The 1,107,937-nt window shown below is 38.1% G+C and overlaps 8 protein-coding genes, 1 long non-coding RNA gene and 1 other non-coding gene across 18 annotated transcripts; 4 read left to right on the top strand and 6 right to left on the bottom strand.

Moving 5' to 3' along the window:
- The first annotated feature begins 194,458 nt into the window (after positions 1-194,458).
- On the top strand, positions 194,459-622,720 carry LOC124167985 (sodium/calcium exchanger 3-like). Of its 2 annotated transcripts, none has more exons than XM_046546065.1 (8): positions 194,459-197,470; positions 584,013-584,104; positions 598,912-599,054; positions 600,786-600,885; positions 605,471-605,590; positions 607,542-607,700; positions 609,728-609,899; positions 618,191-622,720. In XM_046546065.1, the coding sequence occupies exons 1-8, from the start codon at positions 195,549-195,551 to the stop codon at positions 618,393-618,395; spliced, it is 2,913 nt and encodes a 970-aa protein (XP_046402021.1). In that variant the 5' UTR covers positions 194,459-195,548; the 3' UTR covers positions 618,396-622,720. The 2 variants fall into 2 exon arrangements, with proteins under 2 accessions (XP_046402021.1, XP_046402022.1); XM_046546066.1 differs by having other exon boundaries at positions 598,921-599,054.
- Positions 622,721-624,239: 1,519 nt separating this feature from the next.
- On the bottom strand, positions 624,240-697,539 carry LOC124167986. Of its 2 annotated transcripts, none has more exons than XM_046546068.1 (16): positions 697,433-697,539; positions 684,327-684,617; positions 683,998-684,228; positions 668,890-668,976; positions 666,654-666,731; positions 666,163-666,213; positions 664,227-664,310; positions 658,895-659,146; positions 655,317-655,550; positions 653,049-653,150; positions 644,134-644,385; positions 642,038-642,271; positions 633,699-633,788; positions 631,466-631,708; positions 629,053-629,294; positions 624,240-624,702 (listed from the first exon to the last, which is right to left on the bottom strand). In XM_046546068.1, exons 1-16 carry the CDS (start codon positions 697,500-697,502, stop codon positions 624,697-624,699), a joined length of 2,547 nt encoding a protein of 848 aa, XP_046402024.1. In that variant the 5' UTR covers positions 697,503-697,539; the 3' UTR covers positions 624,240-624,696. The 2 variants fall into 2 exon arrangements, with proteins under 2 accessions (XP_046402024.1, XP_046402023.1); XM_046546067.1 differs by having other exon boundaries at positions 624,240-624,705.
- Positions 697,540-716,451: 18,912 nt separating this feature from the next.
- On the bottom strand, positions 716,452-775,447 carry LOC124167987. Of its 2 annotated transcripts, none has more exons than XM_046546070.1 (16): positions 775,202-775,447; positions 771,910-772,200; positions 771,581-771,811; positions 767,348-767,434; positions 764,562-764,639; positions 764,071-764,121; positions 762,620-762,703; positions 760,830-761,081; positions 757,464-757,697; positions 750,868-750,969; positions 743,391-743,642; positions 741,080-741,313; positions 734,405-734,494; positions 721,997-722,239; positions 718,381-718,622; positions 716,452-716,945 (listed from the first exon to the last, which is right to left on the bottom strand). In XM_046546070.1, the coding sequence occupies exons 1-16, from the start codon at positions 775,245-775,247 to the stop codon at positions 716,940-716,942; spliced, it is 2,523 nt and encodes an 840-aa protein (XP_046402026.1). In that variant the 5' UTR covers positions 775,248-775,447; the 3' UTR covers positions 716,452-716,939. The 2 variants fall into 2 exon arrangements, with proteins under 2 accessions (XP_046402026.1, XP_046402025.1); XM_046546069.1 differs by having other exon boundaries at positions 716,452-716,948.
- LOC124167988 lies at positions 759,406-760,263 on the top strand. Its single transcript, XR_006866807.1, has 2 exons — positions 759,406-759,674; positions 759,910-760,263. It is a non-coding gene; the product is annotated as an uncharacterized LOC124167988 (long non-coding RNA).
- Positions 775,448-807,616: 32,169 nt separating the features above from the next.
- On the bottom strand, positions 807,617-815,653 carry LOC124168316 (39S ribosomal protein L40, mitochondrial). The gene is made up of 5 exons (XM_046546483.1): positions 815,496-815,653; positions 815,316-815,417; positions 815,061-815,231; positions 814,770-814,968; positions 807,617-809,326 (listed from the first exon to the last, which is right to left on the bottom strand). The coding sequence occupies exons 1-5, from the start codon at positions 815,534-815,536 to the stop codon at positions 809,216-809,218; spliced, it is 624 nt and encodes a 207-aa protein (XP_046402439.1). The 5' UTR covers positions 815,537-815,653; the 3' UTR covers positions 807,617-809,215.
- Positions 815,654-815,688: 35 nt separating this feature from the next.
- On the top strand, positions 815,689-823,111 carry LOC124168314 (tubulin epsilon and delta complex protein 1-like). Of its 3 annotated transcripts, XM_046546480.1 has the most exons (6): positions 815,689-815,892; positions 815,968-816,034; positions 816,370-816,584; positions 816,705-816,851; positions 817,493-817,669; positions 821,908-823,111. In XM_046546480.1, the coding sequence occupies exons 1-6, from the start codon at positions 815,773-815,775 to the stop codon at positions 822,271-822,273; spliced, it is 1,092 nt and encodes a 363-aa protein (XP_046402436.1). In that variant the 5' UTR covers positions 815,689-815,772; the 3' UTR covers positions 822,274-823,111. The 3 variants fall into 3 exon arrangements, with proteins under 3 accessions (XP_046402436.1, XP_046402437.1, XP_046402438.1); XM_046546481.1 differs by lacking the exon at positions 815,968-816,034 and having other exon boundaries at positions 815,719-815,892; XM_046546482.1 differs by lacking the exons at positions 815,689-815,892; positions 815,968-816,034 and adding an exon at positions 816,092-816,110.
- LOC124168313 (cell growth regulator with RING finger domain protein 1-like) lies at positions 822,362-1,080,005 on the bottom strand. Of its 4 annotated transcripts, XM_046546476.1 has the most exons (8): positions 1,079,773-1,080,005; positions 1,079,398-1,079,549; positions 1,021,012-1,021,116; positions 882,953-882,997; positions 827,848-828,019; positions 825,853-826,003; positions 824,738-824,845; positions 822,362-824,212 (listed from the first exon to the last, which is right to left on the bottom strand). In XM_046546476.1, the coding sequence occupies exons 1-8, from the start codon at positions 1,079,880-1,079,882 to the stop codon at positions 823,748-823,750; spliced, it is 1,308 nt and encodes a 435-aa protein (XP_046402432.1). In that variant the 5' UTR covers positions 1,079,883-1,080,005; the 3' UTR covers positions 822,362-823,747. The 4 variants fall into 4 exon arrangements, with proteins under 4 accessions (XP_046402432.1, XP_046402434.1, XP_046402433.1 ...); XM_046546478.1 differs by lacking the exon at positions 1,021,012-1,021,116 and having other exon boundaries at positions 1,079,773-1,080,004; XM_046546477.1 differs by lacking the exon at positions 882,953-882,997 and having other exon boundaries at positions 1,079,773-1,080,004.
- On the bottom strand, positions 914,363-914,446 carry Trnal-uaa. Its single transcript has one exon. It is a non-coding gene; the product is annotated as a tRNA-Leu (tRNA).
- Positions 1,080,006-1,080,082: 77 nt separating the features above from the next.
- LOC124168317 (acylphosphatase-1-like) lies at positions 1,080,083-1,093,110 on the top strand. Its single transcript, XM_046546485.1, has 4 exons — positions 1,080,083-1,080,276; positions 1,080,359-1,080,375; positions 1,092,145-1,092,254; positions 1,092,391-1,093,110. The coding sequence occupies exons 1-4, from the start codon at positions 1,080,120-1,080,122 to the stop codon at positions 1,092,503-1,092,505; spliced, it is 399 nt and encodes a 132-aa protein (XP_046402441.1). The 5' UTR covers positions 1,080,083-1,080,119; the 3' UTR covers positions 1,092,506-1,093,110.
- A 4,529-nt stretch (positions 1,093,111-1,097,639) lies between these two features.
- LOC124167550 (haloacid dehalogenase-like hydrolase domain-containing protein 2) lies at positions 1,097,640-1,106,647 on the bottom strand. The gene is made up of 5 exons (XM_046545509.1): positions 1,106,517-1,106,647; positions 1,106,107-1,106,400; positions 1,105,801-1,106,017; positions 1,100,912-1,101,089; positions 1,097,640-1,097,956 (listed from the first exon to the last, which is right to left on the bottom strand). Exons 1-5 carry the CDS (start codon positions 1,106,618-1,106,620, stop codon positions 1,097,916-1,097,918), a joined length of 834 nt encoding a protein of 277 aa, XP_046401465.1. The 5' UTR covers positions 1,106,621-1,106,647; the 3' UTR covers positions 1,097,640-1,097,915.
- Between the last annotated feature and the right edge of the window lie 1,290 nt (positions 1,106,648-1,107,937).

Below are 1,107,937 nucleotides of genomic sequence, written 5' to 3' on the forward strand. Positions count from 1 at the left end.
AGCTGAGATTAACCTGTGGCCATCACTTGCACCAAAACTTGGCCAAGGAATCTATTTATCAGGAAAGCAGGAATGGAGGCAGAAGACGAGTCATAAACTCCAAGATCCCAAACTAGAAATGAGGCGGGCGCTTTCTCTGCGACCTTATACCTCTCTTCTGCTCGAAGGAGGGAAACAAAGAGGTCTCCACGGATTGTAAGGAAAGGAGGAAGGAAGACTTTAAAAGAAGGGAACACTTAGGGAAATGGGAAATATAAACGGGACCAGGGACATGGAGAGGAGTGGTCATTACCGTAAGTGGCATGTTCCTTCTTCGCCTGCTTTGGCTCCTTCCTTGCGCGCCAGAAAGACCTCTGGGGGTTCGTTCAATCTGACTTCAAGTAGCACCCGAGCACATTCTGCGTGACGGGACTCTTCCATGCGCTCCAGATGATATGCCCGTCTGTCTAAAGTTCCACTTTCTCCCTCCTTCTGAGTTTATCATTTCCTGGATTAAATTTTGTGAATGAAAACTTAGCTCTCTCCTGTTTTGAACTGACTTCTATATGGAATATTATTTGTGCTGATTTGCTGTTAGCTTTTGGGACCCCTGTAAAGTAGGACTGATTGATGAAATAAAAACACGAAATGAGTACAGTGCAGGGCGCGCAGATTCGTGATGAATTGTTATGAAAAAAGTTGCAGCGTTTCCAATAAGTTAGGTTAGTTAGGATGGGAATTTTTACGGGAGAGTAGCAAAGTATAGGATAAATTTACTAATAACATTCCGGGTAGAGTTTTTCTCAGACGACGTGAAAATATACTTTGTTTACCGTCGTACTACGGTGGACGTGATCACGAGAAGAAAATTAAGGAAATAGACAGCAAAACAAAGGGATTTAAAATGCCATTCTATCCTTATACTATTAAGGATAGCAACGTTCTCTCGATTAATAGAATTAAAGGCGTCATTTGCATGGACGACTAACAGCATGTTTTTGTTTTCCCATTTTCCTTACCTCACATGGATTTACTATATACCGTTGTCAAGTTTTGCCTTTGCATGAGTGTAGACGTATACATATTTTGTTACTGCGCGGAATATTTTTATAACCGTATGGTGTGCATGTGGGGGTCCTCTTGCATTGTATGCTAGTGATTGATCACCCCCTGCGAGACATCCTGTACTTAGATCGTATGGTGTTATGTAGACGTAGGTTTCCCTAGTTTATTAATCCAATTACGGAATTTAGATGGGAATACGTAGAATATTTTTGCGGCGTAATACTTGAAATCATGATGTTGAGGCTACTACGTTGGTTTAGTTGGAAATTAATGATTTTGAAATTCTTGAAAGATGAATAAATCTTAATTTATGTGAATATGTGTTATTATTTGGTTTCGTTTTTCTCAAGAGCCGAAGAATTAGTTTCGCTGCTTCGTAGATGACACGCATGTATATTTCATCATGTACTTTGTGTTCAAAGAGTTGCCGTCTTTGAACACAAAGAATTGAGATCATAGAAAAGAAGGTGCCGAGCAAACTAGAAAACATTTCTGCGTCGAGAAAAAATATAGGGACCAATTTTGGGTCAAATAGTTAATGAAAACTATTATTTTGCTATTGTGAATTTGGTTAAAATTTGAGAAAGAGTCTATAGGGCGCATAGATGCCGACGCTCTTTAATTTTCATCGTACTTTGGGCTGCAAGGTAACTTGAGGTTAACGTGCGTTAATCTAATAGCCAGTAAAAATTTTGCCATAATAGTGTACATGCTTCGAAAAATAAGGTCCTGTTAGCCGAAAACGGAGAATATTTTCGGGCAAACTGCTAAAAGTTCAGGGGTGATGCGAAACTTATCTGCGATATCATTTTGCGAAAACTGATCGAAGCTAATTAAATATTTTTATTTATTCTCTTTTTTAGCCTATTTTTGGTCGCGCGCAAGCACATTTCACCGACGCCACGGTAGGAAAAGGCCATTTCATCGGTAATTTTACGTTTCAGCTGCATGGCCTCAATTCTCTGGAATTAAGCCATCTTGATATGTTGTTAAGAGTAGTGTAGGGATATACTGGCAATTGGAAACTGTGACGCCAGTCTCAAATTGAATGAGGGGGGACTAATTTTGCCCATTTCGCCCCTGGTCTATATCATGATTGCAATCTAACGTTGAGAATAAATTTCAGGGTTGTAATGAAACACTGTGGATGCATAGCATTCCGCCGAAACGCGCTGAATTTGATCCGCGCCGCGCTATTCTCTGGGGGAGTACCCTTTTAATCGAATAGACTTCGGAGCGTGGAGCATTTATATTCGGCAAGCGCTGTTATCGTAACGCTGGGCTTGGAAGCTAGTTTCAGATTCAGGTGACATATTTCACGGGTCCAGGGTCAGTTTCGTTTGATTGCAATTTCTGTGATTTGGTTTCAGGTACTCTCAACTATACTAACTCAATCAATTACTCTCAACGGAGAAATATTTTTCCTCTGTTGTAAAACATCACTTCATCCAGTAAATCTTATAATTGCTTTTTAAAGCTTCGTATTGTTGTAATGGGAGGAATATATTTCACGATTACTGTGGATTTTTCCCAAATCATTCCAGATACTTTCTTCGAATTAATCATCGAGCTGTTTTAATAATATTAATTACTTAAGGAATTGCATTGTTTTGAGTTAAATAGTTATGCCGCGCGCATACCAATTAGGTCTCAAGTATTTTTGGCGTAATTTTTATTGATCATTATTTAAATATGATTAAATATCACTATTAGGATCGTAAGTATATCTATTTCATTGAAATCTCTTCATAGAAAATTCCAGTAGGATTAACTATGAATGAAATACTTGTGCGCATTTTTTAATATATATAGCACAAAACTTTTTGAGAAAGCTTCAGTTTTTAATTTAAATCTACTTAAACTGATAACTAAAGCCTTGCTTATCATTACCCCCTGAAATATTGGTGACTGTGAGAAAAATAACTCGTTTGGGCAGTAAATAATGGTTATCTGTTTTAATAAGAAATAGGAACCCGGAACAGGCTTGAATAACCTACTTATCATGCTTGGAGGGTTCAATAATATTTTTCTAAGGGGTAGTTCTTCACTTACATTGCCACCAATCAACCTATCGCTCGAATAAAGCACTATGTTTGTGCAGATATGCTAAAGTTTCTCGTTTCTATGTATCCGATAATTTATTGTCATTGCTATGCCTTCACTCCATAATAAATAAAAGTACACTGCATTTTGCATCTGATCCACCTTGATAAAGTAAATTATTACCCTTGCACCTGGTACGACTGATTAAAAAATGAGCTATGAAATTAAAAAACATTTATTGATTTTCCACTCTCGAGCTTTATTTACCTTGACCAATTCCGAGTGTTTTGTAGTGCCCACTTTCAGAAGTTGCTAATTGTATAACAAAGAGGATAAAAAATTAATGTATAAATGTTAAATGAATAAAGGTGTGGATAGGGAAAAAAATTTTAAAAAATTTTAGTCTCTTCTTCGTGAAAAAAATTCCGCAAAAAGGGCTCGTATACAATCTTATTGAAAAGAAAGTGTTTTGATAAAACAAATGTTGATGGAATCAAAAAGCACTTAAAACTGATTCTACCGTGACTGATTTGCTCTAGTAGGTACGATAATAAAGCTTGAATTTTTTTCGCTTGAATAGTTACCTTTTAATCAAAATCTGCGATGGATTTCATACCATGCATTATGTACAAATATATATAGTTTATTTCTCTGTATTTAATTATCAATTGTGAGTTTATGTCAGCCCCTAAAATTGTGAGAAAAAATATTTATCCGCGAAACATACATTAAAGTGATATTGTGCTGCATAGCAAATCTTTCCTTATCCCAGTTATTACAGTATGTCTGCAAGAGTTATCTCTTTAAAACACTTTAATTCAATAACTGGGTGGTTACTCCAGAATTTGATTTCAGTTTTGAAACTTTGAAGTCCGCCGAAGATATGCGATAATTGGAGGCACCTAGTTTCAATCATTGAATCTCGTTACGTGCAATGGAGTGAAAAAATGGTTGTTTTGGAACTTAGCCACGGGTTGAAGGGATGACGTACGATTTCCAACCAACTTACGCTAGACTCGGTGTCCTCTCTAGTGATTTAAGCGGCGTCGGACGATGTACGCACGTCATAAAACACGACCCCTATATTATTCAGCCAGCCAGAAAAAGAAAACCCGAGCTGTGCACCAGCGGTGAATTATGCTCCGTGAAAGGGATGGAGAGAAGAAAGACCAATGACGGATCACATTCAGTTAAAAATTCGATCCAACTCCGCTACGCCAAGGGGATATGTCTTATGTGTGCGTTTTTCGAAGCGATTTTCCATTAATCAATCTAACTTTTGTTTGCGCTATGAACCTTGTTTTATTTTCATGATTGCATGCATAAAAATATCACATCAAGGCTCTTTTTGAACTGGTAACGTTTATAATGTTCCTTTAGGTATATTTTATTCTATTATAATGTCGGTATGATTTGTTCAATTGCTTTTCTGATTCAATTATTTTGCGCTTCACTTTGTACACTGCTGAAGTTTTATCGTGCTCGTTTTCGGAATTAAATAATCTTACAGAAGACTGCTTTGATTGTGATAATCGTTTCTATGGTGACATCACAGTCCTTTTCATTTACATAAGGATAAAAAGAGCTTCTTCGGTCGTTGCTAGGACATCACTTTGAATGAAAATAGATATATTTCAACAATTGAAATACAATTTGGCAATAGGGGTGATAACTTAGGCTTTTCTCCAAATAACTGCTGTGCTTATTGTTAGTCTTTGATGCACCGGTAAAGTAACCTAACTCGTCTGAAGTAATAGGCCGAGGAAGCCATTACTCATTGAAGTTTGGGGAATTAAGTGAGTTCCCTTATATCTGCAGCTGACGTGCTAACTAATTGCGCTGCATTTCTCTTTGGAGTTATAGAGCACCGGCGGGCCAAATGACATTACTATTGCTGATTTTAAGGAGTTAAGGGGTGGTTTCGTTTGTTTCCCATTCGAAATTGCCCCTGAAGTGAAACATCTGATTATTTTCAATTTTTGAATTGGATTGACCCATTTACCTTTCGTCTGATGATTCAATCCCTCAGATGCTATGGTTCCATTACATGAATCTTATTTTTCTGCCTTTTCTGCCTGAAATATTTAACCTTCCCATAAATAAGATAAGAACAGTAACAGAAACCACAGGCTAATATGTAGTAACTTTACTTTTCATGAGAGTTGCACCATCGATAACAGCTGCATTAAAACAAATCATTGAAAGAGGTATTAAAAAGGAAAAAAAAATCACATATTTCCAACTTATATAATGTAGGTACACACACATCAAATCTACATTTCCAGAATGAATACACAATTCTATTGGAACTGTGATTATTTATACAATCAATGCAAAGTAATCTAATGAAAATTAAATTTTAAGTACACAACATGTAGCATTTATATTGAAACAGATTCAAATTAGAAAGAATGATGAAAGCCATCGCACATCTTGCTTTTTCTCAATTTTACTTCGTTCCTCCAATTTCAATGACAGTGGCCACTGGAATAGCAGAACCTGTAATCATAGGCGGGTCCAGGGGGGGGGGGCACGAGGGCACGCGACCCCCCCCCCCCCTCAGACCCTTAAAAATATGCTACATTTTTAATACGGTCCCATTATCATTTCGTTCGTTTTGTATGACGAGGTATCCTTGTGCCCCCCCTGAACAAAATCCTGGATACGGCCTTGCTTGTGCCCCTCCCACAAAGAAATCCTGGATCCGCCCCTGCCTGTAATTTAAAATATGTATAAATTGTGCAGCTTTAGCACACCAAAAAAAAAGGAATCAATTAACAGCATCTGCGCGTGCTATATCAAATGCTCAGTATCACCAGACATGATACAGTTCGAACTCTGATCTGTAACCTCTGAGTGTTTATTAAACATCCAATCACTTGAATGTTAAAGTTGTTTCGTGTTTCCCACCGGATGATGGTCTCCATCTCTGCCAACGCTTCGATGGTCGTGTCGTCCATCGTCATCAGGGCTTCATCTTTCATGGTTTGCGCGACAGGAAAACGAAGTCTGAGCAAATTCAATTAGCATAAAAATTAATTCTAATTCAAAGATGGCTATCTCCCGGCCAATACTGTCTGCCGGAGGTCCCCCTTCTTCAGCTTTAAAGCACTTATCTCATGTTAGTCCGCCGAACATAGAATTACATCCATCACAACTATAGGAAGACAAAATAGAGGAGGTATTATCGTATTATGCTACATTCAATATTCCAACATGAAATAAAACAGACTTACGCATTAACCAAAATATTATATAACTACAACTATATTAAACCATTCTATTGCTCAATCATTACTTTCGTAAACTTTCTGGCTACTGGAACAATTTAACATTTTAAAACTTACCAAACAGCAGAATAGGTTGATGAAAGTCATGGTCCAAAGGAATTACAATTCATATCCTCTACATTAACGTAAATCATCATCAGAAAAAATCCAAACATCACCGTTATACCTTCGTGGAATGCTTCTTATAGATATCCTTCCGTCACTATAATTAAACAAAATAATTTTCAAGGTAAAATGAAACGATAAAAATTTCTGGATTAAAATAATATTTAAAAAGGAAACTCAGAATGGCTGTGAATTTATGCTAATCAAACCTACTGATTCTCAATAATTAAGACGTGATTTCAAAACCAGAAAACAGGTCAGGTAAACCTTCAAGTCAATCTTCATGACAGCCTCGAAGTACTGACCCTCATCACTCTGATGAGAACCAACTATGCTTCTCAAACAACACGTTCATGGAACACATCATTCATATTCCTCGAGTACTACATCCAATGTCTCTAAAAAGCGAAATCCCCCAAGTCTTGTGTCATTACCAGTGGTGAAACGTGGTACCACACACGTCCACGGCATTTTCCTTTTTTCAGTAAATCTACAATATATATCCACGAAATATTGATGTAGAACAATAAGGAAATAATGCATAAAACTAGCATACGAAAATAAATGAAAACTAAATCTAAATTAATTACTAATATCACCATTTCCATTTACCTGTAGCACGCTCTCAACGATAAGGAAATGAACTTACCCGCTAATGCTTGCCCTCCAGGATAGGTGGCGCCGCCCCGGCAAATGTGCGGCAGGTTGAGGAAACGACTTCAATAATAGACCATGAGCTCCCAATGGAGTGGGATAGGGAGTGTCATCGCGCTGGTCCTGAACAAAAATTTGAGACGTTGAGACGAAATTTAGGGGCCTATGAAGGTGTATATCGATTAAATTTACAAATTCAAAATTTTATTTTTCAGGAGGCGAAGAATATGCTATCTAATCATGTAGGACGATAAAATTATTAAAAAGTTTATTTTTTTAAACACTCATGTATTCGCTGTCTTAAGCGTGAAAAGGCTAAATGGTTTGGGACCTTATTGAAGCGCTACATATTACCAGTCTCAGGATTGCTGAAAAATGATGGTGGTGAAGAGTCATAAGAAAATAGAAGAAGAAAACTGAGTAAAAATATTGCTGGAAATCAAGAATAAAAAGTAATTTTTGGTGTTAAGCTCCTTTAAGGAGGTATGTGGAACTGGGATTGTGAACACCGGGTTGATAGAGCGCTAAAGTTAGGAAATAGAGGAGGTACTCTACACTTGCACACCCCTTTAGGTATTGAGCCAACTTTGATTGTCGATTATTAAATTTTAATCCCAAGCATTTGATGTTTGCATTATTAGTACTCGCATGGCATCATAGCAAGTCAATGCACAAATAATTAATTTACTTAGCGTGACTTTTGGCACGAAACCTGAATTTTGTTGATTATTTTCTCCGGAAATTATAAATCATTAATTTATAATAAGGTTTTGATAAATTTGCGAGGGTTTGCTAATCTGTGCCGATTATTTTAGATTTTTATACTCACTTTAATTAGGAATACCGACTATTCCTTTATGAATTAGAATTCCTCATTGATGAAAGTACTTTAAACGACTATGGTAATTGTTACATTCAAAGCTTCCACCCGAAGTTTAGATTCGCTAGATGAGGGTATAGCTCACCCCAAAACTAAAAAATAAGGCTTGTGAATTGCACTATTCACGTAATAAGTGGAAAGTGGGAAAATATCGTTTCCTTGTGGCAACTGGCTCCTCTAGGAAATGTCTAAATGTGTCTAAACGCTTCACCCAAGCAGTGGACCATGCTCCTAAAAATCAGAAAAGTTTAGATGAAGCAAAGTTTGTAAAAATATTGCTTGAAATTAGAAATTTATTGGCTGTCACAGGGATCCCTTTAGATGCATTGTGTTTGCTTTGTTGCCGGAAATTTCATAGAATTCGAAACATGCTTTCAGTAGCTTAACCCTTTGACAGATGCCATAAATGTGTTCCGCAGAGACAAACTTACTTCTGTAGGTTTATGTGTCGTCACCAGTGAAGATTTTTTAATCATAAAATCCTTTTATCGCGCGTAGCGAGTGATATTTATCGCTTCCGAATTTAATACTTCCGGATAAATAAGCTTAAGCTGTTCAAAGCTTTACTTAGTGCCACCGATAAAGCCACGTGTGTCAATACCGGCCTTAAAAGGTTTAAAAGCTTTCACGTTGAGTGAATATTAAGTCGGCTTTGAGCAAACTTCAACGATTGAATGCATGATTTAATTCTTATGCATCAAATTTTCCATTGGCAATAGAGCAAAATTTGTACACTTTGTACTATGTATTTGTACACCATATTTTCCGTTATTTTAACCATCAAGTATATATTTATATCCAACTTCCCCGTAAACAGCACATGAAGGCCTTTACACCGGATTTTAACGAAGGACGACGCAAACATCCATGCACTGAATAGGGACCACCTACCCAGGCGGGGTTCGAACCCACGACCATCGATTTGGCAGGCGAGGACTCTACCCCACTGCCATCGAGGGCAGCAACACTAATTTATTATCGTTATCACTACTATTTATAGATTTATTTGTTATCAGGCTCTAGGAAACTTTCCGTTTATTTATGAGTGGAAGAAAGATATCCTTCTGCTCCTTTTAAAATGATTGTATTCGTATATATTGTTATTATTCTTGTCGAGCCAATTGACTCGGGCGGACTTGAGGTGTGAGCATTTTTGTTGCTTGTATATAATGATTATTATTGTTATTATTATTGTAATTGTTCCTACTTTGGAAAGTGTAACTATTCAAATGTATTATTATATTGAACAATTACCCTTGTAATAATGACTTCAAAGAGGTCTTGAATTTACTCTGCTAATACGAGAAATACTTTCGGTTTAAAGGATTAATGACCGATCATAAAGGTGACTACTAAATAGAGGCGGTCGCTGGGGAAGGTTCCAATGCATTGACGTAGAGTATACATGCTATTTTGTATCCAATATCAAGGTAAAAATACAGGGTTATCATAAAAGAATAGTGGGGTTTCAGGAATTCATAGGAACATAGCAGGGATAGCATGGTGGAGATTTTTCAGGGGCTGCCCGATCCCTGCTTGAGTGCCTTTGAGGGAACTTCAAGTGCAACACTCCGTCCGTCGGATGGGACGTTAAGCTGCGGTCCCCTTGGCGCCTTTCGTTAGGAATTGGCTAATGTCGATGCCGGACGTTACTCGTGTCGAGCGGCTAAAGGCGCATATGTTGAAATTTATTAATTATGTAAATAAAAACTGGTTGGGACGACAAATTCGAAAAATAAAAAAAAACATGAACTGTATGAATCTGTTTCCATTGAAACCATATTCCAAACCGCACCATTCTTTAATGATAATACTGCAATTGAAATTTATTTACGATACGCTTTCAAGTGACGTCCTAAATGATAACATATTAGATAGACAATTTAAATTTAGAAAAACCTCTTCCCTAAGCGATATCATAGGGCAATCGTTTCTTTACGAGAGAAAGAGAATACAGTGTTGGCTCTAGGGCTTCCCTTTCCCAGATCTCGTATTTTGGTCGATTTATCTGTCTAAACACTCTATCTAACGATTTGATCGTTGGATTATTCTTCCTCATAGAATAATCCTCCAAGGTCGTTAGCATATTAATTGCGTTTGCTTGGTTTCGCTTATAGTAGGGCCCGCCCGCCTTGTGACGGTGCGGGAATCCTCGTCCCTTCCCTTCCTTCCCCGTCCTTTCCCTGGAGGCGTCGTCGGGCTCCTATCGCGGCGGCGCCTCCTTTCCTTGTTCCTTCCCGTCCTTCCCCTTCTGGGTGCAGAGGAGAAAAGCTAGCGCTTACAGTCCCTGCCCCAGGAGTGTATCCCGCGAGCCAGCCCTAAGGGTTTCGTTCCACCTGTCTAAACGCTCTGCCCCATACGCGAGAAAAATAGCGTCGCTTTATAAAGTATGCTCGCACACTCACGTGTGGAAATGTTTCTTTTTTGACAAATAGTAGCAGCTGATTTCTCACGTCATTACGAGTGATGAAAGGTTTTATCCATCAGCATCAAAAAGGCCCTTTGTTTAGCCCACAGTAGCGAGAAAAGGGAACAAATTTTCTGTTTCATCTTTCGGGATCTCCCGCTGCTGTGAAGTGGGCGGTAAGAGTACCATCGCCATTATCGGGGCTCTGCGTAGTGTTGGCTGTGACGCGATGCTATTCCGGTGAATTGGGGAATGTTTGCCTGATGGCATTTTGATGCTTTTTTATTCCTCTTTTTTTTGCTCTCTCCATCGACCGACTCCAGTTTCGCGAAAATGGAAGTAGTTTTCCTTCTCATTTCCAAATGTATGCAATATATAGTCCACGGTCTGCCATTAACTCCGCCTCCTGAAGTTTCCCGCCATCACGTGGCCCTGCTCAACGGAAGCACTTAAAAGTAGTTATCGTCTTAACATGTAGACCAGTGGCGTAACTATTGGGTAGATGAGGAGATAGATCCCCCCCTCTTCAAAGCCTCAGAGTAATGATAAAATTATTTAAAACTATTGTCTAGTTTTGACATATAATAACTGCATCTGGTTAAAGTTAAGTTTTTAGTGCTAAAATGATGTAAAATTTATTTCCAGGAATGTCATTTTTTTTAATTCTCCCGAACTCATTTATTTGCGTTAACAAAGGAGGCGTTCATTAACAGGAAGGAGCTTGCGCAAGGACCGTTGCATCAGAGTTTAAAAAAAAGGTTAGTGAAGAGTCTGATCTGGATTGTAGCTCTTTCAGGTGCAAAAACGTGGACTTTTGTGGCGAAACTTGGATGAGAACTTCGTGAAACGTGGATGGCGGGAGAGAGAAGACTGAAGACATTGGAGATATGGGTGTGGCAAAGAATGGAGATGGTGAATTGGGCGGAGAGCAGGTGGAACGGCGAAGTGCTTGGTATGGTGGGTGAGGAGAGGTAGCTTTTAGATGAGATACGGAGGAGACAGAAGGTATGGATGGAGCGGGTACTTAGCGGGGACGGGTGCTGAAAATAGTTTTAGAGGGTAGAATGTTGGGTAAACGAGGGAGAGGAAGGAAAGAATAGAATTTTTTAGATAGAATGAAAGGGGGTAGGCCTTACTTTGAATTGAAGAAAGAAGTACATGAAGGAAGGCTGCCAGAATGTTTCAAAAGTAGGTACCTCATGGAAACCTATTCCCTAGATTGCTAAACCTGGCTCAAATTCACGTGGTCACTGAACATTCGTCATTTTGACGACGCTATTTTTTTACCTTCCAATCAGATTATTCTAATGCTTTAAACCAATTAACTTAAAGCTTTATCATAGTTAATATATATTTTTAAGTTTAAGCCAAATGTATTCCATTGAAAATATTTAGTAATGAATCTTTTTACAATGAATTATTACAAAAAAAATTAAGTAACGTGCTGCGGAAAAATATTTAAAAGACCACAGAATGCTTAATTTTTTATTTAAAAAAATACATTTTCCAAAACTTTAGAATTTCAATTTGAAGCTTCGTAAAAATAATAAAATAAGGGTTAAGCGGTAAAATACTTCAATAACGATGATTATAATTTTAGTTAACTTAATTTAATTATGGTTACCAATATTAAAAAGTACAGCGATGATATGCGCTTAAACGTCCTCTTTGTGTCCTTAAGTAGGTGTTCTGTTATTTTGCTATGGAGAGAAGATTCCACGGACGGGCTGTTTCTGACACGCCCCCTAGCGACCATTGTCGTCGTCGTCACGCGGGTAAGAGCCCGCGTGACGACGCAACAATGGGATTCCGTCCGTCGCCTCCGCGTTCTTCTTATTGACCGGCCTCAGTCCGCTGCATTTGCCCCCAACAATGGGACGTGGTCATCTCGTATGTTCTCTCCCGCTCCGATGGTCCGGTCACTCAGCCATTTGCGAGAGCCGGGGGTGCGTGGTGGGTTCGTGCTTTTGCAAAGTGAGCATTCCGACGCAATGCCTCACGCGGACGGAATATATGTCAGCGGGAGAACGAAACCGAAAGGTTGATGACGCATCACCCTTGAACAGGTCGGATCAAAACCGCTTATATGGAAGCAGTATTTTTTCACGACGAGTTACTAGTTCAATACTTAAAGAGGATCTATGCCTTTAGAACTACTATCTGCGAATGGCGTAACTATGGGGGGAGGGATGAGGGGGATATATCCTCCTCCAAAGCCTCAGAAAAATAAAAATTATATTCAAAATTGTTGTCTAGTTTGGACACATAGCAAATTTTAACGTAACCTTTTAATGAACCCAAATTTTAAGTGCTAAAATTATGTAAAATGTATTTGCAGCCATTTCAAAATTTTTAGGAAAATTTTGGATAAATGGCATGCCTGCAAAAATTTGTTTCCTAAAAACTTTAAATAATAGATCTGGCTTCCTTACATCAAAATTACAAGTTATTGTAACGAAAACTACGGGAACACCAATCGCTCAAAGTTGGGCAACTTGATTTTTTGAACGAGCAAAAAACGAGTACTTTTTTTAGAAAAAATTAAGCACAGAAAATAATATCGAGCCGAATTTGTTTGTAATAAATGATACAACGAAGAAATAAATTCACTTCCGTTTGATTAATGTTTCATTGAAGCTGACTAATTCGTTTAGACGATAGAGCTCCTTAAACTCGGGCGTCTTGCTTGTTTTAACAGACAGTAGTGATCGCGTGCAAGGCACACTAAAACTATGAAGACTTAACCTATCCATCATCGGAAGCCAGGAATGATCCGATTGGACTAAAGTACATGAAAATACAAAGTCACAGCTTTTATTACGTTTTCGCCGATTTTTCATTTTTTTGTTACATTTTAATTATTTCTATTTTTTTATTTGGTTTAAGGTATTTTGCCATTTTTGTATTGCACAACAGTTTTATTATTTTTTTATTCAAGCAGCATCTTTTAAAAATTTTCGAGTGATGAGTTTCCTATAGTAGCCGAAGGTCAACTGCCAGGACAAATGTCGATACATTGTCAACAATATTACAAAAATTAAATAGAAATGAAAGATATGGGAAAGAATTCTGAGCTACCCAATTAATATTTCTTTTGGAAATTTCTAGCTCTTGAAGCGTTTGAAACGTACAGGGTAATCCCAAAGTTTTGCTGTTAGCGTGTTGCGAGGAATTTGTGGTATCGAACGCCTTTTAAGCACGTCCACCGGGGCAGGCGTCCTTTTATTGGTCCACTAACAGGCCACTCGGCGCTGCTCGTGAAATCCAATCCAATCCAAATCCAAATTAGCCACAAAAAATTAAAAGTAAAATGACAAAAAGAATAAAAAACATGCTTTTTTCAAAAACTTAAGATTTGATAAAAAGTAAAAAAAATAGTATTTTCATCGCTCGAAGAGAGAAAAGAAGATTCATGAAAGCGTAGGTGAGAAGACGGAAAAACCTTACAGTACATATCATGAGACATGATGACCTAATCAAGACAATCGTTGAGGGAACAGTAGATGGCAAGAACGGAAAAGGAAGACCTTGAGCAAAATATTTGCAACGTGTAAAGAAGGGTGTTAAAGATAAGTATTACATAGGTATGAAAAGATTAGCTGATAGGAGAATTGAGTGGAGAGCTGCGTCAAACCAATCATAAGATTAAACTCGAGGATTTCAGGCTTAACTTTTTGAAAATCAATTGCAAACAATTAAAACGGTATGATACTTTTTCTCACAATTTATTTAAGACGACCGGCTTCGTTGCAGAGGCGACATCTTCAGGTACAAAAATCGTTATTTTTTATGCTATTTTGTTGTTTATTTGGCTGTTATTACCCGTTGGTATGGGAGGGTTGCGTTGGGGTTGGAGCGTTACTCAACTTCAGGGGACTATCCAAGACATTGTGTTTAAGAGATTTCTTAAGATTGCTGAGCAATGATGATACCGAGAGAAAAAACGTGGGCCTTGATTTGGCTTATCTGAAGTAAATGTGAAGGAGCCTGATGAGTGAATAAGGCCAATTCAATAATAGCTTTATTTCCAATGCTGCCAGTGTAAATGGATATTTACATGGTATTCTGTAGTATTAAACATATTTACAGCATGTACCCCGTTTAGGACAATTTTCCTCTTCAGGGCTTGTCATATAGGTATTTAAAGTTTTACATATGTTTGTGAACACGTGGCAGCAATTGTAATCTTTCTGTAACTCTTTTGCTCCGGAATGGCTATTGGTCCGACATTCGTCCGAGATGTGAGGGAAACTAGCAAAAAACCCCACGTAGACCGCCGTGTAATATTTGATGATAGATGTTAATGTTGCAGAAGAAGTTAAGTGGTGTCTGGAAGGCGTTATTCTGGTGTTCTTTGCTCAGCTGGTGTGTAGTGCTGTAAGTTTGCAGATCGGCATTAATATACAATATAAATATAACACATTAAAGTTTGCACTAGATTTTTCAGTGGGCATAGTAGTTTTAGTACAATACATATTTATTTGCATTGCAAGCTAAACTTGATGCTCATTTGTGGTTTTGGATATTTACTTATTTGCATGTCCTTCGTCAGAAGATTAAATAATTATTCAGGGAGTAAGGAGTGATACCCACGCTTTATATTCCAAGTAATGAATGGATTTTTTATTTTTATTTTTAATAAAAATATTATATTTTTTGGAAAAAATGCTACTCTTCTATTTAGTTCTGATACATACCTTTCAGTGGTGAATCATATAATCTATAAGACCAGAGCAGTGAAAGAAATTTCGGCCATAAAAAATTTTTGCGGAAGAAATTCTAGAATTTTTTTGTCTTCAGAAAAAAAATCCGCAGATGAAATTTTTTTTAAATTTGCCAATATCCGTTCCAAGAGTCCATCGATGAAACAGGCAAACAAACAAAGACGAAGAAAGTCAAGAAAAAGTTTCTTTTTTTGGGAAATAATTTTTGATTTATTTTTAATTTCATTTTTTCGCTTTCATCCATCCCAAGGATATCAAGGATATCCCAAATTTTATACAGTTGAGCGGTTATACACGAATATATTCAGTCTCGAGAAAACGTTCCAACCTCCTTAATCCACCAATGCTCGCCGGAATCCTTACCTTAACGATATTCAGCTTGCACGCTTCCAGCCTACCCTGTTCCACTTTTCCCCAGATCACCATAGCAGCCATATTTCCACCGCCCTCAATCACGCCTTGACGGCCCATCAAAACAGCTGGAGTGACTGATCCAACCACGACCTCCTCCGCCCCTCATCAAGCGCTCGCCTCGTGAGTGTTTATCGCATCCCATCCGACCGCCTTGACGCCGATGAAAACTGACGATCGTAGAGGAGTTCGCTGAACTCGGGACTATCCGAGATAGATCAGAGACAGATAATCATAGAGAGTGACTTGTGTGGTCTAGATTCTTATCAAGAGGACTAAAATCTCAAGTTCGATCGGACTTTTTCTGAGTGAGATTACTCTCTTATAGCCAAATGCTGGTTCATTGAAAGGAAGAGCAATAAATTTATAGTCAAAAGCTGGTTTATTGAAAGGTATAGCAACAAATATAAAGTCAGGAATTAACGAAAAATCAGCTTAAGAAGCATTTTGGGGTGTTTATAAACACTATTACTACGTGAGTAGGTTGCTCATAGTGAATCTTGTCGAGGAAAAGAAACAGATGTTAAATATGAAAAAAATTATTCCAACTACTCGTGCCACGATTAGACTTATATGGCAGCCAATATTTGCTAATAACTTTATGAGCTGCCTGGAGACGGGACGAAGTTAATCATGATTTTCACTCTTAATCAGTCAATGATTCAAATTTTTTGGGGAAAATATCATTTTACATTTAAGCATAGAAGGCGATAGATATCTAAATAATGTATTATATTTATATCTTGTCCATTTGGGCCAAATAATTATTCATTGGAGTAAAAGAAATTCAAAAAAGGCTATAATAAATTAAATCGAGACTAGAAGCTTGAACGCGGTGGAACGGCTCCAAATTAGCAATGAAAACACTTCGTGACATCCACAATTTATTTAAAAAATTCAGTTTCGGCTATCAAGCCATTATCACGTATATAAGCTATAATGAAAAAATATGGCGATGAGAGAATTATATATCGATGATTAAGTTCAATCAACGCTTAACTCAAATTCAGCTGGTTTGAGACAGGTATCTTAAACAAAGTGTAATGACATTAAAAGAAAACAAAATACAAGGAAAAAACAACTCTTTGTTGGTAAATGTGTGGTTTATTTTTAGTTTTATGAATTTTTTGTTTTTTATTTTAGAGTACAATTAGTGAAAGTAAATCGTTTTTTAGTTCTCCTGGAAAGATGTTATTTTTGGGATACGTGTTGAAAGAACTTAGCCATCGATATGTCCCATCATATTTTTTCTTTGTTGTTTATGCAATTGATCCTGGCTTGATAACCAAAACCGGTTGTATTTAAAAATTATACATTGTGGAAGTCACAAAGTGTTATTACCTCTATAATAAGCATGAGACAGAGTTACATGGACTTCTCCATGTCCATAAACAAAAATTTAAGTAAATAAAACTTACCAGTGATTCACGAGGTAGTAATTTACTCACTACCATGTTATGAGGTGAGTTCAATAAGTACTGCGGCGGATTTTTTCACGGCCAAGTTTGGTTGAAAAGCTTTGGAATTTCTTGTGGAACATTTTCAAACATTCCTGCGTTGTTATGCGTTACGGTGCGTATAGCGTGCTGTTATTCCTGTTTGTCAAACCTGCACAAAATTCCACAATTGTGTGGGAATATGCGAGAAAAGTCATAAATTTAAGAGTTCAATTCACAAGTTGGTTAGCAACTCCATATTTTTTTAGGTGATCCATACACTTTTAATTGTTAACTTTCTCATTTCCTCTTTTAATATCTGATATTGCAATATTCCATAAAATATATGCTTTCCCGCTTCGTCTCGTATTGTTGCATTGAATTCCGAAAGGCGTCCGCGCTATACGGAGCTGATAAAATGGTGTCTATAACCAAGGTGTGTTCTAAATATCGGGTAGTGATTGAGTTTCTCTTGGCAGAAAACCAGGGTATCTCCCAAGGAGAATGCACAGATGAGGCACAATTCCATCCCGTAGAAGGCTGAATTCGGTTGCCACTACGGTCGCACTTTAATCGGCTTTTTAAAATGTCCGCGGCAGGGAGATAAGTGCAATGCGATCCATTTTGTTCCAATATTTTGCAGTATAATGTTTGTAATTGCGAGGAATAGCATTGAAAAGTTATGATTATGATGTACCGCATTAACATGAGTATGAATTTCGGTTAATACCCCCAATTATAGCTTATTTACCTGTGAAACTCGGATCAGCTATTCGTCCGTCAGCGACGCGAGTGGCGACTTTGGTAAACCCATTTAAATGCGCGGTAGACGACAACACATTCAGAGGCCGACTTGAGGATCCTCTTTTGTAATATTCATGGTATCTCCCATACTCATAGGCGCTTGCAGTATGTCTACAGTGATCTGGCATTGAACGAAAGCGCGGAGAGTCGTTGGGAAATGCATGTCTAATTAATGCATCCGGTGTATGCCGCGTGATGTAGCGGAGATTGCCCCGACGTTTCGTGACCGACTGCTCGTCACTTCTTCAAGAAGTGAGGACTAGAGGGGGAAGATGACGAAATGTTGCGGATGACTCGGTTCCATGTACTGCTGATTATCAATCCGGTATCTCTGTTATAATTATTCTTGTTCTTTATTTCTATGGCTTCGCGGATGAGTCGGGCTTGGAAATGTTTTATCCTCGCGATGACTCCTGATTTTTCGAAACCGATCGCGTGTCTGGTGGCTCCGTCTTCAGCTACGGCTTACTTTGAAGAGTAACCCAGTCGAATGGCCCGCTTATGCTTTTCTATTCGAGTTTCAACCGTTCGTCCCGTTTCCCCGGTGTATTTCTTATCCTCACACCCTCCGCCCACCCCTCCCACCTGAAATATAATGGCAACAAAAACAAAATACCAGCATTATTCCCTTGAAGAAGTGACCAGCAGTCGGTCGGGAAACGTCAGGGCAATTTCCTCTACGTCACGCGGGATACACCTGTATGTATCTCTTTTAAACACCATGAGCCGCAAAAGCTTCAATCAAGAGATGAAGAAGGTGCATAGATGCAGTATGACGTCAGCTCCGACATTGACCAGTGAAATAGTACCGTGTAAGCATGCAGGCCTTCCCTTCAAGGGGGCGTCAAGCCATAGCAATGAACGGAGATTACGTTGAAAAATAACTTATAAAATCGTATCCGGTGTGTTTTCACAAAAAGTGTGGAAATTACCATTGTGTTCTTCTTTTTATCATGGGTTGAAAAATAGTTTTTGGTGAAGGGTTCTCGGGATCGCCACCGGGTCAGGAACTCCTTATCTGCCGACGTTTCGATATCCGACTCGGTCATCGTCCTCAGGGATGTGAAATTCGTCCTGATTCACAGCGTCCTCATTCACAGCCCTGAGGACGATGACCGAGTCGGATATCGAATGGTCGGCAGATATGGAGTTCCTGACCCGGTGGCGATCCCGAGAACTCTTCACTAAGTCCATTCGCCGGGAAAGCACAAAATCTTTCAAGAAAAATAGTATTGTATAGCTAAAAGATTTGGGAATAACATAGTGTATTTGAATGCTGAAAAAAACAACACCGGTTTCAGAAAAAAAGTGTACCTTACTTATTGAACTTCCCTCGTAAAATACATGAAGCATACTTTTCCAGTGAGTGGGTTGCAATCAATGTAGTTCCGTCCATTCTGGAATACTGCGAGAGATTGAGAGCTCCTCTCCCTTGCTTCCGGTCAGGTTTGGTCGCGTCACGTGCCTCGTTAGGGAACCGTTGAAGCCTCCATTTCCAGTGTCCGAATAATTCATTAATCGGGGAAATCCCCACCCCCCCTCCTTTGACCCTTTCCCTAGAGCGTCCTTTCCCTTTAATGATTCAGCGGACCCCGCCCCTTGTAGTGCCCTTGATGGCTACCAGGGGATGTGCGGATCGGTGGGGGAGTTTGGATGCGGTTGGTGGTCCTCAGCTGTTGCCTCATCACCTCTACCAAGGCGACTAAATATAGAAGGTCCTAGTCTGTCCTGTGAAAGCTTGATTTATGTCGCCATTTTGGTCGCATTTTAATCGGTTTTCTAATATGTCCGGCCCATAGCGATGACTGATCAACGATCCATCGGTTCTCAATATTTACAAATTAATGGTTATACAGGGCGGCGAAAAATTATGCCACAAAACTTTAAACCTGGATATCTGATGCCAGTAGGAACCAAAATTACTGATGATATATTTTTATTTATTTCCATACATCCAAAAAGAGCATTATTCGGCCTTTACATCAGCACTTTAGATAACATTTAACAATCATGCGTGCACAAGCATTCACGGCCTGGACAAGGGTAACTTACCCAGGCAGGATTCGAACCCGCAACCTTTGACTTGTACGAGACGAGGACTTTACCCCTCCGCCACCGAGGCCGGCCGAGATTCAGATTGAAAATTTTTTTCAACTATGGAACTTTGAGCCAGTTGGCCGCGAGTTTGCCTCGTTGCTGGATGGTCTGGCCAACTCATGACTTCGAATTCTTTGCCTGCCGGAGATGGCATTTATTCAAGGCATCCGAAAACAGAGCGATCTCGAGTTTAATTGAAGCACAAAGTTTTTGTATTTAAAAAATGGTGCGTTTTCGACATAAATATCATTGTTTCCATTGGCATCTGCTATGCAAACGTAAAATTTCGTGACACAATTTTTCTCCACCCTGTATACTACATCAGTATCTAGGACTTTAGGAAAAGACCTGCACTTCGATTTTATAATAATTATAGAGGTCAGTAAAGGGAAAATAACTCATAATACGATGGCTGTTTTTACTTCAACCTACGATAGCTCAGCAAAAACACCATTCTGCGAGGATTTGACAACTGCGCGTCGGCCGCACCACACGCTCAAGTAGTTGTTAGTTTTAGGTTAGTAGCCTTCCCCATTAACTACTTTGCCTCAAGTTATTCTCCCCCCAAATGTGCACTGCGGAGCGTCAGCCAGAAAACTCGCCGAATGGCGTCAGCAATGAATCGTCTTCACCTTAATGCCTATATAAGACAATTTCAACGTTAATGCAGCTGATCAGTGTGAAACATTACTTCCATTCCCATTCAAAACAAAGGAAGAGACATGATGATTTTTCTGAAAGTGTTCTGATCCATGACAATACCCGTCATCTCAGCGCTGATGCAGCCCAACTGCTCGTTGAGCAATTTCAATGGGACGTTTATGATTACCCGCCGAGCAATGCCGACCTCGTGCCCTGTGATTTCCTTCTTTACGCTGAAATTAAGATATCTTTGCGACTGGCTCAGTCGTGCAAGCTCGGAATGCTTCAAGCGGCGTTGCGGCAGGAGGTGACACAAGCGATACTAGGGATATGGAATGGGGAGAGAGATAAAGAGAGAGGCGGGCGTTGCCATGTTTACTCAAAAGCCTTTTTCAATGCATGGAAACGAAAGACTATGTAAAAACCCTCTTCCCACTTGGCAACACAGCTAGCTTACACAGGAATTGTAGTCGGTCAAGTTAGGAAGGTCGGACGAGCTTCTGCCCGGCTTCAACTGCTCCTGTGCGCGATGCCTAGTGACTAGCATTCAATTGTATTTAGTTCAATGTGTAATTCCTCAGGGTAGAAATGAGGAAGAGAGGAAGAGGAATTATCGACATCTGCGCTTGCGACCCAGATTTGGATAGCAAAATCGAAAATTGCGTGACGGAGCTCATGGGTCCGATTGGCTGAATCTGAGAATAGTGTAAGTTCACTTATTGTTAATTTCTAATGAATATATTATCTTCATCGAATTTAATGCTCTCGTAGAAGTGGTATCAGGATTTAGATAAAACATTTATTAGGTGCTTAAATTGCTAACCTTTCCCATACTACAGAAGCTGAGGGTTTTTAGTGTTGGCCTCAAGCTTTCAGTTATTAAGCGGTCACCTTGAGCGTCCTTGTCAAGGGACGCCTTGGCCATCAAAGCAACCACTTTTACGGTTTTTGATTTTACGCCATTTAGTTTAAGTTTCGAAATATGTTGGTATTATTTGGGTGAAAGGAACCAGTCATTTTCGGTTCGTATGGACTAAATATTGTCACGTTTTTTATTGTAGGGGTTACACCATTTTGAGCGAAAGATGGGACTTGTGAAGTTACTTCCATCCCTTTAGAATTCCTTTACATACACGAAAAAGTCTGTAAGAATTACTTTGAAAATTTACATACTTGCCACATTTAATTCAATGTTCTCATATTTTTGAGCCTACTGCTAGCAATAATTACGTAGCCAAAATTGTATAGCATATTATTCTATTGCTATTAAGTTGAATTGTGAACAATGACGTCTATCTTCTGTAACAAATGATTATTTTGACTGAGCGAAAAACAATTCCTGAGGCTTTAAAAGTAAAGTATGTTACAATGGTACAAAAATTACCCGGGAAAGGTCAGCATTTGATTTTCCGTGTTAAGAAATGAGTGTGTTCAGTTAAATGGCATTCGGTGACGGTAGATTATGGTTTCATTTTTGCAGCAGCCAAATATCCTTCAATTTCTATCACTTTGTATTGCTTAGAATGACTTCTATCTTCTCCTAAAACTTAGGTAGATTATCGTTTCAAATTTGCAGGAAACGAGCTTTATGGAGCCAAATATTTTTTTTATGTCTATCACTTTCTATTGTTACTTTTTGTAACAACTTCCATCTTATCCTGCAACTGATTACTTTCGTTACAACGAGAAATAAGTCCTTAGGCAGACGTTGAATTTTGGAGAGAATTCATTTAAGAACTTTGTATGATGAAATTATTTTTTCCATCAACTCGGTACTGTAACTGCCACGACTTCCAAAATAATGACAGAGTTAAAAAAGTTATTTAGTGGAAGGTGCCCCATTTGCAATTAAGATAAATCGATGGAAGCTACATTCAAATCGCCCGTGTCATCAGGTCAATTTAAAGGCGATGAAAAAATAACCTCGCAATGTATAACCAAGTGGCCTTTCCCTTCGGAGCTGAAAATCGCGAGATAGGCTTATAGAGTTAGCTCTGATGGAGGTCCACCAGTAAAAAAATACGGAGCAAAAGAAAATAATCAGTTGGGAGTAGATTTTCAACTAGATTGAATGCGAGCCCATTAACATACTCGGACTAACGGAATAAGCGAAGGGATAAAAAAGGATATCCGTCTGTGGCAAATTAGGTGATACATCCTCATGTACTGGTGCTTCTATGTAGCAAACCAACTTTGCGTGAAAAACGTGGATTTTTGGTGAAACATGTCAAGGAGTTTAATCTCTTAATAATTTACCACAAATGAAATAGTTTTCTCAAAGTACACTACGCCTACCAGGCATGACCAAGGTTATATGTCAATAAAAGCATAAAGTATGTGCAAATATTTTTCTATCATACACTTTCGAGCAGTCTTGTGCAAGCTAGAGTTTAATTTTGTTTTCAGCTCATTGGTATCTACACGAATGAATGTGCGTGAATCTTATGATCATCGTCTCTTGTCAATAATCATAATATTGGTTTTTATGCATCTGACCACTCAATTTCGTCACAAGCTAATCTTTTTACACTTCGTATTACTCCATTAATTTTATTTTCGTATATCTTCCCCTTTAAAATCCATTTTTACCTGCTCCACACTTTTTGTTCTAGGTCTAACTTTTCCGTTCATGTCATCTTCTTGTCCCTCGACGATTGTTTACATCAGGCCGTAATATCTCCACATATGGCTTATAATGTTGTTCCGCATTTGCAAATTTCGATTTAAGGTTGTTCAGTCAAGGTTTTCATGAGGCTTCTCTTCTTGAGACTCCTACATTACCAACTCGCTCGATCCATTTGATTCAAATCATTCCTCTTGTGCGCCACATTTCGAAGGCATCTACCATTGATTTCTTTGCTGCTATCCCCACTTCCGTAGAGAAACATACTCCAAATATAAGTTATGATAAATATTTTCCTTACTTCTAGGTTTAAATTTCCCGCTGTAAGTAGATATTTATTTTGAAGGAATGCTAACTTTGCTTGTGCTATTCCGCAGATAATTTCTTTCTCGCTTCTGCCGTCGTTAGTTATCCTGCTTCACAAATTTACAAAATTCATCCACTTCTTCCAGTTTTAGTTTCTCTATTTTAATTTTAATCTTTACTTTTCTTCTGCTACATACTAATATGCTAGTTATGGGTGCTATATTGTTCATTTATATATGATGGTATAGCCATTATGTCATTTGTTTTTCTAGATGGTGGTGTGCTGTGGTTACTTCATACATTACAGTTGTTATAAACTGCAACCATAATTTTATTTTTTCTCTGATGTATTTATGAAGAGGTTTTAATGTTTCTATCTTAATCGTGGCCAAGAATTTAAACTCATATGCCCAGGTTCCGCTGAATTTTTGCATACTCATGAATTTCAGCCGATACACTATATCATCTTCTAGCAAAACATGCGAAGATACTATTCAACGCAGCTATATTTACAACTGAGTATTTTTTTTTGTTTAAATACATTGATTCCAAATTTGAAAAAAAATTTGAACACAACAACACAAAATTCCAACGATGTGTATTATCGCCAATTTTTTTAAAGCATGCGGTTTTCAACGTGTTATGCTGCGGTAACACAACCGCGGTGACACGAGATTTGTAGGGCACCGTGTTGACGAGCGCGCTTCCAAAGTTCATGTTGCAAACCGTGTCCTCATTAGAAGTGTTTGCCCTTGGTATCTGTCTGCCCTAAATTAGGAGACTGAACAGGAATCGGTGTTTCAGTCATTAAAACTGCGTCTGAATTGTGAAAACTTTTGTCCCTTTAACCGTAATTTTGGTACTAATATTAATAATGACTAAAAGGTAAGATATTTTGTGGGATTGTGCCTGTATTTTCCACTCTTTTTCTCAATTTTCTTAATGCGTGAAACAACTGTTATCTTTATGAGATTCATTGGAAGAATTTCATGATCACTTAAAATGTTTGCCAACATTTTGCGATGTTTCTATTTACGCGACGAAATTCGGTGCAGTACACTTTATATTCTAAGCAAAGAAAAGAAATATTTAATGTACCGCAACTTTACTGCGTCAAATATGTGCAAAAAGTAGAATTTCTCGTTCACTTTAATTTTAACTGATTATTATTAAGTGCATCGTTCCTGAAAATAATTAATGTTCATCATTATCAAAAATCTTCTAAGTGTAAGGTTGCCCAAAAGACACTCGCCCTCTTACCCTTAATTCATTAAAATACGCCCTGGTGGAAAAGTGTGGTGTGAGGTCCCTCTACCCGCACATATCCAAAGCAATCTGGTTGAATCACTGAGAGGGTGATAAGCCTTGTACCTATGTGTTTGAAAATGAGTCAACATGTCGTTTTGAGCGACAAAAATCTGTCCAGTACATTGACTATTATAAAAAAGGAAATAAACATTTAATATATTGCTAATAAACTCTCTAAGTATTTATTTTTGATCAATTTTTCCCTTTTGCATACATATTTATGTGGAAAAGGGCGAAGTATCTTTACTTCATATCGTACAATAGGCTTCCACAGAGTATCAGCCTCCACCATTCATTTCATGCCTATATGTTTGTTTAGTCATTCAACCCGAAGGTTGGTTGTAGAAGGTGAGGACTGAGCTGACCTTTTTCTAATATCAGCGTTTAAATTTAACACATGCTAGGTATAGCTCGGTCAAATTGGCCCAAGAAATAGGGGTACCTATCCTTACATAAATTTCCAACAATCTGAAAATTTACAGGACGGCTAGATATATCACTCTAATGAAATACTGAAAAGTCCCCATCGATCCCGTGAGTGCAAACAATTTTATTCAAAGTCAAGGGTTGCAAAAATAGGTTTTTTGCTTTTTTTGGCCGAACGGTTAGGTTTACGATAAAAAGTGTCAAGACAAAAATTTTTGATCAGGAAATTATCTCCAGAATTGTCATTGTATGATTTTCTCTAAGATTTACTATGCCTAAGAAAAAGCCATTCGAAAGTTAGCGGGAGTTGTATTCTCCGTAATATGCATGGCGATATTGTTGCGCTCTCCGAACATTATTTGACAGCTAAAGCTAACTTTCGAATGGCTTTTTCGTTGGAATGGTGAAATGGTGAAGAAAAAAGTACGATAACAATTTTGTAGATCCTTTCCTGATCTACGATTTTGATATGAGCAATTTTTATCGTAAAACAAACCGTTTGGCCAAAAATGCATAAAACCCATTTTTTGTGACCTTTGACCTTGAATAAAAAATTTTGCACTGACGGGATCGATGGGGATTTTTTTCAGGATTTCCTTGTAATGGTGTTCCTAGCGTCCCTGTAAATATTCAGCTTATTGGGAATTTATGCAAGGGTCAATGTCTATTTTGACCGGGCTAGTAGAGGGGATAGTTCGTTTCCCTGGTCCACCTCACTCATCGAAGATTTTTGTTTGGGGGTGTCTGATGCCTTCCCCCGGTATTGGTATGGTATTTAGAATGGGCTACTAACAATTGAGGTCGTCTGAAAGGTAGAGAAGGAATAGAGTAGAGAAACCGGCGACGGCATTTGCCTCCCCATATCGAAAGGCACTTAAGGGGCCACGGATTAACGTCCCTTACGACGGACGGAGTGCCATTCACAAACTACACATCCCTTTTTTTATTTTTGGCGGCAACATTTCAAACCCTGAAGCATTGGCCTAAAAATATATATCAAGTCCTGAGGCAATCTCCATGATAGCGCAAGTCAACGGTCAGATATGGATGCAAAACTCTACTTTGAGACGTCGATAATAACATAAAGATGTTGGAAGTTTTCCCAGCCATTCAATTTGTGGTAAAACCAACCTACCGCGAGAAGTTTTCACGTTTTTCAAAGCGAAAGATATTGAAGTGTCAACATATCTCAACGCTTGGTAATGGAAGAATCATCATCAATGACGGACACTCATTCAGTGCGTGAATCGTGAGCGGAGCAGGATGGCCTACTCTGAAAAATCTCCGCCACCAGCGGGCTTTGAACTCGGACATTCAATGTTGGAAACCAGTACATAAGCCACCACACCAAACCAATCCGCTTCACCCGGTATTTTGAGCGAGGAAAAAAATGGAAAAAAACTAGGCTTCCTAGGGTCCATGCAAGAGAGGAGTTTCCAACTTAGGGGGACGAATTGATGTAGATTGGCCTATCGGTCAAAGTCAGGGTCGCATTCCGTGGAAGGGAGATCATTAATTGGTGCCCTGGAGGAAGCGAAGGGGGAGGAGGGTGCGGGATGGAAGGTTTTGGTGGACTTCGACCGGTTCACGCATCAAAAGGCCCGATTTTGAGACGGAGCCAGGAGGATACGCGATGCAAAAATGGACGCCAGGCAATCAAGAGGATCTCTCCTTTTCATGGGCCGCTGAAATGAATACCCTACCTACATGAGGGACGGGAGAAATAGGGGTGGCACCGTACCCCTCATCTCTCTTGCCTTTATTTTTCCGTTACCCGTCGGAATTAATCATGCATCGCTCACGATCCACGCACTGAATAAGACTAGACTCCAGGGTTATTTTTTTTCGAACGACTGGGTTCCCATATTTGGATTGTTCAGAATAACGCTTAATATTCTATCCTTGTATTTTTTATCCATCTCTTATTTCCATTTCTAGGTCTAGTTTTGTTCCTACTTCAAGAAGAGTAGCAAAACGTTCAAGGCGATAAGTAGCTAGAATTCCTATTTTTCCTGCAAATATAGAAATGGGGCTCTTAAATAGTAAAATTACCTTCGCACGTAGATAACTTTAAGAGCAAACCGTTTGGAGGTCTATTTCTAAAGAGCTTTAGTCGCTGGGTTTGGTATAAAGTCTTGATCCGTTGGCTATCCTCCCCAATGCAATAACTTTTAATGCATAAAAGGAATAGATAATAAATGTACGGTTACATTGGGCCCAGGCGAAGATTTTTGAACCTAAACTTTTGAACCTCAATTTTTTTTAATGCCGTTTCCTAAAACGTCATTTGTTGTAAAAGGAAAAATTCGCTCATTATGGCAGCACTTTGTGCTGTCGGCGGTCAGCAGTTTTTGTCGGTCGGCGGTTTTGCCAACGGACTCCGGTAGTGATGACACCTCTTCCATCACCAATCGTTGAGGTATTTTGCCACTATTATATCGCTCGTTTTGAAAAACTCGAAAGATTCTTATGGTGGGTAGGTTTTACCACCAATTTGCGGGCTCTAATACCTCGGATCTTGGTCGCAGTGGGGTCAAATCCTCGCCTATCACTTTTCAGGTTGCGGGTTTGAGTCCCGCATCTAGTCAATATTATTTCCGACGTCTCTACGTAAAAGTTTTGAATTCGTATCTGGCCGTTGAATTGCGCTTTCATTGAGATGTTTTGCAGCAATTCTTGATGAATTTCTAAGCCAATGCTTCAGAGTTTGAAATTTCAGCGGAAATAGAAAAATACATAATCATGATGTTCAATTTTTCTTTTTGAATGTGCAATTTTGAGATATTTCGGTACTTAAATAAACTTCGCGTCAATGGTAGGTTCGTATAGCCAAAAATTGAGTGGCTCGGGCAACGCCCTTAGTGCATTGTTGTTTTATAAGTAACGTGGAGCATTGAATCCAAAATACTGCTGCTGACTTGCTCTGTAATTACAGAATATGGAGAAATTTTGCCACCGGACTTGATATATTTTTAGAGGCCAACTTTTCAGATCGTGAAAATTCACGATCAACGGAAAAAAGCGCAGTGATGAGCAATTGTTTTCTTTTATAGCCAATAACGTTATAGGGAGCGGTATCAAAAATCTAAGGTTTAAAAGTTTAGGTTAAAAAATCATCGCCTGCGTTCAATACTAACGTACATTTCACTAACTATTCGTTATATGCATTATAAGCATTGCATTGGGGATAAAAAACAACTGATCAAGATTTTACCAAACCCAGCTAATTGCTCTTTAGTGTCTAGCTTATATAACGTTTAGACTTAATAAATGCTCTTTAGAAAGAGACCTTCAAACGGTTTGCTCTTAAAGATTTCTTCTTGCGAAGGTAATTTCACTATTGAAGAGTCCCATTTCTACATTTGCAGGAAAAATAGGAATTCTAGCTACGTAAAGCCTTGAACGTTTTGCTTCTCTTCTTGAAGTAGGAATAAAACTTGACCTAGACATGGAAATAAGTGATAGATAAAAAATGCAGTGTTAGAATATTATGCGTAATTCTGAACAATCCAAATATGGGAACCAAGTTGTTCGAAAAAAAATAAACCTAGAGTCTAGGCCTTCCTTGGCACGAGGTGGGGAAAAATATCGCTCCCGAAATGCCCGCTCATTTTTATACGACGAAACGATTCAACTGGAACCGTTTTGGCTGAGATTCTCGAACGGCCCGAATTGTATGCATAGGTATAGAAATGAGGCTCTCTATTGGCACGCATGAATGGGAATCCTTGGATTGGAAAACCGTTTTGCTCCGTTACTGCATGAGTGAATTTGAGGTGTGGAGGAGGGGGATGTAGATATCTTCTATGAAATAGATTGCTTTCGAAATGACCTAGGTTGAAGCCGAGACTTTGAACCATGTTCATTAACGCGGAAGCCTTGGGTGTCGAGCTTATATTACATTTAGCGTGGACTACAGCACTGGAAATGAGTTTTAAATGAGGGTGGTCCACTGAAAAAGTTGATGGAGCAAAATGTAATGGCGGATCAGTTTGCTGTATTCTCCATATATCGTGCTAAATTCTATGGAGAGGAGCAGTGGTACAATTCTAGAAGCTAGTAGTGTTGGAATAGTTTAAGGTTCTTTTTAGTTGAATTAGTTTTTACTCGGTTGCCTCAACTCTAAGAATACTAAATTATTTGCTATATAAGAATAGTTTATTCAGTCAGAAGCAGTGCGAAATCACACGAGTTCATTAGCGAGGGAGAGAAATATTTTAAGGAAAGGAGTATTCAAAGAATATTCTGCAGCTATCTTAATGAATATTTGCGATGAAAAAATTGGTAAACACGTGTATTTTATAATTTTTTAACCCGTGTCGTCAATTTTAATGCCTGTCATAAAAAATTAATAAAATTCTTTACGCTTTTATAAGTCGATTTCACCAACTTGGATTAAGCTATTTTTTGTCTATGTTCTTCAGTATTCAGTTGAATCAACATTTCTTACGATATCACACTCCTAATTTATAATTAGCTCTGTCTGAATGTAAAAGATCTGGTGCTTCCCCGGCGAATAGACTGAGGAAGGTTTTTTTTTTGAGTTTCGGGGAAATGAATATTTGTTATTTTTCACGATAATAATCGTGGAAAATGGCAAGTATTTATTGCAAATCAGGATATCCTTACCTTAAACTTCCCAGATCAGTTCCGAAGTTAATTTATCTATTTTTATTTTAGATTTACCATTCATTTTCATGCGATTTTCTTTGCAGTTTTTATATTTGTAGCGACGTAAGACCGTGGCTAGCGTTTTAGCTATTTGGTTAGTCATCTTTACTAACGAGAATGGATCCAGGAGAAGCTTCTGGGAGGAGCTCTTGAGCAGGGAAATCCGTGGAGCAATGAATAATTCATCATTACTGCACAGACAAATAATAGCATTGTAATTATGGCTTTGGGTATAGGTCCTTCGCTTTGCGTTTCATTTAAACTCCTTTGAATCCATTAATCGGTATTCCATTCCCTGTTACTGGCATTCGACCCTGTATTATAATACTAATGAGCGAGGTGTTCGAGGTCATGCAATTTGTTATGTAAATTTTGCATCTACATAATGCAGTAACTCTACTGCGAGTGTACATCTACATACTGCTACTTCGAAAGCCGTCTCAATGGGGATGCTCTAGGCGTTAGCCGTTTTTAAATAAAAAGAAAAGTCTCCAACAAAGTTCCGCCTGGCATTTATTTAAGCCTTTTATTGTTCGGGGTAAAAAGTAATTCCCATGCCTATCGTTCCCATCCATCCATATCCTCTTAATTTATCATTTAACTACTTAGTTTACATATTTATCTTTGTGTCTTTTGCTGGAGGATAATTGAATAAATCAAGTGGCTTTGGAAGGAAGATTTGCTCAAGACAGCTCATAGCATTGGCGGATTTGGGGGGGCACGGGTGCACGTGCCCCCCCAGACCCTTAAAAAATATGCAAGATTTTTAATACCGTCCCATTATCATTGCACTCGTTTTTTATTACGAGGTATCCTTGTGCTCCCCCCCCAGAGCAAAATCCTGGTTACGGCCTTGCATGTCCCCCCCCCCCCCAAGAAAGAAATCCTGCATCATCCCCTGGCCCATAGATATCATTTACCTCTAGTATTAGCGGTGTGTAACCCACGACCGTATTTTGCACTCGAAACAATTTTTATAAGTCATGTAATTATTATTCAGCGGAGAGATTTTCTGGATGCTCACTGCGTATGTCCAACTTCGTAGACGACAGTTTCGCCGGCATTGTAGCAGACTTCTTCAGGTCGATTAAGGGTACAGATGTGGTTTTAAAAGTATTTCATGCCCATCGGAGCCAGGCGTCTTCTCATTGGTCCATATTGATCTCTACACTTCATCAAACTGAAGAAGCCTGCTGCATTGTGGGCGAAACTGTCGGCTTCGAGGATGGACATATGCGGCGAATGTAAACTTCAAAATAGGTTTAAAAACTCGTTAAATCTATAATTAAACCAAATAAATATAACAAAAAGCAGTCAAAAATATTATAAATGCAATCTAAGGAGTATGAAGAATGTTAAGCGTTCTCTAAAACAGATATCGTGTAAGGAACTTAAAATATAACGTGTATCACGAAATAATTTACATTTTTGGTTAAGAAACTCGTAACCAAAAAGTTACAGACGACCACATTTTAATTTCTAATATTTTTTAAAGAAGTTTTGTTGATTGCGTGTCATTATTCAGAAACATATGTCATGATTGTTCCTAGCGGTACCAAGCTCTCTTGCCTGTATTGAATTCATATTTTGTACATTTTTGCAAGAGAACAAGTATAAAGAAAGTACTTAATGATACACCTTCTTCTCCATTAAAAACCATTTATTCCCTGATAGGTTGAAAGTGCAAAAGTTTTGCACGGGTTACCCAGTTATTATTATTATTATTATTAAAATAATAAACCGATAAGGGTAGATTTATATGAGGAGTTTTGAGGATTATCGCTCTCAACTTGTACTTTCTTCTCCAATTCACAATTAGGACTCCTCCCTTTCCTCCCGTCTAGTTAAGTTCCATTCTCCTATTTCCCCTCCCTCACTTACACAACACCTTCTCTTTAAAAATGCTTTAGTATCTTTTCAAAAGTAATTTTCTTCATTCATCATGTTTTATAACATATATATTTGACATTACCCTGTTTTAAATTCATTGATGACCTTGTGGATCCATTTTTCTATATTGCGGCGAATAATTATCAATCAGTTTCATGAATTACGGGCGGAATCCTCAAACTTACTTGCTCATGAAAATTTTTGGCATGGCGTAACTTCAATTCGCTCTCTTCTGTGATAGCATAGAGACTTTAACTCCTTAAACCTACCTCCTCTGTGGGATATCTTTAATAATAAATCGTGAGAGCAATGAGAGTTAAAACTTTTCTTTTATACTTTCTATTTTATCGTTGAGATACCGTTTTCGAAATTTTATTTGTAAACGAGTAAATCATTGCAGATGGTTATCTGCTGGCTTCTACTAAGGCATTACTCATTATATTACTCGGGCCTATAAGATGACTTGGCGCATAAGAACAACCCCAAGTGTTCTTATTAAAACTATGCATTCATCGTATAGGACTACCCAATTAATACCAAAAAAATGTATAAGATCAGATTTAATTTCAAAGCGAAAAAGTTCGAACTCGTAAGGCATGTTTTCACATGGCCTTCCTAAAAGGATACGCACAATTTGAAACGGTACCAGTGGGATTTTTTCTCAATTGTTTTTTTTTCAGCTAACCTATTTCACGTAATAAATATTTAAGGGTAGTTATGGAATCATTTTGGATATCTTAGCTGCGGAAAAAATCACCATGGTATATTTTCCATTAGGACTTCCGTCATAAGAATAATCTCAGTCGAAAATGAGAGCATTTTCTCACAATTATGTGAATTACCTTTAGAAGTTTAAATTTGTTTTACTGGATATGTTCAATATATTTGGTATGAATGCTTGTGTCTGAGGATAGGTGGAATGCCTTAATGTGTAAGCAGTATTTAATTTTCATTAGGTGTAACATTATTATTTGCTTTAACATGTTGTCTTTTTGTATATCATTCTGCTATTTGCCACATTGTATGCATACATGTGGAACAGTCTAACTAGCCATGTGGATTCGAGGGACCGTGTTTGTTAACTGCAATTAATGGATATATATAAATGTAAATGCGATGCCATTTCTCTGACTTTTGGACAAAATGTTGAGCTATAGTATTCCTTCTACGGAAGAAAGCGTGTAAATGTAGATAATGTTATCAATGATAGGCTTTTATTTGTACTGTTTCACGAGTCAATTTTCTCTCTCTATAGCCTCAGAAAGGGAAATGAAATTATCAGCGTGAATAAATATGCCTACCACTTCAATGATGAAGCCATTCCACTTTAAATCTCCGATTCTGATTGTGAGTTTACTCTTCGTAGGTATATCTTTTTCAATCCTTCATCACTTCCCATAAAGGCAGACTCCGACGTTGGATCCTAATCACTTTCATCTGCTTGCCCGAAATGATCCTTGTCAACCCATTTGCACAGTCACAATAGCACATATTATCTCATGGTGATTTCCCTTCGCTCTCGAAATAGCCATAAAGACGCGTGAATGTTTGGACACTAATGCTCCACATTCCCCCGATGCGAAGAAAGTGTTCATGATGAGCTCTGGCATACCGAGCCTCAAAATTATCGATGTCGTCTCAGCTCGTGGTAATGGACTATTTCAACTTATCAGTAGTTACTTTCAAAGTCAACTTTTTTGATTCCTGCGCTGAAGTCGGCTTATATTAATCTTGGTATCTCAATTCTTCTTCCTTGAATCAAAGATGTTTGGGATAGATGTCCCGGTTTCCCTCCGCGACCATTAGTTACTCGACAGCTTACGACGGACTAATGCCGAAAAGTTGGCTATCATTCCCCTCAGTCATTACTAAAGATTAAGTCGTAAAGCCGCGTTTCTCTAAGGTATGTAGATTAGCAGTAATAAACTACGATGATTGAGGCGTAATGGGGTGGGATTTTTCGAAATTGCAAGTATTTATTTAGGTACGTAGATATTCTATAATTGGGACTTGTTTACACTTGAAAACTCGTTATTTAAGCTGGATTTAGAATCTCTTATCGACTTTGAATGATGTCGCTAAATCGTTAATATTTACGATGTTCTCTGATGGTAAGCTTTCGAGGTATGGATTAATGTTAGTTTTTTTTCTTCTCAGGCCAAGCTCAGGCCCACGACCTGAGTACCCTGCATCAACCAACTCAGAGGACTATGAAAACGTATTTCATCGAAACTTCGTCAGGAAAGGAGTGATTAGCCCGGTAGGAAAATCAAGGGGCATTCACAGCCACCATTCGCCGGGAATTAATGAAATACTTCTCGAAATTGAAGAATTTCGGTTATTTCTCTACTCCGAAATGAACCATAAATTACCCATGTTTAGGATGTGCTATTCATGCATGTTCCCGATGAACACTCAAGTGGTTTCTAGAACTCCCTTATGTATTAAAATATCAAGGGAGCACTATTAGGAGATGTAGTGCTGGTGGATAGGCCCGAGAGGGTTCAGTGTCCTCGCCGTCGGCGGTCGATCAAGGACGCATCGGGGGCGCACACATGGATGGATGGCGAGGCTCCTTGCGCCATGACTACATCCCCACACTCCCCCTTATCCTTCCACCCTTCGGGGATTCTTTCCGCAATCTCCGCGAGCGAACGAACGCGTCTCTCTCGATGGGAAGAGGCGCTCTGGATGAGAGAGACTCGACTCTCGTTCTTCGCCACACACCACCCGCAAGCAAGTCATTTCCATAGACTAGAGGGGATTCCCCCGTTTCGAGAAGCAGGAGGAAGAAGGGGCAGGCCGCCTTGCCTTCCGTAATAGGCGCCACCGTGCGACACCACCACCACCCTTGGGCGCCCCTTGCCTCCCTGGGCAACCATTTGCCGCATCGCCACGGGGTTTCCATGGCAACCGCGTGCGGGAAGGAGGTGGAGGAAGAGAAGAGATAGGGAGAGAGAGAGAGAGAGAGAGAGAAAAAAAGAGGGAGAGAGAAGCGAGTAGGAGGAAAGAAAGGCACGGCGCCATTTACGCGTTGCCATAGAAACCGCTATCTCCCGAAGGGTGGGGTAGATATATGGGGGGAATTGGAGGGTGGAAAGGGGGGTGGGTGTCTTTCGCTACTACCCCCTCCACTCTTTCCCCAATTCCCATCGCATCCTCCCCTCCGAACCCACCCCTTTTTCTCTTTCTTCATTTTCTCTTCCTCCTCTCTCCCGCAAATTCCGCGCCAAATGATATGTACCCGTTTTCTCCCAAAAAACACGCTCCTTCCTCTCCAGCGTGTGCCCCCAAAAGCCTCCTCTTCTCAATGAGGGATGGGAAGGCCCGCTTAAGTATTTTCTCGGGGGCAAGCATCACTCCCTCTCGACCGGTCGCATGTTTTGTCTTTTTTTCCGAAACGATTCCCTCGTTTGAAAATTCATATTGCCATGTTGGAATACGTACCATCTTGGAATAATATTATTAAAGTATACTCCGATTGAGGTAGGCTTGCATGCAAACACACAAAATGTGCCATTAACTTATGAGAACATATTCTACTGCTTCTTGTATTTGGGTACGTTCAAGGTTTCACACGAGATAACTGTGAGGATTCAACTCTATATCAGTACACTTATGTACAATGCGAAAAATCCTAATCGTAATAGAATGAATTTTAGCCACTTTTTACGATCAGTCATCAAAAGGAACAACTTAAAAATATATCCATACAAATACCTGCACCGTAATACACACATTGATTTTATTAAAAGAGATTGACAAAACATCAATATGCCTGTATATCAAGAAAATAAAATATGCAATTAATTTATGAGGGCATTTACTATTCCACCTTGTATTTCGGTATATACAAGATTCCATGTAAGAGGAATATGAGGATTCGATTGTAAACCTGTACGCTAAAAATAAAACTGAATATTTTTTACGCCTGTGCCAAACATTCAGTTGAATATTATGACGGAAATCAAAGAACTACTGTTGTTATATGAGATACTATCTAAAAGTGATAAAAATGTAGCTTTTCTACATTTAATCCATGCAATGATTTGAATAGTCAAAAAGTAGAAGTATTAATATTATTGTTACAAGTATTATACCGGTTGTGGTAGATTTCCGTGGAGTACATAAGAAGTAGTGTACGTACAGGTTTATGTTAAGACACAAAATAATTTGGTGTTGAATTCGTTTAAGGGATACACGAAATTTACGTAGAATTTTGTTTCATTCAAATGACGGTAATACATCAAGGTAGTGGAGCACAGTTCTCTGTGACATAAATACATTGACATTAATATTAGGGAGAGATATATTCGTTATTATTCCTTGTGTATTTTTTCAGGTGGTCATTGCTTTAAAATCGAAGTGACTTTTTAACAATTTTTAAACAAATAATCGTGGTAAACTGTATACGTGGAATATTACAATTTTGTGGTCGTATTAATACTCTGGTCGGTAGATAATCCCGAAAAATACCAAACGTATGAATTATTATGGTGAACGAGTAACTTGATAGGTTTCTGTACTTCAAGTTTGGTGGTTATCGCCCACGCTAATTTGCAAAGTTAAGTAATGTCATCGAAGCGGTTAAAATTATCCAGGTGGGTATTTATCTCACATTATTTATCGCATTACTGCTGTACCGGCAAACCATGTTTACCACAACCAGCAGATGTACAATAAAATAATTACTATTCGCAACTGTTTGTGTTGTATGGATATTGTTGTGTTTGTGTTTAGCAGAAAATTATATACTAAGTGATAACTTGAGATTAAAATACATTAACACGTAGAAGAGTAAATTTTTGCAATTAAACTATTTCTTCATGTCAATAATTTTTATTTTTTTTAAATATTGTAATAAGAAATTCTCTAAATATAATTTTTCACATTTTTTTGTTTCTTAAATTTCTCATTTTTTTTATTTGCTTTGAATTTTTTACGTAAATTTTACAACAGAAATTATAAAATATTTTAAAATTTCTTAATTTTAGTGCAAGAAAAAGACAGGTCAGACTCATAGAAGAGTGTGTCCAGTAAATACTACTCAACTGGTGAAATATTTGCGGGTTTTCCACCGAGTGATTTGATTGTAGCCCGACGTTTCGGCGGCTGCCTCTGCCTTTCTAAGGGCGCGTCTCAAATGCCCTAAGGATTTGAACGGACGAATAGGGTAGTTTCCTTCATCAAAGAAAACGAAAGGCATTTATTGCGATTCGTTACCCACCATTAGTGTATTCAGAATATACAAATTATTTCGTTTTAGAAATACCAGTTTAGACGAATGGCAAGGGTCAATTTTATCCTCATTTGAAAAAGGCCAGATTGGCGCCCATGCGATGTTACTCCACGCGACGTCACAGGGACCTAGTTTCTATACGAGTAGATAGGAGTTATACATCGTCTGAGGTTACCAATGCATGCATGAGGCACAGAGCTCAGCGAAACATGTCTTAATAATCACCTATTAAAACTGGCTAGGGTCGGAAAGTTTTCCTCGTTTGATAAGGTATTAATAATCCTTATTTAAGCCAAGCGCTACCAGCTAGCATGGTACTCTGCTACCTGCTAGCATCCTGCGTCGTATCAGTGCTCAGAGCCTCGTCCCAAGGTCACCTCACTTGCGGCTGCGGGAGCCAGAACGACGTCACACGGGAGTTTTTCCGGAATTCATACGTACCCGTCGCGTATTCGCGCGCTTGAAAATTTTCACTTTTCATTTAATCGCGAAAAATAGATATCGTCATTTAAAAATCTAAAAGCGTGAAATACGTACTGCAGGAGTAAAAATCTTTCGATGTAGGCAATACAAAATTATTGGAAACCACCCTATTGCAAAAATATACTTATTCAATGCATTAATGTATTTTATTTTAATTTTATCATTTAGTACTTAAGTTTCTGCGAACAAAAAGCAACTGACAATGAGATGAACGATGGCAGAGTAGCCATCGAAACTCTGGCCCACAAGTAACTCACCCAGTGGAAAGCCCGAGAAAGATTTATCATTATAAAATTGTTGGGGAAGAATAAAATCAAATGAAATTCTACAAAACTTCAGCGATTGAATTTCAGTCCTGGTCTCCGTGGCGATACTGAGTGTCTAAAATCACGATAAAACTTGGTCATTATTGTTCCATCTGGATTCTCACTGCGAAAGTCCATGTTAGTTGACCGGGGGGAGTGTCGCATGAGCAACTCTGAATCCTCCTCTCCAACTTAATGAATCGCGGGGACAAACGCTCGACTCGGCGGATCCGCACTTCGAAACGATGCTAAATCCCCAACCATCGGACTTCGCAGGGAATGGATTTCGAAATTAATTGGGGGAACAAGTACACGGAGTAGGCCGAGAGTGGACAAGCAATGAAGCACTGACCATACGATAACCGTTGAAGGACGATGCCTACGCCCACATTACCAGCGGATCGCTCCACCAGTAAGGGATAGTTTCGGCTTGCTGCGTCGTATTGCAGTAGTCGCGTGGGACCTCTCGTTCCCTTATCCACCCACCTTTAATACGCCTTTTCTCTTTTAAAAAAATGAGACTGGGGTACAATAGCGATATACACACACGTAGAAAAGGAAAAAAAAGACTGCTTATCCGTCATGCGTCGACACATACAACTCTGGCTGAGTGAACGCAAATAAAAAACAAAGCCTCCATAGCAATGCACTGTCGTACGTTTTGTAGGCCACCAAACTTTTAATGGGCATAAAAAAAAGACTTGCAGAGTGTTTTCTTGATGCACCTGCTGAATGGATGATGTTGCTACTTTTTTTGAATTTTTTTTATGATTTGAAAAAAATACTATTGGCAGAATGGCCATCGAAACATACTTCGTGTAATATCTCTTCTCAATCTCTTTCGGTTCTGAGCTAGTTTATCTCAGGGGTTCGATTCTTTTTTCATAACACTGCACGTTACGGTAGAATAGCGTAAACTATGCTGCCTGCATGATTCTACTTTTCGAATCAAGTCTTCAACTAGCGCACGTTGCAATGGCGTCGTGTGATTGAAAATAATTCACGTTTGGGGCAATGACTAGCTATTTCTAAGCTGCATTTTTTTCGAACTCGTGGCGTTTATATTACGAGATTGAAACAGAATCCATCCCCAGAAATATCAATGGATCCTTGTTATATAATCCTAATTTTAAGGTACAACTGCGTTTACTACGTACTTTCACGAGCTTGAAAAAAGTCTAAAATAAGGACTTCTATGGTTTTAATGTCTGTGAGGTTAATTGGATAGTTTTACAACGTTTGTCCGCATCGTTGGTTTGTACCCAGTTTTATTTTAAATATCAATACGCCATGAAAATCAGACTTAATTCTTTTAATGGTTTTTCTTTCATATTTTTTCACCGGAGACATCGTATTGTGGCTAAGAAAACAATCTCATAAACGTAGACAAGGTTGTCTATTAGAGTCTAAGATACAAAATTGTTTACCAGGCTCTGCCAACTTCTCCATGATACAACAAAAATAATTATTTTTATAAGGCGATTAGAATGATTTATTATGAATTTTAATTTCATTGAAATTAATCCAATTTTTTATTTCCCTCATTTTTGTTGAACTGAGTTTAAGAATAAATTTCATGGGGGATTCCAACAAGGAATATAATTTTAATTTTATTTCTTGGACGTCCACGAATTGTCAAGTAAATCTTTTACTTGTCAAATTTTATCCGCTATACAGCGCTCTTAGCTTAAATTTTTTTATTTTATTATTTAATTATGGCAGGATTACCAAGGTGTTGCCGTACCTATTCATTCAACAGTGATTCAATTTATTCGTTAATTTGGGAATTTGCTGCATTTTATTTTTGTTATTGCGCAAATTGAACACTTTCTCAGGTTACATTAAATTGTGTCAACCCATTGTTTTTCTCTTTTGGTGTAATATTTTGGAAGACTTCCTATGCATTCGGTTGTTTTGTACTTTTATTGTATCTGTTTCCTTCATTCACTTTCCTTCTCAAGGTCTTCGTCCTCCCATCTTCAAAGGATTGTAATGCCCGGACTTAAATTCTGTTTTTCCTTTCCTGCACCGGGGTCGTAAAGCCCACGGAAACAATTCCTTCTATAGCCGGTGCTTTTTTATTTCATATCCTTTTTATCGTGGAATATTCCTTGCCATTTTCGCTTGTCAGTATCGAACTCTGACCTGCCCAAGGGGTAAGCTATCCCAGCAAAGAGCCCCGAGTACCACTTCATATCAAATGGAAACAAATTTATGCTTGAGAATGGAAGACAACAGTGGGTCGCGATGAAGCAAAAATGAAATAACATCTCAACCATAACAGTTATGACTTTACCAGCAGTTTGTGAGGAGGTTATTGGAACATGAAGATTTAATTTCAGTAATAATATGAATCCTTTGATAGTTTACTGAAATCAATTTTTTAAACATTTTTTTTCATTATTCTGTGCATGTGGTGCTTTTTACAGCTGACATTATTATGTTAAATCTATCTATGGGAGACTTATATCATACCTATTGCATTCAAATAGAATTAATTATTTATAATAATTGTTTTCATGTTTTTTCCTTTTTTATACTCATGGCTATAGTTATTATCATTCGTTGATGCATCTCACAATGAAATCTTTGATGGTTCAGTTATTCTAGACCGATGTAGTTATATAATATCGCGACGCTAATACTTCGTTCGGGTAGTTCGGACTAATTCTAAAAAAATAAAGGTTACAGGGATATTTGCATTTTATGACGTCAAGCATGAAAAATGGGGTAGCTGTTACGCAAACTTTTCGTCCAATACCTAAGGACAACTTCTTAATTTATTAAGTAAAACGAAGGAGTATAAGGAGACGAAGACGAAGCAGTGTAACCGAAGCAGTATAAAGCCAAAAATGAGATAAAAATTTATAATGCTACCGATGATGTTACATGTAGGTACTGAAAAACGGTTAGCTCTGAAAATAGGAATCAGCTGAGAAATATAAGTAAAATAATGATTATCTCTATCGTCTCCGGCTGAGCTTAGTGGAAGTTTATTTTAATGAAAAAAAAATAGTTTTGACTCAGTGGTGTCATCATCATAGTCTGATGATGCACACCTGTACCTGTATCTGATGATGACGCCATTCATCGAAACAAGTCATACCTTTAAATAAATCGGTGGAATAAAACAAAGTTTAAAAAAAATTATATTAGTAAAGTATTGTACTCAAGGATATGATATTGAACCTTGGATGGGGAGCATGCCGAAGAAGGGACAGTACCAAGAAGCTAAGGAGAGGGGGGAGGCGTGATTACTTACATATTCCTGTATTCCATCTCTTCCACAATCCACTCGCCGTATCATCCGCACAATGAAATCCTCGCCAGGACTGAGAAAGAGAGACCTTGGGATTTATTGGATTCCGAGCCATGAAATGAATTTCGCCGTGCGTGGAGAGAGGGAGTGATGAATGTCCCTGAATATAATGCCATCCTTTGCAGTATTTAATGCCGCTGAAAATGTTTTCCGACAAATTTTTCGCCGCGCATAAAATTCATCTCGGTGGAGAAGCTTGATGTATGGCTCCGGTAAAAAAAAAACATTTTCGTATCCGCCAGAAATTTTCCCTGAAACGAAGTGGCCATCTTTGAAATAAAGATTAGGCATTGGATATTTTGTTTAAATGGAGGAAATGGATATATTTAGCTCCTTAAATCTTTGAAGGAAGGAAATATCTTGAAGGTAAGCGGCCACCATATGTAAGTACTAAAAGAAAATGTGGATGGACTTTTCCACTTTCCACATTTCACTTTTCCACAGGTTTATTTAAAGTACTACGCGTTTCAACCGTTAGGTCATTATCAAGTACAAGTTCCGACGGTTGAAACGCGCCGTAATTTAAATAAACCTGTGGAAAAGTGCCATCTCTATTTTCTTTTAATACTTACTTATAGGATGTCATTCCACTACAAAATGGGATTAGAAAAATTGTTTGAAAATGGGGTAATAAATATTTTTCGAATGGTTTGACTCCTCTCTGTGATAATTGTCAAAGATAATTTACAACAGTTAATTGATGACCTCAGGCTTGACTTAGTGAAACCTCTCCGTATTGGAGTAAACTTTTTCAGGCTCACTATTATATTATACTATGTTACCTGAAGATGTAACTACGATACGAGACCCGGGTCGTGTCCATATAATATAATTGTGAACCTGGCAAAGTTTTACAACTTTATTTCCAATAATTTTCAAAAGTCATACGAAAGAAATTTTTTTTTATTTTATTTTTATTTTATTCCCAAACCTCCGAATACAGCTCTCATAGGCCATTTAAAATGGGGGTATTCAACAAAGTCAACAATGAAACGTACACGAGCAACCATGCCCTGGATAAGGGAAACTTACCCAGGCGGGACTCGAACCCGCGACCTCAGGACCGCCGCCACCGAGGCCGGCAAAGTTTGCAATTTTTGCAAAGACAATGCAATAGATTCCCGCAAATAACGATTGAATTGTTTTACAGGTAGCATAAAAGAACCCAGCCAGCTCTTCGATGTCTTGTGAGTTTGGCAAAAACGGAGGAAGGAGACGGAGTAGTGTTGCAGACATTTAGGATGTTAATCATCTAAAGACAAACATGACACTGCCATGTTATCACCAGTGATGATCTTACGTGTATTGCGAGCGGTTTGAAGAGGAAAAAGGAATCAGCTGAGAAATATTAACGTAAAGTATTTTACCTAGTGATATGATATTCAATCAAACATCAACCTGTATTACATTAAGCGAAGGTTAAATTAGAGATAAGAGTTTTTTTTTAAACCTATTCTGCATTTTGAAAATTTGCTTATTTGAGTTTGGTCAAAATATACGTCGTATAACAAACCGGGTAAATTGATAATTCTGCTTTTTGAAAATCCTTATGACCTTGGCTTCATTCTATGCATATTTTATGCCTTCATTACATGCCAAATTGCCATTTTCATTGAATAAATAATGTCATATTTTATTCATGCTGTTATTGGAAGTTAAAGTTATACAGTTAGAACAGATTTTTTGCCGACTCCTTCCGTAAGTGCTAAGCAATAGTAAAGTAATTTGAACATTATTTTAACATATTTTTCCATTTTCAATATTTGGAGTGTAGTTCAACACTGTGAATACCCACTTTCATTACTAAAAAAACACTTTTAGCAACAACTATGAATTCGTCAAAGCATTTCCGATCATTAAATGCTATTACTTTTTTAATTTCCATAGATATCCTTTTAACTATGCAAATCAGAATAGCATGGATGGAATATTTAATAACCTCATTTACATCCCTTATTGGATTATGTCTTAATGAATGCCAGAAGTTCCTTTACTGCCGGCATAGTACTCAACTGAATGTTTGACCACGGTTGTTAAATAATATTCGCTTTTTAAAAGATAGTAAAACTTTAAACTGTACAGGATTACTACGGAATCGTCATATTCTTTTAGCATGAACTCTTGAACGTGCCGAAACACAATTTTAATTGCATACTTTGTGTATTTTATTGAGTCATTTTTGTGTTTTGTCAGACTATTTTAATAAAAAATGTGCGTATTACGGTGCAGTGATTAGTTCGGTCATATTTTCAACCTGTTCCTTTCGATAACCACTCGTAAATAGTGGCTATCATTCAACATCTTCTGATTAGTATTTTTCGGATTGTGCATCGGATTGCTTATTAGTGTACTGGTTTACAATCGAATCCTCTTATTTATCTTGTATGAAATCTTGAATGTTCCTAAATACAAGACATATTAGAAAATATCCTCAGAAGTAAATTACATATTTTTTGCGTATTTATTGATGAAATTGGTGTTTTGTCAAGCTATTTAATAAAATCATGTGTAATACGGTCCAGTGACTCGTGTGGATATATTTTAAAGTGTTCCTTTCAATAACTGCTCGTAAAAATTGGATATCAATCAAACTCTTATGGTTAGTATTTTACGTATTGTACATCTTCTGGTGGTGATTTGTTACAGATTATGGATACATATAGTTTTTCCGACGCCCACGACCTATTTTCAGCTTGTTCTCATCTCCTATCCGTTCTGTGTCATTCATCTTCCTCAAGATGTCTCTCCTCTCGGCTTCCAGCTCAATCTCTTGCCCTTCTGCTGTTTCTTCCGATCCCTGCGAATTTTTTTCGTGTTATCTCCTCGGTAGTGTTCCCAAGGACTCTTTTTTACCCTCATCTCGATGCTCCTCCGATAAAGGCCGTGTTCCATTTACTTTGCTGGCGGTCTCCGAGGAAACTAACCGTATGTTTATGTTTTTTCTCCGTCTAGAACATTCATCCGGGACAAACGCCATACTGTCCTAACTCCGGGTACAAATCACTGTCAAGTTTCGATGTCCATTTTTCTTTAAATGTGCCAAGTGCGTTTCATTCAGCAGAAAAAGAGATATATTCTTTATTATTGTTCCAATGTGACTGCCTATAGTGTTCACTCTTTGCTCATTTATTAATTGTTTTTAAATTTGTTTGTTCTGTAACTGTACTTTATAATTCAATAAACTTGCCAAATTTTCCAAAAATTTCAATATTAAAATAGAATGTAATAACTAATACCAATACCGAATAGATGCTTGAATTTGAAAAACAGTCTACCACATTTAGTTATTCTATCGAAAGTTTTAAACAAGGAAAAGTGATTGTAGCCCCCTCTTTTCACGATTTAACGACATCATTGGATATCTGGTTAATTTACTCGTTCTGAAAGAACTTTTCATTGAGATATGTGATTCGCACACCACAGTGTAACCGACAACGAGCCATGAAGCAGAGAAGCGGCGGAGAAGTGGTAACACGCCCGGCATTAGCCCGTGACGTCATCAACGTATTTATGAAAGGTTTATGAAAGGCCGTAAATTTTTCGTCCCGCGAAGTCCCGAAAATTGGAGATGGATGGAGAAACGGAAGAATATGAGTCTCCCTTTACGTGGTGTGTCCATAAAATAACGAGAATTTTATTTTCTTGAAAAAAAAGTATTATTCCTCTATATGAATGTAGGCGCTTTTATGACAACTACCCAACTATATTATGATCATTTATATCAATTTTTCCACGTTAACATAGGTTTTTGGGGTGCTGGGGCGTTTGTAATCTTCACCGTCTTCACGGCCATCTCTGAAATGCTAAATTATACCACTTGTAAATTTTTGTTTTACTCGTTGTAGATTTATCAAAGACCTTTGTGAGCATTTCACACAATACATTACACTTAATTTTATTTTTACGCAAAATTTGATGCAAGGTCTTTGATCCATTTCTTTATCAAATGAAAATCACTAAGCTCGTAAAAGCATGTCTAACCTTAAACATACAAAAAGATATCATTTTTGCCACTCCTATGACGTTAACTGTGACCTTACCGAGTCAATGGTAGAATAGTCGTAAATAAAAGTATTATTTTAGTTTTTATTATGTCCGAAAACCTAATAATTCACATCATTGTCTATTAAATTTAAACTTTTTCTATCTCGATTTTTTTAACATCGAATCCCCATAAGGCAAATTTAAAATATTGGTGTGGACCCAAATTGTGAGGTCAAAAGGTCAGAATATGAAAGTTGTGCTCACAGTTAACAAAACCTAGGACCTTTCCCCATAAGTTTGTTAATTTTCATGAATAGGAAGTACTCAAGGAAAAGTACTAAAATTAGAGGTCAAAAATGACACACGAGTAATGGGACAGTCAGTATATATATGTAGATAGAAAGATAGAATTTCGTCCTGGAGACCTTCCCTGATGAGGGCGTATTCCTTGTCCTCCTTTCCCTGCAGTTCCGCCTCTCCTTGTGCGGAATGTTCGACTTTATCCTCGACTTTGTGTGTGGCTGTATCTCTGGCAGGCTGAAAACCAGGTTTCTCCCTCTCTCCTCGCTTTTATACCCTTTCACCAATGTGCTCCAGTGATCCCTTCCTTGGGACGCGAACCCTTTCCTTCATCAGAAGTCCTTTTCCTTCTTCGTCCCACTCTCAGCGTCCTCCGAGGTTCTCCGCATCCCTTTTTCGAATCCAATCATTTGCTTGTGCGCCGCATTGTGGCCTGAGATCAAAATGAAAATGGGCAAAACCTTGAAAAACATGTGTTAAATGTGAACGGCGGTGGAATAGGAATTTATAATCTGAAGATATATTTGCGTCAATGCATAAAACGTGAGCGGTTACGCAACGGATCTACATGGTGTCAAATCTGCGCATTTTGAACCATGCATAGTAAAAAAAAACCTGACTTTTTTGAAGAATTTTCTCGGAAAAATAGCGTAGTAGTTATTATGGAAACTTAAAGTAACTGATAAATGATGCAGTGCAATCTCACAACAAGTGAAGACTGTAAAAGTAGTAAGTAAGTAGTATTTAAGTAAAAACTGCCTTACACTCCCTCAGCCGTTCTCCACTAGCATTATCATGTTTGGTGATATGATGCTACTCCATGATTTCGGTTAAAACGTTTTGTGGAATTTGGTCGTACGCTAATAGCTCATCCAATTAGCTTCCAAATCCACATAAACTGCCTCGATTGGTTTCGTCACAGATTACGACTTCCGTCCCAAACATCTCTCGTGAATGCTGTACTTGGTGTGACATAAGAAGAGAGATTAGGCATAGCTACAGGTTAAGGTGAGTGGAGGCACAAGATTTTGAGTTTTCAGGGTTGGAGTCAATCCGGGATGCTAGCTTTGGTTACAGAATCGTATCAGGAGAAAATAGAATATCAGTATTTGGTCGCAATCGAGTAAGGAATGGATTAATACTTGGAACAGATAAGGAAGGGAAAGGATTCAAACGCTAGTCAGAAGTTCTAATTTCATTTTGAGATACTGTATTCAAAACTTGCAATGCATCTTATGGGTCTTTATTCGGGCCTTTTATACTGGCTTCAACTTTCATGCCAAAATTCCTACCGTATTCGTTATCATCAAGTAACATTTTTGGTGATTTACCACAATTTCACATGATTATGAAAATAAACTATAGCGAGCATCGACCTACAGGGTTTCATCGACATTTCATTATCATCATCAGGGCTTCATTCAACCTTAAAAAATCATAAATTATCACATTACAACTCTAAAATTCGCTGAAAAATGCTACTTGTTAAAATGGAATCATTCGAAAACATACATTGGAATACTCAAAACACGATGGTGATATTGAATCACGGCAAAACGACGACCACTACCCAATTGTTCGCAACTTAAAAAATATATATACTGCATTCCCATGACATATCTATCCATGCTTATCCATTTCATTTCAATGACATTAATTTTTGGCCATTTACAACCATTTTTGTCTATTTTCATCGATTCGTGTCCATCTCTGTCCTAACCATTGTAAACGTTCTTCTTTTCGGAGTCGAAAGGTTCGTTAGGCCAAAGTCAAAAGGAACGTAAAGCATCTGAGAAATAGTTTTTATGTTAGGTGTTTTTGAAATAGCAAAGAATCTGGATAGAAAGAAGCTCTGCTGCTCAAACTTGAGAATGTGATATTTTCATGTACCTACTGCTTTTGTCTTGCAACAGGTAATGAAGTACGAATAAGAATAAATGTGAAAGAATGCAATAAGCGACATTTTATTTTAATATGTCGAAATTGCAGAATATATTACGCCTGAATATGTTGAATTTATGAATAATAGGTATCCATTACTTACGATAGTAGTCATGAGCTAAGTAGTGAATGAACTTCAATTTTAATATGTCGAAATTCGAGAATATATTACGCCTGAATCGATTGAATTTATGAATAGATGGTGTCCATTACCTATTATAGTAATCACGAGCTAAGTTGTGAATGAACTGAATGCTATGTCAACTTGCTGAGCTATTATCTATCCTCTCCTCTCTGCTCTCGTTCATTCTTTACCGATAAACCCTTTGGCTCTAAGGTTTTCCCGTCAATCCATCTTCCCTTCCCCTTTTTCCTTCATTTCGTCCGTCGTCTCTTTTCATTCGTTCCTCGACCGTTACTATTCCCAGTTTATCCGCGAGTTCCCTTTCGTCCTCCTTCGCAGTTCGCAATCTTTTGTGAAAGAGCCGCTGTAAAGATTGAGAGTTTAAATGAGTTTTTAAGGGAACTAGAATGCTAGTATTTTCAACGCAGAAGAAAGCAGCTAGGCTTGAGAATATAAGAACGGCTAAAGGGACTTCAGTTTAATTTCGACTCCGACGACACTCCTATCCGTTTGCTCAATGTTTTGGTGGAGTCTTGCAGATAAAGCGGCTAGATCATGCCATTCTCATTGGTTTTAACGGTTCAGTACTATTCACGGTCTTTTAAATTAATTCCTTGTTGATATCATGTTTTCTCCAAGGAACGAAGTTATTGCTATTTACTTACATGAAAATTTGAAAATGTTCCCTACAAATTGTATCCTATGGAATATCTCTGCATATAATTCATAATTTAGTACATAATATAATAGTATAAAGTAGTCGATGTATACCTCCAGATTTAATTATCTATGATCATAAAAAAGTAGGTTTTTAATATTTTAATACATATATATTATATTAGTTTGCTGAGATTGATAGACTGCGGCACCGTTTCATCAATCAATCAGGAAGTTGGCTTATGTTCAAGGAGGAAGTTGATAGCTTTTTAGGATATTCTGGTTGTTTGGTTTTACTGATCCACTCTTGGGATATCTAAGCCAAGCGATTTAATTTTTTTCTCTTCTGGAAAATTTTTATGATAAAATTGATAGTCTTAATATTGTTTTGAGACAAGCGACATAGGAAGCATTTTTCTTGCCGAGAACTTCAGTTTAATCTTTTAAAATCGTTAAGTTAAATTCGGCATCAGAAAGTTAGAATAGAAGTAGTAAATTCAGCAGAGGGAATTATATGCATAACGATTATCTTGAGATAGAATACTCTCTCGTTCAGTTATAATCCCACAAATATTTCACGTCATACATGACAAGTTTTGGAGGATTTAAGAACTTGTCCTTTGTTGAAATAAATCTTAGACATCTTTGTGCAGTTTTTAAATTTGTTCCTGTCAGTGCCACTTTATATTCTCTTTTTCATCAATCGACTCATCGATCGATCGCATTCATTTTGAAATGTTTTTTCTTTTCGTGTAAATAAAATTGTTAAACATCAATATGCAAAAATACTATAGCAAAGAATGGAAAATACAAGGCATTCACCCAACGATATTTTCACTGTGACCTACTTGGCTGCTTAGCTGTCATCAAATTTCAATTATTTTACGTTTTCCCAGACTTGCTGCTAATTTTATGCTAATAAAGATTTTAAGTTAACAGGGCATCTGATAGACTGCCTAGTATGCCTCACTACTGTAGTGATTAAAACACTTCATATTGTTTTTTTATGATTATTCTCTCATGCAATAATATATTTGCCTCATCGCCACTATTATTCAAAATAAAGGAGCGAACGAAATCCAGCATTGCCGCCGGAACGCAGAACAATTTTTTATGCATTATTTTGTGTTTTGATATGGGAGATCAGTATCTCGTCTTCCAAATCCACATCCACGCTTAATTATTTTGAAATGTGTGCATAAAAATACCTTTGTTCTCCACCGAAAATGAGAAAGCATTAGTTCACAAACAAAGCCTCCATATTTACGACTTACTTATTACTCTTTTCAATTTGGTAATCCTTCCTTCGTGTTCCCAAAAAATTGCGTGATCTACTCTTACGATATGTCGGAATTGTTTGTAAATGCTGTGTTTTCTGACTCTTGGGTGTTGCTTATTTAAACTGTGGCTTCTCTTATATATCAGAATATACACATATCTAATAGTATCATTCATGATGTACGGAATTTATAGGCGCTACTCGAATCGTATTGTTCATTTTCATTGGCGGGAATGTAAGGCGAATGTGATTGCAAATATTACTGACCGTTAAATTCGATCGAAATTAATTTTTCTAATGCACAACTGGATCTGAAATGTATTTCATGTACAGTTCATTTTTCGATCTCTGTACGCTAACGCAAGAGAAGGGAAAAGAAAAACGTCTTTAATTACATATATATTTTTTTTTCTTTAATTACACAACTGCAACTCATCTGTTTTCCTTGAAAGCTGATTGAATGTAAGTTAATTATATAACGTATTCTAATGTTTTAAATCCAATTTATGTTTTTTTAATAATTATATCACCCGGAAAAATCCTGTTACTGGCTTGATTCGAATGTTAATATTTCATGTCTTGATTTAAAACAGGAAAGTCACATTGAAAAGCGTTTAATGCCGGTGAAGAAAGAAAGGAAGGAAAGAAACTCGAAAGCATAGTGAGACTGATTTTTTTCTCAATAAACGGAGGTTTTCAAGAGATGAAATTATTTACAGTAAATATAGTAAGAATTTTACTATCTGAAGAATTTTACTGTGGTATTCGTAACCACATAAATATAGTAAGAATTTTACTATCTGAAGAATTTTACTGTGGTATTCGTAACCATACATAAAAACCCTGTTTTTTTACTGTTTTTTAAAATAAAAAATCCTTGTGGGATTATGAAAATATGGTTATAAAATATAAAAGGTACTTTTTTGCTTTTTTAACTCAGTACCTACACTTTATAAAATCAGAATTTATTTGATTAAAGATATTTTGAGGAAAACTGTGAAATCTATATGTTGCCTTTCCCAGCTATTAACATCAGTTAGGCTGGTTCAATTCTGGTACTAAGGCACCGTAAAACAAAATCGTTGTAGTATCTTGATAAGCCATAGGTCGCGTTCTGAAACCTACTTGGATTATGTAGATATGATTTAAATTTCATTACGACTGCATGAATGAATTAATGAATGAATAGTTTTATTTTTGCTCTGGGTAACGTAAGTAGACATAAAATTCTGCTCAAAATACAATAATTATAAAATATGCATAACATAAGCAAAAAGGTAAATGAATACAAAGGGTAAAAAAGATCAAATTAATCAGCACAAATAGTCTGATAATTCATAACAGCTGCTTTAAATATTCGTAAGATTTCCTCTTCAAACATATGGTGGAGGAGCATTTTATTTAGGAGGGCGAGGACTTCCAAAACTTGGATGCTATAATCGGGAAGGAATTTAGGTACTGGTTGGTATGGACTTGGGGTATATGGGGGTTTAGGTCTGCTCGGGTTCTTCTGGCAGAAATACTGTAGACTGTATGGAGTAAACAAATATGAAATCATTTGATTAGATAATAACGTTTACTGAACCCTTTTTAGACTGTATGCTTTATCATAACGAAGGAATTTTAACGGAGAGTGGAAGTAATGTATCCAAGTCTCTGTCAGAGACATTTGATTCCATTTGCTTAGAGAAAATTGTGTCGTAGCTTTTCATCGTTTTTTAGGGTGATTTGAAAATAATGATAGAAATACAGTTAACTGTATACTGAAGACGGTATGGAGTTAACAAATATGAAATGATTTGGTTGGATAATAACGTTTACTGAACCCGTTTTAGGTTGAATGTTACACCATAATGAAGGAAATATGATGTATCGGGGAATTAATATATCTAAGCCTCTGTCAGGAGACGTTTGAGATTTTATTCCATTCACTGAAAGAAAAAGGTTTCGTAGTTTGTATCGTTTCATTTTTTTAGGGTGAAACGAAAAAATATATCTTCGATTTACGTCTCCATTTCAGGGGCTCTCTCTCAAGGGGTGGGAATAAATACGCCTCGGCCGTGAGGGAAGATATAACATTTCCATCCTTGCAATCCTGGGAAAAATGGATAAGAGGCTTTTTTTATTCGATATTTTTCCCGAAAAAAAGAATGCGAAGATCTCCTCTTTAGTCCATGGCAATCAAAGTGCTCAGGCAGACGCCAGCGTCACTGTAAGAAAAGCCCAAGTGGGGGATAATGCGAGACAACGAGCATTTTGAGAGGCCAGCCAGGGGAGAAATGTGTGCGGAAAAAATTGATATATTCAGAGAAAGATATTCTTCATTCCGTCTTCCTGTTGCTATTATCGTCTGTTGAACCTCACAGCCTGAGCGCTATGTTCAGGGAAGATTTTCGAATATATTTTTTGTCGCAGATATTATTTGAGTGAGTTATTTATATAAAGCGCGAGTTATGAAATCTTTTATTTATATTGGAATTATCCGTCCATGGGTCATCGTTTGTAGGATTGATATTCGTATGTATCATGAAAACTGTCGAATATTCTAACCTAGCCATCGGCGTGATCGCTTGAAATTCCAAAAGAACTAAAATTAAGATAGGTAGAATCAGGATACGCTCTTTTTAAGGAATAATTGATCCTATGCCGTGTGGTCATTGTTTTTTAATGGATAATGAAGTCTTCTTACTTCTTTTAATCCTTGTCTGATAAGTTTAACGCCCTTGCGTCCGCCATTTCTTTCTAATTGATCCTATGGAACAACCAGAATCTCAATATGAACGGATGCCTGGCTATTTATCGAGTTTAATTTCGGAACATAATGCTATTTTCAAGCAGGCCGTCTCTCCTTTTCGTTCCTCCTCGTTTCCATCAACCGTTAATTGCCCACGCCGCCTTATCAGTCTTTGACCTAAGCTCACGTTACTTCCTTCCCATGCATCCAACCCTCAGCCGCCACTCATTTGCCTTGTCCAACTTAAAGCTGCATAAGTACCCGACGTATGATAAAATTTCACCATTAAGATGGCCAAATTGAAAATGGCATTACGTGCCGAAACCTGGGATGATAGAATAAAGAAGTGTGGGAATAGACGAGTGCTATCTTTATATTAAATACTCATCACATACAATATGTGGCCTATTCACAATGTCGAATTAATATTTTAAAAATTGAATTATCACCTATCTCAATCAAATGTGAAATATCATAATTATAACAACTAAAAATGTTTAAAATAGCCCACTTAAATAGAAAATAAATTTGATTTTCCACCCAAATTGCGTAAAAACATACAAAAAGTATGAATGTGAACAGCTTACGCAAAGTTAAGCCAGAAATTCTTAGTTATACTGGGCCGAATATACGTTATAATTTCTTCATTGGAATTGACTAAATACACTTTACGAAATTTTATAGAAATACTTTAATTGCATGATCGATTTCAACGCATTTTGTGTAATATTCAGGTGGTACTTTAAGATAACACACACATTTCTTGAAACCAGTCGCGCAATTAAAGAATTAGTTAATATTTTCGTATTGCTTTTAATTTGTTAATATTAGTATTTGCATTCTTTTCCGTGCATTTTAATTTTGTTCTTGTTTTACATTTTAACAAAGTACTTATTCAGTTCTGCTTCTGTTAAATTACAGTTTGGCCATTATTTTTGGCATTTTGTATAATTTGAAAAGCTTTCTGCTAAAATCAGTCTGATCTTTCTATTTTCTGGCAATACTGTCCTATTGAATTTTCTAAATACCATCGGCGGTCCGCCGTCATGGAATTAAAGACTTTGTTAATACTTTCCTATTGCTTTTAACTTGATAATATTAGTATCAGCGGACCATACAAGATGCATTTTTTGGAATTTGTGTTATTTTTCTTTTAGTTTATGCATGCATCGATTATAAAAGTAAGTTTTGATGATATCCCGACGAAAAATGTGGGGAGCCTCTTTTCGGGATTCCCACCGCGTTAAATTTTCATTTTAGCTGATGTTTCAACTCCGATTTCAGAGTCAGATCTCAAAGCTTTAGCTAAAATGGAGAATTTAACCCGGTGAGAATCCCGAGAAGAATTTGCCCAGATTCTTAAATTGTTGAAAGTGAGGTTAAATTATTTTCCCATAGCCTTGGTGCTCTCGAAAACAAGTGAAATTATTATTAATATTATTATTTTCGAGTTTTTGCATTTCACTTCTAGTTTCATTAGCAGAGAAACTAGATGAGTCTCAGCTTGCTTTACTAGCTGGAAATATTCACCTATCCTAAGGCAATTTAGGATAAGATTCGGATGTAATGAAGGGAATTCACCCTATCCTACACTGTCTGATCATACCAGGCCCAGGAATCTTCTCACAATCTGGCAAGTGTGTAGTAAAAAATCTCGAGGTTAATCAGGTGTTTTTGAATTCCTTGATCTTCAGTCTCTTTTTTGAACAGTTTTTATGACTCCCTCAGCAGAAATTATTAGTGGGTGAAGCTGGCCTCTTTCAACTTAGAAATATTTTTTATTCCGCTGGCTAAATTTTGATATTATTGTATACTCTCTCTTTCCGTAGATTCAACGTTTTGATTCAGTGGCACTGTTGCGTCAACTATATTTGCCCCTTTTTGTGATACGTGGATCAATATAAATCAGGTCTATTGCATTATTACAATTAATATCTTTTTCATTAAATTTTCTTTAGTTTTCACTGAGTTATTTTTATATGGAGAGCACGGGTTCTCACCAAGGTAACTCCTTTCTGTGATATTGCGTTGAGAAATTATCTCAATACGAGGAAAGTTGAAATTATAGCGGCCTTTTGCAATTATTTTTATCAATATTATCATAAATACGTTAGGAATCCACTAGATTTAAGGCCGTTTTACACGGGGCAAGGAATTGCGCAGGTTAGAGCTGCATTAATTTCTAAAATGGCGTGGATTTGCGCGAATGCATGAACGAAATTAGAACAGGGGCTATTTTGCCGTCTCGCATCCACGCATCTCGCATGTGTTCTAGCAATTGAACGCCTTACACGACGCAATTTTGATTGCGCCTTCGCACGTACGTCATATTGCGCAATTCCGCGTACCATGTAAAACGGCCTTTAGAATGGAATAACATTCTGCTACCTTCCTTGGATCTGTGAATCGTCGGAAAGTGCAAGTGTCCCACATCTCACGTCGCATGCCGATGGCTCTCTTTCTTTCCCTCTGTCTTGGTTTCCCCTTCCCTTCCCTTCTTGTTTCTCCCTTCCTCCCGAACAGAAGAAGAAGTCCCACCCTCTCCTGCCTCCTCACGCACATCCTCCCCTTTCTGCGCTTCGATCGATCCCGGGTGGCGGCGACACTGTGCCCACGGAAGACGCCAACACCACGCCACTCGACTCATCTGCCCCTTTTGTCTTCATCCCATCCTCACCATTCACTCTAGCTTTCTTCTGACAAGAGAGCGGACCTAAATGTCTCTACCAGATCGCTTTTAAATTGAAAATGAGATTGTAAGAGGAATGTATTATATTTTTGTTTAAGCATCAAATGGGCATCTTTGTAACTTTACTATCATTATAAATTTAATTGCTATACCGAAATGAAATATTTTCTAATTTATTTTTTAATTTGAGGTGATACACTACAAATGTCGTGTAACTGGCTAAAGCACTGGCCAGAAATTGAGGGATCCGGGTTCGAATCCCAGTCAAATGATTTTTAAATCCCAGGCGAATGATTTTTTTCTCTGCGGATTCTTCGCACAATTTGTGCATAATGGGTTACTCCCTAAAGATATAACCGTGGCTAGTCCCGGTATGCTTAAATTAGTCAAGGGCAAACACCTCCATGTGTTCAAAAGTTGAGGCTTTGCCCCACGGCTGTGGCTTTGTGCGCACGATTTGGACTGCTTGTCTCATTCTATGGTCAAGTGTCCATAGCACCTTGTCCGGGATAGTCCTCAAAATTACAAAATTCAAAACCTCACTGCAAACCACCAAGATGGTGATTTTCGTTTTTGTGGTTTATTTTGAGTAAGAAGTACCATATGAAAATTTCCTTCCATGAAAAGTTTGGATTTTATTTCATACAGCATACGTAACTTCGATATTGATGTACTTTTCTACACCTCGGTATTTGAAATCTACCTTTCGGCCATTTTAAAAATCAAAGAATGGGAAAAATTAAATTTTAAAAAGTTATTTGTAATACGAAAATGTTGTTCTCTCTATAAAAATTACAATGAAATGTACCAATTAAATATTATACCCAATACGAGATGAAGAAAACCACCGTTTCGCCGTTCCCATAGTTTTTCGCGCGTTCATCTTCACTCTTTCGATCATAGAAGCTAAATCGATACCTCCTCTGCATAAACGCTCAAAAATCGCCCACCGAAACAAATCCGCTCATGTAGTACTATCTATCTAGATGAGCGGATCTGATTCGTTGGGCGATTGTTGAGCGTTTATGCAGAGGAGGTATCGAAATGTTTACGTTTGAACTATATTTATTGATTTATTGTTGTTGTAGAATAAACAGTGAGTGAAACGATATTTAACACGATCCTATAGAGCTTTATCAGAGCATAATAAAAATCCTTAAAGTTCAGCGTCCTACCTTTTTTGCGTTGTAGTAGTTATTTATGATTTTATTTTGATAAAATTAAGATCTTCTCACAGAAGGGGGACCCTGTATATTGACTGAATATGTTCTTATTTTCTTCGCAACTTCTTTCATCAGCATGCCATAGTGGCCCACTTGGCTTTCCTTTAATCCAAGTCCGGGCGAGGACCATATTCTCCCGAAGATTAAGAATGGATTGAAGCGGAAGTTTTCGTAAACCCAGAAATTTATGCATCGCCAACGCTGTTCCTCTTGAACATGCGATGGAGCCCGACTTACTCAAGAGCCGTGCCTGTTATTCTCTTGAACGCGCTAGGTCCTTGATATAAGCACTTAGGACATGTAAATAAGTCTTGGACTTGGAGTATTCCGGCAGGGGGGAAGAAATCCCTAAGATTTAGTGTTTAAGGGAACGGTTTGGTACTTAAAGGATAGTTTGACCATGACCCGCTTTAACTCCGATAAATGACACAGCTTCCAACAACCCTTCTCTTAATATAGCGTATTTTTTCTTCCTTGATTTTATTCAACCTGGATTTATCTTTCTCACTCAAATCACACCGCCAATATCTAACTCAGCCCAATACGTAATAGTAATTTGCATTGATATTAACTTCATCGAGAGCTACTGAAATATATAATTCTCACTCGGAACTAGTCTGAATGGTGCATCGTTTTATCCCATTGCAATCTAATGCTGTTTTTAAGTAACATAAAAAATGCATAAGTCATCAGCTTTATTCAGAAAATATTAAAATTACGTGATATTTTGTGCTCTAATGTTTAATGGCGAAATATGTAGCTACCACAATAATTCTGAGTGTGTAGAAAATTTACCTCATTTAAATACCAAATACATTTACCTCATAGAGAGCCACTCAGAAATATAATTCTCTCTCAGAACAAGTGTAAATGGTGCCACTTCTTACAATGAGGTTTCTGCTCAAGTTAGCCTATTTTTATCTAGGAAACAGCAAAAATAGTTGAAGCCACGCTTCCTATCTCTCAAGCACTCCACCGCACTAAGACTTAGGACAAATTTATGGAGATTGAGGCGCGGAATACACCAATTGTAATTTAAATTTGTCAGGACCACGCAAAGTAACGGAAAAATTATTCTGGAATCAGGTACTCGGTTCTGAGGGATCAATCAAGATACTTTTTTACTCGAAATTCCCTCAAAATTCCAGGCACTATTAAATAAGTTCTCATGTATACATGCTCTTGGTGACATCTTTTAAATTATACGAACAGCACAATCACGAATACATGCCTAATGCGCCGTTTGAAGTATCCATTTTATGTTATCACGTCTCTGAAACGTTTTATTTCTCTGTTGGAGCGAATTACCGGAGTGAATCGCAATGTACCAAGCATAAATGACATTAACCAGAAATTTATCTTACTCGATTGCTCATTTGCTTGGGTTGAAAAGATACTTCATCATCCTAATTAATTTTTGAAATGTTAATTATTGACGCTATTTTTTTGTTATAAACTATCAAGGACTTATGGGGTAATGGTACGTGAATAATCCATTATTTACGTTGGTCGATAAATCGTTGCCTTGTGTACCTCTAATTACTACCTGCACGGTCTGATGTAGGTATTACACCGCAGGCAGTAATCATGAAACTGCCTATCATTTTCAGGCACCAATGTCGCCAGGTTTAAGTGATTATCGCCAGAGAGGGTGATCATGTGCATAGAGCGTTGCACATGTCCCTGAAATGAGATGCCATCGCTGTCAGTTGAGAAATTTTGTATTCAAAACTATGTGAAAAATTTTACACGTTAGTGTCTCAGCATCCTCATTTTTTACCTAAAAGTATTTGATTCTGACACTATGGTGACGTATTAACCCTCCGTTGGGCGCAATGGATCTGACAGGCATAGTGCGAGAGTTTTTTTTACATTTCTCCGTGCCATTTGGCGGCATAGACCCTTGGCGCTTGGAGTAGCATTTTGTTTTGAAACGATCTATCCAGCCTTTCACTTTTCGTGTTAACCCATTAATACCCAATGTTGCTTCTAAGCAACATCAAAATTATATACATTTTCAGCTCTATTTAGGAAATATCTAAACTACGCATTATTTTGTGGTATAAATTTTAGTGACGATATGTTTAGCTGCCAAGATAATTATGATTGATTGCAAAAGTTTCAAGTTTTCAAAATGAAAACTCGTGAAATTTGATTTCTTCCGGAAGTAGCTCTGGGTTAGAAAGGGTTAATGCCAAAAAATCAGTGGCTGATTACTCAGCATAATTAAGCAAAGTAATGGCACAATAAAACAAAATAAAAGCGTTATTAGATAAATAAGATATCAAAATAAAAAACTGTTCTTATGGAATTCGCATGGTAAAATACATAATTATAATAATACTTAATAGCCTAAAGGGCACATTAAATGGCACCTTGTTGGATCGGTCCGGTGCCGTATGACACCATGCAGAGGGGTCTATGCATAGCAGCATAGACGTCATGTAAGTGTTCAATTACATTAATGATTTTGCTTTAAACTTTAAAGGTGTACCACTGAGCCGTGCTAAGGGTTAATAATATTTTTTCATATCTGTGACTGTCAGGCATATTGCGCCCGAACTCTGCCATTCCAATATTGCGCATGACGGAAGGTTAAATGGGTACCTATCGGTAGGTAAATACTCATTTTCATAGAAAAACATATGAAATGAATTTTTACCCGGAAAAATCCCAGCAGAAATCGAACGGTGAATAGGTTAGAAATATTTATTATTTATTACATGAATAAATCATCTGCGATGTGTAGAAACCTTTCCATGTTTAAGGGATGGGAAATTTGAATTCTCACATAATCCAGGGAACTGATTGTTCTTTCTTGCTGGAGCGCCGTTTCCTACGATTTTTTGACGGGGTAAAATAATATGCATTACCCTATCTAATGACTCCCTCCAATATTTTATCATATTCTTGCTCTCCAGTTTCCATCAGCCCCTCATTATACCGCAACTGGTCTTTTCCCTATCACTTCCGTCTCCTTCCTCAAGACATTCCATTCTTGATTTCATTTGCTGCCTACTCTCAGTTCTTCCCTTGTTTACTTTTATTCCTCGAACAATGTTCTTCTAGTCAATTTAAGATAAAATGAAAGAGTAGAAATTGAAAGAGTCAAAAAATGCTTACGTTTCTTTGTTTTTTGAACCTGAGAATTTTTTTAAAATCCATTTATTCGTGCAGAAAAATCTCCCCGGTGTAATATACCGAAACTATAAGTATGGCAATCATTATATGAATAACAATTGTAAGTTCCATAGCTATTCTTATTATTTGATTTTAATTTTGTTATATAATATTTTCCTATTATTCTATTCTTATTGTATTTTAAAATGGTTTCCAAGTTTGTTCGCAGATTTTTATTCATAATACATAGACACATGTTACTACCATAGATGAGGTACTTTTGTTTCAATCTTATTTGTAAAATGCACAGCCAAACATTGCCTTATATTCATTGAATGGGAATCCCTAAACAAGATTGTATTTTCTGACGTGCTAGATTTCACTGATTTTGTATGTATTTTGGTGTAATTTTTAGGTAGCAAAATTAATAGCTTTATTCTTATTCTTATATGTGGATATTTTTTGCGCTATAGTATATTTTATGGTAAAATGTTATTTATGTCCTTGATTTTTTTATTGGTCTTATAATTTCTTGGATTTCAGGTTTAGAGATGTAATATTACCTAGGTAGAAATCAGCATAATTTCTCGCGATCTCATGTCATCACGATTTTGACAACCAATTAGTAATATCTTCCATTGGGTGCAAATGGTGTTCTTAATTGAATGAAGCAATAATTTTTCGTGTGTCAGCCCACGGCGTGAAATACCCGTTCATTTTTTTAAAAATTGACCTCTTTGCTACAATTCGCATCTAGTGATTTTCAAAAAGCCTTCGTACGTACCGAGATGTTAGTATCGTTGCATTGTGCGTTTTCTTGGGCAAAAATTATGTCAGACAATAGAGCAACGGGCTGATATACTGTCAAACCAAGGATGTGGTTTAGAATCTTCGTAAAATTCTGCTTTATTTGCGAGTATAGAAAGGAACTTTATCAGGCTTTTCCTAAACCTGAGATGAGGGGCCATAGACCAGCGTAAAATAAATTGCATGGCTACTAGAAGCCGACCATAACGATGAGTTATTTTCGTCAAAAACCGTGAAAACAGGGAAACCTTTTTTATTATTTTTCACTTTGGCGGCGTCAGGTAGGGATAATCAATGAGCTGGGAATGCCGGGTCCCTAACCTGATCATGCCGCGTAGCATATTCTCCTTGGGGGTTGTTATGGCTAAGGGTGGAGAGAAAGAGGGAGGATAATTTAATAAAAAATACCCAAATTGGCTGGTGTAGAGGGGAGGTCGAGGATGAAAGGGAAATGAAGAATAATAAGCCTCAGGTCTCCCTCATAGATAGTCATTTTCACGCCTACGGTCCTCCCTCGAGTATTGCCTCGGGTCGCAGTTCGAGTGAGGGGCGGAAAAATATCGTATTTTCGATTTTTCGGCCGGGTCATTGGCACCCCGAATGAGGAACTTGCATGGGTCGTAGATTGCTCTAAAAACTATTTTGAATAAGTCAAATGGATACATTAGCTCGCAAAAATACCTTCAGTTTCTCCATTCAACATCAAAAGAAATAAAAAAATTGCATTTAAAATCGAGAAAAATTTCTCTGAGCCGACCACTGCGCGAAGACACCCGAGCGTTGCCGAGGCCAGGCGTGACGTCATAGGTGCCTAAACAACCGTAGGGAGTTGGGAAATACGCTGAGCGCATGGTGTAAAATTTGTTTTGAGGGAGTATTTAGCTGCTCATTGTCACTTTATTTTGTTCTGCTATTCTTGGGCAAGTTTTCCTATTGCTATTGTGCCTTGATTATTACTTGGGATATTAATAATGCGGCATCGGAATGATGAAGTACAAGCGTTTCACTTCGTATGTTTTAGTGATCAGAAAAATGGATGATAACGTTGCCACTCGTTCGAATAGTACACCTGAAATTCATCTACATCTCCATAATACCCCGCAAGCCGCCTAAAAGGCGTGTGGCATGGGGTGTTAGGACACCAGCCTTTTTTTAGGACACCAAAAATTGATGCCACGACCCTCATGGAATTTGTTAAGACAAATTATTGCTATACGTCGGCGGCAAATCGAGTTGTAAAGGAAACTTGTAATACTGGAGGATAACGATCGTAAGCTATGCTGTTGACATTAGAGTAAGCTGTGCTGTTGAATTTGGCAACGCCGAATTAACGGAGAAGGTAGTCCTATCCGTCCTACGGTACGAATTCACAGCAAAAAAGTCTGCACACAATCCACATGTGAGATCGCGAATCGGTTCCGCTGCCAACACACACAAGCTACCTATAACCTATTTCAATAATATAGGTAAATCCATAAACAATATACACTAGCATATAACATAAAAATATAGTAGGAAATAGGCAAATACTCTTATCAAAAACTAGATGTCACTGTCACATTCTTTTATTCATCACGTACAACTTACAATAACAGAACTCGTTATGATGAAAACAACTATTTATTCACTGATTTAAACCCTTAAATTACCCCACACAATCACATAGGTGACTTTTCTCACTACTATTCGTTGAAATAATGGAATATCAAACTTCACTCACAGTTTTTATTTCAATAGCGTGATCGTGAAATGTCATATCTACGGTGAACAACGGAGATTAGCACGCCACTGACAATTTTTACACTACTGTTAGACATTTATCGATAGCTAAATAGCACTTTTTACAATTCAATCACGATGGAACACTGATAACTCTTGGCCGATATTTTTCAACCTTGTCAAACTTTGTGCATTACAACCACTGGCACTGTGATTATTAGCAGTTGCTTAACGGGAGATGTCACGTTGAAAATAACACTATTTTGGCCCAAAATTGTTCCTAGATGTCTCCAATCAGCGATCAAAAGTTGCATTGACTGAAATTCACCCCATAATACAAGCACAGACAGTACTAAACGACGAATTCTCCGGTACCTACTAATAAACGGATGAAGTTATTGTATATAAAAGCTAAGCGGACATTAGTAAACATCAAAATCGTTCTAATTACATACTTAAATGAATGATATGCCGTCGATAACATCAACTTACAATTAACGTATCCCCCTTCCAATGGCCGTGGCTCAGACTCCTACAACGATGTTATTTAGGTATTATAAAATTTTTGGTTTAACTGCTCCAGTTTTATATTTTATGCCCTTACTCAGATATTAATATTATAAATAATGCAAAATATGAGGGCTTCCAAGCCTCTATCGTCGGATATTTATCTTTAAATATAAAATAATCAACACGTCTAACAAACGAAGCTCTCACAACTGCTGGCAACTATTACAAACAATCACAACAATAGCTTCGCGTGATGTTTAGGCACCTTTGACGTCATCGAGGCTTCGTCGGCAGTGGCTTGGGGGGTGAGGGAGTTTTTCCCGCGCTTTAAAATTCGTTATATTTGTCATTAAATATCTCGCGAAGGAAAACTCAGATATACATGCGGTTTTCTTTATTGTATTCAGAAAATAATTTTCTGTCCGCCTGTGAAATAAAAAAAATTCATGCAAGTTCCCCATTGAACCGGTTTGGATGAAGTTTGGAGGAAAAGGGAGGCGCATTAATTGGACCGTCGCTAAGGAAAAATTCGGAACAGCTTTGAAATGGAATGGGGAAAAAATGAAAAGAGGACCAGCGCGCTCTGTAACAGCTTCCAACGCTGCAGCGCTGGAAGCTGTTACAAAAAGGATGTCTGGTGTAAGAATTGAGGAGAAGTGCCGAGTGTGGGAAGTAGACCCGAATTTTAATAGCGCCAGTGGTTTCGATCTGCCTCACCCCGAAAACAGCTTTCAATTGGTTCCAACTAAGTGGGAGTAAAAAAAAGAAGAAACGGGATGAAAATTTTGGGAGAAGATTCGTTAGCGAAGTTTCTTAATTTCATCTCCGGAAATCGTTCAATTTTATCCGACTTCCATGTTCAGAAACTCTACTTCCTGGATCCTTTGACTGAAAAAATTGAGACACATTCCTCCTTATTATTTCGTGTAGCTGATCGACGTCTTTTGATCATCCCCAAGACGTTATCGGTAAAGCGATTTTCGAATTCATTTGAATTAAAACCGAGGAGGAAGAAGCTTTAAGCCAAAGGATTATGATTTAATTTTAAGTGAAATATTCGAAGGAAGAAAATTTAATTCCTTTGGCCTGGACTTTGACCCACCATCCCCTGGATTAGTTCCAAGTGTTTTAACCAATTAAATAAAGCCATTTATTAGTAGCCATTGGTTTCACTGCATTAATTTTTTGCTATTCTACCACTTATCGCCGCCGCATTTCAAAGAATCTTATTAGTGTCACTTGCCCGAACCACACTTGTGGCATTTCTAAAAGCATTATTTTTTAGCAAAAGATTTCATTTTAGTTTTATACTCATTATTCATCTTTTAAGCAGCCATTAGTCATTTTAATACTTAATTCTATTTCTATTTCTAGGCTACCTAATGTATTTATTATCATTTATCCCGCCTCTAGCCTTTTTGAGGTCCTGCCTCTCCTCTTTCATCACTTTCATCAGCTTAGTGACTTTTAATTTAAAACTTATTTTTTGGATGCAGTTCATTCGCACACATTTTGAAACCTCACCAGGAGTATTTATGCCATTAAAATCATTTTTTGTAAATATATTTGGAATCGACTTAGAGTTTTTTGGTGCAATTTATGCTCTTCATTGAACACTCATTGACTTTTGACCCTCCGAGATAAGCCCAAGAATTAGGGTCCAAAGCCCCACTAGGCATTGATATGTACTTTTAATTGAAAAATTTAAGATTGCGTGGGGTTGGGCGGAAGCGGCCTTCTGCTATTCTATCCACTACGCTGCGTGGGCGTTAGAATATTTTCTTCGCGAATGCGAACTCAAATTGGCATTTTGTGGCTTAACGAAGGAAAATACGTCAAAATACTCGAAACTTTTGGGCAGTAACTCCGCAAAATCTATAGGTAGTGACCAAAAAATATTACATTTTCCGATATTTTACCCACCATTATTTTATAAATGGCATTTGAACGAGGGTCAGGAGTTCACCTAGAGGTCTAAAATTTTCCAGGCCTTATTTTTTATCAGTCCCACACTATTTTCATTGGGCCAGATGGGTTTGAAAAAAATCGATTTCTCCCACTTGCCCTGGTGAACAGCCTCATAGTTTAAAAAAGCCAAGCAATTTTATTCTTGCAAGTTTTAGTTAAGAAAAGATTAGATTACAGGTTTGTGTTGATAAAATGTGATACCCAGGAATAAACCATGAATCCAAATATCTGCATGTAAAGATGTTATTTATTCGAGGAGTAGAAATTATAGGGCTGAAAATGGAGTTTGGATGATATGTCTGTTCTTGGAGAATATTTAAACCCTTTGTCAAGCACTTGTTGTTGTTAGTGTGAAAAAGTGAATGGCAATAAGTTCACTATACGAGGGTGAAAGGAAGCAGGAATTTTACCGGAAAAGGGAGTATGGATGCAATGGAAATTCGGGAGATTACAATAAACGAAAGTCTTGTGAAAGACGCAACCTTTCTTAACCCATCCCACTTATTACTTATCACCCTCCCAAAACCCCCACCCTGGCAACTCGAATGACCAACTTTGTTTCTCCAAACCCCTATTGGGATAACCTATTCCAGCCCCGTGCCCCCTTCCCTGTAATAACCACCGTAGCATATATAAACCTCTATCCACCATATGTTTTGGTATTTACGAACTTGATAATGGTGAAACAGCCGACACCGATAGTAATTTTTAAATTAATTGTGAAACTTTGTTTTTTTAAAATTGTCTTTATTTGCTCATTAAATGAGCCGGCCTCGGTGGCGGCGGGGTAACGTTCTCGCCTGCCAAACAAGAGGTCGCGGGTTCGTGTCCCGCCTGAGTAGGTTTACCCGGTACAGGGCATGGTCGTTCGTGTACGTTAACTTGTTACATTTGTTGAACACCCCGGTGTAAAATGGCCACTAAGAGCTATATCCGGTGGTTTGAGAATAAAATAAATAAAGTAAAAATGAATAAAATCCTTTTGATACCCTATAATCTAAATACTAGTTAGTAGCAGATAATACATTTGAAGTTTTTTTTATTTTTAGCTTGGTTCGTCAACTTTGGTTAAGCAACTATTACGTAGTATGATTGCACCATCCTAGTTCTTCGCGGAAATTCGTTTCACAGCACTCACCTCTGATCGAGCTCGAAACTTCCATGGACGCCCGACTTTTTTTTCGCTCCGTGGCTTGGAACGGGTAAAAAATTGAGGCATCTCGCCTTTCAGGGGGTGACCCATTTATATCGTGCGATCGAATGAGTTTCGGGGACTCTGGAATTGTGCTCACGCTTAATTAGTCCGTTCCTCGGACAAAGTTGGCGGGGAAAGAACTAGCCTGAATTGGCTTACTCTGCGCTAGAATGAAAGGTCACGTTTAAGGGGGAAGGAATTGTCCTTGATAAGATTTTGTTCGGAGGAAATAGTTAGACCGTCCAGGACAGGCCCTAGATAAGAATTAAGGAGGACAGGAAGTGTTCGATGTCGAGGGCATTGATTCTTATATAGGTAGCAATGCTGGCCTATAACTGTTGGAAATTTTTTATTTAATTCAAAACCAAAATTTATTGACAGGGACCAAAGCGGTGTGTATAAATTGTATTGCAATATGCCTGATTGTAATTCTGTGTATATTGGTCAGACCGGACGTGCCATAAAAACTAGGGCAAATGAACATATGAAGTGTTGGGTAAGAGGCGATTCAACCTCTAACTTTGCTAAACATTTGTTAGACTGCAACCATAGCAGTGATTTCAATGTCAAGGTTCTCCACAATCTTTGTAAAGGTTAAAAGTTGGATTTTCTTGAGCAGTTAGAAATTTTAAGAGCATGTCGAAACAAAAATGTACGGGTGGTAAACGACCTTTTGTACCCCTCCCACTCCTCCCCTTTATTATCAGTTCTGCTGGACTCGGCAAGTAAACCCACTGACCTTGAGGAAACTATTCCTCGTTAGCTTTTCCCCTCCCACCATCACCACCTCCTCCCTGTCTTAACCCCCCTCTCCCTAAGGTATATATAAGCTCGCAAATTTTTTGTATATTCACCTTGATAATGACTGTGTGTACTGCCGAAACCTGGGTCGGTATTAAAAACTCTTGTGGAACATGCAAGAGTGTATCTTCATTATGTTTCCTGTCAACAAGTTCCACCAAATATCGCCTTCCAACCTTAAGCTGAACTGGCCTATAGTTATGAACTTAGGAAAAGAAGTTCCGCTTCAAGAATTTCAAAGTTTCGAATGATATTTACCATTTCATGCAACTAATGCAATTATGGAACTTAATTTTTGGGATACTACATTTTATAATTCCACTTATGTTAGTGTATAACATCTATCATAGCCACGACCGAATTTAGACTATATGAGTTTCTAGACTATTCAACTTATGAGGCCCTTTCACCTTTCATTTTTTTAATTCTAAATTACATAAGATATAATAAAATGCATCACTGAATGAACTTCTCCTTGCTTTCAGTTCAGTATTTTAGTGTTAATTGTTTTTAGAATAGCGTAATAATAAATAGAGAATACTTTTAATTCTGTTAACATTTTGAAAGTAGACCCATATTGAGTTAGGCAGAGCAGTCACACTATCTATTAGCAGAGAGTACTTTCCGAATAACCTAAAATCCCCGTAATTATAATTATTACTGTTCCCTAACTCACTACCATGGCCACACATATCCTACTTAACATGTAGCCACACCAGCAATTTCCCTCCGATCTCTTTCTGTCCGTCTCTTCCTGTTCTGTAGCTCCAATCTTCTCCATATCAGATTTTAGTTGGTCCCACCATCTCTTTCGTGGTCTCCTTTTCGGCCTTCCTCCATCCGGGTTTGCTTTTACAACTTCCCTCATCTTACTTCCGTCTTCCTTTCTCAGCACATGGCCAAACCATCTTATCTTCCTGCGCCTAATCTCACCAAGCTACTCCAGTACAGTTGTCATATTTCCTGATTGACATTTCTTCTCCAGCTCCCTTGTTCATTAAGTGGGTCCATATATCTGACGCAAAATTTTATTTTCGAATTCATTCAACGAGAACTCCTCTCTCTTGATTAGTATCCACGTCTCTGACCCATGGATTGGGAAGATTATTGTTTTATATATTTATATTTTTACAAACGAGTACTTCTCTTTCATTTCAATTAAGAGACCACATAGCTCATCATGTCAATGCACCATGCTGTTTGAAATTATACGGCTAGGTAGGAAAAAAGCTCACTGGAACGGGTGTATTGATTTGCTTGATTTATCTCGTGTACAGAGGAACAGGTTTGATAATGTATTTATAAATAGTTAACGTATTTTTGTTATTGAAATGAGAGCATTTTGTTCTCGCGTGCACTAATATCTCTCAAAACACATTAAATAATGGACCGATTTGATTATTTTCTTCTAACAACAATTTATTGCTATCATTTCTGTTGACCGCCTAAACGTCTTTGTGATTTTTGAGGTTTCTCCGACTGTGACCACTTCAACTGAGACCACATACACTTCTAAGATGGTTGGTAGAGGGATCTTATAAGATTTTTAGCGAGAGAAGTGCGATGGAATTTATATGCTTTGCCGTCGTGGGAATTGGGGCATGGTGACATTCGCTCCAAATTGAATGCTCGGCGAGATATACAAATTCCTCCGTCGGGTTGAATTCTGGGAGGAAGCAGTTGATAGAGGTAGTGAAGGGTGTACGTGTAAGAGAAGCTTAACAAGGGGAGGAAGAGCTACTCTGATACGGGTTGAAGTCAAGGAGAGATACCTTTCCCACGCAGCATGGAATATTCTCGATCATCATCGAGGATCAATATAACTGTTATAGGTTGGACATAGCTCTTTACTCAATTTAATCACTACATATTTTCATGTTTGTATGAAATGTATGTTTATTTGCATGAAATTTGTATGAAATGCATGTTATGTATGGTTATATGAATGAATATTCATATTTATTTCCATTATCAATTACTGATTCGTGTATTTTACTAGAGTCCTTACTTCGCTATACTTATTCCCTATTTCGGCGAGTGTCTCTATCGGACGATTCTGTCTCATTATAAGGTCAGTAAAAATCGCCATAATTAATAAGTCATCAATGCAAAGATTGTTTTTACGCAGCTCTCCTCTAAATTCTTCTACTAGGTAATTTTTTTTTAATCCTGAATAAATCTTCTACCTTACATTCTTCATCACCTGCTCAATATATCTAATGTATAAAGCCTATCTCAGCCATAATTTCGTTCCCTGAACGATAATTTTCATCAGATCATCGTGCCTTGGTAAAACTTTCCCGTATTATTCCCATAATTTTCAAAAGCCTTCTCATGTTTTAAGTAATTGCCTTCATCAGATCATCACCCATCAGATAACACCAATGGAGTGGACCTACCCACAACATTGTCTTCGACAACGCCTCTCTATTGAATAAAGAAGGCCACTACTTCCCAAGGATCATCAGGGAGGCAATTGAAATCACCAAATCACCCAAGAACTTCAACCTCCAAGCGAAAGAAATATGCGTATGTGAAAGATTTCTGGGGACCCCCTCCCCCTTCCCGACACTCTTCGCCCTGAAAGGTTGGGACGTGAGGAATATCACGGAAGAAGCCGGGATGAACCGATTCGCGCTTCAGTTCGTGGCGTCAAGCGACAGGAATTAGTCGCTCAGTTGTTTCATTATTTTTGTGTTGTATTCCACTCGGTATAATACTGTGTGGACAGCAACAAAATTTATTCCCAGTCAAGACACCGGAAGGAAGTGAATGAGGAAGACGGCTACCCTCTCCACAGCTAGTGGAAGAGGGTCATACGAGAGAGAAGAAGGTGGACCAATCAGCATCCAGCATGAAAAATTGGCGCCAAAATTGAACTATATAAGTCACCAAAATTGAATCCCAACATCGACCGGAAGACGCCGCACAGTGGGGACAAATCTATAAAAGGTGGCCATAATTAGAAAAATAAAAGTTCGGGGTTATGATTTCTTTTTACATGGTTGGGATGGCACTTATTTGAGCTGCTGAGAAATAAGTTTGAGAAGCAGGTAAGTGTGCACCTCTTCGTAAAAATCGCTTTCAAAGTGACAGGTGTACTGCTGGGATACACATCCTCCCTCTCGCTTCGAAATACCCTCCTCTTCTAGACTCCTCCTCAGCTACCCAATTGGCTAAATTTAAAATTTTAAAAATAGAATCTACGCAGTAATGTGCATAGATAAAAAATGTTGCTTTACCATGACATTGAAATGTCATTAAAATTATTATTTACATAAATATTAGCCAATAAATTGCACAACTTTTATTCAAAAATAAAAATACGAACATCATTAAGTTATATAGCAGTGCTCTGCAGTGCTCTTATATAGTTATATTATTGTAGCCACAACTCTCGGCTATCAAAACAAAAAAAATTGACCGCCCCAACCCGCCTCTTCGTGAATTAATGAAAAAATACGTAAGTAATCTCCAACCGTATTGACGCCGAAGCGCAGTTCGTTGACATACTGCATGCAAGAGGGAGCACTTACTTTATAATAAGCGAAACAAAATGAGTTCTTTTGCGATAAATTGACGCAACAAAGACTCAAGACAAAGTATATACAAAGTTGATGCTATAATATCTCGTCCACTAAAGAATGATATCCCTAATGTAGTTTAACCACGTTGCATGCATGGATTCGAAATTTCGAATGCTGCTTGCAAGTGGCTTTCAGAATGTAAGTTAAAACCTGGCAGATCTGCAATACAAACGCTAAAAAATTGATGGAGGAGCCTAAGAAGGAGAAGGACTTAAAAAGGAGCTTAGTTTAAACCGGCCAAAGCAGGTGTATGGTTGTAGTAATGACGACAACACAGCTCGAGAGCTCTGAAATTTCCGCCAATATAACAGGCCTCAATTTGGAGCTTCTCCAGAGATTTAATACTGTTTTACAAGCTGTCTTCTGGCTATAGAATAAATATAGATATCTGCGAAGTGTATTCTATCTAAACAGCACGGCTATTGCTGAATTATATCACTGGTTTTGCATGCCAACAATGTTTACCCCAAATACTGTTGCACGAAAGGAATGCCATACAAAATTCATTGTTGCCAATCGAAAAAATGTCAGAGGAAGCGCAGGAAGCGTACAACAAATTGTTGAGGAAATTCAGGGAAAATTTTACCCGAAAGTACTCAAGGAAAAAACTGTAGTGTACTTGGTCGTGAGATTGATGTTACATTCCGACTCGATTATTGTAAGTCAGATTGTGATGCGGTCCAAGTCATCGACAGTTTTATGTTCCGGAGCCATGAATATTTTGTATGAATCTTACCTGATAGAATCAGGATCTTCATCGGAATCGGTAGACGATTCCTTGGATGGAAAGAAGTCTGATTGAAATTTGTGTTTACGTTTATAAGCCTGTGTGCGCAGCTCTTTTCATATTCAACGTAGAAAACCTACTATATAATAATGTGTGATGTAAATGCGTTTGTTAACGTTTTATATATTCTTATAAAGACATTTAACTTATTAGTTTTCATTCAATATTCAAAATAATAAGTGAGTTTATTCAATAATGCAGTTTTGTGCTTAGATAATTATTCATGGGACGAATTAGAGAAGGATTATATTTAGTGTTTGCATTTTTTAAGTGAGTGGTCGCGGGCCTGTTCATATTCTACGCAGACTGACTGTTATATAATAATGTTTATAATTTCTTTGCTACCTTATTGTGTTCCAGGATATATTTTTAAGCTATAAGTATTTATACATGCTTATAACGTGTAAATTAAGATACATATAGCAATATCGGAAATTAATTCGTTTAGAATGTTTGAAAATTAAAAATAGCCATACAATGATGATATTTATTTTTAAAAAATTCATAAAATTATTAATAGGTTGCCTTAAAGCTTTGAAATGCATTTCATATAATTTTCAAAATCAGTTTCATATTCGTAATATTATATAATTAAAAATATTCCCCCTTTTTTACTGGACATAAGGAACAATTACTTACAGTCTTATTTTAGCAAAAATTCCAATTTTTTGGCAAAATATAAATTTTCTTTATATTTCAATATCATATTCGGAATCAGCGACCTCAAAAACTGTTATATTCCAAATTTCAAACACATTACATGATATTTAATAATTATGACCACCTTTTAAGCATTTGGCCCCACTGTGCGCCGGTTGGAATACCGGAGAAACTGTCGTCACATAGAAAATCCACGCGGTGAAACCCATGGAGACATCATCTAGACAACGCCGCGGAAAAACTACGCATCAACTTCTCGCCAGCGAGTGGAAACGGGTCTTCGAAGATCTCCACCAATCAGGGCACACCTCCACGAAATAGGCTCCAAACAGGGTGTATATAAACACGGCCAAATTTCTGCATCGACAATTCAGTGGACCTGAGGATGCCAACTGGAACGCTGTTGAAATATTGTACATAAAATGGATAAACGCGGAGGGAAACCCGAAAGAATCGCTGCCTACCCTCATAATCTCCATGGAAACCTACTTGGAAACTTCATTCTTTGGTGTATTTAACTTTGCACCCGTGCGCGTTACTGCGTACAAAGTCCCTTGTTTCAATATCATATAATGATAATACTACTTTGAAATCAGCAACCAAGTAAAATGTGCAGGTACAATACAGAACATACATACATGGATATTCAGCATTGAATAGTCAATGGGGTTGGGCCAAGGGAAAAACAGGTGGCTATATTTAACTTTGGCGTAAATCGAAGATGATATCCATTAAAATACCCAGAAAATGTACGAAAAATTTTCTAATATACCCTAAAATTTCCTCTTTTATTCAAGTGTCAGTAGCTCGGCATCAGTGCCTAGCAAAGGCAAAAAATATATGAAATCACCCGTTATTTTGTGAAGTTTTCTGTGTAATTCTTTAGACTTGAAGTGCGTTGGTTCAATTTATTCTAACATAACTTTTATTTTTACACTTAAAATGGGTAAAAATCATGAGAAGTCTTGCATTTATTGTAGCTGTGCATGATAATCCAAGCAGAGAAAATTCTACCCATGCAAGGCTTCTATGCGTACATAGAAAAAAAAATGGTCCTAAAACCCTCAAAAACCAGTTAAGCGTACAGACGTCGAACTTTTAGTGCGGTTTTCTCATGAATGATTCATTCTTCTTTCAGTGCCATCTGCGAGAGAAAGAGATGTGAACGGTTAGGAACTGTGGTGCCCCATTATTATCGAGGAGCTGCACCGAAGTTTTCTCCGACTTACCTCTTGTCAAACACTTTAACAGAGAATAGGCATCTTGTTTCAATATATTTTTCAACGCCTGCAGCCTAAGTTTACCAAACTTAGAACTCGTCTCATTTTTTTTGGTAAGCTTTGGGTGACAGACGGTCCGAACTCTTTCAAGGAAAAATATTCGAGAAATATGAAAATGCTGACATGCAAAGATCGATTTTGGGGAAGAGCGATAAGGAATCATTTCAGCAGTGTCGTAAAACTAAGTAGTTACTGATTGCCTACTAATTATAGCGATTTAACCAAGAAAATGGTCGGAAATAATAAAATGCATGCAGAAATTTCCATCGCTTAAGCTAAATTGAATTGTAATTTCTTTACGGGGGATATTATGGCTAGTAAATACACTAAGCGCTGAGATGAAAGTCTGACTGACCTCAAGGACCTAGATAATACTTACGTTCTTCTCATATAGTTGAATCTCTATTCTTCCTTTTGAAGCATATCGATTGCCCTGTCGCCAAAACTCAGGCGGCTGAGTAGGCATGACTATGTCTTTTAGGAAAAATTGCAAGAGGCTTTTGAGGCTGCAACGGAAGAATATAGACTAACTCATAAAGCTTTACTTTTATTTGTAATTCACAACTCTAGCTATTGAGACGTTAATTGTTATAACATATAATGTTTTTTTGACCTAACAATGGAAATATAAATTTGGGAATCAATAATTTCACTGGTAATAATTCAATGTGTATGGTCATTAATGGTTTCTTTCCTTACCTTTTCATTTCATTCTTCATTCATTTCTTCCAGTCACGCCTTTACTCCGAGCGTTTTTAACAAGTAAAAGAGTCTTTTTTTCTTCATAAAAATGTATTGCACTTTCTATGCCGGGAAAACCAAAAAAATCAGATGTATTTTTGTATATTCATAGGCATTCAGACCTATTTAGAGTAATAAATATCTAGAGTGTCAACGGCGTATGGATGCGTAAAACCATTTCTGGATTTCCATAGGTTCCAGCCAAACCCGAGGTGAGGCTGTGATTAATTGAGCATTAGATATTGATTAAACATGATTTATGCAAATGCAAGTGCGAGTGTTGAAATAATTTGAATGAATGTGCTAATAATTTATTGGTCTCCAATCCCAAAATCAGTTTATAATTTAAATTCATTTAACTTGACTGCTGTTGAATAAAATTTTTAATTTATATTAAAATTGAAGTACTTTAAATTAAAATTTAACGGGCAGAATTGAATTTTCACCTAGTGGTGCATAATTAATGACTTAAGCACAAAATGTTTACGTATATTTCATTAACGTTAAAATGATACAAATAAAATCTATCAATTAAAAAGATAACTGCTCATTTATTTGTTTTCACAAGATTTATTCCATTCAATTACAATGTCACATTCTATGTACATATAAGGTAACTGCATGCTTGAGACATAACCTTACTGGAAGTGATTCAAGTAGAATTTAATTTTTTTCCTGTGTTAACGAAATGAAATACTCCTGGATTACTTGCTGCAACTCGACATATAACTTCGTTTAAGATGGAGCTTTTCCACAGTTAATATAGTTCTCCATAAATGCTTAATCTCTCAGAATTGAAGAATTCATAATTTATCTATACATATAAAGGGGATGTCTATTTGTCTGTCCGCTATGCGTTTCCATACGGCCGCATGAATTGCGACCTAAGTTAGTGTAAGAGATCATCATATGCTCCGGAACTACGTTGTGCTACTTTCGGTTACGTCCGACGCATTCTTCGTATCGTTTTCTCATTACAGAACCCTGCAAGTACGCTCAGCGCCACCTATCGCCCATTCCCCACCCTCTCCTTACTCTTCCACCTTCCGATAACATTCAGAGTCACTCTACCATGCTTGAATATCTTTGTGCGCGCTTTGTGCGAGGTGGAGGCCGATTTGGCGACCTCCCGTTCCAATACTGCCTTTTCTCGCAACTTCACCGTGCACAGATAAATGGCCCACGAATACCCTCACAAATCGTGTTTCTTCTTACGTTCTTTCATTTTTTCCTAGATCATTTTTATTCTACATTTTGAGAGGTCAATATGACCACGAATTCCAAGTTTTACGTTTCTCCTTACTCTGAGTGCTATCCTTCACGACGGGTGATCGGCTTGTGTATTATAAAAATCACTTCCTAACATGGACAGACTCACTCAGTCATGTAAATGTTGGCGTTAAAGGAGACGAGATACATAAAAAAGTCATTGAATCGATTCCCTCTAAAATCGTCTGAAACCCTAAGAAATATTGTCGAAACACTAAATTTTCAATCTTTTGCAGTATTGCCCACCGCCAACTCAACTTTTTGGGGGTATATGGGGGTAAAAAATCAATTTTTCAAAAATGTCCGATCAGAGCACTTTTAATTTTATCCATATCGTGTAGTTTCACTATTTCGTGAATTAATACCTCAACAACGGAGGGAGATACAGTGTTGCGTCATTTAGTATAACAAAAAAAAATTGGCAGAATGGCCTGTGCTATTTTCCGGGGTAGCCTGAGGCCCCCCAGCGAGCGAATGCGAGTATAATCTTACATATGCCAATAAACGAATTGCAGCAACGATAGAAACTGCCTTAACGATAGTAATCCGTTCTGGATGATCGATCGCAAAAAAATTCCATCGTGTGTTGAGTCGGCATTACATACTTTTGGACGACCGATCAGTTTGAAGAGTATCAGCGCATCGCATGTTCGTGTCTCCTTCCAGCTGTCGTGTGAGTGTGTATCTTTACTTTCATTCTTGTCTACTTCTTCTGTTGGTGAGTGGTGAGCTGACACAATACCATCTATTGATTACTCCTGTGGGTCAAAGAAAAGAGGTTTCTCTGTGCATAAACCCTCGCCGAAATCACTGTAATTCTATGCGTCCTAATAGTTACACTGTTCGGAATTTGATAGGATCGAGTTCTCTCTGATTTCTGGCTTTTTCCATCTACCATAGCAGCATTGCCTCGTCATTTTTCTGCTATGTGGATCTATCTCTTCCTTTCTCTCTTAATGAATTTACATTCTTGCATGTTATTTTAAACAATGTTTTTTTTAATTACGGCAGCGGTGAAGCATTACGCAATTGGTCAATTTGTGCAAGTGGAAATAAAATCGGCCAAGTATGATAGCATAAAAATCACGCAAAAAATGGTCCAATACATTGTGAAATGGTGTCCACTTTAGTGCAGGTAAGATTAGAAGATAAATAAAATGCCGCGTAAGTCGCGCCGTCACCGGCTCCCTCGTAGGCATGGACGCCAGCGCGATGCACGACACCAACCGTGTGGGCGCCGACGATTCCTGCAGCCGGCGCACAGGTTTAAGTGCGTGTAAAGAGGAGGACCAAGAAATGACTCATAGCAGTTATTTTGTTTTCTCCGTGAATTTCGCTCAACTCCAGCTCAACCGTGAAACTTAGTTCGAAAATAAGTCCGTCACTGCTTGCGTGTTTTCCTTGGCCGGGCGAGACGAGAAAATGCATCGTCAAACCAGAGCGAGGGCGGTCCGTGGTGAAACGAAGTGATGCAAATACAATGCATTTGGAGTGGCCTTTGGGATGGGTGATTAGTTGAGTTTATTTACATGTGTTGATGTATACTTCATAACGCTTAGATATGTTAATTTTACTTGCTCGTGTATAGTATTTACTGGTGCTAGCATGGCACATTAAATAATCTTTACTTACTTAATCTTTAAATAATACTTTTATAGTTGACATTTTTGTATAGTTCACTCCTTTTACTGACAATGGGAAGTATCTAAAACCTTTTCAGTTAACCTATCCAAGTAATTTTAGATAGAATGCTATTCAATAATATCTTCAAGTCATCTTATTTCGGGCAGTGACTTAGCTACTTTAAAAAATGTAGAATTTTAGTTTACTTAATGACTTGTTTGCTAACGTACCTAATTTATATTGCATGGATATACAACTTTTGTTCGTATACTGGGTCGTAATAGCGGCCATTAAAAAAGCTTAGATAACCAATTTTGACCTGCTACATTCCCGATATAATTAGTCATATCAGGCGTGTTAAAAGACTTACATGTTCTTGTATTGTCTATGGAGAATTATATGCTAATACTTCATACTGAAAATAATCATCGTAGTCGTATTCCATTCTAGATACTACATTAAAATGAAAGTAATCAAATTGAACATTATCATACGACATTTCGAATGCCGTTTTAAATTTTATGATATACGAGCTGGTTGCAATGCTTTGAAATTCATTATCCACTATGATTTTGATTAATTTCCTAAGTAATTCAAAACTCAAGCATCCAAAAGATAAGCAGCTGGCTTTTATTTCCTCTATTCGACCAAACCCGCTGAAGCACTGAAATGCTTATCTTACATAAAGCCTCCAGTTTGTAACTCAGCTTTGTTATAATGATTTCTGAGAACGTTTTTACATGAAAATAAGATTTTCTGCTGCCCTTACCATTTTTCTCGCAATATTTGTTTTCGCACAGCATGTATTTTTTTTTCATCGCGATTCGTATGCTAGATAACAGGTGTGTTCCAAAATAGCTACCCCAATTAACGTCCTCGAATTATTTAACTATTCCTCTCCGTTGAACCTTTACCGTCAGCTAATCATAGGTAGGTACTTACTTTTAGAATCAAAAATACGGAAGAGTTCTCCAGAATCTATTTAAAAGTCTAATGCCCTTATTACTCTAAAAATTAGTTGCTTGGAATGAAACATAACAATTCCATTTGATTATCTTTTAAATTCTATTTGCTGTTTTTATTGTTTCATTCATTATGCATATTTTAGCTTTATATCTCTTTGCATCCGAGCTCACATGTTATGCTATTAACACTTTGATCAGGGTATACTTAAGGAATAAAATTCAATTTTTATATAATATGTTCATATTTAAATATGCTAGTGTATCAACTCTACCCCAATGGCTAAACTTCCTCTAAGTAATTTATTTACATGGATGAGTTACATGTAAATATGAAAATATTAGTCTATTCATGATTTTTATTAATTTTTGATTCGTTTACCTTGCTATATAAATGCAAATATCTTTTTTAAATCGTCTTTAGGCAATATTTGCCGGCGTCACGTTCCATTAATCCGTGGTAGTTTGATGATCGGGGAGAATAAACATTATTGTTCGTAGGTGAGAATCGTTGCTGGGAACTAGGGCTCGTGTTATACGTGTGAAGGAGATGACCACGTTGGATGCGTGGGGGCGACTCATGTGAATGCATGAGCAGACCGCTTCCTCCTCAATGGCGCCTTGCATGATTGATGTTGTTAGGGCCACCGGAGAATGGAGAGGCGACCTTGGTCGATAGGGTATTTGCTCCTCCACTGACTCCTTCCCTCACCGCCCCCTACGCCTCCAAAATAATAATAAGGCGATCGCAATTTTTTTCATGTCGCAGTTCCAAGGTTACGATACGAAATTCCACGTCGGCTGAATTAGGGTCATCGCCCATGTTTTGCTGGAATCCAATTGTACGTTTACCGCTTATTTGGCATATAAATGCCCACAGAGGCATAAAATTTTGTTTATTCTTATATTTTCTCTATTTATTTTCGTTGATATTGGAACCGATTTCCGAAATGAAAAATTAGCGTATGATAAGCGTAGGAGAATGGAGCTCACTGACTCCAACAATAGCTTCTTACTTTGATATACTTGGTCGTTATTTGGGTTATGTTCATGTTTTTTGTTTATATTTTGTGTAAATATGGTTGGTTAATATTACACCTCAATCCTCCACAAATGTATCACCAACTGTCAGCTAGCTCCTTTTTTAACTTTTCATCACATATTCTTTCATAGCGCCTTAGTAATTGTTGGGACATCAGTAATTTTAAGAATGAATATATCTCTCAAGAATGGAAACGTATGATATCTTATGCCATATACCAGGTGTATTTACTTAGTGTTGATTTGATAAAATGCTCATATATCGGAAACTAATTTTCGCAATGTTTTAAATGCATTGCGTTTCCGTCTATATCTGAATAAAAACTATTGCACGTGAAGTAACGAGTAATTTTTCATAATATACTCGGTATTATGTGTTAGTAGTGCTAGGTGTTATGTGCCGTTGAATTTACTTATATTTTATAAGTCAATTCAACGGAGTTATAAGTTCACAGTGCTGAAATTCCATACAGGCAAAATGTAGTTCATCTTGTAGTTTCATTCCAGTTCGATGGTACACTTACAGAATAATTTATGCTGAGCAATGCAAATTCAGAATGGCTTCAAATGACTAAATCTCTTCGAAGTAATGTTTTCGTCTTCCGGGATCAATTTAAAAGCGCCTTTTTAAGAAATTAGGGTATAAATTTTTTTGCGCTCTGAGAAATAATTATTTGCTCTTTGTTTAACTCATGGTTCTCATTGGTTTATTTTTTGCTTTGATCCCAATTGACATATATTAATCCTCAATTCGATCAAACATTCAATCATTGATCAATTATCGTCATCATCTCGTCTTCCATTGCTTGTACTGTCCATGGCTTAATCTTATTTTTCCTATGAAGTCATTTATTATTGCCATTGGAGAAATTTGTAAGGATACTAGATGAACCCTAAAATTAAAAGGTTGTACTGTCAATTTAATATTAGTGCATTTCAATGCCTATACCTTGTGGCGGAAATTAATTATTTCAATAGTATAAATACCTTACTCTACCGTTTATGGCGAAATGAAACTTGTGAATTTGAGTTAATGATTACTTCGTCATACTCTGCTAGATAGTACCATGATCAATCCCAATTAATGGTAGGTCAGTTACTCATCATAACATATCAAATCTTCGTGAATCTCTCCAAGACCTCTCTCTAAAGGGGAGAGGATATGATGACCTTCACAAAGCCTTCTTTGGACAACGAGGGACTGCCCGAATAAAGTTATCAACCGAATGGATGTATTAGGCCCGTATTCTCAGTATACATATCCGTCCCTACATTACAAGAGGCTCCTACACGCGTTTGTCAGTCGACCCTACAAAGTGGTGGGGAGTAATTCCGTCGTTAAGTTCTCAGAAATGACGTAGATGATGTAACAGCGACAGTTATCCACCCTAGTTGCGTAATGAGACCTAACTAAAAAAATCTAAGAAAAGATGTCCGATAATTTTCGGGCGTATTGTTAAGTCAACGGCTCAAGGTAAATCAACGATCGATGTCGTCCGATGTCGGCACGTTAATTACCGCTACAAATACTCTCATATCGAGCCAAAAGTAGAATCATATTGTTTTTATATTACTTCAACATCGGTTTTTCCAAATAGTGATAAGTACGGGAAAAATATGATAATTAACATGAGAACTTACGTTGCATCATCAAGGTTCGTCATTCGCTTTTACCTTCCGTAGTTAAGTTTATTATGTGGCAAATAGTGACATGAAAATATGTTTTCTATGGTTGTACGTAAACGATATTCGTTTCTCAAAAGCGCACCAAGTGCCAAAGCCTTGTTATATCGGGACGGATATGTAGGGCCGACTGAGAATACGGGCCCAGATGTAAAATTAAACCCCTATTTAGAAGCATACTTCCAAAATACCTATCGGAAGTGTCTCCTTCGCAGTGTGACTGCAGGAACGACTAGGTATTGTTAATTCTCAATCTCGAATGCTATGACTCCAAGGTCGGAGGTAAAATCAATTTCAGGGAAAATTCTCTCCTTTGACATTATACAGCGATCCGCTCATCCATAGAATAACCTCATCTCTCCTCCCTCCAATGGATAGACACATTATTCAAATGCTGTCTAGGCACGCTGATGGTGTTCTTCGATCCTTGAATAAGCGATGAGATTGTTAGTCGAAAATTATAATACCTTGCGAATTGCGGGAGTATTGGGAATGATGAAATCGTTACGTTAACTATCATGCCCTCATTTTTCCACATATTCATCTATTTTCCATTAATTTTACACTTGACTGAATAGCTTTAGGTTAGAACAACTTTTATGTGTGGTAGAGGCTTTTCGTGGGTCAAATTATGACGATATCGGCGGGCAAGGATGTTTTAAGGGATAAAGAGGTAGTATAAAGGATAGAAGCTTATCCCATTGTTATCTCTGGCGTCCAATGAATGGTTGTGTGCCCACAAATTAAATACAAAAAGGATGATGATGACTGAAAAACCTTGGAAGGTAAGGCATTGTATTATTTATTTTTTTAATACGTCGGAATGCCAGTGAAGGTGACCAATGTGTGTGAAAAAATATTATTTGTGAAATTCAAGTAATTTTTCCTAAACTTCTAACGCATTGATTTGGTATAACTACGATATTAGAACAAATTCAGGCAAAAATATTATTGGAAGCCGCTTGATAACTTAAAATCCACGAGTAATTAATTCAGTCTTGTCTTTGTAGAAGCTACATAAATACTTACAGAAATGACTGTCTTAAAATCTGTGTCTGATTTGAAACCGACCTGGATTTCTTCACGCTGGTGCCAACATCATTCAAGTAAAGGCCCAGCCGTGTTGGAACCGAGGATGGTATTAAGTCGAGTATGGGTTTTAACAGAGTAATTTTCATTATATTAAAATTAATTTGTTGTAATTATTATTTCTTGATATACATAGTGGTTTACCTTAAACATTTCCTTATATTTTTACTAAGTATAAAGATTATTACTATGTAAAATATAAGTTTAGCTTTCTTTACATTGTGCAAGGTGTTGAAAAGTTTGCATAACACAGGAAATTTTATAATGGTGTTTGAGTAGCCATCCTGAAAAAATCATCAATAAATAAAAACATAGGGGCTTTCATTGGCAATTACTTATTTAATACTGTTATTGCCAAATCCTGTTGGTTTTTGTTCAGACGATGGCTTCGTTCATATCTTGAAACGGCTTTGTCAGGCGTATATTTTACAATTGGCTGCATTAATGAGCAAAATAATGCTATGGTTGTTGATTATTTCATCATTTACTTCGAAGACAATCCTCCACAAAGTGCAGCAATTCTGAGAAAGCGTTTCCAATAAAATTCCCCAAGGGTCCTTTTATCGCTACGCCATTGCAATTCGGGGCCGTTCAGTTGCTGAAAGTTGGATTAGTCATGATCTTTTGCCTGAATTTGTTTTCTTCCTGGAGCATTATTTGGACTTTGCGCCCGAGAGGCCAATAATACTCCGGAGAAAGCCATTGGATCAATAAGCCTCCTTGCCGATCTAGCACGTCACCAAGACCATTATTCTCTTCCTTTCACGAGAAGGAACTACTGTGGCCATGCGATCACGAACTCATTCGAAGTTCATGAACTGCTCTCGGAGAAAACTCAAACAATTCACTGATAATGCTTTCCCATCATTCTCAATGGTCGTGTCATTAAATAAATAGATCTGCTCAGCGTTGCTATAGAATCCAATTGGATAAACGAGCAAATCAAGTTTATGCTTATACAACGGCACTAACCCTCAGCCTACAATTCGAAGTTTAGGGAAGAATGGCGCAGTGCTTAAAAACTTTTATTTGTGCAGAAATGGAAAACTTCAAGAATGTGTGAGCACGGAATATCTTGCGTTCAAAAGTAATTTTTTGGCATCAGTCTTCATTTCGCATAATTAATTGGCATAAAATTATTGAAAACGAAATACAAAGCGTGTTGTGCACAATAAAACAACAAAACAAAAGGAGTATTGTTCTCTTTATAGTTTGAGTTAGAAACTTAGGAGTTTGCTCTCTTTATAGACCTTACAGTCAGAAGGAAATTTACCGTTATACTGAAAAATTGTAAGCTTTACTCCGATATTCAAAAAGCGAAACAGATATGACCCAGGCAACTAGCACTTAATTGCATTAACATCGATTATAGGCAAGAAACTTAAGCATATCGTCGTTAGCAATATTATGAATTTCTTGGACAGTCGTAACTTCCTCCATGGCTGTCAGCACGGATTCCGAAAAGGTAGATCATGCGAAACATAGCTCGTGCTCTTCTCTTTCTTCACGACGTTCTCAAATCTGGAGAATCGAAAAGACAACTTCAGGAATTATTTCTAGATTTTAATAAAGCTTTCAACACGGAACCTCACAATAAACTTTTACACGAATTACAGTCATGCAGATTAAACGAAACAGTGGTAAACTGGATAGGCGACCTTCGTGAGTGATCGTAAAGAAAAAGTAGTTCTGGACGGAATTAGCTCTGATGTAGTTAAAGTGACATCAGGTGTTCCACAAGGAAGCGTACTCGGCCCCCTTTTGTTTATTATATACCTACATTAAAGACCTCCGCTCCCGAAGTAGCAGAAAGATACGTTTATTTGCTAATGATACTTTCATCTATCTTGAAAATTTGTGATCACTCTATGAAATTATATCATCGGATTTAAACAGAGTTCATTTGTGGAGCCAAGAGTGGGGACTCAAACTTAATCTGAGCAAATGCACTACGGTACATTTTTTGCAGAGTTCTTCCAACTGTAACCATTTTTATGCTTTGGATGGCATTAAAATAAAGGCAACAGACGAAGTGAAGTACATGGGATCTACGATAACCTCGAACCCCTCATGGGGAACACATATAGGGAATATTTCCTGCATAGCCCTGAAGGAATTAGGATTCAACAAGCGTGTTGTGGGAAAATTTTCGGATGAGAAAGTAAAAGAAAGGTGCTATTTGGCACTCGTCCGACCGCACCTTGAATATGCAGCGAGCATGTGGAATCCGACGCAGAAAGACTTAATCCACGAACTGAATAAAATGCAAAGGAAGGCTGGGCAGTTCGTCAAAAACTGCTACGGGCGTACCTACAGCGTTACCTAGATGTCAAGGGAATTAGGCTGGGAGCCGCTGAAGACTCGGAGGCTGCACGCTAGGCTTAGATTACTTCAAACAACTAGATAACAATTCAGAAAAGATATCTTTGAGAGCGACACGGAGAAAATAGTATTAGAGCTCCACTATATTTCCAGGTCCGACAGAAGCAATATATTATGAGAGATATTTTGCGGAACGCATAAATTTGCGAATTTATTTTTTCCCCTGAACTATAAATGACTTCAATAAATGCTAATTCGCATTTCCTTTTTATGTGCTATCCTTTTAAACGGCTTATGCCCTAACACCCTCTGCCACATGCCTTCCGGTGGCTGGCGGGGTACAATGTAGATGTAGATAACGCAAAAGCAGGTGCCTCGTAGAGGGCCTAGCTGGTCAAATCATTCCAAATGCACTTCGTATCCTTCGTGGTATCGGAGAAAATGAGATATTCTGCGATTCCTAAAAGTTAACTATCACTAACCGGAGGTCATTGACAGGCGATTGCCATTAGAACAGGGAATTGTTTTCGATCTCAATCATAAAAATCTAATTCGATAGTCTTAAGTATCGTGGTATGATATTCATAATGCCATCACCACGTTGATATACGCGGAGAATTGTATTTTTTGAGTTATGAACGATTATTAGAAATAATGACATTTTCCTGCTGTAATAATTTCAACCCATGCAACAAATATGCTTGTGATTCAAAAACTCTCGATTCGAGGCGTATGGCTTCATTTAGATCTCATTGTCAATTCCTTCAAACGACTGCTCGGATATTGCTGCTCTCGATGCTATGAGAAGTCTACGCGAGTTCAGTTTGTAAATTATAAATTGGGTCAATTGAAAATAGTCATGCTCACGAGTTTCCTCATCACTACAACTTATTTCTATATCTCCTTCACGTCGTTAATGAGGGAATATTTATCCCCGTTGGAGTTTTTCGCAGAATGGCATTCCTACTACCATGAAATTGTTCCTGAATTGGTTCTTGGTTATTCAAGGAGTAGAAATACCTTTTTTTCATTGAAATGCTCTTATGATCCCTTCCACAACAATAAGGCATAGCCAGTAATGTAACATACCGCACCTCGAATAAAATAACAAATATTTTTCGTCCGTAATGGGGCAGTGAGGGATTTTAGTAACGTTTAATTGGAAAGAGATATATTCAGTATAAATCTGCGTCCCCTAAGATGGAATTTTTTTATTTACTTTAATTAATGTAGAGAATTAGCTTAGCTAGTGCCACCATTCACTCTCAGAAGCATATCCCAGTTTAATTTTGATTTTTCATATACATGTAACGAAGTGGTACTTTGATGATTTTTTAAAATTTTGATTTTTTCTGAATATTTTCATTTTTTAAATTCAGAGTGTAAACATTTTAATGATAAAATATTTATTTCCCTTTTCCTAATTGCTTCCGTGAAGAATAAACCACGTAGTCAACGATTTTCGACGGCAGAAGAAGCTGTTGATGCGTTCAAAATGTTCGTTTTGGAGATGCCTCAATCGGAATGGAAAAAAAGTGATAAAAATTGGTTCAAACGTATGCAAAAGTGTATCGATTATTATAATATATCGATTATAATATTCTCCCCGATAATTATCGGGGAAAATATTCCGAAAAACAATGAAACGAATTTTAATGACAAACATTTGTTTTTATTTATAGTTCCGGATACACAAATAGCAACCCTCTTAATGCCACATATATGTAAATTAAGAGAGATGTTTTGCCGAACGGATAGATATGGGATATCGTTTTTCCCCCCGAACAATAAAGGATTTCAATAAATGCTAGTCGTAATTTCCTTAGAGCACTTCCTTTTTATTTGTTAACGGCTGATATCCTAGCACCCTCTGCCACACGCCATTAAGGCGGCTTGCGGGATATTATGTAGATTTAGATGTACAAATTGTTGAACATTGTGAAATTTGGCTATTAGATTCGTATTATTTTTTATTTGTTATTCCGCAAATTATACTTATTGTTAGAGTTTTTTTGTTTGAAGGTACTTTAATGTTGCTCTTGAATTTAAATTACTATTCCTGCTCCTTAGTTCAATCCAAGCCATCTCCAGTTTCACCTCCATCCCGTTTATGTCTTTTAACGACTTAATTCCCGGGATAAGTTTGCAAAGTTACCAGTAGGAAATGGGAAAAAAGTAGGTGGCTCACATTACTCACCCGTATCCATAAATACTGTTTCTATGGATAATGATCCGTATGAAAGTTTTGCTGACTCAGTTGTGTATGGCAACGTTTATATTACTTAGCTTTGTTTACCATAGTAACTTATTTTATGCGACCGCAATAATGACTTCCCCTTGCCAGTTCTGCAGTTGTACTCTTCTTATTTTTCAGGCTCATCGGTTACTCTGCTCAGGAGAATGCCTGATATAATGGAGCCCATGCGCACATTTTATCTCTAATGGATGTGAACTTGGCGTTGTAGTTATGTGCACTTCAATTCTGGGACATTTAATCTCCAGCTAATTAAAGTACGTATGCCATCAGTTATGATGGTTGCTTTTCCAGTAGTTTTAGTTCTCATACAGTTTTTATGTTAAGGTATATTAAATTGCAAGTTATGCTCTTGCAATCAATATACCTTTTTAGTAATATTTTTAGGCTGAAATTCTTGGAAGCTTGTCACATTCATAAAGAGATTTTTTATATCGAAATATTAATTTCAGCACAGTGCTAAACTCAGATGATGGCACTTCTACTGTTTTGAAACTTGAGTGCGTGTGGAAAAGAGTGATTTAAATATTTAAACGAAGTTATTTACCATAACAAAGTTACATAGCAAAGACCACCTGCTAGCTTGCTCAGGAAGCCTAAGATATTATATAATTTTTGTAGTCATGAGTATCCAGGTGTTTTTATTGTACCCTTAAGTTCATTTTTAAGTTGAGCTCCTGGAATCAAATAAGCAATGCTACGGAACGTACCTATAATTTTATTGATTCGATTGATCGACTCTATTTCGCGTTTTTACCTACCACAGTTACTATATACTGGGTTGAATTACAACTCAAGTGTAGCCTGGAGTTGTTTTTAAATGAAATATCCTAATTATAGAGAAGCTTAAGAGAATGAATTATGTGGCCTCGATATTACCCTCGCCTATTTTGGCGTATATAGTGCTGCTTTCCACTGAAGTCGCTCGACTCTTCGCTGTTGTGCGTGAATGGTGGTTGGCACCAATTTTGCACTACTCTGTTTTATGCCTTGGGCAATTTACGACCTGCTGTATTTCTCGCTTCCCATCCGTTTCTGCTGGTCGTCCATCTGCCCAACGACGTATGGAGTTCGTTCGTTAGGCTGCGAAACCACATCACCTGCAGTGTCGCATCGCATGCAGGTGCAGGAGGTAAATTAATGCGCCTCCTCTTCTTCTCTTGTTTTCCCGGATCCTTTATCCCTTTTCCGGTTACGTTGGTGACGAAGCCAGCTTTGAGTTTCTACTCATAATTGAGGCGCATTCCAAGTAGAAGAGCCTGGTTATCAGCTTGAAAAATGCGTGAAAAATTGAGTAGCGAATATTTCTTAATTCCATTAGTGCAATCTTTTCAACCTATCTCTCCGTTAAAAACATGGCAGACCTCATTACTATGAATACCTATAGTATTTTTATTGCTCCTTGATCATTTTAAAGATTTTAAAATATCATAGATACAAAACCAATTTTGGAGCTTCAGGGTACCTCATAGGCTATTGCCTTTTGGTGGGATTACCTTCAGAAAACAATCGTAAAACTGTGTAATTTGAATAACAAAAAATTTATTTTCGACGAACTTTTGATGCATAAATAATATGCATTAGAGCTATGTAATATACATTAAATTATACAGTAAACCCTTTTAATAACTCTAATAATTGAAAACTCTAGCCTAAGAATTTAAAACACATCTAATAATCACACTCACTCAGTGATTCAACCTGGAGGTTGATGTGATTTGGTGCGAGTAGAACTCACCGCGAACCATGTCACAAGCGTGTGAGCTTTAATCATCAAATAACCGAATCATGATTACTTGAGCTATGTGTAATGCCACAAACTCTGGAAAACCCAAGGAAGTATGAAATTAATGTAAGGGTGATTAACCCATTTTTTGTGTGGTCTGAGTTTCGCCATCTTGGTTTGGCAATTCCAGGAATTATCCTGGAGCAATTTGTACTATGCTCGATTTTTTTGGCAACTGTTTGTTTCCATGATCGAAGAGATATGTACTGGAGTCTAGATGATAACATTGCGCTCCTTTGCCTGTCATTGGATGACGTGATCTTTTCGCGTGTGTTTTGTTTTGCTTGTCTAATTTTGGTGGTGATTAGGGAGTGAAGATTGTTACAGACGCTCATGTATCTTGTCAAGTCAATTTTTACACTGATATAATTTACAATGTAGTGCACTAATAGTTCTTTGAAATTAATTTTCCTAAATTTTTCCCTCCTCCACGAGCGCGAAACAAATAAGCATTCTAAGGGCATTTTTAAAAGCGCCAATAAAAACGTTAACTTGATTTCTAGTTCACTTCTTAACGAAGGAAAACTATCTCATTTTTAAGATTTACTAATTACCTCCGACGGAGGATATTTCTATCGGTCATCACCTCCTCAATGGGTGCTTTCCATTCAACGACACACGTCGACACATGTCGACTTGCGTCGCGGTTTTCGTGTTCCATTCTGTGTGCGTCGCCGACTGTTGTGATACAAGTCAACAAACGATTACGCACAGGAATTGGAGAGTCATAAACTGTTTTCTTAAGTCGAAATTAGTCGACGCGTGAGTCACTTGAATGGAAAGCACCCTATGCCATCGTTGCTATGGGTACTATTGAAAATACGATAGTCTTTTTCTTTAATTCGACGATGACCGCTAGATGTCATCTTCTTTGGAGGCAGTTATCGAAATATCATATACGATGTTTCGTTGTATTGGACGTGACCTTACGGAATCGGCTTAACATAATTAAGTATAAAAGCATTGTATTTTAACTTAAATTTATTACTATAAAACCAAAGCTTCGACGTGGCATGTCAATATTTGATGATGATTACATGCCACGACGAAACCTAGGACGCCCAGTAATTAATTTATGCGGAATTACAAAGTTTTATTTTAAATTACAACACATGAAAAAGGTGTCAATCGTCATCAAGTAAGTTTGACTTTAAGTGTATTTCACTGTAGACGCTTTCAAAACGCCCCAAAAAAATATTGAAATGACATTAATTGCAAAAAGATGACAATGGACATTCGTATACCCGCGAGTGTAAATCTCTGAGCTCATCGTCATCAAGTGAAGTTGAAATCAAGTTTCTTCATTAAAGGCGCTTACAAAATGCCCTTAAAAGTAATAATAATAACTAAATTAAAAAGAAGAACTTTGTGCTTTCACATTAATATTTATTCACGACCATGGTTTCAACGTTAGACGTCATCATCAGGTGATACAAGATGATGACGTCTAACGTTGAAACCATGGTCGTGAATAAATATCAATGTGAAAGCACAAAGTTCTTCTTTTTAATTTAATTATGAATCGCTTTCACCAAGTTACGCCTCAAACAATCAATTTTTTTAATAACACTAATTTACAACGGATAAAGATAGTAATTTGAATGTCCGGGACAGTAAATATCCGAGCCCATCGTCATCAATTGAAGTGGAAATTGAGTTATTTGATAATGGGCGATTTAAAAACACCCTGAAAAGGAATAATACTACAGTGCTACTCGCTTAAAACGATCACACATGTAAAGAAATCCCGCCTATAACGTGGTAAGCTACTGGTCCCTTGGACTTGACTATGATAGCCAAAGTTAATTTCCCCGTGTATGACAAGTTCGGATAGTTCACTAATACAAACTATTCTTTGGCCCCTTGAGAAATTACCTACTTCCACTTTTGTAAAGAAATTGAGGCCATCTTGGCTACTTAACCGATCCTTATCTTATCATCAGATGTTCTTACGTGTGGTATTCACCACAAACTTCAACTTTTGATCTTAAAATCCATCACTTTGCAGCCATTTGGTGGAAAGGGTAGGGCGATGATTAATTTTTACGGATCTTTTGCGTAATTAAAGACGATGCACGGAATATTAGTCGGTAATCATGTGATATGTAGGGCAAAATCCTTCATTATGGATATAACGAAATCCCGTATATAACGAAAGGAAAAGATGGTTCCCGGCAGTTCGTTATAAACGACTTTTACTCTAATATCAGACATTTGAAGATATAAATTTGTATGTATGTTCGGGAGTGTAAATCTCCTAGCCTACGCCCCATAGCAGCATAGCTTCCGCGGCCAGGCCATGGGGGATGAGGCTCGCGCTCAGCAAACTCGAATCCTTTTATCCGCTCCGGTCTATTTTTTACACGGCGTGCCGTCACTCCCGAAACTCATTCGGCGGCCAGCGCCAGCCACTGTGTACTATTCGTGTGTCCCAGAATTTAGAACGTCGAGAGCTGGCGACACGCATTCCTTTTGTCGCACCCCCCCCCCTCTGCACCCCTCTTTCCATCTCTGTTGCTCAGCGACGATTCTAAAAGCGAAGAGCAGACCCCCTCCTCCACCACATCCTGTGTCTCTCTGCAACTTCCGCGCTCGGAGTGGATGCTGTAACCTCCTTCTTCTCACCATCTATCCTCGTACCTACTTTCTCCGTGAAATATTTCTAGAGGAAAAAATATCATTAAAGGCTACAGCGAGTTGCAAATTGTCTGTGGAGTAGGTTGTATTATTTATGCATAACAGACAGCAGAGACTAGGTGTTCGCCAGTTCATATTTTTTGTGAATTTTTAGTTAAATGGCCCGCTGAATCGGGAAAAGATATGTTCTCAGTATAGACACAGTGGTGTCCAGGTTTTATTCTGACTTTATAAACCATAATCGTTCTTATTAATTTTGATTATCTACCTCAACCCTTACGCTTGAACTATCCTCTGAATAATAAATAGTGCACCTATATTATAACACTCCATTTTTTCATGTAGTTACTTTTCATATGCCTGCTAATAACTAAATGATGAATTTAACTACCAAAATATGCAGACGAAATATGTAGCTGACTTCATGAAATGAATATTTTTTCGATTCATACGAATTATCAAAATCAAGATTACCTCTTTTTTACCACAGCAGTAGTCGCGTAGCCATGAGGAGTTCTAGGGGCTTCGGTCCCCCCAGAAATTGTTTTTCTTGTGGCGACTGCTCGATATACGTTTGCTGAAGAAGACCATTAGACCAGGAGCATCTACCCTCTGACACTATTTTTTCGTATAGTTGTATTTCATAATGTCTGCCAATGACTAATGATGACTTTAAACTTCATTATTATGCAAACGAAATGCATCGCTGAATTATGAAACGTATGAGTTTTCGATGCTTGCAAATTGACAGCAACACGTCGATATAACCCACATTCCTCTTAAGCACCCCCAAATTTATGTCTACGCGTCTGCACAGAGGGAGATCAAATTTAAAATAAGGAACGCAAAAGCTGCCGCCCACTTTTCATGAGTTGGTGACGTCATTAGAGCTATGGTTCATTCACTCATTCAGAGAAAACCTCTTATTGGATAAATGAATCGTTTCAAAAGTGTAATCAACCACAAACCACGTGAAGACGATGAGTACCGGAGAAGGCACCGCTGCCTAGGAATTAGTGATATCATAAACTTACCTGAGAAAGAGTTAAAGCACGTCGATGTTTCACCGAGAATAGATCAAGAAGAGGCAAGAAGAGGGTCGGCGGATGCCAAAAGGAACAAAAAGGGACTTTTCATTTTCTTAACTCCGTCGTAAATCTACAATGAAAAAAAACTTGTGAGCGACCCCATAATACGGTCAACTTTGGCAAGGATGTCGCAATTTCTCATCAAGTGTTCTTCAAGGAGCGACCTTGGACCATTACTGTTTTAAATTAATCTGGAAGGCCTTCAGGGTATATTGAAGTTTTGATTAAGGTTATTTGCGGATGACTGCATTATGTATCTGAAGATAGGGATCCACGATGATCACGAAGCTCCACAGGACGACTAGAGCAAACTGTAATATATGTAAAAAATGTAGACCAAAATTAGCTCATCGAGAGGAAAGAAAGTATTTTGATGGCTATTGAAAGATGTGACGGGTATGTTGAGAAAAAGAAACCCCATTTCTCTAGGGAAGTTAACAATTTAGTCTTGTTACAGCACTGTGTCTGTACACGTGAATATGATCTCACGTATATTTTCGATTTCAAAAGACATCCGTTAAATATCACTCATAGCCTTCTAGAATTTATCGCTGCATTTTAGGCAAAATTGTCAGACACCCACCCTAAAATTCAAACCTGTTACACTTCAGGATAGCTAGAGCTAAAATACTGCGCACTATTGCCGACTATAGAAACACTTAAATGCAAAAATTGACGTGATATAGAATTAGTTTAAAGGCAGAGAATTCTTTTTTTGCCACAAATGTAGTGGGTCTTGCGAAAGTTAAATAATGCAAAATCTTTATGCATATATTTTTTTTAAATTCTCGCTGCTTTAGCTAGATTAGCGATATTTTCATATTTTTTGACATCGAGAATGAATTTTAGTTCATATCTGATTAATAATTTTAATAAAATTGTTAATAATTACTTATTTCCTTGGCAACAAAACATTTTTACATTACCAACAAAATCCTTATAATCTTCAGCAAAAGTTATCATTCGTTGTAAGAAAAATCATTGTGCTGAAATTATCGATGCTGTCCTTTTAGGCAAACTCCCATCCTGATGTTGAGTAACAGAACAAAATTCGTGTGACTAAACTGAAGCTGAAAGCATGGAGTGGTAATTCCTTGTAATTACACTTAGAATTCAAGCTGGAGTGCTCATGATACGCATCTGCAGCGACAGTTGTCCTCTTCACTTCTTAGCCACTGCAAAACGAGCGCTGTGAGTCCAGCGAAAGGGAGAACAATAGACTGCGGATTCTCATTGGAAGAAGTGCATTGGGACAAAAAACAAAAGCAGTGAGGGATGAGCAAGCTTCTCTTTTTTTCTTCCTTGGTACTCTTTTCATTTTGGAGGCTATTCAGGGTGACGTATTCAAGGTTGCGTTTGAGGGGACTGCACAAAAGAGGCTTCAGACTGACCCATAGTAGCCTGATTCATGCGCCTTATAGGCGCATTTTTATCGGCATGCTACCATAGTATGAAGTGTAACCTCAGACAGTCCGAAAAGTGGAAGATGAAAATGATGATTTATGGTTTGCCGTTTGAGGAGAATGCTTAAGATCAATTGGGTAAATCACGCAACAAATGAGGAAAAATTGTGAATGCGAATTTTTGAATTTGATTAGTAATATCGTAATGAATAAAAATGTCGGATAATTGCCTTAATTTCAGCATACTTCCCTGTGAATATGAGTTTCTCTACCATCAATATCATGAGTGGAGACTTTAGTAAACTCATTTCAATTGCGGGGCGGGTAACTACACACTCCGTTCTAGAACGGGGTCCGTTGGAGAACACTCCACTACAATATTTGTGCCCACTATTTTTATGTCGTATGATTGAGATGAGCGTTACTATGATGTTACATTCAACACTTTTATGCCATATTTTTGTTCTGCTCACCTCATATAACCTCCATATGTGATAGATGATAAATTTTTCACATTTTTTATCCAATCCAGCTTAAAAAATGAATAATATAATGCAGATAAGTCTGAATACTATTAAAACTCAATTTCTTCATTCAGTGCGTGTTTGATGATAATAAACGTGTCGCTCCTCAAGATATTTATTCTCAATTGTTCAAGCAATATAAGCCTTTCGCGCAGCCTCCGAGTCTCTAGCGGCTCCCAGCCTGATTCGCTTAACATCTGGGTGAGGTTGTTAGTAAGCCCGTAGCATATTTGACGAACCACACAGCCTTCCTTTGTATTTTATTCAGTTTGCGGATTAAGTCTTTCTGCACCGGATCCCATACGCTCGCTGCATATTCAAGGTGCGGTCGGACGAGTGCCAAATAGCACCTTTCTTTTACTTTCTCATCCGAAAATCTTCCCACAATACGCTCGGTTCACTCCTTGAGATACATTGAATGCCCACACTAATGATCAAACTTCTACTTATTCCATTGAACAATTTGCAGAGATATGTAAAAACTAGGGATGGACAGATCCAGGATCCAGGTCGTATCCGGATTCGGATCGGATCCTTGATTTTTGGAGCCGGATCTTTCGGATCGGATATTTTCGGATCCAAATACATTTTCAAATTCCTGGCGCTGAGATTCCCCCGATGATTGTTCAATCTCTTGGGAAGAGTCACACTATTTTCCATTCGTATTTTGCCTTTTTATTCTCCACAGCTGAAATTCTCCTACGTAACCTATGCGACAGCTTTCAAACAAAACAGTTCATGAGTAGGACAAGAATCGCATGCGACGGCGAGTTCGAAGATAGAATCGGAACTCTTTCCACCTCTGTGGGGTGTTGCATTCACTGAAGATATTATTCAAAATTTCGGATCCGGATCCGATGTCTTCTGCGACTTTGGATCGGATGTATCCGATAAAGGGCAATATCCGCAGATATTTGGATTCGAGGTATCCGATCCGACCATCCCTAGTAAAAACATCCATAAAATCGGCTCGCAACACCTTTTTCTAACTATGAAATTTGTCCGCATTATTAATACCACTAGGCGTCGTAGACGTTGTAAACTTAACCCTTTTCTAGCATGGGGGAAGATATTTATTAAATCCGTGTGTACTTAATTAGGCGAATGAAAAGAAAGCTGACTGTTTCCGTTATCCAATTGTATACGGATTAATCAAAGAAACAGATTTATCACGAAGAAATTTATGTTCTGAAACTGCCAGAACAGGGATTACCCCCATCGGTTCATGTCTACCAACCACTATAAAGTGTCGTATTTGAAATATCTGAAGGTAATCCCTATCATCAATAATTGTCATTCCCCAAATTCATCTCTCATTTTATCTTCTTTCCAAATCTCTTTTGCCTAAAAAAAAAAGGATTCTTGGTTGTGCTTTGCTATGTAATTTTTTTTGCACAAATGAATGAACCAGAAATTGTAGATACCTTAATTGAATCTGTTTAATGTTTTGCAATTCTGACGGAAATCATATCTATTTTAATGGATGCCAATAGTATCATATTTCTTGTTTCATTCAAACAAACGTGCTAGTGTTAAAACAATGAGCCACATAACTCGTAACCATCCTCATAATGGAAGCGTTCACGCAATGGGTTTCATTAATATGCAGTGTTCCGTGGAAAGGTTTTTGCACATTTTCTTCAGACTTCGGCTTTTTTTCTCTACAATCTCTAACCAGCCAATTTCGTTTTGTGGAATTCATAGAGGCATGTGAATAGTAATCATTATTTCATAGAAAAAGACCAACATCACTTTATTTATTTAACCCAGTTTCGAGTCGAAACAGTAGGTACATGCGTTTGTCAAAATATTGGAGAATACTTGGTATATATATAGTAAGCTGAGGGACATGGTAAGTACTAGCGTCTTTTCCTCTGTGATATTGCTACCTTGCCTCTCTTTTTAACATGTATTCAGTGGAGAAACTGAAATTCCTGAATTTTGAAATGCATGCGTGTTCTTTTCGTGATTAAAAAAACTGCTTTCTCCTAAATTCCATTTTGCTCTTTGATCTCGTTACCTTTGATGTTTCCACAACATCGGATTAAGGTTATTGTTGAGGGAGGTGGCAATTTTCTGCCGTGCTGTCCTTGTAGATTATTGGCTGGCTTTAAAAAATCTCGAAGGTGATTTCGTGATAAAAAAAACACTCGGCCTCATACAATTTCCTCCTCGCTTCTGAGGAGCTCTCTCTGTTTACGCCGTGAACTTCGCGGGTAAACCGCTTTTTCATTTCGCCCGAGCTCCGCGGGCGGGCAAGATTGCTCTTGAGGTGGAGTATAAGAATCGGATCATTTCCTAGGCTCAAGAAGCCTCACTGATTCAGGGAACGGAGTGGAATTTCTTTCTCGGCTCAGAAAATTGTAGACTGTTTGCTCGGAGTTCCCCTCAGAGTATAGTTGCCGAGGGAAATGTTGAATGCCGATCGAAGCCATTTGTTGGGATTATAAGGGACAGAAAACGTCGAAAGAAAGATGTTGTCGAGCTTTTTTTGTAAGAAATGCTGTGTATGGATAATAAAATGTATGTTTACACTTTTTTCGTGACCCAAGAGAGAGAATATTTGTGAAATTATTTTGGTGGATGGGTTTCAAAAACTTCTCTTGGTATCATATTCGTCATTTAAGACGGTAGATGTTTGAAACCGCTCTACGGAAGACGCCAATGTGACGTAAGGTAACACCACTGCTTTGTCAAAGATTATAGAATGGATCCAATGGATTATAGATTATCCAATGGCTTTTGGGATCGACTCATTAAAGAGTCTATAGAAATTAGACTGTCTAAGAATACCATCAATAGAGACTCCGGATATGCTCTAAGCAACACCTGGAAACCTGTGCTCAAGACTATACAAAAGGCTAGGCAAAACCACCAATCAGAGCATGCCGCTGACGACAGCCAATCAGCAGTCACCTGACCACCAGAGTGACTGTATATAAGCAAGTCAAATTCTCACTCGACATTCACAGCCCTGAGGACGATGACCGAGTCGGACATCGAAACGTTGGCAGATATGGAGTTCCTGACCCGGTGGCGATCCCGAGAACTCTTTACCAAGTCCATTCGCCGGGAAAGCACGAAATCTTTCTTCATTATAGAATGGAAATTACTGCTCAGATATTTCGATACCAAGTAGTTTAGGCTGTGTGTGAGAGTGTTTCCCTGTTTTAAATCCGATTGTGTTAGTTGTGTTATGAATTTCGTTGTAATGAAAATAACTGTAAAGTGACCAATATTATTTATTTTGGAAGGAAGGTTAAAGAATCACCTACTAGTATTCAGTGTCGTATTTCGCCTAAAATGGGGAATAAGTATTGGTTATAATATTTCTAATACATCATCGTGCAAGTAATTCTGAGATGGTTAATTTACCCATATCTTACGATGGAGCACATTCAGCTGCACATGTAGGGATTTAACTTTTTCTCTTATGTCCCTATCCTCGGATTGTTCACAACGTAATAGCATTGGACCTAACGTAAATACTGTAATGTTCCTGAGAACACAACTAAATATTTGAAGTACCAGCGTGTCAAAATGTCCCTAGTTATCTATTATGCTCGTTCTCATGTACCTGATTTTTGAAATTGGAGTGTGTTATAAAAATTGATGAGGTGTGAAAGAATCATCACCTATTATACATAATGTAAGAGTATAAGTGGAGTTAAATGAAATCCATCCATAATTCTTTTTTAATATTATGACAGTAGAGATTTTAGTGTTCTTTCAAGCCTTATAGTAAGCTGTTATTAATGTTTTTTTAATTTTTTTTTGAGCATAGAATGTTATTTCCAATTTCAATCATAGAGGAAAGTATTTCGTATTTGAAACATAAAGCCTTAACTTTTTGAATCATGGCTCAGGTTTCCTCGTAGCCCTAGTGTTTGTCGCAGCTCGTCATTGAATCATTCAAATGATGTCTGTAGTTCAATGTCACAAAATTATTCAACCAACTGATTTGAGATCGCGAAACACTTGCCAATCCGTGCAAAATCCATCCAAGACCTCTACGTCCCTTGTAACCGGGCTCATCAGAGGTCCAGAGATTCCCAAGCGTCTCGTAGTTTTCGACCGCTGATGCTCCGTATCTGCCCGCCCTCTCCGAAAGGAGGCGAGGCAGATCGACGCTTCGAATTCCCACTCGGGAGCAAAGCCACCGCCCCGACTCGTCGTGGTGTTGGTGACTTCCATACCTGTCTCAGCAGAATGGAATTCGCCGAGCCCGATGCAAGAGAGAATTCTCGAGGATTTCAGCCCGTCTCTTGTCACGTAAGCTAATTGTTTCCGTGATTCCCGCCGGTATTTCGTCCGCGAAGACTGCAACCAGCAAGGGAACGCTGAAGTATTACGTAAGAACTTTATAATGCCATTTTGGTCACCTCCGCCCACCTTCTTACCAACATCAGAGTGGAGGAAAACCCCCATAGACCCTCCTCCACCCCCCCTCCACGGGTTTCAAGTTAGGACTTATTTCCCGGGGTCTGCTTTTCTTAGCCTTTGCCGATTTATTATCTGAGCGTTTGTGTTCGAGTTTGAATAAGTTTGAACCGGCTTGCGCCGGGCTGGTGTCCCCCTCACCTCCCGCAAATAGTGTGGTTTCCTATTATTTTTTATTACCGAAATCGAAAGATTATTACTCCTTGAGTGCGCATTTCACGCTCTTAGATTTTCGAATGACAACATCTATTTTTCGCGATTAAATGTTAAGTGAAAATTTTCAAACGCGCGACAATGCGACGGCTAAGTATGAATTCTGGGAGAAGCCCGTGTGACGTCATTCTGGTTCCCGCTTCCGCCGTGTGAGGTGACCTTGGGGCGAGGATATTATGCGCCACTGCGATGCTAGCTGCTAGAAGGTAGCAGAGTACCCTGCTAGCAGGTAGCGCTTGGCATAAATAAGGATTACTAATGCCTTTTCAAACGAAGGAAACTTTCCGGCCTTAGGCAGTTTTAATAGGTGATTATTAATAGATGCTTCCCTGAAGTCTGTGCGTCATGCATGCATTGGTATTCTCAGACGATGTAAAACTCCTATCTACTCGTACAGAAACTAGATCCCTGTGACGTCACGTGGGGTGGCATCGCATGGGCGCCAATCTGGTCTTTTTCAAATGCAGTTAAAATTGACCATTACCATTCGTCTAAACTGGGAATTCTAAAACCAAATAATTTGTATATTATGAATACACTAATGGTGGGTAGCGAATCGCAATCAATGCTTTTCGTTTTCTTTGATGAAGGAAACTACCCTATTGCGTCAGGATCATTGGGAATCGACTTTCGTAGGCTTTTAATTTGTAATTCTTGGTATGTGCTTTGTTTTGCTTCAATTATTTTTCTCACGAGATTTTTGGTGACCTTTTTTGCTTTAGCATTCATTAAGTCAGGTTCGTTAAAATAAGTTTTTCTTTTGCAATTCACATCGAATCTCTGTTCTGAAATATCCAAATAATTCACACTCTTTAAGCAGGTGCCATGCGTCCTCTTCATTGAAATTGCAGAATGTACATCCATCATTGCAACTTAGATTTTAAAAAATTTACTTGGCCTTGAAACCGCCGTCATCATCATCATCATCATCATTGGTCAACAATCCTAGGATTGGTTTGACGCAGCTCTCCACTCAGTTCTCCTATCAGCTAATCTTTTCACACCTACGTATTTCTTCTCTTACACATCTCTCTTCACTTGTTCCATATATTTTGTTCGAGGTCTTCCTTTTCCGTTCTTGCCTTCCACTTGTCCTTCGACGATTGTCTTCATCAGGCCATCATGTCTAAGGATGTGGCCTATAAGGTTGTTCCGTCTTCTTATTAAGGTTTTCATGAGGCTTCTCTTCTCTCCTACTCTTCTTAGGACTTCTTTGTTACTAACTCTGTCGATCCATTTGATTTTCATCATTCTTCTGTAGCACCACATTTCGAAGGCCTCTATTCTTGCTTTCTCCGCTGCGGTCATTGTCCATGCCTCACTTCCGTATAGGAGCATACTCCAGATGTAGGATCTTATAAATTGTTTCTTTACTTCCATACTTAAGTTTCCTGCTGTAAGCAGGTCTCTCTTTTGGTGGAATGCTCTCTTTGCCTGGGCTATTCTGCTGATAATTTCTTTCTTACTTCTCCCGTCACTAGTTATCTTGCTTCCCAAATAACAGAATTCATCCACCTCTATCAGTTTTTGCTTCCCTATTTTAATGTTAGTCTTGTCCGGTTAAAAACTGGACAGTTGTGTGATCCAAGTCGGAAGCTTTTCGTCTTATTCATCTTCTTACCAACGACATGAGTTTGCCGAACTCATCCCCTTACCTCACCACAAGTAATATTTGTCGATTTTCATATTTCCTTCACATAAAAAACTAATTCTAGTTTAATAGTTTTTCTTTAGCATGAGTTGAGGAAACGGGGAAGAGCCGAATTGGCGCTGCTAAAATTAATTCCTCCGGCTAAAACTATTGCTTGACTTTTTATTAATATACTTTGGGGTATTTTCCCTTCAAAACCCGTATTTAGTGCTTTGGTATTGATATGAAGTATGTATATTTTGAAAAATACGGACTGGAAATAACGGAAATTTGAGGAATATATAAAATGGAAATAAGGTGTAACTCCTGATTGTGTGATAGCCACCTATCTGATATTGTGGAACTTAAAATTGAAATTAAAGGGGGCAGACCTCTCTGTTAATTGAAATGAAAGTCTATTTTGCAAGGTGGGACCGGACAGAATAAAAAAAATGGTCCATGCAAACTAGGAAATTTTAGAATGCTATGATAGCATTATCATAATAAAAATGACATTGATACATAATGAATGATCAGATATCAGCTGAAAATCAGCAAAAAGAAAACTAAGATATTAGTATGCAGCAAAAGAGAGGTGGCAAGGACAAACATTAAACAGGAAAAGCACAAATCTGAATTGGTGAAAGGAGGGTTTTCTTACGTAGGAAGCCGTATTACCAAAGGTAGACGAAGCAAGAAAAAAATAGTCAGTGAAATAACGTAGGCGGAGTGGGCTTTCTATAAAATGAAGATTCTTCTTACAGCTGGAAATGCAAGCATATAATTATGGAAACAATTTATCAGATGATACATATAGAGCATGCTACTCTATGTAAGCGAGGCTTGGACGTTGACAGCAGCGGAAATGTAAAGAGTGGAAGCATTCAAAATGTGGTGTTACCAAAGAATGATGAAGATAAAATGGATTGACCGAGTAAGTAATGAGGAAGTGCTAAGAGAAAAGAGAAGTCTTCTAAAAACCTTATGCAGAAGATGGGAAAACTTAGTTGGCCACATTATGAGGCATGATGACATGATGAAAACAATCGTAGAAGGACACGTGGAAGAGAAGAAGGGCAAGAGATAGCCCCGAATGAGTTACGTAGGTCAGGTTATAAGGGATGTGAAAGAGAAGAAAAAAAAGGCTAGCGAATATGAGAACGGAATGGAGGGCTGCGTTAAACTATACTAGTATTGTTGACTAATGATGCTTTCAATAACTGACAGAAATTACAGGCGAGAAATTCGGGTGAATGCAAAAAATTGAAAAGGGACCTTTTTTACGAACCCTGTGAAGCTATCCTTAATTAAGCAACCAATTATTTTGTAAGGATCTTTGTTTGCTGGTACTTGAGCCTCCCCCACCAGATTTCCTATTCTCTGAGCACGGGCACGCCTCATCATAACTTGATTTGTCTCCATCAGCTGCTTCTTAATTTTTTTGGGAGTGGGGGGTTTAAGACGACCGAAGTTGGCCCGGCGGAAGCGTGGGCAAAGGATTAATCAAACGTGGCTGAGCATATAAATACCCATTTGGATTCTGATCGGAATGCTCCGGTGTACGCATGGAGGAAGCAGGTGCGTCGCTATACCGACATTATTCATATCGCTCGCGGGAGGGAATAAGGGGATCGGTGGGCTCTGGAGAGAGGCGGGCGTTCATTATACAAGGGGTCATTAGAATGATCTCCAAGGGTCGCACTGGTTTCCAAAGGGTGGACAGAAATAGTTCGACTTGCGTGTTGGTTCCAGTGGTGAGTATGTAACACCACATTCTCGGGCTTCACTCTATTGGCTTTCCTTGGGATGAATTTTATCGGAAATATTCGGTAAAATAGACTTCGTAATACATAAATCGGATGGTGTAGGGTCTAAAGCAGAAGAATTATTCTCGCTTATAAAGATTAATCGGCAGGAGAATTTTTTGACTTATCTTAGGATTGATGACTATTATGATAATTAAAATTGACTTCATAGGCTTTGGATTCGGCAAAAGGCATTCCATTTAATAGGAATACAATTTTGACATTTGTTAATTCGATAAAAAGCAAAGTAAGAAAGTGGTCAGAAACAGAGGCGTAACTGTGGAAGGGGGATGAGGGGATATATTCCCCACAAAGCCTCAGAGAAATAAAAAAATTGTTTAAAGATGTTGTCTAGTTATGACATGTAATAACCGCATCTGATTAAAGTTAAATCTTTAGGGCCAAAACTATATAAAATTGTATTCCAAGGCATGTAAGTTTTCGAAGATTTTTCCGTTATTCCCTCCCCCGTCGCCACCCCTGACCATTATATCCCCCCAAGAGCATATTCCCAGTAACACCACTGGCCAGAAATATACATCTTTTATGATAAATGCCAATGGATACGAATTGCGATAGTTGGAAATTAATGTAAATCACAATGGACTAGCGAAAGATACCCGTTTTATGTCAGCGGTCGAAGCCTAAAGTTACATTTCGCTAAAGACTACAATATGACTGTAAAATTTTTAAGCAGAGGCTTACTATTTTTAGTAGGATTAGGTGGAAATAGTTTCGCTATCTTAAATTAGGGAAGCCCGAAAAATGACAGTTGACAAATGACAAAACGTAGGACAAATTTGATCCCGAAAAAAATCATTTTTCGACCCATCCTAATGCATGCGTCATTTAAAGTATATTCACGCCACGAAAGACTTTGTGAAATGGAAGAAAAGTTTATAAATTACGGTATAAATATATGAGGAGGAAACAAATCGTTAAAAAATTAACGGAAAAATTTATCATGACACTTGAAATTACGTTAATTCCCATCAAATGTAATGTGTAGGAGTAGTTTATAATTCCAAAAATAATTTTTTGCACCGCATTCAATATTTTTTCTAGTTTGAGTGAAAAATTTAACACTAATACTATCGTTTAATTAAGTTCAAGGTATAACAATCACATAACAAGGCAAAATTTCGATGCTCGGAAATGACTTCAATACATACGAACTAGCGAAAAAAACCCGTTGTATCTGATCTTTTTCCTAATTTTCGCTGAAGGCTAAAATACCTATGACTTTATAGTTTTTGAAGGAGAGGTTTACAGATTATAGAAGCATTAGATGAAAGAATTTTCCCTTATTTATGTTTTTTTTAAATCATGTTTACGTTTCCTTTGATTTGTATCATTGAAATGGAAGAAACATTCATATATTTGGGTAAAATATACGAAAACAAAGAGGAAACGAATCGTACGAAATCGCATATTTTTAAGAAAAAAATTAACTATGAATTTTAAATTTGTACCTGATGTGAAATGCAAGTCAATCTAAACAATGAAGTAGAGTTTTAGAATTTAAAATTAAGTGGACAGTGCACTAACTCTGTATCACTGAATGTGCTTATCCACAAAAATTCTCCGCAAAAAGTTGACTTAATTTCCTGTTATATGAATCCATTACATATTAGGTGCGGAAGTAATTCATGATAGCAAATATAAAATTGTCTGCTCCGAATTCAATATTTCTCTTATTATAATGAAAAACCTAAAATTTATGGGGTGAAAAGGACAAAAAATTGCTTCTCGCACGAATCCTATTTTGGTACGTCTATATATGCATAATTTAGTAACCCCGATGTAAGAGTCTGTATAGAGCTGTTTTCGGTGGTATGGAAATATATAAATGAAATAATTATCGAGATAACTTTATCCCACCGTTTGCCACTTTTCATACGGAATCAGGGTTTAGGGAGAAGGGAGGAAGGATATGAGGAAGGAGAAATTTGAAGGAGAGTGATATGGACGGAGGGTGGAGTTTTCTGGCTTTAGTAGTGTATAATGGACGATAAGGACAAATGAGTTGCATTTAAGCCTTTGAAACATGGTACCTTTGAGAACGATGCTGAAGATAAATAGGATAGAAAGGTTCATCATCTAGTATAATGTAAGAATGGAATTGAGAGTTGATGAAATCCGTTTATAATTAATTTAATTAAATTAATTTATCAAATCGTATGACTCCCGATAGCAATAGAGTTTTTTATGTGTTCCATCTAGCCTTGCAGTAACCTTTCGTTATTCATTTTTTGTAGCCATTCTGTTGGCTGACAATGTTATTTTATTATTAAAATAAGACATTGCAATATTTCCACTGATTTTCTTCTTTTCCACTGAAATATTGCAAAATAAGACATTGCAATATTTCCACTGATTTTCTGCTTTTCCATTGAAATATTGCAATGTCCTATTTTAATAATATTAAGAACTTCAACCATATCGTGCCGAACGTCATACAAGATAATGTTATTTTACTTTGTATTAGAGAAGCTAGGGAAGATAAAAATTCTTGAAGCAAGCGGAAAAAAGACGTAATTTTCTTAGGACACATTGTTTGTCATAGTGGAGAGGTAAGAAGAATCGTTTTGGGACAGACTGAGAAGCAAAATAGTCGAAGAAGACAACGGTTGCACGATGTAAAAAAGTTACGCATGACATGAATTGCTCAAACTACGCCGAACTTAAGAAGAAAGCTGACAAGCTTCCAAAGTGCAGATCGACTGCCAACAAGCCTCATGGCTGCTATGGTGAAGAAGCAGACTTAGCGTCATAGAAAAGGGGGGTTGGAAAGGATTGGTAATATGTGGAATTGATATACGGGGAAATAAATTTCATGTCGAGTTTAAAATAAAATAATTCTAGGTTTTCAAGGGTGTTCATTTTTTGCCCCTTGCGATATGTGTGTGAAGGACATTTGGATTGAAGACGCCTCGGTGGTCTTCTCAAATTTAGTACTTAGAGACTCGGCATACCTCTAGGACTTTTTAAAATAACCTCTACACGTACTTGAGGTTCCCGGTTTTTCTTCGGGGTGCGATGTAGAAAAATTAGGTGAAAAGTGGATCACCCTGCCGAGTACGTAACGCACGAGTTTGAAACATTCCTTTCCAATAGAATTAATATTCATTTTCTGGGAATTTTACAACTTCAAGCAGTATATATATTATTAACCTAGAAAGAGAGAAGGTTCTGTCTTGAAAGATATTAATGGTATCTATATTGTGATTATAGTAGCTGTGACTTACCAAAATACTGTTATTTGAGTGTTGTAGATTAATTGTTCTTAGCTGATTTAGTGTTGAAAATATATTTATTAAATAGCCCAGATTCTGCAAAGTTCAGAGTATGCTGGTAATCAAAGTTCAAAGTGAGATGGGTATTTTGGGAATAATTAAGTGAGATTGGGTTAATTTATGGATATATGATTTATGAAATTCTATTAATCCATTAGGATGCTTAGAGGAAACATATAAGATCAGGGCATTTTGGAATGTGAAAAAATTAAACTAATTCATACCCTTTCACCCTCGTATATTTGTTATAGTGAAGGTTACTGCCCAATTATGTCATTTTCGTTATAGAAATTGGTACTAGATGATCTTACACTAATGCATAAAAATTTTCATGGTGTTAATATCACAAATCGGCATAAATATGGATAAAACTCCAATACACATTTTAAACATTTCAATACCTTCAGATTTCTCTGGCATTTATAAAGTGAATACTGCTGTACCCAAGCCATAACACACGTAAAAGCTTTTGAAGCGCTTCATTCGTCTTCATCAAATTTGAAATACTTTCCAGCTTTGAAAATTCGTCTTCATTTATTTGTAACATTTGAGTCTAGACTTTTTAGTGCGTATAGATACAGAAGGAGTTTGGTTGCTAAGGGGTTGCATAGAATGCCGCATAGGAAAGCAAGGAGCGGCTCCCTGATAAATTATGCAGGTCATGAAGTAGGCCAGAATCAGGGGTGAGCTCGCTTGTGAATAACCTGTGTCGTCAGTATTATGGTCTGCTTCCTCCACGCAGCCCAAATCCAAGACGATGTAAACTCCTCTCCCCAAACAAAGCGCGACCCAGTTCCTAAGTTTTTGACGCTTGACTTCTCCCTGGTTTTTATCGCGTCTGCACTTTTGTTATCCGAAGTTTAGTAATGCATAACATATGAACTCTTTCTCTTGCAAAAGCAAACTTCATGTTTTTAAGACCTATGCAGGACGGGGTTCACATGCCGAAGATATTAGCATAAACATTGTTCACGATTTCAATTGACTAAACTTATCGCAGAAATGGAGTTAAAAAATCAGTGCTTTATTGGATTCGCAACTACTTGATTCAACAACTTCATTAGCTGGGAAGTACGTACGTTGATCTTAAATTTAAGCAATACCAAGGATGATAGTTTTGTAAGCTAATTTTAAAAAATACCACATTTCTTTTTTTAATGCTTATAGATTTTTATTCGTCATCTATCCAGAAGTTAATTATCTCATGCTGGTCTTTGTGGAATGCAATGCAATTTATAGTAAAATGCAACAGAGACGTTATATAAATTCAGAATTAATTGTTTTGTGTAAATATGGGCGTGCACAGTGCTGAGTCGAATATAATATATTTTGTTTGATACAACAAACTCAAAGTTGCACGACACATGTGTTACTAGCTTGTTAAAATTATGTAGTGATCGAATTCAGTGTTTGAAAGGATATATGGTGTAAACCTGCCGTGCTAATGGTCCCATTATCTCTGTTTTCCTAAAATGAAAACTGTACGATAAAGAACCCGCGAGTTAAATTGCGTGGTTAATAACTGATTCCGTTCCTCTTAAGTCAAAAGCGTTCGTCAATAAAGCCTATCAACTAAGAAACTTCCTCTAGTAAATAACAGCACTAGTATCGAGACTTGTAGAAGAAATTCCTGAAAATATTTGCATAAAGTGTGTTGATATATGAGTGTGAGAAGTGGGCATTATAGAAGAGTAAAATGACCTAACTTGATGCTAAATAAATGTGGTTTCGGAGGAAGTTAGCAGACAAGTAGAAAAAATGAGGAAGTATGTACTAAATGAAGGCCATCCAGAAATAGAATCGTTGAACAAAAAATAAAATAAGAAAAATAAACCTCATCAAACTCATTCTCAGGCACGACAACTTCAACTTGAGGAATGTAATGGGAGGAAAATTAATTGGTAAATAAAATACATAGGATGACCGAAAATTTCACGCGTAAAAGCATTAGCGATGGAAATTGAATGCACCTCTTGCAATGATAATCGAAGATAAGTGAAAAATATAGGTTCTTGGAAGTCATAGGTGCAGCAAAAATATTGATATGTAGCAGAATAAGATGAAAATTAGCTCAAAGGAAACTTATTTTGAAAGAACAGCTCATACAGCTGACTTAAACTTCTAAGTTCCTCGAGCAGATATATATTTTAAATCTAAAAGGTCTACGCCCGAAAGTCGACCGTAGTTTTAAAATTATAGGAAATTAATACATTTTGTTTTATCCTTCATCCAATGTTAAGATAGTAACACCCATAAATAATTCATTTTTGGTCAAATATATAATATTACATTGACATAGAATGTAGTAACTTGACATTGTGTTTATCCATGCTTTTTTTTATATACAGTGCTACAATATTCTGGGTAGTGAAACGCATTTTGTTTATTCATTCAAAGTGCTATAAAGTTCTTCAAATTACTTTGGTATTTTTTGCTTGTACCACCGAATTTCGGAGGCACAAAGAGGGTTAAATCAGTCGTCTCTCTTTTCCATTTTCTTTAACCGATGATAACAAGACGAATGTGCGTTGATGGAACTTCAGGGAGACCGAATTTTACATCGGACGGCCGTTAAAAATGCGAAGAAGACAGTGCCTCAACCTTCCGCAAGCGCGGGTAAATAAAGAGAATAAAAAGAGAAGTGTGAATAAGGAAACGGAGCCAGGGGAAACATACACTCTCGAGGAATGGAACTCTTCAGGAGAAGAAGCGTGGATCCATCGAGGCGTGGCCACTGAACAAAGGTAAAATGACCTAATTTGAACAAAATTCATGAGGTTTTGGAGGAGGTTTACAAGATAAGGGGTTTGTCGGTAGATTTTCGGATGAGAAAGTAAAAGAAAGGTGCTATTTAACACTCATCCGACCGCACCTTGAATATCCAGCGACCGTATGGTATCCGGTGCAGAAAGACGTAATCGGCTAACTGAATAAAATACAAAGGAAGGCTGCGCGGTTCGTCAAAAACTGCTATGACAGCGTTACCTAGATGTTAAGCGAATTAGGTTGGCAGCTGCTGGAGACTCGGAGGCTGCGCGCTAGTCATTGATTGCTTGAACAATTGAGAGTGGACATTTTTAAGAGCGACACGGAGAACAAAATATTAGAGCCACATTATATTTCCAGGTCCGGCAGAAGCGGTAAATTAAGAGAGATCTTTGGGCGAACAGATAGATATGGGAATTCGTTTTTCCCCCGAACCATAAAGGATTTTAATAAATCGTAGTCGTCATTTCCTTAGAGCACCTCCTTTTTATTTGAAAACGGCTGGTGCCCTACCACCCTCTGACACACGCCTTTTAGGCGGCTTGCGGGGTATTATGTAGATGTAGATATAGATAAGGTAGGCCGACAGGAAAACTGATGTCCAAGTACCACATGAATTTTGATGGATGAAACGTAGGAATACTAGCAGTGCCAAGTACTAAATAAAGTCCATGCGGAAAGAGGACCATTGAAAAAATTAAAAAAAAGGAGAAGAAATCTCGTCGAACACATACTAAGGCACGAAAAATTAATATAGAATATTATAAAAGGAAATTTTCTAGGCCTACGACAAAGAGGACGACCGGAAATTTCATGCGTAAAAGTGTTGGCGATGGATGAGCAGAAAGGCGGAAAATAAAGTTTGATGGGAGACATAGCTTCAGCAAATACTTATATTTATAAGGTGAAGATTAACTCCAAGGGGACTTCCATATTTAAAGAACAGCTGCCAAACCAGATTTAACCCACTTAGTTCCACGAATCAATACATCGCACAGTGGGCGGAAATCGGAAAAAGCCGGACAAAATTACAAAATGGCTTTTTTTGAGTTATAAACTTGAAACTTCGCAGGTATACTCAGAAATGATTGAAATTTATGGATATGTACTTCATTTGACATAGATCTTACCCGTTACTGAGATACAGAGGCTCAAACGTGAGCAAATTTCCATAAAAACGCCCGTCTTCAATTTTCTCTGAAAATCTTCCAAAGTAAGTGGATGGTGAAGTTATGGGTGGATTCTTGCGAAATAAAAAACCACATAATATGTTGGCATGGTGTTTTTTCTTTAATTTTCCGTAATCTTAAAGAATACCGTCCAGAAATTCTTACCGTGCAGTAACAAAATGGCGGATACTGTATTTCGACAAAGTTCTACATTTAGGTAGAGTTTCAAATAGGTTTTCGACAAGGTCGCGCGGAGTAACTTATATGAGAGCATTTGTTGAAGATTTCTTAAGGTTTTTACGCAGTTTTCTTTGAAATAAATTTGCGTCGCCGGAAATGACATTGATTTTTCGACCGCGCGGCAGGGTTCGTCTCCGCGCGTCGGGAGTTGGATTAGCCGCGACGCGGTAAGGTTATTGAAGCTGTATGGGTTTTAACGCTCACCATTCACCGTTTTTATGTTTTTCTTCAAGACACCGGTTCTCAAATGGTCTATGGTGAAGACAGTGGAGGTTTTTCATGCGATGTAATTGCACGTTTCATCGAAGTTGATTTCGTTTTCTTTGGATACGATCGAAGACCATACTTCTATTAAAAGCGTTCAAACCTCGAAAAAGTGAGTTGTTTTCCTGGGACTCATACAAAAAGACCTACCAGATATGTACCAGCTGAGACCCTTATACCTTCTTCATTCTCCGATCCCTGACCCTCAGGATTCTACTTCGAAAACGGTCGTTTTATGACACTTCGGAGTGGAGCCTTTGACCGTCTTAACGGGGGTATTTCCACGGGAACTTCTAGCTTTTTTTTAAATGTGTATCATACCCTCAGTTCTACTTTATATCCATAAAATGTTTTCTTCTTGAGAAGAAGAGAATAATTTTCATAAATATTGCTAATAATACAGAGTTCAGTGACTTAACATAACTACTAATCATGAAGCTAGGGCATAAAATCTGATGGCAAATAAATAATCTAAATTTTATGGACGAAAATTATGGATCGCGTGACAATCTCATGTTCGGCACCTACAGTAAGTACTAGAAAGTTGATGAAGCAGATACGATGAAGATAGGGTAGTTTAGGTAGACAATTCATCGGAACTTCTAGCTTTTTTAAAACGTGTGTCATACCCTCAGTTCTACTTTGACTGTGGTGTAGGAAAGTTAAGTTCTCTCGAGTGCGCAGAATTTGTGAAAGTGACTTGAATTTGTTTGTGGAGCGTAGAGATTTCAAACTTCCACTTGCCTGTAAGTACGTTTTTGAATAAATCCCCGAACATCTTTTTCAAAATAGTTATTTTAATTTATATTACTAATTTTTGCTGAAAAATTTCTTAGCATTCCTTTCCTAACTAAAATAAATTAAAGCTTAAATTATCAAATGACACTGTTTAAATTCCAATTGATACGACATATACAATATGTTGAAGTAAGGGAATAAAACTTTGTAGGGTTCACTGTTATTTAATTATGGGCACGACCCGGGTTTCGTAACTTGGTTACATCGTCAGGTTGACGATGACCTGACGATGTAACCAAGTTACGAAACCCGGGTCGTGCCCATAATTAAATAACAGTGAACCTTACAAAGTTTTATTTCCTTACTTCCAATGTGGAGAGGTTTCACAAAGTAAAGCCTGAAGTTATTAGTTATATACAAAATGCATTCAGAAAATCGTATGTGGCAGTGCAGCGTACACAAACCAACAGAATATTTATTGATAACAGGTGTACGATATTTTATATCTCCTAAGTTATTCAACCCGACGCTCTTGCTCCGCAGATTTAGAACCTCATGATTCAGCTGTCCGTCAGTGTGTTGCAAACTAAAAACTATCGCTTTTCTTAATTTCGAAATGACTATACTTTCCTGTAGGATAATAAATTATATGGGTTTTAAGATTAAGAAAAAATTAGGAAAATAAGGTGAGCAATATAAGCATTACCTTTCCGTTGATCATTTTCAGTAGTAAACAGAACTTGATCACGTAAATTCCTGATCATTAACGCCATCCACTTGCCTTTCAATATAGGTAATGTCTCTGATTTTGTAACTTCTTTCGTCTCTTTTTTTCACCTAAAGCGGATGGGATGACAAAATCGTGTCGACGTCGGCCGTGGATTTTCCCAGATAGTGTCACCCAAAATTGTAGAGCCTATATGTGAGAAGTGCCTCTGGTGGAAGTTAAATTTTTTATCAAAAGTTTAGAGATAAATGTTATTAACCAAGAGAAAGTGGAAATAAGACTCAAGTTGTTACCTGTAGCGTCGTTAATCAAACTAAGAGATACAAGGGAACTCATGAATAGGAATTCGTCTACAGCATCCACTTGTTGCCATATTTGTTTATATTGAGAGCGGCCCAAACTTCCATCAAAACCGTACTTAGAGATTAATGTGTAGTTCACCACACATTTTAATTCTTGAGAGGTGGAAGTGGTGGCTAAGCAGGCTATTGTTCCCGATATGGTGTGGGTCAGTGGTGCTTGAAGGTTTACTTCGCACATGGTCTCGGTTATTTTAATTCCTTCGTTATTAAAGTCCTTTTTTTGTTAGCGCTATTCTGTCGTATCCGGGATACAAATCGTGTCCATGGCTCAGAGCTGTCCAACGGAAAGACCGATATTGACTCTTGGTCAACTCAGACACAATCATCAATGACAGTGCCTCTTCCACTGTCATCTCAGTGTGGACCTTTTCACTTGTCCTCCACTTTGAAAGAACTCTCATGGACCGAGTAGGGGTCGTAGTTGTTATTTCTGCAATTAGGTGAGCTGCTGCAGTGTCTCCCCTCTCTCTCAAACTCATAGATGCCGCGAGAGCAAGCCCAGCAGTGGTAGCAGTAGTTTTTAAAGTTTGAATTTTCTTCTGCGTGATATTATACATGAGGTGCGGCATTTTTTGGGCCGCCCGGGAATGCATAGCAAATATAATATGAATTTTGTAACATGAAGCTACAGAGGGAATTTTATTTAATTCAATCAATTTGAGAGGAATAGATTTTTAGAGAAATACAATACCAACCGGCTGTCGTTGAAGTATCGGGAAAGTGATGCATAATAAATTCTGGAAATGTTATGGATTCAGCGAGCCAACTTTTGTATGTCAGGATGTCATTGAGAAATTTCAGAGCATCAGGGTCTTGTCTTAAATTCAGCCTCCGCGATAAATAATGGAGCAAATATTTTTTTTCCTAGTGAATAATACACATTTTAAAAAAGCTAGAAGTTCCCGTGGAAATACCCCCGTTAAGACGGTCAAAGGCTCCACTCCGAAGTGTCATAAAACGACCGTTTTCGAAGTAGAATCCTGAGGGTCAGGGATCGGAGAATGAAGAAGGTATAAGGGTCTCAGCTGGTACATATCTGGTAGGTCTTTTTGTATGAGTCCCAGGAAAACAACTCACTTTTTCGAGGTTTGAACGCTTTTAATAGAAGTATGGTCTTCGATCGTATCCAAAGAAAACGAAATCAACTTCGATGAAACGTGCAATTACATCGCATGAAAAACCTCCACTGTCTTCACCATAGACCATTTGAGAACCGGTGTCTTGAAGAAAAACATAAAAACGGTGAATGGTGAGCGTTAAAACCCATACAGCTTCAATAACCTTACCGCGTCGCGGCTAATCCAACTCCCGACGCGCGGAGACGAACCCTGCCGCGCGGTCGAAAAATCAATGTCATTTCCGGCGACGCAAATTTATTTCAAAGAAAACTGCGTAAAAACCTTAAGAAATCTTCAACAAATGCTCTCATATAAGTTACTCCGCGCGACCTTGTCGAAAACCTATTTGAAACTCTACCTAAATGTAGAACTTTGTCGAAATACAGTATCCGCCATTTTGTTACTGCACGGTAAGAATTTCTGGACGGTATTCTTTAAGATTACGGAAAATTAAAGAAAAAACACCATGCCAACATATTATGTGGTTTTTTATTTCGCAAGAATCCACCCATAACTTCACCATCCACTTACTTTGGAAGATTTTCAGAGAAAATTGAAGACGGGCGTTTTTATGGAAATTTGCTCACGTTTGAGCCTCTGTATCTCAGTAACGGGTAGGATCTATGTCAAATGAAGTACATATCCATAAATTTCAATCATTTCTGAGTATACCTGCGAAGTTTCAAGTTTATAACTCAAAAAAAGCCATTTTGTAATTTTGTCCGGCTTTTTCCGATTTCCGCCCACTGTGCATCGGCCCGAGCGTAGACCGTAGATTTAAAATCATAATAAATTAATGCGTTTTGTTTTATTCCTCATGCAATATTAGAATATTGTAACAAATAAATATTGTTTTAGTAAAATAAAAATCTTTACATTGATATCACATAGAGTAACTTAAGTTTGTGTTTATTCATAAAGTCCTGGAAAATTCCTAAAAATTATTTTGGCTCTTTTTCAACCCAACCGAAATTCGGTGGCGCTGAGGATTAAATCAATCGTCTCTCTTTTCCAACTTCTCCACGCGATGATAACACGAGTGTGCGTTTAAGGAACTACAGAGAAACCGAATTTTATATCGAACGTCGGTGAAAAAAGGCGAGTGAGACAGTGGCCCAACATTCCTCCGCGCGGGTAAACAAAGAGAATAAAAAGAGAAGTGTGAGTGAGGAAACGGAGCCAGTGGAAACATGTGCTCTCGAGGAATGGAACTCTTTAGGGTGTAGAAGCGTGAATCCAGCAGCCCCTGACAGTCGTTTAGCGCGGGTGTGAAATATTGGTCGAACTGGAGTGACGAGACCGTTGATTGAGATCGGGTGTTAGCGCGTGGAAATGGGGAAAGAATCTTTAGTCTTGCCACTCGTTTTCCCTCGAGAAGGCTGCCGGGAAAGCTAATTCGAAGAAAAGCCTTTTCGGCACCATGGGAGAGATGGATTTACATGTTTTTGAGAAAATCGAATTAAAAAATTTTTTAAAACTTGGTTTTCAATATGTAAGCGACTATTTTCCCGAAAGCCGGCTTGTTCGGTGTGTAACTACATAAAAAAAGCTTATTCGGCACCATGGGAGAGTAGGACTCACACATTTTTGAGAAACTCGAATTGGGAAAAGGTTACAAAAAAACTTTGCCCTCATTATCTGCGAATATACTTCCCTGCAAGCCGCCTCTTTCGGTGTGCAGCGTAGGTTCACCATTAACTATATAATTCTGTAAAAATGAAATATTGTTAATATCAAGGGTGAGAGTTTGCAGTGAATTCAACGAGAAGATCTTAATCAAATTCCATTTCTTTTTAATTAATTCCTTAATCAATTTCTCATTCCCATTATATTCCTTCATTACCATTGATTGGTGGTTAAAAGCTTTTAATTATATTCGCCGGGGCATTATAACTTCAAAATAACACATAAAGTTAACTCAATTGCAACTATATACTTCGCATCACTCCATTTAAACATTTGTACAGAATTGTATGAAACCTTGCAAACGTTTTTATTTTTGATGTTCCTGGATAAATATGACATGAAAAATTTACTTCAATACGTTAATTTTAATGAACTTCTACGCAGTTTCAACTTGCTTTTTGCTTGTTAAAGCATGAATAAAGCTACAGTCATTTATGAACGCACAGATCCTCTTCTAAAGAATAACGGTACCGTAATGCGTAAAATGTATTTGAATGGGATTCGGGGAAAAACCAGTGCACCTTATACATTAAATGTATCCAAAGAACTTGTTATTTTCATTATTTTATCTCCGTCTTGGGCCAATAGTAAGTCAAATCGTGTTTTAAAAAAGGCAAGTATGAGTGATAAATTTATTTTGTGTCCTCCTCTCCTCTGTGATCAACGAGTCCCATATTCTAATTGCATGTTCTTTCATGCAGTGATTAATTTCTAAAATATTTGGTACCCAAATGCATTACAACACATTTTATACACACATGATTTTAACATATAAGCTAGCAAAAAATAATTTTTTAAATTTAGTGATAAACAAATACATCGTGCTGCCCATTAAATATATTTTAAAAGCTCACAACACGTGTGTCGGTTGCCTTACAATCATAATCAGGTAATCTACAACATGTACAAGTACACAGTGGCGAATCCTTGGGGGGGGGGGGGGGGATAAATATCTCCTCATTTGGGTATTCAGTTTACACCAAGTATAATGGTAATTTTATCCGACCCCCTCTACTGCTGGAATTTTTAACCCCACTCAGCTCCCCCCCCCCCTTTCTCCCTATCCTGGATCCGCCCCTGCAAGTACCCGATGATGTTTGTATAGCAATTGAAACACGTGTTGTGAGCTGTTAAAATAAAATTATTGGGCAGTGAGATATCTTTATTTATCACTCGATACGTTGCTCCACGGTATCTCTCAACAAAATTTTTTTTATAATTTTTTGCTGAGAGAGAAATTTTTTTAGACAATTATTTTGAATTTTCCCGAAGAGGTGCCGGAACGCCGTCCGGTGCGTTGTGGCCGAAATTAAGCGCTGTCTTCGTGCAACGTCATTTATTTTAGCATTTTATGGTTCTGGTTACTGATATTGGCTTACGGAGACCAGCGATTACCGTTTCAAACGCCTTAAATGAGCGCACGTTTTTCACCTTGTGCATGTCTTACCTACAGCAACAAAGATTTTTGCGGGGAGAAAAGGTCTTAACATGGGTAGGCAGGACTGAGAGGAGTTATCGGGAGGGGAGAGAAAGAAGAAGCTCCGGGTTGTGACTCACCGCTACGTCGGCCTCTCGGGGCAAGACGAGACTGTGCGGGGCAGAAATAGAATCGGTTGGGGCATTTTGCCTTGACGGACGATCGGCGTTGGAGCGAAGGGAATCGAGGTGCAAGCGTAGCCACTCTTATACTGACAAGCACGAATATTACATTAGAGCAAGGGCCTTCAACCCACGGCGCGCCGGATAATTTCTGGTGGCCCCTAGAGGCTGAAGAAAATATTGTATTGCAACTAAATAATAAAACCAAATAACAATGCAACAAAAATATAACCAAATATCGACATACTTGTCAAAAGTAAAAAATGTCAAAAAGTGCATTGATTGGTTGAGGTTTTCAACCGATAATGATAATTGCGCTTTGAAATTGTTTTATTTATTTTATTGATGTGGCGGTATGGTGACATGGAGTATTGCGGCCCTCCGGAAGATGTGAAATCAATTTTTGGCACTCACAAAAAAGGTTGAAGACCCGTGCATTAGAGAATTCTCAAGTTCGCCGCCGGAAGTGTTGTCGCTCCGCGCGCATTAAAATAAGATTGCCACTCGCGGCGCTACCAATTACCTATTTACAGAGTCCTCTTAGAGTTCTCTACCACTCCCTCATAGGGTCAACTATGTAGTGTATTATCGAAACTCCAGATCCAGAGGACAATCCAGAGGAGCCTATTTCCACTTTCACGAAGAAATACACGACAGTAGTATGTAAATGAGCCAATAAATCATATAAGACACATTTAACGCATGCGAGACAATTTTCGACTTAAAAAGACGATTTTCATACGGTTAATGGCTAAAGTCACACTGAACGAGATAATGCTGCCCAGTGGTGCTGCTTACAATAAAATGCGCGCGAAACGGCAACAGTATAAAGCCTAATCGCCATGTTGTTTGGGCCTCCCTAATGGAGTCCCTTTGCTGACAGACGTGGGTGCTCTACAAGTGATTTTAAAATGTTGTTTAAAGTCGATTTTTCGATCGATCGACTTTTAATCGAAATGAAAAGCTCGACTATTCAATAAAAATCGAAATTTGAAACAAAAGGACGATCAATCGAAAAAACTGTAGTCACTCTAAAACAAACATTGCAGCGAAAACCCTAAAGATGAAGAGATCATCAAATTAAGAACGCTAAGGAAGGCTACTAGACAGCGTTGTAAGCCTCTACGGGTTTGTAGCCAGCGAGGGGGGTTTTATCGCCAATCGCGTCGCTGACGGACAAATTGGTCCGAGCTTCACGGGGAAAAAAGGTATAACTAGGAGTGTTGACCGATATTTATACACACGATGATGTGATCTATCAAATTCATAACTTTTCCCTCCCAATTACAAATATTATAATGCAAAATATTGGAAAGAAGCAGGGATGGCAATAGAAACAACTAAAGTCGAAACCAGCAAAATTTCAATAGTTTCGTTCCCAGGAGTAAAATGAAGAAACGGAACGAAATGGATTTAAACCCGCGGAGGTAATCTCAGGGTCAAAACGAAATCGGAGTCAAAACTAAACTACTTCGGGTCGAAACTAAACTAAAACTCTGGGGCGAAACGAAACGTGGATAATGTTTCGCACCAGAGGGACCACTCATATTTTTACCACTGTCAGGATAACGGGGAACGAAAACTGGCCATTTGATGTTTAAGTTCGATGTTTTATCCTCTCGACACGCATGTCAAACGTAATGGGTCGAAACAATTCCCTCTTTTCCCCCTCCACTCAACTTCTGGGATCAAAACTTAACTATGAGCGGCGGAGTTTCGTTTAATTTAGCTTCGTTCCAGGGAGCAAAGTTTCGTCCCGGGTCGAAACTAAACTCATTCGTGATTTTAATTTCGTGTGGGAACGAAACTAAACCCAGGCCTCGTATTTTCGTTTCCCTCCGGGTCGAAACGAAATATTATCGTTTCGTTTCACTTGCCATCACTGGAAAATATATAAAATTCATAACTCTTCAATGCTATTCTTCGCATTTGCAAAGACCATACTGATGAATATTGGAAAAAGTGGATCGCAATGCACTCATCTTAGTGTCGCGGACATTTTTGAAAACAGATTAAAATGCGACCGAAGTGGCAACAGAAGTCAACCTTCTACGGGAAGGAATTGGGAAGGTATGCAGCCCCCTTGTCCGGGAAATTGAACAAAGTTGGTAAAAAAGGAAAGAAAAATTGGCGTAAGGAAGGAGTAAGTACGTAACGGAGTGAGGTAAGAGGGGTCGAGGTGAAATACCGCCAGCGGTGGATGCATTACGTTACGTGGTCCCTTTTGACGTCGATGTGCATTCAAGCGATGAATGAAAGAATGGGCTTGCAAGGGCGGCCTACCCCCCACATGATTGTTAACCGGGGAGGAGGTATAGAAGCCGGGCGGGCTATGAATGCCGCTGGGGAATCGCGGCCGAAGACCCCGACGATGTTCGACCCCCTCACATGACGGGCAATTTGGCGCCGTGCCGCCAAAGGGTTTTGAACGCCCAAGTACCCGCGTTCAGCGCGAATTCCATGGCTTTCGTCGAGCCCATGTGCGGTCGTGCTTACGTGCTACGTTACCGATTCTCAGATGCACCAGCATCCTCAGGTCCAACGGCAACGATCAATGTTTAGTACTTTTACGTTCTGCGTCTGCAACATGTAAGGCGAGTGAAGTTGGAAATATATATAGTAGACCAGAGGAATTTTTTAAAATAGCGTAGTGCAGATAAAAATAGAGTAGAGAATGTTAAATTTCCAAACAAATTTGGAGTGAATTATTCTCATACGATGGGAAAATATCTTTCGTTGACCCTCATTCTACGATATAAAGGGTCGCAAAAAGAAGACAAAGGAAAAATATAGCAAAACTGAGGATATATTTAAAATCCCGTTATTCATTCCCTTTTAAAATCAGGGTTAGAAAAGGTTTCTCGATCAACAGCATAAATGTCAGCATTCGCTGGTATGACTAAATAATTTTCTTTTTTCATTTTAATTTTTTTGCTTTTAAGTTTTCCATGTATTAAGTTAAGTTTTCCAATTATTTTTATTTCATTTTTTCATTTTATCTTTGTCGACACTTATATGACAGTTGTTACCTCGAAGTAAACTCTATGATGATCAATTTCGACCGAGTAATGCGGTACGCTACGATTTTTGAAAGTTTACGATAAAAAAATACCTACCACGCCCCATCTTTACTCTAGTGAATCAAACAGTTTGTAACGTAAACGACACTCATTATATCGCAGTGAAATGAAAATAAAGCCCATAAAACCTATTAGAATAGGTTGAATGAGCATAGAGAAGTAAGAAAATCGTGAGATTTATCATTAAACTCATGACAGAGGGAAACTTGGAAAATAATGTTTGCGTCTTTTTTTAGATCTTATTGCGCATTTTACGAGTATTTAAAACTTGTAAATAACGGATGGTAATATTTTACACTTGTAAGGCTTTCCAGGTATCCTCATAAATACTACAGCGGACATTTCACTTAAACTCCTATCCACCATCAACCAAGTAAACGCCATTCTACGTGAGATTTTCTTCGGTTTCCCTCACGCCCCAGGCCGATACCGAATGATAAACGAATCCGCAAGAAAAGAGTTCTGTAAAACTCATTCTTTATTCTGCAACATGCTAACGCTCGATGCAATCCTAACAAATGTATACACAAACCCTGAAAAGGAAATTATTCATAAACTTAACTGGACCTTGCGCGGTACAGTTATAATCTAAGATTAATTCATAAATACCTATGTGCATTGGCAGCAAAGGAAATAAAATTCCTGACTTAACTTCAATATTTCACTTTATTTCATGAGTACACTTTAATTGGATATTAATAAATAAAAAACAATTGAGCACTTTCACAGCTACTTTAATTCTACTTCATGGCTGATTTTAATACATTTAGGACTATTTTCAAGGCATGAGGTCACTATTAAAAGATAATACAAAAAGTAATGAAATCGGTTGTGAAATAACGTTTAAGTATTTGCGTAAAATTAGCAGCAAATTCTAATTTAACAATAAATTAGAATTTCACCAGATTAAGCCGAAACAAATCTATACATTTAATTCAATAAATTCCAGAATCCTCATTTTCTGGGTAAATGCATTAAAACTAGTCATCAGGAGTGAATATGAATGAAACCCATTTCCAAGCAATGAATTTGCATTAATGACCATGGCCGTTAACATAGCATTGATGGATGTTGACCGTGAAAACGTAATATCGTCCGTGTTTAAACAGACTGATGAGAATTGAGGCCGAGAATTTTTCAATGTGGAAAATCTGCTAACGAGTTTCCAGAAGCGTTTAGCGATTCAATTTGGACGCAGTAGTCGTGGCAAATATTTCCAAATTACTGCAGAGGCTTTAACTTAAAAACAATTGGCATGATGATTTGAAAACCCTAAATTGTGGAAAGATAAGCCACAATAAGCATCATCAAATTCACTCTTTACATTGTTTTGACGAGAACGTTGCTTTGAATAGGTGAGGCAAGAGCTCAACCTAGAATAATCCACGGGTTTGCGAATATGAGATATTTGGGGTAAGTGAGCTATAGTAACATAACATCGTCGGGGTCTTCGGCCGCGATTCCCCAGCGGCATTCATAGCCCGCCCGGCTTCTATACCTCCTCCCCGGTTAACAATCATGTGGGGGGTAGGCCGCCCTTGCAAGCCCATTCTTTCATTCATCGCTTGAATGCACATCGACGTCAAAAGGGACCACGTAACGTAATGCATCCACCGCTGGCGGTATTTCACCTCGACCCCTCTTACCTCACTCCGTTACGTACTTACTCCTTCCTTACGCCAATTTTTCTTTCCTTTTTTACCAACTTTGTTCAATTTCCCGGACAAGGGGGCTGCATACCTTCCCAATTCCTTCCCGTAGAAGGTTGACTTCTGTTGCCACTTCGGTCGCATTTTAATCTGTTTTCAAAAATGTCCGCGACACTAAGATGAGTGCATTGCGATCCACTTTTTCCAATATTCATCAGTATGGTCTTTGCAAATGCGAAGAATAGCATTGAAGAGTTATGAATTTTATATATTTTCCAGTGATGGCAAGTGAAACGAAACGATAATATTTCGTTTCGACCCGGAGGGAAACGAAAATACGAGGCCTGGGTTTAGTTTCGTTCCCACACGAAATTAAAATCACGAATGAGTTTAGTTTCGACCCGGGACGAAACTTTGCTCCCTGGAACGAAGCTAAATTAAACGAAACTCCGCCGCTCATAGTTAAGTTTTGATCCCAGAAGTTGAGTGGAGGGGGAAAAGAGGGAATTGTTTCGACCCATTACGTTTGACATGCGTGTCGAGAGGATAAAACATCGAACTTAAACATCAAATGGCCAGTTTTCGTTCCCCGTTATCCTGACAGTGGTAAAAATATGAGTGGTCCCTCTGGTGCGAAACATTATCCACGTTTCGTTTCGCCCCAGAGTTTTAGTTTAGTTTCGACCCGAAGTAGTTTAGTTTTGACTCCGATTTCGTTTTGACCCTGAGATTACCTCCGCGGGTTTAAATCCATTTCGTTCCGTTTCTTCATTTTACTCCTGGGAACGAAACTATTGAAATTTTGCTGGTTTCGACTTTAGTTGTTTCTATTGCCATCCCTGCTTCTTTCCAATATTTTGCATTATAATATTTGTAATTGTGAGGAAAAAGTTACGAATTTGATAGATCACATCATCATGTGTATAAATATCGGTTACCACTCCTAGTTATACCTTTTTTCCCCGTGAAGCTCGGACCAATTTGTCCGTCAGCAACGCGAGTGGCGACTTTTGTAAACCCATTTAAATGCGCGGTGGTTGACAACACATTTAGTGTCGACTTGAAGATCCTCTTTTGTAATATTCGTGCTCCCGCGTCTCTAAAATTACACCACCAGTTCCTTTAAATAACCATTATAAATAATGTGGGGGTGATAAGCCAAGGGGTTGCAACTAATCCTATGATTTTGGGATGCGTGAGAATGGACAAAACATTCGTTAATTTTTTAAATGTTTTGATCCGGAAAGATTTGCTATGAAAAATATTTCGAGAATTTAAATTCTTTTTGGATATCATCAATTTTTATTATAACTTTCAGCTTTATATATGAGAGTTAAAAGTTATTGAAGGTCTTTGACGAGAAGAAACTATTAGTTAAGGAGTGCCGATACTTCCCTAGACAAATCAGGGAAGCAATAGAAATTCAAAAAACGCCTTTGAATTTCAATAGAGAAGATGGATACTTCCTTCACAGCGCCTGGAAAAGAGTGATCAAAGAGAGAGCCAACCAGAGAGAAGCACCCAGTCAGACAGCCAATCACAGTGCAGCTCCCATCCAGCCTACAGTATATAAGCGAGGCAGAAACCAACAGCCAGTCAACCAACAATCTGACGCGGAAGAAAACCCTGGAGAAATGCAGAGATCAAACCATCGCCGCGGAAACCTACGCTCTAACGTTATTGAAGGTTTTCTATGGTTTTGCGATGGGTGAAAAGGGTCAACGTTTTTCTATTGTATGCAACCCACATACCACACAAATTGTCTGGCTGCTTGTGGCATGACTTCACATTTTTCCTTTTGGAAGCCAAATTTGCGGTAAATTTACAACACTTTTCTAATTTCATACTTTTTAAAAGTCTCAGTAATCCTTCAGAGGAAATAATAACCATATTAAGCCTAAATAATAATTAATATGTAAATTCTCTGATACAGAAAGATATGCTCTGAAAAAAATTACGAAGATTGAAATTCTTACTCCACTGTGTAATTACTGATAGTCAACATGAGGGAGTGAACGATTCGATATCTAACAAACGATATCAAAGAATTCCCGCTTGTTGTGTACATATATTCGCAGGTTTTTCACGCCCCCTTCTTGTGTGGGCGTTTTCCCGCAGTGGGTTTTTCCAATAAGGACGGCAATCAATGTCCTTAGGTTTTTTCCAAGTACACTAACATCTTTTTATACTTGGTCAACTTTTTTAACTTATAATTTTATTTGTTGATTGAAAATGGAACTTCTATTTCTTTTTATACAATTTCTCTGCATGTAATTTCATGAGCAACTTGACAATGCATTTAACTGCATATATTTCATGTTTGACGAGGGGTTAGATAGAAGATGGGACTTTTTAGTCCCGATCTCGCCCAATAATGACATTTATTATTATTATTATTATATAAGGGTCTCACATCTGAACTTTTTAAAAATCAGATAACATTAAACAACACTACTCGAGCCCGAAATTTAAAAATTTTGCAAAAATTCAGCCTGATTTCGGTGACAAACACCTATGAAGAAGTAATTACTCCAACTAAGCCCATTTTGAAAAAAATACAATGATTATTATAGCTTTTGGTATTCAACCTGGGAGGTATAAGCTTATTTTAGGAATTCAGGGGTGTTTCGATGGAAGATAATGATATACACTTTTCTAGTGTACGCAACCCGCATAGCACCCAAATTCTCTATAAGACACGGTCTCAGGCGTTACTTTGTGGAATTGCTTCACCATAGAATAAATATAAAATTACTTTGTTCTATTCCACCCTTTACTTTAAATAGCACGACCCGGGTTTCAGCATTTATGATGATAGCATTAGATGCTGAAACCCGGGTCGTGCTATTTAAAATAAAGTGAGGAATAACACGAAGTAATTTTATTTTACTCTATGACCCAAATTCTCTGCTGCCTCAATTCGCAATTTTGCCTTTCGGAACTTAAACTCACATAACAAGTGGGAAGGAGGCAATAAGGGTTATACCGCAATGTGGGGAAAGGATATTGATAGGTTGGAAGAGATGGGAATTTTTCTCCGTTCATTTCACACATATTTTTTTCTCAGGGGAAACTGTTTTTGAGGTAGCTTGATGCATTGGCCGCCTTTCCTTTTGGGTCATTTTTCTCTTCCTCTTGATCCCCTTTCCGCAAAGGGTTTTACCCCTCTCCTGCGTGCCCCAGTCCAATTTGACCCTGATTCGATCGAGTGCACGGCTCATTAAACGATTGTACCCCTGACCTCATTCCGATGCTTAGCGCAATTGATTGATGGCGGAGGAATGTTGGGGATGCCTACGGCGCGTCATTTCCTTCGTGAATGTCGGAATTGCGCGCATTCTATGTGCGCCTCTGAGTAGCGCCACCTGCTTTACGAAAATCGCGATGAAGCGCGGTTCAGTCAAATTTGTTTTTCGTAATTCTAATGTAGAAAAAAGGGGTCAGCTGTTAATATAGCTTGAGTTGTGGAATAAAATAATGGAAATCAATATTGTTGAACATAAAGTATTATCGCGGTATGTAAACAATCTGCACCTCTACCTGTATACGTGCGTTTTTTTACAATTTAACCCTAAATAGGTACAACGAATGATCTTATATTCCCGATGGGGTTTGTCAACAAAAACACTAAATTATTAAGGTATTCAAAATGAGCATCAAACCGGCAACTAGTCAGTGTTGAGGTTCAATGCCTATTGGAAGTAATTTTAATGATATATTTAAAATAATGGCGATGTTGCCTTCATTTTTGTGAAGATATAGTTAGATATAGTATAGATTTTGTGTAGTAAACAGGAATGAATATTTGAGGATAATATTATTTTTATGGTTTACGATATGTTTTGTATGATATATGTATATATATGGCATGATGTGGTAAAAATTATTATTATTTGTCAAATCAGGAAATATATTTCAGGATTCATTATGGTCAGGGAATTCATGGAAGCGTGGGAGAAATTATGATCGGGAGAAAACTTCTGAGGCTCTGCGAGAAGATGAAAATCATGTTGAATCGAAAAACCTTAGTATATTGCACATAAATAACTTTAATTTCGACCAGTTTCGTCCCTGTGCGACATCGTCAGGTACAAGTACAGGAAAAGCATATATACAGTGAGTAAGTGGAATTGTGGATGGCTGGTCAAAGTGGGGAATCTCGGAAATAGGGTATGAATGTTCTTAGTCACACATTGTTACAAAATGGAATGAGAGTCATGGTTGAACGCGCGCTGCATTTCTGCGTTCGATCAGTGAGGTGGCGTAATGTTGCTATCCTGGTTGGGCAGCACGGGGTGGCGCTGAGTTGGTGCCACCTGCATTTAATGTTTGCTATAACCCTTAATTTGCAAGTACAGTCCCTGTATAACGAGCACTAATGCATAACGCGCTGAGTAAACCTTTGGCAATACTGGTTGTTTCTGCACAGGGAGGAGGCTGCAATACTTCAGCAGGAGGTAGGGGAGACAATTTTAAGAACTTTTTCGACCCTAAACATGGGATCGCAACTTCTTACTTGCTTAGTTTTGGTAACGCATGCATGCATGCTTTTCGTATTTACCATAAAAACGGTTCATCTTGGGAAAATCCAGTGGATTTGAAAATGGAAAGGTAGTAATTATTTGTGATATCTACCTCGCTTGCATATATAATGATTTTCAGCAGAAATGAAAGAGAGTACGCCTTATTCAAAATCAAAATGGGAAGTCCAATTTGAGAGGAGAGACTGGAAGGGGTTATTCGTACAATTCTCCAAGAAAACCAGCCTAAACGACTAGAATATAACGAAATACACGACCCATATATGACGAAAATAATTATTAGCGATGTAAATATTATACAATCTGTCGACCGCTCACAAAACATTTTGGCAATAATCAGTGGATTAAAAATTCATTCAGTCTATTCCGTATTCGTCTAGATAAACAAGAAGTAAGTGGTTTCTTGAGGAATAAGTCTTCATTGTAATATGTATATCGGAATTCATTGACTACCACAAAAGAATCAGCAGATAAATTCTACAAAACTTTTGCCCGTTTCCAATTCATAACGCCTGAGTATTCTTAATTTATCATTTAAATTTCATTTCATAGGGGTATAAGATATTTGGCTGGAAGCTTGTTTACAAGAGGTGCTTTATATTTAGTGCTACCTTTTTTGCAAAATTAAAAATGAATAAATAAATATTATACGTTTAAAGTTTCACTCCAATTACTTCATTTCAGCGACCATACTATTTAGCCCATTAATTTCTCCAAGGAAAATAGTTTCTGCTGTTTCTTTCGCGAGGATAAAATATCGCTTGAACTAATTTAATGGAATCACAAAATAATCAACAAATGAATTCTACAAAATGTTTGTCCGTTTCAACTCGACGACGCCAGAGTAATCTGAAATTATTTTAAAATTGAATCTATAGGGGTTTAAGTTATTTGGCTAGCAGCGCGGTTACATAGTTATGTTACATGTTATATTTAGTGCTACCTTTTTTTATACTATTTCTGACTGAAAAAAGGTGCATTTAGATTCTGACTTCAATTTCTAGTTTCAAGTGCACATCCTCTCTGTCCACTTAAATCTTCGAAGGAAGATTATTTCTGCTGTTTATTTTGCGAAGACAAAATATCTCACAAACAACCGGAAGGAAATCACAAAATAATCAACAAATAAATTCTAGAAAACGTTTGTTCGTTTCCACTCGATATCTTCTGACTATTTTGATTATATTCTATATTTTATTCCATTGGGGCTTTAGTTATTAGAAGACAGCGTGGTTACGGCGTTATCTTATATTTAGTGTTACATTTTTCACACCATTTCTGTTTTAAAAACGTACATTTAGAGTTTGACTTCAATTACTGCGTTGAAGTACCTAATCATCCTGTTCACCCCATTGAGTACTCGAAGAAAAATCGTTCCTGCTATTTCTTTCGTGAAGATAATGCTTCGCTCAGACTACCTTAAGGAAACGTGCACATTTCTGCTTTTCTCTCCATTACGTTCCCTTGAAATGAATCCACTTCATTCTTTTTTGCGAATACCATCGCCGTTTTGTTCCAGATATATCCCTGCATCCCGTTTTATCTCATTAATCTCGCCGTTCCGTCACTCTTCGGAAACACTCGTGCGGTGCGCGGCGGTGGAGTCGTAATTATCCTCTCCGAACGCAATGCCAGGTACCGGACGTGTTCGTACACCCTCGTTTATTTTTCCGTTGCATCCCTCCAAGTTGGAGAGATGGAGAGAAAACCCCTAGAGCCTAGCGGTGCCAAAATGATCGACCGTTTCAGAGTCATTCCCTTTGCTCAGCTTTTAGCAGTCCAATTCTGAGCGCGTTACAGGCCCTCAAGGTCGCTGCAGTTAGTGTAAATAGTAATAGTATTATTTAAACTTTACCCGGGTTCCCGCGCGGATAAAATATTCGACTACTCGACGACGACATAATTTTTGTTTGCCGTCGTCTATCTTGCCCTGTTTCCTCGTGACGTCTTAATAATCTTGAGCACTAATTTCTATGGCTGGCTGATTGAGTTTCTTGAATCCCGGTTGAAGTTTTTGTCTGCCTATTTTTTTTTATAATTAAATATTCTGTTCGCTGGGAAAGTGTTAAATCTTACATAGTAACGGTGTTTATTTTAAGAAACTAGTCCAAAGTTCAACATATGTTACATGAACCATGATATCGAACCGTTCAACGAGTGGTACACAGTATTACAGTAGATTGGACAATAAACACAAAATCAGTGAGATAGATTAGAGAACCAAGGGTTTAAGTAATTTATTCTTCCCGACAAATCAAGGAATTGTTCCGTACAGTGGCATATTTTGTTTTTGAAAAATATTAGAGAAAATAATATAAAAATCAAAATCCGTGTAAAGGTTCCCCGGTATCTCTTACAAATATTCATCCGCCTATGAAAATGCAATGCGTCAAACTCTGCCCTCTATGCAGATATTTACCGGATCCACGTCTGACTGTTTGCAATGCCTTGATTATCCCCTCAGCATGCATTTCTGAGCACCGACTACGTGGTTCTCGTGCTTCATGTTTTTTTTCTTTCCCGAGCCATTTGGGAGACTGGTTTGAATGAGTTAGAAATCCCTGGAGGTGTCAGAGTGATGGACCGTTGCCGACTCATTTGTGCAGATCCTTTTTTCGCTGTCTGGAACCAGTTAGATGACCCTATGCTTGCGCACGCTCCCATTAAGAATTTTTCAGTCGGTAGCATTCAAGTATCTTCCTTCTAACGAAAAAATAATACTTTCAGTCAATACCACATTTGCTTAGTTCTCGACCCAGGTGTTTTTACATTTTCAAATGTGATGTTTTTTAATTCATTACAGAAAATCACGATGTTTTCATACTGTGCAATTTATTTCAATATCACATACTTCGACAAAAATCATTGATTTATAAAACTCGTGGTCGTGGTCCTTTAATCTTAATCGTGGCTCTTTAATAAAGTTTCATCAAAGTTTTTAAATTTTGGCATTTTTGAGCATTTTTCGGGCATAACTGGCGATAATATCTCTCAGTTTCCTTGGTAGCAGTCACCCACAGACGACCTCAACACTTTCAGGATAAATTAGCTCAAAAAAGAGCGCATTTGATGGCCATAAGGAGACGGATGAAAGGCCCTCGGCTAGGGCCATCGTGGGGCCCAGCTTATCGGGAGTAATCGCGGTAAAATAGCAATTTCGTGGAAAAAATAATGTAAAAATGAGAATTTCATAGGTAATAAAAATTTAATATTGTATTAAGGTTCTACTGTCATTCATTGATTTTTTCCTGAAACTGTGCTGAAATCTAAAAAAAACTCTAAAAATAACAGTTTGGAATGACCCTCATTAAAAAGCATCAGGATCTCTTTATTATTCTGACACCCTAATTTCATTTATTTTTTAATGATCCTTTTACACTGAGTGTGTTGTAAACAAAGATAATTAATGAAACTGTTGAATTTTATAATTGAAAAAAAGATTTGTTCCAGTAATTTGAGTCTTTTTTTATCACATCTTTCATATATTCCTCACGATTGTAGGGGCCCCCAAAGCCCGGGGCCCTCCCTCGGCGGTTGCCGACCAGCCGACCTGTCCACAGGTCAGTACGCATTTTGGAAAGCAAAGTGGCCCTCCTCAGCGAGCTGAAGGAAAATTTTATTTACGTTAGGATATCTGAATTAATATATATCCCTTCCATCTACCGAATTCTGCTAATGATTCGCGATTTCTGGTCCGAGTAAATGACCCCATTCTGTGTTATCCGTCCTCCACGAGGTGATGAAGTGCTCCCTGACGGTGAGGCTAACAGAGTTTTCTATCCCCGTGCCGCGTAATTATTCCGCTCGACAAACCCCGCATAACATGTCATTCCGCTAACCTTCTCACCCTCATTAAAATTTATAATCCTCCTACACCCGCCCCGATGTTGTCCTCAACTTCACGTCCTTGGATACTTCTCTAAACACTCATGTCAGCTTTGCCTAATGATAACAGATGGAGACTTCCTTCAGCAGTACCACATTTGCTTCTTTTCACCGCATTTATATACGTTTACGGGATGCAGAAGGCTTTTGTTAAATACACAGAATTAGATTGTTGTGGCTACCTTAATTTATGGCTTGGTTCTGACTTTCGAAAGCTTTTACCTAGGATAATTCCTTATAGAATGGTATGCTTGTCATTGTGCTTATCTACCGCTTTCAGTGAACACAACGGTACAGCTGTAATTTCATCTTACTAATGGTAGAACTGTAAGTTTAAACACTGGGTGAATGAGTTAATAAATATTTTCATTAATGAGAGTTGTTTTGTATGTTATCTAGTGGCTACTTTCTGCTTTGTGTTGGTAAGACACATGGATATTCGACATGCTTTTGTTTTTTCTCGTTTCGTCCGTCTTTTTGAAATAAAATCAATGTCGCGTTCGTTATGGTGCTAAAAAGGTACTTGTCGAAGCATCATTTCGTTGATCCAAGGATTTTAATTCATCTCATACTCAGCTGTTCAATAAGACTTGATCAAAAAATATTAAGCCTTCTGGGGTATATCTAAGTAGAACATCATTGTTTTTCCAATTCCATCGCTTTTCAAAAGGCTTTAACATCTTTCATCGGATAAAGCGATCATTATTGCGTTGCCGCTATATTGGTAGGATGTTTTTTTTAATTCTGAACGCCTGAATGATGTTTCACATGGGAAAGGAAGAGACAAGAAGAAACCAAGGAAGGAGGCATGATAGAAATTGTAATATAACAACATTATGTATCGCGTATCGATCAGTTTTAGGGAGGCAACAGCTAGACCGCCTCCCGCATTCCGCCCACTGCGTTTCCATATCCGTCCTTTTGCCGTGCTGTATCAGATAAGGTTCCAAATCCAGCGCTACGTCACCAGGTCATGCTGCTGGACTTCAATTGATGGGAATATGTAATCGGAGAATTATATGGGGTACAACTTCATCCCCATGCGACCACTTTCGACTGCGTAAAACTGGGTGTTTCGAATTGAAGGTTGTAAACATTGCATGCTGAGTGAATGGGATTGCTTGCAGGTTCTATGCCCGCAGGAGTTTTTGCTAGTACAAGATGCGAAGGAGTCTGTTATGGGGTTCAACGTATCCGTAATACGTTGCAAGATACCTCAGGAGTATTTGGCATGATCTTAATGTCAAAGCTGATTGTGAGTAATAAGCCCGCGTAGTATCTTTGTCAGGGGTAAGAAGCAGTGGTGGATTTAGAGGGGGCTGGGGGGATATAGGCCCCCCCTTGGATATCCTATTTACACTAGATAGAATGGTAATTTTTTTCCGATTCCCATTACTGCAGGAAGTTTAACCCCTACTTAAGCCACCCCCCCTTGTCCCTATCAGCCACAGGTAAGAAGTTCGTATATAATCCTGGATTGTATTGCGAATGAAATATAAGGGATACTTTGTCATTTTCATGTTTAGCAGAAGTAAAAGACCGGTTTTTTAGAAAAGGAACTAGGCTAGAAGGAAAATGATAGACTATGGGTTTGAAATGGTACATCGATTATAATATCCAAGTTATACGGCTGAACATGACGGCATGGGGTTCCAATGGAATATTTTAATGTTAAATGAAATTATACTTTAAGGAATCCATTATTTTCTATAAATATTCACAATAACTGGAAATTTTTTCATGGATAAAGTAAAATTTATGTTTTAAAACTTTGAACTTTGTTCGTTTTGTAGCTCTTCACTGTATTTGGCTATTTTCGACTTTACCTCATAAATGCCGCAGAGAAGCTTAATGGGATACGTGATCCTATTTGACCTGAATAAAAAACTGCGGACCCGACTTTAATGAGTGATTGGTAGTACCCAATCAGATAATGGCATTGTATATTGCAGTATTATTTGCTGACTTTTGTGAATGTCGGAGAACATTGAAAGCTTTTAATTCCCATTTCGAATAGGTATATATTAGAATTATATAAGATAGTTAACATGTTAAAACAGCAGCTAGGTTAATAATTTCATCGCAATATGTAATAGTAATGAATGCATGGTAACTATATACTTTATGGTAATCCAGTGAAGAAGCTTGGAGTACTACGTGGCTACTACGGTTAGTTTGATTCAATTGCGGTAATGATTGCTAAATAAGGTTATTTCCTCGAATCAGTTATTAACGCGTACCTTCAATGGAAACACACATCAAGATTTTATGATAAAAAAGTTCAAAGGAGGAAGAAATATACTATTTAGTTATATTTTACATGACTATAATTTTCTCATTTTTCGAATCTACACTCCTTGTTGTATTAAATGTAATTAATTTTTGGCACCTTGTCTTTCCAATACTTGACATTTTTTCATTTTCGATTTGCCTTATGAATCATTTTTCATCTTCGATGGGACGCAATGCTTTTAGATTTGCCGTCATATCTTTTTACGCGTCGCCTTCACCCTCGCCTTCATCGCGCGCGACAAATTTCCCAGCCTTTTGCGCTGACGTTGAAAATCTGCCGTCACGTTTCGGCAGTCTCCTGTGTCTCGCTCGTCACTCACTCTTTTCTCCCGGCGATATTGGCGAGAGACGTTGCGTCGGTAGGTTAGGGGTTTACTGGGCGTGGCCCGGGGGTGAGGGGGGAAGGAACCTAGGCCTTTAACCTCCAGCTTTTCACCCTCCTCGAAACATTTTACGTGTTCACTATCAGGGGCATGCAATTTATCTTTTATTCTTTCAACCCGGGATCGAAGTTTCAGTCCATAAAATCCCTAACGTTGCCCCTAAAAGTTCGCCTATTTTTTTAAAGAGTGTTTCCAGTTTTAATGGCATAGAGTTCAGTGAGGGTGTAATCGCTCCTGAGAGATAAATATGCACTCCACTTGCCTACGACTTAACTGCGGCGAAATATGATCCTTTCTTGGACGTAATTGGCCCCGATTTCTACGGCCGCAATCATTTTAAATATTATCAGGTCGTCCCTATTTTCTGTACTGATCGTCGCGTAGAGATAAAGCTATATCGATAATGGTTCTAGTACACCAAACCAAAATGATAACTTTACGGAGGTGTACCGCAATGCATTAATGCGCGAAGTTTTACAGAGAAAAATCATTCGCTTATACCGGATTCGAACTCGGATCCTTCGATTTCTGACCGAGTGTTTTAGCATTTTAGAAGCTTTAGAGAGTGATTTAAATTTCGACACCCCGACTGCTTAACTTGTTAAAGTTCTTGGCTGGTAATCGAGGCATCCGGGTTCGAATTCAGTTCAAGGCGAATTATTTTCCTCTATGGAATTTCGCACTTTTAAAACAAATATTGTTTGAGTTTTACTATAGGGATTGCTTTATCGCAAATTTGGTGAGAAATCTTCATGAAGGTCGCAAGTCGTTCTCTCCACACTTCTTTCATTAACGTACTTTCGCCACTGTTTCGGAAGAGTGATAGCAATTACGTCTCGTAGATTAATTATCAACTTATTGAAGTGAAAACTTCTTTAGCGGCGTTAAGCACTTTTGTGAGATGGGGAAAAAGCATGCATATGCAGAGCATACGCGCCTTTTTTTCTGTTTATAAATTCACAAACGCTGAGCGCTAAATTTAAAATTTAATTGAACTTTTGTTGAAGATATGGCAATACACATTTTTGTATAAATTTTATCTAATATAGATACATTTTATTTTGGAAATTTAAATTTTTAAACATTAATTGAATTAAAAAAAATGAATTTGGTTTAAAAATGTCAAATGATCGCAATCTCTGTACAACGAAATATAAAACTACAGTAGATGCGGTCTTTACAAGACATTTAAAAGGATTTGAATCAAAATTGTTCATTTCTTATTTTAGCTACCTACCATAAACCTATTGTATCAGTTTTACAAATTGATGATGATGGTGCTGGTCGTCAAGATGGTGAAAGTGTTGTTCAAAACTGTACATGAAAGTAAACTTTTCAGAAGTATAAAATGTGTAATGTAAACTAGTAGTAGTAAAATATTGTAAAATTGTGCAATAAAAGCATATTACATTGTAACATAAATTATAGATGTAAAAATTTTGTACGGTAAAGAAATAAAAGCATATTATATTTTCAAATATAAATTATGTTACTTTCTATTCACATGCATCGTATTTTTAATATTTATTTAATAATAAACAGTTTGCTGAAAAAAATAATTTAAATTTTTGTTGAAAAAAGAGTAATACTGGACAAATTAGTTCTTCAATAGGTAATATTAAATCTTTATAAAAAATAAATGGATAATAATGATTTCAGTTTTCACTTCTGTCGGCCAGTCCCACGACTGCCCCGTTTTTTTTTTCTTATTGTCTTCGTTAAAGCATGAAGAGTGATACGTATGAGCTTTTTGATTTAAATACTGTTCTGCTTAAATGCATGTGCTAACGCGGAAACAGTACGAAAAAATACAATCATTGACCTTCCTGACTTGAAACCAACCGGAAATATGTATTTTTCAAAGTAAAGACGATAGCTCTTATTTATGACATTTGATTATTTTTGTGCTTACATATCTAATGCACAATTCACCGCTCTTCAGTGGTACTCAAGAAGGTAATATAGAAATAAAAATGTAAATACTAGGATGATCATCCATCCTTCGATACAATGAATGTCAATTTTTAAATCCATTACTTTCAAACTTAAATTTGGTGGACGCCTCTTGTTAAGAACGCTTTCGGATGAATGTATTCCCTTGAAAAACAATTTGACTAGCCATTAAATTAAGTTAATATTCATGTGTTCATTATCTATTTTCTCTCTTCATTCAGTATCGTCGCGCTTGTCCGGAAGCACCTCGAATATTTGGAAAGAATATTGGACCCGGCGAAGAGAAATTCAATCCTGGAGCTAAATGAAATACAAGCGAAGAGCGGCGACCTTCAATTGACCCTGAATCTAACTTTTTACTGTTTGGCACCTTTTTATTCGAGTCTGCCAACAGAGAAGACTTCCATCGTGGTTGCATGGCAAAATATAGAAACTTAGAACGATGACAATATATATTTCTTATATTTTTAAATCTGTGCTTTTTCGCTAAATCTTGAGCCATTTTCATTTAACGATTGTGAAATTGAGTTACATAAAATTTACTTCGTTTTCACACTAATCTCCCAAAGGATCTATACCTTCCTCTCGGTCAGTCTTTTTGTGTCTGATTTATTGAATAATACATGCATTATCTTAAAATTTTCAGCAGCAAAGGGCTTTGAGGGATAAACTCATATACATGTTAAAATTTAATAAACATATTTCAAAGTTTTCCTCTTTCACAAAAATAAAAAAACGTCTGAATAGATAATTAAAAGGTGAAATGTTCATATTTAAGATAAGGAAAATTTTGACAAGGTTCTACTAAAAGCCGCCCAGAAAATTACAAGATGTTTCAAAAGTTTTAATTAAGTCATTCGTCTCCAAAAAATGATTGATATGGCAGAATGCACGTAAGAAGATTAGAAAAAAATGTTATGAAATTTTCATTTAAATTAGTAATTTACTTGAGTATTTTAAAATATGCTCCACTAGTGATAAGATTATTATTAAAATTAAAAAAACTAATAATCAGGTCGACTGACGACCAATAGATAGGCTCTTTGTTCTAATATTTTTGGAAATTGCATTCATAATCCGTATTTTACCGATGCGTTAATGGCAGGGGTTGTCTAAGCTAAGGGAAAGTGTTTATTACTGATAGAATATGAATGTCATTTTGACATGAAACAAATCGCAATGCAGAAAAGCGGGTAGGGCTATGTTCGGGGGTATGCTGTAGCTCAGTTGCAGTCAGCTTGTCCAAATGGAATATGGGAATCCTTCGGGAAAGGACATCGCTTTTTGGAATCGCGATCCGCTCCCGAGATAGAGAGCATAGGGTAGGCGGTAGGTATCTGTCACACAAATCACGCCGCTGCACGGACAACGCACGGGGTGTCCCTTCCGTGCTCCCGCGCTTCCTCTCGACGGACGCCTCCGATTCAACCCGCGTTCATTTTTATTCCGTCCGCGGGGGCGGAGCCACTGTGCCCAACCTCCGGTTACCATGGTTACGAGCAACCCCACCAGCCTCCCTCTTTATATCTCTTCTCTCTCCACCGACCCGTCCCAAATACACCCGCGTTCCTCCGACCAGGAAATCATCCCGCTTATCTTCATTCCAGCCGCTCTCTTTCCTACACATACATATCTATTTATATATGTTTCCTACCTCTCCCTCTCAGGCGCGGATTCCATCCGCTGTCGGGATGAAGAGATGAATAAAAAAACAAGTCACATTTTTTTTCCGGATAAAGTGGGCAAGTTAAACGAAAGGAGGAGGAAGAATTTTTGGGAGAAAAAAGAGACATTGAGCAGTTTTTGTTTAGATGGATGAGGAATCGAGAAAAATTGGATGAGTAGGAGAATTCTTATATTCTCAATGCTTCGTGATGAAACATGAATTATCTCCCTAATTTCGAAGAGTGACTTTTTCCTCATCCTCAGGGATCTTCTGAATGCCATAACGCAAGATGGGCCGGTATGTGTCTGCACTTGTGTAGGTCTGCACTTGTTTTCCAATTGCATACTGCATGCTGGTGATTGATCACCCCCTGCCAAACACCCTAGTGGTGGCTCGCAGGGTATTATGTAGATGTAGATACCACACTAGTATACAACTCGATTTGCTGACACGGATGAAAGTACCCCTTTAGGTACGATCCTAAATGATTTTAGATCGATTTTCCAGCTATGGAATCGGGTTGGTTCGATGGCTAATATGTTCCAACCCTGTGGATTCGGGTTCAAAACCCGGCGATTTTAGAGATTTTTTAGAGACAGCTCGATCCCTGATTATGTGCTACGTGGAGGGCCCCTCAAAGGCGGCTTTCCGTTCATCGCATAAGACGTTAAGCCATGAAGAATCTGAGCTTTTTCCCGGTGAATAGCATGGGTGAAAGCTTTTCGGGTTTCCAACCGGGTCATCAGCCCTGAGGATGCTGGGAAAGTCTCCCAACGAAACGTCGGCCTATACCATGCAGATCCTGACACGGTTGGAAACCCGAGAAGCTTTCGTCCTCGTTAAGCCATGGTTCCTTGGCGATATGGGTAGACGAACGCCTACAAAACGCCAGGTTTGTCTTCACACTTCCCTCCTTACCTACTCTTTTTTCCCTACCTACTCTTTTTTCCCACATATAGACCCTTGCCTTGTGGTATATTCTGACGTAAAATCCATTTCACAGAGGGTTTTTAAGACTCTATATCAGTTAAAACAATTTAGACACCTTATCCCCTTCCCTCTTAGCCAAAAAATAGTTGATACTCTTGTTTTCCCACATATAGACTATAACTGTTATATTATATTCTGACCTTATAAATGATCTAAATCTTAAAATCCATAGGATCCAAAACTTCTGTACATGATATATTTTTGACCTCACATATTATGAACATTATTAGTAGTTTGTACCACAAAATTTGTGCATATTAGGAAAAAAAGGGCTGAAATTTAATAAAAAAACTCTCCAATGTTGAATGCTATGGTATCAATACGTAGGAAAAGTTGAGTCTGATGGAGAAAAGTGGCGCCCACCCAGTGGCGCAGCAAAGGGGGGCTTTGACGGATAAACTCCTCCCCAGAACTCATAGAAATGTTAAAATATAATTCATTTTACACAATTGGATAAATATTACTTAGAGAATAGTATAAAGATTAATAAAATATCCCTTAGAAAGCCGTAAAACTCACCATTTTTAACCATTTATCATAAAAATTTTCTGGGGAGGGCACCCGCACTTCCCGTATTCCATACTTCCCAGTATTAGTTGCTCCTAAAAACCCCCTAGCCTTAATTCCTAGCTGCGCGCCTGATTTCACCATGAAATAGTCTCCTCCTAGTAACTATGCACTATGTTCCTGCTCTATTACTCTGACTAAATTCTTCTGGATGATGTTCATCGGAAGGATCCTGATTGGTTGAGGGGAAAAAATTAATGGGCTTGCTAAGCGAAAACTGATCGGAATCCGATTTTCTTGCAGCGCGAGCCGAAACTCGCCTCACTTGACGGGTGGCGTTACGCGAATGTTTTCGTGGGACGGGATTGTTGAGTGTGGGGGAGGGGTTACATGTACGCACGTATGCGATCATTCGTATTGGCGCTACACTCCATTCTTTTTTTTCGGCTCAAACCATTTGCTCTTTCTCGGTCGTTTTTTTTATCGTGGCCTAAGCGACGGTGGCAGTTGTTAAGTGAGAATCGATTGTCAAGCAGAACGTGCATCGCACATCCATCCTGCTGGAGTAGTTGACGTGAAAAGAGTGGGAGGAATCGCGATAAAAGATTCTCTGGAGATTTTTTAACGTTTTACACTTCTTTTTGCTCCTTATTTATCTCTGAGACAACTAGATTGACTGTAAGGAAGCATTCAACGTACAAATTATCCTAGTTTTACTTCCGATTTAGGATAAGTATTCATTCGAGTTATACCCACTCTTCAGAGTCTTTGAGGTTGCGTTTGTGCTTCGGAATTTAAGATAAAGAAAATTTTTCATTTGGATGCCTAGTATATGGTGACCAAACATTTATTTTTAATTACTCCCATAAGAAGGGATACCTTAAATGTAATATTGTTCGGCGTTGTTAACTTGAGGAGTCACTACCCTAAAGTTTTAAAGAATTTGATTTTTTAAATAAGTACTTTTTAGTTTGTCGTCCGTTGCAATCTTCTTTTTATTTCCTACTGTCCATTAGTAGCCTTATCGTTGTTTTCTTTTTATATGGGCGAATTGCCTGGTGTACCGATGTAAAACTAGAAAAAAATCACTGGTTTACAAATTACTTTAAGTTTTCGATGAAACAACCGTCTGTGGCGTATTATTGCGGTGAGGCGTGTGTAGGTACTTAATTTTTATTTAATAGGGAAAGACAACAATGAATAATGAAAGTGAATTTTAAGTTTTACGCATTAAAAATATGTTACCAGGTCTATGCAAACCTTTTCATAGTTCTCCATCGCTATTCAGTGTAAGTGAGAAATACATTAAATGACTTGGAATGCATTACAGAAAACTGTTTATACATTCATAAATTAAAGTGAAATCGCTAAATCGCAATATGAAATAATATGTATCCATAAATTCAACATCGGGAATACAATTTTTATATCTATTGATAGCATTCACAATTCATTTGCTGATGTAATTCGCTTACTTTTGAGAATAATTTATAGTAAAATTTTCACTCATTGTCTTTAGCGCAATGATAGGAGAACGAAAACGCAATTACTATTACACACACTTTGTAATGATATTTTATTTTACGAATAAGAAAGAATTTATAGCTATGATGTTTCTATGAATATTGTTCATGGTGATGGTGTAATACTCATTTTTGACGAATTCGTCAACTCTGACGCTGATGGTACCTTGGCAAGTACGTAGAGGTCGCCGTAATAGCGTGCCTCATCACGCAATATCATTTTTCCATCGCACCCTGGCGATATGTGTGCCAGTATTCCTTCGTGTCATCCAAAACTCATTTTCTGAAGCTCATGCTCCAAGTTTGACACTGAGCTCTAGGGACGCAGGATGAAATTCCATGCGCGCTTTATGCTGAGGCCACTTGCATTTAAAGAAGATGAGGAGAATAGATTCTGAAATATTGTGACGTGAGCTAACTTGCGGAAAGTGTCATATCATTGCTAATACTTTAGTTCAACTTCCTCTCTCTCTCTTGTTTGGATGCATTATCTTTGATATCCTGCGGCATAGGAAGTGATGGGCAAGGGAGCCCGTAGGTTTCTCCTACCGGAATTCCCCAGTGCTTTTCACATCCTTGCTTTTTCCATTTTAGCATACTTTCTCGCAACTTAGTCAGCTATTTATCAGAATTTTAGCCTCCAACCCCTACTATCCGCAAAAAATGCCGATCATTTGCTATAGAACCTCTTTAATAGATTTTAGAGACTTTTAAAATCCTGCGTCGGTCGCTTAAATGGACTTAATACTATTTATACAATAATTAAACTTGTAATACAGCTTTAATTACGTCAAAATTATATCATTATTTTTTATTTGAACAATAAATACAAAAATTGTCTGAGTTCTCCAAAATATTGAAATTTTTACAATTATTACATTTGTATTTAGCCATACATCTGAATCAGTTGATTAAAGCAAAATTCCCTCAACATATTGACAATCGTTTCCTATCATCGGATTGAATATTTCGAAGGCGTTCTTATGAGTACAGGACTTGCGTAGACGCGCATCCAATACTTATTGCTTTAAATAGTTGTTTGTTTCAATTATGAACAAATTAAAAACCTTGAAATTAATATCGTGAAGGTATTAGCTTATAACTTATTGTAGGTTAAGCTTTCGCGTGGCCTCTATTAGACATCAAAAGCAAAAAAAAAAACATCCGTATTTATTCGAGAAATGTGACAAAAAATATAATCATATTGTAACTATTTCAGAACTGAAAATAATAAGACATAAGGAAAGTGATTTTCCTAACTATGAAAACTCGATGTAGGCAAAGGAAAGAAAATGGATTGGCGACTGTCAGACGCCGCGCGACTAACGGAGGGTTAAGGCTCCCCCGTACCCCTCAGTGAAAATAGATTCCAACAACCCTATTGATACAGCATTGAAATGGTATTTAGTAATTTTTGCATTAAATATACCTCTTTCTCCATGCATCTTCTTCCTCCCTTTTACTCTCCTCTCTTTTCCGTTCACTTTATATTTCAGGTTTTTCCTTCTCCTTCAACCCCTCCAATCCGCAAAAAAATGCTGATCATTCGCTATAGAACCCCTTTAATAGATTTTAGAGACTTTTAAAATCCTGCGTCGGTCGCGTCGCATTTTCGCGCGTGTCAATACAATTATATTAAGAGTCTTTGAGGCTGAGTTTGTGCTTCGGAATTTAAGATAAAGAAAATTTTTCATTTGGATGCTTCGTATATGGTGACCAAACATTGATTTTTAATTGCTCCCATAAGAAAAGAACCTTAAATGTAATATTGTTCGGAGTTGTTAACTTGAGGAGTTTTAGGAGAGGATAAGTTTTAAAGAACTTGCTTTTTAAATAAGTATTCTTTTGTCTTTCCATTTGAGGTTACCCTCTCCCGTTATTTTCACCCACTTCCGATAAAAATTCTTTAAATTGAATGCATTACACACCATTTGTATCTTGAAGATGACGTAGTAACATCGATACCTAGGTCGGAATAAAATTGCATAATCTTGAAAAATTACCAGGGTTTTGTTTCAATATCATGTATAAAATTAAAATCAGTTACTTAGATATTTTGAAAAGAATTCCGACAAGTACCAGTCGCGAAGGTTAAACTTATACCTCCGGTCCTCCAGACAAAATCCTTGAAGTGTGAGGTGGCCCAGAGAAAGGAACTGGCCCTCCTACCATGAATTTGTGATACAAACACGCCTTTGGCTTAGTCTGGGGTGAGCACTACCCTCACCAATCCAAAACCTTCGGGTTGAATCACTGAGTGAGTGAGTAAACTTATCTATTAAGTTTGGGGGCGTGGTGACTTAGTGGGTAGAGTATCGGTTGCGAAATCGATGGGTTACCGTCGCAAATATAAATGAATTTCTTAATAGCAACTCAAACAAGATAAATTGTTATAATTCTTACATTAGAAAAACCAAGGTAAATCACAGCTGAGGCCCAGGAGAATAGGGGAAAACGTCTTTCCTTAAAGAGGCTATTCCCTGCGCTTTTTAGGCGTATTTTGCATTATTTCCTGACGCTTTACTGTTTTAATAACTTAGTATTTTCTTCAACTTAGTATTTTCAGATTTTGTAAGAAACCGAGTAGAACCTTGCAAGAATTTATTTGAATCTCAAATAGGAAAAATTGAAATGGCCGTCAAGGAAGGATTTCAACTCACCTAACTTCGGTATTTATCGTTACTATATTTTAAGTATAAGAATTGAAATTCAACTTTGGACCTGAGTAAACGCATTTTTATTTCCGATACATGGTGTATAATTATTCGCCATTAATTGTGATGCGACGTAACGTCATAAAATACAAGTCATTTTTGTGCTCCGTTTCCTGCAATGCGAGGTAAAGTGGTCTATAGATGGCGCTTCACTCTTCTTCTTCACTCACACAGCACTGCGGTGCCGGTGCACCGGTCGTATTTTGTATTTTTTTCCAGATACATCGTTTGCTCAAAATTACTCAATCATCGTAAATTTTCACATAATCGTAATGGACAATAGCCTGTAGCTACAATTTGAAATGTTTACCAACAAGAAAATATTGAGGTCCAATTATCATATTTGAGATGCCGAAAAATGTTGAAAAGGGTCTGATCTTCATAAAGCTAATATAAAGATGATAAGCCGAACGCCAGCAAGCAAAGCGTACCTAATCAGTTCGATCAAGCGAGAGTAATACCACCACTTGAATTTGCGAATTCATATAGTCATCGGCTTAAATCGAAGAGAACTCCCACACTTCCCTAACTGAAGGAAAACTCGAATCATAGCATTGCGTGTGTAATATTCTCTTAACATCAATATTATTCAATCGATTTGCAAACAAAATCGAAATAGGTACACTGTGGTACCAGAATATTAGCAAATTTAGTGAGGTGAGCTTTGACAGCCAAGTGCACTACCCAGGCTAAAACGTTTTGAATTCTAATAATATTCCGTTATTTACAAATGTTAGATAATTTTTTGTTCAAATCCCCAAATTTTCGTGCTATTGTTATCGCTTAGTAGAAAGCACAAAGCATTTTCGTGTGGGAAAATATCTTTGCTTTGAGATCACATCATGTTTTTGGAAGCACACTCATAAATTATTAATATGCATCAGCATCCGGAAAGTAGGTAGTTATTCATTCCAAATCCATCATAGTTGCAAATCGGGAGTTATTATTTAAAATAAACAAGTTGAGAGAGGCTTCTTTCCTTTGATCGAGATAGCTTAAGAACAAACTCTTGAAATTCATCAGTTTGTATTAAAGGGCTTTCATAAAAATATAGTTTTCTTTGCTTTTAATGTTTGAAGAAACAAAAAGGCTCAAGAATGGCAACAAATCTTCCTAAATTCCAAGTCCCAATTTGTCTCACATCTAGCTACTGTTTTGAACGCGGGTCTGTTTCTACTTATTAATGTCATGAATTTCTTCAAATTTTAGTCCTTCATGCTATTTGGGTGTTTTTAAAACCAAATACCCGATTCCTCGCTCCTTTAGTTTTAAACTGCTAAATTTTATGGCTCGAGAATAATATTTTGCGAATGGGAAACTTATCTTTGCTTTGAGTACCCCTCATTTTTAAGTAATGATGTTAATACCTATGTCAGTATCAGCGCTTTGAATGTACGTACCCACTCCTTTTACAGTGATCGTAGTTGAAAATCGGGAGGCAAGATTTAAAATAATCAGAAAGAAAGAAGGCTTAGATCATTCCTTTGTTTACACGCCAGGCAGAACCGTAAACCTCTCCGCATTTCTCTATTTTATTTATTATATTATTCAATTTTTATTCGTCTGTTTTCTTTATCTACGCTGGGAGAAACACGGGAATGCACTACCCGCGAGTCGCTGGGAGAATTTTAATGCACGCGGCTCGTGAGACGCCAAAGAGAAATACGACGCGAAAAACGCTGTGAGAGGCGAAAAAAAAATGTTCTACGAGGAATACATCTTTATATACGCTTTCTCAATTTTTTTTTAGAATTCGCCTCGTTCTCCAGCCTGGAAAAGGGGATCTGGCTGCTTTGTCCCCCTTTTTCACAGCGTGGGTCGCGTAGGAATAGGGAGACCCAAGGACGCTTATAGATGACAAAACGGAGGAGGAAGTGCTAGGCGGATAAAGAGGGCGCCGGCGTCGCGACGTCGGGTTAGATATGTCGCGGAGTAGTGTAATACTTGGGCGCGCATAGATGTATTTATTTGCGCTCGGGAGGAAAAGAATTGCATTGCGGGCTAGACTGAACTCTCTTGTGTTGGGTGCGCAATGCAGTACGCAAAATCTTTCATTTCCACCCACGTAGCGGAGGTCGGGTTGCCGCCTTCATCTGTCTTCGACTTCCTTTGCGTCTCTTTCTCCCCACGTCCGCGACACTACGTGGTTTCCCTCGTGAGGAACCTCGGCGCGGTTCGTTGCCTCCTATACCTTTCCCCCTTCCGAGAGCATGAAAACATGGATAATATGCAAACTTGTTCCGTGTTTATACTTATTGCATTTGAAATATTAAAAAAAGGACTAACAAATGATAAAAATTGCTACTTCAGCAAAAAATTAAAAAAGTAACAAGAAATTATGAAAAGATAAAATAATAGAAATTATAAAAGTTATCTACTCAGTAAATAATATTCTGTATGCTATTGCTAACACAAAATGCATTGATTCGTACTCTCAATATTTAATTTTTAAGCTTTCGCTAACACAAAAAAACACAAAACAACACTTCCATAATACAGACAAATGCGCATTAAAAATATTGTACCATCACTGGTTGGTTGGGGCGAACATGATTTAACCGCGCCTACGGAGCGACAATTTATGAGAAAGATGCATTTTTTTGAAATATTTTTGAAGATATTTGCTGCGTAGAGTGGACGAGCATACGTTATGCCTATAACTTTCTTGGTAGATAATTTATTAATAATATATTTAATCGTTTCATTTATCAATCCGTGAAATTTTAGCGTTGCCTGAGAATGTCAATATTCCGAAAACATACATTTCACCATTCAAGGTCTCTTACATGTGATTGTGCGTAATACTTTAAATTCCGGAGGTATACAAATATCGATACGATATATCTAGCTGAAGGTTGACGTGCGCGTTATGCATGAATGCGAGTTGCACTTTGGAATTTACGGTATTAATTACAAGTACATGTGTGACCAACGATGGACATTTATTTTCCTGCTGTCAAGAATTGGATGAAATGCGATCCGTCAAATATCCCCATTTTTTAAGTTGAATTCCCATACCTCTGGCCGAAGAATATATAGGAGTCGGTACCTATATTCTTCTAGGCCTATCTCAAATCAGCCAAGCCTAGCGGTTGAATCCTTATATTTTTAAAGGCTGTAGATTTTATGCAGAATGATTTTAATGATTTACATCTACATAATATCCCGCAAGCCGCTTAAAAGGCGTGTGGCAGGTGTGTTAGGGCACAAGCCGTTTACACATTTCCGAGAGAAACTATAGGTTGTGTTTCGTGTTTTGTGAGCTACCGCATGTGCGCATTCCCATTGGGTGACCCTGTATTTCTTCCCCTCAGCTTCCTCGAGGCATTGGTCGTGGAGAAAAGATCAGGGGGGATTTTATACGTAAGCGCAAATTGAGAGCATTCTTTTCACCCAATTTCCTAATGCAGCGGCTGAATCATTGCACTTTGAAAGGCGGTATGGTTTCATGCTGATTTATTTGAATGATAAGTATGGAATATTCGCAACACCTTTCCACAGACTGGGATTGACTCATGATGTTATCAATAGCTATATTAACGACAATTCGATCGATGAAACATTAAACAAAAGTTTTAAAAATCAAACTAGAAATAAATTTACAATTGATGTCACACTGCGTCCTCCAGTCAGTGCGCTACCTATTATTCTCTGTGATAATAGTGTTTTGATACATGTGGTATCATGATAATGATACATGTGGAGGACTAGGAGGCTTTAACCCCTTAAAACCCAATGTTGCTTCTAAGCAACATCAAAAATGTTTAAACTTTCAGCTCTATTTAGGAAGTATCTAAACTACCTATTATTTTGTTGAGTAAATTTTAATGGCGAAATATTAAGCTGCCACGATAATTATAATTGAGTGTTAAATTTTCAAGTTTTCAAAATGAAAAGACTTCAAATTTGATTTCTTCCATAATCAGCTCTGGGTTGGAAAGGATTAAATACAAAATTTTGTGAAACCATATGAGCTATGAGTCGGTCTAATGCTTTTAATGTCAGTGATAATGGATCCAGTGACCTTTGAAAGACATACTTAATCGGAGGACATGTCTATCTTGCCGATTCTCAGAATCACTTTGGCATTTCGGCTCCCGCACGTGCTAGACTCCCCCTCTTTCCCTCAGCACATCTCAAGGAATGCACGTGGCAGGAATACCTTGTGACCCTAATGAGTGCAATGCGTACGTATCTGTTGCCCTACGAACTAGCGACATTTCTTGGGAGCGGGTCAAGGGATCAAGAAAAAAAAGAGGGAATATTTTTCAGGGTTCCAACCGCGATGTGAGGGTTTTGAAATGACGTGTAATTGCTCCCGTGTGACAATGATTGATCACGCGAGGGAGCAGCGTGAATGTTTCGGTCACTGCTGCACGGAATTCCTTCAGGGTTGCGTTTGCGATTATATTTTTGCCTGCGACCGAAATGTTGGGATTCCAGTTGCCTCCAAAGCATCCCACTACGTTTCGTCATTATTCATCTTCTCTTGCTTATTTGGAATCAAATAAAGGCGAGATGAGGGAGTCCAATTGGGAGCAGATCGCGCGGCTGCCTTGCTTTTTATTCTGCACTACCTATAGTGGAAGTCGAAAGAGTTAAACTTAAAAGATTATGGCATAATGATAAGTGATATTGGTATGTTTATCATATATTTTTTGCCACTTTTCATATGTAATGTCATACATAATTCATAAAAAATTAATAATTTTTGTGACAAGCATTATATTTAAATTTTAGGATGGTAGCATTGGTGTAAAACAATAAAATTAATTTGAGAAATAGTGATGTCCCGTAATGATTACCCAAACCGTATTCAATTGCAACGTATTATCATACCATAGTAATTGGTAATATGTAAATCCAAAGGTTATCACAGGTTTTGTGATATATTTCCTCTGACAACTCGATTAAACAGATATTTCTTTATATTTGCATTTTTAAGCATAGGAGTTGAGAGGAGTTGACAAGTATACTGAAGTGGCGAAGATTGTCATCGACAGACTACCCTGTAAAACCGTAATGATAGTTTAATATTTGAATGGCCACAAAGGAGTAAATCGTTATCAGTGGGCAAGAGGTGAATATGAAGGATATATGATGTTTCTTGAGGCATCATGAAAAATCAATGATCCTAAGCGGGAAACGAAACGAAATTTTGGGAGTATTATAATGTCATGATCATTCCTTATACAACCTGCTGTGATCCATATCTTCTTCAACTATGTGCCTTAGCCCTTTTTGTTCTTCTCAATTCTTTCCTGTTCCATCGCTTAACTCCCGTTGCCTTCAAGCCAGCCATCCACGGTCCACTTCTCTCCCTGATCCCTTCCATCTTGCTATTTAGAACTAATATTGGCTTTCTTCGATTCCCATTCTTTTAGTTGACCCAGACACGTCAGTCGCAGAGTTTTGGAGAATTCATGTCTTTAATTTTCTTCTAGGCTATCAATTATTTACTATTAATTCTATTTATACTCTGTATTTACTATTCATATAACTATTCATTATTATGCCCAATATTTTTATCTTATCCTTCATATTATTCATTTAATTGTTTCATTGATACTCTTTATTATTTTTTCTATTTTTTTGGCAACAACTTCTTTTAGGTGCATCGATTTATCTCAAGTCTGGGACCCAAAAATGTCCACTGATCTATTCTGTGTTTCATAAATTTTCAGTTATACATACCTTGGCAACAAAGTTGACTCAAGGTACACTGGCATAGGGCATTTTTTCCAACAAGCTATGGTTTATCTTCAGAGAAAACTTAATTGTAATTATTTAAAGTGACTCTAAGGTAAGTGCACTCACTCCTAAACCTCATATAACTCCTAACTCCCTATTCCTGTTCTACTGATTACGTTTGGCCTGTGGAGGTGACAGTTTTATGCATTACATATTATCTTCATTAATTCTGAACCAAATTCTTTTATCATATGTCTTAAAAATAATTGAGCATTTCGTTAGGATCAGTCAGATTCTGTGCTTTAGGTGATATTTCTACTGCATATGCATATTCATGTTTGGATTTAAGCCTAATATTTCACATTATTTTCAATCGTTTCACTACTTTAATTTCAGAATTAAATAGCACTTGCAAAATAAGCGAGGAAAAATAATTAACATTGCTTCCTACGGATTAAACTTTAATCGACGACTAGTTTCCATGCACTATCTCTTTCAAGAATAGTGGTTAAAAAAACATAGTTGTTCATGTTCATATACCAGGTCGGTTTTTGAACTATCCACATCTCACGTCACATCTAACCAAGAACCAATATTTAATGTACCACTAGTCTTGAAAAATATACAGCGTATCGAAACTAGTCGACGAAAATGCCTTTATAACCCAATGTTGCTTCTAAGCAACATCAAAAATGTTTAAACTTTCAGCTCTATTTAGGAAGTATCTAAATTACCCATTATTTTGTAGAGTAAATTTTAATGACGAAATATTTAGCTGCCACGATAATTATAACTGAGTGCTAAATTTTCAAGTTTTCAAAATGGAAAATCTTCAAATTTGATTTCTCCCATAATCAGCTCTGGGTTAGAAACTTAAGAAATTAAATCGTAGAATGCAAATTTTGCTGTTTTTCCTTAAACTTAAAAATGGAACTATGCAAGGTTAAGGCCTCAACAATCCAGTCCATCTACTTGCAAAATAAACTTATCATAAGCACTACTAGTATCGAGGCGCCTACGTGCCCTTGCGAGATGGTATCTCGGTGATTTTTGTGGCCATCCTCTAGCTTCATGTTGTAGGAGTGGTGTATATTCTCTTGCCTCGCTTGTCGGACGAACCTCCGCCAACCATTTGGACGGGTTCCAAACGACCCCACCGATGAAACTGCTCAACAGCCAGGCTACAGCGTGGACGCTCTCTCTTATTTTTTCGCCCCTGCTTTCCGGTCATCCTCGCATCTCCCTCAGCGCGTGAAATATACGCGGCCACTGATATTCGGAGGCCTGTGCCATTTTTCGAAAGTCTTCTTTATTTTTATTTATGTGTTTTCCGGACTTTCTCATGGTTAGAAATGGCTTCACATCACGAGCATTTCGGCCACCATTGTTTTCAACTTTTTTTTTGAACTGTCGAATGACGAAGTATTCTGGCATTTTAAGGGGTACTACATCAAGCCCATTTTTTTCAAGCATTAAAATTTCGAAGCATAAATCAGCCGAGCATTTTTTTTGTCTATCCAAGTTACATTACTATAACGCACTCTGTATAAATGATTATTGCTTGGTATTTTATGATGGTACGTTTCAGAGCTACGAATGGAGATACTGCTATTTGTATTAAGGACACAAAAATGGCCATGAAAATTATCAAGGCCACTGAGTCACTGTTAATTATGACCTTTGCGAAAACTTGGTAGCGTAGAATGTTATCTATTTCTCAGCTTGTTTGTAAATTGTCGAAACTCTAATAAATCGTTTATGTCTTCTAGAGGATTCCTTTGCATTTATCGATTTTCAAGTGACACAGCTTCTTCATAGCATTAGATATCTCTCATATCTTTCATATAAAGATATTATTCATGACATTAAAGCAATTTATTTATTCCTCAACCTTGCTTAATTTTTATAATTTGTTGTCTATATCATCTATTGATGCCGCTTACGTATCGAAATCAGTTTTGTATTTGCGATTTTTGAAATAGTAGGAGTACGTCGATTATTTTACCAAGATTTTAATTAAACAGTCAGTTATCCATTTGGAATATTTTTTCCTCTGGACAAATTGTATGAACATTAATGTCCGCTTACTTCTCAGCCGTTTGTCGGTATCCTTAATTGACCCACCATTATTTCAATTAAACAAACTTTTCGGTCAATAGGAATTTTCACCTTCGTCAGGGCTTTGTCAGAATTTTTTCCCTTGATACAATCACTGGATTAACATGTACACTCTCAAGTTATTAGTGAATACTGGAATAAACATTAAAATATAAAAAATGAAAGTGATGATGTATATGTGTTATTCATGAAATTGTATTTGGGCAAAGCATTACTGAGCCCTGAAGAAGTTTGTAATAAAAATTAAAACGTTGGCTTTTAGAAATGAAACTTTTTAATAAGTTCAAAAAATACTGATCAACCTTCGAGAAGTTAGCAGATATTATTATCCATTAATAATGCTTTATTTGCAGCATATTATTTGAGCTGCGTTTTTTCTTCCTAAAAAATACGAGTCGAAAAAAATCATAACGTAGGTTACACCTTTCCGCATTCAGGTACCGTAAATCATTCCTCGTAAATGCAGCTGATAATTGCTCTCGACTTTGGTTCCATGCATTATAGATCCGGACGCCTCACCGCCCATTAAATCTCGGCCTCCGCTCTCCCGAAGGAAATCATGTTCGCGGCCGGGATATCAATCGTTGGCGTCTGGAACAGAAATGAGAAAATCGTCGGCAAAAGGGTTTCGGTGGAGGACGTTGGAGTTGAAGATCGCGACGGATAAGAAGCAACCGCGCATCGGAATCCGATATACTTTGGGCGGTTGGGGGGGTGAGAGGGGTGCAAAGAAGGATGAGATAAGGAGGACAAAACGTTCATCCCCGAAAGCAGGGATAACTTGGGGCCACAATTCGGTTCCGGGCCAATGACACCGTGCTGGTATTGGATTTTTTGAGAGAGTATCAAAAGTGCCGGAGGAGGACAGAAATGAGAATTTCACCAGTCTTCTTACTTTCCCGGAGATAAGTTTACTGCCTGCAATATGTTCGGTTACCAGTTATGCCGGCCTCGGAGGCGGCGGGGTAAAGCTCTCACATACCAAAGAAGAGGTTGCGGGTTCGAGTCCCGCCTGGGAAGTTTTCCTCTATCAAGGCCATGGTATTTCGTGCACCTACTATTGTTGAATTTTTTAATAAAACCCGATGTAAAAGGCCAATCTGCGCTGTTTTCGGTGGAATGGAAACAAAGAAATAAATGCTTAATTCTTTGTTGAAACTTTCACGGGTGCTCATCATGTTGTATAAAAACTTTTGGGCTATGTCGCCGCGTCAATTCTTGGGTGGCCCCAACGTTTCCCGACCGATGCTGGTCGCTTTCTCTAGGGATTCTGAAGAGTTGGGAATTTTAATTCTGGTATCGGTGTCAGGTGGTGGGGGGAGGGGAGCGGGAGGTTGGAGGAGTGGGTTGTTGATTGTTTTTTCTCACTACGGGTTGCCAAGTACGGCTAATTTTAATGCCGGTGTCTCTGTTGAAATTGTTCTTTTCTCTTTTAGATATTTCTAAGTTTTTAAGTAGATAACTAATTTAAAAATGCAAAAGAAAAGTCTTCAGATGTAGAAAAAAATGAATTTCGCTCGGAGCGAGGTCGAGGTTATACGGAGGATGGTCAAATACTTCGACATTCAGCGAAGAACAGCTGAAAGAAAGAAGAGCTGAGCCAATCACTGCCGGTGACTAAATCACTAAATACTCGAAATCACTGCGAGTGTGAAGAAAGATTGCTGCTATCACTGCTACCACCTACCAACAGTATGTATAATAAAGGATGAATAAGTCATCCTTTGCGAAGCATTCAGCAAACGGTTTGAATAAAGAGTATGTTAAAAAATGTCGACGAGATTTTAATGATTGCCACTTATCGATCCCTTTACCATATCAAATTTACTTAATTATCACAATATGAACTCAGAATCAGAACTGTTCCCACAAAAAAATTAGCTTTGTTTTCCAATTTTCAATAACTTTATTTGTTCCTTTTGGGGAGAAATCATTCATTATAATCGGAAAAAATAGCAGGAATGGCAGCGTCACTAATCACAGCTGACTTATGAGCGATTCTCGCCGGTGATCACAATCACAGATAAGAATAACCGTCACTGATGAGTTACAGTGACTGGTAACGAAGTGATTTGAATATCACAGTTACGCTAATCACTACATAGAACCACATTTCCTTTCCATGTACGAGGGAACAGATACGATGATATAAATACTTTCTCAATTTGTTAGACATAGATTCATGTCCCCCGAGTAAGAATTGGATATTAATAAATCATGAATAGTGGTTATGTCTGTCACAACGCATACATACATTTTTTTCATCAAGTACAAGTGATCGGCTGGTGTTCTAAAATCTCCTGCCCCATATATCTCGAGGCAGATTTCTAGGTACAGGTCCTATTCCATTTTTCTTACACTCCTTCAAAAAGACTTCTCTGATTAGAACTGCTGAAATATTGTTTTAAATAAAAATTGCCTACTTAATACAGCTACAAAAATAAATAAATTTCTAGTGACATTTATTATCAATATTCAACAACTCGACCGATTAGGCACCCTGACATAGCCAGCCGGTTTGCTAGGTACTTATTTAAATAATACTTAAATTGAAATTCTCGCGGACCTATTTCCATAAATAGAAGAAATTAATCGAAAGTTTAATGTATATCTGGACTAGCCACGGTAATAACTTATACGGGAGTCACCCGCACAATTAATCGAAAATTTTATCACCATACAATGCGAGCATGGTAAATTTTTGGGAAAGGAATGCTTTTCAAAAAGTACGTTGTTTGATATTGCTTTAATGGATCACTAATTATTAGAGGCATCTCCAACTTTCTTTTACATCGCTATCATGATTTTCCTAAACATGGTCTACCAGGTACTTAGATTAAAGAGCAAATATCACTCAACTAAAAATCTCTCTCGAAGTTGCAATACCGTTGTGAAGGCTTGTAAAATTTTATGGCCATCTAGTAAAGAATAGGAGGTGATAAGTTAACGCTCTATCCGGCATGGGAGATGCATTTAGTCTTTCCCTTGTCTCGTGCGAAGTGTTTACATCATGGCCACCGTTCTAGGCTTTTATCTTTTTCCCTCTGCGGCCGGCAATCGCCCGCGGGCCTCATGAGATTCTCTTTGGCCTTCCCTCCTGCAGAATACCTCCAAATGAGCGCCGCCGGTCTGCCCTCAGATCCTCGCTTTTCTCACGCCTTGCCAGGGGTATTATTTAGGGAAGACCTTGTGGGTTATGCTTTCCCGTATTTTTATTGCGAAAGTGTTGACAATGGTTTGATATACTGTGTTAACTTTATGATGGATGCAGCTTTATGAATTTTTTTAGGTTATGTTCTTGACACTGCCTTATTATGAAGGTTTGAGGGTACTGAGCATTTTTCTACAGTAAAATTAATAATGGACCTATATAATACCCTAAAAGCCACCTCTAAGGTCATAATTCACAGTGTCCGTCGATATCTGGTGGAAATGTTTCATTCTCATGGACACCTCTAAGGTGTTTGGTGAGGGATGATCACTGATCAATCACCAACATGCACCATGCAAGAGGGCCGTTGCATGCGCATCACACGGTCATTAAACATTACGCATAGTAACAAAAAAACATGCACATTCCGATAACAAATCCATATAATGTTAGAAAAATTAGAAATATTAAAAATTCATTCATTTGGCCTAGTAAGTGACGCCATTAATTCTGTGAATCGGAACACCGTTGCTATCCCTGACAGTATGACATTTTAAATATCTCTATTTTGCAGCCCATTTCATTCTCGTGATCTCGTCCACCATGTTACGAAAGTAAATGAATGATATTTTTCACGTCGTCTGAGAAAAAAAAATTCTCCGAATATACCAAGTAAATTTAACCTATACTTTGCTCTACTTTCATGTAAATATTCCCACCCCTATAAATACGTTGCCATTGTTCATATTTATTAATACAACAGGTGCCTGCTACTTACTTCCTGTAGTACAAAGTCATTTCATCATTATATCATATTTTTACGATTATGATGGATAAAAATATGCTGTATCCCATCAATTTGTGAAGGTTCCAGAAAATGTATACCTTTGTATTACTATGTGTGCCATTGCGGATTTCTAATAGGCATAGGTATGCTATGATACACAACTTTTTAATGCAGCAAGCATATGATATCCGATGCAAAAATGCTTAATCCGTAAACTGAATAAAATGCAAAGAAAGGCTACACTGTTCATCAAAAACTGCTACGGGAGTACAGGCATCGTTACTCAGATGTTAAGCATATTAGGCTGGGAGCCGCTGGAGACTCGTAGGCTGCGTGCTAGGCTTAGATTGCATGAAAAATTGATAATAGATCTATTAAGAGCGACACAGAGAACATAATATTAGATCTCCTCTATATTGCCAGGTCCGACAGAAGCGATAAATTAAGAGAGAAAAAATTAGCCGAACAGATATATATGGGAATTCGGTTTTCCCCCGAACAATAAAGGACTTTAACAAATGCTAATCGTAATTTCGCATTTCCTCTTTATGTGTAAACGGCTGGTGTCCTAACGCCCCCTGCCAACGCCTTTTAGGTGGCTTGCGGGGTAGCATGTAGGTAGATGTAGATGCAGATATAGAATACTGTCTACCTTACTGCTGCACTGTTATTCTGTCGTTAAACAAATTGGAATCCTTTTTTATGTTTTGGAAACTTCCTCAACAAATCATAATATTCATTGGGTATCACTGTAAGGCTCGCGTGAATTTGGAAAAATATTTGCCGATGGAATAAAATGTATAACCTTCATTATGAAAAATTCCCCCATGAGTGAAAGCCAAGGGTTTCACAGGGCTCGAATGATGATTCTATCGAGTTTCCTCGTGTGTAGCTGTTTATTGATTGACGGCAGTTTCGCGAGCACAAATGTGTGCTTTTCTCCGGTCTTAAATATTTCTTTAAAAAGAGACTCCACTTTACCACTTTCCCAGTTATGAACGAATCAATAGTGCGTCTAAAGAGAAAACAAGACCGATTATAAATAAAATTGGCGCGTAATCGGCAAAATAATACTTTTTCATTATAACATGATTTCATTTCGAACTTATCTGCATGACTTTTATCAAAATTTTGATTTTTAAATCACATAATGCCAACGATGAAAGCAGTAACTTCAAGCATTTTCTAAATCATGCTACAGATTAATTGAAATCGTCTGTAGATCATGGTTCCATCTTACAGTCGGTAAATCCGTAGGTCTTAGCCAAAATGTAGATCTTAGTTCCATCTTTTCATTTTCACTATATATGCAGTTTGTCTAAAAATAAATGTAAATATTTCTACAGGAGGAGTTAGGTTCTCGCAATGCGATGGGAAAGTAAACTGCGCCTAGTCACTCCAGAAAATCTACATCTTTGTGCTATTACATTTATCACTTTTGATTTTTAATGGGCATAGTTATTTTATGAATAAAGAACACTGTTTATCTCAGTTTGTGCTAGGATTTCTTATAGCAGCTGATAGTTACAGTTTTGAAGGTTAGTTTCGTAATTTCACGACAAAGAAACTCAATATAGGCGTTCTTAGGTGAGTCACTAGGAGATTAAAAATTCCCGAGGAAAGTTAAACTGCGCTCCAGCCGAAACAACTCGTAGTTGGCTAACCGTTTGCCTTGAAGGCTAGATAGACGCCCCCACACTCAACGCGCGGCTCGTCTGGCTCCTGTGTTTACCTCCCGGCTCCATGTTCCATAAAACGGCCTCTAGACGGTCAATATTACTGTACAATATTTTGGTTTGTGCAATATCATTGTTCGTGTGAGGGCGATATTAAAAGGGTTTGCAATATATTGTGTGATTTTCAAAATCCTGACAATAGGTATATAGTGCAAACGGAATAATTTTGTGCCGTTTATTGGTAATATTGCGCAGTATCTTGTGAGTTGGTCTCTAGCGGTCGTATAACTGATTGTCTCAACCACGCGTTATTATCATTGGTGACAAGATATCCAAAAACTATTTTATTGTAGAATTGATTGAGGTCTATCGTGGTCGTCCGGCTCTATGGGGTATGAAGTGCAAATATTAACATTAATCACGTGAAAAAGGTATCGCGTGAAAAAAATGTGCAGATAGAAAAGTACGGCAAAAAATACTCGGATGCTGAGAAACAAGATGTAGTGAAAATAGATAAGTTCGCGCAACACAATTCACTTTCACTCAACATTTTGACTAGATGAAATTCTTCCGTGGACTCTTTGCTCAATGTAGTTGTACGCCTATGCTCGCGATTGAGCAAATTATTGCACAACCTTCAATATCGCCTCCATACGATTCAATCTTATTTTAGATTTCTTATTATTGGAAGCAATAAAAGTTTTCAGGATGAGTTTTGTAATTTCAGGACAAAGAGATTCGATATAGCCGTTCATAGGCGAGTCACTGGTAGATTAAAAATTCCGGAGGAGAAAATGAAAGGTTAAACCCCGCTCCAGCCGAGTCATGTCGTAGTTGGCTAAACGTAAGCCTTTAAGGCTAGACGCCAACATACTCAATGCGCGGTTTACCTGGCTCCCGTGTTAACAACTAGGCAAATGTTCTTTATGCACTGAACAGTCCTATGAATACGATACAGTGTATCGAAACTAGTCAGGAAAATTAAGTTCCAAATTGTAGAAACAGCAAAGTTTTTCATTCACAAATCAGTAAATGTTCTTTACATAATAATTTTGTATTTAAACGTGCTTTCATTTTCAACTTAACTCCGTAACTTTTGTCAAGTTTATGATTTTAAATTGCATAATGTCGTCAATGAAAGCAGTAACTTTAAGCAGTCATGCAACAGGTCTGAGTTGGATCTTTTCATTTTCTGTGCATATTCAACTTTTTCGTAAATGAAATTAAATATTTTTACCAGAGGAATTAGCGTTTCACTTTCATGTGGGAAAGTTAACTGTGGCTCTTTAGTATTTATATTTCTTATTACAAATGATAGTAGCGGTTTTGAGAGTGAGTTTCGTAATTCCAGGTCAAAGAGACTCAATATAGGCGTTCGTAGGTGAGTTACAAGGAGATTAAAAATTCCCGAGGAAGGTTAAACCGCGCTGCAGCCGAAACAACTCGTAGTTGGCTAACCGTTTGCCTTGAAGGCTAGATAGACGCCCCCACATTCAACGCGCTGCTCGTCTGGCTCCTGTGTTTACTACTCGGCAAATGTTCCCGTGCCGCCTTTTCCCACTTTTTTCGTGCGCCCCGCGCCTCAGAAAACCGCCGGCTTAACCTCTGGGATCTTCCCAGACATTCCTCTCTCTAGGAAACTCTCTGGGGACGCCCCAGGAAAAGAAGGCCTGCGGTTTCCCTTAACCATTTGACGCGCCAAGTGCCCCATTCAACTCCCGAGGCGCTAATACGTGCAGCCAGGGCGCAAGCCTCCGTTGTTTACAGTGGGACGCGAGATCTGTTGAGACTGGGTGAGTTGGCGTTGCTGCGATACAAATAAACAAGTTGCTACGATGAAGGAAGCATGCCGTGCGAGTGAAAAGGTATGATGGAGGCTGATGGAAAGCTTTAAGCCCGGGGGAAAAAACAGTCGGCTGCCAACATTGTCGTATTGCGTTTGACTCCAGCGTGTTGTAAGTTCAAATATTTTCATTGTGAATTAGTCACACTGTGATGCAGCCTTAATCTTTCGGTTTTTTTCATCTTTCTGCGTTGAAAGATTCAACGGGCTGTGTAAGCCATGTAAGTTGATGACTCGCGTGGGTATTTATTGCGTTAGTAGTTTAAATTTTGAAATATTGTAGTGCAAAATATTTAAGTAAGTCGCAAGTACTTAAGGTAGGAATTTATTCTACGCCACGAATTTAAGTTTTGAATGGCACTCTAGCTATAAAAATTGTGTCTTACACGCATTCAACTTCAATCATTTCCAATAAGTATATTTTCGATTATTTCTAACAATTAATAGTGAAATATGTGACCATTTTCGAAAAGATACTTGGGTATAGGCCTCTTATTTTTATTAAAAACACAACAAGGATCTATATTGGATTAATATTTACTGTTATTCTGTAAAAACATTATATTTGTGTATTATAAAATCATGAGAATTTCTCTGATCTTTGCGTGTGCCGCTGGAACATCAGCAGATGTAATTTTAAAAAATGTTCAGAGTAGAGCAGAGCAATTTAACCGAAAATATTTTCTTATTATTTTACCTTCGATTACATGCGTAATTATCGGCTTCACAGTCGCAAATCTAAAAAGGTAGTGTCTCCGGTGGAATTTTATTTAATTTCATTTATTTACATACCTCCGAACAGCACATATTGGCATTTTACATCGGATTCTTTTGCCGCCTGGATTGGGGCAATCTATCCAGGCGCACTCGAACCTACGACCTCTTGTTTGGAAGGCGAGGACTTTACTGCGCTACCCCGTTGTGATCTCTCGCGATAATAATCAGTTTACCAATCCCTTGACTGCTAAGTATTTAGTCTATTATTTTGTTGATTTTCGGCTCGTATAATAGAATCCTTGAGAAATACAAGAAATTTGTCGAAAAGTAGGAAAGGAATTAAATATATAATACCTGATCTCAGGGAAATTAAATGTAATATTAATATAAAAATTGGCATAGGCTAATCTAACGGAGAACAGGTCTGTTTTGCAAATACACACAGCAGTATAAGGGGTCATATGAATATAGGAGGAATAGGAGGGATACCGATGTACCTAACCAAACACTGTCAAACCCAAGCCAATCCTTCCATTCTCTTTCGCCAGAACATTAACCTAACAAGGAGCCCACTTCATCGTACCCTGCCAACCTTATTGATCGCCTTCGGGCTAAAACCCATGAGGGCACTTTTAAATCACACTTGTTCAGTCCAGAGACCCATTTCTTCCTCAGAAAACTATAGCGAATAGCACTACTCCCTTCCTTCCCAGTTCACAAACCTGAATCCCTCGTTTTGTTTACTATCCGGTTTTTGATCATACAACTCCGCGAACGGACCCGGGCGCGTGGGTTACTTCCCTGCGGAAAGGTAAAATTTTATAAACTTTTTCCTTTCAGAGTATAGGTCAAAGCTGTATGTCACACAGAGAGTTAAGGATACTCTTAAAGTTCCCTGTTTACATCTCTCCGTCTGCCTGATAACGACCCACGAAACTAAGTACACAAAAGGATCCGAATTCGCTGCCCCGCGGGTTATTTAACCAAAGTCGGTCAACTGTGCTCTGTTCTCATTCCCAGGTGAAACCCCTCTGCGTCGAATCCTAGCTTATTTTTACCCGCTGTATATTTGAATGCATGAAGTTGTGATATTCGTAAACAGCTACCTACCTAGTAGTTTGATCATAATTCCTTATAGTCCTAAAAGGCTTCATTGTTTGACTTGTGCGGAAGTAATCATGTAAAAGTCATGATGTGGAAGTGCAACAGGTGCAGCTGTGTGTAAAATGCGAGTTAAATTCTTTAATTCCATTCGGCATTTGGATTTTCTTAATGAATGTGCAAAACTTTGTATAACATATGTTTTCGTTATTCAAATTGAAGGTTTATAAATATCTGTTTTGGGCCATTCCAATGCATTTCCCAATATTAATAATTAAGATTTGAAATTATTTAAAAAGGTTTTTAATAAAAAATGGCAGGAATTATGACACCCCTCACTTAATTACTCATATTGAAAAAAGGAACTGAATTCATTGTCGGAAAAAATATAATACCTCTGCATTATTTTGATATTTGCTGAATTTAAATACGAAATATTATTTCCGAAAATATTTTTCCAACGTTTCAACTGTGTTCATTCATGGTGATAAAATTGATCCGTAGGTTTTTATACCTCTCTATTTCTTCATTTACATTTTGTTTCGATTGGAGATAGTTAAATATTTTTCTAGATATTTGCATTCAAAATGAGATAGTATGTTTAAATTTTGAACACGTTGAAATTAGTTTTGAGCTGAATTATGTTAAGTTTTGTTAGTTTTAAGCTCTTTTTATTTCCTCCGAAATTTTTAAAATAGTAGTTGATTTTGACTGTGAGTCTTCATTCTGCTCCTTTGCCTTTCATTGGGAAAGAGCTACAGTATTGAGTTTTGCTAACAGTGAGGATAAGGGGACACTTTGAGATGACTCTATTCTAAAGTGAATAAATCAGAGCATATTAGGAACCAAAAATCGTTGATCCCATCTCCTTTATTGTTAGTTTTTACGTTAAATGGATTAGTATAACAGATACGGGTAGAACTTAATGAATATTTTCGTGATAACTTGTTATTTAAACTCAGAAATTTTCGTTTTATGTATAATTTATAATAAACGCTTACCAACAAAATATTTGTCGTTTGTTCACCAGGGATTCAAACTCTGTCCGCAAGGAGTGATTTAAAAGTTGCCCCGTTTTCCTGCATCCAATCTTTTCACTTTATCTGATACTGCGTTACCTTTAGAAGTTGAGTGGCGTGCTGCCAGTAACCCAATTTAAAGCAGATCCCTCAAATGTATGCTACTTACGCATAAATGAATATATACACGAATATATATGATTAAAATATATACAAATTTTTCAAAGCAAAATCCATTTTAATATGGTATAGTCCGAATTTTAGTTATAGGTTTTTGTGTTTTTCAATAGTTAACACGATATTTAGTTAAATCTTCAGTCTTTATTTCTTCAAATGTAATTCCAATATGCGCCAACGTATCGTGAGAAGTTGCAAATATCCACGAAAGCTTAGGATATAACATAAAAATGAACGTGCTTTGGTGGGAGAAAACATTGATTAGACAAAGTTTTCTATCTAGATTTTTTCCTCAAATATTTTCATGATAACTGAAAAATAAAAAGGGTTATCATTTAAGAATTTCCAGTAAAGCATTTTAGATTATCCTTTCTATATTTTGAGATGGTGTTCTCGAAATGAGAATAAACGGGATCATATTAGGAACGAAAGATCGTTCATTTTTTTTAATCAAAATTCATTTCAGTGTAATAAATTAATTTAAAAGTAAGTAAAATTTCCCTAATTTTACTCACAGTTTAAAAAAATTTATTTCAAAGAGTAACAACGATATATATTTTTATCTTCACTATTTTTCTTCTAATGCATGCGTCCCCATTGCGTGAAAAGATACAACAATCCATAAAAGATTGGGGTGTAATAGAAAGCTCAGTATTCTTCGGAGGGAGAAAACATAAAACGAACGCAGCATTTTTTTCCTAGATTTATTTACCTCAGATATTCACAGGTCCACCGAAAAGAAAAAAAAATCTGCCTTTATTCCAGAATTTCTAGTGCAAAATTTTAGAATCTCCTTTCTATCTCATGATATTAAAATTTCTGTGTAGCCTTCCTATTTATTATTTCCACTATATTCACCAATGGATGAGTAGTTAAGACTTTATCAGTGGTTTATCGTATATCCATTACAGCGCAAAGTTCTAGTTTGAGGAAAATATCGTATGTTAGAGGTACCTGCCTGCTATGAGCAGTTATCAGTTCAGCGCGGGGAACGCAAGCATACACGATAGAGCCCTTGAGAACTCCTCGTTACTGGAGTGGTGGCTTCATAACCCATATCTTTAGTGCTTGAAAGCCTTCGCTGGGAGGGTAATGGTAATTAATCGTCAGCTTAGCGCGAGATAGACTACTTGATAGGGTCGTTCAAGTGAGCGGCTATCTAGCTTAAGCACTGAGTGTCGCACGGCGTGGATTAAGTCGAGTATCGCTTGGAAAATGGGAGAAACATTCTTATATTTCAACATTACGTAATAAAACATTAGAGGAGTAGTTACCCATTGCATTTCATTCAATAAAATTGTTCAATATCAGGTGCCGATTCGGAATAATACCGGATGTTTCGAAATGAATAGCGAGGTTTTAACGCTTTATAATATTTATTACACTTAACCCACAGGTATAAATGATATATCAAATGAAAGATCAACTCAAACAGTTTCGTGGCGACAACGTCCATGTGAACTCAATGTTTCCTTTGCTTTCTGTGAAAAAGCGCTGGTAGCAAAGATTGCGGCTAGTGAATAGAAAGGTTGTATATGTATATATAAATATGTTTTATAGTTTCCCAAAATGGAAAATATATTTTCTGTGCAACGTTCGTTCCGTATTAAGTTTGAATTTGATCCTCTAGGTGATAATAACATCCATGCCTTCACTACCAACTAGCCTTTACGAATTAATAAACAGGATTGAAGCAGCTGTTGAAACAATTACTAGAGAGACTTTAATCAAAATACAGGAGGAACTCGCATGTCGTCTTGCCGTGTGACGGATGGCGTTCACACTGACCACTTGTAGGCTTTTTGTTAAAACTATTAGAGTGGCTTTTTAATTTTGTGTATGATTTATAGCTGTGAAGGTTAATTGTAGTAATTATTGAACTGCTATTCGTTTAGAGACACACGGTATATTTAGAACTCACTAAAAGTGCAATTTTTTATAAAGCAATCATCACGCGCAGGTAGAATAAGTAGAAAAGTAAATAAAGATAGGAATAAAAGTAGAAATCACAAAGATAAGCAACTGAGTCACCACTGACGATTGCGCAGCATATACCTACTTCATTGCGCATGAGGGAAAGAGGAAATTTCCTTCATTACGAAGCGTTTAACAACCGCTTTTGGTATCGATGCACATTAAATTATTCGGTCTCTCTTTCATGGGCATCATGTGGCAGTAGAAATCAGATGGTAGTCAAAGGGAGTTCTCCTGGCTATTTATTTATTCATCAACGCGCTTCTTAATCCAATTCTGCGACACCCACAGCATCAGCAAGATATATTTTATTGCAATAATAGGGGGAGTAAGAAAGTATTTTTTCGATTATAATTATTAGCTTATTTTCACGCATCTCATTTTTATTTACTCTTGAATGGAAAATTAATCTTGATTCAACATCGTAAGTTTAGAGTATATTTCCCACTTCATGTGTGCACTTACAAGGATATTTTTTTAGCAGTTTTTAAAAATGTGTATTGCGGAATATTAGCAAAGACGTTCCCTGATAATAATTTGCATTTTTCACAATAACCAGCTAGCTATTCCAAGAGACACTAAACCACTTTTGATTTTTATTTTGCTTCGTCCGTCGTGTCATCCGCAAATATTACAATAGAATATTCTATGGTTGTTGTCTGGATGTTTTTTTCAGCACCGCGCATTTGAATGTGTCAGCATAAGTCACCTCTCGCATCGTTAATGGGGATAGTGATCTGAATTTATCGGAGCTACAAATTATAATTAGGGCTGCTAACCAAATTTAATAATAATCATGATATGTATTTATCGAATTCATAACTTTTCTATGACCTTTATCGCGAGTGAAAATACTCTATTGCAAATATTAATAATAAATAACCCCAATAAAGAGGCTTGTTTGGTTGATGCTAATTAATTGGAATTACAACGAATGGTCCTTTACGCTCTTCAAAAGTTTAAAATAGCTCGCTCTCAGACACTTGCATGTGTATAAAGTACTTATACTCTTTTTTCTAAGGAGTGGAACAAAAGTACCGGTGTAAAGTAGGCTGAACAAGTGGTATTTTCGAAGGGTGTTAACACCCTGACCGATGCCCAAATTTTCACTGAACTGAGAAGGTTTCATTTACATTGAGCCAAAAGTCTACAAATTATTACCTCACGAGTACATCGAGGCGGTAAATCTTCATATTTTTTTCTAAAAATAATGTATATTTGACTGTTTCCTTAACATAAAATCGAAAAAAATACACTGTAAAATAGTTTTGATAATTATAAGAATATATTTATCAAAAATATTATTTTTAAATTATTGGTACATAACCTTTCTCCTACTATTTATAAACCAATGCTTGGAAGATTATTGTATAATAATAGTAAACTTAAACAGAGGTCTTCGCGCCTTCTAGGTTACCTACAGTTTGTATATGCCTTTGCTTGTAATTAATCTGGAGTAATAGACATTATTTTAAATATAAATGGATAGCTGTGTTCTAATTTTTTTTATCGGTTATAAAGCGCAATTATTTTTTTTTCGCTAAGCTTCTTGGATAGTACTTAGGCCTCCTCCAAGCGCGCAGCTAGGAATCTGAGGACAGCTTCCTGAGGGATATTTTATTAATCCATTCACTATTTCATAAGTAATATTTATCCAATTAAGTAAAATGGATTAAAATTTAAAATTTCCTTGAGTTCTGGGGAGGGGGGTTTATCCTCCAAACACCATCCTCCTCGCTGCGGTCCTGGCCTCCTTTATATAGTCCCGTTCGTATCGCCATTCATATTTAGGAAACGAACGAAGACCGTCGAGAAGTTACGATCGGAAGTGGTGGCTCTTTTCTCCGCGCGCTCGCGGGGAGCGTGCAAAATTAGCAATGCGGAGTCGAGGCGTCGGCATGCCTAGTCGACGCTGCCTTCCGCGAGGTCCCCAAGGTCACCGCTGTCGGAGGCGGAAGCGGTCCCTCCGTCTAGAGACTCGCGGATGCGTAACTACGGGATAGTTGACCCACGGGCATAACACGTGGCTAGTCTCGCTCTTCGCCTGACCTCATAAAGGAGTACTCGAAGCGTCCCCGAGTTGTTTTTGTTTCACCGTCCGAGCTTGCGAGGATGAGTTCAGCGACTGGGACGAGGAAATGCTGCCATGGCAAAGGAACTTCCATGAATTGAAAGCATGAATATTGCAATGAAGGATTCTCCAGGTTGCCTCTGCATGTGTAGTCGCTCGCTGCACATTACAATGGGTTTGCCAAAGTCCCCACTCGCGTCGCAGAACGAACACAATTTCGCGGAGTTTTACATCAGCAAAAATGAGGGCCGTGAGCCAAAATTTATATTTGCGATGAAGTTATCCACCAAATTTATAATACAGGTTGAGTATGAAATCTTGCCCTGATAAAAAAAATTCTGACTGAAGTACCGTTTGGTATAATAACTTATTTTCCGGGGCTATATCAAGGACAGAGTCTTCACCACACTAGTTGCTGACGTCGACGAACTGAAGGCTAGGATACTAGCTACTGTGGGTACTATTACTGAACACGTGCTACAAAACAGCTGGCGGGAACTGGAATACCGCTTCGACATTCTCCGATGCATGCTGAAATTTACTAACGTAAGTGGTCTCACAAAACTAGTAGTACTGACGTAAGTAGCACCATCGAATTTAAATTATTGTGTCAAACGGTTATTCTGTTATATTTTTTTATAATAGGGGAATAATTTATACTTTGCATGAATTTACATACTCTCCCTTGCTAGTATAAATGAAAACCCTCTAGTGAAACGTCTAAATTGTCAATAAAAAATTTCCAACAAAAATTAACAACAAAAAACAAGAACAACTACAATAGAGACACCGGATTAAGAATCAGCAATACTTGGAACCCAGTCATCCGCAACATTTCGTTATCTTCCCCCTCCAGTCCTAACTCCCCACACCCTTCGCCCACCCCTCCCACCTGAAATATAAAAAGGCAGCAAAAAATCCAATCCCAACATTATTCCATTGAAAAAGTGACCAGCAGTCGGTCGCGAAACGTCGGGGCTATCTCCTTTACGACACGCGGCATACACCCGTATGTGAGTTGTTTTTATTCATCATGAGCCGCGAAAGCTTCAATCAAGAGATGTGAATGTTATTAATATTACATTAAATGATTGAGGCTCCGTAAGGCACAAAATAAATCGAATGCAATGATGACCGTATTTAAAATTTTGTCTGCTTTTTATGTTCCCGGGGGGGGGGGGGGGAGGGGACACGTGCTCCCGTGCCCCCCTCCCCCCAAATCCGCCTATGATAGGGCATATCGATAGGTATGCCTACTCGGCAGGATGTCTAATCGCAGAAGTTGTATGATGTGTCGTAACAAACAGTAGTGAGAAATGACGCAAAGAACGCGTCGGAAACAACCGAAAGTAGTATTAATGGGTTCGTGAGCATAGGATGCATCTATGTGCTAGCATAGGTCGCAATCCGTGCAGCCGTATGGAAACGCATTGCGGACAGACAAACAGACATCCTCTCTTATACTTACATATAGATATTTCATCGAGACTATTAATCCGTCTTAACACGCATGCTTTTGTCTTCAACCACTCCATTTTACCGTCAGATTTTGTGTATTGTTTCAAACCATAATCGAATTCTTATTGTCGTGTTTCTTCATTTGTTTTCGAGCCGCTTTCTTCGCCATTTCTCGTCCCACATGTGATTTCCCCACAACCATTTCGTCCAGGATCGCGTCATGTTCCCTGCGGTGCCATCCGCTGGTCCGTGAAACTTTCTCCCATGGTCCCCTGAGAAACGGGGAAGGCCAGACGCTACAGACGGATGGTGAGACCTGGTTCACGTTGTGGGAATACGCATATCACATGAAGGGTCCAAGACCGCCCCCTTGGCGGACCCCTTTCTTATTCGGCCTTCCAGGAGGCCGTTTCCCTCCGCAATATTTGTTTTTTTTTCCTTCTTTTTCCTCTACTATCTCCGAGAGCAGAGTTCCTTCGTGTCGTGTCTTTGCTTTCACTCCCTACCCCTCCTCCTCTCCCATGGTTCCTTGCGCCATTTATGCATCCCCTGCGTCGAGGTTACCGCAGATCTGCACCTCCTTCTCCGAGGAAGCCTGGATTTGAATACCAAGGAGTCTGAAGCTGGGGAATATCATTTCGGCCTCCCGTTTGTGCAACCCTCACGATTTCTTTTTCACCGAGGGATCCAGTTCGTTTCACGCATATCCAATCGAAGGATGAAAATTTATCCAATGTATTATTAATACTTTTCTGTTTATTTTGGGGCCTATACGAGGGGAGACATCTGTTTTGGAAATTTATTTTTGGGGTATCTAAATAGCAAAGGTTCGAGATCAGAGAATACTCACGCAATTCCGAGACTCCAGTTTTGGATTGCGGCTTTGCGAAGATTTTTGTCGCATGCTGCTCCATGCTGAACGTACGTATCGTGCAGTGAACCGTAAAATGAAGCTCCTCGCCCATCGAATGGAGCGTAATATTCTCTGCTGGATCTTATAGCTGCATTTTTTAAAGTCTGAGACTTATCTTGGCTTTAGTTACATACCCCAAAAACAAATTTCCAAAACAGATGTCTCCCCTTGTATTGGCTTCAAAATAAACAGAAAAGTGTTAGTAATACATTGGATAAATTTTCATCCTTCGATTGGATATGCGTGAAATGAACTGGAGCTCTCGGTGAAAAAAATCATGAGGGTTACACAAACGGGAGACCGAAATGATATTCCCCAGCTCTGTGACTCTCTTGTGACTTAACTTTGCTTTAGTTTGGATTGAAGTCAAGGGCGTACCTAGGATCATAACTAGGGGGGGCGAGCCATGGTCCAGGAGGGGGTAAGCCATGATCTAGGGGGGGCAACCCAAGTTGTGACATTTTAGTATGGAAAAGGTGAATGAAACCAACATTTTAAGAAAATTATAACAGCCCTTTTTTAGCTTATGAGATTATTTTCTTGAAAAAATAGTTTTATGTTAGTTACACATCTTGTTATAACGCATATCATTTTTCGTTGGTTTGAAGAAAATTTTTTGAACACTTTCGTTTCGATTCAGTGCTGATTTTACTTAAAGACTTTTGCGACTTTTGCTTCTAGGGGTTGAGGGGCAGATTCCATGGTTCCATATGCACATACTTGATGGCGTTACTCGCTAGGTATTTCTAAGGCTAGATATTTCTAACCTTGCATGTATTTTCTCTAGGAATTACTAACCATTAGCATTTTTTAAAATAAATATGCATGCATATTTTACTATTATGTGTAATATTTCTGTGACCGTGTGGTGTGCATGTGGCGGTCCTCTTGCATGCTGCATGTTGGTGATTGGTCCCCCCCTGCGAAACACCCTAGAGGTGGCTCGCAGGGTGTTATGTAAATGTAGATACTAGCACGCGGTGTGTACTCCCAACGATCGCTCCTGGCTCCATGCAAGTTGAACTCTAGTACTGTGTATGTTCCTGGGAACGATTTCACGGCAGGATGAAGGAGATTTGTTCAGCTCTCGGGGTGAAAGGACTTGAAGGTCGTCCGCAATCCACCTTGGTCCAGCGATTCATTGTTTGTCTCCTCCCACGGTAGGAAAGGGGGCGAAAGAGTCGCCCTCGTGCAAGGACCACTCCTGTCTCTTCCGTTCCCTCGCTTACACGTTTGTCCTACCACCCTGTGCCCGCAAGGGATACATTCCCTCTCTCGAAAGGGCTTAGAAAGAGAATTAGTGGCCACTTGGGCTGGCAGATTTGTGTCTCCCAGCCTCTCTATTCCAGGCCCTTATGCATCCTCTACCTCCTATAGCTTTCTGCATTATTCTGCCTCTGCTGCACGACCGCTTTTGCAGCAAATTTTTCCAAATCATCCCATTCAGACGTATTTTGAATTTCTACTCCAGAAAATCTTATGAGTAAAATTTGAGCAATATAATCAATCGTGTTTGTAATTTCGTTCATATAATCATTTGTCAAAGTATGACTGAACACGATTTACAATTTCAGGTACTAGTATTATTTTACGCATGCGATTTGGTGGAATAGGAATTCAAGATACACCTGGATGGAATGATATTTTGAGGTAACACTTTGCGGCTAGAAGCGGTCGATAATACCCTTAGCAGTAGCGCAACGGGGGGGGGGGGGGGAATTTTAGGGGGTAAAACCCACCCAGAACTCATAGAAATTTTAAAGTTGAATTCATTTTGCTAAATTAGATAAATCTTACTTATAGAATTGTATAATGATTAATTAAGTGTTTAGGATTTAGTGTATACCTCAGAAAGCCGTAAAACCCACTATTTTGAATCATTTATCTTAAAAATTTTCTGGGGGAGGGCACCCGCACCTATCGCCTACCATGGTGGGTACTTTAACCCACAGACCTCCAGTATTAGTTGCGCCTAAAACCCCCCTAGCCTTAATTCCTAGCTGCGCCGCTGACCCCTAATACAGGGTATTATCGACCGCTGTATATAGACCGAGAATAGGGTATTTTCGACTGCCACTGTGTTAAAAAAAAGTAACTTCGTACAAATTCACGCGTACGGGAGCAAAGATACACCAAGGATGACATTCGCCGTGAAAAAATATCTCTTAGCTCAGCATGGATTCCGATCCGGTTGCCAGTTATAATACCGCGACCAGTTAAACAAACGAGCCCAAGGCATGAAACCTGATTGGGATTCGGGAGATGCAGGTTGGAACCCCTGCTCAGACAAGCAGACAAAATTTTAGGCCGAGGAGCACCAGGATTACATCCACATCAACAAAGTGCGACGACAAAGTGAGAGAAATTACCTGCTTCTCCCTCGTTTAACCCACCTAGAATACCTACGCTGCCAGTGTTTGGGATCCTCATGAAATCCTCACAGAGTTGGAACGCTTGCAGAGAAGAGCTGATAGGTACGTGAAAAGTCTTCACCATATTCTTGTAAGCGTTACTGACCTCTTAGATTAACTCGGATGAGAATGTCTGTCTGTAAATTGAAAAATAGACTAAACCTATTAGATAAATTCAAGAGCAGTGTATTTTCTGACGAAATTAGTCATATCCTACGACCGCCAACTGTAGATCAGATAATTTAAATAAAATAAGAGAGATAGGCTGTAGAACGAATAGATTCGGAATTTATTTTTTTCCGCGATCAATAAGAGATTAGGTATAACGGCAGCGTCAGGGCTCACAAATAGATTAGATGACATGTATTGTAGTTTACTAACTTATGTATACCTACCTTAATGCACGTCTCTGAAATTTCTTGTAATTTCTAAAAGCATGTTTTGTGTGTGCTAGGTTATTGGCAGAGAATTTTAATGAGTAGTTGCAAAGTTTTTCCTTTGGATTAATGGGGAAGTATAATTTTTTAGTTTTCGTAACGTTTTTTGACCGTGTGCTGTGCATGTGGGAATCCTATTGCATGCTGGTGATTGATCACCCCCTGCCAAACATCCTAGATATGGCTCGCAGGGTATTATGTAGATGCACATAACACCCCGCGAGCCACCTTTTGGGTGTTTGGCAGGTGCTGATCAATCACCAGCGTGCAGTATGCAAGAGGATCTCCACATGCATACAGCACGGTAGTATAAATATTGCTCATAATAAAAAAATATAAGTCCAAATTCTTGTAAAGGCAATACTTTCCAACGTAATTATTAGTAATCATTATGGCAAATCCATGCAAATTTAAATGTAAAAATAAAAACATGGGTAGTCCTTGCGAGTGACGCCATTCGTTTTTTTTATCGAGGCACTGTAGTTATTCTAAATAGTGCGAGGACAGGAATGATATTTTAAATAGCTATGTTTTGATTTCTAATCCCTTTATAATCTTCTCGTGATCACGCCTACCATAGTACGATGGTAAATGAAGGATGTTCTTCACGTTGTATGAGAAAAAAAACTTAACCGAATTTTCTTAGTAAATTTAGTCTATACTTTGCCTTATAGAAATAAATATATATTCGACCGCTGTAAATGGAAAGTTCGCTGCTACTGAGTTCAACATTCGGCTGTTAACCTGGAGGAACTTAATTACATTCTTCCATTTTTTTATATTGCCATTTTATTTTTATGGGTATATTTTATTATCCATCTGTTTGCACATTGGAACAATAACGTAAAACAACAATCGTAAATAATGGACCTCACGCTGCTCCTCAAACAATGTGTCTTAAAAAATCAAAATTATTCCATCCATACTTGATCGCGTCTTTTTTTTTAACAGTCGAACACCTAAATTTAGGGTTACTGTAGTTAGAGCCATGGATAAGATATAGTCATAGAACAGCATTCTGCAACCTTAAATCATAGGTTATAGCTCTAGAGGAATAAGACCCAATATTTGATCATATTTTCATTTCGACCAGCCTTCAATGAATGTTTGTTCTCTTTATAGGCGAATGTGAACACAACCAACCATTAAGTTCAAAGGGGTAGAGTGATCCTCGTTTTCATTCAGGCGCAAAAGAGGAATTTTATTGGCCGCTCCGAAAAGGCTATTTAAAAGCGTTATCAACTGATTCTGGGATTTTTCTCTGTAGTTTTAACTACACGCCACTATTTTGTATACAAGATATCGTAAATACTTTTTTTGCAGCTTGAGTCATAAATAGATATTTCATTTAATCACCATAGGCACTGTATTGCCCTTAAATGTGTTCCCTGAGATTCTAAAGATGCAATTTAAGGACTGTGAAAATCATTTAGACCATTTTTTCCATTAAAGGGCCGTGGTATATTTGCACTGCTTTCAAAAGTAATATCAACTTTTTCTGCGCTAAGAGTATTTCATAATACTATTTTTGTAGGTTGAGTACATCTAAAAATGATTGTTCTTTTGGGGAAAAAATATTAATAAAAGATGCTTCATTCTATAAGAAACATCAGAATCATTACCATGTGTCATGTGTCATCCAATCCAAGATTATTTTTACAGAGCTCTCTTTTCTGATCTCACAGCTTGCCAGCCATTTCTTCTCGTACACATCAATCATTATAAGTTACTCATAACCGCGGGTTTCCATTTTCATTCTTGTTCTTCGATGATTGCCTATATCAGACTGCAAGATAAGTTAGTTCTATCTGTTAATTAAGGTCTTCTTCCGACATATCCTTTCTCACATTCTTCTCTTTACACGTGCAGGAGAAGAGGAGTTTCTTTTAAATTCCTTTTCTTGTGCCACCGAAAATATACACTTGGTTATCCACTGTTGGATATCAGACCGCGATGTTTTTTGTTATATAGGGTGTCCCTTGGCTACGCCTGGCTTTCAACTCATGACCCTTCGATCAATAACCGAGCGTTCTATCAAGAAGGCCACCACGCCCCTTAAAGATTTCTTTCATACCCTTGAGATTCTTCAGAAAATGAGCGAGATGTTTATTTGTATTTTCTTACAAGTTAAAGAACTACATTTTACATTCTATTTTGCCTGATTGCTCGCTGGGTCATCATCATTGGCAGTCGACAATCCTAAGATTGGTTTGACGCAGCTCTCCATTCCGCTCTCCGATTAACTATCCTTTTCATCGAGACGTATTTATTCTCTTTTACATCCTAATTACTAGAAGGACCATACCCTTCCATTTTAACAGGTACCTTACCTCTATTACTTAATTGTATTGCCAAGAATATTTTTTGCTGCCGTCTTAATGTTTTCTGACATTTACTTATTTTGTATGGTACGTATTCTGTTAAAATATAATTTGATTTTTTCCACATAGAAATGGAGTATTACTTCTTGTATACCTTACAAGATAAACACCCGTCAAAATGGTGGTTTATACATTTATATTTTATTAGTAAAGGTTAAACGTGTTTATTCAGGAAATCACTAAATATATTACGCCTTACAGTCTTATCTTAGTGTACACTTTCGTGTATTAAACATTATAATTACGTTTTGAATGGGAATAAGGAGCATATCTGCCATACCAAATTGTGTGTGGTAGGCCAGGGGAGGGGAAGCAAGAGCGACGTCTCCACTGTTAATTTCAATTTTTATTGTTTTAAAATGAGTTTTTAAAATTCTTAGTAGTATTGACAGGTAGCCATACAACCCCAGTCCCTTTAGTGGCCATGACCTGTTCGATGCTATTCATTCAGGACCCTTGTCCCCCACACTATTTTTTTCCCATCCATGGACAGCTCGAGAAATCGCTCCAATGATGGCGGAAAAAATAACCATTCACCGAGATCATATTCGCGATGGCTCCAGGGATGGAAATCCCATCCCTTTTTCCACTATTCGGCACCTCCGTTTTTTCGTCACTGAATCTAAGCTAGGGAAAAAGGCTAGGGGGGCTTTTAGGCGCAACAAACATTAGGGGATGTGAGGGTGTGGAATACCCGCCAGGTGCGAGGGCCCTCCCCTAGAAATTTTTCAGAATGGCTCAAAATGGTGACTTTTGCGTCTTTCTGAGGGATATTTTATTCAACCTTACACTATTCTTTAAGTAATATTAATCAAAATAGATGAAATGGATTAAAATTAAACATTTCTCTGAGCTGTGGAGGGTTTCATCACCCAAAACCCACACTCACTCCGCCACTGACGTCCTTAAGTCAATCAGAACGCTTTGCCGCTAACAGCGATTATTACACCACGCATGAAATTTAATTGATTGACAGTTTTGAACACGGAATAACTGATGGAAAAAGGGGCGGTGGGAATGACCGTGTGATTAAAAAAATGATTAGTCCAGCGATCACTCATTTTGTCCTTGAAAAATATCACTCTGTCATCATCACAGGTCAACAATATTAAGATTGGTTTGACGGAACAGTACAGTTAATTTTCCTATCAGCTAACTTTTTCAAACCTACGTATCCATGTACCCCATATATTTTGCTGCCTTTTCCATGTAACATGACATTAGTTTTCTCTACGCAGGTTTTTCATGCCCCCCTTCTTGTGTGGGCGTTTTCCTGCAGTGGGCTTTTTCTCTGAAGGATACTACTTCCTTATCCTCATGGTTTTCCCAGAGACAGAAATATTTTTTCTTACACAAAATTTTCTCATATACTTGTTTATCTTGTTTGAAATTTCAATAATATTTTATATTTTTTGCATTACAAACGTTTATTCATCGTTTTTAACTGTTTTCATTGACGCTATCGTAAGGTGGAAGAAGGGATTTACTAATCTCAACGTTGCCCGAATAAAAACATATTATTATTATTAATCCTTCTCTTTCACTTGGCTTTTAATAGGGTAGTTTCTTTCATCAAAGAAAACGAAATGAATTGATTGCGATTCCTTACCCACCATTAGTGTATTCATAATATAAAAATTATTTGGTTTTTGAAATCCCAGTTTAGACGAATGGCAACGGTCTATTTTAACCTCATTTTAAAAGGCCAGATTGGCGCCCATGTGATTCCACTCCACGTGACGTCACAAGGACCTAGTTTCTATACGAGTAGATAGGAGTTTTACATTGTCTGAGATTACTAATGCATGCATGAGGCACAGAGCTCAGGGAAACGTCTCTTAATAATCACACATTAAAATTACCTAAGTTCGGAAAGTTTCCTTCGTTTGATATGGGAATAATAATCTTTATTTAAGCCAAGCCCTATCTGCTAGCAAGGTACTGAGCTACCTGCTAGCAGCCTGCATCGTATCAGCGCTCAAGCCTCGCCCCAAGGTCACCTCACACGCCGACAGCTGGAACCATAAATACGTCACACGGACTTTTTCTATCATTCCTACTTAGCCGCCGCGTTTTCACGCGCTTGAAATTTTTCTCTTTTCGTTTAATCGCGAAAAATAGATATCGTCATTCGAAAAGCGTACGTGAAATGCGTACTCCAGGAGTAGTAATATTTCGATTTTGGCAATAAAAAAATAATAGGAAACCACTCTATTGTGTGGACATTTGTAGGAGTAGGCATCACACCATGCTGTTGCCAATCACAGGTCCACTACTCATTGAACTAGCTCCAACTACAGAACTTATTTCTTTTTTCTTTACTTCGCTCATATTTTTGCGAGAACAGGGGAGGGGAAAAGAAAACCTGCTAGGTATCCCCTGTATACTTGGCCTGTATCCGGCAAGCTAGCACGATTCTGATCAAGGCTAAAATGAGTGCTGCATGCCTGGTGTGGAATCTCCCCGTGCCACAAACCCTGCTGGTGGCTGGTTTGATACCAGGTAGGTGTAGATGTGATTAAATGAATAAGTTCAATCGTTTCAGGCGTGATGCAGTGGAAGTTCGACGCATTGAAATGAAAAGTAGTTACACTTTAATGCAATTATTAAATGCGTACGTCGCAGTGCCATCATCTGGAACAAGACAAAGGGTGTATTTAATCTACATCTACATCTTAATCTACAAAATATCCTGCGAGCCACCTATACGGTGTTTGGCAGTGGGTGATCAATCACCAGCATACAGCATTCAATTGGACTCCCGCATACACAACACACGGTCCAAAAAACGTCGCGCATACTAACAAATTATATTACCATATGATGTTAAAAACAATAATAAAGTTCAGAAATATGCAATAGGTTTTACATAAGTTATTAGGCTACACTAAAAATCATTTAAACTATACGTATATGAGTTTAAACGCTGCCATTATAATCTCTTATTGATCGTGGAAAAAAAACATTCTGAATCTGTCTGTTCTACAGTCTCTCTCCCTCTTATTCAATTTATATGATCTGGTCATTAAAAAGATATAAATTAATTTTAAAGTAAACAGAAATATTTAAAATGATTACTGCCCGTCAATTTGACGAGCAGTGGTACAGTGGTCCTTCAAGGTACAACGGTACATCGGTAAGAATGAACGAGTGATTTAGTAAATGATGGTTAAATCGAAACTTGAAACTTCAAGAATTTTGTGGAAGTAACAAAGTGCTTTTCATTATTAAAATTAGTAAATGATGGGTTGAGCGATCATTCTTTTGGTCCCTAGTCCCTCACTCAAGAGGAAGGAAAAAATGATCGAGTGATTCAGGCTTTATTTCCAGTATTACATCATTTTTGGCGAAGGTCGTGAACGCGTTATTGAATGGACGGACGCAGTGAGTGGTCGCATCCAAATTATCCATTCGTCTACAAGGCCAGCGGAAAAGCGGTGAATGGATGCATTACATCCACAGCCTATTCCTGACTCAAACGCGTGAATCAAGTGGGGCATTAAACAGGCAATATGTGCGCGACACATCCGTTCCTTAAAGGCGCGTCCTAAAAGCCTTGCGGCGAACGACCGCAAGCCGCAGAGCAAGGCGAGAGTGAAGGTTGAGGCGGGTTATGGGAGAAGGTGGGGAAAACGGGAGTCTATAAAGTGCATTGGCTGAGGGGAAAACTACCCTGAATTACGAAGCAATAAATATTGTGATTATGAAATAAGGGAAACAAATCGATGGATAAGTTCTAACAACACGTATCTCAAAATTTAGTCGGTTTGACACAGGTATCTCAAACTAAGTGAAATAATATTTAAAAAAAATAGAATTCAAGCATAAAACAACTCTTTGTTGGCAAGTGTATGCTTCTTTTTCAGTTTTATGAATTTTTAAGAAACAGCAAAAAGAAAAAGATAATCGTTTTTTTTTCTCTTCTGAAAAGTTGCAATTTTTGAGGCATGTGTTGTTAGAACTTAGCCATCGAAATGCGAGACAGCGGCAAAATTTCGTGGAATTTATGGAAAAACTGAAAAGATGGTAAATTTCGTGATCTCAGTGCGGTAAGCTACCATTCCATTACCACATATTAAATGAACTATTGTAAACACCTACAGAAATAATTGATGTTACCTTAGTGCTAGAAAAGAAAGGCATCATTTTTGACTCCAATATACAATATCCATTCGCTGATATTTTCGGGAAATTTCCGTTGCTGCTAAATGGCTTATTGAATGCCTAACTTGCGAGTACCAAAAGATATTTCTGATCTTATAATGTTCTACTATGTTTATAGTAGCATTTCATATCATTATTAATAATATAAATGCTATAAATTAATTAAACCCCACTTGAGTAAAGTTTTTTAATTAATTTTGGTAAATGTTTCACTGATTTGGGGGAAAATTGTGGGTTAATTTTATGAAATTTCATCTCATTCGAATTGAATAATGAGAAGTATATTTTACAATGTGCTTGGGGCTCAGGTGTAGAGGCGTAGCCCGGTTCGCTAATTTGGGCGGTTAATTAAATGATTTATAGAGGTCGTAAATACTTAGGGAAACCATTTAGGTAAAATTTTTATTACTCTCTGTAAAAATCGGAAGGGTTATTGCATTAGAGACTCATAAACAGCGGATTCCACATTTGCAATTGCTTTGATTTGAGTTGTTTGTGTTTACTCAAGTCTGCGAGATACTTTTTTATGGTAATTTTTAAATTGACCATATGCTCATATTTAAATTATGACACTATTTGGAATGGTTTGGAAATCTTATATACATATACTCGGAGTAATTCGAGAGTTTAAGTATTTATCAAAAATATTTTTCAATTTAGGTAGTATTTTAATTATGCATCATCATTAATACGTTACGTATATCCGTGGTGTGTGTGTATACACTTATTATTGATATTGTTACTATTACACTTGGCTTAAAATGTGAAAATAATCTTGATTTACTATGAAGTGCTTTATTTTATGATCAACAGCAATAGCTGGAACTGCTTGCCTAAAGCTTTTCACTAAAATTAATTCTTGTGGAAGTTTTAATACAATGGTATCATGCTATGAGTGACGAAAAAATAGGACTCGCTCCTGTGACAATGTGAGTTCATTAGAGGGATACTCACTGCAGCACCAACAGCCAAGTCATTGTAGATTTTCACCTCCAACTTCTTCGACATGAAATTTTGAGCATCGTTAGATAATGTGTTAAAAAAAAATAAAAAAAATATTCGTTGCTTGGTGTTAATTGATACTTCGTCATAGGGTTGGTTTCCACCCTTTCACGTGAACGTATATATTATTTTCCTTCGAAAAACCCCCAACAAGTTTAAGTTTTGTTTAAGAATCAATTTTAAGCAAAAGATTAGGATGAAAATTTATTGATTAATCAATACCTTTTGATCTATTTAAGGTTGAAAACTTATATTTTTCGGAATAAACGCTTATCAAACGGTTTTTTTCCCAAAAAAAGTTCCCCTCCAACAAAATAAATCACTTCGAACGCTAATTAGATCATTCCTAAAGAAACGGATGTTTTTTTGTGCATGTTAATTTTTTTTCTCATTTAACTTTTTGATAGAACGAGTAGGTACTCGTTGTTTTTAAGTTGTTAATGAAAAAATAATGGAAAAAGTGCTTTCATTTAAAATTTTCTTAGTTTTAAGTCGCGAATCAAAAATATTCATGCCATATTTGTATGCTTACAGTTCGGTCTTCTCGTCGATTTCCGGGGTTATTTTGAGAAAACCACCCCCAAAGTGGAAGTTTCAATCGCTAATGTGCGAAACACTAATCGTAATCGCTGTTACCAATGTTCGTTGATATGTTCTCTAACTATGCACTAATTTCAAATAAATTGGTTTAGTTTCAACGAAATCGGGGGACTGCAGCTGATTTTCGGTTTCAAAGACTGACTACGAGCAGTGGTGTATCTATGGCCGAGCTAAGGCGGCTATATCCCTCCCCATTGGGTCAAAACACACACTAAATAAAATCGAAATTTTTGCAGTTTGCCACTTGGTACAAAAAAGTATTTCGCTACGTTTTCCGATACATTTACCTACTTAAAAGAATTTAAATACAAATTAGCTCTAAACTTAGCGCCTATTGTACACTATTTGGTATATCGATGCTGCATAAACGCTCAACAATCGCCCACCGAATCAAATCCGCTCATCTAGATAGTCCTTATAGCAGTAGATGAGCGGAATTGATTCGGTGGGAGATTGCTGAGCGTTTATTGCAGTGGAGGTATCGATATAACAATCCCGTGGCACATTCAGAGAGGGGCTACGGGGTCTATAGTCTCTCTAGGGTATCTAATTTACACTAGATAGAATGGTTATTTTGTCCGGACCCCCGTTACTGCTCGGATATCACCCCCAGCTCGGAAATTACCCCACTTCATGGTAGCAGCTAGGAACCTAGGCTAGGGAGGGATTTTCGGCGGAACTAATACTAGGGAGTCTGGGGGGTATGGGATAAGCGGTAAGGTGGGGGGGGGGTCTCCCCCCAGAATTTTTTTAAAAATAAATGATTCAAAATGGTGAGTTTTACGGCTGGGTGAATAGTTTGATGTTTTGTATGTGAGTCATCCGTCCCACTAATATTAGTTACAAAATTTGTCTTATAAAACATTTTTATTTTTTAAAAATTCTCTGGGTTCTAGGGGGGTTTTATCCCCCGAAATCCCCCTCGCCGCACCGCTGCACCACTTAGCCCGCCCTTGTCTCTCTGATCCGCGATCCGCCGACTACAAGCTAAGCGTGCACTGAGGTTGGCAACTGAGTGTTTACTCCTATGTAGCCGTAAGCTCAACTGTCTCGCAAGCTCTGTATTCTTTCGGTACCCCCTCGTCAAGTCGCACCACGCTGTCTTGTTATCAAAAGAAAAAAAGCGCTCATCATTCCTCCTTACATCTGGCCAAGGCAGGATATGAGGCGAATGAGTCTTACTCGCGTCTGCAATCTTGATGAGTCACGTTGCGAAAAGTGCTCCCTCGCCTCCCTTACTCAGCCCGTTTAAGTGAAGCCCTGTGTGGTTGCTTGCCAACTGGTGAATTATTGGAATACTTCGTACACGAAAATTTCAATATAGAATTCTCTATTCGTCCACTAACTTTGTTGTCACTCACCGAATAACCATGCAACCAAAATTTTCCTGCGGCTAGTAATTGATATAGCGTATGCATACTAGGTTAGTACACTGCTCAAAGTTTACCAAGGAGATGTAAGGTCAAACAACACTCTTCTTTGCTATCACGACCTCTTCCCGTGAGCTATTCCACTGACAACTCTTTCTCATTTCTTCCGTCGTATCACCCACGAATATTATAATAGAGGATTTTATAATCGACCTCTAGATGTTTTTCAAACACCGCGCATTTAAATGAGTTAAAAAATGTCTTTATGAGTTTAAATGAGTCAAAAAAAGTCACACTCGCCTTGCTGAGGGGCATAGCGATCCAAATTTTATGAATAAATAATTAATAATTAGGGAATCTGTTATTAATATATTAGTGAACCTGACAAATATTTTTACACCTTAATTTCCAATATGGAGAGGTTTCACAAAGTCAAGCTTGAAGTTATCAGTTATATAATTAGGGATATTAACCAAAATTTATATTTTTTATTGTGTAATCTATCGATTAAATAACTTTGAAATTCTATTCCTCGCGATTGAGAGTACTATATAAAGTTTTAGAATAAATAAATGGCTCTGCACTTTACGGCGCGTTGCGGACATTTTCGAGAGCCATTTTAAAAAAGCCCAAAGCGGAAACAAAAATTAAACTTTAACGGGGCTGACTTAGGCTTCTTGTGCGTAGTCTATTTGGAACATGAGCTATCTGCTTGAAATTATCAGAGTACATAGAAAAGGCTTTTGACAGCAATTTGATTTTTTGTAAAAGAGAGTTGTATTTAGATTTCCCCGCGTAAATTGTGAGAACGAAAAACGTTTCTTCCTTTCTGGCGGTGACTTCTTCATGTATTACGACCTGCCATGCATTGTAGTGCATGCTCGTGGAAGTAAACATCAATCCCCATGGATGGTTTTCTGCATCTGGTGTGTTGGTGATGGTTCACTCCCTGCCAAACACCTCTGCAGGTGTATTTTAGGGTAATATGTATGTAGATGTGGATAGGCTCCAACAAAGGAGAAGAAACGTTGGCCGTTGTCACAATTGAAGCGGGGAAAACCGAAAAATAACTCTATTTACCATATGGACATCACTCGCTTAATTTTACCTACACTGACGAACATATTTTGTTTCTCAAACATGAAATAAGTGCATTTGAGAAAATAATGAGGTTATTTCAAATTTGAGATGCACGCAGATATTAAAGATGGTCTCTTTACAGTATCTGACATTTTCAAGATCATGCCACAAGTTTTAAACGAGTAATTCGTCATCAAAAAGACTCGTTTATCGGGAGTCATGAAGATGACCTCTTTAGTCTATGGAATCGCAAACGAGTCTTCCCTCCTGCCCATAAATGCCCTTGACTTGATGCCTCAATTTGAGCACAGGCACTATTACACAAACAGTGAAGGTTTTGAGTTACGTGCTTCGTGATTGGTGGTCTTGGCCTCTTAGGATTGAGTGATGACAAGGAAATAACTCATCACCCAAAGTAACACAATCCGAAGATTGGATCCCTCAATTTGTCCTTTTTCCTTGCTAGTGCCTTGCTGTTCGTCTTCCTTGTGCTCTACATTAATATTCGCTGTTAGTCATTCTCTGGGAACTTTTCCTTGCATTTTTCCATTCATTATACATATAAAGGAACTAGACCACAAAAAAGAGATATTTTAAATGGAATTTTTTCCTTGTACTATCAGAGATAACAACGGTGTCTTGATTAATAAAATTAATGGGCCTCACTCGCACTACACTTTTTTCCGTTTCGGTAACCTTGCGTGGATTTACTATAATTTACCGTTGGCAAGTTTTGCATTTACATTAATGTACACGTATTTTTTGTTATAAGTAATATTTTTGTTTCATCAGGCACAACATTTGGAGCATGTTTCACTACGGAAGCGAGGCTTGAACGTTGATAGCAGCATAGCATCAAGAGTGGAAGCATTTAAAATGTGGTGCTACCGAAAAATGATGAAGCTAAAAAGGTTCGACCATGAAAGTAACGAGGCATTGCTAAGGAGTATGGGAGGAAGAAAATCTTTCTATAAACATTGCGCAGAAAACTTATTTGGCCACATTTGGAGACATGATGGTCAGATAAAAACAATAGTAGATGAACAGGTGGAAGGGAAGAAGTTCAAGGGACAGCCACGAATGAGTTAGATTTTTAGATTTAGAAATATATTCATTGCTCTAGGACTTAATGGCCTCTAAGAACAAAAAAAATTCACTTGTATAAAATCATAGATTACATTTAAATTTATAGTTATATAGGGCAGATTGTAAATGATGTAAAAGAGAATAAATACATCGCTATGAATAGGCTAGTGAATAGGAGAGAAGAATGGAGAGCTGCGTCAAACATATCTTAGGATTATTGACTAATGATCATGATGAATATTTTTGTGAATGTGCGGTGTGTAAGAGGGATCTTGCATGCTGCATGATAGTGATTGGTTTCCCCCAGCCAAACACCCAGAGGTGGCTCGCATAGTATCATGCCTATCATCGGCCTTAAGCAGCGTTGATGTCGGTCTCGGTGGCGGCGCGCCGCGGCGGGGTAAAGTCCTCGCCTGCCAAACATGATCTCGCGGGTTCGAGTTCCGCCTGAGTAAGTTTCCCCTATCCAGGATATGGTTGTTCGTGTACATTTAATTGATAAATTTGTTGATAACCCCGATATAAAAAGTCATATGAGAGCTGTTTTCGGCGGTTTGGGGATAAAATTAAAAAATATATTTAAAAAAATTAGATGTAAATTTAATTTTAACTTAGTTTTTCACTCACAGTAGTCGCTCAGAGCGAGCCATAATGGTTTGCGATAAGCCATAGAGGGGTTCCGAGCTGGAGCTCGGGTAATGTTTCAAGGTCGTCGTCCCGCTGCAATCGTGGCAACAAGTTTTAGCGGATGTAAGCTTATCACCAGGTCTCGTGTGCAGTCAACGGGCGGAATCGTCGTCAAACGGCCATAGGGACGGGAGCCAAGGCGATCGCAGGGGAGTAACCCCATTGGAACGAATGGCCGTGCATTTGGTTGCCCTAATTCCTCACGGCACCGTGTTGAATCACTTGTTTTCTCCGAAGTTCCTTGCACTGACTAACATAATGCTTCAAGTAGGCTCCCCTCTTTAAGAGAACTCATGCATGAATTGAGTTAAACGAAATTATTAAATAGCGTTTACCATAGGCGGATTTAGGGGGAGGGGACGGGGGTACGTGCCCCCCCCCCCCCCCCCCCCAGACGCTTAAAAAATAGAAAAGATTTTTAATACGGTTATCTTACGTTCATTTTATTTTGTGTATTATGGAGCCTTAATCACTTAATTTAATGTAAATGTCTTTCATATCAAAATAAATAGAACATTTTCTGCAGTAATTGGTGTGTTTGTTTTTAATCTCAAATATGAGAAGACTTGTCAGACTCTTGTGACCCACCAGATAAAAATCCTGGATCCGCCCCTGGCGTTTACCCAAGAGTACCGCATAGAAGAGGCCCAATCCCATAGAAGGTTGATTTCTGTTGCCACTTCGGTCACATTTTAACCTGTTTTCAAAAATGTCCTCGACGCAAAGATGAGTGCTACGCGATCCACATTTTCCAATATTCATCAGTATGGCTTTTGGAAATGCGAAGAATAGCATTGAAGACTTATGAATTTCAAATATCACACCATCATGAATGGAAACTTCCGTTGACATCCCTAATTTTACCTTATTTCCCCGTGAAACTCGGATCACTTTGTCTGTCAGCGACGCGAGTGGCGAATTCTGCAAACCTATTTATATGCGCGGTGGGGGACAACACACTTAGAGGCCGACTTGAGGATCCTCTTTTGTAATATTTGTGCGTTTAATTATTATTGCTTTCCCAACAAAGCCTCCCCTTTTTATTTATTCCCTACTCTGGAATGTTAACTATTTAACAGTGGCGGATGCACATGGGGGCGTAGGGGGTGCACGCCCCCACCCCTTTCGGGGCTCTCCACATTTCCGAGTATTGCAGAACCACATTGGTAACCTTTTTTACATCATAAGATAGCATTTTTTGTATATGCGTATAATCAGTTTAAATGAAACTGTGTTCAATATTGCATGTAACTTGATTGTTTTCACACGATAAAAGTATGGGTGGCTCAAAATATCTTTTGCGCCAGCTATACTTGAGTTTTTTCTCTAACCTTTGCCGACAGCTACTTTACATCGCCGGGACTCATTGTGTGAAGCACTTAACAATTAATTAAGTACATAATGATTCAAAAAGAGAGTTTGAATTTGGGTCAATGCTCATTTTTTAGTTGTATTATATTTGAATTAATGTATTTAATGGATTGTTTTAGATTGTTTTATTGGGATAATGTTAAATTCTTAGTTGTATGAGATTGGAATAAGGGTATTATTTTTATCGTGGATATATATTCTGGTTCTGTTTCTTTGTATTATGTATTTCCTGATTTTAAGTTACCACCCGACATTATGGTCGACTTGTAACAATTTATGTAATAATAATAATAATAATAATAAAATAATAATAATAATTTAGTTGACTTGATGTTGAAAATATGCGTTAAAACACGTTGTGATAAACAAACTTACGCAATTAAAGAGTTCAATATGCAAACGTTTTATTTAATTCTTTTATTTGAGTTGAGCTAACTCATTCAGTCCTGAAGAAAGATCTGAGGTTTTCCCGGCATATGATGATGTTGAAGTTGTTTCGGGTTTCCCACCGGGTGAGGTTCTCCATCTCTGCCGACGTTTCGATGCCCGTGTCGTCCATCGTCATCAAGCCCTGATAACGATGGACGACACGGCTATAGAAGCGTCGGCATAGATGGAGATCCTCACCCGGTGGGAAACCCATAATAACTTCATCATTCAGTCCTGTTTTTACCTTACCTATCGCCAAACATAAAGCATTTCTTTCTCAATTAGTCGTATTGTGTTCGGTAGGTATTATAATCATTCAATGAATAAACTGCATGTGCAGACTACGAGGTACCGTGTTATTCCACACCAGTTATGCAGCACTCATTCTAACCTTAGCCAGAAACAAGCTCGTTCGACGAACACAGCCCAAGCACTCAGGACAACAATACGCGGCCAATTGTGCGAAAAATTCACAGAGAAAAGATCATTCGCCGTGACCGGGATAAGAACCCGGATCCCTCGATTTCCGGCCGAGTGCTTCAGCCAGTTAAGCTACCGAGGCGTCATTCTCCCCTGTGGATATATGAGGACACAACCGGACAAGGTGGTATGGCTTGCTGAGCATATTATGTGACTAGCAGTCCAAATCGTGCGCACGGCGCCACTGCCGGAGAGCAAAGCCCGAACTTAGAACGCACAGAGGTGTTCGCTCTAGACGAATTTAAGTATACTGGGACTGGCCATGGTGATAACTTTACGGGATTCACTCGCAATGAACAAATTGTGCGAAAAACTGATGTGCTGATCCGGGTTTGAATCCCGGTCAAGGCGAATGATTTTTTTCTCCGTGGATTTTTCGCACAATTTGCGCATTGCGGGTGACTTCCGTAAAGTTATCACCGTGGCTAGTCCCGGTATACTTAAATTAGAAACGCGGTCAGACCAGAAACTTGAACAGTTGTAACACGAAAATGCTATATTATGCTATATATACACGAACATGATCATATATCGACGAATTCGTGAAAATTTTGAATCACATGTTTACACAGCTATACGGAAGAGCTGCGCCGAACGGGCAACGTGGCAGTAGTGAGTCAGGTATTGATGATCTAAATCTGCGTAACAACCTTCGACCCCGTCTTGGTGGTTCGGAGGAGGTGAAAAATAGGGTTATGCTGTAGGCACGCCACGTGCGCCTTATATAACTATAAAAATGTATGCTTAGTAATGAAAATAACGCTGTTAAGTCCCGGCTTTAAGTTGGTTGGAGTGAGTAATGTGTGGTAACTTGGCTGATTATGATTTCAGAAACCGATCGACAAACTATACCGTGTGTGCTATCGTTAACAGTTGTAATTATAGTATAAGTTTGCAGAGAAATTATGAGGTTCTACGTAATTTTTTCAAAAGAAAGGTGCACAATTGTTTGAAATATAGCTTTTCCTGTGAGGATTATAGACCTGGGCTCCAAGGGAGCCCATCTTTGTTTGCATGCTATAAATATTCATTACTTAATTTTTTTCCCGTACCACCGGTGACGTAGAAACCTCATTTTCCCGAAATGAAACTTCAGTTACTACAACGTTGTCATCCATGGTTATCATTCTCGGCTTATCCTTTATTATATTATAATCATAAATGTGAAGTGTACTTTATAAGGCCCTTTAAAATAAAGGTACACATGATAATTTATGCAAGCTTCAAACTGTGAGCACTGGCAGAAAAATTCTCAGCTGGATGTGTTCAGGTGAACGGTATATCGCAAATTCGATTATTTTCACGCGAAAGCTGTGTTTTTCTACCAGTTTTTCTGTAATCCCTTTATAAATCATAACTTTTCCCAAACGTTTCCGCGCGTCCTCACTGGGAGTTACACTATGACCTCACTTCCACCAATTAGAGGCATTATTCATTTGTGTACTCAGGTTAAAATTAATGATATTTATCCTTATGCTGACATTTTCCTCATGCTAAATTCATGTACAGAAGTTTAATACGCCACAATTGGGATGACGTAGGGTTATTGATTAAAATTTCAAGTCCTGCTGTGATGTGAAGAGTTTTAAATGCCACTAAAAGTTATTACCTATTGAATATAATACTTGTTTGCTATATCAAAGACTCTAAGACTATTCTCTACTCTCAGAGAGCAATTATTTTTTTAAATACCTAGAATTTTGCAGGAAACTGTGGAGGAAGAAAATTTTCCATGTAAAGAGGAGAATGAGGAAATTAAATAATGGTAATCCTAATGAAACACTGTCGGAATATTGCCTTGAAATACTGGAGGATATTATTTCTCATGAGGCGTTCACCTAGATTAATTTTTATGGTAATGGTTGTTTTTGTAGTTATGGATGCTCCATAAGACCACGAAAAGCTTTTATATCTCTTCTATATTGAATTACTTTATAAAAAGGTGGGAAGATGATTATTTGGTATGATCCCCAGCCATAAATTCTTTTCTTTACATGTGAGCCTTGGAAATGAACAGCGGGTAGGATATTTTTATATTCGTCTGGCCTGGTATTTACTCATGACCTGGGTGAATGCACAAAATGTGAGTGTGAACAATTTTACGGTTATGACTCAATAAGATGTTTTCAAATGGATTTGGTGAAACATGGATCACGAAAAGTCTTAAAATAGGTCATGAATCGTCGGCAACTGAAATTTTTTTCCTGTTATATTAAAAATATAAAATGCCATTCATGAATGGCATCCGCTCCACGGAAAATCCGGAAAAACTGAATTTCTTCTCATTTCGACGATGTATTTAAATGCAGAAACTATTCCATCATTGTTTTATGAGCCGTAAACGTATGATTTAGAGAACTTGTCCCGATATATCTTTAACGTACGTAGGTACTGCAAGTTTACTCTGTTGAACTTGATGCTTATGGCTAAATAAATACGTATCGAAAACTTTTACGATCCCAAAATGATTTACTCGGTAATTTTCTCTTGATAATAACACGGGAGTTTCGAAATCGGACGAGGTTTTTCTGAATAAAGCTGCGTCGAATTGAAAAAGTTTTCTATGTATATATTTATCTAGATATTATCTCTATATGTTTCAACACCTTAGAAATTTATCCCACGCTGAGTACACCTGCATTTTACGTCCCCAATCAACGCCTAATGTTTCCATTGCAATCCTTCGTCCAGCTGGAAAATATCCATTCCTTTCCAGTTGGCAAAGAAACCGCCCTCCACCGTGAACCTACCCTATCTTTTTTATTCAATTCTCCATTCCCTCCCACACCTGTCGGAACGAGGAGCGGCAGCATTGAATTTGACGGGGCTGGAGACCGAGGGGGTTGTTCTGACGAAGCCTGGAGAGTGTTCCGAAGAACACAAGGTGGGACGAAACCCATTAACACTAGAAGGACCGGGGTCGTATGGCTACCTGGATGTACCTTTACCCATTACTTTAACGAGTAGTAATTATTTTAGACATTTCTACGTTATACTGTAATCAATTGGTAAGTCAATTAAATACAGGGTCCGAAAATGAAACAGGATGATTAAATAAAGTAAGTAGTGGTTGATGAAACACTTTTAAATATCTTGTTACTTACTACCTTAATGAATAAAAACAGCCATTTTGAATAAATATTGAGAAAAAGTATTTTCTGAACACTATGTCCACTAAATATATACCATAGCAGTTAAGGCATGCTTTCAGCCTGACTTAAAATTTTTGCATAACCTCTCGTAGAATGTTGACAGGTTTTGCCGCTCTCTCGTGTGCAGGTCTTTGTTTTACAGCTTGGATGATTCTCGTTGGATCGGTTGGAAAAGTCTTCATTTTTAGCTATCCTTCCACTATTTATGTACGCTAACACCAATTTTCATAAAACGCTTTGTATGCGAAGCCGCGATGCTCTCCATTCCAACGATTTATGGCCACTGAAATGGCGGACTGTGCAATTGGTAATCTAGCGATTTGATCGATGGATTTTTCTTCCTCATAGTAAAATCCACTAAAATCGCTGGCACATTAATGGCTTTGCCTGGTTTCGCTAATTAGTAGGACCCGCCCGCCTCTGTGACGGTGCGGGATCCCTCGTCCCTTCCACTATCTTCCACTTCCTTCCCTATCCACTCCCAGGAGGCGTCGTCGGGATCCTATCGCGGCGGCGCCTCCTTCCTTGTTTCTTCCCGTCCTTCCCCTTCTGGGTGCAGAGGAGAAAAGCTCGCGCTTACAGTCCCTGTCCCAGGAGTGTAACCTTGCGAGCCCGCCCTGGAGTCTCGTTTACACTGTGCAATTGGTAACGCATCGGTAATCTTGCCCCCCACAGCATTAAACTCCTTCTCTAGGCCACTCAAAATCATTCGGTTTCACTGGTGGACCCTGTCTAACCTTTTTATTTGATTATTAATAAAACTGAGAAATTTTTTACAAATCATGTTGCAATAAAAATTTTTAAATGAACAGCGGTCACGTCGCTCTTGCTTTCTTTGCTCTGGCTTACCACACGCCACTCCACATGGCAGATATACTGCTTATTCCCATTCAAAAATAATAATAAGGAATGTTAAATGCATGAACGTGTATACTAAAACATCAAAATGGCCACGCGTAATGTATTTTAATGCTTTCCTGAATAAGAGGCACGTTGCCGTTACAAATAAAATAGAAACGCTATACCCGTCATTTTGACGTGTGTTGGTCTTTTAAAGTAGACAGGTGGTATAATTACATTTATGCGAGAAAAAATGAAATTACATTTCAACAGAATACATACCATAAAAATAAATAAAAGTCATAAAAAATTAAGACGACATAAAAATTTTTTTATGCAATATGATAATGTAAGTAGATGTTACCAGCTATAAAGATGGGTCTAATACATCATCTGGAGTACCAAATGATGCCTCAGTGAGCCGAAACGCGTTGTACGCAGTAAAACATTTTGTGGTAAAGTGCTACGATCTTTTGTTTATTTAAATAAGTCTAACTTCCACCAATTGAAGCCTGAATCTTTTGAACTTATGGGTCTAATTCCTCTAGTATTAACTAAAAACTATTCAAGTAATTAATTGCTAGGATTAGTATAAGTTTTTTATTTAGTGACTAACTGCTTAACTAACAAATGATATGATAATACCCTTTTCGGTAGATTCATGACACGGTTGTCATTAAATCCGTTAATACTCGGCTATCTATGGATTTTGTATGTTTAGCGAATTAATTGCTTGAGTTTTATGCATCATGTATCATTAAAGGTAGACAGGTGGCGTAACGTCATTCCTAAGAGAAAAAAATTATATTTTAAAAGAATACGTACCATACAAATATGTCAGCAAAAATTAACATCATTACATTAAGTGGTTAGCATTATAAATAACGAGCCTGGTCCTTCTAGTGTTGACTCTCGGACAACCCTCTCAGCTGGAATATATAAGACTCGCCGTGATCAAGGTTATTCTTTAGTATTGTTTTTGTTTCAATTTCAAGGTTAAACTTTCAATATTCATCTGGCTTTCCTTTAAGTTTATTATGAAAACAAAAACAGAGAAAAAAATAATTAAAAAAAAAAACAAAATATTAGGAATTTCGCAACAGCGAGTTTAATTTAGAATATAAATAATTATTATTATTATTTATTTTATAGTATTATTTTTATTATTATTAAAATTTATTACAAAGGTATTTTTTTAGAAATGCATGGGATTTAGAGGTAACAGGTTACATCTCTTGATATATTTCCCTTAATTATAAATAAAGAACAATCACACTTACTTTCATACATTCATGTGAGTAATAATAATAATATTTACGAGAAAAGAAAAAAAAATAAAATAGTGCAATTGAGGTCCTGCTAAACCAAAGCGGCTTATCAACAGGTGCCTTTAATTAAGAATATTTTTATTTTGCTGTGTAGCGTTTTAGGCTAGAAATAAATTATCAAATAATAATAAAAATAATATTATAATATTTATCGATTTCTCTGTACAAATCGATTGATGCCTCACTTTGTAAATATTTTTCAAATGAATAGTTTTAATTTTCCGTCTTCATACAAACAGCATTCTCCACTGCCAAAGGTAAATATGCGTCATTGTTCAAATCTCCTTTTGCAAACTGGCAGGTTGGGGTGAGTTTGACTCACCGCTACAGCCAAAGCTAAGAGTCTTCGGTGCGGTCGTACTGTGAGATTGGAATAGTTGGACGGAGAGACGTTAGAAAAATAGAGTGGTTGGCAAGGTAGCCGACTCGGGTTAACTCATGCGTTTTCGGATCCTCGATTACTCCGTGTGAGCAAACCACGAGTCAGTTCCGAAGGTTGTAAAAGGTCATGTTCCGTGGAAACCCGCTCCTCCCTAAAGCATCGACCGGGGGTCTTTTATAGCTCCGAAAGCGCAGTTAAGCCTCTCCTTCCCCATGCCCTCGCACGTAATCGGGGCGTTGGTAGGACACTTGATGTTTTGAATGCTCTAGCCCGTCTTGTTGACTTTAAACGGTAGGTAGACTTCCTGGAACGTTACTCGTTGCCTTTTCGTTGCGATATCCACGGAATATTAGTGCACAAAATGTTCCTTACGTTAAATGATTGATGTATTCGCTAACAATTCATTAAAAACTCATTTCTTTCCGAGCAACTTCTGTGCACACACTAAAGAATCCTCCACCATTAGTGGAGAAATGCTAGTAAAAGTGATAAAATACGTAGAATGTACCCAAATAAAAGTATACTTTGAAGGTTCCTAATTTTTTTAACAAATTCGTTTAAACTATGTTCAGCATGCGATTTTTTTATTTTGCGAAAAATTCATAACATATTATTCTGTCCTAAACACGAGTTACCATTATTCGCACCACTTTTGATTTGCTCCTGGACCAAGGAAAAAGTCCAGCAGACACCTATCTCCATGACACCAGACGGAATCTCTATGTTTACTGCTAAATGGGGTGTGAAAATCTAAGTTTAAGTTAAAATGCACATACATGACAATGGATATTTCTGCCTTTAATTGATGCGTTCAATATTAATTTTATGGGGCATCAACTAATTTATTTTCCCTTTATCCATGATAAATTTCCATAGCAAAATTCATGGCATAAATATACAATTACGGATAGAGAGAGTAATGATAACTTGAAAAAGGGGTAAACAATTAGCTCTAATATCTGTTCTGACTTCAGTGAATTTTTATTATGGTTAAAATAGGGTAGTTTCCTTCATCAAAGAAACCGAAAGGCATTGATTGCGATTTGTTACCCACAATTACTGTATTCATAATATACAAATTATTTCGTTTTAGAAATACCGGTTTAGACGAATGGCAATGGTCCATTTTTATCCTCATTTGAAAAGGGCCAGATTGGCGCCCATGCGATGCCACTCCACGTGACATCACAGGGACCTAGTTTCTATAGGAGAAGATAGGAGTTATACATCGTCTGAGATTACCAATGCATGCATGAGGCGCAGAGCTCAGGGAAACATGTCTTAATAATCACTTATTAAAACTGGCTAAGGTCGGAAAGTTTTCTTCGTTTGATAAGGTATTAATAAACCTTTTTTAAGCCAAGCGCTACCAGACAGCAAGGTACTCAGCTACCCTCTAGCATCCTGCGTCCTATCAGCGCTCAGAGCCTCGATCAAGGTCACCTCACAAGGCGGGAGGGGGAACCAGAAATACGTCACACGGAGAGATTTCTTTACCCGTCGCGTTTTCGCGCGCTTGAAATTCTTCACTTTTCATTTAATCGCGAAAAATAGATATCGTCCTTTAAAAATCTAAAAGCGTGAAATACGTACTCCAGGAGTAATAATCTTCCGATATAGGCAATAAAAAAATAATAGGAAACCACCTTATTAAGATTGAATACGGTTTTTTTCTGTTCTTCTTGGGTAATTCCTAATTCCTAAGAAGAATGTTAGCCATTCCGTTTGTACTTAAGGGACTCCGCTAAGGGGCCCTCATCACCGTATATTCTACAATATTTTTGCACATTTGTCTGTGAAAGTCAATCAATTTTCCCGATTTTCATCTTTTATTTAATTCCTCTTACTTACATCATTATTAAAGAGCGTAAAAAATTATATTGTAAATTATTTCGCTGGATCGCCACTTTTGATTGTTTAGCTCCTGCTAAATAATTAGTGAGCACATTTTTAGAATGATTGCAGCTTTTATGGAGTATTGCCAAGTACACACAATCCTGAGTCCGTGCCATTGGAACTAAGAGAAAAACTGCCTCTATTTTTTTCTCCCACCACCCTCAATATCTCCACCTCTAGTCACCCAAACTCCTTCCTCCATCTTACCCCCTTCCATAAAGCATCAAAGTGTTAATAGGGTGGTTTGCTATTATTTTTTTATTGCCTATATCGGAAGATTATTACCTACTCCTGGAGTACGTATTTCACGCTTTTAGATTTTTAAATGACGATATCTATTTTTCACGATTAAATGAAAAGTGAAAATTTTCAAGCGCGCGAAAACGCGACGGGTAAGGAAATCTCTCCGTGTGACGTATTTCTGGTTCCCCCTCCCGCCTTGTGAGGTGACCTTGATCGAGGCTCTGAGCGCTGATAGGACGCAGGATGCTAGCGGGTAGCTGAGTACCTTGCTGGCTGGTAGCGCTTGGCTTAAAAAAGTTTAATTAATACCTTATCAAACGAAGAAAACTTTCCGACCTTAGCCAGTTTTAATGTTTGATTATTATGAGATGCTTCCCTGAGCTCTGTGCCTCATGTATGCATTGGTAACCTCAGACGATGTATAACTCCTATCTACTCGTATAGAAACTAGGTCCCTGTGACGTCTCGTGGAGTGGCATCGCATGGGCGCCAATCTGGCCCTTTTCAAATGAGGATAAAAATGGACCATTGCCATTCGTCTAAACCGGTATTTCTAAAACGAAATAATTTGTATATTATGAATACAGTAATGGTGGGTAACGAATCGCAATCAATGCCTTTCGGTTTCTTTGATGAAGGAAACTACCCTATTATGAAGTGTTCTTTAGACATACGTTGCACTTGATAATGTTGTATGTAACAACAAAACGCGTCGTATTAAAATAAAATATAGAGGAAATATTGTGATAAATACTGTAACACATTTAAATAGTATTCCTCTATTAAATCCTTCGACTCTGGCAAACCACCCTCAGAATTTTATTACTTAACTCACAGTTTAACTCTATTTTAACGAGGAAACTTGAATAACTATAGAGTCAAGGCCATAACTATAAATATTTTAGGGAGTCAGAAGTTTCCATTCGTCAAAAATAGGTATAAGAATAAGCAGTGGCGTAACTAGAAATATGCTTTCGGGGGATGGGATGGCCTTGGGGGCGACCCCCCACAGGTAACGGGAGGACCGGGAAAATGTTTTAAACATTACATGCCTGGAAATGCATTTTACATAATTTTGGCTCTAAAAATTTATTTTTAAGCGGACTCAGTTATAATATGTCAAAACAAGACAGTAGTTTTAAATATTTTTTAAAAATTTATCCGAGGCTTTGGGGGGGGGGGGGATCTATCCCCACATCCCCACATACCTACGCCACTGAGTAAAAGTACAAAATAAAAAGAATTATCTTCCACGTGGAGGATCACTATTATGTGTAACTTCGGGGAGCGTTTTACCCATTCCTATCCTTCTCCTGTCATGACTTTGTTCTCTCAAATACGGCTCTCATTCCAGGATGCTTTTGCTATCGTGCTAATTACTTTATGAGATAGGCATATCTCCAGGAATGGCCGATCGCGCGGTAGTATGCGTTGCTTCCGACCATGAATGATTACATCGAAAAGAAGCCACCAATACCTTAAGTTCGATATACATATAATACTGTGCGAGCCACCTCTACCATGTTTGGCAGGGGGTGATCATTCACCAGCATGAAACAGGGATCCCCTCATCAATGCCACAGGAGAGTTGGATGAGGATGCACAAGACCAAATGAGCGTTTCAAGTAAAACTAAATGAGGTATAACTAAGACTAGCTGAAGAAATCGCCTTTGGATCGCTATACTTGTAGGAAGAAGACCCCGGATTGGGAATGAGGCATAATCGGATTTAGGGCACGTATCCCTCCAGAAGCATAAAAAATAGAAAAAGTAATAATAAGGTCCAATTGTTATTATGCTGATTTTGTTTTGTGTAATCAGTAATATAATTAAATGCTGTCCTCTCAAGACCAGATGCATATGACTCATAGGAATTTGCAGAATCTCAAATCATGCCCTTAAAAATTTAAGTGCGTCGTACACTGAGTATCCTATTACGCGTAGAAAATTACCCATACTGATGACACTTCGGTTGTCATTGCTCAGTTGCATCGAACCCGGCTCCTTCTTCTTCCTGGAAACTTCCGATACAGCTCTTATTCCTTTTGCGAATGGGCGTGCCGCTAAGCATGGTCAAGCGAAGGGGATGATGAGCATTTTGGGATCATTGTGTTCGGCGTGTATGGGGATCGCTCGTCTCTGGAAGTTATGTGCGTGGCATAACGTGGATTTCCTCCCCTACCCTCCCCCCTCCACTCCACCGTCCCCTCTCCTCGCCTTCATAACACTCCTCCCCGCCAGGCGCCGCCACGATCGGAGAGTGCGTTCCGTTTTGGTCGCAGTAAGCGCGAGGCCTTTCCCGGTGGAAGGTCCCTCCTTTCTCATACACGCTCTCTCTCTTGTCTTCTAAACTCTTCGTCTTCGTTTCGATATGTATATCAATATAACCCATCGCTTTCCCGCAATGTGCTCCGAGCGTGAGAGGCAAGTTTAAAAAAAAAGATCGTCAAATCAAATTCGTTCCCGTTTACTTTTTTTCTTCGTCCCTCGAAGTGCGCTAGCCACTTAGTATTAGTCGCAAGAAAAACCAGTTTTCTCCGCCCCCCAACCTCAAGTTGCGCGTGCCCGCTTCGCGTTTGTTCTTCTCTTTCTTTCTCGTGTTGGTTGCTTCCTTCCACCGCCGCCTAGAGGGAGTTCGTTCTCGACCACGCTTGCTTGCGAAGGTGACCCGCCCCCTTCTGCGTCCATTGGACTTCTGTGTGTGCCGTCTTCCTCTCCTCTATTTAACTCGTTCTTTCAAGGAATAAACCACCATATCCCAGTATTTAGCATCACGGGAGTAAGTAAAGGTTGCCGAAGGATTTGTGCGAACCACGTGGTGGAATCCTGTGACAAATACCATTAGACAGAAGAGCTTTATCTTCACCCCTCGCCTGGTTATTTCTGCAGAGGTCAAACATTCAAGCACGCCAAAGCCCCTTTCCATTGTTTCCCCGAAACTCTGCCCCTTCAACTCCTCAGACCACAGTTTATGCATGCCCCCATACCTTTGTGGACCTTATTGTGTGTGTTCACCATTCTTCTTCTCCTGGTGTAAGTGTGCTTTGTGAACCCATGACAAATAGAGTGGCCCATCGTGTTTTGCTCGATTGGTTTCGCTGTGTGCGTGATGGGAGAATAAAATGCTAAAGATAATGACCCCTTCCTTCTCTACCGATGTACATACCAAGGCGTTGAGAGGATACAAACTGTCGCTTTGCCCGAAGTGATTCGTCACCCTGGAGAAAGAGACAAGTTTTATGCGAAAATAGTACGAAATGATTCACAAACATTTTTCATCTGTGCTCTCCCTACTGTTTTCAGCATAGAACTCTTCGCTAAATAAAGCATCGATTCATAAAATATTTCACCGCTCCTCTATTCTTTGGTAGCCGGAAATGGATATTTTTTATCTTGATATTAAGAGGAAAGAAGTTCTTCCTTGAGGGTAACCCACAATTTCCTTTATTCAATTTCTACTCTGACTTACGTAATCACTTAGTCTGCCACAGGCAAGGGTGCTGTCTTTATCTGGTGGTACTTTTTTCGAGTTTAAGCTGATTTTCTAAGCGTTAAACCTAAGATTTTATTTTTTTCTCGTCAATCTGAATTTACTAAAGGTGGTGTTAGCTGACCGATCCTAATCGGGGCAGAATATTCGAATAGAATGGTCATTTTCTCGAAGGAAGAATAAAAAGAAGAGTACTGAGCGCCAATTAGAAGTGGAGCATTTCAAAGTGGGGACGACGTTCGCCCGTTCAGTGGAGTTGGGAAATACGGTCATTGTTTGGGATATATAACAGGAGTGGAGAGGGAGAGAGAATATCTAGCGGGAAGGGGATTTTCCTGTTCGGCTCCCTCTAGCGCCTGGCGCTGCCTATTTCTCCGCTCGCGAACCAGCGCGTGGAGGAAAGCGAAAACACGTCCCCAGCACCACAGTCGTAGAGCGGACCCCCGTTATAACGCGGTTCCCCTCCCAAAGTCCCTCCACGGCCAGATTTGACGTCGGTCGGTTTTAGGGGAGCCAGGGAGCTGCCGCTGCCTTGGGGGTGAGCTCAGCTTCGGCCCGCTGACCCGGACTGCATAAACCCAAAGCAGTGCATGAGGCTCTCTCTCTGAGGGGTCTCTCGATTTGAGTTAGAAGAAAAAAATAAAAGACTTCCTGCTGAGAGAGGGAGGAAAGGGGAAGGAAGTCCGACCGTCCCGTGACGTAGCGTCTAAGTTTTTCGCGGGGCAGGGGGGGATTGGAGGGGAAGTGAAGGAGGGGAAGGGGGTAGGTGGGGGTAAGACGTGAGCTTAGAGGGGCAGGAGGAGAACGGGAGCAGGTTATATTGGAGAAGGTGGTGTGGGTCTGTGTGTGTGTGAGTGTGAAGCCTTGCCTTTCCTCCGAGTCCTTTTAGGCTTCCGCGTGGAGAGTCTCATCGCGAATGTTAGAGGCCGGGCCGGACTCAATCGAGAGCTCTGAACACCCAGCATACCGGCCATAGCGACGGAGACATGGAAGCAGTAGCTACTGGCAAGGCAGACTGGTGTTTTTCGTGGTGCTGATATACCGTGTGTGAGTCGAGGGGCGGAAAGTAAAGGGTGCTCCTTTGGTGGCCAAGCGATGGGGCACGGTGTCTGCGAAGGATTTTGGCGCTACGATCGTCAGCTGTGTGAAGAACTCTGCGGCGGGTTGGTGCGGTAGCCCTTTGATTTCGTGTGGTGCCCTGGAAAAGGAGAATTTACGTAATCGGTATTTATATTTTTTTTGAAACAGCTCGCGAAAGAAAAAAAATCGAGGTGGTGCTACAGTTACACACATATTCCTTCCCCTGAAAGAATTTAAGAGTAGGTGGTGGTGATTTTTGACCAGAAATAGAGGGAAGTACAATACGCACCAATTTAAGCGGTGGGAGACGATTTGATGGATCAAGTGAAGACATGTGTTCGTGAGTGAAAACAGTTTTTCTTCTATACATCATCTCGTGTGTGGATTCCATCTGGATTAATTACCGTTGCAGTCGCGCAAATTATAGAATAAAAAAAGGTGGCAGTAAAATGCGAATGTTTTGATTCCGATTGAAGTTTTTTTCTTTTCGGCAGCTCTTTTTTTTTGTATTGATTTACTTTGTTTAAACGGTTTGAAAAAGCGTGTGTCAGCTCCCCTCGTTTTCAATTCCACCCCGGTTGTTTTCTTTGCGATCCTATTCTGTCGATTTTTTTTGTTGAGTTTTTGAATTTATTCACGTGTGGTTCGAGAAGTGAGAGAAAAGAGAGAGAAAAAAGGGTAGATCATTGTTTTAGTTTGTTCCTCCATCTGCCTTTTCTCCTCTTGCTGTTGCAGTGTTCTGTTTTTGTTAAGAGTTTTCAAAGTTTAAATCGTTTAATTTGAGAGAGAAAATTTATAAATATATAAATCGTGATGGGTGCTTTTGGTGCTAATCGTAATCTTGCCCCGGCCCTGCTGGGCTTCGAGGCAGGGGGGAGGAGGAGGGTCAAGAGGTGGTGGGGGTCTTGGTGCTACCCGGCCCTGGTGTTTTTGGTGGCCCATCATATAGCGTCATGCGTGGGTATCACCTCAGAGTCCCCATTACACCCGCAACGCTCCATCAAAGCCAACCAAACCGTCTGCCCCGACGGCTTGATCATCCCGGCATGGAACCCTCAAGAAAACCTGAGCGTGGGCGACCGCGTGTCCAGGGGTTTGGTGTACTTCTTAGCATTGGCCTACCTGTTCATAGGAGTATCTATCATAGCGGACAGGTTTATGGCATCCATCGAAGTGATCACGTCGCAAGAGAAGGAGGTGACCGTCAGTGTTGGGTCATCCGGAGAGACGCAGATAGTGGTGGTTAGGGTATGGAACGAGACTGTGGCCAATCTGACCCTAATGGCTTTGGGTTCTTCGGCTCCCGAGATCATGTTGTCCATCATCGAGATAGGTGCCAAGAACTTCGAGGCCGGCGACCTGGGTCCTGGTACGATTGTAGGTTCCGCGGCCTTCAACCTGTTCGTCATCATATCTTATTGCGTCTACGTCATCCCCGACGGTGAGGTGAGGAAGATAAAGCATCTCCGGGTGTTCTTTGTGACGGCCACCTGGTCCGTCTTCGCCTACGTTTGGCTGTACCTCATCCTTGCCGTCATCTCCGAGGGCGAAGTGGAGGTCTGGGAAGGTCTGGTCACCTTCTTATTCTTCCCTCTTACCGTCATCACAGCCTACATTGCCGACAGGCGTCTGCTGATATACAAGTACTTGAACAAGAGGTATAGGATTAACCGCCGAGGCGTCGTGGTGGAAGCCGAAGGTGATGTCGAAATGGGTCCGGCCGGAGCCTCTAAAGACGGGGCATCGAACCACGTGGGTCCCAGGATGTCCATCGACGGCCTGAAACACTTCGAGGAAGAAGACGCCAGCGAGGAAGTCAGGGATTTCGAGCAGAGCAGGAGAGAATTCATAAGAGTCCTCAGGGAACTGAGGCAGAAGCACCCGAACCTGGACATGGAGACATTGGAGAGCATGGCTAGGGAGGAGGCCTTGTCAAGAGGTCCCAAATCACGCGCTTTCTACAGGATGCAGGCTACTAGGAAGATGGTGGGCAGCGGCAACTTGATGAAGAAGATGCAGGAGAAGGTTAACAAGGAGTCCAGCATCAAATCTACTGAGAGAATCGTGTTGGACGACGACGCCAACAAGTCCGACAGCAACGTCATCAAGATATTCTTCGATCCAGGGCACTACACGGTCATGGAGAACGTGGGAGACTTCGAGGTGAGGGTAGCCAGGGAGGGCGGCAACCCGGAACAGGCCGTTCTCGTGGATTACGAAACAGAAGACGGCACGGCCAACGCCGGAAGCGACTACGTTGGAGCTAGGGGCACCCTTTTGCTGGGACCGGGACGAGAGACTGCAACAATCAACCTGCAAGTCTTGGACGACGACGTATTCGAGGAAGACGAGCACTTCTATGTTCGGCTGAGCAACCTGAGGCTTGCCAACCCGGACGGGACGCCTTTGCCCGCGCCTCCGACTGCCAACGGCGGCACCAGGGGCGCCGGCAGCCCAGCGTCTCCCGCCGATTCGGAGGCGGCGGTGCAGCTAGTCTCGCCGGCCCTGGCCACGGTCATGATCCTGGACGACGACCACGGAGGTATATTTTCCTTCCCCGAGAGGGACATGGAGATCGTGGAGTCTATCGGACAGTTGGAGTTGAAGGTGTCCCGATGGAGCGGTGCGAGGGGGAAGGTGGCCATACCATTTCACACGGAGGACGGCACAGCCAAGGCGGGGAAGGAGTATGAGACACTCGAAGGAGAGCTCGTCTTCGAGAATAACGAAACAGAGTGAGTAGAAAAAATTAAATCCCTCTTCCCTTTTTTACTATTCTTTCTGGTCGAAAATGTGTTGAAAATATTTATTTTTCATAATAACGAAACAGCGTGAATTAAACAAATGACAACAATTTTCTCCTTTCCTATTTTTTTCTGATCGAAAGTGCGTTGATCTTTTTGGTTTGAATAATTGTCTCTCTTTTTTGATGCTCCCGATGAACTATTTACAGGGTTACACTTATCGTTGTTATCGCGTAGGCTATTGGTCGAATACAAAATTTTGCGAATGTGTTTCGTTTTTTCCACTATTCGTCGCTGTATCGGAGAAGCATTTGGCGGGGATTTTTTTCTCTGAATTAGTAGTACCTTTTTGCAGAAAATTTGTTCTTGTGCCAATTACGTGATTTTTCGAATACAAAAATTGATCGAATCTGACGTTTTTTTTTTCCTTTAATCGGAGGCCAAGGCTCCGCGCGTGACCTGTAACTTAGTACGCAGTAAAAAGAGAGTGGGCAAAGCCAATAATCCTATTCAAGATGCGCGTAAGCTCACAATATGTGTGTTTTCTAATCCAAATATCCTGATATTTTTGTGCCTGATTTTGCGTATCTCGTAGAGGTTGTTTCCACTAAAGTTTTTAAGAGGGTGTTGCCGCTGTTTTTTATCAAGTGGTTGATTCAATTAAAAATGTGGTCTCTTGAAACGCATTTTTTTAGATGAAGCGCTTTTTTTCTAATCACCGCGACCAATTACTCACTCAATGTTGGGTCAAAATTTTGCGTGGGTTTTTTTCGCTGTGTTGGTTTTACGGGTGGATTGAATACAGGTATGACCTAAGGGTCTCATTTTTCAAGGGATCGGAGGCCTTTTTTCGTGGAATAAATAAAAATCTCAGCTTTATTGTAAGTTTTCCAATTTGGAATTCCATTCGTTCTTCTAGTGTCAAATTGATTATTTCGTCCTTTTTGTGCCTGCTTGACTTTTCATGGCAATAACGTTGCAGAGTTTTCTCAAGTAAAAGATTGAACTTAAAATTTGGCCGAAGCTGACTTATTTTTCACAGTATCGATGTCCTTCTTATTCAAACGCTGTATTTTTCTAGTTTTTGATATTCATCATATGTGAAGTTAAGAGTTGGTTCCCATGTTTGATTGAATCGGATTAATTTTTTAGCAAAGGATCATCGCCATTGAGATATTTATTCCCTTAAAAAATTCATTCTGATAAAGTAATTCCTTGAGTAATAAGTATTTCTGCGCTTTATATCGTTTTTCTCGTCTTTTTTGCATTGTATAAACATATCTCCGTGCGTTTGTCGCTGCACTGTATCAGCTAGTACGTGAATCCATAATTTGATCAAAACTGTTTTATTTTTAAATCGGGGCCCTACTTTCCATCCTAACTAAAAGCTGCATTTCATATTTAGTACATTCGCCGTAGTTAAATTTTCTAATATGTGCCTCTGATTTTGACTTGTCTTCGTTGTGTCGGTTAAAAATTTCGTGGTCTGCTGTCGTTGGAGTGTATCTAGTGTTGGGTCTGGTACTGAATTTCTTCGAATTTTTCAAATAAATTTAGTTATTCAAATGATTGATGGCTAGTATGGCTAAATGCGTGCTCTGATATTAAAGGACCTTCTTAACGAAAATTCCTGTAACTTATAACTTGTGGCTCGATTTTTACGTTAAATACTTTGTAGGGTCTCATCCAATATATGATCAAATACAGTATTTTTTAAATCAGATTATTTTGTATTATTGATTCTCTATGTCAGAGCGCAATCCTCTTAGGGAATGGTGTGGTTATGGTGGTTAGATTTCGACCTTTGAAAATGACTGAGACGTTCAGATATTTTCCGATCCCTGTTTGGGTGTTTTGCGGAGGAAAATTCAAGTAAAAATCTCTTGCTTTGACTTGATCTGGAAATAAGATCTCTAGAATACTTGTTGAATGCTTAAAATATTTATTCTACCTGTCACTATGTAATGAAAGCTCTCCAAATATAGTTAGAGGTTTCTGGAACGATTTCAGTGCTATACGAATAAATTTCTCTCTGTAAAATGTTAAAGAAATGTGTTTTCGAAAATCTTTATAGAGAGTGCGTGACATGATGGGCGAAAGAAAGGTAGCATAGAGGTGATCTATATGGTGTGGATAGAGCGATTACTAAACGTAGTAAGGTAGCCAATAAAGTTTTAGAGGAAAGAATGCTAGTTAAGAGGAAAAGGGGGAGGAAGAGATTAGGATTAATAGATGAAATGAAAGAGACCTTAATGTTAGTTGAACAGAGAACACCAATTTGGGAGGGTAGATAGATCGACGTGATTCTTAAAATCCGTCTGTCGGATGGGACGTAAGTTCATGGCACTTTTGAAACCTTTGGATATCAGGGTAATGCCTACGCCATTTTTCTATCCATCTTTCCTTCCCTTGTATTCTCTCATGGCGTACGTGGCCTTAGCAGACGCGTCGGTTGTCTCCTTCAAATACCATAATGCCGAATCTTCTTTAATTTGAATTTAATCGAGAGCGGTTTTTCGTTTGGGAATTTTTTTCTTTAATGACGTTTACATCTTCATAACTTCATTAATATTCATTTCACTCTAGTCTACGCTAGTTTTCGAATCTCCTAAAAAAATTGGCCGATACTGATCTGTAAAGGACGTGCGACTGATAATCGAAAGCCAAGTCAATAGATGCGATTAAACCTTCGACTTCAAGCCTCACATAAAACTTCAAGAATTATCTTAATTTGCGTAGGAGCCGGCGTATCGGCTTATTGGGGTAAATTTACATTCCCATTCTGAGGGTTCGGGTTAAAATTTTCGGTGGCGGAGAAATTTCGTCAGAGAAATACCATTTCATACTGGAATGCCAGTTATGCATCCTGTTCACTCCTTTTATCGAAAGAGAAGTTGAGCCAACTTCCCAAAAGGCATAGCCAATCGTATTGTTGCACGGCGCGAGTTGTCCAGTTTCGATTTAAGGTCAATACGCATGTTTTAAACTCAGAATTATCTTACGTGGCTTAAGTGCGAGTCCGTATCGTTTCGGTGATGATTTTACTAAAAGATTTGAACTCTTCACATCAATTGAGTTGCGATATAAATGCCATACATCGCCAGTTTTTATGATGCAATTAATTAGAATCAATTAGATATCTATACGTAATGTTTAAAATATCCGCTTGGAATCAATATTAGCCGTGCATTCCAAAGCATTTAGAGTCCATTTAGCATATATTTGAGTTTAAACTATTTTTATACACATCTTCGAGCTTACAAACGTTGTCACTTCGAATTTTCTCTATGAATAGGTGTGTTTACTATGCGTAACATCTATGCATAGAAAAAAAATGGAAGCAAAGCCAGTAGTACCCCCAAAAGTGTATAAAATACTCTTCACCCCCAGTTCATCCCGAAAGGACTTGCGGCTTCCTGAAATTCATCGATTGGATTGTTTATTTGGGGAATCGAGTTGATTTCGTGGCTGCGCGTCCTCTTTTTTACCCGGAATCCCGATTCAAATCCCGGCAGTGTTCTGAAGATTTCACGGGAAAATTACCCTGAACTCTGATTTTGTATAGTTTGAGGACTGCGCATCGTCTCTTAGATAGACTTTTAATCCATGATCCCCGTAGTGCGTAACGATTAGAGCAAGCTGATGACGGCGCTCCTACTCTCTCCGGCCTTCCTTCCTTTGCCTACCTCAATGGCACCAAATGACCTTCGTTATAGGCCTCCACCGCCTTCAAATACCGTTCCGTATCACCGTGTAGGTAAAAGCATATCGCCTAATTGTATGTGAGTTCATTGAATCGAGAGCCTTTTTATAGGCAGATTTTTTTTAAGTAGCTCAAGTACTTTAAAGAGGTGTTGACGGAATGACTCCAAGTGAGTTGCTAAGCATGTTTTTTTAAACAATCAAATTGAGTATTTAATCCGAGTTTTCGAGGACCATCATTCAGTATGCGTCGTGCAATTCATTATCTGTTCTTCCGACTATTTTCGTGTTTTTTACAATTTATCTTTGGTTAAAAAGCTGCTCCGTCGTAGACTACTTTTCCTTATTATGTGCCGTTACTAGGTTATGTCTATTAGGTTATAAAAAATTTTGTTTTTTTTTCTCAATTTTTCCAATTTTTGGTTTTGGTAAATCATTTTCTACTCAGGCAAAACTCGGTACAATTTAAAGACATCATTACTGGGAAGTTTTGTGTTTCTTTTTCTATACAAGAGGAGGTTCTATTAACCGTGTAATAGGAAAAAATGCTAGGTAAGTGGGAAAGGGGGAGGAAGAGGTTATGCTTTATAGATAAAATGAAAGAGAGTAGACCATAATGTGAGCTGAAGAGAGAACTCCTATTTGGGTGGGGAAATAGGCCAACCTGATTTTTGAAATACTCATGTAAATCCGCTTTAACCGATTGAATAAGTTGCAATAATTTAAGCTATCACTCAGTAAAGAATCTTATAGAGAGAAAATGAGGTCACTTCTCCCAGTCAAGAAGTTATTATTAAAGCATCCTACCGAATAAGGTCCCGATTAAGTTTCCATGGAGTGTTTTAGAAATATTCTGGCTGCCTCCCCTTCCTTCACGGACCTCTCTCCTCGATTCCCAATGAGGCCAACACATCCTATCATTCCATCTAAGAATCCTATTCTCTCCCTTCCTTTCCCTCCCTGACAGCATTCCCGTTTACATTTCCCGTTTACACAGCATTCTACCTTCAAACACTGTTTTCAACACCCCCTCCCCACCAAGTACTCGCTCCTTCCTTACCTTCTGTCTCCACCTTATCTCATCTAGAAGCTACCTCTCCTCACCTACCATGTGCAACACTTAGTCTTTACCCACCTCCCTCTCCGTCCATTTCGCCATCTCCATTCTTCTCCACACCCACATCTCCAACGCCTCCAGTCTTCTCTCGTCCTCCTTCCTTAGTGCCCACGTTTCCGCACCGTAAAGCGATACACTCCCGATCAGACTCATCATTACCCTTTTCTTTAAACTCTTACATAATGACCCTACCATGAGCTCCTTCCTGTTCATGAACGCGCCTCCTTTGCTAATGCAATTCTCTTCCTGATATCCTTACTGCTGCAAACGTTTTCCTCTTAAGTGATGCCTAAATAGTTAAATTGTTCTACCTACTCATTTTTTCTCTACCTTATTTTATCTTGAGCCTCATTTCCTCGCTTGCGATGCTTTTCAAATTCGTATAACCTTGGTCTACTTGTGGTTAATCATTCAAAAAAATCCGCAATCGCTCCTTGTGGAGTCCTAGGCCTATAGGTTCTCATATGCTAGTTGGTATAGCAGGATACATAGTATATCTGAACCCAAGAGAGGTATTTCTTCTGCTTGCGATTAGTGAAATCTGGTTCCAGTTTTCACACTCAACTCTGCCTGTCAGTCAGTCCAGTGGGAAAGTTGTTTCGTCGGTGGAGAAGTAGTATGGGCGACACGTTATGCGAAGATTTTTCGGTGAAAGTTGTCCAATCTTAGGGGGAGTGTTATCGAAATTACATCTGAACTGCCTTTTTTATGGGGTTGATGTGTGTCAGGTGCCAAAGGAAAATTATGCAACTGGGCTCCGTTGAACTTCACTCACTCAATAATATTTAATACGCTTCAACGTCGATGTCGGTTTGGATTGCTGAGGACTTTGGGATTACGAATCAATCCCGCTTAACCCGTAAATTTTTGTGGCGCACTATTTGTCTAAAATTCATGCAATGATCGTGAATGTTTTTGCGAATTTGAAGTCGACTATTGGAAAATTCTCCCTGAATATCGAATTTGAGAATTTTACCTCGGCAGTTACACAGATTTTCATATTTTATATTTGAGCTAATGGCAAATATTTGGAATAGCTGCCATTTTCATAAAATTATGAAAATTTAAGCTTTAAATGAATATTATGCCACAAAAAAGGCATTTACATAGGCAATCAGAATAAAATGAGGTTTAAATTCGAAGTAGTAGCCTCGTGCGGAGTAGCTGGACTATTCCGCACGAGTTCAAACTATAGTAATGGGGCAATTAGAACTTATGAGAACTCAAATATCTTATTTTTATATGAAATATAGAGTGATAACAAAATATTTTGGACCATAACCTTATTCTTCGTCATTGAGTTGAACCGAAATCAAATTTATTAGGGTCGGGGCATTTGAAATGCTTCAATGCGCAACGGATTTAAGTCACTCATTGGCAGCACCCTCTCGTATCTTTACGCTCTATGAATCATTAGCCTCCATAATCTGTGTCCTGGAATGGCCTAAAAGCTATATAAGTGGACTGGAGAAGGAAAGTCACCGTGATGCATGTCGCATACTTACCTCACGACAGGTCTTTTTTTTAGATGAATGGCAAGCTTCAAACTTCACTCACTTCAAATAATAAAATATTTCATCTGAGGAAATAATTGAAAGGTATATGGTATAATTATCAAATTTGAGGTACAGGAAAATGTTGAAAACAGCCGAATTTGCAAACTCTGGAAACTTCATGATGATTGCGTATGTGTTTAGCGAGAAATGTAAGTTCAATCGATTCAGGCGTGATGTAGTGAAAGTTCATTCCAGGGCCGGCCTTAGGGCGGGGCGCCCGGAGCGACCGCCCCGGGCCCCGCGTTCGTGAAAAAAAATTAAAATATACGATAGTTTTGAAAACGGCGTAATTACGAAGTCTGAATTTGGGAGGGGAACACGTACTTAGCCAGAGAGTGGTAGGGATTCAAAATGCTCGAGTTTGTAGATGGGGTATAGAGTTTAATATTTTAAGTGAAGGGCCCCGCACTGAAGGTTCGCCCCTAGCCCCGCGCCTGCTAGGGCCGGCCCTGGTTCATTCTGTAATGTCTTGGACCAGATGATGGCTCTCTGAGCGGAAATGCGTGACGTACACATTAAATAATTGTGGAGAAGTGCAATTATCTGTTGTATCAATGAGTAATCCGTCACAGAAAAATACCGGGCGAGAGGGAATTGGGTGTCATTGCTGATTTGTTACCGGTTGCACGGTCTCTTCCCATTTATCCGCGCATCGCCTTGTGCTTACAATGGCCGTAGGATCGCAATGCGGCCGACTCATGTGTCGGCAGCTGACGTCGCCGTGGTCGGTTTGCATCGCCGAGCAACGACGCGAGTCAAAAGACGACGAAACGGTCGCCCCATCTTACTGCGCGAATGGAACGACCTCACATTACGCGAACTGCCCAGCCTCGCTGTGCGTGCCGCTTAGGGAGCTTCTCGGGTCGGAAGGGAATTCTCTCTCCCTGCTCCGTGCATACATGCGCCGTAACAGCTTACGGGGTTGTGCGGTAGACGATTTCGGAAATGGAATACTCAAGGAACGCTTTTTATTATCTATTAACTAGATTTGGTGGGTGGATTGCTTGCATTGATGGGCAATAATGTAACCAACTCAAAATATTTCACTACTTCAGATTGTGTCTGTCGACAGTTATTGCTACAAGGACTAATGAAGTGAATCAGGGCCGGCATTGCGAGGTTAACCTTGTATTTTTTAGTCACCGTAAGGACTACTGGGCCTCGCAGCATACGATTTTGGAACTGAATGGCTGGGGTCGCTGGTGAATGGTTTGCAGCGAAGTGCCAATTTTTATGATTTTTTTGCCAACTATAAAATTTTTTATATGCGTTCCATGAATTTGTATCCCATAATTTTACTCTGAGGATCATGATAGCCTAGTGGTTAGAGCATAAGGCTACTTATCAACGGGTCTCTGGTTCAAATATCGGCTGAAGCCATCGGTCACCCCCAAACGAAAATTCTCGAAGTGCGAGGGTGGCCAGGGAAAGCAACTGCTAGCCCTACCCAGAATGTGTGAAGTTCACACGCCTCTGGCCTAGTCTGGGGTGAGCTCTTTCCTCACCTAACCTAACCAACATTTGGGTTTAATCTCTATGTGACTATTAGCTTTCCTCTTTCCGTTGACAGAGCAGGCGATCGACAACAATACAAGGTTGGCTATCTGTTTCACGGCGAGTTAAAATGTCCATATAAGTAGGTTGGGAAACCCATTTCTTCGCTTATGTTCGAGTTTATGTTGGACTATCTTCATGCCGCGTTCTCAAAATCCCCTCTGTTTCGTTTTCTTGCTCCACTCACATATTCCACCTTCCTTTTTCTGCACATCTAGACTGCGTGTGCGTGAGTGAGAGCGAAGGGAAACAAGCGTATCTAAATTTGGTTTTTATTTCGGCGCTGGAGTGTGTCAAGTATTTCTTACATACGGCGGCGCTAAAAAAATTCCGATCATATGATATCAAGTTTTGGAATGAATAGCCAATCATCGTATGCTAATTACTAATTTTATCGCTGAGTTGCCTCAAAAGTTTTTGAATGAGAAATCGCGTAAGGCGATACTTGGTGGAAGTTGTCTATCTGCACAATAGATCGCAACTTGTTAACTCCACTCTTATTTTTTGATACGTCCACTTGAACAGTAGAATCGCGCGCTAGGCAAGTTAGTGTTTCTGTTGGTATCATCAAAGATAAGGAGGAAGATTTTCCAGTGTAAAGTTAAATTGTATATGTAGTTCGTTATATGAGGGGTCGAGCGACCTACTTCCGCAACAGCGGCAGAAGCATTGTCCCTTATTCTCTAATAGGGAATGATGAATATTTACAACAGTTTGCAGACGGGAGTTCTTGATACAGTTGAAAAGTTTCTATCGTATAGGTATCTCTTGGAAACTGAACTCTATTGCATAAAAGCCAAAAATATTTTTGCCTCGTTCCAATACTCTTACCCTAGTTTCGCGAACATTCATTTCTAGTTTAGAGCCTCTTTATATGTGTGGATTCATACTTGTGCTTATGTTGGATTGCTTACTACGCTATTTTTTGTTGGACGATTTTTTTTAAATATTCGATTGATCCTTATGATTTATTATTGCATATTCTCATGCATCTCATTCATTTTAACGCGTTTCCTATTCAAAACGAAATGAATCAATGGTCGACTCAACCTTAAACATTACTGAGAAAGCTCATGGCTAAACCTCGCCAAGATCCACACGCAAAAAAAATATTACAGATATTCTCAATTGTTGTGGTCACGCCTCGAATGTAAATGAGCAGGCTCATGAATAAACGTTCTGCGGGAGGAAATTCCCTAAAAAAACAAAGAAAGACCCAGAATAATCCCCAAGATTTACATATTTTACGTCCGGAATCGCCTTCGTAAGGACCCGCATCGCGGTTGTATTCGTATGCGGTGCCTTATACGAACGCGAAAAAATTCGTGGTTATCCAAAATCCATTTGAATCCTGATCTGCTTCAGTCGGCGGTGCTTGCCTGGCAATTTTTGTCGAACAGAAATACAATGCCGGCTGATTCGCAGCTACGACTTGAAATGATTTTCAGGTAATGGTTACTCTGAGCTCATGTCACGTGGTTTACGTTCCCAGTGACTTCCCATATTCAGCTTTGAATATGCCATCTAAGGAAACGTTTCGAATTCCCTCGTCTTTGTAAACCTATGATTTTTTTCACCGCTGAAGCGATCCGATATTCTCCTGAAAATCGAGGTAACTCATTCACCAGCATGGTGTCCTTTATATTCATGTTAATCTCCGTTCTATTTTACAGTGTGTGCTGCGGCTGTTCGAGAATGAATGCTCTTTGAACGAATTTTTAAACCTAAAAGAAAGACAACAGTCTAAGAAATCACATGCTTTTTCTCTCAGTTTTTATAGTGTGTGTAACAGCTGTTCGAGAATAAATACTCTTTGACCGAATTTTTAAACCTAAAAGAAAGACTGCGCCGTCGAAGAAATCACACGATTTTGCTATCTATTTTTAAGGGGAATACAAATAAAATATTATTTGATGTATTTTGGGTGATTAAGTAGACAATGATGGAACTATTCCATTGTTTTATACTAAATGAAACGCTAATTTTCCCCCTCTATGACCATATATTGAAACGATTTGTTTCGATGCACCACCATTTTCGAGTATGCGGAGTGCAATCCCGTGTATATATTCGTAGAAACATTAATATCTAAAACGGGCGCATCGCTTTAATTATTTTTTTTAAATTACGAATTATTAATTTCAAACTAAAATAATCATCTTTATGCCTTTGGATTATTTAAATTACACCATTGTCAGGATTTTCCTTTATATCAAATTTGAAAATTTTCCTCAGTTTTTCATCAGATGAATGTTTTTACGTTTGAGATATAGAAAAGGTGTCGAAAAAGGCGTCCTCAATATATTGCGATATTTTCAGGATGGTAGAGTAAGTTTTTGATACCTAAGTATCCAATGCGTCAAAATATACACAAAACACGATCTGTGAAGATAGAGAGACATATGTTCGTCGTCCTAAGGTTTTCCCTGTCTCACTCATTTGCTCATTGATAGATAACGATAAAATAGAAATATAGTGAAAGGCTTTTGACTGGTGGAAGTATTTATTTTGTTACAATGATAGTGTCGCTTATAATGTGGGAAATTCTAACCACGTCCTGAATGAGCAATACAAGTATTCGTGTTTTGAAATGTTGTCAATTGATAAAGTATATTTTAGGAAACATTAAGTATATGAATATTTGAAGTAATGTATATTGTCTCTATATTTTTAGATATCTGCTTGCACATTTATAAAACAATTTAACTTTTTTTAATTCTATTTTTGATTTGGATGTTTAAATAATGTCTTGATGCTCTACGGATGTAGGCACTCCTCATATGTATGTACGAAAGATTTCGTCAAACAAATATGGCTTTCCTCAAAAGTATATTATTCGTTGCGTTAAAACGTGGATCATTTGTCCAGAAGTACGTGGGTAACACGTTAGCATGCGTCCTGAGTGATGGCATATACTGCTGAGGAATGAATTCTCTCGGTCATTTCACGGGAGTCGAATTAAATTTTCAAAGCCACGTTTCTTTTCTGCTTTTTACCTACTCGGAAAAATTACTGAAAGTACGCGAGAGCCCAATCCAATTTGGCAGGAATGGATCGATTTTGGGTTTATCGAATGGTCGTTTTGCTTTTGAAATTTCGTCCTTACCAGCCGATGTATCTCACTGCCTTTTCCCAGTATTCCCCTTTCGTTTTCATGTCCCTGAATGAGTTTTTCTTTTCGTTCCTCTCATTTTTTTTACGGAAATCGTGCCGGTCAAAATCTGTGTCCACTTCCCTTTGCTTTCAGGGTACCGATTTTTAAGTGCCCGCCTCGCCTTTTCCCGAAAAATATCTCGTGCTGCGTTTAATTTTTCGGCCGGAGTCGAATCTCCTCGCACGTGAAAATGGAGGGCATGATACTTTGGGTATGGGTTCTCCCTCGGAGACTTGTGAATATTTGACGATCAAATCATCGACTAAAAAAAAGGAACCTTTAATGAAGAATGGTGCGGCGAACACCGTGAGCAGATTCCGGGCATAGAAGTAGCCGCTTTGGAATGGAATTGATTTCATTTTCTCTGTCGGCACATATTGATTCTTTTTTTTTCATCTGTGTGTCGTTAAAACGAATTTTTTTTGTGACTAAATAACACTCGATCTGAGGAAATATCCAGCGCTGTTTTTAGTTTATTTCTATTTGATTTGGGCTTTATATATACCTTTATAAACTCTAAGAATATCCCCCAGCCTTGAGGTTTTCATATTCAGTCCCTTAATATGTGATCGTACTGAAAAGGCATTCGTTGTTTAAATCCGTTGGTTTGTAGCTATTCAATTATTTTTTTCTTGTGCTTACAGTACTTCATTTTTAGCTGGGATCGGATTCAACGCTTGCAACGGCTAAGTTTGTAGTATTAATTTGCTTAGAAGTGACAACTTAATGATTGAGGGGCATCTGGAACTTCCGTTAATTATTACTACTGATCGAGTTTGTATAATGTTATATCGTTTACACCGCTTCACGAAGTCAGTGGCATGGTCTTGTTGTCTTCATAATCTTAGCTGGGATCGAATCCAATGCCTATCCGTAGTATCTTCATCGCATTAATTAGCGTAAAATCGGCATCTGCATTATTGAGGGGCTTGTAGAACTATTTTATTAATTATAGCGACTGATAGAAATTGCATACGTTGAATCTATTGCATCGCTTTACGAAGTCAGTGGCGTATCCTTATACTCTTAATAATTTGTGTGGTAAACCCCTAGCAGAAATGTGTTTCCTTTTATGATGACAATAAATTGAGGTTAGAATGAGGGAAAATATTGTTGCTCGCGTTAAAAACCATTTTAATGCTAACATTACGCCGATTTAACGAATATTATTTTTTTGTAGTACTATTAGTATTGTTGGTACTCTTTGCTGATAATCTTCTCTTGAAATGCATTGGTCGAGGGATAAAGCAGATTTTACTTTTTAATAATTATTTTTTTAAATAATAATGCTATGACCATTTATCCAATATTATTTTTTACCGTAAATAATCGGTACTGTGCATCAGCTTCGTTTGATGCCCGGTGATCATGACTGAAGTATTCTTTCAAGTCCTCCCTTCTACAATGTCTTTTCGAGAATGCTCCATAGAGAGTAAGGAAAATGGTACCTACCATGAATGGAAAGAGGAATTTGGAGAGTTCTTTTCTTTCTCAAAATAATAATAATAATAAAAAAGAGGAGGGTACGTGTGCTAACGTGAAAACTTCAGTGGGCTTTGCGCTCACGAATCTCGGGCGTAGTGTGACCGTGAAAGATACTGCTGCTGTTGAAAAAAAATAAAAGAGAATCGCGGCACGCAAGAAGCATACTCCGTGCCTCCGGTAATGTAATGCGACAGTGCTCCCCTTTTTCGCTCCGTCCTCGATTCCGCCAGACTTGTGTGCGGTCGTTATCGATTTTAAAACTCCCACTTGAAAGGAATCTTCGGCTTCTCTCTCTCTCTATCGCATTCTGGTTCTCTCACTCTTCCTGCACTCGAAATGGAGAAAAAAACTAAGAAAGGGAAACAGACAAGAGTTGATATTTCGCTCTTTAGCCAACGTGTGAGGTGTCCCCGTCAACATTTTGACCTTGAGGTGACCTCCACCGCGCACTTTTAACGCGTTGCGCACGGATCAGAAGAATATTCGTTTTCCTGACACATGAGTTGAGGATGGTGGGAATAACGGGACGGGATTCAGAAAATGTTGGGTCCTTGAAAAGCTGTCGCTAGAGCTAACATTCTGTGGGGTGGAAAAAATGGTCGTATGAATTAGGCTCTATGCAATCAACTTGGTCTTTTAAGTGAAATTATATAGTCTAGAATCCAGTTAACATTTACCAGTTTCTCAAATTTTGAAGTTGTTTTTCCATCAGAAAAATTTGTGATGCATAATTACCAAATCTGAACTGCAGGAAATTTTTATAGTGGCTTTTTCGATACATCCTGGAAGTTTTAAGATGATATTATTTGTTTTAACTGGTAATAAGTCACGAAAAATAACCGGTCGAGCGGGTGTAATGCGTCCTATTTTTTGAAGGGGCGCTTTATCATGTATCGCGTGACACTTAATCCGGAAGGAATCATTCTACTTATTCCCATGTGTCTAAGATGCTTGAATTTCCATGTGATTTGCACAATCCCATAGTTATGTGCAATGGCAAGAGATGTATTACATTAAATACTTAAGTAGGCCAAGATGTGACAACCGATTTTCTCGCAGACAAATAGTGGCGGCACAATCTTTGTTTAGTTTCTATTTCCTCCTATAGGGCATGCGCTCAACTGGAGTGCCTCATGTGATCAGAAATGTTCTAGAAAGAATGAGCCTCTAGTGAGATACGCGGAATACTTTGCGTACAATGCCAATGTGAAAATCTGGATGGCTGTATATCTTCTATATCCTCATGTAGTGTTATCTCTCCAATGGGAGCACAAAATTACAAGTCGCACCGAAAATATAAGCCAAATGATTTGATAAAGAAAATATATACACCTACAAAAGGTTTTGTTCCGGAGTAACGAAGTAAATATCAGGTTTTCGTCCTGCCTCCAAAGAAAATGAGCGCCTTAATTCTGACTGAATACAGGAAGAAGATATTTCAGGCGTTCGCGGGAAGATAATGTAATCCTTAAGTTGAGATGTCTTAAGTTCGCATTCAAAATTAAATTCGAATAAAAAAATTAAAACACGTCAGTAGTCGCATTTGCCGCATTTAATAATTGTCCCCGATACAGAAAAATAGTCGATGGCTGAGGAGACGTCGAGTCAGCTGAATCTAATATCTTGCATATCCCAGAATATACTCATTAATAGGATGCATATCGATTCTAGATTTGTTCTTTCTAATTTTTACTTTCATTTTTAAATCGTAAGTGACCAATTCCGTCTGTAGAGACCATCGACGTAGATGGTCGTTGGTCAAGTCGTAGGGCAGTCGTAGTTTTGGAAGTCCTAAGAAAACATTTCTTTCAACTTGTCAGTATCACTCTGCAACTCAGGGCTAGTATCAGTATCAGTTACGTGGGAGGAGCGGTACGATTAATTTTGAAGTGAACCCCGAGATGAAAAAATTATATCACCTTTCTCCACCCTTCCTAATCCTCACGTACGTCAACGTTTATGTCCCATTCAGGCTTCTCATCCGTGTGTTCCGCCTGTCCGCCGAACCTCCGATAAGTTATTGCCGCGGGATTCAAAGCTTTAAGAGTCAATTTCCTCCCTTCCTTCATCGGCGTAATGGGTTCGCGAGGAAGATGGAGAGGGATATCGCGGTTCCTGGGACGGAAATGAGGTTTTCGTGTCTAATTTCCAACCGAGATTCCGATCTGAGAGATCCTCTTGCTCTGCCCCATCGCGTCACCGATATCCATTGTGAGACCTATTGCTTTAGACGGCTCCACGTAATTGCCCCTATGAAAATACCCCCACCCTTTTCCCCCCCAGGTGGCATCAAAGAGTGAAATATTACGGCGGAAATCGCCTCGGAGTTGGATAGGATCGCTTATTTTGATGGAAAGAGCTGACACAATTTCCTTCCGCTGTGCTCAAGGGTGCGTTAAAGTGGTGTGACCTTGCGCATCAATCCATAAAAGGTGAATGAGGAGCACTTATTACGATAGAGGGTAGCCTGATGACGACTCCTAATTGACCCTCTTTTTTTCGTTTCGTGTCATATCTTTTGAACTTCGCGTTATTAAAAAGGTGACGGATTTTTCCATGGCGGTAAATACACTGTGTTTTAGGGGGAACCTGAAACACTTCAGGAGGTCGTTGGGGATACAATTTGAAGCATTTCTTCCATGAACGTATCGAAACTTACACACTTGCACTGCAAAAACGCTCAATAATGGCCCACCGGATCAAACGCTCACCGCCAATTCTTCAACCTTCTGAAGTGAGCGGTTATGCCCCGGCTACTGCCAGCAGAGCGGATTCGTGTTGTTGGGCTCCTGGATGAGCGGATTTTATTCGGTGAGCGATTGTTGAGCATTTGTGCAGTGGTGTCGTCGATATGGTCGCTGATCCTTGGTTACTGAGCTATGGCAACGCAAATATTTTTTGGGATGCACTTTGCAGTTACTATAAAAACGCTTTTTCTAGGGTATCCAGCCTTCTTGACATTTTAATTAATTGTATGGATTTTTAAGGACATCAAATGATTAAAATAGGACTAAAAATGTGCGATTGTAATTGTACGAAGCAATTGGCAAACGAGATTGGAAAAACGTATTGTTGACATGGGCTCAAAGCTCTCGTTAAATTAAGCTCAAAGATTAAGTCCTGAACTATTGCAGATTCCTCCTGAAACCCTGTAAGTATATCGTGGCGACTGTAAATTCACTATAGTCTATAAGTAAACAATATCATGCACATCCAATTTCGGCTACGGCTACGTGACTTCATAGCAGCGATAGCAGTGCTTAGTTTAAAAAAAATGTCCTCAAAAGATGTAGCTATAGGCGAATCTAGGGGGCACGGGGGCACTGCCCCCCCCCCTCCCAGGTCCTTAAAAATATGAAAGATTTTTAATGCAGTCCCATTAGAATTGCGATAGTTTTGTATTTCGAGATATCCTTGTGCCCCCCGCAGAACAAAATCCTGGATAAGGCCTTGCTTGTGCCCCCCCTCCCCCCCAGAAAGAAATCCTGGATCCGCTTCTGGATGTCGGATCAGCAGTAGATGGCGTGATCCTTCTCAACCTAATCACACGACGACGAAATAATTTCAAATCCCTTTAATTTTGTGTATCCCGCTAACTTATTCGACCAAAAGCTTCAAGAAAAAAAATTAACGATTATTTAGAATAGCTGAAATGAAATCACGATTCGGAATGGTCACTCAGGTCCAATAAATTATTTAAACTAGCAAACCCGCGGAAGCCGCCGTTAAAAGCATTATTTTACCAGTTGCAGTGAAAATGGTACATTCATAGGTGGATATAGGGGGGCACAGGGCACGTGTCACCAGCAAGACACTTAAAAAATAGACAAATTTTTTAATACGGTTATCATTACGTTCGTTTTGTTTTGTGTATTACGGAGCCTCAATCATTTAATTTCATACTAAAGTTAAGAGAATATTACGGAAAAAATCTACCTTCCCCCAGAAAAAATCCTGGATCCGCCCTTGGATATATTCTTGAAAATGTTTATGTGCGGAAACGTTTTGTCAACGCTAAAGAATTTTACGCGTACTGAAATTCGTAGCAGATGGCTGACACGTGGAAGTGTGAAAAATATGTAATCATGAAACAAAGACCGTAAGGCCAAAGCCAAATCGATAGTCCATATGAATATCATCAATATTTGATGGCACTCCTCTCGTGCACGGAAATTTTCCGAATCGGAAGCGGAGGCAGAAGAGATAATTGAATTGACTACACAACAAACGAGCGGGAGATAGATCAATATTTAGATGGGGAAAAAATGAACACTCTAAAGAAGGACACCGAAGGAAAATTGTAGTCTCGGCTAACTTCCTTTTTAGTGAAGGCATTACTCGCGATCGACCGATCGTCTAATGTCTTTATCGTGAGGTATTACTCATTGCTCAAAATTACGCAATCATGATGACATACTCAAAGTATATGGGGGTAACGTTCATCATGTTCAACATGTCCTTAATTAAGAAAATTAAAATTGTACCCTCGAAAACGTACATAGATAATTTTTATAGATCATCATGATAAGCCAACAATCCTAAGATTGGTTTGACACAGCTCTAGATTTCGATCTCCTATCTGATAGCCTTTTCAAAGTGACTTATTTCTTCTCTTTTATACCCTTTTTAGCCTGTCCTATGAATCACATTAGAGAACGCACCGATAAATGTTTGGTCTGATATTCATGGAAAAGCGGATTTTAGATTTCTATCGATTATTTTTAAACATAGTTTTTATTTCACCAGCTTGAGAGCCACCTTAAGGGTTACCATCTTTTTTAAAGTTCCACAAATTATTGATAATAAGTGTGAGGCCTGATAGACGTTTATTAGAGGTTTTTAGAAGATCATCGAATATTTTTATTCATTGTTTCTTTAGCTGGTAGAATATACAAACAGTTATTCGAGAGTTACCTTAAAGGTCATCATCTTTTCAATTTTTCAAGAATTTCCCAGAAATTCGCTACTGTTTACTTTATATCATCATCATCATCATCATCCTGAGTCAACAATCCTAAGATTAGTTTGAAGTAGCTCTACATTCTGCTCTCCTATCCGCCAACCTTTTCATAGCGTCCAATTTCTTATCCTTTACATCCTTTATATCCTATATAATTCGTAATTCATTCGGTGCCTTACCTCACCCTCTTCCCTTCCATCTGTCCTTCTGCGGTTGTTTTCATTATGCCATCAGGCCTCATAATATGACCAGCCAAGTTGTCCCGTCTTCTCATTTAGGTTTGTACCTCTCTTTCTCCAACTCATCAAAGCACTAATTATTAGAAATTTTAGATGCGAAGATATTCAAGGTAGCTAGGCTGAGGTTTAAAAGCGTTGGATTTTACTGTCATTGAAATGTTATCTTCGACTGCTATAGAAAAGGGAGCGTTTGGATACAATTAATGAAAAAGGATGCTTTATACGTGACAGCAGTAAAGTTATTTGCCAAAAATTTAACACTTTCCGTTACTGGATTCAAAGTCGATTAATTTTAGATAATTATGATTGTTGTACCAACAGTTAATAATATGCTCTTAGTGGCTGTTGTTTTTCGTGAATTTTGCACTCTCCATGTTTTTTTAATTTGTGAAATGCTGCAAAACTATAAATTATAATTGAAAATTTAAATTAAGTTTCAATAGTAAAATTCGGTCTATAATATTTTAATTGGAAATTGTGAACAGGGTACTATCTTATCTCTGCGAATAGAGCAAGTGTTCGATGATCGAAGAATACGAAGGTCTGACGAGTATTTTTTTGATTTTTTGGCCGGCTTTTTCAGATTCTATTCTGTTGTGCGTCGCGAGTTAGAAAAAAAGGTGGCCCATATCCAATATTGACGCAAATTTTTTTAACTAAAGCTAAAGGCCAAGCACTTTTTTCTTAAATAATTGTCTGAAGCCAAAATAGACAAGCTTTCTCTTGACCCATGTGTTTTCTTCGTGTTTTTTTCGGTGGTTGGTATAATCCCTCAAGCTCGAGTCACAATGAAATTGACCTTAGACGGCATTTGATAGAAGGTGGGAACCGGCCAGGTTCTTCATAATACTAATGTCATGTTATACGGGACATATAAAAGGTAATTATACGGGTAAAATGACTTCGAAATCAGCCACTTACGTGCAAAGTCCTCTGTGGATGATGAGAAGCTGGTGTTTACATTCATGGTCCAATATGCGTGGCCTTCGCTAGACGGTCCACAATCACTGTCCTCGTGGCGTTTCCTCAAGGACGTCGAAAATGAAAGTGAAGATTGTCAAGGGGAAGGAGCGGTCCAGTGTTATCATCAGACCCAAGTTTTAACTCGTTAGTTCGGGAAGTCGGAAACCTCAAGGTTGCTTCAGGTCTCATGTATTTCGGTTTTGATTCCGCAAATGTCTACGCTCTAGTGAAAAATATTCGTAAAATGTATTGCGGCTATTTTTAACTTCGCAGTTATTTATGTATTATCTTCATGTTGAGCTTAATTTTTAGATATTTATCACTCAGGAATAAACTCGGGAAGAATATGGCTACTCACTCGGGTTCAAATGTCAGCCCAACCCCCTAGACCCTCAAGCAAATAATTCAAAGACCGTGGGAAAGTGCAGCGAGGTTTTGCTGCAGGATAATCGGCATCGTTAGCTTTTAGGCTTGAACATAAGATTTCCTTGGTTCAAATTAATTTTAATATTTCTTGGGTGCAATTATTTTTCCGTATTTTTTCTCTTTTTTTAGTATCTCGCGTATGAGGACTTCAGCTATTATTTAACTTTCTTAATGCGACGGGACGATATATCGGCTTTTGCATACCGGGAAAAATGTGTGGAGGGTCGTTATATCGCCTCTAATTGTTACAACTAATTTCAATAAAGAATTTTAAGTTTTAAAATGAAATTTTAGATTAAAAAAATAAAATGAAAACGAAAAAACTTCACAATATTTTTTATAAAGTGCTACAATTTACCCATAAGCCCTCCGCATTTCTCAACAGTATCTAACCCAGAAAGAAGGGTAGCACTATGAGGGTTAAATACAGGGACGTTTTAAGTGATAAGCAAACTAAGCGGCCGCTTAGGGTTCCCAGCAAAAGGAGGCGTCTAAGCACCCACAGTGTTGTCAGTCCAATGTTCAGTATTAATCCAACAACCTCTTATGTTATTTTTGAGGAGGGAATGTTGTTCGCTTACACCAGAAAAGTGTACATTACTGGCCTTGGTTATATAAAATGATAGTGCAGTGGGATTCTTGGTTAGAATTGATACAGCTGTGGTAGAATCGTATCCGAGTCAGTCCGAACCGGATACACGTCACTCTTTACTTGCTCCCCTTCCCTCCCTCGAGCAACTGACAATATCCCCCCACCTCCGTTCCCTCTCTCTTCGCGCCCCCCTCCCTCACCCCCACCTATGATTCTTGTTTGGGGTCAATTTCCTCCCAGCCCATCCTCCATCCACAGCCTTGAAGCTTTCCTTCGAACGTCATCAACGATGACGTACATACATTTATTGCCCACCCGTTTTCCTCGTGTGCGCTCTCCCAGTCACTTTTTTTTTCGTCTCAACTTCTTCACTTTTTCCTCATCAGAAGACGCACACCTCTTGCTGGACCGGTCATCGTGCTGCAAAACCTCCTTTATTATCTTTCTTTGAATTGATTTCCTTTTATGGTGTCTGAGGTTTTAGCTGATATTTTAAGGCAGGACACCTTCGATCAGAAGCCATAATATTTTCGCACTAGGTCACCAATGTTCTTGAGAGGTAAATATCTACAACTTAAGCTGAATCGGTCGGTTGTCGGTTCATGTAAAATATTTTGGAGATACATCAACTTTTTCTTCAAAATGACCTGTAATAATATGGCTACACTTATTGGTAACGACTCCGCTAGCGATTATGAAGATATTTAGTACGTTACTCCTATGGTCTTTACTAATTCAGTGATATACTTTGACAATGCATAAACTTGTCTCTTTATCTTGAGAAAAAATTTGCTTTGTATACTGTGAAAATTTTAAGATTATTTCATATGTTTTTAGCTAATAAATAATCCGTCTCCAAAGAAGGACAATTTGTCAAGATGGACGTATGAGTCCCCTTCAGAAGACGAATTTCTCTTGATCGACTGGTTACATTTTAAATTTAATAAAGCCCAGTGAACCATTGAGCCTTTGGTACCAATCACCTTTGATTTTCACTACAGCAAGATTAGCCTACATTTTCAGTTTTTCTATTCCAGAATGGCAGCTAAAAAATTCGTTTTTTTTATTTTGTCTTAAGTGAAAATGAAAAAGAAATATCCAGAATCAGATCACAAAATTGGCTCTTAAAAATTGTTGTAAATTAATTCAATTGTAAGGTGGTCTGCTGACTCATATCTAAAAAATAGTTAACGAAATGAATAATTTCTATGGACAAATGGCATTCTCGTCCGCGAATTCAATTTGCAATTAAAAGGAAAACAATTCGAGCCTCTCAATAAAGCCGACACGGTATCACCTCGCCCAGAAACTTTTGTGAGAGCTAACCAAATATGATGGCGGATTTCTCGTTCTCATGGAATCTTTAGGGATGATTCACGATTCTCTCTAGATAAAGCATTCCTTTTTTGACCGCGCGCAAGTGATGGTCAACGAGACCTGCGTCAACACCACTTCGAAGCGCGTGATTTATCAGGGCTCGAGCTTCTAGTTGGCCTCTGATTCGATTTTCTCTTCGAAGCTTAACCCTCTGTCCGTGTCGTAGCGGATTGAATGTGCCATCGAGGTGGATTCGTGTCAGCTTGAATATTCATTTCGTCACTCGTGTCCGTCGAAAATGCAATGTGTCTCTTCCTGGGAATCCCCGCTATGTTCTTCCCTTTATTACTAAATTGTGTCTCAACATGTACACACTAGACTATATTATAAGTATGAAATCAATGGTTTGCGATTTCACTTAGTGGAATGGTGGTCAGATAGATTAAAAAGTATTCTTTATTGTATTCCACAAAGTATTTAGTAAAAAAAAAACTCATCTGGTTTTGACCTCTGCTTTTCCGGTCATTATCAAGAGGTGAACTTGTATATATTGTGTGGAATACTACAAATTTTACTTTTTAATCTATTTGATCATAAGTAGCACCACTGTGTTAACCTTGAATGAGGAGTACCTTTCAGTATCGACCTAACGATAACGTGGAGTAGAATCTTTGCTGCCAGAGGAAGAAATGGAGCGAAGTTCATCAATTATATTTCATTGTTTTTTTTTCGAGGAAAAGCAAATGTCTCTCTTCGAGGTAAATTCATGTGTTATTAATTTTTGCAAAAAAGCTGGAACGAATTTGTTTCTGTATCTTAATTGCTCTTTAAAGGAAAATAATTCCCATTATATGGCAGGATTCATGGCTATTTCACGGATGCCGCAAAGGTCGCGATTTCAAGAAAGTTGTGTCACCGAATAAAATAATAAGGATGAATTACGTATGATTTCATAAATTTACTATGTTGATGAAAACTTTTGCAACTCATGATACCCAGTGTAACTGTTTTAGGGACATAGCTTGTGCCTTTCTTTAGTGCCTGACTTTTTTCATTGTTCCTAACGCTATATCTGCCTCTGAGTAGGATTTCCTTAGCAGGAGCAATGGCCACAAAGGGTCGCTTAAAACGTTTTTACGTAAGATACACCGGGACACCCTGAAAAAAATCTTTCAGCATTCTGATAGTTAGTCTTGTGAAAATACCTGAGAAACATCACAAATTGATGAGTACAGCCCACAAACCCGAGCGTTATGATTAGACCTTGAACGTAGTGACCTCATTTTCTCGAAATCCATTTTTTTTCGAAATAGCATTTATCGCCTTGTCTGCTTTTGGCATTTTTATTGGTAAAAGCGATCTTCGAGTAAACGCCGCTCTACATATAACTGCAGATCTCATTGACGCAAACGCCGCATTTAATAAATGAGTGCGAAAAATTTTCGTCCCGTAATGAATTTTTCAGATCAATATCTCGCCTCGCGGAAGTCTTCTGGGTAATGCGGCCGCAGTTTTACGATATCCCGCATTATTAGAGCTCTCTCTGCCCTTTTAAAAAAATAGAATCGGCCGCCGCTTAATTCCCGTGCTTCTTCGGGCGCTTTATGCGAGATTTGCCTTGTTTCACGGTATGGCTGCGTTAGAAATTCTGGGAGGATGAAGGGAAAATGAGCATGCCGGCAAAGTTTGTGAGCTAAATTGAAGAGGACCCAATGCGTTGCGTAGATACTTGATTCAAGTGGCCACTTTGGTCGATTTTTAATCGGTTCTCATTAATGCTCGCAGCAATATATGATGAAGAAAAAACTCGAGGGGGGGGGGCGGAAAAATATTTTGAGCTACCTATGCTTTCATCGTAATGAAAAATAATCAAGTTACATACAAAGGTTAATAAAGTTTTATTTAAGCTGATGATGCACATATACAAGACAATGCGATTTTATCATATAAAAAAGTTGCAGTTGTGGCTTTGCAATGCTCGGCAATACGGGCGGTCCCGCAAACGGGGGCCCCCTTTGCGCCCCCTTTGCGCCCCCTTTGCCCCCCATATGTATCCGCCAACGGCTTTCAGCGCCGCGATGAGCAATCATCTGTTCTCAAAGACTGTGCCACAAATATTTCAAAAGACGATCCTTAAGTTGTTCTCTGCATTAGTTGTCAACCACCGCGCATAAAAATGGGTTCACAAAAGCCGCTGACAGGAGGATGATCGCAGGCTTTCGCGGCGTATAGAATCGTGGAAGGTTACTCGGGAATTCCACCGGGTCAGGTTCTTCAACTCCATCGTTACGTTTCGATGTACGAGTTGTCCATCGTTATGAGGGCATGATGCACGTGGTCCCTCCGGTGCGAAACAATATCTGCGTTTCATTTTGTCCCAGAGCTTTTGTTTAGTTTCGAACCGATGTAGTTTTGTCTCGGATTTCGTTTCGACCCTGAGTTTAGCTCCCTGGTTTTATATCCATTTCGTTTCGTTTTTACATTTCGTTCTCGGGAACAAAAATATTGAAATTGTACCGGTTTTGACTTTCGTTTAGTTTAAATCCCTGTTATAAATATGTTCGAATAGCTCCGACGTCATTTAGGCTAGTGGTGACTTTTGCTAACTCATTTTGATGCATGGTTGATAACAAAACAGACGCCGGCTGAAGAATCCGCAATTGCAGTATTCGTGTTTGCGCCCATCGCCAACGGTCTGCGTGAAATTTGAATTCCTTTCTAATGGTATGCTATTCTCAGGTCAAATTCGGACGACGAAAATTCAGGCACGTCGCATCGTCTTCATTTCCTAACCAAGACTGGTCGGGATTCGCAATACCAGCTGCTTGACAGTGGCCTAGCGAGGGGAAGGGTCCGAACCCCCCCCCCCTCACGAAATCTAAAAACTCACATACTTTGCATCACAAAAGAAAACCATATCGAAAAAATCTTGAATTTACGAAAGATTTCTTTGAAAAATGAAGTATTTTCGGCTATGAAAAGTGTTAAAATTAGTTTTAAGCCTTCGAATTAGTACCCTATTTATCAAAAAATTTTCCCACCTGGTCTTGGGCGCCACCGAGAAAAATTCCTGGCTAGGGCCACTGCCTCTTGAATTCCCTGAGTGTGCCTACTTGGTTGGGTCAGTTGAATAGTATTGTAGGGCAAATAGCAAAATAGTATTTTTTGACGATGGAAGTCTATTTCTTGACGCTTAAATGTTCGTAACATCGCAATTTATAAAATCCCAAATATTTCGAATGCTGGTAAGAGACATGGGAAATGATTTATTCAAAATTTTTGGGCAAATGCCTGGGAGATACATTTTTCTCTTGTATTTTATTGGATTTATTTTAATTTACGCAGATATGATTCGAGAGTGTTTTCGACTGTGTTTATTTTCCGTGACATGGGGCGAAACAATAAAGTTTTTTTTTAATTTACGCCATTCAATAATAACTGGGAAGTAATTCTATGTATGTATGCACACTACCTGGCTAAATACTATTTTATAGTGCATTTTGAATTGTGTTTTATTGTGATATCCTTTACCATTATGATTTCATAAAAAGCAAAGCTTACTTATTAATTGATTATGATTACTAATTTTGAAAATTCAACATTTTTATTGCGCAGCACGACCGGTTTTACCCATCGATAGGTTGAGCAAACCTATATAGGTTATATGGGTTGAATAATGGTTTTAATAGGTTCTGAAACTGGCCATGGTGCCTAATGACTTTGGGGAATTTTACGATATTAGTACTCCTTATTTAATATTCCATGCGGCCATTATATTTGTAGCAAACCTGTTTCCCAAGTCTACGATCTTTTCGAGAATCGGGTGCGAATGTGGCGGCCGTAATAGAAACTCTGGGCTCTAGGCTCTTCTATTTATCGCTATGACCTCCAAATCATCGCATAGTCACGTTTTATGGCTTGGCTTTGGTATTTGCGAAGGGGCGCGCGTCATCGACCCAGGAGGGATGAGAAATGAGCCGAGGCCCCTGGTAAATTAAGCTCGGGAGTGTGAATTCTTCGCTTACGTCGAGGTCGGCGTGACTCATGGTGCCAAAGGAAACTCAATTTCGCATATGAATGGGGATTGGGATAGTGCAGGGTACAGCCGAGCAAACGTTGAATTGCAAAGGGGTCCGTTCACGAAGACTCCAAATCGGCATTATTTCGAGGAATTCGGCAGATGAAAGGGGAAGATAAGTAGATAAGTTGGGACGAAAAAGAATCCTCTTCATGCGTCCATTCTCTGACAAGCATAAATTTAAAAAATGATATTGAAATAAACACTTGCAATTTTCCACGATTATAACATTTGTTATGCCCTAGTTTTCGATGTTACTACAATTATCTTCATGGTACAAAATCGAAACTTACGTCGGAATAAATTTTATAATACCGAATAATTGCGAGTTTTTATTTCAATGTGGAAAAATTCCACTCAATCACGCTTGGATTTTATTTAAAAAAATGCTGACCACTTCACATGAGTTAGTGACGTCATTAGAGTTTTTATTTATTCACAGGATCAGAAAGAACCTTTCACTGAGGGATGGAATATTAGTAATAGTGTAATAGACAAAGAATCAATGAGACCGATGCACAAGACAGAACATGTGTTTGTGACGTCATTAACTTATCTTTGAAAGGGTTAAAGCCGTTGATTTTTCGTGGCGAAAGCTCGAGTAGTAGGCGTCGGATCGATAGACAGAAAGTCTGAAAGAAAGAAAGGAAAAATAATAGTGTCTTCCTTTTCCAAACGTCATTACAATAAAATGTCTAGGGAAATAGGCGAACAAACCCCGTCAGTCCCTAACCGCGTTGCAGATCATAATCATTAGTCAATGATCCAAAGATTGGTTTGACGTAGCTCTCCATTCCTCTCTCCTATCCTCTAGCCTTTTCATAGCGACGTATTTATTTCTTCTCTTTTATGTAATTTATAACCTGTCCTACGCAACTCATTCGGGGCCGTCCCTTGCCCATCTTCCCTTCCACCTGTCCTTCTAATATTGCTTTTATCAGACCACCATGTCTCAAAATGGGGCCAACCAAATTGTCCCGTCTTCTTCTCAGGTTTTTGAAGACTTCTCTTTTCTCCCACTCTTCTGAGCACTTCCTCGTTACTTGCATGGTCGATCCCTTTTATCTTCATCATTCTTCGGTAGCGCTACATTTCGAATGCTTCCACTCTTGACTTTTCTGCTGCTGCCAACGGCCAAGCCTCGCTTCCTTAGTGAGACGTGCTCCAAATGTGGCATCTGATTGATTGTTTCCTTACTTCCACGCTTGTACCATCAGGCGTTGCACAGTACACGATTTAGAGTCTGAAAAAGTCTATTCCCTAGAAACCAGTTGCCCTAGGTGGAATAATATCGTTTGGGGGATCTTGCTTACGATTTTCCTTGCCAATTTTGTAGCATGTTATTTGTTTCATTGAACTTGAATGCCCTGGGCAGTGTACTTTGAAGGGGGTGCTGTCCCTTCCTCGAAGGAGTTTGCGTGAGAGGGCGGAGAGGTGTTGGCTATATGCTTCAGGGTTCACTGCGAGTCTAATTGACCGTTACGGCTTTCATTACCTCTGCTATAATTCTAAATACACTAAAATCACCGCAAGTTACTTCAATAGGCGTGCCGGCATCCGTTAAGAGAGTGATTAGTTAGCTTTATATCAAGTCGTTTTCTTATTTTTAATTTTTCTAAGGCAATTTAGTATGACGGTGATTTAATCAACGAAAGAAGCTCTCGGTCGTAGCGTTGCGCCGCCCTTTGTGTCCTATCTACAGGATCAGAAACATTAAGTATATATTGTATATTTCGTTATATGAGGGGATATTCCTCCCATAAACGCACCCATTTCACTGAAAACCGTGAGAGAATACTGCACGTTTGAACCGAAGAATCATTTGCAAGAGGTTTTTAGGTTTAAATTCCTGAATATATTTCCTCTCTTTCGTATCTAAGCAAAGAATTTAAATACAAGTTTGCGCACCCACAAGTGAGGTTTAGGGCAGAATAGCAAGCTCGCTTGGTACTGAAGGTAAAGATTGTGGGGATATATTTCATGACTCTACGTTCTGAACGACCAAAGCATTTCAGTAATCGGTTCTAGTAATTATTTGCCAGTTAAAAAAACTAACTGCGAATTTACTCCCTGGTGGAGGTGAATCGGGGAGAATGATTGTTCACCGTTTAAACCTTAGGTTGCGGCTGCGGTCTGAGAAATGACTCCACTCAAACATTTAATGTAGATGCACTCTGAGGATGTTGCTATAAAGCGTATCCCATTTCAATATTAGCCATCCGGCAGTAAACTTTATTCACTTGAATTGAAAGTGACAAAGACATTGTTTCAAACGGCAGTGCAGCGATGATAATTACTAACATACGCCTTTATCGTATTCACTGTGTAGTGGTGTTAAGATTTACACATTTGAATTTTTAACCGCAATCTCCTCGTAAACTGCTACTAGTATTAAATTGTTAATGATGTTAGTTGTGAGAAGAAATTCCAATCAATCTTAGTAATCTCAGCAGACCCATGTCGTCTTGTTTCGCTATCAGTATATGTCACTTACCTTTTTCCACGAGTCGTCTGGTCTTGTTTTTGCGACTGAGGTACAGGCTTCTTTGCTTGTAAACGGACTGGAGGAGGCATTTTAATGTTAGCAATGTGAAATCATTTTAAGTGCTATTAATGAATCCAGCAGAGCCCTGTTATCTGATCACGTCAGAGCAATTGCAAGTTATTTTTGGACTAACTCATATCTTTTTTGCACCTGACTCGTCCGTTGTTTTTTTCTGTGAACTCGCCGGGTAAAAGGGCGGATACTAATGTTTGCGAAGGTCATCTCTCGCTTTCCTCCCGCCTTGCATCAATGATTCCTTTTATTTTCATTACATTCCCATCCTCCTCTTTTTCTCTCTCTCACCGTCGGCGCACCGTGGCCTTGAGGAAGGTGGCTGATTACGTCGCATTTGACGTCAGTACTCGAAGTGGGTGCGGAGACAAGACTGCCGTGGGTGGGTTTGAATAATTGTCCGGCTGCGCGAGCATTCTCATCGTTCCGGTCATTTTGTCCTAGAGGCAAATAACTTGGGAGAGAGAGGGTAAAAAAAGAGGAAGAAAAACTCACATTCCGGCGGAAAAAGCCTTGAAGATGGTATAGGAGGGAATAACCCGTGATGCTTGCCCAACTCAATGACTCGCAAAAGCCAACTAAGAGTAGTCGTTTTCTCGTGCGTGCATGCAAAGGGGACTGAAATACTTTATTCAATAGGCAAGGTTGTTTGTCTTTCATGCGACTCGTTAAGGAGGTTAATTCGCGGCTGCGTGAGTCAAAATAAGTGCCTTTCGCACATTATCTCTCTCGTCTCAGACTCAACTTTTTGGAAGTTCAATTTAACGTTAATGAAATGAAAAAATGTTTTCTTTTCCACCAATTTATTTTCAGGCATGGCAAATATAGCCGCAGTGGCGTCATCCTCCACATATTTTTTCATATATTTTCGCACATTTTTTCGCATATATTCTCGCAAATATATATTCGCTCATACATGTGGCGGTCTGTTTATAGTGTTTATGATAGTATGCTGTTTATGATAGTCATATATTGTTGTTTGTAAGATTCTCCAACTTATATGCACTGCTTTCGGAGCGAGAAGAATATATTAAACATGCAAAATATTGTCCACGAATATTATAATCAAGGCAATGACATATAGGCTGCCCCATTTACTTTCAATGGCAGGATGATATCTGCTGCCACGTCGGTCGATTTATCAAGTCGCTTTTCTAAAATTTCCTCGGTGTGTCTGTGATTGTAGAGCGATACAATACTTTCCAGTACTATACAATTACGAGGAATACTAATGCAAAATCATGAATTTGATAAGTCAAACAATCACGAAAATAAATTTGGGTTAAAAACCGTAATTATAGCTTATTTCTCAGCGAAATTCGGACCGCTTAGCCCAACAGCGACGCATTGGCAATTTTAGTAAACCCATTTTTTAATGCACTGTGAGAAACATATCTAGAAAATGAATATAGAGTCCTCTATCGTGGTATTCGTAAATAAAATTGGGAATGTTTTGGTCCATCTCTTGTGCTGTCAACCATCGCGATGAACGTTACCAGAAATTCTCTTCAGTGAGAGATGGTGGATGAGGAACGGGTGTCCAAGTATTGCAAGGAGATGAGGTACAATGTCAATAGAGTAGCTGTATGGTGGATTTTTTCCGCGAGAATTGCTGGGTTCTTATTGTATCTTTCTGCGAGAACCACGGGGAATGAAGGCTAAGCGGTAAGTGTGTTTTCCCCTGCGTCACGCTTGGCCATCATTTTAATTGCTTCTTTCACTTAATGGACAGAAGTTATACAGTCGCACACAGTATTAGATTCTCGTTTGTCACTTTATCGATTTTGAAACAGAGCCTCTTTATTTCGTAACCATTCTCCTGTCATTTTTTTCTTTGTTAGTACAGGTGCCAGTTCAAGACATGAAGGTGAACTTATAGAATATTTCCGACTAAAGAGAAATGAAAGATATAGTTTTATTTAAAACTCCGATAAATATTTCTTGAATCGCATCAATACTAAGGACTGCTAAATTTTTTAATCACAACCAATGTATATTATGTAACTTATGCACCATTGATATAATTTTGTAACCTGTGTAACCTATATACTCCTTGAAATACCTGCAATGAATATGACCCGGGTTTACCTGAGATTGGGATTTCATCTCTTATTTAAGCATTGCTCAAATTACTTTCCTTTGTGTGTCTTGGGTGTTATGGAGTTACACTGTTTTGGTAAGTCATCAGTGGCTCTAGGAAGATAATATAATGCTATTTCCGCATTCTTGATGGTATGCGCAAAAGAAACATATCGTGACATGCGAACGCTCTGATTCTTTATGACTACCTGAGAGGCTTATTTCGTTCCTCACGCTATTCGTGTTTATCTCCGCGTTTAACTCTTACTTTTTAAAATCATTCAAATCGTTCCTTTTTCTCCTCTGTTGGAAGTCTATAAATTATATAAAATTAATTATTTCTGTTACATTCTCCATATCTTACGAAAAATTGTACTAATGACTTGACATAAACGTTTATGAATGGTCATAATTAGATATATAATAATTCTCGCCGTTTTATATTATCTTGTAAGAATTGAGAACTTCCGTGCCCAGTCCATGTTTCTTCAATGGAATTTCTTGATAAGTTTTTAACTTCATTTTTCGAAAATCCGGATTAAAAAAAGGTTAGTTCCGTTTTATTTCATACTTATTTCAAAACCTTGAATGTGTGCTTCTCTGTTTGTATATTGATCGTTTGTACTGAAGCCTTATGCTCGACAAAGCTGTTAAAATTACTTTAAATATTTGTTGATTTATTACCGGGGTTATGAGGTTTTTAATTCTTTTTTTTTTCGATGAGTAAATTTTCAGCACAATTCAATGATTTAAATTTGGATATTATGGGCACATTGAATGTATGCGTTTGTCAATGTAGACTTTGATTCATTCTTGAGGAAAGCAATGATTAAGGATGTAAGATGGTTAAAAAGAAGGTTTTAAAACTGATAACAGTAGGAACGCTTGTTGAATAGTAGTAGTATTCTGTTTTACATACATGTATTCGTTTTAATTTAGTTTTTTAGGGTATTCGGTAATCTAAAGCCAACAGAAGCCACCGATTCGCTAAAGGTTTTCTGACACATGAAAACATCATCAGTTTTAAGAAGATTCTATTTTGCGTCTAAGTAAATATACATACTTATGGGTAAAAATAATAATGACGGCATATAGTACATACTTTCTACTGGTTCAGAAACTTCAGGTATATATTCAAGTATGGTAACGCATTTTTTTATGGTAGTCATGTTATCGCATGAACGAAACTTGAATTAATGGTATCCATTTGCTTTGATCAACCAGTTTTAGTCTGGATTTATTCAATTTTTTGAAAAGGGTCAAGAGCAGTGCAGATGTCAGTTATGGAAGTCCTTATTGAATCATTATTTGTTCTCAGGATATTTGTCTATTTTATGCGTAGGAATTTTATTGGTAGGAATTAACTCTGACGCAGTTTTCATTTACAAGAGGAATACATGGAGGTGTTTCAATTCCATACCACAGAAAGATTATTCCTGTTGCCATTTCGGTCGCATTTTTATCGGTTTTCAAAAATGTCCGCGGCGCGGTGATGCGGGAAATGCGATCTACTTTTTTCCAATATTTTTCAGTACAATGTTTTTAATTGTGAGGAAGCATTGACGCTTAATGAATACGATAGATCGCATCATCATGAATATAAATTTCGGTTAAAATCGCAACCTTTTAAATTTCTAAACCCATTTAAATGCGCGGTGCCTGAAAACATATTCAGAGAACGTCTTCAGGATCCTCTTTTTTTATATTCGTGGTCATTTTACTCCATATTTCCCTCTTCCTCTTTACCTTCCTGAGGTCTAAACGCAGCCGTTCCGTTAAATTCCGCAGGGATGCTTTGAAAAAGTAATGGGACGGTGTCGCGATAGAGCACTCTTTTTTTTGCCGGGTTTAATTGCGGAAGTAGAATGTGCCGAGGAAGTGTGTTTTTCTTCGTATTTCTTTTTTTTATTTCAAGTGTCCGGAGGTGGTGTCGGGGTGGGTTGATGCCGCAACAGCGTCGGGTGAACTTCAAACTGCGAGGTACACACATAAGCCTCTCCTCCTCCTCTTCCCTTTAGACTGGCGGTCAACTGGAGTCTATATTTTTCCCCGGCACCCTCGTGGCGCCGCGTGTTTAGGGGTGCGGTGTGTCGGGTGCAAGGAGGGGCGAGGAAGAATGCGGGCATAATAGGGAGCGAATGAGATAGCGTGCGATGCTTGGATCGCAGTATCGCATCGATTGTGCATTCTCCCCCTTTGAGGGTCTGACCATCCTAAGTAGTCACATGGGCATTAAACTGATAGACGCAATACAAATCCCACAGTGTTAGAAAGCAATTCATCTGCCTTCAAGAGAAGTGCCTTTTCTAACATAGGTTAACACAAGTAACATAGGTTACCATAAAGTCAGCCATATATTATGGACGCCAACATACTAAGGAAGAACATATCATATAAATAAAATAAGAGAGATAGACTGTAGAATAGACAGATTCAGAATGTCTTTTTTGCCGCGGTCAATCAGAGGTTATAACGGCAGCGCTTGTAGTGTAGCCTACTAACTTATTTAAAACTTAATACACGTTTCTGAATTTTGTATTCATTTCTATCAGCATATGGTAGTATCATTTGTTATTATGCTTGACGTTTTTTGGACCGTGTGGTATGCATGTGGGAGTCCGTTAGCATGCTGCATGCTGGTGATTGATCACCCCAGCCCACCCTAGAGGTGGCTCGCATGGTCTTTTGTAGCTGATAAAATAGACTTAGGGCCCGGTTGTACAATGCCTGGTTAACGCTAGCCATAAGATAGTACAGGCTTTCAGTTTACCTAGAGGTTTTTGAAAGTTAGAGTTAATTTCTGTATAAGATCATACTTAAGCCACCGCCAGGTAATGTGGAAGGCTATATCATTTTAAGGATAGAGCTAACAACGCAAAAATCGTTTATTAAATGATCGTTTTTCCCAGTTTTAGAGAAATATTCAAGCAGTAACGACTCCAAAAAATGAAGATATCACGTAATAGTCTAGAATTTTTGTCTTTTATAATGACGTGATCTATCACATGCATAACTTTTCAATGCTATTCTTCGCAATTAAAAATATTTCAATGCAAAATATTGGAAAAAGGTTCATCGCATTGCACTCATCACTAGGGATGTGCGAGTACTCGTATATTCGAGTCGAGTCGAGTGGTTGGTACTCGACTCGAGTATTTCGAGAAGCAGTACGTTTGACGGTTCGAGTAGTTATGGTTACAGAGCTGTCGAGGCCAGTAAGCCAGTGATTAATTTACGTATATACTCTTTATTTCTGCAGGGCAAATGGCTTTACTCAGGTCTCTTCCAAGCCGTTTATATACACACATTAATAAAATTTTCGGCGTGTTGCAAGGAGTAAATTCATAAAAACTGTGCTTCAACCGTTTAAGAAACATAATTTCCATTCATATCTTAATGCGTACACAATTATCACCAACGTTTCTCATATTTTTTTCCTTTTTACATCAGGATAAGCATTCAGAATAGAAAATGTATTAGGGGATTGGAAATATGAGAATATCGATGGCTAAGTTCTACCAACACATGTCTCAAATTTTGGCCGGTTTGAGTCTGGTATCTTTAAAAAAGTGTTATGACATTAAAAAAAGAAAAATCAAGCAAAAAACTACTACATATTTGCCAATTTATGCTCCTTTTTCAGTTTTATGAATTTTTGGTTTTTAATTTCAGTGTAGCTACAATTAAAAATATATATAGTTTCTTTTTCTCTCCCGAAAAGTTTCTATTTTTGAAGATAAGATAAAGAAATATTTATTGTTCTTGGACCTTTGTGGTCCACTAAGAACATACAATGGCTTATATTCATGTTAGAGCTCAGTGCACAGAAGAATAAGATACATGCAAAAAAATAAAAAATAAATTGTAACAGAATATAGTGGCATATTGGTACAATTACATTTTTTCTTGTAATAGCATTTTAGTGAACATTAGATTTTTTAAAGACATCAGCGATTTTGCGGTTTTGATTGGTTCTGGAGTACCATTCCATAGCCTTGTCCCAACAACTGAAAATGAATTATCAAATGCAGTGGTACGATGCTGAGGAACAATTAAAAAATCAGCTGATAATCTAGTCACAACAATGCGATATTTCTCTTTACTCTGAAAAAATTGCATAATGTATTCTGGCTGTTTGCAATTAAAAAGTTTGTATAAATAATTTGTTTCTGTTTTTGAGGTACGTGTTGTTAGAACTTGGCCATCGATATGTTGGAGCATGCATTGTTTTATTGCCTGGTCCAGAAATTACCATGCTCGACTCGAGATCAAAAAGTACTACTCGCACATTCCTACTCATCAACGCTCCGCGGACATTTTTGAAAACCGATTACAATGCGACCGAAGTGGCAACAGAAATCAGCCTTGTATGTGATGGAATTGGGCCTCCGCTATGCAGTCCCCTTTGTTTTATCAGAGGGGACTTGGGTCCGCGTCACCCGCTGTCTCATTGCTGTCCACGTGATCCTCGGAGGAAGGGAATATTTCAAAGGATTCTTTCGAAGCCGATGTGTCAGTGTGGAAGGGAAGGAAGGAGAAACATGTGGTGGTCTGGTAGGGTGGGGTAAGTTTTGCGGGGAGACTGGCGGCTGTTTGAGGCCGGGGAGAGAGCCGCACTCGCGGACTTAGTACGGCACCTCCTTCCCTCTCAGCATGTGGGTTATCCGAAAGGAGTGAGGGAGGAGAATGGCTGAGGGGGCGAGGTCACGTCATTATATCAAGGTGGTGGGGTCGAGGGTAGGATATGCTCTCTGACATTACGGGCAGTACGGGAAAACCTGAAGGTTGAGTCCATAAACCAGGCGTTTACATCTCAAGGTCATGCTTTCGCAGCAATTGTGCTGAATATCTTCTCGATATCCTGAGCAAAGTAATGGGTTTGCGTTATTGTGTACGTCCTGTCAGGGACAAGCGATGTTTTTCCTCAATCTCGGATGATTTGATAACGTTTCCTCCTAGAATGTTTTCAATTTTTCAATTCGTGAATCGGCAGTATTGCATGCTCAACAGTTGATTTTAAAGGTACACCTGTAATTCGGAAAGGTAATAGTTTAGAGTTTTAGGAATGAAAGTTTTGCAATTGGGTACTGGTGGCGATAATTATTTTTTCATAGCGAATTTCATCCTTGGCGTTCGCAATCGTGCGAGTCACTGCGTACAAATTCATTTGTTTCATGATGTTATTGCAATGTATAGTGACATTCTAATGTTTTACCCGTTAGAAAACATTTCGTTGTTCCAAAGTAGACATTGCTAATTTTTATTCCAGTATCGCATTTTCCCTGGAATTGTACCAGATTCCCCCTTGATTTCCAGTGTAGACTGTGTGAACTTGATTGAGTTTACCCAATGTATTTGATAAATTCAAGATCGAACATACGCGATGAAATCACACTAAGCACTCATATTTTTTCATTTTCTAAAGATGGATGAGTGGCATTCTAACACCATATGCCGCACTTCTATGAACATGGCTTGCAGGGTACCATGAAAATGTAGATGGATATGTCATAGAAGTAATGTTTTTACTCTCTTCGACTTTGATGTTTTGATCCCGTTTCTTCTTCGAGTTCCTCATTAACTCAACTAATACATTACCTGAAAGGTATTTGCATAGCGGAAATTTATTTTTAATGGTACCTGGTTGAAAAAGTAAAATTCCAATAGTTTAGAGTAAGAAGAATGCTAATTATTGGTAACATTTGTGCGTATCAGAAGATGTGCAGATTAAAAAATTTGCTGTCTCTCTCTTGCGAAGGAAAACCGTCACATGTTAAAGCTCAAAGATGGACTTATTTTTATAAGGGAATGAAAAATATGAATATTTATGAACCTAATGATTGCCATAAACCTAAAGCGTTGTAACAATAGGCAGAAAATCCAAAATTTGATGATTATGGAACGCAGTTTAAGAAATCTCTTATGAAGAAATAGGGACTGTTACATTTAACATTCGATCCCTTTGTCACAGATTTCCTTTAAAAACCGTGCAGCTAGGCGTTACTAAAACTTTCTTACCTCATCCAATGGCTTCATTAGGTCCGTTTTTTTAAATCTAGAATAATACTTGGCGCTCAAAGATTGCCTCCCTTCTTTTCAACTCCATGTAACTCTTCCCATTTTTTTAATGAGGGTATTTAAAAGTACCTGCATCAGTTGGGTGCTGTAATTGGTGGAAAATAATGATAATAAGGAGTCATGACACCGTAGAAGTATAGGTAACTGTGTTGCTTGGCATGTCAAGGTGAAGTGTAATGTGGGTCTGGAATGGCTGAGAACAGTAGGTGGTCGCTGGGAAGCCTTTTCTCGTACCTCCCCGAGTATTTCCACCTCTCCCCACGTTGGCCTATTTTTAGCTTGGGATGTTGTCGCCTTACAGACTAATAATCCTCTTGTTTCTATTTAAAAAATTTAATAAGCGTGTATCGTGAGTGACTCCGCCAAGGTTTTTGATTGGCGGATGAGGAAATCTACGCTAGTGTTGTTCTCATTGTGTGAGATTCGATGTCTATGAAGGATCGCCTATAAAATGGGTTTCGAGGATATCCTTGCGTTCCCATTTCTTTCCTCGCCTGCATATAAGTTAACTGTGATACTGTGCGGTTGCGTCAGATAGCAGTTCCTTGCTATAGATCGCTGGAATCTAACACTAGAAGGGACAGGGTCGTATGGTTACTTAGAAGGATCATTACCCGTCATTTCGGAAGGTAGTAATTATTTTATAGGTTGGGGAAAAAGAAATCAATTTAACCTGCTTTCAGATTGTCCGATTTGGGTCAAACATGCACCGTCTTGCCCTATGGGAGAGCCAGGTATATGCGTACATATTTTAAAGGGAATTCGATTTCCCACAAATTATTTCCTTCATATTTGGAAAATTTTATCTTACTTGGAATGTTACACCCATTTTACAAAACCCTTACACTGCATGGTGTTGTCCCGAGTGCCAGGGCAGTACCGTACATCAGTTAGGTGCAATTACGCACAGAACGGTACGATATTGAACGATATTTCAAAGACTTAAGAGGGAAAAAAGAAAGATGGGAAATGCAATTTAAACTTTTATTCTATCATCGAAATAAGTAAAACATAGCTGTTTATCTTACATTAAAAGTAAAATAATACCAAATCCCCTATCTTAGTTGTAATAAAAATCAGTTAACATAAAACTACAGATAAAAAAATCCTTTTCATTTTACGATTAAATGTTTTAGTGTAGTATCAAAATATGAAAATCTATAATTAGCATAGACAAATTGACGACACGACGAATGAAGTTCTTTCGGATTATTGAGGTGTTCCGACTATCGTGTGTTCGCGCTATCGAGGTTCGCTTGTACTTGGGAGAAGTGGCAACTCACCCATTCAAAGGTCCTTCATAATTCACATAAACATTCTTTGAGCATAAACATTTTAATGGTCAAGTTGCTCAGAACAGTTTTAATACTATATGGGGCATTATCCTTAAGTACGGGGCAATACCGTACACCTTGCGCCTGGCACGGTATTGCCCCATGCAAGGTGTACGGAATTGCCCTAAAACGACATGACGCAGCATTTTCAACTCTAAGCTAAAATAAGAACAGTATAGGACTTGTGTTTCGTATTGAAAAAAATGCCCGTTTCTATGCCCATGCCTATTCAAAACCACTAGTTTGAATATAATCACTAATCACATGTTTCCCTTACCTCAGTTGAGTCAGTCTTTAAATTATAAGAAAAGTAGGCAAAACATAAATACTTTCGTCACATACCTACACGTGCGTAAAAGCAGAAGCTCACAGATTGTCTTCATCGGTTTCGCTTTCCTTCCGTTACGCATCAGCGGATCTTTAGTTATGGTGCACGATATTGCCCCGCCGTACGGTATTACCCCGGTCTCCCCTATATATTTGCAATTTTAAAGGTAGCTTTATAATATGTCTTTCATAGAAGTCTTTGTCCTAATTGTCAAAAAACTCTAGTCATCGATTTTCCAATCTTATGCAGATGCCAATTTCTTATCCCTTGGGAATGTTTCCACTTAAGGGAACCAAAATTTCACGTAACTAGCTGTTACAGTATGGCAACCGTAAACACCATTCTTAATTTCAGCCGTCCGGCTAGCATTTTGCCTTTATCAAAGAAAAATTGTAAAATATACTGAGTTTTCTCCTTGTCAACTTCCATTGTTTCACACCCTGCAACAAACAAATAAATGGACCAAACAGAAAAATCAAAAGAATTTATTTGGTCTAAAATATCGCCTTGACAACGAGCATAAATCTGAAATTGTTTGATCGATACTTTACGATTTATAGATGACTACAGTAATCTTGCGAAAAAAAATGGATTTATATTTCCCCTACCTGATATTTCTTCGTTTGTGTATAATTAATTGATAACTCCATCAAATATAGCCTTTTTATTTATTTATCGATACAACTGAGTAATATTTTACAATAAAAATAATTAAGTGCACAGCGGTCACGTAGCTCCTGCTCCCCCTGCCCTGGCCTGCCACACGCCACTCCTCATGACAGATATACTGCTTATTTCTATTCAAAAATAATAATAAGGAATGTTAAAAGCATGAACGTGTAAACTAAAACATCAAAATGGCCAGACGTAATGTAGATTATGACGTGTGTTGGTCTTTTTAGGTAGACAGGTGGTGCAATTCCATTTCTATGAGAAAAAATAAAATAGCATTTTAACACAATACGTACTATGAAAAATAAATAAACGGTATAAAAAATGAAGACGACACTAAAAAATTCCAGCCAATATGATAAAGAAATCAAAGTTTACACGTCATAATGGCCGATCTGGTCCTTCTAGTGTTAACATTTAACTGATTAAATAACTACTTTTCATTGTTAGTATAAATTTTTAATTTGATACCTAACTGCTGAACTAACACATGTCATGGTTATTCCATTTTCGTGGTACAATCATGACATGTCGTATAATCCGTCTATCTATTGATTTTGTGAATTTAGCGAATTCAAGCCTTTAGTTGTATGCATCATGGGTTTTCGCTTTAATATCATATTTTTGTTATTATTTCTCTCTCGGCGTTACCGTACAGAACCCTTTTGGCTTAAAAATTGCTTTTTGTTATTGAAAGAGTTGGTGAACGATTTGATGAAATCAATACTTTAATGTAATGGAAAAACAGAATACTTTTGTAAATTGTTTTCATTGAAACATTTTGGCTATTTGGTACTATTGGAACGTCCTAAATTTTTCCTTGAGCATTTATTAATGATACGAAAAAAATATCCCATACCTGCCGATAAAAATGCAATCGGTGAATATGGGTGCTGTGGATTTAATTTCCTAAAATTGAAGATTATGTAATTGGTTCGCCATTTGCGGTTTTTTTTCTCTAGGTATGCTGTTGATTTCACTTTGTATGCGGTACTTTGGAATTTGCTTTTTGAATTGAACCAGTTTTTTTTAATTTGATGTCTTTAGTTACCAGGGTGTACGAAAATATCAGTAAACACCGTAGCATTTAGAGCGATAGCCCCTCAACGTTCGCATATGTGTGCTACAATTGAATTACGCAAGCTTTCTAGACCTTGCAAAGTCCGCTTCGTAAACAAAAGCTTGGTTTTGCTTGTCAAAGACAAACACGCAGTCGGCAGCCTGCAAATGAAAACAACACCCTTGAAATGATTTTAGGAGCGATGTTGAATGATTGAATATAATCGCTCCCAAATTTGTTTGCGAAATGGAAGTTGTGCATTGCAAAATGCCTGATTGCGTATATTGAGATTTTTTCGGCAGTAATGAAGTTGAACGATTTTTCGTGCTGTTGCGAGTAGTGCTAACAAATGAAATCAAGTAACAGAAATTGTTGCTTTCACTCATGTAAAGAAAATATATTTTCCATTGTGTTTAAAATTGTTTAAAGTAGTGAAAAAACGCATTGCTCTACTATGACCGATGTAAAAATTATTTATTCCAATTGATATTACCTTATTTTTACTTTTATAAAGTCTTTACTTACTTTTCGTCCAATCCTGTTAATGTTTATAGCAGAAACACTGCAACTTAAATGATTCCGCAACGGGGGAGTACTGACCAGGGCGGGTAGAAACGCAAGTCCCCAGGGCCAAAGGCTTATCTGCTAATCCTTACCTGAACCTGTGTTATACACGTGCTGACATTCCGTGTACGGAAGGGTCTTGTGTTTTGTGAGAGTTCTCGAAGTTTATGAACATAATGTCCGGGTTGGTGGTACGACTATCTCATCTTAAGAACATTAAAAAAGTGTCAACTCTAAGGTGGACAAAAATTTCACACTAGACATGTTTGGTCGGACATCAGAAGAATTATAAATACTGTTACTCTAAATTTTAAATGAAACAGTTTCTTCCTCATGAAAAAATGTTCACCTAAATGTGTTCTTTTAGATTTTTTGGGGGGACAGAGGTTGGTTGTCAGCGCCCTTTTAACCTGTCACATGCGGGGCCCTTCAGTAACAAGATATACAAAATACAAATTATGCAGGATGGAGAAAATTTGTGTCACAAAATTTTAACCCTGGATAGCGGATGCCGTTAAGAACCAAAATTACTAATGATCCTTAGGTTGAAAATTCACCATTTTTCAGCCACGCAAACTTTAATCCAAGCGCTCTGATTGGCTGCGAGTTTCCCTAGGATACATCGCGATCTCAGGAGGGCAAAAAAAACATTTACCATTCGACGACATGAGTTGTCCACAACATCCGGAAGCAAGAAAAACTCCCGGGCAATCGTAGTGATTGGCTCAAAGTGTCAGTAGTTTAAAAACGGTGCGTTTTAGACCAAAAAAATCAAGAATAATTTTAAATGCTACTGGCCATCTAGGGTAAAAATTTCGCAGCACAATTTTTCTCCAACCTGTATTTTGAAATGTGCTGATCTTATTTTCTAATGGGCTCGTTCACCAGTTCTATTTCAGTTACGATTATGGTACATCCTTCATTAACATTGATATCTCATATGACACTGCCTTTCTTCCCTTCCACTTTTTCAACCACGGTCATGAACAGCTGTTATGATACGTGAAAGCTTCAACCAAAATTCCCTCTAGATACGCTGAGAATTTTAAGGTAATGATATAAGTTCATAACAAATAATAGGCCCCGAATTAAAAGAATAAAATACGATCACTTGAGCGGCAATGATGCATCGTCATAATGGAAGGGAACATGTTTTCGGGTACGCAAGCAACCTGACAGTACAAGATGGTGAAGCAGAACAGTCCAGAAAAAATTAACATAATAGGTAATGACGGTAATTAAAGGGGATTTATTGTGGGAAACAAGTGGAAGAAAGGATAGGTATGTCGTGTTTTCCGTGCACAGTAAGGGACCGAATTATCTACGATAGTTAAACCCTCGGATAGATTGACTCGGACTAGGTAAAATAAAATATCATTATTCTCTAAGAAAAAGTGACTAGTAACGGCAACATAACGTCGTGTGACAAACAGAATTAGTACGCGGGACACATCTGAAAAAAACATCACCAACAGTCACTGGGAAAGGTTGCTAAGGTTTGCGCCTAAAATTTCCGTGTATCGTAACGAAGAGTTGGTTAAATGGCGAAATGATTTGCGCATGTTGATTCCATTCTCCTTTCCTACCATCGGCCTTCAAGCTTCGTTCTTGAATGCCTCGATCTCCGTGCTTGCCGCGACGCTTTGCAGCAAGAGAAATTAATGCTGTATCTTGAGAGAAAGGCGGAATAAATGCTTGGCGAAATATTTTTTTTTAATCTCTCTAGCTTGAAAATGGTGCAGTTTACGGTTACCCCCGTGATTCAATCAAGCTTTTTTTTCCAATCTTTGCTTTGATTTGGTCGTATCAGGAAACAACCTGAAATGAAAGCGATAATGAGATATGAGATTTTTATTTCAGGAACCTTGACCTATAATGGACGAGAGTCAAGATGAATTTAAAATGAAAACTAATGAGGCTGCCTTCCGCTGAAGGACTTTATAAGTACCTTTTGATGGCCTAGATATGGATTTAAAGTACTCTACGTCATTTAATTTGAGTCAATGATGAGGCAATAATTAGGAAATTAATGTATATTCCTATCAAGATAATACGACCTATAAATATCCAGATTGAAACTCAGTCTAAAAACGATTCAAATTTTGAAAACAAGTTGGTTTGTTGTATACGGATTGCTGGATGATGGTTTAGTTAAGTGAAAGGAAATGTAGCTGCTTAGTTTTTGCAGAAAGGAGAGCTATAATTTTGAAAGACTTTACTTGCTCCCAATAATTTCTTCTCAACTCAGACTTATTTGATGGTTGTAAATTTTTCAGTAACTTTCATTGTATAAACCTATAATTGAATACCCAATCATTCAATTGAAATTACTGTTCGAAATAGGCACCAAGTTCTTAAATAGCTTCTTCACTGCGATAAATGCAAGAGTTACTGGATGATGCATGAATAACTCTTTTCGCTGAAAAATGGTAATTTCTCCCCAGAAGTCGTGCGTGTGTGGCGCTGTCGAAATCTGAAAAGGGCTCGTCGGGAAAGAGTTGCTCGAAAACTCTTCACCGAGATTGGTCTTTCTTATTAACGGATTACTATTTAAAAACCACTAGTGAACACTTATTATCGTCTGGAAATTTTCATGAAATTTTGAATAGAATCCGGTCAACATTTATTTTTCTTTATCTTACCTTAGAAAATATTTCATCATTATATTATTTGATGCTTTTTATTAATTTTAGAAAAAGGAGAATATTTGAAATGGTCTCTTTTCTGTGCATGAAAAAGTTCGACATAATAGCGCAATTTTTAAGCAAGTTATGCGCCAAAAAAAAGTTCGAGAGGGAGGGATGCCTACTCTTAATATAAGTATGATCTGTATGATCAGCAATCCGTCCATAGTGGACATATTATCAAATTAGCGAGACTTGAATGAGACTTGAATTAGTGATATCCATGTGCTTAGATCAACCAGCTTTCCTCTTCTTTTTATACGGGTCAAATGCAATGCAATTATCAGTCATAAAAGACACCATTGAACCATTCTTCGTTCTCTTACCACGATTTTTGCCTTCCATTTTATGTGTAACTTTGCTAGGAACTGCGCATAACTCTGACGCAGCTGTCATTTCGTTCGTCATTCGCCTTCTTCTCTTGATCTTCTGGAGGTCATAACCCAGGCGTCGTAAATTTCACAGGGATGCTTTGAAAAAGTAATTCATGCGCCACTCTTTACGGGTTTTGAACAAAGACCGGTGCGTAAACAGACCCAAAGTGTAAATGTTCCTCGGTGTGTCATAATTATTTACTGCCTACCCTTACATAAGTTCACACTTTGAATAAAAATACCTTCGGGCGGTTAAATCGGAGTTGCATGTCTTTGCGGTCCTCCCCTATTCAAGCTAAATCTGGAAAAATCAAATTTTTCTATAAAAAAAAGTGAATGAGCCAGCCAATTTTATCATGACATTCTCATAATTTTCAAACTTACCATTGTTGAGGCTTGGAATGTGTTAATAAAACGAGGCTTTATCCATTACACCTTGCCGCTCCAAAGCTATTAGCTTAGCCGGTCAACAGCGTATTATGGGTTAGGGAAAGTGAGAGCTTGCGTGTTAGAGGCGTATGCGGGCAAATCGATGGCGTGTTTTTGATTCAATGCCGATACGGCTAGTTGCCCCTTGTGCGAGAACGACCAATTTCCATTATAAATCCTCGGTTTCGTTACTCCATTTTAATTCCGGTCCTCTACCTATCTTTGCACCGTTCGTGTTTCCAACACCCGCACCATTTAAAATATATGCTCACGTTGCATTGCAAACGGAATGAAAACGAATTGGAGCCGGTTGGTCGATCATTGTAAACAGTTGAGAATAAAATAACTGTTCGTTTTTTGTTTTGCGTGTTTTGATAAAAACATTTTTGATGATCCTATTTTCTTTGAATATTTTATCGCACTCTCCACGTTATAAAACGTAATCGTTTTTCGGGAAACCCCGTTTTAATTCTGAATGAATTGTCAGGCAATCAATATGTTTTGGAGCCGCTTGCAAAATTGTGTTATTATTTTCTTCTTTTTTATGATGAAATACAAAATTAATCAGTTACCCGTGGGATAGTAAAATATGGTTGAAGCAGGCCAAGGTAAATTATTCAGAGACCTTCGGTGATAAATAAATTGTCCCAGTTCTGTACTCAATGCCGATTTCGGGAAAAAAGTTTTTCACATAACCCTGTCAGCGAGAAAAATATTTTCCGTTGCACTCATTCCACACTCTTCCCGATTAGTTCGTGCAGTAAATCTCTATGCTTCCTGCAGTGAATGAATATGTTGACGGGATTTTTTCTTTTACTAATCTGCCTGAAAGTATGGAAAATATTCTAGCGTTACCATGGAAGGTTTATTGATAACCCTGAACTGAAAAAATCAAGGTCAGAGTCTTTCATGTCATTTCCAAAAGGTCTGTTGAAACGTGGTGATTTCTAGGCCAGTGCGGTGAATTCGCAAACTAAACGCAAAGTGGTTTTCGATCAAGCCATATTGAAATTCTATCAATTTGTGGAAAAGCTATGTTCGCATCTCTGATTATAAAATTGGGTAAAAATAGTAATAATATCAATAATCATTTCATATTTCAAATTCATATTTCGTAATACTATTTTAGTGAACAAGTGTCTGTTGGAGTTCAATGATCCCGATAGAGGAGAATTTTTAAAATATTCATACTATAAACTTATTTATATTGAACTGGAGGAACAAGAATTAACTACTCACTATAAGATTCGGTAGCTAAATTCAAACTATTAATTGTCATTTTTATACTGCGTATGTTTGAAAAGTAAATGGGGATAACTTATGATGCGTAGTGCGTTTGTAATTCGGTTTTTTTACCAATCAATACGTTAACTAGCAACCCAACTTTATTTTCACCTAGCTTGGTTAAAGAGTTACATCAATCAACAGCTTATGAAGTGTTATGAAGCTAAATCTAGGAATATCCATGGTCACGGAATACTTATTTCTAATTTAAAGTGTCCACCTTTCCCCGGTTATCATAAATTCTTCATTCTCCCGGGCATGTGAAATGAATACGAATGAAATCCGTAGTGAAGGCATCATAGTACATAGCAAAGGCTAATGCGTCGTATCTATACTTCAGTTTGTATTTTTTCACTCGGCCCTTATAATTTACAAGAATAAAATCATGAGCATGTTCTCAAATCGTAAGTAGTAATCGTAATATCAGGCGTCGTCTGAGCCTTAATAGTAATGTTGACGTGGTATAACGTACAAAAAAGTACATGTTTTTGTCATTCGAAGTCATTTTTGGACATCTATGGCCTATTTGTTGAGTTGAAAAATGAAATTAATGAAGTTCTCACTCGGTGACACAAGTAACAAAATATATGAGAAATAATTTATGTTGCAATAGAATTGAGGTAATTGGGGCTTTGGGAGAGAAGCTCAGTTTATTTTTGAAGAATTTGACATCCTAAAAGAAAGAAAAAAGATGTCTAAAAAATAAACTATCTGAGAGTAAAAATCGTCTGGACGAAATAGAACAACGTGTGTCGGAACACAATATTGAAATGCATGATGGACCAAGTAGACCTAACGAAAATTTGCCCTTTTGTGTTAAGTAAAACGTGTAAGGCTCTTGGTGCTAAGCTAAATGAAAACAGCGTTGATTTCTAGATCAAAGCCAAGTAGCAGTGAATCGGGGGGATACATGTGCGATTCCTCAGTCGAAAAGTCAAGGAGGACTTTTCAAAGAAGCGTCGAGTGAAGAGAGACTTTTCGACGCGGCATTTATCCCTCGAGGGAGTTTTCAACTCTCGGACATCCCCGCCTACATTAACGAGGCATTGACACTTGGAAGGAAGAAAGTTCTCTTAGCGGCTGGTGAGGCAAGGAAAATTACGCATACTAATGAATGAAAGAGGGGAAAATTCGGATGAGAAATGCTGATAAAAAGCCAGTAATTGTATTGAGACATATAAATGATATTGTAAATATAAAAGAAACTCAATCTTTTGGGCAATGCCAACAATCTGAAATTCAATCTCATTGAATTCAAAATATTATTGATGGAGAAAGAGATTGTTGGGAGAGCACTAGTTACTATTTCTTACACAAGTTTACAACCTCTCCTAGTATCCCACAAAAAGGCAGTAAATATTATGCTTACGGTGTCGAAAAAGCTATTTTCCTTCCCGATATTAAAAAAGTTAATATTATACCATTGAGGCACTTTTTTGTATTTTAGGTGCTAACGATCGTGGTGGGGAAAGAAAACCACCCAGAATATATGTGCTCAGTAGCAATAATAGCGAAAAAGGCAAGCCCAAAACAAATTATTTAAACTTATCCACTTGTTTTAGACAGCCAAAATATATTGTATTAATATCGGAACAAATAATGAATATAAATATTGTATAGGTGTAAAATGTTTGCTGTTTCCTATTGAGGATGTATCGACTTCCTTTTAATGAAGTATAGGTATATTGGTGTAGTCAGAATGGTACAAATTATATTGATTTAATCTTTTCTTCTTCTATTTTATCACAAGGACAGGCTAGATAGCTTGGTTTCTCAGATAGTGCAACCTTCTCTTGTGGCTCTGCCAGCGCTATTATTGTTGGGTAGTTGCTTGGGGACGCATTTTTGAAAATTTTTTTTTGCACGTGAAAGAGACTACAAAGACTTTCTTCAAAGGTACACCTTTATACCCCAAGCATTTTAAACTGAATTCTAATTGTGTTCCGTGTGTAATAAATTTATTTTTTTATTATTATTAAATAAAAAAGAAGTATGTACATTTTTTCGTCTCTCTTTCAGTTAGGTATAAGGAAATTTGAGGGAAGAATTATAACTGTGGTGGATCATAATTTTTATCAAAGACTGTAAAAGGAGTCAATCCGTAGGAAGTACGAATTTTTCTGATTATTTGCCAAATATTTTTAATATTTTGAATGTCAATATCACAAGTATCGCACTATTTTATAAAATTTCTGGGGTCAGTATCGATCATAACTGTGGCCGTATTTTCTCGGATAGTTCATCCCTGAGTTTTCAGCCGAAAATGCAATGAAAATTCCCAATACATATCTAATAGCGTGAGAAAATGATAATTACTTGTTTCATTTTTATGGTAATTATCATTGAAAGCGTTTTTATAGTCAGATTAAGTCGTCGGAAAGCAATTTATTGAGAGGATACGTGTTGCAAAAGTTCGGTATTCAAATTTCACCCTTTTTAATTATTTTTTTCGCCCGTGCGATACTCGAGATTCATGGCATTAATGTTTTCCGACAAAAATTTCCGTTGTGAAGCACCGCGATGAAATCGTTTCCTGAATGCTAATTTTCTACTTGCTCTTTCATGCATCATTAGCATTTGCAACAGCTTACATTTTTTTGAGTTTGGAAGATAGATTTTCGTATTCAAATGCACATAACACATTCGAGAGATTTATACCGTGAGCGTTATTTCACAGAATTCATCTTAATTTAATGGTATTTGACTTAGTTATGACGCTGGCATATTTTGAAGAGAAGAAAAGAAAGAATACCTGTCTAATAAGAAAAATCCCTAACTTAATCATTGAAGAAACTTTTCTTGGAAAACACAGAAAAGGTTCTCTTTGCTTAAGACAATTATTTTCCCTTAGACGTACTGAATCATTGATGTCGGGCAGTGAAACGTTTTTACTAAGGAAATATCCCAGTCTTATCGAGAAAGTACTCGAATTTTGGCACCCGCGCCAATATTTATTTGTAAGTTATTGCAGTTCACTGCATGTAGAGTTCCTTCTCGCACAGTTTCCGATCTCTCCAGCTTGTCCAGCCTTCGGCTATTCCTCTCCACGTGGAAGTTTATGTACTAGGTTTGAATTAATTTTAATCAAAAGAAGTTCAATCGATTTAGACGTGATATAGTTGGAGCTCAACATATTGAAATGAGAGATAGTTGTACTTTTCCACAATTATTTAATTCGTATGACGGGTTTCGGCTCACAAAGCCATCAAGTGGTACCAAATCAGATGACGTACAAGATGATGGTTCTGTGATCCGAAATGCGTCTTACGCATTATACAATGGTGGAAAAGTGCAGCTGCCTTTAACCCTTGATCCTAAGGTTCAGGAGCTTAGATATGAAAACATAAGAGAATACAGCATGTTTTTCAGCCAGACCGTGGCATTACCAATTTATTGGAATAAATGCTAACATTTCCGTTTCTGATGAAAAATTCCAATTTATTGCTATGAATATCGTGAAAAAACGCTGCAAAGTGAATAATTAATGAATAAAAATTAATTTTTTTCCTAACGAGAAATTATTGATGAAAAAAATTCGGAAGGAGGAGAAGTTTTAAGAATTCCAGCTCAGTTCACCCGTTGTTAAGAAATCTTCAGGTTTTCAGCTTCTATTTGGCCCGCTCAGGAGAATGTCTCTTCAGTGAGATGAGATCCATTGGGCTTAATGATTGCAGACAGCCGTCGGAGTTTCCATCTCAACAATTCTTTAAGACTCATCGCCAGGAAGGGATGCTTCTTGCAAACTCTTCGTTTCCTCTTGATTCTTGCATGGACGTGATGCTCATTAGCCGGCGTATTTCTTTGGAATCGTGAGGGTGGTACGTGTGATACTCCAGCATCCCCTTAGATGGCGTTGGTTAATTGCGTGTTCCATTAATCTTAGTATTTTCCGGTCTTTTCCATGAGAATCATTAGAATTCCCTGAGTCCAAAATCCACTTTATATGCGTAATGTGCAACGGAGGTGGAGGCTTGTTAGCTTAGAGTAGGCCTTTATTTTCTCTTCAGCTTCAATGCGCATGTTCTTTACTTTCCAGAATTACAGTTAATCGTATTTAGATTATATATCCCTTAATTATTTAGATACCGAGATTATACCAAATCAGATTACTCCCTATCCCAATCATGTCCAGTTCTTTATACATTTCAGCAGTTACTCAGCAATTTGGATGTCCTTACTAAATATCATATGAGTTGAAACTACTTCTGCTACCTTTGAAAATGACACACTGATTGTGAGTCGAGTCGATTGTCAAAATAGTTGATCACCATTTACTTGTGTTATTCCATTCACTTTACGATTTTCTCTCGCGCGTTCGCCGCTTTATGATTACTTTTATTGGTAGAAGCAAGAGGACGGTGTATAGTGCTTCCATTCCTGCCCATACCACCTTCATATAATATTTATGTCGCCGCGTCGGGCTCATTTTATTTTGTTTTAAAGGGTTCTCTCAGTACGGCGTTGTGTTTTTGAACGATTCATTCATTCTCAGTTTTTGCAATGAAGTACTGGTGTTCGCAAGTAATTGAAAGCCAACGATTAAATCATCACGAACGTAAATTTCGATTCAATGGCTCTAATTAAACCTTATTTCGACGTGAATTTCGGATCTCTCCTCCATCAGCGAACTGATCGCGCGATCTTTTTTAAATTAATTGAGAGGGTGAGATGCCAAGGGGTACAAGTAATTTATTTTATAAACAGAGTCAGGTACAAAAATTGATCGAAGAAACACAAAAACTTGGTGGTCAAGGCATACGAGTGATTGTCTATTTTGCTGACATCTAGTGGAAATTACATGCACTACTAAATAACTAGTTTATATCGTTTTCTTTGCATAATTTCTGTTCCTAACTCTGTTTAGAAAAAAATCACTTCTAACCCTTGACTTCGTACCGCCTCAATTTTAATGCTAGGCGAGTTATAACATAATTAGTTGCTGACGTTAGGATCCACTGTGGTACCATTCGTGGATGGAAGCTTCGAAAGCAGGTTACGCTGAAAATGCGGTGGCATGATGTCAAAGGCGAAACGTTGTTGTCAGGGCGAGTGAAAGTAGAAGTAATGGGAGTACGTGACGCATGGCAGGAATGCGCTGTCGGGCTCTTTTGCCCTCAAGGTCAAAGAAAATGGCATCAGGGGACCTTTCGCAGGTCATGCACCGCAATTATTCCTGTAGCAATGAAATTCTAGGCGGCTGCGTTCCACTCTTTTGAACTTTATTCCACTGCCAACCTACCGTAAAGTGCGGGGCTTTAGTGATCCTTACTGAAAATCATTGCTGCATATGTTGGCTTAGCCTCTGCGTTGGGAGTTCTCATTAATCTTGGATGTCGTACCTTTCGTTACGGAAGAAAGAAGACCGTATGGGCGCTTGTACACAACAAATTTGTTTTAAATATTTGGACCAATAAGATGAAGTTTTAACTTTAAATAAGTGCATGTTTTCTTTGGCTTGGAAAATTAGACATCATTTTAATAAATGAATTAATACTAGCCATTTTATCTGCTTTTCAGTAAAGATATCTTTTGAAACTCTTCCTTAACATTTGAATCTGCTTTAACTAGTCATGTTGTTGATACATTTGTTAGTAGTAGCTAATTTGACAGTAAACTTTTGTCCTCTTTATTTCAGATTCTTCGACCCTATAATTTACATTCATAATATGAAAAAAAATCTGAAAAACGTCTCATGGACTTTTAAGTGATCTTAATCGACAGAAAAACTCAAAAGTCGCATTGATTATCGCGTTTATAAACGATACTATGTTACTTTACTCTTAATCTCGTGGGCGAATTCAAGTGAAAAATTAAAAAAAGAAAAAGAAAAATTAAAAATATATAATAATAGTAATAGTAATAATTACTAACAAATTTTATAAAAAATCATTTCTTATGCTACCTAGAATTTTAATTGTATATAGCATTATCAAATTCTATATTTAATTTTCCTTTTCTCACCAACCACATTTTACACCAACAACAGAACACGTGCGTCATTGTAAATATTATTGTATACTGGCTGGTTAGGGTGAGCCAAGGCTCAGCGGTACAGCTCCTATTCGCGCCTTCGGCGCGGTTATGCAGTGGAATCAGATCCCTGCATCAGAGCGTCTTGCAGACAATGAGCAACGCGCCTTTCGAAACTTTGGCAACGATGGGGTTTTAAATCCGAGCGAAAGCCTAAGAAACCGCAGATGAGGACCCAGGGTGGGCCCTTGGAAGGATACAACCACCAGGGCCAGGAACTAAGTACGTAGCATACGGGGCTAGTCATCCTGGGGAGGGGTGTGGAGAGGGTTGAACAAAAGGAAAAAGCGCTGCTAGTTATCTACATACATCTACATAATACCCTGCGAGCCACCTCTAGGGTGTTTGGCAGGATGGTATGTCGCCGACGCTTTCGTGTTTAGGATAGGCTTGTAAGGGAGGGGATAAGTAAATCCCACGCTATCAATAGGGCGTCGTGGGGCCACTACTAGCGAAACCATAATATCATATGATGTAATGTTTGATTCTTTCCGGGCGAGGAATAGCAGTAAAGATTTCTCGGGTTTTGCTCCGGGTTAGGTCCTCCATGCCTCATTCCATCGTTTCGATGAGCAACTCGTCCATCATCTACAAGGATTCAGGAATCCAATTCGGATTCCTTAATTTGGATTCTTGAATCCCTGTAGACGATGGACGAGTTACTAAGCAAAACGTTGGAAGGAGGCATGGTGGACCTTTCCCGGTGCAAAAACCGAGAAATCTTTGCTGCCATAATTTTGAAGTATCTACGGAAGAGGCAGGAGAGAAGAAAAATCGTACGATTTTCGAAAAATATTCAGTGATGCCTGTTTTCTTACAATAAAACTACTACGTCGGAAAAATGAAATTCCGTTGCGCTTGAGCTGAACCCATACCATGTCGGGGCCAAGTAAATGGAACTTACTACGAGTGTAACACGTTTGACACATTTGTAACCTTGCCACCTCCGTTACTTTGCCAACCAAAGTGCCGTGCATGTTGAACCAAACGTGCCGGCACGTGGGGAGTTGTCGAGTTATCCCTTCCCGCTGCTACCCTCATCTTTCTTCCCGAGGTCCTTTCCCGAAGCCCCTTTCGGATGGGTCCCTTGGCTCCAGATCCCAGTCGTGTCGGCGTCTTTCCTTCGCTGTCAGCAGTTCCAGTGATAGAATTCGGAAGGGTAAAGAGAGGGAATGTGTGAAGATGGTGAAGGGAAAAATACTTTAACAAAACTAGGTAGCCACTCGGCTATGCTCGGGAAGAATAGTACCCAGACAAGTGGGCAATTTGGAAATTGGAATTCATGGTCAAATAGCAAGATTATTAAGGTTTTGAGCAAGTCAAGAGATGTGTCTATCCGGCGGGATGTCCAACCGCAGAAGCTGTGTAACGTGACAAACCTTAATGAGTAAACGACGTAAAGGACGCAACCAAAAGTAACAAAATGGGATTTGGGAGCATGAAAAGCACCTTTGTACTAACTTTGGTTGTAATATGTGAAGCCGTATGGAAACACATAGCGGACAGATAAACAGACATTCTCTTTTACATGTATATATAGATTAGGCGAAAGCTGAGAAAATTTCTAAAGAAAGCCGAGAAAAAATGGGTAAGAATATAACGCATTATTTCGCAGGATATTGAATAATTAAAATTTGTTATTATTTTAACAAACAGGATCTTATTGCATGGCAGCCTCACTGGAAAAAAATAAATCAATTTACAAAGTATAGGCCGCTACTACAACTTTAAAAAGCGTTATTGCCTAATTCCTTCGTAACCATTAAAAATCAGCATAAAATCGGGATATCTAACTAAAAATTTGGAGTGAACTTGCTCGAATTCTTTCCTGATCGAATCTCATCATTCTCTGAGCTATTCGAAAGTTAGATAAATACGTTAGATCTGTGTAACAATGACAATGTTGCGCATAATATCTTTCAATGATGGTTACCTAATTGTAAAAACATAATAATGGGAAAGAAAAACCATCTGTCGTATTTATGTTTAATAAAAAGGAGATGGGAATGGTCAAGAGTTTATTTTGTCCTAACAATGACGTGTTGTTTATTTGGAGGCCGCCATTTTTTTTTAGATTTGCTATCTTTCTTTAATCATCATCGCATAAAGGTGGTGAGATCGACACAGTAAAAGTAACAAAAACTCGATGAAACTTTGGTAATATATTCTTTGAAAGACGCTCTTTCAATTATTCAAAGAAAAAGAGAATCCCATTTGCCGTTTTTTAGATATTTGATGGTAAACCAAGGATAGTTTAACCCACACTCTTATGGAGAAATACGGTTTTTTCGAGTCAGCGAAGCCGTTTTTAACAAGAAGTTGCTGTTACGTCACCCATTATAAGCAACATTTATGATGAATCTAAATATGGACGAGAAAGTATACGTTCACGATGAAATAAGAAAGATATTTGAGAAAAATTGCCTGAAACTGACTAGGTAGCAGGGAATCTCTGGTACCAATATCACAAAACTAAAACCATTACACCGACTTCAGCCTAAATTACGCAAATATACTTAGTTCTCCGGCTTTTAAATACGTCTAGCATATCTTTTGTTTATAGATAAATGTATTTATTTAGGATTTATCTATTTGAATGTGAATATTTAGCCAAGGTGTGTCGTCAACAGTTCAGTGTGCAAAGGTTGGAAGTAGTGTTGAAACTAGTCAAGTTGATTACTGTAAATACCTGATCTCTGCATTCTCTTTGGGTTTCCACCGCGTCCGTTGGGTTTTGGCGACAACATTTTTGCTTACATTGCAGTCACACCTTCTAACTGAAGACGCTGACTGCAATGTCAGCGAAACTGTAGTCGCCAAAACCTAACCGACGCGGTGGAAACCCGAAGAGAATGCAGATATCATCTGATCAACACCGCGAAAATCTCAGAACCTATGCTGTAAATAACTTTTAAATAATCATATTAGATATTTGGCTTATGCTGAGGTGAAAAAATATAATCACTTTGCATTCCTAATCATGTTTTCTTTTTTAAAATTATTTTGGCGACTCTTTTGCGTCAATAATAAGTAGCCCGAGTATATCATTTGACTTCAAACAATGCCGCCCTATCTACCTTATCCGAGGTCCAGTTTGCCATGTTAAGCATTGATCAGACCATTTCTGATTTCAATTCGATCTTAGGTACACTTATTATAAATACCCTGATTTGGACATCGTCTATTGGAATGATTATAAAGTTGTTTTTGGGAATTAAAGGGAAGAGGCTGGCAGGCTACACCAAGTCGAAAGAAATATCGTCATATTTTCGCATTTTCCGGATAACTCGGTACTCCTTGCCAAGGATCGTGGTAATAATATTCCGGATGTGAGAGGGAAAGGATTGAAACAGCGGGAGAGAGATTTATCTATGGGTTACTGAGGGTGAGTGTATCCTTGGATTCAACTGCAAAAATGGAAACGAAAGGGCAAGCAAACATTGCAATGCAGAAAAAAAGTGAAAGTGCTATTGCGTGGGTGAGAATAGTCTTTTTCTTATGGGCGGCGAAAATCTCAATGCATTTAACTTTTTTGTTTCCCACTCAATGTATCGTTCTGGTTTTGTTCTCATTTGAATTTCTTTGCCATACAATCATTGCGTGAAATATTTCGATACTTTATGTATTTAATATTGATATTTCACTTGGTTTGGTATTGAAGTGCTTTATACACTCATGAAGTGATTGTAAACGGTTAAAATAAGGCCTGTCCTTTTTTTCGTACAATAATTTTTCTGCTCTTGCGTATGTCTTCTAATTCCATTAAATTTCTGCGTAAGCCTTACTGCTAAGTGAATAAAATCAATAAAAAGCGTTCATAGTATTGTATACTTGCAGAAAATGCTGCCTACATAGTCTTTAATGAAAGGTTGAGTGGTTCGACAGTAATTTTAGTGGGTATTTATGCTTTTATGTCAAATTATACATTGTAACTCTCTTGACTTCCCATACCCAGTGAGTAGGTACTTATCCAGATCAGAAAAGGCATATCAGCCTTCTCCCTTGACTTGTTGGTAGTAATTTTATAGTCCCTGAAGATTGCGACGAGCTCTTTCATTATTGTAACAATTGTAATTTTATCGCATATTTTTCAGTATTTCTTATTTTTTTCATTCTTTTCAATATTGCTATTTATCATGCCATTAGTTGTATTTTGTGCGGTATAAAATGCTTTTAGAGGCTGCATACCTCCTGTTTTGCTGACGGATTACTCACGCAAAACTTCAGGTATCTTCTTGAAATTTTGAGGGTGAATGGAAGTTAACCATTATCAACTTTTTCCGGTAGCTCGATAAGGAAAGCTATACCTTTTTATTGTTTATTTCAGATTAAAATTACTATATTTGTGGTATGCTAAGTTATCGATCTCCTGGGTTTATTCTGATTTCCATTAAAATTTCAAGATGATAGCATTGGTTGCACTGCATTCGATTCATTTTCCATTTTAGTGGGGAATAAATCGGAGGCAACATTTTCCCTAAAGAAACAGCTATAGATAAAAGAGGCTGCGTAAACCTTCAAGCAAATGATATTTCCCCATAATATCAATATCTAGTAATTTTACCAAGTTTCGCTTACGAACCGTCCCTCTTTTCCTGTTGGCGGGAATGGTGGAATGAGGATGATGGGTTTCGTGGACAGCCCAGAGGATATGCCTTTAAAATTAGACGGAGAGAGGATTCAGGCTGATAACCTGCCTCCGTGTGTGATAGGCGATTATATTCCGAGAATAGCATCGAGAACAGTGCTGAAGAGGGGAGATGGGGTGGTTGAAATGTCTACCGAAAGGGTACGAGCCTTGGGGTTCTTTTTTTCCTGGGGGTTGGCTGAGCAGGCGAGGAGAATGAACAGGTGTAGCGGAAGCAGGACCCTATTCGTCTCTCGGGCATAAAAGATTCCCCTTATCTCCGTCTTTCATTCCATTTCGCCCTGAAGAAACATTCCTCTTCCCACCTACCAACCCACATTCCCCACGGAGAAGCGACATTGAGGCCCGTGGGAATTAAAGGGCTTGGCTTGCGATGACAGTTGAAACTGCGATCATAACCATTTCAGTGTCGCGTTTTGCCACATTTTTCGTGGAGGAGCCAATTTCAATGCCCTGCAGAATTTTCCAACATTTATCAATCATTTCATCGGGTCATTTGCCCTGATGAGGTCTCCGATATAAAAATGGAAACGTTGGTCATTTAGAGTCTTGACGCAGGTTACCCTAAAACCCATTAATATTGAAAAACATCGACCGCGAAAGTTTTAGGAATTTGACTAACCTTTATCAAATTTTACTGAATCCTAAGATTTTTGGGTAGTGACGAATTATTTATATCCCACTTAACGTTTATTTTACCCAACCGGTGACGGCAATATGTGTTGAGTTCCTCTTTAGAATGCAATCCGTTTGAAAAAGTGTGTGTAAATGAGTTGCGTATTTCCCAAACACTAGCGATGTTATCAATGCGAAACTGCCCTTTTATATAGAAACATTTTAACGTTGAAGGGCCAACATCCTGTAGTTTTGATTGCCTATGCTTTTTGATGATTTTTACAATTCAGTAAAAGTGAAACTGATGTGGTTCTCTCCTCTTCTCATCTGCCAACATTTGATGGATATTCTTGTGCATAAGAAAAGTTGCAATCATACTACAGATACAATTTACTGGCCTTATTAAAACCCTTCGTAGTCTTTTTATAATCGTAGGAAGCACTTCAATAGCAAAGCCAGTGAATTATCAATATTAAATACTACCGCGTCGGATGCTGACACGCTATTGAGATAGGAAAGAAAGGTAATTTATAATTAGTTTATTCAAATTACAAAGGGGTCTTGAAACGAAAAAAAAACTCGTGCTGTGCTACAGAAATGTGATTTAAAATTGTGTTCAACTGCATCTTCGTAACGTTGAAATTATGCGTAGTAAGCCGAGTTTAAAAGTGATTTTCACTAATTCCGCTCGTTATTTTTTTCTGACACCCGAGGTGTTCTCTTCATCCTCTAGTTATAATTTGAATACGTGAAATTTCTCTCAGTTCTACTTTCTCGGTGTTGACATTAATTACTGAATCATACCATAAAGTTTAATTAAAATATTTAAAAAACTTTTTCATTTATTTTCATTTTGTGCTTCATTGTCTCTTCATTAAAGTCAAAATAAAATGAGATATACCCTTAGCTCCAATTATAATCACCATAAATGTAAATCGTGTAAATACGTAGGAGGAAATTTTCATATTTGGGTAAGCCAATCACTCCAAGCAATGATTATAGTCGCGGCTATTTCCAGAAGATTTCGTTTTCTACTATAAATTATCCTTGTTTTTTGAAACGATCAATGGAAGTAATCAATTGAAACTAGGTACTATTACTTAAACCATTGTACACAGTTTTTTGTGTTTGACGTTCATGTTTTTACGCTTGTTACGTTTGTAAGAACTGATACAGTATTCCCTCGAAGAGAATAGTTGCTGACGACTGTTTTCCGTTTGTGACATGATTTTTGCTGCTGCTGGTGTTTACCAGGGCCCTTCCTAATTCCAATCACGTGCAAACTTAAAGTTTTCGTTTATACAGGTCGTGAGGTAATGTTGCTGAAATTGGCCTGTGCTTAAAATTGGGCCTCGAAATACCTATTCCTTTGCGAATATTTCAAATAACTCTATTGGCGATACTAGGTCGTAGCATGTTTCAAATGTATAGTTGGCCTCTTTTGTATTTATAATTTTTATGTTTGTAAATGAAAATAAGATCGATATATTTAGCTACTCGTTGGAAATGTGTACCGAACTCCTTCCCTAATTTTTCCTTAAATGTCCTCCAATCAGACAGAAAGAAAAAGCAACAGTTTCCGGCCCATTTTCATAAGTTAAGTTTCCTTAGAGCTGTGATCCATTTGCGTGATCAGGAAGAACATTTCTTTGAGGGAAAGAGTTGCTCACAAGAGTGTACACATCACCGAACCACGCGAGGCCTGTGGACAATACCCACGTGCAGCAGAGAAGCAGTGACACGCTCGGCTTAAGCTTCTAAGCCATCTGTGAACAGGTCGAGGCTGTTGATTTCTTCGTTGTGACCATCTCAAGAAGATGGCGATGAAACGAAAAACAGAAAAATGATGGTGTCGTTACTGCCAAACTCTTATCACAATCGGCAACAATAAAAAAAAATTGTGGACTAGCCCATTGTACGATGTGTTTGAAATCATGTTTGATTTGAGGTGGATAATTTCCCCAGTCCTTACTCTTGAATGGGATGAAATGATGAACAGTACTGTTGAAATAAAAAAAAGGCAACAAAATTAATAAATCGTCGAAAAACATTCACACGCTAACTAACTCAGTGGGAAAATTTGCTTTTAGAAAGACCATTCTGTACACCATGCACATAAACTCAGGTTTAGGGGAGCTCTCCCTCGGCTCCCCACCCACACAGTAGCTCATAGTAAACTCAAAAAAAGACAAAATAATGACAAAATGTAAAAAAAACACATTCTCACGTGGGAGATTTCTTCAAAGGAACAATGTTCAGCACGAGCATACGCGCACATATATGTAGTTTTAATGTGTACGATTGGGACTTGGGAAAATTATATTTACTAACTGCAACATGGCCGTAGTAAATTGTATTATTTCTAACGCTTAATTCTAAGCAAATTTTATTCCAAAGCACTGCAGGAACAAGTGACTTTGTACGCATTCACGCGCACGGATGCAAAGTTAAATACACAAACGGATGAAGTTCGCCATGAAAAAATATTTGACTTTGCCGGGATTCGAATTTATAGCCCAAGGCTTGGTGGTGTAACTGGCTCACACACCTGACCGGCAATCGGGAGATCCGGGTTCGAATCCCGGCTAAGTCAAATATTTTTTCATAGCGAAATTCATCCGCTGGTGTATTTAAATTTTATTCCTATCGTTCATGATAAATTTTTGTGACAGCATGTTTCGTTTATTTGAAAACCTTTGCTGCAATAGTGTGACGTCTGTATCGAGGTCACGGAGACTATCAGATTAAATGCTTTGGCGGTCAGAGCGCGTCAAAAGCCTTTTCCTTTCGCGGTGCGAACGAGGTTCTGCCGACCAGCCTCCCGTTCCTTTGCCCGTCTCTCGTTTGGCAAAAGAGACTGCTTGATGTGCGGGAAGTGCAAAGGAGGAGTTTTCTGCGGCGAAAAAGGGGATTGTGGCGTCTCTGATCTGAATGCAATCAAGCCGAGAATGTAATACCCTCGAGGACGCGCAAGGAGTTTTGCAACGCCAGCGTTGGACGAAGAACACGCTCCCCGGAGCTTATAGTTTCTTAGATTTTCACTCCAGGGAAATGAATTAAATGCTCCTTTTTTTCTCTGGCAGGGAGTGCAAAATAATAATTCTCAAAAACTTGCAGAAACGCTATTTTCTCTCGCAAAATTTTAGCATTTTGACTTGGCAAGTTAAGCCAAATAGTGCGTATAAAAACGTATCAGTCTTAATTTCGTGGGAATACACAAGATCCATTTCAAGTAATATCATTCCATCAAGTAAATATAAAATCATTTTAAACATGACTGACCGAACTTACGGCGTGTTATAACATTACCAAGGCCGCTAAATTCGTGCAACTATACACGAGCATCTAATATCTTTACTCAGTCATTGAGCTTCATTACCTGTGATTCTTAAAATATTTGATCTTGCCTACAATGTCACCATTTGGGCATTTTTGAGAAACTCATACAAATAAATTCCTGTGCAATCAGGAAACAATGTACTTTTTTCAGCCAGCGCCTTTGGAATATTCATAAAACATATTAAACTACAAAACATTTTCTATTTGCTTAATAAGGAAATAAGGTCCCAAATAAGGTAGTTCGAAGCGTTTTATAGCTTGAAAATAGTTGAATTTGTCAATTTTAAAACAAGAGGAGTCTATTTCAGACATGTTATGGGCAAGCTGCTTCCTCTGTGCAATGAATAGTGTTAATTGATAACAAAGCCATTGCTTAAATTTCATTTTTATCAATATTAAGGTATGTCTTATATTTTGTGGAATAAATATTGCCACAGTAGCTCCAGTTGGTATCTCTTGTAATAAACAAATAAAACTTATTCACACAAAGCTAAAGGACCGTTTTGGAAGCCATTGCTTCAGTCACACAAATGCAGGAAATTGATAGGTCACAATAACTATTTTCTTATGTAGATATTATTCGTTGTATTCGTTGTACATTGATGTATTTCAACGTCATGAATAGGAGATCGATAATTGAAACATCGTTTTACCCTTCCTTTTCGACCAAAATGTAATTATTTGGAATTAGTGCCATTGAAATATATTTATTAATATATTAATATATCCTGTTCAGTTTAGAACAGGATGAAAGGTGCCATCAGATATCAAGGAAATAAAATAGCTGCATTAAAAAAATCGAAAAAGGTGAATGATAGGCTGGATTCTTCATTATAAGCACACACAATCCCCGTAAAGGAGAAAACCTCGGGGCTCGGCCATTATAACTAAGAAAGCAAGGGGGTGAAAAATATTTGTTTATTATAGGCGGAAAATATTTGTTTCGACGCTCCCAGGGTGAATCTGTTTGCTGAGTGCATATTTATGTGCTCGTATGATGTTGCTTTAAACTTATGTTCTACTTCAACATAAGTCGTTAGCCATGTAGGTATTATTGCCAACATATATCCTATAACTTTGGCGAAGGGTATGATTTGCGCCATTAATTTGGTGGTTTTGAGCATTATGTTCCAATTCAGGAGGCAGAAAATCATTGTAAACATCCATATTATTAATTTTTTCGCTTTTGAATTTTTGTTATTGTATCATTGTACTTGATACGTTCAATTTAAAGATGTATATGAGATTAAGCGAGTATTTTTGTGGGTGAAAGTGAAGCCTTGCAGTCACTGCTCCGATAAGCTTCGCCTTGCTGCGAAAGGGTGATGCTGAGCTGGATTCTCCGAAATTCCATTTCGCCCGATTTTGCAGACGTTTTGACATGCCCTTTATCATGGAAGATTCGATCCGAACGGCGCGGTAGCGATAACCCGTCAAAGGAGTGCCGGAAAAGCTAAGGAAATATTCCTTCTGGTTGCGCGGGGCGGGGAGAGCGAATTTCGAAGTGCCGAGAGCACCTACTCGATGTAATATAAGGGCAATGGGTAATGCGGTTGCAATTAAATCTAAACTTGAAGCACGTACGCGGTGGAAGGGCTCCATATTAATAATAAAAGACACTTTGTTTCTTCCACAAGTATATAAAAATTTCTATTTTATGACCGGTTTCGGCTATTACACCATTATCAAATAATATATTAATTTAGTATAACTGATAACTTCAGGCTTTACTTTGTGAAACCTCTCAGGTCCTGACAATGGAACCATGTTACGAAACCCGGGTCGTGCCCATACTAAAATAATAGTGAACCTTACAAAGTTTTATTTCTTTATTTCCAATATTAATACCTGTAGTATTTGATAATAGTGTAATAGCCGAAACCGGTCATAAAATATATTTTTTTATAAACATGTGAAAGAAACAAAGAATCTTTTACTATTCATAATGCATGTCCTTTGAAAGACTGCGTATGACTTGTTCCTCCACAAAGAATTTGTTTTCCTCAGCTACACATTATCCGTGGAACTGTTTGGAATTGTAAGTCACGAACACTAGTATTTACTTGAAACTAGGTACTGTTACCTGATCGAGTGGTCGTGTGTTTTCAGTATTGTAAAGCTGTGCAAGTGTTGTTATTTTTGCTGAAAATTCATTTAATGTGACGGTGTGAAGGAATTTGTTTAGCATTTGCCTAACAAGACACCTTTTCGGTTAAATAGAAGGGAGTAAGGACCTCACTGCTACAGCGTGGTAATCGAAGCCGTGAATTATTTAAAAAAAAATAGCTAATATGTATTCAACAAAGTGTTTAAGCAATCCACTCTTGGTCATAAAAGTGTCCTAACAAATTGAGTGATGCCACTTATCTTTCTGGACTTGTATGATTCTCAAATTACAGTGACATGGAGGAGGAAAGCTTCATAACAAATGCAGTAATTACCTCTACGGACAGTAAGTAGTAGTACGAAGAATACGCCATTTCAAATTCCGTGCTGGTGTCAATGAAATGAAAAGAACACATTATTATTGGTCTTATTTTCTTCTTGTTATTTTATTGATCATCAACATATCTCTTACTCTCCGATTTTTACACAGTTATAATTATGTCATGAATTTGAAGGCATTATTGTGAATATATGTGAGAAAATATTGTCCTAAAAATGCTCTCTTCTCATGCTAAGTCACACTATTACTCTGTTTGTTAGATCAAAATTATTATGATTGTCATTTTGCGATTATGAGAGAATTACTATAGCTAAAGGAGCCTCTTTTTTAATTAAAGGTGTACTGACGAAATTTTAACCTTTTAAAATTTTTATTTTTGTCAGCGAAGATCATATCGTTTCTAACGCTTTTCTTTTTTTCCTTGCAGGTGAGTACCCTGAAAAATCCAGTGTGGCAGAATCACCTAGTCGTAAGTTACGGATTTTCCTAAGCTAAGTCGAATGTAAAGGGATAATTTTGGTTCAATGCACTCGTTATAAAATTCTTGACGAAATGAGTTACTTAGTATTATATTCCATTTGGAATGCTTGAACTAATTTGAGCCTCCGTGTGGTTAAATTATTCGTTATATATTTATTTATTAAAAAAGATAATTTGATAACTACCTGTATTTGAAACAGCGGTACCTCAGGCGCATTAAAACCGGGCGATTGTCGTTACGATAACCTCGTTTCAAGTAGAATTCGGCAGTAGTACCATTGATTTCTATTTTTATGATTTCTTTGTTTTCCGTAAACTAAGATGTAGTCATCGAGAACGAATTTCTTTAAATATTCGCCATTAGAGAGGTGTAAGTAGTTAGAGAAAAAATGGGAGGATATAGAGAGTGTATGAAAAGAGTGTAGTTAGCTTAAAAATAGAATTTCGGAATGTGTAAACAGAGTTTAATCGATGCATTTTCCCCATGAATCAGAATAGGGACTTCCCATGCAATCGTGCATCGAGCAAGTTACATTGCCTAAACGGTGCAATTTGATTTTGTACTAGGGTACGCATCTAACTGCGCGGGTAAATACATCGTATGAACTCACCCTGACGGCTTACTCATGGTGGATAAGGGAGTGGATACTAATCCTACCTTTCCCCGGAAATACGCGTATCCAACGCTCATCCTAGCTCATTTGTGTTTGCATTTTTTACTACGCTCTGTTTGAGCGGTTCTCCCAGATTTGTGCCCTACTGTGTGTGTGACTGCATGTTATTTGTGAATGTTTGTAGTACGCGTGAGTGTTATTGTGTGATTACTTGCCATCCTTAGCAGGGTCCCGTTAGCTCTGCGAAGGATCACAGGTAGTGTGTCTGTGGTAATAACCCGGCATCCTCAGTGGGGTCCCATCAGCCCCACGACGGCTCCCAGGTTACAACCCAAGGTTACCTTATGCCTCGTTCAGATTACTATTGGTCCAGCTATCGTTGGAACTATCGTGCATTCACACAACGATGATTAAAACCTGTGCTGCCCTCAAGTGCTGAAATCTAAAGTGAACAACAAACTGACGGTTAGCAAAGCTGTTGAGGTATGGAGGGTTAAGATATTACCGTGTTCAACGTGTATTTAACGTATAATTTTTCTTCCGCCCATATTCTTCCTTGCTCGGAAAAATACATGAAAAAATAGAGTGAAGGGAGCTTTACCATCTTTTCGTCTTTTTCTTGTCGCTTCCTGTTCCGGTTTCTCAGCGTCTAATCATCGTAAAGTGGCAACGTTCGTAACTACGTGAGCTATTGTCCAGACGCATTTACGTGACAAGTTCTGCCAACTTTCGTTAGGACTATCGCTGGGATAATAGTAATCTGAACGGGGCATTGGCGAAGTCCCTATAACCTTGCAAAGGTTTAATTTGGGTTGTGCGAATGTTCTTTGTGCGTGTGAGTGTGATTGTGTGAATACCTGCCTTCCTTAGCAGGGTCCCTTTAGCTCTGCGAAGGATCACAAGGTAGTGTGTTTGTGGTAATAACCTGGCATCCTTAGTGGGGTTCCATCAGCCCCACGAAGGCTCGCAGGTTACAACGCAAGGTTATCTTTGCGAGGTCTCTACAGCCTCGCAAAGGTTTCATTCGGGTGGCGTGTTTGCGGCTGCGGCAGTCCCTGGCGAGGAAGCAATACTCCCGTAAACTGCCACAGGAGGGTTAATGGGGTATTCTAATTTGACGAGTGGTGTCAATTTTTGCAGCCATCGGAGACTCTCCTTTTGTTTTGTATTCCTACCTTTCCCCGTTGTCCCTCGGCCAGCTGTGTGAAGGAAGTGACCTAGAGGACTCGAATCGAAGCTTGAACGTGATGGAATGGCTCCTTTTATCAATAGCAGACACTTTTTTTACTTACACAAAAAATTCTATTTTATGACCGATTTTTCTGTATTTGGTGATGGCAATGACATTTTCTGTACTTGATAATGTAGTAGCAGCCGAAACCGGACATAAGGTAGAAATTTTTTTTGGAAGTAACAAATGTCTGTTATTGATAATACGTAGAGGACTGTGATATATAGAGAAGCATGACTTACACTGCCACCTTGGGAGCATTTTAATTGGTTTTCAAAATTGCCCCCAGCGTAGTAATGAGTGCAGGATGATTCATTTACTCGCCATATTTAAAATTGCGAGAAACTGCACTTATATTATATACATTAGATAACTATACCATTTTGAATATACATTCCGGGAAAAATTGGGTACTAGTAGCAAATTTTAACAAAAAATCGTATCGCTCAGCCGTCAGCGAAGGGAACGGCAATGAGTTTATGTGGGAATATTTTCATTCATTCACGCCGGAAACAAACTGATTTGAGACACAGGCAATTGAGATAGCGTCGTACAGATATTGGCGGGAATAAACAGGAATGATTGGAGGGGACAAATAAGAATCGTGAGTGCAATTGTTAGTGGAGATACAGCCGTGAATGTCGAAAAACTTTATGATATGTGGTAAGATGTGGTGAAAGTCATTTACATTAGTTAAATGAAATATTTCAATATTTCCGCAGAATTATTTAAGTACGACGCAATTCGTTGTTACAACTACATTCTCAGGTTCATAATGTGCAGCCAAGTTCTTCCTTAAATGTGTCCTTCCTCCCTTTAACTTCGGCAACAGGACAGGAATAAATTTCACTTTCTCTCTGTAAAAATAAATTCATTGGAAATATTGCAAACTTTCATGTAACTAATAGGAATGTCGAGTACAATATTCGTGAGTGGACGTAAATAGAACCAGGAAACAAAAGTAATAAGTCACTACTACTTACAATCAGTACTTGATGCCGTAATGTACTAGTGTTATTTGTATCCGATAACGGAAAGTAATCGTTGAGCCCACATCTCCTCAAGAGCTTTCTTCTCGATCCCTAATCTCGCGACACATTTCACGTCACATTTCTCCTCTCTAGCCAAGTCCTACCCCTCCCCCCCACCCGACCCCTCTCCCCCCACTTCCCCTCCCTCAGCAGCCGCACCAATTCGGATGTGGAGGGAGCGGAGAGTTCCTCAGTGGCACTTTATTTTTGGAGGTGGTGGCGGCAGGGCAGTGGGAGGTGGCCGAGGCCAGGGTGGGTGTGAGAGGCGAGGGGATGAAAGCACGCGGTAGAGAATAGGCTGGGCGCGAGCGTCGCCTTTAGCATTGAAGTGGGCCGTATATTACATTCCGGCATTGAATAAAACTGATGATACTTGTATATTTCAGTAACAAGCACTGCACTCACTCAGTAATTCAACTGGAAGGTTGTTTTGGATAGGTGAGGGTAGAGATCACCCCGAACTAAGTCATAGGCTTTTGAATTTCACTCTGTTCCTTATCCCTGAGACACCTCTCACTGGAAGGATTTGTTCGGGCGTTCAGGTTAGGAAATCAAGTACGAGTGGTAGATAAAATGAGGATGTGGGGAGATCAGCATACCTTAATTTCTGGTAAAATTGAAAATACTATAATCTTCTTTGTGGCAATTAAACTTTTTATTTAATCGACATGAACAATGTTTACAAATAATTTATTAATATCTAAAAACCACTTGTCTATAGGCATATCAAACCTAAGACGTATTATCACCTGGAGCTGTTGCATACTATTAACTCGCCATTTAGTAGTGAAGTAATGAACCTCTCCTCCCCCACCCCAATACTACGGCCTTATCCACCCCTTTCAAGTTTTGAGTAGCGATAACTTTGCTGGTACTCGTGAATCCTAGCCTTATCCACTTCTACTGACAATACCTTGTACTCTCGTTTTAACCTTTTTTCCACGTACTGGCATGATACTTGATGTATTCGCGAGCTATTGTACTCATTTAAGTATACCGGAAACAAACCACAGTGATAACTTAATGGAGTCACCCACAATGCACAAATTGAGCGAAAAATTCACAGAGAAAAAAATCATTCGCCTTGACTGGGATTTTCTTACTTATCATATGCTCAGCAGTCCATACCACCTTTTCCTCTATAGTCCTCAAAGTTCCGCAAGGGAGAATGACGTCTCGATATCTTAACTGACTCCAGCAGTCGACCAAAATTCGGGGGATCCGGGCTCGAATCCCGTTTAAGACGAATGATTTCTTCTCTGTGGATTTTTCGTACAATACTTTGTACTCGATGCTTTAATTTTAAAAGCGTTTTTACGGAGGGGAGGAATTTCTCGATAGAGTCTATATAACAGCGAAGTTAGCGAGACCCATGCACGAGACCGAGGAGAGCGAATAACGGAAAAATACGGTCCTCTTTATTGATATAAACTCTTTCACAATCGAGAATAAAATATTGTTGAACGTTGCTATTATTATCGCTTAGCTTTATGTATTCCAATTCATTGTGCTTATGCTATGAGCCAAATAGATACTACCAAGCCACGTTTTCAACTCCCTTACCTTTCTTCCTCAACTCGACTTCCTCAACTCTACTTCCTCGTTTTCTATCGTTGTTAACAATTGATTGCTAAATAGAAAGCACTTTTCACGCGTTTCAACTGAAAGAACCATCAGGTGCAAGACGATGTAATGATGTAAGGATAAGTATGCAAAAAAATAGGAGTGGTGAAAAGAGGAAAGGTGTGTGTTCACTGGCGTTCTGCATCGATAGAACTTGTGTTATAGTCTGTATAACGTAGTGTGGCGCACGGGCCCCTGTGGTATATGGTCTACAGACTATATAGGCCGTTTTACACGGGGCACGGAATTGCGCAGGTTAGAGCTGCATTAATTTCTAAAATGGCGCGGAATTGCGCGAATGCATGAACGAAATTAGAACAGGGGCTATTTTGACGTCTCGCATCCACGCATTCTCGCATGCGTTCTAGCAATTCACCGCTTTACGCGTCGCAATTTTGATTGCGTCTTCGCACGTACGTCAGATTGCGCAATTCCGTGTACCGTATAAAACGGCCTTAACATCTATGTTTTTGCATTATTTAATTGATTCGTACCTACTAGTGGCTCCACAATTTTGAATGGCGCATTGTGGTTAATGCATTTTGTGGAGAAGTGTATCAAGTTTGAATCTGTCTGTTAATTCCTTGCCCCATTTTGTCAGGCGTTCTCAATTGCATCACTGGGTACGGTCACTTTAATCTTATTCCCTGTCGTTCAATTCACCAGTGTTGGTGTAACATCACAGGGACTGCATTAATTTTTTTTCGCCCTTTATTGTTCCCTTGTCTCTCGTTTTGCACATTGTATTTCTCCTTTCCTGGCCCGTTAGAAGCCTCTCAGTTTAAGTAGTCCCAGGAGACTTGACTCATTCTTTGATACTCCGGGTTCTAGTTCTAATTACTCCGTTACATTCTGTTGTACTGCCAGAGAAGGGATTGTGAAAATCTGCTTTAAAGACTCCTCTTTATGGATGATGCGTATCCTTAACCTTACTTTTAATACAGTTTTATGAGTATTTGCGTCATATAGCTCGCATGACGCAGTTTCTTTTTTTTGCGTCTGTTCACTTTTAACGGATGTATTATGTATTTAACCAAGTACAACCTAACTGAATTGGGTGAAAACATCAATTTTCCCATACCTTAGACGTCACTTTGGCATCGTGATATGTTGTAATCTGTTATTAAAATTGTATTATGTGTTTGAAACTTAATGTGGTATTTTTGATGAAATTTCTTGCATAGTGATAAGTGTACAAATTCTATCATTAACTTTGTTTCTTTGTCCAATGCAATGAAATAATGTTGGCATATTATTTTCTGTTTTCGCAACATGTACAAATGTAGTGGTTTTCTGCGAATATAATATTTGTGCAATCAGAAATAAAAGTTTTTATCAAAAATAGTGGTTCCGAATAAAAAGTTAATAAAAGTGAAAAATTGACATTTCGTTCTGTATTAAATGCTGAATAAAGAAATTACGTTATTATATTACGTTAAAGAAATATTTTCACATTGCGCCTAGAGTCAGAAAACGTTTTAGCGCTACAGAGTTCATTGTCTTCAATTGCGATATTTCTTTAGCTGTTCCCTGTCCGTCCATGGAAGATTTACAGTTTTTTGGGAAAAAAGGAGCAAGGAAAACCGGAAGAATTCGTTGGGTGAACTCTAGCGCGGTGAGGTCATGACCCGTCTAGGGATTCAGGGGAAAATTCCATTTCATCACCTTGGTTTATTTGGATTTGGACCATTGAAGAGAAAGAATAAAACTGCTAAGGCCAAGGACCCAGAGCTCGTTTAAAGTTGTGACTCTTTCTCCCAAGAAATGCTCCAGTCCCAAATGCTTTCCGTGCATGAAGTCACCACGATTGGGAATAGGGTAGTTTCCTTCATCAAAGAAACCGAAAGGCATTGATTGCGATTTGTTACCCACCATTACTGTATTCATAATATACAAATTATTTCATTTTAGAAATACCGGTTTAGACGAATGGCAATGGTCCATTTTTATCCTCATTTGAAAAGGGCCAGATTGGCGCCCATGCGATGCCACTCCACGTGACGTCACAGGGACCTAGTTTCTACACGAGAGGATAGGAGTTATACATCGTCTGAGGTTACCAATGCATGCATGAGGCACAGAGCTCAGGGAAACATCTCATAATAATCACACATTAAAACTGGCTAAGGTCGGAAAGTTTTCTTCGTTTGATAAGGTATTAATTAACCTTTTTTAAGCCAAGCGCTACCATCCAGCAAGGTACTCAGCTACCCGCTAGCATCCTGCGTCCTATCAGCGCTCAGAGCCTCGATCAAGGTCACCTCACAAGGCGGGAGGGGGAACCAGAAATACGTCACACGGAGAGATTTCCTTACCCGTCGCGTTTTCGCGCGCTTGAAAATTTTCACTTTTCATTTAATCGTGAAAAATAGATATCGTCATTTAAAAATCTAAAAGCGTGAAATACGTACTCTAGGAGTAATAATCTTCCGATACAGGCAATAGAAAAATAATAGGAAACCACCCTATTTGGAAGCCTAGAAGCGGTTGTGAAATTTTAAAGGGGCTTCAGGGAACTGTGATACTGCCGCTGAGAATTGCTTCACCTCATTACTTCCCCGTTCAAGCCCAATTAGTTGAAATGTTTCTCACACATTTAACGATGAACGACTTTAAAAATACCTGTCTTACTAGAAATATTCTTGCCCATGCAGCTAAGATTATTTTTTAAATGGGCATTGATTCTTTCATGCCTTTTTGAGTTTTATTTCACTCATGTTTTTGCATATTTTATCTTTTATCAAATTCATTTTATCAAATGCCATTTAGTATATAGTTCATTGATTACCTATCCATGTGGGAATCGCGAAGTGCTTAAGAAGTTTTTTTTACTACTAATACAGGGCAACTCTCGGCTCCTATATGTTTATTTTGTAATAAAATGGCTTTTACAGCAATTTATAAGTAATGTTTATGGTGTCCTCTAATTTATTACGATGTGAATGAATCTTTTACGCTTATTTTCGTAAAGATTTGTTGTAATCTACTGGCTACTGTAAATCATACAGGTACTCCCTCTATTTTTAGAACAGAATATTATTCATTACGAATAGGATAGAAAGATTTAGTTTTTAGGACATGATGGTGGAATTTACTTAAAAAATGGTAAGAATAACTAGCTGTGGTCGATTTCTTCATACTGAAGGGATATGTGAAGGAGACCATCAGAATGGTAAGCGAATTTTAGCAACGAGTTTTATCAATTGTTAAACTTTCCTTAAAGGGGATAGGGTTGGCTCTGGTGGCTAATGGGCAATGTTAATCCCGGACGGTTCAAACGCCTTTTCGACCCAGATGTGGGCCACCTCCTTAGTTCTCACCTCGATGCTTGTTGCTCTCTCTGGTAGAACTTCGATGAAGGTGAGGGAAAAACATTAGTCGAAACAGATGTTGTGAGAAGTAGTGTGATTGGGGATGGGTTCAAGGAAGGGGGAGTTTTGTAAGAGTGTCTTTGGTCATTCATTCAGATGGATATGGGTGTGGTAAATTCTCCAATGTAATACGAGGGGCAAAAATTGTAATACAGTCAGTACACAGCGTTGAGTAAAGTGCAAGACGGTGTGGAGGAGGATCTATTAATGCGTCTTTATATCGATATAAGTGCTGCACGTGTGAGTATAAATTTTTTAGCTTGCTTTAACCCTCCGTTGGTTGCGTGGCGTCTACTAAACACCAAGCCATTTTCTTTTCTTTACCGACTGTTGATTGAAAATGGAACTTCTATGTCTCTGTATGTAATTTCATAAGCAAATCCATTATGTATTTAACGGCATATATTTAGTGTTTGACGAGGGGTTAGATGGAAGATGGAACTTTCTAGTCCCACTCTCGCCCTATTAAGACGTATTATTATTATTGTTATCGCGTTTTCATAGTTAGGAAACTGTCCTTCCTTATATCTTACTATTTTATGCATCTGAATTAGTGATCAACATGATTTTATATATCGCCGCATTTCTGGAATTTTTACGAATATTTTGTTCCTTTTGGCGTCTGATAGACGTCACGTGAGGTACTATACGTTACCTATACGCTGTTTCCTTCTTGATATTCATTGAAAAGTTTTTAAATGTGTTTCATAATTTAAACACACATTTTAAGAACTATTTCAAGCATTGCATGTGGGGCGCGCGACTATTTGCCACAAATTTATGATTGTTAATATGTTAACATTATTTAGCTGTAATAAAACTGTTAAAAAAACGTGTATCAAGTATTTTATTAATATGAATATCTCCATGATTGGTATGGATATATTTGATGCCCATGCATCAAATTAAATATTATATGAATGATTTTTGTAGTTAAAACAATTATTTCTACTGGAATGTATTTTCTTTAACCATTACCTAATGGCATCTGTGAGACGCCGCGCGACAATGGATGACAAGCGATTTAATTCCTCAAAAAATATTTAGCCTTTGTATACATCTTAGCCTTTCCCTTCTGTAAAGAAGCATGTTTGTCGTTCTCCTGCTAAATTATTAGTTAGCCGTCCTAAAATTTCTCCCATACACAGTCGGAGGTTGCTTAGTGGGAGCGGGCGGAGTGGTAAAGGATATTACATCCTTCATTTCCGCATTGCTTTCTTAACCTTTCACTTTTAATTGTTTTGGGCGTCATCGCCGAACCCCTTCGGAAGGAAAATATTATCGCACCCGATCCCCATGACAACCGCCGCGGAACATTAATTACATTGTTTTGAGCTGTGTGCATGTAGTAGGCCATTAATTTGTCTTCGCCGCCCGTGAGCTAAGGGGCGAATACCTTACCGGGCTGACTGGAGGGTGGGGGAAGTTTACTTCGGACGACGTGCTGGAAGAGATACGGGTTAGTGCCCTCCTTCTTCCCCCCCCCCCCCCCAACCTAAAATTTTCACCGGGAACTGGAACCCTCCGCTACCTTTACGAAAGTTCGTACCTATCCCTTTCTCATGGGTTCTCGCTCACCCTTCTCTCCTTTGCACCCTTATTGCGAACACATTTTCACCAATCAGCTTCAGTAGCCCTTATCTAGTAGTCTAGCCCTTGCAAGTATCGCCAACTCTAGCGTATTTTAGCGTCCAGTGACGCAACGAGGGAGGTTTTTGGGGGATAACACCCCACCCCCCCCCAGAACACCTAAGAAATTTTAAAATTTAATCCATTTTACTTATTTTCATTAATATTATTTATAGAAGAGTGTGAGGATTAATAAAATATCCCTCTGAAGGCCGTAAAACTTACTATTTTGAATCGTTTATCTAAATTTTTCTGGCGGAGGGCCCCCGTACCTCCCGCTTACTCTAGCGGGTATTCCATGCCCCCAGGCACCCCAGTATTAGTTACTCCTGAAACCCCCCCCCCCCCCCGTGCCTCAATTCCTAGCTGCGCCCTTGGTAGCGTCAGTTAGTTAGAGTATATTTACAAAATGAATTCACTCACAGTGTACCTAATGCTAACGATTAGGAGTGCCCATTCCTCACTCTCGACCGATGTTTCTCGGTGAAGGATCACTCGCGTGAAACATAAACTATCACCTTTAAATTTTCAGGGTCAATTAAGTTGACCATATTCGATTGTTTCCTGTTTCTCAAATAATAGAAACTTACACCTAATGAAATGAGTGAAAGGTGAAATTATCAATTTTGACACACAGACAAATGTTATAAAGGGTCTATTTTATGTACCCTAAAAATGTCAAGGTGTTTACTTGAGTTTTAAGTAAGTAATCTGTCACTAAAAGAAACTGTCTGAGCAGGAGGTATGCGTCCTGTTGAGTCAGAGCTATCATTGGTTACGATCTGATTATATGAACCTCCAAACCATCCTAGGTTTGTAATGACAGGCTATCTCATTCATTACCTCAAATCCCTTAATCGACCCCTTTTTTATTTAGTACCCTTTATCGAACGTAACGAACTAAGAATGGATAACAAAATCATCACTCACTCGGCGATTAAAAAATAATCAGACATTGTTGCACACAGATTTATTTCCCAATCCTGTGCAATATTGCTGTGAATTAATAGTGAGGATAGTTCCATTCGAACTCGGGAAGTTGAATATCTCATTGCGTGAGCCTTAAATTTATTCGTGGTTACTCATTCAGTAAAACGACTGTTTTCCTGATTTCTTTCGCGACTCGCCTATTTAGGCGGCTTGCGGGGTAGCATGTATATGCATTAATTTATTTATATAGTCTTCAAGAACTAAATCAGAGGTGCTAAATGCACAATTTTACACCCACATGGATGCATGTGATATGTCCGTGCGATGGTGCAATTCAACCCATTGCTTGGCTAGCGTATCCTCACTATGTTCTTCTCCTACTACATATGAAAATTTTGTTCGGTAGTTTCATACTAGTAACAATTGTAACTGAAATGAGATTAACTGCGTAGTTATGTGAATTTGAGTGTAAATGGTGTGAGTTTGGATTCGTAAGAAGTAATGCTGGACAGCGGAAAATTATCCTTCTGGGTCATTTTTAGGCATTCCATGTTATAAGTAAATTTTTTGCGAAATGATTTCCATAGATAATTTACAGTATTTTCATAAGAACCTCGTCGGTTTTTCCTCCATATAAATTTGATAAATTTAGTCCGCAATCGAAACCCCATTCCAATTTTTCCATAAAAGTTGTTACCATTTTAGTGTTCCATAAAGCAGATTCTAAAAATAAAAAGAATGTGTTATCTTTCTTTTGACTTGTTTTCCTTTCGCAGCATGGGATGTTGTTGCATCTATATCTTGCTTAAAAATTTGAAGCGAACAGATGTATTCAGGAGTAAATTAGTATTTACATTTCATTTTATGAGAAAGGATCGTGGGGAAGGGGAAGCGAAACGTGTGAGCAAATACAAGTTGAAAAGAGGATTCCCCAGGTGCCGCTTCAGGCATTATGCCCTAAATTTTAGTTTTTTAGGGTGGATAAAATATAGATTGTAAATACAGAGTTAACCCAGTATTGAGTAGCACCCAAGGCCCACTACTATATTGTTACGCATCTACTTGGGGCCCGAAAGAGTAAGTCATAAGTTGGTTTTTTCCGATAGAAAAAGCTGAGTCAATGATTCCACGGCTAACTATTCCGAACGCGACGTAATGAATTGCAAAAAGCTTTATAACCCCACGTAAAATTTAGTATTATGTGACCTAGGTTTCGACGTGGAACGTCATCATCCGGCGATTACTTTACACGTTAATTAACACCTAGGTCGTGCAGTATTAAGTTTATGTGAAATTACAAAGTTTTTTTGCATTTCGCGTCATGTCAATTTGATTCCGTTAAGTACCGCCCTAAACAACGAAGTATTACGAACGTGACACTACGTTAAACAGGTTATTTTTTAGTACAATAAATATTCAAATTGTCAGTATATCTTGGCCTGCTGCTTGTTCCATGATTCATCGTTGTTATCGGTCTCCGTTTCCTCTCTCCCGGACGAAGCACCTTATCCGCCATCCAGTATCGATTGACAGCGTACAACCCCGCTACGTTTTGGCCCCTTGGTATATTCTCCTTCGCTCGCCTTAAATTTTCGTCGTTTCGTATTTCCCCTTTCTTGCCCGCAGCAACCTCTACCTCTTCCTTTCACGCCTGAGCTAAGCACACAATAGCTCTCTTTTGGTTTATTTTGGTCAGAAACACGTTTATGAGGACGAATTTGCATCCGCCCGACCGGTCATACTGTGTTTTTTTTGTGACAACTTATTTGGTCAGACTCCAAATAGCTAAATAAAGCTCTGCAATATTTTCATTAGAATTTATTTTTGTGAGACGCGTATATTTGTTACAACTACAAATATTTCAGAGGCTATTTTGCAATTTCTACGATTTAGACGATTCTCGGTCACGTGACCTACGAAGAGTGATGCATTAACAAAGATTCCATATTGTAGCTTCGGTTAATAATTCATTTTTTTCCTATGTTGTGCAATTGTGTTCAATGCTTTGAAAATAATTATTGCGCTTTTACCAATGGATATTATTAACATCAGGTGAATTTGAGGCGGTATTTGTTTTCGAGATGTTTCTTTAGCCGAGTGAACGTACTCCCACATTTGGGAGTACATATGGTGGATTTAAATATTTAAATTCGATATTAAGATCGGGACTTAGATATTTTACCCCGGCGGGCTTTCTGGCAAGTTTGATGTATGAGCTCATCGAAATCGAAGTAAACTGCAATAATCCAAGAGTCATGCGGTAGTCCTCTCGCTTTGATATAACCTCCGACCTTGTTGTGCTACTTTCTTTGTGACAAAGCTGTAACTGTGAAAGCTTCGAATATCTCCCTTCAATAGGAGCCTCCACCACTAAACTCCGGCGACCTTTTCTTTACTCTGAACTCAAATTTATAACTTGGCAGTTACATTGGCACATGAAGGGAAAACCACATAACTTCTCCCCTGAATCACTAAAGGAAGTCGACCTCCCAGGCTACGCAATGCATTTGTCTTCTGTGCGTCAAGAAAATTACGATTTCCACGCAGGAAGCATTTTAAAAATACGTACGATCGTCGGATGTTTGGAAAGCGTCTCAAACGCGATTCCAAGTGAGTACACCGCATTGTACGTACTACATTGACAGCTTCTCTAAGGGCGGTAGGTCGGTACACTGAAGAAGAATGTGTAATACGTCTTTAAAATCTATGTTGTCTTAGGATTTCGTTCACTAGAGTTGACGAGATTCTTGCATGTCGCCTGATAAGATAAATAACCGCTTTATATACCTATTTCTTGAATTCCTGTGTTGAGATTTTATGAACAACAGTAACTAAGATCGAATTTTGTGTTATATATTCAGGAAACGTCAATTAATTGTCGCTCAAATACACTAATACCAGAAAAACGCTCTCTTATATCTCTTTGAATTCCAGGTAATTATGACTGCTATGAACCGTAGACAATATAGCTTAAAAATAAAGAAATTTTTGATGAAATGTGTTTTGTCCTTGGGCATATGATTTTTGATATGCAATATAGAAACTCTATGGGATAACCAAGCTTAGTTCATTATTAGTCGCCAGTGAAAATTCAAAGTCTCTCTATCTTGTTCCAGTATCGTATAGCTTTCGTGGTTTTTAATCAATATATTTCTAAAAAGACATATTTTTGGGTAACCTTCGCAGCTGAAATGGAAATAATTAGACTGTTGTCGTTTCACTCAAAATAATTTGAAAAGTCAGCATTACTTGTTGCTACCCATTCCACTCTAGAGCAGAGACTACCACGACCAATGAGAAGTTTACCAACTTACGATTTCCAATGGCTGTAGGCTTAAAAGTCTAATTTTATTTTTTTGTAATGGATGAAGTATATAATCAATTTAATCCGTATTTAATGCCTTTGAAACCTTTAATTTAACTTCCTACCCAAAATTCCCCTACATTTTCCTCTCATTTCTCTTTTGTCTCCGTGTCAAGCACCTTTTCTAACACTTGAAGAAAGTCCTAATATTCACTCGGAGTCCACCTCAGTCCACCTTATCCCCATTGGTCCATGTGAGCTGTAGAATCATTGCTAGTGCAGAATATTGGTCCCGATATTTAAAAAAAATTATGAGAAGTTTAGCTTGGACCACTGACGTTACCCACCTCATGAGTCGCGCACTGCATGCGCGACCCGAAGCAACAAGCCTAAAGCCATATACGACGAATGGGTTCGTCAGGTGAATATGCAGATAGGGAGACGTGAGTAGCTTGGGTTGGTGTTTAGACCTGCTCAATGGTCAAGTGTGTTAGGGAGATAACCGGTCTAATTTTATGATCGAAACAAATTTTTACTGATATAACAATTTAAAAAATATGACTTTTTGTTAGAAAAACATGCTTTACTAAAAAGAAGAAAAAAAACAGCCTACGGCTCCTTAAACTATTGAAAATGTCGAAAGGCCTACTTACACGACACATCAACACGTTACGGCTTAATGTCTGAATGTATGAACGCGAGAATGGACGCCAAAATGCACCGTGCAACCACCCAACTTGTGCGAATGCATGCACAGAAAACAGAACCTGTTCTAATTTGGTTCATACATTCGTACATGTTCCATTCCGGTCCACCAAAATCATTCATTCAAACGTGCATTAACTTGTACGTGTTAATGTACCGTGTGACAAGGCTTTATATGAGAAAGTTACAATGAGTATTAGAAGAATATTTCGGATATTAAAAACGAAACACGTAGTGCTTGAGCTGTGTTGAAAATGACAGCGCTCTAGCTTATAAGGTCGAAATTTGAGTTGCAAGATTTTGCCCTGAAGGACAAACGAGAAAGAGAGTATAATATAGAGGGGTAAAATACAACAATATTTGTAATTTAAGCCTTCAATTGTTTTCAGAAAAATATATATCTTAAAAAATATTGATTTTGAAGAAGAAAACATTTGGCCTTCCTACTTCTACTTCCAGTAGACTAAAGCCTTCATCTGACTGGTGCCTTTTCCTGCGCCATTTTTGTTGATGTTGCTTTGTTTCGGAGAATTCTTTCTTCTCTCGCGTTCCCCCACCCCCTCCACCCGCAGCCAACCTCTTGAGGTGCGGTCGACCTCCTCCCAGTCCCACCTCTCCCATCTATCACCTTTACTTCTTCTTATTTTTTTCCCCACACTTTCTAAACCTCCCCCCGTGTGGAGGGCGCTTATTCCCGTGAAAATGGTTCGTGCCTCACCACTTCTCCTCCCCCTCCCCTCACAATTTCTCGCCTTTTGTCTCCGCGCCACGCAGCACTCCTCCCAGATTAAAATTTGCCCCAACTTTCGAAAGTACGCACGGCGTGGGCGAAGAGAGGCGCAATATTCGGTGACGTTCATAACGTTGTAGTTGCTGTCCTAGGTAACGAAGTTTAGAAGTTCACACTACCTCCCTCACTACTGGTCTTTTTTTCAGGGATGGCAAGTGAAACCAAACGAAAATGTTTAGTTTCGTTCCGCGGCGAAACTAAATTAATCTAAACTACTTTCCATTGATAAGTTTCGAACCCAGAAGTTGTATGGAGGAGGATAGGAGGGATTAGTTTCGACCCATTACGTTTGACGTGTAGAGAGTTTAAAACGAAGTTTAGAAGTTCACACTACCTCCCTCACTACCGGTCTTTTTTTCAGGGAAACGAAACAAAAATGTTTGGCTTCGACCCGGACGGAAAATGAAAATACGAGGCATAGGTTTAGTTTCGTTCCTGCGCGAAATTAAAATCATCGAGGAGTTTAGTTTCGTCCCGGGGCGAAACTAAATTGATCGAAACTCTGTTTTTCATTGATAAATTTCGATCCCAGAAATTGAGTGGAGGGGATAAGAGGGAATAGTTACCACCCACGGTGCTATATATAAAGCTATATACGGCGAAAGATTTCGTTCGCATGATCATTCAGCATGATCATGCGCATGATCATTCACCGTTTATGACGGAACAATTCGCGAATGAACCTTCATGCGCATGAAGTTGATGCGTAGTTTACCGCGGCGTTGTCTAGATGATGTCGCACGTCTCCATGACGCCGGTTGGAATACCGGAGAAACTGTGGTCGCAAAGAAAATCCACGCGGTGAAACCCAGAAGCATGGAGATATCTTCATGCGCATGATAATTCAGTGAAAATTAGAAAATGTTCTATTTTGCTCGCATGATCCTGTGAATGATAAAGTGATCATTCAGCACGATCATTCGCATGATCATTCACCGTGTATAGCGGCCTAACGTTTGAAGTGTAGAGAGGTTAAAACATTGAGATTAAAAATCGGATGACCAGTTTACGTTCATCGTTCTCCTGTAAGTGGTGAAAATATGAGTGTCCCATTTTAATAATGGCGCTAGGTCGAGCTTCATTCAACCATACTTCGTACTCGGTGTGTGAGTCGAAACTAAAGTGTTCTCAAGGCGAACCACGTGGTCCCTCCGGTGCGAAACATTAACTGCGTTTCGTTTCGCTCCAGAGTTTTAGTTAAGTTTCGACCCAATGTAGTTTTGAATCCGATTTCGTTTCGACCCTGAGTTTAGCTCCCAGGGTTTAAATCCATTTCGTTTCATTTATACATTTCTCTTCCGGGAACGAAAATATTGAAATTTGATTGGTTCTAACTTTCGTTTAGTTTCGATTGCCAACCTTGCTTTTTTTCTACGTAAACTCCCGTAAAACTCTATCTGATCCCGTAGAACTCTAATGATAACTAGCTAAAATTAATATAAATTAAACGAGTAGACCCTGTTCAGAACTCACCTCACCATGTGTCAAAATTAAATACTTCTGAGGAAATGATAGTAAAAGGTTTTAAGCGGGTAATCAGTCACCAAAATAAGGTCGGCCCCGTTGATTTCAAACCGAAACTGAGTAGCAACTGAGGCGCAATGTCACAGTAATGTGTCTGTAACTTTTTATCGACAATTTTATATCTGGTCTTCTTATTGAATCAAATTTGGCTGTGACGAATTATTCCTTGTGCACAATTGTATTAAGTTCATCGGGTTCTAGTTACACTGCTCACTATATGTGTATGTTGCGCTTACTTATATTATTCAGTTTGCTTCTTGAAGTCAACAGGCTTCTATTTATTTTAATTTTACATTTGTTGATCCATATTGTCTTCTCATTTCTTCGTAAGAGTGTTGTAGTGGAATGAATATCAATGTAGCTATCCTCTTTCATATTTGACGCAGATTTTGATGGATTGCTTCTACGCTGTCATCGAAAATCGAAATATCTCCTTTCCCTTACTATCTCCGGAATTGTTTAACTATCTTTTCTGACGTCTACGTTTGTTTTTCTTCTGACCAGAATGCTTAAGTTATTTTTTATCTATTAAAAGTACTATCTTATTTATTTTGCCAATTTATTTTCTGGTATAATGATACCCTATGAGCAGTTACGTAGGAAAAATAATTAGATTATATATTAATATATGGGTGACCACTGACGCACAATGTCGCAGGCATGTGTCAGTAACATTCCTCAACACTTTTTGTAACTTGTGGTGTTCTTGTAAGATCGAATTTGGCTGTGATGAGTTATTTCTTGGGCTTAACTATATTAAGTTCAACACGCTCAGGTGACATTGCTTACAATATATATGTGGAATTCTTTTCTGACTCGATTTTTGCTTCTTAATTTGCCCATATTACTATTACACGTTCATTATCTGTCTACGTTTTACTTTGAAGGATGACATATCTGCACTTGCTTTAGTTATCTCTTGATTAAACATATAAATATTTACCTATTTTTATTTTTCACATTTTTCAATTTTTTCCAACTCGAATGATTGAATGGTGTGTCGTTATTTCATTTTTGTTACGCTTAATTTATTTTTTTGACCTTTCATGAAACATAGTTTGGATTCAATAGCACAAATAGTCATCCCGTTGGTAAGTGCGTGTTTTTGAGCTCCTTATCCAATGAAATTAGTTGTTGAAACTTTCGTTTGTCTTTAAATGGTGCTAATTATCTAAAGCTTACCTTTGATTTAATGTGAGTGCTATTAGGAAGATGATGCTCTTAGATGTAGTGGTATGTTGATAGGTTCTCCTTTTGGTTCTGGTACCGATTATACGTCGCTAAAAACTCATGAATTAGAAGCGGAATTCGATTGTGTTCACCGTAAATAACTGCCAATGTTTGTCACATATAATAAAAATTTAATGTCAGCTTAGTGTGAACCACCTATTTGAAATTCTGGCTGGTTATGATATGTTCAAACTTGCCCTTCAAGAGTACGTTGCATTGACCTTCTGCGCTCGAATTCTTTGTCTTTTGGAACGTGACTCTTTCTGAGAAATATTCCCACTGGGTGCTCAAACTTAAGCCGTAAGGAAGAAGAAGGTAGTCGAAAAACCACCCCGTTGAATGCTTGAGCGAGTTAGTAAAAAATTCCGAACGGAGCATCAAAAGGGGCTTAGGGAACAGTTGTGAAAGTGATGTAGACTTCGTGAAAGGACAAGGAGACCTTTTCCTTTTTCTCCGACGCTGCGTCACACAGCCGCGTTAACTCTTGTGGTTAAAATTCATCCCTGCTCTTTGCTCCGCAGCCTTTTCTATCTATTTACTACTTTGGGGTATAATAGTTTTTGAAGGTTACCATCTTCAAGTTTGACTTGAATCTTGAACGAGACGTATTTACCACCTTTTTGTTATTATTCGAAATTTTTCTTTATCATTTCATGACGCTCAACCAAACTAGTTTACCTCAGAATCAATGCGAGTGTGATTACGACGTAAATAGGGTAGAACAACTCAAAATTACTGTATTTGAAATCATCTCTTCCCTTGATAAGTTACGCGAGTTACTTCACATTTGTGAATAAAAACTGTGCAGAAATATTATAACGAGAACGTGTAGAGTGCTCTACGAGTGCACTCCCGCTGAACTGGTCTCTTCAAGAGATCTTGAAAATTTCAGGGCGTATAGAGTAGAACACATTTGAAAAAAATACCACAATATGATCTCGGATTTAAGTATTTTGTATTTAATGAAAGGTAATTGAGAGCAAATGTCTCCTCTATGTACTGCGAAAATTTCAAGATAATTTCATGTGTTTTCAGTGAGTTATTCATTGCGAAAAAAGACTATACGAGACTGATCAAAATGCCTCTTTGGAAGCATTATTCCCTATCCATCTTAAGAGGAAGCATCACTTTCCCTCAACCAGTCGCATGTCAAATGATTCACAATAATATCCTACTGTCCACTTAATTTTGATATATCATCAAATACTATTTTGTAAATTAAGTGAAATATGTACTATGTGGGTACTAATATACGTGATGATGATTGCAATCCCTATCAAAGTACGTTTAGTAGAGTTTGTGAAATTAAAATTAAGCGGACGCTACAATATCTTTGTGTATCATTTAATATGCTGTCCTGCAATGTATCTCCGAAAAATTTTGCCCTCAAACGTATTTTCTCTTCTGGTTGTTATTCGTTTAGATCTTGGTAGTCAACTAAAAAAATTCCAGGAGTGTAAAGTGGATCCTAGTCAACTTTTTCCTTCATTTCTTAGCCCTTCGCGTACGGATGGCGAGAATTCCCTTTTTTCCCGACCGTTCCGGGCTGACGACGAAGATTCTCGTCATTTCGGAACGTCAACTTCAACAATTTTAAAGCATAGTTTATGAATTTAGTTTTACGTTTTCAGTTGTTGTCCGTTACTTATTATGTACATATCGTAATGTTTGTTTAGGTTCATTTAAACTTGATTTATTAGCTTCCTAACCATTTTAAACATTGGTCAAACCAAAGGCAGATCGCCAAAATTGGCACATATTTTCAATCTCAACGCCTCTACCCAGGTACGTCGTTCCTCTGCATTTCAATACCCTGGTACGCAAAGAGTTAATTTAAAAAAATGGCATCTGCGAAAATACTTCCGAAAATTTTTCAAACTGGGTGTGCATGCAAATTTGTTTTTGAGGGTCGACTCTCCATATGAAAAAAACTTCGCTATATAAATCGGTCGGATATTAGTGATGCGTCATCTAGGCATACTAACTTTTTGGGTTAAATTCTCCTGTGCATGAAACTCTTCGTTTTCCTGGTATTTCCCTGAGACGAATTTAATGCACACCAGCCTTTCAATCTCACATTTTCACGTCCCTACCGCCAATTTTGCCTTGCTTTTAAGGCCCAAATCCCGACTTAATGATCATCAGACCTGTTCTTTTCGTCCTGGTCATCAAAATCCCTCAATTCGTTCGGCATTTAGTCTCCCGCTCTAATTCGATGCTTTTCTTCCCCTGTTAATCTCTTTGCCCGAGTCTCTAAACACCAACTGCGTGCGGATAGTCGGGTCCGTAGGAAGGCCCTGCATTGCTTCCATATTTTCGCGTTCCAGTTTTCTTTCCATTCGAGTTCTATGACGTACTCTGCGCATGCAAATTCTCAGTCATTTTACGCGTGAGAGACATCTAATAGGCCGTATATTTGAAGATTCTTTTAGAAAAGATTTTAACTAGGCAATGGGGCATACTGTGTCAATTCAACGCAAAAAATGGCGATTTCAACTTATACACCTGCGGTCACTTTATATTTCGTATATTTAGTGATACGTGCGTGTTATGAAAAATTAAAATTTGTAGTATTTTGCATAAAATTAAAAAATTAGTTTTGCTCCTGATCTCTTATTATATTTGTGGGCTTCTTAGGGTATAGGTACCTAATTTATTGTTAATGTAAAAAGCAAAGTGTGGGAACATAGATCTACATAGTTTTTTATTTATGTAAAAAAATCTGAGGAAAAGTTTTGGATATTAATTTTTCCGTGTGGTGTAATAAGAGGGTAAAAGATTTAAATGATGCATAATGGCAATGATAATTGATAAGCCATGTAAAATCATTGATATAAACGTATGAATATTTTTTTGTGCATTTGGTTACTAATCTAGCATGTATACCCCGATTTACGAGTATCTGGGTAATTCACATCACTACCTCTGTATTCTATTATTTTCCTCTGGATTGATATTTTGGACTTAAGATATTTCCTTCTCATTTTCAAAATTACGGGACTCGAAAATCGCCTCCATTATGCATACCAATATCTTTTGCGGTAAAATTACTTCGTGAAAACCTGTGGTTTGTGAGCAATTTTGCTTACGCCGCCGCAACTTAATTTATTTCGGCTGCGATGTAATCACTTTGTAAGGTACACGATTCCCGTGGCGTGCACATTTGCCATTTCTTCTTACCTTTTTCTTCCGGTATGCCGCAGAATTGTAGCGCAGTTCATTTTTTTCACTCGGAGGGAGGGAGACCCGCTAACGATGCCACTACCGCACGTTAATGAAAGGTCTTGCCCACCTGGAATAATCTTCTTTCATTACCATTTCCGTTGGTTGGAAAAAAACAGGAATAACAAAAATAATTTTTTCTCTTGCCTTTTTTAAGCCATTTTATTATTCTCATTCTCCGTAGCTTCCTTTTTTTATTTTTTTCAGGCAGAACGGTTTAAGAATGCATCTGCGTGTTTAGAGTATTACCGACTAATTTAATATTGCGATGTGTGGTAATCAGCCTTTTTACCAGCAAAGTTAATGTTAACCATTTTTTATTTTTTCTTCGCTTTTTCCTTATTTCTTACTGGGAAAACCCCTAAATTCCTTCTAAGAAACTAAAATTAATTTTTCTCGAGAGTTTTTTTGCCATTTTATCATTCTCATTCTCCATACCCTCTTTTTATTTTTGTGTTTTTTTCAGAAAGAACGGTTTAAGAATGCATCTGCGTGTTTAGAGCATTAACCTACTAATTTAATACTACGATGCTTAGTAAACAGCTTTTTTACTAGACAAGTTAACACATCACGTTCCGCGTGGCAATTGTTCATTTTGTCTCTGCTTCTTCGTTTCTAGAAAGGAAAAAACCCTATTTTCTTTGTAGGGGGCTAATTTCCTCGATCATATCTTGCCTCTAAAAGAATAAGAAATTTACTCTGAGAACGGTTTTCCATGGATCAGATGGCCTTAATGGTGTGCTATCATGAGCGCTAGCTGATAGAAGAGTAAACGATGAAATTAGGTTGCCGTATTTCAATTATCTTTTAAGCATTAGAATATGGAGAATTCTCATGTGACGTCGCCGGTGATGTATTTATTTATTTATCAAGTTTTCCACTTACAGCATAACTGCCATTTTATGGTGGCAGAGTAAAACAAACTTAAAAGTACAAACACAGTTAAACATAATAAATTGAAATAAATAACAAAACATTGAAAGTAATCTTATTGACCTTAAGAGATTCTGTTAAGGTAGGAAAGACCGTAGTTTGTAAAGGTGTGGCTTGGAAAAGAGAACGGGTCAATGTGGTGGGAAGAGAAATTAATGAGGGAAGAGAGGCGGAAGAGGATGGAGCGTTTGGTCAGTGACAATCTGGGAATGGGCATATGGAGGAGCATTGAATATCTTTGCTATTTCATGATATGTTTTTGGCAATGATTTCAGTGTCTTCATTTCATCTATTTATTGTAAATCCTACTTTCGACCACTAACTGACTGATTTACAATTTTTTGGGGCGAACGAGGCGAGATACAAAAAGAGTCGTAGTCATTCCCCCATCTAAAATCGTCTGAATGTCTAGGATAAATAAACAAAACACTACATTTTCCATCTGTTACAACGTTGCTTACTCCCTCAATAACTCTATTTTTTGGGGCACTCTGCCTATATGCCAGTACTTTATGGGAGCATTTGGGAGTCACAAAATATATAGTAATGGAGGAATTTGAATGGATCCCCCAGCTATACAAAGCGAAAATAAAATAAATGCTTGAATAAATTACCCTTTCCTTGCGTACAATGACGCAAATAGAATTGATTAGAAACTCATAATCCTTGAGTAGCTCGGATTATGTTATGTTGAAAGTGAATACTTTTAAAAAAAGTTAATTAACGCTTTGAAGTTACATTTTATTTTTGTGCATGCGGATTGCTGGCTAAATGTATGGAAAAAAATTGGGCAACGGAGGGTCCCAAATTTGAATCCTTGGTTAAGCAATCGAAAATTCTATAATTGTGTTACCGCAAGGCTGTGGCTCAGAATTATAGCGCTGATCATTATTTTCATTCGGATTGGTCCTCAAGGTAGCTTAAAGTGTTTTCGCCAACCCTACTGCTTCACGCCTGAGTCTATCATGACGTCTCGAACCCTGTAAGCATATCATTTATATGCAGGTGACTCAGTGGTTCAGTATGGGGTGAGCCTGAGCCCTAATCTCACCCAGAAATCATTAATGCCCTTGGTTTTGTAGGAGGGGAGGCGGGTTATTGCTTTGTGCAAGAACTCTCATCGTTTATTCTTCCAGAATAATAATGCATAGACAAGTAATTTTTAATAAGTTCAACAGATTCAGGCTTCAATTGGTGGAAGTTAGACATATTTAATTGAATAAATGATCGTAGCACTTTTCTCAAAGATGTCAAATCCTCCCCTACTTTCTCAAGGGTAAAAAAGGGATTTTCAAATGTTTTGAAGTGTCTTGTACCAGATGATGGCTCAGTGAGCCTAAACGCGTTGTACGCATTAAAATTCTTGTGGAAAAGTGCTACGATCTTTTATTTATTTAAATAAGTAATTTTTAGTAATTCAACAGTTATTTTTTATCGAATAAAAAATTTCACCTCGAAGATTTCCATCTTTTCAATATTTCTAGAAATCACTGAGGGCAGCCCTAGCCGCCGCCTTAATTTATTATCGCCCGCACAAGTCCTAACCAACCTTCGGGTTGATTCACTGAGCTTTTTAGTAGACTTTTTACACTTTCCTCTGGACAACTTATAGAGCAATAGTATTGGTGATTGCCGATTCCAGAAAATTAGTAGTTTTGATCGTTTAATTTTTTCCATGCTCAATTATTACGAGTAAAATCGCATTTACGCCTATTATAATTATACAATGCATTAGCTCGTATGCGTAAAAGTCTAAATGCAAGTACGATTTTGGTAGAACGTACAAGTATAAATGCGTGAAACAAGTTTAAACAGGTTCTATTTTCTAATCAATTATTCTTGTAAGTTGGGTGGTTGCACGGTGAATTTTGGCGTCCAGTCTCGCTTTCATCATTTTTGACAATTTCTCGCAAGTAACAATAAGCATAAGTAACCAGGCCGTTATAAATCAGCCGTTACTACCCCAGTTGCTTTCATTTAGCTACACACATCTTTGGCTGATTCAAACAGTGTGTGGCCACTCTGTGGGGAACGATGATACGATCACTCTGCGAAGTCCTCTACTGAGTCAGTAAGCAACTGGAACGAGATACAGGGACGAAATTCTCTCTCTAGTTTCGGAAGGGGGTTTTTATGAGATGCCCGCCATCGCCCACAGCCAGGGTGAAGTTCTTGCCGAGTAGTAAGGTCATTTGGGTTTTGGTTTGTCGTGAAGAGGAGAAATGTTTTCTGGTAAGGAACGGGCACAGAGAGTTGGAAACGGAGGAGTTGTGAGGCGGGGGTGCAATTCTGAGTTTGGGAAACAAGTTCTAAATGAGGAGTCTATATCCATGGTACCACCCAGTGCCATCCCGCCGGAAGAATGTGTAGAAGGTACCCAAAATTTGAAGTAGCTTAGTGCGCTGCTCATGGTGCCAAGAAAAGCGTTCACTACCTCAATGTTCATTTCCATTTTTATAATGCAGAGTATGGTTAATGCCTACAAGTTATGTGAAACAATATATCTTACTCTATGCTTCATATTTAGAATTAATGGAAGACGAATTAAATGGACAATATAAGTAGGCTAAGAACAAAAAAAAACACAAATTTTGAAGAATCTATCCTTTTTAAAGTTGCCAGTGTGATGCATGAGCTACAATGCAAGCAAGGCTTTGCAATGTGTATCAAAAAGTCGCGTACCCCAAATTTAATGCCTTAAATAGGTAATGCAATAGTGTTTGTTTGAATTATGAAACGCTTTTAAAACTTTGCAATGAATATCGCTGAGAAATTGGCTTATAACGTATTATACCTCTAGTTGTCGCGTGGCGTCTACCAGACGCCAAAAGCAACAAAATATTCTTATTCATTCCAGGAATGTGACGATACCTAAAATCATATTGGTGACTAATTCAGAAGCTAAAAATTATAAGATACAAGGAAGGACAGTTTTCTATCGCATAATTATTCAATTTTTTAAAACTGAGGAATAAATGAGCAGTGCTCCTCTGTAACCTATTAATCTTCAACAGCTTCACAGTTTATTCAAAATAGCACATGTGGGTAAAATACCTAGTAAACTTATTGCGAAGTTCTAAAAGCATTCGCCAAACGCACTTCATACAACTCCAGAACTTTCTTTTTCAAATCTCACAGTCAGAGAATTTTACATTTTACTAGTAATCTATGCAGGGAAGGAAGAGGTTTTTGCAAACTCACGTTAAATACCTGAACTCGTTATTATATGCGGAATGGACAGACCCAGAGGAAATAATCGGGTTCGATAATAATGGAAGAGAAAGTGTTTATCTGTCCCAGACTATTAAACTCATCGAGGTGAATGCGAGTTGTGAAATTCCATTCGGTCCGAAATGGATTTCTGCCGCTCGCTCGAACAATTCGCTCGGTGACTCTGTCGTGCGTTATCAAATCGTTAAAATACCGTAAATAATATTTTTTGAATTAATTACCTGATTCAAACGATGGTATCGCGGAAAAGGTATGGGAAATTTAGTATAGAACGCATGCATGCATTTAAAGTAGTGAGGGCGGCGAATTAACCACTATGAGCGGTGATGGTGGAAAATTTGTTTGGAAAAGTATACATTAGCAATTATCGATAAATTGTTTGGTAAATGGTCTGGAAAATGTTTGATAAAAACCCTCATGTCCATCTTTCGAATCAATTCAGGTTTTTTTCCTTTCACCCTTATTCATTTCATTGGAGCTATTATTCATTAAGTTTTATTCTTCAGTAAAAGAGCAGTCGTGATATAGGCGTTGCTGTATATTGCCGAGGTTTTTATTTGTATATATCGGACCACTTTTTTCCCTAATATTGTTTAATTTTAATTTTGTCTTGCATTTCATTGCAGAATATGTTTCATTGTACTCTTTAAATTTTCTTCCATTCTTGCTTAATGTTTTGACAAAATAAAGCATTCCTTTATTTTGATATTTGAAAAAAAATGTGGAGTATTATTTAATGTATTTGGCGAATGTATTCCGAATTGTATTATGTGCTTCACCCCAACTTGCCCTTTTGAAGAAATTGTGAATCTGCTGAAGATTATTCCTTAAAGCTGTCCGTTAACAAGTCTCGGAGTATTAAATATGCTAAATATAGGTCACTCGTTTTAATATCCATATTGAGCATGCGCTATTAAAGGTTTAGTGAAAGAAATATATGAAAGGTAACGCAAAAAATGGATGTTTCATTTCTCATGGAAAAGAAACAATAAACTTTGTGCACTAAAAGTGCAACCAACGTTCGGAAAAGTATATGCTGGTAGTCAACGTGCAGAATTTTAATTAGTGAGTTTCACGCAGTTGGAGTATCGGAACATTTGCGGGTATGAAGGAAATGTGAACCTTTTTAATTAAATATTTGAAATTATTGCAGTATTTTCTCCAAACTCTGGCCTTTTTTGGGTTCTAAAATGTTGATACATTGAAGAATGAGAGTCATGAAGGAGTCATCGTGCTTTGCCCTTTGAATAATCCTCTTAGTGTATTTAAAATATTTTTCTTAATTATTTGGTACATTTTGCCTCGGAATACCTATCCCTTGCTTTCCGTAAGGCGTTAGTTATTCCAGAAATAACAAATGTCTACCGATATTGCTAGGACCTTTTGTGTTGATTAAAATCGTGAATTAAGGCCGATACCCTCATCTCATTAAAACTTTACTCGTTAAGATCAGCATGGAAGGTCGCATTGTAGACATTTTTATCGTCGGAAGCCCACATTTTCAAAAAAAGAGAGAATTAAGTCCAGATCTTGTGGGGGAAATTTTCCCTGATGAACTTTGAACTATCGTTGGGGAAAATATTCTCATCATTTTCACTCGAAACTAATCGGATTACTGCATCTATTAATCCCCTTTCATGAACTAGTTTTTCTTTTTAGTTTTACGTGGCAGCTAATCTTTTTGTAATCACGATTGCTGCTGGCTTGGACTGGAGTTTGATGCCGTGAAACCTCCCGTTACACACCTATCGAGGCGGATAACGCGGTGTTATAAATTTGTAGACAAAATTTTTGCCCAGATGGAAATAGAAGCGGAAATACCCATAAACTCGCGCCTACCAGCGTATCCAATCATGGCTCTAAGGTGGAGATATAGAAGGGATAATATGATTCAGGTCATGTTTTTTGGGAAAATTTTGAATTAATGAACCTGCTCATAATGCACAAATTTTATTCCTAAAAATGGTCTCGGGGTATTACGTTTGTTGGTAGATGTAGACCCATTCAGAAATTTTTATCGAAATAAGAGACCTTAAGGGAAAAAGAGGTATACGATTCATAAAATCAGTTTTGATTGGTAATTGTTGGGTAAATATTATTGGTGCAATCATTTTCTGCAAGTGCTATTAGTCTATTAGATAGTTGAAGGGAGCCTTCATTAGCTCTTAGGATGGAATGAGATCCTTTCACTTACAATACCAAAAAGTAGACATTAGGTGTCCATCAATTTAAACTGCGTTTTTGTAACTTCTGTTGTAATGTAATAAGCATATTAACACATTTTTCTCATGTCGTACAGTCCAATTTTTCTAGCATACAAGAGCCTAACTAGCGAACTAAATAAAATACAAAGGAAAGCGTTACTATTCGAAAAAAAACTTGCTTCGAGCATTGCAAAGAACAGAGGGAAAAAATGAGATTTTGTTAAAATGGGAATGTGTCAGGATGAAGAAATCTGTGGGAACATAAGGACGATAAAATGGGAGTGGTTTTAAAAGGAGAGCGAGGATTCCCGGAGATACTCACATTTTTGTCTGGACTAAATGAATCCCCTTGTCCTTGGTAAAGACTGTGAGCCTGAGTAAGGATATTGGGTTGAGGAGATAACCCTTAGGGTTTCGGGGGAAGATAACGCCCTTGCAGACTGAGTAACAACCCCTTTCCATGGGAGTTGGGAATAGGGGTGCGTCCATTGGCGTTTCTCGTGTGGAAGGGAAGGGTTAAGGGAGAAAGTGCTTGTGTCCGCTGCGTATTAAGTTGTCCCATTCTTAATTCCCTATCAGCTGTGGAGTGGTCCAGGGAAGTTCTACCGTTGCGTAAACCCGCAGTGCGCTAGCTTCCCCGTTGAGAATACAAAATCCGCCGCATTAACAGTGTCTTCCGGAGTACCGAAGAGGAAAGCTGGCGATTGGTTGTAGAGCATGGTAAAAATAATTTTCTGGTGTAATTTTTTGCGGAGTTCAGGTTCGCAGTAAGGTAGGTATTCGGGTTTTCGTCCGTGTTGTCATTTGGATGGCGACGATTCACCCACTGTGCTGTTGGCGTCCTCAGGCGAGGATTAAATGGAGACCACTTCTAGGGTGTCCGATATTTGTACTTATTCTACCGATATTTATTCTATTTCATATTTCCAATGACATGTTGCCATCAAAATTACAACGCGGATGGAACCCGGAAATCTACCATAATGGTATAAATAAATAAAAATAAAACTTTTTACCACTGACTGACTGATTCATGAAATTGTTTTGAGTAAACAAGACTAAATTCAACAAAAATTTATAGAAGAGACCCCTTTAAAATCTTCTGCAACCCTTTGAAAAAATATCGAAACTCTACCTTTTCTGTTTATCACAGTGTTGCCAACTGTCTCAATGAATCTACTTTTTGGGGGACTTTGGCAGTAAAAAAAATAGATGGTAATGAGGAAATTGAACATCAAGTAGACACTTGTTAACGGCACCAAAGTCATTGTCCGAGTAATTAGTCTACACCTTACAACAGTCGGAAACCCTGTTAGCGATGAACTGGTTGGTCTTATGAAGATTCGATTTAAGTAGGCTACATAATACGAAAAAATAGTTCTTAATGAAAAAAATTGTGGAAAAAAGTTTAAGAATTGGTAATCTCTCCCCAGGCCTTTTCCGGGGAGACTAGAGGCGGAATAGCCCCTCCGTATTCCCCCAGAAAACTTTGATTTTCACTTAACAATTGACTACTGTACCTTTTGTATTATAGTATCAAAGCTGGTCGTGCTGTGAAAATGAAGTATTTTTGGAAAATTGTCGGTAAATTTGAATTAATCGATGTATATTCACTCCGCCAGATTAAACCTGAAACAACTCAATATGTAGAGCATGGTATTTTCGTCAACCCTAACTCCTGAAAAACGCGCTATCTTATTGATTTTATCACATCATTACAGATATGCCAAAATACTAAAGCTGGAATTAAATTATAATATGTTGGCACACTGAATAGAATATTTTTAAAATTAACAAAACTTTTGGATATGTTAAGGAGATACTGCGTGGTAAACCACGATGATTAGCTTTTTATATGGAAATGCCAACTTTTTAGAATGGTTCAATATATTTATTTGCTACGCAATGTGTCAGAAACTCCTCTTTTCCTATTCCAACACCCAGTATATGGGATATTTCTCGCAGCATGAAACTTATTACTGATGTTAAAAAAAGCATTTCGGCTGAAAATAACCTACGGCAGCTATGCTAATGGTCGTTTTTATTTAAAAGAATACAAAGAGTTGGTTGTCAGCAGCGTTTTTTTTAACCTTCCCAGCGTTCTGATCAAGTATCCGAGAGATATCATATATATTATTTTTTACGGATAGAAATTTTATGCAGTGAGATTGTCTTTTTTGTCCGTGTAAATTCCACTGAGCCAGTCCTCTGAATACCCAAATAACGTAAACGTATTCTGCTCCGTATTAGCGTGGCTTAATCCCTTGGAGCACTGACCTTAGGGAATATAATCCTCCTTATTAAGCCAGGGTGAAAACTCTGTCCAGTGTCGGCTATCCCAAAGCATCATCATCATCAGTAAACAATCCTAAGATTGGTTTGACGCAGCTCTCCATTTCTCTCTCCTATCCGCTAATCTCTTCATAGCTACATATTTATTCTCTTTTACATCCTTTATAACCTGTCCGATATAACTCATTCGGGGCCGTCCCTTGCCCTTTTTCCCTTCCACTTGTCCTTCAACGATTGTCTTCATCAGACCATCGTGCCTCAAAATGTGGCCAACTAAGTTGTCCCTTCTTCTGCTTTATGTTTTTAGGAGGCTTCTCTTTTCTCCTACTCTCCTTAGCACTTCATGGTTACTCACACGGTCAATCCATATTATCTTCATCATTCTTCGGTAGCACCACATTTCGAATGCTTCCACTCTTGACTTCTCTGCTGCTGTCAACGTCCAAGCCTCGCTTCCATAGAGAAACATACTCCATATGTAGCATCTGATGAATTGTTTCCTTACTTCTATGCTGGTATTTTCAGCTGTAAGAAGATTCTTCTTTTTGTAGAAAGCTCTCTTCGCCTGCGCTATTGTACTGTGTATTTCTTTCTTGCTCCGTCCATCGCTGGTAATTCGGCTTCCCAGGTAAGAGAATTCGTTCACCTCTTCAAGCTTATGCTGTCCTAGGTTGATGTTTGTTTTAGCCTCCTCTCTTTTGCTGCAAACTAATATCTTAGTCTTCTTTTTGTTGATTTTCAGCTGTATGGTTGTTTATTCTTGTTTAAATTTTAAACTTACAAAATCAGCGCATTCTGAATCATTCAACCAGTATCGTAACGAATATATTTATCGTTCAGATTAGAGCCACGAGGCATATTCATGAAGTAAGGGCCGTTTTCTTTTATTTAAATATTGGCGCTTCAGAACACAGTCTACTAGTGATGGGTCGATCATGAACGATTCGATCAAAAAGATTGAATCACTAGGTGAATCAAATGACTCATGATTCATTTCGTTAAACAAGTCGATCATCAATCATCAATCACTCCGACTTCCGGTTTCATATCAATCAACTCGGTTTCCGGTTTGTTTCAAAATTTGGAACGATCGATGCTTGATCTCTTTTCCTCAGGGCAGAAATAGTTGTGAGAAAATTAAATACTATGTTATGAAGAACTGAATACTTACTTGTGTAATCTTTTTTTTTAAGTTTTCCAGCAGTTATCAGTATTAATAACACCAATACACGTAAAAGGAAAATATTAAAATGACTCCTGCAGGAGAACGTTAAGAAGTAGAAGTTAAAGCTGGTTACATTTTATTGTGCCGTTCATAAAATTATCCTGCAGATCAGATTCATGCATAGTGTGTGGTGTATTTTGTGTTATATTTTGATCAACTATAGTTAGAAATTATTTTATAAGTGTTAAGAAACTGTGGCAGTTTTGGCTTCCCAAATATTTTCATGACACTACTTCCTTCATTTTTGCAATCTAATTTACTTATCTAGGAATTCACAATCAAAATAGTATATGAAATGATAATATGGATAGCAATCAGCGTTACCAATGCTCTTCGCCGATGAGGCAATATTTATTCGATTATTCAAAGTGATTTATTACATCCATTGATTGAGTCTTTTCGATCTTGATTCCTTTTTAGTCTTTTCGATCTTGATTCCTTTTTAGTCTTTTCGATCTTGATTCCTTTTGAGTCTTTTCGATCTTGATTCCTTTGAGTCTTTTCGATCTTGATTCATTTGAGTCTTTTCGATTATAATGATTGAATCAATTGATTGAATCACTTATGTGACTCGAGTCAAAATGATTGAATCACAAAGTTGATCGACTTTGCCCATCACTACAGTCTACTGATTCATTGAGAAGATATAGCAGCATTTGTTTTGTTTTAGAAGTCCTTTGCTTGCCCGTGCATGCAAACAATAAATGCCCGTAACAATCGTTGATCCCGCCAATTTTGAAGTGCGTTCTGTCATACGATTCTTGTATGGAAAATGATTGTTGGCTGCTGAAATTCATCGGGAGTAAGGCCTAGTTTATGGACCTACACTTATGAGTGAAGGAAAGGTTAGATGATGGTGCCGTGAAACCAATTTGATACAGTGGCTCGGTGGGTAACGTTTTGTAACCGAAGAGGAACTCGGGAAGGCATGGTCAATTAGTACAACTCTCATGCGACGAGCTTCTATGCAGATGGGTTAAAGAAGTTGGTGCAGCGAAAAGAAAAATGCTTAGAAATGAACTGCGATTATGTAGAGAAGTGAAGTAGGTTTGTTGCTAACTTAAACTTCCAATAAAATGTGTTTCATATGAGCATATTTTTTCCTGTAACCAAACGGCCCTTTCTTTGTGAATGTGTCTCGTAAAATTGTTATTTCAACTGTGCCGTTAATTCCTGCAGTCACCGCTGTGGATGTGCCTCAGGTATTTTAAAGTTACATTTTTTTACAGATCATACCATTGTGTTAGACGCAATTTGTTTTTTTTAAATTAACTGGGTACTTTATGAGCGTAATTTCGACGGTTTTTTGTGGCCTAAGGACGTTTACAGAAAGTGCAGAATGGTTGAGGTCTTTTCATTGTAGAATTCAAATTTATAACGAAGGCCAGTCTTCAGGAAGGAAAGTTTTTATTGTCTTTAAGCTTACTGAAAGCCGTTTCCAAGGAAGTGTTACCGTTTGAATGCATTGTCTAAAGGAAAACACACAATATAAAAGGTCCAAATCTTTTAAGTAACTGTGGGGTAGTTTTCAGTATTCAATATTGTATTTTAAGCAGTATGTGATTATTTCTGGGGTGTTGTTGCGTTATTTTATGTTATTTAGCGCTCAAGCATTGTATAAACACATTTTAACCACTCCATGCAATAAAAAATAAGCATTAGCTAAACCACAAAAATAAGCAAACACGTTAACATCCCACCTACCTTAGAAGTGCTTAAGTAATAATTGTACGGTCCCGTCATGAGATTTAATAATGAGAATTATTAGTAACGTAAACATCCAATTCTCTTCGATACTATGTAGAAGACCTCTCTATTCTTCGGTGACGTTTTAAATTGTTGATGTTGTAGCATTGCGGAAGTAGTTGCCCGTGAGGGCTGCGACTAAATCCTGATTAAGCCTGTATGAGAACTCCGTAGACAACAACTCCTGGATATAATTTTGGCCGTGAGTGCTTCTGTGATTTCCCGTTGTCCCGGCAAAAGGTCGATCCTGAACAATGACCTCAGGTTTCATATTCTACCGCGCTCGGCGTATGTCTTTTGTCACCGAAGCCGTTTTAGGGCGGCGAAGCGCGTTACCTACCCTGTGCCATTAAACTCGCCCTATTGTTCCCTAGGAAATGGAAATTTTGCCCGCGCCTCCGCCACGGGCTTTTTCCTGTTTTAATTTATTCTTTGAATGCCGAGCGTGAATACCTAAAATGCCGTTTTAACGGATCTTGAAGGGCTATAGAGGATTCCACCGCGTCGTTCAGTGAGATGGCGGTGTCTATTTTGTTCTAATACTTTAAGCTTGATTTATGGTTCAGTCGCGAGGAAATCTTTGAAGATCCCATTCATTCTGGAAAACGGAATTTTCGTGAATTCCTACCGAGTATACCTGAGCATTTTATGAATCAAGGGTGCTCAGACGTGCCTTGAAAGTTTCATCGAGGTGAGCGTAAAGGCGTTTGAATCCATTTAACGACTTATCTCCCTTTAATGCTCTGTAGTCCGAATGCATTTCGCAGATAATTTTAATGAAATCGCGAGCATTCGCTAAATTCCCATTTCTGGTAGTTTATCTTTGTTTTTGGTGCCATTTGCAGATTTTGGACAGGTTTCCTCCCAGATTTTAGTATACTCTATGGGATGATATCCTAAAGAAATATATTTACAAGTCCAAGGTGGATTTCTAAATCCACCTTCTGGTTCAAATCAAGACAAATCTAAGGTTATTTTTATTTGAGTTGCGAAAATCCAAGTTTATTCTTGATTCATCGAATATATTTAAGTGTACTTTAAATTCTATGCAACAATATGGATTCCCTCCACCAATACTTAAAGAATATAGCACAGCCTAGTTATGGTTCATACATTACTGTTAAGAACTAGTTCTAGTATTCTTAAAATGTTTTCTTTATTCTTATTTTCTTTTATTAAATTATCAACTAGATGAACTCGATGACTTTTAAAAAATTATCAAACAAGTGTTATGAGATGCATAGTTTCTCTCTCACTGTACGAGGGTTGGTGGCCAGAGCTTCCCACCCAGTCGTTCTGGGTTCAAATACCGGCGTTAGCAGAGATTTTTAGAGCCTCCCCCGATTCCTGCTTGAGTGACTTGTGGTTGGCATTTCAAGTGTATCACATCGTCCGTCGGATGTGACGTCAAGGCGTGGTCCCATTAGCTGTCGGTCGCCTCCGTCAAATACCGTACCATACCTTAAAACTGTATTTTATATTCTTAGTTCCGATTCCTCTCTAAATGGCACGAGTTAGTTTCAGTGGTGGGATCATGCTAAATAAGACAATAGTTTTTTTAAATATTTATTTCCTCCCTGATGTGTATGTAATCAGATATCAGATGTCGACGAAAATCATCATCTGCTTTCTGTTAACGAGCGTGTTACTTCTCATCCCTTCACTTCCAGTATCCTCCGCTTTTCTTTCAACTCTGAATTTCTCTTTGCCCTCCTGAATTTTTCCCTTGCCTTAATCGACGCCATTGAACACCGCCGGGCGTGCAATCACGAAATCGTTATCTGGCAGAAATGGCTGTCGAGTGGCGTGAGCAATGCTATTGGGATCAACGAAAAATACCAGCTGTAAGTCCGGGAGGAATTCACTTTCTGTCAAATGGTATTAAGATAGTTTAGAATGAAAATATGTTAAGAGCCGGAGTTTCAATTGGCAGCGTTTTTTACTGAAAATTTTGAAATACCTTTCGCAGGTAGTTTATATCAATCCCACATTTTCTTTACACAAATACGTCTTCAACGCTGATATTACGTCACGCACATCTACAAACTACCCAGTAATCTGCCTCAATGGGCAAGTGGCAGAAAGTGTTAGGACACCAACCATTTGCAAATATAAAGGAAGTACTCTACTGAAGTTCCGCCTTGCATTTATTCAAGCCCTTTAATGTTCGAGGGAAAAACGTATTCCCATACCGTTTCGGCAAAATATCTCTTGATTTCTCGTTCCTGTCGGACCAGAATGGTGATATTTACGTAAAAGTGATCTGGCATGTTTTTTTTGTCTCTTGATTTTATGCATAATTTTATGCTTATAAAAATGCGAGCCCATCAACGATTCTGTTACGAACCATGCTACCACCAGGCAATAGCCTACTTTTAGCAATATGTATTAATAAATAAATAATAGCCCGTGCAGTTAAGAACTGTGTGGTATTGCATGTGTAAATATCTATAAGTACCCGAAATACTCTGAATTTCTTATTTGAACGCGACAGATTTAACTGTCTCTAGTAAAAAAAGAATACTTCATAAATTCGTTCTCGATACCTCGTCCTTATTTAATGGGTAATGTAAGCATAAAAACATAATAACATTTCTTTTTTTCCTTTCTTCAATTTCTTAAGTCTCCCATTATATTTAAAATAGCGGCTTAAGGTGTCACATATACAGTTTGGTGTGAAGGGTAAATTAAACTTCAATTTCTAAACCACGTGGAAAAATTACGTTTCTGTCTCCGTTCGGCGTGAATGGGGATGTATTGGAATAACACAGTTCTGATCCGAATAAAGTCAGTGATAACAAGGTGAACGCTTATAGCCCCAGTGGTTCTGACGTCACCAGCGCTATGCACAGTCAACAATGCACAGACCCCCTTTGCTGTCTTTTCGATGTGAGACCAGAGTAAGGCTTCTCTGGAAGCTTATGTTTTCACCGATACACGTACTGGAGGAGGCTGTAGCCATGCGGTTGGGTTTTGCATGGTCCCTGAGGAACCATTTATTGATTCATTTGGCACATAAGTCGTAAAATAATTCTATGGAAACGAACTGTTTTGAATTCAATTTCAGTAAATTGTGGAGTAAACACAGGCGTTAAGTTCCTCCATTTTTTCCGTTTAATATTTTGTCTTTTTATTGTATGACTTACAATTTTTAAATAACGCCATCAGTTTGAAATATATATTGTATTTAAAATTTAGGGGTGCCATTCCTTGCGTACTTTGGTTTTTGTGGTTTTGTTTATCAGGAATAGAGACAAATAATTCACATTTATGTAAAATAAAAATTCATATTTTTTACTTGGTATTTTATCATTTTTATCTTGCTTATGAATGGTGGTCATATCAACAACATTGTTGCGCCAGGATCGGCCAAATATTTGATCGCATTCAAGTACCAAATTCAAATAACCAAGCATTTGATCGGCACTTAATAGCTTCACTTTGCTCACCGAGATGTCGAGGTCAATAAAAGTGAAGATTTCCATTTAATATTACCGATTCTTACTCTTTAACGGAAATATAAGTTTAAGAAACTTTCTGCCAAAGAATTTCATTGTAATTATTTTTTTTTGTGATGTTATCTCATCGTTCTAATGCCTAAAGGCCGCTATACACGGTGAATGATTATGCGAATGATCATAGGAGAAAATAGAACATGTTCTAATTTTTACTAAATGATCATGTGCAAGACAGTTCATTCGCAATTTTTTCCGTTTTGCACGGCGAATGATTTTATTCGCATGGTCGTTCAGCAAGAATAGATCTGCAGTGGTTAATGGTAGCATAACCATAATTTTGTTCATTGAAATGAGTTAATGTGACCATACGTACTTGAACTGAATTTGGTTTGTAAAAGAATGAATGCAGAATCTGTGCTTATCTTCTGAATAATGAGATACCTTCAAAGAAATGGCTGTGAAATATCCCCATTTGTTGCAATTATAAGACTAATGGTGTCGTTCCCTCGTTTCTTATCTTAGGATAAACCACTGTCCCGAGCATTCAAGTTTAAATTTTTTTGGTAAATTCTTATAGAACTACTACAAAAAATGTACTACTTCTATAAAAAATGTTCACTTATTTCTTCGTCTGATAGCAGTAAAATACTTGAAATCCTTGAAGTACGATTGGAAATGAGTTTGCTGAACGTGGTCCTCCAAACCAGTCTAGCAATTACCGAGATTTGCAATGGGATTCTTGAGCCAAAGGCTCTTTCTGTTTCTGCGCCAAATAGCTTTTCAACCGCTTGCTCCACAGTCTCTCTCTTCCCGGAGAGTAAACTTCAATGAATCTTCCGCGAAATTAATTTCTGCTGTCGAGGTCGGGCGTGAATACATATGCATGCGAAAGTTTGCCCAGAAGGCGTCTTCTACCAGGAACCTGGTCTTTGCGGTTTGTGCGGTTTTTGTGGTGTTTGTAATCGAATGAAGCAAGAATGCAACATGTTTGTGGATTTTATCCTGACCACGTGACCGCCTTAATTTATTTTATGTCAAATAATTAATGGCAACCCTGAAATAAAGACGGATTCATTGCATGGGTCGAAAAAGTATCCCAACATATGAAGTATAGCGAGTATCGTTATTGTAGAAAATTCTGCAACTTCTCTCGTGGCATATCTATTCTCCCTAGGCCTCGTTCCGACAGCGGAAATTTATCATCAACGCGCGCGAAATTTTAACGTTAGGTTAGTTAAATGTTTCTTACCAAGTATGAATAAATTTACTTGCCTCCAAAATATTCTCTCCAACTCACTTATGACCATTCACCACAGATCTTTAGTCATTTTGTTTTCTAAGGATGGCAGCATAGTCTCAATGGGGATATTCATTGACTTTCCACTCAAAGAATAGGGCACTGGGAGGTTTTTTGAAAATGGTTTATTAAAATTTAATTTTTTACTCGCTTCTCCTTAGCGGTGATAGTAAAGGGTTATTGGTAGTTCGGCATACGACATTTCTGTGTTCGAATTTTTATCTTCATGAGAGCGGCCTTGGAATGTAATGAAACATAGAGAGGAATCTGCATACGGGCTTCAAGTGTGAGAGGCACCGCTCCATTTGTTGGAAAACCTTTTTACCCATAACACCACAGCTTGCTGAATTTTTGCGCTGCTTATAATACAACTGTTCCTCTGGACCTGGTAACAGACTTTCAAGTTTCATGAAAAGCCAAATTTTTAACGCATATCAATTTTCCTTATTGGCTTTCGTTGGGATAAATTTTATCGTAATAGTATCGTTCCCTAAAATTGACTTCGCAATGCATAAATCGGATGGTGAAGGGTCTAAAGCAGAAGAATTATGGTCGTTTTAAAAGATTAACCATAGGGAGAATTTTTGTAGGCTTGCGTCAAACTAATCTTAGAATTGATGAGTATTATGATAATGAAAATTCTTCATAGGCTTTGGATTCGGCAAAAGGCATTCATGTAACAGGAATACAATTTTGGCATTTGTTAATTCGCAAAAAAGCAAACCCTAATAAAGTGGTTAGATACAGTGGCGTAACTATGGGAGGGGGTATGAGGGGATAGATCCCCCCCAAAGTCTCAGAGAAATAAAGAAATTATGCAAAGATATTGTCTAGTTATGACATGTAATAACTGCATCTGCTTATAGTTAAATCTTCAGTGCCAAAATTGTGTAAAATTTATTTCCAGGCATGAAATATTTTAAAGATTTTTCCGTATACCCCTACCCCTGTCGCCACCCCTTACCATTCCATGCCCCCAAGAGCATATTTCCAGTTACGCCACTAGTCAGAAATATACATCTTTTATGATCAATGGTGTCTTGAAGTGCATGATGGTGGTATCATTTTTACATTCGTTATTTTTTATTAGTATCATGCTTCACTAAGGAAAATTTGAATTGATTGTGATGGCCTTCATTTTTTTTCCGATATGGCATCGATTTCCGGGTCCTATTAAACTGATGATATAAGTGCTGCAGTTGCTTATTGTATATATGCTTAAATAGGTACATATAATAACCGTACAAGTGATTTAATTCGTCATTTCATGCGTAAAATAAGATAATAGGCAGGTATGCGGAGTGTTTCAGGAGGAATCTGCAATACTTCAGCGTTACTCTCATGATGGGTGAAATTGCTCAATCATTTTGTTGGTACACGCTCAAATCTTTCATTTAATTAGGTTCAAAGATTAATTGCTTCAAACAATAATAATCGCACATTTTCGTCCAACCTTAATTATATAATGTTCTTAAAAATCCTGATTATCAAATCAAATGTCGAAAAGGCTGGATACCCAAGAAAAATAGTTTTTTTGTTTATAACATCCAAAAATAGTTTGAGTCGCTATAGCTCTGTCACTTCAGGAAGTACACGTTCCGGCGGTGTTAGGGATTTTTTCAGAGGCTGCCCTACCTCTAAATGAGTTTCTTGTGAGCTTATTTAAACGAAAGCTTTGAGCGGGTATCAACAGTGCGATAGCCCAATCTCACTCACTTAGAAATTTACTGTGTCGGACAATTATAATTTTTTTTTCGTTCTATCTTAATTTCTTTACAGCCTTAAAAATTCTGAGTATTAAATCAAACGTCGAAAATGCTGGATACTCAAGAAAAACCGTTTTGATGGTAACTTCAAGGTGAATAAAAAATTATATTTGCGTTGCCATAACTGAGTATCTAAGGAGAATAATGCTTAAAATCGTCTCCCCTACCACCTCCTGAAGTACATTGCAGATTCCTCTAGTAACACCCTGTTTTTGGCGATAAAAACTCTTTCACAGCGTTCAACTTCTCGATTAGTTCCGGTTTCCTTTGGATATCTTTGAAATTACTGATTTTTGTGTCGTCTATCGTGGAGGAGATGCTTACATATTCCTTATAGCGATTCACCACACAGTCGCCGGTACGTCTGTTGCAGCATGCCGTCTGTCGGGATTGAATTTATAATGCGTTCTCGCAGACCATTGCTATTCCAAACAATTCGTGTATTTTGAGTTGCGTGTATACCTTATTCGTATATTTGTTTCCTTCGACGATCCCATATCGTTTCGAAGTCTCGGTCAGTAAACAAAGGTGATGGCGCGCAACTTCTCTGTTTTGATCAACCCCAGTTTCACTGCCTGGAGCATGATTTGTGTATTCATGGTGGGTTTATGACAGCATGACATAAGGCCTCAAAGTTTATCGCAACCGCGTAGCACGCGTAGCCAAGATTATCTTTTATTATAGATCGAATCGTAATACGGTTCGGTGAGCTGTGTCACTTCTGTGGCTTCTTCGAGAACTAGTATTACGTAGCGCAGCTATTCTTGTGGTTACACCATTAATCATGGTGAAATATCGATACCGTCATTCGATTAAGCTGAATCATAAGATTAAGTATATATCAGCAAATACGATTGGACATCTAAAACATTTTTTCCCCATTTTTCATATGCCGACTAATTAGTGATTTCATTCGATAACATGAAATAAGGCATCAGTATCCCCTTTTTAGCTGTGGGTTTCAAATCTTACATTTTTTCTGCTGGTAAAATGTATGAGGTATCAAAAAAAGAACATTTTCCCTAATGTAGAAAATTTTGCGCCCTTTTTCCTTAACTCGAGATATCTTAAACTCTAACTTTCTCCTTATATCTAAGATACTTCAAGTAATTGATGCTTGAAAGTAGACAGGTAATGTTAGCTGGCGTAATTTCGTGATAATACTTCATTGCATGAGTTGAAGAAATGTTAACTTCGCTATATCACATGATTTTTTTATTTTTCCACCCTTTATTTCATTACAGAGAGCACCAAATGCTAAAATGTATCAAAACCATGGTTGGAATAATTAAAATCCCATGTGAAAGTAGCGAAATTACAATTTCTTCAACTGCTATGGCTGTAGGTAATTTTGGATAAATCGCAGGAGACCATTATCAGGGTATTCACCGGCTTGGAAGACCACAAAAATGCCAAAGGATTTATCTTATAAACTTGGAAGATTGTACTTGTCATAATCCGGGCCTCACTAAAAAAATACTGTGCTTCATGCGTACACATTAGATACCTCCGGAATCATAATGTAACCACCCATAATCCTCGAAAGAATTGCGAATCGTAACAGTATAGCTGGTGAAATTAAAACTTTCGTATGAGAATGAGAATGCATCTCGTGCTTCCAACCGGGTTAGGAACTCAATTTATGCCTAAGTTTCGATGAATTAATTTTTAATAAACATGAAAATCCTCATAAAAGTATTTCATCGAAACGTCGGCAGGAATGGAATGCCTAACCCGAGAGACATTCACAACCACCATTCGCCGGGAAAGAATCAAATCCTTCTTTCGTAAGAGAGCCACCTGAAAGAATACTTTCATTTAAGTTTTTCCAAAAATTCCAGGTGCCTACTAATAATTCATTTACTTTCACAATGACTGGAATGCGTCAGCATATTCTTTACAACGCCGCTTTTCATTTCCTACATTTTTCTGCCGGTCAAATTTTCGAATTTCAAGCACCGTGTGTCAATAATCCGCTACTGTGACCAGTAACCGCAGCAATGTTTTCCTTTACGACCACCAGAGTTCAGAGCACCGGACCCCCTTACGCTCTCTTTGTTCACGCTTCGCTATTGTAAACCCCGCTCTGCCAAATAGTATCGCCCGACGCGACTGCCTCTATCCTCCTTCCTGATTCTCTTCTACTCTACCTCCCCACACTCCAACTCCCATCCTACCTACCCCTTCCAACCGCTCCACTATCTTCTCCCCGTCTTGAGAACCACCCAGCCTGGGCTGTGGACTATATTTGCGTCTGGTCGGCCGGCCGACCGCTCTCCCCGGGCAATAGCTGCCTGCCGCTCCCGCCTTTTGCTTACTCCCATCCGCAGGAGAGCAAACAAGACTGTTTCTTCCCGTCTCGCTGTGTTCTTTTTTTTCTCTCCTTATTCTCTTTCCTCGCCTCTATTCTCTTCACCTTCCATCGCGATGTGGTGTCTTCTCATTCCTTCCTTTTTGTGTCGACCTCCTCTACTATTCTTTTCCGCGGGCTCTGAGATGAAGATAAGCTAATCGGCAAGGGTTGACGACGTTTTTAAAAGGTCCCCCTCCCGCCTCGTCTCACTCCCTATTCTCTCTCCGCCAGGCGGTGTCTGTCGCTTGATTTTATTTCGGTGTCAAGAACTCCGGCCGCGCTTGCCTTGTGTTCCTCGCCCTCTTATCCGTTCCTCGGATTTCTCGTCGTCTGGTACAACTATCGGCGTTGGTATCACGTGCACTCGAGTTAGGAATCGAATAACTAAATAGTCAAAAGGCACGCGAGAATACTAATTAGTTAAGTATTTTACTTCTTCAACCCTTCATTTTTAAGGCAAAATTTTTACCTTTAGAGATATCAAATAATATTTTTTTTCCGTTTGCTAAAAGATTCATGTTCTCTGCTTGATGTCGAGACATGAAGTGAAGAGTCAGTAATTCCACAAAGTTCTTCAGAGTCCTGGGTCCTAGAACGAGACTCGCTTCCCCAGCAATCAAGCTGGCAGGCAGGCCTCGCACAAACAGTTGAATTGCGGATTTATGGCGCCAACAACAACTTCAATAGTTTTTACCACATTTTTTTCGATGAAAGTGCTCGTGTTGAGACGTAACACCCATTTGGTTTATTAGAAAAAAACAAAATGCAACCAAAACTTAAGTGAAATTTAGGTACCTATGAATTTTTTTCTACAAATTATGTTATTATAAATTTTCAGCTATTAGTAGAAAGAAAAACATTTAAATTTAAACAAATTTAAGTTCTATTTAGGTTCCTAGGCATCTTTTTCTAGAAATTATGCTATAATCCATCTATTAAATTATATTGCATTTCTCTTAGCTTGAAGACTAACTTAAATTTTAACAGTATGGTTATAAAGAATAATTACGATTGTAAGTGTGATAGGCATTGTTGATATTTATTTTTATTCTTAATCAATAATATTAAAAACTGGTCAACAATCGTCGCTCTCAGCAATAAAAAAATCTAAAGAAATTAGTATTATGCTTTGTTGTAGGGGTGAAAACGTATATTTTCGGCATGTCTATTGTTTCCAAAATGTTTAGTTTAATTTTTAAAATTTCAAACACATGTAAAAGTTTAATTTTCGATCAAAAATTTTGAAAAAAATTAGGATGGTCGAATGTAATAATAGTATATACATTTTAAAATCAAGCAAACGATTTCACAAAAATAAAAACTGAAGGTTGTAACGAGAAAATATTATTGAAAACATCATTTGGCTCAGTTGGGATTCGAACCTGAGTCTCCCAATAGCCGGTCAGGTTTTCTACAATAAACACTAGGTGCAGCACAGTAAAATTGGAACTGGTAGCATGCCTGATCGACAATCGGGATATCCGGGTTCGAATCTCGGCTAATCCAAATGATATTTGCATGGTGAATTTCTTCCTTGTTTTTTTTTTCTTTCTCCTGAATTTAACTATACTAGCCTTATCCCCCTTGTTCTTTTCTTCTTTTTTTTTAAGCGTTTAAATTATTTGTAGAGTGGGTGAAATTCCATGGGATTTTATCGGAAACAATTTCCTAAAGAACTCCCTCATTTTATGGCCTCGCAAAAAGAAGCAGCCTTCGATAAACATCTGGGTGGAAAATGAGAGGTTTTGAAGCGAGTGCCTTGCTGTGTCACTAACACTTTGGTCGTATGCTTCTTCTTCATTCAGCAGAATATCCCCTGCGTCACGGACGTTGCAAGTTGTATGTCTTCGTGGCATTTCCCACACTCACGAGCGTTTCATTTGAAACGTGACCTTTCGTTCACCCGCCCTATATAATCCATAATGCAGTCTTAATCCTCCGTGACGCTTCTTCTGCGTACATCCATCTTTGGAATGAATATGTGAAGCGTCGATCCCTATCATCCCTCCAAGGGTATTTTAAAACGATCTACAATTTTTAAAGAACCATAATACGTAATTGTGTATGTCTTTCTAGGGCAAGGGTGTTCAACCCGCAGCCCCCGGGCTCCATGCGGCCCTTAGAGGCTAAACGAAGTGTTTGGAAAAACAAAAATAAAACCAAATATCGACACACCTGTCAAAAGTACACAACGTCAAAAATCGACTGAACATTGCATTGATTGATTCAAATTTTTAACCAATAAAGATTATTCCACTTTGAAAAAGTTTTTTTTTTTATATTTTATTGATGTGGTGACAAAGCGACGAGGAGCATAGTGGGCCATAGTGGAAACTTACGCAACTAAAAATTAGTGAAGGCTTTTTCGTTCGCCCGTATTGATAGAGTTTTGGTTTAGGCTTTCGGTGGAAAATGAGAGGTCCTAATACAATTTTCCCACTAAATCGCTTGAGTTAAATCATATTATTTTTTAAATGATTCAAAAATAACTTTTGTTAAACAAGAAATGTAAAATTTATACACAATGTGTTGATTACTCTATCAACAAGATTAACTCTATGAATCTTGAATCTTTCAAGTTAATAACGTGAGTTTTAAAAGAATATTACATTGCAAAAAAGGTTAGCTGGCATGAGTGTAGAGTCCAAATGAAGAAACACGAAAGAATGAATGAAACGGAAAATATAAATGTTCTAAGAGGAAAAGTAACTAATAATAAATATGCCTGTCACTTGAAAGGTAAAGCAAACTGAAAGTAGATTTTATTTTCTCTCTGGACTATTTGCAATGGCTTAGTATTCTTGTTTAAAGTGAATCGTGAATGTTTGATTCATCATGGAGAGAAGTACCTTCGCTTTTAGGTCTGGTGGGTAGGAAATCGAAAAAATATAGCTCATCCAAAGGGAAAATGCGGAAATGTCGAGTAGCTGAGACTGATGAATCTTAGGGTTTTGGGTGGGAGGTTTGAATTAGTTCATTTTTACTCCGACTTTGTTTGCGTCCTCCGCGCGGGAGTCATTAGCCCCAGGCCTCGATTTTCTCCCGAGAAGAGGATGTGATTGAATCCTTGGGAAAGAGCCGAAAGTGGAGTTTGCGTTCCTTTAATTGATTGGGTGGTTTTCCTCGGAGGTCTGATGATGAGTTGGCGGGTGGGACGCTGCGATGTCTGGAAATCAGCCTCTTTGCATCTTTCATTCGACTTCACCCCCAAAATCACCCTTTTCATCCCTTAAAATCCTCTCGTTCCTTAATGAGCCCACCGATTTTCTCCCCTTTCTTCTACTCCCTTTCTTTCTTGCACAAATAATGACCGTAAATCTGCCAAGTTGAATTGTGAAAATGTCATGATGATAAAAAAAGTGATAGGTTGAATGATAAATTAGCTTGTTTCACTCAATCGTCAACGTCATATAAAAGTCTTGCCCATCTATCGCTCTGGGTAAATTCTATGCTGATTTTATGTAGTAAATGGCAAAAATTCAGAAATCCCATAGTTTTCATCATCCCAATTCCATGTTGTCAGAGAATGGGAAAATGCCAAATACTAAAATGATAGTTCTTTCATTTTAGTTATTGCTTCTGTAAAATAAAACTTTCTATCTTACGTGCATACGAGAATTAAACCATATAAAATTTGCCTGAAAAGATACAGAGTCGAATTCTGGGGAAAAATAAAGAATATCTTATTTTTTACAGACTCCGGTTCGACTGGATTTTATAATGAAGGTTATATGTCCAAAGCGTGCCATAATATTTTTTTATCATGCGTTAATATTCCCATAGTAGTTCTTATTGAGTTTCCTTTGCAAAAGTTTTTAACTCTCGGGAAATTACCCAAAAGCATATGGTTACAGAAAATACTTTTCTAATTCGTCCCTTTAAGTGTGAAGCCTCGATTTGAACTGGCGATTTTTGCCGATTGAAATTTTTACCAGTAAAGTATTCTACCGATTAAGGTAGGTTTACGTGGAGTACCTACTTAAGAAGCATTTTGTTGGCCTCCCCTTTCTTCGTGTACTTCCTTCTTCAATTCACAATGAGGCCCACTCCCTTTTATTCCATCTAAAAATCCTATTCTCTACCTAGCTCTCCCGTGTTCACTTAAAGCTCGTTTACCTAACCTAAGATTGGAAATTCCTGCATTCAAAAACAATGTAGTTTTGGTTTTGAGGTGTTACAGCAAAATTAATTGAAGGTAAAAAATGTTGCTTACCTTCCCGAAAGCCATTCATATATTTTTAAAAGAAAAAAACTCGCAAATCATATGCAAAAATTACTCCACTGTGTACTTTTTAATACCAGTAAACCGTATGTCTCTTCTTTTCGTGGTATTAAATATTTTAATGTCCATATATTCGTATAATTTTAGTCCCATAAAAAGACTTTGGTGTGAGTGTTTTGAAAAATTAAGTGTGCCATTGTGAGTCACTAGCGAAGGGGAAATCTTTCCAACGCTCACCCCCCCACCTTCCCCCACCCCTTGGCTTCCTCTACCACTTCATGTGACAACCCTTTATGTTCACTCTGTGCACCACCGTCGCTAAAGCCGGATGACTTCCCCATTGTCAATCTAGACGTTTCCGACGGCTCCTCCGTCTTTCTTGCTCCCCCTCCTGTCTTCAACCTTTCTCGCTTCTTCCTTTTTATTTTCTTCGTTTTAATCGCGCGTCGCTCCTTCGCAGGAGCGGGAAGCGCCATTCTCCTCTTGGCGTTTTACCGCGGAAGGATGTCATCCAGCTTCTCTGGGCGGCTAAATTAGTCTTCTTTTCATTCTACTCGAGAAAGAAAAAAAAAAGAATGACGGCCCATTCATAATAATTGATGGGTCTCGTTTGTTCGATTGGCTTGGAGGTGTGACGATAAGGAAATCGTCTTTTTTATTCCCTCGTGGTTATTCTTAAGTGTTTGTGGGAGTGTTATTCTTCTGAATCCTGTAGGTGCGTTTGAAAATGTAATTTTGGAGAGTCAAATGCATCCCGTTAGCATCGCTGCGTCGTAAAAGGTACTTTTTATATTTACTTTGGCATATTTTCTCGAACCTTTTGATATAAAGAGAAAATTTCATGGTTTTGCTGAAGTTGATGATTAAGCTCCATCATTTGGTATTAATTTTAGTTAAAAATTTCATACGGGTATCCTCACTCGTGGCTGTACAGAAAATAGTTCATTCTAATACGGTTTTTTAAACCTGTATTGTAGCTGAGGAAGGCGTGGTTTGTAATGTAGTTTTGGACATAAAAATGTTTTCATTAATTACACAGCTAAACATCACTTCGGAAAATCCGGAGAGCAAGAAAAAGTATAGCGTTCGTCTCTTTTTAGAATTGCAGTAAATTATTTTTCCGTAATATTTTTGAACGAAATTTACCGGTTGCTTAATATGCATTCACGCCCAAACGGGCAAGGGCATAGAATTCGGATATGGCAGCGTGCAGCGTTCGGATATGGTACTGCCAAAACTTGCGATGTCACAGCCGCTATCCGCGTCAATCCTATTTGGCACGGATATAACTTCGTGCTCGTATAAATGAGAATGAAATACTTAATGAGCCTGTACATAAATAATCATGTGAATTTTAAAGATAATGCAATAAAAAGTAATGGATTGCGAGAATCAAATGGGAGATCAAATTTATGCCTGTGTCAGTCAAGCTCTCCCATTTAGTCGCTGTAACAGCCTTCATTTCTCTGATACAGTCAAACTACGACTTCATTCATTGTATCAGATAGCCCGATATACGCAGTACCGACAATTGTTATTTTCCAAAAACAGTAATATATAATTTCTACTACATAAACAGGATTGTGGGGAATACGAAGTCGGTGAAAAATCTGACGAACATGCTACCCACTGTAAAAGTATGTTTCTTCCCATCCATTTTTATCGAAAAAGAAATTACTACTTCGTATTTTCTCTCAACTATATGAATAGTATAATACTTATAAAATAAACTTAATTTCATTGCGGTTAGTTTAAGCTGAAACAGATTTATTTTCAACAAGATTAAGAGGAGAATAATAATAATAATATGTAATTCCGAACTAATGGAGTTAAATGAAAAACTATTTGATGTTTATAACGATTTGGTGAAAAATGCCTTGACGACTAAAGTTTTATTATAAATCATGATAATAGCTTACGTGAATATGTACTACTACAAAATTGTATTTTCAATAAACTATATCCATAAAATACTTCATAATTTTCCAATCCACAACATAAGTACCATATTAAAAAACTTTTTATTGCCATCGCCACGCATTCCGATTATATAAAAAATACTTTCTCTAAGTGCAATTTGTACTTGACATTATGATAAAATCGTAGGGAATAATACTTCTGGCATGAGTATTAGGCATGTTTAAATGCATGTTTAAATTTCCCTGAATTCCTGAAAAAAATTTGAACCTCCCTCATTTACTATATGAGTAAACTATTAAGTAAATTTCATTCCAACCCATGAATGCCAAGTAAAAAAAAACTATTTTCATCTCAGTGTATCGCAATGACATAAAAAATATCTTGCCTAGAGCAATTTTTAATATTGAGCATGGGAATATCGCCCAAACTAATCCTTCTCAGCAATTTTTTTCCATGCCTTTTGTTCGTGCTTGGCTAGACCAATTGGTAGACTAGTCTTTTCCTCCTCCGTTTCTTTCTCTCCTACGGCAATCACGAAATGGCTTTGGCAACGCTGCTCTGTCGCCTTTTGCTCGCCGCCTGTAACCACCGCCCTCCTCTCCCCCTCATCCTGGGAGTCGCCAGGCTTCGGGATGGAAGTTGGAGAGGGTGGGATTGGACTTAATCCCAGGGAATGGAGTAAGGGGTCTTTGTGGTGGGAGGGGGTAACGGGGAAGGAGGTGGTAGGGAGGGGGTATCCCAGTCGATTGGCCCGCCCCTAGCGGCAGAGTCGAGAGGTTGATCAATCTCTAGCAGTCTCCTTCCTTTTCTTGCCGTCGCACTAAAGTTGAGTGGGGAAGAGTTAGATGGGACTCATAAAGGTCTTTTCTTTCCTTGCCTTTTCTACTCTTGTCTCCCAAGCAAACTGCTCCCGATTCTCTTCTCCTCGATTCCATCCACGTTGCGGGCTTCTATTTAGCCTCCGTTCCGCGGAATTGCTTCGGATTAGTAGAAGTTTCCTCCCGCGATTAAAGTTCAGGGAATCGCGCCAGTAGCGTGCTCCATTACAGCGGTCTCTTTGCGCGAATTTTGTCTCGAGTTTGGGGATTTCTAGATCGATTTTTAGCATATCAGGGCTTCTGTTTAAAACTGAAGTTCATCTTGTACGCTACTAAGTGAATTTGCTGGATATTTTTAGCTCAATTCAAAGGAGAGCTAGTGTTCATCTTTCAGATTTTTTATGCACATTCAACGATGTACTTACACATCAAGTTCATTCATGATAATTATGTAGCTGAAATAGTTTAAATTACGACTATTGTAAGATCCGAGTTGAAGCTCAAAATTCTTAATTCTTGATGTTATTCATGTGTCGCGGTTATTATGTAATTCATCATCACTGGTCCACAATTATAAGATTGGTTTGACGCGGCTCTCCACTTAGTTCTCCTATCAGCTATTCTCTTTACACCTAAGTATTTCTTCTCTTTCTATTCCTTCTTCACCTGTTCCCTATATTTCATTCTAGGTCTTCCCTTTCCGCTCTTGCCATCCAATTGTCCCTCGAAGATTGTCTTCATTAGGCTATCATTTCACAAGATGTGACCTATGAAAATGTTTTAATGAGGCTTCTCTTCTCTCCTACTCTTCTTAGGACTTCCTCATTACTAATTCGGCCGATCCATTTGATATCATCATTCTTCTGTAGCGCCGTATTTCGAAGGCCTCCACCCTGATTTCTCCGCCGCTGTCATTGTCCATGCCTCACTTCCGTAGAGAAAAATGCTCCAAATATAATATGTCGAAATTTTTTTTCCTTTCACCTAAGTTTAAATTTTGTTTGTGCAATTAACTATTCTAAATAAATTTTCATCTTTTTAATATTTTTTCGCCAGATCTTTACTTGGTTGAGTTACTTTTCATTTCATTTTCAATCCGCATTTTTAAATAGAATGCGATGACATGTAATGATCAGACGATCACATTTTATACCGTATGGCGCAGATATATTGGTCGTTTAATGTCTCTCTGGTCCTAATAAATCTTTTTTGGAGTATCCTCTCCTGTCAGAACCGTATTTCTCCAGGGAATTCTATTGTTTTGCATTCTTTTGTATTGATTCTTTCATGGGGCCTTTCATTATGTAAGTATCATTTCGGTATCGTGGATGAGGAAGGTACTTGGCTTGATAGAGGTCGTTCACCTACCTCCCTGCAGACAAGTAAATCGCCTTCGTCCAAAAAATTGAAAAAGGTAACAAGGATAGGAATTTAAAGAGTGCAGAAGCTGGGTTGTCGAGAAATTGGCCCAGATGCCATAAAAAAACACGATGGATGGCTATAATGTAAACCTGACTGCTTAAATTACCGTTCCTGGCTCCGCGTTAGCCCTGCTTGTTAATCTTATCCCAACGTTCAACTGTTTTGGAGGTGGAAGAGGACCCTGTAAATCTTTCCAACGGCCAGCTTGACTTTATTAACTCTTCCTCGTTTACAGCTGGGATCGCTGGTCGATTCCCCGTCCCGGATAGCTTTTCGGCGATAGCACTCCTGACGCAGCGCGCCTGCTTTATATCCTACAATCGCTAACGTGAATGTTTTTATTTTCAAGGAGAAATCGAGTGATAAAAAAAGCCTTTCCAATAATGTCAGTGATGCATGGAATTATGCATCGGTTATTTAAACGCACTGAACTGAGAAATGAAGAAACGAAGATGTGTTACGCAGGGTCGGTGAGGAAAATGATTGGGTTGCCGATTTTTGCATGGCGTTTGCATTGAGGGGTAAAACTTAAGGGATTGGGCAGGGAAAAAGGGTATACAATCATATTTTTATAAATGGTATTTATCTTTTTTTAAATGCGGAAATAATCTTTAATGAACTGTAACTTTCATTGCATGAAAAATACATTCATAATTAATGACAATACTTCACCAAGCAATAAAGAAAAAGAATTATTCATGGAGAAGCAAAAACCCAGTAGGTACTGTTCCACAAACTTTTATTTGCTGTCGGCTAGTTTCAGCGACTATAGCTAGCTGTTTGTCTTGATAGTAACGCTATAGCCGTTGAATCTAGTCAACAGCAAATAAAAGTTTGTGGAGCAGTACTGGGTGTTTGCTTCACCGTGAATATCTCATCGTTCCACCACGTCACGCCAAAATCAGTTAATTTCAAAAAGAATTAGGTTTCCAATGTGCACCAAATATTCACTTGTATAGGCTGTCTCAGTGAGTAATTAATGATTTCTTATAGTCAGAAAAATATTGATTAGGCTCATCATAAGATTACACGAATTACAAGAAGAGAAAACTGAGCGTGGAAGGTATGTTGAAAACGGTGCTATTGGGTGGAATAATTGTTATACGAAACAGAGGAAGGAAGAGGATAGAATTATTATATGTAATGAAGGTGAGTAGGCCTTATTATGAACTGAAGAGGGAATTCCATCAACGGAGGTAATACTGCCAGAATGCTTCTTTAATACTTAATGAAAACCTAAATTAATAGGCAGAACACTTTAATGTTAACAATATAAATATCAATAATTATCTTTGCCATTATTTGATTTAAACGAAAATTAATATGCTTATTGATTGTACAGGGAACAAGTCGTGGTACCGGTTTACGGATCTAGTGATGCTTACGGTTTCAGTTAGAGAAACAAACTGATTTACATCTCTTAGTCAAACTTGTCAGCGCGTATGTACTTTGGGCTAATTACTCGAATTACTCTCTCAGTTCTCAGCGATCAGGCGCCCTATGTTTCATACCCCCGGTGGCCTCTCACTCAAAGAGCGAAGTGCATGCGTACATTTTTCTTTAATCCTCGCCACCGCCATCTCTTTTCCATCTCCCCAACTCGCTTGTCTTCAAAACCCTTTTAATCACGTCCTTCGCGGCGCGGCGGTCCGCCAAGCAAAGCATCGGATGAAAGGCGTCTCTTTTTATCCGCTGTCGCGGCAGAAAAGAGTCGGCGCGGGAGAAAACAAACTATGCGGGCCTCGCGAGTGTGAAGGAGATTCGTGGGAGTCGGAAGGAAGATAACAAAGGGTTTTGGAATACGAGGAGAAGGTAGTTTACACCTACATGTCATCCTGCAAACGGCCTTAAATAGACGTGTGGCAGGGAGTATGTGGACACCAGACGTTGTTCATTATTTTAAATGATATGAAATGACGATATAAATGTTTTTAATGGATCAGCGCTCACTGCATTGAGTGACATACATAGAGACCAGTTTTTTACTGCAATTAGTATATTAAGCCGCGATTAGTATATCAAACTGCGATTAGTTTATTACGCTGCGATATGCTAACATTAACCAAAAAAAGTGAATTGCGAAGGAAACTCTAAATCCGTTTTTAACAGCAATCAGTACATCATACTGCTGATAGTAGAGAAAACTAGAAATAATGTTTTTTAAAAGCCTCAGACTAAGGTCGTGGAGAACAGGGAATCATCATATGTGTTTGGAAATGGCATTCCATACCGAAAATTGAACCACCATTTAAATCGTGTTACATTGCAAGGTGTTCTGTAAATTGACGTGAAAATGAGACCAGATGTATATATACAGACAAATCTTTTTTCTTCTTTTTTCCCATACATGAGAAAATGCGCTAAAAAGATTTTGCGCGTCACCTTTCATTAGAAAATAAGTATGTGAATATTAATTAAGCATGGGATTAATTATTATCTACGCATTACAGAGCCCCGACTCCTTGATACTGAACAAATTATTTTCGAATTTGTGTTTATATAATAAGTGTTGCCATCATGAAATATATCCAGCCATAGTTAAAGAGTTGTAGTTTTAAGGTTATTGATTTTCTTGCAAAACCTCTATCATTAAGAGTAAAAACTTGGAGGTAGAATTATGAATAAGACAATGAGATGGCATGAGTGGTTGAGATCTCAATTAAGGTGCAGGAGATAAGGATGCAATGGTTTGGTTATATTTTAAGAAGGAAAGAGGGGTATGTGAAGAACAATTTTGCCCTTAAAAGGGAAGAGAACGAGGGAAAGACTAAAGGAAAGAACGTAAATCTCTAACATTAAACGGCATATTTACTTTACTTTAAAAAATCGTGTCAGAAGAGCCTGCACAAAAATGCGAATGTGAACGGTATATTTAAGAAGTCATTTGCGGACGCTATTTAGAAAGTTCTAAAATATATTATGTGCTTTTCTATGAATGAAATTGAATCTTATTTTAGTTCTTGAAATTAATTCCTCGACGTAAACTGTTTTTTTTTTAGTTTTAATCGTAAGCATTTAATGATTTCTCACAAATTTTCGCGAGGTTTCAAGTGCTTGAATGGCATTGTCGCTTCGGAGAAAATGTGTGGAACCCATTCAGGCAAGTTCAAAAGCATATGTATCTTTCAATTAGTGAAATTAAATCTTAATTTAGTGTGAGAACTTTAATTTCTTAGAGTAGAGTGTTTTTTATCGTAAGTTTGTGATGATTCCTCGATCTAAGTTTCGCAAATTTTCGTTAGCTTTCAAGTTCGTGAATGACCCTCTCGCTTTAGAGAATATATACGGAAACTATTCAGCCAATTTCTTAAACCTGTGTGTCTTTATATTAGTGAAATAAAATATTTATTAGTGCAAAAAATTTAATTTCTTAAAATATTTTTTGCTTTAATCGTAAGCATAAATAAAAAGTCATGGTTGACTGATTTCGGAGCCACTTAAGTAGTCGCTTAAAATGTGTGAACGTAAAACACTCCTTCAGTTACTTTAGCAATATCAATGTTGGTGTACCTCAGGGTTCTGCACAAGGCCCTATTCTGATTTCAGAGAGAGAAATTTAATTTCTTAAAGTGACGTATTTTTTTACCGTAAGCATGTGATGATTTCTCGAGTTAAGTTTTGAAATTTTTCGCGAGCTTTCAAGTGCTTGAATGGCCTTGTCGCTTCGGGGAAGATGTATTTTTCGAGGGCGTGCACTTTTTCCCTCCGGGGTAAGAGTGCCCAGAGGGGGCGGGTGGGGGGGGGAGTGGGGCAGGCACTCTCTTCCCCGACCCGAGCAATTTCTCGCAGCCGAGGCAAGGCGCTTGTATAAATCATCCGGAGCCCACAAGTTTTCGGGAATCCCTCACGGCCACGCCGGAGTTTTGCGGGCGATTCCTCCTGCATCTCCGGCAGCAGCATTTCGAGTTTTTTTCCCTCGCACTCACTATTTATTTTCTTCTTTCACCCAGGGGAGCGGGGAGGAGGGTGGTTTTTGAGCCGAGGTCATGCCCGCGGAACAAAAGGGTTGGAAAACAAAAGAGAAGCGCTGCGATTTTTTTCATTCTTTTTTGTTTTTTTTCAGTTTTTTTTTCATCAAAACTTCAGAACGGTTCCGACGGCTATTAGGAGTGGGAACGTTTCGCGATCCTTTGTTGAAATGTTCTGGGGGATGGGGTATCCGTGCGTTGCCATGCCGTGGTAGTGTGCAGACTTTTGGCGCTTTCAGGGTGTTGGGCATTTTGGGAGTGGTGCTGTTTTGTTGTGTGGGGATTTCTCGCGTCTGCTGGACCGTCATCATCATTTGGCCGTGGCCCCGGCAGCCGTGATCCCGTTGGGAGCGGGATTTGTTGACGTTAGGGATAGGGGAATCATTACGTCGGGCCCGCGAGAGAGCATTTGGGGGATTAGTGAAGGGGTCGCCGGACGTTCGTCATCTGTTGCTGCCGCGGATATTGGAGAGGGGTGCGAAATGGGTGCCTAATTCCATTTATCCCTCTTTTTTCTTCACTACCCACCCCTCCTATTCAAATAGCTGGACGAAAGGGGATAAATAATGCTTCTTTCCTTTTTAAGCCATTAAAAGTTTGGAGCCGTAAATTCATCAATCCTTGACCTTCAGTTCCTTTGTTTTGCTTAAAAAAAGTGAAACTTTGTAATCTTCGATGAAAGATTTACTCTCCTATCCATTGAATTCACAAAGAATATTCGTCGCCAAGAATAACATACATTCTCGCTTGTTTTATTTGTTTTCATACGTAGTTAATTATACCGTATCGCCATATATCGCTTGATATTGTTTCTATTTTGTTCAACAAATGAACGCTTTGCTATCATTTGACGGAGTGTGTTCAGCGTGGGGAAAGATTTTTCTTGAAATTTTAACCCTGATACCTGATGCCTGTAGGAACCAAAATTTCTAATGGGATGATTATTCCCACTAAGCAAGCGGGCTTGTAGAAGTTCGTAGAGTGTAAATATTGATTAATATACTGATTAAAAATATTTTATACACATTCTCTCCATTTTTGCGAGAATAGCTGAGGTTGGCGCGGATGACCTGAAAAATGTATGTCTTAACCATTGCACGGCTTTTCACCGCGTTCTGACAGATAACAGTTAAACTGAATTTCCTCCAAGAATTTTCATCGAGAGGGATGCCAGGAAAATACTCGAAGACACATAAATCCAACGCTAAAAATGATCGTGGTGAGAACCAGAAGCGGTAGAGCTCTCCCTAGGTTAAGCCACTGGCGTATGAATTTTTAATGCGGGCTTGCCTAGGATACATCGCAATCTCCGGCAGTCAAGGCATTTAAAGTCGTGAGTTGTCCTGAGCATTTGGCACAGGGAAAACTCGCGGTCAATCGGAGCTTTTGATGCCAAGTTTCTGTAATTAAAAAATGGTAAGTTTTCGACATAAAAATCATCGTAAAGTTTTGTTCCCACTGACATCGGCTACCCAGGGTTTTAATTTCGTGAAACAATTTCCTCCACCCCGTATAAATGAGGGTTGCAATTTTACATGAACTTAAATAGTTACTGCATTTTGTACCATATTGCGGCAGAGGTTTCGCCGGTTTTGATACATCGTTCCTCGATTATTCAGGAAAGTGAAGAGGAAGTCAATTAGGTTACCAGTAACGTGATAGCGTAATACAGATGACGCTGGGTTAACTGAAGCTAACGAAGGTTCCAAGACTCCATGGACACTGGATGAATCCTTCGGGTACCTCGAAGTAATAAATCATCGAGGGTGCGAGTCGGCCCAGGGAAAGGAGCTGGCCCTCAATGACTGAATGTGTGTAAAAATTCATACGTCTGTGGCTTAATGTAGGGAGAGCTCTACCGCCTCTGGTTCACGCCATGATCATTTTTATCATCGAATTTGTGTGTCTTGGAGGGTTTTCCTGGCATCTTTCTTTCGATGAAAATTCTTCGAGGAAATTTAGTTATTTATCGCAATGCGGTGAAAATCCGTGCAATAGTAAAGACATGCATTTTTTTCAGGTCATCCGCACCAACCTCGGCTATTCACGTAAAAATAGGGATCATGTGGATGAAATTTTTTTACCAGTGTTTCAATTAATATTTATATTCTACGATGAATCGACTGGATATAAAATAAAAACAAGGGATCGGCGTGACCCTGAAATTCGCTTGAATAATGACTGGAAAACAAAAATTCGTAAATCGCCCAACGCCACAAAGTTGAATTCAAATCATGAATTAATGTTTGAGAATTCATAGGGCAGCAGCAGTGAGAGATCAATTGACTCGATGGTCTGCATACACGCGCGTCACTCATCGGCCTTCGTTATTTACGACTGGTGATATATACGCATTAGTTTCGTATTAGACTCTCCATTCGTTGATTCTGTGGGTATTATTTTTTTAATTCTAGGCATGGATTTTTATCGAATTTAAATTTGACAAAAATTTATGGCCGTAGTGGATGATAATGAACATGGTCTGAATTTAGCTAGTTTTTAATGCTTCCATTCCTCAACAATTTTCATCTCCCGCTCAAAATTTGGGCATTTATCGGGAGTCAAGTGGTCAATTTCTCACGAAAGGTAAGGTTTTTGTCACCTTAGAGCCACATTTAAAGCCGTAACACACATTCACTCTGAGCTGGGGATAATTATCCCCAATTATGAACCAATTTGAGAGGGAATGATGTGACTAGGGAAATTCGAAACATCGCGAAAGACGGCATAAGTATATATCTTTTATTATCTTTGTACAATATGTATAGATAGTTAAAAGCTATACCATGGCATATTAAGGTTTTCAATAGTGATTAGTTTTTAGTAATTTAGAATTGTGATATGTCTAAAGCAGACTTTAAGGCCAGAAAGTCTGATAAAAGTATTCTCCGCTTTATTTTCACTATTTTCATTCTGTTCTGGTAATGTTTGGCTCGGATGCAGGCTAGTATACAGCCTACTGGAGCACACTTTTTACCTTGAGGTAGAGCCTCTGTATTCGTCATCTAGATTTTCTCCGCACCTCATTGCTCAGTTGTCATTTCCCTCATTCCACCTTTCGCCACCCGTGCCACTCTCCAATCGGCCCTCGCGTGTTGGTCGGCCGCATTACGGGTGCTGATGCGTATTTTTTTCAGCCCCGTTCACCTCGAGATTTATGGCCCATCTCCCGGGCATTGTTCTTCTTTTTTTTGTTCCGAGTCCGTCTCTCCCACGGTCTTTATTTGCGCGGCCCGTTCGACTGGGTCCTTTTGTGGCGGAAATTGGTTCTTCCCTCGTGTCTGTTGGACCGGGCCCCCAGTGGCATTTCTCTCGTATTTTACTCCGGATCTGCCGGGACGTGGTCGCGCGAGCCATGAACTTCGACGCACTAACCCTCCCGGGCTGTTTGGGATTGCTGCTTAATTTCTACGAAGTGCCGGCTCACGATCGGTGGGGAAATTAAGGATTTTCAGCGAGTGCTGAAGTTGCCTCCCCGCGTGTTACGAGCCTCCCATCGCTAATTAGCGATTGTGGACAGATTTAGCCACCATTTCATTGATTTAGGCTTAAAATAATACTTTGGTCTCCAAAATACTGAACAATTTAATTAAATGATGAAAATGTCCATAAGTATAATAATAATAAATATTAATGTCATTGGACCTTGTCCTAAGGAACATAATACTTTTTACAAAATAAGTCTTGGCAGTGAAAAGCAAAAAAGTGAAAATATAATTCTGCAAAATTAATAATATATGGTACTTAATACAATAAATGAAATACAATTATATTTTTCAAGTAAATAAACATAGATTTTCATTTTGAGTGGATTTACAGTTTTACAGTGAATGCTAATCTGGTAATTCATTCCATATTCTTATCGCAGAGTTTAAGGTTAGCAATTGGTACACCGTTGTTCGGCAATTTGGAATTTTAAATCGTCTTCTAGCTCTTACTATACTACAAGCTTCACTCTTGTGACATATAATCATTTAATAAAGCTAATTAGGTGTTTTGCATGACAATATTTTATATGCTAACACAGATAGCAGGTATTTAGTTTTCTTTTGGGGTTTCAACCACTGCAACTTTGTGTAGTAAGGAGTGACATGCTTGAGGATATATATATATATATCATATATGTATCTAATCAGAGAATTTAACAATGTCTTCTGATATAATTTACCAGTTTGCACGGAAAAAGCAATGGAACATTAGTCTATATGAGGAACAGGCAAAGTATCAGTATTTTTTCGTATATATACTTCTATTGAGATTAGGCGTTTGAATTGTTTGATCTGTGCCAATGTTTTATTTACCTTGTTAGAAATAGTTAATAAGTATCGCAAGATTTATGGAAAATCATCCATATTAATATAAGCCTCCCTTTATCACGTGGGATAAAAACCCGAGCTTTATTTTTATCGCAACTCTGCCATAAATATTTATAGATAATTTGCTAGGTTTCTGTGCGGATCACCTTGCATTTTGACGTCAATGTTAATACCGAGGGGCCATTTGGTCACTTTCATAGTATGTTCCCTAAAGTGCCGCCTAAAGTCGCTATGACGAAACATCTAATTAAGAGATTACTTTCTTAATATAAATTGATCGCTTTCGTTCGTGAAGTTGATCGCAATTACCGGTGAATTTTGTTAGCACAGTGAAATGCTGCCGTTGCTTCCATTTGTCTACTTTATTATATTTTATTAATTTTAATCGGGTTTTCTTCTTGAATTAATTTACAAATTTATTATTGGATTATTATATAACTTATTAGAGAAAAAAATATATATATTTTCTCGAATATTTTTACTATCCACTATTTGATTCACTTGACCTTTCGTCCCAATTATTGCTTCATTGCGGTGTTGGTGGTGTAACGTCGATAGTATTACAACGTTTTTTCGAAAATTTATTTTGTTGAGGTCTGTGCAACAGAATATTAGGAAATAGGTAGCATTTCATTTTCCCCAGCAATCCACTCAAAAATATCCCAATAAAACCTTGGCAACTCAACGTACATCAGTCAAATGTCTTCAAATTCGACTTACCTAACAGAAATAAATTACACTGGCTAACCAATCAGAACTTGTTATGCATTACAATGGTGATACCTCGTTATGCTGGCCTCGTGACCTTCATTATGACCGCTATTCCCGAATCCATAGCCGTCGATCATTGATTTTTCTCAAGGATGCTTTAGCAGTTCATATCTTTACAAAACATCTGCGCCAATTGCCGGTTTTATGTAATTTATCCCCAAAGATTTTGGCAACCATTCAACCTGTTTTAAACAGATTCGTCAGACCCCAGTACGCATGTTCTGGTACCGAATTGGCTTTGGTTTTCGTGGCTAATACACGCCGTCACGGATACCGCATGCGTTTTTATTGTGAATATTAATGTGACATCTGTGTTTTGTTCGTGACGGAGTCCGCCGAATCATCCTCACTGTGGATTTGGTTTTTTCTCGCATTAGTCATTCCCTCCGCTACTCGAGACCCGCAAATCGTTTTTTTTTCCTCTCGTTGGGACGTGGTGGCTGTTCTATTCCGATTGATATGCACCTGCCTTGCTTCCCTCGCGTATCTATCGCCAGTCGTAAATAACGAAGGCCGTTGAGTGACGCCTGTGAATGCAGACCATCGAGTCAATTGATCTCCCAGTGCTGCTGTCCTATAAATTTATGATTTGAATTTTATTTTGTGCCATAGCGCGGTTTATGAATTTTTGTTTTCCAGTCATAATTCAAGCGAATTTTAGGTTCATCTCGATCACTTGTGTTTATTTTACACCCAGTTGATTCATCGCGAAATCCACAGATTAATTAAAATACTGTCGAAAAATCTTTTTCATGCACGTGATTCCTGTTGTTTCGTCAATTCTTCATTAAAATTAAATTAGGAGAATATTAAAATAATGGTTGTTCATCGTAAATAAGCAGTGGTATTTTGTACAGGTATTCATGTTCTCCAAATCAAAGTATTTGGATTCAAAAATACATTTTTTGCCTGTTGAAAATTAAATTTTCCATTTACCGGTGTTTTATGAATTAATATACCCTTAATATCGATTTTTTGTTTGTTTTAATTCGTAATGCGCGAATAATAAAATATTAAAAACGTTTATCCCTAATACTAACATTAATCCTTGTAGAATAACAAGGTAACAAGTAAATTTAACGATGTATTTATTTATCCTATTAATAAATAATCTTTGTTATGAAATTTTGTTAAGTTTTATGCGGAATGACTGAAACGTGATGATTTTATTTCAGTTAATTATATTTTAAGGAAATTTAATGACTTGAGATGAAATAAGGTCCTTTATGTCAAGTATAGAACAGTAATGATATTCCTTAACATTTCGAAAGCATCCTGTTACCCAAACTGAGAAGGAAATCTAACTCAAAGCATATTCTAATAGCTATATGATCCATTTTTCTTCTTTGAATTGCGCGGTATTCTCATAATTCAATTGTATAATCTTCCTATCGCAAGTTGAGCATCTTCCATAACGCTAAAATTAATAGATTTATTAGATTTAAAGTCCAAACGATATATGATTGAGGTTTGTCATTGCCATTCATAATTAGATGTTATTGATCTTTCGTCCCTCTTTAGTTTATGCCCCGGTAAATGCACTCATTTTGCTAATATAATGGACTTGTAATTCCGTTGTGAGGGAATAATAAAAATGTATGTTCTGAGTGTGATATTCTTAGGTGATGTGTTACGGCGTATTTTGATTGCTCGAGAAAACCTAGGTAGATTTCAGGATGACTGTAATCGAGAGAAGGTATACTGCACAACCATCGTGAAGGTTTGTTGCGTACATTTTCAGCAGCAGTAGGTTTCATAAATCCTCCGAGACTCGGTTATGCCATCAGACGTGATAAATTCATATGCTGGGGATTAACTCGCTGGCATTGATACCGCATTGTGCGTTTGGCGAAGCTGAATCCGCAGGACTGGTTCCCACTGCAGCAAATAACCTTCTCTTCGTTATCTCCTCACTTGCATATGGCCGCTGTTTGCAAATCATATTTTTCCGTCTGTTATTCTGGCGAGACACTGGTGAACATAAAGGGACACGAGCTTTCGGCCAGCATCAACTTCTTCGTGAAAAATATGTTGGTCATCCTCCATCAACTTTGACGAGTTGTCGCTGATTTTATTTTTTTTCTTGTCGGATCTAAGGTTTCCGCGGCGTTCCTACATATGGGTCACGGATTTCGGTTGTTCCTCCACGTTGTGCTCTCCATAGGCGACGACAGTTTCTCCACCCTGAAAACCAAGCAATCAGAACCGATCTCCGATCCCCAAAATACCTATATAAGACGGCCAAATTTTATGCATCGCCACTTCTGGCCTATAGACGCCAGCAGGATGGCTAGAGAAACTGTCGTCACCTATGGACAGGGAGAACACAAAGCGGAAGAACACCCAAAATCCGTGACTTTTATTTAATTTTTGTCTTTTTTGATCTCTCCACGTCGAAAACAAAGTATATTGAAAGACGAGGTAATTTTAGAGAAAAGTATAGCGCCGATGATAAAAACATATTTCCGGTTGTCATGTAGCTTCAGGAATTGTATATCTGAAAGAACTTTTAAAAAATTTCTGTAAGTATATTTCTCTTATGTTGCATGCTCTTGGCTTTTAGCTTCCAGTAGTGCGTGGTAAAGATACCGTTTCGTGGGCACTTTATGAGTCAGGCCGAATTTCGCTCCCCTCATGCTTTGGGCGTTCGGTCTTATTTCAAATGAAACCTCACGGATGTACCCGACCCATTCTCCGCACGGATCCTCTCTTAAGTTGTTTATCAAGATGCGGCCTTTTCTTGTTAATGGTGTAATATTTCACGGGGGCGAATGACGGCTGAGGTCATTTGCGCCATGAGGGAAGGGCAGGGGGGTAAAGGCGGCGAGAGAACCGGCGACGACGTTGGCTTGCACTTCACGAAAGGTGCCGAGGGGAGCCCGACTTAACGTCCCATTCGGCAGTGCTTCACTCGAAGTTCCCTCCACAAGCAGGGATCGGGTATTCTCCGTAAAATTTTCGCCTCCACTTGGACTCAGGGGAGTGGAAAGCTAACACTACCCAATTTACGTATCGAATTCTCTTTTCTCGTTCATTTTGCTTGAAAACGATATTTTATTCCTGAATCTCTCCATCCTTCGGGTTTTCGCACCGTTGCGTTGGTTGTATTGTATCATCTTCCTAAAGCAAGGTGTGCATCGATATATGATTGAGGTTTGTCACTACCATTTATAATTGGATACTACTGATCTTTGGTCCCTCAAATTTGATTTTATGCCATGATAATGGCCCTCATTTTAATAATATCATGGAATTGTTGTTCCTTTTTCAGGGAATAATAATAATTGATGTTCTGGCTGTGATATGTAAACTACGGTATATGTCACGGTAAACTACGATTTTGTTATCCCTTGTCTATTAGTTCATTCTTGTTTTGCGCGTCTTTTATTCAATTTGATTTAACTTTCATGTTCATTCCGTAGCAACTGCTGCAACTTTGCTAGATTTAAGTGTTGAACGCAGTCCCGGAAAGCATTGCTTCGAAGACCTCTACCATGCTCAGCAGTAATTTTCCATCCATTCAGCAAAATTCACGTCGTCTTCCCACCCCCCCCCCTTTTACGCTCACCTACGTCACGGCTCCTCCTTTCCACCCCTCCCCTCTCCTCCCACCTTGCCGTCTCGAAGTTCCAAAAGTGTCTTGACAAGGAGATGAAGCTTTCCGTCAAGTTGCGTTTCCCTAGCAGAGGAAAGTTTGTCCTCTTTGGACTCTTTAAGGCAAGTTCGCCAGAGGTAACGGCTAACGGACAAGACAGATGATCACAGGTCCGTCCCGCTAAAGACCGATTGTTGTCGCCACTATATGGATGCATCTTAATCGGTTCTCAAAAATGTCTGCAAATGAGTGGCTATCGATACATTTAGTCTTAATATTTACTATACGCTATGAAGTTGATGGTCTGAGGCGTTGCTTTGTGGAATTTATTCATATTGAATGAAAATTAAACTTTGTTTTTCACACAATACTATACACTATTTAAAAGAATCAGGAATAGCATTGAAAAGTAATGAATTTGAGATATCACATCCCCACGAATGAAAAATTCGATTCATAAACACTATTATTGTATTTAAGTTACGTTAAATCGTGATTCCCATGGCATATTCATCAGTGAAATTCGGGTTGAATGTCGTTGAAATATTCGAGTAAATATCAGCGAAATCCCCCAAGAGGATAAAGTGGCGAATTTTGCGAACACAATTTTAAATTTGCTGTGGGTGTTAAAACATTCAGAGGCCGTCTGCAGAATCCTCTATTTTAATATCCGTGGATACCGCATTCAGACCTGTTTCTATCCCTAGAAATGTGAATGCAAAAAAATAAATAAAAAATATCCTGTTTCGAATCACAGCTGAACCAAATGATTTTTCCTCGGCGAATTTTATCCGGAATGAACATCACTTTTCACCCTGCGTGCCACTGGTTGCAAAGTCGTGTTTTACTTGCAGCACTAGGCCAAGCTCTAAACATACCATACCGTAACGCTCCGTGTTCCGTGTTGTGCCTTTTGAAACTGGTTCCCTCTTTTCATTTAGAATATAAGTTGGGCATTTTCGCGAGTTATAGTTCTGCGTTATAAATATATAGTCTAGCATTCTTTCGAGTCGAACGTATTTCATCCTCCCACCCTTCGTGGTCCTCAAACCCATGGTCCTTCACCTCATGGTTGAGGGTGAATGAAAGCTACATTTTTCCGATTCTTTAAACGCTTTATTTTCTTTTTGTTTGGAAAAACTTTTTCACTTTTATGCATTTTCGGGAGAAACAAATGTCGCTTGTTTTGATTAAACCACAGTGTTTCTGTGAATACCATTATTTTTTATGGTAATCTTTGATAGAGACGTAAAATTTTGAAACTTTATATGTCACAATAATGCATTTATCGATACATTTAATATTTCTAAAAAACAATATTCCTTCACTTTTTAAATTCCCCATTTGGCCAAATGCTCTTTTTAAAATACTGCAACGCTCTTTTCTCCATTATGTGCCTTGTAAGCTGCTTCCCTCAAATTCGTTCTGAATATTAGTTACGTGTTTCCGCGAGTTACGGGGTTTTGTTCTAAATACGGTCTTATATTCTTATTTTTTGACCTTAATTCATCGTGCTATCACTCATAATTCTCAAATTCACAGCCATGGTTCAGGGTGACGGAATAGTACTTTCTGATTCTTTAAACGCATTCTTTCTTTCCTTGATGGAGGAACATGCTTTTTACTTTACAGCACTCTCTGTGGAAATAATTATCCATATTTTGATATTACCATACTGATTCCTGGAAATATAATGATTTATATTTATAACATTCAATAGAGACGTAAAAATTTTAATGCTAAAAAAGTCACAATAATGCATTTTTTGCTATATTCAATCTTTCTCAAAATAATAAAAAGATCATTTTTCCTCGAATATTTTCATTCAATTCTTGGCCAAACGCTCCTGTTATCATACTGCATACTCTTTTCTTCATGCTGTGCCTTGCTTCCCTCATATCCATTCAGAATGCTGCTGTTTCGCTCATATATTCATTCAGAATATGAGTTACGTGTTTTCGCGAGTTACGGCGCTGTGTTTTAAATACGGCCTTATGTACTTATGTGCCGACCTTAATTCATCCCCTCATAGCACTTCGAAGCTCGCGTCCCTCCCTCGCGGACGACCCAGAACCATGAAAATTCCCATCGGGTAACTGGGGGCGGGGCGGTGCGGTCGGCTCTCCAGGTATAACCCCATTTGTTTCGTCCGTCCCTTCACGGCACCTCTGCCGCGAAGGGTTTCCTCTCTATCGAAACAGCCGGATTAAGCCCTCGGACTGCTGCCCCCTCGCGTATTTTGACAACTTCCAACGAACCCTCTCCTCCGTTTCCAGTATTGCGTACGCAGGAGCTTCAGTTTTTTAAATGGATGAGAGTGGAGAGGGTATTTCCATGCGCAGTAGGGCCATGCCGAAAATGGTTAACTAACAGGAAACGTCCGCAAGTTGTGTGTTCCTCCTGATATACAGTTATAAATACAGAAAGCGTTCGTGTTGGCTTTTAGAAGCTGTAGGCCAATAATACATGAAGGGTGTTCAAAGCGTTAACCATACGTTTTATTGCAGACAAGGCGACACGAGTGCCATGTCACTGATGGCGCAACATAGCTTCAAGTGTTAGTTTTTTGAATGCTGTAATTATCGGTTGATTTACAATCATTTCAATTAAGTTTATACCAAGGGTGCACAAGGCGTGCGCTGTAAGTTTTGTAGCAGAGACGACGCGCCAACTTGCTATCGCTTGCAAATATACATTTACAACCACGAGTCCCATTTTCACCGATCGGACCACTTCTCACACTGTTTCGTGGCCAGGTACTAGAAGTTTTAATACTGTGATCATCGATTGAATTACAGTAGTTTCAATGGCTATCGGGTTATCAAAATGATTTCAACAACGAGTTCATCTCGTATTTATTGAGATTTGTCGATACTATGACTAGAAATTTTATTCAACGAATATTTGACGCTAATTAGCCGTAAGGACAGGAAGATACAGCCACTGCCACTTCCTCTGCTTATTTCCTCTCAGTGAATGAATCTGCTAGTAAATAATTTTGTTGATGTAGATAGTCATCATTTTAGTAAATTCAGTCGTTTAAAAAATCAGCATTAACTTTTTATTGAGTCATGTGTATTGATAATGTTTATGGTTATGTTTTGAATGCATCAAATAAAAAATGAAAATATGTATTATCACCTTGGATTCGAACTCTCCAAGAACTTCACCGCAACTTCGTGCATTGAATAATCCTACTGGACTACGGAGCCTAATTTCCGTTTTACTAAATTCCGGAGGCTCAAACGGTGAGTTCATATACGAATCTAAAGAGATTAAAAACCTCACTACGGACTCCGAAAGAAAACATTCCGACGACTCAACGTTTGCGTGGATGTGTGTTTCCTCAGTGCATTCCATCCGCTAGGACTTTTGCCCCTGGAGTTTGACTCCTGTTTCATTAGCTCGGTCGCATTGCGCCCGTCCGTTCTTGGTGGTGTAAAAGGACAGGATTGCCTTATTAAAAACGATAGTGTGTTTCATTCATGCATGAATACGTTTCACGCACAGACTAGACATTTATAACTAGAAATCAGGGACAAGGGTAATTGAATGTGGATACTATTTAGCTTATATTGAATAAAATATAACTGGAGTTCGAAGGTCTTGGCTCCCCATCTTTATGATTCCTGTGATTAAAACCTTTAAATATGAAAATAAAAAAATATTGTAATAGGCGGAGTCAAATCGTCAAAATCTTGTCTCCGCCGGTATGAACCCACGTTTTTTAAGGTTTCATTCAGGAGAAATGTCTCCTAATGACAACATTTATGACAGCACTTCAGTATATTACATAGTAGAGGATGGCTATTTCACGGTTTTGACAGTCAGCTCGGCTGTATGTGCATTATATCGGTATTTTTTATGGAGCGCACAGAACGTGTTGTGCTTAATCATTAGCAGCAAAAATATTTAAAATTGATATTATACTAATTGAGGGGAATGTAGCATTATTTGCGGGATTGTTTTTTATCCATTACTTCTTCATCACGCTATCAAAACAAAATTCGTCTTCGTAAAAGGCCGTAAGAGTTGACTTCATCGCATCTTAATCAATTCAAACTCGCCCAAATGTTAAACTACCAATGAATTCCACTATTGCCCTGAAATAGGCACCATGACACGGTGATCGGATTAGCAAAGGAACGAAAATACACTTGAAAATAAATCCGTGCGGTAAAGCAATCAGGAGACGGAATTAACTAGACCTTTAGAGCACGACTGGGACTTCGGAAGTTTGCACGAAAAAGGTTCCACCTCACCACCCCGAAAACAAGCTTCGATTGCGATTGGCCGGCTCTTGGGCCGCTGCATTTTGGGGAATTGCGGAGTGGACAACTGTGTTGATGATGAAAAAAAAGGTGCGTCGCAATCTCAAAATGCCGGCTCGATTGGCTGTGAATACCGGGGGATGTGGAGGACTATCGTGAAATAGCGGGATGGGATAAGGTCCAACGCCGGGCAGGAAATAGCTTGGGAGCGATCGCTGATTTTTTTGGCCAATCCCGAAAACCGCACTGCTGGGGAGGTAGGGAATCAGGCTTTGATTGACACCTCCATTAACCCCTTCCACTTAAATTTATTTTATGAATATCGTGCTCATATCCTCAAAGTATTATATTTGATTCTTGTTAAAAGGAATGGTAGGTATTGAAATGATATTTTTTTGTTTTTAATCAACGTATAGCAATGAAATAAAAAGTTATTATAATTTCATATGGTGAGGTGTCTAGTTACGTACATCGAGAACACAGCTACCGCTACTCGCATAATATCATTTGATTACTTCCAATATATCATACTTCATGAAATATAAGTTCTTTGTGTTATGCCTTTTAAAAAATCACTTTTGACTTTTTCACGTTTCATTCCTAATTTTGTTTATTTTTTTGCGATTCTCTTGCGCAAATAAAATGTAGCCCGAGTAAGTCACTTATTTCAGCCGATACCGCTCTAACTACCTAAAGTAGTCTCATCGTGTCCAAATGGCCTAATAAGTTTTTTTAACGAATGAAACTTTCATTCATTTGAATAATTTTGCAGTTGGCATCCTATGCAATCTCGTCTCTCTTTCTTTCAATATCATTTTTGTGTCCACATTCAAGCAACATGTATCAGACTTTGACGTTTTCATCCGACACGTGTATTTGCGTCTTGAAAAATACCGCTCTACGACTCGTCGCGAGTGTTTGTGACACAATTTTGGTGTTCGAAGACAGTAGTTGCAAATTATCTGTGAAATTACGCATTTTACCACTGAATTATATGAAAAAACAGCATAAAATCCTTTAAATAGTTCCGATTTCTTATTATTAAAACCCATATTTACTTCGGAACATGTGACCATTATTCATTTTAAGGCTTAAATTCTGGGTCAATATGACCCGACGCGACTAGTTACGTAACTTTATCTCAAGGATTGATTTTGCCGATTGCATCACGTTTTAGAGTACTTGGAAAGAAATAACACTAGGGACTGATCAATTACTCATTATCCTAATATCATCTCTAATATGCACCATATTTTGATCTGTTTAAATCGTTTAACGAGCATAGCATTGAAGTAAAATATACCTACTATTCGCAGAAGGATAATAAGTGGAAAATTTGCAGCGGGCTGAAATGCATGTTAAATATTTGGAATTAGGTCGTGGGTGATAGTGAAAATGTTATATGGAGAATAAAATATTATACAAATTTAAGGTATTTTTCGAAATCATTGTCTTGTGCAAACCGTTCCTTCACAAAAGACGTCGTACCTATTTTTGAAATTCTCTCTTTTTCAGTTATTTTGAAATGTATTCTTGTTGAATCCTGGCAACTGGAACATGAAAAATACACAAAAAGAATGCGTAAAATGCACGGTTGTAATTAGGTTTTTGTGTCACCGTACAAATGATTTGGTCGCGTTTCATGAATACCTTTGTCTTATGTTAGATATCAAAGCCAAAAATATGGTTTTACGCATAGTTTCTTAATGTATTCCCAACGTTGGGAGGAAATAAGGATCCTGTACTGTCACTAATTGCTGCTTAATAAATATTAGGATATTTCAGAACGTCGTCATAAGTTTCGAAACTAGTGCCATCAAATTGTGTATTCTTTTTAGACATCTGTGAAGCATTTGCAACAGGATTAAGTGGATATGTATCATTCGACAAACTGGAAAAACCCAAGTCGGAATCCCAAGTTCAATTCTCGCTACGAAGTCGTGGAGAGAAAAACTTTGTAAGAGCGAGGGAACTTGGAGCGATCAACTTTTATTTCACCCTCGTCGACACAAGATGATCAATCACTTCCAAACTTACGCGCGAGTAATCGATAACGCTTCAAAACGAATGCGAGGCGCAGGCCATCGATTTATCTTCCGTTGGTCGTAAAATACATATCGCGGATGGATGAACGGGAATGGAATAATCGAATGAACTCTGAACTTTATTGTATGGGAACCTTAAATAAAAAAGTGATGGAGCATAAATAGAAAATATCAAGTCATGCCCTTTTGATGCCAATTCAATACACTCTGAAGGGTGATGTTCATTAAGGTGAAGATTCAAACAAAATGTTAGTTTACGATGGGCCCCTATATGAAATGAAAAATAGCACTTCCAGGTAATGATGGCACATTTAAATTTCTTTTCAAGCGTAAAAAAAAACAATCATTCCTGTTCATTATTTATCAATCATTAACTCTGTCAATAAACGCATTCCTATACCTTGTCACAGTAGTGAATTGATTATGAATACAAAAATACAAAATGCGTGATGACAAGGACCAATAGGTGACTCGGGAAATGAGTTCATTAAAAATTTGAAACACGTTCGAAAATTGTTAACACAACTCATGCCTCGTTCGTAACTTGTTGCAAAACATGCACGTTACTTCCCGCAATTCACCATCTGAAATATAACTAGGTGCCATCACAAGAGTTATGCCCGATAGCCTGCCCTAAATCTGTGGAAAGTCATGGGTAACGCTTTCTTTTCCCAGGTGATGTAAAGGTTTTACTTAATCTTTTTCCATTTGATTCACAATATGGTGATGAACTATCGTCAGATTGAATCGTATTCAAAATTTAATCAAAGTCTGTACGTCTTTAATTATCCTAAATCTATATTTAAATAACGATCATCACATTTAGTCGCGAATTTTGTAACGAAATAAGCTTTTCAATCGAATACCCGTGTAAAGCAAGTGTTATAATTTTACATAAATTCCTCCGTTTTTCATGTGTAAGAATTCCGCTATTTTTTAAATTATTTACTGGATATTGGTTTTGGTGTGTGTTAGTATAATTCTATGAATTACCAAAGAGTACCTTGGAAGTATCTTACGTGCTCTATTACTCATTTAATTGCTTTTTTTCTTGATTAAGTTGCAGTATTCCAATATCATTCTACCGAGATGACAATTGTATGTTTTGAATTCATTAGATAGATACCGAAGTGAAATATTTTAGAGAAGAATGATCGCATGCTTTCCCGGCGTATAGAATTGTAGAAGGTTACTCGGGATTTCCACCGGGTCAGGTTTTCCAACTCCATCTCGGGCGACGTTTCGATGGGCGAGTTGTCCATCGTCTTCAGGGCATGAAGACGATGCCCATCGAAACGTCGGCCGAGATGGAGTTGGAGAACCTGACCCGGTGGAAATCCCGTGTAACCTTCCACAATAAAATATTTTAATTTTGCGCTTTGAAATGCATTTCCCCGACTAATTGTTTGAACTTTTTTTTATATGAATGGATTTTTTCTCTGTGTTTGAACTTTTTTTTTATATGAATGGATTTTTCGCACAATTTGTGGATTATGGGTGACTCCCGTAAATTTATCACCGTGGCTAACCCCGGTATACTTAAACTGTATGATTTATATCGCGAAGTGCAGCGTCATTAGGCCTAAATATTGAATTGAACACTCATTAAGAGCTTCTATTGGTTTTCAACGACTAAAAATGGCGAAACTGTTGTTATTATAGTCATTAGTTTATAAAAATCGAAATTTATTTTGAAAACAGCTTGTACCAAGGAAGATATTTATGCATATCGAGAGGCAGAAAAACTATTTTAAAAAAAATAAAAGGATTTGGCATTTGATGCACGGTTTGCGTTGTGATTGTGGAAAATCGTCATTTATTCATTTGTTTGCATCGAATGCAAAAATATTCAAGAACACCTTGTAAATAATATTTGTAAACAAAGGGTTAATAATAATGCTCAACTAAGAAACGAAAAGGCAGTCATTAAATAGCCGCATAAATGACGTATTAGGTCACTAATATGAACTCCTTATCCGCTCCTTTTGCAAATTAGGAAGCGAGAGAAAAAGGAAGAGGGATTTAGAGAGGAAGTCTTCTGATGGTGGTCGAATATGGCGAAATTGATGATGTTGTATCAACAGGAGTTTTGATGCCATTGTAGGTAAGAGGTAGCTGGTAGGTAAGAGATCTTGAAGTCACAATTGGAGGGTGTTTTGGAGTCATTCAATGGCCAATTATGAGTGAATAATTTAACCGAGTTTATTTGTTGAGAAAGTGGCTTAAATTCAGTCAGCGTTGCAAATTTTTATCACGCAAACAAAGCACTTGTTCCACCTCAATCGGTCTCGCACCACACAGTTCCCGGACGTAAAACCCACTTGCTCGGGGTTATCGTCTTCGCGAACTTCAAGGTCGGCGCCGTTAGAACACTCAGGATTGCCCTTCGGTATCTTTCACGTAAGCTTCGTGTTATTTTCGTCCTATATGGTCTTGCTGACCTCAACACCTATCTAACAGTTTTTTTTATTTCTCTCTTCCCCCTACCACTCCTTCGTGGCTTCTCCAATCTTTACCCCTCACACTATAGAACCTCCCTTACCGCATCCCACCCTTCCCCATTCCTTAGCAACCCCATTTTCCTCTCCTAGTCCCCCAAAAGCAATCCTTTTAAAACTGTTGCGACATCCAGGGCGAAGTCTGTGGTTATTCTTGAAATTGGCATGGGCCACTAAAAACCTTAGGGGGTTCTGCCTCCCCTCCCTTGAGCGCGCGCGTCCACATTTACGTTGAAGGATATTTCCCCTTCTCTCTCCACGCCAAATACCTCCCGTTACCTCTCCTCCATTCCTTTTCCTACTCTAGAATCGCCCCCCCCCCCCCTTCCCATCCACTTTCTCCTTTAATATATATTTATGCGTGAATTTTGGGTGTATTTATATGAAGTTTTCTGTACAAAGGGAGGCCGCGCTTGCTCTTGCTTCTAAAATTATGGCTTGGTAACGATCAGGAAGAGCGGTTCGCTCACACTTTTTTTCTTCCACAATGCCTGCAGTTTTTGAGGTTTGTGTTGACACCATTACTTCGTTACCAAGATGTATTGGCAACATGATGGCAAAGGAAATCCAAATGTAAGAATTTAGGGACTCATTTGATATACTTGACTATAGTTGCAAGAATTTAGAATATGTATGCAGTGAGTGAAAGCACCATAGACGCTAAAACATTTTAGCATGGTATAAGAGTGACCCTCCGGAAAGAATACCGACCGAACTATTTATAACATCTCAGTCAAAATTTTAGTGTTTACAGAGGTATTCAAGCGTTTTATGTAAACTCAAAGTTTGGTCATCCGCAGGTGAAATTGAAACGTAACCTAGTTCGATTTTCCATACGCATAGTAAAAAGTATTCTCATTATGTTTCAAGCAAGATGAGAGAACATTAATTATTGAGTAATAAGTTACCCATACCCAGGTTGGATGTTGGACATTTGAAAGCTATTGTGGCAGACAAAACAATTCAGAATTATATTTTATTGCAGAACTGCAACTAAAAGGCTTGATTCCACTGAAAGTAAATGTTTGTAGTGACTGGGATACGCAAAATTAAATGTTTTTTTATCTGTAAAATATGTTTGCGTAAAGTTATTTAATATGAAGATTATCAAACTTAGGTTTTTTACTGCTATGAAAAATTAGTTCGATGGGGAAAATACGTTTCATTGTTTATTGATTCTTAAAATGATTGTTTTCGTGTTCTCTCTATATTGTGACTTTCTAATTTGAGCAGATGAGCAATTTAATTAATCACTCGAAGAAATATTCATGTTTTCGAAAAATGCTTAGGCTAACTTGTCACTGTCTCACTCCGAAAGTATTCGAGAGGTTTTTTAATTGACTTGTTGCGTCAAAGAATGAGATCAAGGAAGCTATTATCTGGCAAACAAAGGTTCGAGACACCGTTTGTTATTCACCCTTTGCCCTTAATGTATAAATTTAGATGTTCTCTGTATCTCCCACTCCTAACTTTATTTCTACATCGGCAATGTTCTCCCGTGATAGTCTTTTTCCATCAGGAAATTTGGTATAATCATTCCTGTGAGAGATAGTAGAAGACAAGTAACAGTAACATTTTTGGAATGACAAAAACTTTTGTGTCTTTCCGTGGGATTCGGTAAGATTACATTCCTTGCTGGATCGCGGTTAAAAAAACATTTAAGGAACGTAGGAAAAAAAATGTACGATTCCATCGATTCGAACCTTTTATTTTATCAAGGTTTCTTCAAAAATGAATAACAACGCCTAAATTTACATCGCATGAAAGAATAGTTTCATAAATACCTCTTTGTCTTATGCTAGATATCAAATCCAAAGATATGGTTTTACCCATAGCTTATTTATGCATTCCTAATGTTGGGAGAAAATAAGGATTCTGTATCGTCACTTATGACTGCTTAATAAATATTAGGAAATTTCAGGACATCGTCATAAGTTTTGAAACTAGTCCCAGAAAATTGTGTATTCTTTTTATAAGGATATGGGTAAAATTTAGATATATTACGAGTTAGTAAATATTGTCGTTGATTTTGATACCCTAGTTTTACAACAAAATACGGAAGTGAGACATTATTTCAATCCATCGTTAAACGTATCAAATATCCTGTTTGTTTGATTAACCTCAAATTTCTCGTCTCCGTAAATTAACGCCAGTTTTCATTTCAGCATTGATTGCATCAAATCCGTAGAAGTCATTGTTGAACTTCTTTTGGTGTAAAAATATTTTTTTTTGAATTCGTTCACCTCGAAAAGCGAAAAGTATTTTAGTTAAAGATTGAATACTTTTCTGCTAGTTTTTACAAACCGAAAATAATTTCATCCTTTGAGAGTTTAGGCATGGGATACCCTGAGGGAAGCTTTGCTGTGAGCATTACTCATTGCACCGTTAGTCATAATGTTATTTTCATCCTGGTTCTAAATTTTCTCGAAGGTTTCCTTTGTTAAGCAGTCGTAATATATAGGGCGGATTCCTGCAGTTGAGTCCTTTTGGTTCTTCTCATCGTCTGGAATGTGTTCATTGGCATCTATGCGTAGGCGAGGAAAGAGAAAGAAACGATCCCTTGTTATTCCAATCGGATGAATTCCATTCCAAAGGGGACAAAGACTCTTTGAGTTTTACTCAAAAGACTTTTTGATAACAGAACCTGGCCCGTCCATATTATACGCCCTTCGACTCCAAATTTATAAAATTTCGTGTTTTCCTTTCCTAATGATTATTCGATTTCTCAAATTTAATTTACTTTCCTCTCTCTTTTTTAATGTTGAATCAAGTATTCAGAGGTCAAATTTGCTTTTAGATGTACGCGACAACATGAAAGGTACAAAAAAACTATTAATATTTCTGAAACAAGAAGAAAGGCTTATTACAACTTCAAAGAGTGGCTTCCATTTTTGACATTTAGTTTTTACTATTTTTCCTCATCGTATGCATCACGTTGAAATTATACCATTTGTCTTCACCAAATCCCTTACTCTATTTTATTTCCTGCTGATTACTGCTTATAACATTCGTTTTTTACTTATAATGATTCGAATATTTCTAAGAAATTGGGAAATGTTATTTAACCTTTAAATTTAATCACCATCAGGTTAAATGTTTTTCTCTTTATTACATATAAATTATGAAGATATCATAGAAGTGAAATAAGTTTGCAAATAATGGAAATAAAAGAGAGTTATCAGCTTTCAGGTGAATAAAACATCAATGAAACGTCAAGCGAAAACAGAACGCAAGATTTTAACGACTGATAATAATGTGACTATACTGGGGCTCATTACACCTGAGGAAACTATATGGAAGACCAGAGAAACAATTGTGGTTAAAGAAAATATTAAGGTTTTGCGGAGGAATGCCCGATCGATCCGCTCTTTTGAGTCTAGTATAAGTTTTGCTGTGACGAATCACTCTTCCTTTGAAGTTTTAAGACTTGAAGTTGTCTTTTATCTCTAGCAAGTAAAATATGCGGTCGCTTTGATCTGGTCAAAGAGACACGCGGAAGAAGTGCTTTCATGGCAGTGAGGAGCTCAGGAACAACATTTCCGGAGCGGTTTCACGTTTGTCCGAAGAGGTGCCACTCTGTCCTCAAAGTCTCTTTGAATGTCTTTGCCTTGGTATCATGGTCAAGGAGTTTTCGCCGTAAAATGGCGTAGGTGCTTCTCTTCAGATATAGAAAAAAAATCCTTTTTTGATCTATCGTTGGCCGTTTCGAAGGGAAATTCGAGCCCAAATCAATACCTCAATATAAGTAATGGTTGCGGGCAATCCTTTATTTTAGGAGTCAGTGACATTGTTAGGAACTGTTTTCAGGGAAGGTCCAAAATCAGGGGGGGAAATTTAAAAAAACAGGGTGTTAAATAAAGGGTTATAAACTTATTTTAACACTTTACATAATCGAGAAAATCTTCATTTTTCAAAGAAATCTTTTGTCAATTCATGATTGTTCAATATTTGGTTTTCCTTTGCGGTGCAAAGTAATTTTCCCTATATATTTCGGGATTCGGACTCCCCCCCCCCCCCCCATCCCACTACGTCGGTCTAGGTCGCTACGCCACTGGTATGAGTTGAAGAAATATAAAATTTGCCTTTTCTACGGGATGATTTATTGTGACCAACCATAGTTTCTGTGGCATTCGATTGGCAATTCCTTTTCATTCTCTCACGCAAAATCAAATATTCCATGTTTTGTAGCATTCATAACATGCCGTTCAGAAGGTGCTTAAATTATATCAACGGCTTTATATTTACAGCTGGAAAAGTTAGGAGATTCTCTTTGATATTTAAGTTTCCACCCTGTGTTAGTAGCACAATGCTGTGCAAAGAGAGTTTTATTTTGTGTACGTAAAAATGGGAGTAATTTAAGTATACCGGGACTAGCCACGGTGGTAACTTTTACGGGAGTCACCCGCAATGCACAATTGTGCGAAAAATCCACAGAGAAAAAAATCATTCGCCTTGACCTAAAGCACTCGGCCGGAAATCGAGGGATCCGGGTTCGAATCCCGGTCAAGGCGAATGATTTTTTTCTCTGTGGATTTTTCGCACAAATGGGAGTAATTGTTTTTTATTATGCCGCCGCGCCGCGTCATGTCCCGGAGGTGGGTGTCAGTGCCCTCGGAGCCACTCATCTTGCTTGCCTGCGTCGTTTGGGAAGCGAAGCTCGAGGTTAAGGACTCCCCTTGAGGTACTCATCTTTCTGAGTTTTGCATGCGAAGTGAGGCGCGTAGCCCATTCCGTCGCAGCCGTGCTCTGTGCTTGGCGCCTCCGCGCAAGTAGGAAAACGTTCGCAATCCGGAGAACCTCAACGAGGAGTCCCGCCGCGTCGGACCAGATTTAATGGCTTAGACCTAAAAGCGAATGAGTTCCTGTGATCTCTCCGTGAGCTATTCAGTCCAGTTTTCAAGTGGGAATGAGTTCGTAAATATTCCGGCCAATTTTTTTCCTCGCCGCTTCCCTTTAAAACAACATTTCATCTTGAAAACCTGGAGTGGCGATGACAGATTTAAAGACATTGATGTGACGACGGAAAATACTGGTTTTTGATCAGAATTTTTCCTACCTTTTCACTTTGAAGTGAAATGTTTTCGTTTCCAGATTACTTATTTCTTTAATTAATTTACACTGGATTGCATTCAAATTCATTACAATGATGTGAATAAAAGTGTAAATATGAAATTGTTTCATCAGATCATTGACTTTATTCTTGCCTTAAATATCAGAATCTTGTAATACTGTGTCGTCTAAGACTCGTCGTCAATCTTTGGATCTAACCTCATACACTGCCACTCCAATTCTTACCATTATAATGAGCAGAAAATATTTGAATTCAAAAATATTGGCGAAATTATTATTAATACTCTTGGCTACTTGCTGGGAGCGTTTCTTTGGGGTAATGCTCTCATGTTTGTATTAAATCTATTGCGTTGTCCGGCTCACACAATCACAGTTATCTGCCTTTCCAGAGGCAGTTATTCATTTCTGTATCTCTAATGGATGTATCGCCAAGTCGTTGCCGGGGAGATTGTATGCGTATAATTATTAGAGGTGACTTGACCTTATTAATTTAATATTTAGTATCCTCATCCCCGTGCTATTTAACAAACCTTTAACACACCATTTATTTATTCGTCATCTATTTAAGCTTTTTTTGTTCTCATCTTGGTTTTGTTCCTTTTTTCTGATTGTGAGCATAAATGCCAAGTTATCCACCACAGCCTCGGGTATAGGTTAAACTTGCTTCGTAGAGCTATTACGATGAAATACCTATCCACTATATCCTTACTTCATTCGGTTATAAAAAGAATTTTCACTTTTCATTGCGTCATCCTACAGAATTAATAAGAAATGTTCTTTTATTTGTGTGTCGGCACTATCGATTTGTTTCTAACTTTCGTTTAATGTGTGTCCTCTCATTCTGCTTTAAAATAATAATTCCTCGTACCAAATTGTAATCTTTGTCACTTTTTTAAAAGTCTATTGGAAAAATAGCCATGGCATTAAAGTAGAATCTATAATTGTAGAATGTAGTGGAAGGCTCAGCTACTTCTATAGAGTGGCCATGCAATTTTTTATATCATTTGCCCGTTTATAGCGTTTGATATTTCAGCTACGTAGTAATCCCCTGAATAAGTCATATTATTTGGAGATATAGGTATATGATGGGGTTAATTTTATATTAAATATTATCTAATATAAAAATAAAATAATAATTATTATAATTAACAAATGGTTTCAAGCATTATTGTGGTTAATAAATACAATGACGTCCTTAATATTAAAAAGATAGATCACGGGAAAATGTGACTTCTTAAAACGTGAATGAACTGACTTTAGGATTAATAAGTCTAAAGGGTACTCAGAGCCGCGACGGTTGAATAACATGCAAAATGTCTGGCTGAGAGTGAGATGTTCAGGTTTGTATTTACTCGCTATTTATATGATGTTGGCATATAACTGTGTTGTAACAGAAAACTTTTTCAAAGGGACGCTAAGTGCATATTTTTTCTTATTTCTCTTGAGCCTGCTACGTATGAAGGGCTGCATCTTGCCGAAAGGGAAACTTTGTTGATCTCAAGGCGACCTTCTTTGAACATGTAACTTTCGTATATTGCGGACGGTGTGTCTTTGACTGTTGAAACGCGACATTTTATGTAGCATTTAGGATTTTCTTATTCTTCATTTGAGCTTGAAAATGTTTACCCAGCGTAGAAAAGGTCAGGGTTCCACCGTGACGGAAGTAATTTTATAATTTGTTAAACTTGAGATTCCCCACACGAACGACTGTGGAAAAATTGTCCTACGCATGCCTGGCACCGCTATCAAATCACACCCAAATTATTTATGCATTATAGGTATGTGTGTGATATTTTGGTTGATCAAATGTTTTTTAACTCTTGAAGTTCGGAACTGTCAAGAAACAATCCGTATGGAATTCAAATTTTTTATATTGTTATTGATAATTTACGTGCTCTGATAGATATTTTCTTTGTTATATAGTGTTTAAATCTTCCTTTTTGAATGCATTGAAATCTCGATGCGATTGGTTTTGTTGTAGTTCTTTAAAAGATTGATTACATTATAAAGCATCAGCCTCTCAAAACATTTTATGACCAATTTATTTTATATATTTAGTACCTAACGCGATTTATGGGTGTGCACCCGAGATAAGACTATGTTTTCTTGTCATGCAATTTGGTTCTAAACTTTCAAACGCTCTCTTTCCATGCTCAATAATTTAAATTCATAAATAGGAACCTATATCATCTTTATTGTTCCACAGTCTTGAAAATTTTGGGTTAAACGTGCGTGAACAGTCGTAGAAAAGCTAATACGGGAGTATTTAGAAATAATTACGGACAAATCACATTTACATACTGATAGGTTGCTGTTTTAATTTGTACTTTGTTCTGTTGCTTTCTGCTTTTAAATATCTCTTCCATTGGTTAAGTTCTAAAGCATAAGAAAGGAGATTGTAAAGTGAGACATTAGCATCGCTTTGACTCTCTTTAATACTTCCGAAAATCGGTAGGACAATAGTGAATTGTTGTGAGCCAGACAATCAGAATGGTATCGGGATTTTACGTAAACGCTTACATATATTTGCGTTGAGTGATCACATAATGGAACAGCGAGTCATGTAAGAGGGAGAGGTAAATTTTGAAAAGGAATTCAAACGTATAGCGCAGAGCCTGGCTTCAAGTATTGAAAGAAATCTCAATTAAGCTTTCCACTACGAGAAAAACAAAAGCGCTTCATTGCCAAAGAGCGCATTTCATCGCTGACAAAAAAAATTTTTTTACATTTGTGAAAATTTTTACCTTGGAGTTCATTCGTTACTTGAAAAATCGTGCAGAGAGAGATACTCATCGGAAACTTTTACAATGAAAATTTTCAGGATTGTGATTCTGAGTCAGAGCGATATTTTGCTGTCGAATTTGAATCGTATTTTATTAAGAAACTTTCCAGGAAACTCTTGTCATGTGAACGCAATATTATTATTTACGCTGAAAGTCACGAGTAAAGTTCGAGGAAATAAAATTCAGAGATAATATCGAGTTTTTGCGATCAGTAGCCTAATATTATTTTACCTTGACATTAATCGGAATTAAATCTTTACGGTAAAGGATGATAGTGATAGCTGAGGGCTCAAGTATTTTCTGCATCAGGCCATCATGTGTCATGATGTGGCCCAGAACGTTGTCCCGTCTTCTTCTTGGGATTTTAAAAGGACTTTCTTTCCTACCACCTGCATTAATTCTTCAGCTATGCTTTTCTACTGACAATCTCTTTCTTGTTTCGTCCATCGTTGGTTGTTTAGTTCCCTCGGCATTTCTACCGGGGCAAAACTCTTCACTTCTTCAAGTACTTTTTTCCTAGTCTAATTTTAATCCATTCTGCTCTCCTTTGCTGCATATCTTATTTTTTTGTTGACTTTCAGCCGATATCTGCCTATTGCTCTCTCCACATTAATCACAGTCTTCTTCAAATCATTATCTGCCTAGGCTATGACTGAATGTTGTCATCAAACCGCAGAATACTCATCTTTTCTCCGTGGATTTAGTCTATTATGATTGTTAATGTGAATTTGTATCCTTATCCGATGAATTTGCACTACGGCGAAACCTAGGTGGCACAAGTGAAGAATTTCTCTTCTCCATGAGTCTTCTCTATCCTTGTTGATATTTAGCCTTATCTACAAACGTCCGTCTATTTGGTCATTCGGTCGTCTCCCTTCATAGCACATATCCTCTCCTGATCCTTTCTAACCTAACCTGAGGTGCGATCCTCATCTTGGTCTTCCCTCATAATCAGCTAGCAATTTTCTCCTATCCTCAGTTACCTGTCTTTCTCCTTTCTTTGGTTATGTCCATTCAATCTTGATCATCATGTTCACATTTCTAACATTTTCTGCTTTTAATCTTGATCATGCCTGGCCGTATTAATTTTTTCTTGTGTCCAAGTTCATTTTCCTCCTCGATTTTGATTTTCTTTCTTCATTCTTCGCACCATAATTTTTTTGTGACACAATATTCTCAAGTACGAAGGATTTTTCTTCCTTTTATTTTTTGAATACTTAAACGCTTTTGGACCCTTTAATCAACACTGTGGATATTATTTGACCTAATTTTTACTTTGTTAGATTGTTTTTTTAAAGATTAAAATCAATAGTTCTTCTAACTAACATAATTACTATATTGATTTAATTACAAAATAACTCGAATCAAGACTTATTTATTTCAATTGAATGTAGTGTACATTACCAATACTTTTATAAAATGGATTAACGACAACTTTTCCTGTTTTAAATTTTTAATTCAGAATCTTTTTGTATTTGTTCAACATAGTTGATCTACGTGACGATTATTATAGGTATTGCTTATTTTATCAATTTAAACTAAAGCTAAATATTACATTCTTAATCCGACAGATTCCTATGCAAATAAAGAAAGGCGTGGGTAATCTTATAATACAGATCAGTCCAACCGACACGCTTCCTCGTTCGTGAGGTGGGACCTTCAATTTCTTTCCCTCTCTCCCCATATCCATGGCACCCGTTTTAAACTTCCCCGTCCACCACCTCCCACGCGGTTATGCGAACCGCTGGCATGCATCTCCCAACCCTCTTCCCCCCATCTCCATCACGCTTTCCATCCCCTCATAAGACACGCCCACCTGATTGATAATGTACAGGCGTCCTCCATTGCTTCCGCCCTGCTGCCATGGCAACCAGCCCCCCCGAAGCGAAAATGTTTGTTGTGCCGTTTTGTTCCGGCGCGAATATCTCCGAGCTCACTTCCTCCTTTTGTTTACGTCACAGCATAGGCTTCAAGACCCGTCGAGGCTTTATTTATAAATCATGCATGGCGCGTAGGAGATTGGTGGGAACGCTTCCAAAGTCTTCATTTCGCAGGATAGGTGGGAATTTTCTTTTATTTAGGTGCTTTTCCGTTAAGCGGGAATATGCCTTATTCTGTTTTGGGAGTGACAGCTGTTTTTCTCGCATAGAGATCGAAAATCGATTAAATTTCCTTAGCTCTCATGCTGGCGTTTTGGATAGGAAAATTGAAAACGTCTTAGAAATAAATTGCATAGTTGCGTAGCCTCCAGCTTCATCTTTGTGAAAGTACTTTGCATCGCTTATGAGAACAATACTTGATTGTTTTCTTATGGAGTTAACTGAAAGAACGAGCGACAGCGCTTCTCAATTTGGAAATCAAAATCAAATTGCTGTTTAATTACTTTGGAAATTACATTTTCCTATAGTTGCCCACAGAAATTTACATTTTAATCTAACATTAATATTTTCTGAATTTGTACCTTATTTTGAATGTATGGGTAAAATTTTGAAAGGACAGCCAAAATTAAAAATAAATACAGCTGTTTTCCCACCCACAACATTAATATTCGATTGAATGAATTCATGCAGTTTAGCGTGTCGGATCAAGAAAAACATATTCCAAAAAGTTAACATCTGATAGCATATTTTTTAATTTCCCCCAAATGTCGAATGTTTTTTCGCTTCGTGAACTACAAATGTAAGCCTTAAACGTTAAAAAGTGTGGTATTATCCTATTCATTCAATTTTCTTGGGGTATTTTCATCGCGATACGTGCGCTGGCCCTGGAAGTAATTGAGGTTAATGTTTCTTTAATTTTTAATTCTATTGTTCTTATATTCGACCGGTTTTATATTCTTATAAAAATACTTTTTTGTTGCTTTGTAATTTGTTTTTTTTTCGACTTGTGGAGATAAAATAATGGGTGCAGCAGATGTAATTAGTAACCTTAGCTAATTTATAATCTTAGTCTGCAAAAGTATTTTTTCAGTGGTATTTTTAAGCCTGTTTATTAGCCTATTTATAAACCTATTTAAGCCTGTTTATTATTCATAATCCTATTTATAACATAAGTGTTACACTTTGAATGAATCATCCAAAATATTTCGCTCTGCTTCCGCACATCCATTTATGCATCTCCAACTACGTAGTACTTGATGTCATATGCGTGAGGTTAATTGTCACCCTGGAGCAACGCCTGAGAAATCCGATATTCCTTTGATTTCTGGAGCATGTTTATTAATTGGAAGAGCAGACCGCAATCAGTCCTTTGTCTCCAGCGATCCTCGGTGGAGCGCATTAGTCCCGCCTCGTATTCCGTCCGAGTTTGGTACCTCGAAGCGGAGATTGTTACGCTCGCTGATGGGATCCCGTTGAAGCTATTCCTTCGCCGTCATTATTTTCTCATGCAACCATTGTGCAATGTTGCCAAACGTCATCAGGAGCACGTGGGGGACGGTGCATGGAGCCCACTCGTTGAAAGGCTGAATTTAAATTGTAAAGTCGGTCGCCCTCGGCGTGAGGGTGTCTGCACACCGTTGCAATATTTATCTCCCGTCCTAACCTTTCACCCCTGAAAAAATCAGTGGCGCCGCAAAGGTTGGAATGGTGAATGGTTATGAATTTGGCTTCGAAGAACAAAACTTTGGGCTGAACTCTATGGAGTTTTATTTCGGTCTCTCGCGTTATTGTTTTATTAATTTCTTGAATAGTTTCACTTTATTAGTGTATTTTTCAAGAGTTAAACCTATTAAACATTTTAAGACGCTTTCACATACCACGTAAGTGGAAAAGGCCGCAGATATCATTAAAAAATAAGTATAGAACTCAATAATAAGTCTGTATTAATAATACGATTATGAGTTTTATTTATCTCGTGATGAATTATTGAAAAAGATATTGCAGTTTACTTGCCAACTTTTATAATATAAACAGGGACATATATCAAAGTGGATCTGTTTTATTTTTAAAATATTAAAATACTTGACTGGTTTTCTACACTGTTTGATAAAATTACCGACGGTCATGCGTTCCATAGCGAAACAATCAATAAAATGTCTAGAATTATGAGAGATGGACATCTCATGTGTTCAAATCTGGGCTGATGATTTTATTATGCATTGGTGTTTCGAAAATTTCCTATTGAACGTTATCATTTTATATTTCTCTTTCCCTGGCAATACAATCAAATTTGTGCTAATTTCTTTTTCTCTTTGATTTCAGGTGAGTACCTTGGCTAATTCCTTGGAATGGTTCTTCAACCGTAAGTTAACAATGTTCCTATGTTAGCGATGATACCAATACGTAAGTTCAATTTAATCGATCTACATGGCATATGATGTAGCAATGTGCACCTATACCTATTATATATTAATTAGCATATATAATACACCCATTCAAATTCTAGTTAACCAGGCACTGGATGCATCTCCAGTACAATTTTTAAAACTGAAATTATAACGTTCTTGTGCCTTTTAATTTTTTTTCACTATCGAAATGTGAAATATGGCCAATAGTTATAATATGTAAGAAGGTTAATATACCAATTTATCATTATGAATATATTTGAACGGCGCGAATAGATTCCGAAATTTTCAAATGGTTTCTATTAGCAGTTGTTGGTCTCATGAATTAGCATTTAACTTTTTGGATTCCACGACGAATAGAATAGCCGTGGACCATTTATCATCAATGTATGCCAATCAATATTGTAAAAATTATGAACCATTTATGGTACTTTAGATTTATCAGACCATTGAACAAGTCTTTGAACGTGTAATTTTTTCCACCTCTGCCCGTTAGAGAAGTGATTGATATCTTGGCGATGTAGTGTAAACTTCAGTATAAAAGGAGTACACTCTTCACTCACGTGCCCTTCAATACAGAGGCTTGTGGGTATCGATCATTTTAATGCTCCCTGTCCATATGAGGTATGGTAAATATACCGCGCTTATCGCTAACATTCCTTTTATTTTTAAATGCATAATAATATAGCATAGCAGTGGTAATTACTATAAAAAGATTCAAAGAGCTACGGAAGAATGATTGATGAGTAGGATGCATTAATGTGTTCTCGATCACTCATTCATTTACTCTAATAAGATGGTGGTTTTTCCAGGCAACCTACTTGAAGGGATTCCTCTCGGGTTCTCCTCCGGGCTAATTTTTCATAGTTAAGTTTTGATACTCGACTCTGGTATCGTCATCAGAGCAGATTAGTAAGTTAGAAGAATAGTTAATCCTAGAAGAATTTCTTTTAACGCGCTCAAGTAGGTAATATTATGTTCTTTTCTTCCCTTGTTTTCTCTGCAAGTGGTAATTTGGAAACCAGATAAGTTTTTTCTTTGTAACCTAGCGGAACGTGCTCGCAATTAGGAGAAATTTAAAACTCCAAAATAAGACTTTATTTTTACGTCCCGTGGTACAACTCGCTATAGCGTTGCATTAAGGAAATGCCGGGTGGCATATTCCTCGCATAAGTGTTAGCCTTTGAAAGTGGAAAATATGAGAGGTAAAATTTATTGGAGAAATAAGGGAAATGAATGAAGGGGAATATTGGGCACATGGAAGGACTAGTAGCCAACTTAGAAACGGATTTCCGAGTTTTAGAGTGGATACTCATCCCATTCTTCCCTTTGTTCCGACGCCAGGTCTATCAAGGAAGGGACAACGCCCCGAGAACCTAATACAGCGAATAGTTGGGGTCATTCAAAATCACTAAAGGCATGAAAAATTCCATAGTTAGAAATATAAATTGCAAAAATTATCCCGCCGGAAATATCAGGAGATTGTCTTTTGTTCGTTTTGTTCTGATTGTTTACATAATATGTCACTCACAGGGTGCTTCAACTGTGTCAACGTCATTGTGTGAATAGCTGGAAAAGTCAGGAGATTATATTTGATATTCGATTACTGGCCTTTGGAAAATAGATGTACCTTTCTTTTTATCGTCTACTACGGAGCATCACAAACTTTCGCGGTAGTACTAGAACCGCATTGTAAAGCATTTTTTTTAATCAATTTTAGTTTCAATTTCCATTGTATTTTTCATGGGAGTACTTTATATTTTTGGGAATACTGTGGTACCGATGTTTAATTATAGCAGAAATTAATCTTCCTTCCGGTGCAGGAGAGTGGGTTTGTAATATAGTTGGCTTTTCTTTCTTTTTACAAACTACTCAAGAAAAACTGATCAGTACTGGAACGGTTTATGCATAGAAATAAGTTCAAAATTCTTACATTTTGTTACAGCAATTTTGTAATTCCTGTAGTTCTTATTCTCACTGTGTAATCATTGTGCTCTTCCCTTTATGCGTGCGCTTTATATTACGCTTAGGTCATGGATGCCATAAGCTTACCATCCCCGCCATAGCCTGCAGTTCATATTCCCGTGGAATATGGTGAAAAAGGAAGGTCCGAAGCCGTCCGTTCCCAGCTCGCGATTGCTATTTGACGGGCAGCCTTCCCTGCTACGTAATGAGTCTATTGGCTTAAGTAATCGGGTAAACACAGCATGATTGATCCTCCCTTTGGGACCTGGGCGGAGAAGGTGGGTGGGTTGGAGGCGGAAGAGTCGACTCGAGAGCGGAACAGGTAGATGGGGGCGCAAGGTTTTCAGTGTGAGTGGCAGGGGGTGGGGGAGCATGACGATATCGCAAAGCGGCCTAGCACCACGTTTTGCTTCCGGGTGAAGGTCGACCCACATTTGAAGTTGAGGACATGTGATGGGAGGGATGAATCATATAGAGAGGAGGCTTAGAATAAGGGTCAGTGGAGGGCGGGTAGATGGCTCCCTCGTCAGGAAAAACATGCACCCATCATACACACCACGTGACTTGGGAAATTTAGGGGTATCAATGAGTACGGGAGGAAAACTTTGACACACAAGATGCAATGAAATTCAAGATATTAAAATATTTTTAACTTTGCTAACCAAAGGTCCCCGAGCTCCCCTTGAATAAATTTCTTGGTACCCAATTGCAGATCAATAATGTATCGCTTCGTTTATCGTACGTAAGTCACGTGACAATGGCACGTTACCATTGGGACCGAGATATATTTGGACCAAGGTAGTGACGTAATTTACCCTCTACTTATCCTTACTCTAAAGGAAAAGCCCCTGTTCGTCCCGTATACGCTTGATTTCCTTTTAGGAAGCACTTTAATCCATTTCAATAGTATCCGCGGAGCGTCTATGAGTGCAGATCGATGAATTTAGTCTCAATATTTTCGATAGAGAACTTGCTATGAGTAGTGCTGATGAGTTATGAATTTCATTGATCATATCGTATATTTAATATCATATCACGGATATAAATTATAGTTAACAGCCCTAATTATTGCTTAATTCCCCGTGAATTTCGGATCACTTTGTCGTCCGTAACGTGATTAACGACTCTAGTAAACCCATATAAATGTTTGGAGGGTGACATCGCATCTAAACAACGGACTGTAGAACCCTATATTTTAGCATTCGTATAATGAATGTGAGGTAAAAAAATGGGTACTCTTCCCATCGTATTAGTTCCGGATCCTGCCGTGAGTCATCTAATGTATGTATTCAATTACACAGGTAGTATTCAGGAACCACCAAGGTAATTCATATGCGTACATTCGAGCGTATTTGTTAACCTCCTATCTTTGTCTATAACTCTCTGTTAATATCAGCTCGGAATTTTCAGAGTGCAATGTTTTTAAGTAAATATTAAGTTGCATTTTTATTGCGTAAAATACTTTTAGGATAGTTCAAAGTATACCGGGACTAGCCGTGGTGATAATTTTTACGGGAGTCACCCGCAATGCACATTCGCCTTGACCCTGGTCAAGGCGAATGATTTTTTTCTCTGTGGATCTTTCGTACTTTTAGGATTTTCAATGAGCGATGCCTCGTGTAGCCAAGCCATACTTCAGCATCAATAGAAAAAGTAACACTCACAACTCTTCGAATTTTGTTCATCCAAAAAAAACTTATGTGGATCAAGTCCCATTCATTAATTCATATTCATTCAGTGCCTCATCCACGTGTATCCACTGAAAATAATATTTACTTTTTATCGATCATTAAGATCGCTGCGTGGCACAATATGCACATTGTTTTTTACTGCCCCGGGCACATGTACTGAAACGATAAATTCGTCGTATTTGGTTTTCCTGTTTTATGCTGGTTCCGTCTGTGGAATAACAATAGATTAAAATACTCGAGGATTCTCATGATATTGTTGCGATCTCAGAGCATGTTAAAGTTGTATTTGGGGTGGTATTTGAGTTCAAATTATCGGCATGTAGTTACATCTCACATTTCGTTTTGCGGTCTGAAATTGGACTTATGTATCTTTTGCAAAAATCAAAAGAAGGTCGTTAGGGAACCTCCTGAATTTATTCCGTACATGGGCGTAATGTGGGTCATATTTCATCTCGTATAATGTTGTTGATTACGGGTGACACTACACCTGCGGATTATTATTTACTCTTAACTTATGAAATCTTTGACCGAAACGCTGATATCTTATAAGTCCGAAACACGGTGGTGAAAAGATGTAATCAGTTACTTTCATGAGTGTCTGCATTTCAGCCCTTTGAGCTGTATCAAATGTGGCCAACATTCATTAAACTTAGCCTTCTTGATCCAGTCACGGCATTTGGTGCTCATGTTGACATATTTTACTTTGGCTATTCGCACCTATTGCGTGTTGAAAGATGGAGTTCCCGTACGTCATTCAGGAGACGTGTTTTTGAGAACCTCTAATGTGGTTAATTTTCTTTGCGTGTTCGCACTGCTTCCTTGACCACTGTTGTTTTCCTTCATAGCATCAATTTGTGTCACTCACTTCGACTGAGAAATAAGGCTCATTTCTTTATCTTTATTTATGTTCCATTTTGAGAAACACTCTTTCCATCGTGGATTCGAAAATTTTTTCACCATGTAATTTCCGATCAGCGTCAGCATATTTTCCGAGTTTATTATCGTAATTTTATGGCCGAACTGGAATGAAAATAATTTCCGTTATCTTCCCTGATTTTGATGTTGCTTCGTGATTCCAATGAAACCATTACTCTATATTTAATTGGAAATAAAAGTACAAAACTTTGTAAGGTTCACTATTATAATAATATGGACACGACCCGGGTGTCGTAACGTAGTTACATCTTCAGGTGACTGATGTATGTCACAGGTTGCTGAAAAATTCGTGTGTATTTCTTCTTAATTTTTCGACTATTTGTTGACTTTATACACGTATTAAGTGCTCATGTAGATGCAAAGATTAGCAATCATGTGATTTTTTATCTGTGTTATACTCTTCTCAAGATGTTCCTAGTAAGGATTATGGCCTTACTCTATTCTAAAGTCCGTAGTTTCATTTTCACCTTGATTTCTAGATGCAGATTAAATTACCATTTTTCTTATTTTCGTTTTTTAGTATCGTGTTTGTTACGTTTCTCCCCAGCGTTATTTCTTTTTCGTATTTTTTCTACGATGCCTTTGATGAGGCGTTAGTTGGTGAGAACAGTTTGAAAACTTTTGGGGCCGTGAAATTTGATGGTCCGTAGGTCAATTACTGTTTTCTAAGGGGGCATATATGATAACTTCTGGCGTCATTTTAGTGCCACACTGGTGGCCTAGAACCTTGGTAAAACCTAAGAGTAAATATAAACAAGAGCTATCGTGTAGCCATGCTGTAACCGATATCCGAGGGCAAATTTGGGGCCCCTACTCCAATATATTTAAGAGAATTGGAAAAAATTCGCAAATGAGTTGGTTTTGATAATAATGGATATTATTTCTAATTAAAATTAGCCTCTAGAAAACAAACGCTCTTGTCGAGTAGGACTAACTAGATCCATTACTTGGTCCTGGCTTTTATTTCAATCTTTTTAACATGCCCTGTACCTGCAAATCGCGTTGAGGGTAAAAGTTTACATTATTTGAATGGGAAGTGTCGGAGCCACCATTAGACTCGCGTCCAAAATTCATGGTGCCTTTATTCATGGAAATAATGTTGTTTTGAAACATTTCGTAACCTTGCACGTGCGTACTGCTCCATCAGGATGAAGCCTCTCTCCGGATTCGCTTTGTTGACGTTACGTCCCTGCTGAGCTTTATGGCCCTTGTTCCCTTACATGTTCCCTGTGAGTGAAATATCTACATCTCACAGTCTGGCCCATGACTATTAGAAAAGAGGATTTTCTAGTTGTCATCTAGATGTGCTCTCACCGCCCTCGTATTTAAATTTACATCTACATGATACCCACCTCTAGGGTGTCAAAAACTGTTTCGGACGTACAGAATGCGTTACATTAACATCTACATAATACCCTGCGAGCCATGTATAGGGCGTTTGGCAGGGGATGATCAATCACCAGCATGCAGTTGGATTTCCACATGCACACCACGCGGTCCAAAAAGCGTCACGCATACCAACAAATTATACCACCACACGGTTAAATGAGTGCAAGGGTGTCGCCACTGTGAGACGATCGCGGGTGCGAATTTATCGAATAAATAGCTATAATTAATGCTCATAACCTTGTAAGCTTTAAATAATATAAATTTAAATTCATGATGATATTTAGATTCTAATGTAAACATTTTAAATGCCACTCGTTGCGATTACAAATAAATACGTTATTTGGCAAACATTGGAATCGCTCTGAGGCATTCGGCGAACATTTTTGTGACTGCATTGCGAAAATTGTTGTAAACCGATTGAAAAGCTAGCGAGCTGCCATCATAAATCAGGCTTCTTACGATACGGACCTGGGCCTCCTCTCTGTAAACCCCTTGGTCCTTGGCCCTGAAAGTGAAGTGTTTTGTTGCATTTTATTAAATTGTACCTACTCTTCCAACTGGATGAAAATTTTGATAGGTGTTCTGTATTCAGATTCTACATCTACTTACTACCCCGCAAGCCCCCTAAAAGGCGTGTGGCAGGGGGTGTTTGGACACCAGCCATTTGCGCATAAAAGGAAATGCTGTGGCGAAATTACGACTGGCATTTATTTAAGTCCTTTATGGTTCGGGGGAAAAAGGAATTCGCATATCTATCCGTTCGGTAAAATATCTCTCTTGATTTATTGCTTCTATCGGATCTGGAAATGTAGTGGGGCTCTAATATTATGTTCTTCGTGTTTCTCTTTAAGATATTTATTCTCAATTGCTCAAACAATCTTAAGCCTAGTGCGCAACCTACGAGTCTCCAGAGGTTAAGTTTATTCCTTAATGTCTAATTCTGAACCATTGAATTAACCCCGATTTAAAAGAATTTCATATGCTGTTTTCGGTGGTATGAGAATGAAATGTTTTCCCCAGTCCGCCTTGTTAAAGTTAAAGTCACAATAACCGAGTTTTTACGCCCCTTGTTTGCAGCGTGTAAAATACTTGCATCGCATAGTTCAACCCCTCTGGCTTTCTATTGTCAAGTTAAGTGTTCGCGTAATGCCTCGAAAATACGCCCAAGGGCGCATGGTCGGCGCTCGTTTGTCGGGTTGCACAACGCCCCCATCAAAAACGCTAAGGGCGGACTGCTTTACGATTAGCATTTGGCGTCCGACGCCCATTCCTTAGCGGGGCGCCCTCTGCAGTGGGAAACGCGGACTAACGATCACGAGTTCCATTGCGTCCTTCCCGAACGAAATGCCTCCTTCATTAGTGACGAGGAGGCGGTGTTGTATCGCAGTGGATGATCGTTAGCGACGTGTTGAGCCGTTGATGGAGGGAAGGCATTGATTGGACCGGCCTCAATTGAGTGTTTCGCTCGATTCCTCTCTTTTTAGTTTCGTCGCGAATAACCTGTCGTAGGAGCACAATAATCTATTAATTGAGGACCTTATGAACCAATAAGGAGAAGAGCATTTTTTTAATTTTTGGAGATAACTATGGATAATGGCTGGTGGGGTACACATTGCGTGTACTACACAATACCGTTGTGGCAAATGCGATGTAGGTGAACCACTGACAAACGTATCCATGGCTAAGTTCTAACAACACGTATCTCAAAAATAGCAACTTTTCAGGAGAGCAATATTTTTAAATGTACACTGAAATTAAAAGCCAAATATTCATAGAACTGAAAAAAGCATACATTTGCAAACAAAGAGTTGTTTTTTCTTGAATTTTTTAAATGTCATTACACTTTAAGATACCCGTCTCAAACCGGCCAGATTTTTAGATATTGTTGTTAGAACTTAGCCATCGATATACATTTGGATTTAGTTACATGTATCTCTTAGTTACAACAATATTGTTTACCCACACCAACCATCATCTGCAATTGTATAAAAATAATTGCACTCACCTCCCTTGGGTTCTAAGGCCCTCAATTGTAGTTAGCGCTGTACATGCCTATTTAATACCAGATTTGGATTTAAAAGGTAGATTCACGCCCTTGCGATTGAAAACAACTGCGTTCTTTTCGCAGTTGTTATGAAAAAATACTTTGACGCTATGGATAACTATTATAGAGAAAATTTTAAGTGTCTTGAAAATGACATGAACTTCGTTTATAAACACTGACCAAACTAGACTCAAACACTGACCTTACTAGACAAAATCAAACAATTGGCGTATCACTTCAACTAGTGGCTTTACATTGTAACAGAAATTTTAAACTTTGCGTCCTATTTGAACATATTATTCCGTGGCAAGGTACTATTTAGTTAATAAATGAATTAATGATTGATGCGAATAAATTAGTTTTCTCCCCTTTATATCCTAAACAAAGGTTTTTTCCATTTATCTCGTTTTAAAAATTTTATGCAGCCACCCCTAAAACTCGTTTAGCTGGGTGGCATCCCATAACCCCGGAAGGTCCGCTCTATAGTTTGAGCTTGGGTGCCTAATGATCATGAACCCACCCTTGAATACTCGTTACTAAAACCTCTTCAGTAATAATTAACTTTAAGCTCGTGAACCTGAGCAAGTATATTGACCATTATTTCTTTAGCTGACGGCTATTATGGAAATAATGATCAACCGACTAAAACGTATTCATTGCTGATAATGTTTTTTTTCTGTCACTTTTACAAGCCACACAAACTGTGAACTATGAAAACAAATCTAAAGCTCTGCATTTATCATCTAACGTCATCATGTCAAAATTTCCGGTAACCAAGTTCATCAATTCATGCTCAAGCGCGGTTGCCTGAAGAAAATTAAAGTCACAGTTTCAGTTATTATGGTTGTTTTTATTTTACTGTGTGGAGACATTCGGTGTTTTATAAAGTTTTACGGATAAAAATTTTGAGGATGAAATAAATTGGAGACAAGTTTTGTGAACTAGTGTTTTAATTCCAAATTAATAATACTATTTTGCAAACATATATATTTAGCCCATATTTCTACCAATTTCTATCGAAGATATCTCCTCATTTTTCTAACAAGTGAAATACTCTTAAAGTGAATGAGATTTGAAGCATTTAAATGTAAATGTTGATGGTAAATTAAACTAAAGATATTTAGTTTGATAAGAACCAGATGAAAATGCCTATTTTCCTTCCAATTATAGTTATCCTCTCCACGAAGACAGGCGCGTTCTTTTCGGAATCAGACCTTGTATCATTCCCTTTTTGAATTCTCCGTCTGCCAAGCTCTCTCCTCCAGTCTATCGTGTGTCACCGTGATTGGTTTTCTAGGCAAATCGAATCGTCCAATCAGAGCTCCCGGTTGCAGAGCCGTCTTCCCTTCTCCTATGCCCCTCCCCCCTCCACCGAGAAATAGGTTGAACTAGCCCGTCCGTCCCCATGTCTTTCCTCGTTTACATTTTCCAACCGATCCGCTGGAGCAGACGAGCCGAAGCACTACCTTTTCTCACCCCTTGAGCGAACAAATGGGTTATTGTAGGAGGGAGTCTAGCTCTAGCTTCTCATTTTTGGACGGGGTTACCGCGTGAGTTGATTGACGTACTGCATATCTAGTGTCGGATCCAGTCGCGTAGCCGAAGGGGTCCGGGGGGTCCGAACCTCCTCCCCAAAATATAAAAACACAATTATTTTCCTTCATAAAAGAAAGAAAAATCATGAATTTACCAAATATTTCTTTAACAAATTAATTTTTTCGTTTATGAAAAGTGTTTAAATTAGTTTAAAACCATCTGCTTAGTACCCTGTTTTTCCAAAATTCCCTCTCCCCCTGCTTTTGGACCCCCCACCCGAGTGAAATTCCTGGCTACGCCACTGGTTGGATGTCAGGATTGTTGGAAATGCGATTATTATTAACGCATTCTACTAGCGTGGTTGGGCCTTGGACGAAGGATAGGCAAGGACAGAATGCCCAAGGTTATCCTTAATAGCAAACTGGAAGAGGTCAGAAGATGAGATGTACCACCGAAGAGATAGTTACAGGATGTGGATTATAATTTGAAGACATTGGCTACAAATTTGAGCGACAAGAGGGAGGAAATAAGATATAGAACTGAATGGAGTCATATAGCATAGGAAGCCAAGGGTCACACCGGGTTGTAAGGCTGCAGAAGATAATGATTCTATAGGCTTAAATAGGTTTTAATGGATATTTCTTAGCTAAGCATAAAGATTCACCCGTTTTCGCAGATTGATCCACCCTCTTCAAATCTCATTGATCCCTATTCCCTTTCTTTCTATTCATTAATCCTTTTCTCTCCCTCTCTTTTCCTCGCTTACCTAATGCGTTTTCTCTCGAGCAAGGATTTTATCACACCTCTACCCTATTCCTTTCTTAAGATGTTTTTTCTATCGGGGAAAGCGGCACACTTCTGAATTATATCTTCATTCTTTAAGTTTACCCGATCCCTATTTAAGGCTTCGTTCACTTCAAGTACAGTATCTACTCCATCATTCGAAAGGAATGCTTGCCTCGGTGGGGTTGGGGCAAAATCCTAGCCAGCCAAACAGTTGTGATTTTCGGTTCCCTTGATGTGAAGAAGGCCTCATTGTGCTGTTTTCAGGGGTAATTGAAACAAAATAAATAAATTAAGGGGAGGTTAAGTTCTGGTACCCTTGGCGGTATTTGTGAAGAGGAGGCTAATACTGATGCCGGCTATCTTTCAATCATTCCAGCCCGATCCTTCCCTAAGACACAAATGGCCTAAGCAGTTGGTCGTAATCTCCCATTACTTACTTACCTATCAGACTGTGTGCCAAGGGAATTGTGTTAGTATCCCATTGGCAAGTTCACACTAGCTTACCGTTATAAAAATGCAGGGTTGCATTTTACTATCAATAAACTACCTAATTTGCTTCTATGCTCCATTCTAAAATTCCCTTCCCTTTTTTTGTAACCCTTGCCTATTCAACTTGAGAAATTTTCATTTGGAGATACTGGTTTACCATTTTATCCCTTATGGTGCATAATTTTATGATTTTCAATCGATCATCCGTATTACAATGGTGCATAAAATGTCAATTAAACTCCACTCCATTGCATTTCAATGAAAACGCATTGTGTCATTATATTTTACGATGATTGTTATTGTAGCAACCTCTCATTTCTGATAATGCCCAAAAATATAAAGTATATTTTCATTTAAATAGTTCAATTGAATAGGAGAAGTCGCTTGCTGTAGAAATGGAAATCTGAACAAAAGTGCACTTCAATGCTGATACATGTGATTTCATATCGATGGAATGTTTCGAATAACGTAGCCGCTTACTAAGTGTACTTTATAGTGTACCTTACCCTTGAAATTGCTACTTGATATCAACCTATTAAAATGAGCCGTGGGAGTTGGTTTCAGTGTGCTATAAAACATCAGGTTGATTGTTTCGCTACCTAAACTCTATAAGCAAAAGAAATTAATCAAATAGACCTTGTAATAAAATGATCCTCCTTATTTAAATGGAGAATGGTCATGTTTATGAGAAATTCCATACATTCCACAGCCCTTATTTAAGCCTTCTGTTCGGTCCTATCACTATTGCCGATGCATTGTGCTGCGCCCGCTATCGGCGCCGCTGTGCGCCAAGGAAAAACTCAAGCACCCCACCCGTTGCATAATGCGATAAACGCGGCTTGCTTTCGTACGTCACATCCCGTCTCGATTCTCTTCCGAGGATTTGGCATGCTTTGAACCTTACGGAAGGCTATAAGGGAATGCCTCGTGGGCATGTCTTCACCGTGGATATCACCTCCCGATTTCCTTGAGGAATCACTCGACGAAGCCAGTGCCGTGAATTTTTGATGCAGGCTTTGTGCTGCGATAGTGTAACATTGGCCCAGCATTGGATCAAAATCATAATGAATAAATCATAATCATAAATCATAATTAGATTGAAATCATAATAATTGGATTATAATCATAATAATCCTCTATAGTATTTCTACTGTATATATTCCTTTTCTCACCTAATATGCAACCAAACACTACAAATGAGGTACCAAAATGCACAGAATTTATCAGAGAACATGCGAAGACATATCTTACTTCCTAAATATTTCTATTGTGTCTTAAAATTGTTTTTTTTATAAAAAAAATAATCGATAAAAAAATAATCGATTCCTGCAAGATTGTCCTCATCCCAAGAATATAGTTAACGCCGTCGTAACCCACCATGCCTTTTAATTTGACTCGCAGACAATTTCCCATTAAGGTTTCCTATGCGATGACTATTAACAAGGCTCAAGGTCAGACTTTGCAAAGAGCTGGCTTATTCCTGCCTGACCCTGTATTCTCTCATGGCCAACTTTATGTAGCATTCTCTAGGGTAAGATCTTTTCAAAATATTTTAGTAAATATTAAGGAAAACGCTAAACAAGTATTAACAGAGGATAGTGTAATTACTTCCAATGTTGTGCTTAAAGAGGTCCTCTGACGTCAATTTGTACATGAACATTCCAATTAAATTTGTACATAAGACCCTGACTTTGTTTTCTACATTTTAAAATTAGAAACGCGCCTATCCCTCTGTGGAGCTGCATTGAAAAGAGCGGGGGAAGCCCGTTGAGATCGGGCGCATTACGCTCGTTAATAATAAATCGTTATTGAAGCGTAGCCTGAAGACATCTGTTCACGTACGTTCATCATGGACGTCGGGCAGTAAGGAAAGAACGCTTTTTGGGGTTGTATATCTTATTTTGTTTCTTTTATTTAATATATCTATTATTATGGTCGAATCATTAATTAGATTTGCGGATTTTGCTCAACTTTGAGTTAGTCTGGGTTGTGCTCTTTCCTCACATAACTTAAGCAACCATAATTTTGAATCATAATAAGTGATTGTTCAGATAAAAATGTCTGTAGAATAAAATGTTTCCTGTAATTAAAAATTCTAACTCACACTCAACATACTACAACATTCATCCGCACATGACGTAATTATTTGATCAATGGGTGCATAAGGTGAAATCATTTGATTAAATTTTGCTAAACATCGTTAATGAAATACCAAATAGAGCACATCCTGGATAATTGGAACACATTGGGATAACTAGTCTAGGATGTCGTTATTTTTTTATTTTTCTCAATTTTTTTTATTGCAACCTGTTGAAATATGCCAGGGGGAGTTGAATCAATATTTTCTTAATATCAATTCGGTTTTACGACGTTTAGAGGTCTTTCAAGAGCGATAAATACAATTAACATTATTTTTCTCGATGAAAATTCTTATTTTAGCATTATGAATTATATTACAAGGTCTATTTGAGAAAATTAATTTCTATTTCACAAAGACCCTCTGGACCAACCTGATAGCGAGTACCATTGACCTGATGTTTTCAGCGCATCTAAACCACTCCCCACTGCATATTTTAGTAGCTTGATATCAAGATGCAATTTCAAGGATAGGGCACACTATTCTGTGCACTTAATATGTGGCTATATCATTCATTCGAAACATTCCATAAATATTATTTCAAATGTATGAGAATTGAAGTACACTTTTGTTCAGATTTTCATTATTATAAGTTTACTTTTAAAAATGTGTAAAATTATAGGTTACTATTTTATGGATGTCCATGAAAGTATGTAGAATTATAAAAATATATATGATATTGAAGCTGTAGAGCAAAAATGATGGTAATTTATTCCTCTCAGCCTCCACCAATGGGAACGTATGTTTATAACTTATGCAGTAATATGAGAGACAAGGAAATAGGATACGTGCTCGAGATTAAGTCACTGGAGGGAGAAAATTTTGTATCCGTGTTTAAAATACTTCCATAACTTCATAAGTGTAGGGCAAATACTGACAATGCGTGGTCCATTTTTACGTCTTTTTTGCCATGAACCAGAGCAAACTGGAGGCATTTCTTCACTTTGCAAATTTTTCTTACAATTTCCTTGCAAATTTTTCCTACAATTTGCAAAGATTGATGGATACAGAATTAAGAAAACAACGCCATTTGGGATTCGTCCCTTATCTTGTGTCGTTTATTCAATGTATCAATTATTTTTATGTATGTTTGTTAAGGAGAGCGGATTTTGCACACCTTTGGTTTAGTCTCTGTTTTGCTCTGCCTTCGCCTATCTTACGAGTCTTGAGTTGGGATCACTGAAGGAGTCATTGTTGAGGCAAAAATAATAAAAGATGTGAGTGTAGAGGAAAATGTTTTCAGTAATTATAAACTCCAATTCTCACTACTCTTTTTAATGGGTACCAATTTTTTTTGTCTCTTGTATTGAGGATCATTATTCTTATCCTCGGAGATCTTTCATTGTTTCCTTTCTGGTGGATTTATATCGGGACGGGTAGCACGGATTCGAATCGGATGCGAAACACAAAACCTGCGAAACTGACGCCGATAGCTGTTCTCCGAAAAGCCTTTGTGCAATCGGTCGGCCAGATCTTTTTGAATCCTTCCAGTTTTATTTTTAAAATCGCCCCACGGTCGAAAAACCCTTCCCTCCCTGCTTGCTCTGGGCTGAATATCTTGAGCCCCTACCAATGCTCCCTGTAAATATCACGGGATCGAGTCTCTTTCCCCTTCTCGTCCTCTCTTTCCTCCGCCATCAACCGAGATCAACTCCCCAGCGTCCAACCGTGTGAACAAAGTCCTCAGGAGAGTTTTCCGTATAGTCGTCGTCCGGGAGACCTGATGGGATGACCCAGTTCTTAATGCACGGATCTGGGATCTAAAGCCAACCCGGGTAGATTTCGGAAAGATGGTGAACACAATTAAACCCTTCCGGGGAAATTTCGAGTATAGCTCGTCTTCGTATTTTTATAAAAGAGAAGTAAGTTTCAAAAAGTCGGCTGAAGTTCTTCTTGTAAAACACTTCCTTGTTATTGAGGTTCTCCGTTTTCTTCGCGATACTCTGTGTTTTATTAGTGTAATCCACAAAACAGTCAGCATTTTGCCTTTTGACTCTTTTGTCGATTCATAATGTGGATTAATATAACCCTATCATCACTGTTTTTTATTTGCAAATTTGTTTGCATATGTGAAATGTTAAGAGTTATTTCTTGTGATGTGTATATAAGGTTGGGCCGAAAAATAACTTTTTCTGAATAAAATTTGCCCTGTGCTGGAATTTTGTTTGCTTGTATCAGGGGCTCAGATTCGAAAATTTTCCAAGTCTCAGAATGTTAAACTTATAGGGTACCGGAATGGATATGAAGAAAGAATGGTAGAGTCACTGACGGAACAAAAATTAAAGAAGAAGAAAAAATGCTTGAAAAAAGTGATTTTGTACGCAAACACGAACAAGGGTGCGAACTGATAGACATCAAGGAGTTCTGAAGTTCGGATTGAAAATATATTTGACATGGCTGGGATTTGAACCCGGAATTCCCGATAGTCGATCAGATGTGTTAGCAAAGAGTAAATGGCTAACGCGCCTGGTTGGCAATCCGGAAATCCGGGTTTGAATTCCGGCAAGGTCAAATATTTTACGTGGAGATGCTTCATCCTTGGTGTTTATAAAGAAGATGACTATGTTGCCAACGAAAAACCGACGGTCAAATGAAAAGTGGACAAAAATACCATTTTTATGTCAGCTATCCTATGAAATTTAAATATTGTTCCCGAATGATAATTTTAAGTTGTGTTTGTAATCTTATTCCCACTCGTAATTTTTTTTAATTCTGAAGACCCAATTAATGATAAGGAAAAAGTGGTATTTATTTGTTGAGTTGCGATTCAAGTGGTTGTAATTATTGTTATGCTGGCAATATTGGGAGGAAATTATATTTAAGAATTGATGAGCATTAAAAAATCATTTTTAAATTGCACTATCCTATAAACTATCACAAAAATAATTCGTCCAGGTAACATAAACTTATGAAATCCATAACTATAAAATCCATAAACCATAAAAAGCTGCACGATTTATCAAAAACTGCTACGGGCTAACTGACATCGTTACCCATATGTTAAGCAAATTAGGCTGGTAGCCGCTAGAGACTCGAAGGCTGCGCGCTAGGCATAGATTGCTTGATCAAATTGAGAATATATATCTTTGAGAGCGACACGGAGAACATCATATTAGGGCCCAACTGTATTTCCAGGTCCGACAGAAGCGATAAATTAAGAGAGATATTTTGTCGAACGGATAGATATGGGAATTCGCTTTTCCACAGAGTCATAAAGGAAGGTAATTAATACTAATCGTAATTTTGTTTGAGCATTTGCTTTTTATATTATGTCATGTGCCCTGACGCCCCCTGCCACACACCTTTCTTTGGCGGCTTGCGGGGTTGTATGTAAATGTATATAAATGAAACCTTCCCATTTTTCTGCACTAAATACAGGGATAGCTATTGTTGAGGAAGGCGGCGATACGCTCGCGCTGCAAGGACGCAGTAAAAGGTTGACAATCGTGTAATTGAGCCTGTAACATTTCCAGTGGACCAGTTTAGATCGTCGAAATCTTGGAACCGATGGCGCCTTGTTATATAGAGGTTATTTGAGCAGATGCATCGTAAGGCTTTTAAATGTTAACTCGGGTCGCGGTGGAAAGGGTTGGAGAGTTGGATACGTGATCGACAAGTGAAACGCGCCAACCGTAAGGTTTCCACGATGGCGTCGTCTAAAACTAGAGGAATCGATCGCAAGGACGAATGAGGTTCCAAAAACTTTTTTTTACATTTTTTTTATTTTCCCTCTTATTGAAAGGAAGACATCGAGGTTGTCAAAGGGAAAGTGGAAATGTCAGCTTATTTGCATGCTATTAGTTTTCCTCGTCAAACTTCAATAGATAATGGCGTCCCCTGTTTTTCGATTTCGGAAATGTTATTAAAGCAAAATCAATGACATGTCGGCAAAATGGATGTTTAATAAAGGGTTCCGTCATTGCGCTGTCATTTTTTTTTTATCTTCCCCCAAACTAATGCTTGTAGCAATTGTCACTAGTGTAAATTTATGGATGTATGTCCATCATACGGTCACCGTAAGAAGGGTTTTAATTATGCTAAAATATGGAGTTACATTAGTAAATATCTGGGTGTGTTGTATTGAGAAAGTCTACGTGAGAAAAGTGCGGTTGTATGGAACTCTTTGTTGGGGAAGAAGATAAATTTTATGCAAAGAAATGTGTGTTAATTAAAAAGCAACGCTCCTCTTTTGGAAGAGGATTAAGTTTTGGCACCACATTTTCCATATTTTTGTTATTTATCGTCATTTAAAGTTTGAAATTAAAAAAGGATATGTTTTTTGCTGAATTCCTTTTTGAGTTTTTCAATTTCTTCTACTTCCTTAAATAGGGTCAAAGCTGAGAAATATTAGAAATCCTGTATGCATTGTCACAAAGTTGTTATGCCGCTCAAATTTATTTCATCATTTTCATCTTTTTTAGATGTATAAATTAATAATAATTTCTCGCAACACAAGAATCAAGAAGATTGGAAAAGCTATATCAGCTGGGTCCCCCCGATCTAAAACTTCGTCCAATTTAAATTTCCACGTTGGTCGCAGTTGCTTATGAAACGGAATTAGTACGCTACCAAATGTCTAAAATAGCCATGCAGAAGAAATGAATTTTGAAGTTAATTAGACATTAGTTATAAAGAAATTGTTATCTGAATTGAATGAATCATTGTTGTCAATAAAAGTTGAAAATTATCCATGCATTGCGTTTTTATTTAATATCCCTAACATAGTGATCTGTGTAGATCCATGTGTTATTTTCTTAAGAGGATCCACTTAATCTATTCTAGTTTTTGGATTGAAAATTCCGGTTCGCGATATTTTTACTAAAAGCGTTGAGGGAGACCTCGATAGGATCACAGTGTTTTTGAAGTCACGAACGTTTCCTTGTTTATACTCTGTGTGCTCGCACTTCCCTTCCATATTGATATATCGTAAGGCTCCGAACATAACCTTCGCCTGCGAATTTTTCCCCCTCCGACGACTCAAGAATAGCCCGTCGCGAAGAGAAGACGAGCCGAGAGCCAAGTGCTGTGAGCTTTAAACGTTTGCTCCGGACGTTTGCAAGTGAACATGCGTTTGCACTGCTGACACTGGATCCGCGATGGCCGACTTGCAAACGATGGAAAAATTCTTCCTAGCGATTGTTTGCCCATATCCCTTCGCCGCGTTGAAAGCGCGAAAGGTCTTTTTTTAATGCTTCCTTTACGTGGAAGAAAGGTTTGCAGGGCTATTAATAATGCATCGTGGAACATAAGAGTTTTTTTTAGTTCCTTTTTCTGCATTGCCGGATGTTTTCGTAGTCGCGTTCTAGAGGTAACGGCCGGCCGCATCAAAATACATGGAGGCCAGTGTGCAAAGCCAAGGTGTAATGGTACTTAGATGGAGAATAAGGATGCATGAATGGCTTAGGATAAAAAGGGTATATTCTACTGGCGAACCCACCAGCGATATTGAATGCAAAAGTGTCAGCGTTTCATACAGAGGATAGTTTCATCATTTTAGTGTTTGGTTGTTTTATTTCATATTGTTCACTTCATAATTTATGATAAATTCACTTCTTTTGAGCTGTCAGGAAAGTGCTCGATCATAGCCTATTGAAATTTCTTCATATATAAGAATTCATTTTCAGGTACACTTTGCATTCATCCTAGTTTTTTTTATAAATTTCATCCTAGATTCTTAATGGAATTACATGCGTTTATTTAGTTGTTTTCTTTCAGCTAATATCAAATATTTTTCTCGGTATCTTTCAGTGTTTGAGAGTAAAAAAATTAATTTTAATATTAATATATATGTTGAGCACCAACCCAATAACTCACTCTTTCAAATTCCAAGAATTACTCGGGCCACCCTTTGGCTTCCTCGATGCTCCTTCTTTCTGTGCCTGTTCAAATTCATGCGTATCCTTTACGAGAAGGGCATGAGCATTGCTACAACTCACAGCTCTGGAACTAAGTGTGTTAGGAAGTTGGAAGAGGTTTTTTTACTGCTCGTAAAGGGGTGGATTTTGAACCATATTGTTGAATTTATGGATTATAAAGAAATTTGGAATGTTTAAGTGATTTTTTTCTAGGCTAAGTAAAATTCTTTGTAATCAAATTGAATATAACTTTTCACGTGAGACAATTACCATTAAATGAACTTTCCGATCAAATTGAAAGCATGAACATTTAGATTATTTAAATAGAAACAGGAATATTTTCTTATTTTTCCCACGACCTTACGCAGTGATCTCAGACCTGTTCAATTTATGAGGAGGAAAACATAATAAAGTAACTGAAAATTTTATCAGCTCATTAAGTTTATGCATGAAATGTGTTAATATTGTCTCCTTATTTGCCTCATTAATTACTTTTAATTGTGATGTTGTAACCAATTATTTTGCGATCATATGTCAGCGTTTTGTTGTTTCCTGTTTCGTTATATTGATCTCGAATATTATGGAGATATCTTTTGCTTTTGATGACTGTTTACTATGCTAATTAGCGTGAGTGTCTTGATTCAAAATTTGGCTACGCTACGTCGAGGAAGATTGCTGCTACACATCTGTATCATACTTACTTTCTCTGTTTACCCTTTGGAGATTGTTTGCTTTCATAATTAACCTAGTCTATGCATGGCAAGCTGAAACGTGATCTTTCTAAATTTACATGGATTTAAATCCTCTTCATTCCGCAGTTCCCTTGAAATTCCTACAGTGATGACCTAGGCCCTTTCGCCGATTTCTCTCGAATCTCATCTCTTCATTTTGAAAACAAAAACTATTGTTTTTCATTACTTCTTTCTTTTTTATTATCTACATCTTTTCCCAGTCGTTTTTTTTCATAATAATAACAACCTTGTTGCCTACTGAAAATTGTAGTTTTAAGTATTCGTAAGGATATATATCACGCGATTAATTTAGCTAGAAGTAATTAATGTCGTGGTTTATAACTTTTTAGGGTAATCATAATAGACATACTAATTATTTGCATATTTATTATTTTAAATTATTATTGTTAAAATTATACCAGCTTAGGGAGGTTAAAACGGAGTGGTATGAGAGTTAGTTTAGTCATCTCAGATTGGATCTCTCTCTACTGTTCGAAGTAAGAACTAATCTCTTTCATCATATCCATGTATCGCATTATCTCCCTTTCCCTCTCTCGATCATCTAACATTGTTCCTTCTAGTTTCAAGCTACGATGTGTACGGTTTGCTAATTAAATAATCTCAATGAGATTGGCCGCGTTGAGGTCTCTTCAAAATATGTAGTAACCGTGGCTGACTATTAGTACACAGGAAACAAAAAGATGCAAAGAGAGAATAAATTACTTTTCAACAGTCGTAAGTCTTCGCCACCCTAATTGGTAATGTGTATAAAAATTATTCATGACAAAATACAAACGCCATTAGTGATTTCCACAGTTTAATGTATAACTTCTCTAGCACACAAGGTTTCGACACACCACTCAATTTTCAAGGTCTAAATTTCACCTTGAAAATGTCATACTTAGTTTTTCGAAACCATGGTCTGTAGTGAATTACTTTTGGCGTGTATATTTTATCACGGATGTATCACATTTCCATCACGTCAAGCCTAACGATTTCATTCGTTCATAAAAAAGTATAGTTGTTTTAAATAAGATGTCAGAAAAAAAGGTTAGTTGGATTACCAGTCTAATAAAGCTTGATTGCGGTACCTTTCGTCTTAATCTTGACAAAATACTTCTCAGGCCGGATCCAGGATTTTTTCTAGGGGGGGAACAAGGGTCTTGCAGGCAAACGGTCTTCTCATATTTGGGTTAGTGGTAGTTTTCTGGGGCCAAGAAATGGTCAGGTATACTGGATGGAAGGGCGATCCTTTTTCGAACCCTTTCTCGGGGTCTCAGAGATAATCCGGGTGCTCAGGAGACGGGCGTCACTGCATGAGGTAACCGCTGCCGTTATGACCTGTCGTAGTACATTTTTTACTTTACTAATGTCAATACTTGGAGGTAAAGAAATACACCCATCATACTCATTGTCGTTGGGAGATTAAATGCGTCTTTTGATCGAGGTTCTACGATGAGAAATAAGGATTTTACGAAAAGGCATAAAATTTACGCCCATTGCCTCCGCTGAATTGGCAACGCCGAAATTTGGAGGGAGGGGGGGGGGAACGCGAAAAGCTCCTTTTTCTCCCCCCACTCCAACTTTAAGCTTGTCCACGTGTATGAGTGTATCCGGAATTCTTGTGACTAAGTTTCGCAAAGGTGTTTGGCAGGGTGTGAGCTTTCGCTGACCCTCACTACTTCATTTATTCTTCTATATCTACATAGCTCCATGCGAGCCAAGGGTGCCTGGCAGGGGGTGACAAATCACCAAGATCACCACAAGCGCATGGAAAAATAAAAGCATGTAATCGCCATCTACATAATACCCTTAGAGCCACCTCTAGGGTGTTTGGCAGGGGGTGACAAATCACCAACATGCAGAATGCAACAGGACCGCCACATGCACACCGCACGGTCATAGAAATATTACGCATACTAGCAAAATATGAGTGCTTATTCATTTAAAAAAAAACTTGCTAATGGTTAGTAATTCCTAGAGCAAATACATGCAAGGTTAGAACTATGAAGAAAAACACGCAATGAGTGACCCTAGCGAGCGACGCCATTAATCCTATCAATTGAGACAACCTTTGATCAATTGAGATATCCTTAATAGTTACGAGGGAAGAATGACATTTTAAATCTCTCTCTTTTGCAGTCTATTTCTTTTATTTTACGTCTACTATAGTACGACGGTAAACGAATGATATGATTCACGTCGTTCTAGAAAATATCTTCTTCGAATTTCCTAAGTAAGTTAAGCCTATACTTCGATCTACGCTCCCGTAAAGATTCCCATCCTAGCTCGGGTAACATACTGAGAACGCTGCACTTTTTGTGGTAACAACTCATCACAAATCTGGCCGCCCTGCGCTGTAGTCGACTAATTTCAGCTATATTCCTACTTTATAAGGGTTTCATACGCTAGCAGCATACGCTAGCGCAGAAATTTTGTGGTGTACAATAAAGAGGGATGTGTGGAGAAGAATCAGTAGAACATGCGTGGAGTCCTTTGAGACACATTTAGTGGAATATGTGTGGAGAAGTAGGCACCATGCAAAGGGGGAATTGTACGCTGTTTTTTTTAGAGCGTTGACATACTTTTATCCAAATAAATAGAATATATAACAAGCTGACAAGGTTTTTAGCCGCTCATGTGTTTGACAATGCTTCCATCTTCTGTGATCGTAGCTAATTGACAATGCCCTTTTCAGGGCTACCTCAGGTATTGGTTTGATTGGCTTTTATTTGAATGGCCATTCAAATTGATATTAGCGGTAGACTTGAGAGTGTGCAACAGTTCTGTGGATAACTTTAATTTTGGACTACCCTTTAGTGCATTTTAACATTCATGGCCTTTTCGCTTCCGTTCTCATCACATTTTTTACTCTCTGAAGGGGCGTATAGTATCATTCCTGGTGGAAGGGGTAAAGTGATTTGAAAGTCGTTAATACATCAGATTAATTATTTCATATAGCATCTGTACCAAATAGAGAAGAGAGAGTATTCTTAATTTATTAGCGACAAATATACCTCATCAGGTAATAAACGTGAGCACCCTGAGGGAATAAGTGACCATAAGGTAGCAATAGCAAAGTTTTCTCTAAATAACGTTGGAAATTTTAAAACGGAACGTACAATTTTTATTTTTAAAAGGGATGATTTTGATTGGTTTAAGAGTTATCTGAAAAATGCTTTCCCCGTGTTTCCATAATTAATGGTAAAGTTAAAGGTAGAGGGTACTTGGAAAGCTTTTATATCGCTCGTAACTTTGAGAATAAATAGCTACATCCCTAGTATAGCAAAAAAAGAAGATAGCGAACCGAGATGGTATGACGCGGAAAGGAGAAAATCATTGAGGCGACTGAGAGTATGCCATACTAAAATGAAAAGGGTCAGCACGGATTTATCCACTAATGATCGCGAGTTAATAACTAAAAAATGAAGGTTATCTAAAGCCGGCACGAAGGAATGCGTTCACGAATTTTAAAAGAAAAACACTAGTAGAGCAGTTACGGGATAACCCAAAAGCATTCTGGTCTTTTGTTAGGGAAGTTTAAGGAAAACGATCTACCGTGTGTTCGCTGACATACGATAATGGAGTTGTGTTGAAAAACAGTTCCAAAAAAGCCAATTTATTAAATTCCTACTTCCAGAGCGTGTTTACAGCCTTCTGAGAACTCACCCGAGACAGTGTACAATCTCTGCATACGAAAGATGTCGCTTATTGACATTTTTGCTCACGGAATAGAACATATATTGAAATCGCTCAGTCCAAATAAATCACCTGGTCCAGACGAAATCCCTTCTCGCCTTTATAGAGAACTGGCCTCCGAAGTTGTCCCCTTCTTGCAGTAAATATTCAGTAAATCCATCAAGCAACACGATGTAACCCCCTGCCAAACACCCTAGAGGTGGCTCGCAAGGTATTATGTACATGTAGATGATGTACAAGTACCTAATGACTGGAAAACTGCCAATGTAAGGCTAATATTCAAAAGTGGAGACAAGGAACAGCCATCTAATTACAGACCGATATCTTTAACGTCCATCTCATGCAAAGTCCTTGAACACATCGCAGTCATCTCAGAAATGAAACACCTAGTCGCGCAAAACTTGTTAATGAGAACTCAACATGGATTCAGGAAAAGTAGATCATGCTAAACACCGTTATCTTTTTTTTAGGTTTTCGCCCTCGATATTTTAGTCTCCGTAAAGGGCAAGATTGCAGCAGACGCTTTTTTTCTTGATTTCAAAAATGCATTTGATAAAGTACCCCACGGAAAGTTAATAATAAAACTGAAATCTTACGGCCTATATGAGGATGTCATTTCCTGAATAAGAGAACTTTTGAGTGACCGCGTCCAAAAAGTAGTATTAGACGGCGGTTTTCAAGTAATGTCAGATTTATTCAAGGAAAACATATGAATTTGTTACCCAAACACGTACTTGTAAAAGCATAATGAAACTTTCTATAATGTAGAAGGAACAAGTACTGAAGGACTCACTGCAACCGCGGAGGGTTAGCTGAACCGCGTGAAGGACGGCTCCACAGCAAAGGAAAAGAGGTTATTCACTATTTAAGATTTTTAAAGTATTTTTTCAGGCTTATTGGACCCTTTCGAATGCTAATGTCATCTGTGAAATTATGATTGTTGTTACCAAAAGTGGTTGAATTTTCAGCTGTGAGCAGATAAAGTGAGGCCTCACTAGGAGTATGCTCCTAGCGTATGAAACCCTTATAAAGTAGGAATAATAGCTGAAATTAGTCGACTACAGCGCAGGGCGGCCAGATTTGTGATGAGTTGTTACCACAAAAAGTGCAGCGTTCTCAGTATGTTACCCGAGCTAGGATGGGAATCTTTACGGGAGCGTAGATCGAAGTATAGGCTTAACTTACTTAGGAAATTCGAAGAAGATATTTTCTAGAACGACGTGAATCATATCATTCGTTTACCGTCGTACTATAGTAGACGTAAAATAAAAGAAATAGACTGCAAAAGAGAGAGATTTAAAATGTCATTCTTCCCTCGTAACTATTAAGGATATCTCAATTGATCAAAGGTTGTCTCAATTGATAGGATTAATGGCGTCGCTCGCTAGGGTCACTCATTGCGTGTTTTTCTTCATAGTTCTAACCTTGCATGTATTTGCTCTAGGAATTACTAACCATTAGCAAGTTTTTTTTAAATGAATAAGCACTCATATTTTGCTAGTATGCGTAATATTTCTATGACCGTGCGGTGTGCATGTGGCGGTCCTGTTGCATTCTGCATGTTGGTGATTTGTCACCCCCTGCCAAACACCCTAGAGGTGGCTCTAAGGGTATTATGTAGATGGCGATTACATGCTTTTATTTTTCCATGCGCTTGTGGTGATCTTGGTGATTTGTCACCCCCTGCCAGGCACCCTTGGCTCGCATGGAGCTATGTAGATATAGAAGAATAAATGAAGTAGTGAGGGTCAGCGAAAGCTCACACCCTGCCAAACACCTTTGCGAAACTTAGTCACAAGAATTCCGGATACACTCATACACGTGGACAAGCTTAAAGTTGGAGTGGGGGGAGAAAAAGGAGCTTTTCGCGTTCCCCCCCCCCTCCCTCCAAATTTCGGCGTTGCCAATTCAGCGGAGGCAATGGGCGTAAATTTTATGCCTTTTCGTAAAATCCTTATTTCTCATCGTAGAACCTCGATCAAAAGACGCATTTAATCTCCCAACGACAATGAGTATGATGGGTGTATTTCTTTACCTCCAAGTATTGACATTAGTAAAGTAAAAAATGTACTACGACAGGTCATAACGGCAGCGGTTACCTCATGCAGTGACGCCCGTCTCCTGAGCACCCGGATTATCTCTGAGACCCCGAGAAAGGGTTCGAAAAAGGATCGCCCTTCCATCCAGTATACCTGACCATTTCTTGGCCCCAGAAAACTACCACTAACCCATATTTGAGATTAAAAACAACATGCAGCAATCATTCGAAACATTCTTTTTATTTTTATGTGAAAGTTGTAAATATGACATTAAATTATTAAGGCTCCCTAACACATAAAACAAAACGAACGTAATGATAGCCGTATTAAAAATATTATCTTTCCTTTAAACGTCTGGGGGGGGGGTATGTTCCCTCGTGCCCCTCCCCTCAATCCACCTATGTAAGCACCTAACCTAGAATTATTATAAATACGCTTTAATTTGCCGCACATGTTCGTTTGGTTTCTATTCCTTGTTCATCTGTGAATATGCATTCCTATATTCCCTTAATCCTTCAGTATTTATTAAACACAGGTCAGCGTAGGGTAATTCGGGGAGACACGCCACATACGTGAAAGACTGCGCAACCCCCTTAGTTTCGACGTTTCCTGACATATAGCGGGAAAATGCCCAATGCAGAGACGGAGTACATGCCAGAGAATATGTGAGGATGTCCCGTTTGTTTTTCATTGGTTTTATAGATTTTAAATCATAAGTACTGAAATAAGTCTGATATTTTACCTTCAAAATTTTTCTCGCCTTGTACTAAATTTATACCAGACGTTAAACTATTGCTATATTTCGATTTTTTTAAAGGTTTCTAGCGACGTTATGTTCTCTTCGGAATGTTTTTAGTCTAGTTATGATATATTGGCCCTATTGGCCGTAGAGCCACGACGGCTGCGTCTCATCCGTAGAGAAAGGGAGAGACGCCACACTAAACTTTGGTACACATGTCGCATTCCTCTCACGCGGGGTAATGCCGCACGGAATGAAAAATGATTTCAAATGAATTATGACACTTATTATCAGCGTTATATCTGTTTTTGTGAGTGTACTAAAACTAAAAATTGTTTTTGTGCTCACTTTAAATTTGCGTACTTAAAATTGCTTTATGTGGTACTTAATTATTTGTTCGCATATTTTGAACAATACTATGCTCATTTTGTAGGCAACAGCAAGTTTTGACTTAAGCAAGTTTTAATTTAAATTAAACTGCCTTGATTTATTTTTCAATTTCAATTTCGAAATTCTAAAAAACAAATACTAAATTAACTCTCTGTTAACTGAATTTTTTAAAATTTAAGTTGTATTCTTCAATAAAATTGGATAAGTATCGCCATGTTAGTTAAATTTATTTGTTTTTACAAGTATATGTTTATAATATAATAACATAAACGTAGGTCTAGTTTTACAACCTGCATTTTGGTTGCATTAAATTCGTAGACAGGTACTATTAGTTATAAAAATAGTAAATGTATATCAAAATTATTAGCATAGGTATTTTATTTTCCTAAAAACTTCAATGACGCGACAATTTTTATTTTTTAATGGTGCTGCAGAATACAGAAATCAGTTTTATTCGGTTTTAATTGCATGCGGCGTATCACCCTTATGGGTGCGACGTGTCACCCGCAACATACGGGATAGACGCCGCTAGGTAATGTTTTACAAAAATTATTCTAATAGATTAGAGAAGAACGATATAAGTATACATTTTTGTGTGTACGTCCGGAACAAGATCAGTCACCATATTTAGTACTTAGTTCAATCGAAAAGGCTAAATAGGAAAAAATATTGTTATTTTTTAAAATGTGCGGCATCTCTCCCTGAATGACCCTACTCCTTTCTCCACTTCTACTAGATTCCGTACCCCAGCTACCCTGTTTCGCACCGAATATAGACCTTTTTGTCCCTTTCGCTGTCGCCTCCCCCGGCCAATTACCTGGCTGAGGTTAGTTCACAGAGTGCCGGGCCATTTGCATGAAATTATTCTCCGAGGACGGGATAGAGATGGGAGGTGATGCTGGGCTCAATTGAGCTTGGGCAGGCGAGCTGGGACTTACGATTGTCGCCCAACCACTCTGTATCCACCCGGGGGCGCCCTGGGAGACGCCTGGGTTTAGTGCGTAGTCCGGTTACGGGATTTCTGGATCCCCCACCTGTGAAGGCCTTCCTCCCTGTCTCTGTATTACTCAGTTAAGCAGACTAAAATTGGAGGGGAGGTAAATCTTCCGTCACCTATTGTGACGCCTCCCATCTATTGTCTTACAATCTCCATGCTTCGAACTTTTATCAAATAAATAAATATATATATAGAAACACAAAAAAAGAAACACTCACACGGGAAAATAAACTCGGAAGCTTACGAAGTACTAACTTCTTTCTCAACCTTAGTAACAATGGGGAGGAAAGGAGAGTGTTGGAAAAGGGAAAAGAGGGGAGAGGGAAGAGGTGTATGGGGAGAGGGGGTTAGAATAATCTTTTATATTTTTATTTACATTTGTTTTCTTAAATCATATTTATTGATGAATTTATGTCAGCAGTGCCATCCCAGTTTCGATCTCTCTCTTCTGTTCACAATAAGTTCTAATTCCTTTCATTGTATCCATATATTCCATTCTCTTCTTCTCCCATTCTCGCTTACTTTAGCATTATTCCTTCTTACATGGATTTTAGCATCATTTCCCCCCTCTAGCTCCCTCCGTCCGAAACTTATCTTTATCTCATTTTCTATTTCCCTCTCCTCGCTCTCCATGTCCAGCACTACATTGTTCCTCTTCCTAATTATTATTTTCAAAAGGCGACTAAACAATTATTTAACCCGTTGACTCTCTTTGGATTTAAAGTGCCGCTAATGAAGCCATTCATCGTCCTGCTGTGACTCTAAAAAAAATACTCCATTAATCGCAATTTAGAGTTCTTTTGTTCTTCGCTAACCTTCGTGCGTCTTGGTGTGGTGGAACACTTTTGGACGGTAGGGGGGGGGGGTGAAATAATCTTTGCTCTGCCCTTCATTAAGGGTGGCATGTCCTTGACGGAAAGTCAACAAAGGCCTGGTGGGAGGTAAGGGGTCTTCTTTGGAAGGACTCCCCGGAGATTTTGTGTGGCTTTGTCCGAGGTGATCACCGTTTTGGTTCGGAGACAGAAACGATACAGCTTCGTGACAGAGTCCTCTATAAATTGTCCGTCGAGAAAAAAATGAATACTCCGAGGATCCACCTCGAAGTTGGAAGGATGAGAAAATCCCAATATTTGTTTTTTTTTCTTTTGTGCGTGTGGTAGCTCAGAAAATGGAGACATGATTGAAATGTCGGAAACGTTGAGGTTTTTACGGCAATTCTTTTCGCTGTGGGGTGGAATGGACTTCCGACATTCCTTTCATTGGGAAACTCTTTTCGAGTTGAACTTTCTCCAAATGGCAGCCGAGTATCAAGTGATTCTTTCACGAGACATGATCTTCGGCGCGCCTCCGTGGCAGAAGGAAATTGCTCCCGGTTTCGAAAACCGATTTGGTTTCTTCCTAGCGTCATTGGATTAAGGTGTCATTCTCGTCCGTCAACAGCAATGTTACTTCCCAAATGCGTTCCATTGATTCATTTTTGTCAATTTCATTTCTCTTAATTGAAGAAGCCCATCTCTTTTATTGAGAGTTCCAAAAAGCTTTGAGGTAAATTTAGAAATCTATTTTTGGGAATGTTATTTACTTGATATTTTTTCGTTAATTACAGTTATCGAATGTAGAAATAACTTATGCGTTAACTTAAATCTATCAGTGTTTTGAAGCGTCTATAGGTACACTTGTTACCCAGCTATAATTCTATAATTTATTTTTCTCGCAACATTAAATGACCTTAATCCAATTGTGTCATTTTTGTCATGCTATTTTCTTCGATCTTTTTTCCGTGTTAGTTATATTGTATTTTTATTATCTTATTTCAAGCTATTTCTTATATCCCTAGCACTAATCTTTAACTATTTATATATTCAAAGTTTCCATTTTTATAATTATTATATAATATCATTACAATGGTATAACCGACTGATTGATTTCTTGACGTAAACTTTAAGGAAAAACTGCACAGAAATAGGGCTAAGCCGAAGAATTCCTTTTCAATTCTCGGTTTATTTTTTAGACTGTGGGTCCCTTTTCTTCATTTGTTAGTAGCGTAAGAGAGTAAATTCCCCAAATAATTAAGGCGGCAATTGTTAATTTCGGCCTGTTTTTATTAGTCTCCATGTTTTGTTTTTTTTTGCGAGCAATGTTGTCTTTCGCAGCGAGTGATAGGAAGTAAAATGAGTTTTAGGACAAAATAATAAAACAAAATGAATTGCATCCTAAATGAAATTATCATATTTTACATTTATATCAGGAATAAATGCAAAAAGGAAGTAATACGGAGTTGATTACTACCGGCATAACTCTCACCGCTCGAGTTAAGATTGAAAATTCCTTTCTTGGCTGGGCTACGGTTATAGAGAGGTAGTTCTGCCTCGGAGAGAGGTTTTATCATTACATCTTTCTATAATCAGAAATAGCCTCCTCGGAAGAATGAATTTCCCCTTTTATTGTCCCTTAGAAACGGTGAATGTGTGGTGGCGGTTTTGGCGGTCGTTCGATGCTTCTAACAAGCTTTCACCTCGTCCACGTAGCCTCGTGGGAAGCTGCTTACAGACTTGGTAGATTAAACGTTAAAATAGTCACGTCGTAGCCGAAGCAGATCCACATTAGCCACGCTGAAGGCTTTGTTAAACGCCTGTGATAGGTCTCAGAGCAGGCGTTTCTCTATCATTTCAGATCCTAGCTCTCCAAAACGAATGTCGTTAAGTTAATTTTGTTCCACATAATGAGCTAATACCGCTACTTTTACAAACTCCTGGCAAATGTAAAAGGTTTGTCCTTTTATATTCTGCGGTATTTGTCCATTTTCTGAGCAAAAATTTCCATTACATTCCAATCGGAATCATAAGTTGAACGGCATATCGCAAAGAAAAGTATTTTCATCAACTGCTTAAACTGTTCCATTATATATTTGATAGTTTCTAAAATGAAAAACGATGACAAATCTTATCTTCTTTTGAGTCAATTTATGAGTAAAACTTACCGACTTTAATAATGAAACTATTCACCTGTTTACCTTTTACACCTTGATGCGGTGAGGGTGAAACTTGTGTGGAGAGTCGCACACATGCGTCAGAAGACACAGAACAAACGAGTATTCAACAGCTACAAATATTCACACGAAAGTATCTGTCCTCAATTTGTTATAATCGTTGTCTCAATTTTGAAAAGTTTACTCAGATTTAAGATTTTAATACTTGTAGTAAACGGAAGTGTTGATGAAGTTCTCGCGTGCATAACTGGAAAATTTGAGAATCAAATCACAAATTTAAAACCAGTATTTTTCCGCGAAATAAGTATTTTTTACAATTTTTCAAATTACAAAAGGCTGATTTTTGTCTGCGAGTTTCCTAATCAAAATCCATCATCTTAGGACGGAAATGTAATTATTGAAACGTTGATGTTGAACTAAATACTCATTTATTCGCATGATTTATAAGATATTATATAAGCAAGCATCAAAAATGTGTGGTCTACAATAACATTCATTAAGTTTACTATAAACTATATTAACTCGTGACGTTAATGTATCGATGATATCCTTCAGCGTTGGAGATCGATGTGAGTACGGGTGTGTGTCGCATTCCTACTCCCTGGCCCTATCTACTTCCCTCCTTCCTACATCCACGAAGATCTATCTACACCTCTATCCAACCCCCTCCTTCGCGATCATCAAAAGAGTATTCCCCTTCCCCGCCCCCCCCCCGGTGGTCCTCCTCCCCTCCAACGTCTCTCCTGCCTCGTCTCCCTTTGCCAAAATGCTTCCTCCCGGGACCTCTCACCTTAACCGCAACAGGGGAACACACGTAGGGTTATTTTCTCCTTCCCTCCCTCTACTGAAGTCTCCATCCAAGATCTCCCCTCCCCTCATTGTCCAACCCCCACCCCCCCTTTATCTCCCCCACCCCCTGCCTTACGCCTCCCCCCACTCCACGATCCCTTTATTCCAACCCGCTCGGAGTTGCCAACTGCCGTCGGGAATTCTTTTCATCCTTGGGACGTGTGCGTTCGTTCGTTCGCTGCTTCGCTCTTGGGCAACCCGTTTTGTTTCTCCCCCCCAATCCGAGCAGGTATCGCAACACGCGTCCTTAACGGCTTCCCAAGCTACGTCTTTGTTTGAGAAATATCGATCCCAAGTTAAATTAAGGCTATAGTGAAATTGATTTAACGAATCAAGTGTTGGTGTTTTCGTGGTTATTGTTGAATTGAGTGGTTGAATGTCTGTAATTTAGATAGGAGGTCAAAACTTCTGTTTTTTTGTATCGCTAATATCTTCGTTTTAGATTTTTCACACTGCCCTCCACTGTTTATGGGATAGAGTATCCAATTAAATAATGTGAGATGATATTTTTTAAGTTTTAATTTACCAGAAAGACTGGGATTCAATTGCAGGCAGATACAAAATTATTTTTATGATTGTTTGAAAAAATACGTATCAGTTAAATGACGGCCCGTAGAATGAATCCATAAAAAAGTTACTATTGATGTACTATCCTAATGTTTGTTGATCGTTATGGTGGAATGTTTTTCATTCATTGATAACATTTTTTAAAAATGGTTAATACATACAAAATTATCGTCAAGATATCTTTTGATTTTATGTCAATAAGATTGAATGTGGAATACGAATGGCGTTGGAGCGTAAGGGGAATGAGCTGAAACAATCTTTGCCGGAATGGCTATGATACCTCAGCTTTGATGGGACAAAAGAAAAATATTTGGTTTATGTATTTGCTTAAAATAAAATCTAGCGAAGTAATATAAAGGCTGTTGAAGCTGTGTATAAAAGGTCCGTTAGTTTTTTCTCTACTCTGCTCTTACCAATTTGACCGAGTGTTTCGATACTGAATAAATTATAACGCATACGTGTGGGTTAACAGTCGTATCAGCGAATGGCTGCCCTAGCGAAAGTGTCTTCTTTATAAGAATTTACTTTATCGTATTTACTTTAAGTAATTATCGGCTATAAACTTAAAGAACTTAAAGGGCCAAAATTCCATGTGGAAAAGATTTTACACTCTTAATAATCACACGATTGCAGTACTTTAATTGCATGGATTGTGTAATATATTTTATATGAACCATTCTATCTAGTACCAAAGTATTTTTCCTGGGAAAAATTTTTCAACTCAATGCCGAATGGAAATATCTTCCTTGTGCTATGTTACACCATTTTTTTACCACTGTTCGTTGCAAGTCATTTTTTCTATATATCTCCATAATCCACCATGTTTATGTACAGCGCAATGATGTGTCTCTTGGGGTTTATCTCATATTTTATCTCTATAGTCTCACTGTAATACTTCCTACGCACGCTAGCGCAGTAATATTCCCAAATCCCTCCAGACATGCTAAGTTCCATACGTGTATAGTGTCTGTCTGCTCTATTTGACCTCTAGGGGATCAACAGCTTTTATTTTTATATTCATTGGTTTATGCACGAACGAATGTTTTCCCCCGATGCTATGCAGAATTTTTTTCGTTATTAACTGATCGCTTCAACCGAAGGAGGTTTAAGGCAAATATTTCCTTCTTACATGCTCATTAGTTGTAACAGTTCTCTATTCCATATATATTGTTCATATATAGGTTGTTTCCTGTTATAAAATCTATGTTACCACAACTGGGTTCAATTTTCATTGGGAGCTATTTAGAGAATATCGTTTCAATTATATTATCTACAATTTTTATTTGAGACGTGCTTTTTCAGCATTTCCATGACTATTTCAATATTTTTTTGGAAACTGATCAGCCGCAACGATGCAAACAATTTTTCATTGATTAATAATATTTTATCATGAATGGTACATATTATGGCTAGTCATGCTTCATTAACGTTAATAAAATTCGAAATAACTGATGTTTTAATAAATAGTTAGCTTTATTTTATCACTCAGTTATCATTTCAATAAAAAAATTCCGTCATCCTCTAATATTCACCAAAAATCATCCAACTGCCCCCGTAGATTTTATTAGGTATTTCTCTTATTTTATTTGTGATCATATGTACTAAATTGTAGTTTGATTTCTGAAATTTTAATATTGATATGAGTCTTTGTATCTTAGATGACACTTGTAGAGCTTTTATAGCCACTATTTAGAATGATTCATATTTAATACTCAAGGTTGTGAGTCGAAAATACGAGAAGGTTTTGAAAGGATTATTGACGTCTTGCATTTCCCTGGGATCATGAAGTGCTACGTCGCCTTCCTGTGCATTAAGTTCCAACTCCTTCAGAACTATTTTTTTAAGTGAAATTAATAGTTGAGCTAAGTTGACTATTGTTTTGAGGCAAAATTAAATGTTGGGTTAAGTTAAATATCGTGTTGAAGCAAAATTAACTGTTAATTAAATATTGGGCTAATATTCCAGTTAGCTATTCTTTCACTTTTGGTTATATCAATTAATTCGTATTTTTTATTCGTTTAATCTGATAATATCTTCGAAATACTCGAATCTGCCATCGTTATTTTGTGTTTTCTTGAGAGAGACATTCTCCATCTGCTGCTAAATGTATTGATGAATTTAATTGATTTTCCTTTAAATTTGATGAAACTTATTCTTCATAGCGTAGGCAACAACGGAGACTTCTACCTGCAGGAAAACTTATAAGCCTGTATCCGTCTCTATATGGAAAATATCAATTTATATTCGTATTGCAATTATCCATATATAACGTGTCGTTTAGCGCCAGATATATACGATCTTTGATCTTTATTACAATGAACATTAGGTTATAGCGCGATAAGGGCTAAATTCAAGGACTTCTTTCTACGTATTGAGCGTTAACTGTTTCTGAACATACTTGTTCGTGGAGATGAATCATAAGTGAGGCTTCTACATGTAAAATAGAACTTTTTATCATACCTTTTTTGTTGCAAGAAAAGTGCGTAAGGGATAACATAAACATTGTGTGTGTCGTAAAAAATTATGCATTAAAGATAAATGTTACTTTACAAATGCCATGCTATTCAACTAATGTGAATTGGTAAGTATATGTATTAAATACGTATAAGGTATATGAGAGTTTGGTTTAATATTAAGTTTATTAGTCAAATGCAGAATTTAAATGAAACCTTGGAGATAGTTTTAACGACTGTAGTAAAACTAAAGTTTCGTCTTTGTGTTTAGTCATAGCCTTACGTAAAAATAACCATACATGAGTATTTTAGTTCGTATTGACAATATAATGGCTCGTAAAGACTTAAAATCAGAGATTACTGACGTAAAATATAGCAAATGTTGTGAGAACAACTTTTTACTATGCTTGTATGATGTGAGACACGATGTGGTGGAAGTTCTTAATATTAGTAAAATTATACATTGCAATATTTCCAATGGGTTTTATTATGACACTACGCGTTTCATCGTTACAAACAATATTACTTACAAACCGACACTTGATAATGTTATATGTAACGACGAAACGCGTAGTGTCATAATAAAACTCGGTGGAAATATTGCAATGTCTAATTTTACTAAGCTTTACTAAGCTTTTACCTCAGCTTTAAAAGTTCTCTCCAAGCTTTTCTTTAAATTGTACATTTGATACCTTCTGTAACTCCGTAACCCAGGTCAAAACCACACCCTGTAGCGGTATTGTTACTTGCATCGAATCGTAAGAAACGTTTTTGTAAAATTGGACCTAATTTCTTCAATACTTAGGAGATATATTTCTTTCCTTATTGTCCCTGGAATGAATTCGAGGAGATCGTTTAACATGCCTGTGGCACGTGTCCTAGTCACGCGTGTTGCGCTAATCACGTTCGCTCCAAATATTAGGCGACGAAGGTGCGCGAGCGTGTTTATGACATCACCTTGGCACGCGATGACGAATCTCTCCGTTTCAGTCTAGAGGCCAGCGGAAGGAGGCGAGGCGCATGACAGCTCTTCCGATAGGCAGTCTATCACCAGGCTTCGGTATTAATCTCATGAGTAAATAATGCAACAGATCAGGGCTCAGGGATGAGTCACATTCTTTCTCCGATTTCAATGTGGTGCCGTCATAGCGAGAGATCGCTTGTCCTCGAGAACTCCCAATTATGGCTACATCAATAATTAATTTCAGATATATATATCCCTAGGAATTCCTAATGGGTTAAATGAAGTGATGAATATTTGTAGCCAATATCTAATGAAATTTTCATAGCTTCATTTTAATAAGATGTTATTTTATATTTACCAGTTGTTTCTTGTGAATATGAATTGGATGGATGAGGCAGATACTTTGTGGCGATCCATTATGAGATATGAAGTGAAACACTTTGCAAATTCCACATAATAATTTAGGCCGTCGTCGTTTAATAAGTTTGTATGTGGAAAGTGCTAAGTGTTTCACCTCATATCTTCTTGTGGATAGTTTGCAAACATCCCAACTTAAATGTTGCTTTCGGGAAATGCCGCTTGGAAATCGTTTTGACTCAAAGTGACTTTCACACATTGTTTCCCGAAAGGAAAAAGGTAGGTACCATCAAGGTGGTGTACTCTCTGTAGTTTTTGTCGTGGATATATCGAACATTCACCTAGTCAAGCCTGAAACGACTGTATGCGTCCCGAAAGGTACATGTAAGATAAACAACAGAACCTGCGAAAATCTTTTTTTTTAATCCCAACCTAAACATTTGCAAATGCTCGTAGTGATCCTTATTTTTTATGTTGAAGGTTAGAAGGAAATAAGTATAGTAAAACAACCATTAATAGACACGTATCTGTTGCGGACGTATTTGACTTACAAAAAGTTCAAGTGTTGCTACTTTTCATAGAGGGTAACATATCTCCGCATATGCTAATACGCCTCTTACCGCGTATGCTAATACGCGGCTTACCTTTTGAATTACTAACGAATTTCTTCTATGAAGAAGCTTTGATGTCGGAATCGCGATGGAGCATGCAGTTTCCGTACATTTTGGTGCAATGTAAACTCAGTCTTCCGTAATAGGGTAGTTTCCTTCATCAAAGAAAACGAAAGGCATTGATTGCGACTCGTTACCCACCATTACTATATTCATAATATACAAATTATTTGGATTTAGAAATACCGGTTTAGACGAATGGCAAGGGTCAATTTTATTCTCATTTGAAAAATGCCAGATTGTCGCCCATGCGATGCCACTCCACGTGACGTCATAGGGACCTAGTTTCTATACGAGTAGATAGGAGTTTTACATCGTCTGAGGTTACCAATGCATGCATGAGGCACAGAGCTCAGGGAAACATGTCTTAATAATCACCTATTAAAACTGGCTTAGGTCGGAAAGTTTTCCTCGTTTGATAAGGTATTAAAATCCTTATTTAAGCCAAGCGCTACCAGCTAGCATGGTACTCAGCTACCTGCTAGCGTCCTGCGTCGTATCAGCGCTCAGAGCCTCACCGCAAGGTCACCTCAGCGGGAACCAGAACGACGTCACACGGGAGTTTTCCTGGCATTCATACTTAACCGTCGCGTTTTCGCGCGCTTGAAAATGTTCACCTTTCATTTAATCGCCATAAATATATAGGTATCATTTAAAAATCTAAAAGCGTTAAATACGTACTCCAGGAGTAATAATCTTTCGATTCAGGCATTAAAAAAATAAAAGGAAACCACTCTATTTAAGTCTGGTTATTTTTTCCTTGATTTTCCGATCTTTGTTGAAGCGATTAGAAAAACTTGTGTTCTTGGATTGACCTGTTGCTTAAGGTAACGTCAACAAAACTGAATTTATTTATTCATGAGTACCGAATAGAATATACTATCACCTCTTTTACCTCTGTCGATTGTAACATGCTAAGATAATTGAAAAATACTGAAATATTCGTATGGATTTCAAAAAATGTAACTTTTTAATTAAGAATGATAACGCGTTCTGCTCTCATTCGATGGAGGAACGCTTTTACGGATGATGGTAGCCATCAAGTGATTTCTTCATTCTTGGGTGGTTAAAACGGCATGAGTGTATGTCGTAATACTGGGAAAAATACATTAACTTCAATTATTGAAATGAAAGGTAGCTACACTTTTCAATTACTTTAATGAAAGTCTAAGTAGCCAGAATTATTTTAATTTTAAGTACTTATGCTATTGAAATTTAAAGCATATTTATTCTAAAATTTGTCGCTTGAACGAGTAGTGACAATGTGACAATCACATCCTTGCCATCTAACATTAAATAAATATAAATAATAATTTTATTACTCCACCCACAAATTACATGACAATAGCAAAATTGAGTAATTTTAGGTAGCCGCGAAGGATAATCTGTTTGAGGCTACCATCCAAAATAATAATACATTATGCTTTACATATAGTGTAGCTCATTTTGTATTACCTTGATAATCTATACTAACACAGCTTAAGTGTGTACATGAAATAACAACTAAAGTAGTATTTATAATTCGTTTACACCAATATTGCAAAAACTTTTTCAAAGACTTTGAAATAAAGCATGACTGGGGTAACAAATTAAAAACCTTTGGTCCTAAATACAAAAAACATCTTTTAAACAAAGTCAAATTTGGTTGTGGTAAGGGCACACTTATTTTACGCAGGGTAAAGGGAGAGGCAGGGACTGAAATATTTTAGAGTTGCCACTTCTAGCATAAAAACATCGCAGGACCTTATAAATATTTAGATGCCTCAACGGAAGCAAACGAAAATGAAGAAAAAGTGGGAAGTATCTTTCAAATCTGTCCTTTTTCAAAATAATACGTACAATTTTTTTTTGTAAAAAAACGGCAGGTTTCAAGGAGTTTAAACATTCAGAGTAATGCTGATGCACCCTGGCCAATTTTAATGGGAAATCCTAAGGGTTTGCATCGGCGCTTTACGCCGAGGTGGCTAGCCCCGTGAAGATGATCACGTCCTCGGGACCTCGCCCCCGGCTTAACTTTGAGACCATATCACCCACCATCCTCTCCCTTCGCGTTTCTAGACTGTAAGGCCAGACCATCTCCCACGTCTCCCCATCCCCCGCTAGTCACCCCTCCTTCCGCCAGGGGCCCCTTGGATAGCCCGACTTCCCCCTCCCTCGGTACTCATCTAAATTTCTGGGATCGGTCCAAGGATTCTCTGGGCTGGCTCAAGTCTTTCCCCCCCTCTCTCCCTCTCCTTCTTTCTTATATCCTCCCCTCTCATCCTACAGCCTTCCCTATCTTTTCCTTGGTTACACCTCCTGCTATCCCACCCCACCACGCGTTCTGATTGCTCTGTTGATTTTTTTATCCCAACGCCATTCGTTTTTCTTCCTTTTTTTATGTTTTCTTTTTGGCATTTTGAAATAGTTCATGCTCTGATTCCGTTCTCTATTCCTACCCCTCAGGAAGAATGCCATCAGAAATCTTAAACGTCGAATAACACGCGATGTTATACATTATCACCTGCCGTTTGCGCTTGTAGAAGTAATTATGATTGAGAAGTATGTGGATGTTATTAGTGTTGTTTTCAAGTCGTATTTCTCCATTCATTTTTGTGGGTGGATATGATTTTGGTGACTATTTTATTAATTTTTCACCTTCTATGATAATGGTATTTTATTTCTACAACCTTTTAATTAACTCATTTCCGCCTACCGTAGTCATATAGCGACACCTTGCCTTCCTGGGAAAGTGAGGCCCTCGATGAAAAGCTGCGAACTCTTTCGTTTTCAAATTGTTACAAATGTGCTACTTAATTTTATTTATCTAATAAGTCAATTAGTTAATTTTTGTAATTGGTATAAGTACCTCCGCATGCTGAAAGAGACTCGTGCAAATCGGAATTTCAACATAATGGCCTACTTTCTGTAAATAAGAATCTAGTATAATAAAAGTAAAAATAGAAGTACTTGAAAATATGATTTAACTTTGTTCCATACAGGACTATGCTTTCCCTGAAGATTTAATCCTTTTTTATTTTTTTTTGAAAGTGGATCACGCCAGATTTTGGCACGTTACCGCCCAGTGTAGTTATGTGGCCAAGTGGTCATTCTGAGAAAACTGTTTGATGATTGCATCACTACAAAATTTAAAAGCATACCCTAAGACGACCGCAGAAGCGAAACACCTAAAAACTTCGACATTACTAGTAAAATGAAGGGCATATACTATGATGGTCATAGTAATTTGGCGCGCTAGGAAACTGACTTTAATGAGGAACTGTGCTTGGAATATACTCGATCAACTGGATGGCATCCGTTTACAGGTTAAATCTCAGTTTTCTGATGATTGGAACTACAGCATGCAATTACACAACCTATCAGCACTACTGTACAACATACAGAAGAACCCAGGACCCTGCCAATAATGTACGCTGATACACAACACTTACACGGTTATTAAATACCTCTCCCTTCAGATTACGATTTCTCAGGCCACTGACACCCGCGTATTCAATTCTTAATCGCCAAAACCAACCAAAGAACATGCACCTCATTTCATCAGTACCCCTAACGGTGAAAATAGACTGCGAAAGGGATAATAACCGCTAGATTAAAGACACTTAGTAAGAACAATTATTGCTCTCTTCAGAGATAGGAAATTCTCACTGAAATGGATAAGTGGACTTCGTGGTAAACATACACCTTCACTGAAAATTCCTTGAATAATGGAACAAAACAAAACCACCTCGACGGGAGTTTATAAGATATATTTTTTCGAATTTCGATAGATAATTTCACACAATTTCTCTCTTTCCGTTCTTCAAACGATATACATTAACGATTTTATGAATCTTACCGTCCGATCCGATGGTATTTTATTCTATGTTTATTAAGAATATTATCAACAGGTTTTACCGAGTCTCTGCTATTAAATTGAGCGTTAGAGGCATCTCATCACCCTCCACGCTAAGAAAACACCGTAAATAATGTTGCGATGTTTCTGATATGTATGGTCTACTCTATTAAGAATCTCTTTGCAGATTATTCTAAGAGCGGTTCTTTGAGTATTACGTTATATAACGAGTGTTTGACCTGGCTATTTTTGAGAATAAGTAGATAATTTGACTACCAAAAAAATGTAAATATTCCGCAGTGTAAGTCAAAAAAAAGAAAAACATTTCAATGGATCAAAAGGTATCACTTCTCGAAATATCTCTCACATTTCATCATAATGGAACGATTATCATCAGAGTTTTACATCGTAATTCCTCTTCGGGCGATAGAATGCAGTACCTGACGATATCCTTTGTGAATGAATCCCACCATATTCCAATATAATCTGAGGTTTCAGGCGAGATGGAGTGGAAACGTGACATACTGAAGAAGCAGGAGCAATTTCCACAATTTTAAATTTATTGGTTCTACCGGTTTAGCTTTACAGCATCATCAGGTACCTGAGGATGCTGTAAAGCGATACCGGTAGTACCAATAAATTTAAAATTGTAGAAATTGCTCCTGCTTCTTCATTATCCCACCATATTCGTAGATATTAGATGCCTTAATATTCAAGAAGATTGCTTTTCTCAATGTTTTGCGACTTTTTAAATGGTTCATTTTCGATATCGGAACAGTGGCGCCGACTCTATGGGGACTGAGGGGGCCCGATCCCCCTCAAAAATTCGTTATGAGTGTGAGGAAAAAATGTGTCAGGCTTGTCGATTTTCCCCGGAGTGTCCAGATATCGAGATTCAAGTTATCAGAGTTCTAATGTTGATAATATGACTCTTCTAAAATGCTTAAAAAACTTATAACTCACTACTTATAAAATTTCCCGGGGCAAGAGCCCCGGTTTGGGCCAATCCAGTATTTTTTGCAAGTAGGCATCCCTGTATCGGAATTAATTTATACCAAAGAAAATTATCGTCAGTACTCTGTTTAAAACCCTTGATAGTAAATGTCTGCTGTACTGTGGAACAAAAAGAACTCTTTCAAGGTCGGCAGGATTAATCGACTTATTTCAATTGAAGCCTTTTTAGAAAAAACTATTTTTATGTATTTATCCCTTGAAAAGGAAATTATTAAAAGTATGCCGACTTAATTGATCTTCGTTTGTTTATCAAACAAACAAGGTACGACGATTGTCTCACGTGTTCAGCTCTCTTCCAAGCAGAGAGCCGATATAAACCCGCCACCCTATAGAGTTTCACTTAATAGAAAGCACCCTTGGTGGCTTCATCTTGGTGGCTTATTCACAACCCGCTTCACCTACAAGTTTCCTTTTCATAATTCACTCCGTCTCCCCTTTGTGGGCTGTCGTGACTTGCCACAGGCACGCGTGTTTCCGAGCACGTCGCCCTCGATATAATTCCCCATTTCGCGCACGCGAAATCCGCGTGCAGGGGAAAAGTGGAAGTGAAGTACACGCTCGTTGTATAACCACTTCGCCGTGATCTTTTCCGTCCTCAGTGTTCGCGTAAGGAGTGCTTTTGAGGTTGAGAGGCGTTCGGTGGGCGTGGCTTCGGATGGGCAGAGAGTAGAGGCCGTTGGCTCGTGTCGCGCGGAAGGAGGACGAGAGCCAGGCTGTCGGACGAGACTCGCGTTTTTCGTCACCGCGATCCGAAGCCAAAATTTCACCAGAGGTTCGAGAAGAAGGGGATAGAGCCCGCCACCGTCCCCCTCGTGATTTGCGCCTTCATTTACTTTTTCTATTTTTCCGTCATCGATTGCTGTGATGTGATTCATATCCACGTAAATACCAAGGATATTACCACGAATATTACAAAAGGGGATCCTCGAGTCGACCTCATTTTGTGTTGTCACCCACCGCGCATTTAAATGGGTTTACAAAACGCACCACACGTCACTGACGGGCCGAGTTTCACGAGGAAATTAGGTATAAATAGGGTTACCAACCGAAATCTAAATTCATGATGATGTTTCTCATTAACCCTCGATCGGGCGCGCTGACGTATAAAGTATACCAATCTTCGAAAACCAAGTATTTCAACATTGTACGTACATTCTGGTCTAGAATGGCCTCGTGTATTCTTACTATGCACTATGACTGTAAATAGTGCGAGTTTTCAAATATCGAAGTATTGTAGGTATTTTATCTTTCGATCTACAAGAGGAGCCGCTGCGAGTACAAACTACGCCGCACGACCGGCAGGGCACATCGTGCTTTGATTTATTTGAATTATTTCCTTGAATGGCTTCGTGTATTATTAGAATGTCATTTTGATTGCCTGTAGCGTGAGTTTATAAAGCATGAAGTATTGTAGCAAGCTTTTTTTTTTAGATCGGCATGAGGAAACCGACACCCTTGGCGTATAAATTACGCCACGCGACCGGACGTATACCTCATGTCCCACCTGAGTCGTACGTAGTAAAATTGTGCGTTACCCCTGGAAATGATGTCACTTAAAAAAATCGGGAAAATTTAATGTTATTGCATTTATGCTCTTTGAGCGACCTCTAAATGTTAAACAATTGAGCTGAATTTTTTAGAATATCCATTCTGTACCCCATAGCATATTTTATGAGGTAGAAATCAAAAATCCGAGAAATAATAAAAAATAAGCAACACCCTACTGTGTGCCTTCATATCTGTATCATTTATAGATGTACAAGCTTGAACTAATTTCTACAATTAAAGATAAATTTTAATAAAAATCGAGTGTTATCGTATAAATGCATATATCTTGGACAAAGTACGTCACGCGCCCGGTCGTGTAAATTTATCAGTCGGGCCCGCTCGAGGGTTGAATTCATAAGCCTTCAATGCTCTAACTCGTAATTACAATCATTATACGGCAAAATATTGGAAAAAGTGGATCGCATTTCAGTTATCACCGTAGACAGTTTTGTAAAACCGATTAAAATACGAACGAAGTGGTAACAGAAATAAACCTTAATTGGGATGGCATTGCGCCTCCTTAATGCAGTCCACTTGGATATTACAAACAGGAGGCTCCAGTCCGTCCCGATGAAGTTTGATTTTGTTGCCACTTAGTTAACATTTTGATTGGCTTTCAAAAAGCCCACAGCGTTGCTATGGTCGCAGAACGATCCATTTGTTATCAATATTTACTATATAATATGTGCAACTGTGTGTAATGGCGTTGAAAAGTTATAAATTCGATAGGTCATGTTGTTGCCAATAATTACCGGTTAGCACCATTGATCACAGCGTATATCTCCATAAAGTTTCCTAAAGTTTTGAGGAGTCCTGAATCCTTGGGTATAGACTGGGAATCGGACTGAAGAATCCTATATTGTAATTTTTGCGGTAAATTCACTCATGGAAACGTAAATATATTCATAACCGATGAAGTTAATGCTAAAATGTAACACTAAATGTTTCCATTTCTTTTTCACTGTGTGAATAAGATTCATTAGTAATTTTTTTCTTCGTTTTGTTTCGTTTACCCTCATGGATTTTTATTAAGGCGGCATGTTTACTCTAATGTTTTCTTCGCTAATGAAGTAGTTGCGACACCGAAATGTTCTTAGTACCTACATGTCTTTCTCATTAGGTGTATACAATTCACCATTTAATTTACTTTTGCTGTTCGTAATGGTAGCTGTTAATGAGACGCACTGTAAACATTGCTAATGAAGCAAATATTTATGAATTATGATATTTAATTAGAAAACTGTGAGGCAAATAGGAAAGCAAAGGTACGTTTCTTTCCTTTTTAAACGGAAGTACTAAAACTCGAGTTCCAACCTTTAATGCATTATCATCTGGTAAACTGTCCATCTCATGATGTGTTAGACGTGGAAACATAAGCGTGATGGTAAAGGTATTTTAAAATTGCGAATAATGGATTGCTGCCTTCTACGTTCAACATAATCGAATTTTTGCATTTTAACACTATTTTTTGCCAGCAAGGTAAGCGTTAAACCAGCAAGATTACAAGATAAGTTAAGGATGACGCTATTTTTAATGAAAAAGAAATGGATAGGTGGAATACGAGGAATATGAACTCTAATGTGGATGCCCTGGCTTTTGTAGGAACCTACCTCAAGTGCTTCATTACCTTTTGTAATGAAATCTAATTTAATGTTTTTATTTATTGTTGTATGAATCAAAAAATATGTACAAATTGAACGTGATTAAACTTCGAAAGTGTGTTTTCATACTTTCTACTGTGTAAAATATGACATTTGTGAATAGAAAACTTCTCTTGGGAATCGCCACCTATGCAATTCAAACTCAATGAGTATTCTTTCTTTTGATTTTTACTGTGATCATAAATCCATTTTAGGTTACTGTTACTGAACTAAGATTGAGTGCTTAAGATTAAACTTTATGGGCATCGACCTATGGCTTGAAAATTCACACAAAAAGGCCAAGTAAAATACTTTGAAAAGATCATTTTGCTTCCTTTGCCGCAAAGTTAAGCCAATTTAAAAAATGCATTTGAAGACTTTATATAAAACTCGCTGAAATTTCGCAAATTTTCCCAACCTGGTACACTGTAAATTTCTTTTAAATTATTGTAAAATCAAAACCTCTTTAAAATGAAAGAAAGTAAATTTATCTCTTCTAAACGTAATTTTTTCATTACTTATAAGGGTCATATTCGTGACTCGTAAGTATTCAAAGAGCGTCTTGCTAAAAACGTTAATTTCAGCATTGAGATATCGTATAATAGTACATTAAGTGGTTTCTGGAAAGAAACTCTTTTCTAGTTCGTATAATTACGGACACTAGCTTGAACAAAGCTCTAGGTTCTCCCAAACGTTTCGCTCGAGATTGCGTTATCTTTGAGTGATGCGCAAATCTGCGTTTCCTTTCGTCTCTTAGCCTTCCCTGGCAGGTCGTTTAAATGAGCGCTTTCGTTGAGAAAAAAAGAAAAACAAAACAATGACGCCGTGCGCGCCTTGCCCTGAAGTTATTTTATTTTCCCCGCCCTTTCTCACGAGGCGTAAACGCGCCCATTTCGTGCCCTTTCGCGTGTTCCCGTGGGCTAGCGAGCATTATGCCCTTGAGAGCCATAAATACTTTACGCGGAACAACTGTCCGTCTTCAACAAAAGAGGCCGCAAAGACTGTTTTAAGGCTTGGAATTCGCTGACTCAATTCCACACGATGCGTCACGCCACCTAACGCGTCCACGTGTTTACTGCGTTTAAGGAATCCGATAACAAACGTATGAAACATATTTACGTGGCTCGCCTATACGAATATTTAACTTTGTATTTTGATGAATAATAATGATTTTATAATGAATCTCAGCAATGTACTCTCCTAGTAGATTCTCTCATAATTTAGGATGTGTAAATATTTAATAGGTAATAGCTTTTGTGCTTCATGATCTACATCTGCATGAAACATGAAACCCTGCCAGCTACCTGTAGGGTATTTGGCTGGGGGTAATCAATCACCAGAGTGCAAGAGGATTACCACAAGCGCACATCACGATCATAACAATGCCACACACACTAACAAAATATAAGAGCTCCAGCAAAGGCAAAACTTGCCAACAGTTAGAAGTTGCTATTGTAAATCCATGCATGGTTAGAACAGTGGAAATAATAAACATGTAATGAGTCTTCCTCGTAAGTGATACCATAAATTTTATTAATCAAGACACCGTTGCTACACCTGGCAGATTGAGGATTATCATTATACTATTTCGCAAAACTCTCCCGTGTGTATCGAAACTGGAAATTCAACATGACTTCTCTGATGATTAAACGCAAATTTTTCGTCATTTTTAAAATGAAAGAATTTACCTCTCGGGAAGTTATTCAATGTGTAGAGAAAGAAACCAAGGTGGTGGTAAATTCATTTTTATATTGCGGAATCAAATTCCCTTTCATATTATATCTCGCAGGTTATTTACGTTTTAAAATCATCTGCATCATATATAAAATTAAGCATTAGCAAAGTCTACTTATTTAATTTGTGTCTTTGTCTCAAGAAATACATTTTTATATGTATAACGTCGAGGCGAGGGAATTCCATTTAAAGTACATTGTACCATGAAGTTGATGCGTAGTTTTCCGCGGCGTTGTCTAGATGATGTCTCCATGTTCCTGGGTTTCACCGCGTGGATTTTCTTTGGATTTCACCGCGTGGATTTGGAAGAAGCTCGTGGAAGAGGGTCATACGAGAGAAAAGAAGGTGGACCAATCAGCATCCAACATGAAAAAAATTGGCGCGAAAAATGAACTATATAAGTCACCAAAAGTTGAATCCCGACATCGACCTGAAGACGCCGGTTGGAATACCGGCGAAACTGTCGTCACAAAGAAAATCCACGCGGTGAAACCCAGGAACATGGAGACATCATACATTGTACCATATTAATAAAATGAAAGTTCAAGAAATCTAACCACGGAGTGTTTCGTCTTTCGTTGTTTAATTGCTTGAATAACCGTTTTTATATGTGCGTTTTTGATTAAAATATATTCTGAGTTGCGAAATTGGCATAAAAACTATTAAAGTTCACGTATAAGAGTTAAATCGACCAATTTCGTCGCGGTGCGACATCACATGGTACAGATACAAGAATTATGCAATCTGAAATATACATGGGCAATGGAAATGGAATGATTGCCATAAAACGTGATGCGAGGTTAAGTAATTAAGCCCTAATGACGATGTTGCTGAGTCATTTATTTCCTAATGAAGCCCATTTTCCTTTACTTAACCTCTCATCAAGTTTTATCACTATCCTTCCTCCTCCATTCACCAATTGTATTGAAGTTTGTGTACATACTGTGTCTGTGCCAGATGAAGAATCTAGTTGATGAACGTTTAATTCGTGAATTATGGTATTTTTGCCGGGATCTTCTGTTCAAAATTAATAATCATGATATGTATATTACTAAACAAAGGTCTTTTTCTGTTATTCCATATATTCTCCGTTAATATTGCACCGACAGTGATAAAAGAGGTATCATTTTAAGCGTTTAATCACCGGCTTTTGAATAATAAGACAATCTTAATCTCAAATTTCACTATTTACCCATTAACTTGGCTTAAAAGTTTCGGTGATTCCATGCCAATTATTAGCTCGAGGTATATTGACTGCAAGCAAGGTTACCTAGTGAATATACTATAAGAAATAAATTTTAATTTAATCTGTCTAAATATCTAAAATGTAATTGGAGCATTCCGTTTTTACTCTTAGTGAAGTTAGTTTTGTCTCGTTTATACCATGTTCAATAAAATTATAAAATTAACACGGAAATTTATTTTTTAATTAGTCATTATTACCAGAACGTTGTTCTGCTCAACCCCTTCTACTACTGTTGAAATCTCACCTTCGGACTCCCAACTCCAGCGTCCAACTTTTTTCCTGTTCTATTTTTAATTTTCTTTGTGTTTTCCTTCTTCAAAAAAATTGTGAAATTCCTTGCTCTCAAGCTTGCACAAAGCATTTAATCCCAGGCGCCTTATTATTTTTCCTTCGCTTGGATAGCAGTCTCATCGTGAGGATCTGCACTCTAGAGAAAATTATATTTTTTTTCTCGGCTCCTTTCTTTTTCCGTGCTCATCTTTGTCAATAATGCCGTCATGTTCATTGCACTGTCTCTTTTGCAGACGCTTTTTTTAAACGCATTGTGTTCCTGCAAATAATTGCCTTTCTCGTTAACTGTGAAAAGTGTTTCATGGATAGGTGTTTTTCTTTATTTTCACTCCGGGGATAGCATTTAGTCTGTCTTTGATGGTGCCATTTTGCAGCCAAGCTATGGCTTAGTGCTTTAAACTTTCATGGCTCAGGCTTTCAAGGGAATACGTTTAGGGTGCAATTGTGTTAACAGATGAATCTCCGCATGCTAGCGCTGAAACAGGTTCTATCTTAATCCGTTTTCTCTTTTACCTGCTTATATGTCATTTTTCTGTAATATCCATCGTATAATATTATATTTCACATAAGCTTGAGTATTTTGGATAGTCATATTCATTTAAAAGACGCGTTTGAACGAAAGTCGTGAAAATAAGCTCATTATCGACTTATATTATAGCATACGTTGAAACTGCCGTTTTAAAAATGTTCGTTCAGCAGTCTTGAGTATTATTTTAACTAAAAACGATCCATTACCTAATTTTTGTTCATATTTTTCACTGCCACTGTTGCTTGTTACCTGCCTGCAAGTAAGGCAACAGAGTAATGTGTGGTTAATAGTTAAAAATTATTCACTTCAACGTAGACCATCACATCACTGTTATTGTTGTAATTTGTAGCGACGTAATGAGGGAATTCTGTTAACGCGTGTGTTTCTTTGTGAAAGGATACATCAAATAGAGTGATAGTCATGGGTGTGATTTAATCCTTTTTCTCCTGTTTTTGTCAGCCATTTAACCAGAGACAAAATATTTTTAGGCAGATAGTCGTCAGAAAGGTCTCAACCCTCCTTTTATTACTAAATATTTTCAATAAGAAATTATATACGTATTCATTTCTTTTCGGTGTGTAGGTCAAAATTTAGGAAACGGAACAAAGTGTGCATGACGGGATGGGTACTCCATCTCTAATAGTTTCCGAGATACAGCCTGGTACCCTATGGTACCACTAGGCGTTTAAGGGGTCAAAAATCGAAATTTGAAAAACTTTTCGGAAATCACATTTTTAAGCCAAAAACGTTAAATGATGGGACGTTAGATGGGTACGGGACGGGATCTCCATTGGGTGGGGTAAATATTATTCTCGAGAATAGACGCTCTCTTATTAAAGATATACTTAAATGAAAAGGAAAATATTTTTAATAGACTTCGATGATGTACAGAAGCTTTTTATTTCCTTCCTTATTGTCTTTAACATTTTATGTCGTTTTCAATTACCTTATTTACGAATTGTAGCATTTAATTTTTACGCCCACGGAAGAGCCGCTTCGTCTGGGTACATTATCTCGGAGTGTATACCTCAATTTTCTCCTCCGGTGGAAATAACGTCTTATTTTCGCAGCTTCCATTACGCGGTGGGGTAGGTTTAGTGATGGAGCGACCCCTTCGGCGGAACACTATTAAGAGATGGGATTTTTGGCCCATCTCGCTTATTAATTTTAACCGCGCGGGCAATTTTAATGCCGTCCCAAGGCAATGAGTTAGCTTAGAATGAGTTCTTCGTCCCCTACTGTGCTATCACCGTCGAATTCTCCTTAAAATGCTAACTTCTTTCGCTTTGGTGGCGAGAATCCGACGATGAACATAATGCTGAGTATCCATGGCTACTTTAAATCTATAAACCCGGGAATTATTCCTGAACTCATTCATTTAGGGGAAAATCAGGTCTAAGTCGGGCTATGGTAGAATTTGGGTTTTTTTCATTGGTGAAAAACGCTAGACCGTCGATGATAATTGTGAGTTTTCCTTCCAACAGACGCATGATATTCGCTCAGGATACTTCCTCGTACACCTGATTCAGGGGTAGAGATCGCCATGGCACGGCTGATGTCAGGTCCAAATGGAAGAGTGCAAGCTGAAAAGAGAATTTCAAGAATACTCCATCTCGTCATGCAGAAAGTAAACTTCCTTACGTGATGCGTTACTCGTTAAAAAGTTTTTATCTTAAAATTTCCGACGAGTATAGCGTATTGGGAGATTCGGGTTCGAATCCCTGCTAAGTCAAATATTTTTTCATGGAAAACTTTATCCTTTGGTGTTTAATACTTATAATATTTGCGTACATTTTTGTGATTGTTTGCTCGTATCTCAAATATAAAGATTGTACTCGCGAGAAAATATTGACGTAGCGTTCTCAAATTTGAAATTCTGAAATATACTCACAAGGTACAACTAAATTTACCTTAAAATATTTAATACGAAATCTTCATATGAAGCGTACCTTTTTCTCGATTGATCATTTTGTGAAGGATAGATAGCGGAAAACATATGTCATCATCATCTTTAAAATATCAGGGAAAGCAAAATAGACCCTCTCCAACAATTTTATCCAATAAAAAATTTAGAAGTGAAAATACCGAAATTGAAGTATATGTTTTTATCGCCATCGGTCTATTTTTAACGCGTTTAAAATTTCATGATGAATTAGTAAGATTTAAGCAAATTAACCGTCGCTAAAAATGACCGGACGACCTGGAGGAATGCGTCCTCAAATAAACACGGTATAGATCATAAAGTATTATTATAAAAATTTATTACAGATAACCGTTTGACATAATAATTTAAATTTGATTCTGTTCCGTATGTCAGTGTTCCTAGTTTTTTTAAGACCATTCACTCAGGTGAACTTCAACGTGTAGCTCGGGGAATGTCGTAGCGGTATTCCGGTTCCGGCCAGGTGTTTTGAAACATGTGTACTGTCACAGTACCCACAGCAGCTTGTATCCTATCCTTCATTTCGACGACGTCAGCAACTGGTGAAGACTCTGTCCTTGATGTAGCCTCAGAAAAAAAGTCAAGGGGACTAATGTCAAGTCTGTAATAAATTTTAATAATCAGGGCAATAATTTATGTTCCCCCTGAATATTGCGTTACAGAAGACAATCTGAGCGCGAGTTATTAGTATTGAGCAGTTAACTTGGTGGAGAGCAGCCGTGGATCCAGGATTTTTTTCTGATGGGAGCAAAGAGGTCAAACCAGTTTTCTCATATTTGAGATTAAAAACAATAAAATACTGTTCAAAATATTCTATTTATTTTAGCATGAAAGTTATTAATATGAAATTAAATGACTGAGGCTCCGTAATACACAAAACAATGCAAACGTAATGATAATAATATTTTTTTTTAATTGTCTATTTTTTAAGCTTCTGGGAGGGATCGTGACCCCATGCCCCCCTAAATCCGACTATGCTTCACTATGAGAAAAATCCTTCAGTCCCCTTGAAGCGAAAAATAAACATTTTCATCACCCTAAATCCACTCAAACCCGTAGATAATCACCGTTCACTGCGTCAAATCCTGGGGTTAATCTGGGTATTTCCCACAAAAATAAGCGTGCTCATTTATTTTGAATGTTAAGAAGTCTCATTAGTTTCAAATAATACTATTCGTTGAGCTCACTTAAAAATTGGTGGGATACCTAAAGCCATTCTGCTCAAGGATGCTTAAGGCTGGAGAATGAAAAAAAAAAGAAATGAGTCTGCTTCTTCTATTGCCTCATCTTCTGGATCTCGGACGATTCCTCCTCAACCTCCGAACTGCATTCATTTTTTTTATTTTCTTGTCTCAGCTCCCTTTACCGTGAAAGAATGCCTGCAAGGGCTAATGGGTTCAATGATTAATGGCTCTTGAAGTGTTGCCTATTTTTTAGGTTTATTTTCCTATTTTTAGCTTCATTTTCCTGTATTTATAGGTTTACTCTCCTAATTTTTAGCTTTTTTCCTATTTTCTATTTAATCATTTTTCTATTTTGTATACTAAATAATCATGTTAAACGACCGAATTTGTTATGTCTTGTGCCCCATAGAGTTCCAACGGTTTCCCCTCGAAGCACTTCAATGTATACAATTTCTTTTTTAACAAATTTCTTTTTTCTAGTCTATTTTTCGTGCAAGAGATAGCAATAAAAAGTGTGAGTTGTACTTTTTTTCCTACTTCAGAATAAGAATCATATTTATTGTTTATTTTTACAAATTACTTTCCGATATCCGTTAAAAGTAACTCACTTTCTGATTCGTTTTCACAATTCTATTTACTCGTCAATAGAGGCGTCTGAGTCAAATTCAAAGAGTTTCTTGCTCATTTTCTTTTGCGTCTCTTATTGTGTTTTTCTTTTAGCAATAGCAGCCGTTTTCTTATGATTTTTCATTGAATATCTCTGCTACACGCTACTAGTGTTATTTATTTTCATTGTTATTTTATAGGCTTCTAAAGCATAGAATAAAAAATATATGAGTACTAATGGGGTTATGTCGGTCAGTTGCCAAAGCGACTGCCATTACCCAAACTGCATTCAACAGCTAAATAAATAAATATCAAGTGCTTGTTAATTAAACGCTACGTGATAGAACAATATGGCTTACCTTGTTATTGCGAGATCAGTTTCGTCCTGTGAAAGGTAAACGGTAAGAGCTGATAGTGGATTAAACTATTCTCTTTCTTGTAAGGCGGAACGTCAAAACAGTCTATCTTACACAAAAGGCAATTAACGATTAGCCAGGCGGCGAGCACTTCAGAAGTATATTCATAAACTGTCGTGAATTGACCGCACCAACCAGTTTGACTCTACGTCGTCCACTTAACGAGAAATCATAGTGACCGCCATTATCTCAGTCTACGTATGTTTTTCATGAAAAATCGCAACTTTTTACTTTCTCGTGTGTTATTCGTCAATTAGTTTAATAACCCTTGTATAGCGTCACTCTGATACAGCATCTTTACTTGCGTGGCCCCTTAAATGACGTTAAAACCAAGCTATAATGTATTAATATTATTCTCTTCTGGATCTCCGGCGATTTCTCCTCCCAACCTCCTAACTGCATTCATTTTTTTCTCTGTTTCCCTCATCTCCCTTTACCGCGTCTGTTCTGGCTAATGGGTTCAATTATTAATGGCTCTCAGAGGTTTTTTTTTCTCCCAACCCGTCGGGAACTTTTTTCCCTCGGCCCGTTTTGTAGGAGATATTTCTCTTATTTTAAACCGGAGCCCCCTCTTCTTTCTCTCATTTTTGGAGGGTTTCGAGACGCGGCGAAAATATATGTATCAGCGGTGTGTCCTTCTTTTTAGGCGGGCCCGGAGAAACTTTTCGCTTCGTCCTTTCTTCTTGCCTTCTTTTCGAGCGCGCAGAGAGGGTTCTCATGAACTATTCCGTAGTTGAGGCAGGTTCTGCATTTCGGGGAATAAAGTCCTCGAGGATTGCCCTGCAGACCGTAATATCCCCACTCATCAAATTAGCGGAATGGACCGCCCCATTCCCAATTTCGTTTCTGAATGGGTAATTTTTCGTGGCCGCCGTGTTGTGCCTCGACGATTAATCAGAGGCAACGTTAGAGAACGGGGTTGAGCATAAATATCAAGTCCGAGGTACTTTAAGTGCTATAAATTCTTGCTGATTTACCCGGAGGGTCAAATTTGGTATTTATCGCTAAATTTTAATACTGATAAGATAATGTGATAACCATCATGTAATATGACTCTTGATGCATTGTTAATTATAACGAATCGTGTTTTAAGAAACATATTCACAGATTCTCCAACTAATATTGACATTCCCGCAAAAATTGGTAACGAAAATTACATTTAACTCAGGAAACCTCCCATCCTAAAATCGATAGGGTGAAGAGTTTCTATGAATTGCACGGATGCACCAAAAATTGTATAATTTTTGGTGCATCCGTGGACACAAATATTAAATTACCATGCATGCAATTACTATTTTTAGGCAAATATATATATGTAGTAACGAAAGATTCAAGCACTACTCGAGTGGCCAGACCTAAGTTTCGACATTATATACAATGTCATTCTCAAAGGACCTTCAGCTTTTAGAGAAGCACGCTGCATAGTGTTGGAACAAAATTCAGGCCATTAACAATTTCTGGAGCATACAATAAAAGTGTATTTATTTTATGTTTCCTGTTACACAGTTCCACCAAATATCGCCATGCAGCCTTTAGATGTTTTAAGAAAATATGCTGATAGGATAATGGAGCTAGTAGCACTTATTACGAACGTTCATCAATTTTAAAAACAGTTTTGTCCTGATTCTCCTTAATTTCATCGAATACAATTACTATTTTAAATAAGACTTGACACTTGAAAGTGTAAATTCTGAAAACTTTTCTTTCCTCGTTTATTTGCGAATCTTTGACGTTGACCTTCAGTCAATTTTGGGCTACGCTAATTTCATTTTTCAATGACGAAAATATTCTAGCTGCATTGTGATTGTTCATAAAAGCAGTGTTTGAATCTTTGTTGCTACATATTTTCTAAAAATTGTGATGGCATGCCTTCTGATTAAGTTTTTTGTATACGGATACAACGAGAATTAAAATAATGTGCGGTTACAAAAAGCTCTTCATTCCATCGATTTTAGGGTGGGAGGATTCCTAACTTTATTTTATTACTTTATTATTATTATTATTATTATTATTATTATTATTATATACTAATTTCATTACCGATTTGTAAATTTGTGGCAATACCTATCCGTTTTTTACGCTTGAATGTCAACAGTTGTCATGATATCGATCAAACTCGTTTTGTGTGCGCGAAACTCCAGCCAAGCACAAAATAAAAATGCGAGGGAATTTCCCAAAAAATCAAGCGCTTTCAAGAGAAAATTTGAGGTATCACGTGCATCAATATATGAATTCGGTCTCGCAACTGACTGGATTTTTTTCCAAAGTGACTATGTTGAGATTTTTTCGCGATATTGAAATGGTGAATTTTGAACGAATGTTGAGTTGGTGGAATGAGAAGTGGAGAGCAGTTGAAAAGTTCTCGAAATCTTGGAAATCCAATGAATGAAGGAGGATAAGTCTCTGAAAAGTTGTTCCCCAAAACTTTTTTGGAAGGTTTTGAATAACTCCTTAAGTTTCCAGAATTTCTAGAAGTGCTGTCTTTGGAACTCCAAATGTCGTGCTTTTTTCAACCCACGCATGGTAGAGTTTGGCTTTCCAAAGGTAAATCCATTTCTCTTTGCTCGGTGCTTTTTTGTTGCTAAAACGTGATGTTTTGGTGCAATAGAACTCATCAACTTCTTGATTACTTTACTGATGATTCTGGTTTTATTTTTTGGACCGATAATTTATGGAGTTTTTTGCAATTGCTGATTATTCGTTAACGTATTATTCATTTTCATCAACCTCTTTAGACTTGGAAGATTAATTACAAGTATACCACTGGATAAAAAGTGAAGTAAAGGATTACTGAGGACAGTTCGATAGGTTATCGTACATTAACGAACGTGGAAAATTTAAAAATTTTCCGAGTTTGAGTGTTACGCGGCATAAGTCTTCCTGTCATTTGTTAGCAATAATAATTCACCAGATTCAGTTTGAAAAGTCTCAAACGAAATAAAAACTTAAAAGTCCCTCACTCTTCCCACGGGAATCGGGTAAACTGTTCCATTGATTCATCACAGATTACCAAAAGCTGCTATCGTCATTAAAGACTGGATGCTATGACGTCGTAAACAACTATACAGGGAGGAACGAAAACTCAAGGCAAAAAGTGCAGGAAACATTTCTGACATATTGACCAAGATTTGATATCATGTGCCATGGGTCTAAAAACTCTTTTTCCCATTGTATACCACATTTTCTCCAACGAGGTAATCAGGAGAAAAAAACAATATCAGTTTGCTTGTAACACCACATGCTACTGTTTCTCGTGGGAGGTATATCTTCCATGAATATTGACACATTTATGAACCCGCCACAATGGTGCATATTTTTTTGCCCTGATACATTCCTGGTGTATTGCTTATGGTTAGACAGCCTTCCATAGTACGGGCACAGAGACTATGAACATTTCGTACTGGCTCCTCAATTATGTTGCTCCCTTATGGAAACCAATGATTAGAATTTGAATCAAAAGGGAAAGTATAGACATAGAGTGACAGTTCTCGGTATAAGTAGTGGCGCAGATATTTTTCTCAAAATATTTTTCCTGCTTTAATATATGGAGAATTAGAACTATTGTACATTCCGGTTAATTTGGTCACCGTATAATAGGAGCAGCCACTTACTTAGAATAACTATCCAAGAACAGAATCGAGGCTAGGAATCACGCTGAATGCGGTCAATTAGAAGAGCAAGCTGTTTAAGGGTCACGGGTCGATGGTATTTGAACAATACATACGTGAGATATGTATTTTTTAATTAAAAACCCAAAGTTTTTACAATCTTCCTCTCTGTTTAACCAAGTTTTTCCTCCTTTACGCCTCTCATAGCGCTTTCACGATCTCGCCTTCTAGGAAAGCTTAAATCTCCTCAAAAATAAACCTCACTTTTTACGCTAGTAATCTAGCCATAAGGCAACTGAAATTTTGTTACCATGAGGACTCTATTAATCTGCATTTACTTTGAAATTTCAATGAGTGAATGCTGAGACAGTGGAAGCGAGACACCTAGGGCGGGCTCGCGGGTCACGCTCCTGGGGCAGGGACTGTAAGCGCTAGCTTTTCTCCTTTGCACCCAGGAGGGGAAGGACGGGAAGGAACAAGGAAGGAGGCGCCGCCGCGATAGGAGCCCGACGACGCCTCCTGTAAGTGGATAGGGAAGGAAGGGAAGGGACGAGGAATCCCACACTGTCACAAAGGTGGGCGGGTCCTACTATTAGCGAAAGCAAGCTTACGCAATTAATATTCTAATGATCTTGGAGGATCATTCTATGAGGAAGAATGATCCAACGATCAAATCGTTAGATGTGAATGCTGAGACAATATATGCATTATTTTTTTATTAAATCATTAAATAGAAGAAGATATTTTGTTGCCATCACATCCATAGTTAACTGATTATTTGTAGTCAAGTTTTTTTATTATATTAATGTACTTTACTGCAGTTTAAACGTCCATATATTTAATTTATGAAATTAATCGGATGTATCGTGTAGTCGCTACGTTGGGCCTCTGTGTACCGTCCGGTCAGGGTCTCAATCGACCGGAATGTGCTTTACTTGCAACATAGGATACCTTGATTTGTACGCAAGTTTCTTGTACTACAATCAGGAGTTAAATCCAAACATCCTTCGACCTGCAGTATGATCTGATCCCCTTGTAATGCTTAGTTCTATAGTGAGGGAGATTGTAAAAGCTTTGTTTTTATTTAAATAAATGCATATCTCACGTAAGTATAATTCAAATATCACCGACGCGTGACAGCATAATACGGCTTGCTGTCCCAATTGACCGCATGTAAACATAATTACCCATACTACGATAAGGAGTTATAGCCCCACGTTCTTTCAACTATCTTTTAATCTGATCGTCTAGTTATCCTTAGTTATATAGTGAGGGAGATTGTAAAAGTTTTGCTTTTTAACTAAAAAATGCACATCTCACGTAAGTCTAATTTAAATCCAATTTAATTAGTTTCCCATAGTACAATAGAGAGTTGTAACCACTCATGTTATCACTTACCTTCTGATTTGATCCTCTCGTTATGCTTTTCCCTGCTGTATTTTGATGACGAACAAATTTCTTTCATGTCGACGGGAAGGCATTCTCAGGACATCCGAGGCATCACCCGGCAATCCCTCAGTCGTGGCGTTAGGATCCCCGAGTTCCGCCTCGGCGCCCGAAAGTTAAACAAAGAAAACTCTCGCAAAATTCGGGACGAAGGAAGTTTCGAGACTTGGCAAGATATGGGTTAGGTAACGAGTCTTCAAGGCTGTGGAGGGAAAGCCGTTTCTCTTTCTCTTTTGAGAGGAGAAGAGTCTAAAGGAAAGAGGAGGAAGTTGGAGTGGCATATGGAAAGGTCAGAATTAGTGGAAGTGTTTTTTTTTATCATTTGGCGAGATGGGTGGTGGTGGGATGTTACCGCGTTGAGATGAAAGGATGGCGAGGAAGGGAATTGTGGGATCAGACAAATGAAGAATGACGGAGCGCTTTGTGAGGGAGGCCGAAAGCCAAAGTTGAGGAAAAAGTGGAAAGAAGGGAGTAAAGTGAAAGGAAGAAGTTTCCCCGGGGTCCAGCGATAAGGAGGTCATGCCGCGAAGGGTTGCGAAGATGCGGAAGACGAAATTAAAAAATTCCGAGCGGCCGGCTTTGATAGACGGCGCAAGAGACCGATGTCAGTCGAAAGAAAAATTAGCTTAGTTGAGTCTTTTCTCAGCTGACAAACAAAATCCGCTGCTATTCCAAGCTCGAAAATAAATGTCTTTAAATTTGGTCTCGCGCTGACAAATTATTTGCGTATCTCATTGTGATTTTGATGTACAGTAACTAGACATACCCTGGATGCTTATGATAATTATTCATTTTTTACGTTCTGTTGCTAGCCAAATTAGAACAAGCCGAAAAAGAGAAACTTTAAGTATTTGACGTGAAATAAGTTCACTGTGTAGAATTTGTACAGTTTCCTCAAGTAAATATATCGCTTATGCTACAAAAAATGTAGTGATATGTTCGATAAGTAAATTGAGATTTTCGCTAGATTTTTATGAAAAAGTGAACTTTTCAGGAGACATAACTATGGTTGTCAGGCTAAGTTGGATACGGTGAACAAACTGAAATCATATAAAAATGTATCTAAAAATATCTATCTATAAGTAGCATAGAAATATGATGATGTAAATGAAATTAAAATAATTTCACATCAAGTGTTATTGTACTGGTGGTTATAATATTATTCATAAGATTACTTGAGGAATGATAAAATTACCTAAGAGTTAAATCTTTTTTACGTGGATTACGGTATGTATTTCTGCTCCAGTGCTACGATTGCCTGTAAAATACACTTTTAACCCTCTCCCTATTGAAGTTTAAATGCCTCATTCTCCGCTCCGTCCTAACCCGGCCGAAACCGGCCTCCGCCATTTAAGTCGCTCCTTCATAAACCGGCCGAATCCGCCCGGCTTGGTCTGCTCTGTTTGGGGCAGCCTTTTGAGCTTCATAGGCATCTGTTTTATCTTGAGAGTGTTTATCTTTGCTAGCACAAGCATCCTTCCTATCTCTCGTTTCATTAAGAAGAAGCAGAACGTCGTCACCATAAGCTAAAATCCCGAGACAATAAGGTGCTTTGTTCCAGCGTGGCACATTAACTGAGAAGTTGTTTAAGCTCTTACGATGGGATTTTTAGGAGGGCCAGTTTTGAAATGGTGTGATACGAAAACCCTAGGCATGCCCTGTGTTATGTAGAGTGACTGTCACATCTAATGACGATATTTCTTTCTGTGTGTTCACACACAAGCTCACGCTTTTCCTATCTCATATGGCAAGGAGGCGAAGCTCAGCTGGTCAGCTAAAATGAAAAGAAAATTAATCCCCCTCAGTTCTGTTTGTGGGTGGTCACAGGCACTCTCACACTTTTCCTATCTCATATATCGAGGAGGCAAAGCTCAGCTCAAATGAAAAGAAACCTAATGCCCCTCAGTTCTGGCCAGGGCTTGGTTAAGTGAGGATGCTATCGCAGAAGAAGTGAACAGAAGCGAATTTTCGAGTGATTCAGATGGTTCTAGTTGTTTGAATGGAGAAGAAGGATACAGTGATAGTGTCAGATCAGGTGATGTACCACTGGAGGATGACGTTACCCCAAGCACGAGTGATTTAAAAGGTGATGATCAGGTGCATTACTCTTGGAGAGACACCCTGATTTTTGAAGAACCGTCGGAGTTCAAAGAAGAGAGAGGGCCTATTTATAATTTGGCGATAGGTGAGAATGAATTTTCCTTCCTAAAATATATGCTAGGGGGCGAAGTTTTTTTTTCACAACATTGTCAAGAACACAAACAAATATGCAGAACATCGTCAACATTCCTCAGGAAAGGCTGACAAAGACTGGGTAGATGGTACGTGCGATGAAATGGTGGCATACATTGGAGTGCTAGTATACATGGGAATATTCGATTTGCCTGAAAGCAAGGATTACTGGCATAGCCAAGATATTGACTGCTCAATTGTTCGTGACTGTATGACCTTTGGAAGATGGACAAACATTTCAAAATATTTCCATATTAGTGATATAACTCAGGAAAAAAACAGGAAGAGGAGGGTTTTAATGTATTCCATAAAATTAGGCCGGTTCTTGATGTAATGGAAACTTTTCAGCAAAAGTATAAACCGGTAGAGAATTAAGTGTTGACGAGGCGATGGTTGCTTTTAAAGGACGTCATAAAATTAAACAATACATCCAAGGAAAGCCAACGAAGTGGGGATTTAAAGTTTGGGTTTTAGCAAGCTCCCATGGCTACGTTCTGCAGATGTGTACTTAGGGAAAAAAGATAAAAGAAATCGTAAAATGTTTCTTGGGACGCAAGTTGTAATGAATTTAATGAAAAACTATTTAGGGAAAAATCATCATTTGTACTTTGATAGCTTTTTTTCGAGTTGGTCTCTCATGAAATTACTACTTATGAATAACACATACGCATGCGCTACTACAAGATCATCTCGTATAGAATGACCTCAAATACTAGGCATGGAGTAACACAGAAGAATTTTCGTTTAGCACTTTACAGGCAGATGATAGGGAAATTCTCCTCGCGTATAATAGTGGGACGTAAAAGAATCCTTCCGATGGGCACATTTTCACAGAGACAGCAACACTCTTTTGTAAAGATCGTGGGGAGAAAAAAGTGTGCGCCTATTGCAGCTCAAAGAAAAGATAAACTCCTGCTGGTCGGAGCATAGAAACGTAATGGAAATGCATTGGATGCGATTTACCTCCTTGCAAAATAGGATATTATCATCAATATCACCAAGAAAATGAATTTGAAGGAGGGAATTAAATTCAATATAAGGTAAGACCAACTTCTTTCAATAAATTAATATATTCTTAAAACGTATACAAATTTTAAAACAAATCACTTAAATATATTTCAAGTTATTGTAAGTTAATTAAAGTAACCTGCGTCAGTTCCTCATCGCGGAGAAAAATAGGTCTACCAGTGGTGCAAATGGGTATTTAAACTTCGTGCATGACGGGGAAATGTTTACGGCCGGTTTCGGGCGGTTTAGGAAGGAGAGGGTTAAATGAGCAATGAAGAGTGTATCATTTTTCACTTTCAATAGTTTTAATAATGTTACGTATATTCTATTTTAATTATCCACTCACCAATATCTCTCCGAGAAAAATCTGGGTGTGATAAGTTGATCTGTATTTTTATATTTTCCTCAGACGGTGCTGTATAACTTCTGGGTCATAATGTAACTAACGTGTTCAAAAAGTAACCTATAATAATTTGTAAAATGAACTAATGAAACCTCGTCACAAAAACTATGAATTAATACATCAATCATTGTGTAAGTAGGTATGAAATTAAGGATCCCTTCCTATCATCTCTGGTTAACATTCGCGTCATGAATACAATGAATATTTTGTCACTAAATTTGGATCTCCAGATAGAAATAATTTTGTCCGATTCTTGTTCTTAATAGTCGTTAAATATTGCATAATTTGGAACAGTTTAAACTCTAGTTAATAATACGTTCTGGTTTATTGATAATCCCTGTTCAACTTAAAGGGAAATGGTAAATTTCTTTTTCTCTTCGTATTTATTTTGTTGTAATTCCATAACTAAATATTTATAGGCTGAAGTGAATGGCAATAAATAAATTTATTGAACGCACTATAAAATCACTTCTGGCTATGGAAAATATTAAGTCTTCCATACATTTTTTTTCTTTACGTTTGCGAGTAAAAAGTGTATTGCTAGCAGCATAAGGAATTTTATTCTCTTTAAATGATGCAGTCTAAGTTCTTGCGTTTATGCCTGCAAGTTTCATCGTCACTCTTCCCTATCGAAAAAAAACAAAGGACACCTTCAGAGCGTTGGATTTGAAAATGAAACGCTGGTAAAAAAATCATGGTTTCGGAGAGAGATAAATATTGCCTTCATTTGGATAACTAGACGCCGGCATGGCGAGTTGCGAAGTTTAACCGTATGAGGAAATTTTACGGAAAGAATATTCGGAAGCAGCTGAAATGTGGGCACTTTAACTAATTTGTTTGCATGCACGCTTGGCAGTGGGATAGCAAACTAAGGAATAAGGTAAAATATGAGATTTGGCTCCGGGATCAGGGAAATGGTTGTGTGTGCGGAGTGAACTCATGAGGTGACGTGTGTGAGAGCGGATATGCCAATTAGGCTAACGAATCTCGCGCTATCCCTTGATCGATAGCGAGCAGAACCTTGATTGTTGAATTACAGCTAACTCCTATCGTATGATCGTCATTTCGCAGAAATATTTGACAAGCGTAAATTTCAAAGATGCATTACGAGCATTGAGAGGAAGCTCAACACAATGCCTTCCTATGGTTAAAGAGCTAACTTGAATTAATTCGGGCGATACTTGTTGAAAAATGTATTTATCTATGGAAATCATAAGGGGATTAACACGTTAGGTGATACCTGGCCTTTTACAGTTAATATTAGTAAGGTAATAAATGAGGAAATCGAGTTATCATCCAAATTTTTATGCTTTTCTAATTCAACTGGAGTCATGTAATTGTATTTTCTATAAAAAACTGATCATATTCAAATCAACTTCTTTCCTACGCTTATCCGTGATAGTGTCAGATCAGTTGCGACTAATTCTATCTCTAAATAAAAATAACGGCAACAGAGTGTCCATCAGCCTGGTTAACCTAGTATATTGAGGGAATTTCTGTCTCCTGAAGAAACTAAGGGAACTTGGTATGCGTCAAGGAAAAAATAGCGTTTGACGCATACAGCTTTTGGCGATAACTAGCTCAATATTATGCAATTTATAAGTATTTATTAAGTAATTTGTATAAGACTTCTGATTTAATGATCCTTAATGGAAGCATCTCCCAATCACTATCCATAACAAGAAATTTCTGTTATTGCAGTTGGTTACTGCGTACTGTTTAAGTTATTCACATACATAAAATTCATATTTTGAAATTAGTTGGCAGAACTCTTCGTGTAAGGCTTCATTTCTGAGTCATTGCATCTCAATCTGGATTATTTCACGGTCGTGTTGAGTGGCTCGTAAGGTAAACAACTTTTGGAGAAATAGCGGAGAGTGGACCGGCATCATCTTCGACCTGAAGACGCTGGCAGCAGTGCCAGCGAAACTGTTGTCATCACCAACAAACCTACGCGGTTGCACCGGAAACATGGAGAAATTGGAACCTGAACACCGCGGAAACCTACGTAGTCACAATAGCGGAGAGTGTTCAGTGTTCACTCTGATCAGGATAATGTCTGTGCGATTTTTGCCCATATCTTTATATATGTAAGCTGAAGTTTTTTTAGATGTGCTGTCTGTAAGTTTCTAGCATCTTAAGACGTTACGCGGAACATTGAACTGGCTATATATCACTATTATTACTGTGGTCAGTTATCACCGGTCCATGAGTAATGTTTAGCCGCAAATAGTTTGGAGTGCTATTTGAGCTTGGGTATCACCCTAGAAAAGAAAGCAATTCCCCTGGAAAACCTGGAAATCTCTGGAAGCGTTTTTAATTGCAATGGAATGGACACTCTGGACAAGTAAACATAACAGTTCTCTCCTTCAGTGGGCTGAGCCAAAAATACATCCCCGAATTTTTTTTTAGAAATAAATACGACCACGCTGGACTGGATAATACGAAGAGGGGAAATGTCGGGTCGAGCTGGGGAGCACGGAGGCAAAGGCGAAAACAAAGGAAGTGAAAGTGTGCGCTCTTTTTTTTGGACTTCTTTTCATCCAGGATTCTCGGACTCCTGCTTTCGGTGGAGGGAGGAATAAGGGGTCAGGATGGGCGAAAGAGAACACCAAAGGAGAAAGAGTGGGGTGAGTGGAGACCGAAATATAAAGGGTTGTATATGTGTGTCGTGGAGAGAAGATGCACTGTAAAAAGGTTCGGAGAAGCGGGGGTGGGTGAAAGGATTATTCAGGGGATGTACCAGAAAGAGAGAAAATGAGAAAGTGTAAATGCGTCATTCATTTTGTTTCTTTTTCGGGAAAATAAACAGGGTATATACACGGCCGGGGCCAGACAAGAAAACGTTTTCCCATGTAACGGAACGGATGAAATATCCTCTTTCGTTTTGCATCCTTTTCTTCCCTCCTCCCCCTCCCTGCATCCCCATGTTAAAACATCGAAGACAATGCTCATACACTAAAAATGAACCTTTTCTTTTTTGAGGATTAGTTTTTAATTTCCAAGAGTGTATTACGAATTAAAGAGAATCTCCACGGAGATGATGAGAACATTGCAAATTCCGAAGCACAAACACAGTTAATTTTCTGCCGCATAGAAAGGTAGGTGTAGAACACGATGATTTAACGAACGATTTTAACCCTGCTGTGGATCCGTCAAATTAATTCCTACGCGCCGCGGAAATTTTACCACAAGTATAAATTGCATTTCCATCGTTAGGGTGGAATTATTGTCGTGAATAAAGGCTGATGAAGGTTTTATAGTTGCACATTATATTATTACAAACCCAGAAAGTACGTTGCTAATCATATTATTTGAATCTAGTTCTTTTTTATCTTTTCATCTGATCTGACTTGTTTCTTGACGAGAATACCTCTTATTTACATAGTTTTTACATCACTAGCATACAATTTTTTAGCCGCCATTTCTATGATTCGAATTTAACTGTTAAAGGGATTCGCCATCTAATTTTATAAATATTTTATCAGTTAAAAAAACAAGTTAAATGCGTATACTTCTCTCTAAATCATGAAACCTAATCTCTGGATGAATTGATCCAGATATTGGAAATAAGGCACCCAATATTGAAATTAGAAAGAATGGGATTAAAGGATTTGGATACTGAAACTGCGGTTTAAATAATTATTTCAATGTAAATTACAAAAATTTGATTCATTGTTTTGGTGAACAATATTTGTATTTTATACTATCATTTTCTGCAATGTAGTAAGGGTTACAGTAATGAAATGGAAATAGGAATAAAAATATCCCTCTTACAATTTTATTCTCTCTTCCTCTGAGCTAAGCTTTTGGCCCAGTTTCTCGGCATAAAAACTTTTTCAGCTCACTTTGCACTTTATCCGTTACGTCTTCCACCCCGTGATGTTTGAAGCTCACAAACTCCTTATTTCAGTTACATCCGAGTCCCTTTCTTCCAACGATATTGCGATTCTTCTTTTAGTTTTCAAATGTAACTTATTTTATTCCTTTCACAGCCAATTTTTGACGCTGTCTCTAAAATGCCTTACTTTAGCCTTCTTTCTTCAGGCACGTTATTATAGTTTTCCTACTACTTTACATTTGTCTCTCTGTTTATTCGAGTATTTATCTGTTTTTATCACTATTTCTTCTTTTATACGCTGGTTACATGGCATGAAATGATTCTGGTATTTTTGAAACTACAATTCATAAGTATATCTTTTTATTCTAAAATATCTGTTTAGTTTTATGTGTTGAATGCATTTTCTTTGCTATTCATGTGCATCAATCTTATGAATTCAGTCAAATTTCTTCTTAAATAATTTTTGAGACCTATTTTCATACGAACACTTTCTATTCTATAAGTTATTATAATACAATTGGTGAGCCTTCATGCTAGAATAAAATGGTTCAAAGTTTTTTCGCAATGCTAATTTTCTAACAGCACCAAATGATTGCGAATGACTTCTAATGGACGAGTTTTCTGTAACTTCTTATTATGTTCGAATGCCTTTTGCTTTTAAAAATTCTATAATTTGATATTTTGTGTAGTGCTTATTATGCCATTAGTTCTCTTACATATATTATTATACATTATATTATACATTATAAATTTTCCTAGGCGAATTCATTATTGTTTTATGGTCGCATCACGGACTCCCCCGGGAATTTTGAACTGACAGTCATACTTGATTGATTTCAAATTGATGATTGTAAAATTTACTATTTCAAAAATTAGAATGGTAGTTAATTAAAAAGTTTTGCTATATTACCGTATAGTTACAATGTTATTAGCCCATCAACTGCAAAATTCTTTGCTCGAATAGCGTGCTTTTTACATGGACGAGATTATTTCTTGGCCAAAAAATCTTATAAACCTAAGGTGTAGGCCCAATATTTTGTGATGAACCTAATTACTTCCAGGATACATTTTATGGTTTAGTAGTGTCTTTGAGTAAATGTATTAAGTATATAACTATTTATTAAGACCTATACTCCAAGGCACTAATCAACGTTAAACATTGAGGTCAAGAAGAAGAAAAAACTCAATAAATTTTATGAGTAGAAAAAATAATGTTCCTAATTCTAATCAAGATAATTCCACAATATCTGTTAAATTAAAATTCTCGTGTCTTCTTCCATCTCATTGGATTGTTTATCTCTTTTTTATCTTCGTTAACCTTTATTTCTCTCACAGTTTGTCATGCAACCCTCTCTGTACCCTCATTTCCGTACCATTCTGTGCCTTACCAGTTTTTTTTTCTCTTCAACGGGTCCTCCCTCTTTCAGTTTGCCGACCTCAATGGAATCGGGGTCGAAGGATATGGGGGGAAGGGAGCGGAGTGGAGTGGGCTTTGCCCGAAAACGCTTCTCATACCCAAAGGGGAGAGTTTGGAAGGACGTTTGAAGCAAGTGGCGAAATCCGGGAAAATTTTCTTATTTTTCCATTTTCGTCCGAAGTTCATCCTGGCGCTAGTGTGGCTGTGAAGTCCTTTTTTTCCCTCACAGCAATTTATCCCTCCAGAAAAATTTTTAATTTTTTTTCCTTTTCGGCATTACCATGAAACTTACGCAAGCTTGCCGCCTTTGGCCTTTCTTAACTCCTTTATTCGCATCCCTTGTACCTTCTCCCATTTTTTTTGTTAGGAGAAGGGGCGAAAAGATGTCGGTCTTTTCTCGATCGACTCGGTTTTCCAACTCCTCGAAGTAGACAACATTCCTTTCAACTTCGACATATCCTATATATTCCCACGTTTTGAATTTGCATTTCTTGTGCACCATAACGTGGCAACTTACTTTGAAAGTTGTCGATAAGGATAGTAACCCTTATCAAATCTTGTATCATAGTTTTAAAAGTTGATTGGATACACAATAAATCTTTGCCTTGTGGCTTTATAATGACGTGATTGCAAAAAATTGAACAATTTACTTTATTATTTGACCAACCATACGCATATTATTCAGTTTCTTGCTGCGTCAAAAAGTTGCCATCAATTAACACCCCAGCCAGCGTGTTACTGAACGCTTTTACAAGAATGCCGTGTTGGCATTTATGATATTAGACAAATGTTTGCTTTATCACATAATTTTGCTCATTTTTTTAACTATTTTAGTTTCACATAATTTTTTTCCATTGCTATTCTTAATATTAACTTTCGTTTCATCAAGGACATAAAATTTAGTTGTTTATCAACAAACATTCACCAAATTCGTACTTCTTTTTACTGTTTTTTATAAAGTAAAAAAGAAAATTTTACTATCGTTGGCTTAATTTCTTTTTATCCCGAGAAACCTGCGCCTATTTTTTTCCATTGCTAAACCAAGGAATTCAGTTAACGGTTAATGTGAAGGAATATCAATCCGAAGTGAGTCGGCCTCCGCTTTAATTAGCGGCTAACACAAAGTCGGCGTTTGTTCAGAATGGGTGGAGTGGGTTTTGGGTGGTGAAGTCGGCTGGTTGTAAGTCACGCAAAAGGAAGTTTTTTTTCCACCCGCAAACGGAACAGTCCCTTTTACCCCGGGAATCCATTCCCTCGGCGATATTCACCTACTCCGCGCCGTGGATATCCGCAAGCAGCAGTACATTGTGAATTGCGGGTAGCATGCCATTAGGCGATCGCTACCTTCTTATGGACCGAGTGTAAATGTCTCGCTGACCTGGATGTCAATACTTTCATGGGTTTTTGTGCAGATCATTATGATGCAAAAGATCGAATTCTATCATCAAAATCCTAACTATTCACTGAGGTAGAAATTTGGACAATATGAAATTTATTATACCATTGTTCTCTATACAGTTACATGCAAAAAGTCGTGTGTGATCACAGTTAAAAAGTATTTTTCACTGCAGAACGTTGTGTTTACTTTTTGTCAGAATGATGATTGAGTGTGAACTGAATTCAATCCATTGCACTATTTCGATTCGTTCGTGTATATCCGTTAGTCTTTTTTTGTCGTTAAAATATTTGTTAACGCAGAAAAGGGCAAGGGCGTTTAATTATAAATGAAATAATATATTTTTCTGCCTGCAGCAGCGTTCAAAAATAGCGTATTGTGCTTGCATAATATATGAATTTGGATTAATTTGTTAATATGTGAGTGAAAATAGATTATGTTTATTATTTACCACACCTTATTGATCCCTAACTGCAACTAGAATGTACGACCATAACGGTGGTAAGCCTACATTTTTAAACGTATTTCATGATGTTCTTTCAAATAGTGACTTACTTCACTTTGGAGAATAATTCATTTTATCTCCCCTCACATTTATAGTTTAATTTATCTTTATCCAAATATTTCACTTAGTATCATTCCCTGTGGTCTAGTTAAGAGCACGCATTCATTAGATCCCTTCCGTGTGTCGGTGCTGTTATGGTAGGATATCATTCAATTTTGACGTCCAGTCCGGTAGCTACCTATTGAGATGCATTTAATTAGTAATGGGGAATGCAGTAGTTGAATGCTGCTCAGTAGTGGAAGGGCTTGGTCCAGCTTGAAGCGAGAGGTAAGGGAATACCCCGCATGATAAAGAATAAAAAGAGGGAAAAAGTGATTATGGAGGAAAGAAGAAGGAAAGAACGTCGGGCAGTCGTGAAGAGTCGCGGTCTCTCTTTCTATTGCTTTCACCTCATCACGAATTCATGATTGCGTTTGGCTCGGATGATGTTCACGTCTCGCCTTGCGGGGAAAGTTCTCCCTCCGCTGGCTTTACTTCAAACTTCTTCCATATTTCCTTATCCTCGAGGAGAAGGTTATTAAAGACGGTGCCGCCTTAGAAACGTACGCGTTTAACCTAGTTTATTCACTCCGCAAATGTGCTCCAACCGAGGTCACTCATTACCTCGGCACTTAATTTCTGAACTACTGAAGCGGGAGTGGCGTTGAGATGAATTTTACAGTATGATCTCCATCTTACCTTGGCTTTCTTGAAATTGCTTAAAATCTTGGGTCAAGAGTCTGGCTATGTATCCACTTTATTTAGGAGGTGATGATTTTTTTATCTTCCTATGAGCTTAAACGGCTATAAAAAGCACTTGTAATTGTAGTTTGTAATATTGTAATTTTAGGTACTTTTAGTACTTTTTTTCATTTAAAATCTAGTGGTACTTAAGTTTATTAGTTTTTCTTCACCTTCATTGTTGCTTTATGTTTACAATTATATCCAACTTCCGAACTTTCCATACGAATTTAATTTCATGAGTTTCATAGTTTTCCATGTCTATTGTATTTGCTCAGATATCATTTTTTTTAACTCCATTGTATGCACCCAGAGATCAAGAGTGTGACAAAATAGGCAACAGAGATGGTGGGTAAAATTAAGGAAAAAACTTGCCATGCTCTAGTGAAGTCGGCGTAACCAAGGGATCAAAAACGAGAAAACATAATCAGGCTGGCCTATGGGCAATTCCGTAGTAATCTCAGAAATCGAACTAAACCTCTTTGTAAAAATGGTCTAAGACAGCAGAGCTTAAAAATTATATTATTATATAAAAATTATATAAAATATTATATAAAAATTATATTAATTAATTTTGTCAAAGATAAAATTACTCTAAAACCTGGTTGGTCAAGAAATGAAATAAGTGGGAAGACGCAGCAGTGGTTTCCAATTATACATGAATGTTTCCACAGAGTTAATACTAACGTTTTTGATCATTTTGGTGAGGTTTAGTTCTTCATACGGTATATATTTTGTAATTTAGCTACATTGAATTTTTACTGCACGAAATAAATTTTAATTAACTGTAGCTGAAACTGTGTGTTTTAAATTATTCTCTGTTTTCTTTTTTCCGAAAAAAATGAAACACTTACATGTTTTTTCTCTATTTTTTCAGGTAAGTACCACAGAAGATCTTGATAAGAACATCACACTGCTTTTATTGTAAGTACTTTCATCATTTGCCTCGGTATTAAGTTTAGCATGTGTTTTTTGGCAAGAGTTTGTTGATGTTTGCTTCTTCTGTTTTGTGTACCAATGAAGAATCAATATTTTTATTCCAATAGCAGTTTCTAATCACTTTGTTGGAGCTTATTTTAAGTTCTTAAATATTACCATGATTGAAATTATCTTTCTTTAATTAATTTATTTTTCCCCCGATAATTTTCGATTTAACTCCATACCTGTGGTGTTTATTTTTCCAAGTCCGCAGAATATTTCAATTATGTTGCTTATTCCAGATAGGAAAATTTCGGGCATAAACACGATTACGAATCATGGAATACTTTAGTGGTATCGGTTATTTAGAGGAATCTATTCCAACCTCAATTATTTCTGTTCAGCTGAAAATAAGCTCAAATTCAAAATAATAAACAAATTTATATTGATTTTATTTCCAGTATTTTTTCATAAAAACGACGATACTTTTATGTATAAACCATTTGCTTGGTATTAATTAGCATCTCTTGTTATGGAGAAGAAGAAATTGACCTTTAACAATTATTACCTTCAAATCAGTTATTATAATCTTTCTGATGCATGCTTCACAATAGTTTATTATTCTGAACTGTCTCAAGCTGTCGCCCCTTTCCCGCATAATCATTAAGTATTATCGTTTGTACAGCTTTTGTTCTGTTCAGTCATTTCCTTTAAGGATAAAACTGGATTTGGTCTAAACGCTCGATTCAGACGTTCATGCCGAGTAGTATCTCATTCCTTCCTGGTGGACGTGCAATTGCCTGACTTTTTTATTCATTACTCTTTCTCAGCATTCATATGACGGAATTGGACCCACTTTTGTTTAAAAAAAAGTACATTCTCTCGCTGCCGTGTGAGAGTGGCAGCGATGGAAAGAATGCGAAAGACTAATATAAACCCGATTTCTGTACTTTACAAAGAGAAAGGGTAGAAGCGCACGATGAGGGTTCAGGAAATTGGTATTTGCTCGTCGGATGTTTGGTTCCCATGGTAACGAGGCTGAAGAGTTATACAGAAAGAAAGGATAACCTCGGAATCGAACTGAAAGCTGTCAAGGGCTAGGGGAGGCAAAGATTGCCAGTTAAGGGAGAGATAAGATAGTTTCAGTACATAGTAATGGACAGTTCAATCCGTTGGTTGACGAGAAAAGTATAGCAGAAATAATCCCTCAATTACCATAGAAGATAATTTAATGGTTAATATGATGTTCATTTTTATTTTCTTGGTTCACGTAGCATTAACTGTCGTTGGAATGCAGATATTAGAGTGTAGTAATACATGACACTTTGAAGTAGTTTTCAAATCGGGGCTTTGATGACTTCTGTTGCTGAGGTACAGTCACCTCTTGAGTTTCGTCCATTAGTTGTTACTTAAATTGTCAAAACCCGTTTATCATTTTCACTATTTCTTTCAATGTATTCTTTATTTCTTTTTCTGATAATATCACACGGGTGCAATTTTTTTAAAGCGATTCATTATGAAAAAGAAGAAACTCTGTACTTTCATATGAGGCTATCGTCAGGTTCCAGAATCCAGAGCTCAGAGAAATTTTAAAATTTAATCCATTTCACTAAATTGGATAAATTATTACTTATAGAATAGTGTAAGAACTTATAAAATATCCCTCAGAAAGCCTTAAAACTCATCACTTTGAACCATTTATCTTAAACATTTTCTGGGGGAGGGCTCCCGCACCTACCGTATTCGATAGTTGTACTAAACTAGTAATAGTTGGTACTAAAACCCCCCTAGCCTTAATTCCCACCTGCAGTCGGCGACAACATATTTAGGACTTGAGGAGCCTCTTTTATTAATATTCGTGCTCCCAGTCATACCAAAAGTTCCCTCTTGTATAGGTTTAGTTCTGGGTGAGCTTTCGCCACGCCTATCTGAACCAACCCAAGGGTTGAAGCATCGAGTGATTGAGTATCGTTCCATCAGCTTCCCCCTCCTCTTTTTTACCTTCCCCCACCCTTAAGTCCTCCGACGTGCCGAGTGTGACGCTCGGCTCTTCTGCTTTCGCCGGAGTGCGATGGGGGACGAGCCCCATGCATTCTTAATGCCGCCTCTTTATCTGTCTCTTTCTCCGCGCCTCTCTGCGTCCCTCTTCCCTCCTTCCGACTTTACACAAACTCACACCCCCTGCCACGCTCCGTTCAACTTTCACACTCATTCACTCCCGCATTCAATGCGCTCTTCTCCCTCTTTCTCGCTTTCGCCATTCGCCGATGGCAGGGACATCGACCGGCCTTTTGAATGTGTCCGCGGGGTTGGAAAAAAAAGAAAGGGATGAGGCACATTCGAGGGCGAAAGGGAAGAGTGACTCTTTTTTTAGGGTGAAAGTCGATCGACCTTTGAATTCCGGAGTGTGCCATCCCGGACCCGAAAGTACACCCAAAAGGTTTTTTTTTTTTTTTTAATGGGAGCTTTACAGCTGTTATAGATGTCGGGAGCCGTGTTTGCGACACTCCCGCGTGTTGATGGCTTAAACGTCAACTATTTTCAGTGTTAGGGTACTAGTAAAGGTTGTAAGTAACACAAAAGGTTGTAATGATGAAGATGGTGTAGAGAATGATGTAGATGGATGAACACACTAAATTTTCGTTAATAGCCGTGATGGGTTGTATTCGTGAAGTATTTACAAAATTTTCTCCTGGGTATGTGAATCATTAGCTGCAGACTATACAAAACCTAACTCTAGTCTAATGTTTATCTATAGCATATGATATTTCCCAGACTTGATGCGAAAGTTAAGCGTTGATGCATCAGCGGCCACTATCTCACATACTAGCCTCATCACACACCGGAAAAAGAATAGATCCCATGTTAAGTCGACAATATTCATATCCATAATTGTAATTCAGGTGTGTTATAACTAATCAGAATACAATATATGTATACATACTATGTGCAATGTTTAGGTGTACCACTTTTATTAAACGGAGGGTTCTCGTTTAGGCATTTATTTCTAAATTGGAAGATCCTTGGATGAATTCCGGTGCATCATCGTAGCTCCGATAAATATGACTTGAATGTGAAATAAATTCGGAAGAGAATTGTATCTTGAAATAGAGGATTGAATTTTTTGGTATTCTGGGTTTTTAATGTTATTTGAGAATTCTGTACAACATTTGTGAGTGAGGTATAAGCATGGGATGAATTTTGGAAGGACATAATACAACCGACCTTTGTGGGAAAATATTGCCACCAGTTCAAGATAAAGTGCCGATTACAATTGACAAATATAAAACAGTTCCCTTTCTTGTACAAGACCATACAAGACCGGAACGACTAGAAAAAAATTTGGAGCCCTTCTCGAAAAAGTTTATTTTTTGTTTCTGTTCAAGAAATAGGTTTCAATGTTTTTTTGTTATTTTATTAATCGTTTTACTCGTATGTTCATGTTAGCACCAGGCAAAATGCCTAATTTTAGTAATTTAATGACAATAATTGTGTATTATTGTAAACAAGAAGGTAGATCAAAACTGATGCTGTGCGAGTAGATAGACATTAGCTGTGTTTCTTCTATGATTCTGTAGATTTGAATGGTATTCTGACAAAATCAACGGTTTTTCTCACAGTTATTCTGATGTTTTGAACTTCAATAACCATTATGGATGCGTATAGAAGTTGATTAATGCTTTTAGAGAAAGCATTTATCACAGTGACCCGTATATAAACTAATAAGTACATTGTGACAAGTTGAAGAAAGCAAGGCTTGAGTTTTTACTTCGAGCGAATTTCCCATGACGAAGCATTTGATGGCTCTGAGTGCGATTTGTAATCCTAAGTTTCCGTCTTTTCTCATCAAGCGTGATCACCTATCACTCTTAAAGTAGGTCAGTGTCATGGATGATCGAGAATCGTTCGAAAAAGTAACTGCAACGCATAAATGTGTCCGGCGAACTCCCCGGAGAAATATAACTGGAATGGATACTTCCGAGATTGCTCACCGTCTCTTTCTGCAAGGAGGTCAGACACGAATGACTGGGAGCAGTTAAAAGACGATATTTGGATTCTGATGGCGCATGAAAGCCATAAAGGAACGAGGGAGTCAGCAATGACCGCGAAAGTTATCTAGGAGAGATGGATATATTGCATGAGCTAGTGAGTTAACGCCAGAAACGGTTATGGATGCCTACAGGAGTTGGTGATTGCTCTTAAAGAAAATTTATTATTCTAGAGTCCCGTACAATAACTAAAAAGAACATCATGACGAGTTGAAAAAGGCAAAACTTGAATTTCTACTTAGGGCGAATTGACCCTGAATCTACCCATGATTCTCGGTGCAACTACTACTAAAAAATAGTATTATTGTAGTCAAACCAAATTTTGTTTGAAAACCATATGGTGTTGAAGAAAATTCTATGTAATTTTTGAATTAAACCAAAGTATATTCGTGGTATTCGTAAATGTGGCTAATTATATATAAATCGAATAATAATTGTCTGTGTATGCTTTGCTAGAAAATTCAAACACCGATTTACAAAGACAAATCAAAAGAATCGGAAAGCTTGTCGAAGTATTTTTGTGATCTAATTTGTATTTGTCATGTGCATCGTCCGTTACAATGGTTTGAGGAGGAGGGAAATCGAATTTGCGAGTTTTTGCAAACAGGTGCGATAAAGTGTCTATTTTTGCGATGAATAAAAATAAAAGCTAATCCGTGCATTATACTCAGGTTTACAATTTTTTCTCCAGCAATGTGCAATTTTTACGCAAGAGCCCACCAAATTATGTCCAAAAAGTAGACCAGCAACTCGCACCAACCACCTCGCAACTCGGCAGAATAAAAATAACCGAGTTTTCTGATACAGCATGTATCGTCTCCATAATTATTTGCATTAAATGCTATGGAACGTGAATTTTTGTTGTTTTTACGATTATTTTAGACCCGTCATCTACTTTTAGATCTGCTCACGAAGAAAAATTGACGGCCTAAAAACCTTCGCAAATGAGTTGATGGCGTCACGAGCTCAAGCCAAACGGGATCTTCTCCGCCGATTTTCGAACTGAGCACGGACTTCGCGTGGTTCATTGGTGTTTACTGGCATGTAAACGATGCCTTCCCCCAATTTTAGGTTCTCCCCGAATAAGTTGATGGACCAAAACTATTACGACTTCAACAACTCATGAAAAGTGGGTGACGACTTGCTGGGTTCCTTTTTTACGCCGGCGAGCGAGTATTTTTTCGTCGTAACTTGTCGTTCCTTTCCACCTACCGGATTCTTGTAATGCATAGTGATTTTGAGTCTGAGTGTGACATCCTGTCGTCCAAAATATTTGATATGGTGGAGACGTGTGTTATGTATAAGGGTGCAAGAGTAGAGGATGCCTGGAAGACATTATTTTCACTTCACACTTATATTCGCATCAACTTTCACTTTGTGGAGAGACGCGAAGAAAAGTGTTTACTTGAACGGCAAAAAATGTTTTCATTGCGCTTCATGTCAACCTCTGGCACTTTTGGGTGTATCTTTGCTGTCCTATATGCTCCGCCACGCTTAGCGCCCCATGTTTGAAACTATATATGTTCGTGTCAATATGCATGATAAGACGATACTCCCAGTTTGATCCTCCGAAGATCCAAAAACGGAAGATGATGTTTATCGAATCCATTCAAGGAATTCATTTTATTTTTAATGTTCCATCTTTTGCATTTTTTTTAGTTTACCTCCAGTATTTTCTTAATGATAAAGTTTTCCATAGGTTTACGAGAAATTTTCGGAAATGCTTTTATATACAAACCCTGGATAATTGTAGATAACAGATAAATTGTTAAAAGGCGAAGAACAATACGACCGATTCATCTACGTCTATACATGCCAGACCGCAAACCGCATAAAAGGCGTGTGGCACGGGGTGTTATAACACCAGCCGTTTACATATAAAGAGCAAATGCTCAAACAAAATTTCGATTATCATTTATGAAAATCCTTTATGGCTCGGAGGAAAAACTAATTCCTATGCGTACGCGCTCTGAAAAATACCTATTTTTATTTATCGCGTCTATCAGACCACGTAATATAGAGGAGCTCTAATATGGTATACTCCCTGTTGCTCTTAAAGATATTTATTCTCAATTGTACAAGCAATCTTAGCCGATTGGGTATAGTTGATGCGCCCTCGTTCAGATAAGTCTATAGGTGTTATTTTTTATCTCCATATTGAAGCTTTATTTTTCAACCCAGATTTTGATATTATTTACCAGCAGAGAAATTTCACAGCAGTCTATCATGGGGCTGATTGCTCTTAAATATTTCCTGTGTCCAGTTACCCAGCGTATTGTGATGGCAATGTATTTATACGTTCGTTTTTCATTTATCTATGCCCAATTTTTGCTTTTGAAATTGTATTTTAAAGTACCTTGCAGATATAAGCCTCTTATTAATAACGATTATGCATATTTATGTACCCTCTGTTGTGGCATTGCATGCTTTGACGCTGGGATGAATTGATCTTGTACGTATAACCAACTTTTTTCACACTTCGCAAAAACAGTAAGGATGGAATACAAAACGATTTGTTAGGCTTCCGGCCTGGTCTGGTCGGCTTCACTGAAGCCATGCTTACAAGAAATAACGATTTTGACTTTTGTTGGAAAGGCACGATGTGGGTTTTTGGGTGTGTCCACTTCAAAGGTAACTGTTGTTGAATGTGGAATAAAGTCCCATCTCACTGGTTACTTTGGAACTAGAGACCAGAATCTTTGTTGCGTAATGAGAATAGCACCCAAAGGTTTCTGTAAATTTATTTGTAGACTCCAGGAGTGACAGCTGTTCCCTTTCTACTGGTGCCTTAGCGGATAGTATTTAAATATCATTATTCGAGATTTGAGTTCTCCAATACTTCGTTAGGAGAGAAGTACTGTTATGAACTTTCTCTATGACTATTTGTTCTTCATGTGACAAGGAGAATAACTAATCTTGATTTTTCCTTGCATTCTTACCTCCGAACAAAATATTATAAAACCTTCGGGAGTTATATTAACTTTGGATATAAAAATGTGTTTTAAGTTATTTTTTTTCTTTATTTTATTCAAATATTATTTGCAGGAACAAAGCCTATTCAAATAAGGAAATAAGTTATAGGATGTTATCATACGTTGAAATGCAATGTTGGTCATTTTGTCGTTCAAACGCACACTTTTCTCTCTCTATTTCTTATGCTTTATGAGTGAGTTTGGGGGACTAGAAAAAGGATTAATATCATCGGGATCGCCTCTTTTCACGCCTCGATGCTGGTGATTTATAATGGAAACTTCTCTATACTTAATTTATCGCAGGCATAAGAAAATATCTCTGGGATTGGGTTGGAGTGTGTATTGGTGTGTTTGCGTGTTGGCTTTCCATCCAGTCAGTCCGGAATCTAATCCCGGCGGAGGCAGATTTTTTTTTCAGAGATCTCCCTAGTCCTGCTTCAGCGTTATAAAGGGTAAAGCACCAAGTTCGTCGAATGGGAACTTAAAACGTAGTCTCTTTAGGCTGCTTTCACACACACAAATTGTGGATATTCAGTAAAAAAAATTCGGCTGTTTTAATTTAATTTAATTAATAGGGAACCATTGGAGGGCATGGGAGTGGTTTAGTAGCCGACCATTGCCACTGCGGATCACCGGCGTCGACATGACTAATAAGCGATTGATTGTTTGACCGATGAACACCCGGAGTTTGTGCAAGCAGTGCTCCACCGATAAAATATCGCCCTTTGTGGTCGTCCAAAATCGGCAAGTGCAAGGAGCCATGGGGCCTTTCTTTAGGATCAGGCTAACGCCGACGCCAGATTTCTCACCACCGTTCTCTACGTTCCCGTTTGGCGCTTATGACCGCAAAAGTCGCCTCCTCCAAATAACATACTGTACAATACTTGGCCAATAAAATTTATCTCTCAACCTACTTTTTTTTTGATAAAGATGGCCTATTTCTAATTTTTTTCTCCTTATACCCTTTCATTTAAGATCAGGCTGATTCCGACACCGGGTTTCTCTCCAGTGTTCTCTTCTTTCTCTCTTGGTACTATTGACCACACCAGTAGCCTCATTCAAATACCATAGCCAAAAGATACAAGTTCTATTCTATGCCAAAAGATACATCGTTCAACCTATTTCTTAGGGTAAATTCGCTCAAACAGCTTGATTTTAATTTTTTCGGTCTTTTTATGGCCTTTCCTTTGAGATCATGCTAATTCCGACGCCAGGTTTCTCTCCAACGTCCCCTTGCTTCCCTTTTGGCGCTAATGACCTTAGCAGTTTCCTTTTCCAAATACCGTAGCGTACCATGCTAAGCCAAACAATTCATCGCACAACCTACTTCTTCGGATAAAGTCGCTTGGACAGCCTGTTTCTATTTTCTTTTTTTTTAAGTTGGAAGCTCAGCGAGCCAAGACGCTGGCCTCTCGTCCCTTGGTTGGGCTATCGTATTTTGTTCGGCAGCTCCGACCCAAAGGAAGCCCTTTCGGTGTCCGACCCTGATATTCCCTCGCGTCCCTCTTTCTCCAAGACTGCTGGGAAATCCCAGCTCCCTCTCCTTGACCAACAACGAACCCACTCCATTCTCGCATTGCTAAGCCGGAGCACGTTACCGAGACGCTCCGCGCGGCGTTACTAGCTTGAAGCCCTGCGCTAGGGTGGTTAGCTTGCTTCGTTCTTCTAGGCTTAATTTGCAACAAAGGGGACTAGACTGGAGGGGCCCGTTGCCATTCCGTTGAGGCTTGTTTTGTTTCTTCGGTCGCTTTTTAATCGTTTTTCAAAAGTGTCCGTAGTGTGGCCAATTATTTTAAATATTTGGAATAGAGTGTTGTTACTCGCGAGTAATAACAGTGATGAGTGAATTAAAAATGTTTACCTTGCGTCATGCCAATATATGGCATTTTTGGGCGTTTCTTTGCAGCTCCATGTGCTCAGCCATGCTATGCCCCCTCGATTGAAACAATATAGGCTCATTTTCTTATGCATGATAAGATGTTACTCCCAGTTTGAACGCGTATCAACGTCATAATGGAATCCTAATCCTTAGTTGCTAATTTGAGTAGACTTGGTTCCTGCAGCAGATCCTTCCTGAGGAAGATAGAGAAGAAAACCCTTCTAAAAACACATTTTTTACACCCAAAGTCAGAATCCCTCGCAATTTTTTCTAAAATTTTTGTTAGGACGTAAGAATGCAAGTACAAACCAGAATAGTTATTCCCCCATCCTGCTTGGAACAGGTACAGCCCGAAAGGATGTCCATAACATTGCTCCTTTACAAAATGTAGAAATAGCATGGAAAAAGTTACGAAGATCTCGATTCATTGTATCATTTAAAATATGAATTTGGGTGTACAGTAGTAATCGTGGCTTATTTCTCTGTAAATGGATGGATAAATTTACTCTCAAGCGACTGGAGTGTCGATTTTTGCAAAATAAAAATTATCCTCAACCGCCGGGAATTGAACCTAGCACGAATATCACAAAAGAGGATCCTCAACTCGGCCTCTAAATGTGTTGTCACCCACCGCGCATTTAAATGAGTTTACAAAAGTCGCCACTCGTGTCGCTGACCGACAAATTGATCCGAGTTTCACGGGTATATGAGGTATAATTAGGCGTATTAGTCGAAATTTATACACATGATGATGCGATCTATCAAATTCACTACTTTTCAAAGCTATTCCTTGCAATTACAAGCATGATAATGCAAAATATTTGGAGAAAGTGGATCGCATTGCCGTCATCTCCGCATCGCGGAAATTTTTGAAAACCGATTAAAATGCGACCGAAGTGGCAATAGAAATCAGTATTCTATGTAATGGAATTGAGCCTCGCCTTTGCTAGTTCAGAGCAACGCCGGGTAAGTCGACCTCGGTGGCGGATAGGTAAAGTCCTCGCCTGCCAAACCAAAGGTCGCGGGTTCGAGTCCCACCTGGGTAAATTACTCATTTCCAGAGCATGGATATTTGTGCTCCATTTAGTGTTATCTACCCCAATGTGAAGGCCGAGCAATTTTGATTTCGGTGGTGTGTGAAATAAATAAAAAAATAAAATTCGCTAGGGAAACCTTCCCTGAGTTTGTACCGAACCTTCTCCGTTCGCAGTTCGCCAACACCGCGTTCTTCCAGCTTCCCCTTCCCTTCCGCCGTGGTTTTCTCTGACATTCCTGCACCCCTACTTTTCCCCCCCTCCCTGTACCTCTACTTAACACCCTCCCCTCGTTTTGTTCCTAATAAACTCATCTTCCATCTTCGACCGCCCCAAATATGATCGCAGGGGAGGGTGCCTGAAGAAAAAATATGTGTTAAGGCTGTAGGGGTATCACATTTCATATTGCGGTCGGGAGAGCATTCGCGCTAAAGCCGGATGGCCCGATTCTGTCACTTTTTGTAGTATTTCAAAGTAGCTGGTATGTTCCATTCCATGTTTACAATGAAATAGGCCGAGGATCACTGGTAACCTGTACTTCAAGCCGTCAGTGGGTTGAAAGAAATGAGCTCAGCAAGGTCATCTAGAATCGCGCGTCTACAATTGTATCGTGGGGAAAGTCAAATATGTAGTTGAGAGCGGTTTCGGGATCAGTTTTTCCCATTTTTTTCTGGTTTCATCGGGATAAGAAATAGAATATCCAGATATTCTATTTCTCTTCCCGATATTTTCACTACTACTATATTTTTTTACTCCAATGTATGGCTGAATTTTCTGATTGAATCCATCGCTGATTTCATTTTACTCCGATTGAACCTTCTTAAGTTTGAATATGTTCTTGTTTTCGAATGATGTGATGAGTTAACAAAGTGGTAGATACCATAGGACAAAAATTCGGATTGACTAGTTATTGTGGACTTGTTAACATGAAACTTTCACATATTTTGTTTCCATCATCATAAATCGTGTGTCAAAAAATAATCTCTAGGCATTCAGACGGTATTAATGCATTATTATAATCACAAGTACCCGTCATTGGTGCATAGCTTTAGCTTTCCCTGTGAACAATTATTATTTCAAAACCATTGTTACGTCTCGATAAACTCCTCTAACTAGCTTTTTTCAGGGTTACGTAACATGCATAAAAATAATTTTCGTATTATACAATAGAAATGACGTTTTTTGAGTCCTAAAAATTGATATGCTCTAGGTTTTCAGTAAAATTTTAATAAATATCATCTTTTTCACGCATTTGCCTTGTTTTTTTCGTGGGCATGGGTGGTGTCTTATTTATCGCATCGCCTGTTGACAATGTACAAGATAACCTTTACTTATTATATTTATACATGGCACTCTTAATATTACTTTTTCCCTGAAGTAAACACTGAAAAAATAAATGACGTGACATTTTATGCTTATTATATTAGCTATAAATTATGAATGTATATTTTATGGTTAATTTTTGACTTAGAATTGGCATTCTTATTTTCTCGTTTTATTTTGATTTGTTAGTGTCTGAATATTGTTTGCATTGGATTTATCCAGCTCGTTGATATGAATTTCAGGGTCAATCCTCAAGTGAGAGCGTTCGCTTAAAAAATAAATTTCCTCTTTAGAGTCTCTTGTTTTCCGCTCTTAATGTGCGTTATTGCCGCACCCTCATTTCAGTGACCCTGAGGAAGTGAGATGCGGGGATGGATAAAGTTTTCTATGTAAGCGGCGTCCTACAAACAACGACCCAGTTTATTGTGGCCTGGAGCATGCGCTAAAACAAACCCATTTCTTATCGCGCATATATTGGATTTCGCCCCTGCCTTCCTCACATGGACTCCGAGCAGTGCCTTATACGGAAAGTAGGCTGAGTTTCCTCTTGTAAAACATTTCCTTTCTATTGAGTTTCCCCTTTTACTTCGCGGTACTCTCTATGCTTTATTAGAGTATAATCCACAAAACAGTCAAAATGTTGTGTTCTGACTGTTTTTTCGCTTTATGATGTGGAATATTACAACCCTATTATTAATTTTTTTTACCGCAAATATGTTTATGTGCAATATTACGAGTTATTTTTTGTGATTCTAATATTAGGGTGGGGCGAAAAATATCTTTTTTCGGAGACAAATTTTCCCTGTACGGGAATTTTGTCTGCTTAAATATCAGGATCTGAGATTCGACATTTTTCAAAATCGCATAATGTTAATAACCACTGCCGCCCGATCCCTGAATTTGAAAAGTTTGCGAAAATTCATGCTGATTTCGGAGACAAACCCCTATGGGGAAGCCATTACTGCAACTATACCTATTTTGGAAATGACTAATGGTGATTATAAATTTCAGCATTGTATTTACGTAGCTATAAGTTATCTAAGGAATCTTATCGAATTCAAATGTGTAAAAATAGTCAAAATATATAGAGTGTAAGAAACACTTCTACCTCCCATATTCTTTTGCTGCGTTCACATTTTAACTTTTGATTTTAAATGCACCGTACATAGTCATGTAATGTCTGAACTTGGTGATTCAAATAGTTCCCATGCTGGAAGATTTCATTTTTTTCAGGCGTGAGTTATTGAGTTAGAGAATTTATCTGGAAATAAGTGAAACCAGTTTTCTCTGGGGATTATTATTCTGACATTTTTAACCGTATCAACAACCAATATGATCTATTGATATACCTATCTACGTTTCCAACCGATAGAAACAGTTTACTAGTCTTCGTTCTATCTTATTTCGCTGTTTAAAATCCTAACTCGCGATTTGTGTGCTTTTTTTTGTGGGGAAATTGATTGATTACTCCTTATCGGAAGTACCTACCTGTAGGGAATAACGGTTATGTTTTTTCTCGCATTCGTATTTAGGTCGGTAATTTTTCATTCTGTTCTGGAAGGCCTTTTTTCATCGGAAAGTCATTCCGTCCTACAAGAAACGTAGGTACGCAACGTTAGAAAGAGTATAAATGGTGATGCCTTAGAATTTTATGCACGCTTATCTTGTGCCAGATATTATGTGAACGTTGCTTACGTCATAGCAACGACAGAAGAAAATAGCGTGAAATATTGTGTCCTCGGAGGTTCATCCTTCAAGTGGCTTCCATATGCTCCATATCGTGGGATTTTTTTCTACGTTTTTGGAGAATCCGAAACATCATATTTATATCCGAGTTACTTTAAATGCATCAAAACCTCCATTTTCAATTTTGTTCATTGTTTCTTCATATATTCGCACTCTATTTAATTACAAAGTTCATATAACCCAATTACAGTATTTGTGACACGTCCTTTTCTTTAATTGCAAAAGTGTAATCTTGCCTAGAATATTAATGTATTGGTATTTTTTACCATGGGTAAATGAGATATTTTCATACAGGTTCACCGATAACTTCTATCCTCTTTAGTGTAGATTGTATAATTCCCAATGTCTGGGTCGTTCTACCTAGCAACGTTACGCCATCTTAATTATTTATCTAAAAACTTACTCAATGAGGAACTTGCATGGGTCGTAGATTGCTCTAAAAACTATTTTGAATAAGTCAAATGGATACCTTAGGTCGCAAAAATACCTTCAGTTTCTCCATTCAACATCAAAAGAAATTAAAAAATTGCATTTAAAATCGAGAAAAATTTCTCTGAGCCGACCACTGCGCGAAGACACCCGAGCGTTGCCGAGGCCAGGCGTGACGTCATAGGTGCCTAAACAACCGTAGGGAGTAGGGAAATACGCTGAGCGCATGGTGTAAAATTTGTTTTGAGGGAGTATTTAGCCGCTCATCGTCATTTTATTTTGTTCTGTTATTCTTGGGCAAGTTTTCCTATTGCTATTGTGCCTAGATTATTTCTTGGGATATTAATAATGCGGCATCGGGATGATGAAGTACAAGCGTTTCACTTCGTTTGTTTTGGTTATCAGAAAAATGGATGATAACGTTGCCACTCGTTCGAATAGTACACCTGAAATTCATCTACGTCTACATAATACCCCGCAAGCCGCCTAAAAGGCGTGTGGCATGGGGTGTTAGGACACCAAAAATTGATGCCACGACCCTCATGGAATTTGTTGAGACAAATTATTGCTATACGTCGGCGGCAAATCGAGTTGTAAAAGAAACTTGTAATACTGGAGGATAACGATCGTAAGATGTGCTGTTGACATTAGAGTAAGCTGTGCTGTTGAATTTGGCAACGCCGAATTAGCGGAGAAGGTAGTCCTATCCGTCCTACGGTACGAATTCACAGCAAAACAGTCTGCACACAATCCACATGTGAGATCGCGAATCGGTTCCGCTGCCAACACACACAAACAAGCTACAACCTATTTCAATAATATAGGTAAATCCATAAACAATATTCTAGCATATACCATAAAAATATAGTGGGGAATAGGCAAATACTCTTATCAAAAACTGGATGTCACTATCACATTCTTATATTCATCACGTACAACTTACAATAACAGAACTCGTTATGATGAATACAACTATTTATTCACTGATTTAAACCCTTAAATTAGCCCACACAAGTGATATTTCTCACTACTATTCGTTGAAATAATGGAATAACAAACTTCACACACAGTTTTTATTTCAATAGCGTGATCGTGAAATGTCATATCTACGGTGAACAACGGAGATTAGCACGCCACTGACAATTTTTACACTACTGTTAGACATTTATCGATAGCGTAATAGCACTTTTTACAATTCAATCACGATGGAACACTGATAACTCTTGGCCGATATTTTTCAACCTTGTCAAACTTTGTGCATTACAACCACTGGCACTGTGATTATTAGCAGTAGCTTAACGGGAGATGTCACGTTGAAAATAACACTATTTTGGCACAAAAATGTTCCAAGATGTCTCCAATCAGCGAGCAAAAGTTGCATTGACTGGAATTCACCCCATAATACAAGCACAGACAGTCCTAAACCACGAATTCTCCGGTACCTACGAATAAACGGATGAAGTTATTGTATATAAAAGCTAAGCGGACATCAGTAAACATCAAAATCGTTCTAATTACATACTTAAATGAATGATATGCCGTCGATAACATCAACTTACAATTAACGTATCCCCCTTCCAATGGCCGTGGCTCAGACTCCTACAACGATGTTATTTAGGTATTATCAAATTTTTGGTTTAACTGCTCCAGTTTTATATTTTATGCCCTTACTCAGATATTAATATTATAAATAGTGCAAAATACGAGGGCTTCCAAGCCTCTATCGTCGGATATTTATCTTTAAATATAAAATAATCAACACGTCTAACAAACGAAGCTCTCACAACTGCTGGCAACTATTACAAACAATCACAACAATAGCTTCGCGTGATGTTTAGGCACCTTTGACGTCATCGAGGCTTCGTCGGCAGTGGCTTGGGGGGTGAGGGAGTTTTTCCCGCGCTTTAAAATTCGTTATATTTATCATTAAATATCTCGCGAACGAAAACTCACATTTACATGCGGTTTTCTTTGTTGTATTCAGAAAATAATTTTCTGTCCGCCTATGAAATAAAAAAAATTCATGCAAGTTCCCCATTAATGAGTAGCTTGTCTGCTCTGGTTTATTTAATGCCAGAAATTAAGAACATAATTTGCGTGTACTGGTATGAAAGGTGGTTTAATAAATAATTCCCGTTTAAATATGTATTGTATCCATTGCGTGACAGCAATTTTGGCGACGCAAATTTTCATTATTCTTCCGTATTTCCTTTATTTTACAAGCTGGAGATTCAAGAATCTAACCTAATATTTAATACTTCTCTGTGCCTGTTTATATATACTTGATATGAGACGTACAAGCCCCGCTTTATCGGTTAAATATGGTGACGGAATACTCGCATATAATTTACGCTATCGTCCTGAAAATTTCTTGTCAGATAGAGTTTTATTTATTGTAAGCAGTATGTTGCCGCATAGTAATCGGCTTTCAAATATGTTCACAGCGCGTCGATGAGTTTAGAGCGATCCATTTATTCTTAATATTTGTAAATTAACTCAGGTTGCGAGAAATAGGAATGTAAAGGTATTAAATCGATACTGACATCATCATGACTAAATTTCAATGAATAGTCCTCATTATAGCTTATTCCTCCATGAAATACTGATCTTTTTACCCCCGGCGAGTGGCGACTTCCATGCACTCATTTAAATACACCACACATTCAGTGATCAACTGAAGAATCTTCTGTTGTAATATTCTTGAGGAAAGTGAACGATTTAATGGGGTAATAATATCACCAATTTGGACAATACGACCTGTCTGCATGTATAATATCCCTCTGGCCGCATCAACAGGCGTATGGCGGGGGGTGTTAGAACACCATCCGTTTACCTACGAAAAAGAAATGCTCCATCAAAAATACACCTCTCACCCTTACTTACTCTTACTCCTGTGGCCATTCGAAACCTAGAAGGTCTTTGGCCTCACCAACTAGGCGCCTCCACATTCTACGGTCGCCTGCCATATCTAGCTGGGCTCTCATCTTTCTCACATCCTTCTTAACTTCTTCGCCCCATTCTTGGTCCTCCTACCGGTCTTTTGCCTTCGGGTTTGCCTTCTGGAATTCAAAAAAAATAAAAACAAAAGAAGCTCATAACTGTGCGAAAATTCACTTAAATTCACTTAAAAAGCTCATAACTTTTAAAAACAAAGTTTTAAGAAGGATATTCGGCCCAATTAAGAAAGAAGAGAGATGGAGAATTAGGAAGAACAAAGAGTTGAGAGACCTAGATAAAGGGCCAGATATCGTGGGAATAATTAAAAGCAAGATAGCTGGGCCACCTCCATAGAAGAAGTGAGGACACAAAAATACATCTAGCATATCTTAAAGTCCTTTCTTGTGCCGGGGAAAAATGAATTCGCATACCTATCCCTTGGGTAAATTGTCTGTCATAATTTATCATTTAGGTTGCACCTGGAAGTGTAGTGGGGTTATAATTCTGAGTGTATCTAGAGGGAGAGGTCAATTTTCTTGAGTGGTCTAAGTGCGAATATTACAAAAGAGGCTCTTAATGTGTTGTCACCCACCGCGCAATTAAATTGGTTTACAGAAGTCGCCGATTGTGTCGCTGACGGGCAAATTGATTTGAGTTTCATGGGAAAATAATGTAAAATTAGGGGTCTAAACCGATATTTTTATACATAATGAAGTGATTTATTAAATTTAAAACTGTTAAATGTATTTCTTCGAAATTTAAAACATTATACTGCAAAATATTGGGAAAAAAGTGTATCTAACTGAACTCATCTCCGCGCCGCGGACATTTTTTTAAAACCGATTAAATGCGACCGAATTGGCAACAAAAATCAATATTCTATGGGATGTAATTGGGCCTCCTCTATGCAATCCCTTTTGTATAGAGGAAGTGGTCCGTCGTCTTAAGTTTTAGGCTGGACACCTCGTGTAGAGTTCAATGGTGATCGAAAGCGAAGCTCTGTCCGAGATAGGCGATGAGCTAGCATGTCCACACGCGGCCTCCCAAGGCCAGCGAGTCGCGGTGTAAGGTTTCTGGTTCTCGGGCGGGCGGTGTGTTACGTGTGAGACGGTTGCCGAGAATTAGGACAGTGGATCGCTCCGGGATGCAATTAACCGGGGTCGTCCGACGCAAGGGTGAGTGGCAGGGGGTGTTTTGCGAGGAGAAAGGGGGCAAGTGGGGCACGACTGGACATTGAGAAAAGTATTCGAGCCGACCCCAATTCCTTGCTCTTGGCTGGCACTCTTCGTCATGTCGCCTGACCCACGAATATCACAATAGAGGATTTTCCAGGAGGTTAGTAGATGTGTTGACACCTTTTGCGCATTTAAATGGGTTTACCAGAGTCGCCACACGTGACACTGACAGCCTGAGTGATTCGAATTTTTACGTTGAAATAGATTTATAAGAATTTTTTCAAAGCCTAGGACGTAATGTCCCTTGGAGTGTGTATATAGTAACATGAAAAGAATATCAGCATCGATATCAAGTTTTCTTCAAAATAATGAGTAATAAAATTTTATGCAGAGATAGATGAGCATATATTTAAGGCCTAAGGCACGACGTCCCTTGGAAAGTTTATATGGAAATATGAAAAGAAAAATGTCAGCAGCCTTCTTTTACATAAATACGTACACAAATATAGTGCTCAGTGAAATCATTACTTCAGGTCATGGATGAATAATGAAATAACTTGCGTGCGTGACAGTTTATTACATATGTTGTACGTTCATTTCATTAGTAAGCCATAGTTAGGGCATTAGAGCAGAAGCCATAGTTAGGCATTTTATTCAAGGTTACATAATTTATCAAATAAATAACTTTTCATTGTCATTAATTGTAGATGTGAATAATTTATAGAAGCAAGGGTGAAAAAATGGATCGTTCTCCGCTTATCGCCACTTTCATGGATTCATGAAAGTCAATTTAAACCCAATCGGACTGGCTGCATTAATTGAGCTGCACTTCACTAGGACCGGAAATCGAACCATGGACCTTTGGGTTTCCGAAAACACGGAAATCCTAAGTTCTGACGTAATTCCGCTCCTTGGGAATTTTTTTACCATGGCAACAATTGTGAATTTCACCGCCGCTGACGCGACAAGTTCGCGATATACATCACGCTTATATATCCCCTTTAATTTGGGTGGTCCAACTCATTATTTCACTTTATCGTAATGTATTGTTGTTTTTAGGTACGGCCAAACGAAAATGAGGTTTCGTGAGTTATTTTTATTGTGTGTAAGGACTGGTAGAGAGTGGCTTTATTTGAGAAGTGGGAAAAAATATAAGAGCCTTTGTTAACGAAGGGACCAAGGGGAGGTGAGAAGTGTGTTATGAGTTCTAGAGCTGAAGTGTCCCTTGGGTTACAGGAGAGGACGTGGAATTCTTTTGATAAAATATACCATAGTTTTCAACCCAGGTCTTACCATTAGGAGTAAATTATTCCAGGCACATCAGAAATTAACAATTCACACTTTTCTCGACAAAGAAACCGTTACTATTTGTTTCTTTTATGCACACTTTTCTCACACAAGTAATTTTACTAACACACAAACGCTCTAACCGCTTTAGTTGCTTGTCAATTTAATAATTCCCAATATATAACTATTTTCTTTTGTTTTTTCATGACATTTTAGAGTTTTTCAATGTTTTTGGTCCGTTTGAGAGACTTGTGAGTTTATTCCTCCATGAAATTTAAATTTGATTGTCTAGGTCCCAATATTTGGAAATGACGCACTCACATATCATGATACTTTAGCTGCATATACCACGGTAACCCATATTTGGCGGCTAGTAGGTTACTTTTTTGATTTTACATTGCCACTGCTCCAGCTAAATATTAGTTTTATTGCTCTTATTTTTGTGCTAATAATAAGCTATTTTCGACTCATCGGCTGCTCTCCCGCAACAGCTTAACAACAACGCATATATAACTAGAAAAAAAATCTATAATTTGGATGATGTTGTGAAAAACCCACGACGATCCGACGAGGCGAAAAAAGGTCTACTAATGGTTGGTCAGTAGCTTTAGTATCATGAAGCTGTTTAATTTTATAAAAACGATTCTTATGTATACCATTTCTGCGTTGAAGCAACATATTAAGTTTAATACTACCCTTGATAAGTCTAGCTTCTTGTTGTGAAATAGGCTAATTCGAAGACGCACTTCATCTACTTTGATTTGACGATTTGTGATTTGAATTTTATGGAATTATTTTAATATTTCCCATCTTTGGAAATGATCAATTCCTGAATCATTATACTTATAATTCTTATGTTCTCTTTTTCCAGTGTCAATTCGCGTAATTGATCTTCTTAGGTGTTTCTTATTTGTAACTTTATTGCGTTGAAGCGACATCTTAAGTTCAATACTATCCATGCCAAGTCTATCTTAGTATTGTGAAAGAGGCAAATTCGGAGACGCACTTTATTTATTTTAAATTTTGGCGGTTTGTGATTTTTATCGATTTTTTTAATGGCTTCCATCTTCGGAAATAACATATTCTGGAAGCATTACAATCATAATTCTTACGCCCTATTTTTCTAGGATGTATTCGCATACGTAGTCTTCTTAAGAGTACGCAACAGACAGCTCGAACGGTTGTTTTCTGTGACGGATTACTTGCTTAAAACTTATGCTAATAACTTGACAGTGCTAGGCTGTATTAAGTAAACCTCTACCAATATTTGCTGCTTATTAATAGCTCATACTTTGGACAGATTTAAAGTTCTAACATAGATTAAAATATTGTAGTAAATAACCACGAACTATAAATATTAATTAATTCTCTGAAGAGCTCTTTGACAGTAAGGAATTGTTAACCCACCATACTTCATTTATTTTTCTTTTGTTTTATTGTGTCGTCCCAAGTTAGGGGTGCATCCCCATTACTTGGGTTACTTTCATTTTCTTATTTCTCGATCATGTTAAAATTAACGTAGCCTTACTAGGGTCTCCGTGGTAGGTTTATTTTTTACATTTAACAGTAGTGATTCAGGAGTAAATTAAATTTTCAATGTAAAATGTTTTTGTGTATTTTACATTTAAACTGTGGAACTTTAATTGATTAATTAACTGATTGAACATTAATAAACATTGATTTCATCAGTGTAACCAACCTAAAAAATTAAAATGTCCCCTTTTGTCCAATGTATGGGCTACTGACCCTTTCTCGAATTTGATAATTTTTCTTTTTGTCTAATAATTACTTTCTCGGATGCATTTTTTTTATTTTTGTGACACAGGCAAGTGTTGAACAGGGTTTACTCTGCTTTCCCTGAAAGTTTTAAGACGATAGCTTATGTTTTACGCGTAATATTTACTTACTTTTATGATACGTGGCATGCGTAGAGCTAAATTCAAGTTATTCTTAAACAAATAAGACCGTTCGAGAGGGAGGTGGCTCTTACGAAAAAAAATTCCCACGCCGAAATATTGATGCGAGAATTCTTTCGGTGCACCGCTCACTGTTTTCCTTGAATGAGCTGCCAACCAATAACCTCCACGGTTGAATGAATGCGAATAGGTATATATGTTACGTGTCCGGATAGAATCCGCCTCAGGCCTTCGACTGAACGCTCTGGAATCCGCGGTTGAAAGGAATTTGGTGGCGACATGGATGACAGCCACTGGCCTTCCTCAATATTCAGGGTGGTCACATGTAATTTTCCGCAACGTTATCGCGGGACCCCTGGACTTGATGTGAGTCGACATTCTCCCTTTTCGCGCTCCAGTTGCCCGATGGAATTAGCCTTCACTCACCCGCCTCCGTCAGCTTGTTGCCCGCTGACTTCCTTCTCTTTCAGCATAGTAGATGTGGGTGCTGACGTGTAAAACCTCTTATTCGTAACTCATTGTAAAACCGCGGTTTTACAACCCAATGTTGCTTCTATGCAACGTCAAAATTTCACACATTTTCAGCTCTTTTCAGGAAATATTTTAACTACGTGTGCATACATTTTCAGCTCCATTCAAGAAATATTTTAATACATATTCTTTTGTGCTGTAAAGTTTAATGGCGAAATATGTAACTGCCACAATAATTATGATTGAGTTGAAAATTTTTACATTTTTAACATGAGTGGTTTGGTAGCCAATGGGTACTAGTTATTTCTTTTTTCTATAAACTGTTAGGTACAGAAATTAGACATAGAAAACAAACTAGATGATTTAGATATTTGATATAGCTCATTTAATGTCCAAATCGATGTCAGCAAAGAACTTAGGCTCACTCGTATCCTTTGACAACCAATTTTTGTGTATACCTTCTTACAATTGACTATACTTAACTCTGTTGAGAAAAAAATCACTTGTACTTCTTGGCTTCTCACGCCGCGCCCTCACATGAGAAGTCTTGAAATCATATTTCTCCCATAAGGTTCTCTGGGTTACAAAGAGTTGAATCGTAGAGTAAATATATACTACATCCGTCAAGTTCAACTGTATGCAGCTACATGTGATTGAACAACATGGTGAATGAAGCAAATAAAACTTAATCATACTGTCCACTGCTGTTATTATTGCGTAAATAACTTATTCGGTTCGATGCATAACATCATCAGCATCCTATGGATTTGATGATGCATCTAATCGACATATAATCGTGATACCATGCATAGAAACTCGTGTTTGATTTTCGCAATAATACAAAGCGGACAGTAAGAAAAAGTTTTACTTAATTCACAGAGCCTCGAAGCTGACCAAATATAAAACGCTGATATTTCCTGCACATTCTCCGCTATTTATTTCGCTAAAATAATGACTGTAATATTTCTTTATATCCTGTGGTTTGTTGGTTGCTTACGTGTTACATGTAGTTAATGATTGAGCTGCTTTTTCAACTCCGAATGCTGTAAACCCCATTGCCAAAACGCCCTGGAGGTGTTTTAAATAATATAAATTATACAGGTCTTGTACGTAATTTTCTAGTTTTCTACTTCTCACTTACGCAACGGTAACTTCTGGAGTGTCTGGAAACTTTGATATCTTGTTTCTCTTATCACTGTATTTGTACGAAATTTCCAATTTAATGGTATAGTTTGCTTTGTGTATTTCAATTTTTCCTCAAGTGCGTGGGAAAATTATCATACTTTTGCCTGACTCGAGATTACTTCTAATCGTACCTCCTGAGTGGAAGTCGGCAACATCTGACCAGAAACGGTGGTATTAAAATTGGTGTAAATGAATTATAAATACTATGGTCGTTGTTATTTTTCATGTACGAACTTAAGCTTTGCTAACATAGATTACCAAGGTAACATAATATGATCTACACTATATGTAAAGCGTAATATATTATTATTTTGGATGGTAGCCTCAACCAGGTTATCCTTCGAGGCTACCTAAAATTACTCAATTTTGCTATTGACACGTAATTTGTATGTGTAGTAATAAAATTATTATTTATTTTAAAAAATTCTCAGTGATATAGTCTGCGTTGAAATGAGCTATAACATCAAAAGGGTAGATCTTGGGAGTATCGTGGAGGTTCCAAGAAAATTAGTAGAGGAATCTTAAAAACCTTAGGTAGAAGACTGGAAAATTTAATCAGACGCATCGCTAGACATGAGAGTGATATGAAAATTATCGTTGAAGGGAATAAGGGCAGAGGTAGACCACGGATGATATAAATGGAATAGGTGCTGAAAGGGTTAAAGCAAAGGATATATGAAGGTGCACTGATTGGTCGTGGTTTTCAAATTGTGGAATTCCATTTTAAGCTATGAAAGTAAAAACTTTGCTTCCAGCCCGGTCAAATTAGCCAAAAAAATGGGGGAACCTACCAACGAGCTGAAAATGTGCATGAACGTTTAGGATATTACTCTAATGAAATCCTGAAAAGTCTCCATCTATCCCGCGTGTGCAAAACATTTTATTCAAGGTTAAAAGTCACAAAAATGGTTTTTTGCATTTTTTGGCCCAACGGGAGGAGATGAGAGTTAGTAATCAATATGCGTGTTACGTTTCCACAATAATGATCCTGCGAGGGCAACAATATACTCAACAACATATCGGAGAATACAGCTCCAGCTAACTTTCGAATGGCTTTTTCTCAGATATCTATGTTAAGTCTTAGAGAAAAAAGTATAGTACATTGACAATTTTGTAGATAATTTCCTGATCTACAATTTTGGTCGGAGCAAATTTTATCGTAAAACTAACCGTTTGGCCAAAAAATCCAAAAAAAACATTTTTTTTTTTTTTACATTTGAGCTTGAATAAAATTTCTGCACACACGGGATAGATGGGGACTTTTCAGGGTTTCATTCGAGTGGTATTCTCAACATTTAGGCAAACTTTTACAGCTTATTTGGAGTTCATTCAAGGGTCAACTACTTTTACCGGGCTATTCCTACAAATTAACTTTTATTGTCGACAAATTCCGATACATCGTATCATCTTGTTCGACTAGTCTTGAATTGGATACATCGAATCGCAATTAGTCGACAATTAAATTTAATGTATACATTAACATTGCGTTGATATTTAAATTAATGTTCTTATTTTAATTTTTTTACTCCAGTGGAGGCAGTTCCTCATTCTCTAGAAGGTATGTTTCCTGCCCGTTTTATGCTATTTAGTCGACAATGAAAGTTAACTTGTAGGAACCAAAGATCTTATTATCCTATAATGACTTAATTATGAAGGTGTTTTAAGAGTAGCTGATGAGAGAATTTCCTGGAATCATGGGATTGATTTTTGGTGATGATAACGGTGTGTCCTTAGATCACATTTGGAATACGTTTGTGGCTATGGCACGCTTGGTAGAATCGCACACGTCTCTTTTGTGAAATTGCGCAGAAAGATATATTCTCTTTCTCTCCCCTCAAGGTCCGCGTCCAATTCTGCTAGCATTCCATTTTGTTCCACTCTGGTCGTCATGTTTGCTGGGTTGCCCGGCGAGATAACTTTCGCTCCTTTTCCTCTCGGAGTAGGTATGAACATGACTAGCATCCACTTTTATTTTTATTCGCTCTCATATCCTATCTCGTCCCCAGGGCTTCCCCCTCGTCCATTATCATATCAACCTAGACTATCCATCCAATTCCCAGGCGTCCACTTTTGCAAACGGCACTCATCATTCCACTCCATCTTCACCGCTCCGCTGAAGAGATTCCCTCTCAAATCTAGAGCATTCCATTCTTCTTTATCTCCTGAGCAGACTTACTCACTCTCTCATATATCGGCCGGTAATAACCAATTCTCATACTCGTCAGGACCACATGGTTCTATGTCCGCGGTAGGCGTGGCAAATATTGAAAATTCAGGATGGGAATTCCATATTTTTTTACGATTTAAACGGAAATCATCAGTAGTCAACCATCCTAAGATTGATTTGACGCTGCTCTCCATTCATCTCTCGTATCCGCTAGCCTTTTCATGGTGACATATTACTTCTATTTTTACATCCTATATAATTCATTCCGGGCCGACCCTTGCCCTTCTTCCCTTCCGCTTCTCCTTCTATGACTGTTTTCATCGGACTCATAATAACGCCAGCTAAGATATTTTGTGTTCTGGTTAAGGTTTTTAGAAGACTTAAGAAGAAAACCAGAGAAAGTTTAAGAGGACTACTTTCTTCCACCCTTTCTAGCACTTCCTCATTACTGACTCGGTCGATCCATTTTATCTTAATAATTCAACACCCAAGCCTGGCGTCCATAAAGAAACAGATTGGGACTATATATATTTTATTGTCATGCCCTTAAAGTTTCACGATATAATATTGTGATATATAACCCATTAAAAAAATATTTTCCGGATGATACATCACCCCATAAAAATGGATTTTTTATCGTAGTATTTTTATCGTGCGCAATACTTTGATACCGGGCGATTTTTATCGGTAAACCATGTATCTAAACTTATTATCGGATTCCGGAAATATGTAAACAAGGAGTAATTTTCCGATATATCGAAATATCGCCCACGCCTGCTCCGCTCTTTTAAACTGTCACCGGGACGGATGATAAACCCAGTGTGGAGATGCGTATTTAATAAGAGTTTTTACGGATAACTTAGCAAAATGATGTTATTAGTGATTTCACAGGGTTCGGCCACATAACTTCATTTTTTCAAATGGTCGCAATTAAGTCGGTTGCTGTCGTAGAGGAGCGCTATAATAAACCCAGTGCGGAGATGGGTATTTAATAAGAGTTTTTAAGGATAATTAAGCAAAATGATGTTATTAGTGATTTCACTGGGTGCGGCCACCTAACTCAATTTTTTACAAAAGGGCGCAATTCAGTCGGTTGCTGTCGTAGAGGAGCGCTAATGGTTTTGTTCGATAGACGTGACTATAAATTTTGCTTCTGCAAAATTCAATGGCTATCATGCTTCGTTCCGTTGGCTAACTAGGGACGATTTGGAGTGGCCAGCCCTCTCTCCCGATTTGGCCAAAATTGAGATGAAGCGAAAAGTTCCCTCAAAACAGCCATCCATGCTCTTGAAGTTTGAGCCGACGGAACGACGCATGATAGCCATTAAATTTTGCGGAAACAAAATTTATAGTCAAGCCTCTGGAAGAAAACGATTTTATAATGGAATTTTGTGATATCTCATGTGTACGTGCACAGTCCAAGGTCTTCAAGCTTTGGTTGCCAACATTCGGGATGAATTTGCCAGCATAACCTCTGATATGCTGGTAGCAGTCATAACAAACGCCAGAAAACAGTTTACTCAGTGTCTGGAGAATGGGGAGCGTCTCCTACATGGCTTGGTCTTCAAAATTGTATGAAACAGAACTTTATATATGTACCTACATAATAAAAAACAAAGTAAAAAGTTTCTCATCGATACAATGGGACTTAATAAGTTTTGAAAAAAGGAAATTATGTTGCCACACCCTGTATGAGCTCAATTTTGAGAAGTATTTTTTTTTAGCTCTTGTTGGCGCACGAAATGACTTCTATGGTTCACTTTCTCTAAAAGGATCATTTCCCCTATTGGGAATAAATTTTCATTCATCAATTTACATTCTCCCCTTTTGAAAAATCTGCGCACCTGGCTTCATTTCTATTTACTTCATTTGATAACTTATTGTTAGTTTATAACGAGCTTTGGTGACTGAAAAATACATGCGTATTTGTGAAATATACTTAGTGAAAAAAACGTTTTTGCTAACTATAGCTTGTTTTTCATAGCTGAAAACTCCAGTAGTTTTGTTTATAGGTGTCCCTTCAGACGAAAAGTATTGAATTATTATAAACGTGTATTCAATGCTTCTCAATGGTACTTTCAATCGAAGAAAGTTAGTCGAATATTCACTATGCAAACGCATTCTATTTAAAGACAATATTGTCTATGGTATTGAACGGCTCTCATTCATATGGGATTTCTCCTTTGCAGAGTGACAATGTTTCAATGAAGTTCCCGAGTTTCAAAGTTTCGAAATAAGTTCCTAGGCTCGTAGACGGAAATTTGCTTGGAAGCTGTGCGGATTGCCTGTAATGATGATTTGTTGCGTATTTGCTCGCATCGGAATGCCCAACATTTCATTAAGTCAGCTTTATATTTCGTTCGCAAAGTTAAATACATCGTAGGTTATTAGCAGTCCGCGCAAATCCACCCAGACTGCGTGCATTGTTATGCCGCTTACTTTGAGAATTATGGTGGTGATTAGTGAGTCAGCCACGCTAAACTTCGACCTCTTGAGTTTTGAATTTTAATACGTTGACCGTCATGCCGGTCATAATGACAGGAGTCGAGTGGCTCCCGTCACGCCACGCCGGTCATACTGACCGGCCTCCGAGCGAGTGTTTCAAAGTGGATTTCTGACGCCGGAGTGACCGGAATCTCTTGCTAACTTATGGACCATGACCGTTGTGGCATCAGAATATAAATATTTTTTTAAAGTAAAGTACATAAACAAATTTAATGTTTTATGATCCGGGAATAGTCAACGGAATGAAAAACACCAACGGCGTCAGGGGACATATCTACTAAAAACATCATGGCGGTCAACGTGGGGCTTTACAGCAGAACACGCGCGCTATTGCAATCGTTAATTTTTCTACTTGGGCTTCTTGCCTTTTACATCCACAATATCCAAGCCTCGCATGTAATAGCTATTTCTCCTTCTCTACCATGTACTACTTTACCCGGGATGATAACGGCATGTAATTCTAGCGCTGCCAAAACCCCTCCCAAAATTTAGCCCGAAAAAAATAGATCATCTAATGGGATTAAGAGATTTAAAATGAAGGGAACGAGGAGGGGGTAGGTTGGGTTGTGGAATGAGGCGTTTAGTTTCGATTTACGCCGCGTTTCGCTGCGCATTTGTTTTTTTAAAGAGCTTTCTGACCCAACGTCATTTCTGTTCCCGCCGGGAATATTTCGCTGGATGAATGGCGTTGCGTTGAAAAGCTGAAAAAAGAATAAAATAAAATGTTCCTCTGGCCAATTCTTCTCTTATCCCCAGATTATTTTGGCGCCACCGTATCGATTTTCGGTGGCTTGCCCTGTGGAAATCTAAATGTGAGTGTCAAAATGTGATTGGCAAGTGATAACTCGTCAGATATGATGGCGATGATAATTTCGGCAAGCCTCGTGGTAATCTGTGCAAAATACTGTTGATGATACCTCTCTCAAGAGATCAAAGAAACCCAGGTAGGCGATTATGGTTATGTCAACAGTATCTATATTACTGCGTGGTGAGTTCGCTTTTTAATCATCCGAAGGAAGTCCACTTATCCGGGATTAACCACAACTTAGGTTCTTTGCAACCACTCTCAGTATAATAATTAGAGTGCTCTTCGCTCTGATTCACCATCTTACAACACGGTCTTTCAGCTATTTTCTTCCAATTCAAGGATAGTAAACGCCAGCAAATTTCTATTTCTATTACTTTTCCTGGTGTGCGTGCCCACTACGCTGCGTATTTAAGTTCACAGTATTGCTGTAATTATTAGGCGTGCCTTTAAAATTTTGCCGAGATAACTTCAAGGACATGGATAGAATCTACGTAAATAGGTAATAATTAGCGCAGAAATGATCTATGTGCCCTTAAGTTTGAATTCCAACAACTAAACTATGTAAAGCGACAAAGAGTAGGACAAGGGACACAGAACTTTTCACGCCGATTTTTTTATAATGCCAATTTTTATATAACTACCCATGACTATTTTAGATTTTATTTATGATCTTGAAGATTAACCGCGCGAATTATATGGGTACTCAATATAATTTCAGTAATCCCGTGAACTTACTAGCATAGCACATTGGTCATGTGAAAAAGGAAGACCCGTAGAAGTTGATAACTTTGTAGGCAGGGGCGTAGCCAGGGGGCGGTCCGGGGGGTCCGGACACCCCCCCCACGAAATATAAAAACACAATCGTGTTCCTTCATAAAAGAAAAAAACACTGAAACATCATAAATTTAAAAAATATTCCTTTAACAAATGAAGTTTTTTCGATTATGAAAAGTGTTTAAATTAGTTTGAAACCCATTGCTTAGTACCCTGTTTTTCAAAAATTTTCTCTCCAGGTTTTGGACCCCCGCCCCCAGAACAAAATTGGTGGCTACGCATTTGTAGGTGTTTTAGGTGCTAGGGTGGCGTTTCGGTGCTAATTTTCTGTGTCCAAGAAGATTCAACACTCAAGCCCGAACAGTCACATTTCTTTTTTTCGGCGACGTATCACTCATTCAAAACATACGGTATATTTTGATGCATGTACACGGTGGACTTCTGTCAATATTTTGCCTGTACCTGAAATATAAATGATCTTCATGTGAGAAAATAGTGAGCTGAAATTTTCAAATGCGAGATGCTGGTAAATATCTACAGAAGCCTGCTGAAATTCTCTGAGTTTATAAGATGATATCATGAGTTGTGTACGAGTTAGATATCACAGAAAAAAAGACTGGTCGAGCGATAGTGTCGTGTCCTCTTCATTCTTCTCAGTAAATAATGTTTTGCTGAGTAAGATCTGCGATGTCTAACTGAAGCTGTAGCAGAGGGTGAATCAAATATACCCCGGGTGAGAAGGGAAAGGAAAACGAAGTTCAATATTAACTTAGCTCTCCAAAAACTCAACAAGTTCGTCAACAACAGATTTTTTTCATCGACAAAAAAAGCTTAGCCAGCAGCTACTCAGGAACTGTCTTTTTCAGCGCACTCGATGCCAAAAGGCAATTGCTTGGAGCTTGCAAGTCGGGCACAGTGTGAAGAGCCCTCCGGCCAAAAAACTTATCAGCCCCGTACTCTTCAGCACGACCCGATCATTAAAGTAATGATCGCCACTCGAGCGGAGCCAGCGCCCTCGGCCAGGCGAACGGCCACCCAGTGAGTTAGGCAGTTGTGGGGGGCTCGTGAATCTGCTACTGCTTTTTTTTCTGTCTCTCTTCGGAAGCAATGCATACTCCCCAGCTATTTTTAGGGTTCATCAAAAGCTTTCTTTAAGACGCATACATTTCTGCACACCTTCACTCTTGTTTCATTGATGTTATAGGGTTTTTGCGAAATACAACTATACTTCACCGAGTTTGGTTTACTGCAATGCAATGCAGCTTTGGCATCAAGTGAGTAGTTCACGAGTTCACTTCCTGGATTGGGGACGTGATTGAATCAAAATTAACTTTGTTATATTCCATACAGTATTTATTAAATACTCTACCGTTATCAACCTTTTCACGTAGTTGTGAAGAGGTAACAGAACTCAGTTATGATAATGACCTGAAAAGGTAGAAACCGGTTTAGTTTTTAATAAATACTGCGGGGAATATAGCAAAGTTCATATTTGAAACTTTCTAGCTATAGCATGCACTCTTATAAAACATTATGAAAAACATTCAATTCAATTGTTAACGCGTACAACTTCTTAATAAGAATGATGAACGTACTTTATATGATGATATGAAGAATTCCTTGAAATATCAGCTTTCCCAATATCCTTGCAGAATCAGCCTCTACTTAATTCTCTATAGCATTTCATCAAGTTGTTTTGACTTTGACTTTTGTGACTTTTTTGAAGACTTCGGCTTCACCTTTTTATTTTATTTTTAGAACAAGATTTTCTCTTTATTTTACGAAATGTAAGAAATTTTCAGCGCTTCATAATGACATTTAGCGCCCTCAAGATAAGGAAATTTGGTAATTTTTCTCCCCACGAGTGGTAATTCAAATTATCTCTCCTTTTCGTTTTTAAATTTCCCTCTCAATATTAAACGTGTTAGCTGTGACTTTCGTTGAGGGTGAATTTTTGTTTTGGTGGCGGGGTTCAGCACATCAAATGTATTTATCTAGTTTTTGTGATGGTGATTGTTCATTTACGAAACCATTCATACTGGTGAAGAATATATTCTAAATTTTTTATATCTCATCATCATTTGATCTCAGCTTTTCCGATGCTCTTTTATAAGATTAGTTACTACTTAATTCTCTATCTCCTTTCATCAAATTACGATGAAACTTCGGTGTAGCACCATCCTTTAATTTAGCTTTTCGAACAATATTTTCTCTTCATTTTACGAAATAAGAGTAACTTTCAACTCCTTATTATATCATTTTACACGCCCTCAAGGTGAGTAAATTTGGTTATTTGGTCATTTTTACCCCCGCTAGCGGTAATTCAAATTATCTCAAAATCTCCTCTTTTCGTTTTATAATTTCCCTCTCATTATTAAACGTATTCGCTGTAGGTTTGTTTGCAGTGAGTTAATCTTGAGGTTGTCGAGTTCCCTTTAAATTTTCGCTTGACTGTTATTCTGTTATATCCTTTCTCTCCTGGTGACAAGTATATTGAGCGCTTAAGCACTTGATTCTACTTCCATACGCTTATCAACAGACCACCGTTCCACCCTATTTTTCCCAGCGACCGACTTTTCATTCTTTTTTTCGCGCGCGGCGACTTTCCGCACGGGTATATTGCTTTGGCACGTAAGGGGTGCTCGTGAGGTAATTTTCTCATTACTCGCGCCCTGCGTATGATGTTTACGAGTACCTCTCGTAAGCTCTCAACCGACTTTTCCGTAAACCAGTAACCATGCTCGAGTAATACCTACAGACAGCCTTATACCGCTGCCTTGTTTTCATTAAAGGTTTTTTTTATGTGCAATAATTCACAGTGATGTAATGACCCTTTTCTGTGGTCGTAGTCTGCCCCTCATTTTTTTCGTTCGTGTATTGCCTTTGGAATGCCTACACTTCGCTATTTTTCCGTGCTACCGTGAGAGTGGCGTGGAAGACATTTTTTCCATTCCAAGCATTACGTTAACCTGAATTCCCCTCAACTATTTTTCTCCAAACTCGTTGTTAGCGCTCTTGTTTTCTCAGAGTAATATGTGAGGTAATTTAGTTCTCTGTGAGTGGTCACGAAACAATTACTATTACGTCGTTTGCATCCTCAACCAGGGATCAGGCAGGTCTTCAACTTAACGAGTTATTTTTTATGGATCGGAATTGTTATCTCACGAAACAGCCGTATTGTTAACCGAGTAAATGTCAATGAACAATCGAAGGAAAAACGTTAATGCTCCGTTTACGCGTTAGCTACATCAGGAAGGGGAAAATATACGGAAATAAGCAGTAACTTTCTTCTACTAACCCATTGTCCGTTGAATTGTGACAGGTAAATGCATTTACCTCCTCTCATTCGGAGGATTTAGGTTAGTTCATCGTCATAAGACCCATTTATCTAGTAAATATTCACATTTAAATAAATGAGGCTCAATTAATGATAGCAAATTTTACAAGCAGTTTTTATAAACAACTAATAAGATACCTTCATTCGGGCGAGGAGGGACTAATAAGTCCCCTCTTCCACCTAACCCCTCGATAGCGTCAATGCAAACATTTAAAAACGGTAAATAAAAGTTTAAAGTGCAAAAAGTATTCAATATACACTGTTGATGAAATGTCAAAAAAGATAAACAAGTATGTGTGGAAATTTGTGTCGGAAAAAATATTTCTTTTTGTGGGAAAAAACAAGGGGGTAAGGGAGTAGTATCCTTCAGTGAAAAAACCCACTGCAGGAAAACGCCCACTCAAGAAGGGGGGCGTGAAAAGCTTTGAAAAAAAAAGCTTTTGAAAGATTTAACGAAGCAAAAATGCTCTGACTATTAGTATTTCTGTCATTATTGTTTATATTTACATAATTATTTGCGTTCTTTTAGAACAAATACATGTCAAAAGTTGAAACGTTCACCGAATATTTGGTCGATCGGCTGAAAAGTTTCTGCTGCAGGTATTTAGGTCTTCTTAAATTCCTTTCCTCGGGTTATTTTTATTGGTTTTGCCTTAAAATTTCGTCCTTCTCTATATTAAATAGTATTGTAGAACAAGTTCACGATGAAAAACGACTCTGCGTGTATGTATCACGAAAATGCTTGGACTAAAATGTCTGTCATACACTTTAGGCCTAATTTCATCCCACTATCAGGGAAACTATCATCTGATGGAAACAATCTAATAGGTATACATTCATCAGATGTTCAACTATTCACTAGCTTGTTAAGGTATCGTTTTCATTTTTTACCTTATGAAATGCTAATAAAGTTAAAAAATATACAATGTCGACATAGGTTGCTCATTTTGTATAATGAGACCAGCATAATCTGTCTTTATGAGTATCGAGTCACTACCATATAGGTTGTTGTAGTATGGAATATCCAAGATCCAAAAAGATATCTAGTTGCCGCGAAGACGCTGTTTAACTATCATGTAAGTGCTTGCCCTTCCTTGGTACATGTATACTCTTTACTTTTCCGTAACCAACATTTCTTTCGCCTTTTTTTTATTTCTGGATTTAATAAAGTTACCTAGGAAATAATGAAAGTTTTTCTCTCCGGTCTCCGATATCTTTCTGGTCAATATGAGAGAGATTTATTTACTAACTTAATACATGAAAGTAGACTTTTCGCGGATTTTGCAGTTATGTGGTCATTTTTTCATCGGTATTTTCAACTCTTCGTCATATATTTTATAAATTACTGGATGACTTATCGCTTTACCTAATTCATTGTTTCTTAAAATTAATCCTCATTATTTTATTAAAAAGTAGGTAATTATGATCAGAGAATGACGACGAGGAGCATGTCGGAGAAATGTTCTCACCTGGCTGAAACTCAGGAAAATCCTATTCAGTCTATTTACCGGTAAAGCACCAGATCTTTATTCATGTTTTAATTTCTTGATCCCTTTTATGTTCCTACACGTCTTCCTAGCGACATCCCGTAGACATTCATACTTCAGGCAAAAGAAAATACTTCAGGCACGGATAAGAATTGAGGCGAGTTTTATGTTACTAAGGGAAGCGTGGTAGCTTAGAGGCATGACAGCTGATCAAATTTTCCCGGGTTCAAGTCCCGGTTGAAGCCTTCGGAAAAGCGATATTGTCGAAGTGTGAGGTAGTCTAGGGAGAGGAACTAGCCCGCATACCCTGAATTTGTGAATTTTACACGCCTGTAAACTAGTTCGGAGTGAGCTCTATCCTCACCTAACTAAACTATCCTTTGAGTGAAATCATTATGAAGAGGAAGATAGAGAAGCCTTGTCCAAAATTTTAATTTAGAATCTTTCGCATTCTCTCTACTTTTCCTCTCAATTTCCTGTCCCCTATCCCTCTCATTTCCGAAAGATTCCTTTTGTCGTATTAAATTATGCAGTAGATACCCGTTTTATTTATTTCCCATTGAGATGGGCTCAGTCTTCTGAAGACAAGCATAGACTGACTAACGAGGTGAATGACCGTATTTTCGTTTCGTCATCAATTTTTCCATGGAGAGACTCATCTTCCCCCTCGGTCATTTGATATTCAGCAGCTCTGAAATGAGCGCCTTAATGGATGCCATGGGACTATTATATTGAAGACGTCCTCGCCATTGAGCAAAGTTTGCGGAACTTTCTTTGATGCATGCAATATGCCCAAATGAATGCAATCCTGTACATTTTTTCACACAATCCCCAGTTTAAACTTACACTGTCAATTCGTGTAAATTTAGATGGCCATTATTACTCACATCTGGGGCCGTATTCTGTAACTCCAAACCGATCGGTGCGGCACCGATTCGTCGGGTGCGACGTCACACCGACTCCCGGTAAGAAGTCGTGCGATTCTGTACGAACCCGGTCGGTGCGGCATCGACGAGAGGACGGGAGATCGTCGGTAGCCGTACCGACAGCAAAAAGGTGTCGGTACGGCCACCGACTAGTGGGTTTCATGAATCGTGGGTGCGCATTGTACGTTTTATTTTGCTTTTACCTCACCACCGAGTAAATAATGAGGTTTTCTGCAATGTTATCTTTTTCTGCCCCTTCGAATACGCCTCTATAATTCACTGTGTCATCATCTATATTAATTACCTTGACAGAAATATAAGATAATGGTTAATAAAAATGAGGTTTGCTAACATATAATGACTTTCTCTCATTTATGTTACCACTTTCACTCGCTTGTAATAGGCTTTATTTCTCTCTATCATCATTTATTTGCTCCTTTGACATAAAAAAGATATTTTTGATTAAATATGAGTTTTGCCGCAATGTCATCACTTTATATCACTCTGAATAGGCGACTGTTATTTCACTAAATCATCAATTTGGCGTTTCTCTCGGCATAGAAATAAGATCTTTTTATTTAAGTATGAAGTTTGCCACCACGGTATCAGTTTCTTTCATTTGTAACGGGCAACTATATTTAATTTCATCGTCAACCATTGATTCCCTTGACGATAAAAGAAGATATTTGTTAATAAGTATGAGGTTTACCGCAATATTATCATTTTCTCTCACTTGGAATGCGCAACTTATACATATATATTTCACCCAATCACAATTTATTTACTTCCTCGTCATTACACTTCTTTTAATTACACCCAGCTCCATATTTTTATAACAATTTCCTAACTCGTTCCTCTAATATGACATTTACATTTGCATTTGAATCCTACGTTCACGTTCCATGGTATGCTATTTTCGTCTGCTACGGGTAACCTTCCGTTGATAACATTTATACGGAACTTACTTAATGACAACTATATTACCAAATCATGAATAAATAGCATTGAACGGAACCAATATTTAAAAAAAGAAACTACGATCTCAAGGATAGTTTCAATAATTCATTCCAGCAACAACAATCTCCATCACATACAAACTTTATTGTGATGTTGTAATATTGTTTCCTTCGATTCTGTAGGTACAGCATTACTACCACACATTATATAAGCATTGTTAACAACTTATCCAATATCGTTTATCTTAATCTAGCAATAAGTCGTAATTTCCGCAAATAAAAAGATTGAGAATGACGACAACAAACTGTGCCAATGAGTCTTCTCTTGTTTTTACCCTTCTTTCATTGGTGGAGACACGTGAAACTTCGGATATATTCGGATTTTCCCTGTTTGGGAAGGAGAGGGAACCGTACCGACTGGTTTGAAACCGACGACCTTACAGAATCGCTGAAAGTGTCGTCGTCGGTGCGGAATCCGTTGTCGGTACGGTTTGATGTCCAGTCGGTGGGCTTGAAAGGGAAACCGACCGGTGCGGCACCGACGAAATACAGAATACGGCCCCTGAATCACAAAAACAGTAATTCCAAACAAATTTAATACAAGGCTATTATTTTCCATGCATTCATGATTAGAGAAGCCCTGATTGGGACAGTTTTTTTATAAAAGTTTTGGGTTTTACGAAAGATAAGCTAACGAAATGAAGCATAAATTTATCCATGAATGTTTTTCCGACAATTTGAGGTCACTTTAATATACTATGGAGGTCAGAATGTGTTGTCCCGATTCACTAAAAATTCATTTTTACCTTTATTCCAGAGTTAAGAGTTTTTAGGTTCATCTATCAGTTATCTTTTTCTCTCTCTGTGATGTATCACAAAGAGAGAGAGAAATAGAACTGCATACTCCCCGTGCCACACACCCTGGTAGTGGCTTACATGGGACCTCATATATGTATATCCTTCACTGCCTGCGCATTTTTAGTAGCGTAAATGATATAAGCTATGCGTAGCATCACCTAGAGGGGCTGACGGACCAATCTCTTAAGAGATTCTCTCTTTCATTTGTACGGAAAAGCCACTCTGCTGTCTTTCGGTTGCCTTAAGCCGTTCTTTTGCTCTTTTTCTTTGCCATATTTAATCTTCCCGCGACTGCGATGCCGTTCCGTTGATGTGTATTCTTCCTCCAATCGCTCACTTCACCACTCTCCGCGTTAGAGGGTCAGGGGGGCGCGGCTTCTCACGCAATTCGCCTCTCGTTTATTCATGCACCCTCGCCTCCGCTCCATACACTTTTCATGTTCCCCTCTCACCCTGCCAATCATTTCACCTTCATTCTGCTCGATGGCATTCTCTTTAACCTATAAAGTCCGCACCCTTGCCCCGCCAGGTTATTTGATGCGAGCAGTTGCCTGTACATTATTTCTGCTGCGAGGTGGATCAAATTGAGGCATGAGCATTGAATATCTACATATTTTTGAATGAAATTGGTATTCCATTAATGGAAATTCTAGAAATATTTTGACGCTTCTTTACACATTTCAACGGGAAATTAATTTTCTCCTTAAATGTCCTGTCTAAAATTTAAAGAAAAACACATCACTTACAACATAGGTTTAAATTTTCAATGGTCTTAATGAACTCTTTTTCGTTGAAATTCTTTCAAATGATGTGAAAAGTGTGGTGTTTTTAAATGCTTGATTTTCAATTGGAAACTGTGGAAACGTGAAGTACCAAAAATTTATTAATCCTCCGTGAGGCGCATTTCGGTTTGGAACTCGGTCACAAAATTCACGTCAGTTAGCTTGTTAAGGTGTTAATCCACCGAGGACCAGGCTAAGAGCGAATATATCAACTTTCCCTCTTTAATTTTGACCTGACTTTTCCCTTTTTTAGTCCATTTTTTTTAATCTCCCTGTATTTAAATCGATGGAAAATCGGTCGAAAGTAAAAGGATTTTTATGTATAAATGCAGCAAGGTATAATGTTAAATAAATTTATAGCAGTAGTATCTGCGTAAATAAGGTCAAGCTATGCAAAGTCACTACTAATACTACTAATGAAAGTAATTTTTATGGTAGGTAAATACAATTAGTTAATTAAACAAATGGATAATTGCTTTTGATGTTACAGAAAAATTATTTTAAAGGGTCTGTAAATTGTATGCACATTTTTCACTGAATGTAAATAATTACCTGCATGTACATTGGCCCGGAAGAATATATATTATTAATATCATCAATATTATAACATAACATCGATAGTATAACATAATAGTACTCCGTGACGACCAGCCAGGAAGGCAACAAAACACTCACCTTACGGCCCACCATTACCATATAACGCTTATATTTTGTATGCATCAAATGATTAGGAGTAGCCCAGCCCACGTCAGGGAAAAAACTGTTCTCCTCCCTGTGGACGATCGCCTGAGGTAGTCGAAAAACCGGTTTTGTAGATATTTTTCTTAAAAATTGTAATTAGAATCTAGATTCTCTGTCTTTTGTTCTTTACCTTGGGGAGTTAAGTAACGCAAAACCACTGCTACTCCGTGCTGTCCAGCCAGGACGGCATTAAAACACTCACCCATTATATACAATACTTATATTTTGTATGCATACAAAAAGGAAGAGTAGCCCACGCCAGGTTAACATCTATTCTCTTCCCCGTTGATGATCGCGTAAGGCAGTTGAAAACCGGTATCGCAGATTTTTTCTTAAAAAACTTTGATTGGAATTTGGATTCCCTTGATTGGCATTTGGATTTCCCGTCTTCATACATATTTATTCCGAATTTTACTTCCAATTTTCTTGGATATCGGGAATGTAGACCAAATTTTCTCTCGCTTTCTATCCGTGGCACAATTCTCTGGCCTTTACGATGGGCGCGTATTGATTTTCTCATTCCATGGCGAGAGAAATTCAGAAACGGGCTCTTTATTCTCCCTCCCCCTCCCAGTTCTTCCTCCCCATTCTCATGCTCTCACATCCATGGGGCATAGTCCACGCCTACCCAGAGGAGAACAACCCCTCCCCTTTTCCTGCCTCTTTTCCGCACCCTGTCAATTATTGCGTCTCCGAGCACCATCCCATGGACTTCTTGCCCATCTCAGCATTCCATGTGCTCTCCTACTCCAGTGGGCGTGTTTATAGCTTTTTATGCGTGGGTTGCCATAGTGCTTATGGTCTCAGCTCGGCTTGCTTGAACAATTAAGAACGAGTGCCTTTTAGATTAAAACAGAAAGGCATTCATTGCTCTAGGACTTCCCCTAGGACCTCCTCCAAGAGCAAAAACGATTTACTCCACAAACATCATAGAGTGAATATAAACACAGAATAAATAGAAACATAGAATCATGAAATAAACTCACTTACTTGTTGTGAGCGATAAACCAACCAGTTGGATCTTGTGGATCTTTTTTTGGTCTGCTAACGGTTCAGAATAGGATCCTTCCTTATAGAGTGACTCGTATAAAATCACCTTAAATATCACCTGTGTTTGGTGATCTACAACTACATAATGCCCTGCAAGTTACGCCTTGGTTATTACGCATTATCAATCATTAGCATTAAGCATGCTAGAGAAGCAGCGCATGAACACCTCAAGATCATAAAAATACTATGCATAATAACAAAATATATGCCCACATTGATCCAAAGGCAAAACTTTACTAAGGTTAGTAATTCCTGTGGCAAATCCATGCTAGCTGAGAACAACTGGGAAAGAAAAACACACAATTAGTCGTCCTAATGTGTGACGCCTTTAATTTTATTAATCGAGACACCGTTTCTGTCCTTAATAATGCCAAGAAAGAATAAAAGTTTTTAATCTCTGTGTTTTGCAGTCTATTTCATATTATTTTATTCTCCTGATTACGATGGTTAACGAAGGATATGTTTCATCTACATCTACATAATACCCTGCGAGTCACCTCTAGGGTGTTTGGCCGGGGGTGATCAATCACCAGCATGCAGCATGCATTTGGACTCCCACATGCACATCACATCGTCCAAATAACGTCCCGTATACTAACAAGCTATACTACTATATGCTGTTAGAAATAATAATTGAATTAAGAAACATGCATTGATTTTTACATAGGTTAGTCGGCTACACTACAAGTCATGCAATCTATTTACGAGTTCTATTGCTGCCGTTATAATCTCTTATTGATCGTGGAAAAAATGACATTCGGAATCTGTCTGTACTACAATCTATCTCTCTTATTTTATTTATATGATCTGATCTTCCGTAGTATGTTGGCGTCCGTAAGATATGGTTAACTTCGTCAGAAAAGACACTGCTCTTGAATTTATCTAAAAGGTTTAGTTTCACGTCGTTCTGAAAAAATCGTCTCCGTATTTACATGTAACTGTGAATCAAATCCAAGTCGAATGAAGCAAATGCCACATTTGAGGAGCTACCGGAATTTTGGGCATTTAGAAAAACTCATGAGAGAAATGGAGACAATGATAAAAAATAAAAAAGGATGAAAAAATAATGTTTTCCACCTTTTTTTAAGACGTGCTGGGCGACCCTTGTAGTGCTTACGCCTCTACAAGCCTGACGCATTGACCTTGGCCGTCTAAATTGCTTATCTCCTTCCTCGGCCTCTTATGTTTTGTTTATGGTTTTCCACCACGGCCCTACTAATTACCCCTTCCCACTTCATCCTTCCTCCCGTATTGCTGAGGCAGTCATGCACAGGCTCTTGGCGAAAAAATTCGGATTCCGCGCGCTCCGTCGCTCTTCAATTTTTTTCTCACTCTGCCGCTTCCGTCGACAAACTGCCTCCTTGGAGGCTCGCCCCTTGCAGGGCCGGGCGCGGAAGTCTCATGTCGCGCGGGAAGTCGTTAGAAAAATCCCCTCCACCGAAATTAACGAGTCATTAATCAACTCATGCCAGAAAGCCTTTCATAACGTCACTCCATAATAACAATTCACGTCTCGACTTCATGAACGTGCAAGAATTCCACTAAAATGTCACCATGACTACCTGTACGAGTTATTAGAGGGAGTTTATGTTAGCAGGATAAATATCCAATGGGTAAGGTATTCAAAAATAGTTGTTCATAAATCGTGTGGGGCAATATCATCAAGATTCTTTGGTATGGTTTTGTGAATAATAGCACTTAATATGGCATTACTTTTATTGGTAAGTTGATATATTAATCGCCATTGGATTTCTTGTTTTCATGTTTCCAATAAAATACTGTCGCACATGAATCAAATCCATACTCAACGGTGATTCCCCCCCCCCCTATAGTTTAATTTTCACCGCTAATTGCAATTATTTCATAGAATTTTTTCGATTACAGTTTTTTGTTTTTGCGCATGTCACAAATACTCAGTCTCTTATGAATTGTTATCTTTGGCTTCAAATATGAGAGTATATTTCATTTCTGAATATTAAAAAAAAAATTGGTCCTACTATTTAGGTTTTACAATTTGAAAAATTCTTTAAAAATTATTTCATAGTCGTTACAATTATTTTATTATGATTACCAAGTAAATCAATTCCCTTGGTTATTGACTTGTCCTTTTCGTAAGGTCTCGATTTTTCCGAACTGATTATTGTGAAAAATCAATTTTTTATGCAACATTAATTTCAAATGGATACGATAAATCCAATTCACTTTTAAATTGAGTTTAATGTGGTAAGGCTTCTATTTCCCGTACAGCAGAAAACGGGTCTTTGATTATAAAACGGTAAAATTATTTTATAGTAATAGTGTTGTAGAAATCATCGCTACGAGTGATTGCACTTATCAGTTTCTAGTTTAATTATCGGTTCTCTTGATCCCGCCAACAACCCTGCCGCCTGTTTTTCTTTTTACGGCTTGTACGCTAATTTCTCATATGTTTACTCTCTTTTTTTCATATTACCATATGTCGTGAATATTCACATGCAATAGTTTTCTTTTATTAATATTTCAATGATAATTTATGTGCAGTTAAGAATTTTTTGAGTAATTTTGTATGTTAATATAATTTTTCATGCTAGTATCTAAGATATAGTTATTTGAAAAATTTTGGTAGCACAACGGAAGAAATTCTACCTATCCTTAAATTCACAATCGCTTTTCTCATACATCTTTTTTTCCTCGGGGTACTTTAGAGGCAATCGACCGAAGATATGTGTTTCGAAGAATACCTATTTCACTGTCTTTACCTTTCGCATAAACTTTCTCTCTCCCTCTTGGCTCTTTATTGCTTTTATTCCCTGAAGTTCAGCTCGTAACGCGCTTCCGAGGGTAGGCTATTTATCTACCGGGGTCTGTGACGTTTGGATCGGAAGCCAGAGGGAAGTAATCAACGCAAATGGAGTATGCAAGAGGGAGGAAGGTATTTTGTTGAGGCCAGTCCTATTACGCACGTCTTCGGACCCCGCTTAGATGAAGATATACTCGAGACAAAAGGTGTGTGCAAAACCCTCAACGCTCCATTTACAAGGCAACGTGAACCGTGAGGAAATAAGTGCCCATCCCTCCGTAACCTCTTGAGGCCTTAGAATTCGGGCAAGTGCAATAATAATGAGATTAATTTATTTACGAATTGCGTTCATAAAATATCAAGCAAAATTTTTAAAATTCTCGTGTCTCAGTGTCAATTATCTTATTTTATTTTTTCGATTCTCTTTCGATTTACTTTAAATCATTTTAAATCATGGCTCTTAACTTTGTGTATATTTATTAATGTTGTAAATATATACAAAGTTAAGAGTCCTGAGGATGATTTAAAATAAATCGAAACGTTGGCTATAACTTGTTTTACATTGACCTAAACTACAAGAAATGTTATAAAATGTATTAAACAAGGTCAAGAATAGAAGAGGAAAAAAAATAATCTTATTATTTTGGCATAAATAAGCCCCTGAATTATCATAAATTTTTCCATTTTATTCTTTGTTTACTTTATATTTCAGCCACTAAACTTGGGGTGTTTCTAAGAGCTCCTCGATTTTCGGCTCACAGTTGACTACTTGTTTTTTTATAATGGCCAAAAAGCAATTCGTAAACGATGCTACAACCTCTAAATTCGCCAGACGTCAAATTTGTAAGGGGAAAAGAACCTTGACGGGACGTCGTTTTGCAAGCATATATGGCATTAAAAGAAATCGCTGGAAGAGCAAAAGGCTATCCCAAAGATCGAGTTTGAGAAGTATTCCGAGGGTTGGAAGAAGCGCTATCACATAGTGCATAATATTTGATGGGTACTATTTTGAAGGTGACAACATTGATGTAGACAAGTAAATTAATATTATTTCAAAAAAAAACTAAAATTCTCGTTTTCTTCCTGAACATACCTCGTAGGAAGTTATTGATACCAAATCCGAAATTCTTAAATACCGAACATGTAAAATAACTAGACTAGGCGAGATTAATTAAGAGATCTTTAATTACTAGTAATAATTTATCATTGAAATTTAAGCGACAAAATTATTGTGATATTGTGAAAGCGAGAGATAGTATATCTCAATTTCCTTTGACTGTGTTTTAAAATCAGTAGCGTATTCAAATTATTGCTCCACGATCCTATACTTATTTGAGGAAACGCATTACAGTACACTCAAATTTTCCCCGAAGTGAAAGGGAAAGATAAACTTAAAATGAATGATATGACAAGAGTTCACCATTTTTAATGAAACACATGCACTTTCCTGGAGATTATTTTAATATTCACAGCCCTATTTAGCTAACCGATCCATAATTAGGTACGCGGCACCTGATGTAAAGAAATTATTTATGTGGAAATTGATTATTACGTAGCAGTTATTTTTGCGATAGTGTGCGATTCTGATGTATTTCCTTTAAATGTGATTTACAATTCAATAGTATAAGCAAATTATTGCCCCAAACTCTATTCGTTTTAGCCTTTTTCTTGGGAGTACTTGTACAAGTTATTAAAATTGAAATCTTTGAGTAAAATAACAAAAATGAATATAATTATTAAAGAGCCAAGAGGATTTAATTCATGGTATTCGAATTCATTCTATATTTACTGATGATGATACTGATATGTTTTACATTATTCTGGTAATGACCAGCTCAGCTTTTAATGAGAAAATTGTCTTCCATAAATTCATGAATTTCTTCTTGATCGTGTTTTACTTCTAACAAAGTCTATCTCATTCAAGTACTAGTTTTAATTTTTGGACCACCCGAAAAAGAGGATTAAATTGAACAATATTAAATTAATTGTGTTTGAAGCTGAAAAAGATGTGATTATTTGTATCCTAAGACTTATCAAAAATACGGAAAATATTTGTGTATAATTAAGTTATTTCCAGGTTTAATGTAAACCTTTTCAACGTGATTTAAGGCACCTTTTAGGTAATTTGTTGAATAAATCTCCTTAATTCCTTAATTTGATTCATTTTTCTTTCTTTACTTACCCCCTTGACGTTAAAATATATGGAGAAAATCGCACCGATTAACCCTAATGAGCAAACAGAAGTCGAAAAGAAATGGTAAAATATTTGAAGTATGCAAAACAGACATAGCGTGCAATGTTTTGTCACGTCATTGTGATGCTATTTTTACATCAAGAATATAAAGGCTCGTTAAGTCTTCATTTTTTCATGTTATCAGTTAGATTCGTTGAGAAAATTGAGTGGAAATTTGTAATCGTTTTGTTGAAATATCTGCGAAAGTCCTTGATTCAAATGTAATTCACCTAATTGCTATGCGTAGAGAATAGCTTCCAAGGATTCATTTCATCATTAATTTCTTTGAAACGCTCTATTTTCATGTGTGATTAACTAATTAATTAACCAAAAATTAAGTATAATAAATGAGTTCTTGTAGTTTAGGCTTAGTTTTTCACGTTATTTTTCAGTTCTTCCTTCTTTTTCCAACGTTTCTGTTAATTTATTAACCATACTCAAGGTTATAACATAATATGTTGACAACGTACAACGGCACGTGACACTACATGAGGCATTAAAATGAGTTTCATAAAAAATTAGTCTAGTATAGTGTGCAATTATTAAAATTGTCAATGACATTACATATATTGATAATTTTAAACAATATGAAGCATGCAATAATGATTATAGCCTGTAAATGCAAGAGAAAGAATTTTAAAAGAAAATTGTGAAGCGATCAGGTGAATATATTCCTATATTGTAAAGTAAACTTAAAGGAAATCTGGACCGAATCACACTTCCTGTCTTAAATAACAGTTTCCATGATTTTTCGAGGATACACAAATATTTTTTTACAAATATTGTACCTTTTTCTTCTGAATAAACCCATATCAACCCGTTCCCGTTTATTATCAGCATCACCGGAGATGAAAATCAATATTTTGTAATAAAACAATTTTCTATTAGGTATTATTAAATTTGAATCTTGGTAGGCCTTTAAACAGAGATGATATTTGCCGACCTTCCGGTTTATTAATTGGCTAACATCAAGGCTTGAAGGAGAACAGACATTTATAATTTGGATACATAAACAAAATAAAAGATTAAAATTATGTTTTAATGCGATACTATTGTAAAGAAGAAACATTTAGATGATAAATTAACGAACGATAAGAGAATAGAATTTTGAAATACTTTTTTGCAATTTTTATTGATGGTAACCAAGCTAAAACAGTTCTTGGTTACTTTTCAAACAAGATTAAGTAAATAATAAATTTTATTTAGAAATATTTTCTGTAAAAAACGTCAACAATAAACTGAATTATATTGAAAAGACGTATACATTTATGAAAAAATCTTATTTTATTCCTGATGAGGCCAGTACAAGTGAAAGCTGGCAAAGTAGATCTGAGGATCAACCATTCATGAAAAGTTTGTTCCTAAATATGAGAGGAGAAAAGAATAAAAGCTAGCTGAATTATCGTTAAAAAATTTTAAAATCTGGAATCGATTACTGAAGCTAATTTTGCAAAAGCTGCAAAAACATGCCTATTATCAACGAAGGAAAAACGACGAAAAAGGTTCGCTGAGCAAATAGACGAGACTAAGTCCCTCACGGAAACCAATCGCTAGGGGATAGAAAAAGCAAAGGAGAAAGGGCGACGACAAAGATGCTCTTTGAGTGCTCCTGATGACGACAAAGTGAACGAAAATATGTGATTCCGTCCTCACTTGAGAGCCTGTTGTCATTGGGAGTCGGGGGTGGTTTTGAAAGGGCGTCATCTTCGAGAAGGCCATATTTCCCTTTCGGTGAACATTGTTTGCGTTTCAATTTGCACGGGAATGTGGTGAGTTTGTTCAGGGAGCTTTACTCACCTTTAGACGAGCTCCCAATACGCCTACTCAAATTCCTATTTCCGAATCCCATTACGGGTACCCAAGTTGAGCTTCTGGTTAATACGTGATTAGCTGAGGGTTGAATTATAGAAAGAATAATAAATGACCCATTGATCATTAATTTCTTTAACGTTCTTACCTCCACTGACCCACAGACATCTTCACCAATTGAAAAAATTATCTATAAAGATAGAATTTTAAGACTGTAAAGACAGGTATTTCTTTATTGTGCCGTTACATTACATATTCCTTTATCTATTCACGGCGAAACATCAGCGGCCTTTATTCTTTCGCAGATTCTTTCCTTAGCAAGGATAACGTATTGCCGGCCTCGGTGGCGGCGGGGTAAAGTCCACGACTGCCAAACCGAAGGTCGCCGGTTCGAGTCCCGCCTGGGTAAGTTACCCTTATCCAGGGCATGGGCCTGTATGAATGTCCTTCATTGTTAATTGTTAATTCCCCATTGTAAAGGCCGTAAATGTGCTGTTTATGGGGTAATGGAAATAAATAAATAAGTATTATACTTAAACACAAATTCCCAACGTGGATTATATCGGACACTGTTTTTAATGAAAACTAATTGCACGAGTAAACTAATATAAAAAATACATTGGTAATTAAATGAAATGTGAAATGATTAGATTACGATAAGATTAAATAAAAAATTTATATGACAGCACGAACTCATCAGGAGCACTCTTATCGAGCTGGTTGCCGCTCTTCTGCTAAACCTTAACCATGTGCATGGCCCTCGCTTGGTTCGCTGTTGTTTACAGCATTATGAGAGATTCCTTCCCCTCAATGAACGGTTCTCCTTGACCAAGTACAGGAACTAAAACTCTGATGACGTCACCAACTCATGAAAAGTGGTAGGAAACTTAGGCGTTTTATCTCTGTTCTCTTACGAGCGAATGGCTGAAGGCTTTTTTTCGTCTTGCCTTATCTTTCCCTAACATCTGCGGAATTTTCAAATGGATTACGAATTAGAATCTGAGTGACAGACTCCTTAATGAACGGATTCGAACTTGGTTCCCTGATGATGATAAGCGCTTTCTCCTAGGTTGTCTTTCTTGTATTTACCTAATCTGGTGTAGCTACTCCTCTCAACATTTTAGTTCTGACCTTGACATCCCTTCTTAGTTTCCTCGGCTTGAAGGTCGTTTTTATATCCCGTTTAAGTAATGCACATGATGTATTATCCGTTGTGCCTTTGCTGTATGGTGTACATGTTTTTTCTCGTCTATTCTGCTATTTTCTCGTAAGGGTGTCGGCGGCACTAATTTCAGTGCGGTCGTTGTCTTAAGAAAGTTATTATAATAATCTATTTAACATACGGACACTACGCGTGGAAATTTCAATAATCTAGTGTCATTTACATGTAATTATTCAGGGCTATCATAAAAGAATGATACGGTTTCTTTAAGTCATAGGAAGATAGAAAGAAAATTCAAGGTGTTGTATGTTTTTGATGTCATCAAAATCGTTGTTTATAGATAAAACATTCGCGATCTAAACAACTCAATGAGCAGCATTAAGCAATGACAGCCATTAACAAAGAAATTAACTAACTTTTCGAGAGAATTTGAGTATCGTTTAGACATTTGACGAGCGTCTAAGGGCGCACATACCGACATTTATGATATGTAAAAAAAAAAGCTGTTTAAGAACACAAATTCGAAAAATAGAAAAGCATGAGCTTTAAGTAATTCTATTTTCATTTAAACCAAGTGCAACAATACACTATTCTTTCATGATAGCACTGTATAATGATTTCCCTATCCCTTTATATCATTATCGTAATCACCATTGAATTTAATCTTTTTTTATTTCTCTGTGACGATCTTGAAAAACTCGAGCTCGCCCATCTCTGAATTTCCTCTTCGTTCGTGTTCGTAGAGTCGTACCACGAGTTCGTAGCTCCAAACAACTTCTTCCTTTATCTTCATTGTCTTGGAGAAGGGCTCCCTCTTTGGATCAAGGGGAAAAGAGAGAGAGAAAAATAATACACTGCTTATTATTTTTTACGAAGCTCTCTCCCTCATAATTTTCCATTGTTCCTCCCACCATGAGATCCTTCCCCCACCCTCGCGGCTATCTTCCCCACTCTGATTCCTTGGTAACCCTTGCCACCTGACCTTTTTAAAAGCGCATATGGTCACTGCGCCGCGGAGATCTGAGGATCGTGTCGTTAACTGGTCACGTAGCCAACTCGACTAATAAACCTCGAGGGGGGGCGGACAGGGTATTTTTTTTCGCATGGTTATAACCTTAGTTGGTTCGGGCGTCCGTTGTGGGTCGGCTCAAACAAAAAAATTATCCCGCACAGCTTTAATTTCGTGTTCAGCCGGCTTTATTCAGCTCACGAAGGAATGAGTTCCATCGTGTCGGAAAGCTTGCGTCGTATTTTTTTTTTCTTCCCTCTCTCTCCAGAGGGTGATGTGTGGTGTGGTTGTAAGTGGCTCGCGTGCCTTTGGGAAAACTGCGGCTGATTTAAGTCCCTCCTCCTGTTCTCTTAAAGGAATGCGTTATGACTACCTCGCCTGTAGCTTCTGACTTTTGGTAGGATTTATTGAATGCTTTAACTTTTTCTGACTAGGTTGTGCTTACGATTTGTGGCTCTGGAATGTAAATTTTTGAGATAAAATGTTGAAAAATTTGGACACAGAAGCAATTATATCATGGAAATAACACTGCTAGCAAAGGTGGCGCATACGAATAGGGTATAATTTTTTGGTAAGAGAATAAAAGGCTTTGAGAAGAGACTGGGAAAATGTAAGTAGGAGAGCATATCATGTTACACTTGGAGTTGTGGACCTCGAGGAAGGAAATATCAGATTGGCCAAAGACGTTAGAGATTGCATTTAGTGGAGAATGAAGATTATTTTACTTAAAGGATAGGCTATATTTCAACCTTGGCATTACTCTGTATACGGTTAATGAACCCTGGATCAGCTGCTACTCCATAATTCTCTTGTTTTCATCGTTGCGCTAATCTATTGGCATTATTTTTCTTTTGAAGACATAATTACAGTTTTATCAAACTGGCCTTCTCGTCTTGATATTAATTACATATACATCTGATCTAGTCTTTCATAATGGTCATAGTGGTCATTCGTTATTTAAAAAACTTGTCTTCTGCAGATGAATGTTCCGAAATTGTAGTATCCCCATCTTGAATGAAGATATATTTAATTGCGTTAGGAAAATTAGACGGTACATAGGATTATATGAAAGCATCAGTAGCAATGCAAAAGTTACTGATAATACCTTAGGCATACTTAAAATGAGACTTTATCAGTAATTATTATTAATCAAATAAATTTTATTTATGTTCTTTAGTAATGCCAAAAACTAAGCAATATCTATCAACGTTTTTCATAGAGGTCTCTCACACAATCATTTGCGTTGTTGAGCGATATAATTCAATTTTTGTCGCTTGTTTCCGATACTATTAACTTTAATATGTTTTAGTCTCGCTCGTAACCTTGCGATCTAGAGAGGTAAAAGAGTGCGTACCGTATGAGTGGGCATTATCGTAGGCTTAAGCATCGGTCATTAATGCTTGTTTGAGCGTCATTCAGTATTCTTAGCCTTAAAATAATACTGGTTGGCGCAAAAGCTCGTAACATTTTATACAATTAATTTTAGTATTCAGCTTTGCAATGAGTAACTACCCGATTGATCCCCATTTCTGAATGACTTAGCCCCTCGATGTATTTTCGGCCTGCGTGAATAATAGTTACTAGATATCTGTCGTCGCCATTAGCCTTCTCGTTACTAGGTGCGCTAAGTTCTCCGTAGTGACCCATTGAAAGGTTTTGCCTCGCGTGACTCTCTCATCTTGTTTCAATTGACCTCGCATTATTATTTCTTCTCTCTGAAGTATAAGTCTATAAGAATTATACTCTCCTCCTAGATTCAATCTCTCGGTCAAATCTATTGTTTTTCGTGGAGTAGATCATTAAAGATTACCCAAACCATCGCTAGCTTCCTCGTGCATTATTAATAATATACTGCAAGCCTTTGTGTCGCCATATCTCTGCTGGGTCGGCTACTTTGGGTTTTTATGTATATAGATGGATATTTTTTTGCCTCTCCAGAATGCTCCCAACACTCTCCCGACGGAGTCGCACCTTATCTCCATGTCCTCATCCCTAATCTTTTCCATTCACTGAGTCCTCGTATCTGTGTTCATCAAGCGAGGGGTCCTCGCAACGTCCCCAACTCCGGCGCCTCGTAACCTGGAGAGCTTAGCACGTCCGCTACCTTCCCCCGGTCTGCTAATCCCCACTGCTGTTTGGAGAGATTGCTTACGCTCGACACAGCCTAAGTCGGTGCTGAGTGGGTATCGGTGAAATCTAAAAAAAAAAAATGAGGACTTGGGATGGTTCACCCGAAACTGTATCTCGACGGGCTTTTCAACCGACCTTGACGAGAGTCATCATGTGACGTACTCGGGGTTTTGCGACCAAATCTTCCCCATATCGCCCTCGACAGCATTGTTTCCCTGTCTCAAATTTGCGCTCTCATGGATCAGCTTGTTGTGATTTTAACTTATATTTTTAATAATCCACCAGGAAATAATGCTGACATAGGCAATCTTTGCTCATCTACTCTTCGTACGACAAGAGATTTGGCGCCGAAATTAAATCCTTTATGCGAATAATTCCTTCTGTTCTTTCTAATAGATTCAAATTTCAGAGCGAAGGTGTAATCAAATGATACTTATATAAATAAATAGGCTGAGCTTAGTGGTACAGCCCTGCAACTGGTTACAATAGAAAACTTTGCGCACCAAATGATGAAAAAGCTAATGAAGCCATCAGTTATCCGGCAGAAAGATCACTGACAGGCTAAGGACATATCCCTTCCCTAACCATCAATGGTTAGGGAAGGGTTATATCCTTGTTAATCCATTGGAGGTAAGGGAATTAAGAAACAGGTATTCATCGAATAATTACTTATCGCCTTACTTACCTATGGCCTGTAAATATGTTTGTACGTTTTTTTTGCAGAAAGCGGAGTTCTTTTAAACGATGAATTGATGCATGCGCGAACGATTCCAAAGTTTTTATTCTAGTCTTTCTGTATTCATGGCTGTAAAAGAACTTTAAATAGACTTTAAGATATTTGTTTTGGGTGCCACATAAATGAAAACATAATTACACTTTGTTATATTATGTTTTTAATGAGCCTATCTTGGACTATGCTGGCGATTTCGTTGAGCATCCAAAAATCCTTCTTGCTATTTCTTCCTTATTTATTTTCATGTATAAGTATCCTTTTATTTACTTAACTATTTAGACTGTAAGGTCTTTTGTCGTTTTGCTTGGGGAGAAAACTATGCTCAGTAATGCCTCTTTCCCAGCACATTAGGACCTTCAGAGTCGGTCCTAAGCGGTCCCGCGCGGCCAGGGGCGCAGCTAGGAATTGAGGCTGGGGGGGGGGGTTAGGCACAACTAATACCGAGGTGTCTGGGGGTGTGGAATACCCGCCAGGGTAAGCGGGAGGTGCGGAGGCACACCTTCAGAAAATTTTCAAGATAAATGGTTCAAAACGGTGAGTTTAACTTCTTTCGGAGGGATATTTTATTAATATTTACACTATTCTGTGAGTAATATTAATGCAATTAATAAAAGTGGATTAAACTTTAAAAAGTTTCTTAGCTCTGGGGGGGGGGTTATCCCCTAAAACCCTCCCCTCGCTGCGCTACTTCGCGCGACCTCCTAGTGAACCGCGAGGTACTCTTCTAACTCGGCCTGCTCACTATGCGCGCGCCCATAACACACAACGCATTTGTGTTACCTCGAGGTATCTCAACCTCTACCTCTTCGCAAGTACCCTTACTTTTAAGTTTGCCCTCGTATTGTGTAAAACTGTTTGAGTTGCTCTTTCATTTGATGTATGATTTATAGCTGTAAGTTTAGTGTAGTTAATATAAGAAAACGTTGAAACTGTTCATTTTAAAACACCCAGTATTCCTTCTATCATATGGAGAGCATTATTTCGGCTAATGACTGTCTGGCAAGAATGTCATCACCTGCATAATTTCGCCTTGTGGGTGTCGGGTTCTGTTGAACTCAATGTGCATTTTGCTAATTAAAAATTTTCGTTTGCGTATGAAAATGCGAGTCTAAGTCCGTTAACTTTACCTAGTAACTGAAAATGAGCTAACTTTGCAAAAGTGTCGCTAACGCAATGCATGTGGGCTTTTATGAGTCCTCAGCATGTAGGGCGCAAACGGCTTTTTAATTGGACGAGTATAGTTCTGAAGCTCTGGAAACTTTTGCTACGAGCCGTAGTTACTTAGTTCTAGGATCAGTTTTCATTATCATCTCGCCTACGCGTTGTCCCTTAGAATGTAGTTTATTTCAACAACCAAATCGCATAATCAGAGCGTAAAAGTTCTGGTGCTGAAGCACGAACATTGAATCCAAAGCTTCTGTAATAAGTAATAACTTTTGGAAAAAATTGCTAAGAAAAGTATATTTATAAAAAGTGATTTCATCAACAATGGATACCAGAGGAAACTAGTTAATAAAATATTCGGAAAAAAACTTAACTATATAATTGATATGATTTATTTTCTTCAAAAGATATTATTTTTATTCCTTATCACCTTGTTTTTTTTAAGTTGTTATGTTTTATGGAGTGAATTGTGGTAGAAATTCGTACCATCTTGAGTGAATAATAGGCCATACCGATAATAATGCTTATTTTTGCTCTAATGCATTAATGAATTTAAACGAGATTTCTGAGATTCGTCTTTATTATTATGATGTTCATCCACCCTTTTAACCGTAAATAAAGACCCATTATCAGTTATACGAGGTCTCAGGCGTTTAAAATGTTTTTCAATCATCATTTCAATTTCATTCAAACATCAATCACTACGATTAAATTATTTTCTTATTTATTTAAAGAGCATGAAAAAATGGATGTTACCTAAGTTAAGCGGGACTTGGTCTGTTTTATGACTATATATTTAAGAGGACGTATCGGTTCCTCTCACCCTCTCATATTTATTTTGTAATTAGTCCTTTAGTATCGTATATATTGTTATCATAGTAACGCGGGAAAAGGTTGACAAGAGTGTACACTGTACATTGTATGATCTGAAATTTTTTGAATGATAGTCCCAAGTCTAAGCCGAATACTAATTCGAGAAAAAAAAAGACTGGTCGAGTTATAAGTTAGTTCCTTTGAATATGGTACCAAATTAACAAATATATCACTTTTCAGTTATTCTCATCTTTCCCTTAAGAAGACGCATACCTCCTGCTCGATCGGTCTTTTTTGGAGACGGATTATACCCGTAAAAGATACGCCATCATCTATAAATTTTCATGGAAAGCCAAATTGAAATCTTAACTTCATTATCACTAAAAAAATGGGAAAAAGAGCAACGAAGTTATAAGGATTTTTAAATAATAATGCAGTAAAGTGCCTTCCTCGTGGGAATATAATTTAATGTAGATGTTCATGATGTGCATTCAAAATAAACAGCATGAAAACGAAACTCATCACCTTAGTTAGCCAATCAGATTCATCGGACCATTACGTTATCTCGGATTTTGCTATTTCAAGTCACAGGCAGTGCTGTAGTTGAGCGGATACGGGCCGGTATGGCGTACCCCCAAAAATCAAAACTCGTTTTAAGTGTACGTTTAAACTATCTTTTTAAATCTGTAAAAAAATAGCCCTACTGTTAATTGTCCACTGTATTTCAGAGAGAAAAATCGGAAATGATTTTTGTTTTTGTTTTGAGTTATTTCGTGGCACAACTTGGAAATAATATAAGAGTTGGAGTCTGACATTTCAATCGTGGGCCGGATGTATAACACATGTTCAGCTGTTGGAAAATGTTGGTGAGTACCGCCTAAAGTTTTTTTTTCCCAACTACAGCACTGGTCACAGGCGAAGAATCCGAAAATCGCTTTTAAACATAAATTATTTATGAGAATTTCCCATGGCAATTTACGTGAATTGCACTTCGGAAGGTATGAAATATTACACAAGCTCTTTGCTATATTTACTGTGATTGTCATAAGTTCATCTCTATCATCCAATGGATTTATTTACACCATTGATATGGTTCGATATGAATATTAACGGGAGTCTTAATGGTTCTTAACGTTTCGTAGATTTCCACGTTTTGCTTCTCGCGATAACGTATGAATCATTAATCAAATGCAATTAGTCATGTCCCACAGTTTCAGGAAGTGGGTGAGTTTAGATTCCTCAGTGCCAGGACGTGTCGCACGTTTTAGAGACGACTGCTCGAGAGCGTCTGGCTCGTGGAAATGACAAAAGACGCGAGCCTGGAGCCGTCTATCAATCATTTTGCGGTGTCGTCGGCGTGCGGTGCCTTGGGCGTAGAAAAAAAATTGCCCGGTCTCAACGCCAACGTATCCAATTTGCGCCATCTTTCCACAAATACTCCGGGCTCCTCGCGACTGAAGCCGTTTCCTTCAAATCTTGGGAGTGACGTTGATGATATCTTAAATCTATCAGTGTCCGTCTATTCCTTGTTGACTTTTTAAAATAATTAGAAAACTGTATTCTCTTTTTCTTAAAGAAGTTATTTGAGGTTGACATAATCTATATCGCACAGTTAGTTTTTCATTTAAGCAATGCTATGTATCCAATCACCTCGGAGATAACTTTTTATGTTGCTTAATGCAGTTTTCTCAGTAATATAAATGAACATCTTACGGAATCGGAAGCGAAATCAATACAATATCGCAACCTTCATAAACGTAGCACCGAACTACCTACTTATCTTCCCCGACCATATTTTAAATTATAATTTCTGTAATCAATATTATACCTTCTAATACTTTTTGCGTCTATTAACATTTATGAAAACACTTATTCTTCGAATTTTCCTATAATGTCGGTGACTAGGGCTTTAGAGTACAACTATTCAAATAACTAAAGGTCAAATGTCTCTATACTGCCCTCAATAATGTGTATGTTGCCCATAATCCTATGCTTTGTATAAATCCACCGATCAGCCTCTAAATAGTTTCGTTATTTCTCCTCTTTGCTTTTCAAATAGACGCACAGAAAGTTTGAACAGCAGCATCGAAACCAATAGGGATTTTTTCTGGGAATAAAATTTGGCTGAAATATTCTCGGCGAAATTTAAACATGCACCACCATATGATCAGAATGTTTCTTACAAACTGTATCATTATATTTTATATATTTTTATTTCAAAATGTGCGTTATATTATTTTGTGAGTGCGGTCTTTTTTTATATATACCTCATTCATATCGCTTATTTAGTGAAAGTCTGATTCAATGCCGATAATGACGCTTTTAACGTCCTCTCCACCTTTCTTCTCTTTTTTCTGTTGAACGATCCACTTGGCGTCGTTCCTTTGTTTTTTTCCTACCATCGAAGTCGAAGTCGTCTTCGTTCTTTTACCCAGACGTCACGTTTTTCTTCGTTCACACTTTTGAATCATTGATCGCGTGAATTGTCCGGCGCGGCGTCCAAATAAAGGTATTCACGGAAATTCAATGACTTGAACTAAACTTACCGCCAACCATGAGAATTTATTATAGATTAATTCAACGAGAAAATTTATGAGGAATGTAATAATTTTTGTTTATTTTTTATTTTATAATTATTGATCATACATGATCACCAATAATTGAATCTCAATAGAATATTTACGCATGTGAATGTATTTATAGTAATGGAAATTTTACCCTTTGAATAAGCCAGCATTGAATTTCTTTTGTTAAAATCTTAATTGTTAATTGAACTCGCTCTATTACTCCAAATTGACCGTGCGAGACCATATTTAGGTATCTATTAAGATAACTTTTGAAATAAAACTTGTTTTATTTCAGAGAATACTCCATTTTTACACCATTGAGGTCACTTGGCTAGAAGAATGTCGAAGATATAGAAGTTTGAAGCTGTACACTCTCGTCATATTCTTGCGTTACCTAACGTATTTATGGCCTTGGCTTGCGCACGTTTAAAATACTTCTCACACGTATGGATAATATGGGAAAATGTTTTAAAACTTTTAATAAATGACCCAATTCTTATACAAAGGGCCACATATTTGGTCATATATGGATCCTAAAAGCCATTTTTGCGCTATTGAGGCTCAGTGGCAGGGTAGGGTACGAATATTAGAGTCCACGATGAAGAAAAGGTAATTTATGAATAAATTTTTCTCCATCATTACAAATTAGCTGAATTTCTCCAATCTTAGATCATATTTTATACTGATGAAATGAATTTGGTATTGATTTGAAGATAATTCATCAGGACTTATATTTTGAGCATGTTTCATTATAGTAGTAAGGCAGGGCCAATGACAGCGGCATTAAAGTCAAGGTTGGAAGTAGGTATTCAAAATGCGGTTGTAAGCAAGAATGATGTAAATCGAATGGATAGATCGAAAACCTGGGTTAGAGGATTGGATAATTGAATAGGCTGCGTCATGAGAATGGCCTAATGAAATTTATCGTTGAAGGACAAGTGGATAGGATAGTAGAATAAGATAGTAGGTAAGAAGAATAGATAATATAGCAAAAACAGAGGTAGACTCCGAATAAAATTCATAGAGGTAGTGGTGAAGGGCGTATAACACAACTATTGGTTTTTTTTTAATTTTGAAAAGCTATCTTATGTGAGAATTGAGAAAGCTGCACCAAACCAATATTCGGATTATAAAAGATCGTAATCTTTCCCGGCGAGTACTATTGATAAAAACTTCTCGGGTTTGACTGTTGATTGATAAAATACAACGATCACGGACCCTATTCAAATTCCAATCCCCCTGAGTGAATATGAATGGGCTGGCTTACAATGGGTACCAACCGTACTTCCCTAGCTTTGTATTAAAATCCGGCCTGGACCAAAATCGGCAGTCAGCCTTAGCCCCGATGACGATGATGGAGTTTCTCATAGAAACCAAAAACAGCCCTACTTGGAGCGGAGCCCGAGAAAATCTTATCAACAATATTCGGATAATGCCAAAATTCCATAGAGAAAAAATCATTCGCCTTGACGAGGATCCTGGTCAAACGAATTATTTTTTCTCTGTGGATTTTTCGCACAATTTGTGCATTGCGGGTCACTCCGTAAAGATATCACCGTATTTAGTCCCTGTATTTTTAAATTAATATTTGGCTATTTTACTGATGGCGAAAACCACTGACAAAATAATTTTGACGAAATAATTGAGGGGGTGATAAGCGAATGGTCACAAGTGATTTATTTCTGAACAGAGCTAGGTACGTAAATTGATGGAAGAAATATACAAGTACATAGTGGCCAACGTATACGAGTGAGTCTCAGTTCGGAGCAGACATCGAGTGTAAATTCAAATGCATTACTAAATATATGATTGATCTCGTTTGTTATCATTACCTAGTTACTGTACCAAACTCTGCTTAGCAGAAAAAATCACTTATACCACTTGGCTTCTCACCCCCTCATATATTTTAGAGCTGATTCTTTTTACGGTCTTGATGTAAAGAAATTCGCTTCTAATAGCTAGATTGGCATTATCAGTTTCAGAATATATGATATTTTTCAAGGAAATTCTGCGCTTTCGAACCATTGAGGTACATATATTGTAGTGTAGAATTCTACGCCGCCGGGGCAAACTGAATCTGGGTGGCGAGAAGTTTGCTTCTGGGGTCGGGATGGAAATGTCAAAGTTAAAGGGGGGAGGGAGCGAACTCTCTCTCTTGGGTTCTCGCCCTCTGCGTTGCGGGTGTGCAAGAGGACTTCTGCGCATGCGCCCCGACACGCATTTTTCCTCGACCCCATCCCATCTCACGTCGGTAGGGAAGAAGAGGGCGTAGCCGCCCCGTGGGCGAGGGAGCTCTTTTCTTCTTGAAGAGCGAGAAACTCTCGGAGGCGCTAAAGAGGCGGGACCGAGATCATGGAAGAAAACGAGAGAGAGAAAATGACGGGATAAGATGTGAGGAAGACGCGTAGAGATATTTCGCAGGTTAGACCAAAAAAAAAATCCTCATCATCGCTGGTCAACAATCCTAGGATTTGTTTTGGCCGTTTTACACGGGGGGCGCGTACTTGCACAATCTGACGTGTGTACAAAGACAGTCAAAATTGCGTCGTATAAAGCGGTGAATTGCTAGAACACATGCGAGAATGCTTGGACGTGAGATGGCAAAATAGCTCTAATTTCGTTCATGCATTCGCGCAATTCCACGTCATTTTAGAAATTAATGCAGTTCTAACATGCGCAATTTCTTGCCCCGTGTAAAACGGCCTTTTGACGCAGGTCTCCATTCCCCTCTCCTTTCCGCTAGCCTTTTCATAGAGACTTATCCCCTATCTTTTACAGCCATTATACCTGACCTATGAAACTCATTCGAGGCTGTCCCTTGCCCCTCTTCCCTTCCACTTGTCCTTTTACAATTGTTTCCATCATGCCAGCGTGCCTCATTATGTGGCCAACTAGGTTTTTCCGTTAACTAAAAACATTTCCTGTTAAGTAAATAATTCTAAGCAAGATTATATAATATAAGGTATTTTTCTTTACCTGAGAGCTTCCAATAAGAGCACAACAATTTTTGAATGAAAACGAGAGTTCAAAACAGTGCATGCTAAAAAGTGTAGGAGAGTCGTGTAAATATTTTACAAAATAAAATAATGATACAGAGTCGTCTTGCCGGTTAGCAGCGGCGCCGGCTCCATGGGGCCTGAGGGGGCCCGAGCCCCCTCAATAATTCGTTATGGCCTATGGGTGAGAGGAGAAAATGTGTTAGGCTTGTCGATTTTCCCCGGAGTGTCCAAATATCGAGATTCGAGTAATCAGGGTTCTAATGTTGATCATATGGCTCTTCTAAAATGCTTAAAAAACTTAGAACTTACTACTTAAAAAATTTCCTGGGGCAAGATCCCCGGTTTGGGCCCCCCCAATATTTTTTGTAAGTCGGCACCGCTGCTGGTTAGATCGAAAAAAAATCTTACAGAGAAAAATAATTTATTTTTCTTGAACTTACAATGTCTAATCGAAACTTGAAGCACGTACGTAGTGGAAGGGCTCGATATTAATAATGAAATACACTTTGTTTCTTCCACAAGTTTATAAAAATTTCTATTTTATTACCGGTTTCGGCTACATCATTACACCATTATCAAATACTAGTAATACTAGTAGCTCAATAAGTGCCTTTCATTATTATTACAAAGTTTACTAAGAACACGACAGATAATACATTAGAACGAGAGCTGAAATTAGTACATACTTAAAAAGTATAAGAGAGTCATGATAATATTTTACAAGAGGTCTAAATGGTTTTAATAGATGTTCAATTCTTATAAATTGGCCAAATATTGGTACTAATGAAGAATGATGAAGATAAAATGATCGACGGTGGTAGTAATGCGGAAGTGCTAAGAAGAGATGGATAATATTATCTTATATTATATAATTGTCTTCTAAGAACCCATAGGAGAAGATGGGACAACTTAGTTGGCCACATTATGAGGAATAATAGCCTGACCGAATATTATCCCGTTATTTTATCCCCTTAATTGTAGGACAGGTGGAAGGGAAGGAGGGCAAGAGGAGGCCACGAACGTGTTGCTTAGGGCATCTTTTTAAGGGCGTAAAAGAGAAGATATGCGTCACTACTAAATGGCTAGCATAGTAACTGGCTAGCTAGCTACGGTAACGTAGTAACAAGTAGGGCAGTTGTTTGCTTTTCACTCTAAGTTGTACACTATACTTGCAGTTCATTTTTCATATAATATTTAAATATTATTTTTACTGGATTTTCCTTTATCAATGGAACCCAGGGATCGCGGTTAAGAGAATATGACATTGCGTTGTTTGCACTTTGAATTTCAGTGGAGCGGACTTGGAATAGCATACAGCAATGAAGGAAATCATCAATGGTCCGCAAGCGTATGTATTGCCACTCCAGTTACCGAGAAACATTTTTGACCCATATAAAGTGAATGTGATTTTAATTTCTATGACACTCAAGGCATGGAATCCCGTTACCTAACTGAGAAAGTTTGACAAATTTCAGGTCAAGTTAATGATTGTGAGTTCCCTACTTGAAATAAAACTCAATAAATAACTTCATTGAATTCAATAAAAGAAATGATGATTAACGGTTAAGGTTAATAACTTATAAATCCTCACACAGCTAAAAGTTAAAATTTATGGAAGGCATGAAAAGAAGGAAATACTATAAAAACCTATCTTCCTAAAATAGCGAGTTGAGTGTTTGGTGAGAACTTTCTCTGGCCTCCTTTATCGTCAAACTCCTTTTCTACTTCAGCGTCCTCAGACTCACGATGCGAAATCCATCCACATAGAAGGGAGAAGGCACGCCAGTAACGGCTCCAAAACTTTTCCCCTCTTCTCGGGTGACGCAGTTTTTTTTAATCTTGTAGAAATAGGATTCTAAAGCAAAGAAAGGGAAAGTTTTTAAGGAGGAAAAAGTAATGCAATTCTCAAAGGTATAAGGGTGAAAGGGTGAGCAAGAAATGTGTTGATGCGGTTTACAAGTTAAAAAGAGAAATTCAAAGATTTCTGAACTAGTAGGCTGTTTGAGATGTTAACGAAAACTTATTTTCACTCTTGTGCCAAAGGAATCATGCTATTAACCTAGAGAGATACACATTTATTATTACTTCTAGGACATTATGTGTTTTGGATCATTTGCATAGTAACATACAAAAGGAATACCGTGTCAATGAAATATGGAAATACATGAAATTTTTAATTTTTTTTATATATTAATTTGCGATTTTGTATCACGTCAAATATCCAAAGGGCTGCTTCCTGAACAGATATTTACAGAGGACCTTATTTCCTCCGATAAATAATCCTACTTCCAACAACAAGTTAATTACATCAGTTTATAGTATGGAAATGCGTGAGTGTTCCTTGTCAATCTTTTTTGTATGTTGACATAATCTGTTATTGTACAATGCAAATAGCTGAGACGCTCTGCGTTGAAATTTTTTTGCATTAACGTTAATGTTTGATATTACCCTTACTTACATATGAACTAAAAACAAATTGTGATCATAAAATCTTTTGCAGTAATACGCAAAAATAACCGTGAAACGACTAAAAAAAACTGGATGTTGTGATAGTATTCTTAAGTTATCATCATGGCATTTTGATTTTGATGATGGGGATCGCTCAATCTGTCCAAACATCGGAGTTCATGAAATGAATTCCGTGGATCGAAGTAAGATAAGTTAGGTCCTCCCGACTCAGCCATTCTCTACTTAGATTAAAATAGCAAACGTGAGAGTACTCACACGCAATTGGTGAGATGGTGACGTCATTTTAGGTTTGATTCATTTACTCGTGCAGGCTGTACTTTTTAAGGAGGGATGAAATTGCTAAAAAGAATGTAAGTAATAACATATAAATAAGCGTCGTTTTTGCTCTTCACGACAAAAAAAATTCCTCACATTGAGGGCCATTACATATGCTTCAAATTTCAGAATAGTGATATTGATGTATCTCTTTATATTAGGAATGATCTGTTTCCGTATAATTTTTAAGTTTCATGTAGGCTTTTTAACAATTTAATAAATGACTTTATCCACCTCATAACTGGAGAATCTTTCGCTTATAGTGGATATCGGATACTACGATGTGGCAGATGGAAGGCTACTGTCATGCATTTATTTATACGCCTATAACTTTTTTCATCATTTCATTGTATACTGTTACTTGATCCCCTGTCGGTATTATTTTCATTTGACTCTTCGGTTTTTGGAAGGAACGACAGCGTGCTGTAAGTCTGTTATTTCTTTTTTTTAATATGGACAGTGATTTCTTCTTTGTATTTTTTGATAATATCATGTTTTAAATGTGAATATGAGTATCATTTGCAGTTAAAATATTTTTTTCATTTCCGGTTGTCATCTTTTCGAAATTCTGTTAATCTTAATTGTGTTAGGTTCTGTTATAGGTGTTGGTATATACGGTCATCAATTTTTTTTACATGGTTTTTTAAATCTATTATCAGGCTATACGTGGCCTAATACTCCTTTAAGGATTATGTACAATAGTGTGAGGAATTTGCTTCAGGCTCGTAGCTCAAGAAAATATGATTCACTTCTAAGGAATCTATTAATCCGTGAAAGTTCTCGGCGAAAATTCGTGGCATGTGTTTTGTATCTCATAACTCTGATATTGCCAAGAGGGCATAATATTGGAAAGAACTCCTTAAATTCTATAGGTCTGTGTGTTTTCATCCTTGATTCTTCTCAATTATTGAATTTTGCATATTTTTATCTGGGTAATTCGTTGAAGTATTTTCAATGCATAGTTTAGTCTTAAAAGTCAGTCATGAAAAATTGCTTTGGATTGTACGTACTTATGATGTAAAAGTTATTAAAAAAGATATTATTTTCACTTATTAGCTTTATACCAACCATAAGGTTTTGGGGCAGCAAGATATTAATTTTACGATACTCCATTATATTTATTTGAAATCTACTACTGTATCACTTTAGGCCACAGATCAAATGAAATAAAGAGAAAGCAATTGGCTAAAATATGTACACTTCCTACAGGAAGATATGAAAGATACAATGCATTGATCATCTCATTTATCTTCACAGTTTATACGTAACTCCATATTCTTGTTTTTTTAAACTCACATTTAAACTTTTCCGCATAAATTAAAAATATGAAATGAATAACTGAGACAACCAAGGTCTCCTGTTGTCTTAATTATTTATACGATAAGTAAATTTTACAGAACTAACAGTCATGCATAAATGCACCTCAATAAGGAACACAGTATTTTAAGGAAAAATCCGACGCAAGGTTTGATTCTGGATTTTCCAACTTCAAATTGAGTTATAGAGCACATTGGTAATTGAAATAAAGAACTCATGCAACGAAACGTCGGCAAGGACGGAGGTGGAGGATCTAACCCGGATGGCAACCCGAGAACGGTTTACGTCAGCCATTTGCCGGTAGAAATTTGAATCGGTAGAAACGCTTTCTTTTAATTTCGCTTGATCCGTGGGATAAAGTGATGTATTAGATTTTAAATAAATAAAATGGAGTATCGTAAAATAAATCTCTTGCTGTCCCAAAACCTTATGTTTGGTATACAGCTAATTAGCGTAAATCATCACTGTTTAAATCTTTCATATTCTTAAATGAATATTATCGACGCGAAGCCTGGTAGAATCACTGACCCCGCACCAAGGTCAGTAGCTGTAAAAGTGAAATCTCACTTAACTCACCCTTTTTTCCAAACCCAAACCTTCTCTTTCCCTCTTTTTCGTTTGATTTTTCCCGTGGAGACGGGAGCGAGAGGGCAGGGTCACCACCTTTCCGATTTGTGTCGAAGGGCGTGATGACTCCGCCTGATTGGACGAGGGCTTTCGGGGTGGCATTGGGGAATGTTTTTCTTTTTTATTATTTTTTTGTAAAAAACATAAAGAAGGGGGTCAAGTTTGATATTCGGATGGCAGTCCACACACACATACATCCCTGTGCCCCTTCTCTCTGCGTCCCCAATTTTTTTTATTTATTTTTTTTTATTTTTTTTTTAAGCATTTCGTTCCGCCATACCCTTCCCCTCCCTCCTTTCCCCTCCCACCTTCCTCCCCCTCCAGTTGCCATGGTAACGAACGCGATGAAGTTCGTCCCTCATACCACATCATCTCCCTCCACTGCCCGTTTCCCAAGGAACGGATTACCTTAATCCTCCCGACCGCTTTCGTTCCTTGTTTGCGCCCTGTCCGCGTCCACGTCATAACTTCCCCCCTGGCCCCGGCTTGCGTTTTCTTTATCGACGGGTCGGGAGAGAGCACACATTTCCTTCCCATGAACACTATTTTTAGTTTTCTTCCGCTCCACCTTTTTTTACGTCTTCTCTTCTTCATCTTCTTCCTTCGGTCGTCTTCAGGAGCTTAGTAGGTGTGCGCACGTTGTTAAGTCCCTCAAATACGTGAGTCTGTCGGGAGCTGTACCGTTTGTAAGGGAAAAGATTTACAATCATCGCATCCCTCTCTGAGCTTTTAAGAGGATGCCAACCACCCTTTCGGCAGTTCTATTTTGGTGGCGGAATGATCGTGAAAAACTTATGCTATAATCAGTGGAGGATTCAGGATAGGGACAAGAGGGGGCTAAGTAGGGGCTCCCAGCAGTATTGCGGGTCCAAAAAAAATTACCATTCTATCTAGTGTAAATTGGATATTCCAGGGGAGGGCTATAGTCCCCCCCCCCCATATATCCGCCACTGGTTATAATGTATGAAACTTCTTCAGGCGTCACTTGGTGTAAAAATGTCATAGTCATGGCCCACGAACTTATATTATAAAGTTTGCGAGCCACTTGAATTCATATTGAATTTGATGATGCTTTCATATTCCGCAGACTTTTACTCAACGCCGACCGGGATTTTGAATGCTGAACGTCATGGTTCACTAACTATTGTAATAAAGTTTGTGAGTAAGGACTGTGGCGCTCAGTCGTTGAAACCACAGTCGACCGTTAATTGAAATCTTTGAAATATACAAAGAACTATCAAAATCGATTGTGCTATCGTCTTGATATTTACTGGGTAAACAGAGTATATCCTAATCAGCATTTTATCTGTATCCTCAATATTAGAAAATCAGATATGAGAACATATTTCGAAGGTAAAAGGTAATATTATTAAATTTGGAACGGTTAAATGTTTACCTAGCTGTGATTTACATGCCGTTGGAATTTAAAAATGATAGAATTACTTTGTAGGGAATAGTTCGCCACCAAAATATTCCGGTCGAGGTGGAGGCATCCAGTCTTTTAAGCAGTTTTGCTTGATACTTGATGTAAACATGGCCTACGCAGGATGGTTTTGGAACCCAGAGTTAAGATATAAAGGAGATGTGATTGAAAATATTTTAATAAGACACGTTTACGGCTATAAAATCCGTGGTCAGCGTCACAGCGTGCAAAATGAAATTTGGAAAGGTGATACGACATTTTTTCTTAGCTTTAAAGTTTGCGTCAAAATACGTTATTCGCAGACTAAACTCGTGTATCACCGAACACCATCAGAAGGATTCAGCCAGGTGGATCACCTGATGATTTCGACCTGAATCATTCCTTGATGTTAAATTAAAGCACATCTTATGAAAAAACAAATGTCGAATGCTATATTTATAACAAGTTATTGCTCATTGATAGTTTCTACTATGCTTATCAAAATTTCAATTTTGTGGTATTAAACGGTGAAAGAAAAACATTGCGGTATTAATTTGTCTTTCTTCTTTTTCAGGTGAGTAATTATACTTCTCATCCAGAATCAGAGAGACCTTAGGTGTCGTGAGTAACTCTTTTCATTATCTTCTTGAGTACTTTAAATTTCCTCTTCTTTTTTTTATCGTTTGAAAAAATACCAATATATAGCTTTCTACCAACGCTAAAATTTATTTAAATTTATAAGTGGCCACTCAGGACTTAATAAATTCACTTTTTAAGCCGTTGCATTGAACTCATCCTATAAATTGTATTCATTTATTGGGAATAATTTAGAGCAAAGTACATCAATACGTTTTTCATAATTAGAGATGCAAATTTTAATCGGTAAAGCCCGGAAACTAATGTTATGAGATTTAATTATCGACATAGTCTAATAATATGCCATAGCACTTTGTATGTTTTACCGGGGGGTTACTTTCATCAGTCAGCTTCATTCATGCATTCCGATGGAGTTATTATCTAACATTTGGTCCATCCTAAGAATCATTTTTGAATAGCGAAACTTTTAATGCTTCTTTTTTGAGGAGCTAAGTCTGATTTATGGATTAAATATCTCAACTGGAAGATAAAGAGATATCAGTTTAATGTGGTTAATTTTAGATTATCATAGGGGTATATCACCTGAGATGAGGTAAAAGAAAAGGAAAAGTAAAATAAAATAATGGAAAAGTTACGTACAACAATTCTGAAGTTTTTGACCTCTTTTAAAAGTATATAACTATTGAGGTAACGCAGATGCCTTCCCGGTGTATAATATTGCAAAATATCTCTTGAGTGTCACACCGGGTGGGATTTTCCGTGTTTCTCCCGAAGTTACGTTGACGACGATCACTTGAATTCCTCGATCCCCGAAGACAATGAGCGTGTCACCCGTTAAAACGTTGGAAGAAGGTGTAGAAAACCTAACCCGTGAGATCATAACCAATCTGTAACTAGTATTTTACGATGTAAGTGCAGTTTTCCTCTCAGAATCTTTATCTTACACTAGTATGCGTAGCAGAAAATTGGAATGACTTTATTTTTAACGACGAGACCGAAACGTAGGACGAGGGAGTACCCACGAAGGAGAAGTTTTTTATCTATGGAGAAATAGTTTCGATTCCTTTGATTCTATTATGTAAAAAAAACGTAAATTTGTTTTGTATTTCAAATTCTTCTTCCCCCCTCCCCTGTTTTCATAGCTTCCCAATCTTCATTTCAACGCCGTCCTTAAAATTCTCGCCCTGTCTATCCGATTTGTTCTGTAACCTCATGATAATGACGTGACAAGGTCGAAGAAACCGGAGGAGTTTTCAATAAATACCGTGTGGGATCTGACAACGTTTATTTTCTAATCTCTCTTTTTTGAGGAGTCTCGCTTTGGTGATCCCATAAAAATAATGCAAAGAAAATATGTCCCAAGTACATATATTTGGATCTACTTTTTGTAACAACCATTTGAGTTCTTGCAGAAAAGTTTCTCGGGTTTTCCACCGGTTGATGTCGTCCATGTCTCCCGACGTTTCGATCCGCGACTTGCTGATCATCCTCAGGGGATCTTCATTCATTCGGAAGATCCCCTGAGGATGATCAGCAAGTCGCGGATCGAAACGTCGGGAGACATGGATGACATCAACCGGTGGAAAACCCGAGAAACTTTTCTGCAACTGATACGCCGGGAAAACCTAAGATCATACATTTGAGTTCTTTTTTACCAATTTTTTTCCTATTGAAATAATATTCGCCATAAATGGCGGAAAGACCTCTTCCTGCGTGCGGCCGGAAACGGAAACCTTAATTTAAAATAAGATTTTATGTCGCCGTTATTTCGTTGAAAACAATAACTCAATAGCTTGCAATTATTTTTTTATTATTAAATTTCTTATGCAGCCTTTGCACGATGAATTTTGCATATTAAGGTCAATGTTATGCATGCAAATAAACAGCCCATTCTCAACTGCTACGGAATGTATTCCTCTCCATACTTTGCCAAAATGTATGAGCATGTATGCTCTCTGAGATCTTAGCAGCGATATGAGAAACTTATTTTGCTGGAATTATTTTTCTGCAGAATGGCTTCATGGTCTGGAATTCGCCCGAGACTTGAGGTTAACCGTTGAAACTCGGCGTCGGGCATCGCGCATGCTGCTTCATTTGTTAGTCGTGGGATGAGGTTGTGTCTATTGAGATATCATCCATTGTTATCTTCCTCGGTCCATTTCCCTGGGATTTCAACCGCTTGAACAAGCGTGGGGTCACTTCACGTGGAGAAATTGGATTTGATGCGTCTATGGCCCTGAGAGAAATTGAGTCAATCCAGTGTTCTCATCACCAAGGTAGCGAGAACATTGTTAACCGTAGCCTTGGCCGTGACCATCCCGGCCACGTTGCACAAAGTAAATGGGCTCCGTTTGCTATGCTACTTTGTCAGCAGGGCGCATAGGCAATATTGTCACGAGTTCAATTCTTCAAAAATTATTCTTTCAGTAAGTCGTACTTATATGTTATTAGAATTCATCTCATATATTGCATTTTTACGGGAATTCTCTCAAGAGCATACGGAGAGAAAAATGTAATATCCATAAGAGCTGAGAAAAAAGAATTTCGCTCGTGGATATTAAATTAATTTTCCAATTACATTGCCATTCTTATTCATGATTTACATTTTCACATTTGAAGGGCAGTTCTTGCGTGGCAACTAAACTTTGGTATTTTTTCTATTTTATGGCTTAAGTAGCTATTTATACCTCCCAATTTTCGGCAAACACATTACTTCTTAAACCTTTCATTTTCTCTTAATGAAGTTGTAGTCTTACAAAGCGTCACTGATTTTCCATCTCTATCTTATGCTGAAATTTCGTGGGCGTAAATGATTTATCACTTATAATCATTTCATTTGTTTTTTGATTATCCTTATCAACTGTCTTAAGATTCTTCTCGCTGCCATGGTTGTGTTTAGAGCTTATATCCTCAGTCGACCTTAAAAGAAATATGTGATTGCGAATCTCAAACAAAAATTACAAATTTCGTCACTTTGCAGTGCACGTCTACTCAAAAGGAGCTTTGATTATTTCAGTTTGTAAGTATCATCCACTTAGAAGTGCCCATGTGAGGTGGTGTTATATTTAGGTAAGTTTCATTAATTTCGGAATAAAAAAATGAGCGATATTTTTTTTATTCATCACGGGACTCGGTGTCCCTTTCTTTCTTTACGACGGTGATACTCTTTCCAGTTAATTGGAATTCTGGATAATGAGAGAGATGCTTGGTAGCCCTGACCCTTCCTAAATCACCATTGGTCTGATTGCCTTGACTCCGGGGTTCCTTTCTTTATTGACCTTCTGAACTCCTCTCAATCTCGTTTGTCACTAACAGGCTTATGATGAGAAAATAACGAGGAGACTGAGATGATATCGAAGCATTTTTCTTTCTCGTTGAAGAGAGATCGGCATGTTCTGTGTTTCTGGTCGTTTTAAGAAATCATCCTAATGCATGGTAAAATATTACGATTCTCCATTCCCTAACGACAACCTTAATTAATTTATAATAATAACGAGTCGATGGGCTCTTGAATTCATCAAGCGGGTAATTAGGGGGGTGGGAACATATTTGTGTCACCTGTGTTCAAGTATTGGGTCCATAAGTTGCTTAAAAAAAAGCGAAAAAAAACACTCAAAATGTCATTGAAATGGGCCGAATGGGCGAACAACTCGCTCATTCGCCCTCAACAATACTTAAGGTCGTCTTAGTTTCCACGATGATATGAACGTTAGGAGAACGTTTTGAACCTAATATTTACGTAATGGAGAGAAATTTAAATTTAATGACGGATGTACGTATTTTAGCCCTTTCCCTAGGATTGTAGCACCTCCATTTTTTGTTATGAGCGTTTGAACGCACTGAACTGAATCAAATTATAAACATTTTTAGAAAATAAACGCGCAGAGACTAATTTGGAAATGACTATCGGAATTAATATGTCTCGAATAATGAAGTAATGTTCGGATGCCACTGACGACGTATGTCTATTAATGCTGTCAACAATAATAATAATAGTAGTCTTTACTCATCATAAGAGTAACGCATGCTACTAAGGCATGGGATTTGGAGGAGGCGACCGACAGCTTAGGTCATTTGCGCCATGAGGGAAGGGTTGGTAAGGAAGGATGGAGAGAAACCCGGAGTCGGCATTAGCCTACTCTTAACGAAGGGAGCCGAGGGGACTACGGCTTAACGTACCATCTGACGGAAGGAGTGTTGCGCTTGAAATGTCCTTCAACAACATTCAAGCAGGGATCAGGCAGTCTCTGAAAATTCTCTGCTAACCCCCGGGATTCGAATCCCAGCCCACGGGGTGGAAAGCTAACATTCTAGCCACCACACCAGCCCGATCCCGTCATGCTACTAAATATGACGTCAGAGAAGAACATAAAATAAAAATGCGACTATTAATTCACACTGGAGAATTCAAGTTCAAAGTGTTCCTCCAATAATTGTAACGGGTTTATAAATAAGATTTCTTCAATAGCCTTCGACATTAGCCTAGTCTTATTCCTTAAGCTGTATGCGGCAGTTTATTGTAGAATTTCCTGACTAATTGTAGGTTTATGTTAATCTGTGTTGATTGATACCAATATTATTTTTGCCCTTGTATTGTAGCTATAAACATTAGAGCTGAGGGACACTTTAGTCTAATTTGTTCTAACACGCAATAAACATTGAAAAATGTACTGGTTAAAAACTTTCATCAAGCTTAATTTTGAAAAAATTGACATCAATGATCTAGAGCAGCGTTTCCCAACCAGTGGGTCGCGGGCGGAATTTAAGTGGGTCGCGGCGTGGCTCTTGAAAATGAACCAAATTTACCTGATTCACTAGATAATTTTAATTTTATGTATGTGTCATTTTTATTATTTTTTTAGCATAAAAAATCTTGGTGCAATGCTTGCCTATTACATAGAAACGAAAACAATAGCGTAACAGTGCTTGTGCACGATCTGGCAACGCATACATACGTATTTTTATGTGTGTGTGTAATCATGGGTGGGGTAGGGGTGGGTCGCGAAAATGGAAAAAATTAAAAGGTGGGTCGCTAGACATAAAGGGTTGGGAACCACTGATCTAGAGGGCTAGAGCTGGTTATCAGTCTTACTGCTTTCTTTCGTAGCATAGGGAGAGCATTGGTTACACTTGCATGTACCCATAGCCTTATGCCATAGTTTAGATGACTTTGAAGGAAAGTAAATTAGGCAAGTTTTAAGTTTTTCTCAGGAACACAGCTTTTAAGTCTTCTGATAAGGATCGTTGCATCTACAAAGGAAAGCTGCTATTCAAAATCGTCAAAAACTGCTACGGGCTTACATACATCGTTGCCCAGATTTTAAGCGAATTACCCTGAGATCCGATAGAGACTCGGAGGCTGCGTGCAAGGCTTAGATTGCTTAAACAAGTGAAAATATATTTATTTAGGAGCGGAGCGAACACGGATAACACCATCTTAGAGCCCCACAATATTTTCAGGTCCAATAGAAGGGATAAATAATGAGAGATTTTTGGTCTAACGGATAGATATGGGAATTCGTTTTTCCCCTGAACCATATTGGACTTTAATAAATGCTATTCGTAATTTTGTATGAGGATTTGCTTTTTATATGTAGACGGCTGAGGTCCTAAAACCCCCTGCCACACGTCTTTTTAGGTTGCTTACGGGGTAGTATATAGATGTGGATGAACAGTTACTTTGAAATTTTTTTTACTAATGGCAGAAATATGGCCAATCCAGGTAAGCTTAATGCCAATATGAAAACCTATAGGCGTTGAAGAAAAAAGCAAGTACCAATGAGCATGGAGTCACACTTATCTCGTGATTTGGGATGATGCGTAATTTTCAGCTCATAAGTATTCCATCAAGACAAAAGCGCATATACTGTAAACGAAAACGGAAGCCTCATGTTTGGTATGGTAAAATATTACGCATCTCCTTTCTCTGATCACACCCTTAATCAATTTATAGGTGGTGATGAAAGTTTAAGTAACAATGAGGATGGAGTCACATTTATCCCGCGATTAGGGATGATACTAACTTTTCTATGAGTAAGATTTTCTTCCAAACAAAAGCGCAAGTAGGTACTGTATTTAAGGGCAGAAACCTTATTCCCGGCGCATACAAATATGAAAGTATAAAATAAACGAGGTTTCCTTTGGTGTAATGTTGTTTTTTTGCTATTAGGATATCTAGTTACTTAACTTTTTATATTGTGAAGAATCTTTTCAATCTGCATCACTAAAATTTGACAAATATCAACGTCGGGTTTATTACTAACGTTGCTCACGGTCTAATTTAAATTGTACAAAATTTAGGACCCTGTATCGTCACTAATAGATTTAAGTAAAGCTTGATTATGACAAAAAAATACATTCATAAGGCCTGAGTTGGCCCCGTAATCTTACATATTTATTTTTTAAATTATCTTTTCACGCTGAATACTAACCTGACTCTTCCTGCTCTTCTGAGAGAAATTCTCAATAGTCGGGCCAGTAACTATACTCTTAACTTTAAGAACCGTGGTAGCTGGGGAGAATAAATGCCAGAAAGCGTTAAGGAAGCAATAGAAAGTCTGCCTCAGAGAAAATACTACATGCCCCGCATTTCATGGGCGTAGAATTCTCTGTGTAATCAGGCGCTGGAGGCTATTATGTGGGAAACTAAGTAAGATAAAACGTCCTTGGGCAAAACTTTTTCGTACATGAGTGGTATTCAAGTGTATTTTTTTCGCATTTTCATGTATAGTAATGCTCAAATGCACGGTCGGTCTTAAGCATGGGAACAAGTCGTTTAGTTCGTCGGAAACTTTTTGAGTAACACGCCTTGGAAGAATGGGATCACCCCTTTCTTGGTTGTCTATTAATTTCTTTGAATAAGCTGGGGATTTTTTATGTCTGCCCGTTTTTATTTTCCTATAAATATTCAATTCCCGGTGCATGGATCCAAGTATACCTTTCATTTTACTTAAATTTGCCTATTTTTTGGGAAAAATGCCTGATGCCAAGAAAAGGAAGCTTCGTTTGAACAAATTTAGATTTAGTTTGGGCATTACATGTGAAGTATTTGTTTGCAGATAGTATTTATGGGACTCAACCGAAACTTTTCGGCTACTACCACCGCGAAAATAGAATAACCTTAACACTTGTAGAATGGCATATAAAGCATCAAGGGTAGTATCTGCAATTTTACAATTATAGGGATATAAATTTCTAGAAATAGTCGTGAATTTGTACACATGAGCCATTCAGTCACACATCGGGTTGTAAATGTTCACGGTGTATAAAAATTGTGTCACGAAATTTTAATCCCGGAAATTTGATGCCAATAGAAACCAAAATTAGTGATGATGTTCAGGTCGAAAACGGGCCATGTTTAAAATACTCAAACTTTGAGCCGCGCTTTATGATTGGCCGCGAGTTTGCCATGTAGCCGGATGCTCTGGACAACTCATAACTTCGCATTCTTTGCCTGGCGGAGTTCTCGATGTTTCCAAGGCATGTGGCAACGGGGAAAAATCGCGGCCAATCTGAGCACGTGGCTCAAATTTTCTGTAATTTAAAAATGGTGCGTTTTCGAGTGAAAAATCATCGCTAATTTTGGCTCCTATTGGCGTCGGCTAACTTGGGTTAAAATGTGGAGACGCAATTTTTATCCACCCTGTGTGCGTTATTAATGTCTTTTATTTTGGCAAACTCTAGTAAACTTTTGTTCCTAAGACAACCAAAGTTCGTTTAAACATATTTACATTTGTTTTGGGTAATACATATGAAGCATATGTTCGCAGATAGCATGAAAGTGGTTTATCCAAAACTTTAAATCTATTACCATTACGACGGTAGAATAACCTCTCCACCTTGTAGTTTTATAAGAGTCTTGTAGTTGTCTGCATTTTATCAAATATAGGAAAAAAATTTCTAGAAGTGGTCGGGAATTTATATCTACGAGTCAGTAAGTCACACTTCGGGCTGTGATTATTCAGGGTGGAGAAAAATTCTGTCACGAAATTTTAACTTTGAACAGCTGATGCCAGTAGGAATTAAAATTACTCATGTTTTTTAGGTCGAAAGCGCACCATTTTTAAATTCCAGGAACTTTGTGTCAAAGTCTCCGATTGATCGCGAGTTTTCCCTATCGCCTCGCTACCACTGTGCTATTGAGCTGCCTTGGATGCTTCGCATCCTCCGACCGGCAATGCATTCGAGGTCATGTGTTGTTCAGAGTATCCGGCAACAGAACAAACTCGCGGCCGATCGGAGCGCTTGGCTTAGATTCTGAACTTAAAAAAGGTGCGTTTTTTTACTTAAATATCAATTTTGGCAATTTAGGTTCCCACTAACATCAGCTATCCAGGGACATTTCGTGACAATTTTTCTCCATCCTGCATGAAGGCTGTTTTTCACTGGGAACTTCATTGCGCATGTTAGCAATGAAAACTTATTTGATATTGCGATCTCGGAATTAGAGCAGGGGTATTTTGCCGTCTTGCATCCACGCATTCTCGCATGTGTTCTAGCAACTCACCGCTTTACACGACGCAATTTTGATTGCGCCTTCGTACATTCGTCAGATTGCGCAGTGACGTGCTCCGTGTAAAACGGGCTCAATATGCGTCTCCCAGAACTTTTTCCCGGCCAGCCATCTTTCCCCCCTTCTCCATCCTCTTCGCCGCACTCAACGAATGTTAAAAGCCCTCGCGCGGGATCGTGTTTTGAGCTAACGGTGGAAAATTCAAAAGGCGGGGAAGAACTTTTTTTTTCCTCTTTATCCCTCCGGAAAAATCTTGGTACGCCCGCCCGCGGAGCCTCCGAGACCCCTTGATGCATAACCCCCTGTTCCTTCGACGACGAGAGAAGAAGTGAAAGTTCGGATTTTTAGGAAATGAAGGAGGATCGAGGAGATACCATGGATTCTTAAAATGGACTCATCACTCCAGTTACAGCGGTCTCTTTTCGCGACAATATTACTTGCTTGCAGATTCCTGCGATATTGAGAACAACTTCTTTGAATTCATGGGTGTACTCTGTTTGTTTCCTGTTAATAGGAATAGATATTACTTAATACCGGCGTCGGTGGAAAGGGAGGGGATGTAAAGTCCTCGCCTGCCAAACCGAAGATCGCTGATTCGAGTCTCACCTTGGTAGGTTGATCCCATCCAAGGTGTGGATGTTCTTATACGTTTGATTGTTAAAATTTTATGAAAACCCCGATGAGAAGGTCAAAAAGGGCTGTTTTCCGTGGTGTGAGAATATAATAAATAAACATCTATATTGTAAGCTGTGGGGACGAAAATTACGAGAATAAAAAGCGCTCTAAGTTGGACGATTTGATTTTACGCGCAAATGCGATTATTTTTTATAAATAATTAAATGCAAAAGCTAATGGAGAACAGAAAAAGAGGATTTTTTAAAAGTAGGTGTATGATCCAACGTCTTCATGCGTCGTCCACTGACTCTTTTATGAATAAGGGTTTCTCGGGTTTATAGCCGGGGAATGACGAGGGACGTGTCGGAGCTCGAAACGTTGGAGAAACTGGACACTCTCACCTGGATGAAAACCCGGAAAAAGTTATTCGGTCTATTCGCCTGGAAAGCACCAGATCGGTCCCTTCTATTTTTTTTTTTTGTTCTTTTGCGAATGGTTGCCGTGCTTTCTACGACATAGCTCCTCAAAGTTAGTTGTCTTGGACACTCTCACCTGGATGAAAACCCGAAAAAAACTTATTCGGTCTATTCGCTGGGAAAGCACCAGATCGGTCCCTTTTATGTTTTTTGTTCTTTTGCGAATGGTTGCCGTGCTTTCTACGACATAACTCTTCAAACTTAAGTGCCTTGCTTTGTTTTACAGACAAGGTTATCCTCAAGGTATTTTCATGCCCTGTGGAAAAGTCCCTCGTCAGCTTTAACTTTTTTCTTATATCTACTTAAATGTTTTTCGTTTATAGTACGGCAGTGTGTGCTTCAAAACCGGCTCCACTCCCGTGAGGATGTGATTCTATCGCCCGGTCTATCTTATCCCGCCCGACGCCGATTCTAATCTGACGCGGAGTGTCTTCACTCCATTATTGACGGATCTTTCCGTTGCTATGATTTTCTTCTTTTCACTCGGCACTGTAGCCCGCGCAACCCGCAGCGTAGGAACTTTACACCAACCTCATTACCGTCAGTCTATTTCCCAGTGATTACGATTTAAACGTACCTCTCTTCACCGTCAATCTCCCTCCCCTCCACTTATCATACTCGCGCAATAGTTTCACCTTTCAGTTACAGCACGTTTCGATTGGACTACTACCCTCTGTCTCAATATATTCTTTCCATAATTTTCCTGTCATTTTTTATTGTTGTTATTAACCCACTGTTAATGCTTAAGTGCTGTTTTAAGGTTGGCATATTTTAGAGGAGGTAGTAAAGTGTGTCCACCATGGTAATATTTGTAAAGATCAGCATAATTTGATGATAACTGCTCTGTTTTTTCTTCGTGTTTAATATGAAATCTGAAGTTTTATAGACTTACGTAGACGGTTTGTTGCACCTTACCTTGGTAACTTCAATATGTAGAGAAGTTTCTATCATTTCATTATCTTACAAACGGCATTAAACGACCAAATGACTATTCCCATGGTCAGTGATTTCTACTTAGTCAACATTATTTACTCAAATATGCTTATGTTAAGGACTAAGTACCCTCTATAAAACAAATGCATTTCCCCTGCCCTGGAAATCGTAGGAGATTATTTGATTGCTACTCAGAAGACTCCCTGATAATATGAAAATTTTCATCTCCTAATGTATAATGTGTGTCTTATATTAAGCTGAAAGTATTTGTCGATACATCGGGCATCTATTACCTAGCATGCTAGGAAAAATATTGCGTAAAAGGGAAGGAAGCCAGTGAATGAATGGTGCCGGAAGAATGCATCATCGTATGCATTATGCTTGATTCTAGGGATGACACGAGTATTATTTTTTTTTAAGGTCGCAATGATGAAATGACCCTTAAAGGAGATAGTATGAACTTCTATTGGGTCCGCGTTGGGTAAGACAATCCTAGGCAGCCGACGTTTCGGGCTCCTATTCGTCGCACAATTTCTTGGCCTATTAGTGAATTAAGGTAAATTAGCCCCTTATATTATTCAGTAGCCTTGAGAATGGGCGACAAGTCGGACGATTCGAAATAAAGACAACCAACAATTTTAGTACTCGATGGCGAGCCCGAGAGAGGTTTGCGCACATAATTTTGCGGGAAAATGTTGTATTGCTTTCATCATCATCATCATCATTATTAGTCAACGATCCTAAGATTGGGTAAACTCTTCTCGGGATTCCCACCGGGTTAATTTTTCCATAATGGCTAACGTTTCAAGCTCCGACTTGGGACTCATCCTCAGGGCTGAATGTTGTTTTATTTGTTTCCATTATGGAAAAATTAACCCGGTGGGAATCCCGAGTAGAGTTTACTCACATCATTCACCGGGAAAGTATCAAATCATATTTCATCCTAAGATTGGTTTGACGCAGCTCCTTATTTTTCTCTTCAAATCCACTAGCCTTTTCGTAGTGACGTATTTCTTCGTTTTTATTCTTTATAACCTGTCCTATGTAACTCATTCGGGGCCGTCCTTTGCCCTTCTTCCCCTCCACGACCTGCAACGATTGTTTTTATCAAGCTATCATGTCTCATAATGTGGCCAACTAATGTGTCTCTCTTCTGCTCAAGGTTTTTATAAGATCATTCCCACACTCTTCTTATCACTTCGTCATTACTTTTACGGTCGATCTGATTTATCTTCACCATTCGTCGGCATCACCACATATGGAATTCTTCCACTCTTGACTCATTTGCTGCAGTCAACGCACAAGCCTTGCTTCCATAGAGAAACATGATCCGTATCTGGTAGCATCTGATGAAGTTTTTCCTTACTTCTACGCTTCTATTCTCAGCTGTAAGAAGATTCATTTGTTGTAGAAAGCCCACTTCGCCGGCGATATTCTTCTATTTCTTTCTTAATAATTAATAGTAGCGGGCGTAACTTGGTGGAAATCCATAATATCAGGAATAGAAGGATCAACAGCTTTGCTATTTCAACATAGTAATTTATTGAGACCGACCATGGTTTCGTTACAGAGTAACATTATCATCTTGATAATGTTACTCTGTAACGAAACCATGGTCGGTCTCAATAAATTACTATGTTGAAATAGCAAAGTTGTTGATCCGTCTATTTCTGCTATTTCTTTCTTTCTTCGTCCGTAGTTTTTAATTAGATTTAATCTTTAAATTACTTTGAGACTCGGTGGCTACGTGCTAAGCTTGGATTACTTTAACAATTTAGAATAAATATCATTCAAAGCGGCACGGAGGACGTCATCTTAGAATCTCGCTACATAAATGTCCGATGGAAACTAAAAATTAATGGGAGAGTATGTCAAATGTGAAACTCAGTACGCGTGGGTTCTTTTCTTTTTTTTTTTGTTAATGGTTCCCTAAATCCCCTTGTCGTACACATATTGAGGCGGCTTGCGACGTGTTATGTATAGATGTAAATCATACATTTTGGGAAACTTTTAGTTAGGATTGTATTGTGTTATGAGCGTTAGTCCAACAAAAATTGATCATCTGAAAACATTTTTTGCATCTATTTACGAAATGTATATAGTTACTTGATGGATGTTCGCGGGTAAAACATCTGTTTTTGTAGTCATGTTTACAAAATCTAAGTTTTTAATGCATTTTTGCCTTTAAAAAATTGTGTACCACGTGCAGATAGTAGCAATAAAATGTGCAACTAGTGGAATGCATACATCCTTTGTTTTTTTTACTGATAAATTTCGATCATTCTGATATTTTTTTGCATTTTAAATGGACGATGAAACATTCTAGTTACTTAGTCACTTGAGCATGTTGCAGTCGGTTCCTCTTTTTAATCACGTTGAGTACTCCCCACAAACGAAAGGTATTCTCGTGGAAAGGCCAGCCAGATTCATCTCTGCCATTGACGGGAGAGCACTTTCTTTGATTGAATCTGGGTGCCGTTACACCCTTGAGACTTGATTTTTGCGATTCACTACTTGAGACAAAGTGTAGCGCCTTTAAAATCGACGTGAAGTCCCAGCAATTAAGGCGAAGAGTCTAAAATTCTCGAGGCTTGTGAATAGATTCCTAGTTTCATGGGCGCGTGCATTTGATCCTTGATTTAACTTGCTTTGCATAGACTCATTGGTTTAAAGTGCTTTTCAGGTAAAGTGGCCTTTGATGATTATTTGGTCAGCCAATAGCTGTAATTTTACTCAGGATATTATAAGTGTTTTCTTAAATTAATGATGGTGTAACGCAGTTACGAACTGATAGACCTAAGAACAAGAAAAATACTAATAAAAGCTAATCTGTAGAATTTAGTGGGAATAGAATGTTTCAAAGTTGAGCTCTGTGGCATAAGAGACGCGTATTATACAAAAAACATTTTTTTGGGATGACAGCAAGTATTTGACCGGTATTTGATTAAGGTAAGTGCCGAATGAATCAGGCGAACATCAAACGCATATACCAGGGCAATGGTGAAGATTTACTTGAACTGAACAACGTATTAAAGATGTTTCCAGCCAACTGCAAATCTATGCCTAAAAAACTAATGAATGAAAAAGAGTTCTAAGTACACGAATGCTAATTCTATACCTCCTGGTCATTCTGGTCTCATCACAGCGTAAATTTAATACTTTAACCTCTTTTCATATGTCCAACTGATGCAAACCAGCTGAAGAACTTGAAAAGATGTCACTTCCTTTATTAAAAGTAAGTAATCTGTTCCATTTAAAACATTTGAAACCTTTTGCAGTATTGAAATAAGTAGTATCGCTATTTTGAATTTTAAAAATAGGTATCTATATTTATTACCATTAAAAGCCATTTATAAATTTCAATGCCTCATATTATTCAAGCATTAACTTTTCTAGCAAAGCTTAAATGCTACTGCAAATATATAGGGTATATGTGATATATTTAACTGACCTTTCATTTGGCGAAGATATACTTGAAAAGAGGTTAAAGTATTAAATTTACGCTGTGATGAGACCAGAATGACCAGGAGGAATATAATTAGCATTCGTGTACTTAGAACTCTTTTTCATTCATTAGTTTTTCTAGGCATAGATTTGCAGTTGGCAGATAGGCAGATATATAATAGATAGGCAGTTTCTGGTAAACTCTTAGCGAATTTCTATCTTTGACCTGTTGTACTTATGTGCTTTGTCGGAAAGATTGAGATGCCGAGAATTCTTTCCGCCTCTATCCCTGGGGCATACAAATGCTGAAACGTCAATTTTTGTTCTCTCCGCCCCCCCCCCCCCTACCCGTCATTCTGCACAACTACTATTCTCTCTCCAGATTCCATTAATTCTCACCTGTGGTGCCTTGGCATTCTGCCAGCCAGCCAACCTCGCAAGCCATGAACCGATACATGCGGATTTCATAAGAGTTCCCCGCGGTGAACCTCCCGCTGGATGTTCGATTGATGGCAAATCATTCGTGATTCCGGATCCTTCTGCATTCAACTACATGCCATTCTGTAGCCAACTCAAAGGGCGTGTGGCGGGGGTTGGTGGTTAGGAGCATGTATACCTCAATCTAAACCATTTTTTTATTTTCGTATTACTCGCGTTGAAGTTATGATGTTAACTTGAGAACTTCAAGATAATCACAGTAGACCCTGTTCAACATTTTCCTCTATCTTAATAATAGATAATTACATAAAATTAAAATAATTAAGTGATAAAAGGAAATATTATTAGACATAGAAATTGTTGGAAAAGGAAATATTAATAGAAATTTGAGTTAGATACAAATGTTAACAGCGGTCTATTTTATAAAATCTGAAATTTTCAAGATGATAATAATTTACCGGAGTAATTCGTCTCCAAACTCATTAGTCTAGTAGAAATAATACGTCCTTTCTTCAATCTTAAAAGGGGCAGTATTCAGAATGGCTACAATTTTAGAACTATTTTTTGTAAACGGCAGCGTATGTTGTGGACAATTTTGACTCAAGTGAAATCTTTCGAAGTTAAAAAAAAATCGCTTTTCTGGAAAGCATACCTTAGACGAGAATTAACCGAATTATACAATGTATGAATATCTAATGATGAAAATATTTATTAAGAACTTTTTCCGTTTATATTGAACAATTGCTGAGCCATTTTATCTTCGACCTATCATTTTAATTAGATCACATTTGCACTAAGTGTAAGTACATGAAACAATTATATTTTTAAATAATAACCAAAATTAAGCTTCAAAAACTATTTCTATTTAGTGAAATAGGAATTAGGATAGCTATGTTTTGGAGGTTTTCTATATAATTAAAGGTATAGATCTTTTATAGAATTCGTTCGAGTTTGATCACGTGTAAGCTCATACTACGTGAATACCACGGTAAATGAATAATTAAATCATAGCTGTGGTTAAGAAATAAAATGCTTACCCTAAAGGTTACATCTTCCATATTTTAAATAAATATATTTCATTTTGAACATTTTTTTCAGCACACTGGTGCGAAATGTCAATCGGATAAACGTATCGACACGAATTTTTGAATGCTAAGGCAGTCATAGTAAAATTTATAACGAGAGAAAATATATATTTTTGGAAATTTCTTCAAAATATTTGGTGCCTTCGTTGTGAAATCTTCCTGCAATCGATAGCACTCCATAATGATTTATGGCTGGGCAAGAGAACTTGAACAGGATCTGTGGTTGAGGCACGGGGTGTTGACGCACAAAACACTGTCTTTATCTCTGCTGAGGGCTCTTTGGAAATGGGCACATTGCTTTGGAGCTGGCGGGAGGGCAAATTCCTCGGCTTAATAGATATATCACCGTAGACGCGCCTGTTTACACCCTTCTGGCCACTAGGCATGGGATCCTGCTTAATCTCTTGTTCAACTCGGGCACTAAGAATTCCAAGTGAAAACTTCTAGAAATCTTGAGTGTTTTCTCGAATGAATTTGCCGATCAACTTTAACGGGAAACTTTCATCTTGACTATCTCTTCGATTTTAAAAATGGATATTTAACTCAACTCGGCAACTAATTTACTTTCTGAGTCATCATCATTGTTACCACTTACCAATCCTTTGATTGGTGTCACACAAGTCTTCTCTCAATTATCCTATCATTTTATTTTTTTAAACTCATTCAATTCTTTTGCTGTACACTTTTTGAGTCCCAATGTTATACCAATGAATCCATGATTAGATGCATAAGATTCATATTTAACTTACAATTATCGGACCATATAACCGATTATATTAATAAACTACCATGACTGAAACTTGACTCTCGACGCCGGCTGCATACTCTTTTTCTCCTGTATCACATTCTAAACAAAAAAAACCTCGTTACCTATCATGCGAGTTTTGGGGTCTTGGTACTGTCCACATGACAAATACACGAGGGAATCACAATCTAGTTATACCTCATCACCGAACTGTCATTCGGTAAAACATTGTATGACAAATCATTTACCGTTATTGCATGTAGGGAATTGAATAATCTTAACCCTTCAACTATAAACTCATCATCATTGGCATCTTTTAAGAGGAGGATACCCAAAGCACCTTTCACTTCACAACAGGCTGATATAAATATACACGACACTGAGCAGCGCCTAAGACCAAGCGATATGTATCGATGAATCTATATTTATTTTTTATATTTTATGTTTTACTTGCATATGTAATAATTGTGTATACTTATGTACCTCAGTAACTATGTTGTATTTTGTATGCAACATGACATTAGTTATCACTCAGTAGGTTTTCGCAGGTTTTTCACGAACCGCTTCTTGTATGGGTGTTTTCCTGCAGTTTTCCAAGTTTTTCGTTGAAGGATAAAATTGCCTTATCCTTACCTTTTTCCCAACAAACTGAAATCTTTTTTCTTAACCAAAATTTTCACATATACTCGTTTATCTTGTTTGAAATTTCACTAATAGTGTAAATTTCATATTTTTTGTATTGTAAAAGTGTATTTACCGTTTTTAAATATGTTTGCATTGACGCCATCGAGAGGTTAGGTGGAAGAGGGGACTTAATAGTCTCAACCTCGCTCGAAGAAATATATTTTTAATTATTATTATATTATATCAGAAACAAATAGTACATTCAAGACTGTTTTTTTTCTTCTACTTAACTTGATCTTTAGATGGCAATTGAGGAGGAAAAGAATTCAAAATCGGAACTTAAAGTTTCGTTAAAATTGCTTTAGGAGAGAAAAATTGAAAATGTAAAAAATAAGATCCTAATTGAAATGAATAACCTTTCCACAGGATCGAAATTCAAGCAAAAAAAGAAGATAATCTTGGCGGTGAATTCTTCTCGGGTTTCCATCCGGGTGAGCTCCATCTCCATCGCTGCCGACGTTTCGATAGAATCCTTTTCTATCGTCATCAGGGACGATAGAAAAGGATTCTATCGAAACGTCGGCAGCGATGGAGATGGAGCTCACCCGGATGGAAACCCGAGAAGAATTCACCGCCATCATACGCCGGGAAAAAGTGAAATCTAAGATAATCTTGTCTTCTCCATAAATATGACATGAAAACTTGGCAGGAAATAGGCCCCACTATAATGTTTGGAAATCTGTTGAAGGGAAAGAAACGTTAAATAAGGCGTCATGATAGTTTGTTTCCATAAGCGTATCCATTTTAGTACAGCAAGACGTAAGTTTTGGCTGCAGACAAACGAATTCGTAGTCTGCCGTTATTTACGAAATTTGTGCACCTTTGATGTTTATTACCGAAGAGATAAACGGAGGGAATTGTTTTGTATTGAAAAGGAAATTATTATTTGTAACCAAGTATGTCCTTGCTTAGAGAAAGAAAGTCATGTGTCACGTCGCGCACAGTTTATGCACGGAATTTAATGTGATCTCTCAAATTTCTCAAATAAAAAAATATAAATGGCTCCAAATAAAAATATCATTTCTGGAGTTAAGACCAGCTTTTCTCCGATTTTTACCTTTGCACGGTTCTGATTGGACTAGCATGGCAAGATTCATTTTTTACTCTGCCGGCTTTCAATTTTCTGTGCTGTGATCATGCTTAACCGTTTAACCTCCCACCTTTCTTTCTCCATCAACTCCAGTTTCGTGGTAAAAATTTCGTTACAGCCCTATCACAATATGAATATTCTCCGTCCTGTATCAATGGTCAAAATAATGAACGCACATGTAGGTACATACTTTCAGCGTAAAGCCTTGGATAGCATACGTACTTTGTCTACAATTGCCGCGGTTTGGAATAGCATATCTTCTATTTTTCAGAATGAATGGCCTATCAGTATTGAAAAAACGTGCGGGGTATTTTGTGTAGTGCCTTTGTAACGAAGGTGAAATATAATTACAAATTCAAATAATTTATTTTTCATCATGTAAGTATTGATCTCCGTTCAACTTTTATGCGTGTATAATATTCTTTAAGTATTCTATTTAAATTATTTCCCTAGTAGATTTTACCACCCAAAATGCGTGTTCTGAGATGCTTTTGACTATGACTTATGAAGAAATATATCGTCTTGCTCTCTTATTTTAGTATCTCATAATCTTATAATGCCCTTCTGACGGCTTTAATATAACTCTACATATCAAGTTAGTTCCATCATCCAATCGAAAGCTTGACAAGTGTTAAAAATTTCCTTTCACAATAATTGTTCATTTTTTATTTTTAACCGCAATTCCCTTTTTTTATCTCTCCGTAAAAACAAATTAACCATTGCCCGAAAACTCATAAATGAAACAATCTGCTACTGCTTTTTTACCCTTTCTTAAAACTTTGTGATTTGTTTACTCTCAATTTGAATTGTCTGCAGTATATATCGATTCCAACCAATTCCTTGTATTTTTATTTGATGTAACTTCGGGTGTATAGTCTACATCGGGGAGTTATTGAGATTTTTTCCTCTTAATTCCCTGTTGCGTTTCTATCAATGTGAACGTGATGGCCTTTAATTTCCAAATTGTATCGTTTGTCTTCGATTCTTGGCTCCGTTACAGTTTATTTTGCTGTTCCTGCGCGCCAAGATCTTATAAAACCCAGTCTTCGTTTATTTTCGGGCTTTTCTTAATTTTTCATGGTTGCTAAGCGATTAAGGAGACCAGTGTATTGTTATGTTGAATTACGCTCGCTTGAATTCATTATAGTCTCCCTCTTGCACTTGTTTTTCTTTTAACGGAAACAATTTATTCAAACGAAAATCACTTAGCAATCTCAGAAAAAAAAGGTGAAAAGAGTTACATTGGGACCCTCTTTATCCAGCGTGAGGGTTTGAGATCGCAAATATTTACGTAGAAGAAATACACAAGTCTTCCGACGTGAATTGGCTCACATTCCGTGTAAGTGGTATTTAATCTTTCTCTCTATTTTTCTCCTCTGCGTCTCATTTGGAATCATTGAGGAAAGAGAGAAAATCACTTGTTGGGTCAGTATCGTAGCGTTGGATTCTATTACACATTATAAAGATTTCATCCCTTTCCCTACAAAATATGGCATAATGGCATCATAATGAAGAAGAAATTTTCCTTAAGAGAATCTGGGTGTCTGATGATCATTTGAAATCAGTTGTTACAATTGGCTCATATAATCTGGAACCTGATTTTAATGAAATTTTGAAGTCAAAAGCGACAGTATCATTCGTCACACTAATTTGGTTGCATAAAACTTAAGACTGGAATGTGTTTAGTTTACCCTTATTTTTTTCCAAGAAGATGAATTTAATTTTTTCCATGCTTTCTTAGCTTTAAAAATAAACTTAATCCGGCTTAAGAAATTTGGTCGCCTCAAGTCCTACCTTGAACCTTGTACCCGTTTTTGAACCTTGCTGTCAGCACCGACACAGTTTATAATTAGGGTTAATGCAAACTCGATTTTCGCAACGCTGCTGCTCAGGAAACTTTTTCGTATTATGATGGCAGGAGTGTCGTTCCATGTGCCTCCAGTGGTTTCTTAGGCGTAGCACGTATGAAATACCTTAAGCTTAGGTTAAGCCGGACGTGTCCCCGCCCTCAGAGGCTTCGGTTGGATTAGATTCCGGAACCTCTCACTTATCGATACTCAACACACTGTCTAGTAAGCCATCGTGGATGCGATTGGCACAATACTCAATTTTTTAAGGTAATCTATATACTAATCCAAGGTTCTACAAACTTTACAACGAAAGGGACTCATTATATATTTCCCACATTTATGAGGCCCGAAGGCAGTTGCGTAGCCAGGAATTTTGTTCGGGAGGGGTCCAAAACCAGGGGGGGAATTTTTTTAGAAACAGGGTACCAAGTAGAGAGTTTTAAACTAATTTTAACACTTTTCATAATCGAAAAAACTTCATTTTTTAAATAAATCTTTTGTAAATTCATAATTTTTCAGTATTTGGTTTTCTTCTGTGATGCAACCTAAGTGTGCTTTTATATTTCAGTGGCGGGGGCCCTTCCTTCCGAAGGAATAAAAACAAAATTTAAAAAATCAGTGCCAGTAAATTAATTACCTCAAAAATTATGGTATAAACGTGAAAAAATTAAAAAAAAAACTTCTTATTGGAAAAAATCAGGGTGACCTAAATAGATTCCTGACTGTAGCTTGATGCAACCAAATTAGTGTGACGAAATATACTGTCGTTTTGACTTCACAATTCGTTAAAATAAGGTTCTAGATTACATGAGCCAATGGTAAGAATTGATTTCAAATGATTATCAGACACCAGTCAGGCCCCAGCTTTTAATAATTCAGCGATGCCAGCCTAACGCTTTTATGAACTTCTTGGTGTGGCCCACTGGCCATATTTTAGAGAGACCTGTACTAATCTGTTATCTTCTATGCATAATGTGGGATTCGATTCGACGCTGGCTGAGAGTCTGTAAAATAATCCATTTTTAACACGGTTGAATTCTTTCATAGCTAACCAATGAAATGAGTCCTTTCCGGGTGTTCAACCTGGCCAGGTTCGGCTTATTTGAGATTCGCTTAAGTAGAAGATTGGTAGCTTAAGTAGAAGCTTGGTAGTATAACTGGTAGCAGTGGCGTAACTACTTTGCTGGGAACTGCTGGGAATTTGCTTTGGGGGGACCCTCCCAGGCAACGGGGTTCCGGGAAAATTTTTGAAAAATGACCTGCCAGGAAATATATTTTACATTATCTTGGCGCTAAAAAATTAACATGAACCAGATTCAGTTATTATATGTCAAAAATAGACTATAGTTTTAAATTTATTTTTTATATCTAAGGCTATCTATCTATCTCCTTATATTCCCCATAGTTACTCCACTGACTGGTAGCATACCTACCCGGAAATCGGGAGATCCGGTTTCGAATCTCGGCTAACCGGAATTATTTTTAGTAACGAATATCACCCTTGGTGAATACAATTGATTTATCGCCTATGAAAATCATGTCACAAGTACGTTATCGATTTGTATTAATTCCGAAAGTATGGTTAATCGTTCGACGAATTTTGTCGATTTTACACTTGAATCAACATGAGAAAAAATTCCACTGATACGGAATTCGAACCGACTTTCCAGGCCACTGCACAGATCATATCGCTCTCCAGGCTGCTCATTTCCCATTGCAATTTTACCGAGGCTCATGGTACTAAATGTTTGGCCTTCGCGGCTCACCAAGGATGGAAACGAGAGGGACGAAGGACTTCAGTGAAACCACAATCGGTTGAGAGCCTCAAACCTGCGCATAATAATAATAATAATAAACGTCTTTATTGGGCGAGATTGGGACTAGAAAGTCCCATCTCCCATCTAACCCCTCGTCAAACATGAAATATATGCAGCTAAATACATTGTCAAGTTGCTCATGAAATTAAATGCAGAAAAATTACATAAAAAGAAGTAGAAGTTCCATTTTCAATCAACAAATAAAATTATAAGTTAACAAAGTTACCATTGACTAAGTGTAAAAATATGTTAGTGAACGTGGGAAAAACCTAAGGATATTGACTGCCGTCCTTATTGGAAAAAATCCACTGCAGGAAAACGCCCACACAAGAAGGGGGGCGTGAAAAACATGCGTAAACCTACTGACGGTGTGTGTAATATTTCGAAGTCTGCCGCGTGAACGGCGGTGAAATATACATGAATTTCCATGAGGAAAAATTCCCCTGAACCGGGAATCGAACCAAGATGGTGAAAATTGTGAACCGGTATCCTCGAACTGAAGACGCTGGCTACAAATTACAAAAGAGGGTCCTCAAGTCGGCCTCTAAATGTGTTGTCGCCCACCGCGCATTTAAATGTGTTTGCGAAAGTCGCCACTCGCGTCGCTGACGGACAAAGTGATCCGAATTTCACGGGGAATTAAGGTATTATTAGGGGTGTGAACTGAAATTTGTATCATGATGATGTGACTAATCAAATTCATATTTCAATGCTATTCCTCGCAATAACAAACCTAATAGTGCAACCAATGGCGGATCCAGGATAGGGACAAGGGGGGTGGATTAAGTGGAGGTTAAGCTACCAGCAGTAAATGGGGTCTGAACAAAATTGCAATTCTATATAGTGTAAATTGGATGTCCAAGGGGGGGGGACTTTAGCTCCCCCCCTCCCATAGATTCTCCACTGAGTGCAACATATTTTTATAAAAGTGGATCGCATTGCACTCATCACCGCGCCACGGACAATTTTGAAACTCGATTAAAATGCGAGCGAAGTGGCAACAGAAATCAGCCTTCTGTGGGATTGAATTGGGCCTCCCCTTGACGCTGGCAGTAATGTCTTCATCTTCAGTTGTCCTCGCCACAGCAACCGAAGCGATAAGCTATGCTGTCATAGACGTGTCAGAGGCGAACGCACGCGACAAGACGCGTCATTTGTTCGCGTGAACCGTTCGTATGCGATCGAACCTACGCGTTGGCGAACCTACGCGTAAAAGGCTCCCGCCCACTACCTGCAGCAGAGAAACGGCAATAAAACAAATGAAACGTGACGACCGTGAATACTTCCACAGTAGCGGTTTTGTAAATGCCTTTTATGTGTCATCTAACCCAAGTAAGTATAATTCGCCCATTTTCTCTGGGAGCCCATTGCTCTCATCCACACGTCAATTTGCAGTAGCTACAGAAACACGTTAAAAAAGCAAAAGGTAGCAAAAGATAACATGTGATCAATATAAGAAGTTATAAAATAAAATGCATATAAGAAGCATACAAACATTAATAAACATTATTTAACACGTTAAAAAAGTAAAAAGTAGCAAAAGATAACATGTGATAAATATAAAAAAGTTATAAAATAGCATACATATAAGAAGTATACAAACATTAATAAGCATTATTTAACTCGTTAAAAAAAGTAAAAGGTAGCAAAGGATGACATGTGATCAATATAAAAAGTAAAGCATACAAGCATTTAAAGCATTATTTAAAATGTTAAAAAAGTAAAAGGTAGCAAAAGATAATATACGATCAATATAAAAAGTTATAATATAACATATGATTATTATCACGTTAAGAAATATAAAATATATCAGCAAGTTCGGGCAACGCGTCACGCACGAACTCACGCGAAGGATTCCAGGCTTCTGATTGGCTGAAGATCCCGTTAGCGCGTCTCTGCGCCTGAAATGCGTCCATGAAAACCTACCTATAGTGACAAAAAATGAAGAACTTCATTACACAACGCGGAAATCTCTATTCTGAAACCGAATCATTGTCATGAACCAATTCATAAGAGCCGCATCTTCAAAATGAACCGTAGTTCTCAACTCAAGCTTGTAGTTCCTTCTCATCCTTCCTCTTAACTCTGTCTTACCCCTCTGCCCCCCTCCCCTCATTGGGGGGTTTCACCCTCAAACCCCCCCCCTGCATCATCTTTCCCCTCGTCCAGGGCTATTAGCCCAGAGCCTAGCGTCATGGTAAAAATACCCCCTCCTGCATGGCTTACGAGACCCTCCAACTGACTCTGTCGCGTGTTTTTAGTCGGCGCCCGCGCTGGCGGAAATGGCTGTTGTCTGCTGCTTTTTAGCCCTGTGGAATGGAGGTGAACACTACCAGCAGCGGAAGGAACGAAGGGAACTATCACTGCCTCTGCTGCGTTAGTCGTGAAATCAAGATGACTGCAAAAGAGAAAGCACCACTCCGTACTATCCTTGCATTATTTTACCGCGAATTTTTTCATCAGCCAAAATCGTTCATTTGGAATCAAATGCTTTTCATATCATCAAGTAATATTTAGTTCATTTTGAATCATTTGGATTGAAAATTGTTAGGCTGCCACCCTATTCCTCCACCCCCTATTTTTTAAAATAAATGAAAATATGGTAATATTTAAGGTTACTTTCTAATCAGAGTTTTTACTTTACCAGCTTCACGCACAATTAAAAAAAATAATCGATGAATATCTAAAAGCTACCTGTCTACGGGTACCAGACCTCAGACGCTTTATCGTTGAGAGGTTTTATTTTAAGAATGAATTAATTCACTATGGTAACCTGTTTTGCTATTATTATGATTTGAGTATTCTACCGATTAAGGTGGGTTTCCATGGAGTAGTTGAGAAGAATTCTGGGAGCATCCCCTTCCATCAAGCACTTCCCTCTTCAATCCTCACTAAGGCCTACTCCATTCCAAGGGTTACCTGTAAGATTAAGAGACCTTACATCTCGTATCTACCTGTCAGAGTAAGAGACATTACATCTCGTATTCTGCTCAGAAACAAACGTCACTTTAACAAAATATTCAATATCGGTGATACAAATATTGTCGTGGTAGAAGAACGTTGTACAAAACTCTTGACGTGGTATAAAAAAAACTAACCAAGTTTTTGATATAGCCATGCCCTCATAAAAAAAAGCGATTTCAACAGAAAATTTGTCAAAAAATTGTTCCCCAATGTAATTTCTAAGCTGCGATCGATCGTTGGAGAATGGATGGCTATAATATGTGATCCTCTCTTGTCTTATTTCTGAGAATTTTCCCTTCCGTCTTTTTTTCCCTCGTAAATATCATCTGAAGTGTACGTTTTGGATGTGGTCTACGTGTTCCTTTCGAGTCCAAATTGATAATGAGGCAGTTTTTCACTCGTCTCCAGCGTTGTCGGAACGACCATAATTAACGTCCACATGTTAGTCCTCTTCTATCAGCGGCCGATTGCGGCCCTGCATCGTTAGGCATTTTAAAGAAGACGCTCTTCAACCCCTCCGTTCGTAAGCTTGCATATAATTTTAGGGCGACGAGAACCTCTTGCTTGAAGAGAACGATTCCAGCGCCATACACCGTCGAAGCACATGAATCACATGGATATTTTTCCTCCCTTAATGGCCAACAGGTTGGGACCCCTGCCCAGGAAGGGGGACAGAATTATTACTTTTTTCTGGAGTTAAGCCATCGGCTTGCAGGAATGGAATATGTTATCCTTTGAATTCTGATTCTTCAGCTGTGGATTGAGGCGTGTAGACATGTGCAATGTACTCGCAGTGGTTGAAAACGTTACTCTCTTGAATTCTGAGGGTTCAGCTGTGAAAGATACATAAAGACATGTGTTATTGCTAACCTTCACGTTAGACCGTAATTATTTTGTCTTTCTGAACCCTCCAACTGATGTTATCTTCGCTTCATTTGCAGACAGGATGAGCCGGGCATCAGTATCAAAAACACGCCATCAGTAGCTAGCGAAATGCTGTTACCGCTAGCAGTTTGTGTCCTACTTCTGCTTTGCATTACAATCCAAGGATGGGAATATTGCATCCTTTATAGCTTCCTATTAGCGCTGTGATATTTCTTTTTGCACGCTCTTTCTTAACTTGTTCGTCTTTTTTTGTTTCGTCGAAGATATCTTTTAATTGATATTTAATCCACTTTCCATTATTGGATCAGCTTAAAATTTTACACATTTCCTTGCTTCTGATGGCAATACAATTTTTAATAACCAAGCGCTTGAATTTTTTCCATTTTTTTTCTAATTAATTACCAACATTTCCATATGGAAAATAGTTTTGAATTTTTGCAGTAGACGGCCTTGGTTATGAATTTATTGGCAGGCATTTCTTTTACAGCTCTGGTTTAATCGGTTATATGATTCTCCTGTAAAAAGTAGAAATAAAAAATACAGAAGTTTAAAAAACACTATTTCCAAAAAAATCGTATAAAATTCAGTAAAAAGTAAAAAAATAAGCTGTTCATTACTCGGAAAATAAATCGTGGGTGCATAAAATAGGTTTAAATATTAATATTATGTGCCAATCGTTATTCACCTCTTAGGCTCTTCTAAACCCATTGCTAATAAACCTAATTAGAGCCCACGCCTTATTCTCCGAGTGATAAAAATATTAATGTTTATTTTTAGATCATTTTATACTCTTTTTAGGAAAGCGTGTTCTTTATCTTTTTATATTTCATTTTTATACGTATGTTCTTCTTCCTTCTTTACTCGCCTCAGTTTCTCATTCCATGTTCGTCCTCGGAGGCATAGGTAGATTTAGGAAGGGGAGGGGTACGTGCCTCTCCCAGATGCTTAAAAAATAGACGAGATTTATAATACAAATATTGATGAGTTTGTTTGTTCTAAATTAATTTAATTTTTAATATAAAAGTTAAGAATATTTAAATATTAATAACTTTTATTGTGTAAATGAAGTGTATATTTCGTAGATTATTGTTGCATGTAGTTTTTTTTATCTCAAATATGAGAAAACAGTTTGCCTGTCAGGCCCTTCCCCCCTCCCCAACCCCCCAGAAAATAATTCGGGATCCACCCTTGCTTGATCCGTTCCTTAGAGGAACTTTTCTTCAAAGGTTTCACACCACAATTGTTGCACCTCATGACATGGCTAATTCACTCTGAATACAATTCGGATAACAGTAGGTACTCCTCTGTTCCCTTTCCTTTCCTTATTTTCGGTACAACTTCGATACTCACATAATAATAATAATTTTATTTACTCCTACATTTTGATTTTACAGCTGAATAACAAAGAGGAGGAGCTATAGGTGCTCTCCAATGTCATAGGACCAGAATTGAGCCAGCATCAAATAACAAAAATGTATGCCAAAAAAGTATTTATATAAAAATATATATAATATGTATATAAGTAAATATTTCATTAGTGTTTTAACGTCCGTTCGTCCATTATCCGTCCATTTGTAATGGCGAGCCTACTAATGAAAAATCAGTCTACTTTCCATCGTCAGTTGTCTTGTCCTTGGTATCTGGTAAGAGAACTGAAATGCGAAATATCCTGAATTGTAGTATTGTGTGTTTGGAATAAACGAAACGATTTTTGTTAGTTGGCTTGAATTTTGTGAATTCCAGTGTGTAAAAATTTCAATAAAAAATTTATAATTTCTCTCCTCATAAATGGTTTGCTAAAAGTATCGAAGCTCATGCATACCTGAAGTACATCCATCCATGCTGGTTGAGCGATTGGTCATGTGAAATGTTATAGTTAACCATGTATTGTGTACAGTGGTGAATTTATGGCATTTTGGCCCTAGCTAAAGTGGTACAAAGTCATCTTTTGGCACTCCCGGGTTGATGCCTACCTAATATTCATGTCTTTGTATATTTAATCTGATATAAAAGACGAAAAATCATACTGGAGAACGTTTTTAATAAACACAAGCTTTCACATTTCATAGCTAGTGATTTTTTTCTTCTAGAAAAAGATGAGAGTAAACCATTTTCAAGCTAGCAAAAAACGCAACTCTATGAGTGTCAAATTATATTGCGTCTCGTCTATGCAATGAAATGAGTTACATTATCTATTACTTTTAGGCATAGCATTCTTAATGCTGAAATAAATACTTGCAATTTTCCACGACTTTACAATTCATTACGACCGAGGTTTTAATGTTACCACATTATATTCAGCGTACAAATGTATTATGTCGAAGGAAGCTGTCTACAAGAAGAACAATCTTACTCTTTGGCTTTTAGACTTTATTTCACTTTGGGTCTCACAGACATGAGTAACGAAAGACTGCGACCTCTCTCAACTCGTCAACCGCCCGAACAGCACTCTGCCCGGACGTAACACTCGGCAGCGCGCAGGCTGCCCACATGACTCACAGCGCGCAGGCTGCCAAGATAACACTACTCACAGCGCGCAGGCTGCCAACATAACACTACTCTCCCCTCTTAGTTGACAAATAATAAAACAATAGCAAAATGACAATCGACATGATAACTGTCGACCTGACAAAAGATACAATAAAACAAATGACAAGATTGGTTTATATTTTAACAGACTGACTAGATAAGAAATGACTTAACACCGAATACTTAACAAAAGACATTACTACAATAATAATGGGCATATCCCAGATTCAAGCTAATACAAATTTAAGCAAAGTTCGAGTCGGAATACCTATTCGGTTTCCTTATGACTCGTCCAGACCTCCGCAATTCGTTTTGTGTCTCCTTATAATCAGTCACCTCACATTGCTCACTCTCACCACTACTAGTTTGCAAATTGCGAACTTTAGCCGCCAGAGAATTGCGTAGCTGGGCATTATCATAAAATTATCTGAGCTGATTTACATGTACTTTAGCCACAACATCATTGGACAATTTTACTATATAAACAAAATTGCTAACCTTCTCTATAACCTTTCCCAATTCGAATTTGACACCAAATTCTTGCTTTTTATTAGGGTTAACCCATACTGCTTGGCCTACCTCAAATATTTTGAATGATTTCCTGTGTTCTGTGACCTTTTCATCAATTAAACCACTCTTAAATGTAACTTTTTTTTTGAGACCCGACAAAGGAACATTTGGCTCATATGTTAACAACATCGACATCGGTGATTTTCCCGTCACCGAGGACGGTGTAGACCTATAAGCAAATAGACAGTCAAGTAACAGTTCTTCAGTGATAACATTTTCGTTTCTGTGTCTCTTTTGTAAATGAAATTTTGATAACAAATTTTTGAAGGTCTGGACACTACGCTCAGCCAGCCCATTTGATTGAGGAGAATATGGAGGAGTGAAAATCAGTTTAATCCCCTTATTGTAGCAAAACTTCTTCATGCAATGAGAACTGAATGGTGGTCCATTATCACATACAATAGTCTTTGGAAAGGAAAATCTTGAAAAAACTTCAGCCAACTTGGACAATACCGCATTGAAATCACACCTATACCTCAAAATAAAGCATTCGATCCATTTCGAATATGCATCACACACTATCAAATATTTATTTCCACAAAAATCAAATAGATCCACATGAACCCTTTCCCAAGGAAAATGAGCCAATGGCCACGATTGACGGTACTTGTTATTTGCTCTATTCCTTGTTGACTGACAAATGTCACAGGTTGCTATTTTGTTATAAATATCATTATCTAATCCAGGCCACCACACATATGAACGTGCCAATAATTTGGATCGTACAACACCCGCATGATTAAAATGCATTATCTCTAATACTTTCTGTCTTAAACTCTTAGGCACAATAATTCGGTCACCAAAAAATAAACAATTGTTACTTACAGATAAGGCGCACTTATTTCGTTCATAAACCTTCAATTCATCTGCACAAGAATTTGGAAAACCTTTTAAAACATACTCCAAGACTCTGCTCATCAACTTATCATTGCGAGTGTGCTCACTCACTTCATCTAAATCTAACATGGGAGTGGACAAGTATGTAAACAACACTTCCTTATCATTTATGCTATCTGAAGATGGTAAACGCGACAATACATCTGCATGAGGAATCAAAGTTCCTTTTTTATGTACCAGAGAGTAGTTATATGCCGATAAAGTGGTAGCCCATCTTATTAATCGAGAAGAAGCCATAACTGGAATTTTTTTTTGTTCCCCAAAAATTGTTTTCAGTGGCAAGTGATCACTGAAAATTGTAAATTTCCTCCCCCACAAATACTTATGAAATTTTTTTACACCAATTATTATCGCCAATGCTTCCTTATCTAACTGAGAATAGTTCCTCTGGGACTGATTTAAGGTAGCTGATTCAAAGGCAATAGGCCGCTCCTCACCATTTTCAATTTGACTTAGGATGGCACCAACCCCAAAGGAGCTGGAATCCACCGACAAAATTAACTCTTTGCTTGGATCATACAGAACAAGCATAGAAGCTTCAGATAAAGCTGTTTTACATTTGGAAAAGGCAATCATACACTCCGAAGACCATACCCATGGTTCATCTTTCCTCATAAGTTTATGGAATGGTTCCAAAATGTCAGGACACATGTGAACAAAATTTCTGTAGTAATTGAACATAGAAACAAAGGCTTTTAACTGTGTCAAATTCTCAGGTGGTGGCATTGACAAAATTTTCTCAATCTTGGTGGCAGAAGGAACTTTACCCTTACCTGACAGCTCAAAACCCAAAAACAATAGAGAGTTGACAAAAAATTCAGATTTCTGTACGTTCAGTTTGACATTATATTCCTCTAATCTTATCATGACCTTATTCAAAACTTCCTTACAAGTAGCCAGATCTTTACCACCAATTAAAATATCATCTAAGTATGGTGCCACATGATCAATTCCTACTAAAATGGAGTCAATAACAGACTGAAAAATTGCACATGCAGGAGACAGTCCAAAACACAAACGATTAAATCTGTACAAACCTCGTATTGTGTTAACAACTAGAAAATCCTTACTAGCTTCATGCACTTCTAATTGCAAGTAAGCCTCAGTTAAGTCTAGCCTACAAAACACCGTACAGCCAGTAAACTGATTAAAAATATCCTCAGGTATAGGCATAGGGTGTTGATCCACCTTCAAAAACTTATTCAAAGTTGCCTTGAAATCGGCACACAATCTTATCTTTCCATTACCTTTAGGAACAAGAACCAAAGGGCTTGCCCAATCAGACGTTTTCACCTTAGTAATTATGCCTTTAGACTCTAGTCTATCTAACTCAAGGCCTACTTCATTTCTCAATGCATAAGGAACCGTATATGCTTTATGAAAAACAGGAGGAACATTTTCTTTCAAATTTAGATTAACCTTAATATATTCAATTGGTTTATCATTACTCTGTTTAGAAAATACTTTAGGAAATTTCACTGACAAGGACTGAACGTACTCTTATATGCTAGACCGAACGGACATACAAGTTTCCTGTCTACTTATTAGACCAACCTCACCCTCATTATACAAATGAGGTAATAACGTAATACCCCAATTTGGTGCTAATACTGACAGCCAATCGCGACCCAGTATAGCAGGACATGATACATTTCTTATAATTACAGCGGAAAATATTGTACTCAACTTGCCGTAACAAATACTAACCTCACACTTTCCAATCACATCTAATAAGTGATTCCCAACACCTTTTATAGTACCATAGTAGGGCAAAATTTTCGACAATAACTGCAATTCCTTTGCAACATCATAACTCAAAATCGAAATAGAGCTCCCAGTATCAACAAGGAACCGCACAGATTTACCGTTAATAACAATATTCACAAATAATGAATCAGACTGAGACTTTAACACATTCACAGATACATTGACTCCAGTAACAACTAAATTCACTTGTTGCTTGCCACAGAATTCAGCTGTATGACCTTGACATTCACAATTGTAACACAACCACTTATTAGCTGGACACTTATCTGGAGCATGTCTGGAATAGCAATACCGGCACCTCTTCTTCTGACCTCCTTCCGAGCGTTGACTAGGTGATGGCGAACGCCCCCGGAATGGAGACCCTCGCCTCGGCGATGACCCCCTCCTCGACTGGTATGACGTCGACCTCACGGGAGAACGAAAACTCTTCCTCGCGGCAACACGTTCAAATGAAGGCGAACCCTCAGACTTGGAGGAAACCATAAAAGAGTCAGAACTCGAACCGGCCATCACCAATGTTGACTGCTCTACCGCTTCCATCTCGAAAATAATACTGCAAGCCTCGTCGAATGACATTGTGTCCTTCTCTGATAGACGACTCACCATAGACGTGTTCCGTAGACCCGACACCAGCCTGTCACGCAATGCTTGATCCAGGAACGAGCCATAGTTGCACTTCGTTGATAAACGCTTGATCTCAGAAACGTAGTCTTGTAAGGATTCCCCTGATTGTTGCTTACGAGAATTGAACTTGTAACGCTCAGGTATAACCTTACTTATCTTTTTATACCTAGTACTCAAAGCCTGCACACACTGATCATATGTAGCCTTAGCGAAATCTACTGGAGCTAATAAAATTTTTAACTCCGCATAAACGCCCGGAATCAGATTCACACAGAAATGACCTTTCTTGAGTCTGTCTTCGGTGCCATTTATGAGAAAGAATAACTCAAGTCTTTCCACGAAAGAATCAAAGTCCTCGATTCCGGGTTCAAATATAGGAGGTTTCGACATGACTAAAAAACCTCAATTACAATCACGCTCTCTTAACATGGATATTACTGTTGAAAGATAGCACACGTTCGCCAGTTTTCCTCGTCGCCAGATATTATGTCGAAGGAAGCTGTCTACAAGAAGAACAATCTTACTCTTTGGCTTTTAGACTTTATTTCACTTTGGGTCTCACAGACATGAGTAACGAAAGACTGCGACCTCTCTCAACTCGTCAACCGCCCGAACAGCACTCTGCCCGGACGTAACACTCGGCAGCGCGCAGGCTGCCCACATGACTCACAGCGCGCAGGCTGCCAACATAACACTACTCACAGCGCGCAGGCTGCCAACATAACAAAATGGTGCGTAGTGCATTCAACTAGGAGATGATGAAGTAACATTGAAATCTAGTTCGTAATTAATTTTATGATCATGGAAAATTGCAGGTATTTATTTAAATATGAAAAAATTCAACCCCCCCCCCCCCCCCAAATCGCACTTGAATCTTCGGATTTTATTATTCTTAATTTTCCCATCGGTATCGTTGTTCTGTGGTAAATAGGGGGTATTTGTTGTAAAAATATTCCTACCATTCAGGGCAGTGATATCAGTTATATTTCACCCAGAAGTGAACTGGCCGCTGCAACGGTAGCCGCCCAAAATGTCTCCGAGTGGATGAGACAGACGCTTTGAGGGAGACACACCCACAGATCCGAAAATACCGTCGCAGAAATACATCGCGTCACTTATATTTGGAAGTAACCTTGTTCTCTAATCGCGGAGTGCGAGTTACAATTATAACTATCGCACAAGTATGCGCCCACATTCACTTTCCATAACAGCTGCAGCCTGGATTGCCATACCCAGTTCGTTTTCCAGTGAACGCAATGCCAAGTTTCATTTGTCAAAAGTCTAATTGTATTTCATCAGTTTTTCACCAGAAAAACGTTTTTCGACTAACCGTTCTAAAAATTTTTCTTCCGATTTCTCAGATACTTACTCTATGTTTACACGAAAGTTAGGAAGGAATAAATAGTGTCGGCATCGGTGGTGGAGGGGATTAGTCCTCGCCTACCATATCGAAGGTCGCGGGTTCGAGTCCCGCCTGGATAGGTTGTCCTTTCCAGGACATGGGTGTGTGTGAACGTCCGTTGTCGATTGTTCCCGATTTAAACGCAATGTAAGGACATAAACGCAAAAAAAAGGGACATAAATTCTCTAACGAAGTACCGCCTACCTTTTGATAAAGTCCTTTATTGTTCGGGGGAAAACGAAATTCCGTATATATCCGTTCGGAAAATATCTCTCTTTCTTTATCACATCTATCGAATCTGGAAAAATGCTACGGTTCTAATACAATGTTTTCCGTGAAACAATATAAAGATATCTATTTTCAATCGCTCAAGCAATCTAAGTCTAGCGCGTAGCCTCCGAGTCACTAGTCGCCCCCAGCCTAATTCATTTAACATCTGTGTAACACTTACTGTACGCCCGTAGATAATTTTGACGAATCGTCCAGCTTTTCTTTGACTTAATGGATTAAGTCCTTCTTCACCGGATCCTTTACCGTCGCTGAATATTCAAGGTGTGGCCGGACGAATGCCAAACAGCACCTCTTTTTTACTTTTCCATAAAAATATAGATGTATGTGGCTTTGCTTAAAACGTGGAGTAAATAATTTCCCTTTAAATCTTGCACTGGATAAGTTGCAGTAAGTTATCTATTGATCCGCCCTAGTTCATTAGTTGGCTGTGTGTTTACTCGGTGTTTTAATCACGTCAGTATGTCGTCCGCGCTTCCCCAGGTCCAACACTTAGGTAAAACTTCCTCATACTCTTACCCTACCCTCCTGTAAGACATTCCATAAATTTTGGATGGACTCCAGCTTGCGCTAATGAGCTCTTCAAAATTTGGCTTTTGACCCGCAGATCTCATACCTTACCGAGGATTGCGTGTTGTTTAGCTTGATTTTTTTTGTGATCAGAATATTCCCTTGGAGAGAGTGTTCCAGAGAAATTATCAGGTATGCTAAAGCCTAAATCACATGATTATTTTTTTCCGTTCATCAGAGTCATTGAAAAGATTTTAACTCTCAACGTCTACAATCGAAATTAACTTAATTAATATTTTGACTTTCCTATCATAATAGATCTTACCCTTGGGCTACATCCTTGTCACGGTGGAAAGGCTTGCGCGTTCCTCTGACCCCTAGAGCTGCAATGGCGGGATTAATTCTAAATTATTCCCGGTATGGCCACCAATGCCATATAGGTCGAAGGGTTGGAGCCAGACGAAAGGTAGTCCTCGTGTGGGTGTCACGTAAAAACACAGTTGGAATGGAGGTGGGAAACCTTAAAAACTATCACTTCCTGAAAACATGGAGTAATTGATGAGTCTGATCTGGATTGTAGCGCTTTACGGTGCGGAAACGTGGCACTAAGGAGGACGAGTCTAGAGGCATTCGAATGTAGGTGTGACGAAGAATGGTGAAGGTGAAGAGGACGGAGAGGAAAAGGAACGACGAAGGGCTGGACATGGTGGGTGAGGAGAGGCCACTTTTAGATGAGGTACGGAGGATACAGAAGGTATGGAGTACTTAACCGGGAGGGGATGTTGAAAACAGTGTTGGGGGGTAGAATGTTAGGTAAACGAGGAAGAGGAAGGAAAAGAATGGGGTTTTTATATCGAATGTAAGGGAGTAGGCCTTACGGTGAATTGAAGAGGGAAGTGGTAGATGGAGAGGGAGGATCCCAGAATTCTTCTCAAGTACTCCATGGAAACCAACCTTAATCGGTTGAATACTTTAAAAATAATAATCATTATAGAAGAATTTCATTGGTTGATGCTTTCTCTTTTCTGATGTAACACAATTTCTCTGTATAAAATACATCAGTCTTACTTTTTAGTGTGTTGATTTTTTGAGTCCTTAGCGATGGGTTTTCAAGCCCCCGAAAATTGATCACTTGACCCAGTGGCGTAACTATGGGGGGGATGAGGGAATAGATACCTCTCAAAGCCTTAGATAAATTTAAAAAAAAATATTTAAAACTATTTACTAGCTTTGAAATATAATAACTGCATCTGCTTTAAGTTAAATTTTTAGTGTCAAAATGGTATAACATATATTTTTCTGGCATGTCATTTTTCAAAAATTTGCCAGAATTTTCCAGGGGGGGAGGAGTCGCCACCCCAGGCCATCCCATCCCCATGGCATATTCCTAGTTACGCCCCTGACTTGACCCATCATTTCGTGAAGTACACAGTCGTTCCCACCGTCATTTTTTTCATGACTTATTCCGTCACTTTCCGTGTCTTTAACTCTCGTTCAATAAACATCCAATCGTGGCGTTACAATCGCTGTTAGCGGCCGTGCGTTCTGATTGGCTAAAAGACGGTACCAGGGATGGTTTCAGCGACAGAAAAACGGACGGGCCAAGTGATGGAAAAAGGGATGGGAATAGTATCTCTGCAGCCATCGCGGAATATTTATGGGGAAACGATCATTTTTCCACCTTCATCGGAGCGATCGCTGAAGCTATGGCTCGGAAAGAACGGAAAAGATTATGGGTAAGGCCGGTGATCGAGAGTTAAAACCCTGCCTGGGTACTTCCTAAAATATCTCGCAGAAAATCCACAATACGTATGAATTTGTATTATTCAATTGCTTATTACAACGAGGCAAGTGTGGTAAGCTTCGTTTTTGAGTCAATGCTTCTGACTTCTCGCTAAAAAACATTCTCGAGGCATGAGATGGTTCAGGGAACCATCCACCCACCTTAGCTGAACCTGTGAATTTCACACGACCGTGGCTAAGTATAGGGTGAGCTCTATCCTCACCTATGCAAACCCACCGATGGGTTTAATCACTGGAAAATTGAATTATAGTGGAAGATTATTCATCACTGGTCAGCAGTGCCGGATACAGGAAAGGGACAAGGGGCGGGGGGCTCGGTGGGGAGCCTCGGGAGTAACCTCCCAGGAGTTGTGGGGGTCCGAACAAACTTACCATTTTATCTACATCTACATATTACCCCGCAAGCCGCCTAAAAAGCTTATGGAAGGGGTTGTTAGGACACCAGCCATTTGAACATAAAAGGAAAAGCTCAAACGAAATTACGACTGGCATTTATTAAAGTCCTTTATAGTTTGGGAGAAAAACGAATTCTCATATCGCTTCGTTCGGAAAAATATCCCCTTAATTTATCGCTTCAATCGGAACTGGAAATATAGTGGGGCTCTAATATTATGTTCTCCGTGTCGTTCTTAAAGATATCCATTCTCAATTGCTCAAATCTAGTGTAAATTGGATCCACCGCTGCTGGTCAGAAATCCTAAGTTTGGTTTGACGCAGCTCTCCACTCAGTTCTCCGATCAGCTAATCTTTTCACACCTACGTATTTCTTCTCTTTCACATCATTCTTTACCTGTTCCATGTATTTCATTCGAGGTCTTCCTTTTCCGTTCTTGCCATCCACTTGTCATTCGACGATTGTCTTCGTCACGCCATGGTGTCTCAAGATATGTCCTGTTAGGTTTTACCTTGTTACTACCAAGGTTTTCATGAGGCTTAATTCACTCGATGAAATTTTCATTTAAGTATACCGTGACAAGTCATTTTTTTTACTAATCACATTTTTAACCAGTACATTCTCAGAATATTCAATAGCCTTACAGTCTACAAATGAAATAGACTATATTAATATATTGAATTTCCTTTCATTCTAGGAGAATTTCATTGGTTGATACTCCCTCTTTTCTGATATAACCAGATTTCTCGGTACAAATTCATCTTGTCTTGATCTTTTAGTGAATTGACTTATTTAAGTCCATATCCTAGACTAGGCAATGTCCATTCGCAGAAAGTAAAGATTTTATTTTCGTAAATCCCAGTGATTTAAATTGAGTTTAATCATCGATCTACAATGGCCTCAACAACAGATTGGAAAATAAAATACTCGGAACTTGCTGATGAGAAAATTCCTTGCCTCGAGCGCATCATTTTTTTCTGAGTATATACGCGTTGAAGTGATGACCGTTCCCACCCGAAAATGGAGGCGAGATGAGCCAAAAATTCCAGAGAATTCATTAAGCTCGCTTGAAAACTCGTTAATAGAAGTGTCACTCAAAATGACCGACGATTAAAGATGAAAAGGTCTCGTAAAGTGGTCCATTCCTCGTCCATATGCTAATTTAAATATGGACTCGAAAAAACTAATTGATACAAGCACTTGCTAATGGAGCAACAAAGTCATTGCTTTACATGCTGCAAGACTAGAACAAATCGTCCATTTATGCATGGCCAAGCTTATCTGTAGGCCTATCGTATGCGTTATTTTCTCATCTTCATTCTTATATGTGTGTATTTCTCTTATTGATGTAGGCAGTGTTCAGGAAGATTCTTCAATTATTTTGCATTGTTAATTAATTTAAATTTTTCTTTTTGAGTAGCTCTTATTTTAGAGCATTGTGAAAAGTGTTTTATGTTAAAAAATTTGAATCCGATCATAATAATGAAATTGATACGTGAAATTCTTAAGATTCCAATATTCATATGGCTTTTTAAAGGTATATATCTGTATTATGAATATAGTAAGTGATAAGGAAGATTCTTGTATTTATTTTTGTAAAAAAATTATTTTTAGTGCATCTTATTGGGCTACTGTTTATTAAGAGTATTGTACTAAAAAGTATTTTGCGATCACTTAATTTAAAATGGCACCTTCTGACAAGCCTTGTAAAGCTTATCAGGACCAGGACATTGTGTTCATATAGTGTTGCTTTGTCACTTTGATTTTATTTATGTGTAAAGTGCATCTGAAGATCAAAATGGTAATAGAAGACAAAAAAAATCGTGTAACAGCTTAACTTCATCAAACCTTTCGTGTATGTAGTTTGCTTTTTATTTAAGGCTATGTATTGTCTTTGCATTGCATGACTATGGTGGTCTCGGAGTGAATAATTTAAATAAGGTGTTCATTCATTCTGTATGGGAGTAATATCACAAACATATCCAGCTTATCGTACTATATGTAAATGCCGGAGTGGCTTGCAGTGGGAAACAAATCCTCCACATTTGTGAAAAAAAAAATGAGATAGCCTCCGCCCTAAGGTCAAAGTTCGTGATCTTGTCCCGTTAAAGGGATGGAGCGGTTCCGTTGAATCATCACATATGAAATTCATTATCAGGTATTCGAGGAGAGGTCAGACAAGGGTGATAGACATTTCGTCGTCCTTTGGTGTGCTTACATGGATTCCATCTCCACGAACACACTCTTGCTTAGGTTCAGTTTTATCTCGTTTTAGTTTTATATTTAGCTCGTAATTTAGTCAGTCGTTATATCTTTTCATGATTGTTAACTTTTCTTTCAGTTAAATTCTATTTTGAATTAATATCAGTTGTCGAATGACAATTTCGAATATCTTGAAGTAATTTATTCTTCTCGCATGCATTGTTCTATTTCTTATCAATTCATGAAGGAGAAATTTTGCTTTATCTTGAAATCATTTATTATTATTTATATTATTATTATTATATGGTTTCCAGGTAGATGTAGTGAAACAATACATTTAATGATCCTATAAAGTCTTCTTTTATTTTATTTTGTGAAATCTCCTTTTATTTTTCTTCGTTTATTTTGCTCGAATCTAAGACAATTTTATTAAAATGTCGATGTGATATGTACAATCTCCTTTCTAAATACTTTATTTTTTTAATTTCAGGTGAGTATTGCCAGATGCTTAAGCCTTCAATTCAACCATTGATTTTGTAAGTAAACTACAATATTTTTACCCTCCATTGCCGCATGATATCTGTACTAATTTACTGTAAACATATTCAAAACGGCCATTTTCAACCGTTACTGCGCCCCCGTTTACGAGTGAAATCAGGCGCCCTGAGTTCAATTTCTCTACTAAAACATATTTGCTCTTCGTTAAACGGAAATGTTTATCTTCTTGCCACTCTACAGTGGAAGGCGTTAATTAATTTCTTTAGCTCCTGGAATTCTCTTCTGCAAGGGGCTTAATTTAAGACTTATCCTAAAGGCAATATTTAAATTGCTTATCCTTTTACACCCGATCGTGAGAAAGTGGTATATCATGTTAGCTCGTAAATCAAATCATCATACATTTTGACTGATAATATCTTCATTCTTATTTTTTTAAATCCTGGAGCTCAATCCAAACTGAAGCATTGATTGCTCCTTGATATTTTGGTGTAATTGTTAGTCCTGAAACAATTCTGCATAGTGCTGTTTCGTTATATTACTACGCACCACGGTACCTCAGATTTTTAAGCTGGCTCATAACTCTCGACCGCATCTTTTATCTTTTTCTTAGAAAATTATTTGTTTAAAATCGATTTACTATCTTAAATTACCTTAGTAGTAGATTGGACACTTATCACTGATTGCGTGTAAGTATGTCATAAATAAACCTGAGACAAGAGTAAGATGAATATTTCAAGGTGATAGCGTGAATAAAATCAACTGATTTGGGCGTTACTTGGTGGAACGGTGAAGTGTTCATGGTGAAACAAAACCCAGTACTGTTCCACAAACTTTTTATTATTAGCTGTCAGCTTGTTTCGACGTTTATACCGTCATTATCAAGACTAACGAAGTGAGTGTAGACTGGAGTACTCCGAAAAAAACCGGTTGCGGGATAGAGGTACTTTTAAATCATATTTATTTCCAAATTGTACCTGCATTTGCTAGGCAAAAAAAGCATTCCTATTCAATCTTTCGGAGAATTATTAGTTCAGAATATATGAGGAGAGTAGACAGGCATGTTTGAAGTGAAACGCTGTCGTGAATGGATGTTGCATTTGTACAAGCTGCAGTAGCGCTTTGAATGTCAGTTGAGTTTTTTTATTATTTAATAATGATTGGCGATGTAGTATGCTTGCTGCATGAAAAGGAGAGATGGTTAAACTTATACCAATTATAACGGTTAAAATTTGGTTGCTAATATTTATGACATGATTCAGCTTATTTTCTTAGCAGAGTTCATAAAAAATACAGCAAAGGCAGTTGAGAGAGAACCAAGTTAACGGCAAAGCGATATTATCCGGTATCTTTAATGCTAAATTTCGTAAATTTACTGTGTAGGTAAAATAAATAAGTATGGGAAAGAATGTATACCTTAGTTTTGGAGATAACTGGAAAGTTTGGACCCATTCGTTACCCACCTATTTTGAAAAATTAAATTTTTTTTTGGAAACTCTTTAAAACCCCGAAATTTACCTCATGCAAAATTAAAATGTTCGTTTGGGGAAATAAAGAAATATGCAGGTTTTAATGATTTTAGAAAGGATGTATTTATTTCTATGAAATGATGCTGGACAAATACTAATGAAGAAAGAAAATTAGTAAGTTGTTGACTATGGAGATGAAGAGTTGATCCGGGTAAATGTAGTATTTTGATATAAGATCAAAACCGAGCTGTAGTCACGCGATATGGGTGACCTCTGGTGCAAACTTTAATCCCTTTCTGAGATCATGACCGGCCGAAGTCATCCCTTACGCTAATGGCTAGACGTGAACCTTTGACATTTACGTTTCGGAGGGGATTAACTCTCGCAAACGGATTTAATTGATCCTCCCTCCATCCTTGCTCCTGCTTTTACCCATTGACTGCCTTGCACGCGTGGAAGGGCAAATTTTTATAAAACCAATGCTGCGGAATCCATTGAAGTCCACGTCTGCGTGTAAACGTGAAAACTCTTTATTGGATGTTTCGCAGGAGTTATCTCTGATAATTCTCCACGCTCTTTGGTTCCCGCTGCATAGGAACAGATAGCAGGGTACTCAAACATGGAAGCGTGCGACTGGAGTGATATCAACATAGTAATGTGGTCCACAGTGGGAAAGGTATTGATGAATGAGTACATACTGAGCGTAGCAATGCGCGCGCATTCCAAAATGTATGCTTTCCATGGTTCCATAGGCTTTCCATGGAGCATCTGTAAGTGGTCCGATTTTATCCCTCTCAGCGGAACTCATCCGTAAGGATATTTAGACCCAATTTTATTTGATTAAACCATTCGGAATGACCGGATGAGGCGTTCATACAAGTAAAGTATTACGTGATATATGAGTATTTAATCTGTGTTTTTTCCTCTTGTTACACATTATTATTTAACCATTTGTTTACTAATCCAATTTAGAAGGTCTTCTGTACTGTTTTTGGGTTTTATGCATATAAATAAATCACCGAAAAAACTATGCTTGGAGAACAAGCAGCAGACAAAAATTGTGAGAACTGGCATAGTGACTAGATAAGGCAACAGTCCTTATCCGGGGAGCAAAAGCGAGTATTTTCATGAATACCTGATTGATTCCCTAGCTATTTTTGGTTTATATTGCAATTTGTTCTCCGATATGGTATACATTACGTGACTTCAAAAAAATTTAAGCGGCGCTACATGTTTCAAGATTCAAAGGCTGCTATTCTGGATGGAATAGCATTATGCTATTCTCCGATATTGCAACCGATGTTGCTATAATATAGCGTATTGCAACGCCTATGCTATTTGGTATTCAGAACGGTTGCAATTCGTGTTTTTACTACACCGGAAGACGTAATTCTCAGAATAGCATAGGCCCGTAGCAATTCACTATTCTGAACGGCGAATTGCAATCGGTAGGCTTGCTATAATATTACGCGGTCTTCGAGGCCGAGCTATTCGGTATTGCAACCCTGAAAACGTGCGCATTGCGATGTCGAATTGTTTTTCTGAGGTTAAAGTAACATAATCAAGCATTGAAAAATGGAATAATAGCCAAAAATAAAATGTTATCTGCTTTATTTTAATTAAATAATAGTAGCATAAGTGATGAATATTTAACTAGTTAAGAGAATTGGTTAGAAATTAACATTCGAGATTAATATATGAAGCTCAAGCTTGCTTCATCGACAGTACGAAAATAATAACAATTAATGGAAAGAATTACTACGATTAGCCCAAATTTTCCGTGTTTTATTCATATTTACAACTCATAATTTTATTTCATCACTTGACTTGCTACTAAAAATATCCTCTATGTAGGCTATCAGGTCGATTCTTGAAAATTTTCAAGCTTGTGTGAACACACTAACTCGCCAAATATAATAACAGTTATAGCTTTCAATGAAAACCATATATTACCATAATAATACCATATACTTTGATCAGCCGTTCATTTCCTCAATTGGACAGTATTATACAAAAACATGCAACGAGTCGAAATTATTTTCCCCACTATTCGCTACCTTCTACAATTAAAACTTAAAATTTACAAACTTATAACACGGGCAGTCGACTTGAATTACTTGCTTGAAAACAAAGGATTTCTCCGAACACCAATAAAGTTTCCGAACAAATATGATTCGCCACAAACGTTTAATGGAATATCCATGTACATCATTAATGCAATATATATCATGTGGAATTCAATACAAATTGTTTCCTCTATAGGCAAGTAAGTTATTCACACAATTAAGTTTCAGTATATCGGCACAGTTCAGGGTCTATCAAAAATTTCAGTGAGCATATTAAAATCAGCTGATACGAAAACAATAATAAGTGACACAAAAGCACTTTCCACACGATTCACTTTTTCACAGTTGTTCCATCCATCCTCAAATTCACCATCACATCCCTCTGCTTTTTCCAAATCTGCAGCTGAAATATTGATACTATTCCATCATATTACATGAAAGCACAGCGGTGACGTTGCCACCTACTTCATTTCCTAAACAGAGAATGAATACTGAAATTAGGGAGTCATATAATATAAAGCTAGTATTAGAAACGAAAGCTTCTAGTTCATACAGTAAAGCTATATTGTCACGATCAAAGCAATAAAAGTTGGTACATATTTATTTTGACATGCAACGAACAGACAGACTTCGAAGCCTAAGACAATTACGAAGAAAATCAAACATATTTAGCTTTCAATGATTATTTCGCATAACATATATCTCACGCTAAAGGACCGATCGGATATAGGTAAATGATTCAATATTTATGCCCGATAAATCATCATTATAACAGTAAAATTATGACCTAACCCACCTGTCTGAAGCCATTGTGATATTATCAAAACAACAACAATCAGCTGATTTCCTAAACGAGATTTTCAAAGCGTATTATATAAATCCACGGTTTAATATAATTTTTAAATGCAAATGAAGCAATTATTTGTAATTGCAAGTCAATATTCCATAAAATACAGAAAAATATATAAAATATCTTCTCCCTCATTGGTTGCGCAAACTGTTCAGAAAGTTTTTCATACGGGAAGGGGCGGAGCTTCCAAATAGCTCGCGCAAGAAATAGCATGCTGCTATTCCGAACAAAATTATTACTACGCTTCATTCTGAATACGGGGTCGTTGCAATAATGACCCGCAGAATAGCATATGCTATTTTTTGCAACGCTTATCCAGAATAGCAGCCAAAGTGTGAAAAAAGGACCATTATATCCACAAACATGACAGCCTGACTATGATATTCATTGAGTCCTGAAAAAGCATTTTCTGGTGTGATCTACTCCCCCATTTATGCCCAAATTGCCTACTTGATCGACCTACCTCTAAAAGAACCATTGTGGAGAGGTATAGGATGGGAATGCGATTTAAGACGAAGGATTGGGCACATAAATTCATATATCAAGCTATATCTGACCTGCAATTTTAAGGAGATATGGAATTAGGGTAGTGGGAAAGCCAGTCAATGAATAATAAATAAACCCTCCCTCCAACATTAATCTTAAATTTAGAATTAAAATATACCTTATAAGCTGTAAAAGGCGGTATCGTAATTGAGTTTTTCTACTCCTTAACATAATTACATCTGGAGACACCGCTTTTAGATCATGTAAGTGGGGATAAATGGGCTGATAACACAGGCCAACAATGAAAAAACTTTTTTACTGAAAATACCTTATCCTTATGTTTTTAAAGTTGCTGAATCCAAAAATGATGGTTTTAAAGTTGTATCACCCATCATTTATTCACATTCTACAGTTAAATTTATGAAATCAAGCAATATTTTTAGAATTTAACGGCTCTTTTATAGCTATAATAAAATTGTAAAAGTAGGTGTAATGAAGGAAGATAATGGGGATTACTGTTGGTACTTCACCGAGAAGTTCAGCAAGCGATTCATCGCAGAAAAAGCTACATAAGAAGCTTCAAGGAAAAAAGGGAAAGAAATGTAGACCAATTCCAGTTGACAAATGTACCCTGTATTATAACGCTGTAGTAAATACAAACAATTTTATCACGATGTAGTGAACAGTAAATACAAACAATTTTATGATGTAACACAGTGTTTCATTGATTTCCCTTTATACCGCACAGGGGTATTAGACTATATATTAAATGCATATTGCTGGGAAACTGTGCGTGATACAAAAAAACTAAGGCCAGGTTTGGATTCAGCACATCAAATTCTATAAATATCAGCTATTAAAATAAAGAAAAGTTTTCAAACAAATATTTTTTAGTTTTAGTGTGTTAGGTTTTCAATGGAAATACCAGCTGTGATTGATAGCTTAGTAATTCTGTCCAAAATAAATATTTGAAATTTTTTTTCGGTATAAATTCAAAACTTTTGTTCCCTCAAAGTAGACATACGTATTCTTCATCCAATTTCTTATCCCTTGATTAATTTCACCCCCTTCATCTTATTTATTTGAGAACATGCCACGAGGCAAGCAGCCAGGGAGGTGAATTTGAAGGGTACAGCCCACCCCCGCTCTAATAACCGTTTTCCATTGTGTCGACCACCCGCGATAAATCTGCTAAGTGAGCAACACGCTTAGGAGTATCTAGTGTCATTTTGCCACTAAATTTTTCTATATAGTTGCACTTCCCTGTGTGAGATAATAACCAATGGTAAATTTTACTTTCAGCATAATTCAAACGAATTTATGTTCGAATTTAAATAAGCACTACTTCATTGTTCTTTAAAATGTACGAAATGCTAGACTTTCAGGGATTTCAGCACCCCTAAAAATATTTTACCTTCTCCGACTGCCTCGATATATCTGCCAAGGAGCCTACTAGCCCTGAGGCACCTATCCTACATTTTAAAATAGTTACTATTCATAATGTTACCAATAAGCAACGATATTTACTTTACTGATGCAAGGAAAATTATCGATAGGTCATCGATATCACTCCCACCAATTGCACCGTAAAAAGTCCTGCAATTTAATCGCCTCTAGCAATTCTTATTTCCATTCGAAATTATTTCCTTGAAAAATAAAGAATGAACTTCGTTTTCCTTATGAGAGAGTTTGCCTAATAATCCCGCCACCATTATTCATTTTGGAGTCTCATGCCTATCTTTCTTCTACTTTGAGAATATATTTTGAGAATATATATTATAGCCTATATTACTTGCAGTCGGTGCAGTTGCTTGGTAAAGATACTGCGTAAATAGAGGCCGCTATTGTTGCCTTCTGAAACCTCATAGGCTCATATCCTATTATTGAATCAATTAAAAATTATTGCGTGGGGGCAGAAAATTTTTCCCTCTTATCATTATTGTTGCGCATAAACTGGCCAGTTATCTGCATTTTCAAGCTTCCCCGCTTTAGCTTCCCTTTCACTTTCCTCGTATAGGCACCTCCGACTGTCCTTCTATATCTGCCTGGCGTTATCTCTGATTCATCCTCCTATATATGTGCCTCCCTCTGACGATATAGCGCCGGAATTCTCTTTTCGTCCGTCCAAAGCTGCCTCTCTTCCGCCCGCATCGCCAACAATGGCGAAAGTTATTCGTTGAAGCGTTTAACTTCATTAAGGGACCACATTAAAAAGCTTTCACGCTCACACGCAGGGACTAAAGCCTCAGCCGTAATGCATCATGGGAATCAACAGGGTGAGTAGGGATGGAAACCATTGTGCCGTTACAATTTTCGAAAGTTTAAACAGATGCGCATCGCTTATCGAAAGTGGTCGAATTCAGTGTTTTGGTTACTATTGTGTGAAAGCATTCATTTTTTGTGAATTTTGGTTAGAGTGTAGTGGCTTTCGTGTTTTCGATTGCATGGAAAGCACTATTCTTGTTAAGGCATTGCATTTCACGAATATTCATCTACATCTACACACTATCCCGCAGGCCGAATCAATAGGTGTATGGTAGGGGGATGTTAAAATACCAGCCGTAAATAAATTAGAAGATAATACTCTGACGAAGTTCCGCTTACCTCTTTTTAGGGCACCAGCCGTTTACGTATGAGAAGCAAATTCTCGAGCGAAATGATGACTAGGATTTATTAAAGCCCTTTATTGCTCGGGGTAAAATAGAATTCTCATACGTGCATGTTCGAAAAAACATGTCTCCTACTATATCGTTTATTTGTGACCTAAAAATACAGTGGGGTTCTGATTTATATCAGTTATATCCTCCGTGTCGCACTGATAGATATCTTTTCTCAATTCTCATGCAATCTAGCCTGATTTTCCTGTTGTCCTTAGTATGAATCATTTTTTTATGTTCCCATAATTGTCGTATGCTCATCATGCAAGTTATAAATAAAAATGATATACTCGAAAATTTTATCCCTAATACCGGGACTAGCCAAGGTGATAACTTTAACGAGTCACCCGCAATGCACAATTTGTGCGAAAAATCCACAGAGAAAAAATCATATCACTGGCGACAATTTGTATCTTAAATTCGCAGTCCTGCAATTAGTTATTGCTTTTCAGTCATAATTGATAGTGTGTGCTGGGTTATCATTCGTAATTAGCGCATGAAGCGCAATGTCATGCCGCTATCGAATGAAGGGAATGTTACTTTTAGGTAGTAGCAGTCCTCGACATGACGTTATAGAATCACTTTTTGTAGAATTTCGTTTGGCCTAACCAAGCATATTTTGTGCAGCTAAAAGCTACGAATTTCCCTAATGAAAAAGTAAAAATTAAAGCATAAGTACAAGGAATATTCATAAATTAAGGGCCGTTAGCTTATATTTAAATATTGGCGCTTCAGAGCACAGTTTTACTCCTCCAGCGTCATCTTATGATTCATTGAGAAGCTATGGCCAAATAAGTTTTGTTTTAGATGTCGTTTGCTGACCCGTGCATGCAAACAACAATGTCCGCAACAATCCGCCAACTGTTAAGTGCGTTTTGTCATAAGATTCTTGTATGGAAAAGGATTGTCGGCTGTGAAAATCATCGGTAGTTATGCCTAGTTGAAGGATTAAAGGAGTTGGAACAAAACTTATTAAATTTTACTCATGTCACTTTTGAATAGTTTTTTAACTCATATTTTTTAGTAGAAATAAGTCACGTTGGCCCTAATAGAAATGTCAATTTAGCCAATTTCCACAAATATTAAGAGGGCGCAGCACTCCCACCGACTCCCTCTCGTCTTGTCATCACTCGCAGGCGTAAAACTCGTTTGAAAATTATACCATAATCTTGAAATTTTGGGGTACATAAAATAGACCCTGGTAAACGTTAGCCTATCTTTCAAACTTGAAAATTCTTCCCATCAATTTATCAGTCGCTGAATTTTTGTTGTAGATTCAGGCAATTGAAATCCATTAACATAGAGATGCTTTGGATTGCAAATGATAAAGTAAGTTTGAAACGAGGAATTATTCGAGAAAAAAAATATTGCAGTACACGGCTTTTCAAGTGGAAGTTATGCGTTCTCCGCCGGTGACCGGTTTTATAATGTCTGGTCAGCCGTAACCATAAGATGACATAGCCTTCAACTTGATGGTGGGTGAAATTTCTGGATTGCTTAAATCTGATCTTACAAAGAAGATAACAATAACTTTCAACCACCTCTAGGGAAACTTAGGGGCTGTATCGTGTAATGGTTGACATTAATCAGACATTTTAACACCGGCCCTAAGTGTACCATACGTATATATTCTGTTCCATGCGTACTGCCTCACGTTTCCGCTGGGGTCACGGTACGTGAGATTAAAAAAAAAACAACGATGTAAATCTCGGGCTTATCTTTCACGCAGGCGCTTGCTATGTTTTATGTTGACTTTTTATCGTCGGATCCTATCGCGCGTCAAATTTTATTGCACAGCACATCATTTCGTGATGCACGCGGATTCGAAGGACCTGCCTGCACGATGTTTTATATTTTTGATTCTGAAACTGAGGGACTATCTTTTTTTTGTTGCGAGTATTTTTTCACTCCCGTGGAATTGTATGCTTAATTCTCATGAATTTTATTACTTGTGCAGAGCACTCGGAAGTTGCTCTCTTCCAAAACTTTTCCGTGCGAAATTTAGTGCTATTGCATCCATATTTTTTTGGAAAACGGTCCTGCCTTATGCAGCTAGCGCCTCACACTGGCGTTTTGGACCTCATTGATATTCTTTCCCAGAAGATAATTCATTCATCCAACTTTGCTGACATACATTATTGTGTCTGTCATGTTTTGCCGCACTTGCCCGGCTGTGATATGATTTGAATTCATGATGCCACGAATACGTGACTTGTTTTGGGATTGGTTATGTTTACAAGCATAGCAACCGTATCTTTGGGTCCTCAATTGCTTGAATTGTGAGGAGCAAAGTTAAAAAATTTCATGCATAAAGACACCGCGAAAACATTTCCTTTGAGATGAAAATTTTGAAAGTTTTCAGATCCCCATGGCTTTCATCTATCCATAGGTTTTAGCTACAAGATGACAAATATTTTATTTTGATTTTTTATCGATTCACATTTCATGCCAATGTTGACCGAATATTTTACGCTACCTAAATAACCAGTAAATTTGATTTTAATATATTGGAAAAGGAACCTGAAATTTGCTTGCTGTCACGAAATTCTTTGTAAACAATGTTTTTTTTTCATTTTCTCCGCTCTGCAGCTCACAGAAAAAACATTGAATTTGAATGAGTAGAAGAATATTGCCCAAAATAGTCCAAATTCATCCATATTTCTTATTTAAGCCACCAGTTTGTTGTGTCCTCCATCGTAGGAATCTTTTAAAGGCTTTGAAACTATTCAGAATTCACGTAAGCTCACATATTTTATCTTTAAATTTTTGCAATTTATTCTAGTATTTTTTCATCTTTTATCATTTGTTTTTTCTGAAACTCAAACGCAGCCGAGAAGGTTACAAAGGGTTTATAATATTTCTTTGCGCATTGACTCTGGAAAAAACTTCTATTCATACTCATTCTGCATATTCGTATATTATATCTATTCTATTCATGAAAATATTCGTTGCTCGCACGCCTTGCAAGGATTATTTTAAATGTGTACCCTGATCATAAATCTGTTTTAAACCATTATTATCGGTTTATATGCGTAAAGAGTGGTGGTTATAGTGCATGCAAGAGTGCATATTGATTTTAATGAAAATAACCGTCGAGATGGGGGTTTTATTACGCTCATAAGCTTTATTCACGACGGTTTATGTGGCGAGCTGTGTTGATATGCATTCTGAATTTAATGACTTCGGTCACCTGGCATAAAACGCTAGTCGAAAGCGTCCGTTATAAATTCTCGCTGTATCGGAAGCGGCTAAGCTGCCCTCTCAGCTGGCTGACTATTGCCGTGGTAGCGGAAACGATTTTGCGCCCTGAATAATTCACGACTGGCGCCTGTGGTTGGAGAGGGCCATTCGGAGACGATCCCACGAAGCTTGATTTCAGGAAATTTCAAAATTCCTGAATTACGGAAGAATTATTTTGGCAATGTAATGTGTGAATTTAAGGAATTCATTGCCTCTTCGTGGAACATGGTTTTGGTTATAAATTAACCCGTTTATTCCCAACGTTGCGTGAAATCAACGCAAATTTTGCGATTTTTTCTCCATATTTGTTGAAAATAAGTATTTCATATTTTATGCATACATATTCCCATGCTCTTTCAGATATTATGAATTTTTATTAGATTTATTTATTAGTTTGGTTTTTACGAATACCTTTTTATTTATTGGTCCGGACACCTTCTTATGTTACTTACTATGTAAAGTCTGAGGCTCTTGATGAGCATTTCTCTCTAAATATTCAATTATGCATCTGTATTCTAGTCCACTACAACAAATTGGGCAAAACTGACTGAGTAATTTTCAAATTATTCAAGAATAAACGTAGTCTTGCGTTCACGCAACATTAGGAGGACTCCAGCAATCCAGGGCAACGGCGCACAGTGGGCTAGAATCGAAAAAAGCTGGCCAAAACCTCAAAATCGATTTTTTTGAGCTAGGAAATTGAAACTTCGCATACACATTCTCAAATAAATTGTGCATAACTTCCCAGATTATTTTGGTCCTGTGTTTACACTTTAACAATATATGCGAGGTCAAAGTTGAGCAAATTTAGCGAAAAACGACCACCCTCGATTTTTTCTGAAAATTGCCGACTTTATCCTCGTGCAGTGGTTTTATAAATAAATTTATCGACAAAACTGTTATACCATCTTAATTGACACTTTTTATTCTTTCATTTGAAGGGTTTTTAAAGATTTTGTTTCATCAATAATCATAGATACATAACAAAATGGCGGAGCCTGTTTTCAACCCATTTTTTCACATAAACGTAGAAAAAAAGTAGACATTGTCACCGGCTTACACTAAGTAACTTACATCATGTCGTTCTTTGAAGCTTCTACATTGTGAATCTAAAGTCAAACCTTGCACCAATTTGCAACCCCGAATTTTAAATAATTTTTTCGAACGCACGGACGACACCGGTTCTGGCCGGCGGCGGCGGAGAGTACGGCGACGCGGCAAGCGGGTGGATGCAATATGGTCTCATTCACTTTTATGTGTGGATAACAGATATATTAGTGACAGAAAATAATCACCAGAAAGTAAAATTTATAAATATTGCTACGAATGACTCTCATTATGCAATCGCTGGGCACTGCACTGCCGCCGCCGGCCAGAACCGGTGTCGTCCGTGCGTTCGAAAAAATTATTTAAAATTCGGGGTTGCAAATTGGTGCAAGGTTTGACTTTAGATTCACAATGTAGAAGCTTCAAAGAACGACATGATGTAAGTTACTTAGTGTAAGCCGGTGACAATGTCTACTTTTTTTCTACGTTTATGTGAAAAAATGGGTTGAAAACAGGCTCCGCCATTTTGTTATGTATCTATGATTATTGATGAAACAAAATCTTTAAAAACCCTTCAAATGAAAGAATAAAAAGTGTCAATTAAGATGGTATAACAGTTTTGTCGATAAATTTATTTATAAAACCACTGCACGAGGATAAAGTCGGCAATTTTCAGAAAAAATCGAGGGTGGTCGTTTTTCGCTAAATTTGCTCAACTTTGACCTCGCATATATTGTTAAAGTGTAAACACAGGACCAAAATAATCTGGGAAGTTATGCACAATTTATTTGAGAATGTGTATGCGAAGTTTCAATTTCCTAGCTCAAAAAAATCGATTTTGAGGTTTTGGCCAGCTTTTTTCGATTCTAGCCCACTGTGCGGCGATAGTCGTTAAGGGCATTTCTATAGGAACTCAAAAATAATAAGCTATTATCAAGTCAACTTAGATTGCTTAAGAGTTCTCCTTTCACGATTAAGCTTTCAGCTATGATTCAAAAGGTGCTCCGATGATGGTCAAAATTTCTTAATCAGTAAAAAAAATTATCTCAAACTAAACTATACAAGTGTGTGTTTGGTGCAAAATGTTATATTTACGTTTTGTTTAATGTTTTATTTGTTCACATTTTTTTAATCTGGGTACTGTATCACGCTGTTCCCTTTTATACCTCAGGTTGCAATCATCGAGGAGTAATGAATTTGGGGTCGTTGTACGTAAAAATCGTTTTTAGCACATTGCTATTGAGTTGCATTACCTGGACATTAACTCCCATTTTTGTTTTATTCAGATATGGCGTGAGTCGATCGTGAAAACATACTTTCGGCCTAGTAGAAGATGGATCATTCAAGCGAAATCGCTTGAAAATTTATGAGCTTTGTGGAGATAAAAAAATCTCTGAAGTGTCTAAAATGAGATCTGCTTCAGATACTTGATATAACAACGTTTTCCTTAACACGAACAGCGTTCAAGCAATCGTATTCTGTATTGTCATAGTGTGAAACCATTTAAAATTCATCGACAGTTGAAGTAGACATATGGTGATCGAGTTATGGATGTGTCGTAAGTGCGTCCATGGACCATTAATGAAGGCTAGAATATCGAATGACAACAAACATCGGTGATTTTCCAGTGTTCAAAACACACTACAAGAGAAGAGAGGAGGGATTATGTCGAGAAGTAAACACCTGTTTCATTAGAAAAATCTTCTCGGGATTGCGCGCGGGTTAGATTACATTTTAACCCGCGCGCAATCCCGAGAAGATTTTTCCAAAGTTATTCGCCGGGAAAGTGTAAAATCATATATACCAGTTTCATTGTTTTCGGGTGAGTAGCCAGTTACAATAAAAATCGGAGGCCTTAGAACAAGGGTTTTCACTAACTGGCTAATTTCTTACGGCCCCTAGAGGGTAAAGAAAAAATTGCATCGCGAACCAAATATCGCCACTCTCGTCAAAAATATAAAACGTCAAAAATCTCTTTGATTGATTGAACTTTTTAACTAGTAAACTAGTAAAGATTATTGCACTTTGAAATTGTGTTTTTTATTACATTGATGTGGTGGAAAAGTGACGTGAAGCTTTGTGGCCTTCCGGACGATGTGAAGTGGATTTTTTACCCTTACATTAAAAAAAGGTTGGAGACATCTGCCTTAGAACTTGGAACGTACCTCGTAATTTCACTGAATCAGTGACTTCTTCCACCCACGCGTTTCGGATATGCAAACAAATAATAATCACGGTAACAAGACTAAAGTAAGAATGTGAGGCGGGAGAAGAGTTGAGAAAGACAAAGGCTTCCCTCCTCCGTGTCCTCCTTTGAGAAAGGGTATCGGATAAAGGAGTGGAGAAGATAAACGACAACAGGTTACGTTGGGTGATCTCGGAATCGGGAGTTCAAAGAGGTGGCTGCGAATTTTGTGAAAGTCTTCCCTCGGTTTGTTGGCGGCGATAGGCGTTTATCTTCATAGTGTGATAGCATCTTTAGATCCCTTCTCTCTCGAGTGAGCGTTAGTGTCTTAATTATCATCTCGTCACGAGGCCAAATATTTTAACCTTCTCCTTATCTTTGCCTCCTGTGTCTTCAGCTCTGTCGAGCGAAAATTTTTCCACTCGTGATTTTAGTGTAACCTCTCGTATTTCACCGTTGAAGGTAACGAAGTGTTTTCGCTCTGAGGTATAACTGCGGGAAGGGGTGATGCGAGACGCTAGAAAAGAATATGCACTCGAATTTCATAAGTACGAGGTCTGTTCAAAAAGTACCCGGAATTTTCGTTTTTTTTTCAAAAAAATATTTATTTATTCGTCTACATCAATGTGGTCCCCTTCAAAGTAGTCCCCCCCAGATATAATACACTTATGCCAGCGATTTTTCCAATCTTCGAAGCACTTTTGATATTCACTTTTTGGTATGTCCTTTAGCACTCTCAGCGATTCGGCCTTTATTTCTTCAATTAAGGGAAAAGACCAACCTTTCATGGGTCTCTTCAACTTTAAGAGCAGGAAAAAGTCACATGGAGCCATATCTGGTGAATACGGAGGTTGGGGCATGACTACGGTATTTTTTTACGGTAAAAGTTTTTGGCCAAAAAATTACGAACAAGCAACGACGAGTGAGCAGGTGCGTTATCGTGGTGCAAAAGCCATGAATTATTTTTCCATAAATCGGGGCGTTTTTTTCGGATTGCTTCACGCAAACGTCGTATAATTTCAAGGTAATACTCCTTATTAACCGTACGACCTTTTGGTAAGAACTCTTGATGCACTATGCCATTGCAATCGAAGAAAACAGTTAGCAAAACCCTGACATTTGATCGAACTTGACGTGCTTTTTTCGCTCTTGGTGACGTTGAATGCTTCCAGGTGGACGATTGTGCTTTGGTTTCGACATCATAACCGTACACCCATGTTTCATCACCACTTATAACCCTTTCAAGCAAACTTGGATCGTCGTTGACGTCAATTAACTGCTCCTGAGCGATGTTCATGCGATTGTTTTTTTGGTCAAAATTCAGCAGTTTTGGAATGAATTTTGCTGCCACTCGTTTCATAACAAAAACTTTTGAAAAAATGTTATGAATTGAGCCAATTGATATGCCAACTTCATCAGCAACTTCTCTAATTGTTATTCGGCGATCATTTATAACCATTTTTTCCACTTTTTCCACATTTTCATCGATTATGGACGTGCTGGGTCGACCGGAGCGATCGTCATCGTACTCGTATGTGAAAAAATGTATTTTTTTAGTGCTAATTTCACGATTTATTAGATCTTGTAAACTTCATTGATACCCTGATTTGTAATTATTTTCGGGTGTATATTTGTATTCTGAAACTATTAAAAAATTAAATTATTAGCCGTTAGTATGCTAAGTCACATTTCTGGTGAATAGCTTTTGTTGGCTATCGAACCAATCTATGACCGTTACAATAGATCATTTGGGTATTATTGCGAACGATCAATAGGAAATGCTGGTAATTTATGCATTAAAAAGAAGGAAATACCAGTGTAAAGAAAATGCACGCAATAAAAGGGAACATACTTAATGTTTGAGAAGTAAATAGTAGAAAAATCGAAATAATTGCATGAAATTCTCATTCCTATAGTCATTGTTCGAGCTTACCAATCGAATTTTTAAAGCAGACTGGTGGCAGAAGTATACAATCTTACTTTTCTCTGTAATTTCATATTTTTTTATTCAGGCAGAAGGTTGGTTGGAAAGGTAAATGTACAGCTCACTCCGTACAAGGCCACAGGCTTGCGAATCTATTTTCATGATTAGGGGTCGAATTCCTTTCCCTAAAAAATTTTATGCATGTAAAAACCTAAGTATTAACAAATAGTAGTTTTAAGGTTTTCGCAGCGATTAGATGCACTATTATAATTAATTTTCGGGTGTACGTCTGCGTGCTTAATATTTAACTCAACGTTTCGTTCCACTTACTGGGAACGTCGCCAGGAGAAACACCTGACGACGTTCCCAGTAAGTGGAACGAAACGTTGAGTTAAATATTAAGCACGCAGACGTACACCCGAAAATGAATTATAATAGTGTATTAACAAATAGTTCTTGTGTTCTTAATATATCGTAAAAAAATAAGAATTTTTGCTAAATTGTTTATTTATAAAACCGCTATCTTTGTTTCGTCCGATACCTCACCCCACTTCGTTCATCCAACATCTTTGATCTTTCACTTGTTGGTTCTCCCAAATGATCTCGTATAATGGCCGGAATATAGTAAAGGCAAATGTTCTAGCATCTAGAGAATTGCATTAGATGGCCACCGTCTAAGCGGGTGGTCCACTAATATCCGCAATGCTAATCTCTGCTTGAGCTTGCTTCTTTACGAACTACAGTGTTAAGTCCGTAAGCGTTATATTTTGCTTTTTTTTTAGTTGCAATTTTCTTTGATCGGCCGCGTGGAAAACATATCTGTCATGAATTCATATGAGAGCACTTTTTAAGCTTCTACGGAGTGGTTCGTAAATTTTTCATCAGCCTTTAAGAGACCAGAGTGTGTAACTCGCTGCGTTGTATGGGGTATGGGTGGGTTTTGGAGGGGGTGGTATTATGCAACTAGGGTAAAAGGTTTTCCGGCCGAGCCAGAAATCGTTTTTTACAGGGGCATGAAACCTTTTTTTCGGAAAGACTCATAACTTCAGGTTGGCGTACCAAAATCGGAACAGTAGAAAACTCGAGTTGCGCCGTGGTAGTAGCCAGTCCTTTGATGCAAACAAAATCTTGGTAACTAATCTTGGTCAAATTAGTCATCGCGAACTTTTCGGTTCAGGCTTTGAATGCTCGTAAAATTCAACCGTGGAAGTTTTATTTTGCGGTGTGAAAAAATCATTTTCCTTTCAAAATATATATTATGTTTTTTCAGCTTTAATGATAACTTGATGTGTAAAGATATTTGAAAGTGTGTCTCTATTTATAATACTATTAAAATTAAGTTAATCAGTATAAAGTAACAATTGCGTATGTCATTCATTACTTAATATTACTTGTCTAGTCATTAATTCGGGATTATACGGAATTTGGAGTCTCAAACCACTATGAAAACTAGTATATTACTACTTTTCCTCTTCTATTCTTGACCTTGTTCAATTAACTTTTTTTTTCACTTTCATAGCCCTGAGGATGATTTTACATAAATCGAAACGTGGGCTATAACTTGGTTTCAATTGACATAAACTCCATGAAACATCATAAAAAGTTAAACAAAAATAAACAATGAAAACTCAAGTTCAGTATTTGTATAGGATACGTATTATTAATTTACCTCTTCTGTATTCCTTTGTTATTAACTTTACTCAAATTGTAAGTAAACTTCACGGGTGTGTGGTATCCTAATCGCAATATTTATATACAAATCTGGATGTATAATAAGTTTCTCCGATGGAACTTGAGGACAATAACTACAGTATGTTATTTAATCAGTAGGTAGAACACTAAATGTAGCGTATGAGAGTACAGGATATAGTCACTGTAATAGGAAATGAAAACACAAGCGAAAGGTCAGCATTAAGATGAGTTAAACTACGCAAAGTTGGAGTAAATCAACGAAATAACAGGAAAGAAATAAAGATAAAGACAAAATTTTAATTAGTATGTAAAAAGAGAATTAAATTTTAAATATTTCCTCTGATAAAGTAATTAAATATTTTTTCTACTGTACCTTTATATGATACACCGAGGAAAAATTACATATTACGCGTTTCAATTCTTCTGACTAATTCTGTAGTATTTCTCTCGTGAATCTTACTTACGCATGATACATGAAGGTTACTTGAAGCATTAACTTAAACAGCCTGCTTTGAGTTTGATCAGTGTTGAGCCTATATTTTGCTCTTTGCTCTATCGAATCAATGTGGGTGGGTAGGAAGGTAGATTCTGAGTATCGGATGCCATTTATTAATTAGTTTATTTTGAATTGGTACAAATAAGCTCCTTTCAGGAAAATGTATAGTCCGTTTAAAACTATCTCGAGAATAATGTATCAAGCAGACTCTTTGAAAAGAAGGTAACTTAGTTTTGGAGCCGGTAAAGCCTTAAAAACCGTCAGTTTGAGTATTTATCCAGACCAAATTAATAGTTTATGAATTGATTACTCGTTCGTGGACTATTTACTTCCTACGCATCATGAGGTTATTCGTAGGAGTGAAGGCAAGGAGGAACGAGGCAATATTGGAACGCCGAGAGTCGAAAATCTTCCTCGGAAGGTGCGGCGTAATTTATGCACTGCCTCCACACGCTACCTCTCCGAGAACACGTCAAATTGCAGACCACCCCTAGGAAAATTTTCCGGCAACGTGCCGTCAAATTAACCTCGCAGTTTTTGACTCGCTCAAGTTACCTTTCCTCTAATCCCACTCACTCTGAACGGCTCAAACAATCTCGTTGGTTGACGATGCCCTAGTGGAAACTATGGAAGTTATTTTTGTCAATAACAAGAATAATTATTGCTCTCTTTTTCCGTATATATTTATCACAAAATTTAACGACCGCCTAGGTTACGAAGAGTAACTTCATCATCAGACATCACCTTCCTAAAGCCCAACCACTGTCGCGAAATATTATGATGTAATTTTTAGCTATCCGTAGTTGCCAACCTTTTTACATGTAAATGATGCCAACCGCTGTCATTTACGTATTTACACTATTGTTATTATAAACATTTTTTATTACATGACCACCGAAAACCGTACATTTCCCTTTTACATTCGGATATTTTAACAATTTAACAATTACAGGTGGACGAAAAACCATTTATATTCAGTTACTTTACATTAGTGATAGAATCAGTGGCGTATTCACGTTGAAGATCCTCGCTTCTGTCGAGCAGTTCAGGCGTGACGTCAGTCTAGATTGGTAATGCATTAGTGTTTCTATTTGGTTGGTTATAATTCGATATATCAAAGATTAATATTCCATTTTCCTTCATCACTTTATACGACCCAGGATTGAGTCACCATGGTATTATTTCGAGGACAACAAGTTCAACTCAAAATTTTCTCAACAAGCCTAAATGTCAATCACGGAGCGTAATTCCTACGCTAGTAAACCATGTAAGGGACTAACCAGTGTTATGGTTTATTATGAAACAATTTTTAGTTTTCCGCTCTGGTCGACGTTAGCACCATTTTGAATGAAAACGACGCCGACCACTGCTTCCATTGATAGTCAATATGCACCCACTTTTTTATTTGTAACCCTTAATTTTGAGTTTTCATGAATCTCATATCAATGATTTTTCCTTGCAATTAAAGCTTATCGTCCCGTCAAATGCTATGCGGCGTTATTTTTCAAGTAATTTTTTTCTCTCGCTTCAGACCCCGAGACGAGTTCACTTATATTGAAAGTGGTACTTAGCAACGGTTTATGATGGCAGTTTTCCTTCAGGGCCGTAAAAACTCCCTTTGATGGTCGCCAGTCTCGCAAGGCAAGCACGAAAGATGCTTAGGAGTAGCCTTTGAAAGGTGACCGTATGGTCGAAAGAGTGTGCTCTTAAACTCTTCTCCTCTGAACCATGACGTTCAGCATGCGATGTAAGATTGACTGATCAAAGAGAGCACTAGCATTATTTATGTCCCCTTTTCAGCGAAGTAAAATCTTTCTTGAAGTACCTATCTGTGCCAAGATATGATTTATTTGTCCGCAGCAGTAGATCGTAACACTTTTTTCCCGTTCCGCTTTTTCCTCAACTGTCAAAGATGGTACTTTAGTCAACGATAATGGTGTATGTTCATGACTCCTTTTCGGTATTAAAACTCGGTCAAAATGAGCAAGCACGTAGTAAACACATCGTTAAAATATGTGGTCATTTTTTTTCATTCGACCGAGAATTTGATTTGAAAGCTATTTATCTATGTACATTGTACAATAACTTACTCCTTTCCAAAGTAGCTCTAGAAAATCTTGGAAAGCAAATGTTTGAAGAAGTTAATTGTCGTCTTAGAAAAGAATATCCTACATGAGACCCACGTTGCAAACCTTAGTATTCTTATTCTGGGTATTAGTTGTATTATATCTAATTGTGAAGTGGACTACTCTTCACAAACCAAACTTATGCGAAAGATATATTATACGCTAAATTGATTTCCCTTCGGGCACAAAACTTAATTTCCTCGCCGCATGACGTCACTGATTTTCATAAATATAAAAATTTTGTAAAGGTATATAAATAAGAAGATTGATATTTCCATAGTGATGGATTATTCTATCGATTTCTCTAACTGATTCGATACGAAAGTATCTAAACCGTTAGCATGTGTTTCAATGGAATTATTGCAAAATACGTCGTTTCTCACGGATAATAGATAAGAATTACTAAATTCCCTTTCTGTTTATTGAATATCAGCCATGGTTTTATGTTTACAGGCATTTTCAATGTCTACAGCCTGCTTTAAAATGTTTGAATTTAGTTAAACCATGGTCGGTATTTAATTAACTAAGGAATTTATAGAATCCTTAATGTGTGCCATCGCAGATCGCTACAAAGTAAGACGTGACGTTTTACAATTTAAGTTTTCTACGTTCACATAATACTCATCGCTCCACCTCTAGGGTGTTTGGCAGACCAATCACGAGCATGCTGCATGCTAGAGGGTCCCCATCTGCAAACCATTTGGTCATAAAAATATTACGCTTAGTATGAAAAAGTTCGTACACACACATGCGATGGCAATACTTTCCGACGGTTAGTAATGTCTATAGTAAATCCATGCAATGTTACATCAATGGAAAAATATAAACATGCAATGAGTCGTCCTAGCTTGTGACGCCATCAATTTTATTGATCGAGAGACCGTGGCTAGCCATAATGGTACGTGGAATTTTTTCTGTAGCTGCGTCATATTTTTCGTTAAGTCACGTCAACTACAGTTCATTTCGTGCAAAAATTAAATCTTTTTAAAAAAAATTATCGACGTCCTTACGCGTGGAAATTTATCTATTTTGTTTGCATGACGTAAAATTAAGCTCTTGTACTTGTTGTACCTATTGTACTTGTTGGGAATTTATCTAGTTAGTTTGACTGACGTAAAATAAAGTTCAACACCCGTTGTAGCTGTTTAAAATTTACCTAGTTTGTTTGACTGAGGGAAAACCAAGTTCAATACCTGTTGTAGTTCTTGGAGGCAATGAATTTCCCTTAACGGGACAAGGTCATGGGATTGGTGTCTGGGCATGCGTCTGTTGCTCTTCGTTGCAACAGCCGTTTGATCGACGGGTTAATCTCTTCCACGTTCTCGTCACTCCTAAATCCGCGGTGAGCCGTGCTCTCGAGTGAGCGAAAGGCATTGTGTGGCGCTGCAGTCGGTAGAGAGTGGTGGTAAACAGCCTGTGGCACCCACACCTGTAGTCCGTGCTCCATTTTACAAAGCTTCTTCCCATGCACTCACTGTCTTCCCTCACGTCGTGGAGCCAGGCTAAACTGCCAGCGATAAATTGACCCGTTCTTCGCAACAGCTGACCGTTGAAGGCCTTGGACAAGCGTTGGCACAGAAGTAAGGCAATGCACCCGCACTTGTCTTTTTCTACGAAGCTGTCTTGCTGAAACTAGCTTTCTGTGGAAAACGTGATAGTACCATTTCGGTGTAATGCTGACGTCGATTTTCTAAAATTACTTAAGAGGAAATCTGATCGGTTTCGTTCGATGTCGTATTAATTGCTTAAAATTTATAATATCTACTTGAAACTTGAAGCACCTACTTAAAAATGACAAGTAGCAAGGGAAGGAAATATATTAACATATTTTAAATCTCTCGGTGCACTCAAAATATTTAATAACATACTTATCTTCTTCTGCTTTTTTTATACTTGCACGCCTCATTTTGTAATCCGCCGATCGCAGGTACTGTAATATTGGAACGAAATTATTTCAAAGGATACATTATCTTCGTTGTTGTCCCCTAGAGAGCTGAAACGATTATGAACCTATTTTTTCAATCATTTCACTTTAAAACTGCCGAAAACAGAGATACCTCTCAGCTGCTGAAATCGCGGGTGTGCACACTCATTGAAACTAGAAAAAATGTCAAGCAGTTAGGAATTATAAATTTAAGGAAGATATTCGTATATTTAAATTAAGTTGTAGTCGAGAAGAACCTGGTCAATATTTTTGTGCTCCTGAAATATAAAAAAGTGATTTTGATAAAATACTGTAAGTTTTGACGCGCAGAAATACACAGAGGTAGGATGACGCGAGTCCTACCGGGTTTTGCTAGTTTACTTAGAACGTCTTTGTTCCCAGATAATCTCCTCCCATGATTTGCTTCTAGAGACGGCTGACTTATGGGGCGGGCCCCAAGCAACATCTTGCATGCCATTTTTTACCTAAAATATATCAATATTTTGGCACCAATATCACTTTTACGTATCCAAACCTCAGGTGATATAAGTGAGAGATCATCTAAATATCACTTTGGGTGTTAAAATTTTATAGCACTAAGAATGTGAGTGATTAAATGATATCAAAACAATAACACAATAGATCAAACTTTCATATAACCGATTTTTATTTTTAAAAAGTAACACGAATATGATATAACTTGGTCAAGTAATAATAATTGACCAAACTCTGCCCTGTTAACTTTTTCCATAGCAGCGTACCAAAGCAGTTTTCGGAACGGGTATCGCCTTCTTTAGATTAAAATGATAAAAGTAGTTAATATCATTAATAGGTCAACGGCGAATATACGGGTGAGGCCCAAGGGGCCCGCCCCCCCCTATAAATAGAAAAAAGACATTAATCTGAATAAATATAAACATGATGCTCGTGAGAAAATAGCGATACGAAGTTAATACCGGTAGTCTCGGACTTCAGCTAGTACTGCCGGAAGGGGTTGTAGCTAGAGGCGATATTTGTATGTATTTTTACTCTTTGGTAATTTTGAAATTTAAATAAATAAGCCATTTTCGTTTGGTGTAAATCAACCACTTGGTTCAACCTCTTTACAACATTATTATTTTAAGGATCATGATAATTTATTTTTATTTATTTTCTGAATTTGGTCACCAAAAACTGGTGTAAAACAGATATTGTCAGTATTTGGTAACCTATAATTGGCATAGTTCCCCAAAAAAATATTACCTATACTCGCCATCGTCTTGGTAATAAAACTTTTATTATTTAGAACGCTTAAAATATATATCCAGTAATATCTTTTTGTCATTAAAATATATCGAAAAGATGCGACTGTGCTGCTTACGGCGTTAGGATCTTTGATCTCATTGCTAATAGCACCTGTCTACATTCTATATCTCTACCAACCCCAATGCATCCCTCCGAACCTCCCAACCGTGTGAAAACCCCCCTTCCCAACTTTTCGTCCCCATTAACTCTTGCGTCGCCATCGCTTTCGTTGCTAAAATCGATGACCACAGTGACAGCCAGTCGCTCCACCTGGTGGGTGGGTCGAGAAAGACGGGCGTTTTGTGAAAACAAAAGGTGCGTCCCGGGGCAATTAGGGATAAGGGTAGCTGGGGTGGGCACAAGGGTGGAAGAGGGAGCTATTTGTACAATTATATCGTACATCGTGCGCATCGTGTATATGTGTCAACATTCTCGCATGATTGGCCAGAGGGGTTGGGCAAACACTCCGTTAGGGTCTCGGAGTCATTATTTTTGTTTCCATCACGCTTACTGTGCGGTAACAATGTGGTGAGGGTTGTTTGATTGTAAAATATCTACATCTACAGTTCAGTTCAAAAATGTTTATTTCGCGAGATAATAACGGTACATAAAATATGAAATATATAACAAGTAACAGGATAACAAAAAATATATATCTCGCGAAGCTGCTTTGGCTTACGCCTCTTCAGCATGTTTTTTTTTCAGTTCAATATAACACCCTACAAGCCGCCTAAAAGGCGTGTGGCAGGGGGTGTTAGGAGACCAGCCGTTCACTCATAAAAAAAGGAAGGAAATTACGATTAGCATTTATTAAAGTCCTTTATGGTTCGGGGGAAAACGAATTCCCATATGTATCCGTTCGGCAAAACATATCTCTTAATTTATTGCTTCTATCGTACCTGGAAATATAGTGGGGTTCTAATATTATGTTCTCCTTGTCGCTCTTAAAGATATTCTTTCTCAATTGTTCAAGCAATCTAAGCCTAGCGTGCAGCCTCCGAGTTTCCAGCGCCTCCAAGCCTAACTCGCTTAGCATATGGGTAACGCTGTCTGTACGCCCATAGCAGTTTTAGACGGACCGCGCAGCCTTCCTGTGTATTTTATTCATTTCGCGGAATAAGTCTACGCCGCAAATATACTTTATATGTGTTCCCCACGATAGGTTCGAGGTTATCGTAACTCCCAGGTCCTTCATTTCGTCTGTTGCCTTTATTTTAATACCATCTACAGCATAAACATGATTATATTTGGACGAAATCTGAAAAAAATGTACCGACATGCATTTTCTCAGATTAAATTCAAGTCCTCACTCTTGGCTCTACAAATGAACATTTACTACAAATTCTCCCTAAAGAGCATTGTAATGCGGGAGAATTCAAAGATTCTGGATGTCACAGATCTTTAAAAAAATACAGATCTTTTCCGTTAAAAAAAAAAAGAAAATACGAATCTAGAAATATTCAGTATAACGATAAAGTATTAGTACCTTTTTCATGATTTAGGCCTGTTTCGGTATTAAAATATAAGGAAATATTTTTCATTTTACTAGTAAAAGTTAGTTTTCGGGGATTTTCTTATCTTGTAGTAGATTATTGTCACCTAGGTGCAAATTTTTGTGAGCTTACAATGCCGTTCAATACCTAGATACAATACCTATATTTTTTGTAAATTTGAATCTCCCCGAATAAGTCTAGCGTACAAGAAAGACATCTTATTAAAATAAAAAAAACTCAGATAAAATCATTTGAACTTTAGTGCAGTCCATTAAATTGCATTTATCAAATTTTCTAAAAACTTTAAATTGCATTATAAGGCTCTTTCATAGCAGAAGAAGAGGGATTAAGTTTTTTTTTATTTTACTTTTTGAAGGAGGGTTACAATTGAAAATTTTGTAGTTTTATTCTTAGGATAAAATTTTATTCCCCCCCTATTTAATCTCGTATTGTAAAGCGGCGAGGATAAAATCTTCTTCTTGTTTCGAAGCACCCGCGTGCATATTTTTTCCAGGGGTTGTGAATGAATTACCAGCTGCAGGTGTAAATACTGTGCCTTTTGCGTCTGAGCAGAAACTAATGAATTTTTTCATTAACGCTTCTCACCTCTACTCGGTTTTTCTTGTTATTTTTGAGCAATTCAAAACGTTAGCCTTGTTGCCCCTTTTAGCGGGAGAATTTTGCTTTTGGTGAATTAAACTATTTATTATTCCCTTTACTGAGCGAAAAGACTTGCTCTGAAAGTTTTAGCTTTCGTTTTCAGGTGAATTAGCTCATCGTATAATATATCTAAGGGTTTGTTTTTCTCGTGATTTTTAGAGCATTTTTTGGCATTCTTTTGGCTGACTTTCCTATGCATTTTCTTGCAATCATATTTAAATTTTCAACGATGATTATTCTTTAAAGATGCTGGCGTTTAATTTTGTATCCTATAGCGAAAAGAAAAAAGGGTCCCTTTCGCAAACAGTTGTGAAGAAGTAATTTCCAGTATCTTTCCTAATATTAATATATGGAAAAAGAGTAGGTTCTCGCCCGTTTTAGCTCTGCATCGGGAACAAAATTCATAATTCCTTTTAATAATGCGATGGTAATGCTCTCCAGCAATAGTTTATTGACGTAGTACCCGCTCACGCGTGTAAATATATACACAATAAAGAAAGATCAGCACATACTTTTTGTATTTTTGAGTACGCTGATGGGACTGAGTAGCTTGGAGCTTGAGGGGATTGAATATCCAAAATAGGAAGGAAACTACATTTTGCACTTTTATGCGATACATTACATGACAAGGAAATTTTTTCCACCGATTCATTCTGAACACTAACTTTTAGGGACTCTTGGAATTTATCCAATTGTTCCTACATGCTTATATTACGCGCAGGCACACGTGGAAATCATGATACTCACGTAACCCGGCTCAGTAATTGCTAGAGCAAGCTTAATTTACCCATGTGAATCAGTGGCGACGATATATGGTAAACTGGGAGACTGAGTGCGCAAAATGATTGCCGTAAACATTTAGTACGCAAGTAAGATTAATCACCTATCTCATATTTCCTAGAGAGCAAGGCAAAATGATATACGTATTACGTAAATTTCCACGCAGTACTCCACTTTGATTGGGTGGTGGCTTTGCAGTCTGACTACGTTTAGGCTTCCGAATGATTAAGTGCGAAAATCATTGTAATGAAATGCTAATTTTTTCATTCACATCATGAATGCGTATTGCTTACAGTCAATTACTTAGAACACTCCTCAATCCATTCAGCTTGGCCAGTATTATGTACAACCACTTCTTCTAAGAATATTCGTCTCACTACTTCTGAAGCAATTACTCTTACAAAGTAAATTTTCTGTTGTAATTATTGAGGCAACCTTCGAGCATCATTTTCTAATTTTTTCAGAACGCCGGATTATTTTAAATACTTAAATATCTTTATTTCCCGTGCCACTTGATTATTTTAGTTGGTACTTTTAGAATCAGTGAGTGTTTTAACTCTTGAATTTGGAAAAAAATGTATTCTCCTCTTCTCTGAATTTTCAGCGGGAGAGGACAAAATCTAGCTCGTCACCTCTCCCGTGCTCTCCAGAAGGCAAAAGGGAAATTTATAATTTTTAAAAGTAATTCTTTCCAAAATTGCGTTAAATGCGTCTTTGAAAACAAAAGAACAAACTTTGAACACCAAAGTAAAAACACACAAATTTCACAATTTTTTGGTACGCCCTGTGGTTTTAAATATTGAAATATCTTAATTTCCTATGATTTTCTTAATTTGGTACTTCTAACATCAGCGAGTGTTAAAATTCGTGAATTAAAAGTACATACATTTTCTCCTTTTCCTGGATTTTCAGCGGGAGAGAAAAAAATACTAACTCCTCATCTCTTCCGTGCTCTCCAGAAGGCAACAGCGAAATTTGTAGTGGTGTGTGAAGAGTGTTAGAATGAAAAGTCGAGGTGCACAAGTGTGACGAAGAGGAGGGACCAAAGGGTTTCGTGAGAGAAAAATGGTCGAGAGCTATCGAAAGCGCGTGTGTCCCTCTCTTTCCCATTGGAAGCGGCCTGTCGAGTTTCCGATTGATGGCCTTCGCCTATCGATCCCTCGAAAGTTATGGGATTTCCGCGTGATTCATCACGTCCCGACGGTTATTGCGTACTTGGCTCAACTCTCGCCCCGCACTTTCGAGTTTTTTTTACACGTTTTTATTTTTTTCAACAGAAAGTGTGGAGATTCCGAGTGAGTTCTACGCTTTTTAAGTAGCCCTAACCGTGGTGGTGCGAGCGGCTGTTAGTTTTTTTAAATTTTATCTTTGAAGCATTGACTTTTTAACCATTTGCTTCCGCGAAGAGGATCGTAACCTAAATCGCAAAAAAATTTTCGCGGTGAACAGACGCACACTAAAGTGTGTTTTTTTAAATTGATTGCCGCGTGGTTTCTTTTGAATCCAAAAGAACATCTATCTCTGCACACTATATCGCAAGCTGCCTCTACTGAGTTTATGGCACTATCAGTTAAACGGTACGATATTACAAAAATTATGCGTGCAATCTAAGAGATTTGATACCGTGATTTCGACATATCGTTTATTAAATCCATTTATGGTTCGGGGGAAAATCGATTTCTACTGCACATGCAATTGGAAAAATATGTCGATAATTTTATCGTTTCTTTCGTACTAGTAAAAAATGCAGTCCGGCTCTTATGATGTTTTCTGTTTTGCTCTGAAGGACATTCGTTCTCAATTGCTCAATGTTAGCGTTGTCAGTTAAAATATTATTCTTTTCCAACGTTTCAGAATTAAATAACTTCAATCTCCAGAGATATGTGGAAAGAATCAAATGAGGGTACAACATCACATCTCCTACCTTATTTAGCAAAATCGATGCAGTTTCGAAATAATAATAATTTCGAAAGAATGGCAAAGAATGGTTTTAATCACCCAAAATGACGATCAAGCACTCAAAAATTTTAATGGATGCTAGCAGGCGGAGGCGAGGGTGCATGAATAAACGAGAGGCGTATTGCGTGAGCAGCCGCGCCCCCCTGACCTTCTGACGCGAAGAGAGCGATTGGAGGAATAACACACATCAGCGTAACGGCTCCGGGTGGTGGGAAGATTAAAAATGGTATAGAAAGAAAAAGAAGGGGTTCATAACATCTACATACTACCCATCAAGCCGCCTAAAAGGCGTATGTCAGGGGCAGTAGCGTGGCCATGAATTTAGTTCGGGGGTGGGGGTCCAAAACCAGGGGGGAAAATTTTTCAAAAACAGGGTACTAAGTAATGGGTTTTTAACTAATTTTAACACTTTCGTAATGGAAAAAACTTCATTTGTTGAAGAAATAGTTTGTAAATTCATGATTTTTCAATAATTTGTTTTCTTTTTTGAAGGAAAATAATTGCGTTATTACATTGCGGGGGGGGGGGTCCGGACCCCCTCTGCCCCCCCCCCCTGGCTACGCCACTGGTCGGGGGGTGTTAGGACACCAGCAAGGCAGCAGAGTGGCTTTTCCGCACAAACGAAAGAGAGAACCTCTTAAGAGATTGGACCGTCAGTCCCAGAGGTGGTAATACGCATAGCTCATGTCTTTGTTGTCTTTGGCTAAACTTTGCGGAAGTTCATCTATCGTTAATTTGCAGGCCACCCGGCGTTGCTCGGGAAGGATAGTACACAGAGAAGTGGAAAACATTGAATTCGTGGTCACGTGGTTTTTTCTTTGATCATGTCAAGAGGTATGCTTACCCGGAGGGATGTCAAACCGCAGAGGTTGTAGGACCTGACGTAAAAAAACGATAATGAGAAAACAATGCAGGATTTTTAGGTAAAGAAACCAAACCGGTATGATTATGGTATACCTATGTAACAGCAAGCAATCTAAGAAATGACTTCCGTACACTGCGCTCGGGATCAGGTTGTACGCTGCACCACAACATTGATCGTTATATGCGTCCGCTTTTGCGTAGACCAAAAACATCGTGTTAACGCAGACCCCAGATAAAAGGTTTGCACCGAGAGGATTAATAGTAAAGTGTATGATCCTTTGTGTTAAGTTTTCCCACGACTAGCATATATTAAAATCCGTTATGGCTAGGGGGAAAAACGAATTACCATATCTATCCGTTCGGCAAAACATCTCTATTAATTTATCGCTTCTCTCGGACCTGGAAATATGGAAATATTTGTGATAACATCCGCGGAAAAAAAATATTAAACAACTAGACCCTGGTAGGCCCAGAGAGATAAAATATACATGCAAAAACATCGTTCATCAAAAATCCCTTATAAGTGGACATATGCCGTTTTAGAATGCTTGGCTTCAATTCCGATGATTCCTATCTTGTTGATTAGCACCTCATTGCTCTTTGACATTACTTGACTTAATACAGCCTTACCCAGTGCCAAACCGGAGAATATTTTATCAAAAGTATTCACCGGGAAAGCCTACGATCTTTTATTATTTGACTCCCTTGATTGCTGTATAGTATGCTCTATGTGGCCTCAAATATTAAGCTTCTAAGGGACGGGCTAGGTTGCTCTCTATGATGACATTTGTGATAAGATCCACAGAAAAAAACGGGTCAGTCGTGGGACTGGCCGACAGAAGTGAAAACTGAAATAATTATTATCCATTTATTTTTTATATAGATTTAATATTATTAAAGGACTAATTTTTCCAGTTATACTCATTTTTCAACAAAAATTGAAATAATTTTTTCAGCAAACTGTTTATTATTAAACATATATTAAAAATACGATGTGTATGAATAGATAGTGACATCATTTATATATTAAAATATAATATGCTTTTATTTATTTTATTTAATATGCTTTAAACCTATAATTGTTCACTATGCACATAAAAGTAACTGCCTTAAATTGTACTGACCTGTATTTTTATAGCGTGTACACTCTTCTGCACGTTCATGCACGAGCTCTTTATATTTAATGAACTTATACAATATACACTATAGATTTTTATTTTCAATTTTAATATTTTTAGAACAAAAAGACTTTAACAGTCTATATATTAACAATATATTAACAAAGTGTATATATTAATCTCTATTAACAGTCTACAAAATAATACGCACTGTATAGAAAAAGTACATATGTACCTACAGTGTAGAACTAGAAGCAGACAGATGCCAGTATTCAGTATGTGAAAGTATAGCGGTGACGCAACCTATACCATTGTATACATTATACACACTATACATATGTATATCTCGCTGTAGCGATCGCGGTGTCGGGTCGGTGACGCTCACGCGAATCCTGTGCTTTTTCCCCATCCCGCAAAAGTGCTTAACGCCGCTAAAGAAGTTTTCACTTCAAAATACGCAACTGCTAGACGCTGGTAGCCCCAGAGATTTACAATTTGCATGCAAAAACATCGTTCATCAAAAATCCCTTATAAGTGTGACGTTTTACAATGCTTGGCTTCAATTGCGATGATTTGAAGCAGTTTGTCCCCTTTGTTTCAATCTTTCGCCTGATCGATCCATCGAGAATGCCTAGCGAGCGTGGTCTTAGACTTGTGGCTTCAGTCTAAGCGGGAGGGACTCACGTGAATGGAGTCTGGTGCGCGCCGGTAAGGCTCGTGATCAGCGCCTCCTCTTCTGCTAAGCCGTTCAAAAGCCCACCACGGCAACGGGTCTAGACCCCTTCCCCCTATTCCCTCTCCCTAGCCACTCCTTCACCCACCTGTCTCCTTGTCGCCAACCGCCCTATTCCACCCAAGAGGCTCACACCTCACTCCACCCTTACTGGAACGAATTTTCTAGTCTGCTCTGGCCTTGAACGTAACGATCCTGTTTTAGCGAGGAAATTGGCGCACCGGAAAAATATGAATGGGTGAGAAATTCCTCCTTGCATCTTAAGAAAATTCATACTTGATCGATCTTTGTTGATGACGGATTACTCACTTATTAAGTTGAAACTTACGCTGTAATATTGAAATTTTTTGGGCTGTTGTCAATATTTTCTTGTATCAGATATTCGAAAATTGTGTCTTTTAATTATTTTATCAGAATTATTTTTTTTATATTTGAGACACAGGAAAATATTTAGCAGGGTGTAATCAACTTACCCTGGAAATTTATATATGATAGCTTAAGCGAGTAATCTGCTATAAAAAACCATCGCGAAGGATGTATGCGTTTTCTTAAGACGACGTATTTCTCTCGATCAAGCACGCTATTTTGTCATCATTGAGACTTCGTATGCTCGCATATAATTACGCTATCATCTTTATTTCAAGGTACCTACAGGTATAATGTACACCCTTTGTCAAAGTATTTTTCTTTTTTTCGAATTTGAAAATTTTTATTATTTTCTCAAATTTAAATTTTTTATTTTAGATATAGCTAAATGTCAACAAATTTTTCCCTGCATACATAGCGTTTTAGGGTGATGCCTTTGGTTTTTATTCGAGTAATTTTATCTAAAAAGACAGGATGGTATTAGTCGTGAGGTCCACTACGATACGTCCACTTCAGTTGTTGGGATCGAAAGAAATGCTAAAGAAGAAATAGCACATTCAATGAATTAGCCAATATTTTGTACTCCGTCCTTTCGTTGCCTTAGTAGTTACGAAATTTCTGCAGTGAATTTAATTCATATCGATATCATATGGATTGATAATGCGAAAAAATTTTCAAAAATTGGACAACCCATTTCACGGAAAGGTTACAAAATACCGCAACATGATATACTGCCTTCCATTTTTAGTTTGATTGGAACGGGATGAGTATTGCTGCGTAGTGTATTATGTTGTTGTAGATAGATTAATACGTTGGTATGAATTATTGGGACTTTGCCAACGTTTTTGAGCCGTGAATGATTGATAATATTGATAATATAAATCGTATTCTGGCTGTTCAATGTTCATTCAATTTCCCTTTCCTTCCAATTTCCTTCTTAAGCAGATTTCAAGAGCGTGCTGCGCTCAGGACAAATCTATTACGTCGATATATTCTTCTCTTTTATTAACATCAACGAATTCTCAGCATGGAATCAATCCGATGGGTTTAGTTTTGCTTCCTTGTATTTTTTAGTTTAACCAAATGATTCTCTGCATAAAATTTAATCCGAGTAAAGAGGGGCTGCATAAATATTTGGGTTTGAATAATGTAAAAGTTTTTGAGGATTTCATATTGGTGTAATATTCTTCAGCAAAAGATGATTGCAAAAGTACAATAAAAAATAAACAATGGGAATAGTATCGTTACAAAGCTTGCGTTTACATGCTTAAGCCTGTTTATGTATAAGATAAAATATATTTATACTGGAGATTCTTACTTATATTTGGTAGTTATGGCCTTTGGATTCATCCAATAAGTGTTACTCATGGTGGAACATGGATTTCACTAGTCTTTGATGAAACCGACGCGATGTCAGCCTTTAATTTGCAAAGCGGAAAGTTCGGTGATGTCGTCGTTTTAGACGATTAATGGCTTTTTCCAGTCAAACGTTGAGGTAAGCGTTATCTCTTAGCCTGGCGTTCAAGTTGAAAAGTCGTAATCCTCGTGAGATGAAATGTAAATCTAGACGACATAACCACAGTTTCAGTTATCCTTGAAAGATATGTTATCGAAGGGATTTCTTCAGCGTCTTCAGGTGCAAGTTTTGAGACAAACCATGCGAACAAAGCCATTTCTACGACTTTTCCTATGAATAAATATGTCACCTTTGGCGATAAAATCCACACAAAGACCGACGCAACAGCAAGTGAGTGGTAGCCCTTGAGATTTAAAATATGCTTACAAAATAATCTCCAAAAAGTGAACATATGCCGTTATACAATGCTTGGCTTCAATTCCAAGGGTTAAAACAATTTCGCAACAAGGTTTTCGGCACCTGATAGCTCTTTTACATTATTATTTCACTTCCTCGATTGATTTATATTATGCCAAGGTCGCATTTATGAAGATCAATAATCGAAATCCGTAATGCCGCATGGTCTTTGCCAAGATCCGTGACGACTAGTAGCTTGCAGAAAAGATGGGGAAAAATTTCATTTTTAGTAAAATCTTTTACTCGATGCAATCAAGCACAGATAATGAATAGACCTCTATACTGTATTTTCCGCGTTCGAAGTGAAAAATGCCCTTGTTACTATGATACCCTGCTAGGATTTGAAACTAATTCATAAAAGGGAAATTCGTCGTTCGGTAGTCATGAATTAGCATTGATTGAAGTGGATCGAGCTTTTGGTAGCATGCAACTTTTTTCTTCGTGTATGAGTTTTGGAATTTTGATTAAATAGATTTTAATAGCCTTACAATGCCCGTTTATTTTTCGTGCGCGTTGCTATGTTCTGTCGTTGCCAAGAGATCCAACAGTTATATACGGTCATAGTAGGGTATTATTATTATTGGAAATGGGTTGAAATCATGGCTAAGCCAAATAATAGATCAATCTTATAAGCGCTTTCCATTTAAGTAGTGTTTATTACTTTTTATTTTTTATCAATGGTTAATTTAAAATATTGCATTCTGTCTCATAGAAGATGTTTATATCCTGGTAATAATTTCATTCTTCGGTTAATGGACGATTTTTCTTGTCATTCTGCTTCTGCAGTATTAATGTTGGAGGTGATTAAATCCCTCACTATTTATTGATTGAGTACATACGGCACATCTCACCCATGGCGCAAATAGAATTGGACCCGTGAGCGTAACTGTGTATACGGTCGCTTTTTATACGCATATCTTTGAAACTTTCATGGGTAATAATAATAGCCATTCAGCGCTGAATGTGAGTGAACCGATCTTGAACCTCGTTGGGAGCAAAGACCTAATGTCAGTTACTTTTATCGTCACTCCAACACAGGCCGCCCCTTTCCCCACCTGGATAATGGCTTCTTGCGTTGAGGCCCTACCGTCACGTACTTCGACTCTTCCCAGGGAGCCTCATGTTTTCTCTAGAGCGGCAGCCTCTTCCATGGCTTCCCGTCTCACGATCCTCGGCACGACGTCGCTGGTAATTGGGTCCTCGTCCGCAGATAATGGGTGGATCATCCTAGGAGACGGTGCCCCTTAGCCCTGGAGGTTAAGCAGTTGTCTAGTGGAAACGCCTGGGGCACGCTTCATAACTCATTCCCACGGAATATAACTTTAGGCAAAAGAAGAACTATCACAGCAAGCCATCCGTTATCACCTGGCCTAATTTTTACACATGTTATAAATTATACATTTTTCCGTCGAATTCTGTAAAATTTCAAATATCACAGCAACAACCATCACAGCAAGCCATCTGTTATCACCTGGCCTAATTTTTACACATGTTATAAATTATAAATTTTTCCGTCGAATTCTGTAAAATTTAAAATATCACAGCAACAACCATCACAGCAATCCATCTGTTATCACCTGGCCTAACTTTTACACATGTTTTAAATTATAAATTTTTCCGTCGAATTCTGTAAAATTTAAAATATCACAGCAACAACCATCACAGCAAGCCATCTGTTATCACCTGGCCTAATTTTTACACATTTTATAAATTATAAATTTTTCCGTCGAATTCTGTAAAATTTAAAATATCACAGCAACGACCATCACAGCAAGCCATCTGTTATCACCTGGCCTAATTTTTACACATGTTATAAATTATAAATTTTTCCGTCAAATTCTGTAAAATTTAAAATATTCAGATTTGTTTCAATTGAATGGGTGAGAAGCCAAGGGGTACAAGTGATTTATTTCTCCTAAACAGTGTTAGGGACAGAAATTAGGTACAGAAAACAAACGATATGAATTAAATGTTTAGAAGTGCATTTGATTTTTCACTCGATGTCAGCACAGAACTGAGACTCACTCGTATCCCTTGGCAACCAAGTTTTTGTGTATTTCTCCTAACAATTAATTTGCCTAGCTCTGTTGAGGAAAAAAAACACTTGTATCCCTTGGCTTCTCAACTCCTCAATTAAGATATTCTTTTTTTAATGATGTATTTTCATGTTGAAGTGAATTAAGTGAACAGGATCTTTTAGACTTCTCTACACTTCAATTGTTTTTGTAAATTTTCACGGAAACCACAGGAAAATAATAACTATATCCTGAAGTAGACATCGAGTCTATTAAATTTTTTTCCTATAAGGTCTTCTTAAAATATTTAGCTGTTCACTATTAAAAAAAAGTATTTTCTGAACATGCCGTACATTGTATCTGTCGTACATGATTTCTATGTATTAGTCTCATTACTTTATTTGACTTAGCCGGAAGTCGAACCCGGATCTCCCGCCTTACACATTACTTTATCTTTTATAATTGATATTTTATGCAAAATTGGTTATTCTACCTCATATAAGATGGTCATATCCTGATAACAATTTTGTTATTTATTTAATTTATCACTTTTCATATAATTCTGCCTTTGCAATATTGAATTTTGGAGTTGATAAACTGCCTAGTATTTAATAAATGAATAAAAATTCAGAATTTTAATTTTTACGTTACTTTACCCAGCGACTTTACGTCTTTTTTCACTGCAAAAGCATAACCAAGCCTGTCACTCGTGACCGGTAATTATTTTTCTACGAACTTTGAATTGGGTACGTGAGTACCGCCTCGTGAAAGAAAATGCGCTCAAAAACTGGCATGTATTATAAGCATTAATGTTGATTTTAACGGCTCATTCTCGGATGTGCTCATTGAAGCTGACTGATTTGTTAGTACATAAAGTATTTTCGAGGGACGTTTGATGTTAGGGAGAATGTAATGGCGCGTTGCTGAGTATAAGAGCGTCTTGGTTAGTGTTGAAGTGAATTGATTACTACGTGACATAATACTTTATGATGTAGGTATTCGGGAGTGAAATATACAGAATATATCCAGATGGATTGTATTTTGAAGATAATTGAATGAGATAGGTACGTGATTACATTGAGCAATGGTGAGGCAATCAATTGCTTTCAGAATTTCATGAGATGATTATTTATGTCAGTTAATTATTTCCTCCACACAAGACTGCGAATTAACGGATGATGAACGTTGGTTAGCAAATAAAACTGCAATCCAGTGAACTCCGAGTCAAACTCAATTATTGACTTCAACTCATTTAAGCCTCTGTAAATATCAGCTTTAGAAATGTTAATATAATCTTTTAACCATACGAAATTCTTTTTATTACATGACGATTTTGATGTGCACATAATCACTTGCCATTGAAAAGTCATCGGAAGATAAGTCCTGTAGCTGTACTGTAAAAGTGATACGAAGTATATTAGGTTTATACATTCGGATGCGAGATGCCTTGCTCAATTATCCTTTCAATTGAACTAATTACCAGGAGCGAGTGTCAAAAATGGGTATGATTTGGTTAAAATTCCAATTTTCGTCTCATTACTCCATTTTTATGGAATTCAAATGGAGAGATATTAGCCCTAAAATTTCACGTGCGACCAAATCCTACTCAATCGAATTGAAATAAAAGGCAGAAATGTGATTAAACCTCAAGTTGAAATACAAAGCGTGGCGATTTTATCTGTTGTTCTCTTGAGATTACAAAATGTTCATTGCTTCGTGCCATCATGACTTCAGTTGTAACATGACCGAATATCAGCATGAAAATCTCATTTTTGAATGATCCTTGTTATGTTTTTTTATTTTTTCGCGATAAATTAATTTTTTTAAATATTACTTACGATGTCACGTTTCATATGTTAATCGTTAAAAATAAATGGATCTTCTACACCCTAAGCTTCGCTTCGGATATTTTTGAAAACCATTTGAAATTCGCCCAAAGCTTCAACCAGATGACCGAATGGAATTTAACCTCCTCCTTAATAAGACTTACTGCAGTTTCAGCGCTATAACCTCACGAAAAAAAATAACCTATTCAGGTGTAATCGCGCAAGTTTCATTTAACATATAATTCTCTGGCTATGTGCTAAAAGTTCCGATTTCAAAATCGCTTCCTTTTTAGGAGAGCACACTGAAGTTATAATGGAAAATGCAACCTTATTTTAGACTGAAGCTAAAAAGAAATTATTCAGATAATTATTACTTTAAATTCCATCCACAATTTTGTTTTTCTATATTTTTTTTATATAGTTTTTTTTATTTTTTGTAGATTATTTTCTAGGAACTCAATATTGTGTTGAGACAATGGCCCAAAAACTTTTTTCCTATTTTTTTCAGACATCGGCCTTTTTTTACACAACGTAAGTCCTAATATTTAAAGTGTTATGGAGGTTTCTCAATGTTAAATATATATATATATAAAAGTGTACACTTTTGACGCTGGTTCTTTTATCATCAAGTCACAGAATCATAATTGCGGAAAAGTGCTATTTTCTTTTATTTTAATACTCACGGAGAAAAAGGAAAATGTCCTCTTCCCTACGATTGATGACAGCCAACCGTTGCATGTTTAGAGCGAATCCCATGAAAATTCCATCTTCATCCGCGACCTGTGACGCTAGCCTCCGAGATGTGTTGTTTCAGTGTATGTTTCAGCGCCATGATAACCTTTTCCCGCGGCCTAATATATTCAATTGTTTCGCTGGTAGATCTGTCGCGCTGTGATAGTGGAGTGGCTTCATGGGGAAAGTTAATCAATTATTTAAGAAATGTCGTTATGGATGCTCTGCTGGGTCTTTTGACGTTGGAAAACATGCCGTGTAACTTCGTATTCACCAAAAAGGGCACGCTTGAGGCTTCAGCGGCTTAACTCACGTATCTGCATTACAATTGCTAAGTCTACCTCTTCAAATTCTATTGTGGTGCGCCGCGATACCATTTCTCACCGAACCCATGTCTGTTTTCCATGAAACAATAGCATTCCCAACCGCGCCAGGTTTGGTTTTACCGGTAAAAGACGAGAAATCTCCAATGTGGTTATAGTTTTTTCCTGACCTGTTGTACTTTGAGGGAGTCTGTGTTATTCGTGCTATAATGTTCATATCTAAAAAGTTCTAGGTTTTGACCTTTTCAGTGAGGTTTTTTTGTGCAAATTTTTTGACATTTTTGAATTTGAATTTTCGTGAAAATCTTCATATTGGCTTTTTTTTTAAGAGTTGTAGTTTGTTCGGGTTTGCTTTGCTTGTGCCCACCTTTTAGAAATTTGATGATTTATGTACGATATTTATACGATAAATAGTAAATTTTATATATTCCGACTTAGCTTTACAGAAAAAGTCTCGTGGTTAGATAAAGTGCCGGTCAAAAAGGGCTAATAGAAAAAACTTTTCTTTCTTATATAGAATAATTCTTGACTGTAACGATTTACCAGTAAAATACCTCGGGACAAAAAATTTAGATTTGATTTCGAAAAAGTTTGAGGAAACGCGTGAGGACATCCTTCCTCAACGTAGGATCCTCTAATTAAAATAGGTATTTCAAATAAAAGCTTAAAAAAAGTTCAAATAAGGCAGTCAGGAATACTCCAGGGAGGGGGGGGATCTCAAGTTATGCTCAGGTCTCAAAGTTATGCTCTGGAGTTTGAAAGCCTTTGAAATTAAGGAGAGGTATAAATATGAAAAAGCTGGACTCACCCTGCTGCATAGGAAGGAAAGGTCAAAAAAAGTCAAAATTAAATTCAAAAAGCAAAAAAACGGACATTTTAAAGTGATCTCTTAAAAATAGAGGCATAAGGGAATGAATTGACTTACCTGAAGAACTTTAAAAAATCTGCCCTGTGTATTTTAAAATTTTTAGGAATCAGTGTTTCTTCATTCTTTGCTAATGTCGTTAGGGTTCTTTGAGGGATATTGGAAATTCTGAATTTTGGGTTTTTTTGTTTCAAATTTCATTCAATAGTGTGGTATCCGTATAATCCGTATATAAGTTTATTTTTTGCTCCTTTTCTACGCTCTTAAGTAGGGTAGACTCTTCATTCATTTATTTTAATTTTCGTGTTACCACCAGGGGATAATCTACTGGTACCGATATTTATTCAATAAGTAAATAATCAATCTAAAATTTCCCTACGAGAAGATAAACTAAATGTGTGCGTACGAAAATCTTTGAATCGCATAAAATCGGATAGATCAAATCCTCTTTGCTGTGCGGAGAGAAGTGAAGTCAGTTTGGTGGAAAACGGATTCTGGCATGTTCTTCTGCACACTTCCAGACAGCGGGTCGCATTTTGTGTCCCTCAGGGAAAGGGTCTGAGACTGATACCCTTTCTTGTTCATCCTCGTATCCCTGACGACAGGATCTTTCCCTCTTAACCCCCGTTCCGATCTCCTTCCCTTTTTTATTGCCAATCCTGCCTCAGTGGCTCCCCTCTCTCAAACAAGTTTCTTTCGACCCCTTTCTTTTGTTGCTAGCCGTGTAGGTATTCGAGAAGAGGGAGATTTGGATGATTCGGGGATATGAAAAAGACAGCAAGCAAATTGACGAGCGAAGCGTCCCATATTCGAAGGAAATGGAGGTTCTCACTCATGAAAGATGCTGTCCTCGTAGCTCATCATTAAATTCAAATTTCGTAGAACACAGGGTGTCCCACTGAGGATGATTTGATTGAAAACATCATACCTACGCATCCAGAGACGTTACCTGAAATTTGCTTCGGTGGGAGCTTTCGAAGTGTACGTGTTGCCTGTACTAATATTTTCGTGCCGATTCGATCGCATCGGAAAACGATTCATTTCACTAATAATAATATACATGACTAAAATTCCATTCATTCATATAATTTACGGGATAAAATAAGCATCGGATATGATAGAATGAAAAAAAGGCACCCCCGAAAATCACTGGGGTTGCCTTTTGATAAATATGATAGATTTAAATTAGTTTAATGATTCATGCGCTACAGTATGGCCGCTATATGCTGTGGTTTTGTATCATTTATAATATATTTATGAGTTTATTTAAAATAAAATATAATGGATGTCCAAATTTTATTTGAGTTAGCTCAATCATGCATTCCTCTTGGCCATACATAATATATTAGGAATAATTCATCTTGAATAGTGGCCATGCCGATTAGCTACAGTACGCGGGGGAGATTATAGTGACAAACCCGAATGGCCGAAGTCACCCAGCTTAATCGTCGCATATTCTGTAGTACGAGGAGTATATGAGAAGGAAGAGAATTTAATAGCTGAAAGTGAAGCGTAAATGGTGCACTTTATTCAACACCTACAAAATTTTTCTTTTTAATTGCAATTTATCTTTATAAATTCCCAATAAAAATCTTTGCTGCATTAGGCAATTCTTGTCGGTGCCCCGATAGTGTCCAAATGGGGAAGATACTTATAACGTGACGTAACAATGTCCACCAATATTTGCATTGAAAATCACGCGACGTGAATGAATCATTTTTTATCCTTGATGTTTAATCTGTTTTTTTCTAAAAAATATAAATATACATACGAGCCTTGCAAATCTATCGGATACTTTCTCTGTCTGACAGTCATTCTTCGATTATAACTGATTATTTTCTGCATATTAAGCACGTTTCAGGGGTGCTTGGGGCTTTAGCCTCCCCCCCGAATTTTTCTCCCATATGGTCACTACCCGCGTTACATCTGCTGAGTAGACCACTAGCACGGGGTCATCTATCCTCTGACACTTCATTTTTTTAATATGGTTAAATATCATAAAATCTGTCAATAACAAACTATGACTTTAACTTTGGATAAAGCTGAAATATGATTTTATGCTTTCCCGGTGAATAATGTGGGTAAACTTTTCTCGGGATTCCCACCGGATTAATGTTTTTATAACGGCAAAAAAAAACATTAAAAAAATTAAAAAAAAACATTTTAAAAAACGGCCGTTATGAAAACATTAACCCGGTGGAAATCCCGAGAAAAGTTTTTGGATAAAGCTGTTTAAGTCATATAACTATTCTCCTTGGTTATAAGTACAATTCTATATCTTTTTTAAATTTTCCATGACGGTTAATGATTTTAAAACAACGAAGATATCGTTGCTAATTCCATTGCGTGGCTGACAAATGAATGTTCACACAGTTCACACTCCCTCATATATGCGTTCAAGCTACTGGAGACCAAGAATGGGAATTACCTGTTTGCACCATTCATAAGCTCGGCTGGGGAACAATAAGCATTTCCCACCGAATGTTGAAAGTTGATAGAGCCACGAAGCCGCAACCTTTAATACCCTATGAAAAGGCCCCTCCCTATCTCTTTCGAGGGAAGGAGACAATGGGGATTATCCCGACCGCAAAAGACGGATAAACAAAAACGCCCGGCTCGCTCATCCCGGATGAATTTCGGTAATTGAGCACGGTGGAACATAGACCGAAGGCTTGTTTTCCCAGAGAGGATCGACGCGGTTGAAAATGAAACTGGTATCACCCCCCATGTCGGATAGTGAGACAATATAGGTCCAAGAGACGGATTATGGGTTGGATTAAAATACTTAAATAGATATTTAACTGTGGAGGAAGTGGTCTTTTTACTGACAATCTTCTCGCATGCGTTAAATGTGCAGTTTATATGATTTATTGGCTCATTTTCGTATTACTGCCGAGTATTTCCTCGTTAAAAATTGGAAATTGCATTGATATTAATTCTGTTTATAGAATTATTTTTATTTCTATGTATCATTATATTATTTATATTAAATAATATTAAATTATAATTTGTAATATAAAATTTAATAATTATAATATTGTATTACATAATATATTATAAAATTATATTAAATAATATAATAATACAAATTTAATGAATTTAGTCCTCAGATTGAGTCGATTGTCCTTACATTCTGGTCGATATACTCTGCTAGATATACTCCGGTCGATTTACTGGTTGCTTATGAATGATGGGTGGTTTCAAAGCACGTTTCTAAACTAGATCATACATTGGGCAGACTGGAAGAGTCAAACATCATCTGAGAGCAACAGAGAAGAAGCAATTTCGACAATAGACCACGGCAGAACGTATTTTGTCAGGGCCAAGCCATTAGATACTATTTAATGGCGTAGAAGTGTTGTCAAAATAGAAGTGCTACTTCCTCAGATTGATATAACGAGATAAAGAAAAATCCCCATAACTTCAACTAAGAAGACAGATACAACCTTCCCTGAGTGTGGAAACGTGCGATGAAACCATCAGCCAATCGGAAGTAAGGGCAGGTGTAACATCACATCAGCCAGCCGCCAGTATATGCAAGTATACCGGCCAGAATGCATCGACTAAGGTGACTCCATTAAAAGAGGTCCAAGAACATGGCGGTTAAGGCGTTACATCTGTTGCCATTTCGCGCACATTTTTTCGGTTGCGGTACCTTGTTCAGCGTGACTTACGCCGTTAACCGTAGAGGAAGTGGTCTTTTTTGTTGACAATCGTCTCGCATGCGTTAAATGTGTGGTTTATATAATTTATTGGTTCATTTACGTATTACTTCTGTGTATTTCCTCGTTAAAAATTGGATATCAATGGCTAGAAGCACCGCAAGTGGTGATTTTGATCTCTGATTTTTATGCGCGCAAAGCGACAACAGTTCAAGCGGCGGACTTGAGAATCCTCTAATGTAATATCCGTGCCAACGACGATCGACTCGACCTGAGGACGTCTCCAGCAGGGGCGCAGCTAAGAATTAAGGGTAGGGGGGGGGGTTTAGGCGCAACTGATGCTGGGGGGCTGAGAGTGTGGAATACCCGCCAGGGTAAACGGGAGGTGCGGGGGCCCTTCTCCAGAAATTTTTTCAGATAAATGGTTCAAAATGGCGAGTTTTACGGCTTTCTGAGGGATAATTTACTAGTCCTTACACTATTCAATAAGTACTATTAATCCAAGTAAGTGCAATTGAATAGACTTAAAAATTTTCTAAGCTCTGGGGGGGGTTTTCATCCCCCAAAATCCCCCCCCCCCTCGCTGCGCCACTGGTCTCCAGGACACGGGGCGAAACTTTTGTCACGAAAAGTCAACTGACGCTACGTATACCCGGAAGATGGATGCTGAATTTAATTTTTTGCTAATCTTGTTATAAGCTGGCCTTCACAAATAACTGGATTCAGTGGAACAGAAAGTGAAACCATTCGAGTAGGCTGTGGACCTTTTATTTCATTGAGCATCCGATGAATTAGGCCGTACGTGCCTGCTGCTGACTCGGTCCAGCGTGGAATAATGAAAGGGAATTAATATCCCCCGCCAGGGTGATAATCGGAAGCGGATACCGGGAGAAAATTTGGCTTGATGCCCGCGCCCAATCTCCCTCATAGCTCATTTACTCTCGAATAGATAAGAAAGAAGATGGAGTGCGTTGGGCGGCCAAAAATATCGATGCTACTTTCGGCTCAGCAGGGTGACTCACATTGTGTGCGGCCACTGTCCGATTCGACCAAAATCCAGCTGCAGCCATCCATCAAAATTTCCCATGAATTTCGCGCGAGTAATGAAATGCCTCGTGCTTTACCGATGAATTATCTGAATGAATTTTGTGTGTTTCATCACGGAGGAGGTTTTTCTTTTCCCTTTTTCAGTTTGACGATTGTCATAGTGAGCGTTTTTCTAACCCTGTGGATATTAACCCTTTATAACCAAGAACTACTTCTGGGAGAAATTAAGTTTCAAGGCTCCTCATTTTTAAAAAGTGGAAATTTTTTACTCTATCATAATTATTGTTGAAGCAAAGTATTTCGCCATTAAACTATACAGCACAAAAGAACACGTAGTATAAATTTTCCAAGTAGGCTTCCGCGGAGATTATGATGATATTTAGTGATTTTTCCGGGTATTCTTCCGCGTTGATCCATTTTGTGCCGTGCGTTCCAACTGGTACGTTGGCGAAATATTGTTTTACAAAATGGATAAACGCGGAAGAATACCCGGAGAAATCACTAAATATCAATCTTATATAAATCTTTCCCGGGTAGAGTTGAAAATGTATGCATTTTTATGTTACTTAGAAGCAACATTGGGTTATAATGGATCAAGGCTGGAGCGTGTAGCGTCTGTGTGCATTTTGTGCAGTCACACTTTAGGGCAGGGGTTCCCAAACTGGGGGGCGCGCCCCCCTGGGGGGGGGGGCGTGGAGAAATTCCAGGGGTGGCGTGACACCCAAATGAAATAAAAAAATTACAAAAATAATTTCCTCAGATCTTAGAAATAAAGTCTTTTTAAGTTTTCATAATTGTTTTAGTAAAGTTTCAATAAAGTTGTAAACTTTATCAAAGAAGGTTACAGGTAATTATATTCGTTTTTCATGTAATACTTGTTTTAATTTTCATCATACGTACAATTATTGAATCTTTCCATTCTGCGTTACCGCATTCAACAGTGAACAAAAAAATCTACCTACTCACCGTATCAAGTAGGCACATACTTGCACGAGTACAAGTACTTGTACAAGTAGGAGTTGGTATGTACGGCACCGTGGAAATAGGGTATTGCAAAATGGAAAGCTGATATGTGTAGCGGGGGGGAGGGGGGGCGTGGTACAAAAAAGTTTGGGAACCCCTGCTTTAGGGTCTATCTCAGTCGTACCAAGTGCTGCAAGGATGGGATTTGGTGAGTTCGACGCAGAATCTTTTCACCCACATTGTTAATTTGGTCCCAGTGTTGCAGCTTGACATTGCGTAAAGTTGCGGGCAAAAAACGGACCAAAAACAGCCTGCTCACAAAATGGAATATCAACAGCGGCGAGCCACAATTAATTCTTGTCTCCCGAGAGCAGTGGTTCTCCTTTTCAAAATTCTAGCAAACAGCAACAGGTGCAACACTATGACAGGCAACAGCGCCACAACGGTAGGACAAGGCAACGATTGGTAGCGCAGCAGAACCAACCGGGCTGTGGAACAGTAGTATAAACTATTAAAATCAGTTAATTCTTCTGGGATACGCAGTTTTTACACCAGTAAACTTCTATAAAATAATATTCTGTGAAGAGAATATGATTCAATCCGCTCGGATAGCATTCCGAAACGGTTGATTCCGATTGGTTTTCCATACGGTCGGATTCTTTTGTCTTAGAAGATTTTCATTCATTTCGCTGACAATATGAGGCCTCGAAGTGAGTTTTGAGGGTGAAAATTTTCAAGCGCAAAAACCAATCGTAATATAATTTGGTAATGAAAACCATCGGGAATAATTCAGAACACTGTCAAGCACAATCTCCGTGTGCGGAAATCCCCGAAAGCCCCATCCTCGCACTCAGGGTCAATACCCATACCTACAGTACAGCTTGCATGGTTGAAAATCCGTAGAAAACCCGTAAACGCACGAGTGCCTGCCTCAGGATTAGACAACTAATTTGCCTGAAGAGCATGAACGCCGCGATACAGGGTGAATGATCTTGCGAATGAAATCATTCGCCGCGTATAACGGAAAAATTCGTGAATGAACCGTCATGCGCATGATCATTCAGTGAAAATTAGAACATGTTCTATCTTGCTCGCATGATCCCGTAAATGATGGCATGATCATTCACCGTGTACAGCGGTCTTAAGATTGGGGACATGAAAGCGTAGGTGAAAGCATTCCCGGTGGTAACTGAACTCTTTAAAATAAAAGCATTGGCCACACGTACTTTTTTATCTGTACTTATTTATCCGAACGGATAGGTATAGGAATTCGCTTTTCCCCCGATAAATTCTAGGTTGGACTACGAAATCGAATATCCCCTAAATGCACCTTTTTTGTTAACACTTACCGTTCTTACATCCCCCGCCACACTTCTATAGAGGCGGCTTGAGTGGTTGTGACATGATATGCGTTGAAGTGGACCCACACATGTTAATAAAGAATAAGGTACATTTTTATGGCGTAATTCCACACACGTAACTCGCATGTGAGTTCAAAAATGCCAGCCTGTCTACTGTGAGGTTATAATATGATGTCCTCGGTGAGACTCTGAAAGATATCTTTTTTCAATTCCTCAAGTGGTTTAAGCCTAACGCACAGCCTCCGAATCACTAACGTCTCTCTGTATAGTTCGTTTAACTTCCGTGTAACGCTGTATGTACTATCATAGCACTCGCTGAGGAATCTCGCAGCTTTCCTTAGTATTTTATGAAGCCCACGAAGCAAGTTTTTCCGCGCCGGATCCCACATGCCCGCTGCACATCCAAGGTGTGGCCGGACGAGTGCAATTTCTGTATCGGGAGTCATCTTAATATCTTTTCTGCGCCTTTAATCTCCAGATACGCGCTGTAACGGGGAAAGTCCGGGATGAGCAAGTTAAAACCGCGCCCTTTACCCACCAATATGTCCCACCCCTTCACCACGCGCCCCTTCTCCCTCTCCTCTCCTGGGCTCCCCCCCCCCCTCCCTTACCCGCCCTCCCTCATATTTGTAGTGGCGTGTGACCTCGGGTCTCCATGGAAACGGCTTGCGTTAGTTTTGATGCGAGGTCTCGCCCTCCAATCCCCCACCCTCCTCTGAGCGCTTACCATGCGTTCAATTTTCCCGTTCGAATCGTAAGCGTGGTAGGGTAGCTGTCATCTCTCTCTTTATTCGAACATGGGCCAATGGCATGGATTTAAATCGAGTTAGGAGTTTTGTTATGTCGACTTTATCACTAATAGTAAAAAATGATTTATAAGAGGAAGTAAGAGAGTAAGTATTTACTTGCAATAAGGTTTATTGTGGCATTGTATGAATTCTATAATATAATAATATGTATAGTTACCGAAAGTGGGTTGGATTATTTTCTGTTAGTAGTACAACCCATCAGAGGGTGCTTCAGAGTCTACCTTTCCGAGGGGATCGGGAGACTTGGCGCGGATTCTACGTCACTTATTATTGGCGAGACAATCTGTGCATTTCAGACTACTTCCTATCGACTAAAGGAAGGCTTTACGATTAAATAGAAGTCGATTGGGCTAGAGGTGCCGGAAAGTCCTTCCGGTTGCGAATGGTGATCTGTTATGATGTTGTTTTTTATTAATTATTTGGCTCTAATAAAATAATACCACTTTATTTCACGAGTGCGGATATATGTGGATGTGTTGATAGAGTAATATAGGTGTAAGTTAATCTAATTCTCGTGTAAATTGGACAGTAATTGCGCAGACTGTATTACTGTCGGCGCAAGTTTGTTTGCATGTTATTTGGACGAGTAATTTGACAAAAAGAACGTGAAACAATTTGTAATGCATGGCGTAATGACTTGCAAATATGTAGGTAGTATAATGCATTGGAAACTTGTCCGTGGGTTTGGAAGTATAACAATGTGTCTAGTTTGATATGATTGTGTGCGTGACTTGGCATCGAGGTTACATCGAAATTAGACGTGGTTATGTACCATTGAAAATATCTGAATCTGGGTAGGCAAGGTGATAAAGACGAATGATCATCAAACTCAAAAAGTATATCTGTGTTGATTAAAGTGTTAAAATATAATATTTTGCGTTCAATCCACCATATGTAATGTAACTCTGAATTAATCAAATAACATATTCCTACGTTGCTTCACTAAGTGGAACCACATTGGAATCTTTGGAAATAACTTTGAGATGTTGCACTGGCATCTTTTATTTACCAACCTAAATATCGTCTCAACTAATTATTATCACGATGGAAAAGACTTGGAAAGATTGGAAGTCTCGGTCGATAGTTAAAAAATATTCTATGTGGCATTAAAGACTGAAGTTATTTCTAAATATGTTGAATAACTGTCGCTGAGTTTTCGCGGACGGTAGCACAATCTAATGCCGTACCCTTTGTTTAGGCCACTACTCTCTTCTTATTGGCTACATCTATATCGTCCTCTTTCCCTCCCCCTGAATCCTGATTTTATATACGTTCGTGGTGAAATATGTCTACCCTGATCTGCATCTTCATACTACGTGACAAGCCACCTCAATAGACGAGTGGTATAATGTGTTGGAATGCAGGCTATAAATTCGTGAGAGAAAGTTTATGAGCAAGGACAAATAGCGTCCTATTACATGCGGTGCGAGTTTTCGAAGTCTTGAGCTGTTTAATATATATCATTTTCCTTTCTAATGATTCTCAGATTGGAAAAAGACATTGTTATTACTATTCTATACATTAATTTTTTGTGCAACGAATATGTTGAGACTAACAGAACACTTAGTTTCTGCTATACAAGTCAAAGTTGAATCTGGTGCACAAAGAGATACATTGATAGCGTTACAACATAATCAAACGGCTTCTTTAATGCGAGGAAAACATTGTGTCCTTCTGTTAGTGAAGCCTCATTGGTAATGGTTTGTAAATAAACCCGGGTCGGTAACAATTACATTTCTAAGGAATATTATAAAGTGAAGCTCTTGATATGGAATTGACTGCCAACTTGTTTCAACAACCAATAAGATAATTTCCTTTACATTTCCGATGTGTGGAAATTTTTTACAGCTAAATTCCCATTCATCCATGTTCTTTGTTTATTTTTTTTTTACTCTTATTGAACCTAGTTGTCATAATTTTTTATACTTATATTATTTATTTTTCCTGTAGTTTAATATTATTGTAAAACATCTCTTGGGCCTGAAAGGCCCACGTTAAATAAATGAATATAAATTGAAGTTATTCCCAAACATAGCGATGTGGTTACACAAAATGAAGCCTGGGATTGTGTTAATTAGAGGGCTATATTTTTCTAATGAAGGAATTGTCTCTCAGAGACCGATAAATACCGTTTCACAACCGCCTTGAAAGTAAAAGTTCCCACCCTTTTCCCTCAGCAATTTCGGAATGCGAATATCACCCTGTTCTCTTTCGCCAGCGAAACTCCCCGCCCCTGGCTGTCCTTTGACCCCGGAGTCCCGCGCCTCTTTCCCCTCACCCGTACCTTGGCCTTCATAGCCTGCCCCTGTTTATTTCGACCGCGACATAACCTTTTCCAGGTGCTCTCGACAGGAGCGTAGCCTTTGGGGGCTGGGCGTGTCGGTGTGGGGGAAGTTCCCCCCTTCTCCTACATGGCCCCTGAGAATCCGCTAAAATGTATTGGGGGCGGAAAGGAAAAGTTTAAAAATAGACCCTAACCTCATGTCGTCAAATACACACAAGAGAGAAAAGACGTAAAACATTTCAAAAGGATCAGCCGTTCCATTCTGTCGTTCATGTGGAGTGATGTAAAATACAACATATATGTAGTATCTCCCTATTTTATGTCCAATAATTTCCTAAATAAGTGAATTAGCTATGAAAACAATATTATTAATATTATAGCTGGCGAGTTTAATTTGACGTAATTTAGTTGTATTAAATTAAAGCAAGTGTATTTAATCGAAACTTGAAGCTTAAACGTGATAGAAGGGCTTCATATTAGCAATGATAACACTACATGACTTCCAAAATTGATTTCTTCTTGATTTGAAATATAAAGCAAGAAGAAATGAATTCAGGAAGCTTTTTCCAATCAAGGGTTGCCTACCGGGTCAATGGGTTGATTTGTTCCAATGCATGTTTATCAGAAGTAATCAAATCTCATAATACGTATTTGTTGTTCAATTAACTAAAGGGATAGACGTATCCTCAGTGGCTGTATCATCAGTGGCTGTTCAAAGAACTACAGAGACTTGGGACTTAAATGAACATCAGAAACGTACACATTTTCACTCTCTAGACCAAAACTGATTGCACTGCTACTGTCGTTACATGTAGCCGATGATCTGAATGTATTTATCGAAATCCACGATTAAGAGTACTGCCTGTGTTCTTTTTTTTCTAATTGAGAGCTAGACATTTTGATCTTCGTCTTATTCTTTACTGTTTTAAGCAACCCAGGGAATTATAGTGATTATATTTTGCTTCTAGTCATGTATTTATCCAAATCCACGATTAAAGCCTTCTTTTTATGTTCTATTTTTCTACTTCAGAGTTGGAAATTTTTATCGTTCCCTAATTATTTACTGTTTTTGACCAACCGTGTGAATTCTAGTGATTATAATGGTTTAACATCCGGTACCTCCTTCCTTGACTTTCATCTTTATCGCCCGATCACGTAACCTTCTCGACAAATATCGACAATTCGTGGCATTTGAAGCGGCTGGGGGTCGGGACATGACGTCACCGGGGAAGAGTGGAAGGGGGTAGATCCCCGGGTCAGTTGAGCGGATTTCGAGGAAATATAACATCATATCGAGTTCAGGTATCCGTTTCGAGCTGTAAGCAATTTAACAGTAGCATTTTGAACCCATCAACAGGCAAACGATAGATTCTTTTTCACACGCTTTTTCTTAAATTGCTTCATCCGTTTTTCTTTTTCGTCGATGGAATCGTATATTTTATTTTTAACCCACTTCCCATGGTCAGATCGGCTTTAAATTTTACGAACTAGCCTGATTCTGAAGACTATACAATATTCAATAATCTTATATTTGACTTTTTTAATCGATTTTTCTCTAGTTAATTGCTTAAATTTCCATAGTTTTGATATAAATCTCTTTGACAGCTCTGATTTAATCGATTACTCGAGTCACGACTAAAAAGTAAAAACATGAAATAAAACGAGGGCAAGTCAAATATTATCCGCAATTATTTATATCTTCGTTTATTTTGGTAGTACTGTCGTGTTACGTTGATGGCGCATGCTTTGTTTATTTGCTGTTATGTCTTTGCAAGTTCCAAGTTGCTAGGCTAGTTTCGTTATCGTTGTCATGCTTTCAACCATGGCTATTTCGCTTCCCATTTGCACCAATCAAGAGCGATCCATTGATCCGTTTTTTGATGTCGGAAGGCGTAACAGGCGAATCAAAATTCATCTAAGACTTTTGGTACTGTACGGTAACTGTTTTTCCGCTACGGAGTGTCTACGAAATGGTTTGAAAAATTCTAAAATGGTCGCGCAAGTATTTCGCACGATGAAGGTGCCGGACGACCGTTTACCGCCACAAATGAAGAAAACATTCACGAGAAGAAGCGTTCACGAGAGATGATTCTCTTATGCGAGTAACGATTGCCGAAGTGGCACATCGTCTGCAAGTCAATACAAATAATAATGATTTTATTTACTCCTACATTTTGATTTCACAGTTGAATAACGAAGATAATAAAGAGGAGCTTTAGGTGGTCTAGAAGGTCATGAGACCAGATTTGAGCCACCATTAAATAACAAAAAATGCATGCCAAAAAAATAATTCAGTAAATATTATGTAAGTGTTTTAAAGAATTAACATCAAAATAAATGCTCAATTATTTCTTGAGAGAAAAGCCAGTCTTTGGAAAATCTTGAAATTTTATTTTCTCTTTCTTTTTTTAAGATTTTAACAAAATCTTAACATAAGTCGCGATTCTGACTACGAATTTTGCATAAAAGTATTGTACTATTATATGTATAAAAAATTTTAAACACATTGCGGATTATAATTTACTTGCCGTCGTAAAATATCTTTTAAAACACGCTTTTCCAGTAATAGTATAAAATCACTAAAAATAAAAAATACCTTTCCATCACTTCTTTTTCGCTCACTCACTTTTTAACAATACTCACTTTTTCCACTCCCAAAGCGTGGGAGCTGATGAGATTTGGATATTAATACTGTATATCTATCCCACCAGGCTTTTCCACACTCATTTCTAATAAACCTATGCATCACCAACAATTTATTTTCTGAGCCTAATAAAGTTTATTTTGTTCTGAATTTCACGGAAAAAGAAGCTATAATTATGGCTGTTTACCAACATTTATATTTGAGCTGATGCTATCCAACTAATTCATGAGTTTTCAATGCTATTCCTTGCTATTTCAAATAATAAACTACAAAATATTGGAAAATAAAGTGAATCATTTTGCACTCATCGCCAGGATATTGGCATATTTTAAACAGATTGAAAGGTGACCAAGTTACAACTTAAATCAAACTTCAGCGTGATAAATGATGGAAAAAGTTGGTCATATTCGATATTTTAGATCAATCGATTCAAAATCTAAATGAACTATTAAACAAAAATCGAAATTTGAATCAAAGGATCATTAAACCAAAAAACTCTTGGTTATTTTTTATAAATAACATTTGTACAAAAAATGTACATATTATTAATTTAAAAAAAGCTTATTTTAGCAGTAGAAAAATTAATACGTGATTGAATTATTGGTCGTAAAAATTTACAAATGCGCACATATTAAGGGTTTGGGATCACCGTTTCGAGCCTTTCTGTTCCACTAAAAGTTTTAGAAGAGACCTACTGATTGTGATGCTTTCTTGATGATCGAGGGCGTACTTTTCCAAATTTACCGGTCATATATAAAGGTGTCACTGGTGACGGACGACGTCATAGGGATCATAGGTCCATAGTGCCACCGCTGTGATCAAACGCAGTGATCTATATTGCAGTAGAAAAATCTAGTAAGAATAGAAACCCGAAGTGTATGGCTCTATCTCTAAAAGTCTCACTCGGGACGGATGACATAACCATAGGCCTGTAATGATACTGCTTAGTTCAAAGATCGAAGTGGAGAAATCGAGTTTTATTTGGAAATCTAATGCCTTATTCTCATTACGATTGTTCCAGCGATTGTCGGAACTATCGTGCATTCACACGACGATGGTTAAAACCTGTGCTGCCCTCTAGTGCTGACATCTAAAGTGAACGGGAAATTGACAGTTAGCAAAGCTGTTGTGGTATGCAGGGACAAGATGTCACTATGTTCAACGCGTATTTACCGAATAATTTTTCTTCCGTCCATATTCTTCCTTCCTAGGACAAATCCATGAAAAAAATAGAGCTTTTCGTCTTTCTCTTGTCGCTTCCTTTTCCGGTCTCCCAGCGCCTAACCATCGTAAAGAGGTAACTATCGTTGAACTATTGTTAAGACATGCACTCACTCGGCTAGTTCGGCCAACTATCGTTAGGACGATCGCTCGGACAATCGTAATGTGAACGAGGCATAAGATCATGGCTCGATCTCGATTTGCTCGATCTTCGACGGTAAAAATTCGATTTTCGATATTGTAATAGAAATCAATTTTTCATTCACTAAGTGGGATGGAATGGGACCTCATATACGTGGTCCTCTTGCCTCTTACCTTATGCTTGAATGTCTCATAACTCTGTCCCTTGCCCATCAAGAGGCCTTTCTCTATCTTATATCCTGAAGGGGGTGGCCCTCCATTTTCCTGCATCCAAGGCAACCGCCCCTCCCTCCCAACACCCCACACTCGATTAGGCAGTAGGCCCATTTTCCATCCAACAATGGGTCGGGTATAATTGGAAATGCGGGCTTGACGACTCGCTTTGGCTGCCAAGATCCCCAAAGTATTTTTTCTTTCTCCTTTTTCAATCCAGGGATGGGAAATTTTTGTTTCGTCGTAGGGGGGACATCGGGTCGTCTGCCAAAATGTTTTGCAGAGTTTATTATCCCCCCCCTCTTCGCCATTAAAATAAAAACAAGCGGGCCAACCATTCCGTATTTATACCCTACGAAGTGTTATTTTGTCACCAGGCGCTGTAGCAAGGCGAGTAACCCACTAATATTGAAACTTAAAATGTGTGTATTCGAAATTATCTTCAAACTATAAGTAAAAGAATATGGTGTGATCGAACACTCCGACTTAAAGACATTTTTATGATACTAGCCATGATAGCTTTTGATGGATAATTAGACAGTTCAGATCGTTTATTTTTTACCATTATAGCTGACTGAGTATAGCCAGTTCGCATGCTTATTGTAAAATGCGTTGAGTTTAATCTGTGAGATTCTTTGGGCCTTTTCCAAGCCGTAGTGAATTTGCTGTTTTTATGATCTTACAATCACTTGCTTTTGTTGTTGCTACTTACCAAATTTTAATAAATAACGAATTAGTTATTCAAATTTTCTTTCTTGACGTTCTCCAAGAAATATTATTTGCTTTAATATCTCATCTATCCATTTTCGGGGACCGCTTATCGAGTTACAGAAATACAAACATTCTAATTGAGAACCTCAATTAATGATTTTGACTGACCAAATATCAGATCCATTTACATATTGATGACTAGCGTGGTATAAATGATATTTCCTTATGGCCAGTATATGCTCCTCGAGTGTACAAGATGACTTATTGTCTTCACAATCTCTTGAAGTGATTTTGGTCTTTCATAAATTTACATTTTCTGTTGGAAATAATCTAGACCATACGGGTTGTTTCGAAAAGAATTTTTTCGCTAGATTTTTTAAAACATTTTATTATTAACTGAAGCAAACACTTCCACCATTTTAATTATTTATCTTTTTATCTACATCGATGAATACAAGGTTTTTTGGAGAATCACTGGTGTACCTGCTAATTACTCATTAATTATTATATATCATTCAGCTCGTATCGCACTCTATTCAGTTTTGGTACGCATACCAATTGAAATCGCTAAGATTACATGCTGATGGATAACAGGATTTTTGAAGTACCTCTGGTGTACTTTTTACCTATGTAATAGTTTATTAATAACAATATATACATATTACATCATGTATTTTAACATATAACAATCTAGGCCCCGCTAAGTCTCAATGACTTGTCAGCGGGTTCCAATACATCACAAAAATATATGACAGCATTTGTATAATACTACTTGCTAAATACTTGCTAAATACTTATTAATTTCAGGTATTTGTATGTAGCTTGATTTTCACCCTATTCAGTTTTGATACGCGTGCCAATTGAAGGCGCAAAAAGTGTTGGCCATTGGCCCATCGTGTCCATATTATTTAAATGAAAGGAAAATCAATTGAGGAAAAGTAAGTCTTTCCTCCCGAGCTTTGGTGGTGGCGGGGATAAGCTTCCCAGAATTAACTTTCTCCCACCCTGACTATGCGTAGTAGAATTAAGAGGGAGATTTCCCTGAGGAGGCGTTCACAAAGGGGATTTGGTGCCGCAGCCTTCCACAGATGGAAGAATGGAACTGGCGAAGCGTGGGACGCTTAAAGCAAGGTCCCGCAGAGAGAGGGAGTTTCTGGGGATAACAACTATAGTTCCACGGCAGGATGTGAATGACGCACGGGGTATCGTTTGGAGGCGTTTTATAAGAGGATGGCGGGTGGGGTAATCGTCGTCGGGATTCGGAGTTTCTGGACGACCAAAGTGTTTTGTCTCTTTGGGCGAGTTGTGGGGAGAGAGTTTGGGGCGACTTCGAGATACGTTGGGGAGAACCAGATTGCTGTGGATGGGAGAGCCTTCAGATGAATGTGGGTCAGGAATTAAAAAACAAGGATGGAAATGGAGATCTGGTTGTTTCATTGCTGTAATACTACAACAATAACTAAATCTTGTATGTGACCAGTAGCATAGCAGGATTTTTAAATGGGGGGGGGGGGTTTGCCGGAGATTCAGGGGCCCTTCCGGGGTGTGTGGAAAACACTACAGGGCCAAGGGGGGTGCGGGGATTTTTGATGTTGGGAACGTGATTTTTAGGACTCGAAAACATTAATTTTGTACGTGTATTTATCAAAATAAATATTTTTTTATTCAATTCTTTTTAAGGCTCTAAGGTAAGGGGTGTTGTAAACCGGAAACCCCTCCAGTATGCCTGATTTGAGGGTGTGTGAAGCGAAGGGGTATAAGTGATGTTTTTCTAAACAGAGTTATGTACAGAAAATGATAGAAGAAGTATACAAAAACTTGATGGACAACGGATTCGAGTGAGTCTCGGTTCGAGCTGACATCGAATTGAAAATCAAATGCACTACTAAATAAATATATAGCTGATCTTATAATTTGTTCTCTTTACCTAATTTCTGTTCTCAACTCTGTTTAGAAAAAATCACTTGTACCCCTTGACTTCTCTCTCCCTCATATGTAGTGAATTTAGTGGGAGTGCATTTCGGACGTCATTTTTCCGAAATTCTGTCCACGAATGTTATGCAACAAAGGATCGACCCAAAAATGTCCAAATGGTGTCATGAGTGGAATTATTATTCATTAGAGTTTGCCCATCAAATCATTCTTATTAATGAAGGATCTCATTCACTAAAATTGCTTAAAAAATAACGAAATCGTGATTGTGCACTAAATTAAATAGAGGAACTCAGATTTCTTTTACCATCATAATAGGGTAGTTTCCTTCATCAAATAAAACGAAAGGCATTGATTGCGATTCGTTATCCACCATTACTGTATTCATAATATACAAATTATTTCGTTTTAGTAATACCGGTTTAGACGAATGGCAATGGTCCATTTTTACCCTCATTTGAAAAGGGCCAGATTGGCGCCCATGCGATGCCACTCCACGTGACGTCACAGGGACCTAGTTTCTATACGAGTAGATAGGAGTTATACGTCGTCTGAGGTTACCAATGCATGCATGAGGTGCAGAGCTCAGGGAAACATGTCTTAATAATCACTAATTAAAACTGGCTAAGGTCGGAAAGTTTTCTTCATTTGATAAGGTATTAATAATCCTTATTTAAGCCAAGCGCTACCAGCCAGCAGGGTACTCAGCTACCCGCTAGCAGCCTGCGTCGTATCAGCGCTCAACTCGCCTCAAGGTCACCTCACAGGGCGGCAGCGGGAACCAGAAATACGCTACACGGAGAGAGATTTCCCGGCATTCATACTTACGCGTCTCGTTTTCGCGCGCTTGAAAATTTTCACTTTTCATTCAATCGCGAAAAATAGATATCGTCGTTTAAAAATCTAAAAGCGTGAAATACGTACTCCAGGAGTAATAATCTTTCGATTTAGGCAATAAAAAAATAATAGGAAACCACCCTATTGTTGGCAGGTCCGCTGGAGATAATCCATTCTCTAAGATAATGTGCGAGCGCAAATTTTGCTTACTGGAAAAACATTTGCTTTTTCTTGGTTTAAGCGACCCATAAAACGAGTTTCCTTCACCAAAACCGGTATCTTGAGTGTATGAAAACAGTGTTAACCCACCACGCGTTCCAATATTCACGTCGGTTGGACAGGCTGGGATGTATAACTCACTCAGGGTCCAGCCCTCAGCATCTCGGATTCCACGCGTTAGTGCAGTGGATCCCGCGGCCCCCATTCACGTGACACCTGCGGTTTCCCGGGCATATCAGGTACCTCCTAAATCACTCAGCAGCTTGGGTGTACGGTCGGACGTGTCCAATATGGTTTCGTGCGTATTTTAGCACGGAAACCCGCGTCCAACCACCGAAAGGGCAGATACTCGGACTTAAGCGTCGACGTCAGGTGAGCTGGCTGGTCATATTCGCGCCCGTGTTCAATATATCGCCCACCGCGGACGTCAATATTGATAAATATGCTGCTCGAAATTATCCGCTCTTTATCATGCTATTTGAAGATTTGTACGAATGGATTGAGAAAAGAGGATGCTTACCCATATATGGAGGGCTTAGACACATATTGGTGTGTCAAAAATGAGAGTTTTTCAATAATTAAATAATAATTCGCAAAGAAGTTGGGGCTTTGTTAAGGGCTCGCAGTATGTGCTGCTACATGGCGGTCCTATGTGAAACTATCACTAGCACCTTGTATTCATAGACTATTTAGGAGTCTGTTGTCATGGATATCTCAAATTCAACAAAAAAATGGCGAATATTCCCACTGTGAAAAAAGGAACTTAGTTTCCAACCTAAAATTATTGCGTAAACGAGTGAATTCATTGAAATTCAGGATTTAAATTGAGGATGCTTACCTTTATATGGAGGGCTTAGAAAAATATTGGTGTGTCAAGAATCAGAGTTTTTCAATGTATTTCTAGACTATTTAGGAGTCGGTTGACATGGATATCTCAAAATCAACAAAAAAAAATGGCGAATATTCCCTCTGTGAAAAATGGAACTTAGTTGCCAACCTAAAATTATTGCTTAAACGGGTGAATTCATTGAAATTCAACTCCAGCCTTGACGTAGTTGCAATCATCTCGACTGATGCAGTGCTTCTTGTTCTCTCGCGCGCGGTCGACTAAAGCCCTCCACGAGTAAACTCGACGCCTGGAGGCGCTGTCTTGTCCTTGAAGACTCAGCCCCGCTGCGTAAACAATGGACCGTCGCGGTGCGCGCATTGTGGCGGATTAGGCGCGAGCTGACGAAGGCACTTCACCTCCCGTTGTTCCCACTCCTCCTTCCTCCGTTCTGGGTGAAGCACATGGAACGAGCATCGCCGTTTGATTGTGCGAATCGACGGGACTATATAATGGAGCCACCAGTCCGTACCTTCGAACCATAGTTAGTTTATATTACTATTTCATGCGTTAAAGCAAGGGGTCTGCGTAGAGGAGGCCCAATTCTATCCCATAGAAGGCTGATATCTGTTGCCACTTCGGTCGGTTGCATTTTAATCGGTTCTAAAATGTCCGCGGCGCGGTGATGAGTGCAGTGCAATCGATTTTTTTTTCAATAATTTGCAGTATAGTGTTTGTAATTCGGAGGAATAGCGTGTAAAAGATATGAATGTGATAGATCAAAATCGTCATGTATGTAAATTTCGGTTAACACCCCTAATTATACCTTATTTCGCGTGAAGTTCGGATTAATTTGTACATCAGCGACGCGAGTGGCGACTTTTGTAAACACATTTAAATGCGAGGTGTGACAGCTCATATTGAGGCCGACTTGAGGATCCTCTTTTGTAATATTCGTGTTGCGAATCGACCAGACTACATGGAGGAGCCACCAGTCCGTCCCGTTAAAGCTTGATTTTTTTCTACCACATAGGTCGCACTTTAACATCGGTTTTCAAAAATGTCCACAACGCGTCAATGTGTTCAGAGCTATCCATTTACTATCCAAATAACGATTTAGTATTTTAAATCGCGCTAAATTTAATTAATTATTGTTTATTGCAATTTTTTGCATGTACTCTTTGAAAAACACCGCTATCATTTATACCATCAGGTTATGAGACGACTTTATTTTCAAATAACCCGTGGTAATAACAAAATATGGTATTATTTGGTATTTTAATACCTCAAATCAACTTTCCTACTTAGGAAATTAATAGTACTTTTCTTTTTCAGCATAATTTTTTCCCTGTTAGTCTCGAATTTCAAGACGATAACTGAAATTAAAAATTTTTCCTGTGGAATAATATTTTAAGGTGGTAAATGGTAGAGGATTGTATTTTCATTCCGATACTAGCATTATGAATTTTATAGTTCACTAGTTTTTTTAGATGCATGTAGTATTACAGTTATACCGCATCTGTTCCTTCAATAACGGATTTCATCAATGATTGATTTATCGTTGAGTAGCGTTACTTGAAAATTTTCATAGTTTAAATGTCTTTCTTTCATTTGAACTAATTTTGGCGTTTAAATTAAACACTCATCATTTCTAGGAAAGTGTCACTATTAGCTATCATAGATCCGTAACTAAGAAACTAAGAGCCCATATTGATGGTAGGAATACTCCCATTGCTTTCTCTCACCACTTCGAAATGTTTTGCAAGTTATTCAAGAACCACCCTGCATATTGGCTCATATTTTGTGCAGATATCTACAGTTTTTTAGGGATTAATATGAAACGGAATAGCTGGTTTAAGCGGAATAAATATTTCTATATGAGTAGATACGACTAAATGGAAGAAATATTTTATCGGTATGGTCGCAACTAGTCCAAATCAGCCAAGAAAGATAATCGACTCATTTTTATTTCAATGTCTTTTACTCTCATCCCAATGATTTTTTTCGACGCCAGGGTGTATATTAATGTAGAGGTACCAAATTTTTTAGGGCCTGTAAGAGTAGCTTTATTTAAATATTTAACTCACAAAACTTTCAGTTGGGTAAAAAAAAACAAATTTTCCTGAAAAACTATCTCCCGAAATACCAAACTTATAAGTTAATGAGTCAGTGTCACAATTTGCCGCGACTAGCCAAAATTAGATTGGAAATAAAGATAATGCATCGTTTTTTTTATTAAATTCTACTCTCCTCTCTATTATAAGTCACGGCGCGAGGGCCTTAGTTTAATGTACAGGCCCCAAATTTCTATGGGACTTCAAGAGTACCTTTTTTTAATAATTCCATCTTTCAAAACACTCAGTTGTGATAAAAAAAAATCTGACGGTTTCCTCAAAAATTCTCCTGAACTACAAAATTGTAATTCAATGGGTCAGTGTGACATTTTTTCAGTTGGAAGTTTTTCTCGGGGGAAAAAAATCGATTTTTCCTACTCGCCTCATGTGAAGGGGGTTTTGAAGCCGAGACTTGAAGGACTGTTAGCCGGGAAGGAGGAATGGAGGGGCTGGGAGGGTGGGCGTGTGAGCGTCTGTGTGCGGAGGCTAAGGGTGAGGAGAGGCTATTTTCGCACAAGTCCAGGTGAAGTGGGAGGCTTATTTTTAGTCTCCTTGTTCCCCGCCCCCCTCAATCCCCCACCCCCCAAAGCAAGGCTTTCTTTTCCCCGTCCTTACGCGTCACCAAAACCCTCCTTCCCCCACCCCTCCTCTCAGCGTCGTCTCAACCTCTTCCAAAACAACCCCTCCCCACCGCCTCATATCCTGTCTCCCCTCCAGGCTCTAACTACTCAACACTCCGACATATTATGTCCGGATTTTTTCCACTAACCCACGCATCTCTAAATCAGGGGCAATGTTCTCAAGTGATAGGACATGGACCCTTTGAGTGGGAAGTAATCACCTTGCTCATATGATGAGGGTTTAGTTGCATATTCCTGTATCGGAATCTGTAACATTTGCCTAGACAAATATAGTATTTGCAATCCGGCCTTGCGGTAATCCGACATGTCCAGTAAGACGGCGTGCAGGCGACCTGGCGACTGGCGACCTCCAGTCGGTTTATATAAATTCGTTCGTTTTAAATAAAGATATAACTGACATGTTATGTCCGGTTTTTTCCTGTCTATCAGGGGTAATGTTCTCAAGTCATAGGACATGGACTTCACTTCACTTTGCTTATATGGTGCGCATTTAGTTGCATATTCCTGTATCGGAACTGTAAAATATACCTATACAAATACAGCACAATCTTTGCAATGTGGCCTTGAGGTAATCGGACATGTCCAGTAAAACGGCGTTCAAGGCTAGCGACGTCCCTTTGGTTAATATAAATTCGTTTGTTTTAAGTAAAAGATTTTTTAATGCGTAGTAAGTATTTGTTTTATTATTATTATTTTATGTATAGGTGTTTGTCAGTTCATAATTTGCATGAAGTTTTGGTTACGTTACCACTAAATCGGGAAGAGAATGTTCTTTTCAGAGTCACAGGGTCCAGGGTTTATTCTGCCTTTATCGACTATAAACGTTATTATTAATATTTTTAACTACTTTGACCCACTGTCAAATCAGTAGGTAAATTTGGCGTCAATATACTTAATTGCAAAGTTATACCTTAAATAGCTTTTCATGCATCACGCTTGTTTCCTGTACGTTTCCAATAATGCGGTGTTTTCGATTATCCGGCTGTAATACGACTACGTATGTGTCGGATTACAGAGATTGCACTGTATATCTATTGTATGAGTGTTACCAGGGGCTAATCCAGCATAGGGAATTAGTGGGGTTAAAAATTCCAGCAGTAGTGATGATCAGAAAAACTACCATTCTATCTAGTGTAAATTGGATACCCAAGGGGGCCTTAACCTCCCCCCCCCCCCCCACATAGATCCGCCACTGAGTGTCACCAAAATGAAAGGGATTGTAAGCAATCAATAGCAGTCAATAAATATGAGTAACCTTGAGCTTCTCCTCTTATTAATTACTAAATTATCCTTGGACATAATAAATTACAGAATCAGATCATATTTCGGGTAAATATGTTTTTAAGGTGGAAGTTAAGAGAATGAGTACATTATTCTAACAATTAATTCATTCAATGCGTTAAGAGGAGCTTAATTCAAATATTTTTGTTCTGTTGTGTCCGCAATGGGTGAGTAAATTATCTCAAGTATCTTTATTTCCTGATGAACAATTCCGATACTGAGAAACTCGTAACAATGTTCGTTAATTCTTTATTTTTGTAATGTGTTTCACTCTTAATTTAGAACTGATTCTCTATTTCAATATATTTAACGTACTACATACTCATTTTGAATTAAAATTTCTAAATAGTCTCAGGGACAATATCCATAAATACCAAAGTAGTACACTCAATCCTAGTGATTTCTTCATCTTTTGAATGCTGCCCAGCGTCTTCCAAGACAAACCTACCCTCCTCATTGCCTTTAGACCTTAGCTCAACACTACGCCACGTTGTGTCCCGATTTTTTTCTAACCTGCGCCTATATCTGGGGCCATATCCTCAATAGGTGTAACATGGGCCCCTTAAATGTGGAAATTCCCTTTACGACGAAGATGAGCTTGTGCATTCCCATATCGGCAACAGAGCCAATATCGGGCAAACGGTGATCTTCAAGGCAGATGTGCAGTGACGAATTTCATTATGCTTATGATTACTTTCATTCGATATTACACGAGTAGCCTAGCTGAAATATTTTTACTTTGTTTCTCTCCTAGTTGGGATTTAAGTCCAGTCATTTTCTTACGAACAATCTTAAGACGTAGAAAACTCTTTTTTAAGCTGCTGGGGATTGATTTTTCTGCGTAATTTAATTATACCTTAAATATTCGGATCCCTCTTTTTTCATCCCTTTCTATTACGTTTTGCGATTTTATCTACTTTGTATGAGCAGCATGGTTTACTTCATTGTAATAGTGCGCTTTTTATAGTAATCACGTGGAATTGCTAAAATACACTTTAAAAATTGTATAAAATATTTTGTTTTCTGTAAATAAAGGAATTGTAATAAATCGAAAAAGCATCAGTGAGTTAGTGGGGGAACGAATTTGTTCAATAATACGCAATTTTGCTTACTTAGTGTTCGGGATCTGAAATGAGGCAAATAAATACCTAAAACTTCCCCTTTTTAGATGCAAATTTGAGATTTTTTTTAAATGCAGATACGAATTGAGTCACAGATTTTATTCATGGATTAAATTTCATTGTGATATGTTATACGAAAAGTTGAACTCAAATAATTCGTCCCTGTTACGAGCTTAATCAGGATATAAGTCAATCAAAATTTTTCTTTGAAGCAATCTTTCGGAATTTTTAAGCTAATTCTTATTCAAGTCTAAAAGCATAGAATTTTCCCATGATTATCCCACTATCTACGTCGTTCTCTTCAGCTACAGCATTTTAACGTATGAATGCGAATGACAGCGGGTTTTTTTCCTAGGCATGGCCCCGATTCTATTTGGTTTACAAGTATCTTTGAATTAACCGTTTCTCCTAGTGTATTAGACGACGAGCACTTGAAAAATAGAATTTTCCGTCAAATTAATTAGTGCCAGAGATAACTTGGCTACCTCATCAGTCAATTACAGTTACGAAAGCTTTAAGGGCGGCGATAGAGAAATCGCATAAACTTAAACTTAAAGAGGAGGGATGGGTTGAGGAATGGCTACAAATGTATCTTCCAATTGAGAAAATCTTAATCTTGTCGAACCAACATAGGTGTTGTTGTATAACTGAGATGGTAAATTTTTGCTAGTCCTAATTATAAATTGTTACAGAAGTGAGTATAAATTGAGGACCCTGGAGGGGTACTAGTGCAAGTTTTATAATTTTGGAGATAAATGCAGATAATGGTTGGTGGGGTACACAATAATTTTGTTGCCAAAGGATCCAAGTGAATCATCAATTAATATATATGTATACATTGAGTCAGTGATTCCCTTATATCCCTTTTCTACAGCAATATTGTGTGGCCCAGCATCAATTTTATGCACTTATCTCCAAAATTATAACTCCCTTTACTTCCAGGGTTCTCAATTAGAGTTAACTCTACTTTATCGCCGTTACCCATGCTTAAATGTGTGGATTTTCTCGTGCACCAAAGCATATTACTTCAAAGGTATGCCAACTTGGATACAGGTCTGGTCATCATGCTAGCCGCGGGCATGATATACTTACGGATAAACAAAACGACCGCTCACGTGAAAATGTTGATATTTGTTTAATTTTGCGGGGTCTGGAGTATAATAACGGTCTTGTCCCGGTGGAATTGATGAACATAATTTAGTCCGTGGGTGTGGTGTGGGGAGACTTCGCACTACCCAAAAATAAGCGCCTTTCATCGGAGGAAACGGAGCGGTCAGACAGCTGCTTCAAGAGGGAGAATGGCAGATGGCCGGACTGGAATCGGAAATAAAAGGTTACGCTACTAAAAGTCGGTTACATCGTTTTTTTGTGTTTATTTTCCGACGAAATGTGCCAACAAAGCCGGTGTGTGCTATCGTATAGGAACGAAGGAAGGTGTTTCCACCGAGTCCTCCGTCTTAAATAGCTCCCCAATGATGGAATAGTTCACCATCTCGTTCGGGGCCAAGATTTAAATGGCAATTACCTGGATCACGTGATGTATCTAATGAGTCCCTCTGCCTGACTACGGCGATAGCGTTTGTATTCATTGCACATGTTTCATTTGGATTTTTATCCAATTTAATTCTCACAAATATATAGGAGTATCATATTTTTATCAAATCTATTTATACGTAATGACTCTGTTTTATATTTTCTTTTCCCAAAAAAAATAGTGCGGAAGTTGGAGTTCAAATATTGACCTAAGCTTTAGGATTCCGCGCAGCCATTATGCACGCTCTTCTATGTATTTCCTGTCAGTTTACACCCTCGTCTATTATGAGATTATTTATTAACCAACCATTTTGGCGGCAGTAGAATGATTTATTATTTCTGTGTTAATGTTTACGTTCATTAAATTGATAGCGCTGTTCTATGTTCGTGCGGTGTGTCTGTGCTTAGTGCGTCTACCTTGTTGATACTGTTGATTGCTGTTTGTTGAGGTCAGATGGAATTCTAGGTTGAACTCTCCTTGTTGTGGTCTACTCCATTACGTGTTCAATTAAATCCAATGTGTCCTGACCTAAATCGACGAATTAAAAGTTATTTTAGCAACGAGGAAGAATCAAATATCTATCACCGTGAATTTTTGACTGTTTAAAAAGTTATGAGAATCGTTTTTTTTAATATACTAACGACCGCTGAGTTCACGGAAATGGTTTTTGGTGCCATTTGGTCAGTATATTTTATTGAATTCAACTTTTTCGGTAGTCATCAAGAAGCTTCATTAAACTTTATTTTGTCTCCCCAATAATTAGGTAAGCAAAGAGGTCTCACTCGTTAAGAATCACTCAATTAATAAGCCTCTCTGTAGATTTTCTTATCAGAATATTCCATAATTTTAAAATAAAACAATAATTTATTGTGTACCACTCAAAAGGGTTGATTTATTTCGAATTCATATTTTTCATTCATTTTTCTTGGTTTGCAATCTATCTTACGCGGAACAATAAGGCATCAAATCTGTGAAAACATGTATTTATAGGCCATTGTAAAAGACTGTTTAATTAATAAAAAGAAACTGGAACAATCAATTAAGGATATGAAAGGTTACTTGTGATAGATTTGATCCATAAAAGAAACCGAAAGGAAAGCTAATGAAGTTTTCTTCATTTTTTCCGCGTCTGAGGAAATTTACCACCCCGTGGTTGCCTTTTTTCAACGTTCGATGTCGTGGTATCCCATTTTTTATTCTTTCAAGGTATTTTCAACCTTGTGTTCCTGCTCTGGACATTTTCCAGCAGTGCGGTCAACCTTTTTCTTAATAGTTCCAAAAGGCTGTTTGGCTACTAATCAATTTCTTTGAGCCAGAGAGGGGTATTGCCTTTAATTTATCCTCAGCCTTGAATCGTTTCCTTGGTTCGATTATGCGGCGGTAATTGATTCACCCATTCGCCACCATAGACGTTATACAGTAATTTATACTCAACAATAAAATAATTTGAAAAAATTTCCGAGCTAGGAACCAAATGGGCAAATGCGAATGTTTATTTTTATTTATTTATTTTTTTTTTTTTTGAGAGGCGGTGTTATCGAACCGAAAGTGCTTTCGAAGCACCAGCCAGAAAAAGCGAAAAGATGACATTTTAATCTCGAACCAATTCGAAAATCTGTGTTTCAGTAGCGCAACAACGCAGGTGTTTCAGTAGCGCAAGCGGAAGCAGCAGGACGCCCAGTACGAAGATATTTTGCTCGAATGGCACTAATGTTCGAATTGGTTCGAGAGTGAAATTCAATCTTTTCGCTTTGTCAGTCTGGTGTTTCGAAACCACTTTCGGTTCAGGAAGACCGTCTCTCCAAGGACTGCGCTCTGATTGGCTAACTTCGATCGCGAATAGCTGAACTGTAATTACTTGCGTGATTTTGATTGTATTTTTCATATATCTGAGCAAAAAAAATTGGGATACTTTTAATGTAAGGCACGGTCTCCGGCGTTACTTTGTGCAACTGTTTCGTGTTAAAAATATAAATACTTTGTTATATTCTACACTTTATTTCAAATGGTGCGACCCGGGTTTCTGCATGATATCATGATATTCAGTAACCCGGGCCGTGCCATTTGAAATAAAGTGTGGAACATAGCAAAGTATTTTTATTTTTAACTTGAGATACATTTTTGTTAAGAATAACTTACTCTATAACATCCATGGTAGCGTATCAGTGAATTTCTGACCACCTGTGTAAGTTAAAATGGTGCTTATTATTTTGTTTTTTTTTATTCGGATTATAGCTGTCTCACATCATAAATTGGGATATAAAATTTTGCTTTCAAGCTATTTTGCCATATTTATTTCAAAATTTAAAAGCCCAATTCATCTTTTTCAACCATTATTGGTATAAAAAGTTCTTCTTGCGTGATTTTGATGCAATTTTCTCTCCTCTTTCAGAAAAATAATATCGGTATGCATTCTTGAAGAAGACAGCTACGAGAAGGACGTGTTATTTTACGTCCAACTGGGGGAACCAAAGATGCTGGGAGGTGAGTTAGAAAGAAACATTATTTCTCCAGCTGTTCTTAAGCTAGATTGTATTTCATTTTTTAAAACTATTGCAGTGTATATAATATATATACATGTTTTATGACTTTTCAGCTTACGTAACTATTGGTCCAAAACAAAGTTAACTTTCAGTATAAATCTTGTCTTTTATAAGCCTCAAATTTCCTTCACGGGTATTTTTCATTATCTTGACATGTTGCTATTTTTCAGTGCTTTTCCTTCGATTGACACTTTGTTGCTGTGTCTTTCAGCATATGTACTAAAAAGAGTTTCGTTTTTCAATGCGGACACGCCTTTTGGTCACGCGAACGCAGAACTTCTAATCGTGGCTAAAAGAGTGATTAGCATTCAATTTTAGGCTAAAATGGTATTTTATACTAACCAGCGTGCTTCTTGGACACTCCAGTAACTATACCCATCGTCTAAATTTCGCGGAGGTTTATCCCTTTAGAAATATATCTCTTAATGATCGTCAACTCCTGCTTTGTGTATTCAATTAATGAGCGTATTGCATGCTAAATTACATACATTTTAAATATCTGTTCAATAAGGTTTACATTATTAATTCCAGAAACCGGCTTATTTGATTTCCATAATTACATATCCAACAGTTGAGAAGCTTTAAATGACGTTAATTTCACTTGAAATTTAATGTTATCCTTGTTATACTGTAATTAAAATTTATTAATGTGCTCAGGTTTAATGGCGATAGTTAATCAATTTCCTAGGTTTGTGGTTTAATTCAATAAACTATTATAAGCATAAAGAGGCGTAATTGAATTTGAAAAAGCCCATCTGTTAGATTTTAATGCAATATTGCTTTAAGTTTTAGAGATATTAATTTGATGTTAAATTGTGATTTAGTGCCTAAATCCCTATATATTTATATTTATTTTATTAATGTTATGTTTTACTGGAAATAATTAAACCTACTCTATATAAAATTAATTATTAAAAGAATATGTATCTCTTCCAGCAACATCATGTGTTTTTTTACAAAACTACTTTAGGAAATAAATATTTTTTCACAAAACTACTTCAGGAAATATTCTCCAAGTTAATATTGGTGCCCTCGGAAAGGCCGTAACAAGTTTTTGAGTCGGCCAAATTGACATGATTCATGTTCTTTATCAATGAGGCAGATTTTATACCTATTCGTTTAATAAAGAAACTCTCCCACAAAATCCCCAAGACAAAAAACATAACAATAAAAAAATAGCTCAACAAAATAAAACAGATAAATTTAACTTTTTTTGCATATTCATTTTCCCATTTTCATGCATAACAATTTTTTTCCCTCCCATAATATCGAATTCCCAACCCATTCGATTAAATATGCTTCCCCACTTAAAATGCGTATTTTTTAATAAATAAATAGTGTTCTTTCCTTCTTTACCCAATAAATAAGATGATTATCAGTTACTTCCCTTTATATGTTCCTTCCCTTCTTGGTCTGTTGATATCGCAGTGCTAATGTGGAAATTTATACTTTCACGCTGGCTGGCTTCGATCACTTACCTTTTTTTTATTATATATCACTTGTGTGTAATATATATTTGTGTTTGTACAAGTTCAAATTGATGTGCCAAAGGTATTTTCTATGATTGTTTCTCTCCAATAAAAATGCCCTTGCTAATTCAAATTGGACATTTTTGCAGTGTGTTTTGCAATCCAGGAAGCTGTCTGCTGGTAGTCCTAATCATCACCCCTCACCATAATTTCCCTTGTTATCCTTTTAAATCATTACGAGTCTCTCCCTGATCCACCTTTTTGCCGCACAACAGCCTACGAGACCCTTAATGATCTCACCAAAGTAGGGCAGCAATTAATACTACGCGATACATGCTATTGTGTCTTGGGTGGTATCTGAAGATTATTTTTGGTAAAAAATAGACGTGTGATACTTGCCTCCCAGAAAATAATGCCCTAGCGTAAAGTTGATGGGATAATTGAGCTTCATAGAAACTGTAACAAACCAGGAAAGCTTTCTTTTACTCAAAAAATATAAGTGTGTTCTACTAAGTGCTTTCGCTTGCCCACTCAAATTGTGTATCGTGTTCTTTAAGTAGAGAGTGATTTCGAGGCTTTGAAAAATATATATATACTTAGAATAGAAAGCTCTCATTACATGTGGGCATAATAATCACTATATAGCTTCATGGTCGCCTTAATTAAACCATAGATAATTGTTGTTTAAATAAATTCACCCAACCTTCGTTCACTCTACCCGTTTTCCTTTCATGTGTTTTGGAATGACTGAATGAATGAAATAGTAAGCTTGACCCCTATGCCCTTGATCCTGTCCCTGAGAATGATAGAAAGAAGTCCTTTAGATAGCTCTCAAAATTGAGGACCCCTTTCTGTGTAGGAGAATGAACGATTCCAATGAGTAAAAACCATTGTAAATTATAAACAATGGTATGAACTGTGAGCTGTTAATGACATGATCCGTTAAATAGAAAGTGTCCATTCCCGTCTGTCTTAGAAGTGATCGTTGTAGGTGAAATTAAATTAGAATAGATTGAAAGAGGCACAATATTTTTCCATCTCATTGCTGTAGCAATATTTTTGTTATTATACCAAATATTGTATTTTGTGAATGGGCTGTAAAAAACTTTAATACGACTTTGATCAATATATCACAAGCTAATGAATGGATGTTCATTCTTGATATTGATAGATAATATGAATTGCAATTAATCAGTGTCCTTGCATTTCTCACTAAAAATGTATCCATTTATTTCACTTAAATATTTCGTTGAATTATTTGTCTATTGTCTTGATTTCTGGAGCGTATATAATGGGTAACCAAGCTCGAGTAAACAATGTAGAGTTTTCCCTACAAGTAACTTTGAAATATTTTCAGATATGTTGAAAATGTCTTTTATAAAAATAACTAGTAATCTTTCATTTTTTATGAACGATATGTTTTTCTCATATGAATAGTGATAGCTATAATTGATTTTCGATGAAGAACCCTCCAGAATATAATTGCTCCTAAATACTTTGTGTCCCATGAAAAGGAAAATTATTTTCTATCCCTGCATTCATTAATTCTATTGTAATATCTTGTGGTTTTTTCACAAATAGAGAAATTTTGATGCCTTTAATGTTAAAATCAATGAAAATTATTACTAATTTATATAAATTCCATATTAATCATAGACAATATTTTTCATTTATATGGACGTGATAAAATCTTACAGCCCAAAAAATTTATGTATTTTTTTTATTTTTTTCTCTTTTTTCTCTTCCTATCCATTTTTCCCAAATCCATACACCCATAATCCTTCTCCTCACTCCTCTCTTCACGCAATATTTCTGTACATATTTCCTGTTATTACTTCTACGACCATCACTACTGAAATATCTTTGAAATAATATTCACTCGTAAACATTAAATATTTCACTTTTCCTCTCAAATTTTTTGCTTCAATTCTGCATCATTTTTTTGACAAAAACCATCGTAATATGAACACGATCTGTTGTCATTTTTATTTTCAATCTTGCTAAACGTATCTTACGACGCTGAAATTTGTCGTTAACTTCGCCGTACCAATTTTTCCTCTTTCTTAATTGAAATTATCCCCTTGATGAACTTTTTCATTAAAATCTATTTTCAAACCGGGAAACATTGGCTTATTTTTCGACGGATGATTACGATTCACTTGTTAACTGCGCGACAAAATATCATCGGGCTTAACTTCCTTCCTTCGGGCTGTAAAAATCTTTCTCTTTTATTCCCGATACACTATTTCTGTTCCTTCTCTGAAAATTAAATAAAAAACCTCGTCAATTATTTCCCATTTTTATAAAAATCCTTCCTCAACCTATATTCCTTTATCTATTTCTCTCTTTCTCTCTCTTCCTATCTCTCTTTCTCTCATAAAATATGCCCAAAATGTCAACGCCTTATCCGTGACGTGACCACTTCTACGAATCCGTGACCAACATGGCTGGTTTGATGTAAGTGCCTCCGACCATCATATGCTCCAAATTATACCTAAAAAATATCAAAACAATTGAACTGTTACTGTCTATGATGCTAGTAATAATATCATCCGTCCACTATGATGGGTTACCCTGATGGTTAAAATCTTAACTCATTGTCAGTAGAACCTTTGTTATTTTTTTCTCGTTTGGAAAGACGTGATGTTATTTTTTAATCCTCCTTTTTAACTATTAATTGCTTGTTTTTCCAGCCCAAAAAAAAATATTATTTAAAAATTTTACGTTTTTTTAGTATTATTTTTTTTTCTTTTTTTTCGTTTTTTAGATGGTTTCTCCTCGATTATATTTATTTCGTCGATTGCACTTCCAGCGTAACTGTTTGTTACTTTTCCCATTGTTCCTCTCTTGTTTGTTCCTGATCGAAAATCCCTGTTTTAGATATCATAATTCACCTTTGTCGGATTTAACACACGTTACCTCTCATAGCCTTAAAAAAAATCCTCACTTGCGTAGAGAAATGTACTTAAATAACACAGGGTATGTGTTAAACTCATTGTTGTTGTATGTGTGAGAATGTTTGCTATGGCAGCGCCGATTGATAAAGCCGTCCTCTAAAGACGTACATTTTTCCTTTTTTTGAGGCATTTATTGCATATATGATTGCAGTAATTAAGCAACTATTTAAGGGAGATACAAATAAGATATTGATAAAAGCATGTGGAGTTTAGATAAAGTATATAAATTTAAAAAATTACCTTAGACAATTCTGATTTCGCCAGATTGTGTGCATAGTTACATGAAATATGTGTGAGGTAGTCCGTTTGCATGCCCCCTAGTGCAAAGTAATTAATTTTCCCTATAATATTATTAGACATAAATATTTCATGTGTTAGTTTAAAAAAAAATGTTTTTAACTTTGGTGAGGAACCCCATGAAGCTTCAGCATTTCATTAAGAAGTTTTTGTTAATTTTTTTGCTTCTAAAATGTATTCTTTTGTGCGTTAAGTGTTGAATTTGACGTCATTTAAGTATTGTATTTTTAACAAGTACAACTTTTATTTAAACTTTTTAATTTTTTTCCTTATGTTAAATAGGATTATAAGTTGGCTCATATTTAATGGTATACCGTTTTGCGTCATCATTTGCCATTCTTCACGCACAACTTCTGTCTATTCCCCATAATTTCTATGCAGATAAATGAAACTGTACGTGGTATTTTATCTCAAAATGAATTATAGATGTGAAATATGAGCCTATTAATTTTCAATGGGAATATAAGATAACGGAGTTGATCATGGGTCGTATTTATATTCCTTTTTCTCGGTTTTAAGTGTTGCAATGCAGAAAGAATTACGGTTATCGAGTCAGTAATGATATTATTTTCACCCGCAAACAATTTCAATCATAGAAAGGGATAAATATTTAAAACTGTCTCGCTGCAGCTTTGCCTACATTGCATACTTAAATTATAACCATGTTTTATTACTTTAATTTAGTTTTTTATAGCTTTGGGTAACGAATGGTGTAAAAAATTTAGCATATGTTTGGTAGGGGAACATAATTTTTAAGTTCCAATAGTAAGGCAGAAAAATATGTTTTATGCGAAAATTGTATTTTTAAGCCTTGCAACCTTCCTTTTATAGAAGATTTTGCGGACATTCAAAACAAATCAAGAGAAAAGAGGGGAATATCTTTCATTAGACAAATCAGCGAAAGATTAAATCGTTATCATGATGGAACTGTATTGTTACAAAAACCTAGGTTGACTTTATGCATAGGTGATTCAACTATGTTGTGCAAGCCACCGCAGAAGCACTAAGTATGTCATATTTATAATTTGCTGCCTGAGTAGCGGCTTCATCCTGGCTTTTTTGGATTCCCAGCTGTTAGATTTGATCCATCGGCGCTGCCTATTCATGCGTGTTCAAGTATGTTGCTGAAACACGACATGTTGTGTGTGTCTTCGATTCAGCCTGTCTGAAAAGGGCTTTGAATTGAAGGAACGTGTTTGTTCGTGAACTAACTGTGTGTCAACTGTCATTTTGTGAGCGCACGATGGTTGCGGACGCAATTGTGTGTTTGTGTGCTTGAAAGTTTTCTTGATGTAGTTCGTTTACGTCCATAATCCCCGCATTTTTTGTCCCCTTACCAAGGCAAGCTCCTCGAGAAAAAGGCAAGTTTCGAAAGCTTGGGAGATGGAACCTTCATCCATTCTGCGTCTTGATTGTAACAAGTATCATTTTAACCCATGCTCAAGTTATACAAAATATTATTCCTCAGCATTTTAAAATCTTAACCATATGCAGTATTTTTATAAGCATATAAGAATTTCTAAGAATTGGAAAGATTGCTCAATTATTGTTGCAAAGACAGATGAATTATTCTGATCTTTGGTTCGAGTTTTGAAGTGGTATTCGATCATTGTTCTGCCTTGCGATATTATTTATGTGATTTGTGTATTGACCATTAAACCAGTTATTAAATTGAATTTTTTAAAGCGTTTCCATTGACATTGCCACGATTCTTTCTATAGAATCCGATGGTGTAAATAACAATAAATAGCTTTAACCGCTTAATGCAATATTTCCTGATTTTTTTCTCGAGTAAAATATACTTGCTACCTAGAGCATTTAATTTTCATGACTCTATTCAAGTAGTGGATGCCGAGTTTTTTTGCATTTCCGCATTTTATATGCTCTTGTGGATGACTCCGTAAAGAATAACCGCTGGACTGGCCGTAGTCATTTCTTGAAATCATTACTTTTGCCATGGGATTGTTCTTTTTTTCTTCTCATTCCACCATACTAATTGTTTAAGTCTTTTCCTTGTCAAAATTATACACATATATTTAGATAGTTTTATTTGTTAATTATTTTCTGTTAAAATGGTTATGTGAACGATGAATTTAATGAACGATGAAAGTCCCACGGTATTAATTTTACATATCTGCAAAATTCATTCGTTCAGTCAATATATTCAATGAATTTTATTGGGAAATGTAACTCCGACTGCTGATGTTTTTTTATGCAGTATAAGTATTATATTCACGTGGATTTAAAAGTCCATAGTTGTACAAATTATCCTTTTATGGTCTTTCAATTTTTTTGGGAAAAATATTTAAGTGATTGAGTATTTTAGAAATTCTGAATTATTTTTCATGACAGATATTTCGTCAATTGCTATGTAGGAATCAGGTGACGAGCAAAATTTGTCGAGTAGATCTTTATTTAATTGTTTTCAGAAGTTTTATTTGCTTATTTTCATTAAAGCTTTGAATGGTGGTCGTACTTTTTAAACGGTATACTGTCGATATCTATGTACCAAATTTAATTTTTCTCCAACCGCTTATGATATTCTATTGAGCATGGGTTACAGTAGCGTAATAACACGGATTTTTATGATGTATTTTTGGCCTCTCTTAAACCAAGGTCGCCCTGGACTCTCTAGCATACCGATGCCTAATCGACGCTTGCCTTTCGTAAGGAGGACACGGATTACATTTCCTCATTTGTAATCCTGTTGCACGAGCCGCCAGCTTCTAGCCTAAATGCGCTAAAAAGCCGCCGTCCGTACCTTATCCTCGTCTCTGTGCCTCAAAATATATAAGCTGCCGCCGCTGCCGCTGCTGACGCTGCTGCTGCCGCCGCTGGGCTCTTCGCCTACTAAATTACCCACAACCCCCTCTACTTTTTCTCTCTCTCTCTCTCCCTCCCTTCCAGCAACATTCACTCCATCTGTTGAGCTAACTCGCACCTACATGGTTGACCAGGTTCGCTATCCTGTTCCCCCTCCACCTACGAAAAACCCTGTTCCCTTCAATTTGCATCGAAAACCGTGAACGCTTAGCGGAGGAGAAGTCCACTAATTGATAGGAAATCATCTTTTCATCGGCCTTCGGGATTAAAGTTCAAATGGAATTGATTAGGTCTCTCAACTCGATATTCCGTTATTGGTTTCGTAGGAACCAGATTGCGAACAAAATCAGTCCATTGCTTCTTTATGTAACTGTCCGAGAATTGTCGAGACATTGCCTCAATAGCCATTCAGCTGTAAGAAACGTGCATGTTCGATTGTATGAGCAACTACGGGAAAAACTTACTTTTACGCTCTGCCCTGTTCTTCTTACATGCTGTACTAGTTCTTTCTTCCCTTCATATCCCAAACTCATTATTACAAATCCAGCCGATAAGCGATTGAATACTTAATAGGATAAAAATACGTGCATAGGGATCGTGAAGTCACGTTGTTTCACGAAATAAGTTCGTAAAAGCTTTTCATAGGTATTCTGTTGCTTTATTTAATTAGTATAGGTAGTTATTCACCGAGTACAATTATTCACTTTTATCAATACTGGGGGTCGTATTGGAAACCATTACTATAATGAGGATGAAATCGTCAATAAAAATTGCGTTGAACTGAGTTGTGTGAGAAAAAAAGAGGGTTAGAAGATTTCCTGATAAAATAGTCCAAGTCCCGAGATAGTAGCTCGATTTCTTTTATGGTCTGAACAGTTTTTCCCAGCGGAGAGAATGTTTCGTTTTCCCATTTTAACACGATGAATTTTTCAGATACTGAGATTTTCTAAGATTTCAATTTCTTGACAGCTCATTGTATTAATATAAGACATCTATTCATTGCAAGCATTTTTTTTTTTATACGTGAGATGTTGGACAAATGACGGTACCAACATAAATTGATTAACGTTGTATTGAGTGTGGGATGATATGAATATGCCTGGTAATATTTTGAAAACCTCTTGAAATATGAGGCAGTCCAATTATTGCTAGTTTTATACGTTTGGAATGCCATAGATTATGAAATGGTATTGTCGGATAAATATGGAACAGTAAAAATTGTGTAATACCTCCAGAGCATATTTGAATAATTGTTTAATCTTTTACCAAGGAAAGTACTTCTCGTTAGAAATTGCTAAAAATATTTTCTTCTATCGACTCTTGGTTGATGTGAAACTCGGAAACTCTTTTACTCAAGGCATCTGGTGAGATATCGCGAAACTAAACTATTTCGCGATAGAAACTATTTCGCAAACTAAATTAATATATTAGCACATGCGCTCTTAAATTATACGCAGACTTTTTTATGAATTATTGATCATAAATCGTAGTCGTTGTAAACTCATGAATATTTATTTCGTATGTTATTGCTCCAGATTATTTCGTTGTTTGAATCAGATGTTGGTATTTGGCTCGGCCAAGAGTTGAAATGTGTAGCTGGAACGTGACTTCAGTGACTTATCTGCAGTGATTCGTTGCATTGTGGCTAACGATAATTTGGTGTTGTCCTGCTCGGCTCCACAAATACTTCCTCATCCTCTCTTCCTTAGGGAATCCTTACGATAGCCCAGAGTGAAAAACAGATCAATTTGTAGTGTTGTAAATCCCGCTCTGTTTGGAGAGAAAAATCCCGTACTGCTAAACCGACACGCCCTCTTCAAGCGAAGTCATCATTGTCCTCCATCGATCTCAGTATTGGATTCATCGGAATTTTTATAGAGGTCTCCCTTAGAGGATATCTAAGGGCCGTTGTTGGGTCACTCGGCTTTCGAGGAAGGAAATGATAGATATTTCAAGCTAGGTTTAATATCGAAGCAGACTGCGGTAGCATTGGCTCAAGAGAGACACACGTGAAGACGTAACTATACTCCGTAGAGATCTCTCCGCTTAGTGATGGCATAGGTATAAAACTAAATGAAGCGGCTGTTACGATGTAAAATGATTTCATCTCCTCTTTTTTGTGAATAAATCAAATCAATTTTTATTATAATAAGTAATAAAAAAGTAATAAATTGAAAAAGGGCTATTTTTAGCAATGATCCTTGCCTGCGTAGTTACATCAATAATTGTCGCTTGCGATAAATCTGTAAGTTGAGTTGTTTTCTTTTTCTTGACCTCTATTTTTTAATGTTGATTCAGTGTTTTGGAGCATTGGGTTTGAAGTAGCCCGCAATAGTAATGGCTCCAGAAATACATCTCGCAACTACATACTAGACAGAAAAATTGACACGCTTCTGTCTAGAATATAGTTGCGAGAGAGCTGCTATCGCGGGCTACTTCAAACCCTATACTCCAAATACTAAATCAACGATATATCTACATCCATTGACCCCTACTTCGTTCAAAGTATAACTGCTTTAACTTCGTTAATATTTTGATTGAAGACCTCAATCGGTTTGTGCTCTATTCACTGTCGCCGTTCACATTTTTGAGTCGATCATTATATTCGAATGTTATTGCAGTCAATTTCGTCAACCCAACTTTAGGCCCAGAAACGGGTGTTACGTTATGACCGGTATTGCCTAGTCCTGAGTGAGTCGATGTAGACCACACTGCGACGAATCACAGTATTGTGGGTTGCATCTAAGAGGTTTTAATGCTTTCCTTACGTTGCAATGTAGCAACTCAATGAAACACGTTGGGCCCCTGTTGGCAACTTGTGGGATGGTCAAGTATTGGCCGATGATTGTTTCATATCGTATTGTCAGCAGTACTCAGTATGGTAGGCCAAGAAAAAACAATAATTGTCGATACATTTACTATAATACTGGCGTAGAGACGTTCGCTGGACCTCCACATTTCTAAGCCGATCTCCATGACAATGCTGTTTGGTTTTTGATTAATGTGCTATTAAAATACGGAGTCAATTCATTGAATATGAGAAATGCGCCATCTGTTACAAAACGTAGATGTAATGTTGAAGCTGATATGTTTTATTAGGAAGCACTTATGCTGTAAGTAGAAAAGGAAATGTGTATCTGTTATCTACGTAAATATTAAAGGCTGTCATCCTATAACATGATGCAACACGTTTAAATATCAATTATTAAGTAAATAATAATTTTTTTACTCGAAAATAACTCATAGTACCGCCACAGAAAAATTTCGCATCACATTGCGATTTCTTATCGGGCTCCTGCGAAATTATAATAATGAGTATTAAATGTATTTAACTATGTAACTCAGTGGATAGCGAACCAATTGTTCTCAATTTATGGTGCCAAATATGTATCTTATTGTGTAAATATAACCCCACAATCGTAATTAGTTGCTTCTCCTCCGTTATCGCTCAGTTTTCCGCAAGCCAAAATTCCACCTTTCCAGTCCTCTACGTCCAACCTTTCATCATCTCACTATGAAAACTTCTTTCACAGCACATTCTATTACTTATGATGAAAATATTTCTCTCTTTTTATTCTGTGTGTAAAATGGTGTTTGTGTACCAGCCACTTCTGTGACGCCTGACTCACCAACACTTCACATCTACAGATCCCCGAAAAAAATATCTATAAACATCTACAGAACACTGAAATCGCCTCTTGACGATACAAGACGGCACTCCATATTGTTGTTAAATTGTTATATCTCTCTCTCTTCTTAATCACTTTCAACAAGCACATTTCAAGCACATCCTACGCATGTGGCAATTTTGACCGATGGTAAGCATTAATTTCTCTCTCTACTTTTAATGAATCTTTTCTGCTGTCGGTCTCCACCGAAAACTGTTTGTGCTCCTGGTGTCTTATGTGTGTCCGCCGTGGGTGTGCTGAAGGATTTGGTAAAACAAAATAATTTTTACAATTGTATATATTGTTTTTTGGTAAAAAAAAGCTGCTTAAAATAATGAAAATTAATACTTTACTTCATATTCTAAGAATAATCAAAGAAATCTCTACCTTAGGAAAACATTGGTCTCTTTTTTTCTCGTAATCCTTTCACGATAATACTGCAAGGAGCTACTTTTTATGAATTTTATCCACACTCTGACACTATTGTGTATTACAGCCCAAACTACTTAATCCGAACTACGCACATTTGTGGATTATCGATAGATACGATATTTATCGCATATTGTAGTAACTAACGGAAACATGTCTTACTCAGGTCACTTCTTATTTATACCTGTGAAAGGTCTTAAAATACCAATAATTTAATGTTTTACAGTATTATTTGAAAATATATAAATATATATTGATATAGTTTGGTTAATGGCTTGATCTTGTAAACCAATGCAATGTGAAACTGATTTTTTTATTTATAGGTAACTTCTGTGTATTGACGTTAATTTCATCTTAAGTTTACAATTTTTCTCTCTTTGTTTTCAAAATTAAACTTAGTAGAGTGATTTTGGATATTATTTCAGCTATTTATAGTTCTTTTAAAAATAACTAAATCGAATTATTTCTTATATTCTGTATTTCTGAAATTGGTTCTCTCTTTTCGATAAAAGGTTTTAGATGTTTTAGATGCAATTTAAATAAACGCTACGAAGCATGAAATAGCCACGTAATTATTTCAATGAATTTTTCAGTATTGGTTTAGATGAAATGTTGACTCTTCATACTTCATAAATTATAAGTTTATAATGTGTTTTCACTTTAATAATTTTTATGTTCTCTTTAAACTTGTTGATTTTAATATGGCTGACGCCTTGTTTATAACATCTAAAACCTTAAAATGTTACTGATCAGGACGTTAATGATCTATAATTCATGATTTCACTTTTTCGCTAAAGTATTCCGACATTTTCTTTTAACTTCGCTGTAACACCCCCTGTAATTTTTAAGCGTTGAAAAATGAGCTTTGCTGGGCTCCTTTTGGTATTATTTCTGCAAGCGTCCCGATACCTATTGATACCTAGTTTAAAATTGGTTCAGCTTATTTTGCAGATATAGTGCCAACCGCTTCCCTGAGGTTATCATTTTCTCAGAAACTATCCATTTTTTCTCATCTATTTAAACTTATTTTCAGACATTTTCTCACTCAATGCTTTACAAATAAATGGAAATTGTTTTCAGGTCTAATAGTGTTAGGGTTCACCAAGAGTGTTCCAATTTCACCAGGTCCAAAAATTTGCACAATATATCAAAATTCTAGAATATGAATATTATGTCCTCTTAATCTCATTAATCCATACCAATGTCAATTAATTTTCTAAAATTTCACCATGATTAAGATGGAATGACGTTGATGTCATCCTCTAATACCTTTTTTCGAAAGTCGACTGTCATTTCTTTTCTAAAATATCCATCCCAAATGAACTTCTTTGCAATCTAAGGCATGGTGTTTTTATTCCTTCGACCGCAGTTTGAACCAAAATCACTGCCAAATAAAAAATTAAGACCAAACACTAATTTAAATTAACAAAACGTATCTCTTGCACTCACACCTAAACATACGTTCACCCCATATAAGGCGAAATGGTTTCTTTTTCCTCTAATCTTATTAAAAACGGATTGATGACGTACCACACTCAAAAATGACGACACCTTGTGCTCCCATCTTGCAAAATACACTTCATTTTCCGCAACCAACATGTAACCGCTAAATTGTATTATAATTAACAGCAAGGCCTTCAGGCACCACCGGCGTATGTGTTTTCCCTGCAAAGCAATTACTTCATCGTTGCTAACTAGAAATTAGCGAGTAGAAAATCCCTTATTACTAAACGTGCTAGAGCTCACTGCCTGTTTAGTGTATTACATAGATGGTGATGTGCAATAATGGTTTTCTTCGGTTTACCCAAAGTGGCCCTAGATATAATGAGCTTCTGACCAACATGTTAACTGTCTGTGCTCTACTTTGTCCAATTAACCTGGTTTGGTGTTTTTCAACTGCATATCTGGCTTAACGGTGTCCTTATGTAATCCATATCAAAATGTTTCGAATACTTAGATGATGTAGATTAGCTTGGTAATGCAACTAATTCGCTAAAATTGACGAAGTATGATTCACTGTAGATATCAGATGATTAAAATTCTATGTGTTTAAGTTATATTTGCTTTCATAGAAATACTTAGGCCCAGAAATCAATATTTGAAGAAATATGATAATTAAAAATAATAATATAAAGCGACTTCGGGCCTTTTCCATTTATTCACTGATAAAGGGCACAAATAAACAATAATTTCTGGTAAAATTCTCTCAGAGATGTTATTTTATTCTCTCGCCAAAATTGGAGCCACTTTGCCATCAAGCATAGATGTATGTATATAAGTCTTTTAACTGGTTGAATGTCCATTATTTCATTATAACCTGAGAAAATGGAATCTTTGAAGTGTATAACGCATTCAAAAATGATATTCATGAAATGCTTTTGGTGATGGCGTTGCTTTTCTCTTCAATTATTGTTCACACTCAAGTCAAACAATTACAAATCCATTCGCGTTTTTTGCTGTTCATTTTCTCCCCTGAAGTCGCTGTTTCTCGTTTTTATACGAGCATTTATCTTATTTCTTCTTTGCTTGCCCTTTTTCTCCGCCTATTCTCCTATCTTTCTCTCTCTCTTTCTACCTTTGATATTATTCACATCTCTCTTTCTCTCTATTTCGCGTCAATTTTCTCTGTGTGCGACTGAATTTTTCGCCGCTGGCGGTCATTACCGTGACCGCGCACTTTGCAAATCCATTATCATTAACGTGGCACAAATTATCAATTCTCATCTTCACCTAACAACCGGGACGTTGGTATCGGGAACTTTAACGGGGAATCGACTCATTTTAACGACTCGATCCCTTGCTTAAACTCGATTTCCACGTCCGGCTATGTTTCACCTATTGCTTTCCTCTTTGTCTCCTTTCGTAATAATTCTCACGCTTAAAAATTTTGAAAAAAAATTAAAAACGCTTGATAACTTTCCTATCTTTCACTTTTCTCCTTTAAAAATTTCTTCTCGCATATCTCTCTTCTTTCTATATCTTTCCCTTTCTTTCTCCTATCCTCGTGATCTTCTTTTCGCCTGTTCGTTCTTCATATGTTTTCTTTCTCTCTCTGTTTCCCTCCCAATCTCTCCACGGATCCCCGTCCACCTTTCTCCCGCACAGACGAGGCAGGAATGGCCGCTGAAGCGGAGAAGAAGAAACCAGAGGAGCTGACCGCGGAGGACAAGATGGCGCTCCTGGGAAGGCCGAAGCTCGGCGAGATCACGAGAGCCCAAATCCGAATTAAGGAGAGCAAGGAATTTAAGGTCTATAAATGTTTCGCGGGACAGGGTGGAAGTCAAATGATTTTTGGTATTATATAGCCAGCCCCAGACGTCTAAAATGATTAAAATTATCATTTTCCCGTATCACCTCTTCAGTGGTATCTCCTACCGGTCTATTATTTCATTAATCTAGTAAAACTTTGTCTTCAATGCTTCAGGCTTCACAAATACTGTTTCTGTGAGGTTAATATGAAGACAACATGAGATATTTTGCTTATATCTGCCAAATAGGAGTTAAAATTGGTACCTATTTAAAGTTTTACCATTGAGGAATTCCGCTGAAGTGTTAACATGGTTTCAAAATTTCCTCATTTTTATATGCATGTATCGATGCTTTCCTATGAGAAGGAAAAATGTAGATTTAAGTGAAAATGCGAACTTTTTCGTAATTAATTGAAACTGCATTAATCATTTAAAACTTTAAGGGAGTGCTTGTGCCAGTACATAAAGCATATATTTATGTTTATATTTCGTATAATTATACCATTATCTGTTTTGAATAAAATGTCCTCAACTTCAAAACTACGAGACGTGACCGTGGTTTCTTATCCCATTGATTTTCATATATAGTCAAATATATTTTGTTTGCCTCCCAGAGCTCAAACATAAAGAAAGAGACGGACCTATTCGAAGTTCTCGTTATCCTTAGAATGTGTCAAGTATTAACTGTTATATTATGTGATGCATTGTGATATGAATTTCCTCTTTCCTACAGGTTCCATTATAGTTTAGACAGATTTATTCACCTTTTGGTCTAGTGTTTTTAATAATTTTCATTCACTCAAAATTCTCGGCGGTTAGACTAGAAAATTTTCGAAAGTAGACTCCAGTAAAACCAATATCCAATGGAAAATTGCTATATCGTTATCTATCTCATGATTTTTTTTTTCAATTGTTTTAGATTCCTATAGGTGTTGCCCAAGGGTCTTACAGCTCGTAACTAGGTCTGAAATGGTTTTATTGTCTTGGAGCATTTTCCCTCATTGCCTCCTGTGTGTCACATCTTGTCATTCTATTATTTCATTAATCGAGTGCAATTTTGTCTTCATTACTTTAGACTTTACAAATTCATGGTTCGGTGAGGTTAATATGGAGACAATATGAGATAATTTTGTTATATCTGCTAAAGAGGTGTTAAAAACTGAATGGAGAAGCCTATCTACTAGACGTACAATAATTGTAATAAATATAAATATGGTTTCATCTTGCTTATTTTTCCGACTTTCTCATCTGTGCTAGTGAACTATACTTGCTATTATTTCATTAATCTAGTAAAGCTTCAGTCGAATAATATTTAAACTTTACTTTAATGGCGACTCCTTGTGATTGGAAGAAAAAGGTTATACGTTATAGAAACTCAATTTTGTTGAAGCTTCCCCCTAATATTTTCCTACAAACTGCATCATCAATAATTGAAATGGCACTTACCATTTAATTTTTTAATGAGTCTTTGTACTAGTATATAAGGCATTTAAAAACAGAGGCAGATTATATGATTGAAGTATGATAACGAAATTTTATTTTTACAGTTGACCTAACAAGTGGCAAAATTCTTCAATTCGATATACATTTATATATTTAAATATAACATTTTAAAATCTATCGTTAAGTGTTCTTTGTGTTTAATTATTATAAGTAATTTCGCTAATGAAACTCAATTTCTTGCCAAATATTGACTGCTTCTCATTTTTTTCTCTTGTTGCTGGTTGACAGAACACCGTTGATAAGTTGGTTAAGCGAGCAAACGCGTCTATTCTCATCGGAACCTCATCGTGGAAGGAGCAGTTCATTGAAGCCATCACTGTCAGTGCAGGTCAGTAAAATCTATTTTAGATGTTTATTGTAATTCGTTTAGATGTAGAGAATGTGTTGATAAAGATGAGTCATTCTGGTTTTAATCGGTGTTGAACGATCGAAAAACGTGTCCTAGGTGACAAAGGCTTCGATAAGAACAGATTTCTTAAGAACAAAAAATGGAGAGTAAATCCTTTTAGATGAGTTGAAGAGCTCAATCAATTTTATAGTCTCATTATTACTAATTTGACGGTTTACCCTAGAAGTATGCCACCGCGATGTAAATATAATAGGGTAGTTTCCTTCATCAAAAAAACGAAAGGAATTGATTGCGATTCATTACCCACCATTAGTGTATTCGTAATATACAAATTATTTGGTTTTAGAAATACCGGTTTAGACGAATGGCAATGGTCAATTTTAACCTCATTTAAAAAAGACTAGATTGATGCCCATGCGATGCCACTCCACGTGACTTCACAGGGACCTTGATGCTATACGAGTAGTCGGGAGTTTTACATCGTCTGAGATTACCAATGCATGTATGAGGCACAGAGCTCAGAGAAACATCTCTCAATAATCACCTATTAAAACTGCCTAAGGTCGGAAAGTTTCCTTCGTTTAATAGGGTATTAATAATCCTTATTTAAGCCAAGCGCTGCCTGCTAGCAGGGTACTCTGCTACCTGCTAGCAACCTGCATCACAGCAGCGCACATGCCCTCGCCCCAAGGTCACCTCACACGGCGACAGTGGGAACCAGAATGACGTCACTCGGGGTTTTCCCAGCATTCATACTTAGCCGTCGCGTTTTCGCGCGCTTGAAATTTTTCACTTTTCATTTAATCGCGAAAAATAGATATCGTCATTTAAAAATCTAAAAGCGTGAAATACGTACTCCAGGAGTAATAATCTTTCAATTTAGGCAACACAAAAATAATAGGAAATCACCCTATTTTAAAAGTTCTCTGATTTTTATAGGCCTCTTTGTCGATGCGTCACTATGGGAAGCAAAATGTAGATTTCAGGGATAAGGTGAACGTTTTTTACACCTTATTTTCTATTTAAGGGCGTTATAATATTTGTAATGAGTTATCACAAAAAGATGAGCATGTAAATGCATTATGCATAGAATTATCAGCCCATTGACCATAATTATAGTTGAATGGAAATAGAAATTAATTTTATTCAAGCTGATTGAAAAATTACAATAACTATTTTTATTGACTATAAACAGTTATTGCCGCCTCATTTTTCCGCCTAATTTTCCTAATTTTTCATGCATTGTGGCGTTACGTTAAATCTTGAAGATTGTGCACGTAAGCCCCAGACATAGGGAACTCCAATCGTCAGTCACAAGCTGGTTCAGGGAAAGACTCCACAAACAAGAAATCAGCACACAAGAAACAATTGTCAAAAAAATTTACGAGTTGTTTTCAATCAATATCTATTTGAAGCAGAAGTATTCAAAATCAGAATTATTACTGAAAATAACGATGATAACTATATTATCCCATAGGAAATATTACCAAACTAAGTACAAGCTGTACAATTTTGCTAAAATCACCCATGTCAGTCACGGCATCCGTCTACCACGAGCGCCCGAGCAAAAAGAGACCTAGCGTACTCCGAGGCGTGACAGGGTGGAGGGGAGGGATTTTGCCAAGGAGTGGAGGGGTAAAAAGGGCAATGTTCAATCAGCTGCGAATCTGCCCCAAAAAATCGCTTCTGTTGACTCGCAGCTCCGCCAAGCATCATCCCGGCCGGGGTAGGAGGGGGGAACAGCGTGCAGGCCGGAAATTTCCCCTCAATCTTCTGGGTTGGAGATCTTCTCACTGGGAGATTCATTGGAATTCATGGAGGGGAGAGACAAGTGGGGTGAGGTGTTGGAGGGAGAGAGAGTTGTGATAGGACTATGGTAATACTTCTCACTCCAAACTGCATACTTGGGCCTCAGCACCCATTTCCCCTTGATTGCCAAGGAGTAGGTATTCCTCCGCAGTAGTCCTATATAAGTCTTGCTCTGCAGGTATGGCTGGGTTCGGGGCTGGGTTTCGGAGGCTGATTTCCGGAGGCAGGATTTTCGGAGGCAAGGTTTCGGAGACAAGAGTTTCCGAGACTTAGTCTCCGAGCCTTTGAGTCGAAGGGCCTTTGCGCGAAAATCCTTTGCGCTAAAAACCTTAGCGTGAAAATCCTTTGCGGTAAAAACCTTAGCGCGACAAGTCCTTGGCAAGAGAAGTTCTGCGGATAAGTTCGGAGGAAATTCGGAGGAAGTTCGGAGGAATTCGGAGAAATTTGGAGAAATTTCTGGGGGGGTACCAGAAATTTGGGGGGGGTACACTAAAAAATGCCACATCCTCTGTTGGAAAATGACCACAAAAATTTCTTGAACTTGTGGACAAAAATACATCCACCAAGAAATTATCAATGCCCAGAAAACTTATCGAGGCATCACAGGTCCACTGGTTTCCACTTGATGAACCCCCACTGGTTAACCCCCATGAATGTCACAAAGAGCCTTGAGTCAGTAGTTAGAATTCAACAGAATTCGAATGTGAATAACATGGCATAATTACAAAAGTGAGACAAGAAATATTGTTGACTGACACAGAGTAAATTATTTAGTATAATATAGCAAGAAATAAAATTAATAATCAATATCTCATAATTTGATGCTTGTTCAGTGTACCAGTGATCAAAATTACAAATATTTATCATCAGTAACAAAGGAACTGGGAAGATTTTTTATTGGTATAACACCAGGAATCTTTACCAAACTCAAATTGTTCATTCTCTCATCAGAGATTATTTCTGGTTTTTTAAACCAAGTATAAGCATGAGAATTTTAAACCAAGTATAAGCAAGCGGGAGAAGTTCTGCAGATAAGTTTGGAGGAATTTCTGGGTGGGGGGTACCAGAAATTTTGGGGGGGAGGGTACACTAAAAAATGCCACAGCATGAAGCCAGTATCCTTGATCGGTGTATACGGAAAGCTTTAATTTGTTTCAACCCGGTGTAGTTCAGCTGAACCTCTTTAAATCCCCATTGTGGCAGTCACCCCAGAAGTTCACCACGTATTTTCGTAAACGTCAGGGATGTCTCGCTGTTTCATTTCTCCCCCGCAGAGGCCCTGCTTGACGTAGAGGGGTAAAACAGATTGGATTTGAGCCTTAGTTGACGGAAGGTGTTCTCTCAAAAGTGATCCGCTTTGTCTAACACCTCTCGGCTGGAGTTTTAGACCTATTTGGGCAGGATAATATATATATCTTGTTATAAGAGAACTTTGGTAGAATCCTGCTGGGAAGGGTTTTGGTAGTGCTGAGGGAAAATCCGTAGGGGATTTGGGAACAGCTTAATGTCATGATGGCTGGATTGACTGGAATAAGGTTAGAATAGATAGGCCGGGCATTTTCATGAAAAACTGCGAAATGGATGCTAAACAAGGCATCTGATGTTGTTAATGGTTGTGATGAATACCTATCACCGTGAATAGCGGTAAAACTGCCGTGAGAATTAAGATACTTGGATAGCGTAAAGAAGTATCTAGTTTATAATGCTTATGAAATCTTCACGAGTTTTCCTCAATGGTTAAAGTCTTTTCTTCAACTTTTTCCCGTGAGTACTATTGTAGCATTATGCAAGTAAAGCATTTTCATAGAAAAACAATCGAAGCAGAACGTGTAGTAATCTCACAGATATGGAAAAAAATGTTCTTTCCAAAGAGAATTACTTTTCAACCCAAGTTGGAATTGCATTAACGTCTTCTATCACGTTGGAGATAACTTGATTTACTTCAGCTAGATTATTGACAGAAATAGGATGAAGTGATGGAAATAGGACGAAGGGGACAGAAACGAATAAATTACTGCAATGGTGGGTGAGAGGATATTGTTAGGTCGCATAAACAGAAGATTGGCTGTGGATGGTGCATATAATTAGGATGGGAGGAAATCAAAAGCTGATGTCGGATAAGTGAGGCATGGCACGGAAAATATGAGAATCCATTGCAAGAACGAAGAGTAGTTGGTATTATTCAGAGCTCGAGAAGGAAATGAATAAGAAATATGAGACTAGATGCTGATAATGAAAATAGTGCGTCGACGTAAACTGACTTTTACCCTTAAGCTGCCTTAAATAGTGGAAATCTATGTCATGAAAAATCGAATAAGCGACTGTCCTCAATTTTGCGCCGATAATGAGGGGCGGGATGATGTAATCTGAAAGGTGTTAATTGTACGGCATAGCGCCAATGTATCTGCGCCTGCGACTTAGGCAACCTTTTCTGTGAGTTTAGTTGCATACCTTTCGGGATGAAAATTCTTCCAAATATAGCTACATAGCATGTAGAAATTGAGCCCTAACGTTTAAATGAAGTTTGCTCTTGGCTCGTGTTCCAACCCGTATTCAAACGAGGAGATATTTTTATTTTTGATTTGGATGGATGGATGTAGATAGCATATTGAGAAAAATGTCTGTAAAGGAATAGTAATTGTAGCAATTTGATTCTTTTGCAATAGTAAAAGTGCTTAAGGGACATTGCGTGACGTTTTTCTAAAACTTTCATATGCTTCTGTACTTAATTCCTCATGGTCTTTTGCATCCACAGGAGATGATGACAATGATGGTGATGAACCTGGTGAGGAGAAGTCTCCTTCTTGCACCGACTACGTCATGCACTTTGTCACCCTTTTCTGGAAGATTATTTTTGCCTTTGTACCACCTACAGGTGAGATAATATAAGAAAAATGACCACATAAATATTTGTAAAATGTATTTTTTTACATTATGTGCTGGTTTGTCATTGATGCAGCCAAATATCAAGTACCTATTTGTTTAATTTGAAAGAGGTATATTGTTATGATCAGTGAAAAATATGTTTAGAATAATAATTACCCTCCATCTGCACAACTTTTTCCCTTACCCTGGTAATAAAATGTATTTAATTTGATTAAAACATGGCTTGGATGAACATATGTGCAGTCCTCATTGAAAGAAGTTAATGTAGTTGCCATCCAGTGTTGAAAATAAGCTATTACACCACTGTTAAAGCAATGAATTGGGTAAAAGAATTGGATTCAAATTTCTTTCCCCAGAAATTATGTTCAACATTTTTTGTAACCGTAATCAAGTATCCTAATATCTGCAATGTAGTCTTACTTAGCATTGAATATATAAAATTATTTTTTCTCTTTAATTTGATGATTGTTTGTCTTGACTGGCTTTGCATGGAATCATTTTACCATTTGAAAGTTCATTGTAGTCAATTTAAGTATCCTCAGGTGAAATAATCGAACAATTTTGCTGCCATTCTTAAAATGGTAAGTAGCCTTAATTCTAGCGCATAAAACTGGGCAAGGAATAACTGATACTGTATTTTTTGGTTCTGAAAAGACTTTATTTTCTTTATTCAGAAATGATTAATCTTTAAGACTTCATTTTGCTATGGATTTATTATTTTTGATCCAAGTATCAATCATTGTCATTAATGGCTTTGATATTGTTACTAAGATTTGATAATCTTTTTCACAGTATTTTACCATTTTATCATCTGTATGACCATAACATTTTTCTATTCAGATTTTCAGACTATGCATTGCATTCATTAAACTCTACTGTATATTAGTGAAATCGGGGATAAAATTATGCTATGGTTGTTATCACAGAGTAGATATATACAGAGGGGACATTAGGTTGGAATACCATAGGTTTCTCTGTAATGAAAAATGCGCACGCGGCCATCTTGAAAATAAGTAAAATGATGCGGTAAATTCAAACCAAATAGTGCTAACGACTTACCATGCATCGAAAAAAGAGGGTTTAAAATTCAAAGTAGCCTAATTATTTCTTTGCTAGTAAAGGTAGAGCAAGGAACGCTGAATCGCACGCACTAATCCGGCAGTTATTATGTAAATAACTGACAGTCTTGTTTTCTAAATCCGACCGACGACATCGAATCACCCATTCCTTGGACCTGCGCCAACACCACAAGTTCTTACTAAACTTTTTCGACAATTTCATTTCGCATGCAAGATAATACTAGAGTATAAGTTTAGTTTCTTCTATCAGCTATGTAACTCAGAAAAAATATGAAATTACTTACCTCACAGGGTCTTTAGGGAAACTGAAGAAACTCAACTTTGCTTCCGTCATGCCCGCATTTTTTTTTTGCAGTTAATGGCTGAACACCAAGCAAAACCTTTTCTTCTCGTCTTATTTTCCACGTTTCTTTAAAACACTAGCACACTACATGAAAGCATTGAAGAGTGGAGGAATAAAAAAAATTGTGCGACAACACTCCACGCCAAGCGCGAATGATAGCAACGATAGCAACCAAATAGCAACTCAAGCCACGTTTCCTTATTTAGAACATGGTGAAATGCGCAATGAGCTGATTACCGCCTTCAGCCGTTTTGTCCTCTCTGTATATCCCTACTCTGTGGTTGTTATTGTCATAATGAACATGAAAAATGCATCTGAAAATGGTGGAGCTATAGAAGCAATAAGTAAATAAAGAGTTATTAGTTTATTGAACTTGTTGGAGAAAATTATTTCTAAATATGTACATAGATGTTACTTTATCGTTTGATGATGTCCAAATATTATCTTTCAATTTACTGCTGGAGATTGATTTTTGATAATATTGGGAAATGTATTTAACCATCTTTTTTCATCCACAGATCACCTCAATGGTTGGCTCTGTTTCTGTGTCTCCATCACATGGATTGGCATCTTAACTGCAGTTATTGGTGATGTAGCTTCTCATTTTGGTTGTACTGTTGGCATTGAAGATTCTGTAACTGCCATCACGCTGGTGGCTTTGGGAACAAGTTTACCAGGTACAAAGATTACATTCTTGAAAACCAAAGCACCTTAGCTTTGCACCTAATCTCATTTTCCCAATTTATATTGCAATGCCATAACTAATAAATTTTAATGAGTAATGTCGTACTTGTTGCAAATTTCCTAGCCTCTGATCTGATAGGGATAGGCAGTGGATTAAGGAAATGCTGAAAACATGAGTAATGGAATATTTGATTTCAGGCATCCATCGGCAATCAATTTTCAATTTTTTATAATAGTTTTGACAACATATTAGATAAGTCTGGGAATAAATGTATATTAATCTGTATGTAACTAATTTTTTCAATTAATACTGAAGTTTCTTTGGTAAATTCCTCCAAAAATTTGAAAGAAATAAATGTTTATTTTATTAGTGTTAATGTCATGACCATATTGCTTACATTTCATTCATTTACATACTAGATTACTTGCCTACTACTGGATCACATTGCAAACCACTTTGCCCTGGCTCATATTAGGAGATCTATTCACACACACATTTCTGTGGCCGCATGTAGTAGTGATACTCCATATTTATATATATGCTAAATGTATATGTATGAAAATACAAATTGCTTACAAGCAAAACAATCATCCACTATAAAATGTAATTAGTTTATTGATAAATAGATGTACATATCATTAAACTTTCTTTCCTAGATATTTCATTGAAAAACATACGTCCATAACTGTTTTTACCTACTCAATCAAGAATCAAATCTAAAAGAATTTTCTTCCCACTTTGAAAAACAGCTTTGATAACATGTGAAACACCTTCCTGATGTCATAAATCCCTATGTTACAGATTCCATTTGCACCTTCACCATAAGTGATGGCTCTAAAGCATGAATTTCCTCTAGACAGGATGACTATAGAAATAGTCTCACTGTTTACATCAAATTTGTACTTGGGTACAATTTTTTATTACATTCTGTTGTAATTAATTACTTGGGAGACCGATTGCAAGGGATTAATAAGAAGTGATCAATGATAACGACCATCTCGTGTCAAAACATGGCAAAAACTGCAATTTATTTTAAAATACAACTTCCGGTATAATACAAAATTCAAGTGAGTATAGAAACTCGATAGTTGGGAGATTACCATCAATTCAAAAACAACAATGACAACACATTCACTACAAGCAATTGAACAACTAGGCGAATACATTTATTAAATATTAAGTATATGCCCAGTGAGAAATGGGTGGTGGAATCCACGTGGAACCCACGTAGAAATGTAACGTGGATACCACGTGTTTTTGGTCGTGGAATCAACGTGGAACCCACGTGGAAATTTGGTGGAAAAATTAAAACAGCAGTAGGTGCTGTCCTAAAACCATTAAAACCTCAACCACTCTATAGCTAAACCTTCTATATATGTGTCTACGATTTTTCATGTGCTCTCATGGCTGCCTTTCCACGAATTATATAAAAATAGAATGTGCGATACATTTTCACATAACTAGCGTGGTTTCAGGATGATAAATGATGCAATGTCACACCAGAGAGTTAAGTTCCACAAATTAGAAATTCTGTTTACCATTTTATGCTAATCAACACAAATCCACTTGAAATCAACGTGGATTTCACGTGGGTCCAACCACTCAATATCCACCACCACCAAATATCCACCACTCAACGTGGATTCCACGTGGGTTCCACGTGGACTCCACCACCCATTTCTCACTGGGTGATTAGTCTCCCTATCTGATCCGGGGTAAAAAGTCTGTGAGTAGGGAGTCATCTTTCTCACAATATGAAGTAAGGACAGTCCAAATTTTTTAGAGTGACAGCATTATAGTTGCTGATATTTTAATGACTTGAACTCCATCAGGTACAAAAATTCACCCTTAGTATAATTATTGGAGTAATTAAACAAATTTTTAAACCAGTCCCTTAGATTGGCCACAGGCAACTTCACACATACACCTCAAGCCAAATGATTGGCTGAGAATTTCATTGAATCTGAAATTATGTATTTCTCGTCTTCAAACTTTAATGCATGCTCTTTTTCCATACAGATACTTTTGCTAGCAAAGTGGCTGCTGTTCAAGATAAGTATGCTGATGCATCCGTGGGCAATGTCACTGGAAGCAATGCAGTCAATGTGTTCATGGGAATTGGGGTCGCATGGTCTATTGCCGCTGTCTACCACGCTCTTCATGGAGATAAGTTCCTTGTTGAACCTGGAAAGTAAGTGAGAGCAGCGTGACATTCATGGAAAAAATTAGAATTAACCTGGGAGAGGGTGAAAGGTATCATTAGAAGGCACATGGAGTGTCATTGACATGCCGAAAAAAATATTCTTTTTTTCTATGTAAGATTTTACACTTTCCCAGACGAACAGAATATTTGAACTTTTCTCGGGATTCTTCGCAGGTAAGATTTTCTAAGAGCGCCAACGTTTCGAGTGGCGACTCTTTACCGATTCTCACGGCTACTAATAATCAAAAATAACTATCTAGGCTAACTAGTAGCCGTGAGAATGGGTAATGATTTGGTACACAAAACGTCAGTGCCCTTAGAAAATCTTACCAACGCGGAATCCCGAGAGAAGTTTAAGCTTTTTGTTTCTCTTTCCTTGGAATGATTAGTTATGCTGTGTTCTTTTTTAATAAGGTCCACTGATTAAAATGATACTAATAATTATTCTAATTAACACGTTCGCTGCCGGGCCCGAATTCTGCTGTCATTCCGCGTGTGCCAGGCGAATATTTTCGAACCTATTACCAAACGGCAATAATGATATTGAGCCTATCTCCGGGTTTTACTAATATTTCTCGGTATATTTACACTCATTACGTGATGCGCTATCGCTTGTAACTTTATTCACGTGCGACGCCATAGGGCGTCTCCCCACTTTTGACAATGCCTAAAATTTGATGAGACGCCATTTGGCGGCTCAGGCAATTGGATCTGCGTTCCAACTTTTTAGTGTACACTCAAAAGCTATGATTGAAAATAATGTTAAAGAAATTTTAATTGTTGATTATGCTTTTAATAATATTTCATATCGTATTCGGAGATGATTAGTACAATGATTTAAATTTGGGAGGCTTAGGTACGGCTGATCTGGACAGATCATAAATTTTTGTAGAAATACGTTTGGCTTTACTGAGGGCAACTTTGCGTCTCATCGTCTGCAAGAATTCTTTGTAACATCCGCGACAGCCAACACGGGCTTTTCTAAAATGAAGAAACAGCGCTAAAAATAGTGCGAAAAATACTAATTCTCGATTTTATGTAATGATAATTTTATCCTCTAAATTACCAGACTTCGAAGACTTCCTTCAGTGTTATTTGCATTTACCAGGTAGTGCCTCAATTTTTTTAGACCCTATCAACGGAATCCCGAAGAATATGCAGTCATTCTTCTATAATTTAACGTCTTCACTGCTGAAGAGAAATCATGTGGGCACCTAGATTCCGTGTTTCATTCCACAGTTTAAAAGCATTAACAGTGCAAGTCCCAAAAAGAGCATCATCGGCCACCTTCTGGTACCACCTCACTGTTTTTCGATAAGTGCAGTGATACAACGAAAGGGTGACGGGCAACGAAAGGGCAATGTCAATTCCTCCCTTTATTTTATTGTACTCAATCACCATCTTTGGCTTAGTAACCACTTCCCCTCTTCGATTTCTTTCCCCGTTGGGATTATCTCCAATCTGATGGTGATGGAGATCATGAATACGTCGCGCTGATCTTTCCATTTCTTTACCGTTGCTCCACAAGTTTTTCATTGCACTGAAATGCCTTTCTTTAATTTAGCAGTCGTTATTTCTCTTAACAGCCCTTTCCTATTTTTCCTAATGGTTCCCACAAAATGAGACTTATCTCCCAAGATTTCTTTCCATAAGCGTGGGATGAATCACCTCACTAGAAGTATCTAAACATTACAGCAGGAGCAGGGGTGCCGACTTACAAAAATATTGGGGGGCCCAAACCGGGGACCTTGTCTCTGTAAATTTTATAAGTAGTGAATTTTAAGTTTTTTAAGCATTTTAGAAGAGTCATATGATCGACATTAGAACCCTGATCACTCGAATCTCGATATCTGGACACTCCGGGAAAAATTTACAAGCATGACACATTTTTTCTTCACATCTGTAACGAATTTTTGGGGGGGCTCGGGCCCCCTCAGGCCCCGTGGAGTCGGTGACACTGAGCAGGAGTTATTAGAAGGTGAATAAAAAAATTGGAATAAGTAATCATACCTGTATTAGAAGAAGAAAGATTACCTGACTCTGAGGATTCATACGACTCCTCAGACACCCTGAATTAACGGTGTCTCCTTCAGAAAATCCTTCAAGGTCGTTGGTGGAAGCCGAATTGTCAGAATGAAACATATGCTCGATTTCTTCTTCGTTAAAACGTTTCTTTCCCCCAATAATGCGTGACGGAGTACACATGATATATTCACTAAACTGGTTATCACTTCCGTATCGAAGGCACGGACACAGAGAATAATTTTGGTATACTGATGCGCTCCTCACTCGGTTAGGTATGAACGACAACTGAGGGAAGGAAAAAACGAAAAAAAGCTCTGCAAATGTAATTTGAAACATTGTGTGGAGATATAATACCTCAAGCTTCCACTTGAAACATAGAATGATATAGCCATTGAAAAATGGCACTCTCGAAAAAAACACGAGAAACCGAAGGCGAAAAAAAATGAAATTCGAGCTGAAATGTGTTACCAATACCCTCCCTTGACAGAAGACAACATTGTCTCGTCAGTGCATTAGGAAATGTAGCTTCAATTTCAAGTTATATACATCGCTTGATGATTCAACGAAAACGCTACTTTGACGCCCATTGGCGTCTCACTAGTTGCGTCCAGCAGCAATGCGAGACGCCATATGGCGTCTCACTAACTCGGATTTGAAGTTATGTGAGACGCCCTATGGCGGCGCGTGGCAGGGAACGTGTTAAATAAAGAGGAACCATGGGGTGATAAACACTCCCTGCACCCTTTCCTAGGTTACTATGTACTTTTCTTATGTCTTTGAGAATGAGACATGATTGATTGGTCAGATCTTCAGATATCATTCCCCGAGGGTAGAACCTGCACTATAAAGTATTACCTTCATTGCTGTGAAAATTTACTGTGAAAGTAAAGATTTTCATTGAATATTATGGAGATAGTAAAATAAATAATGTATGAAAATACATTTTTTTAAATGAAAAGGATGAAATGATTTTACAGTAAAAATTTAAAAATTAACAATAATATTATTGCCAATCTCACCCAGCTCTTACGATTTTCATACATATATTCTACAAAAATTATTTATTCAAATTTAAAATATTTAAATGATTTTGATTCAAGATTTCAAGATTTTGTTTTTTCTTATCTTGGGTTTTTGGAATTAAAGGTTACATTCAATACTAGGTATTATGGGATTTAAGGCTACTTTTATGCCCTTTAAAGATTACCTGTGGGTACCACAGCACCCACAGTATCATTGAAAAGAGTCCACTTCCCTGATATCAGGCTAAAATATGTTTTTCTGGCGATTATTTTCTGCTATTGACCTCTACTTCAAACTCATTATGAGATAGCATCTTCAAAAATTTCCAGTTTTGTCAGCCTAATCTAAAATTATAGCCTTATTTATCTGTAACAAACATTCTTTAAAATATTTACATAGTACTTTGAAGTTTTGATATAACGTTACCAAAGAAATTTTGGCCTGGTTATATAAGAACCAAAAAAATAATATTAGTTTTTGAGCCGTCCTTTTTTGGGAAATATTTTGAGAAATAAAATATTGAGATGATAGATTCCCCAATTCTATCACAAAGATAGGGCAACAGAAGGATAAATTGACATTTTCAAAGTATGTTTCATTATTTATTCAAATGCCTGGTAACCCCTTATTATTTTGTACATACCATAAAGGAACCTTAACTATACAATATACATGAAAATCAGGTCACCTGTGTTTTGAGGATGGTTTTATAGAAGTTTACCATGATGGTAAGTTCATGGTCTCAATATCTGATATGTGTAACTGTAAATTTATGTGCATGACTGATGTGGCTGGGGAAACACCAATTCCTTGTCATCATTTTCTATACAGCATTTTTTTCTCATGATGCTAAATATTATTCTTTAATATTGCCGCCTTTTTTAGGCATAAACTTTGACATTCTGGTGACTATGGAAACACGCAAGGTCTCAGATTTGATGGACATATCTATTGTCCAGTCGCCTTGGTAAGGGCTTCCGGTAAGAATAAGCTCTAAGACATAGCTAAGGGTATACATAACTTAAACTTCTCCGATTCACAATCCAAGATCATACTAGTATGATATTTTTTCACTATTTTGTGCACTGAATCTTTGCTTTTCCACACAGCACCGTCAGAGAAGGTATCTCTCTTCTTTTTTCTTCTTCATATGTCAATATTAATCAAAATGGGACCAAAATGTAGTGCAGTTGGGGTAATAACTCAAAGCTAACCAAATGTAGTAAGCTGAGGGAATACCTGGAGAAGTCCATCTTCTAAAAAATTTGCCCACTTAAGATTTATGTGAAATCAAGAATATTCAAGCTGCTCACTCTTCCTACCAGTACAATTCAATCAATACAGTGGCAATTTGACACCACATAAAAGACACTAAATGAATTCTTCCTCTAATTTTTCAAAACATTTGTGGCTGCATATCTGACCTAAAATAGAGCTTATTGTCTTTGAGGTAAAAAACTTTCTTTCTTTCAACATTTTCAACTTTTCCAACCAAATCATTTCCTTCAAATATTCGTTCACATGGTAAATTGAAAACTGTGTGCATGGGAGAGTAATATTATAAGACATGGTCTCAGGCGTTACTTTGTGGAATTGCTTCATCATATAATAAAATAAAATTACCGTATTTGCATGAATCTAAGACAAACACGATTCTAAGACAACCCCCCCTTTTTTGGAACTCCACTAGGGAAAAAATGTTTTCCTAATAACGATACGAATAAATGATGAATGCAGGAAAACGATCAATGCGGTGATGTTTGGCCAGATTGCCTATGTCCCAGGAAACTCAGGATTTTTGCGCGTAATTATGATATTCATTAAAGGATTAAAATAAGATTTTTGCGAATTACAGGAATACTAGTACTTAATCGAGACACTTAGGTCATATTGCTGATTCGACTAATCTCTTTCAAATATCCCAAAAAACACATCACCTCGCTAAAAAATGTTTCTCCACTTGGCATTTACGCTATTAGGGATTTCTGTCTGATGTAAAAATTCTTATCCATCAAACGCCATTTCCAGTACACGTATTCAAGAGAGCAATGTGCATTTTGTACCCAAAACAACCCTTTTCGCTGGCGCAGTGATTGGTTGTGAGATGGATCAAAAAGGCCAAAAATAGTCTATTAATTGAATTTTTCCTGTCTAAGAAAAATATATTTTTAATATAATTGAGGTAGTGTGGAAAACATGAACAATGTTGCGTTAATAGTCAGTGGTATGCCCACCTGGGCTTCATCTCTCTACTTGTTTTCACCAGGTAGCTCGCTCTACCCCCACCCCTACTGTCATGTGCTAGCGGACAACCCAAGGGGCTCTGCAATATTCACGTGCTTCTTGCCCGGATTCTTTTCTTCATGCTCAATTATTTTCAGTCAATCTCTTAAAAGTTCTCAATAGTTTCTTCGGAGGAGCCATGGTCCAAAGACGAATAAAATTAAACTAGTGAAAATGAAACCTGACTTTATTAAACTCACGTGGAAAACACTCAGTGGTTTGAAGTCAAGCCACCCTGGGAAGTAGGGAACTACTCATACGAGGTGAAGTTCAGAACTGATGCTATCGCGTATGGCGTATGCAGAGCATACTGCAGAGGGTGAAGCATGACCATATGACTGCCCTATGAAATATTTTGTCGTAATGATACCCATTCTTTTCTAATTAGCGTAGTGCCAGAAGGGCAAATGAATTCAAATTGCTAGCAGGGAGAAACCAAATATCCTGAGAAAATATCCCTTCGCACTTGACTGTGACAATATAAATTTATAGCATAACTCATAAATTTTAACTTGACATATGTTTTCGGAAAAAAATACCGCATCAACTTCCGAGAAGCTCAACTGCGAGGATATCGAGTTTCCCCAGAATGCTAAGTCTCTGTCGTATTTTGACATTTATTTCCTTGCGTAAAATGCTTAAATGAAGTCAGAAATATGTCCCGTTGGTCTTTTTCTTTTTTTAAATTACGCGCACATTACTAATATTTCAATCCAATAAAGGTGTAATATCAATTACCAAAAGTCATTGTTAGACACCTTTTGGGCTAATAGATGACTCATGCAGCAGTTGACCTCCAGAAATGGGGAGCTTCAAAGCATGTAGGCAGAAAAAGGTCAGTGGGGGAGAAAGAGGGAAGGGTGAAACACGATTCTATTATTCTCCTGTAACTTGATATTTTCTTTCAACGCTAAGGTCTTTGTTATACAATCCCTGCAAAAGCTGGGACATTTTGTTTGATTTTGGAGAAGAGGAAGGTGTCAGAGGGGGGAGGTGAGTGCTGAATGGAGGGGGATAACGGATCTTGGGAAATGCGCTTATGTTACTTTCCCATGGCACTGAGCTTCTCCCTATGGTAGTTCCGTCTCATGGGGAAGATTCAAATTGTGTGCCTGTTGTTACTAGCCATAAATGACACGTAGTCATTTCGTCTCATTTTCGTCAAATGATGGATGCGGGAATAATTTTTCATCGGGATCTTGATCTTCCAACGATCAATGCAGGAAAACGATACTTCGGGGAACGATAGATGCGGGAAAAAATTACATGGTCTATATGGAACTTTATTTGGGACCAGAAACGGCAAACGATGAATGCGGGAAAACAATCAGTGCGGGAACAACAGATCGCGGTTCCACTGAATAACTTTTCTTTTGAAAGCAGCAGTGTAATGACTTCTTTTCTTTGCCATTGTAATACTCTGAAAGGCAGGGAATCACAACTGAATTGATCTCTCTCTACACAGAGGCAAATCATGTTGCCTTCTTACCCTTACTCCGAGAAAAATGCAACGACTTTGTAGCAGTTTATTCCGCGACGGTGTTGAGGCTTTAACGTTACAATTTAGGTGAATTGTAACCAATCACGCAAACATTTTTTGAGTTGTTCAAGCTTTAACTTGAATGGAGCCGAACCCAGGGTAAAGCAGGCAATCTCGTGGAAACGGCAGAAGTGCACCCGGTGACTGATCGGCACGCACCAAATCTTTGCCTGCTGCCTAAAAATGGAAAATATTTTTTTTTTAATTAAACGCAAATTTAAAAAGCTCAAATACTGTGTCAGCTATTTTTGATGATTATTTTTCGTTGTATAGCTATCAGGTGGCGAACTCAGGCTTCCATAATTTTTTCCAAAGTAAATTATGCAACCCGGTTGACGCCGAGAATTTTGCATCCGATTGTAAGACCTCTTTTCTGCTGGAGTTAGGAGGGAAAAAAAACCTCGTCCTAGATTTGTGCAAATACAGTACTTTTTTTATTCCATACCTTATTTTAAATAGCACAACCTGGGTTTCAGCATCTAATGCTATCATCAGGTTATAACAAAAGCACTCAAAACAAAAGATGTTTGAACAATTTGCGCTTGGAATAAATGAAGATTTTTTGCACGAGCAGCAATTTTTTTTTATATCTGTCGAAAAGTAATCTTGTTAACATTTCTAAAGATGTGTCTTTCTGGAGGATATAACATGATGGGTGTTGAGGATTTGAACACGAGACCTTTGGCTTACTATTCCTGGCAGCTAACTACCTCGGCCACCACACCATTCGGTTAATAGAGCGAACGCATGGTATTATATACTCTAAGACTGAAGCTATCAGAGCGTTTTTCTCGCGAATGGCTGGCCATCTAGTCTTATGTCTGGGGCATTGTAACGCTATGGGGTAGGGCTGCAAATACACGCTGTCCCACACCGAAATTCATTTCCAAACCCTGGCATTTCCCTTGCAAGTCATAGAACTTTTTTACTTTACATTTGTCACCTAATTGGTTTTTCACAGTCCCAGTTATCAAGCTAAAATATTTGTTGAACATGAGTTACAAAAAGTTGCATTCATTGATACCCCAATGGCAGTAAACTCAATTCCAGGTGAGACAAGTACAGAAGCATTATTTGAATAAATTAGAAGAATAATTCAAAGTTGGGTCTTTTATGAATGCTCATACCATGATGCATTGAGTGAATTTCTCCAGTACAAAGAGTATTTAGCTTGAAAATTCCTGGTTGCATGTATAAGAACCTTGCATGGGCTAATATTTGGAATATGAACTACTTAAAGTAGTTCCTGAGCTTTCCTCATTCAAATGCCAATCAGATTCACATTAATTTTCTATCCACAGACCTTTCTGCTATGTATTCATTTAATTGGTTTTTCCATACTTATTTCCTCTTTTCTCTTGCTAGATACATTTTAAATACCTAATGGAATTTTTAAAATTTATTTCAGCCTTGCCTTCTCTGTGACAATATTCTGCTCTGAAGCAGTTTTAGCTATCCTGACACTGCTGATTCGGCGGTCCAAAGTTGTTGGTGGGGAGCTTGGTGGTCCATACAAAATCAAAATGTTCACCAGTTTCTTCCTTCTCAGCCTTTGGTTCTTCTATGTGATCATGTCCACCCTTGAAGTTTATGATGTCATCGAAGGATTCTAAATGGTTCAAAAACGAAAGTGAGTCAAGTAACATGTGAGAGCCTCATACACTCATTTGTAATACTTAACATAATGATGCCCTCTCCAACTTCTGTTGATTCTGGAAATTATGAAGGGCAAGTTACACAAGCAGCCACCATGTGTCGCCACAAGTAGCGTTTTTTGAAATGATGAATGAAGGTGCTGCCCATGAGGTTTCCCAGGAAATGGAGGCTCAAATAATCAGGTCTCCTCTCATTTTTTAATAAAATATCCCCCCTTAATAATCCTCTCCTTTGAAGGGAAGAGTGTTGAGTTTTGCCGCTAAGAAATTACCAGGCTCTTCATCGTCAAAAAGCAAGCAACAGTTGTAAGTTGAGAGAGATTTATAGAGAAGTAAAAAAAAATGAGATAGAATTGAAATAGTATCATGGTGGGAGGTGTTTTTTGTGAATGGTCATAAGATGGTTTAAGTGATTTGGGATAGGTAATTGAAAGCATAAGGTTGAACAAGCCATGTGAGATGGTCCAAAAAAAATGGTGATGCACTCCTGTGGAGTGCAGTCAAAGCTCAATTGACAACACTGAATATTTATATATACACATCAATTGTATACATATATAAATATATATATGAATATATTTAGTCAATTTCTTTGCCAAAAATTATGATATTGTTACACATTTGAGAAGGAATATTAAAATTATATAGATAAAAGAAATAAAAAGGATACAAATGAAAAACGTACACAAAGGATTTATATACTGAAGTATAAGTGAGCATATTACACGAAAAAATCAGTTGTTGTTAATGTTGTTGTTGGCGTGTTTGTTGCTTACTTTCATTGAATAATAAAAATATGATATTATGCACACAACTGGATTGGAACGAAAGAAAAATTAGTTTGGAAAAGAGGAAATTGGAAATATAATTATGAATTGTACATAAGTATATATATATGAACAGACATATATATGTGTGTATATATATATTTATATATGAATGTGTAAATACATTTAAAAACGGGTTGGGTTCATCTCCAAATAAAAGATCCATATTTCCTCTTCTGATGAAACAATATTAACTTCATATTCTTTTCAAGATATTCCACGTGCCACATTTTGTTTCTATGCTTAATTCTCTCAGTCTTTTGTCTTTTTCCTTTTCATCTTTAACTTTCAACTTGTCTCTTTCTATCACTCTCTCTTTCTCATGCTATCTCTCTATAACAATCCAATCCTTGAAGCATCATTTTTGGTGCCATTTTTAAGTGCTTCCGTTTCTTGTATCTCAAAGTACTGTAAGCCATAATTCATGCTAAAGAAGACATTTTCATAAGTATGGCATTGAGTGAAAGAATGAGTGCAGCTTTAGATTAAATGTGAGGAACCGTATTTGGAGAAAGGAAAAAAAAGGAGATCCGAAGGAGTGTTCAAATGTTGTGCATGTTTCTCTTTTTTTTTTTTAAGCTGTTGAGATAAAGGATGAAGAGAATTAACTGAAGAACTCTAATTGCCTCATAGGTACACATATAATATATATTTAATATGAAGTTCAGAAAGAGGAAAAAACTACTTGAAATATGTCGTTAAGTCCTTGACATGGGACTGACAACACTCTTCACAAATTTGTGGAAATGCAAGAATGTTGTGTGTATGCGTGTTCATTTGTGGGATTGGCTTACTGTGTTATACCTTTCTGTATGTCTGCGCGAATGTATCAGAGTATGGATGAGCGTGTGTTTGATTAGGTGTGAAGTGCAACCTGTGCCTCAGTGTTAAGGAAAGTGTATCAAAGAGGATATCTTCTGGAGTGACACCTAAAAAAATGGAACCTTCAGCATCTGTCACTACAGCTTGAAGAAGTTCTTTGTATTATTACTGTTGTTTTCCCCAACTTATCGTCACTCCTCATGAGTTAGTGATGGAATGTGGTGTTTAGAGACTCCTTGCTCATAGACCCACTAAGGAAACTGTGAGGTATAAGCTGGCTGGGATTTTTTGAGTGATTAGATTTTGTTGTTTCACATATAAACATCCTTCATGAGTTGGATCATGAAATGAGTCCTTGGATATCTTCCAGTTATTGTACACCTTGTTTTTTTTCATAAACCTACATGTCCTATACTTTAAGAACAAGTAAGTACCCCTTCGTGTTTATATTTTAACTCTGAAATGAGGATTACTGTTGTCACCTTATACTTATATCATTCATTCTAAGGAAATGCAAACCGAACTCTTGAAAAAGTACAATAATCTATGGCATCAAATCATGTTCAACACAAGTTCTGGAATATTGTTTAGCGATCTCAAATCCAACAAAAATCCTCTCATACCATTTTTATAGTTCTTCTCTCTATCCTCTTCCTGATAATAAAGAACTCCTATCTAAATATGCTTTCTTAAGGCCATTCAAAAATTCACATGGTAATTGAAATATATGTCTGTATAATGAAAATATTTGACCAACATCTTTTTTCGATGGTACTTTTCAAAATCTCTTTTATGATAGTAATGAATGCCATTGTTATTCTTAAAATGAAAAGCTTTTTCAATAACTAGAGCATTGTCTTCTTGGTATGCAAGATGGTACTATTCCTGAGGCAGATGTTTTTATTTGAAATAAATTGCCTATCCATCTTTTAATATGAATCGTACTACTAATGCAATAGATTTAAGAATGTGATGAAATTGCTGCCAAGTGATTAAGGGTGAAAATAACTATTGTAAGAGACAAAATGTTGGACTACCTTATCTTCTATATTAAAGAATCACAGTTTCCTGTGAATGCCATTCATATAAGTCAAACCTGTTAAATGGCATCTTTTGTCTACAAAAAAACTACTGGTACTGCCATTATATGAGAAAAAAAAAACTTGGAAGGTCATGGACATATTTCTGTTTGGTAAATATTTGAGTGTGGGTATTTGTTAAACTTCTTGGAAATCTTTGTCTATACCATTATTAGGCTATTAGAAGTCTAAATAATGCTTACCATTAAGTCAGATAACCATTAAGAAAAGATAAGTGAACTCAACTGCTAGACTAAGTGTGGCATTGAATTGAACATACAATGGCTAAAATACAAATTTTCCTCTTCAAATCCTTAAATCTGAGAATTTTCCCGCTAAATTATTGCCCATTTAAAAATTGCTTATTGTATTCAAGAGTGAGGTTTAAAAGGCTTGTTTTACCCTTTGCTCACCTATTATCTTTTGGCTATTGATGTCAAAATCTTTCTGCTATATGCCTGGAAGCATCATCAAAACCTACTGATCTCTCCCTAAAATTTGTTGTAACAAAAGCTATCAATGAGGTAAAACTCGATAGGTTATTTTGTTTAACTGTGCCATAATCTTAGCTCTTCTTCACCAGATATGTTTTAATACCTCAAGCTAAGTTTTTTTTAAGCAATCGCCTTATGATGTTAAGTTTATGAATATAATTGTGTTTTGACACTATTTGATTGCTTAGAAATTTGAGTACCAGGTGCATTCGATTTGTCTAAAATTCACCTGTGGATAAAGTGATCTAAATTGCTAATTGTTATTCTTTAAGACCTTCACTTGTTCAGGAATCATGACAAAATTTATCGGGAAGCATGACTTAACATTAATCACTTATGATTCAATCGGTAATTATTGAAGAAAAGACAAACATATTTAGCTTATCATGAACACCAAAGCCTTAATTTGTGAGTGTGTAAGAAAATCCAAAGACGTACCCTGGTTGAATGTTCAATTGTTGATAGTGAGGGTATGATGTATGTGTGTGTAAATAATGTAGTTTTTGCATTATGGCAGTTTTTGCTCACCAAAGACAACATTGCTGAAGTGAAAACTTCAAAACTACTTTCGTTTAATCCCAGCCATTAGCAAAGGATGCCATGTTTATTCTGTAAACGGAAATGAGGTAAAGGTGCTGCTAAATGAAGAATAGGACACCAATTAAAATTTCTAAACATGATATGTTCTTCCAGGTATGAGAGAAATATGCATAAAACTGATTTTGAACCTTTAAAAAATTCTCCTTTGTAGTGTTTTTATTGCCTTGTTGTTATTGGTAAAAAATATTCTGTTTGTTATCAGCTGTATGGTTTTGGTCCCAAATGTGTTTCAAATATGACATAAAATGCTGAAAAAATATTCAAGTACTCACTGTTCCTTGAGCTGTCATTTATTTTTGTTGTACATTGTTGACCAAAAGCTGAACATTAGAGTTTAAAAACATTGTTTGGTGTTGGACAGTTGCCCTCCACTCCTCACTAACTTTATGCTGTAGCTCCATTGTTCCATGGAGGAATCACTCTTGTACTTAACAATAATATTAAATAACTTTCAAATACAACTTTGTTGAAATAATTGCTGTGTTAATGTTATGCTGTAATCGGGGAAAGACTGTGACTTTTACTAAACTTGAGGGGATGAGCGCAAATTAAACAATACTATTTAGGCTATTTTTCGAACAACCATCTCACTGCATTTTGATAATTGGCCATATTTGAATTACCTTCTCCCCGTCACTCTGGAGCAGGGGTCTCCAATCCTCTTTCATGCAAGGGCCAAAAATCGATTTCACATCGTCTGGAGGGCCACAATGCTCCACTCCACTTTACCACCACTTCAATAATTTTTTTTAAATAACCATATAATTTTGAAGTGCAGTGAACTTTATTGGTTAAAAAGTTCAATCAATCGATGTGATTTTTGACATCGTATATTTTTGACGTGTGTAGATATGTATTTCATAGTGTGTGGCACAATACAATATTTTCTTTAGCCTTTGGGGGCTGCAAGAAATTAGGCGGCGAGCAGAGGGTTGGAGATCATTGCTCTAGAGAAAGGATTTCACATCAAAAACAAGGGGCAAGACTATTGGTGGAATATGGGGAACAGTGCATCCCCTCCTCCACTCCCAAGCTAAAATTTGAAAAAATGTACAAATGGTAATTTAAGGTTGCTCTCCGATGAAATGTTTTATTTCTCTGGCTAAGCAAATAATGTTCAAAATTATTGCTGAATACTTAAGGGTCATTCCATAAATATTCCATAAAGGGTACATAAATTGCTGCTTTTCTTGCCTCAAGCAAATGCATATCATTTATGAGGGAAATTTATTTCATATCACTCATCAGAGGCTAGTTTGTGAGGTTGGCTTAGGCTTCTCTAAAGGTTCTTGATAGGTATCTAACCTGGATGGGATAATCACCACCCATGGCATAGATATCTATGATTGTCCCTCTCATTACTTTTAAGAGGAGAATGGTGGCTGATTGGTTCAGTCACCAATCCCATTATCTAATAAAGGCATACATGTACCAGAAAAAGGGGCAGTTAAATAACGGACACCAAGGATGAAGTTTGCCATGAAAAAATGACTGCAGACAAAGTAACTTGTTTCATGAAGTGCTTTGAAATTTGTAGTTGCCGATTAGCAACAAAGTAGGGTTTCTTTCTCCGACAGTGGCTTAGTAAGCATGACCTTCATCGCATGTGCCACGGAGTGGACTTGTGATGTCAACACCTTGTTCGGCTAAAACCCAACCTGATGTTTGCCCTGGGAAAGTGGCTTGATAGTATAATAGGTTGGCATGCCTGATCATCAATAGGGATATCACCGGGTTCAAATCGCAGTTAAGACAAATATTTTTTCATGGCGAACTTTGTCCTTGGTGCATGTAAATTTGCATCCATGTGTATGACTGCGTACAAAGTCACTTGTTTCACGCAGTGCCCCTAAATGAATGATTTTCATCCTCTGAAAATGCCCATGTATGACAGCTGCATTTCTTTAATCTTCATCACCACATTCAACGGATTACTCCATTACAAATCAAATTTTGGTTTATTTGCATTAATACTACAGATAAGAATAAAAAATGATTTATTAATTACTCTCTGAGGAAACTAAATGACTATATGGGAAGAACATTATTTTGCCAATCAATCTGTTAGGGACCCTTTCAAATCCCTAGACCCTGGGAACACTTCTCTACATTTATTTCAGCATGAAGCAGAACCACTTCATTGGAATAAATTATTCAAATCACACCTCAGTACTTGCTTTCCACATTTTTTCAACTTTTGGAATATTCATCCACATTTTAAAACGATTCAGACTTAGTCGTTCCAAATCTTGAGCATTTTTCTGATCATTCACAGCTCACAGTGCATATTTCATTGCCATCAAGATAAATGCCATAAAGGTAAAACTTGTCCATTTAGATGATACTTGAAATTCTTGGTTCTCTGCAGCAAAAGGAGCACCAATCAACGAATAATCTCTTATGTGGCAGGATTTTCTCTTGGTCCAAATAGAAATACCTAATTCTTCTTCATAGATTTCAACAGGGAAAAAATAAATTCAATTACTTGTATTATAATAAAGAAACTGGTTAAGTTGGTTTATGATTATTTGAATATAATATTGAAATGATAAAAAAGCCATGGAAACAATTCAATTTCAACAAATCAACTGAGTTTTGTTTCACCATGAACAATTCAATTTAGTTCCCTCTAATCCCCAAGTCTCTTCATTACGGTTTATCTGTATGATTTTTTATTTATTTATTTACTCTCTCTAAGTTTTTACTCATTCATTGAAGTAAGCAAATGTAAGAAAATCCTTCATCCTACTATTTTTGGCAGGAAGAATAAATATAAAAATAAATGAAAAGGTAAAATAATTAATGACCACCCGTGATACAGTGCAACCTTGATAAAACGAGACCCCACGGTGCTCCAATAAACACTCGCTATAGCAAATTGTCGCTTTACCGGAGGTGGAGCAAATAATAGCCAATATACCTATTGCAAACAGTTATACAGGAAGAGGAGTGGTGCGGCGACAGAGAAATTTCTATCCGATAAACGTAAGCATAAATCTAGACGAAAGGCGATGTTTTTTTGCATCACTAAATTTCCTTATTCAAAAAACGACTAACAATTCAAATTAATCAAAATCAAAATTAATAAGCGCTGCACTGAATAAAAATCATGCAAAGCATTGTTTTATCAATCATTATGCCAATACACAACCGACGAAGACATTTTTCTATGCACTTAATTAGTGCATTTACGTAATCATTGTATTATTTTGGTATTTTCCACTGAAAATTCAAAAATTAACTTATAAAACTATATCACGGTTATTTAATGCCTCAATATTTCTATTGGTGTATATTTATTGTTCTTGTACGTTAAGCTGCAGGTAAGTGAAATAATGTTTTGCATTTGTTTCTGCAGTCGAAAACAGTGGAAGGTTGTATAACGTTCCTACCTTGGAAGACTTTTTCTATCATTTAATGTAATGTCTTCATAATCTACGATAAAAAGTTTGCTAAGCTTGAAAAATGATGTGATTAAAATTTCCGTTGTTAAAAAAAGTTCCTTTTTGAGTATTACGCTCGCGACGTATTTGAAATAATACACTGAGTTTACCACGGCACTGCAATAAAAATGATTTGAATTAAAATTGGTTATATCAGAATAGATATTAACGTGATATTATTTCACGAAAAAATATAACACAAATACTATGCTGATATGCCACTTAATTAAAACAAAAGCAAGATGCAAGAAACTGCGACGAATATAACTCACATGGGTAATATTTGCGGCAAAGAAACGGAAAGGCATACGAATCTGATGGACCCTAAGGCCAAAACAACTTAAGAGTATGAATTTATTGATTTTACATTCTCAATAATGACTGAGAAACATGAAAAAGGAATGCAGAATTTTTTAAATTAAATAAACTAAAAGCACTGCATCAGCTCTTCACATATGCCTTCTGTGGCCAAGGCCGTAGCCAGGGGGAGGATCAAGGGGGATTGATCCCCCCCCCGAAATGAAAAAAAATTAAATAGATATTTTATGTTCGCTTGGTGCTCACACGACGATATTATATAGCGGCGCAGGGACATCTAGTAGTCCAATGCGACTTGAGTCAATAATTATCTAAGCGAATTTGTAGGTGCACAGTATGTGTAGTTGTAGTGAAGTGTGTGAAATAATAGTGCTGTGAATAAGTAGAGAGGTGAGTGACTTATGAGCCTCCTGAGGGACCGCAGAATTGACATCGACACCGAGGAGTTAATTCATTTGTTCGCTGCAAAGAAAGCTAGAAGGCTAAATTCAATTTTATAATTATATTTTTATATTTTCCTTTAAGGCTTTATAATAAATATGTATATTTAACCATATATGCTATTTTATTTATCTTATAAAAATAATTTTATGTTTGTCAACTATTCCATAAACCCCCCCGGAAAATATTTTCTGGCTACGGCCTTGTCTGATGCAGTGCTAAATGCATACGACATGGCACCAAACGAGAGTCAGTTGTTCTGTGAGTTCTTCCAGCGGCCACCAGGGGATGCTCGGCTAGCCATGTGATGGAAGAGAGCGCAAGTGCAACTCCGACCACTGACGCGAATAGTTCACCCTTGTAAATTGTACATTGTGATCGTGACTATTACTTGTAACCACAACAGAGAATAAATACGTCCATCCGGACAATTCTCGCTGAGTATCATTGCATCGTACATCCTACATCATCGCTAAGGCGCACTACCTACCTTTAGAGGCAACATTGCAAGAAATATCTCGTACGGCAAGGATTTTGTCTGGGAGTAGGATATAAAAAACTTCCGTTTCGTCTATGTTATATCACGTGGGGAGTACTTCTTAAGATACTTAGGATCGAAGTCCTTTCTTCCACGACTTGGGGTTTACACCGCAGGCATCACCAGCAATTATGACGGGAGATAATGCTTTGCATTAGTATAATTAACCTTCCCCACTCTTGAAATTCTTGATTCGCAATCTATCCTTGAAATACTCCGCTTTAGGCGAAGGCGTAGCCCCTTTCCCACAGATTGGAGTGGGCAAAACCACCCGAACAAAGCTCCTTCTAGTTCTACAGAGTCTGCATTCCTTGGGCGCTTTTTTTTAATTGTGAAGAGTGATAGGAAGATAAATTAATTTCGACACTATCATATTACTCTTTTATTTTTATTTTCTTGCTTAGGCGTGTTTGGTGTTTTTGGCCATGGTGTCTGCCATCAAATGCTTTCTAATCACGCAACTCACGGACATGTGGGTATGCTGCCGACTGCTTTCTGCCACCCGAGGAACAAAAGAAGATCAAGCATTCGCAAATGTTAATGCTACAATATTTTCACCAAAAGGAACCACTTATTTATCGAACGACAGTTTACTACATGAATTTGAGACTGAGCACTCCATATTAACTTCATTTCTAACAGATCGCAAGAAATTACAGAGATAAGGGACTCTTGGTGAAGGTTTTTCGGCAGTGGAAACTGTCGCTATGGCGAGTGCCAACACCGAAAGGGCCTCATAAAAATGAATTTTTTTAACATGCTTATTGTAGGGTCAATTGAGGGTGCATCGGCTATCTCTCGTAATGGCGGGGGTCTTGCAATAGCCCGTACTCGCTTTAACCTTTTCCCTACTGTACACGTATATATACGTGTGGACGTTTCCTGACCCAGGAGACGACGGGCGTATATATACATGTGAGATTTTCCCGGCCATGAGAACGAAAGCCGTATATATACGTTTTCTAGCTCTCCCCCTTTTAGGACGGTCGTGGGTTTACGACGTCTTTGTCTCAGGACCCAACGCTTCGGGGTTTAGGATTAACCCTCGGAATCCGGGAGCAGGTACCGGGACCCTTCGTCTTTTATAACCCCTCTCAGCAGTAAGGGACAGCGGTCATACAATTATTCATACAGTCAATTTTCGAAATAAATATTTGTTCATTTCTCAAGAAATATACACAATGAATTGAATTATTTGTCTTTTGAGCAGTGTTTACAATTTTTAAACGAAATTCTACGACAAATATTAACTTATACCTCAAGTTAATTATAAACATCAACATGGAAATTGTTGCTGCGTTAAATGCGTTAATAATGGCCTTAGAACTTCGTTTAAAATTTGACAATGCTCAGATAAAAATGAGGAATTCAATTCAAAGTCTGTAATTTACGTGCAAGCAACAATTATCCATTTGCTAAATACATATAAGCAATACATAAGTTGACCACGAACCAATGCCGCAGGTATGGTCGTAAACCCGGAAAGGAGGGAGCACAACTACTCTCGGAGTCCGAGATAATGCGAAGTCCCTGCGTGGAGGGGTCGAAAAAGGTTAAGCGAGACCCTTCTTAACGAATGCCCAAAATGTTCCAAAAATGCTCCGTACCACGAGAAAGAAGAGTCTCTTGGGGCTCAGTACAGCAGTCATGCTAACACGAAAACTCCGCCGTCTCGAAAGGGTTAACAAGGTTCTACTGTACATCTGCTGAGGAGACCACTAGCCCAGGGGCATCTATCCTCTGGCACTCAATTTTACATTAATTTTGTGCCTACCATTAACCAACAATTAATTTAACTTTCAGCAGCCTGCAATCAATATATAGCTGATTAAAAGAAATGTATGGTTTTCCAATGTGCTCATTGAAATCAAAGTATAGGCAACGAACATACCACCCAAGGTCCCCCAAAGGTAATTTCTGGGCATCTCTAATTATATGACTCCATGAAAGCTCCTCAAGTGATGGGTGAATGAAGATCCTAAATTGAGGATGGGGGGTTAATCATTATGGTGCTACCTACATACTTCTAAATTACTGACACTTTAACACAAACCTGTTTTCGGCATAAGAATCCAATTCTAGACTCGCACTGGATGCCTCGGAACCTAAGAGTATAGGGCTCCGGTGCTTCTTCTGATTCCCTGATGCTCAGACAGTTGTGATGGAAAGCGGGCAAATCCTTTGCCCAGTGGGGATATCCATTAGGTCCTTCTTTAGCTTGGATCCTATACCGTTGCTCATTCCACAACCATTGAATGCCATTGTAGTACCCATCAACCCACAGGTCACAATATTCTGGAAAAGAGATTCCATACATTGGCCAGAAACATAGGCAGATTTAGGGGGAGAGGGGCACGTGCCCCCCCCCTCCCCAGAAGCTTAAAAAATACACAGGAATTTTAATACGGTTATCATTATGCTCGTCTTACGGAGCCTTAATCATTCAAGCCTTGAGCCCAAATCAAGACGACAGGTTTGCCGGTCACTGGTCATTCACTAGTCAGCACTAAAAGAAAGCATCGCTCAATTGGGAAAGGGGCTCAAATACTGTTGTTATGTTACATGTAATTCATTAATGTTTTAATATTAATAGCTTTCATATTAAAATAAACAGAATATTAAGTACAGTTATTGGTTTATTTATTTTTTTAGTCTCAAATGAGAGAAGGCCGTTTGCCTATCAGACCCTAGAGCCCCCCAGAAATAATCCTAGATCCCCCCTTAACCAGACATATGACTTTAAAAAAAAAGCCAGCAAAGAATACACCCGTAAAAATTTTGTGAGGCTATTTGATCTCCACTGAAGAAAATTCTTTTAATCACAGAAAAGATAATGACTAGATATACGCTGAAAATCGATGCAAAGAAAATTAAGCTATTGGTCTGAAGAAAGACCAACCTGAAGACCAAACCAAGGCTAAGACCAACCTGAAATTAGAGAGCCATACAGTTGAGAGGTGAGGGAGTTTTACTGCTTGGGTAGCAGAGTTTCCAGTGATGTTTAAAGCAAGATGGAAATAGCCCAAGTGAAGAGGGCATATCTCAAAAAGAGGAATTTCTTAACCCTTTGGTGCCGAACATCAGGTGGAGCCAACAAGCATTTTCATACTCAGAAGACCTAACATCAGGTATAGCTGGAGTGGGTGGAGGGAAGTGACCACGATGGTAGTAATAGTCAGAGGCATTCAGGCCCTGCCTGAGACCCCACTTAGCAACACCTTAGGGCCATTCTTTGGCAATAGGGTAGTTTCCTATTTTTTTTATTGTCTAAATCGAAAGATTTATTACTCCTGGAGTGCATATTTCATGCTTTTAGATTTCTAAATGACAATATTTATTTTTTGAGATTAAATAAAAAGTGAAAGTTTTCAAGCGCACAAAAATGCACTGGCTAAGTATGAATGTTGGGAAAAGCTCGAGTGACATCTGGCTGCTGCTGTGTGAGGCCACCTGGGTGCGATGCTATGAACGCCACTAGCATGCAGGCTGTTTGCTGCCGAGCATGGCGGTAGCGTAGAGTACCCTGCTAGCAGATAGCACTTGGCTAATATAAGGATTATTAATACCCTATCAAACGAAGGAAAACTTTCGGACCATAGACAATTTTAATAGGTGATGATTAAGAGATGTTTCCCTGAGCTCTGTGCCTCATGCATTGGTAATCTCAGACGATCTAAGAGTCCTATCGCGTGAGCGGATTCGATTCGGTGGGCGATTGTTGAGCATTTTTGCGGTGGGGGTATCGTTTTGGGAAGGGATTATCCACAATAACTTCTAAATGAGTTGGTAGGTATATTGTCTTGGCACTGGGACCAAAATAACTGTGGCCACCCATGACTCTCACGTTTTCAGTGACAAACTAGGATGGCTATGTACATTTGGGAACATTAAGTTTGCTCCTGCTCTCTCTCTCGGTACTACCCTTCCCCCATCAGCGATGTCCTCCGAGAGTATGCCAGCTCTCTCCAAAGATCATTGACACACATAAAGTGAACAGATTACAAAGGACTGTGATATATAAAACATAGGATGCAAAACTCACCACATCCAACTTTTGGATACCCATTCAAAATGTAAGCTGTAGCTTGTGCCAAGAACTTATAGTCTAATGCGGCCAGTAGGCTCCCTGATACTGAGTGTTGCCAAGCTTCACATGTTCTCCTTGTATGTCTTTAAGTATGCCTCTCACAAATGGTGCCATATTCCACATCGTAGCAGACAATGTCATGGGCTTCTCGATACCTCCGCTGCAAAAATGCTCAACGATCACCCACCGAATCAAATCCGCTCACCTAGTCGCACAACAATAAGAATTCACTCAGCTGGCAGTGTCCAGAGCATAGCCACTCATCTCCTATTATCTCCTAGGGATTATCCACAATAACTACTAAATGAGTTGGGACCACAGACATAAAGTGAACAGATTACAAAGGACAATGATATAAAACATTGGATGCAAAACTCACCACATCCAACTTCTGGATACTCATTCAAAATGTAAGCTGTTGCTTGTGCCAAGAACTTATAGTCTAATGCAGCCAGTAGGCTCCCTGGTACTAATTCTTCACACAATGATCTTGCCTCAAACCAAGTAACTTTCTTCCTCGGGAAGAAGATGAATGAGTTATTATGGTACTCATAACTGATTCCTCCTTTCACGTCATAATCAGATTCCACTGGAGTTTCATGATGCGGTGAGAATACTGTGGCTATAAGAGGAAAATTGAAATTAACAAACACATTCATTTAAAAATTAAGAAGAAATAATCCAAATTTAAGTCAAAAAGTAGCAAAAATGGTATAAATCTTGCCTCAGGATTATTTCATCACCCCAGGCACAAGTGGATTTCAACTCTTTTTACCTAAACTATAGTGTTTATTGATTCAAATTGATGAGAACATATAAAATGACAGAATTTCTTACTAGATATCATATCTTGAGGAGAAATACCCTTTTGAAAAGCAACTGTAACTACCATTTTGTCATCTGCAATTCCAGATTTAGGTATATGCAATGTCAGTAGAATGGACAATAGAAGGATTTGCTGAACACAAAATCACATTAACACTATTTTTTACATTGTACTGGAGCTATCTTTCATTGTAGCAGTTGCTTCAGGAGTTCGTTTATTATAAATTCAATAAATTATTCTTCTGAGAATATTTTAACTCTGTACGAGTGAAAAATATAATTAGGTACTTCTTTCTTTGGTAAAAACTATTTTCTAGAAGAATTAGACTTCAATGCTACTCTTTTAAGCATGAAGTAGGATAAACAAAACATGAGGCATATGAATATCATATAGAAGATTCTGTGTGTTACAGAATTTTAAAAGAAATTCCTAAAGACACAATTACGCAATTATGAATTTTGTATCTTTAGGAATTCTGTGTCAAGTCTTTGGAAATATCAGATTCAAAAGTATTGTTATAAAATTTGTATCTTCCTGCGGACACTAATTTTCTTCGGCTCCAGCCGCGTCGCATACGCCGCTAGATCAGTTAGTTACAATGGTGAGCAAATGCAAAGATGTCATGCAGTGTTGAATACTGCAAGATAACAACACTTTTCGATGACTTGCATAGGTTTCTCAATTTACAAACATGGTCTCGGAATGCATTTTGTTCATATGGCGAGGACTTAAAGTATTTGTGCTTAATTTAATCGCATATATCGTGTACGTGCACTACTCTGAAGCTATTCCGCAGTGCAATTGTAAGTACAGGAGATTGAAGAGACAATAAATTTTGGCAAGTTATGTTGTTTTGAGATGATTCCTAAAAGAAATGCTCTTACAAAGTTCATCATTACGAACCTCCGTTTTTTCGATCCAATGAACTTTGTAATAACGAGAGTTTACTGTATTGCTTGGTGCCATATTTGGCCATGTAGTTTGCTTACTGCTAAAAGCACACCTGGTCTCAATATTATTTATTATTTATAATTTGAGGTTAATTCATTTATCAATTGTTAGGCTGAAGCATACATACATAATAAGTCTAGAGATTATCATATTTTGGAAGAGTAATAATGTTCAATTAAGAATCCAAAATTTGACAGCGAAACAGCAAAAGGCAATTTTTACTTTTGAAATTTTCTTTGAGAATATCATATTATAAGCTCCTTGAATTCAATCGTACAGCTCCTTAATAGGTTAGAGCCATGCAAATAGATTAATTACAAATTCTCTACAAATTTTCAAAGCCATGTATTTTTAAGTACACACTGCTAATGAACAAAGGATAGAAATCTGTGATGTAAAATGGGGATAAAAATAATTTTTCCAGGCTAAGGAAGAGAGTACCTCATTTGCAACTTTTATCTAGGAGCCAATAGTAATAATTCTTAAAGGTATTCTGCTGGCAAAGGTAGGTTTCCTAGGAGCATTTAGGAAATATGTCCCTTATCACCAAATAGATTGACCCAGCATGATATGTAAGCAAACTCCCTCCATGGCAGGACCATGGCAGTGCAGGGAGCCAGGCCTTGAGACTACTATATCTAAATGTTAACAGACACAACTCTCTCCAAAACAAAAACCTTAATCTGCCCCTGCTGAAGTCACCCAGACAGATCCCTGAAGTAAATAGTCTCTATGGACTACTACAAATCTTCAAATACATTTCCCAAGCATTATTTAGGATTCAATTAATATTAAAATTTCTATGGAATACCATTTAACCTATCACTTTGCTCACCTTCACGACGCATAATATTATCTTTCTCCAGAGACTCTTTTCTGACCAAAGCATTGGGTTTGGCTGCAGCATTTCCCAGAATAGAAACGTCTGAAGATGTATAAAAGAAAATTCAATAAATAAATAATTCAAATAAGATACCAAAAATAAAGTTCAACAAATATGTAATACATGTATAAAATTCTCGTGTCACGGTTTTTTGTAGACAAACTCCTCGGAAACATATGGACCGAATCCTATGAAATTTGGTGTGTATGTCCAGTAGGACTGAGAAAACAGTCGCACCTCGGTTATACGACCCTCAGTTATATGATGACCTCACTTACACACCGATTTTTTTGGTCCGGGGCGGCTACCCCCCAAGGCAATGGGAATTCCCGGAAAATTAAAAAAGGTATGCCTGTAAATATGTTTTACATCATTTTGGCACTTAAAATTTAACTTTAAGAATTGCAGTTGCTGTATATCAAAGCTAGACAATTGTTTTAAATTTTTTTTTCTCTTTGAAGGGGGATCTATCCCTCCAAAGTTCACCACCACCATAATTGCCGGGTACTCCATATTATGTATGACATGGTATTTAGAGGGAGGAAATCAACAGCTGGGGTCATTTTCACCATGAGGTAAGTGAGGGAGGATAGAAACCTTGTGTTGGTATTAGCCAGGTTGTAACAATAGGCTTAACATCCCATCTGCCGGACAGTGTGTTGCACTGGAAGTTCCGTCAACACTACTCTCAAGCAGGGATACAGCCATCTCTGAAACCTTTCTGCCTCTGTCAGGACATGAACCTGGGTACACAGGGTGTGAAGCCTTCGTGATGCATTAGTGAAATTTTGCTCCCTAATTAAGAGGTTAATTAGAGAGCAAAGCTGGATATTAGTGCTGCGATTTAAAGTAAATCTGCAATTGCTGATAGGACAGTCGCCACAATATTTTCTGATGAACTACAAGATGTGATTGAGAGTGGCTCCTTTCCCCCTCAATAAGTTTTTTTATGTTGACGAGACGGTATTGTTTTGGGATAGAATGCAATCTCAAATATTCATTTTCAGGGAAGAAAAACCTAAGTTAGGTTTCAAGGCATTTGAAGACCATTTCATGTTGCTGTTTGGTGCTAATGCCTTGAGGGACTTCCAGTTAAAGCCAGCTACGATTTATAATTCACATACTCTGCAAGCAATGAAAGGGTAGGTATTCAAAGTAGCAATTGCCTGTCATTTGGATAAGCAAAAAAGGGCCTAGGTGACACAAGAATTGTTTTTAGACTGGTTTGAAAATTTGCCAACTGCCGGTAATACATTACGAAACCCTGAGATGGCATACATTTTTCCTGGATGATATGCCACCCGCTCGGAAAGTGGGAATTTCAAAAGCACATACAAATTTATTTTAACGTGAAAAAAAAACATTTTAATGCGTGCCTACAATCTTTAACGATATTTTAAACTATAAATGAAGTCTTCTAAGACTACTAATAGGAATGTATATGGTTTATAGGAAATTTGATACCCAACACTTATGCTACCAGGAATGCATCCTTATCTTCCCAATGTTAAAATGCTCTCATATTACGCAAATTTGTATAGTGCAAAGACCCCACGGAATGCATCTCTTGAGCTAAGCAAGGCATGGGTGTACTCTGATCGGTCTTGTTGGCACTCCCAGCAGCAACTGAAATGAACTGATTGTACTACGTATCAACGTGATTCAGCTAAGCAATTCTGTTGTACTGTTAATTCATATAAAGTTGACAAAAGCCACCTAAGTATTTTCGTCTCTCTATTGTCTTTTCTTATGTGTACTGCATTGCCCTCTATCGGAAATAAAGCCAATCTGTTTTTGGCCTTTCACACGAAGTCACGTTGTGTCGCGTCGTTCATTGAGTTATTCCCGAACAATCCCTGTATTACCTTCCCGAGGCAGGAGGAGCTGTTTAGAAATCAACAGGTAATGGGCCCAGGAACGATTTGAGCAGTGGATTGGTTGAGTTTTGGGAGTAACTTGCAGATTTTCGTGTGTTTAAGTGGAGCCGGCCGGCAGATTCAAAACGCGTTCAAGATGGCGGACTTGAGAGAAGACGCTAATACCTTCACAATTCCCAAGGTGACTAGGGACAATTATCCAGCATGGAAAGCGACGGTCAAGACCGAAATGCTTCGTTTGGAGTGCTAAGAAGCTATAATTGGATACGACGATCCTCCTGGTTACGAGCCATCTGCGGCGGAAATCAGGAGGCGGAGGAAGCAGAACTTGACGGCGCTCTCCCTTATCATGAGATCAACAGGTAAGGACCTCATGAATGATATCCTGGACTATGAACAAACAAGTGAGGCTTGGGCCGAATTGGAGAAACAGTGCCATCAAAATACCGAGTATGGGGCGATGCTCAAGTTAAAGGAACTAACCTCTATAATTAAAGGTGGCATGTCCATGCAAGAGTACTTCAACACCATAGTGAATCTAAATAGAATGCTGAGAGTCAACAAGCTAGATCTAACGGACAGGCGGTTAGCGTACCTATGTCTTTCTGGATTGCCATCTGAGTATGAAATCACAGTGAAGACTTTAGTGACCCAACCCAGCAAAATGCAAGTGAGCATAATAAAGCAAGTGCTTTTAGAGCAAGAGACAGAAGTGAATATAAGGGAAGAAAGCCAGCACCAAGCTCTGAAGACTACGAAGAATCAAGACAAGAAGTGCACTAGTGGTAACTCGAGTCGTGGAAGATTCTCCAAACGTAAGCAGCACAGATACTCCTGCTATGCCTGTGGCCAGGAAGGCCATATGGCCAACGCATGCCCCAAGGTAAAAGATTCAGATGACAAAAGGAAGAAAGAAGGTGACCAAGGGAAATCTGAAACAACATGCAAAGCGAGTGTCGTCACAAGGGAGCATGTAGTGTTGTATGCCAGGAAATTCGTGCCAGGTGAGAGTGGAGTTTGGATCTTAGACGGAGGTGCTTCAGACCACATGACGGGCAAGAAGAGCCTTTTCATTGAATTAAAAGATTACAAAGGAGAAGTAGAGATTGGTGATGGGACTCCATTAAAAATTGCTGGTATTGGGAAGATTACAATCCGAATTTCAATGGAGTGTGGTGGTAAGGACGTCACTATATCAGATGTCTTGTGCGTTCCTGAATTACAAGATATTCTTTTGTCGCAGGGGCAGATAGAAGAGAAGGGCTATGAATTTAGATCTAAGGATGGAGTGAACAAGGTGTTAAAAGGAGAGACTCTCCTGTTCCAGGCATTCAGGGTGGGGAGACTATATTTCGTCACTACACAAGGTGGTGTTTCTGTGACTGATCTGAAAGAAGAATATCGAGTGAACACCAAGAAAGCCTCCAGTGTCGCAGGCGACTTGGCATCGTCGACTCGGACGCCCCAACTTTGAAACTATGAGAAAATGAAAGGTGCTACCTGACGTTAAGATGAAAACTAGTGACGATACCTTTTGTGAGTCTTGTGTTGTAGGAAAGATGAGGAGGAAGCCATTCCCCAGAAATGAAGATAAACATGCCCCAGAAATACTCCACCATATCCACAGTGATATCATGGGACCAATTATGCCAGAATCACTTGGACGTAGGAAATTCGTCATTACCTTCATTGATGAGGGTTCGAGGTTTGTAACAGCGATTCCCTTGAGAAACAAGAGCGAGGCCCTGGGAGAGTTCCGGAAGTTCAGGGAGAAGATGGAACTTGCGCATGGAAGAAGGATGAGGCAGCTTCAAACAGAGAGAGGGAGAGAGTACTTGTCTAGAGCTTTTCAAGACTATCTCGCAGAAGCAGGTATTCAGCATAGGAGGTCAGTAGAATTCACGCCTCAGCAAAACGGCCTTGCTGAAAGAATGAACTTGTCGTTGATGAACATGGTGAGATGTCTCTTGTTAGAATCGGGAATGCCTATGTATTTTTGGGCAGAGGCCCTCCTTGCTGCATGTTATCTCAAGAACAGATGTTCATCATGTATAATTCAATACTCTAGAGGGGAGAGAGCTGGAGAAGAGTGACCTGGAAGGCATCCGAGTGTTTGGGTGTCAGGCGTGGGCCCACGTCCCAGCAGAACGCCAAGAAGGCAAGCTTGGTGCCAGCGCGCAAGAGTGTGTGCACCTCGGCATAGACCTTGACGGCACGAAGGGCTACCGCCTCTGGAGCATCCAGGAGAGGAGGGTGATTCACAGCCATGATGTCATCCACCGCAAGGCTGTATTTCCTTACAAGATGCGAGAGTCCCTCGCTGTGGAGAGGCCGACCAGGGAGGAGGTTGCCAACTTCAATATGCTCGACAACGTGATACCGGAGGAGACTGCTCACCAAGGAGAGGCGCCTACCCAAGGCACTAACCCGGACGACGTCCCCGCCATTCCAGGAAAGATCGCCGTCCCGCAGTCGCCACCCGAGGTCGCACGAAGTCCGAGGGCTGCCGTTCCAGGAGAGGCCGCAGTCCCTCAGCCACCACCTGAGGTCGCCAATGAGAGTCCGCGAAGATCAGCACGACCGGAGGTCCCAAGGGTGCTCTGCAAGATGCCTTGCTGTAACTACGCTAGCCGGGTGGTGTGGGATCCCCTTGCGCCCCCAGCCAACGTCGAGGAGGCCCGTCGCCGTAGAGACTGGCCGCAGTGGTGTGAGGCCATGAAGCGTGAGTTGGAAAACCATGACAGGAACGGTACTTGGGCACTTGTTGAGAGGCCGGAGGGTGTTAATGTAGTTGGGTGTAAGTGGGTGTTTGCCCCCCCCAAGAAATGGCCAAATGGCGAACCTATCTACAAAGCAAGGCTTGTTGCGCAGGGTTTCACACAGAGGTTTGGATTGGATTATTGGGATACCTACAGTCCTGTGCTCCATAAAAGCACATTAAGATTAGTATTGTCTCTTGCTGTGTCGAAAGGTTGGATCATTGAGCATGTTGATGTTGTTGCAGCTTACCTTAATGGAGTACTAACTGATGTAGTCTACATGGTACAACCTGAGATGTTCCAAGTAGGAGATGGTGATAGTGTGTGTCTCTTAAAGAAGAGCCTGTATGGACTCAAGCAATCAGGAGTCAAGTGTGGCATGGTGTATTGGTAGGAATCCTGGTGGGATTAGGTTTAAGTCGATGCTACTCTGATCCTTGTTTGTTTGTGCATCATGATGGGTACGTTGGTGTTTATGTTGACGACATCTTGCTGTGTGGTACAGACTCATTTTTGTCCTTTGTCAAGGAAGATTTAAAGGCACATGTGGAAACAAAAGAATTAGGTCCTATTTCCCTTATCATAGGACTTACTTTCAACCGTCCAAATGATTGTACTTTAGTGCTAGAGCAGCAGCCCTACACCGAAGAGATTCTAAGTGACTTTGGGATGACTGACTGCATTGGTAGTCCGACACTAGGTGTGATGGGTGTGTTGATCACTGAGCATGGAGAACCAGTTTGTTGTGAAATGTATAGACGTGCCATAGGAAAACTCTTGTATGTGAGTACTTGTAGCTGCCCAGACAGATCTTTTATTGTTGGGTGTCTCAGCAAGTTTTGTAATGACCCTACTACTGTACAGTGGACTGCAGTGAAGAGACTGATAGCATATCTCAAGCATACTCTAGATTACAGGCTAGTCTTTTCCAAAGTGTCTAATTTAAATTTAGAAGTGTATCGTGATGCCAACTGGTCAAATGACAGAGAGGATTCTGAGTCTGTAGGAGGATATATTGCTTTGCTCGGGGGCACTGCAATCAGCTGGAGAAGTAAGAAGCAGGACATTGTGGCTACTAGTACCATGCTAGCTGAGTATTATGCACTATTTGAAGCCTGTAAGGAAGTGATTTGGTTGAGGGATCTTATGAAAGAATTAGGGCACGCCATAGAAATTCCCACTAACATCTTAGCAGATAATCAAGGTGCTAAAAGTTTAGCGGATTCCTATCCTATATATCCTTTCCTGACTGAGAGAAACAAGCATAGCTGCATGCGCTATCACTTTGTGAGAGACTGTGTTAGTGATAAGCAAGTTTGTGTTTGCTATGTCCCATCATCTAAGAACATTGCTGATCTGTTGACAAAATTGCTACCCCAATCCAAAACTCTTACTTGCACCAAAGGAATGGGGCTAAGTGCTTAATTTTGATCTTAGTGCTTTATTATTTTTTTTCTCTTGTTTGACTAGTAAATCAGAAAGAAAACTTAGTGTCTTTTGAGGAGAGGTGTTGTACTGTTAATTCATATAAAGTTGACAAAAGCCACCTAAGTTTTTTCGTCTCTCTATTGTCTCTTCTTATGTGTACTGCATTGCCCTCTCTCAGAAATAAAGTCAATCTGTTTTTTGCCTTTCACACAAAGTCACGTTGTGTCGCGTCGTTCATTGAGTTATTCCCGAACAATCCCTGTATTACCTTCCCGAGGCAGGAGGAGCTGTTTAGAAATCAACGGATTCCCCTCACACTGTCCCCAATTTAAGGGCCATATATGCCCAAGATGAAAAATCAGATAAACTTTTTTCAATAGCTAAAATATGGTTCTGTTCATTGATAGATTTTAAAAATGAATACCAGAGGGATTTTTTGTAAAAGCTGTCAGAATATGCCACTTTTTCAAGGTTTATGCAGAAACTAGATATTTCACTCTCACTTTTTTAAGAGATACATAGTCAAATCTTAACTAATTTTCACAGAGTTGTACTTAGATTTATTTGTGACCACGAGAAAATAACAAGTACCAAGCATTTATTTCCAGAGATATACATACATGCAAACATTAACTTTTTCCAAGGTGCTTTTTTCTGTCATATTTTTGGCTGAATGTATCTCAGTATCATTAAAGCATAGATAACACATTTTTATTTTGACTAACAGAGCGACCCCCAACCCCAAAAAGTGGAAAAATCAAATAATGTGAATAAATATAAGCATGATGCACGTGAGAAATTAGTGACACAAAGTTATTACTGGTGGTCTCGAGCTTCTGCTAGTACTGCTGGCAAGAGGTTGTAGCAAAAGGCGATCTGCGCATGTCTGGATATATTAACGTAAGTTGGTTGGTTAAATTTACTGGTAGAAATGCTTGTTAAGGTTCATCTTTGTATGTATTCACTCATTGGTAATTTTGAAATTCATAAATAAACCATTTTCATTTAGTGATCAATTATTCACTTCACAATCATTCACATGATTTTTTTTACGATAGTAGTTTAAGAATCAAACTACTAATTGTTATTTTTTTATTTACTTTCTGAATTTAGCCACCAAAAACTAATGTAAAATATTTATTGTGATTACTGATACCTTATTACTAGGTAACCAGTGCAAAAATTGTACACGACTATGCTCTCATACTTTAAAAATTAATTCATAATGTCATACTTTAAAAATAATTATTAATATAATAATTATAATTATATATTAATATAATAACTGTCAGTATGGAGTTGCATACTTGAAAAATATTACCTCGACCAGATGCACGTATGCACATGAAATGATAAGAGGGTCAATTTAAGAGGGTCAATATGTTTTCCCAGTGAACAACATATGAATATAAGACTGTAGCATTCAATGGTCCCCTACATAACTTCATACACCAATTCTTGTGATATATTTTTTCCATTAGGTTCGAATGCAATTACAGTCCCTCGAGATCCACCCCACCAATAAATTAACTATAACCTAACACACAAACAGACTTCCGATTCGATTTGTTATAGTATAAGAATAATAATAATTCATAATTCTATATCTTAAAAAAATTTCATAATATACTCTTTCTTATACATGAAAATTTTATACCATTCACCCATGTACAATCACTAAGTGTATTTTGAACCATTTTCATTTTTTGCTGTCAATGCCTGTTGATAAAATTCTTGAATATTTTTGCTTATTCATGATACACATTATCTTTAAAGATCTTTACACTCAATGTCTCCTTTAGAGAATGTTAAATATTCTTCATACTTCTTAGATTTTATTTTTAATAATTTTGGCTGCTGATACTGCGTTTCTTTGGTTTAGTCACGGATTTAACAGGTTTTAAACCTTTTTTGAAGTTAAGAATTAAAATAATGCGTGGAGTAGATAAACCTCGAGCAAGTAATCTACATGGAAAATTCAAAACTTTTAAGGCAAATTAAAGGCTAAATAGTGAAATTTGAGATTGTATTTTTTGCCAGAAGCTGTAGTTTCAGCATTTAAAATGATACCTTTTTTACTACTTTAGGTGCAGTATTAACACAGCATATATGGAATGACAGAAAAAGACATTTCTGTAATAATATAGGTACACATAGGATTGTTATTGGCTTCCCCCAAAATCATTATCTACATTCGCCACTGATGCACATTAACACAAAAACTTACCTTTCCTTTGACAGATGAATGGTAATGGGTCATCACACTGAATCCCTCGAAACAGTATTTCAGACGAATTGAAGACTTTTCTAATAGACAGGCAATCATGGTGGGGTTCTGACAATACAGGACCCCAGGGAGGATATCCATCACCGTCTCGTTTTGGGGGAATTATATCCTCACTTAGATGCCACACCCAATTGGCACCATTGTATTCTCCACCGATCCATAGATCACAGTCATCTGGAATTGATAAGTCATGCAACTGTGAGACACAATTTTAATAAGTGTGATCCACCAAACATTCTTAGCCATAGCACATACTACTCAAAGGGAAGACTTTACTGAACAGAGATGTTGAGTTTAATAACTTGAAAGCCAACTGAACCCTCACCATTATTAGTAAAGTATTCTACAGATTAAGTTAGGTTTCCGTGGAGTAATGAAGAAGTATTCTGGTAGCCTCCCCATCCTTTATGTACTTCCCTCTTAAATTCACAATAATGCCCACCCCCTTTCATTCTATCTTAAAATCCTATTCTCTTCTTTCCTCTCCCTCATTTACCCTACATTCTATCCTCAAATACAGTTTTTAACATCCCCTCCCCACAAAGTACTTTCTCCATCCATACCGTCTGTCTCCTGTGTATCTCATTTAAAAGCTGCCTCTCCTCACCCACCATGTCCAGCACTTCGTCGTTCCTCCTCCTCTTCATCCACTTCATCTCCTCCATTCTTCACCGCACCCATATATCAAACGCCTTCAGTCTTCTCTTGTCCTCCTTCTGAAGTGTCCACGTTTCTGCACCGTAAAGTGCCACACTCTAGGTCACGGGTCTCCAATTTACTAGGCCACGAGGGCCACATTCCAAGTTCCGAATCGCCCCGTGGGCCAGATAGCAAATTTGCCGATGACTGAAGTATTCGATACCAACATCTACTGAAGTATTCGGTGGTGTATTTCTTATTTACAAACAGTTGAAGGCAAATTTGATGTGCAGTACAGTGCTGCAATGCTCCTAGCGGCATCTCACAGAGTTAAACTAGTGAGAATCATGTGCTACTTGAAACGAGTGCGCTGGCTGGATGAAAGTCCTCCGTGGGCCATATTTTGGAGACCCCTGCTCTAGATCAAAGTCTTCACTTACCTTTTCTTTAAATTATTACACAGCGATGCTTTCATAAGCTCCTCCTTGTTCATGAAAACCTCCATTGCTAACGCAATTCCCTTCCTGGTGTCCTTACTGTTATATCCATATTTCTCTTATGTGTTGCCCAAACAGTTGAAGTGCTCCACCTGCTCACTATTTCCTGAGAATTTATCAATTTCCCTGAACAAGCGCCAAAAGATCACCTATCCCTTTCACTGTCAGCCCATTTTGGGTGTGTAAATACTGCCAAGGCTAGCTTCCGGAATTTGCAATAATTCAGATTTATAAATTACAAGCAGCCCATCTGGCATTGCATGGGAAGGATAGTACTCTGAGAAGTGTGAAACTTGGCATTCATGGTTGCATAGCAGGATTTTTATGTTTTTTTTAATCATGTCAAGAGGTACAGTGGCGTAGCCAGGAATTTCATTCGGGGGGAGGGGGGGGGTCCAAAACCAGCGAAGAAAATTTTTGAAAAACAGGACCTACTAAGTGAAGAGTTTTAAACTAATTTTAACACTTTTCAGAATCGAGAAAACTTCATTTATCAAAGAAATATTTTGTAAATTCATGATTTTTCAATATTTTGTTTTCTTTTACAAAGGAAAAAATTGTTTTTTTATATAATGGGGGGGTCCGGACCCCCAGGAGTATAAAAATACAATCCGGACCCCCCTGGCTACGCCACTGAAAAGATATGCTTATCCAGAGGATTGTCCAAATAAGTAGTGATGGGTCGATTTGAATCCTTAATTCTATGCCAAGAATCAGAATTGAAAATGAGTATTCGAGAATGAGGTGATAAATTGACTCCAATTCCAGTAGTACTTCAAACCACAAGTTTATATATTTTAAAGTTTTGAATAACATAGGTAGATTGCACATCGCTGCATAAATGACTGCTAGAGTCATTAGTGCTTGTGCAAAGCATAGGCTACTTCAAATAAAACTCACCACATGTATCATTAGGGTGTTCAGTCATTGACAGAGCTATGATGTAGGCCATAGGTTCGGAATACAACGTGGCCAGGTGGCTGCCAGGAGCTAACTTTGGGCAAAGTTCTTTAGCTTTTTCCCACGATGCCTTTCGATTCATGAAGAAGGTATATGATATTTTTTGATGCACAAATGTGGTTCCACCATTATCTCGATCACGCTCCATTACTGTTGACTCCTCGGAAACCCATTCATTTGTGACAAAACTGCCTATAAGACATAAAATATAAACAAATAGTACAAATTAGCAAAAAACATTGAAGGGGCAAAGCCCACCCAAATAAGACAGACCAATTTCAGAATCAAATTCCAAAGTTGTACTTTCTTTTACAGAATAAAAAAGAATTCCATGAAGCATAAAATTTATCGAAAACCACTCTCATAATCTGATAAAAAAATTTTGTATTGCCATAAATATTTATTAATTTATATTTCACATTTTTTGCTTCCTCCTCAGTGGTATCAATTTTGCTGTATTTTGAGGGAATATAAAATGAATGCAATCTCAAAAATGAGTTAAGGTCTGAGGCATAATTTGCTTTTGTAGTGTGGCATGTCAGGAAAGGGGTGCGATTCATGTATGGTCAACAATTAAATATTTAAAACTATATTTTAGCCTTGGTATTTATCAATGTTAATCCAAGGCCCACCCATTTTATAATCTAGTTCACCCCTGGCCCACCTATGTAACACATGCTAGAGCCCCAGCTGCCTAGTTTCCACATTTACCCACAGAAGCACTACAGTGGAACCTCGATCTATCGTTCCCTCATTGATCGTTTTCCTGCATTTATCGTTTCCCTTTCCTGGTCCCAAATAAAGTCCCATACAGACAATGTATTTGTTCCCGAAGTATCATTTTCCTGCATTCATCATTAGATCACAGTCCCGATGTATAATTTTCCCACATCCATCATTTGATGAAAATGAGACAAAGTTTTTACAATATCTCATTTACATGCTTGAAACTTCCCCAAGAGATGGAATGGATGGATGGAATATGATATATTTTTAATTATTTAGATAGAAAGTAGTGTATCATGCTTGAGTGTACATTAGTGCGGATCGGAAAAATGGATTTTTTTCAAATCCATTTGACGCACTGAAAAAAAATTTGTGGGACTCATAAAAAATAAGGTGAAAATTTTTGAGACCTCTAGGTGAACCCCTGACCCTAGCTCAAATGCCATTTTTAGGGGGGAGGGTCAAAAATTGAAAATTTTAATATTATATGATCATTTCCTGAGGTTACTGTCCTACAGGCCTAAAATTTCATGCATTTTGAGTCGATGGGTCGAATAGCAGATTTCTTGAACTTGAATATTAAATCATAGCTTGAAAATTCGAATACCTCGAATACTAGAATTGCACAAAGCATATTAAACGTACGTTACTTCTTCTATTCACTTAATGAATAAATAAAAAGGTATGCAGTGGAACCTTGATCTATTGTTTTTCAAGGGGATGGACGAAAAAAACGATGAACGCGGAAATGTTTGACCAAGTTGCCCATGGAGCAGGAAACCCAAGATTTTGGCGAGTAATTGTGATTTCCTTTAAATGATTCAAACAGGAATTAGGCTGATTAATGGTTTATTTTAATTTTATGGAAATAATTTGGGCATATAGTTGATTCAACTAACATCTCTTTCAAATATCCTAAGGGGACACACCACCTCAACAAAAAATTATTGCATGCCGTCTCGGCATTTACACTGCTACAATGGATTTCTGTCTGATGTATAGATTCTTATCTACCATACGCTATTTCAGCGGCACGCTCATCTGATACTCGGCTTCATCCAACTTCTTACTTTCAACAGGTACCTCACTTTACCCCCAATCCTACTGTCAAATGCTAGCGGACAATCCGAGGCATTTTGCAAAATACATGCGCTTCTCCACCGGATTTTCTTCAATTATTTTCAGTCCATCTTTGGAAGTTTTCATGAGATAAGCAGATGAAAACGAAATGGAAGCAGGGATAAACCAAATATTCTGAGAAAATATCCCTTCGTCTGTGACTGTGACAAAAGAGATTTATACCATGACTCATAAATTGTAACTTGATATATGTTTTCGGAAAAAAATACCACATCAACTTCCGAGATGCTCAGCTGCAAGGATATCGAGTTTTGCCAGAATGCTCAGACTCCATCGTATTTTGACCTTTATTTCCTTGCAAAAAATGCTTAAATAAAGCCAGAAATACATCGTGTTTGGTCTTATATTTTTTAAATTACGCACACATTGCTTATATGTATTTCAATCCAATAATGGTGTAATATCAATTGCTGAAAGTCATTGTTAGACACCTTTTGGGCTAATACATGACTCATGCAACAGTTGACCTCCTGAAATGGGGAACTTCGATGCAGGTAGGCAGAAAAAGGTCAGTGGGGGAGAAAGAGGGAAGGGTGAAACAGAATTCTATTATTCTAATGTAACTTGATATTTTCTTTTGAAGCTTTTGATTTATGGCCATCGTAATAGGAACCCTGCACGAGCTGGGGCCTTTTGTTTGATTTCGGAGAGGAGGAAAGCGTTGGAGGAGGGGGTAGTGGATTTTGGGTATTGTGCTACGTAGTTACTATCCCACGGCACTGAGGTTCTCCTGGCGGGGGAAACTGGGGATTTTCGGTTTTTTTCATAGGGTCATTTTCGGTTCCCCACGTTGAACTCTTTTCACCACTATAATCTGCAAATTTGATGTAGTTCATCAACTTGCCTAAAACGGTGCTGCATACACTAAACGACTAAAGTTCTCTACATTTTCTGAGTCAACTACCAACGACGTGCGTGCGACTGTGTATGGTGCAAAATTCAAAGTACAAATTCGAGATTGTACCTATAGCATAATTATTCGCGATCTCGAAAATCGAATACTTACTAGAATTCGAGGTATTCAAGTAAACGCAGATACTATTCTCACATCTCTAATTTTGAGTTATCTGCCATCGCAAAGCCACAAAATTCCAAATTTGCGGCCGCGTCCACCAAGAAAAAATTCCTACACCCATGCAGCACGTGGATAGTAGAGCAGCAGGCCATTAGCATCCCCTCGCCCCCCTCCCATGCCCCGAATACAGCTAAATTCATCCAGCGTGTGCTGCTAGGAGGGTGTACTTCTTTGATAATATAAATCAGCAGATGGTAGGAGGTAAAAAAGAATGCGCAGTTAGACAACTTGTCCCTTTTTTGCATCTGGTCGGCATTAAACTAATAAATGTAACCAATTTCAAGGGAAGTGATGAACTATTTTTGTATTATTCACGATATTTTCAGATCTGAGAAAGCAGGCAAGGAGCCTATGGTCTATAAAGTGGCCACTCAAGTGACTAGAAAGGTGCGCAAACTTTGGAGATGCACATCTCTTACTTTAATGTTAGACAGCCTGCCACTCTTCTATCCACGGCATTGCATGGCCATTGGAATATTTTCTTTGCGGACGCACACTCAAATTTGGCATATTGTGGCTTTACAGTGGCAGATACATCAAAATACATAAAATTTTTGTCCTTAGGATCAGGACCAATCTATAAGAATGAGTCGACAAAATCTATAGGAAATGACCATAAAATATTAAATTTTTCCATTTTTCACCCTCCCCCATGAATGGCATCTGAGCGATGGTCAGGGGTTCACCTAGAGGTCTTAAATGTTTTAGGCCTTATTTTTGATCAGTCCCACAACTTTTTTGGATGGGCCAGACGGATTTGTAAAAAATTGATTTTTCCGATCTGCCCAATTGTGCATTCCATCACAAGGGATAGGAAACTAGTATTCTCAAGCATAGAAAAAAAGAAACTCTCTTCAATTAAAAAGGCAAAAAATTTCTCTTGGCACATCAACTATACAAAGATGCTATTACCTTTTTCTATCAGGTAGATTAGTACTGTAATAACATGAGCCCCTTGCATCAAAGCTTGAAAATCGTATTCCCACTTAAATTATTATTTTGAAAGAAACCAAATTCTGGCAAAATTTGCATATCCTTTAGACTTCTAATTAGTTAATTAACTTAAAGCATTATTTATGGCATACTAAATAGTTTAGATATTACCATTGATTGTGCAGCAATTGTCTCAATGTTATTAATTATTCACTAGCAGGCCACCCGGCGTTTTTCAGGAAGGATAGCACCCAGAGGAGTGGGAAACATGCAAGTTAGAATTCATGGTCACGTAGCAGGATTTTTAGGAGAAGGAGCAAAGCTGATATGATGATGGTATACACATGTTAAAGCAAAAAATGGAAAAACTACTTCGATACAACATGCACAGGATAACCTCATATTCTTATATAGCTTATACACTTCACAACATTGATAGTTATATGTATCTGCATGTGCATAGACCATAAATGCATATCCCAACGAAAAGATTTCAACCAAAAGGATTAATAGTATAGATGTGTGAATAGTGTCCGCGAATACTCGAATACCTCGAATACTAGAAAGTATTCGATATTCGATGTCTCGAATAATTATGCTAAAGGTACGCTCTCGAACACTTCGAATACTTTGAATTTTGCGCCGTATACTGTCGCACACTGTCGTTGGTAATTTACTTAGAAAATTGTAAAGAACTCTAGTCGTTCAGTGCATGCAGCGGCGTTTTAGGCAAGTTGACGAACTACATCAAATTCGCGGATTAGAGCGGTGAAAAGAGTTCGACGTGGGGAACCGAAAATGGTTGGGTGAAAAAATCCGTAAATCCCTGGTTTCCCTCACCGGGAGAAACTCAGTGCCGTGGGATAGCAACCTAACGGCATTCCCCATGATCCGCTATCCCCCTCCATTCAGCACTGGCCTCACCCACTCTGACCCTTTCCCCTTCTCCGAAATCAAACAAAAGGTCCCAGCTCGTGCAGGGATCGTATTACGAAGACCTTCCCTTCGAAAAAAATATGAAGTTACACGAGAACAATAAAAACGTGTTTCACACCCTCCCCCCTTTTCTCACCCACTGACCTTTTTCTGGCTACCTGCTTCGAAGTTCCCCATTTCTGGAGGTCAGCTGCTGCATGAGTACTGTGGGATAGTTACATTAGCGCATTTCCCAAGACCCGCTATCCGCCTCCATTCAGCACTAGCCCCCTCTGAGGCTTACCTCTTCTCCGAAATAAAAAAAGGTTACAGCTCGCGCAGGGATCATATTACAAAGACCTTAGCTTTGAAAAAAATACCAAGTTACACGAGAACAACAGAAACGTATTTTTTGCCCCCCCTTTTCTCACCCACTGACCTTTTTCAGCCTACCTGCTTCTAAGTTCCCAGTTTCTAGAGGTCAACTGCTGCATGAATCACCTATTAGCCCAAAAGGTGTCTAACAATGACTTTCGGCATTGATATTACACCTTTATTGGATTGAAATATTAGTAATGTGCGTGTAATTTTTAAAAAATAATACCAAACGCGACGCATTTCTGACTTTATTCAAGCATTTTACACGAGGAAATAAATGTCAAAAAACGACAGATACTTAGCATTCTGACGAGACTCGATATGAGCTGCAGAGCTTCTCGGAAGTTGATGCGGTATTTTTTTCCGAAAACATATATCAAGTTACAATTTATGAGTTGGGCTATAAATATATTGTTACGGTCGCAAACGAAGGGATATTTTCTCATGATATTTGGTTTCTTCCTGCTAGCAATTCGAATTCATCTTCTTATCTCGTGAGAACTTCCAAAGATGGACTAAAAATAATTGAAGAAGAAGAAAATCTGATGGAGAAGCGTGTGTATTTTTCAAAACACCTCAGATTGTCCGCTAGCACTTGACAGCAGGAGTGGGGGTAAAGGGAGCTACCTGTTGAAAATAAGAATATGGATCAGGCCAAGTATCAGATGCGGCCTCAAATTTGGAATTTTGTGGCTTTACGATGGCAGATACCTCAAAATTAGAGATGTGAGAATAGTATCCGCAAATATTCGAATACTAGAAAGTATTCAATTTCGAGATAGTGAATGATTATGCTAAAGGTACAATCTCGAATACTTTGAATTTTGCACCGTACACAGTCGCACGCACGTCGTTGGTAGTTGACTCAGAAAAATGTAGAGAACTTTAGTCATTTAGTGCATGCAGCACCGTTTTAGGCAAGTTGATGAACTACATCAAATTTGCAGATTATAGTGGTGAAAAGAGTTCAACGTGGGGAACCGAAAATGACCCTATGAAAAAAACCGAAAATCCCCAGTTTCCCCCGCCAGGAGAACCTCAGTGCCGTGGGATAGTAACTACGTAGCACAATTCCCAAAATCCACTACCCCCTCCTCCAACGCTTTCCTCCTCTCCGAAATCAAACAAAAGGCCCCAGCTCGTGCAGGGTTTGTATTAAGAAGGCCATAAATCAAAAGCTTCAAAAGAAAATATCAAGTTACATTAGAATAATAGAATCCTGTTTCACCCTTCCCTCTTTCTCCCCCACTGACCTTTTTCTGCCTACCTGCTTCGAAGTTCCCCATTTCTGGAGGTCAACTGCTGCATGAGTCATCTATTAGCCCAAAAGGTGTCTAACAATGACTTTCAGCAATTGATATTACACCATTATTGGATTGAAATACATATAAGCAATGTGTGCGTAATTTAAAAAATATAAGACCAAACACGATGTATTTCTGGCTTTATTTAAGCATTTTTTGCAAGGAAATAAAGGTCAAAATACGATGGAGTCTGAGCATTCTGGCAAAACTCGATATCCTTGCAGCTGAGCTTCTCGGAAGTTGATGTGGTATTTTTTTCCGTAAACATACATCAAGTTACAATTTATGAGTCATGGTATAAATCTCTTTTTTCACAGTCACAGACGAAGGGATATTATCTCAAGATATTTGGTTTCTCCCTGCTTCCATTTCGTATTCATTTGCTTATCTCATGAAAAATTCCAAAGATGGACTAAAAATAATTGAAGAAAATCCGGTGGAGAAGCGCATGTATTTTGCAAAATGCCTCGGATTGTCCGCTAGCACTTGACAGCAGGAGTGGAGGTAAAGGGAGCTACCTGTTGAAAATAAGAATTTGGATGAGTCCAAGTATCAGATGGGCGTGCCGCTGAAATGGCGTTTGGTAGATAAGAATGTATACATCAGACAGAAATCCATCATAGCAGTATAAATGCCGAGATGGCATGCAATCATTTTTTGCGAGGTGGTGTGTTCCCTTAGGATATTTGAAAGAGATGTTAGTTGAATCTACTATATGCCCAAATTGTTTCCATAAAATTAAAATATTCCATTAATAAGCTAAATTCCTGTTCGAATCCTTTAAAGGAAATCAAACTTACTCCCCATTATCTTGTGTTTCCTGCTGCATAGGCAAACGAGTCAAACATTCCCGCATTCATCGTTTAGTATTCGAGGTATTCGAAATTCGAGGTATTCGAATATTCAAGCAATGATTTAATATTCGAATTCGATATTCGAGTTCGAGAAATCTGCTATTTGACCCATCTCTAATTAATAGGTAAGATCAGTATCCTTTGAGTTATGCTATTTGTTTTAAGGAGTAAAGAGGTGTGCCTATCTGGCAAGGATGTCCTACCACAGAAGTTGTATGATGTGACGTAACAAATGGTAATGAGAAAACAACGCGAAGGACGCATCGGACACAGCTAAAAGTAGCACTACAAGGTTTGAGATCATGAGATTCACCAGAAGTACACTACTATTCATTCAGAAGTACTTACTTTGGTCGCATTCGTGCAGCCATATAATAAAATGCATAACGGGCAGAAAAAAAGACATCTTCTTTTATATACAGATAAAGATAACAATTGTTTGAAGTTAATTCAATCGTCAGTTGTTTGGCTGGATAAAATGCTTTTGTGACTCTAGAGATGATCACATTTTGAAGAGCATTTAGGTTCAATAAAAAATGTATCAAGTTAACACAGCGATTTGAGTCATTTTCTGCAACGATCATCATAAAATATACTATTTAATTGCATTCAATAATACACCACCCTAACAGGTAGTAACAATGTAAAATATGGCTCATGACAGAACATCACCATACTTCCATCGTCATGTCTCATGAAGTACTTACACTAGTGCAATAAAATGAGTGTTGTGATGCAAAGAGTAAAAAAAATGTTTTTCATCACAGGTAGGAAGATTAGAATGCCTCATTTGAAAGGTCTCTCTTGGAGCTCCATGGTGGCTCAAGGCTCACCATGATGTGTAGGGGAACTACATACATGGCCTCAATTTCAGAAAATATTGAAAAGATCATAATCTTAAGTTAATAAGAGTACCTCATTTTCAAATTTTATCTTTGAGGCAATAACAATAATTCTTAAAGGTATTCTGTAGGTTTCCTTGGAGCATTTTGGAAATATGTTCCCTATCACCACATATACAGTCCTGAACGTGGAGTGTAAACAAACTACATATGTATATGGCAGTGCAAGTGGCCAGGCATGGGGGGTACTTATTGTATTTGAAGATTATAGAGTGAGGTGAGAGGGGTGACCCTGATATTTCTGGAAAAATTGAAAAGGTGGTAATCTTTAAGGCAGGCTCTCCAATGAAAGTCTTCATTTCACAAACTAGAACACCAATGTTAACAATTAATCAAAGAATACTTAAAGGTCACTTGTCCATTCATGTCAGACCACAAACACATTATTTTGGGTGGGTATTTCATATTACCTAGGCACAGAGGAAAGTAATGAACCTCTGACTCTCTCCATAACAATACCATTAATCCACTTCAGCCAAAGTCACCCAGGTAGATCCCCAAAGTAAAGACCCTAAGTAAGACCCTAAAGACAAACGAAAATTTTTAAAGACGTTTCCTAAGATTTATTTTGGATTCAATAAATTTTAAAATTTCTTTAGAGTATCATATAGCCAATCACTATGCTTACCTTCAAGGTGCACAATATTATCAATCTTCTCAAACCCATCTCCAACAAAAGCATCAACTGAAGTATTTGGTCGAGCAGCAGCATTTTTCAGATAAGGAACATCTGTAGATACATGAAAGAGAATCCAACAAAGAACTAAAAAAATGCAAATAATTGTACCAAATATCTAAACCTAATTCAAATGGATAATGTACGTTGCATTAAAATATAATAATGTTCGGTATTGATGGTTGAACAAAACACAGTACAGTGGCGACAGGGCTGGGCAGTATTTCAAATACAAGTTTACCTGTAGAACTTGCGCACCTTTTTTCCAGAAATCCCAGTGAAAAAATGGGGGTGCCCAGCTTACACGAATCCTCCAAATTTTAATGTAAGCCGCGTTCCATTTACCCTCAAATTCTTATCGTTTATTTCTCCAGAGTTTAGCATTGAAACAAGGAAACCTTTGCAGGAATTACATTTATAAGATTATTTAATCTTATTAATCATGAAAACGTAAATTTATTGATTTATTAACAAATCACGAGTTCCTATATTACAGTCCGGCGGCCAAGAGCTGTCCGATGACATTTAGACGGGTCTAGTTTGGGGTAGAGGGCAAGGTTGCCAGGTAAGAAAGGGAAACGCCCACATCACTAGTAAACAAAAGGGTTCGTTAAAGAAAGGAGCCAGAAGGGATGACGAGGGTGAAGGAAGGATGACGAAGGGATGACGACCCATAGGAAGAATCTTTTGAATTCAATCGATTCGACTAAAACTTTGTGAAAATGCATGTTGAAATGTAAATACATAACCCTGGTAACTTTTCCCCCCCTGTATAACCCTTCTCCCTCACCCCCCTGCCAAAATTTGGGTATTTATTGGATTGTCGATATAATAAACAGTGTGCTTGAGAATGACCCCTCAGCATCCAAATGAGTAGTACCAATAAATAATTTTCCAGTGAAAAGTTACCAGGATTGTGTATTTACATTTCAAGAATCCTTTGTCTTGGTGATTCGAAGAAAGGGCTTGTTTTGGTGGGTCAGGCTTATTTCAGTGCTTCATATGCATGTGACAGCATTGTATGACAAGGGGAGGGTGTGAGGGTGCATTTGGGAGAAAGCAATTGGCTGCAAATCGTGCTGGCGCAGGGTTTTCCGCCTCTCCTTTTGCGCTGCCATCAGACAACTCTACCCGGCTGGACTGTAGACTGCACCCAAAAAGCATTAGGAAGTTATTTTCCTCATGAGCCGGCTTATGCTTATAATCAATCCTTCATGTAAGGCCTGGTTTCGAAAACCACACATCCGTAACTGTGTGATCATGGATACAGAAAAGTGGTTCGCGAGAATGCTTCAAAACCACTGCTCGACGTCAGAAAATACACTGTCAGGGCCCATGCCACATAGTCGCATCTCGCACAAGTTGTCCAGGTTGCAACTGCTGCGCAACGTGTATCCATGATCAAGGAGCGTGGTTCGCTCACTGCCAGGCTTGGAAAAAAAGAACACCATGCTCCCGTGAATGCAGCTAGCACGCAATTGCTTCCGTTTTACTAAGGGGATTCTAACGGAAATAATAAGCCCGATGTATTCTAGCATCAATGCCGTAATTCCGATGATTTTGCATCTGATATTATTTCTTTATGAAGATAGCGGAAAATATTGAGCAAGAGGAAAATCATGTACAAATAATCCCCAACACGGATATACCGCAGCCGAAAAATCAGGAGTCTGCTGTTGTTGGCAAGATTTGGGAACATTTAAATTCAGTCATGTCATTTAAAATTGTGATTATAGGTGCAAGAGAGCATTTATTTGGATTCCAGCAAACCCATGGAGACAATTGACAAGCTGCTCATTGAAATATTGGAAAGAGATATGAAAACTCTTACCCAGCCTGAAACCCTGCCATTATTCGCCAGGAAAGAACCAGACATTATGGCATAATAATATGTGCCTAAACTAACTCATAAAATGGAGTGTTAGCTGCATGAAAGTGATTATTGTCATGACAAAAATTCATTGCTAGAAAAAAAGCTTAGCTAGTATTAAAGCATAAGGTCCCCTTTGTTAACCAGGACTCTTAACCTAGATATATTAATACAAAAATGACCTCAGATCCTTTCTGTTAGCTTGGGCCAAGTTGCGGATGGTCGACCATTTTGTTTAGCACCTCCATGATCCCCAGTATTATTATAACAGTTTTCATTTGACTTCCTCTTTCACTTTAAAATCCTAAAAAATTATTTTTAACACCACAGATCCAAACACTTAGACTTACCTTTCTCTTGACATATGAAGCCTAACGGGGCATCGCACTGCCGCCCTCGAAACAATATTTCTGGGGCATTGAAGACTTTTCTAATAGACAGGCAATCATGGTGGGGTTCTGGCAATCCAGGACCCCACGGAGGATATCCCTCAGGTCCTCGTTTTGAAAGAATTAAATCCTTACTTTGATGCCACTCCCAATCAGTACCATTGTATTCTCCACCAATCCATAGATCACAGTCATCTGGAATTGATAAGTCATGTACTTGTGAGAGACAATTTTAATGAGTGTGATCCACCAATCATTCTTAGCCATACCATATACTACTCAAACAGGAAGACTTTACTGAACAGAGATGTTGAGTTTAATAACTTGAAAGTCAACCCTTTGATTCTGACAACAAATTTCGTAGTCATCGGAAACTCTCTTTTCTGTTTTGTATAAATTCACATAACCATAAACATTTCGTGCATTTTGACATGTCTGCCACAATTACGCCACAAAATGCAAAATTTGAGCGCCTGTCCGCAAACAAAATATTCCAATGCCCACTCAGCGCTGAGGATAGGAGAGCAAGAGGCCGATCGCATCCCCTCTCCGCTTGCCTCTCCCTATCCTACACCGCTTATACAGCAAAATTCATCCTGCGTGTGCTACTAAGAGGGCGCTCATCTTTGATGATTTATATCAGCAAATGGTAGAAGGAATTACAGAATACGTAATGAGGCAATGTGTCCCTTTCTTGACACCTCGTCAGAGTTAAGCAAATCAATAATACCAACTTTTAGAGAGGGGATGAAATCACGAGCAATACAAAAATATTTCATAAACTCTATAAAAGTTGGTAACATCCATTTGCTCAATGCCGATGAGACACCAAAAAAGAGACAAGTTGCCTCAGAATGAATTCTTTTTTACCTTCTACCATTGGCTGATGTATATTATCAAAGACAAGGGCCCTCCTAGCACACACAGGATGGATTTTGCTGTGTAAGGGGTGTGGATGATGGAGAGGCAAGCTGTGAGGGGATGCAATTGGCCTGCCTCTCTCCTAGTCTCCACGCTGCATGGGCGTTGGAATATTTTCTTCACAGATACACACTCAAATTTGGCATTTTGTGACTTAATGGTGGCAGAAAGATCAAAATGCACCAAATTTTTTACCTAAACGAGAGTATCTCGGCAATATCTTAGGGGAATCAGGGGCGGATCCAGGATTTCTTTCTAGGGGAGGGGCACAAGGATACCTCATAATACAAAACGAGCGCAATGATAACGTGACCGCATTAAAAATCTTGCATATATTTGAAGGGTCTGGGGGGGCATTTGCCCCCATCCCCCCTCCTAGATCCGCCTATGAGGGGAATGATCATAAAATATTATTTTTTTTAATTTTTGACCCTTCCCCCATAAATGGCATTTGAGTGAGGGTCAGGGGTCCACCTAGATATCTCAAAATTTTTACAACTTATTTTTGATCAGTCCCACAACTTTTTTTCATTGGGCCAAATGGGTTTGAAAAACATCGATTTTTCTGATCTACCCTAATGTGGGTATTCTCAAGCATGATCTACTACTTTCTATCTAAATAATTAAAAATATATCATTTTAATCCCTGTTCAATACGTATTTGTATGGGAACTCTCACCTAAATTTGTTGGCAAAAATGTTTATAAACTCAAAATATCATATGAGACCAGTGGCGCTGCGAGGGGGGGGGGATTTTGGGGGATAAAACCCCCCCCAGAGCTCAGAGAAATTTTTAAGTTTAATCCATTTTACTTAATTGGATTGATATTACTAAAAGAATAGTGTAAGGATGAATAAAATATCCCTCAGAAAGCCGTAAAAACTCACTATTTTTAACGATATATCATTAAAATTCCACAATTTATTAATCTCGCACCTACCGCTTATCCTGGTGAGTATTCCACACCCCCACACAACCCGGTATTAGTTTCACCTAAACCCCTCCCAGCCTTAATTCCTAGCTGCACCCCTGAATGAGACTACCTCAAGTTATCATCATCAGAAAATTTTCTCTTCTTCAGGTCAACTAGAGTTTAAGAACTGAGATAAGGCACTAAAACAGACTAAAATTACCGTATTTTCCGGCGTATAAGACGACTGGGCGTATAAGACGACCCCCAACTTTTTTGTTAAAATATATAATTCGTGCTATACTCTCCGTATAAGACTACCCCTTTTCCAACGCACACTACCGGTAAATAAAAAACATCAGATTTGATTTCAATATAGAAATTTTTAATTAATATGCTTATGACATCATGGCATGACATGATAGCATGAAAACGGTCACTAATAAACATAAGTCAGTTCCTCATAAAACATATAAAACTAAAACAGTGCAAGTGGATTAAACTTTTCCTAAAGCAGTCTGATACAAGGAAGTTAACAAACGATAGAGAGAGCTCGCAAGTCACTGCGAGTCAGCAACGCAGTTTCCATTTAAAAACCTTTAAAATCCTCCATAAAAACATCCAACTGTGGAGCACGCATGTTTCCTCCTTTTGTGAATGACTTCTCACCGCTAACCATCCACTCATTCCACTGTTCTCGAATGCGATCTTTAAACGGCTTGTTTAGGCATACATCCAGTGGCTGTACCAATGATGTCAATCCTGCAGGAATAACTGCTGAATCTGTATTTAGTCTCGCAAGCCTTTCCTTGGTGCTGGGAGTTAAATGAGCCCTGAACATATCCCACACCAGTAGGCTACGTTTTTTAATAAGTCCACCTGGTCGCCTGCTCCATACGTTATCAAGCCATAGCTTTACCCCTTCTTCATCCATCCAGCCTTTTTCATTCACATGTACAAAACAACCAACAGGGAACTTGAGTTTCGGCATTGTTTTTCTTTTAAAAATAACCATTGGTCTCAGTTTGGCGCCATCAGCTGTGCAAGCTAGTACCACTGTAAAACTGGACTTCTCATGTCCTGTTGTTTTAATTAAAATAGTTTTTTCACCTTTTAGATGGACAGTCTTATTTCCAACCATATCAAAATTCATTGAGGTTTCATCCATATTTCCGATACTATTTAACGCATAGCCATGTTTATTGCGCTGTTTTATTACGTATCGATGGAAGTTATTTAATTTGGCATCAAGATCTGCAGGTAATTTCTGTGCAATTTTTGTCTTTTGCCTCAGTACCAAGTTGTCTGATTTATATTCCGTGCTCACGCGCCTGTTAATGCATTGCATTCACAACTGTCCTCTGCTGATTGTGTTGAAGTGCCTCCGACCGTTGGTTTAATTGTCTTGCTTGGTTCTCCCTTGGCCTCCTTTTAACATGGAAGTTCACAAAGCCTGGTATATTAGATCTCAGCACTGGGTTAGGGTTAGGGTTCTGCAAATGTGTGAAGTGTTTGTTCAGTGCGGCCACCCCTCCTCCTTGCTGCCACATTCCCGGCGTATAAGACGACCCCGACTTTTTAAAAAAGATTTTAGGTGCTAGAAAGTCGTCTTATACGCCGGAAAATACAGTATATGTTTATGTATTAAATCTAACAAAAAATTGCAACCATGCAAAGTACATGTAATCTATTTTAAATAAAACTCACCACATGTATCATTTTGGTGTTTAGTCATTACCACAGCTATGAAGTAGGCCAAATGCTTGGAATCCAACTCAGCCAGGTGGCTGCCAGGAGCTAGCTTTGGGCAAAGTTCTCTAGCTTTTTCCCATGATGCCTTTCGATTTATGAAGAAAGTAAATGATTTATTTTGATGCAAAAATGTGGTTCCACCATTAACTCCATTACGCTCTATTTTTATTGGCTCCTCAGAATTCAATTCCTTTGAGAATAGACTGGCTATAAGACATAAAAGATAACCAAATATGTACATAGCACTAGTTAACAAAAATCATCATTTCACACAACACATAAAAAATAAATATAAGAGGGGTTCAGGCTAGTGTGGCGGCCATCAGCACTGAATCCAGGATAGGGACAAAGGGCTCTGGGAATAGCCTCCCAGCAGTAGTGGGGGTCTGAATAAATTATAATTTTTTATAGAGTAAATTTGATACCCATAAGGGGCTATAGTCCCCCCTAGCCCCTCTCTGGATCTTCCACTGCTAGCTATAGAATTGGCTTCCTAACCTGGGCACAAATCCCTGAGATGGAGAAGATTTTTCAAAGACTGTGGATTACCTGCTAGAGTGAACAACACTTCAAGTTAAGTACTACATCCATTGGCTGGGATATTAAGCCATGGTATCCTCAGTACCTTTCGCAAAGAGATCGTCTAGCTTTCCCCCACCGTACTGTGACTCCCATTGCTTTCAAGTCTTCTTGTACTTTTGTTTTTGTTTTTTGAGAAGAAATTGTTGTATGCATTTGCATGCTCTTATGGGGAAACCCATAGAACTTTCATTCATTCATTCATTCAAATAAAGCCAACAGTGAGCACTGGCTGACTCAGTCTGAGAAGCACTCAAAGTGCAAAATTTGCACAGAGAAATGTGAAACTCTTCTACTTAAAGCCATCATTTCATAATTTTACAATAAAAAGTTATATCTACCACTTATTTTTCATGAGCTTTCAATGTCTTTAACGTTTCGGTTCATTTACTCATTCAGGGAAAATTCCTTATTGAGGTAAGGAATCACTAATAAGAGCATGAACAACAGCAATGCACACGGCCAAGGAGCAGCCGAGAAGTGGTGGCATGCTTGGCAGGTGTCAGTGATGTCATCAACTCATTTACAAAAGGGTTATGGGAATCGATTGAATTGTTCAAGTAGTAAACTACATATAAGACACGGTCTCAGGCGTTACTTTGTGGAATTGCTTCATGTTAAATGAAATAAAATAACTATGTTTTATTCCACACTTTATTTTAAATCGTACAACCGGTTTCAACACTTAGTGTTATCATCAGGTGAAAACACTAAGTGTTGACACCGGTCGTACGATTTAAAATCAAGTGTGGAATAAAACATAGTTATTTTATTTCATTTAAGTAAACTACAGATTGAATGTCGAATTTCTACTTTTCAGCCCCTACCTATTGCAAACAACAGTAAATAAAATTGGTGAACAAGGTCACTACACAATACTGGTGTATGTGTGAGGAATGGGAACAGTTTTACTGCACTAAGAAAACCACAGCACCTCTACTTGTATTGCTATATATGCACACACAACAATTGAGATCCTTAGGCGAAGAAAGCTCTTAATGAGCCTGGGAAGCGTTCTAAAATAACAGCATAAATAATAATATATTGTACATTACATAAATTATGAACATTACAAGACATTAAAGTGAAAGTTTGGGTAATCTGTGTTTTCTGATTATTCGTGCCGTCTCTCCACATCATTAGCCCGGATAATCAGGAGTGTGCTGTATTAAATTAACCCTTTCGAGACGGCGGAGTTTTCGTCTTAGCATGACTGCTGTACTGAGCCCCAAGAGACTCTTCTTTCTCGTGGTACGGAGCATTTTTGGAGGGCATTTGTTAAGAAGAGTCTCGCTGAACCTTTTTCAACCCCTCCACGCAGGGACTTCGCATTATCTCGGACTCCGAGAGTAGTTGTGCTCCCTCCTTTCCGGGGTTACGACCATACCTGCGACATTGGTTCGCGGTCAACTTATGTATTGCTTACATGTATTTAGCAAATGGATAAATGTTGCTTGTACGTAAATTACAGACTTTGAATTGAATTTCTTATTTTTATCTGAGCATTGTCAAATTTTAAACGAAGTTCTAAGGCCATTATTAACGCATTTAACGCAGCAACAATTTCCATGTTGATGTTTATACATAACTAGTAGAATTTCATTTAAAAATTGTAAACGCTGCTCAAAAGACAAATAATTCAATTCCTAGTTTATTTTTCTTGAGAAATGAAAAAATATTTATTTCGAAACCTGACTGGATAAACAATTGAATGACCGCTGTCCCTTACCGCTAAAAGGGGTTATAAAGGACGAGGGGTCTGGGTACCTGCTCCCGGATTCCGAGGGTAAATCCTAAACCCCGCGCGGTTGGGTCCGGAAACAAAGACGTCGTAAACCCGCGACCGTCCTAAAAGGGGGAGAGCTAGAAAACGTTTGTATACGGCTTTTGTTCTTCTGGCTAGCAAAATCTCACACGTAAATATACGCCCCTCGTATCCCGGGTCAGGAAACGTCCACACGTATATATACGTGTATAGTAGGGAAAAGGTCAATATATTGCTCAACGTCACCGTAGTTTCCGTCATTTGAATCTGCTATCCTCTTTCCAGTCTCCTCTTCATTAACCAGTTTGCCTTTTGAGGTGTTTGTCAAAGATTTGGGGAACAAAAGAAGAGACACGTGATAAAGCTGCCCATTGGAACAAAAATACTGAGTTTTTAGGGAGTTGCCTGTATACATGGGTTGCAAGTTTAACAACGCAACTTCCTCTACGCAGATAGTGCAGTGGCAGAGAATTTTCAGAGACTTACCAATCCCTGCTTGAGTGTTGTGAGAAGGACATTTCAAGTGCAACACACTGTCCGTCGGATAGGACGTTAAGCCGTGGTCCCCTTGGTGCATATTGCTAAGAGCAAGCTAATGCTGATGCCGGGTTTCTCTCCACCCTTCCTTCCATACCCTTCCCTCATGGCGAAAATGACCTTATCCGTCGGCCGCCTCCTCCAAATACTACACCATCTAAGTAGATAGCTTACTATCTGCTCAAATTTATGGTATTTCATACTACATTGCCTCACATTTAGTACCTTGTATTCACAGGCAGATATTAGGAAGTTGAAGGCTTCACCTTGTTGTCCCCACATGCATGCAACACATCATGCACTATGAGGAACCCATTTACAGGAAAGGTGAGAAATTACAGGGATTTGGCGGGCATGCCTTGAGAGCCTATTTTGAAATTTTTTTGGATTTGCAGTTTTTTACACATATGTATTTGGAATTATTACAGTGGTTGGTTCTATTTTTTCCATGAATGTAAATGACTTAATGATAACATTTGCATAAAAGTTTTAGAGGAAAAATCTCAGTGATGGATTCACAGCTTTGTATAAATGTAGAAAAAGTTAGATTTGTTGCAAAGCATGATGAGATGGATTTGCTGATGTTTTGGAACTGATGGCTTAAATTATTCCAACAGGCATTGGAGTGTAAAGACTTGAACTACAAGTTTTAAGTATTGTGGTGGAGCTCTTAATTTCAAGCGCTGTCACTAAGGCCAGCCACCTGGCTGAGGTCATTGCCCTGGGACCCTGAGGTCCCTGCTGCTGCCACCAGGGTATGCGGAACCTAGCACCAGGAGGCAAGAGAGAGATGCTGACGAAACGGCAACGGAGAAGGACTAGATCGCGTGTAAGAGGCATTGAGCAAGTGTATCGCTTACCATCGCAATAAACGTGGTCAAATTTAATTTCTTTTACTTTATAATATAATATATTGAAGTGAGGTTAATTACTGGAGTACGCCAAACACCCTTCAAGTATGTATGTATTCAATAATGCCAATGATTGACAGCTTGGAACACAATATAATAATGCAAATATAATATGAATCCCTTCCATCCATCAACTTTATGTTACAGTAATAACTTGAAATTCACTTAGTATTCCCTGGTAGCACAAAAAATATCCTTTTCTTTTCTATAAAAAAAGCAGAAATCAAGAAAAAAGAGAGAAAACCCTTCCATTTATATTGAAGAATGAGCAGAATTACAGAAGAGAAAAAACATGCATGGGTTTAGCTTATCCAATGGATATTTGTTCCTTTAGTGATTTATATACACCATGCTCATTCCTCTGGAACAAATGGTAATCTGAGACCATTTCATTGCTTTTGGCACCAAAAAACATGTCAAAAGGAGCTTTATTTCCATTAAAATGAAAGTGATTGCAATTTCAATGAACAAGCTAATAAAGAGCAATTCACAAACAAAGTATCTCAATAAACTTTGAAAAGAGTTTTCCAAAAGACTATCATACATTATGGAATTTGATCCTGCATCACTATTATTTTTCTGCGCTGGAGTCAAGTTCCTTACCATCCAGGCTATTGTGTCCATTAGAAAACAATGTTATTCTTAAGCAAGATTGAACGTAGCACTTCATGGTAGGTACATCAGCAATTGTATGAATGTTACAAGATCATTTTCTATACATGACCACAATTGCAGACACTTATTAGAGTTGAGTTGGTTTCATGAAATATGTACTGAATTTACAAAGTGATCATAATACACTTGATCAGGATAGCACAACTTAAATTGAGAGAATCATCAAAGCAAATATAAATCAATTTTCTTCCATGAGCTGATTGTGCAAAGGAATCGATAATTTATCAGCTACTATTTCATCCATAATATGTACTACTGAGGCAATAAATTGTGGCGCCGCGATACGAATCTCGCTCCACTAAAACGAGCGCCAGCCGGTCGTCGCATGTGCTGCTGCCTCAATGACGCCACCGCTAGGTGGCAGGTGCGGTGACCCACGCCACCACAGAACAGTGCCATGATCTCTCCTGATCTTCCACCTGATCCACCCACCAAGAAGGACGCCTTCACTATGGCGCTGAACGACAATTGAATCTTTCTGTAGTTCACTCTTTGAAATTTTAAACAACATATTTACCATCAGGCACATGCCTCCATATACAATGCAAAAATGCACTTAGCTATGATCTGTTGCTTTTCGAAGTACAATTCCAGCATCTTAAATTAGTGCTAATTGCATTGGATTATTGGCCCCAAGTTGATTGATTTTTGCAAGCAATCTTAAGGGACTAAAATGATTATATTAGGGAAGGTTTTTCTCCCTGGCTGCCTTAGGTTAACAGAAAATTTCTCCCCTTTTATACCCTTTCATTTCTGCACGGAATATCGGCTGTGCTACCAGGCATTGACTTAATAAGCATTAACTTGGTATTTTGCTGACCTTGTATAATGGGACTTCTTTCATCTCTTCCGAGAGGCTCTTCATCTGAAACATCATCGATACTAGAGTTGTCTAATGAGGTACCTGGTGAAGAAAAGAAGATGAGAATCATTAAGCCATCCGGAATTTTAGTTTCTTATAATCCTATCATTACTCTCAACAATCAAATCAAATATCCTCCTGAAATACATAGATTCAAATGGCAGAAAGCAGTTATTGATGTTTTTAACCCTGTTCCACCAATTTTAAAAATCTGAAAAAAATTAGTATTATACATTTAGATAGGAGTAACAGCACATATTTTTTTCGGCGTGTCTATTGTTTCCTAAAATTTTTAATTCAATTTTGAAAACTTTAAACTTATGTAAAAGTTTAGTTTTTGGTTTAAAAATTAAAAAAAAAATCAAGATGGTATACCATAATAGTATACACAATTTATAATCAAGTAAACGATTTTACAAAAATAAAAATTGGAGATATGGTTAAAAAACTAAAAATCGTGTTTCAATTCTTTCTGGGATTATTTGCCATTGTTGAGACCTGAAACTTTGTGAAAACACATAATTTTGGACGTACTTTAAGTGTATATTTTTTATTTCTCAAAATATCAGGGGGCACTTTTCACCATCTTAACCTGCTAGACCCTTTCTTCATATTAGGTGGGAAAATATCGGGGCATTATTTGACAAAGGACTACCACCACGTACTAAAAATGCTCGGAAAGTTTAAATTTTTAAATTCAATATCCATAAATATTGCATTAACTGTCCATGCATGGATACCATGTGAAAGGAACGTTTAATGGGCAATGGCATCAACTGAGAAGTGTAATTTTGAAATTATGCACCTTATTTACAGTCAACAAGAGAGGAAATAACATTCATGATTCCTCTACTGGGTGCATTGACAGGGAGGCAAATATAAAGAGGTGTTAGCCTAAACTTTAAAGTGATAATCTTAGGCTATTTCCAAGCATCCAAAAATTTGGTTCATGGCCTTAGAGCCAAGTTATTGCAATTTTAAAGTTAATGGGAGATAACCTAAACAGCACATTAAAATCTTAGACAAAATGCCCATCATTTCTTATTATGGAATCTTTTTATAGATTTGAATCAAATTCTTAGGATTTAAAAAGCCATAAATTATGTTTCCATTTAAAGTGAAATGAGCTACTTTGGGGCCATACTCACTGCAGCAAAGGCTGATACAGTGACTAATTCCCCTTTGCAGCACTAGAGCTTCTAGAGATGGAAGTAGCCCTTAAGTAAAGGAAGTAGCTCTCCCCGTGGTGAGGGTGCCCAGTCCTCAAAAGACGCCTTTAGTGCTCTCTGCCATTAGGTTTGGCCGAGTTCAAGCAACCGTGGAAAGGATGGCAATAAAATCCCAGGAAAAAGAGAAAATCTGGAAATGTGGAGAGGGATGACCACAGCAAACGTAGGAGCTACATTCGCCGTAGTCTACCGGGTGAATGTAGCAGATACATTCATAGCAGCAAAAGGGTTAGCCAAGTGAACCGTACAGCCATTCCAAATGGGTAAACATTACTCGTGCGGGTTGCCTATATTTACTATTTAAATTGAAATAACTCCACTCTAAGACAACTACAGTACTGGAGATTTCACATGGTTCAGTTTTCCATTACAGAAAATTGACCAACAAAGTGTGAATGAAATCAGCAAGTAGCAATTTCCAAAGGTTCCTTTGTGAGTCCCTCCATGGCCTACTGTATATTTTGCCCCATTGGTAATATGGCATTGATCATCAATGTCCATACAGGTATACATAATATGTCTGTCAATCTTAATTCATTATGAAATACAAAAGATCCCAAAGACACTAACTCAATGACTCGAAGTGCTTCTATGAAATAAAACTGATATTCTTTGTTTTGCTTGCAAAAACATTCCAAGCTTTTTACATATAAACGTATACTTACGGCTAAGTGAAAAATCCACATGGAGTGGCCCTGCATTGTCCCCAATCAGCCCTGGAAAATAGATGAAAATCACAAACCACAAAATTTTAACTGAAAATTTTCATCTTAAACGCACACACATATCCTCAGATAAAAGAAAACCACTCTTGCAGGGATTACATTATCCTTCCTTTTATCCCTGGATTTTAAATTTTATATAACTTCTCAGACTCCTTATCATAACAAAAATGGCATGGTATTTACTATTTTTGATCTAGCACTCATGGTACCTATATGAAATGCACCATTTTTTGCAGAAAAACCTATTATAATGTTCTTTCATGTAAATATTAATTGGTGCCATAAAAAAGGAAATGTGAAATAAAGCAACAGTTTAAATGACTTTTTAACAGGCCAGTTTGCCAGCCTTGGCGAATAAATGAAGGACAAGTTCAATTTTAAATAAGTAGCATACCATTAAATGGCATTGAAATGCTTGACCAGATACATACCTAGAAAATCATCATCTGGGATCAGAAGGATTGGTTCGGTAAAATTTACATGCTTATACTGAGGATTGGAAGGTTCAACTGTAAATGAAATAAGAATACAAATCAATTTCCATTTCAACCCAGATAAAAAACTATTATTTATTATAATCAGCCTTCTAAGGACAAAACATCACGGAAATTCATATTAAATATTTTTTAAAGTATCCCAGTCATAAATTTCACACGTTCCCAGTTTAACCTTTCCTGCCTATCGTGGACTACAGCCGATACATTTTCTTAAGGCCGTTTTACACGGTACACAGAATTGCGCAAGTTAGAGCTGCATTAATTTCTAAAATGGCGTGGAATTGCGTGAATGCATGAACGAAATTAGAACAGGGGCTATTTTGCCGTCTCGCATCCACGCATTCTCGCATGTGTTCTAGCAATTCACCGCTTTACACGACACAATTTTGATTGCGCCTTCACACGTACGTCAGACAGCGCAATAGGGTGGTTTCCTATTATTTTTTTATTGCCTAAATCGAAAGATTATTACTCCTGGAGTACGTATTTCGCGCTTTTAGATTTTTAAATGACGATATCTATTTTTCGCGATTAAATGAAAAGTGAAAAATTTCAAGCACGCAAAAACGCGACGCGTAAGTAGGAAAGTCCGTGCGCCGCATTTCTGGTTCCCCCTCTCTCCTTGTGAAGTGACCTTGATCGAGGCTCTGAGCGCTGATAGGACGCAGGATGCTAGCGGATAGCTGGGTACCTTTCTGTCTGGTAGTGCATGGCTTAAAAAGGTTTATTAATACCTTATCAAGCGAAGAAAACTTTCCGACCTTAGCCAGTTTTAATAGATGATTATTAAGACATGTTTCCCTGAGCTCTGTGCCTCATGCATGCATTGGTAACCTCAGACGATGTATAACTCCTATCCTCTCGTGTAGAAACTAGGTCCCTGTGACGTCACGCGGAGCGGAATCGCATGGGCGCCAATCTGGCCTTTTTCAAATGAGGATAAAATTTGACCCTTGCCATTCGTCTAAACCGGTATTTCAAAAACCAAATAATTTGTGTATTATGAATACACTAATGGTGGGCAACGAATCGCAATCAATGCCTATCGTTTTCTTTGATGAAGGAAACTACCCTATTCCGTGTACCGTGTAAAACGGCCTTTACACAACTGAACAAAATTTGGCTATACCTGACAGGGGATCGGAAATGACCATGTCAAAAGCCATGCATAGCCTTGTAGCCTCAGTCTTACCACACCCCTCATGATCCAGCATAATGAGGGAGTAGGCCTGCTCTTTGGAACCTCGACTCATTTTTATTACTCTAGCACAAAAATTTGCAGTAAATAAACCCTTAGAATGAGGAAACACTTTTATTCGTTTTGCAGGCTGACTGTGGCATTAATGGCAAAACTTTTGGGTATACCCAAAATTTTTATTCCTAACTGGATGCCTTGCACTAGGGCACTTTCCCTCATAATAAGGATTGCTAAGGGGCTTAACCCTTCCAGACCAGCCCTCATGGCAGGGGGTGCCTCCTGCACAGGGGGTCTCTTCCAAGGGCGTACCCAGAATCAAAACTAGGGGGGGGCAAGCAATGGTTGTTCAAGTTGTAATTAAGATTTAAGCATGGAAAAGGTGAATGAAATCAACAATTAAAGGAAACTGTAACAGCTCTTTATTAGTTTTTAAAATTATTTTCCTTAAAAACATTTGCGATTTTTGCTTCTGGGGGGGGGGGGGGGGAGGGGAGCTGCCCTTCCTGCCCCTCGCTGGGTACACCCATGGTCTCTTCTGCACTGGCTGGCAACTAAAATCATGAACTCCCACAGCCCAAAGGTTAACAGTATTAGCAAAGTTTTTATGATAACATACTTTAGGTGCAAGTGAAAATATATAACGTCAAACAGACCATACACACTTCCTGTACCCACCACTAGGTTTTACTATTTAAGGATACATTCTGTAAATTGCTAAACTAAATGTATTTCAAACTTTTGATGAAACAATGGTCAGAATTTTTTTTTGCTGATTACACAGGAATTATATATTCCATTATGCCAGATACCATCTTATATGTGAAATATTTTGTGAACAGCAGCACAGTGGGATGAATCTATCATTCAGCCTGAGAAAATATCATTCTCTATCAAATTTTTGGATAATACTACATCATGATAGGCAATTATAATAACACATGCAAGCAAAATACATATTCTATAGTAACTCACCGTAACGCTGCACAGTGATCAGAGGATCTAATGCATCATCAAGGCCATCAGGCATGGGAATATTTTCAATGCCATGTTCATACACATCTATAAAAGCAAGAGGAAAAATTTTTTTTCAAGAGAGTGGTACTGATCTTGCAGCACCTAGCATGAGTTATAAAGGTACTGCCTTGATTAACGAGGCATTTTCCACAATGAACTATTTTGACAAGACAAATACTGTAGCAGTCCAACCGTGGTATGCCCAGATGAAATACCACACGAATCGTCACATAAAATAAGTCTGGGCTGACTGTCGGGAAGGGTGACTCATCAGAAGTAAATTTTATTTTGGGAGGACCTTGATCAAACGGTGACCTCTCTGAATTAAGCAATCCCATGTTGAAAGACAATGATTCTGGGTATGGCAGGGGTAAGGTTGGGACATGCAGAGAGTAATTTTCACAATACCAGGAGTACTTACAGAAGAGAAATTCATTCATTCAACAAAATTTCGCCTTTTCTATTCTGAATGCAATTCATGAAAAAATACTAATTCATAGCAAATTGAAAACCTGATAAGTAATGATTGAAAGTTTTGAGGTGTTAGTAATGATGAGAATGAAAATGAGATAAACAATTTAAATATTAAGTTGCAATTATAAAGAATAACATCAAAGTAGCACTTCTCAATTAATTGTACATTGAAGCAGTATTCATTTTAGATATATGAACATAATTTACAACAATTGAAGAAGTACCACATCCTCTTTGAAGGTAATTTTGATCTATGGAAGGTAAATAAGTCCTTCCCATTATGCAGAAAACCTTTTTTTATTCTTTGCGAATGTCACATTACACCAGCAGAAGTAAGTAATAGGAGCGAATGACTGATAATGTCAGGGTGATCATAAATGCCCATTAACAAAAGAAGTCTGACGTGGATGGAGAATATGCTCCGACTCCTAACTGATCGAAGGGGCATGGTTTACTTAACTAAACCTCGTGGTCCCATGTAGATTCTGTTCCACGTGCTGAGGGGATTTGGGCTAGCTGCAGGCTCTCTTCTTGCTGCTGCTTCCTCCACACTTCGGGGGACGCAGATCTGGCTGCTAATTCAATTTTCCCCTTGTGGAACTTATTAATTGAAACAGGAACCCTGAGTCTGGCAACCTCCTTCTTGAATCATTTTCTTCTGCTCTCGTCTCTCAGTGATATGCACTCCGCCGTAGAGTTCTGTCATGCTGCTTCCCAAATTTTGTCTCTCAAAAATAATCTCTACCCCTGGTTCCATCACACGTCTTACTTACCCGTCCACAACAACTTCCCCTCTTTCGTGGATGGGTATAGAGAAAAAAAGGGAGGGAGAGAACACTCAATGCCTGTGAGCAGGCCTACTTGACTCGACATCACCTCCTATCACATAACTGCATTCACTTTAAACTAAGCATTCACCCATCCACACTCACGCTCACTCCCTGGTACCGTGGTCAAGGTGAGAAGGGAGGGACATAATACAGTGGAACCTCGATAAAACGAGAACCGATGGTGCTCAAATAAACACTCGCTATAGCGAATTGTCGTTTTACCGGAGGTGGTGCAAATAATAGCCAATATAGATATACCTCTTGCGAACAATTATACAGGAACAGGAGTGGTGCGGCGACAGATAAATTTATATCCGATAAACGTAAGCATAAATCCAGACGAAAGGCGATGTTTTTTGCATCCCTAAATTTCCTTACTTAAACTACAATTAATCGTTCAAACAATTTATAAGCGCCGTACTGAATAAAAGTCATACAAAGCATTGCATTGACAATCATTATGCTAATCCACAACCGACAAAGCCATGTTTATATGTACTTAATTAGAGCATTTACGTGATTATTCTATTATATTATGGTATTGTCCACTGAAAATTCAAGAAATAACTGATAAAACAGTATCGCGGTTATTTAATGCCTCAAATGCTTCCATTGGTGTATGTTTATTGTTCCTGTACGTTAGGCGGCAGTTAATATATCAGCAGCAGCTATTGAAATAACGTATCGCATTTATATTTCTGCAGACGAAAACTGTGGAAGGCTGTATAACGACCCTGCCTTGGAAGACTTTTTATATCATATAATGTGATATTTTCATTATACACGGTAAAATTTTTGCTGAGCGTGCAAAATGATATATTGGTATATATTATAAATTGGTAATATAAGAAAAGATATGAACGTGATATTATTTCACAAAAATACATAATGCAGATATTATGCTGCCACTTAAGTAAAACAAAAGCAAGATACAAGAAACATCGACGAATATAACTCACATGGGTAATATTTACGACAAAGAAAAGGAAGGCATACGCATCTGATGGACCCTAAGGCAAAAAAAACTTACGTGAATGAATTTATCGATTTAACATTCTCAGTAATGACTGAGAAACATAAAAAGGAATGCAGAATTTTAAAATTAATTACTCTAAAAGTACAACATCAGCTCTTGAGATATGCCCTCTGTGGCGGCGCCGAATGTATACGACATGGTGCCAAACAAGAGTTAAGTTGTTCTCTGAGTTCTTCCAGAGGCCACCAGGGGATGCTCGACCGCCCGGGTGACGGAAGAAAGCGCCAGAACGACTCTGACCACTGACGTGAATAGTTCACCCTTGTGAATAGTACATTGTGATCGTTACTATTACTTGTAACCGCAACAGAGAATACGTACGTCCATCCGGACAATTTACGCTGAGTATCATTGTACCGTACATCCTACACCATCGCTAAGGCGCACTACCTACCTCTGAAGCATCATTGCAAGAAATGTACCTCTTACTGCAAGGGTTTTAGCGTAGGTTGTAAAAGATTTCCGTTTCGTCTATCTTATGTCACGCCGGGAATACTTCTTAAGATACTTAGAATCGGAGAGTTTTCTTCCACGACTTCAGGTTTACACCGCAGGCATCACCAACAATTATGACGGGATATTACGCTTTGGTGCTTTACTTAGTAAAGCCAACCTTCCGAAACTCTTGAAGTTCTCGATTTGCAATCTATCCCTGAAATACTCCCCTTAGGCTTAGGCATAGCCCCTTTCCCAGAAGTTCCCACAGACTGAAGTGGGCAAAACCACCCGAACAAAGCTCCTTCTAACTCTTCATGGTCTGCATTCCTTGGGCGCTTTCGTTTTTTTTATTGAGATGAGCGAATAGGAAGATAAATTATCTACGCCAATCTCATATTAATCTTTTATTTTTATTGTCTATTTATCGAAGTACTTGGTGTTTTTTGGCCATGGTGTCTACCATCAAATGCTTTCTGTTCACACAACTCACGGACGTGCGGGTATGCTGCCGACTGCCTTCTGCCGCCCGAGGAACAAAAGAAGATCAAGCATTCCCGAATGTTAATTCCGTAATATTTTCACTAAAATGAACCACTTATTTATCGAACGCCAGTTTACTGTATGAATTTGAGACTGTACACTCCATGTTAACTTCATTTCCAACAGATCGCAAGAAATTACAGAGATTAGGAACTCTTGGTGAAGGTTTCCCGGCAATGGAAACTGTCGCCATGGGGAGTGTCGACACCAAAAAGGCCTCGTAAAATCGATTTTTTAACATGCTTATTAAAGATGATGTCTCCATGTTTCTGGGCTTCACCGCGTGGATTTTTCTTTATGACGACAGTTTCTCCAGTATTCCTACCAGCGTCTTCAGGTCGATGTCGGGATTCAATTTTTTGGTGACTTATATAGTTCATTTTTGGCGCCAATTTTTTTTTTGTTGCATGAATAGAGAAGACGGCTACCCTCTCCACAGCTCATGGAAGAGGTTCATACGAGAGAAAAGAAGGTGGACCAATCAGCATTCAGCATGAAAAATTGGCGCCAAAAAATGAACTATATAAATCATCAAAAATTTGAATCGCGACATCGACCTGAAGACGCCGGTTGGAATACCGGAGAAACTGTCGTCATATAGAAAAATCCACGCGGTGAAGCCCAGAAACATGGAGACATCATCTAGACAACGCCGCGGAAAACTACGTTTCAACTTCATGCTTATTATAGGGTCAAATGATGATGCCTCGGCTATCTCTCGTAATAGCGGGGGTCTCGCAATAGCCCGTACTCGCTTTAACGACGTTCCACTGTACCAATTTAATGACTCTTGAAACTTCATTTATTAATTCACATCCATTGCAGATTCACCTCAATATGCAAAGCATATCCAGAAAGAATGTACCATTTTAATCTAGCACCACAACTGTGCAACTTAAAGTGGCATATGCCTACATATGTGCTAACACCTAGGCTTGTTGGCCATATTTTACACAATTTTGGTTGCTTTCTCAAATTAATTTTCTTATCTGCAAGCAATTACAATGTCAAAGACAATTTCTGAACCCTCCAACTGTAATATAGGTTATGTGATCCAGTTTTGAATGCAAGTATGTAACATTCTGGGTGACTCGCACAATCCAGTGATTCAACCCTGATGTGTATTGTCAATGCATTATTTAGATGATTATATTATGTCAGCTACACCTGCATACTAGGAAGCTGCAGCAAGACTGCACCTTTGAGGGTGCAGCCACGTCACCTAATGAGACTGTGAGTGCTAATTGATGTGCTTTAATTTTAAGGAGGAAGGAGTTGTTATGGATTAATTATATTAATAGGGAACTTGCATATATTTCAGATATGATCAATAGCCCCAAAATTATATAAAAATATATGTTTGCATACCTCGGTGAAACTTTTTTTTATTATTTTATGACGTGGTTTGCGATATTTAATGCATCAAAGTTCACGAGAATTTTAAATGCAAGTGAGAATCGAAAACGCTCGATGATTGGCTGGTAGAAAAGTGACGTCATAGTTCAGTACGAGGAGGCACGGCGGCACGGCCGTAGTAGAGGTCTAGAGGTAGCATACTTGAATACAAGCGACGGCGTGGTTATGTTTCATTAATTGAAGTGCAAACGTATCGGAGTTGTTCATTGTGACTTCAGGGCTATTATTTGATCTATTTCTCCTCCATTGAAAGCGATAGATTGCTTAAAGATGAAGGAATATGGTTATTCCTAGGCTGAACCTAGCAAGCTTCCTGTTACTGATTCCATCATGATAACAGGGTATTTTAGTGAAACTGTAGACTTCGTCGGCGCCTAAAGTCGATGCCGAGAAATGGAAAGGTAGCTGATGTGCATCTGAAATGTTTTATAGTTCATAACATAGTGAGACTTGTGTATATTATTGGCGAAAGCGTATACTCATGTTAAATGTGTATTCTATTGGCAGTCCGGTAGAGAGTCTTATGGTGAACTTATTTCCACCTCGAAGCTGTCGATGATACTTTCAACTTAAAAATACCTTGCCTGGAGGGCGACAGGAAGCTCTGAGGAAGCCAGACTATCAATGTTTCAATTTAGTAGCGATAATATAGACGAACTTCCAACACAATCTACCATCTTGTGACTCAAAAACCCTGAAGCCACTTCCTATTCTGCAGAAAGAATCGGTCAATCGCACTTCGATCAATATAATAAACACAACGTCTTCAGGTGTTAAGAAGTTACTTTTGTAATGAAAGCCTTCCTAAAGTAGCATTAAAATGTGAATATTTTCCAAACAGTCTTTAATACATTTGGGAGCTTTTCTCACGATATATCTGAAACCTACTCTAAAGGCGAGCTCATCGTCATTGCGATCGGTTGTCACTCAAAAATTCCGTATCGGAAATCCTAGAGGGATGACCTTCGACGATGACCGTGATCACCTGCACTCTCACTATCACTGGAACCCGTGGTGAAAATATTATCCCAATCCATTTTCCTATTTGGTTTTAACTGGGGAAAGAGCAACATAGAACTGCACATTCTTTGGGCAACTTTGGGTTTGACTTTCCCTCAAACACCCCATTTCCCCTGTGGTGCACATCAGTCCTATCTTTATACGATGGCCTGACAACCTTTAAATGGATCCTTGGTTTATCCTGACAACCAACTAAATGGAAATTGCTGATCCACACGTCTTCCTCTATGTCCACAGTTTCCAAATCAAGGGCCGCGGAACATTACTCTTGTGACTCAACTTTTTCTGAAAAGCAAGCAACGGCGTAGAATAAAATCAAAGAATGCTGCGATACTTTTTTGTGACCACCTCTGGATTCCATTCTTTTTCCATCTACAACTTCCTTTATCTTTCGGGGTAAACTATGGGACAAGGTAATGTTTAAATATTTTCATTAATTTATAATAAAATATAAGTTCTAAAAATACCCAAAAGCCATTTTATTAATCCGCACTGATGAGTGTAAATTAATGTGGAAGATGAATGCTGTAGACGTAGTAGTTTTCCCTCGGTTGAGTTGCAAAATTCATGAAGTTGACAAAACGGCTAATTTTTCGGTGCGCGGATCTGCGCACTCGAGTCATTTATTGCACTGGCCGTGTCTACATTTTTTAATTTTTTTGTTAGAAAATAAATCAGAATTTAGGATAAAATTTACTTTAAAATGACGTATAGTTCATTATTATAGCATGAAGTGAAGCAGGATATAAATTTGCAAAGTACAGCGGCACATCATTTTGACGCCGACAGTAGAAGAAAACGCAAGTTGCAAAATTCATGAAGTTGACAAAACGGCTAATTTTTCGGTGCGCGGATCCGCGCACTCGAGTCATTTATTGCACTGGCCGTGTTTACATTTTTGAATTTTTTTTGTAAGAAAATAAATCAGAATTTAGGATAAAATTTAGTTTAAAATGACGTATAGTTCATTATTATAGCATGAAGTGAAGCAGGATATAAATTTGCAAAGTACAGCGGCACATCATTTTGACGCTTGCACTCGAATGCATGAGGATCAACGTTGCTCTATATTTTTATATTTCCTCCCTTGATTTTAAACATCATGGAATTTTCTATGTCCTTCCGTAACTGAAATTGAACAAGTGCCATAAATAATTTGAGTCCATCGTAACCATCGAGAAACACCTATCTCGATTTTTGTTGAGAAGTTGAGTTTTTATTCTACGGCGGCCGAATTATCGAAAAATCTCAGTTTCAAGTTATTCAGTCGATGAAATATGGAAATATTATTTATATTAAAGTTATCTTCGTTCACATAGCTCACGGGTTTATCATTCCGTTTATTATACTCTTATTTTTCCGTAACGCTCATCCCGACAGACGGCATGCATCGAGGCTTTTCTTATAATTTCCTCCGTGGGAATGCAGATGTAAATTTTTTCTGGGGTGTTATTGCACAGAGGAACAATGCACCACTTGTAATTTTTCCTTATTTCAGCCATGTTCTCCTTTAAACGCAACGTGGCTCTTCCAAACCTGCAGTTACTGGGCTTGGATATTGGACTCCTACTGAACTATGACGTCACGGCGTAAGATTAGTGGGGGCGGTATTTTTTAGCCGTATATATTTTTATATATTATATAGCCGTAGAATAAAAACTCAACTTCTCAACAAAAATCGAGATCGGTGTTTCTCGATGGTTACCATGGACTCAAATTATTTATGGCACTTGTTCAATTTCAGTTACGGAAGGACATAGAAAATTCCATGATGTTTAAAATCGAGGGAGGAAATATGAAAATATAGAGCAACGTTGATCCTCATGCATTCGAGTGCCAGCCAAGAAGACAGCGTTTTCTTCTACTGTCGGCGTCAAAATGATGTGCCGCTGTTCTTTGCAAATTTATATCCTGGCTTCACTGCATGCTATAATAATGAACTATACGTCATTTTAAAGTAAACTTTATCCTAAATTCTGATTTATTTTATTACAAAAAAATTCAAAAATGTAGACACGGCCAGTGCAATAAATGACTCCATCATCATCATCATCATCACTGGTCAACAATGCTAGGATTGGTTTGACGCAGCTCTCCACTCAGTTCTCCTATCAGGGGGGTGTTTCAGAGTCTCGTAGGATTGGCGGCGTCGGAAACGGATTCATTCCGAGTCGATCGGGAACCTATCCTACGCTCGTCTTCCGTGCGTTTCACACATACTATCGGAAAGCGTTCCGCTTTTGGTATGACGTCAACAGTCATCCTCCTCCGGGAAACGAGAAAACGTCACAATTTTCAAGTGACAAGTGAGCAGCGAAAATAACCTCCCGCAAGATTTGATACTTCACAAGGGAGGCGAAAGGTATATACGGGCATAAATAAGTGCTAATTGATACATTGTCACATAATTGACGCTGTTGCCGGGTAAAATAATTTTAGAATTGTTCGTATGTAGTTTTTTTTAACGTAATACCCTGTCGTTTTGAGCAAATTACGGGAATGAAGGAAAATTTGGAACGAGTTTGTTCTGTCATTCTCGTGAGAGCATAGTTGATTGTTTTTAAGAACTAAACTACAGGCAGTCACGAAATCCATAATTTTTTCCAACAACATATGGTTTACTTACTCAATTGTTTAACCAAATTGTCATATTTTCATTCAGTATCTCAATTAAATATGAATATTGATCATCATAAATGATGTTATGGCCTTCATGATATGCCGTAAACGTCTTACAAATTTTCCGTGAAAGTGGAGCTACGCTGGAAGAAAATACAATGATTACATTAGGTTGAATAGTGTCCATTAATAGTAATGGCTCGAGTTATGTGCGTTAAAATGACGCAAAATAATTTTGTTAGTTTGTTATCTGTTTGGCACGTTCTCGGTTATTTCTATAACACCATTTTATTTGGTACGAAAATGACAAATTTTTGCTAATGATGCACCTTGAAATACATCTTCTAAATTATATTTCAGTGAGCGATAATTCCACAAAGAAAAAAAATATTCGCTGCAAATGGGAATTGAACCCGTAATCTTTGCCTCACTGCATACTGCCTTAACCCGCTGCGTCACCGTCAATTGTTGATAGAAGATCGAAATTTGTAATGTATAAATAAAAGGATGGCATGAGGGAGCTTCGGTATAGTTGTTATCGTGGCTATTCCCGTTATGCTTGAACTAATATTTCGTATTAAAATGAATATTTAGAATGTACATGGAATGTACTGAAACCATGTACCATGGATTCAACTGAATTAGGTACATAACCACGTCTAATTTCGATGTGACTACGATGCCAAGTCATACACACAATCATTTCAAACTATACAAATTGTTATACTTCCTAACCCACGGACACGTATTCAATGCATTATGCTACCTGCATATTTGTAAGTCATTACGCCATGCATTCCAACTCGTTTCACGTTCTTTTTGCCAAATTACTCGTCCAAATAACAACGCAAACGAACTTGTACCGTCAGTGATACAGTCTGCCTATTTATCGCCTAATTTACACGAGAATTAAAGTCACTTGCACTTATATTACTCTATCATAATATCCACATATATCAGCACTCATGAAATAAAGTGGTATGATTTTATTATAGCCAAATACTTAATAAAAAACAGCAATATAACATATCTCCACTCGCCACCGGAATGACTTTCCGGCACCTCTAGCCCACTCGACTTCTATCCGATAGGAAAGCCGGCCTTGAGTCGATAGGAAGCCAGTCTGAAACGCACGGATTGCCTGGCCGATAGTAAGTGACGCAGAATCCGCGTCAAGTCTCCCGATCCGCTCGGAAAGGGAGACTCTGAAACACCCCCCAGCTAATCTTTTCACACCTACGTATTTCTTCTCTTTCACATCTCTCTTTACTTGTTCCATATATTTTGTTCGCGGTCTTCCTTTTCCATTCTTGCCTTCCACTTGTCCTTCGACGATTGTCTTCATCAGGCCATCATGTCTCAAGATGTGGCCTATAAGGTTGTTCCGTCTTCTTATTAAGGTTTTCATGAGGCTTCTCTTCTCTCCTACCCTTCTTAGGACTTCCTCGTTACTAACTCGGTCGATCCATTTGATTTTCATCATTCTTCTGTAGCACCACATTTCAAAGGCCTCTATCCTTGCTTTCTCCGCTGCGGTCATTGTCCATGCCTCACTTCCGTATAGGAGCATACTCCAGATGTAGGTTCTTATAAATTGTTTCTTTACTTCTATATTTAAGTTTTCCGCTGTAAGCAGGTCTCTCTTTTGGTGGAATGCTCTCTTCGCCTGGGCTATTCTGCTGATAATTTCTTTCTTGCTTCTCCCGTCACTAGTTATCTTGCTTCCCAAATAACAGAATTCATCCACCTCTATCAGTTTTTGCCTCCCTATTTTAATGTTGGTCTTGACTTCTTCTCTTCTGCTGCATACTAAGATCTTGTTTTCTTCGTGCTTATTTTCAGTTGATATCTACTCATTACGTACCCTACCCATATTAACCAGAATATTTTTCAAATCTTTCTCTGTTTCTGCTATAACGGCTATGTCATCGGCAAATCTTAGCATGCTAATTTTTTCTCCATGGATATTCACTTCCAATTCCTTTTCTTTGATTTCATTAATGGCTTTTTCAATGTAAACGTTGAAAATTACGGGTGACAATGTACAGCCTTGTCGCACTCCTTTCTTAATTCTTGCTTCTTCACAGCTGGGCCCTGATTTTATCACGGCTACTTGGTTTTTGTATAAACTGTGGATGATTCTTCTGTCGTTATAAAGAACCCCAATTTCCTTTAGGATTCCGAGCATTGTGCTCCAATCCACGTTGTCAAATGCTTTCTCTAGGTCCACAAACGCAGACTCCGCGCACCGAAAAATTAGCCGTTTTGTCAACTTCATGAACTTTGCAACTCAACCTAGGGAAAACTACTACGTCTACAGCATTCATCTTCCACATTAATTTACATTCATCAGTGCGGATTAATAAAATGGCTTTTGGGCATTTTTTAGCACTTATATTTTATTATAAATTAATGAAAATATTTAAGCATTATCTTGTCCCATGGTTTACCCCGAAAGATAAAGGGAGTTGTAGATGGAAAAAGAATGGAATCCAGAGGTGGTCACAAAAAATGAATCGCAGCATTCTTTGATTTTATTCTACGCCGTTGCTTGCTTTTTAGAAAAAGTTGAGTCACAAGAAGAATGTTCCGCGGCCCTTGATTTGGAAACTGTGGAGATAGTAGGGGAAGACGTGTGAATCAGCAATTTCCATTTATTTGGTTGTCAGGATAAACCAAGGATCCATTTAAAGGTTGTCAGGCCATCGTATAAAGATAGGACTGATGTGCACCACAGGGGAAATGGGGTGTTTGAGGGAAAGTCAAACCCAAAGTTGCCCAAAGAATGTGCAGTTCTATGTTGCTCTTTCCCCAGTTAAAACCAAATAGGAAAATGGATTGGGATAATATTTTCACCACGGGTTCCAGTGATAGTGAGAGTGCAGGTGATCACGGTCATCGTCGAAGGTTATCACTCTAGGATTTCCGATACGGAATTTTTAAGTGACAACCGATCGCAATGACGATGAGCTCGCCTTTAGAGTAGGTTTCAGATATATCGTGAGAAAAGCTCCCAAAATGTATTAAAGACTCTGTTTGGAAAATATTCACATTTTAATGCTACTTTAGGAAGGCTTTCATTACAAAAGTAACTTCTTAACACCTGAAGACGTTGTGTTTATTCTATTGATCGAAGTGCGATTGACCGATTCTTTCTGCAGAATAGGAAGTGGCTTCAGGGTTTTTGAGTCACAAGATGGTAGATTAATCTACAATCTTGTGACTCAAATTGTGTTGGAAGTTCGTCTATATTATCGCTACTAAATTGAAACATTGATAGTCTGGCTTCCTCAGAGCTTCCTTTCGCCCTCCAGGCAAGGTATTTTTAAGTTGAAAGTATCATCGACAGCGTCGAGGTGGAAATAAGTTCACCGTAAGACTCTCTACCGGACTGCCAAAAGAATACACATTTCACATGAGTATATACGCTTTCGCCAATATTATACGCAAGTCTCACTTTGTTATGAACTATAAAACATTTCAGATGCACATCAGCTACCTTTCCATTTCTCGGCATCGACTTTAGGCGCCGACGAAGTCTACAGTTTCACTAAAATACCCTGTTATCATGATGGAATCAGTAACAGGAAGCTTGCTAGGATCAGCCTAGGAATAATCATGTTCCTTCATCTATACGCAATCTATCGCTTTCAATGGAGGAGAAATAGATCAAATAATAGCCCTGAAGTCACAATGAACAACTCCGATACGTCTGCACTTCAATAAATTAATCATAACCACGCCGTCGCTGGTATTCAAGTATGCAACCTCTACTATGGCCGTGCCGCCGTGCCTCCTCGTACTGAACTATGACGTCATTTTTCTACCAGCCAATCATCGGGCGTTTTCAATTCTCACTTGCATTTGAAAATTCTCACGAACTTTGATGCATTAAATATCGCAAACCACGTCATAAAATAATTAAAAAAGCTTTCACCGAGGTATGCAAACATATATTTTTATATAATTTTGGGGCTATTGATTATATGTGAAATATATGCAAGTTCCCTATTACTGTCGATGCGATGTTTACGAATAGGCACGTAAAAAGGGGCATTATGTCAGTCGCGATATTTTTGCTGAACTCCTACTCCCCCTAAATTCCCACCGTGAGGTTTTAGGCTTACTCTTTCTCTCCAAAGTTGCACTATCATTTACGATTTCACACTTTTGATGGATCACAGTCGAAAGCGCTGATTTTTTAGCTACTTATGCCCGCGTAACTAGTTTTGTTGACAAATATTTCGCCATAGTTCGTATAAAAGAATGCAATTTGATCCTGGGGCCCGAGCCGAAGTTCGTAATATCAAAACATTTCCTGTAATCGAAACTTTGTATAATCGGAAGCGCCACTTATTTAGCATAGGCTTTTCGCCGGGACCGCAATATCACTTCGTATAATCGAAAACTTCGTATAATCGAAAACTTCGTAAAATCCTGCTTCTTATAATCGAGAGTTTACTGTATACTTGTGTCGTACAATTCATGATTCAACTGTCATTCATTAGTGGTGCCCTCTAACAGAACGGCCTACAGTAGGCAATGTGAATCCTAGGATGGTGGGCATATCCCTGGTAAGTGTGAGTGTATAATAGCATATTGAATATACTGTTGTTTTAAGTAAGACTAGCTGGTTGTGTTTCCATACACCAATCCACAACAGACCTGAAGGTGGACGTGAAAAGGTGACAGTAGAGTTCACTCCAAACAAATCCATGCAGGCATGTGAATGTCACTTATTCAGAGAAGGGGGGCAAATTCCTTTCCTTAGGCCACCTCGCACTGAGAATTTTGTGTGGGGGTGTCTAGAGACTTCATCAGAAATTTGAAGCCAAGACTCCTCGATAAGCAACCAAGTGCTCTACTTACTATGTAATGTCTGTTTGAAAAAAAAACCAAGACACCCGAGTTTGAGGAGCTCTTTTGCCTAAATCAAGCAATCAATTTCAATGCAGGCATACAAAAGAGAAATTCTATCTACATTAGATTATTTACTTTCAAAAACCTTCAGTTCCATAGTATTTCCTGTATTTCATTTTTTCTCAAACACTACTCGCTCTTTGCAGGTGAAATCAAGTTGTGAGTTTGGTATTCCCGTAGTTTTCATCTCACTAACTTGAAATTTAGATATAAGAAAGCCAGATCTAGTAGTATTAAAATTTTGCAGAAAAAAAAATTATTTACACCACTAAAATTGATGGATATGTTGTAATCAACACAGAACCTCAGCTAACTTCAAACCAATGAGTCAATTGAAATTTGATTGGTAGTAACCACAGTAGTAAGCTACCACACTCGCCCAAAGTAACATGGAACTGGCCAAAATTCATTGTCAAATTCACAAAGTTTACGGTGAAAATGCAAATGGAATGGTGAGAAAGTGGGAGAGAAATGTTTTCTGAAGCAAATGCACAAAATTATTTCTATATTTCTGTAACTCTGTCGCCATGAAGCATGCGTATATATGCAAGATAACTCAGAACTCCTAGTAAAACTCTTTTCATCACCTCAAAGATTTTGTCCTTACCCTACTTTTTTAAAGTGGCACGGTGAGATGAATACAATATTTATTTCCCGACTTGATATAAAAAACACCAAAATCTATCTACAACACTTTTTGGTTGGGTAAACACATATCAATACAAGTATCCCTTGCTTAGCATGTATTCTTTTCAAATGGCATTTATCATAATCTACCCAATCATAACAAATCTACCACCTCTAAAAATTTGATAATCAGAAAATTAAAAGTCTATTCAGCTAGATCTCAAAATTTCAATAATGCAGAATTTTTAAAGGACAAGACGATAAGCTCTGTGTATATACCCATTTCCCTTTATTTTATAGTAATTTGTGTTTGCTGTACTTCACTGCATGTGAGACCTTTCGTAATTAACTTTTTCCACTTGACCAATAAATGTGGTACATAATAGGGTGGTTTCCTATTATTTTTTTATTGCCTAAATCGAAAGATTATTACTCCTGGAGTACGTATTTCACGCTTTTAGATTTTTAAATGACGATAACTATTTTTCGCGATTAAATGAAAAGTGAAAATTTTCAAGCGCGCGAAAACGCGACGCGTAAGTAGAAATGCCGGGAAATCTCTCCGTGTGACGCATTTCTGGTTCCCCCTCCCGCCTTGTGAGGTGACCTTGGGAGAGGCTCTGAGCGCTGATACGACGCAGGATGCTAGCGGGTAGCTGAGTGCCATTCTATCTGGTAGCCTTTGGCTTAAAAAAGGTTTATTAGTACCTTATCAAACGAAGAAAACTTTCCGACCTTAGCCAGTTTTAATAGGTTATTATTAAGACATATGTTTCCCTGAGCTCTGTGCCTCTTGCATGCATTGGTAACCTCAGACGATGTATAACTCCTATCCTTTCGTGTAGAAACTAGGTCCCTGTGACTTCACGTGGCATCGCATGGGCGCCAATCTGGCCTTTTTCAAATGAGGATAAAATTTGCCCTTGCCATTCGTCTAAACCGGTATTCCTAAAACCAAATAATTTGAGTATTATGAATACACTAATGGTGGGTAACGAATCGCAATCAATGCCTTTCGTTTTCTTCAATGAAGGAAACTACCCTATTCTGTTTTGTACTTTATGTGTAATTCTTAATGTGTCTAATACCTTTCTTTCTGTGCGGCAAATACAGTCATCAATATTATTATTAAGGTTAGGTACTTACCAGCTTCGCAGAGAAATCCCAGTTCATCAGTACATTCATGTTCATCAAAAAGCACAGTACAAGTACTGCATTGAGAGAAAGGTACTTGGAGCCGGAGACATTGAGCACTATGGAAAGTTGGCAAAAGATCCCACGGTGGATATTCACCCTGTTCTCTTTTTAGGGGTATAACCTCACCCGTGCCATCCCAATACCACCTTCGCCCATCATTTTTCCCATCAATCCAAATAGCTGTAAAATAAGAATAACAATCCTTCATAAAATGGAAATGATTGATCATTGTTTTATTGTAATGGTTAGCACAAAGATTCTTCTAAAATTTCACGCACCTAAGTCTAAATCAGGATTCTGCTTCAGAACTTCTGTAATGAAGGCCACTTTTTCCATCGTGTCAAGAGCAGCACGGTGTCCAGAGATGTGAAGCAATCGGCATGCATTTCCAGCGCCTTGCCAAGTATTTTTATAATTGTTGTGAATGAAATAATACTTGTCTTTCAACCTGAATCCTGCACCAGAAAGTGAATTATCACCTTCTTCCATGCGCTCTCCGACCGTTATATTCCATTTCTTTACTAAAGATTGTACATGCTTAAGACCATCAGTCCCTGACAAGGTATGAACTAGAAAAAATAGTAGAAAAGGTTCAATCGAAAATAATACATTGTATGGAGAACTAGCAAAGTAAGTGCATATGAGGTTAATAAAATTAGTACATACAGACATAGGTCCGTATTGTTGGTTTTTTGACCTCCGATGGTCGCAATGGGGGTCAAAGGTCATAGAGTTAAACGTCGCGCCATCATGACAGCCAAAGTGTGGAATCATGGGTTTTAAAGGGTGCCCAAGTCAGTTTTGCGATTCGTAGATCCATATTGTCGATTTTTTTTTACCATCGACGATCATAATGGGGGTCAAAGGTCATAGAGAAGATATGCAGGAAACCATGAGGGCTCAAGGGGAGCCCTTCGAGGATACAACCACCGGGGCCGGGAACCCAAGGCCGAGCCTTATACGCCCGATCACCCGGGGAGGGGCTGGATGGGAAGGAAAAGGGATAGAGGCGCCGCACAGTGGTCCCAAATCAAAAAAAGCTGGCCAAAATTAATTACGCCGTTGTTGTTATGTATATATTTGACCGAAAGGTCTATTCTTATTGTTTTTGACCCGCTTATTCTGAATTTATAACTATTTTTTATGTATTTGCAATAATTTTATTGCTATTTCACATTTTGTTTAAACAATTAATTTTTTTAACATTGGAATTTGAGATTATACTGGTGATAGTAAATTAAAATTATACATATCATAAAACTGAATTAGTTATTTAAAACATACATAAATGCATATAAAATGACAGCATTGTTTATTTTTGGACAAATTTTGAACAACTTATTTTGAATGAACCAAGAGAACATTTTCTACTTTCTCATTTGTTTGATCGTATTTGATACGAAAAATAAGTTAATATTAATTGGAAATTTATATTATAAGTATATTATTAATATTATTGTACTGCATTAATTGTTTAAAAATTATAATATCTAATTCTAATTAAGTAGACAATTTTATAGTTCCTTGTAACGTGCCAATGGATTTGGAAGCAATTTTAAACGGGGTTCCGTATTTCACAAGTTTCAACGGAGGCATTATTACAATCATTAAAATGTTATAAACAATATTTCATAACTCCTATAACTCAAGTTAAACGCCAAATTTATTGATACGCTTGCAATAAGCTCTTTACGAAGTGAGGCATCAATTTAACGAGCACATGATTTGGTACGAAAAATTAAATGAGATTTTCCATTAATTTGGGCTTTTTTAATTATCAAAAAAATAAGTTAACATTTCTCCTTATCTTTCTCAGTCATTGTTACGAAAAAAATTTAAATACATTCATGATCACTATCCGACAAATCCTCATCACAGTCGTCATCCACTCAATTCTTCCAGGATTAATAAACTCTTTACCTCGACTGGTAATTGAAGTAATTTCCTTCTTTGAGCCTTAGAAATACTTGATATCATTGCATCTGAAGTTAGGAGTAATCTTTTAAACAGGTCTTCATTCGTTGCTATCCAGGAAAATTTCCTTGCATGGTGCTCCCTGAATCTTCTTATGTCCTTATTCCTCGCCTCCATTGCCTCCTCGGACAAGTGGACAATAGGAAGGGCAGCTTCTTTAGATGTCCGTCGGAGGAGCAAGTACTGATGTTTCGTGAAATTACCTGAAACGATCATGGAAAGGGCTTCTTCGTGGGAGATTTTTCTTTGCCTCACATCCTTGGCTCTCCATTTTGATAACACTCGCCGCGCTCTTGAGAGAGTGGTTGTTGTCACCTCATTTATTATTTTCGCCACGAACTCATCACCTTTGCTTCGATAACTCATGGATGCTCTACTGGCGATGTGCTAGCTCTAAGATCCTCCGTTTTCCATCTCTAGGCCCTTTCACTGGACTTCCCAGGCGAAACGGAAGCGTTGAGGAAGTGTTGGGGAAGCGTCGGACGGAGTGTTCGGGAAGTGGCGGGCGAGTGTTGAGGTAGCGTTGAGGAAGTGTCGCGGAAATGTCCGGGAAGCAGATTATGGCCCACTTGGAACGCTTCCGGAAGCGTTTCGGAAGTGTTCGGGAAGTGTTCAGGAAGTGTCCATCCGACACCTGACGCTGCCACATTGCAAAAAAAGATTTCCATATGGAAAAATAAAATTTTAATTGTAAATCATGGTAATAATAATGAACAGCAGGTTTTTTTTTAAATGAAAGATAAAAATTTATGAAAAAAATGGCGCGCTCAAGAATCGAACCTAACACTTACGGGTACGAGTCGGGCTCGGTAACCATCTATCTACCGCTCTCGGATAGTGACATAGTAATTCTAAGGCATTATACCAGCTGCGACCCTCGCTGGCGGCGGTGGGACTTAGGAAATCTATGGCGGTACGACCATCCTCTTCACTACCATGGATTGCACTGTGTAAAGCCGTAGCTGTTTTTAGTGTAAAGCCGAGATAACATTTAAAATGCTCCTTAATATCCCACACAGCACTCAACCGCTACTTCCACTCCCGCAATACTTCATCGATGCTCCCGTTTCACGTGGGTTGTTTGCGAATTCTCTCAAATGCAACTTCAACTGTTATTTACCCTTTCAATCATACTTTATTAATTACAAATTAGCAATCCTTTGAGGAAGTCCTATGACTGAAATAGCGAAGCCGAAGTGTCGAGAGAGGGGAGTGTTCAGGAAGCGTCCGGAAAGCGATTCAACCCGGGAGTGGCGAGGAAGCGTCCGCGAAACCGAAGTGTCGAGAGCCGGGAAGTGTTCGGGAAGCGTTTCATCCCGGGAGTTGCGAGGAAGCGTCCACGAAGCCGAAGTTTCGGGAGACGGGAAGTGTTCAGAAAGCGTCCGGGAAGTGTTTCAACCACGAAGTGGCGAGGAAGCGTTCGGCAAGCGAAGGGCCGACAGTCACCCCAACAGCACACATTTGGATATACATAATGTATTTATATTGTATTTTCATGGGTCACATACATATGTATTTTTGTTATGTATAACATGTGTAATACATATGTATTATTGGATGTATTTCCTTCGTATTCATACATATGTAAAAGTGGTACGTGTTTACACGATAAATACATTTGTATTTTTGAAATTTGAATACTTATGTAAATGTGGTCAAAAATACAAATGTAAATATCGTGTAACACTTGTTACTTTTACATATGTATGAATACAGAGGAAATACATATGTAAATGTGGTCAAAAATACACAAAATATACATTATGTATATTTCCTGTAATTTTTGAGAGGTGGATTTTCGTGGCGTCTAGTGAAATGTTCAGAAACATTTTTGCAGAAATAATATGTTCACTGCAAACGCCAGATTTCCTCATTTCAACGATCATTCATCCATTCGAATTTATACCCAGGAAGCTTAAAAATAAATCATATACTGATCGATGTGAGCAAGGGTAGTATGGCGACCATATTTATGTTAATTTGTAAATGCACGCGAAATACAGACGTATTACATATGTAAAATTCAGTTTCCATCCGCGAAATATACACATGGAAAATGGTTCACAATACATGAAAAATACAAAAAATAGTTCTTGCACAGCGCAAAAGTAAAAGCGAAGTTTAATTTTTTAAACGATATTTAAAATTAACTGTTTAAACAAAAAAATTAAATTCTCAATTCTGTCGCAACAAGCTAGGGAAGTGAGTGGGAGTGATAATCTCGTTAACAGTTAGCTCGGCATTTCGTTCGAGACTACGAGAACGTCAAGAACGTGCTGTAGAAGGAACTCCGGCTACTGATGTATAGTTAATTTTATATTTGTTTGTATTATTATACGTATTGGAAGAATTGACATAGTGTTTTAATCCTCGATAACCGGTGCGTGTGGATGGTGTGCTCAAACCGAAGCTATGTTTTGCTGGAAATGTGCTTCAATCCCGCACGTTATTGCGATTCGTGCAAGCCAGCTCCAACAGTTTCCTGTCACTGGATAATTAAGGTAAGGTATGATTTATCTTTTATTATATTGTACGCATACATAGACTACATTAATTATGTTATTTGAGTATATTTGGATACAACTATTGGCGCAATGTGTTGACCACATTGCGCCAATAGAGGTAATTATTTTGTTTATGTTTGGCTATTGTTTTCCTTTTTTGTTGAGTTATGTATCGAGGAGACTGGTGTCCATTGAAGTTATATGGTAAAACATAGTAATGTCAATCTTGTACGTATAAATTAATAGATTATGCGTCGTATAGTAATTCCGTGCTTCGCGGCTGAAGTTACATTTTTTCTTCTCTTAATTAAGAGCAGAAAAAATTGTTTAAAGGAATGTTTTCGTTCACGTGTAAGTTGTTTTATCGCTGTTTATTACCACAACCTACTGTATTGTAGTTCTTGCATTCCTAGTTATCCTATGCTTTAGTCATAACATCTTTGACCTTAGACTTATCAGCGTAGCCTTGTCACTAATAGATTCCTCGAGGTTCCGAGCGGTTTTGCCCTCTACTTCTAATTATTTAACGAACAAGAAGTATTGGTCGTGTAATATCGGTTCCCTTAAAGCAAAATGTAATATTTTTTTCATCTTGAAATGCAGTCAATCAAGGTGCATTTCGTCATTATTATTAACACAAGATAAATACGTAATTTTCATGCGAAAGTTTGTCATTATATGTAAGAAAAAGGTGCGTACGGGCCAAATTAATTAGGTAATTGTAATTTTCTTTTCATGCTCTTTCGCGCATACCCAGCAGGCGACGATGTAAATAGCTTGGCCTGGACAAGAGGAGAATGGATTACGGAAAAGACGACGAAGCAAAGCCAGAAGACCAGGTGGAATTGTTAATACCGAGGTAAGGTATGAGGGAAAATTTTTTTAAAACCATAATCGAGAGGTTTCTTAAAGTTAAGCCTGAAATTATCTATTATGTATGAAATTTATTTGTTTGAAAATTTGATATCACAAGTTTATATTTTTTCTGTGTGAGTCATCCGCTACTTAATCATGGTACTAATATATTAGTATCATGTACTAAATAAGCATACCAATGGATTCACGTTTTCCTAGTTAATTTATATTTAAAAGTAGTCATATGATCTTTTCTCATATTTCTCATTCTTCTCAAGAGAAAGGCTATTAATTTTGTAAAATGAAAGCATTTCCCCAAAATATATGATTTCTCAAAGGACAAGGTCTAATCTGCTCTAGCTGGGACCTCGACATAATTGGTAAATGAAAAAATTTAAAACTTATGTCTGGAATCTAGCAGAGAAGCCAAACTTTCATTTGCATTCAGAATACAGAATTAGTACTAAAATTACAGACTTCACAGAATACTGACTGCATATATGAATTGAAAAAAAAAATTGAAAGGCCTTGAGCTCCTATTCAGATCTTACAAAAAGATATATTTTTGCATGACTTTTAAACTTGACTTCTTCTTTTCTCCTTTCAGAAATTGGTTAATTGTGCAGAGTTGGTTTCCTGAATTCAGGTTTCTTCTTGTGCAATGGGTTACAACGCTTGTTCCGTGCTAACATTTTTTTCTATTTTCCAATTCAAACCATTGTTTGTACTTGATTTATCTTTGTGCATTTTTTTAAACTAAGTTTCACCTACTGTTTGCTGGCCCTTAATGCTTGTTAGCAATATTCATGGCCACACTTGTTATTTGTGTGTATTATTTTATTTTTCTCTTTGAATAAATGTTTTATTATCTGTATGTTCTGGTTTCCTTATATTTATTCATCCGTTTGATCCATATTGATATTAAGTGGATGTGGGTCAGAAAATCAATATGTATAATTCGTGTACGAGGGCCTGCAGATACATATGTATATTACATGTAAGGATATTCAGATTTCCAATTTGTAATACGCATGTATACATACATCCTGAGGGACTTTTGAGCCACTTTTACGTGAAATATACAGACGTAATACGATTGTATTCCTTTGTATACATATGTATAATTCATGTATGGGTATTCAGATTTCCAATTTGTAATACGCACGAATACATACATCCATAGGGACTTTTGAACCACTTCTACGTGAAATATACCGATGTAATACGATCGTATTCCATCTTATACATATGTATTTGGGCACGTATTTTTTGTGTATTATTGATGTAATACAAATGCCGTGTTATCTGGGCAGGTAGTGTTGAGGAAGTGTTCGGGAAGCTGCCGGGAAGCGTCCACATACCGTTAAACGCTTCCTGAACACTCCCGCAACACTTCCCGGACACTTCCGCGAACGCTTCCGTTTCGACTGGGTTCTCAAATTGTTTAAATAAAGGCGGAGGAAATTTCAACTTCTCATTTAGGCAGTCAGCGAACTTTCTTCTAAAAAACCTGTCATTTCTTTTTCTTTCCTTCCACCGGCGAAGATAATTTGAGAGAAAAAACACTTCTCCGCAATTTTTTTAGGATAACTTTTGAATTAACGTCCTCATCTAACTCTATCTTGTTGCTCCAGCAATCCAATAAGTATTGGTTTTCAAACGATACGGACCCTTTTCCACTTTCAAGAAATTTTTCATGCATCTCAAGACGCGTGAAAATTTTCAGAGTTATCGAACTAAAACACTATGGGCACTCTTCTTTAACCCCACAAGTCTTCTTTAAAAAGTTCGAGGATACTCGACTTTTTCAAGACTCGATCTTCACGCTTGAGGAAACTAACTTTCACGTCTTTCGTTTGGCAAAATCTGAGTAAAACTGAGTTTTGGCGAGAAAATTTCGGGCAAGCGATGTCTAGAAGTAATTTGGGGGTTCCACAGTGTGAGGTTCGCGATGCTATTATCTATATTTTCTAGTAAATATCATATTTGAAAGGTGAAAAGGCTTACTCCGTTCATCCCCGGTGGCCGAAGTGCAATTCATAACAAGTGTACGGAGAGCGGTGGTGTCGTTTTCCCGATGGGCGCAATCAATAGCCTAGGCCTTTTCGGCCGTCGTTTGCCCTGCATGTGGTTGAGGAGGCCGCTAAGGAGGCGACAGAGGGACAATGTGCCGCGTGAGGGCGAAAACTAACCCGTCTAACGGAAGGAAAGGGTGGAGTAGCATTTGAGGGATTCTTTTTTGTTTTGAATGCATTCATGTTTTTGAGGATTACTATAAGCACAGCTGCGAACTTTCGTTCCATAAATATATCCTTCCGCTCGAGTCCTTAAGCAATTTTTATGAGAGCATGGGCACGCGTAAATAAAAGGTAAGGTCAAATGGAAACTATTAATGATAAAACGTTCTACGTATGACAAGAGATGTTTATTCATAGGGTAAATATTTTTTGTAGAAATAAAATATCCAACAATGTTGAATAACACCCATAAATACTGGATTTCCTCGAGCCCTACCACGCGCCAGCCAGGCCGCCGCCCGCGTCAGCGCATTGCATCATTATAGTTAAATCAATGCTGAGGTCGGAGTAGCAACTAGTAGCAAAAATTTTCTTCACTACTGCGTTGCATATACTTTTCCCTTTGTATTGGTGCAAAAGACACCGTGCATTCACGTGCCTTTCTAAACGATATTGTACATTTTATTTGAAAATTTGGGTAAAAAACACTAAAAGTTACAAAATATATATATAATAGTAAACATAGTAAAATCCGAATAAAATTTATGTCCCACTATGTAATAATGTTTATATTTGTAGTTAAAAATGTTTTTGGCCAAATATATCGCGTAAAGGTTGTCCTGCATGACGCTGAACTTCCTCAAAATCGACCGATTTCACGCAACTGTGATTTTTACGGTGAATGCTCCATGTTTGACGGATCACTGCAGCCGCTCTGATGAACAAAAATACTAACTTAGTAGTGTATTTTGTAGACCATATCCTGTAGAATCCGAAAATAAGGTTCAAAAATTCCTTGAAAATTTTCGAAAAAACGACTTTTGGCCAGCTTTTTTCGATTTGGGACCACTGTGCGCCGTCGCGATCGGAGCCCGCCGACGCCTCTGGGAAAAGGATAGGAATGGAAGGGAGAGGACGAGGGAAAAACACCCCAACGCTATAGAAGCGAAGGGGGCCCTACTATTAGCGAAACTAAGCATACGCAATTTCTCTTCCACCATCCCGGGGAGATTTTCCTATGAGGAAGAAAAATCCCAGATAGGGACAGCGGGAAGAAGAGAAGATATGCAATGCGCTTACCCCCCCTTCCTTCCAAAATTTTTCCATTTTCTCGCAGTCTTTTCCGACAGGCCTCCCATGCCCTCTTAGCTTCACGCCGCAGTTGATCATTTATTTCCCTAAAAATTCTTTTGATTTGCCGCTCAAAGTGAAAGACAAAACTCCGTTTAAAAAGATATTGGCTATGTCCGAAACCATAAGGTAAAACATAAAAGAAATGGATAAATCCTGCTTTTATTTTGATTGTATCATGCAATGTGATAAATATTTAACCATTAAAGAGAAATATCATGAAGCGACAAAATTAATAGGATTATGAAGTGAAACGTGAACATGGAGTTTTCATTGTGCTAGTCAACATTCCAATTGCATAAATGGTTTTGATTGCTATGCTCTTCTTCTCGAAGCTGCACCATTACACTTTCTAGGGCTTCAAGTTTAGAATATTTAAATTTTGTTATAACGCACACCTGGAATTGTTCAGTACACACTGCGCGGACAATAGTGCTCAGCGGCAAATGAATCTTTATGGAAATACCAAGACGAAGCCACAACTGCATGTCTCTGCTTTGATGATACTGTTGGGTGTTCAAAAATCTCATCAAAGCAGAGACATACCCAACCAATTTCCAAGTATGAATGTGAGGTGAGGTCCCGATAAATTTGCTGCCCGTAATGTTTGCAGGACGGAGGGACAGACATGGGGATTTGCGGTCTTTACAGTCAAACTGTGACTTTTTCTTAACTACTTATTTAACATATTTTTAGGACTTTCATGGGAAAAACTCGCAACCCTTAACTTGAGCGTTACCAATGGGGGTCTAATACTTAAATGAAAAGCGGCATAAATGGGTTTTGCTATTTGCTTGTTAATCTTTAAAACCAATGGGATTTCAGCGTAGTTATCAAGAAAGTCCTATGTGGCGTTAGACCTCCTTAGGACCATCTTTGAAGAGAGATGTAGTGGAAGAATGTGGACACAGAGTCAGTCAAAAGGATGTCTAGGGAAATAAATAATCAACAACGGCGTGAAGCTAAGAGGGCAAGGGAGTCTTGTCGGAAAAGACAGTGGATGTGTGTACTACGCCACTCACTTGGACAACCTTCAAAAACTTTGGTTGGGGAAATTAGTTTTCCTATTATTTCAAAACATATACCTATGACATTTGACCCCCATTATGATCGTCGATGGTAAAAAAATCGACAATATGGATCTACGAATTGCAAAACTGACTTGGGCACCCTTTAAAAACCATGGTTCTACACTTTGGCTGCCATGATGGACGTTTAACTCTATGACCTTTGACCCCCATTGCGACCGTCGGAGGTCAAAAAATCAACAACACGGACCTATGAACTGCCTAACCGACTTTGGCACCCTTCAAAACCTATGGTTTGACACGTTGGTTGTCATGATGGCCCGACGTTTAAATCTATGACCTTTGACTCCATATTGTGACCCTCGGAGGTCAAAAAACCAACAATACGGACCTATTCACTGCCTAGCCGACTTTGGCACCCTTCAAAACCTAAGGTCGGACACGTTGGTTGCCATGATGGCCCGACGTTTAACTCTATGACCTTTGCCGCCAATATGACCCTCGGAGGTCAATTAGTGAATAATACGGGTATTTGGACAATACCAATGAATTGGGCACCCTATAAAACCCACGGATCGACACCTTTGTTGGTATGCCATTCTTTTTGTCACCCTCATGACCTTAACGGTGACCTTACTGGGTCAACGGTTGAATTTCCGCAAATAAAAGTGTTATTTTCGGGTTTCTCGGGTCCGAAAACCTAGGAATTGACATCTTGGTCAATGAAATTCAGTCATTTTTCTATCTCGATTTTTTTAACATTGAAACCCCATAAGGCAAATTCAAAATTTTGGTTTGGACCCAAATTGTGAGGTCAAAAGGTCAAAATTGTAAAACTTTGCTTGCACTCAACAAAACTTAGGACCTTTCCCCATAAGTGTGCCAATTTTCATGAACATTGCTCCATGGAATGTTACTAAAATTACAGGTCATAAATGACACACGACCCTTGGGACAGTCTGTATAATAATAGACTATGCAAATATATAACAAATTAATTAATATTGAGTGGGATTAGGTTGATGTAGTAACTGGAGCATTGGCTTCCCCGCCAGATCTTCTGGAGCCTGATTCCTGCTTGATTACTTCGCGAAGAGAACTTCATCTTGTGGCATTTTTTAGTGTTCCCCCCCCCCCCAAAAAAATTTCTGGTACCCCTCCCCCCCAGAAATTCCTCGAACTTCCTCCGAACTTATCCGCAGAACTTCTCCCGCCAAGAACTTTTCGCGCTAAGGTTTTTTCGCGCAAAGGATTTTTCGCGCAAAACGCCTGTAGCAAAACCCTGTCTCGCAAAACCCTGTCTCGCAAAACCCTGTCTCGCAAAATCCTGTCTCCGGAAAATGCTGCCTCCGGAAAGCAGCATCCGAAAGCCAGCACCGAAGCCAGCACCGAACCCAGCCTACCTGCAATCCAAGACTTATATAGGACTACTGCGGAGGAAGACTTACTCCTTGGCAAGCAAGGGGAACTCGGTGCTAAGGCCTTAGTATTGCACTTGGAGTGAGAAGTTTTACCATTGTCCTATCACAACTCTCTCTCCCTCCAACACCTCACCCAGTATCTCCCTCCCCTCCATGTGTTCCAATGAACTGATTCCTCTGATGTCTCCAACCCAGAAGTTGAGGGGAAAATTCTGGGTGCTGTGCGGTTGTCTCAAAACCAGGGAAGGCTGATTTTGTGGAGCGGCCGTTCTATGCAGAGTGGCGCCGTAGTTGAATTCGCCTGCCTACCCCTCCACTCCCTGGAAGAATCCCTCCCCTCAAATCCTGGCTTTTCCTGAATAGGAGAGCCTCTTTCTGGTCGTGACCTGCTGGGAGTCACATGTCTTGTGAGGCATGGCATATTTAGAGCAATTTTCTGCTGGTATTTAGCTGGTAATGTTTCCTTTGGGATCATGAATTACTATCATTGTTTTCTGTAATACTTCTGATTTTTTGAATACTCTACTTTGAATAGATATCGTACGGTAATAACTCGTAAATTATTTTTGGCTACCTTTTTCTTGTGAGCTGTTTTTCTTGTTTGTGGAGTCTTTCCCTGATCCAGCATGTGACCGACGGTTGGAGTATTTCCCTTGTCTGGACTTACGTGAAAAATCAACCAGATTTTACGACGTAACGTCACAATCTAATCTGTAGGAAGGGATATTAAAACATAGTCCCCTTTGTGCCCTACTGTTTAGAGTAGGCTAATGCTGTCCCCACGTTTAAATGGGTAAAGAAGTGGTATACTGAGGTTTTATTCCAATTGTCATCATAAATTATGCTGTTTTCCAAATCAAACATGAGACAACTTTTGACAGACACTGGTGAATAATTTTTAAATTATTTCAAAAATTATTAAATTATTTTCAATAAAATGCTGTTTCCTTTCGTTAATACTTGGAATATACATTTACATGTAACATTTAAAATCCTTTAATACTTGGACCCTTTCCTTTTGAGTTTTCCCGTGCATTAAGCTATGTGCGCCATGTCGGTCGTCATATACATATACATGGTAGCGAATTAGCTGTGACCAATGGCGTCCTATGCAGGAGGCCAAAAAAGTGAATCATTCTTTGGTCATTCTGACCAAATTGGCAGTAAACAAAGTGGCTAGAAATTTGCTATGCAGAGTACTTGGATGATATACAGCAGGGACGGATCAAAGAATATTTTCTGGGGGGGGTGGGGGCACAAGGGTCTGATCGGTCTTCTCATATTGGACATTAAAAACAAAATACTGCTATTATTGTAAAAGATATTTCTCTTTATTTTGATAAGAAAGTTATTAATCTAAAATTAAATGATTGAGGCTCTGCAATAAACAAAATAAAACAAACGTAATGATAATCACATTAAAAATCTTGTCTATTTTTTAAGCATCTTAGGGGGAGGGGGCATGTGCTCCCGTGTCCCTCATCCCCTCCCCTAAATAGGGTGGTTTCTTATTATTTAAAATTGCCAAAATCGAAAGATTATTACTCCTGGAGTGCATATTTTATGCTCTTAGATTTTTGAATTATGATATTTTTCGCAATTAAACGAAAAGTTCAAATTTTCAAGGGCACGTAAACGCGACGGCTAAGTAGGAATGCTGGGAAAAGCCGGAGATACGTATTTCTGGTTCCAGCTGCCGCCGTGTGAGGTGACCTTGGGGTGAGACTTCGAGCACTGATACGATGCAGGCTGCTAGCAGTTAGCTGAGTATCCTGCTAGCACCCATAGCGCTTGGCTTAAATAAGGATTATTAGGTATTACCCTATCAAACGAAGGAAACTTTCAGACCTTAGCCAGTTTTCATAGGTGATTATTAAGTGATGTTTCCCTGAGCTCTGTGCCTCATGCATGCATTGGTAATCTCAGACGATGTAAAACTCCTATCTACTCGTATAGAAACTAGGTCCCTGTGACGCCACGTGGAGTGGCATCGCATGAGCGCCAATCTGGCCTTTTTCAAATGAGGATAAAATTTGACCCTTGCCATTCGTCTAAACCGGTATTTCTAAAACCAGATAATTTGTATATTATGAATACACTAATGGTGGGTAACGAATCGCAATCAATGCCTTTCGTTTTCTTTGATGAAGGAAACTACCCTATTCCAATATTGCGCCTGAGGAAAGGTTACATTCGACATATCGATGGCAACGCTAAAAATGCATAACACTCACGAATTAGGCTCGCGCTATTTCCAACGAAGTACAACAGTATCACGACCACGAGAATCCGTGCAGGCACCATGGTGAACGGCAGGCATCCATCAACACTCACAGTTGACGTCCGCGAGCAAACGAAATCGTCACCCAGAAGCACCCGCGCAGAAATAGCCAATCACCGCACTGCTTGCATCGTCCCCTCAATTCGTTTCCGGGGGGAAATTTTATCCTATGTTTACCATACGCGGCGGAATTGATGATACATTCGACAACAGTTGCTAAACCTTCGACGAACCTTCACGAACAATTTATTCCTCACGGTTACACCAAACATCCACGTCTAATCAAAACACATGTGTACGTATATAAAAGATTCCTAAGTGGGCGCGAGGAAAATAATTCTAGGAGTTCGCATTAGTGGGCGTTAAGAAAAACAGGATGCCGAATGAAGAGCGATAAAGCGCACTGAGGCACTCCTCCATCTCGTGGACCTTCCCTTCGGCCCTTTTGTTTTTCCACTACTCTTTGTCCTTGATAATAAACAAAATACCACGAGTATATTGCAAGATTGGACTGAAAATTATGAATTATAGCTTCTGTTTCTTCAATGAAACTGAGCTTTTCCTCGCGCCCTGTATTTTTTACTTGATCACCATTAATAAATTATCGAATTGGATACAACTGAACAATCTAGGAAATTTTTGAATGCACGTTCATCATTGGAGAAAATAGACGCTGTCCTCCAAATGTCTATGGGATATCATTCGCAAAATCTTGACCTCAGAAGTCCATAGGCTAAGAAAGCAACACATATTTCCGGAACGAAGCACACTGACATTTTTACGAGAAATAAAATAATTTTCACCTGCGGTTTGGAATTTGCATAGTGCTAAATATTCATGAGACATTAGACGGTTTCTTTAGGATACTTAATATTAAAATGTTCATGAATTAACGCCTGCGAATGGAGTTTTAATGATGGCAAAACAATGTGGACTGTAAATTTATATGCGAAGGTGATACTTAGTCCAAAAATATCATCTTTCCCCAGTCACTCGCCGTAACACTCTATTTCAGCTTTCATTGTGACATTAAGACTTGTAAAATTTAAAGCGAAATAAATTTCCGGTGCAATTACAAAGGATGATGAAATATTGGCAGATGAGGTATGACCCCGGGCAAGATGACTTTTTACATGGGAAAGATTACTGCTCTGACTGTGAGTATAATTGAACATTTTAAATGGATAATGACCCGAGGACACATTAAATATTCGATATAAAATTTTAATGTATATTTTCTCAAATGTGGTAAATACCAGCATATATTTTACAAAACGCATAAAGGAGTGCAGCAGCTAATCAGCAAAAGGGTGTTTTTTGCGCTTTAATCCCATTAAAAACGAGAGTAATTTTGGTGTCCTCCTTTCATCCTTTGTTCACGAGGCAGATAACTTAAATGACAACACAGCTCGCAGAATCGGTGTTAAAATAATGACAGATACTATTTTTGAAAGGTTATTTGACTATCACTTAATATAACTATCAGAAAAAAAGAAATACCTAGTTAATAACTACATTAAATTCTGGCGTAGGTTTCCGCGGCGTTGCTCATGGTCAGTGCTGATTTTCGGGTTCCTCAGCCGCGTTGGTTGTCATCCAAAAACAACCAACGCGGCTGAGGAACCCGAAAATCAGCACTGACCAATAACTACATTATTTCATTAGTCATTGCGTGGTAAAAGTAAAAGGAATAAAAAAAATTCTTGACAACGATAACGATAATCATTCAAAAATATTTTCCAGAATGAAAAATTGTAAAAGTTCATTAATGTGAAAAATTATGCGTTTTTCTTTTTCTGTTACATATTTTCACACATTTATAATCTTCAGGTAATGGGGTGGTTTCCTATTATTTTTTTAATGCCTAAATCTTTCGATAATAAAAAATAATAGGAAACCACCCCATTTATTACTCCTGGAGTACGAATTTCTCACTTTTAGGTTTTTAAATGACGATATCTATTTTTCGCGATTAAATGAAAATTGAAAAATTTCAAGCGCGCGAAAACGCGACGGCTAAGTAGGAAATATGGTAAAACGTCCGTGTGACGTATTTCTGGTTCCCCCTGCCGCCTTGTAAGGTGACCTTGGGGCGAGGCTTGAGCGCTGATACGAATCAGGCTGCTAGCCGGTAGCTGAGTACCCTGCTAGCTGGTAGCGCTTGGCTTAAGGATTATTATTAGAATAAGGATTATTATTAGAGGTGCGTGAAAACCGCAAATGCGATACATGCGATATTGATGCGATGTGCGCAAATAAATGCTACATAGATGCGATGACTGGACTGTTATATTTGCCTTTTCGACGGCAAAATTCGTACACTTTGTGCCGAGCGCAGTTAAAATGCTCCGCCGACACTCACCGCTTAAAGCATGTGAGCGACTGGCCAGCTGCTAGTTGGCTGGGATTCTACGTGGCCGCGAACTACAAGTGGGCGCGGGCAAGCTACACCTCCGCTACTATATGTCTTATTCCTTTATTTATTATTGTGCTACATGATAATTACTTAAAATATTCTGTATTTTGTCATATAACTGTGTCTTTGTTTCACTACATTTTATCGTCATCTACCTCATTATGAAAATAAAAAATATACGCTACTTAATGCGATAAACTGTTATTAAAAGTGCGATAAAATAAAAATAAAAGTGCGATTTTCACGTATCTCTAATTATTATTCCCCTATCAAACGAAGGAAACTTTCCGAACTTAGGTATTTTTAATGTGTGATTATTAAGAGATGTTTCCCTGAGCTCTGTGCCTCATGCATGCATTAGTAATCTCAGGCGATGTAAAACTCCTATCTACTCGTATAGAAACTAGGTCCCTGTGACGACAGGTGGAGCGGAATCGCATTGGCGCCAACATAGAGCATGGGCGCCAATCTGGCCTTTTTCAAATGAGGTTAAAATTGACCGTTACCATTCGTCTAAACTGGGATTTCTAAAACCAAATAATTTGTATATTATGAATACGCTAATGGTGGGCAAGGAATCGCAATCATTGCATTTCGTTTTCTTTGATGAAGGAACAACCCTAATGCAAGTAAGAATTGACATAGCATTGCTTTATTTGATTAGGATGAGGTAGTATATTGAGTTACAGAAAGCTATTAATAATTAAAGTAGTGGATTGAATTTCTAAAGGAGAGAACATAAGATAGGTTTTGGTGTTTAGTCAAGTTTTATAAGATTTTTTGATAATAAGATATAACTCATTCAGAATAGATATGTAGCATTAAGTATGCGAGACATTCATTGTTTCGGCAAATATAGTAAAAAAATAAAAAATGTGTTGTCCATTTTTGATTCCTATATTCTTTAAAAAATTAAACTCCATACAGGAGTGCAGTATTAATTCGGATACAGAGGTTGTTTTGGATAGGGAATATAATTGCTTTCAGTTACAGTACGTCTCCTATCAAAGGAAATAGTGTAGTTAATGTATGATTAATATTTATATTTCTGACCAACAATATAAGATCGCGAGAGGTATATTCTGGAGACAAATTGCAAAGTCATTTTCAGACACTATTGAGGATAAATAGTATAAGCGTCACGGTTTTAAAGAAGGTCCGGGTTCGTGAGAAAAGCGTATTTAGAGATTCGGCGGACCAAAATAATTTTGTGCCTTATTGCTACAGACATTTTATGCCAGCCAAATTATCGTATTTGGTTTTATGTTAAAATTACGAAAGTAAGGAAAATATTTATCAGCAATACCATTTTTATTTAAAATATATTTAGGAAAGAATTTATAGGAAAAAATATAAATATTTCCCTTTCAAATGTAATACATACAATGAAAACGCCACTTCTTGGTTTTTACTGACATATAGGAAGCTTTTTTTGGGTTTGCAAATTGCAAACCAGGTACTGATGGTGACGAAGAGCTGATATCAAATTGAGAATGTATTTATATAAACAACAGATTCCCGATTTTTCGACTGCTAGATGATGAGATTTCTCTCGAAAATCACGGCGAGAACCTTCAGAAATGCCCATATATGAACATTTTCATCTGGCAGACGATGCGGCTTGGTCGTTTATTTCGTTCCTGCATGACTTTCGATCTCCGAAAGAATAAGGGGAGGAAACCTCTATTCAAACCCATTCAGGAAACTTGAACTGTAATGCTCCATGTATTTTCTCTCGCTGTAAAGATACAAGCCTCTAATCTCGCAGTTTCTTGCCTCTGCGACGTCAGTTAAGCTGTAAAAAGGGTATTTTCGAAGCCGGGTATCAGTCTCGTATGCTATGTTAGGAGGTATGCTCGTAAATGGTATCATTAGAATTTGTTTCCGTTTTTGCGTCGCCTTTCGTGTTTGTTGACTGTCCATTAAACGGCTAGCTAGTCGTAATTCAAGCCCTCCCCTCGTCCTCTTTCCTCTAAGCGCTAGGCCAGACGGCGAACAGAGCATTGTGAAGGAGGGTGAGTATGGTACGACAACATAAAGAGGTCGAGTTAAGTTGGGCAACTTACAGGGATACCTTCTTATATTTTATTCTCTCCGTGGACATACAAGCCTCAAATATCGCATTTTCTTGCCTCTGCGATGTCAGTTAAGCTGTAAAAAGGGTATTTTCGAAGCCGGGTATTAGTGTCGTATGCTATGTTAGGAGGTATGCTCGTAAAGTGTATCATTTATAGAATTTGTTTACGTTTTTCCTGGCCTTCTGCACCTTTCGAGGTTGTTGACTGCCCATTAAACGGCTGGCTAATTATCTCTCCCTTGAACGGCTGCCTATAAGTAAAGCACCCGATCCACTTGTTCCTCATTTCGCAGAGCACCACGCCAGCTTGTGGTTGGATTTGGTTTACCAGGGCCCAAGGCAATGTGCGGAAAAGAATTGGGAGAATATGTTTGGAGTCCTTTGAGACACATTTATTGGAAAATGTCTGGAGTAGTAGGCACCACTCAATGACAGCATTAAACGCCGATATTTTAGAGCGCCGGCATACTTATACCCGAATATATACTCTGTCGGAGGGGTGTTTTGCCCCTCATGTGTTTGATATCGCTTCCAGTGCCCTTTGCAATAATGCCCTTATTACGGCTACTTTAATCAGTAATTTAAAAATATGAGAGTAATCAAACCACGTTTGTATGGTTAATTTCCTCAGCTAACTAAAATTGATTTAATACAACTACATTCAGAGTTAAAATGAACCAGCTGCTGATTTCTCATTATTGCATCATGCGTGAATAAATATTTTTTAATCAATTAAACCGAGGGATTTCAATTGGAAATAGAAATAGTTTTTTATTTTTTATTGCCATACCTTTAGCCATATTTTTTTAAATCTTATTATTATCCTTAAATCTCAGTTGCGTCGGAGACAACAATTGATTTCAAGTACCCTTTATTGAAAAAAGATCGGATGCTTTCCCGGCGCATGCTGGTAGTGAAGGCTATTCGAGTTCTCCACCAGGTAATCTCCTTCATGGCTGCCTACAAGACGGAATGACAACTTCATATTAGTCTTTACGTCTATTTGCTTCAGGACCTCACACATGGAAAGTTGCACAGATTTTTTGAGACTATTAAGAGAAGATTAATTTTCTTTTCCAAACTGTGCATTGCTGACTAGTGTAAAGGAATTCAATAAATTAAGATTGAGTCGATTCTTAAATTTTTTCGGTTCTCGATTGATACCGGACTGGTTCTCCCCCACCGGTTCTCAATACTCAGTTCCAAGGATGAACTCTAATTATCTGAATTAATGGAAAATTTAAATGAACAACCACAAGAAGGGAGTGAAAATAATTTCACGAAAGATGTTAACCAGCAGGAAAGCTCTATAAAAAAATGTCTCCATAATTTTATTTGCCAAGTAAAAATGTTAAATAACACCTCGTTAAGAATGCATGATCGACCAATGTGTCTCATTACATCAGGCAGGCATTGGTTCTTTCACCAGGTTTTAACTGGTTCTTTCACCATGAATTAACGCAAAATTGTAATGCGGTGTTGCATCCTGCAGGATAACCACCCTTTTCCACGCCTTGCATAGGTTTATCGAATTACGAATAGGCTCTCGAAACGCATTTTGATCGCATGTCGAAGAATTAATGTATATATACATGAATCAATCTTAAGACCACTCTCAGACGAAACGATTTTCCGCGGGCGCCGTCCACGGCACGGCACACGGCGTTGCAGAGAGTCGTCTCGTCAGAAAGCCGCCTAAATTTCACGTGAACGGTGGCCGGCGAAAGGTCGTTTCGTCTGAAATCGGCCTCAATGTAGCGTAGTCTTTAATGCGTTCAACGGACCGCAACCCCCGTAGACGGCGCATTGCCGGGCCGGATTGAAATGGGCGCCGTGCCGTCAATGGCGCGATTCGACTCGTTCGAAGACATCCATAGAGACCTATAGTCAATTGAGAGAACGTCACCGTGCTGTGGACGGTGGCAGACGAAAATTCAGCTTGTTTGAAAGAGGCCCACATGGCCGCGGTCATAGAAGAAGGAGGAGTTAATCACTCAAAGATATGTCACTAGCTATGGCGGAGAATTTTTTGTTTTCACTGCATTCACTTTGTTTTTCGAAAATATGAAAACAATTTCAATAAAAAAGGGATTTTTATATTAATTTGACAATTTATTAAACAATTTGTTAATGGCATCACAGTGATGCCATCCGCACCCATGTGATAAATGCTCCGGATGTTTATGCAACCCGTTACACAAACATTAGAAACGACGGACAACATATTTTTACATAGCAACTAAGAAGCTTGAAATAATTTCTGAAATGATGGCGGAATTGAATTATAAAATAAGATAAATAATTTTTCAGATGTCATCCACTATCCATGCATCAAATTTTGGGTAAATAAAAGTTTTCGAATTTTAATTTTCACATCTAAATTTTTAAATTTACTAGTAACTTAGATTTGGAAGCAAACACATGAAAGTTATTTTATCTTTTTGCCATTTTCTTTTGCGTTAATGCTGAAAATATTAACTAATAATTGTGAAATTCTTTGAAAAAAGGGTTCAAACACAGCCCTGGAACATCTGCACATCATACACCATCAGAGTTATACTGATTCGCCACTTTAGTCGTTCTAAGGACGTGAGGAGGATTATTTCTTCTGTTTGTCCTTAGAGTTTCAGTGGTGTGTCTTTTTGAGTAACTCAATAGATATTTGAAGAGATTATTATAATTTTTATGATGATTATAATTTTCCATGTATAAACTCAGTAGAGTAGCCACGGGAGGGGGGGTTATGGGTAACAACCCCCGTTGAGGTGCCAAAAACGGGTAAAATGGCCCCCGCACCCTCCAGAAGGGCCCTCAAACCTCCGGCAAAAACCCCCCATCTCAAAATCGTGGCTACGCTACTGTATAAACTGTGCCCACTGAGGAGAAATCTATCGATTAATTTTCGCACGACTTTGTTTGCATGTCCCCTGCCTCCAACATCAGGATCCTTCGCCCCAGTGTAAATTATAACATCTTGCTCGAGGCCATTAGGCTCAGAAAGCATATACAATGTTATGCCGTGTTTGTGACGCCAAAGCAACATGGACTAATGAAGCAGAGATCTTTAAACGTGTAATAAATTTATTTCATTCTTTGAGAGAATAATTTCAAAAGGGGCCAAATTTTATGTCAATTATCAATTTTTATCAATTTTTATGTCAATTATCTTGGTATCGGATCATCTACTCCAGGGTTCCTGCCAAACTGCATGCAACGGAAAATTAGTTGAAATCGGTCTCGGGAAAAAGTGCTGTGGAGGAGGGAAAAATCGAAGATATTTTCCTACCTTTTCCAATAATCTGGAATGGATGGCCATCTTACAATACTTCATACAATCATACATTAGGTATATCGGACCAAAAATGTCTCCCATACCCCACGAGTAAGATTCCTATGCTCGGTTATCCTTGAAGAACTGCATGTTGAGAGGCATTGGCAATATGGACCAAAGCCTTTCAGACGACAATATTTCCTCCAGCTCCACATACTTGCATCCTCAAAGTAAACCTCAGTTAAAACCTATAAAATATACCACAGTAAAATACATTACACATGCACAAGACTGATGAGGTTGCTCTTTTGCAGTCAGAAAGAGATGTAAGCATTAAAGTTTAGAACCAACGTACAAGAAATATCTAAACGTGAATGCTCCAGATAAAACGGCAACGTATAATAATCCAAAAATAATTGTTTCTTTGCGCATAGAAATTTTGCTGACTTTCTTTTCTGATTATAATAGCTCTATTTGGTTGAAGTAAAATATGTAAATTGCTTCAAAGTTAAAAAAAACCTTCGCGGAGAAGACCCAATGCAGTGTTCCATGCATACACTTGAGTAAATTGTGCCAGAGGTAGTTTTATTGTGAGGAGATATTCTAAGCCTAGTTGACCAAAGGCTGATACATAAACGGTCTTTGGGGTTTGAAAATAGGAATAAAGTTAAAAATGAAGATGCCTCCCATATTCCACGTAAGTGGCTAAATATATGTAAAATACCAAAATGTCCAATGGAAAAAGGCCATACGGTAATATTAGAAAAAAAATCTCTATAGAGGAGTGAAAATGCACGCAATCGAAAGATGTCCGAAGGAGAGACTGTACTAATAACGAGAGTCGCAAAAACTGAGAAGGAAGAGCTGATCTTTTCTACGACATGCACACAACAGAATAGTTGCATGGATTTCTAATAAGAATGGCAAAAATACTTCTAAAAATAGAGATAACAGGCGACACAGAGTGACTTGTAGTCTATTCCGCGGTGACGGAAAACGACTTTTTTATTTGAGCCCCGAAATTCGATCATTTTTTCTCCAAGGATTTCCCCAATTCTAATTTCTTCTTCAAAATGGAAAAAATATAAAAGTTTCCCTAAAACCTTCATTATTTCCCGTGAATAACAAATTGGTGGTCGAAATTATTCCCACCAAGTAACTTTAACAAACTCATACGAAATAAATGAGAAAAAGTCGAATACTCTATTTCTTCTTCCGTAGCCAATATAATCAGACCCCTATTGAAAGGATCGTTCAGAAAATGAGTGGCAAATATATTATGGAAGAATGTTAGGAGTTATAACGGCATTATGTAAATATTAAGTTTAAACATTAATAAAAACAGCAACAGATTATTCAACTGTGTTTAGCGTGTGTAGGTATAGTGACCGTAATTTGAAATAAGAAAATATTTTTCGTCAATGAGATGAAAGGAAATATTGTTTGAAAAATTTTAATACGACTAAAACGAAAATAATAACCTTCAAATGTGGCAACACTTAGTACAAATATTCAGAAAAGTAAAGAAAATATCACATTTAAATTTTTTTGTAATGGCGAAAAATCTTACAAATAAAAAAGTACTCCATAAATGTAAAAAAAATTTACTCAAAAAATATAAACTATTTTTCAAAAACGGAAGGCATATGCAGGTAGCCTAATCCATTTTGTGTGCAGGAAACCATCATGAGAGTAGATAGAACAGAGCGGAGGAGCGTAGGGAGCGATTGAAGGACATAGGCCGGCGTGACATCAATGTGATGCCACCTCCCTGTTGGCAGGACCTACGCTGGGCATCAATGCTATGCCATCCGCACTTAAAGGGTTAAAACACAATTTTGCATTTCTAGTTTTCTTTAAACATCTGAACACCTTCTTGACTCTCTGCCAGTCTTTTACACTAGGTTTTTGTGAATATTGACTCAACTTACATACAGCAAATGAAATATCAGGTCTCGTATTATTTGGTATGTTGAGTAAATTTCCTACTGCCTTTTGATACAATGTTTGATTACAGCTATCTGTTTCTTCCGAAATTCTCTTATCTCCTATATCTAAAGGAGCTACACAACCATTCACATTTTCTAAATTATATTCATGCAACAGATTATCAATGTATTTACATTGATCAACATGCACCTCACCTTTGGTTACAGTCACAGACATGGACAAGAAACTCTTAATTTGTCCAAGATCCTTAAAATCTAGATAGCATTTCAACTCAGATTTAAACCAATTCAAAATGTCAACAGGACCAATAGCTACCGTATCATCTACGTACACTCCAACAAGCATATTCTCACAAAAATATACACAAGGCTCGCATACAGATCTCTGTAAACCAATTGACTTTAGCACATTATCAAAACAAATATTCCAATCCTTTGAACTTTGGTGTGAACCATACATACTTTTTTTTAACTTGTAAACAGAATTTGAATTTCTCTCAAAACCATCTGGTTGCTCCACAAAGACATCTTCCTTAATGCTACTTTTAAGGAATGCTGCATCTACATCATAATGTTGAATGTTCCACCCTTTGATTACAGCAAGAGCAATTAGGATTCTTACAGTTTGACATCTTAAAACAGGACTATAAGTGTCATTATAATCAACACCCTCAACTTGCCTATAACCCAAAGCAACAAGCCTAGCCTTGTAAATGTTGTCGTCATTGTCAAGCCCTTCCTTGATTCTGAACACCCACTTGGTTCCAATAACGTTCTTATCCTTTGGTCTACCCACTAATTCCCAACACTCATTTTTCTCAAAATTATCTAATTCCCTTTCTATTGCTGATTCCCATCTTTCACATTCATCACCATTCAAAGCTTCTTTGGCACTCTTTGGAATATTATTGATTATAGTAGACACAACATGCAAATTACAACCAATACGTACAACCATTACACTCTTTCCTGTTTCTGATTCTTTGTGATCTTCGCAAGTTTGGAATCATTTGCTCCTCATGTACTCCTACATTGATTTCACAAGCTTCATTCAATACATCAACTATTCTTGGCATTGAATCAGATTCATCCTCAGGATCAAATGAACTTAAATCCACAACTAATGGTTTATTATTTGAATATACTGACAAATCACCAGCAGTAGCTTCCTTATTTTTCATAGGAAACACTTTCTCTTCAAATACTACATTTCTCGATAGAATGACACATTTATCCTCTAAACTCCATAATCTATACCCTCTTCTATTTTCAGGATAGCCAAGAAAGACACATTCCTTGGCTCTAGCATCTAATTTCTCAGCTTTACTGTGTCCCTCGTACACCCAGGCACGACATCCAAACACTCTCATTCTATCAAGTTCCTCATCAGATAGTTTTTTATTAAATCACAACTCGTACGGTATATTATTGTCAATGGCAGTTGACCTACACCCAGTGGCGGCGCGTGCGTATACGCATGTTAGCAAGTGCACACCCAAAGATGAATAAATTATAATAGAAAACTATTCCTTTGCAACAAGAAGGATAAAAGTACTGTCTGCATATGCAAGAAACATGAGCCTCCGAACGCTACAGCTATCACCTTTTCGAATTCACCGCTCTACAAGTGTGCGATCCCATGGCATCGCGCCAGGCACATTTTCCGTCAGTGCGATCGCTTGAGGGTGCTCTGGCGGGACGAGGTAAGCGGGGGGGTATGTGCTGTTCAAAGGGGCGATGGGAGCAGACTCAAAACGATGCGAGTGCGCACGCGCATATTTTTGGTGACTGACTAGCAGGTAGTGTAGTGGTGTAGCCGCCACCTACACTACCTGTGCCCAGGATCCTAGTCCGTCTACAGAGCCATCTGTATGGCCGTTTTCTATACTACTTCCTCATAGGGTGTAAGGAAAAGAGAATGAATTTCAACTACCGTCACTTGTAAAGGTGTGTTGAGAATAATTATTTTCATGCATGCTAATATTATTTCTGTTCATGCAATTTTAAGGGTAGAATGTACCAGTGATATGTTTTCCTTGCTATTACGACGAAATATGATGCTCATGGATTAGGATTAACATAATATAATTAAATCATCCTATACATATATCTGCTCTAATGCACACCCTAGATAAATTACCACCAGCCGCCACTGCCTACACCTATTCTTGATGTCAGGGCCGGCCCTAGCAGGTGCGGGGCTAGGGGTGAACCTTCAGTGCGGGGCCCTTCACTTAAAATATTAAACTCTATACCCCAACTACAAACTCGAGCATTTTGAATCCCTACCATTCTCTGGCTAAGTATGTGTTCCCCTCCCAAATTCAGACTTCGTAATATACCGTTATGATACCTTGATTCAAAACTATTGTATATTTTAAAAAATTTTTCACGAACGCGGGGCCCCCCAAAGCGCGGGGCCCGGGGCGGTCGCCCCGCCCTAAGGCCGGCCCTGCTTGATGTAGCACGCAGTATAGAGAGCCTCACCCCAAAAATTCAAGGGCATACCTACATTCAACAACATACATCGAATGAGCATTAAAAGCTGTTGATTTAGCCTCTCTGCCACTCCCATTTGTTGATACTCTCCTGGCAAGGATAATCCATGAATGATGTCATTGTCAACAAAAAATTGCCTCAGTTCATTATTTCAATATTCTCCTCCACTACCTGTTTGAACGCTCTTTAATTTCCTTTCATGCAGATTCTCAGCTCTTTTCTTAAAGTCAACGATTGCTAAACAAGCCTCATTCTTATGTTTCAACACACTCACTTCACTGTATCTAGAATAGTCATCAGTTAGGGTTAGGAAATAATTACCTCCTCCTAAAGACTCAGGTTTCACGTTACAAATGTCAGAGTAAACAATGTTTAAGGGAGCTTCTGATTTCACTAACCTGTCTGGGAAAGGACTTTTCTTTGCTTTGCCGTTTATACACACCTCACATTTTTCACCTGCCTTCTGCTTGCTGATCAAATCGCTGTAAGGTAAATTTTCAGCATGCCCAAAACGACTATGCCATACCTCTCTTGTTACCATTTTACAAGCAACAGCATCCACAGATTCTTGTTCACAGTCACTGCCCTCAGAGTCTGATTTTTTCAGTTCATACCAATCAACTTTGATGACATACATGTCGTCTTCTTTTCTTGCATGGGCACTGAACAGCTCTTCATTTTTATTTCCTTTGTCATAAGCAGTCAGTATACCATTGTCAATCTCAAAGCGCAAATTGGTTTTCTCAAGTTGCCTAACCGACAAAATGTTATCAGATGCATCAGGGACCCACAGCACTTTTGTCAGTTTCAGAGTCCATCCACCATACTGATCATTTATCTAGAGTATAACAGATCCACTGCCTCTCACATCACAAACAACGGTTTTCTTTCTCACTTGCACTGAACCAGATACATTATTTGTAAAGTCATTTAGTAACTCACGGTGGGGTGTAATATGATGATTGCAGCCGTTGTCCACAATCCATATATTAGCATCGCCTGATTTGTTGTTCTCTTCAAAATTATTGTCCTTGTTACCTCTCATCAAATGCACAGCATATTTCACTTTTACGGTATTGTTTCCAATCTTCTTTTCTTCTACTTCAGGTTCTGCATTTTTATCATACGTGGCAACTTTATTCTTTAACTCCTTCTGTGGCTTTTTGTTTTCAATGCCCTCTGAATTCCTGTAGTAACTAGTACTTGCCTCTGAGTTTCTACATTTGAACGATGGATGTCCTCCTTGACCACAATTATAATAAACCAAATTTCCTCTTGATATTGCTTCTTTTGCTTTCGGACATTCTCGGGCAAAATGACCCAGCTGACCGCAACAGTGACAGCTTCTATCGTTGGACCTAGTTTTATCATCATTAAAATTGTTATAATTCTTCTCATAAGTATGGAATTTTCCCTTATTTTTCATCACGTAATTTTTAAGTTCTTGGTTTCTCTGCACGCGTTCATTGCTCTCTCTTTCAACTCTGTCTTCTTCTAGCAACGACTTACTTTTCACATTTTTAGATGACAATTTTTCTTCATTTAAATACATAAAACGAGCAATATGTTTATAACTCTCTTGTTTCAAACCTCTCAACATATATGCTGCCAGATCTTGATGGTTTATATTAGAACCATGATTTCTAAGCTTCTGCAGTAGTTGCTCAATTCGATTCAGATATTCTAAAACAGGTTCATCAACCTTTTTTATGCAATTTGCTAACTCATCCATGGTACTTACAAATTGGAAAGGAGAGATCTTCACATGTATTCCTTTTAATCTGTCCCAGGCATGTTTCGCCCACTCATACTTTGTAACATCGTTCAAATAGCAATCTTCAACCAATACAACCAGATAACTAAGAGCCAGATCATTCTTCTCATGTTCTTCTTCTTTTAAATCTTCATCGTCGTCATAACCAGGGTCGATGGCTTCCCAGCATTTCTTTCTAGTCAGAAAGGCCTTACCTCTCTTATTCCATACAATATAATTCCTTTGCCCAAGTCTTTCAATTTTCGGTGTATCCATCATTACTGCCAATTCTCAATTTTGCAGACCAAAACGCACTCAGCCCATAACCTATCAGAAAACAACTCCTCACATTTCATGTCAAAAGCGCTTTAATTCAAAATAGCACATGTTATATTACACGCCATTGCACATCACTCGTTGTACACTCAACTGCTCAACTAACTGAAAAAGAGTTCTGGGACTAAACAAAAGAATGGCAAAAAGTTGGCAAATTTATATGACACACAATAATAATATAAAATATTAATTCCAATAGGAGGAACATTATTAAAGCCATGGGAAGATTATTCAACACAAGGTGTATATTGACAACTGGTGTGAAGGACTTAGGCACAATTGTTGCTAATGTCCTCATATTATCATTAACAGAAAGTCAAGAACTTCTTAGCTATTCTGATTTGAAGGATTCTGCTAGATCAGTTAAAGAAGAAGGAAAAGAATTTTCAGTACTTCCACTAATTCTTGCCCATTAAAATGATTTTCCCCATTTCTTAGAAAATAGTGTGAATACCCTGTGGATACCTGTGGCAAATGTAGATGCAGAAAGAGGTTTTTCCATGTATGGAAATATAAATAAAAGAATCACTGAACTTCCAAAAAATGGAGAATTAAAGTCAAGTTTGACCATTGGATCTCAATTCCAGTAAAAGAAGGATTCAGCCAATTTTAAATTCCAGAGTGTGAATAATTTCAGATGGCATATTCCAAAAACACTTTTATAGATAGAAGCAACCTCTTAGTAGACAAATACATATTTGCAAGTGTTGATATTATATTTTTGTGCAAGACCTTAAAGACTTTTGTTATCAATGTGTTAAGTGAAAACTATACATTTTTTACATCATGCAGGCGAATGAGACAGTGAAATTTAGACCAATCAAAAATATTCCCCGTCTATACAACTCCCACATTTCTCTAGCATTATGAGATTGAAATATGTACGTACATAGCAAAGAGTGTTTATGGTATGTGTATCTAACAAATGCTTAAGTTATTCCTTTAGCATTTGCTTTGACCCTTCTTTATCAAGGTTTTTACCATTAAAAATATATTTAATATGGAAATAAGCATTTTTATTGTTAAAATCATTGTTCTGGGGATAAAAAAGGAATATTTATGACGAGTGAATTTTTATGACGAAAATATTTTTTGTGACGAAATTTTAAACCAAAATTGACAGATTTTTATGACAAAATTCACAGTTTTTATTCACCATTAATCTTTGCCTCTAGTAATAAGGATATCACCGGGCTCAAATCGCAGAAAATATTTTTTCATGGTGAACTTTGTCCTTGGTGCATGTAAATTTGCATCCATGTGCATTAGGCCAGCCCTTATTTTTCAGAATTGCGAAAAGTTATGTTTTCCTGGTCTCAAAATGATCCAAATGGTGTTCATATTCATGTGTTAAAATTTGGTTACTTTAAAATAACTGCAACCCGTGCCCCAAGGGCCTTATGTACTAAGGACCCTCAATTGAGTTTTTTGGGGTCGAAAAAGCACTATTTCTATGTAAAACGTAAAAGTAAAGGTCTTTAGGACCGATTTTCTGTTTTTTTAAACCTATCTCTAAGCGTTTAGGAGATATCGTCCGTCGTAATGCAATCCCCCCCGAGGGTGCCACCCCGCACCGCGGCACCGCTGAGGTATGTCCCGCACCACTTACTAGAGACTTCCCCTCAACCCCCTCCCCTCCTGAGACTTTGCTCCTGATGTCAAGATCTAGCCTCTGAAGAAATGCGCTTACCTTAGAAAGAATTTAATTGCCATAACAATACTTCCAATCCAAGAGATCAATTTATTTTCAATCTGTCCATGAATTTCGGTACATTAACCAAAATAAAATAGATTTTCATTGTATTTCTAATTTTTCACTGACATCCTATATTTGGCAATGAAAGTGCCTTTCCGTACGTAAGGGTTGTATTGCGATGAAAAGTCACACTTAGTAATAAATTTTGAAAGCTCTCTTCCCTCAACGTGACTGCCTAAAAATCTTGAATTAGTTTCACTCCTCTCACTGCACAATCATTTCCCACTCGATGACCCCGAATAATTTGCAAATCGTTCTTGTATGTTCATCCCATTCTCGCATGTTCACATCAAAGAATGCAATGCATATTTACAATACATTAAATAGCTTTCTTGAATTAGTGGTGACAAAATTTGGTATAGATTATATCTTAGTCATGTCTTTACGTTTATAGAATGCCTTCTTTGGTGGATCATATATTTTCCTACACAAGACCACATACGGCGTATCACGTTTTTTTTCACACCTAGAAATGGATCCGTCAAAGAATGACAGGCCTACCAACTCCTCACTCATGTACCACAAGTGGTTTGAAAACCTCTTTTGTGCTGCTTTCACTATGTCTAGGTTAACACTTTTGTAATTAACAAGTCTTTGTAGGAACTGTGGGTCACTGATGGGAGCTAATGCAACAAAAGGAGCGGAAAACCACATCTTTTCATTTCTTCTTGAATATATTGAAATCTATTCAACCAATAACTGCATTTCGTTCTCCTCTTCATTTGCGTAAGAACTTTATTTCTTCAGCCCAAGCACATTCATCCAAGAGATTAACTGCACTTTCCTCCTCGCGCATCAAAAATTCAATGTTACTGCTCCTTGCAATGTCAAGCAAATCATCAAATTTTGTTACGAAAGATTCTGTTCTCTTCATATCCACTGTAGTTTGCGCTCTCTTTATGCTGTTGCACGTTCATCCATTCTTTGCGTCATTTTTCTTACTTTTCCATCGCCTTATTTTCCGTAGCAACAGGAATTCTAGTTTTATACTATGGATGAGACGCATTTTTCACGGTTTTTCTCGCACTAAGTCTTACAAATTTCGAACCCATTCGGTGATGGAGAAAACACATAGTACTTCTCTCACTGTCGTTAAATTTGAGCCGAGTATTTCTTCACTTTCTTTTCCAACCAGTTCCATGCCTGGATTTAGTCTTGATTACATGCCTTTCCTTGTTGGTCTATTCTTAGATGAATGTCACATTCATGATAAAGTATTTATTTCACCACTTTTCTCCTTACATCCTAAAAAACTTGGCACTTCCTATCCTTTGCACACTATACACAAGAACTATCCCTATCTATCCACAGTGATCTACATCCGTTAACTGAATGCCTCGTTTCTTCTTCCTTGAATATTTCTATCTACTGTTGGAGCACTGGAAGCCCTGCTCATTCCCTTCATTCCTTTATTATTCATAGACACATTTCTATCACATGCTTATAATATTTTGTACATAAAAAGCAGTTAGGAACAAAGCTTGCTGGAATGGTTCACAGCCGTTTGGCGGCAAAAAATCAAGGTTTAAGGGGTCAGTACCTAGTACATAGGATGGCGTTGAAGGGTTAAAATTGACATTATAGGCTTTAACAACATTAATCATGACACAAGAGGAACAACCTATTCAATACTGTACCACTAGTATGTAAATCTTGTCATCAGGAGCAAAGTCTTTGCCTAGGGAGGGGAGGGGGTTGAGGAGAAGTCTCTAGTAAGTGGTGCGGGACATACCTCAGCGGTGCCGCGGTGCGGGGTGGCACCCTCGGGGGGGATTGCATTACGACGGACGATATCTCCTAAACGCTTAGAGATAGGTTTAAAAAAACAGAAAATCGGTCCTAAAGGCCTTTCCCAGTGAGAAATGGGTGGTGGAATCCACGTGGAACCCACGTGGAATCCACGTTGAGTGGTGGATATTTGGTGGTGGTGGATATTGAGTGGTTGGACCCACGTGGAATCCACGTTGATTTCAAGTGGATTTGTGGTGATTATCATAAAATGTTAAACAGAATTTCTAATTTGTGGAACTTAACTCTCTGGTGACATTGCGTCATTTATCATCCTGAAACCACGCTAGTTATGTGAAAATGTATCGCACATTCTATTTTTATATAATTCGTGGAAAGGCAGCCATGAGAGCACATGAAAAATCGTAGACACATATATAGAAGGTTTAGATATAGAGTGGTTGAGGTTTTAATGGTTTTAGGACAGCACCAACTGCTGTTTTAATTTTTCCACCAAATTTCCACGTGGGTTCCACGTTGATTCCATGACCAAAAACACGTGGTATCCACGTTAATTCTCCACGTGGGTTCCACGTGGATTCCACCACCCATTTCTCACTGGGTTACTTTTACGTTTTACATAGAAATAGTGCTTTTTCGACCCCAAAAAACTCAATTGAGGGTCCTTAGTACATAAGGCCCTTGGGGCACGGGTTGCAGTTATTTTAAAGTAACCAAATTTTAACACATGAATATGAACACCATTTGGATCATTTTGAGACCAGGAAAACATAACTTTTCGCAATTCTGAAAAATAAGGCCCGGCCTAATGTGTATGACTGCGTACAAGGTCACTTGTTTCATGCAGTTCCCCAAAAAGAATGATTTTCATCCTCTGAAAATGCCCAAATATGACAGCTGCATTTCTTTAATTATCACCACCACATTCAATGGATTACTCCATTACGAATCAAATTTTGGTTTATTTGCATTAATACTAAAGATAAGAATAAAAAATGATTCTTTGTCCTTGGTGTATGTAAATTTGCATCCACGTGTATGACTGCTGACAAAGTCACTTGTTTCACGCAGTGCCCCTAAATGAATGATTTTCATCCTCTGAAAATGCCCATGTATGACAGCTGCATTTCTTTGATCATCATCACCACATTCAACGGATTACTCCATTACGAATCAAATTTTGGTTTATTTGCATTAATACTACAGATAAGACTAAAAAATAATTTATTAATTACTCTCTGAGGAAATGAAATGACTATGGGGAGAAGATTATTTTGCCAATCAATCTGTTAGGGACCCTTTCAAATCTGACCCTGGGAGCACTTCCCTACATTTATTGCAGTGTGAAGCAGAACCACTATATTGGAATAAATTATTCGAATCACACCTCAGTACTTGCTTTCCACATTTTTTCAACTTTAAGAATATTCATCCACATTTTACAACAATCCAGACTTCAGTCGTTCCAAATCTTGAGCATTTTTCTGATCATTCACGGCTCACAGTGCATATTTCATTGCCATCCAGATAAATGCCATAAAGGTAAAACTTGTCCATTTAGATGATATTTGAAATTCTTTGTTCTCTGCAGCGAAAGGAGCACCAATCAACAAATAAACGTGGCAGGATTTTCTCTTGGTCCAAAAAGAAATACCTAATTCTTCTTCATAGATTTCAACAGGGAAAAAATAAATTCAATCAATTGTATTATAATAAAGAAACCGGTTAAGTTGGTTTATGATTATTTGAATATAATATTGAAATAATAAAAAAGCCACACAAACAATTCAATTTAGTTCCCTTTAATCCCCAAGTCCCTTCATTACCTGTATCTGTTTATCTGTAAGATTTTTATTTATTTATTTATTTACTCTCTCTAAGTTTTTACTCATTCATTGAAGCAAGCAAATGTAAAATCCTTCATCCTACTATTTTTGGCAGTAAGAATAAATATAAAAATGAATGAAAAGGTAAAATGATGAATGACCACCAATGATACATCTGCTGAGGAGACCACTTGCCCAGGGGCATTTATCCTCTGGCACTCAATTTTACATTAATTTTGTACCTACCATTAACCAACAATTTATTTAACTTTCAGCAGTATGCAATCAATACATAGCTGATTAGCCCTTTCACTGCTGTTCAATCTCCGAAAACCTACTCCTCACATGCGGCAAAAAGGTTAAAATGCGTTTCATGGGCCCATGGAGCAGGTACTTTTAGGATTGGTGTGGTACACCCTCCGAAGGGTCTCTAATCCGCGACCCTATCCTCAACGAGCTCACCCACGCAGGACCGTCTCCTCAACCCTACCTCCCGAAAAGTGGCCGCTCTGACTTCATTTTGAAAACCTATCAATCAATCCGTTCTTCGAAAAATGATTGTTTTCATCGCACTCCTGCCAATCAAACGATCAAGTACGTCTTTGAACCGTGTTTCCGCGATGAAAAATAATGATTTAGATAAGTTTGCTAAAAACGTGGCTGCGGACAACCGGAAAATGGCCAATTTAGCAAAGTTAACAAAATCGTTAATTTTCATCACAGAAACACGGTTCAAAGACATACATACTTGATTCCCTATTTGGCTGGAGTGCAAAGCAAGTAATTATTTTTTGATGATCGGATTGATCGATTGATTTTCAAATTGCAGTCAGAGCGGTCACTTTTTGGGAGGTAGGCCCCCCACTGGTAGGGTCGAGGAGACGGTCCTGCGTGGGTGAGTTGGTCGAGGATTCCGGGTCCCGGATTAGCAACCTTTCGGAGTGCTTCAGCGAAAGTGCTGACCGCATGGCAGGGACGACGAAAAAGTACGCCCACAGCAGTCTGCCGTGTGGACGTACTAGGTACGTCCACAGCAGTGAAAGGGTTAAAAGAATTGTATGGTTTTCTGATGTGCTCATTGAAAACTAAGTATGGGCAACGAACATACCACCCAAGATCCCCCAAAGGTAATTTCTGGGCATCTCTCATTATATGACTTCATGAAAGTTCCTCAAGTGATGGGTGAATGAAGATCCTAAATTGAGGATGGGGGGTTAATCATTATGGTGCTACCTACATACTTCTACATTACTGACACTTAACACAAACCTGTTTTCGGCATAAGAATCCAATTCTAGACTCGCACTGGATGCCTCGGAACCTAAGAGTGTAGGGCTCCGGTGCTTTTTCTGATTCCCTGATGCTCAGACAGTTGTGATGGAAAGCAGGCAAATCCTTTGCCCAGTGGGGATATCCATTAGGTCCTTCTTTAGCGTGGATCCTATACCTTTGCTCATTCCACAGCCATCGAACGCCATTGTAGTACCCATCAACCCACAGGTCACAATATTCTGGAAAAGAGATTCCATACATTGGCCAGAAACATAGGCAGATTTAGGGGGAGAGGGGCACAAGGGTATATGCCCCCTTACCCCCCCCCCCCCCAAGGCTTAAAAAATACAAAGGATTTTTAATACGGTTATCATTATGCTCGTTTTGTTTTGTGTGTTGAAGAGCCTTAATCATTTAAGCCTTGAGCCCAAATCAAGATGACAGATTTGCCGGTCACTGGTCATTCACTAGTCAGCACTAAAAAAAAGCATCGTCCAGTTGGGAAAGGGGCTCAAAAACTGCAGTTATTTTACACGTAATTCATTAATGTTTTAATATTAATAGCTTTCATATTAAAATAAACAGAATATTATGTACAGTTATTGGTTTATTTATTTTTTTAGTCTCAAATGAGAGAAGGCCATTTGCCTATCAGACCCTAGAGCCCCCCCCAGAAAAAATCCTTGATCTGCCCTTAACCAGACATATGATTTTTAAAAAAGCCAGCCATGGATACACCCGTAAAAGTTTTGTGAGGCTATTTGATCTACGCTGAAGAAAATTCTTTAAATCACTGAAAAGATAATGACTAGATATAAGCTGAAAATCGATGCAAAGAAAATTAAGCTATTGGTCTGAAGAAGACGATAAGAGGCGAAGACCAACCTGAAATTTAAGAGCCATACAGTTGAGGAGATGAAGGAATTCTACTGCTTGGGTAGCAGAGTGTCCTGTGATGGTTGAAGCAAGATGGAAATAGCCCAAGTGAAGAGGGCATATCTCGAAAAGAGGAGTTTCTTAACCCTTTCGTGCCAAACATCAGGTGGAGCCAATGAGCATTTTCATACCCAGAAGACCTAACATCAGGTATAGCTAGCGTAGATGGAGGGAAGTGACTACGATGGTGGTAATGGTCAGAGGTATTCAGACCCTGCCTGAGACCCCACTTAACAACACCTTAGGGCCACTCTTTGGCAATAGGATGGTTACCTACTGTTTTTTATTGCCTGGAAAGATTATTACTCCTGGAGTACGTATTTCATGCTCTTAGATTTTTAAATGACAATATTTATTTTTCGCGATTAAATGGAAAGTGAAAATGTTCAAGCGCACGAAAATGCACCGACTAAAAATGAATGCTGGGAAAAGCCGGTGTGACATCTGGCTGCTGCTGTGTGAGGCCACCTGGGGACGAGTCTATGAACGCAACTACGATGCAGGCTGCTTGCTGCCGAGCATGGCAGTAGCTTAGAGTACCCTGATAGCAGGTAGCACTTGGCTTAAATAAGGATTATTAAATTGCTATCAAACGAAGGAAACTTTCCGACCTGAGGCAATTTTAATAGATGATTATTAAGAGATGTTTCCCTGAACTCGGTGCCTCATGCATGCATTGGTAATCTCAGACGATCTATAAGTCCTATCTACTCATATAGCATTTAGGTCCCTGTGACGTCACGTGGACTGGCATCGCATGGGTGCCAATTTGGCATTTTTCAATTGAGGTTAAAATTGACGATTAACATCCGTCTAAACTGGGGTTTCTAAAACCCAAATAATTTGTATATTATGAATGCACAAATGGTGGGTGACGAATCTCAATCAATGCCTTTCATTTTTTTTGATGAAGGAAACTACCCTATTGGCCCACACCCAGTGCAGTAGTTGGGCAGGTACCGCATACCCCCTAATATCCAAACTCATTATGAGCATACCAGTTAAACTACATTTTTACATATGTAAAAAATAGCCCTACCGAAATGGTTCAATGGATTTCAGAAAGAAAAATCGGAAATAATTATTTACTTGTTCAGAGTAGTACTACTTGGAGCTAATATAAGAGTAGTAGTTTGATATTTCAATCGTAGCCAGATGTATTCTACATGTTCAGCTGTTGGCAGTTTTTGCTGAGTACCGCCTAAATTTTTTCCCACATACAGCACTGACCACACCCTCCTGCACCTCACTACATAAATCCGTTGTGAAGTGGTTGTCAAGTAGTGGTGGTCAAAGAAAAATTTTGTAGCATACTCCATTTTTTTATATTTTGAAATGAATTCTTTGTTTTGTTATGTGTGTTAGCAATTTTCACATGAATTTTTGGCGTTACTGTTAGTGGACTTCTGGAGTTAGAGTCTTAATACCCTGTGTTCACCAACTTTGTTATTATGAAAGCAAGAAATCCGTTTAAAAAAACATTAATTATTCTTATAGAAGAATTATTAAAAATGAAAATCAATATTTAGTTTTAAAAAACACTGGTAACCCAATAAGTTGACCGTGGTCTCGTACAAAGATATTGTAAGAGAGTATAGTGCAGGTTGTTTTCAAATTTCAATTGCAATTCAGAAAATGCATATCAGTTTATGAATCTGGTTCCCTTAATTATTCAAACAGCATCACCAAAATTTGTTTATCTCAATATAACTTACACGTGCAAGTGTTTTCTTGAGAAAGCTTAACTCCTTTCACTTTATCTTTATGGGTGAGCCGCTGTGGCTTAAGCGAGTTGGGGTGAAAGGAGGGAAAGTTTCTCGACACGTGACTTTCCCTTTGCTAATCAGCAGATAGCAGGCGTGGCCTAGCACTTTGGAAATTCAGTTGTTCCCAGACCTCCATCCTGCTAACATAGTGAATTTGCTCATGCAGCAGTGTTGCCAGTGGCGTAGCCAGGAATTTTGTTCAGGGGGGGGGGTCCAAATCTAGGGGGAAAATTTTTGAGAAAGAAGGTACTAAGTGAGTATGGGTTTTAAACTAATTTTAACAATTTTCATAATCGAAAAAACTTCATTTTTGACAGAAATATTTTGATAATTCATGATTTTTTCAATATTTTGTTTTCTTTTATGAAGGAAAATAATTGTGTTTTTATATGTTGGGGGGGGGCGCCCCACCCCCCGGACCCCCCCCCCCCCCCCAGGGTACACCACTGAGTGTTGCCAAGCTTCACATGTTCTCCTTGTATGTCTTTAAGTATGCCTCTCACAAATGGTGCCATATTCCGCATCGTAGCAGACAATGTCATGGGCTTCTCGATACCTCCGCTGCAAAAATGCTCAACGATCACCCACCGAATCAAATCCGCTCATCTACTCGCACAACAATAAGAATCCACTCAGCTGGCAGTGTCCAGAGCATAGCCACTCATCTCCCATTTCTCCAAGCTTGGAGGTGAGTGTTTATGATCCGGACACTGCCAGCTGAGCGGTTTCGTATTGTTGGGCTCCTAGATGAGCGGATTAGATTCGGTGGGCGATTGTTGAGCGTTTTTGCAGTGGAGGTATCATTCTGTGAAGGGATTATCCTCAATAACTACTAAATGAGTTGGGACCACAGACATAAAGAGAACAGATTACAAAGGACTATGATATAAAACATGGGATGCAAAACTCACCACATCCAACTTCTGGATACTCATTCAAAATGTAAGCTGTTGCTTGTGCCAAGAACTTATACTCTAATGCGGCCAGTAGGCTCCCTGGTACTAATTCTTTACACAATGATCTTGCCTCATTCCAAGTAACTTTCTTCCTCGGGAAGAAGATGAATGAGTTATTTCGGTACTCATAACTGATTCCTCCTTTCACTTCATCATCAGATTCCACTGGAGTTTCATGATGCGGTGAGAATACTGTGGCTATAAGAGGAAAATTGAAATTAACAAACACATTCATTTAAAAAATAAGAAGAAATAATCCAAATTTAAGTCAAAAAGTAGCAAAAATGGTATAAATCTTGCCTCAGGATTATTTCATCACCCCAGGCACAAGTGGATTTCAACTCTTTTTACCTAAACTATAGTGTTTATTGATTCAAATTGATGAAAACATATAAAATGGCAGAATTTCTTACTAGATATCCTACCTTGAGGATAAATACCCTTTAGAAAAGCAACTTGAATAACCAATTTATCATCTGCAATTCCATCTTTATATGGAATGTAAGTGGAATGGACAATAGAAGGATTTGCTGAACACAAAATCACATTGACACTATTTTTTTACATTGTTCTGGAGCTATCTTTAATTGTAGCAGTTGCTTCAGGAGTTTGTTTATTATAAATTCAATAAATTATTCTTCTGAGAATTTTTTACTCTGTACAAGTGGAAAATATAATAAGGGACTTTTTTCTTTGGTATAAACTATTTTCTAGAAGAATAAGACTTAAAAGCTACTCTTTTAAGCATGAAGTAGGATAAACATAACAAGAGGCATGAGAATATCATATAGAAGATTCTATGTATTACAGGATTTTAAAAGAAATTCCTAAAGACACAATTACGCAATTATGAATTTTGTGTCTTCAGGAATTCTGTATCAAGTCTTTGGAAATATCAGATTCAATAGTATTGTTATAAAATTTGTATCTTCCTGTGGACAGCAAATTTGCTTTGGCTAAATACGTCTGCAACACCGCACGATATGATTAAAAAAATGCTGCAAAATTTTTTTCTTTATAGCTTCGATGCTCAAAATGGGGTGCGCCTCTTACATGTGTGCGCCTCTTACACACGCTTATACGGTATATGCAATGTCAGTAGAATGGACAATAGAAGGATTTGCTGAACACAAAATCACATTAACACTATTTTTTACATTGTACTGGAGCTATCTTTCATTGTAGCAGTTGCTTCAGGAGTTTGTTTATTATAAATTCAATAAATTATTCTTCTACGAATATTTTAACTCTGTACGAGTGAAAAATATAATTAGGTACTTCTTTCTTTGGTAAAAACTATTTTCTAGAAGAATTAGACTTCATTGCTACTCTTTTAAGCATGAAGTAGGATAAACAAAACATGAGGCATATGAATATCATATAGAAGATTCTGTGTGTTACAGAATTTTTAAAGAAATTCCTAAAGACACAATTATGAATTATGAATTTTGTGTCTTTAGGAATTCTGTGTCAAGTCTTTGGAAATATCAGATTCAAAAGTATTGTTATAAAATTTGTATCTTCCTGCGGACAGCAAATTTTCTTCGGCTCCAGCCGCGTTGCATACGCCGCTACCCAGACGGCACAGGAAGTTTTCGTACCTGAATACGAGGGTGGACCATCAAGATACAAAAATCGCTCTTAGGAAGTTACTTAAAAGGTTTTGTTTCTTTATTTCCTTTAATGACGAAAAAAGATGCAAGAGGACTGGCAAATTCATATGCATTGATAAAATTGTATCTCATCGATAAAACTGTATTCGGTCTGGGACTATTTTCTTTCGCGGGTGGTGCCATCGTGCCATATCCTCCTAGAAAGATCACATGCCTTCACAAGCTGGCAGAAGCCGTTGGAGATCGCATCGTTTACGTCACGTCTCACCACATTTCAGGGATTTTTGTGGTTAAGTTTGTGAAAAATAGAGTGTCTGGTAATGGTGAAGTTTCCCTTATTCTTTAATTTCATTCACTGGGCTTCAGAAACGTGTTTGTGAGATATTTTTGTTAAAAATGCCTTTCGTGTTGAAGGGTGTGCTCAATAGTTTCTTAATGTCTGTCTGCTATGATCCTGCATCGATTGTTCGATACTATCGATTGTATTGGATGATTGTCGATTGTGTGCGCGCGCACTTCCGGTGCACGCTAGTGTTCTCTCTGTGTGTTCGCGCCTAATGTACCATTGAGTTGTATCCGTTTATATCCGAATATATCTTGTTGAACTAACGCTGTGTGAATCTTATTACCACTGCCATAACTCCTTATAACAGGTTATGGGCCCAGGGATCGTGCTGTGTGGTGATAGACGTTAGTGATTCGGTAAATTGGACATAATAGAAAAGGCGAGACCATGGCGGATCAAGATGAGTTGCTGGATTCGGATAGGCAAATGAATCCAATCCTGAGCAAGGATAATTACGAATATTGGAGGACCATGTCGGAGGCGTCGATGATTTTTCTGAACTGCTGGGACGCAATCAACCCGGGGCTGAGTGCAGACGAGTTGAAGAGACCAGAAAATATGCGCAAGGACAACAAGGCTCGCGCATACATTTTCCGGCATGTGCGCCCGGAGTATCTCACAGACATCAGCCATTTGAGGTCAGCCAAGGAGTGTTGGGACACCTTAGAAGAGATTCATGGGAGGGCTACATCCATGGATATAGCTATGTGTCTCCGAGAGCTGGGTAGCATTGAGAAGACAGAGGCGATGGACATCTCAGCGTACACTGGGAGGATACAGGAGCTCTGCGGTAAATTAACCAAAAACGGCATCGTATTCCAAGACCACGTTGTGGCCTCCTTTATATTGGCGGGACTCGTGAAGGATCCACAGTATTCTACGTATGTGAGAATAACAAAGATCAATGAGAGCCTGACGTCGAGGGCGGTGAAGTCAGACCTTCTGCTTGAGGAGAGAAGGATTAATGCTGCGGAGTCCTCTGAGCATGGCAGTGCGTTGGCAGCGCGGAAGTTCAGCAGGACGAGAGCAGCCAACAACGGAAAGCAGAGGAGCACTGCTGATCAGAAATGCTATAAGTGTGGTAAGTGGGGCCACATTTCTTACCAGTGTGGTGCGCCGAGGGGAGACAAGTCGGAGGAAAGAAAAGGAAAAGGCGAGGAGTCACGGGAGAGACACGAGAAAGGAGGGGACAAGCCGAAGTTTAAAGGACTCATATCGGCGTTTGCTTTGGCTTGCTCCCAAAGAAAGTGTGTTAGTTACCTAGATTCATGTGCTTCGAACCACATGACGCCAGACCGTCACCGATTTTTCGATTTCCAACCTGCCACCGGAGAAGTAAAGATTGGAAAGGGACGTCTGGCCGTGAAGGGGAAGGGAACTATTGTCATCAAGTTAGCAAACTCTTGTGGGGGCTGGACCTTGTCACTATCAAATGCTCTGTGGGTACCTGAGTTGGACGTGAATCTTGTGTCTGTCAGACAGCTGGCGAAGAAAGGTGTACAGACCGTGTTCAGATTAAATGAAGCTATTGGAGAGCATGATGACGGTGATGTGTTGTTCAATGCCTTAGTGGAAAATGGTGTATATTATTTAGAGACTGAGCCAGATGAGAGCTACGTCGCAAATGTTTCTGCCAACGATGAGTGCAATGGTGGTACAGAAATCGAAGTATTTCAGGCCAAAGCCTTCAAGAGTACGTTGTGGCACGAGAGATTAGGACATCTCCATGAAGGTGCTATGAACAGAATCCCAGGTCTTGATCTCAAGAAAGAGGATTCCAAAAGGGACGATGAATTATGTGAAGTCTGTGTGAAGGGTAAAATGACTAAGTTGCCATTTCCGAAAGTTGCTCATCACAATTGTGAACGCCCTTTAGAAATTGTCCACAGTGACGTAAGTGGCAGGGCACAGTGTCAATCGTTGGGGGGAGGTCATTATTTTGTGACTTTCATTGATGATTTCTCTCGATTCACAAATGTCAGGATAATCAAGAAAAAAGGTGAAGTATTTAAATGCTTTAGAGAATACCAGAGAGAGGTTGAGGCTCAGCATCAGGTGAAAATAAGTGTTTTTCAATCAGACAATGGTGGCGAATACACAAGTGTTGAGTTTGAGAATTATTTGAAGGCTGAGGGTATTCTGCATCGGAAAAGTGTGCCTAGAAACCCCGAGCAAAATGGTGTGTCTGAACGTGCCAATAGAACACTAGTGGAAATGGCAAGGTGTTTGCTTATTCAAGCAGGGCTTCCTGTTTTCTTGTGGGCTGAAGCAATAAGTTCAGCATGTCATATCAGAAATTTGTGTCCATCGTCTGCAATTGAGAACAAAATTCCCTTGGAATTATGGAAAGGAGAGAAGGCTGACATCCAAGGGGAGCTTTCTAGATTGCGGGTGTTTGGTTGTAAGGTCTGGTATCTGGTGAGTCCAACTGGAAATAAGTTTGACTGTAGGGCAGATGAAGGTATTTTTGTGGGATATGATAGAGAAGTGAAGGGGTACAGAATCTATTTGCCAAAAAGTAGGAGTGTCATTATATCATGTCATGTACGTTTTGAGGAGAGGGTGTTCCCGTGTAAAGAGATGTGTGAAATCACTCACATTCCAAGGAGATGTAATGATTGGATATGGCATGTGGATGATGAAGGGACCTTTGACCCGGATGAGCCTGAAGTCCAGAGTGATGGTGAGTATGAGGAAGGAGATGATGATTTTTTCTTGGAGAACTTGATGAATGGAGATGAAAATCATGAGGGGGTACTTGACGATGGGGTTACCTTGGGAGTTGAAAATGTACTTGCTCCTAGGAGGTCTTCCAGACTTCGAAAAGAAAAGACTCATTCTTGTTGTGGGAACATTGCAATGATTTGTAGGGCTCAAGATCTGTGTGTGTCCATTTCTGTAAATGATGCCTTAAGGGGAAATGAATCTGGAAAATGGAGATTAGCTATGGAGGCTGAATTAGAGAACCTTTACAAAAAGGATGTCTGGGACATTGTCAAGAGACCGTTAAATACAAATGTGATCGATTGTAAGTGGGTTCTAAGTATTAAAAGGGACTCAAACAGACCTAAGGCTAGACTTGTAGCAAGGGGATTCTGGCAGAGACCTGGGGTGGACTTCACTGAAACCTTCAGTCCAATTGTAAAACGCAGAACATTGAGGATTTTACTTGCTCTCTGTGCTGAGAATGAATGGTGTTATGAACACATTGATGTTGAGTGCGCCTACCTGAACAGTGTCTTAGATGAGGACATATATATGGAGCAACCTGAATTTTTCGAAATTGAGGGAAAGAATAGGAACCAATATGTGTGCAAACTAAAGAAAAGTCTCTATGGGTTGAAGCAAGCAGGGAGAATGTGGTTCAAACACATAAACAATATTTTGAAGGGTATGGACTTGAAACCTTGTTTGAGTGATTCATGTGTATATGTAAATGAAACTAAGGATCTCATTGTGGCTGTGTATGTTGACGATTTTTTGATTGTTGGGAAAAAGTCTATGATTGAAGGTTTTAAGGGCAAAATTAAAGAAAAGTTGGATGTCAAAATGTTGGGCTCTGACACCCAATTTCTTTCTGTTCATCTACATATGCCTGACAGTGAGACAGTTGTGTTCGACCAATCTGCCCAAGTGAGTCAAATGTTAGAGTTATTTGATATTATGAATGAGACTGGGGTGTCAACACCTTTAGCTAAGGAGTGTGAAGCTGGTTTTGATATTGATTGTGATGAACCCTTTGATAAAAAATTGTATGAGCAAGCTATTGGTCATATAATGTATGTTGCCACGGTAAGCCGTCCAGATGTTGCATGTGCCATAGGTAAACTAAGTCAAAAGTGTGTAAATCCTACTTTGTCTGATTGGAGAGCTGTGAAGCGTGTGTTTAAGTATTTGCTCAAAACGAAAGAGTTGAAACTTGTTTATCGAAAGACTGGGAAAACTTTAAGGGTGTTTTGTGATTCAGACTTCGCAGGCTGCACAGTGGACAGAAAATCCAGGAGTGGGTATGTCTTTATACTGGCTGGCAGTGCTGTGTCTTGGTTGTCAAGGAAGCAAAAGATTGTGTCTCAATCAACATGTGAGGCAGAATTGGTTGCAATGCAGGAAGCAGCTAGAGAGGTTGTATGGGTATCATCCTTGTTGAAGGAATTAGGGCAATCCTTTTACTGTCCTCAACCATGTAAAATTTTTTGTGATAACCTGGGAGCCATTTCATGGTCCAAAGATGAGGTTGTTGCCGAAAGTTCAAAGCATGTCCAAGTGCGTTACTTTTATGTCAAAGACTGTGTATCCAAGGGTTTAATATTTTATGAGCACATCCCAAGCTCTGAAAATGTAGCTGACATTTTAACCAAGGGATTAAACCGTATAAAGACTCAGAAGTTCACTAAAGAATTGGGGCTGCAACTATGAGCAAAGGGGAGTGTTGAAGGGTGTGCTCAATAGTTTCTTAATGTCTGTCTGCTATGATCCTGCATCGATTGTTCGATACTATCGATTGTATTGGATGTTTGTCGATTGTGTGCGCGCGCACTTCCGGTGCACGCTAGTGTTCTCTCTGTGTGTTCGCGCCTAATGTACCATTGAGTTGTATCCGTTTATATCCGAATATATCTTGTTGAACTAACGCTGTGTGAATCTTATTACCACTGCCATAACTCCTTATAACATTTCGTGTGTGTATTGTCGGGATGTAATGGAAACTCCGGGACATGGTTCAAGTTTTTAGCTTTCCAAAAGATCCTGAGTTGAAGAAGAAGTGCATTTGGGCGATAAGAAGAAAACATTTCACCCCTACGAAAAACTGTGAGGTATGTACTCTTTCTCGCTGTAATTATTTGGATGTAATTTTAAGTTAGAAGTGGCTTCGGGATGTTGATGCATCCACATCCCGAACTATTCAGTACTGAAGTACTATAGTACTATTCAGTACTAAAAATGGTCATTCAAAATATTGTAACAGCAATTCTTTTGAAAATTCTTGCATTTTAGTTGTCTTTTTTGTATTAATTCATTCAGTAAACGTGTGGTTAAAGGAGAAACTAGGAATAAGCTGCCGAGTTTATAGGATCGAATATTGTTTCTTAGCTTGCCCTATGGTGTATTACACGTCGGCTTTTATCATTTCAAATTATCTTATGCTATAGTTTAAAACAATAAAAATATCAGGCATACAAATATTTACTATATTTACGAGCCTAGTAATTTGATTTCTCATGCAGAAATACCAAAAATTGGAAATGATTTGACCTAATAAGTTACATGGTAATTTATTATTTATTAATTTTAGGTGTGTGAGCTTCACATCGCACCTTGTGATATCAGAAAATAATCTGTGGCCTTGGACGAGAAGACGAGGAGAAAATTCTTGCTGAATTGAAGGTACCCAGATTGGAGGAAGGTACTGGTACCATTGCTTCACTGTTACCTGTCGCCAAGAAGACAGACATTGTGGCAGAAGTGACATATTTGTGGATGTGGATTTGATTTGTGCAAGTTGATGCTGTGATAGTGGACGTTCATCAGAGAAAGTATTGAAGATAGTTTTTTATGTATCGACCAGTCCTCTTTTAATTAATTTTCTATTCGAAAGAGAATAAGAGTAATTGTTTCGCTAAATTAGATGTGGGATAGAAGAGAAAATTGGAAATATTATTGTGGTTGGCAATAGAAAATACATAATACAGACATTGTGACAGAAGTGACATATTTGTGGATGTGGATTTGATTTGTGCAAGTTGATGCTGTGATTGTGGACGTTCATCGGAGAAAGTATTGAAGATAGTTTTTATGTATCGACCAGTCCTCTTTTAAATAATTTTCTATTCGAAAGAGAATAAGAGTAATTGTTTCGCTAAATTAGATGTGGGATAGAAGAGAAAATTGGAAATATTATTGTGGTTGACAATGGAAAATACATAATTTATGTATTGTATTCCTGTGGGTTTTTTCTTTCCTGCCTCTTTAAAATTTCTTGCGGTGGTGACTTCATGCAAAGTAAGTTTAAAATCGGAGGTGTGATCTAAGAGATACCATGTTTTATTTTACAAGTGTTTATGCTGGTGATTTGGCTGGACTTTCATATTTTTAATAGGTTGATACATTTACTGCAGTGACCTAGAGACTTTTACTCATACCAAATAATTTTCCAAATACTTTAGCGCCTGATATGGGTAAGTTTTAGTAGCTGAGACTGAACTATACGTTAATTTTTGCTTGCATTTTGATGAATTCGATCATACTAATAGCAGATGTGTCAGCAATCCTGTTTCATTGGCAATTTTTATTTAAAAATTTTATTTCGTCAGGCTTTAGGGTAATCTTTTTAATGCTCGTGGGCTGTGTGATGTCTTATTTAGTGTCAAAATTAATAAGAATTTACTCTTATTAACATCTCAAGGTTTCCATGTAAGTACGAGCCACTTAAGAATGCTGGGGATGCGTGAATTAGCCTTGAGAATCTCATTTTTCGCAGTTATTTAAGTGGCCGAGTAAGTTTTGTAAGTTCTCAATAGGTAAATAGTACTGTATCATGGTAATTAGAATTCATGATATAGTATTATTTACCTATTGAGAACTTACAATTCATAATGATTCATAACATTCTCATCGATTGAGATTAGCCTGAGTGCTGTGTTCCTGCGCGCTTCGTATCCTATCGTACGTGCTTCGTAGCGGACATTCACATGCTGCGTACGCGCTTCATCGACAGGCCGCGAATGGAAAGTATCCATTGACGAAAAGCGACGAAGCGGCATAGTATCCCCGTAGTCAATGGGTACTATGTACATACGAATTAGATACGGAGGGTTCTGTGCCGTCTGGGTACTGTATTGCTTGGTGCCATATGTGGCCATGTAGTTTGCTTACTGCTAAAAGCACACCTGGTCTCAATATTATTTATTATTTATAATTTGAGGTTAATTCATTTATCAATTGTTAGGCTGAAGCATACATACATAATAAGTCTAGAGATTATCATATTTTGGAAGAGTAATAATGGGGCCTATTACGAACGAGCGGGCGGTACGCTACCGCCGGGCGGAGTTTTCGTTCGGTATACGGTATCATACCGCCCCTTGCGATTACGAATGGGACGGTCGGCAAGTCACCGCCGGGCGGAGAGTACGTGTCAGGGGGTCGGTAAGGAGCGATGCGGCGGAAGTGACGTTTGTATGAAAAATTCTAAGCTCCTTCAGCCCGAAAATGGTGTAGCCAATGGCAAGGGCGTGCGGTGTTCCAATTCCGCGGCAACTGTTCCTAGCAGACGAATATTTCGGCAAGAGTTGTTGGCAGTCGATAAAGACAATTAGTGGTATTTATGGATTAATACGGATGCATTCTTCGTTAATTCACCTTAAAAGTTTGACAAATGAACGAATTTTGCTCCTCAATTCTTACTTATAGGATAAAAAGTTGAATAAAACAATAATTAGCAGTGACTTGCGGAAGATATCATCAAAAAATCACGTATGAGCAGACGCAGGTAGTGACAAATTGCGTGGCAGACCATCGAAAAATTACGATAGAAGTACTTTTAGGGCCAACGGGCAAGGTGAATCACCAATTCCATTAGAGCTTTGACCGAAATGTCCATTCTTAAAAAATATATGAAAATCCACCACGAATACTTAGCTGGAGAGCCTTCAGATCACAGACAATATGACACTCAACATCTGTGAAATGACAAAATATCTGTTGCTCTGCATTCCTTTCGTGTTAGTAACGGGGTTTGGAAACCTAATGCAAATTCAGAGAACAAGAAAGGCACTTTTAAAAATAATGAAAAATAACTTTTTGGCTGTTATCTTTGAAAAGCAATGGAGAATTAAAAAACACAAGATATTCACTTCTGGTTACAATAAAATTTTATTTCAATATAATGTGACAGAGTTTCACCATTTCTTTGGTTTAATCACGGGTACACAACCACAGCAAAACAGTCTGCCCACAATAAACATGTGAGATCGCAAATCGGTTCCTCGGCAATCACACACACAGGCTACAACTTATTTCAATATTTCAGGTAAAATCCACAATCGATACATGCTCACACCATTATAAATAATGGTAAATAGGCAAATACGATCATCAAAAACTGGAAGTCACTACCATTCTTATATTCACCACGTAAACATTACAATCAAGAGCTTGCTATGATGAAAACAACTATATAATCACTGATTTTAAGCCTCACATTATCCTACGCAAGTGGCACAGGTGACTTTTCTCACTACAACTCCTTGGTACGAAATTGATATACTAGTATATAAACAAATTTCACACATGGCTTTGAACTTGATAGCTTGATCGTGAAATGTTATCTCTGCGGTGAATGACGAAGGTATAAACGCCACTGACAATCTTTACATTACTATCAGACACTTCTCGATAGCGTAAACCACTGTTTAAAAACCAACCACAATGGAACAGTGATAACTACAGCTCTTGGCAGATGTTTGTCAAACTTTGTGCATTACAACCACTGGTACTGTGATTAACGGTAGTTGTCACATTGAAAATAACACTATTTTGAAACAAAAGATGTTCGTAGAAATCTCCAAGCAGCGAGCAAAAGTTACATTCACCTCACTATTCAAGCAGTTATAACGTTGAAAATAACACTACTTTGGCACAGAAGATGTTCGTAGAAATCTCCAAGCAGCGAGCAAAAGTAGTATTCACCTTGCAATACAAGAAGTTGTCACGTTGAAAAAATAATATTTTGCCACAAAAGATGTTCGTAGAAATCTCCAAGCGGCGAGCAACAGCTGTATTCACCATACAATACAAGCACAGGCAGTCCTTAACGACGAATTTTCTGGAACCTATGAAGAAATGGAAGATGTTTTTGCATATAAAAACATAGCGGACATTAAAAACATCCAAATTGTTCTAATTAAATAAATGAATGAGGGTCAACTTACAATCAACGTATCCATCTCCTACGGCCGTGGCTCTCTCTCTCTCTCTCTCATCTCAGACGGCTACAACGTTGTTATATGGGTATTATACTTTTTTTGTTCAACTGCTCCAGTCGGCTCCAGTTTTATATTTGATACGCTTACTCAGACATTAATATTATAAATAACACAAAATATTATAGCTTCCGAGTTTCTATCGTCGGATATTTTGTTTTAAAAACGCCAACTCGACCCGAAAAATGTAAACAGACGTCCGCCATTAGGGGGTCGGTATCTCACCACCGGGGTAGCTGGCCGTGGTATCATACCGACCCCTAAGCCGTGGTATGATACCGACCGGTGGCCACTCGTAATCGCTCGGGGGCGGTAAACGCGCTTCGGGGCGGTATGATACCGCAGGCGGTATCTCACCGCATGCGGTAAGCCGTTCGTAATAGGCCTCAATGTTCAATTAAGAATCCAAAAGCTGACAGCAAAACAGCAAAAGGCAATTTTTACTTTTGAAATTTTCTTTGAGAATATCATATTATAAGCTCCTTGAATTCAATCGTACAGCTCCTTAATAGGTTAGAGCCATGCAAATAGATTAATTACAAATTCCCTACAAACTTTCAAAGCCATGCATTTTTAAGTACACAATGCTTATGGCCAAAAAGGATAGAAAGCTGTGATGTAAAATGGGGATAAAAATATTTTTTCCACGCTAAGGAAGAGAGTACCTCATTTGCAACTTTTATCTAGGAGCCAATAGTAATAATTCTTAAAGGTATTCTGCTGGTAAAGGTAGGTTTCCTAGGAGCATTTTAGAAATATGTCCCTTATCACCAAACATGTAGATTGACCCAGCATGATGTGAAAGCAAACTACATGGCAGTGCAGGGAGCCAGGCCTTGAGAGTACTATATCTAAATTTTAACAGACATTTATGATGAAATAATTATACAGAAACCACACATAATATTATAATTACCTCTAAAAGAATAGATTTAAAAATGTGGGACTAAAACCTAAAAGGAGATTCAGCAATGGCTCTATGAGAATGCTCTTTAATATTGATGAAATATAATGCAAATGCAGTGGTGGATTACAGAGTGAGGTGGGAGGGGTGGCTCTGATAATTCTTTATCTTTAAGGTGGCTTTCAAATGTAAGTCTTGATTTCACAAACTTGATCACCAATGTTAAAAATTAATTGATGAATACTTAACAGCCACTTGTCCATTCACAACAGACCTCAGATGCATTATTGCTGAGAGGTATTTCATACCACCTAGGCATGGAGGAATGTAATGAACCTCTAACTCTCTCCAAAACAAAAACCTTAGTCTGCCCCTGCTGAAGTCACCTAGACAGATCCCTGAAGTAAATAGTCTCTATGGACTACTACAAATCTTCAAATACATTTCCCAAGCATTATTTAGGATTCAATTAATATTAAAATTTCTATGGAATACCATATAACCTATCACTTTGCTCACCGTCACGACGCACAATATTATCTTTCCCCAGAGACTCTTTTCCGAAGAAAGCATTGGGGTTGGCTGCAGCATTTTCCAGAATAGAAACATCTGAAGATGTATAAAAGAAGATTCAATAAATAAATAATTCAAATAAGATACCAAAAATAAAGTTCAACTAATATGTAATACATGTATAAAATTCTCGTGTCACGGTTTTTTGTAGACAAACTCCTCGGAAACATCTGGACCGAATCCTATGAAATTTGGTGTGTATGTCCAGTAGGACTGAGAAAACAGTCGCACCTTGGTTATACGACCCTCAGTTATATGATGACCTCACTTACACACCGATTTTTTTGGTCCGGGGCTGCTACCCCCCAAGGCAATGGGAATTCCCGGAAAATTAAAAAAGGTATGCCTGTAAATATGTTTTACATCATTTTGGCACTTAAAATTAAACTTTAAGAATTGCAGTTGCTGTATATCAAAGCTAGACAATTGTTTTAAATTTTATTTTCTCTTTGAAGGGGGATCTATCCCTCCAAAGCTCACCACCACCATAATTACGCCACTGCCGGGTGCTACATATTATGTATGGCATGGTATTTAGAGGGAGGATATCGACAGCTGGGGTCATTTTCGCCATGAGGTAAGTGTGGGAGGATAGAAACCTTGTGTTGGTATTAGCCAGGTTGTAACAATAGGCTTAACATCCCATCTGCCGGACAGTGTGTTGCACTGGAAGTTCCGTCAACACTACTCTCAAGCAGGGATACAGCTATCTCTGAAACCTTTCTGCCTCTGTCAGGACATGAACCTGGGTACACAGGGTGTGAAGCCTTCGTGATGCATTAGTGAAATTTTGCTCCCTAATTAAGAGGTTAATTAGAGAGCAAAGCTGGATATTAGTGCTGCGATTTAAGGTAAATCTGCAATTGCTGATAGGACAGTCGCCACAATATTTTCTGATGAACTACAAGATGTGATTGAGAGTGGCTCCTTTCCCCCTCAATAAGTTTTTTTAAGTTGACGAGACAGTATTGTTTTGGGATAGAATGCAATCTCAAATATTCATTTTCAGGGAAGAAAAACCTAAGTTAGGTTTCAAGGCATTTGAAGACCATTTCATGTTGCTGTTTGGTGCTAATGCCTTGAGGGACTTCCAGTTAAAGCCAGCTACGATTTATAATTCACATACTCTGCAAGCAATGAAAGGGTAGGTATTCAAGTAGCAATTGCCTGTCATTTGGATGAGCAAAAAAGGGCCTGGGTGACACAACAATTGTTTTTAGACTGGTTTGAAAATTTGCCAACTGCCAGTAATGCATTACAAACCCCTGAGATGGCATACATTTTTCCTGGATGATATGCCACCCGCTCGGAAGGTGGGAATTTCAAAAGCACATACAAATTTATTTTAACGCGAAAAAAAACATTTTAATGCGTGCCTACAATCTTTAAAGATATTTTAAACTATAAATGAGGTCTATAAGACTATTAATAGGAATACATATGGTTTATAGTAAATTTGATACCCAACACTTATGCTACCAGGAACGCATCTTCCCAATGTTAAAATGCTCTCATATTACGCAAATTTGTATAGTGCAAAGACCCCACGGAATGCATCTCTTGAGCTAAGCAAGGCATGGGTGTACTCTGATAGGTCTTGTTGGCACTCCCAGCAGCAACTGAAATGAACTGATTGTACTACGTATCAACATGATTCAGCTTAGCGATTCCCCTCACACTGTCCCCAATTTAAGGGCCATATATGCCCAAGATGAAAAATCAGATAAACTTTTTTCAATAGCTAAAATATGGTTCTGTTCATTGATAGATTTTAAAAATGAATACCAGAGGGATTTTTTTTTAAAGCTGTCAGAATATGCCACTTTTTCAAGGTTTATGCAGAAACTAGATATTTCACTCTCACTTTTTTAAGAGATACATAGTCAAATCTTAACTAATTTTCACAGAGTTCTACTTAGATTTATTTGTGACCACGAGAAAAATATAACAAGTACCAAGCATTTATTTCCGGAGATATACTGGAAATAAATGCTTGGTACTATACTTGGTGCTTGGTACTTGGTGCCCCAATAATGGAAAAATTAAATAATGTGAATAAATAAAAAGTAAAAGCATGATGCACGTGAGAAACTAGTGACACAAAGTTATTACCGGTGGTCCCGGGCTTCTGCTAGTACTGCTGGCAAGGGGTTGTAGCAATAGGCGATCTGCGCATGCCTGGATATATTAACTTAGGTTGGTTGGTTAAATTTACTGGTAGAAATACTTGTTAAGGTTCATCTTTGTATGTATTCACTCATTGGTAGTTTTGAAATTCATAAATAAACCATTTTCATTTAGTGCATCAATTATTCACTTCACAATCATTCACATAATATTTTTTATGATAGTAGTTTAAGAATCAAACTACTAATTGTTATTTTTTATTTGCTTTCTGAATTTAGCCACCAAAAACTAATGTAAAATAGTGCGAAAGTTCCACAGAGAAAAAATCATTCGCCTTGACCGGGATTCGAACCCGGATCCCCCAATTTCCGGTCGAGTGCTTTAGCCAGTTAAGCTACTGAGGCCTCATTCTTCACTGTGGACACTACCGGACAATATGTTGTTGGACTGCTCAGCATATGATGATACAAGCAGTCCAAATCGTGCGCACAGCGCCACAGCCGGAGAGCAGGCCCGGACATAGAACACAAAGAGGTGTTCGCTCTAGACTAGTTTAAAGTATACCGGGACTAGCCGCGGTGATAACTTTTACGGGAGTCACCCACAATGCACGATCGTGCGAAAGTTCCACAGAGAAAAAAAGGCGAATGTCAAGGCGAAGGCAAGGTCAAGGCGAATGATTTTTTCTCTGTGGAACTTTTGCACGATCGTGCATTGCAGGTGACTCCCGTAAAAGTTATCACCGCGGCTAGTCCCGGTATACTTTAAACTAATGTAAAATATTTATTGTGATTACTGACACCTTATTACTAGGTAACCAGTGCAAAAATTGTACATGCTCTCATACTTTAAAAATAAATTCATAATGTCATACTTTACAAATAATTCATAATATAATAATAGGGTGGTTTCCTATTATTTTTTTATTGCTTTAATCGAAAGATTATTACTCCTGGAGTACGTATTTCACGCTTTTAGATTTTTAAATGACAACATCTATTTTTCGCGATTAAATGAAAAGTGAAAATTTTCAAGCGCGCGAAAACGCGAACCTTAAGTATGAATGCCGGGAAATATCTCCGTACGTCGTATTTCTGGTTCCCCCTCCCGCCCGGTGAGGTGACCTTGAGGCGAGGCTTAGCGCTGATACGTCGCAGGATGCTAGCGGATAGCTGAGTACCTTGCTGGATGATAGCGCTTGGCTTAAAAAAGGTTTATTAACACCTTATCAAACGAAGAAAACTTTCCGAACTTAGCCAGTTTTAATAGGTGATTATTAAGACATGTTTCCCTGAGCTCTGTGCCTCATGCATGCATTGGTAACCTCAGAAGATGTATAACTCCTATCCTCTCGTGTAGAAACTAGGTCCCTGTGACGTCATGCGGAGTGGAATCGCATGGGCGCCAATCTGGCCTTTTTCAAATGAGGATTAAATTTGACCCTTGCCATTCGTCTAAACCGGTATTTCAAAAACCAAATAATTTGTGTATTAAAAATACACTAATGGTGGGTAACGAATCGCAATCAATGCCTTTCGTTTTCTTTGATGAAGGAAACTACCCTATTATAATTATATATTAATATAATAACTGTCAGTATGGAGTTGCATACTTGAAAAATAATACCTTGACCAGATGCACGTATGCACATGAAACGATAAGAGGGTCAATTTTTTATATGTATTTTCCCAGTGAACAACATATGAATATAGGACTGCAGCATTCAATGGTCCCCTGCATAACTTCATACGCCAATTCTTGTGATTTTTTTTCCATTAGGTACGAATGCAATTGCAGTCCCTCGAGATCCACCACACCAATAAATTTACTATAACCTAACACACAAACAGACTTCCGATTCGATTAGTTATAGTATAAGAATAATAATAATTCATAATTCTATATCTTTAAAAAATTTCATAATATGTATACTCTCTCTTACACATGAAAATTTTATACCATTCACCCATGTACAATCACTAAGTGTATTTTGAACCATTTTCATTTTTTGCTGTCAATGCCTGTTGATAAAATTCTTAAATATTTTTGCTTATTCATGATACACATTATCTTTAAAGATCTTTACACTCAATGTCTCCTTTAGAGAACGTTTAATATTCTTCATACTTCTTAGATTTTATTTTTAATAATTTTGGCTGCTTATGCTGTGTTTCTTTGATTTAGTTAAGGATTTCACAGGTTTTAAACCTTTTTTGAAGTTTAGAATTAAAATAATGCGTGGAGTAGATAAACCTCGAGCAAGTAATCTACATGGAAAATTCCAAACTTTTAAGTCAAATTAAAGGCTAAATAGTAGAGATGTGCAAATAGTATCCGCGAATATTCGAATACCTCGAATACTAGAAAGTATTCGATATTAGATTTCTCGAATAGTTATGCGAAAAGTACTGCCTCCAATACCTCGAATACTTTGAATTTCGCGTCATACACTGTCGCACGCACGTCGTCGGTAGTTGACTCGGAAAAATGTAGAGAACTGAAATCATTTAGTGCTCGCAGCACCGTTTTACGCAAGTCGACGAATTACATCAAATTCGTGGATTTGAGTGGTGAAAAGAGTTCGACGAGGGGAACCAAAAACGGTCGGGTGAAAAAATCCTAAAATCCCCGATTCCCCCCACCAGGAGAACCTCAGTGCCGTGGGATAGCAACCTTAGGGCATTACCCACAATCCGCTATCCCCCTCCATTCAGCACCCGCCTCAACCACTCTGACGCTTTCCTCTTATCCGAAATCAAACAAAAGGTCCCAGCTCGTGCAGGGATCGCATTACGAAGACCTTAGCTTCGAAAAAAATATCGAGTTGCAAGAAAAATAAAAACGTGTTTCACGCCCTCCCCCCTTTTCTCACCCACTGACCTTTTTCTTGCTTCCTCCTTCGAAGTTCCCCATTTCTGAAGTCAGCTGCTGCATGAGCATTTTGGGATAGTTACATTAGTGCATTTCCCAAGACCCGCTATCCGCCTCCATTCAGCACTAGCCCCCCCTCTGAGGCTTTCCTCTTCTTCGAAATAAAAAAAAGGTCACAGCTCGCGCAGGGATCATATTACGAAGACCTTAGCTTCGAAAAAATACCAAGTTACACAAGAACATTAGAAATGTGTTTTCTCCCCTACTGACCTTTTTTTTCCTACCAGCTTCGAAGTTCCCCATTTCTGTGGAGGTCAACCGCTGCATGAGTCATCTATTAGCCCAAAAGGTGTCTAACAATGACTTTCGTCAGTTGATACCACACCTTTATTGGATTGAAATATTAGTAATGTGCGCGTAATTTCAAAAAGAATAAGACCAAACACGACGTATTTCTGAGTTTATTTAAGCATTTTACGCAAAGAAATAAATGTCAAAATACGACGGAGACTTAGCATTCTGGCGAAACTCGATATCCTCGCAACTGAGCTACTCGGAAGCTGATGCCGTATTTTTTTTCGAAAACATACATCAAGTTACAATTTATGAGTTATGCTATAAATCTCTATTGTCACAGTCGAACGGATATTTTCTCAGGATATTTGGTTTCTCCCCACTAGCAATTCGAATTCATCTGCTTATCTCATGTGAACTTCCAAAGATGGACTGAAAATAATTGAAGAAATCCGGTGGAGAAGCGCGTGTATTTTGCAAAACCCCTCGGATTGTCCGCTAGCACTTGACAGTAGGAGTGAGGGTAAAGCGAGCTACCTGTTGAAAATAAGAAGTTGGATGAAGCCGAGTATCAGATCAGCGTGCCGCAGAAATGGAGTTTGGTAGATAAGAATGTATACATCAGACAGAAATCCATCGTAGCAGTGTAAAAGCAGAGATGGCATGCAATCATTTTTTCGCGAGATGGTGTGCCCCCTTAGGATATTTGAAAGAGATGTTAGTTGAATCAACTATATGCCCAAATGGTTTCCATAAAATTAAAATATTCCATTAATCAGCTAAATTCCTGTTCGAATCCTTTAAAGGAAATCTTAATTACTCGCCAAAATCCTGGGTTTCCTGCTGCATAGGCAACCTAGTCAAACATTCCCGCATTTGTCGTTTTTCTCGTCCCCCCTGAAAAACGATAGATTGAGGTTCCACTGTATAACTTTTTGTTCATACATTCATCAAGGGAATTAGAAACTTATTAAGAAATAAGAAGCTTAAAGAAATAATATGCTTTGTGCAATTCTAGTATTCGAGGTATTCGAATATTCGAGCAATGATTTAATATTCGAATTCAATATTCGAGTTTGAGAAATCTGCTATTCGACCCATCTCTACTAAATAGTGAAATTTGAGATTGTATTTTTTGTCAGAAGCTGTAGTTTCAACATTTAAAATGATTCCTTTGTTACTACATTAGGTGCAGTATTAACACAGCATATATGGAATGACAGAAAAAGACATTTCTGTAATAATATAGGTACACATAGTATTGTTATTGGCTTCCCCCAAAATCATTATCTATATTCGCCACTGATGCACATTAACACAAAAACTTACCTTTCCTTTGACAGATGAATGGTAATGGGTCATCACACTGAATCCCTCGAAACAGTATTTCAGACGAATTGAAGACTTTTCTAATAGACAGGCAATCATGGTGGGGTTCTGACAATACAGGACCCCAGGGAGGATATCCATCACCGTCTCGTTTTGGGGGAATTATATCCTCACTTAGATGCCACACCCAATTGGCACCATTGTATTCTCCACCGATCCATAGATCACAGTCATCTGGAATTGATAAGTCATGCAACTGTGAGACACAATTTTAATAAGTGTGATCCACCAAACATTCTTAGCCATAGCACATACTACTCAAAGGGAAGACTTTACTGAACAGAGATGTTGAGTTTAATAACTTGATAGCCAACTAAACCCTTACTATTATTAGTTAAGTATTCTATGGATTAAGTTAGGTTTCCGTGGAGTAATGAAGAAGTATTCTGGTCGCCTCCCTTTCCTTTATGTACTTCCCTCTTAAATTCACAATAATGCCCACCCCCTTTCATTCTATCTAAAAATCCAATTCTCTCCTTTCCTCTTCCTCATTTACCCTACATTCTATCCTCAAATACAGTTTTTAACATCCCCTCCCCACAAAGTACTTGCTCCATCCATACCTTCTGTCTCCTGTGTATCTCATTTAAAAGCTGCCTCTCCTAACCCACCATGTTCAGCACTTCGTCGTTCCTCCTCCTCTTCATCCACTTCATCTCCTCCATTCTTCACCGCACCCATATATCAAACGCCTTCAGTCTTCTCTTGTCCTCCTTCTGAAGTGTCCACGTTTCTGCACCGTAAAGTGCCACACTCTAGGTCAGGGGTCTCCAATTTACTAGGCCACGAGGGCCACATTCCAAGTTCCGAATCGCCCCGCGGGCGAGATAGCAAATTTGCCGATGACTAAAGTATTCGATACCAACATCTACTGAAGTATCCGCTGGCGTATTTCTTATTTACAAACAGTTGAAGGCAAATTTGATGGGCAGTACAGTGCTGCAATGCTCCTAACGGCATCTCACAGAGTTAAACTAGTGAGAATCGCGCGCTACTTGAAACGAGAGCGCAGGCCAGGAGAAAGCCCTCCGCGGGCCGTATTTTGGTGACCCCTGCTCTAGATCAAACTCTTCACTTACCTTTTCTTTAAATTATTACGCAGCGATTATGCTTTCATAAGCTCCTCCCTGTATATGAAAACCTCCAATGCTAATGCAATTCCCTTCCTGGTGTCCTTACTGTTATATCCATTTTTCTCTTATGTGTTGCCCAAACAGTTGAATTACTCCACCTGCTCACTATTCCCTGAGAATTTATCAATTTCCCTGAACAAGCGTAAAAGATCACCTATCCTTTTCACTGTCAGCCCATTTTGGGTGTGTAAATACTGCCAAGGCTAGCTTCCGGAATTTGCAATAATTCAGATTTATAAATTACAAGCAGCCCATCTGGCATTGCATGGGAAGGATAGTACTCTGAGAAGTGTGAAACTTGGCATTCATGGTTACATAGCAGGATTTTTATGTTTTTTTTCATCTTGTCAAGAGGTACAGTGGCGTAGCCAGGAATTTCATTCGGGGGGGAGGGGGGGGGGTCCAAAACCAGGGAAGAAAATTTTTGAAAAGCTGGACCTACTAAGTGGAGAGTTTTAAACTAATTTTAACACTTTTCAGAATCGAAAAAACTTCATTTATCAAAGAAATATTTTGTAAATTCATGATTTTTCAATATTTTGTTTTCTTTTATAAAGGAAAAAAATTGTTTTTTTATATTTTGGGGGGGTCCGGACCCCCAGGAGTATAAATATACAATCCGGACCCCCCTGTCTACGCCACTGAAAAGGTATGCTTATCCAGAGGATTGCCCAAATGCAGAAGTTGTAGGACCTGATATAAAACAAGATAATGAGAAACCATTGCAAAAGATGTGTCTAACGCAACCGGAAGTAGCATGAGAGCAAGAGATGAGCATTCCTGCAAACTTTGGTTGCAATAATTTCAGCCATATGGAAATGCATAGCAGATCTCAAACAAATAGATATCCTCTTTTATATACATATTTATGTACATATATTGATTATAAGTAGTGATGGGTCAATTTGAATCCTCAATTATACACCAAGAATCAGAATCGAAAATGAGTATTCGAGAATGAGGTGATAAATTGACTCCAATTCCAGTAGTACTTCAAACCACAAATTTATATATTTCAATGTTTTGAATAACATAGGTAGATTGCACATCGCTGCATAAATGACTGCTAGAGTCATTAGTGCTTGTGCAAAGCATAGGCTACTTCAAATAAAACTCACCACATGTATCATTAGGGTGTTCAGTCATTGACAGAGCTATGATGTAGGCCATAGGTTCGGAATACAACGTGGCCAGGTGGCTGCCAGGAGCTAACTTTGGGCAAAGTTCTTTAGCTTTTTCCCACGATGCCTTTTGATTCATGAAGAAGGTATATGATATTTTTTGATGCACAAATGTGGTTCCACCATTATCTCGATCACGCTCCATTACTGTTGACTCCTCGGAAACCCATTCCTTTGTGACAAAACTGCCTATAAGACATAAAATATAAATAAATAGCACAAATTAGCAAAAAATATTGAAGGGACCAGGCCCACCAAAATAAGACAGACCAATTTCAGAATCAAATTCCAAAGTTGTACTTTCTTTTATAAAATAAAAAAGAATTCCATGAAGTATAAAATTTATGGAAAACCACTCTCATAATTTGATAAAAAAATTTTGTATTGCCATAAATATTTATTAATTTATATTTCACATTTTTTGCTTCCTCCTCAGTGGTATCAATTCTGCTGTATTTTGAGGGAATATAAAATGAATGCATTCTAAAAAATGAGTTAAGGTTTGAGGCATAATTTGTTTTTGTAGTGTGACATGTCAGGAAAGGGGTGCGATTCATGTAAGGTCAACAAATAAATATTTAAAACTATATTTTATCATTCGTATTTTTCCATGTTAACCCTTTGAGTGCGGATGGCATAGCATTGATGCCCAGCGTAGGTCCTGCCAACGGGCGGGTGGCATCACATTGATGCCACGCCGGCCTATGTCCTTCAATCGCTCCCTACGCTCCTCCGCTCTGTTCTATCTACTCTCATGACGGTTTCCTGCACACAAAATGGATTAGGCTACCTGCATATGCCTTCCGTTTTTGAAAAATAGTTTATATTTTTTGAGTAAATTTTTTTTACATTTATGGAGTACTTTTTTATTTGTAAGATTTTTTGCCATTACAAAAAAATTTTAATGTGATATTTTCTTTACTTTTCTGAATATTTGTACTAAGTGTTGCCACATTTGAAGGTTATTTTTTTCGTTTTAGTCCTATTAAAATTTTTCAAACAATATTTCCTTTCATCTCATTGACGAAAAATATTTTCGTATTTCAAATTACGGTCACTATACCTACACACGCTAAACACAGTTGAATAATCTGTTGCTGTTTTTATTAATGTTTAAACTTAATATTTACATAATGCCGTTATAACTCCTAACATCCTTCCATAATATATTTGCCACTCATTTTCTGAACGATCCTTTCAATAGGGGTCTGATTATATTGGCTACGGAAGAAGAAATAGAGTTTTCGACTTTTTCTCATTTTTTTCGTATGAGTTTGTTAAAGTTACTAGGTGGGAATAATCACGACCACCAATTTGTTATTCACGGGAAATAATGAAGGTTCTAGGGAAACTTTTATATTTTTTCCATTTTGAAGGAGAAATTAGAATTGGGGAAATCCTTGGGGAAAAAATGATCGAATTTCGGGGCTCAAATAAAAAAGTCGTTTTCCGTCACCGCGGAATAGACTACAAGTCGCTCTGTGTCGCCTGTTATCTCTATTTTTAGAAGTATTTTTGCCATTCTTATTAGAAATCCATGCAACTATTCTGTTGTGTGCATGTCGTAGAAAAGGTCAGCTCTTCCTTCTCAGTTTTTGCGACTCTCGTTATTAGTACAGTCTCTCCTTCGGACATCTTTCGATTGCGTGCATTTTCACCCCTCTATAGAGATTTTTTTTCTAATATTACCGTATGGCCTTATTCCATTGGACATTTTGGTATTTTACATATATTTAGCCACTTACGTGGAATCTGGGAGACATCTTCATTTTTAACTTTATTCCTATTTTCAAACCCCAAAGACCGTTTATGTATCAGCCTTTGGTCAACTAGGCTTTGAATATCACTTCGCAATAAAACTACCTCTGGCACAATTTACTCAAGTGTATGCATGGAACACTGCATTGGGTCTTCTCCGTGAAGGTTTTGTTTTTAACTTTGAAGCAATTTACATATTTTACTTCGACCAAATAGAGCTATTATAATCAGAAAAGAAAGTCAGCAAAATTTCTATGCGCAAAGAAACTATTATTTTTGGATTATTATACATTGCCGTTTTATCTGGAGCATTCACGTTTAGATATTTCTTGTACGTCAGTTCTAAACTTGCAATGCACACACGTCGCGAGAATGAATTGACGAGAATATAGGTGGTTAGGAGTGAAAAATTAACAAACAATATGGTTGATTTCCAACAGTAATAATACATTTAATGACCGAAGTAAGCTTTAGGAGCACAATACATAAAATACTAAATTGCCTGAGGATAATGTACTCTTGCCGTTGGGAAGAAGCCGGGCACGAAAGAGAGTTCCTTCCTTGTCTGAGGTCAGTAGCAGAGAGAGCAAGTCAGGCCGCTTACCAGATCGCGGCCGCGCTCGAAGCAGGCGTGAGAGGGGAGGTGTAGGCAGAGGAGGGGAAACAGGTTTCACGCTGACGATTCACCTTACAATTGGGTAAACGGTGGCGGAAAGTAATTGAAGTTCACACATGCCGTAAAGAGGCCGACACCGTTGGTGAATTCACTATAAATTGTGAGCAGTTCACAGGACGCGAGGATCAGCGGCACGCGTGGATCAGGCAGGCACGACGTACTCTGTAGCTTCGCGAGATTGGTACTCAGGAGCTCGCGAATCGTCTCCTCGTGGTGAAGTCTCAGAGGGGTCAAGTCTCAGAGGGGTCAAGTCTCAGAGGGGTCGAGTCTCAGAGGGGTTGAGTCTCAGAGGGATTGAGAAAGTGCCCATTATGGCACAAACTTTAACGCTTACATCTCTTTCTGACTGCAAAAGAGCAACCTCATCAGTCTTGTGCATTTTGTAAGTGTAATGTATTTTATTGTAGTATATTTTATAGGTGTTAACTAAAGTTTACGTTGAGGATGCAAGTATGTGGAGCTGGAGGAAATATTGTCGTCTGAAAGGCTTTGGTCCATATTGCCAATGCCTCTCAACATGCAGTTCTTCAAGGATAACCGAGCATAGGAATCTTACTCGTGGGGTATGGGAGACATTTTTGGTCCGATAAACCTAATGTATGATTGTATGAAGTATTGTAAGATGGCCATCCATTCCAGATTATTGGAAAAGGTAGGAAAATATCTTCGATTTTTCTCTCCTTCACAGCACTTTCCCCGAGACCGATTTCAACTAATTTTCCGTTGCATGCAGTTTGGCAGGAACCCTGGAGTAGATGATCCGATACCAAGAGACCCCTTGCATAAAATTCGACCCTTTTTGAAATTATTCACTCAAAGAATGAAAGAAATTTATTACACGTTTAAAGAACTCTGCTTCATTAGTCCATGTTGCTTTGGCGTCACAAACGCGGCATAACATTATATATGCTTTCTGAGCCTAATGGCCTCGTGCAAGATGCTATAATTTACACTGGGGCGAAGGATCCTGATTTTGGAGGCAGGGGACATGCATACAAAGTCGTGCGAAAATTAATCGATTGATTTCTCCTCAGTGGGCACAGTTTATACAGTCGCGTAGCCACGATTTTGAAATGGGGGTTTTTTGCCGGAGGTTTGAGGGCCTTAATTCTGGAGGGTGCGGGGGCCATTTTACCCGTTTTTGGCACCTGGAAGGAGGTTGTTACCCATAACCCCCCCTCCCGTGGCTACTCTACTGAGTTTATACATGGAAAATTATAATCATCATAAAAATTATAATAATCTGTTCAAATATCTGTTGAGTTACGCAAAAAGACACACCACTGAAACTAAGAACAAACAGAAGAAATAATCCTCCTCACGTCCTTAGAACGACTTAAGTGGCGAATCAGTATAACTCTGATGGTGTATGATGTGCATATGTTCCAGGGCTGTGTTTGAACCCTTTTTTCAAAGACTTTCACAATTATTAGTTAATATTTTCAGCATTAACGCAAAAGAAAATGGCAAAAGATAAAATAACATTCATATGTTTGCATCCAAATCTAAGTTACTAGTAAATTTAAAAATTTAGATGTGAAAATTAAAATTCGAAAACTTTTATTTACCCAAAATTTGATGCATGGATAGTGGATGACATCTGAAAAATTATTTATCTTATTTTATAATTCAATTCCGCCATCATTTCAGAAATTATTTCAAGCTTCTTAGTTGCTATGTAAAAATATGTTGTCTGTCGTTTCTAATGTTTGTGTAACGGGTTGCATAAATATCCGGAGCATTTATCACATGGGTGCGGATGGCATCACTGTGATGCCATTAACAAATTGTTTAATAAATTGTCAAATTAATATAAAAATCCCTTTTTTATTGAAATTGTTTTCATATATTCGAAAAACAAAGTGAATGCAGTGAAAAAAAATTCTCCGCCAATGTGAAACAACTCTGAGAAAATGTTACGCAATGAAAGGGTTAATCCAAGGCCCACCCATTTTATAATCTAGTTCACCCCTGGCCCACCTATGTAACACATGCTAGAGCCCCAGCTGCCTAGTTTCCACATTTACCCACAGAAGCACTACAGTGGAACCTCGATCTATCGTTCCCTCATTGATCGTTTTCCTGCATTTATTGTTCCCCTTTCCTGGTCCCAAATAAAGTCCCATACAGACAATGTATTTGTTCGCGAAGTATCATTTTCCTGCATTCATCATTTGAAGATCACAGTCCCGATGTATAATTTTCCCACATCCATCATTTGATGAAAATGAGACAGAAGTGAGAAGTTTTTACAATGTCTCATATACATACTTGAGTCTTCCTCAAGAGATGGAATGGATGGATGGAATATGATATATTTTTATTTACTTAGATAGAAAGTAGTAGATCATGCTTGAGTGTACATTAGTGCGGATCGGAAAAATCGATTTTTTTCAAATCCATTTGATGCACTGAAAAAAATATTGTGGGACTCATAAAAAATAAGGTGAAAATTTTTGAGACCTCTAGGTGAATCCCTGACCCTAGCTCAAATGCCATCACGTGAATAGAAGAAGAAACATACATTTAATATGCTTTGTGCAATGCTAGTATTTGAGGTATTCGAAATTCGAGGTATTCAAATATTCAAGCTATGATTTAATATTTGAGTTCGAGAAATCTGCTATTCAACCCATCGACTCAAAATGCATGAAATTTTAGGCCTGTAGGACAGTAACCTCAGGAAATGATCATATAATATTAAATTTTTCAATTTTTGACCCTCCCCCATGAATGGCACCTGAGTGATGGTCAGGGGTTCACCTAGAGGTCTTAAATTTTTTAGGCCTTATTTTTGATCAGTCCCACAACTTTTTTGGATGGGCCAAATGGATTTGTAAAAAACTGATTTTTCCGATCTGCCCAATTGTGCATTCCATCACAAGGGATAGGAAACTAGTATTCTCAAGCATAGAAAAAAAGAAACTCTCTTCAATTAAAAAGGCAAAAAATTTCTCTTGGCACATCACCTATACAAAGATGCTATTACCTTTTTCTATCAGGTAGATTAGTACTGTAATAACATGAGCCCCTTGCATCAAAGCTTGAAAATCGTATTCCCACTTAAATTATTATTTTGAAAGAAACCAAATTCTGGCAAAATTTGCATATCCTTTAGACTTCTAATTAGTATTATTGACTTAAAGGATTATTTATGGCATACTTAATAGTTTAGATATTACCATTGATTGTGCAGCAATTGTCTCAATGTTATTAATTATTCACTAGCAGGCCACTCAGCGTTTTTCAGGAAGGATTGCACCCAGAGGAGTGGGAAACATGCAAGTTAGACTTCATGGCCACATAAAAGGATTTTTAGGAGAAGGAGCAAAGCTGATATGATGATGGTATACACATGTAAAAGCAAAAAATGGAAAAACTACTTCGATATAACATGCACAGGATCACCTCATATTCTTATATAGCTTATACACTTCACAATATTGATAGCTATCTGTATCTGCATGTGCATAGACCAAAAATGCATATCCCAGCTAAAAGATTTCAACCAAAAGGATTAATAGGTAAGAGCAGTATCCTTTGAGTTATGCTATTTGTTTTAAGGAGTAAAGAGGTGTGCCTATCTGGCAGGATGTCCTACCACAGAAGTTGTATGATGTGACGTAACAAATGGTCATGAGAAAACAATGCGAAGGACGCATCGGAAACAGCTAAAAGTAGCACTACAAGGTTTGAGATCATGAGATTAACCTAAGTACTTACTTTGGTCGCATCCGTGCAGCCATATAGAAATGCATAACGGGCAGAAAAAAAGACATCCTCTTTTATATACATATAAAGATAACAATTGTTTGAAGTTAATTCAATCATCAGTTGTTTGGCTGAAGAATGCTTTTGTGACTCTAGAGATGATCACATTTTGAAGAGCATTTAGGTTCAATAAAAAATGTATCAAGTTAACACAGCGATTTGTGTCGTTTTCTGCAATGATCATCATAAAATATACTACATATTTAATTGCATTCAATATTACACCACCCTAACAGGTAGTAGCAATGTAAAATATGGCTCATGACAGAACATCACCATACTTCCATCGTCATGTCTCATGAAGTACTTACACTAGTGCAATAAAATGAGTGTTGTGATGCAAAGAGTAAAAAAAATGTTTTTCATCACAGGTAGGAAGATTAGAATGCCTCATTTGAAAGATCTCTCTTGGAGCAAGAGCAGCAATTCTTCAAATTATTCTACTGGTCAAGATAGATTTGCATAGAAAATTTTCCAAATCTGTCCTCTATTCCGAAATTTTCAGGCTCACCATGATGTGTAGGGGAACTACGTACATGGCCTCAATTTCAGAAAATATTGTAAAGATCATAATATTAAGTTAATAAGAGTACCTCATTTTCAAATTTTATCTTTGAGGCAATATCAATAATTCTTAAAGGTATTCTGTATGTTTCCTTGGAGCATTTTGGAAATATCTTCCCTATCACCACACATACTGAACTGGACATGGAGTGAAAACAAACTACAAACATATACGGCAGTGCAGGTGGCCAGGCATGGGGGGTGCTTAATTGCATTAGAAGATTATAGAGTGAGGTGAGAGGGGTGTCCCTGATATTTCTGGAAAAATTGAAAAGGTGGTAATCTTTAAGGAGGCTCTCTAATGAAAGTCTTCATTTCACAAACTAGAACACCAATGTTAAAAATTAATCAAAGAATAATTAAAGGTCACTTGTCCATTCATGTCAGACCACAAACACATTATTTCGGGTGGGTATTTCATATTACCTAGGCACAGAGGAAAGTAATGAACCTCTGACTCTCTCCATAACAATACCATTAATCCACTCCAGCCAAAGTCACCCAGGTAGATCCCCAAAGTAAAGACCCTAAGTAAGACCCTAAAGACAAACGAAAATTTTTAAAGACGTTTCCTAAGATTTATTTTGGATTCAATAAATTTTAAAATTACTTTAAGAGTATCATATAGCCAATCACTATGCTTACCTTCAAGGTGCACAATATTATCAATCTTCTCAAACCCATCTCCAACAAAAGCATCAACTGAAGTATTTGGTCGAGCAGCAGCATTTTTCAGATAAGGAACATCTGTAGATACATGAAAGAGAATCCAACAAAGAACTAAAAAAAATTCAAATAATTGTACCAAATATCTAAACCTAATTCAAATGGATGATGTACGTTGCATTAAAATATAATAATGTTCGGTATTGATGGTAGAACAAAACACAGTACAGTGGCAACAGGGCTGGGCAGTACAGTAAATTCCGGTTATTACGCACCTCAATTTACCGCGGTTTCGGATATACCGCGGGTCTCACCATGTCCCCCGAGATGATTACATTGACCTTTTTTTTGGAGGTAGGTAACTTTGTGGCGAATTTTATCTCGTCGTGACTACCGACGCGTCGCAACGGCGCTACTTCAAGCGACTGTATTAACGCGGTTGGCGACGTATTCCATGCACTGTTTCGTAGCCATAAAAAAAACTCGGTAATTCCTGATCGGTCATTGTGTCTTGTGAACTCGAGCTGAAAAGTGTGTTGCACAGCAATAATAATTTTCGAGATTCTGGGAGATTGAGATAATTCTCATTCGTACGTTCGCACCGCGGTGCTCAAACCAAGGTAGGTACTCAATGCCCACAGGCTTTGAGCATTTAATGATGAATGAGCCTTTGCCTTAGGCTTAATATGAATATGAAAATTACTTTTTTACGAAAATTTTCATTGATTTTAGGGTTAAAACGATGTCTGCCAAAAGGAAAACTTATACAATTAAAGAAAAGTTGGGCATAATCGACAGAGTGAAACGCAGTGATTCAAATCAAGTTTATTCAGGGAGTTTGGTGTTCCTGAAGGAACTATTCGTGGTTGGATGAAAGAAGAAGATAAATTACGATCATTTGTTGATCAAGTGGATGATGAAATAGGACTTGATAGAAAAAAGGCCAGATTGAGTGCAGCTGGAGATGTGGATGAATGTTTGTTTACGTGGTTTGTTCAGAAGCGCAGTGAAGGTGTTCCATTATCCGGTCCACTTTTACTAGCACAGGCAATTAAATTAAATAAACAAATAGGTGGTGCTCATGATTTTGTTGCTTCTGCTGGCTGGCTATCGCGGTGGAAAATTCACCACGGGATAGCGCAAGTTAACATGCATGGAGAATCTCGTTCCAGTGACAGTGAAGCAGCTAGAGAATTCTGTGGGACTTTACGCAAGATGATTGATGAGGGTGAGTACACTGAAGAGCAATTGTATAATTGCAATGAAACCTCTCTCTACTACAGATTGCTTCCAACAAAATCACTTGATATTAAGAAGTCAGCAAATAAATCCGGAATAAAAATGAGCAAAGAAAGAGTGACTTTATTACTGTGCGCGAACAAATCAGGAAGTCACAAGTTAAAACCTCTGTGTATTGGTAAAAATCGAAGTCCTCGGTGCTTCAAGCACGTTAACAGTCGGAATGCCTGGATGACTCGAGACATTTTTTTATCTTGGTTCAATGAAGATTTTGTTCCATCGGTTAAGAGCCACTTAAGATCAAAAAAGTTAGAAGAGAAGGCACTACTTCTGTTAGATAACTGTCCGGCACATCCGTCTTCTGAGCTCTTGATATCGAGGGATGGCAAAATAGTGGCTTCGTTTTTACCAAAAAATATGACAGCTCTTATTCAGCCCATGGATCAAGGGATAATCAGAGCATTTAAAGCCCATTATCGGCGGAAATTGCTCACTAGTGTCATAAATTCATAACTGCAGGTACAAGAATATCTGAAAACAGTCACCCTGAAGAATATGGCTTATAATATTGGATTGGCATGGAAGAAAATAACTTCAGCTACAATCCTAAATTGCTGGTCAAAGTGCGAGTATACAGTGGGCGATAGCATGGAAGACGAAGACGAGTTTTTGGGTTTCACGGAAGAGGACGCACGTGAAGCTTCTGATGTTCTTTCTAATAAACTATTTGTGAGTGATCTCGAGGCCTGGGTTCGCGAAGACGAGGAAACTCCTGTATCTGCTTATAAGAGTGACGAAGAAATTGTGGCTGCAGTCCAGAGCCGCGCAAAAACAGCTGCATCATCGGAAGCTGAGAGCGAGAATGAAGAAGACGAATGTGAGGTCGAGATGCCAAAAATTGGCCATTTATTACATAATATAAGTGAATTGATGAATTGGTTGGAGGGACAAAGTGATTGCGATAGTATTCATCTGTTGCACTTGCAAAGCATAAAAAATTACGTGACAAAGAAACGCCATCAACTATCGCGGCAAAAGAAAATAACCGAGTATTTTAGTAACTCCCGTTGAAGTAGAGCGTCTAAATCATAAAATAAATATTTTAATAATGTATTACGCAAATAAATTGGCTATAAAAATTACCTTTAAGGGTTTTTTTATTGCTTCCCACGCAGTTTCCCGTTACAAGGCGGTTGTCCAATAACGCGGGTGTAAACTATGTCCCCCTAGACCCGCGTTATAACCAAATTTTACTGTATTTCAAATACAAGTTTACCTGTAGAACTTGCGCACCTTTTTTCCAGAAATCCCAGTGAGAAAATGGGGGTGCCCAGCTTACACGAATCCTCCAAATTTTAATGTAAGCCGCGTTCAATTTACCCTCAAATTCTTATCGTTTATTTCTTCAGAGTTTAGCATTGAAACAAGGAAACCTTTGCAGGAATTACATTTATAACATTATTTAACCTTATTAATCATGATAACGTAAATTTATTGAGTTATCAATGAATCACAAGTTCCTATATTACAGTCCAGCGGCCAAGAGTTGTCCGATAACATATAGACAGGTCTACTTCGGGGTAGGGGGCATTGTCGCCAGGTAAGAAAGGGAAATGCCCACATGACATGTAAACAAAAGGGTTCATTGAAGAAAGGAGCCAAAAGGGATGACGAGGGTGAAGGAAGGACGACGAAGGGACGACGACCCATAGGAAGAATCTTTTGAATTCAATCGATTCGACTTTAACTTTGTGAAAATCAATGTTGAAATGTAAATACATAACCCTGGTAACTTTTCCCCCCCTGTATAACCCTTCTCCCTCCCTCCCTGCCACCTTTCTCCCCCCTGTTTCAAGTTGCGCTGGAACAATAAGTGAACCTTGAATTTCTAATGTGTAGCAGTGGACTTCCTGCAAGAAGATTTAAACTTAATTTCATTTTAAACTTAATTTTTTGTTATCAAGTTGATTTTTGGTTTCTTTGTATTTTGCATCCGATCCTTGACAATCCGGCTCTACTAACATCATTTCAAGTGCTACTCCCCATATTTTTTGTATGTTAACTTTAATTATCACGTTTTTTGTGAATAAACGCATTTCTTGTGTTCACAACCCATGAATACGTGTGGTCTCTTTACCCTCAACCTCCCCTTCCAATTATCCTGTTCGTTTCGCTTCCCAAAATTTATTCGTTTTTTCACGTCGCCCCCGCTCTGAGGTGTTTCCTGCTCCACTTTATAACGGACGCAAACCTGTTCGTCACAATATCTTCTATTCTGTTTTTCAAAAACAGATTTTTGGAATTTTACCATTCTAAAATAAAAAATACATTTGTAAAATACTTATGAAGTAGCTCTGATAACACTTCTGTAACATTAAGCTTCAGAGATTACTTCATTTGAGGGATGGGACGTTCGAATAGTCAAATCACCGCATACCTCACATAATGAGCTTTTCACACTATTCGATATTCTATGACACAAAGTTATCGATTATTTGAATTTCATATACACAGCACAGATCGTCCACAGATTTATATCTGTTGACAATGGCTGGGTCTTACATGACGGTTTGCACATTTAGTTGGTTCAATTCTTTAATAATATTTTTGCAAAAATTTAACATAGAATATAAGCATTAAAATACATTTAATACTGATGATTCGACGAGAGCAACACTAAGAAGAATGTATGCATACTACCAAATGCACGCTCGAAGGCTGTTTCTTTCCTGACTCCCTTTTGCATGATCAAATTTACATTTAACATATTTTAATTTTAAAGTTATTGTCAATTTTATATTTAATTTTAGGTTTTCAAAGAATGCAGTAAAGCAATATATGCTAATAACATTACCTTCAATATGCATATAAGAAAGAACAAAAGCATTGCAGTCCTTCATGTGCGCAAGTTTGATGTAATCGTGGGTGACAATTGCGTCAGGATTTGGGAGACAATTTGAAGTAGAATGACTTGCAAAGTGTTCATTTTTTTTATTTTCATTTTCATTTCTATTTGAAATAGGTGGATTCAGTAATGCAGTATTCGATATTCCAGTGAGGTATTCAGAAAATAATTGAGTATTCGGATTCAATGTTCAAATTCTAGAAAAATGATATGTATTCGTACCACCTCTACTTCATAATCATTAGAATCAGTTTCTTCATGTTTGCAACCAGCTGTTCTGTGCCAAGGCAGGTTATGTTTTTTAAGATATCTTAGTTTACATTAAAAAATATATTTTGTATTTTAAAAGGTGTTTAAAATACTATTTTGTACATAGTTTGTTTTTGAAATATGTACCCAAGTCAAAGGTATTTTGTATTTTGCATTTCAAATACACTTGGAGCAGTATTCTGTATTTCAAATACTTCTGGGTCTGTATTATTCCTAGCCCTGGCTGTTGACTTGTTGCAACGGCTATAGCATCATTCTGAAGACAAACAGAAAGATCAAATACGATGTTGAGCCTTTTATATCCAACAACGGGAAGAGGGGGAAGACGGGATGAGGGAAGGCGGTTAAGTGTAGGGTCAAAATTTAAAAGTGTAACAGCGAGGAAGGAAGAAAGGAGAGAAGGTCAGGTGGTGATGAGGTTTATGGGGAGAGGGAGGATTGGCAAGGAAAAAGTCAGATTTAAGAATACAACACACTCCCAATTATCCGGGCTAATGATCAAGAGAGACAGCACAAATAATCACAAAACATGGATAACCCAAACTTTCACTTTAATGTCTTGAAATGTTCATAATTTTCGTAAAACAAACAATATATTATTATCAGAGATAAGTGAAAATCGCACTTTCAATAACAGTTTATCGCATCTTGTTGTGTCTCCTTTTTATTTTCATAATGAGGTAGATGACGATGAAATGCAGTGAAACACAGTAATATGACAAAATACAGAATATTTTTAATAATTATGTTGTAGAACAATAATAAATTAAGGAATAAGACATATAGTAGCGGAGGTGTAGCTTGCCCGCGCCCACTTGTAGTTCGCGGCCATGTAGAGTCTCAGCCAAGTAGCAGCTGGCCAGTCACTCACATGACTTAAGCAGTGAGTGTTGGTGGAGCATTTAAACTGCGCTTGGCACAAAGTATACGAATTTTGCCGTGGAAAAGGCAAATTTACATAAAAATATCATAGAATTTCAATCATCGCATCTATGTCGCATTTATCCCATTTGCGATATTCACGCATCTCTAATTATTATTTATGCAGTTATTCTGTTATTTTAGAGTGCATTCCTGGACTCATTGAGAGCTTTCTTTGCCAGTTTGCGATCTTTTCAGCAGAAATAACATAGTTGTATACGTATTATTAATGCTCCACCTAAGGCCTGGTTTCGAAAACCACACATCCGTGGCTGTGTGATCACAGACAGAAAGGTGGTTTGCACGAATGCTTCATTACCAGTGCTCGACGTCAGAAACTACACTGTCAGCCACCATGCCAAGTAGCCATCTCACACAAGTTGCCCTGGTTGCAACTGCTGCAGGATGTGTATCCATGATCACAGAGTGTGGTCGCGCACTGAATGGCTTGGGAAACAGGCACACGGTGCTCCCATGAATGCAGCAAGTGAGTGATCACTTCCGTTTCACGTAAGGTATTCTAGCAGAAATAATAAGCCTGGTGTATCCTAGCACTAATGCAGTATTCCAGTGATTTTGCATCCGGTATTATTTTTTTATAAAGATAGCGGAAAATATTGAGCGAGAGTAAAATCATGTACAAATAATCCCCAACATGGATATACCGCAGCCGAAAAATCAGGAGTCTGCTGTAGTTGGCAAGATTTGGGAACATTTAAATTCAGTCATGTCATTTAAAATTGTGATATTAGGTGCAACAGAGCATTTATTTGGACTCCGGAACCCATGGAAACAAGCTGCTTGTTGAAATGTTAGAAAGAGATATGAAAACTCTTACCCAGCCAGAAACCCTGCAAATATTCACTGCCATTATTCACCGGGGAAAAGCCAGACATTATAACATAATTATGTTTGCGTATACTATCTCATAAAATGGAGTGTGAGCTGCATGAAAAAGATTATTGTCAACTCAAAAATTCAGTGCTAGAATAAAACCTTAGTTAGTATTAAAGCATAAGGTCCCCTTTGTTAACCAGGACTCTTCACCTAGATATGTTAATACAAAAATGACCTCAGATTCTTTCTGTTTGCTTGGGCCAAGTTGCGGATGGTCAACCATTTCGTTTAGCACCACCATGATCCCTAGAATTATTATAACAGTTTTCATTTGGCTTCCTCTTTCACTTTAAAATCCTAAAAAATTATTTTTAGCACCACAGATCCAAACACTTAGACTTACCTTTTTCTTGACATATGAAGCCTAACGGGGCATCGCACTGCCACCCTCGAAACAATATTTCTGGGGCATTGAAGATTTTTCTGATGGACAGGCAATCGTGGTTGGATTCTGCCAATCCAGGACCCCAGGGAGGATATCCCTCAGGTCCTTGTTTTGAAAGAATTAAATCCTTACTTTGATGCCACACCCAATTGGCACCATTGTATTCTCCACCGATCCATAGATCACAGTCATCTGGAATTGATAAGTCATGTACTTGTGAGAGACAATTTTAATGAGTGTGATCCACCAATCATTCTTAGCCATACCATATACTACTCAAAAGGAAGACTTTACTGAACAGATATGTTGAGTTTAATAACTTGAAAGTCAACCCTTTGATTCTGACAACAAATTTTGCGGTCATCGGAAACTCTTTCCTGTTTTGTATAAATTCACATAACCATGAACATTTCGTGCATTTTGACATGTCTGCCACAATTACGCCACAAAATGCAAAATTTGAGCGCCTGTCCGCAAACAAAATATTCCAATGCCCACTCAGTGCTGAGGATAGGAGAGCAGCAGGCCGATCGCATCCCCTCTCTGCTTGCCTCTCCCTATCCCACACCCCTTATACAGCAAAATTCATCCTGCGTGTGCTACTAAGAGGGTGCTCATCTTTGATGATTTATATCAGCAAATAGTGGAAGGAATTACAGAACACGTAATGAGGCAATGTGTCCCTTTCTTGACACCTCGTCAGAGTTAAGCAAATCAATAATACCAACTTTTAGAGAGGGGATGAAATCACGAGCAATACAAAAATATTTCATTAACGCTATAAAAGTTGGTAACATCCATTTGCTTAATGCTGATGAGACGCCAAATAAGAGACAAGTTGCCTCAGAATGAATTCTTTTTTACCTTCTACCATTGGCTGATGTATATTATCAAAGACAAGGGCCCTCCTAAACGCACACACAGGATGGATATTGCTGTATAAGGTGTGTGGGAGATGGAGAGGCAAGCTGTGAGGGGACGCAATTGGCCTGCCTCTCCCTTAGTCTCCACGCTGCATGGGCGTTGGAATATTTTCTTTACAGATACACACTCAGATTTGGCATTTTGTGACTTAATGGTGGCAGAAAGATCAAAATGTACCAAATTTTTTACCTAGACGAGAGTATCTCGGCAATATCTTAGGGGAATCAGGGGCGAATCCAGAATTTATTTCTGGGGGGGGCACAAGCAAGGCCGTATCCAGGATTTTGTTCTAGGGGGACACAAGGATACCTCGTAATACAAAACAAGCACAACGATAATGGGACCGTATTAAAAACTTGCATATATTTGAAGGGTCTGGATGGGCATGTGCCCCCGTCCCCCCCTAGATCCGCCTATGAGGGGAATGATCATAAAATATTATTTTTTTTGTTTTTGACCCTCCCCCCATAAATGGCATTTGAGAGAGGGTCAGGAGTCCACCTAGATGTCTCAAATTTTTTTAGAACTTATTTTTGATCACTCCCACAACTTTTTTTCAGTGGGCCAAATGGATTTGAAAAACATCGATTTTTACGATCTACCCTAATGTAGGCACACTCAAGCATGATATACTACTTTCTATCTAAATAATTAAAAATATATTGCATTAATCCTTGTACAATACGCATTCCCAGTCAGCACAAAAGATAATTTAGACAGAAAATTTTATGGTAATTTGGGGCGAATTTACCCTCAGTAAGCTTTACCCCTTCTTTACCACGTTATTACTCGCATGCAGAATTGCCAACAGCGAAGTGTAAAAAATATAAAGTGAGTAATTTATTTCATTGTATGAGGTTGAGAAAAGTTTAAAGAAGAAAAGTAAAGTTCAATATAACCACAGCGAGGCTGTAGTGATATTTTGCAAACTCTTTTCGATTTATTTTCGCAAATAGTTTCACTTTATATACCTCCACGCTATCGATGAAAGGATATGGTCATTAACAAAAATTCAATCACTTAAAAATTACCTGATTATTTTCGTAAATAAATAGAGGAGAGTACTAATTTTCATCGGCTAATTATTTTCGTTTAAATTTTATGAATGGTCGAGTTCAAATCTTGACAGTTGGCTATTCTGAATCCTCTGCGATTTGCGACTAGTGGACTGTAACGTACGAGTGAACAAGTAAACAATGAAGCAGGAACATGAACGCGACTACAAGTGCCGATGTAACGTGCCTGGTAATTATAATTTCTATCTATTACGGGAGCATGAAGTAAACTAAACTAAGTTGCCTGATGCAATGCTGAAAATAGTTGAATATAATTCAGTTGAAAAGAGTTGCATAACTTTTTTTTGTGACGCCATGGTGAGGCAATATACTTTTTAATAACCAATATAACTGAAATTTAGTTCCCTCAACCTCTGCTAAAGTATAGAGCTCTTTATTTACAGTGATTTCATTGAAAATTTCAGGTGAAAAACTTTGGAAAAGCAGTTTTTAGGATTCTCGTTTGGGTGAATTGTTTCCTCGTAAGCATGCCATTAGGAGTTCGGTGTGGAAGCTGTTGTCACCAAGTGCTTAACGGAAGGAAATTAGTTCTATGTTTAACATTGTTTCTATTTTAAAAGAAATCAAATAGGCAATTCCTCTTTAAACATAACTGTTATTTATTTCAGTCATCTCTCTTTCTTCGAGTACGAATGTCCTCATGAATGTGGGTTTTATTTTTGTTATTATTTCTCTTTCACCAAGTGGTTATTTCCTAATATATGTTGTGTTTGTATATGTAGTTACTTTTCGTCATTCAATAAACAGTTATTTTTCAATATCAATGTCGATTTCGTTCATTTATCGTGCATATGAATGTCTATAGCGAATTGCAATTAGGTACTGTTAGTTCACAATAGCACCGATAGAGGGAGTGTTGTTATGTTTACTTTGAAGCTCCACAGATGGCTCTAATGTCGCATCGGGAAGTTTTACCCGGAAAAAGTACGAATTTTACCCGTGTTTTACCATGAAATTACCCGAAATTTACCACTTAAATTTACAGATATTTTATCCGTTACCATGCAGGTTACCCATCTTTTACCACAATTTTACCCGTGTAAAATTTGGGTAATAATGGGGTAAAATATCTTTTGTGCTGACTGGGATTTGTATGGGAACACTCACCTAAATGCGTTCGCAAAAATGTTGATAAAATCAAAATATCATACGAGACTACCTCAAGATATCATCATCAGAAAATTTTATCTTCTTCAGATCAACTAGAGCTTAAGAACTGAGATAAGGCATTAAAACAGACTAAAATTTTATTTTTTATGTATTAAATCTAACAAAAAATTGCAACCATGATAAGTACATGTAATCTATTTTAAATAAAACTCACCACATGTATCATTTTGGTGTTCAGTCATTACCACAGCTATGAAGTAGGCCAAAGGCTTAGAATCCAACTCAGCCAGGTGGCTGCCAGGAGCTAGCTTTGGGCAAAGTTCTTTAGCTTTTTCCCATGATGCCTTTCGATTTATGAAGAAAGTAAATGATTTATTTTGATGCAAAAATGTGGTTCCACCATTATCTCCATTACGCTCTATTTTTATTGGCTCCTTAGAATACAATTCCTTTGAGAATGGACTGGCTATAAGACATAAAAGATAACCAAATATGTATAGAGCGCTATTTTCATCATTTCACACAGCACATAAAAAATAAATACAAGAGGGGTTCAGGCAAGTGTGGTGGCTATGAGCACTGAATCTAGGATAGGTACAAGGGGTTCTGGAAGATAGCCTCCCAGCAGTAGTGGGGGTCTGAACAAAATTATCATTTTTTCTAGAGTAAATTTGATACCCAACGGGGGCTATAATCCCCCCTAGCCCCTCTCTGGATCTGCTACTGCTGGCTATAGAAATGGCTTCCCAACCTGGGCACAAATCCCTGCGATGGCGAAGATTTTTCAGAGACTGGATTACCTGTTAGAGTGGACAACACTTCAAGTAAAGTACTACGTCCATTGGCTGGGACATTAAGCCATGCTCTCCTTGGCACCTTTCATAAAGAGCTCCCTAGCTTTCTCCCACCGTACCGTGACTCCCATTGCCTTCAAGTCTTCTTGTATTTTTTTTTAGAAGAAATTGTTGCATGCATTTGTATGCTCTTATAGGGAAACCCAGAATTTTCATTCATTCATTCAAATAAAGCCAACAGTGAATAAATAAGAGTGAAGACAATCATACACTATGGAATTTGATCCTACAACACTATTATTTTTCTGCACTGGAGTCAAGTTCCTTACCATCCACGCCATTGTGTCCATTAGTAAACAATGTTATTCTTAAGCGAGATTGAACGCAGCACTTCATGGTAGGTACTTCAGCAATTGTATGAATGTTACAAGATCATTTTCTATAAATGACCACAATTGCAGACATTTATAAGAGTTGAGTTGGTTTCATGAAATACTGAATTTACAAAGTGATCATAATTCACTTGATCAGGATAGAACAACTTAAATTGAGAGAATCATCAAAGCAAATACAAATCAATTTTCTCCCATGAGCTGATTGTGCAAAGGAATCGATAATTTATCACCTACTATTTCATCCATAATACATACTACTGAGGTAATAACTTGTGGCGCCGCAATACGAATCTCGCTCCACTAAAACGAGCGCCAGCCGGTCGTCGCATGTGCTGCTGCCTCAACGACGCCACCGCTAGGTGGCAGGTGCGGTGACACACGCCACCACAGAACAGCGCCATGACGGTCTCGCCTGATCCACCCTCCAAGAAGGACACCTTCGCTATGGCGCTGAACGACAATCGAATCTTTCTGTAGTTCACTCTTTGAAATTTTAAACAACATATTTACCATCAGGCACATCCCTCCATATACAATGCAAAAATGCACTTAGCTATGATCTGTTGCTTTTCGAAGTACAATTCCAGCATCTAAAATTAGTGCTAATTGCATTGGATTATTGGCCCCTAGTTGATTGATTTTTGCAAGCAATCTTAAGGGACTAAAATGATTATGTTAGGGAAGCTTTTTCTCCTTGGCTGCCTAAGGTTAACAGAGAAAATTTCTCCTCTTTTATACCCTTTCATTTCTGCACGGAATATCGGCTGTGCTACCAGGAATTGACTTAATAAGCATTAACTTGGTATTTTGCTGACCTTGTATAATGGGACTTCTTTCCTCTCTTCCGAGAGGCTCTTCGTCAGAAACATCATCGATACTAGAGTTGTCTAATGAGGCACCTGGTGAAGAAAAGAAGATGAGAATCATTAAGCCATCCGGAATTTTAGTTTCTTATACTCCTATCATTACTGGGTGTACAAATTTCTTCATATTGGGTGGGAAAATATTGGGGCATTATTTGACAAAGGACTACCACCACGTACTAAAAATGCTGGGGAAGTTTAAATTTTTTCTTTCGATATCCATAAATATTGCATTAACTGTCCATGCATGGATACCATATGAAAGGGATGTTTAATGGGCAATGGCATCAACTGAGAAAGTGTAATTTTGAAATTATGCACCATATTTACAGTCAGCATGAGAGGAAATAACATTCATGATACCTTTACAGGGTGCATGGACAGGGAGGAAAATAAAGAGGCGTTAGCCTAAACTTTAAAGTGATAATCTTAGGCTATTTTCAAGCATCCTAAAAATTGGTGCATGGCCTTAGAGCCAAGTTATTGCAATTTGAAAGTAATGGGAGATAACCTAAACAGCACATTAAAAACTTAGACAAAATGCCCACCATTTCTTATCACGGAATCTTTTTATAGATTTGTATCAAATTCTTAGGATTTAAAAAGCCATAAATTATGTTTCCATTTAAAGTGAAATGAGCTACTTTGGGGCCATACTCACTGCAGCAAAGGCTGATACAGTGACTAATTCCCCTTTGCAGCACTAGAGCTTCTAGAGATGGAAGTAGCCCTTAAGTAAAGGAAGTAGCTCTCCCCGTGGTGAGGGTGCCCAGTCCTCAAAAGACGCCTTTGTGCTCTCTGCCATTAGGTTTGGCCGAGTTCAAGCAACCGCGGAAAGGATGGCAATAAAATCCCAGCAAAAAGAGAAAATCTGGAAATGTGGAGAGGGATGACCACAGCAAACGTAGGAGCTACATTCGCCGTAGTCTACCGGGTGAATGTAGCAGATACATTCATAGCAGCAAAAGGGTTGACCAAGTGAACCGTACAGCCATTCCAAATGGGTAAACATTACTCGTGCTGGTTGCCAATATTTACTATGTAAATTGAAATAACTCCACTCTAAGGTCACTTGAGTACTGGAGATTTCACATGGTTTAGTTTTCCATTATTGACAATTGACCTACAAAGTGTGAATGAAATCGGCAAGTAGCAATTTTCCAAAGGTTCCTTTGTGAGTCCCTCCATGGCCTACTGTATATTTTGCCCCATTGGTAATATGGCATTGATCATAAATGTCCATACAGGTATAATATGTCTGTCAATCTTAATTCATTATGAAATACAAAAGATCCCAAAGACACCGACTCAATGACTCAAAGTACTTCTATGAAATAAAACTGATATTCTTTGTCTTGCTTGCAAAAACATTCCAAGCTTTTTACAAATAAATGTATACTTACGGTTAAGTGAAAAATCCACATGGAGTGGCCCTGCATTGGCCCCAATCGGCCCTGAAAAATACATGAAAATAGAACAACCAGAAAATTTTAACTGAAAAATTTCATCTTAAACGCACATACATATCCTCAGATAAAAGAAAACCACTCTTACAGGGATTACATTATCCTTCCTTTTATCCCTGGATTTTAAATTCTACATATATAACTTCTCAGATTCCTTATCATAACAAAAATGGCATGGTATTTACTACTGTTGATCTAACACTGGTATATGAAATGCACTATTTTTTTGCAGACAAACCTATTATAATGTTCTTTCCTGTAAATATTAATTGGTGCCATAAAAAAAGGAAATGTGAAATAAGGCAACAGTTTAAATGACTTTTTAACAGGCCAGTTTGCCAGCCTCGGCGAATTAATGAAGGACAAGTTCAATTTTAAATAAGTAGCATACCATTAAATGGCATTGAAATGCTTGACCATATACATACCTAGAAAAGCATCATCTGGGATCAGAAGGATTGGTTCGGTAAAATTTACATGCTTATACTGAGGATTGGAAGGTTCAACTGTAAATGAAATAAGAATACAAATCAATGAACATTTCAACCCAGATAAAAAACTAATATGTATTATAATCAGCCTTCTAAGGACAAAACATCACGGAAATTCACATTAAATATTTTTTAAAGTATCCCAGTCATAAATTTCACACCAGTTCCCAGTTTAACCTTTCGTGCCTATCGTGGACTACAGCCGATACATTTTCTTACACAACTGAACTAAATTTGGCTATACCTGACAGAGGGGATCGGAAATGACCATATCCAAAGCCATGCATGGCCTCGTAGCCTATGTCATGCCACAACCCTCATGATCCAGCTTAATGAGGGAGTAGGCCTTCTCTTTGGAACCTCGACTCATTTTATTACTCTAGCACAAAAATTTGCAGTAAATAAACCCTTAGAATGAGGGAACATTTTTATTCGTTTTGCGTGCTGACTGTGGCATTTACCCAAAATTTTTATTGCTACCTGCAGGGTTATTCCACTAATCGTATGGCCGGGCCAAAAGTCGAAATCGACCATAACTACGGCCTCGAGACATACGTATGGCTTCGAAGGATTCTACTCTGAGCGAAAGGCCATAAGTCGGGCGGTAGCTATGGCCTAAAGGCCGTAATACTATGGCCTGCCTAGGAGGCGGTCATAACTCGGGCCATACGAAATAACATTGCTCGCGTAAGGAGTTATAGAAGAAATTTACGGAGTGTTGTCGATTACCTATATAGCGATTGTTTCAAGAAATATATGAATTTTGCAGGGGAGCACATGCACAGATTCAACGGGCATTGGCTAAATATATAAAATAAAGATGCCGATTTCATCTGGAAAGGAGTATACAGGATACGTGTAATCCGTTTGCATACGATGATGATATTTTCATTAAATATTTCTGTGCATCAAAAGAAGTTGTTACTTAATTCGTAAGTAGATATAGTGGAAGAACTAAAAGTTTGCTTGAGGTTATAAAGTTAGAAATACTTTTTTAATGGATGCTCTGTTAAAGTGAACGGAGGAACAGGCTTTTTTTTGCTTTCTGTGCTACATTTGCTAGCAGATTTCTTACTTGTTTCGAAAAGCTGTAGGTGGCTTGAAATATCCACTATTAAATGTTTTATATTTTAAGATTCTCGTAGCATTACGGTTCATGAGGGAGGATATTAAGAAACAAAGAGCAACATTTTTTTGGCAGTAAGGCAATCTTTAGTAAGTCGATGCGTAAAGGACAAATGTCGTCCACAAATCAAGGAAAGAATGATAGTCTCATATTGATGTTTTAATTTTATAAAGCTACCTTAACATAAGCCTCTGATAATAAAATTAATGAAACTTAAAGTTTCAATTTCATCTTTAGATTTCGTGCATTGGCTGGATTTCTACGGCTTTTGAGGGCAAATTATTGCAGCCATGAGACAATACTTACACCATTGGAAGGAGAGAAAGGGGGTTAGAACTACAATAGGATGTCATGTTCTAACTCTATCCATTACATGTACAATTCACGAATATTATAATACTGTAGGGTACAAAACGTGTACAAAGTTCTTCTGCTTCTTCTCGTCCGAGATTTGCGTTCTTCACTTTTTTTAAAGATCTCCAGCGTCTGCTGCCAGATCAGAGTTTAAAGAAAATCCAAATTTATCCTTTAATAAGAGTCCATTTCAGTTAAGGAACATAGAATTAATTTTGTATCCACGTTGGAACAAACTCCCTTCTCAAAATATGACTAGTGTTAAAAAAAAGTGAACCCAACTTATAGTACCTATTATAATTCTCATACTCGCCTGCAGAAAGGGCGTTAAGACTTTTGGCCGGGCCATACGATATGGCCCCTCGTGAGTGGAATCGGTATAGGCCGTAATTTCGGGTCAGGCCATAACAAACTTACGGCCGGCCATACGTATGGCCTCATTTAGTAGAATAGCCCCGCTGGATGCCTTGCACTAGGGCACTTTCCCTCATAATAAGGATTGCTAAGGGGCTTATTCCTACCAGACCAGTCCTCATGGCAGGGGGTGCCTCCTGCACAGGGGATCTCTTCCAAGGGCGTACCCAGGATCAAAACTATGGGAGGGCAAGCAATGGTTGTTCAAGTTGTAATTAAGATTTAAGCATGGAAAAGGTGAATGAAATCAACAATTAAAGGAAACTGTAACAGCTCTTTATTAGTTTTTAAAATTATTTTCCTTAAAAACATTTGCGATTTTTGCTTCTGGGGGGGGGGGGGGGAGGGGAGCTGCCCTTTCTGCCCCTCGCTGGGTACACCCATGGTCTCTTCTGCACTGGCTGGCAACTAAAATCATGAACTCCCACAGCCCAAAGGCTAATAGTACTAGCAAAGTCTTTATGACCACATACTTTAGGTGCAAGTGAAAATATATAACATCAAACAGACCATACACACTTCCTGTACCCACCACTAGGTTTTACTATTTAAGGATACATTCTGTAAATTGCTAAACTAAATGTATTTCAAACTTTTGATGAAACAATGGTCAGAATTTTTTTTTGCTGATTACACAGGAATTATATATTCCATTATGCCAGATACCATCTTATATGTGAAATATTTTGTGAACAGCAGCACAGTGGGATGAATCTATCATTCAGCCTGAGAAAATATCATTCTCTATCAAAGTTTTGGATAATACTACATCATGATAGGCAATTATAATAACACATGCAAGCAAAATACATATTCTATAGTAACTCACCGTAACGCTGCACAGTGAGCAGAGGATCTAATGCATCATCAAGGCCATCAGGCATGGGAATTTTTTTGATGTCATATTCATACACATCTATAAAAGCAAGAGGAAACATTTTTTTTCAAGAGAGTGGTACTGATCTTGCAGCACCTAGCATGAGTTATAAAGGTACTGCCTTGATTAACGAGGCATTTTCCGCAATGAACTATTTTGACAAGACAAATACTGTAGCGGTCCAACCGTGGTATGCCCGGATGAAGTACCCTGCGGATCGTGACATAAAATAAGTCTGGGCTGAAGGTCGGGAAGGGTGACTCATCAGAAGTAAATTTTATTTTGGGAGGACCTTGATCAAACGGTGACCTCTCTGAATTAAGCAATCCCATGTTGAAAGACAATGATTCGGGGTATGGCAGGGATAAAGTTGGGATATGCAGAGAGTAATTTTCACAATAACAGGGGTACTTACAGAAAAGAAATTCATTCATTCAACAAAATTTCACCTTTTCTATTCTGAAAGCAATTCATGAAAAAATACTAATTCATAGCAAATTCAAAACCTGATGAGTAATGATTGAAAGTTTTGAGGTGTTAGTAACGATGAGAATGAAAATGAGATTAACAATTTAAATATCAAGTTGTAATTATTAAGAATAACATCAAAGCAACACTTCTCAATCAATTGTACAGTGAAGCGGTGTTCATTTTAGATATATGATCATAATTTACAACAATTAAAGAAGATCCACGTCCTCTTTAGGATCTATAGAAGATAAAGAAGTCCTTTCCGTTACGCAGAAAACATTTTTTTATTCTTTGCGAATGTCACATTACACCAGCAGGAGTAAGTAATAGGAGCGAATGACTGATAATGTCAGGGTGATCATAAATGCCCATTGAACAAAAGAAGTCTGACGTGGACGTGGAATATGCTCCGACTCTTAACTGATCGAAGGGTCATCACACAGGGGCAGGATTTACTTAACTAAACCTCGTGGTCCCATGTAGATTCTGTTCCATGTGCTGAAGGGATTTGGGCTAGCTGCAGGCTATCTTCTTGCTGCTGCTTCCTCCACACTTCGGGGGACGCAGAGCTGGCTGCTACTTCAATTTTCCCCTTGTGGCACTTATTAATGCAAACAGGAGCCCTGAGTCTGGCAACCTCCTTCTTGAACCACTTTCTTCTGCTCTCATCTCTCAGTGATATGCACTCCGCCGTAGTGTTCTGTCATGCTGCTTCCCAAATTTTGTCTCTCAAAAATAATCTCTACCCATGGTTCCGTCACGCGTCTTACTTACCCGTCCGCAATAACTTCCCCTCTTTCGTGGATGGGTATAAAGAAAAAAAGGGAGGGAGAGAACACTCAACGCCTGTGAGCAGGCCTACTTGACTCGATATGACCTCCTATTACATAACTGCATTCATCTTCACTTTAAACTAAGCATTCACCCATCCACACATAAGCTCACTCCCTGGTACCGTGGCCAAGGTAAGAAGGGAGAGGGAGGGGGTTTGATGATTTGAAGGACGTGCATGACTGTGTGTGATAGACCAGGCCGGGACCAGCACAATACCTAAAACCAATTTAATGACTCTTGAAACTTCATTTATTAATTCACATCCGTTACAGATTCACCTCAATATGCAAAGCATATCCAGAAAGAATGCACCATTTTGATCTAGCACCAAAACTGTGCAACTTACAGCGCCATATGCCTACATATGTGCTAACACCTAGGCTTGTTGGCCATAATTTACACAATTTTGGTTGCTTTTTCAAATTCATTTTCTTATCCACAAGCATTTACAATACCGAAGACAATTCCTGAACCCTCCAACTGTGATAATGGTTCTGTGATCCTGTTTTGAATGCAAGTAACATTCTGGGTGATTCGCACAATCTAATGATTCAACCCTGATGTGTATTGTCAATGCATTATTTAGATGATTATATTACGTCAGCTACACCTGCATAAAAGTAAGCTGCAGCAAGACTACAGTCGTCTTGTTTTAGGGTCACCTCAGAGACTGTGAGTGCTAATTGATGTGCTTTAACTTAAATGGGGAAGGAGTTGTTATGTATTAGTTGTATTAATTGCTATTTGTTTGTCTGCTGTCATGGCAAGTTTCCTCCAGTTTGATCAATAAATACAGTCCTTTTTGTTGCTGTCTTCCGGCCTCCAGCCGAAATGTCACACAAAAGGTCATGGGAGAATGACATATAGATACGAGAATTTCAGTAATCTACTCAATACCCACTACTTTGTAGAGGAAGGGTTTGGTGTTGCTGTAGGAATATTCTTGACTACGGATAGTAGGTGGAGACACAACTGTTACTCGGGCAAAGAATAAGAGTATTGTTTAAAACTATGGCCCTCAGTGCTCTATTGCTTTACATCATTTTCTGGGCACCCCACCACAGTCATGAGGTGAAGTAAGTTAAGATGAGCACTGCATGAAGTGATTTTTGCTTGCAACTCTGGACATAATTAACAATAATTTATGAATTTATGGGTGATTTTGGAGTGTTTTTGTAGCTGTTTTTTTTTTATTGTTCCTTAGTTTAAATGTTAAAGCAAAGGGGGGAAGAGTTGTTTTGCATTACCAATGCATTATTTATATGATTACGTTATGCTGGTATACTTGTGTCGTATAATTCATAATGCAACTTTCATTCATTAGTGGTGCTCTCTAACAGTACAGCAGGCAGTTGGCAATGTGAATCCTAGGATGGCGGGCACATCCCCGGTAAGTGTGAGTGTATAAAAGCATATTGAATATACATATTGTTGTTTTAAGTAAGACTAACTGGTTGTTATTCCATACATCAATCCATAACAGGCCTGAAGGGGAGGGTGAAAAGGTGATGGTAGAATTTACTCCATACTAAGCCGCGCAGGCATGTGAATGTCACTTATTCAGAGAAGGGGGGCAAATTCCTTTCCCTAGGCCACCTCGCACTGAGAATTTTGTGTGGGGGTGTCTAGAGACTTCATCAGAAATTTGAAGCCAAGACCCCTTGATAAGCAGCCAAGTGCTCTACTTACTATGTAATGTCTGTTTGAAAAAAAAACAAGACACCCGAGTTTGAGGAGCTCTTTTGTCTAAACGAAGCAATCAATTTCAATGCAACAAAAAGCATGCAAAAGAGAATTTTTTTACATTAGATCATTTACTTTAAAAAATCTTCAGTTCCATAGTATTTCCTGTATTTCATTTTTTCTCAAAAACTACTCGCTCTTTGCGGGTAAAATCAAGTTGTGAGTTTGGTATTCCCGTAGTCTTTGTCTCACCAACTTGAAACTTTGATATGAAAAAGCCAGATCTAGTAGTATTAAAAGTTTGCAGAAAACAAATTATTTACATCACTAAAATTGATGGATTTGTTGTAATAAACACAGAACCTCAGCTAACTTCAAAACTAATGAGTCAATTGAAAATTGACTGGTAGAAACCACAGTAGTAAGCTACCACACTCCCCCAAAGTAACATGAAACTGGCCAAAATTCACTCTCAAATTCACAAAGTTTACGGTGAAAATGCAAATGGAATGGTGAGAAAGTGGGAGAGAAATGTTTTCTGAAACAAACACACAAAATTATTTCCATATTTCTGTAACTCTGTCACCATGAAGCATGCATATACATATAAGATCAATCAAAACTCCTGGTAAAACTCTTTTCATCTCCTCAAAGATTTTGTCCTTACCCTACCTTTTTAAAGTGGCACGGTGAGATGAATACAATATTTATTTTCAGACTTGGTATAAAAAACACCAAGATCTATCAACACAACACTTTTTGGTTAAGTAAACATATATATCAATACAAGTATTCCTTGCTTAGCATGTATTCTTTTCACATGGCATTTATCATAATCTACACAATCTTAACAAATCTACATCATCTTCCCCATCATTTTTTGCTCTAAAAATTTGATAATCAGGATGTTAAAAGTCTATTCAACTAAATCTCAAAATTTCAATACTGCAGAATTATTAAAGGACAAGACGAAAAGGTCTTTGCATGTACACCCATTTCCCTTTATTTTGTAATAATTTGTGTTTGCTGTACTTCACTGTGTGTGAGACCTTTCGTAATTAACTTTTTCCACTTGACCAATAAATGTGGTAAATAATTCTATTTTGTACTCTACGCATTATTCTTGATGTGTCTAATACCTTTCTTTCTGTGCGGCAAATACAGTCATCAATTTTATTATTAAGGTTAGGTACTTACCAGCTTCGCAGAGAAATCCCAGTTCATCAGTACATTCATGTTCATCAAAAAGCACAGTACAAGTACTGCATTGAGAGAAAGGTACTTGGAGCCGGAGACATTGAGCACTATGGAAAGTTGGCAAAAGATCCCACGGTGGATATTCACCCTGTTCTCTTTTTAGGGGTATAACCTCACCCGTGCCATCCCAATACCACCTTCGCCAATCATTTTTCCCATCAATCCAAATAGCTGTAAAATAAGAATAACAATCCTTCATAAAATGGAAATGATTGATCATTGTTTTATTGTAATGGTTAGCACAAAGATTCTTCTAAAATTTCACGCACCTAAGTCTAAATCAGGGTTCTGCTTCAGAACTTCTGTGATGAAGGCCACTTTTTCCATCGTGTCAAGAGCAGCACGGTGTCCAGAAGAGTGATACGTTTGGCAAGCAGATCCAGCACCATACCAAGTTCTTTTAATACTATTGTGAATAAAATAATACTTGTCTTTTAACCTGAATCTTGCACCAGAGAGTGACTTATCACCTTCTTCCATGCGCTCTCCAACTGTAATATTCCATTTCTTTACCAAAGATTGTACAGGCTTAAGACCATAAGTCTCTGACGAAGTATCGACTAGAAAAAATAGGAGAGAAGGTTCACCCAAAAATAATACATTGTATGGGAACTAGAAAAGTAAGTATGAGGCTCAGAAAATTTGTACATATAATAAAAGACTAGGCAAATATATAACAAATTAATTAATATTGAATGGAATTAGGTTGATGTAGTAACTGGAGCATTGGCTTCCCCGCCAGATCTTCTGGAGCCTGATTCCTGCTTGATTGCTTCGCGAAGAGAACTTCATCTAATCTGTAGGAAGGGATATTAAAACATAGTCCCCTTTGTGCCCTACTGTTTAGAGTAGGCTAATGCTGTCCCCACGTTTAAATGGGTAAAGCAGTGGTATACTGAGGTTTTATTCCATTTGTCATCATAAATTATGCTGTTTTCCAAATCAAACTTGAGACAACTTTTGACAGACACTGGTGAATAATTTTTGAATTATTTCAAAAATTTAATTATTTTAAATAAAATGCCCCAGACAGCACATTTGTGGTAATACATTTGTAATACAATCGTTTTACAAGTGTTTTCCAAACCGAGCATACTGTATTACAATCGTATTACAATTGTAATACAGTGTCAAATGTCCTCTATTACAATCGTATTACAAATTCCCTTGTATTTTGCCTTTGTATTACAACTGTATTACAAATCATCTGTATACAAGACGTTTGAATACAACTGTAATACAGTTGTATTACAAAAATCGGTACAATTTGTAAGGTTACAGAAGATTTACCATTTGTATACAAATGGTTGTGCTATCTGGGGCTGTTTCCTTTTTTTAATACTAGGAATTTACATTCACATGTAACATTTGAAATGATTTAATACTTGGACCCTTTCCTTTTGAGTTATTAGGCTGTGTACCATATCCACCATCATCATATATGTACACGGCAGTGAATTAGCTGTCACCAATGGCATGCTATGCGGGAGGCCAAAAAAGTGAATCATTCTTTGGTCTTTCTTACCAAAATGGTAGTGAACATAGAAGCCAGAAATTTGTTATGCACAGTACTTGGATGATATACGGCAGGGACAGATCCAGGATTATTTTCCGGGCAGAGTACAAGGGTCTGATGGGTCTTCTCATATTTGACATTAAAGACAAAATACAGCTATCATTGAACAAAATATTCTCATTCTTTTGATAAGAAAGTTATTAATATTAAATTAAATGATTGAGGCTCTGCAATAAACAAAGTAAAACGAACGTATTGATGATCACATTAAAAATCTTGTCTATTTTTTAAGCATCTTGGAGGGGGCATGTGCTCCCGTGCCCCTCCTACCCTCCCCTAAATTCGCCTATGATATGCAGGTTGCAGAGGATATCTTGGTTGATGGAGGGCAACCCACATCTCACGTTTCCCATAGTTATTTTCTCTCTATTTCTGCCGTAAATGCAGGGCGGTCTGGCCAGGTAGGCTGGTCGGCAATAGGGTAGTTTCCTTCATCAAAGAAAACGAAAAGCATTGATTGCGATTCGTTACCCACCATTAGTGTATTCAAAATATAAAAATTATTTCGTTTTAGAAATAGCGGTTTAGACGAATGGCAATGGTCCATTTTTATCCTCATTTGAAAACGGCCAGATTGGCGCCCATGCGATGCCACTCCACGTGACATCACAGGGACCTAGTTTATATACAAGAAGATAGGAGTTATACATCGTCTGAGGTTACCAATGCATGCATGAGGCGTAGAGCTCAGGGAAACATGTCTTAATAATCACTTATTAAAACTGGCTAAGGTCGGAAAGTTTTCTTCATTTGATAAGGTGTTAATAATCCTTATTTAAGACAAGCGCTACCAGCCAGCAGGGTACTCAGCTACCTGCTAGCAGCCTGCGTCGTATCAGCGCTAAGCCTCGCCACAAGGTCACCTCACAGGAGGGCAGCGGAACCAGAAATAAGTCTCATGGAGAGATTTCCCAGCACTCATACTTACGCGTCGCGTTTTCGCGTGCTTGAAAATTTTCACTTATCATTTAATCGCAAAAAATAGATATCATAGTCATTTATAGATCTAAATGCATGAAATACGTACTCCAGGTGTAATAATCTTTCGATTTAGGCAATAAAAAAATAATAGGAAACCACCCTATTGCCGAGGGTGCCATGCTTGGGGGGGGCCACAACACTCAGGTCTAACGTGAAGCATAATAGGGTAGTTTCCTTCATCAAAGAAAAAGAGAGGCATTGATTGCAATTCCTTACCCACCATTAGTGTATTCATAATATACAAATTATTTGGTTTTAGAAATCCCAGTGTAGACGAATGGTAACGGTCAATTGTAACCTCATTTGAAAAAGGCCAGATTGGCGCCCATGCAATGCCACTCCACGTGAGTCACAGGGACCTAGATGCTATACGAGTATTCAGCAGTTTTACATCATCTGAGATTACCAATGCATGCATGAGGCACAGAGCTCAGGGAAACATCTCTTTATAATCACACATTAAAAATACCTAAGTTTGGAAAGTTTCCTTCGCTTGATAGAGGAATCCTTATTTAAGCCAAGCGCTACCTGCTAGCAGGGTACTCAGCTACCTGCTAGCAGCCTGATTCGTATCAGCGCTCAAGCCTCGCCCCAAGGTCACCTCACAAGGCGGCAGGGGGAACCAGAAATACGTAACACGGACTTTTCCCATCATTCCTACTTAGCCGTCGCGTTTTCGCGCGCTTGAAAATTTTCACTTTTCGTTTAATCTCGAAAGATAGATACCGTCATTCAAAAATCTAAGAGCGAGAAATGCGTACTCCAGGTGTAATAATTTTTCGATTTAGGCAATAAAAAATAATAGGAAACCACCCTATTGGATAACATGCACGAGATTCAAAAATGAATGAGAGCTAATACGCGACATTTTAGACGGTATTGATGTTTTAAGCTCTAATTTATTGACACAAATCTTCCTAGTTACAACAAGGCTATACCAATACTAGACGCTATCCAAAAAGCACAATTTTCAAATGAAATAAGCGTATCATGAGCATACTCACACAACACGAGACAGACCAAGACAGACTGGAAACACAAATTGCGCATATCACGTAGCTCGCGCGGCTTCGCCTTGAAGTCAACGACGTCACAAAGTTGCAAGATCGGACGTGTTGGTTCCCTGGCTCCCTCGTTCGTAGCCTCTTTGCTTAAAAGACGGAGGGAGCGCGTTGTTTCCCCTCCACTTCTTCTTTATGCGCTTCTGCTACCCAACCCATCGCTGAGCTACCGTCTCCTCCTGTTCAAGTTCGCCGTCGACACTGATGTAGCGAGGAGAGGGATCCTGCAGGGTCCCGGACCCCCTCCCCCCCCCGACATATTTTTAGCACACTTAATATTCATCACACAAGAAAACCAAATATTGAAAAATCATGAATTTACAAAAGATTTATATGAAAAATGAAGTTGAATGATGAAAAAGTGTAGAAAAGTTGAAAAATGAAGTTTTTTTCGATTATGAAAAGTGTTAAAATTAGTTTAAAACCCTCTGCTTAGTAATATAAATAAATGAATAAACTTTATTGGCTCTAGGAATCCTTTCCTTTGGAGCCTAAATAAATACATAATCATAAACACTCAGACTGAGAAGGTTAACATAAAAATAAAGAAGAAATTATGAAACACTCAACCAACCAACTCAAACAACCACCTTTATACAGATTTCCAAAAACATGAAGCAAAATCAAAAACCATACAAAAAACATACAAACCCATAAATTGAAAGTTGCGGACGCTTATATAATTCAGGTATCATAAAAATAAAAAGAAAACAAAGACTTTTTGAAATTATTGAATGTTAAGATATTTTTTAACTCTTGAGGAATCGAATTCCATACATGACATTAATTAATATAAAATGAATTTTGGTACATGGTTGTTTTATGAATAGGTACAATTAATTTATTTTTATTTCTTGTAAACCTTGTTTTTTTCATAAAGTTATCTATGTAAGGCTGGAAAATGTAAAAAGGAGTTTCAGTTTTTAAAAGTTTATACATATAAAGAGACCCATTTGAAATTTTCTTCTTTTTTCAATTTTTAAAATTTTTAATTCCTTATAATATGGAGTGGCATGCTCATAATATGCAATGTTACACACATAACGCAAGATACAATTTTGTATTTTCTATAATTTAGATATCTGACATTTATTAATGTTCAACATCACCAAAGAACAACGTAATCAATATGAGGAATCAACAAAGCATTCGCTAGTTTGAGTCTCAATGGTATTGGCATTAGATTACGGAAGCATTTTAACTGGTGCAAAGATTTAATTACCTTATTAGAGATGCATGCTATGTGTTCGTCCCAAGTTAGTGTTTTATTTAGAATAACGCCTAAATTTTTAACCTTTTCAGAATAATCTATTTCTACATCATTAACTTGAATTTTAGGCAGTGAGCCGATGTTTATGGAAGACAAGACCTTGGCACTGCCTATTATAATGCTCTTTGTTTTCTGTGAGTTTAGTTTCAGACAATTTTTAGACGCCCATTCACATATAATTGAATTAGTACCATATTTTTCAAAAATTTCCCCTCTTGGTTTTGAACCCCCTCCCCCGAACAACATTCCTGGCTACGCCACTGGCCGTCTATATCACTATTAATTGTGTTGCAGATTGCACGGTTGCAATTTAATTTAATGAAAAACAATACTTATAAAAATGTCTCCCAACGTGTGCAAACCTTTCTAATTGGGTAAGGAGAACACAATATATGCTATGTGCGTTCACTGTGGCGTGAAACTATCGCGAAGTAGTGCAAAATCTACCTCACCACTACTGAAGCATCTACGACTGAAGCACAAGTGATTGACAAAATTCGGGGAATGAAAAAGTGATGAAATTTGGGGGAAACATGAGTGAGGAAAATTTGAAAATATTAAAATGTGTATGGCAATCAAAATTTCACCCCTTTATTGCGTGCACCCTAAAAATCTTGAATAATTACTTCATTTTATAGCAGACATTTAAAACAGCATTTGGAGCCGAAAATATCCGAAGATCCGACACTTAACGACAAGGATTCGATCCGGATCTGGAGTCGAAAAAAAATCCTCGATCCTTCCGTTCCTAGTTAAAACAAAATCCATTAATAAAGAGCAGGTAGTCAGGAATTTCGTTCAGGGGGGGGGGTCCAAAACCAGGGGGAAATTTTTAAAAGCATGGCACTAAGTAGAGGGTTTTAAACTAATTTTAACACTTTTCATAATCGAAAAAACTTAATTTTTCATAGAAATCTTTTGTAAATTCAGATTCCCTACCTTTTTCCCGAATCGTTTTTTCCGACGACCTTTTTCCCGAATTTTTTTTCCGAATCCATTTTTCCCGAATAACCTTTTTCCCGAAAGCTTTTTTCCCGAAACCCTTTTCTCCGAAACATTTTTTACCGAACACCTTATTTCCCGATTGTATAAAAAACAAGCTATTTATTTCCTCCTAGTCTATGGAATCAACATGAAGTACAAAAGCAGGTTATGCAACAACAAATAATGCATCTGAAGGTTGGAATAACCGCTTTAGGTTACTAGTCGGGAAAAACGACCCGGATTTATACTCAGCTGTAAAAGAGCTGCAGAAAGAACAAGCTGACACAGATATTGCCTTGATCGAATGAAGTGTTGGGAAAAGTATCAAGGGCAAGCCAAAAAAGAAATGGTACGACATGCACGAGAGGCTGAAATCGGTTGTAGAAGAATATGAAGATTACAAGAACGATAGGAATTTTCTTGAATTTCCTAGAGCTATCGCGCACAATACAATTTTCTAAAAAAATAATGTATCTTTTGTATGAATATATTTGGTTATGAAAAATATGAACTCATTTTTATACAATCGGAAAATAAGGTGTTCGGTAAAAAATGTTTCGGAGAAAAGGGTTTCGGGAAAGAGGACGCGTTACGATTCGGGAAAAAATTCTTTCGGGAAAAAGGTCGTCGGATAAAACGATTCGGGAAAACGGTCGGGTACCGTAAATTCATGATTTTTCAATATTAGGTTTTCTTTAGTGGTTGAAAGCAACTGTGCTTTTATATTTCGGAGGGGTCCGGACCCCTCATACCACCCTCCTCGCTACGCCACTGTAGACGGCGGAAATGAACGGAACGGGACGACCTCTCAGCGAGGGGTTGGGCAGCAGAAGCGCGTAAACATTAGGCAGCAAAATACTGGAGAAAAATTGGATCGCATTGCACCCATCACCGCGCCGCGGACATTTTTGAAACCCAATTTGCGAGCAACAGAAGTGGCAACCGAAATCACCCTTCAATGGGATGGAATTGGGCATTCTCTATGCAGTCCCATTGGCCAAAACGATGCGTTTACACAGGTATGCGCCGCCGACAGTAAAAGCGGATCCACCCCGCAGCGCTCAGTGATCCAGATAGCGAAAAAGAGGGGAAAAAATCTAATTTTTGCCTCACAACTTTGAAAATTGCAGCTAAGTGTTTTTCGGCATGTTATTTTCATTTCTGCTGTTAAGTTTACGAAAAACTATCATTTTAGAAGATTTCATGGGACTATAATCTTTTCCACCGCAGCGCCGACTCAGCTGATAATAACATATGTATCTCCTAGAATATACTCGGTACTAAAATTAATACTCGATGTTCCATTGTAGCTGGAACTTGTTCATCCTTGGAACTCACATCGAAACTTGAAGCTTTTACGTGGTGGAAGGGCTCCATATTAATAATGAAATCCACTTTGTTACTTCCTCAAAATTCACAGAGTTTCTATTTTATTACCGGTTTCGGCTGTTACACCATTTTCAAATGCATGTTTTATTACCAGTTTCCTTTCCCTTGGGCTACAACCTTTTCGCGGTGGAAAGGCTTGCGCGTTCCTATGACCCCTAGAGCTGCACTGGCGGGATTAATTCTAAATTATTCCCGGTAGGGCCACCCATGCCAGATAGGTCGAAGGGTAGGAGCCAGACGAAAGGTAGTCCACGTGATGGTGTCACGTGAAAAACACTGTTGGAATGGAAGTGGGAAACCCTACCAACTATCTCTTCCCTGAAAACATGGGAGTACAACCAAATGAGCCTCGGAATCTCATCGCCCGGGACCCGTCCGCAAAGGGCGGGTGTCGGGCACGGCAGCGAGGTCGGCAAGGTCCTCGGGGTCGCCAACATGCGAAATCCTTGCAGAGACTTATCATCATCATCATCATCATTATCATCAGCAGCAGCAATGAAGAAAGAAAAAAAAAGACCAAGAAGATGGAGAAGAAGAAGCCGGGTAGAAATGTAGGGACGTGGAATGTGAGGACTCTGATGAGGGCGGGGAAGTTAGAAAATATCAAAAGGGAAATGGATAAAGGGAGGATAGATATCTTAGGATTATGGGAGGTGAGGTGGAGGGATGGCGGGGACTATTGGAGTGATGGGTATAAGGTTATATATAGTGGAGGGGAAGAGAGCCAGCGAGGGGTAGCTTTAGTATTAAACGGGAAGATGGGTAAGCGTGTGGTAGGTATAGACCAGGTAAGCGATAGGATTCTGGTGGTAGAAATTGAGGCGCGGCCCACCAACCTTGTGATGGTCCAAGTTTACATGCCCACTAGCAATCATAGGGAAGAAGAAGTAGATGAGGTGTATAAACAGCTCGAGGAAATAACTAGAGACACACCGGGTAAGAAAAATCTGGTAGTGATGGGGGACTGGAATTCCTCAGTCGGGGAAGGGAGGGATGGGCACGAAATAGGAGATTTTGGTCTAGGAATACGAAACGACAGGGGAAAGAAAGCAGAAGAATTTTGTAGGAGAAACAAATTATTCATCACAAACACGTGGTTCAATCGTCATAAAGGGCGAAGGTACACATGGAAAAGTCCAGGGGATGTGGGGAGATATCAAATAGACTACATTATGGTAAGACAGAGGTTTAGGAATAGCGTGAAAAACTCGCGCAGCTTCCCCGCAGCGGATGCGGATTCGGACCACAATCTAGCGCTCATAAAATGCAACGTAAGATTCAAAAGACTTATGAAAGTTCGGAAGGCGAAGAAATGGAACGTAGAAGCCCTGAAGGGGAGTATGAGAAGAGAATATCAGGAACTAGTGGACATTAGTATACGGGAGATTGAAAGTACTAAGACTGTTGAGGAAAGATGGGATAATATTAAAACGGGAATAGTCAAAGCGGCGGAGAAGTCAATTGGTTACGTTGACAGTAGAAGGATAAAGAAGCCGTGGATAACGAAGAATATGATAAGGGAAATGTAGGAGAGGAGGAAGTGGAAGAACGTGGACACAGAACAGGGAAAAAGAATGTATAGGGAACTGAATAATCGATTACGACGTGAAACTAAGAGGGCAAGGGAGGCTTGGTGGAAAAGACAGTGTGAGGAAATGGAAAAGTTCCAGAAGGATGGAGAAGTAGGCGCCAAAGTTAAGTCGCTATCGGGCGGCAAAAGAGGACAAGCCATGTGTAAAATTAAGGCTAAAGATGGGAGGATGCTAACCGAGCGAGCAGAGGTACAGAGTAGATGGAAGGAATACGTGGAGGACCTGTATGACGGAATGAACAGACCAGAGAGATTGACTCTAGAGGAGGAAAGTGCAGTGGAGAAGGATAATCTTGGGCCGGGGATATTAGATTCGGAAATAGAGAGAGCACTTCGTGATATGAAGGCTAGGAAAGCAGTAGGCGTGGACAATATCCCGTGTGAGCTTCTGAAGAATCTAGGGAAGGAAGGTAAGAAAAGGTTTTTCGAACTAGTGCGCAGGATGTATGAAGAGGGATGTTGGCCGGAGGATTTCGTGAGGACGGTTTTAATTCCGCTTCCGAAAAAGAAGAAAGCTGTGGAATGCGGAGATTATAGGACTATCAGCTTAATATCGCATGCGGCGAAAGTGGTGCTGAGGATATTGAACAGACGAATGGAGGCGAGGGCAAACGAGTATTAGGGCGAAGATCAATTTGGTTTCAGAAAAGGGAAGTCAACTCGTGATGCAATAGCAATAATGAGGTCCCTCGTCGAGAGGAACCTAGAATATGACCAGGACGTATATGCGTGTTTCGTGGATTTTGAGAAAGCGTTTGATAGGGTGAACTGGGTAAAGTTAATGGATATTCTCAAGAGAATAGGTGTAGACTGGAGGGATAGACGACTGATTCGTAATCTGTATATGGCCCAGACTGCGCAAGTGAGGGTAGCGGACGGAGAATCTGGGTGGGCAAGCATTGGCCGAGGTGCGAGGCAAGGCTGTCCTCTATCGCCGCTGCTCTTTAACGTGTACGCTGAAAAGATGGTAAGGGAAGCGTGGGATGAGTTAGAAGCTGGAATAAAAGTGGGAGGAATGATGTTCAAATCAGTGAGATTCGCGGATGATCAGGCGCTGATTAGCCAGTCAGCGAGGGGGCTTCAGGCTCTAGTGGATGCGTTATACGAGCGTTGCGAGGAGTATGGGATGAGGATTGTTCACAAGAAAACTAAGGTTATGCGGTTTTGTAAAGCATTACGAGCGAGGAATGTGAGACTTAAGATAAAGGTGGGTGGTGAAAAACTTGAGCAGGTTGAGCAATTCAACAATTTAGGCAGTACGTTAGAGGAAAACGGATACAGTAGTAAGGACATCAGGAAGAGAGTTGCATTAGCGAAGGAGGTGTTCGTGAACAGGAAGGACCATCTAAGAGGATCGTTTTGTAAGAGTTTAAAGAAAAGGTTAGTGAAGAATTTGATCTGGATTGTAGCTCTCTACGGTGCGGAAACGTGGACACTGAGGAAAGAAGACGAGAGAAGATTGGAGGCATTCGAGATGTGGGTATGGAGAAGAATGGAGAGGGTGAAATGGACGGAGAGGAAAAGAAACGACGAAGTGCTGGATATGGTTGGCGAGGAGAGGCAGCTTTTAGATGAGATACGGAGGAGACAGAAGGTATGGATGGAGTTAGTGCTTAGCGGTGAGGGGATGTTGAAAATGGTGTTAGAGGGGTGGGTTTAGGTGCAGCTAATACCTGAGTGTGTGGGGGTATGGTATACCCACCAGGATAAGTGGTAGGTGCGAGATTAACAAATTGCGGAATTTTAATGATAGATGTTTCAAAATGGTGAGTTTTACGGCTTTCTGATGGATATTTTATTCATCCTTACACTATTTTATCCTGGCTCGGCTGAAAGCTTTCGCGGATATGCGATACCGGTCCAATGAACTTGTTTCGTCTCGCGCGAAAACGCATGTGCGATCACTTCGTTAATGTGCGTTTAATAATGGAGAATCCGCCACTTTTTTCCCCTTACTCATTCTTCTTCCGAGCAAGGTATTGACAAAGAATGTCGTTCGAATAATTACACGTAACCCGTGATACCCTGTTGCTACAAAGAATGTTGATCCATATACTGAGTCTGCACTTGTAATGTATTGAAAATGGAGTTGTATACGTTTATCCATTATAGAAACTCAGCCAATTTTCTCCATAACTCATTCTCCTGCCGACTAAGGTATTAGCATAGAATTATGTGCAAATAATTAAATTTAATCAATTATAAACTGTCGCTACAAAGAATGTTGGTTCATGTACTCGGGACTACCTTACCCATGAATATATCGTCGGAGACTTAGATTTAATCCATAACAATCTAAATTTTTTACTTATCCTATCAATGGAGACCTCCATCATGAGTCTTAATATGATTGCTATTAGTGAAATTTTGTTCTCCTAACTCGTTTGTGTACACGAGTCTGCAGTTGTAAATTCTTGCATTGAAAATAGAGCTGTAGACGATTATTCACAGTTTGAAACGATCACATTTGCAAGCATTCCCTGACTTAGCTGTCACATTAGAGTGTTGTTGATTGTTACAAAATTCCTCATTGGTATTTTATTATTACTTGTTCGAATCGCTTGATAAGTGCCAAAATTGTAAATAATTGGAGAGTCTAGGACTGAAACTGTTATTATTTTGGATTGAGTTGACTTAGAGAGATCTTTGCCATCAAAGATGTAATTATTTTCGAGCAATTTAACGAGAGCTGGCCGTAGGATGGAGACAGAGGTTTTGGAATTGGGTATTTGAGCTCCGGTCTCTGCGTTGCTCAAGTTTCTTGATTTTCGTCACAATTTATTGGTTTCGTGGGTGTTCCTTGTTCTGTCTTGCGGTCGTTAGACGGTGGCGCCCGAGAGATAACTGGACTTTGCGGTCCGAGTCAACACCGCAGCGCTGAGACCGCATCAAGCTGTTAGCTTTGGGCAAGAGGTCTTTGCCCCCAGTCATCTTTAATGGACCACCGCAAGGACACACAATGGTGGTCGCCCTCTGAATCCCAGGATATAAATGTATCTTTGGAAGCACCACTTCCTCTCGCATCAACGCATTGGCCTAAATGAGTGTAGAAAACCATCGATTCGGATTTCCTAGGCCGATTTTACGCGGAGCATGTAGTTGCAAGATCTGGCGTGCGCACGAATGCGCATTCGAAAATGCATGTACGTTAGATTTGAACCCTTTCATCACTGTGCGGGGTAATTCTGTTACCCCAAATGATGTTAATGTAGTATAATTTTTAAAAACATTTTGTCCCTTTGATATTTTTTGTATTTGAGCTCAACTATTTTGTCGTTATTTAGGCGACGAATGATTTTTAATTACATTTAAATTCTTTTTTGGAAACTTCAAATTTTATTGGTGGGGTAACTTAGTTACCCCGCACAGTTGTTGGCGGGAAGAAAAAAAACTTGTTTAGTGTATGATTGCAGGGATAAAAGTTGAATGCAATAAATTATATAATATGATATTATAACTTCAATAACGCCAATATTCTACATGATGGCAACTAATGTACTTGTTTTTTTTCCAACCATGTTAGTGAATATACAGTTACAATAGCAAAATATGAAAGATTCCTACCATTTCGCACAAAATCAATGTAAAATCCAAAAAGGAATTTACTATGTATTTATAAATGATACAAAACAAAATATATTGTCATTAAAATTGACCAATGGTGTTGGATTAAAGGAAAACCTAAAATATAACACATAATATATTAATTAGTGTAAGTTTTTTTAGGCACTCGGAAGGGTTAATTTCGTTCATGCATTCGCTCAATTTCACGCATCAATGAGAAATAAATGCAGTTACGACCTGCGCAATTACGTGTCCCGTGCAAAATAAGCCTCAATGCTAAACACTGCAGTTGTATATGCCCCTTCGTACTATTCAATCCTTCCTTAACGAGACGTAACGTAGATAATTCGAGATTTCATGGTGAGTGTAACCATGAGATAACCCAATATATTCTTCGTTCCAGTGGTATAACTAAGGGAGAATGAGGGGATAGATCCCCCCCAAAGCCTCAGAGAAATTTTAAAAAATATTTAAAACTAGTGCTGGATATGGCTGGCGAGGAGAGGCAGCTTTTAGATGAGATACGGAGGAGACAGAAGGTATGGATGGAGTTAGTGCTTAGCGGTGAGGGGATGTTGAAAATGGTGTTAGGGGGTAGAATGTTAGGAAAACGAGGGAGGGGAAGGAAAAGAATAGGATTTTTAGATAGATTGAAAGAGAGTAGGCCTTACTGTGAATTAAACAAGGCAGTGCTGGAAGGAAAGGGAGGCTCCCAGATCACTTCTTGAGTACTCCATGGAAACCTACCTTAATCGGTAGAATACTATAATAATAATAATAATTACCGGTTTCGGCTATTACACCATTTTCAAATACATGTATTTGAAAATGGTGTTATAGCCGAAACCGGTAATAAAATAGAAACTCTGAATTTTGTGGAAGTATCAAAGTGTATTTCATTATTAACTTGGAACTCAACGTCAGTGACTTATTTGCAACTTAGACACAATTGACGTGGACGCCAACTCGTGCAGCACTCCGCTAAAAATATACCCATACGCCCGCCGCCAAAATCGAATTTTTACTTTTTGGGCCCCCGCGCACTGGCAACTTTAATCACCGGCAACTAAACAATTTAATCACCCAAGAGTTGCTCGCTACCGCGCACTGGCGATTAAATAGTTGCCCCTCAGCTCAGTTTACAATGGATCTCGTGAAAGCAAGTTGTGTTGTTGCGCTCATTTTGAGACAGCGAAAAAATAAGCAAAGGAACAAAAGGTTTTGGGTACAGTATTTGTCCTTGAGGACTATCCTCTTTTTAGAGGAATTTACATAAACTATACTGTACGTAAAATTGGTAGGAGAACTTTCGTTTAATCTAAAATGTTGTTGCCTTTAATTCCAATTCATTTATCAAGTTTTTTAAAAATGATCACAAATTCAATCACCTAAATATAATAGATATCTCAATCACATTAAATAAATCTGGTTTATATAGGTACCAGGAATGATCTTCAATAGCTTTAATCGTAAATTGGGCACTAGAGAAGCTGTGAAAATGGTGGAGTGGCTATTTAATATGGGACCAGATATCAGGGAAGATATACATCCATCTAGTTATACATGGAAAGGAGACTAAACTATTGAAAAGAAACTATGTTGGATCGAGAAACACATGAGGAGGAAACTCAAGAAAATTAAATATGACGCGAGCTAGGACGGATTGGGATGCAGTCAGTAGCGTAAATATGGGGGGTGAGGGGATAATTCCCCCCCAAACCATCGGAGAAAAAAAAAGATATTTACAAAATAACCTAGTATTGAAATAAAATAACTTTATCTGCTTAAATATAAATTTTTAGCGCCAAAATGATGTGAAACGTATATCGAGGCATGTCATTTTTCAAAAATTTTCCCACCCCATGCCATCTCATCCCTCCCGCCCCCAAAGCATATTCCTAGTTATGTGTCTGGCTGCAGTACAGCATTCTTTGGATTGCCATCACGATTTCAATACTGTGGAATCTTTGGGTATACATATTGTTTTCTTGTTTTTGGTAATCCTCTGTTCAGAATCACTTACTTATCTTTGACATGTAAGTACGATTCCTCTATTATATCCATAATAAATTTGAATGAATTTTACATTATTTCCGCCTTATATTAATTGTAATTTGCTTCGTTCAAACAACTTTCATTTTATAATGCTCACTAGTTTTAAAAAATGTGAAATTTATAAGAACCTGAAAAGAACCTGAACCAGAAAATAAAGAAGAACGTTAGGATTATATTTCAGCATTAAATTTTAAACGAAAAAAGTGGTTCTATGGAGTAACCCACACCTGTAAAGATTAGCTCCAAATTCGCTGCAGGAACGATTGGCGCCGCCTCAGTCGAACTTAAGACTCGATTTTTTGCATGGATTGCCGAATCTTTCCGTAAGGGTATATGACCGTTGGTTGTGAATTTGTGGCTTCCAAATACAATCCAGAGCTTGTTCAATAAATTTAAGTACCGCAAATAATCCCAAAAAGGTAATAGGGCCAGAGCAACATTTGCAGTAAAATTGAGAATTAGGAAGAAAGAACGGGAGGAAAGAAGTAAAAGAAATGGTGGCGTCGAATGAAGGTGTAATGCACATACCGAAGCGGGAGGATACATCAACCTACCCAATGTGGTTTTTTTAAATAGGAATCCTATTTCAAACAGCAGAAATGATTGAAATAATTGAAGGTGACGACTTGAACGAAGAAAAAGAAATGAATCAAGATCAGAAACGTAGATGGAATGCAAGAAATTCCAAGGCCCAACAATATATAGTCTCTACAATAGAGATCCGTGGTCCACCATGTAATATGCTGTGAAGCAGTGGTAGCTGGATAACCAGAAAGAAGAAGTATAGGAAGAAAAGAATTTCGAAGAATCTCAAGAGTATGAAGAAAATGTAATGAAAGGAATCAAATGAAGGGAAGGTGTAACTATGTAAGTAAACCATTCTGAGGTAGTTGTTTATTTACATAATGCAAGTAAGTGAATTTGTAAATATATGGCTTCCAAATACAATCCAGAGCATGTTCAGTAATTAATATTACCGTAAGTAACCCCAAAACTTAAAAACTATGAGATCTTTGCAAAACGCGTCCAGCAAAACACTTTCCAAGATGCGCTCCGAACAAGGGCCGTCAAGCAACTGAAAAGTTGCCAGTGCGCGGGGTTGGGTAAGCATCCACGCGATCTATTCCTGCCGGCAACAATTTAATCACCCTCAGAATAGGTCCGGACGCAATTATTTAGTTGCGGCAACTAAAAAATCGCCCGTGCGCGGGGCCGCAGTCAATTTCGTGTGTTTCATTTGAACTTCCACAAAGCAACTAAATAGTTGCTTTGAAAAAGTTGCCAGTGCGCGGGGGCCCTTTGAGCCCACGTCTAATCGTCAATCCAACAATTAACTGAAGTTCACAAAGAATAAATAATCTACGTTAAATCTAGTGTAATGTTTGTTTATTTTCTATCATTAAATGACGATTAACGTTTCGGAGTATAGGTCTGAGAATGTAATGAAAAAATCTTTGCCTACGTCTCAATGTACTCTTATACATTCTTCAGGGCTATAATGATGACGGTTACCATAAATTGATACATGTAGGAATGAAGGGTTATTAGAATGTTTTTTTACAATTATAAAAATAAAAAAATATAAAAAGAATTCAATCGTAAATAAATTAAAAAGAAGATACAAGAATTTTGACATACCTTATTTGCACAATAGAATTATATATTACACTATGCTGCCTTGCAAAGCACTGTATACACAATAGCCTTCCTTAACCAATTACCTTTAACCTTCCGTTGGGCGCAATTTATCTGACAGGCTCTTTGTGAGTGCTTTTTCATTTCTCCACGACAATAGGCGCCAAAGACCCTTTATACTTATAGTAGCTGTTTGTTTTGGCACGCTCTAAGCAGACTTTCGCTTTTCGCATCTATGCCGGCAGATCAGTGGCGGATTATTTAGCATAATTGAGCAAAATATTTGTAAAATACAGTAAAATATAAGCATTATTAGCGAAATAAGTGAGCAAAATAAAATACCTGATCTTATAGAATTCACATGCTAAAATACGTTATAATAATACTTAATATCCTAAAGATCACCTTAAATCGCACCTTGCTGGATGGGTCCGGGGCAGGATGAAAGCGTGTAAAGGTATATATGCATGGCACCGATGACATTTTTTACGTGTTATACTACATGTAGTAGTGCACTAATAATGGTGCTATAAAGCTTTAAAGGTTCACCATTGAGCCGAGTTAAGAGTTAATATGTAATGTTTTTTTCACATCTGCGCCTGTAAGGCACATTGCGCTTGAACTCAGCAATAGGGTGGTTTCCTATTATTTTTTTACTGCCTAAATCGAAAGATCATTACTCCTGGAGTACGTATTTCACGATTTTAGATTTTTAAATGACGATGTCTATTTTTCGAGATTAAATGTAAAGTGAAAAATTTCAAGCGCGCGAAAACGCGCCGGGTAAGTATGAATGCCGGGAAAAACTCCGCGTGACGTCGTTCTGGTTCCCGCTGCCGCAAGTGAGGTGACCTTGGGGCGAGGCTCTGACAATGAGCGCTGATACGACGCAGGATGCTAGCAGGTAGCGGAGTACCATGCTAGCTGGTAGCGCTTGGCTTAAATAAGGATTATTATTCCCCTATCAAACGAAGGAAACTTTCCGAACTTAGGTATTTTTAATGTGTGATTATTAAGAGATGTTTGCCTGAGCTCTGTGCCTCATGCATGCATTAATAATCTCAGACGATGTAAAACTCCTATCCACTCGTATAGAAACTAGGTCCCTGTGACGCCACGTGGAGTGGCATCGCATGAGCGCCAATCTGGCCTTTTTCAAATGAGGATAAAATTGACCCTTGCCATTCGTCTAAACCGGTATTTCTAAAACCAGATAATTTGTATATTATGAATACACTAATGGTGGGTAACGAATCGCAATCAATGCCTTTCGTTTTCTTTGATGAAGGAAACTACCCTATTCCAATATTGCGCCTGAGGAAAGGTTACATTCGACATATCGATGGCAACGCTAAAAATGCATAACACTCACGAATTAGGCTCGCGCTATTTCCAACGAAGTACAACAGCATCACGACCACGAGAATCCGTGCAGGCACCATGGTGAACGGCAGGCATCCATCAACACTCACAGTTGACGTCCGCGAGCAAACGAAATCGTCACCCAGAAGCACCCGCGCAGAAATAGCCAATCACCGGACTGCTTGCATCGTCCCCTCAATTCGTTTCCGGGGGGAAATTTTATCCTATGTTTACCATACGCGGCGGAATTGATGATACATTCGACACCAGTTGGTAAACCTTCGACGAACCTTCACGAACAATTTATTCCTCACGGTTACACCAAACATCCACGTCTAATCAAAACACATGCGTACTTACATCAAAGATTCCTAAGTAATTGTGGGCGCGAGGAAAATAATTCTCGGAGTTCGCATTAGTGGGCGTTAAGAAAAACAGGATGCCGAATGAAGAGCGATAAAGCCGCGCACTGAGGCACTCCTCCATCTCGTGGACCTTCCCTTCGGCCCTATTGTTTTTCCACTACTCTTTGTCCTTGATAATTAACAAAATTGCACGAGTATATTTTAAGATTGGACTGAAAATTATGAATTATAGCTTCTGTTTCCTCAATGAAACTGAGCTTTTCCTCGCGCCCTGTATTTTTTTACTTGATCACCATTAATAAATGATCGAATTGGATACAAATGAACACATATAGGAAATTTTTGAATGCGCGTTCATCGTTGGAGAAAATACACGCAGTCCTCCAAATGTCTATGGGATATCATTCGCAAAATCTTGACCTCAGAAGTCCATAGGCTAAGAAAGCAGCACATATTTCCGGAACTAAGCACACTGACATTTTTACGAGAAATAAAATAATTTTCACCTGCGGTTTGGAATTTGCATAGTGCTAAATATTCATGAGACATTAGACGGTTTCTTTAGGATACTTAATATTAAAATTTTCATGAATTAACGCCTGCGAATGGAGTTTTAATGATGACAAAACAATGTGGACTGTAAATTTATATGCGAAGGTGATACTTAGTCCAAAAATATCATCTTTCCCCAGTCACTCGCCATAACACTCTATTTCAGCTTTCATTGTGACATTAAGACTTGTAAAATTTAAAGCGAAATAAATTTCCGCTGCGATTACAAAGGATGATGAAATAAGGGCAGATGAGATATGACCCCGGGCAAGATGACTTTTTACATGGGAAAGATTACTGCTCTGACCAGGGGCGGCTCCAGCCAGGGGGCGCGGGGGGCGCCCCCCCCCCTGGGCGGTGACTGACGGAATTTTTTTGCTGCTTGCAATCTCCTCTTGCCTATGCTAGGAAAGGCGAGAATGAAATGATGGCTCGTCACCCATTGTGCTACCAAGTATCAATTTGTGAAGCGAAGCGCGTGTGGCAGAAGTCATATTATTCTACGGTACATACTTTCCTACAGCCAGAAAGAGTTTTTCTCGAAGTTGAGATGTTCCGAATAATTTGTTTCACTATCGGCAGGCGAGTTTATTTCTTTGTAGAAAATTTCTGCAACTATATATTCCTTAGACGAGCTTGCCAGATCTATGATTCGAATTTGAAAGTCTGCAACTCCGACAACAGATTCATCGATCGTTTCCACTCGTGCGCACGGTCAAGCAGCACAAAGGTGGAGCGCATGTATCTGTTTTGCTGGCCTGCTGTTTGAAGTTGGAGCTCTGTACAATTACGAGCAAAAATTGTTGACAATTTCCTCTGACGACACATTCTAAAGTTGAAGACTTTCTCTCTGAAACGGTTGGAGTAATTCATGAATCACACGTGAGCTTGGACAGTTGCATTCGTTTTGGGGTTGTATTCTTTTTTTATGTTATCAAAATCATTTCTCTTTCTTTGTGTACGTGTAGATCTAAATTTATTTGCATATATATGCAAAATGGTTAGGTGGCTAATAAGGAAGAAGCCTCGGCTAGAAAATGATTCAAAGGAACAAGATTCGACATCTCTTCCCGCGACTTTTTAAAGCATCAAGTAAACGTAATAAAACCATTGTTGATATCTTAGTTCATCAAATGACAGGTAACTGTGAGACTAGATGGGTAGAAAGGCATAAATCCATTGTAACTTTTAGAGACGACTTACATGATATTGCCAAAGCTCTCGAAAAAGTGTCAAAGTGGGATGATTATAAAACGGCAACTAAAGGAAGATGTTTATTGTTATCAATTTGTAATTGTGAATTCATTTGAACTGTATATAGTCTGAGTGATGTTTTGAGTGCAATTTATATTTTAAGCAAATATTTGCAAAATGAGACTGTAGATGTTTTTCAAGCTAAAAAAAAGTTGACCAAACTTTTGAAGTACTAAAGGATAAGCGGATGAACTCTTATAAAATTTTCTCTGGAATTTTTGCAAAGGCTAAGAAAATTATGGAGGAAATAGACATTCAAATCCGCATTCCACGTGCAGCCAATCGACAAAAGAATCAAGCAATTTACCCGGCTACCAATGATGAAGACGATATAATCGCGTATTGGGAAAAAATAATCTATATTCCCATCTTAGATTACGTAAATACGGATATCAAGGACAGATTTGCTGGAGAGTCAATAGAGTGCTTCAAGTTGAATACACTAATCCCAGCTGTTTTCATGGAAATAAAAAATTCGGACTCGTCAGAAAGCATTCTTGAAAAAATATGTGATAAATATGCACCGTTATTGAAAAAAAATAGAAGTACAATGTTAACGGAATTAGATAATGAGATAACTTTTTTGAAAAAAAATTCCGGAATTTAATGACATGAAACCAATGAAAACTGCCATGGAACTTTGTGTGTGCACATGATTGTATTTATAAATACTTGATAATAATCTCTATAATAACTTCTCAAAAATATTTTCCAAGATATTCAAATGAAATTCGGCAAATGATTTTACTGTCGACTTCAGTTGTATTTTCTTGATCAATCATACAGTAGTTCCTGAAATCCAAAAGTTAAATACTTATGGGTAAAATTGGAATTTAATATATTGAAGAGAAAACTTCATTTCGCCCGCTAAGCACTTTTGTCAAGGGGTATAAAATGCGAACTCGCATCACGTACCGTATACTACCCTCTATTTATAAATGTTACGCTTATGTCTGCTTTTTCTCTCTCAATTTTTGATCTACAGGGATGGGGTTTGCTGCATTTGGTGTGGATTCTCTGTTTTCATGATTTGATCATAATTGAAAGTGCATAAATAATACATGAGTCGTAAATTATACTCACAATTTTCCCATAAGATTGCACAACGTTTTTTTTTTTTTAATTTTCTCGCCTTATTTCCCTCAACTCTCCATCGAAATCTACGATTCGAACGTCTATTCAAAGGTTGTGTCTCCCGCTTGGACCGAAAAATATACAGATCGTTTGAAATTACACACGTAAATCGGAAATTACTTTTACAACTGTACAACAATTTGTACCAATGCCTTCATTCTTTCTCAACTATAATGCCGAAACTCTTATCTTATTTTGACGCTTGTATGCCACATCATGAGAGAGAGAGAGTGGGGGGAGGGGTAAGCAGCCCGTCCCGCCCCCCCCTCAAGGAAATCCTGGAGCCGCCCCTGGCTCTGACCGTGAGTATAATTGAACGTAATAATACGTAAAAATGGATAATGAACAGAGGACACATTAAATAATCGATATAAAATTTGAATGTATATTTTCTCAAATGTGTAAATACTTGCATATATTTTAGAAAACGCATAAAGGAGTGCTAATCAGAAAAATGGCGTTTTGTGCGCTTTAATCCCATTAAAAACGAGAGTAATTTTGTTGTCCTCCTTTAATCCTTTGTTCACGAGGCAGATAACTTAAATGACAGCACAACTCGCAGAATCGGTGTTAAAATAATGATAGATACTATTTTTTAAAGGTTATTTGACAATCACTTAACATATAACTCCCTGGTCTGAATGTATCTTGTTAAGTTAGCCCCGCCCCAATACACCCCTCCCCTCTTCCCATCATCTTTTCCCCTTTTTCCAACACACTCCTTTTTTCCAACACACTCCTTCCCCCCTCATTCTCTCCTTGACTGATGAAGCGGCTACAACCGCGAAAGTCTCTCAGTTTTATTTTTCGTGTGAGTGTTTCCTTTTTTTATTTTGTGTCTATTTTTAGTGACTGTGTTTTTAAACATTCGTATTATGTGCTACGTTGCATCGCATTTCTGCAAAACATTGAATATATATATATATATATAATACAATGTTTTGGAAAATATGATATGCACGTGGCACGTAATATAAATAGTTCAAGTTAATATCGATAAACACAGACACACAAAAAAGAAACACTCACATTGAATAAATAAACTCGTCGAAGCTATCGAAGCACTTCAGGCTTCTTCGTCAGCTGAAGAATGAATGGTGAGGAAAGGAGAGGGTTGGAAAAGGGAAAAGAGGGGTAAGGGGAGAGGTGTATGGGATGCCTACCGATTTTCCCCTCCACTACTTGTACTTCCACCAACATCATTTACCTTCTTCACTGTAATTTCTGCCCTGCTTTCTATATTGGCCAATGCACTACCCCTCTCAATCTCAGAATTAACAATCATCGCGCCTCCTGTTGTCCATCTTCCCCCCACTCCTCTCTACCAGTTCCTACACATTGTCTTTCACATGATTCCATTTTCAATCAATGCTACAAAGTATCCATTATTGCCTCCCTCCCTCCCACCGACTCCGCCCTCAACCTCCACACCCTCGAATTGGCGTGCATTTGGCACTTTCAAGCCAATAGCATTCCGGGCCTGAACGTCGCATCCTAACCCCTATTCCTAACTCCCCCCCCATACACCTCTCCCCTTACCCCTCTTTTCCCTTTTCCAACCCTCTCCTTTCCTCACCATTCATTCTTCAGCTGACGAAGAAGCCTGAAGTGCTTCGATAGCTTCGACGAGTTTATTTATTCAATGTGAGTGTTTCTTTTTTGTGTCTCTGTGTTTATCGATATTAACTTGAACTATTTATATATATATATTATATATATATATATTATATATATATATATATCAGAAAAACAAATACCTAGTTAATAACTACATTATTTCATTAGTCATTGCGTGGCAAAAGTAACAGGAATAAAAAAAGTTCTTGACAACGATAATCATTCAAAAATACTTTCCAAAATGAAAAATTGTAAAAGTTCATTACTGTGAAAAATTATGCGTTTTTCTTTTCCTGTTACATATTTTCACACATTTATAATCTCCAGGTAATGGGGTGGTTTCCTATCATTTTTTTTATAAATCGAAAGATTATTACTCCTGGAGTACGAATTTCACACCTTTAGGTTTTTAAATGACGATATCTATTTTTCGCTTTTAAACGAAAAGTGAAAAATTTCAAGCGCGCGAAAACGCGACGGCTAAGTAGGAATGATGGTAAAACGTCCGTGTGCCGTATTTCTGGTTCCCCCTGCCGCCTTGTGAGGTGACCTTGGGGCGAGGCTTGAGCGCTGATACGAATCAGGCTGCTATCAGGTAGCTGAGTACCCTGCTAGCTGGTAGCGCTTGGCTTAAATAAGGATTATTATATGAGGTGCGTGAAAATCGCAAATGCGATATTGATGCGATGGCTGAAAATAAATGCGTCATAGATGCGATGACTGGACTATTATGATATTTGCCTTTTCGACGGCAAAATTCGTACATTTTGTTCCGAGCGCAGTTAAAATGCTCCGCCGACACTCACTGTGCAGCGACTGGCCAGCTGCAAGTTGGCTGGGATTCTACGTGGCCGCGTACTACAAGTGGGCGCGGGCAAGCTACACCTCCGCTACTATATGTCTTATTCCTTTATTTATTATTGTGCTACATGATAATTACTTAAAATATTCTGTATTTTGTCATATAAATGTGTCTGTGTTTCACTACATTTTATCGTCATCTACCTCATTATGAAAATAAAAAATATACGCTACTTAATGCGATAAACTGTTATTGAAAGTGCGATAAAATAAAAATGAAAGTGCGATTTTCACGTATCTCTAATTATTATTCCCCTATCAAACGAAGGAAACTGTCCGACCTTAGGTATTTTTAATGTGTGATTATTAAGAGATGTTTCCCTGAGCTCTGTGCCTCACGCATGCATTAGTAATCTCAGACGATGTAAAACTCCTATCTACTCGTATAGAAACTAGGTCCCTGTGACGACAGGTGGAGCGGAATCGCATTGGCGCCAATCTGGTCTTTTTCAAATGAGGTTAAAATTGACCGTTACCATTCGTCTAAACTGGGATTTCTAAAACCAAATAATTTGTATATTATGAATACACTAATGGTGGGTAAGGAATCGCAATCATTGCATTTCGTTTTCTTTGATGAAGGAAACTACCCTTGCAAGTAAGAATTGACACAGCATTGCTTTATTTGATCAGGATGAGGTAGTATATTGAGTTACAGAAAGCTATTAATAATTAATGTAGTGGATTGAATTTCTAAAGGAGAGAACCTAAGATAGGTTTTGGTGTTTACTCAAGTTTTATAAGATTTTTTGATAATAAGATATAATTCATTCAGAATAGATATGTAGCATTAAGTATGCGAGACATTCATTGTTTCGGCAAATATAGCAAAGAAATAAAAAATGTGTTGTCCATTTTTGATTCCTATATTCTTTAAAAATTAAACTCCATACAGGAGTGCATTATTAATTCGGATGCAGAGGCTGTTTTGGATAGGGAATATAATTGCTTTCAGTTACAGTACGTCTCCTATCAAAGGAAATAGTGTAGTTAATGTATGATTAATATTTATATTTCTGACCAACAATATAAGATCGCGAGAGCTGTGTTCTGGAGACAAATTGCAAAGTCATTTTCTGAAACTATTGGGGATAAATAGTATAAGCGTCACGGTTTTAAAGAAGGTCCGGGTTCGAAAGAAAAGCGTATTTAGAGATTCGGCGGACCAAAATAATTTTGTGCCTTATTGTTACATACATTTAATGCCGACCAAATATTCGTATTTGGCTAGATGTTAAAATTACGAAAGTAAGGTAAATATTTATTTGGCAATACCAAATTTTATTTAAAATATATTTAAGAAAGAACGAGCGTGATGCGCCTGCTCCCAGCGGGCTTCCCCCGCTCTTTTCAATGCAGGTCCACAGAGGGATAGGCGCGTTTCTAATTTTAAAATGTAGTAAAAAAGGCAGGGTCTCATGTACAAATTTAATTGGAATGTTCATGTACAAATTAAGGTCAGAGGACCTCTTTAAACACATAATTGGAAGTAATTACACTATCCGCTATTAAACGCACATGATGACTCATACTTATATGTATCAACAGGAGACTTGAATGTGGACTCAGCCGCATTTTGATAAAAGTTATTCAAAGAATGCGAGATATTGTTGCAAATGAACAAATGTATCAGTTTGTGCGCCGTTAACGTCAGGAATATTTACCAGTTTTTGGTTTTTTTTAATTATTTAAAAACCAATTTTAGGAAACAATAGCAATATTTAGGAAGTAAGATATGCCGTCGCATGTTCTCTGATAAATTCTGTGCATTTTGGTACCTCATTTGTAGAGTTTGGTTGTGTCTAATTGTAAGTTGAGAAAAAGGTATATATACAGTAGAAATAATATAGAAGATTTATAGGAAAAAATATAAATATTTACCTTTCAAATGCAATACATGTTATGGAAACGCCACTTATTGGTTTTTACTGATATATAGGAAGCTTTTTTTGGGTTTGCAAATTGCAAACTAGGTACTGATGGTGACGAAGAGCAGATATAAAATGAGGAACTTGCATGGGTCGTAGATTGCTCTAAAAACTATTTTGAATAAGTCAAATGGATACATTAGCTCGCAAAAATACCTTCAGTTTCTCCATTCAACATCAAAAGAAATTAAAAAATTGCATTTAAAATCGAGAAAAATTTCTCTGAGCCGACCACTGCGCGAAGACACCCGAGCGTTGCCGAGGCCAGGCGTGACGTCATAGGTGCCTAAACAACCGTAGGGAGTAGGGAAATACGCTGAGCGCATGGTGTAAAATTTGTTTTGAGGGAGTATTTAGCCGCTCATCGTCACTTTATTTTGTTCTGTTATTCTTGGGCAAGTTTTCCTATTGCTATTGTGCCTAGATTATTACTTGGGATATTAATAATGCGGCATCGGGATGATGAAGTACAAGCGTTTCACTTCGTGTGTTTCGGTTATCAGAAAAATGGATGATAACGTTGCCACTCGTTCGAATAGTACACCTGAAATTCATCTACGTCTACATATTACCCCGCAAGCCGCCTAAAAGGCGTGTGGCATGGGGTGTTAGGACACCAGCCTTTTTTTAGGACACCAAAAATTGATGCCACGACCCTCATGGAATTTGTTAAGACAAATTATTGCTATACGTCGGCGGCTAATCGAGTTGTAAAAGAAACTTGTAATACTGGAGGATAACGATCGTAAGCTGTGCTGTTGACGTTAGAGTAAGCTGTGCTATTGAATTTGGCAACGCCGGATTAACGGAGAAGGTAGTCCTATCCGTCCTACGGTACGGATTCACAGCAAAACAGTCTGCACACAATCCACTAGTGAGATCGCGAATCGGTTCCGCTGCCAACACACACACAAGCTACAACCTATTTCAATAATATAGGTAAATCCCTAAACAATATACTAGCATATACCATAAAAATATAGTGGGAAATAGGCAAATACTCTTATCAAAAACTGGATGTCACTATCACATTCTTATATTCATCACGTACAACTTACAATAACAGAACTCGTTATGATGAATACAACTATTTATTCACTGATTTAAACCCTTAAATTAGCCCACACAAGTGACACAGGTGACATTTCTCACTACTATTCGTTGAAATAATGGAATAACAAACTTCACACACAGTTTTTATTTCAATAGCGTGATCGTGAAATGTCATATCTACGGTGAACAACGGAGATTAGCACGCCACTGACAATTTTACACTACTGTTAGACATTTATCGATAGCGTAATAGCACTTTTTACAATTCAATCACGATGGAACACTGATAACTCTTGGCCGATATTTTTCAACCTTGTCAAACTTTGTGCATTACAACCACTGACACTGTGATTATTAGCAGTAGCTTAACGGGAGATGTCACGTTGAAAATAACACAATTTTGGCACAAAAATGTTCCTAGATGTCTCCAATCAGCGAGCAAAAGTTGCATTGACTGGAATTCTCCCCATAATACAAGCCCAGACAGTCCTAAACGACGAATTCTCCGGTACCTACGAATAAACGGATGAAGTTATTGTATATAAAAGCTAAGCGGACATTAGTAAACATCAAAATCGTTCTAATTACATACTTTAATGAATGACATGCCATCGATAACATCAACTTACAATTAACGTATCCCCCTTCCAATGGCCGTGGCTCAGACTCCTACAACGATGTTATTTAGGTATTATCAAATTTTTGGTTTAACTGCTCCAGTTTTATATTTTATGCCCTTACTCAGATATTAATATTATAAATAATGCAAAATACGAGGGCTTCCCAGCCTCTATCGTCGGATATTTATCTTTAAATATAAAATAATCAACACGTCTAACAAACGAAGCTCTCACAACTGCTGGCAACTATTACAAACAATCACAACAATAAAGGCTATTCGGGCTTCCAGCCGGGTGGTCTCCCTCCATTCTGCCGACGTTTCGGAACACGAGTCGGGTTCCATCCTCAGGGCTAATAGCCTTTTTTGAACATATTCGCCGGGAAAGCATCAGATTTTACTTCAATCACAACAATAGCTTCGCGTGATGTTTAGGCACCTTTGACGTCATCGAGGCTTCGTCGGCAGTGGCTTGGGGGGTGAGGGAGTTTTTCCCGCGCTTTAAAATTCGTTATATTTATCATTTAATATCTCGCGAAGGAAAACTCAGATTTACATGCGGTTTTCTTTGTTGTATTCAGAAAATAATTTTCTGTCCGCCTATGAAATAAAAAAAATTCATGCAAGTTCCCCATTGAGAATATATTTATATAAACAACAGATTCCCGATTTTTCGACTGCTGGATGATGAGATTTCTCTTGAAAATCACGATGAGAACCTTCAGAAATGCCCATTTATGAACATTTTCATCTGGCAGCCGATGCGGTTTGGTCGTTCATTTAGTTTCTGCCTGACTTTCGCTCTCCGAAAGAATAAGGGGAGGAAACCTCTATTCAAACTTATTCAGAAAACCTCTACTTCCTGAACTGTAATGCTCCTTGTATTTTTTTCTCGCCGTGGAGATGCAAGCCTCTAATCTCGCAGATTATTACCCCTGGGACATCGGTTCTCCTTTAAAAAAGGCGTTTTCGAAGACGGCTATTAGTGTCGTATGCTATGCCAGGAGGTATGCTTGTACATGGTATCATTAGAATTTGTTTACGTTTTTGCGTCGCCTTTCGTGTTTGTTGACTGTCCATTAAAAAGCTGGCTAGTCGTAATTCACCCCCTCCCCCCTTCGTCCTCTTTCCTCTGAGCGCTAGGCCAGACATATCAGGACTTGTGCACTTTGCCCCAATTAGGTGAACTCTAGAGTATATGGGCTTGTGTATGGGCATAAAAAACTTTGAAATGGTAGAAAGAAGACAAAAGAATGTTTATAATGCAACATAATTTTATTAAACTATTAATTTTATTAACAAATCAGCGAGTTTAGTTAATTCATTGTCATTTTTAAGAATTATAACATTTTTGATAAAAATATTTTTCTCAGCCACGGGCGACGCTGAATGTCTTTTACTAAGTCCTATCCTCTTGCGGATACTATAACAACAAGAGCTTTCAAAATAGGGCAAGAATAGGAACATTTGTGAAAAATAATTGTAAATCAAAGGAGGAACATATTAAAAAATAGTATTCTGAAAACAAAAAATTTTAATTTCGTCGTGAGTATAGAATCTATGTCGCCGACTCATGTCCCAATAAAGCGGCATGCTGTCCCAATTAACCGGAGAATACTCTGGGATATTCCTTTATTGGGTTCTGTTCTTCAAGATCAGCCCCAAGTAACCGGTGGACCCATTAAACGGAATCTACTGTACATCACTTGTATCAGATTAATCCTGGCACCTGCCGTAGATATTAGGGCGGATCGGAAAAATCGATTTTTTTCAAATCCATCTGGCCCAGTGAAAAAAAGTTGTGGGACCGATCAAAACTAAGGCCTGAAAATTTTGAGACCTCTAGGTGAACCCCTGACCCTCGCTTAAATGAAATTTAGGGGGGAGGGTCGAAATTCGAAAAATATAGTACTTTATGGTCATTCCATATAAATATTGCCGAGTTACTGATCTATAGGAGGAAAATTTCGTGCATTTTGACGTATCTGACACCGTTTAGCCACAAAATGCCTAATTTGAGTCCGCGTCCGCGAAGAAAATATTCCAATGCCCACGCAGCGATGCGGATACAAGAGCCGCAGGCCGATCCCTTCCCCTCCCCGCTCGCTTCTCCCCCTCCCACGCCTCCAATACAGCAAAATTCATCCCGCGTATGCTGCTAGGAGTTCGTTTATCTTTTATAATATAAATCGGAAGATGGTAGAAGGTAATTAAGGAAGCGTAGTGAGACGACTTATCCCTTATTTGGCGCCTCGTCGGCGTTAAACAAATCGATGATACCAACTTTTAGAGAAGTGATGAAATATTTTTAGATCCGAGAACGCAGGAAAGGAGCCTACGGTCTATGAAAAGTCCTCTCGAGTGGCTATGAAGGTGTGCGCACTATGGTGACCCTTACCTTCCATTATGTGTGTGACTAAATGGATTTAGCGGTACCACAGGAAGTACTAAAACTTACGGAAAATGCGAATAGGCCAAAAGTAGGGTTTTTGTTGAAGTACAAAACTCAAGCACTTTAGAAGGAACATTTGAAATCATGCGATACTTCTGCGTGTAAGTGCAAGAAGGAGCACAAGGTTCCCCCTAATGAATAAGTATATTGAGAGACCAGCGGACGAAACTGAAAATGATGGCTGCTGGATTGAGTCCTAAAGAAACTCGACAACCGAGGAAAATAAAGGGAATCGTCGGAGAGCGTTGAGTCGACATCATCAATTCTTGTATGGGAAAATAGTATCAAAAATTTTCTTCATCAATTCATCCGAAGAAAATTAAACTGTAGAGAAATCATCTGATTTTTATCCCTACGTTCCTCATGAAATAAACATTCAGGACTAAACTCAAACTGGAACTTCTGCGGGGAAAATGCGTCTGCCAAATGTGATAGAGGTATATGCAAGAACCAAGAAACAGCAATGATAGCTGACGCAAAAATCATAACTTCGTATGATACATCCAAGGTAGTGTACCAGAATTACTTACGTCGACAGAAACAGATGCTAATTATTGTGAATACGAAAAGAGAGGTATTAATGGGTTTCATCAAAGGGGTAAATTTTAATGGAATGAAAAACTATACTTTTGTCTTAAGAAAAAGGCAAGAGGACTTATCAATCCAAGTTTAGAGGGGAATTTGTGGTGTTAGTTGAAGAAACAGGGTCCCACTTTAAGGGAATTGGCTCCCACGTCGGAGGATTAGCAAAAGTTAATAATTATAAAATCTGCGATTCGATCGATTCCTTTCCGAGTGAAAATTAGATACACTAAATTAAAAAGAATTTGGATGCGATGGTACCAAGTGGATACCGCCCAAAAAGGAGGCATCATCCCTATGCCACAAGCATAATTCCAACATCCCTTGCTGTGTGAGTAAACTCTTCTCGGTATTCCCACCGGGTTAATTTTTCCATAATGGCAAACGTTTCAAGCTCCGATTTGGGGCTCATCATGAGGGATACATTTTTGTTTAATCCCGAGAAAAGTTTACCCATATCATTCGCTGGGAAAGCATCAAATCATATTTCATCCCTTACATACTAGGTCTATTTGATAATTGCACTAAGTTGACTTAGATTTGCGATATAAACATTGGGAGGGCAATCTAGGGACCGAATTTGCGTTGTTGCAAGGATGCGTTTGGCGGCCAATCCGAGATTTAACTGCTGGATTTTAATATCGACTTTAAGGACTACCCGCTGATGACATATTGGAGAGAGACCACAGTACCTCCGACTATATCTAACCTTAGAGCTGTGTATTTTCAAAAATCTATTGATGGACGTTCAAATTTGAAGTTAAATATTTCTTTTTAGTATACATACGGACGAGAGATTCGTGAAGAAATTCACCAAAACTTTGTTGACAACAGCGAAAGACGAGGAATGACACTGACATAGGAAATACAGATTGGAAAGCAGAAAATTGAGTAATTCTTTCGTGATTGTTCCTCCACAGACGATACTTAAACATTAAATATAAGTTAGACTAACGAAGAAAGACGCACTTGGTATGAATTTTGATGCATTTGGGGCATGGGAGAGGCATGCGGGGAGGGGACGCGGGCGGACTTACAATTAGTCCAAAATCCTTTTAGTCACATTGTCAGTCAATGCCGAAATCGAAGCGCATATCCAAAGTTCGCACACCTTCATACAGAGGCGGATACAGATGGGGGGCGCAGGGGGCGCGCGCCCCCCCTTTGCGGGGCCGCTCACATAGCCGAACATTGTAGAAACACAGTTGTAACTTTTTTTTATCGTAATATATTGACTTATATACGCGCATAATGAGTTTAAATAAAACTTTATTCAACTTCGCACGTGGATTGATTAATTTCTTATCGCGATAAAAGTATAGGTAGCTCAAGATATCTTTTGCGCCCCCCCCTTGAGTATTTTCTGTATCCGCCACTGCCTTCATAGCCACTCGAGAAGACTTTTCATAGACCGTAGACTCCTTTCCTGCGTTCTCGGATCTAAAAATATTTCATCACTTCTCTAAAAGTTGGTATCATCGATTTGTTTAACGCCGACAAGGCGCCTAATAAGGGATAAGTCGTCTCACTACGCTTCCTTAATTACCTTCTACCATCTTCCGATTTATATTATAAAAGATAAAAGACCTCCTAGCATCATACGCGGGATGAATTTTGCTACATTGGAGGCGTGGGAGGGGGAGAAGCGAGCGGGGAGGGGAAGGGATCGGCCTGCGGCTCTTGTATCCGCGACGCTGCGTGGGCGTTGGAATATTTTCTTCGCGGACGCTGACTCAAATTAGGCATTTTGTGGCTAAACGTTGTCAGATACGTGCACGAAATTTTTCCCCAGAAGATCAGTAACTCGGCAATATCTATATGGAATGACCATAAAATACTATATTTTTCGAATTTCGACCCTCCCCCCCTAAATTGCATTTGAGCGAGGGTCAGGGGTTCACCTAGAGGTCTCAACATTTTCAGGCCTTATTTTTGATCGGTCCCACAACTTTTTTTCATTGGGCCAGATGGATTTGAAAAAAATCGATTTTTTCGATCCACCCTAGTAGATATCTTTATTGAGAAGAATGCACAAAGAAAAACAACATTTACCATTTGAAGATAATTCTGCTACCTTGAAAAAATCCGCGAGCATCCTGACACCACCCCAAAGCCAACCACAGCAATCTATAGATCTAATTTCTCCCAGTCCTTGCTCACTCTCTTTTTTGCAAGTATATGAAACAGCACAGGTGACAGCTAACACTCTAAATATATATGTAATTATTTAAAGGACACATAACTGCTGTCACGATACAATGGACACTGTATGAACTAGACTGGATGCAATGTAAACTGCCGACTCCATGGGGCCTTATAGGGCCCGAGCCCCCTCAAAAATTCGTTATGGGTGTGAGGAAAAAATGTGTCATGCTATTCGATTTTTCCCAGTGTCCAGATATCGAGATTCAAGTTATCAGAGTTCTAATGTTGATCATATGACTCTCCTAAAATGCTTAAAAAACTAAAGACTCACTACTTATAAAATTTCCCATGGCAAGATCCTCGGTTTGCCCCCCCCCCCAATATTTTTTGTAAGTTGGCATCCCTGATGTAAACCCAAAGTCTGCTGGTGCCTTAGTTACAAGCAGCCTAGAATCATGACTAAGTTTTGATCTACTTCCCTATTTGAAGTAAATAACTATATGAGATTGGACAGCGACAAAACATTTTCATGAAACAATTTTTGCCTAAATTAGCTAGAGGAAACTTTGTACTTTCCACACAGATTCTTATTTACCGTGTGTCAAGGAGGTAGAGCCAACTAGTATTTTGGCATATATCGCTGTTTAGCTGCCATTGATAGGAAGTGAAGGAGATGAAAAATTGATTTCCGAGAACCTTAAGATCCTAACTTATTTTCGCAAATTCCTATGCCAAAAATATTGCTAATAAACATATCTTCAATATAACTCTTTGATTACTGTTCAGAGTTCAAACTTATAATATGAATATATTCAGATCAGCATACATATTGCAATTTCATACTGAAAACAGTAATTCTAATTGTAAGTTCAAACCAGTAAGTTGTATACGGCATTTTTCATGCAAGCACATAGAGGAATACATCAGTGCGACAAGCGAAGGATGTATGTGAGCTAAGTATAGTAAGAATCATGCATTCTTAATTCACTAGCTCACGACGTTGACAGTCCGCACTATTATTGTGAATAAAGACTAATTTAAAACGTCAGTGTCATCAGCCACACCAACTTCAGCCAAGTGGTCAACACATACGCAAAGTTCATTGCTATAAAAACGGAAAGACTTCTTACTACCTCGATTTATAATAAATTTTTGAATGATGTTCTTTATCACACAAGGTTGTAGCCAGAAAATATTTTCGGGGGGGTTTATGGAATAGTAGACAAAAATAATTATTTTTATAAGATAAATAAAATAGCGAATACGGTTAAATATACAGTTATTATAAACCCTTAAAGGAAAATATAAAAATATTATTATAAAATTGAATTTAGCCTTCTAGCTTTTTTTGCAGCGACCAAATGAATTAACTCCTCGGTGTCAATTCTGCGGTCCCTCAGGAGGCTCATAAGTCACTCTCCTCTCCACTAATTCACAACACTATTATTTCTCACACTGCACTACAACTACACACACAAATTCGCTTAGATAATTATTGACTTAAGTCGCATTGGACTACTAGATGTTCCTGCGCCACTATATAATATCGTCGTGTGAGCACCAAGCGAGCATAAAGTACCTATTTAATTTTTTTCATTTCGGGGGGGGATCAATCACCCTTGTACCCCCCCCCCTGGCTACGGCCTTGTCATCACAGGCAGTTATTTGTACAAAACTGTGGCTTTATTTGAATCTTTAAAAGAAGATGAGGGTGGTGATTGCTCCGAGACATTCAGTGGAAGCTCTGAATTCAATGCAGTTCTGGAACTCTCAAACAGCGAGCTGGATTTAAGTGCTGTTTTTTTAGGTGAATCCGCAATTGCTGATAGCATAGTCGCCACAATACTTTCTGATGAACAACAAGATGTGATTGAGAGTGACTCCTTTCCCCCTCAATTAATTGTTTTGGAATAGAATGCAATCTCATTCATTAATTTAAGGAAGAAACACCTGGGTCAGGTTCCAAGGCATTTGAAGACCGTTTCATGTAGCTGCTAATGCCTTGAGGGACTTCCAGTTAAAGCCAGCTACGATTTATAATTCACATACTCCGTAAGCAATAAAAGGGTATTCAAAGTAGCAATTGCCTGTCATTTGGATGAGCAACAAAAGGGCCTGGGTACACAAGAATTGTTTTCAACCCGTTTGAAAATTCGTCTACTTCCGGCAATTACAAACCCCTGAGATAGCATGCATTTTTTTTCTAAGATGTTAGCCCACCAGCACGAAAGGAGGGAATTTCAAAGGCAGATATGATTTTTTTAAAAAGAAAAACCTCTTTGATTGAACTACCTACTTGAAAGATATTTGTAACTATAAATGTTTGAATAAATAAGGTTTTCCAAGGCCATTGATAGGAAAATAAATGGTAAATAGGAACTTGGATACCCAACACCTATGCTATCGGGAACACATCCCTATCTTCTCAATGTTAAAATGGTATCAAATAACATAAATTTGATTAGCACAAAGACCCCGAGGAATATAACCCTTGTGCTAAGCGAGGCATGGATGTAAACTTCATAATTTCCTCATTTGGCAATTTCACATATGCCAACTTGTATAAGCAGTGTGATTCTCCAAGACCCTAAGGCTATGTCTTAACCAGGGTTCCCACTATAACTACATTATAAAATTCACGGTTTTTTCCAGGTTTTCACGGTATAAATGTCATCAAATTCACGGTTTGTAGAAAAAACATTTTAGGCAGAAATATTGATCACGTAACAATCATCGGCCGCGCGTTAACTAAAAATGTAACAAAGGCGACAGATGCCTTGAATGCAAACGCAGCAATGGAACTGCTACCTCTTATGACGTCACCCATTGTTAGCAAAGTTCAGGTCCGGCTAAAGGGTGTGAGTGGGATAATGGAGAGATCAGGGTGGCAGGAAAGTGAAGAAGTGTCTGATTTTTTTCCAGGGTTAATGTCTTCCAATCGCAGGCTTAAGGTCAATGTACCATCATGGCACATGGACCAATTAATAATAGCCCTTCGAATACACGTGTGCAGAAAAATGCGTGGACAGTACTTACACTTGACTCGGCCTTGAAACATGATCGGATTATCGATTTTTCTTTTAATCCGTCTATCGTAATTATACAATCAAGTTTGAGAGATTTTTAAGGTTTAAGGACGAAATTCACGGCTATTTCCAGTTTTTTTCACGGTAGACGAAATTCACGGCTTATTCACGGTTTTAAGGTTTTCACGGTTGAGTGCGAACCCTGTTAACATTCATTGCTTTCATATGCAGTGAATGATTATGTTCTATCTTACAAACAATGTCATTTTTGAATAGGCATTAAGCAAATGGTAAAGAAATCTCAAATTCTGATATTTTGGTTAATGTAGGCAAAAATATGTACGTACATACAAATACAATAAACCTACGTTTTTATAGACTTATTACATATAAGGTTATTTTTGAGGCACATTTAACAATTTAACATAATTACTTCTATTTAGGATATACCACAAAAAATTTGATTTACAAGGCTTGATATCACAAATGACTGATACAAATTATAAATTAATGGGCATAACCTGATTTGAAGAAATTGTTAATGCGAAGTTATCGTGACCAAAAAGAATACACCAGCAATGAGCTTGGGAAATAGGTGCGATCGAAGTAGGATATAAAGAAGGAGTATTTGACCTTGTTTGCATTACTTTGAGCTAAGTTTTCACTCCATTCTTCCCTGAACAGAAGATACGTAAGGCTCATAATTCTCAGATCTATAATCGGGCAAACAGAACATGTAACTAAAGTAAAAAATGCTACTTCTCTCATTAAGTTGGTAAATCTTACCTCCAAGATTTCATCGATCATAGTTGATCCATGTATTTCTTTCTAAGAGGAGGCATATTACATGCATACATACATGTAAATGTGCCCATTGTACATACACATGTATAGGTAATCAATAATAATAATTCAGAGCATTGCTTTCTCAAGTTATATTAACAACTTACATTCCCATCTTTGGTGGACTGGTTATACACAAATACCCAGAGTAAAGGCTCAGTTTTTAATAATTAAATAGGAAAGAGGAAAACAATGACTCCCACAGTAGTTAATTTACTAGGATGAGTCATAAAGGTATGAAATAAAAACCTCATCTCAAGAATAAACACCATAAACAGGAGTAGGCACTAAAATGAATTATTAAAATAGGCATTCCTCCGAACTTTAACATTTTCAAGGAAACACTAACTATACAAACACTGAAGGTTATTATACTAACCATAAAAATATTTCCAACACATTCAATAATGAGACTCAACTTGTTGGTATAAAGCACAGGTAAGAATTTTATAATCAACATGCTTCAAAAAACACCTATTATACCCTTCAATTATCAGAATTCCTCACCTTCTTCTTTTCTACTCATCCAATGGCACATAAAACTGTCTGTGAAAAACTTCCATCTTTTAACCTGCCCAGAAATGTATAGTTAACCAAGGAATAAATAATCCATGAAATATCATTCAATAAACACTTCTTGACTCCACTGAGTCTTGGTCTTGAAAATAACAGGCCAGGAATAAACTCAATAACCCTTCTCCATAAAAAAATCACTTAAATTGGAGTGACACAAGCCCTTCTTTCCATAGCTACAGACCCACTGATGCACAGTAAAACCAAGACATATCAAAATACAGGTTAGGACACCCAAGTGCCCTTTCATTTGAAAATAGGAAACTGAATTTCATCCCAGTAAGATATGCAAAACTGATGTCCACAATTCAAGTGAGTCAATGACTGATTTAATTAGTAATTTCGAAATAGAAGAGTGCTTGCCAGAAACTTTAAATTAAAAATTCAAACTAATCATTCACCAATAAAAGAATTTGGTACAAATCGGCTGGGGGAAAAATATCTGTTGAATGAGTGAGAAGCACTTAAAAATGGAACCTTCACTCGCATTGTGTATGCTAAAAGAAGGTAGAGGGGAAATGCAATCCTACGCACTGACTCTGAGATATCAGCCGTGACTCAGTCACAAGAGGCAAAAAGCGTTGGCAGCGATGTGATGGTTTTACTGTGTGCATCGCAAAAGTCAATAATTTGAGCACCATTACCCTGTGACAACTCTCCTGAAGATGGAGTCCAGCTGAAATGGGTCCGTATGAAAATAAATGTCTCCCCACATTTCGAGTTGTCACACGCCAAACGAGCCCTCACTCCCCTTCCCGCACCCTGCTCCCCCACCGCCCCCTCCCCCTGACTCATCCCCCTCGGCCATCAGCTGCGTTTCCTCCTCTTCCTCCTCGTCTTCCCACTCGACCACCAAATCTATATCTTCCTCCGCGTCGTCTTCTTCGTAGTAGAGGGCAAACTCTCCATCAGACGAGTACTCATCAGTGTAGTCATTGTTGTTGATGTCATCGAACCCTAAGAAGAACACGCCCTCGGCTCCAATCACCGCTTCGTCGCCCTCGTCCAACCCAGAGTCCTCGAGAACAGAGTCCTCGCGCAACGGAAGTTTCCCTTCGCCCTCCCCACAACCAAGATCATCCGCCTCCATTGTTTTGTCCACACTACCACTTCTTAGACACGTCCAAGTAGTCCCCGTCGGCAACACTGTAGCCTTTAATGGCAGGGGTGCGCACCGGGCCGGTGGCCTCAAACGGCAGAAGTTTCTGGTCGATCTGCAGGGGAGGACAATGTATCATTTTAACCAGGGTTGATTGATTTAAATCACTTTGATTTAAATCACGATTTAAATCACTTGATTTTTATTTTAAAAAATCAGGTGATTTTAATCATCATGTGATCTATATGTTTGATTTTTAAAGAGTCAAGAAAAGGAAGCTGTAAGTGTATAATTTTGATTTTTATTTCTTAATTAATACAATGAATCGACAGTTATCAGCACAATGGTGGCTCTTAAATAGAAATGATACTGTAGGAATGCATGTAACATGAAAATAAAAAAAAATGGCTTTGGTTAGAATACTAGTGTATCCGATGAAAAAAAATTGTTTTCTGATTTAACTTCTAAGCATAGGCACCCTACAAAGTTGCAATTACAGAACTTTTCTGAACTTCGTATGCTTTAGAACTGCATAATATAGCACATTTGATACTTCCAATGGCAATTTTATATTATGCTGGCGTAATTTTTAATTTGATACCATTGGCATTTCCATAGTTCCCTCCCCTGATTGACTAAATGTTGTATTAAGTTTAGAGTATGTTGCCTCTTATTGTTTCTGCAAACGATCATTCTCCAATATGCTGCCCAAATAGTTATTTTTGCAAATAACTGAATTTTTTATGAATGGAGAATCATAAAAATCTCATTTAAATCAATAAAATCCGGTTTAAATCAATAAAATCCGATTTAAATCAATAAAATCTGATTTAAATAAAAAAAATCAACAAAAATGATTTTTTTGAAAAAAATCATGATTTTTATCAACCCTGATTTTAACCCTTTTAGTGCGGCGCGCCGATATATCGGCTGTTACCGCTCGGCTGAAAAGTGCGGTGCGCCGATATATCGGCTTTTACGTTATTGTTGTTAAATTGGAGGACATTGAAATAAAAAAACTTATTTACCAGTAAACGTATAAAAATTTTGTGATTATTGTCCAATCTAATCTCATTAATAAAAAAAAACGCTTAAAGATATCTAAAAAATTAACTTTATAATGTTTATTTTTCCTAGTTGCTACATTTTATTAAAATGCCCTCAGCATTTTTCGATCGTACCCCGGGAAGTAGGATAGCACTAAAAAGGTTAAGTAACTAAATTTTCATAAAAATTCATAGCTACCTGTAGAGAATACCTAACCCTTCTTCTCATAATCAATCAACAAAAACATCATTGATTTCTTGCTTTTACATGGAATTTTTCCACTGGTGCAACATTTTTCCCATATCTGGGATGGAACTGCATTTAAGAGTTGAAAAGAATACATATTCTCCCAATTATTTAGCATTCAATTTGAAACAGGGTTGATAAAAATCATGATTTTTTTCAAAAAAATCATTTTTGTTGATTTATTGATTTAAATCGGATTTTATTGATTTAAATGAGATTTTTATGATTCTCCATTCATCAAAAATTCAGTTATTTGCAAAACTAACTATTTGGGCAGCATATTGGAGAATGATCGTTTGCAGAAACAATAAGAGGCAACATACTCTAAACTTAATACAACATTTAGTCAATCAGGGGAGAGAACTATGGAAATGCCAATGGTATCAAATTAAAAATTACACCAGCATAATATAAAATTGCCATTGGAAGTATCAAATGTGCTATATTATGTGGTTCTAAAGCATATGAAGTTTAGAAAAATTCTGTAATTACAACTTTGTATGGTGCCTATGCTTAGAAGTTAAATCAGAAAACAATTTTTTTTCAACAGATACACTAGTATTCTAACCAAAGCCATTTTTTTTAATTTTCATGTTACATGCATTCCTACAGTATCATTTCTATTTAAGAGCCACCATTGTGCTGATAACTGTCGATTCATCGTATTAATTAAGAAATAAAAATCAAAATTATACACTTACAGCTTCCTTTTCTTGACTCTTTAAAAATCAAACATATAGATCACATTATGATTAAAATCACCTGATTAAAAAAAATAAAAATCAAGTGATTTAAATCAATAAACCCTGATTTGAAAATTTGAATATGATATTACAATGACAATTAGAGGTAGGCACAAGTTTTAGAACGATCAGCAGGGGAGGCCAATGTTTAATTTTTCAAGTATCCAAATTTTCAATGAAATATAGAGTTCCCCAATTAGAAGATAAAATATTGTTTCTTTATCATCGATTTCTTGTCTTTTTATACAATAATGCAAGAAATTTTTCATGCTAAACAAACATGTCTCTCGCTCTCCTGCATAGAAACTGCACTGAAGTGTTAAAAAGAATACATTCTCATCTTTCTATAGCATTAAAATTAAAACTGGAGAATATGCAACAATGATAATTGATGGTAGGGAAAAGCAGTGCATAAGGTAAAAGCTTGAAGAACTGAATACTTTATGGCTCGACGCTCTAGCAAAAATTGTAGGCATAATCAAGTACAAAATCTCAATTACTCGGACCCCTTTAGAAGTCTTAAGGAAAGTAATTTATTTTGCAACAGAAAGGTTGCTGGATATTTTTTATAAAAAAATTATTCACCACTTCAATTCTTAAGAAATTCTTCAACACCTAGTAGCCACATAAATATTTAATCTTGATAACTCTAGTCAGATTTATAAATGTATAAAAAATGTCACTGCGCATAACAACAGATCATTATTATTCTAAGCATGACAGGTCAAATTTTTTTGCAATGCTGGTATGAGCAGTTAATGAATACACACCAGACTGTCACAGAACAGGAACAAAAATACGGGTACCGTAGTAATGCCAAATAAATGCATTGCGTAAATAACCTAAAACAATGTTTCTGAAGAATATTTCTCGGGTTTGCAGCCAGGCTAATGATTTTATACAAGCCGATGTTTCGGGAGTCGACTTGTCTCCCATCCTCGAGGCTGTGTTGAGCCTTGAGGATGGCAGACAAGTCGTCTCCCGAAACGTCGGCTTGTATAAAAGCATTAACCTGGCTGCAAACCCGAGAAATATTAATCAGAAGTATTCACCAGGAAAAATTAAAATCGTTTAAAACAATGCTTGATTGCACATTAACGAAGGCCAGGCTTGAAGTTGAACCCCCAATCCTTAATGATCCTTCATCCTATGTGTTAGTTCAATCCATTCAAGCCATTGAAATAGCATGCACTCGTTCACATCCAATTAGCTTAACTAATGATTCAGTGATTGCCTAACATAAGCTGCCAACTTCTGATTCCTCTTTATTACCCTCAACTTCACATCTTCAATTACAGTCACCACACTACATCAATAAAAAGGAGGAGGCAATGGCTGTGAATGCAAATTCTTCTCCGCTATTACACTGTGTCAGATGGTTCATGCTAGTGGCTGTTTTGCTATTGATTTATTTTCTAGCATCCTCAGGGATGAGGTAAGATGCTGCCAGTTCTGTCTATCCGGATATTTATATAATTCTGTACCAAGTGGTTTACTATTGGTGTCTCAGCCAAACAGATCTTCCCTTTTTTATTATTTGAAATCTTGGTCCCTATTAACATGACTGTTATGGGGTCTGATCTCAACTGCCTCCCAGAAGAACCAGTCCAAATTGGAACCACCTAGCATTGGGAACCTTCCATTATAAGCAGTGATTCTTCTTAATGGCTTACACATAAATAACTTTAGGAAGAGGCAAGATTTGGAACCCAATAATAAAAAGAGCAGCACTGGTTGGCTGAGACACCACCAATCAAAAACGACCCAGTCCGTAAAAAATCATACATACTAATATTTAGATAGAGCTTTGGCATCTTACATTGACCCTGATGATGCTAGAAAAGAACTCTCAGGAAAAGTCAGCTCACATACACCATCAGGCTGACATATTACATCCCAGAGAATAATTCACCAAAGCCATCCACAGGGTATACATACATGTAATCTTTCACGAATGGCTGCAAGCATTAGCAATCAAGGAACAATCAATACTATGGGTGCATGAATAATTATAATATTTCTCTGAGGTATTCTAAGACTTGAGCACATTGTTATTGAATTGGTAACATGTTCATTCTGCTACAATAGGGATTTTACATTCTAACATTATCACATACAAGAACCTACTTTCCCTTATTTGAGCCCATGTAATGAGCATAACATTGATTAAAAAATTAATTATATGGCAGATAATATTACTGGCAACTGGCAACCAAATTCAGTATTTTGCAGCTCAAACATTAATGATGCTACTAAAAGCAAATTTTTAGGGTGATACATAACATTTAGTGAAAAAATTCTGGCTAACTTAAGGTGTGAAATAAAATGCTGCTAATACAGTGTGATCTATTGACTTAGTTGTGCTTCCCATAAGGGTGGGTGCATGTTAAATGAATCATCAAATATTGCTCTACTCTGTGGTTGTCAAGCATTAAGCAGTTATGCTGATGTGTATCACATGAACAAGATGGATAATTAATACCTAAGACAATCAATTGCAGACATGTACACTTTAGGTAACATATCCAACAACCTTTCTTCATGCAAGTATTGAAAAGGGTTTATTGCACTGACAGTAGAGAAAAATTGAGTTTTCCTAGACATATTTATCATGACAAACTGTATATTTCAGTTTGTTGTACCCTAGGTAGAACAAAATGACTGACTTCAAATGCCATCAGAAGGATAGCTAGAATGGTCTCTACATAAAAGGGAATCAACAATTGCCACTTCTTACCATATCAAATAATGAACCCACTACCAAGATAATGGTTAACTATGAATGAGCCAGATGATTTAATTCCTTTGCCCTAAAAATCCCATCACCTATAGAATTAATAAATGCAGGATGCAAAGGAATTTAAGCTCGAATATAAAGAACGTTATGGTCACAGGAGAATTTTGACCAAAAAGGTAGTTCTAACTTAAATGCAATATTTCATTCTTAAAAAATCTCTTCCAAAGCATTCAGCTGCGTAACTCTCATTCAATGGGTTGTTGAAGCTGTGCATAGTATTGTCGTGCAAAAATATAAACAGCTAATTAACCAACTATAGACCACTATTTAGTTCCAAAAATATCACTCTAGACTTGAATCGCATGCTATACGATATATTTCTCTACTACATCATTCTGGATCGGAAAAACCACAGAGAGCAAGAACTAAGCAAGAAACGAAGCTTAAATAACACAACAAACAAGCAGGTTGATCACAGCAGGTTGGCTGCATATACTTGGGAAACTACAAAACGCTATTAGTTCATGCATAGAAAATGCTATATTTCCATCCAATCTGTCCATGTTCTAACGATCCTAATTCATTTTCACTTCATGATATTAAGAAAAACATGCGCAACAATAAAACATTGGCTGGGACTATTATGCACATTTGAATCTGGACCATTGCTACAACCACTAACTTTAATATTTGTGGCAAATAATAAGACATCAATCGTAACACTTAAAATAAATATGAACGACACGAAGTGCATGGAAGACTACGTCTAAAATCAAAATAATTACCTTGATTGCCTCCAGATAAAGGCTTTCGGAAGCGATTCTGAGTTCGTCCAAGGCTTTCTGCTGTGAAAAGACAACTCGATCGATCATCTGAATGTCAGAAATTCTCTGGTCACGCTTGTACCTAGCCCACTCCTTGAAAAGCAATGCCCTTTGTTCCTCCTCCTCAGGAGATACGGGAGGCAGATTCCGAGACCGTATCCTGCAAATAATCAGATTAAATTGCATACTTGGCTATATAAGTATATGACCTGCAATGAAAATCCTTGCGGAAAGGATAAAATCCACACTTACTGCCTCTCGTCAATAAGTTTTAATGGAGTTTCCACTTCTTCGATGGGTTTTAACTGCCTCGCATTTCTCTCCAACCTCCTAATTTGCTTCTCCAATCTTTTCTTCTTTCGCTCTTCTCGTTGCTTGAGAACTTGTGGGTCAAGTCTTTTCTTCTTCTTTAAAGGCTCAGCGCTGAGGAAAAAACCAAGTTCAACATGAGAACGACGAAGGACATGTGGAAACGCAATATACCAATTCCATGTGATTTCCACTCACAAATGACACGCAGATGTTCGTAGAAGTAGAGGATTAGTATTTAGGGATATACTTCTGATAGAGGTGACGCTAAAAGACAAAGTAGACGACACAACTGACACCCTGAAAGATAAAAGGTAACATTCAGTATATTAATCAGAAATTTATACTTCATTCGTGTCGAAAAAAATAACGACGTACCTTGATAATGCAGCTGACAATAACCCGAGGCCTGTCATCATTTATATAAGATACACAAGGAACAATCTTTCTATTTACAACAAATATATTACTGTTGCTTTAAATGTATCTCACACATCCTTATCTCCATAACCTCCATCCACCACTAAAATCCATTATTCATTTGTTACTTGCAAAATTTCCGCAGCCGGTGCTGACCTCTAGAGGTCGTTCAGTTAAGAAATGGAGCGGGAAGCACAGCTGTGAAAATATTTCCGCTAATATTCTTGTTTTGAAAATGAACGAGATTAAGAATTCATTGTTATTACTATCTAAAGAAATTAGGAACTTGTGCAATGTAGATATTAGATCTGAGCACTTGCGTCTTGCAAAATTCAACCAAAGTGGAGAGAACAATGTAATAATATTGAACTGTTTTGCTGTGTTATTGAAATTCAACATAATTTTAATTTGAATCAATATCATTGAACAGGTGGAGTTGTTGTGGAAGGTTTTACTCTCATTTTGTCGTCGGGCTTCAGGAAATCTCCAACAGCAATGTAATACCTGATCAAATTGTCAAGATGTGCATATTTAGTGAGAAAAGTGTGCCAGAATGATAGAAGTAGATAAATGGTTTGTAACTCTGAGTCGACAGAAGTTTGAAATGGGGTCTTAAAGTTACAGAAAATGGGTGCTTATAGATTTGCATTTATTTTTCTCTAAGTTTGCTTTCGATGAGTACCATTGATATTAACTTTTCCATTCGCAATTCATCCGCATTCGTAGGTCTTTTCCTTCTTATCCTCTGCTAACTTTTCTCATTAAATGCGATCAGTTTATTGTTTGCGTAGAGGAATTTCATTGTTCATGCAACCTAGTTGTTCTACATTAGATGGGGATGTACCGTCAGTGAAGTGCTGCCTAGCTTCAATGGGGTACAAGAGAATGGAGTTTTACCTTCTTCCATCGAATAAGAAATGTGGGAGTCGGGAGTTGCTGATTGCAATTGCGTGGCTTATTGCAAATGAAGACATGCTAGGTACTTTAATCCATGAGAAAATATTGGACTTCAACCGGCAGATATGTGTGACCAACACCTGTGATAAGGTAGTGTCTCTAAATGCTTGATGTTCCATGATGATGTCTTTTGGTCTTTGCACCTTAGTTGCTTTAAGCTTCCTTTGGTATTAATTTAATCCATACTCTGATTACATGCTCATGGTTCAGCCGAAAGGGGAGAACCCTGAACACTGGAAAAAGGGCTTCTCATATGTTGATAGCCTCAATTACACCTTATTTCTTTGTAAAAAGTTAAAAAATTGCTTAAGGAGCATGTATGACTACGAAGAAGAATTGATCAAGTTGACTAACAAAGTGAGTATGGACTCTGTTTAAATTTTGTTGATTAGGGGTGGTAAGGAGGATTAAGATTCATCTCTGTAAAATACGCTTCCATTTTATGTTAGTCACGTCATGTTAGAAATGAAAGCAGTGCCTTGGCAATGGATTACTTGTTATCTCATTTTTCAAAATTACCTCGTAACTGCATGCATTAAAGTGATGTGGTTGGATAATATTTTTTTAGTTAGCTAATTGGTCACCATGCTTCATGATATTTATCATATTACATCTCTACTGCCACTTTACTGGTTCAATGCTCTGTTTAAAATTAAGTAATCTTGGTTCCAGTCTTTGTCAAGAGAATGATATCTCTCTCTTGGGTGTTATGTATTTCACTTTAAGGAGCACTAGAGTAAAAATCAAAGCTTTTTCAAATTGATCGCAAAATAAGACTTATAAAAAACATTTTCATGGTTTGCTAAGACTGCAAAATTGCTTTTCATACTGAGGTACTTCTGGGTCTCGTTTAAATTCATTTATTTTACTGATAATTTTAATAATTTCATTATATTTTTTGGTGGACATAATTTGGTGCTATGAATTCATGGAATATCTATACTGCTGATCTTTCTGTAATTTATTAGCCCTGATTGAAATGAGTATTGCCATTCAAGGTTCACCAAGCAACGCAAAATATTAGTGGTGTTCCTCATTTGTCTGTGGATGAGGCGAGCATCCTTCTTAGCAAAGAAGTCAATCCTTCAGTCCTTAAGTCAGCTTTAGAGCTAAGGAGTATCCTTAATACCCATTTAAAATGGAACGCTTGCAGTAGCATCTTTTGGAAGTGGATGGTGAGTATCTCCTTTAAACTTTATAAAAAGAGTGGCTATAAGTGCTACCAGACTGTCTATATTAAATAAAATAAAAGAATATCCACTTAATACATTCAAATTAGTCTCAATGTATCTATAAGTATATACCTAGTTTTTAGGAGGTCACAGATTCTGGCATCCTACCCAATGACTTGAGCTTTGTCAGATCTCAGGTTTATGTGGTTACACCGAAAGAGTTTAAACTTTTTGTACAGCCATCATGAAAGGTGTCAGTACTTATTTTTAAGAGGTTGTTTCTCCTTTCTGTGACATTTCTAGAGTGTGATTTGAGGTCAGCTATGACTAGGTCATACAGATCCATTTTCCCATTCTCTTTAGGTTGGAACTTAGGTCCACTTTAATTTCTGGTTGATCAGTTGTGGTATAGGTGTTGGACTTGAAAAAAATATTTGTATGTCAGCATACACTGATAATATGACTGATAATATTTTATATTATTCTTGAAATTTTGGTTCGTGCACTAGAGCAACCAATTGCATGTCGTACACCCATTAATTTATAGTAATTTCACTGTGATGATGCACTTTTCAGTTATGGTTATTAATCGCACAGATTGCTCTGCTTGCTTTGAACTACTAGTTTTCAAGAAAAACTGAGGTGATGAGATTAAAAGTTCCTGGAAAATCTTGAGATTTATTTGCCATCTGCCTGGTTTAATATTCACAAGTGTATTATTTAGCAGAACATTTTTATGAAGGCCCTGATAGTTTTGAAGTTGTATGCACGTGAGGATTAATACATCAATATTTATCAATTGACGTGCCCGTGTATTCAAACTTAGATGAGCATATCAATTGATGTGATGACTACATGCCGTGAGTTAAAGATTTCTTCATTATGTATGTCCCAAAAACTCTCATCTGGGTTCTATCAGTGGCAGTGACCTCCTGTATGCTTCCTTTTTCTGTTAGTTACAGTCAATTTCCAACTTGGAATGAAAGTGAAAACTGAATCTACTTTTGGGGGAAGTTTTGAAATCAGCCTCAATCCCTCTCGAGTAAGAAGGCATTTATACATTATGTACTACAATGTCATCAACACAACTGAACCTGGAAATTGTATTATTTTTTAATAAGATAACCCAAATTTTGAGAAGGCAAATGGATGGAATGCATTGGGTGTAATTCAATCATTTCACGACAATTGCTGTTTTACTTTGGGCCTCATGTACCGTAACATTGTGATACTTTCCATTTAGGCAACTGCGTAATTGATTTTTGAGGTCAAAGAAGTTTATTTGGTGGCTAGCAATACTTGTTTCAAAGATGCTAATGGGATTAACTCCAATTCTCTTTGAAAACATGAGCTAGTATCCTCACTGCTACAGAAAATCCATGTGCATGAATGTGATTTTACTCAGTTCAGTGTTGTTCCCTAGCAATACATATTAATCACTATAAACTTGTTGGATTTGTGGTTGAATGTTATGAGCAATTTTTACTGTTACATTCTATTTTATAGCTTGAGACACTGGCATATTGTCTGAGGTTGAGCACTGATGAGGATAGTTAGGAAAGATAACATTAATTATCAACAATCAATGGTTAAAAATTACTTCATTCGGTGCAAATGTATAGATATAAAATTTTTGATGCTCTATCATGGAAAAGCTCAATGTATGAGGAAATAAATCAGCTATTTGAAGTTAAAACACATTATTGGTCTTAGTGATCCATGTACATCCTTATAGGTAGTGCAGAACTTAGTTAATGACCTACAGGAGTCTCAAGGGAGTCATAAAATGCCTGAATTGCAGGTTGCCAGTGTTAGTGCTCGGAAATAATCTTTTGCCTACCAGGACCTTTGCAGTCCTGGTAGGCAAAATCTGTAATTTCTAAAATAACATGCAAAAGTTGTACAAACCATTGTGGCACATTTTTAAGAGATGTAATAAGCTAGACCAAAGTAGCCAGTTAACATAGTGCTATGTCTCAGGAGACATAACACCATAACACAAGGACTTGTATTATGGTGAGATAATCATTGCCTTTCTTTTGCTGCGTAGTGACGTCTCCTCTGTATCCTTTAACCACGGAGGGCATACTTAGAGCAGGAAATGTTTATTGGCAGAAAGGATAGGGTTTACTTTCGGTCACTTTTGATAATGCTGTCAGAGACGATTTCCCCCAAAGTTGGAATGTCCAAAATGACCTGGCTTCAAAGCCTGGATGACTATGTTAAAATATGCTGCTTTCTTTTCTGCAGCTATATTCCACGAAAGTTTTAGAAATGGTCTTGCAAAAATTACATGTAGAAGTTAACAAAATGTTGTTTGCTTCAGAAGATAATATGTACACCTGGAGAAGCATTAGTTACTTCATTACTGCTTTAGGGCCGTATTCTTAGTCGAGCCTGTAGGGTCAACCGACCCTGGATACGTCATCAGCCCCTACATAAACCGATCTCGCCCTACATACGCCAAATCAAGCCCTTCATATGGCAGTTTTTGGAACTAAACGGGCCCTACTTGATGTAGGGTACCTGAACCAACCCTACACCCTACAAAAACATGGCGGCTAATATCGTCTGCTGATCACTTCGATTAAAGAATCTACGTTACAATGGATATTAAGGGAGACGACCTCACACAAGCCATTTTAAAATGTACAGTAACACAGCGGAAATGTAGGTAATAATACTACCACTTTATAACCATCAAGTTAAATAAATTATAAAATTGACTGAACTAATAAGAACAATATAGCGGTATACATCACCTTATTTCTACGAATATATAATAATATTTTTCACGTTTGGCACTTGGTATACTTTTGGGAAACTAATACTTTGTTTACGTATAACCATAGAAAATGTATTTTCATGCCACTATTTGCCACATAACAAACTCAACTACGAAAGGTGAAAGCGAATGACAAACGTTCGTTGCATCATCAAGGTACCTTGATGATGCAACTTAATTTCACACGTCAATGATCATATATGCTCCGCACTTATTACTATCTTGTACATACCACTTTTGAAGTAATTTAAAGACAATAAAGTTCTACTTTTGGCTCGATATGAGAGTATTTGTAACGATAATTAATCAACCGATACGACCTGGCGGACAACACCGATTGTTTATTTACCTTGAGCCATTGCCCTAACAATACGCCAAAAATTATCAGACGTCTTTTCTTAGTTTCATAGTTAGTTCCCATTACGCCACCAGAGTGGAAAATTGGCGCTGCGCCATCATCTACGTCATCTTAGAGAACTTGACGATGGAATCACCACTTATGTAGGGTCGACTGAGAAACACATGTTGGGGCCTTTTGAAATGTAGGGATGGATATGTAGGGTCGACTAAGAATAGAAGTCCCTTACTCTTGAAGTCTGGGTAAGATGCCACTTTGAAAGTCTTATATACAGTGGAACCTCGTTAAAGCGAGTACGGGCTATAGCGACACCCCCGCTATTACGAGATATAGCCGATGCACCGTCAATTGACCCTATAATAAGCGTGTTAAAAAATTCGTTTTTACGAGACCCTTTCGGTGTTGGCTCTCGCCATAGCGAGAGTTTCACCGCCGGAAGACTTTCATGAAGACTCCTTAACCTCTGTAATTGCTAGCGATCTGTTAGAAATGAAGTTAATGGAGTGCTCAGTCTCAAATTTATGTGGTAAACTGTCGTTCGATAAATATAATGATGACGTAACAATGCTTTGCATGATTTTTATTCAGTGCGGCGCTTATAAATTGTTTGAATAGTTAGTCGTTATTTGAGTAAGGAAATTTAGTGATGCAAAAAAACATCGCCTTTCGCCTGGATTAATGCTTACGTTTATCGGATAGATGTTTATCTGTCGCCGCACCATTCCTGTTCCTTTATATCTGTTCGCAACAGGTATATTGGCTATTATTTGCTCCACCTCCGGTAAAGCGACAATTCGCTATAGCGAGTGTTTATTAGTGCACCGTGGGGTGTCGTTATATCGAGGTTTCACTGTAGTATCTATTACAGTGTCATACTGATGATATTATGACCACCATTATTTTACTTTCTATACTTAGAATATACCCTTAAGGTAATGGGTCCTCAACTTTGTAAAATTTGATGCATAAAATGTGCATGGAAACAAGCATGATCATGCATGAAAATCTTTTAAATGTGAGCTATTGATCACAGAATATTTTTTATCAACAACTCTCATGGATTTTGCTTTATTGTGGGAATGGAATCTTTCATTTTAGGACACTGTACTGGAGAATGCAGAGAAAGATTCCTGTGAGAAGGCCAATGATGATGATGAGCCTGTGATTGAATTTATCCAAGTACTCCTCTCCTGCTATAATGCAAAAATCAGGAGTGTGGATGAACCCAAAATGGCAGTGTCTTCTGACCTGGGAACCTTCCCTCGCTTTATATTTCAGTCTTCCAGAGAGCAGAATAAGCATTCTGACTTAAGTGCATTACAAAATTGTGTCGAAAAGAAGTTAGCTGTGCATAAAGAGGCAGCGAAGGAGTTGGAAATGGAATTGTATAAAATTTTGAAAAATATCGCCGAGACTAAATTAGGCCCAGTTGTATTTGTTATTCCTCAGATGTATGCAGAATAATTATTTGTATCATGTTTGAATTCATGAAATGGGTGTAAAACATGCTTAAATATACTATAATTTTGTAAGGAATAATGAAATTCAACTATCACATTTAAAAACATTTCTTTTTAATCTCTGCGCTATCTGACAATGTTCAATCCAATTGAGATTTCAATCATAAGACAACTCACAATAAATATCACTTCACAATACCTAACATTATCACAGACTATATTCACAAGGGCTTGTTAAGTATTTTTGCTTTCTACAGAAACTCCATTTTGAAAGAAGATAAAAATTGATCAATATTGTTAGCGAAATATGTTTACATGAGCTCAAGTTATAAAAATAAAACCACAATCTTTAGAAAATGGAAAAGGAATCTTCAAGTTCGGCCAAGCCAGGAATCAAATAAATTTACAATGCACATCAGAAGGAGAAAACACCAGAGAAGCTCACATTACGAGTACACATTATCCACCCTAGTTTTTCTAATTAAGAAAGTCTCATAATATTTTCTAAGTTAAAAACTTTTCCAGCACTTTGTACAAAGCATGCTTGAGTGTTCCAGTTTAAAAAGTGATGCAAACAAAACTAAGTTCCATCCATTGCTCCCCGATGGCAATCCACGATTAATCCTATAACAATGAAAAGCATAAAAAAACGGCAGCTATAATTTCACTATTAGATGAGCACTATGTAAACTAAATTTTCCACTGCAACACAATTATGAGAATGCAGGATTTTATATCAAAACGTAAAGCTTTAAAGTGTGTTTTTGCTCAAAATTTGTGAGCCCTACAGTTATACACGGCTCTATGGAGAAAACAAAACGCTTTTAAAGTCTTTACTCGAGCCTTCGGAAAAAAAACAAGTTAGTAAAGTACTCTGGATTCAGGAAGGAGGGAAACTATTTACACAAAAAATTAATTTCTGTAACCTACCTAATCTAAATGAATCAACCTTTGCTAAAAACAGCAGTTTAGGGTGATCTCCCAAAATGATAATGATTGTGGGACACGCCATGATAAAATGGATAAGTAGCCTTGACAAAAGAAGACTACACATTTGATATAATAAAAAAAATCAAGATGCAACAATGGGATGGTAGCACACCTATATGCACTCAATTCAACACCCAATTTATCATATCCACAACATGTTCAGATTGGTTGCTGAGCTGGGATGCACTTCCACTCTTCAATTACAGCAGCGTGTTAAGAAGTATAGACCACCAGGAGAGAGTTTCCATCAAAACTTCACTTCCCCTCCCCCTCACAACACAATCACTCCCCGAAATGATCTATTAGTCACACTGCGTCACAAAATTCCCTCTTCGACGGTTGCCTCACACTCAACCATAACTGATCATGCAGCACACGACCCTAATATGGTGAGGAGGGTTCCTTTAACTTCACAAGAGGCAAAACCAACTGGTGACGTGCCATGAAACAAGGGAAAGAAATCACTCGCAAGCAAAGCAGGTGGGGGGTCAGTGGAATCCCAAGAACTCGATGAGTCGATCATTCCAGTGCATGAGCCAGTTGTAGAGGGCTGGGGGTTTCGAGGCCTGCGACCCACCGCCCGACCCACTCCCATCAGCTCCTGGCATGTACTCCTCTCCTCGGATGCAGAAGTATGACCGTATCGGACCACGGCACATGGGACAGCGGTCCAGCTTGGCAAAACATGAAGCGCAGACGCATGTGTGGCGACACGGCAGTAGGGCCCTCGACAGAGGGAAGTATTGGCACACAACACACAGCTGCTCGACAACAGCATGGACCGGTGATGATGGACTAGACCATGACGAGTTGCTGTTCGAGATGGGTTGAGGTGAGACCGAGAGCGTGGATTCACTTCCAGGGGGCACAGTCATTGCCTCACACTCGGCAGATAGCTTGGCAGCCTGCTCATCATCGTAAGTGAGAGGATTTCCAGTGGCCAAGTACAGTTGCTGCAAAGATAAAGAGAGATTTTAGCATTCATGATGGGAGAGAAATGGATTGGTGACATTTTCACATTCGATAAGGACGTAAGATGAGGTGGTTGCAGTGGCAGCACGTGCTTATATGCATGTTAGCAACTGCGCACCCAAAGATGAATGAATAATAAAAGAAAACTGAGAAAGATAAAAATCCTGTCCACACACAGATGGGATATGAAGCTCCAAACGCTACTGCTAACTCCTTGGCGAATTCACCACTCTACAAGTGCGCGATACTGAAGCTTCATTCTCAAGACAAGTAAGATGAAAGGCTTTCTTTAAGTATGATGGTGGTGATGTTGGGTTGACTTGGTTTCTCTACTGCGTAATTTCTTCAGTCTCCATTGATATTTCAAAGAGCAATCCATCATTTTGGAGAACAAATAATTTGTGCTGTGTTTCTTAAAACATTTAAATTTTTTAAAACATGGTTGGTGATTCAATGATGTGACACAGGGCATGGGATAAGTTATTGGGAGTCTAGAATCAGCTTACTTTAAGGCATGAAAGTTGTCCATTGGCTTGCTTGAGATACTGTGCAAGAATACTAGTAGGAAGAGTGCAGACCGAGTCCTTGATATGCACCACGTTGATCAAAGCAACCTGAAATTCCAAGAAAGAGTTGAATTAGAGATTACATATTCCTATGCAACACACAATTGTGAAATCAATATCAAGGCATAGCAAAAAAATTCAAATAATACAACTCAGACTATTTAATTGTCACTTTCTATATTACATGGAACAAAGGAGTAAAAAAAGTTCAAGTCTGGCTCTAGACAAGCCATTTGATCAGTTACGAATCAGTCTGTAATTACTTTAAATATAAATCTTTACACACAGTGGCAAATCCAGAGAGGAGCTATTAGGTATCCAATTTACACTAGATAAAACAGTGATTTTGTTTGAACCTCAATTACTGCTGGGAGGTTACCCAGTGGCGCCGACTCCATGGGGCCTGAGGGGACCCAAGCCCCCCCAAAAAATTCGTTACAGATGTGAGGAAAAAATGTGTAAGGCTTGTCGATTTTCCCCAGAGTGTCCAGATATCGAGATTCGAGTGATCAGAGTTCTAATGTTGATCATATTACTCTTCTAAAATGCTTAAAAACTTATAATTTACTACTTATAAAATTTACCGGGGAGAGGTCCCCGGTTTGGGCCCCCCCAATATTTTTTGTAAGTCGGCACACCTGAGGTTACCCCCCATGATCCCCACCAAGCCCCCCTATTGTCCCTATCCTAGATCTGGCGCTCCTTACTCATGGATAGAAGTGGCAGATCCAGGAAGGGTAGATTGCCCTTCACCCAATGTTTTCTTGTGTTCACGATTTCACACCTAGGAACCAGGTGTCATATTTTGATGACATGCTGAATTCAATCCCCAGAATAGGCCCTCTTTCTGCAAATGCAATATGCATTAATTAAAGTTAATAAATTTGTCACCCAGGTGACTAGAAACCCTAGATTTAGCAGCTTAGCATGCAATGCATTTTGCTTGCACTCCAAGGAAGTTCCCCCATCCCAAAATTTTTCTGGATCCACCTCTGATGGGAAGTTCCTGAGAAAATAAAATTATAGCCCATAAGGCTATGAATTAATTTGCTCACAGTTTCATCAGGGTGCAAGTCCAAAGTTGGCTGATCATTTCTGACGAGGAAGATCACAAGAGGATAGCAAAGTCTAGGAGGCGTGCCTAGATCAAGATCCGATGGACGTGGCAGGAAGAGAGTAAACAACTCATCGCCATGAGGTTGCTTGCTGTGAACTTGAGTCAAGGAAGAAATGGTACACCTCACTGCAGGGCTCTTCATCTGTTTCCAAAAATAATGTAACTAGGACATGTAACCATTTAAGGAGTCCTGGGCCATATTCCATTACTCAATGACAGTGACACATTTGAGTTCAATTACTTTAAGAACAAATCATTTTCAAAATAAAAATTGGTTTTATTCATAGAAAATAGTCTTTATGCAGTCCAGAATTATTATTTTATAGAGAGAAATTAGTTGTCCAACAAAATGGTCATTCAAGTATAAGATTTCACCAGGTGAATGTCATTATTTCGAGAATGTAGGATTCAGTTTCAGAGAAATATTATTTACATTCCCTCACCCTCTGGCTACAATTTCATCAGGACAGAATAGGTTACACATGAAATAAAACTCTCCAAAATGACCCCGAAAAAAAAAAAATTTCTGACCGAGCTTAGCTGAAAATTTTCATTTTCGTGCACAGTACAAAATCCTCCTTCTAATTAGAGATGAGAGGAGGATTTGTGAGCAGAGCAAGCTGTCATGGGTGAGCAAAAGGCAGGGCAATGGATACAAAACCCTGGGAGGCCCCAAGAGTATACACTCCCGAGGCCAGGCTTGTACGTCTGAGGCTTTTCTTTCCAAGTCCCCAGGAGGAGGGAGGACGAAGGAAGGGAAGGAGGAACCCTTCCCTTTCATTTCACCCCGATTATAGCACCCAATCCCATCCTTAATTAATCTCCCGAGTGATAAGAATAGCTGTCGCAAGATCGTGAGCCTAGTCTCTGCCTATCTGAGGGACCTATTTATCCCAAATAGAAACTTGTTGTCCTTAAATCCTGTTTCCTTATTACCCATTTTCCACACAGATTCTCAGAATCTTCTTCCTCCTTGTTTCAAACCCTGACACCGCCCAGCGCAAGACTCCTCCTTATCATCACTCAATCAGTCACTTTCAGGCTACTTTTTCTTCCTATTCTCTTTACCTCTCTTCATATTACCTTCACCTCTATTGGACAAATAGTAATTATAAAAAAAAACTTTGTCAGGCTCTACACAGGGTAAGGATACTATTCTAATGTCAATGACATTTCAACATATGACTAGTGTATCATCTTCCGGGAGCTTTTCACTGCTTAGTCAAAAGTCACCCCGATTCAAACCACCCTTTTTTATTCCCAACAACGGCTGGTCAGGAACCATTCGATAGACTGGTGAGTTCTCCTAGCTGTTGGATAATTTTTAAATCTTGTCTTACATTTTCATCACAGGTCTCCATGTGCTAATAAATTAACATTAAAGTACAATTAAGCAACACACAGAGACATTTTGAAAAATGCACAAAACATCCAAGAGAAGACTGAAAAGTAATCAAATGGCCATCAGAACAATCCAGCACCTCGGAGGTTTCCTGATACACCATTCTTGGGCATAAATAACAGTTGGTTTATATCAATGTGAATTCTAACATAACAAAAGATGATGCGTCAGCATTAGAAATCATAAGACATTTTGAAAAATGCACAAAACATGTAAGAGAAGATTAATAAGCAATGAAATGGCCATCAGAACACACCAGCATCTCTGAGGTTTCCTGACACACCATTCTTGGGCATAAATAACAGTTGGTTTAAATGAATGTGAATTCTAACACAACAAAAGATGATGGAGAAATCATCTTTTTAAACGTCAGCATCAGAAATCATCATCCAGTACGAAGTCTGCATAATTTTTTTGCATTCAAATCACCCAGGGAAATCTTTAATCATAAAAATTGTCATTGTGTTTGGTAAAATATTAGACTTGTTGATTGTGGTCATGAGTGAGCAACTCGTCCAGAGTAAAGGATACAGAAAGACAGCACCCTTCTGCTGGTGGTGTCCATGGAGGAGGAGGCCTTGCTGGACGGCAGAGCGCATTGCACTCCATGGACGCCACAGGAACAAGTGTAGCTCCCGGATTGAGACCCCCCAGTACGCCTGCAAGGTGTAGGGTACTTGGCTCGACACGGTGCACTGCAGATCTGCAAAGAAAAATCAATAATTATGATAAATTTATTATTCTTGGACCTTATCCTATTGAATGAAAATTATTTTTACAATTTGACTGCAGTGAAAAAAATGGGAGCTTACGAGCCAAGAATGTGCATTGAGATAAAAGACACCAAAAGACATTAGCCCTTCAAAGCAAATGATTTAAAAATTTTAGTCATGAAAATAGCAGTTTGACCTGAGTAACTTACAAAAATAATGAACAGAGTGACGTTAGAAGACATTCCAAAAAAAAGAGGTTAACTAATAAATGAAAGTAACCCTTTATGTAAAGAAATAACATTATTGCAATTCCATAATAATAATATAATAATAAAACAGATTGGCTCCAAAGCCTAGTTTTTGCTGCTTAGCAGCATCTTCAGGGTTCTGCAAATATGAAATAAAAACAGCTGTTGAAACATATTGTAAAGGATATACTTAACATATCGCACATCTTTTTTGTAATTTGTAACCACTCAAAAGTTCTATTTCTCACTCACGATGCATCCTCATTGCCCAGTTGTTGCTCCCAAGAGAAGAAGCAAAACTCAGTAAAATAACTAGAGTAATTCGAGCTTAGTTTTCAAAAACTATATTCATTCACCGATAAAATCTCATAAGGGAATTTTCAAAGAATAAATGTTAACATTTTCGGAGCCAGAATAAACAAGTTGGTTTGTTTATTCCATTGTATTGGCCCATCGGCATCCATTCAATTATTTACATCAGTTTGAATTTCTCTCTTAAAAAGTGTTGTGCCTGATTTCGATAGAGATGCCTTCCTGGTTTATACCAAGAACATTACATCCGTAAGCATGGGCGTACCCAGCGGGGGGCAGGAGAGGCCAGCTCCCCCCTCCCCCGTAGAAGCAAAAATTGCATAAGTCTTTAAGGAAAATCAGGACTGGATTGGAACGAAAGTTTTCAACAAATTTTCTTTAAACTCACAAAAAATGATATTAGCTTAACACATATAACTTAAATAATTTTTTTTTCAAGCAAATACTTTGAAAAAGTAAGAAAGCGCTGTTATAATTTTCATAAAATGTTGGTTTAATTTACCTTTTCCATGCTAAAATGTTACAACTTGAACGAACATGGCTTGTCCTCCCCCCACCCTAGTTTTGATCCTGGGTACGCCCTCGTCCGTAAGCAACATTCTGTCACCCTAACCCTACTTTCTTTTAGTAGGATCTTCACGAATAGATCATCCTGAGCTATTTACTCAATGAAAATTAGATGTGGTTTGAGTGGTTGCATTCTAAATGTAGAGTTTTTACATGTTGTTCGCCGGGAAAGTGTAAAGTCTTGCATTCTAAATGTTGTCCAATAGGGTGGTTTCCTATTATTTTTTTATTGCCTTAATCGAAAGATTATTACTCCTGGAGTACGTATTTCACGCTTTTAGATTTTTAAATGACAATATCTATTTTTCGCGATTAAATAAAAAGTGAAAATTTTCAAGCGCGCGAAAACGCGACGCTCAAGTATGAATGCTGGGAAATATCTCCGTACGTCGTATTTCTGGTTCCCCCTCCCGCCCGGTGAGGTGACCTTGAGGCGAGGCTTAGCGCTGATACGTCGCAGGCTGCCAGCGGGTAGCCTAGTGCCCTGCCGCCTGGTAGCGCTTGGCTTAAATAAGGATTATTAATACCTTATCAAACGAGGAAAACTTTCCGACCTTAGCCAGTTTTAATAAGTGATTATTAAGACATGTTTCCCTGAGCTCTGCGCCTCATGCATGCATTGGTAACCTCAGACGATGTATAACTCCTATCCTCTCGTGTAGAAACTAGGTCCCTGTGACGTCACGTGGAGTGGAATCGCATGGGCGCCAATCTGGCCTTTTTCAAATGAGGATAAAATTTGACCCTTGCCATTCGTCTAAACCGGTATTTCTAAAACCAAATAATTTGTGTATTATGAATACACTAATGGTGGGTAACGAATCGCAATCAATGCCTTTCGTTTTCTTTGATGAAGGAAACTATACCCTATTGTGGGTAGGCCCCAAGAATTTTGATGAATTGCACGCATCTCGTAGGAATCCTTATGCTACTGCAGGAGATATTAACAAAATATTTGGTATTAGCGAATGGTTATTTTGCGTAAGAGATTGGTAGTCGCAGTTTTGTATTTCATAAGATAGCATACGACTAGTCAAAGTAATGAAAGAATGAGAAAAGCTACATGAAAGCTTATATATATTGAGCTCACAAGGAACTGGGAAAAACACATGAATAGAGCTGTATTTAATGTCCCTTGTATTTAAGTAGGAAAAAAGTTTTGGCTACAGTGATAAAAATGGTATAGTCATGTGAAATATTTCAAACCCTGAACGGCGGACGCGTGAACGGCGGCGAAATATACAATAATTGCCATGAGAAAAAATTCCCCTGGACCGGGAATCGAACCACGAACCTTTGGCTTTCCGGGCCACTGCGCAGACCACTACGCTATCCAGGTTCTTTAATTCTCATGGCAATTATACCGAGGCTGTTGGTACTAGGTGTTAGGCCCTCGCGGTCCATCAAGGATGGCAACGCGAGGGAGAAAGGACTTACAAGAAGCCACAACCGGTTGAGAGCCTCAAACCTGCGCTAAAGCCGCGCAAAGCGGTATGTGTAATATTTCAAACCCTGCCGCGTGAACGGCGGTGAAATATAAAAGAATTGCCATGAGAAAAAATTCCCCTGGACCAGGAATCGAACCACGGACCTTTGGCTTTCCGGGCCACTGCGCAGACCACTACGCTATCTACAGGTTCTTTAATTCTCATGGCAATTATACCGAGGCTCTTGGTACTAGGGAATTTTTTCTTATGGCAATTCTTGTATATGGTATAGTCACTCATTAGATTATTTTCGAAAAGTAGTGGTACAATTAATTAGCATGAATCTCACATCAAGACTGATTAGGGTGACTAGCTATCCCTTTTCCCAGGATCGAACCCATTTGACTTTATTTTCCCACATCATTATGGCAAGGGGGCGACAGAACTGCGATATATCGTATAGAAAACCTCTTTCGATTCGATTTTTCCGGAGCCCCAGTGGTCCAACGGCCTACCCAACATAGAGGCGCTGGTGTAGCCTGTTTTTCTGTGCAGTAATGAACTGGGGGCTGCCATATTGAATCTCGATGTAAACAAACGTGATATTGAGGCTTATTGATAGTCATTAGTGTTAACTGCAGACTTTTTTTATTGCTTATAGTGTCCCTTACGATTTTGGAATGTGCTCGATGAAGGATACGAGTCTCAATGATCTTGGTTATTGCAAAATTGCATGGGTATGAAATGTATTTGGTGATGAAAATGTGAGTAATTCTGTTTCCTTCATTATTCCATTTTGATTTCAACCTGTGATTAGCTAACCTTTTCTCATGTTTTCAAAATTTTATGGTGTCTTGTATTCCTTATATTTCAATATGTTTTTCATTGTACTTGCAGTTTTTCTAGTGTTCAAACTACTCATTTATCGCTAGTGCTATGCTTTCGTTTGTTTAATGCTAATCATTTTGTTGGTTATGTATGTAATTTGCTATTTCAACTCTGTCCTTTCAACTGTTTAATTGTCATTAATTGAGCATTATTCATTAAGTGTTCTACGATGTTTACATTTCTTAAAACTTTAATCTCTTTCATTTTGAAGTAAGAACTTAATTTCTACTACATTGGTATAAAATATTCTTCACTTTTCTCGTTTTCTACTTTTGGAATACTTTCTTTCGTATAAGTGATTGATATTAACTTATAAGAACCTTTCATTTTAAGACTCCTCTGCCAAGATATGTTGCATATCTTAATGGGTACTCATCATGAACAACTTCCTACGAAATAATGTCCTCCTTTCATAATTAAATAATTATCTTCATTGAAATGATATCCAAACTTGCATGCTTATTTCTAGTGAAGTATTGTTATGGTCTATGGTTTCAGGATTAGCATTGTTTTCCCTGTACCAGAGCTATTGCAAGATACATCTACCTCAAGGAAAATTGGGTCACCCTCTTTGTCTATAACTGTGGAGTGTTTACTTAAGTAATGGAATCTTTCTCCTATTACGCAAAGGCTGCTCATCTCATGTTGTCATTGATATTTGTTGCTTGTGCATCTCATGTGCTTGTAGAATGGTTAACTTTCTCAGATTTCATCTCTAGTATGTCATATTGAAATTGTTATTGTTGTATTTCTTTTGCCAGTTATTGTATCAATAAATACTAATGTCCACTGAAGTAAGTTTCCGAGATCATTATTCTTACCAACCACCAGATCGCCAGTTGACTTTGTACATTAATCTTGTATTATGGTTACTGCTTTAGTAACCTGGGGAAGTTCTTCAGGAAGATTTTCCTACATTCACTGCTTTTAAGTTTCTCGCAATTGCAGTATCATTATTAGGCCTGAATAGCACGCTCTATCGTGACGCGTAAAAAAAATTGAAACACGCGCCGAGATGTGCATTCAAACTTCGCGGCAGCATTGGACCACTGGCATAGATGGCACTGGTGTATCAAAACCTATACGCATTATCCTTATGGGTATGTCGCCCCCTTGATTATGGTTCCTGTTCTTCTGTCTATTTGGATGAAGTTATCCTAAAGAACGAAAGGACGAAGATCATTAAAATTTTGAGCACAAGGTCGAAATTCGTTCACACGTTCGAGAGCAGACGTAATCATTTAATGTTGAATTTGTTCAATCGATTATCTGGTTTAGAAATGACCTTACTAATGATTTTATCTCCCCTTGTCTGTTGAACTAACGAAAGCGTACTGATTTCCTTCCTTCAGTTTTTGTGTGTTTTTTTCGTATCAGCTCGTGAGTAATTGAAGTGATTTAATTTTACCGGTTAATGCTCTTCATACTTCACTTATTCTTGGACTGAATATTTATAATTACCAAAAAGTGGTGGCAAAATATTGTCTAAACCAAAATCAGGAGTAAAATATTTTTAGGTCTTTAAGTATGAAATAAATTTTCTTTTAATATTTTTACAAACACTGCACTTCTTCCTTTTTCAATTTAGCCTCTTCTATATCGCTGCATTTTTTGGTTGAGAATATAGAAATCTCCCATATTTACCACAAAGATAATTGGTAACTCTGAAAATGATCTCCGGAAACGAACAGAGGAAATCATAAGGATAATAATTAATTTGATTTATATCATAATGAAAGATATTGAGAGTGAGAGAATCGGTAGAAGGAAGCTTTAAAAAATTTGAGGCCCAGAGTCGAAATCACTGTGATAAAAACAACTTCACGCTTTTTCCGTCGAGATCCAGCAACCGTGAATTATGGCGCTGGATACAGCGAGAGTGGAAATTCCCCCAGCGAGAGACACAAAAGAGTTCCGGGAATTTCGGCGGCGTGTAATTTTCTCCTTTCGGCCACGGATATCGTCATTTTCTCATCGCTTCCGCATATCAACGAAGAGGCGGACGAAAAATATCTCCGCAGACGACGTGATGTCGGCACACCTCGATCATTTCACTCTTCATTTCTATACTTTTTACGAGAATTCCGAAAACAAGGAGAGTTTATCATGTTTTAAGGTGGAGTAGGTGCGATATACGAAATGAATGATGTTTTCACGAAAATTTCAAAGCTAACTCTCCTGATTGTACTCAATCGGCTAATCCCCACAAAATAAGGAATCTTCGAGCTTATTTAAACGAGAGCTTTAAGCGAGTATCAACAATACGATTACGATATCTCGGCCATTTTGAGATTAATTCTTTCCGACAATTATAATTGCACTTTTTCGTCCAAAATTCATATTTAATGTCCTTAAGAATCCATAGTATTACTACATAAAATCTCAAAAAGGGTGGATACCCAAGAATACCGTATCCATGGTGACTACAAAGTGCATCCAAAATAAATGTTTGCGTTACCACAGCTCTGTAACTAAAAGGTTGCGACCCCATGTTTATGAACAAAAAAATGCTTAAAATTGCCTTCCCTACCACCTCCTGAAGTGAAGAAAACACCGGAAAGTAATCGTTTAGCCCACCTCTTATTATTCACGAAATAAAATCCGTGACTAGGTTTTTTGATGCTATATGTAAAAAAATTCTAAACTCTTCACGTAAGGAAATATTTATACTTTTCCTCTTACTTAAAATAAACCAATAAGACGAAAATCGTCGTTTTGATAGAGTTTATTGGCGCGGGGCAGTTTTCGTTTTTGTGGCTTATTTTAAGTAATAGGAACATTAAGTAAAAATTTCCTTACATGAAAAGTTTAGAATTTATTTTACATAGAGCATACGTAACTGCGATATTCATTTTATTTTCTCCTCGGCAATTGAAATCTACCTTTCGGCTGTTTTTAAAATCAAAGAGTGGGTAAAATTTAATTTTAAAAAGCTATTTGTAATGCGAAGGTATCGTTCTTTCTATTAAAAATTACAATGAAATGCACCAATCAAAAATATTGCCTGTGACAAGATAAAGAAGACGACATTTTTGCCGTTCTCATAGTTTTTCGAGTGTTCTTCTTTAATCTTTTGACCGCAGAATTAAACGTTTACGAATAAACAATACATTTTAAATAAATAAAATAAATCGATTTCTAAATCAATCAATCGATAAATTTTTTCGATTATAAATAAATCGAAACTTTGGCTATAACTTGTTTTACATTGACCTGAACTCCAAGTAATATCATAAAATGTATTAAACAAGGTCAAGAATAGAAGAGGAAAAATAATAATAATACGTATAAACAATGTTTAATGATTCATTGTTGTAGTCGAATAAACAATGAGTAAAGCGATACAAGACACGACCTTATGAAGCTTCGGCAGGATTTTATACAAATGCTTTGAGTTCAGCGTTCTTCCGTTTTTGTGCCGATAGTAGTTTTTATGAGAAAAGAATCAACGATAATTTTTTTTAGATACATAGTTGCCACTGAACAGCGGAATGTTGGACGCTATGCACCGGGCACGGGAGCATTCGGTGCCAATCTGAAGGCCGTCCTCGGCCGACTCTAGTGTGTTATAAGTAGAAAAATGCGAACATTTAGGGTAAAAAAATCTTCCGTGCAGGAAGCAAGTAATTTATATTCCAAATCACTTCCAACTCATCCGAAATATAGTGGCAGAGAAAATAATTAAAGAGTTGCGCAATTTCCCGGGTACTTAGAAGCGCCACTCCGGAGGTCCTTCTCAGGATGGCCAGACGCGCAATATCTTAGCTTAACTTAGGGAAGGATATCAATATTCCACTGTTTGCAGTTCAGTGATTGCTGCAGAAGGACCGCGTGATTCGATGACAATGGTACACATGAGTGTAAGGGTGGTTGCATGAATTTGAGGATACATCCGCGTTCCAGTTCGTCGGCGATGGCACACTACCCACGGTTCACGGTCGAGCGAACACAGTCCGTTCTCGAGGTCAAATCACGCGTCCGATTCGCAGGAAATCTCTCTATACATTACTACGACAGCAATACTAGTATAGAACAAAAAAAAAACTTTGCCCGAACTCCTGAACCAGTCGTACGACTTCTTTACGCTCTGGTTTCCATGGTTTTATTTTTTAAATCAACTCGACTCCTTTCAAAGAAACGGGTACAACTGATATTTTCAGAGCCGTCTTGCTCTTATCCACAGAAAATTTCCCCTCAAGACTCTCTCAACATCAATCGTGAAATTGAGTTCTTAATACATTATAAACCATATGAGGGCGTGAGAAGCCAAGCCAGCAAGTGATTTTTTTCTCAACAGAGTTAGGTAAAGTTAATTGTTAAAGGAAATACACAAAATTTGGTGCCAAGGGTTACGAGCGAGTCTCGGGTCTGCGCTGACATAGGGTGGAAAATCAAATGCACTACTAAGTATCTAGTCGTTTCTACGACCTTCTCGTTTGTTTTCTTTATATAATTTCTGTATCTAACTCTGTGCAGAAAAAAGAAATCAATTGTACCCCTTAGCTTCCAACCCACTCATATAAGAATGAATGAAAGATCCTTTGCGCTACCTACAAAAAACTTTAATCAAAAACATAGACGCATTTGGCATTGCTACATCGTGATCATGAGTAGCCTCGATTTTATCTCCTTTTCATGTATAGTTTGGAGTTTATTCGGGGCCAGGCAGTGCTAATTTCAGTATTGTCACGTTACACATCAATCGTCTCGAAATAAGAATCGTGGACAATTTTACCGCTACTCAAAGAAGTTGAATAAATGCTGCCTTGTATTCTATAGAGTAACCCAAAGCATTAAAATTTAAATTAAATTCATTTTAACCAGACAATACTCATTTTAACCAGATACAAACAGAGGTGGAGGTCTTCCTTAAAACCTTTTTGTCCTATTTTTAACAAAGGAATATTACTCACGATCAGAGTATACGAAAGTTTATTAAAGTTTTTATTTAGTCACTTTTTCTATGCTTGGTTGAGCTTAAATAATCCCTGGTTTATATTTGTTAATCTATCATGAAAGTTTATCGTAAGCCAGTCAAAAGCTGCTACTGCAACAGAAAAAATCAAATCTTTTGAGAGATGTTACTACATCGGAAGAGTAAATGAAAAAAGCCAAAACATCTCTCCAAACTGAATGAAAGAATATATATCAGCCTTTATTGAAATTATTCCATGCATATTCTTGGCGCAAAGTTATTTGCTTGCGCCAACTATTTACATACTTTCCATCATCATAAAATATAATTTCAATATCATCGAGATTAGTGATTGCTGCAGGAAAACTAGGAATAAATCCCAAAGATGACGAAATGAATAGATATGCTTGGCTATTGGACAATAGAAGAATTCCATGTGAAGCCGCAGCAGAAAGTACAAGCAAAAAGCTATGAGTTAAGAACAATGCCGAGCTGACTCACCATACAGTGTGAATCATTTGATGGGGCTTGCCTAGGCTAATTATATGCTTACTCTATATAAAAAATGCAGCCAAATGGATGATCAGGTACAAGAACTGCTGGAAATAAAAAAAAACTGCCACTAAAAGTACTTCTTTTATTGCGCGGACTCATCTCAAATGAATATAATCGACATCAATACCAACTAACCTGACTAATTCACCTGTTCAAAAATAAATACTTTCGAAAAAATACAAGTCATCGGTGAATTTGATTGCGAAGGTTTTAACAGATAATTAGACAGAAGATGAGGTATGACTCCAGTTACGGCGTATGGCGTTGAACTTCTACATGGAAAACGGTCCAAATGAAGAAACCGCTTTTACGGCATTACGGCGGCTATCATACGAACAAGTGATTTAATTACCTTTTTGAACTACTTCATCGTGTCAGAAAAAACTGCGAAAAAAACCTTTCTCTAAGCAATGCAGTGTAATGCCACGCACAACCTATTGTCGGACCACACATATGCATAATTATATTTCAGAGAGCATTTCTAATAAAGACCCATTTGACTCAATGCATAATTGAAATGCTTACGATTTACGAATTGGAAAGCATACGTGCTAGCGCCGTATGGCATCCCAAACTTCAAAGTAGTTATAGAAGGCGATATAAATTGGAAATCCGTCATACTGTAAGTAAAAAAGACAATTTCCCACAAAGATTTACTTGCATACAATGCGTCACGATTTTTAAGCCATTTCTGACCTTGCTGGGGATATAAAAACGGTCTCTATACAACAGTGTTTTTCGAAACGTCGACATTTCTACGAACGACCCGGTGAAATGTTCGAGAAACATTCTGACAATTCACGGCTTGAAATAAGTGACTTTGTACGCAGTCGCGTACGGGTGCAAATCTATTAACACCAAGGATAAAGTCGCCATGAAAAATATTACCTCCAAGAATGATAAGGGTCCTTGATGAGTGACATATTTTCTCATGGCGAGCTAAATCCTAGGTGTTTATTCTTACAGTTGCCTGATAACCCGATTGATTACTAGGAGGAGAGTGATGTGGTAAAAAATTTCGAAATTATTTGTGTAGTAATTTGCAAATTTCAATATCACTATTAATATAGAAAGCATTCTATTATTCATTCGCTGGCACAAAAAACTGCACCGCGTAAAAAAGGCCTTTTAAATAGCAGAGGGAGGAGGAGTCGTGAGGTATTGGAAGTGGAATGGGCGATGGAGGGGAGGGAGGTGCAACTTTCACTTTTCGCCTCCCTCCACTCTCCGTCCCAACACGGGGAAGGGGAAACGGAAAGCGGGAGAGGGGAGGTTGCTGAGGTGACTGCCCTACTACACATACATATCATATATTTAATACATACCCCCCCCTCCCGCCCCTCTTTCGTGACGCACGCAGGGAGAGCCAGTCTGTGTCTTATAACCCGCTGTGACGAGCCTCTCCCCCTCCAATTCCTCCGGTAAGAGTTTTCTTGAGCTCAGAGTTACGCAACGCCCCCCTTTTGAATGCCTTGCTGCAGGAGGCATTCTCAGTGGTCACTGCCCAGCGCGCACTGCTTCATTCTGGAAGACTCGCTGATACAGCCGCAGTGTGGCTATCGATTAGGCGCCATCCTTAGAGGACTACTCGACTGCGTTTTGATCCAGGGTTCTTATGATCCCTGGATCCCCCCCTTATGATTTCCTTATGCATTATTATATTATTTCTTTATGCATCCCCCTCTTATGATTCCCCCTTATATTTTCCTTATGATTTCCCCCTGCCAAACACCCTGGAGGTGGCTCGCGGGGTATTACGTAGATGTAGATCTCTGCAATTTCTAAATAGGCGAAAAACAATGGTTCACTCGAAATGTTTAAAAGGAAGACAATTACTTACTTCCCAGTGACACATAAATGGTGACTGAGTTAATTGTAACTAGAGTTGATTGATTTATTAGTTTATTGATATGCTTTATGTTCACTTTGTGAAAATTATTTAAGATCATCACTTAATCACTATAAGAACACTTATTACAAAAGGACAAAATATGCAATGCTGATCGCGCTGAGGGCAATACTCCCCTAATTGTCATGGAATTCATTTCCTAATGTCCATGGATAAATTTGAGATGTTACATCGCACAGCTTACACGATTTTATAAAGACTTTATAAAATTTTCTACTTTTATTTGCAGAATCGACGCCCGTAATTTTAGCTCCGATTCTATATATACAGTAATTTTTTATTAAGCGCTTCATTTGATGTACACACAATTGAATACTAATCATTTCATCAATATAAGCGAACCGATGGAGTTATTCACATACTGATACTGTAAAAATCGCTAAGTATAATAGAATGGGGCAGATGAGAACTCCCAGGACAACATTCAATATGGGTTATGAGGTTCCTACCAGAGGAATACGTTCGTAACGGTGAGTGGGAGGCTTAAGTGGAATCCACATTTTAAAATCTAGATCCAGTTTTGACCGTTCCAAGATGACCCAATAAGCCCAAGGCTTATTAGGTCATTGCCCAAGTGTTGAAACTTTTGACGAAAAAACAAGTCGCATCAATTACCAATAAGAGAAAAAAATATCAAGGTCACTTTCAGTTGATGCCAAAACTACTGCGTGATTGCTCTCTTAAATAAATCGTTGAACGCACGACCTTCCACATACTAACTGCGGCAGAATACAGAGTAATACGCTCAATCCTTATATCGCTACTGCCATAATTGCCAAGCATCTTAGAGGTGCCCAGCAAGATACTGCATACCTTATAATATAGAATTATAACATTTCCACCATATATCAAAAAAGCATTAGATGCAAACATTAACTGGAAATAACTACTCAATATCGTATACGAGCATAGAGGGAATTTACAAAAATTGAAAATAGAAATGCTTATTTCAAAACGGCACACATTTATTCAGCGAAATTTTAAGACAAACCATTTTCCATGCACATCTTCAAAGACCCCAAAGCAGTCACTGCAACTGTTCCCAATGAATACATATTGCACTCGATGCACCAAGCATTCATGGAAAAAGATCAAAGCTGCTTTACCGATATTACATTAGAACGTTACGCCATTAATTACTACCTATGAACTCATATCTATATGGAAATCATGGCTTGAATTGCTGCCGCAAACTAACCACGGTGCAAAGACCAATACTTATACGCAAAATGGAGACAAAAATATGACTCTCTATTACCTTCCCATATCAAAAAGTATTTGGGAAAAAATCGCGCTAGAACAAGTGCAAGTGATTTTAAATGTACAGCGATACAGCGGCAAAAATACAGTGATAATGCTGCTTTCAAAGATTCCAACTGGAATATGAAAAACACTTGATCATGGGAAAAATAGGTGAAATACGAAAAAATACGGATCTCCTTCTTCACTGCATACCTATATATCATCCGGTCCCCTAAGGGATATATGGAGGCAGTGGCGTAACTATGGTGGGGAATGAGGTGATAGATTCCCCCCACAGAAGGACACAAGGTATTAAATATATGATATACTGTGCAAGAAGCGACATAAATTAATTCCCCTTTAATATTCTTCCGGATTTTACTCCCTACCAATATCAACAGTCCCAATTTCTCCCACATTGATCTGCCCATGTACGTACTGCATAAAATATCTTCTACTGTTTTCTTAAAAGGCTTTCATCGTCTTAACCTTCAGCTGTTACATTTTTCGCTTATTCTACTATACATTACAACTTGAACAGATGGAAAAGTTAGCCAGAAAAGAAACGGAGCCTCAGTGACGTGGTGATGAAACTCAAATAGACGGATACAATGAGAAACAAGGAGGTATACCGAATAATATGAGAAGACAGAGTACAGCGGAGTACCAAAGGTAGAGCATGACCCGGTGGCTAGGCCATGAGCTAAATCTATGTGTCCACTGGAGACTAAAGGTTTCGATATTGAGTCTCATGACTCGAGTCACAAGTGAGAACGGGAGTGAGACCACTCCCGGAGACAATGTGCGATAAGACTCGGAGACTTCAATTATTGCCAGTGGACGAGCATACTTCAAAGCTCTAGAGAAAAAGTCTCAGAAATCGAAACAATGCCGTTTTTCTAAGACTGGTCTCAGGTTTTAGAATAAAACTATCGGGGTAATTTTCAGTCATTTTACCTAAGTAGATAAAATATACCCATTTTTGAGATAAATTTCCGGGACTCGATTCGCGAGTATCGGAGATTTATCTAAAATATGTAAAGGTGTTTTTCAGTAATTTTACCTCAGTGAACACATATTTTAGATAAATCTCCGAGACTCGCGAATCGAGTCTCGGAGAACTCTTGAAGGCTTGAGACAAGTATCCGAAGTGGTATTTGGAGGAGGTGACCGACAGCTTAGGTCATTAGGGCCGTGACGGCAGGGTAAGGAAATGAAGGGTGGAGAGAAACCCGGCGTTGGCATTAGCCTACTACAAACGAAAGGTGCCAAGGGGACCACGGCGTGATGCGCTCCAAATGTCCTCCACAAAACATTCAAGCAGGGACCGAGCAGTCACGGAAAATTTCCTGCCACTGCCGGGATTCGAACCCGAGCCCACGGGGAGGGAAGCCAACACTTTAGCCACCACACCATCCCGGTCCCCTAAGGGATATATGGAGGCAGTGGCGTAACTATGGTGGGGAATGAGGTGATAGATTCCCCCCACAGAAGGATACAAATTGTTTTAAACTATTGTCTAGTTTTGATAAGTAATAACTGCATTTGCTTCAAGTAAAATCTTTAGAACCAAAATAATGTAAAATGTATTTCCAGGCATGTTATTTTTCAAAAATTTTCCCTGACCCCGTTGCCTTGGGGGTTGGAGTGGTCACCACTGCAGGCCATCCTATCCCCCCTGAAAGCATATTCCTAGTTATGCCACTGTAAGGAGGGATACAGTAGACCAATGGAAGGATTGTGAGACAATATAATAAGCAAGCATTACAGTGTATACGTCTCCGATGGACACCGCTCAGTCAGACATTCAAGTCACTAGATTTGGCCACCGGAATCAAGTCACTAGATTTGGCCAGTGGAAACGTAGTTTAAGAAACAGCGAACACGTGAGAAATATTATTTATGGTATAATAGAAGGAAATTAGCCAGTGGACGGCCAAGATATGCATACTAGGAGCATATAAAGAAGAGCACGAGGAATAAGAACATCAGTTAAGTGAAGAAACTAGCTGGGGTAAGGGATATAAGGAGGGATACAGTAGACCAATCGAAGGATTGTGAGAATATAACAATAATAAGCACGTACTACAATAATTTCACCTTCCACAAAAATAACTTTTTCCCTAAACCTGTGAAATCGCTCCAGTAAATCATCGTTAAATTTTAAGACTATTAATCGAGTAACTGAGCGCACTGCAAAATTCTACCGGTTGCTCACATTCACCATTACTGCCTTAGATCTCCAGAGAATTATCATCACACAAGTTCTTTTTAATTTAACAACCAAACAAATTGTTATCGCGAATACATTACTTTCCTCGCAGCAAAGTCTTAAAACGTCGGGAACGATACCAAAGGTAAGGTTTTTATTTGAACATTATTTTTCGTTTATATTTTCCTCAAAATAAACAAATCTTCGACATCCATAAAACTTTTCACATACAAAAAATGTAATGCCTTCAAAATTGAAACCGGAATGTCACTCAAGGATACACAGTGAAATCGGCTGGCATTTAATTAGCGAAACTGAGGTCGACACGTTAGCCTCGTAGCAGAGAGGGAGAATCGGTATTTATAGCTTACTGCATTGATACCAAGGGATAAAAAATGACTTTCCAGCGTTTCTAACTAGCTACGATTTATTTTTAACAAAGGTCATATAATTCGTTGATTTACGAAGTATTTTTCAACAAATATAATCCTCAAGTGGCAGGATTTCTATGCCTGAATAACTTCTTTATCCACATAATATTGAATTTATTGTCAAAAGTACATGAAAGGAGATCATATTTATAACTTTACAGTTATTTATTTTTATTTAGGTTGATTTAGATAGTGTGGTAGCTTAATGGGTATAGGACTCGATTGCAGGTCGAAGGATTCCGGGTTCGAATCCAGGGTGAGGCATTTGGCCATCCCAAAACACAAATCCTTGAAGTGCGAGGTGGCCCACGGATAGGAACTGGCCTCCCTACCCTATAAAAGAGATATTCATACGCCTTTGGCTTGGTTTGAGGTGAGCTCTACGCTCATCTATCAATACCAACCGCCAAATTGAATCACTGAGAGAGTGAGGAAATTCTTACAATCACAAGACATTACAAACACGTAGACAACTTGCATGAATAAAAGGATGACGTGAATAATTCGGAAAAGTGTTATTTTTTTGGTTTCGAAAGAGACGCAAGTACAGTCCTCGAATACATTAACCCGAGAGTAGTCGCGCCTAACGTGTAGCCTTACGTGGTCGCTGCGGGTCACTCTGACCCGCACTAAAAGAAATTGTTTTATAGCTTAATTTACATTTTTGTTTTTTTTGTAACTTTATACATTTCAGTTCCAAGGTATATAAACTCAAACCATGTGTTTAAAACAAACATTTTATCACTTTTATATTTTTTTCGGAATTAAAGAAAAAGTATCACAAAAAATGAGATTTTTGTCATAGTACAAGATTTTTAGTAATTTTACGGCTAACTAGCTTACTTACAATAATTTTTCACTCTTTAATATTGAACATAGGTTATAAAGAAATAAAAAAATATTATATGGCTTATTTTTATAAGGAACAATTTTCAAGTTATTGAAGCATGAAAATGTTGTACAAATTTTCTTCAAAAAAAAACGAAATATCAATGAGCCATGGTTTATCACAAAGATAAAAAGTATACTTCAACTCTTACTTCATAATATTTTTTCCAATAAGAACTAATATATATTTCCACAAATTTATGTCACTACAAATTTCCAGTTATTGGTTTAGTTGCATCCCAAAGTCAGTATAGTTGAGGTATTTTGGCCACGAGTGAACCTACAAAACCCACAATTTTATTGATTAGATACACAAATTTATTTTTTATAAAAGCACATCAAAACTTTCAGGTGTAAAAAGATTGTGTAGTCCCTATGTGTATAATATAAAAAACACCATTACACTAATATACACTAACTTACGCTCACAGTTATAAAAAAGACTTGCACACTTTTTGACAACGCTAATGGTCGCTGCGGGTCAGGGTGACACGCACATGTACGCCTAGGTCAACAAACGAGCGGAAACTGAAGAAACTCAACAGGGTATGTTAGGAGGGTTTTAGAGAAACAGCTACACGGAAAGTGAAGACCGTTCGTTACTTTGTACATTCAGGACAGATGTAAATAGTTGTGTGCGGGTCGGAGCGACCCGCGGCGACCACTCCCGGGTTAATGCAATCCTAGTTGGCAATTGTATGGGGCAAGCTAGCGAACCACTTGAAGTCTGTCTCACATAAGTTTTCCCAGGCTCTCATACAGCCGGGAATTAAAATTTTCGTAATCTTTGTAAAACGTGGACGCAAATTTAATTATAAAAAAAAGAAAAAAAACTAGGGTACTTTATACGCAGTCATATGACGATGCATTGATTGAATTTGTCCGGTACTAATGGAATTCAGTTTGAAAATTCTCAGACATAGAAGAACCTCGCGACGGCAAATTTCAGGAAGCTAGACTTCAACAGATTCCTTAGCTGGCGGCATTCAGACACCAATCAGCTCTTCGTTATTTTTTTCCACCACTTATATAAGAAAATTCAAAGTGTACAAATTGAAATACGAGAAGGTAAGGCTAAGCAAATATCAGTTTTCGCTTTCTGACTTTCACGGCACATGATTGAGACCTTGGAAATTCCATACGTACAATATGAGGCAATGTTGATCTACAAAACCTAAAAAGGATAAGATCTTCAACGAAACTAACACCATATTTCCGTGCCATTCTACAAGGTTGAAGAGCAATAAATCGGCGCAGCAACCGATAAATATTCTGTCTTCATACGTTGAAATTATGGTTGGCTTTGGTATTTTGCCGTTGCATTAGCACTTTAAATTTCCTATGAAACGCACTCGTTCTCCAACGATGGAAGAAACTACAAATTAAAACCGGAAATTTCACGGAAAGAGTCGAGATTAGGTGATAGAAATTCCTTTTAATTTAAAGAAAATCGAACACTGATGATGAAAGATCTAAATTTCAACGCCTTTAGGTTTTTTCATACGAAAATTTGACGGAAAGTTTTTTGCCGTAAGAAACCCATACCAAAATGCTACGGACAGCTTGGCTCGATCAGCATCGGTAATTCGACACTGATACGATTCATCGAATACCGAACGATTAAATGAAACAGATTGCTTAATTTGTCACCGCAATCTCAATAAATATCAGCTTTTGATTGCAATTAAATGGGTGATTTGTGCAAATATATTGGAATGACTGAAGCGTGGGCCTTAATCAAGCATAACAGTGAAACCTCGAAAATTAAGAAACACTGTTAAGCAAGAAATAAGATTAGATGCTTTCCGGCGAATTATGTAGGTAAAAAATGTTCTCTGGATTCCCACCGGGTTAAAAACTCCATTTCTGTCGCCGTTTCAAGCTCCGACTCGGAGATCAACCTTATGAATGCTTATTTAAGTATACCGGGACTAGCCACGGTGATAACTTTTACGGGAGTCACCCGCAATGCACAATTGTGCGAAAAATCCACAGAGAAAAAAAAAAAAAAAACGGCCGGAAATCGAGGGATCCGGGTTCGAATCCCGGTCAAGGCGAATGATTTTTTCTCTGTGGATTTTTCGCACACTTATGAATGCTATTTGCCGTTTTATTTGACCATAATAAATCGAAAAATATAACGATATTCAGCCCTGAGTATGAATCCCGAATAGGAGCTCGAAAAGTTGGCAAAAATGAATTTTTTAAACCAGTGGATATCCCGAAAACAGTTCACCCACACCGTTAGGTTAGATTCGTGGAATAACCCACTGCGTTGAAAAATAAAGTCTATGGACGCTTGAGGTAAGGACCGTGTGGTTTTTGTAGACAATGCCGCATCAGGTCCCCTACATTTTCAGTACCTACCAGGGTGCGACCGAAATTTTTGGATACTTATAGAATTATAAACACTAAACATTAAAAAAAATTATTGCATTACGCAGAAGTCCAACTATAAAATGTATTCATTTAAATAAGCAGTCATAAAACCCTCAGGACACTTAAAAATTTAAACAATACACACCTTCATATGCATCATTATTCCATTCATTGCTGTGTAACGGGCGTCAACATAAGGATTTAAATATGTTCTCTGAAAAGCCTGAATTAGATCATAATTCATATTGGGAAAGAAATGACAGGACACAAAATTGACTGAGGTAACTTCGGCATGCACTTGCCACCACGCGAGATAGTCTTTTCGTTGGTTCATTACCAAAGAAAAAAACTATTCCATTACACTGTAATAGCATTTTAAAGCGTTTCTGTTTATTTAATCGAAACTTTGCAACAACAATCGATTTATTTAGTAAACAAAAAACATTTCGCTACGATCTCACACTAATGGAGAGACAGAATACAGTCACATAGCATGAAGAAAGGAAAGGGCAGAGCTACAGAAATTGAACTGTAGTTTAACAAATTGCTCTAACACTGTTGCAACACTAAAAGTTTGTCTAGAGAAGTCTAGATGCAATTGATGAAACTTTTCACTCATTATAATATGTCATACGCTAAACGCAGATATTTTTTATGGGGTAAAATTAATTTTCAAAAGATTCCTTTCAAACGAGAAAACTAGTTTCTGCGTTCAATTTCATTTGTTAGCTCGGAAAGCATAAAAATCTTTTCTCACCCCCAAAACCTAATCGGTGATCTAAAAGTTACCACTTTTGAGGTGACCTTCACCCTTCATTATCTCCAATTACCTGCTCCATCCCATTATTAAGGTCCATAATTTTCTTTAACATCTGCTTCATTGGCTTTTATTTTTCCTCCAGACATCACCCGAGCACATTCACAAATCATATTGTTACAATTAAATTTAATTTCAGAAGCTAAAGCCTTTTCTTGACGCCCAAACCAAGCCCCTGAATTGTAGCTTTTCCGCTTAGCATGCAATACTCCATTACTTACGACAAGAGATGAAACCGTGAAATTCTAATGGTAAATAATTAAGACATGTGGTTACACCTAAAACATTATAAAAACCAATAACGCTAAGTGAAGTCATAATCACAATTAAAAATCATCTTAATAAAGGAAGAGCATTGGTTCATAATATTCAATATTTTTAGACTAAATAATGACTAAAGAATAAAATGTACCGCCGAGAATTGCCTTTATTTCATTGAATGGTAATCCCTGCATGAGATTATATCTTCTATGGAGCCTAATTTCACTGATTTTCTGCGTATTTTGGTGTGTGTTTTGAGTAATGAAATAAATATCTTCAATATTATTTTATTTTAAAGACCAGGATATTATGAGTGAAAAGAGTTTAGTTTAATGCATTATTTTGTATATTTTACCACTGAACTTTACCATAGTTACCCCATTTAACTTCAGTTGTGCAGAAGTTAGTGCATGAAATATATATACTCGGACTCAAACTCAACTCGAGTCTGATTTCTGAACCACCGAGGTACAGTGAGGGCGCGAATATTGCGTCACATTCTGGAATAAGGGGAAGAGTAAAAAAACTGACCGATACGACGTGAAAACAATTTCCAGGGCTTCCACGTAGGCACGCGTTTCCTTCGAGGCTAGGCTTCATTGGCCGCCGTCCTAGATAAAATATTTGCGACTCATCGACAAATTGTAAAAAAAAGCACAATTTCGTTGTTTTTTTCTGAATTTACAGCACAGAAAATTCTTGAGTCGATTCAACATTTCCCGATATCGGGTATATAAAAATCAATGAGATATCCCGGTCTTCCTATACCGTGATATATTAGTGAGAAAATAAAATAAAATTTCTTCAAAGCGTATTTTATTTATAGTGCTTTTTGTAAAAGGGTTAATTTAATTGTTTAAAATGTTTATCTTTTCTCGATTTTATAAGATCTAAATGATTAATTTGTTTATTGATATTTAATATATTTTAAAGGAGAATTCGGTTTATTCGCATGAAACCAAGATGAAATTGCTTAATCCGAGATCACGTGATGATCTGATTAGATGGCTACAATAATTGGCGTTTATTTAAGTGATGCTAACTTTCGATAGAAAATTTTAATTGGACAATATTTAATGCTAACGACAATGGAAAAACATCAGTGATTTCCAAGAATATCTTAATTTGTCTTTTGTTTACTACATTTCCCTATTCCACAAAATAATAAAAAAGTTTTCAGCCGACCGTCGCGATGTGAAAACAATTTCTCGCGCGCCTCCGAAGGCGCGCATTCTCCCGCTAGGCCTGGCTGCATCGGCCGCCGTCCTTGGTCAAATATTTGCGACTCATCGACCGAGCGCGAATCTGCCACGCAGCCCGTGCATGGGGAGGTGGAGGATATATGGGTGGGGGGCTTAAAAACTTCTCCGGGAGAAGTGAAACTGACTGTCCCACATAAAAATGCACGCAGGGCGCAGCCAGCGGGCGTTAAAGTCTCCCCTCGAGGAAAAGCGCGAGAAATCGATCATTCTCGAAGTCAACTGAAGATACTGAACCCATTACAATGGTATGACGATACGATGAATATTACAATAGAGATTTCTCCAATTGGCTCCTATTATTATGTGTTATCACCTGCCGAGCATTTCAATGGGTTTATAAAAGCCGCCACAGGCAGAACGCTCCGAATTTCACGGAGAAATAAGCTATAATTAGGGCTATTAACGAAGATTTAAACTCGTGGCGACGTGATCTATGGAATTTATAGCTTTCCAAGGCTATTTCTCGAGATGTTATATATAACAATGCAAATATTTAAAATAAATGGATAGCTCAGGACCCACCACCACTCTCTGGAATTTACTGAAAACCTGTTAAAATTCTCCGAAAGGGGCAACAAAAATCATGCTTCGACGGGACGTTCTGAGGCTTTATCTGAATAGTCCAATTGATTACAATAGGGGATTATTCAGACGGCTTCTATTCAAATGATTTCGAGATTTATGAGTGATCTATCGAATTTATAGCTATTCAATGCCATTTATCGCCATGCCAAAAATATTGTACTAAAAAAATTAAGAATAAATCTGAATAAGAAAAACCTATACCCTTCGCCCTGAGGACATTTTAAAAAACCGATTAAAACGCTCCCAAAGTAGCAATAAAATCAATTTAAATTGATAACAAACGTCGCCACCCGGTCACGCCGCTGACAGGCAGAGAAATCGGAATTGCACGGAGTAATAAGATAGAATTATGGCTGCCCATCGACATCTGTATACATGATTATGTGATATGTTAGATTCATAACTTTTCAATGCTATTTCTCGCGGCCGCAAACATTTGATCTTATATGAAGGGGTAAGAAGCCAAGGGATACAAGTGATTTTTTTCACAACACAGTTTGATAAAGTTAATTGTTTGAAGAAATACACAAATATTGGTTGCCAAGGGATACGAGTGAGTCTATTCAGTGCTGACATCGAGTGGAAAATCAAGTGCACTATATATAGTATCTAATTCATCTCGTTTGTTTTCTATACCTTATTTCTGTACCTAACTGTGTATAGAAATAAGAAATCACTTGTACCCCTTGGCTTCCAAACCACTCATATATTGAGAATAAATGGGTCACTCTCATCTTATCGCCACGCTGAGGAGCGTCCATGTTCTCTCTTGTACATATTTACTCGGAAAAAGAATCCAAGAAAGTGCGCATCTGGCCTTATTTGGAAGGACCTTGAGTACTGCGCTCTATTTAAAGGGAAGTGAAATCACGAAATTTTGAATTTTTATCTCCACACATATAATTCAGATTGAACCGTCATTTGGATTAAAAATAACTAGTGACTTAAGCAAAAAGAGGAGCACTTCAAATTGATTATTATTGAAATTTTTTATCCTCTAATTCAAATACTGGACATTTTTACGATAGTATAAAATTTATTCGGCCATTTCATATCGTCCCGGACGCGCTCCAGCTAATTGTGTGCGCGACTTACAGTGCTCGTCAACCCACTTTTCGTTCACTGTCTAACAACTTACCCTACCTTGACGGCCCCGACTGAAAATTCACCTTAATCTTAACATTAATATCAAAATACAAACTCGAATCTGGAATTTTCGCCACTACACTGTTTGATTCTACGCATAAACTCTGGTGACTTCAATGCCAGCAATTTACTGGTAAAAATATCGATAAAATTAGCGGCCATAGAAAAACGATAATGACACAAGAATTCGAAAACTGTGGAAAATTATTGAAGGTATTTCTCTTCCATTAAATTATCGTCAAGCTCACACCAGGAGGTGGAAGAGATTACAGCTAAGCGATTATTCAGAAAAGTAAATGGAGTATTAAAATTTTAGCAAATGAACAATCACGCATTTGAATAAGAGGGGATCTCGTAAAAGTTGCTATGATAACCCAGGATCTTTAAAACTAATTGAAGGCATATGACAAATTTCTAAGTTTGCAATTAAAGTTAACAAAACATTACCTTCCACCCGCAATTACCGACTCTTGTAAACTATACTATAGAAGTTTCAAAATTATCTACAGTGGAACGCCACAAGCTTTCAATAGGGATGTACTCAGGCAAAAATCCTGAGAAATTGTAAGTTGTAGGAATATTATAACCACGGCAGGGACCACAAGCTTAATTTAATCCGCTAAATTTCTTCTCAAAATACCGCAGTGGGTTCTTACTAGCATAATTTTGAGTAAATGAAGATAAATGAACTGCTGCAGTTACAGAAATAGGGATATGATTAGAACTTGAAAAAAGCTACAAACATAATTTCATCATAACTATTGATGTGATGACCAACGCGATACTGGGTTTCCAATTTCCTTAAACTTTCCAATGTATATTACTATTGTTTCCAGGACTCTTGAGAAACCAAAAAATAATTCTTTCCACAAAGCAAGTACAATCGACGTCCACGAAAAGCAAAATAATAAAAGTTATCATCAGGAAATTAATATTTATCGTCCAAAAATTCTATCAAAACAGTTTACCTTCATGGAAAATTCAGCTGTAACTTGCTTTAATCGATGCATTTCTCTAGCCGTGAATGCAACTTCGCAATGAATAGGATAATTTTTATCCACCAATCTGCGCTGGTCCAGCGAGTTCACTTGGACCATAGCGGTGAACAGCGAGAGAAAGCAGTTTTGAGTGACTGCCCATGCTGATAGTTTGAAAATATTAAGTTTTGAAACGAAATAGCACTGGGAAGCAAAGATGATATGAAAAGCTTAAAAAAATAAAAGTCATGCATTTTAAATCCATTAGGCCTCGGTAGTCCTCCGACAACAGAAACGTCGGCTTAAAAAAATAGCAGATGCGGGTTTGCCCTATAGCATAAACGAGTTCTGTCAAATATAACCAAAGCATTATCTTTCTAAAAAAAAAACGAAGAGTTCCAATTTCACAGTTTCTTAGATCGTCATTCATTAATCAAGCTGGAATCTAGGCTCACCTAGCTAGCAATAATTAAAAAAATATTTGATAAATCGAGCATTACTTCAATGGAATTATAAGTTTCCAACAGTCGTTATCCATTCACTTCTTTAGCTTTCTTATACTCTGTCCGAAAAATACGAGGTGTGTTCAGAAAATAATGGTAATTTTAGTTTTATAAAAAATGTATTTATTCGTTACATTAATGCTACCTTCGAAATAGTCCCCGTTAATTATTATGCACTTGTGCCGGTGCTTCTTCCAATCCTTCAAATACTCCTCAACTCGATCTTTGGGATAGGCTTTAGCTCTCTCAGCGATTAATTTGAACGCCATTTATCCCTGTAAAACGAATTTGGTTGTTGGGGCTTCGTGACAGTATTTCTTTCGGTCACAAATTCACGTACAAGCAATGAATGGCGAGCCGAAGATCGCCGAGCTCATAAAAATACTTCTAACCGTAGCGGATGCCACGAACAAAGTGAACAATGAATACAATTGAAAATTTTATCATACTTCAGGGGTATGTATACGGATATGGTAAAAAATTGGAAAATCTGGGCTCTCCAAACGGTCGAGAAATTTAAAAATAAATTCCCGTAATTTTCTGAACGAATTTTATATAGAATATGCGGTCCATATTTACTCACCTTCCCTAATATGATTGGCAAATGAATCGAAAAATCTGTTTTGAAGACATTTAATTTCAATATACCCGTTTTAGTGCAAGACAAGACATACGGACTTAACCGTCGAACATTGGAAACATTACCGAGCCAGAGTGCCGGTTGGATGACAAGTACAGTGAAGCCTCTGCTCAGGGACACCTCTGACTTAAGGAGGGTAATCAATTCCCAGGCAGAAGCATATGAATTTGTATAAGGATAGTACCTCTAGTATACAGACACTCCCAATCACGGACACGGACACATTAAAGGCTCAATTTTACATTTCTACAGACACCGTCGATATAGGTTTTCTAACCAATCTCTTAACAAATGTTTTTTTTTAATACAAGGATTTCATTTAGATGGCTTAAATTCCTACACTACAATACTTCTGGAGTAAAATAAATCGTAAAAATGAGTTTTTCTTTAGGTCACCTCCGACACCTCTCACTTGCGGACACATTTTCGAGGGCCGTTAGTATCCGTAAATGAGAGGTTTCACTGTACATGGGGGCGATGGTTCCTTTTACTCCTTAGAGTGCCGGGGAGCGCTATCGCGCTCCTCCTGCAATGTCACTCTTAGATGCTGATAGTTCACTAATCATTTAACAGACAATATTCATTTTATTTTAACATGACCTATTTTTTTTAATTATAAAAATTAACTCATATCACCAAAAAATTCGTCAAATGATTTACACATACATGACATTGATATGACATTTACAATGATACATTAAAAAAGGTGAAACCACATATAATAAAGATTTCCTAAAGTTTTTGAATACATACCTTTCGTTGTCTTTGAGACCTAATTTTTTTTTCCGAACCTACTGCAAAATCAGCAAAAATGCCTTAGCACTTTTAGCGTAGTACCTAGAAAATCGGTTGACACCCAAAAGGTTAACTCGAGCCATATAAACCAGACAGATTACGAGTAATGACGCTCGCTATGAAGTGGCAACGCCAGAAATTCCCGAGCCACTTAAAGAGGGGATTCCCCCCTCAAGTGTCCTCCCCTCTTTGGCGTTCCATCGAAGAAAGAAAGCGCGCGTCTTGAGAGTGGGTGGGGGGAAGAAACCATTTTGAGGTGAGTGGACCAAGGTCTCCGGAGTGAGCAGGCCGGGGGAGGAGGGAGGTGGACGACCCGGAGGGGCTGAAGGCATTCACATGTCAGCGCACCGGGACTACACGGACGAGGCCCCAGTCCGCCAGCTTAAATGATGCACAAAGATATCGCATCACCGTCCACTTAATTAAAATTCCTCAAACTCTACTGCACATGGCAACTGGGACCGCCTTATCAAGGAAGCCACTCAAATCCGCAACAACATCAACATAGACACTGGGTACCAAATAAGCAATGCTTGGAGACCGATAATCAAATCCTTTACATGAAACAAAAATGGCGGGAAAAGCACAACACGCGGGAATTAATCAGGCTACACCTGGCCATGGTTGGGGTGTATATATACGTGTCAAATTTTGAAGAACGGCATTCAGAAGATTCCCTGAGGTTGAACAGCAAGTCGCTGCTCGAAACGTCGGGGCACATGGAGAACATAAACTGATGGAAAACCCGGGAAACTTTTCTGCACCTGATACGCCGGGAAAACCTAAGATCATACACCTACCACAAGTGTTACGATTGGCTTGCAATCACCATCAGGTACTAGCATATTTCATTTCCAGACAAATGTATGTATACATTCCAAAAGTAATGAGAGGGGAGAAAGATGATCTTTTTAAACTTTGCTCGGTTTGTTGATAGGTTTTCAAAAATGACCGCAGCACTGCAATGGGCGCAGAGGGATCCATCCATTCCCAATGTAAGCAATGGAGCTTACACACTCACGAATAATACCACTGAAATGTAATCGAGACGGCATATTTCATCATTACGAATATAAATTTCGGTTAGCAGACGTAATTTTAATTTAGGTTCCCGCAAAATTCGGATCGCTTTACCGAAAGTGTCGTCAGTGCGTCGATCGGCGACTTTTGAAAACCTATTTAACCATTAGCGGTCCAACGTCGAAGCTGGCTCGACAGGCCTGGTGCAAGCATCAGGTCCAACGACAATTTGAGCTCAATATCACAAGGTTATATAAGGGGATTTCTTTTATCACAAGGTTACACAAGGAAAATGTTTCAAAGGATGTCACATATAGATAATTTTTAAATGAACTCATTAATTGAACCTATTCTCTATATTATTTCTACTGTATAGATACCTTTTTCTCAACGTATACGCAACCAAACTCTACAAATGAGGTACCAAAATGCACAGAATTTATCAGAGAACACGCGACGACATATCTTACTTCCTAAATACTGCTATTGTTTCCCAAAATTGGTTTTTAAATGATCTAAAAAAAACAAACAAAAACAAAAACCGGTAAATATTCCTGACGTTAACGGCGCACAAACTGATACATTTGTTCATTTGCAACAATATCCCGCATTCTTTAAATAACTTTCATCAAAATGCGGCTTATTCCACATTCATGTCTTCTGTTGATACGTAAGTGTGAGTCATCATGTGCGTTTAACAGAGGATAGTGTAATAACTTCCAATGTTGTGTTTAGAGAGAACATCTGACCTCAATTTGTACATGAACATTCCAATTAAATTTGTACATAAGACCCTGCCTTTTTTTTCTACATTTTAAAATTAGAAACGCGCCTATCCCTCTGTGGACCTGCATTGAAAATAGCGGGGGAAGCCCGCTGGGAGCGGGCTCAGCTCGCTCGTAGCATTATTTTACAGTCAATGGAAGTATACTTTAAACAACAAAATAAAACATTTAAAAGGCACCAATAAATTCTGTAAATTATTCATTTTTTTCTACAAATTAATTTGGACCAGAATATTTAACGCGAAGGGTTCTGAGCCACGGACAACAGAATATCAATAATATTTTTTTTAATGTACCCTCTACAAAATTTCAGGGTACGGAGAATAGAGCCTTGCCCAAACTTTCGTCCATTCCCCAATTTGAAATTTTCACCCGAGTTTTATTCCTCAGATGAATAACGTTATAACTTAGATACTGGCAAATGCTGAATACGATAGGTTGAGTGGGAGTTATGAGTTCTAAAAAAGCTAAAGCATTACGTACTGAGTACATTCTGAACATTAGCACTTATTTTGAGAGGAACTACCCCTTGTCTATAAGTATTCATTTATTCTGACATTTTTTTCGACTTTAAAGAGTCTGACCCCACCGAATTTAATTTCTTGGAGTTCGACTGTAATGGCACGTGGGAGCTGACATCAGCGAATTGAAAATCATAGCAACTTATCTACCCCTCGACTGTCTTAAGAGGACGTTAATTTTGAGTGAAATAGAATTTAAACAGGAATAGTTTCTACGTACTTCACAACTCAAATAAATGGAATGATTAACAATTTCAGCTTTCCAAAAAATATTTAGTGTGTAGGTACACCTAAATATAACAAGCGTATAGTTATTTTTATATATTTTTGTTTATAAATTCATAATTCCTGATTTTTTGAGTAAATATCTCAAGGTAGCCTACGCACCAATGGAACTTGTTCATTTTCGGCATTTAAAGTGGTTAACTAATTTGCGTTAGACTTAGCACCCCTCACCCCTATCCCCGAAATAAATTACGCGCCTACCACTCAATGGCAGGTACAACGCCTCGCAAAAAATAATAATATTTGTTCAGGACGAGTTACTCCATTAAATTGGGAGTGAAGCACTCGCCTGCTCACTGAAACGAGTCGTGAATTCCGTCATCGACCGACGGTAAGGATTATAAAGCGAAAGTGAGAGAGCGTTGAGCATGCTGGATAGCGGCGAAAAAGACCGAGAAGAGTTGCCGAGGAGGGTCAACAGGTGGCGCAGCAAACGGACCGTGAAAGCACGTGGGCCGCAAACGTCTCATTAATGGGAACAACAACAGATGGCAGCAGCTGATGAGAACGCCATGCGCGCGCTAATATTCCCTCGATCTGATGCAGACGATGAGGAAGTCGCCGGTTACGCATTATTTGGGATGGTGAATGAGACTTCTAAAAACCTCGAAGGAACTTGAAATCTGTCCTCAAAGATTTGGCATCCAGAACACGCAACAAATCTAAATTGCAATGAGCTATAACTGCTCCAAATAGCTTTCTCAAATAGCGCTTTAAGAAATGGTGCTATACATGCTTATAACAAGTGCTCCCTTAGAAAAAATACGTATCAGCTATGGATGAACGATTTCTAACACCCTTCAAATTCAAGAGCGAGCAATGCCAGTCTTTTCACATTTTTATCGAGGATGACGGCAAATTTGACTTGGCGTTACAATGACGAAATTACTAAGGCCTGCAATTATCAAGTGATATACTTAGTGTTACCTGTTATTTTGCTATCTAGATTGGCTTGTTAATAGCTGTATAAGTGCAACGAGGGAAAATTAATATTTTTTGTAAACATAAGATTGTCGAGGTCATCCTTGCAGACAGTGAGCGAGACGGTTTATACACCCGCATCTGTTACTCATTCACGAGGCTGTGTATAGCTACCAGAAAAAAATTAATTTCTACCATGCCCCTTCGTAGCATAATTTTTATCCACAAGAATTTTTTATAAAGCTAAGCTGTATTTGAGCATATCGTAAACATGAAAATTCGCCATGACAGGAAAGAGAATTACTATGACAGGATTCGCTTCTATTTTAATAAATGAAAGATATGTCTTATAAAATTACTGTTACGAACACAAAATTTTTCCACGCTATCAAGAAAAATATCTTTAATAAATTTACCCTTTTCCGAATTATAGTAACGCCAGTTCTCCTCTTAAGGTCGCCTGAATCTGCGGATTATATTTACAACTGGCCAGTGCTAAACATCCATCAATGTTAATTGCCCTTTGTCGCATTAAAATAATTTTCTTGCCAGAGGAAATGCTAAGAAACCAATATAACGGAGAAAAGTCGACAGTTTTTATAATATCAGTCAATAAGTGTTCTTCCAAAAACTTTTCGCAAGTTCTTCAATGGATAAGTAAAGTTTTGCGCCTGATTCCATACAAATGAGTTTTCTCACTACAAAACCATTATAAAATCGCCGCACGGCTGGTGCCGTAAGAACCTTGAACTTCAGGGGAAAACATAAAAATCAGTGTAATATTTCTAAACCTGCCGCGTGAACGGCGGTGAAATATACAAGAATTGCCATGAGAAAAAATTCCCCTGGACCGGGAATCGAACCACGGACCTTTGGCTTTCCGGGCCATTGCGCAGACCACTACGCTATCCAGGTTCTTTAATTCTCATGGCAATTATACCGAGGCTCATGGTACTAGGTGTTAGGCCCTCGCGGTCCATCATACACCGCGGTACACATACCGCTTTGCGCGGCTTTAGCGCAGGTTTGAGGCTCTCAACCGGTTGTGGCTTCTTGGAAGTCCTTTCTCCCTCGCGTTGCCATCCTTGATGGACCGCGAGGGCCTAACACCTAGTACCATGAGCCTCGGTATAATTGCCATGAGAATTAAAGAACCTGGATAGCGTAGTGGTCTGCGCAATGGCCCGGAAAGCCAAAGGTCCGTGGTTTGATTCCCGGTCCAGGGGAATTTTTTCTCACGGCAATTCTTGTATATAAAAATCAGTATTTAAATTCTCAATTAACTGATATCCATCCGTTCATATTCAGCGAAGACATATATTTTTGGGACGACTCGTTTTTTGAGTTTTCAATACCCTTTGAGTTGAAATACACATTCTCACCATTTCTGGAGACTTCAACACTCGAAAAAGGAAAACCAGTTGAAGTCTCCGAGAGGTATAGAATGTGATCGTCTACTCAGACCCGAAATCGCGATTCATTAAGGCAATTCCAAACATGGATGGGAAGGGTAAGCAAAACACAAAAAAATCGTATTCAGCCATTTTCTAACAACATGAAAATGAAAAAATGTAAAAGTTGCCACCCACTTTTCATGAGTTAGTGACGTCATAGAAGTTCTTTTGCATTACGTCGTTAAGAGACTGATCAAAATAATCGCTTATTGAAGCATTTATGACAACAAACCACGTGAGACGGATGCGCGACGCCGATAAGTAGTAGGGAAACAGTGAGCTGCTCGCCAAAAGTCAGTGACGTCACGGACTTTTTAGCGAAAGGGAGTCCATCGAATTTACGCCGGGAATATCTCGAGTAGTTGACGAAAAATCGAAATATGGAAAATTACGAGTCTACAAATTTTCAAACTACCGCAATCGACAATAATAAAAAAAGGCGAACGAGAACATTATTTCCTTTCAATTTCAAAACATTCGCATACAAATATACATAACATACTTTAAAAAAAACATGAAAAAATATTTCAGCGTGTTATTCTTCTCCTCCTGGTGAGTGGTATTTCCGTTTTCTACGACGAAAATCAGCCAATACCTCTTAAAACGTTCGCTGAAAGCCTGAACCCTCGAAAGGTCCAGCAACACTTGATCCTGTTGACCATATGGGACGTCTATCCTTATTCTTCACCAGCACATCACTATTGCATAATTGGATTGCGAAAAATAAAGTTCAAGTTACTTCAGTATTTCACTGGAAGATGAAACAGCAACAGATGTAGTAAATGCAAAGATGTGCAGAATTATATCCACATCAGTCTCTTAGTTAACTTCAACCAAGTGACAGATGACAGTGATTTATTAACGTAAGAACTGCATTTCTTAAAGGTTAAAATCATCATAGATAAACTTCAGCTTCTGTATCCAGCGATAGATTTCCTTGAAATTGGACGTTTCTTGGAAAGTATTTACGCAACTTCATCACGGTTTAACTCATGCTTGTTACAACGAACTCCCTGGGGGATCCCGTCGGCAGTTCTACGCCAGTAGATCGTAAAAGAATGGTGATGAATTGCTGGGAAAAGCGAAATGATTTTTCAAACCATCGTCGACACTACGTCGGGAAAGCTCCATTTCAGAGAGGACAGGAAGTACGTGAGCTTTTCACTATTCTTGGAGGGATCAAAACCAACAAGTTCTCACAGCCTAGAAAAAGCATTTGCCGGAAATCAGCAATTCAATCAGAAACGAGTAACGGTGAAATATATGCATTGAATGCGGTTAGCTTCTCCGATGAACAACAAAAAAAGCAAATACATAACTTGGGAAGAGGAAATTCAAGGTTTAAAATTATATCGGGTACGGAAGCACTGAATAAAATAGGTGAAGTGATACCTGGCACTACATAAAGTGTTTCTATTTACCTCGATCCCTTTACGCAAGAATTCTTTTGCCATTCATCACTTTCACAGAAAACCTTTTTCTTTACCCTTTGGCTCGCCATAGCAGACGCAACTGTTATATAAACTGAATTGGCCAGGGTATTAGGGGAAGCTATCCTTTTGAAAGAGATTTATATTGACTACCAACACTGCCAAAATCTTCTCAAGCCAAAAATAAAGCAACGAAATAGCACGGTATTAAAACTATTTTCTCAAAGCTAATTCTATCTCATTGATTCTCATGAGAAATATTCTCAATGAAGCAATCAGTCATCAAATCGATGGATAGCATCGCAAGATATAAGAAAAAACCTTTCAGACGACAAACTCAAAACAAGGAAAATTGTCCCCATAAACTGACAGGAAAATACGGTTGAATTTGGCCCAGAAGTAAGCTAAGAAAAAGCTAATAAATGATTTTCAGCGTAACTTTGTGACATTGTCCCATGATTATCGGGGATAACAAAAACGTTTGGTAGCTAAAAGTATATCTTATTTTATGTTACCTCTAAATATCACATTTCATGAACATTTCCTAGTTTTATTTTGTCCCTATTAATTAATTAAATTTGTAGAATCTGGAAAACACTCTAGTCCAGAGACAAGTTGAGCTTACGGGACATCAACTGAGGCATGACGGTCTTCAATATCTGATAATTTAGGGACAAGTCAAAGGAAAAATAACTAAAAGTAGACTAGGTTTGCGATATGTAAAGGCCGTTTTACACGGGGCACGGAATTGCGCAGGTTAGAGCTGCATTAATTTCTAAAATGGCGTGGAATTGCGCGAATGCATGAACGAAATTAGAACAGAGGCTATTTTGCCGTCTCGCATCCACGCATTCTCACATGTGTTCTGGCAATTCACCGCTTTACACGACGCAATTTTGATTGCGCCTTCGCACTAACGTCAGATTGCGTAATTCCGTGTACCGTGTAAAACGGCCTTAAGAAACATACCGAATGAGGTAGGGTGAAAAATTGAGGGGGAAAGCAATTGAATAAGAGATATGGACATCTACCGAGACATGATGGTGTCCTGACGCTAATAATTGAACGACCAGTCAGAGAAAAGACGAATAGATAAAAACTACGTCTGCAGTAAGTGAGACAGATGATAAAGGAAGTGGGAAGAAAGACTTGTAAAGAAAGTAATGAAGAGGAAGGAATATGAACAAGAGACAAGGAGAGTTGCAGCAAACCAAACGAAAAGTTGAAGACTGAAGAAGAAGAAGAGGTAAATGACTTCCTTGATGACAATGATTTTTTTTTCGGGAAGGTTACAAAGGCAATAAAAATGTTACGGTGGAACCCGCCAAAATTTCCTTAATATCCCACGACACGAATGCTACAATAGGATCCTCAAGTTGGCCTCTAAAAGAGTTGCCATCCACCGTGCATTTGAGAGGGTTTACAAAAGTCGCCACTTGTGTCGCTGACTGACAAATTGATCCGAGTTTCACGGGGAAATAAGGTATAATAAGGGGTACCAACCGAAATTTATACACATGATGATGTGATCTATCAAATTTATTTCTTTTCAGCGAAATTTCTCGTAATTACAAACATTATACTGCAAAATATGGGATAAAAGTGGATCGCATTGCACTCATCACCGCACCGCGGACATGTTTGAAAACCGATTAAATTGAGACCGAAGTGGCAGCAGAAATCAGCCTTCTATGGGATGGAATTGGGCCTCCTCTATACATTCGACCATTGTAACGCAGCGTTGAGCATGACACAAACCGAAAAACAGGTTTCGTTTCCGGAAAGGTTGGAAAACAAATTCCCCTCAAAAATGAAAAAATGGCGGAGTATAATAGAACTTATGCAACAACAACCAAACGTGAACACGAAAAGATAGTGAGGCGACCATCATCACGCCCTTTAAATGTTGAAAACAACGAGTTCCGGCAATGATGGAAAGTTTTCGGCGCGTTATCTGTTCACCGCAACCAGGAAGAGTTTGAATCTTACGAATTTGAGCACAAGACGCCAGAGGCTTACCTTTAGATGGCCAAAGGGAATTTGGGCGGTTCAAAGAGTAAATTGCTTTTGAAAGAACGATTGTGATGATGTAAGTCTCTTGAGTAATCCAGAAGTCGTATACGGGACAAAATAGGAAATCAGAGGAATCACGAATTGTAATGCTCCGTAAACCTAAGCACGTAATGCTAGAGAAGAATAAAATTGAAAAGCTTAAAAAAGAACAAAACAAAAAACTGCACAAAAATAGGAGCCAATGCTGATTTCATGTTGGCAATAAAAATGCAAAGATGGTTTCGAAATTTACTATATTTATTGGAATTTCAAGATCTTTATCTCAAACTATTACTTAATATCTTCACTCCGATGGTAAATGAGTACAGTCTTCATAGACTGTATGATTATCAGTACTCATCAATCAAAAATGCTGCGAGTGAAAGAAATACCATTATAGCACCACTGAGAAGTTGCTTCAATTGGCAGTCCAAGCGAAATTTCGCAGTTTTGTACGCCCCCACCAAGTTCCAGGCGCAAGCTACAGTGACGTATGCTAAATCGGTTTAATGCTATCATAGCAGAGAGACAAATTAAAGCGACGAAAGAAATTCGAAATAGGAAACGGAAAATTAAATCAAAATCAGAAGTGAACTCCGCATCATTCATTTGTAACCAAAAGTAATTTCCGAATCAAATTGACAATTTATAGCAAAAATTAATTAAAAAAAGTAAACAAGCCTCAGTAATTTAATTCGTGATGCGCAACATTTATCGACAATCTCATATAAATTTGCACCGAAAAATACAAACTTTAGAGATAAAACATAGACAATAAAAATCAAAATAAAACGCGAAAAGAAGAGAAAGAATTATTATAGATTGAATAAGGGTAAAAAGTATGAAACAACAGGACCAGAGCCTGACGAGATACATGCCGGCTAGATAGGCGAGTCATTTTCAAACTTTATACAATAAAAGTGCTTTTTTCTTTTGCTCTCTCAAGCGAATTTATCTGTTTTGATTAACGAAATTGACAAGAGTTGGAAAGATTTTTTCCGACAGCTTGAGGAAGAGCAAAAACTCATCAGAGAAGATTCATTGGCAAAGGAATAGATACACACTTGGGAGCACGAGGGTATGAAAAAGATATGCAATGGAAGTAACAAGACCTTATAGAGGCGTTCAAGGATACCGATGAGACGCGAGAAAAGAACATCACAACTAGTTGCCACAGCTTCTGGAGAGTCATGAATAGCTTCCGACCACGCCAGCATAGGATAGGGACAAAATGAAATTTCAACATTCACCTCACATGAATTTCCATCCAAACAAATGACTGAACAACTTACACTCATTGTAAGTCTGAGAAGAAGGCTTCCGCAAGAAATGATCGATTCAAGTTATTTACGAGGAACTTATCAAAACAAACTGAATCAAAGGGTGATTAAAGTAGGGGACGAATGAAGCCGTCAATATATTCAAAGATAAAATAAATCGCATGGTGACGCTCATATTTTCATTATTGCATTTATATAATGTTATTTAATAGATTTTACTGAAATACTATTATATTTATTCAATACAAAAATCAAGATAGGTAAGAACCGGCGGCGTTCCTTTTTGGAGTAAAAAGAGAAAAAAGGAGGTATATTGAATACTAAAAAAAAGATTTCGTACTGCACCTGATGATGATTGAAAGGTAATCGAAACACATACTGTGAGCTGCCAAATAAAATTAGTGGGCATTTGTGCCTACTGAACCGCTACGCAGAAGCCTTCATCAACATTCGATAACTTTATTATTCGATAAGCTGTTCCACGATAACTCTCCAGAAAAAGGGTTGACTTTAAAAGGAGAGATACGCGACAACTTTTAGTCAAGAAATATAGGCGTAAAATTTTTTGACAGACGAGGCGATTGGTTATCTAGGTTTTTGGGGAAGTTTGGTTGGTGGTGAGTCGCAGGGCGGAATGAGTACCCCTGCATAATCAACTACTAGATAACGAGGAACAGAGTAAATAGCAGCCGGAAAATACGTGCAAAGGGTTCCGGTAAGGGAGGGAAAATCATCTATTTTTTGGGAGCTTCACGCGTTAAGTTTTAGTCAGGCTCATGGCCAGAGATTAGCTTCGGAGGGAATTTATCTGATCTGCGGGTTGCCAATACCGTCATTTTGCCATCAATTCGCAAGATCATAAATTTCATTTAATCAGCTATACATTTCGATGACACAAATTTGAATGTCAAGTTCATTGTTGGCTATCGGCAAACATCATGATACGTAACCATATAAAAAATATTGATTCAGAGAATAGCCGCCCCTGGGCTAGTTTTCTTCTCGGCAAATGTAGCACAAGGTATTCGCCACAAGGAAAAAATAAAATCGGGGACTGGAACCCCAAAAGCCCCTCTCCCTGCCAACGTGCAGGAGGATGAGCCGTCTAGCCAAGAGGGAATTTGCATCTTAGCATAATCAGCTTTAGGCGATAGCGAGTAATAGAGCTAATGAGTTGGCAACGTGGAAAAAAAGATGTATAGGAAGCAATCACCTTCACCCAGTTACCATTATGCAACGCGGAGGAAAACAAAAGTGGCGACTTTCTCGACGCGGCGGGGGAAAAGAGAAAGAGGTTGGTGGCAGACAGACGCAGCCGGATCACGTCCCATTTCTTTCCGCCTCGAACTGCGACAGTGGCGACTCGGTCGAGGGGAAAACGAAGTGTGAGAAGAAGAAGGTGAAAGCAGCGAACAAGAAAGTGATATTTTTCCATTTCGGAGGCTGGGCTCTTAAAAAACAAGACGAGAGGGATATGTCTTTTCCAGAAGATATCGGATTTTTAATTCGTACTTTCGTATAATCGTATTTTTGACACTACTATAACGAATAATTATACACGAGTCAGAATAATTATACTCCTGCAGCAAGACCGATTTAACGATTAACCCCATGATACGGCTACCTGTCGTAGTTATAACTTCATTTCACTATCGACAATTTATGACCGCTAAGTGAATAACCATTTTGCTTAAAACTTTACGAATGCATATTTACAGGTAATTTATTTTTCTCCACCCACGCCGATTGGTACACCGACGCAAAGAACGAGGACCCCTTCAAAATCTACAGTCACCATCATAGGGGCTGGTGAACCAAATAACTCCACCACATCTCGAATATTACATACAGAATATTACACCCTCACTTGAAAATCTTATATCCATCCGTGCCATCTTATTTGTGGCTTTATTATCTTTTAGTTTTCCATTATATAACAGAATTATTTATACTAATGCCATCATGCTAATTTAATATCGATTCAGGCATCAAGTAGCAGTTAATTAAAGCAGTCGTTAGATAGTTAATTTCCATAGTTCCTGATCACAGCGAAGTCCATTACGCTAGTCACGTTATTTGCTATCTTTAGCCATTTTTCGATGTTCATGGTTCTTTAAAGGGAAAGTTCACTCGTAGGATCCCCAGTATAGGGGAATTTTGTCCTCAGATATTTAATGCGAATTTTAATGCATGACAAAAAAAATGGTTAAAGTAGGTATCTTCTGCAGGTGAAAATTTGTTTCCTAGTCATTTTTTTCGGAGGGAGGCAACGGAAGTTGACTCCGCGATTTTCATGTTGAAGTTTCGGTTTGAGGCAGAGGGCATATGTAAATGGTTATTTAACAATTATTCCAATTACTACTTACTTAATTACAATTAATTATTCTAACTCTAAAAAACTAGCCAACCCATTATCATTGCTTCCCCCCACCATTGCTAGGTGAGCAGCCTAGTGTAAAAGTAAAATATCCAACAATACTATTCAAGAAAACATAATCGTTGAAAAATCTTTTGAAATATTCATCCTTAGGTAGGAAAAAAATCGTTAGGCCTTGAACCAGTGACCTTTGGGATGAGGAACTGGAATGATAATCGCCTAGCAATGGCGGTTTAACGGCCTCTTTTCATGCTCTATCGTTACAGTTACGTTTTCATGCTCCATGGCTACAGAATCCTCAATGGCTGAATCGGGGACTTGTGAAGAGCGGGTTGTGAGTTGAAAGCATTACACATTAACCTACCAGGCCTACATTAAACCTGCATGGAACTAGTATTTCATACCGTTTACAACATACAATTATAGGCATATTACAATAAAAACCAGCGGTGAAAAGAGTCGAGTTTCTTCCTAGGATACCTTCTCCGCTCACCAAAGATTTCTTGACCAAAAATACTTATTTGCCGCTCGCTCTAATCCCTATTACCTTTACCCAGAATATTTCCCGGTCCGATATACGAACACTGGTGATTCGTGTAGTATTACAAGGGTTATATTACGTCTATTATAAGAATGGTCAACGAGCCTTTGACCAGTGATGACCGGGATTTGGGACTGTCACGTCGTGTCGCTGGTAAACACGTTGTTGACATTAAGTTCCAAGATCTACTACTTACAGTATGGTATTTTGAGGGAGACGATCGACAACTTAGGTGAGGGAAGGGTATGAAAAGGGAAGGGTAGGTAAAGAAGGGTGGAGAGAAACCCGGCGTCGGCATCAGCCTGCTCTCAACGAAAGGCGCCAAGGGTACCACGGCTTAACGTCCCATCCGACGGACGGAGTGTTGCGCTTGAAATGTCCTCCAAACAACATTCTAGCAGGGATCGGGCAGTCTCTGAAAATTCTCTGCCACTGCCGGGATTTGAACCCGAGCCCGCCGGGTGGGAAGCCAACACTCTAGCCACCACACCAACCCGATCCCCTCTACTAGTTACGTAGTTAGTGTTAGCCTCTTATAATCGGTCTTTGGCTGGGTGATGGATGAATAAATTAGGCTAATCGAACGTCTACAGGTTATCAAACCTCTATTGTTAGACCTTAACGCAGCACATAAATTTGTTGCGGGATTTCACCTCTATTCTCCCAGTCATGGGCTGACAAGGTCGAGAACGAGAGGTTCAAAACAAAGTGAGAATGCGGGAACTGTGAGGCGCCACAGAATTGGCCATATCATAAGACTTAGTAATCACGTGAGAAATAAAATGGAAGGAAATGTCCGCCGAAGATTGGGTTGCTTGAGCTATTAAAAATAGATAATGTTCAGTGCAATACGAGAATATCATCAGAGAGCCCCACTATATTTCAAGGTTCGATAGAAACGATAACTTAAGAGAGATATTTGGCTGAACGTATTGATATGGTGATTCTTTTTTCCTCCAAACAATAAAGGACTTTAATTAATACTAGAGAGAACTTCGTTAGAGCACTTCCTTTTTATTTGTAAACAGCTAATATCCCTTGCCACACATCTATTAATGTTGATTTACGTCTCAGTATAGGTCTAAGAATGGTATGTAAATTTATTTGACAACGTTTCGATACAGTTTTTATATCTTCTTGAGAGGACTTTGAAAAAAAACATCTACAATCAGTAAAAAAAATCTTAGCAAAAAGGCCTTGAAGAAGATGAAAAAATATATATAGTAACATAGGAAAATAAATTCGCATATCATTCTTAGACCTATACCCCGTGACATTAGTCAGCATTAAAAAATTAAGATCACTTCAATGAAAAAAGATACACGCCTGTTAAGGTAGCTTTGCGGGGTAGTATGTAGACGTACCCCGCAGCAGCCGCTCTGTCGCGTTAGTGGGGCCTTTGCTTCACGCGACGCTATGGGAAGGAAAAGCGTTTTCGAAGAAAAGAAATGATTTTTTTAATGTTTGGAGAGGGAGAAGAGGGCAGCACATGGGGTGGGTAGTCAGAAAGAAGGTGCTAATCTCCAGTGCTGTTATTGCATCGCCCTTCGGTTGGGGATGTGAGCCGTGGGCGGCATGTTCGGTGACCCACTTCGATGCGTTGGGGAGCGAGAGAGTGCGAAAGCGGCCGCACAATATGGTGCGCAATATGCGAATTCAACTGTTACCTTTCGCGTCATAATACACACATAAAAGATGGAAGGACGGATATAGGGATATGACAATAGAGTGCCTTACCTTTACATGTAAATATCCTCCACGAAAATCTATCCTTATTCTCTCCTAAACCAGCAACAGCCACGAAACGTCGCGACGCGTCGGTCAACAAACCGAATAAGTGCGCGGGGCTCAACAGCTGTGATGACCTACGACAGCTTCAACGACGAATTACAAAAGAGTGTTATTCAGTGGGCCAATGAATGTGATGCCACCCACCGCGAATTCAAATGGGTTCACCAATTTATCCACTCGCGTCTCTGATGGCAAAGCAACCCGAATTTTTATTTATTTATTTAACTCAGTCCAAAAACAGCACGAAGCCAATTACAGAGGACAGAGAATAACAAATATGCGGAAATAAACTAAAATTAGTCCTGCTAACCGAAATGTATACTCATGATGTTATATTCTTAATAATTCATAACTTTTCAATGCTAAACTTTGAGAAAATACTCACATAATGGACCACTAATTGTAAGCAGTCATCGCCGCGGCTGCGGACAATTTGGAAAACCGATTTATAACACTCCCACATGTATGACAAAAATATAGCATCTACAGGAGGGACTTTGGTCACATACATGTAGGCCCCTTGGATGGAAGGTAAAAGGTCCCCATCAACTGGTTCCGGCCACGAGTAAATAAACATACCATAGAGTGCTCAATGTGCATCGATGTAAATCTGAGGCCAACACAAAATTCCCAAATTCGGTATTTTTAGGAGAAATGTAAAAGATTAGAAAAAATAAATAGATAGATACCTATTCAAATAACCGTTTATTAAGATTTTGACTCTGCTACTTCTTCCGCGAGCATTAGGTCTGATGAAGATGAAGATTCCATTGAGAAAAATCACGTAAAAAGATGCTATCACCATAGTCCCGTGGAAATTTTTGAAAGATAATGAAGATGAATACATCGACGTTTGAATTTTTTATCGCTTGGCTAAGTGAAATGTCATTATTCCAAATTGTTCAGAGCTTTCTGACAGATGTCAGCATCACACAGAAGCATATATATATCGCTTATGTCGTATGCTAACATCAAACTACCCAGAAAAAATACAATAGGGTGGTTTACTATTATTTTTTTATTGCCTAAACCGAAAGATTATTACTGCTGTAGAACGCATTTCACACTTTCAGATTTTTAAATGACGATATCTATTTTTCGCGATTAAATGAAAAGTGAAAATTTTCAAGCGTGCGCAAACGCGACGGCTAAGTATGAATGCTGGGAAAAGCCCGTGTGACGTCATTCTCGTTCCCACTGTCGCCGTGTGAGGTGACCTTGGGGCGAGGCTATGAGTGAGCCGCAACGATGCAGGCTGCTTGCAGGTAGCAAAGTGCCATGCTAGCAGGTAGCGCTTGGCTTAAATAAGGATTATTAATACCTTATCAAACGAATGAAAATTTCCGACCATAGGCAGTTTTAATAGGTGATTATTAAGACATGTTTCCCTGAGCTCTGTGCCTCATGCATGCTTTGTTAATCTCAGACGATGTAAAACTCCTATCTACTCGTATAGAAACTAGGTCCCTGTGACGTCACGTGGAGTGGAATCGCATGGGCGCCAATCTGTTTTTTTTCAAATGATGTTAAAATTGACCACTGCCATTCGTTTAAACTGGGATTTCTAAAACCAAATAATTTGTATATTATGAATACACTAATGGTGGGTAACGAATCGCAATCGATGCCTTTCGTTTCCTTTGATGAAGGAAACTACCCTACTCAGACCAAAAATACGGCAACTGTCCAGGGACTGAGGATGTTAAGTAGGTACTCCCTTGATTTCACTGAAATAGACTGCTGTTGTAGTACCCCCACATCACTAAGCGACGTTCCGGCGCCAAGGATGAGGACCGTGACACGGCAAGGGCGGGAGACAATGGGGTCAACACGCCGCCCTGTCCACGCCCACGGAATACACGATCGGCACGCGACCACGCTCGAAGCACGCGCCCTCTTCAAACCGACGCCGTGGCCCCAGGACACTCATCCAGTAAACGTGACAAAATTTCAAAATATTCCCACATTCGCACGATCGGTCGAAATTTGTCTTTTTCTCCTCTGGCATAGCTGGTTCAAAAATTTAACCCATGTTTACACCTCGAAGTTGATTACTATAGCAACAGCTTGAAAAAGGATGTCTCGCCACTATTATTAACACAGAAGTGTCTTACGAGTTCCAGTGTGGTTCACCACGAATGTAACAATTGAGAATTCTGCAGGTGATCCTAAGATAGAACCTAGAGGCCCTTGGAATAACCCTTAGGAAAACAAACGAAATAAAATTTACTGAAGAAATATGTATTATTTGAGAGAAAATTATAACACACGACAGATACCTCATAAGTACCACATTGAATTAAAGGGAGGTGTAACTATATTCTTAGTATGCGATCGTCTTTGTATCCATAATAATCGATTACTACTGCGTTAAAAGTTGAACTGCAACAAATTCAAGGGGTCGAATCAAGATCGACCACGTCTTCAATCGATTATAATTATTACTCTCTTCGCTGGGCTTCGCAGTCACTGTCTCCACATATGAGTACGGTGTTCACTGCTATAGGATTCCACTCCACTATTTAATATTTCCAGAGCACATAAACTCTCGTTAGCATTTACCAGTACCACATAAACGAAAATTTTACCTCTGGGAGAATTACGAGGTGAAATTTTTACACCTAAGGTACAAGCAATGCGCATTTTCAAGGTTCCAGAAGCCTTCAAAATATCAGCATCATAGTATAAGTTTACTTAATATAGACTTATCGAGACATGATGGTCGGATGAAAATAAAAGGACAAGAAGATGAGAAGACGGCAGAGGAAGAGTTCGTATGAGACATATGGAACAGGTGATTAATTCAGAATGTAATGAGAAAAATTATGCACGATTAGGCTATGCGATAATTGAACGGAGAGTCACGTCAAATCACTCACCGGATTACACAATGGATATGATGTTGACCGTAAGTTTTGGACACAGTCGTAAATATGACCTCCAAAAGAGAACGTACCTATTCCGCGATGTGAACTAGTTCTTGGCGTCTACGGCGCACACCTCCAGTAAAATCTAATTAAATGCGACCTTATCGAACACACTTCATTATATTTCCTTCGAAATTTCAACAATGAGCCGAGCCGATCATTCCCTGCGGAGCTTTTGCGAACAAAGGAGGAATACGTCACACACTATCCGCCAGATCCAGAACAGTGGGATATCCCCGAGGGCTACGCGATAGGTACGGCGCAAAATGCTATTAAGTGGAGTGACAGGGTGAACAGAGTCAACATTAAAGGTGATAGGCGATGACAGAGTAAAATTCCGATACTAGGTCGCGCAGGGACGAAAAATCACGTCTCATTTTACCCACAGCAAAGATATAAGAAAGAGTATCAGAAGAGAACTTTAAGATGCATAATAATTGGAAAATATACTCGAGCTCTATTTTGAAAAATCATACTCCTCAACAGCATATGTTTCAGTGATTTTATCCCCGACATTCTAAAAAAATTATCAGAGGGATTTAAAATGGTCACATACTATCGAACAACTCATATTTTAAAATCTAAAAGCGAGGGTAGCCTTCATAATTTAAAACCAAACGAAACAAATGTGAACTCATGCTGAAATAGTTGGTTTGGCGTTAGTACACGCTTTCTACTAGAACAAATAGCCAAAACACACGGAGAGTTATCTTTCTTCAACGAATACTTTGAGTCAAATAATAAACTTGTCAAATTCTGATCGGTGCAAGGATGCAGACAAAATGGGCAATCGTAGTCACATACATCACATAGAGAGATAGATGTCACGCATAAGGGATATAATTTCCAAGAGAAATGAGATTGACTCTCCTTATCAACCAATTCTCGGCCGAATTACGACGATTTGAAGAACACGCCTCGGCGAAAGGTTGAAGAATTCCAACTGTAATGAGGCCTATTAAACATTCCACTGAAAACAGGCCAAGGTTCAAGCAAAATGTCAAACTTTTAAAACAGGACAAGAGTTTTCATGGGCGGCTCTCGGGAGAGGGAAGAGGGGAGAATTTTTTCTAAGGGGCATCTAGAGAGCTTGGCCAAGGTCTCAGAAGAAGAGAGCTTTTCATCTAGACCATTGTTGCAGCGAGAAAAATGAAAGAGATAGCCTCATGTCAATGGAGTGTCCTCAACATTTGCCACAGCCTTGTACGATATGTGGCACGATATCATGGGAGATATTAATATTAGTCAAGTTTAGACATTGCAATATTACACCTGAATTTGTGCGAAAACAAATTCAGTTGAAATACTGAAACGTCTTATTTGATTAATACTTTCCAAAGTGTTCCCTAGAGAGCCCATTTGGCATTAAAAAACAAATGATTCATAACTTTTAGGAGAAAATTACCTATGATCCGCATTAAATTATCCAGGTACAGCAGACACGATCTACTAAGAGAAATATTTTGCAGAACGGATAGATATAGGAATTTATCCTATTTAATGATGTGTCGAAGAGTCTCTCATAACGAACAGCTAAGGTCTAACTTCAAAAGTAATGAAAAATATATCACCATCATGCCTATCAGCAAGATGATTCATCGGTTAGAAACAATACATGATAACCCTGCATAACTTTAATCTCATCTTCTGTATAGTTAGGAATTTTACTAGTTGCCTATAATAATGACTATGACATAATTTCAGTTATTGGAATTTTAATCTACAATAATAATTAATTTAATTAATTTTGTGTCAACCTCAAAATGGGTGAGACTGCGAAATCGTATTTTGATACTTTCTCAAACCTCTCGATTAATTAAGATGAAAGATTGTTTCAGACAATTATAATCGCACATTTTTGTCCAACCTTAATTATTTAATCTCCTTAAAAATCCAGAGTATTAAATTAAAAGGTCAAAAAGGCTGAATACGAAAAAACAACAGTTTTCATGATAACTTCAAAGTGCATCCAAAATAAATGTTTGCGCTGACATAGCTCAGTAACTAAGGAGTTGAGACCCATGTTAATGGACAAAAATGCATTAAATTGTCTACTCTACCACCTCACGAAGTATTGCAGATTCCTCCTAAAGGATGAATAAAACCTGATGGAATACTTGCCAGGCAATAGAGTAGTTTCCTTCATAAAAGAAAACGAAAGGCATTTATTGCGATTCGTTACCCACCATTAGTGTTTTCATAATATATAAATTATTTGCTTCTAGAAATACCGGTTTAGACGAATGGCAATGGTCAATTTTATCCTCATTTGAGATCAATTTTATCCTCATATCATTCATCAGAGGTAAGATTGGCGCCCATGCGATGCCACTCCACGTGACGTCACAGGGACCTAGTTTCTATACGAGCAGATAGGAGTTTTACATCGTCTGAGATTACTAATGCATGCATGAGGCACAGAGCTCAGGGTAACATGTCTTAATAATCACCTATTAAAACTGGCAAGTTCGGAAAGTTTCCTTCGTTTGATAGGGTATCAATAATCCCTATTTAAGCCAAGCGCTACCTGCTAGCAGGGCACTCTGCTACCTGCTAGCAGCCTGCATCGTAGCGGCGCACTCATAGCCTCGCACCAAGGTGGCCTCACAAGGCGGCAGCCGGAACCAGAATTACGTTACACGGGCTTTTCCCAGCATTCATACTTAGCCGTCGCGTTTTCGCGCGCTTGAAAATTTCCGCTTTTCATTTAATCGCGAAAAATAGATATCATAGTGAAAAAATCTAAAAGCGTGAAATACGTACTCCAAGAGTATTAATCTTTCGATTTAGGCAATAAAAAATAATAGGAATCCACCCAATTGAAAGATGAGGGCTGGAACCCGGGTTAAGGCACATAATTTGTTCGCGGCAAATTCCATCCGCGAGGTGAAGAACAGACGGACTTTCGCTCGCGGGCCAAAAAGAAAGAATAACTCCAGCGATCCTCCGGATAGGCACTCTCACGGTGACCAACTAAATGCAAACTCACGACGGAAAGCGGAACGGGTCAAGAAAGCATTCGCCTTATTTTCGCTGCGCCATCGAGGAGAAGAAGGAGAGGCCTTGGAAAGGATAAAGTAACCCGCAAACGCTCATTCCGAAGGACCTTGCCGGAAAGTGAGTGCACAAAAGTGCAATCGATGCCATGAAAAAAGATTATTTTCACTCATGCTTGCACCTTTATTTTAATTATGACAGTGCAACTCATATGAAATGAGCTACCACCAAATCTATACGACGCAAAAAATAGGCAGCTCGAAATGGCGTTGCGCCTGAGAACAAGTCTACACAAAATTTAACAGAATAAAATACCTTAGTCTTATTTTCACACGCTTTTATTTCGAACGACCTAGATATCAGGAAATAATGCCATATTCAAGGATTTATTTTCCGTAAGTCGTTTGAAATAAAAGTGTTAAAAATAAGACCAAATGATTTCATCATGCTAAATATAACAATTTTTACAGAATTACGCCAAAGACAGTATATTCTACACAAAATTCATAATTAAAAAGAAATCGCAGTATAGCAAAGATGCATTTGTTGTACAGCATTTCTAAAAGGTATATATGCCTTAGAAATACAGACAAGAAAATAAGGAGAATTAAATGCGTGACAAAGCCACGCCACATTGTCATCCAGGGAGTATCCTTTTGTTTAAGTCTAGGTCACACAGATAGTGCGTAACGGATCTTCTTCACAAGGGTATGTGGTGTGGTTTTTAGGTTTTTTTATCGTAATATACAAAGCACCTAAATACTTAAACTTTTCAGCACGAATGAACAACCACTTTTCATGATTCAATATAATATAAAAAAAATCCAGAAATTCTACTATTTCATACGAAACGTCATTGGTATACTCAAATTCCGGGAATAGAAGAAACCATTTATCAAGGTAGCAAATTATCTATAAATATTAAGTTTTTATCGTGTTAGTCAGTCTGCATTTTGCGTAATTACACTTTAGGGTCTATCTCATTCGAACCAAGAGCTACAGGGATGGGGTTTGGTGTGTTCGACGCAGAATCCCTTCACGCACATCTTGGTCTCAGCACTGTAGCTTGACATTGCGGAAAGTTATCGGAAAAATTACATTCGAACACGGACCAAAAACAGCCCGCCAACAGAACGGGAGACAAACAGTGGTAAGCAATAATTAATTCCTGTCTCCCCACTTCAAAAGTGGTTCTCCTTTTCAAAACTCTAGCTACGAGCAACAGGTGCAACACTATGACAGGAAACAGCGCCGTAACGATCAGGTGACAAGGCATCAACCCGTAGCGCAGCGGAGTCAACCCGGCTGCGGAAGGAGTAGGTTGGCACTGCTAGTCATATTAAAACGAACCCGCACTCCCCAGGTCATTATCTGGGCTTGACGCAGGGTTATGGAGCGTGCCCAAGCACGCCTTTTGGGGGCACACTCCAAATAATAATTATCACCATTAAAATAAATTCCGTCGTATTTACTGAGAAATCCGAATATGCAATAAAAATTTTCCAAATCACCTCGCAAGTCCAATTTAACTGAATTAGCCGATGGGGGAATATTTTCTATGGCTCCGGAGACGTATTAAAATCTTGCTTAAAAACATTAGTTATGAGTATGGGCAGGTTAAGCAAAAGAAATAGGATCGGAGGCACGATGTGCTTGCCTGAAACGTAAATGAAAATATTAAACACTCAGGATTATCAATACAGTATTCTACCAGTCAGGGATAGGTAGAGCATTATGCCACTTACCACAGGCATGTCTCCCCTAAAACGTTGACAGTTGTAATGGAATCCGTATAAACAATCTCTCCCCTGAAAACATAACAGCACACTCATGATCAGGACATTTATTTTCAGACTTTTCCCACAAATGGATTGAATCACTCTTTGAGCATCGAGGATACGCATAAGCACAAAAGGTAGGTCAACGAATTGTCAACTCTTAACCAGTCTATATCACAACTTCCGTATCTTTCTACGTTCTAATATTAATCTCAGGGAGAGCGTCTGCAAAGGATATCATATGACATTAGGCGCTTTCCATTCTCTTTGACACCTATGACTAGAGTTTCGCAACACGCAGACAGATGACTAATGCAAAACTGCATTTACGAAGTCTGCCAATAATCTCTTACCCACCTGCGCCATTGTTTCGGAGCCTACTCGTTTCTGAAGGAGCCAGCATTATATTCTTTAACACGTTGCAAATCGCCAAACAATGCATAAATGATGAGCGAAAAAACCTAACAATTTCACAACATCAACTTCGGTATAGTTGCTCCCAATTAGCACAGAATTCGGCCATGACTACCATTTATCATCGTGGGCTCGGATTCAAATCCCGGACGCAGCAGAGAATTAACAGATTGCCCGAACCCTGCTTGAATGGAAGACATTCCAAGCGCAATATTCCGTCCATCGGATGGGACGTTAAGCCGTGGTCCCATTAGCGTCTTTCGTTAAGAGGCGGCTAATTCCGACGCCGGGTTTCTCTCCACCCTTTCTCACGTACCCTTCCCTCATGACGCAAATGACCTAAGATGTCGCTCGCCTCCTATAAATACCATAACATACCATTTATCATCAGACAGCTGCATACCGGCCGGCTTTCGAATACATTTAAGTAGTATGACCTTCCCAAGTTGTCAGATGACCACTCATAATTATGATATACTTCATTACTGCTTATGAGCTTACATATAGAACCACGAGGTAAAAATAACTGTCGTCAAAGTTTTAATTTCCACTAATATACAAACTCTATTCGGCTTAATGTACAAATAGCATAGGCAAATAGGTTTGATAAGTTGAAATAAATATCGTTTAAAAATTAATTCCAAGATAATATACGACTGACAGCAAAAAAAGTTCATGAAAAAGTTAACATTTACATATAGTAATATTATAATTATGTAACCATTACAATTGATTGCTTTCATGACATGAATGAAATCAGCCATCTTCATCCATGACAGAAAGGAAAATAAAACAATATTAAAGTATAAAAACATAATTTATATAAAAAACACGTTTTATTAAGAAGAAGAAGAAAATAACGGTGTACGGCATCTTAAATTATTGAAAATTTCAAACGCGTAGATGAGAATGTTAAAATAAGTTTTAGAAGAGTATTTCAAATAGCAAAAACGAAAAACGTGGCGCGCATGTAAGGTCATATTCGCTTACTCTAGGAGACAAGTCTGATATACATTGACGGGCAAGTTTTTACTTGCCCGATAATCTTAAACGCGCACCACGCACAAAAAATTCTATAATTTAAGATTCCGTAGGCCGTTATTTTATTATTTTTAATAAAACGTGTTTTTTATAATTACATTTTTATTCATTAATACTATTTAAGAATTTTTAGTTCTGTTAGAGCGGAAATTCGCAATCGATTGAAATTGTAAGTGCAACCACCAAGTGGCTGTCTCAAATATTCTGTCTTTTATACCCGACTTTTAACTTTCAACGCTAATATTTATTATGATTTCAAGCTGTAACAAAATCTTTTTTAAACAAACTATCAATGCTATCTTGGTTGGCGAGACAAAATAATCTTTAAGTAATACAAGCACTTGGTATCAAGTAGGATAATTATTATTATCATAATGATTCTATTTACTTACATTCGCTTCACATTTTAAATTACGTGAAAGAATATTTATGTCCATTTACTTCCAAAATGGGTTTTCATTCACCATTTATCTGATTGTAAAATTAAAAGCTATTTTAAATTTTCTAATATTTTTAATTGACAAAAACGCAACTAGTAGAGAACTAACGCATCAGTTTCTCAAAAAGCCGTCAAGAATTTCGTAATGAATTTTTCGTAAAAACTAATCATTAATTTGGGTGATGGTTTTCCGGGTTTACACCGCGTTGATTCATGTTTTTGCGGACGACAGTTTCGGGCGCGTTCCAGCTCCCGTCTTCGGGTCTTTCGGGTCCGCAAAAACATGAATCAACGCGGTGTAAACCCGGAAAACCATCACCCATCGACTCACCGCGGAAGCCTCCGTAATAATCATTAACTTTATTTCTTTTATGTGAAAAAATAATTGCAACAAATTACACCTAGTGCGCTAATCTGACAAAATAATCTAAGTAAATTCTTTATTTTGGTATCCTACCTTAACCTGATTTCCCGAAGTTTATGTCTACGCACACGCTATTATTTTCCTTTTGTTTTCGAAATGGTAATCCATTCATCATATATCTGATTGTGCAATTAAAATTATTATTGATAATTCATATTATTTATAATGGACAAGAGGTTTCAAGAAGTTATGCAATAGTTTCACGACGAGCCGTCAAGGTTTTCGCTATGAAATTTCCTTAAATACGCATCATGTGTATAATTTGTAATATAAAAGTAATTAACCATATTGACGCGATTTCGCCAACCAGATGAAATATTCTAATTAAATTCTTCTTCTTGCCAACCTACCTTGTTCTGATACCCAGAAGGTTATGTCTTGGCACACTGTATTACTATGTAGTTTCACTGCGTACTTATTCACTCCTCTTTTTTCTGAAACCTCTTTTAATTTCTTAATTCAATTTCTTTGCTTTCGTCCATCAATTTTCAATAGTTAAAAAAATTTAATTGTTGAATTGAAAATACGGCGGAAGTTATGGGTGAAGAAAATTCCTTGATGCAAAATAAAATTTTGAAGGCAAATCTTGTAAAGGAATGGTAAATTGCAGGGAAGGACAAACAAGAAGGTGTGTATAATAAAACGTGGTAAAAAAGAGCAACGAAATCGGGTATTGGAGAAAATAACATTTATTATTTTATTGCGTCCCTGAATTTCATACGGGGAGAGTACTTTGAATTCAACAATTATCATTTTCGATTTTTAAATATAAAATTCACAAATATTTTCAAAGACAAGGGTCAAACGGCATTTATTGCTCAGTGTTCAGGCTGCTCGCTGAATGGACTTACATAAACGCGTCGTATTATTGCACCCGCAACGTATGGACGTGAATTAAACATTCATTAAAGAGAAAACGGATAATTTTCAAAACCATCGCAATCTTGGAATTGTAATTTCCGGTCAAAATTTCCGGCTGGTAACAGACATTTTCGTATTCAAATCCTTCAGAACCTCATGAAGCAACTTCTAATTGCTAGTAACATTAATTACTTCTTACATCAAAACAGGAGACCTTTTTCATAATCGTGACAAGAATAGAGCATGAAGAAGGCAACACCAAGGGTCAATCAAAAAGTTCCACCTGGATACCCTTTCTCCAGAATATTAAGAGCAGTGAAAGAAGTAGGCGAGAGGATTAATGATGGAGGCCATTAGGGGGAAAGTAGCAAGAGGCTAAAATAATATTCAGGAATGAGGACGACCAAAATAAAACAAGACTTCATTTTTACGTTCGATCACTCACGACATATAAAATATCTTAGAATCTCTGAAAATGGAACGAAGTTACTAATATAAAATAATAATATCTATTGCTGAAAAAAATTCAGGAAAATACGGAGTAAAAGATTTAGATATTAAGGGAAGCTTTACTTAACCAATAAGGTGGACATGTGTTTAAGTAACCATCAATTTGAATAAATGACCATGCACTCTAACATAATTTATTTTTAAGAAAATGTATTCCAATATTTCAAAATTATTCCCTTTGATGATGTAGGTTTACAAAAAACAGTTTTTAACATATATCTTCGGTTTACTATTTGCGAACATAATTTTTTTTCCAAAGATGAAGAAAAATTAGGAGCACCCTTACACGTAAAGGAAATATACAGAGATAATACAAATTTGACTCAATATATTTAAAAAAAAATCGCCTGAACAGATACAATTTGGATATCGAAGACAATGTTAACTGCGAAAGCTATAAGCTAAGAATAAGCTGCGAAAACAGCAACAAAATGAAGTCTGCTGCTTGCTTAATAGTTAAAAATAGTTTTTTATCTACTATTTGCAATTTTTACGTCTTCCTCTGATTCATTGTCTTGAGGATTGGTTTGATGCCGCTTTAAAATCAACTCCGCTGTATGCTAATGTACTCGTATAGCATAAAATTTATGAGTATTTCGTGAAGGTCATGTAAATACAATAAATCATTTTCCCCATAGAACTGTTTCCATCAGGTATAGTTAGGAGAGCATTAATTTCAAGCCAGAAATAGGGGATGCTAAGGTTTCCTACGGCGGCTGACGTTAAGGATGCATTTTTAATGCAAACGATCCGGTAAAGATTGGATAGACTTAAATTAATGACTATGACTAAGGTATTCGTGATGATTAGCGTATTTCCGTCATATATTAAATAACCCAGCGGCAAGTTGTTTCGCAGTTTTTCAGATACGAAGTATTTTCATTTCTTTTAAAATATAAATGCCATTAGACCCAATGAAATCCAAGAATTCTTCATAAAATTGAGTATTTGTTGCAGCTGACACGTGGTGACCACAAATAATACGAAGCTATTGCATGCCGAGCAGACGCCAGCCAGGGCTTAATAATCTCACTTGGCCAATTTTTACAACTCCTTGTTCCTGTAAAAAATACCAGAAGGATCGGAATGAATTTGGCCCGAATATTACACAGGAAAAAGACATCAGATGAAGAGTGGAAAAGCGAAAGAAAAATTAGATCAAGAGATGCGACAAAAAGCCCATTAAGGTGGCCTTGGATCGAGGAATTCGGAAGGCTGGAGGCGCATTAATCCACGCAACAAGGAAAAGGACGAGGAAATAAAACCTCTCAAGAATTGATGTCGAAATGTCATTCCGCTAAGGACAGATTTGGGGATTTCCTCGGGCTATATAATTATTGAAATCACGCCTATGTGATTAATCATTCCTTTTTCATTTAGGGATAAAAACTGCGAGGTTCCATGCTCGCCCTACATATAATCTGTCGATGGATCCAAGTTTCCAGATCCAACGTCCGAGAAAATACCAATGTAAGATAAAATATCAATAAGCACAAATCTTTTGAAAATATTATCCCTAACGGGAAGAACCGTAATCACCGGAAAAATCTCTTTTAAAGGACACAGCTACTTTCCCCCTTCCTCTAAAAAGCAGCAAAATATGGAAAACTTTGCTGAATAGTTAGACGTGGTTGACCCACGTAAACAAAATCTTAAACGGAGACATGAAGAAAAAATTTCACTACTGACGTTTAACGAACGTCCAAAATAAATATATGATACCAGGCCAATGTGCGTAGGGTAAAAGAAGAGAGAAAAGAATTACAAGAGGCAGGTCACAATTTCTCTAAAGAGGGAAATATATTGAGGCGGTGTGTTAGCGCAACTGTACAGGAAGACAAAAGGTACCAAGAAGTGAATGAAAGGATGTTGATTGTGATGGAATACGATAAGACAAAGGCGAGGAAAAAGAAAATATAAAAAATAAGAGGGGGAAGAGCGATTTATAAGCAAAAAAAATATTATCAAGGAAACAATTTGTCGAAGGATTGTAACTTCATTTTTTCAAACTAACCTTTTCACAGACTTCATTGTAAATACGATTTTACTTCCACCTAGAACAAGTAAATATATATTTTTTCACTAGATAAAAATGACTATTTTTAGCACATATAAATAGGAAAACATTCTTTTTCATTATAGATTCCGACGACAAATGTTTCCCTTCTAACTGTTGAGAGATATTTACGTAGAAGGCAAGTGATATAAATCACGGTGATCAAATGCAATTGAGCACGGAAAGTATACAAAAAAATAATAGAAATCGATCCACTACGAGTATTAAATCTTGTTGCTATATACCTCTTCAATTTACAAGCTTTTATGCAACTCGGTACACCAGGAGGTATTTTATGATGTACCTTCACTAAGACATGACTTGTAGCGCCGCTCCACAAAAATCCACACGTGACGATAAATACAATAAAACAGTCAGTTTGCATTTTAAGACGAGAGGTTTATGGCAAGCTAACCACTTTTCAGATAACCCGCAGTAAAAGCAGCTGCCAATTAACTATGCCGGCATCACATCTTCTCTGAACATTGAGGGCTCGGTTTATTAAAAGGTAAACATTTTGCTCACCGTTTTTGTAACATAAGATTGATGTATCTACTTAAAATACAGTGCATGAACTTCCGCATTGCACATGCAGAAAGAATACAAGCGCGGTGGCCCGTCCGTTGAAAACAACGTAAATTGGCGTAAATAGACGTATTATAAGGCCGACCAATACATGATTCATTCCTCAGATCAAAGTGCAAACCGTGAAACTATTGTAAAAGCGAACTCACAGGATCAATGATATTTTTATGTACATCGATAAAAAACTTATCTTCCTTGATACAGGATATCAGCTTTTCTCGTCTCATGGCAATTGTAAGCCGAATTACGCAATTTTCAATTGGCGTGAACAAACAAACGCTCTGCTGAACTCAATACTTACGTCAAGCGGTCCGGGAATCCATATGTAGGGTCATCTACAGGTGAAATTACCCCACCTCTAAATAATGAAAGAAGAAAAAAAACATTTCTAGCCTTAATTTTTTTAATACTCTAGTTCAGGTATGTCGCCGCTTCCTATAATCAGCACCATTTCAGCCTCCTCGTCGAAACCTTCCAAAGAAATGAGAATTGTAAGAGAAAGGGGATTGTGTAGTGTTCAGAGTCTTGGCTTTCCATGCAGAATTCCCAGGTTCGAATTCGGCGGCGGAGATTTTTCTGGGGAACCTCAATACCTGCTTAGAGCGAGTGCGTAGGTCACTTCAAGTTCAACAGGTAGTTCGTCAAACTGGACGTTGATCGCGATTACCACGAATATTACAAAAGAGGATCCTCAAGGCGTTGTCATCGACCGCGCATTTAAATGGGTTTACATAAGTCGCCACTCGCGTCGCTGACGGACAACTTGATCCGAGTTTCACGAGGAAATAAGGTTTGTATTGGGGTGTTAACCGAAATTTATCGGCATGAAGATGTGCTCAAGTTCATAACTTTTCAATGCTATTCCTCACAGTTACAAACATAATAATGAACAGTATTGGAAAGAAGAGTATCGCATTGCATTCATCACCGCGCCGCGGACATTTTTTAAAATGCGACCGAAGAAGCAACAGAAATCACCCTTATATGGGATGGAATAGGGCATCCTCTATGCAGTACCCTTGGCGGCAACTACCACCATGAGCTAGGTGTGGACGAAATATTTAGCTCCTTAATTCCAACCGTTCCAAAAAGACCCGAATGTCGATATTTTCCGGTCGCCTCCTCAAAATACCAACGTCCGGCGATGGGTAGACAAAAATGCCTGTTTACACTAGAGACAAGAGTGGAAAACAACTGAAGGCTAAGAAAATAAGACAGTTATATTTTCTCATGCGATTGGTTCACCATTCCCTGCCAACTAAGAAGTGAATAGAGTAGAGAATAGGTTAACTAGAAAGTTATTTACGAACAAAAAGACAATAGAACCATTCCCGACACAACACTTGAGATGTGCTGGATGGGATCCGTCTAGAACGGAGTGAAAACTGGTTTCCCACTACGCCTGTATGGTATTCAAACACCGTCATGAGAGTCCATCTCGTGCACCACTAGTACAAAGGGTTTTCTAAACTCACCAAATAGGGCAGGCTCGTGGTGATCTCCCAACGTCAGCTGGAGTCCTTTGGACAAACACAGAAATCAAGAATGAGAGACCGCTCGAAAATGCAAAAAAAAACACTTCGTTTTCCCACAACCAAACTCCTGTTTTCTTATTTTAGAGAGTGTATGAGTGCAAGTTGCTAGAAAGTGTGCTCCTTCTATACATTCAGTTTTATGGCTCTACTTACTGAAAATTTCATCGCCGCGGAAAAAGAAAACAGTGGGTGTTTCCGCAAAATTATCTATTTGGCCGACCTCGTCATTAACGCTCATACGTCAATTTTAAGAGGGCGAGGCTAAATTCCAAAGGTATAGGGCATTAATGGGAGAAAAAAGACAATCGCTAATGACGAAAGATGAATGCTTTGTTAGACAGAAAAAGTTGAAAATGGAACAATAGAGTCAAAAGTATTCAGAGTACACGTAAAGCACTTATTACTACATCGCCAAGACTTCTCCTTCATGCATTTCGCCAAAATTCATTTGAGGCTGGTAACGAAACTGATTGTAAAAAAATGGAGCATTATCAACGATTTAGATCGTTACATACGAGACTTGGAGGAAAATAAAATTTTAGAGTAAGTAAAGTTAAATTCAGCACCCACAATTTCAGCACCCGATAACTAACTACACTTGTTTCAACACTAACATGTCAATTTACAGTCTGCCCCCGCTTGAAACACGAGAAATTTGTTCCCCATGACTAAACTCAGGAATGAATACAACAAATACAGTTTACAAACATGAAATAAGCACAAAACTTGGCCCGCTTAATTCCTTACCTAGTCGAAAATAAAAATGAAGATTTTATTTAAAATATCCGCTTAATTACTTTTACGTAAACTTATTTTTGGCGTGTTAACGTCATTCTCAGGAAGTGATAAGAATAAAAGTACCTCAGAGGGCCTCTAAACTAAACGTCAGCAAAAGTAAAAAAGAGAAATTTAACAGGAAAACGTTCTATGAAATTAAATGAATATATTATCTCCCACTCAGTATAACCTCTGAGATTAGATTGAATCGCTGTTGATAGAGGAAACCCCTGAACAAGTCATTGGCTCGTGAAGTTCATAAATTTAAGGTGGGGGTGGGGGGGCAGTAACTTCCCTCGGTCACCTCGCACTTCCAGAATTTTCGACAGGGGTGTGCAAAGCCTGCACACGGAACTTTGTTATAAGAATGTCCTCCATCTCTCCTTGCACAGATGCATTCAGAAAGGTTCAACTATTTGAAAATTACCTCTTCTATTCACAACCAAACAGGTGTAATATAGCATAAAAAACAAAGTAAACTTTCTGTGCAAGAAATTACTCAGACAAAATTTCGACATAAGTGCTTTCTCTTCACAATGCATTTCGCAAGTTCAAACTGATTATTTTGACTGTAGTATTCTAGGGCGAACATAAAAAAATCGACAAGGGAGGCAAGTGCATGTAGATGAGTAAGCACGAAGAAATGAAAACCTTTGAGGAAGTGAGTTCTTACATAACATAGGGACAAATATTCCAGAGAGACCTATCGCAAACAAGTGAAAGGGAAAGCTTTTCCGCTCACTTGACGTCAGCCATCGAGCGCATGAGCAATTCTCAGCTCCTAAGATTTTAAGTTGCTTAAATCATAAGAAATTATTGCATTAACTTTGTTACCGGCCGTTTCTATGAGGAATAGCTACAAAAATTCACGATAAAATGTATTCACAGCAAATATAAATAATAAATATATAAGAGCTACTAAGTTTTCGATTCCCAGAAAACCACTGCAGTTATTTCTTCTTGCATCAGTTTTATATTGTTGTTTATTATTTGGAATGATTATAAAATTGTACAAGGCCACTGTGGCAGTTTTAGTATATTAAAAAAAGAAAAGAAAAATCTTCAGTACATTTTATAGCCACTTCATTTATTTTTGACAGCCAAGTCCTTCCCCATAAGTGCATCATCCATGTGATTATTGCGACTACGATATATTAATCAATGTTAAAGCAGAAGAGATTTTTTTATGACGGTAAAACAATCGAATTCCAGGACAAGCCAAAAATTAGATGGTAATTGGAAGACAGAAACTATTGCTATGTTGACCAAAGGACCGACAATGTATTAATATATATCACTTCTAAAATTTTCAACTGAGATTTTCCAGAACTAAGTTCTAAATTATTTTCAGTACTATTTTCACGACCTAATAATGAGGAATCAAAGACTGCTAATTTATAAGTCATTTAAATATGACGTTATAAGTTAACAAGTCCTTTTTATTAGGAGTATTAAGTTACATTACAATTGGGTGACTTAAGAAACGATTACTATCAGTCACCTGAAAATGCTTCTCTTATATTTCACATTCCGTCAAATAATTTCTTAATTTTAACTCTTTCAGAGTAAATAGGTATAAATGTGTTGCCCATCACGTTAGTGTACTTAAATAAGTAAATAAAAACGGCTGTGTTAAAAACGTTTTTGATAAATACGTGCTGTTATTGCTGCTACCTAATGACTGAAGAGCGATCCCGTTATTCTCAATATTAACTATATAATTATTAAAATAGCGAAGAATGGCAAATCGCGAATGAAAAGTTATGAATCTGGTAGATCACATCATCAAGAATATACATGACGGTTAACAGTCCTAGCTATAGCTTATTTCTCCGTGAAATTTGGGTAGCTCTGCCCGTAAGCGACGCGATTGGCGGCTTTAGAAAAAACCATTTACATCCGCCGTCGGTGACAACACATTTAGAGGATAGCACTGGAGGATAATCCATAGAAAATAATCGTGTAATAAATGTTCAGGCCTGGAAACGAACCAATAAAACCCGAGTACAAAGCCCCCACGATCCCTAGCTGTCCACTTCAATGCATTTTCCCGCGGTGACTGAACTCCAAGAACACCTTCACTGCGACCCACATTACGCTAGCTTTCCAAGGCCTTGAGTATCTGCCTGTCAGCACGTACTGTGCTTTTTTCCCCTCTTAACAATCATCTCATATAGGGGACATGCTCAGAAAATGAGTTCCGTATTTGATGATTACAAAGGGTTATACAACGTGAGAGACAGTCAATTCATCAATTGATTTTCACGCGATTACATAAACTTCGCTTCCACGCGGAATAGGATGAAAGTCGTTATAATAATGGCATTATTTTCTTCAGAAACAGCCTCAGCGACATTTTTCTTTTCAGCGACAGCGACAGCGACACCTCTTTGAAAGTATACACATTTCCTTTTGAATTTATAGATTTCCTCGCCAAATATCCTTAATAGCCAGTAAAATAAAAGTTTACGAAAATAAAAAGGAAACGAAATTTCGTGACCCGCTACAAAGAATTACTCTCTTCAGAAATATTCATTCTATAATTTTAATAAAGTAACACTGCGTGTTTCCATATCCAGGACATGTTACAACTGTCTTCCAATGGTATAATTTATGCATTTTGAATACGAAAAGGCTGAATGATGCTGGTAACCATGACCTTAATGACAAATATACTTCAAACGAAAACTCATCATTTTCAATCAAAATATATTCAGCAAATTACTAATGAAAAACTTAAATTCAACGGAGAATTACAAGCCATAATCAGCTCAAAATCGTCACAGGCCACCGAAAATGCCGTAAATATGACGGTATATTTAGCGAAAGTAGTTACATAGAGAATAATATTTGGTTTTTCATTTCTATAACATGTATTTTATATGTATTATAAGCATTCAACTTATCTTCCCTTTCCATCTACTGAATTACTATATTATATTTGAATATTACGAATCATTTACTTCATAAATTTTTCTAATCAACTGCAATTTAACACCTAAGCAAACAACTCAGTTCTTAATATGGTTCCTGAGAGTAAAATATTAGAAAAGGGATACCTACATCCAAATAATACGTTATTAATGTATTCCATATTCGGTTCACAGAGTAAAAAATGCATTTGAACAACATCTATACTTCTATAGAGGTCCTGGTTGAAGTCCCGTTTTGAGAAAACTGAGTCCATCGTCATATAGTAAATACTTACATATGAGAAAAGAATGATATTTTCGACACAAAAATAAAAAAATAAGCATCTTCAATTACGCTGTAAAATCGTGAAATTAATCTGTCGTAAATATTTCATACTGAATAGCAAATTTAAAAATGCATTTGTTGACGTCATTGAGTTTTTTTAAACAATTTGATATTAATTGATAATTGATTATTTTTTACCTTAAAAATACGTTTTAAAATTTTTTTTTAGGATAATCCCCTATGCCATTTAATGAAATATGTTATACTTTTAATGGACTCAACTTCAATACAAACAAAGACACACACAAAATAGCAAAAGGCCACATTAATTTCAACATGTCACGTCACGACAAAATCTCTCCTCTCAGCAGATCAAGAAAGAGTTACCTAGGTGCGGACCCGTACCCCTCATAACATAAAACTCACTGCAAACTGAAGAAACCTTAACGAAAATCTAATAATAGAAAATACCAATGACATAGAAGATTGCATAACGCATGATTCTCATATCAGTCCTCCTTGTTCGCGACTAGAAGTTGAACGGCTTTCTGGGAGTATCCTTTTCCCACGGAAACAGACGTACCCTAGAAGGCAACAATACTAAAGAGAGTTTTCACTTTTTTCCACGGGATAAAAGGATGAAGACTCTCACTGAACTCCCCTCCTCTCAATCACCATTCTACCCCACCCCCTGCAACTCCGGCTGACCTTTCGTATAGCCCGGCCGCCGCTGTAATCAACTTTCCCCGTCACTGGCTCTTCCTGGTTCGAACCACCACCAGGGCAGTAGCACCCGTCTCGATACGACTCTACGTTACGGGTGGGCGTTTCGATTCGTTTAGGTTATTCGTGTCACATGATTTCGTTCATAACTATGATTCGTTCCCTGAAATCGTTCAAAATGAACCATGAGAACCTAATGAACAACGGCGAACAAAACTAACATCGCTAACCAAATGGTAATAACACGAAAAAAATAATATTACGAGCAATACATCAATGGAACATTGCATTTCGTATTGCTGTACGCAATGTCGATGGTGAATCACCAGAATTTCAGAAAAAATGCAGTTTTTTGAGTGGATATTTTAAGGGTGCATTTCCGAGAGATAAATGTTGCATTGTTACCTATGAATTTGCCTAAATTTTTCACGCAGTAATGGCGATCAAAAAGAACACCGCGAATTAAATGAGAACACTATCCAAAAAATATTATTAGCAATAAATCCATCGGTGACTTAACTTCCTATTGCTTAAGAAGGATGGTGAATCATCAGAATTTAAGAAAAACTACAGATTTTTTAGTAGAACATTTCAAAATGCATTTTTGGGATAAAAATTTTAAATTTTCACTAATGTATTTGCTTAAATTTTCATTGTTGCACCTCAATTACTTATGCAAAAATTAGCCTTAAAGTTCAACAGTTGCAGGCGTTGTACGGTGGAAGTTCGACATATTTAAATAAAAGATGGTAGCTTTCTTTCTTTTATTTAAATTAGCCTTAAATATTATTTTATACTCTTTTCATGTTTTACTAGCATTGAAACTCTCCAAATGTCACTAATACATTCGACGTAAAATTTCAACAATCACCGCGTTCAGCGTGAGATATTACAATGAGTCAACTTCTTTTCCATGTGATTCCATTTCTCTTCATACAACGATTCTTCATCAATAACAGGGTCCACATGAACCATTATGACAAATTAGAAACGAATACGGTGATTCAATTTCTACGGTTTATAATTATTTTCAATAATTTGTTACAAATCGACCATGTGATCGGATAGCACAAAAAATATGGAGTCCAAAATATTAAATGGTAATAAAAAATGGCCCACATAATTCCATTTTTCAGCCTAGTCATGTAACTCCGAATATTCAAGGAGGAGAGAATTACAGAGTATCTAATAAGCATAAATTTTTTATCCTGTGTGGGTTACTATCCTATCAAACAAGTTAAAAGGACCTAGCTATTTGGCGACGAAGGATCATAATTTTAAGATAAATCCTCCTAGGCAGCTCTCAAACACGCTACAATTTTCCGGTTCATGGATCGGTTCACAACTGTTCATGGTAATGAACCGTTTCATTGTACTATTCGCTCATGAACGAAACAGCTCTGCACTACAGAGGGAGGAAACGCACCACTCGCTGCACCGATCACTTGACTGCCCGACTTACCTCATTCTGAAATTCATAACCGCATGCCTCCATTCACGAGGGCGAGAGCAGCGCCACGGAAATATGGGTGACGCGATACGCGAACTGATTCACACGCACTATCTGACACCGATCTGCATCACGGCGCATAAGGACTTTCACATCTCCTTTGAGGAACTACAGAAACGCATTAATTTTGACGAAGATGATGCGTGTGGCGAATTGAAACTTTGTTTCGTACTGAGAAGATTTAAAAACATTTTTCCATACGGAAATTTAGTTGACAAATTAGTGCACAATCGTACAAAATTTTCATTTTTTTATTATTGAATATTGTAATGTTATCAGAAGCAAGCAAGTTGGCAAAATTTCAAGTAGATTCGACAATGGCAGATCGTTAAAAATCAATATCTAATACATATAATATGAATTAGTTTATTCATAGCAATTAACCATGAGGGGTGATCGGGTTGGTGTAATGTTATCTTCTCACCCTGTGGGTCCAGGTTCAAATACAGGAGGTGAGTCGGTTCCAATTGGTGGATGCATTTTTGTTTTTTTTCTCGCCATTTTTAGGATACGGTTCCAGGTTCTAATTGTGCGAAAAACAATTTTTTCGCACAATTTGTGCATTGCGTGTGACTTCCGCGAAATTTATCACCCTAGCTAGTCCCGGTAAACTTAAAATTAGTCCAGGTTCTAAAGCTCAATATCTCAGACCTTAGCTGTTGGTCGTTTCCTCAAAATTCGTGCCATACCATACCACTGCACTAAAACGAAAATAAAAGAAAGTTGAAGTACGAGTTGGCCGAGGGAAAGCCATACCCCTTTCCTTACTCTGAATATGAAAAATTCAAGCGTCAGCGACTGAATAATGAGAAGAAACTGGCCTTTACACAACGACACTCTCTCTCGTTTTGTGAGAAATACATTATTTTAAATTTTTTTCGCTCATTCCATGGCGCCTTTTGTGATGAGCAACCGCGGCGCTGAGTAGTGTTGACGTTACGATGGGAATCTTTACAGGAGCTTAGATCGAAGTATAGGCTGAATTTACTCAGTAAATTCGAAGAAAATGCTTTCTCAGACGACGTGAAACATACCCTACGTTAACCGCCGCACTATAGCAGACGTGATCACGAGAAGAAAATAAAAAGTGTTTTCAAACCTATTTATTTAAAGGTATGACTAGTTTCGACGCAGCGGCTACATTATCAGATACGATGAGAGGTTAGCACCACTTATCTGATGATGATGCCGCTGTGTCGAAATTAGCTAGATAGATAGCAACAAAGTTTTTATAATTTTATAATAACAGTACTAAGGTCAGCACGGTAAGCGTTAAGATTGAATACCAGAGGAGGAGGAGGCACAACAGGAGAGCGAAAGCGGTCCAGCATCACGGAAGTTCTCGCATGAAGCCCGAGCCATAACACACTAAATTCTTATTTCGCCTCAATATAATCACGAATTAAATACACGGCCAGTGTAAACCAGTCGAGATTGGACGGAAAAATATTTACCTTGGATCTCACTGTAGCCTTCATCACTCAACCGCCGTCCTCGAGATCTGCCTACACCACGTCAGGGTCAAAGTCTATGCCATCCATGCAAAATATACAGTAAACATGTTCATCCTTGAAGTCAACCAGCTCTGAGGTTCCTAACTCTTCATTCACCATCAAAGTTAACTTTCAATTTTAGGACCGGATAATATTCATGCTTGTCTCTGACAAGAATGATTAATGGTACTTACAGAAAAATCAAACGCGATAGTTATTTCAAAGGAGTACATGTCATTGTTTCAGAGACTTCATCAAGCCCGATAAAGACGATAAAATAAGAGAGATATTTTTGCGAACGGATAGGTACAGAAATTTCGTTTTCCCCCGAACATAAAACGACTTAAATATATTATAGATCAAACTCAAGTAGTCACATCATTCACAACGTGCAACTAATTCTTTGTATTCTAATAGGGTTGATGTTTTGGTTTCCTTTTCCTTCCGCCTTCCGCAAAACGTCTATTGAAGCGGCATTCGGGGTAGTATGGAGATGTAGCCAAGGATTATTATTTCGAGAAGGAAACCAAAATCCATGGTGAACACATTTAGATTCATGTCCTTTATCCCTCCGTTTTCATTCTCAATGGAAATTCTAATGAATAACACATTTTTCAGTCATATTCTTAATTCCAACTCCGTTCACGACAAAGACTGAGGGAGTTTAAAAATTAAAACAATGGATATGTGAACTGATTTGAATGTGAGCTGAAAGAGAGTTGATTTTTTTCGACAAGAAAGCGTTAAAAAGGAACTTCGATCGGGACAGTGAAAAAATAATATTCCACGAGTATTTTCAGACGCTCAACGCAAAATTAAACTTTGTGGGCATTGCACAAATAACTGCATTACTCAAATAAAAACCAATAGATCCCCTTCTCATCAGGATATTACACGTAAAATAGGTCCACAAGAGGACAAAATACATCCAATATTTTTATTTTGTGGCTTCCATCGCTGTGAAATTATTGAGAAACAATTTCAAACTATACGCCCTAACATGTATCCAGGACTTTATAATCTACAGCCATTGCTATTAATACTGGCTCTTGGAGAGACGATTGCCCCTCAAAGTATTAGGAGTATATAAAATTTTCAGTCGAAAAAATGTGTTCACTGAAACTAGACAAACAATGCAATCGTCATGATCAGTCGATTAGTGATCTCCATGATCACAGAAAAGCGTTAAGGGTGGGAAATCACATGATATGGGATTTTTCAATCTTGGCCTCATATGCGAAGTCTAAATACTGATCTCGGTTATAGTTCACTCAGAGAGTAAGAATCCTCTTAAAAACGCTCAATTGATCAAAAGCAATAGGTCCATACGATGCACCGGATATAAATAATATTTTTGGGGAATACACTATGATGCCATACGGCAAATGTGCTATAAAATGCAAATTAGACTAGATTAAGGGTGGAGTAAGATTACTTAGTACGGCGGGTGACGTCACCACTTCCGTCCTGACGTGCTTCGGGCGTCTCAATGGCAACGCGGTATTGCGTCACATGACTTGCATACGATTGGATTGCATAATGGAGAATTATTCCTGAGCACGTGGGTGTCAAGAAAATTTATTCAAGGAAAGCTCAGTGACCTTTCATATGTGAGTAAAGTTAAAACATATTTAAATATATTGTGTTTCATTTTGATACGTAAATGTTATCTCCAGGGTTCATTAATGTTTCAATATACCAAGTCACGTGATACAATGTGATAGTACACTAAATGGCGCTAGCTAACCCGCCCCCTACTAATACTTACTCTACGACATTAAGTGGAAGCAATTGGAATAAAACAAACAATAACATAACTTTCACTTTCAGACCTAATCAACCTTTCATTGGATATTTTAACGGCTCGCTCCGCCAGGTTCAGTCATCAGAGTGCGTCAAATGACACGTGACAACGCGCGGGGCAAAATCAAAATAAAAATGAAAAACAAGTTTGGCATAAGTCGTCCTTCAAACGGGCGCCATTGGGCCAACAAGCAAAGGAGAACGCCCTGAGTAACGACGCGCGAAAACTGAGAACGAGGTCAACCATATGCACTGCACCTGATTCTCAATTGTGTCGGTCGCCTATAGATCAGTACGAACATAATAATCTATTACCCCTATACGTAGAAACTTTGTATTTTCCTCCCTTGGCATTTATACCATACGAGGTGTGTTGAAAAAATAACTGAAATTTTTAAATTTCTCGGTTTTGGCGAGTCCGACTGTTAATTTCTTTTACGAGGGGGGACCCAAAAATACCCGGACGAAAATAGCTGCGCACGTAACTATAATATTTTGGTGCTTCTCCCACTAGATGGTGTTATTTCATCATTTCTGAGTCAGTAAGCGACACGGCGCGCCGCGGCGCCGTGTCGCTTACGAGCCACGCCGCGGCGCACAGGCCGCGGCGTGGCTTTAGACGGTTGTGGCGAGCCCCTGTGACCGTTTACTTTCGAAAAGTCTTTTGATCTCTTCGATTTTTTAAATGGCTGATATTCGAGAACAGCGTGCAGTGTTGAAAATTTGTTCTCTGCTCGGTAAAATTTGGTCAGACACGGATAATCTTTTGTCTACAGCTTATAAAGAAAAAGTCTTAAAGAGAACTGAAGTGCACGAGTGGTATTCGGAATTCAAACGCGGCAACATGTCGATCGAAGACATTCACCGCCCGGGCCGGCCTTCCAGGTCCAGAACTGATGAAATAGTGGAAAAAAATCGTGCCCTTGTGCTCGAGAAAAAGAGGCGCACTACTAACGAACTCGCTTAACAAAATTGTCTTTCTTTGAGTTCGTTGCAGTGAATTTAAGCTGAAGTATTAGCAAATGCGACGCATCGCGGCGAAATTCATCCCCCGTTTGCTGACTCCTGATCAAAATGCGGCACGTGTTGCTGCTTGCCGCGACTTGAGTTTTTGGTAAAAAATTGCACGAAACTGCTTTCTCACCCACCCTACTCATTAGATCTCGCACCTTGTGATTTTCTTTTGTTCCCCCGCATGAAAATGGTGATGAAAGGGAAATGTTTTCATCTCATTACGGAGGTGAAAATGGAATCGAAGGCGGTCATGCAAGGCACCGGAAACAACGAGTACCAAAGGTGTTTCGCGCCGTGGAAAAACGTTTTAACCAATGTATCAGTTTAAATGGAGAGTACTTCGAAGGTGACTAGCATTTGTAACATAAAAAATTAAATTTTGACTACTTTAAAAATTGTGTTCGGCTATTTTTGCGTCCCCCCTCATACTTTGTTGGTATTCACTGCTTATTTTGTCAGTGGCAGCCGTTAAGGTTAGATACGTTTTAATAAGCTCGGCCCTATTCCTTCGTCAAAGAAATGGATTAAATAATTTGTATCAAATGTTGCGTAAAAAATAATATTTAGTGAAAAAAAGTGTGTGAAATGTAAACAAAAACCTATGGTGAGTCTGCTAAGAGTAAAAAAATAATTTTCGAATGGTATAGTAAAGAGAGATGTGAAAGAGAAGAAATACGTAGGAGTGAAAAGATTAGCTGATAGGAGAACTGAGTGGAGAGCTGCGTCAAACCAATCCTAGGATTGTTGACCAGTGATGATGATATGCGTTTCCAAGATGACCGTGAAGACGTTTTAATTTTAAATTCATTACCAACATAATTCAAAAGGGAAATAATCATCCAGCTTAAACACGAAATTACTGAGCAGTTAGTTATTTTTTTTCATTTCAAACGATAGGTTGACTGTTCCCAGTAAAATATTAATATTTCATAATTGAAAAATTAGAGTGTAAAAATTAGAACATACGTTTGGTTCACCAAATAAAATTACACATTCGAACCTTTTTCGGAAAAGCATCGCTCAATTTCATGCAACCTTCAAAAGATGTCTACCGCAAGTGCTCTCAACAGGAAAGTGGGATATACTAACACCATAGCATTTCCCACGTAAAATGCAGAGATCTAGGCTTGAAATCCAGCACAGAAACGGTTCAGCCAACTTGTTTCCAAACATGAGCTGTAATAATGTAAAAACGAGAAGTATACCAAGTAGCCATATATTACGCTAATAAATCTTCTTTCAACGGAAAGTTAATGAAAGAGGAGCTTCCATTAAAGGGATTAGATAATTGGGAACGTAAAACGAAAATCTTTTGCATTTTTTTTGTTTGGTATTGGGTGCATAGAATTCAACGGTTGGTTGTTACAAGGGTTGGTTTCCGCCTCACAATGCATGCTAAAAAAGCCTATTTTCCAGCTCACAGAATTGCCGAAATTTGTCCAGAAGAGCGAATTTCCCTTATTATTCCCGGTTTTCCAAGTAAGCGAAAAACCCTGAATAAAATGCGTCATCTGTAGTCTGCCTCCTCAAAATCCCAATACCAATTCTTGGCCATTTATTTCCAGTTCAGTTTCCAGCGAAAAGCGTATCTCTCATACCCCAGTTTGATAATACGTCCTAAATCACGTGAGGCGATGAGGTGAAGGGAGCTGACGAAGAGTCACAAGACTTCTCTGGGCAGTGGTGGAGGGGCCTTCCCAGGTGACTCAAGCGCACGTTTATGGTTTATCATGTATGAACCTGGAGAGTTCCAGAAACGTTTACGCGTCGTACAAGGAAACATAAGCTCGCCTCTTTATTTTTGCAAGAAGTCTCGTGATAGACCATTGGCTTACCAAACAAGCCAATAGCGTTTACTTCCTCCCCAAGAAGAACTGCCGTTAAACTCCTACATGGCCGCAAGTGCTTAAACATCAAGTATGTTCCTGGATTCTAACTCCAGCAAAATACTATACTATTTATAACTTAACTATCTAAATACTAAAATTTGTATATTCACGGAATTGGTGTTTATTTCATCATGCAGTATACCCTTTTACTTGGAAATGTAACTCATTGTTAGTTGAAGACTCAACTCAATATAAATAAATTTGCATTAAGGTGTGAAAAAATCAGAATTGATTGGAGAGCTGGGTTAAATAATTATTAGGATTGTAAACCAGTTACGATGACGAGAGAAATTTTGCTTTGTAAATTCCATTTACAGTAAATGTTGGAGGTGAAGTAGCTATAACGATGCACCTATAAAACAAATTCTAATTTAATTTTACCAATAAAGACTATATCAATTTTAACTTTTCCTGGATATCAGACAATTACTTATACCACTTATTTTTTTATCAGAGCGCGAACCGGGTTTCAATGAATTATCATCATCTTCAGGCGCAAATTATGATTTGTTTATCTTATTATTGTCACCTAGTTACTTGATGAATTTTAATACGGACGTCAGAATAGGGGAAAAGGATGATATCCATGAAAACTTATAAAAGAATACCACAAAGTAAATCAAGAGTTAGTGAATTTTATATCAATTTTTTAAAATAAGATATTAAATGCAGGTGTTTAACCTATGTGATTCTATCTATGTAGCCGTGAGGACGGAATGCATTAAATTCTGAAACGCTGACAAAGAATTATTTTTTGATCACCCGGACTGACGACTTACACTCGATATTTTTAACGAATGCATAAATCAACAAGTCAAGAAGGAAGGTACTGCGTTTTGTTGTATCATGAAAAAAGCAGGAATTTCAAAAGGTTACGTACAATAGAGCCTCGTAAATTTTCCATGAAGATATCGTTAAAACGTCACCTAATATTAAGACTGGTGCCACAAATTTGGATTTAACGCCCCAAATCTACGAGAATCTGAAGTAGTATCCTTTCAGGCACAATGTCCTGGAACCAGTAGAAACGCTGAATTACGACCTTGAAATTTCCGCGGAAAACTGCTTGTTTTTGAGTAGTGTATGGGGTACAAATTTTTAGTTTACTTAAGTCCATTATTTTTCGGAGAAAGAAACGAATTCACATGCCTATCCGTTCGGAAAATTATCTCTCTTAATTTATTATGTCTGTCGGACTTGGAAATGTATTGGGGTCAGAGTCCGTAGGGAGGGGGGACAATTCTTTCTTGGCCGTAGCCTCTACATGTTCAATACCAATCTATCATGGATAATATCATTACAATTACTAATATTTTAGGAATTTTAACTTAGGAGATTACACTTTCTATATGTATACCACGTGCTATGAATGTTTTCGATAATCACAAAGTGCACATGCAGCGTAATCCATGCTGCGTATAATTATTCCAGTTAGAACGTAGGTTTCCGCGGCGATGGTTCGATCTCTGCATTTCTTCAGGGTTTTCTTCCGCGTCAGCTTGTTTGTAGACAACAGTTTCGCTGCCTATCCTGCCAGCAAAACTGTTGTCTACAAACAAGCTGACGCGGAAGAAAACCCTGAAGAAATAATAATTCCAGTATAGCCAAAAAGGCTTCAGGTTAACTCGCCGGGTATCATTTAGATCTAGTTCCATCACATAATGACGCTTTAACCGCCGATTTCGGAACTGTAAGTTTGCACAACAGGCCATCCCGAAAACAAGTCAATGGCTGGTCTAAATTCATCAATAAAACAAGAGGGGATGATAATAAGACACGGACGGCCTTGAATGTCATGGAATACCACACCAAAGCAGGATACGATTACCAAATAGGGTGGTTTCCTATTATTTTTTTATTGCCTTAATCGAAAGATTATTACCCCTGAAGTACGTATTACACACTTTTAGATTTTTAAATGACGACATCTATTTTTCGCGATTAAATGAAAAGTGAAAAATTTCAAGCGCGCGAAAACGCGACGCGTAAGTAGGAATGATGGGAAAAAGTCCGTGCGACGCATTTCTGGTTCCCCCTCCCGCCTTGTGAGGTGACCTTGATCGAGGCTCTGAGCGCTGATAGGACGCAGGATGCTAACGGGTAGCTGAGTACCTTGCTGGCTGGTAGCGCTTGGTTTAATAAAAGGTTTATTAATACCTTATCAAACGAAGAAAACTTTCCGACCTTAGGCAGTTTCAATAGGTGATTATTAAGACATGTTTCCCTGAGCTCTGTGCCTCATGCATGCATTGGTAACCTCAGACGATGTATAACTCCTATCCTCTCGTGTAGAAACTAGGTCTCTGTGACGTCACGCGGAGTGGAATCGCATGGGCGCCAATCTGGCCTTTTTCAAATGAGGATAAAATTTGACCCTTGCCATTCGTCTACACCGGTATTTCAAAAACCAAATAACTAGTGTATTATGAATACACTAATGGTGGGTAACGAATCGCAATCAATGCCTTTCGTTTTCTTTGATGAAGGAAACTACCCTATTGAACGAAGGAACTGTCAATCGGAAGGTTTTCATGAGGCGAATGGGATGGTTACCATGACGATGAAGTCAATAACACACGTTAATGGACGAAGATCCGAATTTCACAACCTAATCACTGGAATGTCTTTTGGTAGGGAAGCAAGAAGGATATATTGATGAAGTCAGTACTTCGATTAATAGATTACAGAGGAAATACGATATAAAATAACAAAAGAAAACGCTTGCTAGTAATAAATTATCTACAAAACTATAACGACACAAATTGAATGACAGCATTTAAAATCGCGGGCGTTGATTCCATCCACCAATTGTACAAAGGAAAACTATATTTTTAAAACTTTCCCCCTCCAAAATCTATTTCCCCATTTTTGCAATCATCATAAAAACCTACCATTGTAGTAATATCTAAAATTGGATGATAATATTCCATTGTGGAACTTGTTAAATAGATTAAAACCTAAGGTTTGAACAGTGGTAACTTTCATCATCCAAATAGTTGGCATATACTTACACTTCTAATCAAAATATCATTTACAACTCAAAGATACTTAGCAGATTTTTGCCGCTATCACTTCACTTCCATAATCACGAGTATTTTACAATTATGAGACAAAATTTAAGCAGTCTTTGAAATTTATGAAACTTATTTATCTTAACTACTTCGTAGCAGTATGCGTAGTTCATGCTATGAGAAGGGCTTAAGACATCCTTAAACAAAGAACACTGGAGGTATTTGGTGGCTCGGGGAAGGGAACTGGCGCCCCTACCCAGAATGAGTGCAATTCAGACGCATGAGGCTTAGTCTTGAGTGACCTCTGCCCTCACCTATTCAAACCAACCTTCGAGTCGAAACACTGAGGTCATGAGTAATGATTGCTAAAAACTGACCACATCCACACGTAGGCAAATATTAGTGTGATAGCCAATTAATCGTTGTATTAGGAAGCTCAGTACGTTTTGGGCTATAAAACTCAATTAAAACTCGCTTTGAGGGGCCATTGGGGCATAGAATGGGCTGAGCTTGATGATTCTATACAGGATGATACCAGAAGAGCAAGCAAGATATACAAAAACTGAGTTTGAATGACGTAGACATTACGCAAAATTTACTTGTAAAGTGAATAAAAACGAGTGCATTCCATTTTCTTACCAAGACTCTTTGAGACGACCTGTTATAATAGGTTCCTGATACCACACTCTTTGTGTTCCCATTAGTATAGTTAAGGTGATAAACAGTTTATCACCAGATGATACAAAAACGAAAAAAAGTAACTAGTCGCCCAGAAATATCTTCGCACACATTTCCGCACACATTTCTATACTTACAAAACGACACGTTGCCCATAAGAAAGAATGAAACTTGTATCTTTAAGAGTCATTGCAGCAAATATTGATCGACTCGAAGGGGTATTTCCAGCGAAAACAATTACGCTTAACTTTAAACCACAATGTTCGTGTAGCAGATTTCACGGACAGAGCCGTGACTGTATGTTTTTCGAAATTGCGAAGTCATTCACTCCAACTCGAGTCCCTAATAGGAAGATCACATCACGCGATTGCCTTTTGGGCAATAACATAGGTCGCGCGTGCAAGAGTATGCGCAAGGAAAAACTCAAGGTTTAGCCCACATTATGTAAGATGTGACGGAAATAAGCGGGAATTCCTATTATTGAACCATCCTCATGGCACGTCTAAAAATCGAATGGGTTGACTTAGTGAAGAATTAGGAAGTTTCGAAAAGGCGGCAGAGAACACAGGCCTTGCGACAACCTCAACAGGACGCAACACTACAGCTCGACTGTTGTATTTTGTCTTTTGCAGTGGCGCATTGCTTGGTTAAAATTAATGCTATCATCTTGAGTTGTTTAAGGCAAAGATAGTACACCCTTGTCAACAATTAATTGCATCTTAAATATAAGCAGAGTAACTAGCGATAGAATAAACTAGAGAGAAATTATCAACAGAGTAGCTTAGGCGAAGGAAGCACTCTACAAAAAAGAGAGGTACTCACAGGAAAAATTAAAATTACACAGAAGTAAAGAAAATATTTTATCAGAAATTACATTTGGAGTATGCTTCTTCACAGAAGTGAGGCATTGACAGTGATAGCAGCGGTGAAATCAAGGGTGCAGGTAATTGAAAATGGGTGCTATTCAAGAATGATCAAAGTCAAATGGATCAACAGAGAGAGCAATATTATATTGCTTTATTGAGGAAGTCTTAAGAAAAGCAGCGGAGAAGAGAAGCCTAATGAAAACCTAATTAAAAGGGCGGAAATACTTAATCGGCGATATTTTAAAGCATGGTGGCCAGATGAAGACTCAGAATTCCCAAGGCTTTATTCCACCGGGCAGCTTAGGGTGTTAAAAGAATTATGTTACCACAAAAACAATAATATTAATAAAAAATCTAACATTTCCGAGCTAAATTAACTTCCGAGATCAAATAATTTTGTGTCCATTGCCTATAGTTCGATTCTCTAGAAAACTAAGAACTGTAATCGAGTTTGAGGCTATTTCTCAGGATATTACATTTACAGTTCATAATTGACAAAAAAGATCCTTTGGAGGTTCATTGGCGCATTCTGAAATCCCATTTTTCAGCGGCACGTAATCCCAACGTCAAGAGGAGTGCAATAAAAGAAAGGTACTAAATAAACTCTATGTAACATAATTGTACGCCGTGGTGGCAAACGTCTTTTAATTTGCTATTTTCTTAAAGGTGGCTTTTAAATACTTACCTCAAATTTTATAATGAATTTATGTTACTCATAACATTTAAACTGCCCACAAGTGAAAAATAATTGATTAATGTTTATATAAACATATTTTCCCCAAATATAGTTCTCATATCTTCGTAAATTAACACCAGCCTAGGAGAGGATCCTTGTCCTACAAGTAGTAAAGATTACTTCAAGTAGGGGGATGATTCGTAGATATATATCCTTGCACGGGAGGGAATCATAGGCTACCCAAGCGGAACTCAAACCCGCGAATTGTCGATTGTAAGGAAAGGACTTTCAGCACAACGCCACCGGGTCTGGTGAGATTCTCCAAGATAAAAAACTGTGGAAAACTCGAACTAGCCGAATGATTTCTAGTTTAAAAAGCAGAGATGATGCAAGAAGAGTGTAAAAGCTGATCACAAAAGGAGAGACGGACACGTATTAGCGGGCAAAGCAAGTAATGGAAAGTGTGACAGGGGACAGAGATAAAGGTGAAGAACTCCGACTGACCGTGAGTCATATGCAAATCCCTAGGCGCGCTTTTATTCCAGCATTTAGTCATGCATGACATGGTCGCAAGATTAACTTATCGCAGCGAATTTTTAATGAGAATGACGCCTGAAACTAAGCCTAATGCAATATAATTCATGACATAAAATCTTACTAAATAAATGTAATTACGTTAACATCCAGAATGAATATGGAATTATGTACATAAAAATAGCTTCATAAAATGGACTAGTTTTTGAAGTTGTTTTTATGAGGGCATAGTTAAAATATTACGTGAAAATTATTAAATTAATTTTAAGTTCGCTTATTTTATTAGAAAATCGGTTTTAAATCTGCCACTCATCGCGTAGGATATAGATACACGTGATTAATATGGTGTTATTGCTAGGAAATATTCTTGTACCAACGAAAAAATAAAATCAGTGAATTACATTGAAAGGGCAAAATCAATGCGTCCATTGGATTAGCTGAATCAAGATGATACTAACTAACGAAACTAATACAATGGAATATAGAAGAAAACAAATACATACGGTACGAAAAAGTTTGAACACAACAAAAGGATTATTTATCACACCACTTAACAAGCGTTACAACCCTATAATTAGCTAATCAAACACGATTACAGATGAAATTACAAGCAGACTAGATAATAATGAAGAAATTTTATGCTGGAAGAGATTTGACAACTAACCTGATAACCGTGTTGCCTCAATTTCGAAAAGTTATTTTTTCAAAATACAGGTACACTTCAATTTCTACATTTAATTTTTATTCGGTTCTATGGGTTGAAAACTTCTCTTCCCAGCATGCACCAACCTTAACCAGTCAAAATTTGGCATCAGAAATTTAATTTCCTATTTTAATAAGATGTAAAAGAAACTTAACGCTCGATATTTTGGGATTTTTGGAACCCCTACTAAAAATCCATGTTAATTAAATTAAAATTTATCACTCTAACCCCCCAAGCTACTAGAAACCTGCTCCATTCAAAGGTTAATTGCTTCATTGAGGTGAGAATCGGAAACAAAATACGCTGATCAATACATTCTAAAAGTTTCCTCCATCATCCTCTAAACAGACAGTGCACAAATTAGTTTCCACCACCGTGATGCAAAACAACAGTTATCTTGGGTACAAAAAATACGACATTTAACATGCATGTAGTAATGCTCGTGACACGGTGATCAGTTCTGATATGAAAGACTCGGTGACTTGAAAATCTATTTATTTCACCCTTACTATAATCATCCTGTCTCTCTCCATTTACTTTAGCCGAACCAATGTCGCAACGGCAAAATCAAATACCTGCTGACGCACAAAAACATGTGACAGCAATTCCCGCAGTAACGGATAGGAAAAAGTGAGTGTGGAAACTAAAACTCATTCGCGTCATGTTTGTAAGCCATCAAGGCACTAGACAGCAAGATGAGATTATTTCTCTAAATGATCACATCACGCCTGCCGTCAATTTAATAATCACCTACGCCTTAAGCACTGAATACGTCTCACTCTCTTTAAGACTGATAATCCAGAATATCTTTTATTCACGTTTAAATCAAAATCAGCCTCTGATTCTAGAACTACGAGAACTGCCCTTCCTACGTCCTAATCCTCGGACGTAGGAAGGGCAGTTCTATATATATACCCGTCTTATATATTTTCTGTAATATTTTTAATCTTTACAATTCTTGTAATCTTTGAAATTCCCAGAATCGTTAAAAAAATTCTCTCCTCCGTCTTTTTAAGAAAAACTATTGAATTATTAAGTGAGTGAAGACTTACATTAATATATTAAATTTATCTGTATGGTATATTTCAGTAATTATCTGGGAGTCTTTTTTCTGATTTTTCTTTTCTTCCTGATTCTTACTGTATCTTCACTCCATGCACTTAAGGTAATTTTACTTCAGTGTAATATTTTTGCTTACTGCCAAGAGAATTGTGCAAGGCATAGTTTTACTGCTTGAGCAGAAATTGTTATATGAGCGTTTCTACGCGTCACTGACTGACCGTTACACCCAGTTTTTGTTCATATATTTCCCCTTTGACTCAATACAAATCAATGTAGGAACTTTCTGGAGGATTCCTCCAAAAATAAGTTAGTGAAAGCATACACTGGCTCTGGTACCACCCTGTGACCCCTGTAGAACCGGAGATTTTAAACTTCAAAGTCGTCGTCACTGACTGACAAAAATGAAACTCCGTTTTTTGACATCGTCACGTTTCTTATGATTGCTCTGAAATTATTCATGATAAAGAAAATCCACGAAATTCGTAAATTAGTTCTAGGTGTTGTTTAAACGTATGCAAAATCGTGACTTTGTGTAAGTAATGGTTTCCTCTCTTTGGTCATAAAAATGGAGCGTCACTGACTGACGGGAATTGTCACAGACTGACACATGTGATTTGACGCTTGTTAACTTTTCTTTTTCATGGAATGAGCATTGCAAAATATACATATTGAACCCAGAAATTCATATAAAAGAAACCTAAGAGTGGTATAGCCAGGAGGTATGCCCATGGGGTACGCCCAGGGGGTCCGGACCCCGCCCCCCGAAATATAAAAAACACAATTATTTTCCTTCAGAAAAAGTGTTAAAATTAGTTTAAAAACCCCTACCTTATACCCTGTTTTAAAAAATTTCCCCCTGTATCGGACACCCCCCCCCCCCCGAACGAAATTATTGGCTACCTCATTGAGACGTAAGCACATAGTATGTATTATATCCAGTATTTCAGATCTCAACAATCATTCCACTCCTATGCCCCGCTTTCACAACAAACGTACCGAAGCTACGCGACGACAATGAAGGTGACGGTGCAAGCGGCATGCCGAAGGCAATGATTAGCAAAAAGATGAAATACTCCGCTGTGTAAACAAATAATTTACTGAGAACAATAAAACTTATATGGCATTATTACTCGAGGAACATACTATGCCACAAATTTAGTGTACCAGTCGGGGCCAATGAAGCGCACGCACCAAAATTTGAAACCTGAGCACTACCAAAGCTTAAAATGTCAGTCAGTGACGGCGCTCAAGAGCAAAAACGGTGAATACCAGAGAATTTTTTAATTCTGATCTTTCATCCTTGTGATGGACTTGATTAGGATACGAAACGATTTATCTCCGGCATCCTTCGTTTTCGGTCAGCGGAAAAAAATGGATGTCAATCGTCACTGACAGACACCAAAACGGTCACGCACTGTTGCATTACATTCCTCTGCAGGAACATGTGACTTTCAAGTATTGATGAAATGGATTGGTAAGTAAAAGTCATGATTGGGGAGGATGGTTGACTTGAAATTTTCATGGAAAAATCGTATCTTCGTTAAGAAATCTTCAGTAATAGAATGGCTCAGTAAACGGAATCATTTGCTCATTTAAACAAGAACTCAATTCCGCGGCGTTTTCGTAAAAAATGGTTGGAGTATGGGGTTAAAAAAGTACGGATTATTAAAATTTGAAATATTTACACCATTTCAGGACTTTGAACGGTCCATTTATCTCAAATGGAATTTTTGAACCCTGGTATGACAGTTACGTAGAAACGCTCATATGCATTCGTATAAGGAAATCCAGAGCATAAATAAACTTCATCCATTCATTCATCTCGAACCCAGATCATAGTATTTAGTTTTTCTCTCAAAGCCTAAACCATAAACATACTACACTATCTTTCCATCATACCTTGCACAAAGAGGGTAGGGTGCAATGTTTGTTGGCTTCTACACATGCGGAACGTAATCATGTTTCAACGGATCAGCTAATTTATGAATGTAAGGAAAATGGTAGCAATGGAATTCATCTTTACCCTTGGGTTCTTCTATGAGTCCCAAGGTAATAAAATGCCTGTACTAGCCATGATACTATTAGCCGTGAAAAAGCGTGCACGCTGAAGCAATCACCCACAAGATGAATTTAAGGCGTGTAAAATACGACTTCGTATGTCATGTGCATTTGCATTTATTTACAAATTTATTTATTAATGTGCAAAATATTACACAGAATTAATACAAATTGAACAAATAATAATTGAGTAATTGAATAGGGTGGTTTCCTATTATTTTTTTATTGCCTAAATCGAAAGATTATTACTCCTGGAGTACGTATTTCGCGCTTTTAGATTTTTAAATGACGATATCTATTTTTCGCGATTAAATGAAAAGTGAAAAATTTCAAGCGCGCAAAAACGCGACGCGTAAGTAGGAAAGTCAGTGCGACGCATTTCTGGTTCCCCCTCTCTCCTTGTGAAGTGACCTTGATCGAGGCTCTGAGCGCTGATAGGACGCAGGATGCTAGGGGATAGCTGAGTACCTTGCTGAATGGTAGCGCTTGGCTTAAAAAAGGTTTATTAATACCTTATCAAACGAAGAAAACTTTCCGACCTTAGCCAGTTTTAATAGGTGATTATTAAGACATGTTTCCCTGAGCTCTGTGCCTCATGCATGCATTGGTAACCTCAGACGATGTATAACTCCTATCCTCTCGTGTAGAAACTAGGTCCCTGTGACGTCACGCGGAGTGGAATCGCATGGACGCCAATCTGGCCTTTTTCAAATGAGGATAAAATTTGACCCTTGCCATTCGTCTAAACCGGTATTTCAAAAACCAAATAATTTGTGTATTATGAATACACTAATGGTGGGTAACGAATCGCAATCAATGCCTATTGTTTTCTTTGATGAAGGAAACTACCCTATTAGCAAAATACCTCAAATGTTATTTTTCTAATTTAAATACTTTTTTCTATACTACCGAACACTATAACCGAACAGAATTAACCGTTTGATATTTTTTCATGCTGTACCTATCCCCACACGACACGTTTGCGACAAATAAAAATATCAATTATCTATTAACACCAGACGTATCGGTTAAATAGTAGAGCTCAATTTATTTCTGGCTAAAAGCTTAATTGATGAACCTGGATAGCGTAGTGGTTCGGAAAGCCTGAGGTCCTTGGTTCGATTACCGGTCCAGGAGAATTTTTTCTCATGGTAATTCACGTTGTTACCATTTTGACCGAAATTTGAATTGGTAATCTAAATGAGAGCATACAATCCTGTCCAGGATGTTTACCACCTGGTGAATTACTCGAGAAATGCTTCTTACAAATCTTTACCGAGTGAACCTGGAATCCCACAAAAAAGTTTAGTACCTTTCTTTGCAAAGCGGGTACGCGAAGAATGATGAGCAAAAACAACGAACGTTTCCATGTTCATCTTAAGACGCTAGAGTCTATGAGAGACATGTCATTACCAAATGGAAACTCCCTTGGCGAAAAAATTATCGGGGGACTTCCCAAACACAGAAGTACACCCTTCTTCAATCAATACTAAAGCATGACAACACACGACAATACGATGAGATGGCAATTATAGGATAATGGATCAGGCGAAAAACAAGTTCCAATGTGATTCCTTTCATCTTTGAACGAATCGTATTCATATTAGCGCCGTTCACCAATCATTATACGTTTTGCAATAAACTAGGTGGTTTCAGGCGCATCGTCCAGAAAAGATCATCATCATTAGTCAACTATCCTAAGATTGGTTTGACACAGCTCTTCATTCTTCTCTCCTATCCACAAACCTTTTCGTAGCGACGTATTTCTTCTCTTTTAGATCCTCTATAACCTGCCAGACATAACTCATTTGGGGCCGCCTCATGCCCTTCTTCCCTTCCACCTGTCCTTCAGCGATTGTCTTCATCAGGCCATCATACCTCAAAATGCGGCCAACTTAGTTGCCCCGTCTTCTGCTTAAGGTTTTTAGGAGGCTTCTCTTTTCTCCCACCCATCTAAGCAATTCCTCGTTACTGACACAGTCAATCAATTTTATCTTCATCATTATTCACCAGAAAAATATGGTGTCGGAAAAATAGAAATAGAGGTAGCCTACAATAGATTTAAAATTAAGTTAAGTTAAATGTAATATTTCAAATCTGTCGAAGACATGTGCACGGACCAAAGCTTAATGAGGAGAAAACTATGTCGAGCTCTTTTCCAAAACAATTTTATCATAAACGCTCTTCTAAGAGCGAAAAATAAACCACCTATAAATACAACAGATCTTTAAACCCCTTCGTCAGTAGAATAAAACCTTGTCAAATATTGGACAACAACTCAAAAAAATAACACGTGAGAGAACTTTTGGGTATTGACGATAAGTTGCTCACACATTTTTCACTCAAAAATATATTTTTATGACCTTAGAAGATAAAAATGTCCCAAAAAAATCAGAACTCTTCATCCTGAGGACTCATTCCGCTACGAATTTTTTTACATCACGTAGTAGTTCATTATCAGAAAAATAAATTTACATTTAATTAGAGGGATGATCTTATTTAAAAAAAACGCAACACTTAAAAGAATTTAAAGTCATGCATTCCACAGCCAGCAAACGATTAAGTGACTACAAATACAACTAAACGATGCATAGCTAAGAGTGAACAATACTTACGTGCGTTTTGAGAACGAGCAACATGAACAGAATAAAAGGGTTCCTTACCTAAAAAGGAAAAGAAAATTGAGTTAACACAACATTGAACAGAAAGAGAAAAAAGTGACACTTAAATGCTAATTTAAATAAGGCTTTCTCAGGTTTCCTGCCGGGTGAGAGTGTCTGTTTTCTCCAGCGTTTCTTGGTCTTGGTCTGACACGTTCCTCGTTATCAGGGAATGATGCTAGTGTCACGACCGTGGTCAGGTTGTCCACCCGTACTCTCCACTTTCAGCCTTGTGTTGAAAGTGCTTTTCTTTTTCCTTCAGCACGCCGAAGAGGGCTACCTTGTTGCCGAAATACGTATACGTCTGGTTCCTCTCGTCCCTTTGCCGACCCCTGACAACGCTCTATTTGGAGCTATTCTCCCGGAAGTGTGAAACCATCTGTGGGTGAGTGAATGTGTGTGTGACTGGTTATTGAGTGCATGTGTATCCAAAAACCACTGGTTATCCTTAGCAGGCTTTTCCTATGAAGATTCCCGGTTTTTTGTGGAACAAGAAGCCTTAGTTGAGGTCCCTACAGCCCTCACAAAGGATCTTATTTTGATTGTTTGTTCTGAGTGAATGTGTGAGTTGTTTTAGGCTACTCTGGTTGAGAGGCTGAGGTTTGGTCCCCGCGGTGAAGTCCCGCTTCCCGCACACCAACACAGTGACAATTTTTACTTGCAAGGTGGACGAGCTATGGGAGAATTTAATACGACCATTTGTGTATCTACCTTTTCTACATGTATTTATACTTGAATCGCAGTTGTAGTATCTTTGTATTGGTGGACGCCGAATTAAGTCCTCCAATGACTTTGGGCGTCCATTAATTACGTGAGGTAATTTTGGCGATTTTTGTGAGACTTGGCTCAAATCTCTCTCCCCCTCCCTCTAATCTCACGTGAGATTTTTCAAAATGCGTATTTTCACTTTAAACGTGTTAATTTATGCTTATTGTGATGGATTTATTAAAACAACAATTAGTTTAATTATTATTAGTTAAGACTAGTATTTAAGATTACTAAGATCTTTAAAAAATCGGAAAATATTACGTGATACTTGCCAGAATTCCCTCTCTTCCCCACGTGAGATTGGTTGAGAATCGGCTTGACACCTTCTCCCCTAAACGACTCACAAAAGTAATGGATGTCCCCTTATAGTTTTCAGCACTGGATGCCAAGATTTGATCAATATAGACACGCTGAGGAACACATGGAGCTGGTGCTGAAAAAAGTTAATGGGAAGAGACTGCAACTGTGAAAGTATAAATCCAGGATATTTTAATGACACCAGCATCATTCCCTGATGACGAGGAACGTGTCGGACCTCGCAACGTTGGAGATAACGGACACTCTCACCCGGTTGGAAACTCGGGAAATCTTTATTCGGTATATTCGCCAGGAAAACACTAGATCTAACTTAACATTTCCTTTGTTTTTTAATTATTTTTTATCTATCTGGATGGGTAAATCGCAAAAATCGTAAAAAAATTCTCTTTTATCGGCATAAAGGTCAAGACATGTCAATGCTGAAGCCATTCTGCGAGTTTTCTGGCAGTCGCTCCGTAGTTCACTCTTGGTGAAAGAATCAATTGAGGCAGTGTAGTGATTGAGATTGCTACTAACCTTAAACTAACAACGTAAGGTCAGAAATGACTTGAGCGTGTGGTGCGGAGGACGTGCAGTTGCCCTATCCGTGCAGTACCCGCCAGTCGCTTGTGTGGTGTTTTTGCGGAGGTTGAAAACAAACCTCCCCCGTATACGGTGGGGGTGTTTGTATACCATCCGCTAACATATAAAAGGAAATTCTCCAACGAAATTACGCTTAGCATTAATAAAGTCCTTTACTGTTCGCGGGAAAAACGAATTCTATATACGAATACCAATCCGTTCGGCAAAATATCTATCTTAATTTATCGTTTTTGTCGGGTCTGGAAATATAGTGGGGTTAAAATATGATTTTCTCCGTGCAGCTCAGAAAGATAGCCATTCTCAACTGCTCCAACAATCTAAACCCAGAGCGCAACCTCCGAGTATCAAGCGGCTCGCAGCCTAATTTGTTTAACATCCGTGTAATTGTTGTTGTAACAGTTGAGAATAGATATCTTTCCAAGCGACACAGAGAAAATCATATTCATCATTATCATAGAACAGACATATTGAAAATGTCTTTCTTCCAGGATCCATAAGAGACTATAACGGCAGCGTTAGATCTCACAAACAGATTAGATAGATGACTTGTGGTGTAGCTTACTAACCTTAATTTTATTATCATTTCTAACAGCATGTTTTATAATCTCTATCGTAACAGGCTCAACTTTGTGGAGGTTCATTCTAATAAATAAAAGCGAACAAACTATGTATAAATCCACCAATATACATAGTTTGTTCGCTTTTATTTATTAGCATGTTTTATGTGTTCTAGCTTTATTGGCAAAAAACATGAATGAGTAGTTGGCAAGTTCTGCTTTTGAAAGAATGCGGTGGTATAATTTGCTAGTATACGAAACGTTTTTGGCTCCGTGTGGTATGTATGTGGGAATCCTATTGCGTGCCGCATACTGGTGAATGATCACCCCCTGCCAAACGCCCTATAGGTGCATCGCAGGGTATTATGTAGATGTAACGCATTCTGTACGTCCGTAGCAGTTTTTGACGAATCGTGCAGCTTTCTTTGTACATTATTAAATTCACGGATTAAGATTTTGAATACAGAAGTATAAGGAGCAGTGAAAGGAGAAAATAGAAGAGAAAAGAGAAGTCTGAAAATGAAAGACGAAGTGAGCATGAATAGAAGTTAAAGATGAAGCTCTTAAAATCATGGAATATGCCCGGGAAAGGAGAAGCTGGAGAAACTAAGTAGGACCATGCCAGTGGGTAGACAACCATTTGATGATGATGATGATCATTAAAATCTGCATCATCATTCAAGTTCTACAAGCTACGAAGGCATCTTCCGGACGTTACTCGAGTGCTTCGCTGTGGCGGTCGGCTATTAGCCCGAACTCGAAGCACCCGCCTAATGCCACGCGCGTACAGAAAAGAGGTCGCGAGACTCCGCTAAGCAAACCGCTGGAAAAGCCCCAAGATGAGACCGCGGGCGGAGCAGTTGGCCGCCTGACAAGTGATCACTTGCCGTGCGTGTCCACTGACCTCCCTTTCTACGATCGTCAATACGCTCCAGGCAACAAACCTCCGAATAGAACTTCCACGAACAAACGGTTTACACTATCCCATTTTTTTTAAAACTTTGATTATTGCTATTCAATTATTAAATACTTTAGCCTGAACGATTACTCATCCATTTTTCGCTTTGCCTTTTTTACACAGTTGATGTAATTATTGAAAATCATGCATTATAAGCATTTTTAAACCTTTCACTACGTTTTTTTTATATTTACTACTATTTTTTGGGTAACTCAATGTTCTATGAATCATGTTTATTATTTTTGTGTGACTGAGAATCACTTCGTAATTTTACAATTTTCTTTGCATTAAAATTTGTTGATTTTAACGAAAAACATGTTCTTTATAGAAATTGTTTTCTTACAGTTACAGTTACCATTACTGTGTTCTGTCGTTCACAAAAATATTTGAGAGCAAAAAGACGGAATGTGCTATAAATATCCGTATATTCTTGATATAAAAATGGTAATTGAGCTTTAAATTGGCTCAGATTAATCATACGGTTGGCACAATCACTTCTGCGGTTCTTGTACGTAATTCCCCCTTTACTGATTTTGCCTCATGATGTCCAATGATGGTTAAAAACGTCCGTAATAACAATATCCAGAAATCGTTGTTTTAACTCCGTTGCAACAAGATTGCACAAAGTCAACGCTAATCCTATGATGTTCCCCATTTTTACGATTGGGTAAATCACAAGACAATAATTAAGAGAGTTGAGATGACGGAAACATTGTCTTTGGGGCAAAATCGGAGATTTAAGAGATGAGGCCGGAAGGTAAATATTGGGGGCATTGAAAGAGTCTAAATGATATCGCATACCTCCTACTCGTCCGGCCAATTTTTGGTGACAGATCACCCGCGTAAAAATTATGATATCATCTTGAAATTTTCAGGATGCAAGTACAAATGAAACTGTTGAAAATTTTCCTTCATGCCAAATATAAGAAACACTCATTAGAAAATAGATAAAAGAAACAATAAAAAAATCTAAGATACAGACAAATTCTAAAAACGGTCAACTTTATATGCTCTAAAAAGTTCAAGAGAGAAGAAAACGTTTTAATGGAGTAATCTGTCGCCATAAAGCCGATTGAGCTTAGGACATGCGTCCTCGTAAGGGAAGCATTAAAGAAATGCGGCAAGAGTTATGGGCAGCAAAAATGTTTACGTCCATGCGGAAGGCGATTAAAATCCCATCAAGTGGTACAGATCTTTGTACTACTAAGAACTTAAAGAGGGAGCTTGTTCGCGGAAAACACTATTTATAACATTTATGTCAGCAGTATCTCTTTTCTTGCATGTATGCTGGCCATACGCGGAAGGGAAACAAGGAAAGAAGTAATTTGAAGAGTTACTATGGAAGAATGCCTGTAAAGTTGGAAACGCAAACATGACATCATTGCAAAAGTTTATCGGAAGATGGAGTTATTTCGTACGGTGGAGTAAAAGAAACATAAGGGAAAGGCAGAAGCAAAGTTTTATTAGCTATGGAAGTTCTATTCAAATGTTTTTGACTGTTATCTCTGTTTATAAAAGTTAATAAGTTAAAAATAGAGGATTAAATACTTGTACTCTACGCTATTTCATATAATGACGATTCATTCTTACGGAAATCCCAAGACTTAATCGCAGTCCAAAAAAGCGCTGTGACTAATTAATGTTAAGATAACAGCAGGTCTAGTGGGAATCTGTCAATAATTGTGCAAACAACAAAAAAACCACGTGGGCACGATGCGTGGAGGAGCAGAATAGCTGAGATAAGGTGACCCACTCAGCATAACTGCGCGACGTCATTAATCTGTTCAGAAAGAACTTCAACAGCTACGTCATTTTTTCCAGGGAATCCATGTTTTGGTCAAAAATGTCATCATCAATGCAGAACCTACTTGTTCATTGATTTTTACATCTTGGTTATATCTCTTCCTCGGAGAAACGGCAAATTTACCAAACAATTCGTAATAATTCGCATAAATGAGACATAGGGACCCGATGGAGGAGGCTTCGTTGAGGCTTCATTTTTGAGGCTACTTCGGGCTTCATCTGTTTTAAAAAATTTCAGCAGCGTAGGGATAATTTATAATTAGTATTTTTTTCTATAATCTTTGGAATAATATTTGATACATCATATGACCATGACAAAATCTATCTAGAGTCCAACTGGAGAATACTCTATACTAATACTCGTGGATGAGCTATTCAATGAATGAATGAATGTATAAAATTTTATTAATGCTTTATGTTTCCCCGTAAGAGCCAAAACAACATTTTCAATAATTTCTGCTCAAGCAACGAAAATAAAAATACAACTGGCAGAACTGCATTTGCAACAAAAATTTAAAAAATAGAACATACAGAAGCAAACAACGGGAAGAAAAATATCAGAGTAAAAAAAACAAAAATAAATATAATTTTCCTAGGTAAGTTCCCGATGAGGCAATAATTGAAAAGCCTTTCTTAGAAAATGGATAGAGAATAGGAATCTTTTATAGATGACGGAAGGGAATTCCAGGGATTACAACTAGATATGATAAAAGACGAGAGGTAAGTTTCAAGGAAGTCCTAGAAAACCGGCTATGAACTTGCACGAGATAAATAACAAATCGAGGTGCGATTTTTGACAGATCTGGTTACCACAGTTCGACCTAGCAATTATCAAAGTCATTCATTCTTCGTCCATTTTACAGCCTACAAAATCCATTAATCTCCATTAAAAATTTGAGGACATAATTTTATTTCCCTTTTCATTTTTTTTTACCGTCAAGTCTTCTCAAGATAATCTTAATCACCTGAATGTTGATTCTTTTGAGAAGTGGTCCATGGCTTTCTCTCCAGACTCTCTAAAAGGGTTCAAGGCGCATACGAGGTTATTGAACCACCCCTCTGCCATGCTTACACAGCAAGAATGATTTCAAACGTAATGGACGGAAGGCTGAAAGTGGGGCTCGCATTTTTTTCATCGAATCAGCCATCAACTAACGGCGAAAGGGCAAGGGCAGCAAATGCCTCTCCCCAATTATTAAATCTTCCGAGAGATAAATACTACCAAGCTACGAGCAGAGAACAATTGGCTCATTCACATCACTGCAACACTTAGAATAGTGCACTGCATAACTCCGTTTTCCCAGCTAGTTCCGTCAAGTCTCTATTCTCTTCTTACTAGTGAGCAATGGGGCCACATAGAAGAGACCCCACGTCGTACCGTAGAAGTTTATTTTATACATCCACTTGAGGTTAACTGAAATCGGTTTTCAAAAATATCCGCAGCACGGCGATAGGTGCAAACGAGGTCAGAACATAATATTTTTTTACATTTTATTATTTATTCTTGAACCACCATTATACACAAATAAGTAAAAGATCAATGGTGCAAATACGCGACACTGGCCTTTTACATGGGGGTTTTAACTTAATCACGAAGCATACACGCAGATGCAAGACCTGAATAGGTGCAACACCGGGACTCAAACCAGCGACCCCTTCTATGACAGGAAAATACTTCACTTCGCCGCCACCGAGGTCGGAAAAAAATTTGTCAGGTGTGGGGTTCGAACCCACGCTCCCCTTCGGGAACCAGAACTTAAGTCTGGCGCCTTAGACCACTCGGCCAACCTGACTATATTCCTAGGTGTCCTTGATAGAAAGAATGAATCTTCAAATCAAGCATATTTTTGGTGAGAAGGGAAGTTAAAGTAATATTTATAATTCCATTTCCTGTTTAATTTTATGACACTTGCAATTAATGTCGTTATTGAATTTCCCTATGAAATCCGTCTGTTTCCGTTGGTCCGCTTCAAACATAAACTAATAGCATCGAAGAGTAATCCATTTCTCCATACTTGAAATAGAGTATTTTAATTCGCCGGTATTAATACCGGAAAGTACGGATTCGATACATATAATCGTTTCTAATACTTATACGTAATTCGGTTACCAGCCCTGATTACTGCTTATTTAAGCCCCAGCTAGAAAATTGGATTACGAAGCCGGACACAGGCGTACTAGACGTATCTAATATAAGATATAGCGCTGTCGTAAGATGGGAAAAGGAACCACGAAAAGATAAGTATTGACGAGCACGCACTGAGTAGATTTTCGTCTATCACAATTTGTAGAGCGCAATAGTAAAAACGGCCACGTGCGGACTTCACGTAACTAGAATATCGGAGTGTTTTCACCTTAATCTAGCTGCTTTGTTCAAATACTGAATTAGAAGCTATTAAAATCATTCTTATGACATGATAGCGCCTTACTGACGTATTTCATTCTTAACCATAAGGAGTATTTCCCTCATTCAGATTAACTGGGCTATTCAAGCTTTTTGTGTCATCACGCCCATTCATTAGATATCCTTCAAAACGATAGAAACCCATCCTGAATCCATAGTTAAGGATAGAATTTGAGATCGTAAGTGAATGGCGCCCTCTATATCCGTGACCTTTCCACTAGCTTCTTGTCCTCCTTTCATTTCCCAGAGATGAAGCGCCTCTAAACACGTGGTAGACGGGTCAAGAGTTATCTTGTATATTGTGTACAAATGATTTTACTCAGTAGTAAACGAGTTGACCTAGGTTTGTGTCCACAACATACAAATTTTTCCAAAATATGTGCTACGTATATTCCGCACTTATGCACACAAACTTCATATAATACCATGAGCATTGTCAAATGGAGAACAATCACAAGGTTTTTCCTAATGGACGATAGTTGCTGGAAATAGAATGCAATCTATACTTAATATGGGGTGAAGATTTCCCTCGCCTGAGCATACGAATCATCGGATTGAATATATGAAGGAATGATTCTTCGAAAAAAACCGACTAAACATAAATCCGACATTCGGAAAATAAGAATAAGGTTGCCCAGCATTTTTCGTTTGAGATTGAAGATTGTCTAGATGGTACTGGGATATGTATACTCCCATACTTTTTCCTAGATTGCTTATGAGCTGTTAAGCAGTGTTCACACGATGCATCTACCCTTGCAAGTACGTTGAAGGACAAATCTCGGATACATGCATGAAAATAGAACGAGCCACTTCCTATAGACATGCATTCGATCAATCACGCAATTTTTTGTGTTTACAAGCGATTTTGATGATGAATATGTGAGGCATCTACCCGCGCAGGTAATTGTGTCGCGTAAACAGGCCTTGATGCATTTTTTCCGCAAATTTTCAGGAATAATCATGGATCAACCACATGCAAACTTAAACCGTGTTCTTATATCCTGTATAATCATGCATTCATTTTTTCTACCGTAGTAGTCTCTTCTTTAAGTATTATCACCGAAATTGCGATTAATACGTATACTACAGTACTACGTATACTACAGTACTACGTATAATACAGTACTGCAACAAAAAATTCTATCCTCGCACCATTCCATGAAAATTAAGTTCTTATCTCTTTCGGGTAATATTCCGTCTTCTTAACTTTCCTAACAATCTTAACCTTCCATTTTTTGCACTATTTTCTCTCTCGAAAGCAGTGCCAATGATTTGCATGATTGCTGACAATCAAGGCTTGTGATTGCCGCGAGGAAAACGGGTTACTGGGTTGCAGGAACTCGAGCATGCCGTGATTCATCGCGAATGGGAGTGGAGGTTTTGCTTTGTGATGGATCTCCAGTTCCTTCGAGGCAGACTCATCACACGATAGCATCATCCAGTACATACGGGCAGTGAGTGACTGGCGATAAGAACACTAAGTGGCACCAAGAGCATATAATTGGGGACCCTAGATGCCATGGGGTGTAAGTTCAATCTCTTTTATTTTGGAGATAAATGCCGACCAAAATTATGAAAACTGCACTTGCACCACTTAGCTCGTAGGATCCTCATAATGTGAATTCCTATCAAGTCTTTAGTTATCTTTTGAACAGGTGATCGCCATTCATAACGGACTAATAATTTAAGCACGTGTATTATACACATGCTGCTATTTGAAGTGTTAAAAAAATGAACGGCACGCCCAAGGTGATAGAAACACCTTAATCACCTTGCGGCACGCCGAGTTTTAACAAAATCAAGGCCTGAGTAGCAAATCCAGGAGAGGAAAAATAGCTCAAACGCTTTTATACTTTAACGATATGATAAGTGCTTTGATCGACAAGGAATCTGTAGGAAAAATTGAAAATTGGTAAAAAATATTATCCGAATTGCCCTCACTAAAAATAATCCGATAATAATTAGAATAGTGAGTAAAAGCTTGAAGCAAAATTAGAAACCCGGAAAGTACAGTAAAAATTACTCAAATGTTTTCCACTATTTATTTTCTAATTTAATTGTGAATAACCATTTGAAAGAGTACACGAATTAACAACGAATAAAAAGGGACGGTTTAAAAAATTGAATTTAAATGAGCTTTGGGGTGAAACTTCTTTCCGCGAGAAATCCGTCAGGAAATAGCACAAACAGTATCCGCAGGGAGAAATTGTAAGAGTGATACTTGAGATAAACGTAATGACTGGAAAATTATAACTATGCCTGAAATCCATTAAATAATCTCTACAAAATTATTAACATGTTTTGAGTATGGGTTTTAAAATATATATCAGTACGGATCCCGTAACTACGGGGTAAGATGCATATTGATTCAGACGCTAGGCAAATTACGCTATTTTCACTAATATATAACACATTCTCAGGATTCATTTCATATAACCATACTGTAATACTTGGAAATAATTTCACGATGAAATGTCCCACAGAAAGGTTGTAATTTACCAATATAGATTTCTACTCTATTTCAACACCCTGATAATGACTGTAAAGAGTTTAATCCTAGGTAATTTAAAATACTTCTGTGGAACACTACTAGCTGACCTTTTGTCCAAATATCACAGTGACTAGTAACTGACCTCATTTCTGATGCCGCATCTCAGACATTTTTTGCCTGATTCAACGGCCAACAGAGCAATCAATGTTTGAAACACATCGAAACTATCCGAAAAACTTTCCACAATAGATTGAACATAAACAGAAGATTCTCCATCAATGGATCGATGGAATTCGATGGAGGTTTTTCTCCAACGGGCTCACGAGAATGAAGACGAGAGTATGGGAAGAGAAAGGAATAAGGTCCGAGACGTTTATGCTTAGGACGGCCGGTTGGCGAAAGCAAGAAGAACTTTCGTCCACTGATCAGGGGAAGGGAAAAGTGGACACCTAACTAACCTACCTAACAGCGGGAGAGGGGAGGGGTGTCGGACGGAGTGGGGTGGGGGAGTTCATCCGCGAGATGAAATGGTGTGGGGGACCTGGGAGCGGCGGGGACGACTCATGAACGGGACTTGAGCGACCGCCATGGAATGCCTCCGAAGGGACGGGTTGGCAGCTGAGTGTAAAACGTGGGGTTCATTAAGGCAAAAGTCACTACCACGAAACTCACAGAAAAACTTTGCTACTATCCAATCTATATAGAGGTGTATAAAAGAGGATGTCTCTTTGTCTCACCGCTATGAATTTCCATAAGCCCCACATGCATTCACAGACATTAAGCCCAAAGGGAAAACTCAAAGGATTCTACACTTTACTATTAATCCTCTCGGTGCAAATTATTTTGCTGGGGTATGCGTTCACATGACGTTTTTGGTCTACGCACGTACAGACACGCATAACGATCGATTTGTTGAGCCGATCCCGTGCGCGTTACACGGAAATCGTTTTTTTTCCATTGTTCGCTGTTCAATACGTATACTATCATCATACCTTTTCTTTACCTAAAAATACTGTCACGTGACCTTGAATTCCATTTTTCTCCACTTCCCTGGGTACTATCCTTCCCGAGCAACGCTGGGTAGTCTGCTGGTAACCAATAAAGGAATTAGATCTAATTCTTACCCTGCGAATAATTTAAGAGAAGTCAACAATTAAAAAAATAAAACATAAATAGTTATAAATTGGAAAGAAAAGACATAGGTTTATGGGGGAAAATTCGGAGTTTTAACGAAATAATATTTCTTTTCGAAGATTTTAGAGCGTTTATAAGTGTTAGTGAAGTAAATCACATTCTTGTTTTTGCTTTAGTGTATTCATGTTAAAAAATATTTTATCAACAAATGACACTGCTCAATATAAAAAAAAATGTACTTAGGGTATGAAAGGTAAATGAAATCAATCAAAATACATATTCAATAATTCACATTTTCATAACTGTTTTAGGCGGGTGTTACTTAGGGTACGGGGTAAATTTCCCAATAACTGAAAAAGCAGAAGATAATTTTAATAATAGTGACAATTTGTATTTTCCGTGCTAAGTGTGGCAGTGATGTACAGTCACAAAATAAATGAAAACTGAAGTACAAGCTGGTGGTCAGCCATTCTTCCCCAAAGTAAAATTATCGAAATCATCATTGAAAGTTTACCCTTAGCCTAAAGGGAGCTGAATTTTTTCATAAATCCTACGTCAATCAACCCGAAAAGGAAAGCCGGGCGTTCACTGGTTTAGCGCACACTGCAGGAGTCACAGCCTAAAAACAGCAGTCACCGAGGGCGAACTTTAAAACGAGTTTTTGTTTCCCGATTTTCACTGCCAAAACTTGCGCGCGAACGCCCACTCCTGTTCCTTCATGAGGCAGGTGAGAAGTGGGTCGAGGGAAAAAAAAGACAGACGATTGAACAATTGGAACGCTTTCTCGGACGGTACGGGGCGAAGAAAAGACGCGAGAGGAAATCTGAGAAAAGGTCAGGAAGTTCACTTCCGTCCAATGATGAATAGTCAAGAGGTGCCTGACATTCACTAACACTGCTTCGAGCGGAAATAAAATCAGCGATAGATTGCATGTTACATACGATAGCACTGGCACAATTAAAGCAAACGGCGCAATGGCCGACTCGAATAGCTGGAAAGATTATTGACATAAAATTGTATTGCACATATTATCCACATACTCTGCGTCTCGCTTCTATTTTTTAACCCGACGGATGTCATCGAAGGGTAGATACAGCCAATGTGTTGGCTACCTACGCAGTGCCGGGTTCAAATCCCATTAGTGGCGGCGTTTCTTCGTACAGAAACAGACGTACGGATTATTGGAACTATTTTCAACCCTTTTTAGTAGTCATAAATGTGCGGAAAACGAAAAGCACCTTTATTAATAACATACGTGGTTTGGATTTTGCAGTCGCGTACTTAGGAACTTCTTATGGCGGTGTATTACGTAAACGTAGATGGATTCTAATCCTCGAAAGAATTTCAGCAAAACAGCTCCATTTGGACTTGCTCACGTCAATCGGTCGCGAATTTCTCTCGAGCGGTCTTCGTAGAAGAGACTCTATTCCACCCCATAGAAGCTTTATTTATCCCGCAAATTTGCGCGCCTTATAATAGGTTCACACAAATGATATCAACGCGGCGTTGATCGTAAAGCGATCCATTTACTCTCAATATTTGTAACAGATTTTTGGCACTCGCGAGGAATATCATTAAAAAGTTATAAAATGGATGTATAATCATAGGGGAAACAATTTGGTCAATTCTCCCAATAGGGTGGTTTCCTATTATTTTTTTATTGCCTAAATCGAAAGATTATTACTCCTGGAGTACGTATTTCACGCTTTTAGATTTTTAAATGACGATATATATTTTTCGCGATTAAATGAAAAGTGAAAAATTTCAAGCGCGCGAAAACGCGACGCGTAAGTAGGAATGATGGGAAAAAGTCCGTGCGACGCATTTCTGGTTCCCCCTTCCGCCTTGTGAGGTGACCTTGATCGAGGCTCTGGGCGCTGATAGGACGCAGGATGCTAGCGGGTATCTGAGTACCTTGCTGGCTGGTAGCGCTTGGCTTAAAAAAGGTTTATTAATACCTTATCAAACGAAGAAAAAACCACAGAGAAAATATCATTCGCCTTGACCGGGATTCGAACCCGGATCCCTCGATTTCCGACCGAGTGATTCGAACCCGGGATCCGGGTTCGAATCCCGGTCAAGGCGAATGATTTTTTCTCTGTGGATTTTTCGCACAATTGTGCATTGCGGGTGACTCCCGTAAAGTTATCACCGTGGCTAGTCCCGGTATACTTAAAAACGAAGAAAACTTTCCGACCTTAGCCAGATTTCAAAAACCAAATAATTTGTGTATTATGAATACACTAATGGTGGGTAACGAATCGCAATCAATGCCTTTCGTTTTCTTTGATGAAGGAAACTACCCTATTGAAGCTTTTTCCCCGTGACATTCGGATCGCCCAGCGTCAGCGACGTGAAATGAAAACCGATTAAAATTCGCGGTGGTTGACAGGACATCTACAGACTGAATCACATGATCATTTTTCACGAACTAGTCCAGTGATTATTTCATTTCCACTTTTCAATGACAGGGAAAATTTTAAATGCCATCAGTTTCTATATGACACGGTGTATTGAGGCGTCCTTTTATTTCACTTCATTATTTCCGTTTTTATCACAAAAGCTCGACGGGGTCGCAACAACATGCATTCGGTCACGTGCGCTGATTGGCTGCTGCTGCAGCATTTGACATTCGTCTTCAGTGATGGAGAATACCACGGGAACAAATGATGGAAATATGGGTTACAAAAATACTAATGGGACAAATGTAAAAGGTTTGGTGATCTTTATCTTTGTTGCCCTACCTGTGTAAGATAACTTCCGAGGGCCATCATTTGAGCTGTCATTGTCGTCATTTAAGAACTTTTACTTGAAAAATGATTGTGTGATTCAGGCCAAAATAGCAACTTGAGATATTGAAATAGAAGGTAGTTGCTCCTTTAAATTTGTTTTTTTTTTGTTAAATTATAAAAGGCCAAAATTATGTAAAATGCATTTTCAAATTCATTTTTCATGTTATTTTTCAAAAAATTTCCTAATCTCCCCATTTCCTGGGGGGGTTGCCCACACTAATACCCCTCATCCCCCCCCCCCCCAAAGCCCCATCATCCCCCCAAAGCATATCTGTAGTTAAGCCACTGTCTGGTACAAGTCTTTTACCAGATGATGGCTCCCAGTCTTACGCCAGATCTTGTGCAAGGTCTCACCAAACAAGTATTGTAACAGATGGTGGCTCTGTGAGACGAAACGCATCGTACGCATTAAATAATCGAGGAAAAGTGCAACTACCTTTTATTGAAACATATACAACTTCCACTATATCGTCATTACTTTTTTAACATCATCCTACAGCCCCACTATATTTCCAAGTCCGACAAAAGCGATAAATTAAGAGAGATATTTTGACGAACAGATAGATATGCGAATCCGTTTTTCCTCCGAGCCATTAACTTTAATAAATGGTAGTCGTAATTTTCTTTTTAAGAATTTTCTTTTAATATATAGACGGCTAGTGTCCTAACACCACCCTGTCAACGCCTCTTTAGACGCCATTTCAATACTATTGTCATTACCTCCGAGGCTTTGACTTGATCTCGTCAATCGGTGGAGAATTTCTTTGCTTGCAGAAGCACGCTCTCTGCACTGGCTCGGCTGCCAAGTGGAGCGAGCGTGCGGCCTTCCGAGTGGTCGAGACGAGAGCGGCCCAGTCGGCGGCCCATCAAGATGCCCCCGAAACGGACAGGAGATGAACGGGACCTGATCTGCGTCCCCGGCGGGCGCCATTCCCATGTCCCGACCAAATGGACCAAATGGGGGGCGGTATGCATCTAAGCAAAGGAGAACACGAGGCCCATCCCCTTAGCACGACTATGTAAGGTCACCATCGCACGGTGGCTTCCATTAATTACGTGAAATGATTTTGGCAATTTTAGGACCCCCCTCAGTGAGATATCGTGAGATTTGGCTCGACCCCAACCCTCATCCCTCCAATCTCACGTGAGATTGTTAAAAATGCGTATTTTATCAGTTTAAATACTTTCATATATGCTTCATTTCATTACATTTTTTAAAAGAAAACGATTTTAAATATTATTTTTATATAAGATTAGTTTCGACTAGTATTTGAGATTCATAAGACCGTAGTATTAAAATTTTACACTGTTTCTTGCGGAAAAAATGTAAGTGATACTTGCCAGGACCCCACGGGAGATTAGGTGAGAATCGGTTTGACCGGGGATCCAGGGTTCGAGTCCCCTCGAGGGTAAAATTTAGGGATGACTCGATTCCAAATATTGATTATCGATTCCACCAATTCTCGGGCCCGGAATCCGAATCGATCGCCTAAATTCGATTTCGGTTCATCGATTCCGGGAGGAAAAATATTTAAAAAAGACTTTAAGCTAGGGGCATAATGGTCGCCATACACCAGAGCCATTGTACACTGTACATTATTAAGTTAACAATTTACGTTCGAATGAGTTTAAATGTTCATCGTTTTATTAAAGCTGAGGATATATTACTAATAGCGATGTTTTAAGGGTGAAAAATATAAATAAATATTGAATAAAAAAAAAATACGATAAAAATCGTTCATTATTACACTAAGTTCGCATCAGTAATGAGCTCACCATTTTTTTCATTGCAGATAGTGATAGAGCTTGAAGCATAAAGGGGCACCTTTTCCGTTTCCCTATCCATCACAAACTTCTCGCGCTATACGCGGCGTATAATTGATAACTCACACTCTTTCGTACGTAAGTTGATGACGTCACGAAATCCTTCCGAGCGTTCACCGCTTTCCCTCCGCTCCTCGTCCACGTCCATCACCTTCTAAGGGTTAGTTGTTGCTAATAGTATCACAAGAGATTCATTCCACCAAAGAGCAATACTCCGTAAAAGACTTGATGACTCGAACGTCACCAACTCATAAAAAGGGAGAGGCGAATTTCTTTTATGGCTCCGCATTTCAAATATTTTATTACAACTTTAAACTTGTACACGTTAAAAAACATACGATTCACATTCTTTACCCGTTGTTGCTATGAACCACAAAGAACTTAACTAAGAAAAATTCTAATAACCAAAAGGATAAATAACTTTGTACGATTCCATATTTTTTCATCAAACAATCTCAATCGTTTTCATTTTATTTTGGAAGTGACGTGGAACGGTTGAAATCAATTAAGACTGAAATAAGCATGCGAAAGTATAGAAAGTTAATCATTATTATGTTTTTAAAATAACTCCACTAATTCACGCTCGAATCCATCAATTTAGCTCGCAACGGCAACAGCCAACTAATATTCGTCCAACGAATCCCATAATGAGAATAATGATGTCGAAAATCAAATCAGGGAAGGACGAAAAATTGTTGTTGGTTCTGAGGGAGGCAATCACCAAAATATAAGAAACACGCCTTTGAAAAATAGTAATTTTCTTTTAGCTGTTTCCTTAAAAAATTTTACATCAACCTTGTATATAGACAATTATTTATCACTGCCCAAGCACCTACTGATCAGCAGAGTTCAATCGGCCTTTTACGATTCTTTTCTCAGCTGCAAGCGCTACGGGCTAGTGATTACCACCAACTCATACCTGCTGTCTGATTTCGAGAGTGGATATTAATTCACCTCCAACCCCATAATTCGAGAAGGCGTGAAGGATATCTCCGAAAGCGGGGGAAACCTTAAGCGGATGGTCAAGCTTGGAAGTGTGCTGTGGCACATTTTGTACACGAGGAAGAGCCCGCAGGTTCCGCATTTCGTACGTCCATCGCCATTCATTTATTTTTTTTCAAGGAGGATTAGATCCGAGCTGCGGAGGAAAAGGAGGATGGAAAACGGATGGTATACATGACACGAGAAAACGCTTGGCCGAAAAAAAAGAGCAAGAATGGAACCAGCTTTGGGAAGTGGGACGGGAAAAACAAGTTCTTCCTTCTATCCGAGAACATGCTATGAGTATAGGCATGATGAGAGTTTCGCGAATCGCCCGATTACACATTCCAAAGCCAGATAATATGGGATATTTCCATCGAAAATATTTCACTCTCTCTGTGATACAACCCGAAGATTGGTACGGATTAATGCCCGTAGAGCTCACCTTGAACTAAGCCACGGATAAGTTCACATCACAAATTAGAGGTATGTGGGAATATTCCTCTCCCTGGCCCAACTAGCACTTCGAAAGTGTGAGTCCGGGTGTCCGAAGGGCAGGGGGACCAGTTCCTATCCACAGGCCAAAATGAACTTCCGGTGATTTTTGTATTGGGGTGTCCGATGTCTTCACCCGACACTAACTTGATTCAGAAACATTTATGCCTCGTTCAGATTACGACTATCCGAGCGATCGTCCTAACGATAGTTGGCCGAACTAGCCGTGTGAATGTATGTCCTGACAATTGTTCACGTAGTTCCGAACGTAGCCACTGTACGATGGTTAGGCGCTGGGAGACCGGAAGAGGAAGAGACAAGAGAAAGACGAAAAGTTCGTGAAGATCCCTTCGCTCTATTTTTTTCATGGATTTGTCCAATCGAGGTAGAATATGGGCGGAAGAAAAATTATTCGTTAAATTCACGTTGAACAAAGTAATACCTTGACCCTGCATACCTCAACAGCTTGAGAAAAAACGAAATCTTATATTCAATCTTAGGATTGCTCATCAGCCACGAGGATGACAAAACAAACATATAAATAGTTCATGCAACAAAAGAGAAATCCTTGCATGTGATGAGAGCCAATATCGAACATACATCTCAGCTAAATAACAAAATTTCTAATGTCAATAATATTACTCTACATAGAGGCATACCTAACGTCCGGGAAGGGGTTCAGCCGTTTTGCTGGTTGTTTTGGAGAAGAAACCACAAGGGAGGACATTGAGGCCAGGAGGGTGGGTCAGTATTTGTAGAACGGCAAGGGAGAGAGTGGAGAGACACCAGTTTTGACGGCATTTGTGGAATTTTCGCTATTTAATTAATCCCAATCAAAGGTGCCAAGGTTCCCAACGAAAAGGGTCTCTAAGCAACGTTAGAGGGGTTGATTTTGCGAAAAATATTGGCAAATAAAAATATACAAAAGATGGGGAAAGGTAAGAATTAAATATATACTCCCCACAAGGCAAAAGAGAGAGTACTGCGTATCAAATTGCTGTTCTGAAAATTTTAATTTTTCAATTCCATGTAATGAACCAATTTAGCCTAGGCGATGCGTTTTGCACTTAAATATATAAAATCCAACTAACTTAATGCGAAACAACATAATCAAAATGTTCACGTAGGACCCTATCACAGCATTTAACAAGGCGAAAAATTGTGGAAATAATGATAAATGACATGAGACAAGCGATTTCCTAATTTTTGTAAGAAAAAGTACTTAATTTCCACTCTAACCATCATTCCCACATCATTTAAATAAAATGAAAATTTAACCTTTTTCTCTTCCGTTAAACATTTCACAATGTATATTCTATTTAGAAAAATACATATCTCTGACTCCCATTTAATAATTTCATTCTAATAAATCGCTATGCAAAAATTTCACGTGAATGAGAAACTAATGAACGTGTTCAGTAATAGATATATGCTTTTTGAGCGCCGAAAGTATGATATTTATTACGGCCGTCGATAAAACCTTATGTTTTGTAATGCGCGACTGCAATTACCTATGATTTTTTTGGGACAAAAATAAAAATTCTAACAAAATTACCTCGACACAATAAATTTTACGCATTGTAACATATGTCGTTCAGTGCAAGAAGTCCAGACGCAAAGTTTGCGGTCATCATCTTCAGAGAAAGTTTTCCATAAAAGCCATCAATATTTATCGCGGTTCCATTGGCGCCTTTTATTAAGAGCAGGCTATAGCCGACACCGGGTTTCTCTCCACCCTTCCTTCCAAACCCTTTTCTACGGCATAAATGACCTCAACTGTCGGTCCCCTCCTCCAAGTACCATACCGTCTGCCAGATTAAGCCTGCAAAAGCTCTCTATACCATTGGAAGGCTATTTGACCATGGAAGAACGCGAGAAAATGCTGAATTCACGGCATCTTTCGTTGGAATGAAGCCATTCTCGCAGCCAGGTTTTATTACAGACGTCCACGATTTCCAATAAAAGGATTCCCTCATCGTCCCACCCACATAACTTGACGACCTCAGCGTTCCGTCGACTCCCACAAGACCAACCAGTCATCGGCAGGATATGAAAATTTACACGTCCCAAGTTATCTCCCACGTTTCCACGGTCAATGTGAGTAGCCTCTCAACACTCGGGCCGAATATTCCTCTCGACAGGGCCACGGCCCCGAAAAAGCACGACCCGCAAGGTGAACAGATCGGCTTCCTCATTCCACCCACGCTCAAGTCTGGACCCGGAAACAAATAATGCATGGAACCAGGGTCAACATTATTAGAGACGGAATCGATCGATTTTACCTCGGCTTCCGACAAAGCTATACACCAGAATTCTCGGGGGAAAAAATTCTAAACGAAATAGAAAGAGGGCTGCAGAGAGGAGGCCCGACTCCGGCCAAAAGATGAGATGCTATTTAATCGGTTTTCAATCGGGCAGGGCGATCCGAATTTCACGGTAAAATTAGCTATGACAAAGGTTTTTAACCAAAAATCATATCGGTGATTAGCGCCGGATCCAGGATAGGGGCAAAGTGGTGGCTGAGATGCTACCTTTCAGCAATAGTGAGGGTCCGAACAAAGTTACCATTTTATCAAGAGTAAATTGAAAGCCAAAATTACCCCTTTATCCAGTGATTGGATACCCTTTAGCCTTCCCAAACCCTCCCTGGATCCGCTACTGTCGCTGATGATGTGATTTATCAAATGCATGTCTTTCGTGGCTGTTTCTAACAATTGTAGATATCATTGAGTAAATATTGAGGATGCATGTACATCGGCGCGCGGCAGAGATTTTTGAAAACCGATTAAAATGAACCCATAGCACCCTATAGTGGCTACAAATATCAAACTTCAACGGATCGGACGGACATTCAAGGTAGCGTAGCCAACTGAGTGGGCGGAGCCACTTCGCGATGTAAATATTTTTTAACAGGGAAGTCCGAAGGACCTTTTTCTATCGAAGGTATGAATAAATTAAATTTAATTAAATAATTAAATTGTGCATACCGTATAAGAAGGTAATAATGACTAATTACACCTGGAGTTCATTCCTTTCATAGAATTGCAATTCTAAGATTAAAATACTGCAGCCCTCTATTTCTCCCTATCTCATATCATTTCTTTTACCTCACAGAGACACTTCTTTGCCGCATTCTTATTGATCTTCCCTAGATACTTGTCTCTTGGTATTCTTCTCGTGACTTTTCGTCACTTTCTCCTTTCATTACGTTCCCCATCTAACTCCTATACATCATTACGCGCCAATTCAATACAGACAGCGTTACGCAGATGTTAAGCGAATTACGATGGGAGCCGCTGGAGACTCGGAGGCTGCGCGCTAGGATTACTTGTTAGATTGTTTGAACAATGGAGAATGGATGTCTTTAAGAGCGACACGGAGAACATAATATAGAAGCTCTACTATTCTTCCAGGTCCGACAGAAGCGATAAATTAAGAGAGTTATTTGCCGAACGGATAGATATGCGAATTCCTTTTTCCCCCGAACAATAAAGGACTTTAATAAATGCCTTATTCAATTAATTAAATGCCCGTAATTTCGTCAGAGAATTTCCTTTTTATGTGCAACTGGCTGGTGTATTAACACCCCCAGCAACACGCCTTTTAGAAGGCTTATGGGGTAGTATGTAGATGTAAATGAATCCACCGCGTTCTTATTAGGTGTAAAGAGATCCATAGGGTCCTTTATTCTCCTATTTCTCTATATACCCCCTCAATTCTCACCCTATCCGTCCATTTTATCTTCAATATCCTCCTCCATCACCAATTCTCGAAGGCGTCTATTAATTTCTGATCACTATTCCGATGGTCCCAGTTTCTGAACCAAGGAGTGCCACAGCTCACACGAATATTTTCACGTACCGTTTCCTAATCTCCAGTCTTATGCTCTTCAAGTATAAAAGCGGCCTCTTTGCTCTGAACGCAGTCTTAGTTTGACCCACTTGATGATTCATGCCCGAGATAAATGATTCAGCAAATTAAGAGGCCCTTATTATAACTATCATTTTTCCTCTACTTCTATCGCTGAAGTAAAAAAATAATTTAAGTTCTTCTACGGTGCACAGTCCCCGATACCGTTGTATTATCTAGAATAAATATATATTACGTATCCTTAAGAAAATTCTTAAATGGAAACTTTTATTTCGTTTTGATAACTTTGGTTTTTTACACTACGTATTATTTTACTGTTTTAATTATTCAATTTGGCATTTTTCTTTTTTTATTATTTGAATTACCCTACATTGTCAAATTACGGAGTCCAATTGTGTAAATTTATACTTGATATCTTACAAAGGATATTATCCAGAGACAACAAATTTATAATTATCATAGTATTTATTATTATTATTATATATACTACCTCGTAGTTTCTCAGAAGCAAGATTTCTTACGGAGCAAGTTGCCTTATTTGGAGATAATATTTAGAAGTTCAAACGTCACCCACTCACGCGAAAACACAGTGGCTTATTTTCACCCGGAAAGAGGCGTGGATTCGATAGCGCACCACAGAAATCCCACGGTTTTGCACTTCGTTACCTCGAGACCGGCCTGGGCTTAATTTCCATCTCAATGGTCTGTCGGAAAGAGGATGGACATCTCTTCCCGCGCACCGCCTTCACCGAAAAAAAGGGAGTCCCACATCTAAAATAGGAAAACTGGGCCAGCTCAAGTGGTCGAAAAAGAAAAGAAGGCTAGCGTACAACCAACTAACCAAGCGGTGTCCTCGTTTCGCATCTCTGATTCTCTCTTCAAGCAGTAACGCACACCCACGCTGAGACGTCCGCCAGCCTCTAGCTCTAAGTTTCCCTAAATGAGGAACTTAATAAGAACATCATAATCCTTTCCCAACACTCTTGTTCCTAACTCCGAGGAAGGTGGTAATGCCGTCGAAAATGTAGTTGTGGAAGTGTTTTTTATATCAAGTTTGTAGCGAGTCAGTCAGTCTGTATTGTCCGCAGTCACACTTTAAGTTCTATTTCAGTCGTACAATATTACACTCAAGGCAATCCTTTTTCCATGTTTTTCGATGACGAAAAGACGAGATGTTCCAAACAAAAAACGTGGTGGAATTTGTTTTACATTTGAAAATGGAATGATCTATACTTATCTTAATATATTTTAGACTTCAGCAGTTTTATTGTAAAACATGCTTACAAAAATTTGCTTCAAGATGTAGACATTAATACGAAACACGTTTTTGGTTTTGAACATGAATTCTTTTATCAGTAAAAGTTAATCGTGGGACCTTGTGGCCAGGCATAGTGGTTTAGAATTTTTTTTTCCAATGTTCTCCTTTTTAGTTAGAATAATAACTTGGGTATTTACTTGATTTTTTTAAATTTAGAACCGAACCAAAATAAAACATAATGAAACGAAATATGTAACCCGAACAATACAAGTGTCTTTATTTTTCTAACTCTTGCAAAATCGACAGAGTTTAGAGGTCTTTAAAAAATTGCCTAAAGAAATGGAACGCTTGATAACGGCTGTCTAGTGTCTACCTGCTAATTTTTCCTGTGCGCTAATTTTAACCCGATTAAAAAACATTAAAAAAAGGTATTCTCGGTTTCGCCGCTACCAAAATAATTACTACACATTAAGTCGAACGAAAATAATTTGTATCGAGAAAGGTATGGCAGAAAATCCATCCCAATCACCTTTTATAATTTGAAAAAATATAATAAAAAACTAGGAGTTGCAAACGGATTAGATTTAAGGAAAAATTCCTTAACAAAGCCGCAACTATACATATTAGAATACTCAATTTCATGGGAAAATCTAGTGATTTAACGTTACTTAGAAATCTTTACCACAAAGAAGCTACCAATAGAAACACTTTCCGATAAAGCGTACCTATAGACCCGTATGATCGTTTGCAGGTGTAGCATAGCTCCAGACTATTTATTCAAGGTTGTACGCGAAAAATTTTAATTGGATAAGACGCGAACACCTTGACAAGACCAGGCCTAATGTACAAAAATCGATAAAAGACAAGGCTACCATATTAAAATTCATGATTACGTAACCTTGATATTAGAAAGACCATGAATTTGAAGAAAACGCGATACGCAACTTACATTTTGATTCTTCCTTCAGCAAAATGGCACTGTAAAACATCGGTATATGGTGATTCGTTTATCGTAGGTTCCATATTACTAATAACAAATGCGGAAGCGATAATGAAGGGTGTTCGCTATAATTTTTCATCCATGAGAAAAAAAGCTAGACGTGAGCTTACGTCAAAACCTTGAAAAGACCAGCTTCAAGCGGTAGAAATTCAATTTTAATAGATCCAGCAAGATTAACCGTTCCTTGAGTCACATCTACTTAATTCAAATTCCAGTAAATTGCTAGGTTTAGCAATCATACGGCGCCTATAATCTATGCATACGTATTATACGTAATATTTACAGGCTAAGCAGAACCAGACCATCATATGCTTGCAAAAGTACAGTATATCTCCACATATGTACGCATGGTATCATTTATGATCTCCCAAAACCTTCATAAATAGGAAATACAATACACACGACGCTAGGAAAAGAATAACATTACGTTTAACTCACAGAGATTCGGCATAGCGTTCGGAAGAAAACCAGAGAGCTTACCTGCAAAGAGAAAACAAATTTTATTTAGTACAGACAAAGTTGAAGAAAACATGGTGAGTACAACTACCATACCACAAAAATTTAACATACACGATGAAAATTTAAGTCAAACGATAAAAAAAAACAAGCTTAGAAACACATATATCTGAAAATTAGCGTTAATTTACAAATTATAAAATTCAAACCTTCGTTTTTGACCCAATGAAAATGGCGACTACGAAAGTTTTCATAATAGGTACTGTAAAAACCGAGCAGTTGCGATGCAGTCATTTAGCTTTTAGGGTGAACCTACATGTCTTTAGAGGGTAAATTCAGACTTAATCTGGCGTAATTCTACCATGTAGTAAATTAAATCTTGCCGACATTTTTGCACAAAAATGCTTACTCACACGATCGTTTTCAATACATATTGTATTACCATCAAGTGACTTTTTCTCGAAACATGTAGTTTAAATACTCTGGTGGGAAGACAAGCAGGGGAGACCATTCAGTCTCTCCCCTTAGTGTTCCCTCTTGAGGGTATTTCAACGACCTATTTCGAGAAAAAGTCACCACACGCCAATACAATATGTATTGATACCGGTCCCGTAAATACTAAATAAAAGAGTTCGTGGAAAAATGCCATTAATTTTTAATGCAAAATTACAGCATACATTTCATTTTGTGGTGTGAAATTATACTGTGAAGGTTAGGTAAGCTATAAAAATACTTGATATAATCCATTAATTAATACTCTCCAATATATCATAAAAATTTCAAAATGCATTGCCAGAATCCAGTTGAGATCCTTTCAGAGTATGAGTATTGACAATCAAAGAAGTCCAGCCAATCCAAGGAGAAAAATCCAAGCATTACTCCAGGTTTTCTAGGTAAATTTTACGAAATTTCAGGTTAACCTTACATGATTACTGCGATAAACAAGTGAATGAAATATGAAATATAATTATTGGAAAATATTGATTTCAATAAAATAGCTATTCTTTGTTTTACAACTACAACGAAAAGGTTAGTTAACACATGTTGTATTTCAAATATATTTATTCAGTGCAAGCAAAGAAACAGCTTTGACTTCATTAGTAGATTTTGACGTCGCCTGGCATTCTAATGTTCTTCTTTTTTAATCTTACTTGAGTCAAGAGTGCAAGGCATTTCGATTCTGTTGTCTTGCCGGACAGTGGCGGATCCAGGATGGGGACAAGGGGGTGTAAGCTGTAAATCATAGGCTAAGCTGTGGGTAACCTCCCAGCAGTAGTGGGGGTCCGAAAAAAATTACCATTCTATCTAGTGTAAATTGGATACCCAAGGGGGGGAGGCTACAGCCCCCTTACCCACCCCATAGATCCACCACTGTTGCCAGACATTCCACCAATTGATGTGGCGGTGAAAATTCTACTAAGCTCCTAACTAACTGCACTTATTATTACGACAAACATATTTAAGGCTATAAAATGGGTGTTAAAATGACAAAATTTTATGAGAAATGAATTTGAAATAAAAGGTTTCTAAATTCCAGGCTGGAGCGAAAATTCATGTATAATTCATGTACAATTCCAGGCACTAAATATTCACGCATAAGTCCCGATCCCGAAAATGATTTTCTCGGTCACTTGACAACCTGTACCGAATCGCAAGTTCCCACCATTAATTGTCACCGAAGCATTATACCACGCACAGAAAGAAGCATAAAAAAACGAAGAATTGCGAAACAAGAGCGGACACTTCCGGTACCAACGTGTTTTCTACGCGCCGATCGAACGATAATAAAAAAAGTGCCCAATTTTATCGGGCGTCCTTGCCGCCCATCTAGAATTTTCATCGTCGTCCCGGCTGGAGCGGAATCGGAACCTTGAAAACAGTCTGACGGACGATGCTGACGCGGATACAGAAGAGGGACGGAGCCAATCCCATCCTTAAGGGGGCAATCTACCACGACTGAAAACGTAATACCAAAATTAATATACAAAATTAGCAAGAAATTATCCGCATCGTACACTTGGCGTGACGTAATCAGTTCTCGAGTTTCCATTAGGGTTTATATCCTCCATCTCCATCCTTGTCGACGCACAGTGGGCTAGAATCGAAAAAAGCTAGCCAAAACCTCGAAAACGGTTTCCTGGGCTAGGAAGTTGAAACGTTGCATAAATATTCTCAAATAAATTGTGCATTACTTGCCATTTATTTATTTCCTGTGCCTTGTCGTTAACAATATATTTGAGGTCAAAGTTTAACAAATTTATTGAAAAACGACCACCATCGATTTTTTCTGAAAATAGCTCACTTTATCCTCGCGCAGTGGTTTCATGAATAGTTTCATTGACAAAACAGTTATACCATCTTAACAAAAACTCATTTTTCTTCCATTTTGGTGGGTTTTCAAAGATTTTGTTTCATCATCAACCATTGATGTATAAAAAAATGAGAGAGCCTATTTTAAACAATTTTTTTTTTCATAAACGTAGATAAAAAGTAGGTAGGTACTTCCGCCACGTGACTTATGCGACGTAGTTCTATAAAGCTTATATGGTGAATTTTTACATTCGACTCCACAGGAACAATATTTGGAACTATAATGTGAGATACTCATTTTTGGGATCGAGAATGTAAATATACTGGGTGGCATCCAGAAGTAGTAGGACTGTTTTTTTTCCGCGCGGGCGGAAAGATTGAGGGGGGTCTGCAAGACTGGATGTTGTGGGGGGGAACCTTGGGAATAGGTTTCGATGTGCGGCAGTCGCCTGCGTGCATTAGTTGAGTGTGGACTATTGTTTTCGTGACCTCCTGTTTTGAAGCCTCGTCGTCAGTTGCGATGGAGCAAAATTTAAAGCAGCAGTATGCCATCAAGTTTTGCTACAAACTTGGAAAATTGGCAGCAATGCTTAACTGGCCTACAAGAAGGATACTATTGGCCGTTCCACGATATTTGAGTGGCACAAGTTGTTTCGGGATGGCAGGCAGCTCGCCGAGGACGACCAACGCGCCGGGCGTCCGTCAACCTCGAAATCGAAAGTGAAATCGATGTTGATTGCATTTTTCGACCGTCATGGAATTGTCCATAAGGAGTTTGTACCTCCGAGACATTCTGTAAATGCAAGATTTTACGTGGAAGTGCTGCGAAATCGGATCACACGAGTGCGACCAGACCTGGTTTGGCATTGGAAGCTCCACCACGACAATGCAACGTGCCACGGCGCGTGGATTGTGAGTATCTCCTGGCCAAATTCGGCGTTTCCACGTTGCCTCACCCCCTTCTACAGCCCTGATGTGGCACCACCGAACTTCTTCCTGTACCACAGGATCAAGAGGTAGCTCATGGGGCATCGTTTCGATACGGTCCAAGCGGCGACGACGAGGGCGCTGAACAGCATCCCGGAGGACGACTTCCGGAAGGCCTTCACGACCTGGAAGACTCGCTACCAGAAGTGTGTGGATGCCCAAGGGGTCTATTTTGAAGAGTATTGAGTCGATGTATCAAAATGTTCACTAAATTAATTTAAAAAAAATCAGTCCTTCTACTTTTGGATACCACCCTGTATATGGAGAAACAAGAAAAATGTCACTTTTAATTATATTTTTCCTCGAATTCCACGCTAACACGTACAATTTCCCGTAATTTCGGCAGCAATTCAAATTTACCTTAGCATACACTCAATAATTTAAGTGCATCATGGCCAAGGTGAAATAACGAAGCGGAAAAACGTGATGGCCTGCAGCGATTCTTTTTGCTGAGGCATGCGTGAGTCCCATGGGGGCTGCGGAAGGACCAATCCTCCGAGAAAACTCATTTTCCCTAACGCTACGGCCTTGAATAGACCAGTGCATTCAAAATGATCTAAACATGATCAAAATTTTTTTTTAAATTTTCATTTGGAAAAAAAAGAGGTCGCGGGTTCGAGTCCCGACTGCATAAGTTGCTCCTAACCAGGGCATGTTGGTTTCAGGACGTGAAATTGTTTAATTTATCGTAAAAGGCCAATATACGTTGTTTTCGATGGTATGTTAATAAATAAAAATATTTAAAAAATCTGCGAAAGGAGTATACCAACACTGGGGGATTTTTATGATTTTCGGTGACTATACCAGCGGTGAGGAGCGTTTTGGTCCACTGGGCAGACATTGGTCTGCTTATAGAAGTAACCCAGATTCGTTTCCGGTGAAGCCTATGAGAAAACCCAAACAAAACCCTCGCAGAGAAATACCAACTCTCCCCTTTTGTGATTTCATAAAACCACGGGGAGCGAGGCTTCGACGTTCGGAGTAGCAGAGAAGTCAAGAGTGGAAGCATTCGAAACTTGGAGCTGTAAGGAGTGGGAGAAAAGAGAATTCCTCCAAAAATCCAAAGAAAAAAACTGGAAACTTAGTCGACCATATCATGAGGCGTGATAGCCTGATGAAGAAAATCGTCGAAGGACAGGTGGAAGGGAAGAAGGGCACAAGATGGCTCCAAATAAGTAATAGGCTATTTAGGACAGGCTATTTAGGTAGTAAAAAAGAATTAAACGTAAAAAAGAAAAGGCCAGTATACAAGATTTGAGGACCAGATAGAATATTTTAATACTCAGAAAAATAATAGGCATAATTATTTCCGGAAATTTCTGCGCCTTCGTTAACCATTTCACACGAATTGGAGTGGTATACCATGAAATTACATCTCAAATTACACAAATATATCACACTGAAGCCAGCTTTGATTTTTTTGGCTCTCAAGAGAAGGAAAAGATACATTCCCATTAAATCTATTACTTATGAGAGAAGCTAAACTAGATTCAAACATTACAGCTAAATTCAACAAGATAATGCGTATACGGAAAACAGCAAAAACCGATGACAGAGAGCCCGGCAAAAAATTGCCAATCCTCCATTGGACTTAATGAATGGAATACGACCATAACGGATGAAGAGAATACACGTTAGCATAACACAGGTCAACAGTGGTTTTGGTGCCGGAGGTTTTCAAGCTGATTCCAAGTATAATTGGGGTGCTGAATCCAAATATGATATTAGTTTTTTCCTATCAGCTCTAGTTTTCCAGATACAGATATGTTGTTACTTACGTAAAAAAATTTCAATATGATGATACTACATAAATGATAAAACCCACAAAATATAAAGACTTGATTTATTTATAGGAATGTTAAATCACCTACAATTACAATAGTTTTACAATACCATTGAATACAAATAGTAACATTTTTTACTGAAATAAAACAATTTAAAGAAAAAAAAGACGTAAAAACGTCACTCAAGACTACGGAAGCTCCTTTTGCGCGATTTTCTTGCGTGCACTTTGTTAAAACAGTCTCGTTTTAAGCACCAGCAGTAATCTGCAATCATATGTTTATTCCATCTTCCTTGGTAGCGATCTTACATTGTTTTGATTTCCTGGTGAAATCATTCGCCTTGTTTTTCACTTGTGTCGCCTAAATTTCCAGGAAAACAGTCTAAGTGACTGTGTATAGTGAACTTTTATGCTAATATTACATCCAAGTGGTTTAAAGTTGGAGAGCATATTGTTTACCAGCTCAATATAATTTATCTCGCTTGTGATTTCCCAGAAAAAAATTTATTACCTAAACAAATGAAAGCCAACTGTTTATTTCAATCTCATTCAATGGCTTGACAAAAGCAGGATCCTTTGTAAGTTGTCTGATTTGTGGCCCATCAAAACTACCAGCTTTAAGTTTTTCTATACTTATCTGCGGCATTTCTATTCTAAAGTAGCCGAAGCATGGTCCATCCTTGTCAAGAACCTTTACAAATTGCTTCATTAAGCCTAGTTTAACATGAAGGGGCGGTAAGGTGATTTTCTCCCGTTCACCAAAGACTCAGCAATAATGTTTTTACCCAATAATTAAGTTTTCTCTCTTTGACCACTCCTTCTTAATCCAGTGGTTTGTCTGTCCCTGCTAGCACAAAGGCACCAGGAACAAGGATATTTTGTGTTGCTAAATTGCTGCCCAAGAAGAAAGTTCACCAATTTGAAATCTACACAAATCACCTAGCGATGTCCCTAGTATTTTATCTTCTGTAAGGCCAATACTATTGTATCATATTCTTCTTTCATTTCAGTTGAATGAGCGATTGGTATCGAGCCAAACTTGTTAACATTGTGAAGAACACATTTTAAACTACGCTTGGAGCTATCAATGAACAAACGCCAATCACTAGCTTCATATTGCGGTAGTCTCATTCCTTTCAGAAGACCTCTAACGTCTAAACAAAATGTAAGATTGTCTTCTTGAGTAAAGAGGGGTAGCAGATCCTTTCAAATTGTGGGATAAAAATTAATTTTTGTACCTTGTTCCATTAAATTCTTTTCATGCATCCTTGAAGCTAGTAGTTCAGATGCTTCCTTCGGTAAGTTCAATTCTCTAACAAGGTCGCTTAGTTCATCTTGATTAAATAGTTGAGGATTTGTTGATACTGCCTCGTAGTCACTGTCACTATCGTCAATAGAATCAGGAATGTGATCACATGGCTCATATTTATCCTCACATACATCTCGTAATGTCTGAAATATTAGGATCGGGATTTCTTCTGAATGGGGTACTGGGTGTTTAGCTGAAGGCAAATCTGTATATTTCCATTTGTGGCGATTGTTTCGATAAATTCCCGAAGCATTTACCATGCAAAAATAACAGTCATCAATATGGTTTGTAGGTTCTCTCCAAACCATTGTCACACCAAACTTTAAACTTTTCCTTTTTCCTGTAGTTCAATACCGCTGATGTTCTGTACATGTTTTACACACAACATGCGGTGCCTACCTTTTACCTTGGTCACCAAGCTGAACACCAAAATATCCTAGGTATGCACGTTTAACAAAGTCTGTAATGTTTTTCCTATTTTCTTTTAAAGTATATTCCCCACAAATGTAACAAAACACATCACAATGATTTACACAGCTTCTTCGAATTGAGCTCATTTTTAGAGGCTGCTTTACAAAAACTTTGAGAATTTGATCATTTGTTTTCGGAAATCCCCTTACTGCTTACTTACTCCCGCCTCTCCATTTTCAAAGACACACTCTCTCTTTACCCTATACCCCCTTTTTTACTCTTCTCCACTTATCTGTGATTCTTCCCACGTGTCGTTATTCTACAGTTATGACTAGGGTCCTTTTCCACCGTGGGTTTCCCACATCCCTTAGTTGTATCTTTTCCCACTGCCTCCGCTCTGTACGCCTGTCTCCCCCTTCTTCAAACACGCCAAATCCTCCCCAACCCCTTTCTCAAAGGTATAAAGGTGATTTTCAAAGTAAATACTGCAGAGTGATTATGAATTAGTTTATTTATAGATTGATTTAAATTTGAAAAATATTTTCTGAAATTTATCAAAAATTTGAAAGAATATAACCATAAAATGCGCCGTATCTAAAAAAGTAGAGCTGTTACATAAAAACGGATATCATATTTGGATTCAGCACCTCTAATATTGTTAATATCAGCTCAAAAACTCCCGGCACCAAAAAAAAAGTTTTTTTTTGTTGGCCTGTGTAATTCTACACTCGGACGATTATACATTCAGCATGAGTAAGAGAGAATGAAGTTCATTTAACAAAAAATGTCTCCCGCAAGAATCGAAACTGACACTTGGGGAATACCTCAACAAGTGGTATGTGGGTACTGCAAAAAGTGGGAAGTTTAATTGACATCTGTCAACCGTTTAATTACTTATTCAACAACAAACTAGACCGACGATATTAAGACGGCAAAAGTCAATCATCCACGCAAGTACTGTCATTTTTAGTAGAAAATTATGATTAAAATAACGTCGGATTTCACTGATTAAGTTATTTACAGATCATAATGATGAGGCCTACTCGGGAATCAAATATTAAGAGGACGCATCACTTCCACTCAACCCGTCGAATTCGTTTTTTTATTGTCATATTACGATTTTAAAACATCCTCGATTATCTTGTAATTATCAGGATATACGTATATATTTAACCAAATTTAAGTTTTACCGGTATATCAAAGAAGAAAATTTTACCATGGTATTTTCTCTACTGTTGCACAAAAGTTGAAAAGAGTATCGTCAACCCTACATGCGCTGTAATTTTAAAAACTATCTTTAGTGAATAAAATTTGATACGTGATGAAAAAATAAACGGCGAGTAAAGAAAACTAACCGCGCGGGAAAGATTTCCGCTGATTATATGAAAAAATAAATGGCAGTTGAATAGAAAACTTTGTAACCTTAGCGACACAATTTCGTTCTTTTAAACGTTAAATTTACTGAAACCATCACAATGGCGTGAAAATCACAAAGAAGAAGCAATCTTTACTGAAAATTTAGCCTTAGCTGCTTCAGAAAAAATTGGTCTAACCCGATGTGTAACCACCTAAATTTGTGGTCACAACTCATACCTGTATGTACAAAACTAAAGAACCACCAGTCGTAGAATCGATTACAATTACCTGGTACAGCTTGAAAACAAAATCCTGAGGCATTTATTTTGGCATAGAAATTACAAATGATGGGTTGGTTCACTCGCAATCGTAATCCATTAAAATAATTCGGTAGATAGGCAAAATTTCCACCCTCTTTTCAAGAGTTGGTGACGTCATTAAAGTTCTGGTTAATTGCTTGTACAGGGAGAACCTTTCATTGTGGGAAGAAATCGCTCACACGATGGTTAACGACAATAATAGACGCGCGGCCCTTGCAGAAGGCCGAGGAGCAACTGAAAATCGGGTATCAGCCCTGCATATGCTTGTAATGTCATCAACTTATCAATAAAAGATTAAGACCATCGATTATTCATCAAAAATAGCACGAGAAGTAGGCGACGTGTAGAAAAACGGGAAAACTCTATCACACATTTATTTTACACACTATATCACAGTCGACAATAAAATATAATAAGGGATCGAGCCCATTTTCTCCATAACTGTTGAAAGAGTAAGAATTTGGCTAGTAGGATTCAGGAGCAGTGGCGGATTAAGGGGTGTTCACAGGGGCAAGGTGACAGGCCCACCAACCAGATTTTATTAAAATCTCAATTTTCAATAGTTTAATAGTTTTTCTGTACTAAAGAGGTAAAACGTAGTCGGTTTTCCTCTGTTCGTTTGAAACAGGAAATTATAAAAAAAAGTTGCTAAAAAACAGCTGACAAATATTAAAACCATTCTAGATTCATACCATGATTCCAACGAGTCCGTCATTATAACAGAAGATGAGTGTGCCCACTGAATTCCCCATACAGGTCATACGAGGTAATCGGGAAGTCGGTTTTCCCCGGCTCCTTCGAAGCAGGAAATTGTCGTAAAAAAGTACCTAAAAATAGCTGAAAAATATTTCAATCGCCCTCGTTTGATACCATGACTTAAATGATTCCGTTAGTACAACACCATGACTAAGAACGTTTTTCGACGTGCATCTAGCCAGGTAATCGATATTCAAGTAAGCTTCAAGTTACAATGTGTGAATGCCCTTTTCACAACATGCGTGAATCGCCAAAATTCTTCAACTTTGAGCAAATATCACACCTCATTTGTCTCATGTTATGCACACTTTTTCTATTCTCCAAAAAATTTTCTGGGAACTGGTAAATACATTGCTAGCGATATAAAATACTTTTTATTCAATTCATGCAGTCAGAAATCTTCCAGAGAATTTTTTACTTCCCTTATTACAACAAACGTTTGTTACTTCCATTTTAATAAGAAAACAATAGCATTAATCATATGACTCAGAGAAAAACATTCTAAAATTATAAGTAATTGTTGGGAAAGGTAAATTCAGCTTTAATTTACCTTTGCCTTTACCTTATTCATTTATAAATTTTAAATTCTATTATTACGAGAGTGAAATACTTTTTGCCAATGACCACACATAAGGCTGATGAATGAAGCAAAAAATGGATTTACTCATAATGGATCTAAGCAAAATACCACAGAAACTTTTCATAAAACGAACTAAGTTTATAATTGGGCGTTATGAGACTAGCACATCCGCACTATAAGGTCAAGTTTTCTCAACTCGACCATTATTATTGGACTTCAAAATGGGATACTCACTAAGTTAATAGGTTAAGATGCTTCCACAAATATTATAAAAGAGGATACTGAAGTAAGAGAAGATATTTTGTAAACCACAAAGCATTTTAATGGATTTACAAAAATCGCCAATCGCGTCACGACCCGAATTTCATGAATGAATAAGCTATAATCAGGGCTGATACCCAAAATTAACTTTCCTGGTGATGTGATCACTCAAATTCAGAACCTCCCATGCTGTTCCTCGCAATTGCAAATACGGTGTTGCAAAATACTGGAAAAAGTAGATCGCTCAGCAATAATCGCTGCGCTGCGGACATTATTGAAAACCGATTAAAAAACGACCCAGGTGGCAAGAGAAATCAACCTTCTAATATGGGATGGAATGAGGTTTCCTCTTAATAGTTCACATGGATCTTTCGATCAGTGAACACAAAAAGGGACGTGGAAGGCAACCGACATTTCCTAGCCAAGTGGCCTCGGCGGGGCCCATGGGGTCCGGACCTCCCCCGACGTATAAAAAAACAACTATTTTCCTTTGTAAAATAAAACAAGATATTGAAAAATCATGAGTTTAAAAAATATTTTCGTTTAAGTTTTTCGATTATGAAAAGTGTTAAAATTAGTTTAAAACCCATTACTTATTATTATGTTTTTCAAAAATTTTCCCATGGTTTTGGACATCCCTCCCCTGAACGAAATTCCTGGCTACACCACTGTCATCGCCCCTTTACCTTAGGTCTAAAAGCATCGCCACTTTGATGGCACGTGAAATTGCGAAATGAATGAAAAGGCGTCAAAAGGTAAGTGCCCATCTGGCGCATATAGACACAAAGCATGTTATCTGTGGATGTGCGACCCTATTAACAAGTACCGAAATATCCCAACCCCAAATTTCCCAAACAAACGTATTTGACGCTAGGTAAGTCACAAAATTTCGTTCGAGTATGAGTATATATTTTCCTAGAAAAGGCTTTTTAATTTTTTAATATTTACGTACTTCTTTAGCCTAATATTCAACATAATATCTCACTACTTTCATTACATTACTTCCAATAGGACGGAAATAGAAAAAAATGGGGAGATTAATGAGATATGAATATAAACAATTGATAAAAAATGGGCTTGAATTTCTTTCCAGATAGAATTTCTGATAGAAAGGATTTTATTAAAGAGTGAAGAGAATACTATAAAGATAGATATTGCGTGCAAACTTTCCATCTTTAATTATACAATTTAACACAAACCTTTTTAATATCTGATACTTCAAAGTCACAAGAAAATGAATACTGGAATTTCCGTTTTCTCAAACAAAAGAGTTCTGTCAGCGTAGAATTTCCAAAATCTTTATTCATGATCCCTACACAATAAGAACCTCCTGTTCATCATTACCACTAAATTATTTCTTTTGCTACAGAAATTAACCCTAAACAAAAGAAGCCAAACTGCGCATGGTAATTTGGGATAGTCAATCACAAAAAATACCAATCCTCTGATAAGTAAAAACTGAAGAAGCGATATTGAAAACTCAATTTTTTCTTGGACATCATTTGGGCTGATATTTAATTCTATGCTTGCATCATAACAAAATTGGGGTAAAATAATCACGTCATCGAAAAGGAAAATCCAGGAGACATGTATATAAGAAATGCATCGAGCAAGTGTTGTAAGAGTTCAACGGACTAGAAACTTACTCTCCAAGAGAATGATGACTCGACAAGAAGCACTTCAACAGCATTTCTCATTGCGCAATGGAATGCTCCAAAAGACCTGGTAAGCGTAGACTGATGTAGACGTAGTTTTTTTTTGTTTTTTCACTACTACTCATACAAAGCAGTTGGAATAAACTGTATTTATAATTGCTACTGAGAACCACTGTCTCATATATTTATCAAATGTCAAGAATTAAAAAGTATTAGTAATTAAGGATTCAACACAAATAAAAACATAAAAAAAATAAGTAGGTAAGTAAAGGCATCGAATTTTCGGGAAAATCGGAACCTCCGAGTTCGGTAGAGATTTTTCTTTAAATAATTGTTATAATGATACACAAGTCCTTTAGCCGCTGATAACCAAAATGCATTAAACTGAACGGCTTCAGCTAATGGAATCAGTTATGAGATTAAAACAAGCTCTCTCACTAAATATTCACTGATAATATTATTTTAAAAGCTAATTTATCATACAACACATTCATATTAAATATATAAGGAATTTTCTCAGCGCGCACTTCTCGTACCAAAGTGGTGAAATGAAAGCCCACTAATATTATAACTAACTTGAATATTAATAATCGATTTCGCAATTAAATTGAATATAACTTCAATTTATTACCTTAGTAACATATAATAAACACTCCATTATTTTCGTTGTTAGTCATTTTTCCTTTTCCTTTTACATATTTAAAACGCAAAATGGCACTACTGTACAACTCCCACTGCTATTAGCACATATCAGTAACTTAAGCAGTAACATTAAAAAAAAAGATATTCCTTATATCTTTTTTCGAAAATTTACATTTTCATACTCCAAAGTCATATTTTATTCAAGTACATCCATTCGGGAGATTTAATTGAATTCCACACTGTAATTTGTTCAAATCATTGAAATCTAAAAGCAATTGTTTCCCCTAAAATGGTCATTACTGATGTATTTTCGAAATGGTTCTAACGTCGTGATAAAATGACTTAAAAAGTAAAAATTGGCCAATTGTAAAATCACATGTTAAGGTTTACATTACGTATATTTGACAAGTATCGGTGATGATATTTACCCCAAACCACCAGCATGAATTGGAATGGAATGAATTAAAATACGCATCTGTTATGCTACAATAAGAAAAAATTACCACATCGCACAGCCCAATGCAGATATTTATTCCCATAAAAACTGCATAAGATCTTCACCAACACAGGGCAGCTCGTAAAGTCATCTCACAGGCAACCTGCCCGCACATTCTCCATTATGACGATGATGTATTCGAGACGCGTCGTCCCCACTCTGCGCAAGAGAGAACCTTCAATGCCATCCCAATTTCACAATCCAACGCTTTCCGATCCATCGCCACTTAATGCGGTCGCAAGCCGAAACCATGCCCAAGCGAAATGACTCTATAGGTATGCACGAGTACTCTCCCTTGAACCGTCACTCGCCTAAGCACGACGACTCAACAGCATGCAGAAATTTAAAACGTTTTCTGTGAGCAAGAACGCTCTCCCTCTCGGTAAATTTTCCGACCTTTTTTCCGCAGATAACTGTTAATAGTAAGGAAAGAAACGACTAAAGATACTGAGCGGTAAAAAAAGCAAATATAGAATTTAAAAAATATTCACTCTTTCATGCGTAAATCAAAGGATAGGAGACATATTGAGGTACTTCCAATAATAAAACCAACAAGCCCAAAATGATTAGGAGAAAAAATTGTAAGATTCACACCTGTTGGGCATACGAAAAACAGATCTAACGCAGCATGAAAATTACGCACTACTTCCACACATAAAAAAGATAAGTTCACATATTTTATTTCTTTTCGAATCCCTAAGGAAATATATCCGCCGATGAGAGAGGAAAACCTCATTTAAATACTGGGAAGGAAGCTGAGAAATGATTTCCTATTTTCTCTTTAAAGAAAACAATGATATACTTCGAGGGAATGAGATTATCATCATCTTTTCAAAGTCGCTGATACTTATTGGGTACCTTTTCGTTCGTAAGAGGAGTAAAGAGATGTTTAGAGATTCTTCCTGCCTTATTTTTCAACTTTATGGTAAAATATTACCATAAAAGAGTTGTAAAAACAAGCAAAAATAGTATTAAACAAGGATTCACACTTTAATACGAAAATCAAAGGATAGTAGATGTATTGGATAAATTTACAAAGGACTTTATTAAACCAAACTTTGAGGGACTAAATGATCACCAGTTCAAGATAAAAAGCTGATCACAAAGGAAAAATTTAAAGCAGCTTTATTTATTGAACACGACCATACGAGATTGGAAGGACCTGCCAGGAAAAATATTTTGACGAATACGGAAGACGATTTACGGAATATTAGCCTGCAATCTTGAGATTTATACGAAAATCCTTTGTTATGAATACAAAAAAATCTCGTCTATAACAAAATAGAACTATGGTCCCCTGAAATTCGTTATACTCAACTTCTACTGTATTTTTCAAAATTGGTTGAAGATGTATGTTTCAAGGGTTCAGATACTCTTTCTGATTTAACTTTCAACTTTATTGTAACATATTATTATGCATCTTACAAACTGATAAACTCCATGAACTAGATTTAGGCACTGGAATTTTATGCACAGGCACTCACAATATGGGTGAATTCACACTTGAAATGGTGCGTTTTTGAGAAAATAATTAATTGTACAGCGTATTAGCCAAAACGTGGTAAAGTGAAATAGTACTGTTCACTGGGAATTCGAATCATTATTACAATCAGCGATAGAAGAAGAAGGACAGAAGTAGTTATTGGAATAGGATATATAGAGTAATCTTAGAAGAAAAAACCCTACATGAAGGTGGGAATATAAGAACATAACCGTGTAATTAAGAAAAAATTCACCAGGAATTACACCTCAAGCATGTTCCCCAACGGCAGCAATGATTTGTCGATTACATTCGAAGTTGGAATCATTCCAAATGTGGTTCTAGATAATAAGAAAACTGGATCGATCGAACGAATGTTGACCAATAGCATTAAACAGCAGCTATATTTAAATCACCTCATACCAAATTCTTTGAAGGTGACGAGAAAGTGTTATTAATATGTATAAGTATTAGTTGACATTTTTGAAAGCTTTTGGTATACATTCAGTGACCTCTATCTTTGTCGGGATAGGAATCTTCCCGACCGCTGAAAGGCGGATCTTCCGGTTTAAGTTCAGCAAATAGGGTCGTTTACTCAAACCCGAAATAAATATTAGTAAAAATGAATTCGGTAGATAGATAGGAATGATGATTACGACGAAAAAAGGGTCTTCCTCATTCAGCCACACCTGTAAGTTTTAAGTCCTGATTACACGGTACATTGGCTCGTACAGATTACAGTCTTAATATAGGAACGCGAGAATGATAGCCAAAATGTAACGTGTAATAACCAAAATCGTGCGAATTCATGAACAGAAAACAGAACTTGTTCTAGTTTGACTCAAGCATTCGTACAAGTTCCGTTACGGTCCACCAAAATCGTTTACTCAATGAAACATGATTCATAGTACTCTCTCGTAACTCGTATGAGTTCATACATCGTGTAAAAAGGCTTTTAGAATAACAGGGTGTCAGACAATTAAAACAGAAAAATTCATACACAATTCCAGGTTTTCCACGGAAAGTTAATAAAATTCTAGGCTAATCTTACGTGATTACTGCTAAAGGTAAGAAATTTCGAACACCCAAATTTACTTCGATACATTTAAATAATATTATATTCATTCCAATCCTTGTAAGGCCCTCATAATCTCCTGCCGACGCTCCTGAGTGATTCGCCCATATTCCTCAGGGATTCAGTAATCTAACCCTGAATCTACGAGGACGATGGGCGAGTTGCACATCGAAACTTCGGAGGAGGAGGAGGACCTTACCCGGTGTGCAGTGGCGCCGACTCCACGGGGCCTGAGGGGGCCCGAGCCCCCCCAATACAGAGTTGAGGAAAAAATGTGTCAGTCTAGTCAATTTTCCCCGGAGTGTCCAGATATCGAGATTCGAGTGATCAGGGTTCTAATGTTGATCATATGACTCTCCAAAATGCTTAAAAAACTTAAAATTCACTACTTATAAAATTTACCGGGGCAAGGTCCCCGTTTTGGGCCCCCCCAATATTTTTTGTAAGTCGGCACCCCTGCCGGTGTGAGACCCCAGAAATTTTCACTACAGTTTTTCGCCGCGAAAAAACAGACATTACATGTAAAAGTATTCACTGACATTTCCTAAGCTTACGGTTTACATTCAGTCATTAACTCCACCGCCAGTACTCTTCAGTACCACGGTCACCGGGAAAACTATAAAAGTTGCATGCACATATTGGCGTGTCCTCTGTTCCCCTACACAAGGCTATGAACATGTGACTGCGAAAAAGCGCACCCACATCAAAATTCCACAGCTCCAAAGCCTGGGGCGTGAAGGTTTGCAGCGTGGCATTCTAGCAACTCGCAATATTTTGCCAGACGGCAGAAGTCGGTTCGTGACACACCCACGCATCGTAAGGAAGAAGCCGACCTCGGCCACCAGCGGATCGGCCTTGCCAACACAAGAATGCAAGAAATCGATACAAAATAGCCGAAACGGCAAACGACATGCTGCCTGATAACAGGAGATATAATTGAGGTCGTTGAGGAAGGGACGCGTTCATTTTCGTTGCCAAGGTCCCCATATGCCACATCGGGTAACAATCGACCTTGGTCGTTGGAGAAGAAGGATGATTCGAAAAAAATGGATTCGAATATCCGGTACCATATTAAATCGTGTACGACACGGAGGCTATGTCCTTCCGTGCTGATTAATGAAAAATCTTCCCGAAACATCAAAAGTAGGATCATCAGCCCGAAAACACAGCCAAAATATTTTAGAAAATTACAAAAAAAACTTCACGCCTAAAATATAAACTAACCAAACGCTTGTTTTAATCCTATGAGCGTACACGATGCTCACTTTATAAGCCTGCAAAAAGGATAATCACTTCCCAGAAAATACATTAAAATATTTCCCATTAGAGTGATATTTTTTTTGAGCGTGGATAAAAACGGTACTTTGCCGTGAGAAAATTTTACGCTAAGAGCAATTCCACGAAAATGTCATACTGACTGGTTAAATAAAAAAAGTGGTTGGAGGCTCTGATATGGATCAAAATTTGTGCTATAAAGTCTAGACTTTCGTTATTAAGTGCTGACACTAGCATGAGTCGCGCGAGTCTCTGATAAGAGAAATTTTTTTAGGTGCTCACCACAGTTTTTAGCCATATACTAAATTTAATGAGTCATCTACGCGCAAAAAACATTCGTTTCGCTTATTGATTTTTATGGCCACTGTATTAATAATTTTTTTCTATTTTGAGGTTCGTTCATTATTTTGAATGATTTTAAGGGTTTTAGCACAAATTTGTTTTGTTTATTTTGAATTAAAGAAGTTATTTTGTAAAATTTTTTCGCAGTGAATAAATTTATACCAGAATGGAATCACAGAAGTCAGTCCGTGACATTTCTGGTCAGTCCGTGACGATGCTTTTCAAGAGGAATTACTCCTCTGTAAAATCAATTATTGTAATGGGCTTTGCAGCATTATGAAATTTGCATTTGGTGTTCTGAGATGTATTTTACTGAAACTCTGATCAATCTTTGTTTCAGAGCAAACCTTAGAGGTTTAACTCTGAGCTGAAAGTTCGTTTCATTTTTGTCAGTCCGTGACAGTGAATTTTAAGTCACGTAAGTCCTGTATTTATCAAGACAAAGTAGTGTATCAACTAAAGTTAAACTTCACACCATTGTGCAGCAATTTGGAAGTTGAAAAAGTTTTGTATGTTAGTCCGTTCGCGTTACGTGTGTTCTTAAAAGTTCAAAAACGCATTGTGAAGGTCAGTCCGTGACGCGTGGAATCGCCCCTAAATTTTGTTATTTATGATGACGAGTGAAGCAAACACTCCTAATAATTCAATTTTTGTAATAATATATCATAACATTGAGAGAATATTGAAACTTATTAAAAAAAAATTGAAAGAATTTTCTGACGCTGGGAAATGATTGAGAATAAGGAAGCTAGGATATGTGTAGCGTCAAAATTCTTGGGATAATCATAGGATCGCGCCTCCGTGTCTAAGTATAGAAACACTGCGATTTTAAACAAAAAAAATTCGCACTGGCAAAATATTCTCAACAAAGATCCATGAATCAATTCAGTTCACTTTCATCAAATGACCAGGACAATTAACCGAGTCATCAACCATTGAAATACAAAACTGCCATTCATGGTGACCATGAAAAATTTTGCGACAGGGACAATGGTGTGAGACCCTTCCCTTGGGAGATCATTGGAGCGTGGACATCAGGAGTGGGTGTTTAAGGAACCGGAAAATTGAAACGCAAATTTTACGAGGAAGACGTTTGCCTTGCTCGAGATTATTTTTAATGATAGGCAAGGCGTTAATGGCGGTTAATAGCACACATTAGCGTACATAATGATTGAGTGGGCATATGTCAGTCCGGAATTTTGACTTATCAGCATGGTACTACCCTTCCCTTGAAGTCAGTATACCCAAGGAAGTAGTACATAAAGCTCCTTCGAATCGTAAAATTGACGATTAGAAGGAATTGGTGCTTTCCCCGCGAATACTGTTGATGAAGTCATTTCGGGAAATCAGCCTGGTTTAGGTGGTCAATGCTACCAACGTTTCGATGGCCTTCCCTGTCATCGTCAGCAGGGCGAATATTTCGTCACATGTCATCGTCATCAATCGCTCTCATGACGATGGCAGAGAAGGCCACCGAAAAGGCGGCAGCAATGGCCATCTTGATCCGGCTGATTTCCCGAGAAGACTCCAATGGCAATTTGAAGTTAGGACAATACACACGATCATGCTCTGCATTACGATAGCTAGATAAATAGGTTTATCTACTAGACTATCGTTTTGTAGACCGGACGCGTATCAAAACTTTTAGCACTATCGGAAAGATTAGTTGTTAGTGTCCTAACACCCACCAAATGCATATTGAGGCGGCTTTCGGTGTAATATGTAGAATTAACGACGATGTGCAGGGTATGTACCACGCATTTTAGATGGATATCAGTCCACGTAAACTTCCTGCAAGCAGCAACATCAAGAGTCATAATAATGACATTCTGAAGAAATAACTTTGTTGAATGCCGAGTTCATTAACCCTTATGAAGTGGAAGACTGGCAAATAAGGTAAAACGGCAACCTTATTACTGGCCCGTGGGCAATCGGCAAGCACACTCACGAGGTGGAAAACGTTTGGGAAAGAAGCGACAATCACGAAGCAAACAAGGCACTTACTGTAAACAATGACAGACAAAATCACCAATGAAAAACAAGGAACTAGCCTCCTTCTAGTTTATATCCAAATAATAGCAGTACGTTTCGTCCTTCACCAAGAAGCTTCTTCTACCTTATTATTTCTTGAGGCAATATGTTCATTAACCCGTTATAACCTAATGTTGCTTCTAAGTAACATAAAAATTGTATACATTTTCGGCTCTATTCCCGTCATATTTAAACTACGTGTTCTTTTGTGCTGTAAAGTTTAATGGCGCAATATGCATCTGCCACTATAGTTACGATTGAGAAGAAAATTTTCACGTTTAAAAGGTGAGAAGTCTTGAAATTTAATTTCTCCCAGAAGCAGCTCCAGGTTTGAAAGGGTTAAAATGCTCCAGTAGTGATTACGCACTCGATAAATTCTTTCCCCAATTCAACACCAGAAATTCAATTTATGCTAATCCAAGCACTTTATAAAAATCAAACATTTTAGCTTATGACTTGAAGAGTTCCATTTGGCATGTTACTTTCATTTGATAAAACCCACAAAATAAACTTCCGATTCACCTTACAAAAATTTACATTTCTTCGTAAGCTCATGTACTAAGGTCATCAGCCAACGGTGTGATACCAAGGAAAATTCGACGTATTTAACGAAATAGAACAATAAGGAAATCGGTTTAGACTGACTGCTAGAGAGCTAGATTCATACACCGTAGACAAAGATCCATATTCCGAAGAAACAGATTTATCAGAACAGACAGACACAGACTCCTCGATCCATGATTGAGTGTTTTGTGGAGGTCAGTTCACGTAAAGCTCTCCGTCCGCCACATAGAACGTTAAGTCGAGGTTGCCTATGCATCTACCGTTAAAAGCAGGCTAACATCTACGTCGTATCTCTCCCTTACCTACCCTTCGCATTGACGCAAACGACCTAAGATGTCGGTCGCTCCCCTACTTACCTAATAGGGTGGTTCCCTATTATTTTTTTTGCCTAAATCGAAAGATTATCACTCCTGGAGTACGTATTTCACGCTTTTAGATTTTTAAATTACGATATCTATTTTTCGCGATTAAATGAAAAGTGAAAAATTTCAAGCGCGCGAAAATGCGACGGCTAAGTATGAATGCTGGGAAAACTACGTGTGACGTCGTTCTGGTTCCCGCTGCCGCAAGTGAGGTGACCTTGGGGCGAGGCTTTGAGCGCTGATACGACGCAGGATGCTAGCAGATAGCAGAGTACCCTGCTAGCTGGTAGCGCTTAGCTTAAATAAGGATTATTAATACCTTATCAAACGAAGAAAGTTTTCCGACCTTAGCCAGTTTTAACGAGTGATTATTAAGACATGTTTCCCTGAGATCTGTGCCTCATGCATGCAGCAGCTTGGTAACCTCAGACGATGTATAACTCCTATCGACTTGTATAGAAACTAGGTCCCTGTGACGCCACGTGGAGTGGCATCGCATGGGCGCCAATCTGGCCTTTTTCAAATGAGGTTAAAATTGACCATTGCCATTCGTCTAAACCGGTATTTCTAAAACCAAATAATTTGTATATTATGAATACACTAATGGTGGGTAACGAATCACAATCAATGCCTTTCGTTTTCTTTGATGAAGGAAACTACCCTATTGCCTCGAATCGGAATCGGAATTATCGGTAAGCTAAAAGTAACTCCAAAGTGACAAATAGCAATGGAAACCTTTTCAATTCTGGTAACACCTTCTGTCCTGTGTATTCTATGGAATGCGATCACGCACTTGCTATAAGAGGGTTACACTGTATTTCCGAATGAGAATGATCACATTCTGAGAGCTCCTGGATCTTCAATTGAATCGTTCAGTGAATCCCTCATTGCTAGAGGCAACATCGATGACAAGATGGAAATGAGCAGTTTTCGCGGAAGAGTGAGCGGCCTTCAAGTGAGCCGCTACTCGCGCGTCATATGCGGTCACTTACTGAACTTTCAAATAATGCCCGTATTTGGCTAAACATGTGACGTCATCCGAGTTTGAGCCTTAAGTCGGAAATACAGAATAACCCCCGGGGTCTGTCGGTCGCCTCCTCTTCACTACCTACCTACCTGCAAGTACCAATGTACTTCAATCGAACGTAAGCTTTAAGTAAAGCCTGAATCATACTGGCCACCATCACCCGGCTGATTTCCCGAGAAGATTTCATCAACAGCATTCGCCGGGAAAGAACCAAATCCTTCTTCATACGGTCAGTTTTCACATACAAGTTCACGGATAATGGCAATGACAGCTCAAGTGATTGCCCTCAGACAACATCATTTTTAGACACGGCGATATAAATGGGGATAACTGTCCCTCTTCATATCATTTTTTGACCGTCGCGTTTTCCACACCTGAACATATGCATAAAATTGCTGCTGTCAATTATTTCACAGCAGAAAATACGTACTGTATTGCCGTATATTACGAAAATGCGTATTTCAAATAGTAAACAATTTGAATACAGGTCTAAAAATGATGGACTCAATGTTGTCACAAATGACTGTGTGATAAAGTAAATGATTTGTTGAGCGATTATTTTCCCTGTCATTGAAAACCGTTGTTCAAATGATCATTAGATTTGTGCGTGAAAAAATGTGCGTGTGATAATACCCACGCTTAGTGTCCATGTGACTTAAATTAACAAAAGACTTAAAATTAAAGAAGGGTGATGACCGGAAACATAATTACAGATACACTAACATTGCATGTTCCACAAATTTTTGAAACAGACAATAATACAAATGCAATTACATGAAACATAATAATACATAATAAAAATTTGTGGAAAATACAACATTAGTGCGTATTTTTCCTATTACAACAAAGGTCCAGCAAATATCGCCATCCACTCTTAAGGGTGATGACTGATTCTTTCCTATGTAGAATTAAGGCCTGGTTACACGATACATTAACACGTACGGGTTAATGTCTAAATGTATGAACGCGAGAATGAACTGCAAAATGCACCGTGTAACCACCCAAATTGTGCGAATGCATGCACAGAAAATAGAACCTGTTCCAGTTTGGTTCATGCATTCGTACATGTTCCGTTCCGATCATTCACGCAAACGTACATTAACTTGTACGTGTTAATGTACCGCGTAACCAGGCTTTAAGACATGCGGCCATGCATCCGATATCCAGGTTGGCTTGTAGATAACGTACTCAGCATATCTTCACGGTTTCCCACGATCCGAAAATGCGATCGGAGCGCGGAAGTAAGATTCTGCAATAAGGAAGCACGAAAGAGAAAGGAGGCTGGCTCAATTCACGAAGCAGAGCAGCCGGCCGGCGAATTCCAACGCGGAAATGAACTTGGGGGACCTTTTCAGTCTAGCCCACTTCTACCCCTCCGAGGCCTTGAATAACAAAGACGCGGGAAGCTTTGAAGAGACTCCTCTGCTGGGCAGACCTTCTCGACTTCAAACCTCTTGGGGCCAGCCATAAATCCAGATTCGCGCCACACACATATTTCCTTCGGGCTAAGGTTCAAGGTGAAAAGATTTAGGAAAGTGTAAGGAATTAGGTATGCAAGCCGGCGGTGTAATTCAGCAGAGTCAAGAGCAGGAGTGGTAAATCAGTCACCAGACTTCAGAAAATGAGGTATGGTATTTGGAGGAGACTGCCGACGGTTTAGGTCACCTGCGTCATAAGGAAGGGTTGGGAAAGGAAGGTGGAGAGAAACCCGGCGTCGTATTAGCGCGCTCTACACCAAAGGCGTCAAGGCCGAGAACAAAGGCGTAGAAGAAAGGAAAAATCATCAGATTCTACACATGGAGCAAGCTTCTATATGGTGACGAGGCACGGACATTGACATCAGTCAGGATGGGAAAGCCAAGAGAGAAAACATTCAATGAAATGTGGTGACACAGACAGATGATGAAGATGAAATGGATAGACCGAGTAAGCCATGGACAAGATCTAAGAAGAGTGGAAGTAAAGCGAAGCCATGTTAAAAAAAAAATACTTTGTTATATTGCACACACTATTTCAAATGGTACGACCCGGGTTTCTGCATATCATGCTATCATAAGGTCATGATGATAGCATCAGGTACCTGATGATGGCATAATATACAGAAACTCGGGTCGTACCAGCTGAAATAAAGTGTGGAACATAACAAAGTACGTATTTTTATTTCTCAACATGAAAAAGTTCCACAAAGTAACGCTGGATACCGTGTCTTACAATAAAGAGAAGCCTTCTAAAAACCTTTCGGAGGGGACGGGAGAACTTGGTAGGCCACATAATGAGGCAGGATTGCCTGATGAAGACAATAGTGGAAGGACAAGTAGAGAGGAAGAAAGGCATAGGAGGGCCTAGAATAATGAGGCATGATGGCATGATGAAGACACTAGTGGAAGGACAAGAAGATGGTAAGAAAGATATAGAAAGGCCCACATAATCTTACATATAACAGGTTATTAAGGATGCAAAAGACAAGAAACACGCAAATATGAAAAGCTTAGTAGATAGGAGAGCTGCGTCAAATCAATCTTCGGATTATTGACTTATGTTGACGATTTTATTTCTAAATTGTGAGATACACAAACATTTTGACAAGAACTATGAAATGTTTGGGGTGATGACTTAGGTTTTAAACGAGTAACACGTCAACAAGAAGACAAAATACTACCGATTGAGAGAGAAAGAATTGTGCATAGCACTAAGGCGAAAAGACGCATGCCATCACGGACAATCGACTGATTCAAAATGGGAGCCGAGGAAGGAATCAAGTGACATTGAGCGGGAGAGATCAACGACTGCCAACAATGAAGAACAATGGCCCATGCAGTGATTTCGCAGACGCGAAATTTTGCATGCCGCGGATGAAGGAATAAAAGAGAAACATTTTGCATTGATCTGTTAACAAAGTTCGTTGGAATAAAAAAACAAAAGCATACATGCAGATTATAATGAAATATGTGGCTACATGCACACGGGCAAAAATAAAATGAATAATGAGAAGAGAATAATGGCCCAACGAAAAAATTTGCCAATATGCAAGATTACTAACTACGAGAATAATAGACTGATAACTCAAATTTGCAATTGCATATTACCAAAGTGGCACGGAGTCCATCACAAAGTGTAATGACCACTACGCAGGTAAAAGGTTACGGTAGGGGCCGTAAAGCGTCAGGTCAATCTAATCGCGATGTAAGACACGAAAAGGTTTCTTTTATTATGAATGAATCACTACCTGCAGAACGGCATCATTTCCAAGAAGGAGATTTTTCTTTTTTTTTCTTTAATTTTAAGAGCAAGACTCTATGTTTTCTGCAAAAATGAAACACGTCCGCGCTTTGCCATTACCATGACAACGCCTTCAATATTGTGTAGACTGGTTCCTTTTCTACGGTAAACAGTTGCCTGCTACCTGTGGCTGACGCATGAACTAACATCCAGTTCACCTGATTTGCATTCTGTATGCCTGTCCAAGACACCTATTACTTCAGACAGCTCAATATTAATGTCTTTGGTGTGCATAATATTTCAATGAAGGGACGTACAACTTTGATCTATCATAAAGGTGATGGCGGTAAGGGGGATTACAAAGTGTGTACAATGTTGAACTGGCACACAAAAAACGAAATTGAAAAAGATAGAAAAAAAAACAAAAAACGGACTTTTTACTCATCAAAATACAGAGAAATGACTTTTTCATTCGAGAAGCACCACGCGGTGCACTGTAACATGATCTTCGCCGGCTTGGAAATGGATTATTTTAGACTTAAGGAACGAAGAAGAGTCAATCCGGGCTCCTAAAAAAAACTTTCTTTAACGGCAGAATAGAAAAATGTCCTCATTACAAAAAAATCTCTAGCCAACTCTCTTAAAATGTTTTAATTACTTTATTAGTATATACAATTTCTAAATGCCCAGTCATAAAAGACAAAAAAAAAATAAAAATAATGAATGGGAATATGGGTTTACTAGGTTTTTTCTCTTTCCTGTAAAGTAATCCAAATTAAACATAATGCCTTTATGCAGTTACTGGATCATATTTGAGCCTTGTAAGTCTCAAAGAAGAATTCATAATACTGATCAACTTATTTATTTTATTCTTAAACCACCGAATACAGCTCTTATTGGCTGTTTTACATCGGGGTATTCAACAACTTTAACAAGTAAACGTACACAAAAAACCATGCCCTCGATAGGGATAACTTACCCAGGCGGGACTCGAACCCGCGACCTCTTGTTTGGTAGGCGAGGACGTTATCCCGCCGCCTCCGAGGCCGGCAATCGGTAACTTATGCAGTATAACTGGTTTTTCGCAATATAACACAAAAATACTATTCCCGGGAAACATAATGGTAGAACAGGGTGGTTTTGTAATATAAAACAACGAAAAAAGTTTACATATCCCACGCTGGATGCTTTACCGAGGAGTTTTAGCAGATTCGCGAATTTAAATCCTTTATTTAAGCACTAACGAATTTAGCACATTTAAAATGTAATAAAAAAGCACGAATGAAGGTAAAAGCCTTTGGTGAATTACAGTACATCGGTGATGCGAGCCATTTTTATCAATTAGTGATGAAAAAAAGCTTGAAATTTATTCTCCAGAAGCCCTAGTTTGTCGTACCATACCCAACCGTCGCCCTCGATACCACCCGAAGAGGTACATATGGTAATATACTCTACGATCTTAGCTGGTAGCATCTATCGCGCTTACGCTCCCTAAAACGGGTAGAAGCTGGACATAATAAAGTAAAACTTTTGATTTTTTATTGTCAACAATTAATTAATGACTTGACTACATGTTTCGAAGCTTTAATAGACCCGATGAAGCGGAAGCTATGAAACACGTGCAGTCAAGGTATAAATGTATTGCGGGCAATTCAAAATCAAGAAGTTTTACTTCATTCTATTCGGCGTGCTGTTCCACCGTTTCTCGCAAAATAGGTTGAACAGGGGCGCAGCCAGGACGATGTGGGCGGGTAACACCCGCAGGGTAAGGGGGCTGACACTCCCATGCGGGAAAAATATGAAAATTTTTATCTCTATAAATCACATTTTATGCTATTTTGGTGCTTAAAATTAAACAATTGATGAGACGTTGGGAAGCTGTTTTGCAATAAAATATTGGTGGAGCAGAAAAAATTGGTTTTAAAGGTTTTCCTGCTAAAATTAATTGGGGGGCACGTGCCCCCTGGGCCCTCCCATGCTACGCCAATGAAGTTGAAGTCGTTAGAATTTGGATTTAATAAGCAAAAAGTAAAAACCGGGTACAGTGCATAGGTACCTAATTTTTCTTCCCTCGCGGAAAGACGAGAGGTACGGAAATGGTTGCTCCATTTTTTGGTCAATGATGGCGAGATTTCACTTCGCTTCAAGGGAAAGACAATTGGAAATGATTTCCGGGTTCCTGTTGCGCAAGGCAACCGAAAGCTTCCACAGTAGTGGAACATACATCCTTACCATGACGTCAAAAGTAACGGGCAGCATCCTTCAAAAGCTGATTTCACCGAAACAGAAAATCTTACTCTTAGACTTTTCCTACGGTTTTAAAGGAGGATTCCAAAAATGTTCACGCTTCAAACCGATTTGCATTGATTAAATCCAGGAATACTATAAAATTAATCATTGTGAGGTATTAAAGGTAAAACATATTCGCTAGGTAACTGGCCAAAGCAACTGATTTTGAGAAGAAAATATGCTTAACGATACCAATGAACGGTATACTTATTTATCAAATACAATGTGAATCATAATGGTTAATCTATTAGACTAATAGTCTCCGCAAGTGGGAAAAAGTATAATTTATCATACATAGGTGAAGAAGAAGCAAATTCAATCACGACTGACTTCAAAACCTCTTAAGTCAAATAAAATATGCAAGGAGATATCAAAATAAAGCTCCACCATCAACGTAAAAAATATCCATATCGATATAGATAGGGAATTTCGACCTTATGAAGGAAACTAATGATAAAAAAGAGAAAAATATTACGCAAATATGACATTAATATTAACTGTCGAAAAATAGAGATTAAAAGTATAAATGAAAATTACGATATTTTCTAGAGATCTGTTCAGACAGGCAAACATTTGCGAAAAAAGAAAAACATACGAAAGAATGAAGCAAATAGAACAGGCGAAGGCGCTGAAGGGCATTGTGTTTAGCACGTATTACATTGGGAGATATTTACTGCCAGCCAGTAGAGGTTTAAACCTGGGGTGGGGATTGACCATTTATTATCCGAACACTTATACCACCGATGTATTTGTCTTCGCAGTGGCTACACTACTGAGCGAAACGCTGCGCGGTCTCAAAACCATGGTCCTTATACACGTGTAAGGGCCATGCTCATATATATTTGTATACAGGGTGTCCCATTTATCTTGACCACCCGAAATAACTTTTTGTCCAGATACAAATTCAAAAATGTGTCACGCAAATGTTCATTAGCCGTCAGGGGGACATAATCAGCATGGTTGCCTTCATTGTAGCTTTGTTATTTACAAAGATAGGAACAGCGGTATGTCTTTTTTAAATGGCACCCTATATTTTTTATTCGGCAATTCATTTCTTCTTCTAAAGACTTATTCAAAAATGTAGCACAGTAGACCATTAACATAAACAGAACGTAATGAAAACATAAGAAACTCGTCCACTTACTGGAGTTAGCAGTAAACAAATGACAAGCAAGTCAAAACATAACACAAAAGTCACTTTGAGCCCGGGACCACAACCGCGTCCACGTCTAGGGTGCCATTTAAAAAAGACATACCGCTGTTCATATCTTTGTAAATAACAAAGCAACAAGGAAGGCAACCATGCTGATTAATGTCCCCCTGACGGCTAATGACATTTGCTTGACAAATTTTTGAATTTGCATCTGGACAAAAAGTTATTTCGGGTGGTCAAGATAAATGGGACACCCTGTATATGCACAAATGTTTTCGTGTATAAGGGCCATGCTCAAAACAATAATCTTCATTACGACATGTGAATAATAGGAGGAGGAACAAATAAAAAGAAAAAGCGGGATTAAAAATTCATTGGCAGCAAACATAATAATCCGAAGCTAGAATAAAAGCACACTTGGCTTTGCCCAAGACTAGATATCCATTTTCGAGCATTTTTTACCTTAATTTATTCGCACTATCACCATTGATGTGAAAACGAAGAGATTGATTAAAAATTATTTCAATGCTAAATTTTGAGCTCACTTATGGTATCCTCGCAGTGAATGGTTGTCTATCCATTTCTCAGCCAATATATGAGCGATAATTCAATAACAGTGAGGAGGGAAAAAGCATAATTTAATATACATAGCCAATAAGATGCACACGCAATTACAGCTGACTTCAAAAGATCGATAGGCAAATGAATAATTAAGGGTAGATTCATAAAGGACATGAATTGAAGATAAATTCTTCCAGAAATCTACCTGATATACCTGAGGGTGTGTACTGGGTCATACTAGTAGCCGGTGTTAAACAAGCGTGGCCCAAATAAAAAAGCGAAGCATACTGGACAGTATGATAACCATAATACAAGAATTTCGGCATGCTTCTTTTCAATCACAGAACACCCAACCTTGTATAAGTACAAGGATTCTAGCTTAACTTGTAAATAGAGGCTTGCTTACACGGAAGGAGTACCGACTCATAGGCTTAATTATCTCTGCGTAGGGTAGTGTACAGGGAATCAAAGCCAAAGCACAGTTTAAGCAAAATACATTAAGTAGCGGAAAATTATGGGTAAATAAGATGGACACTGAATTTGCACCAACACGCAGGAATTTCGAGGCAAAATCATGAGTGGAACGTCAAATATCCATGTTCAAGAAAAGTGTGAGAAGTGACATGTTATCGAACAGGCATATTTACATTGAATTTAGCCACCTGCAAGGATGCATCATCATCACGGTAGACGTTCCATGATGATTTCATGGAACGCCGAAAACAAAACGCTTTCTTATTATGGTCATGCGAAATGGCGAATCGTACGTACACATTTGATTTCATTTTTCTAACAATTTTCTCACAGTGAATTCATCAAGCCAATTTATGTGCAAATTTTAAATGATGAGTGCCCTTCAGCTTGGTGTACTCGACGATATTTTAATCGGATAAGAGAGATGAGTTTCTGATGACGGATTGAGCAATGCTTTTACAAAGAAAGAACTCTAAAATCAGATAGAAAAAGAACTCTCCACCTCAAATCTTCCTTCTCAAAAATTTTTCTCCGCAAATGGAATTTGATGAGACCATTACGGTCCACGAACCACCCCCCTTTTAGAATGATGAGAAACTTTTGATTGATAGCTACTCTAAGGTAAATTCCATACATCGTATTAAAAACCTAAGATTGGCATTCAGTAATCTTCCATTTCTACATATCCCATGTTAGTTCTTCTACCTTTCTAGGGATCTTCTTCGCTGCATCATTCACCCTTTCCTTTGTCGTGAGTACTTGTCCCTTGGTCGTTCGATGGGCACGTTTCAATGAATATTTCCATCCATCACGTTCCCCACGTAAGTAACTACTGCGTCGAATCACGTGGCTAATCCACCGCGTTCTTCGTTAGTATACAGCGATCCATAGCATCCATTATTGTTCTATTCTTCCATATACATCCTCATTTATCGCCTTCTCCGTCCATTTCATGTACATCATCTTACTCCATCACCAGATATGGAAGGCCTAGAATCCATTTCTAATCCCTTTTTCGGATGATCCAAGCATCTGAATCATGCAGTGCAACTACTCACACGTGGGGGAGGCCCGAAAAAGAAGCATAGCGCGTGTAAGAAGAATAATCTATTTTTTCACAAATTGATAATAGATGGCGTCACTATACGCGTAGGCCGGGTCAGCTGACCGGTTTCGCGACGCCATAACAGTTAAAACAAAACAATACAAACGCGATTTTATCGTTAAAGTGAATAAGAACGATTTCTCCTCTTTTCTCACGATTTTCACTTAGGTTTGTACGTATTTTGTTTGCACTTATCGTGTAGTGATCAATCATACTTTTTACTTGCCCAATGGCACGTTTCTTTAAGTTTAATTTTTAACTGTAGTCTTCCACTAACCGCAAAAGATACCTTAAATTTTTATGCATATTTCTAATATTATGGTTTAGGGCAAGACGGATATGGAATAAACGGATAGAAATTTTTAACTCTATCTGTATTACTGGAGTTAAAAGCATTAATGTTCTCAAAGAATCTCCGCCATCACAAGACGCATCAGCCTGAATGAACTATCTTATTCAAGGTTTCGAAGATCGGCAACAGCCACTTCAAAATAATTCCCATTATCAGGCATTCAAATGATTACTTATTTAGCAACTGATGCAGATAAATTCTTCCGGAGATGTTTCACTTTTCTGGCTTAACTTTGCAGAAGCACGATAAAGGGACATAAAACTGCTTCCTGGGATTATAGCTCTTAACTTACAAGGAGGCTTTGCCTAACTGATGTCAAGAAAGAAGATGAAACATTTTTTATTTGAAAGTAGACCCTTAGATAGGAATACTGTTGAAGGGTTTAGTCCATATACGCCCGGGTTTGAGAGAAAAAAGCATTTAAAATTTTAAAAATATGGTCACGTTGAATTCAATTTAGAAAATTTCTCTCCTTGATTTAACCGAGTGGTAGCGTGCCGCGTTTCTGTTTAGAAAGACCAGGGTTCGAGACTCGGAGATAGTAAATGTTTTCCAGTCTGCCACCTCCTCCTTTTTTTGTAACCTGTTCCATCTTCTTCAGATTTGTTCATTTACGACGTTTTACATTTTTTTACTTGACTGCTTTTTGAGAACAAGCCCTAAACTGACATTTATGTCGCTAGCTAATTCTTGCTTCGAATTATTCTTTCCGTGCCAAGATTCATCAAAGCAGGAGTGATAAAACGTGGTGCTGGCATCGAAGTGAAGGGAAGGTTTCATCTTCCTTCTTGATATCAGTTAGGCAAAGTCTTCTTGTTAGCGTGCATAATCCCAGCAGTTGATGAAAACATACAGCTTCTCTAAAGGAAATGTTCAAATGCCATTATGTACCCGGCTATACAAATCTCCATAGTTCAACTCGGAGTGAAAATGCATTCTTTTTGCATTCGATTGACATGTCAAGAAACTGCCCAAGTCAGCATTAAGTTCAGTGAAGAGCACAATGTCGATTCAAAAACTACACTCTTCCAGTCATGCAAACCAAGATAAGAGACGCAAGTAAAATATTCGAGCTAAAATACAAGAAGTCCGTGGGCGGCCCTGTCAAGTTGTAACATTTTTAGCAGTGAAAAGGTGAATGAAGCCAATGTTTTAAGAAAATTATTACAGCGGTTTAATAGTTTATTAAATTATTTGCTGGAAAAAATAGCTTTATTCTAGTCACATGTCTTATACAAATCATTTAAACTATCATTTTCCGTGGGTTAAAAAGAAAATTTGTTGAAAACTGATGCACTGAGCTAAACAACTTTCTTTGGTTATAATAAAATATATTTAAATACATTTTTTCTAATTGGACTGAGCATTTAAGGAATTTTCCTTGTATTCATTCTCTTCCGTGAAGACACACAATTGATTCCGAAACTACACACAGTTTCAATAATACGTTAAACGATCCAAGGGCGTACACAGAATCAAAACTGGGTGGGGGGGGGGGGAGACAAGCCGTGGTCGTTCAAGTTGCAGGGCCGCACGCAGGACAGATGGGGCAGACTGCCCCAGGCCACAGAGTTAAGGGGCCGATAATTTAGATTAGTAAAATTTCAAATGCTATATTTCTCTTCGAGGGAGGGAAGCCTCAAACCCAAACTCTACCCCGGGCTACAAGAATTCCGTGGGCGGCCCTGTCAAGTTGTAACGTTTTAGCAGTGAAAAGGTGAATGAAGCCAACGTTTTAAGAAAATTATTGCAGCGGTTTAATAGTTTATTAAATTATTTGCTTGAAAAAATAGCTTTATTCTGGTTACATGTCTTATATGTCTCTAATCATTTTTCTATCTTGTCTTATGCTAATCATTTAAACTATCATTTTTCGTGGGTTTAAAGAAAATTTGTTGAAAAATGTTGTTTCAATCCAGTCCTGATTTTCCTTGAAGAATTTTGCGATTTTTTATTTTAGGGGGGCAGCTGACCCCTCCTGCCCCCCGCTGGGTACGCCCACAAAACGATCATAACCGTAAGTGAAACATACCGCGCTTATATCTTGTTTACTATATAACGTCCCAAGGCTAAATATCGTGGTTTACGCGTAACCTTGGCAGTGTTTGCTTGCCATCTTCTTCCACCTCTCTAATCGGAGTGATGGAAGCTTCCACTGATGGAACGAAGACCATTGGATTGCTCCTTTTGACAGAAAACAAGTCGCTTTTTTATATTCTGTACGCACTTACTAAGGGTGGAATACATTGTCGTTAATGATATCCATAAATGGAGAACATTAATGTTCTATTAGGCACTAAAATCAATAGAAGGTTCGAGTCAATAGAGAATTAAATCAGAAAGAAAGTCAACACACATAGATAATAATTTTAAATGGAGAAGATATTCCACCTCATAAACAAACGAGACAAATTTAAAATCAAGTAAAAATTATCGTGCACAACGAAGAACACTATGTTGAGGCGTCATACTCAATCAAATTGCAGTAATCTACAATGGAAAAAACAGCGAAATCTTATCTCGCAAGCCCATTCGCCAGTTTCCCATTACTAAGAGTACATTATCTCATTTACTGTTCTGCCAAAACAAAATCCGTGCACTTATACTCCGGCGCGAGGGAAGAATTTCACATATTTGTATCATTACAACAACTATTTCGCTCAGAAATAAATATTTTTCATCGTGCTACTTAAAACTACTTGCAGTATACTGTTTCTCGAAAATCGAAGCCCAGCTGCTTCGGAATCCCATTGCATTAGAAAATCATCTTTATTGTTTTTGTTAATTATTTTTGCTACTTTCATTTATTTTTCTCGTGAGTTTAACGAAAACACTTCAATTTTTTACGCTCGAAAAGAAATTTAGGACACGAGAATTCTAAAATCTGTATTACTTAAAAATTTGCGATTAAAATTCCGCGTTTCCTTGACGAACTTCCTCAGGGAAGTAAATGAACCTTTTCTAGATGTCCCACTTTCAGACAAAAAACAACTGTTTCGGTAAAGAAAAATAGATTTGAAATAATACGAACAAGGTCAACATCGCTTACTGAGCATACAATTTTTTCTCCAAATCGGTCAGTGAGTCGTTATGCTCGAGCAGACAACGAGCATTAAAGGTTCAAAATAACTTCTGATAAACTACTGCACGTAAACGATACTAACCACTGTTTGAATAAGGGAAGAATGTTGCACACTGAATGGTTGAGGCCTTAACATTGTAGAATTTCATTTTTAAGGTAGGAAAATAAACACTTTACCCACAGCAAATTTAATTTTACTGCCAACTAGTATCGATACATGTTGTCAAGACTACTAAGTGTGACAGTCTCGATAATAAGTCGAAACTAGTCGACAGTAAAAGTTAATTAGTTTTTAGCAAAGTTTCTTCCTTCCTTAAGGAAAAGAATGTGTAAAAAGGACGACTCACTGCATAACATGCTATGAATAAATAGTTGGTACGAAGATGCCCTGGAGAGATCAAGAAAGGTGACGAAGAGTAAGATAGAATATAAAAATCAAAGACGATGTGAAGGATGAAAATAAGGAAAGCTGAATAAAGAGAGAATAAGACAAGAGAGTCGACAAAAAAGAATATTTGTGGAGATAGATTTTGTAATATACTAGCCCACTTCCCTTAATGATACGCCTCGTTTCGAATGGAAATGGGAAAATTTACAGACCGGTAATTACTATATATTTGATACGATGAAAAAATTACGGCATATTTTCAAGGCAATGTTAAGCGTGAAGGAACACTTCAAAGAAGACGGCTAAATAATGGATTCAAAGTATGATAATATTCTCTGTTATTTTACGGGATAGGTGAAATAATTGATTAAAAACGATCGTCGGGCATTCCAATTCAAGTGAGTGAAAATAAAACGATACACATACCTATTGGTATAAATTTCAAATTGCATAGTCACGCCTCATGAGCCATTATAAATCACCAATACATATAACGCAATCGCCTACTTTAAAATTCGAATTAAGTTTTACTTTAAGTACATATTAATAAAGATATTCGAGAAATAACCGGTCAAGCTAATCGTAAAATGGGTTTTGTTAAAAGAATATTAGGAAAGTGCGACGACAAAGTGAGAGAAATTAGCTACTTTTCCCTCGTTAGACCACATTTGGAATACGCTGCCAGTATTTGGGACCCTCATGAAAAAGGCTTAATAACAGAGTTAGAACGCGTGCAAAGAAGAGCTGCCAGGTATGTGAAAGGTCGTTACGATAGTCTTGTTAGTGTAACTGACCTCTTAGATAAACTCGGATGGGAATCTCTGTCGGACCGTAGATTGAAAAATAGACTAAACCTTTTAGATAAATTCAAGAGCAGTGTCTTTTCTGACGAAGTTAACCATATCTTGCGGACGCCAACGTACTACGGAAGATCAGATCACATAAATAAAATAAGAGAGATAGATTGCAGAACAGACAGATTCCGAATGTCATTTTTCCCACGGTCAATAAGAGATTATAACGGCAGCAATAGAACTCGTAAATAGATTGCATGACTTGTAGTGTAGCCTACAAACCTATGTAAAACTTAATGCATGTTTCTGAATTTCTATTCTATATTCTATTTCTAACAGCATATAGTAGTATAGTTTGTTATTATACGGGACGTTTTTTGGACGGTGTGGTGTGCATGTGGGAGTCCAAATGCATGCTGAATGCTGGTGATTGATCACCCCCTGCCAAACACCCTCGAGGTGGCTCGCAGGGTATTATGTAGATGTAGATTAATAAGGCGCAAAAAGATTTTAACATAGTAACTTAATGAAATGTATCCACCACATAAATAATGCTCGATAATATTCTCAATACGTAAAGTTTAAAAAATGCATCTGATCAGCAATTAGCAGTTTCCCATGGATTTAGCACATTTAACAATTATTTTCAAAGCTTGAACCGTTGAAGTCGTATAAAACTACATTTTAGCCCCATTAGAAAGATTTCAGAAGACTGCTAGAGATGTTGATGGCCTTGTGTCAAATTTTCAATTCACGGTTATCGAAAAGATTATTTTTTTCCTCATCTCAAAAAAAAAGCTCAAATTTCCATCATATAAATGGCTAATGCCATGAATTTTAATATCGCTGCCAAAATGGGAAATGTCTGCTCTGCTATCAAAACTATGGTCGGCGGGCACCTTCAAATAATTTTTCCTACTTAATTTTTACCGCCATTCCAAGGACAATGGTTGGATATTAAACTGATGGAAGAAATGGCAGCATTAACCTTGGTATTTTGATGGAGAATTAATTCCTCGAAACGAAATGGCAGCACAAAATAAGGAGGACACAGCTGCTTTTCAAGGAGTTGGCAAAAAATAATAGGAAGCCGATCATGTATTTTCTCTTATTTCAACGGTGAATAAAAATTTTAATAGAAAATGATATATGTGGCCGAGTTAACATCAAAGGAAGGTGAAAGTAGCAACAACTACAAAACGTATGCTGCAGTGGTAAAGTCCCAATGGATCACACACGAGAGCGTTAACTAAGGATCATAGGATGATGATAAACCTCAGTCCCGCGATTGATAATGTAGAGTCTGGGCGTAAAGATGTTTTGCGACAGAACGGAATGTAAAATCTGGCAGGTGTAACAAATAAATTCATGATCAACGAATCAGCAGGGGTGTTAAAGAAGATTCGCAATTCGCAATCATCAAAGAGAGAACAATGATGTTCACATGCTACCGATAAGCCCACGATTATGGATATGTCAAATTAAATATCACTCTAAGGTAAAAATAGAAAGATAGCCAGCATACAAATCCGTAGCGGACCTTAATTTAATCCATTTCAAATGTCTTAGTGATTGATGGGATATTTAGAGTTGAGAAAGGAAAGTCTCGCAGCACGTGTCTTCGTGTAAGCTAATGAATCTGTAGAATGAATATTAGTCTACATATAATCGGCAAACGCGAGGTCAAATGTTTAGAAGGGCATTCCTCCTCCCAAAAGCCAAAATCTTTGGCTCGTCTATCAACTGGAAAGTTTTATAAAAAGGATAATAATGCCTCCCACAGCAACAAAGCTATTTAACAGTAACGTATGTAATAATAGATTTGATTTCAATTTTATTCATTTTACAAAAGCATAAAATGCGCTAGCAATAGACTCTAGTTATTACAAAAGAAGCACCACTTCCGCTAGACTGATTTAATTTGGTCACATATTACCAATTTCAAAATTGCACTTCTATCTTCAATTTCTCACGGTATATGAAGGACACGCTAATAAATATTTTCATCAACCTAAAATATGATAAGTTTACTTCAGCCTTTTCTCTGGAGGGAATTTGGCACTTACTAAACATTTAAATTCAGTTTAAGTTCTACCCCGTAGCCCTGAATTTCAATAGCTTACATTCTAAAAAAGAATACATCGCGACAAAGACAAAACGTGAAGAATTCAACCGATTCCGCTTTTACTTTGTGAAAATCCATTTTGCAATGAAAATACACAACCCTGGCAACTTTTCACTGGAAAATTATTTATTGGTACGACGCGTTTTGACGCTGAGGCGTCATTCTCAAGTACACTGTATATTATATCGACAATCCAATAATTACCCAAATTCTGGCAGGGGTATTTATTGGATTGTCGATATAATAAACAGTGTACTTGAGAATGACGCCTCATCGTCGAAACGCGTCGTACCAATAAATAATTTTACAGTGAAAAGTTACCAGGTTTGTGTATTTTCATTTTAACAAAACGTGAACTATAGAGCGGTAATAATACAATTTCAGAGATATTCTTCACAGGTACGCTAGAGACGCAATTGATTGGTGAAGCACTAGCGGAAAGTTTTCTTGCCCGTAGCTTTTGCGAGGGCCACGCGACCCTGGACAGCCTTGAGACAAGTTCTGTTGACAAGCTCAGTTCAAGGGCCACTTCGCCTCGACGAGTTACGTATCCGAGATACCAGACTCAGGATGATAACATAATGAGATCACCGGCTGGAATGAATTGCAAGAACTGAAGAGGTGGGTTGGCGGGCAGAAGTTGGATGCTGTGAGCTAACATAGGCGATCGATGAACCCTTATGAAAGATTTCCCCACCGTCCCACCGAGATGCATCCAACCAGTTTGATCTCCAGGCAAGGCTACGCGGTCATAGTGGATGCATACGTGACTTTGACCACGGGTCCCTTCCCAAGGTCAGTGGTGGGCAACGAATCTTCGGGGCAACCGGGCGACGAACCAGGAAGAAATATTTGATAGAGAAATAGCAAAACTAGATGCTGGGGTATAATTTGGAGGACGCGACCGGGAGCTAAGGCTGTATGCAAGCAAATGGTAAATGGCTAAGTGGGACCTTGAGAAGGCTATAGTTTATTATTAGGAGAAAGCATCACTCCAGTTCAATCGTTCATGCGTTGTTTTTTATTTAACCGTTTCACAATAGCCATCATAAAGTAAAAAAAGCAGAATACAAATAATCTCCCGTTTTTTATCAATACCTGTACCTAAAATATGAAATTTTACCTCAACCGGGTTAATATTTTCATATTTGACACAAGTGATATTTATACCACTCTGTATTCTCTGGAAATTTTAAGATCATACCTACTATTTTATTTAAACAAGTGAACCTTCCAGAGATGAATATAAAATAAGGCCAATTGAGTATATCTGATGCGTCCTGTAAAGAAAAGCCCTAAATGGAACCATAATCTTATTCATAAGACAACGTTCAAACTGCAAGTACTTTCCACAAAGCAAAGAAGCAAGTATACAGAAATCGACAAAAAAGCCTGAAGTATCACCTCCGTTATTTGAGCGTAGTAACATAACCCAAATGCAGCCAGAATGGAGATAGAAGATCAAAAGATTAATGGAATTTATTCGGAATGGAGATATAACATTTTAACAAAGCGTCAAGTGTTCAATTAGCCAATAATCCATAAGTATGAATGAGCATGATAGCCCAAAGGGTACGAGCACTGGTCCATGAACCACAGGGATGCGGCATTATATTTGTATGAACCTTGCACATAAAATCAGTTTAAAAATTCGCCAAAAACATTTGTTGCCCCTCTGTGAAACAATGGCGGCACCGGTAGCACTTTCCGCTATGTCCCTAACGCGGGAATGTTTACAAAAGGCTATAATTTTGGATTCGATACCTAAAAAACACAGGCTTACTGAAGATTCAAATGAAATTGGCAGAGGAAATTCTAATATTCTCGGGTTCCGCAGAAATGAAAAGTGAAATTTTAAAAACAAGTCTATAGTCTAACGGATCGAATTCAAAAATGATGTTTCAGTGACGCATACAGCAAAAGCTATTCATGCATTATATTACGTCAACAATAATGCGGAGTCAGACTATTCAATATTGCGGACGCTACCACTTTAACGCTGCTTCGTCCACACATATTAATGACCTTTAAATAGATAACTGAAGAAATAGAAAGTAAATTACGTACGGAAAGGTATCATTAGATATCAACATCAAGAAAATTGATGGTAAAAGAGACAAAAGTTGCAGAGGTCGACACCAAAGTCACTTTATTGAGAGTCACCCAGAGAGGAGAAAACAAAGGCAAAGGCAAGTTACAAGGCAAGGCAAGGTTACAAAAACAGTCAATTTTGTCTGATTTAGACGTGAGACTTGATACCACGAGAAATTATTCGAATTAAAATAATAAGTAGTTGTCCTTCTGCTCCCCTAGCCTACCAAAGGTTGCTTCTTAGGGAAAAATTCACGTTCAATAATATATTCTAAAGATTCTGAAAAACTTATTAAGGCAAGAGAGGAAAAATACGAGAAGAAACATGATTGTAGAGCTTCAATCAATGAAGTTCGATAAAATAGTCATAATATTTTCTGCAACAGATGATAGGTTAGGTAACGTGGAGGATTAAAGGTATTTCACAATTTAAAGTCACAATGAGTAAAATAATAACGAAAATTAAGAAATTCACATCGATTGCGCAACTAACGCATGGAATAGATTGAGGAGTGCGGAAAGCGAGAGAGGAAGGCAAGAAAGTAATTAGACATTAATGAAATAAGATTGACTGATAAGTAATTACATATAGACAAGGACAGCCGACAGCATATCTACATAGGATATAATAGGTATAAATTGAAAATAACTTATTCCTGATACAGTGTCCGGCGTGATGCGGTGGAAATCTTTGATATTCAGCTTATTCCTCATTTCACATTTCCATGATTTTTAATTTCTATCACGAGACTTTTAATTTGTGGACAGCATCACGGCATGTTAATACATAACTAATAGTGACAAATAAGGAAATCAAAGATTATACTTACTAATGAACGAGTAACGACCGATATTAGGAAAATTCTTTATGCTTACCTGTAAAGAGAAATTTTAGGAATGAATAGATTTTCATATTTTTAAATTTATTGACAATTTCGAAGGCAATAAACACTTTTTTTGCAGTTTCATAACTTATTAAACTTGGCAACCGGACTTTTATCGTTTAAGTTTATAACTGAAATCGAAATTATAAGATGCTTAAGACTTCATGTTGAAGAAACAATGAAATTTCGGAATAGAACGGTTATTTGTTTCAAAGAAAGTTCCGAGCTCACACATACGAAGAATCATACATTTACAATTTATGCATAAAATCTTTTAATAAATGACACGGAACAATTCTCAATAAATATAAATGCCATGATTTCACAACCATATTGTGCATATGAATAAACTTATCCCTAAACGATCAATTCCACGAAAATGTAATTTTCTACTTATGAGCAAAAAAAAGTATTTTTTCTGATAGCATGTCCCCATTCACCACTTTAAACATCATAGAATGGATCTTAACTACGAAATTCACACATAGTAAAATTGAGCGCTCATAATATTAGAATCAGATAGAGAATCAAATATGTATACCTTTGTGGTTAAAAAGTTTATTTCGTTCCGAGACCTACATAAATAGTTTTTTTAATTAATCGATTGAATTATAACGATTGCTTACTCGGTTCACTGAGAAGTGTTATTATACACTCACTCATCGATTCAAACTTAAGGTTAATCTGGGTAGGAGAGGCTAGAACTCACCCCAGGTTAAGCAATAGGTATGTGAATAGTGTCCGTTCAGGATAGGTAGGCAGCGTAGGGTATGGAATCCTTCCCCTAGTACGCGTTGAAATTAAAGTAATTGGGCAGCCTCTGAAAAATCTCAGCCACCCTATCCCCACGATCTTCCTAATTTCGAGTCCGTTGAAAATTCATGGTTAAATTCTTGTAACATTGGCTGTATTTAGATCGTGTTCAATGCTTGTCACACCTTTGTGGAATGGGGTCAGACATATTTATGTGAAAGGAAAATACTCAAATGGCCGTATAAGCTTCTCCAGGGAATTGAACGCCCTACACTTCTGCCAATAAAGGATAGCTACCTAAGGATACTGCGCTCCCCTGTTGCCTACGGTAAGGGCTTATGTGAACGCATACCTCCCTTTCGACCGAAGAGTGTATTATGCTATCGAACATCTCGATCTTCAACGTCTTCACGGCCACCTTGTAAACTTAACATTTTCCACGCATCTTCACAATTTATTTGCTGATCATATTTTGCTTTGCAATCATTATTTGATCAATTTCTATTAACAAACGAAAATCAGCGAGCTCATAAAAACTATTCTAACCTTAGCGGCTGCCACATACGAAGTAAACAATGCTTGCATCATTAAATTTTATCATACTTCAGGAGCATGTATACCAGCATAATAATAAAATCACCTGATCATTTTCCTTGTAATCATTCTTTGATCAATTTCTTTCAGCAAACGAAAATCGCCGAGCTCATAAAAACAAGTATAGCCTCAGCGGCTGGCACAGAGTTAGAAAACAATGAGTACCGCGGAATATTTAATCATACTTCAGTGGAAAGCATACCAACATAATAATAAACATGATTGAAAATCAGACTCCTCACACCCGCGGTAAATTTAAAAATTTCCGTTATTTTATGAACACACCTTGTATTTACTCTGAAAATTTCAATATGATAGTTTTAAACGAGTGATTCGTCACCAAAAAAATTGATCGCACGGCATATAACCATCCTCTTAATGAGCGGCCCGGTAATTCAAACATCAAGGTCGCCTTCTCACGCGTGCCGACCAACGATTACGAGTCTCGAGGAGTAGGATGTGAGCAGCTGTTTCGCAACTGCGCGCCGAATAGTGGCGAATGGTAACTCAACGACACCATCTGGGCACATCATCCACAAGCTCTCTCTCTCAGTCATTCTCGCGGGACTTCTCTCCAAGGCTGAAACATGCCGCGAATCAGAATACGAACTTCCTCAGGGGAGTGGACGCCAAACGAACAACGAAGGCGAGAAGCCATGCTTGTTGCCAGCGACAGTTTGCCCCGTAGTTCACAAAGTAGACAAAGGCCTTGAGTGAAGTTAAATAACGAATAACTATAGATGCAGACGTACAAGTGGAGACACAAAAATTAATGTTGCCACGCTGACCATCTCAAAAACTGACCGCCACTGACCATCTCACATGTCTGACCCCATTCCACAAAGTTGTGACAAGGATTGAACACGATCTAAATACAGCCAATGTTACCAGAAGTTAACCATGAATTTTCAACTGACTCGCAATTAGGAAGATAGAAGGGATAGGGTGGCAGAGATTTTTCAGAGGCTGCCCAATTCCTACTTGTGTGCCTAGAAAAGTGCATCACTCCGCCCGTCGCACAGTGGGCGGAAATCGGAAAAAGCCGGACAAAATTACAAAATGGCTTTTTTTGAGTTATAAACTTGAAACTTCGCAGGTATACTCAAAAATGATTGAAGTTTATTGATATGTACTTCATTTGACATAGATCCTACCCGTTACTGAGATACAGAGGCTCATAAGTGAGCAAATTTCCATAAAAACGCCCGTCTTCAATTTTCTCTGAAAATCTTCCAAAGTAAGTGAATGGTGAAGTTATGGGTGGATTCTTGCCGAATAAAAAACCACATAATCTGTTAGCATGGTGTATTTTCTTTAAATTTCCGTAATCTTAAAGAAAACAGCCCATAAATTCTTACCGTGCAGTAACAAAATGGCGGATACTGTTTTTCGACGAAGTTTTACATTTAGGTAGAGTTTCAAATAGGTTTTCGGCAAGGTCGCGCAGAGTAACTTATATGAGAGCATCGTTTGAAGATTTCTTGAGGTCTTTATGCAGTTTTCTTTGAAATAAGTTTGCGTCGCCGGAAATTACATTGATTTTTCGATCGCGCGGCAGGGTTCTTCTCCGCGCGTCGGGAGTTGGATTAGCCGCGCCGCGGTAAGGTTATTGAAGCTGTACGGGTTTTAACACTCAACATTCACCGTTTTTATGTTTTGCTTCAAGACACCGATTCTCAAATGGTCTATGGTGAAGACAGTGGAGGTTTTTCATGCGATGTACTTGCACGTTTCATCGAAGTTCATTTCGTTATCTTTGGATACGATCGAAGACCATGCTTCTATTAAAAGCGTTCAAACCTCGACAAAGTGAGTTGTTTTCCTGGGACTCATACAAAAAGACCTACCAGAAAGATACCAGCTGAAACCCTATACCTTCTTCAATCACCGATCTCTGACCCTCAGGATTCTAATTTCGAAAACGGTCGTTTTATGACACCCTGGAGCGGAGCCCTTCACCGTTTTAACGGAGGTATTTCCATGGGAACTTCTAGCTTTTTTAGATGTGCATCATACCCTCAGCTCTACTTTGACATACAGATTTTCATATCTTTACACGTTTACCATGTGTTCCTCCCCGTGTACGCATTAGGGCATTGGATAACCATAGGCTCGACAAATTTATTATTTCTAAATTTTACGTAGGCTCCATCCGCCATTCCATAGAAAATGCCACCTCACATTATTACATGACTTGATATCTACAAAATAATATTGGAATTGGTAAAAAAAATCATTCACTCGGTCAAATCAATCATTGGTAAAAAAAATTTGCTCCATTATTTATCGCGGAGGCTGAATTTAAGACAAGGCCCTGATGCTCTGAAATTTCTCAATGACTTCCTGACAAAACGCATTCTATGGCCATACCTTAAGAAATGGGTAGAGAGTTCTCGATCTAATGAATGATTTTTGTGTCGATACAAAAGTTGGCTCGCTGACTCTATAACATTTCCAGAATTTGCTATGCATCACTTTCCCGGTACTTCAACGACAGCCGGTTGAGTATTGTATTTTTGTAAAAATCTATTCCTCTCAAATTGATTGACTAAATAAAATTCCCCCTGTAGCTTCATGCTAAAAAATTCATATTATATTTGCCAGGCATTCCAGGGCGGCCAAAAAAATGTCGCACCTAATGTGTTAGATCACGCAGAAGAAAATTCAAACTTTAAAAACTACTGCCACTACTGCTGAGCTTGCTCTCGCGGCATCTGTGAGTTTGAGAGAGAGGGGAGACACTACAGCAGCTCACCTAATTGCAGAAATAACAACTACGACCCCTACTCGGGCTAAGAGAGTTCTTTCAAAGTGGAGGACGAGTTAAAAGGTCCACCCTGAGATGACAGTGGAAGAGGCACTGTCATTGATGTTTGCCTCTGATTTGACCAAGCGTCAACATCGGTCGTTTCGTAGGACAGCTCTGAGCCATGGACACGAATTGTATCCCAGTTATGATAGAATAGCGATAGCAAAAAAAGGCAGCTAATAACGAAGGAATTAAAATAACTGAGACCATGTGCGAAGTAAACCTTCAACCACCACTGAACCACACCATATTGGGAACAATAGCCATCTTAGCCACCACTTCCACCTCTCAAGATTTAAATGGGGTGGTGAACTACAGATTAATCTCAAAGTACGGTTTTGATCGAAGTTCAGGCCACTCTCAATATAAGCAAATGTGGCAACAAGTGGATGCTTCAGATAAATTCCTAGTCATGAGTTCCCTTGTATCTTTTAGTTTGATTAAAAAGCAGCAGGTAACAAAGGCGCTACAGGTAACGACTGAAGTTTCCACTTTCTCTTGGTTAATTACATTTATCTCTAAACTTTTGATAAAGAATTTTAATTGCATCGGAGGCACTTCTCACATGTAGGCTCTACAATTTCAGATGCCACTATCTGGGAAAATCCACTGCCGATGTCGACACGATTTTGTCATCCCATCCGCTTTAGGTGAAAAAAAGAGACAAAAGAAGTTACAAAATCAGAAAGACATTACCTATATCGAAAGGCAGGTGGATGGCCTTAATGATTTCAACTCTGGATTTTACACGATTAAGTTCTGTTTACTACAGACCATGATCAACGGAAAAGAAATGCTTACATTGCTTACCTTATTTTCCTAATTTTTTCTTAATCTTAAAATCCATATAATTTATTATCCTACAGGGAAGTATAGTCATTTCGAAATTAAGAAAAACGATAGTTTTAAGTTTGCAACACACTGAAGGACAGCTGAATCATGGGGTTCTAAATCTTTGATGCAATAGCGTCGGGCATGAATAACTTAGGGGATACAAGAATTGCCATGAGAAAAAATTCCCCTGGACCGGGAATCGAACCACGGACCTTTGGCTTTCCGGGCCACTGCGCAGACCACTACGCTATCCAGGTTCTTTAATTCTCATGGCAATTATACCGAGGCTCATGGTACTAGGTGTTAGCCTCGGTATAATTGAGCCTCGGTATAATTGCCATGAGAATTAAAGAACCTGGATAGCGTAGTGGTCTGCGCAGTGGCCCGGAAAGCCAAAGGTCCGTGGTTCGATTCCCGGTCCAGGGGAATTTTTTCTCATGGCAATTCTTGTATGTTTCACCGCCGTTCACGCGGCAGGGTTCGAAATATTACACAAACTTAGGGGATGTAAAAATATCGTTCACCTGATATCGATAAATATTCTGTTGGTTTGTGTACGCTGCACTGCCCCATATGATTTTCTGAATGCATATTGGATATGTCGTATCGATTGGAATTTAAACAGGGGCATTTGATAATTTAAATTTTAATTTATTTTAGTCAGGAAAGGAATGCTAAGAACATTTTCAGCTAAAATAGATATTATATATTAAAATAACTATTTTGAAAAAGATGTTCGGGGATTTGTTCAAAAACGTACTTACAGGCAAGTGGAAGTTAGAAATTTCTACGCTCCACAAGCAAATTAAAATCACTTTCACAAATTCTGCGCACTCAAGAGAACTTAACTTTCCTTCACCACAGTCAAAGTAGAAATGAGGGTATGACACACGTTTTAAAATATCAAGAAGTTCCCGTGGAATTGTCTACCTAAACTACCCTGTCTTCATCGTATCTGCTTCAACAACTTTCTAGTGCTTACTGTAGGTGCAGAACATGAGATTGTCACGCGATCCATAATTTTCGTCCATAAAATTTTGATTATTTAGTTGCCATCAGTAATCTATGTTCATAATTAGTAATTTTAAGTCACTGAACACTGCATTATTAGCCATCTTCTTGAACATCTATTCATCTCAAGAGTAAAACATTAGATTAATTGACGCTTTTTGCAGTTCGTTATTTGTTCAATTTGCCGACTTGGGTGGCGGCGGGGTAAAATGCTCGTTTTTCAAAGAAGTGTCGGATTCTAGTCCCGCATGGGTAAGTTTCCTTTATCAAGCGCAACGTTGTCGCAGAATAATTTATTCACGCCATTTATGTCAATATTGATCCGTCGGCACGTATGAATAAAGTATGAATTTTGTAACGTAAAGCTAAATGTGGAATAGTATTTATTCAAAAAATTTGAAAGAAATAGATTTTTATAAAAATACCAACTCCCGTAGAAGTATTGAGAAAGTAATGCAAAGCATATTCCGGAAATGTTATGGATTCAGCGAGCCAATTTTTGAAGCGACACAAAAATCGTTCATTTTTTCGTTCCCATGGAAATACCTCCGTTAAAACGGTGAAGGGCTCCGCTCCAGGGTGTCATAAAACGACCGTTTTCGAAATTAGAATCCTGAGGGTCAGAGATCGGTGATTGAAGAAGGTATAGGGTTTCAGCTGGTATCTTTCTGGTAGGTCTTTTTGTATGAGTCCCAGGAAAACAACTCACTTTGTCGAGGTTTGAACGCTTTTAATAGAAGCATGGTCTTCGATCGTATCCAAAGATAACGAAATGAACTTCGATGAAACGTGCAAGTACATCGCATGAAAAACCTCCACTGTCTTCACCATAGACCATTTGAGAATCGGTGTCTTGAAGCAAAACATAAAAACGGTGAATGTTGAGTGTTAAAACCCGTACAGCTTCAATAACCTTACCGCGGCGCGGCTAATCCAACTCCCGACGCGCGGAGAAGAACCCTGCCGCGCGATCGAAAAATCAATGTAATTTCCGGCGACGCAAACTTATTTCAAAGAAAACTGCATAAAGACCTCAAGAAATCTTCAAACGATGCTCTCATATAAGTTACTCTGCGCGACCTTGCCGAAAACCTATTTGAAACTCTACCTAAATGTAAAACTTCGTCGAAAAACAGTATCCGCCATTTTGTTACTGCACGGTAAGAATTTATGGGCTGTTTTCTTTAAGATTACGGAAATTTAAAGAAAATACACCATGCTAACAGATTATGTGGTTTTTTATTCGGCAAGAATCCACCCATAACTTCACCATTCACTTACTTTGGAAGATTTTCAGAGAAAATTGAAGACGGGCGTTTTTATGGAAATTTGCTCACTTATGAGCCTCTGTATCTCAGTAACGGGTAGGATCTATGTCAAATGAAGTACATATCAATAAACTTCAATCATTTTTGAGTATACCTGCGAAGTTTCAAGTTTATAACTCAAAAAAAGCCATTTTGTAATTTTGTCCGGCTTTTTCCGATTTCCGCCCACTGTGCGTCGTCTATTTCATTAATTACGAATATTTACGGCGTACTTTAAACCTGAGCCAATTTCCACAGTTAGAGTAATTACCCCGTTTTAGAATTTATTTTCCCCTTGAAAACGTAGTTAATTGCTTCAAGGTGATATATGATGAGCTGTGGCATTATTTACTTATTATATATTTTATCATTAACGGCTCTTTTCTTCAGAGTTAAATTACATTCACGGATTCGCTCAATGAGGGAGGATAAAAGGTAAAACTTCAGTAATAAGTTAGTTTATTTTATGAATTTTAAGCCACTATAGCAATGGATTTCAGAGCAATACATTTTAAAATGGTTTTATTTTTACACCAGCTAAAAATGCCACAGAGATAATCAAATTTATCAATGTGCTCTGTACCTTAATACTAAGTTTCAGGCCAGTCCTTATGTGACTATTCCTGGGCGGTTTAATTTCTCTTTCAACTACAATCGAACGAAGTTAAGCACATTAATCTAATATCTTATGCACAGGAATAATAAAAATGAAATGAATCACCATAGTAATAAGTAAGCAAGACGCATTTTTTCACTTTAATCCAGAAAATTCACTTAAACGAATGCACTTCAAGCAAGCCTCTAAAGTACTAGGCATGAAATCACTAAAGCCTCCATAATGAAAGTAATAGTATGCCGGTTAAGTCTCTCTGACTGCTAAAAATTAATGACTTGGAAAGAACAATGGAAATAAGACGGCACTCAATATTTTACTTTCTACCGAGAGAATTCACTACACCGACTTGAAAATAAATTGAACCTCCACACTGAAAATGATAAACTGCCAGCAAAACCCGTTTGAATACTCATTACTGATAAATTATCATGAAATTATGTAGAGGCGACACAATGTTTTCACTTTTACACAGAGAATCAACTCAAATGGCTTGAAAATTACTGGAACCTTCTTACCCACAGCGATAAACTGCCCGCAAAATCTGTATCAAAGAAAAAATTGATGAATTTTCGCGAAAATAAGTGGACGGGACGAAATTTTTCGCTCCTCTACAGAGAAAATTCACCAAACAGAACGCTTTTGCGAAGGATGAGAACCTCTACGTAGGTACGTATATAACCGCTGAACCCTCCTTAATGTATGTGACTAGGTAGCCCGTGCGAAAATTTCACACCCTCAGCTATCAGAGAATAAGGATGTTAAGGAATCTGTATCATTGGGTTTTAAATAGAGAAGAATGTGAATCATAAAGTACTCCCTTTATGCTTGTTTTCTCGCAAAAACATACAAAACATATGAATACAAAACAGGCAAGAGAGTTAGGTACCAGTAGGAAGAATCATGACGTCTACTCCAGAATAACTATCAGCCTCAGTGGAGGATAAGTACTCGCCTACCATACCGAAGGTCGAGTCCTGCCTGGATGCCTGGTTAGATTGCCCCTGTAAGAACTTGCGTGTATGTGATCGTCTGTTGTTAATTGATTAAACTCCCAATGCAAAGGCCACAGTTTTTGGGTGTAATTGAGATAAATAATAAAAATAAAAAATAATGGCACGAATTCACAAAACTTCTCTAAAGACAAATTTCAGAAGTAACAATGTTGTTTAAACGGGGTTTTAAACCTTTTTTTGTTGTTAAGAATAACAAAAATGTGTGGAGACGATACCCTCGAGCGAGTAATCGACATAGAAAAATCGATTTTTAAGTAAAAATGGGTAAATATCGAAATTTGATATTGAGATTGTATTTTTCCTTTTTTTGTACTTTAAAATAATAAAAATGTGTGGAGTCGATTAACCTCGAGCGAGTAATCGACAAGGAAAAATCAAAACTTTTAAGTAAAATTAATGGGTAAATAGTGAAATTTGGGAGTGAGATTGTATTTTTCGTTAGAACCCGGTGATATAACGTTTAAAATGATACCTCATTTACCGCTGTAGTTGCACTATTAACGGAGCACATACGGAATTACAGAAAGAGACCTTTCTGTAATAATAACTTATGAGTGGGTTGGAGGCCAAGGGGTACAAGTGATTTCTTTTTTCTATATACAGGTACTGAAATTAGGTGTACAAAACAAACCATATCAATTAGATATTAAGTAGTGCATTTGATTTTACTCTCGATGTCAACACAAAACTGAGACTCGCTCGTATCCCTTGGCAACCAATTTTTGTGTCTTTCTTCTAACAATTAACTTTACCTATCTCTGTTGAGAAATAAATCACTTGTACCCCTTGGCTTCTCAACCCCTCATATATGGTTAATTACCGGCTAAATCCGTCCCAGCGAGGGACGGGTGATCAGATACAGCATCACGCAATCATCAACGGGCGCGTGGTATGTGAGGCACGACACAGCCCCCACACCCACCTCCCCACCCCTCCGAACGTGAGGAGGAATCACGCGAGCGAAATCGCAAGGTCAAGCACACGTCCGTGCGCCTGCAGAGGAACAAGCGAAAACTTATAAAACATCCTGGCCGCTACAAGAGAAAGGTTTTGGATTGTAATAAATTCAACACACCTCATAACTATCCATTAACAATTAAAGACAGTTTACATTTTATAAACCACTGAATCAATATTTCAACCCGAAAGGTTCGTTAGGATATGTGAGGATAGAGCTCGCTCCATATAAAACCACAGGTCAGTGAAATTCACAAAATCAGAGATTTTATACGTACCTACGTAGTGGTTCCCCTGATCCTTCTCGTAAGCGTTATTTTTGGTGAATTCTCTGGATAAAAGTGAAACATTTCGTCTCATATACTTATTTCCAAAATCACGTGCTATTTCCTTTCGATCATTGATTCAACCGGAAGATAGATTGGGACTGGTGAGGTTAAAGCTCAACCCTGACTTAGCAATAGGCACCTGAATTTAAGAATGTATCTGTATGTATGTAAGGCTGTATCTTACTCTGGGCCACCTTGCACTTACAGGATAATATTTTGGGGTAATCGAAGGATTCTTCTTTGCAATTCTTTTCAAAGCCTTAGGACACCACTAAGGAAGGAATTCAGGGGGTGTCCGAGAGCTAAACCAGGCATCAGAATCAAATATCCCTCAATCAGTGACCCAACATTCTATATACTCGGGCTCAACGCTCCTCTTCAATTCATCAATAAATAATACAAGTAACATAAATGAAGCTTTAACAATTTTTTATTGAAAAAAAATTTTTGTAATATATGCGGCACGATGTGGTGGAAGTTTTTAATATAGGTAAAGTTAAATAATAATGCAATATTTCATTATCTTCCCTTAGGCTGCCTTATCAACAACAACATAATCTAATGCAAGGAACTTGGTACAGTTGTTGTAACAACGAAACGCGTTGTGTTCGAATAAATCCTGAGGAAATATTGCTATGTTTCTTTTAACTAATAATGAAAAAAATATTGCATCTTGAGGTGAAAATTTAGTCGCAACGCACCCGAGCATTATCCTCCAAGCCTGCCTCAAACTAGTCCAACTTATATGAGCACAGGAAAAAAGTAGCGCGATTTCCCTCGTATCAGAATGGAGCAAAACTCTAGAGGTCCTTCTCAAGATGGCGAGATGCGCAATTCTTTTGGCTTCACTCGAGGAGGAGGTACCAGAATTCCATAGATTAGAGTTCATTCCGTCTACGTCACGTTCTATACAAAAATATTTGATTTTCCTCAATACATCAGCAGAGTACTGTCTTCTTCCGTCCCAAATTCATTTTTCCACGTCAGAAGCAGAAGCTGGATTCGTCGTCCGAGTGAACGACCCACGAAGTGAAGCAATCGACGAGGACGCGCTGGGAACCACGAACGAGAAGAATTAGCGTCGCAGGATAGCGTCCTTGGCGATTCAGATGCCAAGGATACGACGGACACGCGAAGCCGAGCAGAAAATCACTGGGTGCGTCCATTAGCCCAAGAGGAGCGGAAACGAAATAAAATAGCGACCGAATTCTGAGGATATTTCGAGGATAATTAGGACGCCGGATAGTCGAAGAGCAGAAGAAATTATAAAGTAATTTAAGCGAACAAAACTTTTAAATCTATTCGCTACCAACGATTTATTGAAGTCCCTATTGGTCGGGGAAAACGAATTCCTATACCTATCTGTTCAGAAAAATATCTCTGTAATTTATCGTTTCTGTCGGGCTAAGAAATATAGCGAGGTAATAAGATTATGTTCTCCGTGTTGCACTGAGCGTTATCTAGTCTTAAATGTTTTCTTCGGGGGATATTCTTTCCATTTTTTCCTCCACTATATTTCTCCCGTGATTACTAAGTCTTATGACATAGCCAGATCATCAGATTCTTCTCTGACGCCTCACAGTTCCCGCATTCTCATTTTATTTTGAAAATCTCGTTTCTCGACCTTGTCAGTCCATGACTGGGAGAATAGAGGTGAAATTCCGCGACAAATTTATGTGCAGCGATGAGGTCTAACAGTGGAGGAGCAATAACCCGTGGACGTCCGATTATCCTAATTTATCCATCATTCAATAAGCCAAAGACCGATTATAAGAGGCTAACACTAACTACGTCGTAGATCGCGGGACTTGATGTCAACAACTTGTTTACCAGCGACACATGACAGTCCCGATTCCCGGTCATCAGCGGTCAAAGGATCGATGACCACAGTTATAATAGATAAAATATATATTTCTTTTAATACAACAAATATCAAAAATCTTTACTATGATGCAAACTAATAGTTGAATTTTCCATCAAAATCCTGGAAACTAACCGATTGGCATTAATAGACATAAGCAAGTGAAAAAAATGATTCTTTTTCGCACCGTACTTGAATTCAAATAAATATACATATACAGGTAAGGCAGAATAAAACGAAAAAATTAACGGAATTGGGAATTATCGAAAGGAATTAAGATGGTGATATCTATAACAGAAGAGAATTCCGAAATCAAAGAGGAACTGAAACCTCTTTAAATGGGTCCTTTTATTACACATAATCGGACCTTATATCACACATTATAGTGGAAATTTCTGATTCTGAAATCCTAAGTGAATCATGAAGCTTAGAATATAAACTGTAACATAGGAAATCAATTGGCAGAAGGATTAAATCATTCCTAATTTTAATCCAAATTCTATAATCTGATTAAGTCACATTAGCGTACATATAGCAAACAAAATAGTCAAAGCAAAAAACTTAAACCAAACCCAAACTACTCCATGCCGAGTGTATATGGATATTTTCCAACTCCACGCATGATTGGCTGAGAAAATTTCTAGTCAAAAATTAAAGTGCGTTTAATCACAAAAAATGATCGCATTAATTAAAATTTAATGTTTAATTATGACCGGGTTTATATGCATTTTCCGAATTAATGAATCCAATGAGAGATAAAGATTAGGAACCATAAAAATTATCAAGTACTTCACCGAGATTTCATTCCCAATCAGTGCGCTGACAATTACGCAAGTCGAACAAAATATGGTAAAATTTATTATTTTTTACATACATTTAAAAACTAGCATCGGTCGGCTTAGCTACAAAACACTTGCACATAGAAACTCTCAAATCAGTACATTCACCTCTCCCCTTAATGATCGTATCACTAGCGTTCGACTAGTATTTTTTCGTGACTTACTACCCGTATAAGATTAATGCTTTCTTCAAGAAACTTTCGCATAATATGAAGTAAATATGGCATTCAAGCGTAGTAAAGAGAAGAGCACATTCCTAAAAAAAGGAGACTTCTTACAACTGAAAATATAAGCGTAGAATTTAGGAAGCAATTTATTAGGACTTATATTTAAAGCATGCTTCTTTATTGTAGTGAGTCATGGACGTTGACAGCCTCGGATGAATCAAGGTCGGATGCTTGCAAAACGTGGTGTTGATTAATGGTGAAGATCAAATCGAAAGATCTAATACTTGTTTTTTCCCGGCGAACAATTGCAGTAAAGTTTTCCCGGGTTTCGCACCGGAAGGAGATATGGAGGACCTGACCCGGTGCGAAACCCGAGAAAACTTTACTGCAAATCGATAGATCGTGTGAAATTGCGTATAGTCTAAGAAAAGTAGGAAAGAGGTCTTATGAAAACCAGGTAGAGGAAGAAAGCATATAAAGTAGATCTCCTCGTTAATCTCATATTTGTCTCCGAAGGAAAATTTTTACTGACGCAAGTATTGAAATATTTTCATCCTGTAAACCTTGAAAATTTCAATTTTATACCGTAATGGATAATATGTCACCAAAGTACAATAAGACCGGTTGAGAGGAAGTGTTGCGTCCTTTTGGGATATCTCAGGCATCAAGAAAGGTTTCCAATGTTAGTTCTATTGAACGCATTGAGGTCAAGTCATTTGCGTGACTTTAATAAGGAAACAATTTCATTACAACTGGTTAACTAGCCACAGACATTTACCGTAAGTGAAAACATAGTTACACAAACATACGTAATAGGATTCCCTATAGTACTAAATACGCAACGCATGAAATGAAAATTCTCAATGAAAAAACAAATAACGTGAAAATACATTTTACACACATTATGTGCTTGAACTGATCTTTGACTGACTTCAGGCAGTTCGCATTAACTTTTTTAAAAATTTTACCTTACGCAGTCATTAAATGAGATTTACGACGATAGTACGCAACTCTTGCCAAGAGTGGTCACAAAGGATACGATAACATTCTTCTCCAACATATGAGATCTACTGAGCGTTGGAAAACCATGCGAAACCACTATGAGGGAGACTTGAACGAACGAGCCCAAGGTCGCTGGTGAATTTTCATAAATATAAAAAAGGAAACCAACAAAATCCGAAGTTCCTCTGTGGCAAAAGGAAGAGAAAAATCTACGATAAAAGAGGAATATATACGATACTTTCATGTTGCGAACTCAGTAACCCCACACCGCCAGATCGCATTAACGGCTCAAGGACGCATAAGACCTGTCACTCCTTCGAGCGTGTTTATCGAGACGCCGGTGATGGTAAAGGGGATAAGGGAAGGGGTATGGGAAGAAGGAGAGGGGGAAGAGAGAGGGGAGGAAGGGGAGACAAAAGACAGTCGCGTGAGGATACCTGCGGATCATAACACGCTCCTCATCCTCCTCCTTAACAATCGGGAGGAGTCATCAATCCAATAATTCATTAACAACCCCATGAAATCTTGGCTCCAATTCCAGTTTCCCACACATCCGGCAATTTTATTTCATCTTTAAGTATTTTAACGACCCACATTATGTTGCAGTCGCAGGAACTGGTGTTTTCCCAGCGTATATTCCAGACTTCCATTGTCTTTGACGTTTCGTGGCACGAGTTGTTTTCCCAAACGTCGGCGACGTCAGAATTTCTGGCCCGGTGAGAGACCAAAATAAGTACCATAAAATTTTTCCCGACTTCCTTCACATCACCAATCTAATATCGATTCACCGATCATTTCGTAGATGTTTATGATTCCTCATCTTTTAAAATACATTAATTTCTTAAATTTGCAATTATATTAGTCACTTCACCATCAAACTAGCATACATGCTACTATATATTACACATATGGCAAACCATTGCTTTTTCTCTCACAAATATATTCAAGGTCTCCCTATCGGATAAAGAGCATTAAAACCTATCATTAAAAAGCAATTACTTATTACAGTTGGCTCTTATTGAGGAATATGTTAAGAAAAGGCACGGAGTATCGAATTAACTTAGCAGGTTTATGCATCGCGTGTGAATGAAAAAAACATTTACCCTGTCTTCTAACTTTAAGTCCTTTAACATAAAATTTAATCGCCAATGACCTACCGCCACTTAAAATAGGATTAAAAATCTCCGAAACTGGTTATCCCGTTGACTAGGCAACCGACGTCGTAGAGGTTTCGGAGAATTCATTCCCTGTATGAACTGACTTTACGACTTAAACTTCTAAATTTCATTTCAACCAATCAGCAGCACCACCCAATTTTGATTAACTGCAAGTAAAATTAGCGAATGATTCACAAAAACATTTATTTCCGCACACACGACTCCAAAAATATGTACCTTAAACTTGCCAACGGAAAAATTAATCACACTGTAGAGGTAAACTCACATTTTATATTAGGAATGTAGCTGTCCATTGAAGCAAATAATTTCATCAAAAAGATGTATTCTATAACATTGAAGAACTATAAAACACAACGTAAGGAGAGAAAAAAATTGTAATAAGCAGCAAGAAAAGAAACAGGATATTTACACAGAGCTAGGAACATAATGAGCTGATTTTTTTCTCAAAAGAAAGAGAAAATGTTCCACAAAGTAACGCGGATAGAGGAATTTTAAGTTTCTTTAAATCAAACATATAAAGCGTTTTCAGTTTTCATAAAATTGCTCAAATTAAGAAAAGATATTTTGATTTAAAAAAAACCACATTTAACAAGAGAGTGCTTAAGTTTTTTTAAACAATGGTTCGCTAGCAGTAATTTTTTGTCACAATATGACTCATCGTCTCGAGACTACAACCGACGCCAGGGCAGGAAAACGATCAGTGACGCTCCACAGAAACAAATAAATGCTCAATCCCACTCACGATGACCATGAATTTCGGCAACACAAGAAAAAACCTTCGTGAGAATTTTCACAGTTAAACCACTCCATTATTCCCTATTCTGATCTAGATTCGGGCACAAAGAAATTGCTCAAAACGAGCAGCAGAGAACTCTTTCTATCATAACCCATTTCCCCACAAAGGAAGGAAATGTTCCCATGGTTTCAAAATTTTGACACACTTAGAACAATTCTTGAAGCATAAGAATCAGAATACCCACCATTTCTCGGACAGGAAGTATCACCCACGTGGAACATTCATTGTTTTATTCACATCGCAAGTTACAGAATAAAAAGGAAAAAATACACATAACGAAACCCACACATTCATTATAGTATAGAATATAGAGAGTATTTAGATAAAAACCATGCACGCTTTATTCACTAAACCACCATGAATATGGCAGATAGGTCCAAGATATACTTTTCTGTTACCTTTACGACACATTTCCGCAGTTGATTCAATTATCTTCCACAACTTATTTTTTATTTCCCATTACCACCTAGAGTCCTGATCAAAGGACTATATTCAAATTATTTCATAATTTTTGTAAAAGCTGTATTCAACTATAGAGCTTCCATTTTTCTACGACAATTTGACGCAAGCTTGAAGAGAAATCTTTCAACCCACGAGAGTGCTATTTGCTGGTAAGGAGCTGCTGAAATAGTTTCCATAATAAAAACCCAGTCAAAGAGAAAGGATTGGGTTTCAGGGTACCATCTAGATAAAATGTAATAATTTGCTTTAAAGTGGACTGGCTATGCATGGTGCTTCGGTGAGCAACTGTACCGACTACATAGGTACACAAAATTGGGAGGAAAAACTAATTACCTGAAATGAAATTAAAGATGTATGTCCAACAACGAATTAAAATAGATATTTAAGTCCCCGAAACAGATTTTTCGGTTGGCTAGGCAACCATAATCGAGGAGGAGATTGTCTTGACCAGTCCGAGGACGGGTTAAGAGTGAGGAGCACGAACCACGAACCAGGTGTTGCTGTGATGACGTCAAGACCCAGAAATGGTCCGATGAATTGATGACTGTGGGGAGGAGGGGAAGGATTGTTGACGTGGTTCCCCGATCATGGTCGCCTATCCAACCGAAAAACCTGTTTCAAGGACACTAATTCCTATTTAGTTACGCTATATAACTAACCCCCAAAATTCGACCACTAAGGTGCCTAAGGCTGGTAGTTCCCGACAATTTAAATTAACCTATTAATTCCTACATGGATGACTTTGCTAAAACAGCTATCTCTTGCGTGCTCCTTCGGGGAATGATACTTCAAGGGTGCCTTTCTCCTGTGAATCCTCTGAATGGTATCACATCGCCTGATCACCCATTCAATCCATTCACATTTAAACTATGAAAAAGTGAAACAATTTCATGAAAGTAGGTGCCGTTGGTGAATTTCTTACTCCTGAATTCCTAAATGATATTGAAAACGAAGTATCACCCACATTTTTGGTACGAATGATACATTTCGATGATATGATTAACACACACGTGGGTAAATAGTTCCTACACGGTTAGCAAATCATGATGAAGTAGACTGTACGTTTAAAACAACAATATATGATGATATGCACACAGCAAACATAAGCATTCAAGAAATGTGGCACTAAATATGCAATAACACCTTTCACCATGTGGTTTCTTAGTTACCATCCCATAGCCTCTGCTTTTCCCCTCATTAAGCATTTCTGTGAAGTTAAGGTAAAGTATCCACCACTGAACATTCCGAATATTCCAATATCGAAGCTATATTTCCTTGATACTCTGATGGGATATTTCACCCTTTTCACACTTAAGAGCACCAAGGTCTGCAGGTATGGAGTTAAGGTAATAACGTAAAAAATGTAACTTCAAACTACTTGTGCATCCCAAAATATCCAAACACGTAAGCTTGTTCCAAACTATGTTGCTCTGTTACAGGGAAAATTGATATTATTGTCTCCAGGACCTTCGAGGCCACATATTAGGATCCCACCTTTGTAAATGAATAATTATCCTCGGAACAAAATGTAAGCAAAGTAGCGAAGGAAATCAGACAAAAGAATAATTTCGGAGACAAAAATGAAGAGAAAATGATAATGAAACATAACCTAAGTCATTAGTATTTGTACATGTCAAGGACAAAAGAATTTCCCGGGATGTAGACCTAATACATAAAGAGAGAAATATATGAGTCAGGGATTAGCCATTTATAAGGGCGATGAAGCAACACAATAGCATATCAGTGGTGCTCATTATAATGAGAAAGCAGCTATGCGTATTAGGTAATCGACATTGAGGGACCTAAGCCTTCAAGGGCAAATGGACAGGTGAGCGCACAGCGAAACCTATTCTGACCAGCGCACGAGCAGATTAGAAAGAGAAAAGGAGGTGGAAATAGATTTCGAAACATCCTACCGCCAAAAGAATACGGCTCTCCACCTATAGAGCCGTAACCTCGGAGATGCACATGCCGGAACATCCGATTATCGATTGTCATCTGTTTGAAATTAGTAACCCTGTTTTTTTTAGTGTGTCCCCATGGCGATAATATGAAATTTTTCTTACATAACGTCACTTGGGATGCAAATATTTGGTTAGTAAGATAAATTTCTATATAATAATTATCATAGTTAATTAGCGATGGCCAATGATGGCTCGTGAAGCATTTTTTTTACCATTATCTTAGCACGTCGTTCAAAGAAACACTTGAACGGAAAGTTTTTTTATTTGCCATTTCACCGGTTTTTTTTCGCCAGGGATACAATGGCACATGGGTGTTTTAAATGAAAGAGGAGAGGCCCTTAAAATAAGACGTGAGAATAAGTAAAGTTGCTAATGTTTCTCGAACTCTGCCATATGAAAACTACAAACTATAGCGACAAAATCTTTTATTGTTCCCGGGTAATAATTGCCTAATATTCCGTCTAAAATACTACTAATGCTTTTCCAAGTGCATAGATATTTTCAAATAAATTTCAATGGCTCATAAAATGTGGCGTGGAACAAGATATAAAGTTTCAACTTGATTGAAATCTGTCATAATACCATTGGAAGCGCATTTTTATCGCATCGCGTATGCCGTCTAATGTAAAGGCTATTGGGTAGAATTCTGGCCAGTACATCTCAGAGGCTACGTATGGAACAATGGAACATGCTCAGACCTTCTGTGGTAATTTAAAGCTACAAGGACAAGGGAATGCTTAAAGGGTTCAAGGACAAGGGAATGCTTAAAGGGTTCAAGGACAAGGGAATGCTTAAAGGGTTCAACGACTTATGTATGCGTGGCGGTAAAGGGCTAAAGAATCCTTCCCGTCAAGCAGGCTGTAGGATTAATTCTTCGATAGGTAATTATGGGGTCTTGTGCTCGAAATTTAAAATGGGTGGGTGTATCGCTTCCTGAACCTAGATGAATGTGTCTGCCCTTCCAATCAATTGCAGATCATAACAAGCTTGTACCAACCAAGCTTCCTCTGAGAATGTTATCGCTACTGCTACTACCATTATTACATAAAGGGAAGCGTGGTAGACTATTGAGTAGAGAGTTTGGCTTCTGATCGAGGGGTCCCGGGTTCCGATCCCCATTGAAGCTCTAGAATAACCCAATACAGAATCCTCGCAGTGGTCCGAAGTAACAACGTGGCCTGGGAAAGAAACTGTGGTTTAGTTCCGGGTGAGCTGTACCCTCACCTATTCAAATCAACCTTCGGCTTGAATCATTTACCATGAAGTATCACAAAAGGGAAAACCAAAAAGGATTAAAAAATTGCTCCGTAATAAATACCACTCAAAAGATTGGTTTACATCGATAATATTTTCATTTCAAAACAGTGAGAAATGAGTACGGTTACATTAAAATTAAATCTTTCGATTTGGCACACTTAGAATTTGAATGATGCACTAAATAATTATCAAATAGGGCACAAAATTAACTGTTCGCTCCAGCTACACTGCCCATTTGATGGGAATTAATTCAAAAATAGTTCATCACCTAAAATTTGTCTTCAGGATAAGATTTTCGACAGCCTGCATTTTCATTTGTAGCAAGTGTTTTTTCTTTATCTCCAAGATTGTAATTACGACTTGACCTGAATAAGTTCAACCGATACAGGCATGATATAGAGGAAGTTCGACACACTGAAATGAAAGGTAGTTGCACTATTCACAATAATTAATAATTATTACTGTGGAAAAGACAACTACTTTTCACTTAAATAATCCTGAATAGTTGAGTCGACCCGAAGGCAAACCAAATGCGGGAAAAAGCAAAAGGAATCACACAAGGATTCCAAGAGAAAGGTTAGTGAATTCTTCAATATGATAATATTTTTATTTTCATATTTCTTGATTAAAGCTTTCATTGAAGAAGAATCATGGTGATTAAAAGAGAGAGATTAAACGGATGTATGCCGCGTGACGTAGTGGAGATTGCCCCGACGCACAGTGGGCGGAAATCGGAAAAAGCCGGACAAAATTACAAAATGGCTTTTTTTGAGTTATAAACTTGAAACTTCGCAGGCATACTCAAAAATGATTGAAATTTATTGATATGTACTTCATTTGACATAGATCTTACCCGTTACTGAGATACAGAGGCTCAAACGTGAGCAAATTTCCATAAAAACGCCCGTCTTCAATTTTCTCTGAAAATCTTCCAAAGTAAGTGAATGGTGAAGTTATGGGTGGATTCTTGCCGAATAAAAAACCACATAATCTGTTAGCATGGTATTTTTTCTTTAATTTTCCGTAATCTTAAAGAATACAGCCCATAAATTCTTACCATGCAGTAACAAAATGGCGGATACTGTTTTTCGACGAAGTTTTACATTTAGGTAGAGTTTCAAATAGGTTTTCGGCAAAGTCGCGCAGAGGAACTTATATGAGAGCATTGTTTGAAGATTTCTTGAGGTCTTTATGCAGTTTTCTTTGAAATAAGTTTGCGTCGCCGGAAATTACATTGATTTTTCGATCGCGCGGCAGGGTTCTTCTCCGCGCGTCGGGAGTTGGATTAGCCGCGCCGCGGTAAGGTTATTGAAGCTGTATGGGTTTTAACGCTCAACATTCACCGTTTTTATGTTTTACTTCAAGACACCGATTCTCAAATGGTCTATGGTGAAGACAGTGGAGGTTTTTCATGCGATGTACTTGCACGTATCATCGAAGTTCATTTCGTTATCTTTGGATACGATCGAAGACCATGCTTCTATTAAAAGCGTTCAAACCTCGACAAAGTGAGTTGTTTTCCTGGGACTCATACAAAAAGACCTACCAGAAAGATACCAGCTGAAACCCTTATACCTTCTTCAATCACCGATCCCTGACCCTCAGGATTCTAATTTCGAAAACGGTCGTTTTATGACACCCTGGGCGGAGCCCTGGCCGTCTTAACGGAGGTATTTCCATGGGAAAGAAAAAATGAACGATTTTTGTGTCGCTTCAAAAATTGGCTCGCTGAATCCATAACATTTCCGGAATATGCTTTGCATTACTTTCTCAATACTCATACGGGAGTTGGTATTTTTGTAAAAATTTATTTCTTTCAAATTTATTGAATAAATACTATTCCACATTTAGCTTTACGTTACAAAATTCATACTTTATTCATACGTACCGACGGATCAATATTGACATAAATGGCGTGAATAAATTATTCTGCGACAACGTTGCGCTTGATAAAGGAAACTTACCCATGCGGGACTCGAACCTGACACTTCTTTGACAGGCGAGCATTTTACCCCGCCGCCACCCAAGTCGGCAAATTGAACAAATAACGAACTGCAAAAAGCGTCATTAAATCTAATGTTTTACTCTTGAGATGAAGAGAATAATGTTCAAGAAGATGGCTAATAATGCAGTGTTCAGTGACTTAACATTACTAATCATGAACATAGATTACTGATGGCAACTAAATAATCAAAATTTTATGGGCGAAAATTATGGATCGCGTGACAATCTCATGTTCTGCACCTACAGTAAGCACTAGAAAGTTGTTGAAGCAGATACGATGAAGACCCGACGCTATTGCACCGCAGATTTAGAACCCCATGATTCAGCTGTCCTTCATTGTGTTGCAAACTAAAAACTATCGTTTTTCTAATTTCGAAATGACTATACTTCCCTGTAGGATAATAGATTATATGGGTTTTAAGATTAAGAAAAAATTTGGAAAATAAGGTAAGCAATGTAAGCATTACTTTTCCGTTGATTAGTAAGTAGTGAACAGTAGTAAGTAGTCAGTAGTAAACAGAACTTGATCGTGTAAAATCCAGAGTTGATATCATTAAGGCCATCCACCTGTCTTTCGATGTAGGTAATGTCTTTCTGATTTTGTAACTTCTTTTGTCTCTTTTTTTCACCTAAAGCGGATGGGATGACAAAATCGTGTCGACGTCGGCAGTGGATTTTCCCAGATAGTGTCATCTAAAATTGTAGAGCCTATATGTGAGAAGTGCCTCCGATGCAATTTAAATTCTTTATCAAAAGTTTAGAGATAAATGTAATTAACCAAGAGAAAGTGGAAACTTCAGTCGTTACCTGTAGCGCCTTTGTTACCTGCTGCTTTTTAATCAAACTAAGAAATACAAGGGAACTCATGACTAGGAATTTATCTGAAGCATCCACTTGTTGCCACATTTGCTTATATTGAGAGTGGCCCGAACTTCCATCAAAACCGTACTTAGAGATTAATCTGTAGTTCACCACACATTTTAATTCTTGAGAGGTGGAAGTGGTGGCTAAGCAGGCTATTGTTCCCAATATGGTGTGGTTCAGTGGTGCTTGAAGGTTTACTTCGCACATGGTCTGAGTTATTTTAATTCCTTCGTTATAAGCTGCCTTTTTTTGCTATCGCTATTCTATCATAACTGGGATACAATTCGTGTCCATGGCTCAGAGCTGTCCTACGAAAAGACCGATGTTGACGCTTGGTCAAATCAGAGGCAATCATCACTGACAGTGCCTGTTCCACTGTCATCTCAGGGTGGACCTTTTCACTCGTCCTCCACTTTGAAAGAACTCTCTTAGCCCGAGTAGGGGTCGTAGTTGTTATTTCTGCAATTAGGTGAGCTGCTGCAGTGTCTCCCCTCTCTCTCAAACTCACAGATGCCGCGAGAGCAAGCTCAGCAGTAGTAGCAGTAGTTTTTAAAGTTTGAATTTTCTTCTGCGTGATCTAACACATTAGGTGCGACATTTTTTTGGCCGCCCTGGAATGCCTGGCAAATATAATTTGAATTTTGAAGCATGAAGCTACAGGGGGAATTTTATTGAGTCAATCAATCAATTTGCGAGGAATAGATTTTTACAAAAATACAATACTAAACCGGCTGTCGTTGAAGTATCGGGAAAGTGATGCATAACAAATTCTGGAAATGTTATAGAGTCAGCGAGCCAACTTTTGTATCGACACAAAAATCATTCATTATTTCGAGAACTCTACCCATTTCTTAAGGTATGGCCATAGGATGCGTTTTGTCAGGAAGTCATTGAGAAATTTCAGAGCATCAGGGCCTTGTCTTAAATTCAGCCTCCGAGATAAATAATGGAGCAAATATTTTTTACCGAGTGAATGATTTTTTTACCAATTCCAATATTATTTTGTAGATATCAAGTCATGTAATAATGTGAGGTGGCATTTTCTATGGAATGGCGGATGGAGCCTATGTAAAATTTAGAAATAATAAATTTGTCGAACCTATGGTTAACCACGTTATGCGTACACGGGGAGGAACGTATGGTAAACGTGTAAAGACATGGTAATCTGTATGTCAAAGTAGAACTGAGGGTATGATGCACATTTTAAAAAAGCTAGAAGTTCCCATGGAAATACCTCCGTTAAGACGGCCAGGGCTCCGCCCAGGGTGTCATAAAACGACCGTTTTCGAAATTAGAATCCTGAGGGTCAGGGATCGGTGATTGAAGAAGGTATAAGGGTCTCAGCTGGTATCTTTCTGGTAGGTCTTTTTGTATGAGTCCCAGGAAAACAACTCACTTTGTCGAGGTTTGAACGCTTTTAATAGAAGCATGGTCTTCGATCGTATCCAAAGATAACGAAATGAACTTCGATGAAACGTGCAAGTACATCGCATGAAAAACCTCCACTGTCTTCACCATAGACCATTTGAGAATCGGTGTCTTGAAGTAAAACATAAAAACGGTGAATGTTGAGCGTTAAAACCCATACAGCTTCAATAACCTTACCGCGGCGCGGCTAATCCAACTCCCGACGCGCGGAGAAGAACCCTGCCGCGCGATCGAAAAATCAATGTAATTTCCGGCGACGCAAACTTATTTCAAAGAAAACTGCATAAAGACCTCAAGAAATCTTCAAACAATGCTCTCATATAAGTTCCTCTGCGCGACTTTGCCGAAAACCTATTTGAAACTCTACCTAAATGTAAAACTTCGTCGAAAAACAGTATCCGCCATTTTGTTACTGCATGGTAAGAATTTATGGGCTGTATTCTTTAAGATTACGGAAAATTAAAGAAAAAATACCATGCTAACAGATTATGTGGTTTTTTATTCGGCAAGAATCCACCCATAACTTCACCATTCACTTACTTTGGAAGATTTTCAGAGAAAATTGAAGACGGGCGTTTTTATGGAAATTTGCTCACGTTTGAGCCTCTGTATCTCAGTAACGGGTAGGATCTATGTCAAATGAAGTACATATCAATAAATTTCAATCATTTTTGAGTATACCTGCGAAGTTTCAAGTTTATAACTCAAAAAAAGCCATTTTGTAATTTTGTCCGGCTTTTTCCGATTTCCGCCCACTGTGCGACGTTTCGTGACGGACTGCTGGTCACTTCTTCAAGGGAATGATGCTAGGATTTGGTTTCTTGCTGCCTTTTTATTTCATGTGGGAGGGGTGGGCGGAGAGTGTGAGGAGAGAGGACTGGAGGGGGAAGATGACGAAATGTTGCCGATGACTGGGTTCCATGTACTGCTGATTCTCAATCCGGTATCTGTGTTATAATTATTCAAACTTTATACTTCACGACCCCTTATTATATATATATATATATATATATTTTTATATCACGAGATGTGGGTCAAGTGTAAATATTATTGCATAATAATATTACATAATATTATTATGTAATATTATTACAAATATTAATAATATTAATACTATTAATAATAATAATATAAATATTAATAATATTATTATTACATAATATTATTACAAATGTAAATAAAAACAACATCAGACTTAAAGCCCTGAGGATGGACAAATAGAATGTCCGAAACGTAGGCAAAGTTTGAAAAAATAAATAATATTTACATTTGACCCACATCTCGTGATATAAAAAAGTTATAATTATTCTTGTTCTTCTTTATTTCTATGGCTTCGCGGATGAGTCGGGCTTTAAAATGTTTTACTCTAGCGATGACTCTTTGATTTTTCGAAATCGATCGCGTGTCTGGTGGCTTCGTGCTCCATTACGGCTGAGTTTGAAGAGTAACCCAGTCGAATGGCCCGCTTGTGCTCTTCTATTTTTCGAGTTTTGACCGTTCGTCCCGTTTCCTCGATGCATTTCTTATCCTCACACCCTCCACCCATCACTCCCACCTGAAATAAAAAGGTAGCAATAACCAAATACCAGCATCATTCCATTGAAAAGGAAAAGGAAATAGGAAAGTGCGACGACAAAGTGAGAGAAATTAGCTACTTTTCCCTCGTTAGACCACATTTGGAATACGCTGCCAGTGTTTGGGACCCTCATGAAAAAGGCTTAATAACAGAGTTAGAACGCGTGCAAAGAAGAGCTGCCAGGCATGTGAAAGGTCGTTACGATAGTCTTGTTAGTGTAACTGACCTCTTAGATAAACTCGGATGGGAATCTCTGTCGGACCGTAGATTGAAAAATAGACTAAACCTTTTAGATAAATTCAAGAGCAGTGTCTTTACTGACGAAGTTAACCATATCTTGCGGACGCCAACGTACTACGGAAGATCAGATCATATAAATAAAATAAGAGAGATAGATTGCAGAACAGACAGATTCCGAATGTCATTTTTTCCACGATCAATAAGAGATTATAACGGCAGCAATAGAACGCGTGAATAGATTGCATGACTTGTAGTGTAGCCTACTAACCTATGTAAAACTTACTGCATGTTTCTGAATTTCTATTCTATATTCTATTTCTAACAGCATATAGTAGTATAGTTTGTTATTATACGGGACGTTTCTTGGACGGTGTGGTGTGCATGTGGGAGTCCAAATGCATGCTGCATGCTGGTGATTGATCACCCCCTGCCAAACACCCTAGAGGTGGCTCGCAGGGTAATTTGTAGATGTAGATGTAGATGTAGATGAAGAAGTGACCATCAGTCCGTCACGAAACGTCGGGGAAATCTCCACTACGTCACGCGGCATATACCCTATGCATCTGTCTTTTAATTTCCATTATCAATTTTCCAGTAATCCACTTCAAGGTTTTGAAACATTTGGGTTAAGTTACTGGCTGTAAGACATAAAACCACAAAATATAAATAAACCGACTAGATTTTGAAGGCCACTCTAAGCATATCCTTCCAACTGGATTAGATTTCACGGAGCTTAAAGGACACTAGTTGGCTTCCCCACGCATACTACAACTTTGACCGTGAATAATGATATCTTCTCTCGTCGCTAGAAATAATAGAATTTTCAAAGACTTCTCCGTCCGTAGGGAAATCTGTAGCAAGTAAACCATGAAGACCTAAACACGAGACCCAGAGTCTGGAATTTATAGTGGCAGTAATTAACGATTGGAATCAACATTATATAATCACACAGCCATGTTCATTTCGCGATATCAACACATCATAGAATTTATACAGCAGAAAACTCTTTAACTCAATCTGAAGATGTGTACATCATCGGCTACGAAACGTCATCGCAAATCAACTAAATCAACATCGAGAGAACTATAAAATAATAACTTGAATCACAAATTACAACGGAAACGAGTACCCAGAGCGGGGTTAGACCTGAAGGCCGGGAATTCACACTAGAAGCGTGGGAGCGGTCATTTTTACCGTTTTTCAATACCAAATGGTCTCCTATTCCTTCACGATGGTTAAATGTCACTGATATTTCGTGAATTTCAATGTAGTTTTGTCCTTCGACCACAAGCCACAAATTATTAGCATCGGCTGTTTAAATAACGAAATAATTGCAGATATACCTGAAAGAGCCAGAGCGGTCTTTTTTACCGGTATCATTAATGTTCTGCTGAGTGTGTTAAAGTTTGTTTTTTCTAGCATTTTGAGTAGCCTTCACTTTAACAGATTCAATTCTGTTACCTGATTTTTTGCATGTTTCCGTACGATTTCTTTTTTTTAATGCTATACCATTATATCACAGGATCATAGAATGGACTACCTCAGAGTTTACCTACCAAATTTTGTGTTCAAGTTGAAAAATTAAATCGTTCAAAAATGTTATCTATTAATTTAAAGTATAATAAACTTGAGTTTAATAAAATAATCGTACTTCAAAATAGAAAGTACGAAATAAATTATTTACATACACCACCTCAACTTGAGAAAGAACCTACCGGTCGAAGTGTCCGCTGCCGGCGCTTTCAGGCACGGGAAAAAGACAGCGCCTCCAGTACGAGACTTTTAAGCCCGCACACCTCAGGAGGGGAAGGACAAAAGGAAAAGGGGCGCCGCCGCGATGAGAGCCCGACGACGCCTCCAGGGATAGGGAAGGAAGGAATGGTATAGGGAACTCCACGCCGTCATCAGGGCGGCGTAATAAACCACTAGAGAAACCATGATTTGCTCTTTCTACAGAAATGGAAGAATATTCTATAAATAAAAATATTCCTCAGATTTTTCTGGAGGTAATCAAAAATTACAACGACAAACCTTGATGACGGCACTTTAAATAATCTAATACTGCTGAGGTAGCAATAGGGTAGTTTCCTTCATAGAAAACGAAAGGCATTGATTGCGATTCGTTACCCATTATTAGTGTATTCATAATATACAAATTATTTGGTTTTAGAAATCCCAGTTTAGACGAATGTTAATGGTCACTTATAACCTCATTTAAAAAAAGCCAGATTGACGCCCATACGATGCCACTCCACGTGAGGTCACAGGGCCCCAGATGCTATACGAGTAGTGAGAAGTTTTACATCGTCTGAGATTACCAATGCATATATGAGGCACAGAGATCAGGGAAACATCTCTTAATAATCATTTATTAAAATTGCCTATGATTGGAAAGTTTCCTTCGTTGGTTATGGTAATAATAATCCTTATTTAAGCCAAGTACTACCTGCTAGCAGCCTGCATCGTAGCGGCACTCATAGCCTCGCACCAAGGTGGCCTCACACAGCGGCAGCCGGAACCAGAACGACGTCTCACGGGATTTTCCCAGCATTCATACTTAGTCGTCGCGTTTTCGCGCGCTTGAAATTTTTCACTTTTCATTTCATCGCGAAAAATAGATATCGTCATTTAAAGATCTAAAAGCGTGAAATTCGTACTACAGGAGTAATAATCTTTTGATTTAGGCAATAAAAAATACATAGGAAACCATCCTATTGTAAGATAGAATTTGTTGGCCGCAAAGCCTCGTCCTCCAAAATCCAACGACTATATCCTAGTTTGGCGCCAACTTCACCGATACGAAATCAAGGAACAATATATCTGTAAAAAGATTTTTTCATACTCACTATTTGTTATCGCGCATGCACTGGCTATCCCAGGAAATGATGAAACACTTACCTGAAAAGAGAAAGAGAAAAAAGTTAGTTTGATAAATCAATTAAATACAAAAGAACTACTCGAATATATACTTATTTGACAGACAATGGTACACCCACAGCGAGTGCACCAATTTAAAAAGCACTTAAAACGATACTAGAAAGATGTAACAAAGAAGCTTATATAATTCAAAATCAAACTGTAACAAAACAAAATAACAAACCGATACGGTGGGTACATCCATTGTATCAGCAAGCTATTTGGTTATCTTGCATTAAATGAGGTAACACCAATTAAAATTTTTTTCGTGTGAAAGAAAAGGTATCTTATCATTTGAGGGAGAATTTCTTAAGCCGAAAAGGCCGAAGAAAAGAGAACGTTTAGTTGACTGTGGCATTTTTTAGTGTTCCCCCCCCCCCAAATTTTCTGGTACCCCTCCCCCCCAGAAATTCCTCGAACTTCCTCGAACTTCCTCCGAACTTATCCGCAGAACTTCTCCCGCCAAGAACTTTTCGCGCTAAGGTTTTTTCGCGCAAAGGATTTTTCGCGCAAAAGGCCTGTAGCAAAATCCTGTCTCTGGAAAATCCTGTCTCTGAAAACTCAGCCTCTGGAATCAGCCTCTGAAACAGCCCCGAAACAACCCCGAACCAACCCCGAACCAACCTACCTGCAATGCAAGACTTATATAGGACTACTGCGGAGAAATACTTACTCCTTGGCAAGCAAGGGGAAATCGGTACTAAGGCTTTAGTATTGCACTTGGAGTGAGAAGTTTTACCATTGTCCTATCACAACTCTCTCCCCCTCCAACACCTCACCCCAGTATCTCCTTCCCCTCCATGTGTTCCAATGAATATCCCTGATATTCAACTGATGTCTCCAACCCAGAAGTTGAGGGGAAAATTCTGGCTGGTATGCTGTTGTCTCAAAACCAGGGAATGGTGTTTTGCGGAGCGGCCGTTTCTGCAGGGGCAGTGACGCATCAGTGGCGCAGTAGTTGAATTCGCCTGGCTACCCCTCCACTCCCTGGAAGAATCCCTCCCCTCACATCCTGTCTTGTCCTGCATAGGCAAGCTCTCTTGTGCTCGTGGAGTCGTCGTTGGCACATATCTAGTGAGACATGGCAAATTTAGTGCAATTATTCTGCTGGTTTTTAGCTGGTAATGTTTCCTTTGGCATCATCAATTACTATCATTGTTTTCTGTAATACTTCTGATTTTTTGAATACTCTACTTTGAATAGATATCCTACGGTAATAACTCGTAAATTGTTTTTGGCTACCTTTTTCTTGTGAGCTGTTTTTCTTGTTTGTGGAGTCTTTCCCTGATCCAGCTTGAGACCGACGGTTGGAGTATTTCCCTTGTCTGGGCCTACGTGATAAATCAACCAGATTTTACGACGTAACGTTACATGACGATAGCTTGGCTATTGGCATGTGGAGTAGGGAGTTCTAACGGGTGTATCGGGAAGGTACTCCTACGTAGATGATGGAAACAATACCAGAAATTTCAAAGTGGGAATTAAGGTTATTTTTAAATGAGTTTTATACTATGTCGGAGACGGGAGGGACTGAGGAGTGATAGACAGAATAAAATTGCATTTGTACGTGCCTCGTGGAGATTAAGGCTTCTATCTTTTAAAATTTTTCAAAGTTTGTCGTGTCCTCCCGTGGACAGCTCGACTAGGGGCGGCTCAGAATTGGGGTCTTGGACTGACGCTGAGGGATTCCGAGCAGCGAAGGTGATCCTCTAGGAGGGACGGTATCGGGTAGAAATGAAAGACCCCGGGTTTGCCACAAGAAGTGTATTTGGTTCCATTGACTCTTGTGCGAGAGTGATCTCCTCCTTCGACTTCCCCGGGTCAACCGTTGAACTTCCCTTCCACGGCCCTGTGGGCCCCCGCTACGCGGGTCCCGACTCTTGACGAAATGACGACTCCCGAATGACGGATGACGAATTGACTAACAATGACTGACCTCGAGTCAATGATGCGTGCTGTTTTTAAGGCATCCCCACATCCGACCACACCCTCCCCCTCCGTGAGTTCGAGAACCTTCCAACGGTACGCCATTCCTCGCTGAAAAGTGCAGACGCAAAACAAAAATCATGCTATTCCGTGGAATGAATTATTGAGAATGAGATACTCTTCAATGAGGCCTAGCATCATTTAAATAGAAAATAGGTTTACATAATTTATTAAAAGGAAGTTTATTTAGGGGTTCATTAAAATTTTTAAATTGAATTTCCTTTTTTTAATTAAGTTTTTAACCCAAATTCTGACAGAAAGGACTTATTTGAAGGCGTATCCATAAAATGCGGTTAAAATTATAGAATGAACCACACAAAACACAAAGCATGTGGAGACCTGATCTGAAACTCAACGTATAATTTTAACAAAAACGGCATATTTAACGATACAAGTCTTTTAATACATGTAACTTGTATAAAAATTTGAAAATATTATGAAAAATAAAAATGCTTACTCCTTTTCGTAGCCTCAAATTTAATTTGAGGAAATAAAAAAAAGTTTTATAGATTTTAAATTTACTTTTCCACAGCACTTATACTTATAAAAGAAGCCAATCCGTCAAACGTTCTGAATTCCTTAAGAATCAACTTGGAACCAGGACACCTCTTTACTTGGGTAAATGATTGGAAATCAATTGCATGAAGATGATTTAAAATAGCCCTTTGAAACTTATGACTTTTCTGTTATCTATCAGTGAATTCCGAGCGCTTAGCTGGAAAAGAAGTTCAATAACTCGTTGGAAGAGGTGAGAAGAACACTTAAGTATACCTATTATATCATTAGGAGAATATAAAAAAAATGCAACGGTATAAAAAACAAGTATCGAACGTGAGGTTAACACGCAAATCCATACGTTACAAAAACACTTCAGTCGCATTGTCTTTCAGTAAAGTATTTCACCAGCTAACTTCTTTTATAAAATCATGCATAAGCATTTATTTCATCTTCTAGACCCATTATAATATTATAATTATTTGTATATCAATGCTACATAAATGCTCCTGATAACTGCATAAGCACATAATTCTCTTCAATGCCTTTACTCCGACACGCATGCAAGACAGCATAAGGCGTGTCACCAGCCATTTACACAAAATATCATATATTATACCCAACTCACCGATACGACAGCAGTAGAGATGGAAGGGGAACTGACCTTCGATAGCAGTCGAAAAGCAGATGAAAACCAGTTTCTCAGACTGTCCTTATAAGAATACTAAACTCCACGAGTGTCCGATGATGAGGGAATGGGAGGTAATTTTTTCGGCAATTAAAATTATCGCAGCCTCCCTAATGTATTTTTCTCCTGCGTCCTTGAAGAAACTCTCGCTACCCAGATCCAAGCCCAGGATCTGTGCAGAAATTATTCCGTTTGGTGGGCTATAAAAACAGCGGTGATCGAAAGCTTAGGTATTTGGAAACAAATGGATATGCTGGCTGCAATAAAAATTTATCATTGAAGCGTAGCATAATGAATTCTTACATTACTTAAATTAATGGCCGTAATGAATCTATCTCCGGATTTCCAGTGGGCCAGTGGTCATAAACGCCGGGAAAAACGTCAAATCCTTCATAAGATCAGCAATTACTTTAAAGTCCAAATTTCTTCGTATACTGCACATACTGATCAAATTAGTGAAACTCGAACTCGGAACTCCGCTCATTAAGCCAGCACAGATCAAATCGATCCCAATATCAACCTCAAGGAAAGCATCGCGGAGACATTACCAAAATGAAACAATGGTGAGGTAAACAACTAACCCCACTCAAGAATATTCGAATAATAATGTAACTAATACCATTTTTCGATAGATTCCGAATAAAATTTGGGAAGTGTATTTAATCAAAGTTAAAACGCTGATTCTCGTAAATGATTCTAATCCAAATATTAAGCAGAGAATTAATGAAAACTAGAAAAAACAGTCCATGAAATTATATAACGTAGGCAAATCTTAAATCAATTGGATAATCGCCACAAGTGACACTTAATTCGAGATCAATTGCATGATTTGACGGAATAAAAAAGGTGTTTGCCAATGCAGCCAATTTTTTAGAACAGAAGCATTGAAATTTTCTGCTTCATGGAATTATTTCGGAAATGAGTCAATATTTCTAATTTTTTTGTCTTAAATCAATTTTAAATTTAATTATTCATAAAACTGACATACGATAATGAGCTCGAGGCCGAATATTTATCACAACACAAAAAATGAAAGCTATTTAACTCACGACTTTAAAAAAGGCAGAATGTACTACGAAATGGACATAAAGTAGGAATACCTTCGAAATTGTAAGCACTGTAAAAAATTTCAAACACAAAACTACATTTTGATCGCCATTTGATGAATGCCCGCGATAAGACACTAGCAACTTGGCTGAGCAAACAAACCTCCGGGGAGAATGCGAGATTTTGCAGTACGAAAAAGAAGTATACAATTTGAAATAAAGTCTTTTTATAACGAAGCGTACGAATTTTCTACCGCATTGATCATGCCAGAATGGAGTCAATATGCTTCCATTTAGAACTCCCGCACAGCTATTAACCAAACCTCAAATCATTCAAAACGAAGCATGAAAATCATTTAAATCTAGGAGTTAAAAAGAGCAAAATGCACTCCAAGAAATTTGCACTCCATACGAATGGATGGCAAAAAGAAAAAACCGCCATTTGAAGTATGCCATACATGAAATGTCTCCCAAACTACCAACTAGTCTGAACAAATAAACAAATACGTCAAAAGCCGGGCGGCCTTCACATTTGAAGTAAACGTACAACCGTTTAGAATGCGTCTTTATAAATATTCAACAGATGAATATTTATGTGCTTCCCTTAACTGGATAAAGCAGTCAAATAAAAATATAGACGAACCGCCATTTATTAGTTTCTTGATTAAAAATTGAATAATTAGCCGTGATTATCCCTTTCCCATTTTTTTAAGGCGGGTCACAAAATGTAACGGCATGTCTAGATGGTGATGGTCCACCGGCAAACTCGTTCGCGTCATCGAAATTAGGGTTAGGAAAGATCCCTCACTCATTCAATGATTCGAATCAAAAGATGGTTTTGATAGTTGAGGATAGAGGTCGAGAGTGTGACTGATAACTAATTCAGAACAGGGAGACCAGCCTCTCTACATAAAACTTATAGCTTAGCATGCTTGGCAGGTTCTCAAACCAATCAAATGTGCGATCATATAGTTAATAAATAATTATTATAACCAATGAAGTGCACCGCAAAAAAACCTTTCACAACAGCTTAACTTGGCGTAACTATGGAGTTGCCTCAACAGTGTTATTCACAACAAATTAAAATGGCCTAACTCGACTTCAGATAGCCACTGTTTAAGAAAGGCTCAAATTTACACTGAGATAAGTTTGTATCAAGGAAGATATTTGTGCATATCGAGAGACAAACTGTCGCACGTCATCTAAAACCGATTTCAACATTTACGTGCTGTCTAGGCTGTAATCAAAGAAATATTTTAGTTAGTGGTCTGCGCTTCATATTTAGTCCAGTAACGAAAAGTTAATTCGTTTCGAACGGGGCTTAAGGCTTATGTTGCCAATTCACTCCCTGAAAAGCACCCTTGAAATGGCACACAGAGTAGCGTAAATCTGTTGATGGGCATCACCCGAATGCTTTTCTACGCAAAGACTCCACGGCAAACGCGGAAATCTGAGATCTGACATTGGTAGGTAGGAAGGTCGAGGAGCTAACCTCGGGCTAAGCCCAGCGGTCAGTCGAAGGGCATTCCGGGAAGGGACACTTTTCGGAACTCACGTAAAAGCGCGACTATGATAAAGATTACCAAGGCGTTTTCGGAGATATTACCCATATTTGGACAAAATTTATCTGAGCTTTAAGGTAAGAAAAAATCCTCTCGCATTTCTCAATGCCATTTAATAATCCGTTTTAATGGAAGAAGATTATTAAGACCGCAAATTCACGGAGGAGAAATGAGTTTATGGCACACTTTCAGATAGGACTAACATTTTCGGTATCGTGTTACCAATGCTCAACCTTGGAAAAGGCCTAGACTTCACGATAAGTGTATTATGGGTAAAAAAAAATATTCCCAACAAATTGAGGGGCACCAATTTGATAAAATTTGACTTTCCCTAGAGTAGTATGTTATTTTGAGCTCAGCAATTGAAGATAGATATGATTTACAGAGCGTATCTTCTGGGGTTTATTTAACTCTTGAAGACGGTATATTCACCCGAATTAATTAAAAATGTGAGAGAACAAAAACATTCATAACAGTACTTTCTTTTCAGCAGGGCGATCACGCAAGGTTTATGAAAAGACGTCTACGTAATTCTGTTCTGGATTTACTAGGCAAACAAAGTAAAGTAAAACAAAGTAAAATTAGGTAAAATGAGTTTTTCATGTCACCTTGATTCATACACATGACCTATGAATAATAAACAACAGAAAAGAAAGTCAAATTTTGTCTAAGGGCCTGGTTACACGGTACATCAACACGTACGAGTTAATGTACGTTTGCGTGAACGATTTTGGTGGACCGGAACGGAACATGTACGAATGCATAAACCAAATTAGAACAGGTTCTATTTTCTGTGCATGCATTCTCACAAGTTGGGTGGTTACACGGTGCATTTTGGCGTTCATTCTGGCGTTCATAAATTTAGACATTAGCCCGTATGTGTTAATATATCGTGTAACCAGGCCTTAAGAGCATTAACGGCATTAGTCTATTTTTTTAGTCTTTTTAGAGTTAATGCATGCGCGCAATACTTCAGGTGAATCTTTTATCACATACGTAAACAGGTATGCCATTATACACAACACCGTTGTCCCAACATTAAGCCGCACTATTGATCTCACACCGTTTACATACTCGCCTGGGTAGACCATTTTTGGTAAGTTGTGAGGAAGTTGCTTAGGATTGCGCACGCGCAGAGCAACATACGAGCCGTGTGTCGCTTGTAGTTCAGACTAAGCTCCTCATGAATACTTATTGCTTCTGAGACCAATATTTTACCCAAGCAACGCATTTACTGTTTACATTATCGAAATCGTGAACTACGTCTTAAAGAGCCCAATTAAAATTCCAAGACATCGCGTCACTATGTGGAACGCATAACCATGTCTCATTAAGATGCAAGCAGAGCAGAAAATGAAAACGTCACTAAGAGTGCTTTTCAAAAAAAAATAATAACAAGGATCAAATGAGTAGTGCAGCTCCCATAAATCGCGTTTACTTGCGGTAAAATTAAATTCACTGTTCACGCATATCCATACATTCGCAAGACATCATTTACATTCGGCAGGAATGAAGGGATTTTCCTTTCGTTCTTCGTAGCTGTACTCTTTTGCTAAACATGTATTTACTGTCTCAATCCATGATTTTATTAATGCCATTATCGATGAACTTCCGAAGCTAAAGAGGATATTTAAATTTCACAACCCAGTACTGGTAACCACAATGCGCTTCAAAGTTCATACGTTATCAAAAAGTTACATGTTAATAATTAAAAACTATAGAATCATTTATCTGACATGAGAGCGAAAGGAGGTTCTTCCGCACATGTGTAATTATTCTGTAATTCCAAAATTTCCTTTGAAATATTATCTTAAATAGATAAAATTCTTTGACGAAGGAGGCAAAGGAAGGTAAGAGAGAAGTCTTTTGAAAATTATGGGTAGAAGCTGGCCACATCGTGGGACACAATTGAATATTGAAAATTAACGTTGAGGTACCGGTGGAAGGGAATACTGTCAGAGGTAGGCCTCGAATGAATTACATGGTGATGAAGTATGTAAATCACAAGGACTACATAAGGTAGGCCTCGAATGAATTACATGGTGATGAAGTATGTAAATCACAAGGACTACATAGGTGTTACAAGATTAGCCGATAGGAGAATTGAGTGGAGAGCTGCGTCACACCAATCTTAGGACTGATGACTGCTGATGATAAAAAGCATAACAGCATGAAAAGAAAGCTAGAAAAAATAAAATTTCTTAATATTATAAATATAGGAATAAGGATAGGGATCGTAAAAAAATCAAATAATTTAGCTGCTCACAGCAACCTCATGGTGTGACTACGCAGTAGGGCTACGCGGTTTTATCGATAGTAATCGGCAGACTATCACATAGATCATTTAACCGATTGATCGGTACATATTGGCATTTGGATGGAATAAACGGAGTCCGTATTCGCTATTTTCCGAAGTAAACTTCTTTTATATATTTTTTTTTTTAAATCACGAGATGTGGGTCATCCCACATCTCGTGATTTAAAAAAAAAATATATATATATAATAAGGGGTCGTGAAGCATATAGTTTGAATTAAACTTCTTTTACGAATGACGCTAGAAGTAAGTGATGCGATGATAATAAAGCTTGCTTTCGATTGTACTCGCGACAGAGATCAGTATAGACATCACAAATACATACTGAAATGAAAAAAACTCGTTAGATTTTTAAATTTTTAATACTATCAAACCAAGATTCAGATTTGAAAGACGAGTTTTAAAATGCAACTACTAAATGAGAATGTAATAGAGTATAATTCGTAAATGACGCGGATCTCCTGAGATGGAGTTTATACATACGATATCGGCAACTAATATTATTACGGTATTCTTCTTGGGAAACTAGGGAATAGCCTTCAAAACAAAATATTACCACAGATTTATTAGTAAAACACAATTTCAAAAGTACTTCATCATAATTTAATATTATTAAACGGTTTCAGCTATAGTTAGAGATCTAATTTAATGGGAGTAACTCTAACAAACTGATATTTTATTTTCGCCGGGATAAATTTCGCAAAAGGTTACCCACAATAAAAACTCATAATGTTATGACATCGTGGGACAAGGTGAGACCATCGGTATATCCTACACCACAGTGTAGTGGGGCGCGCTATAAGCAATCTTTACTTTAAACAAGGAGGAATTTTAACATGGAGTTTTTATGCCTCAAATATTTTTTCTGTACGTCCATGATAAAGAATACAAATGGTAATTTCCACACTTTAATAAAAAACGCAAATATCGACCATGGTTTCGACATATTGTCACTTTCAAGGAGTGTTGAAACCACTAATTAAAGTCGGTTGTTGAGTTTTCTATTGTGTGTGAGAGTGGAAATTACCATTTTTATAGTTATTGTCATATATCGAGCTTCCACCAAGTCAAGACTTAAACGATTTTACATTTTTTTCTCTAGTTCCCGAAGATATAGCAAACTCAAAATTCCCGTGACTGACCTTTAACCAGCAATTAGGAACACCAACAATACGTAGATGTGACATTCCATGACGGTTATCTTATTGAAAGAGCATCTTGGGGGCCTGGAAGAAGGCTGGTATACGTTATTTTTTTAAATACGTTATGCTATTCCTTTGTTCCCATTTGAAATTATCAATAGAAAAAAATTGAAGGTAAACTTCTTCCTAATCTCAAGGTGTCGGTGGAAAAGTGGATTTTTGGCAAGGAACCGAATCAACGAAACTTAGAGGTAAAAAAAATCGGAAATATCAGGCTATTCCGAAATAAGGTCATCACTCTGTAGTCCATTACACTTCAATTTATACCCTTCATAGCCTTTGAATTAGAAACTTTACCTTTAATGAGAACAGATTTTTATTTACTTTTTCCTTAGCGGCGTCATAGCGTCATTTAACAGAGTTGATGTTCTGATGAAAAGGATTAATACCCATTAGCAGATGCAAAGGGAAAAAAACGAATGTAGTACGCAAAGCTCTAAAGAAACAAGACTTAACGTTCAATTTGCAAATAAGTCATCCATGAAATATTTATTCACAGAAAATTAATCCGTTTGCAATCAAAGCTGAACCAAAATATCAGCTGCTTTTTATTTATTTTCCGCCCCGTAAGCTTCCATACCACAGTCACGATCAAAAAAGACTCGTCTTATGCTTCAATTATGTACTCATTTTTCATTATAATCTAGGCATTATTTCCAAGGCTAAAGATTTCATGGGTAAGAATAAAACGATGAATTATTGAAATTAGAGATAAATAGTACAATAGTACATAGAAAAACATCAACAAGATAATATTAATACATTAAAGTCGAATGCCATGATTGAAACTGGGTTTTTCCTCCATGTAAAAGTGAAAACTACAACCAATAATATAAAATTATTATATTTTAAAATATGAAATAATGAAACTCAGGATACATGCCTGGGAATTTCTTAAGCGCATGATACTTTGACATTCAGGACTGAGGCCGTTTTAAAATAGTAAATAAAAGAAACAATTCACCCCAGCCGATGTACTATAAAAAATCATCACGATTTAGACAGTACACGTGAACGAAAGAAAAAGACAACTATTCTTTTTACATTACCTCAGCTATACAAGGATATTGTAACGAAGTAATGTTTTCACATTGCCTCACTAAATACCCTATAGGTTTGAGAAATACAGAATTTAAGAAGAAATTATCTTTTTTTATAACTGATCATAGAATAAAAAGCATTCTATTTCCATCTTGTTCCACTGAAAGCCCTATCAGCTGGACCGATGTGTCACTGTTAAGACTTCTTGGCCTTTTATACATTAGCCATATAATTGCGCATTCTAATGCACGACCGAACGTGCATTTGAAAATCCGGAGTTAAAATCCGGAAATTGCATTATTTAATGCGCAAATTCGTGAAAGCAAGGTGGAAAGATAACTCCAGCACTAATTCTAAAAGCATTTCTCGCCAGCTTGAGAAAAAAATGCAGCTTTTAAAATGCGCAATTACGTGCTCCGTGTAAAACGGGCTTTGGTAGAATAAAGACGGATGAAAAAGAAAAATATTTCAAGAAAGACATTAACGTGATGAAAAAAAGAAAGCGGGAACGAGAAGGCATTCCAGGAAGTCAAGGTCGACCAGGGCGGAAGACGAATCTAGAAAACGAAAAAAAAGAAGGCGTGGACCTGGCAACCAGGAAGCAAATGGGAGGGGATGTATAAGTTCGGAAAGACTAAGAAAAGGAGAAAAATGAGAAAATATATTCAAGAGAGTGGGCGTAACCTTCAGCACGCTGGAGGCAAGTCACGATTATAAGAAGCTACTAATGTTACTGGGTACAATGCTTCCCCTCAATTCATGACTTTAAATTCTGGTTCCTCATCTTCTCGAGAGCAAGAATCAAAAGTAAATTACTTTTTAATTAGTTTCAATAAATTTTGATGCTTTCATACGGCTGTTACCAGCTCCAGGGGCGGAGTGGCTAGGTCGAGTGGACGTTATTGAAAGACTTCAAACCTTTAACGTACAAAAAAAGAAACCTATACGATATAAAACCAGGAGGATCAAATGGATCGACCGAGTTGGTAACGAAGAAGTCCTAAGAAGAGTAAGAGAGAAGAGAAGCCTCATGTAAACCTTAATAAGAAGACGGAACAACCTTTTAAGCCACATCTTGAGACATGATGGCCTGATGTAGACAATCGTCGATAGACAAGTGGAAGGTAAGAATGGAAAACGAAAACCTCGAACAAAGTACAAGGAACGGGTAAAGAAAGTTGTGAAAGAGAAGAAATACGTAGGTGTGAAAAGATTAGCTAATAGGAGAACTGAGTGGAGAGCTGCGTCAAACCAAGGATCTTAGGATTGTTGACCAGTGATGATGACTATAAAACCAACTTCCGACCACTGACTGATTAATTTATACTGATCTTTGAGGTGAAGAAGACTAGATACGACCAGAAAGTCATAGAGTCGACCTCTTCTAAATTCGTCTGAAACTATAGGAGAAATTGACGAAACACTAAATTTTCTATTTATTTCGGAGTTGCCAACTAAATCTGTAATTCTACTTTTTGGGCGCATTTTGGGGTCAAAAAAATCGATGGTAATGAGGACTTTGAACATCGCGGTGAAAGCTTGTAAGTGACACCAAAGTCATTGTGGCAGCCATTGGTCCACAACTTGTAACAGTAATAAAGCTTGGAAGCCAAGAACTGTTTGGTATTCCTAGGATTCAATTTAAGTAGGTTAGATATCACCGAAAAAACGATCATCAAGGAACAAGCAGCATAAATTATGAGTTTTCTCTTACTTTTTTTAAGAGAGGGGCAGAGGCCTTTCACCTCGACCCCACCAAGGCGCATGGGTACCTAAACCTACCCTGCCAACAATTTTAAAGTTGGAATCGTGAGTCTTAATTTTAATAGCAATATTTACCACAAATTACCTGATCTAAAACAACTAAGAAAACAATGCATTCGTTGCCATCTACAACACCCTTACAGAGCCGAATCTCACCATCAGTCTATAAGATGCATTTCAACTTCAATCGAGGGAAAAGAGAATTTGCACCAATATGACTATGAAAACTGTTGAAAACTAAGCGATAAAGTTATACACGGGCGACTACGTAAATATTTTATCAAAATAATTCAGTCATAACGCATATGAATAAAGCCAGCAGGGAAAAATTGACGATGTAAATCTGACAAAAATGATGAGGATTGTGGAAAGGAAAATTTTGCAAAATTTACGAAGACAAAACGCTGTCCAAGTCAATAATCCAAAACCACCTGACTAATCGGTTTCAACGTTTACGTGCCGTTACCAATACAAATAGCAACCTAGGATAGGATAGCATAGTCTCATAAAACCACCATAAAAATTGCTTTGCATTATCAAGAGAAGAATTATCAACTTCGTAGTCGTGACCATCCGCCAAGATTGGTAGAAACAATAATATGAGAAAGTTTGAATGGTAAATATTTTCACGCAAAGCAACAGGTTTTAGTTCCGTAAAGGAGCGGATTGACATTGAATTTCTGAAAGATCTGGTGTGAAATATAACAACATGATAAACCAGAATGCAAAGCTACCTAAAGTCGGGTGTCTACTGGCGGGGAGGAACAGGTGGACAACACCAGAAGGTCACAGACATACGGAAGCAGAAAGAGACGCTGACCTGACCACTTTGAAGGCCCAACACACAACAAGGTGAATCTAATATTCCGGGCGAAACGAGAAAAATAACTCCACTGACCACCAAAACTGTACACCGTGGGACGAGAATAGAACCGAGGACCCGCGGTTTTCCGCAGGGATGGCAAACGACACGAAAGTCAAAATAAGTAAAATTTCAATAGTTTCGTTCCCGGGAGCGAAATGTAGAAACGAAATGGATTTATACCCGGGGAGCTAAACTCAGGGTCGAAACGAAATCGGAGTCAAAACTATTTCGGATCGGAACTTAACTAAAACTCTGGGACGAAACAAAACATAGATAATGTTTCGCACCGTAGGGACCACGTGCTTCACCTTCGAACAGTTTAGTTTCGACCCACACACCGAGTACGAAATAAGGTTGATGGAATTAAAGTTTCGGCCTACTGCTATTAGATACATGGGCCACTCATATTTTCACCACGAAAAGGAGAACGGTGAACACAAACTGGTCATTCGATTTTTAAGCTCGATTTTTTTACCTCTTTACACGTATGTGAAACGTAATGAGTCGAAACTATTCCTTCTTATCCCCCTCCACTCAACTTCTGGGATCGAAACATTACTATGAAAGGCGGAGTTTCGATTGATTTAGTTTCGTTCCCAGGAGTATAGTTTCGTCCCGGGTCGAAACTAAACTTGGTGATTTTAATTTCGTGCGGGAACGAAACTAAACCCAGGCCTCGCATTTTCGTTTCGCTCCAGGTCGAAACGAAACTTTTTCGTTTCGTTTCAATTGCCATCCCCGGATTTCCGGGAAATCGGACGCGCAAATGATGGGAAATATGTGGCGGATAAGAGTTTGGAATTGTATTTTTCTCGAGTGGAACGGGATTTTGATGGTAAAGAATAAGGGAAATGATATTGTCAAGGAAAATGGTATTGGAAAGGAAGAAATGGAAAGAGCGCTATACAGTATCCTCAGTTCACACAGACATTTTTGAGGACTCAGGATCCTTCCTGTCCGATAGTAAGTGTGACGGATGAGGAATATGAGCTTCAAGATACGCATCATTACCGCTATACCGGTCGTATTCTGTCTTTCAACCGTATAACTAGTTTAAAACAGAAGATAATCTTAAATTTTCCAGGGTTTCGGCTTCGGTGCAAGAGCAAGAGAGAAGAGCAAGCTAAGCAAGAGTTCGCGGGTTCGAGACCCGCCTGAGTAGGTTGTCCAGGGCACGGTAGTTCGTGCGCGCGTAATTGTAAACTTGTAAAACCCAGGTGTAAAGGCCAATATGAGCTTTTTCGGTGGTATAGGATTAAATAAAAGGATATATCAGGAGGGGGATAGAAGACATTAAATTGTACAACACCTGAGGGCATTGACGACTAAAAGGTTACAATACTTACGATGAAAACAAAATTTTATAAATAAACACAGTATTCCTGACTCTACCAGGAATATTTTTTCGCCTGGTTTCGGCTTTTTCAATTCAATTTTTATTGCTAAGCTGTTTGCAAAACAATTTTGAAATAATTTCTGCAGACCTCTAATGAATGTACCATTCATTATGACCCTCATCCCATGACTCCATATCGATCAACGCCTTTTTTTCTCCCAACTTCCTAAACAGATTTAAAAATTTTATTCCTTTAGGAGGATTTTTACCAAGTGGTTTAACTCTTTATTTCTCGATTGGCCAATTTTTTTCATGATGGTAAGCGTTACCCCGAATATACGGAATATACCCCGATTTTTGCTTTCAATCGACGACCACCTCACTATTTGACCCCATTATTTGTGATGAAGCGCAAATTTAGATAATTCCTACACTCACACTGCCATTTCCCTTTATAATGGCACTTAAATATTTACACCAGTCAGAAATACAAAATAACTTCGAGAATGCTATGAAGTACATATTAGACTATTAGGCGTTCCACCATGTATCGGGAAAAACAGTGAATACGATTCCACTATTAGCTGTAACACCATATGGACTCCTTAAAGCTCCAACAACAAAGGCTCTATCCATCTTATTACTCTTCATCCTGTAAGCAAATTCAAATACCAAACGCAGGGCCTTTACGGATAGCCTACTTTTACTGCGAGCATATATCCTGGTAAACATAATCACACGCGCTACACACGAGTATTGCAGGGTAATATAATCATTTTCACTCGCGCAAAACCCACATCAACAAATGCACAGATAGGGTAACTATAAGATTGGTTAGGTAACATAACAATTATGTTCCTTCAGAGGCTAGATTGATCATGAAGTATTTATAATGAATGAAAAGTAGTCAAGAATTAGGCGAAGAAAGATGATGACCATCCCATTGGAAGTGACCGAGGTAAGAGGCGGAGGGGTCAGCAGCACAAAATATCTAAGAATCAAATGCTAGAAAATATGGACCATACATCGGCATGAGAGCAAATCTTGGACATAGACAGCAGCATAAAAGTCAAAGGCGAAAGCATTCAAAATGAGAAGTTACCGAAAAATGATGAAGATAAAATGGATCGACTGAGTAAGTATTGAGGAATTACTAGGTGTGGAAGAAAAGAAAAGTCATCTGAAAACCCTAGGAAGAAGATGGGAAAACTTAGTTGGTCACATCATGAGACATGATAACCTGATGAAAAAAGTCATAGGAGAACATGTGGAAGGGAAGAAGGATAAAGAACGGCCCCGAATGAGTTACATATGAATGGTTAAAAAGAATGCAAAAAAGAGGAAATTCATCACTTAGAAAAGGCGGAATGGAGAGCTGCGTCAAGTCAATCTTAAGATAGAAAAATGATCGCATGCTTTCCTAGCGTATCGAATTGTGGAAGGTTATTCGGGCATTCCACCGGGTCAGGTTCTCCAACTCCATCTCGGCCGACGTTTCGATTAACGGGTTGTCCATCGTCATCAGGGCATGATTGTTTACTTATGATGAAGATGATCTCCGTTTCCAGAAGTCAAAGATGTATTAAAGGGAACTTGATATGAAAAGGGAGTAATGGAGGGATGACAATCTCAGGATAGCAGCTTTATAAAAATAATGACTCAAGTTTGAAAGAGTAAATAAGAACGATCGAATCCGAGTGATGCTCCATCTTTAGAAGAACAATTGTCGCATTTTAGATCCCTTCTAGGGAGGGGCACTGTGGAGCGGAAGAAAGACGTTTGCCCGACAAGGACGAAATTGAAACCTTGGCCTCCGTCCGAGAGGTTTCGAACACCTTCAAAATGGACGTTAGCCCCATTATGACGACAAAATAAGGTCCTTTACTTGAAGCCGCTTCGAATTCTCTTTAGAACAATGGAGACCCTCCAGGTCCTGTCATGGAAGCTCCGTCGTTATGCAACCACTCCTTCCCTTCAGTTTCTTGAACACATAAAGAGGGTAAGACAAGGACGTTGGTCAATCGCCACGTGGAAGGGGTCACGCGTAAGGAAGACAGGGCCCTAATACAGCCCACTTACGAGGGCGCATCACTCATGCTAAAGCGGTCGTATTTTGCCCGTTTTCGCGACGGATTCTACATGCATTCTAATGTCATTGATGCCTCAAGTAAGTTATTTTGTTTTTAAACATGAGAATTGGACACGTACCACGCTTTCTGTTGATATTGATCACTACTTTTTATACCATTCAAGGCATAATCACGCTTAATCATTTTCGAGTCTGCTTTGTTTCAAGTGTGAATGCAAGAAATTATCTGATCACCATCACTCACTCAGTGATTCAACCCGAAGGTTATTTTGGTTAGATGAGGGTAGAGCTCACCTCGAGCAAGGCCACAGGCGAGTAGAACATTTAGAACTTCAAACGCTCAGGGTATGGACACCAACTCCATCCCCTGGACCACCTGGCAAATCGAGGATTTCGATTTTGGGTGTCTAAAGGCTTCCCTAGGGATTTGAACCCGGGGTCCCTCGATCAGCAGCCAAGCGCTCTACCCAATAGGCTACCACGCTCGCGAACTAAGAAATGTAAAATAATAACTTTGCTATTCCACATGCGTTTCATGAACAACTATTCTACGACCTAGATTTCGAATATGTCCATCTTCAGTCACATTGTACACATAAAAAACTGAATAAATACACACAATTGATTATTGGTCCATCAATGAGTAACTATTAGCAAAAAGTTTGTTACTATTCAATTTCTTCGATGTCCCATGAGCCTGGTGACGAAGGTCTTCGAAACCTAGGTCTCAGAATAGTTGTGCATTAAACATCTATGGACTAACAAAGTGAATAGTATTTTACAATGCTGGATTCTTTTAATGGTGCGAAAGGAAAGTTAGTAAGGATTGGTGAGGTAACTTTAAAATTTAAGAAATCAAAAGTTTCATTGAAAATGGAACACAGGAGTGTTGACATCTGAATAAACATTTCTACGATTTTATTTTCATATCCATTAAAAATATCGGGTTTAAGTCATCAGTCCGGGTGTATAAAAAATTATTCTTTGCAAACGTTTCGTAATTTTAAGAATTTCATTTTCTGGACTTCGAATTTGCTTACGTCATTTTTGATACCTACTTAATATTTGAACGACTCCTCCAAACCTATCGTAAGTGGAATAAATATTATGAGAGACCTTAAACAAAAAAAAAACATTTTCATGATGACTCCAGGAACCACTAACCTCTCTATGAACAACAGAGGTCACTTTTGGAAGTTTAAAGACGAAGGCCCTTAGTTTGATTCTTGCTTCGATGAATCTACCTCATAGCAATCGCAGAGACGACTAGGAGTCATAGACTTATCTTTTGGTGGTTTGGTGGCCCGTGCTTATGTTTTTTAAGTTCAATTATTACATTAATTCCACTAACTATTGGAGGATTCGTCCAAATATGAAGTAGCAATTGTAATGAATCAATAAAACCGAAGCCTGGAGATGGAATTAATTGAACCCCAAGACACTGGCGAAGAATGTTTTTATAATCACCCACACTGATGACCTACCGCTCGATATTTTTAATGGATATAAAAATAAAATTCTAGACATGTTTACTCAGACATGTCTACTGTTGCATCACATTTAAAATGGAAATACTTTGATTGAGACATCAAAAAATGCTCATCTTACTTTTGTCTATATTTAATTTTCTTGATTGATATTTTTAACGGATATACAAATAAGGGGATCGAAAAGGAAGATACTGAATTTAAATATTGTCAACCTTAAAACCTAACAGCTATTCAACACTCATAAAAACTAAATGCGCATAAATTTTAAGACAAAAAGGGCTGCGCCACATGAATATTAAGATCTTGATTTTAGTATACTCGCTCATAAGACACGTGAATACGCGGGACGGTCAAAATAAAGACATAACGCACAGAGAGACTTCGGGTGCCCAGCGAAAATACCCGCCCGCTCGCTCGCCAGCATCAGCCAGTACCCCCCTGACAAAAACCCAACCAAAAGAGCTTTAAATATAGAAAAATAGCGCTGACAAAATACTGAAAGAATATTTTCAATTTTAAGATACTTAAGACATTAATGAAGAACCCTCCGGATTCTACCCAAGGTATTTATTTTTTTGTGAAATTTAACAGTGTATCTCTTATATAGGAACCAACCCTTAAAGTGCGGGAACTTTTTTATACGTTTTGAACGCTGACTGCGGCATTTACCCAAAAATTTTATTGCTACCCGGATATCTCATACTTGGGAACTTTCCCTCACCATAAGGATTGCTAAGGGGCTTAACTCTAACAAGCCAGTCCTCGTGGCAGGTGGGCCTACTGAGCAGGGGGTCTCTTCTGCATTGGCTGACAGCTAAAACTGTGAACTCCCGCAGCCCAAGTGTATCGAGAATTCGAGTTCAAGTGAAGGCGAATAACTTTCCTTCACCATTGCACTAGCCTTTCAGTCGGAGCATTATACCTGCACATCCACATAAGCCCTTCATTGAATGGGAGAAAAATAAATTCCCACACCTATCCGTTAGGCAAAATATCTCTCTTAATTTATCGTTTCCGTAGGTCCTGGAAATATAGCGAAGTTCTAATATGATGTTCTCCGTGTCGCTCTTAAACATATCTTGCTCAGCTTCCGATTCTCCACATATCGGCTCCCAACCTAACTGGTTTAACGTCTGTGTAACGCAGCTCAGAACAGCATTGAGAGAATCGAGAATCATCAAGAGTGATTATACACTGCAAAGCATAACAATTAGCACTTGCTTTAAAATAACTTCACTTACTTGACGTAGATATCACATTAGAATTCAAGTATAATGCTAAGGAAGAAGAATTCATGTCCATTTTCTTGAAATAAAATCAAGTAACGTAAAAGGGGTAACTTCGAAGCACAAAATAAAGTAATCCATTCGCTTTCACTTCGATCAACACAATGTGATAACTCAACGAATCATAAATGACTGACAAGGCGCCAAACGAACGAATAACCTGCTTCACGTATGAACTTAATGCGACCCGAACCAGTTGGTATTTGATCAACCAGTTGAGAGTGACATTTCAATTTTCGAGAGGACGCAATTTTCTTTCCGACCACAAAGCCCTGTAAAGCAGATTGAAGCCAGAAGCCAGTGTTTTCTCACAAAATCAATTTTAATGCAGTATTTTACCATAAACAATACTTATTCTGATAAAAGGTGTAGGATTTATTATTTCCATAACGTTTTTCATTTTGCTAGTGGTACCTTTCTGTATACTGAAACCTTTACCAAAAGGAAATAATAACCAATAGTGCGATTGTCAACTATTTGAAATTTGAATTCTAATCGGCGAAATTCAATAAGTGGACCATCAATTATTTATAATTTCCCGTTAAATGGAGAATCCACAAAAAGGTACCCAAAAGTAGTTTTAAAAATAATAAAAAGAGTAAAAACTTCTGTAAGGTAACTGAATCTTAAGAATTAAATTGTTCATCTGAGGATGCGCTGAGGGTAGCATAATTATGATATTTACTACATTTAAAAATTTCATGCGACAAAATAATTAAAAGGCAGAGGCTAAAATTATCCAATTGAAATACAGACAAATGTTCACCACGGGCTATAATAATAGGAGCCTCTTTGTAGAACTTACGAACGTAGAATTATATACATCTTTCTTATGATTGAGAAGTTATAAATTCAAATATATACACGCAATGCAGGTATAAACTCACCCAGTCGGGATACGAATCTGTGATATTAAGATTGGCGAGCAAGTAAGCAATTCCGCTGCCTCCGAGGGAGGCAAAATAAAGTTAATTTAGGGCTATTAAAATAGTTATGAGTTTGGTTAAACCTGAAGCTAGAGAAACCATGGCTCGCAAATTTCGTCACCAGGTTTCCTTCAGTCCATCCAAAACACTCCCACATCCGCTAGCCTTGCCCTCTTTATTGGTCCGCCCGAACCACGAGGACTGAATGGAGGTGACTCCATCACGACAATCAAAGACCCTCCCGCCACCTATTCGCAGTCCCATCGGCTGCGTCTCGAAGGCTCCCTCGACGTCTTCAACTACGTGCTCTTGTCTTTTTTTTCTCATGGGGGAACGACAATGGCCTCTCTGCAGTCCCGTTTGCGACATGTGTCGCTTCGCTGTGACGGAGCTTGTTGCGTCACGGTGACGCGAAAACAAAAGAGCCTCGGGAGCGAGAGGCATATTACTAGGACGTGCGGTGAATGTGCAAGAGGGCCGAATCGCTCCGTTTCGCCGAACGCACTTCGGGCAACCCGAGGATGACCGCAGTGGAGACTTCAACGGCTGACGCTTTTGACCCCAAAACGTATAGTCTTATGGAAAGCTTAGGGCGATGCGCAGTAGACGATTTTTACCTTCCATCTATTGATAATTATCAACCTAGGGGATCATGGATCGCATCATTACAAAACAATCACGAATATAAATATTTGCTACCAGCCCTAGTTATACCTTATTATCATGAGATATTCGGATTTTTATACCATTGGCGTCGCGAGTGGGGAAAAACTTCTGTTTTGATATTCGTGGATCAGACTGTAAAGGCCGTTTTACACGAGGCACGGAATTGCGCAGGTTGGAACAGCATTGTTTTCTACAATGGCTTGGAATTGCGCGAATGCATGAACGAAATTAGAACAGGGGTTATTTTGCCATATCACGCTCATGCCTTCTCGCACGTGTTCTAGCAATTTACCGCTTTACACGATGCAATTTTGCCTGCGCCTTTGTACACACGTCAGATTGTGCAAGTACGTGCTCCGTGTAAAGCAGCCTTAAGATATCATTCTTTTCCCCAGGCCATTAATAAGAATCTTCGCAACAGCAATTGGACATCTTACTGCATCGATTTCGAACACTTCAATGATCTTCATTTCTGCAGGTAACACTGAAAAGAACACATATATTTCGCCTGAAGACATATGGATTCTAAATTTACGCGACCCTTCACGATTTATGAAACTAGGTAGTAAAAACCAATTACTTGAATATTGACTCCCAGCGGGTTGTCCTCGCGGGTACAAGAGATGTTTCCTTGGACCTCCGTTTGCAGCTTCTTGGTTAAAGGGCTGATTCCTTCCCATGTATTCTGAAATGACATTTATTTCTCGATTGAACGCGTGCACTGCGACATTCCCAGAGGCCGCCACCATCGCCAAACGAAAAAGTCGAATGGGGATGGCAGAAGACAGGGAAGTCAGCGGAGCATTTGACTCTCGAGTCATCGGCCGTCTTATGAACCATCTAAAGTTACCGACGCAAAATCGCAGACTAACCTAACCATTGGATAGTGATGTTTCACTGTAAAATGTATACTTATTCCAGACTGTTCCCTGATGCATTAACCAACTTCCCTGACCGATTTATCACAAAAGGTTACCCATCGCGATAAAATAATATTCCAACCAATTAAAACTTTCATCAAGCCTAATGAAAATTGTTTAAAGGACTTACATATGAGTTACCATCGCATTATAATCCAGGCGATGCATCCATACATTAGCTTCCGTAAATTTAAGTCCTAATAAAATCATCAAAGTCCTTAGTACATGTTATTATTAAACATTAATCGGCAAACTAAATAGTGAAAAAAAATGAGATTGCCTTTTTCTGTTTCATTCCAAACAATTGCTATAGTAAGTTCTCCTATGTTCCCATTACTTCTCCTACAATTCAAAATAACCGGAAGACTCTATATTATTCAATTGATATTAATTTGTCAACAATAATTACACAGGGTTTTCGATTGTCGCAGTATAATGCTATACAATAAATCATTATAAAACTCTTTCCACCTCCAAAAAGATACAGGTAAATTACAACATAAATCCCTGATTTCTTCACGTCATTCTTATAATATTTTAAAGAAAATATCTTCTCGACGAAGATAACCAAAATTATGCAGCTCACGCTTAGTAACTTATTTGTTTTATTTACTGTGAGTTACTCGCAGGAACTTGTAACTGAAAAAATAAATATCAGGAACGTATTAGGTAGAGATTAGGTTAAGGGGAGGGTTCTGACTTCTTCCCGGAAAAGAAATCAAAACCGGGCCATCTTAATAGTATTTAACGAATTATCTAGATAAGTCTTCAACTTCGAACGCATTTATGGAAGAACATGAATTTTACCACTATCCTAATTAAGAGTTATGTGTCAAAGATCTGGTGACAGATAAAAGTAAAGCCTTGAAATAATGGTAAGTTTGCTGATGAAAGAGAACACTGAACATGCTAGCAGAGTTACATATTTGAATGGATAAAGAGATTTAATACCGACAATGTGATGGTAAAATAATCTAGGTATTAATGGAATAATAAGATGGAATAGATCGTAAAATAAAAATCGATGAAATCGTACAGAGTATTTTAAGTAATCATTACGGAGATGAAAAGGAAAATTTCCCCAGTTTGGCCTAATTTCCCTAAAGTTTTTCGAAATATAGTATTGTCCAAAGGTTGAGCATAATCACTAACAATACAATACCGCCTAATTTCATGTCAGACGGATTGCTGAACAGACGGAGGCTGAATCATACACCATCTGTCACCCAAATTGTCCACAAAAACAGTGTCAGAAATGTTCTGATAGATAAGGCACACCTTTGACAACAACTAATAAAACTTAGCAATGTCTTCCACTTCAAAATATGCACTACTCAGGGAATATTGGGTTTAGGCATTGGCCGTGTTTACTTAACGGTTACACCACTAATAAAAGCCGGGAGTACTCCTTTTCTACATAGAGCGATCACGTAAGGTTGGTAAATGCAAATGTCAAGCTTTGAATTTTTTTAAATAAAGCTTAAAATTCTATTTCCTGTCTCCCTACTTATTCGTCACTAATGCTTAACTTTTGGACACTATTTTAGATACCTGCGAAAGGTAATGAGAGGCGTTCCACGTCGTGTATCGACGCAGCGGAGAGAGAATAACGTAGTCTAATGACGTACCGGTGGTAATCATGTACTCTTAATCCTATATCCACCACTTTTAAGAGAGATCAGCGAGGCGACTCATCCTTAAACGAGTGCTCATGAAGAGAGAATGGACTCACAATCAGTTCAAGTAAGTGGCTACGTATGGGACTGTTATTAATTCCTCGACAGACAAACGTAATTTTCACGTCTAGACAAGATAATACATCACCGTAAGTGAAGAACGAAAGAAAAGCATTGAGGAACATGAACTTGAAGAATGGAAATTATCATCAAAGGACACCAAAGCTATCAAGTATGTTACGGTAAGAATGAAAACTATGCACCCGAAAACGCTTGTTTTCTTTTGATGAGGAACACTTTACCTGAACTTTACTGAAAAAATACGGCTGAGCTAAAAAAAAGAGAAGCAAGATAATTTACGCTGAAATACTTTAGTAGATCGCTTTGTTTAATACCCAGTCTCTATATGCTTTCTTATTTCGTGTAAAATCTCACGATGAATAACTTGATAAAGAAAGAGTAACATTCATTTGAATGCACACCTAATATATTTCAGCTTACATACATAAAGAGATACACTGATGACGACTACCTTCGTTCCGTCCATGCAGTATCTCACCACAGGTTCACCCTGAATAAATTTAGATACACCCATGCGCCTGAAGACGCGGCAAGAGCATTAATGAGTAAAGAAGCAATCTCAACATTCAAATGGAATTTCCATGGACTCACGCTCATAGATTTTGTATTAGCATAAGTCCAAGCAAAGAAAAACTTCCTGAAAAGCTACAAGCCAAAGTTTAGCATCTAGAAGAAGAACTTTTGTTCTTAAGGGGGGATTAGTAACAGATCCAAACAACATATGAATACAATGATATTCTATTGTTAGTCTAGCTAATAAATACGGACTACTACGGAGGTACAGACAGCGTTATCCAGATGTTAAGCGAATTAGGCTGGGAGCCGATGGAGACTCGGAGGCTGCGCGCTAGGCTTAGATTGCTTGAACAACTGAGAATATATATCTTTAAGAGCGATCGGAGAACATAATATTAGAGCCCCACTATACTTCCAGGTCCGACAGAAGCGATAAATTGGGAGAGATATTTAGCGGAACGGATAGATATGGGAATTCTTTTTTCCCCCGAACCACATAGGACTTCAATAAATGCAAATCGTAATTTCGTTAGAGCATTTCCTTTTTATGTGAAAATGGCCGGCGACCGAATAACCCCTGCCACACGCCTTTTAGGTGGCTTGCGGAGTAGTATGTAGATAAGCGTGCGTGTAGGTAAGGCGCTCAACGCCACGCTTTGGGTGTCTTTCCATACCGATTATAAAAAGAGCGAAATAGGAAATATAAATTCAGCTTCTACATGGCGTATTTGGGTCTCCGCCAAGTAGTCCTTATACTTTAATAATTCAGTTTAATCTCCGGTAAGTAGAAAGAATTGAAGTAAATCTTAGTTCACTACGATGGAATGAATTTTCCCAGCAGTATTCCCACGGCGCTCGCCGCCAGCATATGCGACGAAATGAGGTCGGAGAGAGGTGGAAAGGCACCATAGCGTACGTTCCCCGAAAGGTATGACCAGAGCCATGAACAGGGCATTACATAACACCCATACTGTGGCTCTGTGCTGCCCACCGGCGAGAAGGTGGAGAGAAAACATTTGGAACAGATAGAACGACCCCGCGAGGAAAGCTTCGTAAGTTTCCACCGTCACACAAATTCACTCGCTGGGACAGTATGACTACCCTCCTTGCATATTTTATACAATACATCGACGTTTGAACTTTTTACTGCTTGGCTAAGTGAAAAATCGTTATTACAACTTGTTCAGTGCTTCCTGGCAGATGATTGCATCATCCATAATCACAAAAATCGCTAATATTATTTGTTCACACCTAATCAGCCATAAAACATGAAATTCACACCAAAAACTCCATATCGCCGGCCTCGGTGACGGCGGGAGTAAGTCCTCGCCTGCCTAACCGAAGGTCGTGGGTTCGAGTCCCGTCTGGGTAGGTTTCCCCTACCAGGGAATGGTTGTGCGTGATAGTTGTTGTTTCATGTTATTTCCTCTGATGTTGAAGGCCTTTAATGAGCTGTTTTTGGGGCGATGAAAATAAAAAAAATAAATAAAAATACAAAATATGCCACGAGACTGAGGAGGCTATGCTGTAACCAGACCCAGAACTAGGGCGGGGCAGAGGGGGCTGCGGGCGGCTTTCTGGGGGCGGCTAATTTTCAAAATTTCATTTTAAAATTTATTTAATTTTTCCAAAAAAATATTTATTAATAAATTACTAAACAGTAATATCAATAAAACATCTTAATAGAAAACAAACCGTGCGTAATTTCAACTACCGCATCACAAAAAAATAGCTTAGCTATGGATGTACTGCATTTTAGTGGTGGGGTGGAGAAGAGATGGAGAGATAAGAGAAGGGGGGCTAACTGATCTTTGCCCCCCTGATAAAACTCCTAGTTTCGGGCGTGGCTGTAAGGCGGTTCTCATGGCACACAATGAATGGGATGAACATGGCAAAGAATTCCTAACCTACGCCGCTTCATCAAATACAATCATTCTTTTAATCTCATTATGATCAAGTTGACGAAAATACAAAACCATTCTGAGGGAAAGTATGCAGATTCAATGGGAGATAAATATTTATTACTAATAAAATCATCTTAGTTAAATTAAGTACTCTTCCATTTATGATGTAATAAAATCTACAGTTTCTTTTTCGTTCCTGAACACAAAGTAGTTCCCTTCCACATATGATTCATAAACGACGGGAAAGGAAGGTCACGGATGAGAAAGCTAGAGAAGGTAATAAAGGACCTAAAGCAGAAAAAAAATCATGTAGTGGCTAAAAAATTAGCTGTTTGGAGAATGGAGTGGAGAGCTGCGTCAAACGATTGATGTATGTTGATGATGATGAACCAGTTATGACTCTCCCTTAGTAAATGTCTTTTTTGTTTTTCTGCTGGGACTTTTCATTTTATTGCAAAAACCAGCAGACCACCCAGAGTAGCTCGGGAAAGATAGTACTCAGAGAAGAGGGAAACTTGGAGCTTGGAATTCATGGTCACAAAGCAGGGTTTATTGTCACGCTGAATAGCAAACAATGGAAAAAACGATTATCGTACAACGCGCATGGGATTAACTTATAGCCCGCTCCACAACATTGGTCGCTATGGGCACGAATATTACAAAATAGAATCCTCAAGTCGGCCTCTAAATGTGTTGTCACCTCCAGCGCATTTCAATGAGTTTGCAAAAGACGCCACACGCGCCGCTGACGGACAAATTGATCCGAATTTCACGGGGAAATAAGGTATAAATAGGGGTCTAAACCGAAATTTACATTCATGATGATGATACTCCTGTTTATCAAATTCATAACTCCTCAATTTTATTTCTCGCGATGAAAAACATTATACATCAAAACAGTGGAAAAAAGTTGATCGCATTGCACTCATCACCGCGCCTCGGACATTTTTGAAAGCCGTTCAAAATTGCGACCGAAGTGGTGACAGAAGTCAGCCTTCTATTGGATGGAATTAGGCCTCATCTATACAGTCGACGAAAATACAAAACCATTCTGAGGGAAAGTATGCAGATTCAATGGGAGATAAATATTTATTAATTATAAAATGTTCTTGGTTAAATTAAATTAAGTACTCTTCCATTTAGGATGTCATAAAGTCTACAGTTTTTTTTTCGTTTCTGAACACAAAGTAGTTCCCCTCCACATATGATTGCATCTTATGAACTCATACCCCATCAAAAAGGTTAGCACATGTTTTCCCTTGAAGCATGTGAATAGGTGTGCCTACCCGGCAGGATGTCCAACCACAGATGTTGTATGACGTAAGGTAACACACGATAATGAGAAAACGACGCGAAGGAAGCGTCTGACACAACCGGAAGTAGAAATAATGTACTCAAGAGTATGAGATGCACTTATGTAAAAACTTTGGTCACAGTCCGTGCAGCCATATGGAAATGCATAACGGATAGACAAACATACATCCTCTCTTATATATCGAATAGTAATTAATTTTATGAAAAAAAGAAATTGGCCAACGAAGCGAGAAACTTATGATTGCTAACAGGTTGTCCGATAGGAGGAATGATGGAGAGCTGCATTACACCAATGTTAGGATTGATGACCCATTTGATGATGAATATTACTAAAATTTCGCAAGTGAACGCGAAGAAACATAAACGCAACCGATTTCTGTCAACGCAATAAAGTGAAGTACGAGTAAGATAAAATTCTATAAAAATTCGGATTGAGCGTGAGATATATGTCCTCTTTCACCCATCCCACACCCAGACCGGTGTGGGTTGGATGGAAATATCACGAAAATAATTTAATGAATCTCATTACCAAGTGGACTGCATAAAGGAGGCCCAATTCCTTTCCATAGAAGGCCGATTTCTGCTGCCACTTCGGTCGCATTTTAATCGGCTTTCAAAAATGTCCGCGGCGCGGTGATGAGTGCAATGCGATCCACTTCTTTCCGAATATTTTTCATTGCTACATTTGTAACTGAGAGGAATAGCATTGGAAAGTTATGGACTTGATTGATCACATCATCATGATATAAATTTCGGCTAACACCACTAATTATGCCTTATATTCCCGCGAAACTAGGATCAATTTGTCCGTCAGCGACGCGAGTGGCGACTTCTGTAAACCCATTTAAACGCGTGTTGACAACACATTTAGAAGCCAACTTTAGGATCCTCTTTTGTAATATTCGTGCTCATTAAGATGATCCTAATTCACGGAAACAGAATAAAATTTCGCTCACGTCCGGTCAACTTTCAGTTCCTCTCACTCTACCCCACTCCCCTCGGCACCCAAAAACCGAGACCACCCTCCCTCCTTCCTCATAATCAACGTGAAAAGAAAGCGGTCCGGTGCAAGTCGGGTGCAGCACATGTTTTATACAAGCGATACCGATCGATCTTCCGGTTCTGAGGCTGGCGCCGGTGAAATTGCGCGCGATCTGACGTAAGTTAAAGCCTGAATCACGTGATCATCGGCATGGCACATACATAAGTATGATAGTGGGCATACTATCAAGTGCATGTTTCCCAGTATCGGGTGATTCACGGCTACAGCATATTACAGGAGTTAATTCTGTTTTTTGGGAAGCAGAAAAATAGCGACGTAAGAAGCAAAAAATAAATTATCAGTAGAATAACCCAGATCAGTGGAGGGCAAATGGTGGCCCGCGGGCCACATGCGGCCCGCCACAGAGTTTATAATGGCCCCAGACAGAATTAAAAAAAAAGAGATAGGATACACTTGTCTCATTAAATTGATTACATAATTAAATGTGATAGCAGCTAAAAATTTAACTAACATAATATTAACCAAATTACTAAGCAGAACAGAACTACCACTATTGTTTAATTTTTTATAAAATATTTATTTTTTTCGGAAATTAAATATAATGTTAACTGATGAATACAACCATTGTAAACGGTGCGGTCCTCCGATAACCTCCGCTCATACGAAGAGGCCCTCGAGCCCAAACAATTGCCCACCCCTGGCCCAAACGAAGAGAGTATAATATATTAAAAAAATGAAAGATCTATTTGCAGGGGGAAAGACATAAATAGGGAAAAAACTCATCAGAATTTACATTTGCGATATGCACCTCTACCGAAGGGAATTAAACACAATGAAAGCAGTAGAGAAATCAATGGTGGAGGGTTCCGGAATTTGATGGTATAGAGAGATGGGCGAGAGATAAACTATGTTACCCTGACTGAAAAATTTTCAAAGCAATAACGACAAAATTTACACCCTAATTTCAGAATTGAAAATTTAATTCTTTCTCTTCGAATAAACATTTTGTTACAAAAAAAATACAAAAAATTCAACACAGCAAAGATAGAAAAGGCATTCATAGAGGGCATTGCATAAAAATTCTATTACGGAAGTGCGATACGGAAAGATCCATTACGGAAGTAGTAACTTTTGACATTGAAAAAGAAACTTCACGCCGTACACTACACAATTTTACTCTCTTAGCTGCGATAATGAGTTCAGGACAATTAAGTTATCCTCAAGGTCTTGGTGAAACAATTACGACTGATAGTAAAAGTGTAAGATATCCAATGGACAGTTTCTTTTAAAATATCGAAGTTCCAAATAGTAAAACCCCACAAGTTCAAATAAAATTTGAATACTCGAAAAAGTATGAAACTAATACATTTATTATAACCTCACTACCGGGAGAAAAATTCAATTCAAATTATTCTCTAAGTTGTGACTTTAAAAGATGTTACATTGAGAGGCAAAGTATTTTGAAGTATTATTTACGTTAGTGCCAGCAACCATTGGTGGGAAAAAGTTTTCATCACTTGATCGAGCGGCGATTGTGCAATTAAGCTGAAAAACAGCGTTCCCACAAACATCCATAACCGTTGCTACCAGCGACAAAATCCCCCCAAATCTCTCTCACAGCGCTAACAGACCTATATCCCGTCAACTCGCAATAAAAATAGCAATGAGACGGACTTCGAATGGTAAACAACGAATCGGCTATTAGAAATTGAGATGCCCTTGGCTTCAACAACATACAAATTGATTTCCACGCCAAATAGTTGTAAGTTCAATGCTTTCCTGTAACTAAATGGTATGATATTCAAGCTTGTAATAAAAGAGAGAGAAATAGGTTTTTCATTCAATCTGAAAAATCAAGAAAATCCAAGTTTCCAAAACTTAAGAGTCCATAATGTCAAGACGTGCTAGACATTCGTTCTCGAAGGATATAGAATCTGTTCTGATTTGCTTTCTGCATTCGTAAACGTTCCGTTCCAGTCAGCCAAAAATGGCTCATAAATTCCAACATTAATTCGTGCGTGGAAATGAATCGAGTAACCAGGCCTTGCAATGTGACTCACGATTCAACTATAATGGATGGGTTTGTATGGATGGATGAGGGTAAAGCTAACCTCACACTGAACCACAGGCGTCTGAAATTCAGGTTCTGGTTAGGGGATTCTTTTCCCTGGCCGCCTCGCTCTTGGTGAATTTTATTTGGGGTGCATACGGTTTCACTAGGGATTTTAAATCATTAACCAAAAGCTTGAACCACAGGATCACCACGCTCCCCAACCAAGCCTCTACATTATTTTTTTCTAGCCACTAGAACTTCGCGTACCATTAACTTATTTTCATCATCATCGTAAGTCAATCATCTAAGGTTGGTTTGACGCAGCTCTCTATTCCGCTCTCCTATCCACTAATTATCATAGAGAAGTATTTCTATTACATTCTAAATAACCTGACCTATGTAACTCATTCGGGGCCGTTCCTTGTTCTTCTTCCCTTCCACCTACCTTTCTACGATTGTTTTCATCAGACCAGCATGTGGCCTACAGAGTTGTTCCGTCTTCTCCTTAAGGTTATCAGAATACCTCTTTTTTCTACCACTCTTCCCTGCAATTCCTCTTTGCTTACTCAGTCGACATCACATCATTCTTCGACAATGCCACATTTCGAATGCATCCACTCTTCACTTCTCAACTGCCGTCAACGTCCAAGAACAGCTTTTAGACATCTTATTTACCCTGCTGACCACTGCTAAGGCTCTCGCGAACCACCTATGAGCTCAGTCGACTGCCGGGTGGGAACGCTACTATATTAGGGTAGTTTCCTTCATCAAAGAAAACGAAATGCAATGATTGCGATTCCTTACCCACCATTAGTGTATGCATATTGATATGATATACAAATGATTTGGTTTTAGAAATCCCAGTTTAGACGAATGGCAACGGTCAATTTTAACCTCATTCGAAAAAGGCTAGATTGGCGCCCATGCGATTCCGCTCCACGTGACGTCACAGGGACCTAGTTTCTATACGAGTAGACAGGAGTTTCACATCTTCTGTGATTACAAATGCATGCATGAGGCACAGAGCTCAGGGAAACATCTCTTAATAATGACACATTAAAAATACTTAAGTTCGGAAAGTTTCCTTCGTTTGATAGGGGAATAATAATCCTTATTTAATCCAAGCGCTACCAGCTAGCAGGGTACTCAGATACCTGCTAGCAGCCTGCGTCGTATCAGCGCTCAAGCCTCGCTCCAAGGTCACCTCACAAGGCGGCAGGGGGAACCAGAAAGGGGTCACACGGAGAGATTTCCCATCATTCCTACTTAGCCGTCGCGTTTTCGCGCGCTTGAAAATTTTCACTTTTCGTTTAACCGCGAAAAATAGATATCGTCATTTAAAAATCTAAAAGTGTGAAATTCGTACTCCAGGAGTAATAATCTTTCGATTTAGGCAATAAAAAAATAATAGGAAACCACCCTATTACGAAGCGGTGGTTTCAGACAATTCTCCATGTACTTAGGAAAGAAAAATCCCGGGTTGCTCCATTTTCTCCATCAGATTAGCATGGAATGCGGATATGAGAGATGGCTGAGGGGATGCTTCCGAAATATATTCGGGGAAAGCGTGACGAGAAGAATTTTGACGGCGGTTCCGCATCCAAATGAATTCGCAAGATTGCCCGGGTGATACTTAACACACACGAAACACCTCCATGCACTATAGTCTTGATTGAGTCATGATTATCACCAAGTATCCTCATTCGTGAAATAATAGGGGGCGTTTCATACTAAGCAGACGAATAACAGGGTTATACAATTCATTGTACGGAGTTCATTTTTGATGCATCCGTGCAAATAATTAAGAGGACAAATACCACCCTCTCCACCGGTCTCTTTTGGCGAAGGATTTATTTTGCTAATAGCATCCTATAAACTTCAAATTTTCAAGGTTAAGTAGAGTAGACCATATTCAACAATTACTTACATCTCAAATATAAAATAATTGTGCTATTATAGACACAGTTTAAATGAAAACAAAATTACTTACAGTTTTTTTTTCGAATCGGTCGTCTAAAATCATTTTCATGCATAATTAATAAATTTAAATATGCGCGCCCTTGGTCACTCGACAAAAAAGAAATCCGGCATCGACATTAGCGTGCTCATGAAGTGCCGCATTCCCACCCAATGGTTCTGGGTTCAAATCCCGGAAGTGGCACAGACTTTTCAGCAAGTGCCCGATCCGTGTTTGAGTGCCTTGTGGATGGCACTTGTAAGGGTAACACTCCGTCCGTCGGATGGGACGTTAAACCGCGGTCTTCTTAGCGCCTTTCGTTAGGAGTAGGCTAATATCGACGCCGGGTTTCTCTCTTATTCAGCGACTTAGGCTCACATATTGACATTTATTAATTATATATAAAAATGTTTGCGACGACAAATTCTAAAAATAAAAGAAAACTGTAAGTAATAATTTTATTTTCATTTAAACCCTGATCAAAACCGCACCATTCTTGACCATGATAACCATGTATAAAAAATGAATCTTAAAAATAATTGAGAGCTAAGAGGTAATATTTTCAAACTTGAGATGCAGGAAAATGTCTCCAACGGTCTAATTTATACACTCTTTATATTTCAAGATGATGGGGCAAGTTTTAAGCGAGTATTCCGTCACCAAAATTGACCGGTCGAGTAGAAGGTAGGCACTGGAGTATCGGAGTTCTTAACCGCGCGCGGCGGTCAATTGCATGGGACGCTAGGCTGTATATTACATTTTCTTCGCGTCTTAATTGTCACGAGATTGTCAATGGCTTCTATTGCACAGAGCCAATAGGCACATCATACTTGCCATTTGCAAGTTCAATCGAAGTTGCGGGAATTTCAATTTATTATAAAAGTATAAATGCGCGTGTTTCTTGACACTACCGTTAGAAACTTATCAGCAAATGCAATTCAAACCTTCAAAAACAATTCGCAGACAAAGTATAAAAATTTATTGAAAATTCATAGCCAAACTAATTAATGCCTTCCAATTTAGCCATCTCCCTTTTCATTGACGCTTATAAATTTTGAAAATTTTATTGGCCGGCGAAACATTCAGATTCCGGATTAAATTTACGGGTGAGAAAAGGCAGTGAAATCATTAGAGATCAACGAGTTTCGATGAAAGGTACAGATGAGCTTTAAGGAAGGGATTAGCAAATCAATCTAAGGATATCACGAATGATCCAACTTGATGAGGTCCAATCAGGAAGTGAGTCAAATCTGATCTAATTAGTTTTCGTCCAAACTAAAATGGAGATCAGGGAAGAAGCTACTTTAAAACCAGGTCAGGGTCTCATCTGAACTTTAATCAGATCTTTTAAAATCTGATCCAGTTTGATCAGAAAACTTGATAAGGATTTATAACAACCCATTTCCTGTTCAAAATTTTAGAACAAACCAAGGAGGAATCCTCATGTAGCAGACAGTAATACCACTAAATTACGAAATTTTTACCCTCGCCTGTAACACCTGAGTTTTATTTAACCAACATAAATGGCATTAGTATCAAATGTACTTGTTTATTGCATCAGGTATGAGGGCAGTTATTTAACGCCACCTCAACTACTGTATGATCATTATGACTACCTTTCATAATGAATCATTTAATATGTATATATTGAAGTTATTTCTTTATGGATAAGTTAAATGTTCATACTGCGTTAGAGGAAGAAATTCCTTTTTTTTCATATTGCTGCATGATTCCTTTGTTACCTCTATGCCCATTGTCAACGCATACCTTGTAATTTAATATTATGCTCAAAAGGAGTTCAGACTCCTACCGCAATAAACGAATTTAATTATTTACTATTATCGAGGATTATAACATAGAGCAAAGGGTGAAATTATCCTCCAGCGCACGGTTTTCTTGACCAATTCACGCAATTTATGAGTTTCTGCATGATAACATGACAATTAATACCATTAATTCTGTTAGCAAGTATCAATTTATAGAAGATCTTCTATTGACGCCGATGTTCACATGATAAGAATCAAATAAAGATAAAGATATTTATTTCACTGCCCCAAAATATTACAACATATGCATACATTAACAAATGCTGGTTTATGAATGCCGTGCAATGTGACTACATTGTCTTCTCATTTAAACTGGGTACTATAACAACCAATATGGACGGCGCGCGTTCGTAAAGTGAATATGTCGTTTAAAAAAATTAGAGCTAGTTCTTGTTTGCCTCCGTTTTCCCTTTTACAAAGGGTATTACCGTCATGCAAAGACTTAAAACGATACATTGCTAGTTAATAAATAGCCTAAACATAAAAATAATAGCCATATCGAATAAAAGCACAATTTGTCATAGCCGACTCCGAAAGACTACACTGCTGCGAACTAGGTCGATTCTGGGGGAAAAGATACAAAGAGTTGCATTACCCACCGTTCCATGCTGAATATTTTCCCATAGTTTCTCCTGAGAGAGAATTCTAAAGAAGACGACTAAAATGCTATTTGGTGCACATAAATGACCCGATCTCTCATAAGATATAACGTGAAAAATACACGAAAGCTGTTTTTTTTTCGAATTAACTCGGTCAACATCCGAAGCATGAATTTTCTACACATTTTAAGTCCCAAGTGCACCTGAATTAAATTCCGTTGATTATCGCAATCAAATTCTACCTTATTCACTACTGAGACATAGATGTAATCGTTCCTTTCAGCCGTTAGGTCGTCTCACACGGAATAATTAAGTAAAATTTCACACTGAATCAATGAAACACACTGGATTCAATTAACGCTGGGCGACTGGCTAATAAATTGAACAGGAAACAAAATCTTCTGTAATTCCGTTCAGACCTATATATAAAATTCGGAATCGCTCCTTTAACATATGCACAGGGCAAAACTGCGTTGACGGGAAGCAACTATTTCAGGCAAAGAGTTGCACAGAGACGCTTGTTCTACGGAAATTCCCCCATTTTTTGTGTTCCATTAGGATAAAAATTATTAACAGGATTAGTATGAACAGAGTAATTATTACTTACATCCGATTCTTTCGTTAGGTGGCTCCTATTTACGGCAAAATTTATTTGATTTTAACATATGCCAAAAAATTAGAGAAACTTCATTTGCATGCGTAAAATTACAACGGTATCCCTATCAGCAAGTGTATTTTATATTCGTTTCCTTTACAAGTCGCCCGAATGATAACGAAAAAGCTTAATTTAACGCGACAAGACCAGAATAAGATTGATCAACTCAGTGTATCACAGCTAAATTTCTTAAGAGTGAAATGAATGATTTTTTGTGCATATTTGTTTCTCAACAACGCATACGAAGTTACTGCCATCATATTTATATTGATACATAAATAGGATTATAAAATGTCTAACAATAATAATATATAGTGTAATAAAAATAAAGAAAAATTTCTGTAGTACATTAAAAAAGGAAACATGTACTTAGTAACATACCTTTTTGGTAATGTTTGTTTATGATTACTAAGCTAATACAATGTATGGTTACCTATCAATTTGATTTTTTGTGTATACTTGTTTCTCAATAGCGCATACGAAGTTATTGACATCTTATTTATAACGAACCAAAAAATAGCTTAAATAAGCTCTTATAAAAAATTTTTTTTTAAACCAGCCTTTATATTTAGATTACAGGGGATGAGCAACGTTTACATATGACACAAAGCAAAAAAACTCAGTGACCCCGAAAAACCAAAAGTGACGTATTAAAAAAGTCACTATATTTATTAAATTTTCAGTGAATGGTAAGCCCCCTATGTTTCAAAATGCCACCCCTATGCTTTTAAATGCCTACTATGTGGATATGCCTAAAGTGGATAACTTTTACTGTGGTCGCAAAACACGAAAATCGACCATTTGGAACTTCTTAGATCAAAAACATGTTTTGGGGGGCTATAGGTTGACTGGGGGGTGGTTAAAGGGGGGTTGGAGAGAAAAAGTTATATTTTCATGTATTGTCATCGGAAATGAAGAAGTGTGCAACATTTCAGCGTTTTTGCTTCACAGGAATTGAGTCAAATTTGAGTTACAAGATTTGTACCAGACAAACAGACAGGTTGGTGAGTTGATATAAAGGCTTTAAAAAGGGGAAGACGGATTCGTATCAAAGTGCAAGCTTGAACTTTACCGTAGTCCCAAGGCTAGTCGCCGCTTTCAGAAGATTAGAATGTTGCCCAATCCAACCAGCTGAGTCACTCCTTCGCCATCTCAACATTCTGGTATTTTCTGAGAGCCTCGAGTCACGTGACTTCAGGAAAATCAATATTTATTTTTTCCACAGCAAGCACTTCCCGAATGAATACGTCTCTACAGGTCTTTATTTCATGCAAGACTATTACAGACCCGTCAGAAAACAGCCCTGGTTCCATTCCGATCCATTCATGCGTCATTACACGTGGTAACATCAAGATATGTCTATTAAGGTTTTTCATTCCAGAATCACGAGGGTATTACTGCAATTTTTGCCACCAAAATGTCTTCGAGAGATGAGTAACAGGTATAAACATGAAAAATTTAACGTACAGAATGGTTAATTTACGGTGTATCTTTATTTCTCGACAATGAATGCGATGTGATTGGTTGTTATACAAATGGTTCTGACTGGGGGCTATCTTAGATATGCGAATATGAGAATCAATTACGAAGATGGACTGTTTTTGAGAAAACGAGACATTATCTATTACCCGCAGGCATTAATCGACAAAAATACAATATATGATCCTAAATATCGATATAAACTGTAAATGGCGAAACCCTACCAATAACAACAGTTGAAATATACGACAATCGATTCAATATTCGATTTTCCTATAATAGTCATCATCATCGACGTTGATCGATTAATACTGACTGAGTTAAAATAAAAATACTTCGTTGTTTTCCACACTATTTCAAATGGTACGATCCGGGTTACTGCATATCATGCTATCATCAGGTAGATGGGACCTGACCTAGACCTAATGTATACCTGATGAGACCTGACGTAAACAGTTCCATAAATTAACGCCGGAGGCCGTGTCTTTGTTAGATTAATACGGAGCGTCGAAAGTGTACGCTTATAATCGAAAAAGGCTATACGGGCTTCCAGCCGGGTGGTAATAGCCTTTTTCGAATATATTCGCCGAGAAAGCATCAGATTTTACTGTACGCTTATAATTTTCCATGACGAAAATTTAGTTTTAAATGAGAAGAATAGCACAACTGCTATCTTTATTGCATTTGAATCAGGTTTGAACCCCGAATTTCAGCATAGAGTCATCCATGGTATTTATACGGCCGTTCTACATGGTACATATCTCTTTACCGACTCACGAGCGAATTTTTGCACAAGGAATATTTTACAACACACAAGGGCATGTCATTAGGAAAATGTGATACTGAATGGACCATAAAATATTCGCCCATTCCGTTTGGATAGACAAACACGGGTGTGTGCACCAATCAACCTCAGTTTGGCCATACAAAGGAGAAAAAACCAGCTTTGATGCCAAATTTCTACGGCATACATTTAAAGAGAGAAAATTTCAAATTCTCCTTCTTGATTTCCGTTTAAATTGCGAATCTAGATACAGTTCCTATCATAATAAAAGCGTTAGAATATTGCATTGTTATCTCATTCTGAGTTATCCTAAAAACTTCAGCTTGATGGCTAATCGGAAAGTGGGTTAAAATTGAGTCGCAAGATTTGACCCGGACAAGATGACAAACAGCAAAGCGACTTTATAAAAACGTTTGAAAAAAGGTATTAACTGATAAAAATTAGACTGGTCTTCGCAATAATACGCCAAATTCTGCGAAGAAATTTGTCCAAACTTTTAAGATGGCGGAATGCGGTTAACTGGCGAGGGGGGAAGAGGGATTTCGCTTTCATTCGGGGTTCCACCGAGCGCGGCGCGGAGGTAGCGCGAAGGCCGGCTGCCGCAGCGAGGAAAAAGTGAGAGTTATAGAAGCGCTTCCAAGGACGGCGAGGAAGCGGGCGAGCGACCATAGGCGCCCTCAGCCGAATCTCACTGAAGAGACGCCCACTGATCCGCGCCCCACGTTTCCTCCATCCCATCTCTCGAATGTTCTCAGGCTTTGGCCCACGCCCTGCCGCATCTCGACTGCCCAGCGGACGAACGGCGCGCGGTGCCCATGGGCTGACCGCCGCGAATTGTGTACCCGCTCGTTTTCCGTCGACCGCGTGCATCCACACCTTCATGGTACCCTGTCAAGAGCGGATTCAAGGAAACGTCGAGATAGGACGAAAAAAAACATTTGCGGCGCTAGGACAAGGTAACGCACGGAAATGTTTTTTTTTACATTTTCAAGGTGCGAAACCGCCAGGGTTTTCGGAGAGATATCGAGGAACAAGATATCGAGGAACAAAATATCGAATTTATTTATTTCCAACTTCCCCGTAAACAGCACTTTAAGGCCTTTACAACGGAGGATGAAAAATACACAACACAAACATCCATGCCCTGGATAGGGACCACCAACTCAGGTTGGATTCGAACCCACGGAACCTACGGTTTGGCAGGCGAGGACTTTACCCCACTGCCACCAAGGCTGGCAAACAAAATGATATAATGAATGATAAATAAAGATATCGTACTGCCCACTAATTTTGCTTAACAGCTCACAGCACGCATCTCGATAGCCTTGCAATCATCATCAGGTACTGAATCAAAATACGTGTTGTGAGCTGTTAATTAAAGTTAGTGGGCAGTAAGATACCTTTGTTTATCATTCAATCAATTCACAGCTCTAAACCGCCCAAACAGCTGGTGTTTCAGATTTTACTTCAGAATGTTATTCACAAAAATAGTTTCCTTAGACTCCTCACTTAAACCATGAACCAGCTCGCATTCCGTCGACCGTGGGCATCTTAACCATAATGGTACCCTGTCTATAACGGACTCCAGGATGCTTCGAGAGAAAAAAAATTGCGGCGCTAGGCCTAAGCAACGCACGGAGATGAATGCTTTTACATCAGTTTCAAGGTACGAAACCGCCAAATCAGCTAGTTTTTGAAGATTTTCCTTTAAGTTCAACAGATTCAGGCTTCAATTGGTGGAAGTTAGACATATTTAAGTAAATGAAAGATCGTAGCACTTTTCCACAAGAATTTTTAATGCGTACAACGCGTTTCGGCTCACTGAGCCATCATCTGGTACTGGTCTTGTACGTGCTACGTACTGGTTTTGTACGCTAAAGTGCTACGATCTTTCATTTACTTAAATATTTTCCTTTAAATATTATTCCCAAAAATAGTTTCCTTAGATCCCTCTCCTAATTTGTGTACTCGGTAGCATTACATCGACGAGTACATGTTTACCTTATTAGTACCTGATAAGAACGGATTCAAGGATACCTCGAGATAGGACAAAATATTTTACACTAATTTTATTTAACAGCTAACAACACGTGTTTCGATTGTCCTACAATCATCATCTGGTACTCGAATATATACATGTATAGTGCCTTCAAGACTCCATGGCGGTTTAAATCCGATCAAGCGCAAAGCCTGACTACAAAATTACAGTGATTTGTCAGCGTGCCCCGCTAGAAAGACGTTTTAGGAAGTCATTTTTACCCAAATTTTATACCTGTTTCAACACTGACCGGTCATAATCAAGGGCACACAACAACAATCCAAGTTATTAATATAAATTACACCCTGCATCTACTGGCTTAGAGGGATGCTGACAATCTTGTTAGAGAGAAGGAAAGCAAAATCGATGAGATTAGTTGAACGCTGCATATAGACTTGCATTATAAGAACAGAGAGATACATATGGCTGTCTCCGGAGTGGTGACAGAGAAATGAAGCAGTTAACGATTTTACGAGCGGCAAATAAACGAAACTGGGCAACTATGGGGTATCCCTCCTCGCATTCTCTTCCAGATAAACGAAAGACTTCGCCTTATTTGACATTTCCAGGCATACAAATAAAGTGGGCAATGATAGAATTTCCTGACTACCACCCTATATATGTGCTGCCGAGGTGATAACATTACATCTTGCTTAAAGAGTATATTATATGATCTATAAGCCGTCCGCAAATGACCATGCTAGTAATCGAGACTTCAACGACGAAATCCCACTACTACCGCAATCATTACACACAATAACAGTATAATATGGCAGAAACACCACAATTGAATGTCACTGAGGATATTTACTGGCCAAAATAATAGGCACTAAAAACGTACACTAAGGAAACTCTGGGTCACGATTGACTTGTTTGCGCTCATAGGGTAAATACGAGAGACATCAAAATGAAGATTTACTTCGGGGCATCAAGTAGAGGAAGAAAGTTAAACCAAAACAATCGAAATGAAGTGCGTCAGAGAAGGCTTCATAGAGTAGATCGAAGCAGTGAGATGAACGAGTTAACGAAAATATTCTAATGCCTAATACGGCATACCAATCAGTAATCCAAAAATTAAAGGTAACAGAATTAAATAAGTGCCGGACATAATGTCTTGTCCACCTCGAAACGAATCGTAGTTAACATTGAAACGATATTGTAAAGATAAAAAGAGAACAGAGAGAAAAAATGTTCTCTTCTTATATTTAAGTCAACAAGTTTAGAGCTATCGCCTATCACAACTCCAAATATAATGCAATAAAAGGGGAAAATTTTTCCTAAAGATCTGATTTAAATTAGAAGTCAACTGGGCCCTTTTTTCGGCCAATGCGTTTTATATTGCTCAGAAAACTGCGTTAAGGTACTTAAATTACCGATGTGCATTTATGGTTGACGGTATATTCCAATAAAATTAGTTATGCGATCTTCAATGGATACAAAGTATTTTCAATAATGTAAAATACAGCCTACCCTATTTTTTACCAAACAATGCCACCATAAGATAAACAGCACGGTTTTAAGGTTTATTCCGCTTTTGAAACCTTCGTAAAATTAGCACATGCAATAAAATGTACACAGATCTTTACGGAACACAAAGTTGCAACAACTCGTTGCGCTTACAAAATTCAAAAATCCAATTATTATTCAACCTGATCGGGCGTGATACAATGGAATATTGACACATCAAAATAAAATGTAATTTCACTTTTACACATCTATTTTCATGCGCTTCGGCTCACAGAGCCATCATCGGTATCATATCCATCATCTAGTACCAGATTATTGCTCTGTGAGCCAAAACGCGTCGTATGCATTGAACTATTCGTAGAAAAGCGCAATTAATTTATCCTTTAATAACAAAAGTACTTTTCATTAGACTTACTACTTTAATTACACTAATTTACAAGCCAAAATTTCGCCCTGCAATTCATACTTAAAACATCATTGTTTAAGATCCCCTCAACGCTGATATGTGCTTGGTTACGTGCGAGGGCGAACAGTAAATGAGACCATTTGAGCCCAAGGGTTTGAAGGTCGGAACAGCACTAAAAAATATTCGAGAGGTGGTAAAGAATGAGCTCATAATTGGAATAACACTTCAATAGCCGACAGAAGAGATTTGACGCTACATTCCAAGGAGCAACAATTAATACGACACATCACTCCCGCTATACCGGTCGTATTTTATTCCCTGACGTAATCCAGCATTAAAATATAGGCGACCATTTTTTATTTTCAGGATATTTAGAGAATGTGAACACCATCGTTAATCCCAGCGATAAAAATTTTACCCCAGAGAAAATACTGAGGTAACATTTTTATACGTGACATACTGAAAAAAATTCAAAAGTACTACCTACTCTCTTTAACATAGAAATTTCAAGAAGACATCCTATTTTTAAATTAGTGATACAACAGGATAAAGGCTTGTTCTAAGGGATACATGCGCCAACTAAAACATCCAGCAGACTGAGTCAAACCACCGATGAGACCTAAAAATCGGGAAGATATTCGTAGTAAAACTGTTTTTTGCAAAGTAATAATCATCGGGTATTCCTCATTTACAATAACTAGATCAAAAACTCATTCAAGAACAATATAGTTTATTTTCCCTGAACACAGTTGGCTATACAGAAATATTTAATTCTAATTCAGTCAAAGATCTGTTATTTTCACGAGTTGACCAGCTAGTCAGGCTTGGAGCTAATTTACTTCACCATCGTATTCAGCAAAACGTCAGGCCGAGGTCACTTGACCCTGAAATTAACGTCGGAGGCAGCCGCCGAAACTTAATTGTTTTCAAACTTGAACTTGATTATAACCCACCAAATCCACACTCGATAAAATTCGCTAAGAAAGCCTCCGATAGTTCATATCCTAAGAAACAATACTAGGACTTCTAGAGCCTTGGAACGAGGCCTTGGGTGAGGCATCGATGGAATGACAAGTGAAACGGAAGAAATAGACCAACTAGGAAGACATGCAATGCGATCCCATTGCCATCAATCTCTCCACCATCGGAGATTGTGTGTGTCCCGTGTCCACTATCGTCTAGCCGCGCGTTCAAATCACCTCCCTTGGACGAGCGTTCAAATCACTTCCCTTCAGTAGACTCCCCACCCACCCTCTTTGACCTTGAGTTAGAACAACGGTATTCACTATCCACACGACTTTTATTTATCGCTATCACTCCTCAGCATGGCCATGAGAGCACACATCATATACTTAAGAGGAAGCATCACACCCATCTTCCTTCGCGAATAATTACTCGTTTGAAACAGGCACGTAATCAACATGAAATGTTCACGGTATACAGGTTTGACCCTTTTCAACGTTCGTTTACATCTCAACATTGAAAGTTTTACCTCGAAATTTATTCAGGTGTCATTATTTAAAATTTGAGTTATAGGAAAATGTTGGAAAGTAAATTTACAATGAAAAAACTAAAAATTTTGAAGGTGATAACTTCTAATAGTAACACGTATTAAACGAGTAAAAGTGGTGGATTCAGGATAGAGACAAGGGGAGGTTAAAATTACAACAGTAGTGGGGGTCGGAAAAAATTACCATTCTATCTAGTCTAAATTGGATACGCAATGCCCCCTTAGCCACTGACATAGATCCGCCACTGACAAGAAATAAGTCAGCAAAACAGACTAAACACGATCGTATCTACACACGACTTACAGTCTACTTAATATGGATTGGCGGCGGAGAGTAAGGTTTTCCTCGCTAGTTTTCGCTGAACCTTGCTCTCACACGAGGGAAAATTTGCAGTAGAAAATGATAATTATACCATTGCCGATGGTACAATTTTCCCCAGCTTGGCGAGAATTGAAGAGAACTGACTATCAAGTCAGAATTATACGTTGCCAAGTCACTTGAGATCGAATTTAATTCAGTGTAACCGAAGAATGTCCTTTTAGAGAGAGAGGAAAACCTCGAGTTTAAATGCAAGTATCTTCCTACTATCATAGTTGATCTAACGGATTTACATTCTTGCAGTAGTGGAAGTGAGGATATTCTAACTTAGTAGCTGGAAATTTTTAAATATTGGGTGAGAACACGTAAAAGGGGAAACTTTTCACGCAAGAAAATCAAAATTATTATTTTTTGTGAATAAATAAAAGACGTTTCAGGTCTTAATTGACTCACAAAATAACGAACATAGGAGAAAGAGATTTGAATGAAAACTTCAAGAAATACGACAGGATTTTAACTTGTTCAATGATGTTATAACCCACGCCAAGCCATAAGTAGTTTGTTAATTCCTGCAAAAAATACAAATATGGTTTAAGGATATAAGCCTGATATACACGCAAGTAGTTTTTCTGTGAGAAATCATAGCAAAATAAGCAAAATCTGTAATGTAGGATTTCCTTCCGGAAAATTAAACGAAGTACAGAGCTCATCCGTATTTGAAGTCAGTTTTAGTGAAGAAAAACTAGAATTTAACACTGACCGCGAGTACTTTAACGCTAGAATCAGAGTTCCATTTGCATACATTGCAGTACAGGCCTTAGCTCATCACAGTGCAGGCATGAGCAATGATTCAGGTTTGAGCGATCGTGATGGACACAGAATAGGATTCCCAGCGGCGTAGTTCTCGGCTGAGTCTTTCCGAACAGCCAGCAGTATATAAATTGGATGTTCACTCTCCGGCAAGGCATGCTAATGGCGAGGAAATACGAGCCGCGGTCGCGGAAGACAACGACGCGAATACCTCTGAGAAGAGCTTCCCAACGGCGATGACGCAGGCGACAGATCGTGAATTCCCTCCACCGCTCAAGGTTATTCGCTCCGACAGTGCGTCTCTCCATTGCAATGCCTCAGCGGCAGAACGCAAGCCATTCCAGAAACGAGCAGCTCATTTGATGCTTCCAGGGTGGACCCAAAGGAGCAATAACAGAGAAAAGCGAGACAGTATATAAGCAAGGCAGAAACCAACAGCCGACACCTTCGACCTGAAGACGCTGGCAGGATAGCCAGCGAAACTGTTGTCCACAAACAAGCTGACGCGGAAGGAAACCCTGAAGAAATGCAGAGATCAAACCATCGCCGCGGAAACCTACGTTTTAATAACAGAGAAATGCTATTTCGCACTCGTCCACTCACACCTTGAATATGCAGCGAGCATATGGGATCCGGCGGACAAATACAATTTTTGAACTAAATTTAAAACTAAGGAAAGCTGCGGGGTTAGCCAAAAACTGCTGCGTGTGAACAGAAAACATTACTCAGATGTTAAACGAATGAGAATGGGAGCCGCAAGAGACTCGGAGGCTGCGCGCTAGGCTTATATTTCTTGAACGTTTGAGAATAGATATCTTTCAGAGCAAGGAACAGAATATTAGAACCTCACTATATATCTAGGTCCGAAAGAACCAATAAAGTGCGAGAAATATTTTGCCGAACGGATAGATATGGAAATTCATTTTTCCCCGAACAATAAACTTAGGTAAATAAATGGGAGGCGGAACTTCGTTAGAGCATTTAGTGTTTATTTATTGACGGCAGGCGTCCTAAAATCCCCCGCAACACGCCTATTGAGACAGCCTGCGGGGTAGTATGTGGATGTAGATTAATTAATATTCATTTGGTTTCCCTAGAAAAATGGAACCAAGTTTCTTATTTCAATTAAAAGCGAGGCATATATATATATATATATTATTATAAGATTGATGCCATATCTCTTTCAGCAATAACGAAAACCTCCGCGATGGGTAAACACTACCAATTCATGGAACCCCAAGGTAAATCCACAGTCATCATGACCCGGAAGTCATGGAAATGTCTACTTTAACATTCATAAAAGACTGCCAACGAGGTTCAATAACTCTCATTGTAGTTATATAACATTTAAAGGAAATTATCATTCCTTGATATTTTTACCATTTCAGACAAGCATACATCGCATTCATTTATCATCAGCAATAAATAACGATGAAACGTGACAGATCATGAGATCGAAAATAACTGGAGAGAATACAATGAGGAGGTTAATTTAAACACTATTTTTAATGCAAGTTTTTATTTAACGCTTAACTTCCCCACAACGTACAATGGTCAAGTTAAACCCACCCCGAAGTAAAAACCACTGCTATAATGTGATGTGACACTAGGCCGGCGCTTATTTTTAAAAAATGATCCGATTTAAGAATTAGTGGTCCCAAAATGTTGGTGATAAAAAAATGGTAAAAAAAATTATTTTCGAGATAGCCGTGCCTGAGGCGCCTAAAGGCGCTTACAGGGCCTGAATGTAGTTATTTTTAACGCTGAGTTTTTCGAAATCTTTGGCCATTTTGACGTATCTTGATTCCTTCATGCCGAAAGGCTTCCTCAAAGGTGCCCGCCGCAAGCCAGTCGCCACCCTGGCACCAGCCGCGCCGCGCGTTTTTTGATTCGCGCGACACTCTTAAGTCCCGAAGGTCATTTGTCCCAAAGGCATCTAAAATGTCATTTTTACCTTAGGAAGCGTTTTATCCGGGTCGAAACACTCAACCTAAAAAATAACTACATTCAGCTCCTATATGCGCCTTTAGGCGCCTCAGGCAAGGCAATCAGGCGTCGCTCGAATCAGAAACTTTTTACCATTTTTTTCTCACCAATTCGCACATTTTGAGGCAACGAATTCTTAAATCGGATCATTTTTTAGAAATGAGCGCCGACCTAATGTGACACTGTTGCCAATAAAAACTCCGAAAAAGTGTGGCAAGTTATAGAATTTACGAAAATCATAAATAAATCAGGAATTGTAAACAATGGAACAAAATATACCTGTTACTTTCGTGGGAGATTAAATGAGTTATTTTTGATTTGCACTCCAGGCAAAATTGACCGTTTCGTTCGCCACGTTAGCCGCAACGAATATCGAGTCATCCTCATCAATTTTATTTCACAACAAAGACCGAGTTGATACTTATAATGTCACGCCGCGATGGCATAGTAATAAAATGCTCATTCTCAGCTGGCTCTCAAGTAAATAGTAAACAGTAAATAATTGAAAGATATGGTCACAACTGATACCTGGTACCTTTGAAAGAGAGAGGTGCAAATTTTCCTCTGAAGGCTAAGGGCTAAATATATTTGAAAAACTCCGTAGTAGTCTCTGAAGTCCTTTCATAATTAGTAGTAGTCTCCACTCACGGTGTCCTTTGATTTTATTACGAGTATCATTTTTTTCATGACTAATCGAAAAAGATTTCGTCTCTTTACAATTCATATTAGTCGAATATCCAAATCGAAAAGTGAATATCGCCATACACAACACTACCTACACTAACACCACATCTAAGTACCGCTCTCCCCGCTGCCGGCAGGCGGAGCCGCCCTCAATTGTAAGCTTGAAATATGGCTGTCACAAATGTACGAAAAATAATTCTTCAGATTTACAATCTAGAGAGACTGCGGATTGGCGTAATATTAGTCACTCCTCATAAGCAGATGGGGGCAACTATTTTTCTCTTTATGCGTAAAAAAATGACTGAATAGAGCCTTAATGATTTTCTTATGCATCAATCAATAACATAATCAATGAATAACAAAAGAAAATCTTTGTAATTCCTCCACTAAAAAGAGAAAAAAGAGACAGTAAAATGGTATCACATTTTTCCCGGTAATTACATACAAGAGTACAGCGGGAGGTGGATTTTGGTAATATACAGAGAAAATCGAAGCGATCGAACTTTGTTCTACCTTGACCTATCAATATCGGCAATAAGAAAATAACAAAAAATTATTAACACTAAGCTCAATTTATATGAGAAGTTTTAGGAATATTGTCACTATATTGCTCCACTAAATTCGCGTGTTCTTTTGTGTAGGTTATTTTTTGTAATAGGCCACTGTATGCCGGAAAAATAGAATACATAGCTGATATATCCCAAGGTAATCCCATTAGGATAACGAACTTCGACCTACGCAAAGACTTAAATCCGGTGACAAACCCGAGAAGAACTACGGAAAATAAGTACCCGACAAAATTGAAATTCACTTATCATAATTTACATCTGATTCAAAGGCCTCTTGGACCGACCGGATATCCAAAAATGAAAGTAATCCATCGCAAGTCTAAGACCTAAAGATAAAACGCGAGACCAGCTAATGGCCTTTCCTATTGACCGATGAAAAATGCGTAGGCCTTGACAGTACAGTTACTTTCACTGCATATTATTATTGACTTGCCAGCATCCCTCGTCGTGGTTCTGCCCGAGTGATTTGTGTGCAACCACTTGATACGACTTGAATCTTCTACGCCTACACCCATTTGGGATAAATTGCACAATGGTAGCGGAAGCTTCTGTTTAGAGACAGAGTTATGGTATTTGATGGGAATGTTTCGCATGACTGTGACTCAGGCATTTACAAGAGCACCGTTGAATCATAAAATACTCGTTGTGCGTTATTGATGCATATCACTTCCTTCATTTAATTCACAAGACCTGGGATGGCTGATAACTCATAACTAGCGTGATGGTAGGCATATGAACCAAGTTTTTTACAGCCGCTTTGCAGGGAAAAATGTATTCGTACAATCTCTTCCGCGAGCCCTAGCATATAGCAAATTGAAATGAAAAATAGTCGAATTATGGGGATGACTGAATAAAAAAATACAACATGTTCTAATTTCGTTCAGACCACTACACAATATCAAGTTCATTTGTTTGAACAAAATATTATACTATGCAAAACGGCACATAGAAAAAAGGTCAGCATTTTTGTTCTAATTAAAGATTTCATGCTTCCCCGCCATGATTACGCCATTTCCAACGGTTCTGCAAATGAATCACTAATCCATACTCGGCTGCATCTCTATTACCACGGAATGTTTCAAGGAACGCTAAAGAGACTAAAACCAGTAGGAAAAAATTCGTTTTAAATGGATTACCTTTACACATAAACATAATATCGGCGAATGTTATTGAAAATTTAATGACCATGCCGAATTACCCGAATTTCCGAATACATCAACCTTCCTACCATAAACATTATCTATCAAAAGTCTTTCGTATATTTTATTATTTACATTATATCATCGAGATCACTTTGAGAATGTAAATTCTCGTCCGAAAGTACCGGATAAACACAGGGTCCACTTTCCACCCAACTGCTACTAATGAAATAAAATTTCTCCAGATTCACTAGTGTATGACAAACTACCTCATTAACACTTAAAATTCTTCACTTAAACGGCACTTTACGTGTCTATTTATTTACACTAGAGGGATTCTGAGCGATACTCATATTTGACTACTTTTTGACAACATTAGGTGGTTGAAATCAAATCTAGTCCCGAGGTAAAAAAGTTGAAACATATTTTAAAGCATGGGTTGAATTGAATGTCATAGAGACACTGATTGGCAGAAAGGAAACGTTATGACTGTGAACATGGGAGCTGAATTTCAAATTTCGTAAAGTTTGCACACCATTTTTGAGGAAGTAAAGACAGGTTTATGCAATAGTAAATACGAGATCAAGCCTTGCGACTCGTAATTTCCTTTTCTTTTTTTTTATCGTCACATCGCGGCGTCAGAATTTTTCACTTACATCACTGCTGTTTGTGTCGCTTTGAGTGTTTAACCTTTTTTCACCATGGTCGTTGGGAGCAGTCAGCACGACAAATCAAACAAAAAATATATATAGCTCTGAATATATATGCATGACACTAATATATCTACCAACATACCTAGGCGGGAATCGAGAATCGCTTTCTCTGCGACTTGGAATGACAGAATCTCTCATTGGAGTGGATTGAAAAAAATAAGCGAAAACTAAATGCAACTCCCTGAAGTCCGTGGGGTATATTAGTATAATTTAACTAAGCAACCACTTGACGGGGAAACTTTTAGTAGGTATAAAGGAAGGACAAAAGCCTGCAAAATACATTAAATCATTCCATACACTCAGCTTTAACGACAGCAAACAACACACGCTTCATATATTAAGACACGCAAATCCATGGCACACCTCAATAAAAGGGGGAAGGTTAAAATTACTATCGTAGCATGATGATTGGTCCAAAATGGTCTCTTCGAGATCTAAGATGAGAAGTAACTTAAAATAACTTATTGTTCAAGGGAATAAACGCAGACTAGCCAGCGACATTCCTTAAAGGAGACACTCTCAAGCTAAAATATTTCCTTAACAGTTAAATTCACTTGAGATGAAATTTACATGCATTCATAATAATTCAAAATCTAAAATATTTTTCTCACTTGAATGTGGGTTATAACAGCCTAGCTTCATATTAAAGTCGACAAAAATGCTAAAATGGTTAGCAGGTCTCAATTAATCATCTCGAAATATTTTACGTGATTTTTTTTCCAAAAAGAAAACCATGAATGAACAGAGTTATACATCGAAGGTGTGTGCGCGTGTGAAAATTGCAACACTTTCATGAATGACTAGGTCAACGACAAAGGCAGGGAGACGATTTAATCACGCGAGCGAAAATACAAAAAAAAAAAAATTCCGACTCCGACGGAGTGTATTTTCAATGATTAACTGCAAGTGGTCACGTCGTTCACAGTGACCTGTACTAAAGGTTTTCAAATCTCATTGTGTGAGTCTTTTTCATTCCACTTCTTCCACACAAAAAAGCTGCCTATTTCAATAAGCCACATGAGAATTTCATGCGATACCGTCGTTCATCAAAATTCAGGTCGCCATAATACACACATACTAAAATATTAAATAAACAGTAATTATTCACTGTTACGACATCTAATTATAGGTCTACCATAATCAAAATAGTTACAACACTTTGGTGACAACGCCAACCATACAAGCCCAAATAAGATGAAATCGCGATTATGATAATGCGAAAAAGGATATGCTTTTTCTGAAATATAAATTACAATATTTGGAAAATATACGTTAACGTTTTATCAGATTCCTCGTGGAAACATTTATTAAGGAAGGTGACACATGTAAAAAATTAAATCAATTGTACCCTAAGTCATAATCTTCACGCGGTAGATGACCCACAAGAAACAGATCAAAACAACTGACCCGGCCATTGGCAATCTAGATTTCGACCTAACCGCAACAACAGTCGGAAATTTGGGCAGGTATTCCACCTAGAAATAAAATTCTGTCAAACAGAAAGTTACTATTGGCAGTTGTGGAGAACCTGATCAAAGAGAGATTCCTAATGTTCACATGCCCCAAAGGTTTGAACCGTACTGCCGAGAAGGAAATAGCAAACATTTCACGTTATAAACAGCCTCCAACCATCTATGCTTGGCTAAAATTTCTGAAAATAAGTGAAATTTCCCATGCATGCCTTGAATCCATCCCATTCCGCGGCATATACGACAACAAAACAACAGTGCACGCGAAAGGATAATGCCATTACTCAGGGCAAATTGCAAATAGACTTCGATTGTTAACCAACCGCAGGAAACCGGAAAAATATGAAGAAATCGAGTCAATATTTATAGATGACTAGGAGCACACTCATTGAGGCACACAACCTAAAAAATGGATTTCTTTTAAAATGAAAACTGAAAATATTAGCCACAGATGAAGAGATTCCTCCGCTAATTTGTTTAATGGAAGCTAAGAAACGCACAGATAATTCAAGTTGGTTCAAACGAATCAATTAGAGCTCTAATTGAAAGCTCCAAGGAAACCTTGAAGACTCATGGAAGGTAATGGAAAAGAGCTCTCATGGTAAATGGTATTAAGGCATTAATGAACTTCACGAGGCATTTGGAATTAATCTAGGAAGTATGAGAGGCTCATGGAAACCAAAGGATTGCAAGAAAGATATAAGGAAATATGAAAAAGGAGAGATAAATAATTTAAATCGTCATATTAAAACGTTCCCACGCCCAACATATCCAAGGGCTAAGAAAAGTTTTGAAAAAAGTATTAAATGACCATAAAGAATATTATGAAAAGGTTACCTCACAGGAGAAATGAGCGGAAATCTACGTCAAACGGCCACGACCAGCGAAATAAACCAATCGCAATGACACATATTCAGCATTTGATTACTAATTATAAGCTTTCTGAGTTCATTGTAAAAATATGATTCAATTCTATTAATAATGTGACGACTACGACGAAAAATTGTGAAAGGAAAAAGAGATATCATGTCAACAATTCGAATCTGTTTCACTTGTTTGCAATAACATTTATGGTCCAGAAAAATAAAATGAATTAAAAGTTAGAAATAAACAATATTGTACACTGTGACAGCTTTTATTGATCCCGACTGCTCTGGCGAACATGCGTAAACCGACTCACCAAAAACTTGATTTTTCAAGAAAAAATTAGCGAAAAATTAAATTTGGCGCTTAATGAAAAATCATCTTTACGGCCATGTGACATTGATTTTAAAAAATTAATGCGTACTGAATTTCCTCCAGCATTCTTCTGAAGAACTAATGGAAAACTCCACACGTCAAAAAAAAAAAAAAACTAGTAAATCTGTTTAAAATTGTTAACAAGAAAACTCTCTTTCGTTAGTATTTTTTATTTGAGTCACTATATTATTGATAGCAGTGCATCAGAATATTTTTATATGAACTTGAAAAGCTTATGATTGATTATCAGATGGTGAATATGTGTTGTTTATTATTATTATGACTGGTTAGTGCCGTTAGTCGTGAGATTGGTTTGACGCAGGTTTCCGCAGGTTTCCGCACATTTCTCGTATGATCTAACCTTTTATGATATCCCTTACGGTCATAAATACTTCTTTTTCAAAACATGTCTCCGCAATGAAAAATGTTGGGCGTGGGAACTATAGCGCATATTGAAAGTGAGTTATTTATAAGCTACCTCATCTTTTCCTGAATTTCCTTCTTATTTCCATATCTAGTTCATGTTATTTTCATGGTTTCTTCAATTATTACGGTTTGAAGGAATGAAATATGGATAACGAGCGCTGGAAACAAACGACTACGACAATTCCAAAACTTTTAACGCTAATTTCTTCGCTAATTAAAAATCGACCAAACAACACGTTAATTTTCCCGTTAAGTTAACTAGATTCCACGATAAGATTATCTACGAACCCTTCTAATAACATAAGGGTATTAGAATCTCACGCTAATTGTTACATATGGTTAATAAATAGTCATTTTATCCCATAAAGTAATTCATTCAAACTCTGCTGTGCAGATAAGGGGCAACAAACCGAGTTAGAGCATCGGCATCACAGGACTTCGGAAGTTCACGGCAAACCGCTCGCTCGTCGTAATAGAACATTCACCCAGAGCAAACATCTGGTAAACGACACGAGTGAGTTATTTCCTAGACGAATGGGGAACGCTCCACAGAACCGGTTCACAATTATGTACCATTAGCTGCTAAATGTTACGCAACGCTTAAGCACTTACTTCATGATCCCCTCTGACCGTATTACGTACAATTATTGACCACCAGCAACTGCTTTGATAAGAGTAGCATTTCTGAAGAAATATTATATTCATCATCACTGTTCAACAATCCTAAGAATGGTTTGACGCAGCTCTCCACTCAATTCTCCCATCAGCTAATCTTTTCACGCCGACGCATTTCTTCTTTTTCACATCCTTTTTTACCTGTTCCATATATTTACTTAGATGCCTTCCTTTCTCAAGGGATTCTGAAGAGGTGGGAATTTAAATTCATATGTTTTTAGTTCAAATTCATATGGTTGGTCCAACTCAAATGGTGGGGGGAGGGGAGTGGGAGGTTTGAGGAGTAGGTTATCCGTACTTGGTAACCCCTAATCAGCAAAAACAATCAACAACCCCTTCAGAGGAGAATCCTTTGAGAAAGCGACCAGCATCTGTCGGGAAACGTTGGGGCCAGCCAAAAATTGACGCGGTGACATAGCCCAAACGTTTTTATTCAACATGACGAGCTCCCGCGAAAGTTTTAACGAAGAATCACTGTCGAAGAGTTGTTCACTCACTCATTCCACCGAGCAACAACTCTTAGGTCAACGCCTCTCAAAATAAATATAAAAAATTCAGAGGACGATAATGAACCCCCGAGCAGTACTCCTTCCTTCAATTTTACGTCTTTCTAACTTTCACCCACGTCCGGCCACTTTCCTTAACTCTCCATTTTAACTTTTACCCTAAAATTTTTTTTTCCAGCAAACGCAAATGAGTAGCTAACATTGAAGTCACACAGCCATTAGTAACGGACTCGATATCGAGAAACAATTTAGTTTGATTACGTACAGTAATAAAAAAACGGAAAGGAAATAGAATATAAATACACGCTCAGCAAGAAAAACAAATGAATAAAGCAAGCCCAGATATATAGTTAAATGCCGCGTCATCTTTAAATAGGTTACCAGGAGCATTTACCTCCTCAGTCCCGGAATATGTCTACATATTTCTGATTAATTAGAAGTTAACAAACAACATTAGCGATTTCAGAAATCATGCTTCTGTATGATTATGTCATCTGTCAGGCCGCACTGAACTAGTAGCAACAACAGCATTTCACTTACCCAAGAGGTGAAAAAATTCAGACGTCAATGTATTGTAATCAATACGCCTAGACCGAGGAGGATAATTTCTACCCTATTACCAAAATAACTTAGGATTTACTGTGCTGATTTTCTAAGATCACTGCAACTAAATTACTACTCTTCGCCTCTAACAGCATCAGTTTTTTAAACCAAATATTCACGGAAAATTCGTCCTGAATCATACATTACTATCCCACATTCATTTCTTCCCGTGTTATATTCGAGTATATTTCCCCACAGATACTTTCCGAGTGAGTCCAAAAACAAAAAGATACATGAATGGCAATGGGATGAGGGAAAAAAGATTGGATGGCTTAAGTATGGGGTTACTACGGCAAAATAACTAATTGCAAGGTCATTAACCTTTGTTCAAAAATACCTAAGTATTTCGACCTACTCAATAGAAAAATGGCACTCAAAAACATCTCATCACCCACAGTTATTACGCAAATAGCACAAGTTTGCAATAAATAAATATTATAAGATATCCCGTAAATTTAAGCGTGGAACAGCGTGTTCCACGTTTCCAGTTTCTGCAACGCTGCTGGAGACTTCAACAGGAGGTAAAAAACATCTCAACAATCAAAATCACACGAAAAGCAATAATTTCCTCTACATTATAGCTAAAAATAAAAATGTTACCCATTTCCGACAGATCATTAGTTATTGAAAAAATGTATCGTCGCCTTAAATGTAAAACCTCGTCAATCAAAAATATCAAAACGTACAGTATGAACAAAAAACTTTATTTTTCTAATCATACAACATTTAAATAACTGCGTTGGTTTTTAAATGCATTAAATTCAATTTTAAATAGATTTTTTTCAGCTCCATTATAAGAAATTCGAGGTTTTACAACTAATGGCCTAAAAATCTAATATTTATGAAATTTTTAATCTACGACGTTTCACATTTAAGGTGACGATATGCTCCACAACGCTCTCCCGTTCCCTTATCGAGATAACTGAAGTTATTTTCGCACTTCATAATCGGTGGCAAATCGATGAAGTCAAGCAAGAAAATAAGTTCCATGAGATTCCGAGGGGCGTAGGGCCTAGTGGAACATTAGGCGTCAAATATTCATGGTTCGATTCCCAATTCAGGTTAATATTGGGCGATGGGTAATTTGCGCGGATTTGAGTTCTTTTTCAGGAGAAAAGCCGTTATTGACGAGTTGGATGCATTAATAACAGTGCAGGGACTAAAAAAAGGGGAATTCAGGGGTGCCGAAAGCTCCCCATCCCCCCGAAACGATCAAAATATTTAGTGTTCAAGATATCTTCCCTTCACTCCTTCGATCTATCGTAGTACTTCCTATCTATATGATATTACTATTGTCTTTTCTAATTTGTTCACACTTCTTTTTCATACATAATATCATGGGGGTCCTGGTTCAAAATGATTTAACCTATCAATACCTAGGCCAAAACAAAAACTTATCTTGGTCACAGCCGAAAATATATTCCAAATATAAACTACTGTAAGTACGATATATATATAAGCACCAACGGCAAGAGATGCAAGCCCAAAAGCTTTCGATTTCCCACAAGCGTATTTTTCGAATTTCTTAGGCACGAAAACTAGCTCGTCTAAAGAACCGCAAACTACCGAAAACAAAAACAAGACAATCGTAAGTTAGGTCAAAACACTTTTCTCTTTTCATCTCCCTACTCACGGTGGTTCATGGCTTGAATTTTAAGACAGTAAGTAAAAAAATCGAGCGAGATAGCGTAGTGAGTAGAGTATTTCAATTAGGGGTGAGCCGACAAATCTTTTTTTCCGATAACCAATACCCGATACTTAGTACCGCGGTACTAAATATCGCGTATTATATTTCCTTGATGAGGTAAATAGTCTAGGGGTGAGCAGATAATTAATTCCGATATAAATACTGGCCGATATTGAACTATCGGCATATCGGTATCGGAGCACCGATATCCGATAATGTTTCCTCTACCATAACGTCATTTATGTATTTACCTCATCAAGGAAAATCAGGAAGTATTCATTCATACTCTGGTATCTAGGATTGAAATATTTGACCAGATCAAGTTATCGGTTCTAAATATCGGTTATCGGTACCAAATATCGGATATCGGTTATCGGAAAAAAAAATTATAGGCTCACCCCTAATTTAAATATAGCCTCCTTCCCACATGAATTAAATGGTTAGAAAATTCTGGATACAAAACAAATGCTTATCGCAATTATTATTTTAAAACATTTTCGCCACCATTGACGACATCCTCCGAGATTTTAAAAGTAAGGGAATAAATAACGAGGGAATACATTGGAGCGAATAGATAGCCAGGTATTTGAGGCGACAGTATCGCCATTTCCATCTAACTCAAGTTTTTTTTTTTACTTCACACGAAACGTAAATTTGCTAATAATCCCAAAATTAGTCCGCGGAAAGATAAAATTTTAGTTCGAACGATATATCAATATCTCAAAATAAAAAATGCATTCGAGCATTAATCAAATTTTTTCGTATACTAATTGCTACACAGGTAAAGTCATGCGAGAATTTATAAAAGTGTGAACTTTCAAATGTAATTTCGATAATAGTCGATTACGTACATTTACAAGATTATATATATACCTACTTATTTTATCTGAACCACCTTAATTTAAACTTGCGTTGTTCATTTCAATCGATAATCAGGCACATGGCATTAAAATTTTCACAAACAATGTAAGAATGCCAGTGCAGAATTTAAGGTTGGTGGTTGGTTAAAAAAAAGTTTTTACCATTTTCTTCGAGACAAATTTTCAACAATATGGCTGTGTGAGGCAACGGAAGAGCCTGATCTAGATATAAGGTTGTTAGCGGCATGGGAATAGATTAATGATCACTCTTATACAAGTTAAAAGAAACGATACTGTTTGAGTGCGTAAATCGACGAAAAACAATAAATTTATTCTCGGAGATATGTGCGCCTGCATACATTATTTCTTATCTTATTTCTTGAGGTGTTAGCGCATCTGACCTCTTGATTCCTGGATAGCTACACATGCATATAAACCCAAATTCTTTTATTGTGTAGATACATATTTTTCTTAGTTAAAGTTAACACTAATTAGTTTGATCGAAGATTTTATAAGGAGTCTAGCTCCAAAAATGCCTGCTATTAGAATAATTACACTGGAGGCTTGCACGAAATTTTCCTGGGGGTACTCGGGTTGACATGCGGGACGCCTATACTATTAATTTTTTGTCTATTCGCACGCATCAGAAAACCATAAATTCAATTTCCATAGTGCTAAAACTTATAGCAACCGTCGATTTTTGCCGAAAAATACTACCTTTCCATTACGGTATAGTCTCCATCGGTGTTGGGTTCCCAAAATCCACCTGATTTTTCGAAAAATGTTCAAATTTTAGGGTTAAAATTATAGATACGTTCCTTAAGAGTAATTCGATGGCAGTCATTATGAAAGGTAACTGTATCCCAAAAACGGAGATCCCGAAAATAGGAGCTTATCAATGAATAATAATTCACTTTTTTATTTTTCAAAATTTTTGTCGATAAAGATAGATACTAATATGGAATTTTCATTGTTTACAGCAATTTTATCTCTAGGGGGATTACCACCGTTCTTGGGCCAGTAGCCTCCTCCTCAGATACATCGCGGGGAGACGCCACAAGGACCATCGCGAATTTATGAAGGGGTTGAGGGGGGGGAGGTTGACGCCCACAAAGCACCCACCCCTACTTACGTGCCCGGAGGGTGGATCACTCATGAAAACAAAGCAAAAATCCGCCCGCCACACATTCCCATTCGAAAATACCGTTGCTTCGGGCTGATAAAGCGAACTCGCCTCCGTTTTCCCGTTTCGCGCATTACACAGCAGTCGACTTCGAGCGAGGAACGCAATATTAGGGGAGGGAGGGGGGAGGGGAGGGGGAACGGTAACCCAGCTTCCACCCCTACCTTCCCCCCCCCCTCCAATCCGAAAAACGCTCTCACTTTCGCAACCCGAGCGTCTCGCTTCCCGGGAGAACCGGTTTCCATGACGACTGCGTTGTTTGTGGGAGGGGGCAGATTTGCGTCCGCCACCCAGCTCGGTTGGCTGGGTGATCTCTGGCGCTCCTTTTTGGAACGATCGGCCCCTACACCTCCCATTCCACCCCGCCGTAAGCACTACACTTGCGCCCCTTCCCCCCTGTATATCGCGCCACCGTCCCAACCCCTTCCCCCGCAGCCTTTCTCGTCCTCACAGTCACGCTTCTCTTAACTGGGTCGTCGTCTCTTCGGGGATACTTTCTAATTCGTTCGGAGAAGAGGGAGGGGGTGTTGAGGGGAGTGAACCGGCCGCGCCGCGCTTGTACGTAATGGACGGGGAATACACGGCGCTAGCCCACGCGCGTATATCGCACAGGCCCCATACAGGAGATATATACAGACAGATGCTGGTCCACGACTTTCCAGCTACTGCATTTCGCCGACTTTTTCTGACTAATGCGCACGCAGAAAGGGAACTTTGAAGCCTAGTTGGTAAAGCATGGCTTTCAATGGACAGGTCCTGATTTCAAATCCCTAGCAATGAAGATTTTTTTCGGTTATGCACCGGGTCAGGTCCTTCATATCTCCTTCCAACGTTTCGACAAGCAACTCGCCCTAGTAGTCTCCAGGGATTCGGGAATCCAACGACTTTCTGACGGGATTTCTAAATCCCTGAAAACGATGGATGAGTTGCTTGTCGAAACGCTGGAAGGAGATATGGAGGGCCTGACCCGGTGAATAACCCGAGAAACTTTCACTGCTATTGTTCGCCAGGAAAGAACCAAACTTCAAATCCTTTGATTGGATTACAAAAGAAGTGTGGGAGCTAGGCTCCCAGAGTACTTAGACCTAAGGATCCATTTTTCCAACCATCGATGACCAATCGCCTAAGCCCTTAGTAAAGGCCAAGAGTTCCCCGATGGGAAGATCTCCTACCTCCCTGGGCTCTACAAAGTCAAATCCCTAGTGAGGCAGATGCTAGTCCACGATTTTCCAACTACTACATCAAGCCAACTTTCAGACAAATGCACAGGTAAAAAAGGAACTTGGATGCCTCGTAAGTAGAGTACATGGCTACCGATCAAGAGGTCCGGATTTCAAAACTCTAGAAAGACGGATGCTGGTCCACAATATTCCAACTAATGCATCTCGCCGAATTTCTGACTTATGCATATACACAAAGGGAAGTTTGAAACCTAGTTTATATAGTGCATGGCTCCGATCGAGGGGTCTGGAGTTCAAAACCCTAGAAAGACAGATGCTGGTTTACGATTTTCCAACTACTACATCTAGCTGACTTTCCGAATAATGTATAGGTAGAAAGGGAATTCGGTAATCTAATTGGTAAAGCGCAATTCCGCCGATCGACGGATCGCGAGTTCATCTCCCTAGTGAAGGACATTGGACAATTGGTAAATAAAAAATCCTCGACGTGCGCGGTAGCGCGGGATGGAGTTGACCCTACCATGAATTTACTTATTTTCCATACCACCGAAAACAGCTCTATACGGCCTCTAACATCGGGGTTATTAACATGTTAACAGTTTAACGTACACAAACAATTATGCCCTGGATAGGGATAACTTATACAGGCAGGACTCGAACCCGCGACATCCTGTATGGCAGGTGACGACTTTACCCCGCCGCCACCGAGGCTGGCAACATGCCTAATGAGACATATTCCCACGACTGCGAAAAGTCAGGGGTGAGCCCTACCCTCATATATCCAGACCAACCTTCTGGTCGATTTACTGAGTGAGTGAATGAGCACGTTCACAATTTGCGTATCCCGCACACTTTGCCTCGCGCACATCCCCTACGCATCTCGCTAGCCTCCTCGATAGTCGTCTGGTGGGGTTGTTAGGGCATCAGCCAACAACCTCTAAATGTCCAGTGAAACTATAAATAACATACACAGACAAGCTGCGCGATTCGTCAAATCTTCTATGAGCGGACACAGCTAACAGAGAGCGTTCCACAGAATCAATACGGAGACTCGGGAGGCTGCGTACTAGGTACATAAGATTGCTTTAGCAACTAAGAAGGGATTTTTCAGAGCAACACTGAGAACATCATTTAAAACCTTCATTATGTTTCTAGAGTCGAGAGATAAAATATTAGAGACTTTGTGTCGTACGAGTAGGAAAAGAAATTCGTTTTATCCGCGAAAAAGATAAGACATTGATAAATGTTGAGCGGGATTCACAAGTCAAATAGCTCAAACGCGAGCCTTTTATTATTTGTAAGCGGCTGGTGCCCGAGCACTACCCAGCACACGCCGTCAACCGGCGGGGTAGTCACTGAAGTAATCGAATACCTATGTGCGACTACTTTTGGAGATCTCAACGCTCGGCGGAATTCCCCTCCCCCTCCCATCTCGCGAGTGTCAGTTCCGTCTCCCCATCTTTTCCCATCGTCGGCGACAGAGTAAACGAAGCAACGGACGGCGATCAAGCCACGGCGAGGGCATCTCCGTCTAACCACTAAACAGCGTCCAAAGTGGAGGCGACAAGGTCAACATCGCCGCTGGAATCCAACGGGGAAGGACAAAACGTGGGGCACGAGGGGAAGGGGGAGGAGGCGAGAAGAGGTTTCCGGAAAATTTTAAACACGCGCGAGCCCAAGGGGAAAGATTTTGCCGATAAGAGCCGCGCTAAAGCCTGAACCAAACGATCATTTTTCACGCGCAAGTCCACCGATCATTTAAGCTATCATTTCCAATACGGGGGAAAATGATTGCTTAAGCCATCATTTTCAACAACACGCGGTAATTGTTTACGTATTATATGGGTACTATACTCGTTATAGTACACGACTCCTTAGTATCTATTTGGTCTCGTTCGATGATTAGCTGCTGTTGCATTTCACTTAAGTGTTCAGTGATGGAAAACGCGCCAGTAACAAATCATTGAAATGTTGATCAAGCCACCTGTGGCCAATGCCAGAGGCCAAGGCCATCACGCCAATCGTGTCCTGTCCTGGTTATAAAATGTATACGACCCAATATATCAACTAGACAAACGTGGAGTGTATTCGTTGAGATGCAGTGACTGCAAAGATGTCTATGTGGAGCAGAGAGGAACAAAGAACATTTAAGTGCTTACAGGAATACTAAAGACGGCAAAAGTAATTTTGCTAAACACTATGCTATGTAACTGCCATAGGAATGATTTTAAAATGAATATTTTAAATTATGCAATGATCGCCGCGAATCATATTCCAAGGAGAAGTTACAAATTTTAAAAATTATAGGAAACAAGGACAACACTCGCTTTATGTAAAAAGAAGTAGTGGTATATGCAAAAGTTAACTAACCAAGAAACTTTAAAATAGAGAATTTTGCAGACAATCACTAAATGTGATGTCACCTATAGTGAGTATGAGAACCAAATGGGGGTTCTACGAAGATTACAACGCACCGGGGCCGGGACCCAGTATTTCAGCTGATACGCCCGCGCACCCGGGGCGGGCAGTCGAATGGGAAGGAAAAAGGATGGAGGCGCCGCCGCGATAGGAGCCCGTCGACGCTTCCAGGGTAGGGATAGGAGAGGTTGGGTTGGATAGTGAATACCCTCGCCGCTATGAAACCGACCAGGGCCCACTACTAGCGAAACCATACTTTAATGTGCCAAAGATTTTGGAAGATTTTACTATAAATAAGTCAAATCCAAACATCAAATCGTTAGATGTCACCTACAACAAATTTAAAAGGGTTCACTGATGTCGCCAACCATGGCGCTAAATTTATAGAATGGCATTTGAAAGAGACCACCAACAGCTAAGGTCATTTGCGCCATGGCGGAAGGTTTGAGAGAAACTCGGCGTCAGCAAATGTCACGCCGCCGTGATTTGAACCTGGGCGCACGGTGTGTAAAGCGAACACTGCAGCCATCAAATCACTACATCTACATAATACCCTGCGAGCCACCTCTAGGGTGTTTGGCAGGGGGTGATCAATCACCAGCATGCAGCATGCAATTAGACTCCACTAACGGTAAACCGATCCGAATCACACGGGGAAATAAAATAAAGGCTTCAAACAAAGGCGTACACATTATTTTGTATAGCTCCATTGTATTTATAGCCCCATCATGTTCTTAATGGACAGCTTCAAGTACAATAAATCATATTATTATTAATATCGTCTTTTTCCTTAAATTTTCTTCAGTTCTCACTGAGTTGTTTTAGTGTAAAGAGCACGGGCTCTCACCAAGGTAACTCTTTACTGTTCTATTTCTTTGAGAAAATTTCTCATGATATGACAGGTTGAAATTATTACAGCCTTTTGCAACTTCATGAATGTATTTGGATGAAGGTTGATTATTTTGAAACTATTTTGCAAATGTTTTGACATGATAACGGTAGCAGAGATGACAATTAGAGCTATAAAACCCTGTTCCATATTCTTTTTATTTCTATTGCCAATTCTTAGTACTTATTTATTTTTCTGGCTATTGTCTTTTCGATGTTATGCAACAGTGGTACAGCAATATCAGCTATGTGACAAGTTCTATACATTGTATCAATGAACATTATATCTGGTCAATTATTGACTATAGTTTTATCAGTTTGTATCGGCAAATCGTAGTAAAGTTTAAATTAACTGTTTTCAAGCACTGTTTCGGGGTGGTATTCATTGTATGGCGTCTTGGTATCTATTAACTTGTGTTGGTAGGCCAGTTTTTGGTGGATAATTTTTGCAACTTGATTATGTCTATTTAAATATTCTGCATTAGCTAAAATCTTACTATTATTATTATTATTGCACAAGATCACAACTACGTGAGGGATGGCAGGGGGGAAAGCTATGGCAGTTCAGGTTGTGACATTTCAGACAACAAAAAGAAGACTGAAACCAAAAGTTTAAGAATTAAACAGAAGCAGCACTTTATTAGTTATTACAATCTTATTCTAGAAAAAAAAGTTCGTTCTCCCAGTTACATGTATGGGCTGTAAACCAAAATTTGCATTAAATACTACGCAATGTATCGAATCGATATTCCATTGTCATTACCCGCGATCAGAAATAATTCATCGCAAACGCATGGAAAAAATGCATCGCTTTGAATCGATTAAAATGTGCTTTTATGAAAAGCAATGAAAGAGGCAGCAAATTTTAAGCCTCAGGGGGACGCACTGGAGCCTCCTGCATGCAGTCCCTTGCTTCCCCTGCGGTACGGGGACAAAACAAAAACCCCACGGGCAACCTCAAGCAGCAAGGAATATTGAACCGTTAATGCTGCAATAAGCGTCTACCATTTGAATTCCAGATGACTCGCAAATAAATTTCGACTCAGTCAGCATATTTCGCATGCTGTCCGCCATATGAGCTCCCACAAGCCTTTGACCCGACGACTTGGATTTTTCCCTGTTAAAATCCATTTGGTGACGAAAACCACCTCTCGATGTGGAAAACATGATTTTTTCCAATAAGCGGGAGAAAAGAGTGGTTATCTAAAAAGCCTTACGAGTAGACTGGACTGCTTGAAGGGGCACATAACAAAGAATTGTAGAAGAATATAAAATCAGAAGAACTAGGTGTGATATAGTGGAATTTTTCCATGCTGAAAGAAACACTTTAAATTTTCCACGATTATAAACTTTTATTACCGAACTAGGTTACGATGTTACTACATGATCTTCAAGGTACAAAATAGTTCGGAGTAATAGTTAATTGTAATAAATCTATTTATACCTTGAGGATGATGTAGAAAAATCGATACCTTGGTCGGGAATAAAAGTTCATAATCGTGGAAATTTGCAAGTCCTCCTTTCAATATGTTGCAGAATAAGTAGACGGGAGGAATTTTTAATGACTGCTCCGAATGAGGTACATAGGCATTTTTTTAGCATTTAAAAGAGAAAATATACGTAAATATGAAAATTTTAGATAGAAAATAATCGGACAAGGAGAATTACACGAAGCCTAATTCCTCATATTTAATATCTGATGATAATGAAAGATGTTTAGACACAAAAAATGAATTTCAGCTACGAAATAATTTGAAATAGAACGTAAGCTCTACTTTGACCTAAACAATTAGCTACGCTTGACAAATGTAAAATCCATTGTAAATATTTAGACCACCCAATGATATAAGAGTTGGGAAATGAAATAATGCCGCCAGTTCATTTTTATTAGAGAATTAATTCTGCACTTCGGGATGACGCCAAACTTATTTTCGCGATGACTATTTATAAAACGTTTCGCAATCATTTTCCTCTTAAACTGCTAAGTCGACAATATTTCTACTGGCTACTCTCTTTCACCTCTCCACTTCTCTGCAGTAATTGATTTCTCAATACAGGAAATAAACTTCCTCCAAAACTGACATCATCACTTTCCTTGTTTATGGTAGCTGTAAATAAAAAATTTACTCCAATATATTGCTTCCGAGTAGATGCGAATCGGTCACGTAGTATAATGCGGCACATATAAATGACCATTTTCGTTTTAAAGTGATCATGGGAGACATTTAAAGGCGAAGTTGAAGTTATGAGTAAAGTAAAGAGTATGCGTTGCAAGTTAAAATGTAAGTAAAATATCTACATGTCAACATTATACACAAAATACAGACACAAGAATATCTCAGAACCAAAGCATACACAAAGTAATTTTAAAGTCACATTCATGGAGGCAACCATAAACCTCTTTTCTTCCAGTCACCCTCCAGTTACTGGGAAGATTGTACACAAAAAACAAGAGTTCCTGCCGGCACTAACAATTTCATGCCACCTTAAGCTAGCAGCTGAGCAATTTCCAGATCGCTAGCGTAAAGGGACTTGAATTTCAGCATTAATGTCCGAGAAAAGTAGAATCTACTTCTTTTTATTTCGTTAATTAATGTTTTCGTAACGAGCCGAACCAATTTTCAGTAACGGCCATGAATTTTGCGATGATGAGAGAAAAATTGAGCAATCCAAATTATTTACCGACTGAAGTACTGAATTCAAAGAAAACCTTAAGTATTCAATTTTTCACGGACATTCGATTCCAGATTCGAACAATAGAAGGCTAGCCACTCCAATAACTGCTTGAGATTATCAAAACTAAAAATCTTTCTACTTATTGAGCACGTTATAGTAGTCACAAATTTTAATCAACAAATGTTTTTCAGTTTAACGTGCAGACTTAATTCTCTCATAAAATAATCTGATGGCCTACTTTCATTTCTTAACTTATATACTGGGTGACCAACGTCTATTTTTTATGTATTTCACATTTTCAGGCCTTGCAAATTCTTTGGGTCACAATAGAGATTACGTTCCATTTCAATCTCTTTTTTTATAATAGTAGGCAACCAATGGGCAATATGCATCACTGATATGGAGAAATTATCAGATTTTAAAAGTATTGAATAGCACCTGAAATACAATATCCATCAAATGTGCTGGAAATCCAATATTTTTCATAGATATTCGAAAAATTATTGGAAATAAGATGTAAACAAGTGAAAATGTTCACGAACAAGTTATACCTTCTTCCAAAGTTAATAGCACACAATATAAATATTTTAACAGATATCGTATTGAGAGCGAACGACCTCATTGCGTACGGATGTGGTATCAATTGCTGGGTTGCCACTTCCCCCTCCGAGGGTAAAAAAATGAAACTCGTCGAGCGCCGGTGGAGTCTTTAAAAAGAAAACGCCAGTTTTCTCGCGCACGCCGGCATGGAAGAGAAACTCTTGAGTTGTAGAAAACCCGTCGCAGGCGAGGATTGGGGAAGAAAGCGGACGGAGACTCCGGCACCGCCGGCGGCGGACGAGTCAGCGGCCGGCCGATGAGGGGAAGGGTGGGGGACGATAGGTTGACAGCGATATGCTAATGTAACGACACTAAAACAAGAGAATTCGGAAGGGCGAAACAGATTACATGGGTTAACGAAAGTAGGCACGAATTTTACAATGGAGGATTCTCAAGTTAGCTTCTCCGCGCATTTAAATGGGTTTACAATAGTCGCCACTGGCGTCGCTAACGGGCAATGTGATCCGAGTTTCACGAGAAAATAAGGTATAAATAGGTGTGTTGACCGAAATGTATATACATGATGATGTGATCTATCGAATACATAAGTTCAATGTTATTTTTCGCAACTGCAAAAATTATACTGCAAAATATTGGAAAGAAATGGATCGAAGTCCATTCATCACCGGGCCGAGGACATTTTTGGAAACCAATTTAAATGCAACCGAAGTGGCAACAGAAATCAGCCTTCAATGTGATGGATGGTTTGGCCTCCTCTACACAATCCCCTTGATCACAAAAGAGGATTCTTAAGTACGCCTGTAAAAGTTTTTTCACTCACCGCGCATTTGCATGAGTCGCAAATGGCTTCGCTAACTGACAAATCGATCTGGATTTAGCAGAAATATAATACATAATCATGGCTGTTAACCAATATTTATCTTTTTTAAGCATACCGGGACTAGCCACGGTGTTAACTTTACAGGAGTCACCCGCAACGAACAAATTGTACGAAAAATCCGCAGACAAAAAAATCATTCACCTTCACCGGGATTCGAACCCGGATAACTCAATTTCCGGCCGAGTGCTTTAGCCAAGCTAACGACGCGTCATTCTCCCCTTTAGGATATAGTCCACAATGTTCCGCAGAGGAGGATACTGCCTCGGTAGTTTCACTGGCTCAAGCACTCGGCCGAAAATCGAGAGATGCGGGTTCGAATCCCGGTTAAGGCGAGTGATTTTTCCTCTGTGGATTTTTCGCACAATACCTACTTATATTCCCAATTATTAGATCCAATTCATCAATAACAACTTCATTGGCAACAGCACTCATCTAGAAACAAAGGGATACGGGTTCGAATCCCGGTCAAGGCGAATGATTTTTTTCTCTGGTGATTTTTCGAGCAATATTTATATTCCTAATGATTAGATCAAATTCATTAATAACTTTTCAATTCTATTCCTTGCAATTGGAAATATTAATCTTCAGAATTTTGGAAAAAAGTGGATCGTTTTGCACTCATCGCCGCCGAGCGGACATTTTTGAAAATCGATAAAAATGCGGCCTAAGTGGCAACATAAATCAACCTTCTGTGGGGTGAAATTGGGCCTCCTCTATGTAATCCAAGGAGGTTGTAAATATCTGGAGGGGGCACCACAGGTTTCGACGTGGAGGGAAGTGTGACCGGAATGGGGGTGCTTGGGTAGGACAAGCCACGCCCACTTTGACCAAAACATTGACAAAAGGGTCAATACTTAGATACCATTTGGTGAAATTTGTGGTCATAACTCGTTAATATATTAAAAATAACCTATGGAACGCACAATTTAAACTATTTTCTTACTTCATTGGTAGGCTTCGCGAAGTTATAACTCAAACATCTTTTCCCAGGGAAAAATTATAATCAATCACCACGGTTACGTTCTAAAACCAGCTCAGCTGAAGATAAAATTTTATGAGAGTTAACTAGTCACTTACCTGCACCTATACTGGTATTGAATTTCATTATAGCCAACGGAAATTAACAATTACAGTAATAAAATATTTTTTCAAGTATATCCCCACCAGTAAAGTGGCTACCAGACACAGATTTTATATATTAATAGAAGTATCGCGAATGATGGAAAAAAAACCCTATGACAATCGTCGGCGAAATACTAATGATTATGGTAGCATTTTTCACTTAATGTAGGTCATTTTCGGAACAAAACTTAGCCACCTCAAAATATTAGTCGGAGATACGTCCAAAAATTGCCAAACTAAGATAGCGGAACTTTGACGACGCCAAAAACTCGGAAAGAGCGCCTCCAGATATTCACAACCTCCTTCCTTGAACGAAAGTTAGCACGAATTTTACAATATAGGATTCTCCAGCCAGCCTCCAAAATTGCTGCCATCTTCCACGCTTTTTATGGGTTTACATACACGCAACTCACGGCGCTGACTGTCCAAAACTTCACCATTCTTTCATTAAAACCCCTAATTTACAATTTATTAAATGACAAAATTTATTTTTTAAACAAATAATTAGGAATTCCTGGAAACAAATGATGATGGCTCACTAAATTGTAAAATTGTTACGGAAATAATAATTATAACTCCTAACGGTCCACTGAAAACCACACGAATTTTGTCACACACAGGCATACTCTGGATATAAGAGTCGACCATGCGATGACTATCGATTTGCAGGAAGTTAATCTAACTAGAAAACCATTAAAATACATATCGCTTATTCCCGACCAACGTCGAAGGTACAAAGTGAAAAATTACCTAAGAAAATTTAAGAGTTACCTAGCAACAAAAATTTACCCGTTCACGTTCAACGTACCACTAAAAGAACATGAACCACTTCAACATGATTAAAAAATGTCTTTCTTTAAAGGCAACCGAAGAATAAAATTACGAATCAGAAATCTTTTCATTGTTTCATTGCCCAGTGGGAATTAAATTTCAGTTATAGTTTTTTTCTCTTGCTCTTTCTAAAATTCAGAAAAAATAACTTCTATAAGGGAGAAAATAGCTCCAAAACCATAATCCTAGAATATGAGCATCATTTCGATGTTCACGTACGGGCGGCTTGTAAGTTTTTCGCGGATATTGTGCGAGAGGAATTTCGGATACCTAGTGATGCAATGTGCTGTAATACTACTAGTGTGCTCACAAAAAAGATATCTCGGAATCAATAGGAGTAGCGCTTGCCGGATTAAATAAGAGGAGCGCTTGCCAACTTGTATTTACCGAACCAAAATCCAGGTTCATAATAATCAATAATTATACCCAGAGTTCAAATCATGTGACTTCGGTGAGAAGCCTAATTTTTGATGGAAAATGGAGAAAAAAGCATAAAGAAAATAAACAACAACTGCGCAATCAAATGAAAACCCCACATCCCATTTATGACGAGGTTGTTCATATTAATGAAAATAAATTAATAAAATAATGGAATAAATTAATGAAATAAACCTCCCACAACGAGCAAAGAAAGCATATGGAAAAGTCTACTATATGTAAACGCTCCCTTCCTATTCATTCACGCAAGTACTTCGATAAAGTGTTCATTTTATTACCTAAAGGGGCGGCTTTTTCTGCTCATTGATAATGCAGCATCATGCAATGGAACTTCATTCCGAAAAAATGAATTTAAATGTACACTGCAATGATTTTGTCATATATGAATTAATGAAGTCGTTCCTCACTACCATACGAAGAAAATACAGACAGGGACAGTTAAGAGGAATATAGCTATTATCAATACATAGTTGTTGCACTGTGATCGATACCAATCCATTATATTGTCTTCCACTGATACGAACAAAATTTACAAAAGAAGGCTTTACAGGGAAACCCATTAAATACACGAATTTATGAAACAACGTAATATTACATTTAATGTTACATATGTAATATTTGATGCGTATTGTAAGTTTTATAGCACAGAAAAAAACACGTAAGAACAAATAAAATATGCTATTTCATTGGATTGGGACTAACTTTCTCAAACAGAAATCAGTCATCAACGAAATTAGCTTTGATAACAATCAGCAGTCCGGAAGGGAAAACCGGTTCCCAGCTACGATTCGTGCACTAAAGAAAATAAACATCTCCTGAAGAGAATAATGCGACTATACAGAATATCGATAAGAAATACCGCAAGTGAAAATTTTTAGACTATCAGGTAATACAAACATAGACATACCTATATTCTTCTTACAACTGGTTAGAAATAAACAATAAATCGTTAATACTTTACGCTTTTATGTATTCCATGAAAGTAATCACTTAATGTACTATTAATAACTATTCAAGCAGAGAAAGCAAAAACAGATAGCAATGGCACCAGTACAGAGTTGGATACCAATAATCGATCATCATCTTTCACATATTTTATCAATAAGTAGTAACATTAGAATTCATTTATCAACAGAATCGATTTCCGTTTTCATGCATGCTAGGGAGAGTGATTGACTCCCACTAAGGAAGCTATGATAAATCTTCAATTAAAGAGATTCATGTTTATGTGAATACCTCCGCAGAAACGGTAGATATTATAATAAACTGGATACCAAAAATATATTCCTGTAATTTACGACTTTTCGATAATCGAAAATCGATGTTCAAATTAAGGTCACAATGCAATAAATAATCAAGTATACGAGATAAATCCCCCCATCGAAGAATTATTTGATCCATTAATGAAAAAGATATAAAAAATTACTCTTTTCGTCACATAGAGGAAAGACTACGAAAAAAAAAACATAAATACTCGGTAACCTTGAAAGAAAATTCAAAATGTGTCATTCCACAACTTTGTCAGCCAAAATGGTGAAAAACTACACGGAATTGAGAAATGAAGGAATAAGATCTCAGAATCACCTGTTTCTATTCTCATACTATGTGAAGAACTCCGCAAAAACAGTAGATATTATAATAAACGGGATACCAAAAATATTAGAAATTCGATTCATTTGAGGTCAAGTAACAGATGTTACATTGTTTTAAATCCGCAAAATGTCTCCGTAACGGTCAGAAGTTCAAAAATGAGAAACATACACTTCTAGACTTATCTTAAATCTGAAAATATGCCTAAATTACATGTACATGGCCTTGAACACAAATGAGGATACCTCCAAGTACAGATTTTTATTGAAAAGCCTACATTTCTCGAAATCGTAAAGGAGCAATCACACGACTTTTGTGAAAAATTCTGTTATTATTAAATGAAGACAAACTATTTTCAAAGGAAAGGATGAGATGATGGGGACAACATAATTGGAAATAAAAAATTAAGTATCTCATTTCAAATAGCGCAATGCTTCGATTAGCAGCCGATACGTACTAATTAGAGAAAGTACCGTTACTAGTACATATTGTTAGACCAAGATTAGCAGACAAAGTCTAAGCGACGACAAATATTTCGAGTAAGACCGCATTCGGGAAAAATGACGGGTGTTTTAATGGATAAGAAGGGTAGTGAACCTCAAGAAGTATTCCCCTGTCCTTCCCTACTCGCATAGGCCTTGCACAATACTGGTTCTATATCTTATGATTATTAGGCTTGTATTACTCGAACGATGTCACGTATTGCATTAAGATTAGTCCATCAAGTAAATTAACATCCGACTCAGGGGGTATTCGCATCGTGCGTTCACTCTTAACTGGTCCTTCTAAATTACGTAGGGGAAATTTGCCTAAATCGCACCGCTTCCCAATTCGCACCAAAATCCTAGAAACCAATGCATTACATATACATGCAACCTAATGGCTGAATTTGAAACTTCCTGCATTACCAAGCACACCAAACTTCAATTGTGACCACCAGTGTGGTGACAAGTCAGGTGCGTAACTATTAAGAAAAGAAGTGTCTCTTCTGCTATTTCCTTCGTCTTTTTACAAGAATATTGAACACAAATAAGTTGTATTCACATATTTTTAGCTGCAGATGATATTTTTAAAGTCTATTGTGTTTCATTTAGTGCTATTAACAGCGTGGTATGATTACGCGTTTAGGCAGTAGAAATGATTTCATATAAAATGGGGGTCTCTCCCAAATCGCACCACGTCTCTCTACACATGTGCGATGTAAGTAGTCTTAAAAATGCTGCCGTGAAAAGACTATTCCAAAGCATAAACACTTCTACAAGAGACTTTTTGGTTTCATTTATTGCATACTTTTTATCAAGCAAAAAACTACATCTATTATTAATGTCAACGATATTACTTATTTAATTTTTTCCGTTCCATATGTTACGGGTATTTTAATGCTCACGTTTGCTCTGTCAATGGATCTAACAAATAACCTTAAATAACTTGCCTCTCTGCCTCTCATTGCCGTTGAAACATCGTTTCCTAATTTTGGCCTCCAGTGGTGCGATTTGGGAAACCGGTTGCCTAAATCGCAACGTTTGCAGAGTTTTGAAATCGAATTTTTATACATGTGTTCTACTTGGAATTGACATTCCCCAAAAATTCCCCTAAGTAGACATTCCTCCTCATCTTAATCAGCATTGAAAACTTATATTGCGTCAATTATTTTTAGTTAATTCGTTTTTTTCCAAAATTGGTGCAATTTAGTCAACCTTCCCCTTATTGGCCACAAATTCTAAAAGACGAGAGCTAACTAGAGATAAATATTAGACTGTATGAGGTAAAAGAAAAGTAAAAAGAGTCTAATATGAACAAAAGGCTATAAACCCAATAATTAATCTTAGGAAATTGATGAGAACTCAGAGTAGATATAATCAAGAGTTATTTTCGGTAACTACGCATGCAGCTATGATTTCAATAGCAAATTTTCAATATTAAACCTCTGATGGGTCTGATTGGCTGACTTCGATTACATAGAATGTGTTTACACGTTTTAATTTTGACCTGCAATTGTATTCCCTTTAAACTTTATACTCATAAAGAATGAGGACTATCAGAACTTTAATAAAAGATATAAAATCTATTTATAAAAATTTAATTACCAAACGTTTTCCATTTTCCACAGAAATATTACAGTTGGCGGTATCAGTGCTGGTCTCAGCTTTTACCTCCTCTCCGGGCACTTAGAGCACTTGAGCACTTATCCTTGACCTCGCCAGTAGTTTGTCGATACGGAAAATTCTTGAAGTCCACTTAACGGACGATAATTCCGGAGAGGAATAATTGACCGCCACCAATTTTCACTCCGAACAAATATCTATGGGAACCTAATATAAACGTCAAAAGACAATTGATGATAACCGCGAGCCTTTTGCTAAAAGAAACGGAAATTCAGGGTGATCTACTTCGAAAAATTAAAGGCCATTGAAATGCTTGCGCGAAAAACATATGGTTTATAGCCTGAACTTGTGAGAAAAAACTTAGCATGGAAATCAGCTTTTCTGGTTTTTTGAAGACACAATCAGGTAACAGTCAGCGGTAAACCTCTACAGAGTCATCTTCAAAGTCATAGAAATTGCAAAATTTCGACAACGAAAAAGTAATTTGCCTTGACCAGGATTCGAACTCAAATACCCTCAGGGGCCATTCTGTATTTCCGACTTTGGGCTAAAATCCTTACGTCACAGATTTAGCCAAATATGGTTCAATAATTGACCGCCAACGGCGCACGAGTAACGGCTAACTTAAAGGGATCATTTCCACAAGAACGGTTCATTTCCATTATGTCATCTTTGTAGCCTCGAGCAATGAATGGCTCAATGAACGACTCATTTTGAAATCCAACACCTCTCCAAAAGTGATCATCTTTAATCATAAATACCCTGCACCAGGATATCCACAGGGTTAAAAAAATTTGGCGGTGCAATCTACTAAAGCCACTGATGATACCTCGAAGGATCCGGGCTCGAGTCCAGGTCAAAGCAAATGTTTCTTCCCCATAGGAATTTTAATTTTTATGATTAAAATGTAGTCATCACGAACAAAATAAGGAGGCAGTCCCCTATGTATCTACGAATGACGCGGTGCTCGCAGCCAGGGTCGGTCCAGTTTGCGAAATCGTGACTAGTGATGGAAAAATCGATTTCGATATAAATCAAAAATCGAGATCAAGTTTTGTTCTTCGAATTTCGATCCAAACTCGATTGTCGACTTCGATCTTGACCATTTGATTTGATCTCAGCAGCGTCACTACTGGCTTACGGTAACGTCATCTAGAATAGTGACTCTTAAATACCACTTAAATTTTCGAAAACATTGGTAAAACAAAATCTTAAATAAATAATTTCAGTATCGCGGACACATAAAAATAATTTTAAATTGATAAAGCAACCCGAAATAAAATATAAAAATACCCGAAAGCATCGCAGTTTTTGCTTTACACTGATATTGCGTCAATATTTTATTTAACTTCGTTTCTACCACTGTTTTTTCCAAAATGCAAAGCCCACTTAATGACTTCAAAACAAAACAGTAAAATATGAGTATGACGGCAAGGGAAAGTGTTTTTTTTTATATATATAACGCCTAATAGCGCATAATTGGCTTTCATTAAGAATCAAGCACTACTTCTACATGTTTGTATCTGCTTAGTCTAACCTGAAATATAACCATGTGAACTGCGATGAAATTCACATTGAGTGTAAAAAAAATCAATAGACTGAGAATCGAAACCACGGCCAACCGGCTTCACATGATATGTTCACGTACAGAAATCCTTAGGAGGCTTAGGTTTAAGAACACCCTCCCCGGTGCTACGGATATTAGCACTACTTCAGAGACACCAGTTGAATTAGTAAATGTAAACCATAAAGCCAGTTCTTAAAAACTCCCAGCTGTAGGATGGCAGTGGCGCAGCGAGGGGGGGTTTTGGGGGATAAACCCCCCCCCCCCAGAGCTCAGAGAAATTTTAAGTTTAATCGATTTTACTTAATTGGATTGATATTACTAATAGAATAGTATAATGCTTAATAAAATATCCCTCAGAAAGCCGTAAAACTCACCATTTTGAACCATTTATCTTAAATTTTCCGCAATTTATTAATCTCGCACCTACCTCTTATCCTGGTGGGTATACCAAACCCCCACACACCCCGGTATTAGTTGCACCCAAACCCCCGTACCCCCACCAGCCGTAATTCCTAGCTGCGCCCCTGTCGGATGGGACCCGGAGTTTCGATTGCCGTCTCCCGCCAAGATCAGGTGAGCACCGGCGAAACTGAGTTCTCCACTAACGTCCTTTCCAAACACCACGCATACGTGCCGTGTGACTCGCATCAAATAACTTCGAAATCGTTCTTCGCAAATGGATAACACGGATTCAATGGAATATGCCAGGTTTAATACTTGGAGGGAGGGGATTTTGGGGGATAGACCCTCCCCCCCCCCCCCCCCGAGCTCAGAGGAATTTATAAGTTTAATCCATTTTACTTAATTGGATTAATATTCGTTTTAAAAAATGGTGTAAGGATTTCTTGATTGAAGCTTTCGCGGCTCATGGTGATTGAAAAAGAGAGAGAGATATGGGTGTATGCCACGTGACGTAGTGGAGATTACCCCGACGTTTCGTGACAGACTGCTGGTCACTTCTTCAAGGGATTGATGCTGGGATTTGGAGAGAAAAAAACAAATCCCAGCATCATTCCCTTGACGAAGTGACCAGCAGTCGGTCACGAAACGTCGGGGCAATCTCCACTACGTCACGCGGCATACACCCGTACGTCTCTCTCTCTCTCTTTTAATGGTGCAAGGATTTACAAAATATTCCTCAGAAAGCCGTTAAACTCGCCACTTCGAACCATTTATCTTAAAAAATTTCTGGGGGAGGGCGCCCCGCACCTCCCGCTTACCCTGGAGGGTATTCCCCCAAAATCCCCCAGTATTCGTTGCGCTTAAAACCCCAGTAGCCTTAATTCCTAGCTGCGCCCCTGCTTAGGACCACTCTAGTAGTTCGCTGCACAGCGGTCCTTGATAGAAAAAAGCAGGCCATAACTAATAACCCTGCTATTAACAAGTATAAATTGGATGCAAAGGTTGATTTCCTCATCTTTTGATTCGCCACTTTCCAATTTAAAATTATTTTCTTATTTTTTTTATTTAATTATTTATTATTAAAATATTTCAATGGTTCCTACAATACGAATTTCGGCAGTCACGTTCCTGAGGGTTCTAGTGGGTAATACATAAGCCCGCGTTACTCTTGAAATATTGGAGAAAGGGCCATAGTAAGAGGGGTAGGAGGGGGCGGCCGCACCCTTCGTGATTTCAAGTATGATTGAAAAGATGGCAGTCTTCCTGGTGGCACTCCAATGAAATTTTTCGCCACACAGGCTTTAAAAAAAACTCCTCCCCTGAAAACACCCCAAAGGGCATCACCGCTTTGTGCATGAGAGCGCAATAATCTTCGGAATTTCGGTTAACTATCCGGCACGCATTAAGCACGGCTTCATGAAGTACAAACAATTTTATGCAGTCAAAGTGATAATCTCACTTACTCATTGATTCAACCCAGAGGTTGAAATGGAATGGTGAGGGTAGAGTCCGGAGCATCGAAGCGTGATGTCCTCATATTAAGGTTTAAGAAGGTTTAAGGGGCCATTTCCAGTCGGGGCAACAGCGCTCAGCGAAGTTATTGTTAAAGTTCACCCAGAATTTGAACAAGAGACTCTTCGTTGAGGAGCTCAATGCTCCACCCACTAGATTACCAGGGTGCCACGATAATCTCAAAGCAATCAACAATAAGACCGAAATTAATAATAAAACTATAACGTGGAAGTGAAAATAGAACATCAGAAAATCAGGCAATCAAAGTTAATCATTCTCAAACTTTACAGCACTCACCTTACTAACCCATTTCTTTACGGAGTAAATAAGTCAAATTTAAGGTGGAAGTCGTAGAGTACGTAGAGGGGAGAGAGGTAATCTGTACTACCATCCCTAGAAAATATATGGTATTATAAAAAAATAAAACTCACAGGAATCAAATACGTCAAACACTCGTACCACTGATCTGAGAAGTACATAGTAATTAGTGTGTTCATCGTGAGATACATATTTCCACAACATATTCACGCTACAATAACAATTTTGTTCCTGATGAATCTCACTGATCAAATGAGTAAATGAGTTTTCTTTTCATTATATTGGTCGATGGTAACACATATATTGTAATTTAAACGTGAAATTCCTCAACCAGAGATGTTGAAGTGTCAACTTAGATACACATTAATCACTGCTAACACGCCTGTTATGTTAGTAGGGACTCGCTTTCCGTCAAAGCTATGGAAACCGCAGCCTAGCGAGAGAGGTCGGACTGCGAGTAGTCCTACTGTACCGAACAAGTCATATCGCTATTCAACGGGATAATCCACTTGGTGAAAGCAACAACTGTTCTTTGATTATTGGAAACATTCAATCAATGTTAAGGAGAGAGATGGTTCAATGTCATTACATATATTTTTTTAAAGTATAAGACCTGTTCAATATTTTCACCCTTCTCGTTTGCAAAAATGAACAGCGGGAAAAAGTGCATACGTATATGATGCCGATATTAAATATATAGGATAACAGCGTAAAGAAAGATAAGATATCTCAGATACGATCTTCAATAGCTTGTTGAAGCATCGTATACATTTCACGACGCTTAGAAATAAGTGTATCTGCAATTAGTTAAATGTTCTAATATACCGTGTCCTAAACATAGCATTGTAACTTCGCGAAAGAAATTTGCAGAAATATAGTCCGCCAGTCCAAAATTTTGCAGCAGGAAACATATTCGTGTCGCACAATACAAAATCTTCAAATAAGGGCTTACACATTTGGGGTACTAACATATTGAGATTGTTTCGGGCTATGTTTAAACGTTAACAATGTTACTAGTGAACGTGGGACAATGGCGATGGTATGATAAGTTGCTCCTTACAGCTCCACGAGAGAATCCTTACTACAGCCAATAACGCAAGCGTTAGGGAGGTTAATAAATTGAGCGGTATACTTTCACTCATTTTAAACGATGAAGATTCGTAGCAACTAGCTCCCTAGAAGTTTAAAAATGGAACGAAAGATAGAAAAAGCTATGGAATGTCCGGATTTTATCCAGGTGAAGAAACGTAGTGAAGATTTCTCGGGTGTCACACCGGGTAAGATTTTTTTAAATATCCTTCCAAGGGAAAGAATCTATTCAGATACGACAGAATGATAGTACGATTAACTAAGACTTCGGCCGCAACTAAAGAGGTCCGCGCGAAAACCCATAAAACCAGCGGTCTGTGGTTCGATTCCCGGTCCAGGTGAATTGTTACATAGGCAATTAATGTTAATTTTACACACTTCGTTTTCAAGAGGAAGCGCGATGAATTATCAGCGAATATCAGTAATAAATGACTCGTGCACTGGGCGCAAATTAATTACATGGAAATTTTAATTTGCTACCGCCTTCTCTGCGTGTACTTAATAGACAACTAAACGAACCGATATACGCTCATACCCGGTTGAGGTCTTACATAGCGCCGAAAGAAACATCCTTACAGTGAAATTATGTAGGTGCCAAAGGTATTACCCTTAATTTCTGCCAATCACACACCTGTGACTTAGTGCGAGTTGAGCTTGACCCTCACCTACCAAAACCAACCAACGCGCTGAAGCAATGAGTGAATATTTGAAAAACAAAAAACCCTTTAAATTGTGATAAAACGCCTCCTTCCATTATTTAAAGAGGTAGGTTAATTTGCTTGATTAAAACTGCAGTGCGAAGATAAATTATTAAACACAAATCCGCCGGGGGTAGGCGGCCTGAAAACTGTCGTGGCAATATGACAATTCAATCTGTCACTGCGAGTTGAGATAAATGCAGAAGGAATTAACATTTTGCAAGAGCATAGAAACGGCCCCAGGGAACTAAAATTGGCACTCAAAAAATGAATATATCCCGTGAGTGGATCATATTTTTGGTCACGAATAAGACGCAAAATATCAAAGTACAAGCGGATCATGCAGATGGATTTAGTTCTTTGGCTACACTCCTAAGCATCTTGGAAGCACAAGGGAAAGTGGAAGAACGGGTGGTCGTCGTATCCAACCAATACGTAACTCAACCTATATTTTTTTTAAACTTGATTTTAACGCGTAAAAGCTAATTTTCTGGGCAATTTTCACAAAACTTAGCCTTCTGCCGCTGTTCCTAACAATCTCAATGGTGTCGGCTGGGAAACAATAGGGAGACACCCCATCTCTTTCAAAAATGGGACTGTTTGAGCTAGCAAGCAGAGCCATTGATGATGATCACCGATTATGATCACCAGTACATACTCCGCTTTCCAAGACGTATGTCCTACCTAGACTGATGACTACATCTGTGTCGATACTCCGTTGTATCGCTGTCTTTAAACAATTTCTGGGTTTAGTATGACTCGAAAAGAGCGGCACCAAAACATGGAAATAAGCAAGCAAGCAGCATCTGCTTCAAGTCTCTTCTCGATTGCATTTAGATGATCCATACAATTTAGAAGATACCATAACCCTACAAGCAATTAAAACTGAAGTTAGAACTTATTTGGGAGCTCATTGGTAATAAATGGAGGTTCACTATTGCCAGAAACTTAAAGCTGACACTCAACTCCACAGAAAACATACACTCCAAAGACACTTCATATATGCCCATATGCATTAGAAGTAAGTGATATCGCCAAAACCATATCCAATAAAATGATACCTAACATTCCATCAACCACAAAGAAATTAGGTAAATACTGCCGCACCCTTATACACTTTTTCATCTAGTGATATCATCCTGAGCCCCAAGATCTACCAAGAAAGGCTAAATTAAAAAAGGCATGAAATACCTTGCACAAAATGTACAATAAAGGTATGATATGGTAACACTAATGTCACATTCGAAATATTTTTCACAAAAGATTACGAATGACTAGACGTAAAATGCAGTATTTCCCCAAGAAAATATTGAAGAAGACTATTAGTAAGAGGAGATAAAGAGGGAGTCAATAATATGTGGGCATAAATTCACAATGAATAAACATAATATATAGATTGAGACAATAACTAATAAGATGGCATTTAGAACATACGCAATCACGAATAGGTAACGATTTGCTTCGGTTCACCACATCTTCTATTACTTTACAAATCTTCAATGGGACTGTGACAAACAAAGACGGTATCCCTGAGTCCAAAGAGGATTGAACAACTGCGTTCTGGAGCCTATCCAGTTTTAAGAGTCTGTAACTATCGACTAATATACATAAAGAAATGCATAAAGACTACATACCAGTGTAGCATGACTTCGAGGATTCTTGAAGCTTGAAAGTAAAAGGGATATGAACCCGCATCATCTTCATCTGTGGTATTTGAGGCTGAATTGGGTGAACACTGCCGCCGAACATTATTTCATCCCCGTGAAACCTGAAGACCATCATATTCCTGTAAAAAACATTATTCACGAAGGTTGACGATTAATTTTTTCATAATTGATGGCACAAATTAAGCACAAACTGTTCGATATAAAACAGCAGATCACAACACAACGACTACACGCGAGTGACGCAATTCCTCAACTTGCATTTGAGTGTCATTTCGTGAGATTGAAGCATATCACAAATCACTTTGGACCCGTATTAGAACCACTAAGAAGCGTAATTCTTACCTAATTACAAAAATCACCATTCCACAGAAACATACCACAACTGCTAAAAACGAAAACATATTTGACAGCTCAGCAACTGACACAAGCATGGCTGTCATCGCAACTATCATTATCGAAAATGAAAAAACGGAAAAGCTTGTTGTAACTTCAACGGCCTATTCACATTCAGACACAACTTCCCACTCGATGCCCAATCCCTGGCATCTCTGCACTGACTGTTCTTGGAGAAAGTTTTCTTCGGTTGATGTTTTGATTCCAGCAGACCAAATAACACGAACGAAGAGCACTCTGGTGTTCAAAAGACGAACGATAATTTTGCTGAACGAAGCGAAAAGCCGGCCGCTCAAATGAATCTGACCTTGCGTGATTATTTTTCAATCAACGCAATTGCCATTGGTTACCGTGGTAAATTTGTGACTTTACTTTGCATTGGTTTGCTAATAACCGGTATTATGGGTGATAAAATAATATCCGTCGACTTTGAGGTCTTCGGTAAAGTTCAAGGTAAAAGTTCTGTGGTAATTTATACCCTAAATACTTGTCGCTGAGCAAGTGAGATGGTATTAACTTCGAATTTCAATTTCAGGAGTATTTTTCCGAAAGGTTTGTGTTTACAGAACGGCACCTGGAATTACATAATGAATTTTGACGTGCAGATATGTTTCATCTTTTATTTGGGTCCATTATCTTGACCCACGTAAGGTCATCCCACGCCCAGGGAAATAGCGACAGTGAATATGTAAAGAAGGAATGGTTTGTATTATTGTTATTTAAGCGAATTTGTTAATGAAACGAGGTGGAATAGTTAAAGTAACGTTAATGATTTAATTTAACAAAATGCAAATAATGTATTTTTGATATAATGGGTGAAAATAAGACTTTATCATATTAGTGTAGACAAAGCTTTATTGGGTTATTCATAAATACATAAAAGCGACAATGCTTTGAAAACAAGCGTACAAGTAGAGGTTAGCAATCAATATATATGTAACGTACCATTGCAACCCGTTTACAGCAAATGTATGTTAACAATAACACTGTAATTACTAGGGCGCTATTCCAAAAACAGACCCCTTGGGAAACGAGAAATCAGGTAAACTTTGACATTGGATGTTACATAGCATAAAGACAAGGCACGAATGAAATTATTCCTTAATGAAATGGGAAATATTATAATCTGTGAAGGGGATCATTAAAAACATCGTAGTATAACGATAAAGAAACAGAAGACATTATATAAACTGGAGCGCTATCGGAATGACGCCTCGTCGAAAAAAGTGATTGCAGGCCATATGTCACTGGGTCATTCATTTGAACACCTATACGAATAATCTAAAACAACGAACTTCATAAGAAAGAAGAAATAACAAAATTTATTAAACATAGGATCCCCTTAACCATTCAGCTCACATAGAAAAACCAATTTTTTTTTTTAAATAGGGCGCTATTACATTTCAACACCGAAGAAATCCTCAGTAGGGGTTAACATTTACACTGACACATTCAAAAAGGTAAAAAGCGAATTTTATTCAAAACGCAAACCTAATTGTGATATGCAATGACGAAATAAAGACACAGCTGGAGCAGTTTCTAAAATTGGAATTAACGAAGTAGGAAAATAAATAATAATAATTGACCTACCAACAAATCGAAGTAAAGTTTCAATGGGTAATTTTTTTTAAATTGCAGGGAATTTTTTTGTCCGAACTCCTCTAAAATACGATAAAAAAACATCGAAGATTACAAAGCGTCCATAGACCAAATCGTTTAATAATAAATACAGTAACCTGGAGTCAACAAATACTAGGGCGCCGACCAGGGGCGGATCCAGGATTTTTTCCCGGGAGGGGCACAAGGATACCTCGCAATACAAAACGAATGCAATGATAATGGGACCGTATTAAAAATCTTGCATATTTTTGAGGGTCTGGGGGGGCACGTGCCCCCGTGCCCCCCCCCCCCCCCATGGATCCGCCTATGGCGCCCACACGAAATCACGCCCATGAAAAAGGATTGAACAGGCTTGGAAGTCATTTTTTTCTAACGACTGTGACGTACCTAGAGCTGAGATAAAGCATACATAACAGAAAAGACATACGAGACCAAATGGAAAAAATGAAAAACAATCATATAACATCACTTAGCCTCTTTAAAAACTAAACTTGGGCTTGCACAACCCACAGTCTCCGCACCAAATCAAATTCAGGAACAGTAAAAATTTTTATGTCTGATTAATTTGCAGCTGCGATGAAAGCAAAAATGATAGACACTTTAATAAAATCAAAATAATAGGACTTGAGGGTTTGAAATAACTTTCACACATAAAAGACGGAGAAATAAAATAATTAGCCAGAAAAATATTCGAGAAATGGGTTTAAATTCGTCATTTTAAAAAACCGTTAAAGCGAATTTCAGATGTAAAGTCACCAATATTACGTGTGAACACATCTAAGATTATGGGAATCCCATAACCCAAATCGTTTTAATAGAAATGGAGAAACCACGAGTAGAAAAATAATAGGGAAGCCACACCAAATCATCCATATGGAAGGGAAGTGACATGAATGAGAAAATTTTTTTTCCGACGACTGTGCCCGGCGTAAAGCCGTGAGAACACCCTAATCATAGTCAAACATTTTCAACCAAGAGATGAAAATGAAAAACTCTCCATTCAAATTTCGTCTTTGAAATCAAGGCCTGGGATGGCATAAAATACAGACTGCGACAAAAATAATATATGAAAAAGTAATAAGTTTTTAAATTCTTTATTTTCGGTAGCAATTTGAAGAAGTTTACAGAGTCGCAAAAGAAATAAAAACACGGCGATAACACCGTTTTAAAAATTAACTGCAAAATGTAAAAAAATAGAGGAAAATAATAGACCCAAAAAAATGGAAGTAAACATTTAAAACTCACATTTTCAAAACTCTCCTTCAGAAATAAGGATCGAAACTCATCTACATTACAAGGTCACACATCAAAGATTACGTAACACACATAGCCCATACAGATTTACGTTACATAGAGATACCACGAGTCGACAAATACGAGGTCGCCCACCCCGAATCACCCGCATGGAAGGTAAGAGTATGAATGGTAAAATATTTTTTTCCGAAGAAGGAGCCCGGCCTAAAATTGTGATGTCACCCTAATCGTAAAAAAACATTTCCAACTAAGAGATGAAAATGAAAATCGATAGCGTAAGTACTTCCTCCGTTTGAAATCTAGGTCTTGGATGGCCCAACCCACAGTCTGCGACACCAACAACAAAATCTGGTATAGTAAAACATTTTTAAAATTTTCATTTTCGGTAAAAATGAAAAGAAATTTACCACAATACCAAAGGAAACGAAAGCACGACGAAACCTCCGCTTAAAAATTCATTTGAAAAATTTAAAAACTAGAGGAAAATAATTGACCCAAAAAAATCGAGGTAAACATTTAAACCTTTCATTTTCAAAACTCTCGTTCAGAATTTCGGATCGAAACTCATCTACATTACGAGGTAGCACATCAAAGAGTACGTAACATACATAGCCCATACGGATTTACATTACATATAGATATATACATTTATTTAGATTTACATTACATATAGACCACGAGTCGACAAATACAAGGTCACCCACCCCGAATCACCCGCATGGAAGGTAAGTGGTATGAATGGTAAAATATTTTTTTCCGACTATCGAGCCCAGCCTAAAGCTGTGATGTCACCCTAATCGTAGAAAAACATGTTCAACCAAGGAATGAAAATGAAAAACGACACAGTAAGTACTTTTCTCCTCTGAAATCTAGGTATTGGATTGCCTAACCCACTGCCTACGACACCATCAAAAAAATCTGGAAAAGTTAAACATTTAAAAAATTTTTATTTTCGGTAAATATCAAAAGAAATTTACCACAATCATAGATGAAACGAAAGCACGACGATGCCACCGTTTTAAAATTCAACTGAAAAATTTACGACACTAGAGGACAACACTGGACCCTCAAAAAACTGGAAGTAAAAATGTAAATGTGACATTTTAAAAAGACTCCTTCAGAATTTCGGATCGAAACTCATCTACATTAGGAGGTAACACATCAAAGATTATGTAACACACATAGCCCATAAAGATTTACGTTACATAGAGATACCACGAGTCGACAAATACAAGGTCGCCCACCCCGAATCACCCTCATGGAAAGTAAGTGGTATGAATGGTAAAATATTTTTTTCCGAAGTTTGAGCCCGGGCTACAGCTGTGATAACACCTTAATCATAGAAAAACATGGTCAACCAAGGGATTAAAATAAAAAGCGATCACGAAATTACTTTTTCCCTATGTAATTTAGGCCTTGGCCGTGAAATTTAGCCGCGTTATATATAATCAAATATTTGTTGTTCCCATGGATTAATAAAAAAAAAATGAATACCTTGTGTTTGTCTGAGCGTTAAGAAGTTTTAAGCGAACTCCTAACGATCATATTGACGGATTTAGACTACATATTTTTATTCCATATTGGCTGATTTGGAACTGAAATGAACTCCACTGATATTAACGCTAGAACTCCGATTGAAATTTCCATGTGATAAGCGAAAAACGAAGAATTCATGATTAACTTCAGATGTAAGCTACGAATATATTTTCGGAAAAAAGACCACAAATAGCAGTGGAAGACCGCGCGGAGGGGATAGAAAAGGGTCATTCAGTTCTATGAAGGGTATGGACTCGAGGGACATCCAATAAGCTGGTCTTTTGTGCCCTCGGCGGTCCCTATCCTAACCCCCGCGCGGTGCACACGCACGGTCAGGCTCTTTAACCACTTTTTCGGATAATTTCGTGCCACACGGCATGAAACTATGCGACGCGGAAAATAAAGTGTATGGGATCCTTAACTTTCAAAAGTGAAAAGCTTCGTGCCGGCCTGGTCCGAAATAAATCGGATCGTTTCGTGCCTTTTCGTCAAATGTTTGTTTCACCGCAGCTCAGTTGTAAATATGTTCATAAAATTTTCGTAAATACTTTCCGTTAACACGGAGTCATAAAAATTTCAATTGTACTGAGTGTGAAATCCTTGATTTGAAATTCATCTACATCTACATAATACCCCGCAGCCGCCTAAAAGGCGTGTGGCAGAGGGTGTTAGGACACCAGCCGTTTACAGCTAAAAAAATGAAGTGCTCAAACGAAGTTCGGACTAGCGTTTATTAAAGTCCAATATGGTTCGGGGAAAAACGAGTTCCCATATCTATCTGGCCCGAAAATTGGGGTGGGCAGGCCCAAGGCTAGTTTAAAAGTATTGCAATGAGTCTTGTGAATTTTTAACGTACGCGATTACATGTTTTTACGATGATCTAAGAGCAATAACAGTTTTTAGCGCGTAAAAGTCGCCGTAAAAACATTTTTCGATGCCAGTCTTCCACTGGGCCGATTTCCGGAAGATTCTGCATATTGTTTATTGGTTTGGGGATGTTCTGCTTCACAAATAATGATGTGTAATATTATTAATAGTAGCGGGCGTAACTTGGTGGAAATACATAATCGCAGGAATAGAAGGATCTACAACTTTGCTATTTCCACGTAGTAGGTTATTGACACCGACCATGGTTTCGTAACAGAGTAACATAACAAGGTGAAAAATGCTGGTAAATTGACAGTATGTATAGCAGAGGGTTGGGTGTGGAAATACATTACAAGATTTTCCTATAATACAAGATTTCCCTACCCAACATTCTACTATATATACTGTCAATTTACTTGCATTTTTCACCTTGATAATGTTACTGTGTAACGAAACCATGGTCGGCCTCAATAAATTACTATGTGAAAATAGCAAAGTTGTTGATCCTTCTATTCATGTGTAATATTTATATTGAGGTGCATTTACAATGGAAATTCTCTTTATTTTTTATGACATAGTGAAAGATATATTTTAATTTTTTCTAGGCTAATTATTTTGTTTTAGCGTCGTATTTTGTTGAAATCCCGTTTTAAAAAGTTTTTACTGTGCCTCGCTTCTATCTAAGTTTATGAAAAATTGCATATTTTATTTCCCAGAAATAACGACATGATTAAATTATAATTAATTTTCCTGAGTCTGAAGTACCTGTTATGAAATTGGGATGAAGTGGCCCAACGGTTTTTTAAGCGAAGAAGCAATGAAATGGGTCTTGCGTTTTTTTAACGCTAGAGATAAGATGATTATACGCTGATGTAGATTTAATAACAATTTTAGGCGCGTCAAATTCGTTGGAACAAAATAAGTTCCGATGCGTATGATTTCTCTTTCCATAGGGCCGATTACCGGTTGGCGCACTAGTATTTGGTGACCCGGGAGTACCCTGTATGTACATCGATTACGGTTTTAAGGAAGTTCTCTTTCTTTCATTTTATATCAATCCATCTGAATTTCATTTAAAATTTTCTTCAATTGTTGCGTGATTACCCGGAGAAAATATCATTTAAAATTTTGAAGGTTAAATATTTTCCATACATTTGTCTTAAATATTGTCATAATTGTCTTAAATTCCAAATGAAATTTTTCATTCGTTGCGTCATTGTTGCATCTAAGATCATGAATAATTTCATTTATTACTTTCCAGAAAATAACAAAATTATAAAATTTTTACTTTTCCTAATCGTGATTTTCTAGCTGGGCAAATGAGGTGGGCATAGATATCAAGATATTTCAAGATAGATTCAGGCATAATTTCAGGAAGAAAAATCAATGAAATGGGTTGTAGTACTTCGCGACTTGCATGTGCTCTGAATATTATTTATTGGTCTCGGGATGGCCTGTTACATCAATTTTGATTTTATATCTTGACAAAAGGATTATTCGAAATTTGCTTTTATATTATTTGTAAATGACCCAGTGAAAATTATATTTCGATTATTTCGTGTATCTTTTCTTTTCTTATTTTTCAAACAAAGAGTCGATAAAATTGCAAACATTTCTTACCATGTGTCATTATTAAATATAAGTGTGTGGTAAATTTCTTTTCTTATTCTCCGAAAATAACGATAAAATTAATTTTAAGGTGGGCCAACCAGCAGTGGCGGATCTATGGGGGGCTACTGGGGCTATAGCAAACGTTAACCTCCTTGGGAATCCAATTTACGTTAGATAGCATGGTAATTATTTCCGACCCCCAATATACTGCTGGTATTTTTGACCCCACTTAGCCCCATTCCCTTTTCCCTATCCTGGATCCGCCACTGCCAATCAGTGGCTATTTATCAAAGCGGAAAAGTATTGAAATGATTCTGATGTACTATTACGTTATGGAATAACATACTTTTACTATTTAAAACATCCTGGAATAATATCAGCAATCGGCACAAAAAGAGTCGACGGGAAAAATATAATCCAGTACGTGCCATTTCTCATCCGCCGCGCCGGGACGATTTCGTGCAGGCGCCCTATTGATATTTATTGATTCGCAGTTACATTATACATAGTTAAAGTTTGGGATGGCGTTCTCCCGCAATATTTGATGTTTTATCTTGTAATATAGAAGAGTTACGCTTTGAAATTCGATTCCAATTTTTTTTAAATAACGCGTTAAAAACATTACTTCGATTTTTTTTGTCAGTAAAATATTTTCCTTCAGTATCCTCCGTTGGTTATATCCAATTTCTAACATCGGTGACGTGTCGTTCTGCCATCTAGTTGTGTGGAAAGTTTCCTTAAAAAATAGGGAAGATATAAAATTTTTACCTTTCCCTGTTTTGAATTGGTGGCGGAGACTGTGGGTTATGCCAGCCCAAGCCTATTTCTTAAAGATTAAAAGTGTTATACTTATGAGTGTTTCTGATTTTTACCGAGTCGTTCAACATGCTTTTATGTGATCCATGTGGTATCACAGCTGTAGTGACAGTTGTCGGAAAAACATAATTTTCCAATTCATGTCTTTTCGCTTCCATGCGGGTGATTCGGGGTGGGCGACCTAGTATTTGTCGACTCGTGGTATCCCTATGCAATGTAAATCGGTATGGGCTACAGTAGTTATATAATCTTTTATGCATTGCCTCGTAATATATATAAGTTTCGACCTGAGTTTCTTATGGAGTATTTAGACAATGTCAAATGTAAAATTAACTTAGATTTTTTGGTGGGTCCATTATTTTTCTGTAGTGCCGTTTTATGATTCCTTTAAAATTTTAAACGGTTATATCGTCGTGATTTATTTCAGATATGATTGTGGTAAATTTCTTTTAATTTTTACCCGAAATGAAGAATTTAAAATTTTTTTACTTTCCCAGATTTTCTTGTTGGTATCGCAGGCTGTGTGTTGGGTCATCCTATGCCTTGATTTCAAAGAGGAAAAGTTAATGGATGACGTTTTTAAATTTTCGTCCCTCGGTGGAATATGTTCTTCTGTGATTAAGCTCTTATCTAAGGTGAAGACCTGGCACAGTCTTCGGGAAAAAATATTTTTCCGGTAATATCACTTATCTTCCACGGGCATGATTTGGGATGGGCGACCTAGTATTTGTCGACTCGTGGTATCCCTGTGCAATGTAAATCGGTATGGGCTACGGGTATTACGTAATCTTTGGTGTCTTACCTCGTAATGTATATAAGTTTTGATCTGAATTTCTTATGGAAAACTTAGAAAATGTCACATTTAAAATTAACTTCGATTCTTTTTGGCTTAGTTCTTTATTTTCCTGTAGTGCCGTAATTGTTTCGGTTAAATATTAAAACGGTGATATCGTCGTGTTTTTACTTCTTCTATAATAATAATAATAATAATTATGGTAAACTTCTTTTAATTTTCACCGATAATAAAGAATTAAAATTTTTTTTTTAGATTTTTAGTTGGTGCCGCAGGCTGTGGTGTGGGCTACCCCGGGACTAGATTTCAAAGGGGAAAAGTACTTACGTTGTCATTTTCATCCCTTATTTGAACATTTTTTTCTACGATTGGGGTGTTATCACAGCGGAAGGCCGGGCACAGTCTTCGGGAAAAAATATATTCCCATTCACATCACCTATTTTTCCATGCGCTTGATTTGGGGTGGGCGAGCAAGTATTTGTGGACTCGTGGTATCTCTATGTAATGAAAATCTGTATGGGCTATGTGTGTTACGTGATCTTTGATGTGTTACCTCGTGATGTAGACGAGTTTCGATCCGAAATTCTGATGGAGTCTTTTTAAAATGTCACATTTACATTTTTACTTCCAGTTTTTTGTGGGTCCAGTGTTGTCCTCTAGTGACGTAAATTTTTCAGTTGAATTTTAAAACGTTGGTATCGTCATGATTTCGTTTCATCTATGACTGGGGTAAATTTCTTCTCATATTTACCGAAAATAAAATTTTTTTAAATGTTTAACTTTTCCGGATTTTGTTGATGGTGTCGTAGGCAGTGGGTTAGGCATTTCAAATACCTAGATTTCAAAGGAGAATAGAACTTACTCTGTCGTTTTTCATTTTCATTCCTTGGTTGAACATGTTTTTCTACGATTAGGGTGACATCACAGCTTTAGGCCGGGCTCGATAGTCGGAAAAAAATATTTTACCATTCATACAACTTACCTTCCATGCGGGTGATTCGGGGTGGGCGACCTTGTATTTGTCGACTCGTGGTATCTCTATGTAACGTAAATCTTTATGGGCTATGTTGGTTACATAATCTTTGATGTGTTACCTCCTAATGTAGATGAGTTTCGATCCGAAGTTCTGAAGGAGTCTTTTTAAAATGTCACATTTAAATTTTTACTTCCAGTTTTTTGAGGGTCCAGTGTTGTCCTCTAGTGTCGTAAATTTTTCAGTTGAATTTTAAAACGGTGGCATCGTCGTGCTTTCGTTTCATCTATGACTGTGGTAAATTTCTTTTCATATTTACCAAAAATAAAAATTTTTTAAATGTTTAAATTTTCCGGATTTTGTTGATGGTGTCGTAGGCAGTGGGTTAGGCATTTCAAATACCTAGATTTCAAAGGAGAATAGAACTTACTCTGTCGTTTTTCATTTTCATTCCTTGGTTGAACATGTTTTTCTACGATTAGGGTGACATCACAGCTTTAGGCCGGGCTCGATAGTCGGAAAAAAATATTTTACCATTCATACCACTTACCTTCCATGCGGGTGATTCGGGGTGGGCGACCTTGTATTTGTCGACTCGTGGTATCTCTATGTAACGTAAATTTTTATGGGCTATGTTGGTTACATAATCTTTGATGTGTTACCTCCTAATGTAGATGAGTTTCGATCCGAAGTTCTGAAGGAGTCTTTTTAAAATGTCACATTTAAATTTTTACTTCCAGTTTTTTGAGGGTCCAGTGTTGTCCTCTAGTGTCGTAAATTTTTCAGTTGAATTTTAAAACGGTGGCATCGTCATGCTTTCGTTTCATCTATGACTGGGGTAAATTTCTTTTCATATTTACCAAAAATAAAAATTTTTTAAATGTTTAACTTTTCCGGATTTTGTTGATGGTGTCGTAGGCAGTGGGTTAGGCATTTCAAATACCTAGATTTCAAAGGAGAATTGAACTTACTCTGTCGTTTTTCATTTTCATTCCTTGGTTGAACATGTTTTTCTACGATTAGGGTGACATCACAGCTTTAGGCCGGGCTCGATAGTCGGAAAAAAATATTTTACCATTCATACCACTTACCTTCCATGCGGGTGATTCGGGGTGGGCGACCTTGTATTTGTCGACTCGTGGTATCTCTATGTAACGTAAATCTTTATGGGCTATGTTGGTTACATAATCATTGATGTGTTACCTCCTAATGTAGATGAGTTTCGATCCGAAATTCTGAAGGAGTCTTTTTAAAATGTCACATTTAAATATTTACTTCCAGTTTTTTGTGGGTCCAGTGTTGACCTCTAGTGTCGTAAATTTTTCAGTTGAATTTTAAAACGTTGGTATCGTCATGATTTCGTTTCATCTATGACTGGGGTAAATTTCTTCTCATATTTACCAAAAATAAAAATTTTTTAAATGTTTAACTTTTCCGGATTTTGTTGATGGTGTCGTAGGCAGTGGGTTAGGCATTTCAAATACCTAGATTTCAAAGGAGAATAGAACTTACTCTGTCGTTTTTCATTTTCATTCCTTGGTTGAACATGTTTTTCTACGATTAGGGTGACATCACAGCTTTAGGCCGGGCTCGATAGTCGGAAAAAAATATTTTACCATTCATACCACTTACCTTCCATGCGGGTGATTCGGGGTGGGCGACCTTGTATTTGTCGACTCGTGGTATCTCTATGTAACGTAAATCTTTATGGGCTATGTTGGTTACATAATCTTTGATGTGTTACCTCCTAATGTAGATGAGTTTCGATCCGAAATTCTGAAGGAGTCTTTTTAAAATGTCACATTTACATTTTTGCTTTCAGTTTTTTGTGGGTCCAGTATTTTCCTCTAGTGTCGTAAAATTTTCAGTTGAATTTTAAAACGGTGGCATCGTCGTGCTTTCGTTTCTTCTATGACTGTGGTAAATTTCTTTTCATATTTACCGAAAATAAAAATTTAAAAAATGTTTAACTTTTCCAGATTTTTTTGTTGGTGTCCGGATAGCTCCTTAGTTTCTGAACATGCGTAGTATAGCGCCTTAGTTTTTGAACATGCGTAGTTTATGCTGTATATATTGTCAGGGTTGGGAATGATATGTTACCATATGCTTGATTCCTTGTGTTTCATTTACAATTCCCTGTTGTAGATATGTCGCATAGGTGAAATAATAAATGACCAGGTTACATATACACTGCAATCTCTTATTGCGACTTGCCCACCTCTCGATAGCGCCTAAGTATTTCATGTTATGAGGTTTATTAACGGATAAATTAAGGTCCATTTTAATGTCTTTTTCAGTGATGCTGAAGTTTATCGTCAATTCGAAGGTGGATTCAGTCGGTATTTCGCTGTAATTTTTCGTTAAAGTCAGTGTCAAAAGTTGCCTTTACTAGCGCTCTCCACGGGACACATCAGGATAGCGCCCTAGTATTTAACGTACCTTTTTTTTACATATTTATCCTTTATGCTGGTTGAAATGTTAAGTTACATCAATTTTGTTTACTTCTCTATACTTTTAAGGTAATTTTTTTGCTATATTTTGTTTTATGACTTATTAAATGACCGAGTGGAACATTGCCTGTACTTATATTTTAGAGTGTTTTTCCTGCCAATATGTGATAAGAAAGAATAACTTTCTTGCTGAAAATAATAAAATTAACCGATTTTAAGGTGTAATTATAAGTTTAATTAAAAAAGCCGTCTTTATACCAGAAATATAAAGCATTATGTGTTAGCATAATTTTGTCGCTATTTCCCGGGGCGTGGGTTGACCTTTCATGGGTCAAAATAATGCGCGTCTTTTATTTCTCTAATGTGAAATTATTATTGCTCTGTATATGGTCCTTACGTAGAACACAGTACTGAAAGGAAAAGAACTTGGATTAAAGGGATGGTGCATGAACACGCATAAGGGAACTGTACAGGGATATATGGAGGGGGCTCCTAAAGAAATAGAGGAAATGTGAGTAGCCTAATTGTATTTCGTAATCCAGAGTGATCATATTATTGACACATTAGTGCGAAATTGGTAGTGGCTAAGACCGCGATTACCGCACACTAATACGATAAATGAGTGACCTAAATGTTTATCTTTTTAGGAAGCACTGGCTGCGTTACACTGGCAGCAAAATGTCAATAATTGACAGAGCCGAATTCACTAATGAAAAAGACATTCAAAACTATACACTCAGTGGATTTTCAGTGAGACACTAAGTAATTTTTGCCAATTTATATAATTTGTACATGTTTGATCGTTATTTATTACCTAATTTAACTGCCATTTTCCAATGAAAAATAGAACAGTTGCACAATCGGTATTGGTCGATGTTGGCCTTCCTTAGGTTTGTATTTTTGAAGTGAAGGCCTTATGAAAGTGCAAAGAGTTACATTATGTCATTTTTTAAGCATGGCATTTAGTGATGGTTATGCTGCAATAAATATTTTCATCCACCAGTGAAAATGCAAGTATGTAATGAATAATTTTTGACTAGACCTCTTGACTTGATCTCTGATAATTACTATGGTGTACCTTGTTGAGCTGAACCTGTAAAATAGTACTGTCGCCCATATCCATATCTGTGAGTGAGGAGACTCAATAAAGTCGATTGAGAAAAAGTGACCTTCTATGATAGTTCAAATCTTTAACTGGCCTCTTTCACCTTATTATTTATGTCCTGCTGGAATTTTTGATAATTTTACGACGAGTGCAGTACTAAATGGATTAAGCTGTGAAATGGAATGAAAAAAAATTGTATAACCACAGATGAATGTATCATAAACATGGTTTAAGATATAAATAAAATGTCTGTGATAATATATTTATTCTGCACGGTCATTTTTGTTTAGTTATTGAAGTATACATTTGGGTAAGGTACATCTAATTGGTTCACTCTGGAAATCATGCCTGTTTCCTCAAAATTTGGACCTCCCATTTCAAATCACTTTCATCTATAAATCTCATTCTCTACTTCCCCTTACCCAATTTCGTGACATTCTTATCTCTCACATTCTTCATACTTGGTTTTCAGCTATCCCCCACTGAGTATTCTCTCTATCCCGACTAGGCATATTGCCAGAAATTTGATGTAGGGATTGTTTGGGACAAACACAGTCTTGACTACAGGCCTGTGTACAGGATTGTGATGTCACAACCTATAGGTTGATCAGCAGTATGGCTATTATTCCCATTACATATTTGAATTTTAGTTTTCTTTGGGTGCTTTCCAATCACCTTGCGCAGATTAGCTCACATCGCAACAGATTGAAACACACTAGCGCAGACAAACAATGGTGCAGGATGTGTTCCCATCTGTTTAGCGCAGATGACGTCACACCTGCGATTGGAACACGCTCTGAGCTAAACAGTTTAAAACAGATCAGCGCAGATACGCGATTGGAAAGCACCCTTTAATGGTTTAACTATACCTTTATTTCCTGTTCTTAAATTCGAATAAATTTCCCCTAGTGGTTCTATGAAAGTAACAGTTATAAAAATAAGATAGAAACTACTAAAATGTTCTAAATTCTAAAACTAGTTTTAAGTTACCTATCAATCCACCTCAAATGGCAGATAATTCTTAAAATACAAAAATCTCACAACATAGTGAGAGTAACTAGAGAAAAAGGCATGCATCAAATAAGTTATAATTACATGATTATAGAAAACGTGATAGTGGAGTTAAGTGAACATCCAACACTGCCATAATCACTCGTGTGAAATATTTTGGTGAACAAATTATACCCAAGGTAATGCATCCTTTAAGCAACTATGTCATGAAAATAGATGAATATTTACTGTTACTCTAGCATTGTTAATTACAACTATGTCCTCATAATTTAAAAAAAAAGGAATGTCATTTGAATCACTCATGCATTTTGATAAGCCATGTGATGTGATCATGTTAGCAAAGGTAAAAAAGAGGAAACTTTAATGAGAGTATAGTAGAGTGAGAATGTAAAGAGAAGTCTAGTATAGAGTCTGATGTAGAGAGTGGTGCTTTACAAGGCAGTGACGTGGACTGTATGAGGAACTCTTGAAATAGTTTCACGAATGATGATGGATTTACATAAATAAGAGAGATTATCTTGGAATCACATGATGCGTAAAAACACGTTTACTCAGCACAACCTCCACAACACAAGTACAGTACCATAAGTACACAAAAGAAAATTGGCATTCTCAGAAACAAAAGAGGAACAAAAACCATACAGAAAAAAAACACCTCGGCAGCAATTTAAATTCACAACTCCTCCCCATAAACTTGTACATCCACTTCACCTCTTCTGTCACACTGATGTACAAAGTGACCCTTAGCAGATATATGCTTTGTTCTACCATGAAAAATAGGGTTTTTACACAACTTCGACGCACTTAGATTATCATAATACAAATTTACAACCTCAGTTTTCTTGCCTGTGAAGACTGCAAGTAAATTTTGCAGGCTGAGGGCCTTTGTGCACGACTCTGACAAAGACAGGTATTCTGCCTCAGTCGAACTTAGGGCAACACTCTTCAACTTTCTGCTTTCCCATGAAATCAAACATTTCCCTAGCATGAATGCCTGCCCTCGATATGATAAACCATCACTATCATCAAACAATACCAGCATCTATATAGCCATTTAAATTCACATCTGTGGCCTTTTTAAACACAAGTCCAATGTTCATAGTTCTGTGAGACCCTTCTTAACGATTGTCCTCCAAAAATGCTCCGTACCACGAGAAAGAAGAGTCTCTTGGGGCTCAGTACAGCAGTCATGCTAAGACGAAAACTCTGCTGTCTCGAAAGATTAAATGTTTCAATGATGACATTTTTCCTCCCCACAACTCTTGTGGAGTCTTACCTTGAATGGCTCTATGTGGTACATGGTTTTTAATGTAGACTGCAGTGTTACAGGCCTCTGCCCAATAACCCTTTGGTAAGCCTGAAGAAAACAACATGCATCTAGCCATTTCACATATTGTGCGATTAGCACATTCTGCCACACCATTTTGTTCAGGGGTCTGTGGGGTGCTAGTCTGATGCTCTATTCCATGTACCCTTAAAAAAGAACCAAACTTTTGATTAACAAATTCAAGACCATTGTCAGATCTTACAACCTTTATCCTTTTATCAGTCCTGTTCTCAGTCCAAGCTTTAAATTCACAGAATTTATCAAATGTTTCACTTTTGGATTTCAAAAAATAACAAAATAGCTTCCGGGAATAATCACAAACAAGCACAAACATGTATTTAGCCCCACCAACTGAGCCATCACTCATTGGACCACAGAGATCCATATGTACCAGACCCAAAACTTGGTTGGCACGAGTAACTCCTCCTTTAGGAAAAGGGAGTCGATGATGTTTGCCAAGCACACATGGAATGCAATCATCATTCAATTTTAAATTACCACAGTTTAGTTCAACACCATGATTTTTTACAATTAAACCCAAAGCTGAATCTGAAAGTGCATGCCCCAACCTCCTGTGCCATAAAACAGAATCATCACACTTTTTAACAGCACATATAGTATCAACTGTTACAGGTTCTTCAACATCTAACTTAAATACACCTTCAGATAAAGTATCAGAAAAATCATCTTTACCCAGAATTTTACAGCTACCTTGATCATATACTATTTGACAACCATTGTGACCAAACACCACTGTAAACCCCTTTTTGCCAACTGCGAAACTGATATAAGATTGGTGGCTAACCCAGGCACCAATGTGACGTCTTTAATTGGTTTTTTTGCTTAATCGGGAAATTTCACCAGCTCATTGCCTTTTCCTGTGCTCACTAAAGTGGAATCATCGGCACATCTAACGTTGTGACCTTAATTTTCCTGCTGAAAATCATGTATCAACACTTTGTGAGGTGTCATGTGAGCAGATGCCCCTGAATTAATGATCCAGTCATCTTTAGAGAATGAGGACACACCAAGCGCATGGAGCAAAGACGAATCCTTTTTCGTTTCGTTCATGGGACATTCAGACTTATAATGGCCCATCTGCGAGCACTTGAAACACTTTACCTTACTTTTATCAGCCTTCCTAAAATTCGATGACTTAGGTACCCTCTCCTTTGGCTGCTTACTAGAGGACTGTTGGCCTTTCAGGTTCCTGGCTACAAAGATGGTCTCCTCCTCTGCATTCACCATCTTCAGATATTCGTCCAGGCTGCCATTGAGGAACTTCTCCTTGATGGTGCAGGTAGTGAAGTCCTTGCAATACGGCAAGCATACCTTTGGCAAACCTCTGAGCATGAGTAGGACCTCCAAGCCATCGTTGGCTGGTTTCCCCATGCTTGCCAACTTATTGGTGAGCTCCAGGATGAAAGTAACGTACTCCCGAACATTGCCATTGTGTTTGGACAATCTTGTATCCAACAGAGCATCCCACAAGTTCATCCATTGCGTCTTTGTTTTACCCGCAAACACTTCTTCCAGAGACGTCCAAGCTTCGTGTGCAGTTACTATACTTACTAGTTCTGCATATATGGGTACAGGGATTTGTTGACGTGAAGGCATATTAAGGACCACGCATCCGTGTCCTTCTCCTTCAATGTGGCGTCAGCATCTACTACTAGCGGCGTCGTGGCATGGGTCCAGAGCTTCTCTCTGGTTAAAATGAGCTGCATACTAAATTTCCAGCTCATAAACTCGTCCTTGTCCTTCAGTTTCTCCACCATGGTGGCTAAGCGAGAATTACTATTCAACACCATAATTAAACTGAATAAGGAACGTTACTGAACAAACCATGTTGACGAGCTAAACTATTGAGTGTGTCTCTCATATTTCCCCTTATGTCGGCATTCAAAACGTTCTGGACCCATAACCTCTTGAAATATTTTCACAAATGACAATCATTTTCATAAATAAGAGAGATTATCTTGGAATCGCATGATGATTAAAAACACGTTTATTCAGCACAACCACCATAACACAAGTACAGTACTGAAAGTACACAAAAGAATATTGACATTCTCAGAAACAAACAAAAGAGGAACATAATCCATACAGAAAAAAAACACCTTGGCAGCAATTTAAATTTACAACAGGAACAAGGATGAGAAATGACTGGAGGTGTTTTGTACCAAATGCAATCAAATTATTAGAACCTAATGAGCATAAAAATGCAGTCGTAGCTGGCATTTAAGATATTAAAGGAACCTTACCTGTCAATACACTGACTGGGTGAGTAGCAGATTCATGTCCAGTCAGCTTTCCATGGGGCAAGACCTGATGTCCTCCTGACCATGATCTTTTGAAAGATTATTGATGATGACATTATTTGCTGAATGCATAAATAGATAGTAATTTCTTCAATAAATACTTAAGAGAATAGATGAAACAGAAACAATAAATGATGGCTTGAGCTTTTATTTCAGTTTAATACCTACAGTATTTTACAAAATCCCCTCAATCAGGTTTTCATACAATCATTTGGCCTATTCATTTATTTACCGTATCATAGAATACAAGTTACAAACAATCTGGCAATGGCCAGGAAAACTGCTACTGATGAGTCAATCATTTTTAAAGACAGAGGAGTGAAATGTTAGTCACATTGGAATCAATTATTGGTCATTTTTAGTTTACAATGCCAAGAAAGAACCAGAGGAATTTGCTTATAAATGCCATCAGAATTCACCCATGACCGCCAAAGAGGTTGATTTTATTGCTGAGGAAAATAAAATGAACATGAGAATAGTTTAGCAACAGAAAACTGTTCACCAAGAATTATAACAGTCAAAATCTATTTTCAGATTTGTGAAAGCTTTGGTCAGTAAAGGTGTCTGATTAAAAATAGGTAGTTTAGGAATATGTAATTTCATGGTTTGTGTCAACTGTCCTGAGCTTTCGCCCAACAGTTTGCCAAGTTAACAGTTAATGCCATATCATCAATAAATCAGCCAATTATTGAATTAGAAACATTCTGGCTTGTAACTCCTATTCATAAATTGCAGAAATAAACTGATGATATTCCCCTTTTACCATATACCCATTGGAAACTACTCACTAAAGTTCAAGGTATTCATGCAGGCATTAAGACCAAAAAAGGAAATCAGTGAAAACATGTTTGACAGGTTTTCTATCCTACATTTTATCATTAGATAGTTTATTTTCATATTTTAAGAGGCTGTAGTATAGGTAAGTTGACAACCCTGTCAAGAATATTGGATATATCAGAGCATTACCCATGCAGAGGTTACCAAAGAGCATGGCAATGGAATGTGAAACTAACAGAAACCTAAACTCTTGTGAAAGGAATCAAAGAGGTAATTTACATATTATTTCCTAGACCCTTTTCAGTTACTTCCAATGAAAACTATGTGTTTGCCGTTGATTGCTTACATAAAAAAATACATACATGACCCTCCATACTATTTGCCATTAAGGCAGGTGGTTCCAATATAAATGCAGGCCACTGACATCACTTCCTGGATATAGACAGTTACTTATACCACTTATTTTCATTTTCATAAAATAAGTGGTATAAGTAACTGTCTATATCCAGGAAATAATGGAATACCACATAGTTAACCAAGAGTTAGTGAATTTTGTTCACTGACATCACACCGTTTTTCACTTACCATGTTCATTCATGGCATTGTTTTAGTCTAGTTATTTTGAGTTGCACAGGGCAGCTCATGGGACATGAGACATTAGTGGTCATAGGCAAGCTCCTTAAGACCCCTTATGGTTTAGGCACCAATATTATAAATTTTCACTAAGTTAACTTAATTTGGAGAGCTGTTGGATCTTTAAATGAATCATTCAATGAGCTATTCATCGCTTGAGGTGCCAATGATGACACGTAGGACAACAATGAACAGTTCCGATAGAAGTAAGGCATTACTCAAGCATGAAATAAAATAAAAATACTTTGCTCTACTCCACACTTTATTTTAAATAGTACGACCTGGGCTTCTGCATATCATGCTCAATAAGTGACCGCCTATGGTGCTTGAGTAATATAAGACATGGTCTCCTGCATTACTTTGTGGAACTGCTTCATCATAAAATAAATCGTCATCTTCATATCATCTATCATGCTATCACCTGATGATAGCATGAGATGAAGATGATGATTTATTGCTATGATGAAGCAGTTCCACAAAGTAACGCAGGAGACCATGTCTTATATTACTCAAGCACCATAGGCGGTCACTTATTGAGCTTCCGTATGCCAAACATCACAGTATCAATGCCCACATTTTACTAAATCTGTGATGTCATTTACATTTGAGCCCAAATTCAAAAATGCAGAATAACTTTCCTGATATGCTTATAAATTGCTTTACTACATGTACAAAACCAGAGGGGAAGAGGACGGGGATAGTGTCCATATTACACTGTAAAATATTTTGTAAAAGATCTTTTATAAAAGATGACTAGCAAAGCCAAGCTGCCTGTTCCACAGCCAGGTTGACTCTGCAGCACTACTGGTCCTTGCCTTGTCGCCTATCACTGTGGTGCTGTTGCCTGTCATAGGGTTGCACCTGTTCCTGTTTGCTCGAGTTTTGCAAAGGAAAACCACTGCCGTGGTGAGACAGGAATTATTTGAGAGTTGCCACTGTTTGTCTCCCGTTTTGCAGGCAGGCTGTTTTCAATCCCTTTCCGCACTTTTTTGACTGCAACTTTACGCAAAGTCAAGCTACAGCCCTGGGACCGAGTCTAAAAAGTGGGTGAAGAGATTCTACATGTAATGCATCAAACCCCATCCCTGTAGCACTTGGTATGACTGAGAGAGACCCTAAAATGTGACTGCGTAAAATGCAGACAGACTGACACTCTACAAACTCAATATATAAAAATGGAACACCTATAATAAGAGATTTGAAGAGTGAACCTTTTACGAAAGATTTTGGACTTGTTCTTCAAGGTGCACAAGATCTATTTCAAGGAAGGTACTTTTTCATTGTTGAACATAACTACATTTCATTGATTAAGAACAAATTAAAATGGATGACGAAGAAATCCTTTACTAGTGCAAATACACTGAGAGCTGTGATCTTGTTATCACTTATATTTAAAAAAGACAGCATTGTCAAAATCATCATGTTTGGGTTCAGCCCTGGATTGTAAGACGTAACTATAAAGATAAAGGCTAATTAGTCCATATTTTCTTTTTTAAGACTTGAACAGTACAACCAGTTTTCACAATGTTTACAGAATCTGCAATGTTTTGATAAAGTTGTGGTCTTCTGTTTCTATTTTTATGATCTGAATATTTTGGTTTGTACAGATTTTCATGGCATTTGTATTCGAAATTAAAAGTCATGTTATCTCAACAGTCCAAGTGTGCTTTATAGCCATTTCATCAATAATAACCTCAAATTCGGAACATATACCTCATCAACTTCTTTCATAAAAGGTAATGCCAACTTATTAAACTTTATAAAAGAACTACATTATAAACGATAACCCATTACACTATCAAAGACCTTTGTCAAAGAACTTTTATAAAATATTTTACAGAGTAATACATACCTAACTTTGACTGATGGATAAACGTCTCCAGCATTTATGTTTTGTTCAGTCAGAATATCACATGATTACTCATTACTCTGACATACCTAATTGTAAAAAAAGAATTTTCTACTTGCAGTTGAAAAGAAAAATAGTTACGCACACTGTGAACCTAAGCTCTTCAGAATGAAGTCGACGGCAGCAGGGAAGTCATTGACGACACAGGATGGGTCAAGGGAGGATTCAAGTCTCTTCTCATCTCCTTCCCTATACTTTCCTGTCTTCACAAGTATTCCAAGAAGACCTGCATCTAGTGCTCCTCCAACATCCAGTTGAACATCCTACAGGTGAATGGAACATATTTTTATAATATTATCTTTAGTAATACCACCATGAGGGGTGATGCATTAAGCCGGCACTTATTTTTCAAAAATGATCTGATATAAGAATTCATGGTCTTAAAATCTGCGAATTGGCGATAAAAATTGATAAAATAGTTTCAGGTTCAAGCGACACCGGATAGCCATGCCTGAGGTGCCTAAAGGAACAGATAGGGCCTGAATGTAGTTATTTTTAATTATGAGTTATTCGACCCTGATAAAACACTCTCAATGGTAAACATGACATTTTAGTGGCCTTTGGAAAAATTTTTTAACTGTTTTGACATATCTTGATACCCTCATACTGAAACGCTTCCTCAAATGTGCCCCTTGCTACCAGCCGTGCCATGCATTTCTTGATTCACGCGACACTCCTAAGTTCCATGGGTCTTCCCTGTGTACTTTTATAACATGGTATTGGCAAATGAATCATATTGTCCGTGGCTTGTCATTATGTATTACCCACTCTAGGTCCACTATGCCAGTATTTAAGGGGAAGGAGAGAAGACCCACGGAACTGAGGAGTGTCGGGCAAATCAAGGAACACGCGGAGGGCCTGGTGGCGGGGGCATGCGGCGGGCACCTTTGAGAAAGCGTTTCCGCATGAAGGAATCAAGATACGTCAAAACAGTTGAAAATTTTGCCCAAAGAACTCAAAAATGTCACACTTACACTAGGGAGTGTTTTATCCGGGTCGAAAAACTCATCATTTAATTACATTCAGGCCCTATTGGCACTTCAGGCACGGCTATTCGGCGTCACTTGACCCTGAAACTTTTTATCTTTTTTTTATCACCACTTCGCACATTTTGAGACCAAGAATTCTTAAATCAGATCATTTTTTTTTAAATAAGTGCCGGCCTAGTGAAGCATTAACCTAAAAAGGGTCAGGTATGCTCTAAAAAACTGGGTGGCCTCAGCCTTTGGAACTTTTTGTATCAGATAGTGAAGCATAAAGTTTTTCCGTGTGAAGATTTTTTATTATAATTAATCAGACCTATTGGGAGAGGTTGCTCATGGACTGGAAGATGGATGGCTGAAAATGTTTTCTGAAATATATGCAGTTTTGAATTATTGTATAGGGTCATAAAGGTTACAAATAAGCAACACCTGGTTATTCATACCTTTTATTAAGTACTTATGAGCATTTGATACTTATGACCATTCAATACTATCTTAAAAATTGTTAGATACCGGTATTTATTTCAGGCATAGCTCATTCTTGGCTTATGTCATATCTGCCTAATCACCAGCAAATTGTACAATAAAAAGTAAATCTCAAATGGGAACCATAACCTCTAGCTCCAAGCCACTAGCAGTCAGTCATGGAGTCCCATAGGGTTCAATCCTGGACCCTAGTTGTTTATTATGCTCATCAATAATCTGCCAGCCTCCCAGAAAATAATAATATGGTATTGTTTGCAGATACATCTTTTGCCCTAAACTCTGTTTCCACTTTGTATGTTTGTCATTTAAACACAAAAAACTTCATTATGCATAAGGTAGGCTGTCGTGATAACAATCTGTGATTGAATGACTATATAGCATCCTTAACACAATTTCACGGCAAAATATCTCCTCCAACATGTAGTCCACGGCTAATCTTAAACAACCAAACAATCCAATGCTCGTAAACAGTTAAATTTTTGGACCTTCACTAGACAGAGGATCTTGAAACTCTAATTGACCAACTATGTAAACTATGGAAAATCGTAGAAATTTCCTTCATCATAGAAATTTTTTTCATTTCCATAGAAACATTAAATTATGGTTTCACTAGTAGTGGACCCTGGTCGCTTCTATAGCGGTGAAGGTATTCCTGTCCCGCCCTTCCATTCCTATCCTTACCCCGGAAGCGTAGTTGGGCTCCGATCGCGGTGGCTCTTCCATCCTTTTTTCCTTCCCATGCCACTCCCCTCCCTGGGTGCGTGGGCGTATCAGGAGCTCCTGTGAGACCCATTGTTTCCAGTGTGTGTAGTCCTAACCATCTGTTGGCATGCAAATTGAACTCCATTTTCCGGCAGTTCTCAAAATTCATTACCAAATAAAATGGAGTTAAAAATTCAGTGGAGCTTGCGAGCGCTCCCTAAAGTGAAATAACCCCCTAAATGTCTCCCAGTGTCTTTTGATGTTGTGAATTTGTTCAATAGCGTTCCCAAATCTGTAGCCTTAAACCTAGTCAAAATTGCCCTAGTGAAAGCCAAATCACCACCCCTTGCAATTGCCAAGTTGTGCCACCTACTGAAAGTGTGTGTTAACCAAAATTATTTCCAATTCAACAATACGATATATGGACAACCTGACGGCATCGCCATGGGATTGCCACTGTCTCCACTCCTTGCTGACATATATATGGACAACTACGAAGAATGTGTTTTCAATTCCCAAAGCACCCTAGTGAAAAATGTTTTTCGGTAGTATCGATACATCGACAACATTTCTGTGTGTGGGCCGGTTTGCTAGGACAGTTAGACAATTTTGTGTCATTTTTGAATTCTCTGGACAAAAACTTCAAAATCACTAGTGAACTAGAATCTGAGGGAAGGTTAAATTACTTAGATTAACCATTCAAAATGTAAACCGGAATTGCGAATTCTTGATTTTCTGGAAGAATTGTTACACAGACCAAATAATACACCGCAATTCACGACACCACTTCTCTCACAAATTATCAGCAATACATTGTATGCTTCACAGACTATGTATGATCCCAATGTCGAATTATAACAGGATGAAGGAGCTAAACACAATCAAACTAATTGCATCCAACAATTGGTACTCTGAAGAACTCATTGACAAACTGTACCACCAAAAACAAAAAAGACTCGCACTCTAATTTACGAGGAATCTAATCTAATTTACACGGAAATGGGGAAAGATGATGACAGGAAATGGCATAGCCGTATATCTCACAGAACCGTGTATCTCAGCCGTATATCTAACAGAACCGAAAAATTAGTTCCGAAAGACCAAGTGAAAGCTGCCTTCTACAATAAAAATGCACTAGGCAAACTATTAGGGAGTACCAAAGATAAAGTTTGTGCCGGAGAACACAGCGGAGTAGATAAACTCCAATGTAATGAATGCAATTCCACTTACATAGGAAAAATTGGACAGAATTTCAACATCCAGACCACGGAACATCATTCATGTTTTATTAACAACAACTAAACCTTACAATTTGCCAAACATCTCTTGGATTCCGAACCGGTAATCCTACATAAAGAAAACAACGGCCCAAGGCTTGATGCACTCGAGCAGTTGGAAATTTCAGTGGGCCAAACCTCACCCAACATCACATTAGTTAATGAACAATTGTATTCTCACCACTGTTCAATGCATTCTCCGCAAAACCATTACGGATACCACTCACCACTCTTTAACATCCCTCCCCCTATTTTCGTCATCCCACACCAACTCTCAGCTGCCCTGTGCAGCTACCAATCAGCTACGTACTTCCCAAACCGACCTTCCCTTCTTCCCACCCTCTACCCACTACTCTCTCAAAAAAAATACCCTCCTCCCCTTTTCCCCACCTCTACTCCACCGCCCCTCTAACTTCTTCAAGGGTATAAATTCTATGTACAAATATGTGAAATTGCCAGATGATGATAAGCTATATCGAAACCGGTCGCAAATATATTTTATTTTGTGGAACAGCAAAGTCTTTTTCTTACCCTTTGTGCATCATGAAGAAGTTCCACCATGTTACACCACCCACCATCGCACGTTTCAGTTAAGTTACCGGTTCTCGCCCCCGGTGTGTTGTAACCCTCAGGGGACCCACCTTGGGTCCCGACTCACTGACCAACTATTTAGCCAACAAAGTATCTTTAGGCAGGGATGCTGACTTATAAAAAATATTGGGGGTCCCAAACTGGGGATCTTGCCAAGGGAAATTTTATGAGTAGTGAGTTTTAAGTTTTTTAAGCATTTTAGAAGAGTCTATGATCAACATTAGAACTCTGATAACTCGAATCTCGATATCTGGACACTCCGCGGAAAATCGACAAGCCTGAAACATTTTCTCCTCACACTCATAACTAATTTTTGAGGGGGCTCGGCACCCTCCCTGTTGAGTCGGCACCACTGTCTATAGGTATTTATGTGTATGATTAGGAAACTAACATAAGACCAATAACAACTATTTCCCCTCTAAAAATGGTGCACTACGCTAATTTCCACTCATACATGACATGCCGATTAGTTTTCTGGGAAAATACAAGGGCAGCTGCCAAAGTTCCTCATTGCAAAAATCACCTCTCAAAGTCACTCGCGATGTCTCAATTAGAATACCAGTAAGGCCTCTATTTGAAGTTGTTGAATTGAATTCAATTGAGAAAGTGACAAATTTCCATTGAAGGGTTCAATTGAAAAATTCCAATAGGGTTAAAGTAATTCAAAATATGCTTATACCTACATTTTCGTTGAAAAGCTATAGGAAAAAGTACAAAATGTACATATGTGTAACTTAATGTTAAAATAATTTACATTTTTCTGACTTCCCACAGTTGTCATGCTTTGATCAGGGCTTTAATTTTAAATATTTCCTCACTAAGCAATGGACTGAACGTATAATTCAACCTACTCATGAGACTGCATCTTTTATAATAGCATCCTAAAGTAAAAAGATCAATTAAGATGATCTTCAAAAAAACTTTCATTAACTTACATCTCCAATCATGATGGCTTCCTCCGGCTTCACTCCGATGTCAGTGAGAGCTGTGTAAAAGAAATCAGGCGCTGGCTTGCCTACTACTCGAGCCTTTTGTCCAGATGCATACTCTAAGCATTCTACAAATGGTCCAGGTCCAAGAGCCAAACCATCTCCTCGACGATAATATTTGCTCTTATGGATGGCTATGAGCTGCGCACCACCTTGAAGAAGGCTAAAATGAATAATAACCGTGCATTAGGCACCGCACCATCATAAATGCAACTCCTGCCGTCACGCCTACGATTTGAACGAATAACTTACCGAAAGGCTTCGTTTAATTTATTGTACTGGAACATTGAGGGAGCCAAGCCGACAACAACGGCATTTGGATTGGCTGTATCAATCCCAACGAAATCTTCCAACGCTTCATCTTCTAGAAAGAGAAGCGGCCTTACTTTAAGTGTCTCTACTAGGGTTCTCGCTGCGAGAAGCGAAGTAAACACTTCCTCTGGTTTAATGTTGAAACCCATATTGGTGAGGCGTGAAAGAAGCAGAGACCTGGATTCTTTCGTAGTATTAGTCACAAAGCGAACGGCGAGTCCAGCTTTTTGTAATCTTCAAGAAAAATAACGTTGTTACAGGGATGAGGATAAGGTGGTGTATTCAATAATAATTCCCATATCAACTACGCTTGATTCTCCACAAAAAGCTAGCAACAGCTTACTACTTACCTCTCCAAAGCTGCTATTGAGCCGGGTATTATGTCATTTTCGATGTGAACAGTACCGCTTAAATCTATTAAAACAGCTTTTAAGGCTTTCCACCTAGCAGCCATGTCTTGTTTTTCGTACGTAATTTTTCTTAACTTTTCAGCATCGATAATCACCAGCCAACAGAGTGAAGGCGCCAGTTTAAAAGACGAATAACTTTTGAACCGGATGAAACCTTCTCCTGACGTTTAATGTGTAAGATGACCGTCATATCCTATTTATCTCATTGAATGAGTACGATTTGATACTCAAATATTTGGTCACTATTTACTTACTAAATACGCTAAAAACGCGAGAAAACTTTAGTGGTTCTTTCATTGGGAAAGACGAAGGTAACGTATAATTATAACGTATAATTAAATATGTATTGTATAAAGTTTTCTCGCGTTTTAAGCGTGGTTAGTAAATAAATAGTGACCAAAAATATTTGAGCGTCAACTCGTATGAATAGCTCTAAAGTTATTTTACAAAAATCCTTGCAAGCGTATCTCATTGTGGCCCAATATGTTGGCACCACAATGAGACATGGTAATTAACACAAGTATAATTCATTTTAATTGCTATTTACTGAAAATCTGACTTATTAAGGAAGTTTGTTTTACAAATTAACCTCTTTTACATTAAAGATACGAGTGATAAGGTTATATGACACTGTCGTTTAAAGTTATCAATTTAAAATAAAGTTAACAGCACTAAGTATAGTAATAGCACTAAGTATACTATAATAAGTTAACAGCACTAAATAGTACCACTGTCTGTATCACCACATTGTCTGATTGTAAATTCATAAAAGATATGGGAGTCTAGTTGTGTAGATACCCATTGGTGAAGGTTTTGGCAAAATCATTAGATCAAAAAGTCTAATCAATGAAACATCTAAGGTAAGAGGAAAACAAAAATAACCTTCATTTTTAATTTTATATTATTTTCTTTATTTTTTTAAGACCAGCCTTAATGTTAGCTGGAGTCATAACTTTTTTGTAAGCAATTCCAGCACAATGAGCAACTCGATAAATGGTTATTGGTCTGCCTGGATGGTGGCAAAGTCACCTTTAAGAAGCTGATTAATTTTTGCAAATTTTCAGGTTGGAAAAGATTAGTAACTTACAACTTAAATAGATCTTGCCAACTCTATACTTTTTTATACGAATTTTTCATGTTAAGCAAATGTTTTTTTATTTATTTATTAGCGTTTATCTTTAAGTTTTGAATTTTAAATACAATATAACAGGGTAGTTTCCTTCATCAAAGAAAATGAAAGGCATTGATAGTGATTCCTTACCCACCATTAGTGTACCTATTCATAATATACAAATTATTTGGTTTTATAAATCCCAGTTTTGACGAATGTTAATGGTCAATTTTAACCTCATTTGAAAAAG

Source organism: Ischnura elegans, chromosome 11 (assembly GCF_921293095.1).
Source record: "Ischnura elegans chromosome 11, ioIscEleg1.1, whole genome shotgun sequence".
Lineage (NCBI taxonomy): Eukaryota > Metazoa > Arthropoda > Insecta > Odonata > Coenagrionidae > Ischnura > Ischnura elegans.

What these genes read in the sequence shown, in the direction of transcription:
- LOC124168316 (XM_046546483.1), bottom strand. Translation starts at nt 815,536, where the DNA reads ATGATGACAGGCCTCGGGTTATTGTCAGCTGCATTATCAAG. An exon ending in TTGTCAGCTGCATTATCAAG is followed by an intron (nt 815,418 to 815,495) that starts GTACGTCGTTAT and finishes TTTATCTTTCAG; the next exon opens with GGTGTCAGTTGTGTCGTCTA. An exon ending in CGAACATCTGCGTGTCATTT is followed by an intron (nt 815,232 to 815,315) that starts GTGAGTGGAAAT and finishes TTTTTTCCTCAG; the next exon opens with CGCTGAGCCTTTAAAGAAGA.
- LOC124167550 (XM_046545509.1), bottom strand. Translation starts at nt 1,106,620, where the DNA reads ATGGCTGCTAGGTGGAAAGCCTTAAAAGCTGTTTTAATAGATTTAAGC. An exon ending in TCAATAGCAGCTTTGGAGAG is followed by an intron (nt 1,106,401 to 1,106,516) that starts GTAAGTAGTAAG and finishes TTTTTCTTGAAG; the next exon opens with ATTACAAAAAGCTGGACTCG. An exon ending in AAGCCATCATGATTGGAGAT is followed by an intron (nt 1,101,090 to 1,105,800) that starts GTAAGTTAATGA and finishes ATTCACCTGTAG; the next exon opens with GATGTTCAACTGGATGTTGG.
- LOC124168313 (XM_046546476.1), bottom strand. Translation starts at nt 1,079,882, where the DNA reads ATGATAGTTGCGATGACAGCCATGCTTGTGTCAGTTGCTGAGCTGTCA. An exon ending in ATGGTGATTTTTGTAATTAG is followed by an intron (nt 1,079,550 to 1,079,772) that starts GTAAGAATTACG and finishes TGTTTTTTACAG; the next exon opens with GAATATGATGGTCTTCAGGT. An exon ending in CAGAAGGGTGCTGTCTTTCT is followed by an intron (nt 826,004 to 827,847) that starts GTATCCTTTACT and finishes TCAAGTTCACAG; the next exon opens with CAAGCAACCTCATGGCGATG.
- LOC124167987 (XM_046546069.1), bottom strand. Translation starts at nt 775,247, where the DNA reads ATGCGCAATTTGTGTTTCCAGTCTGTCTTGGTCTGTCTCGTGTTGT. An exon ending in GCTCACTGTGCAGCGTTACG is followed by an intron (nt 764,640 to 767,347) that starts GTGAGTTACTAT and finishes TTTCATTTACAG; the next exon opens with TTGAACCTTCCAATCCTCAG. An exon ending in CTTCATATGTCAAGAAAAAG is followed by an intron (nt 750,970 to 757,463) that starts GTAAGTCTAAGT and finishes ATGTATCTACAG; the next exon opens with ATGTTCCTTATCTGAAAAAT.
- LOC124167986 (XM_046546067.1), bottom strand. Translation starts at nt 697,502, where the DNA reads ATGGTGCCTGCACGGATTCTCGTGGTCGTGATACTGTTGTACTTCGTT. An exon ending in ACACCAAAATGATACATGTG is followed by an intron (nt 655,551 to 658,894) that starts GTGAGTTTTATT and finishes TATCAATTCCAG; the next exon opens with ATGACTGTGATCTATGGATT. An exon ending in ACACCCTAATGATACATGTG is followed by an intron (nt 642,272 to 644,133) that starts GTGAGTTTTATT and finishes TATCAATTCCAG; the next exon opens with ATGACTGTGATCTATGGATC.
- LOC124168317 (XM_046546485.1), top strand. Translation starts at nt 1,080,120, where the DNA reads ATGAATCTGACCTTGCGTGATTATTTTTCAATCAACGCAATTGCCATT. An exon ending in CCTAAAGAAATAGAGGAAAT is followed by an intron (nt 1,092,255 to 1,092,390) that starts GTGAGTAGCCTA and finishes TTATCTTTTTAG; the next exon opens with GAAGCACTGGCTGCGTTACA.
- LOC124168314 (XM_046546480.1), top strand. Translation starts at nt 815,773, where the DNA reads ATGAACGAGATTAAGAATTCATTGTTATTACTATCTAAAGAAATTAGG. An exon ending in TGACCAACACCTGTGATAAG is followed by an intron (nt 816,585 to 816,704) that starts GTAGTGTCTCTA and finishes CTCATGGTTCAG; the next exon opens with CCGAAAGGGGAGAACCCTGA. An exon ending in GCATCTTTTGGAAGTGGATG is followed by an intron (nt 817,670 to 821,907) that starts GTGAGTATCTCC and finishes CTTTCATTTTAG; the next exon opens with GACACTGTACTGGAGAATGC.
- LOC124167985 (XM_046546065.1), top strand. Translation starts at nt 195,549, where the DNA reads ATGGGTGCTTTTGGTGCTAATCGTAATCTTGCCCCGGCCCTGCTGGGC. An exon ending in TTCGAGAATAACGAAACAGA is followed by an intron (nt 197,471 to 584,012) that starts GTGAGTAGAAAA and finishes CTCCTCTTTCAG; the next exon opens with AAAAATAATATCGGTATGCA. An exon ending in AGGAGAGCAAGGAATTTAAG is followed by an intron (nt 599,055 to 600,785) that starts GTCTATAAATGT and finishes GCTGGTTGACAG; the next exon opens with AACACCGTTGATAAGTTGGT.